This window comes from Rhinolophus sinicus, chromosome 13 (assembly GCF_057876585.1).
Source record: "Rhinolophus sinicus isolate RSI-liver-muscle chromosome 13, RSI-T2T, whole genome shotgun sequence".
NCBI lineage: Eukaryota > Metazoa > Chordata > Mammalia > Chiroptera > Rhinolophidae > Rhinolophus > Rhinolophus sinicus.
In genome coordinates, this window is record NC_142513.1 from 28,860,088 (window position 1) to 29,835,262 (window position 975,175).

The 975,175-nt window shown below is 37.1% G+C and overlaps 3 protein-coding genes, 1 non-coding gene and 1 pseudogene across 5 annotated transcripts; 3 read left to right on the plus strand and 2 right to left on the minus strand.

Moving 5' to 3' along the window:
• Positions 1-59,853: 59,853 nt before the first annotated feature.
• Positions 59,854-110,383, minus strand: HAO1 (hydroxyacid oxidase 1). Its single transcript, XM_019734922.3, has 8 exons — positions 110,208-110,383; positions 102,719-102,870; positions 84,784-85,039; positions 74,924-75,099; positions 69,661-69,752; positions 62,739-62,897; positions 62,559-62,628; positions 59,854-60,604 (listed from the first exon to the last, which is right to left on the minus strand). The coding sequence occupies exons 1-8, from the start codon at positions 110,342-110,344 to the stop codon at positions 60,534-60,536; spliced, it is 1,113 nt and encodes a 370-aa protein (XP_019590481.3). The 5' UTR covers positions 110,345-110,383; the 3' UTR covers positions 59,854-60,533.
• Positions 110,384-136,827: 26,444 nt separating this feature from the next.
• Positions 136,828-178,017, minus strand: TMX4 (thioredoxin related transmembrane protein 4). The gene is made up of 8 exons (XM_019734915.3): positions 177,687-178,017; positions 165,710-165,825; positions 160,431-160,476; positions 158,709-158,837; positions 156,194-156,239; positions 148,361-148,462; positions 142,372-142,435; positions 136,828-140,936 (listed from the first exon to the last, which is right to left on the minus strand). Exons 1-8 carry the CDS (start codon positions 177,860-177,862, stop codon positions 140,569-140,571), a joined length of 1,047 nt encoding a protein of 348 aa, XP_019590474.3. The 5' UTR covers positions 177,863-178,017; the 3' UTR covers positions 136,828-140,568.
• A 38,415-nt stretch (positions 178,018-216,432) lies between these two features.
• Positions 216,433-216,580, plus strand: LOC148756042 (U1 spliceosomal RNA; annotated as a pseudogene).
• A 72,745-nt stretch (positions 216,581-289,325) lies between these two features.
• On the plus strand, positions 289,326-973,728 carry PLCB1 (phospholipase C beta 1). 2 transcript variants are annotated; one of them, XM_088789262.1, is made up of 33 exons: positions 289,329-289,802; positions 307,783-307,860; positions 526,123-526,191; positions 737,466-737,603; positions 762,539-762,618; positions 764,425-764,478; positions 765,543-765,618; positions 776,110-776,210; positions 777,458-777,624; positions 801,442-801,588; positions 812,593-812,750; positions 823,081-823,163; positions 829,894-829,978; positions 831,294-831,471; positions 835,688-835,755; positions 837,684-837,780; positions 840,339-840,423; positions 842,150-842,274; positions 846,016-846,170; positions 849,017-849,181; positions 851,013-851,112; positions 851,941-852,045; positions 853,060-853,169; positions 866,485-866,617; positions 868,944-868,997; positions 871,934-872,153; positions 875,890-876,070; positions 892,505-892,581; positions 892,689-892,778; positions 893,212-893,269; positions 894,252-894,338; positions 904,768-904,885; positions 970,418-973,728. In XM_088789262.1, exons 1-32 carry the CDS (start codon positions 289,704-289,706, stop codon positions 904,864-904,866), a joined length of 3,522 nt encoding a protein of 1,173 aa, XP_088645388.1. In that variant the 5' UTR covers positions 289,329-289,703; the 3' UTR covers positions 904,867-904,885; positions 970,418-973,728. The 2 variants fall into 2 exon arrangements, with proteins under 2 accessions (XP_088645387.1, XP_088645388.1); XM_088789261.1 differs by lacking the exon at positions 904,768-904,885 and having other exon boundaries at positions 289,326-289,802.
• Positions 954,559-954,665, plus strand: LOC148756043 (U6 spliceosomal RNA). Its single transcript, XR_016018346.1, has one exon. It is a non-coding gene; the product is annotated as a U6 spliceosomal RNA (small nuclear RNA).
• Positions 973,729-975,175: the final 1,447 nt, after the last annotated feature.

Genomic DNA, 975,175 nt, shown 5'->3' on the forward strand with positions numbered 1-975,175 from the left:
CCCATGAAACTTCCAGAAGAAAGTTGGGTAAGACAGGTAAAAACAGAATGAAGAGTTTAACTCCTCAACAAACAACAAGTGTTGGTGAGGATGTGGAGAAAAGGGAACCCTTGTGCACTGTTGGTGGGATTGCAAAATGGTGCAGCCACTGTGGAAAACAGTACGAAGATTTCTAAAAAAATTAAAAGTAGAACTACCTTATGATCTAGAAATTCCACTCCTGGGTATTTTTCCAAAGAAATCCAAAACACTAATTTGAAAAGATATATACACCCCTATGTTCACTGCAGCACTATTTACAATAGCCAAGATATGCAAACAACCAAAATGTCAATCAATAGATGAATAGATAAATAAATTGTGATACATATATACAATGGAATATTACTCTGCCACAAAAAGAATGAAATTTTACCATTTGCAACAACACAGATGGACTTAGAGGGTACTATGCTAAGTGAAATAAGTCAGATTGAGAAAGACAAATACCATATGATCTCACTTATATGTGGAATCTAAAGAACAAAATAAACAAGCAGAACAGAAACAGACTCATACGGTGGATGCAGAGAACAAACTGATAGTTACTAGATGGAAAGAGTTTGGGGGACTGGGTGAGAAAGATGAAGGGATTAAGAAGTACAAATTGGTAGTTACAAAAAAGTCACAGAGACTTAAAGTACAGTACAGGGAATATAGTCAATAATATTATAAAAACTGTGTATAATGACAGCGGGGTACTAGATTTATTGGGGGATAGCTGCATAAATTATATAAATGGCTAACCACTACTATGTGCACCTGAAACTAATATAAAATAATATTGAATATCAACTATAATTTAAAAAATAGTCACAGGGATATATAGTACAGCATAGGGAATATAATCAATAATATTGTAATAACTACATACAGTATCAGATGGGTAATGGACTTATTAGAGTTATCACTTTGTGAGGTAGATAAATAGCTAATCATTATGTTGTTTCGTACACCTGAAACTAATTTAAAAAAAACAGCGTGTATGTATGAATACTGGAAAAATGGAAACTTGTCTTTGTTCATCTGAAAGTCTCTGTATTCAATTAAGCTGTTTGGGTTTTGTCATTTTTTTGTAAGAAAGAAAATACAATATAGAACATTAATCTAGATTTTCCTGGGGTAAAAAAAAAAGAGTTTAACTCTTCCATCTACAACACTGAAGAATGCGTCCTTAAATCTTTGAAATTGGAACAGTCATTCAGATTGACCTCAAGAGTTTGGTGGAGTAACAAATGTTTCGGTGACTTCATATTTCTAGCATTTTCCCTACTTTTCCAAAGTCATGTTCTCTCCTTCAGCACTCTGGGGAAGACTGACTTTCTCCAGACATAGCAGCAGAGTGACATAGATTTAAATAGAACATCTGTGCATATCAAAATTTTATATCTGTTATTTTCCCCGTTTCGCCTCAAGATTTGTTAAAGTGGTAATCTTGTTTCTGTTAGAACTAGAATATTACTATATATACAAATGTGTGTCAAACACTAAAAAGACTTGATAATTATAAATAATTATCCATTTCAGTGTTGTGTAAAAATAACTATAGGGTAGTTAATTGCATGAAAATACGCTAATAAGTTTTTATTGTAAAATGAACAATTTCAAAGTAGTATGTATAATATGAACTCATTTTTATAAAAATGTGTGTATGTATAAACATAATTCAGAGTGGTAGGAATTTTCAGTGAGTTTCTTTTCCTTTTAACTATGTGCCTGATTTTCTTTTTCAAAAATAAAATCATAATTTACTTTTGTAATAATAAACAACCAAAAAAGTTCAGTTATTGGCATAAACAAATATTCAAATAAGAAAGCAGATAAATTAAAAGGTATTATTCATAGGTATCTAAATGACAAAAATATCCCTATTTTATCAAAGAACATGCCAGCTACCAGTAATTAACAATAAGTTCTCATTATTTTTCCTATTAAAATATGACTAAGTGATCATAAAATAGGACTATTTCATGTGTATTTTAAATAAAATTCAGGCTTCAAAATTTATTGTACTGACAATTTTCCACATATAGCATGTTTGAAAATCTTGGATAAGGCAGGGAACAAAAAAGGGGCTAGGATTTTCTAGTAACTTATTTCAGGTCCCCTGACTTTGATTTTTAGCTCTGATTAAATACCAAAAATATACAGGAGATACTAGAAAAACTTAATAAGTTAATTGATCCAAACATAATAATTGATCTTTAACAGTCATTATCATCATCTTTACACCACCATAAATAAACAACAGCAAAAGCTCCAAATAATAGACACTATAAATAGATTATGTTGGCAATACATTACTTGGAAATCTTACTGAGTATAAGATTGAGTAAAAGAAATAAGAGTAGATGCTAGGGCCTGCACATTTCTGGAATGCAGCTCAGCAGGCACCATATAGACCAGAGATGTCCAAACTTTTTTCAACATTTTTCACCAAGGGCCATATGCGGTAAAATACACAAACAGCCGGGCCACTCACTCGAGGTGAAGTACGTATTGCCTCACCTGGTTTATTTAAGTAAACTAAATATATTTTTGGAATTTGCTGCGGGCCAATTAACAATGGATTGTGGACCAAAGTTGGCCTCGGGCCGTAGTTTTGACACCCCTGATATAGACTATTGTGTTTGACAATATCTCAAAATCCTCTCAAATTTCAATATAACCTTCTTTGTTGCTAAAAATCCTGAAATCAATTACATGTTGGATATACATTATCCCTTATTATCTGCTTCTTTGTGGTTTGTCAACATTCACTCCAAAAGACACATATTTAGGGGTTAAAAGGGAGAAAGAAAGCATTTTAATTTAAAATACCAAAGATAAATTCCTCCCCTTCGTGGGTTTTCTACCTATTCTCATTTTATAACTTACAAACTAGGACATAATATTTTTTGTCATCTCTATATTCTTCCCAGAAATTATATAGACCTGTTCTGTCAATATGGTAGCCACAATTTAAAATTAAATAAAAGTGGAAATTCAGCCCCTCCGTTTCACTAACTAGATGTCAAGTACTCAATAGCCAGTATTAGCTAGTGGCTACCATATTGGACAATGCAGATATACTACATTTCTGTAATTGCAGAAAGTTCCATTCAACAGTGCTGATCTATATATCAAATGCTATGTAGTCATTTGTTAAGACCTAATGAAAAGCTAAGGTTTTAATGACATCACTACTTTTGCCATAGATATTAATATTTGACTTATAAAGTAGTCAGTATAATTTAAGGTAGAATTGAATGTCCTTGTTGCTAAAATATTTAGTTCTATTGCCATGCTCTAGAAGTCATCAGTAATTATGCTCCCAAACTGACTGCTAATTTACTGGGGAACCAGAGTTTGGATGAGCCCTGTTGTATTAATTATTTATTGCTGTATAACAAATCATCCAAAATTTGTAGCTTAAAAAAGCAGTAGTCACTAATTATCCCTCATGGTTTCTGTAGACCAGGCTTTTGGAAGCAGCTAAATCAGGCAGTTCAGGCTCAGGGTCTCTCATGAGGTTGCAATCAATGTCAGCTGGGGTTGCAGTTATCTGAAGACTCAGTTGTACTGGATGATCCATTACTGAGGTGACTCATTCAAACAGCTGGCAAATTGATTTAGCTCCACGGGACTTTAGTGTCCTCACAACATGTTTGCTGACTTCTGGTAGAGTGAGAGATCCAAGACACTAAAGCAAAAGCTGTAATACCTTTCATGACCCAGTCTTGGATTTCTTATACCATCACTTCTACCATATTCTATTGGTCACATAAGTCAGCCCTGAGTGATTCAATGTGGGAGAGGACTATACCAGAGCATGAGTATTAAGAGACAAGTATCACTAGCTACTACACTCAGCCACCAATGTTTCCTGCTAGATTGTAGGGGTTGAGAGGAGGGAGCAGAAAACATTGCTAAAAGGAATTGAGTCACCCTGTGTCATGCAGTGTGTCATGCGGGATCGCTGGTCCCGCTCCCCACATAAGAATGAAGCCAAAAACAGGGGAGTCATACCACTATATTCTTGCTGGCGGCTGGGTTGGAGACACAGGAAGCCGGAGCCACACTGCCTGCAACCCGCTGTCCTAACAACAATCCGTGCTTACCAGCCACCATCTTCTTGCTAGCCCCCATTTTGCTGCTAGTGTAGCCACGGCAGTTATATTAGTGGTCAGTGGCTCACTGGTTACAGCTGACGGCCAACTAGTCACAGCTGATGGCCATCCAATCACAGTTGATGGCCATTTACTACCTGAGCCAGCACCTTTCCACGTGAGGCCGAGAGCCTGGAAACTGACTCCTGGCTCTGTCCCGACACCTGCCTCTTATGCTGAGCATATTTTGCATAGTGATCCCAAAAGGAAGCCTATGTCTCATTCACCCCTGGAGGTTTCCTCAAATGATCAAGATACTGGAACTTTTCCTGCCTACTAGCTTTCCCTACACAACACATATTTACCACATAAGGGAAGGAAACTACAAACTTAGACCTTCAATGGTTCCTTAGTCACAAAATGGATTGAAGAGTAAAAAAAGAAAAAAAAAATACTGATACCTAGATCCCACCAGGGATTCTTATGCTATTGATCTAGGTGTAGCCCAAGAAGAAGAAATTTTAAAAAGCTTCCCAGGTGATTTTAAAGGGTAATAAAATTTAAGAACTAATAATAGAGAAAGACTCTTCTGAATGTTCTCTCATGACCTCTCTCCTTTCTTAATTTTGCCATCCTGCTCTCATGACCCATTTCTTTAAACTCCTTGTCATGTCTGGTGTCATGCAGGGTCCCATCTGGGGTCTCTAGTCCCACTCCCCACATAGGAACACAGAATATGGTGAGACCAAAAAGGAACATCCACGGAGATATAGATAGGGGAGTCATACCACTATATTCTCGCCGGTGGCTGGGTTGGAGACACAGGAAGCAGGAGCCACACTATCCGCTACCTTCCGTCCACTTCTCTCTGCCAACCAGCCTCACTTACTAGCTGCAATCCACCGTGCTAACTGCAATATGCTATTGCTAGCTCAGCCACCATCTTCTTGCTAGCCCCCATTTTCTGCTAGCATAGCCACGGCAGTTATATTAGTGGCCAATGGCTCACTGGTTACAGCTGACAGCCAACTAGCCACAGCTGATGGCCATCCAATCACAGTTGATGGCCATTTACTACCCGAGCCAGCACGTTTCCATGTGAGGCCGAGAGCCTGTAACCTACACTCCTGGCTCTGTCCCCACACTCCTTGTTTCTCAACCTAATCTCTGAGAAAATTTGTCACTTCCACAAAGGTTGGAGAATTTCTTAGTCCCTTTCACTGTTTACTTAACTCCGCTAAACCCAAGATGCAGTCTGTGACAGAACTGTAAAGTGTAGGAATTGGCTCCAGTCCCAAGACCAGGGAAGAATGTGTGAATCCACTCTAGGCTCTTGACTGTAGAGTGCTGCAATTAATTTCCTCACTAATTACCTGAAATGCAAGCACACTTTGTCAAAGGGAAAATTTACATTTGCTGGAAACAACAGTCTCATCTAACATGAGATAACAAGTCCCTTCTATAAATGCAAACTCGACCCGCTCCTTGTGAAAATAAATACACGAGCATGACGGTGTTAAGGCACATCTGACCTGTGGCTAATGCTATGAGAGCCACCACAGTAATAGAAAAAGACTCCTATTTTAGCCATCTGGACTGGTGCTAGTAATTCTACCCTAATGCTTTTAGAGTCTCCATCTCTCCTCCTAAAGGAAAGAGATCTCTCACTTTACCTCATTATCAAAAAGAGAAACTCCATGTTTACCTCCATAAGCATTTATAGGGGGGGAAAAAGCTCTATGTATCAGCAATTCTCAAAACTTAGCACACATATGAATTACCTGGTGATCTTGTTCAAATGCAATTTAGAATTTATCGTGGGTACTGAGATTCTGCATTTCTAACAAACTCCTAGGAAATGTGGATGTCACCAGTTTGTGGGCCACATTCTGAGTACCAAGAATCTAGATATTATACACAAAATAAGAATAATGACTACAAAACACTTTTCTTTGTCCCCTTTGATTTTATGCTTGTTTGAAGTACTAAAATAGTTTTCTCCCACCCCTCTTTTTTTATTAACATAGTCTATAATACCCAGAGAATTGGGTTATCTTATACTTTCAATTTCATCTGCTTCTGTAATGGGAAAAAGTCCTCTGAAGGTCTTCATGTTACAAGATTACAGATCATTTTGTGAAAGAAGGACTGATGGAAACAAAGTCATGTCATAATAAAATTGATTCTGTTTCTAACAAGTATTACTACATTCACAAAACACACAGGATGTAATACTTACAATACCAAAGTGACACGCCCAAGTGGTATTGTGGTAACGTGTGGTAACATGTCAAGCATACCTTGATCTGTGTTTTTTCACTTTCGCCTGTTAATCTATTATTCAGGTCTTTAGGACAGAGGAAAAAATATGTTCATTTGAAACATAGTACCTCTTAACTTGGAGAGAAAAAAAAACTACATATAATCTAATTATCCTCCTTGTTTTACTCATATTTTTTTAAGCACTCATTGGCATTATGAGTCCTTGACCATTCCAGTGTGTTATCTTCACTGATAAAGCCAATTAAAAGATTTTCTTTGCCTTCTATAAAATAATGCCAGTTCAAGGTAAAACCTACTAACATATTTCAAATAGTCATTTCCTTGGGTTCGTAACATGACAGGGAATAAGATTCTGGCTTTCTTATGCCTTTCACAATTATGAAGAAAATGTCCACCAAAAAAGAAAGAATGAAACACTGTAAATAACTCAAAGACACAAAATGTATACTTGTAATCCTGGCTACCCACTATAGTCAAGGCAGGCTTCTAAAAATTCTACTTTTACAAAACCCCTTCAACTGCATAAAAGGCACCAACCAAATATCACTCAGTATCAAACCCATTCTGTTGGTCCTGAAACTGTTAATTTAGCATTACTCCAAACTGTTTCGTGTTAACATTTCTTTCATTGATTCACATTTGGGCACAAAGAGAAAATTTACTCCCAAATTGCTGTAAAAGTAGTTTTTATAGCATTATTTTCATCCTGGAAGAAAAAAAGATGAATGTTTCTTTTTCTTTTGCCTCTATGGTATCAATCAGTCGAATCATACAATATTTCCAAACTCCAGCCCAGCCCAGAATGAATGAATGTATGAGATGACATTGTAACTTGGAAGCTCAATATTCACAATAGCTGACTCCTTCGTAGGAGTCACCCTTACCACAATCTTCACCTTGGAAATTACATCTGAAGTGACTGGATCAATCCTTTCAAGCCACATATGTTGAAATCTTAGTCTAACTCCATGGTAACCATAGCAATGTTTATTTCATTACTAACTTTTATAATGAACATAAAGAACTTGGGACATAAATATTTGGCAGCAATAATGAAATTGCTAAACTCTGGCTGTTGTTCTGTTGGCTCCTGGGAGACCATACTGAAATATAAAGAACAAATAATTTTGTTCTCAATTAGGCTCCATAATTAAATTATGGTTTCATTGGGTGATTTCCATTTGTCTAAAAATTAGAAGATGTGGATTTCTGTTCCGCTTTATCACTGACCGATTGCTTGAATTTAAATAAGGCAATCAGTCTGAGCGTTAGTTTATCTGTAAAATAAGAAACATTTTTTACGTATATCTAAAGTGCCTTCATCAATAAAAATATAATGTTTTAATCAAATTCTATTTTTAAAGTGAAAGAAAAAAAGTTATGCCTTGCCCATTGCTTCCTTTCCATCAGTTTAATCCTTGACCTAAATAGTGAAGCCTTTTAGAAAATTTCAGCCACTAACTCTGAATCACTAATTAAGCTCCTGGCTGCCCATCCCAGACAAAAGAATCTACAACAGCCTACCAAAGTGGCAGACTAATCATTAGCCGGCAAATACTTACTGAGAAGCCTCTTGAGAAAAAGTGCTATTGAAAACTGATTGGTATTAGAGCCTCCTTGAGAACCTACTATGGAGCAAGTGGGTGGTAGTAGTCAGAGTCCTCTTAAAGGGGCTGAGTAGCTCTCCATCTAAGCCTGGATAGTAACCAGATGGATGGTGTCAGCATACGTGAGAAAGAAAAATGACAAGAACAGCATGAGAGAGCCTTAGAAATTCAGAGATACAACCTTGAGAAACTATTTCTAGAAAAATTCACATCCTCAAGCACCCCTGGAGAAAGATTTTCAAGAACAGAGAGATAAAAAGCCAAAGGAGTTCATAACCACCAAACCAGTATTACAAGAAATGTTAAGGGGATTTATTGAAGAAGAAGAAGAATTAGAATTAGAAGAAGGAGGAGGAGGAGGAGAAAAGAAAGGGGAAGGAAAGTAAAAAAAAATACGAATAATAAAATGGTGGCAATAAATACATATCTATCAACAACTACTTTCAATGTAAAATAATTCAATGCTCCAATCAAAAGATAGTGTGGCTGAATGGATAAGAAAACAGGACCCTTGCATACTCGTATGCTGCCTATATGAGACTCACTTCAGATCAAAAGACACAGACTGAAAGTGAAGGGATGAAAAAAGATATTTCATGAAAATGGAAACAAACAGAAAAGCTGGAGTGACAATACTTGTACTACAAAACAAAACAAAACAAAACAAAACAAAAAAAACGCTTTAAAACAAAGGCTATAACAAGAGACAGAGAAGGACCCAGTAATCCCACTTTTGGGTATTTATGCAAAGAAACCCAAAACACTACTTTAAGGGGACATGTGCATCCATATGTTCATTGCAGCATTGTTTCCAATGGCCAAGATGTGGAGGCAGCCTGGGTGTCTGTTGATGGATAAATGGATAAAGAGTAGGTGGCACATATATGCAATGGAATATTGTTCAGCTATAGAAGGGAATGGGTTCTTGCCATCTGTGGTGGCATGGATGGGCCTGAAGGGTATTGTGCTGAGTGGAGTATGTCAGACAGAGAAAGACAGATGCAATGTGATTTCACTTTTATGTGAAATCTAAAGAACAAATGAAACAAACAAAACCAAAACCAACTCATAGATACAGAGAACATTTTGATGGTTGTCACATGGGAGGGGGTTGGGAGGTGGGTGAAAAGGAGAAGGGATTAAAAGTAAAATTCTGTGTTACACAGTAGTTACAGGGATATAGGATCTAGCATAAGGAATGTAGTCAATGTAATATAATAACTGTGTGTGGTGTCAGTTGGGTTCTAGATTTATCTGGGTGATACATGGGAGTGCCAGGTGGGTACTAGACTAGTCAGGGTGATCTCTTTTTAAATTATATAACTGTCTAACCACTATGCTCTACACCTGAAATTAATATAATATTGAATGAAAGATAAAAGAATAGAAGAGATAACTATCAGCTAAATTGTAACCAGCATTTAGTTCTTCCAACAAATTCCACTTTTACCATGCCTACTAAACTACCTTACAGTTCAAATTCAACTTCCTATGTATCTGTCACTAACTATTAATTACGGAAAATTTGGTGCCACCCCAGAATGAAAGTAATGTATTTTTGAGACTGGGATTGATAGCTCTTGGTGCATTTATTAACCCCATTTTCTGGGCTTCTCAAAATGTTGCAGGGAGGAAGGGGCGCCTATAATAAATTCCTTAGGCTAATGACAGCCTTTCCCAAGGAACACCACACAACACAAATGGCTTCTTTTCCCTCAAATTTCAACACATTTATACCTTTTCTCTGTCCTCCTCATTCTTACCCTCCTTGTTTTCCTCTAGTAAAGAAAATGAACTGACATGGGTCTCAGTTTTAAGAATGGTTGGGATTAGAAAGATGTTAAAGGAGGAAATTTCAAAGAGAGGTGTGATTAATTTGGGTTGGGGGATTAAGTAGACCAGTCCAGCCAGTTTAAAGAGGAGTAGTAATACCAGGTGAGCTGAGACTAGAAACCTCAGCTGGATCAAGATCAGGGAGATTACTAAAGGGCCTTACGGTAGCTGGTCCTAAACAGTTCACTATTGAGAGTGTGTAGGGTTTCTTGATAGGTAATGACATAGATAAATTTGAATATTAGGAAGATTGTCCAGGCTATAATGGGAGGGGGAAGGGAGGGATGTGGGCCTGTCCATGAGTAATGCAAGGAGGAAGGAAAAGAAAGAATGGAGATCTCTCTAATTCACTCTGTACCTTTCCTCATGGGTAGGTAAGAGGGCAGCAAGTCAACACTGGCAGCAACTCAGCCACCAGAGCAATATCCAGGAAGCTACCAGAACCACAGAGGACTTTGAAACACATGCGTCTGAGTTTCAATATTATTCCCAAGAAATGTCTGCAGTCTTCCCTGCACACCTCCCTCTATGAGGAATGGAAACTATGGTGACACATGGCAAGAAGAGACAACTGGACACAGCAGCTGAATCATAACACCTGGTGGTAACTTTTGTGCTGTCACCAAACCTGAGATGCGTAATAATCATTCCAGCTTCCAAGAGTAGCTTTTTCTACAGGCGGTACAACAGCCTTAGTATTTTGGCTCAGGGAGAAATGTGTCTATATGAGTGTGAGACAAAGGAAATGTGTGTGTGCATGTGCATATGTGTGTGTTTTCAAAGTAGAGCATGAACACAAAATCAATAGTCTTCTGGTGTGATGTGTTCCCCTGAGTTGACTGTTTCAGTGATGCAGTTTGGCACTGGAGCCTTCATCTGAGCAGAGGTTCCCTCCCTCTCTTTTTGCTTCAGCTCAGTGTTTTGCTTGAATCTGAGTCATAAGCTCCTTAAGCTGGCAGGAAGCGGATAGTCGGGCTGGCAGCTCCCTCTCCCCCAAATGGAGGGAGTGTCTTGGCTGACACCTAAGCAACCTTTTCCATCCCCAGACTCAGGAACAGAACCAATGAATATTAGCAGAACGGAAGGCTGGGCTACACTCACAGAGTAGAAGAAAGGAGAAACCATCCTGGAGAAATCCATTAGCTTCAGCTATGGTTAAAAAAAAGAAAGAAAGAAAGAAAAATGGCTTTATGGAATTACCTCAGCCACCCACCAAACCCTTCAGATGTTTTGTGTTTATCCTCCAAAGTTGGTCTATAGATACTCTCCCATCTAGCCCCTACCCAGACCCCATGTTTTATTTCTCTATCAAACTTCTGATGGACTCCTCCCCCAGCAATCTCCGTCTTTCCCTCCAGTTTTCCTAAACCACAACTACTTTCACTGCTAAGTTCACACTCTCAGGGTTGGCCCTCATTCATGGGCAAAACAGTAAATTGTAATCTGAAGGAATCAAGGAACTGCCTCTTTCCTGCCCAATTCACTGGAATTCCCTCTGTAGTGTGTTAGTAAGAATACAAATGTGATCAAAGAGGGTGGAAACGCTGAGACAATATCAGTTCTTGACATGCTGGCTCCAATCAGTTGTTAACTTCATTCCAGCAGAAATCACGAGCATGAGCAAAGAGGGAACCAGATTTAGGGGAGGCAGAAAAGTTTGGAATAGGAAGGTTGTACAATGATTACTACAATGTGGGTGACCCCGTTCACGGTAGTTCAGGGGAAGGGAGGGTGGGGGTCTGAACACCTGGATGAAGAAAACCTGCCAAAAGAGCTACAGGGTGTTGAAAACTAATGGCAGATTGTTGGAAAAAAACCCTACCTCCTTCATAGTTTTTCCTTCAATCAACCTAGTTTCTTAAGTGTAGGACTGAGTCTTGGCACATTTTCTGCATGCAGACCCCAACAGAAAATACCTGTCTTGCCCCATATATTTCCAACATTTCGTATGTCCCTTTCCCAACTTCTCTGTCTCCCTCACAACCTCCCACCACCATTTGTCTTCTGGCTCTCATTCACCTCACCTTCAGCCTCCTCAAACCCCACTTCTGATATGTGGCAAGACTCCCAGGCCCAGGGCCCTGGGCTGTTTTCTACCCAATGTTCCTCTGTTTCTTCCTGTCTGCACCTTTGCCTGATACCTTCTGATTGCTCAGACCAGAGCTCAGCTGTCAGTCAAGTGCCTGACCTCCAGAAGGCAATCTCCGGCCATCCAATTTAAGGAAAGTAAAAACAAAACAGAACAACAACAACAACAAAATCCCTAAAATATTTGAAATAGGTTCTGTTTGGAAAGTTAAAACTGGTAAATGCTGAGTGTGTAAAATAACATCTCCCACTGTCCTAGAGAGAACTTTGCAAAGTAGCTAGATTTTTTATATTAGAAATATATGCAATTTTGTTATGAATTGAGCTCTTTCTTTTCACAGACACTAGCTCTTTGTTTATTTCAGATATGAACAGCTACACAGCTGCTCTCCAGCTCAATATTTGCAGCATATTAGTTATGAGAGATAACATTGAATTATTAATATAAATAATGTGTTAATACTGCTCCACCTGTATGTGTAAGGGGTCTTGGAAAACAGTCTCCATACCTAGTTGAAAATGACTTTCAGGACCAAATTTTCATAGAGGAGAGAGGGCACACTCGTAACAACCAAGCTCAAGTAAGTTCATTTCTCCCTTTCCAATTGGTTCAGGTGAGATGTGCCCTTCAGTCTTTCTCTGCACGTCCATTCTGAACATTTGAATGCCAGCCATCATGCAGACAGATCCATCTTAGAGTAACTGAACCAAACAATGACACAGTGGCTCGGTGTTTGAACATTACAGTCCTTATCTGAGAGCTGTGACTTAGGAATCTAAAGAGGTGGAAGCAATCAATCATGGAGCAAAGAACTTAATAAGAAAGTCTGGTAGGAAGTGGAAGACATTACAAGAAAACTTCATTAATCCAAAGTGTTGAGGAAAAACCAATCTGATGAAACGTGACTTATAGAAGAAAGAGGAAGATGACAATCCCCTGACAAACCTAAATTCTTGTAATTCTGTCTCTAAGCTGTGTCTCTTGAAGCAGGATTAAATGTTTTCTAAAGTTCCATAATATGAGAACTATAATATGAATCCTAATTAAACAGCGAGAACTAAAGTTTTTCTGAGGTCTTATGGTAGACTATTTTATGTATCTCTCTGAAGTCAGGCTTAAAAAACAGTCATCTGGACACAGTTCACGCAAAAATAAGAACTGTCAAAGTAACCTAAATTCTTTATTTGCATTTTTAACTCTTTGAAGAGGACTGTCTCCAGTAATACTTTAAGAAAAAAAAGAAATCCATTTTCTGCTTTCAATCACTGACTTACGCATGGAAGCCACTTCCGAGGAACTTTCCTCAAAGTAGCAAGAACATATTCCACTCTACACCACCTATTCTCCAGACATTTACTCCTACTTTCTTTCTTCACCACTTTGTCACTTTTTGACAACTGATGGACTGCCTTTTGCTAACCCTTTCCCTCCTCCTCTCAGCATTCAGGTCCAGTTCCTCTGCAGTTATGCTCTGGTCCTCCATTACAAATGCTGGAAGGACTGGTCAGACCCTCTACAGATAGCAGAACTGAAGGGGCCAGAGTTCTCTTTAGCATGCAGGGGCTGTGAGGGACTGAACATGCCCAGGGGAATGGTTCTTATCCATTACAATCATGGGTTGTGCATGTTCTTAAATAGAAATGCTATACAAAATCCGTAGCCTATCTCAACAGGTTTTCCAGGTAGAAGTTCTACACTTTGATGAATTATTGTGAAGAATTGTAGATTGAAGCAAACTATATAGCATTTGATGAAAATTAATGAACTAGAGTTATATGTATCAATGTGTAAGATTCTCATGATTCCTTTCTCTCCCAGTACCCTGTCTTTTTAATACCTTGCTCTCCCCACACTTTCAGCTCTGTCTCCTCTGCTCAGATTATCTACCAAGGTCTGCCTGGGTTCTCCCTCCATGAATCTCAACCTAAACTCTCTCTCAAGGCAGCAAACTGAGAAAATCATAAGGCTCACCGCACTTGTTTCCTATCTCTCAGTTATCATTGTCTTGATTTACCTGATGACTAATGTCTTAAAAACTAATCTCTTCATATAGTTTGTCCGATTTTTTTTGGTTACTTTAGGTAAGCAGGTAAATACATTTTATCTTACTCCATCTTAGCCAGAAGGAGAAATCCCATTAGCCACGAACTTAACAGAAACTCAGGCTGTATTTGGTGAATTACATTGCTAAAGCTTCAGACACATAATGAACGCCCCTTCCACCACCAAAAAAAGGTCTCAAAAAAAATCAGATATACCACATTATGCTTTGTACTTTTAAAACACTGTATGACCCTTTATGTGTTTACATAAATTTTAATTTAATTGTCAAGAGGCTTTCCTATGAAAGTGATTTCAGGTACCAATTTTTTTTATGTAGGGATTCCTAAAACCACTGCCAGGTATGCAATTCCAATATGCCTATAAGTGACACCTGGCTCAGGAACAAACAATGATTTTTCCACTTAAGCAGAAGTTACCAGAATGCCAAACTAGAGAGATTTCACTGTTTTATATGCCACAGAAAAAGATGAAATGGTCTGTATGAAACTATCCACTAAAGCTAAGATGTTATCAATTACAAAATGCATCGCTGACTTCACAGATAAATAAAATATGAAAGATATTTGTCTTAAAATCAAATATATACAGTGAAGGCATATGTTTTGTATGTGAGTAAATGTAAACATATTTACATGCAATAGGTACTTCGGAGTTGCGAGCCTGCAAGTTGCCATTTAACCTGTCCAGAGAATTCCCCCAGCTTCCTACACTATATCTGCCCATCCTCTAACCCTTCCGCCCCCACACATTCAGCCACACTATAGCTCACTGACCCAATCTGGATTGGCCAATCATATTTGAAATTTAAAACAGAAGTACCAGAGGCTGGAAATCTTTGTAGCCAAGTCACATTAATGGCAATCGTCTGACATATGGTGCTGGGATGTTGCATAACTTTCCTTTAACCTACCCTTTCCAAAGACTTAGGGATTTCACCCTGCTTGAGTTCCACAAAATACCCCTAGCATCCTTCCAGTAAATTCTTTTTTGTGGCTTAGGTCAGCCCGAGTATATTTTTGTGGCCTGAAACCAAAAGAACCTTAACTAATGCAATACCCTAAGAACATTTTGGAAAGATATACAAGAAATTAACACTAATTACCTCTGAGAAATGAATGGGACTATGGATCTTGAAGGTGTCAAGGGGAACTTCCATTATTACCTTTTACAACATTGTATAAATTGAACACTGTGTCACTATGGCTTGCTTTAGTTGGATTGGGGATGTTCATTTTTCATCATGAGCCTGTGTTACCTGCATACTTTTTCTTTTCATTGACTTTTTTTTCCTATTGTCATATCTGAAAAGGAATAATATGATAGTAGCTTTCTAATTTTCCTTGGCTCAACTTTATCCCTACTCTTTTTGAATCTCCTCACTTCAGGGCCATACACGCTGAGCCTAGATTAGCTATGACATGCCCAGTCACTTCACAGCAATGAGAACCATGAGGTCATTGTTCTAGACCAGCCCGATATGATTCTTACCTTGTCATTGGGTGAATCATGATTTTATTTTTAGGTGCAGTAGATATTAACTGATCAAACATCTTTCTGTAAAGCTGCTCCCTTCTACTTAATCCTCAAATTTACTCAGTTTGAGATTCTTCCTGGTTAATAATCTACTTTGAAAAGAACACCAAGGTTAGATGAGTTGGTTATTGATCATTTCACACTTAAATGTGAATTGTCTTAACCAGATAAATACATCCAGACACTTGGATAAAATCATTCATTCAATGAGTTGGGAGTTCTGATGGAACTGTGATAAATTTAGAATATTAGAAGTTTCTAACTCCCTCCTCCATCACTCCCCACTATAACTACTTTTAAAAAATTAATATTGTCAGAAAAATCTCACCCCCTAGAGAGGAAATTAGCACGAGTCAAGACAAATGGGCCAAATTAGCCATCTGTGGAAATAACCCATCCTGGGAGGTGACCTGTAAATGCCTTGTAGATGGAAGCAAAGAGTTTCCAGTCCTGAGAGGGATTAGGAAAACCTGACTGGCATGTAGTAATTGTAAAGCAGAAAACAGCAGTTGTGTTTTACCTTAGGATGATGTCATGGTGCTTTAGCAACTGATTTTAAAATAAGAAGCCGAGGGTAGGAATGTGTCGGTGTTCATCCAGAATTCTCTTGAAAATCACAGCACTCCTCAGAATCTGTCTGATTCTCCAGGAGGGATCACAGTGCTTTAGACCTGGAGCAGGTGTTTCCTAGAGCACTAAGCTGCAGGGAATCAGGGTCACAAAGAAAGAGAGAAAGGAGGGAGGAAGGAAAAAGTGGAGGGAGGGACACATCAAGGAAGGGAGGAGAGCAAAGAAAGGAAAGGATTAAGGGAGCAGCCTTAGGAAAAAGGGCAGAAGGAAAGGGAGGCCCCCTTCTCCAAACACAAACATAATTTGGCTGCTCAATATGTTGGAATGTTTCCAAGGTGGGGGCAGTTGGAGCCTGGATCCTCTTCCCCCTGGTCTGTTATAACAGCATTTTAACTGATTTTCCTGATGCAAATTTACATTGTTTCAGAGTGAGATCTAAAATCCTGAAGTTATTAGTTCTGTCCTGCTTAAAATTCAAGACTATTCTTCTGCCTCCTTTAGCATAATGTGGTTTATCAGTTAAGGCTGCCTTTCCTGTCTCGGGAGCTTCTCCTCCCACACCCCTCCCCAGAGCTCTGGTCTTTTGTTGATATTTAAAGTTCCCATAAATATTTCCTGCTTTTTCACACCCTTGACTCTTTTCATATTCTGTTCTCTCTAGGTAGAATGGAAAGCTTGCTTTTCAACCCCCACCATCACCTCTCTTTTTCTTACTGGTGAGCTTTTCAAACAGCAAGACTCTGGTCAAACAACATTTCTTCTGAGGAACCATGAATGCTCTTCCATAAGAGAATGATGCATTTATCAAATGAACTCTATAGTTATTGGAGTATGTCCTCTCCTCTATCTAAATTTTTAGCTCTTAAAGACCATATACCTTTTCATGTTCACCTGTGTGCACCAGTCTCTAAAACATGCCCATAATGGACAAAGAAAAATACTCAAATTAATGAATGAAGCAATAAAAACTCTTGTTGGGAAAATTTATCCAAGACTTAGAAAAAAAATTTTTCATTACTTCTTGGCTATTTAAAAATTCTGTAGGGGTGGCTATTCATTTGTAGAAAATAAATAACAATGTGAATGATTCCTGCTCACAAAAGAACAAATGAATTATATAAATCCCAGTAAGTCAAATTCTTATTTGACCTGTTTTCACATCTTACTGGTTCCTTTATTTATTAACGAGTTAAATAAAATCTTTGACATACATTCATTTTATATGTATGAGTCATGACTTTGCCTTTTTGAAAATTACACTTGAACAGACTAACAGAATATCTTCATTTAATGTGTCTGTACATAAACTACCAATAGAATAGGCTGAATGTCTGTTAATAGAATATAAAGAATGTTTTTTATTAAACAGCTTAGCATAATAGTTGCGGGGTGATAGGAAAGTGAAATGAATATATCTGTTAAAATAATAACACTAAATGAAAACACCAACAGAATAATACAATAGGGCCCTTTAAAGCAGTTGGTTGCCTAGTAGATATACATATGTAATATAGACACATATGCATGTACATGTGTTTAAATGTAACTGATATATTGTAGCCAATATATTTTCCATATAGTAATTCTGAGTTTATAGGTTTCTGCATCACAAGTATGGTATCACACTTTATTAAACATGTGGTCATAAGGGCACCATGTTAACTGTGTTGCTTAACTCTTTTAATCATTATTACTCACCCTTGCCTATTATTTGTTTTTCCATCATTCTCCCTAACTAAATCCTATGTATCATCTCCCCAGACATGGTCCCACTCATTCAAGTGAAATAGGGATCTGAGCAGACCACATTAAGTGAAAAATCGAATTGCTGTTAGTCATAGACTGACCAGGTAACTGGGTCAACTGGCTCAAGGGAAGGGTTTACTAAGCCAATAAAGCATTTCATTGGGCCACTCAAGAAGCCCTTCTCCGCCCTACCCCCAAACACACACACACACCCAGAAAATGTGTGTATTTAGTAGGGCTGTCCATTCCACTCCCTAAAATGGGAGCGGCTCTCACTCTTCAAAATGCAAGTACCCCAGGCTCAGCCTCCATCCACAAAGATAGCCTGTAGCCTCAGGAGCCACGTGGCTCATTGCCTGTGCAGTGTGAGCTTCTCATGGAGATGTGCACACTTCGAAGGACAGAGAGTACACCTCTTCCTAAGACTGAAGTTCAGATTCCCTCTAAGAGAAGGGCATTGCTATGTCAGCAGTCTAGCTCTCAGGTTGGAAAAAAAGAAAAGGCACCGTATCACTTCTTAAGATATATATCTCATATGATGAGAACTTTATTCTATTTTTCTCCCTCTCTTAGCTGGCGTTCCTTGGGAGTGGAAAAACAATCAAAGCATTCTCACACAAAAGTCCACATTGAAGTATATTTTAGTGTAAGATTAAAACTAACAAAAGGCAGGAAACAGAGAGCTAAGACATTACCCAGTCCTGAACTCACCCTATTGTGCCTAGGTACCAAGAGGTCAGGAAAGAACTCTTAGGTTCAGAATTAGCTACTTCTGTTTCCTTTCACTGCTGAGATATTAAACTTCAAAAAATACTAAATGGACAAGAAATCCCCAAATGCCCATAACCCATACAGGGTGGTAATCTATGCATATCTCTATATTTGAAAGGCATGTTTCAACTTTATACCTTTTCAAAATTAGAAAAACATCTGTTCCCTTTGGTAAATCCCATTTCCTCTGTATCTGCTTTCTGGCTGCCTAAGTCCTTTCCCTTTAAATACATACATACATACATACATACATACATACATACATACCACACACACATACATATGGAAAATAAAAGATGCCAGGTATAGGAAAAAGCAGGGATTTCTTATCAGATAATGACCAACAATTTATTAATTTTTCATTTTCGTACATCCAAGCTTAATTTTCTAATCCAGAATGACCTCTACTACCAGGTATGATTCTGATTCCTCCTGGTTATTTTCCTAATACGTCCTATAGTAATAATTTTAAAATGTGTCCAGCATATCTGTGGGAGTGGGGGCGGGGGTGAGGTGGGAATCCATTTCCTCTGCTAGTAAGATAGATTGTCCTTAGGGACTGTTGTATGTTTGCCTAGAGTTTCTTCACCCCACTTCTTGGATAGATAATGCTCAGGTATGAATCTGAGCAGTTATGTGGAACTGAGAACACAGTTTGTATTTTGTGTAATGATAAAATAGAGCTAGCCCTCCATGATCCATAATATTACTGAGAAAATTAGCAGAGGTTAACAATAGTCCAAGTACCATGTATAACAACAGGCCTACTTGGGGAGAGATACTCAGTGTTTTAACAACTCAGGGTCCCGAAACTCTTCTTGGATGTTCTGCAACTTGAGACAGATGTTCCAGCAGATTTGTCTCTCCAGGTAGGAGAAACTGTAGACTGAGGGTTCCTGATGGTACAAATCCTTCGGTTATATTTGCAGAGCAAGCCTATGTTTGCCACCCTCAAGGCCCAGGACCAATTCTCCTTTCCCACCACTACTTTTGTCCATTTGTCTCCTTTGTCAACCCCCAAAAGAACTGACCATGTCACCATTTTTTCCTTAGACCAAGAATCACACAGCCTTTCTTTACATCTACCAACAATACAAGGGAGCCATGTGAGGTAGAAATAGCAAACATAGGAACAATCACAAAGTTTAAATAAGAAATAAACTAGTGCCCCATCTCCTTCAGTGGGATAAGAGCTTAAAATTGCTTCCTGCTTGCTGGTTAACACCTCTCACCCCCTCTTTCCCCACATGCAAACACACATCTTCATTTTCACTTAAGTCTTGTAAAAAGGAAGCTCAGGTATTGAGGAGAATGTTGTGCATCAATCCTTTCAAGAAATAGCTCAGTACATTCAGAAGATGATAAGGGCCACAAACAGGAAATAGCTAGAGATATAGACAGTGATCATGTAGTTCACCATTCACACTGGTTCAGTTTTGACAGTGAAAGGGGGTGGGACAAATGCTAAACTGGATTGAGCACTAGGACAACTGGTTTAAATGGGACTATTTCAGGCCAATGAGGATGTGGGGGTCTCTCCATTAAAAGTTATAAAGGTGTCTGGGTCACATTCAGGCATTTGTACTGAGAGAGGCAGTGGGAAGACAGAGGGTCTTGAGCTAGACAGTGCCCTACTGAACTGAGTTTTAGAAAGAGCCTTGCAGAATTCAAATGCAGGATGGATTTGAGGAGCCCCAGGGAAGAGGTAGATAATTTTGGTTCTTACACAAGACCTTTGAGAGGTAATGAAAGCTCTAACTGGCTGATACCAATGAGATAAATGTGAAATATTGTTGATGTAAAATGAATAGACATCTGTAACTTAGAAGATGTGGGAAATTTCACATAGGGTGAATCAGAGGTGATTTTTCTAGACAACTGAGTGATGCCTTTAGCAGCATTTTTGGTGAAACTATGGCCAAAAGGTCAAGTGATGTGCACAAGTTCACCAACTAATAACAACATGGCCTTCCCTCTACCCTTTAGTAAAAAAGATGATTATATTTCAATGTGATATAGAGATATGTACAGGAGACTCTGAGATATGAATGGCCTCTATTTTTGCAAGGTATGGTAAGACCCTACACTATAAATCTGAAGATGTCCTATGAGTTTTTCTCACTTAATCTCCAGCTTTATTATCTTTGGAAAATACTTGTCCTTTTATAGGGCTCAGTTATAGCTTTCGAGTCTCTGAAACAGGTATGTTTTTTCATTACTAAGTACCTTGGTATGTGCAGCTCTCCCTAACAGAATGCCCTTCCCATCTTTTCTATTGAGACGTCCTTTGTCAAACCCAGTTACTGCCTCTGTGAGACTTTCCCTGAAAAATAACCCCCAGGAGGATAGCCTACCAGTTGATAACTGTTTCCTCCTTGTGGAGACACAACCTCCTTCTTCCCAAACACCTTCCAGCCAAAGGATAACCACGTTGTCAGTCCAACAACACAGAAGTAGAAATCTGTGGAAATGGAGATCAAGAAAAGCTTTTACTACTCTGGTAAAAATGGACAGCTGTCACACCCTTTTGCCCTTTCCCCTTCCTTCTTCAAACTGCCTTGGACACCATTATGATTTTGGCGATGAACCAGCCAGCCATCTTGCAACAATGTAGTTTCCAACGAGAGAATGAAAGCCAATGCACTATTGGCATGGAAAACATGATATATGGGTCACTTATGTCATTCTGAAGCACTATACTAGCCTTGTACCTAATTCTACCTTTCCTTTACACAAGACAAATAAATTCCTGCTTTCTAAGCTCCTCTGATCAATGTTTGTTTGTTTATTTATTTATTTATTTATTTATTTATTTTTTACAACCAAAAGCAAAGGTAATCAACATACCTTCTGTCATTAGCTATTGCTGAATAATAAACAACCCCACAAATCTACAAGTTACCTGGCCTGTTCTGCTGATCTGTGTCAGGCTCTGGAGGCATTGGCAGTCTGGCTTTTCTAAGAAGACCTCAGCTAGGAGAACTGTTCTATATTTCATGTTATTTCTTATTATCCACCTGGCTAGCCTAGACTTGCACATAGGGGCAGTAGGGTTTTGAGATAAAGTAGAGCTTTCAGGTCTCTACTATACTCTTTTGGTTGAGACAAGGCACAAGGCCAGCCCAGATACAAAGGGTAGAGTGGAGAATTGGAGCCATTCCTCACTAAATCTATCTTACAATCATAGAATATGCGAGTTTAAGGACTGGGACTGCGAGATTATTTGTAACTTCTATATGAAGACTATCCTAAATCTATTTTTGGCCAAATGTTTGCTCTGCTTAATTCACAGAGCTGTTGAAAGAACCCTTTGTTTCTGATTTACAGTAGATTAAAGGGGAGGTCTTTGGAAAGTCAAAGAAACAAATACTTTACCACAAATTGAATTGCTGCTGCTATAATTAGATCTTTGGATACACACTTTGAAGGCAAGATTTCACCCATCTTTAGGGACTTTGGAAAGAGAGAAGGAAACCAATTGATGGAAGAGTTTTAGCTCCCAGATGATGTTTGAAAGTTGAGTTAACATAGAGTAGACCTTATCTTTGCCATCCAGTAATGGAAACTTATTACCAGTGGGCAGCATGTTGTGCCTCAGTCATCAAGTTGGGCAAAAACTTACCTTTGCCTAGAAGGAAAACTTCTCACCTCATTTGTATAGGACCTTCCAGAATTATCTTAAGCAAACTTTCTCACTTAGAAAACTTGTGAAATGTTTTACAAAGGAACATTCTTGACCTTGATCAAGTTGGGACGAGACAACAGTGTGTCCACTGTCTCAAAAAAAATCAATAAAACCTCTAGCCCTGATACATGATATGTGAGAGACTGCTAGATGCTCATTCACCAGAGTTTCCTCTTCTTGGGCACACAGTCAAACATCTTCCGTCTGACATCTTGTGTCTCGATAGGGACAGGTTAGTATTTCTTGCCAAAGGAAAGTGAATGGAAAACATTCTTTCTGGTTTAATGCAGGGGTCAGCAAACTAGCCCACAGGCTAAATATGGCTCACCACTTATCTTTGTAAATAAAGGTTTTGTTTTGTTTTTGAACAGAGCCACCTCCATTTATTTACACGTTGTCTATGGTTGCTCTCACACTGTAATAGCACAATTAAATGGCTGTAACAGGTAGTATGTGGCCTGTAGAACCTAAAATATGTACTGTCTGATCCTTTGCAGGAAAAATCTCCCAACCCTTGATTTAAGGCATCTTAAACCTGAGTACCTGCTCTACTCTCTCTTCTCCTTACCTATTCTCAAGATGTCAGGGCAATTTTGAAGCCATGATTGGACTATGCAGAGGGCCATCATGAAAAAACTTGGGTTCTTGAGTGACTGCATGGAGCAGGGGCTCCTGTCTAAACAACCAGCGAACCCCACTCCTTTGCAACCCACATTAGACTATGATTTGAATATCAATTAAAACTAGTATGTTAAGGTACTGAGATCTGGGGCTTATTTTTTACAGCAGCCAACATTACTTACCTTAACTAATATAAACGGGGATACCATAGTGCCCTGTGCAAATATTACAAATTTGGATAACTGCAGCACAGAAAAAGTCATTTGTCCAAGGTCTATATCAAAACTTGGAAGAGTCAGGAATGGTTACCATTCCTCCCAATATTGAGATGAGATGAATTGGCAGAGAACCTTCAGAGACTAATACAAGTACCACCCTTAAGGTCTTCACCGTGTAAACTGATTTGAGGAAAATTGGAGGTTCAAACCTAAAAGAATATCTCCCTTGTTGCTAATTCCTGCCTGATTTTTTTTCTTTTTTTTCTTTCTTTCTTTTTTTTTTAGTTAAAGGCTGCCTCACTTTTGTATTTTTGTTTTTAATATTATTTTTTAATTTTTCAATTACAATTTTCCAAGATGTTTTTCATAGCCCTCTCTTTAATAGATGCCTCTCTTTTCTCCACATCCTCACCAAAACTTATTGTTTGTTGATTTATTGATAGCCATTCTGACAGGTATGAGGTGATATCTCATTGTGGTTTTAATTTGCATTTCCCTGATAGTTAGTGATGTTGAGCATCTTTTCGTATGTTTACTGGCCATCTGTATGTCCTCTTGAAAGAAATATCTATTTAGGTTCACTGTCCATTTTTTAATCAGATTGCTTGGGCTTTTTGTTGTTGTTGTTTTTTGGTGTTAAGTTGTATGAGTTCTTTATATATTTTGGATATCACCTACTTACCAGATATGTAACTGGTGAATAAATTTCCCATTCAGTAGGTTGTCTTTTCATTTTGTTGATAGTTTCCTTTGCTGTGCAAAAACTCTTTGGTTTAATGTAGTCCCATTTGTTTTTGTTTTTGTTTTTGTTTTGTTTCCCTTGCCCCTCCATCACTTTTGTTGAAATGTGAACATCCCCGAGAAGAGTATATAAAAAACAATCAGTTACTCCATATTAAGAAAGACTTTAGCACTCTTTTAAAAGGAAAACTAGATAAACAAGACAGAAATATATTTTTATGATCTCAGGGACAATTAGAATCCTAGACACCTGGAAGAGAGGGCTATAAAAAGAAATGTGGGTGCATCTTGGAAAATTGGAAGATTGCCTAACTTTGCCCTTTGCACTGGGTAAAGTATGACTCTGGACTCTGAGATGTTGTAAACAGGTACTGGGAACCTAGCAATTGCCTTGAGCTCAGAGGCCAGATTGTTTTCCCTGCTGCAGTATTCTTGTCCTTCACCTGCCTTATCACATCCTCTTCACCAGGAGTCACTGTCTCTGGGAATTCTTCTCTGGCCACTCCAGGTATGTCTTTCCATTTTCTTCTGTAACCCTGGCAATTAATAGATGCCTCAGGAAAACATTAATTATACTACATCACAAGTATCATTTTACACATCTGTTTCTCCTACCAGGCATCAGGCTGGGTCCATTCCCTGGCATACTATCTAGAATACAGAATATGCTCAATAAATACTTGTTGGATTAATGGGAAATTGTTATCTAGGATAATAAGTCTCCAAATCGGTTTAAGAATTAAAATCACTTGGGGAACAAATAAAAATGTGGATTCTCAAACTGTATTGAAACAGAATAGCCAGGGGTAAGACCACAAAAGTGTATTTTCCACAAAGTGATTATGCGGCATTGAGTTCTACACTACAGTCCTTCTAACCAGGAAATCTTCCAATCCTAGGAATCTAGTTGAGCTGTAGTACTTTTCTCTGGTGGTTCTGTCAGAGCCTCATACAACATTCATTCAGTCAGTCAGTCATTTATTCATTCAATCAGTCAGAACTATTGAGTGCCTCCTATGTGTTGAGAACTATTCTAGGCTTTGAAGATATGGTAGGGAATAAAATGGACAAGATTCTCTGCCCTCATGGGGTTTATACTCTAGGAAATTAGGGAGTAATCGTAAACAAGGTAAATAAGTACAGATCATAATATGTTTGTAATAAATGCTGAAGGGAGAAATTAAACCAGGAAAGGCATAGAAAGTATTTAGAGAACAGTTCAATTTTAAATGGAGTCGCCAAAGAAGGCCACAGTGAGAAGGTGACACCAAGTAAATATCTGAAGGAAACGGCAATGAGAATGGCATCTTGAAAGGAGTACTCAAGGAAAACATAAAGTGAATAGATCCCAAGGAAAGAGAATTCCTGGCAAGTTTGAGAAAGAGGCAGGACGCCATGACTGAGTGAGAAGATGAGTGACACAAAACAGGGTCCCCAGGTTAAAAGGCCACATCAGAAAGTGCTTCCCCAGCCACTGTAAGGTGTTTGCCCTTCTTCACTGTGAGATGGAGAGCGACTGGAGGGTTCTGGTCAAAGGAGTGACAAGATCTGATATACCTTTAACAGCTTCACTATGGCTACTATGCTGAGATTAAATTGAATTGAAGTGAGGACAAGGGTTGAAAGGGAAATCTGTTAGAAAACTATTGTCTGAATTCATGCATGAGATGATAGAGGTCAGACCAAGGTGTACGAAGGCAGTGGTGAGAGTGGTCAGATTCTGAATATATTTTAAAGGAAGAGCCAACAGGTTTTTCTTGTAGATCAGGAGAGTAATAAAGAAGGGAGTCAAGGACAACTTCAAAGTTTGGGAGCTGAGAACTGAAAGGATGACATAGCCATTTACTGAAACAGAAGAGACAGGAAATTGGGCAGATTGGGGATGGATATCAGAAGTTCAGTTTTGGATTTGTTAAACTGAAACACTCACGTGGAGATATGAATAAGTCTAGAGGTCATGATTAACCTATGAATTTCTTCCTCACTGACCTTCTCTGGCTTGGACCTCCAATGCTCTAATTCAAATCTCCATTTTCTAAGAAAAAAGATAATTACGTATGTCTGTAAAATTGCTTTGTGAAAACATATAGTACAATAAAGAGAATGTTATTACTGTTTATATATGGAAATCCCAGTATGATGTCATCAACCCCAAGAAGGGCCTTTTATTTGGTCTTTGGAAAAGCAGCCTGTAGGAAACATACCAGACTCCATAGACCCTCTGGTTTTGGGGCCAGAAAAGTCCAGGCTGGGTTATTTACAAGTAAATATAGTGCCCTTTCTGGAAACCTTCACAGTTTGCTAAACTTTTGGAAAATTAAAAACCCACCATTAAATCATAACCTAAGGGTACATGAAGTAACAACTAACCATGTATACCCACCTCTTCTTGCCCAGGAAGTAAAAGAATTACTCACATCTAGAGGAAATATGAGTTCAATTGAGAATATCTGAAACCCATGGATTTCCTTTTTAAAGAAACTATCGTCCATTCTTTCAATCCATCTCCCACTTGCATCCCGTCTTGCAACCACCAGCTCTGCCCTCACTCCCACCCATCACATCTTGGTAGAAACAGCTGTCACCACAAAAGTCATAGCTAGGCCAGGACAACCAGCTGGCTCTCTGATTCACAAACAAATTAACCTTGGGATTTTATTTTGAGCAAAGGGGCTTCCTATACTATGTTCTTAGCGGCCACCCATATTTTTACTCTTGGATAAACAAACACCAACTCAAATGTCACACAAGTCTGAGCCATATTGTGGGTTTTCAGGGCCACTACCAACCACTGCTTTTCAAAAATGTTTCTTCTTAATCAAAAGCTTTTTTATCTCTTGATAACTTTTCCAGTAGAAAAGTATAATACCCAGTTTAAGTGACCTGATCCAGGCCTGGGGCTTCACTTCTCAAAAGGGAAGGGGTGTGAACATCATTGCTCTATTAACAATTTAATGATCATTTCTGAAAGTATAGGCACAAGTCATAGAATTAACAGATGACATAATATGATATTTAAAAATTTTAAGAAACCAGCAAATACATGTGTTGCAGCACAGCACCATCTACTGACCAGATAAGGAAAGAATGTGAGAGAGAGAGAGAGAGAGAGAGAGAGAGAGAGAGAGAGAGAGAGAGAGAGAGAGAGAGAGAGAGAGAGAGAGGTGATGGAAAGAGACTGGGAAGAGAAAGAGGATGAGAAGCCTAGAGGAGGAGGGGAAATGGGGGATAAAAAAGGAAAGAAAAGGAAGGGAAAGGAAGAGAAGGGAAGAGAAGTGAAGGGAAGAAAAGGGAAGGGAATAAATGGAACGAACTTCAGATTTCTACGAATTGAAGTTCTTATTACATAGATAAAGACATTGAACTCTGAAAGTTTAGTTAAATTCACAAGGGTCCAAAAGACTTCTCGGATAATCTATAACAAAAACACTTACACATTTTCAAAGATTAAAAAACAATTAGCTTGCTGTGGTATTGGAAAATGAATAGACATAAAAGATGAAAGGAATTGGATAAAGAATACAGAAATAGACCCACACTTTGTCTGTTATTTTCTACAAAGGTTGCAAAGTCAATTAATAGAGAAATGGTAGACTTTTCAAAAAATTATGCTGTAACAAATGTACAAAACACATACAACCTCAACCTATCCCTTGCAACTTGCATAAAAATTAAATAAACGTGAATCACAAATCTAAATAAAAGCCATTAAAATGTAAAACTTCCAGAAAAAAACATAGCAGAAAATCTTTGTGACCTTGGCTTGGGCAAACAACTCTTACATATGACAAAATCAATAGAGAAAAAATTATAAAATGGACACTATTGAAAATTAAGAATTTCTCCTCTTTGATAGACACTGTTCAAAGCATAAAAAGACAAACCATAGACTGGAAAAAAAATATTTGCAAATCACATATCTGATAAAAAAAAATGTGTACCCATAAGGTCTGGTCAAGATGGTGGAGTAGGAGTGGTCAAGATTGTGCTCGGATCCTCTCAAGACAACAGCAAAATTACAGTGAAACTATACAACAACCATCATTGATAATTGCCTGAAGTCTATCTGAACAGAAATCCTACAACTAAGGATATACAGAAGAAGCCATGTCAAGGCTGGTAGGAGGGGTGGAGATGTGAAACAGGTTAGGCCCACACCTATGTGTGGCAGTTAAAAATTGGGAGGCATATCTTGGCTTCAGTGGTCCTCCCTGAGGAGCAAATGATCCCAGCCCCACACCAGTTTCCTTAGCCCAGGGTTCCAGGTCCTGGGAGAAAAGACCCCACAACTTCTGACTGTGAAAACCAATGGAGATTGTGGCAGGATAAGACAGAGGACTGCTGAAATCCCAGGCATTCCTCATAAAGGGTCTGTGCACAGACTCACATGCTGAGTGACTCACTCACTGTGAGCTCCAGTGCTGGGGTAGCAGCTTGAAAGTCACCAGAGACATACAGGGAGGAACTGAGTTGTCTGGCTGCAGGGTTGAGGCTGGATAGGCAGCCTTCTCCCAGACAGAAGCGCTGGCAAAAATCGATTGTTTCTTTGTTGAGCCCATCCATCACCCCACGTCCAGATGCAGGTGGCAGCCATATCTGAGTCTCTGACAAACAGGCTGCCCCACTTTGGTGATTCAATGAGACCCTGCCCCTTCCAAGCAGCTTTTTCATACATATGGCTTGTCTTGGTTCATGCTATGGACTTTCCTAAAATCTCTCAAATGTTCACAAAACCCAAATATACAATATCTAGACTCAGCATGCCCCATACCTCTTGCTAAGCAGCCTCAAGCCCAGAATTGGTGGCAGCTGGCCTTTATTTAAGGTTTGGCCTCTCTCAGGTACCTCCAAGCCAAGCATGGGTGGTGGCCATCTGTATATTGCTTTGTTGCTCATTCCAGGTAACCCTGGTAAGGGCACAGGCTGTGGCTGAACCTGGTCTGAGGCAGGCCCCATCCCAGGAAGCCCTGGGGCTGGCACACCAGTTAGGGACCAGGCTTGGGACCAACCTGGAGTACCACCTGACTGCATCTGCAAATGGCACAGTCAAAGGGCAGACTAGGCAGGCACCAGAGCCCTGCTAAAGTGCATCTAGCTCCATAGTGTCAGCCCCAACACCACAATTCCTCTACTTTAGTCAAGGCCATTCCTCACAACCAATCACCCCAAGGGTCACTCCCTCCCATTGACATGCACCCAAGACTCAACTACAATAGGAGGGAACACACAACACAGACAAGGGTCACACCTGGAGTACTCAGCTCAGGTGACCAAGGAGACTGTGCCCCTCAATTCCACAGGACACCTACTAAATAATGCCACTCTACTAAGACCAGGAGGCATAGCAGCTCTACCTAACATATAGAAACAAACACAGTGAAACAGCCAAATGAGGAGACAAAGGAACATGTCCCCAATGAAGGAACAGAACAAAGCTCCAGAAAAAGAACTAAATGAAATGGAGGCAGGCAACCGAACAGATACAGAGTCCAAAACACTGGTTATAAGGATGCCCACCGATCTTAGTGAGAACTTCAAGAAAGAGATAAGAAACATAAAAATGGAGATATAAAACACACAAAAGAACCAGTCAGAAATAGACAATACAGTAACTGAAATAAAGAATATATTTGAGGGAATCAGCAGAGAGTAGATGAAGCAGAGGATTAAATCAATGATTTAGAAGATAAGGTACCAGGTGGCTGGGTGGCTCATTTGGTTAGAGCATGAACTCTGAACAACAGCGTTGCCGTTTCGATTCCCTCATGGGCCAGGGAGCTGCGCCCTCCACAACTAGACTGAAGACAACGAGCTGCTGCTGGGCTTCTGGAGGGGCAGCCAGATGGCTCAGTTGGTTAGAGCATGAGCTCTCAACAACAAGGTTGCCGGTTCAATTCCCACATCGAATGGTGGGCTGCACCCCCTGCAACTAAAGATTGAAAACAGCAACTGGACTTGGAGCTAAGCTGTGCCCTCCACAACTAGATTGAAGGACAATGACTTGGAGCTGATGGGCCCTTGAGAAACACACTGTTCCCCAATAAAATTTTAAAAAAGAAAGAAGATAATGTAGCAAAATACACCCAATCAGTACAGCAAAAAGAAAAATGATTCTAAAAAACAAAAGAAAGAAAGAAAAATGAGGAGATTTAAAGAGGCCTCTGTGACAATATTCCAGCATAACAATATTTACATCATATGGGTACCCAAAGATAGAAAAGAGAGCAAGGAATTGGAAATGTATTTGAAGGAATAATAATGACAACTTTCCCTAACCTGAAGAAGGAAATAAATATACAAGCCCAGGAAAAAAACAGTGTGCCAAACAAGTTGAACCCAAAGAGACCCACACCAAGACACATCATAATTAAAATGCCAAAGATTAAAAATAAAAAGATACTCTTATACTCAGGAAAAGAGAAACAGTTGCCATGTTTCCCCGAAAATAATACCTAGTCGGACAATCAGCTCTAATTTGTTTTTTGGAGCAAAAATTGATATAAGACCCAGTCTTATTTTACTATAATATAAGATCAGGTATATAATATAATATAATATAATATAATATAATATAATATAATATAATATAATATAATATAATATAATATAATATAATATAATATAATATAATATATACTGGGTCTTATATTAATTTTTGCTCCAAAAGACACATTAGAGCTGATTGTCCAGCTAGGTCTTATTTTCGGGGAAACACGGTAGGTACCTACAAGGGAGCTCCCATAAGACTTTCAGTTGATTTTGCAACAGAAATCAGGTCAGAACAGATTGGCATGAAATATTCAAAGTGATGTAAAGCAATGACCTACAACCAATATTACTCTCCTCAGCAAAGCTCTCATTTAGAATCACAGGATAGATAAAGAGTTTCTCAGACAAGAAAAAGCTAAAGGAGTTCATCACCACCAAACCCATATTACAAGAAATGTTAAAGGGACTTCTTTAAAAAGAAGGACAAAAGAAAATTAAAAATATGAATAATAAAATGGCAATAACTACATATCTATCAATAATTATTGTAAATGTAAATGGATTAAGTGTTTCAATCAAAAGACATCGTGTTGCTGAACGTACAACACCAAGAGTGAACCACAATGTAAACTGTGAATTTTGGATGATGATGTGTTAATGTAGGTTCATCAATTGTAACAAATGTACCACTCTAGTGAGGGATGTTGAAAACAGGGGAGACTATGTGGTGTGTGGCAAGGGGTATATGAGATATCTCTGCATCTTTCTCTCAATTTTGCTATGAACCTAAAACTGCTCTAAAAAAATTAAGTCTTTAAACAAACAAACAAAAACTAGAAGAAAATTCCTATAGAATTATTCACAACATGGGAGAGACTGGAAGAAATAAATGAAGGAACCACTGATTCACCTAACAACATGGATGAATCTCAAATACAGTATGTTAGGTGAAATAAGCCAATCTCAAAGAGCTATATACTGCATTATTTCATTTAACAACATTCTGGAAAAGCGAAAAATATAGGGACAGAAAATATATCAGTGGTTGCTGGGGTGAAAGGAGAGGGTGACTACAAGGGGCATAGGGGAATTTGGGGGGTGAGGAAACTTTTCTATATCTTGATTGAGGAGGTGATTATGCCTGCGTGCATGTCTCAAAAGTCTACAATAGAAAAAGTGACTTTTACTGTGTGTAAATTATACCTTAATAAGAAACGTAAAAAGTAATTAATCTGTAGTCCAATGTATGACATGTTGAAAAAGAAAAGATAGAATTAAAAGCATTTACTGCCCTCACACACTATTTGTTTAACCAATCAATTTATTCTTAAAAGAAAGCACTTGCTAAATAAAAACTAATCCTACTTCTTGTCTAAAACATCCTACATTTAAAAATAATAGATTTTGACTTAGAAAGTTTGTATGTAATATGAACAGTTATATTGTCCACATTTTAGTGATCAAAATTTATTACAGAGAGTGGATTGTACTGACATTTAATTCAATCTTTGAATACATTTTTAGCCTGAATGTTTATCTCTGTGACATGCCTTCAGAAATTCTTTTCAATAGCTTACATTATATAAGTAAATGAATACACAGTTTTGAATACTGTCCCTTTCATTTTAAGTTCCAAGTTCCATCTTATTTGCCTTCTGGAGACATACATTTGCTCTTAAAACCCAGCTGACTTCTCAGTCTCAAAAAGAAGAGTTCAAAGGTAACCACCTATAGGCAGAATCTTTAATGTATTGAATTTATGATGCCAGGATTAAGTGTCAACCAGAGGGGTGGGGTGGGGGGGATTAGTAAAACCCTTGCAATATCAAAGGCCACTTACCACAGTATCATTTACTTCATCATTGATTTGATCACTGTTTCGCCACAGTGGATCCTTCATCCACTAATATGAGTCTTGGGCTATATAAAATTCATTTATTTAACAATTATTTTTTGTATGTCTGTTATGTAAGCTACTGTGCTAAAAACAAACTCTGGGTATAGTGGCAAACAGAAAGACAAAAAGGAGCTGTCCAAAGACAGCTCATCATCTTTGGGAGGATATAGACACATGAAGTCGAAATGATGGCTCAATAGGATCAGAGTTATGATGGCATCCAAGGAGTACTAGGAAGGAAGGCAGATTCCTCAAAGCAGGGCTCCCAACTAGGGAGTCATGGCTGGTAAGAAAACAGAAAATTATGAAGCGATGGGCATTAACTTGTTTGATGCCTATTTACCATCCATTAACCCAATTGATTGGGGAATATGGACAGTAAGAAAAGAAAATATGAGCAAAGCCCTAAAGGCTTAGAAATCTATAGTTTTATATAATCATGTAATTAAAGTTTTACCGCATGAAAAAAATTATGTTTAGAAAATATAAAGACTCAATAGAGCTTTGTAAAAATTCAAATCTATTTAATTAATTTGTAGATATCATTGAAGTAACCCAGTTGATGCTAAGTGGAAACATAGGGAGGAAATCTAATTTAGAGAAAATTCTATCCCCAAATCATTAATGTGTCTTTAATTGGGGAAAATATTTTGACATTAGAGTGACTTATGCTAGACAATTAAATTCTCACAGAACATTGTCAGCTGAGTAAAAAGCGAAGTGCATTCAAATAGACGTTATAACCCTTTCTAGTTCTGAAACTCTGCACTTGGAAGTAGAGTCTGACCAGACGGGTTTTGGATAGATATCATTTTAGAAATAGATAGTAATCTCTTACTTTTTATCCATTTCCTGCAACAGAAATATCTTGCACATTTAGTCTTGCTATTTCTTCACATAGAAGCTTATTGTTCATAGAAAAATCATTCATTCAACAAATCTTTATCTGGTGCCCACAATGTGCCATGACCCAGAATCCTCATTTGTGTTATGCACTTGAGTAATTGCTCTCATCGGTCATATAAAGGTCTGAAGATACATGTAGAATTACTTAACCAGTAGCTTAAACGCTTAGGTAAGCTCTCCCTGAAACCTCAAAACCAATAATAAAATGAGGGCTAAAATGTCACAAACCTAGCCATATATTTTTGATCTGTACTATTTTTTCAGATAGAGTTTCAATAAATATTATTCCTTTAGCATACCATAAATTTTCTTTTCTGTAGCTTCAAAAGCTTGGTCCTAGTTTTATGGCTCTCAATTTTTGTGAATTTGTCCATACTCAACCATCAGTCTTTTGCCTTTTCCAAAATATTCATAATAAATAATTCAGAAATGGCAGCCCCTTGTTTTTTCTCACGATAAACATTTTTTGTTATTTTTTTTCTCCTCCATATTTCAGGTCTCATTTCGCCTCCATTATCTAAAAAACATTCTGATGCTTAACTGTGGTGGTAACTTAGCAAAAGACTGAGGTAACATTTTTGAAAATTTAAACTCATGAGCAAATAGACAGTTGGCTGACATTTAGAAAGAGTTTAAGAATTATCAGCTCCTTGATTGTATTTTTTCAAAGGACTAAACAATAGTAGAAGTGAGAGTTCTCTTCTTTGTGTCCCTATACTATCAAGCCAGATACTTTTACAACTATTTACCTGGAAACCATTTCTTCGAGTCCCTGTTTCTCCAAAGCAGTGATACAAGGTGGGCTGCCTAAGACATCCTTTCATAGAGATAATATATTGCTTCAGACAGAAGGAAACACTCCTACAGTAAATCTTCTGGGTGAGCTTGCTCCATAACATCTTGAAAAGCTGAGAAAAACAACAGAATAAATATGTTTAAAACATGAGGCTGTTGTCATTGCCAACACACAGTTAAAAATCACTCACACCATTTACCAAGTTTACCTGCCCATGCTAGTAATTTGGCCCATTTTCACTCACTGTCTATTATTTGTATAAACCAAGAAAGGAACACAAGGGGAAAAAATCAAACTTTTTTGTTTATAACTCATGAAAGGAATGCAAGAAAAAGGTGTATTTTACAGATTATTCACTACTTACTTTGGGCAGTTATTGTTGACCCTTAGAAGTTAAATTAAAAGAATTATGGGATTTCAACAATCATGGACAATGGGAGAGAATATTTGCCCTCTGTCTTCATCACATATATGAGATGCACTTTCAAAATTAGACATCACAGCATCATGGAAGAAAGCAGCATGTTGGAGGAGGTTCACTTATTATGCCCTACCCATTTGACATCTACAGATATTTTCAAGTCCACTCTGCTAATTTCTAATTTACGGGTTGGTGCCCAGTTTCATTTAAGTTTTAATATTTTCTTCAAAAATCTGCTTGTATGTCTTGACTATTGTTGAAGCAATATTCCAGAGTCTTTAAGTCCCACTACAACTGAGAACTTTATGTATGTGGAGGATAAAATAAATACCTTACCTGAGATTCCTGCCCTCAATCTCACATCTGAAATCATCTCTACCAATACCTAGTTGTTGCTTAGAGAACCGGTTATATAGGAAGTGACTGCTGTAGGGGACAGTTGAGCTCCATCCAAAGGCCCTTAATTTCCCTACGCCACGTCTATGTGCCCTTTGGAGGGCCTTCCTTCATGTGGCCTGCACCTGTTTCTCTCATCAGAAGGCTGACTTTGGACTCCTGGAGCCACTTTGTTACTCAGAGAAACCAGAGCGTCTGGGAATTTACAACTTTCAAGGATGACCAGCCCAGTTTGTATGAGATTGAAAAGTTTTTCAAGATGTGGCATTTTTAGTGCTAAGAGTAGGACAGCCCCAGGCAAACTGGGGTGGTTGGTCATCCAGTGCACCACCAACACCACTAGTGGGCAGTCCTTAGCCAATATCTAACTTGTGCAGGAATATGAAAGCCCAATTCCCTTGCCTCAGGTTGGGACAAATGTTCAGGTACAATTATGCTCCAGAACTCCTTTCAGGATCCAGCTGAGGCTGGAATTTTCCTTACTTGGCATCTTCCCTTTTGTGTCTTGTCCCCCTCCCTCTCACTTCCCCATGTTTCCTGGAAGCACTTCCTTCATAAACCACTTTCATTCCTTCCTCATCTCACTGAAACACTTTTGGATATCCCCACTGAAGACACCTGCCGTTCCGTGAATGTTAAAAAGTCAGAGGATGTGCTGTCATTGAAATCCTCAAGGTGGTCACAAATTTCACTGTAGCCAAATTTTGAGCCTCCTCTCCTGAACTAAAACTAATAACGGAGATATTAGCAGGTGGAAAAATCCCCTCATCTTGGTGTATTTCCTTTTCTAGTCCCATAGCCTTGGGTCAACTTGGGAGTGGTAAAGATGGCAGAAATGGCCGCAGAGGATATAGGTGGCTCTGATGGGCAAAGAAATAGTTAAAAGTAGAGATACAGAATTTAAATAGGAAACCCCAAGCGATTAAGATTTGATTATTTCTTAAACAGTGGGGCGCAAGGGATATTTTTCCTGAAATAAAACTAAAATCACTAGAATATTTTAAGAAAATAATTTTTCTACTATGATAGTAATAGAGTTATGTAATTATATTTTTATATACACTTACAGATATTTTTCTGAAACTGTAAATCAATAAAATATTAGCCTGGTCTGGGACTGTCCTTTTTTATATATTTAAAAGCTCTCCTTCACTGGCTTGCTCTCTCCTTGAACCAATGAAGTTACTATACGATGAGGAGAAATTTGCAATACTTTAGCTAATAATAATAATAACAATAATAATGTTGATGATGTAGCTCTTTATCCTGTGCATTTGACTTAAGGAAAAGGGTTTCCCTTTCAGGACCCCATGAATGTACAAGGTTCAAACAAAGTGCGGGGCGCTAATGAACAGACTCTGTTTTCCTGTGCAGGGCCCCTGAACAGAATGACTTCATTCAGGGCTACTGCTCGCGCATGGAAAGTGTTGGTAAGAAATCCCACAGAGTTCAGACGACCTTTTCCTAACTTTCGTTTTTTTTTCCCCTGTTTGTCTTTCGGGTCTAAGCCAGGGATAACATAAATATTCATCAGCTGATATTTGCAGTAGCTGTGAAGTTATGAATGAGGCCATGCGGCACCGCTCCTCTCCCATCTACAGAAGGGCAGCTTCTCCACTCAGGTCCCGGCCAAAACGACACTTTCCGAAATCCCCAAAGAGTGCTAGTAGGCTTTTCAAATTCAGTCTTTCTTTTTTTTTTTTTTTTTTTCTTTAATGCTCAAAGCAGAAATGCTGTCTGCTTAATGTTTACCCTGGGATTATAGAAGAAGAAAAAGAAAAACATTACTCTGCCAAGCTTCAAACTTTCAGATGCCTTGACAGAGCAGGCAAATGTGTTAGCAGCTCAAAATAATGGCAGCATATATCAATGGTTGTGATGGTTGTAGGTTTCCTTTTTATAGTAAATACCAGACAGATACCCAAGGTGTTTATTGTGTGAAGAACAGTGAAAATAACCACAGCTTTGATCTGTTTCTGATGTTTTTTTAGTCACCTAACAAAGGTGTTGAAGAGAAATGTTGGAAAACACTTTGGAATAAAACAACTTCAAATAGGTCCTCAATGTTGAGACACACAAACATGAAAATTATGGTTGTCATAGGGCTTGAAATGGGCCTGGTCTTCCTATAATCCAGATTTCCAACAAATCAGAACTTTAGAATCTGGATTTTTATTTTTTTTCAATCTTCCAGGGCCTCTCACTCAATAAAACCTAAGTAGAAGGTGAGTGGTAAATGGAAACAAGAAACTGCAGTAGCAAAGAGCCAATTGATAAATCAATCCCCAATAGCTAATAAACATAAATAAAACATGTTTTTCTAGATACAGGATAAATATTGTCAGGGGTCAATGTTCTCTTTTTGACTTTGCTCATCAGTGTGTTTTATTCAAAACCCAACAATTAGTCTGTCCTTGTCTCTGTAGAAATATTACCTACACGTATGAGTTAGCTGGGTAATTCTAGGACATGAGGATCATTTTTAATAAGTGTTTTTCCAAGTCATATACTTGGAAGCATCTTCTTGGGAATGTTCTGTATTTCTGAATTTTAAATAACAATTGTAAATCAAAATCTCCTGTAATCATTGCTCTGTTTTGTTTTTGTTTTTGGTTTTGTTTTTTGGTTCAGCTATCTTACCCATACCTGAAATAATTGTCTAAATTCCCAAACCATAAAGAAGAAGAGCAGGATCTCAGGTGTTCAAATAAAGATCGGATACCAGAATATCAAGAAATCTGAATGGGGGTTAAGATGGCAGAGTAGGTAAATGCGGCGCTCACATCCTCTCAGGACCACATCAATTACAACTAAACCACAGAACAACCATTTTTGAGAATTGCCTGAAGTCTAGCTGAACCAAAGCCCTACAGCTATGAACATATAGAAGAAGCCACCTTGAGACTGATAGGAGAGACACTGAACGGGATGGTCCCACACCCATATGTCACTATTAAAAATTGTGAAGGATATCTCAGCTGCCAAGGTACCCCCTGCCCCAGAGGGGTGAAGGGTCCCAGCCTCTCTGCATCCCAGAGTTCCAGTGTGGGGGAGAGAAGTCCCCATAACTTCTGACTGTGAAAACCAGCAGAGTTTGTGGCTGAGTGAGAAGGTGGCCGCTGAACTTCCAGGCACTGCTCTTAAAGGGACCACACAGGAACTTACTTGCTGATGGATTCACTCACTCTGGGCTCCAGCACTGGGAGAGCAGTTTGAAAGGTGGCAGGGACATACAGGGAAGAACTGAATTTTCTAGCTTTAGGGTGAAGGCTGGAGGGGCAGCTTTTTCCCAGATGGAGGAACTGGCAGAAGCCATTGTTTCTTTGTTGAGTCGTCCCCCTCCCTGCGTGCAGACACAACTAGACGTCATATCTGAGTCTCTATCAAATTGGCTATCACCTTTCACCTGCCCCACCCTAGAGGTGCCTTGAGACCATGCCCCATCCAACTTTTGGGCACACCTAAGCTGCTTCCAGTGACTTTACCGTATAAATGGCCTACCTTGGGTCATGCTGCAGACTTTCCTAAAATCTCTCAAAGGTACACAAAACACAAACAAGCAGCATCTGCCTTGAGCATGTTACATACCTCTGGCTGAGCAACCTTAAACCCGGCACTAGCAAGAGCCAACCTTGGTTTGCAGCTTGGCCTCTCAAGACACCTCCAAGCACAGTGCAGGTGGTGGCCATCTGTGGATTGCTTTGTGGTTTATGCCAGGTGGCCCTGGTCCCCAGAGCTGGCAGGCCCAGTGGCAAGCTTTGGTCTGGGCTAGAGCACCACCTAGCTACCTGCGAGGATAACACATCCAAAGGTCAGACTGGGCAGGCACCAGAGCCCCACTAAAGCAAACCTTTCTCTGTAGGGTCACCTACTGCACAACAGGCCCTGCAGAATAGTTAGAGCCAGTCCTCACAACCAATCAGCCTGAGAGTCAATCCCTCCCATTGACATGAAAACATCAGTCAAGTCTCAATTATAACAGGGGGGCATACAAAACACACACAAGGGACACATCTGGAGCACCTGACTCTGGTGACCAGGGAGACTGCACCACTGGGTCCCACAGGACACCTACTGCATAAGGCCACTCTACTAAGACCAGAAGACGAAGCAGCCATACTTAAAAACAAACACAAGGAGACCTCCAAAATGGGGAGACAAAGAAACATTTCCCAAATAAAAGACCAGCTAAAAGCTCCAGAAAAAGAACTCTACAAAATGGAGACAAGCAATTTACCAGATGCAGAGTCCCCAACACTGATTATAAGGATGCTCAATTAGCTCAGGGAGAACTTCAACAAAGAAAACATAAAAATGAGATAGAAAACATAAAAAAGGACCAGTTAGAAATGAAGAATACAATACCAGAAATGAAGGATACATTAGAAGGAATCAACAGATGATTAAATGAAGCAGAACATCAAGTCAGTGATTTAGAAGATAAGGTAGCAGAAAACACCTAATCAAACAGCAAAAAGAAAAAAAGAATCCAAAAATATGAGAAGGGTTTAAGAATTCTCTGGTATAATACAAGGTGTTACAATATTTGCATCATAGGAGTACCAGAAAGAGAAGAGAGAGTGCAAGGAATTGAAAACCTCTTTCAAGTAATAATGACTGAAAACTTCTCTAACCTGGGGAAGGAAATAGACATAGAAGCCCAGGAATGAGAGAGTCCCAAACAAGATAAACCCAAAGAGGCCCACACCAAGACACTTCATAATTAAAATGCCAAAGGTTAAAGACAAAGAAAGAACCTTAAAAGGAGCAAGAGAAAAGCAGTTAGTTACCTTCATAGGGAGCTCCCATAAGACTGGCAGCTGATTTCTCAACAGAAACTTTGCAGGACAGAAGGGATTGGTACCAAACATTCAAAGTGATGAAAACCAATGACCTACAACCACGATTACTCTACCCAGCAAAGTTTTCATTTAGAGTCGATGGACAGAAAAAGAGTTTCCCAGACAAGAAAATGCTAAAGAGTTCCTCACTACAAAACCAGTATTACGGGAATCTAGAGAGACTACATTAAGGCCAAAAAAAAAAATGAATAACAAAATGGCATTAATTATTAGTAACATAAACCTATCAACAATTACTTTAAATGTAAATAGATTAAATGTTCCAATCAAAAGATAGAGTGGCTAAATGGATACGAATAGAAGACCCTTACATATGCTACCTACAAGAGACACATTTCAGATCAAAAGACAGACAGAATAAAGGGATTGGAAAAAGATATTTCATGAAAATGGAAACGAGAAAAAAGAAAAGGCCATGGAAGCAATACTTATACCAGACAAATAGATTTTAAAACAAAGGCTATAACACATGACAAACAAGGACTCGGTGATTTCACTTCTGGGTATTTATCCAAAGAAACCCAAAATGCTACTTTGAGGGGATGTGTGCATCCAAATGTTCATTACAGCATTGTTTATAATTGCCAAGACGTGGAGGCAGCCTGGATGTCCATCGATGGATGAATGGATAAAGAGAAGGTGGTACACATATACAATGGAATGTTGCTCAGCCATGGGAGGGAATGGTTTCTTGCCATCTGTGGCAGCATGGATGGACCTGGAGGGTATTGTGCTCAGTGAAGTATGTCAGACAGTGAAAGACAGATGCAATGTGATTTTGCTTATATGTGGAATCTAAAGAACAAAAAAAACAAATAAATAAAATAAAAACAAACTCATAGATACAGAGAACATTTTGATGGTTACCAGATAGGAGGTGGATTGATAGGGTGAGTGAAAAACTGGAAGGGATTAAGAAATACAAATTGGTTGTTACAAAGTAGTTATGGGGATGTAGGGTATAGCATAATGAATATAGTCAATAATATTATAATAACTATTTATGGTGTTAGGTGGGTACTAGATTTATCTGGGTGTTAGATGAGGGGGGAGTTGAGAGACAGGGTAAAAAAGGTAAAGGCATTAAGAAGTACAAATTTGTAGTTACAAAATAGTAATAAGTGTGTAAAGTAAAGCATAGGGAATAGAGCCAATAGTATGGTAATAAATTTGTATAGTGCCAGGTGGGTACTAGACTAGTGGTTAAATTACATAAATGTCTAACCACTATGCTGTACACCTGAAATTAATATAAAATAAATAATATTGAATGTCAACTGTAATTGAAAAATTATAAAGGGGGGAAGTTGAAGGAGAATAAGAGGTTCGAATTTTCAGTTATAAAACAAATAAGTCACGGGGATGTAATGTACAGCACGGGGAATATAGTCAATAATATCGTGATAGCATAGTACAGTGTCAGATGGTTGTTGGGCTTATGGTGATCACTTCTTTTAGGTATATAAATGTTGAATAACTATTGTGTACACCTGAAACTAATACAATATTCTATGTTAGCTATATTTTAATAAAAATCTTTTAAAATACACACACACACGCACATAAGAAATCTATCTGGAAAAGATCCTCATGGATGTATCTTCCTATCTCTGCCTTCATCCTGGATTTTAGTCTCTCAAGGGCTAGAATGGAAGCCAGGGGCAAGTGCTCAATTATATTCTCCCTGGCTCCAGCCTTTAGAACAAGACCTGATGAACTGCTGTTGGGGTGTGTCAAGTCAATGACCTTTGGCAGGAAAAAACTACACAGTAGACAGGAATGGTGGACACAATCCATGGACACACAGACAATCCATTTGGGAGGCCAGATGAGTTAGACCAGGTAGGAAAGCATTTGCTCTCCCTCTCGTCCTTTTCCAATACTGAACATTCCAGCATGGAAGTAGAAGAGAGGAGAATTACTTGTTGATCCTTCTCCATGAAATTATTTTTGTTCAAAGCACATCAGATCACAGTGTCAAAAAGAATTCCATTAGATACTCATTACTCTTATGTTATCAGGAAAGAAAGTAACCTGATTCAACAGTGGCTTGTAAAATGTTGTGTACAAGTGATTGTATGTTTTGATCTTGGGCACAGCAAGCAAATATATATATTTTTAATCTGATTATTTTCTTTGTTCTCAAAGGACTATTTGCATATCAAAGACCACTTCCTGGGTTTTAGTCTTTCTTTCATCCCTCTGTATTCCCCAGAAACACTATTTTCCACACCAATACCTCATCTTTCGAGTACACAATAGAATTTTCAACAATACAAAACAACTTCAGATCAGTTCAGGCATATCACAAGTATAGTTCACATTGTCCCATCAAAGTGGCCCATGTAATTTATAATTCAAAGAGGGCAACTCTGGAAGTAAATGGGACATTGACACTGGGAGAGTGAGTATTAAACTGGGACTGTTGAGGCCAAACTGGAACACATGATCATCTTACACATGGAGTCTGCTAGCTAATTCTCTCTATGCTTATTTAAGTTAAAAATAAAAGTTTACCTTGGTTCTCTGGATATGAGTTGCTTTCCTTTTAGGAAATTTAATGCCACTTTATTTGGCTGATATACCAAATCATCATCAATATACCTTACTCATCCTGCGTCCTCCTGAGGTTGCTTTGGAAAATGTTGTCTACCTTCTGTCTTCCCCTGATGACTTGAATGATTTTGAAAGCATAACATGTAAACAACTGTGTGCGCTGCCTGTGTGTAAGGCCAGTACTATCTCAAGAAAAAAGAGAAGTTTAGATTGTTTGTTTCCCTTGTTGCGTAATCTGGGAGACTACTCAGTGGATACCGTATATCCAACTGTTGGTTCTCTGACAATTTCATTTTTGAACTTGTTGCTAACCTTTTTTGATATCAGAGGGATTATTCATTATGAATTTGTACCAACGGGACAAACAGTTAACCAAGCTTATTATTTGGAAGTGCTCAAACGGCTGCGTGAAAAAGTTAGGCGAAAATGACCTGAATTTTCGCCAACAATTCATGGCTCTTGCATCACGACAATGCACCAGCTCACATGGCACTGTCTGCAAGGGAGTTTTTTAGGCAGTAAACAAATAACTGTATCGGAACACCCTCCATACTTACCTGATCTGGGCCCCAACGTCTTCTTTCTTTACCCGGAGATAAAGGAAGTATTGAAAGGAAGACATTTTGATGACATTCAGGACATCAAGGGTAGTATGATGACAGCTTTGATGGCCATTCCAATAAAAGAGTTCCCAAATTGCTTTGAAGGGTAGCCTAGGCACTGGCATCCATGAATGTCTTCCCAAGGGGAGTACATCGAAGGTGACCATAGTGATATTCATCAATGAGGTATGTAGCAATTTTTCTAGGATGAGTTCACAAACTTGATTCTCAGACCTCATCTGCTCAGCTTCTGATAGCAAGATCAGGATAATTAACAGTGTACAAGAGGGCCTCAGACCTCTTCCATGCAGTTGGTGTCCACAGATGTTAGAGAAGAGCATCTTGATAGAATAGTGACTTCAGCACACTGGTTTTGGCTTGAGGGCTCCGTGATGCCAGCTGATTTCCAAGTCCTCTACGGTGAATTTCCTTGACTGTTTGAAGATCCACTGTATCTCTCTTGCTTTGTACAGTTCCTTCGGTATTGTTATGTAGAAAATAAAATGGTAACACTACAAAGTTCATAACTTTTTAAGTAATAATGACCTGAAGTCTACCGATACTATTTAAATTGATGAGTATTCTCTCGGGGATTTGTACTACACAAGTTTTTAAATTTCTTACCATTGGACTTTGTTTTGTTATTAAAACTTTATCAATTATCTACTCTTACTACTAGCTGACTGACCTTGGGTAAATCATAATCCTTCTGTATCAGTTTCCTAAACTAAAGATGAAAGGGCTGGATTTTTAGTATTTCTCACACTGCATTCCACAGAACTTTAATTCTTTATTATATTAATTGTAGACATACATGTAGTATTTATAGAAAATACTTGGTTTAACAAAGGTAATTAGATTTCTTTAATATAAGAGTTCAAATATATTAATAGGCAGATGTGTCTTATCAAACCATGTCTTAACTTTAAATATATTTGATTAATTCATGCTCTTCAACAATAAAGCAATAAAGAAAAGTTAAATTTGCAAGAATGAACACACTAGCTTTGAAATAACATGTTAAACCTACATCAAACATTCTGTGGTCATAAACTGACAGTTTGGTTCTGGATCACTGATGTGTGGGCAAGCAAAGTAAGACACTACTCACAGTGGGATCTGAGGCAATTCTCTGGCCAGCATCAAATTTCCCCATTGCCAAGTGATGCTGCACCCTTCTGGTGTTACAAGATTAAGGTCAAAGAACTCATGTGTTTCCTAAGTTTCTTTTTATATGAAAATATGACCAGAAAACATGAGTTAATTAGTGAGGATGTCCACAAATTTAGCGCATACACAAATACACACACACACACACACACACACACACACACACACACACAAAATGCAAAGTGCTAAGTTAAGTTTGCAGATCAGATAAACAACAAATAATTTTTTAGGTTAAGTATGTCCCTAAATATTGCATGGGATATACTTATATTTAAAAACAGTTTATTGTTTCCATAGGGAACACCTATTGTTTTGTTTCCAATAAAATGTACTCACTCTGGAAAGAGCATGCCTTCAATTCCCTTTTCTCCATGTGTGAATCCATTTAGGATTTACAGCAGCCCCATGTTCATACTGTACCATTTCTCCTTGACCATGTTTGATTGGTCAAGGCGTATGCAAGTGACTCAATTAGAATTCTCTTGGATAAACTTGAACTGAAGGTGGAACAAAAGCATGAATTCTTGTTTGCAGAGTCAGGAGATGTGACTCTGGGGAGCTGCACATAGCTATGTGACCCCCTAAGTTGAAGTTGTTGGTCGGCAGTGAGAAAGCAGTAAAGCCAACACTCTGGGAGAACAAAAGGAAAAAAAAATGACAATGAGTCTCCATTTCTTTCCAATCCCTAGACCCAAGTTTTCCAAGATGCACCTGTTTTCATGTTCGTCCTGTGGCTCTGTGATCCAACACTTCCTATAATACTGTGATGTACTAAAACCCCCTGCTTTTGTTTGACTTCATTCAAGTTGTGTTTTGTTCTTTTCAACAAAGTGCCATGAGTTATAAAACCTCAGTGGAACACTGTTCAGGATATTTAAATAAGATAATAATTTTCTCAGAAGGACTAAAGGAATCTGAATTGCTCATCACTTTTTAGGGACTAGCATTATTGCATAATTGAGATGGGGAACAGCCACATCACCTAACTCACCTAATGTGGCCATGACCCCATTGTTCAGAGAGCAGATCATAGAGCTTGCTCATTAAATACATGTGAGTAACATTTGGCCATGTGATCTAACCTATTCCAAGCAACTCCAAAATTCTATGACTTTGTGACGTTTCAACAATTTATCAGTCTCAGTTTGGTAGTTATTTACTATAAAAATATAATCAAAGAAAAATTTAAATGATGAAATCGGTCATTGAGAAAATTATAGTTTTTAATATTATAACGTCCCCTTTTTATTTCTGTTTTGAAAATCAAACACAGTTTCACAATAGCAATTTATGTTCATAAATACTCATGTATAAGGGCGGTCGGATGGCTCAGTTGGTTAGAGCACGAGCTCTTAACAACAAGGTTGCTGGTTCAATTTCCACATGGGATAGTGGGCTGTGCGCCCTGCAACTGAGATTGAAAACGGCGACTGGACTTGGAGCTGAGCGGTGCCTTCTACAACTAGATTGAAGGAAAAAGACTTGGAGCTGATGGGCCATGGAGAAACATACTGTTCCCCAATATTCCCCAATAAAAATATTGAAAGAATCAAAGCTTTTTTTAAAAAAAATTCACGTATAAAATCAGTATTCTGAGAATATTTCATTAAATATTGTGATTTAAGATTTTCTTAATGGAAATCTTTAAGGATTTGCTATGTATGATGCCAAGTATAGAATGTCAGACTTGGTACTAAAAAAAAAAAAGAATTCTAACATCCCTGACAAGCGTTCATTGATTAATTTAAAAAATATTTATTAATGATAATTTTTTAAATATAAGGTGCTAGTAACACAGCAAAAAACAAGACACATAGATTCTCTGCCCTCATGAACATAATTCAGCTTCTAGTACTATTTTTTCAAAAGTTTTCCTTATTGGTGTTTGTTTTGTTCTGAGGACATTGTGTAAGTTTATGAATATACTTACTTAACAGCATGTAAGAAAGTAAAGATCTTCAGACGTTAACCCCAACATTGTCATACATTCTGTAAGCATCATTTGATAACTGTGCATCTTTCCCATGTTGTTTGCTCTCCTTTAAATGTACTCAGTGTGACCAGAACTGGAAGCAATACCACACAAACAGACAGAACAGAGTTGAGGGAGACTCTTTCTATTGTCCTTGACACTGTATTTCTGTTATTCTACTAGAGGATTTATAAGTATTACAGTTAGTGATAAGAGATCTCTGTCCTCCCTGAGATAAATATTGAAAGCATCAAAGAGCAGGGCAAAAAGTAGCGTGCCATAACAGAAAGAGTTCTCTGTCAGGAGCCCAAAGACCTGGATGGCAGCTCTTATTCCGGTATTCTTCCTGGCGTGACCTCAATGCTCAGAGAAATACCAATGGCATCTAGGCATCCTCTAGGAAATTAAAGGTCATGTCCACAAAATTCCACTTCCCTACTCCTTTGGACTCTCTACATGAAACTGGTTAAAAGATTTTTAAAAATAGTATATTGTTTTAGTAACTGATATGTTATCATGTGATACTGTAGCTGGTGGGAAATGTAATTACTCATTTTATTGAGCTGCTTCAACAGTGCAGACAAGGTGTGATTATGAGTATTTTCTAACAAGGTTCTGATGTTTCTCAGTTTCATTCTTAACCCTTAGTTGGGTGGATGCAAAAATGTAAGAGGATCTATATTAGGAAAATTATGATAGCTCTTATATTGGACTGAACTTCTGAGAATACCTGTTTTATGCTTTGTTTCTGAATGACAGCCAAAAATTCAAAAGGGTCAGTAAATATCAAGTAAATTGAAATTGATATGAAGAGTTGTATTCTTGCACGACATGACTCTGACTTTGTCATTACTTTGTCAATCATCTCTTATTCCCCTCCATTGGGCAAAGCAAAAAATATTGGGGGACCATGTGAACCTTCATCATTAGCAAGGTTTGGATAAGCAACAGGAATGCCAACATTAATGAAAATTATTAAAGACTATATAATTTTAATTAATTCATCATGTATCATTTTTAATTAACTTAAAAAACATATTTTGATATTTTTTACTTACCTGAAGCTTTGGAGAACTTTGGAAGTAGAGGTGTTAACAGAGGGGATATTCATTAGAGGGGAAAGAGATTCTCATTCCTGAAGTCCTAGGAGGAGGCATCATAAATGGGGAGTCAGTTTGGGCATTAATCTCCCATGCCCTTTTAACCACTCCCTTCCTGAGAAAGGGCCAACAACTATGGGGAGTGCCTTACTTTCCAAAGACCTTTCTTTCTGTGTTTATTTGCTTGCACTTGCATCATTTTCTCCATCATTTGCCTGCCCAATAAAGGATGGATAAGAGATGGCAAAAGAGTTGAAAGCCAATCAAATCATTCTGGATAAATTGTTAACAGACCTGGAATAAGATTAGCCAAGAAACACTTAGCTAAAATAAGGTTTGCGGGGAAATCTGTGGAATTCATTTAGATTGTGTTTACATGACAACAAAGCATCTGGTCAATTTAGTGGAAAGCAGGCAAATTGTTTACACAGTTGTGTGGACAAAACCATCAGTTGATCCAATAAATGCATTTTCAAATTTATAGATTCTGGCTTTCATATACACTGCCTTGCCTATAATTATGAATATTTAATATTTTGGACTAATAAATCTCTTTTTTTTGGTAGATTAACAGTTTACTAATGCCTGAATCTTCAAATTCAAATATATATGTATTTACGAGTGTTGGAAACAAGTGAATTTTAACTTTATTCAGTCAGATTGAGAAAGTTTCATCCTGATTGCTTTTTTAGTGTATTTTTTAAAAAAATCACTACTTAAAACAGGGATGTTCATGTCATGACACATATTAAATAACTATTATTTAGAAATTCTCAAAAATATCAGAGTGATATTGTTCATTAATATTTAAACTAGATACCATGGTTATATCAACTAGTATTTGAACCAAAAAATATATTCTTGACTAGGGCAAAGCTATTATCCACTTTATTCAGAATTTTTCAAAAAAATTGGAAAGATTTGCTTATTAATATTAAAACCAGATAGCATGGTATCAAGAATAAAGGAAACTATAACCAAAAGCGTGTTCTTGATTTGGGCAACGCAACGTGTTCATATGGTAAAGGAATTTATGCTCCTGCATCAAGGTGATGCCAAAGTTCCTTAAAGAAAGACTTTATTGGTACCAGTTGGCTATTTAGAATACAGGATTTTGTCCACTCTACAGGATGCATTTCACTATGTCTAACCAAACTTTGCTCATTCTTTTCCAATTGCCAGGATGTCAGTCATTACACTACATGCCATACATTCTTCCTACTGTCATTGTTACAATAGTTTACATATACATAATTTCTTACCATTTGAAAGGGCATCATTGCTCATTATTACATATTATTAATTAGTGATATTACTACTCCACCTAAAGGTTGAAAATTAACATTCAAGATTACTTTCTCAAGATATTGTGTTCACTCAGTGGCTGGGCTGTGCCATGCACTCAAGACTTTAGACAAAATTCTTGGGATCTTCTCAGTAAATCACAACTGAAAAGATTAATAAGAAAAACAAACAAAAACAAAGCTGCTTTAGATTAAGATAGTAGTTCCTTCCAAATAATTTTAAACATTACATTTATTATTATAATCGAGGTTCCTACCACACAAGTAAAAACTACTGTAACGTTTTATTTTTATTTATTTTATTTTCAATTACAGTTGACATTCAATATTATCTTATATTAGTTTCAGGTGTACAGCATAGTGGTTAGAAATTTATATAACCTATGAAGTGATCTTCTCCGATTAGTCTAGTACCTACCTGGCACTATACATAGTTATTACAATATTATTGACTATATTCCCTATGCTGTACTTTACATTCCCGTGAATATTTTTAACTACCAATTTATACTTCTAATCTCTTCACCTTTTTCACCCAGCCACTCACCCCTCTCACCTCTGGCAACCATCAGTTTGTTCTCTGTATCTATGAGTCTGTTTCTGTTTTGTTTGTTCATTTATTTTGTTTTTTAGATTCCACATAAGTGAGATCATATGGCATTTGTCTTTTTTATTCTGACTTACTCCACTTACCTGATGCCCTGTAGGTCCATCCATAATGTCACATGTAACATTTTATTTTTAAATTGGAAAGCTACATTGAAAAGACTTTATGTGACTTGACCAGGATAACCATATAGCAAGGTTGGTCTTGAGTCTATTAGATAAAGTTTTTTGGTACCTAAGGTTCTTCTGAACATTTAGATCTGTACTATCCAATACAGTACAAACTGGCACATGAGACTACTTAAATTTAAATTAATTAAAATTAAATAAAAAGAAGCACTCAGTATTAGGCACATTTCAAATGTTCAACAGCCACATGTAGTTAATGGCTACTATACTGGACAGCACAGATATAAAACATTTTCATCATCACAAAACATTCACGGGGCAGCACTGGTATGGATGCTAAGAATCCTTAAATGTTTGTTTTAATGGAGCAAATATCCAAAAATGTATAATAACTGCTGATATTACCATTGTTGTTACATTGTTGGTAAGGCTAACAGAAAAAGAGACAGCAATGTTGTAAAAACATACGTAAATAATTGCTACGAGATATAATATTTCATCTAAAGGTATTGAAATTAAAAGATAAAGAAATAATTTTTCAAACATCAAGTTTCAGAGGGTGGGGTTCAGTTGACAACAGGGGAAGAAAGCAGACAGATCTCGATTTCTCCACATCCAATTCAATGCCAGATAGAAACCTGAAATGCCTACAAAAAGAAAATGTAACCCAAACATATTATATTTAAGCTAGCAGTCAAATACAAAGGCATCAGGCAGGTTTTTAAACACGCACAAGCTCAAGGAATACAGCTAATCTTGAATAATAAAATTTACCAGTGGAATCCATGAAACCAAGAAGAAAAGAATCAAAGTTGACCAGGGAATGGAGAAGCTATGAAGATTATAGTAAGTACTGAGCCCATTTCAATGAAAACTATTAAACAATTTTAGAAATTATTGTTACAGAAGAGGATATTTTATACTTTGATGATATAAAAATAATATATAAATAAAATTGGGACAGAAAGGGGAAAAATGAAATGAAGTGTAGGTGTAAGAGACTATTTTTTTATAGAAATGAGTCAACTGATATTGTCTAAAACTGAAACATGCATATGTGAAAAACAAAAATTTACTCCAACCTCTTAAGCTTTTCATAATTTTTTAAATACAATGAGCAAGTACTTTTAAACTATGATATTTATTTTCGTTTGAAAGAAGTACTTACCTTAATTTAAAGAATTCCTTCAATTTCACTTTGTCTTCTATTAAATTCAAGTAAAACTAAATTGAATATTTTATTTAAATGTAACATGTACCTATTGTATAGTCCTAGTTTAGTAAAGCCCTATCTATCTATCTATCTATCTATCTATCTATCTATCTATCTATCATCTATCTACCTATCTATCCACATATCTATCCAGCTGCTGTTTATTATACACATATAGCAAAGTCTGAAGTGGTATTCACCTAATACAAATAACAATGATCTCTAGGTAATAAAACCTGTGGTGATTTTTATTTTATTTTTCTGTGACTTGTTTAAAATATTTAACCAGTTTTATTAAAAATTTATGTTTTCTCCACAGCCTCTCCAACACTTATTATTTGTCTTGTTGATGATAGCTATTCTAACTGGTGTGAGGTGATATCACACCATTGGTTTTTATTTGCATTTCTCTGATGATTACTTATGTTGAACATTTTATCACATGTCTAGTGGCCATTTGTATGTCCTCTTTGGAGAAATGTCTATTCAGGTCCTCTGCCCATTTTTCAATTGGATTGTTTGTTTTTTTATTGTTGAGTTGCATGAGTTCCTTGTATATTTTGGATTTTAGCCCCTTATCGGAGGCACTGTTTGCAAAAATCTTCTCCCATTCAGTTGGTTGCCTCTTTATTTTGTCAATGGTTTCTTTTGCTTCTTGTGCAGAAACTTTTTAGTTTGATATAGTCCCATTCATTTATTTTAGCTTTTACTTCCCTTGCCTTTGAAGTCAAATTCATAAAATCCCCTTTGAACCCAAGGTCCATAAGTTTAGTACCTATGTTTTCTTCCATGCAGTTTATTGTTTCAGGTCTTATGCTTAGGTCTTTGATCCATTTTGAGTTAGTTTTGGTACATGGTGACAGATAGCAGCCTAGTGTCATTCTTTTCCACGTGGCTTTCCAATTCTCCCAGCACCATTTATTGAAAATGCTGTCTTTTCTCCTTTGTATGTTTTTGGCTTCTTTGTCAAAAATTATCTGTCTATATTTATGTGGGTTTATTTCTGGGTTCTCAATTCTATTCCATTGGTCTGTGTATCTGTTTTTCTGCCACTACCATACTGTTTTGATTATTGTTGCCCTGTAGCACAAGCTTAAGTCAGGGAGTGGAGAAAAAGGAACACTCATACACTGTTGATGGGAATGCAGATTGGTGCAGCTGCTATGGAAGGCAGTGTGGAGGTTCCTAAAAAAATTAAGAATAGAATTACCATATGACCCAGCAACCCCTCTCCTGGGTATCTACCCAAAGAATCTGAAAACATCGATCTGTGAAGATATACGTGCTCCGATGTTCATTGCAGCTTTATTTACGGTGGCCAAGACATGGAAACAACCAAAGTGTCCTTCGATAGATGATTAGATAAAGAATTTGTGGTATATATACACAACAGAATACTATTCTGCCATAAGAAAACATGAAATAGTGCCATTTGCAACAACATGAATGGATATTGAGATTATTATGCTAAGAGAAATAAGTCAAACAGAAAAAGTCGAGAACCATATGATTTCACTGATATGTGGTATATAAAACTGAAAACAACAAAGGAACAAGACAAACAAATGAAGAAACAAAAACTCATAGACACAGACAATAGTTTAATGGTTACCAGAGGGTGAGGACGAGGGAGGTGGTAGATGAGGGTAAAAGGGATCAAATATATGGTGATGGAAGGAGAACTGACTCTGGGAAGTGAACACACAATGTGAGATATAGATGATGTACTACAGAATTGTACACCTGAAACCTATGTAACTATATGAACAATTGTCACCCTAATAAACTATAATTTTAAAAAAATAATTCTTCAAAATAAGTACTATAAAACAAAATGCATATTGGAACTAGTTATATCATCTCTCCTGATAATTATTGTTCATAAGACTTTGAATGTTGATATGTAATTCATGATACATTCTGACATATTTCACCATGTTATATTCTCATTTCCCTGCTGAGAATCTGAGGGTCTTTAGGGGAAATAATGGTTTACCTGGCTAGTCACTCAGATCTTCAGGACAGTTAGGCTTGACCTTCGTTTAGTGAGATTAGTAATGAAGCTCTAACATATAATACGGAGCACGTTACCATAAAAAGCTCTACGAATAAGAAGACTCCATTGTTAGAAACAGATGGAGCAGTTTTACCATAATGAGAAAAAAGACAGGGTTAAAGATAAATGATCTAACCAGAAAATACAGGTAGGAAACCAAGCCAGAATCTTCTCCCCAATGATGTGGAATCAATGGAACAAACAAAATCAAATTTATTGCTCACTTGAATTCCAGGCCTTGTTTTGGCATCATTCAGGGTAACACAATTCTTGCTTTTCAGAAGATCCTGGAAATTTTTCAGTTGAACCTATGCCTATTATCTAAAATAATATTCAGAAAAATTTCAGTGGAGAAACTGATAACTGACTAAAAATAAGCATTTCTTATTTCCCCAACCAACAATGGACAACCACATTAGGGAGGAAAGATAACTATTGCTCAAGTTAGATTTGGATAAGGACAGGAAATTGCATCTTTTAAAATGGATAAGAGTTTCCATCACATAAACATATAATCATAGCCTTCTATCATTTGGGTTAACATTATATTACCTAAAATAAACTGTCATCCTGATGTTGTTCTATAATTGGCATGTGACAGAGTGCACACTGAAGCAAATATAAGTTCAGAAAGCAACCTCTATCTTTATGGTATAAGAAACTTTCAGATTTTCCTAAATAGACAGACTTTATTTTGTTGCTGTGCAACTGACACGCAATACAGCCCATCAGACAGTCAATAAATTATGAACTTTACAATAAAAAGTCTTTTCTCCCTGTCTGAAAATAAGCTACAACTTCCTTTCATGATATACTAACCACCACAGCCCTATAAAGCTGTTTCAGAAACACCAAAGTTTTGGCAAGATAAACAAATGAATGAATAACACAATAGTGGCACAGATGCAGTTTGCAAAATACTAAGAAGTGTCAATACCATTCGATTCATTTCTATAGGCCTGGGAACCTGGGCTCCCCATGCCTGGTGGAGACAAGGAAGATTATTTCACACTCATATTCTTCCAGGTAGTGGAATATAAAACTTAAAAAATATTCTGGCAAATTCTGTTGGACAAGATGTTACAGGCATAGAGAATTTGTGACTCATGGGGCAGACATGGGAAACAACCAAGTTGAACATGACCTGTTCAGTGTTCAAACATTAAATATTCTCCATTTAAAATCTTTACTTAACAATGTAGATATCTATCTTTTCTTGAAAAATCAGAAAATTCACTGGACTTGCATTTTCACTAAAATTAGTTGGAATCAGCTTCCACCAAAAACGTTGCAAACAATCCAACCATACATTTATACAGTGGAGTACGATAGATAGATTAACAGAACTAACTACTGATCTATTCAACAACATGAATGGACTTCACATGCATTGTGCAAGAGAAAACAAAAATACATACTGTATAGTTCCACTTATATGAAGTACAAGAACACAAAAACTGACCTGGGATCCAAGATGGCAGAGTAGATAAATGCTGTGCTTGCCTCATCCAGTGAACACATCAAAATTACAACTAAATTATAGAGCAATGAACCTGGAGAGCCATCTGAAGTTTAGCTGAATAGAAGTTTTACAACTAAGGATATAAAGAAGAAGCCTCATTGAGACGGGTAGGAGGGGCAAAGATGTGGAATGGGCTGGCCCCAAACTCCGTGTGGCAGATGAAAATTGGGAGGGATATCTCAGCCACAGAGGTTCCCCACAGAGGAGCAAGGAAGCCTAGCCCCACACCAGCTTCCCCAACCTGGAGTACTGGTGCCAGGAAGAGGAGCCCCCACAACATCTGGCTGTGAAAAACAGTGGGGATTCCAACCATCTCGGTGGGACAGAAGGCTTTGGGAAACCCAGATGTTTTCGTAAAGTAAGCCCACACAGACTGTTCACAGGCACTCACCCTACGCTCCAGTTGAAGGACAGTGGGAGGTGGGGGAGCACTAGAGACATACAGGGAAAAGACTGATGTATGTAGCTTCAATGCAAGGGCTAGAAGATAGTTGCCACTTTCCCTGTGTGGGGTCTATCACCCATGCAGCCAGCAGATGGGTGTCATCTTTTCTGTGTTGAGACCCTCCCCTATGCCCACTGCTAAATCTGTATCTGAATTGGTCTGGTGAGCTCTGCTTGTTCCACCCTTCTGACCCACTGAGACCCTGCCATGCCTAACTCCATATCACAGGAGGCTTAAATAGTACCTGAACCTTATAGGAACAGCAGGCCTCAGTGTATTCTGGCTTTTTGTGGAGCTACCCCAGACCTGGTACTAGCGGCCGCCGGACTTAGTTCACAGCATGGCCTCTCCCACACACCTACAGGTCTAGCACAGGCAGAAAAAAAACATGGATGGCTTTGTACCCCCTACCACACAGTGACCAACAAGTCACAGGCAGTGGGTGACCTGGGCCTGCACCGGAGCCCTTCCCAAGAGGCCCCAGAACCAACATAATTGGAGGTTGGCTGCGGACTACAGCAGAGCACCACCTGATTAGCCCAACAAGTGGCACACTCAGAAGGCGGTCTCAACAGGCACCAGAGCCTGCTGGGGCAAATCCTGCTTCATGTGGTAAGCTCCCTGCATAGCATCCCATAAGCTATGGATGTGGCCAAACCCCACAACCAGCCAGCCTGAAGGTCAATCTCACCCACTGATATGCCAATAGTAATCAAAACTCAAATATAAGAGGAGGGCTCACACAACCCACACAAGGGACACACTTGGAGGACCCAGCGTAGAAGACCAGGGAGACTGTGCCAGGGCCCCATAGAACATCTACTGTATAAGGCCACCCAGCCAAGCCTGGAGACACAGCAGATCTACTTAATACATAAAAACAAACACAGAGAGGCAGCCAAAATGAGGAAGAAAAGGAATACGTCCCAAATGAAAGAACAGAAGAAAACTCCAGAAAGAGAACAAACTGAAATAGAGGCAAGCAACATACCAGAGACAGAATTAAAAAACACTGGTTATAAGGATGCTCAAGGAAATCAGTGAGAACTTCAACAAAGAGACAGCAAACATAAAAAAAAAATATAGATACCATAAAAAAGAATAAGTCAGAAGTAAACAATACAATAACTGAAATGAAGAATGCACTAGAAGGAATCACCAGCAGACTAGATGAAGCAGAGGATCAAATCAGCAATTCAGTAGACAAAGTAGCATAAAACACCCAATTGGAACAGCAAAAAGAAAAAAGAATACAAAAGAATGAGGATAGTTTAAGAGACCTGTAAGACAACATCAAGCATAACATTTGCATCATAGGGGTACCAGAAAGAGAAAAGAGAAAACAACGGATTGAGAACATATTTAAAGAAATAATGACTGAACACTTTACTAACCTGGAGAAGGAAATAGACATACAAGTCCAGGAAGGGCAGAGAGTCCCAAACAAGAAAAATCCAAAGGGACCCACACCAAGACACATTATAATTAAAATGGCAAAGGTTAAAGACAAAGAATCCTAAAAGCAGCAAGAGAAAGACAACTAGTAACTTATAAGGGAGCCCCCATAAGATTGAAAGCTGATTTCTCAACAGAAACTTTGCAGACCAGAAGAGATTACAGGAAATATTCAAAGTGATAAAAAACAATAATGTAAAACCAAGATTACTCTACCTAGCAAAGCTATCATTTAAAATCAAAGGACAGATAAAGAACTTCCCAGACAAGAAAAAGCTGAAGGAGTTCATCATCACCAAACCAGTATTACAAGGAATGTTAGAGGTAGTACTTTAAGACCAAAAAAAAAAAGAAAAATCCAAAATATGAGTAACAAAATGGCAATTACTTCATTTCTATCAACAATTACTTTCAATGTAAATGGATTAAATGCTCCAATCAAAAACATAGGGTGGCTGAATGGATAAGAAAACAAAACCCTTACATATGCTGCCTGCAAGAGATTCACTTCAGATTGAAAGGCACACAGAGACTGAAAATAAAGAAATGGAAAAAGTTATTTAATGAAAACGGAAATGAAAAAAAAAAAAAAAAGCTGCAATAGCAATACTTATATCAGACAAAATAGACTTTAAAACAAAGGCTATAACAAGAGACAAAGAAGGACCTGGTAATTCCACTTCTGGGTATTTATCTGAAGAAACCCAAAGTGCTACTTGGAGGAGACATGTGCATCTATATGTTCATTGCAGCATTATTTTACAATTGCCAAGATGTGGAGACAGCATGGGTGTCCATCGATGGTTGAATGGATAAAGAGAAGGTGGTACATATATACAATGGAATGTTGTTCAGCTATGGAAGGGAATGTTTTCTTGACGTCTGTGGCAGCATGGGTGGACCTGGAGGGTACTGTGCTGAGTGGAGTATGTGAGACAGAGAAAGACAGATGCAATGTGGTTTCACTTATATGTGGAATCTAAAGAACAAAACAAACAAACAAAACAGAAACAAACTCATAGATACAGAAAACATTTTGATGATTGCCAGATGGAAGGAGTTTTGATGGAGTGGGTAAAAAATCGGATGGGATTAAGAAGTACAAATTGGTTGTTACAAAGTAGTCATAGGGATGTAGTCTATAGCACAAGGAACATAGATAATAACCATGTATGGTGTCAGATAGGTACTAGATTTTTCAGGGTGAAAAACGGGAGGGGTTGGGGGACAGGGTTAAAAAGGTGAAGGGATTAAGAAGTACAAATTTGCAGTTAGAAAATAGTCATGGGGATGTAAAATATAGCATAGCGAATATAGTCAATATGGTAATAACTTTGTATAATGCCAGGTGAGTATTAGACTAGTCTAAATTATATAAATGTCTAACCACTATGCTATACACCTGAAATTAATATAAAATAATATTGAATGTCAACTGTAATAGAAAAATTTAAAAAGGGGAGAAAGGCGAAGGGGAATAAGAGGTTCAAATTTCCAGGTATAAAACAAATAAGTCATGGGGATATGATGTACAGCATAGGGAATATAGTCAGTAATATTGTGATATTGTGGTATGGAGTCAGATGGTTGCTGGACTTACGATGATCACTTTAGGTATATAAATGTTGAATAACTATGGTGTGCACCTGTAACTGATATAACTTTGTATGTTAGCTATATTTAAAAAAAATAAAAATCTAAAAAAAAAAAAAAAAAAATAGAACAGCCCAAACTAATCAATGGCAATGGAAGTTAGCATAAGCTTACTTCTAGTAGAGAGGGTACTTTGGGGATGATGGAAATGTTCTAGATCTTTATCGGGGTGGTAGTGATCACATGGGTGTATATGTAAAATGTATCCACCCATGCACTTAGGTTTCAGCATTTTACACAATTCACTGTAAAGTAGCTTATACCTCAATAAGAAATAAAATTCAACAAAAAGAATCAATTGACTAAGTAGAAGTTGGCCTTAGTAAGTGGAGCATGTCTCACCTCCAACAGCCAGCTCATTACGTGATCAGCTTAGCAAATCTGACTTGATGCTCCTTGCTCTAGACTAGACCAGTGTTTCCCAAAGTGTGATGCCCAGACAAGCAGCATCAGCTTCACCTGGGATTACATTCAAAATGCAGATTTTCAGGCCTCACTCCACACCTGCTGAATCAGAATCAATGGGAGTGGGGCCCAGCAATCTGTTTTCACAAGCCACTCAGTGACCAGGATGCACTCTACAGATGGTGAAACGCTACTCTAGAGTACTACATACATTAAACAACATACAAGAAAAGCTGACTTGGACCGTATTAGACTATCCAGGCCCTATTACTCTACCCCCAACCTATTTCAAGAAACTCAGGAACAGAAAAGTCGATTGGCTTCCTCAAAGAATTTCTCTCAACTTCAAGCAACAAAACCTCCAGAAATGAATGTTTAAATAACCCATCCCTCCCTGTCTTAGCCATAAGATAGCTTTGGTTTTAGTATTGTTACAACTGGACCAGAAACCCTCTCAAAAAATTAAAAGAAAAACAACAGTCTACCATTTTGATTATGGAAACAATATACATCATACAGCATTCTGTTATATTACAACTCTGAAGATAAAACAGAAATTGACATTCACGGAGGGAGCATGTCTCTGAGGATCATAAAAGCATCTAGACATTAACAAATCAAGACCACAAATCCCCATTCTCTTGTAACTTGAATAAAATTTACTTAAAACACAGTATGTGGATCTTCACGTACTGTGGGAAATTACCAAGATTTTAGGACGTCACTGTCCAACCACCTACTATGACGTAGCCCACGGGGATGTTCTTTACCAACAGCAAAGGTCTTTCTGAATCATCTGGGGAAAAATCAAAGAGGTGCTTACGATGTACCTATCAATTGATCAATATTAATTCAGAAGCATAAGACAGTTACACGATATGACAGTAATATTCTCTCTTTGTATTTGGAGAAAATGTGAAGTGGTAGTAACTATTCCTTTTGATAAGATCAAATGATTCTTCTTTACCAGACTTAGATATAATTTCAGAAAGAAAGTTCTGTGTTTGTGTGGAGCATGGATTTAGGAATGCCCTAGCATTTAAAGAAAGAGAGGAAGGAAAGGGGGGAGAGGAGAGAGACAGAGACAGAGAGACAGAGAGAGAGAGATTGAGAGAGAGAGAAATTGGAGAATAAAAAGTATAATAAGAAAACATAATGTAATAATGTTATTTTAAGGTAGTGATTGTATCAATTGTATCATTTAATACTTCACAGTGATTGAATACCAAGGGAGATGGTAAAAAATTAGTTTCAAAGTTACATTGGCTACCAAGGTCACCTACAATCTGTCTGTCATATGCCTGATTTGGAAATAAATCTAAAAGTCATGTGACCAGGGCTTCATGGACATGCAATTAGTGCAGTTGCACAGGACTCCACAGTCAGAAGGGGGCCTTATGCTTGGGCTTAATGCTCTGTGGTTGTTGGCTTGAAATTCTTAATAATTTTATTGAGTTCATGTTTTATAAGCAAAGGCCAAAGGAGGTCTTTACTTGCTGGGGGCTTGAAGCCTAGAATCACACATTGTCCCATCCCCCACTTCCCCTGGATGAGTCCTTGATTGCTGGCTCATCCACTTGCCCAGTGACAGTGTCACCCTGCACCCCAAGGGTCCTGGACCTGGGCACAGAGGAGTCAGGGCAGGTCACAGGACAGTGTCCCAGGCACCTGTGAAGGTCTACACTTGCCCTGTGACTATCCCTGTGCCCAAGGAAACGTGACATTAAATAGCAAATAAAAGATACCATAACATGTTAAGAGAGAAACTGACAAGAAGGAAAAGGCTTTTTTCCTGTTTTTTGAATAAGGGGCCAACATTTATTTTCATTTGGCATGACCCTCACCAATAATGCAGCTAGCACTGCGTGTGAATGGAAAGAAGCAAAAGACAAGGAGAGGAACTAGGTGGTATGATAATTAATGCAGTATGCATAAGGGGAGCAGGGAGGTAATTAGCATTCCAAGATTAAAATGGTTGAAAACCATATTGTTACAAATGGACCAGATAGATTATTTTTAAAAAAGATGCTTTATTTATTTCTGATTAAAAAGCAATATATATCATGAAATATTCAGATATATTCAGATGCTAAAGATGTGAATGGAAATTTACATTCAAAGAAGTAGCACAGCTCAAGGTTTTTAAAAGTATCTAGAAAATCACAAATTACCACCAATTCATTCCAATTCTATCAAGTGCTACCTCCTTAGTACTCTGAATCCAAGTCGCCTGTTTCTCCCGGCACATCCAACCTTTTGAACCCGAGCTTACAACTTAAGAACATTGTTTTAAGGATATCTAAACACAATGCAGGTTAATAAACAGTGAGATCATTATCTTTTCACCTCAGCGTTAGCTACCTTCAATTTTACCAAAGGGTATCTTTTGTTTTTCAGCACTTTAGCTTGCCAGGGGATGACGTTGTCTAAACACATTTTCAATGTTTTCTTTTTAACAGTTAATATATTTCCAGGATGCAAGTCCATTTCTTTCTAAAAGGTTCCTAGGACACCCATTGAAAAGTCAAAAGCAATGAACTAAAAGGGATTGCGATTTTGTTGGAGAAGAACGACATCCTTTGTATTGAAGTGGGGAATTACAGACTGTGGTCACCCTTTGCACAGTGTCTCTTTGTCAAGTAATACATGCTGAAAAAAAAATAATACAGATGGGAAAATATTGTGCACTGTCAGATCCTGGAAAAGGCCAAAGGATTTTTCCTCACCAATGTCTTGTCGATGACTTTCACATTCTGGCACCCTGAAAAAAATAATGCATACATTTAATATGAAATGAATGCAATAATAATCAGGCAGGTAATCGTTTTCCCAAGGAATGTAAAACTTGACAAATGTAAGGTTTATGATTCAAGGTAGCCTTGCCAAATCTTATGTGGCATGAGACCATTTTTATTACCTAAACAGTCCTTAACACAAAATGACTGGCACATATTTTTATTAACACAAAGAGTATATTCTTTCTGCCACATTTAATAGAGAGTCGGTGGCTGAAAGCTCTCTTTTAGGATATGTCTGTAGCAAATGAAAACGTGTAGTGAGGATTCACACAATGACATTCTTCTCACTGAGGCTGTGTCTACACAGGCTCAGCACAGCAGTGAGTACACATTGATCCTGGGGTTTCTATCTATGGGGACAAACCCCCTGGGGTTTCTATTTATGGGGACAATCTGGATGATATGGATCACAGAAAAGGAGACCCTCACTACGTTCAAAAGTGAAGGAGTTGATAATTAACTCAAGGTCATTCTTTGCATCTGGAGGTCCATCTGAGTCACATTTAAAGCAGTGACTAGTAATAATGGTACTTATTTATTTATTCATTCATTCAGAAATTATTGTTTATGTACCAGGCACTCCTCTAGGCACTGGGAACATTGTAGTGAAGACAAAACAGATTCCTGCCTCATGCTTCTTACATTCTGGAGAGGAAAGAGATAATATATAATGCATGTAATTTAAAAATTAAATTATATGATAGATGATCTATAGGAAATGAGAGGTGCTAAAGGTGGAAAAGAATGAAATAATAACAGGCAAAGGAAACTGAAAGGTGATTGGGTGGATGAAGAACAAAATGCCATTTTTAAATAGAGTGGTCAGGATGGACTCCTTTGAGAAAATACAGTGTATGTGTGACTTGGAGGATGTGAGGGAGTTAGCCGTGTAGATATCTGGGGGAAGAGCATCCAGGCAGAGGGAACAGCCAGTGCAAAAGCCCTGTGCCTGAAACATGTCTGGCATAGTCAAGGAACAGCAGAGAGATAAAGGAGGCCTGAGCAGAATAAGCAAGGGTGACAGTAGTAGAAGCTGAGGTCAGAGAGGTGACAGAGGTCAACCCTGTATGGCCTTGCCCACCATTATAAGCACTTTAGCATTTACGCTGAGTAAACCCAGAGCCATTGGAGAATTCTGATCAGAAAAGTGCCATGATCTGAAATAATATTTATAAAGTTCATGCTAACCGCCATGATCAGAATAGGCTGGAGGGGGAGGCAGGCAAGGACAGACAGAGACAGACCTGCAATACCCAAGGGAAAACAGATGATGAGAAGGATACACAGAGAGACTGTCGCAATATCCAAGATAATGAAAGCTGATGACGGCTCTGGCCAGAGTGATGGCAGCAGAGGTGGTGCGTGAGGTCAGATTCTGATTACGTTTTGCAGATAGAGCCTCTGTGGATGTGAGGGTGTGAGGAAAAAGAGGAGTCAGTAATTACTGAGATTTTTGCTCTGAGCAACTGAAACAATGGTATTAACATGAACCGGAGAGTCCACAGGTGGAGCAGGTTTAATAGGAAAAGTGAGCAGTTTTGTTTTGAACAGGTAGTTTGAGATGTCACTTAGACATCCAGGTGGAGGTGTTGACTAGCCAGGTAGGTGTATTGTTCATATGTTACAAGAAGAGGAAGAGTATGATGTAGCATTCACCCTTAAGGTACTCATATTTACCTAACTATCCTGATAAGACCGCCAAAGACAGAGGCTAAGTGTGACAGATTGTGCACATTGCAGTCACTCAGTTCAGAGTCTCTGTACTAGATCTGTAAAGATTGAGCCAACTTCAAATTTAATTCTACCCCCAAATAATTCCATCCTCTTCCCCTTCAAATTCACTTCTTCCTGTCAAGAATCCTGGCTTCAAGACCTCTAGAAGGAAAGGAAGTCATCAATTGGAATAACAAGTCTTACCACTCAAAGCCATGGCCAAACGGAATTCTTCCTTTAGTATCTCAAGGACATCTTGGACACCTTTCTCTCCCTAAGTAAGTAAAAGACACAGATCTTTTGGGTAAGTCATTCTGACTTGTTTCATGTATTTATTTCACTGTCGAATCATCCTATATATTTATTTCTTCATCCTCCAATTACCTGGGAAGCTAAGCCCCAAATGATCGGTCTCCCCACAAACACAGCCTTGGCTCCCAGGGCCAGAGCTTTCAGAACATCAGTGCCTTTCCGAACACCCCCATCCAGGAAGACTTCCACCTTTCCTTCCACAGCCTCCACAATTTCTGGCAGAGCATCAATCTGTGGAGAGAAGAGGTCAATAATGTCACACGATCATGATGAACTGCAACCTAACTCAACCTCCACAGACCGATGACCCTATGACTGGGGCTCAGAGTAAAAGAAACCAAGTAGGAGTGGAATCAACAGTAAAATGATTCCCTCTGGAAATAAAACAGGGACAAACACTAGTAACTGAAAAATCCACTGCTTTTGGAACTGAGTGGCTTATTTTTCTTTAAAGTCCAAGACTATTTTTCTGTTCCTGATACTCCAATTCAAAGACCATTATTTTTAAAAATATAAACACAATTTAAAAATGCTTAACTTTTATATAGTTATTCTTTATAAATGCATAAAAGTAAATGAGATATCTTGCTCATATAAATTATTCTGAATATTATTTACTCATTGAAAATCAGTTGTTAAAGTTCGTACTCAGATGGTAGTATAAGCGGTGATGTATAAAAATGCAAACACGGCTAATAATGAAAAACTTGGTCTCTGATTTCCCTGTCCAACACACTTTGCATTCAGCCAATACATTAGAGAACTCGCCATGAAAATATTTTTCTTGTTTTTAAAGGAATATGACCACATGCATCTTGAAGTTCCTTGTCTTGACTGACATTTGATGATGGCTTATAGCACCACTAGAGAACACACAATCCTCTTAGAGGTTCATCTGGTGGATTGTGTTATTATTCCTGATCCTTCACACCACTCTGAACCCATTTCCTTTCCAAGGCAACTTCTCAGTATTTCCCGCTAAAAAGGAAAAACAAAAACAAAAACAAAAACAGAGTGCACTTGCCCACTCTTTGACATTGGCCTTAGACTTGCAACCTACTTTGGCCAATAGCATATGAACAGAGAGGGCAGAATGTCATTTCTGGGCATAGGCCTTAAGCAACCTCTTGAGTCTCAACTTTCTCTTGTACCTGTGCCATTTGCCAGAAGAGGAGATTCCCCTCGGCAATGCTTCCCCTTTAGCTGGGCCCCAAGATAAATATTCAAGCTACAGAGGTAGCCCAGCCAAGTCCAGCTGGACCTGAAACTGGGAGCACAGCCATCTAACCAGTACCAAGTCTGTATCAGCATGCCCCCAGTTCACACAAAGTTTCATGGGAATAAATTACTGTTGATTTAAATCACTGAGCTTGAAATCTTGTTTTATAACATCATGTGGCAATAGCGAATATAGTTGGCTAATAGTCAATATAGTTAATAGCTAATAGCTGATGCAGTCGGCGACTTTGATGTAAATTTTTGCATTCGAGAATGGAAAGAATTCCCAAGGTGACCTGTAGGTCAAAATCTGTAGAAATTACCCACGTTCATACCAAAATATTTCAATATAAAATTAAGTCCAATCCCCATTTAAAATGCATGCTGGAAAAGCTACCATACATTCAAGGGCAGTTTTCTTGGAAATAATTGTAGTGAAATCACTCAAAGTCTTTCCCACTTCTCCCCTAAAGTTTTAGAGGCTAAACTTAAAGGGAGTTTTATGTAAAAGGCTGAAGACCAAACCCAGCAACAGATTTGGAGGAAGTGAAGGCAACATTTGGCGTGCGGCCTCTAAATGTTTGGCAAGCAATGTGATTTTCCCCTTTTCCTTTTGGCTTTCCTGCCTTGCCACACATGCTTTGGATCCATTTACATATGCCCCCTTACTTATACATAGTCCTGCTTTTACAGTCAGGCAAGTTACATCAACATATAAATGCTACAATTTTCAAGCGATGATGCAAGCTATAATTAAGCATATTTCCCCATTTGAAACCAGAACCAAAGAAAAATATTAGCTAGCTTGGGTTCAATACACATTTTTCAAACTTAGCAAGTCTCTTTAGTTATTTCCAATGCCCAACCCGGCCTAAAAGGAAGCTAATAAGGATACTGAAAATGTGAATCCTGGGTTATAAAACGGAACCCAGATTGGTGTTTCATGTGTCTGTGGACAAGGGGACTCTGTCTGTTGCAGAGCAATCCTCTCCTTCTCTCTTTTTCTTTCCTTCACTGCAGTTTTTACTGGGTGTGTATTTCAGAGAATAATTCTGATCAGAGGGGATTAAATAAATAAGTAAATATAGTAGACAAATCCACTATTTTATGACTGTTATGTTTCCTTCTTTTCAGCGTGCTACACATCTAAGAGACCATTCATTGCAGCTCTCTTTTCCTTAGCGGTTCCTTAGACAACTAATTGTGGGCTTAACTCCAGTGGGGTTAATCTACAGGAAAATATGGTAAGATCCCAATATACTATTGCTTATTTATCCACCCATTCATTGACTTATCAAACACTTTACTGAGGACCTGGTATATTCAACATGTATGCCAGGCAGTTTAAGGGATCCTGAAAGAAAAATCGCAGAGATGCAGGGAAGAATCCTACACAGATCTGACTCACAGAGACTCCTGCTCAAGTCATACTCTTCCAGCGTGCTCCTTGTTCCTCCAAACTTCCACTCACAAGGAGCTCTTATCTTTCTATCTTCCTATAGCATTCATTGTTAGTACTACTGATTTCTGACACTTTAGTCATGGAAGCCTTTGAAGGTTTCACACCAAAGAAGTCGAACATAAATCAAAGCAGATAAAGCCAGAGCTTCTTTACTTAAATGTCATGGAGACCGAGTCCAGGCCACAGGCCATAAATCCTTCTCTGACTCTACCCTACTCCATCCATCTCCACCTACCATGTTTCCCCAAAAATAAGATGCATTTGCTGCAAAAGATGTATTAGAGCTTATATTCAGGGGATGTCATCCTGAAAAATCATGCTAGGGCTTATTTTCCAGTTAGGTCTTATTTTCGGGGAAACATGGTATCACACTTCACCAGGCAGCCCTGGGGTGGAGGGGGTTCTACTAAGCAAACTTAGACAATCACGGGCCCATGGAGGCTTGGCTGATTGTTTGCAATTGCAAAAATCGGTACAATTATTTCCCTTCCTATCTTCATTTCCTTGCAATGTAACATTTCATCTCCTCCCATCACAGGGCAGAAATGGGTCAATTTCCTCACCCCTTGTATCTGAACTAGCCCTTGTGCCCAACAGAATGTGAGAGAAATGACAACTCGTCTGTTCTAATCCTAGATCACAAGAGGCCTTGCATGCTTGCACTTACTGTGGAGGAACTCTCCCACTGCATGAGAACCAGCCCACTAAGTACTAGAAGTGAGACCAAGCAGAGCTGTCCCTGCTGAGGTCATCCTACACCAGCCTGTCCTAGTAAACCCAAAAGCTGACCACAGGTTCACAGGAGTGAGCCCAGCCAAGACCAGGAAAACAGCCCAGCTAATCTCAGCCCAAACTGCCAATTTACAAAATTGTGCCGTAAGTAAATGGCTATTGAATTTAGCCAGTAAGCTTCAGAGTGGTTTGTTACACAGTGAAAGCTAACTGATACATCAAGTGTTTCTCAAAGGTAGAATTGCATGGATCCTGTTTAATAGGAAACAAATAAAATCTCTTAGATCTCATAGAAGACGCCCAAGCAGTCAATTTTGGAAACCCACATACTTATTTTATGAAACTGTTCAACAGTTGACAATTTTCACTGGAAAAGAATGTCATATTTTTAAGCTTAAATCAGTTTGGGTCCCATTAGCATGAAAACAAAAATGAAAAATAAAATGCTGCTATGGTTCAGACTCCAGAGAATTCGTCTTTACAGCCCAGTTTGAGATGCTGCAATACGGGTTTTGGAAGTCTATTTGATTCGATCATATTTTTCTCTAATTACTTTAAGACCAATCTTGGACACATTATTGTCCTTGAGGGTAAGGAGCTTGATGTGAACTTAAATTTTTAATTCCTTTTGGGTATAGCAGAGGTCTGGCCGTAGTTCTCAGTAGGCTGGTGTTAAGACGAACTAAACTTAAACTTCTATTCTAGGAGTACTAGTGCTAAGTATTTCCCCATCCAAGGGAACTCTGTAATGTACAGAAATGCACAAATCACATAGTCCAGTCACTTTTTTCTTTCAATCAACACAATACTATGAAGAAGCTTAGGTGGAAAATTTAAGCAACTTGCTCACTTAGCTCTCACACCTTAGGAGAGGCAAGACAAGAACTTGAACCTAAGACCCTAGACCATTGCAGTGCTCGTCCTATGACATCACTCTGCCTCTTTGATTCTGACTTGTGATGTCACGGAATCTGTGGGAGAACAAGTCTTTCTGTGCATCTACTGAAAAGTTTTATACCACAGCCTCCTTCAAGCACTTGACCACTCACCTCATACTAAGGAATAAAACATCCTCTCTGTCAGCCGAATCCTTTCTCACATTTCTCTCACCATCATTGGCCTTAAATTTGCTCTAAAGTATGAGGCTAAACTCAAGCAACCATCTCCTCTCTTGCATACAGCATGCAAAGGGGGAGGGTCATAGTTTTTTTAAAACAGTCCGGAGACCACAGGTCAAAAAGCCTTTTATATAAATTTCCGTATCTCCTCAGCCAGAGGAAAATAAACCACATCATTTAGATATTTTTCTCTTAAAATCTAGTTAGATTTGATTTCAGTAGATTTAGATATTATTTTTAGAAAACAAACCTAATTTGGCCCGCACACAAAATCTATGTCTTCATACACTGGAGAGGCATAAATCCACAAAAAGCCTTGAGCTGTGACCAACCAACTTCTCCCTGCCCAGAGGAGGTCTTCACTCTCCAACTTTTATTTATCTGCCGACAACATTTAATATCACCTAAGAAGATAGGTCTCTATAAGTTTAACTGAATTGGAAAGGGTTGAAAGCTTCCAGTTTTATGATTTCAATTCTTGACAATGTAATCCTTCAGTATGCAAAGACTTGGTTCATTCCTACCATTAGTGCTTTAGGAAAAACTATGAGTACAGATATGTACACCCAATATTCCCTTGTAGTCATTGAATCTCCCCTAAGACCTACACAGCTGGTCTATGGATTTAGTTAAATCAACCTGCTAGCTCAATGAAACAACAATCCATTACTACTTGACTAAATTATTTGTTCTATTCTACGTAGAGTTGTTTGAATAAATTCAACTGTTCACCCCAGTTAAAGCCATCCATTTAATAACTATGACTGAGTGATTCTGATAAAAAGGGGGAAAAGGCACATGATCATCCATTTGAGAGATAGTGGTCTAGAAAGTCCATCCACATTATTTGAATATATTATTTTTAAGTTTTGTTACATGATGCTAGCTTACTTTGCCTATAATAAACTGGATTATAGGATATTTAAGTATAAGGCTCCAAAGAGATAATCTAATGATGTTTAAACTTTCAAAGGTGAGAAAAATAAGATTTGGAATGGAAATTGATTCCCTTTGCCCTGTCTCAGTTCAGGTGCTTCTCTCTTTCCTCGGTTATCATAAAAATCTAGGCCACCTAATTGATCTTCCTGCCTCCTGTCACACCAAAATCCAATTTATAAGACTCATTGCTGCTAAATCAAACTCTTCTATTACATATCCAATGACTCATCATATTCAAGAACCTCCTCCCTTACCTGTCCAGGTAGGCATATTTCCTAGGACTCTCCCACCCCCACCAGGTGCTGCAAACAAAATGGATTCCTTGGAATTCCCCAAACACATCCCATTCTTTCTCAGTCCATATTTAGGCTCACACCTCTAAAAACAGGGGTCCTATGAGGACAGAGCAGAGGTGAAAGGCAACTGCAAAACCACTGCCTCATCTAAATGCATCTTGGCCAAGTGCCCACAAATGGGCAGCATGGAAGGGAACTACTTTTTAATACCCCACCCCACCTACAGCTCCTGGCCCTCACTCAGGATCATGCATCCATGAAATCCACCCCAGGATACACGTATGTGTCTGTCTCCATGACTTTTAATCCATTTCTGGGCCCCTAATCCTTGCCCTTAAAATCTGCCCCAGTGCCTCTGTTGGTCTCCTTGGCTCTTGGCCTTCTTGGGGCTATTTTCCTTCACAGTTTTAACTCAGTCCCAAACCTTTCCAGACAGTTTAGTTTACTTTTATATCTAGATTTTGGACTCTGGTTTGCCTAGCATAATGTGTATAGTGTATAAAAGCCATAGATGCACACTGGGAATCTCCTGGGCAGCTTTAAAATATACTGACGTTTATGCCCCCAGAGATTCTGACGAATTGATCTGGGAGGCAGCCTGGGCATCAGGATTCTTTAAAGTTCCCCAAGTGAACTTTAAAGTTCTCATGTGCAGCCAGGGAGCTCATAGCTTAAGTAGAGTAGCCTGCTTGCAGCTGGTCTCCCCGCACATGGACCATAGGATTTCCATCTCTTTTCCCACCCAGCCACCCTCTCTCGGCAGCTCTTCAAACCCATGTCCACAGGATATTCTAGTCTTTCCCTCCTCCTGAATTCTTGTCACAATTTTATCAATGATCTCAAACTCCACCGAGTTTTTACATTAGCTTTTAATTACAACTATCTGTTAGCACGTCTCTTTTCTTGGACTTTTATGGCATAATCACTCCATATTGTACCTGTCAGTACACCTATGAATACAAAAATAATCCCTACCCACAAATGACTTGTTATTTAACAAGGGCTTTCATAAATTTACAAATAAATGTATTGGACTAATTAAAGATCTAATTTAAGTAGTTATGTGCCACTAAACTTAAAATTCAAGATCTCACATACATATTCATATATATGTCACCTTGAGCATTCACACAAAAATATTCACAGAGAAGAGGCAGACACAGAGATAATCAAAACTGTGATGCAAATGAGAACTCCAAAGAGAAACCCCGTCATACGCCGCAACTCACAGTGGCTGGCACCCCGTCAAGTTGTCGAGCCCCATGATTTGACACCAAGATCCCATCCAAACCATGTTTAACTGCCTCCACGGCATCGTCTCCTAGAAAAAGCAGGACAAGCATTAATGGAAAAAGCAACTTAACAGATGGCTTGGGTTTAGAGGTTGAAGCACCGCTGTCAAAGGGAGCCTGACCTCACACATACACAAGTATAATTTGCTGGGAACCTTTAGGACAGAAATATACCCAAGCATTAGATCTAGAGCAGTCGTGATAATTTCCTTGGCGAAAAAAAGTTAGCACTTACAATTTAATTATAAATAAAATTACCAGTAGATACCAAATTGACATGCAGTTAAAACTTATTTATCCTCATAAAGAAGTACCTTTGCTAAGTATTTTTTATTACTGTTAATAAGATCATGCCATTTAGCATTAAGCAGAATTACTCCTCTACAGTTTCAATAGCATAAAAGAATATATGTGGCAAGTGCTTTAGGTGTAACAGGTAATGAACAAGTCTAATTCAAAAATATTTTTAAATACAGATTTATAACTTCAGTAATTATTTTAAGTTATATTGTTCTGTAATTAAATGTATTTTGACCATTGAAATCTGTCAAAAGGTAATATTAAAATTATGTTAAATCTCTAATCATGCTTCCAAGTATATTGATTTCTGAAACTATAGTTTTAAAATACATTGTTCTCTTAAATCAAGTTCCAACATTTTTTTTTTATGTTTTATATTTTAAACTATTATTTTCAGCATTCTCCCAGTAACAAATGATTTGTTAACAGAATGTAAGTAATACTAGTTCTCAAATTTAACACTAAAAATAATTGGTGTAAGGTTGTAATGAAAATCAGATTTTTGGAAACTTACGCAGATGGGTACAGAATATTGTATATATTTATAAATTCAACAATGGAGGTGAAGGGCAGGCCTGACTAAGAATAATAAGATTCATAGGAGAATCTGTAACTCTGATGGTTTTCAAATTTTATGCTAAAACACCATTTCCAAAATGTGTTTCATGGAACACCACTTTCCAAATATTCTAAGTTTTTAAAACAGTGCTGATATTATTTTTCTTCTAAAATTATAGGTATATGAAAATGTTAAATCCATGTTTTATAGACTGAATGTTTGTGTCCCCCCAAAATCCATAACCTCCAATGTGACAGTATTTGAAGATGGGGTCTTTGGGAAATAAGTATGGTAAGATGAGGTCATTAGGATGGGGCTCTCATGATGATATTAGTGCCCCTATAAGAAGATAGCAGAGAGCTCTCATTCTCTCTCTCTCTCTCTCTCTCTCTCTCTCTCTCTCTCTCTCTCTCCAAGTTCCTACAAAGAAGAGGTCATGTGAGAACACAGTTAAAAAGTGGCCTCTGCAACCCAAAGGAAGAGCCTACACCAGAAAATGACCATGGTGGAACCCTAATCTAAGACTTCCAGCCATCTGAATTGTGAGAAAATAAATTTTTGTTAAGCTACACAGTCTATGATATTTTGTTATGGAAGCTAGGCTAAGACATCATGTCATCAGGTGGTTGTTGTTAGAATCCACCTTTAGGAAATGCTATGAGAGACTCTAAAATGCAATTAAATAGTATGAAAGGTGTTCTGATATATAAATATCAGTGTTTACCAACTAACTTCTTTGTATGTTATTTATTCATCTGTAAGCCTGAGTTGTTAGGCATTTTATTATATACTCAAATGATTGATATTCTATATTTATTTCATATTAAATATAAAATCTAGTGTTTCTATGAGACTGTTTTATGGCTGTTTTAATCCAAGTTTTACATTTTATTTTAACACAGAGAGAAAACCATGCTGCCTTAATGAGAGGATCAAACTGCTCTGATTTAGGAAAATGTTCATGAACTTTTGATATTTTCATTAATGCTTAGAGTTTATGAATATGGCATTCCACATTTGTTAATTGCCAGTCACTACGTTAATTGATTGACAAATATAATAGTCAATAGGGAATAGTAGTGTTTGCTATTTTATTAATACATTATTTCCATATTTAATCTAAAATACCAAAGTGAAGTGTAAATATTCAAGATTTACCCTCACGGCCTCGGGGCTTTTGACCCGGACTCTGTTATATCTTAGCTTTTGACCAGGACTCTTTTATATCTTACAGGAATTTAGTAACTCAATCCTAGATACATGGTAGCAGTTTTGAACACAATCCAGGAACACTGAGTGAATATCCTCTGAGAGTGTCTTGAAAAAAAAATTGTATAGAAAATGAGCTAGTTAGAAAACAGTTTCTGAGAAACAAAAAGCCACTATAGAAGTGAGACAACCTAGTTAAATATTTTAACTAAAAAAAACCCAACAACTCTAAAAAGCATTATGCCTTTGCTCATAAAGCCATTTGTTTGTTAGCGTGAGTTCTAGCAAAGACCAAATCCTGTCTCAAATACATGTTTGGAGTTTGTGTTGAAGTTTTCCAAGGGCAGAGTTTAACCACAGGAAGAGATTACATCTTGTACTCCAATTTGCATTCATTAAAATGCAATTCTTAAAATGGTGGTAATAGATATTTTTCCAGTTGCCCATGATTCCATGTGCCTGCAAACATAATCTGCATCTTTCTGGTTAAAGAAAAATGAAAGAAGATAGGCGACTCTCAGTCAATCCGTGTGACTTAACTTCTCAGTGAAGATCTGTGAAATAGTGAGTACTAATTAGCCCAGAATGGGCCCCGCCATCCTTGAACTGCTCCCCACCCCCATCCAGATTGAGGCTACGAACTACTCCATGCAGTTGTTGTCATAGAGGTGATTCTTGTTTGTTAAATAAATGAAATCAATAGTTACAGAAAAACTAGACATTCTAAACTGTACTTGTATAAACAAGTTATTTCCTTTCAAATGCCAAATGTCCCATCACTCTTTCTTTTGCTTTTGAGCATTCTCTAATTTATAGACTCATCTAATTTTCACTGAGGATTTTGCTTAGTAAACATCTGGGCTATTTATTGTGTGCAAAACATTGTGAAAATATGTAGAAACAAGTCATACGATCCATATGGATGCGAAGGTGGTGGTCCTGATCAAGATGACAACAGAATGAAGTTCTAGAAGCCAAAGTATTTTTAACAAAACACGTGATAGTAAAGTCTAATTCAATAGATTTCCATCATATTCTAGAGGACCAACTTGTAGAAAATGATATATATTGGGAATCTTAATTGGAAAAGTTAGTTAAAAAAAATGCATAATCTCTTTCTTATATTTGTTCCCTATTAAACATAGACAAATATGGGACCATACTAAAATTTTATTCTTCCTTGGTGTTTTCAAGTCAGTTGCCCTGGGCTACCACTATGATGTGAGTGAATTAAATGCTTGAAAATGCATTAATTTTCTAATTCAATTGCATTCTCTCAGTTCCTTCAAGTCAGGCACAATTATGTCTTGACTGATCAACAACAGTTTCTTAAATGTGCTATCTGCCCCTAGTTTTGCCACTTCCATCCATTAGTTCCATTATAGAAAGTGTGACTTTTCTAAAATGCTAATCTGATGATGTTCCTTGCTCCCTGATGAAGATCCTTAGTAATCCTCAAACATCTTACAGTCTACCTTCTCTAATATGGCTTATATGTTTTATAAGTTGTTACTTATAACTGCCTTATTTTACCAGTATTTCAGTCTGAGAGTCATTTGCTCTGATATCATAGCAAAACTCAAGCATCATCTTTCATTCGGAAATGAAACCTTCCCTGACCTACTCTTATAATTGCCCACACCCTCTTTTAAACACCCTTATACCACATACATTTTGATCTCAGCACTTATAACAGCTTATTGCACCCAAATTCTTGTTTATATATCTGTCCCTTTTTGGCTAGGGACCTCAAATAATAATAATAATTATTATTTTTTTTAAATTTAGCACACGGTAAGCATGATACATGTTTACGTAAGGAATGGCTGAGTGAATGAATAAGTGATTTGACAAGTGCATGAATGGGGCAGAACCTTCAGGCTAATGTTAGAACCTACAGTTGAGTGCAGCTATAGGAAGTAGCACTAATAATCACGGATGACAATATGGATGTGAGAAAGGGCAGTGAAACTGTTGTTTAAAAGTGTTTGTAACATCAGGCTATACTCACTGAAATTTAATTTTTCAGAAATTTTGGACTAGGACAATGCTCAACTGGAAAGAGTGCAACAATATTTTTTTAAAAGCACAGATTAAGACCGATTTAAATATATCCCCACTACTTGAAAGCTTCACTGGACCCATTCTTTTACTTTTATTAGCTTCATTCTGCATACGTAAGATTAAATAGATAAAGTCAGTGGTAGACCTAGAGCTTTACAAATAGGGGCCATGGGACTCACACGTATTCAAGTAAAACCTATAAAAAGTTTTGATTCTAAGTTGTTGTTAAACCCTGAGACAAGTTAATAGAATTTCTCACCCCCGAGCCATTTACATAATTTTTTCCATTTAAAATAATATGTATTTGGCAGTTATCTATTTACTCATACTGAAAAAAAAAAAAGGTTTTCAAAGGCAAGAAAACATTTTGATGGGTGAACACATTTACACTCCAAATTATTACAGTCACTGGTACATTCCTGTGGGATTGAATACATGTGGGATTGAATAGTGGGGAAGTAGTTCCTTAATACCCATGGCTGGATAACTGAGGATTTTAATGTCCTAGTCAACCATTCTTTAAAGGGAGGTGATGTGAGATCACCACACTCAAAAATCAGTCCTAGTCATAAGTACTTGGAGGAAACAGGAGAAAAATAGAAAAGGCTCTTAAAACAGGTCTGGGCTGTCATAATATCATCCTTGGGGCTTCTCATTGGCCTGAGAGAAACAGTTGCAGCCTTCAGTCAAAGTAGAACCTTCTAGTAGGTTGGTGCAAAAGTAACTGCAGTTTTAAAGGTTAAAAACAATTGCAAAAACCGCAATCACTTTTGCACCAACCTAATAGATCTTGCCAAGATCCATGATTTGGTGACAGCTCCAAAATAAGGCAACAGCATCCCAGTGCTTTAAAAAGGGTGAGTTCTTACTTCAGGAGAGTCCTGCTGTCCTTCAGTATATTGCCTAAGAATGAGGAAATACTAACTTCAAAAGAGAGAATTGAGAGATGGAATGTCGCTTTCGATATCCATGTTAATTCTTCCTGATTGTTTTCCCTTAGAAACATCACGATGATATCTACAAAGGATCATAAAATCAGTATGAACTCAAGTAGAGAAAGAAACAAACCTCTCAAAATGCCTTTTGCGACAATTGGTAGTGATGTCAGCCCCCTCAGCCATTTAATATCCTCCCAGCTGATAGATGGGTCTATCGCTTTAGCCACATAGGAAGCAAGTCCGCTGTTGTCTCCAAAATTCTCCTTAGGAGAAAATGCTAAATCACTGGTTTCAAAATTTTTCATTCTGAAATAAAGATATATATGTAAAATGAGAAACTTCCCAAAGTTAGAGTTATCTTTACAATGACTCATTCAAAGGGGAAAAAAAAGTTACCGTTTTCAAATCAATTGGCTGTTCATGCCTCAACCATCGATAGGTTGGTTGCATGCATATTTTCCATGGTTTGATGTAGGGTTCTGGGATAAAATGTGACAGTCTAGTGGACTTAACTGGTTATTTAAAGTTTAGCTTTCATCTTAGGCTATTTTTATATAAATAAATCAGTTTCAAGGAAAAATGTATGTTCACGTTCAAATAGCTCCACCCATTTAAGCCAGTTTATGATACAGACAACACATTTGATGCTATTTTCAGCCATCAATGCATAGTAATTGTGATGATGAACTCTTTCTTAGTACATTACAATTTACAAAGGGCTTTCATATACCAATATTATTACAATTTAAAACAATTTTTAAAAAACAAAATTGATACTCTGTGATTCCTGTTTTACATGGAAAATAAAAACAGAAGTACAGAATGAGATGCCACAAGTATAAAACTAGCTCAGGCCGCATTTGGTCTCCAAACTGGGTCTATTGACTTCCGATTACGTTCTCTTTATTCAGATCTCAATTGCAACCTGGCAATTGCATTTGACTTCAGGAAACCTTCCAATGTCCTTTGTAAAATTCTAGAGAAGATAGGAACTTCAATAACATGTTCTAACCTCTTCTGTCTGTGGCCATTATAGACAGTTTCCTCTTACTATTATGGTGGGTTTAGGAAGAAGTGGAATGTTTCTCAGAAGGTGAGTTATCAGTTCTTGCTTTTCCTTTCTCAATTCAGGTGCTGTCTTTGAGGCTTTCCACTTGCTGACTCAAACTTCCCAATCTTCCAGACAATCTTCAGCAGGGCATGAGCTTTCCGATTATCAAGACCTTCATTTGTTTGCCTGCAGTGTAATGGTTAATTTTATGTATCTACTTAACTGACTGGGCTAAGGGATGGTGAACATTTCTGGGTACTTCTGTGAGGATGTTTCTGGATGAGATTAGCATTTGAATTTGTAAACCGAGTAAAGATGGTCACCCTCACCAATGTGGTTGGGCATCATCTAACTTGTTGAAAGCCCGATTTGAACAAGAAGGTGAGGTGAGGGAAGGACAAATTTGTGCTCTCTGCTCGAGTTGGGATATCCACCATCCCCTGCCCTTGGACATTGGAACTACTGGTTGTCAAGCCTTCAGACTCAGGTCAGGACTTATCCTATTGGTCCCCTGGTTCTCAGGCCTTCGAGTTGGGACTGGAACACCATCACTGATTTTCCTGGGCCTCCAGCTTGTGGACAGCAGATCATGGGTCTTCTCAGCCTCCATAATCATGTGAGCTAATCTCTCATAATCAATCTCTCTCTCTGGTTCCCTAAGCAGCTCCTCAGGCAGCTCCACAGGTTTCTGTAGCTGATTTTTTTTCTTTTTTGGTGATTTTTTAAAAATAGCTCTACTAAGATATCATTCACATACCACACAGTTCAAGTAATGTTTCTTATATATACACACACTAGTATATATCCTATTGGTCCTATTTCTCTGGAGAATCTAATACACATGTCATTCTCTTGTTCCTGGAGCCTGAGTCACCACCCACACAACAGACTTAAAATGTCAGGTATTTTAATGTATACATACCCCAGCTCCTTCCCCAGCTCCTTACCCCAGCGTAGGCAGACTAACTCTGAGATATCTTCTACATGATATCCCAGACTTTCCCAGCAGGATTAAGCTTCAGTTGACCACAGTTGTAACTGTCTTGGTAACATGACCATTGTTCACTGCCTTCCCTCCTCTGCATCAGTCTCCCACTCCTCTACCTGTATTCCCTTCATCTTCTGAAGGAACTGCAAGCACTTCAATCACTGGCTCCAGTCTGCTCCCACAGGAACCCAAACTGAGACACAGCTTCACTGAGTTGCTGTCTTCCCCTATGTCGAATTTTGTTAACTCAGCTTGGCCCGGAATTTCTCTAACTCACCTCTAAGATGCTGCTACTGGCTCACTCTATACCTGAAGTCTTTTCTCTTGGTCTAATGTCCTGATAGCCTTACTAGATTTTGGGAATTTCCTAAACTAGGAACAAAGTCTCTTCTGCCTGCAACTGTGACCATTAGTTGGATGGATGGCCATCTGGATACACAATGATATCATAAATATGACTTAGCTGCCTACAGTCTCAAATCCAATTGTGAACTTCAGTTCCTCTGAAAGGTATCTTTGAATGATGACAATGAGCTGGATTCACATTGCTCTTCTGCACATTATAAACGACCCTGCTAGCAAATCATCTCTTTGGGCAAAACAAACAAAAAAACAGCTATGCATTGATCTCTGGCTTTGTCATAGCTCTTTTTCCTTTCCACTAGCTCTGCCACTGAAATATAAAAAGGATCTTGGAGCCATATGTATAACCATTTTTATATCAACCTCGAAGTGCTCAGACACACTATTTTAAAACTATTTTTTAAAAGAAACATAAGACTTCCGTTAAAACAAAACTAAGTTTAATATGTTTTACATTTTAATGTACTTTCAACTGAAATAGCTGATTGGGTAGCTTAGATGGCATATATTATCATAGGACATGAACATTCACAACCCACATAACTGTACTCAAGCCACTGGCAAAGTTTTCATTATAACAATTAAACAGTTAGTCCTATAGCTTCATGAACTTGGGTGGCCATTAAAAATCAGAGAAAATTCCAATTCCATTAGAGTCATACAGGTACTCATCTATTTGGTGAACTTTGGTAGGGATTTTAGCTGAAATAGTTGCATATCTTTTCACCAAACTACTTAGGGTTGTACATTTTATCACTGGGGTCTTCTATTGTCATTCTAACTTGAATTAAGCTAACTTCTGATCGATAAATATACCCTGATTATGGAGACCTATTCCATTACTTAGGAATGATATTAAATTCCAAAATTTCAAGTAATATTGTTAAGAAAAAGGTCCGGTCTGTCTCTCCCATAGCAAGACCAGAGGTGGAGGGGGGGATAAGAAAAACATCTGTATGTGTATATACTCTGCATAGCACCCCACCCCCTCCCAAACAAGCTACAGTGTTTCAGCAGGGGCGGGGTGAAAGGGTGAAATGGATAGGAAAAAACAGAAACATGGATAAAATTATATAAATAACTGTTGTTATTCTTGGACGGTGAAATACAGATCAACACTTGAATGAATGTTGCCTTACAGAAATTTCAGTGCACAATGAAGCCTTGTTGTTACTCTAAAACGTTGTTCAAAGCCAGAAGCCAAGAAAAAGTTTTCAGATATCTTGACAGAGACCCGCGATGGAGTGTTTTACCAATGGCTCTGAAGGAAACCTCCATGAATGCTATTTTTATTTGAATTATGACATATACACAAAAAAACACTTAAAGCGGCTGCTGATAACCAAAGTATTCCATTTCATAAGGAAGGAAAGGGACAACATCAAAATAATAACATGATTACTTATGATTTAATTCTCTGAATCCCAATCTATTTAGTGACTCAAAGAGAAGGGATAGAATTTCTTCTTCGTAAGGGACTCATTGTGCCTTGAATGTTCCTCAAACATACTTTTTAACCTAATATAGAAATTATTTTAGCTTTTAGTAAGTTACATCATAAAAATAGTAACAACTACTAAAAGAAACATTAAGAAGTTAAACATTATTAAGTCACCAATAGTAACACTAATAATAATAAAATATTATTGAGAAATATATATTATTTAAGTATTGGTAATATAACATTAAAGAAAAAGCTATGTGTCTCCATAGTGGGACACAAAGTGAAAGATAACAACAAATATGAGAGAGACATATAGATAGATTCGTAATACATACAGGAATTGGTACATGGTCCACCAGCCTTTAATTCTGTGCTTAGAAAAACACTTATATTGAAACCATAACCCTGTTAACTTTCTCTTCAGTGTGGCTAGGTAATTAGAAGAAAGGTTCAGAGCATGGATTTTAAGTGTGAGATTAAACCATTGTTCAACTTTTTACTGGTCATGTTTTATTGGGTTAATCTCATATGCTCCCATATATTTTATTTATTTATTCACCATTACTTACTGAGCACCTACTGTGTGCTGGTGTTTTAGATGCTTAGGATATACCAGTAAATTAAACAGTCAAAAATCCCTGGTCACATTGGGTTGACACTCTAGCAAGGAGAGACAGAAAATAAACAATAAATACAATCAGTAAGTAATTTATGGAGCATGTTAGCACATAAGTACTATAAAAAATAAAGAAAAGAAAAGTAGAGCAGAATAAGAGGGAAGTGAGTTGGTAGAGGCTTAACTTGAAATTTTAAATATGGTAATCAGACTTGGCCTCATTGGGAAACTACCTTGTAGAGGAAATAGGCAGAGCAGCGTTGTTGTATATGCTTCCTGTTGCTGTTATAACAAATAACCACAAACCTAGAGGCTTTAAAATGACACAAGTTTATTCATTACAGTTCTGGAGGTCAGAAATCCAACATGATTCTCACTGGACTAAAGTCATAGTGAGAATAGGGCTGTTCTGGGGGCTCTTGAGCAGAATCCATGTCCTTGCCTGTTCCAGCTTCTATAGACCACCTAGGTTCCCTGAGTCCTGATACTATGATTCCAACCTCGGCTTCTATCATCACATTTCCTTCTCTGGCCCTGACACTCTGACCTCCCTCTTATAAGGACTAATTACATTAAGCCTATAGGGTAATCCAGGATAATCTTTACATCTCACATCCTTAGTGACACCTGCAAAGTCTATTTTGCCGTATAAAGTAATATTTGCAGGTTCCAGGGATTAGGACATTGGCATCTTTGGGAGGGCATTATTCTGTTTGACACGGTTTATATTGTGAATGGTTTTCTAACCCAAGAATTCAGAGGCAATTAGACCATGTATCAAGTCCTCCTTCGAAAATGTTTCCCTCCCCACCACCTCTTCAAGATTCCCACACGTATTATGTCTCTATTCTGATCTCTGCTGTTTATTTTTATTTTGGTTTCCCAATGTACAGATAGGTAGACCCATTCCCTGATATCAAGAGGTAAAGAAAGTGAAGACGTTAGTGTAATGTTGATTTTGAGAAAGAATGTTACAGGCAGAGGGGTGATTCAGTACTGAGGCTATACGGCGTACGTGCTCTTGGCAGGTTGCAAACACAATTAGGGAAGCTAATGTGGCTCAGAAGAGTGAGTAAAAACGAGGGTGCTAGCAGATGAGGTCAGAAAAGTAATGGGGGGCCTGCTCATGTAAAGCTTCACAGGCCACTTTTATTGTCAGAGGGCTGGGAAGAAAGCAGCAGTCTGACCTGATTTTGAGTGATCTGTTCTGGTTGTTGTGATTAAGAAATCATTTCAGGGCTTAAGGAAACATGTCCCCAGGCAAATCATTAAAGGGATACGTGTCATGATTTACCGTGATCTTAGTCAGTGATTGGAAATTACTTTTCTTCTTTTTCAATTTCTCTGGCACTACACCGAAGAGCCAAATCTTTATCCAGAGGAAATGAACCGTTTCCATGGGATAGAGAGAAAGACAAAAGCCCCTGCCTCAAAACCTCAGGAATCAGTCTGGTGAACTGTCTTCATTCCTTGCTTCTTCCAAGAGCAGACAGGCATTCTCCCTACTCCCTCTCAGTTTCAGGAACCTCCATCTCAATCACAATGTACACACAAATATGTGTTTTGCATACAGATCAAGCAGAGACTACCAAACTCCTGAACTCTGGCTGGTTCCCAGATGCCAAAAGTCGGGACCCTCCCCCCACCCAGGCAGAGGAAGTGGCAAGGGCTGGAAGGAGCCACTGCTTTACAGACTCTTTCTCCTCTGGATTTCCTGCCTCCCTCGCCTGCCAAACCTCACTTCTGAAAAGCCCGGCTTCACCTTCTATGAGTCAGGTCAGTTTCAGAAAGAAACCTGATTTCATATCAGGCTGTAACAGATGAGCTTTTCGGTTGTATGTGGCCTCAAGCGGAAGCCTGGGCCTCCCATTTGTGTGGGCTGCCTTCGACTGCTGAATGTGGGCCACAGAGGAGCTGACCCGAAGGTGCTGGCCCGCCCTGAAGGTCACCAGGACAAACAAGGCCAGCATGCGCTCTGGGGCTGGGGTACCGGGCTGTGGGGTGTTTCCTGTGTTCCCAGTCATCTGGGTGTGTTGTTCATTATTTGCTCATCTTCAGATGGGAGATGTGACAAGCTGTGAAGCTGTGGCCCCTCCTGTGCACATGGACAGCTGAAAAGAGCCTTTGTCTCATGGTCTTTCGCATCATCTGGGTGGGAGCCCAGGAGCAGCGCAAAAAGGAAAAAAGCAAATCAATCTTCCCACTCCTGACTGAGTGGCCGTGGCACTGAAGGAGCAAGAGATACCAGCCAGAATTAACAACTGTGTCATCTCCCCTAGCTAAGTAGATATCACCGTGAACACCTTTTGTTACCCAGAACAAGAAAGTGCTTATTAAGCTGAAAAAACAAAAACAAAAACAACTAATATGTTATTTATTGTTGTTGTTGTTGTTAGTAGTAGTATTAACAGGAGGCCAAAAAAAAAAAAAAAAAAAAAGAAAACGAACTCCTTTTCAAATGGCCAAAGGGAAATAATGAGAAATGTTTGCTGTCAGAAGACTAAATAGGGGGAAACTAATTATTTTAGAAAGTCTGAAAAATAAGGTAATCAAAATAGAGAAATAATGTGAATACAGATCTCATATTAGGGAACTTTGAAGCCATCCATTTTCTGATGAATTTGGCAATAAGTAGGACTATGTCAGGAACCTTCTGTTTTTGTTTTCTTAGAATGACACACCCTGTGTTTGGGCAACCCTGTGTCTGGGATATATGGAGCAGGTTTACTGGCAGGTCTGACAGGAAGAGCATTCTCTCTTTTTGTCATTGGTCACTAAAGGTACCATGTGCAGAATTAATATCCTAAACCTGCCTGGAATTATTACAGAGATTACATCACATAGCTAATTTACATAAGGCTCAACAGCAAGATTTTATGCACAACACTTTATACTCAAATAGGGGTGTGGTCACACAGTAGCCTAGCCGTCTGTCCCTCCCAAAAATTCCCTAAGGAAAGAAGAAGTTGTGGTATTGTGCCTTTCTGGGGTTGAGCTTATAATATCCTGAGTCTTTCCATCTGGTCTTCAAGAGAAGGGTCTGTGGTCAAAGACGAGTAAGATTCCTCACGGGAGGGACAACTCAAGCCAGATGGGACCCCGTTGAGACCCCAATGAGCTGCTATAAGAAATAATAAATTCCATTCGTACTTTTTTTCTATTTGGAGGTTCCTCAAAAAATTACGAATAGAATTACCATATGACCCAGCAATCCCTCTCCTGGGTATCTACCCAAAGAATCTGAAAACATTTATACATAAAGACACGTGTGCTCCAATGTTCACTGCAGCTTTGTTTATGGTGGCCAAGACATGGAAACAACCAAAATGTCCTTCGATAGATGAATGGATAAAGAAGTTGTGGTATATATACACAATGGAATACTATTCGGCGGTAAGAAAAGATGATATAAGAACATTTGTGACAACATGGATGGATCTTGAGAGTGTAATGCTGAGCAAAATAAGTCAGACAAAAAAAGCAGAGAACCATGTGATTTCATTGATATGTGGTATATAAACCAAAAACAACAAAAGAACAAGACAAACAAATGAGAAACAGAAACTCATAGACACAGACAAGTTTAGTGGTTACCAGAGGGTAAGGGGGGTGGGGGGTGGGGGGTGGGAGATGAGGGTAAAGGGGATCGAATATATGGTGATGGAAGGAGAACTGACTCTGGGTGGTGAACACACAATGGGATTTATAGATGATGTAATACAGAATTGTACACCTGAAATCTATGTAATTTTACTAACAATTGTCACCCCAATAAATTAAAAAAAAAAAGAAAAAAGAAATAATAGGAGGGAGCCTTGCCCCTCCTTCCTTTTGTGGGAAGCTGCTGCTGGCCTCTGCTACTCCCTCTCACCTTATTGTGAGAGAGGCCCATTAGAGCGATAAGATCTAGCTCTTACTGCTCAGCTCAAGGGACAGTTTCTCCGAGAGAGACTCTCTCCCCCAGGGTGGTGCATACCGCACCTTAGTCATTTTGGGTTGACATGCTTCGGCTATTTTGGGACAAAGAATTGGGTATTGAAATCATTTTTTTGAAATGATGTAAGAGTTTCATAGACCCTGCCTCTAATCATGTGATGCTCATTGTTTGTAATCAATAAATACTGTCCAGTCTCTTGAGGCTGCCAGTCCCTTGGTCCTCTGTGATTTAACTGTATATGAGTCTTTGTCCCTTTATTATAGTTTAACCCTCACCGCCTCCCTCGCCTTCCCATGGCTTGTGTTGTGCAGGTCGCAACAAATAGGTATATACTCAGCAGAGCTATATGTAATACACAAGACTGTATATGGATTTATGTGATGGTTGAGATACATCCCACTCGATAGCATTTATGGAACTCCTGGCTTCCAACAATCTTTTTGTCCTTATATGGAATGCGGATTTGATTTTGAAACTTTCAGATTTTGGATCTTTTAGAAGGGTTAACTTTATATGTAGATAGAGTAAGCAATGGTCCATGTGAAGTGAGGTCTAGGATCCAAGGAAACTTCTCATTGTTCCACATACTGCCATGTATGCGTTGACATCCCATCATCAAAATCTCTTCTATTAGAACTAAGATTTTGATTTCTGTTCAAATACTGTTAGCCCTGAGGATATCAGTCACACATTGGAATAAAAAACTGAAGAGCAGATTTGAGTGGGAACTGGGGAAAGGAAAAATGCAAAAGGAAAAGAGCTTAGCGATGTTGGGGTCTTTCTCCGTAAACACTGAATTCCCATCTTAGAATCAAGATGATTCTTATCCTAAATTATTACAGGAAAAAGGAGAATTCCCTGCTACTGGGCTAAAGCTGAATGACCCAATAAAACTATCATAGCTCATTTATAGATTACTAGATATATTGTTTTTGTTAAGATAAGTGAGTAAGTGAATGAATGAATGAACCAGTAAAAGAATGAATGAATCTTGATCCACAATTAAAGAGGAACATTGCTGAAAGAAGAGGTAGGAGATAAGGGATTAAACATGTGACTCCTTCTGTCTCAACTCTTTAAGCTTTCTTCAACCTTCAAACCCACAGTTTTTTCAAAATACAATGAAAAATAAAGTTAAAAGGTGGCTCTTTGATTTCAGCAAAGAACTAGGGTATTGGGATCACAATAAAACTGTTGCTTGGGCTGTATTATCTTCCATCTATGTGGCAATTCACACTTCTAAAAGCCCTTAATGCTCTCTGGTATGTAAGTTTATTTGACTTTTATAAGTATATGGGTAATTCCTATTTCTGTTTTATAGCTCAAGTATGTGACATCCATAAGGGGGGTGTGACTTGTTGGAGATTATGTATATTTGGCAAAGATGCTATCTCTAGAACCCAGGCCCTATCATTCCTAGATGAGATAGATCCCTTTCAACCATACTTTGGGACCAACGTTTTGTGAAGAAATAAATCCCCGGGGCACCCACTTGGAAACTGCAGCATATCTTTGGAGCTGGCTTATGACAAGAGCAAAGAGCATTAGAAAACCATCTCAGGGGCCTAGGGGATCAGATACCATTGGTTACCTGAGTTGGGGTGGCAGCTTGAACCTGTTACGCACATCGTCAAAGCGGTTGCCCAGGTAAGGGGTGTCCACTGTCACAAAGATGGCTTTGTAGCCCATGCGCTCGGCCCGTTGCACTAGCTGCTTGGTGACCTCACGATCCTTGTAGATGTACAGCTGCAGCCAGCGAAGCGCCTCATGACCAGCCTCTGCCACTTCTTCAATTGAGGAGGTGGCCCAGGAACTCAGCATCATGCCGGTTCCCAGTGACCTGCAGGCTGAGGAAGAGAGGGAAGATCAAGGCATGCCTGACATTTTCCTCACTTCAAAGACTTTAGTTGTAGTTCAAGGGGTAAAGACATCTAAAGGACAATCTGGCAATAAGAATCTTGGTAAAGTTAGAAATAGGCATTCCTTTCCACAATTTGTGAATTGATCTTGAAGATAAAAACGAGATAAATAGCCAAAGATGTGCCATATGTAAGGTGAAAAAAATGGGAACAATCTGAATATTCCACCTTAGAGGATTGGATAAAATGTAGTTCACATACAAGATGAAATGTACACATCTATTAAAGGTACTATTTTTGTGATGGTTTATTTTATGTGTCAATTTGGCTACATCATGGTATCCAGATATTTGCTCAAATAAGTCTGGGTATTGCTGTGAAGGTATTTTTGATGAATTTAACATTTAAACCAGCAGACTTTGAGTAAAGCAGATTACTCTCCATAATCTGGAGGGCCTCACCCAATCAGTTGCAGGAGTTAAGAAAAAGATGGACCTTCCCTGAGGAAGAGGGAATTCTGTCAGTAGTCTGTCTTCAGACTTGAATTACAATATCAGCTCATCCCTGGGTCTCCATTCTGCCAGCTTACACTAAAGATTTTGGATTTGCCAGCCTCTACAATTGCATGAATTAATTCTTTAAATAGCTCACTAGATTTTGGTAGATAGATATTCCTCTCTCTCTCTCTGTCTCTCTGTCTCTCTGTCTCTCTCTTTCTCTCTCTGTCTCTGTCTCTCTGTCTCTCTCTCTGTCTCTGTCTCTCTCTCTATGTGTATACATATGTGTGTGTGTGTGTATGTATATATATATATATATATATATAATATGTTATATATCCTGTTTCTGACTATTACATTAATGAAAAAAGATTAATGAAAATAAAGAGATGTTCAAGATATATTAAGGAAGCAAAAAAGACTACAAAATGACATATATAACAGGATTCCACATTTGTACAAATGTGGTTATTGGTATATGAGCCTAAATGAACTAATTACTAATGATATGTGGGAGAATTATGGATGAGATTAATTTTTTCTTTAAATTTTTAGTAAAGTTGTGTTCTACCATTTATGTCTTTTAAAACTTTATAAAATTCATATGCTAGACATCCCAAATAGACAGCAGTTTCCTCACACCCTTTTGAGCAAGATATCAAAAAATAAGCAAATAAATGAAAATTAGATAGAGTCCTCTAACCACTTGTCTTAGAGAATTTGAAAGAACATGGGTAATAAGCTTTCATCCAAAAATAGGTAGTAAAATTGAGGTCAGCTTTAGTGGAGGACAAACTGATACAATGCATATATGCCACATACCAAACATGCAAAGAGATAATTAACATATGAAACTGACTCTATGACACTGGGTCATTCGACTTATCTGTGTGTCCACCACATATCAAATGAGTAAAAGTAGTTGTCCAACGGATATTCATAGGGTGATGAGAGAATCAAGAGACATGAATGTTGAGAGGTTAAAAACTTCCATCCTTCTCAAAGTGGACCATCAAATCCCTTGGAGTGTTTGTGAAAACTCAGGTTCTAAAACCCACCCCTAGAGTCTCTGAATCAGTAGGTCTGAGATGAAGCCCAAGAACTTGCCTTTTTAACCAGCTCTAGGTGATGTGGATGCTGCTAGTCTTGGACCCAATTTAGACATTTAAATAGTAGCATTATCATTTGATTGTAAAACGCTAAGTTCAAATGGTCATAAAATGGATTTTGTTTCTGATAAATGCTATTTTTCCTATGACTTCGAAGGTGTTTTTCACCCCTGTTCTTCAGGTCATCATCCATGTAAAGAAGACCTGAACAGGAGATTATATTATCTATGTGTCACCCTCTGTACCCTCTGTACCCTCTGAGTGTTCCTTTGAGAATTTCTCTCATCGGGATTCAAGGTTTGCAAAATGTTGTTCAACAAACCACATTTTATTAAGTAATAACACATATGAACATCTGGACCATTGTCTGATCTTCATTAAGATTTGCAAATATGGAAAATAGCTTCAGGCCATCCACTGCTGTTAAAAAGGAGCACCAAGGGACATTGATTCCTTGGGTCAGAATTCCCTAACCACCAATTTCCCCACAAAGAAATTATGTACTGAGCAGAATGTGACCTTTGTTAGGTCACACAGAAATGGGCAGCAAAGTTGGAGAACCCAGTATGTTTGACCATCACCACCATCCCTGGACTCCCCTCCCCGCCATCCCCCTGCCTAGGGCAATTATCTTTCTTTCTTTTTTTTTTAAATTAAATTTCTAGTGCTCCCAGATGCCCAAAACACTCCTCTGGTATCAAGAAAGCATAGATAAATGCACTCCCCCAAGACTTCAGGGCCATAACACCCAAGGGAGCAGGTTTGCCACATGCCTGAGGGACGCTATCATGCCAACAGGTTTGGGAAGGCACAGAAACTTGGAATCCAGTGGACAAAGCCTGCCACATACTGTAGGTGCAAAGTGTGGCTATACAAAGTAGTCCTGCGAAAAGGACCATCATGTGACAGAGCACTGTTTTGTAGTTTACACAAAAGCATCATGCAGGTGAGCAGCAGCTTTGCCAATAAAGATAAAAAAAAAAATCCTCAAAAAGATCTTTGATTCATAAGAAATATCTACAGACATTCCATACAGATCATTGAAATGATACAAACCAATGCATTCAGTCCTATCTACTCCACTTGAATCATTAAGCTTGCAGAGGTGTCAGCCCTCACAAATATTTTGCCTTCATATATACATCCAGAGAAAAGCAAGGCCAGTCCATGCCATCTAGTTCCCGAATCTGCTGGTTCAGATACTAATGGCTCCTGATGTTTACTGGTGCTAGATGTTTATTTTCCAATGATTAAATCAGATGAGGCTGAAATATTGAATCAGGGCCCTCAAAATTCTAATTTACCATTGTTTCCAGTTGTAGGCATTCAATAAATATTTGGTGATTTAATGAATTTAATGAGACTCTCTCCCCGAATGCAGAGGAAATATCAGAGTCTGTACTGACATATTATAAGTTGAGGATAAGATATTACTTCCAGAAGAAAACAAGAGCAAAACTTAGAAGGCTCCATTCTCCTTGGAACATATATTACTGATTACTGTGGTCCCCATTCATTTATGATTATTTGCTATAATATAGGAAAATTATAAATTATACCCATTGTTTTCAACACAGCTTTATGTGAGAATGAGATAAGGTAGTCTGGGATTTTGCAAGAACCACTAAGAGAGACAATCATACCTTTGCCTAAATCCACTACGGGCAGATCTGAGATTAAGTTGGTACATGCCAGGATGACAATTCTGCTTGTTAAAATATTGAAATACTTCCATTCTGTTGGTAAATTACCATGGCTCTGAAGTAAATAATCCCCCTCCAGAGTCCCTTCAATATGTCATCCCCAAAGAATCCCTGGACCCTGCCTCCATTCTACCAAATCCAGCAATTTAAAAGTTAATGCCTGGCAGAGCTGGGGACGCCCAGAGCCCTGTTAGAGCACTAAAGACAGCATCTGAGACTCTCTTCTAATTGGTCAAGTGCTTTGCTGTACTGGTTGCTAAATATTTTACATGTCACCTTTGTCTGAGACGTAAAGAAATACCCTTCTAGCTCACATCACTCTTTTGGGGACAAAAATTACAAGCTTTTAAATTTTATAAATAACCTAGCATAGTCAGACTTTGTTAAGAAATTCTAATTAGAGTTATCCTAATCTAGTGCTTCATAGCAGCAATGTTTTTGAAATCTGTTTTCCTTTCTTATTCATTTCCCACAATGAAACTCTGACCTCCTGCTCTGAAAAACAGCAACTGTCAGATTATTTTACAAAGGACAGGAATCAGCTCAGAGTCCTGTTTCTAACTTGTGTGGCACGAATGGAAGACGCCACTACAAGTTGCATTTTTGTAACTCCTGGCAAAATGGAGATCACCTCTGAGGTGATATTACTATAAAGGCAAGGTCTGGCTCTTGCCCACGATGAAGGTCCCTAATGTTGATCCAAAGCTAAAACTCTTGGCGATCAGACCCAGGTGACTACACCATCATGTAAACATCGATCCCATATGACAGGGCTCTATTTCCTCAGTTTCCTTACTTCCATTCATCTCCTCTTTTGTCATCCCTAAGATATAACTTCAAGGATAGAAACATAAACTTTTAATGCTCTAGATGATGTATTCATACTGTTTATACACGACATTACTTCTTCTTTTTATTTAGAGGCAACAGTAATACATTATGCCATTGATATAAGAAAAATGAGTAACACACAAGCATCATCACTAAAAGAGATACTAGTAAGGTCTCAGGCATTGAAGCATCAAAGATAAACATATAAACATTATATATATATATATATATATATATATATATATATATATATATATATATATATATCCTAGGAGGTAATATCTATATCTCAGAAAGACAATAGGATACAACGGAATGACAGTCAGAAGGCATGAACTACAGTCTCAGCTGTGTCATCCACAAGGCACATTTCATTTGCAAAATAGCTATAAACACAGATGCTACCCTGTCTACTCATAGCGTTGCCTAATAATCCACTGAGACAATGTTTGTGAACATTTTCTCTGTAAACTCTGAACCCATGCAATTGTAAAGGGTTAAGTGAAAGGATGCCTAACACTATTTGGGGAAAAAGTCCTAGGTAGCTTTTTAAATTTTCCTAATTTTACCAAAAACCTGGATTTTTCAACATCTAATTTCATTCATAATCTTCTCCACACTGAGCTTTCTTATGGAATGGTTTTGCCACTCAAGACACCCATTCATCTCTTCTCTTGCAAATAATGTCAAATGTTTAAAGAAGAAAGCTGTTAAAAGACAAAGAAGTTTTCTCTAGGTCAAGGAACTCCCTGCTCCATCTGTCTTATATAGGGAAAGATTATCAGAGGAGATAACGCCTACATTCCCAAGGTGCAAATCCCAGAAAAACCAGGAACAAGACAACAGCTAATAATCTAAGAGGTACAATAAAAACATGCCTTTCACCATCCCCACTCCCTCCCCTTTATGTGTCTACAGGTTTCCATAGAGAGAACCGCAGAGTAGATCTAAAGGACTGTCAGTGTTTGCTTAGACCAGCCATCAAACAATAATTCCTGAAAGAAAAAAATTTAAAATTCTCACTACATGTTTTTGTTTCCCTACCCTTTCATTTCCCTGCTGGGGCACTTACATTTCATAGGCGTTTGGTGATGGTGACACCGCGGACCAGAGCTCATGTAGTTTGGATTCACACAATGTGTAGCAGAAAGCAATGGTTAAACCACTGCTGCGTTTTCTTTTCTTATTTTTTTCTCTTACGTTTTACTTTGAAAAGCATATGAGGCAAGTCCAAAATGAAACAAGAGAAAGTGCTGAAAAATGAGAATCCCCGGTCAGAAGGCACTGAAACAGTCACTGGGGAAGAGCAGAGTACAAGTAAGGAACAGGCATGTGTCTACAGGAGCTGAGGACAGGACATTGCGGATGTCATTCATTCACAGGGTCACCAGGAGCTGGAGCTGACTCAATAGCACATAATATGTGTACTCTTTCATTAAATATAATTAGATGGAAACAAATGAGATTAATGTCACTTTCAACTATCACCCATCGCTCCTTCCCCAGGCTGAAATGAGCTATGGGCTAGTGGGAAACATTGGTGCGTTCTGTTTAACAGAAGAAAAACTATCCCCAGACTCACTCACAAAATAAAGTTTCTTATTGGAGTTACATCACATTTCCTAGGGTGGGGAAACACTGCAAGAGTCTATAGTAATTTGCCATATGATCGAGGGTAGTTCAGCATCCCCAAACCACCATTCAAGTAGAGCGTGAACTCAATTTCCTAGGCTATGGAACCTGTAATTCACTACAGAGGTTGACATCAATTCCTATTAGATAAAATTCAGCCACCTCTTGGGTTGACACAAATTCTAAACTCCAGTATGCAGTGATTTAAATGGGCTAGAGCAGGTAAATAACTTTGCAAAACAGCTTGAACTGGCAGAATTCTTCCTATGGCTAAGAAATCCAGTTGTGCTTCTAGATTTTGGCAGGGTTCTACTTTACCCCAGCCTTAATGAAAATGTTTATTTCTGATCCAGGTAATGTGAATGTGGAGGAGAGAAGACAAAAAACCAATTGTGGATTTAAGTTTTAGGAGAGTGGACCCTAAGCCTGCCTCTCCCACGGCTTTAATTGAAAACTACTTTGTACACGTCTCTCATTTATTTAGAGTCTGCTTCTTCCTTCGTGCTGCATTTCAGGCATTAAGGTGGTCCTGCAATCAGCTGGCTCTCAGAACATTTTAGAGGGTCTTCCAATGGGAATGCAAGTTGCACTGCATCTAACACTGTTTTATCTTTGGGGATTTGAACTATGCCTTTAGCTGGGAAACACCAGGAACTTTCATGCAAGGCTCTTCCCAGTGCTTCTCAAGCTTTGCTGTGCACAGGATTTACGTGGGGATGTTGATAAAATTCAGATTCTGACTCGGTAGGTCTGTGTTTACTAGATTAAATCATCTGTTAGTTTGAAGGCGCTCTTGTGAGGTAGTGGGAGTTGAGAGTTTGAATTTCTAACAAGCTTTCCAATGCTACTGATATTTGTTTCATGAACTATACTTTGAGAACGACAAGGTACAGTCCTTTCACAAGGACTCATCAAAGTTAATGGGAGATATTTGATGGCGCGAGTAAAGACATGACATTACAAACAATGGGAGGGGGAAGCATATTGGTGGTGGTAGGGTGGGTAGTGGCTGGTGCCTCCCTTGCTAATGGCAGTCACATCCTGCTAATGAATGTGTCTTTCTATCCCACCTGTGTCCCTCTGGAGAGAGACACAGGCACATTTGCCACATTTTCTTATGCATTCATCTCTTACCAGTTTTAAAGTCAAGGCATTAAATTGCGTTATATCAATAGCCCCTCAGCACACTTAAACATTATCAGACGTATTTTATAAACTTGCTTCCATAGGATTTGCCCAGCTTCCTAGATTTTAGATTAGATGCAAAAATAAATGATAAAATAAAAATAAAATGGCAGAAGGTGAGGAAGAAGAGAGAGAGGTTCCTCAAAGCTGAGAAGGTACAATTTACCAATTGCAAAATAGCTCTCGAATGTTTAATATCAGGCCCAACAGTCTTATACATATAAATAAGATGCTGAATCATCAAGTAAAACTAAAGTTCAGCGTCATGCCAGGATTGACAAGGAAGGGGGTTATAATACATCTGAGAATGATGTTCACCCACAGCCACTACAACAACAAACAGAGGAAAATATGTATTATCAGTGAAAGTGAATGTCTATTATTTGAAACATTAATCCATGTGGGACAAAGCACATACCCAGATTAGAGCAGAACAATGAAGCAACGTGCTACTTTGGGTCCAAATGATTTCTTTGAAAATAAGCTTCCTTTAGGGGAAAAATGACTTAAGTTTCTAAAATTATATGTTTGAAGGCAAAGGGGTCATATGTTCAAAGGGCCTAAAGTTGTTTTTTAGGTGCACTTGATTAAAAAGCTCCTGCAAAATTTAGTCACCAAAACAGCTGGCTGAAATTTTGTTAAGAAATTGCATTTTGTCATCTGCACAGGAAGTCATTATATAATGGGGAAAATATGCAGTGACAAAGTACCAAGCAGTTATGTGGTTCTAAACTCAGAGTCTGACACACCGAAGGGTTTGCATAAATGTGCATTCTCATATCCATTGAGCGTGTCAACCCTTTTGGCACAAGAACTATCATTATACCGTTTGTTAAAGACACAATTAACATTATTCTATGAATGTCTAAAATTACCATTAAGGTTACCCAGAAAAGATAAAAAATGTTCTGAAGTCAGTCATCTAAGAGAAGAACAAAACTTCCATTACAATTATGCTTGAAATATTTAAACATGGTCAAACAAATCTTAATTTACTATTTAGGGAACTTAACAAATTTAAACATTGCCAAGAAAGACCCGGAAACCAGACTTCATCTTTCCAGTGCTTTCATGATGGTCCATTGTCTGAACTTGGAGCAGTAAAATCCTGAATGATCATACTGTCACTACACCTCAAGAACTCTGTGTTTCTGTATGAAAATATTTTCAAGCAACAGTTAGTCCTAAAGACATCTTAGCCTTCCCTTCCTTGCTTCCACTTTATCTCTTGGGCTGAACTCTGTAACAGACTACAACATGAGTTGTAGTGTAATGATTCCCAGATTATCATTCTGTCATTTTGTTCATTTGTCAAGTCCGGGCATAACTGACAGATGGCATGAAGACCACACCTCAGTAAGAAGACTTTTAAAAGGGTTTCAAGGAATATCAAGTTTGCACATGACATCTTCAATCAACCTCCCTCGGTTGAAGAACCTCAGAATTGGGATACACACGGGAGCCTCTGACTTCTCAGTGTCACACTTTATGTCATAAGGAACATCAATATTTCAAGAAGAAGCAATTTCATGATCTAAAGAAAGCTGCCCAATAGCTTAAATTACGGTGCAAAATCATAGAAATCATATCATTTGATGTGTTGGTCTTTAATATGGCTAGAGTCTAATTTTTTAATAGCTACTTTTGATTAATGAAGCTTATATCATTGTAAAGTGATTTAAACACTGAATCTATCAGTTTTTTGAAATTTTTTAGATTTGACTTATATACTTTAAATATAATATACATCTATGCATTGTACATCAAGGAGGTCCAAAACCTTTTAATATACATTCATGTATATGTATAATGTACATGAGTATGTATGCAAAAAGAGCATGTCCGCTGACTTTTAATTGTTGGAAAAGAAGATTCAAAACATAAAACAGCTGATGTAGGTTGAAAATAAAGGTGAGAAAAAGTGTGAATTGCTCTTTTTTTTTTTTTTTTTTTTACTATAATGATGAAAAGAAGCATTCCCTTTCAAACGTTTAACTGATGTCATGTGGACAAAGTTTCCGTGAACTGTCCTTTCTCCTTTATTCCTCCTTAGTAAAAACGGATAAAACACGTAATGTACCAAGACAAAGAACTGGGTTAGCCTCCAGAGTGAAATGGCCCAAAGCCGATCTTCACCGCCGACCAGCTCTAGACCTTGGTAAAGCGCGTCTTTCTTCTTCATGTCAAGCGAGGAGAATGATAAATGATAATCACCTCGCAGGTCTATTGTGAGGATTAATGATAGGAATGTAAAGTCCAAGTTTCTGGGGCAAAAAAGACACTCACTTCAGAAAGAGTAAAAGTTTCATTTAAAGCAAATTGGGTGCTTTTCCTGGATTTAGGTAAAATTGAGAATAATGGGGATATTTTCCTCATAGTTATGCTGAAATGTATATCTACTCGGTCACCTAGAACACATAAATATATAAATCAATAAAGCTTTCAAAAATACGTCGTTTGGGTCTGGAGCAAAGGAAATGACAATTTTTCTTGCTGAATGGTCTTTCACTCAATGTTAAGGTTGATCACTTAATCTCGGAAAATCCAGAAAATTCAACAGCTACAGCTCTCACCTATACCCTAATTCAGTTCTTTGGGGTCTGTATGGCTCTTTGTGTTATTGTGCAATCTGTTCCACCTGCACCTTAATAGGTGGTCAAGTCATAGCTCAGTCCCAAAACTTCACTTTGGAATGTTCTGGCCTTTTAGGCTCAAAAAGAAAGTGTTTAGATTTAATGGTTTTATGGCCCATCAAATCCTGTGTGGTAGCCTCTAATTGCATCCAGGGGCAGGAATTTCTTTTAAAATCTTTTTTTTCTTTTTTCTTTTGACAGTTTAATAAGAATTTGCTAATATGCTGAGCATTCCTGGAACGCATTAGGTGGGTTTTAATTTTTCTCTATTTGAGGTCCCAGCACTCCCTCATGTGGCACTTGTCCATATAACAAGTCAGAAGCAAAAGGATAAATGAATATTTAATCTCTTTTTTCTCTCTTCCTTTTTCACTTTCCATGTTTAAAGGGAGAAAAGAGCTAATGTAGCTCCATGGAGGATGAAGCAAAATTTTATTACAGCCACAGTGTATAAAACAAGAGAGTTTCCATGATGATGCCCTAAAAGCCTCAGTGAATAGCAAACACTCTATGATTTGGTTTTTGAGAAGTCATAGATGCTCTGCCTTTTGTTGCAAGATGGAAATTTAACCTCTTTTATATACTACTCAAATTTATGTTTATTATTGCTATTTCCTTCAATATGTTAAATGTTGGTAGACATGATTTTATATTCATCCCTGAAGTGTATATGAAGGAGAAACCTTAACACACACACACACACACACACACACACACACACACACACACACAATAACTCTATCCAGAGAAATCCAAAACGCTAATTTGAAAAAATATATGCACCCCTATGTTTACTGCAGCGCTATTCACAGCAGCTAAGACATGAAAACAACTAAAATGCCCATCAGTAGACAACTGTATTAAGGAACTGATACATTTATACAATGGAGTATTACTCGGCCACAAAGAAGAATGAAATCTTAACCATTTGCAATGATATGGATGGACCTAGAGAACATCATGCTAAGTGAAATAAGTCAGATGGAGAAAGACAAATGCCATATGATCTCACTTATATGTGGAACCTAAAGACCAGAAAAAATGAGCAAACTAATCAGAAACAGTCTCAGAGATATAGAACAAAAACTGAGGGGTGCTAGATGGGAGGGGGGTGGGGATGAGGGAGAAGGTGAGGGGATTAGAAAGCACAAATTGGTAGTCACGATATTGCCACAGGGATAGGAAGGACAGTTTGGAGAATATAATCAATAATGTTGTGAAGATTTTGTAGGGTATCCGATGGTCACTTGTACTATTACAGAGACCACTTCATGGATGGTATAGATGCCTGACCACTGCGGTGTACACCTGAAGCTGAATAATAATGAATGTCAACTATAATTACATATATATATATAATTACATATATATATATATATATATATATATATATATATATATATATATATATATAATCTTACAAGAAGCGGAGTACAGCATAAGGAATAGAGAGAGTGGAAATGTAATGGCTGCATGCGATGTCAGAGGGTAGAAGATTGGGGAAGGGGGGTTATCATCTTGTGAGGGGTGTAAGTGTCTAACTATTACATTGTTTTGTACACCTGATACTAATAAAAAAATAACAACCTAACAGAATTTCAAATGAATGTGCCATTACAAGAAGCATTTATGAATGCTTAAATATTATAACAATTGTCAATTATTAAAATGTTGACTAAATCATCTATTGCAATGAATCTCTTATTCATAACACAATGCATGGCACACTGCTCTCCTCTCAGGGTTTCCCAGCTATTTTCTTTCTATCTTAAGGGTGTTAAGGGTTTTAATTTTTGTTTGTTTAAATTTCAGGCCCCTTTATTTATGCACCTGAATTTTGCACAAGGCTCATGTTTCCTAATGAATTTCATGTTCTTTGGCTTGTTCTATTCCAGCCTCTCAAAACTGAAGGGATAAAACTGTAAAGACAGAACATTTGCAGTTAGCATAGAGCTTGCCCTAGGGTTCTTGCTGCAGTTAACGATATTTGGAAATATCAGTACCTGAGCAGGTTATTACAGACAACATTTCATAAGTGATCAGTAACTTTGAGCAAAGTAATTAACCTCTCCAAGCTCGGTTTTCACATCAACAAAAATTGGAGAAAGATCCTGAGGGCTTTGGCCTCATACATTTTAAGATGGAGGTCAGGGATATATGAGTTAATGAATTCAAATTGCCTGGCACACATTAATTACTAAATAAATGTTGGCTATCATCATTTTTCGCAAGACTTTGAAGTATCACTTTTTAAATTCATGCATCACTTATTAAACACCTATTTGTGTTCTCAGGAAGATCCAGAGATAAATGCCTATCTGCTTACTCTCCTCTCTTCCAAGAACGAAGCTCTGAGAAATGAAAATCAAAGGTACACAAATGCTCACTCCACCATCTATGTTCTCCCGGGCTGGCATAAAAGTTAGAAGGTAGAGGATAGAGATGGGATTTCAGAAATATAAGAAGGTCAGTTCTCTACTTTGAATGCTCTCTCTTTTTATATTTGAAAAAATTTTAAATGGGGACAAAACTATTTATATATACATTGTATATATATTTATATATACAAAAAAGAAAATTATAAAGATCATGTACTCCTGTTGGGAATTTTCTGGGTTTGCCTCACTGTGGTGCATCATTTTTCCCCTTTGTTTTTGTCTTAGCAGAATTCTTTCTTTAAAGAACTGTTCTTTTGAACTTCAGCCTGTAACACAAGTGGCTGTGTGCTCAGCTACACACCTAACTTCCTGGAGATCCTTGGGGACAACCCCCCCTTGGGATACAGTAAGCATACCACTGATCTTGCTTAAGTAGCTCACTTTATCAATGAGGAAACGTAATCCTAGAGAGTGAAAATGACCTGCCACAAGAAGTGAAACTAGTTAGTGGTGAGTTTCCACATAAATCAGATGTCCCAGCCGGACAGCCCAAGGGATAGTTGTAGCCCACAAAAGTATTTGCTTTGGCCCACTCATTGTTGCCCCAAACAGTGTTTTAGAGAATTTTGATTTATATGCCAACATTTAAAAACCAGGAGATTGCACATAAAAATCAAGGTTTCTGGCTTCTCTTAAAATTTTTGAAGATTTGGCAACCCCATATCCTCACTCCCTTGGGGCAACAGTTAGCTAGCGCCAAGCAATGGCTGCCCCCTTTCGATGGAACTTACAATCTCAAGTTTGCTGGTCTCCACTACTGAGCTTGCATTGTTGTTTTCTTAACTTCATCCATCTTTGGATACTTACATTACCAACCTGGCTCTTAAAGCCTTTTTTTTTTTTTTTTTTTTTTGAGGTTCCTGCATAAAGCTTAGCGAAAAGAAAAATATCTTTGGTAAAGTAAAAAGACCAATTTCATTCCCACTAAGATGGAAATGGAGTGTACTTTCCTGAAGGTGAGGCTTTTCATGAGTAGAAGATTTGGGCGACTCTGAATTCTGATAGGCACATAAAAGAGTACCCCATTTGGGGAATCTTTCCCTAGAATTTATATCATGAAATCCTTACAAGAATCCCTCAAGGTAAAAGCTTTTATTTACCTAGGACTGCCAGATATAGCAAATAAACATACAGGGCACTCAATTATAAATGATTTGTTGTTTATCAGAAATACACACATAACTGACTCCCTGTATTTTAGTTGGCGACTCTATTTTCATTGCCATTTTGAAAATGAAAAAAAAAGTAGCTCCATTGGTCACTCTATAACTACATAGCAGTGTAAAAAAGTAGAGTTCTGTTCTCGGGCCCAGTTTATACTGGGGATATGGCCCATAGTAGTGAGAAGAAAGGCCAAAAGATCCTCAAAGCAGAGTTCTGTGATGAAGCCTGGAGAGCCAACTGTGAAGTATGTAGTACTGTGGCAAGTTCCAGAACTTTCTGGATGCCCATTTTAATTATTCAAGCCAGACCAATCTCTGGCGATTTGAATGACCCTCTCCTACACTTACTGACCAGGCTGATACCAGGGAATACTTTCTTCAGAGAAAGCTCAGTAACTAACCCCTGTCCTCTGAACTTGGCACTCATTTCTCCTTCTAGCTAGGGACCAAGGCCCTGGAAACAGGAAACCTTGATTAGGGGCCAGATAATTAGGAGGGTGGGGAGAAAAAGTCCTCCACAACAATGTCCATAGATTTCACAGTCTCCCAAAGGATCAGGCTTGCTTGAGAGGATTTCCACATTTTGAAACAATAGAGTAAATCAAACACACACTGAATAATTCCATGTTGTCTTTCTGAGTTTTGAGAAAAGAAGGCAATCTCTACCAAATATGAATGTTCTCACACTCTTACTTAAATTTGCCTGTGGCTGTATCTAGTCTTCAGTTAGCCATTGTCTTTGTTTGCATCCTTCCAGAAGCCAACAATGAGACAAAGATGTAAGTGCAAGTCTTTTGGGGGAAAGGGTCACAAGTGAATTGAAGGAATAGGGAAGTGAGAGAGGGATGGGAAGGCAGTCAATGAAGGATGTGTTAACGGTCAGGTAACATCCGAGGGCAACTGGGGCTCAACCCCATTGGGGAACACTGGGAGATAGAATTAGGAAATGCTTTAGTTGCAGTGATCAAAGAGCGCTGGGGTGTCTATCCACCAATTCCTGTACATCGTTACATGAGGGGTCCCTCCCACTAACCCACTCCCAACCCACCCGTCCTAACATTTGTCATTCTATTGCCGGGGAAAATATCAGACAAAAAGTTGCAGGTTCTGATAGAAATGGGAAGTAACAAGGAAATATATGTCAGACACCAAGAGTATCTACTCTAGGCCCGTATCCTTTCCTTCCAAGTCACCCAGCCATCCGAAAACATACGTACCAAACAGGGAATACTCTTTGTTAGGAGCTGATCACCACTGGCTTTTAGGATCTATCTAAATATTAAATAGACTATCAACCCATAGGTGGTAACTGGAATATACTTGTAGGAGAAAACTTAAGAATGTTGAAATCCTTGAGGAAGGTTTCTACTATAAATCTGGAGCATAACATGTGAGGTCACTGCCCTGACAAGAACCAGATCCCAGATCTTAGGTTCTTGAGGGTATTGCCAATTCCCCTGTTTTCTGTGTCACCCCACCTTTGTTCTCTCTGTTCCACCCATCCCAATGTCTATCAGCTTTCTCCCTCTCCTGGGGGGCCTGTTTGCATGCACCGAAAGTGATAAATTAATTACTTTTAGGAGACTGTATTTGACAGAAAAAAAAGGGGCTTCCCTTCATGATATTTTATGGGATTTTCTGGAAATTAAAGGCAGCACAAGGTGGTTAGAGGCCCAGACTTTAGAGCCAGACTGCCTGGGTCTGAATCCCGCCTTTATCATTTATGAGTTGTGCAACCCTGGGCAAGTTATTCATCTGCTGTGTTCCTCAGTTTCTGGTGTAAAATGGGCTTAATTTAACTACTTCTTTGGGCTGCTCTGAGAATTTGATGCTTTAATACTTGTAATGTACTTAGAATAGTGCCTGGAATTCGGTAATTGCTTTATATTTGATAAATAAGTGCAAAGTAATACTATAATTGGTATTTATTAGCAATAATGCCTGGTGGTTAGGACCTGGAGGAATGACATTGGATAACATAGTCCTACCTAGGCTTTTAAATTACTGTTTCTAAGTAAGTTTTCTTCTCGTTTTTCTTCCCATCCCACCCCCACCCAAAATAAGGAGCACTGATCTTGGCACCATCGGAAGTGAGGTAGAGAGTAAATCCTGTTATTTACTAGCTATGAAAACCTGCTTTCTCTGGAACTCTAGCTCTTTGCCCGCAAAATGTGGACAGTGACACCTGTCAAACATACATCTACTAAAGTAATAAAGTTTTATATATACATATACAATTTGCAGGCTTCAGAGTGTTTTATCAAGTGAGTTCTGCTTACTGCCTTCTTTTACTTTCTTTCCATCATTTCCATTCTCTTCATGTTCTCTTTTCCACTTTTCTCTTTTAAATTTTTGTTTTTATTGTTTCCTTCTTACAAAATAATTCAGTGGGAATTATATAAGTACAGACCAAAAATAAGAATACAAAGACATGAATAATTTCATCATCCATAAATAAATACTCATAAAATGAGGTCTGCATTCTTTGTCCTAATCTAAAATAAAATAAATGCATTTTAGGACCTTACTATTGTTTGTAATTGTTTTTTAAAAATTATTATTTTGTCACTTCTCGCCATACCATTGTTTTCTTTATATTATTTAATTTTTAAAATGTGTATCCCATTTTTAATGCACCCTCTTTTATGCAACCAATCTCCAATTATGGGACACTTGGGTGTTTCTCCCCCGCCCAACTTTTCTAATATTAAAAATAACAGAGGCATAACATGTCTCTTTGCAGAAATGTGTTTCCTCAAAATCATAATTATTTCCTTGGAATTTCTAGAAGAGAGGTTATAGCATCAAATAGAATTTACATTAAAAAGCTTTGATATGCAGTGCCAAATTATTTTCTAGAAAGATTATTCCACTTTATACTCTTCCCATCTCATTTGAAAATGTACATTTTCCTTCTAACCTGATTATACTGTGTAATCTTAAAATAATTTGATATTCAGAAAACAAAATATATGGTTATAATTTACATTTATTTGATTATTAGTGGAATTGAATACTTTTCATACATTCATTGGGCATTTTTATGTCTCCATTTGTGAATTTTCTATTTATGTCCTTTTTCATTTGCATTTTTAAAATTTATTTTGTGTTATATATTATTTTATTATTCAAATGTAAGTGCTCTTTACACAGAAAGGACATTAACCCTTTACAGTGTCTTATTTTTTCAGTTTTTAGTTTGCCATTTGTTTTCATTTTTTATGGAAATTTGAGAACATGGAAGTTTCATTTTTCTTTTTTTATGTGGATCTGTTTGCTTTTGTTTTAATGGTTGTTGTCTCTGGCATGCTTGGGAAGTCCTCTGCTATCTCCATTTTAAATAGACAAAATACCCATATAGTATGTCTCCTCCTCCCTTTTATTTTCTTCTCCCTGCCCATATTTCAGAATTACCATAGACAAACAGGCCTTACAAGCCTTAAAAGCACTTACCTGCGTGTGGTTCTAGAATTAAAGAAGCTCCAAGCTCTGACCTAAGCTAAGTCTTTTCAGTGTACCCTGACTGTGTCATGCTGATATCCCTGGCAGAATTCTGTGGAAGACATTTCAAGGAGGGAAGTGAATCCACAAGGTCCTTATTCCTTAGAACTAAACTGCTTTAAAATAATATTTAGTTCCTGCTCTTTGGGCCTGAATTTCCTGCCCTTCTTAGCATCAAAAGAAGCCAGATAGAATTCATTACCAAGTTTTATATGAGTTTCTGAAGTAGAATGTGGGGAGATTAATCATTGTGCATACCTTCTCAAATGTTCCTAGCTGCTAGGGGGCTGGGAAGTTAATAAATTAGCCCTAATAAGGAATTTCTTTACATCATAGTTGAATCTCTCATCACTCCTCCAAAGGCCGTTGGAAATGCTCTACTGGAAGTATAACCCAGCCATAAAAAAAGAATCATGGTCTAAAACCATGGCAGAAAGCACAACCGACCAGGTCATTGCATTTGCTCTTTCATTGTGAGAATCATGTGGATTTATGGGAAGCAGGAAGGGCTTTAAAACAATGTCACCACGAGGCTGAATTCCATCTCTGCTACTACCTAGCTGTATGACCTTGGATGAGTCAATTTCTAAGACCTCCATTTTCTGAGATGTTGATATTAATGCTCATAAAATAACTAATAGTTATTAAGCCACTACCCTGTGCCAGGCACTGATTTAAGCACTTTATATATGTGAATTAATTTAATCCTCACAGTAACCCAAAGAGGTAGGTACTATTTTTACCCCCATTTTACACCCAATAAAACCAAGGCACAAATTGTATCTTTCCCGGAGTCATACAGTTAGAAAGTAGAGGAGCAGGATGTATAAATCAGGCATTTTGGTGGCAACGTCAACGAGCTTAATTTTTATGAGTGTAAAAACACCCAGGGAAGTGTTTACTTGATGCATACAGAGAAGGGAGTCACTAAATGTTATTCTCTTCTGTCCTTTTTGGGGAGGCCCTTATTCCTACCTCGTACAGTTGCAAGTTCCCCATCCACATGAGCCATGCACTGCATGGCGGTAGCCCCAACGCATATCGGCATGCTGACTCTCTGCCCTAAAACAGAAGTCGACAGGTCTATTTCAGCAACATTCTGGAGCATCCGTGGGTACAGCTTCCATCTAGAATTAAAGAAAAAAACGTTTAAAACTTTTAAAAGCATAACTAGAGGTTTGGCATTATCATTTTAGTTAAAAAAGAGAAAATATTCTTGTAGTTTTCCCATGAGGCAAATTACAAAGCTAAAGGGCAATTTTAACGCTTATTAAGATGGAAAGTTAACAAGATAACAATGAATTTCTCAAGCCATTGCTCTTAGTGAGGTATAATTAACATACAGTAGAACGTGCCCATTTGAGTGTAAAGTTTTGTGAGTTTTGACAAATTCATATAGTCATGTAACTGCCAAAACTACGAAGATCTAGAAAGTTCACCGGCCTGAAAAAGATTCCCCACTTCCTTGGGTAGTGACTCTCCTCTCACAGACCCCCTAACAACTACTGATCTTTTTCTTTTTTGTCCCTATAGTTTTACTTTGCAAGAACATCATGTAAGTGGAATCCTACACTATGTAGGTTTTTGAGCCTGGCTTCTTTCACTTAGCACAAAGCATTTGGGATTCATCCATGTTGCTACAGGCATCAGCAGATTGTTCTTTTGTTGTTGTTTTTGCTTTTTTTGGGTTGATGAATAGTATTCCACTGTAAGAAGATAGCACAGTTTGTTTATCCATTCCCCAGATCAGAGATATTTGGGATGATTCCAGTTTGGTGCAATTATAAATAAAACCACTACGAACATTCACTTGAAGTTCTTTTATATGACAATAGCCATTCTGAAGATGGTATACAAAGGCATGAAAGTTAGATTACAGTTTAAGAATATACGCTATGGCTACATTGTCATATATACTGGGGTGCCAAAAAAATACATACAAGTGGACACTTTGGTCAAAGTAGTTCACCATAATCAGAAGTGTCTGGAAACTGATGGTAACCACTTTGAGAAACTTGAGCAACTCTTGTAATTGCAGAAGTCAATCATGACTTGTATTCATCTTTTGTTATCGGTATATATTGAGTATTACAATTTTAATACAGTTTTCCTTTCTTAAAATGTGTATACATTTTTTTGGCATCCTCTGTATATATACACACACATACATACATATACATATATACATATGTATATACACATTCGAGGACAATTAAGTTCTCAAACTTGTTGTAACAATGTTGCTAATCTTTTTTGATATCAGAGGGATTATTCATTATGAATTTGTACCAATTGGACAGTTAATCAAGTTTACTACTTGAAGTGTCAAAAAGGCTGCATGAAAAAGTTAGATGACCTGAACTTTTCGCCAACAATTCATAATGCACAAGTCGTAAGGGAGTTTTTAGCCAATAAACAAATAACTGTGTTGGAACACCCTCCCTACTCATCTGATCTGGCCCCCAATGGCTTCTTTCTTTACTCAGAGGTACAGGAAATGTTGAAAGAGAGACATTTTGATGACATTCAAGACATCAAGGGTAATACAATGACAGATCTGATGGCCATTCCAGAAAGAGTTCCAAAATTGCTTTGCAGGGTGGACTAGGTACAGGAGTAGGTGCACAGCTTCCCAAGGGGAGTACTTTGAAGGTGACCGTAGTGATATTCAGCAGAGGTATGTAGCACTTTTCTTGGATGAGTTCACGAGCTTAATTGTCAGCTCTCATATATATATATATATATATATATATATATATATATATATATATATATATCCGTACACATATATATAAATAAAACAGACTAGCTTCAGGCAATTAATTTTAAAATTATAACGAGGTTTTTTTTCAAAATCCTTAAGCTGAATTCTGTATCCACTGAAGCATGATGATGAAGGAAGATTTTTTTTCAGCTTGAGTATTTTATTCAAAAATGTAATTTAGCAGAGACTGGAGTTTTTTACAAAGTATTTTTCATTACTGAACATTATTTTAAATGCCTTTTTCTGTGATCCTTTTATATCACAATGAAAATTACCAAAATCCAAGAACAAAAACTTCACTAGTAAAATTTTCAATAGAACTAGTTTTCTTTCTTCTCAGAAAAATTTATATCTCCTATTTTCTTCAGGATTATTTTTCTCCTCATTAGTAACTGATTTAAATGGAAGAAAATACAGCCCTATTTCTAATGAGCACTAAGACAAAAAAAAAAAAAAAAAAAAAATGTGTGCCTAAACAAGCATACAAACACCTAAACAGAACTTGCCTTTCGTCAATTACCTAGATGTAACTCTGTTTCCAGAGAGATCAAGAGTTTTCCTTAATATAGTGAGTATGGTTTAGTAATGGAGTAATACCAAAATAAATGGAACCTCCAAAGTCTTAATTGAAGCCCACTTCCTACAGCGGAAGAAGAAATTCTGCCTTCATGTTGCTTTGAGGAATCGCTAAGGGTCTGTAATCTAACCCTTCCTCACATAATGAAGTAAAAACATCCAGACCCTGAAAAGCATAATAAAGAAGTTTTACTGGGCGATTTCTCTGAAATTTCTTTGAACATCATAATTGTCATTATTTTCTGTCATACCACATGCTCTGCTGTTGTAAGTTTTTTCTTCTCCACCGACCCTCACAGCATGATTCTTTGATCTCCATTTTGAGGCGGGAGAGGCAGAAGTCTTGAAGAGAGTTTTTATTACCAATCATCTCTAAGTGTATTATGAGAATGAAAGAAAAAGATTTTAATAGCAGCCATTGGCACGCAGGCCTTGGAAGGCATTAATATTGACTTAGAGCCGAGGAAACAATGGAAGCTTTTATGAAGAGCACACACAGAGCTGCGGAGTATCAGTTGTGTGTGTGTGTACGTGTGTGTGTCTTTCTATGAAGCAGAAGGGGACTTTTTTTTCCTAATTTTTTTATTAGTTTCATGTGTACAAAACATTGTAATAGTTAGACATTTATCATTTATACCCCTCACAAAGTGATAATTCCCCTCCCTCTATCTACTACCCCTCTGACATTGCACACAGCCATTACATTTCCACTATCTCTATTCCTAATTCTGTACTCTGCTTCTTGTAAACAGTAATGAATGTCAACTACAATTTATATATATGTATATACATATATATAAATTGTAGTTGACATTCATTACTGTTCAGCTTCAGCTTCAGGTTTACAGCTCAGTGATCAGGCATCTACATCATCCCTGAGGTGGTCTCCCTAATGAGACAAGTGTCCATCGGATACCCTACAAAATCTTTACATTATTGATTACGTTCCCCAAATTGACTTCCGTATCCCTGTGGCAATCTTGTGGTTACTGACTGTGCTTTCTAATCCCCTCCCCTTTCCCTTTATTTCCACCTCCCCTCCCATCTAGCAACTCTCAGTTTTTCCTCTATATCTCTGAGGCTGTTTCTGATTAGTTCATTCATTTATTCTTTTCTTTAGATTCCACATATAAGTGAGATCATATGGTATTTGTCTTTCTCTGTCTGACTTATTTCACTTAGCATAATGTTCTCTAGGTCCATCTGTATGGTTGCAAAAGATAGGTCCAATTCCCAGTAATAAGGCAAGGTTCAACCCTTCTATCTCCAGGCAGTAGCTTTACACTTGTCCACATGGTGGCACAGTCACTTTAAGAACTGTGTATTCTTTCCAAACACGTATTTTCTATTCAGGATGATATTGCATTGCAGACTTGTCAGCTAATGCACGAAATGCAATTCCTAGGCAAAATTAGAAGCCTCACCCAACGCCACCCCCAATTTAAGTGATCCCCCCTCCCCCAAGTCTTACATAAAATAAGAGCTGATTGTAACCTTGGGCTGCACTCTTCTGGCACATCTACTCTGGAAAAAGGATATGAAGATTGACAAAACATTTGAACAAGCTGAATAATTCACCTTTTTTAAAGGACGGAAAATAAGATGTCTGAGTAAAGGAAGTAGGGTAAAGGTGGGGATCCTTTAACATAACTTTTGACCCACGCTTTACATCCAACACAGGCCTTACATTTAATTTATTAAAAAATCAGGTGATATGCACTTTCTAAGAGGAGCTATTCTGTTGAAGGTAAACACCAACCCATCGTCCAGCTTTTAAGTTGTGTGCTGTTACTGAACCCCACCAACTGAACATAGGGAATTAATATTTTATAAGTCTTGTAAGATGATCATATTGCGTTCCAAGTTCTCCACATTATTTTTCACTCTACGCATTTAAAACATAAAATATATGTATATAAAATATACAACTTTTGTCATCCTATATCTTACCATTCATTTTTTAATGGTTTCACAAGAGCCATTAACCTCCTGAAATGGTACGATATTGTGTGTGTGTGTGTGTGTGTGTGTGTGTGTGTGTGTGTGTGTTAATACTTGTCTGGATAAAGATGCCACAGCTTTGAGGTGGGGATGGGGAGAAGGGAAGAAGAGGAGAGGACAAGGAGAAGGAAAAGAAGGAAGAGGAGGGAGGGAGGGAAGAGCTGGGATATGAAATCTCTTTCCACATGAATCTTAAAAAACAAGAGACAATTAGCTGCTCTTCGTAATGCAAGAGCAAAAAGCAGCTTACTTACCCATTTTTCAAACTAGCAGAATGATTCTGTGACATTTACGTGTTATGAAAAGAACACTGAAAATGCCACTGGTGAGTTTATATTGCTTCTCAAATATTAAAGAGGGAGAATAATATCACTTTTACCATCTGTTATTTAAAAGTGTCAATAAGTGATGCAACAAAAATAATAGCTTCATTTTATAATATCATGAAACTTCTAAATGCCCAAATTGTAGAATTATTTTCCACCAATGATAATTTCACCAGAAGCCACAAAATACATACAGACCATGGTTAAGGAGAATACACTGAGTTACTGTGTAAAAGAATCAAATTGCTGTTCTTTTTAAACTCCAATCAGGTCAGACCATGCAAAATGTAACATAACAAGCTGACATTTGTTGCTCTTGTCATGTTTGCAATAAAAAAAAAACTATGTTCTTCTGGGTGGTTCCATCTATTTGACTTTATTTGTTCAAAAGAACAACAAAATTGGGGGGTGGTGAGGGAGGTGGTGGTGGCACAATAATATCAATCACATGTCTTATCCAGAAATGTCGCCAATCAACTACCGGGTCACATAAATGTCCCATGTCCCCAGAACTCCAAAATGTGGTTGTTGGAGCTGAGTGCAGAAAGATAAATGCTGCCACTGTGAATGACCTTTTGTTTTACTTATGGGAGGGGAAGGTGCATAAATTTCATAAATGTCTTTAAAATACCCTGTCATTGTGTCACAACAGGCTATTTGAGGTCTAGTTGTTCTTCAGTCTCCTTTTGAATTTGAATGAGATTTTAGATTGATTCCCTTCATCCCATCAACCCCAAACCAACACAACCGTGGCAGAAAATCTATTCTTACTTCCACGTGATCAGCTCGATGATACAGTGTGAGGTATAAAGGGTCACCCAGCAAATTACACAGCAGAAGAGGAACTGAGATGTTGGATTGGCAAGTCTCCCTAACATTTGTTGCAATAAAAATCCCTCAAGTGGCTAGTAATAAAATAGTACGAGCCGTGCTCCAGAGAAAGTGGAAAGGTGGCAGTGCAAACTCGTTCTCATATCTGTGTTCTGTCCCTAAATCACTCAGTACATAAACAGGCTGGGAAGACTCATTGGAGCACTGTGTAATTCACACAAGCTGGGAGGCACTGCTCAAGTCCACAACTTGGAAATCACCACAGCCTTCGATGTTTCACAAAGTTTCTGGAATTTCTAGGGCTGCCGAGGTCATCTGTCTGCTTTGTTCCCTCTTGGAGGCCTCCACTGGACCAGCTGTTTGGGGTCCATTTTGTATCAGTGCAACCCACCGGCCTTCTGGAGGCCAGTTCCGTATGCGTCTATTGGAATGTAAGCTCCCGTGGACAGGACCTTTCTCTGACTCACCACTCTATCCTCAGCATGTCCAGCCGATAGAGATTCCTAAGAAGTGTGGACAAATGAATTAACTAGCATGGAGTGAGGAAGATTAAGGGATGAGGAAGGTTGTACATAAATGGAATAAGTTGTGGCCTGAGCATTTTGACCTAAAGAATGCTAAGAGACACCAACTCCATAAGCCTGAAATTCCTTTGGTTGAAATGACCTATTTGGGCTAAGGTGTTGTCTTCAGTAGACTCCTCATAGGCAAACCACATTACCTGGTGAACAGAGTTGACATGGGCCCAAAAAGGGGCACTTCCCAAGAGCAGAAAATTTTGAAGGGGCCCAAAATACTAATGATTGGAAAAGATGCAGAATTTTAAAGCTTCTCCACTCTTAAACCAACTTTTTCCCTCCTCGTGGCCTTTCCAGCATTTTTTCAGCTCATTTGGTTTCCAGCAAAGATCTGAGACAAAGTCAAGGCTGAAAAGGGTTTGAGGGAGGACCCATTCTCATATTCCTACACTGATTTGCGAGTGAATCTGTGCTGCTTGCCAGGGAACACCTTGGTTAGAATGCTTACATTTCTCCTAATGTACATGTGGAAATGTGACTTCGAGCGATTTTGTGTTAGACTAAAAAAGAAATCAAGATCCTTTCCCCTGGATATTTTCTGCCTTTTTTTTTTTTTTTTTTTAAATTTATCACCATCGATGAGCACCTACAACATTCCCTGGCTTTACTAAAAGCTATAATGTAAAATGGATGGGCCTGAAAGAATGTAGTATATTGAGGGCTCTCCTCCCCTACTGGAGCAAATAAACCATTTTTGTAACTACTGAGAGATAAAATATTCCTGTAAAGTTATTTTGGTTTTTGTTTTTATTACAAACAGAAAGCATAAACCATTACGCCCACCATCTTGTACTTTGAAATATGGAAGTCAAGGGAAAACTAACTGGGGAAGAGAGCTGAAGCTCTTTGGAGCAGAGATGAAACAGCAGTTGAAAGATTAATGCTATATAGCCAAATTGAAATCTAAAGTGGAAGTTTAGACAACAGAAATCAAAAGGAACGATAAGGAAAAAAGCCAGCAGGATGGGAACATTTTAAGGGAACAATCTGTTTTGGTTCAACCAGAGAAGATGCCTATCTTCCATTTTATGCTGTTTACTACACCAGGAACAGACTCTCACCGTCATACTCAGAGAAAAAGAAAACAGGGCCATCAGAACTTATTACTATTTTTATACATAGTTAAATTAATTATCCACATAATTTCAAGTAGGGAAACTTAAGGTCGGCTTTGCCAGTCAACTGTTCACGATTCCCAGGCTGAGACTATTTTAAAACAATTTAAAAGTCCAAGATTTCTCATAACCCCAAGGATTTTCTCTTCTCTACTAAGCATGTATCTAGATAAATAATTCCACATCATCAACATGAAACTAGGAGATCTTATTTGGGCAGAATGTCTTCGTGTAATTTTAAAACATAATTTAAAAATAAGTAAGTTTTCTTACCTGGAAAAAGCTGCAATATTATCAGCCAAGGTTTCCTGATCATTTGCCCCAGACCGATAATAGTCATATACAGACTTTTGAAGTACGGATTTAGCGTGTTGTTCATAATCACTGATACAAACCAGCCGGCTGAACATTTTCTTGTGTTGTTACAAGCCCAGGTTGGTTTTATTTTTTTTTCTGGTGTTGCCTTCTACATCTTGACAATTCTGTTATTTGTCAATTATTAACGGACATTTTCCAAAGTTCAGACTTAGTTCTCTGGCGATTGATCACATTAAGTGAGCAAACATGCTTAGATTTTGAAATTTCATTTGCAGCTGTCTGCCAAAGGGCAGCACCAAAGCCATAAGAATTTGGGTTGGGGTGGCAGCAAGGTCTGCCACATGAAAAAGGCAGAGGAATGAGTCAAAAATTAAGAATTTAGAGAAGTAGTTGCATGAAACCACTCTTGGCTCAGTTCTGCCTACAGCTGCTTCTTCTGCATGGTACGTGCCTTTGCTCTTTCCTTGGCACCAAGAATAGGCTGCCAGTCATGTTTTCCACATTTGGATTATGCACATATTCTGTGGAAAAGAGCTTATGAAATGAGTGGGGCATCCAGTAAATACAGAGTGGCTACATAGTATGAAATTCAGTTGATTTTAAACATTTGGCTTTAAAGGAACATTAAGCCCAAATATACAGCTAATTCTTAAAGGGCCTTATCTACCTCTGGAGAGGATGTAATTATCCTCTTTTGCAATGAGGTACCATTCCAAAAGACCTTGTGGTTTTAATCTAAAATTTCGCTTAATCATGGAACACCTGGAGAACGTTCACATTAATAAGACAAGATTCAGAAAGCAATGGCTTTGACATCGGCCAGACCTGGGTTTCAATCTAGGGGTCTCCACTTAAAGCTGCTCACCAGCTGCTCAGCAGCTGAAGTCCAACTGCCTACACCTGTATCAGAATTTTCTCTTGAACTTGGACCCTGCTTTTCCATGCACATGACATGCTAAAGTGCTATGAAATCAAGCCCCCTGGAAGAGCATTCAAGCAAGGATTTATAAGGTCTGACAATTAAGTTCATGAATTCACCCTCTAAAAAGTGCTACAAACCTCACTGCTGAATATCACTACGGTCACCTTTGAAATACTCCCCTTGGGAAGCTATGCACCAACACCCGCGCCTACTCCACCCTTCAAATCAATTTTGGAACTCTTTTTCTAGAATGGCTATCAGAACTGTCATTGTATTACCCTTTATGTCTTAAATGTCATCAAAATGTCTTCCTCTCAATATTTCCTTTATCTTCAGGAAAAGAAAGAAGTCACTGAGGGGCCAGATCAGGTGAGTAGGGAGGGTGTTCCATCACAGTTATTTGTTTACTGGCTAAAAACTCCCTCACAGACAGTGCCATGTGAGCTGGTACATTGCCATGATGCAAGAGCCATGAATTGTTGGCGAAAAATTCATCTAACTTTTTCACACAGCCTTTTCAGCACTTCCAAATAGTAAACTTGGTCAACTGTTTGTCCAGTTGGTGCAAATTCATGATGAACAATCCCTCTGATATCAAAAAAGTTTAGCAGCATCATTGCAACCAGTTCGCGAACTTAATTGTCAGACCTCATATACTTTGCAGGTTTCACCTGGCCAGTGTTAGCTGGTTCATACCCCACCCTGCACTGGTTGCCTTCCCTTCCAATCTCATTTTCCTACCCCTTAATTTAATTTAAAAACAGCTTGTCATGCAGATGTCATGTGGGGTCTCTGGTCCCGCTCCCCACATAAGAACGCAGGACATGGTGAGGCCAAAAAGGAACACCCACGGCGCCATAGATAAGGGAGTCATACTACTATAGTCTCGCTGGCGGCTGGGTTGGAGACACAGGAAACCGGATCCACACAATCTGCAACCTCCTGTCCACTTCTCTGCCAACCAACCAACCAACCAACCCCACTTGCTAACTGCAATCCGCGTTTGCTAGCTTAGCCACCATCTTCTTGCTAGCCCCCATTCTCTGCTAGCATAGCCATGGCAATTATATTAGTGGCCAATGGCTCACTGGTTAAAGCTGACGACCAACTAGTCACAGCTGATGGCCATCCAATCACAGTTGGTAGCCCTTTACTACCTGAGCCAGCACCTTTCCACGTGAGACCAAGAGTCTGGAAACTGCACTCCTGGCTCTGTCCCCACACAGCTTTATGCTACTAGAATTGGCATTGAATTATCCACAGGTTTATTCCTAAAATTCACAAATGCTTACTTTTTGCATCAATGGAGACAGGTAAAATGACATTAAAATTGCTTCCGAAATGCAAAAATCTGTTAATATAAGGGAATCCTGTAAGAAATGATTCAATTTTTCAATTAAAATCATGCAAGTTGATCTAAGAGAACTTAGTTGCTTCTGAGAATTGAATAAAAATTTGCATACTAAAAGCATGACCTTTTATTTACATATGCATTCATTTGCAACTTTAATAATTATTAAAATTGTTAGCACCCTGCATCTAATGTAACTTTTATGAAGAGGCAATTTAATATTCTAGAATGAACCTTAAGCAGGCCAAGTCCTGATAAAACTAAGGAAGACAAGGATCAGTACTTCTTAAAGGGTAGCTCAGACCAGCAGCATCAGTCTCATCTGTAAACTTGTTAGAAATGCAAATTCTCAGGCCTTGCCCAGCCCTGCTGAATTGGAAACACTACAGCCCTTTTTGCTGTAACAAGCCTTCCAGGTGATGCTTATGGACAATATTGCTTTTTTCAAGATAGAGAGTAAAGGAGGAATTTTTTACATAAAATGTTTGAAATAAATAAATAAATAAATTCCACTCTCATTCTTTCCTATTGCAGCCTACCAGCTCATTTGGAGTTCCATCTTAGCAGACACACTAACATACAGTTCTCACATTGTATAATTAATCTCTCGGTAGAGAGAACTAAAAGACCTGGTTGGAGTTTAGAACAGTTTTTGTACATCTGTGATAATTACATCAGTTAAACACCAAATTATTTCAGAGACAATACCTTCTATAAAACTCCTTTTTGGGCCTCTGTGAAGTTGTAATAGCGGAACCACCTCAAAATGGTCCTATCCTGTTTAATGAGGTACTGAGTTGCCTTTCAGAGACAACAGACCAAAATCGCAAGTCATAGAACCCAAGCATGCTCAGAGAAGAGAACTTTGACCTCCAGCTGCTCCGGAAACCAAAGTTTCGACCCCTCCCCACCAAGCAAAGGACAGGGACATGACTAGAGCTTGAACACTGGAGACTTTTCCGAAGCAAAGGGTCTGCTGCACAGGAAGATCTGGTACTGAAGCCCCTTGTCATATCTGACCACAAATGGCCAAGTTCCAAAGCTCTCCCATGAAAACCTGCACCACCAGTGCTTCCACTCACCAGCCTGTTCCCCCGAAACCCTAACACTCAAACTGTGCCTTTAAAACCCCGTATAAGCCTTTAGGGAGTTTGGATTTTAAATGATAACTTCCTGTTCTCCTTGCTTGGCAGCCTGCAGATAAAATAGCTTTGATTTCTCCATCGCAAACCTCAATGTTCATTGTGTATTAATAGCTTTGCTGTGCATCAGTGTGATGCTTGGTGGCTTGCGGGGTCTCTGGTCCCCTCCCCACATAAGAACACAGGACATGGTGAGGCCAACAAGGAACACCCACGGAGCCACAGGTAGGGGAGTCATACCACTATTGTCTCACAGGCAGCTGGGTTGGAGACACAGGAAGCAGGAGCCACACTATCTGCAACCCGCCATCCACTTGTCTCTGCCAACTAGCCTCACTTGCTAGCTGCAATCCGCTGTGCTAACTGCAATCTGCTCTTGCTAGCTCAGCCACCATCTTCTTGCTAGCTTCCATTTTTCTGCTAGTGTAGCAACAGCAGTTATATTACTGGCCAATGGCTCACTGGTTACAGCTGACGACCAACTAGCCACAGCTGATGGCCATCTAATCACAGTTGATGGCCATTTACTACCTGAGCCAGCACCTTTCCACGTGAGGCTGAGAGCCTGGAAACTGTACTCCTGCGTCTGTCCCCACAATCAAGCAGGCAGCCTCTCATTCTGTTCGGTTCAGTTTGATAACAGAGTGAGATGCTGAGGGCATTCACATGACAAAACAAGTTCAGGCCTTGTCCAACCTGCTAAAACAGGGGTGTCCAAAATTTTTTCAACATTTTTCACCAAGGGCCACATACGGTAAAATACACAAACAGCCGGGCCACTCACTCAAGGTGAAGTACGTATTGCCTCACCTGGTTTATTTAAGTAAACTAAATATATTGGAATTTGCTGTGGGCCAATTAACAATGGATCATGGACTGCAGTTGGCCCGCGGGCCGCAGTTTGGACACCCCTGTGCTAAAGGCTACACTTGCCAGCTCTCTCCACATGCCAATTTGGGAATCAGGGTGGTAAATGCCAATACGATGGCATCTGCTGAATTGGGGCACTGTCCTTCATAGTTTCCAAAAGACTAGGGATTTCTTTTACACTAGACTTACCAAAATCTTAACTCACTTCCAGCCCTCCCTAATATCCCAATAAAATGCATCACCATCTCCACAACCCTTGGCTATTTTCCAAACCATGGGAACCCTTTTCCTGCCTTCATCGCAAGGGAAACCCAAGTGTGAGTTAGAATGAAGTGAGGAGAATTCCATATCCTCAACTGAGTCTTCACTCTCATTTGTCTTAAGATGTAATTTAGAATATCACTCAGAGAATGACTTATTTCCTGTTTTCATCTTTGTCAGAGTCTTCTCGTTTTCAATGAGGTATAGAGTTGGTGGAATCTTAGTCCTTTCTACCATTCTAGACACTAGAAGGGGATGTTTACAGCATCTCCAGCACTGATGTCTAGTGAGACACCAGGATATCCTGGCCAGCCAATGAGAGTGCCTCTTCCAAGGGTCAAAATTATTTTGTTGTGTCTTTACTTTGCATTTCCCTGATTACTAATTGTACTGCAGAATCAGCTCTAAATGTTTCTAACAAGATACGGAGCTGCTTTTCAGAGACAGACAACAGACCAAAACCACAAGTCATGCAACTGAAGCATGTGCGGAGGCAAGGATTTTGACTTCCAGCTGCACCCCAAAGTCTCACCCCCTCCCCACGTGACCGAAGGACTGAGACACAGCCGGAACTTCAACACTGGATCTCTTTCAGAAGCAAAGTGTCCATGGTCCAGAAAGACCTGGTGCTGAAGCGCCTTACCACACACGGCCAAGTTCCAAGGTGGTCCAATTAAAACTTGTCCCATCAGCATTTCCGCATACTTTCCCCCCAATCCCTTAAAAACCTTCCTGAATCCTGGATTGGGAAGGCATGTGTGGGCTTTTTCCCCTTCTCCTCATTTGGCTGCCTCTTGAAATAAACTCTTTTCTTGTTGTACACTCCGTGCTTCAGTGATTGGTCTTACAGTGCGTTGGGCATACAAACTTGTGGGTTTGATTACTTAACAATTTTGATCACTTTTTAATATGTATTTTGGCATTTTATTTTTCTGCTTTCTGAAATAAAAGTCCTTGGCCACTTTTTATATTAGTTGTATTGCTATTGATTGCCAGAATCTCTTTATATACCTTGGACACAGATCCTTATTTGTGTGTAAGGTAAATTTTTACTAAGTTCTTGACTTTCTTTCACACACGAATAATGTAAATGTCAGCCTTAAAACTGCATGCTTAATAGCATGTGGTTAGATATTCTGTTTTCTTTCTTCCTTCTCTCTCTTCCTCCTCCTCTCCTTAACACTCTCTCTTCCTTTCTCCTTTCTCTTTGTTTTCATCTTCAACTTAGTTTCCTTTGTCTTCTTCTCTTTCTTCTTCCTCCCTCTTCTCCTCATTCTCTTATTATTTTTCCTCTTCCCCCTCCCCCACCCCTGTTCTAATTAGAGCTAAGTCCTAGATAGCAAGTTGCCTCTAGTTAGGTGGATTTTTTTTTTTTTTTTTTCTGCTTCACCCACTAAATGTGTTAACTTTGAGGTCTCGGTTTTAAGCTGGGATGAAGGGTATGCAATCGTTACCAAGGAGGCTATTAAAAAATAGAGCTTCAAGACAGGGTTCAGCACTTGCCCTTGGGGAGGGGGGGGGGAAGTAGCTTTACGACTCTGCTTACTTCTCTGCTCTCTTGACCTCACCCGATATTTGGTCTGTTTATTCCTTACTCTTCTACGAACACTTTGATGCCTTTAGAAATATATGTGTTATACTTAAAATAAGTATAGATTATTTCAGCAGGATGATTTGAATCAACATTTTTTAGATCACTCAGTACGAATATGGGCAGCAAATCATTTGACTCCTAGCTATTGGTCATGAATTATTGGCTCAGTTTTGTTTTCATTTCTACCCCAGATCCAGTATGTGTAAACAGGGCATTTTCCTTGCAGGAAGGGATATTTTTCTCCCACTGTCCTTTCACTGAGGGTGTGTCCTTCAGGTTCCCATCTTTATTTATTTATGATTTTTTATTAGTTTCAGGTGCACAAAACAATGTAATGGACATTTATCATTTATCATTTATATCCCTCACACAGTGATAACCCCCCCCCCATCTACCACCCCTCTGACATCTCATATAGCCATTACATTTGCCGTCTCTATTCCTAATGCTGAATTCCACTTCTTGTAACCATATATATATATATATATATATATATATATATATATATATATATATATATATATATAATTGTAGTTGACATTCATTATTGTTCAGCTTCAGCTTCAGGTGTACAGTGCAGTGATCAGGCATCTACATCATCCCTGAGGTGGTCTCCCTAATGAGACAAGTGTCCATCGGATACCCTACAAAATATTTACATTATTGATTATATTCCCCAAATTGACTTTTGTATCCCCATGGCAATCTTGTGGTTACCGATTGTGCTTTCTATTCCCCTCACCGTCCCCCTTACCCCCCACTCCACCTCTACTGAGGTTCCCATCTTTATATAGGAGTCTCCATGGCTTTGTTTCCTCACCCCATGCAGCTATAAACACTGATTCTCAGTGGACCCCGCTTAGTAGATGTCCTTTGGGGAAATTTCAACTTCAGTACCATTTACCAATGTGTTGGGCTTTTGTTTTGTTTTGAGTTCTTTTTGTGGGATTTTTTGTGTGTGTGTTTATTTGTTTACTTGTTTGGCTTCTTGAGAATATCCATTATTTTCTTGCCTTTTTTTAAATTTTATCTTGCATATGTAGGCATTTTGTGACTTTCTGAGTAAAGCTAATCCACAGTTTTCTCAAAAACTGAAGTCTATGCCTTTTCTTTAACTATGGGCCTTTTATCATATAGAAATTCAAATTTTATAATCTAGTCAAATTTATCAATAGTTTTACTGATGGTTTGGGCTCTTTAGTCTAATTTAGAAACATCCCCCAGAGGTCATAAAGGTGTTCTCCATCTGGAGCTGATCTTTGTACACTGTGGTAGTCGTTATTGCTCTTCAGCAAGTAGGTCTGTTTGTCTTTCAGGCCACCTTAGGATTTTGTGTCCTGATTTGCTTGTGGTAAGGTTTGGGCAGAGACCTATTCTGGCCAAAGAATTGTGTTGGTGTAAAATTAACCCCTGATCATTCGCAGAACATGAAACCATTCATGAAACTGTACAAGAGTAAGAAAAGATTTATTGAAAGTCAAAAAAAAAAAAAAAAAAAAAAAGAGAGAGAGAGAGAGAGTGCCGTTTGTAACTAGCAAAGGAGTTTTGCCAGGGCAGTCCAATAGAAAGAGCTAGTTTGCAGGGGGTTGCTGTTGTGTTTGGGAATAGTTCTGTTCCTACCTATGATGGATGTAAGGTGCTTGTCAGCTTGCAGGTGCAGTGCTAGCCAGTGGATTCAGAGCCAAATGGTTAATATTAATTTTTAATGTTAATTTTAAAGCTCGTTCCTGCTAACTCACAAGCTTGTTCCTGTTAACTCTTTGCCTGTCCCATCCTGCCAGCTCATAAGCCTACCCCTGTTAACTCTTTACTTCTCTCAACAAGAATCATGGGTGGTAGTGTAATGTGTCACTTCTGGGAATTCAGTTGTGGACTGAGACCCTCTGGGGCTACTTTCTTTTGACACATAACTAGCAATATTACAAATACTGGTTACTCCATCAGCCTGCGTTCCCAAAAGTGGGCATCATGGCACATTAGCCTTTAACCAGTTCAAAAATACTATGCAGTATGAGCACGTGTAAATTTTGTTGCTTTAAGACACTGAAATTTTGAAGTTTTTATTACCACAGAATAATCCAACCCATTCTGACACTCTTAAAAAATAGTATTAGAGAAAGAATAAAAATGTTGGGTATTTGGTTAGGGGTGAGTGCTAGGAAAACTTTTACCAAAAGAAAGATGGATAAAATTTTGCTATGCTGTGCAGTGGCAAAACCGTTACTATTCATGCACTTGCAGTAAATTGGAAGGCAGATCATGTACTTAATGAACATATACCCGAAAGGGAAGGAGCTGGAAAGCAAAATATGTAGTACAAGTTGGCTACTATTAGGTGCATTGGGTGAATTATTACAAGAAAAATAAATAAGCTCATACATCAAAATTAGCTGGTTTATAGAAAGGAAAACAAGATTCTCCAAAGAGAGAATCCAGAAATTTGAGAACTTGAAACCCTTGTAGAGGCTATTGGTTCCCAAACCCTGTTGATAAAATACAAATTTTCAAAGGTGTTGAATGATAAAGGCCATTTCAAATTCAGTTCTATGCAAGGATGAAATCTAGCACACAGCCCTCACACTCCTTGTTAATACAACTGAATGAAGTAAGCCATCTCAGAGCAAGACACAAATAAGAATGTGATGCTAAATAAATCCTTTCAACCGGACAAGATGGCTTGGAGAAAAGAATAAAAGTGTGGCTGATGTACCCAAGGTATGCTGTTCTAGTTAGCCAATGCTACATAGCAAATAATCCTAAATTTAGTGACATAAAGTAACATCCATTTCGTTGTACCCATGGATTTTGTAGTTAAAGAAATTGAACAATGCAAGCAAGAATCACTTGACCCTATTCCATGATGTGGTACCTCAGATGATATGATATAAATGGATTAGGGATAGAATCATCTGAAGGCTAGTGACTCACATGTCTGGCCCTTGGCTGGGATGTCTCACAGGCTCGGGTCAGCTGGGACCACCACCCAGAGCATGTACTACATGAAGCGTCTTTATGTTGCTGGGACTTCCTCACAGCATGGCAGCCTCGGGTGACTGCACTTCTTACATGATAGCTTAGCACTCCAAGAATGAGTGTTCTAGAAAACAATGTTTATACAATCCAGCTTCAGAAGTCACATAACATCACTTCCTCTACTTTTGGTCAAAGCGGTGTCATGTCCACCTTGATTCAAAGGGAAAGAGAGACTTCAACTCTCAATGAAATGAGTATCCAAGAACTTACAGCCACGTCAAAAGAGAGATAAAGAGCAGCATGGTGGCAAAAAAAGAAAGGTAAAGAAATGCAAGCATCTTCCTCTTAAATACAAATAATCCATTCTGGAAAATCAGAAATTGTGCAAATTAAGAACCTATTTCCTATTATTTAAATGGGGAGAATTATAATACATTAAAGGCCAACACTCAATCCTCGACCAATTTCCTAATAACAGAACTAAAATAGAGTAGAACGTCTGCATGTAAGTGCTACACTATCATGTCAGGAAGCAAAATGCTTAAAATATCACTTCCTGATGATCAATTTAAAAAGGTTGTTAACAAACAATTACTTTGTACTCACTAAAAAGCGACACATCCCACAGACCCTCAGCACATTTTTTAAAACATCTGCTTGTGTTTCTGCCATTTAACAAATTGTGATCAGAATGTAATGCAAGACTTTTCACCCATATCATTTTGTTTCAAATGTTCAGTTGCATTCAGGAGATATAAATATAAACTTTTGCTTATGAACAATGTCCAAAACACAATTGAAATTATACAAGGTCTGATTACATTCGTGAACTTGCTGCAATCATGCTGCTAACCTTTTTTGATATCAGAGGGATTATTCATTATGAATTTGTACCAACTGGACAAACAGTTAACCAAGTTTACTATCTGGAAGTGCTGAAAAGGCTGTGTGTAAAAGTTAGACGACCTGAACCTTTCGCCAACAATTCATGGCTCTTGCATCACGACAATGCACCAGCTCACACAGCACTGTCTGTGAGGGAGTTTTTAGCCAGTAAACAAATAACTGTATTGGAGCACCCTCCCTACTCACCTGATCTGGCCCCCCGATGACTTCTTTCTTTACCCAAAGATAAAGGAAATATTGAAAGGAAGACATTTTGATGACATTCAGGACATCAAGGGTAATACAATGACAGCTTTGATGGCCATTCCAGAAAGAGTTCCAGAATTGCTTTGAAGGGTGGATTAGGCGCAGGAATCGGTGCATAGCTTCCCAAGGGGAGTACTTCGAAGGTGACCGTAGTGATATTCAGCAATGAGATGTGTAGCACTTTTTCTAGGATGAGTTTACGAACTAAATTGTCTGACCTCATATAACTAATAGACCCTAAAGCTCATCCTTTTGATTAACAAAAAACTAACTTTATGCTACAGTATTTCCTATGTAGACATAAGGATATTCCCAAGATTATGAAAAACTATGGATGGTAATGTTAGAAATTACACTCTAAGCAGTGTACAGAAGGTACACCAGTAAACTCCAAAAGGAACTATTCTTAAACTGCCACACTTGGAACACATGAGCAAAAGTAAACTGATCAATAATGAAATGTCATGCTCTCTGATTTTAAAGATTAAGAATCAGAATTGAAATGACCTCAAATAGTACAGTTTTGTTTAAACCCTAGTCTTCTATTAGGAGGATACATTCTTGACATTTAAACATTGAAACATTACATTAATTTGTATAATTAATATAATATAATTTGTATAATGTTTAATTACATTAAAACAAGATGTAATTCTTCAGGTATATAATTTGAAGCTGTACAGCAATGATAGCTCTACCTAAAAATTGTTGTTGAAAGGAAATTACTCCTCTTGGATGCCCATACTGGAATAGATTCTCATCTTACAAGCACTTTGTCTTAGCGGGTGAGACAGAGAAGTATGTAGTGTTTCTACATGTGTTCAACTATTTGACCCTTTTATAAATGTCATAGATGAATATTAATAGCACATTCCTTATAAATCATTCCCCATTGCTAAAGGCTGAAAATCACATAGCCATGTACATGTCAAATGAGACTGTTAGCATATTTGAAAACTGGAATATTGTTGGGGCCAAGACCTTTTGGGAACTGCTAAAATAAGAGAATATTTTTGGGAGCAATGTGTGTGGGGACCATGCAAATTTATTGAAAGCAAATGGACTTGGGAAAAGGAACAGTTTGAATGAATTTTCATCCCTCCTTTCTCATTTTGTTGATAATGATAAGGTTAATAGAATAAAAAAAAGACTCAGTTTTTTAATATTGTATATAATATGACATTTTAATGTAGAATATTATAGGTTTATTGATAAAAATTTATACAGATCTTAGGCTAAGGCAAAATTGGAAAACATTAATTACTACTTATGAAAGGCAATTTCTTTGTGGTGGTCACTTCTTTAGAAATATTGGGTCCAAGTGGGATGAGGGGATATACAAATAATAATAATAAGGGATCCCTTTCTTTTCGTAATGCAAAACCACAACTACTAGCCTAGTCTGTGTAGAGAGTGCTTCAGCAATGTCTTCCACTGGTAACTCTGATATTAGTATATTGGCAAGTATTATTTTTTTAAAAGTTAATATTAACTATAGGTATCACGGGGATCTTTCAAGTATTTGCCTATTTCTTATTAAGTTTTACATTGTCAGGTTCTAGGAAAAAGAAACCATGGTTAAATTTCATGTAGTACACTATGCTACTATGTGTTTTTTTATGCATTAAAAAAAAAAAAAATCCTGCCTGTCACCTCTCACCTTCCCCATGGCCCTCCCCTCTAAATATTCCTTGATGGAGGCTGACTCAGCTGGCAGGCCCACCTTTGCCCTTTCCACATTTTTTCCTCTTTATGCCTGAAATGCAGACAGCTCCAACAGTCATCTTGGGACGATGAGGTGACCTAAGGATAGAGACCAGAGATAAAGGTAGCAAGGCAGAATGAGACAAGAAACCTAGGTCCTGCGGCCTATAAAGCCATCATCTAACTCCAAACCAACTGTTTCCCATCTTCTTTTATATAATAGAGCATAATCCTTTATCTTTTTTAAGGTCTTCCCATTTGGGATATTTTTTGCTAGTTTCCAAACACAGCTTTTCAATGATCCAGGCCTCATTGATTCAATACCCCAGAAAGGAAGTAATAAGTCAATAAGACATATAACATATTATATATACACATATACATACATATATGCTATATATATATATACACACAATATTTTGTATATATGCGAATATATGAAATTAAAGTTTACTGTATATAATAAGATTAGCTGTGATTTAACTGAGCATTAAATATAACTTAATATAGTATCTATAGAACTGGAGGCATTAGAAATTATTGAAATGAGTCTCACTGAGTACAAGCCCAGAAGTAATCATTAAATGTTGGTTCTTTTATTTTTTTAATTAAAGTTTATCAGGGTGACAATTCTTAGTGAAGTTACATAGGTTTCAGGTGTACAATTCTGTAATACATCATCTATATATCACATTGTGTGTTCACTGACTCTGGGTGGTGAAACTGTTGGTTCTTGTTGTTTTATTTTCTTTTCTACAAATTTACTGAGATGAGCATGGGTGTGTGTGTGTGTGTGTGTGTGTGTGTGTGTGTGTGTGTGTGTTCTGTGATTTTGACACTCAACATTAAAAGAAAAATCTCAATTTTTGAAGATTCTGTTTTGGGTCTTATCAACTGACATTTTTCTGTATAATCAAACACTACCAATTAGGGCAGAACAGAAACTATGAGAATGCTCATAGGGCTCAATTGTAGCTTCTGATGCCAGAATGGTAGAGTGATTGATTCCTCTTCAGTTTATTTATAAATTACTATTTTAAAGCCATGTGTCCCAAAACTGGAGGACCTCATAGTTTCTTAGACTGGAAACAGGTAATATATCTGATCAAACCAGGTCACTTGTCTTTTTAAAATCCCAACAGAAGAAATGTTCTGGTCTGTACAAGAAAATAGATAAAAGACGTCTTCTGACCCTGGACCCCAGTACCTCAGGCGGACATTAACCCTCACAGCTGAAGCAGGGTAACTAATGTGATTTTGTTCTCAGTAATGGCTCTTTTTTTCTTAATTAACCCAGCCAGCAGCTGTAAAGCTCAAAGCAAGACTCTCAATCTATTGAATGAAACCTTTACTATCTCAGCTCTCTCCTCAATAATAAATAATAGAACATTCCCACGGTTCTATAGGTTATTATAAATTTACCTTGTGCCAATAGCCTCATTATAACCAGGAAAACAAAGGCTGCTTTTCAACTTCCATGCAGCACCTGAGTGAACTCTACCATTATAGACTTTTCTACCATTTTCATCATAGAAAAACAAAAGTGGACAATTTTTCAGGTGATCAATTCTTTACATCTCTGAAAAACCCTGGTAATGGGCAGCCCCTTGATTGAAAAGGAAAATCGTGTTTCTGCCATGGCTGGCTTTCTTTCCCAGCTTGAATGAGATAATGTTATAATGAAACCTTGTAGCTCTTTTCTTTTCTAAGCCATGCTTTACCTGCTATAGAATAACTCCTGAAATTTAAATATGTGTACAAGAATCTTTGTATTCCTTGTCTAAGAGAGAGGAAAATCACAAAAGAGATAGGAATCATCGAAAAGAATGTGGTGAATTTGCAGCAGAATGACAAATTGAAAAGATCTCTCTTACCATGCTCTACGTCATGTGGCTTTCAAAAACTGTCCCCTTTGAGCTCAACATCGCTTTTGAAACCAGTAACAATAAATTAACCTTTGGTGTTTTCTCACACATCCTCAACACATGCACGTCTACCTTTTTCTCCTCTTAGTATCCACATTCATCTCTTCAGTTCAGTTAGACAACATTAGGAACCAGGCCAGCCGCGTACTTCTCAGCCCTTTTATCTTAATAGGATTTTCCAGAAATCATATGGATATGGATTATACAAATTATGCTGCCCAGCAGCTCTCAGTAGCAAGAAAGTATCTGTTAATGCGATTTCAGCATTGATAGACACCAACATTTTCCAGAAAGGAGATGGCATCATTTTCAATGTGCAGGAAACAATTTCTCAAAGGATAACCAAATTTAAATAGTACAGGAAATATAAAATGATAGACTTAAAATTATGGTCATGTGGGCAGGTTATTTATTTTTGGCCAATATGTCTCAGCAGAAAGAAAAATGTGTTTTGTTATTCTTCCAGTCTGGAGTTACTACCTACTGATCCAAAAATCAACATTTGATAACATCAAATAATTCCTGCCCATAGAGGAGACATAAGTTCTCAAAATGTTTGGATACATATAAAATGAGCAGTACCTGGAATTCAAGTACACCGTCTGCCTTTTTTCATTTCCCCGGATTGGCACACATACAGAAAGGCAGCAACTTCTAAAGTCATTTCCCAAAGGGAGTTCCATGCGTCACTGATAGATATTCCTTGACAGAAATATATGTAGGAAAAAAATAGGTCCTTCCGTGAAAAAGTATGATTGTTTAGGTGACAACCTTCCAGGTTATCTGATTTTAGTCTCTCACTGTCTTTGAGCTATTTTATAGTTCTGTAAATTGTAGACATCTGAAAGAAATGCAAAATAATTCTTGTCCATAGACAAGCAAAGTCAGTCCTGTCCTATATGTCCCTTCCCCTGTTGTAGAAACAGCACTATTACTTCTATTTAAACATTTATCTTGTGATCCAGAAATGTGTGTTTTTTAATCTTTTCTATCTGGTTCTTTCATTGATTATGAGGTAAATAAAATCTTTAATATATATTCACTTTTATATCTGTATGTGAGTCCTTTTACCCCTTTATGAAAATTGTCTTTTAATGTGTATATATATATATATATATATTTAATAATACAACTTTGGAAAAGGCTGGCAAAGAGGACAGGGCACTGAGCTGAGACCTTGAGAACTAAGCTCTTTCCTGGACTGTCACTAATAGGATGGCTATCCTTTAACTTTTTATTATGTAAAATTTCAAACAGAATCAAAAGTAAAAAGAAAAGTATAATGTCCTTCCCTCTAGTTAACCACTATCTAGCTTTCGCAATCGACAGCTTGTGACCAAGCTTGTTTCTTCTAGCCTCTCCCCACAGCTTCCTGTGGGATTATTTTGAAGCAATTTCTAGACATTGTATCACTTTGTGTATCTGTAAAAGATAAAGGCTTAAAAAAAATATAGCCATGATACCATACCTCAAATTTAACAAAAATTCGTGTAAATCATCAAATATTCAGTTTTTGTCCAAATCGCAACTTATTGACAAGTCATTTTCTGGCTCTGAACAGCACTTCTTTGGCAAAGGGAGGCAGAATACCTAGGACCCTGTTCCCCTCTGCCATGCTATGTGAAAATGCATCTTCAGGGATATGTTGATTTTATGCAGTAGCTACACTTCTGAAATATTGAGTCTGGTCTGAAATTTTAGAAATCAAACCCTTATTCAAATGTGCCACCATGAATTACTACTTCAAGAAAAGAGCAGTAAACAATTCTGAATGAGCAACTCACATTAATGTGTTTGCATGTCTAGATTTTTAGGTGTCGGCTTTCCTAAAATGAGCCCCTCCTTCACTATTGATCTACTTCAAGAAGTCTTATAAAATGACTATAGACTCTACTTCAAAGCACAGGCAATAACTAAAATAGGGTCTCTACATTTCTCTACAAGGTCATGAACAATAAGAGGAATTCATTTCCTATCTTTAAATTTTCCTCTGACACATAAGTCAGTAGGAAGTGCTCTGGAATCAAGAGATAAAATTGTCTTCACTGTTAATGGTTGGAGGCTGTCTTAGCTTGGGCTGTTATAACCAAATACCACAGATTGGCTACATAAACAACAGAATTTTATTTTTTCACAATTCTGGAGGTTGGTGGTTCCAAGATCAAGAGGCCAGCTCCTTTGCTTCCTGGGGAGAGCTCGCTTCCTGGTTTGCCAAGGCCACATCTTCACTGTGTCCAGACAATTCAGAGAGATAGGAAAACGGGGGAAGAACTAGCACTTCCTCTTTCTATAAGGGTGCAGCCCTATCAGATCATGGCCCCACCCTAATGGTTTCATCTAACCTCTCACCTTCTTACAGGCCCTATCTGGAAATACATTCACATTGGGGGTTAGGGCTGCAACATATACTTTTGGGGGGATACAAACATTCAGTCCATAACAGTAGCTTAATTCTACAGTTTCATCTTTCATGCATTATTCATCCAAGTGCTAAAAAACCTATTCATTGGGCATCTTTTCAGAGGCTTTCCTTGACAGCCCTATTTAAAATTGCATCCTCCTTCCCTAACTCTGCCCCTTATCCTGCTTTATTTTCTTCATAGCACTTATGAATTTCTGAAATTAAATCTTTTACCATTTATGTTTATTTATTATTATTGCTGCCCCTACTACAAGGTAAACTCCTTGAAGTCACAGGTGCAGCTCTCTTTTTGACAGTTGACTCTCCAGTGTCCACAACTGAGCGTGCCATATAGGATGTGATGGTGGGCTTAATAACTCTTTACTGCATCCTTGAAGATTTCCACATTCTAATCCTTGGAATTTGTGAACATGCTACCTTGAATGGCAAAAGGACTTTATAAATGGGGTTAAAGGATCTTAATATGGGCAGATTATTCTGGATTACTGGGTGGGCCCCAAATATAATCATAAAGGTTTTTATGAAACAGAGGAATAGGGGAGAAGGTAGTGATGTGATGACAAGAGTAGAGATTGGAGCCAAAAAATGCTGACAGGCTAGAAGCTGGAAGAAGCAAGAAAACAGATTCCCTCCTGGAGTCTCCAGAAGGAAACAGGCTTGCTTACACTTTGGTTTTAGCCTCGTGAGATCCATTTGAACTTCTGAACTCCAGAACTGTAAGATAATACATTTGTGTTATCTTAAGCTACTAAATTTGTGGTAATTTGTTACAGCAGCAACAGGATACTAATAATAGATGCATTTAATAGATATTTGTTTAATGAACCAATTCTTCACAGAGGCAACATAATCATGATTGAGAGCTTATGTTTTAAACTAAGAGTTCTTGGGCTCAAATCTAATCCCTTAGGTTAATGAGATAGTACATGTACTTTATACAATCACTTAATAGATGCCGGCTGTATTATTATTACTATGTTTTTAGTCCAAAGAGAAGTCCTAGTCTTAGTTTTGTGTTTTGTAACCCTTGGTGGCACATTAAATTCACCTGAAGAAGTTTAACATGCTCATGCTTTATCTTCCAAAGGCAGGCCCAGTAGCATAATTTGCAGGGTCCCTAATAATTGATAAATTATTAAGAATTTCAAAACAGCAACAGCATAGCAATTAAACCAAGCTTTGAGCCCTTCATGGCATGGGACTCTGGATGACTGCAGACGTTGCATTCCTGTGGAGACCCCCTTGTGCAGTTTCTGAAATAACTTTTCTAGGGTGACATTCTGGTATCTGTAATATTTAAAAGCCAAGTTATTCTAGTATAAAGTCACAGTTGAGAACCACTAGTGTCCAGCCATATCATTTAATAAATCAAAAATGCTGAGCCCATGTTCAATGCTGGCTCCCCAGAATATCACTGAAACAACCCACTGAGGAGACAGAGTTGAGTTTATTCCTTCCTATGTAAGGCAGAACACTACCTCTACAGACTCTTAGTAACATTTTAGAGGGGAAGGGCAAAACTGGGATATTGATTGAAATTTGGAAGCCTCCTTTAAAGCATTTATTTTTCATGAGGCAAGACTGGGTTAAAACTGGGTAAGAATCAAAATACAGTAGTTTAGGATCAGTGACCACAGAAAGCCAAAAAGACTTTTCAACTACTATTTGATGTCTTCTATTGAAGAGTCTAATGGACCTGTTAGAAAGTTTCTGGAAATAACCAAGTTATTTGCAACTTTTAACTTCCTGTGCGTTTCCAGGAAGTTGATAAAGATGAGAACAGTAATAAAGTCATGTTAATGTAGACAATAAGCTATGTAGATAGTCTGGATTCTCACACAGAAGGGTTAAATGATTTGCATGGTACCACACCAGTAATGGGTGAGTCAAGCTAGAACCTAAAGGTTCTGATTCTGAAGAGAGTGCTCATACAGGCTGCTTCTATAGAACACATGCCATGTACAACCATCTAATTATAACCTCTCTAGTTACATTCAGAATTTTCACAAAACGTATTTCAAAGACAATATCTACAATAAGTATTAAAGTTCCAGGAAAATTGTAAAATAGTAACTTCCAATTGGGTTTTATAACAGAAAAGCTCAAAGTATTAATTTTTCATCACAAAAAATAATATTTTCAAATTTATAGGTAAATAATGAGAACAATTTTGAGGACTTTAAAATTGTTATGCCACATATGTAATATATCTACAAACCTTATAGCTAAGTTTGTATCCACGAATACTGAATTGGTTCAGGAATCAGATTTGAGAAGGCTTCATAAATCGTGGTTTTTATTGTTAATTGAAACATATCCCAGTTTCCCAGTCTAAGTGTTTTCCTTTTTACAAATGATGCAGCAGTATGTTTTAGAAACCTTTACAAGAAATTCTCATCTTTCCATGTTGACTGAGTTACATCAAGAAGTCTTTCTTCAATTTTACCTAAACTACAGAAGTTGTTCGAAAAATCAGCCCATATTTTTGCATTTTTACAATAAATTCTATCTAATTTCCTATTGGAGTTAGCTATCTTTCTAAAAGAAAACTAGTTTATAACGCTTTCTTTGATGGAGAGACTGTTTCCTTGAGTTGACAATGGTGTGATGCTGAGAAGAATGTAGCTCTCTGGAGAGATTTTTTTTTTTTTTTTTACATATAAAATCAAATTGTATACAGAAAACAAACAAACGGTATCCATTGTACACTCTTTATTGGGAATTTATAATGGTGACATGGAGGGAAGAAGGGGAGAGGAAAATTCTTCCCATGTTGTAACAAGAAAATGTGAGATTTTCTACACACTCAAGGCTAATTTACTTTGAGCAAACAGAAAGAAATGAATGGAATTAATATGAATGGAACTAATTTAGGGAACCCATTGTAACATGTTTCACTCAAATGTGAAACTTGCTGAAAGGAAGAAAATACATTTTATTTCTAGTTTTAGATTGAAGACACAAAGTGTCAAATTCAAAGAGATAAAAGGGAGAAATGGGGAAGGAGGTGATAGGCAAAAATACGGTCCATAGAGACAACAGATTATATCAGCTGTAATTTACTATTATTTCATTGTAATGCGACAGGGACAATATGTTAATTTATGAATGTTTGATGATTCTCCCTAGCAAGGAATGGCAATAGCCATGTCCCATTTCTTCCTTCGTCCTCCTTCTTACTCCTAGACCTTGTTATGTAAATTCAGAGCAGTCAGGTGGAGGGGGTCGGGGTGAAGAAAGTAAAAGATAAAAATATTTGTACCAGAAAAGAATGAGATTTATTTGTAAAAGGAGAAAAAAATGAGATGTGGAAGAAAAAGGGGAGGAGGAAGAAAACAAGAGCTTATGCAGAGTCCGGGGTAAGTTTGTAGGGAAGAGAATGGAGGAGAAAGAGGTGGAAGTTGAAGGGTAGCCCCATGCACCCAGGTAGGAGACAGTGGGAGAATAAAAGAAATAGGTAGAGCTTTTAAGAAATGTTAATCTGGATAATGAATTGGGACTTTTCTTAGTATTTTCTAGAGCCAGAATTCATTATTTATGTTTGTGTCGGCTGGAAAGACTAAACCATGTGAGCCACTGAATTTGGATGGGTTACACTTTGGGAGTGAATTTCCACGTCTTTGGGTTTGTGATGTAGCATCCAACTGCACCTTGAATTAAATTATACCTGAGTCAGCAGTGCATTTTGGTATGAAGGCCAGACTCTTGGAACAATGAAATAAAGAAGCAGGAACTGAAGACTGTGCTCTTGAATGAGCTCCAGAAAACCAGAGCAATGTGGTCTTGAGGTTTTGCTGAAATGCAAACTGTAACGGGGAGGCGGAGGAGGAAACATAGTTCCAAATTGGAAATCAGACTTAAGAAGTAAATATAATGCATTAACTTGAGATTGTCTTTAAAAGAAAAACATTCCCTTCAGAAATTGCAAACTTGGACATTAATTTTAAGACAGCTTCGATGGCCATCCAACTTCTTAAGAAATTATATTTAATTCTCAACAGAAAAAGGCGGCTTATGTCAATCCTGCTTGGAGCTGTCCAAAGCTGCTGCTGTGCTCCACTAGTGGTGAACAGATTCATTCCAGGGGATCTGGCTGCTGCCTTGGAAGTCAACTTCAAGCCGACTTTGGAATCACTAAAACAGGATAATAGCTCCCAGAAACTTGAGAAATTTGTGGGAAACACCATGCCAAGGAAAGGCCAAATCAAAAAACCTTGAGTTGTGATTTGAGCATTCCACCAAAATGATACAAAGAACCCCACACACAAAAATAGATGCTAGTATCTAACATTCTACCCCAGGGGAGTTATGAAGCAAAGCTAGAAAAGCTATCATTAATGGCATGGATGGTTTTGAGAGGACAGGTCTATAAGAAGTAAGTGGCTGGAAGAAGTCCTACGGAGAACTGTCTGCCAGCGGTGATGGGCTTGGCAAATCTACCGGTTCGAGCAAGTGGGTGAGTGAGCCATGATTTGCTGAGTTTTAATCCCGAAGCAAGAGCTTTGTGAATTCTCACTATTGGTGAAGCAGACCTAGGCTGAGGAGGATAGAGAATGAATTGTAATGGCCTTTGGATCACCTAACGGGGTTCACAGCAGACACTTTGAGCAGATTTAGGGAACTGGACGTGATCGCAGGGATACTCCATCTTCTTAAAGTCTTCTCAGGAGAGCATGAATAGGGTCCAAACCTCAATTAGGGACCCAGCGAGACAGCTCTTCTTGCAGGCTGTGCACCAATTTGCTTCCAGTGCAAGTAGGTTTCCTGCGATGAAAGGAAATTTGAAAGACCAGGCATGTGGGGATCACCCTCCCTCTGCCTGATCAGACTTGGAAATCTGGATGTGGCCAACGTTGGCTTCTGTTTTGAAGAGGAGCATCTAGTGGTCTCCTCCACCTCGAGGGTGTCTATCAGATGAATCACCTTCACTATGTGAGGAACAGAGAATGGAGAAAAGGAGTGGAGAGTCTCGGGGTGGGGAGAGGGGATTAAATATTAATACTAAATCTGACATGTTGCTCATCAGGGAGTTTTCCCATTCTCAGCCTCCAATGTGTGCAGAAAGGACAATGATGACTTTTGGCAGAGGCAGCTGAAGCTGACAGGGAGTTTGACCTGCCCAGCATAATCTAGAGAAGTTGGGGCAGCAGATGGAAAGTGTAATAGGCACAAAGGCACAACTTCTTTTGAGACGTGGATATTCATGGCCTCCCTCTTACCTCCCCTCCCAATCAAGGAGAATTTTGGCAATGTCATTTTGGTATTTACTACTTTCCTAAAGCTCTGTAGGCTAATTGTGCAGTAAGAAAACCTTATAACCTGAGATGGGGTATCTGTATCAGAAAGGATGTTTTCCCAGAAAGGGTAAACATGGAGAGTTAGTAGGTAGAAGGAAAATGGAGGGGGAACAGAACAACTAATGCTCTCACTTTGGGAACACCGTAGAGTGTTTTTCAGGGATAGACTAAAGAATAAAGGAGGGTGGTTAGTGCTGGCTTGAGGAAGGAATATAACAAAATCAATGTTCACTTTTGATTGTTAGATTATGGTCCTTTGAATGATACAATCCACAAAGACAGGGTTATAGGAGCCCCAGGATTTATTTAGACCATGAAATCCCCCTCATAGCAAAGTAAAAAAGGCGAGAGAACCCACCACTCAATTTAAAAACTCAACCATTACCACTTTCCTCCCTCCCAGCATTTACGCTTGCTTCCAGGACCACATCACCCTGTTTTGAGGAGCTGGATAGATCAAGGCTGAGCTGTGGGGGCCTGTCTCCTTCTGGTTCATCCTTATTCCTGTTGTGGGTCCTTTCAGAGACCCAACCCAAACAACGGAGTTTCACAGGCCTTCCCATCCTGAGCCAATCCTTGTCTACTCAGCCAGACAAGACTCTCAAAAGGATCACTCAGGCTTTATAGCACATTCTCCACTCCGTTCCAAGAAACAGCAAATACCCTCAGGAGAGAAGCAGCCCCAAACACCAGGATCACATTCCTGACCTTCCCATCTTCTCTAGATCCTGGCCTGGTAACCTGGTAACCTTCATTATCTTTTAAACTCTGATGCCTTCAAGAACTTCATTAGTGGATGTGGCAATCCCTTGCTACTCCCACTGTAAAAATGAGGCACAGAGAAGTTAGGTAATTGGACTAAGTTAACACCCCTGGTAAGTGGTGGACTTGGGATTCAACCCCAGGAAGATCTGCTCCAGTATCTGTTTTCCTCAGCATTCGCTCCCTGTAAGGCTGGTTGGTATATATTGCTTTCTGGTGATACAAGAACAAATCTTGGAAAATCCTAAGGAACATATTTCTAATATTCCAGTATTTTTATCAAAGATTATTATTAGTAAAGTAGTTTTGGGAATGTCTTATAATCAAAAAAGTCAAAGGGCCAACCAAGAACTGGAAAATCTACATGTCTGTCAATTCATTTTGTAAAATGAAGAAACAATGTGATACATATTCATACAATGAACTACTACACACCAGTAAAAGAATTGACATACTATTGAGACATGTAGCATGGATGAACCTGAAACGCATTATTCTAAGAAAGTACCTTATTCTGTTGTGTTTTATGTCCCTTCTTTTAGGTTTTTGATAAACTTTAAAAGTTTAAAGTTTTTATCTGACAATATTATTTCAAAGATTAGGGCAAGTCTATTCCTGCTGTCTGATGAACAGTTTCCACATGTAATTTTGAATTGTGAGTTCACCTTAAGCAGGGCTTTATCTGTAGGAATCTTTACACCAGGTTTAGGGTGTTTTCAATAGAGTTCCTTCTGTGTTTGCCCCTCCTCCACTAGCATTATTTATGAGAATTGCATGGTTTGGAGACTCTGAAGCTAGTGTAAATTCAAACTCCTGTTTGCATAAGCTCAGGCCCATATGATTTCTCAGGGAAGTCTATTGTTTTCCAACACGAACACCAGGCCAAGAAAGATGAGCTTTCTTGTAGTCTCCATGTGCTAGTGAGCAGATTTTTTGGTTTCCATGAGGATGTAGCTGGGAATTTTAGGCAGTTTGAATCCTAACTTCCCACCTTGTTACAGCCAAGACATTGCACCCTCTACCTGTGTGGCAGGTATAACACACTCTCTGGTTACGTAGTGCAACAGCTCTCCACCATCACCACGTGGGCAGTCCCAGGTCATGTTTATCTGCTTCATGGATTTTGGCCTCTGTGAATTTTTCTTTCTTTTGCGGTCAGCTCTGCCTTTAAAAAAGATGTCTACATTTTAGCCGACATTTCCAGTTTTTGTAGTGAGAGGTTATTCCATTTTTCTGTTCCACAATACTTGTTGTCAAATAAGTCTTGGAAATGCTAAAGTCCTCCTTGGAGATTCCTATCATTAGCCTGCTAAACAGCCAGCGATTTAACCCTGTTTGCAACAATGTATACTAAGATCTCCCGACTTGAGTTTACCCTACATCGCCATTTTGTTTGTATATTATAAATTAGGCAGTTCTCCTTGCTCAAGAATAGGCATGAGCTTAACTGTTTTTTGAAGTTACTACTACCTGCCAGGAGGATTGTGTTGCACTCACAGGGAGGGGTTCTCTTTCTGCTATAGCATGAAAGCAGATCTGCAGTTTTAAAACTAATGCCAACACTATTCACGTACGTTAAAAAGCACAGAAGAAAAAGAACTCACCCTATTTTATGCCATCTAAAAGGACAATTTGCTCTGTTAGGAGGTAACTCTTTTCCAGTTAGTAGAATAAACACTCTGAAGAAGGGTCAATGAGTTGATGACATACTATAATCATATGGCTTTGTCCACAGACAGTTCCCATTTATGGAGCAGTCAATGACATGAAAAGTCTTAGAATACTCCGTGCAGTACTGCTATTAGTCAAAATAGCTCAAAGTCAATGGTCAATGCACAACCTGCTGGTTTGTAATGATTGAGACTCATGTTCAGAATTTATTGCACAGAGAGCTAGAGTTCGAAGGGCGATCCCAACAGAATGACAGCTCTATAATTTTGCGAGCCTAGCCATTTGTCCCTTTGGGGCACAAATGTGCTCTGGCTTTATCCTATGCTCTTTACTCCAGTAACTAATTATAATAAATAATTTTAGGATTTATATGCCCCATCAGTGACAACAGAACACAAAGAATTCTAATGGCATAAATCTTTCCAAAGGGAAATCTTTAGATTAACATGATTAATCAGATGTCTTAACTAGAATCACACGTAGGGAGATTTATGGAGTCTATAAATTACTGATTTCAATATGTACTGATTTCAAAGACATTGAAACAGGAATAAAGCTCATGCAAAGATTATGCCTCCATTGCTTCCCCATAAAAAAAGGTAAAAGAGGCCCACAATCTACTCTAATGGCTCCACAAAAAACCTCCCATTGAGATAAACACTAGTCGTATCTTTCTACACGTGTAGCTTAAAGGTTGTTTTTGTGCACCTAAGGGATCCCAAATCCACCTCGGCATCAGCAATTCCTAATCTTGCTTTCCTGGTCACATGTAATGTCTAAACCCTCAGCCTAGATCAGGTTCCTTTTTTATTAATTTATATAGCATCTCTTAAGTTTTTCACTTGTAACTTTATCCGTGTTATCAATGTCCATCTTCCTAAGAACATACCACTCACAATTTGAAAACTCTGGTATTTTAAAGACCAATAATGGTAAAGTCCAGAAGGAAGACAACCAGTGTTTGGCCCATATGTATTCTTTCCTCTCCTGCCATGTGTGTGTTCATACTACTAACATTTCTCAGAAGCCTACTCTTTGTGAAGCTCTTGGGTTACAAAGATAGGGAAGATTAAGTCATTGTGGCAGATATTAGCTCTCAAATTTCCCTTTGTTCTTAAAGGCAAGATGATATATCCCAGCCTCCCTGGGATATATCACAGAGGCCAAAATATAAACAGAAGTGGTGCACCTGTGCCTCTTGGCTGACTACCTTTAAAATCTCCCAGGAAAGTGCCTCCATGTACTCTCCCCTTCTGACCTGTTGGGATGAAAATGACCACGGCCACCTTAGAAGTCACATGTTAGAGAGCAAAGCCTCTCTTGACCTGAGTTCCAGAAACACCTGCATGAAGCAGAGCCACTGCTGCCTCAGATGCCGGACATGGACTAAGTGATACAGTAATAACATTTTTGTTTTTAAAGGTCCTAAGATTTGGCAGTCTGTTAACACAGTCTAGACTAGCCTAAAACAGTTATCAATCTCAAGAAGTTTACATGTTCTAAGAAAGAATTCCTATTACTGTGGAATAGTTCCAAGGAGCCTTCAAGACTGGAGCAAAGCAGGGGGTTGCATTTTGCAATTCAGTGTCATTGACTTCAGAAGTTACAGGTTTTGCTCTGACCAAGGATGTGTGACCAAGTTCATGTATGCTGAGACACAGCATAATGGATATATTTTGCTATATAGACAAACAAGCATTCTGAGCGTTTCTCTGCGGGAGGGACTTGGTAGTATAAAAGTTTAATTTTTTTTGCATCCCATTGTTTTTCAAAAGTGAAAAAATCGCATCTCCATTATTTCAGTCTCCAAGGGTGCTAGGAAGAGCCACACCTCCTTTGTGTTTTTCCATGGCCATACAGGTGTAGGCCAGAAACTTCTGAATACCCTAGGAGACCAGGTCAGTCCAGTGTCTTAATGGATTCTGTCTTGCCACCTGCTCCAGCCTTGGCCACCTCCAGACCTCAGGACAGTGGTGACCTGAGAGGTGAGTACAATGAGTTTCTATAGACAACACAATGGGCTGCAACAAGGAGGAACCATTTGATCTTTGGTTCCTCCTTGGCTTTGTGCACTTTTCAGAGCAGCTAAAGGCACATGGTTTCAGTTTCATTAAGTCAAGGAGAAGGCGAGGTAAAGAGGGAAAAGGAACAGACTGGATGGAGGGATGAACACAGAGGAAAATTATGTTTTTAACAAAGTAACCTTTTTCACTGCCTAGGCAAATGACTTCTGTGAAAATGTTGATAGGAAAAGCAATACACTGTTTTGTTTTTACTTAGTTACCACTGTCATTAGGTTTCCATTAGGCAAATGGAAATTTACAATAAAATGAAAACACACAGGATCAAGGATTATGTACAATTTTGTGATTAAGGTTTTTTGTAATTCAGGCAATGTACTGCTAGAAACTCGTATCTTGAATTCTCATTCCAGTTGGTGCAGATGCTATTTGAGGAAGCAAGGAATACATGTATGAAGAGAAAAATAAGTATCACGTGGTTAAATAATGAAGACCATTACAAAGAATATAAATAATAAATTTATAATGTATTGCAATATAAATAAGCAGTATTTTTAGTATAAAAATTGCATTTGCACAAAGAAGCTATTTAGTAACAAATACGATTAACCTATATTGGAAACACGTCAAAGTTGTATGAGTCACGCATATACAATGTCACAGTTCACATGAAATTTCACTGAGAATAAGCCATTTAAAGGCCATCTCCTGGTTTGAAGCTATCAAAAAAGGGCCTTTCAAATGAACCTCCAGGTTCAGGAAAGCTGTTCAAACAGATGCCCCATTAGGGTTCATCAGATTTGATGATTCCATGTTTGGTTTTTCAAGACAAGCTATAATTCTCGAAAGGATGAAAATGTAGGACTGAGGTAACGAGAATAAACAAGAAGGAACTTTTCTGTTGGCATAAAGGATTTACATGAATACTTTCCAAAATGTTATTATTGACAGGATGGGTCAACCATACATTTATAATACTGGCAGAAATAACCTCAACACTGAGATAAAGGACAGATAAATATTGATACACATTAGTAAAGCATCAATTTCTCCTTTATTTTTCTCACTTCATATCAATTTAAGGCTGTATGCTGAAATGTCAGGCGTACCCTATCTTTTCTTCCCTTTTATTTTTTGACTCTTTAATGTTCTCCATCCTGTGAATCAACATAACAAGCTCCACTCTTGAAAGACTCGGTAATAAAAAGTCACATGTTAAGTACTTGCCTTACAGTACATTTTTATCATCTACCACAGAGGTGGTACAGGATGCAGGCTCTGCAGGCTTATATATTCCCAAATCATAGCAACACCATAGCTATCAACAAGGGTTTGGGGCCATAAAAAAAAAAGTCAAAATTTGGCTTTCTCCAGTGTCAAAAGCCAACCCGGCCAAAGCTTGTTTACTTTTTATTACAGCAGTTATTTTGAATTGCTTTATGTAAAGAGGTCTGTGGCTAACAGGGATCATATACGTGAGCTCAGGTATTAAGCACATGCCCATGCAGTGAGCTGAATGCGCCCTGCTTCGGCCCATTCAGTGCTTACACTTCAAAGGGAAAGAAAGACGTGGGATTGTCTATATGTTGCCTCAATACGAGATCTCTAAGCAAGGTGGGGTAGGGTAGCAGATCTAGCAAGACATGAATAATAAAAGGAACTAAGAGAAAGGTAGCTGTAAGTTTCAACCTTTCCTCTACTCAATGAAAAGGCACCCTGCGCCAACTACTCACACATAAGGCATTGTACCTCCATTCTAAAACCCTGGTACTTTTATTTATTTCACCTACTTTTAATTTATACAAAATACTATTGTGCAATTAAATAACCAATACTGCAATACAGGGAAGCATGATTATTTTATTTTTTAATCAAAATCATGTTTCCATGCACTTGACTTCTAGAATAAATATATTATCTACAGGAAATGTCCATAGAATCCTACTGAAATGTTAATCCAATTTCAAATTATTTTAGTTTGACTTTTTCCTTTAGTTGTATATTCAGTGAGTGTTGAAAACAAACCTAAAGGCCAAAAATAAAAAGAAATTAAATTAGATGTGTACTTATTAGACTTTAGTAAAAACTCCATCTTTTGCCAGGATGTTAAAAAAAAACAAAACAGGAAAAATGGTTTTCATAGCCAGACACTTAAACTTTTAATGAATCTTCTTTTCCAAGATGTTTTTCTCCCCTCACATCAATTTTTTTTTCAGTATTGCTCAGAAAGAAAATAGATTAAAAAATACATATATACAATTAGGTACTATTTGGGGTCCTATTGGAAATTGGCCTTATATTTATGAAAAGCCAACATAGATTTTATATCTTCATTCCCTCTCTTCTAGTCACTCACTCACTTAGAAAAAAAAAAATTAATATGAGGGAGGAGGAATTATACCAAAAAACCAAACTATGAAACATTACTTATTCCATACCTCTGAACTTGAACTTAATGACCTTTGAAAACCTGCTTCAGCTGATTAAGCGAAAGCAATCCAGTGACAGGAGGGGAGCTCAGCAATGAACCAGAAAACTTCCTGGTATCAGGGAGACAGAGCTGCCACATCAGAATGACGGTGCTCTGTGTGAGGATGTCAGAGACCTATACGGGAGGGAAAGGAAATGAGTCAATGTCAAGATTTTCCCAGCCTCTCAGTTTTGTGATGGCCTCAAATTTGAGGCCATGTTGTTTAAAAACTATTGGTGACTCTTAATGACCCTCACAGTACTGGGGGATGCGACTGTCAGGTAACTGAGTTGGAAAGACGAAAAATAGCCACTTCTAAAACTTGGATTCTTGCAGAATAAAAACTCTCTTTGTGCGAGGTTTGCAACAGGCTCGTTCAAGCACAGGAGGATAGCAAGTTTCAGAACCTCCCCCGTCCTCCAGTGATCCCGTGTTCAAAGTTAATACAAGGAAAGGGTTATCTAAACAGCCAGATAGGAGTGTACTGCATATTTCTTTTTTTAAAAAAACTTTCTGAATTTCATAAACCTGTACTACTTATTATTCTGTCTGGACCCAAGGGGTGTAGAATCAACTTAGTCATCTTTCATAAGCTTGGAATCTAATTTTATGAACTTATTCTACGACATAAATCAGGTAAGGCAGAAGTAGATGGATGGATTTTTAAAAAGAAATTGGGCCCCCTGGGTACATTTAGTAGATTGAGTATTGAGAGATTTACAAGGATGAAATTCTTTACAAGATTAAGGAAGAAGGAAATGAAACCAAATCTTTCATTTCCAGATATTCACTTTCATTAATTCTTTCACCAAAAGCACATCTCTAAAGGAAAACCAGAAACGGTTTTTCAGTTATTAAAGTGGTTCAAGACCAGGGAACCCCTTGAGATGGAAACAAAACAACACAGTATTCAAGTTTTCTTCACAAGACTACCTTGTACTGGCAAGACTTAGGGGACTTCTGGGTTTAAGAGGAATATTGCTAAAGGAACTTTTTGAAGAAAAAAAAAGTTATCACATTTTGGCAACAAAAACAAAACTCTCTCCTGTAAAATCCCTACTTCCTTTTGAATCACCAAAGGTGACAACATTGCATTTGAGAAGTTTGGCTGTTATAGCTTCATGGGCTGTGGTTCTTGATTATCTAAACCTTACGTTGAATAAACTTAGTTGATGTAAACCCAGCTGCTGTCTGCTCACTAAGCAAGTATTGTGAAGAGCGTGGAGAGGCTGAGGCCCACAGTGGGAAAGTTGGACATGTTAAAGGTAAGAAATAAAACAAAGGAGGTTTAGAGTCACGATGACTTCCAAGCTCTTTCCTACAGTAATTCCAGGGCCCTCTCAATTTGTACCTCTAAAAAAGTGTCCCTATACTATGGTGCCTGATGTTTCTTAATTTGATAAAAACACTTAACCCAAGAGGAAGAAGCAAGCTTCTGCTACACCTGAGGATGCTCAAGCAGCTTTGCTTTGCCTGCAGCCCCGTCAACGAACAGTACTCATAAAGGCTGAGGTTGCTACCTCTGCTCAAAACTCTCTAGCCCCCAGCACATGAACTTGTGCCCATCCCAAGTCCCCAAACAGATCCTAACACCATGTTTGTTTTCCTGTATTCTGATTGTCATGCCTGAAAGTCTCATTAATATACATTAGGCTTAATGCCATGACACTACATGACTAGAGATCATTTTTTAGAAGACTTGCTCACTCAGGACAAAAAAAGGATTTGGTTTAAACCGCAGACCAGAGGGAAGCATATTCCTTAATACTGTCCTTAAACCTATGGTCCCTTGTCGGCGTGCTGACTTTTGCGCTGCCTCAATGTGTCTTCTGCCATCTCTGTGTCAGCTGAACGCCGGGGCTGCTCAGGGGCGTCGTCTTCTTCAGTCTCATCAGGTTCTACTTCCTTCTGGGTCTCCCTCAGGGACCCCTGGTCCTGGGGGTCACTCCGCTCCTCTTCCATGCCAGCAGCCGGGCTGTCCTCTTCCTCTTCTTCCTCTGCTTCCTCCTCATCCCCAGAGTCTTCTTTTTCCTCTTCATCATCTACAAGGCTGTCCTTGATTTCTTCTTCATTTGAATCATCTTTTTCCTCCTCTGCCGCCTGCAACTGTTCAGCCCGATAAGCCTCCTCTGACCTCCGACTCTGTTCTGTGGAGGGAAGAAGGGGATATCCTGTGAATAAACAATGGTCATTCAGTCATCAATGGATTGTGTTCAGCTGTGAAATGAAAAGAGGGCACCTGATAGTTTTCTCCATCTTGAAACTACGTTATTACACAGGACAGATCTCTGGTTGGTGTCCTAGCTCCATCCAGGGCTTCTCCGTCCCCCTCTGCAGATTTCACTGACCATGTTGACTTTGGAAGAGCATGTGGGCAGGGAGGGCAAAGGTTTCCTCATGCTTTGTGTTTTGCACCTTGTAGAAGACTCAGTGACCCAATTGCCTGTCATGGTAATCGGTTCACCATGTGACTTAAGCTGAGCCAATCAGAGCACTGCCCAGCAAATTTGGCCAGTCAGGAGGAAAAGCTTTCTCTCTTTCTACAGGGATAGCTATTGCTGCTGATAGCCACTGAATCAGTGACATGGAAACAGAAATCTAACATCCTTTGGGCGGTGTTTAAAGTCAGAACATCCCTGGACTTTTGAGTTACGTGAGCTAATAAATTTTCCTACCCCACTCCAAGTTGCTTTAAATTGGGTTTCTGTCACTTTTAAGAATTCTAATTACACTCATGTGCCACATAACGACGTTTTGATAAACAGCGTACTGCATATACCACAGTGGTCCCATAAGATTATAATGGAGGTGAAAAATTCCTATGATAGCTGTCATAACGTAGCAGCGCAATGTACTACTCACGTGTTTGTGGTGGTGATGTAAAAAACCTTCTGTGCTGCCAGCTGTATAAAAGTATAGCACATACAATTATAGTAGTAGTCTACACCATCTGTGTTTGTGTCAGTGCACTCTACGATGTTCACACAAAGGCCTAACAATAAAATTGCCTAACAACACATTTCTCAGAACACATCCCTGTCATTAAATGGTGGGTGGCTGTAGCTAAGGAAGTCTCAAAGCCTTGAAAATTTCAAGAACTAAAAAGAAATATAAGCATATTTAAACTCCCACATAGAATTCAACAAGTATAGTCTCAAAAATCGGAAGAAAAACATGCAAATCCAGAGTTATTTGGTCTCAGAAACAGTGTACAACAGTGCAAAGATTGCGTGAGACTGCTTTTAAAGGGTTTAAAATAGTTATTGGTACACAGTAGAGGCTTTCTCAATAAATGTGAGGTCCCCTCCCTCTCTTCTCATTCCAGTTTAAATGAAGAAAAAGGTGTCAACTGAAGGGCATACAGTTAAAGGAAAAAAGAAAATTACCAAAATGAAATATTAACTAATTTAAGAGTGGGAAAAAGAGAATTTTTATTCAAGTCTATCTAGAGAACATATTTTGAGGAATTTGGTAGTGGTGATGGTATGGTAACCAAGCAAAACAGGGGGAAAATCCATGGCCTATAAAGGGCATACCACAGAATTCCAAAAATACTCTATTGCGTGAGTTTATCACACTTACCGGAATGTTCAGATAAATGCCTTGGAAGTGGCACATAGAAACATTCTGATATTACGACCAAAATCTGGAGGGGGAAAAAACAGTGATTTTATAGTGAGTAGGTAGGATATTTGTTACCAAAGAATGTCAAAATTAGGCTTTATTTCTGTAACCAGATATTCATACTCAAATAACTAGCAGTTAGTCGAAAATCCTCAAAAAAGAAAAGGGTATAACTAAGAATTTCCTATTTTTTAAACATGACACAATATAGAAAAATACTATTAATTGGAAACAGGGGTTACAAAGTCAAATGTCTACAGAAAGCCCACTAAAAATAGATGAATCAAGGATGTATAAGAAAATAGACACTATTCGCCAAGTGTAAAATGGCCTTCTATTATTTATCTATTTATTCTTATTTTATTTTTTGTTTTTATTAAATTTATTGGTGACATTGTTTAGTAAAATTATATAGGTGTAAAGTGTACATTTATATAAAACATCATCTATATATTGCATTATGTGTTCACCACCCAAAGTCAGTTCTCCTTCCATCACTATACATTTCACCCTCTTTTCCCTCTTTTACTAGCTACCCTCCCCCCTTACCCTCTGGTAATCACTCAACTGTTGCCTGTGTTTTCTATAAGATTTTGTTTGTTTGTTAGTTTGTCTTGTTTGTTTGCTGCTTTCAGTTTTATATCCCACATGTGAATGAAGTCATATGGTTCTTGACTTTTTCTGTCTGACTTTCTTCACTTAGCATGATAATCTCAAGATCTATCCATGTTGTCACATATGGAGTATTTCATCTTTTCTTATGGCCAAATAATATTCCTTTGTATATACGAAATTGAACAATTAAATTTGCGAACTCATCCTAGAAAAAGTGCTACCGTGTTTCCCCGAAAATAAGACCTAGCCGGACAATCAGCTCTAATGCGTCTTTTGGAGCAAAAGTTAATATAAGACCCCCATCTTATATTATGTTAGATAAGACCCAGTCTTATATTATAGTAAAATAAGACCAGGTATTATATTAATTTTTGCTCCAAAAGACGCATTAGAGCTGATTGTCCAACTAGGTCTTATTTTTGGGGAAACATGGTACATACTTCATTGCTGAATATCACTATGGTCACATTTGGAGTATTCCCCTTGGGAAGCTATGCATGGATGCCAGTGCCTAGTCCATCCTTCAAAGCAATTTGGGAACACTTTTTTTCTGGAATGGCCATAAGAACTGTCGTCATGTTACCTTTGATGTCCTGAATGTTATCAAAATGTCTTCCTTTCAATATTTCCTTTATCTTTGGGTAAAGAAAGAAGTCATTGGGGGCCAGATCAGATGAGTAGGGAGGGTGTTCCAATACAGTTATTTGTTTACTGGCTAAAAACTCCCTCACAGACAGTGCCATGTGAGCTGGTGCATTGTTGTGATGCAAGAGCCATGAATTGTTGGCGAAAAGTTCAGGTGGTCTAACTTTTTCACACAGTCTTTTCAGCACTTCCAAATAGTAAACTTGGTTAACTGTTTGTCAAGTTGGTCCAAATTCATAATTAATAATCCCTCTAATATCAAAAAAGGTTAGCAACATCATTGCAACAAGTTCACGAACTTAATTGTCAGACTTTGTATCTACACTTTCTTTATCCAATCATCAATGGTAGGACACTTTGGTTGTTTCCATGTCTTGGCCACCATGAATAATGCTGCAATGAACATCAGGTACATATATCTTTACAGATAAATGTTTTCAAATTTTGGGGGGTAGATACCTAGGAGAAGGATTACTGGGTCATACAGTAATTCTATTCTTAATTTTTCAAGGAACATCCATACTGCTTCCATAGCAGCTGCACCAATCTACGTTCCCACCAATAGTGTATGAGGGTTCCTTTTTCTCCGCAGCCTCTCCAACACTAGTTATTATTTGTCTTGTTGATGATAGCCATCAACAAGACTAAGAGTAAAATGGCCTTTTAGAAAACGCTCTTCTGGACAAATACAACTCATCCGTACATGGGCTGCCGCTCAACAACAAATAGGAGTGGTACTTCAGACATTAGTGCTTTAAAGGTACGCTACACCATGTTAAAGAACTCAGCCATAGTCCTTTTGGTTCCATTTTATAAACATCAAACGTGCATCCTACTTTGTGTTTAGGATTATTACTATCTGTATTTCCATTTATTACTTTACTCGGGATTTGGTTCATTAGGTTCAAGGCATCATGTTAACATCTGGGGGGGCAAGGTTCAATGAGAGGAAAAAATGGCAGTTTAATTACAAAGCAACATGGGACCTGTGCTTCATAAGAAAAGTAAATAAAGCACTTCAGGAGATAAGAGATACAGAGATGACAACCAGGGATGGCACTGGGAAGGATCAAGAATGATTACTTGAAGAAGGCACATTTCAGGCCCCGGGCATAGTCATGAGCAGCTGAGTAGTACTAGATGGCTGGTTCCTCTAAGCTACACCAAACTTGATCTGGAGGCTCTTGGATTTAGAGAAAGCTATGAATACCAGGCTGCAGAGACCCCTGTGGTGGGGCAACAAGCTGTACAAAGTTCATGGGTTGGGGAGGAACAAGCTCCAAGCCATTAAATTGATTTGAACACCCAAGAGGAAAACATTTCCATCTGAAAAGACTGAGGTTGAAAACTTACATTTTTAATGTTAGTCTAGTGCTTACTCGGTACCTATTCCTGGGACATAATATTTTTGTAACTTTTTGTTTTCTTTTTCATTTCTTAATTCAACCTGGAGGGGAAATTTTTGTCCTGACATATTGCAAAAGAAAGAAAACAAACATCTGCCAGTGCCAAGAAACACTGGCATTCACAATACATGGGGGTGGGGGAGTAAGACCTACTTGAGACATACCTTGGCCATCTAGAGGCTGGGCAAGGGGGCCTAGAAAAGACTTATGGGACACTAGTCTCAACTTTGTCTCTCAGTAGCTGTGTGACCCTGGACAAGTCACTTAACTGCTCTATCATTTGAAAGGATGGTTTTGTGCTGGCCTATCACCGATGTCTGTTTTATGTCTAATAGTACATAATTCCATTATATAATCTTTATTTTCAGAAACTAGGAGTAAAACCCTCTCATTCTCTCAGTTCCAGATCTACTTTCTGGTCTGGAGAACAATTCCCTTGGAATGGGCCACTTTCTGAGCCACTAAAGATGGCATTGTTTAATAACAAGGGTCCTCTTCATCTTCCCTTCAGGGGTTACATTTTCAGGTTTCAGTTTTTACCCAAGGAGGTGCAGACAGCCACACCGCTAAATGAGGAGAGTAGGGAGATTTACTACCTTTCGTGGAGAGTAACGTGCCTCCTAATACTGGGGTCCCTTCTCTGCGGGAGGCTCTGTGCTAGGCACTGGTCAACAGCAGGTAGAGAAATAATCTACCTAAGCAACTAAATGTAGACAGCGTCTATGCCAGCTGAAATGGGGGCGAGATCCCAGAGGTAAAACACTGCCGCCTGTGTTTCCATTGCTTTTCTGCTTTTCTAGAGCTTTGTTGTCTTCCGTCCTTCAGAGCAGAGTCGCTGATGGCAGAAAATGATGCTGCCAGAGTGACCTGATATATAGACTATGCAGCTAAGGATCTTTTCCATTGATTTAAAATGCAAAATATATAGTTGATTTCTAAAACTGAGCCCTTTGTTTACATGTGAAAAACAATTTAGTAAGATTATTTCAACTATCACTATGTCAATTGAAAAAGTAAACAAAAATCAAACTAGTAGCCTTGTTTTGATTTCCCATCTTTCAACATTAGAAAAAATTAGGAAACATAATAAATAATCAGACTTATGGGAAACCATGACTTCATCAGGAAATCACTTCTCTATGGAAAACATCCTGCCCCTTCAGGCCACTGCATAAATTAAACTCCATAAAGACTCACAGAGGGAAGGAGAACCTCCAGCGTGGCCAGGATGGAGCTTCACATGACTACATGCCTGGGCTCTACTTTCAGCCCCCAGTTAAGGGCAAAGGTGACACAGAACACTGAACTACACACCTGGAGACCTCACTGACGGCAAACATTCCAGCTGTTGTGTGTTTCTTTTAACATATATTGCAGCTGTAGAAAAGGTTTTTAGCAGAGATATTTGTATGCTATTTTATGGAAATGTATTAAAAATGTATGAGTCTATTACTGTTTTAAAATTATTATTATTTTGTTAAATAAAGTTCTCTTCCAAACTTTGTATAAAGGAATAATATTCTATACCACTTCAACACTTGAACAGTCTAGAATCAACTCTCTTGTTTAGTTAAGCCTCTAACAACCTTCGTACACTGATTATTTGAATCTAAGTTTCCAAATGAACTTAGAGCACAGGCAGGACTGATTTCATTTCTTAGACTTAAAGTCATCCTCAAAGATAAAATTCTAAAACTTTTTATGCTGAGAAATATAGTTTTCAATGGTCTTCCAATAGGCTCATACTCAACCTATATTCTCCATAACTCCACCTCAGAGTCTCCCAGGATCTCATACTATTCCCCTATAAAAGCCTCAGTCATGTGGCTCCAAAATGCATTGCTAGAAAAATCTAGCACTAGGGAGTAGTACATTTATATTCAAAGTCAAATCCTTTCCGGCCAGAACATTAGGGACGTGTTAATTAATAATAAGATTAATGTATCAGAGTGGAACATATCTAATGAAAGACAGACACATCCCATGTCCCATGAAGTTAACATCAGCAGTAAAATCTCAAATACAAATCATAATATGAAGAAAGCATGTTCATGGCAAAATAAAATCAAGCTTCCTTGGCTCTATGGAATATGACTGCGTTGTACTAAGTTATGACTTGTTATGAAGGCGATTGCTAATATTTTGAGCTTGTTTTTAAAATGACATTGCTAAAAAGAACATAAGGGGAGAAGGGATTGGTAGATGAGGGTAAAAGGGATCAAATATATGGTGATGGAAGGAGAACTGACGCTGGGTGGTGAACACACAATGTGAAATATAGATGATGTATTACAGAATTGTACACCTGAAATCTATGTAACTTTATAAGAACTGTCACCCCAATAAACTTTAATTAAAAAAAACAAAAAAACAAAATTCATTATAAAATGTAAGGACAGTTTTTTAAGATAATCTTAACTAAAATTTTGTCCTTTTAATATAATTTTTTGGTAATCATCAATTAGTCCTATCATACAGCATTTGGAAGCTACATGATTAATATGTAGTATAATGGCTTTTAAGAATTTATCTTAATTAGTTTAAAGCTCAATTAAATTGATCAAGTGTAAGTAAAGAGAAAAAATTTTAAAATTATATCAAAGAGTAAAACATGCCAAAATACTTATCATTGCCTATATAGTTAAGTAAATAAATTCATTATTTCAACACTTACCTAAAATACCAAGGGAGAAAACACACAGATACGTCCCTGATACTGATCATCATGTCAAAGAAGACACAGCAATGTGCTTTGTATCTTATTTTTTTTCCACGATACTGACTTTTTTTTACACATATTAACTGGTAAAATCCACCACACACCAGAGTGTATGTATAAGCAGCTGGCCAGGATTAGAGGTTGAATTGAAGGATATGAATAAGAAAAAAATCATCTTGCTCACTCAAGGAACAAATTCACAGCTTTGGCCTTGTTGCCACAATGTTCTAATTGAGTAGGCAACGTATGAAATCATAGACGACTCAGTTGTACCGGAAACTATCAAGTAAGGTCTATTTCTTCTTTCATCACTGCCTATATTTGGGGCAGCACACATCTTCAAAATATTTTAGGGACAGGATTAGGAGATAATAATTTAATGAATTTTCCATCTCAAATTACCACTGAAAGCAGTATCAAACAAGGAAATGCTACTTAACTGCTTAGATGACACACAAAATGATATTTGTTTATGTGCTTTTTCTTTCTTGGCTGCTTTCTAATTTTGCATGAAACCTATTTAGCTTTAATGATATGAAAAAAGATTGGCATTATCTCTTACCAGACCCAAGAGAAGCCCAAAAATCAAGGTGGCTATGACAAAAATGACGTAAGAACACCAAGCAGGAATTCCAAGGGTCACTGTGAAATAGTTGTGAAGATGCTGTAATCAAAAGAAAAAGAAAAAACTACTTATAATAAGGACCAAAAATGTTTGAGACTCTCTCTCTAGCTATAACACAAGTCTATAAATTGTTTCCACATATAGGAGCCCCCACAAATTTTACAATATCAAGAATCTGAGAGTAATACTGAAGGTTCTATCTAGTAAAAGTTATACTTCTTTGGAGTACATGATCTGATAGAACTCTGGTAGAACTGGTTTTCTAGTCTCTTCTTCCATGATGATAGATTTGTGGGTTTTTTGGGTTTTTTTTTGGTCTCTCTCCCCTAATAACTCTCCCCTAATAACTATATATACCTCAATTTTTACTCACTATATGGCATCCATAAAAAAATTAAACTTGGGCCTTGACCAATTCGGAAGTACAACTGAATACTACTTACAGAACACCAACCATTTAAAATGTCTCCATATTTCCTTTATCTAGTCAGACTCTCGTTGTTCCCCTACCCATCCTTGCTGTCTTTCCTAAATCACCGTAAAATCTAAAATGTAATAGCAGACAGAAGAAAGTTAGTACAGTTAATTCATTATGAGGAAATGAGATTTCATCGGGCTTTGAGGAGAGGGCACATTCCTTTATGCTTACTGTTCCCTGGAACTCTATTTAATACCAGAGACTGAAAAAATGAGTGACGAGATACAATCTGAAGTTGAAATTATTTCCACACTAAATCACACAGGAAGTACAGACTATGTATTGGTGTTTTAGAGTCAAATTCCAGTTAGATGTGGAGCTGCAGGAGCGATGCTTCCTCAGATTGTTTAGTGATCACTGGTTTCGGGCCATTACAGCTTCACAGTCATTCACTATCATCTGAGCAATAACTGGGCACAGGATGAAATGGCCCCAAGCTAAATGCCATTAGCAGGCGAGATCAGGACCAAATGACTTGCCTGGAACAAGTGAGATAACCGAAAATGAGTCCAAGTTTCTATTTTAATTTAGTATTTTTCAAAATCTAAATTACTCAAGTGTCTCCCATTGGTTTCTCAGTTTACAAATGTCAATACAATTAAATAATATATTTCATTCTGGCTTAAGTCTGAATGATAAACAAAAACGTTTAACTGATTTAGAATAATCTGAGATCTCCTCTCGCCAACTTCTTCAGCAGAAGAGATGGTTCTAAAGACTCAGCAAGTATTTTAAACACTGACAAAGTGTTTAACAAATATTAATATTTGTTGAGTGAGGAAAAGATACTAGCAAATCCTTAAACTATGCACAGGAAATACAAACAACTCTTGATTTGTAAAACTGTCCTCTGTCCTTTTGGTGGCTGCACTGTTAATCATTCTGTCTTTAGCCAGGGCAATTGCTTACTAAGAAAAACCCAGTATTCTGGAACCCAGCAGGCAAAAGAGGTATTGGGGTCTCCAAATGTTGTTTCATTCAAACTCTTTTCAACGGAAGTTCTAAAATGTACTGCACAAGTCCCTGCTTTAGAAAATTCTATGTATTGAATACAGTTGATGCTTTTCTTGATAACGCAATACCATCATCAAGATTAAACTTTGAATGTGCCAAAGAATTAGAAGATATGAAAAGCCAGTCTTGCCTTAATGCTGACCCATGAATGTACAGGTGTGTACGCTGGAACTTGCTTTATAAATAATACCTGCCCATTTGCCTACTCTTAGGGTTAGAATGAGTAACGGGCAGCTTTAAGTCCTAGTCGGCATCTTATGCCCTTCCTGCAAAATAAATGATTAAAGTAACCCTTAAGAAACTTTCTATTTTCTAGAATACTGTAAATCCACTTCTTAGCAAATTCAAAACACCCTCTTGTTTTAATAAACTCCACTTCAATTTTCTTACATCAACGTACACTTCAAAGGATGAGAAACCCTGCCATCTTGTGGTCTTTTAGGTGATTATTACTAAAGTCTCATTAGAGTTGTGGTTTTACAAATGCAGACATAAATCTTCATCTGTTTATTTGACTTTATCTTTATTTTATTTGACCCCACAATAGTTTTAGAATACCTTAAGAGTGTTAGGGTTCCTGGTACTAAGTTTTGCTGTATATATGTTTCTGGGTAAACACTGATTAAAATTGATCTAATTTAGTTTTAGATTTCTGTTTCTATTTCTTTAGTTGCCAGGCAATGACACTTTTCACTTGTGGACAACACTGATCCCTGTTCAATATTATATGTGCTCCTTACAAGGAAGCATCTTATTCTGTTTCCTTAAAATATACAAAAATGGTGCCCTTATGGGCCTCATACCTTATGCTATTGTAACAGATGACTGAGAGCCAAGATTTGAGTAAGAAGAATAAATGAAGACGCCATTATGATAGAATATGTAAGAATATTCCAACCACTGGTGAGACGGATATAAGGACTGAAGCCAGGCCAAGGCTCCACGGATCAGAAGTAGAGCCTTCCATCCTCAGGGAGGCCGGACTCCCTCTGAGACCTGAGCTACAACAGGACAGGGCAGACTGGATGCTGCCCTGGACACCCACCCGTCCAGCCCAATGTTGCATGGTCTCACTCAGAGCTGGACTGGCCAAGGAGGACAGGAAGCCTTTTGTATTTATATTACTTGGACTTACATAAGAGAAACCCTATGTTACAGGGTATATATACTCTGAGAGGTTTGGGGACAAGCCTATAGTCCTTTCATACACAGGTCAGAATCCTCAAAATATAATCCCTGTGTGGGAGCAGCACAGAAAGACTTCTTCAGTGATGGCCAAGGGTTCACTTCCCCTTCCATGTTTTACCCTCTCAACACTTGCAACAAGACACAACCATGCAGCCTCTTATAGGCATTAAGAGATATATCTTGGGGGTGTACACCATCTCACTGTAGTATTGTTCTAGATATTAAGAAAAAAAAAGTAAGAGAAGAGGTACCATTATCTAAAACACAGGGGGATGTTTGGAGTTTTAAAATACACTCTTATTATTCTCCAGTCTAAATACTCATGGCCTTTAATTCTCATCATGTGGTATGTATGAAGCATTAGATCTTCTCCTCACACAGGTTATCCTCCCAAGAAGGCAGCGCACCTTACTGTAGCTAAAATGTGCCATATGCCTGCATCTTTCATAACAGTAATATTGAGAAGAGGTAAGTTACATACTATGTTACCTCAGTGAGCAGTACAAATTCGGCAAATAATATATAAGTACACTGAAATGCTAAACCTAGTTAGCAAAAGTGCACATTATATAACTGCCGTGGAATCCTATTTTAATCCTGCCATCAGACTTTGTTAAAAAGATAAATGAATAAAAACATGAAAATATTCCTTGTTGCTCAGTTACAGGAGAAAAGGAAAATAATGACAACAATAATTAATGGATATAATTAACAAAAAACAGTTATCAAGTACATATGAGGTGCCAGGTTCTATGCTAAGTATTCAAAATGTTCTAGTAACAACAGTTTATAGCAGGAAAAACAGATGGGTTCAGAGACATACACACAAGGTGGAGAACAATGACTTGTCTCTCGGGGAGAAAGATAACACCTCCCTGCATCATTCAGGCCCACTGTGAAGAGGGACGAGAAGACAGAAAGGCCGGAACGTCTCTCCATACATGTGCCACGGACAAAATCTCAACCCCAGACTTCCTAACCCCGACCTGCAGCACCACCCCTGACAAAGGTGCTTTCCAAGTTAGGTCTTCTGCACATGGCGTTCAAAGCATTACCCTCGCCTGGTACTATCCTTTAGCTTATTAACATTTCTCATTAAGCTGAGTCACTGGTTTTTAAAGTTGAATAAAATTGTTAAAAAATTTTTATGTAGCTATATAAATAGAAAATCAGTATCAATTCCATAGATGCCTGCCCTGAGAAACTCCTCCAGGTGTGTATCCTTCAGGCTTCAGTGACTTCTGTGAGGTGGGCAATGTCAAGACTCTACATGAGGATAGGTATTACAGCTGAAGTGGCAATGACTTCTATAAGTTTATATAAAAATTAAAATACATAGGTGATACCTTCATGACTAGATTGGAAAAACAATTTGAATTTTGGTGATGGAATGAACACTTGAGATTGTCTACCCTTCCCCCACACTGCGATACAAATTACCTATCAAGGATCCCTAGGATTCCAGGTGACAGCAGGAAGCTCACAGAATGCGGCTTATAAAACATTCAAGAGACTTCCTCACCTCAAGGGTTTATTCAAGCAAGAGGATATGGGAGGTTGACGTAGAGTTAAGAAAGCCAAATGCAGAACCCAACGAAACCCCTGAGTTCATAGGGATTCAGCTGTATGGTTCTCCTCACCAAGTGATCCTGACATCCTGAGAACCAGCTTTTATTTCCAGAATGCCAGACACAGCAAGTTGGCTTCACTCCTAAGGCAGAAACTCAAGGACTTTAAGGGCTCACTGGATCAGTAGGCTCTGATCTTTAGATAGTGCGCTTGTTTTTGTTTTATCTTTTTCATTACAGACAAATTAGAAAGACAGAAACATAAGAGTTTTTTTGTTTGTTTGTTTTTGCTTTTTTAAATCAGGCTTAAGTTCAATATCAGATAGTTATTGTTGATATCTGATTAATCTCTCTAGGCATTTTCCTATATACACATAAAACCTCCATATAAACATATCACTACACAGACTGTTTCTTTTTTTGTGTTTTTTTTTTAATCTTTTCCCCCACTTAATAACATACCATTTTCCCTATGGATGTATTTACATCTAACCAGCTACCCATCCAGGGGAGACTGTTGCTGAGGAAAGACTGACTCCTATCTGTGGCCACAGAATCTCAGTGGGATAAAAGAGATTGTGGATGGCCTTCGGAAATCTTGTCTCACTGGCATTAGCCACTCTGTCTTTCCTTCTTCACTGTTTTTATCTTCTTTCTTGTAGACTTTACACTCTTTTAGTGCTAGCCATGCTTTCTCTCTCGGTCTCTGTCCCCCGCCATGTGCTGTGTTTCTTCTCTTTATTGTTAATACAGTTGTACTACAGCTTTATACTGTCTAGACATGTTAAAAACAAATTATGTTCCCCACAGTTATATATTCAAAATTGATGAAACGATCTCTGGCAAGGAAGAAGAACAGTTAAATAAGCTAACTGAGAGAGTTGGGTAATCAGAAAAGAGGACAGTAACATCAGTGGTTCTGTCAGAGCAACAAGGCAAGACTGTCCTAGACATTAGAGTAGAAACCAGAGACCTGACAGGTAGCCAAGGACTGTGTCCCACCAGGCCAGAGATCATACCCTCCGTGAACAGAGGACGAGGGCTGAATTCTAGAAACACAGGTGGTGAGAGCCCTTCCCGGAGATTTCACGAAAGGCTAGGAACTTTTTTCTAAGAAATAAACCACAAAGGCTGTCAAGAGGCTTGGGGAAGCTACATGCTGATACAGAACATAACACCAGATTTCTACCACAGGTTTTTAAAGTAATGTATACATACACATGAGAAGATTCAAATCATCTGCAAACCTACTATATATGTTCTTTTAGTCAGGTACTCTCCTCCCCTCCACACATCCCCACACAATCTACAATCAGGGCAAATGTGTTAGTGAACCCAATAAATATAAATGGACTTAAGTTCATGCGTTAAAATAATTACTTCCTGCTATATACTTTTTACAAGACTCACTAAAACATAACAAAAAGGTTGACAGTGGGGAAAAAAAATCTAGGCGAATGCTAACCAAAAAGAAAAAATACATATGGTATTAATATTAGATAAAGGCAACTTTATAGAATGTATAATGTAATTTTTTGTCAAATTTTATAGTTTATCTTATAAAACTATCTTTTTTTGTTTCCTTTTTAAATATCTGGAAAGACATTCTAAATACGTGTAATGATAAACACCCACTCCTGGCCTTGATGTGACAATGCCACACATTGTAATCATTTGCATGATATAATGAAAAACTGTTAACTCCTTGTTTAAAACTCTTGTTTAACTGAATATTAAAAGCCAAGTTATATGACGTCAGAGTAATTAGTTTTGTTCCCTGATACTATGTTTGAAAGTAAAACTCTTCCATGACCGACTTCCATCTCAGCTCTCCTTAACCCACAGAACAAATGCACTTCTGGACATGCAATTATTATAGGTTCTGTGTTAAGATCTTGCTCTCAATGATTCCTGATATCCATGTATTACCATGTTTCCCCGAAAATAAGACCGGGTCTTATATTAATTTTTGCTCCATTATGGCTTATTTTCAGGGGATGTCTTATTTTTTCATGTACAACAATCTACATTTATTCAATTATAGTCATGTCTCTTCTTCTGGAACATCGTCACAACGTACTAAATGCACCCGTCTGGCTGAGATCTTAACTGGGACTTATTTTCGGGGTAGGTCTTATTTTCGGGGAAACACGGAATAATTACCCCGTTAAGTCAGACATTATTAAGGCTACAAGACCCTCACTTGGATACCAGAACATATGACTGTCAACCTTTAGTGTCAACATACTGCAAAAGGCAAAATCCCTTACTCTCAATTCCCAGTTGGCAATTCATAATTCTCAGCCCTTGAATAAACTTGTCACCAATGTTAAGAAAATGGTAGAAGGAAACCATATGAAACTCATACTATCTGGAGAGAGGAAACAGGCGAGTTATTGTTTAATATCACACAGAATTGCCAAAAAATAAAATAAAATAAAATAAAATAAACAAACAAACAAAAAAAACAGTTAACAAATTTTAACCAAAAAATACTAAATCCAAGTGGCCAATTTAGTTTCTGTTGTTAAAAAAACCTAAAGTTGGTATTCTATCTCACAAAGAAGAAAATAAAATAAAACGGAAAAGCTGGGACATAAAAGGTTGTTCTTAAATTTCCTTCCACATATATCAGTATGCATGAAAAACAGTAAGAATCTTCATGGGCCCCTTGAATATTAAGTTCCTAATATGACACCATGACCTATAATCATAGCTTAGAAAAGACAACTATAGGGACTCATTTCTAAAGATTTGAAATACTTTAAAGGTATACATTTAAATCCACAGTAGTTGTGTTAAATCTGGCAGGATTTAGTCTGCTCTACACAAGAGCAAAAGGGAGCAGGAGGATTTTTGAGACAGTCAAGATTATATAATTGTTCAGTCTTTCAAGCTAAGTAACAGTTCTAAGTCACTGAAATGATACAATCACATATAGCAGGGATGTCCAAACTTTTCCTTAAAGGGCCAGAGTGTAAATATTTTAGGCTTGTGGGCCACATGGTCTCCGTTACAATTACTCAACTCTACCATTGTAGAATCAAAGCAGTCATAGACAATAGGTAATGGATGAACACGGTTGTGTTCCAATAAAACTTTATTTATAAAATCAGGTGGCCAGCCACCAAGTGGAAGTTTGCTGATCCCTGACTTATAGAATCACTTTCAGGCTTAGATAACCTTTGATCTGTTGGGAGATTATGACAATAGGAAAATAAGACAAATTAAAAACAAAAGCCCTTTCAGCTTTGATAAAGGGATTCATCACCAATCTAAGAAAACAGGACTTTGATATAATACAGGTCCTTGTTCAATTTATTCCCTTCTACACAAGGACACATTTCCACTGGGGAACCCATCTGAAAGTAGTAGTGTGGCTTAAGAAGAATAGCGAAATTATAAAAGTATTTATAAGTGTTTATTTTTCTACTGTTTAGAAGCTACATTCTTACTCTTAAAAACAACAACAAAAAACCCTCTGCAAAGATAATCACAAAGGATGTATTTACGATTCCTTACCCATATCTTGCCAGAAATGCTGAAAAGACCAGCCATACCAGACATCCTAAAAAAAAAAAAATGAAGACAAGGAGAACCATTGGTGATGCATACTATGGAAAAACAAAACAAAACTGAGGTCACAAGGATCTGCCCTCCCACTTTTGTAATGCATTGTCTCTCTGCTGGATTCACAAGCATTCATATAGAGCTTAGAGTCCACAGCCATCATTTTAGTCACTGCTGTAATACACTCAAATCCCCTGACCTGTTTCTCCCTCCATTGTACATACCTGGCAAAAACCTCAACCTTGGGCAGCTGCATGTCTCTGGGGAAAAATCAGATGACCAGCTGACTGTTCTCCCTTCACAGTCACAAACCTCAGTGAGCCCTCAATACTGCATTTTTTAGGCTCTACCTGAGAGGACAGCTCGTGTCCTTTTTTCCTCTCTTCACACCCTCCCTTCATCATGCACTCTCAGCTAACAAATGCTCCTCGCTTGTCACTGCGAAATCAGAAGCCGTTGTGTGATCTCTCTTATCTCCTCACCAGCAAATCTGAGCCTGGTGTACACTCATCCCCCTTCTCTTGTTACGACAGAGAAAGTCTATCTGCCCTACCAGTCTAATTCCTCCACTTGTGCTTTGGATCCCATCCCTTTGGCTTGTTAATGACTTGGTTCTTTCTGCCATGCCCTCTTCCTGCATTAGCAATTTCTCCCTTTCTGCTGGATCATTTTCACCGGCATGAAAACATGTTCTACCTTCTCTCATCTTTTAGAAAGAGCATCCTTGGACCTCACCTGGCTCTCTGGCTTCACAGACAAACTTCTCCAAAAAGTAGTCCGTGCTTGCTGTTTCTTCTTCCTTAAGGCATCTTTAACCCATTCAAACCTGCTTCTGTCCTCACTACTGCACTACTACTTGTCAAAGCCACAAAAATCTCGCCTTGCTTCATTCAACATCCATGTCTCCAACTTGATCTTCTTTCACCCCTTGGTAATTAATATGGGACACCAGTGACAAGGTGGCTCTTAGCAGAAGAGACTGAGGAGGGCAAGAATGGATGAGTTCAGAGAGAAGGCTGTGTGGTGTCTGGCCCAAGAACGGTGCTAGTGCATATCAGGGTGGCACCGGGGGGAGGGGAATGGTGGTGGAAAGAAGGGGGGCATGTAAAATGTGTTCTGAAGGTAGGCCTGGCTATAAGGTGAAGGAGAGGGAAGATTCACACAGTCTCACCCAGAGCAGTGTTCTAAGAGCTCATGCATGCGTGCCCTCCTCAGTCTCTTCTCCTCAGCCCCCCTGGCATGGTATGCACTGGTAACATCCAAGACCTCACTGCGGTCAGAGGCCTTCATGGTCTGCTCCTCCCCTTCCCCACGCACGTGTGACTCTCGCTGCCTTTCACTGTCTTCACCCCACCACCGTCCTGGTCCTCCGCATACCAAGGTCCTTCCAAGTGGGGCCTCATGTGCATGTGACACCCATTCCTGGAAATATTCCTCCTGCTGCGCTTCACCTGGCTCGGTGGTTCTGTCCTTCAGGTTGCACGATCCTCCCCTCACAGCCTCTCCTAGCCCCTCATCAAATGGAGGTCCATGCCCCCAGTTAGTCCCTGTCTTAGTAAAAGTTTTTGTTTGCTTGTTTGTTTTTGAAATAGCCCGTATCCAAACTATGACTCTTTGTAGCCCTAGTTTCTTTCTTAACCTGCCTTACTTTAAGTTACTTGAGGAGAGCAGACAAACCTTGTCTGTCTTGTTCAATTTTGAATACCTAGTACCTAGAATAGTATCTGGCATAAAATCAGTACTTAAATATTTGTAGAACGAAAAGCTGCTTTTAGAGGAAGCGCGGTGTTTCCTGAGTATTATATAAATGCTACTAGATAATTTATTCCTGAATATTATAAACTTTGATCCTTTTTGAACAAGGATATTCTTTATACCTGTATATACCAACAAGTGCACTTAAATTACAAGTGTAATATAATTAAGTAAAATTAATTATAAATATGACAATTCATTCAAAATTAAAACCAACGGTGGAAAAAGTTATTACAGTTTGGCCTAATCTACCTCACCCGTCATGCCATCATGACCATGATTTCCCAGTCACATTCTGCTAGGCCGACAAAGACACCACACATACAGTAACAATTCCTTCATAAACTATAATTTAAGAGTTACATCCATATCTTATCAATAATGCAAAAGAAAGAAAGAATGGAAAATGGTGTTCAATACCATATTTTGTAAAGAGAAAACAGCTGGCATAGCTTAGTGCAAAAGCTAGGGGAAAGGCTTTCTTTTATTAGTAACCTACCTGAATCTGGATACTTAATTCCCAGTGTACTAACAACTAGCTGAAACATATGTGGGTCAACAGAAACACAACACGGTCTACGTATGGTCATATGTATTCTGGGTAATTAAGAGAGAATATGAAGAAAACTGTAGACTTTCAAGGTCCATGGACTGCTCACTTGATACCTCCCATTTTATAATAACATCCTCTCATTAAAAAATAACACCTTACGTTAGAGAAGCTGGGGATTTCCAGCCAGTCAGAGGCTCAACTGATTGCCATTTCTTCTCTAAGATATAATTCTGCAGGTCTTCATAGATTCCTGGGCCGCGGTAACGGCGGAATATCCCATCCTTTGCACTATAAATTATAAAAACAAATAAAAAATAAACCCATTAAAATAATAAATGTGACAGATAACAAAAATCAAAATAACTAATGGTTTTACACGTGAACTCCACTCTGAATTTTAACTTGGCTCAATTGAAGAAAAATAATTATACTTAGGCATAAATCAGAAAGCATGTATAAATATTAATCCATTACAAATGAGAAATTCCAAAACAGAAACTATTAAACATTCACTGCACAGTTTGCGACTATAAGCAAAGTTTGGCTGTGTCTAATCTGCCAAGTTACTTTTTATTATTTTTGCTACCAATTATTTCATTTTTCTCTTAGAATAGCAGACCACCAGTTGTTAGCAAGTTTTGAAAAACTGTATCCACATTTCCAAATTTATGTCATTCAAGTTCCTTCCCTCAAAATTAACAAAACACCTCCTATTCTCACATGCCTCTTCAGTCTTCCCTTGCTCTTGCTTTTTCTCCCCACAGTCAAGCTTCCTAAGGGAAGAGTCTACACTTGCCATTTTCTCCTCTTATATTACTCAGTCACTGCTCGTGCAACTTGCTTTCTGCTTCCAGGACTCCATGGAAACTGCTCATATTAGGGGGTCTCCAATGACTCCTAAGTGCCATATCCAGAGGGCATATTTCTGCCATTTTTGCTTGTCTGTCATTGGCCCTGTTTGCTACTAAACACACCCGTTCTTCCCTCCTTTCCCTTGGCTTTTATGACCTGAGCTCGCTGGACTTCTTTCTGCTACTCTGACCACCCCGTCTTAGTTCTGTCTGTCTGAAGTTTGACCAACCCCAAGTTCTGTCCTAGACCTACTTTTCCTCCCATTGTATGTGTTTGTTCTAGATATATTCCAACTGTTATCTACGTTGATGCTGAGAAATTCCCAGTATGTATCTCCAGTCTAGTTCTTTCTTCTGAGATTTAGATCCTGAAATCAAACTATCACCTAAACTTCTCTACTTGGAATTAGCATAGTCACTTCACACTGTCTTCTCCATTTTGGCCTCTATCTTCCAAACCTCTTATTTTAATGGTTCTTCAATAATTGTTATTAGTTATACATGTCTTGCTGGTAGTCATCACAGGCTCTCCCTTCCTTATGGCTAATAGGTCACCAAGTCCCAATGATCCCACCTCCTAAGTATTTCCAGAACCTATCCTGTCCTTTTTCTTTGCCCGCTCACTACCTGACCTCTCTAGCCTCATCATCCAGGATGGGCCAGCCATACAGAACTAGTTATAGTGCTCAGATGGTATTTCATTTTCTCTTGGGCTTTTCCATATCCTCTATCTGGAAAGAACTTCACCTTGTCTACTTAACCAATTCCTACTTATCTATTATGAATCATCCCACCTTTATGTCATCAGAAAAAATCTTTGATCCCCCTTCTCATGGCTGAAATTAGATTTCGTCCCTGCAGCACTCCGGGTGTCTGTCCCTCTGTTCTAACTATCATTCAGTGCAGACCAATCTTTCTCCCTTCAAACGTCAGGCTGAATGAATGATGGTTAAGGAAAACAACTTAGAATTCCTGGTATACATCTACTGAGTTTTAATATTTGCAAGACCAGAAAATTATTTCAACTTACTGAAAAAATGCTGGGAGAGTGGTAACAAAGAAGCGGCCACTCAAACCTATAAGAAGAGAAACAAAAAAAGTTACAAGTCAAACTCAGACTAACCCAAGCACCTAACTCAAGTTAAAAGAGAACAGGAAGCTTGGAGCTTGCTTTTATAACCACATTATTAAATCACATTTATCTATTTTTTTGACTTAAATAAATTTTATTTTTACCCATTTTTATTTACCTAACACTTTCTGGTCACTGACATACAACTCGCTTATTTTTCATGTGTTACACTGAAGTTTTCTGTCTCGTGCGTGACTTGGAATTATATGGTGGCTGAAAGGATAGGTTTTAAAGTCATGCGACCTAGATTAAATACTAAATTCTCCAATTACTAGCTTTATGACTTAAGATAAATTTCTTAACATTTCTGAGCCTCAGTTACCTCATCTGTAAAATGGGTATATTAAAGCCTAATTGAATTGTTCTGAAGTTAGATTAGATCAGTATGTTTCGTGCTTAGCACATATTAGTAAAGGACTAAATAAATTATAAGTATTATTATATCAGTTATAGGTTTAAAAATAACAATAAAGAATATGAAATAATAAGATCATTTGTAATCTTTGTACATTTATAAAATCTGCAAGTACTATCAAGGGACTCTATGCACATTAAACAGAGTTCTTCAATTTGTCTTAGCAAACCTTTACTGAATACTAACTACATATCAAATGTTATGGTAGGTATATGTGATGACAAAGACAAATAAAACCCTTAGTCACTCAGCAAATATTTACGAAGTACCTTTTTTGTTCCAGGGACTGTTCAAGACACAGAGATAAGCAAAAACATATATTTTCTTTGTTCTTACAGAGCTTACAGTCTATTGGCAGACCGGAAAGAACTTAATACTCACAATCATGACTATAAACAGAGATAGATGACATCAAGAAAGGGGCATGCAACAAAACCCTGAATGAGACTAGGAGTAAAAAACAGAGCCCTGCTCTTTAAATGTTTACAATAAATAATATTTATATGTGCACCAAGAGTGAGCAAGCCTGGTCCTGGCAAAGAGTAGGAAAGTTAAAGGATCCTCCTGGCCAGCATGGAAAAATGACAGACACATCATTTTCACGTTTCTTACCACTTCTGCCTTTCCCACTGAAGAACGATCTGGACAAAATCAAAGATCTATTCAAATAAAGTAGCTCAAATTTTACATCTCTGTGGTCACTTGCAATTTGAAATACTGAAGGTTTACTTTTAATAAAATATAAATAAAATTTGCTTATACTCATTTTACAAATTAAACCTGTATTCAGCATAATAATTTACTGATTAATGAAGAGTCTTCCCAAAGAAGGATTCTCTATTTTTTTCTCTATCAAACTAAGTAAACTAAAATAGTCCTATGGCACTTAAAAGAAAACAGTACTCTGAAGGCAGTAAAACTCAATGTTATAAAAAGAAACACTTACTACATACATTTATCATTGTACCTTAAAAACAAAACAAAACAAAACAAAATAGCACAAGTGACCTGAGAAGTCAACTGAGGATTAACAAGCATCTCTGTCTACACGGCTAACACTGATTGGAATTCCACCCAGCAGGGAACAAGGGTATCTTTCAGTATATTTCCAACTCTAAATTGCCAAATTGCCATGGAAAAAGTATTAGTAATCCTAAGGGCTTAAAAATTATTATAAGGTATGACCCAGCAATTTCACTCCTAGGTATCTATCCGGAGAAATCCAAAACTCTAATTCGAAAAAATTTATGTACACCTATGTTTATTGCAGCACCATACACAATAGCCAAGACATGGTAACAACCGAAATGTCCATCGGTAGACGACTGGATTAAGAAACTGTGGTACATTTATATAATGGAGTATTATGCAGCCATGAATAAGAATAAAATCTTACCATTTGCAACAATATGGATGAACCTAGATAAGATTATGTTAAGTGAAATAAGCCAGACAAAGACAAATACCATATGATCTCACTTATATGTGGAATCTAAAAAAAGAACAAATGAATGAACTAATCAGAAACAGTTTTGGAGACATAGAGGAAAAACTGAGGGTTGCTAGATGGGCGGGGGGGTGGGAATAAGGGGGAAGGTGAGGGGATTAAAAAGCACAATCAGTAACCACAAGATTGCCACGGGGATACAAAAGTCAATTTGGGGAATGTAATCAATAATGTTGTAAAGATTTTGTAGGGTATCCAATGGACACTTGTCTTATTAGTGAGACCAACTCAGGGATGATATAGATGCCTGATCACTGCACTGTACACCTGAAGCTGAGCAACAATGAATGTCAACTACAATTTTACATATATATATATATATATATATATATATACACACATATATATATATATATACACACATATATGCACACACAAGTGGAGTACAGCATTAGGAATAGAGAGAGTGGAAATGTAATAGCTGTATGTGATATCAGAGGGGTAAGTAGATGCGGGGTGGGGGGTTGTCACTGTGGGAGGGATATGAATGATAAATGTTTAACTATTACATTGTTTTGTACACCTGAAACTAATAAAAAAATGTTAACAAAAAAATTATTATAAGCTTTTGTTTGAAATAATTATTATAAACAATTTCATATCTTACTTCTTTTCTAGATATAGATTCTTATGATCATCCAAAAATTTCATCTCAGGAAAGTGACAATGTTATGGAATCATGCTTTATTTATATGGTATTTTAAAATGCAATGAACAAATAGCATCCATCACCTCTTTAAGTTTCTATTTAGGTTATATTTTTATCAGAATACACAGATAGAATTTCTAATGTTAGTTATCATTGAACACAATATTTGAACTCGTTCTTTAAAATTCTTCATATGTTCTTGGTCATCATTGGCCACAGCAATAAATTAAAAAGTAAACAATACGTATAACAATATTTCATAAAATATATTACAGAGTCAAACAGTCCTTCCTGACCATTGTACTTAAAATAGTGGCTCACGATATTTTCTACATTTTCACCCCGCTTTCTTTTTCTTCATAGCCCTTGTTACTATTAGACATTATTTTCCATTTTACTTTTGTTACAGTCTATTTCCTTCACTAGAATGTAAGCTCAACGAGAAGCCAGGTCTTTGTCTTCCTTATTCACCTGTCCCACTCATTGTTCACCTGTATCATTCACCCGTATCACTGATATCCAGAACAGGGACTGGTGCATGGTAGAAACTCAAATATTGTTGAATAAACACATTAATTGAAAGCATTAGGATTGTAATTTAAACTTATAAACATAAAATAGTATAATTTGAAGGGAAATCTTTTCTAAGCCACTCAAACTGGCTGTAGAATTTTGTCTCCTAATTTTTACTTGTGAGTTATAAAGTTTTTATCATTTAAAAATATTCTAGAGCCTCTACTTTAAAAAAATTGGTCTAATACATAAAATAATTAATCACTTTTCCTTTTTGGACTTTGTTTCTTGACTATTCTTATAGAATACTAGACCAGAGACCTTTTTTCCTTCTTTGATAAATATTTCAAATATATACTGTATAGTTTATTTTTAAATAAATGCTATAAGTCAATGATGAATTTGTTTTAAAAATATTTTACCATAATCAACTTCTCTCTTACTTCATTATCAAAAAAGCCAATCCATTCACAATGGAAAAATAACCATAAATTTACATTTTAGATGGGAAGACTATATTCAACTAGACTTTAAGTTTGTGAATCCATCACAAAGCTGTTTAATTCTGTTAATCCAAATTATGCGGTGAATTCATGGCCTAAATGGCTGAAATGTGAATAGGTCATCTGAATTTCCAAGAAACTCCTCATAAAATGTCTGGTGCCCGCTAATTCACAAGGCTTACTTACACCTGATTTCATTGGACTCAAGCCACTAAAACATGAAAACAAGTTTACAGCAAAAATGTAATTGCAATGACTTGACCTCTAAACAGAATAACTCACTATAAAAGCCAAAACCATGAATTAGTAACTATAATTTTCCATCTCTAAACAGCTAATGGGCAGAAGTGGCTTTGATTCAAATGCTTAAAAAAGGTAGAGGCATGAAGACTAATTGCTTTTAATAGAAATCCCTCTCCATGGGTTTGGCAACACATTGATCTTAACAGACACCATCAATTTTGTTGCCCAAATAATTGGTAATTCAGTACTTTGTCTTTTTTAAATTCATTTATTACAGAAAGGTAACAGCTGCATTGCCATACCTACCTTCTATTTTTTTCCTTGTAAAGGAATAAAATGGATAGAAATAGAATACAGATAGAAAAAATAAAGTTTGAAAATAGTCAAATTTGAGATTTGAGTCATAAAAGCTCAACTTTTCTTCTCAATTTACGTATAACAATTATTTTTAAACTACAAATACAAATTGTATATATCTTTTCAGAATTTAAGATTCCTCTATCCCCCTCTTTCTCTTGAAAAATCACATTAGCAACAGCTATTACATGTAGCTGGAGCAACAGAATTAGAAATTCATCATTCTGGAAACCACAATGAAATATTCGATTCAAGTAAGGTCATGTATCTTAAAGCCCCACAGATTACTTGCTAATCACAAAGTGGGATCTTTTCTTCATAATTGATGTTTAGTGTCAGCACGTTAATCAAGTGCTCAAGCTCAACATCACTCACAGTGACAGTATGTGTCTTCTGATGGGAGAAAATGTAAAGTCACAGCGTCACCTATGAAGTAGTCTTGCCATAAATGTCTAACCCGAATCATGCCTCTAGGCTAAGCTCCAAGTTTATAGACAATGAAGAAAAAATAAGTTAAATGTCACAATAAGGAAACACCTAGCCAAATCTCTGGTCTGCTCTCTTGAGAATATCAGTGTCATGAAAAAAACGGAGACTATTCTAAATTGAGGGTGATTAAGACAGATAACAACCAAATGCAAATGGTGAACCTTGATTAGATCCTGGTTCAAAAATTATAAAAAGACATGTGGGAAATAATTAGTGAGATTTTAATATACTGAAGTATTAAAGAGTAAAGTATCATGTCTGCAACTTATTTTCAAATGACTGAGCAAAAGAAAAAGTAATAAAAATATAAATACATATACTCATATGAATGTGTGAACACACACACGGAGAGACCCAGGTAGGCCAAAATGTTATCTGTTGATTCCAGGTGGTCAGTTCATGGGTATCAATATCCTAATCTTCAACTTTTTCATATGCTTGAAAAAAATTCAAAATAAAAAGGAACAAACTTTTGTATTTAATGTTCAACATTTACAGTACCTGGTTCTTGAATGACATCTACCTTCCCCACACTGATATGAAGTATTTCACCATTCTTTGCAAATGTCTCCCATTCTGAATCAGTCTGCTGGCAGGATGGACACCAAGGGGCATAACTATAAAAGAAGAATAGCTAATCAGTATAGACATATGAAAAATGTCTGTGAAACAAAATAAATAGAATATTTAAACTAAAAAAGTAAATCCTTAACTAAAGGGAAGCACAAAAGCAAGCTTTTACACAGTCATTTGATATAGGAAAAACAGAAGCACTGCCCTCCCCCCATACTAGAATTTAATACATCAATATTAATTCCCTGGGAAAAAAATTAGCCAAAGTTTAAGATTTTCACAAACTCTTGTAATATATAAAATATATTACAAAATATTTTATTTCAAAGTCATTCTTACCATCAACCCAAATTTTGTCATTTTCTAGGTTGCTTTTTGATTTTTGAGGGAGAACACTGTTTTGACTGTCCCACTGAAAGACAGCAATTTTCACAAGGGTGTCCCTCAACGAGCCAAACCAGTTTCAGATCCATCAAAGTTAGAGCTCTGATGAGCAGAGACAGAAGACCTGTTGCTAGTGAGTCCACGACAGTGTGAGTCATTTCTGGCAGTTCTGAACTAGTCCAAGGAAGACAGTAGAAGCTATGGACTCAACCAGCTCTACCAAACACTTTCTTCAATAGGAGTTAGAAATAACAAGTCTTCAACCAGAACCGTGGTTTTTACATTTATTTTTTCATTAAATAAACATGAATGGAGCACCATGCTAGAAGCTGAGGTTATTACTGTGAACGAGGCAGACATGGCACCCCCTCTCCTTATGGATACAATCCAGACATGAACATTGGTAAGTACAGGAATGACTACACTCCAGGTGGCAAATGCCCGTGACTGAGTGTGGAGTGCTCTGCAGATGGTCAGGAGCTGGGTGAGCTCAGAAGGGCCCACAGAGAAAAGGCATCTATGCTAAGCACTAAAGTACAAGTGACAACCAGAGAGGGGTCGAAGAATGTTCTAGTCTAAGCAGAGAGATCAGTATATGTGAACCTCCAGAGTACTGAGAGATGAGAGTGAAGAAATCTACAGCCCTTTAAAATTGTATAAGGAGTAAGGATTTTATTTGAAGTTCCATGGTAAACCCTAAAGAGGTAAGAGCATTATGATCAGATTTACATGTTTGAAAAATCACCTGGCAGCTCTGTGAATAACGGATCAGGGAAGGATAAGATGGAAGAAAAGAAAAGAACTGGATGGCTGGGCCGGCCTCCTGGCAATATGCTAGTGGCCTCATTCTGCCCTCCCATAGTACTGGAAAATAACACAAATATTCAGACTTAAAGCTCTGAAGTGGTCCAGGATTTCACCTGCAAATGGTAAAATGGAAATCCAGAGAAGTTTGCTGTTTAGAAAGTATAGTGGATCGCATAGCATTCTCTTAAAAGATACATCCAAGTCCCAAACCTCAGTACCTGTGAATGTGACCGTATTTGGAATAAGGGTCCTTACACATATAGTCATTAAATTGTGGATCTTGGGATGAGATCACCCTGAATTTAGGTTAGGCCCTAAATCCAGTGACTGGTGTTCTTATAAGAGAAAAAAAGACGGAGATTTGACACAGAGGCACAGGGAGAGGCCATGTGAAGATGGAAGCAGAGATTGGTGTTAGGCAGCTACAAACCAAGGAATGAGAAGGATTGCCAGGAGCCAGGAGAAACCAGAAGAGGCAGGGACTGGATACTCTCATAGAGACTCCAGAGGGAACCATCGATGCCAACATGCTGACTTGGATTTTTGGTTGCTAGAATTATGAGGGAATAAATTTCTGTTGTTTTAAGCTACAAAGTTTGTGGTAATTTGCAGTAGCTCAAAGAAACTAATATAGAAAGGGAGATGTCATTTGAAATTAGAAGAAATTGAGATCAGATATTCCTTATGAAGACTTAAAGAGCTAGCAGGCCTATGCTTCATATAAATTATTATGGAACAAATAAAACATTTGCTGGAAATCCGTATTAAAATACTAACATAGGACACAATTAAAAGGAAAATTAACATTTACAGACTAATGTCACAAAAACATACTAGTACAACTGGAGAGACATTTTGTTTTTCTTAATGATACTCAGAAGAAAAAAGCAGTAAATAAAAGAAATTAATGAATGCTCACAAAATAGAACAGGATACTCCAGGGGGAAAAAAATCTTTAGGCACTTTGAATAATATTTCATGATATCACTAACTAGACTTTATATATTTTAAATCTGCTTAAATTATACTTTTAAAAATCTTTAACTCAAGTCAAAATATGGAGAAAATAAATGCAGTAGATATTTAAAAAAAAGATTTGGTATCACTGAATTGTTTACGCACAATGGGTGAAAATGTTTTCATAAGTAAATTATGCTACCATGGAGTAGAGAGCAGAGGGTGCCAAAAAAATGTATGCAGTGGACACTTTGGTCAGCGTTGCTTAAGCAGTGGTTCACCGTAACCGGAAGTGTCTGAACGTTGATGGTAACCACTTTGAGCACCTCCTGTAATTGCAGAAGTCAAATATGACTTGTATTATTCATCTTTTGTTATCGGTATACATTGAGTATTACAATTTTAAGTTTTACTTTCCTAAAATGTGTATACATGTTTTTGGCACCCTCTGTAGATGAACTAAGATTGGCAATATATTGATAAGCATTGAACCTGGATGATGGATGATGGGGGATTCACTATACTACTCCTTATATGTTTTGTGGATGTTTGAAAATTTTCATAATAAATAGATTTTTTCAAAGACTTGCTTAAAAGGAAAGATATAACCAAGTTCTAACTGGGCAGGCTCAGCACTGTAAAACTGTCAATTTCCCCAATTTACTCTCTATTTTTTCCACTCCGGAATTATTTTTACAAAAATTCAGCATCTATTATTTCTACATTACAAGAGGAAAGGGGCAGGGGTGAAACAGAGGTAGGAAAGAATGCCTGGAAAAGAAATCTCTCTCTCTCTCTCTCTCTCTCTCTCTCTCTCTCTCTCTTTCTCTCTCACACACACACACACACACACACTCACACACAGTAGAAAAAATGCCTTAGGAATGGAAACAAAGGGGAAGAGTGCTAAACAATAGATCAAATTCTGTAATAAGATTTAGGCTCAAAGGTGCTGTCAGGTCATCACTGACAAATCTTTTATCCTGAATTGAGTAGAAGAAGCATGTATTGTGTAAGTGCCATTCAAAACTCAATGTAATCATGTATACAAACCAACTTTGTTGCAGAACAACAACAAAGGGATAATTGGGCAAGATTTTGATCTTTGACATTATAAAAAGGGTTAAAGTGTTAAAAAGTCAAGGCTAGGGGGAAAGATACCTTTATTTCAGGAACAGTGCTGAGACTGGGCCGAGCGCAGAAGAGAAAGGGCTGCCCAAAGCAAGGTGTGCATTTCTCTCTCCTGCTAGGCACTTGGCAAGCACAGCTGTTCATCCTCTCTAACTCCATCTCTAGAAAAGCCTAGTATCGTCAATTCCAAGATCATCGTACAAGGTCATCCATCTTCCCATTACAGTTCATTGTCCAATCCCTGAGATGCCAGAGACATGGACCAGAGATCATGGTCCTAAATCTTTGGATTTCTTAAAACATTCTATCTCTACATTTCCAGGGCAAAGTATATTCCTGGTATACAGTAAGTATTCAATAAATGTTCGCTAAATAAATGAACAGAGTATAAAGACAATTATTTTTTTCATCTGGGAAAAGTTATTTTCTACATTTCCAAATAGTAGGTGAGACTGGGGAAAGCAGTTGTCAAACTTTAGGGGAGGAAAAAAACAACACTTTATTATTAAGTACTCTACAAAGGCATTTCAGTATACTGGATAAGAGTTCTACAGGAAGATTCAGTAAAAGCAACCACAAATTAACCATGTGACTTTGGGCAGGTTAATAATTGCTCCGTGCCTCAGCTTCCTCAATTGTAAAATGGAGTAAACAGAAGCTACCTAAGAAAGTTACTGGGTGATTAGATGATACATGTAAAGCAGGCACATATCAAGAACAATCATTAAAACAAATTATATTTGTAATGTACTACTTGGTTTATGTTAAAAAAAAAAAAAATCAACCGAGTAAATCTGAAGATCTAATTTGGTTTATTAAGTGATTCATGAATTGGGGAGAGGAACTAGACCAACTGGGTCTACCAACTAGACCAGACCTTTAAGGGGTTGTATGAAATGGAAAAGTTTTGAAGAAAGAAAGGTGGGGCAAGGGAGCTATTAAGAAAAGAAAGGATTGTTTTTGAATCAGGACATCTTTTCTTTGCGGGAAGAGAATTGGAAGGCTTTTTATCATACAGGTTACCTCTTCCTTGGGGTTGGGGAGTGGTTGCATGGAAAGATTACCTGACTGGTGCTTGACCAGAAAATTCCAGACTGGTTAAGATTATGTTTCTGGAAGAGTATGAAACTGCAATTAGAGCTAGTATTGAATTCAAGTTTGGTATCATGGGCTTTTAGCAGAAGTAACACCATTTTGGGCCTGCGGTTTTCTCTTTAACATTTCCAAGACACTTATGACATTAGCTCATCTGAACCTTACAAACTCACTGTCAGACAAGGCAGGTTTAGAAAGACTTGCTAAAGGTCACCTAAAACCACACATAACAAAAACCCAGATGGAGGTATTTATGTGATTAAAAATCTCCAAGGAAAATAAGAACTAAGATCAACAGACAGGGAAAGGGAGGGAGAGGGGAGAGAGAGAGAGGAAGAAGAGTGAGAAGACAAAGAGAAGGAATAAAAAATAAATTAACAAAAATAAGGAAGAAATCTTGAAGTATAATGTAATGAACTCTAGATCCTCTTTGCTTTGCTTCCCTAGGCCTGTTTTCACATGCAATTCATGGACACATTTGCTACCTCAGTAATTATTAAATCTTACAAATTTCATCATTAAAAAAAAAAACAAAACAAACCCAGTCGCTAATCTCCAGACAGGCTATTATATAAATTGGGTTTTTTGTGATATTGACCCTTAGACATACAAAGGCCATTGAGGTAATTTTAGATTTTCGATTTTCTATGTAGCTGCTACCCACTGGTCTGTAGTATAGTTAACACCATTCTTTCTGAGGGTTCATCAGAGCTTATTGTGTTGGATCGTTCATTCACTTAGTGTATTCTTTTGGTGGTAGAGATAAGCCAGCTCCAAGTCTCAGGTGTGGGAACTGGTGCCCTTTTGTTGTTGCAGCTTTTTAAAAATTATTGGTATTCTTTTGTATTTAAAGGACAGTCATTTAGGCAGTAATTTAGAACCTACTATAAAATACCTCCAGGGACCAAATGAATACAAAGAAGGAAAGTCATGTGACTTCTATGCTCTTCTTTCTCTGTCTCTTTCTGTGTATGTATACATATGTATATAAAAATGTAATTTTTCATGTACATATGCATGAATAAAACTCACCAGAAAGGACTAAGTATAAGCTTCATTTATATTAGTTAAAACTAGTTCACAGTGGCAGTCTTCTAAAAACTATAAATAACTGACTCATCTGACTTCGTCTTTTACATATAAATTAATCCTTCTTCAATTTAAGAGCCTCCAAGAAGAATTAGTACCTTCATAGTCATGGAAACTGTAAGACAGTATCTTTCTTATTCAAACTTTTTGCAGATGTCAGTGGTACATAAAATTAGTAAACTTCATAAAAAACATTTGAAACATTCCAGATAGCAGAAACACTGTTAAGTCACACTAACGTGGATATTAGTCCACTGTTTTTCACTATTTCTGGGAAACAAAATTCAACAACATGCTTCCGTTCGTCTGCACATACAAGTTACACCTAAATTCTGCTGTACGAAAGATGGTTAAAGGTCCTTGATTCTTTCATTGTATTAACTCAATTTGGCATGAGATTTCATTAAGTGTACTTACTAAAACACTTCAGGGAAGGAGTTACTTAAATATATTTCCTATAAATAAAATTTGACTAAAAATACATTTTTATTCCCCAGTAATGGGCAATTTTTCTTCTGCCTTGGCTTGAATTTTACCAGTGTTTCCCAGCAGATTTTCTTTTCCTATCCTTGCAGAGATGATATAAGCAGTGACAAACAGTCAATTTTCACTCAGAACTTAGTTTGACCAAAACGCTCAGAAGAATCTTGAGAATGAAGATGAAAGAGGTATACCTGTACTAGGTTCATCTTTCTATGATTTAATAAATGAAACTAAATCAAAATGGCAACAATTAAACCTTTACTACATCAAGTGCTATTCTTTTTTCTGGAAAACCTCTTCATGACCCAAGAGTTGAAAGTCTTACGCTCAGATGTATTTGTTTAGAAGATCATTTCTAGGAAAATCATAAGATGTAAAGGAAAAATAAAAATTGACGGCTCTACTAAAACCGTAACACTTGCTGAAGAAAATGGCATTCACTACTTTTACTAGAATGAACACTCCATGAAGGTGCTGCCTGGTGCACGGCTTATCTAGGTCAGAGCATAGCAGGTCCAGGCCACGGTAAATGTTTATTACATCAATGAACAATGGTAGATGACCTAGACAGTGATTATCCTTAATACCTAAGAAAATATATACAGAAGTTTCCTTCAGCAACATACTTGAGGAAGCTCTTAATAAAAAGTAACAATTAAAGTATATTACTGTAAGGGTGAAATTCAGTAAATCATAGACTTAGCTAGTTTGCAGTTTGACTCACCACATAGCCACCTATCTAGCCCACCTGTAATTAAACCTAGCTAGTTTGCAGTTAGAGCTGCCCTGATAGTCAGCTATTTCTGTTTCTCCCCTCACTGATTAACTAAAGAATTGTTTTGTTCCCTTTCTCAAGGCTACACGTAGCTCATTAATCCACTTAATTAACAAAATCCTAACCTGGAAAGGGCAATTTCTTAATCCCCAGGTACCCAGACATCATAATACACATAAAGCCCCAGGCCAAGCGGCTGAGTCTCAGTCCATAGTCCGGAGATAATATCTTAAAACAGACCAGGCCCCAGGAAGGATGTCAGCCCTGGGTGACCGACTTCCCCTTTCCTCTGTTCTTCTTGTTTACCTATAAAACCTTCTGAGCTGTCTAGGAACGGGGAGGTGGTCTTTGGACAGGGGTCCGCCATCCTTCCAGAATGCCAGCATTCGGAATCAACCTGCCTTTCTTTCCACCAACCATGTCTCTCGAATTTTTACTTTTTCAAGCAGCAGGCAGCCAGACCTCAGCACAGTTATTCATTCATTCACCTAGTCGAAAAGTATTTATTGAATATCTAGTACTTGATAGTTATTAAGACTCTTGGGAGAAACAGAAAGAAGAAAACCTTAGTTCCTTTCCTTAAAAGCTTATCGTCTAGAGGAGGAGTCAGACAAAAGCCTAGTAAAAAAAACACATAAACTGATTTATAATTAAAAGTTGTAATATGGACTATGCTAGATACAAAGAAGGCACAGTGATACGGACCATGCTAGAGACAAAGAAGGCAACCCCTTGGGGGAGTTGGGAAGACAGAGCACCTGTTTGAGTGCTAAGGAGTGTCAGGAGTGAGCATACAGCAATAATGTTCTCCATTTGCAGAAACTAGAGAAATGCTAAAACCAAGGAAAGGCCTCTGAATCCCACAGGGTAAAGACCTCCCCTTATTGGGCCAGGGTGCTGGCTAGCTGACAGCCTAAGCATGAATCAGCCAGATTCTGTACCTTCCTTCAGGCCTCCCCACTACTCAGCTACTCTCTCTGGCTTGAACCAGGAAGTGCAAACCTCAGGCCTCCATTCTAGTTCTGCTTTGCCTACAAGTTAGGAAGTAACCAGCCTTCGTGAAAACTTTAATCTTTTCAAGTTTTCTTCTCTCCTAATGAAAGAGAATGAGAATTCTGCCTCTGTCCAAAGGTCATCTCCCTGTTCCTAGATTGCTGGGATGCTCAAATAACACGGCGGCATTCAGAACATGTGATGGACGCAACGTAACCGTTTACGGTGACAAATGATGATGATGACGACCACTGATATTGATGCTGATGGAGGTGATATGGATGAATACCCTTTGGAGGAACAACCTGAAATCAAATACTATTAGTTGGCTTATGAGCTCCTCTTTTGCAATTTTTGAATACCCATGACAATATCTAGGGCAGTGGTTTTCAACCAGAAGCATCCGGAAATGTGCATAAGGGATGGAGGTTGTTAAGTATTTTTGATGTCACATGATTACTAAAATGTAATTAATAGCCAGGTACTCCAAAGGTTCTGTATTGTACTGTGTGGGCCATCTCCACATATCAAAGAACCGTCCAACCCAAGATGCCAACAGTGACCTGGTGAGAACCACTGCTGATTGCTGGACAGACAAGAAGCATTCAGTAACTAGTGGCTGAATAGATGAACGCCACATATAATATTTAATTCCTTCAGAGCACAGTAGACAGTGAAGCCCCTGAAATCAAGGAATACAGCTCATTCATCTTCATCTTCCTGGGTCCCCAAACCTGAACCTGACACACAACAAGCAGTTAATGGCTTTCTCAAACATTCAATCAACAAATCAAGATAATCGGTTAAAGTGCAAGAAATTCTAACTATTTCACACTGGTAAGGTAAGGCAATGATGTTGAGCATGTTCTCTCTAGGTATCAGGACACCGGAAAACAACATGAAAACCTCGAGGTCTTAGGGAAATAAATGAGGTTTTCCTCCATCACCAGGTGACTAATTTCAATTTTGAAACATTATCATCCCAAGAACAAAGTCACAAAGAGTAGTGCTTTATAAAAATCTATATACGTTACAGAAGTAATTTAACCCAAAGACATTCTTTTCCTCTGGATATCAGTCTAAAGGTAGGAGGTCAAAATTAAGCTATTTGGATATCTTCATATTTCTTTTAGGGGGAAAAAGGCACCAGAACAGTAGACAGAATGTATTATATTCCATACTTTTGTGTTTCAAAAGAACACAAGTAGTATTCTCAAAAACTGATAGAATGAGAACCAAGCAAGTGTTTAAAATAGCAAAAGGTTACAAAGCAACTGAATGAAGTATACTATGGAACAATGGAAATAGAGAAAAGAAAACATTAGAAGGCATTTTAAAAATAGATAATCTTTCCTAACCCTGAGAAAGAGCAAACTTTTCATCAGAGGTTAAGGATGAAAAAAGCACAGCAAGCCAATTACAGCGACATGGCAAAAATAGGGGTAAAAATTATAAAACAATATATGAAGGCAAACAAGAAGATAAAAAACAGAATATACAATAACTCCACCGCATTAAAGAAAATGTAAATATGTAGTAATGGAAGAATTTTTCAGATCTTAAAAAAGGTTTCAGAATTGCAAATATATTTTTAACTGCTAGTTCTCCTTAGCAAAGAAGTGCTTTTCTAAAAACTGAAATTTGCAAGGATCCCCTGCAAAATTGACTGAAAGACAAAATAAAATAATAATAAAGTAATTCAATTTTACAATAGTAGTTTTCATGTCTCAGAGCAGACAAACATTGCTAGGTCCTTAAAAATAAATTAGTGATACCAGTATAACCAGGAATTACATTATAGGAGCTTTGTATAATGCAGGACATAAAAAATTCTGAGAAAAGAGGCAGCATATAAGCAAATGAATAAATAATTGTCATTCAAAGTAATGTCAAATTTTTGATACTACCAGAAAGCCTATACTTACTTCTTTAAAAAGTTAAGTACATCCCCTGACAATCTGGATCCCTAAGAATCTCCATTTATTATGACCAGTTAGCCTGAACAAAGTGTTAACATGGGAGCTAGTATTAACACATTTTGTTTTTTTTCTTTTACATACATCAGGAAAAAATATCTGATAACTTATTGACTACTTGTTTGACTTCTTAGAAATTTATAGTAGGCCTATAATGGTGCGGGAATATAATGAATTTTATAATTTTTAATGTGTTAGATTTTGTCAAAGGGAAGAGAGGGAGTATCACAAACAGATGAGAGCCACAATACTTCTTCAGCACGAGCACCTAAGTTCTGGTATATAGAAAGTTGGATGCAGCGATGTAAATCCTCTTTCCTTTCAAGCCTTGCATCATATTCTGAAGTGTACTGGATCAAAACAGAACTTATACTAAAATGATCACACTGTCTACACAGCTTACTCCTGGGTTTCAAGTCTCATCGTGCATCACAGGCCAAACATATTCCATACAAAGGACATATGACAAGCTTAGAGCAACTGATTACTATACCCAGGCTTGTACAAGTCAAATGAAGTAAAATGTGAAATGTCAACAAGGCCAAATATAGGAGTTGTTGATTGTTGCTCATTTATAAGCTTAACTTGGCTTACACTTACCTCAGCTTTAGTGTTCTTAGTTCTTTAACTTAAAAAATACATACATATAGCTATTCCAAAAGGAACTAGAAAGGAGTTGAGGCCTTTCTGCTTTGACTTTCATCATGTACATACACAAACTCAGTTTTAATTAAAAAAGTGACAACTAGAAAAACTCCATTTTGTAAGCACTTACTGAATAAAGAACTTTCTGTAGTGCTGACAAAATGCAGCCTCTCTAAAACTCTAAGAATTATTATAAACATGACAGTGCAGAATAAAGCTCCCTTGACTTTAAAAGTTTCTCTCTTAAATGAAAAATGATCTGCTCACCTCCATCCAAAGTCGTCTATTTTAATAAATGCTTCATGTCTACAGATCTCTTTAATAATTTCATTGATTTATTGTCATACCAAAGGCATTTACTTCAAAGTTTAACATATTTCCTTCTTTGTGACCAAAAGGTAAATGCATGTTTCAACAGGCAATGTGCATGACATTCTTCCAACAATGTCATCTGCTAAGTGACACAACTTTTGCCCCTGATCTCACATGGGGTGCTCCACAAGCACCTGCTCACAATCTAAATTGAAACGTCCAAAATTTGGTCTTGGACATATAAAGGAAAGATCCAATTCTGTGAGTGTCTGTATCATCAACAAAAAATTAATTCTCAAATAGTAGGGATCAAGTATGTATGTTGCTGAGACCACAGGCTAAGGAGATTTGGTATCAGTGATCATCTCTCCATTCTTCCTTTTCTCTGCAAGCCCATCATGATGACCTCTCAAGCCTATCCTGACATCTGTCCACTGTCTACTTCCAATCTTTCAAATGGTCACTTCTTTCTAGAAGTCAATTTTAATCTAGGATAAACAATCTCTTGCCTGCCCCTAACTCAAAACCGTACTTTCCCATCTCCTTCAAGGAAAGGCACGATCCACGATTTACCTACTTATTGTTCAAAGGGGCAATTTACTAACGTTCTTTTCCTTATCACATCAGCACAATTACGTTTTGATATCTACCCATAAAGTCCTACTTCTAAAAACTACATCAACGCTTATTTGAAATCGTGTTTGAAAACTTGAAAGTCACCCATATTTGTTTTACTTTTCACAGGGACATTTCGGGGTCTTCAAAACGAAGACTAACATACTTTATACACGCTCTTCTGCCCAGGACCGTGCTGCAATTATTCATTCAACAAATACATTGCCTACCCCACGTTATGTATGTGTATAGCATCAAAATGTCATTGAATGACCGCCCTTTCTCCTCTACCTATATACCTATATCAAAAGCACGCAATTTTCTTGCAGATTTTCTCCGTTGCCCCTCCTCCCTTGGGTAAACTGCTCACCCACCTCACCCGTAAAACTTTTCCCTAAAGCAGAGGGCGAGCAACGCGGGGGAGTGGAGGGAATGCGACAGGCTCAGCTGTCACCGCGGGGGGCCTGGCGCGCATGCGCAACACAAATGGCCGGACCCTCGGTGCCGCAGGTCGGTAGCAGAACCGGCCCGGGGCCTGAGATCGAGCCCAGCCGGTCGTGCAGCTTCGTGAGCGGCCCTCTTGGCTGTGGGAGGGCAGCGCCTGCGAGGGCAGTGTGGCGTGCGGGACGGGCATCACACTCACAATTTCAGCATCCACTCTCCCTCCATCACCAGCGTCCAGTTGGAAGCGGTCATGGGCAGCACCAAGCTCTGCTCCTCCGGCATCACGGCCTGCTTGGGACCGGCCTCTGACGCCGCCGCGGTGACCCAGGCGGCCAGGAGCGCCGTCAGCAGCGGGCCGCAGGGCCCGCCCGCCATGTTGGTGCGTGGAGCAAGTTTCCTCAGCAGGGCGTCTTGGAAAGTGAGCAGCGGGCTCGCAGCCTCGTTCGCCGGCCCAACTGGGCCTTTCCAAGTAGTAGAAGGGGATGGCGGGTAACCTCGCCTACGCCGGGCCGCCCAGATAGGCTGGTTTCTTTAGGCGGCTGGCGGGCACCGCCTCTTAAGAGCCTGGGCCCGCCAAGGCCACGCCCCTTCCCGCCTCGACTGATTGTTGCCCGGGGTGTCGGTTGCCTAGGCAACGGCGCCCTTGCTTGCAGACCCCTACGCTGAAAATAAACAGAAGATCTAATGTTGCCTTAGTTAGAACTTAGACCAGACCGCACGTGCTTGGGTACCCAGTGAGGAGGGTTGACGCGTGTGGGTTTTCTATAAAGAAACGGCGAGTGTTTTAAAACCTCACCCCCTTTTTAATAGTAGCATCAACAACAGTGAAACTGCAAAACACTGCTTAACGAAAAATGGAGGAATATAGTAGGCATCTCTTGCTGAAAGGGAGAGGAAAGTTAAAGTACTGTCTGCCTGTGTTTATTGAAATATCACTGTCTAATATTAGAGGTGATAGCGAAACTAGACTATGCAGTTGTATTTTTTTACAAAAATAATTTTAATTTTATAAAACCTTTATAAACGTGGGTACTATATTGCCAGTTGGAATTAAATGCACCTCTCACTTCTCTAGGCTACAGTTTTGTCAGATCTAAAATGAAAGTATCCTTGAATGATTTCCACATTTCTTTCCAGATACATATTAGGTGCATCTATACCTCCAGGCCACCGGCACCCTTAGTGTGTATGACTGAACTACAATTAGAGGGTTGGAAAGCTTTTCAAAGTGTGCTTTATAAGAATTTATTTGGTGTTCAAAGCATAAAACGGAGTAATGTGATCAATATATTATGGGAAAAAATGTGATTTCTGTGCTAGACTTAAAACAAAGACAGCTATACAACTAAGAGTATTGCAGGGCAGGAGATTAATCTCCAATCGGTGCTTATAGGAAAGAAAGATTAATTTTTGTCTTCAGACAAGGTTTTACTTGAATTAGGTGGTAATTAGTAGTAGCTAAATTCTACGTGGAACCTGCCCTTATCAAAATATAACTCAAATTTACAAGCTATTGTAAATTTGGACAATGTTCTTGCAATAAAGTTTACTAAGAGATACTGTTATTGTATGCAGATTAATCCTATAAACTCAATGGAAAAAACTTATTGTGCTTATAAAGAGAAAGGACTCATAATTGGTATTCTATCATTCAGTACAGCTTTTGTATATAATAATGTGATTGGTTAAAAAACTTCTTAAAAATTGCATCTGATATTAAGGAATGACTGTTAGTTTTGTTGGGTGTGATAATGGTGTTATGACTATATATTTTTAAATTTTTATTGGTTACAGATAAATATTTATGATTGAAATAATATGATGTCTAGAATGTTAAAAAACTTTAAAATACTCGAGAAATAACATTGGAGGAGTGAAAGGAGGATGGACAAAACAAAAATGGCACAATGACAATTAGTGTTAAAGCTATTAATAAATTCATTTTTGCTATTGTATCTACTTTTCTGTATGTTGGGCAATTTGTAAAACTAAAAATTAAAAAGAGAATATCTGAAGCACAAAATAAACTGATTTCAGAAGCCTTTCTTATATATAAAACACAAATATGTGTTCAAAAATTGCAATGGGGTAGCATAGATGAGGGACAGAGTGATTGCTCTCAAACCATATTAACATCTCAGCCTGACACTTCCTACCTGTGTGACTTAGGGCTAAAACTAGTTAACACCAAGCTTCTGTTTAAATGAACATAATAGTAGAACACACTGCATATGTTGGCTATGAAGATTCAAAGAGATAAGTAGAATGTCTAGCACATGGTGTGGTTCAATAAAGGTTATGTATTGTTATTTGGGGGCAATAACATACTACAATGCTTCTAAGCCTCTCTATTTTTCCTAAGTTAAAGTCAAATTCACTGACCCAGGCACCCAAAGTCCTTCACAATCCAGCGTCAGTTTTGCCCACTTCATTATCCACCATTCCCCAAACACGTGAGGAACTGAGGCCTCAGTCTACAGCTCTGAAGGACTGAATCTTGCAAACAACCACAACAGTGACCTAGCAGCAGATCTTTCCCCTACTCTTGAGATGACTGAGCCTTAAGAGTAACCCAGAGCCCGAGGGAACAGCTGAACTGGGTCCTCTAACCAACAGTAACTATGAAATAATAAATGTTGTTTTAAGCCATTAAGATTTGGGGTAATGGGTTATGAAGCAATAGGTAACTAGGTCAGTGCTCATCCTTTTCATTTTTAAAGAATAGAATTACAGTTTTAAGAGGACTGGTACCTGGTACTGAAAGAAAGAACTTTTGTTCCTAAAGTAGTTTCTAATGGTGGCCCTGAGGGGCAGTTATGGTTACACAAAAATACATGGCTGCTAGTAGGAAAAGGAATTCTTTGGATTCTGATGAGGTGACGCAATAGCAGGAGAGAGAGGATGAATGTGGTAGGTGCATATCCAATTCTATTTCCCAGCGTATGGAAGAGGGTAACTTCCATACCCTCTCTGAAGTTAAGCCTACATTGTAAAAGTTCTGTCCAATGGGCTGCAAGCACCAGGGATGTGTCTGTACCACTTGCAGGTTGAAGGAATTAATCACTGGTGCAAGATGCTCCAGTGTTCCTTTCTCCTGCTGTGGAACTTTTAGTAAAGGATCATGATCTAAGAGTCTACAGGATCAGAGAAGCCTGAATTGTTAAGATAGGTCATGAAGAATAGTTGCCCTGAATGGTTGGTCCCCTGTATTCTTAAAGGACTCTGCATAGGCAAGAAATACATTTTTATTGTGATAAGCCTATTCAGGTTATCCATTGTTATATAACTAACTTCTCCAATATTGGGTCTCAGGGTTCTGGGGGTTGATGGGCTCAGCTGGGCTGTTTTTCCCTGGGTTTCTTCATAGGGTGGCAGGCACTTGGAGACTAGGGCTAAGACTTTGAAGTCCTTTGCACTCACATGTCTAGCACCTTGTAGAGGATGACTGGAATTGGTAGAGGATGGCTGGAACAGCTGGAGACTGATAAGACATCTCTCTTATCCAAGCAGCCTCTCCATGTGGCTACTTGGGCTTGCTTCAGCATGGCAGCTTGGGGGTTATACTTATTTTTTTCTAGAGTGAGGGTTCACAGAGGCCCTAGTGGAAGCTACATTGCTTAAGATCTCACTTCAGAAATCTGAAAATGTCACTTCTGTCATATTCTATTGGTCAAACAAATCACTAAGGCCCAGTTCAGATTAAACGGAAGAGGAATTAGATTTTGCCCCTTAACAAAGAGCAGCAAAATAAATCTTTCATCTATCAAAAAGCTACTCTGAAAAATTGGAATTGTTTGTCACTGAAGCATAATTTACCCTGCTCTGACTAATTTACTATCTTCCTTTGATGATGTAGCCCAGAGCAGCATGGGGAGGTTTAGGAGGGGTGATATTTCCAGAGAGCAGAGTGGAAACTACCTTTCCCCTTTTACCTTTTGTGGGTAGGCCTGCCCTGTGAGGTGCCTGTTTGGGCAAAAGGTATTGGAAAGAATGTTTTTCAAGCCTTTGGGTAGCCGCATGCTTTGACACCATGGTATTTAAGCAGCCATGGGGCTCCACAGGATTTGTGTTAAACTTGTCCCCAAAAGACTCAAAAGAATATGGTGAAATTTATATAAACAGACTCATAAAGATCAGATATCTGTTTTTTGTACCCTGAACCCTTTTTACACATTGAATAGTGAATGTGAGAAAACAATTTACCAAGCAAGATAAGAACATATATTTCAGTGGTAGAAACTTTTAGCACATAGTAGCAAAAAAAGATCTTGATAAAATTGGCAACTTGGGACTTAATATTAAGAGGATAATCAATGAGAGATTAAGAGAGTGTATTCAGATTACAAATTCCATAATAATAGGTATGGAAATAATAAATAATGGTTTTCTTACTGAGCATGGTGAAACTGGTAAGGAAATATTAAATAAACTACACAATGCTGTAAAATTAGTTCAAAGAGTAATAATAGTACAGGAATTTAATTACACAAACAGATTTGCTAAATGCCTTACAGGAACAAGAGGTGGAGGGAGAATTAGAATTTAAATAGGACATTTCCTAGAACAGATGGTAGAAGAAACCATAAAGGATGAAAATGCACTGAATTTTCCCAGGCTAATGATTAGAAACAATTCCAGAAGGAGCCTTGATAAGCCTGTAAGAAATAACAACCCTAGGACCACCTCTTGGTGAAAAAGAATCAACTAATTTTTTCTCAAACTAATAAGTGAGCTCAGGAAAAGCTGCATACAAGAGAAATATACACAAATCAATTATCTTCCTATATACCAATAAGAATTAATTTTAAAATGTAATATAGGCAAATATCTTTTTCAAGAGCAACGGAAACTATTAATAAAGCTAAAGAAACATGTAAGACACACAAGTGTGAAAAAAAGCTAGAAAACATTATGTGGTGGAGATACCAATTTTTCCAACTTAATCTATAAATCTAATGCAATATGATTTAAAATTCAACCAAGGTCTTTTATATAGAATTCTAAAAAAAAAAAAAAAAAAAAAAGAAAAACTATCTTAAATAGGTAATGCTTAAGACTAGCCAACAGGATTTTGTAAAAGAACAATGATGTAGATTTTTCTTACCCTTTCAAATAGTAAAATCTGCTATGAGTTACAATAAAATGGAGAGGTATTGGTGTAAGTAATGGACAGATTAATGGATCAGAGTAAAGACGCAAGAAACAAAATGATATGTATATTTACATATGTTAAAAGGAGTATATTAGTCAAGATAAGGTAAACTTATGCTGCAGTTAATTCACAAAATCAGAGGTCTGACTCATCAAGCTCACTTCTCTGCGTGCAAAATCCACCTTTGATCTCAGAGGCTCTGTAGGGAAGCTGAACACCAGGGAGGATCTTCATAATACATCTGCTTCAATGTGATAGCTCTGCCAACTCCACATGAAGCCACCTCCATGAGAGTAGCAGGGAAAGAGAAAACGAAAATGCTACAAGGAGCGTTTGGCTTCCTTAGTCCAGAAGCAGCACATGCTCATTCAGCTCATAATCCATTGGCCAGAACTAGTCATAAGACTGCGTAATTTATAGGAAGGGTGGTTGTCCACGGGAATATTGATGTACACTAATAACGTCCATAATGGCATTTCATCTCAGTGGGAGAAATTGCATTAATGCAGAATAGTTAGGACAATTTCCTCTTCATCAAGAATATACACACACATACATACAATATAGAGAGGGTGCCAAAAAATGTATACACGTTTTAAGAAAGGAAAAAACTGTTTTAAAATTGTACTATTCAATATATACCAATAATGAAAGATGAATACGAGTCACGTTTGACTTCTGCAATTTCAGGAGGTACTCAATGTGGGTACCATCAAAATAATTTTAATACAGTTTTTTTCTTTTCTTAAAATGTGTATACATTTTTTGGCACCCTCTGTATATTATATATACACACACACCTCAATCTATACATCAAAATACATTTCATATCGACTAATGAAAAAGCACAAAATAACAAATGTTCTTGGAAAAGTTTTGGGAAAAATACTTTTATAATCATCTGGTAGGCAAAGCCTACCTAAGTAACAAATGAAACACTGAGGTCATAAAAAAGATTCTGGTAAATTTGCCACACAATAAAAATAATTTTTAAGTAAAGCCAAACCAGGCAAAATGACCTGAAATATACACAACACACAAAGGTTTAATATACCCCAAATTCAAATTCATAGTTATTCTATGAATAACGAAGAAATAGACATACAACCCAATAGGAAAATAGAAAAAAATGTTAAATAACCATAAAAGAAGAAATACAACTGGCAGCTGAATATAAAAACTGCTTGTTCATACTGCAGATCAAGAAAGTATATTTTATACTTGCTAATACATCAGTTCCCCTTTATCCAGTTATGTTTTCTGAGGTTTCAGTTACCTGAGGTCAACTACAATTCGAAAATACAAAATGAAAAATTCCAGAAAAAAAATTTGTAAGTTTTTAACGGCATGCAGTTCTGGGTAGAGAGATAAAATCTAGAGTCCCACGCCTTCCAGCCCGGTACCCTTTGTCCAGCGTCTTCATGCTGAGTATGCTCCCCCTACCCATTAGTCACTTAGTAGCCATCTTGGTTATCAGATCAAGTGTCTAGGTTTGCAAGTGCTTGTGTTCAAGTACCTTATTTTACTTAACAATGGTCCCAAAGTGCATGATTAATGATGCTGGCAAACCAGACATGCCAAAGAGAAGCTGTAAAGTGCCTCCTTTAAGTGAAAAGGTGAGTAGGGGCAATAAGATATTTTGAGAGAGAGAGAGAGAGAGAGAGAGAGAGAGAGAGAGAGAGAGAGTCTACATTCATACAACTTTTATTGCAGTATATAGTTATATAATAATTGTTCTATTTTTATGGTTAGTTATTGTTGTTAATCTCTTACTTTGTTTAATTTAGGAATTAAACTTTATTACAGGTATGCGTGTGTAGGAAAAACATAGTATATAAAGAGTGCGGTACCATCTGCAGTTTCAGGCATCCACTGGGGGTCTTAGAACGTATCTCCCGCAGGTAAGGGAGGGTACTGTACACTTTATTTGATAATTTCCTCTGATTTTTCTTGGGGTTCAACCAACCGTTATTAGAACAAGTCACCCCAATAGTATAAAATCCTCTTCTATAACTACTTGCCCCTAGTACTTTTTGATTATACTCTCTGATTACATGATATTTGGGAACCTGGCATGTATATATCAATTTTAAAGGAGGATTAAATGGAAACTGGACATGAGGGAGGCATACATTTTATTCTATAGCAATTGTTTCCCTCAAATCTGGCAAATTGTGCACAAAGGGCAAATAACTTTAATGAATGTAAGTATAAAAATTGTCAATAATGTTTGGCGATCTCTAAAAATTACGAGGCCCTGAATATTGGAACATACCTGCTGGTGTCTTCATTTCATTAAAAAAATTGTATGGAGCATATATTGTGTACAGGTTTTGTGCTAGATTCTGTGGGAGCAAGAGAGGAATGAGCCTATTCTTAATGAGCAAGGCACTAATTAATAATGTGTTAAATAATAAAAGTTAAGTGATGTAAAGAAAATACTAAGTGTTGAATGGTCTAGATTATTTCAGAATCGTAAGGCTGAGAATATACCATGAAAGACATTGAACTTTAGAGCTACTCTGCTATGAAAGTAGGAAAAGGACAGATAAAGAAGAGGATCACAGAAAATTCCAGACAGAAAAAAATGCCATGATAACATGAAAATATAATAACTTCTCAGTTTAACTCTCAACTTAAAAAAAAAAAAAAAAAAAAAGGACAAATATCCATTGTCTTTTGGCATTGAGAGGTTGGGAAATCAGGAACTATTGTCTACTTAACACATTCAGTCAAGATTTATTTTTATCGTAGAGAAGAAACTGGAAAGGAACAAAGATGTCCATTGAGTTTATTGTTCTGCTCCAAGGCAATAAAGCATATTAACCAGATTATTAGTTTTTGGTATCTACATAGGAATTTATTTTACATATCCCATTTTAGTAAATATTCTTGATATTTAACCAAATAGTTCCCAAGGTATTTAAATCATGCATTTAAATTTTCTTTTGTTCCGTTTTGTTCACATTTTAGGGAAAGTAGAAAACTGTTCTTTATTTAACACAATTGATTTTATATTTCTAAGTATGATCTTTGTCCCTATTTCAAGCTCTTCTCCCTTTGTCATCATATAAAATTTTGAAATCCAAAATTAGATACAGACACACATTAAAATATTAGATAATACAGGCCAAGTATTCAACATCTTTCATTTTACCTAACAAAATACTTTGGGATAATTTCTTGTCAGGAATTTTTATGTTCCTGATAGAAGCTGGGAAAACAGTTAAGGTATATTCTGTAAGAGAAAACATAACTCAAATACAACTAAAACCAAAGTCCATAGTTCACATAAGTCAGTGCTAAATTTACTACTAAAACATAAACATAATACTTTAAAATCATAAACATAGTAGGATAGACTCTACGTAACACCATTTAGACCAATCACCAGCAGCATGATGGTGTGTGTTCAACAATCCACATCCCTGAGGCCCAAAAGTCTGATTTGTTGAGTTTGCCAATTTCTGTGCTCTAAGTACTCCCACCATTGCTGCTTTCAAACTACCAACTTGTCCACCAACTAGTAAAATTTCTGAAAATGTATCAATTGACTCTTACAAGCTCGTGTAAGACGATTCCAGCATCCCATTGCAAACACTGATAATACTATACTACCACTTAATAAAATGTTTACCCTTTACTTATTATTCCAAGTACTAAAGAAATGGGTTTTAAAAACTCTAAAATACTTAGAAAAATATGTGAATATTGGTATGTGTGTATATATGTTTCACATATTTATGAAGCTAAAATACTATACTTGATTCGATCCTATGCTTTTAGGCATTTATTAACTGTCTTTCTTTTAAAGTTTTTTTAAAACATAACCAGAACATATATGTTTTTAAGTAAACTTTTACATGTAATTGTAACTGGTGTTGAGTTACTGCTTGCGTCTGTTGCTGCGTGTACACACACACACACACACACACTCTTGAGTTTTTAAGTGACTCAATTTAGTACAGGTGGTTGGGCTATAGCAATAATCCTCTTTCCAACATAACTAAATGACGCTTTTCCTATATCCCATGACAGATTTATGACACTGCCTAAACCATAATGAATTATATTAGTTTTTTTCTCAAAATGCCCTTAAAAGACAACATGTACTTTAAAACATCTGTTATACAAAGCATGCACTGTTTTAAGTTTTCACCTTCTACATTTTTTAACTAATAAAAATGAATATAAATCTAAGTAACACTTAAAAATACCTGTCTTTCCCATAATAAAGGGCCAGAAATGTTAGGCTAGTTTTATTTTCTGATGTTTAATTTGAAAGAATAAGTACTTTCTCCATTGATCTTATTCTAGTTCATGCAAAAGAGAGCATTTTCATCACATGATTGAAAGTGTTTAAAAAGTCCTCTTCTAAAGAACACTGTCCCCTAAATCTCTCACAGGATAAAGGAACTAGAGAATAGAAGCAACCTCAAAGAATTAGGGTGAGCAATAGAAAATGTTCCTTCTGGGAAAGGTACACAAACACCCCACCATTTTTTACTTATGTTAAAAGTAGAAATTGATGTTGGCTCCTGTGAAAAAGTAACAATCATTCTTCTAATAGTAGAGATTTTCATTAGAAAATTACTATATAAGTGTTTCTCAATGAAGCATTGGGGAGTAATTTTTGCCCTCCAGCTGACATTTGACAATGTCTGGAGACATTTTGATTGCCACCACTTGGGAGGATATTACTTGCATCTAGTGAGTAGAGACCAGGGATGCTACTAAATCTCTTGCAACGCAGAGGATAGCCTCCCACAATAAAAACCCAAAATGTCAATAGAAACCTTTCACTGCCCAAACGTTCGTATACATGTAAATGCACACAGGTGAAGAAATGGAATATCAGCATCACCACTGAAGGCTCTGACATGCCCCTCTCCAATCACAACCCCCCAATCCCCTCTGATGTGACTTCTATCTCAACTTATGTGGCAATTATTTTCTTTCCTATTTTTATTGTTTTTATATCTACACATGTATCACAAAACACTAGAGATGAGTTTTGAATTTCATATGAATAGAATTTTTATATGAATTTTCTCCCTTCATTAGGTAATCTTTTGCATCTTACTTCTCTCATCCAACATTATGTTAGGGAAGTTTATACATTTTGTTGAATGTAGCTGTGGTCTTTTCCTTTAAATTGCTGCATTATATTTTATGAACAAAATATGATTTAATTATATCATTTAATGTAATTTAATTATGTAATTTAATTATATAAACAATGTTTCCATTGTTTCTAGTTTGAGACTGCCACAGGCAATGCTCTATGGCCAATCTTGTATATGAACCTCGGGACACATGTGTACCAGTAATTCTAAGCATAGGATTGGAATACCAAATCCCAAAGTATGCATGTTTTCAGCTTTCCTAGATAGTATTAAATTCTTTTCCAAAATGGTTGTATGAATTTTTATTTCTACCTGCGGTATGAGAGCCCCTTTTGAATGACATCTCCAATATTTGCTATCGTCAGACCTTTTAATTCTATCAATCGGGTGAGTATGTAATGATATCTCATTGAGATTTTAATTTCTATTTAGCTGATCACTAATGAAACTGAGAACATTCACAAATGTTTATTGGCCAATGGTTCCTTTTTAATTAAGCGCCAATTCAGATCTTTTGTTCATTTCTTTTTCTTCTGGGTTGTCTGATATTTTCTTATTGATTTGTAGTTCTTTATTCTGGGAATTAGTCATTTCTCTAAAGAAGTTACATGTAGTTTGTTTTTCATTAATTTTATTGTGTCATTTTGATAATAAATTTTTTGAAGTTTAAAGGAGATGTATTTACCTACATTTTCCTTTTTGTTAGTGATTTTTATGTCCTATTTAAGATATTGTCTCCCAGTATAAGGCCACAAAGCTAATTTTCCTAATTCTCTTCTATGTATTTTCCAGTTACACCTTTAATTAATAATTCTAATGTTAAAGCAGCCTTTTATTCTGGGGGAGGGGGGGTGCAGGAAGCAATTTCATCATCCTTTTACAAATTTTTGGATTCAGTTCGCCAATATTTAGTCTAGAATTTTTGCATCTATTTTATAAACATGAGTGAGAATAATCCTGAGTTTTTCTTTCTTTCTCTTTCTTTGTGTTTTGATATCAAGAATATGCTAGTTATCAGAAAACATTTACCGTAAAGATATAGTATGTACTCTGATGTTCATTGCAGTATTATTTACGGTAGCCAAGATATGGAAACAACCAAAGTGCCCCTCAATAGATGATTGGATAAACAAGATGTGGTGCATATATGCACAATGGAATACTATTCTGCCATAAGAAAAGATGAAATAGTGCCATTTGCGACAATATGGATGGATCTTGAAATTATTATGCTAAGTCAAAGAAGTCAGACAGAAAAAGCCGAGAACCATATGATTTCACTGATATGTGAGATATAAAACTGAAAGCAACGAAGAAACAAGACAAAAAAATAAACAAAAACTCATAGAGACTGACAAATGTTTAGTGGGGAGGGGGCATGCTTGAAGAGGGTAAAGGAGGGAGAAAAAGAGTATTCTAGTTTATGCAATGAGTTCTCTGAAAAAGTTTTGTGAGACTGCCAGTTTTTTCCCCTTGATTGTAGTTTAGAACTGAGTGGTAAAGTATATTGGAAGGACTGCTGAAGAATTGGATATAGTGTCTTCAGGTTGTCAGGATAAATATGTGAAATATGCTAAAACATAGATACACTCAAATACAGCAAACTTGATTTCTTGGTTGATTACTGTTGCAGAAACATGTCTGCCAAAATTGAATGGGACTCGAAATCAGTGCTCCTTGAACTTATTTGACCACTGAACTCTTCTTGCATCTTAATTTGTGAAATAGAGTATATTTTGTTAATTTAAAACTTGTTTCAGTCAGGATCCAAAGGAGAAGTTTGTTTAATATAGTGTTTTACGTACACCAAATCCTGAATGATATGACAAATACGTGCTGAATTTAAATATTGAAATGGCATAGATTACTTAGTTAATGCTACTTATGTAGTAAAAGCTCCGATGTTGAATTCATGTTATGCATAGAGGAATAAACGGTATGGTTCAGTTATGGAGCAAGAGAACAAGGCTACACCGGAAAGTAATGTCGAAATAACTCTACTTGTATTTCTCAAGTCTTAATGAAAGAGGCACTTAAGCCACGCAGTGCTTCTTTAAAAAATAAAATAAAATAAATTATTAAATATGATTTCTTCTCCCACCCAACCCCTCACACATCAGAGCTGCACTCAAATCTCTCTGCCTCACGCAACTGTCCCTGAAATACATATCCTCCTTTTTTATACTTTGGCTTCCTGTTCTCTTTCTTCAACAAGAGCCCTTAATGTTACTGGCTCACTTAATGGTGGGAGCAAAAACAAGACCGGAGGACACAAAGCCAACTTTACTTCAAAGATGAAGAGAAAACTGAAAAGTCATTGATAAACCAGGGGCTCTGTGGACTTACTGATAGTTACTGATAGATCACAGCATTCATAAAGGTCAATTATGACATGCTAACAAGAACAATTATATGTACATATGAATATTTTACATTTGCAGAGATTTTCTAAGAAAAATTTTTCTTATATTTGACTTCTTTTCTTCTAGAAGTTACCCATCAATTTCTGTGGAATACTAGGTTTCCCAAAAACACAATTTTCACAAAATTTACTGGTTTTTAAAGCATCACTTAATATTTAAATGTATTTTTTATAAATGTATTTTTTAATCATTTCTTTCAAAGTATCATCTCTAAGATGCTTTACATATGCCTTGTTGAAAGTGCACTAAATAATAAAATTGGTAGTTGCAGGATATACCATGTATGTCAACCATATAAAACATATTCAGAAATTGTTTGTGGCCTTAATTCATTAGAGGACTATATCACTTTTAGCCAAGTGAGTTTATATGAATAGTTTCAGCTTCACACATATCACATCAGACACACTTCATAAGCTCGATTTGTAAATGATCAGCTGATGTTTTAGTAAGAACTGTGCTGTAAAATAAGTTTCAGTTGATTCGTTTTCAGAAATTAAAGTCATAACTGGCTGTATATTACTAATGGAAAATACGAGATCTGATGATTAAGTTTGCAAACTTGTTGCAACAATGCTGGCTAACCTTTTTTTGATATCAGAGGGGTTATTCATTATGAATTTGTACCAACTGGACAGTTAACCAAGTTTACTATTTGGAAGTGCTGAAAAGGCTGTGTGAAAAAGTTAGATGACCTGAATTTTTTGCCAACAATTAATGGTTCTTGCATCACAACAATGCACCAGCTTACATAGCCCTGTCTGTATTGGAGATTTTAGCCAGTAAACAAATAACTTGGGAATACTTTGAAGGTCACCATAGTGATATTCAGCAATGAGGTATGTAGCAATTTCTCTAGGATACGTTCATAGGCTTAAGTGTCAGACATCATATTTTGCAATCTTTAAAATATAAAATTTGTAATACATATAAAACACTTCCATTTGTTAAAGTAGGATTTATTCCAAAGAGGACTGAATTAATAAACAAGTCAGAAGAGTGTAGGTAGAGATTGCCCAGGGATCTGAAGTGAGTTTGCTCATTTTGTGACAACTCATCTAGTTGTACACGTGTAGATTGTATGCTTTTCCATGTATGTGTGTTACTTTAAAGCATTTGAAAATTTCATGTTCTTACAGTTTATTTAACATATGATGATGTTGATCATATTGGAAAATATAATAAGTTAAGTAGGTTATGAAATCGCACAGATAGTATGATGGCATATTGGAAAAATACATGTGTTCATGTACACACACACACAAAACAGTTGAAAATATACACCAACAATTTCTTAGCACTTAATAAAATAATTTTGTAATGTATAGGTATAACTAACATAGCTTGTAGATAATGTTATATCAGTATATAAAAAGCTTCCTCATTTTTTTACAGCTTCTATATTTATGTGCAATATAATCAGTGTCATCTTGATGGCATTTAGATTATTTTTAAACTTACTCTCCTAAACAGTGTTGCAATTAATAATCTTGTACACACAGTATACTGCATATATGCAAGTACATCTGTAGACTAGTTTCCTAGAAGTAGAATTGCTAACTTAAAGGAGATATGCATTTATAACTTTGACAGCTAGGGCCCAATGGTCCTTCACAGAGGTTGTGTGAATTTATGCTCCCATGAGCAATATACGAAAATACCTGTTTCCACACGTACCCTCAACCCAGCTTGTATTTACTCCATTTTTTCCACCAAAACTTGCATAATGCAGAAAATATAAAAACTACACAACAAACAAATATTTTGGTGGTATTATAAATTAACCCCTGCCCCTTTTTGGGTTTTTTTTTTTCCCTCTCTGCCTTTTTAAGATTTTCAAATTAACAGGAAAAATTCAAGTTCCAGAACAATGTGTATAATATATTGCCATTGGTATGAAAAACGATGGGAGGAGAATACAAGTATGCAGCTGTTTATATTCATAGTTCTTTAGAACGTGAGGTAACACAGAGACTCCCGTGAATCAGAGAGATATTTCCCAGTATCAAGTTTTATTAAGAATGGGGCTTACACCATCAAAATGCTCAAATCGTGCAGAGAGGTCTGTGATGTTATGGGGCTCCCACCCCCACCATCATCTAGAGATGCATTCTCTATGTGAGTGTCACAGGGTCACCTCTCACATTTAATTATGAAGCTTCTCCGTTTTACATGGTAGAGGTTGCTTGACATCGCCCAGGAAGCCCACCTCAAGATTCTGGTTCAATTACAGGCTACCCTTAGCAAGGGCCTCTCAGAGACAATGCCTCTTCCTCTTAAACCAATCCAGTAAATCTATTTGCCTGGAGATCCAGATGAAAAAGTTTGCCAAGTCTCTTGCCTTTTCCTTGGGGGCATGTCCCCTGTAAAGGAAGCGAGTACATCTGAGGCATATAATATAACAATTTCCTCCCAGCAGTGTCTCAGAAAAGTTGGATGGCTTGGGAATGGGGTATCATGGCGATTTTAAATGGAATATCCTTTTGGTCCATGTGGATGTATTACTTTTTAAAAATAATCACATAAATACAACTAGTGAAAATAATAAATTAGAAACATGCAGTTTATAATCAATAGAATGTGATATTTCTGGATTCCTATTTTGTCCACGTTCATAGAAAATGCTTCTATGCTATAGTTAAACATTGCCAATTTAATTTTGGTAATGGAATATTTGGCACGGGGAAGATTGGGAGTGAGGAAGGGAATGTAGCAAGATTAAAATCCTTTGGCTAAGAACAGACAGACCCTTGTGTTTGGTTTTGGAGCTCTGCCTAATAACAACTTTTTTTTTTTTTTTTTCTCTTGAAGTATGTTAGTGGATTTTATGTGCTTTCTGAATATATTAATGACATTTCCATTTTTAAGTTTGACCATTGAACTTTATTGTGCTTTCTGAAGTAATAGCTAGGCTTCGAGACATTACTAATCTGTCATTGTCACTATGCTGTTTTAGCAAGGCATAACTGCTTTGCCTCAGGTACAGACATAGTATGTTACAGGCCTAGGATTTGGCCTGCCCCTTGCTATTTATGTGACTTCAAAGTTACTCAGCTTCTCTGAGTTTCACTAACATTATCCCCATCTATAAAATGAGGATATTAACACAACTGTTTTAGCCCAAGTTCCCGAGAAAACAGAGCCTGAGGCCAGGTTGAAAGCACTGATTGTGTGTGTGTGTGTGTGTGTGTGTGTGTGTGTGTGTGTGTGTGTGAGAGAGAGAGAGAGAGAGAGAGAGAGAGAGAGAGAGAGAGAGAATCTGGAGCAGCAAGAGCTAAGTGAGGCACAGGGAGATGCAGAGCCATGGTAATCAGCCGATGTATTCACATGGCACATGCACAGACCAGTCCATCAGAGGGAGTAAACCGAGGGAATATACTGGCTGGGCTTCAAACATGTCCTCTTTCCCACCGGTCAAAGTTTGTGTCAATGGAATTTAACACCCCCGTCACTCCCCCACACACACACACTCTGCCACACACACTGCCAAATGGCTTCCTTTGGCCGTTTTAGCTGCCTCTTGGGATGCCGTATCCCAAGCCCTTTGGTGTGATATTTCATCATGCTTGGAGGAGTCAGGACTCCTTGTTGGGCCTGCCTGGCTGCTTTGTGGTGGCTGTGAGGAAGGTTCCAGCATTCATGGGACAAGTCACTGCCAGCAACAGGCAGTGTGTCTGAGCTGGAGCAGAGCTGACATGGCACGCATAGTGGCTGAGGTGCCTAGAGAATTGAGGATTTGCAAAACAAGGCTGCATCTAGTATGCCCACTCTGTGTGTATATGTGTGTGTGTTGGTTAAATAAAATAAACCGTGTTTCATGCCTGATGCATTGAGGTATTCAACAATGCTAGTTCCCTCAAATGGTTATACACCTATTCTATTTATCTCCTAGAAATATGATTAAAATTAAGAATATAGTAGGTATGTTTATCCTTTGAACACTGAAAAACATCTTTTCTGGAAGTTACTAAAAGTAAAAGTTCTTATCACAAAGATAAAACACATTTTCCCCTTTTTAGTATCGATATGAGATGATGGCTGTTGACTAAACTTACTGTGTAATCGTTTCCAATATACATAAGTCAAATCATTATGCTGTCCACCTTAAACTTATACAGTGCTGTATGTCAATTATATCTCAATAAAACTGAAAAAAATTAATTTTAACTTTACCTAGCAATGTTTTGCCAATATTGCTTTGTTACTATCTTCCTACCCATTATTATTATTATTTTTGGCCACAAAGTTTAAAGCAAATCCTTTAGTACAGTACCATTTTACCTACAAAAGCTCAGAATTTATCACTAACAAATGACATTTTTTTTAAAACCTACATTGTTATCATCATACATAACAAAATGAACAAAATTTCTTAATATCATCTCATATAGTCTGTTCAAATTTAACTGTTGATATGATTAGATTACAGACAAGGTCAACATGTTGCATTTAACTGATACCTCTCTAAGTTTCTTTTAATCAGTAACAGTTCCCTTTCTTGTATCCTAATATTCTTCTATACCATTTATGTTTTGAAGAAACTTGGTTATTTGTCCTATAGAAGTTCCTCATTTGTAATTAGGATAATGTAGTCATATCTACCCCCATCCTTAACCTCTGGTAATTACTCATTTGTTCTTGGTCCATATAGTTTTGTATTCTCCAGAATGCTGTTAAATGGCGTCAGAGTACGAAGCTTTCTAAGTGTGACTTGTTTCACACAATGAAATGCATTTGAGATTCATTCATGTTACTGTATTAATAGTCTGTTCCTTTGCATTGCTGAGTATATTCCATTGTTTCTGTATGTAGTCCCTAATTAAACACCATTTGGGCTATTTCCAGTTTGGGGCAATTATGAATAAAACTACTATATACATTAGCATACAGGTTTGGGTATTTTCTTTTGACTTGAATAGGATTCCTGGGTCAAACAGTAAAGGTGTGTTTAACTTTATAGGAAACTGTCAAACTTTTCCCTAGTAACAGCACCATTTTGCATTCTTAAGATCAATGTACGAGAATTTGAGTTGCTCCAAATCCTCACCAGCACTTGGAATTGTAGGATTTTTCATTTGTTCTGTTGTTTTTAGTCATTCTAATAGGTATGTAGTGGTATCTCATTGTCATTCTAATTTGCGTTTTCCTATGATGTTCAGCGCGTTTTCATTTGCTTATTTGCCATCTATATATCTTCTTTGGTGAAGTATTTGTTCAACTTTTTGCCCAATTTTTTATTGAGTTATTTTGTTTCCTTACTGTTGAGTTCTTTACATATTTTGGACATAAATCATTTACTAGACACGTAATTAGCAAATATTTCTTGCCTCAGTCTGTGGCGTCTCTTTTCATTGTCTTCACAGTTTCTTTCACAAAAGAAAATTTTTAATTTTGATGAAATCAAATTTATAATTTTTTTCTTACTTAGATTATGCTTTTAGTATTCATCTGAGAACTATTTACCTAGCACAAGGACAGAAACATTTTTGCCTTGTTTTATTCTAAAAATTTTACTCTTGAGTTAATTTTTGTATAGGGTGTAAAGTGTAAGTCAAGTTCCATTTTATTCCATATGGATAGCAAATTATTTCAGGATTGTTTGTTGAAGAGACAAAACAATTATTTCTTTATTAAATTGGCATTGCACCCTTGTCAAAAATCAATTGACCATATTTGTCTGGGTCCATTTCTGGGTTCTCTATTCTGTTCCATTGATCTATATATCTATCCTTTACCCAATACTTCATGCTCTTGAAAGACCTTGACCTCTATCCCTTCTCTTTGCCTGCAGTGAGAACATAATGTCTAGGGATGCAGGACCACCCTGTACCTATAAGGATTAAAGTAGCATCCTATGTATGACTGGATGAAAAGACAATAGGAACCTGATGTATTGCTAACTTCATGGAGACACAACACCAGCCCTTCTGATTTTTGTGAGAAAAAAATAGCACTTATTTTGTTAAGTCACTGAAGCAGTACTTTCTATTAAACATTAACCCAATTCTCATTGATACTTTATTCCTCTCATCATGTATAGCAAATTATATTGTTATTGTTGATTTCCTTGTTAAAACCTCAAAAACACACAGAGTGTAACATTCAGCATTTACCATGGCTGAGCATATAGTGTACTCAAGGAAAAACAAAAAATCCAGAGCCCTGGAGATAAGTGAGGGGGAAGGTAGCATAGGAGGTAATGTCAGAAACCTGAGCTGATGACAACCTGAAAATGCACCTTTGTAAGCCATTATAAGGAGTTAGCTTTTACTCTGAGATAAAGGGGAAACCATTGCAGGGTTTTGAGCAAAGGAATGTCATCATTTGCTTACATTATAACAGGCTCACTCTGACTGTTCTCTGATTTCATAAAAGACTCCAGCAGTGGCACTCAAAGTTATGTGTGCCTTAAACTTATCTGAAAGTCTTGTGTCTTGTAAACACACACACACACACACACACACACACACACACACACACACACACACAGATTGCTGGCTTTCACCTCCAGTTTCTGATTCAGTAGCACTTAGATGGAGCCTGAACATCTGCATGTTTAACAAGTTCCCAGGTGATACTCTTGCTGCTGGTTTGGGTACCACATTTGAGAAACACTGGACTACAGGGAGCAAGTGTGGCAGTAGGAAAGCCTTTAAGCCTCTCTTCCAGTCTAATAAATACAGCTACATCATACTTTTTAAAAATCAAACAGAAAGTAGCTTCCTACGTAATAGCAGTCCTAATTCTTTTCTTAACTTTTCTCAAAATGGAAAAATCAAAGAGTGAACATTATTGTGTCACTTTATAGCAACCACCTAATTTGATTGTCTTTTGGTTACTGACAAAAATTTAACTAGATACATAATCCAGGGTCATAAAATGTCTATTTACTCCAGGGGACAAGGGGTTTTTGAAAGCTCGTTCTAAGAATTAACTTATGTGCCCTTGTTCCCTCTGAGGTAGCATGCATTGTTGCTAAGACCCCTCGATACATGAATTAGAACACAGGAAAGATTAATGGGCTGCACCCTTGAATGACCTCTCTGTAATAGCATTCAGAGTTAAGGTTCAAGTGGGGTAATACATGAGAAAATCTTGATAGAGGTTAAAGCTGTATATAAATGGTATGTATTGTTATTACTATTGTTGTGATAAAATAAGGCTGAGTCAGTGAATCAGCTTGTATCTTTAGCACACTCACGTTAAGAGAGAAATGAGCAGTGTGATGATTTGTGTGTGTGTGTGTGTGTGTGTGTGTGTGTGTGTAATCCTAGCTGGTTTTAGGACTAGAAAACTCTGATACATTTCCTTAACTAGTTCCTAAAATATTGTGTCATTACTGTATTCAATTTTATTGACATTTTTGGACACGATAACTCTTTTTGTGGGGGGTTGTCCTATGCATTGTAGGAAGTTTAGCAGCATCCCTGGACCCTACTCACTAGATGCTGCTAGTACCACCTCCCCAATTCTGACAATCAAAAATGTCTCCAAACATTGTCAAATGTTCCCTGGAGGGCAAAATTGGCCAGGTTGAGAACCACTGCTGTATATGTAGGTACTTAAATCTTGATTCATTTATAACAACAACAGCATCCAATAAAAGTGATCTAACTGTCACCTAATTGGACTATTGCCCTAGAGGGATGCTAAGTGAGAGATGCTTCAGTAGTGGAAAGCAAGGGAGATATTCAATGTGCAGTAGTAGATACCAGAATACCTAACACAGGGGACATTTGCACAACTAAGGGAATCTACCAAATAGGATGAAGATTTTCCAAAACCAATTCCAATCTTCCCCCTCCCTGCAACCCCAGGTCTTTTTTCATCTCTAGTTTCACTTTCTTAGTCCTATCCCTCTCCCAACATTGCCACTGACACAACAGCACCAACGACACAGAGTAAGTCACGCTGGTCAAAGGATCGCATTTTCTCCACTTAGGAAGAAATGGGTAATATTTTTCATTATTATTGTTTTAATCAGTTCTGAAAAACTGATAGAACATCAAGGCAGCTGTAAAAACTCTAAACTATAACCTCCCTCTTAGTTCTCTGGTGTGGTCAAGAAAACATACTACATATTTATAGTTAATGTAGATTTAGAAAATCTCAGTATTTTCTGCTGTTGTTGTTTTTAAAATAATAATGTGGAGTTCACCCTAAGGTGCACGAAAAACTAAGGTGCCTTTTCTTTATTGGTAAATAAAAATAATAAGAGCTAACACCGGCATAGAGTGTAACTCCAAGAAAGAGAAAACTAATGATTAATACATACATATACATAAATACATAACTTTCTATTTTTAAATAATTTTAGATGTACAAAAAAATTATAAAAATAATATAGGTAGTTCCCATTCACCCCTCACCCAGGTTACCCTAATGTTAACATCTTACAATGATCAAAACCCGTATATGAACATTGGTACATTATTAAACACGCTGCCTTATTTGCAGTTCACTAATTTTTCCACTAATGTGCATTTTTCTGTTTCAATATCTAATTCAAAATTCTACACTGCATTTAGCTGTCATGTCTGCTTGGTCTCCTCCAATCTGTAGCAGTTCCTCAGTCTTTCCTTGCTTTTCATGACTTTGGTGGGTACAGTATTCCTCAATTTGGGTTGATGTAATATTTTTCTTTTAATTAGACTGAGGTTCTACATTTTTGGCAAGAAAACACCACAAAGGGATGCTGTGCCCTTCTCAGAGCACCCTATCGGGGCGTTCAAGATGAAAATATATCTTATTATCAATGACATTTAGCTTGGTTTATTTTGTTAAGGTGGTGTCTGCCAGGGTTTTTCTCTGTAAAGTTACAGTTTTTCCTTTTATAATTAATTAGTATCTTGGGAAAGACATTTTGAGACTGTGCAAAAATCCTGCTTCTTGTACTTTTGCCTACTAATTTTAGCATTTGTCAATGGGTCTTGCCTGCAACAATTATTTCTCTGGTGTTTGGCTTGTCTTGCTCTTCTGTTCCCCCATTCCTTCTACATTTATTAATTCAAATTCTCCTCTAAGTAGAGCTTTCCATTCTCTCCCACTTATTTATTTATTCAAATATTTGTTCTGTCAGCATGAATGCATGAATATTTCTTTCATTGTATGGGTTATAATCCAATACTGTTATTTGTCTTGTTGCTGAAATTGACCTACTCTTAGTTTGTCTGTTAAGGGTCTTTTCAAGCTGGTGCCTATGTCCTTTTGACATACCCACATCTTTTGTGAGCATTTTCTTACTTTTTATTTTTATTTTTTTAGATTAGAAAAGAGAGTAGTGATAATTCCTTCCTCTATTCCTTTTTTAAAGATTTTTATTAAAAATATAGCTAACATACAATATTATATAAATTTCATGGATATACCATAGTTGGTCAGCATTTGTAGACCTAAAGAAGTGATCACCATGATAAGTCCAGCAACCATCTGACACCGTACCTCACTATCACAATCTTATTGCCTATATTCCCTATGCTGTACATTACATCCCCATGACTTACTTGTTTTATACCTGGAAATTTTCACCACTTATTGCCTTTTACTGTTTCTCCCTTTTTAATTTTTCAATTACAGTTGACATACAATATTATTTTATATTAATTTCAGCTATACAGCGTAGTGGTTAGACATTTATATAATTTAAGAAGTGATCCCCCTGACTACCCACCTGGCATTGTACATAGTTATTAACATGTTATTGGTTATATTCTCTATGCTTTACTTTACATCCCCATTTATCACCCACCCACTCAACCTCCCTCCCATCTGGCAACCATCAAAATGTTTTCTGTATCTATGAGTTTGTTTCTGATTTGTTTATTTGTTTATTTTGTTATTTAGATTCCACATATAAGCAAAATCACATTGCATTTGTCTTTCTCTGTCTGACATACTTCACTCAACACCATACCCTCCAGGTCCATCCATGCCTCTGCAGATAGCAAGAACCCATTTCTTTTCATGACCGAGCAATATTTCATTGCATTTCATTGTATATACCAGTTCCTCTTCATCCATTCATCCATCAGTAGATACCCAGGCTGCCTCCACATCTTGGCCATTGTAAACAATGCTGAAATGAACATATGGATGCACATGTTCCCTCAAAGTAGCGGTTTGGGTTTCTTCAGATAAATATCCAGAAGTGGGATTACTGGGTCCTTCTTCGTCTCTTGTGTCAGCCTTTGTTTTAAAGTCTATTTTATCTGGTATAAGTATGGATACTGTAGCTTTTCTTTCTTTTTTTCCCATTTTCATGAAATACATTTTTCTATCTCTTTACTGTTCATCTGTGTGTGTGTCTTTCAATCTGAAGTGACTCTCTTGTAGGCAGCACATATAAAGGTTTTATTTTCTTATCCATCCAGTCCTCCTATATCTTTTGATTGGAGCATTTAATCCATTTACATTGAAAATAATTGTTGATAGATATGTAGCTATGGCCATTTTCTTATTCATAATTTTGATTTTTTCCCTCCTGTCTTAAAGAAGTCCCTCTAACATTCCTTGTAATACTGATTTGGTGGTGATGAAGTCCTTTAGCTTTTTCTTGACTGGGAAGCTTTTTATCTGTCCTTCAATTTTAAATGATAGCTTTTCTGGGTAGTCTTGATTGTAGATCCTTGCTTTTCATCAGTTTGAATATTTCCTGCCAATCCCTTCGGACCTGCAAAGTTTCTGCTGAGAAATCAACTGATAATCTTATCGGAGCTCCCTTATAAAGTATGTTGGTTCTGGGGCCTTTTGGGAGGGGCTCTGGTGCCAGTCCAAGCCACCGGCTGCATGTTACTGGCCAGGGACTACCTGGTAGGAACTGCAAAGTGATCTGCAGTCCTTCGCTGCCTGTGCTAAATCTTCAGTCATATGGGAGTGGCCACACTGTGAACTGCGGATGGCTGCCACCATACCAGGCTTAGGGTAGCTCCTCAAAAAGCCAGGACACCCCAAGGCCTACTGCCACTTGCTGGCTCCCTTAAAGTTTAGCCATTGACAAAGCCTTGTGTAGTATATGAGTTGGGTGAGGCTGAGTCTCAGGGAATCACTAGAGCTGCTCAAGAGAAAGTGCCTCTGGCGCTGGGAGAGTTGGGTGGAGTAGGATCCCAGTGAGTCAGCAGGGTGGATCCCTGAAACTCATCAGACCAATCAGATTCAGATTTGGCCATAAGTGTAGGGGGTGAGTTCAACACATTAAAGATGGCACCCACCTCCCTGCTGCATAGGAGAAGGACCTCACCCACACAGGAAAAACGGCAACTCTCTTCCATCCCTGGCCTTGAAGCCACACACCTCAGTCTTATTCCCTATACACTTCTGATGCTTTCTGAGTCACTGTCCCTCTGCTGGAGCCAAGTGGGTCTGTGTGTGGGCCCTTTAAGAGGATGTTTGGGTTTCCTGCAGCCTTCCATGCCACTTGAATGGTTGAAATCCCCACTGTTTTTCACAGTCAGATATTGTGGGGTCTCTCCTCTCCCAGCACCAGCACTCTGGGCTGGGGAGCCTAGAGTGGGGCTGGGGTCTTTTGCTCCTGGGTGGGGGGAACCTCTGCAGCTGAGGTATCCCTTCTTATTTTTAACTGCTACAATGAAGTTTGGAACTAGCCCAGCTCATGTCTCCACCCCTCCTACTAGTCTTGATGTGGCTTCTTCTTTATATCCTTAGTTATAGAACTTCTGTTCAGCCAGTCTTCAGATGGTTCTCCAGGTTAATTGCTCTATAATTTAGTTGTAATTTTAATGTGTTCACAGAAGGAAACAAGCACAGTTTATATCTACTCTGCCATCTTGGATCTCTCCTCTGCATTTCCTTACATTTTGGCACACAAGAGATTCTAAACCCATTTTGTATTTTTAAATTAAATCTCATTTTTCTTCTCATTTTGAAGTGTTGGATGAAAAGGATCTTTTATGCAGTCAATAAAAAAGAAGGAAAATTTACAAAAGCCAAATAAGTATCCAAAAAAAAAAAAAAAGATGTCATCTCTAAAGAGCGGGGAGATGGTAAATTTTGAAAGAAAATATGAAAGGAACATACAGATGAGCAATGCAAATGACACCTAAAGGAAACAGTTGAGCTTCAGAAGAGAAACCAAGTAAGTGGGAGCAGAGAGAAATAAAAATATTTTTTAAAAATTTAAATGACTCTAAAGCATAGTAAATGAAAAAAAGAAAAGTAATTGAAAAGGGGACGTGCAATGAAAATTGAAACAAAGAGTAATTCACATTTGAGTTTATATAACTCTTGGGTACTTTATAATAGTAAAGTTCAGTACTTCATTTGCACAATGATAACATTTATGAAGATAGGGAAAATATTAAAAAATTCCAGTCTTTTATTGCTCAGGTTCTTTTAGTTGTAGAATTTGTGAAATTTGTGGATGGTTCCCTTCTCTTAGATAGAATATAATTTGATTCTTTTTAAATTTTTTTTTTTTTTAAATGTGGAGGAAATGAAATGGCCACAGGATTTGACAAGCCATTTCTTTATTATCAATTGCAATACCAAGCATTAGTTAGCCGCCACCTATTCTGATTTTGGTTCTCCCCCTGAAAGTAGTAATCTTAAGTTCTAGTTCTGGGCTCTAGAGCTGGTGCCAGTCCCCTGGTCATTGGGAATTGATGGCACAGGGGTTGCTTTGCTTTCCAAGCTTTGCATCTGCTGCCTCTCTGCCTCTCTGTTTTAATCTAGATTTCCACCTAGGGTAGGAGCTCTGGGTTCTAGGTGAAATTCAATTTATCTTCCTTCTGCATTACTTGGAACATAAAAGAACAGTTTCATCTTTATATATATATATATATATATATATATATATATATATATATATATATATATATCAAACTATCAAGGCCTGCTGGCCCCATTCTCCAACTCAATCTGGGACATGTCGCAAAGCAAGACCAATAAATTTGAAAAGCTAACTTCAAATCCTCAAATCTCAGAAATCCCTGAAATAAACAAAGTGTATTAGTTATTGTTCACGCATATGTAGATCAACTAAGAAGTTCTGCAATCATTTGCTGGTCACCTGGGGTTGGCCTACCATTGCCTCATCACATACTGGGGATGCCAAAAAATGTATACAAGTGGACACTTTTGTCAACGTTGCTCAAGCAGTAGTGTCTGGACGCTGATGGTAACCACTTTGAGCACCTCTTGCAATTGCAGAAGTCAAACGTGACTTGTATCTTTTGTTATCAGTATATATTGAGTATTACAATTTTAGTAGTTTTTTTTTCCTTTCTTAAAATGTGTACACATTTTTTTGGCACCCTCTGTATACAATCACTGGTGTTGACTATCAGTGGAGACAATGGGATGAGTGGGCCAAATGCCCTCATCATGCAGCAGGCTTCTAGATAAATAAATATCTGAAAAAAACAAATGTTTAATGCAAAAATTAGACTAAATAAATAGAAAACTTATTAGGAAAATAAGTACTAAGAATGCTCCATGGCTTTCAGGTGAGTTGTGTACACTTTGAATGAAGAGATAATCTCTGTTTTAAAAAGGAAGCCTTATTAATATTTTTTAAATGTTCATCCCCCCAACTTACTCCAAAAGTTCCCATCAAAATCCCCACAGGATATTTTAAGAAACTTAAGACTTATTCTTAAATTTATGATGAAAGAATTTACACATACAAATGATTATGTTGATTTTGAAAAAAGAAGAGATAAGAGGGAGAACATGCCAAACTAGACATGTGTCTGCTGCTTCAAAAGAGTCTCTGTTCTAGACAGGAGTTGTCCCAAGAGAAAGAACCCTAGACTCTAAGTGAAATCCCATATCACCAGAAATAAAGACATGTTTCAAAGACATAGTAATGAAAGCAAAGTTCTGGAACTATACAGAAAACTAATTAAAAAAAAACAACAAAAAAAACACACAAAAAAATGGTTCATGTGTATATGGAAACTCGGTATTGGATAGAGGGGTACCTCAAATTAATAGGGAAATGATGACTTGCTTACTAGAAGGTGTGTTAGGAAAGCTGGATAAACATGTGGAAACAAGGTTGGATCCCTTCCCCACATTGTATCTTCAATGAGTCTGGGGTGATTAAGGACTTCTTAAAAAATACTCAAAAAAGCACAAACCATTAGGTAAAAATATGGATAGATTTACCATACCATAATTAAGAGTTCCTGTTCAATGTAGGAAGTTATAGACAAAGTTTGGCAGAACTTAAATGCTCTGTCAAAAACCTATAAAATATTAATATCAATAATATGCAAGGACCTAAAGAGTGGACACCCAATAGAAAAAGAGTCTAAATATATGAACAAGCCATTCATAGTAGAGACAAAACAGCTTGCAAGGATATGAAGAGATATCTTACCACTCTAGAAATCAGATTAATAGAAAGCAGCAATAATGATCCCATCTTTTTTGGCAAAAGACAAAAACAAAACAAAATGAAAAAACACCCAGTGATATTATATCCAGTGTTAGGAAGGCTGTGGGGAATAGGAGGCCTCAGGCACTCCAGGCACACATTTGGACAGTGTAGCATTCAGAAGAGACATAAATCATTATTTTATGAAATTGTATCTGTAAAATCCTTATAAATTACCCCTGAGACTATAAACCAGAGAAATTCCTGCATGAGGGTCATATGTAAGGATGCTTATCTAAGTATTACTTACAGTACCAAGGGTAAGAAGAAATCGGGTTGTCTACCACTGGGAAAAGATGGAAACAAAAGTGATGAATGCTGTGTAGTAGTTAGACACCAAGAACCAGAAGTAGAATTAGGAAAGGGAAGATCCTAAGAAGAGTTGGGGTGACAATAAGTGAGAAACTGATTGAGATCTAGAGCAAAATACTGGTGATAGGAGGATGATAAAGCAAGATAAAATAAGAGAAGGGCTTTGTATGAAATAATGATAGTGTCCTAAGAATCAGGTGCATGCTTATGTTAACTCTGCACCCAGCTACACCAAACCAAGCACTTTGGCATTTTTCTCCACTGCAGATATACAACCTGTCTTATTTAACCTATCCTTTTGTCCGACGTCTACATGATAGATGATCATTAAAGCTAATGCCAAAACAAGTTTCTATCCTATACATCTCCTGTTTTTATACTCAGCAACATTTTTTAAAATCATTTTTATTATAACGATCAACACATGTGCTTGCAATTTTAACATAAATTAGGAAACCCAAGTAGAAACGTATTTGTTAACTCATGCACATGGCCTTTCTCACGAGGTTAGTTATGGGTCTTCCAAAGCTTAATGGATGTGTCTTCTTAATATGATGCCAAAATAACCTTTAAAACAAGCGTTTATTTTTACTTTATTTTTGAGGTCGATGATATTCTCTGAATCTGATGATAATTCTGCTAATTCCTATCAAAATCAAGAAAACAAAGCCTTGGGAAAATGTTCTCTAAACTTTAGTTTAAATTAAAAGGAAAAAAATAATCCTATGTCTTCAAGTAGTTTAAATAAAACCATCGGTAATTTTCATATTTTTATTTAAAAGAAATATTGTACATATTATTTCTGAAGCAACAAATACCCTTCATGTGCTGAGAAGAAAAATTCAAAAAATCCTAAAATTATAACTTAGTTTTTTTTACCAAGTGAAGACACAAATACATTTGTATTCCATGGACATGATTTCCTTCCACTCCTTTCTTTGATAGTCCAAATAAGGAAGCCTATAACTAATATATTAACACCCACACTACCACTCTACTGTATACTGATCAAGAGAAAAAGAAAGAAAATTGCATTCTATGGCGTTTGGTTCCTGAGAACGAGTGAAGCTCAATGCTTCCTAGCAGGTGCGGTTCTAAAATTATTCTGCTGATTGGTTCTTGCTGGTTTTTAAGATTTGTGCCACTAGATGGCGATAGAGTTTATAACTATGCAGTCAATTCGTGGAGACAGTGGAGTGGGATCGTTTCTGTGCTCTGCCATTCATGCTTTTGATGTAGTTATTTTAAATTATTCTTTATTATACGAATATAATTATTACTCAGATAACTTCAAGGTACTATTAATTTTTAGAGACTTGTATCTATTTCTTTTATAATCTTTAATACCCCACATAAGTATTACATATATAAATACATATTTTTAAATGATATATATTTAATGTTATATATTACATATAAATGCAACATAAAGGTAGGCGTCAAGCAGCAACATGTACACTTTTGTTCATTGTCTTATAAATAAAGTTTAATCCCAGGACTTACTGACCTTGAAGAAGCAATTTTTCATTCACCCATTTAGTAATCTGACAAACAGCAAAAACTTAATAAATGTATGTCAAATGAATGAATGTAGACACTTGGCTTTTATCTTCTCCTCCATTCTACTTACACTAATAACTATCACTTCAACAGTATGCTATTTCTTTAAAAATATGATTAAATGACTATTGATTTTGACAGTTGTAACAGGGTATTAAACTCAATTATTACCCTGAATTGAATCTTTGTTACATCTCCTAAAAGAATCATATTTTTCTACCCTTGTTTTAATAGTTTCCCTGTCATAGTAATCAAACACACAAGGGGAAGAAAAAGAACTAGACTTGACTTCAAGTGTCTTCAACTGGATGAAGCTGAAATGGATCATGTGGTTACAAATGAGAGGTAGAGTGAATTCCACATCTGCTTGGCTTTTGTGACTTCCTGCGTGACTTGGAAAAGTTACTCAACATCACGTTTTAACCATATAACAGAAGAGGCCCACTCACTTATGTGAGGGATGTGTAGAATATATTTAGTCAATGGCTACATTTTCCCTATATTCTAAGATTAGAGAGCAGGAAGAGAGAGCAGGCCATTTCTGACCCAGTGCTGAATTTTGGAGTAAACATTAATATGTGCCCAAGTTTTTCTCACTCCACCGCACCCCTCCTCTTAGTCCAGACATGCCAGCACCATCTACCATGCTCCTCTTTAGACGTCTGGGTGCCAGTCCCCTAGCGGCCCTCATCTAATCCCAACAGGCCAGTACTCCCTCTGCAAAGGTCTGAGGTTCAGCTCCACAGAGTTCCTTCTCTAAATTTCTCATTTCAATTAGTCCAGTACTTTCCCTTTGTGCCCTTAGCCCTGGGGGTGCTAGTTGCTTCCTGCAGTTGCTAATTCAGTGATACTCTTTTTTTTAATCTTATTTCTCCAATGCTGGGTTAACAATTCTTCATATTGAATTTCCACTGTTAACAAAACTGACGTGGTTTCTGTCCTCTGAGGAGACACTGACTGATACACCTTCCCATTTGCCTGAAGTGCTCTCCAAATCTTCTCTTTTGAAATCTTGGTAAATTATTCATCCAGGATAATAAGAACTGAACCAATTCATAGTAAACATTCATCTTTCTTCTGAAATTAATATAAGAGAGATTCCTAATGACAGGATAGAAAAACACCAAGGGAGATTGAGCAAACATTTCAGTTATTTTGGCAAAGTATATTGATTGACAGTGAAAATATATTGTTACAAATATTGTTACTTAAACCAACTGGAAAAATACAGTTCAATGACTTCAAAAATGGGAACACACTTTGACCCTGAAAGTGGAAGTATCAGTATCCCATAAAATAGTGAAAGAAAGCTGGATATGTTTAAGGAATTCTGTTACATTGTCCATAAAGTTAGCAACAACACCTTGTGTTTTATATAACTTCTTGCTTCTCAGAGATGAAGGAAACCATTTGGACATTTCCTTCTCATTCAACAGCAGGCCTTTCTCAAAGAGTAGTCATGGTTTAATTGGGAAGAAGTTCTGTCAGAGGAAAATTAAATTAGCTGAGATTAAGATGTAAGTATTATGATTTCTTATCTATTTTGATAGCTTCTATTTATCTGTAACATTTCCCAGATAATGCCCTAGGATAAATGGCTTAGTTTTATTTTCTTTTGTTATGTTACCATGGCTACTATTTTTTGAAGATTCAATTTTTTTTCATAATGAACATACCTTTAATGAGCTTTTTAAAGATTACATAAATAATACTTGCTTTTAAAAAAAAAATTCGAAAGCTGCATCAAATTATATAGAAGAAAGATCCCCTGAAATTTCACCACCCTACCTTATTATGCATTCACATTAATTTACATATTTTTATGTAATATCTATGATAGAAACATTTTTATACCATTTTGTAAAAATATTTGGCATTATTTTGTAAAGCTAACTAAATCTGTAGCCTGCAACCCAGCAATTCCAGCCTTAGATATATATACCAGAGAAACTTGCTTTAGTGCCTCATACATATGCAAGGATGTTCATAATTGTCCCAAAGAGGGAGAAACATTTGCCCACTGGCAGGAGTGGAGGTAACAAATTGTGGTAACAAATTGTGGTATAATTAAAAGATTATACAGTCATGAAAATGAATAAACTATGCTGCCCATCAACATGCACGAATCTTACAACACAACGTTTGAAGGAAAAAAAGCAAGTTGCAAAAGAGCACATATAATTTCAATTTTATGATGATCACAGACAAGTGAAAATCAATTTTATTTAGGGGAATGTGGTTAATCTATAAACAAAAGCAAGAGGACAATAAAGCACTATAATCTTTTCCCTTTGTCACCTCTATCTCCTCCTCTCCCCCTCTAGCCTCACATTTTCAGTCCCTACCAAAACCTTGGCATATGTGCAGCCATGGAAGTGTACTGCTTGAGTCTCCCTTTGAAAAAGAACTCACCATTTAGCTGTAAGGAATAGAGTTAGCTACCACCAGAGATTAGGACCTTCATGCTCCACCTTAGCTTTTGAGTTGATGCTACGCTTTTGTTGGGGCAAACTCCTGCAAATGCCTGGCCATGTGTACCTAGTATGGGACCCCTCCAGTGGGCAATCTTTGCTCCAGAGGTTCCCATTGGGTTGGTCAAGATTTTGACAGAGCTGAATTATAATCTATGGCTCTCTGTATCCAATCCTGCCTCTTTCCCCTTTTATGTTTCACAGGTGCTAGCCCTCCAAAAACTTCTTGTACTCTTAAGCCCATTTCAACATTTGCTTACCAGAGGGCACAACTTCAATGCTCACTTTCTCCAGTTGACCTAATTATGATACAAATGCACACATTAGAGGGTTTAGCATTATTTACCTTACAAAACTGTGATAATATCACATACGATTCTATTCATTTTGCTTTTGTCACTTCACTTAAGATAGTGTGGCTATGGCACCAAGTCCACGTTGGAGATCTAACTCATTATTTTAATAGCTGCATAGCATTTGATGGCATTGATGACCCTCAGTTTTCCCACTGATTGGAATTTTTGTTTTCAAATTTTTTATTTTTTTTTTTTTGCTTTTCAAACAATGCTGCAGTAAAATCACTTGTAGGAGTATATATAATACATTCTTGTATACCAGATATTTTATTTCAATAGGATATATTTTCAAAAGTATGATTTCAGGAGCTAGGAATATGTGAATTTTGAAATGAATATTGGCTGATTGCGTTTCAAAAGGCCCTAAAAAGCATAAATTCACACCAGCCAAATTCCCACATCTCTACCAGTAGCAGATATAATCACACATTATTTTCCAGTCTGAGGATTATAAAGTGATGCCACTGTCACTTATATTTCTATTCCTTAATTATTGGAGAAATTGAGCATTTTCTTCCGTGTTTATTGTTCATTTGTATTTGCTCTTCTATAGATTGCCTTTTCATATCACCAATCTATTTTTCCTATGAACTTTTTCTTATTAATTTGTAAAAGCTCTTTGAATATTATACAGTGTAACTACATATGTCTTAAATTTATGTATAATCAAACATGTTTATCTTTTTTCCTATGGCGTCTTGATTTTCCTATTTTGGTTAAAAGGTTTCCATAACCCCTATTTTTATTTTTGAAAATTGTTTTCTAAATTTCTCTTCATGATTCATATTGTTTTTCATTTTCTTTTTAAATTTCTGCACTTAATCCAACTGAAATTGATTTGGCTATAGGATATGAGGTTGGAATCTAGACTGTTATTTTTCATATGTATAAATAAATATCCTATGATCATTTTAAAAATGCGCCATATTTCCCCCATTATTTTCATTACCATCATTGTCATTTATTTAATTCTTACATATGATGTATTGGGGAGATTTTCAGTCTATTCTGTTCTCTATATTATTTTGACTGTAGTGGCTTTGGAGTAAGTTTTTTTACTTGAGAAATCAAGTTGTGAATCATTGTTTTACTTTTTCATAGTTTCCTGTTGCTTTTAATATTTATTCTGTCACATGAACCTATTTTAAATCTTTTAATATGATTTTATAATTTTCTTCGCATAAGTCCTTTACCTTTTTTTGCAAAATTGTTCACAAGTGTTTTATAGATTTTGCTTCTAATATGAATGTAGTATTTTTCTATTTTCTATTTATACTTGGCTATTTCTATTGATTATTATAAACTCTTCTTCTAATTAGCTATTTAATTTCCTTAAAAATCATTTTAATTTTAATAGGATCTCTTTTGTTTTGTAGGTAAAATAAATAATTCTACACATTTTTAAAATAACATTTTATTCTCTTGCTTTTTTGAATTAATTGGAATTTCTAAAGTAATGGTGATTAATGATATTAGCATAAGATAATAATGATATCTTCTCATTGCTTATTTTACTGGGGATGGAGTTAGTACTTCATTAATTGGAATGGTGTCCGTTAGTTTTTGAAGTTTGAGAATATTCATTTCTTTTTTTCCTTATTTTATTTAGATTTTTATTGTCTTAATAATGACTACTCTGAATATTCTCAACTCCCTTTTTAATATCTATGTGATTTTTTTTGCTTTCTCTTTAATTTGTTGACAAAATCATAAATGGAGAGATTTTTCTGAGATTGTACCATAAGAGTAATCCTGAATACCACCCAATTTTTTCAGTGTATTATTTTTGATATTCTGACTTCATATAAAGAAGAGGGAGGGTTTCCAAGTTTTTTCCTCTACTAAGAAGTTAAAAAAAATTATTCTGAAAAACACAGTACCCACTTGGTTTTAGTGCCATTTTCATGTTTCTTAAAGAATAATTATGTTTTCAATCTCTTCTCAGGCAATTGATCCTTTGTGTATTTTACAAATTTGGAGGTCAATTTTGGTAATTTTCATTTTTCTAAGAAAGCATCCATTTTCTTTAAATTTTTAAATTTTATATCACAGAATTACATATAAATTATTTTCACTTGTTTTATCTCTTCACCTACATACTTTCCTTTTATACACCTACGTGCATTCTTATTAATGACTATTTTTTTATTTTCCCTTTTATCCACTAATAATATTTACATATTTTAGGTCTAGGATTTGTTTATCCATTATGCTACATTTAAAATTTTTTTCTATTTTTAAAATTTCACTTTATGTCTTTATTCATCCTCTTTTCATTTTCATTTATGCTGTGTTGTTTCAACTTCCTAAGATGACTTTTAATATAGTGGTTAAGAGTATATATTGAAACCAGACTTCTCTGGCTTTGAATACTGGTGCCAACACTTGCTAGTTGTGCTACACTCGTCAAGCTGTTTAACCTTTCTATGCCTCAGTTTCCTCATCTAAATAATAGGGATAATAATATCTACCTCATACAGTTTTTGTGAGAATTAAATAATTTAATATATACAAAGAACATACATTGTTTAGCATATACTAAGCATTCCGAAGTACTGGAATGTTTTTTACTTTATTCTTTCTCTTTTGATACTAAGGGCATTTCAGACTCTATGTTTTCCTGTGATTACGTTTTAGCTATATCTCAACTGATGTGAAGTGTTCTTTATAGTCCTTTATATGAAAATTTTCATTTACTTTGTTTTCCCAATTAACTCAAAGGTCATTTGGGATTATGTTTAGTGATTTTAATTGTTCAATTTTTGGACATATTTTTATTGTGTTTAAAGATTATGATCAGACGATGTGCCTTATAAAATTGATATTTTCATTTCTAAGTGCTCAATTATATGATCAATTTTATACATGTCTCATATATATGAGAAAATTGCATCTTCTCTACATATAAATATTTTCTATACCATGAAATAAATTTTTGATTGTGTTACTCATTTCCTGTTCAAGGGCTTACTAATTCTTAAAGTGATATTGATATATTGTCTAACCATAGTTCTGTTTTTAGTAAGGTCTCTAATTGTTTTCGTTTTGTATATTTATCTGCCATATTCATTGATTTATAATCTTTATATCTTCTGCAATAATTATGCTTTTTATCTTACATAATATTAGTTTATCCTGTTAGTGCTATCAAACTTAAATTTTCCTTCTTTAGATTGATATTATAAAACTCATGTTCCTTTTATTTTTGTTTGTCGTGGAGCTACAATGCTAGTATTTCTGTACAATTTTTCTCCTTTTCTTAAAGGAATATTTTTTTGCTTCTTAAGTCTGGTAGAAATTTCTATTCTTGAAGTTCAGGAATTTACCAGGATACACCAAGTCTCATTTCATCAGCCCCATGAGAAGCTCATTCAGTCTTTCAGCTATGAAGATTTATCCTTCCTCCACTCAGAGTAAATTTCTTCCGTTATTTAATTACCTCTCCTACCTTTATTAGTTCCTTCATCTCTATTTGGAGTTCTTACTAACTGCATATTCAAGTGCTTGGAGTTATACTCCAAATGGCTTTTGATTTACCTGATGATTTCCAAATATTTGTAAATTTGTTTTGTATTTAGAGATTAATTACCCAGGGTCTTTCTGCCTGAAATATCTAGTCTCAGCTGTGTTTGCTATCCCTTTGAAGGTCTCTCCTGAATCATAAAATTTGAAAATCATTTGTTTTTGTGCCCAAAAGACCTTTATGTTTTATAATTGAATATCTTTACATCCTTTATTTATTTATTTATTTAGTCAAAATTCCATCTGTTCTCTGCAGTAGTTCTTTTTCGACATAAACCACCTATTCAGGATGATCAGTCCCATCACCGTCTTTTTCTGACTTCTGGGTTCACATCTCTTTATTGTCATTTGGCCACTTACTCATGGTTGACTTACCCTTAGGACTCAGCCTTAAGAAGATATTTGGGATCTACCAGAAACTTCCAGCAAAAATCATAATTATGGGTGAAATGTAAGAGGAATTTCTATTTAAGTCTTAAACAAGGCAAGGGCAGCTGCTGTCATGGTCACTGTGTTGTTGATTATAGCCAATGTAATATAATAAGAAAGAAATGAAATACACTGATTAGAAAGGAAATGATGAAAGTGGCATTATTTGCAGATGATATCATCTGCCTAGAAAAATCTAAAAGTACCAACCAAAGTATTATTAGAATTAATAAGAGAATTTATCAAGGTGATAAGATATAAGATTAATGTACAAATCTCAGAGAGCATTGATAAACACTAATACATATTCTAAAATGTCTAGAAATAAATCTTTCAAGAGTTAAGTGTAAGATATATAAGAAGAAAACTCTATAAAAGGAGAAAATGCGTGAATATATATACACAAAAATCTTAGATAAGAAAATTCAATATTATAAATATTTCACTTTTCCATACATTATTCCTTAAATTCAATACAATAATAAATAAAATCCACATTGGAGTTTTTATATAAATTGTCCTATAAACTTGAGAAAATATATTTAAATTTTATCTGGAAGAGGAAATAAAACAAATATACAAACAAAAGAATAGCCAATAAATACACTTTTCATTAATAATAATAATAATAATGAGTAACTTGCCTAGCCTGGTAACAGAACTTATTCTAAATTTATAGAGTTAAAAAAGCGTGACAAAAATTTTATAAAATAATATTAGAAGAGTTAGATAGACAGAATAGATCAATAACAGATCTATCTTCAATGGGAAATTCAGTATATAATGAAGGTAACATTTTAAATTAAAAAGATTAATTGTTCAGTAAAAGGTACCGATACTGTGAATTCTGCATTTGGAAAAAAAATAAATTCAGGTAACTACTTCAAATTTATGGCAGGTCAAGTTCCCCAGGAAGGAGTTTTTGAGACAGAGATTCGTTGGCAGGAAGTTTATTGGGGATTTGCTCTTTGGATCAATATCTGAGGGGGATGTGAAGGAAGTAGCAGTGGGCAGAGGGAGAAATTGAGCTGCAATTTAGTCTCAATGGCCTCAACCAACCCTAAGTGGAGATCTGAAGCCAGGGTATTTACATTTAGTGTCAGCTCTGGGGTCAGGGAGCCACGTCTTATAGTCCCAGGTGGATCAATCACTGGACGTGGGCTGCCCCTGGGAAGGGATGAGACCTTGGCTGAGGTAGCTCTTCCCAGTTGAGAGCGATTTTCCAGAGAGGGTGGGCACTATTACAATAGTCACAAAATGAATTCCAGATGTATCTAAAAACTAATTATAGAAAACTAAAATATGGGACGTGAATTTGTGAAAAAAAACCCCACAATACAGAATATATTTATAGTATTAGGGTAAGAAGTTCCTTCTATTGATAGATGAATTGGATGACTTGTAGTTGAGAATGTCTATAAACATATTATAATATAAAGAAAGCCAAAGAACAGACTGGGGAAAAAAATATCTGCAATGCGTTTTAACCAATACATGATGTATGGGATGTAACAAAATGTAACTTTACTTTTGTCCCCCAATGGACAAATTATTTAAAGATTAAAAATTATTTAAAGATTTAGGAGAAACTTCAATATGTTCCATGCCTTTCCTATGCTATGTTTACCTTAAGTTAAAAACACATTCTCATTTCAGTTCAAGATACTAATCAACACTTCAAACTTTATTCTAAGATAAGATTTCTCCTCCTCCTCTCCAGCTCTGCGCTGCTTTTTGTGGAGACGCTGGCCTTTGGGGAATGGGATGTGGTTGGCTTCCGTTTGTTCTTTATCTCTTCTCACCTCCTACCCTTTGGCTAGTTGTGGTTTTACACACTGCCTGGTGGTAAAGGTTAAGAAGAAGGAGAGGTAAAAGGATAGAGCCAGAAACGTCCTCTGTCACAGCTACTTCTCCTGCTCTGGGCCTGGCTGATGTTTAAAGGGGACTCTCATAGGAAATGTGGTAGAGGCTTTGGAGACCTGGATGATCCCCCTCAACTCCAGTCATAGCCTTCATGCCTCTTTGGTTCATGCCTTCAGTAACGGGTAGACCACTCCTTAGTCTCTCTGCCAGTGATTTTGGGCACAGTTGGGAAAAACTCCACCTTCCTGGATCCACTGTGAGTGGGAAGGTAGTTACTTCCACAATGCAACCCTCTGCACACTCTCTCACTGGTCCATCTGTCACCTTCTAGACATCTTTAGCAAGGGACAAACAGCCATCCCCTTTTCCCTGCTGCAACCCCATGGAGGATGTAACTCACTGGTGTGAAGAGAAGAGAGCATTTACATGGGACAAGCGCTGGGGTGGGGATGATACTCACACTGGACAGAGGCTCTCTTAAGAACCCCCTTACAGATTGCAAACTGGTACAGCCTCTATGGAAAACAATTTGGAGCTTCCTCAAAACATTAAAAGTAGAACTGTCCAGCAATTCCACTTCTGGGTTTTAGCTGAAGAAATCCAAAACAGTAATTTGAAAAGATATACGCACCCCTATGTTCACTATATGTAAGATAGCCAAGATATGGAAGCACTAGCTAATGCACTAGCTAAGAGTGCATTAATAGACGTTTAGATAAAGAGGACATGGTAAAATGAAATATTATTCAGCCAGAAAAAAAGAAATCTTACCAGTTGTGATAACATGAATGGACCTAGAGGATATTATGCTAAATGAAAAAAGTCAGACTGAGAAAGATAAATACCATATGATCTCACTTATATGTAGAATCTAAAGAACAAAATAAATAAAAAGCTAAAACATATATGGACTCATAGACACAGAGAGCAAACTGATAGTTACCAGATGGGAAGGGGTTTAGGGCACTGGGTGAAAAAGGTGAAGGGGTTAAAAAAGTACAAATTGGTCATTTCAAAATAGTCACAGGGATGTAAAATACAGCATAGGATATATAGTCAATAATATTGTATATAGTGCCAGGTGGGTTCTAATCAAGGGGATTACTTCATAAATTATAAATGTCTAAGCAATAGGCTGTACACCTGAAACTAATATAAAAATAATATTGAATATCAAATTTCATTGGAAAAAAACCACAAAACAACTTTTCTTTTTATCTAAAAAAAAAAGAGGATATCCCTTTCAAATCCCTGACCATCTTCTCAACCCCTGTGGATAAGGTTGTTTATTTGTTTGTTTTAGGTTCAAATGTATTCTTTTTAAAAACATTTCATCATACTTACCTGGCAGGGGAGATACCATGATCACGAAGGTGGTTTTCCCAGGGCGAGGCTTATCCATTGCACTCCGGATGTGCTGACCCCTGAGATTTCCCCAAATGTGGGAAACTCGACTGCATAATTTGTGGTAGTGGGGGACTGCGTAAAAAAAAAACAAACAAAAAAAAAACAACAACAACAAAAAACAAACAAACATTTCATCACAATATATATAACAGAAAAATGATTAATATCCAGAAGATAAATACAAAAAGACAATTAAACAAAGATAAGATTCTCAAAATTGTTGATAATCACCAGAATAGAATTTAAACTCATCAAAAACAAAAAGATTCAATGCACATAATTTGGCAAAGATGTGGAGAAATGGGGCTTCTCGTTAACTCCAGTTGGGCATTGGGGATTTGACAAGGATTATTAAATGGTAAAGGGTAATTTGGCTATAAAATTAAAATTTTACACCTTCACATTCTTCAATCTGGCAATTCCACCAGAAGTAATTAAGTTTTCCAATGATGAATGAAAATGGATCACCAGAGCTCAGGAAAATATACACAGTTGTAAAATAAAGATTTACTTCTGTATACATTTGATTTGTGACTATCAAAGTTACATCTGTAGCATAGGTCTTACTGGAGTTTTTTACAAGAATATATTCCTATAATGCTTGTGCCGTTAAAATATTTTTTAAGAGATCATTCCAGTTTATTATTGTTTTCCAATAACAGTTCCATAAATACAACATTTTTAATAAGGCATAAAATGATGTCATGAACATACTCTCTTTTGCTTTGCTCCAGATTACTAGCTTCAAAGAAGGTAAGCAACATTTTATCAACCATTTTATTGCATGGAAATGATTTAAAAAATGGCAGAATCAGAAGGGTGAGACATTCCTTTAAGCCTTAGTTTCCCAATTTCTCTAGTCCATCTCCTACATTCTCTTAAAATTATAAATACCAGCTACAACTCTAATTTTCACCATTAAAGTTGTTTCCTTGACCAAAAATGAAATAATTTTATTTCCACAGCCAATCTATGTTAAAATGGTCTCCTAATTAGGTGTCTGAAGAGCCTATTTCCCCCTTTCTTTAAGCTGTTTTCTAAAAGGTCTTGGGCTATCAACAATAGTGTTTTGAGTACAGGACCCTGTTCCGCGTGCTTCTACACTTAATTGGATCTGAATGTTCACACAACCAAGATCTATATTCAGACCATCTTTCCCTGGTATTTAAGATGAGACTGAGAGACACTAAAGAGTCTGAACTGGTTGCTTAAAAAGAGGATACAAACATAAGTAAAACAGAACAGCAGTGTAAGATGTGCTTTCAGAGAGAAGGTGACACATTCTGCAAAGAGGAGGGGAAGATTAAAGCAGTCACAGAGAAGCTGAGAGGGAAACAGGGAACCGTTGCCTGCATTCATAATAATTTTCCTTGTGTTGTAAATAATAACTTGGAGTAATAACACTTACTGAGCATTTACTGTATTCTGGGAACTATTCCAACCACTCACATATCATATAGTATCTCTTTTAATCTCTGTAACAGTCAGACAACTAAATACACTTAGCAACTCTATAAATGGAGGGCAAGTTTATTTACCTAGGGTCTCAGAGCTAGCAATGAGAAGAGCAGCATTTGAACCTCTGATGAATGACTCCAAAGCCTAAGTTTGCTCTCTCCTATCGCTCTTTTAACTTTTATTTTAACTTTGCTTCTTTTTTCCTAACAAGATTTTATTTTGAAATAAGTCTTTTTTTGTCCCTAATATTTTCTTCAGAGTTGTCTTTACCCCCAAAGATACAATCAATATCATGTATTGCATTTAGTTGTCAGATTCCTTTAGTCTACTTTAATCTAAAAGAGCCCTTGATGCTTTGTTTTGTCTCATTTAGTTTTGTTTTGTGCTCTGGCTTTTTTGTCCCAGACCTGTTGACAGTAGTTATCTACTGTTTCATAACAAACTGCCCCCACAACTTAGTGACTTAATGCCATTAAACAACCACCATTTTATTATGGCCAAAGATACTGTAGGTCCGAAAAAATAGACAGGGCGCAGTGCAGATGGCTTGTCTTGGCTCCATGATACCTGATGGCTTAACACTTATATGTCTGGGACTGGAATCTGAAGAACTTTTCACTCACATATCTGCTGCCTGAGTTGTGATGACGCTAAGGCTGGACTCAGCTGTGATTATCAACGAGAACACCTATATGTGGCCATTCCAGGTGTCTTAGGCTTCCTCACAACATGGCAGCCTCAGGATAGTTAGGCTCACGGCTCCACCACCAAGTGTTCTAGCACTACTTGTGGAAGCTGCAAGGCCATCAGTGATCTTGCTTCGGAAGTCACACGGTGTCACTTCTGCTCTACTGTGCTGATCAAAGCATTCACAGAGAAGGTGACACAGACTTCCCACCTTTTAAAGGGAACAGTGTCATTTATTTATTTATTTATTTATTTTATTAGTTTTTTATTAGTTTAATTGATAGACATTTATCATTTATATCCCTCACAAAGTGATAGTACTCCTCTCCCAATCTACTATCCCTCTGACATCACACACAGCCATTACATTTCCACTGTCTCTATTCCTAATGCTTTACCTCACTTGAATAAGCATGAGGACATAGGACAAACCAATTTTTTTTTTTTAAAATACTGAACGCTTCTCATAAAATAACTTTGACTTGGATACGATCTCCAGATTAGATAACAGTATTACATTAATATTAATTTAGTGATTTTGATTACCATATTGTATTTATGAAAGAGAATGTCTTTATTTTCAAAAATATACACTAAGGTATTTAGGGATGAAGAGATACCATAGTTGTAATTGTTTTCAAATGTTACAGAGAAAAATGGCATATATAGATAGAGAAAATAATAAAGCAAATGTGACAAATCGTTAACATTTGGGATACCTGAGTGAAAGATATCAGGAATTCCTTGTATTCTTACAATTTATCTGTAATTTTGAAACGATTTCAAAATAAAAAGTATAAATGGGGCTATGTCATGCAGGGCGGCCTGCGGGGTCTCTTATCCCACTCCCCACATAAGAACGCAGGATATGGTGAGGCCAAAAAGGAACACCCACGGAGCCATAGGTAGGGAAGTCATACTACTATATTCTCGCTGGTGGCTGGGTTGGAGACACAGGAAGCAGGAGCCACACTGTCTGCAACCCGCCCTGCTACCTGCAATCCACGCTTGCCAGCCACCATCTTCTTGCTAGCCCCCCATTTTCTGCTAGCATAGCCACAGCAGTTATATTAGTGGCCAATGGCTCACTGGTTACAGCTGACAGCCAACTAGCCATAGTAGATGGCCATTTACTACCTGAGTGAGCACCTTTCCACGTGAGGGCGAGAGCCTGGAAACTGTACTCCTGGCTTTGTCCCCACAGGCTATTCTATATTAAAAGAAATATATCATTTTAACTGTAAAAAAATAAAATAAAAAATAAAAAACATAAAGGGAATAGTGTCAAAGAATTTACATCATGTTTTAAACCACCAGAATATCATTGATCTCTTTGAAGAATCCAGCTGTTAAATAGGTTCTAACCATCATGTCATATTATCACTTTCACAAATTATTCTATTAGCTTTCCAATTTATCCTCCCTAATCCAGTTTGAAGCAGATTTGCTAGTTAAAACTAAGAGCGCTGCAAAAAATAAGGACCGTATTTCAGAAAATGTAATTACATTGAACCCTAAATCTGTTGTGTTGGTAATCAGCAGGCAGGTCTTCAACACAACTGCCCTGCATTGCTTCAGGAAAAGGCTGTGACTTTCACTTCCTCTTATGTTACCAAATCAGAGCACCATGTAACACCTGTAACTCAGAAGGAACGTTGAGCCATAGGACCTCATATGCATCACAGCATATTGCAGGAAGAAACAAGAGTAGTGTGCTGTTCTTTCAACGAAAATTAAAAGGGAATATAGATTTTAAAAAGAACAACTTTTTCAATAGAATGAGGTCTATTGATGTATAATTTATATACAGTAAAATTCACCATTGTTGGTGTCGTGCAGGGTGCCAGGCTGGGTCTCAGCTCCCGCTCCCCACATAAGAACGCAGGACACAGTGAGGCCAAAAAGGAACACCTACGGAGCCATAGGTAAGGGAGTCTTATCACTATATTCTCTCTGGCGGCATCCGCCTCTCTGCAACCCGCTCTTGTTAGCTCAGCCGCCATCTTCTTGCTAGCCCCCATTTTGCTGTTAGCATAACCACAGCAGTTATATTAGTGGCCAATGGCCCACTGGTTACAGCTGACGGCCAACTAGCCACAGCTGATGGCCATCAAATCGCAGCTGATGGCCATTTACTACCTGAACCAGCACCTTTCTATGTGAGGCCGAGAGCCTGGAAACTGCTTTCTGGGGTTCTCTCCCAACAGTTGGTATGCCATTTTATGAGTTTTGACAAAACATAGTATATACTCATGGTCAGGTCACCACCACCACAATTAAGACGTAGAACAATTCATTACTTCAAATGATTGCCTACTGTGCCTTTATAGTCAATTCTCTTCCTCCATTCCCAGCTTTTGGCAACTACTGATCTCATTTTTCCCTTTAGTTAGAATTTTTCCGAAGACCATATATATGGAATATACAGTGTGAAGCTCTTCCATTTGCCATAATGCATTTGAGATTCATGCATGTTGCACTTACCAGTAGCTCATTTCGTTTTATTGCTGAGTAGTATTCCATTGTAAGAATATGCCACTTTTTTTTTTTTAAAGCATTCATCCAAATAAGGAAATCTGGGTTGATTTCAACACACAACATTTTTAAAATAGCAGAAAAAGACACAAATGAATCTTGTCATAGAGTTTTTAATTTCTTAACTATCTTCATAGTTTCAGGTCATTTTGAGTTTATTACCAGCAAAAGTTAGAAATCATCCATCTGTAGGAATCATGCAAGTTTTGTGGGGAGCAATGGTCTCTTTCTAATCAATCATTTTCCCACGGAATTCCTTCAGGTTTGATGTAATTGCTCCTGTTTCTCAACCAGTATGTTTATGGAGAGTGTTGAGAGAGGATTATGTTCCAATGGGTAACAGCTGGCCTCATAGCAATTGGATGACAAAAGGATTATCCAAGTGTATAACTTGCAGAAATTGGACCAGGAGCCGGGTCAGAGGATGCAACACCCTCTTTGGCTGAATTTTGAGGCTCAGCTCCTCAATAATGCTTTCGATTAGGCAATCTTGGGCTTTCTGCAAGATGAAGACTGAACAGGCAAAAGCAATGGAAGGCCCCATGGAGAAATCACACGGATATTTTTGCTTTTTCCATTATCCAGCTCCCTTTCAGCAATAACTCAGAGCTAGATATTTCACATGCTGTGCAAGATTTCAGTAGGTTAGAAACTAATTTTAAATCCATTAAAAATGAGTCCATATCAGCATTGTCTCCATGACCCCTTGCCTTTAGAAGAACTGAGAACAATGCTGCCTCACTGATTTTCTCATGCTATTGTATCATTTGCATAAAACAGGTGTGCCACAAACGTTTCACTGCCAACTCAACATAATGTGCCCGCACAATTCTCTAATTTCACTGTCAATGCAGTAATTTTTCTCCTTTGTTAAAAGGCTCTCAAAATTACTGTAAGTAATGCCAATGCATACTGAATTTAAGTCAAATAATACAGTTGCCTTTCCCGCTAACTTTGAATCTTGAAAAAGCAAGATCTGAAAAATTAGAGATGGGGCCTGGTGTGAGTCACTCAGTACAAAATCTGGTTTTGTGACTGCCAATATTTCTAAAAAGAAGAAAAACAATACGAAAAGAAAAGTTCTTCATCATGCTTGAAACCTCAAATTATATATTTTATTTTTGTTTCTTTTTTTATTTCCAGTCTCTTTCATTTTATAATAGTCCTTTCCTTTAAGGAGGCTCCATAGAAAAATGAAATGAGTATCAACTTAGATTTATATATTGACTATCTCTTTTCCTTTTTCCTCTTCCAAGTAGCTTCCCAGTAATGCTGTTTTCTTAGTAACTCTCATGAGCAGTGCCTTGGTTATAAATGACTAGACATTTACAGAATTATTCACAGGTACTTCAACCAGGATCACAAAATACACACTTATTTGTTTACACTGTTCATTTGTGCACAATACTGGGAATGAAAACAGATTCTACTGTCCTCATCACTTGTTAGTGTACACATAAATGCATAAATAAATGTATATAAACATATGTCGTGCGGGAGACCCTGCTCGCTGCACCATTTGTCGGGCGGGGTGGCCTGCGGGGTCTCTGCCCCCGCTCCCCACACAAGAACGCAGGATATGGTGAGGCCGAAAAGGAACACCCGCGGTGCTATAGGTAGGGGAGTCATACCACTATGGTCTCACTGGAGGCTGGGTTCACCGGACGTGCGACCTGCCGTCCGCCTTTCCGCCAACTGACGGACGGACGACTCTCCTCCACTTTCTCACTCTCTTCCACTCTCTCCTCGGCTCTCCTCTTCCACTTTCCTTGGCTCTGCTCGGCTCTTCGGCAATCCTCGGCAGTCCTCGGCAGTCCTCGGCTCTCCTCCGTAGCCGCAGCAGTTATACCAGCGGCCAATCGGCTAACCGGCCGCAGCCGACGGCCAATCAGCCACAGCCAAGCCAGCACCTCTTCATGTGAGGCCGAGAGCCTGTAAACTACTTTCTGGGGCTCTGTCCCCACACTATATACCTGTATTTATGAAATCTATGTCTAATAAAACACACATGTATAGATATATACACATACATATATACAATGCATGCATAATTTAAAAAATAAAATTAGGCTCATGGGATTCCCCTGATAGAAGCTCCAGTGGCTTCCTGCCCAAGGCTGTACCTGCCCCAGGTCCTGTGTTCCTCTCCCAGGTCCTGTGTTCCTCTGACTGCATCCTTTTCCTTCTTTCCCGTGCGTATTTCCCTCTGACCACACAGGTCTCATAGTTTTTTAATTTAAACACACCAAAGTAATCCCTACTTCCTGGTCTTTGTCTTGGATATTCTCTTAGCCCCAGAAAGCTTTTCTGCTGATGTGAGCAGGACCAACTCCCTCTCATCTTGCATGTCTCAGCTTAACATCACAGACTTAGAATGATATTTGTTGGCCAATTTAACAGCTCCTCAATAAGTCCAATTCTTTTGTTTTCCTTGGCCTCTTCTTTGTCCCTCTGTCGCAAAGGGTGGGTGCCTCTCTAATCGCCCCTCCCTCCCGCAGTTCCCACTCAGTCCTCTGGCTACCACTCTAAGCACAAGATCCCCTTTGCCTGGGGGCTTCCTCTGGCCACAGGCATACACTCAGCCTGCACAAAGGGTTGAGCCAAGCATGTCCCAGAAGTAGCCCTAAACCAACGGTGGCTGAAAGTTGATGGACCCTTGGGTGAGACAACTCTGAGTTGTATTGTGTGAAATATCTCAGAAATCCACAGTAGCACTGAACCATAATTGCCCAAAACAATTGCACTTAACACGCTTTTATAGCCTTCCTTCTCTTCCCTACTTTCCTTTCCCTTTCCTCTAACCCCATCATCTCCCAGGGCAACCATTTGTACCTATATACTTGGGTCTACTTCTGAGAGAATTCAACCTAATGCACCTTCTCAACTAGACTAAACGCCACTAAAAGGAGAAAACATTGCATATCCTTCACCCCAGTGCTAGGCACACACTATAGATGTTTATTGAATGAGTAAATGATCACATATTTATGCATATCTATGTGACAAGATATAATTCAGATATTTTAAGTGGTCCTGCCCCTGAATCTAAGACCTACCTACCTCCCAATGTAGGAAAGCTCTTTATTGCCTTGGGGCCCAAGTATCAAAGAGAAAACACAAAAGCATATGGAAGAAATGAAAAGACAATTTGGACTATTGGGATTCTAAACTGATGTTTAAAACTGTGTGTGAAAGTTGAGGATTTGATTTTTGAGAGAAGGCATTTTTGAAAGAGAAGAGGTTGTTTGCACATTCACATTGTGAGAGAGGTCATCACAAATTAAATTTCAGGATGTAAGGACGACGGGTCCGTGGACCTAAGAACCTGTAACAGTCCACCAGTATTTCTCCACTGACTGTTCTCTGTTTCAACCTAGCAGAAACAGGAACAATTGAATTTCCTGGAGATTGTCAGTGGCTTTAATGAAGTCATATTTTAATATTATTTAATAAAAAATTGTTATCGTAGGCCTTTTATATATTTCCAGGAACTGTTTTAGGCCTTGTGGTTATCACCATGAGCCAAACAACACAAAATTCCTGCCCTGACAGTGCTTATGTATGAGTAAACAGAGGCAGTTCAATCAGCAAATTAAAAAAAAAAAAGGCAAAGATAATAATATCAGTGGTGAGGGTAAAGGTAAAAGTGCAGAGAGAAATGCTGCTATTTTCTATGGAGGTGATATTTGAATGGAGACATAAAGGAAACGAGGAAGCAAGCTCTGCAGATATCTCTGGAGAGAGAGCATTTGAAGCAGATAAAATATCTCAGGGCAGAAGCTATGAGGCAGGAGTGTGCTTGGCACGTTTGAGCAGCTGCAGGGAGACTCTAAGGCTAGCTGGGTGGGGCAGAGCAAGATGGTGGGGGATGGGACTAGAGACATAGCAAGAACCCTCTGGTGTGAAATTTAAACTCTCCATTATTATTTCCAAATCATCTTTATTTGACCTCAAGCCAATTAATCTGACAATTGTGCATTAATCGAAGAAGTTGCTTCAGAGTCACAAGATACCGCTGTCCTCCAGCCTCAGGCCACAAGGTAAAGAAAAACAGCAAATGTTTCCTCACATCAGTAAAATTTTGATTGAAGAATAACATGCACATTGAAAAGTGTAAAAATCGTAAGTGTCTGTGCATTGTGACAAATTTTTCACAAACGGAACACATCCATGCAGCCAACATCTAGGTCAAGAAATGAAACGTTACTCAACCTCCCAAGGGTAACCACTGTTTTAATTTCAACCACCATATATTGTTTGCCTCTTTTTGAACTCTATAAAATGGAATCAAATGGTATTGATTCTTCAGCATCTGATGTCTTTTGCTCAACATTATGTTTATAAGATACATCTATGTTGTTATCTGTAGTTGTATTTTGTTCATTCTCTGTGTTGTGTGTGAATTATTTGGGGTGAATATACTACAATTTATTTATCCATTCTAACATTGGTGGGCATTAGTATTTTTTAGCTTGGGCTACTACAAATAGTGCTGCTATGAATATCCTCGTCCATATCATTTGGTGCCCATTTTTGTGGGTATTTAACTAGGAGTCAAACTGCTGGGTTAAAAAATATGCATCTTTTTAGCTTTAGTGGTTTCTGCCAGTTTTCCAGAGTGACTGACCAATTTTTTTTCTTCCATCCACAGTGTATTAGAATTTCTATTGGTCTGTAACAGACAACTGGTATTGTCTGTCTTTTTCATTTTAGGCATTCAATATAGAAGTATTGGATTGTGGTTTTAATTTACATTTCCTTGATGATTAATGAAGTTTAGCACTTTAAATTTTTGCTGGCAATTAAATGTTTATGTTTTAAAAGTAGCTTATAAATCAGTCCAAAGTAGTCTTGGGAAATATAAATGAGGATAATAGCACCCACATCAGAGGGTCAGAGATAATTGCATGAAAAGATCTATGTACAAATACTCAACATGATACCTGGCAGAGATTAATTACATATTATTATTATTATTATTATTATTATTATTATTTTATGTGATAAACAGTGAATAGCCTAAAATATGATGATCTTTGCTACTAAATATTCAATTTGAAGATGAAGTCCAGAGGAACTGCTGAATGAAAATGAAGAAAAAAATGAACCACTTTGATAGAGCCAATAAAAACAAAAGGACATTGGAACAGCAATAAACTAATCAAAATAATATCAGAGTCTGCACTATATTCATTTCAATGATAAATACAGTCTTAAATGTCAAAGTAAGAGTCAAAATAATTACATTAAAGTCTTCATCTTTAAAAACTTGTCTGTACTTTAGGATTGATTATTGGTGTATCTATTGAGCTAGACATTTTCGTCTTGGGCCTGTGAATTAATGTTCTCTGAAGATCTATGAAATGCATTTGGTTATATTCAACACAATTCATCTGAAGCTTATTTTCACAGCTGTTACCATTAGGTACCAGCTGAGTCATGAAGTAGAGTCTGGAATGAATTATAGCCAACCTAATGCATAGAAGAAACAGGAATCAACATGGTGGAATGTTCATACTGAACTAGCATTGATCTCAGCCTTAAAGTATGAGTAAGATTTATTGAGGTAAAGCCAAGAAGGATATATCAGTCATCAAAATAATAACAACAAAAAAACTGACAAGACATTGCACATGTAATGTTCAGAGGATCATACGTTCTGGAAACACAGATATGCAATAGGTAGGTAGAGGTATGTAGGTGGCAAAGATTATGATGAATTTTGACTATCATGATGGATTTGGTTCTTTAGCCTTTAGGGACTTGTGAAATGATTCTGAATTGAGAAATGGCATGCCTATATTCTGGAAAGTTAACCTTGAAAAGAACGGATGAAGTGACATTAGGTTTGGGAGCAAGAAAACCCTAATGACTTTTGCAAGAGAAGAGTTGGTAGATGATGAGAGAACCTGACGACAGGTGATAACAGAGAAAAGGAACAAGAGGTGATTAGTTTCAAATACATTTTTGAAACAAACTTGATTAAAGTTGATGACCTGTTAGATGAAGAGAATCGTAGAATGACATTGAGGATTCTGAGTTAGTTCTAGTAGTTTCTAATTGTAGAAACTATTAATAGGACTGAATGGAGATTAAATTTGTGAAGAAGATAATGAGTTTAATTCGGGACTTTTTAAAAATAAATTGTATTGGGGAATATTGGGGGACAGTGTGTTTCTCCAAGGACCATCAGCTCCAAGTAGTTGTCCTTCAATCTTGTTGAGGAGGACGCAGCTCAGCTCCAAGTCCAGTGGCCGATTCCACAATTGAGAGCTCGTGCTCTAACCAACTGAGCCATCAGCTGCCAATTTGGGACTTTCTGATGTTGCTAATTTAATTCCTTTGCATTTGTTAACATAATGGAAACAGTAATTAAAAATAATGGAAGATCAAAGGTGAAAGCATTTGTGGGGGAACAGATAAATTAGAGAAAGAGTAGTAAGATAAACAGTAACAACTGTGGGGTAAATTTATGAGACAAACAGGCTTGGACAATGAAACAAATTGAGATTCTGTACAGATGACACGATTTATGATAAAAGTCTACAACATAACACAGATGTTTCTGTAAATACATAGATTCTCCTTCTTGGTGTCTTCATTCCAACCCAATCCGAATGGGGAGTCATTAGCACCATTATAAGAGAGTAATTAAGAGAAATCATAATTAACCTCCATATTTTTAATATTCTTAAAATTGGAAAAGAGCTCTTCCCAACAGATTGTCTTTTTAAGTTATTCTTTTATCAATGCCTTGTGTTACTAGAATTTATTCATTCAAAACATGTTTTAAAAATATCTTACTGTGTTTCATGTACTATCCTAAGCACTGGGATACAGCAATGCACACAATCGACTCCAAGTCTCAGTCTTCCTCGAGAATCTTTTATTGGTTATCCAGAAAGAAATTACTCCTACCCCTCAAAAAATTCACAGCAAGTTTTTCTCTATTTTCTTTCTTCTTCCCCTCATCAAAAGCAACTACAGCCAAACATACCCATGATTATAATATAGAACGCATTAGAGTTGGCAATTGCAATGAGCCAAGTGACATCTGCCTATTAAAGATAAGTGGGTATTGTGATTTCATCACAACTATGCTAACTGTTAAATGCTAAGTAAACATTTCATATACCTCCTGTAATTCAGTCAGTGTAGCCAGTATTTTATGAATAGATATTAATCCACATTGATGACTGCTCTAATTTTTCACATCATGAGAGCTTTTGACATTGCACAGTTCATTTTCCCAGAAAGGACAGCAAGTCCTCAAAACAATTATTTAACTAACCTCTGAGTGAACTAGCTCTCCTGTCACTGCAAAAATTTGGGTGTACTCATTGTATTAATAGGTTTTGGCTCATTTCTGCCTCTTTATTTCCATCTGTTTTTTAATTGAAGTTTTTTGGGGTGATAATGGTTAGCAAAGTTACATAGATTTCAGGTGTACAATTCTGTAATACATCATCTGTATATCACATTGTGTGTTCACCACCCAGAGTCAGTTCTCCTTCCATCACCATATATTTGATCCCCTTTACCCTCATCTACCACCCCGCCCCTTATCCTCTGGAAACCACTAAACTATTGTCTGGGTCTATGAGTTTTGTTTCTTCATTTGTTTGTCTTGTCCCTTTGTTGTTTTCAGTTTTATATCCCTTCCATCTTTTAAGAATAAATCTTGTTCTCAGTGGTCTATATTGTGAAAAGATAAAAGGAATATTTTAAATAAATCTACTGCTGCTTTTTACTGTTACTTCCCCTTAGAATTTGATTTTTGAATCCCACATACGGTAGTTAAATCATAAAATAGAAGGCATTGAGGACTCTTCCTCACTGTGAGAAATTCCCTTCTATAATGTTGGCTCACACTGTTAAAACTGCCTGATATTTTATCTTTGTCCCAAAAGTTCCCAGGATTTGAAAGTAAATATATACTTTTCCTTAATTGTCATTTAAAAATCAAAGTGTTTGCTACCAACATGTTAATAAATACTTATTTTAAAATCATATTCAGCCATGTTTTTATCCTATTTGAACTATGGCCTCTGTGTATTGCTTTAAATAAATCTTGCTTTGAAAATTCATTGTTATTGTTGTGTATTTTTTTCTGCTTTGATTAGCACAATTCAAGATTCATAGATGTACAAGTTGCCTGAAATACTAAAATTTCACTAAAATAAAGCAAAACGTAACATTTCCAAATAGTCATCTGGAAGAAATTCAGAATTTAAGAAGATATTTTCACCTTGAATGAGTATCATTTTTGTGCAATTGCATTTATAGCTTTCACAGATGCGTTGAAATATGTGTTTTTCCTCTGAGAGAATATGGCGAAAGCTAAATATCTATAGGAATCCTTGAGAAAATATGTTTTAAATAAAACTATCTATGCAAAAAGAAAAGAAGGAATGAATAGATTTGTATTTTTCTCAATGCTCACTAGTTTCTTTTGAAAAGATTCCAGTAGGGGAAGTCATAAAATAAATTTATAAATAAGGTAGCTTGCTAAAATTATTATGGATGAAAAATTTCCCCTATAGTGTGTTCCAAGACAAAAAAGATTTATATTCATATTTCAATGTTAGTCATACATTCATTACATAATCGGTTCCATTTCATTACATATTCCACAATCTTCAGATTAGATCTTGAATCTTTGTATACATTATACCTCCCAGATTTTATTTGAAGTATTGGCTTAATTTTTCAAAACATATAATTAAGATGGTTTGTGTTCATTGTTTTTAACTTCACACTATGTACATCTTTATAGGCTTACCACATCTAAATGTGATAGTTGCATGACAAACATTGCATGGTCTTGATTAAAGGAATGATACACAAACTTTCTCACTCTACCATAGGTCAAATTTTATTTCTCACTCTACTGAAGTTCAAAGTTAATTTTTCACCTTGCTGAAGTTATGAATTTATTTCGCACTTTACTGAAGACTGAAAGGTATAGTATAAACAAATCTTTTTAAAAATAAGCCACCAAGAGTGAGTGCAGTGTAGATGAATAGCACTGGTATTTCTTTGAGTGAAAGTCAATCATGTGACTAGACCTTCCACAGTCTTTAAAAACAAGTTGATTGCATGTGTTGTTTAAAATATCTGAAAAATATTGAGGCATGTACCTTTTGACCATGCCTTTGGATATTAAGAATGCGCTAAAACCCTCCGAGTCATGTATAAACAGCCATATTGGTTGACTGAAGCTGTTGGGAAGGTGTTCCATAGTTTATGGCTCCTGCGAAGCCACTGTATTTTGAGGCTGCCGCACGTAGGTCAGTAACAATCTAGTTCCTTGTTTCTACAGCTCTGGTAGTTGGAGAAAGTCAGCAGCTTTGAGCGGGGTATGGGAAGATGGGGGGATCTTGTGTCCCTTTTCTTCTGAGACCTATAATGTTGCACTTTCAACTGCAATAGACGGAAACCTTCAGACTTGTCTTTCACCAGAGTGTAGCAACCGAAGCAAGAAAGCCCTAAAATACTGTAATGAAATAGTATGACTTTGGAGTGAAAGTTTTTTTTTCATTGGGATATAAAATTTTAGAGGAAAGAATTAAGTATAAAGACAACATTTCCAGTTTTTAGCTGCCTACATAAACTATAGCAAGTAGCTGCAGGTGCATTATTTTAGACATTTTAAATAAATAATACATAGCTTGAAAATAGTGTTCGTTTTGTATTGACTTCCTCCTTATTTTCCAAAGACGCTAATTCATTTCATAAATATTAAGGGCAAGTGAATTTGCAATCTTTATATGTTAAAATTCAGGAACCAACTATTTCCTTTATTTACAGTGGTATAAGCAAAAGGTTTTTGAATGTCCACTAAGTGCTAGGTACTGGGGTGTAGAAGATCTATCAAAGTGTGAGAAAATGGGTGCATAAATGTATGAATGATTACAAAGTAGGAAATGATTATTACAAATAACTAGTACAGACAATAACTAGTATAAACATTTAAAGGAGATAGATTTCTTGAGGCCAAGCAATCAGATAAATGTTTATGGGGCGGTAGAGAAGGAAAGAACTGAAGAGAAAACAAATAACTAAAATACATTGTGATAATTTTATGTGACAGGTGCGTATAAGAGTTCTGGCATCACTAATAAGAGAGGTCTTACAGGCAGGATTAAATCTTTAGTGAACCATATTACTTCACATTTGTGCTTATTCTAGGACATCATGAACATGACTGGATTACAGAGTAGATGCCATCACTACCCTCTCTATAGCCCTCAGATCTTATCACTTCCATGCCTGTTGGCCTGCTTTCAATTGCAAGTATCTGCATCACTGTGCTGGAGGGCTTTCTCCAAAGCTGCTGATGTCCTTTCTGTTCACGCCCAGCACATGGAAGTCTGAAAATGACAAGGAATTAACACTCTTTGGTAACAGCCCTCAACCAATAGCTGAGGGAATTGGTATAGATTGGGATGACTCTTAGTTGTATGCTCTGCTTTATTTCCCAGAGTTCCCCAGCAAGACTGAGCTCCAATAAACTCATGGTGATGACTTGCTATTTGGCTAGCACACCCTTGATTGGCTTCTTTCTCTTCCTTGTTTCACTTCTCCCGTCCACTACTGATACTTTCTAGATCACCTACCAAATAAACTTCTGGCACAAATCTTTATCTTAGAATCTGCCACAGGAAATCAATTAAGACAGATGGGATATATTTAATTGATTTAGTGTTAGTCAATGGAGTCATGTTTGAGTAGCACTGAAAATTATGCAGGTACGAGTATACATATAAGTGATGGGAATGACTAGAGAATAGCCTACTGAAATGAAAAAGCTCTACTGACTCACATTTTTATCATTTTTCTCTCTTAAGATGCATAGGGTTCTGCTTTAACTTCACCAATAAATTCAGAATATTATATTTTATGGTCAATGATATTCCATTTTAGCTCATCCTCGTAAAATCAAAACCTACTAAAAGAGATTTTACAATGCAGAAATACGTATTTTCAAAAAACCCACAGAATTCACTTTGTATTTCTTTTGTTTTCCAGGCATTACCAAGTTTAAGGCTGGATATGATGGCTAAAATATATATATATATTCTATAACTGGTGATGAGAGAGAGCCCTTAGCATGAGTGAAAAACCATTTTCCATGCATTTGACTCATTTTTTTTGCCTTTTTCTTTCAGCCTGTGGATTTGCAGAGAATAACAAATTTGATTTTATAAGAGTGATCTCAGATTCCACTACACAATCATTTTTATATTTTTTGTGAAATGATAGTAATCCCTTCGTCTCATGTTAAAAATAGTTAAAAGAAAACAGAATTAAAAACAGAAGCTATTACAGGGGTAGATATGAGAAGGCATATTCACTGATCATAGTTAATTATAATCGATGGATTCCAAATTACATAACTGGTAGAAAATAAACTTTTTGTCCAAGAATTAATCATATTAATCACATTCCCTAATTACATTTGCTTCCTGAATAAAGCTCCCATTCATTGCAAGTCACTTTATTACCAGCACTGTACATCTCCTTTAACGCAAGTACACACAGGAGTAATGTGTAATGAATAGACCTATTGAGTGCTGGAAAACAGATCACTCAAAAAAATGACCAAAGGAATACACAAGTATGACTCCTGTCCTCAAAGGAAGGATTAGACGGTGATCCATAAAAGAAGCAATGACTTTCTTCTTATGCCAGAACATCAAGAGTACTCTGGTCAAAAGTTGCATTGGTGTCCTCCTTAGCTGCAAAATATAATACTTATATCAAATCAAATTCTGGAGAAGCAATTTGCAAATATTAGTAGTTCTTATGTAGCATAACCTAATTAACCAAATTACTTAACAGTGTCTGTCAGAGGTCCACTTTAAAAAGTTGCTGTAAACTGGTATCATTTTACCGAAAATGAAACTGAAAAGTTAAGAAACTCTCCCAAAGTCTCAAAGCTGGTAATTCTGGATCTAGAAAACTGCCCTTTGTTATTATGCTATAGCAAAAGAGAAACAGGACCCACGAAAATTTGACAGAAGATCTGCTGATTTGAAAAAGTGGAGATTGAGAATATGAGGTACTGCCCTTATAGGCGACTACAACTCTTTTGAACAGAGGAAAATAGTCTTAATTTTATTTGATTACTCATAATTTATCTACTGTTTTCAAATTTATGAAAAGACATTGTTATTAGCCTTTGAAAATGTAAGAATTATTTTTACATCATTTTTTGTGTCTTTGTTCTGTGGCCAATTTTATATATTTAGGGGGAAAAACAAACAAGTAAGGGAAATCTCATTCCAGAAACTCTCTGTTCAGTGATTTTCCAACCTTTTGTTACTTAAGGTCAGTCTTGAAAGCAAAATATCATCTGATCATATGGGAGTTTTCACGTTAATGAATAGACTGATAATATCTAACTAGTCATCAAAAGCAACAGTAGCTCATACTTTCATTTAGTTCCATTATTCTTTTGCTTCCATTGTTTACTTGATTATATCTTTGAAAGATAAATAACTGGGAGAAACATAAGCCATGAATGCAGTGTAAATCTTTTAGTGAAACTATTTAGTTCCATAAAGAGCAACAGATTGTAGTCAAGTTGTACCAAATCTACTGATTAAAACTTTAATAAATTCTTGTATCAAAACTTTAATAAATGCAGGTAACTGTCTAGCAAGCAGTAGCTATATACCTATCAAAGAATGAAAAACATTGAAGTAGGAACAATTTCATAGGCCTTCTTTCCTGGTACTTTTTTTTCGCTCTAGTGACAGGAAGTCTAGTCACAAAGATCCTTGTTTCTCTGCCCCGATCAAAAGTACATCTCAGATTAAGCCGTCGTATCAAAAAATGACAGAAAGTAAAAATACTGGTCACTGGGACTGATTCTTATTAGTTAAAGACACTTGACATATTATATGGTGTCTTTGATTGTCATCTCCAGAAACAGCCCTGTGCAAATGATGTATTAAGTGAGTGTTCCCAGCAAAACCAGTAAGAAAGAAACAGAACAAGGCGGGAGAGAAAGATATGCACAGGTATGATTTCAAATAAAATCCCATACTTGGCCCGATCCCTCAAGAGCACTGGAGCATAAGTCACACATTAGAGTTGGTCCCTGCTCAAGACAAAGGATGTGTCTTTTAAACTCCTGTGCCTGTCAATCATTGGCTACAAATTGTCTTTCGGGAAACAGGAAAACCTAACTACTTCAGATTCTCCAAGAACCTGATGCAACAGCCTAATGGTAGTCTTTTGAGGAAAACTAAAGGTGTGAGTTGTTAGGAGTAAAATATAAAATCAGAGGCATGGGCACACAGAACTAGTTAGTATAGGGCATATGAGGGGTTCAAGGTGAGGACAGTGACAACTCCTACTACACATAGTGGTGTGTAGTTCCAGCACATTGGACATGATAGTATTAGCCGCTGTAGCCATTCATATTTGGAGTCAGTTGTGCTACAGGAGCCAGCCATCCTGGTTAAATAAGAAAGCCAGTTTGGTTATTTTATTTCAGGAATGGTTTGGTTTTGCCCAGGCTCTGGACCATAGCCTGTTGATCTCTGATCAAGGTTAATGGTGTAAAATGAACTTGCTGCACAATTGCATTGTTGTTAACACTGAACATCAGGATTTTCTGCCTAAGCTGAAAAAAAGGCAAATCTCCTATTTTACCCCCATGGCTGGGGTGTTGCCCATCACACCAAAAATAGAAATTCAGGCTGTGAAGATCAAAGAAATCTTTTATTAATTTTTAAAATTGTTTGTTCTCATTAACTCTGCATTTACTTGTACTCTGAACAGGAAACTTTGCAGGAGAAAGAAACAGTTTTGGGGTCAAACTGGATAGGGGAGCAATTAAATACACATTTCTGCTGTAGGATTTTTTAGCACTATTAATGTGTGTTGTAAATCCCCAAGGAGGATGATACTAAATACAAAATTGTCATATTGAAATGACTATGTAATCCTCATTGAATGGGGCATCTTTTAAAACTAATGTCTGTGGATACACTTTAGTGAATTCTGTTATGAATGATTAATATAGAAAATTTACAGATCCATTTGGCTCATGATCATAGATGCAAATATCCTAAACGAAATGAATGCAAATTGAATCAGTGTATAAAAAATGATAATATGCCATGACCAAGATGTTTAAGCTATAACAATATGTAAATATTTCATCACATTAAGAAAAAAATACATAATCATTTTAACAGTTGTAGAATAAGCACTATGCAAAATATGTACCCATTCATAATTTTTATAAAACACAATTCATTAAATAGGAGTAGGAAGAAATTTTAAGTTCTACCAAAAATTAAAAACAAAAAACAAAACTAGATCAAACATCATTCTAAATGGAGGAACATTTAAAATTTCCTCTTTAAAATTAATTATAGGGGTCTCTACTATCATTACTTTTACCGATTGTATTGGAGGTCTTAGCTAGTGTAGGAAGAGAAAAAGAAACCAGATTTGAAAGTAAAAATTACCTCTCTCATTATTTGCATGGGATGTTTGTTGACATAGAAAACAAAAGAATTCAAACACGTTATTAGATGTAATAGAATTTATTAAGGTGGTTATTTATATGATTAATAATCAAAAGTTATTTGCATATTTACACAACAGTGCAAACACTTAGAAAACAAAATTAAAGAATAAGATTCCACATACAGGAACATCAGAGAAACTGATCCAAAGTTATCCCCATTGTAGATGTGGTCCATATTTCCACACATAAATCTTAGTTCATTCGTTAAACTACATTCATTAAAAACACATGAGACATAATAATACATGTACGTGAACACAAATGAATAGTACACCCCCAGCATCAATGCATTCATGAGCAGGCCCCTGCTCAGTACCCACCTTGGGCCAGGCGCAGTGCCAAGTACTGAGACAGGACGTCAAATTTGACATGGTTGTTGTCTTTGAGTTGCGGTACAATTTTTAGGCAAGAAAGGCTGTAGAAAAAGAGTGAGAATTTTGCCATGATTATATTGTTCCTAATATTATACAAGTAAATACACATCGTTCTTCATCAGAGCTCAGAGTGAGAAGATAATTTGTGTGCCATTCACAAAGCTAACACACGTTGTAGGCCTGCTGGGATTCTTTAAATAAAAATTTCAGAACAATTCATCAGAAGCAGGCCTATTGCATACTTGGAAGAGATTACCAAGGTTAGTCAACTCCTGGCTTTTTCTTTTGATATAACTCAGATGACTGTGATTTTGCCAAAGTTATAAATAGCCAACAGGCCTTTGAAACACATTTTCTTTATCATGAAGTATAAGTGTTATATCTTCTACTTCGGTAAATTTTATAAATGCTAACTAGAAGCAGCTATTTTGAAGAAAAGGCATGGGCCCAAGTTTAGCAGAAATTCCTATCTCTTTGGGTCCTCAGTGATTGTACCTTTTCTAAGTTATATTTCTGGAAATTATCCGCATACATAATTATTAATTGATAGAGTGTCATTTCAGCTGATGTCTACATTCAGAACTAAGGATTTTTATTAAATCTCTCCCCCCTTTTTTGACCATTAATGATTTCACTTTGAGCAAGGATTGACAGCTATAGAGACAACTGAGGATTAGCACATCATTTCACTCTGAGTAATTTGAAACATACGGTGATACCAATTACTGTGGGTCATACTCAGACCTAAAGTAAAACAGACTGAAGCAGAGTAAGGGGTGGGGGGTGGGGGAGGAGAAAGAAAGAAGGAAGAATTTTCTATCTATATTCCAAAGGTAGAAAGGGGTTTAATTCTTTGATGACATTAGAAAGAAATAATCTTTTCTTCCCACTCACTAGAGTGACCCTTGATATATGGAAAGAATCTACTATCACATCTTAAGGGCCAGAAGCACAACACTATATTTAAAAGCCTATACTTAACACTGTTAGAAAGCATGAGACATTACAAAAGAATGCAAATCATAAAGCAGAATCATTTTTCAAACTTTAAGTAATTAATTTCAAAGCTTTAGGAAATTGGGAACTGGTATAAATCAGTCTCCAATAACTGATATTGTATTTGGCAGAAATGATTTTAAGAAAACAAAAATGAAAACAAAAGGCTGAGGTCAGCCAACCACCAGCAACATTTTAGGGTCAGGAAGAGCAGTAACATTTAGGATGCTTAGTAGTAGATCTGGGCTACACTTTTAGAGGAGCTTTGAACACATGGTTTGATACATCATGTAAACATCTTTAAAAATGAATGTGGTAATTTTCCAAGATGAAAAATAAAGATCATTTGTTCTAGCAAGCAATAGGACTACTGGGAATTCAGTTGTTACACATCTTTTTATTAATGAATGTTTCTTATTGAAACGACATTCCTCTATTCTAGAAAGAGTTTTAAAATATTAATAGATGTTCAACTGAAAGGTTGGCATTCTAAAGGATGGCATCCGTTTCTGAAAATTAACAATTTTCTAGTTAGTTTCTATGCAAAGATTTATTTTGCTGGAGGACACCGATCATAAACTCCTTTTGACTCTCGGAGAAGCCAAGCAGCTGCATCCCTCTGTCTGTCTAGCCCCAGGAAATGACTGACTGAAGTGGGAACCATGAACAGACAGTTATCACAAACCTTCAACATTGGGGGAGAAAACATCTGATGTTATGAGCATTCTTATCTTTCCTGCTTTCTGGAAATGCCTGTCTGATCGCCTATGGACACGCCTGAGAAGAAAATGAGCAAATAGGGATTTAAAAATTATTTAGTGGAAGTAATGCTTTCAATTATTTATTCATTTATATTCCCCACCATGGCATTTAAATTTATTTTATTTAACTTATTATATGGGTTGTATTGACAAAGATTGTGTTTAAAATAGCAAATAAAATGAAAGCCCTTTGAAGAATCACCAATCCCAAGCCCTCCACAATGTATTTTTTCATTCCTTCTCCTAAGTGTATATGTGAGTGTGTGAGGGTGTGTGGATGTGTGTGTATGCATTCGTATACTTATAAAAGTATAGGCTATAAGTGCAGTTGAACATATTTTCCATGTAGTTATTGGTCATTTGCATATCCTCCCCTATGAATTTCCCACCTAGAAAATTCAAATGAATTACTTATAGAAATATAAGTATATAGGAATTTTTGATATATGACTGGTTTCATACGCTTGTTTCCCTGTCCGTGTCACTTAGAAATGTTTCAGATCTTTCCTTGTCAGAACATAGAGAATACTAATTTCTTTTCCACTGCTATGTGTAGCAGGTTTAAAAGGTTTTGTTATTATCCCTTGTATGTGCCTCTCTGCATGTATCAGATTTTTCCAGCATAACCAGAAGGACAATTGTTTAGTCAAAAGGGATTCATATTTTAATTTTTAAGAAATTTGGCCCAAACTCCACCAAAATGGCTGTGGCAAATTATTCTCACCAGTCATGCATAAAAGTTAATGTATCTCCCACCCTTGCCAACACAAGGTTAACATTTTAGTTTTTGCCAAGCCAATACAAATCATTGCATCAAACTTTGTTTGAATTTTTAGTTCCCTGGGTAACAAGTGCAGCTGAACATATTTTCCATATAGTTATTAGTCAATTGCATTTTCTCCCTTTGAATTTTCTATTTATGACCCTTAAGGAAAAACATGCAATGATTTTGTTGAAGTTTATTAAAATAAATGTATCTTTTAGTTGTATTTTGTGAAAGTATTTTCTTGTGGAATTTAAAAAGTTATTTATATATCCTGGGTATCTATTTAATTTGTGTTATAAATGCTTTCTCTTATTTTGTGAAGGCTTTAACTAAGAAATTTTGATTGTATGTTATATCCATCAAGGACAATCAAAAGAAAACTTTTAAGTATAAAAAGGACATGGTCAACATGTGGTTTCAAAGAACTGACACACCTGGAAACTTTGAAGGCAGGTCTCCCTAGAGAAAAATCTGTCTTCTTTCCTTTAATTTTTCTTTTAGAGGCCCCTCTTCTCTCCAAGGTGCTCAGTGTCATTGGGCTGACACTTCTTCCTGTGGTAGTGCCCTTTCATATTTTGGACTTTCCAGAAATACTAACTGTTCTTCTCTAATTGTCAGCCCCAAAGAAAAATTAAATAGCATCTGTTACATGTATAATGAATCTAAAGATGATCTATACTCCTGGATTAGCATGGCTGCTCCAGAACGTAACTCTCCTGTGAAATATATTTGCATTTAACATCATTTGCTGAAGGGGATCAGGAGGTGGAAAACACTTTATTAAAAAGTATGTGAAAATTTCAGATTCTGAGGCAGCCTGGAAGGAGAGATACTTTTGTTTCAGCGCAGTTTCAGATCCTGCGGTAGCCTCTAAAATGGCTCCCAGTGATTTCCATCTCTGGGTTTTCATACCCGTATGTAATCCTCCTTCTTTTGAGTGAGTATTGGGCTTAATGACTTGATTCCAGCCAACCACATATGGCAAAAGTAATGGAATATCATTACTGAGTTCAAGTTACAGAAGATTAGCTTTCGTCCTGCTCATTCTCCTCTCTCTCTCTCTCTCTCTCTCTCTCTCTCTCTCTCTCTCTCTCTGTCTCTCTCTCTCCCCCCACACTTAAATGCAAGGCAATGCCATGCTGTAAACTTCCAGAGAGAAGGGCCCATATGACAGAGAACACAGGGACTTAGTCCAACAGCTGGTAAGGAACTGAATCCTGTCAACCACCAGGAGTAAATTCTTGAGTGGAGCCCTGACGAATGTCATCATCGTAGCCTGTGAGAAATCTTGAGAAAGAAGACCTAGTTAAGGCACAGCTGGATTCCTGACCCACAAAAATGGGTGAAATAATAAACATTTGTTGTCTTAAGCCACTACATTTTGGGTAATTTGTTATGCAGCACAGAAAACTGATACAAGCCACCTTGCAATAGAACATTTTGTGGGTATTGTAAAGAATCACAGAATCTTGGGACAGGAAGAGACTTGAAAATCAACTAGCTCCATGTTTGAGACTCATAATATTCCTGCTAATGATGGTCAAGTCACACTCGAACAACTCCCATGTTCTGAACATTTTAATACTCTTTTCAAATGGGCTTGGAAGATTTCCCTGTAATAGTCACTAGATAATGATGAACTTTCATGTGTCTGTGATCAATTATCATTAATGCTGGTTTCTCATCCAGGATAAGGGAAATTACATTATTGGTTAAGATGGATAGAAAAGTAAAAGCATGTTATCTAGGAAAAGGTCATGTATGTTTGGTTCTAATGAGTCTTTTTGTGGTTAAGTTTCCTGTATAAAACATGTCACCTCAGAAAATTGAAATGGAAAAATGGCTATTTAATAGTGCCCTGAAACCATAATAAAGAGTGAAAAATGAATTATTCCCAGAGTTGTAATAAAACCCACAACCATTTTTTAAACATAAAATGCATGTGACAGTTTGTTTTGACGCGTCAGTGATTTGGCTTTTTAAGGAAGAAAACCTATACGATGATAATCCAGCTCCTTCTGATCTTGAATGACAGGGATTGTAAGCAGAAGAAAAAGAGGGGTCCTTTTCAGTCAAAGAAAATGGCCAGTTAGAAAAGTGCTGCAAAGGAAACATGAAATTTAGGGAGATTTTTCAGGATACTGTCACTAGAAGGGCAACGACTGACAAGAGCCACTGACCTAGTCAACATGTTAAAAGCTGTAAGTCACCTCGGAATCCCACAGTGCTGCCCAACTTCAATGCTAACACACTGAAGTCAGACACCCAAACAAGGCAAAGCAATTCATTCAATAGCAGCTGTGAAAGACCGGTCAGCTTAAAAAGACTCTAAAGATAATATACCTGGCAAGAACAATTGGAAAAAGCCTGCAATCCTGCATGATTCATGCAGCCAAAGCTATTGAGAGCCTGCTCTTATCCCCTTGGGACACATCACTATGCTATGAAGGTTGCTTATTGCAAACACCTGCTGCTCTCCGCCCATGAGTTTAATTCTAGCCCGTGCTTTTGGCAAACTGGAAATGCCAGAAAGAGGCTAATGTTCTGGTTGCAAATTCCATCCAGTGTTGGAGCAGAGCTTGGAAGACAGATACACAATCTCCCCTGCTGCTCTGTTGGCATAACTCTAATGCATGTTCTACATTGTCTTCCAGAGTTCCCCAGCCGCATTTAAGCAGCAGTTGTCCACAGTGGTAACTCTCTTGGTAAGTAACCTTTATTACTTGATTTCCCCTCCCTATGTTGGTTCCCTACTCCGCTACCAGTGATTCCCGAGGTCACTTCTAATAACTATCAGTGTCGCCCAAGCAAAATATTTGGACTCAAATCCATGTCTCAGTTTCATTTACTAGTTGGGTTCAAATCATGTCTCAGGATCCCAACCTAAGACAATTATTATAACTTGACAGTTGTGCATTTAAATCAAGTGTTACACTCTGAAAGAATTTGGGAGAATTTTATACCCACTGAAATGCTTAACAGTAGAGCACACAAAATGCACTGTTTTCTTGATATAGGAGCCAAAACCATTATTGGGACCTCCCTTAACATATTTTATGATTGTTACAGTTTCACTTTCCCATCTTTAATTTTAAGGTGAAGTCCATCTGCTTGTATTACAACAAGGATTTTCAACATGGTCTCCAAACTTTCATGAAATAGAGGGTAAAATGTAGTATTCCTCAACCCGAGAAGACTGTGGATTCATATAGAAAGGTTCACATAGAACAATAACCATAACTTACTGGGTACTTACTATAAGTCAGGAATTATGCTAAGTGCTTTATATGTATTTCCCATTCTATGCTCAAAATAACCTTAAACTTTACGTATTGTCCTTATTGTCCTTTTTTTGTCTATTGTTGACATAAAAACTCCACATATTTACAGTATACAATTTTATGTCTAAATATGTAAAATATGTATATGTATACATCTGTGAAACCATTACCACAATCAAGATGGTGAATATATACATAACCCTGAGACGTTTCTTCGTGATTTTTTTATAATTCTTCTCCATTCCTTACCTCTTCTCCCTCATTCCTCAGGCAATTGTCACTATAGATTGGTTTGCATTTCCTAGCATCATACATAAATAAAATAATAGAGAATACTTTTTTATTGTCTGGCTTCATAATTATTTTGAGATGCATCCATATTGTTGTCTATATCTATAATTCACTCCTTTTTATTGCTGAGTGTAGTGTAGTCATTGTATGGACATCTTACAATTTGTATATCTACTCACCTTTTGAAAGACACTGGGTTCTTTCCAACTTTTGACTATTACAAATGTGAACATTCATGTACAACATCTTATACGGACACATGCTTTTGTTTCTCTTGGGTAAATACTCAGGAGTGGAATGATTGGATTGCACAGTAAGTGTATATGTCACATTTTAAGAAAAGGGCATTGTATCATTTTATATTTCACCAGCAATGTATAAGAATTTCAATTTTTTAACATTCTCACCACAACATGGTATGCTTAGACTTTTTATTTTTAGCAATTCTTACAGGTGTGTGGTGCTATCTCATTGTAGTTTTAATTTGCATTTCTTAGTAAGTAATGATATTGAGCATTTTTTTTCATATGCTTATTTGCCCTCTGTATATCTCTTTGGTGAAATATCGGTACAAATAATTAGCTCATTTTTATTTGGTTGGGTGTTTTCTTATCATTACTTGGGTTTGAGAGTTATTTACTTATTTTAGATACAAACCTTTTATTGGATATTCGATTGGCAAATATTTTCTCAAAGCATGTTGTATGTCTTTTCATTCTCTTAACATTGTCTTTTGAAGAGAAAAAAATTTAATTTTGATGAAGTCTAATTTGTCAATGTTATGGATTATGCTTTAGGCATCTTATTTAAGAACTCTTTACCTAAACCTAATATGACAAAGATTTTCTACTATATTTTCTCCTAGAAGTTTTAAAGTTTTAAGTACCATTTGAGGTCTATGGTTCATTTTGTGATAACTTTTATATAAGGTAAGACATATGGATCAAAGTTTATTTTTTGCTTTGGATATCCAATTGAACCAGCACCATTTGTTAAAAAAGATTTTCCTTTCTCCATTAATTTGTTTTTGCATTTCTACCCAAAATCAGTTGTCAATATATGCGTAGGTCTATTCTGCTCCATTGATCTATTTGTCTATCTTAAACATAAAACACTGTCTGAATTATTATAGTTTTGTAAGTATTAAAATATGGTAAAGTAGTGTTACTCCTTCATGTTTGGTCTTGTTTTTCAAAGTTATTTTGGCTATACTAGATCCTTTGCATTTCCATATGAATTCTAAAATCACTTTGTCAATTTTCACTAAGAAGCCTGCTGAGATTTTGATTGGGATTGCATTGAATCTATTCATCAAATTGGAAAGAATTACCATCTTAGCACTCTTGAATCTTCTGATACATGTCTTTTAATTTATTTAGGACTTCTTTAATTTCTAGTTGATTCACCATATATTGTAGTTAAAACCATAATTTCCAGTGATTAGGACTTCCACATATTTTCCCAGTCTTATCCCTAAATGTGTCATATTTTTGATGATGTTATACATGGTGTTATCTAATTTCAATTACTAATTATTCTTTGCTAGCATATAGAGAAACAATTTTTGTATATTGATCTTATATCCCAAAACCTTATTAAACTCAGTTCTAAAAGTTTTTTTGTAGATTCCTTCAGATTTTCAATATAGATTATCTGGTGTTCTTTGAATGAAGACAGTTTTACTTCTTCCTGTCAAATTTGTATGATTTAATTCTTTTTTATTTAGTCAGTGGATGGAATCTCCAATATACTGAAGAACAGAAGTGATGAGTGTATACGTCTTTGTCTTGCTGCCGATCTAAAGGAGAAAGCAATCTTGCATAATTAACTATGATGTTATCTATAGGTTTATCATAAATGTTCTTTATCAGGATAAGGAACTTCCCTTTTATTCCTAGTTTGCTGAGAATTTATATTAGGAATGGATGTTTTATTGATGCTTTTTCTACATCTATAGAGAAGGCCATGGAGTTCTTTTTTGATCTACTAATATGATGAATTACATTGATTTGTTTTTGAATGTTAAACCCTGCGTTCATGGAGGAAACTCTAAGTGGTCATGGTGTAGTACCTTTTTTATTTATCAAATTATTTAATTTGCTAAAGTTTTTGTATAAAATGCTTGCATGTGTATTTCTGAGACATATTGGTTTGTAGTTTTCTTTCTTAAAACACCTTTTGGATTTTGTATCAGGTTAATGCTACCTCACAGAATGAGTCTGGAAGTATCTTCTGATCTTCAATTGTCTGGATGTATTTATGTAGAGATGGTATTATTTCTTCTTTAAATGTTTGGTAGACTTCACCAGTGAAGCCATTTAGACTTGAAGTTTTCCTTGTGGGAAAGTTTTAAATACAAATTCAATTTTATTTAAGTGATATGGAACTATTCAGTTTATTTATTTCTTCTTACAGGAGTTTTAGTAATTTGCTTCTTTTGTATTATTTTTGCATTTAATACATTGTTGAATGTATTAACATAGAGTTTTTCATATTTCCTTATTCCCTTTTTAATATTTATGGAATCTATAGTAATTTCACCTCTCTCATTCTTGATAATTGTGATTTGTGTCTCCCCCCCATTTTTTGTGTGTGTGTCTGTCTGCCAAGAGTTATCAACTTTAGTAATCTCAAAAAAAAACAACAACTTTTGATGTCATTGATTTTTCTCTGTTCTTTTTCTGTCTTCTATTCTATTGATTTCCACCAGGATTTTTATTATTTCCTTCTGTGTACTTTGGGTTTAATCTGTTCTATGTTTTTTAGTTTCTTGAGGTGTAAGTTAAGGTCATGATTTGAGACCTTTCTTTTGTAAACACTAGTTGAATGCTGTAGAATTACTATTAATTAATGCTTTAGAGGCATCTCACAAATATTGAAATGTTTTGTTTTTATTTTCATTCAGTTTAAAATACTTCCTAATTTCTATTTTGATTTCTTCTTTAACCTATGGATTATTAGAAGTATGTTATTGTCAAATATTTGCAGATTTTTCAGAGATAGTTTATGTTATTGATTTCTTTTTTTATTCCATTGTTGACAGAGAATATAGTTGGTATGATCTGAATTCATTTTAATTTTTGAAACTTGTTTTCTGGCCCAAAATATTGTATATCTTACTAAGTGTTCTATGTGCACTTGACAAGAATGTGTATTCTCCTTCTTTTGGATGAGGTGTTCTGTAAATGTCAATTAGGTCAATTAAGTTGGGTGATTGTGTTGTTCAAATCTTCTACTTTATATTCTTGCTGTCTTCCTGTCTACTTGTTCTATCATTTCTGAGAGAGATACATTGAAATCTTTGACTATAATTGTGGATTTATCAATTTTTCCTGCAGTTCTACCAGTTTTCACTCATATATTTTCAAACTCTGCTATTAAATGCATAAACAAATTATTACTTTCTCTTGATGAATTGACCAATTTATTAATATGAAATGATAGTCTTTATACCTGTAATGTTGTTTATTCTAAAATCTCCTTTGATATTAATATAGCTCTTCATTTTTCTTTTGCTTAGGATTAGCATGGGATTTTTTTTTCCATTCTTTTACTTTATACTTATTTGTTATTTCATATCAAGTTGTATTTTTTTTATTGTACACAACACATAGTGCAGTCTTTTTTTTTTTTTTCTCAGTTTAACATGCTTTGCGTTACTGACCCTTCTGGGTCAGGGACCCAAGCCAAAGTCTTTCTGCCTGGTGCCTCTTGTGCCAATAGAATGAGACTGAGTTCAGTAAAGCAGAGCAGAAACTTGATTTTTTGATCAAGGAATGGAGAAAGGTGAGTTCATGCTGTAACAGCACCGTCTCCCTTATTGAGAAGGAGCCTTCTGTATTTATAGGTTGTGGCTTGGAGTGATTATATTCTATTTCAGTTATTCTTCTGTTATGCTCGGACCTTTTTGCACACGATGCCTCATTGTCATCTGGGTTTTTGCACTCAGAACCATGATCTTTGTGGTGGGGAATCCTTTTCAGTTCATATAAGCAAGAATAGCTCCTGACATTATTTAGGTACTGAGAAACATTCGGTTCTTTTAGATGATAGCCCAGTGACATTTGTCTTTTAATTAGAGTGTTTGAATCATTTGCACTTAATGTGATTACTATAATCTATTTCCCATTTTTCTCATGTGTTCTTTGTTCTCTTTTTCCTTTGTTTGAGTATTTTTGAAATATTATTTAATTTCCTTTGTTGGCTTATTAGTTATAACTTGTTTTGTTTGCATAGTAGTCCCTTTTGGGTTTATGGCATGAACCTTTAACTTAACACGTTCAACTGTTAATGATGATTCTACCACTTAGCATAGAGTTTACGAATTTTACAATAGTATGCTTCCATTTCTCTGCCAGATTTTATGATTGTTGTCATATGTTTACTTATAGATATGTTATAAAGCCTATATCACATTGCAATTATTTTTGTTTAAGCAGTAAATTATCTTTTAAAAACATTTAAATAAGAAAAATGATCCCTATATATATTTACACATGTAGTTTCCATTTCGAGCACTCTTTATGTAAATTTATATTTTTGTCTGTGTCATTTTTCATTTGTTCAAAGGAGTTCCATTAGGATTTCTTATGGTGTAGTTCTGCTGGAGGTGAATTCTTTCAGATTTTGTATGTCTGAAAAACTATCACTATTTTATCTTCATCTTTGAAAGATTTTTTTCTGTGTACAGAACTCCAGGTCGATAGGGTTTTCTCTCAGGGTGGGGGAAGACAAAATGTTCAGTATTTTCAAGATGCTGCTGCATTATCTTCTCTCTTGCATTGTTTCTGACAAGAAATTGGCTGTCAGGTTATTTTTTTTTTGTTCCTCTACACAGAACATGTCTTTTTATCTCATGCTGCGTGTAAGATTTTCTCTTAATTACTGATTTTGAACAATTTGATTGTTCTGTACAAGGTATACTTTTTTCATGTTTCTTGGACTTGGTGTTCTCTGAGCTTCTTGGATCTTTTCTTTTTTAGTATTTATCAAGTTGGGGGAAATTTCAACTTTTGTTTTCTTTAAATAATTCCTTCACCTTTGGAGTCTCTGTTTACATGTATAAGTGGGACACTTGATGTTCCACAACTCACTGATGTTACTTTCTTGGTATTTCATTGTGGATATTATCCCATTTTTGGTGAAAGCAGAAAAAGGAACAAGTAATTCCTTATTGTAATTTATTACGTGATGTCATGCCGGGATGTCATGCGGAGTCTCAGGTCCTGCTCCCCACATAGGAACACAGGATATGATGAGGCCAAAAAGGAACACCCACGGAGCCATACATAGGGAAGGCACACCAGTATAGTCTCTCTGGTGGCTGGGTTGGAGACACAGGAAGCAGGAGCTATACTATCCGCAACCTGCCATCCACCTCTCTTTCTGCTAACCCACCCCACTTGCTAGCTGCAATCCGCGCTTGCTAGCTCAGCCACCATCTTCTTGCTAGCCCCCATTTTGCTGCTAGCATAGCCATGGCAGTTATATTAGTGGCCAAAGGCTCACTGGTTACAGATGACGGCCAACTAGCCACAGCTGATGGCCATCCAATCACAGTTGATGGCCATTTACTACCTGAGCCAGTACCATTCCACGTGAGGCTGAGAGCCTGGAAACTGCACCCCTGGTTCTGTCTCCACACTCTACCCCTACAGGTTCTCGCCTCACAATCTACATGACAAGCGTCTTCTGCGAGGGACCCTGTGTGAGGAGCCTGGAGTTGAATGCAGTATCCTGGACACAGCCAGGCTCTCTGGACACAGCCAGGATTTCTCAGGGCATCACCAGTCCTTCTGGGCACAGCCCGACTTCCTGGGCTTCTTAGGGTACCACCAGTCTCTCTGGGCACAGCCAGGGCCTCTCAGGGCACTGCCACTCTCTTTGGGCACAGGGAAAAGAAGATGGTAACCTACAAAGGAAAGCCCCTTAGATTATCATGTAGATTTTTCAGCAGAAACTCTACAAGCCAGAAGCGAGTGGAACCAAATATTGAAACTATTGAAAGAGAGAAATTATGAACCAAGAATAATATACCCAGCAAAGATATCCTTTAAATATGAAGGCAGAATAGAGACCTTTCCAGACATACAGAAGCTGAGGGAATTTTCTAATACATAACCTGCACTACAAGAAATGCTGAAGGAGGCTATTGACCACCATCAACAGGGACAATTTGTGGCAGCAAAAACATAAAAAGGGGGAGAGTAAAGGCCTACACCAGAATATGGGAATGGAGAAAGTAAGCATGCTGAAGAAAATGGAATACTCTAAATATTAAACTTTCTTTTACATAAACTTAGTGGTAACCACTCACAAAAAAATCCAAAACTGAAATATATACTGTAATAAAAGAAGAAACAGAGGGAAACATCATAGAATACCACCACACAGAAATAATAGACAACAACAAAAAGGCAAAGAAACAATGGAGGCACAGTCTTAGAAGAAAACTAAAGATAGAATGATAGGAAATCCTCACATATCAATAACCACTCTAAATGTAAATGGACTGAAATCACCAACAAAAAGGCACAGGGTAGCAGATTGGATAAAAAAACTAAACCCAACCATATGCTGTGTCCAAGAGACACATCTCAGCTAAAAGGACAAGCATAGACCCAAAATGAAAGGGTGGAAATTGATACTCCAAGCAAATGGTATCCAGAGAAAATAAGGTGTAGTCATACTGATTTCAGATGAAATAGACTTCAGGGTGAAAAAAGGAATAAGAGACAAAGATGGATGATTCATAATGGTAAAGGGGACCATACAACAAGAAGACATAACAGTCATCAGTATTTATGACCCCAATCAGGAAGCACCGAAATATACCAAGTAACTACTAACAGAACTAAAGGGAGAAATTGACCAAAACAATTGTACTAGGTAAAATATACTAGATAAAATGGCCATAATTGACATTTATAGAGCACTTCACCTAAAACATCAGACTATACATTTTTTTTCTAGTGTACATGGAACATTCTCAAGGATAGATCATATATTGGGACATAAAACTAGTCTCAGCAAATTGAAGAAGATTGAAATCATACCAATCATATTCTCTGATCACAAGGCTTTGAAATTGGATATCAACTGCAAAAAGAAATAGGGAAAAAACACAAACACATGGAAATTAAACAAGATACTTTTAAAGAACGTCCAGGTCAAAGAAGAAATTAGGGGAGAGATCAAAAGATACATACAAACAAATGAGAATGAAAATACATCCTACCAAAATTTTTGGGATGCAGCAAAAGCAGTTTTAAGAGGGAAATTTATATCATTACAGGCCTATCTCAAGATAAAAAAAAAAAAAAAAAAAAAAAAAAAAAATCCAAATAAATAACCTCATGTTACACCTTAAAGAAATAGAAAAAGAAGAACAAATGAAACCCAAGGTCAGCAGAAGAAAGGAAATAATAAAAATCAGATCAGAACTAAATGAAATAGAGAACAAAAAGACAATAGAAAAAGTTATTGTGACAAAGAGCTGGTTCTTTGAAAAGATTAACAAAATTCATAAGCCCTTGGCTAGACTCACTAAGATAAAAAAAGAGAAGACAGTAATAAACAAAATCAGAAATGACAAAGGGGAAGTTGTGACGAATACCACACAAATACAAAGGATCATCCAAGAATACTATGAAGGACTATATGTCACCAAATTCAATAACCTAGAAGAAATGGACAAGTTCTTAGAAACATATAGCCTTCCTAGGCTGAACCATGAAGAATTGGAAAATCTAAACAGACCAATCACCAGTAACGAAACTGAATCAGTCATCCAAAACCTTCCCAAAAGCAAAAGTCCGGGACCAGATGGCTTCACTAGTGAATTCTACCAATCCTTCAAAGAGGATCTAATACCAATCCTGCTCAAACTCTTCCAAAAAATGGAAGAAGGGACAGTACTCCCTAACTCATTTTATGAGGCCAACATTACCCTGATACCAAAACCTGGTAAGGATAACACAAAAAAACAAAACCACAGGTCAATATCTCTGATGGATACAGATGCAGAAATCTTAAACAAAATTCTAGCAAATAGAATGCAACAATGCATTAAAAAGATTATTCATCACGACCAAGTGGGGTTCATCCCAGTGGCACAAGTATGGTTCAACATATGCAAATCCGTCAATGTGATACATCACATAAACAAAATAAAGGACAAAAATCATATGATTTTATCAATAGATGCAGAAAAAGCATTTGACAAGATACAACGTCCATTTATGATTAAAACATTTAATAAATTAGGTGTAGAAGGAAAATACCCTAACATAATAAAGGCCATATATGACAAACCCTCAGTTAATATCATAATTAATGGTGAAAAACTGAAGCCCTTTGCTCTACGTTCAGGAACATGACAGGGCTGTCCCCTATTACCTCTGCTTTTCAACACAGTGTTGGAAGTTCTCACCAGAGCAATCAGGCAAGAGGAAGAAATAAAAGGCATCCAAATTGGGAATGAAGAAGTTAAATTATCACTCTTTGCAGAAGACATGATGCTATATATACAAAACCCTAAAGACTCCACCAAAAAGCTATTAGAAACAATCAACGAATACAGTAAGGTTGCCGGCTACAAAATCAATGTACAAAAGTCCATTGCATTCTTATATACTAACAATAAAATCTCAGAAAAAGAAATAAAAAAATAAATAAATTCATTTTGCAATTTCAGCAAAAAGAATAAAATATCTAGGAATAAACTTAACCAAGGATGTGAAAGACCTATATGCTGAAAACTATGAGACATTTTTAAAAGAAATTGAAGAAGACACAAAGAAATGGAAAGACATTCCGTGCTCATGGATGGGAAGAATCAACATAGTTAAAATGGCCATATTACCCAAAGCAATATACAGATTTAATGCAATCCCCATCAAAATCCCAATGGCATTTTTTAAAGAAATAGAGCAAAACATCATCAGATTTGTGTGGAACCACAAAAGACCTCGAATAGCCAAAGCAATCTTAAGAGAAAAGAACAATACTGGAGGTATCACACTCCCTGACTTTAGCTTGTACTACAGGGCTACAATAATCAAAACAGCATGGTATTGGCAGAAAAACAGACACATAGACTAATGGAATAGAATTGAGAACGCAGAAATAAAACCACATAAATATGGACAGATAATTTTTGACAAAGAAGCTAAAAACATACAATGGAGCAAAGACAGCCTCTTCAATAAATGGTGCTGGGAGAATTGGATAGCCACATACAAAAGAATGAAACTGGACTGCTATTTGTCACCATGTACCAAAGTTAATTCAAAATGTATCAAAGACTTAAGCATAAGACCTGACACAATAAACTGCATAGAAGAAAACATAGGTACTAAACTTACGGACCTTGGGTTCAAAGAGCATTTTATGAATTTGACTCCAATGGCAAGGGAACTAAAAGCTAAAATAAATGAATGGGACTAAATCAAACTTAAAAGTTTCTGCACAGCAAAAGAAACCATCAACAAAACAAAGAGGCAACCAACTGAATGGGAGAAGATTTTTGCAAACAGTGCCTCTGATAAGGGGTTAATTTCCAAAATATACAAGGACCTCATGCAACTCAACAACAACAAAAAAACAAATAACCCAATTGAAAAATGGGCAGAGGACCTGAAGAGACATTTCTCCAAAGAGGACATACAAATGGCAAATAGACATATGAAAAAATGCTCAACATCACTAATCATCAGAAAAATGCAAAAAAAAAAAAAAACCCCAAAAAAACCCACAATGAGATATCACCTCATCCAAGTTAGAATTGCTATCATCAACAAGACAAATAGTAACAAGTGTGAGGCTGTGGAGAGAAAGGAACCCTCAGACATTGTTGGTGGGAATGCAGACTGGTGCAGCCACTATGGAAGGCATGTGGAGGTTCCTCAAAAAATTATGAATAGAATTACCATATGACCCAGCAGTCCCTCTCCTGGGTATCTATCCAAAAAATCTGAAAACATTTATACATAAAGACACATGTGCTCCAATGTTCATTGCAGCTTTGTTTATGGTGGCCAAGACATGGAAACAACCAAAATGTCCTTCGATAGATGAATGGATAAAGAAGATGTGGTATATATACACAATGGAGTACTATTCGGCGGTAAGAAAAGATGAAATAGGACCTTTTGTGACAACATGGATGGATCTTGAGATTATAATGCTAAGCGAAATAAGTCAGACAGAAAAATCAGAGAACCATATGATTTCACTGATATGTGGTATATAAACCAATAACAACAAAAGAACAAGACAAACAAATGAGAAACAAAAACTCATAGACACAGACAATAGTTTAGTGGTTACCAGAGGGTAAAGGGGGTGGAGGGTGGGAGATGAGGGTAAGGGGGATCAAACATATGGTGATGGAAGGAGAACTGACTCTGGGTGGTGAACACACCATGTGATTTATGGATGATGTAATACAGAATTGTACACCTGAAATCTATGTAATTTTACTAACAATTGTCACCCCAATAAACTTTAATTTAAAAAAGTTTAATTTATAAATTCAGCACTGTCAGAGATTAATAACAATACATGATAATAAAATAGAGCAATTATAACAATATACTGTAATAAAAGTTATGTGAATGTGGTCTCTCTCTCTTTCTCTCTTTGATAACTGGTCTGGTAACCCAGATAACTGCTAAGTGACTAACAGGTGGACTGCATATATAGCATGAATACACTGGACAAAGGGATGATTCCCGTTCCTGGCAGGACAGAGTGGGGCCGAGAAGCACAGTGCTAGTTCACACAACTCAGAATGACACAAAATTTAAAATTTATTAATTGTTTATTTCTGGAATTTTGGACTCAATATTTTTGGACTGTGGCTGACCATGGTCAACTAAATCCTCAGAAAGCAAAACTGTGGATAAGGGGAATATTGTAGTCTATTGTCACATTTTTCTTTATTTTTAAGAAGGGGGCATCATTATCACTTTGTTTCCGACGCATATATAAAATGCATACAGAATTAGTATATAAATGTATATATATATATATATATATATATATATATATATATATATATGTATTAGTATATATACATATATGTACTATATGTGTATATATATATGTATTAGTATATATACGTACATATATACTAATATATATATATGTACTAATATATATTTCCCAATCCACAAAAAGCTGATAAACCTTGAAGTGACATCATACAATCTCTTCCAGCCCTATGATTCTATCTAATTAATTTTAATAATTTTTCATGGATTGTTGTAGCTGGCAGGTAATACTCTGCATTCGGCAGCTGAGAAAGTAATATTTATTGCAAACCTTGAAGTGGGGAAAAAAAGAAAAACTGAAAGAGTTTTCCTGTCTTACTCCCTATCTGTCTCCATTCAGCTAGCGAAGCTGGCATAATGCCTGGTACAGAGTAGGCGCCTAAGAGGCACCCTATGTTTCTGTAAATGAAAACTGTTTTGGGATAAAAATATTGGGGGGGAGATAATGTGGTATTTGAGAGAAAAGGGAAGATAGCATGAGAGGGCAACGTAGCATGGCACTAAGAATAATTTTGCATCCACTCAGACATATAAAACAATATATAGAAGTTGTAGATAAAACAATGAAAGACATAAGCAATCAATTTTTCTTTCAGATCAAGGTCAAATTAGGTTTCATCACACGTCCAAAGGCTCCAAAAAGGAGGAAGTGCTCAATAAGCATGGTTAACCACCATCTCAATAGACTTTTGGGACCTTTATTTTAGAAGGGATTTTGAGGTTACTGAATCAAGAAAAGAAATGCAAAACTGAAGGTTTCAATTGGAGTGGGGTGGGGAAATGAAGGAGAGGGGACTTATATTTTAAAGGCAGATATTTCAGGATAAATGATACATCAGGTGTGGATGACAAATATCTCTCCCACCACAATCTTTCTCCATCTTTGATAATTCTAGGCTTACTCTAGTGTCTTTGTATTAATTTACGTACGAATGCTTCAATTTCTAAACAAAATGTTTTGCTTATTTAGCATAATTGAAACAGGCATTGAGTATATAAAATACTACAAATATTTAATAGACTATTTACTTATTTTATCAATTTTATACAGAGAATATAAATATCCTATTACTTTTTCCTTAAAAAAAAAAAACTACCTTCAAGTAGTAGCTCATATTACCACCTCTTACAAAATTTCTCAGCTACGATTTGCTCTTTTCTTTTGCAACTTATTAGTAGTTTTGTTTCAAAGCCCACTGCACTGAATCAGTTTTCACTCACGTCTCTAGTCGTCTCATGTTTTTTCCTCACCTTTTTAGATAATCGAAATACAAATATTATAGGCAATGGGGAGTTATCTGAAACTCCCAGAAGACACAATCCCTTAGATATTCTAAGTATTTCATTATAGGCTACAGCAATGTACATTTAGGAATGAACTGAAAAGAAGTGAGTGTCCACTTGTGCAAGATATTTCTGTGGTTGCAAAAGTTATTCTGGAGAAATTACATTTTTCCTCCTCCTTCTTATCATTTAATAGCTTACTCTGAAGTAAATAAACCTTCAGGGGAGATATGCTCTCTGTCCAATGGGGTTACTACTGAGAGAGGGCTCTCACTGATTCTTTTCATCAAACCCAAATTGACCCTTTTTCTAGATGGACTGTTTTTGTCATATATGTATTCAGCTCTGAATTGGAAAATAAATGGTATCTGGGGTTGAGTGATTTACAAACAAATGACATGTGGAAATTGTATAGCCATCTTCTTTCTTGAACTGTCTCACAACATTAGTTTAATGCGATGGAGACAACAATGATCTTTTCCAATGATCATTTTTCTTTCTTTTTTAAAAGAGTTTTATTAAAATATATCTAACATATAAATTATATTAGTTTCAGGTGTACACAATAATTATTCAACATTTATATACCTGGAGAAGTGATCACCATAATTTCAGCAACCATCTGAAACCATACCATGCTATCACAATATTATTGACTATATTCTCCATGCTGTACATTCACCCCCGTGACTTATTTGTTTTATACCTGGAAATGTGAACCTCTTATTCCCCTTCGACTTTTCCACACTTTTTAATTTTTCAGTTACAGTTCACATTCGATATCATTTTATATTAACTTCAGGTGTAGAGTATAGTGGTTAGAGATTTATATAATTTAAGAAGTGATCCCCCTGACTAGTCTAGTACCCACCTGGCACTATACATACTTATTACCACATTATTGACTATATTCCCTATGCTTTACTTTACATCCCCATGACTATTTTCTAACTACCAATTTGTACTTCTTAATCCCTTCACCTTTTCTCCCTGTCCCCAACCCCCTTCCATTTATCACCCCAATAAATCTAGTGCCCATACGACACCATACATAGTTATTACAATATTATTGAAGTTCTCCCGAGATCATTGAGCATCCTTGTAACCAGTGTTTTGAACTCTGTATCTGGTAGACTTCCTGTCTCCATTTTGTTTAGTTCTTTTTCTGGAGCTTTTTTCTGCTCTTTTATTTGGGACATATTTTTTTGTCTTCCCATTTTGGCTGCCTCCCTGTGTTTGTTTCTATATAGGGCTGCTATGCCTCCCAGTCTTAGTAGTAGGTGTCTTGTGGGACCCTGTGGTGCAGTCTCCCTTGTCACCATAGCCGTGTGGTCCAGTTGTGTCCCTTGTATGATTGTGTGTGCCCTCCTGTTGTAGTTGAGATTTGATTGCTGTTTGCACATGAACAGGAGGGACTGATCCTTAGTCTGATTGTTTGTGAGGACTGGCTATGACTACAGTGCAGGAGCTATCGTGCAGGGGCTGATCCCAGTCTAGCAGGGCTTTGGAGCCTGACCAGTCTGTCTTTTAAGTGTGTCATCCTTGCAGGTGGTCAGGTAATGCTCCAGCCCGGTTCAAAGCTGGCCACTGGGCTGCCAGCCCCAGGGCCTCTGGAAGGGGACCCTCTGCAGGCCAAGTTCAGCTGCAGTCTGTGCCCTGTCTAGGGCCACCTGGCATTAGTAACAGAGCAATCCAGAGATGGCTGCTCCCTGCACTGTGCTTGGAGGTGCCTTGAGAGGCCAAGCCATGAACCAAGGCTGGCTGTCACTAGTGCTGGGCTTAGGGTTGCTCAGCCAGAGGTACAGGACATGCCAAAGCCTGTTGCTGCTTGTTTGTGTTTTGTGAACCTTTGAGATATTTTAGGAAAGTCCACATCATGAGCCAAAGTGGGCTATTTATACAAAAAAGCCACAGGAAGCAGTTTATGTGTGCCCCAAAGTTGGGTGGGGCATGGTCTCATTGAATCACTAGGGTGGGGCAGAGGAAAGGTGATTGCCAGTTTGATGGAGAGTCAGATATGGAGTCTACCTGAGTCTGCATGCAGGGAGGGGGAGGGTTCAACAAAGAAACAATGGCTTCCATCAGTTCTTTCTTCTGGGAGAAAGCTGTCCCTCCTGCCCTCAGGCTGAAGCTAGACAATTTAGTTCCTCCCCTTATGTCCCTGATGTCTTTTGAGCAGCTACCCCAGTGCTGGAGCTCAGAACAAGTGAGTCCATCAGTGAGTAAGTCTCTGCATGGTCCCTTTAAGAGGAGCACCTGGGGTTCCAGCTCTCTCTGTCTCACACAGCCACAATCTCCACTGGTTTTCACAGTCAAAAGTTATGGGGGTTTCTCTCCCCAGCACTGGAACCCTGGGTTGGGACCCCTCACTCCTCTGGGGGAGGTGCCTCTGCAGCCAAGAAGATATCCCTCCTGGTTTTTAATGGTTACACATAATTGTGGACCAGCCCATTCTCTTCCAGTCTCAAGGTGCCTTCTTCTGTATGTCTGTAGTTATAGGGCTTTGGTTTAGCTAGACCTCAGGTGACTCTTAATAATGGTTGTTCTGTAGTTTAGTTGTAATTATGTGGTCCTCAGAGGAGGTGAGCACAGCATTTACTGACTCTGCCATCTTGACTGGAAATTCCAATTATCAGTTTTCTAATTAAACATTCAGTTACTGTCAAAGAGCTCTAGAAATCATTCAGGGGTCAATAATTTAATACCCTGACCAGAGTTTTAATTTTTTCAGTTTCTGTTTTAAAAATAAATGAGGATAATTTTTTTAACGTGCTTCTCTCCATTTCAAAATATTTGGCCTGTAGGTAGTGCCTCTCCTGTACTACAAAACACAGAGGAAAAACATCTTTTTGAAGTCTGAGAGCTTCAAAGAACTTCTTTATCTAGATAGGGAGAACTGCACTCTAAGAATATGACATTTGAGATCAAGAGAAACTGGATATGAATCTTCCCTTCCCAGTTGTGCGATCTTAAGCAAATTGGATGGTCTCTGGTTCCTTTAGTGGACAATAGTAGTAATATTATCTATTTTACAGAGCTGTAATGAAAATCAAATGAACTAACATATATAAAGCGCCTGACAAAAATCTATTCCTTCTGTTATCATGGTAAAACACAATACTGTAAGTTCAAATCTTGCTAACTGCCAAAGGTAGAAGAATCAGGAAATAGCAATATCAATTCATGGTGTGCAGTGATTTGCAGGCCAATTTAGCATAAGGAATCTTGCCCTCTCTCAGCATATGTTTTCCCCAAGGAACTTGCATAATTCACCGTAGTATTCTCAGTCCATCACAATCCCCAAGGCAACTAACTGCTGTGGGACCTGTAGGAAAAGAGAAGGAAAACCTGATGGTTTAGCCTACCTCATTCTTTGACTCTGTTAGTCTACCCTAGAGGCATCTTCTGATTCAAGTCTACTTTTAGTTTTCAGAGGCCCCCAAACCACATCTTATCTTCTAAATCTGCTGTACCCAACATTATGATTCCCAAGTGCTTATCAGTAAACAAAAAAATGTACATCTATCTTTTAATGTACATTTATTTATAAATGATATGTATGCATTTCTATACTAATGGTGTTTATACATTTTAAAACATAGATAAAAGCAAATAGAACCAAAAGTTAGTTCCCATATTTTCTTGCCATGTTCTAATAGGTCATCTTGCACATTCTTTGGTATGCATTCCCTTTGAAACTGTTTTTACTGTTCAAAGTTATGTGATGGTGGGAGACGAATGGGGCAGAGCAGTTAATGGTAGAGACTAGTACTGCTTTATGTTGGCCGCATTTGCAGATTCTCCTGATTTCATTTTACAGGTAGCTGAGTTTCTTTACTTTGCCAACAAAGGCTGGAGGAAACTGGACGCTTGGCTGAGTGCCAGCCGATTCTTTCGCTAGCTTTTTGTTGTTATAAGCAGACATTACATTATGTCCCTTGAGATTTACAAAATGGTTTTGAATCCCCACTCAGAGTCCTATGCAAATTTTCTTGCCCTGTCTCAGATTGCCACAAGTTCCAGGGAGGTTTATTTCTCTCAGATTTCCAAAAGTTCCAGGGAGGTTTATATTCCAATGGTTACTTCTCCATCCACTTTCTTATTCTTGGGAAATTCTCTATCTTGTTTACTCTTGTCACTTTGCAGGGGTTCTCTCCTCTTGCCTTGTGCAACCCAGGGGAAGGACATGAGGCACCAGTATAGGAAATAATAATAGCAGCTGAGGAGGGGAGTTATAGCACAGAAGAAGAGATATTTACTATTAAATATTATTATCCTGTGACCTTTATTCTTAGATTCTCCCAGTCTTTATCTGTCTCTGTGCTGACTTTGCTTTTAGATGTCCCTGACTTTCCACTATGGTGATATGTTCATCTCTTTCAAGACTATCCATTCATCATCCACTATCTCAGGCAATTTTTTTCAGAGGTGAATTTCAGAACAAGGAGGGCCGACACCCAATCTATGTGACAGAACTTCTTGTAACAATTGTTGATCCTTCTGTCATTACATTGATGTGACACAATTGTGAAGTGAGAGGCAAGTAATGTATTACTATCACACTGTGGATAATCTTTATTACTAAATGAGAATAGATTCAAGGTTGCTCCTATAATATGTCATTATTTCTTCTTTGAATTGTGATATACATTCAAGAATGAGAGTGAAAGGGATAGGGTTGCACCAAGTGTGTTAAGAAATGTGCATAAAATTGGTACATCCATGAGAGTGTATCCCATATGTAAATATCAACCATTATGAAGGCTTTAGCAGGGAAGTATATCTCACTTATTTTTATACCAGTGGATCTCCAATGAGGGGTCCATACCCAAAGGAATTAACAAGATGATTCACTGGGGCAAAAGGAGAATATTGCAACTTTTTAAAAAATTTTTTATTAGTTTCAGGTGCACAAGACAAAGCAAAACTTAGACGTTTATCATTTATATTCCTCACACTGTGTGAACCCCCCTCCCCCTATCCACTATCCCTCTGACATCGCAAAGAGCCAATATATTTCCACTGTCTCTATTCCTAATGCTGTACTCCGCTTCCTGTAACAATATACATACAAATATACAAATATATATATATATAAAATTATAGTTGGCATTCAGTATTGTTCAGCTTCAGGTGTACAGTGCAAAGATCAGGCATCTACGTCACCCCTGAGGTGGTCTCGCAGATGGGACACATGTCCATCGGATACCCTACAACATCTTTACATTATTGATTACGTTCCCCAAATTAATTTTCAAAACACTGTGGCCATCTTGTGGTTACCGACTATTTTCTAAACCTCCCACCTTCCCCTTATCCCCACCCCCTGCCCCTCTAGCAACCCTCAGTTTTTCCTCTATGTCTCCAAAACTGTTTCTGATTAGTTCATTCACTTATTCTTTTCTTTAGATTCTGCATATAAGTGAGATCATATGGTAAACATCAATATAAGTTGCAATATTCTCCAACATGGATGGACCTAGAGAACATTATGTTAAGTGAAATAAGTCAGACAGAGAAAGCTCTGTTTGCAGAAAGCTCTGTCTGACTTATTTCATTTAACATAATGTTCTCTAGGTCCATCCATATTGGAGAATATTGCAACTTATATTGATGTTTATATCTATACTTTTAAATTTATATTTTGAGTGTATTAATGTGTGCATGCAGAAGTTTTAAAACATAGCCATGAGGTCTTTGACACTTCCTTCATGAAAATGTAGTTCCTTATCCCCCGCTCTTGTATTTGAAGTTACTTGCATCAGTAGAATATGGCAGATGGAAGACTATGTGATCTCCCAGGCTAAATCATGAAAGGTCATGAAGCCTTGATTTTGTTTGCTGAAGCACTTGCCCTTGCAACCCTGAGCCACGATATAAGAAGTCCAAATACCGTGGGACCACACCATGCTGCGAGGAAACCCACGCTATAACCCACCCTGATCCTTTAAAAGTACCGGTTGAGCCCAGGCTAGGTATCAGACATATGAGTAAAGAAACTTTCAGATGATTGCAGAACTCAGCATTTTGTGTCACTTTCAGCTATTTGAGACTTCCCAATTGATGCTCCAGAAATTATGGCGCAAAGACAAACCATCCCCTGTCCAAATTCCTGACCCACAGAGTATCTAAGCATAAGAAAATGTCTTTTGTTTTATATTATTAAGTTTTGTGCTATTTTCTAATGCTACAATAGATCATCTGACAAAATAATATATTAGTACATATAAGTAATTTATAGACAGATCTACGCTGTGATGATGTATGAAAAAAATAATTTTTACTAATGGAAGGCAAGGTCAAGAAATTTGGAGACTGCTGAGCTACACATCAGATAGGGCATACAGAAACTAAAGGTAAAGATAAGAAGTTTGCATAACCAGATAGGCCATTATGGTTTAAACATAGAGCTGAACAGGAGAGAGAAAATAAAGTGTATTGGCCAAGCAGGTAGTCAGAAATCAAACTGGACAAATGCAAAAATCAAAGGCTTTGTAGAAATTGGGTAAAACAAAGTCAGTTGCGTAGGTGAAGTAGACAAAAGACCTCAGATACTTTAAGGTGATCTAGAGACCTAGAGCAAAATTTAAAGCCCATCAAGAGCTCTCATGCATTTCTTGTTAGGGTAAAAATAAACTTCAGGCCAGTGAAAAAGTGAAAACAGGAAAGCGGATGCACCAAACTGGGAAGGAAAGAGGGGAGCTGTACTGATGAGAATCCTGGCAAGTTAGGATTTTCTTGACCAGAAGAGACCTATTACTTTCTTGTAGGATTTTTCACATTCCCTTCAAAGAATCGAGATATAATTTACATACTATAAAATTTACCCATTAAAAATGTACAATTTAGTGGTTTTCAGTATATTCATAAAGTTGTACAACTATCACCACTATCTAATTTCAGTATATTTTCATCATACAAAAAACAAACCTTTGAAAAAGAATAAAGTGGGAGGAATTGGTCTGTGTGATTTCAAGAATTCTTATATAGCTACACTAGTCAAGACTGTGGTATTGACAGAGGAATACACTCAGAGATTAATTGAACAGGAGAGCCAAGAGATAGATCCACACAAATATGCCCCACTGATTTTTGACAAATTTGCCAAAGCAGTTCAACGGAGGAAAAATAGCGTTTTCAACAAATGGTGCTGAAACAATAAGCAAAACATCCATAGGATAAAATAGAATAAAATAAAAATACAGTCTATCATAAACTTGACCTCATCAAATTTTTTTCTTTTTTTGTAAAATTTATTGGGGTGACAATTGTTAGTAAAATTACATAGATTTCAGGTGTACAATTCTGTATTACATCATCTATAAATCCCATTGTGTGTTCACCACCCAGAGTCAGTTCTCCTTCCATCACCATATATTTGACCCCCCTTACCCTCATCTCCCATGCCCACCCCCCTTACCCTCATCTCCCATGCCCACCCCCCTTACCCTCATCTCCCATGCCCCACCCCCCTTACCCTCTGGTAACCACTAAACTATTGTCTGTGTCTATGAGTTTTTGTTTCTCATTTGTTTGACTTGTTCTTTTGTTGTTTTTGGTTTATATACCACATATCAGTGAAATCATATGGTTCTCTGCTTTTTCTGTCTGACTTATTTCGCTTAGCATTATACTCTCAAGACCCATCCATGTTGTCACAAATGTTCCTGTATCATTTTTTCTTACCGCCGAATAGTATTCCATTGTGTATATACACCACAACTTCTTTATCCATTCATCTATTGAAGGACATTTTAGTTGTTTCCATGTCTTGGCCACCATAAACAAAGCTGCAATGAACATTGGAGCACACGTGTCTTTATGTACAAGTGTTTTCAGATTTTTGGGGTAGATACCCAGGAGAGGGATTCCTGGATTATATGGTAATTCTATTCTTAATTTTTTGAGGAACCTCCACACTGCCTTCCATAGCGGCTGCACCAGTCTGCATTCCCACCAACAGTGTATGAGGGTTCCTTTTTCTCCACAACCTCTCCAACACTTGTTACTATTTGTCTTGTTGATGATAGCCATTCTGACTGTGGTGAGGTGATATCTCATTGTGGTTTTTATTTGCATTTCTCTGCTGATTAGTGATGTTGAACATTTTTTCATATGTCTATTTGCCATCTGTATGTCCTCTTTGGAGAAATGTCTCTTCAGGTCTTCTGCCCATTTTTCAATTGGGTTGTTTGTTTTTTTGTTGTTGAGTTTCATGAGTTCCTTGTGTATTTTGGATATTAGTCCCTTATCAGAAGCACTGTTTGCAAAAACCTTCTCCCATTCAGTTGGTTGCCTCTTTATTTTGTCGATGGTTTCTTTTGCTGTGCAGAAGCTTTGAAGTTTCATATAGTCCCATTCGTTTATTTTAGCTTTTACTTCCATTGCCTTTGGAGTCAAATTCATAAAATGCTCTTTGAACCCAAGGTCCATAAGTTTAGTACCTATGTTTTCTTCTATGCAGTTTATTGTGTCAGGTCTTATGTTTAGGTCTTTGATCCATTTTAAGTCAATTTTGGTGCATGGTAACAGATAGCAGTCCAGTTTCATTCTTTTGCACGTGGCTATCCAATTCTCCCAGCACCATTTATTGAAGAGGCTGTCTTTCCTCCATTGTATGTTTTTAGCTTCTTTGTCAAAAATTATCTGTCTATATTTATGTGATTTTATTTCTGGGTTCTCAATTCTATTCCATTGGTCTATGTGTCTGTTTTCTTGCCAATACCATGCGTTTTGATTATTGTGGCCCTGTAGTACAAGCTAAAGTCAGGGAGTGTGATACCTCCAGTATTTTTCTTTTCTCTTAAGATTGCTTTGGCTATTCGGGGTCTTTTGTGGTTCCACACAAATCTGATGATTATTGTTCTATTTCTTTAAAAAATGCCATTGGGATTTTGATGGGGATTGCATTAAATCTGTATATTGCTTTGGGTAATATGGCCATTTTAACAATGTTGATTCTTCCAATCCATGAGCACGGAATGTCTTTCCATTTCTTTGTGTCTTCTTCAATTTCTTTCAAAAATGTCTAATAGTTTTCAGCATATAGGTCTTTCACATCCTTGGTTAGGTTTATTCCTAGGTATTTTATTCTTTTTGCTGCAATTGCAAAAGGAATTGTTTTTTTTATTTCTTTTTCTGAGATTTCATTGTTAGTATATAGGAATGCAATAGACTTTTGTATGTTGATTTTGTAGCCAGCAACTTTACTGTATTCGTTGATTGTTTCTAATAGCTTTTTGGTGGAGGCTTTAGGGTTTTCTATATATAGCATAATGTCATCTGCAAAGAGTGACAATTTAACTTCTTCATTCCCAATTTGGATGCCTTTTATTTCTTCCTCTTGCCTGATTGCTCTGGCAAGGACTTCCAACACTATGTTGAAAAGCAGAGGTGATAGGGGACAGCCCTGTCGCATTCCTGAACGTAGAGTAAAGGGCTTCAGTTTTTCACCATTAATTATGAGATTAGCTGAGGGCTTGTCATATATGGCCTTTATTATTTTAAGGTATCTTCAAATATTTTGCTTTGTGAGAAATCTTGTGAAGAGGATGAAAAGACAAGCTACAGAATAGGAGAAAATGTTTGCAGGAGAACAGATTAGTGGTTGCCAGGGTTAAGGACAAGGTGGAATTAGAAGGTAAGTGGACATGGCTGCAAAAGGATAACCTGAGGGATTCTTGTAGTGATGTAATTATTCTATATCGTCACTGTATCAATGTCAATATGTTGGTTGTGATATTTCACTGTTGTTTTCCAAGATGTTACTTTTGTGGGAAGTTAGACAAAGCATACGCAGGGTCTTTATTATTTCCTAAAACTGGATGTGAATCTGTAATTATCTCAAAATAAAAAGTTAAATTTAAAAACTATTGATAGAGGTAGACTTGGCATCTGCATTTGAAGCATTGTGGGACACTTTAGCCTGGATTCAAACATGATGACTTCAGGATGACATAATGCTCTTGATTTGTTACTGCAGGACAATCTGTTCGGCAAAGAGGAAAAAGAACTAAGCTTTCAATGGGCAGGTGTGTAGTTGGTAAACAGTATCCCTACAGGTGCAAGGCTACTCTGGGAACAAAATGGAGTTTTCCTCTGAAGACACTACCCACTGAGGTACATAGCTTGGCCAGGGGAGAATGGAGTAGATTTTAGCCCCAAATGGCTAAACATATGAGGACAACAAAAGTCCTTCTGATCTTGGATGACAGGGATTGTAAGCAGAAGAAAAAGAGGGGTCATTTTCAGTCAAAGAGAAGGGCCAGTCAGAAAAGTCCTGCAAAGGAAACGTGAAATTTTAGGGAGATTTTTTCAGGATACTGTTGGTAGAAGATAACTGACAAGGGCAACTGAACTAGCCAACGTGTTAAAAGCTGCCTCGCTAAGCAGTGCACACAAGCTACCAGGAATTTATTTTACCTTTAATGAATCATTTTAGGTTGGAATTCAGCAGGGGAAATTACTAAGTGTTTTTACCACATTCACACTCCAAATACCCCTATGGTATTCATATCTTGTTTTCGCTATTTTAAAGGACTCATTTCTAAGCATAATTTTCCTTATCTGAAAAATGCCTACCACCTAAAGTTATCGGAAAAGTAGAAAATACGCACAATTCCTTATCACAGTGACTGACACTTGGCAAGTTAGAACTTTCCAGAGGTTTTTCTCTATTCTTGATCTTATCATTCATATTCAATAATGTTTTGAATTATTCTCTGTAAAATCATTTTCTACAATTAGCTGGGACAAGTATAATATATGATGGGGTATTATATGTATCTTCTAAATATGTGTTGTTTTAATGGCAACCTCACAAACTAATAATACTTTAAAATGTATTGTTAGATCAAATAGCTAGTTATGTCTGCCCTACTTACTTATTGTATTCCAGACAGCAACTTAACTTTGGGGAAAGGACATGCCTTTTTAGTAGATAGCTTTTCCAAGAACTCAAATATTCCATTCCATGATATTTTTGATGTTCATCAGTGACCATTATAGTCATGCATTAGATATGATATATCACCCATAAATGCTTTTTTGGGATTTCTTTGTAACGCATTCTACTATTTTAAATGTCAAGGAAAATGAGAAACAGACAACCAAAATTTAATTCTTTTGTTATTTTTTTATAAAAGTAATATACATATAAACAAAAGTTCAAATAACATGCAACAGTATAAATGAAAAGCAACTGTCTCTTTTATTCTGTCTCCTTAGCTCCAATTCTTAGAGAGAACCGTTTTTTAACTCTTATATTAGTTACTTCCCTAATTTTAAGTAAGTATGTTAATTTTTCTATTTTCCTTTGCAAACTTTAAACTTTCTATTGGCATTGATTAAGAAAAGTAATTTACCTCATTTCTACCTACTTCCTTCTCTTTTCAACTTTTGTTAGTTTTGTTTTAATTTTGAGTTATTTCATTGGTTATCATTGTGATTTCAAGTAATATACTTATTCCTGGTTCTTATTATTTCTTTGCTTCCAATGTACTCAGTGTTCTTGAATTTCTTCTGTATTTGGCTGACATACATTCTCAAGTAGAGTTTTCAGAAAATCTATTTGATTCTTTTCATGTCAGAAAACATCATTTATTTTTCCCTTATACTTACTTGACTGATAGATGGTTTGAGTTGAAATTCCTAGTTCAAAGTAATTTTCTCTCCAAACTTGGAAGGCATTGTTATATCATTTTCTGGCATCTATTGTTACTGATGAGAAGTCTGATCTCACTCTTGTTTTAATTTCTTGGGAAATCACCTTTTTTGCTGTTTTTCATCTTTGAAAGCTTCTGGGATGTTTTATTTTTCTTTAATTGATTTCAGACGAGTCTTTTTCATCTATCCAAATCTCAGTAACCCTTTTAGGTAGAAGACTCATGTTTTAATTTGGCTATGGGAAATTTATTGCTATGATTTCTGTTACTATTTCCACCAATCACCAACTCCGAACCCCCAATTTCTGTTTTCTCTTTCCGGAACTTCTATTGTGTGGATATTATATCTCCTAAACTGACCCTTGATGGTTTTGACTATTCTTTAAAATAATTTTCCTCATTTTTCTTTATATTTGTATTTTTAGTCTTGGCATTTCACATCTTCCCAAGTAGCCAGAGTGAGCCAAGTTTAACATAAGTCAGATCATGGCATTCTGACTCAAAGAAATGGGTGGCTCTCCATTCTCTGAGAACAAAACAAACTGCTTGCTCCTGGTACCCCTCTGGCTTCACTTTCCAGTGCTCTGACCCTCACTTATCCCAATCCAGCTACACCGCCTCTTGGCTCGGCCTCTACCTTCCCAGGCAGACTCCTGCCTTACAGACTTTGCGTAAGCTATTCCCTCTCTCTGGAACTCCCTTTTCCCCCAGATACTCTCTTGACCCACTCCCTCATCTCTCCCAATTCTTTACTTACACCTTAATTTCACAGTAAGGCAGGCCCTGATGGTACCATTTAAATTCCAAAACCTGCCCCTTCCCACAGTATTTCCAATATCGGTTTCCATGCTCCCTTATCTGTTGCCTAGTACTCTGATGTTCACCTGTTTATTATGTTTGTACTTATTTTATGTCTCCAGCAGCTAGAAGGTCAGCTTTGAAGGACAAGAGTTTGTACCTATTTCCACTAGTATAACCCCAGCACCTAGCACCTAGCATCAGAACCAGACACATAGTAGGTATTTAACTAATATTCATTGACAAAGTGAATAACCATGTCCTGGAAAATTAAATATTCTTTTCTTCCAGCTCCTCGATTAGACATTTTATTCAGTAATTATACTTTAAATTTACAAAAACCCTTTATTTTCTCAAATTTTTATTTCATCATAGCTTTCTGTTTTTGTTTTACAGTTGCAAAATCATTTAATATTGCTCTGAAAATAGTAATTAGAATATTTCTAAGTTTCTTTTTCCTCATATTTTCTTAAGAAAAAAGGTGAAGCCTAATTACCAATTCATTCAGTCATTTTCATTTTAAGTTACATGGCAGTATTCAATAGTCAAGACTTGATTGTCAGTGCCAGATATCTAAATCAAGTTAGCTTAAGCAAAGAAAGGATTGCGTAAAAAGAAAGGAAGGGGAAAGAAAACAAGACCCATACATATGCTGCCTACAAGAGAGTCACTTCAGATTGAAAGACACACACAGACTGCAGTGAAGAGATGGAAAAAGATATTTCATGAAAATAGAAACAAACAAACAAAAAAGCTAGGGTAGTAATACTTATATCAGACAAAATAGACTTTAAAACAAAGACTATAACAAGAGACAAAGAAGGACATTACTAATGATAAAGAGATCAACCCAACAATAAGATATAACCTTTGTAAACATTTATGCATTCAACGTAGAAACACCTAAATATACGCGTATAAAGCAAATATTGACCAGAGAGGTCGACAGTAATACAGTCATAGTAGGGGACTTTAACACCACATTGACACCAATGGATAGATCATCCAGATACAAAATTAACAAGGAAACAGCAGCCTTAAATGACACATTAGACCAGATGAGTTTAACTGATATTTTTAGAACATTTCACCCCAAAGCAGTATAATATACATTTTTTTGAAACCTCACATGAAAGAAACATTTTCCAGGATAGACTCCATGTTAGACCACAAAATAAGTCTTAATTAATTTAAGAAGATTGATATCATACCAAGCATTTACTCTGATCCTAATGGTGTGAATCTAGAAATCAATTACAAGAAGAAAACTGAAAACACACAAATGCATAGAGACTACATAATGTGCTACTAAACAATGAATGGGTTAACAACACGATCAAGGAAGAAGTCAAAAGATAACTTGAGACAGATGATATTGAAAATACAATGACCCAAAATCTATAGGAAATAGCCAAAGAAATTCTAAGAGGGGAAACTCATAGCAATAGAGGCCTACCTCAAGAAACAAGAAAAATATCAAATAAACAATCTAGTTTTACACTTAAAGGAACTGGAAAAAGAAAAACAAACAAAGCCCAAAGTGAGTAAAAGGAGGGAACTACTAAAGATCACAGTGGAAATAAATGAAACATAGTCTAGAAACAAAAATACATAAGATCAATGAAACCAAGAGCGGGTTCTTTGAAAAGATAAAATTGATAAACCTTTAGCCAGACTCATCAAAGAAAAAAGAGAGAGTACCAAAATACATAAAATCATAAATGAAAGAGGGGAAGTGACAATAAAAATTTCAGAAATACAAATCATTATAAGAATATACTACAAACAATTATATTCCAACAAATTGTACAATCTGGAAGGAATGGATAAATTTCTAGAAACAGACAATCTTCCAAGGCTGAATCAAGAAGTAACATAAAATCTGAACAGACTGATAACTACCAACAAAATCAAATTAGTAATAAAAAAAAAGTCTCCAACAAACAAAAGCCTTGGAAGAGATGGCTTCACAGGTGAATTTTACCAAATATTCAAAGAAGAATGAACACATATCCTTCTCCAACTTTTCAAAAAATGAAGAGCAGGCTCATTTTATAAGGCCAGCATTTCTCTGATTCCAAAACCAGACAAAGACATTACAAAAAAAAAGAAAAAGAAAAAGAAATTATAGGCCAATATCTCTGATGAACATAGATGCAAAAATCCTCAACAAAATATTAAAAAAACAAATTCAGCAATTCATTTAATAGATCGTACATCATTATCAAATGGGATTTACTCCTGGCTTCAAGATTGGTTCAGTATCTGCAAATCAATTAACGTGAAACACTACATAAACGAATGGGACTACATAAAACTAAAGAGTTTTCACAGTAAAGGAAACCATCAACAAAACAAAAAGATAACCTACTGAGTGGGAGAATATATTCACCAATGACACATCTAATAGAAGGTTAATATCCAAAATATTTAAGGAACACATACAACTTAACACCAAAAAAAAAAAAAAAAAAAAAAAAACGAATTAAAAAATCGGCAGAGGACCAGAATACATATTTCTCTAAAGAGGACATACTCATGGCCAATAGACATATAAAAAGATGCTCAACATCACTAATCATTAGAAAAATGCAGTTAAAACCACAATGAGATATAACCTCACTTGTCAGAATGGCAATCATAAAAAAATCAACAAACAAGTGTTGGTGAGGATGTGGAGAAAAGGAAACCCTTGTGCACTGCTGGTCGGATTGCAAATTGGTGCAAAAAGTATGGATGTTTCTCAAAAATTTAAAAATAGAACTACCATATGACCCCACTTCTGGATATTTATTGAAATAAATCCAAAACACTAAGATATATACATCCATATGTTCACTGCAGCATTATTTAAAATAGGCAAGATGTGTAAGCAACCTAAGTGTTCATTAATAGACAATTGGATAAAGAAGATGTGATGTAATGGAATATTACTTGGCCGTAAAGAATACAGTCTTACCATTTGTGACAACACAGATGGACCTAAAGGGTATCATGCTAAGTGAAATAATTCAGACTGAGGAAGACAAATACCAAATGGTTTCACTTATATGTGGAACCTAAAGAACAAAATAAACAAGACAAAAACATACTCATAGGTACACAGAACATTTTTAACGTTGCCAGATGGGAGGAGGATTCAGGGTCTGGGAGAAAAAGGTGAAGGGATTAAAAAGTACAAATTGGCAGTTACAAAATAGTCACGAGGATGTACATTACAGCATAGGAAATGTAGTCAATAATGTTTTAATAACTGTGTGTAGTGTTAGGTGGATATTAGACTTATAACGGGGATCACTTTGTGAATTATGTAAATATCTAACCACTACGCTGTTCACCTGAAAGGGAATATAATATTGAATGTCAAATGTAATTGAAAAATAAAAAAAACTAAAATATTAGTTTAAGCAAGGAAAAGATTTGTTTCTTTTTCAACTGACATAATTGCAAAGCCCATGGGCATTTCTGTCATAATTCATGGCCTAATCATCTATCTCACCCTCCACCTTTTGGATGGGCTCTCACCTCGTATTGGGCAAGATGTCCATTCTGTCAGATTACCAACCCCAGTGATAAATGGGAGTATTTCCAAGTAGTTGCAGCAGAATAATTTCAGTGAAGATTCTGATTGACCTGTATTTGGCCACATGGCTAATGTTAAACCAAACATTGTGGCCAGGTGTTTGGGATTCTCGGATTTTTCAGACCTGGTTCTTGTGTCCCAAGATGAAAAGATATGAAAATGAGCAGCTTCACTTAAATGACATAGATAAAGTTCCCTTAAACAAAGAAATATATATATTTTTTATTGCTATAAGAAAGGGGAGACAAAAATTATGAATCGGACATAATCTCTGCGTATTTTGAGGAAAACATTGATTCCTATTTTTTTTAATGGGATATTTTAAGCTGGAAGGTTAGATAAAGATAGAGAAGATGATTTATATTCAGGGAAAGCCACCTCAGTAGAACCAGTAAACTATTTTCTTAATTGCTTTTTAAACTAGTTGATGCAGTATCTTCATACTCCTCTCTGGGCAGAGTTATTTATGGCTCAATGGAATCAACAGGATTCCATCGACATTGTGAGTTAATTTTTATAGTCTATTATAAAAACTGCTGGCTGAATGTGAGGTTAAATTCATAAGATTAGATGTTCAAGATATTTATTCTTATTTATTTAAATTCATGCTAGGCAAAGACTTTCCTGGAGAGAAGTCATACCTAAGTTACTGATAATGCCATAGAGGAATGAATACTGTAATTAAGTCATTTAAAAGGGTAAGAAGTAAAGCAAGTAACATAATAACATAATAATAATATGATAGTAATGCTTCTACTAATAATTTTACTGTTGAATATTCTTAATTATTTCAAAATATCTCACCTATATCATGTAATGGCTTGTTTTCTCATCTTATACATCAGCAGGATAGATATTGTGCTCATTTTCCAAATAAGAAAATTGAAGGTCACTGCAGGTAAATATAATAGCCATATAAACCACCATATAACTTTTAACATATTGTATTAGAGATCTTTATTTATAGTCTCTACTTTACCTGTTAGGATTATGAGCTACATGAGGGTAATATCTTGTATTCTTTATTTTTGTATTTCCAGGTCCTGGCCAGTGCCTGGCATATATCAAATGACCAAATATATATATAGATAGATAGATAGATAGATAGATAGATAGATAGATAGATAGATAGATAGACTATATTAACTGCCTGTGGTCACAAAACTAAGTCACATGTGACTGGGATTAAAACCAAGTTTTTATGCTTTTCAATGCAGCATGTAGACCTCTCATTAAAATGCAACCAACATGACAAATGTGTTTTTAAATAAATGAACACAATAACCTTGAACAGGTCTAGTGAGACGCCATCCAGAAAAGTATGAGTCGGGTCCCAACCGGAAGCAGATGACACTCTCAAGCTAAATCATTGAGGAAGGTTTTTAAAGGGACTATTATAATGATTAAGGAGGAAAACAAGGGATAGTGCAGGACTCTGGGACTTGTAATAACAGCAGGGAGCTGTTACCACTCCTAGACCTGAAGAAGGAAGGAGATATAGTTTGCAGAACCCATGGAGAGAGCTCTAAGGGCAACTTAATTGGAGCTGGGGTCCTCAGTGGATGGAGCCAGCTAACTTACATAGGTCCAACAGGCAGAAAGCTGGGAGAATTAATAACCTGACTTTACCTTTCCTCTTTTCTCCCATCTCATCTTGGTATACCCCATGGCTGAAGCCAACCAAAGACAGAGAGCATAACACTCCTGTTGATAAATCCATCCAGATTAGCATTCTAGGGTCTAGAACAGAGAGCAGGATGGAGAAGAATGGAGAGTCAATCTAGAGGGTCTCCAGCAGACGTGGAGAGTTTTCTACCCCATGTGTTAAGTGGTAGAAGTGAAAACTCACTTGAGCACTTAGCCTATATTTGACTGAAGACTAAGGAAGCTAATACACTACCAAGGACCTGGTGTGCTGATAGGGCTGCTGCCAATCTTTGGAAGAGTAACATGTTCGTGTCAAGAAGCATACAGAGAATGGGGTCCATCGTTTAACTCACCACTTACACTGTGTACAGCTACAAGTTATGGTTACAGTCCTGGGTTCCAGGGGATTGCAGGCTGTAATTTGTATCCAAGATCTTCTAGAGAACAATTGGCACACTGTAGGCACAGTAAGTACAAGCTCAATCTATCCATACTGTTAGTATCAAAAGATAATCTTCATTAATTGAATGTGACAGTGCATTTACCCCTCCTTTTTCAGAGAACAATATACTGATTCAAAGATCGTTCTGACTATGAACTCCAAGGAACACACACAACAGAAGCCAATGAATCAATTTTGTTTATTTCTTCATGAATAGAGTCTTCTGTGTGGTGTGTCTGAGGGAGTCCTAACTTGCAAAGTCTCAGCACTGCTCAACCCTGGCTAAACCGGCAGGAGACTCTCCCCTTTAACTTACTTGGCACAGCTTTTCCTCTTAGGCCATGATGATCTCAGCTGTATTGGTGTGTAACTTGTACACACAGAATATTAAGGAAATGACCTGAATGCATCTCTTTCAAGCTAAGGGTCAGGCTCAGGCTTCTAGTATTGATGTCTACAAACTGGGATGAAACACATCTGGTTCCATCATTTTATGATCCTAGTGAACTCATTAACCTCTCTAAACTTTGGCATTTTCATCTACCCAAAGAGACATTTAACTTCCCTTCCTATACCCTCAGGGTTTTGAAATCTCTGAAGTGCTACCTAATTATACGATATTGCAATCACATAATATATAGCTATCAAGCAAAAACATTAACATTAAATATTTGAAAGGTATTGAAACAAAGTACAAATATTGTACTTTGTTTTCTCCAGAATAGTCCATGGGACTATTAGCATGTCCTAATTAAAGTAGACGAAAGGTACTTTTATTTCAACCTTTTGTGGTAAGTTGCATAAAAATGGAAAAGTCACTTACTAGTTTTAAGATTCAGATTTCCTGTGTGAGAAATGGGGAGGATAAGAATATTTACTTCCTGAATTTTCTCTAGAACTAAAAGAGTAAGGATTTGAAAAAATCAAGCATCTATAAAAATGGAAACTACTCTTAGGTTAGTGTAGATGATGAGTCATAACATTTGATACGTCAATTTATTTTTATGTTACGTAAGTAGTTCTTTGTTACTCCTGACTCATATTAGAGTCAGATTTTGTGAAAATGGAATTTTTTAGAATTTCTATAAAGAAAATAGGAAAGTCATGACCTGGATGACTTTGATCATGTGGAAGAAGCCCTGGATCCGCAGAGAAAGAACTAATTTAAAAAACAATAACAAAAAAAAGTATTCTATAAGTTTATTAACATTTTGGTTTAACAGCTAGGGATAGCCATGCTCATATCACTTATCTATTGGTGCTACAATGCTGTGTTATAAATTATCCCCAAACCCAATGGTTTACAACAGCAGACATTTATGACTGCTTATGAGTATGTGGGTCAGCTAGACAGGTCTTCTGATATTAGCTGGACACACTCATATGTCTGCGGTCAGTTGTGGGTTGGGAGGCAACTCGCTTGACCTTTGCTGGGTTCTATCACACATTTGGGGGTGGGCTGGCTATAAGCTGGTTTAGGATGGGTTCAGCTGGAATGACTAAGCATTTTTCCCTTGGATTCTCACATCCATCCAGCAGGCAATCTAGGACTTATTCTCATGGTGGCTGGACATGGTTGAGGTTTAGGCTCAGACTGTCATATTGCCACTTCTTCACTATTCTTCTGGGCAGAGTCACAATACCAGCCCAGATTTGAGGAGTAGACAAAGTCTCCACTGCTGGGTGCGAGAAGCTGCAAAATCACATTGCAAAGGGTATGGCTACAGGGAAAGGTAGAGAATTGGGGTCATTTTTGCATTCAATCTACCATACTACTCTACTTGAATTTTCTTATGAGAAATAGTCAAGGGCTTACGAACATCTGCGAAGCTTTAAAAATTTGGACATTGCTACACCAGCATGTCACTATAACAAGAAGCTTTCATAGAGCAAGCCAACTTTGTACTTAGAGGGGTCTATAAGACATGCCAAGTATTTTTATGAATGTACAAGTTTGGCTGACATACATTTATTAATATCTGAAACGTCCCATTTGTGCTACTTGAGCAATTGAATCAGATGCAGTAACTGGTAGTGTGACAACCTTCTCAGCCACTACTTATAACACGATAGTTTATAAACTGCTATTTACTTTACATATTGGATTTAATTTATAGAATAAATATATGTCATTGTCTGAAAACTTCCATCTTACTTGCTTGTATTTTTTTAGAGGGAGGAAAGTTATCTTAGTCATATTTGGAAATATGAGCCTTAATCCAAAGGGCAGTTATATAACATACTTACTTGTACCTCTAATCACTAAAAAGTTTGTGTAGGTCGTAGAGGGTGGTGGTATTTACAATTCTTTGCTTCTGCAGCTGTAGACTATTTCTTCATTTAAACATGGAGTTTCAAAGAGGAATTTAGATCAAGGGCCATAACGTTTTTCTTGGCCTTTGTTAGCAACAATTTATTTTTACTTGTGTAAATATTAAATATGGAGAAAAGAGAGTTAAAGGATATTATTGGAAAAGTAAAACCAGGTAATTAAAATGAAATCACTAAAATCACTACAGACAATATAAAATTAGATAATTAAGAAAACAGTGACTGTAACTTCACTGACGGTTTTCGGTATTTCAGAATTTAACAGAGGCAGCTGTCTGGCCATGGTCACACACAGGAGAAAGTCAGAAGTTATAAAACGTAGCAGTAATACACTTAGAGGAATTGATAGCTTTCAAAGTAGTCATGAAGTAGGAAAATAATCTTTTACGTTATTCTGCAACTTGGAATGGTTTTGCTAGTTTTAGTCAGGCTTTAAAACATCAGTTAATGTATACAGTGTGTATGTAGTAGGAGTTATGGGAAAACTACTGCTAGTCTAATAGTTCACTCTCCTAAGTTATAATTAGAATTCTTGTTTCTCTCAAGTTCTCATTCTCTTTAGGGAATGCTGAGTTGCTTTTGAACCCAAAGGCCTGAGCCCATCTACATGCTATGTGTGGAGATTAAAATCATGTTCCAGCCTTCGGTTTCAAAGTTCTATTTTGGCTTTTATTTACTGATTATCTATCATAACCTCCTATTGACTGAATTCATGTATTTATTTAAGTAGGATATTTATAACATTTTTAAATAATAATAATGATTTTAAGCCTATGTTGGAGAAAGCTGAGTTAAGCATTCAAATCCTGGCTCCTACATCCCTAGTGATTGCATTGATAAGGGGGAGAGTTCACCTCCCTAAATCTCATTTCCTCACCTTTAAATTGGGGATAATAATGTTACTCATCTCATAGGATTATTATAATGACACAGAAGGTAATGTGCTTAAAGTAAACACTTAGTAAGCATTTTGTAAATAATGATAGAAGTCACGCTTACTTTAAAATATACACATATCCTAACCCAAGGAAGAATCTTTGCTGGGAAATCTGACCAACATAAGGGAAAAGGCTAAAAATATTGATACTGAAGTTACCCAAGGAAATAGTCCGATCTGATTAACCTACAGTATGAGCCACACTCTGCCCAGGCAGTTAGAGCTTTCCATCAGCCTTTTTTGTTTCTCCACTCTTTGCAATAAACCAGCAGCCAAAGATCACCAGGTATTTGTGGGAAGTGTCTGATATGCAAACTAGAGAAGAAGCAAGCAGGAGAAAGCAATGAGGTTGGAACAAAGACTAACCCCTAGAAGAAGACTTCAAAAGTAAAGTAAATTAACATTATGGAGAAAATTTGAAATGAGGCTAGGATGCCATAAAAATGATCATCTGAAGAACAAAACCTGGCACTTCAAAATAAAAAAAACATGACAGCAGAAAGGAAAACTGAAACAGAAGAGTTGAAAAGTAAAGTTAGAAAATGCCACAGAAAGAGCAAAATGACAAAGACAGGAAAGAAAGGGTAAGAATATTAGAGGAACAAACTACAAGGTCCAATATCCAAAACAGGAGGTATCCCAGAAAGAGAAAAAATTGAGGAAGTAATCAATGAAATAAGTCTAGAACATTTCCCAGAACTATAAGACATGATTTTCTAAACTAAAATAGCCCAATGAATGTCCAGCATAGTGAATGAAAATAACCCAGGCCAAAGTCCAAAATTCATGTAGATTCAGAACACTGGGGACAAAGAGAATGTCCAACACATTTCCTGAGAGAAAAAACAAATTTTTCTCACATGAAGGATCAAGAAAGAGAATCTGATTTTTCAAAAGCTAAAAGACAATGAAAGAAAGACTTCCGAATTTTGAGAGAAAATGACTTTTAAACTATAAGTTTCCTGTTTAGCAAAAATATCAATTAATTGTAAAGGACAGAATACAAGCATTTTCATACATGTCAGCTCTCAAATAATTTACCTCCTTTTTACATTTACTCAGAAATCCACATAAAGGTAAAATCCTTGAAAATAATAGGGTTAATGAAAAATGAAGAAGCAAGTATTGGAAGTTCCAACCATAGCAATGAGGCAAAGAGAATTCTCAGCTTGATGATGAAGGGAACCCTCCAGGAAATTGGTACAGACACCCAGAGGGCAGAGAATCCAGATTGGATTCCTAATTGAAGTCTCAGGGAAGATTTCTGCAGGAAAAGAGAGTGAGAGAATCCAATGTATTTGCAGATATCACAAGGAGATTTTAATATTGAGGCTCTATTTATCTTGAATTAGTTTAAGTACAAAACAAGATGATCAAATGATACAACAAGGCATAGGGAAAAAAAACATTGTGCAGGAAATGAAAAGTAATTATGACAGTTGCATGACAGCTGTAAATAGCACATATGTACACATATATACAAAGAAATAATATATATATTTATATATATATACATTGTTATTACTATATAAACCAATATAGTAATAAATAGTGGTTTATATAGTAATAAGAATGTAAACATGAAATATAGACTAACCAAACAAAGATAAATCTACATACAATTTGGGGATAATGAGGGCAAGGAAATGATGAGGAAAATATATTACAAAAAGCAAATTACTCATCTTCCATATTGATAGTGAACAACAGATAGTGGACAAAGTGAATTAAGTAGTAATATAAATATATTATTTAATGATACGGAGCCAAATGGTAAAATAATTGAAAGTACTTATATGTGATGAGAGGAAATTTGGTGGGGTTGGGACAGGAGGTTGCTTCTACTTCTAAGAAGCTTTCCAGATTTACTTAGAACTTAAAAACTGCCTGTTTGTGTAATTTGATGAAAATAAAATATAAATATTAAAAATAATGTATCTATGACATTGCTCTTATTGGTTCAATGTTTTGAAAAATGAAGATAACTATTTCCCAAAATAAACAGGTTTGCTTTTTAAACATGAACACACACACACATACACACACACACAGGCACGCAAACACGCATACACACTGACAACACCATGATTACTTAGCAACCGTTTTCTAGAAATGAAACATATTTTCCCCTCTTGTGAGTATTGCAGTTCTTTGTCTACCTTTTATCTGTAGATTTAATCTGACGTTATTGAGAACCCAAACCTGTCAAGCAACTTTATAACTAAGGATAGTCAACAAGAAAGTAGTGACCAGCCTTCTCCTTCTGACCCTTCCTTTGAAATTAAAAAAACAAGTACAGTCATGTGCTGCATAATGAACGTTCAGTCAATGGGAGACCACACATACGGTCCCAAAAGACATACAATGGAGATGGACAATTCCTACCACCTAGTGAAATGGCCACTGTTGTAATGTTGCAACGCAATGTAGAACTTGAGTGTTTGTAGTGATGCTGGTATAAATAAATCTACTGCACTGCCAGTCACATAAAAGTGCAGCACACCCGATTATGTACAGCACATAATACTTGATAACAGGTGATTATGGTACTGCTTTATGTATTTACTATACCATTCCTTTATCATTATTTTGGAGAATATACTCTTTCTACTTATAAAAAACATTTGCTGTTAAACAATATGCTGTGTTGTGCCAGCAGCAGACTCATACATGTCATGTTTACCACATCCCTTGATTGCATCATCTTCTCTTGTGCTTGATTTAATCTTGTGTTGTTTTATACAATAACATGCTGCACAGGCTTGTAGGCTAGGAACAATGCACTATACAGTATAAACATATATAAATATAGGATATATTTTATTACAAAAGGAGAGATGCTTCCAAAATGGACCAAGATAATAATTGGTTTCAACAAAATTTATAAAAGTCTTTGACTAAATGAGGGATTAAAAATAAAATATATACAAAGGAGACAATTACATAAATAAGTAATCTAAATATTTAAAAATTCAAGTATCAAATATTAGCAACTTAGAATCATGTAGTGCCCTTTTTCCAAGTAGCATTAGTCATTGTACTATGAGGACAAAAATCAATTCTCTCAACATTCAGGGATGAAAAAAGGGAAGGCATTCAGACAGATGAATTCTCTGAGTATCGAAATTTAAGCAGTATGTTAGTTTTCTCATGTGTTTCAATCTTAGTTTTCTACGACAGCACATAAAAACAAAATTTAACATAAGTCACTAGCTGACTGGTATGTTACCCACGGAGTGTGGAATCAACATGGATTTTTTGCCCAAATTCATCAGTCCATCAAATGTAGCATATGATTCCATTACACGGAGTTGGCTTCAGCTATTTTGTTAGGAATACATATCACACGAAATGAGGCTTAACATACATGCCTAGAAGGTACTATGATTATTTTATATATAATAAAATGGTTAGATTCTCCTCAATGCCAAGATAATTCCTTGATAAGAAATTAGTTCCTAAGGAAGTTGGAACCAGGACTCCAGGACATTGAAGAATCACTTACTTGACTGTGGAACTAATACTCTACACAAGCACTTCTCAACTCCAGTTTGCATACCAGTCCCTTGGGCTTTTGGCTGAAATGCACACTTTGATGCAGTAGGTCTGCGGTGGGATCCAAGAATCTGTATCTTTACCAAGCTTCCAAGTGGTGCCGATGCTGCTGGCTTATGGACCACATATTGAATAGCAAGGTGCTAAATGATACCATATATAAGCTTAGCATTTACTAGATTGCAAATAATACCATACATAAGCTTAGCATTTACTAGGTTGCATAGGTTGCCATAAAAGAGAGATAACTGATAACAAAGTCCCATAGATTGCCTATCACACAGTAGGAACTCAATTAACATCTTCTGAGTGACTATGCTATTCTTGGACACGTATGGAGTTGCAGAGAAACCCCAGAGACCATATCTTAGCCATATTTAATGAGAGCTAGGCTATTATCTATATATACTTGATGCAGTTTTATATTTCATTTATACAAATAATGCTAAAGAGAAATGCTATTTTAATAACTGTATTTCTCACATATTTGCAGGAAAGATTAATGTGAACAGTTATAAATCAGATACATCAACCACCATTTTATGGGGAACACGTATTTTGCAAAGTGATTTCCTTAGATTTTTCTTTTTGTGGGTTTTGTTCTTGCAGGCTGTTTTTGTTGCTATGGCATTGTTTTGGGCCAAAATTATATATTCACCTAGTTCAGACGGTTGTTTGTCTGCATATATGAAACACATCCTGCTTCAGGTCTGCTGCATTATGTGGGCTTACTTGTTTATAGTATATTAGTAGAATTAATTAAAGCTATGCTTTCCATGCCACAGAGAAATAAACGATAGACTTATGAGGCAATACATACTCAATTACTTTAAGGGAAAGGTTCAAGAAATTGAACTTCTTTCTTCCTATAAAAAAAGGGGTTTGAAATGTGCAGCCTATTGGCCAAATCTAGCCAGCCACCTGTTTTTGTAAATAAAGTTTTATTAGAACACAGACACACCCATTTATTTACACATTGTCTGGCTCTTTTCAGTCTATAATGGTGGAGTTGAATAGTTGTGATAGAGACTATCTGACCCACAAAGCCAAAAATATTTACTCTCTGACTTTTACTTAAAATGTCTGTCCATCCCTGCCCACAGAACTAAGGATTATATTCTCTCTAATAAATTAATTTGAATAGGTAACAGGAGATCGAATTATTATCTTCAGGTAAGATTAGAATTAGAATGTAGAATCATTGCAAATTACACATTGTTTGGAAGGTGCAGTGGCAACAAAGCTCCAATAACAGATTATAATTTGTTGGGGGTGGAGGTCCTCTTCATTGTCTTTATTCGCAACTCAATTTTTCTCTTTTTTGTTAACCAACCCCCAAAACAAAAGTGACTACTTGTTTTTAAGGCATTTTCATTTTCCCTCTGTAGTCAAGCACAGGGGATGTGTTTTGCATCTTCACATTGATGATTTGAAAAATTTTTACAACAATTTTAAATAAACCATTTTCCAAGTTATTTTTCTTTTTAATTTGTAACATAATCACTGCTGTTACTTGGTTTAGCTCTTTTTCTCTGCTATTTGTACATATTTGTGTATCAGAATCTGACATTCAATATGTACCAATGGAGGTAACATATAGTAAGAAAATGCATATATGTTTATAAAATATCTCTACTTATCTAACATGTAAATGTACAAATTGATTCAAATGTTGATTTACCTGAAAGTTCTAACCTGTACTCTTTTTGTGAATGCAAAATCCTACTCAACATTATCATTTATCTATATGACTCAGTGTGTTATTTATCTACATGACAGTTTGGCGTCACAAAGCTGGGGCAACAATGATATGGGATTATTTAATTATTTTAGTATTTAAAATCTGAAGGACGCTGAAATATATTTCTTTATTTTGAGTCGTGCTATTTAGTTAGAGAAGAATGAGATCATCCAAACCCTTCTTCTGTTAATTTCCTAGCATATTATAATGTTAGCATTAATGTAAAAGATGGTATTCAAGTAAGAAAAAGCAAAACTTTACCGTCTCTGTAAATCATCATAGATTGACATAAATGGCGACACCTATTTCTAATTCTGTAGCTGCTGCAGTAACATTGGACTTATTTTTATTAAAATGCATCATTGTGCTAGCTCCCTCATTACCTATCCTTGCAAATACTTTGAATATGATTTTTTTCCATGAAAACCAGTATTTCTATACTAATTGTGAATTGTTGGAACAAATGAGAACCAGCAATTTCTTCAGGGGAAATACATGGAAAAAACAAAAGACCTTTTCACCTAACCTGCTGGCACAGAGCATTGAAAGCCCTTAGAGAACGGATATGGAATAAAAACAATAGCACTAGAAGCTACCTGAGTATTCTGTGTTTTGCTGTTTGGTTCTTGTTTTAAATTCCTTGAACGGTATTTGTTTCTACGACAGTTAAGATTAGTTGTGGCTGAAACCCCCCAAATTATATGAGTGTAAGTAAGATAGAAACATTTATTTATTTATTTTTTCAAGATTTTATTGAGGAAGGGGAACAGGACTTTATTGGAGAACAGTGTGTATTTTCAGGACTTTTTCCAAGTCAAGTTGTTGTTCTTTCAATTTTGGTTGTGGAGGGCGCAGCTCAGCTCCAGGTCCAGTTGCCATTGTTAGTTGCAGGGGGCGCAGCCCACCATCCCTTGCGGGAGTTGAGGAATCGAACCGGCAACCTTGTGGTTGAGAGCTCACTGGCCCATGTGGGAATCGAATCAGCAGCCTTTTGAGTTAGGAGCACGGAGTTCCAACCGCCTGAGCCACTGGGCCAGCCCCCAACTTACTTTTTTTCTCATTTAAAATTTAAATGATCCAAGGTGATTGATGGCTGGGAAACCCAATGATTTCTATTGTTCTGCTTTACAGCCTAGCTCATGGCTTCCATTCTCAAGGTCACCTCCGGGAGGAATTTTAGGCATCAAGTGAACATTCCATGGAGCAAGAAGGAGGAAGGAGGTGAGGTGAACAAAGCACGTTGCTATTCCACATTAACTTGGAGTCTGTCGAAAGACATCATCAAGAGGACATTACCACTGGTTTGCCCCTTAAGCTGGACCTGGGTAATTGTAGGCTCTTCACCCCTCCTCCGTCCCTGGGATATGTGTATGTTCCACCCACTATTCCCACAGTGGGAGCTGTTTTCAAGGATGCAGCCTTCAGAGAGCAATGTGTTGTTGAGCTAATCTGGACTGGATACATGATTGAATCCCATTAATATATACACTTTTAAGATTCTGGCAGGCAAGTGTAGAGATCTATTTGTCTTGTGGTTGCCCAGACAAGTCTCATATGTAAGTGTCTTGCTTAGTAAGCCTGCCATGTACCAATCCGGAGTGGTCTGCCTCTTTCTTTGTTCTCTTCCTGCCCTCTGTGGAAGGAGGCCAGTTCCAAATTTCCCCCCTGGGAACTCCTGAGGATTTGAGCCACTGGGGTCTTGTTAATGGACTCTAGGAGAATGGATACTGGACAGACTAGAGCCTCTCTAACAGAGCCTCCTTGAAAAGCAGCTTCCCCACACTGCCTTTGTATGTTTTACATAATAATATCAGTAGTTCTAACCAAAGAGTTTGCTCTTAGATCTCTAAGGTGGGGCAACTAAAGTTGAAATGAGAGAATGCCAGAAAAAAAGAAGTCTTGATCTGAAACAAAGTTATGTTCTTTGTTCTTTTACAAAGTCAAAATCTTGTAAAAGCCCTGGAAATTGAAAAAGATGGTTACCCATATTTTAAACTGTTATTGTATTAGTAAATGGTGATTAAAATCTTTGTACAAGAATAAGAGGTAGAAAATTGTAGACATTCACTAGGAAGAGGATTTAATTAGGAAGAGGATTATTACCTGAAACCATTCAATAAAATAGAAGATTTTGTAAAAATGTGAATCCATTCACAGTGTTTAAAAGCTCAAATAAAAAGAAATTTCCTTTAAATTCTGTTGAGATATCACTAGAGACACACAGCTTGGTGGTTATATTTGAAGTGAGAAGATAGAGGTGTGCTGATGTTTATTTTTATAGAACAAGGAAGGTATATGTCTGGAAGATAAATTGACTTCTAAAGATTATATATTGACACTTGTGTGTCTCAGTCTACATGTTGGAGGGTTTTCATGCTTCTTATCAGTCTTGAAGCACTGTTTCCAGGTTCCTCAGTCCCAAACACCTGCATTTGCTGTGAAATCCAGATTCTGCTGAGAGAGTCTGTCCTTAAAAATTTTTAGATCTGGGCTTCCAAATTCTTCTTTTCAAAATGGTGTTTAAGGCGATCACTCAGATTTCAATGAAAATGTTTGCATTTGTTATAAATGAAGGGTAAAATAGAGCCTAAACGAATATCAAGTCATATTTCTTGTTTTTCAAGAAAAAAAGAGCCCCACCATTTTTGTAACATCATTAAAGCAATCTGAAAGGTTTTTTTCTTTTATGTGTTAGAATTTAGAGAAAATACACTGTGCTATTAAGAAAGGGTCCAAATAAGAACTTCCAATGGTAGAAATAGTATAGCTTTTTCCCATGCACCAGTGATAATTTTAGGTTATCTTCTTTTGAATCTCTGTAACTCAATGTTTTACCTGAAAACAGATCTCACTGAGTCCAGAACTTGGCAATTTCACCATGACTCATGTTCTTATTTACCATCTAAGATGTACCAACCTTATCTCACACGTGAAATGTAATGATGATAACAGTGATGCTAATGACATTTATTTCTTAGCTTAAATACTCTAAAAATGTATTTCTGGTTCATGTGACTATACTGGGGAGGTGAACACCCCCCAGTATAGTCAGGTGACCTTCGCCCTGCAGTCATTTAGTGACCCACAGTAACAGAGGCTCTGCCTTCTTCAATGCCTGGCTCCCAAGGTCACCATGGGGATCACCTTCATTTCAGACGCCCAGGCAGGGAAAGAGTATGGAGCAGCACACATGGAGGGTTCGATGTGCCAAAGACTATGTAATGTAACCCAGATGTAGTTATTATAAAGCTAGTTTTGCACAGTTTTTCTTCATGTTTCTCTGTTATTTCAAAAAGGATAGAGCTAGAGGAAGCCTGATGCTTAGATGCAATTAGAACTCGTTTATTCCTAATGGAAAACAGCTTTTGAATTCTAGAAGGTTAGAGATGAAAATGGATAGGATTCAAGTTTTTAGAATCAATGGAGGCGAAGGAGTTGACAAAATCACAGACCACAGAATTAGCATGCCGTCTTTGAATACTGCATGTAAAAACTTATTCTAGGGCACATAAAGCAATATAGTACAATTTTAGAATAATTATAAATTCATTAACTACTACTATTTAGCACTATATGACAGAGACTGACATGCATAATTTCATTTGATTTTTACAATAATTCTTCAAGATAGTGCAGTGTGGTGATTAAATGTGCGGGTTCTAGGGCCAAACTGCCTGGGTTTGAATTCTGGTTCTTCTACTTACTAGCTGAAAAATCTTAGCTAAGCAATTAACCCTTCCCTGACTCAGTTTTCTCCATTATAAAATGCAGATACTAATATAATCCAGGTCATAGGGTTAATTAATGTGAGGATTAATGCACTAAAAGTTTCAAACCCTGAGAACAGTACCTGTCACATAATAATAAGCTTTCATCATCATTATTATTTATCCGTTAACACATGAGACATTGTATTTCAGAATGAGTAAGAGACTTTCCCAATGCCGCATAGTAATTGGTAGAACTGGCCATTAGAACATATGTCTGCTCAAATCGAAACACCTATCCTTCCCACTGTGGCAGGACTAAAGTGAGTTATGAACTGATAAAAGATGGGGCTACATAAAACCACGATCAGTTTTTTAGGGTAATTGGGAATATTTACACTATAATATATTGTGGTCAAAAGTAGGGAGAAACTGCTCAGATCTGAGTTGGAGGTTGTAGAAGTGCCTGGTATTGTGGTCAAGAGACAAGTTCTACAGTCAGAGGGCCTAGGTCGTGATCCCAGTTTCAAGTTGGATGGCCTCCTTGAGCAGGTTAATTCACCTTTCCATGTCAGTTTCATAATTAGTAAAATGGGGGATAATATTATCCACTGGATCAGTGGAGAGTAACCATAAGGTTTAAGCAATAAAGACACTTATTGACTCACTTATCAGGGAGTCTAGAGATGGTTCAAAAGGGTAACAATCTCATAAAGGACCAAGATTCTTTGCATCTTTCCCCTTGGCTATCCTCTTTACACAGCAGCATACTGAGAGAAGGGAAAAGGGTAGGGGGGAGAGGAGATAGAGATAGAGATAGAGAGATAGAGAGAGAGAGAGACAGACAGACAGAAACAGGTTTCCCAGAAGACCCATCTCCCTCAATCCATTGGCCAGATGTGGGTCCCTTAATTACCTCCTAAACCAATCATAGACAAAAAAAAAAAAAAAAAAAAAAAAAAGGGATTCTATAATTGGTTTAGACGAGGGGTATCCAAACTTTTTTCAACGTCTTTTACCAAGGGCCATATGCAGTAAAATACACAAACAGCCGGGCCATTCACTCGAGGTGAAATACGCATTGCCTCACCTGGTTTATTTAGGTAAACTAAATGTAGTTTTGGAATTTGCTGCAGGCCAATTAACAATGGATTGCAGGCCACAGTTGGCCCGCAGGCCGCAGTTTGGACACCCCTGGTTTAGACTAATAGACCAATTATAGTTCATTCTCTGAACTACGCACATTGTCACCTGAAACAAATCAGGGTTTGCTTACAAGAAAAAGAGGAGTGGAGCATGCTGTTGAATAGTAAGGATTATGCTACTGAGGGTTTGGGAAATGCTTATCTTAGTACTCTGGCTTAGTGTGTACTCGATAAAGCTTAGCTTTGCCAACTCCCTGAGGCTGACGTTCCAGAGGGCAATTCCGTGCTTTCTCTCTCTCACACACAGATACACAAAAACTAGACCTTACTATTGTTTTAAAAACAGAGCAGAGCACTGAACTTGATGGATCACAGGCCTGGCTCACAGAATTTTGGATGTTCTTACAGGTCCCTCTGCATGGCAAAAATCCCCCCACTTTAAAAATGTTTCTGTCTTTTATCTTTATCCAGAGGTGTGGAAAACGAGGGAATTGGATCAAGCTGCTGTAAGCTTCATCGTACATGTTGAAGGGGTTTATCCCACAGCCCTTCTGGATTAAACTGCATTCTTTTGCTGGCAAAAGAAGCTCCTGTAACCCATGTTTGTGTTGAAAACAATCACTGTTCAGAATTCTACAGCTTTATTCTCTTTCTTACAGTCAAATTCACAACAACAGCTGGGAAGGATCAAGAATACTAGATGAATGACTCAACCAGTTATTGCCACAATAATGGTATGTAACAAATGCCCCCTCCACCCCAGCTCAGTGTCATTCAACAATGAGCATTTATTTTCATGCTCATAAATCTGCAGATTGGCTGGGTTCTGGCTGATGTAGGATGGATTTTGTTGGATTTCTCTGCAAGCTGCAGATTGAGCCTAGGTCTGCCTCACATAGCTTCCATGAGATATGTTTATCTCATGGCAATGACAAGCAACCCAAGAGGGCAAGACCAACCTCACAAGCATATTTCAAGGCTTTGCTCATGTCACATCTTCTAGCATTCCATTGGCTAAACCAATTCATATTGTCCAACATCAGTGGGGTGAATAAATACACAGGGTGTCTAATTGAAAACTGCAAGGTCACATGGAAAAATGTGTGGCTGCAGATGAGGGCAAGGAACAGAGAACAATAATGCAATAAGCTCTCGCAAAGAGGCTCAATCTTCTTTCTCATTTATCTAGATCCCATTTCTAATTCTCCACTTTCTTCTGGTAGAGGGTACATCTCTTGTCTGTCCTGCTTTCCTAAGTCACTCTGGTGAGTAAAACCTACTTGACCAATAATCTTTCCAGGAGATAACTGAGAAATTGTTGGTAGGGTGGGAGGATGGTGGTGAGAAAGGACAGAAAAGAAAAAAGAACACCTGTGGTATGATCAGCTGTAAGGATAATTGAGAAAGCCAGGAACTCTGGAAGTGGAGGATTTTTTGTTTTTTGTTTTTTTGTTTTTTGCAGTCTTCTAGAGTAAAGAAAAGTGATGTGAGAATGTGACAGGTGCCTTCTATGATGTAACTAGCCAAGCCAAGGCTGCTGGTTAGTTCTATGGACAGTATTCTCAGGTTTTGGTTTAGTGACATGTGATCAAAATGAAACAAGTCAGTCCTTAAAGGCATTCTTTGTATCAAGTGGCTTCCGAGAACAAGGCAAGGTCCCCAGATGCGAGCAGAATTTGGGTTGTGTTCACCAGGTTATCTATGGTGACTACCATAGTGCCTAGCATATAGGTGGTGATCAATACACACTTTTTCAATGTTTCTCTCATTCTTTCTTTGTTCATATTCTGTTTCTTCTTTCTAAAAATCAACTTATAATTTACTTCCAATAAAATGCCCCAATTTTAGGTGTATAGTTCTATGAGTTTTGACAAAAGTGTACACACATAACATGGAACATTTCTGTCACCCCCAAAACTTCCCTTCCCTGTCAATCCTTGCCCACTCCAGGCGACGGGCAACCACTGACCTGCTTTCTGTCAACAAAGGTTGATTTGCCTATTCTAGAATCCCTCAAATGGAATTACATAGTGTATTGTGTCCAGTTTCTTTCTCTAGGCTTAAAGCCTGTATGATTTATCATTGTGGTGGCATGTCCATTCCTTTTTATTGCTGAGTATTATTCCATTGTGTGGACATACCACAATTTTTCATTCACCTGCTGATTGATATTTGTGATTTCCAGTTTTGGCTATTATGATGAAAGCTATAAACATTGCTTCACAAGTCTATGTAAACATGTTTTCATTTATCTTGGGCAAATTTACCTAGGAGTGGAAGTTCTGAGTTCCATGGTAAGCAAATGTTTAACTTTATAAGAAACTGTTCTCCAAAGTGGCTTTACCATTTTATACTTTCTCTGGCAATAGATGAGAGTTCCAGTTACTCCACATCCTCACTGGTATTATCAGTCTTCTAAATTTTATCCATTCTGATGGGACTATCCCTTTCTTTTTAAAAAAGAAATGAGAAATGTTTGTTGAATGAGTTAAATAGAACATTCTTAGACCTATGTTCCTAAACGAGCAAGTTTCTATAGGAAAGACACCTTTGCCTTGCGCGCGCGCGCTCACACACACACACACACACACACACACACACACACACACGATAGGGCCTTCTGTGTCTCTGGGAAATAAAACCGTTGCTTCTCTGAGGACAGGCTTTCTACGTTAAAAGCATAACTGCATGCCCGGGCTTCAACACTAGCGCGCTGCAAACTCTCAGGCGCGGCGCTGTTTCCCCAAAGAGCTCTCACGCCAAGCCTCTCAATTGCTCTCTTCTCTACTAATAAATAATAATTGTCTTTTCAAAACGCTGGTTGTGGCCGGCGCTGGAGAGCTCCAGCTGGAGGGGAAAGCTGTGGGTTGCCTCTGTGATCCCTCCCTAACGAGCCCTTTCCCCCCCAGTTTGGAGCTAAAGACACTCACAGGCTCCCGCTTAAGTTCCCCAGAAAACCCCAGGGAACGGAGGGCTCTTGGACACCTCTGGCACCCCTGCAACCCGGGCACCGGGCATGCTCAGAGGGCGCATAGGAGGTGCAGGCGTTGGCTGCAGTGGGGCCCAGGAGCCGGAAGGTGCCGCTGCGGTCCCACTTCCCGGCTCCTGACCCAGCGCGCAAAGTTGTGCTGGAAGCCACGGGGGGAAGGAGGGAACGAGCGCGCGCGGGTGGCGGGGAAGGGGGGGCGGGAGGAGGGAGGAGGGGAAGGAGCGGGGGGGGGGGTGCCGAGCGTGTGTCACTCTCTTTCTCCCTCTGTGTATAGAGGATGTGCTGAATGGTGCGCTTGGAGGCGACGGCGGCTGAAGAACAGTATCCGGCGGCAGCTGGCAGCCTCGGCTGCCCGGCTCGGCTTCTCCTCGCCCTCCGAGGCTCCGCAGTCACCGCGGGCGCCCGACCCCGCGTCCCGCCCGGGGCATGGCTGGGCGCCTGGTCCCCGCGTGCTCCGCCTGCTGAGCCGCGCCTGAGGAGGTGCGGAGGCCAGGAGGCCCGCGGAGGCCGGCGGAGGAGTTGAGTCGAGCACCTCGCGAGCAGAGAAAGGAGCCGGTACCCCGCGCCCCGCTCCGGGTCCCCTGCCGCGCTCGCCCGGGCTGCCCGGAGCCCCGATGAGCCCAGATGGCCGGGGCTCAGCCCGGAGTGCACGCTTTGCAACTCAAGCCCGTGTGTGTGTCCGACAGCCTCAAGAAGGGCACAAAATTTGTCAAGTGGGATGATGTAAGTATTGGGGGGCCAGATTCGGGGCGCTGGCGGGGACACTGGGCAGAGCAGTGGGGCGGGAGGCGTGGGGGTGGGGCGAGGGGCGCGTTATGCAATGGGCGCACCGCGAACCGGTAGGGGCGGCCTCCCCGGCACAGGTTGGCGACTTCCCAGGCGAGGGGCAAAGAGCAGGGTCTTTGCGCGTGCTCCTGTGTTCTCCGGGCTTAGGTTGATATTCCTACTGGGTCCGGCAAGCTCCCTTTGCGGGTCTTCACTCTTTGGGGCCAATGGACTAGGAAGGGCGGGCTTTGCCTTGTGGCGGGTCCTGAGAGTTTGGAAAGTGGTGTAGTGTGAAGTTGGGACCAGCTGGAAAGCGCTGAGGTGTGAACAAGACGCGCCCCTCTCCACCCGCAGAGGAACCCCTATTACCTCCTTGCCCTCTTTCAAGAAGGAACAGCTGCGAAGTCCGAAACTGTTTAGTGACTGCTAACCCTCCTAGAGCTTTTATGGGAGCCCACGCGGCAGAGGACTCCGTGGTCCAGCCGACAGGTGGTCATTGATACCAAACTTCAGCGTTTGGCTCCGCAGTGAGGTGCCCTGAGAAGGGCTGGGGAGGACACACCCGAGGAGGGCTAGAGAGAGAAAAGGGGGGGCATTGAGGGGTCCAGGAGGCTCAGTGGGCCTGCTGGCAAATGGGGAAGGCTGGTCCTGAGAATTGAACTGGCTGGAGTCGTCAACTTGAAACACATCTGTCAATACATCCTTCCCCCACCCCAGTTTACCCACATCTTTTGTCGGGTGGGGCAGAGCTTAGCCCAGCCTCTGATCTCCAGTGTTTCACGTGAGTCCTGAACCCCAGGAATTCAAGTGATCCACGAGTCCTCCCCCCGACAGTTGCCTTCAAACACTGAATTTAATGTTGCTGAAAACACGGGCATCTTCAGGTGGAGGACATTACCGTATCAATTTTGTGTTCTGAGTGCCATTCAAAAAGTTTGACAAGAACAACCCACTGGAATTAACCTGAGCTGCCAGAATCTAAGGAAATTCACGTTCAAATGACTAAGACATCTCCTTAAACGGGGAAATTACAGGAGACTGAGGTGTACTTCTTGCCGAAAAGATTTTCCACCTAGTAAATTATAGCCTATTATCCTCCAGAGTATTTTTCTTTAATCTTCTTAAGTCATTTTTCAATGTCTGAGAACAATTTAAATATTCCAGGTAGTGAATCCAATTACTTAGCTGAGTGGGTCGGTGTGTATATTTTGTCCACTTGGAAGTGCAAATGGAACTTGGAATATGAGCCACAGCTTCCTTGAAAGCTCAGGCGAATTATTAAACGCTGTATCCAGGGGCGTAAACATACATCCTTTTACTGCAGACTTTACGGTTTTCTCCTTCTGTTCCAATCTAATGACCGGATGTTTTTTGTAAATGGAATAGACAATAAGTTCAGACATAGATTAAACACTTTGTGTCAAGGGAAAACAAAAAAGGAAAATGCAGTTTAACAACTAAAACCATCCTGTCCATCTTGAGATCCTTGAATAGAGAGCTGCTGTGATGATGGATTTACTGAGAAAGAATGAAGGGCAGAAGGAAAAGAGAAAGAGACTTTGCAGAGTACAAAAAGCGTATTCCAACATAAGCTCGGGATTTATTCACGGTGATAATTTTTAACTGTATTTTAAATAATTCTCCAGAATGTCTTGTTTGGAAGAAAATATCCTGTGTCACTTTGAAAGTGAAGGTCTTCTGTGGAAACATATTTTGATATATGCAGGTAGATGATTTTTATTATTTGCACTTGTCACATATTTCTTCCCCAGCTTCCAGTGCCAGGTCCTGAGCTAGATCCTCGGGTGGTGAGGAAAGTAGACTAAAGTACCTAGCATGGTACAGAACTTACATAGTAGGTAGAGGAGACAGGAAATGATCAAGAACACAGTTGATACAGAAATTATGAGTGATGCAATGAGAGTAATGGAGAGGCCACCAGTGAAACACCATCTGAACAAAGTGAGAAGTACTCCCTCTGAGCAGTAGAATCTCTGATCTTTTATAAGGAAGAACTCAGATTGCACCCCAGAGTCACAGTATCCGGAATATGATGAACCATCCTGCAAGTTTCTTGCCTCTCTTGGCCTCTGTAGTGCTCGGTGGACTAAGAGGGACCCAGACTTTCTTAGGTTGCCTGCATCTTCCCCAGGTGTCACCCCTCTACTCCTCCTTCTAGAATCAAGCCAGTTGAGGTGATCTGGCTAGTTATATTGCATCTAAGTGAGATTGTGTGTTGAAGATGAAAAATAACTAGATCTTGAGTCCAAAATCCTGGATTTAGCTGTTCGTTCTATTGTGGGTCAGCTGTGTGACTTTAGGTTAATCAGTTAAACTCTCAATCTTTGCTGCCTCTTGCACAAGACTGAGAATACCACATTTTCTACCTATTTTAGCTAATAGTTCGGAGTAACCAGTAGGATAAAGCAGCCCTTCTCACACTTAAGTTCACATCAGAAACATCTGGAGGGCTTGGTAACAAATTGCTGGGTTTCACCCTCAGTTTTTGATTCAGAAGGTCTTAGGTGGGGCCTGAGAATCTGCTTTTTTCATAAGATCTTGAATGAGGCTAAAGCCGCTGTTCTGGGGAAACGCACTTTGAAACCACTGAGGTAAGGTTTGTGAAAGAACATGAAAATTGTGATAGCACAATCCTATGGGCCTCTGTAAGTTTTTGCTGGTTTGGGAATTTAATTTTGTCTCTCCATTTGCGTTTTGAGAAATTCATCCAGTTGGTACCTAAGAGGTAGAAAGACCTCATGACATAATCCTGGACAATCCTGTCTCTGATGCTCTGACTGGCTTAACCCACATTCACACATTTCTTTTCAACTTCTCATACGCCATAAAAAATTTTCAGCATTTTCACCTGCTTGTAGTGAGATTGTCAGAAAGGGAAAGGAAAGAGAGAAGACTCTTGTGAGGCCATCTAGTCTGACTTCCTTTCTTTGAGCAGAGGAGGCCTTTTGACCCTGACTTTGGAAAATACCTGCTGCCCTCTGCCCTAAGAGTACATCTGCATCTGCTTGTCTGGAGGAAAAGTAAATGCTGGAAATAATTTTAAAAATCTCTCAAATATCAGATCTCGCTTCAAAATTATAGAACATTGCTCTATGGTCTTTAAGAGACAGGCTGGGCAAACTCATAAAACAGATTCTTAATTGCCCATTAGAAAGCATAGTGGAACATTTGAAAATGAGTTTCGGGTTAATTAGAATTGTGAAGAGATTATCTCTTGTTGCTTGAGTGGCTAAAGCGCTTTAATTGTCCTGACCATCATATGGAACGGAAGGTGTCACCCAGAGGTTCCAGTGCCCCGCATAATCTGTTGGCTACCTGCCAAAGTCATGGTGAGATTGTAGATGCCCTAAGGGTGGTAGTCAAAATCTTTGAGATAGGCACTACTCATCACAACAGACAGTAGGTGGATAATGGAGCTGGAGTGGGGTCTTGGAGACACCAGAGCCAGACATTAACCTTTGAGAGGTCCAGGGAGTCTGCCATGATCCGTAGGGGCATATAGAAATATTTCAATGTTTGAACAACTAGTAATGGTGTATACAGTCTCAACACCAAGGCCAAACTTTGTCCTTCAGAACTTGGCCAGACAATAAAGACCTACCTTGGCTACCTGTTTCACCAGTGATATCAAGGATGCCACTTTATCCTTGCTTTTATTTTGCATTTGTGTATTATCAGGCTCTGGTGGTAAGAGGTGGGTATAAAGGACTTAAGCCATTGTGAGAGAGTCCTGGTGAGATGGACGGTGGAAGGGGTTACTTTCTCCATCTCAGTTAGGGAGCTTGGGAGATTTTGAGTCTGGCCCTTCTTGTTATTGGTGTTTGGCCTTGCTTTGTTTTCCACAGGGTGGGGAGGGAAGGACAAAAACCATACAGTAGGGCTCCCAACCCCTGATTTTCCCGGTTGAACATCTGACGACCCAGAAGTTGCAGTGCAACTTTGTTCCACCACCTCTGGGGCATGGGAGGCTTCTCATCTGTTTGTCTTTTCTTTTTCTCCACTCTCGCCCTCCAAATTCAGATCTCATTGGGGTAAGTTACTTAATGCATCTCAGCCTCAGTTTCCTCATCTGTAATGTGAAGATTTTAATACTTCTTGCAGCACAAAAGAGCTGTTAAGGTTAAATGAGTAAAGGAATATGCATTACTTTGTATAATGTCTGACATACAGGAAACCCTCAATAGCACACGCTTTTAAAACTGATCTTCTCGGGGGTGGCCTGTTAGCTCAGTTGGTTAGAGCATGGTGCTAATAACACCAAGGTTGCTGGTTTGATCCCCGGCCACTGTGAGCTGCGCCCTCCTTGAAAAACAAAACAAAACGACAACAACAAAAAGTTATTCTCTCCCCAATAATTAGAGGGCCATGAATTTTATCAAAGTAGTCAGTGTGTTAGATGACTCTTTTATTCTACGAGTGAGACGATCCAGATCTTCCTTCCATTCCCTTTAAAGTGCACTTTGATTTTCATATTTTATCATTTGAAAAGAAAAAATTCAGTTTTTATTTGTTTTATTCAGTTTTTTCAGAAAAAATGAATCTACATAAAAAGCAAATCAGTTTAAAAATCATCCAAAAGTTTTACTTCCACTTAAATTCCTTAAAAAAATACATATATATAATATATGAACATATTTATATTTATATATACATATATAAATATATGTATGCAGTAGGTGCACAGATATGATTCTGGGAAGGAGGAAACAGTTAAAAGAAACTCTTATAATTTAACAAGACTGTGTGTATGTGTGTGTGTGTTTGTGTGTATATATATATATATATATATATATATATATATATATACACACACATATAGAATAATTGTACATCATACATCCTGTCTTATAAGCATAGTCTACTATTCAAAATTCATAATTGCTAGACTGGTTCAGTTTGAGAAGAAGGCTGAGGGAGCTCAGGTTTGGATTTGCATTACTGTCCTGTAGATTTAAAACAAGAAACTCCCTCCTCCCTTTCCACCACAACCCTCTCCCCCCAAAATGCCCCACAGCTAAAACAAGTAATAATACTAATAATAATGATAATAATAATAATAACATGCTAGATATTGCACATTTCCCAGCTTCCTAAACTAAGCTTACTTAGAACTTTCGCATGCATAGAAGCTGCAGTTACAGATTCCAAAATTATGACAAGAGAATGAAGGAAGATGATACTGACAAGACTAATGAGGGAGCAGAGGTGGGCTTTCAGCAGCATTCACTTTGTAAAGGTTATGGGAAATCGGGAAGAAACAGCTCTGGTTGGTAAGTTGTGGATCCAGATGGGGCCCTCACAGAGTGAGAGGGGGATTTTAGACTGGAAGGCTGGCAGGTACCTTCTAAAATGCCACTTACAGATGCCCAGCTATGTCCTTTTTTTATTTCCAAAGTGCTTTTGTGAATTTCTCATTGACAGTAATTATGGTTACCTAAATGTGAGAATATTGCTTTTCCAAAGTGAGTCAATAAAGGTTTTTGAAGCTTTTTATCAGTGTAACATGTGTACAGTTAAACACACAAATCTTGTGTCCAGCTGAGTCAGTTTCCACAGTTCCTTCAAGGGAAGATCAAGAAACAGCATTGTCAGCCCCTCAATTCCCAGAGTGCTCCCTTCCAGTCCCTACACCCACCCTCCAAGGGTAACTCCATAGATGAGTTATGCCTGTTTTGATCTAATAAGACTATTTTTTAAATTGTCAATGAAAGCAAAACGAAACAAGCCCTCTTTTACCTAAAGCATTTTTATGATGGCTGAACTCTCTTGAACAATAGCAACAAAAGTGACTTATCTTCTATTTAGATGATACTTAATTGGGTCCTTATGTGTCCTAAGGTGAAGTCTGAGAAGTGAGGCAGGTATAATACCCTAGAAGAGGAAAGAGTTAAGCCAGGCTCTAGTAATTTAGCAAGGAAAATGCAAGCCCGCAGGCTGTTATTGGCATAGCAAAGTAGACTAGTGGAGTGCTGTTTTTGGAGTATGTTTTTCTCTCATTGGGTTTCTTTCTTATCTAGCCTGACTTTGATATTCCCACCTATGGTACATTAGGATAATTTGCTCTGGCTATTAGCATATCTCAAATACTTCCCTTGAAAGTTTAATCTATCAATAAATAGCTTCAAATTATGTTTACCTGCGATGACATTTAAATGGGACGGGAACATTTTGCTTTTTATGTTGAACTGATAACCTGGAGTTAAATGTTTCTTTATCAGGGTTGTTTCATGTTATCATGAACAAGGAAGGAGTGCCAGTGTAAAATGGAATGTGATTGATTGTGAATTGTGGGTCTCTCCTAAACAACAAATCCTTGGTAACTGAAAACGTTAGTTTCCATATTGTCCAAGCTAATATTTGGCTCATGCAGCCTTTTCAGGTCGTGTCATAAATTCCATCTGCTCGGACAGATTTCATAATGCTCCCTTTCCCCATCTATGCCATGTTTGATTCCCCAAAAAGAGCCATGTGTCCCTATGTTTCAGTAGGGGAAGGAACATAGATGAGACATATTTCTGAGATCAGTTAGAAATGAGACCCTAAGAACATCATCAATTTCTGTAAAACAGTAACTGAAATAGCATAAAAAGAAGGTCAGACTCTTTAAGAGGCTTTGGGATTCCTCTGACTCTTTAAGGTCTGATATTTGATGATTTAATTATCTTCTTCACATGCTAATTTTAATGTTTGGAATTTTTAAAAACATTTGTATTCTGAAAATATGTTTAGGTATGTATGTTAATTGATATCGACTAAATCTGTATATTTATTAAGAAACTAAGTTATTGGAAATGAGGAAACATAAAATGAGAAAAAATATTAGTATTAAAACAGAATTAAAAGCATCCTACATCTATTTTACGCTGCAGAGGCTCTTTTAGTTCACAATATTTGCTTAATATTGTTTCTTTTTATTGCATTGAAGTTTTATGAGCAAGTTCAGTGAAAATGCATTAGTTAGCAAAGAAAACAATTTTACCTAAACGAGTCATGATGGATCTCAATATATAATATTGATATTTAGGAATTAAGAGATTATTTTTCTGTTAAAAATCAAATTTTCTTAGGAACTTGTGTATGGATTAGGTAAGGGGAATTTAATTTGATGCATTTTATAGAAGAGGCCATATGAGCTCAAAAAGGAGATGGAAGACCACAGAGCAAGTCCGTGCGTGATCTAGTAGATTAAAAAAAAAAAGAGAGGTGAACCAGAATGCTTTCTCAGGTGTGCTGGTTTGGATATGGTTGAGTCTCACTTAGCATCCATTTTTACATTCTCTTAGTAGGGCTTTTTATAACACAGAGTCTGGAAATCCAAAGCTACATTTTTAGATAGACTCCCTTGAGGAGTCTAATATTATGGCTGCAAATTAAGCTCCACCAGTGTGAGATACACCCATATGAGATTTGGAGGGCAGAGTGTGCAAGAGGCTACCTTTCTGCGTTCTTTGGGTTATTTCTACAGATATGTGAGATGTTGAAGAAAGAAGTGTCACCTTCTGGAATCGTCCATGGACTCTTTCTTTGTCTTCAAATGAGCTGGCATGTTTTTAACGCCAGGGGCTCCTTCTTGATTTCTCACCTTTCCCAGTGAAGGAGGCAATAGCTCTGAGGGGTCAGTCCTGAGGTGTTCTGGGCTCATTCATGGAGGCTCAACCTGAAGCCCACTTCTCCAGTCCATCTGTCAAGTGCTCAATTTCCTGTAATTAAATTCCTTTATGTTCACAATTTCCAGAGAGGTTTTTGTTTCCTTCGTGAACCCCTACCCGATCTGGCCTTTTCTGGATGTAGGATTTCATGACTTTTAGCCCTAATGTGCAATAACCATCTAGATATCCTATGTAATTTTCTCCTTCAGTATTACATTTGAATAAAATAGAATTTTGCTGTAATGCTACCTCTGGAGTTCAACATGAGAGTGACATTTACAAGTATAACTGACACTTATAGTTGTAAAGCACTACTATTTATTTACATTTATACCCATGCAGTCATCAAGACCACCTGAGTGGTAGGAAAAGAGCAAGTGTTGTTATTCTTTTTTTTATTTTTTTTTAGTTAAAGTTTATTAGGGTGACAATTGTTAGTAAAGTTACAAAGAGGTCATCTATATATCACATTGTGTGGTCACCACTATTATTCCTGTTTCACATAGGAACAAACTGAGGCTTGTGAGTTGTGACTTGTCCAAGGACACACAATTAGTTAGAGTCAGAGACAATTTAAAACTAGGTCTTCTGGTTAAATTCAGGGCCCTTTCCAGTTTGCCATGGCACCCCCAAACAGGATTCTTTGGGTAACAAAAGACTTTTAATAGAATCTAAATTATTACAAGTTGAAAGAAATTTGTTGACTTTTCCAAAGAATCTTTCTAATTTTAGGATTCATAAAAATGAGTCTTGGATCCCAAACTCATCCCTTTTGGCTATTTTTATGGTATATATACAAAGCCCATTTTTGTCTACACTATGTAGGACGTGGGGACATAGGAAAACTTCATGCTGATTTGAGCAACGGAGGCCAGTGTACACTGTAGTCTACAAATGTGCTACATCAGTCAGTCACTGATGTTTCTAAAACATGCACGTAGAAAGATATTCAGGAATGGCGTTAAAACAAATGTCACTTTTTTATTTCATTGCCTAATAAGTGACAGACATTCTTGTATCTGGCAAGACTTATTATATGTGCTTCTCCACCATTTTCTCTTCCAACATCCTTGCAAATGTCATTTGTTGCATTCCCATGAAGACTGGCTTCTTATGGGAATATTCGATCTTGGAAGATTAAGGATATGGTGGGCATCAAGGAAGTGTGGAGGCTGTCACCTGCCCCCAAGCAAGACCCAGAAGGGCTTGAAATTCACAGCAGTGTCAATCGAGAGACTGGGTTTGGATCCAGTGCAGGAAGTTGCATACAGAGAGGTGCCATGCCTTGTCCATATTACAACTGGACCAGGGCTCCTTTAGCTTTAATAGTATTCATCTTCTTTCCCTAGGAGAGACCATAGACCCAGCACTCAGTAGGTGCTCAGGGAATGTTTGTGGAATGAAGAAAGGGTCTGGCATGTGTCTGGCTCACAGTAGGTTTACAATGGGGAGGGTATAGTATTAAAGCAGAGCTAGAGGGCAGTCATGTTCCTAAGAGCCCTTCGAACACACAGCACATGGAGTTGGCTGGAAAACCCTGCTCTTCATCCTTCCATTCCATCTGCCATCTCCCACAGTCCGGGGGACTCTGTGGCCTTCTTAACTAGGGTTTCTGCATGTGAGATCAAGAAGCAAAATGTTTATTGTCAATACAGGGCTGACTGCTGTCACAGCACTGATTTCCTGTAAGGTCTAAATATGGCTTGAGGTTGAGTGTGTACTCACTCAATAATGATTCAATATTTGTTGAAAATTATAATGCTTAATGTATTTGCATTTCATATCCTGAATGTTACCAGTGGCTTCTGTTTTCTGATAAAGATGTTCACACATTTATCCAGATATTGCAATGAAAATTTCCCTTAAAGAAATTCAGAGGTCTTGGGGGTGACAGAACAAGTGATTGGTGGTTGTGAAAACATTCTCTTTATCACGGTAATGACTAACAAAGAGAAAAATTAATATATGAGCTTTATTGCCAAAATGCAAAAAATACCAAATAAAAGATATAGAATTTTAAAATATTATTTCTAATAAAGCTCCCACTTACTTTATTCCCTCTGTACAGAGGAAATGGGAGTCACTGGGGCAATTATTGACTTCCTCTCTTTTTCACTTCCAGTTTAATGTCCTGGGTCACCTACATTCTACCATCTTCCCTCCTGTCCCTGGGAAAGCAACCCAGCTGTGTTATGGATGGAGCCCATGCTTCCTGGTTTCTCTGGATGCTGGCTTCATTATTATTCCCCCTTTGAAAGTATCTGTGAAAGTTTTGCCTCTGTTGAAGCTCTTCTAAGAGCATATCAATATACTTTTTAGTCTTAAAAATTCCAACAGAGAGTCCAGCACAATGCCTTTAACCTTCCTTCTTCCTGTAGTTACTGTCCTCTCCCTGATCACCTCCCTTTCACAATAAATGTGTAATTTCTACTCACCATGTATCTCCTTTTCCTCACATCCCACACACTCCTGCTCTGCCCTCCAAAGCCTTATTCTGCCTTACTACTGTTTTAAAATTCTGTTGCCAAAGCTACTGGCAACCTGCTAGGTGCCAACTCCAACTGATACTTTTCAGTCTCTACTTTGCTTCTTGTCCTGCAGTATCCTTCCATCTACCTATTTAGTATTCATTCACTTTAAATATGCATTGATACCTCTCATGAGCTGAACATTTTGCTAGTGGTATGAGTTTCTGATGAAAAATGATTTGGTTCTTGCCCTCATGGTGTTTATATTCTACTGGAGGAGATAAGTGCTAAACAAATAGAGGTATATTTTTTTCATTGTAAATGTGACAAGAGATACAGAAAAAAGTACAAAAGGATAAATGAGTATACCAAGTGTGGACAGTCTCCCTAGAGAAATTCTATTTATGAAAAGACCTGAGTTGTAAGTAGGACTTGGGCAAGGGGAGTGTCAGGCCCAGGGAACGGTGTACGTGGGCATTCCAAGGGAGGAATGAGCATTTGGGACTTTGAAGGACAGAGCAGAATAAGCAAGTGGGGAGATTCATGGCTCAGGTAACGCAGGCGGGATGGCCATAGCCTGCAGGTATATGCTTAGGCCACTACCAGATCTTTTCCTAAAGTCAGTGGGAAGACATTTAAGCTGTGTTCCTCAATCTTCACATTTGGTGTCTGATCATTCTTTGTTGTAGGGGTCTGGCCTGTGCACTGTAGGATGTTTAATTTAATAGTATCCCTGGTCTCTCTACCCACTAGATGCCAGTAGCAACACCCCAGGGTGAAAAACAGAATTGTCTCTGGACGTTGCCAAAATTTCCCAGGGGTGAAAAATTGCCCCTGGTTCAGAACCACTGATTAAAATTTAAACCACTGGTATTATGTTACTGGACGTGTGTGAGTGCATGTACGTACACACACACACTCACACACACACACACACACACACACACACACACACACACACACACACACAGCCAGTAAATACGTGAAAAGATATTCAACATCATTAGTCATTAGTCATCAGGGAAATGTAAATTAAAACCACAGTGAGATGCCACTTTACACCCCACCAGAACTTTATCTTTCTGAAATGATTGGGTTTATTCATTTGATGCTCCCACTGAGTTGTGAGCACCTGGGATGGTTGGGGATCTGAGTTTTTGTTTGAAAGACTAGTGGGTATCTTAATACAAGTCCATGAATCCCTATAGTGTCTGAAGTAACCTGCATAATATTTGAAGAAACAAGCTTGCTACTTTTCTCCACATTGTTTTAAAGGGATTTTTATACTTGTCCGTAGTAAAAGGCAAATAGTTTAATGAATCCTTCTCTACTGTTTTTGCATCCTCTATTCTGGACCTTCTTAATCTTCTCAGCTTTCCTTTATTTGGACGGATTTCAGACTGGACACACCCCTGCAAGAAAATTCTCTTCAATGCTGCTGATGCACGTATAAGTTTTACTTAACTGATCCCAATCTAACGTGCTGGTATCCATGATTTCCTTTATTGTGTGTTTTTTTGTTTTTTGATTTTTGTTTTTTTTCCATAATCAGGGCTGCATCACTGACATGTGATAAGGCATCACATCTGATGTTCTGTGACCCTTAGAATTCTTTTCCCCTTACATAGCTGCTTGCCTCCAATGTATATATTTGTCGTATTTGTCTCTACTGCTTCCCCATGGAATATTGCATGTTATTTTTCCTTGCTGACTCTAATATTGATTAGTTTAGAAGTGGATGTCTTGATTCATGTGTGCTCTCTTGTACTAGCATAAGAACACAATCACTGTAGAGTCAAGATTGCAGTCAACCTTGGCCAATAGACTCTCTGACAGTGATGCTAAGGAATGAGCTGTGGGTTTGTAGATGGGTCTTTGACCTTAATCTTAACGTTTAGGGTTATGATTTTAGAAGGGCTGCCATACTGAAACACCACAGACGAATATCTTAAAGAACAGAAATTTCTTTTCTCACAGTTTTGGAGGCTAGAAGTCTGAGATCAAGGTATTGGCAGATTGAGTTCCTTCTGAGGGCCCCGAGGAAAGACTCTGTTCTAGGTTGCTCTCCTTGGCTTGTAGATGGCCGCCTTCTCTCTGTGCAGTCACATCTTCTTCCCTCTGTCTGTGTCTGTGTCCAAATTTCCGCTTTCCATAAGAACAGCAGTCATATTGGATTAGGGTCCACCCTTATGACCTTTTGACTTAGTCACCTCTCTAAAGACTGTCTCCAAGTAAGGTCACATTTTTGAAGTACTGGGGTTAGAAGTTCAACATATAAATTTGGGATGGTGTTGGGGGCGGGCACAATTCAGCCCTTAACATACCTCAGCCTGGTTAAGTGTAGCTCAGAGTGTGGCAACATGTTGGATCTATTTAGATAGTTGAGTAATTGACACTTAGAGAAGCAACTAGATTTATTTTACACTACGTTGATGTTAAAACTAGATAGAGGCTGCATGTATGGAAAACCCCAAAACTTTCTAACTGGAATCATCTCACCAAATTTGCTTTGTGAAAAAGATGTCCCTATTAACGTGAAACCTTATTTCCCCTTTTAAAAAGGTTTATAGCTGCACTGCCCAGTAGACTTAGAAGGTGAGCCACATAGGAAATGTAAAGTTTTCTAGTAACCATATTAAAACAAGTGAAAAGAAACAGGGAATTTTAACAATATAGTTGATCTAATCCAATGTGTTGATTTCAAAATATAATCAATATCAAGGATTATTAATGAGCTGTTTTAAATTCTTGTTTTCATTCTCAGTTAAAATCTTACAGTATATCTCAATCGAACTAGCCATGTTTCGAGCACTCAGAGCCACATGTGGCCAATGAACTCATATCGGACAGCACAGGTCCAGAGCACGCGTTCTCAGATGGGGCCACATCTCCTCCAAAGACATGGAAAATGGTTCCTGAGGAATAAAAAATCTTCCTCTTTATTTGTCTATTTTTTAAAGCACAGATATACGTATGGCATATATACAGATATTCAGATATTCAGAATATCTGTGATGTTAAAATTTCATGGAGGATGATTAGGAAAATAAATGTTGAAAAAGGCTCTTTAGCAGGGCAATAATGAAAAAAAGATTAAGTAGTACTAGTCTAGGGCATATATGTACTTGAAGGTTTAATTTCCGACACTTCCCTTACTAGCTTAGCTGTGTTTCCGTGGCAAGTTATTGAACCTAAGCCTTAGTCTGTAAAATGGGGATACTAATAGTGTCTGCCTCTTTAATTATTGTAGGTATTAAAGGAGAAAATCCATTTAAAGTTCATATGGAAGTGATTGGCTCAGAACCAATGTTCAGGATGTGTCCATTATTATACTATCAGAGATTTTTGTAAAGAATATTCTGGTATTGGAAGGGAGTTGGACGACTCGTGCCTTTGTCATTTCCTTCCAGTTTTTTTAGGCTGTATATGTTTTTTAGTTTCTTAACAGTGATTTATTTATTTTCCCAATTCATCTTTTTTTATTGAGATATAAGCATCATATAACATTATATTAGGGTATAGGATTGATTTATATCAGTACATTGATGAGAAAACCATCGAAATAAAGAGTTACTTTGTAATGTTAATGTTGGTTCCAGTGACTTTTTCTTGCTGAAATGTTTCTCATTCTTTTGGATCTGGAGGTTTTGTGGAAGTCCTTTACTTTGTTCCTTGGCCGTCCTTTATTTGGCCTAAAGATTTTTAGGGGATTCATGTGAATTGCAAAACAGCAAATTGCAAAACCTTTTACACATGTATTATTATATTAGTCTCTGCTATTGATGAGTTAAGGATGAGAGTAAAATGGTTTCTATCAAATAAAGAGGAGTAAATGGAAATTTACTGTATACCATTCAGTATTACTAACTTAAAACAGGTATGTTTATTGGTGTTCTCTTTTTCAAGGTTGATGTTTATTGGAAAAGATACCTTATAACTATCAATAAGCAAATTCAAGTTGAATTCTTAGAGGCTACGTATTTATAAAACACAGATTTGCCTCCATTTTAAGCTCACTCGTGCTCTTCCGGCTTTCGCATCATTGTATGACTGATCTAGTGCCTCACTCACTGTGGGCCTGGGTCAGTGGACCTCATAGTGTGGTCCCTGGACCAGCGGCCGTGGCAGCAGCACTAAGTGCTTATTCAAAATGCAGATTCTCAGGCTCCCTCCCAGACCTGTGAAATGAGAAACTCTGGGAAAAGGGCCCAGCTATCTGTTTTAAGAAGCCCTCTCGGTAAAATCTGATGCACTCCCAAGTTTTAAAACCACCATGTTGTGGAATACACCTCTTACAGGTATTGATGGAGAGATCAAGAGTAAAACATAGACCGTTTGAAAGTTGTCTCCATTATTCTGTAGTAAAATGCTGCAAGAGTTAGTCCATCAGCATTTGTCTTGGAAATGAAGGAAGATCATGCATTTCAAACGTCAAAGTAAAGCATATGTTCTGACAATTAAAAATACTTGCGATCTGGGTTGAGCGGCTACTTTGGTATGGGGAGAATATAGAGACTTGCGGCTATGTGGGAGGTGGGAAAAAAGCAGGTGGAATTAAAAATGGATATTTGTGTTTTTCTGGGTCAAATCCTGTGTAGCATGGCAAGAATGCCAAGTTCCAGCTGATCTTGGAATGTTAGAGGTGATTATGGAGGAAGCCGGCAGAGTGCCGAGATAAATGATCATTTAACAGAGGCACTGTGGCCGGAAGTGTGGGGTCAGAGCGTATTGAATGAAGGAGCTTTAATTTTGAAGGAGGAGAAGGAATAACCTAGAAATAACAGCATCTGAAACAACCAGGCAGCCTACCATGTTCCCATATAGAAATCTGAGCAGCTTCACTCGGCTCACTTTAAATATTTGATTGCCTGGGACCTTTGCAGTGAACAGTTACCGACATTTTGATTAGAATCTTGTCATACACTCTTGTCAGAGACTGATAAGAAAAGGAACTGACCTGAGAATAAGTTACATCTACAGGTTAATTCCAAATTCACCTGGAGGTGGACGTGTGTGCAGCCTGTCGGAAACTTGTATTTTGCCCAAATCTAGAAGAGTAAGTGATGAAACAGTATGGAAAATATTGCTATGATTTATTGGAAATATTGTTGCGAACGTTTACGTGTGTAATCTCACAGGAGAAGCTTAAAATATTTTTTAAAGTATTCTTTCATTCTAATATTGTTTCCAAATGTCTTTTTTGATACTTAAAAGTGACTTTGAAATTTCAGATGAAGTTCTATGTAACAGCAATATCCTTGGAAAAGATATTTCTCAAACTGCATGTTAAGAATGAATCTTAACTGGCCTGCCAGTGAGCTCAGTTGGTTAGAAGGTAGTGCTTTTAACATGGTTGCCAGTTCCATCCCCACATGGGCCATTGTGAGCTGCACCCTCCACAATTAGATTGAAACAACTACTTGACTTGGAGCTGATGGATCCTGGAAAAAACACACTTAAAATAAAATTTAATTGTTGGTAAAGTTACATAGATTTCAGATGTACAATTCTGTAATACACGATCTATATCTCACATTGTGTGTTCACCACTCAGAGTCAGTTCTCTTCCCATCACTATATATTAGACTCTTCTAGAGTCCTCCTCTCCCAACTTTAATTAAAAACAAACAAACAAACAAAAAAACAAATAAGTTATGGGGATGTAATATACAGCATGGGGAATATAGTCAGTAATATTGTGTTAGCATAGTACTGTGTAAGATGATTTCTGGACTTACGGTGATCACTTCTTTAGGAATATAAATGTTGAATAATAATGATATACTCCTGAAACTAATATAATATTGTATGTTAGCTCTATTTTTAATACAAATCTTAAAAAATAAAAAGAAAAACCCTAAAAAATTAAAAATAAAGTAAAATGTTTAAAAAGTTAAAAAAAAAAAAAAGAATGAATCTTAAGAATATAAGGATAAAATAGAATGGCATTTTCTCAAAAAATTAAATATAGTACTATCATATGATCCAGCTATTCTATTCTGGGTATATATTGAAAAGAATTAAAAGCAGGGATTCAAACTTATATTTGTAGACCCATGTTCATAGCAGTATTATTCACCATAGGTGGATAGCCAAAAGGTGGAAATAACCCAAATGTTCATTGAGGATGAATGGATGAACAAATTATCTCACACACACACACACACACACACACACACACACACACACACACTAGACTATTAGCCTTAAAAAGGCAGGAAATTCTGACACATGCTACAGCATGGGTGAACCTTGAACACATTAGGCTAAGTGAAATAAACCAGACACAAAAGGACAAATACTGTATGATTCTACTTATTTAAGGTTCCAAGTGCAGTCAAATTCATAGAGACTGAAAGTAAAATGGTGATTGCTAGGGGTTGGGGGTAGAAAGGAATGGGGAGTTATTGTTTAATGAGTATGAAATTTCAGTTCGGGAAGATGAAAAAAGTTCTGAGATGGATGGTAGTGATGGTTGCACAAAAATGTGAATGCAGTTAATGCCACTGAACTTTATACATAAAAATGGTAAATTTTATGTTGCATATGTTTACCACAATAAAAAACGCTATGATAAACATTTGCTATTTTAGTAAACCCATTTAAACATAATCCACTATAATAATAAAAAACATTTTTATATGCCAAGCAGTGGCCTAGGTGCTTTCCCCAAATTTTCCTACTTAATTCTTATAATAAAACCCTCTGAGATAGGAATTATTATTATTTCTTTCTTTCTTTCTTTTTTTTTTTTTTTTTTCAGTTGTGGTTGTATAAAATGAGGAACCAAGAGGAGACAGGCAAGACTTTGAACACAAGGGGACAGCCTCCATAGCCTGGCTCTTGCAGTAAAACTTACCATGTAGACTAAAACCATCAATCTGCTGTGTCCACCAGGAAAAGAATCTGAAATTCCCAAATTGTCTCTGCACATTCTAATTTTCATTACAAGTCCTTTTGATCAAATAGAGGACATGACATACCACAGTTAATGTGTTTGAAAAGTTGAAATAAACTGGTAATTTATGCCTCTTTTTAAAAAATGCAATTCCTGCAAAGGCCTAAGTATTTCAGTGTAAAAATCCATGTCCAATGACATGTGTTTTCTTGTGCAGATGGTATGCCTTTCTGAAAATTGCCAAAAGGAAAGAACACAGATTTTAGAAATGTTTAATATTATAATTATAGTACATGCAGTTTTTGCTTTACAATATGCATGCTTTAAACTCAGAAGACAGTTTGTGACGTTTTGTTTTATTGTGTGAAATTTAAATTTGTTACAATTTTGTGTATATCCTTCCAAATATGTAGAAGATGGCCTTGTTTACTGTTACCTTGGAAACAGCCATGCCCAAATTTTATGTTTACTCTCTTTAGCACCATTAAAAATCATTTTATAGAGCAAATGTAATTTAAAATACCTCAAGCATAGATATTAATTAATTTTAATCATATAAAATATGTTATGATATTTAGTATCAAAATTTAGAAAATTAAATATAGTTGTTTTTAGTAGAAAACTTAAAAGACTTGTCTTAATCAAGAAATACATACATCACAGGGACTTTTCCTTTACAAGTCATGTCCAAATATTATAATTATTAGTAAAGTAACTGAATTAATGTAATTAATAATTGTGTGACGTTAAAGATGCCATGTCTTTTTTTGTTTTGAAGTTTTCATTAATAATTGACTATCTTGGAGACACTCTTAATGATTATTACTTGTTAAGTAACTCCTGGGTAGGACTTCCTACAGTGATATATATTGATATACATGTTTTTTTCTTAACATTTCTAGGACTCCACTATCGTCACTCCAATTATTTTGAGGTCTGACCCTCAGGGATTTTTCTTTTACTGGACAGATCAAAACAAGGTAAGAAATTATATTTGTCTTTCTTACATTTTCCAATTGGTTGCTAATTTGCAAGGTATTTATCTTATCTATGTAAGTATATCCATTTCATAGATGACCCTGTGTAACTTATTTAAAGAGTCTACTAAAAAAGTATATTTAAGGTCGAAATGTCAGGATTTCCAAGGTTGCTAGTCTGAAATATTAGGTGTGCTAACTCCTAGGACAATTGGTGTTTTTCAGGAGAAGAATATGGGAATGTGAATTATATTTGTTGTAAAGGAAAATTAGCCAGTATTACTGATTTAAGACCCCCTCCACTCCAATGATAAAGAATGAAGAAAAATGATGAGAAAACACTTTTGACCTAATGACTGTAACTTTGGTTTTTCTTTTCTCTTCCTTCTCCCATTTACTACTTATTAAGAGTTCTCCCAGCCTCAGCTGGAGTTTGGACTTGATTATTTGTTCACGTTAGAAAATCAAGAATAAGATTCCTGTAGCCTATATGTTCAGTTTTTCGGGAATTTCTTCCCACATTAACTTTTTGTCTACCATATCATGAATTTCGAATGTCATCTATTATGAAACCAATTGAGATGATTCCACGTTGAATTATTAAAAAGTAGAATGTCTGCACATTATAAGATTGATTTGGAGTTTAATGGCTAGTTAGACCAGAATATTCATAGAAAGTGGTTATTATTTCAAGAGGCAATGCCACGGTTCTGTACTTGAACCTATGAGGCCACAGAACACAGAATATTTTGGCCCTATAAGTTCTAATAACTGGAGAGATGGCACAGGCTTTATTGAGAGTGCCAACTACATGTTGAAACCAATAGAATACTTGGCACCAGACTGTAAGGTGCTGTTAGCCTTTTCATATCCCCATGTTAGGTCCCTATATCCAAAATTACTGGAGTTTGTCAGTCTCACCTTCTGCTTTCTGGACAACCTGGATTTCACCTGTAAGTAGTGGTATGGAATTAGCCCTGTCCAATGTTTGGTTTCAGGGTGGAGCCTGGGGAAAAATTTTAGGGTGTTAGAAAATAAATGTGGACCTCACAGTCAGTCCTGAATGGGGCTGTTTACACCTCATGAAAAAAGGAAATTTTAGGCTCCTGGCCCCGGAATCATGTCAGGACACATATGTGGGACAAAATCATAGACCCCAAGTAATGTCAAAAAATGTATTTGAGTAAGATTTCATCCTTAATGTTCATGTTTATTACTGGGTGTGTTAATCACTTTGGCTTTGACGTTCTGTTTGGTTTCCTGCTGTTATGTATAAAACAATGGCTTGAAAGAGGTTTTTTTTTACTCCTAAAGGCTATTTTTAGAACTGCTGAAGCTATATTCCTGAAAGACATATTTATAATGCTAGAGCGTTTTAAAAGGTCGAGTATTTGTATGAGAGACTAAACTGTCAGTTTGATTTTTCAACTGGTAAATCAAGCTTCCATAAAAGCAACAGAAGATATTTTGGGGTTTTTAAATAATTCATGGCAACTCAGTTAAGCTCCCCTCTAAGACCAATCATAAATATTTCTTTGCTTAAGACAGAGAAAAGGTTTAGGACCGAAGTCTCTTTGATGCTTCTCTATTGTACAGTGAACGCAGTATTTTGACTCATGCTTATTTCAAATGTAAGAACATTTCTTTCAGTTTTTTTATACTAACCATTTTCTCTTGGTTGTAATGCTATTTACGACCAATTGAAACAAATAATGTAGCAATTCCTTTTATCTCTTTATGACTTTTCATGGATATTAATCTTACAGTTCTAGCCAAGAGACGGTACATTTTATTTTTCACTTTTTAAATACCTAAGTCATTCATCAGCCATATATCAGAGCTTAGAAGCTTATTTTTTAGTCAATGATCATATATCAGTATCCAAAAGATGAGAGGATTTGAGAAAAAAATAAACTTTCCATGCTTTCAAGGTTGTCATTTTCTTCTGGCTTTAAGCCCAGTCCTGGAACCAGGAAGAGTGATGCATTCACTTCTAAGAGAAGGACTCCTGTAAGTGATATATTAGAGTAAATGTATGCTAGAAGAAATAAATGGTACACACAAACGAGGATGGTATGCCAAGCTTTTAGTCCATGTTTTGTATAAGATCACTTGAAGGTACTGGCCGAACAGTGCAGTCACGATGTTACTTAGAGGCCCACTTTCTTTACAATATTGTTTGTTGACAATTACTCTTAGTGATGTGAATCTATCACATGTATTATAGAGATGATAGCTTAGAGAAAAAAATATGATAATTTTAAGGTTATCCCTTGATTTTACACACTGTGTTCTCCACTGGTTTGGAAGCTTGCACTGGTACTTGTTGTAATATGCCTCTCTTCTCCCTTCTGACTTCCCAACACGTTTCTCCTTTGTCCATGAAGCCTGTGCGCAAACACTTTGATTTTGTAAACATCGGATGCCTCGGCTGCTCAGAGGCGAGCAGAGTGGCTTTAAGTAAAGCATATCGTTATAAGATCTCTCTCTTTATAGCACTGGAGGAAAATCCTAACATTTTACACAGCATCTTACCCAGGTCTTCTCTCTCCTGTCATGGATGCTTTATACCACAAACCAGAGCCACCCATTTCAAGTCACTGATTTCGCCCTCCATAGACCATGAGATGTTCCCTTCCCTAAGCCCATCCTTTGATTTGTCACCATAGAAGTGATAGGTGGCAAAGAAAACACACAGCTCAGATGATAGATTTAGGAATTAAAAACCAGAGCCAGCAAGTAATTTTGAGGTAACAGAAATGTGCTTCGGTGAAACATTGAAAGAATGTTTAGGATTGGTGGAAGCAAATAAATATGCGTATCATTTTTTTTTTTTTTTTTTTACTTTGTACCAGCTCTGCAGTTATTTTCATCATTTTTTCCTCTGTAAATCTTAAATTTCCACTGTGAATCTTATTGGCCATAATTAGCAAAAACGAGTTTCTGAATATGACTATTGTAGGCCTGGAGTTTTTTCTTGTCAGTGTGTGCTATGTGACGAGGATCTGCTTATTTGTAATCGTGGGTGAGAAGGGGCTTCTGCACAGCCTGAGTATCTAAGAGGTTGTCTCCATTAGGTTATGACTTTTCTCTGGAGCGATGCCATAGTGGGACCAGAAACCAACACAGGAAGTGTTAACCCTGAAAGCCATGTGAACTATAAGAAAATCTGCATCATAATTTTGGAAGAAAAGCTAGAGAAGAAAAGGGGTCAATGTTAAAGAGCTAATAAAAACCGATCTTGCGAGAATATGAAACAAAGTAGACCTTTGCCTTGCAACTTGATGCCCTGCTTCTCCGCCAAGGTTGGTGTAAAAATAAAACGAGTCACTACTAGTTCAGATCCAGGAAGTTCAATATAGTTCAGTAAACTCTTCCTTGTATCCCTAAAACAGGAGCGTGGGGAACGGGGAGAGAAACACATAATTAAATTAAAAAGGAATAGGAGGAAAAATACGCATTTTGAGTGAAGGACTTCTACTTTCCCTTTTTGTTACGGATTTTATTGATTTTCAATTTTGCAGATAATGTACGAACATGTTCCTTGTGTAAGAGAGTAAAGTGGTATAAATGCCCTTAACTCCACCCCACCATTGACCCCAATCCTAGTTCTCTCTCCAGAGTCAATTACTGGTAACAGCTTTATAGTATCTTTTAGGGTCTCTTTTTAATGAAGTTGTGTATTCATTAATTATGGAAATATTTCATTTTGTTTTGTTTCTATCCATTTGTATCCTAAATAACATCATGTTATTTTTACTGTTCCACAAATTTGCTTTTGCTTTTCATTTTACACGTCTTAGAGAACTATTCCTGTAAATACAAGTGTGTCTACCTCACTTTTTAAAATTGCTGTCTCATGTCCCATGGAATGGTTTACTAAATTTTATTTAAACAGTAAAAATTTATTTTAATGGCTGGTTGGTGTTTCTAATTTTGGGCTACAGAAAACAGTCCTATAATATAAAGTAACATGCAACCTGTGTAGCCCTCAGTGGGTATATGGGTCAGAGTTTCCCTGAGGTAAATTCTCAGAAATACGATTGCTAATTGAAGGCTATACAGATCCTAAGTTTTATTTAAGAGTTGTGTCATTTTATAATCCTGCCAGTCTTTGAGAGGAGCTGTTCCCTCAAGTTCAACCAACACTATTAAGAAACATTTTAATTTTTGCCAATCTGATGCAACCATTGTATCTCTTTGTTTTAATTCACTATTGCCTGATTTTCTAGTAAGCTGTGTATATTTGCATACATTTATGGACCATTTCTGTTTTCTCTGTCATGAATTACCTACTTCCCTTGCTTTGGGTTGAGAGTTCTCTGTGCATTCTAGATGTTACTCCCTTAGCCATAAAAGATGTTGCAAATACTTTCTTCCTGTCTGTGGCTTGTCTTAATTTCTTAACTTTTAACTTAATGGATGTCAAAAGATGACTTGACATTTTCAATTTTGATGTATTCGCATTTCAACTTTTTTTTTCTTTTTGCTTTATTTAAAGGCCTTTCTTATTTACCAGCCTCATTGCCATCGATATTATCAATATAGATTTTTAATGCATATAAACGTATCTTAGTCTATTTGGGCTACCTTAACAAAATACCACAGACTGGGTAGCTTATAAATGACAGATATTTATATGTCACAGTTCTGGAGGCTGGAAGTCTAAGATCAGGGTAGAGTGAGGGCCCTTTTCCAGGATTCAGACCTCTCTGTATCCTAACATGGTGGAAAAAGCTAGGAATCTCTCTGGAGATTCTTGTATAAAGGCGTTAATCCAGTTCACAAAGATTCTGCCCTCAGGACCCAGTTGCCTACCAGAGTCCCCACCTCCTAATGCTGTCCTTGAGCATTAGGTTTTTAACATATGAACCTGGGGGAGAGGCAAACATTCAGACCATGGCAATCACATAATGTACTTCGTGAACTGGTGTGAAGTGGGGCCCTATATGGGTAGTCCTGCGGTGGCTCTCTGTTTCTTCTGGTTGGAGCCAGCTATGATAGCACCCTGTCTTGGGGCTTTCTTCTAGCTCAGAATGTGAAGGACATGGGAGATGTGAGTTGAGATGGCAGATTGACCGTAGTTGATGCTTCCATTTTGCTCCTAATGCTGACAGCTCCACCACTTGGTTTGATGGCCCATAGATAGACTCTTATATTTTAATGCCTCAGGGCACTAATTACTTCATTTTTATACCATTTATCATCTGCCTTTTACACTTTCTGATTCAGCAAGTGTGACCCTTTCTGTTTACCCACGATCCTAAATTGTAGACCTAAGTTTATACCTGCATATTCAGTCATTTCTAGGAACTCAGGACAAGAGGGATGGGCTCTCTCATCTGCTCCATTTGCCATCTTGCGCTGGCCTGTGAATTTACATGAGACACCATCTGAGATCCTTGTACAGAGTGATGATTAAGTTCCTATTAATAGCAACTATAGGCTGCCTTGTCTTATGGTAACCTTTTACTTTTTTTTACAAAGTTCAAAAGCAAAGTTCAAAATTAAATATTTACATAAGCCATAGTGACATTTTTCAGTATAAGAGTCCAGAGTGTTCACAAATATTTTAAACGATGCATCATAAACTTCTACAAGAAAATCTAGGAATATCCTATGGTATTAAAAAAAGCAGTCTGGCCCCCATAAAGAACCACTGGGTACCACCCATTTCATTCATCATTTTTTAGCAATGGTGCTTCCTCTTTTGGACACTCTTCTCTACTATATTCCAGAAACATTAATATTGACCTTTCCTGTGTATGGTAAATGGGGGCAGGGCACTCAGTAGTCGATTAGGTATAATGATGGTGTTTTAAATTGAGAAGATGAACTCTGTTCATTTTTATTTGGTAGCTTCCCCCCAAACCTGAAACAATACCTGAAATTACCTTTGAAAAAAGCAAAATGCATGTGAGCATTGCTTTTGGAGGACTGGGATTATTGCTTGGCCTCGAACAGTACACCAGTCATTGCCCACTACTCAGCAGCATCTATGGACTACGTCTTTTCTTTTCCCCTCCCTGAATTTCTTTCTTTGTTACTGAAGAAATTAATAGCTACAGCAGACAAAGCATGAAATCCATACTGAAGTCCTTACCACTCTAGAGGCCACGAGTTGGAACCAAGTGGCCAGCACTTGCATCCATTCCTTTGCTTTTTCTGGCTACTAGAGCTCACTTTGCCACCCACACCGCTGTCCGGAAGTTTCTGGAAATTAACACCCAACCCAACCCAAGGAGTTTGAAGGGTAAATACCACAGCTCCCTCACCTCTTGGGTGGGAAGACTCACAGGTACTTGCTTTATGTCTTTCCCCAGTGCTCTCCACTGGGATTAAGCCCATTTACCCACAGTGGTAACTGGCTTGAAAATGCACCCTTTGTGGGTTTCCTTCCCCACGTGTCTTGATTCCCTACTCCCGATGTATCCTGGAACCACCTTTAAAATAAACTAATTTTACTAGAATTCATGGCTAGGAACTGCTTAATAAAGCTGTTTGATGATTGACAACTAAGACGCCTCCTAATTGAGGGTATTATAAGGATTCCTTAGTAAGATGCACTGGATGAATACTTTTATTTTAAGCCAAGGCAATTTTCTTAAAACAGTCCTAATTTGGGAGGCAGAAAAGTGGTTAACAAAATCAGGTGTGAAGTCAAATGTGGTTTTGAGTTCTGGCTCTACCTCAAATTAAATGAGTCACCTCTGGAGAATCTGTTCAACAATCTGAGTCTTGGTTTTATCATCTGTAAGGTGAGGTATTACTTTTTAGAGTTGTTGCCAAATGTGATACATGCAGTGTCCAGCACAATGCCTGTCAGTTTGCAAACTCTCAGTCCTTTGTAGTAGCTTTAAAAAAAAAAAAAAAAAAAAGGATTAATTTTTATTTTATTTTTTAAATTTCATTTTTATTGAGGTATAATTGACAAAACTAAGATATTTAAAGTGTACAATGTGATGATTTGATATATGTATACATTGTGAAAGAATTCCTCATCAAATTAATTAATATATGCATCACCTCACATATTTATCATTTTTTTGATGAGAACATTTAAGTTCTACTCTTAGCAAATTTCAATTATGCAATAAATACAGTGTTATCAACTATAGTCAGCATGTTATAGACTAGGTTCTCAGATCTTATTTATCTTATAACTGAAAGTTTGTACTCTTTCACCAAACTTTCCCTACCCCCCCATTCTCAAGTTTCTGGCAACCACATTTCCACTTTTCTACTGTTTCTATAAGTAGTTGTTTTTTTGTTGTTTGTTTTTTAAGATTCCATTTATAAGTGATACCATACAGTATTTGTCTTTCTGTGTCTGGCTTATTTCATTTAGCATAATGCCCTCAAGCTCCATTGTGGTGGCTTTTATTATTGATATATAATAAACAATTAGTCTCTGACTAAACAATTAGTCCCTAATTGTTAGGGACCACAATTGTGCTGTTTTGAAAGCCAGCTGACCATTTATCTACATATATCTTTAAATCTCTATTTTTTTCTTCTTCAAGGTAATAGTGACTTCTTTTCTGTTTAGACAGTGCTGTGGTCTTTTGATCTAAAGCATTGAAGCTTAGATCTGTTTGGGCAAACAAGATGTTTATGTATTTGCTAATGTTTCAGGAACAGAGCCATGGGAGGCAAAATAATGGGTTTATTGTGTAGAAGACTTCCTTTTAGGATAACTCACTATTAAATAGTCCATCATAGGTGAAAGTTTTTTTGGACCCTTGAGAATTTGAAACATCCTATGGAATAAGCTTTAAGATGATTTAAAGGTCTTGGATAGGAGAAAATTACATTATTCCCAAGAATAATTGGACTCCACCATGGTTGTCTGTTCTTTTTCCTAAGATAATCACTTTAGGATGATCACAGCTATATTGGAATCAGGCAGCTGCCCTTCCTTCATATGTACTAGATCCTTGGACATTAAATTTTTAGTGTATTTTAGCATAATTTTGATAATCAGCAATTTGTCGAATTGCTGAGGAACAGATCTCTCCTCATCAAATCCACTTCCAGATTAAACTCCATTTATTCTCAACACCACCTTCTTTTCACTGGCATAAGCCCCAAAGTTTTTGCCTCAGTGAACTCCAGCTTGTGTAGGATAACCAAATGTTACGATTGCTTAGCCTATGTAGATTCCACTCTTATTACAAGTTCTTTCTGGAGGTTGGGATTCATGGTTTTGTTTTTAGTCGAATTTCTAATAATGAAATGGTATCATTGCAGTTTCTTTGGAATCAGTGTTAATGTGTATGTGCATTAATATGATTTTCACGTCACCATCACAGCACTTCATCATGCGAAGAACAACAGCAATGCTTATTTAAATACACTCTAAGCAGAGTGTAGAAATGTATTAACACTCTCCGGTTTTAATTCAAAATATATTACTCCTAATGTAATTTAATTACTAAATTATGCCTCAGCTTTTTGAGTTGCTTATATTTAACTGTTCCTAGTTTTATGGGAGAAATTACATTGAATGCTTTCCATGAGCTGAAGCTATTGTGATGGGACATTTGTACCTTTTGATAGCAAAATTAGTTTGAGACACTGGGTCGGAGGGATGTGCAGAGGGATGTGTGTATTGTTCGTAATTTTATTTCCTGTTATATGGAAAACTCATTTGCTTTGTTGTTAATAGAATTCCCAGACACTTGGTATTGATATGATGTCATGCTCCTTTGTTTGAATTACAAATGTAGATGGAGTGAGCATTTTCAGTTCTCTAGCTCATTTTCTTGCTGATCCAAGATTGTTTGACTTTACTGATGGAGTCTTTGTCAAGTTTTCTGTATTTAATCAGCAGGACAAGCCTCTTTTTTTCTTCTGGGTAGTGCAAATTGCCAGTTACAAAAATAATCACGGGGATGGAAAGTACAGCATAGGGAATATAGTCAATAATATTGCAATAACTATGTATGGTGTCAGATGGGCACTAGACTTATTGGGGTGATCACTTTGTAAGTTATGTAACAGTCTAATCACTATGTTGTACACCTGAAAATAATCAAATATTGTATGTCGACTGTAATTGAAAAAATTAAAAAAACATTGAAAAACAAAGAATAAAGCTTTTGTAAACAAAAACATTTTAGATGGACAGTTGAGGCATTTAAGCATTTATCACAATAAAACTAAGCTAAAATAAAAATATATTTTTTCCAGTTTTCATATTTACCATTGTTTCTTTTGTTTAAATGATTTTAAAAGGCAAAGACACAAACTTTGAGCAACCAGTTTATTAGGAAGTTGGTATTCACATAATATAAATAATTTTTTTAATACGTTATAATTCATTTTGTACATCCTTTACATTTTTGTTTTTATTATCATTATTACCACTAATAGGAAACACACATGGTGTTTTCTGCATGCCAGGCAATGTTCTGATACATATGTACACACATGTACGTACACATACACACATTCAATCATTTACATAAGCCTATGAGGTCAGGGCATGTACACAAAGGTTAAGTAATGACCCCCAGTCATCCAGTTGGTTAATAGCAGAGGCAGGAGTAGAACCCATGCAGTCTGGCTGTGTGTCCTGGCTTTTAAGCTTTTGCTTTTTACAGTACCTGTTTAATGTGCAAAATTAAGTTTCCCTGTGAGATTTTTTTTTTTTAATCCCTTAGATTTATCTGAACATAAACTTCAATAGGCATATTACATTTGCGAGGAAGAGGCAACCAGGGTGAAGTGATTCTCAACTTGGGCTTCACGTTGAAATCAACTTGGGAACCTGAAAAATGCTGATGCCTGGGCCCTACCCCCAGAGAGGCTGATTTAATTGCTCTGCGGTGTGGACAGGACATTGGACTTCCTCATTCGATTCCAATGTGCAGCCAAGGTGAACACCGATAGAAAGCAAGCTGACATCACAAATTAATTCAGTAAACTTCCTGAGAGGATGTGCTCACTCAGCCTTTCCTGTTTGTGGCCTAATTTCTATCAGAAGTAATACTCAGCTTGAGCACCCAGAGACTCTACAAGATTCTGAATTATTTGGCTATGATTGAATAATATTCCCTATACTGTACTTAGGAAGGCAGGAAATTGCTAGCAATTTTTTGGAAAGATTCTCAATATCTAAGATTGAATCAAAATAGATATTTTTGTTATATTCAGTAATGAAAATGTGTTTAATTTTCTGTTCCCTGGATGTTCTAGGTATCAGCTATTTGTTTTATCTTTACTGAATGTATCCCCAGCATTCAAACCCTACTTATTAACCTTTATGTTTATGTTTTACTAGATCCTTTGTTAGACCAAGATGCTATTTGAATTCCATATTTAATTAAATGAGCTACACTCTTGAATAAGCAAATGTGGTTCTAAAAATCATTTTCTATAATTGTTTTATATCTTAAATTTGTGTTATGGATAGAAAAGCAGATGTCATGTTAAATTATAATGTCTCATTAACTTGTGGGACTCCTTCTTTTATTGACACATAAACCCACCAGGGAACAGAGAGAACCAGATCACATACAGGTGTGACAGGAAGCTTGTGATTTAATCGCCTCTGCATAATACATTTGAGAGGGGTGAAATTCATGTTTCTCCCATTAGAATTTTGGGTTTTCAATTCTGTCTTCTATAGGGAATGAGTGTTGTGATGGGAGTGCTTTTGCATTAGATCTCTCTTCAGCATTGTGTACAACTCCGCACTGAGGCACCAGGTCTGGAAATTGTAGTGCAGCATGGCAAACAGAGCACCCGTTGGAAGTGAATGCTTCGCTGACAAGTTCTATGGGGCAGAACTAGTCGCTGTGCTGAGAAACTAAGTACTGGGCTGGTATACATAATGGATTCTATTTTGAGGTGAGCATTTGTTTCTGTAACGTGGCTGCATTATGCAAGAGGGCAGCAGGCCTAGCACTGTATTGTGAATATTAACACATCAGAATACCAGAGTAGATGGGACTTTAGACTATGTTGTGAACTTTTCATATGTTGTAGCCCTGGCATGTTTCATTACTAGAGGGAAAACATTTAAAATGAAATAGAAAACATCATGCTAAAACAAATTCAGGTTTATGATGTCTGTGGGTTGAGTTCTTCTACCAGCTGACCCCAAGACAAGGATGCTAGCCCAAGTAAATTATTTGGAAGGTGACCCTAGGAAGCATGGACAGGGCAGTGGAGAAGTGAGACAGGTAAGGGAAGGCAGCCAATAAAGGGAGAATTATTAAATAATTTATACTCTGGGCAACTGAAGCTGCATCCCACTGGGGCATTATGGGAGACAGGGTGGTACACTCCTCAGAATTATTCCAATTGAGGGGTGAGAGAACTGTGGTATTTACCTACCAGTTCCCACCTGTCAGTGTGTGAGGGCAGCTCTCTCTGGGGCTGTTATGTCCTCAGCACTTGTGCCAGTCCCTCGATAGTCGAGCGGGCTCCAGAGCAATGGAGCGAGGAAACCCTCAGACATAGTTGCAGTTGGAAGCTATCAGTTGGCATGCCTGGGGGCACATGGGCCCCAGCACCAGCAATGACTCTGAGGCTTTGATTTTCAGGTCAGACTTTATACATCTATACCACAAACTACAACATAAACCCATTTACACACAGATCTTGCTTAGCCTAACATAACATATTAAAAATTTAAGCATGAGTTGCCAGCATTTAAAAATCTGGCGAGTTCATATACAAATCTGGATTTGTTAGAAAATCAGAAGGCATAGCTACACTGGTCGACATACCTTTATGGTTATTTTTGACTGCCTGCTTTATATAGGGCATGTGGTATCCAATCGGCCACAGTCCCCGCCACACCAGCCTACCTCGTTTACGTTACCTTTTTGGCTCATTTAGACTTTTGAGTGTAAAATATTGGGCCTTTATGGAAACATCCATTACTGGAAGCTTCACTAAGCTAATGATTATGAAAATTCATGTGGAATGAGGTTAATTCTGTCACAGTGGGTTTATTGGTATGCGGTGTCATAAAGACTGAATTTTCCAGAGGAAAAATGGCTGAAGGTCAGCGTGTCCTGGCCCTGGTCATAAAAGCCATAAGCAAAGCAATTGATACTCCCAGCCCATTTCTTTTCTGTGAAATATGCATCTGAAGTGTATGAGCCCTGAGGTCGCTCTCGGCTTTAGAAAGCTGTTATTCCAAAGTGACTTTCATGTGGCATTGTGCTAGGTAAGATTTATAAATATGACCCCTTGGCAAAACGCTTCCTATTGAATTGGGCCATTAATCTATGGGAAATAAAAATGGTGGGCTCCCAGGACACCAGGCAGAATGACTTCTCTTTGTGAAATGAAGGGGATTAACTTCCTCCCCAGCTCAAGGCCGTGGGCACTGACTAGTTTAGCCAACCAGTGTAACGCACCCTTCCTTCACTGCAGAGCTGTGCTGTCCAATACAGTAGCCTCTAGATATATGTTGCTTTTTACATTTAATTTTTAATTAAAGTAAAACTTAAAAAAATAAAAAAAAATTATTTCCTCAGCCATGCTCGCTACATTTCAAGTGTTCAGTAGCCACGTGTGGACAGATATAGTTAAAGGACATGTCCATCACTGCAGGAAGTTTCACTGAATGTAACTGCATAGGCATTGGATCAGGAATGGTCTTTTCGGAGCCAATGCAAAGTGAGGGAATGTTTCCTTGAACTTAGGAGCAAAGAACCTTTCTCTCTTGCTGATTCGTGAACTGCAAGGATGTTATATGGACCTGAATTTGTTGTTGTTGTTTTTCCCCATGAATGAAGATGTTGGGATACTTCAGATACCAGTTTGTGGGCCTACAGGGTAAGCTAACCTTGCCAAAGACAAACCAGAGCAAATCAAATCCCTGGGGACATCATTTGAGATGCCAGATCAGGCCACTTCAATTCCACGAGCTAAGCAGTCCCCTGCGTTGTCTAAGCCAGTTTAAGTTGGGGTGTTATCCCTTTGCAATCAAGATTGATAACTGATACATTGGACATTTATTTATTTAAAGGTAGGCAGGGACTCAGATATCTAGGATCCAGCTGCATCTAACTCATAAACATGAAAGAGAAATGAAAGCAGGGATAGAATTTGTGCAATCTTTATATATGCAGTGGCTACAACTCCCTATGCAAGACATTATTTTAGTTGTTTTATATATTTTTCTAAGTTGGACTTTAGCTGGCAGGGATAGTTTTAATGACTTCTAGCCATCGTTAGGGAAGAATAGGTCTTGAAAAACATGGGGAAAAGTGAAAATGTGTGCAGAAAATGGAAGTTTGTGGCAACTTTATATATTAGCCGAATAGTCTCAGTTGTACCAAGAAGATTTCAAGGGAAGCAATGTTGAATACCTTGATAAACTCTTGTAGACGTCATGCTGAGGATAACTTATGTAGACTGTCTTATTACCTTCGAGTTGATTGATTTTCCCCATTTTGCATTGGGGAAACTGAGGCTATAGCTAAGTTGATTTCCCTAGAAGGCAGTCTCTAACCTTTCCAGTCTAGAATGGAGCCCCTTTTCTGTGCTCCTAGCATGCCTTATGCTTTCCTTCACCTTAGCACTTGTAATCCTGTGTTAATTTTGTCTGACTCATTTTACTGCCCAGTGGATGATGAAATCTTTGAATTCAAGAACTTTATCCAATGTTTAACATTTCTCATACACTGCTAGTATACAGTAATTGCTCAGTCTGTGCTGGTCAAATAAATGAGACTTAGCAAAGCTATGTCACGTGTCTAAGGTTACAGGCTACTGAGTGGTTGAAAGCCAGGGCTGTCCAGATCCAAATCCATTCACTTTTCCTACTATTACTCATTCATTAACACCTTTTCCTTATTTGAATCCCCAGCTGCCCCACTCTTAGCAGTTTAAATCACCTCCTACAACCTGGAGGAGAAAGAAGGCACTGGAGGGCATCTCCACCTACTTCCTGCCACCAGCCCCTGAAGTCCACCTTCATCTTTAGCTTCTCTCTCCTCTTGTTCCCTGACTGCTCTCCCAGGCCATCCCTACCTCTTTGGCTTGTACCCTGACTTCTCAATGATTTTACACTAACATTTATCTACTTCTTGTGTTATCAATATTTCCCCCGTAACCAGATCTATATAATAATATTAAACATGACAAGGCTCTCCCCTCTTAAAAGAAAATCCTATATCCTCTCTTGACCCTAACTGGCTGCTTTCCTTTCTTTCTCCTTTTCATATACAGCAAATATCTTTCAAGACTTGTCTATGCTCTCTGCCCCCATTCTCACCTTTCACCAACTCCTCAATCCATATCAACCTGGATTCTTTTTCCATCACTCCTCCAACTATTCTTTCTAAAGCCACCAATGACCTTCATATTTTAAAACATATTGGCCATTTTTAGCTCTCTTTCTGCTTGATCTTTTATTAGAATTTTACATTGTTAATTGCCCCATTTTCCTTGAAACTTTTTTTTTTTTTTTAATTCCTTGCTCTCATACTTTTTTCCCTTCTCTCTGACCACTCAGTTTACTTTGCTGGCTCTGAGTTGCAGTCTTTCTTTATTCAAGGAATCTTATCTGCACTTAGAGCTTCATTTACCATCTGGATACAGTGGCTCCCAGTTTGACATCACCATCCGATGTCCTGGAGAGACCTGGAACCTAGCATTTCTACGATTGGCATGGTTCTCTTCCGCCTTTCACCTCTGACCTGGTCCTGCTGCCTTATTAATGGCACCACCCTTCACAGAGTTGCACGTTCTGAACCCTGGAGGTCTTCCTTCACACCTTACCATCTTTCTTTCTTTTTTTTTTCACTTGAAAAATCCCATTTTTAAAAAAATTTTTTGGGGTGACAATTGTTAGTAAAATTACATAGATTTCAGGTGTACAAGTCTGTATTACATCATCTATAAATCCCATTGTGTGTTCACCACCCAGAGTCAGTTCTCCTTCCATCACCATATATTTGATCCCCCTTACCCTCATCTCCCACCCCCACCCCCCTTACCCTCTGGTAACCACTAAACTATTGACTGTGTCTATGAGTTTTTGTTTCTCGTTTGTTTGTCTTGTTCTTTTGTTGTTTTGGGTTTATATACCACATATCAGTGAAATCACATGGTTCTCTGATTTTTCTGTCTGACTTATTTCGCTCAGCATTTCCTTCAAGGTTTTGTGCTCCAGCCACACTAACTACACTAGCTTTCTTCCATTTCCTCAGATGCGCCGTATTCCTTTCTGCTTGAAGTCTTCACAACGCTTTCCCTCTGCCTGAAGTATGTGTTGTCTATGTATTACTCCCTCCTCTGCTTTGCCACACTTCTTAAAATTGGAATCAAATCTTTTGTACATAGTTATATAAAGTTGAGCTCCCCTGTTAGAATGTTGACTCAATGAGAGAGCAGTCCAGTGGTGTCCTGGTAAATGTTTAACAACTGGCTCTCTAGGAAGGAAGAGTGATTTATAGGATTTTCTCATTTCCGTGGTGTAAATACTCCCCCTATGGCTGATTTCAAGCTACCAACACATTGTCACTGAAGACAGATTTGAGAATAGAAGGACACAGCTGGCTCTCATAAGCTCGGAAGGAGGCTCGAGCACACCCTAGGGCATGTTTGTCCTCTTCACTGCTGTGTCCTTATGACTTGGGCCAGTGTTTGGCATCCTGAAGATAATGACCATTAGTTGGAGTGATAAATGCAGTGTTTTTCATTCCATCATAGCAATATAGTGGTAAAAAATGCTAATGTTTCAGACAAAAATGACATCAAATCCTTCATTTTGGATCTGGACCAAGCAATAAAGGTTATCACATCCAGTCTCTTCATTTTTCGCTCTTAAAATTGAGGGTCAGGGAGTGGCATATGCCACAGTCGCAGAGCTAGCTGGTGAAAGAGCCCAAGTTAAAAATCCCGTTTCTCAGTTACCCACCAACGTTCTTCCACTGTATCACATTGTCATTTCAAAAAAAAAAAAAAGGTAAAATTTTTAATACTAGTGATTTAATTCAGATTGTATTATTATATAGTGGTATAGTTAAACATATGGAAAATAAATCTACTTTACAAGAGAAAACTCAATATTTGATCATCCCTTATTAACATTTAAGTTGTCTGTTGAGAGATTTCCCTTTATCATTTTCCCCTTCATTATCTGATGTAGTTATTTATAGAATAAACATATTAGTCAGCTTTGGCTGTGTCGCAAAGCACCCCAAAACTTAGTGCCTTAAAACAACAACCATTTATTTCAATCACTCCTGTATGAGTTGCCAGTCTGGTGTAGGCTCAGGTGGATCATTTTTCGGGTTCAGCTTGATTCCTCTGCAGTTAGTTGTGGTATGGGTGTGTCACTCAGCTGTTCATGGCCGGCCTCTCATACCCGAGGTTGCAGATGGTATGGATGAGCTGACATGACTTGGCACATGGGGTCCCTCATCCTCCAACAGGCAAGTCCGGTTGGTTCTTGTGGTGCATTGGCAGAATTCTCGGCGAGAATGGAAGTTGCAAGTCCCTAGAATCAAAATTGCCATATTGGCACTTTTGCCACATTTTATGTGCTAAATCAAATCATTCATAGGGTAGGGAAATAGATACCAAATCTTGATGAAAAGATCTGCAATGTGACAGCACAAAGAGGCATGATACCCATAGAGAATGATTTGTGGCTGTTATTGCAATCAGATACAGTAAAGGAATTGTTTTCTCAAATTGCAGGAGATGTTCTCTGTAAGAGTGAAGTGTCTCCACAGGTAGAAGTGAGCAATGGTTTCCTTACCTTCCAGACATAACGAGACAATGCTATTCGGTGGTGCAAAAGTAATTGTGGTTTAAAAGGTTGAAAAATAATTGCAAAAACCGCAATTACTTTTGCACAAACCTAATAAATCCCTTAGCCAGGCAATTGTGGTAATTGCAGTCACCCAACGTTAGAGTCCTTATGCTGCTGTGAGGTAGGGGTCTCTCTCTCTATACCCTAGACTTTGGGGTACTTGATTGATGTTTGAGGAGGAAAAGGTCGCTGCGATGTGTTGGGGAAGTAGAGCCAAATTCCAACCCAGGATGCAGGCAGGCAGCACCCTCTCTGAGCAACAACTCTTAAAATCAGAGAGTGTTTTCAGGAACGTGGCTGGGTGGGGGCAACTGCAACAAGAGAAGGAACCTTTAATTAATCTTTAAGGCTAGCAGTTTGCTGTGATCAATCTCTCACTCTTTGTGCAATTTATTATTATTTTTTCGTCTTTATCTCTTCCTAAAAGACTTTGAAGTGATTTTTCTGTGCTGGATGTAGCCTATTTTTTTTTTTTTTCCTTTTTTTCTTTTTGAAAAGTATTCCTGTGTTGGGAACATGGACATAAGTCAAAATTTGTAAGAACACTGGCAAAGCGGAATTTAAACCTCAGAATTCTTTACTGTTGGAAAATGATCATGGGTAATTTTTTGTAGCAGAGAAGTGGAAATCACTCCAAATCTTTTCTCCTAGCTTGAGCCACAACATGCATTTCTCTGGGATGAGAAACACATGAGTTTGACTGAGGGAGAGTTTGGTAGGTTTTGTCAATGAAGCATCAATCCTTACTCTGAGCTCATCTTTTTTTAAGCTGAGTGTGCTCTCGGAAGGTGCTGACATCAGCGTATTTGTATCTGATTGAGGCAACAGAGCATGCAGTGAAAGTCAAGGAAGGCCGTTATCTGATGACTGTGTATTGGATGGGGAGCCACTGAGGTTAGAACATCAGTTTCTTGCCATGTCTTTATTTGTGCTTTGTAGAATTAGTTCATGACCTCCATAACTGTTCTCTCATAAGATAACCTGTGTAAGATCATGAACTCTGAAATCCAGCTCCTTGGGTTCAAAATGTGGCTTAAGTACTGTACGCATCTTCAAGGAAGGGATTTTACCACACTGAGCTTCAGTTGCCTCTTCTGCAAAATGGGAATAATGCATCTACATAGGAATCTTGTGAGGATTAAATGAGACAACATCTGAAGCACATGACATAGTACACAGAGTAAATATTCCACACGTATACACACATACACACAGTATACACATACACAGTACAGAGTAAATTCTCCCCCCCCATATATACTCTCTCTATATATATGTGTATATATACATATATATACACATATACAGAGTATACTATATACAGAGTACACAGTAAATATTTCACATATATATGTGTAATGTGTATATGTATGTATAATGTGTGTGTGTGTGTGTATAGTGTGTGTGCATGTGTTTGTGAATTTGAACTATGACAGGTGTTCAGGTATTTCTGGTTTATGTTTTAAATTTTTTGCACCCATTTGACTGAAAAGTTGAGGTGCCCAAAGAGTAACAATGTCTCAGATTGCAGAGGCAGTCTGGAGGGAGTGTTGGGGGCTATCAAAGTACTAACACACCTACCAGACTCTGGGATGCAGATTCAGATGCCTGAACTCAGATAACGCGGGGCACGTGACCTACGTCAGTGGGCCTTGGGAATAGAAAGCTGAGGGGACAAGACAGTTTGTCATCCCAACCAAGGTTCTGGATCAGCCTGATGGGCCCACTTGCTGGGTTCAGCAGGCCTTGCAAAATGAGATTAAGTTTCTATCTTTTTGAAAACAGGAGCCATGTGTGACTCCTCTTTGTGTCTCTGGCGCTTTCCATGCAGCTTTTTATGTTAAAAGAATGGCACGTTTATGTTAAGTTCTTTAATATATTAAGACCTTTATATTAAGGTCTCAATCAAGATGATCTGAGTCACTGCATACATTATATGCAGTGTAACCACTATGCTGTATACCTGGAACTAATATAAAATAATTTAAAGAATTAAAAAAAGAGAGATGATTTGGGGCAATCAGTTAGAGAGACACTGATTTAGTCCCTGTACTGGTCATTGTCAATTAATGTTCCACCCAGGTTCCCTGAAATCTCTGTGCACCTATCCACCCTTTTCTAGATGTGCTTTTCTAATGCCATGATGTGCTCTTCCCTGTTTTATCTGGGGACTCTAGCGAGGGAGGCCTGCTCCAATGAAGAAATGATTCCATCTGCCTGAAGGACAAATAGAAAATTTTACTGACTCTGGGAAAAATGGCATATATTTATGTTTTTTTCAGAAAGGTTCTCAAGGCCTAAAGTAGCTACGCTTGGATATTTACAGAACTCATGTAATGAACTCTATTTAAAAATGGAGGAAGAAGGGGGAAGCATTTGAAAGTATAACTTTGGAGCAAATCACAGTTTCATTCAAATGTAAGTGGGAAAATTGAAATAGGAAATAATACCATTGGCAGATTTATTTTAAGTCATATTTAAATTTTCAGTCTTACAAGGTGTGGATGGGAAAAAAAGTGTTATTGCTTAGAACTTCTTAGGTGAACAAATCAATATATCGGTAGGAAATAGGCGATGCAGTGGGCATTATCCGGGTTTCTGCTTTCTGAACTGGAGGAAGCATAGTATATTAAAAGGGTATGCTTCGTGCATAGAATCAAGGTGACCTTTAATCTCTGACGTTATATAAACATAAAAACCATGACTAGAAAAGACTGATTCTAGGAAGAACTTAAAAAATTGATCTTTGAATCTACTAAATTGAGCCATTTAAAATTGCTGTAATTGTAGGTCGAAAACGGTCCAACACAGACAGTTTCACATAGTTCAACAATATAGTCATTCAGAAACAGTAAATGTTACTTTTGTTAAATGGCCTTCTAATGATGACAGTGCAGAGACTGGCATTGACGTGGCAAACATGTGTTAACATCCTATATTGTTGATGGCTATGATTTTATTCTAATACATTAGTATATGGTGTAACATTTCAGAAATAACAGGAGAGAATATGGTACATTTAAGAATCTGTACAGGCTTCTCATAGTTAATTATATGCATTTAATTGAGTAATTGAGTGCAAGTACAACTTTTGCTTAAGAGGTTAGCTTCAAATTGAAGTTTGGGGAAAATGAACTCGGAATTAATTTTTATTAATATTTATCATTTTGTTTGCTCATCAGTTGTGTTCTTTTTTGGTTGTGTATGAAAAGAACTCAGTTAGGTCACTTCTTTTGCAGTATAGGGTGGAAGTTAAAAGTATAGACTCAGTAATTCATCAGCTTGGGTTTGAATCCCTGTTCTATAACTTGTGAGCTGTGTCACTTTGGCTAAGTGACTTAACCTCTCTGTACCTCAGTTTTCACATATGTAAAAAGAAGATAATAATAGTACTTCCTCAGAAACTTTTTGTGGAGATTACATGACTTAGTAGAACATGTTTAAATCAGTGCTTATCATGTTGAACGCACGTGTAATTATTATTATTTTTCATGTAGTTTTCTTTATGTAACTTGTTTATATGGGCTGTCTGGAGTATGACTACTTGTCTTTCAAAGGGAGAAGCTGTACTAATTCTCTTGTAGTAACAGAAATTCATGGGTGGGGAGTATCACTTCGTCACTATAAAGTCCACACAAGCCAGGTGAACCGACAGGGAGGGGCTCCCTTCATCAGTTTACAGTTAGTGAGGATTGGTTGGTGGGAATGAACAGACTCTGAGTGTTCCCTTGGCTGGGAATTATCCCACCTGCTGTTGCCTTTTGTATGTTCTCGTGCAGTTTCTTTTCAGGTGTGTTCTCTCCCACAAAGCAGTTTGGGGTAGCTGTTCTAAACTGCAGTAAGTGATGTTTAGGCCTGTGTGTGTGAATGTGCAGCGTATTATTCGCTTATTTATTCAACACAGTTTTACTGAGCACCTACTAAGTGTCAGGCATTGTTTTAGACATACCTTGCAAATAGTACACAACTGCCTAAATGTGTAGTAAGTTGGGTGGCATGCTATTGAGAGTGAGATCAGTGATGGGAAGAGCTGAGAAAACGGGTGGTGGTCACTATGTAGGTACTCAGGGGAGGCATCCCTGAAAAGCTGATTTTTTCAGCAGAGATTTAAAGGAGGTAGAGGACAAGTCATGTGGCTATTTAGAGGAAGAATATTCCAGGCAAAAGAATTAGTAAGTGTGAAGGTGCATGACTTCTGGAATAGTTTGATGAACAGAAAAGTGGCCATTTGGCTGGAGCAGAGTAAGTAGAGACCTGGGGTGATAATAGGAGGCAAGGTCAGAGAGGTCATTATAAGGCAAAAATAATTTATGTTGGGCTTTTAGACCATTTTAAGGACATTGGCTTTTCCCCAAATGACATCTGAAGCTGTTGTAAGGTTTTGAACCAAGGTATGATGTGAGTGGACCTATAATTAAAAAAAAAGGATCACCCAGACTTACAGTCTGGACAAATGGTGTAGGTTCATTTCTCTCCACTCTTCTCCACTAAGTATTACTGTAATTCCTAGAAATCATGCAAGAGGCAACCAGTGGAGAGCTCTGAAAGGTGCGAAGAGAAAGGCAAACTGGTTTGTGACATCAGGACTAGAGGAACAGCACAGTGGCAGGGCATCTTATGTTTCCTCCAATCAACCGAAGAAATGACCCAGTCCAGCACTTCATGACTCCTGACCTAGAGACAGAAGGTGGCCCAGGGAAGCTACTTCCTTCTACAGATTTAACAGGAGTCTTTCCAACGTCACTGGGAGAGCCCAGCACCACTGGCGAAAGGGATCAATTGGGATCTCAGCTGATAATAAGTGGCCTTCCAACCAGGCCTGAAACTTCTCTCTCCACCAGGAGACCTAACATGGGGTAGCTGGGTGGCACCAGCCAATGGATCCCACTACAACAAGCAGCTTAGCCTGGGAACCCTTTTGACCCCATGGGCCTGAGACTTCCGTCCCATGCCCAGAGACACTGGGACTGCTGTGCGTTATCAGTAAGAGGGTTTCCACTGCAGCAAGCACTTGGCCTGGAAAATCTGCTTGTCCCCACAGGCCTGAGACTCCTCTTCCTCATCCGGAGACACTGAGGACCTGAACTGAAGAAACCCCTCTGCCCTCTCAAGCACAAGGGCCTGGGGCAGTGCCAGAAATATCAAATTAACCAAACAGACCAAAATAACAGCAGAGGTCTGAAAATTAACTGTCATGGGAACCACAGCCCACAAAAGTACACCAGGACCCAATGATAAACTAAATAGGGTGATTGCCTGATAAAAGATGTAAATAGGATTCAGAATCTTCTAATATTATAGGCAAAATATCCAGGATACAATTGTGTAGAATATTTGAATGCCATGCCAGCCAGTGTTAAATTAATCTAGGCATGTTTTGATATTCTGACATCAAATTTGAAATTAGCTAGAGAAGAAAATTTCTCAGTTTTTGTAAATATGGCTTACAGAAGAGGTCTTTAAATAAAATAAAGCAAAATAAGCTTTGATTTATTCAAGGCAACTTTTTACTTTAGAATGTCAAATATGAGTGACAGTCTCTAGGCACATCAGGGTATGAACCCCATGCACCCTTGAAGTAAAAATTGCATGCTCTAATTGGGTAATGTCATGTGCCGATAGGTAATTAATTATAAATCAGCTCTATTTAAATACATTTGCACCTTTTTGTTTCACAGCCCACAGATCCGTGTATGATTTTCAAATATAGGAAATGATTTTTCAAATTAAATCTCAACATTCAGAGCTGTTTTATTTGGAGCCATAGAGATAAAAGTTGACTCATGATGTCTTTAACTAGTTTATTATTAGAATAACCAGAATTATTACTCTTTTATCCTTATCTTTCCAAGAAAAGAAAATGGCTTTCTTGGTTTGGCTATAAATTGCATTCTTTGCTCATATCATCTTGACAATTCTAATTATTTTTAGTTTTGTAGCCTTTTTTGTAATAGTGATAATCATTATAAAATTTGAAGTAATAAAGAAATTATAAATGAATAAAATAAAATTAAAATTTATCCAAATACCTTTGCCCAGAAATGTACACTGTTAACTTTTAGAAAATGTAATTTCAGATATCGGCCTACTCATCCATACATATAGAAAGATAAAGTATAAATTGGGATGCTTTTAGAACAACTGGAACATTGATGCATACTAATTTAATTTACATTTTATATTGAATTTTACTTGAAATTAAGCATAAAAAAGAAGCTGAATATAATCTAAAGGGCTGAACTCCAGATAACAGCTTCACTGAAGGAGAAGTTGTTTCTAAAATTAGAAAAAAAATGATTATAAAGAACTTGAAGTTCAAGTCATTACTTGTGTAACTAAAATTTTGCCTTTTAATCATATCTGATTCTTACTGTGAAAGATGAAGAAATTAGATTATGTGTGCTTCTTTTTTCACTTTACTCTGTCATCCCCTAAATGTATTAGTTATAATATTATTTTTACATTTTTAAGGCTTCTACCATGCCATGATACTCTATGGTAATAATTCTTGACTTTTTTTAAAAGTAAGTGTGTCAGAAAATCAGTAATCCAATTAAAGTGGGAAATGCAAAAAGTGTTCAGATATGAAAAAGGAAACCCAAATTCATTTATAATAGTAGAAATGCACATTTTGACCACATTTAATTTTCGTTTCTTATCAGATTTTCAACAATCTAAAAGTCTGACAATGTTTTCTAATGGTGAGATTATGGGGAAATAGGTCTTATCATGCATTGCTGGGAAAAAGTGCAATTAAGCACCCTCTTCTGGAGGGTAATTTAGTAACATTTACTAGAACTGTAAGTGCATTTATCTTTTGGCCCAGTAATTTCTCTTCTGGTTGTTTGTCTTCCTATGTATATCTGCAGATGTACAAATGTACAAGGTTATTCATCTCAGAGTTACTTATAAAAGCCTATCTTAGGAACAACCTAAGTGCCCATCACTAGGGAACTGGTTGAATAAATTATAGATCATTCATATAATGAAATATTTTGCAGCTAAGAAAGAACGGGGGAAAGAAGGGGAAATGAGAAAGAAGAGCTCTTTGTGTTGATGTAGAAAGAACTCTTAAGATATACTTATTAGTAAAATGTTCATCTCCAGAAAGTGTGTAATAAAGGGAATTCATGAGAATAAACATGTTTGTATTTCCATATAGACTGATGTATATGACATTAATGAAAGTGTTGCCTGGTGTGGAAGGGGATGGGACAGAAGGGGGCACTGGTAGACTGGTCACTCTAGTTCTTTAAATTATTTTGATTTATTAATCAGTGACCATTATTTATTGCAAAAATAAAAGTAAAACGTTAGTTAAATGGATTCAGTTCTCAACAGCACTTCTTTGTCTCGGGCTTTCCATTCATGACTTCTTTCATTTGATTCACTTTTTGGTTTGCTGGATTTTGTCATCTAGCTAATTTAAAAGGAAGATTCATGAGTGTTCTATGCCCTACATTGCTACATGAATGAGAATATCTGTCTATCACAATTTTGTTGGAAAATCTTCTCTTGAAAACCTTTAAAATCCTTTGGTCACACTTATTTCTACGTCAAACCTTTGTTAGCATCATTCCATTTTCTTCTGGAATTGAACCACCACATCTTCACCAAAGTGGAAGTTTTTTTTTTGTTTGTTTGTTCACCCTGTACTTTCTCTTTTGGTTGTAGTGTTGACAATTTCTTTTAAGGTGGAGCAGTTCATTAAAAATGGCTTGTTCTCTTTAATCTTACCCAGAAGTTAGTTTGGCTTTCTTTTTAGATTGTCTTTTAAAATTTTATTATTTTGTGGGTGTTAACTTTATGTCTAACTTTCTATTATGGAACATATTCAGGGAGGAATTTTAGCTCTTCAGAGATTTAATTCAGAATTTTCTTTGTGAAATTATTCATATATTCTCCATGAGTATGTAAATGAAATAGAATAATGTGAAGTTTTGTATTTGTTTGAATTGCATATATCATGAAACTGAAGTCAATTGTCTTAACTCTTTACTACGTTAAGTTTCGAATTGTGTAAGGGAGGTAGGCTACTTAATAGCTTTATTCTATACTGACTGCGATATAAGCATCATAGATAAAATTTTTGTTTTTGCAGAAGCTACAAAATGTCTTGCAAACTTCTCTGGGTTTGCCTCCGTGATGCTGAAACAATTTGACTGAAACAATAAGGGGATGAAAGTCACCCAGTTATCTCTATGTACCTGTGGTAGTCCAGATTCTCTGAGAAGCAGATTCTCACTGTGATATAAGTTTGACCTTGAGTGAAAGAGAGAGGGAGAAGAGGTTAGTTGGAAATGTCTTAGGCCGGCACGCATTCTAAAGAAGGTGCAACAAACCTGAAGGAGAATCCTTGAGTCAGAGGAGTCCCAAGTCTCCTAGGAATAGGCCTGCCTTAATTTCTCTGTTGGAGTTAGTCATTGGCTGAAAACACCCGTAGGGGCCATGGCCTTAGCATAAGCATAGCGATGGCTTTCAACGGTTAGCAGGCTGAACCCCCGGTGCATCTTTCTAAGGTTTATACTGGGACTCCTCCTTTGTTCTTGAGTGATCTCATCCACTCCTAGCATGTAGACTGTCACTAGTCTCAGTCTGCAGTCCTGATCATGCCAAACCTATTTTCCAATTGCCTTTTGTCCATCCAAACTTTGCTACCCTCCAAATTCCACACCCCACAGTGAACTCATTCTTCTTCACAATCTGTGCTTGACCTCCATGATCCATGACCTTCTATCAGTGTCTTAATACACCACACATCTTCCTTCCCCTTCCCAAGTTAAAAATCTTGGAGTCATCTCTACCTCTTCACTACAAATATCCAACCAGCCACCATGTTCTTTGCTTGTTTCTAGAATTCTAGGTTCTGGTTCCTCTTCCCATGTCTATTGTCACAGCCCTAATTTGATCCACAGGTTCCTCTTCAAAATTAAATATATTTAATTAAGTTAATTTGATACACTTTTTGGTCACCTAGATTTTGTCACCCACCTAATTTTAAAGGAATGTTCATGAGTTTTCCATTTCCCAGATTTCTGCATGAATGAATAGAATGGAATGGATGGGGCCTGCCACTCGTAAGTCCATCCTCCATTTCTCAATGGTAGTAACAGGCAGGTATCTCTCCATCCCTAGAATTCTCATTGCTGATCTCACCTTTTTTGTAGTTCTTTAGCACTTGTAATTGTAGAAATGGTCAAATTCTGCAAAGATGGATGTAGGCAGAGAAATGGCAATTTTTCTACCTCTGCTTGTCACATAGGTACTATGAATGTGTGTGTGTGTGTGTGTGTGTGTGTGTGTGTAACACACATGTGTATATGTATATGTACGTATATATACTAGACATAATAAAGCCTTATGTAATTGATTACTGTATTAATCAGTTATTTGTGTAAAAAGTCACAACCACAGAATCTCTGTGGCATAGAGCAGTGATCAATATTTCTAGCTCTTTTGTATGTAGGTTGGCCAATCAGACTTGGCTCAGCTGAGTTTGACTTCAAGCTGTGTGCTAGACCTGGTCTACTCCCGGCTCCGGCAGTGGATTAGGCTCTGGTGTTCCCTACACTTGTTCATTGTGGGGTCCAGGCTTAAGAGTGAACAGCCATTCTAAAACGGCTCTTCTCATGGTGATGGCAGAAGTACTAGAAAGGAAGGCCAACTGCACAAGAACATTTAAAGTCTGCTTTTGTCATGTCCACTAATGTTCCTTTGGTCAAAGCAAGATACGTAGCTAAGCCCAGCATTAAAGGGTCTAGTGGGAGGAACTGCAAAGGAAGTAGATACAGGGAAGGGTGAACTACTGGCAACAGTAATGCAATCTAACACAATTACCATGATTGCTTTCCATAAAAAGAAAACAAATATAAAAAAATCCTAGGCTCTGTGGTTTGTGTCTGCCTTTCATGCTGTATGTTTAACCTTATTAGTGACTAGGGGGAGATGTATTTTCTTATTAAAATTAAATTGGAATCTAAAAGAAGGGCAATGTGGATTTCTAGACACAAGGAGATTTATGGCATTATTACACGATAGAACTCTGGTAAGAGTAGGCACAACTTCTGAACAACATTCACAGTTCTTTTGGAAGCTTGTTGGGAATTGTCCATTTTCTTTCACATTTGCAACACTTGACCCAATCAAAGAGCTAAGTGTAGTGTGATTTTTTTTTTAACTTTTCAAAACTAGTTAGGGCCTTATATAATGAGCTGAATAGTCAGACATTAACACATAAGCATTGACTATATTAGGAAATGGATATGCAGAAGGTGAATATATAACTCTTACTATGTAGTTGCCTACTACAATTATTATATAATTGGTGCTATTATAATTCGATTGTCAATTAAAATATTTCAAGTGTTTAAGAGGAGGAGAATTCTGTAAAGCAAATGATTTAGAAATTAAAATGAGGTGTCCCAAGAGGCGTGTAGTTGTAATATTTAAAAATAATGTTGCCTGAATGAACAGAATATAAGTTTTCTTTTATTAGTGTTAGGAAGACTTTTATTGTGTATGTAGACACAAGACATTTCCACTTGAATTTTACAAGAAGCAAAGCTATTATACAGGGAAATAGATCTTTTGCTTCTCTACCAGAAATATTTGCAGGTATACTTTCATCTAGTCAAAGGAGACACAATGAACTTGTGGTTGAATGTACTAGAATTTTCTATTGTAAAATTTGTCAAAACTGCAACACATTATCATCCATATCTTCTTCAAAAACATGGATATGATAATGTATTTCATTTTCAGTCACTCAAATTTTCTACAGTCGTATTATTCATGGTGAATTTAATTTAACAAATTGATCTGTTTCAACTTGGAAAGATTCAAGAACTGACAACTTCCTACCTCTTTGATATTTGTCATCCTTGGATTTCCTTTGAAACCTCGATACCTAACCATTTACAGTGCGTTAAGGGAATGTTTTGTTAGGAAAAAATAATTGCACAAGTGTGAAAGAGAAGAAATTATAATTTTACAGAATATTCAAGTAAAGGTCATGATGTGAAAACTAGATTGCATGTTCCCAGTATGTCCTGAATTTATAGTGAACACATGGCTTCACTGATTTTTCCATATACTGATATATAAATATATGAGAAACATAGATTCCATTCCAGGCACTAAAGTCAGAGTTCTTATATAAGTTATTCTTTGAAAAAACGAAATCCTAAATGGCCGGTGACACCAATCTGAGTGTGTTATTGAAGTACAGTATGCATTCCCCATTTTGCTCATAGCGTACATTCCTAATCCCCTTTTTGTGAAACATGATTAATCATTAAACAGGTCAGAGAGTATGCACCCTTTGAAAGTCGCAGTTAAGTACTTTCTTAGTATCTCTTTTTATATTTACTGTTTAAAAATTTAGCATTATCTTTGCTTGATTACGTGAAATTGTTCACTTTTACAGCTTTCTTTTTAAACTCATTGTTCCTAAGTATCAATACTGTGATTTGAAATGCCTTCACCTCCCCTGTCGTGGACAAGTTATATTTTATAGTTAGTGATGCAATACCCGCATACTGCTCTGGGTTTATGATGGCACAGCAAAGTGAAGGTTTCAATTATCTTGATAGTGAGTCCTCCAGGTTGGCTGGCTGCTGTGTTTACAGACAAAGCAAGCTAGACATTGGGCAGTCTACAGGCAACCTGTTAAGTACATAATGCTCCAATTGCCTTTTATCCTCAGTTCCGAAGTCACTTGCTGGTATAAGTTGGGTGTTTAAGAGCAAGCATTAACTCTCGTGGGTCACCAGGGAACCATTTAATAAGTAACTAGAGGCCTGGAGATGTTCATGTATGCCTCTAAATGCCCTGGTTTTGTTACTGGTGCAGTTCACTGAAGGTCACTCCACAGTTTCAAATATTTAACGTCCTTTTCCAAGTGAGTGAGCCAGGTCTGGTAGACAAGCTGACTGATTCGTTATTTGTAGCCAGCCAGTACATAGTCAGCTAATCAAGTTCACAATTATTATATTCTGGCAAAGAAAAGCTGATCAACAGATGTAATAGGAGTTCAGAGAGGCAAAATAAATCTGAGTTATGAGAGAAACAACCTCATTAGATAAGAGTGTATATATGCATAAGGATTTTGTGGCTATTTTGGGGGAAACTTTTTATTTTGATATATTTCAAACTTACAGAAAATTTGCAAGACTAAAACAAGGTACAGCTGTATCTCCTTCTCCCGTATTTACTGATTATAATTTTCCTCACTGTTTCATCATTCTACCCACCAAGCTATCAATCCACATACTTTTTTTTTTTTTCCCTGAACCATTTCGGGATAAGTTGCAGACGTGATACCCCGTACGCTCTAAATAATTCAGTATATCTATTCTAAGAACAAGGACATATTTTACATAACCACAGTGTATAATTATAAAAGTCAGGAAATTTAAAAATGACAACATTCTATTACCTAATTGTAAGGTTTTTGTTTTGATTTTTGATAAACTATTATATAGAGAGAAACAAGAAAATGAAAGTGAATGACTTCAATTCCAAAATGCCATCACATGAGTTGCACTGGAGCAGATTGTTACGCAATGTCAGTATGAACTAAAGCTGACTTAATTATTTAATGGTCACATGTTAGGCTAAATTTCAGTTATAAAGTTGCTAGATGATCCAAAAGGTGATTAGATGAGGGTCACTTATTCAATAACTCCTTTGCATATTTTAGTCACTTTGCAGGTTTCTTCCCCCCCCGACCCCCCACTGTCTTACCAATGAGATAATTATTGGCATTTACTCAAGTTCAATTTTCACACTGCATTTGTAAAGCAGATTTGAATTAAAAATGCAAGGAAGGTTGACTTTGGCTTCAGTATTCATCCATAACTGCATCTCTTCACAGCTGAATATGTATTTAGATGAACTTTCTTTCTGGCATCCTTGAACTTGATCACCATCATACTGGATTTCTGGTTTTAAGTATAGAATTTAGTACAAATATAATTAATCTACAATAAAAGGCTGTCACAATCCATCTAAAATAAAGAGAACTGATAATTTAACAATTTGCAGGAAAGTCTGTATAATACAAACAAACACACTATTTGGATGCTGGATTTTAAAAAAACGTATATGTATTTTTCAGATTTTCTAATGTAGCACGATTGTAGCAGTAATTAAGAAGGTTAAATCCTACTTCCTGAAAACTTGAGGGAGATACCTGCACTTTAGGATTGTCTGTTCCCACCTGGGTAGCTCATGTTTATTTTTACAGTCTATGTTTCAAGAAATGGCATTAAGCCATGTAGAGTTCTTGTGCCTTAGAAGCCAATTCAAAAACACATATGTCTGAACTGTAGACTGCTGAATGGTGGAGTTAAGATGAACAGTAAAGCACCGCATGAAGGGCAGGTTGAGCCAGTAGGAGTACCCACCTGTGTGGTTGGGTCAGATGTGCAGGAGAGCCCTCCTTGAGCTATACCTCCTGAATGTCTTAAAACAGCTAAGCCGCTTAGATGCCATTAGGAGTTTTGAAAAGTGAGTACATCACCTGTAGTCAAATTAGTTACGGAGGCAGGGCAGGCATCAGCCCTAAGTCAAGTATGGAGGCAGGACTGCACTCATATCATTTACATCCATAACTTTGCTAACACATTTGCTCACTCACCTCTTACCACAGGGGAGTCCATCCCAGGAATGTCTGCCTTTGCGTATAGAATTTATGATACATAAAATAATGGGATACAGTAAGAGTCTGACAGAACATTCAGAATAAAGAGAACTGTTAACTTGACACACATTTTATAGGAGAGGTTGTGGGAAAATAGGCCTGTTCACATGTTGCTGGTGGGAGTGTAAATCGTTACAACACCCGTTGAAGAACAATTTAGCGAGATCTATCAAAATTGCAAATATGCCTTTTGCCCTGGAAGTCCAGCTTTTATAATTTTTCTTACAGATTCACTTACGTACCATGCAGAAGAACTTAAGTATACTGTTTGTAACAGGAAAAAAGATTGAAACCCAAACGAAATGTTTGAAAATGGGGACTAGTCAAACAAAACCTGGTAGATTCTGCCATGGAATACTATGCAGCTGTAAAAGAAAAATAAAAAAGAAGAAGAATGAAGACATGTTCTGTGTGCTGTTTTGGAAATAGCTCCTAGAGGAAAGACAAGAATAATCTCATTTGCATGTATTTGCATAAAGAAACTGGAAGGAGATATAAAAATGAATAAAAGGGTTGTGTGGTGGGTGGAAACTGGCAGATGGATACAGGGGTGGATGTGAAAATCTTCACTGTGTAAATTTTTTTATACTTTAAAATTTTTGAACACTGTTCATGTACTAGTTAATGAATAAAATTAAAAAGAGGACTGTTGTATCCTTATAGGTATGTCAAAGACTGTTAATTTTCCACCCCAACATCTATTCTCCTAATTGTTTTGATTTTAAGTCAGAACTTTGTCCTCTAGGCTTAAAATAATATTGTCACAGCTTTCCTTGCAGCTAGGTGTGGCTCTGAGACCAGTGGGATATAGTAATGAGAAGTGTTGTGCTACACATAGTACTTTTTACATAGATCTATTCACCCATGAGGACCTTTCCTTCTTCCTAAATATGGATTTGATGTCTAGAGCCCTAGCAGATACCTTGGACAAAGAAATGACCTTGATGTTGGAAACTATGTGCTAAGGCAGCAGATCAGAAAGATAGAAACATGAATCCCTGATGACACTATGGAGCCCAAATCCAGGTTGCTTCCTTGTTTCTTATGCAAAAAACAAACAAATAAACAAACAGACAAAATGGCTCCTCTATTGTGTATACCTCTCTTATTTTGATTTGTATGTTATTGATTATACTTTGGAATCTATCCCAGTATTTATCCCCAGTGTTGGAGAATTATTATTTTTTAAAGATCTTTTCTTTTGTGAATTTTGCTAGGGCATTCTAAACCTGTGCCCTGATTTGAATTCTAGTCCCTTTTCGGGTTAATTTAATATGGCTTGTGATAAGTGTTTCCAGAGAATCATGAGATATGACTTATTAACTGTCTGTGTTTTGCAATCCAAAGTGGTAATGTTGAAAAAAAATTCCCATAAGTGCATCGTCATTTTTCTTTTTAATGTAGATATACAGCTAAATTTTGAATATTTAATATACAGTTAAAATAATCATACTTGCCATGTGAAAATAAATAGTCAGATGCTCAATCATGGACTTAACGACATGGAAATACATTGATCTTATGAAAGGTACATATCTGTGTTATTGTCATACCTATAATTCAGGCAAAAATGTATGATGAGTAATAAAGGGTTTGGAGACATGGATGACATTTATTTTTTAGCTTCATGGGATATTTGCTGAAGTGGTAGTGGGAAGGGCTGGTGTATTTTCAGCCAAGACATCTTGTAATATAACTATAATAAACTATGTATACTAAGTAAACATTAAACTTTTTTTCAAAAATATTTGATAAAAAAAGATATATGAGTATCTCATTGCTAGAAGATTTATTCATATTAGAAGGGAAAGGGAATTCCATCAGTGGTCACCCAGTATCATCTATTTAAATGAACTTTTGCTGGCTGAAAAGTGATGTAATAATCCCATCAAAGAGTAATCTTAATAGACTGAACAAGCAAATTCTCCTGGTATTTCATAATATCTAATTTCTTTTAGACCTGGGATGACTTCTTCAGGGGCCCCTTATACTGATTCTAAGTTGCATAACTTATTTAGCAACCGTTTCTCTGCTTTAAGTAGAAAAAATATTCTAAAACACATTTTTACATAATTATTTTACATTATGGAGATAATGTAGCTTTCCCACATGCTGTTAAGTAGAAAATCTTTTAGGAAGGTAAAGAAGAAACTATACAAAAATGAAATAATTTTTTGAAAGAAGATACAGCCATAATTTGTCTTTATGTTATTCAAGATAAGGCTGCTGCTCCTCCATATAGCATAATAACTTGCAGAGAGAGGGGTCATATGGCCTTTATACTAAATATATTCTGTACTCGCTCATTTCTTTATTCATCATTCTGAAGATATTTATTGATCATCTACTTTGTGCCAGAATCTTGCAGCTGTAGATTAAATAGAATTGTTGCCTTATGTCAGAGCTTTGTAAAGGAGTCCTACAATGAATGAATTCCTCAATAAATGCTGGTGATTGCCAACTGAGATAGGTGCTATGGAGGGAGAGTAGGCCATTCTGCAAGAGCGCAAGACAAACCTGACTCAAGCTGTGGAATCAGAGAACTCTGAGCAAGAGAGAGCTGAAGTATAGGTAAAGTGTGGGTGCATGTGGGATGCATCGCATGTTCTAGGTGGATGAGTCCTGTAGAGCTTTGCCAAGTTGGGGAGCTTTACTTCTGCAACCCGTAGAGCTTTACAATGTGAGGCCAATGTAGGTGGAGCTTAGAAAGCAAGAGGAAGAAATAGGTGAGGTAAAGGGAGAGAGATGGGGCAAGACCACTTAAGGCCTTAAGGATTTCCTTCTTTATTCTGCAGTCATATATATCTCTTAAACTTTTATTTTGAAATAATTTTAGATTTTATGAAATTTGCAAAAATAGTGCACTTACCCCTAATGTTAATATCATACATTATAATATGATATCTTACATTGTACCACAGTACAATTTTAAAAGCCCAGAAATTAACATTGGTACAATACTATTAACTAATCTACAGATCTAATTTGAATAAAACCAGTTTTCCAGCTGATATCTTTTTGTTCCAGAATCCAGTGCAGTATCCCATGTTGTATTAGTTGTCATGTTTCCTTTGTCTCTTGGAATCTGTGGCAGTTCCTCAGTATGTCCATGTCTTTCATGTCCTTGCCACTTTTGAAAGTGTCGGTCAGTTACTTTGTAGAATGCATCTCCATTTGGGGTTGGAGATTTGGAATGTTTTCTCATGATTATGTTGAGGTTATGCATTTTTGGCAAGAACACAGAAATGCCCTCAGTGTATCATATCAGGATTAAAATAATATTTTGAAGTTATCATTTGGATTTTGACTTTTTGGCCATTTTGCCTTTGAGCTCTGCATCATTACTGAGAAAGCACTTGATGGCTTGGAATTTTAGCTGCCATTTTACTCCCAAGTGCATAGAGAGAAGAAGGAAATATAAAATTACTTCTGTCATTTAATCTGATATTTTTTTCCCTACATATGTAGAAATGGGAAATTAAACTGCATCTGAATATTGCAAGTGTTCTTATAAGTTTGGGTAAGAAGAAGGGTAAAAGGCATTTGCACTGAGGTGAGGTTGGGGAGGGGGATGACTCTCAAGCTTATCTCCTTCAAACAGCCCAACGGGTCCCTTGCAACCTTAGGTCAGAACCCTGTTCCTTTTTTGGGGAGCCTCTTCCCCATCCCAGGTGTTCACTTGCTTTTAATGATATAAGCAATATCATTATGAATACAGAGCAATATTATCATTTTTCAAGGCTGAACAATATCTATTTCTGTGGATGATCCCTATTGGCTTTAATTGGTCTCATATTGATGGAAATGTCACCATTGTCAACAGTGTTACAAGGACATCCTTATACGTCGATTTTGCATTCTGCTCGGATATTTTCCTATGGATGAAAGTCTAGAATTGGAATTATTAAATCAAGTATATAAATATTTGAATTTTTGGTGGCATGTAGTTAAATTCACTGCTAGAATAAGAGTGTTTCAATTTTAACTCCCACTGATAATGTATGAACGTATCCACTTCCATGATGTTTGCCAAAATAAGAAATTTTCAACAATATGGAAATATCTCACTGTTTTCTCAGTTTTATTTCTCTGGTTATTTTGAAGTTGGAACCTCCTTGCATACGTTATTCCTTCTTTATTTCATCATGCTTTTGGTAACTTTTTGGTTATAGTTTATTTTTCAGTTAGGTTGTCTTGTTCTTATTGTTTTTATATACTAAGCACATTAATATTTAGCAGTGATATTAGAAATAATTCTTTTGGTTTGTAACTTATCTTTCATAATTACCTAAATATTACTTAGGAAAGAATTAAAAACATAAATAGCATAATGGACATATTTGTACCTATGAGTCATATTTAATATATAATAATGAAACAAGTAATTGTGATTACTATGATAGGTACTGCTCTAAGAATTTACACATATTAGCTTATTTGATCCTCATAAAAGTTATTTAAGGTAGGTCCCGTTATTATCTCTATTCTACAAATGAGCATACTCAGGCACAAATAGGCTGAATAAATAGTCTAAGGTGACATAACTACTGAATGCAAAAACTGGAATTCAAAGTCAGATAATCGGCTTTAAAATTGATGCTCTTACCACTCCATTTTATTATTGATTACAAAGATCTTTACTCTGGATACTAATTCTTTGTCAAATCACTTGCATTGCAAAAATCTTTTCCCACTTGGAAGACTCCCTTTTAATTTTGTTTATGCTATCTGTTGACATGCAGACATGTCATAAACATTATATGACCATAATAATGAGGTCAGGTTTATCAGTCTTTTCCTTCCTGGGTTATGCTTTTTTTGTACCATGCTTAAGAAATCCATTCCAACTTATATCATAAAGATAGGCTCCAATACTTTCTTCCAAAACTCTTGAATTTTATTTTTAACATTTAGAGTCTTAGTACACATGGAATTGATATTTTTTGCTTGGTATGAGGAAGGAACTTAATTATATCTATGTTATTATAGAAAACTTATAGTCTCAGCAGTATTTATTAATATAATTTTCTTTATAAATGTGTTGGGTCTCATATTTTACTTATTTCTAGGTTTTTTAAAGTTTTATTGTTACAGAGAATGAAATCATTTTGTTTGCTACCATTTCAAATTGGTTAATCTAGTGTATAGGAATGCTATTGGATCGTAGAATATTGATCAAGTAACCATTAACCTTCATCAACTATCTTTTGCATCTAATTATTTTTTCTGAAGATTCTCTTGGCTTTTTTAATGTGGAAAATTAATAAATATATAATCTACACATGATCACATTTTTCTTTTCACACCCTTTTACCATTTAATTTTTTCTTGTCATCTTGAATCATCTAGGACCTCTGGCACAATACTGAATAAAGGCAGAGCTGTCTGGATCTGTGTATTTTCCCTGATATCAGAGGGAAAGCTTTTCATGTTTTACTATTAAGCATGATGTCTGCTTTAGATTTTTAAGATGCTCATTAGCAAGTTAAGTTCCTTTCCATACCTGATTTTCTCAGAGCTTTAGAATAATCATAAGTAGGTCTTAAACTTTGTCAAATGACTTCTCTGAATGTATTGAAATGAGCTTTTCTCTTCTCATATGTTAGAATAACCCCTATTTGCTCATTGCTCAAATCTGCTTGCTAATACTTTATTTTGCTTCTATATTCACAAGTGAGACAGACCTAGAATTATTCTTTCTTGTATTTTCCTTTTTGAATATCAAAATAATATAGCTTCATAAAATAATTTGGAGAAATTTTCTTATTTGTTTAGTAATTATTTAATGTTTTTTTTGTTTTGTTTTATGCTCCCAAATCATTTCAGTTATTTTTCTGGTCTTCCCAAACTTCTGTGTTATACTTATTAAGGGAAGTCTTCCCTGCCAACATTGTAAAGAGAGTCACCTCTCATTTTCTTATATTTCAGATATTGTATTTTATTATGTTAGTCTTTCAATCTTAAATAGATAACTTAAGGTTAGCTCCTCCATATACTTGACCAAGATTGGGTTATGCAATTCTTGTTTTAACAGAGAAAAAAATTCAAAGCTGTTTTTAGCAGAAATATCAAATATATTCTTCATGGTACCAGCTGGTGTTCCCAGAAGAATTGGTATAGGTTTCAGGCTTTAAATAAGCTCAAATCTCTACCTAATTCAACAATATGATTCTGTACTTAATGCAGAAGTACGCCTTCGTCAAGAAATATAACTGGAGAAGGAAATTTACTTAGGGAATCTTTCCAACTCATATAGACTATTACTCAGCCAGAGCGAAGGATTTATTTTAGCAAGCAGTTGGAATTCCCAAGCGTATAGAAGCAAGGTGAATAGCTTGGGAAAAAATGTTATATTTTGCATCTCTGCAGAGAAAGTTTCTCTTTTGGATTTGCAAAACATAGTTTTAGATTAATGTTGAATACACTTAAAGTGAAATAATAACTTTTTTTTAAAAATGGGCAGAAATATGAAGAATATAATTTACCTACAGCATGAACGATGACATATAGAGCTTTTTCTGTGTTGGTCTTTTTAGGTCCTCCTTGATTCTTGCCCCTATTTAATACGTGTGTTAGAATGAAAGTTTCCAACATGGTTAATCTTAATATTCATTTTATTCCTCAGCCAGTGTATTCTGGAAGATAGTATTTTAGGATGTAGTTCTTTTCTTCTTGACATTTGCTTACTTGCTTTTTTACTCTGTTAATGTCAGTATTATACTATTTGGAACTTGAGCCATTTTATGTATTGTGTGTGTGCGTGCATATGCTCACACTTACTACATAGTCTGTTTCTACAATGGCATCTGTCTGTCTGTGGATACTTAATGACAGATATGCAGACATTAAAATGCAGAAGATGTCTGAGTATTTGTTGGACTAGATCATTCTGATATGACACGTGGGAGGTTGCTTATCTGTCTGTTTAATTCAGTGGCATATATTGAGATTACATTGTGTGCCAGGCAATGCATTATATTTTGGGGTTTTACACACAGAAAAAAAAATCATAACTGAGAGAGGGAGATTGTCTACAAGAATCACATCAGATAATAAGATGATTGATATTGCAGTATCATGAATAATGTGTTAAGTTAGCACAGGGGAGAAATCTGTTTATCAGAGTTTGGGGGTGGTTATGGGAGCAGGGATGACGAAAGACACACAGAGAGAAAGTAGAATTTGGTCTAGGCCTTGAAGGGAGGTGTGTTTCAGGTAGAAAGGGGCCAAACCACTGAATCATGGATGAAATTTGCTTCTTTGCGGAATGGCAAGGAATATAGGGTGTATGTAGTGACCAGTGAATGGTGATAATGGTACATTGAAAGGATGTGCTGGATGGGCTTGTCCATTTGTTTTTTAATAAATTAATATGGCAGTTGTATGGAGGATCATTTGCAATCTGAAGAGATACTACAGAGTTAAGGATGCAGTTCAGAGGCTGAAGAGCAGTAGTAGTAACAGGAACATGGAAAGACACGAGAGAGATGGAATTGATGATAAATGTAAAATGGAGAATAAGGAGGAGAAAGAAGCAAAAAATGATGTAGAGGGGTCTAGTTTGAGTAACCAGATAGAAAGTGATGTCATAAATGGAAAGGAGAATTAAGAAGAAGAGATTGTTTGTTTTATTTTTAAAATTATTTCCAGCGCGATGGTAAAGAGAAAAGGCAGTGAATTTGGCTTTGCACCTTCTGAGTTCAGGAGCCTACCTAACAATTTAGGTGGAAATGTCAGAATGCAGTACAGAAAATGAGTTTGTTGCTTGGAAAAGAATGAGAAGTACAAATTACCAGGACATGGGTCATGGTTGTAGACAAAGGAGAGGTTGAGCTTGTCCAGAGAGAGATATGCACAGAAAAACCAGGTTCTTGATCAATAGAAACTTTTAGGGAGTATGATGGGAAGGAGCTAGCCTGTAGCTGAAGAAAAGTCAGTGAGAAGTGGGAGAAAAGTTGGAAAATATTTTCTTGAAAATTGAAGGGCAAGTGTTTCTAAAAGGAATAGCCAATAAGGTTATAGATGGGAGTTGTTTGCTTTTCATTGGGTACAACCCTGAAGCAAGTTCCACACAGGCTTTGAGAATTCCTGTCCAGGATTCAGCCCCAGTTTCCCACAGTGAGTAACTTGCTCATTAGAACACCCATCATTGCCTCTCCTCCCTTCCCTGTCTCACTTAGTCCTCTGAATGCTTCCTGATGTCACCTTGGGATAAACTACTTGCAATCAAATCTTTGAATCCAGACCTATTTCTGGGGGGAAAGAAACCTAAGGCAAATTAAATGGAAGTTGGCTTTTTCCTTCCTAAAAATGAAAGCCTAGAATGGGTTAGAAGGAAGATAAACTGTGGAAAGAGAGAACGTGGGTGTGACTGGGTGAGAAATAATTGAATAAGTAATAGAAGAACTACGGAGGATCAGGGGGTCTTTATCCCTTTAACCACAATTGTAGAAATTGGAATTAAGAATTTTTGAGCTGTGATCATTCTTGATCATTTATCGTATCATTTCTCACAGAAGGAGACAGAGTTGTTTATTGAGCATACCCCTGGGATAGTCCATTCATCCTGTCTGTTGTCACTTTTCATTTAACAAATATTTATAAAGCACAGACTATATGTTACACTTGTGGTTTTCTGTCTTAAAAGATAGGGTCGCCTTCCATCTTTTTTTTCTCTTGTCACTTATTCACAATGCTGGTTGCTTCTACTTTTCTGACATTGAACTCGCTTAACCTCAGTCTGCTTTTGCCATCTAAGATAATAACTTATTGTCCTAGAAATATGTTTCAAATTTAAATTGAATATACATCTTGAAGTTGCCTTAAATTCATTGGTCAAAATAATCGGGGAAGACAAAGTAAAGAAGTCAAATTGTTTAAAATAATCAACTTAATAATGTTTCTATGAAATATAGGAGGACTATAGAAAGTCATGTTCTAAAACTTGCAGAAATAGAGTAAAATGAGGTTTTTTTTGTGTCTGACTCTTATTTGGTTCTTCTCTGGCTTCTAACTTTATCAGCATGCATATGAAGCTGTGATAATTAAGTTTACGAACTTGTTGCAACGCTGTTGCTAACCTTTTTTGTGATCAGAGGGATTATTCATTATGAATTTGTACCAACTGGACAGTTAACCAAGTTTACTATTTGGAAGTGCTGAAAAGGCTGCGTGAAAAAGTTAGACGACCTAAACTTTTTGCCAATAATTCATGGCTCTTGCATCACAACAATGCACCAGCTCACATGGCACTGTCTGTGAGGGAGTTTTTAGCTAGTAAACAAATAACTGTATTGGAACACCCTCCCTACTCACCTGATCTGGACCCCAATGACTTCTTTCTTTACCGGAAAATCAACGAAATATTGAGAGGAAGACATTTTGATGACATTCAGGACATCAAGCGTAATATGATGACAGCTCTGATGGCCATTCCAGAAAAAGAGTTCCAAAATTGCTTTGAAGGGTGGACTAGGCGCTGGCATTGGTGCATAGCTTCCTAAGAGGAGTACTTCAAAAGTGACCATAGTGATATTCAGCAATGAGGTATGTGGCACTCTTTCTAGGATGAGTTCGCTAATGTAATTGTCAGACTGTGTATATATTGCCAGTATTTTGAATAAGATGTCTAAGACTTATATCCTGTCCCTCCATTAAATTTGCTTAGTTTCAGAATTGTAGGATTCAATAAAATGAGACAGGAGTGATGGGTAATTTAATAATGTAGTATGTAGATATTGTCATTGTTATGTTTTAAAAGGAAATGTCCTCAGTCTGACTTGGAAATCATTACAATCTCTCGTATAATATAATAATTTGGTAAAATTAATAAAATTCATGTTTGGAGTTTTATTTAGATTTTGCTTCTGCTTAAAATAATATGAAATACAAAATAAATAATACCTTGTATTAAGTTTTAGCTAACAAACTGAATTTTTAATTATTTCATTACTAAGACTGGTATTAAGAATTATCAGACTTCCTATGCTAAATCTAAATATATCCTAAGAAATTATTTCTAAAGGAAAAAAAGGTAAATATGTACAAAAATAATCACCATGATATTTTCAAGACTAAAAAAAATAGACTTCAATGATAAAAAGTTGCAAAAAGTAAAAATAAAGTATGACATTTCAGCAAAATGAATTGTTGAACTACTGTGAGAAATAATTTTTTACAATGAAGCAATATGGAAATATTTAGATGTAAAATTAAGGAAAAGTACAAGCAGAAAAAAATTATACTTTCACTTCACTAACATATATGTAATATATAAAGACTGGAAAAGGATTTTCAAAAATGAAGCCAGCTGTTGCATTATAGTGCTGGTATTAGGGTGATTTATTTTATTCTTTAAAATTTCCTTCTGTTGTTATAATGATATTTATGAAATGCTGAAAAAGTGCAGAAAACAAAAAATTAAATCTGCCATTAAAATCGCTAATTATGTTGAATGAATAAAAAGGAAGATTAATTTTATGTTAACCCTAAAAAATGCAATGAATAAATTGCAATTAACTGCCATGTATTTTAAAGTCTAGTTTGTATTCTAAGAGATGATGCGTGGCATCTCATGGCTCTGTCCTCCTTAAACAGAAAGGGAAAGTGGCTGTTAAATCCCACACTCTTAATGAATCATTGCATGACTGAGAAAATGAGTTTGATCTATTTTACCCACACCGATGGCCCAGTGTCCATTCCAGTGCCTGGCCCTAGATGGCCATTACAAAACACTAATGGACTGCCAAAGGGATGCTGTGAAGTGCTTTTATCCCATATTCAGTGCTTCCCAGAAGCTGTACTTTCTTTGACAGTGTCGCATTTTATTTCTCTTTTACTGAGTTCCTTTTTTTCAGTAACTGCCTGTCTTCTCCACCTGTATGACAACTTTGGAATTGTAGATAAATGTTTTCAAGTGCTAACATTGAGTCCCTCTCTTCCCACATTCTTGAGGGGTATTTACATGTTGGTGGAAGGAGGAGACTGGGGAAGGAGTTGGCTCTTTGCTAGAGGTTATTGCACTGGGAAGCATTTTGAGAACATCTGGATGTTTGCTCTCCATTGTAAGGATTCCAAAGATTAGAGAGCTGTTTGAAACAAACACTAGGTAACTGCTTTTCGTTTTCTTCTCCCCCCCCCACCCCCCGAGACACTATAGGTCCTCTGCTAAAGTCCCAGTGATTTTTTTTCCATTCTTGGAAAGTGGGATCAGAAGGGAAAGTCATGAAACTAGATGAAGTGTTTCTTTAGCTAATTTCTTTTTACTTTACAATTAAGTTAAAATAGAAACTCTGAAAAGCTGGCTGCTTTTTAAAAGGAGATTATGGACACAACCTTTGATAAAGGCTGGCAATGGAAAGGGAAGGAAGGAGGTAGTCATTTATCTATATATTAGTAAATCATAGACACGCTTGCTTTATTCCATTACTAGGACATTGCTGCTGGGAAACAAATATTACCCTGTGTCTTGTTTATGCAGTGCATTTTTTCAAGTTAATTAAAGGGCTTAACAAGCATTATCTCACCAAACACACAGAAATCTTAATAAAATGTAGACCTATGCTTAGCATCATATTACATCAATTTTATAGATGTCATGTAGGGTGCTCTAGGACTATAAAAATATGATCCCTGTCCCAAGAAATTTATATGTATTTTTTGGTACACATATTATATAGATATCAAATATGAGGAAATTAGCAAATCAAATTAGAAACGAGGACTGAAGCACTGTTTTTTTATTTTTTCATAAGATTATTGAAAATAATTTAATAAAAAAATGAGAATACTGTTTCAGATGCACTGGTGTATAAAATAAGCATTTTGCTGATGAATTTAATTTGTTTAATCAAAGGCACAGATCAATTAGTTAAGTAAAATAGAGAATGGAAGGAAGTTTGGACCTGAATGATATTAAATCTTCCTCCGTTTCTGTCTTGGCTTTTCAGGGAAGATTATGATCAGGTAGTCAAGACTGAATTAATGTGTTTGTTTCTAAAAATGCTTTGCTGGCAGTTATCTTTGGAGAAGATGATTAATAGTGGTAGAGATAACATTAAAGAAAAGCTGGTTGTATGCACTGTAAGGTGGTCTTGGAGGGGCAGCCACCCTGACTGTAGGAACTCTGATTGCAATTTTAATTAAACTTGAGAGCAGCAGGAAAGGGACAATTGCTTTGCTTTGTTTTTTGAAATAGGTATTGAGGTTACACAATGTGTTTAACCTTGAGTGTTGTCAACAGTTGTAGAATAAAATGAACAGTTTACAGGAACAAACCAGTACGCAGTTTTTCATTTCAGCAACCAACGACTTTTCCATTGTAAGTGAAAGTAGGAAATACATTTTCTTGGCAAATGTAGCATTTGTTCTCAGAGGAATTAGTTATTGTCTTAAAACAATGGGTATATATAAAGTGTAATTTAGGGAAAGAAAAGGAATGTGTAATCTTATGGTAATTTTACTGTACTGTGTTATATTGTTTTACTTCCCTGAACTTAAAAACATGTTTTGGTCATTTTCTTAAATTATAAAAGTAGTACTTGCTTATTGAAAGTATTTGATGATTTTTTAAGTTCCAAAGTCATAATCCCTGTTGGAAAAGAAAAAAACAAACATACCTGTATTAGAAATATGTGAAATAAAAAGTATGATTCTCCCTTCGTTTCCTGGCTTACCCAGAAGCCATCACTGGGATCAATTTGATGTGTTGCTATACAGAGTATTTTTACCTTAAGTGGGAATAGCATTTTATGTGAAGTAAGAGGCATGTACACATATATATGTTTATATGTGTGTGTATATTTATATATGCATAATGTCAGACATTCCTGAGTGTTTATCCCAGCTCTGCCTCTATTTAAGTGCTTTTGCACACATTTATAATTTTCACTTTACAACCCTCTATAATATAGGTGCTATTATCCACCTCCATTTTAAAGACGGAGAAAAGAGACAAGACGGCAAAAGTAATTTGTGTAAGCTCATGCAGTTTGTAAAAGGCTGAGTTGGGATTCGAACCCAGGAGTTTGTGCTCTAAGGCAAAATGCTTAATTACCTTACATAACCCTAAATACATACATTGAATATCTGTGTATGTCCAGATTTATACTTTTTGTATATTTGTAAAACGGTAGGATTACTTTGTACATCTTGTGCATTTTCCTTTTTTATTTAACAGTTAATCAAGCAAGTTCTTCTTTCCATGTCTATGTATATAGCTCTATCTTACTGTTGCTAAAAGTTTTATGACTTGTAATAATTCCATAGTTTGTATACACCATCATTTATTTTAGAGATCATCTTTTTATTGAAGGCATTGAGAGTGTTTCTCTTTTAGTCCTACGAAAACAGTGATGGACATTCTTTTACATACATCTTTGTGCTCCTGTGAAGATATGGCTACAAGCATAGATTCTTAGAAGTAGAGTTGGGTCAGAAACTGTGTTGATTTGAAATTGTGAAAGGTACTGCTAAATACTCCACCGATTTACAGTCCCACCAAAGGGGCCGTTTATAATAAAACAGGATGACCCTCCCAAAATACAATCATTTATTCAAAAACCAATTGAGTTATATATTGTGCATTTGGTAGTTCTATCAAAGAAGAAAAGAACTTGATCCTTTTCCTCTGGAAGCTTCCAATTCATTTATGTAGGCTAGAAATACACAAACTGATATAGGCAATTTTCACAGGAAAGCAAGCCCATAGTTAATGGTGTTTCATGGTTTCTTACCTTTGACCTACTTCTCCTAGGGTCACACATAATAGGCAGCAGAGACTTGAATTCCACTTAGCCTGGTCTTTTAGATCCAACGTGATCAGATGTTTTAGCTATTGTACCAGGGAAATAATTTTGAAAATATTTGCATCCCTTAACAAATGTTTATATTAATATCTACATTTTTTTCATATGAAGTTTAGATAGCCACAAAAGATGTAAATTCTAGCTATATTATAAATATGAACATTAAGAAAAACTATCGGGTCACCCTAATGTATCTGATGGAATCTAAACATCACAGTTATTTCATGCCAAAATTATCCATTTAGAAAATACAGAAGAAAAATTCTCCTTTACAAGAGATTTATAATTGTTTTTGTTTGAACTTGAAATTCTATACCATTTCTACCATAGAATTGTAATCTAACATAATATGTTTGTGCTTGAAATTCTTATACTAATTATTTTATCATATTTTTCTGCAACAAGTATATATGTATGTGTGTGTGTTTATATGTGAATTAAAAAAAACATCTGTGACTCTAAGTCTCTAAGTATTAAAAACATTCTGGATGCATATTTCAATTATTAGTATTTACAATTGACTAAACAACTGTTCTTTTATAAATAATTATTAAATATCCTGTAATTTATATATTACAATAATTTTAATATAAAAAGTAAAATATTTTTGGAGGTAACATTTCTTAATGAGGTGAACAGATTATCTTTTAAAAATTTATGTGTCTGGGATGAAAATTATAATTATTAAAATGAAATAAGCTTCAACATCAATATTGTTCTTATTATTATTGTACATGCTGAGAAGTATGCTGAGATAAATAAGTGGAGGGTAATGGAAGTTTTTTTTTTTTTTTGTAGCAATGCTCCTCAAGTCTTTGAACTCCTAGGTTATACACCAAAAAATACCATCACTGATTTATCACCAAAAGTCATTTTATTGACCTATTAGCTGACAACTTAGACTTTCCTTCAATTTTGTTAAATCTAAAGAATTGGGAACAACCTGACTTGTAAAATGATTTGTTTACTAGTATTAAAGTCTTTTACTTTCTCAGTTTCTGGGAAAGGCATCAAGAGATCATTCTCTATACCAGTTAGTCTTTCACATAGAGGCCATCTGTGTAACTTAGAAAGGTTTCAGAAAATCAGAATATTAGTAATGTCAGTACACTTTGACCATATAATGTTTTCTTTCGAGAAAAGCTTTTATCATATTTTATGTCTCGCCAAACCTTGGAGTAATAATTTTCACTAATTCAATTTATGTGAAATGTTCATCATACACATATATAATCTAACTGGGAAACCCAACCCTCATTGTCAGAAACGGCTGGTTTCATTTTTTAATTGAAATAAACCTGTTAACACATACTGCCATGATCCTCACCTCTTTCTGAATTCCGAAGATGGGACAGAATAGGCACGAGGCTTTGCCATGTGTTTTTGCCTTGGTGAAGTAACCTCTGCTGCTGTCAGGATGGGTTCCCACTCTGTTTCCACTTGTTCTCATAAGACTCTCCGTCAGGATGGTTGCATTCACTCTCAGTAGTAGGAGATGGAAGAGGCAAGTGTTTTAAATGAAAATTGTTACCCTCCCACCACCTTACTCTACAATATATCTGAACTCAGAACGTATGTATGATGGACATGGGAAACCCATAGCATCACTACACGGATTTTACTACCTGGAGTAATGCCCTTAGTAAGGTTCTCATTGGATGAGGAACATGGCTTTGCTTTGTAAAGACTGAGAAGGGTGCGTGAGAAAGGAGTGGCCAGCATTACTACAGGTATGTTCTCAGATTTGGGGAAGTTGAAAACGTGTTGGAGTCTCCCTTAAAACGCTCCAGGCCCATGCTTCTCTTGGAAAATATTGTGTACTATCATAATCTCCATTTGAGCAACAGCATTCTAGGTCATTTAAATGGAAGATTTAATTGGTTAATATGAGAAAAACGCTAGTGAAGAGCATGAACAAATTTTACGCAATTTGAACTTTTAGATTCTCAACCCGTAATCATATTCAAATAAAGTTGTAAGGAGTGTGGATTGGTCTATAAAAGCCTTCAAAAAATAAAATGATGCAAAACTATGGTGAAGTAAAATAGGAAATGAATGAAGTAAAATAGGAAAATATTAGCCATGTTGTTTGTGGCTGCTGAATTTGATAGTTTTTCTTAATTTTGTATTTTATAGTGGAAGACATGTTTACTCTAAAATCTGTTGAAATCTATTACAATTCTTCTATGATTTATGATTGAAAAAAGGTTGAAAAATCTCTTGGTGTATCAGTTTTCCTAAAATAAATTATTCAAAGCAGTTCATTATCTATAATTCTATCCTGAGTTAAAATAAAAATCTGCTTTCTAGGTCAATCTTCATTAAGCTATTAATAACCTTTTCATATTATGACTTCTTAATTTCTTTTATTAGCAACTGCACATAGCTGAAACATGAATGTCATTAGCTTGAGTATTTACTGATATTTGAATTATCTTCTGCAGTTTTGCTCTGATGTCAGCAACCTTCTTTCTAGTACATAAAGGCACAGGGGTCTATATTCACTGAACCATATTTATGTTTTTATTTTACTTCTGCTGATAAGCATGCTCTTTCCTATTACTTTCATGTCAGCAAATTCAAGAATTGTCATGGGGACACTCAGTTATTGGTGAATCTGGAAAAGCCTGAATTTTATTCCGCTCTATTTTCAAGAACATCAAAATCTTGTGAGCATAAATAAATGAGAAGTCAATTTACAAAGTTCAGAACAGTATCTGAATTTTGGGTTCATTAATATATAGTTTCTTCAAAAATAATATCTAAACATTTTACTTACATTTTATTCTTAGCAAAATACATGTCAAGAAAATATGATTGGTAGGAAGAGCATGGGAGTAAGAGTCTGGTGACAGAATTTTCCTTTCTGCTCTGTGACCTCTGCCAAGTATACCTGTCTTGAGTCTCTTTGTTCTAATTTATAAAATGAAATAGATGAATCATGGTGATTATTTTTATTCCAAGCTCTGTTTTTTAGGACTTCATGGAGTAATAGTTTTAATTTTGTGTTTCCCCGAAAATAAGACCTAGTTGGACAATCAGCTCTAATGTGTCTTTTGAAGCAAAAATTAATATAAGACCCGGTCTTATTTTTCTATAATATAAGACCGGATACACTATAATATAGTGTAGTAGAGTATAACATAACATAATATCGGGTCTTATTTTACTATAATGTAAGACTGCGTATAATATAATATAATATAATATGTGGGTATAATATAATATAATCCTGGGTTTTATATTAATTTTTGCTCCAAAAGATGCATTAGAGCTGATAGTTCGGCTAGGTCTTATTTTTGGGGAAACACAGTTGTTATTGTGTTTCAGGATTACAAAAGTGGTGTAAAATAGAAAACACAAACCATATAGGTACAGATCACACAAAAGGCAAAACACCTTGGAAATTTCCAATCTTGGCTGAAGGCACTATTCACTGTTTGCTGATGGCTGGGCGATATATCCTTACATGAGTATGCTATTGTTTATTTACCTATTCAAGGACATTTGGAGTACTTTCAAGTTCAGTTACACCCCACATGCAGAGACTCCCAAAGAATATTCTTGTACATGTTTTTGAGTTTTTATGTGAAAATGCTTTATCATGTATGTGAAAAGTTAAACTTTAACCTTTGCTACCATAAAACTACACCAAAAACGGACATTATGGGTTTTTTATTTCTTTGCACATTTGGAAGTTGGAAAACAAGGCCTCTCTCTTCTTGGGTCCCTTCCTCCAACCACAGGAGCCCCTCCAGGTGCCGTTTGGATTGTACACCATATTTCCTGTTGGTACTGGATGACTCTATTGTCTCAAAGCTTGATGGTGACCAAAAAAAAAAAAAAATGTATTCACTAGTCCACCCAAGAATTTATTGGGCCCAGTGTTACAGGGAGGCTGAGGCTCTAGAAATGGACAAAAAGCACTATCTTCCACAGTTACTTTCCTGGAGCTTAGAATCCAGGTGGTCAAAGACAAAGGTATTACTTAGATAATGGCACGAATGCATGTGCATTTCCCAAGTGAGAAGAGAGACCTGTGAATGCAGAAGGACCTGTCTCAGTCTGATGGTGGTGGCTGACAGGGAAGGGCTCACTGGGTAGTGATCTTAGCTCTGAAGATGAGGAAAAGCTAATTGCCCAACCAATAGGGGCAGTAAGCGGGCTGTGAAGAAGAGCTTTTTCATCACAGGAGACTGAACATGCAAAGCTTCTTTGGCAGGAGGCAGCAAAGCAAGTTTGAGGAGCTGAAAGGAGGCCATTGCCTGAGCCCAGAACACAAGGTAGTTTGATGAAGGATGAAGATAGAACAGGGGCTTGGATAAAGCCTGCCCTGTTGGCCATTTTTTATTACATCTTAATGCAGTGGGAGAATTTAAGCAAAAGGGGAAGGACACGTGATGTTGTGTGTGTATCCTCAGGCAAGTAACATGAATTAATTTGCATTAAGATAAATTGTAATAAAATACGAAAAGAATGCTTAGACTTTAAAAAGGTAGGATCTTGCTATTGTGTACTAGTTACCCATGGAAGCAGATAATTTATAATTCTTTTGTAGGTAGTTCTCTTCAACAATACAGTTACTTTCTAGGGTCCAGCAAGGAAAGACTAATAAAGTCACTTTTCCTACTGCACAGACAGTCCCCGTCCATGTTAGTATCCACAATGGACAGTGTTCATATAATTTAATCCTTAACTAATGGACCAAAGGAAGGACAACAGTAAATATGTTTTACAAGTGTTCCTGATTAAGGCTACTGAAAAGCAAAAGTTAAACAAAGGTGGTTGTAGTAAAGAGCAGCGTTAGATGTAGTGTTTCTGCTTTGGGGATGATGTGCAAATAATGACTTTGTAGAAATGTGTCCAATATGTGCTGATGAAAGTAGCTGTGTCTTCATTTATTAAAAAGCTACTGAACTGTGTCTAGTGCTCCATTTTTGCAGCCTTGCTTTTCGCCCATTTAGGATTAATGCCCTTCATTTCAAAGACTAATATGGCCTCATTCCTTTTTCATATGATAATATCCTCTGTGTGGCCTTTGAGTTGCCCATTAAGCAATTACGGGGTTTGGGATGGTGGTTTTGTGGATAATGTGCTACTGCTCCTTTTCCTCTCAGATATATAAAAGGCCTGCCCAGGCACCACTCCTGAATTATTTGGGAGACTGTTTGTGCTTGAAAATGGTACAGTTATTGCTAAAATATGTCTCCTACCAGTAAATCCCTTTCTGTGCTACTACTGGCTGAGAAAGTCTTTGTTCCTTTCCAACTCCACACCAGCTTCTTCAGGACTGAGATTGATTTATGTAGCTGGGCCAAATGCAGAAGCGATGTGTTAACCATATGAGTCTGAGGCCACTTAGAAGATTATTTTGTTTTTTTGATCTCTTGATTTCCTGAAAGCTCCCATCAGCTTTCTTCTCCCACCTACCACCACACTATAAATAAAAGAGCCCACAGGCATCCACTGGGATGTATCCGCTTCTTACATTTCTGGTTCAATTTATTAATCTCAAAAGGCCATAACAAACCTGAAACCTTAAATAGCTGACAGAGGGGAAAAAACAGAAAAGGTAAACCATTTTCTGGATGACTTTGGAGCTACTATGTTTGGGGGAGCATCTTTGTTATTTGTTGAGGGATTAGAAATATGACAAAGTCATATCACAGAGCAGGACATACGAGAGCTTTGAATTACAGCCAATTAGGAGCCCTAGTCTGTTTTTGTAAAGTGGTGAAAGCCAGTTTTTTCCCCCCCCTTTAAATAGCTGACAGTTCACTGCCTCCCACCCTAACCTCTTTGGAGCACTACAGCCCTAGATTATGCAATCCTTTTGGAATTCTCCATCAAAAGTCTAGCTTGAGGCTTAGGCTGCATTGTGAACATTAAGAGCTTTTGGTCTTTTTGACAAACTTGAATTCATTGGATGCTCTGTGACCAGCGGCATTGTTTTGGTTATACAAGTATAGACCAAGTACTCTGGGCTCAGATCCAAAACTTGCACAAAATGATCAACTCTGGAAGACAGCCTGAAGATCTTTGAGAAGTACTTAAATGGGACAAAAATGTTAGATAATCTATATTTAAAATTATATACATATATAAATTTATAGACGGGAGCAGTACACATACCATGAATATGGGATATACCTGGTGTATGCAGAATTAATTTGATGATATACTAATCACTCAATAATCCAGTGTTGGGCTTTCCTTAATTTTTTAAATTCTTTTTATTTAAAAAGCTATTTATATGATTTTTGAGGAGTGTGTTAAAATTAGCTGATATTTTAAGATCCTTTTGACATTTTACATGATTATGGGACATGGGGACATAAGTTCAGAAAAACTGGAAGGCTCTCACAGTTGAAGAGCTGCCATATTTGGGAGTTCTTGGGAAAGTTTTTATGTAAACTGTATGCTTTTCATTTAGGGAGTCTTTGTAATAGAATTAAAAGCACCCACTATACTTCGTACATGGACTTCTAGTAACAGAATGAATATAGCGAAGCTGTTGAGCAATATGGCATTTGAAGTTAGAAAACACAGGGGACAATTACAGATCTAAAGGCATTGTGGATCGCAGATTGAGCACAGGGCTGCAGAAATTACTCCTTGAACTTGAAAGAAACAGGAATGTGGGACTACAGATAGAATCCTGAAGTTCCCTTCCTAAGAACCAAAGCAGTTTGTTGTGTTCTGTTTTTGGTCTCCACAGTTTGAGAGAGACTTCTAAAACAGACAGAACTTAGAGATAAATTTGCGTTTAAAAATACAATTCTGAGTGAAGACAGAAAGTGGGTATATTTAAGTAGAAATAGAAATCTGATCAAAATTCATGATGTCTACCCTGGGAAGTTTCCTGGGAAGTAGAAGATCCTTGCCCTGAAAGACGTCAGAGAAGGGACCTCACAAATGCTCATATTTCGACATAAATTACAGAACCACACAAAAAGTGATAAAGCATAAAAGCAAGAAATTTAGGCTATTTCCCTCAATATATATAACACAAAAAATATTTACGATCTAGTGTGGCTATTTAGAAACCTAAGTACTTAGAGCTCAAAGTCTACTAATGGAACATTCAGAAGCCTGAACAGCAACAAAAAATGGTAATGTCAATCTGACATGATACACAATTAGCAGAGCCCCCGTCCTTCTGCCTCCCCAGAGACATCCCCCCAAATGTGCCCTTTGTACACGACTCTCCACTGAGGTGCTTTGAGTCACTCCATTTTTCTTTATAATTTCAGTCTCCTAAGGATGAGTGGCTACAGTGAAGCCTTGGTGTACCATTCCCAAACCTTGTTTACTGAAGGTGATGTAATTCCCAATCATTCCTAGAACACATCACTTATACACTTTTTTTTTTTTAAGAAGCTGGAACCTTGACACAAGTCAAAGTGTGTTATGTAATTCCTAGTAAAGACCACTTCAGATAAGAAGGGTTTGGGTTTAGTGTCAGGATTGGGTCTCCACAGCAAGTGGGGGTGAAGAAACAGGGTCAGAGTGTTAGGAAGTAATAGATTTGAAGAAAATATAAACTGATTGATTAGCTGACCACAGAGAATGCTCTCAGAGGAGACAAAAGGATTGAGTCAAGAAGAAAGAAAAATGACAGATGACACACCCCATCTCTCCTGAGGACGGAAGGAGGGCAGATAGAAGAACAGTACAGAGAAACTTCCAGGAGAGATGGGTAGAGCTGTGCAATAATCTGGAGGGGACAGGAAGGAATTTACGGGAATTTGATATCAATGACCTTAAACTTCTTACCAAAGTAAGGAATGAAGTCATCTTCCAGTAGTATGATGTATAAAGTTGAACGTCCTGCGGAGAATTTGGAAGGGTTTTGCTAACTATTGAAGTGAATTTTTAAGTCATATGTATTCATCCATCCCTTCAACAATATTTAGATTGCTCGTCATCATTTATCGGAGGTTCTGTTAGAGTAGGTGTGGTCCTAGTTTACATCAGTGGGGAATGTAGTGGGGTAGCTTGCTATTTAAGACTAATGAATAGATGAGCAGTGTCTGCATCCTCTGGGAGAATGTTAGGGATGGCCATCTGTATGTGCATTAAAAGTGAAAAGCATTGGTACAGCATAGAGTGTTGATTCTACAGCTGTACTGCCTGGGTTCAAATCCCTCCTTCTACCTCTATAATCTTGGGCAGGTTTTTAGTCTCTGTTTCCTCTTACAAGTATGTAAATTGGGAATAATAATAATAATACCTACTTCATGGAGTTGTTTTGAAGATTAAATGAGTTCACATTATAAAATGCCTTGGCACATAGTAAACACTAAATAAGTGTTGATAAATAAAAATAGGCAGTTAGATAGACAAAATCCAGATTATAATAGGAACAGAGAGCATGAACTAGTGAGTCTCAGAGGGGATAGTACCACTCCATAGAATAAAGTGGACCCCCTTATTTATGGTTTTGCTTTCCACAGTTTCAGTTACCTGTGGCCAACAGTGGTCTGAAAATATGAAATGGAAAATTCCAGAAATAAACAATTCATAGGTTTTAAATTCTGTGCCATTCTGAGTGGCATAATGAAATCTCGAGAGTCTCACTCTGTCCTACCTGGTTTGTGAATCATCCATTTGTTCAATATCTCCATGCTGTACGTGCTACCTGACTGTTAGTCACTTAGTAGCCATCTTGGTTATCAGATGGACTGTCATGGTATTGCGGTGCTTGTGTTCTAATTTTACTTAATAATGGCCCCAAAGCACAAGAGCTCACAATTTGGATAGGCCAAAGAGAAGCTGTAAAGTGCTTCCTTGAAGTGAAAAGGTGAGTACAGGACAATAAGACATTTTGAGATAGAGAGAGAGAGGCCACATTCACGTAACTTTTATTACAGTGTATTGTTATAATCTGTTTATTATTAGTTATTGTTGTTACCCTCTTACTGTGCCTAGTTTGTGAATTAAATTTTATCATAGGTATGTATGTATAGGAAGAAACATAGTATATGTAGGGCTTGGTACTATCCATGGTTTCAGGTATCCACTTCGGGTGGCGGCATTTTGGATCACCTGTTGATAGGGGAAGGTGTTCCAGAATGTTTTGGGGGTTTGGTTGTTCCGTTGATTAGAAATGTGGTAGGAGAGGGTAGTACATCCTGCACAAGTTTCAAATTTCCTAGCAGTATAAAAAACAGGTTGAAAATGTTCTGAAGCGCCATATAACTCTATCTTACATGTAATTGCAAGAGTTCAGTATTTCAGAGTTTTATTGTACACTGAATTTTCCAGTACTGAAACTTTCTTGTGAATCGAACAATGAATGTATTTTGTTTTGTTCAGAATGTTATCAAGAGTTATTCACCATTTCAGAATGTCACTAAGGCACCACCAATCCCAGCGTGAATCCCCACGCACCTCTGTCGGCATGTGGTACTTATGGTGGTTCTCCTTATTTGTACAAGAATCCAAAGACTTCCCAGGACTTTTAGTAAAGCTGTGACCAAGCACTGATACGTAAAACTGCATGTGCTTTTAATTTACTTCCCTTTTATTTCTTTGTATTATTACAACTAGGGCATTATGTTGGTTTTAAGATGTTATATCAGTAGATAGATAGCTTATGTTATCAATGAATTTTATTTTACTACAACTATTTCTTAGACAGAGGCAGAGTTGGGACTGATATAGGGAGGAACCACTGGAAGAAGCAAATGTCCTTGGACAAGGTTCGGTCATAGGTACGGAAAATGGACAGTTGTTGGAGGTTGGACAGTGGCAGCTGTCCATGAGGAAGGTACTTGTTAAATGGGCACAAATTGTCACATGAGGGATTTAGTGTACTCTTAGGCTTGCCCAACTCTGTTTACTCATATAAGATATGGACAATTCTCTTTAAACCTTTATAAAGGTTTCTGGGGGAGAGCAGTCATCACACCTAAATCAACATTGGATTTCTGTCCAAACTCATTCACATAGTCACATACTTCTGGAGTCAGTCTCAGTTACAATAAACACGAGAATATTTATTTATTCCTTGATCACTTCCTTCCGCACATTAGAGTGACATTATTAGAGGGATAGATAAGAATTTGAATTAAGTTATGTGTTAAAAGCTTATTCTTTCACAAGTTTGGTGCATTGTTATTTCTGATACGTGTATATATGAATAGCTTAAACAGTGTAACAGTTTCTCAAGTGATTTTTTTTCATCTAGGTTGCAAACTATTTGCAAACAAGATGTTAATTTTGAACACCTTTGTGCCACTGGTAACTAAAAGAATGTCTGGCATAGAATAAGAGCACAATATGTCTTTGACGAATGAACAAACACTTGAGTGCGGGGCTGTTCAGTTTGGGGAAATAAACTGAGTTGAAGTCAATGCATTCTGGGTTCTACTTCCAGATTTGTCACAGAGCTGAGTTTTGAACTTGCATACGTGGCTTAAAATCTTGGTTTCATCATCTGAAAACTGAGGTTACCAATTTTTGACCAGATAATGTATAATGTTGTTAAGATCAAAAGAGAGAAGTCAGATAAAACCATTTGAAAACCACAAAACTCAAACCAAATGCAAACTTTAATAGTTCCCACAAAAAGTGGAGAATTAGATTTGGGCTTATTCAGAGAGGAATGGTGCCTTCATAAGAGCGTTGTGGGCTGAATAGTGTCCCGTTCACAACCCATGTCCACCTGGAAACTCAGAAAGTAGCCTTATTTAGAAATATGGTTTTTGCAGATATAATCGGTTAAGATGAGGTCTTTCTGGATTAGGATAGGCCCCAAATCCAATGACTGGTGTCCTTATAAGAAGAGGAGAAGACTTGAGAGATGCAGAGAAGATGGCCATGTGAAGATGGCAGCCGAGACTGGCATGATACAGCTACAAGCCAAGAACACCACAGATTGCTAGGGGCTGCCAGCAGCTCAGAAGGAGTAAAGAAGGGTTCTTCCATAGAGCGTTCAAAGGAGCATGGCCCTGCTGACACCTTGATTTTGGACCCCAGCTTCCAGAACTGAGAGAGAACAAACTTCTGTTGTTTAAAGTCACTCACTGTGTAGTACTTTGTTACAGTAGTCCTAGTAATCTAACACAAGGATAATTTTTTTTTTCTTCTTATGAAGAAAGGGACAAGATCAGAGGTGAAATGATACTTCTGAAAATTTGCCTGGTGTCCTGGCATTATATTATTATCATTGGCCGGACCCTGTTTATGGAAAGAGAAGCAAGGAACATAAAATTTAAAAGCGTGGGCTTTTGAGACAATTAGAGGTGGGATCCTGGTTCCACTCTTTGGGCGCTCTTGCATACTCTACCTCCCAGCTGTAAAGTCCAGGTAATAATAGCTTGCATACCATTCATTGATCTTAAAAATAAATGAGGTAATATATGTAGCTTGGAATATATGTGTACAAGTAACTTGGAATAATACCTTCTAAAGCTTACCGGTTATTACTATACACTATGTAGACTAGGTAGCTGGAGGCAGCCGTAGTTTGATTCTAGATAGTTCTACGTTACCAGCCTATGAGATGTGATCAAACAATATGGTGAATGCTTAAATAAAAAAATAAAAAATAAATTATTACAGTAAAACATACATTGCCATTAATCCCCCTCAATATACACCCTCCCCTCTTCGCTTTGAACACATTATCCCATTGTTCTTGCCACTTTATAAAGCAGTTCTGGAGGTCCAATTTTGTGAATGTCTTTAGTTGCGCTGTCATGGCTGCCTCGACGTCCTGAATTGATTAAAAATGTGTACCTTTCATGGTCATTTTGACTTTGGGGAAGAGCCCAAAGGCACACGGTGCCAGATCTGGTGAATAAGGTGGATGAGGACACATCGTAATGCATTTATTTCACAGAAACTGCCAGAAGCGATGTGTGACATAGAACTTTTCCATTGTGATCACAAAATACGGTGAATGCTGCTGCTGAGTGCCATCCAATGGAAAGGCAGGGATCTTCAATGTGGGAAACCATGCGTCAAACCTTAGTAACAGTGTGTGACAAGTTTCAATTTGTTCAGTGCAGTCAGTCGGGTGTGAGCTACTGTTGAGTGAAGGTGTGTTTTAAAGTGTGCCATAAATCATCCTCCATCATGGCAACATTCCATGTCACACATTGCTTCTGGTATGGCAGTTTATGTTAAATAAAAACATTATGGTGTGTTCTCATCTACCTTATTCACCGGATCTGGCAACGTGCCACTTCTGGCTCTTTCCCAAAGTAAAAACGATTAAGGACATCGAGGCAGCCATGACCAGTGCAACTAAAGACACAAAAGAGGACTTCCAGAACAACTTCAGAAAGTGGAAAGAATGATGGGATAAGTGTGTTTGAGGCTAGGGAGAATATTTTGAGGGGGATTAATGGCAATGTGTCGTTTACTATAATAATTTTTTAATGTAAATATTCACAGTATTTTTCAATCATACCTCGTACTTTATTAAATTGAAGCAAAAAGATCAGCTATCTGGAAATTTAGGCTTAACTTTCTATTATTTTTCAAACAGTTTATTATTAAAAATTTTAAAACAGCATTACTATAGTACCACGTAATATAGTATCATCCATATAGGTCCATTTACCTCATTCTTGGTTCCACACTAGTTTGATATTAATTACATCTACATACATTCTGAATCTTATAAGGTAGTATTATAATTTTGTTTTAAACTATATAATGATTTTGAAGAAATTAAGAACGAAACCACATTAAAAAAATTATATATACTTAACATATACTTACCACTTATAGTGCTTTTTATTTATTCCTGAAGATTCAGTGTTCCATTTTTATCATTTTCCTTTATCCTGAAGAGTTTCTTTTAGATTTACTGTGGTAAGGTCTGCTAGAGAAAAATTTTCTTAGTATTATGCTTTGAAAATATCTGTATTTTACCTTCATTCTTGAATGATATTTTTTCATGCTATAGAAATACTGCATGACATATTTGTTCCCTTTCAAGACTTGAAAGATGTTTGTCTGCTTCTTGTCCCCATAAGCCATCATTCAAGTCATTGTTCATTGTTGGTAATATCTTGTTTTACTCTACCAGTTTTCAAGATTCGTTTTTTTTTATCTTGTTTTAGAATTTTTTATATTTTATGTTATTTTTTTGACATTCAACATTATTTTATATTAATTTCTGGTGGTTAGATATTCATATAACTTAAGAACTGATTCTCCTGACTAGTCTAGTGCCCACCTGGCACTATGCATATTTATGACCATATTATTGACTATATTCTCTATGTTTTACTTTATATCCCCATGACTATTTTGTAACTACCAATTTGTACTTCTTAACCCCTTCACCTTTTTCACGCTACCTCCAACCCCTCTCATCTGTCACGCTGATACATCTAGTAGCCATCTGACACCATGCATAGTTATTACAATATTATTGACTATATTCGTTGTTAGGCCCTACATCCCCATGATTACTTTGTAACAACCAATTTGTACTTAATTCTTTTCAATTTTTCACTCCCTCCCATCTCGCAACCATCAAAATGTTCTCTGTATCTGTGAGTTTGGTTCTGTTTTGTTTGTTTATCTTGTTCTTTAGATTCAACATATAAGCAAAATCCCATTGCATCTGTCTTTCTCTAGCTGACATACTCCAGTGAGCACAGTACCCTCCATGTCCATCCATGCCACCACAGATGGCAAGAACTCCCTCCTATCCATGACCGAGTGACATTCCATTGTATATACGTACCACCTCCTCTTTATCCATTTGTCCGTCTATGGACACCCAGGCTGCCTCCACATCTTGGCCATTATAAACAATGCTACAATGAAAATATGGATGTATTCACCCCATCAAAGTAGCATTTTAGGTTTCTTCAGATAAATGCCCAGAAATGGGATTAATGAGTCCTTCTTTGTATCTTGTGATAGCCTTTGTTTTAAAGTCTGTTTTGTCTGGTATAAGGTTTTTTTGTTTCTATTTTAATGTAATATCTTTTCCTGATCCCTTTACTTTCAGTCTGTGTGTGTCTTTCGATCTGAAGTGAGTCTCTTGTAGGCAGCATATGTAACGGTCTTGTTTTCTTATCCATTCAGCCACCCTATCTTTTTATTGGCACCTTTAATCCATTTACATTTAAAGTAACTGTTGATAGATACATAATTACTGCCATTTTATTCATATTTTACTTTTTTTTTTTTCCCCTCTTTTTCTTCTTAAAGAAGTCCGTTTAACATTTCTTGTGATACGGGCTTGGTGGTGATGAACTCCTTTAGCTTTTTCTTATCTGGGAAGCTCTTTATCTGTCTGTCGATTCTAAATGATAGCTTTGCTGGGAAGACTAGTAGTAATTATAGATCATTGCTTTTTATCACTTTGAATATTTTGTGCCAGTCCCTCTGGCCTGCAAAGTTTCTGTTGAGAAATCGGCAGTCTTATGGGAGTTCCTTTGTAGGTAACTGCTTTTCTCTTGTTGCTTTTAAGATTCTCTCTTTGTTTTTAACTATTGGTATTTTAATTATGATGTTTTTTGGGTTCATCTTGTTTATGACTCTGCACTTCCTGGGCTTGTATATCTATTTCCTTCACCAGCTTAGGCAAGTTTACAGTCACTTCTTCAAATTGGTTTTAAATTCCTCTTCTCTCACTTCTCCTTCTGGTACCCCTCTATGTTGGAAGTGTTGGAATGCTTGATGTTGTCCCAGAGGCCCTTAAACTATCCTCATATTTTTGGATTCTTTTTTCCTTTCTGCTGTTGTTCTCATTGGGTGTTGTCTGCTACTTTATCTTCTAAATTGATAATTTGATACTCAGCTTCATCTAATCTACTGTTGATTCCCTCTAATGTATTCTTCATTTCAGTTATCGTATATATTTCTGACTAGGTTTTTTTTTCCTTTTTCTTTTTTTCTCTCTCTTTTTTTTAAATGTTTCCTATCTCTTTGTTGAAGTTCTCCCTGAGATTATTGAGCATTCTAATAACCAGTGTTTAGAACTCTGCATCTAGTAGATTGTTTGTCTCCATTTTGTTTAGTTCTTTTTCTGGAGCTTTGTTCCGCTCTTTTATTCTTTGTCTCCGCATTTAGGCTGACTCCCTGTGTGTTTCTATGTAGGGCTGCTGTGCTTTCCAGTTTCAGTAGACTGGCTTTATGTAGTATGTGTCCTGTGGGACTCAGTGGTGCAGCCTACCTGGTCACCAGAGCTGGATGCTTCACATGCGTCACTTGTGTGTGTTTTTTTGTGCCGTCCTGTTGTAGTTGAGCCTTGTTGCTGTTTGCTCATCTGTGGAAGGGATCACCCCTCAGGCTGGTTGGTTGTGAGGACTGGCTGTGACTACAGTGGAAGAGCTGTGGAGGAGCAAGGGCTGAGCCTACCGAGCAGAATTTGCTTTAGTGGGGTGCTGGTGTCTGCCTCGTCTGCCCTATGGGTGTGTCACTCTTGAGGAAGCCAGGTGATGTTCTGGCTTCATCCAAACCTGGCTCCCGGGTGTGCCAGTCCTGCCACCTCCTGGGAGGGGCCCCACCTTACGCCGAGTTTAGCCACATCCTGTTCCCTGCCTGGGGCTACCTAGTATGAGCCACACAGCAATCCACAGATGGTCTCCACCTGCACTGGGCTTGGAGATACCTTGAGAGGCCCATCTGCGAAGCAAGGCTGGCTGTTGCTAGTGCCCGGCTTAGGGCTTTTCAGCCAGAGGTATGGGGCACCCTGAAGTCAGATGCTGCTTGTTTGGGTTTTGTGAATCTTTGAGAGATTTTATGAAAGTCCATAGCATGAACAAAGACAGATTGTTTATACAGAAAAGCCACTGGAAGTGGCTTGGGTGTGCCCAAAAGTTGGGTGGTGGGGGGTCTCAGGGAAGCACTAAGGCAGGACAGATGAAAGGTTATAGCCAGTTTGTTGGAGCCTTAGATACAGTGTCTGCGTGAGTCTCCATGTAGTGAGGTGGAGGGCTCAACAAAGAAACAACGGCTCCCACCAGCTCCTCCCTCCAGGAGAAAGCTTCCCTTTCATCCCTCACCCTGAAGTTAGACAGTTCATTTCCCCCGTGTATGTCCCTGGTGACTTTCTAGCTGCTGCCCCAGCACTGGAGCTCAGAGCATATGAGAAGTTTGTGTGCAGGCCCTTTAAGAGGAGTGCCTAGGACTGCAGCTGTCCCCTGGCTCACTCAGCCACCATCTCTGCTGGCTTTCACAGCCAGAAGTTATGGGGACTTCTCTCGCTGGCACTGGAACCTTGGACTGGGGAGCTTATTGTGGGGCTGGGACCCCTTTCTCCTCTGTGGGGGACCACTGCAGTTGAGATATCCCTCCTGATTTTTAATGGTCACACTCGTGTGTGGGACCAGCCCATTCGGCGTGTCTGCCCCTCCTACCAGTATCCAGGTGGCTTCTTCTGTATGTCTGTAGTTGTAGGGGTCCGTTCAGCTAGACTTCAGGCAATTCTCGATGGTTGTTCTGTAGTTTACCGTGTTGACCTAGCCGGACCATCAGCCCAAATGTATCTTTTGGAGCAAAAGTTAATATAAGACTGAGTAATATATTATATTACATTACATTACATTATATAAGACCTGGTCTTATATTATAGCAAAATAAGACCAGGTCTTATATTAATTTTTGCTCCACAGGATGCATTTGGGCTGATGGTCCAGCCAGGTCTTATTTTCGGGGAAACACAGTAGTTGTAATTGATGTCGTCCTGAGAGGAGGTGAGTATAGCATTTACCTACTATGTCATCTTGACTGGAAATCCTTTGGCACTTTTACAAGGTGAATCTAGGCATGTTTTTCTTTGTATTTATTGTTTGGATTTTGCTGAGCTTCTTCAATCTTTCACCAAATTTGGAAAAATTTAGCCATTCTTTAAATATCTACTTTTCCACTCTCTCTTCTTTCCTGTGACTCCAGTTGTGTGTTGGACTTTTTTATATTGACCCACTTTACATTATTTTTAATCATTTTATTTAACATATATATTCAGTGATGTAATCAGGTATAAATAAATTGCCTTTCTCAATCTTGTTTATCTTAGCATTCTTTGTAAAAGAAACCCAATCCTTTCACTATATTCATTTCATATGGGTTATTTGTTTGAAAAAATACTGTTCACCTATCCAGTAATTTTGTGTGACCAGGCCTTTATGTTAATCCACCATGGCGATTGTGTTTGATTATCTAAAGCACCATTTTACTCACGAGTGATGTAAGTATCTCGATATTTATTGACTATTCCAAATCAAACAGCTTTGTCCATTTACAGTTTCCACTGATTGGTAAATACTCATATTCCAACCTTACTATAGCTCTGAACAGTGGCTCTTTTAAGTGGAATTCTCTTCTGCGCCAACATCCTTAAGCTTTCTTGTTTATGTCTCTTATAAGGACTTGGTCGTACTTCTACTATAGAAATAATAATGCAGTTCTAAGGAATATTGCCCTTTTAGGGAATTTGTTCTTCAAATACATTGCCAAAGCCCCATCCTTCTTTGAGCACTTACACTGTCTCACAGCTCTACTTAGATGAGGCTGTAAGACCTCCCTGTCCTGAGCAAGACTCAAAGACTCATTTTTACCATCACGTTGCCAAATACCCTGGAAGCCAGCCATTTGGACGAACCCAAATTGTACAGCCAAACCTGAAGGTTTGGTAGAGTCCCAACACTGATCTTTCAGTCTTTCTTCTCTTTTTCTTAAGAAAACAGAAGAATGACTGGTTACTATTGACTGTAATGTGTATCAATTTTTGAGATTTAGCAGCTGAGCATTAAACTTGTTTTACTGTGCACATTTGCTTTTATTGAATTAAGTCCAGGTCTCCTCATTTCCCAGGGCATCAAATCTTGGTTAAATTCCATGGGAAAGGATTATATTCTGGGTATATAAACATCCAGCCAAATACTTGTAGAATTCAGAGAGATCATACATACATTCTTAACAGTGACTCAATTCAGACACATGCATGTAGATTAAACCTCTTCTTCAAGGAGGCATATTGTGTTAATAGTTTTGAAAATGACATTTCCCAGCCTGATTAAAATAATTCCCATTTTTTCCAGATAAAATACACCTTAAAGTCAGGTGGGAGAATTAGCATCACCCCTAAAGAAGTTGCTTGAAGAGAGGCAATTAAGGTCTAGAAAGCACAGGAGGAATAGCATCAGTAGGTGAATTATAGTGAGATTTGGCACATCTGAGATTTTGGAATTTTTAAAAGTAAACTGTTGCTTATAATCTCAAAGTGTTTTCATTTTGAGTTATTTTGGTTAAAAACAGAAACCAGAATTTAAACAAACAGCCTGCTTAATGTAGAATAAACATGTAATGTAACTTGCACATTTGTGGGAAGCTTGTTTTGGAAATCATTGTGGTAAAATGGAAATAGTCACATGGGCTTCTGAGCCAGGTGGTCGTAGGTTTGAATCCTGGTTGATTAGCTCTTTGGGTGACTTTGGATAAGTCACTTAACTCTTTGAGCCACAAGTTCCTTTTCTGTAAATTATAAATGATAGTGTCTATCTTTTAGGGTGGGTTAGAGGACTGGAGATTCAACCAATACCCAGTGTGTCTTCAGTAAATGCTATTATTATTGGGAATATACAAGAGCAGAAAAGAAAAGCTTTGTCTTTATGACTAATAATTTCTAGGCTATGTTGTTTTCATAATGGTGTTGCTGGATTTAGGCGCTTGAGACTATATTTTAAAATATTTTTATCAGTAAATATGCACCACACATACAATGTATAAACCATAAATGTATAAGTTAATAAATTTAATAGTAACCATCACTCAATGTATCCACTTAAAAAACTTTAAAAACTTTATGGAATTGTCACATGCATATAGAAGAGTACACAGATAATAAGTGTACAGTTTAAAGTAATTTTCACAAAACAAACAAACCCTTATATCCATTGTCTAGATCAAGAAATAGCACATTCCCGGCACCACCCAAAATACCTATGTGCTCCCTGCATCCATTACCTATCCTCACTAAGGGTAACCACTCTCCTGCCTCATATATTGGATTGGATTTGTCTTTTTTTAAACTTTATATACGTGGAATCATATAGTTGTACTCTCGTATGTCTGGCTTCTTCAGCTCGGTATCATATCTGTGATATTCATTTTTAAAAACCTATTGATTATGGAAAGTTTCCAACAAACATAAAGAAGGAGGAAGTATAGTGAACCCTAATGTATCTTCCACCTGTTTCACACCATCCTAATTTATAAATACTTTCTTTCATGCAAATATCCCCAAAGCACTGAATGGTTTTCCCCAAACAGCCTATCATTTCATCCATAAATATTTCACTATATATCTTTTTTTTTTTTTTTTTTTATAAATTTTACTGGGGAATATTGGTGAACAGTGTGTTTCTGCAGGGCCCATCAGCTTCAAGTCATTGTCCTTCAGTCTGGTTGTGGAGGGTGCAGCTCACTGGCCCATGTGGGAATCGAACCGGCAACCCTGTTGTTCAGAGCTCGCACTCTAACCAACTGAGCCACCCAGCCGCCCCTCACTATATATATTGACAGGAAAAGAATTCTTTTTGTCACAACTAAAAATTTAATAGTAATTACATAATATCAAAATACTGTCAGGAATCAACATTTACCCATTGTCTCAGAAGTGTGTTTTTTGTTTTTCCCCCCCCACAGTTTGATTGTTCACAAGAGGGGCCGAATGAAGGATGCACAACCCTTCTTTTAAACGCCCAGTTGTAAGATTGGGGCCTGGTCACCTCCTTCACCTTTACCATTGTATTGTGCCTGGGTCATACGGAGCACAGTCATGGTGATGGCTGAGCTTAGACTCCACACATGCAGAAAAGTAGGGGACCAGTAGTAATAGTTTTGAAATCCTTGAATCATAGTTAACCCCTTTGCCATGTTTTCTGGCTTTTCCCTGGAGAAATTACTAGGACTCTCTGTGCGCATTCCTCCCAATCTCCTTTATATCATAACCTCCTACTTCTTTCTCCATGGCTTGTCGCAAAACTCTATGCTTCTCAGTGTTCCAGGATTGATTCAGTGCCTTTAAGTTACATAGGTAATGTTGAATATTCTAGTTGCCACATTATGAAAAAATAATAAACAAGTGAAACTAATTTTAGAAATATTTTTAATTTAACTCAATATATCCAAAATATTATCATTTCAACATATAATCAATATAAAAATAATTATGGAGACATTTTACATTCTTTTTTCTTTTTTTGGTATAAATTATTGGAATTCTGGTGTATGTATTTTATACTCACAACACATCTCAGTTTGAACCAGCCACATTTTAGGACTAGTGACTGCCATATTGGGAAGGGCAGGTCTGGACTATCCAACGTCCAATATGGGAAAGCCTCCAGGTCATTCTAAAAGAATAACAAAACAATAAATAAGCTAAATTCTTTGAATGGTGCAGTTTTGGCTGCCTACCTTAGCTTCTATTCTTAGTGAGGACATTTTAGTTATCTCACAGCAAATCCCCAGTTCTACATACCCCACCCCCCAACACACACACAATTTCAGATTGCTTTTTAGTTTAAGTCAATATAGCCACAGTTGAAGAGCGTCATTTTATTATGTAGTGTTTGGGAATCAAGAAAGAAAACTGGAAGCTGTGCAATAAAAGTAGAAATTATAAGACGTAAATGAAGCATGCCCTAAAGATTTAGAAATGAGAGTGAGAAATGGTCAGTTTGACTTTAACACTCACAAAAAAATTAAAATAATGTATTTGGGGTTAGCACACTTCCTGGAAGAACCCACTCAAAAAGATGACATCAATGGAAGGATGAGGCTAAAGTGACTCCAAATCTTACCTAAAAATATGTCCAATGATATATGACAGTGATATATGAAAGTGATAATTCTAATTAAATGTATTTTAATATTTTGAACAAATCTAAGTAAGTTAGATCATAAATATCCTTTATGAGTGAGGTGTTAATTTAATGACAAACTGTGGAGACTTAGAAAAGTATGAAAAATGGAAGAACAGGTGAATCACAATTGGCCCATATTTCAGCCTCAACAAGAGGATGTTGGATTTAATGACCAGCATTGGTTACTGATGAAAGCAACCGCTTTCCCCACCAACACCGATTCAGACAGTCACCGGCTCTTGTGGATTATGCCCCTTTAATACTTATCTGTCCCCACTGTACACCTGGATTGTTGGAATGGCCTTCTAGCATATCTCTTTGCTTTCTATTTATATCCCTACCTCTACATTTTTCCTCTAAGCAGGGCTTCCCAAATGCTCCGTGAGGAAGATGAAGTTTTCCTCAATCCATCATAGACCAATATGTTTCTAAAACATAATACAAATGAGTTACTAGAAAAAAAAAGAAGCTCAGACATACAAAATATGAATCCCTTACAAAATGATTAGGTTATACAGACTTGAAATTGTGTGCTCAACTTGTTTTGCAAGTTTCTAAATGTTTACTTTCACTTTCTGTACTTGCTTCCCTGTGACTAGTAGAACAATTTAACGTACTCTGGTTAGCAATACTCTGGGTCTGCATAGTCTAATACCATACCGCTAGCCCATGTGGCTTTTTAAATTTAAATTTAAATGAATGGAAATGGAATTGTATTAGTGAAAAAATCACTTCCTCAGTTACATTTGTCACACTTGAGGTGCTCAGTAGCCATTTGTGACATTGCAGATATAGAACATTTCCAGCTTCATGGAAAGTTCTGTTTGACAATGCTGCTGTCTGTATATTCTTGCTACTCAAAGTGTGGTTTCTGGACCAGGAGCACTGGTTTCACATGGGAACTAGTTAGAAATGTACAATCTTAGGCTCAAACCTATTGAAGCAGAACCTGTACATGAGTAAGTTTCCCAGAGGGTCTATATGTACTTTAAACTTAGAATCCCTACTCCAGGGTGTTTCTAGAGTCATCTAAAACCCAAATCTGACGTATCCCCCCCCCCCCCCCGAATCTCTCCTAGTTGTCTAGACCAACCATGTCCAAAATGGTTAGCAGTAGCTCCATGTGGCTATTTAAATTGAAATTAATTAAAAGTAAGTAAAATAGAACATTATTTTCCCAGTCCCACTATCCACATTTCCAATACTGAGTTGTCACATGTGGCTGGTGGCTACTATATTGGGCAATGCAGATATATTTAATAAGACATTTTCTTCATTTAAACAAGTTTGATTGGATAGTGCTGATCTAGACTCCAGTTTAGCATCCAGAGGTCAGCATCATCTAGCCCCTCCCTCCTTCTCAAATTTCAAATTACATGGTGCCTCAGGTGACCCTTCTCTCTAATAGGAATGATCGTGTAATTTAGTTCCTGTGTGCCTTCACACCTGCTCTTCCTTTGTCTTGAACAAAACTTGTTCCCTTCTTTCTTCCCTACTTACCTCCCTATATTTTTCAACTAATCTATATGTCAAAGTTCATCTCATGGGTCAGCGGCTACACAAAGCTTTTCTAGCAACCATTCATACACCCCTCCACACAGACAGACACACACACACAATTTAGATTGTCCCTCTTCATTACCTAGGTAGAAGCCTATATATACATGCATTATACTCTTTGTTATTACTGATTTATTCTCTCCCTGTAGATCAGCATTTCTCAACCTCAGCACTTTTGACATTTTGGACCAGGTAATTCTTTGTTGGGACAGTAGGTAGCTGTTGTCCTGTGCGTTATAGGATATTTAATAGCATTTCTGACTCTACCCACTGGATGCCTCTGGCAACCCTAGTTGTGAACGCCAAAAATATTCCCAGATATTATCAAATGTCCCCTGGGGAACAATGTCACCAATGGTTGAAAACCACTACTTTAGACCTACATATTCTATAAAGGGAGTCTCTCAAAGTCCATGAGACACTTTGATTCCATAGCACTTCAAACAATTTCTACATATAGTTGGTACTGTGTTGACACAAATGTTGAATGAATGATTGCCTGGAAAATCTGTTATCATGAGGTGTTTCCTTTCCTTGCTTCCTTCCTTTGTTACTTCTTTCATTCTGCTTTTTTGCACAGTAAGCAACATGTTCTAATGTTTAATTTGATTTCCTGAGTGAACCCACTGACCAGGAGAGAGGGCCCTATAGAAAGGACAATAACTGTCAGATATGTCTCCCATGGCCATTTGGTTTGGTTGGATGAGCTACAGTAGCTGGATGGACAAAACCATCAACCTCCTAAACTGGAAACTGGGGCTGTGAGTAAATTGGAGGTGACAGTCTCCCTGTAATCTCAGTTTCTTATTTTAGCTATGACCCAGAGTTGCCAACTCTATCAGCTTTTCAACTAGCCATCAGCACAAATTGTAGAATGTGTAGGAAACCTAAAAAGATTATGCATTCCAGCTTCCTCATTTTATCGACATGTGGACACATTTGTTAGGTCCTACTCTTGTCATCATTAGCACTGTGAAAGGACATACAGTTTTGGAGCGCCATCATTTACAGCCAATCAAATACAGAGTTGTAAGACTGCGAAACTCATGATCTGAAAGGCATAAGCTTTGTAGTCTGCTGTTCTGCTGCCCACCAGGAAGTTCCCTGGCACTAGAATAATGTTATGGGATGGTGACCCAGCTTAGCATTGCAGTACTCCTCCATGCATATATAAAGAACCCAGACGTTATATACTGGGTCTTTCGCCGCTTTGGGGCCTGCTTTTCTGCTTTGCTCTACTTCCTAGAATTCTCTCAGAAGACTGATCCCCAGTCTTCCCAGTCTGACAACCTGAACCTCCTAATGTTTGTACTGCATGTCGTTCCCCAGAGGTTTCTTGTGTGTGTATGCCAAGCTTTAATTGTCCAGACATTGCCGTTCACTTGTTTTGGACTGACAGTAAGGTGGTTAAGTCCTCTCCTCTGTGTCGGTTCAGCACTTTTCTCACTGCCTTCCTAGAGCTTAATCCATGTCCGGTCCCAGCAGGTGTGGTCTGATACCCTTCCAGAAGCTTGTGCTGGCATCTCCGTGTGACACTGCCACAATGCTATGATCCAGGCTCCAAATGGAAACGTGTATACTTTTCTTTATTGTGTATTTTGTAAAATACACAAAACATAACATTTGCTATCTTTCCCATAAATTCAGTGGTATTAAGTACATTCATATTGTTGTGCAACCGTTATCAACATCCATCTCCAGAGATCTTTTAATCTCACAGAGCTGAAACTCTGTACCCGTTAAATAACAACTCCCCAAGACCGCCTCCCCCAGGCCCTGGCAACCACCATTCTACTTCCTTTTTTAAATTCTTTACTTTTCTCCCACTCCTCAAACTCTGGTAATCACTAGTTTACGCTCCTGTTTCTATGAGTTTGGTCCTTTTTTTTTCTTTTCTAGATTCCACATATAAGTGAGATCATGCAATATTTGTCTTTCTGTGTCTGGCTTATTTCGTTTAGCATAATGTCTTTCAGTTTCATTCCCATTGTCATAAATGGCAGGATTTTCTTCTTTTTAAAGACTGAGAAATATTTTAGTATATGTATGCATGTAACACGTTTTCTTACCCATTCATCTTTCAATAGACATTTAGTTTGTTTCCATATCTTGGTTACGGTGGAAAATATTACAGTGAACATGAGAGTACAGGTATTGCTTTGCGATCCAAAGGAAAGAAAATCACTGTCGGGAGGAAATGTGTACACATTTCTTCACTGCAAAAGGTGAGCCCCTTCTCCCACTCCAGGGGATGCCTACCTCAGCCCTAGCACACTCTCAGCCCCGAGTAGCTGCTTTTAGCTTCCTTTGTAACTCAACCTCATGGTCAGTTAGGTGGACCGAGAGAAAAACCACTGAGTCACCCGGGAGCCTGCTAATCACAGAGTCATGGAGCGTTCTTACAGATTTTTATTTAATCCCATCAAATATTTATCAATTATCCGCTCTGTTCTAGCCCCTCTGGATACAATTAAGATGTCATGTGCTTCAAGCTGCTGGTCATCTAGTGGGAACGGAAATGAAGCAAAAACATGATTACAGTACAGTAGGGAATGAATATACAAAGTGATGTGGTAACGCAGATAAGGGGCGAGTCAGAGAATGATGATAAGAATAAATACTTTTTTCTAAGGGCATATTTCATACTAGGCACCATCCTGGTCATTTTTTATATAGTTTACACATCTGTTTAAAGTCTCACAAGCATTTGGTTAGGTGGAAAGGTATTTGAGATCGGGGAAACCCCTTTTAGCTATTGATGGCTGGCTGAGCTTTGTTCTTTCATATTATTTTTAAACTTTTTTTGAAATATAAATAAATGGAAAAGTACACAGTTCTAGAGGGTGTAGCTCAGTGAATTTTCACAACCTGAGCACACCAATAGAACCAGCATTCTTGACTCCCAGTTTAAGAAACAGGACCGTTCCAGCATCCCAGACATCCTCACACCCTCTGACCTTACCCTCCTTCCCCAGTCCTGCTCCTTTCCAGATGCCTGCTGCTCCCCCCTCCGCCAAGGGAAATCTCCTGACTTGAATAACGTAGATTAGCTGTGCCCATTTTGTACTTCATATCAATGGAAATATACAGCATGTACTCTTTTGTATCTGGGTTCTTTCATGCAATGTGATATGTAAGATTCATCCATATTGTGACACACAATTGTAATTCTCATTGTTTTATAATAATCCATTGTGTGAATGTTCTAACATTCATTTATCCACTGTACTATTATGGGCATTTGGATAGTTTCCAGTTTTTATTATCAGTGGGTTGCTATGGATTTTCTAGCACACGTCTGTGTTGCACACATGAAAGCATCTCTGCTGGGTGTGTACCTTAGAGTGAAATTGCTGAGATATAAGCAGTCATGTGCTTGAATGCCGAGTAAAGAGATGCATACAATCGGCTCATGAGCTGGTAGGAGCCAGCTTGGCACACTGCGGGCTACAGGAAATGCATATATCCAGCTTTAATAAATACAACCAACCAGTTTTCCAAAGTGGTTTTACCCAGTGATGCATTTTGAGGAGCAAGTAAGAGTAGCCAGAGAGTTAAAAAAAAAAAAAAAAAAAAAAAATGCAACAAGCAAACAAGCAGGAAACAGTGTTCCAGAAACGTGCTGTGTATGATTGTCAAAATTGGTTGTTACTGGTTTAGCCATGTGCATGAATTTGAAATCCTGCCATGGTTTGCCTTGCTTATTCTTGCCTGAAATTTCCAGCCACTAATGGAATGTAACACTTTACCCTTTTTGAACTTTTTCCTTCTCAACTCGGTACCACATTAAAGGTCAACTGTAAAATTTCCACATCTTATTAAATGCTGTTCTTCGTGCTGAATATAATGCTTCCTAGTGCTACTCCTATTCAAAGACATACACATACTCGTTGTCATAGGAGATTTCTAGTTAACGTGAAATTTTTTGTTTGAAAATCCAAATTATTTTTGGCCTCAATTGTCTTTGCTTTGACTTTGTGGATCTGGCAACAACTGATAAATTGTTTTGGAGTAGAGGATTACTAGATTAAAAACAGTATTTTACTAAAAATAGACCCCTTGGCTGATTAACAGTGTCTCAAGAGACAATATGAGTGAGTGTCTGTTTATATTTACCACAATGTTAAATATCATCCAGAACATAATGCTGACTGGATTAACCCTTTTTTGCTTATGATATTATGGTTAGAATTTCTTTTTTCCTCTGTTAAAATCTACATTTGAAGGGTTCAGAACACATAGTAAATGTGCTAGATGAGTAGTGATTTCTTACGTAATGATTTAAAAAAATCATTTTCCATAAAAGATAGCAAAGGAATGCTGTTTTGCCCAGCCCAATTCATGTAACTTCTGTTTGGGTAAAGGGGCTGTTTATTGGACATTTCTGAATACATGTTCTATATATGATTTTCTTGGAAAACCTTACCTAAGGTAATATTACAGCCTTTGTTCCAATAGTGTAGAAATATATGGGGAGTTGTGAGAAAATGAAAATATTATATGTGATATTTCTATTAATTTATATAATGTATTCCATTTATAAACCATACTGCAGAATTATTTTATTAGGAGAATAAGATTGATGATAGCTACAAAGGAAATCTAACAGTATAATATAAGTACAACATAATAAAGTATAGGTTGATCCTGAAATGTAAGAATATTCTATTACAAAATTTATTTAACATAATCACTACCTCACCAGATGACAGGAGGAAAACCATATGTTGATACCAATAAAGTGACAAAAAGACATGTGATAAAATTCAATATCTATTCCTAATAATTTTTAAAAGATTTTACAAATTAAGACTAATAAGATATTATCTCAAACTGGCAACCAACTTCATACCTGATAGTAATATCCTGGGGTATTCCCATTAAGTTAAGAAGGAACCAGGGTTTTTTTCTGTCACTTGTATTAGTGAACACTGTTCAACAAAATACAATAAGCACTATAAATATTAGGAAATAGAAGCCATTCATAATTTGCATATGACATGATTGTCTACCCTAAAAACACAAGATCAACTAAAAAAATTAACCCTCAGATGAGTTGAATACGGAGAATATTTCCAAAATAAATTTATGAAGTAATTTCTCTTTGTTTAGTAATCAAAAATTTGTAAAGGTGACCCTTAAGATAATAACCCAAATGTAAAGTGCCTACATTTTTTAAAAACCTTATGGAGTACACAGAATCCATATATCTTTAAAAATTTGAAATGTTTTCAAGGGGTTAAAAATTGTTTTAAATAGAAATACCATATTTAAAGATATAATAACAATATTTTAAGCTACACATTATTCCCCAGTTAAATGAATGAAAATTCAGTCAAAGTTAGAAAGCTATTTCTCAAATTTGGGAAGTAACTCAAGTTAATCTGAAATTTTTTGAAGAAGTACTTGAGAAACATCAATCAAAATTTAAAACGTAGTATAAGACAACTAATACAGCATTTTGTTGACATAAAGCAGCATATAAGTAAAACAGAACAAAAAGTTTGTAAACACACATACATACTATTAAAAAAAACAACACAAAATAAAGGTACTAAATTCATTGTGAAAGAGTGGATTATTCGATAAGAGGCAGAATCTATAAAAGTAAAAAATAAATTTGGCAACATTATTAAAAAAATATTAAATTCCACGTAAAATAATTCACAAATTAAAAGACAAAATGCAAAGGCAAAACAAAACAAACCAAACTAGACGACATTAAGAACCTTTAAATCCTTATTTCATAACTAGAATATAAGAAAAACAGAAAAATGGGCAAAGAATATGAGTGGTCAATTAATAGCAATGAAAGAAAGAAAAGAAATTATAATTACACTTATTATAATTATATTATAATTATATACTTATTATACACTTATTATAATATAATAATATATTATAATATATTATAATACAGTATTATATTATATACTTATAAATTATAATATAATAAAATCATATGATATAATTATATTATATTATTATATTATATATATTATATTATATATAATTATATATATTATATTATATATAACTATATATTATACATAATTTACTATAATTTATTATAATATACTTATTATATTATATATTATATACTTATAAATTATAATATAATATATAATATAATTATGTTATAAATATAAATATAAAATATAATTATAATTATACCATTATAAGTATAGGAAAATTTTTAACTTCGCTAGTAACCAAAGAAAACAAATTAAAAGAGTAATTATTTTCACCCGTAACGTAGCCTTTTTTTTAAAATTAAGAGATCCAGTGTTTGGCAGTAGTGAAGGTAAAAACCACTCTATGCTGTTTTGCACAGAATTTAAATTGGTTCAGCTTTTCTGGATAGCTTTTCACAAATTTGTCAAAAGCATAAAAGTCCTCAAGTCCATTGATCCAACAATTTCACTTTTAATGTATTATTTTAAAGAAATTATGAAAGTGGGCAGAAATGACTAAGAAGTTCATCATGGTACTGATCAGTAGCATAATAAATTAAAAAATAAACTGTAAATATTAAATCAGTAGGAAAACAGTTAAATAATTATGATATATATCCATAATAGAACCTTACGAAGGCATTAAAATGATATTGCCAAATTAAATAATACATACAAATTTTCATGGTGTACTACCAAGAGAATTATGCTGACTACAAAGGAAAAGGAACAAAAATATCTTATTGTTTTAAAAAGAGAAAATGCCTAGAAGCTTTATGTATAAGCATCAAAATAGCAGTGGTTTACTCTGGCGGGTGGGATTATGAAATATTTTAATTTACTTATTTGTACTTGCCTCACGTTTGCAATTTTTTCTATAGTGGCCATACATAACTTTCATAATTCATCGTAATAAAATGATATTATATTTTAGTTTTCAAGAGAAGTACTTTGGCTTTTAAAATCAGAAATCAGAAATTGAATGATTGGAACTATTAATTAATTCAGAGTTTGAAAGAGTAATCTCTGTTCATTGGTTTCTCCATTACTGCTTAGTTGCAAAAATCTAGGATTTTTTATTAACTCAGGTGTAGACACAAATAGAATCCACAGAATAAACTAGGCACAAACCATGGGATTAATTAGCTAATTATTTACACAAATTGGATCCCAATTTCGACAATCATACCTATGCAAAGAATATCCTTTTCTTTACAAAACAAGTGAAGTACCAACTTTTAAAATTAATCCTGTTAACTTGTAAAACACTTGTGTAATGTCCCAAGGAAAGGTTTAGAATATACAAGTTAATGATGACCTTTGAAAGATAGACAGATTTGAATTCAATATTTAACTCTTCTCTAAGTATTGAAAGTTATTCTCAAACAAGAAAATGAATGGTCTGGAGACTCGATGAAATCTCTTCCATGTGAATTATGCACTCAGGGTGGCCCTTCTAGGAATTAAAGGGATGAATAAGTGATGATTTGTACTCTCAGGAAACACATTAGAGGAAAAGATGGCTTAGAGAGTGTTGGTAAGAATGGGCAAGGTAAGACTGTGATTTTAGGTAAGATGGTTTGAGGAGATGGCAGGTTACCCAGGTAGAAATATCCAGCAGGTATTTGGGAATATGGACTTGGCCCTTAAACCAGACATACCAGTGACAATGATTCTTATGTGGGAGTTAGTTGCCAAAGTGACAGCTGAAGCACTGTGAAAGCATGAATTCCAGGTGAGTTCAGAGCTCACTGGTTGCACAACTCCAACTCCAGGGCAAGCTCTTCTCATTCTATTCCTGGAATTGTGCTCCAGGGCAAATCACTCCCATTTTTGAATGCCCCGTCCACCTCTTCATCTTGCAGGTGGCCCATATTGGATGAATTCTCTCAGCATAGCAAGACAGAGGAGGTACAGAGTTTCACCTTAGGAGTGAAACTCCAAGGTGAGAAACAAGACAGAAGATGTATAAGAACTTGCTTTTACATGTAAAAGGGGAAAGGGGGAAACAGGGGTCAGGGAAATGGTAAAAACAGGATGAATGATGTAGGGCCAAATTTCGGTGAGCGTTTGGCCCTTGATGGCAAATGTTAAAGATCTAAGGCAGTGAGATCTAAAAGTATAAAGAAATTGGTAAATCTTGCAGATCACACAGTCCCTTGAATAAAGAGGAAAGGGAAGACATCAAGGCACCTGAAAGCAGAAGCCAGTACCTGAGGAATGGGAGGAATGAAACACTGGGTTCAGAGTGTAGTGTCATTAATTGAAGGACTTAATGTTTCCATTTAGAGAAACCTGAGCATGTTTCTGTGTAGAGCAAAAGGAATTAGGGGAGAAGGAGAAATTGGAGGTACAAGAGAAAGGGAATGATTGAGAGTTCTGAGTAAGGCAGAATGGCATTGGATCAATATACCAAAGCCAGGATTGGCCCTAGAAAACAGAAGAAATGCCCATTTCTCAGAGACAGGATGAGGCTGAGATGAACAAGGGACTAACTCTTCCAGAAGAGGAATGGGGTAAGTCATTGACTCCAACTTAGAATCGGGTTGGAATATGAAATAAAAGGAGAGGCCCAAAGTCATCAACAAGCTCTCTCATAAGCTTTTAGAGAGCTCTTTCATGAACTTTTCCCCGTTAACTTTCCTATAGTAAATATAGAAATAATTTTAAGACATCTTATGCAAGGGAGTACAAAATAACACACTTTATAATAAAGTCACCTTTGGATATAAGGACTAGGGCACCAACATAGAGATTTTTGCAAAAAGGCTAATGATAGGCATAGATACATTGGGGATAGTGCCAAAAGCAGTTTGCAAAAGTGTTAAATCTTGTCTCTAGTAAATTGTGTTTAGTATTACCAAATAGTGCTTCAGTGTTTTCTATAACTGTGTTTTCTTTCTAATACTACAAAAAAGAAAGGGTAAAGTTGCACCAGGTATATATTCTGTGATAACCCTTCAGAAAAAAAATATTGAATAGGATACTGAGTTTATTGGTTACCACTGTAGAAAGATATGCCTTACAGTCGACCCTTTTCATTCGACACAAAGAATAGTGTTTTATTCTGTGCTTTAGAATTTTGTGATAGAATTGGCAACCGCAATATACTTTCAGCTCTTTCAGTTCCAAAAAGCCACAGCACTGCGGCCACTAATGCACTGGAAAACGAGTCCTTTCTGGATGCCAACTTGGAGACTGGGATAAGTATCCTGCCCACGGCTCTAAGGATTTGGCTACCAACCTATAAAGCTATTTCACATTTGTTACTTCCTTTTGAGATATAGGTAGTTCCCAAATGATTTGCTAGTATCTCAGATCTGGTTTTACAAAATAGTCGGTGAAGAGATCTACTTATTAAGTGTAGATATAAGTTAGATATAAATTAAGATTTTCTAATAAATTGTTCATACTCTCTCAAGAAACATAGAACTGGGAAAAAACTTAGCAATTATCAAGACAATGACTCTAATTTTTTTAAAAAATTGTAATTGTTACTGCAACGTATCAATATCTTCTTTGTGTACAAACCTAAAGAATACAAATGACATCAGTGACCCTTCTGACACTTCTCAGTCTCCCAAACAAGCACAGAGATTAACTATGTTGTCAGTTTGTTGTGCAGCCTTCCAAACTTTTCATGAACATTGACATACAAATATACACATCTGCGGAAAACATCCAGTATTATTTAGTGTATATTAAATAAATAATACCATGTTATGTAACTTTCTTTTTATGTTTAAACATATATCTTAGAGATTTTTGCATATAACTACTTTACACTCTTTATCTGATGCAGAGTATTTAATCATATGAATGCCCCATAGTTTGTTTTATGTCATTCCATTTGGACGGACATTTGGCTAGTTTCAAAATTTTTCCTATTACAAATAATGCTGAATGCACATGTTTCATTATGCTTGCTTTCTTTAGGATACATAAAGAAGGGAAATGCTGGACCAGAAGGTATATGCATTTTACAGTTTAATAGGCATTGCCAAATTACCCTCCAGAAGGATTGTACTAATTTTCTCTCCCACCAGCAATCTTTTAATTTTAGAAATAAGGAAATTGAGGCACAAAGATTATATAGTCTACCAAACACCATAAAAATCTAAGGAATAGAAGTCAGATATCCTGTGTATCTGATAGATTTCTAATGCCTACACCAAATTTTCTCAACATTTGTAACAGAAGAAAAGAATATATATTAATCTAGCCCCTGTGAAACTTTGCCTATATTTTTCCTATTCTTTCCCAACTTTGCCAAAACCAGTTCTGATTGGTCATATAAATCAATGAATTGATGAATACCTGAAGTATAGTTATCAATTGAGGGGTTGTGGGAAACAACTATAAACACAAGATTCTTAACTTGTCTGTTTTAATTTGTTTTTCTAGGTTGTGTGATGCTGTAATCTTCCATCTGCTAAAATTTTCACGGTTGGGGTATTTCCTAATGTAATTGAAATTCTCTTGGTTTAGAAATTTTATTTTTATAAACTTATCAACAGAATTATCTTTATTTCTTCACTTGATGTATTTCCAAATGTATTCAGAGTGAGTTGATGAAACAAAAATTCAAGTAGTACACTTAAAAAATCGAGCCTTTACTTTATAGAAAAAAATAATTTTAATGGAGTTTGGGTTCTCTCTCCCTGAATCCTCCATGTCCTGGGGTCAAGTTGGGTCATAAACGTGTGGTGATTCAGGCTAGGCATTTATTTAGTTAACCTCATTTGGGTTCTCTTTGTCTCTTGATCTGAAAAAAACGCATCTTGAATTCTTGTATATTTGAAGATAATTGGCCCACATCATTTGTATTTCCAGATAACTGATATGTCTTAGTAGCTACCATGTGTCAGCTTGACATTGAAGCAAAGTTCTGCAGGAATTAAAAAAAAAATGCAAGAAATGCAATGTAATATTCAATGGGCACTGAGTGGAGACAAAGAACTGGGCTAGGCATTTTTGTTTATGTGAACTAATGCAGGCTTACAAGAAACTCATGTGGTAGATTTTATTTTACCCGATTTCCATATCAGGAAGGAGGGGAAGGTTATACAATGAGTAAATACAGAGGTTCTCAAGCCTTCCCTCCTTTCCACCACCCTGACTCCCACCGTGGCAGAAATCAGTGAAAGTTGGAGCAAAGAGAGCCTCTTGGAAGAAGTGGAGTTTGAGCTAAGTCCCAAACGGTGGACAAGGGTTAGATGAAGAGGGAGAGGGGCATGGCGTTTAAGAGGGGAGGAATCTGTACAAAGACACATAGATGAAGACAGGCATGGTACTCAAATGCAATTTTCTCAGATTTATCAACAAGAACAGATCCCTGTCTAATTGGCTTTGGGCAGTATAATTTTGGAGGAAAACAGGCCTTTGGCATGAAACTCACTGGGCCCTCATGAATAACAGCAACCAGAAGTTAGGATTCAGGAGGTAAGATCACTCCCTCTATCTCTCTAGAGAACTTAGTGTTAGTTCCCTACATTTCTTAATATTCCTGCCGCATACGTTGTTGTCTCTGCAGAATGGCGTATTTACTTTGCCCAGTGTGTGGCCACCGCTACAGCAGAGATGCACTAGTGTCTCTGAGTCTCAATGCCAGATTCCTAGGGCCAGATGTCCATTCTGGTCCTGTCAGCTGTGATGGGGAGAATGGCTTCAAGTGCTCACTTAACCTTGACCTGGGAGCAGGGTCTTAGGTAGGGTGGCACAGGCAGTTTCTCTAAGAAGGAGATGGTTGCCATTTGAACACAAGGAGCGAGAAAAGTGGAAGGTCAGTCTTACTATGGAATATCTTGAAGGACAGAGGAAACACATGCACTTGATTCACTGCTTGAGAGGGAAAGCTTTGCAAGGTGAAGGGGTTTGGTGCAGGGGAATTTGAAAGGGTGGAGAGACTGAGGCACAGGGGTGAACTAAGATAATGGCGTAGGGCATAATAACTAGACTTAGAGACGTGGGAGGGGAATGATGACTGGGGAGGAGACAAGAGACACTTTGAAAGGACAAGTAGGATTTCTTGACAGGTTGTAAAAAAACAAGGTGGCTTTGAGCTCCAAGAATAGGGAAAAAATTGTGTGTCTTTGGGAGATAAAAAAAGGAGATGGAAAAGGAACCTGATTTTCCAAGGAGAGAGAATGCATTTATTTGGGGGACTCTTGTCTCAGGTTCAACTGTTGTATACAAATACTGGCCATTAAAGTGGGGTGTACAAAGTGAATTGGGTAAGATATGAAGCCCTGTTAATTTGAAGTTAAGGAGATGAGGTGGGGGATGGGCTTTGGAGGAAAATGGGGCATCAACAGTCAATAGCCTTCCATCCAAATTTGCATCACTGTGGGAATGCTATCTCTGGGTTTGTGACAGTACTTCACTGAACTTCCTCATATCCAGGTCAGGTTATGAGGTGGTGATTCAAGACTGAAACACCTGAAATGTATCATGACCTAATATTGTGCTTAGACACAGTGAGAATAGATAATGTTCTTCCCATGATCTCTAGAAGCAAGACCAGTGTTTACAGTGGATAAGACTGATGAGGGAGCCTGATTCAAAGCCTGAGCTAGCCTGATGGCCCTGATTCCCCAAAGTATACCTTAGACCACCCATGCAAATGGGAAAAGGTTAAATATTCAAACACTGGGATAAATATTTCTTCCTCTTGTACTAGTGGGACCTCGCCATTCCCTAATGCAGACAACATTGGTCTGAACGAATGGCTGTGTTTTAGCCAAGCCATGAACTCTTTTTTTGATACTCTGCCAGTTCCTGGTGGAAGCCAGGAAATATATTTTTAGGCCTCTATAACTCGGGCTAAGGGAACTATGTACTGCCTAATGGTTGTCATCCACTGGCTATAAATAGAACCTTTAAGGAGACAAGCCATATGCTTTGTAGTGGTTACTTTAACTCCAGATCTGATTTACAATCACTTAAATTTCTAAAATCCACTCCATTTTATTCATGAAGACTATGTTACACATAGGAATGCTTTGTAACTTGGCTGTGGAATTAGAAATCAAGAATACTTTCCTCCCCAAAGCTTGTAATAAGGTCAAATATTGAAGGTTAATAATAATTGTTTTTAGCTGTTCTCTTAGAATTGAAAACAAATGTGTTCTAGTACTCAAAAAGTAGTGTACTGTTAAGTGTATTTGTATAGTATAATTTTAATTTTCTCATCATTTTATGCATTGCCTCAAAATTGAATGTGGCAAATGCATTAGTTCTCTAATATGGAAGAATTAAAGGAACTGGCTTTACTTATTAAATCAGATTTATACTTTTTTGTATTAGAGAATTTTGTGGTTAAAAATTAATATAGCAAATTTATAATGATATATACTTTAAACCAGTATAAATGTAAGTTGCATGCCCACCAGAATGACAGAATTGAAAAGACCGACAATACCACGTTTTGCATAGATGTAGATAATTGGAAGATAAATGTAGATGAAAAAAGATGCATTGCTAGTGGAAGTGTAAATTGGTTACAACCACTTTGGAGAACTGTTTATTATTTATTAAAGCAATATGCGTATCTACCATATGAACCTAAGAGACATGAACATATTTGTTCTCCAAAAAACAGTTATAATAATGTTATTATTATCATTATTATTTGTAATAGTCCCAAACTGCAAACAACCCAATTGTCTATCAACACGAGGATGGATAAACCCATTGTTAAAACAAACTACATGCCACAATATGGATGAAATTTCATGAACGTCATATTGAGTGTGAGAAGCCAGATACAGAAGACAAATATGACTCCATTTATAGAAAATTTAAGAAAAGGCAAAACAAATCTGTGGTAATGGAGATTAGAATAGTCATCTACTTTCCTCCTGGTGAAGGTAGTGTAGGAAAGTAGTACCTGAAAATTTGGGGTGATAGGGAAATGTTCTAGGTCTTAGTCCGGATGTTGGCTCCATAGATGTAAACATACATAGACATTCACCCAACTGTGCACTTAGAGTACTCAACCATATCATATTATATCTCAATAAGTGTTCGAAATAAGTGTTGTATGCCTCAAAATGATTCACAGCAAATTATTTTTTTCTTTCCAATTTCACAGAGAAGGGAGAGGCTAATTTTAGTGCAAAAGGTTGATCCCGGGCCAAACTGGGGAGGAGATGAATGCAATTTAAGTATTGAGGCAAATACAAAGGAGCTTTAATTTCCCTGTATTTATTGCAAAGAAGTAATTTAGTTCTATTGTGAAAATAGTAAAATATTGTGTCTTAGGACAGATACTATTTTTTTTTTGCCTGTAGAACAAGTAATAATATTTTTATATTTTATGTCACCATCATATCAGATATATTGAAAAAGAGAAAAAATCATTTCAATTTTAAGCATTTTTTATTTTAAAATACTATATCTATATATTCATACAACCAGTCCTGCAAACAGGATTATATGCATGCTTGTAGGGATTTTTAGTGCATTTTTTTTGTTTTTGGAGGGATGCTTTCTTTATTTCTTCTCCCTGTTTCATTTCCCCTCTTATTGTCACAACCTACTGTGTATCTTACATAATTTTCGTTAGGTTCACACAATAAGGCACAATTATATATACATAGATAGGTGGGTATATATTAATAAATGCATGTATATACCCCCACACTCACATTCATAGGTAAGTACAGGTTTCTTTGTTTTTGTGCTACAAAAAAAATATTATATCATACATGCGTTCCTGTATCTTGCTTCAATCCTCCCAATAAAACTCCATGAAAATTTCTTCAAGTCAAGTGGTATGTCATGGTAGCCTAATATACCATAAATTACTCAACTAGTCCTCTGTGTATGGGTTTTGGCATGTCTCTCATCCCTCAAAGGGGGATAAATTTATACCTGCCCACCTACATTACAGAGAAGCTATAAGAATCAAAAAGACGGCATGCAGGACTCACATGTTTGGTATGGGGGGAAGAGCTTGGCCATTGTTCATCATCATTGCTCACTGGTTAGTGCTTGCTGTTTGTGAGGCACTGTTTTAAGAGCTTTCAGTGTAATTCATTTAATAATTCAATAACCAAATGAGGTACTCTGTGCTATTATTTTTCCCATTTGCCAGATGAGAAAAGTTTACGTAACTTACACAAGGTCAGTGGGAGAATCTCAGATTCAAATCCTGCATGTCCTTGAGAGCCTGTGATTTTTATATACCATGCAACATTTCGTCTCAAATATGCTGTTCACTGGGCATTCTGTGCATGAGAATTTATGGTAACATAAAAATAGTGGTTCTTAGGAAAATTATTTAATTACATTGCCAATTTTAAACAATATTAAAATTTGGAGACAAAAGAAGAGAGATGTATTAGATAGCTATTTATGTGGAAGAAACCATCCCAAACGTAGTGGCTTAAAACAACAACCATGTGTTTAGGTCATGATTCTGTGTCAGCGATCTGGGCTGGGATCAGCTGCGTGGTTCTTCTGGTTTCATCTGCGCTCACTCAAGCACTTGTGTTAGCTGCTGGGTCAGCTAGGTAGCATTCCTGATGATGAACTAGGATAATAATGGGGACAATTGGACCATGGGGCTCTCATCTGCCCATCAGACTTTGTCAGGCTTATGCAAATGGTGGTGGTATGGTTTCAAGAGAGAGGGTGGAAACAGACAAAAATTCTTGAGGTCTATGCTTAGAACTGGCACATCATGACTTCTACCACATTCTCTGAGTGAAAGCAAGTCCCAAGGCTAACCCAGATTCAACCATTTGATGGGAATTACTGCCAAGTCATATGGCAGAGAGGCAAAGATATATGGTGGTAAGTAATTGCTATCTCATTCAGCATGGGAAGAAGAGGGAAAAAAAAAACATTTGCTACTTTCATCTCACAGAACCCAGGCACTGATTTCTTATTTAGTACTATGTGTGTGTCTGTGTATATGTGCGTTTTCTGCTGACAATCTCTCATGTATTTATTCCTTGATTTGCAAACAGCTGGTTTTCTTTTGCGTATGTGTGCAGGGGGAGCATTTGTTTCTAAAATAGTGGCTCAGTTGCTCTGATTATCTAAGCGGAATCAAACTTCTCCACACTTTCGAGCTAGCCTAATGATTTTAATTTCTAATTCTCAGGCAGCCAGAGGACATGATATTATGTGGTGGCTTTTCAAAGAAGCAGGACTATTTGGCTACATAATCAATGTATCAAAACCAAATTCTCTTACTCAGATTGCTTGTAATGTGTGTAAGTTACATACTTCCAAAGGAGCACTGTTGTGCTTTCTTTCTAAGACATGTACCGTTCCTACACCTTTGGCATCCTTTCTTAATGCTCTCAATTCCCAGCGTCCTTGCTCCATCATGCTAGAGAAGGACACACATTTAGCAGATGAGTAATCTGAGGCACAGGAAAACATCTATCACTTTTATACACGGTTCATGGACTGAGATGCAAGGGCTTCTCATTTCTTGACCTTTGGCCCTAGACATTGTCTAGTTTCAGGTTTTTCTAGGGGCCATATCTTTTTTCTTTTGAAGGCTTAAAATGATATATTTGTTAACTCATCCTTTCAACATGACATTTCTTCTAGTTACAGACAAATGATAGTATCTTTGCATATGAAACCTTAGAAAATTTGTTAAAATGCTTGTTTAGTAAATGTTCCTTTTTTAAATTTTAGTCATATGGCAGAGTACATGAAAGCATCAACTCAGGAGTTGGCCACACTAGTATTCATATTTCAACACCACCACTTACGTGTTGCATGACCTTAGGCAATTTACAACACACACACACACACACACACACACTATCTCTCTCTCTCTCTCTCTCTCTCTCTCTCTCTCTCTCTCTCAACCTCTTGTTGCTGCCAAGTCTTATTGCACAGCTGTGAAATTATATATACACACATGCACATACGAGTATACAGATACATATATCTACATATGTTAGGCTGGCACATGTATAAAAACTCAGTAAATGTTTATTATACTTTTTATTGAGGTAAATTGACATGTAATATTACATAAGTTTCTGGTGTACAGCATAATGATTCAATATTTGTATATGTTGTGAAATGATCACTGTGACAAGTCTAGTTAACATTCATCACCGTACATAGTTACAAATTATTTTTCTTGTTATGAGAAATTTTTTTTTGTTTTACACACTTTGCATGACTTTTTTTCTTTTTTTTCCCTTTTATTTTTTATTTATGTATTTATTTATGTATTTATTTATTTATTTTAAATTTATTGGGGTGACAATTGTTAGTAAAATTACATAGATTTCAGGTGTACAATTCTGTATTACATCATCTATAAATCCCATTGTGTGTTCACCACCCAGAGTCAGTTCTCCTTCCATATATTTGATCCCCCTTACCCTCATCTCCCATGCCCACCCCCCCTTATGCTCTGGTAACCACTAAACTATTGTCTGTGTCTATGAGTTTTTGTTTCTCATTTGTTTGTCTTGTTCTTTTGTCATTTTTACTTTATATACCACATATCAGTGAAATCATATGGTTCTCTGCTTTTTCTGTCTGACTTATTTCGCTTAGCAGTATACTCTCAAGACTCATCCATGTTGTCACAAATGTTCCTGTATCATTTTTTCTTACCGCCGAATAGTATTCCATTGTGTATGTATACCACAACTTCTTTATCCATTCATCCATCGAAGGACATTTTAGTTGTTTCCTTGTCTTGGGCACCATAAACAAAGCCGCAATGAACATTGGAGTACACATGTTTTTATGTATAAGTGTTTTCAGATTTTTTTGGGTAGATACCCAGGAGAGGGACTGCTGGGTCATATGGTTATTCTATTCGTAATTTTTTGAGGAACCTCCACACTGCCTTCCATAGTGGCACAAGTCTGCATTCCCACCAACAGTGTCTGAGGGTTCCTTTTTCTCCACAGCCTCTCCAACACTTGTTACTATTTGTCTTGTTGATGATAGCCATTCTGACTGGGGTGATATGATATCTCATTGTGGTTTTTATTTGCATTTCTCTGATGATTAATAATGTTGAGCATTTTTTCATATGTCTATTTGCCATTTGTATGTCCTCTTTGGAGAAATGTCTCTTCAGGTCATCTGCCCATTTTTCAATTGGGTTGTTTGTTTTTTTGTTGTTGAGTTTCATGAGTTCCTTGTGTATTTTGGATATTAGCCCCTTCTGGAGGCACTGTTTGCAAAAATCTTCTCCAATTCAGTTGGTTGCCTCTTTATTGAGTTGATGGTTTCCTTTGCTGTGCAAAAGCTTTTAAGTTTGATATAGTCCCATTCATTTATTTTAGCTTTTACTTCCCTTGCCTTTGGAGTCAAATTCATAAAATGTTCTTTGAACCTAAGGTCCATAAGTTTAGTACCTATGTTTTCTTCTATGCAGTTTATTGTGTCAGGTCTTATGCTTAAGTCTTTGATCCATTTGGAATTAATTTTGGTACATGGTGACAGATAGCAGTCCAGTTTCATTCCTTTGCACGTGGCTATCCAATTCTCCCAGCACCATTTATTGAAGAGACTGTCTTTTCTCCATTGCATGTTTTTAGCTTCTTTGTCAAAAACTATCTGTCCATATTTATGTAGTTTTATTTCTGGGTTCTCAATTCTATTCCATTGGTCTATGTGTCTGTTTTTCTGCCAATACCATGCTGTTTTGATTATTGTAGCGTTGTAATACAAGCTAAAGTCAGGGAGTGTGATACCTCCAGTATTGTTCCTTTTTCTTAAGATTGCTTTGGGTATTCGGGGTCTTTTGTGGTTCCACACAAATCTGATGATTTTTTGTTCTATTTCTTTAAAAAATGCCTTTGGGATTTTGATGGGGATTGCATTAAATCTGTATATTGCTTTGGGTAATATGGCCATTTTAACTATGTTGATTCTTCCAATCCATAAGCATGGAATGCCTTTCCATTTCTTTGTGTCTTCTTCAATTTCTTTTAAAAATGTTTTATAGTTTTCAGTATATAGGTCTTTCACATCGTTGGTTATGTTTATTCCTAGGTATTTTATTCTTTTTGCTGCAGTTGCAAAAGGAATTGTTTTTTGTGTTTCTTTTTCTGAGATTTCATTGTTAGTATATAGGAATTCAATGGACTTTTGTACGTTGATTTTGTAGCCAGTAACTTTCCTGTATTCATTGATTGTTTCTAATAGCTTTTTGGGGTCGTCTTTAGGGTTTTCTATATATAGCATCATGTAATCTGCAAAGAGTGACAATTTAACTTCTTCATTTCCAATTTGGATGCCTTTTATTTCTTTCTCTTGCCTGATTGCTCTGGCAAGGACTTCCAACACAATGTTGAAAATCAGAGGTGATAGAGGTTTTTTTCTTTTTTTTAATAATTGCTTTGTTTTACAATTTTAGTTGACATACAATATTTTATTAGTTTCAGACATTTATATAACGTATGAAGTGATCACCCTAATAAATCTAGTGCCTACATGATATGATACATGTTTTTTACAATATTATTGACTATATTCCTTATGCTATATTTACACCCCATAACTATTTTGTAATACCAGTTTGGACTTCTTAATCCCTTCATCTTTTTCACCCCCAACGTCCTTCCTAGCTGGCAGTCATCAAAGTGTTCTCTGTATCTATGAGTTTGTTTCTGTTTTGGATGTTTGTTTTGTTCTGTAGATTCCACATATAAGTGAAATCATATGGCATTTGCCTTTCTTTGTCTAACTTACTACACTCAGCACAATACCCTCTGTGTCCATCCATGTTGTTTTAGATGGCAAGATTTCTTTCTGTTTTATGACTAATATCCCATTGTATATATGTACCACCTCTTCTTTATCCACTTATCCATTGATGGACCCCCAGGTTGCGGTCATATCTTGGCTGTTATAAACAATGCTGCAATAAACATATGGATGCACATGTTCCTTCGAATTAGTGTTTTGGGTTTCTTCTAATAAAGACCCAGAAGTGAGATTACTGGGTCTTTCTTTGTCTCTTGTTATAGCCTTTGTTTTAAAGTCTGTTTTGTCTGTTATAAGTATTGCTACCTTAGCTTTATGGTTGTTTGTTTGTTTCCATTTTCATGAAATATCCTTTTCCATCTCTTTCAGTCTGTTTGTCTTGTTCGATCTCAAGTGAGTCTCTTGTAGGCAGCATATTTAAGGGTCTTGTTTTCTTATCCATTCAGCCACCCTATCTTTTGATTGGGTCATTTACCCATTTACATTTAAAGTAATTGTTGATAGATACATAGTATTGTCGTTTTATTATTTATATTTTTTATCTTTTAATTTTTCATCCTAAAGAAGTCCCTCTAAGATTCCTGGTAATACTTGTTTGGTGGTGATGAACTCCTTCAGCTTTTTCTTGTCTGGGAAGCTTTTTATCTGTCCTTCAATTCTAAATAATAGTTTTGGTGGGTAGAGTAATCTTGGTTGTAGGTCCTTGCTTTTCATCGTTTCATTATTTCCTTCTGGGAAATCCCTTCTGGGAAAAATAAGCTGACAGCCTTACGGGAGCTCCCTAGTTGGTAGCTAACTGCCTTTTTCTTTCTGCTTTTAAGATTCTCTCTTTGTCTTTAACCTTTGGCATTTTAATTATAATGTGTCTTGGTGTGGGTCCCTTTGGATTTCTCTTGTTTGAGACTCTCTGTGCTTTCTGGGCTTGTATGTATATTTCCTTCAGTTGGTTAGGGAAGTTTTCCATGATTATTTCTTCAAAAAGGTTTTCAGTTTTCTTGCTCTCCCTTTTTTACTGTTGGTACCCCTATGATATGACTGTTGGTATGCCTGATGTTATCTCAGAGGCCCCTTGTGCTATACTCATTTTTTTTTATTCTTTTTTATTTTTGCTGTTCTGATTGGGTGTTTTTTGATACCTTATCTTTCAAAACACTGATTTGATACCCTGCTTCATGTAATCTACTGTTGATTCTCTCTAATGTATTCTTTATTTAAATTATTGTATTCTTCATTACTGACTTTTTTTTTTTTAATGTTTTTTGTCTCCAATTTGATGTTTCTTGTCTCTTTGTTAAAGTTCTCACTGAATTCATCTACTCTTTCCCTTTGTTCAATGAGCATCCTTATAAACAGTGTTTTGAAATTTGTGTCGGATAGATTGCTTGTCTCCATTTTGTTTTATTCTTTTTCTGGAGCTTTTTCCTGTTCTTTTATTTGGGATATGTTTCTTTATCTCCTCCATTTGTCTGCCTCCCTGTGTTTGTTTCTATGTATTAGGTAGGACTGTGTCTCTGGTTTTAGTAGAATGGCCTTATGTATTATATGTCTTGTGGGGCCCAGTTGCACAGTCTCCTTTGTCTCCTAAGCCAGGTGCTCCAGGTGTGTCCTATGTGTGCCCTCCTGTTGTTATGAGAATTTTTAAGATCTACTCTCTTAGCTACTTTCAGTAATGCAATATATTATTATTAACTATATTCACCATACTGTACATTACATCCCCATGATGTATTTATTTTATGACTGGAAATATATACCTTTTTACCTCCTTTACCCATTTGTACCCTCCTCACCCTTTGTTTCTGGCAACCACCAATCTAATAATCTGATCTGTTCTTTGTATCTATGAACTTGTGGGTTTTATTTATTTTTATTTTTATTTTTTTAGATTCCACTTATAAGTGAGATCATATGGTATTTGTCTTTCTCTCTCTGACTTATTTCACTCAGCATAATGCCCTCAGGGTTTATTTATGCTATCACAAATGGCAAGATTTCATTCTCTTTATGGCTGAATAATATTCCATTGCATACATACCACATCTTCTTTATCCAATTGTCTATTGATGGACACTTAGGTTGCTTTCATATCTTGGCTGTTGTAAATAATGCTGCAGTAAATAGAGGAGGTATATATACATACATTTATTTATATATATATATATATATATATATATATATATATATATATATATATATATATATAAATAAATTAGTGTTCATTTATTTATTTATTTATTTATTTTCGATAAATACCTGGAAGTGGAATTGTTGAATCATATGGTAGTTTTATTTTTAATTTTTTGAGAAACCTCCATGCTGTTTTCCATAGTGGCTGTACCAGTTTAAATTCCCACCAACAGTGCACATGGGTTCCCTTTTTTTCTACATTCTTTCCAATACTTCTTATTTCTTGTCTTTATGATATTAGCCATTCTAACAGGTGTGAGGTTGTATCTCCTTGTGGTTTTGACTTGCATTCCCCTTGTGACTAGTGATGTTGAGCATCTGTTCATGTACCTTTTGACCATCTGGATATATTTATTTTTATTACTCTTGAAAACAAGGGGGAGGATAGGGAAACACCCTTCTTAGGTCAGAAGTGGTGATGACAGGGCAGAGGTTCATAGTGCTGACTTCCTTATGTTTCTTAACTTTAGCTTTAGAGTTTTCATAAAAGTGTCCAGATGATACATGAATCACTTTTGGGAAAGGTCCAATGAGATAATACATGCAAAGTGCTCAGTACAGGGTTGGGAATGAGTAAATGCTGTGTAAATATTAGCTTTCTTCCTCTTTTATTCCCTCTCCTCCTGGCGGGTGAACAGCTCTTACTACAGCCCTCTGTCTTAGTTTGGGTGCATCAGAAGCAGACCATGAGATGCGGGTTGCGTGCATTAGGCAAGCATCCAGGAGAGCAGGGCAATGGAATGGTGGGAGCAGGTCAGGGATGGGGAAGCAGCCAAATGATGGCTCCCTTTCAGGGGAGGTCCCAGCCTCAGCATGATCCCATGGCATGCTCTGGAGCATAAGTGCACCTCAGAATATGTTCTCCCTCAAGGAAAGCAAGGGAGCTTTCCTTTGAAGTCCTGCACCAGTCTGTCACTGGCTAGGAGCTCTCCTGGGGGGGGGGGGGGGGTAACGTCCCAAGCACTTCTAGCTCTCCATACTGATAGGGCAGCTCCAGTAGCCCAAGGAAATCCCCCAACGAAGGTTGTGGGTGCCATCATTTGCGAGCAAAGCATATAGAATCTGGGGGCGGAAGCACAGATACTGCAAAACGGACGGAGGTGGCAGATGTGGGTTGGCAGCAGCAATGTCCAATGTACCTCTCAGAGTTTATGGGGATCTGGTAAACACATCTCTTGTGGGAATAGGAAGGCTTCCACTTAGGTCAAAGTCACACATCGTTTTTGTGAGCAGCTGCTCAAGAAATATCAACCAACAGAAACAAGTCTGTCTGTGAAGATCAAACACCCAGGAAATCTGTGTCAAGCTTCTGTCTCTCCAGTTAATCTTCTGCCATACATGATCTGAATGTGGTTATGGGTATTTGATTAGAGCACTAATGATGAAAGACGATGGTATTCAAGAATCAGCTTCACTAAATCCCATGTAAAAGGAATCACCTAGTGATTAATTTCCAGGCCATATAGGACTATTCCTCCTAAAAGAATGGTTAATCTGGGAGATTTACTTCTCAAAGGGTACAGTCTTTTTGTTGTAACAAGAGCTTTAGGAATAAGCAGATTAGAAAAAAAAGCAAGGAAATTTTCAGAATCCGGAAGGAATTTTGAAATTCATCTCTTAGGAAATATAGTACTACGAGTTGCAGGGATATTTGCCAATATAAAAATTGAATGTTCTGGTTGCATAAATCTTCAATTATAGTCTTTTATTTGAACAAATGTAGAAAAAAAATGTGAGGGTTTAATTTAATCATGAAGTACTTATTAGAAATAACAAATTTCTAAAAAAGTTGTTCATAGTCTTTGATGTACTAATAAAGGCACTTACATTTGTGAAAAATTAAAATATTGTAAGATGCAGTTATTTCCAATGTTTGGGTCTCATGAGAAGTTAGAAATTACTGATAGATAATTTTCAATATTTTGGAGGTAGGTTAATAAAACTCTTTCCCTGGGATTTATGGCTCCTCATCCTTATTACATTCTTGTCTGGGTTAAGGAACTGTCCATCATTGGAAGCGATTGGGAAGAAAACTTTGCCTGAAGCTGCATGAGAACTGGAACCATAATTATAAATGGGGAATGGTGACAAGATTTCAAAATTGATTATGAAGGCTGTTGAAATGATGTGGCATCTTCTAACGTATTTTGACTGACAGAAAGCATCATAAATGGACAGCTCATTTTCCCTTTGTTCTCTGTTTCCCTGTGATTTTAAGTCACATCCACTCTGAAACTGAGCCTCCATTGAAGCCATGTCAATTTGAAGAGGTAAAGACGAGACAGCCTGTCAATGTACATGACTCCATTGAATCCCGTAACCAGAAGGCCTTAAGCTTCAATTTGTTTCTTTTGATTATTGGCAGATTGCTGTCTGTGCCATCTCTCTGATGTGCCTGTGTGAGCATATTAGCTATGCCCTCCCCTAATTATTCATGCTTCCATTGTTCCTTATTTGAAATTTATTACCATAAAGAGAGTGGATTAGAAGCCTGAGGAATTGAGGCTTAAATCTGTGCCGGAGATTTACTGTCATTGTTTTAGGTGCAAAGTATTAACAGGCAGGCTGAGTCACTTCAGTTCTAGGCTTAGTACATTTAATGTAGAATTATCTGAGAATGAGTACATTTCCTGAGACACAGCGAGAAAACCATACACAGGGAGTTGTTGTAAACTGGATTTAAGCTTAAGCCTGTCAATCCATATCTGATAGGCATAACCCCCGTATCTGTGAAAATTTGATGCTGGGGATGTGTAATGCACGCTGAGAGGATGCTTTCCAGGTGTGTGTCAAAGGCAGTCTTATTCCTTCCGTGTTCCCCATTTAATACTTTGCAGTTTTTCTCTAGTTCATTAAAAATTGCGTACTGAGCATGTAGCATAGATCGCCACTATAAATACCTCATCTTCTATGTTACAATATCTCATTTCTTTTACTGTGTTGTTTGTGATCTGTTGGCTTTTGTGACCTTGTTCTTCAAATGCATTTGCATCTGTAAGGTAGCTGGTAATTAGATAGTCTTTATCATACGTTTTGCCATCTTTGAATGGCCTTGTTAGCCTTTTCAAAAAAAGTCTCTTAATGCACAGTCTAATCAAAGCAGGAAAAACTAGGAATGATGTATTTTTACAGAAGTTCCATTTTAAACTTTTAGTGAACTGATGCATTTCATCTTTCTTTCTGTCCATCGGTCAACAAATGTTTGTTGAGCCCCGTGGTATACCAGGGACATTGCTGGCTGCTGGGTTGGGGGGCAAGAGCACTGATGCATTTCATCTTACTTTGAGGTCATTGGTCCACAAATATTTACTGAGTCCTAACAATACTCATACGTCAAGGGCTTTGCTAGCTGCTGGGGATTCAGAGCTGGAAAGACATACTTCCTTTTATTCACAGAATTTATAGAAGAGACACAAACAAGAATAATGTAGGAGATACCAGGTATGTACTCTGATGAAGGTCTAGGCCAAGTACAGTGAAATCCTCAGGGAGGAAGTCTTTACATCTGCCCAGGAGAGTAGAGAAGGTAGCCTTCTAGTGCTGAGATGAGTCGGTCAGGTGGATAAGAGCATGGAGAGGCATTCAAGGCAAAGGAAACAACACAGTCAAAAGCGCAAAGACCCGCAAGAGCTCCTAGGATTTACAAGTAACTCTGAATTATTGAAGAGGGACATGTGAGGCAAGGAGTAGCTCTGGCTGAAAGGCAGGGCTGGATGGAGGTCAGATCATAAAGAGCTGTATGTGCTGTTCAAAGTGGTTCATATATGACCTGCCTGCCAGTTGCCAGGAGTCATCTGTTTTGGTTGAGAGAGCAGGAAAGAGGATTTTCCAACAATACAAATTGCATACTTGTGAGACTCAGACCCAGATTTTCTCCCCTTCTCCTCAACTTTCAGAGTTGGAGCAGATTTTATGATGACAAAGTTTGAGGTCATTTGTTTACTGCAGTAAAGATGATTGGAATTGAGACTGGCCATGAAAGAAAGATATTTATTGTCTTAGACTTAGGGATCTAGGTATGAGTATTTTCTCATTGGTGGGTCCACACTGCCAATTGCCCTTAGCAAGCTTTTTGGAAAAGCAGGCAGTTCTGAAAGGCCTGGATGATGTTAACGGAGGGCTTAGTCAGAGTTACAGGTATTCAAGACTGGAAAAGTAGGTAGTAAGAAAATATGGACGACGAAAGAGCAAAATTAGAGTGGTACATCCATCATAGATTGGAATGGAAAAATGAAATTCTGAGGAAAACTTGGGGCCTCCAGATACAGCTGCCCAAATAAACATGAAGATATTTTTCTTGGCCAAGCTGACTTTCAAGGGGCGTTTGTAGGCATCAAGCAGCTGGTCTCAGTGTCCAATGGGAGCATAGTTCTTCCTGTTTGTACTGAACAATCACCCAGGTCTCTCAGATAGTGTGAAACTGCTGGCTTTACTTGGAAAAACTATAACTGAAATTTGTGACTCCTGTGTTGGAGCTGTGCAGAATCACTAACACCAAGAAAATCTGAAAAGGCACCTTATTTCTACTAAGCCTGCAGGGTGGTGGGATGGAAGAAAAAGGAATGAAAATAGGTTCTATAGATCGGTAATGACTAATTCTGATACAGTGATATCCTATACTATTAAAATAAATGTGAGCTTCATTTTGGAGAAATTTCAATTTATTAAATAGCTCTTTCTTGCGTAAGTAATACACCTGGACCACCACTGTTCCTAAGATTGTTTTTAATGATACCTCATTAGCACCCTGAGGCAAATTGAATCCTCACTTGATTAACCCTGCCACTATTTCTCATTTACCCCTGTAGTATGGAGCGGTGAGTATAGAATTTCACTGACCAATCCATCTATTATTTGCTACAGAAGTATATGGAGGAGACAACCTTTACATTACATTACACCTTGTCTTCCTCTCATGGCTAAAATTAGTATCAAGTTGGTAGGCTTGTAATGAAACAGTGTCTATGGTTACATTAGAGTTTTGTTTTGCCTTCCTTTAGATAATTGTATGTCCAGGTATATCTGGGACAGTCTTGTTTAAGTGACTTTACATGTGTGGGTCTATTATGGACTCTCTTCTGGTCCATTGATCTACCCTTATACCAGTGCCAGACTGCCATAATTATCCCCAGGTGACCATAATTTGCCATTAGGGTGGAGCATCACCGGTGCAGAAAAATCATGATTTATTGCCTGGGGCTGAATGCATTGCTTATCTAAATGAAATTGGGATTTTATCCCCAAAGAAGAAAGGGTGAGTATTGAATTGACAGACAACAATGTGTGCTATGTGTATGTTTAAGTTATATATTATATTAAGAAATACATTTTTTAAAATAAATAGTGCTTTTATCCTACTCATTTCATGGAAACTTTTTTTTCCACCCAACATCTTCCCATGACTTTAGGGCATATTGCTTTTGCTACCACTGGAGCATCTTTTGGAGTCATCTAATGGAGCTTTCCAGAACAAATCCTATCCACTTCTACTTATATTATTTGAGATGCTGCAATTTTAGAAACTTTCTATGATATAACCACTGGAAATTTTAGACCGTGCCATAAATAGCATTTGCATAAATGAGGATAGTTTTTTGCCATTAATCTTGTATATATTAGGACTGATCTGTGAAACCAGTTATTGTATTGATTTTTAAAGTGGTCCTGAAAAGCCTCCTTTAAATTATATACAGCATTTGCAATCATGAGGTCATGCCCACCTCGGAGTAATTCCTAAATCGGTGTTAATTTTCTTCACTTTCTGTTATACTAGTTCTGTTTAAGCTTCTAAAAGCATCCAAACTAGGATTAATTGAGATAATTTCAGTCTAAGGTATTTTCCCTAAAGATTGCTCTGTTCAAAATAAAGTAATCAACAAATTACTGGATACATTAGTGTCTGTATTAGAATTAGACTATAAACTGGGCCTCTCCTTTTTTAGGGATACTTATCAAGAAAAAAAGTCTCCATTTATATATAGGCTTATATAGTTATCTTCTGACTGCAGGTCTTTTGTTTTGTAACTTCTTTTGACCATGGTTCAAAGTGGTAACTTTTAAACAATTTGAAAACTTAGTCTAACATGGTTGGCTTGTTTTATATGGCTATGAGAAACTTTTTGGTTCAAATAACTGTACCTTTTCCCAGAAGAGCCCTGCATATTACACATTCAAAGCTAACTAAATTACCAGGACATGGGAAAATGGTGTGATATGTCTTACTTGGTGAAGGTTCACTTTGTCTTGAATAATAAAACTACAGATCTACCTAGAATTGAACTTAATTGCATAATATTGTGTTGCCTTTGCCAATTAACCCAGTGGAGATTTGAGGCAATATGTATGAAAAATGTTTTGTAATTGCAAAAGCATTAGGCAGTTATTAATCGTTGTCATTACTATATTAGAAAAACTACCTGTGGCTACTCAGAATGGAGAAAAAGTCTTAACTGTGAGCAAAGAACAGCTCAACCCTTAGGCAAGTGCTTCATCATCAAAACATTTTCCAATGACTGTGATTCATAGCATAAGAAAACTAACTTCTAACACATCTTTTTTGAGCTGGAGGTCTTGACCCATGAGTAGGTTGTGAAATCAGTTTGTTGGTTAAGGCCAGCATTTAAAAAAATGAACAGTAGACTAGAACGTAACAGAATAGCCTAGAAAATAGTAGAGATTGTAAGGATAAAGATTACTTTGAGAAGATTTCCAGGTATACATATATATAATTATGCATATATTTACATAAGCACTGGTTAGAAATATAAAATGTTCTTATTATGAATCACTGCTCAAAAACAAAACAAAACAAATCTAATAATAATGAATGCCGTTACCCTAATCCTTGCTTAAAACTTTTAAGAACACTATAGTTGTCCTAACACTTAGCAATTAGTATTTATTTTGTGACAATTTAAATTTTAGTTGTGACAAAAATGTTAAGGATTTTTTACATCATATATTTATTATTCATAAATCCAGGCAGAGTCTAAAGTTTCTCTATTCATATTCTTCTTATAAAAATAAAACATCAAGCTGTTAAACACAACCAGGTATCCAGTTCAATTCAACGCATTTATTGAGAATTAGGAATATATAATCTATCAAAGAAAATAAATTTAGATTATATAATTATAATTCACGTTAAATGAGACTGCAGTTTCTTCAATGGGATGTAACTATTTCGTAAATAGTTGATTTTTAAAAGGCTGATACAGATTTTAAAGTATTATTTGAATTATTCTTACATGTATTTCCTACAACAGAGACTCTATCCGTTAGTTATTGCTGTCTTATAAGCCATCCCCAATAATAGTGACCTAAACAGAAGCCACTTATTTAGTGTCCAATTTGTGGATCAGTAATCTAAGCTGGGCTATCTTGGGTTGCTTTCCTGGTCTTGGTTGACTTCCTTGTGGGTATGGTCAGCCATGAGTCTGCTAAGCTGCTCTGGTTCTAAGGGTTGGTTGGCTGTTGGCTGGGGTACTTCAGCTCTCCCCTACCCCATCTCTTTTACTCAACTGACTAGCCTGTTTAGAGGGAAGATAGGGGACTCTGAGTGACCCGGAGGGAGGGAAGGAGGGAGGGAGAAAGGCAGGGAGGATGAAAGACATGTTGAGGCCTGAATTGGAACTGGCACAGTGTGACCTTGGCTTTATCCTACTGGCTCAAGCCAGGTCTATGGAGTAGGGAAACAGGCTCTACCTCTTGATAGAAGAATGGCAAAGTAGTCACACGGTGAAGGACAGAGATACAAAGAGGCCATTAATTGGGACCATCAATACAATCAACCTAACAGTTGCTTTTTACTTGCCTATTCTTTCCTTTGGAGCAATATAAAGGAATCCTTCAGAAAAATGTCCATAAAGACCCCATTTCCTGCTTCTGTCTGAGCTTCTAGTAAAAAGAAGATTAATGTGGAAATTAATCTAATCCATGCATTAATAAGTAGAACATTCACTTAAACTGGTCAATTTTTCTCTCAATTTGATTGTAATGACTATGCTTTTAAAAATCTATTGCTAACAGAAAGATTGTGTTTGCTCTGAGAATACTATGAAGCATGACTTACTGAGTAAATGCTTCCCTCAAAGGGTGTGGATAAACAGAATTGTAACTCAAACCAGATTTTGTACATTGAGCCTAAAATTTAAAGAGACCTTTTTACATTTTCTTTTCTTTCCATGTATGTCTCTAAAAGTCCTAGTTTTCAGATGGAGCAGTCCCCAAAGTGACCTTCACCTGTAGAACATAATTGCTATATTTAGCCCAAAACTTGGGCCAGAAAGACTAACATATCATTTAAAACTTGCAGATAAAATGAATATAATCTGCTGAGAATAGTTTCATCAACTAAGTCTAGAAATAACCAGGCACTCGAGTGATTTTTACATAATCATTTGTTTCATTTTGACCAAATTAGAAAGAACATTTAAAAGGGTAGTGCTAAATATCTCCTCATACGGTAATAATTTTATAAGGAAGAATGGAGCAAAATATGGCATTTGTATATACCTACCTTGGCAGCGAATGTTGCAGTCTAATATAAATAACAAGGTAATATTATAAAGTAGTTAGGATGACTCCTAAGACAGACTGCTTTGGTTTGAATTTAAAGTCCTTCCTGTGTTACCTGTGCATCCCACGTTTCTTAACCTTTTTATACTTTCCAGTAGCAGGGAGCCGACTGAGGATTCAATAAGGCAGTGCGTGTGTAATATACAGGACGGTGACCATGCATGGTAACCACTGATAAATGATAAATCTCACTATTAGTGCTTATGGTTGTTTTTCAGTTCACTGATTCATTCAAGACTGGTTTGAACTCATCTGTTGTACACCTATGCTAAGGGCCTGGGAGACAGAGAAACAAATGACAAAGTCATTGCTCCTGAGTAGCTGGAATGATTGGACAATTGCCCTGACTCCCAACCACACACACAGATGCACACATGGTGATGCCACCCATATAGGGGATATCAGACTTCAAGGTCATTCAGAATGTCTATATCTTCATTCTTAAAAAAAAAAAAAAAAAAAAAAAAAAAAAAAGGATTTCACATACACAGTTTCCTGAACCAAGGTACATGCTTTTAGCTGTTAACTAAAGTGTATTGAATTAGTTGGATTTACTCAAGATTATACTCAGCCTCTATATGGTCTCAGAAAAATACAGGAATTACATTATTAAATATCATATTGTTAAATATATAAAATTTTTATACAGAAACTTCCCAATATTATGTAAAGCATGGTTTTTACATAGAGTATATTAAGCTTTAGAAAAGTGGTACATTCTTCACTCTTGCAGTATTTAAGCATTTTAATCTTCATTTGGTGGTTTCTAAATGTCACCTGAAAATGACCCCTTTTGTGCTATTGACTGAACTCTGCCACAAAGCAAAGGAAGTGCTTTTAATTCTCTTCGTAGATCTCTGGGCCCCAGGAAAAGCATTGATTGGTTGGGGAGCTTGTCTGGAGTACCGGCTGTGTCAATAACATAAAATCTTTACGACTGACCTACTACTCTTGATTTGGTTCCATCCCTTTCCCTACCTTGGGTTTACATTTGCTTTGGAAGTGATGAGCTGTGTGGTAGGAACAAGTGTGGCATATGAATTTGATTGGCTCATTGAAGAAACGAGTCTTGAGTTCAACCTTTTTTTGCCAAGTGCCAGGCCCTGTGTCAATCCCAGAAATGAAGAGTCTACAAAGACCTCCCATAACTGCATGTCTATCGAGAAATCAGAAAACGTTGGATTTAGTTTGTCTTTTTCTGCTCCTGGGTCATTAGAACAGGTCCAACACATGCCGTGTCTTGACTTCCTTGTAAAATAATCAGCATGACCTATTGAAAAAGGTATTTAGTTGGAATTAATTTTTTTGGAGGACTACTTTAAATATGTTTTCAATAAATTACCAATCTGATCTGCATAGATTGGAATTAATTAATTATGAAGAGGAGTTTATCATTGATTAAAGTTAACGAGGAGACAATATTTTGAAATTTCTCTTAGAACTCCATGTCCTGATGCTTGCAAATTAAAAAAGGGCAGAGATTTTTAAAGTTATCAATAAATATATTAATTATGTTTTTTATTTTAATTAATGTTATTTTCGACTTATGTAACAAAAGGTTTATTGCTAAAGCAGGCATAATTTTTTTTAAATTTAGGTATAGTTTTCATAGAGTAAACTTTTCACCTGTAAGTCTACAGTTCTGTAAATCTTAGCAAATGTATAGTCTTGTAACCATCACCATAATCTTGATATTGAAGAGTTCTATCACCCTCCAAATTCCCATGTACCGTTTGGTGATCGACCTTTTCCCTCAGTCCCTGGTAACCATGATTTCTTTTCTTTCCGTATAATTTTGCCTTATCCACAATGTTATATAAATGGAATCAGACAACATGTAGCCTTTGGAGTCTGGCTCCTTTCATGTAGCTTAATACATTTGACATTCATCGGTGTTGCATTTGTCAGTAGTTCATTCCTTTTTATTACTGAGAAGTATTTCATTGTATGGATAAACAGCTTATTTACCCATTCCCCAGTTGAGAGACGTTTATTTTCAGTTTTGTGTTATTATAAGTATAGTCACTTCATTATGTCTTTACTGTTTTTGGAAAACATCAAAAGATGGTGAGAGAAGTACATTGTGTATGTGTGGGAGTGGGGGTAGGGAAGTCTTAGTCCAAAGATGTTACTAGAACAAGTATCTGCTGTCATCTGGTATAATTGGGCACATCAATAGTTCTCAAACTTTGTTCTACACAATCACCACTGCTCTGTTGTTGCTTAAATCTAAGATTTGCCAGTCTTTTTCAAATTTTCACAATTAGGTTAATTTACATTGAATTTTCCCAATCTTAAGTTTTTCTCTCATAAACTGTTTTAAATACTTTGGTATTTCACAGAGCCTAAAATGGTGCCTAGTTTGGCACAAAATCATTACATTGGTTTTCCTGAAGTTGAATCTAAGACTTTTGGGATCTACCATGTAATCATGTAACTTCCAGGTGCTCCATCGCTCAAAAACAGTATGTCATGTGGAAATTATTGTAAATTAATGTATTAGAATGTTAAAATAAGACTCTTGTGCCAGTTTTGGCCAAGGCATGGAAACAATGGCAGCTACATTTCTTCCTGCAGATCGGCAAGCACAACTGAGAGAGGCTTGGAGAGGCTGAGAAAGTGGAGAGCAGAGTTTGATGGAGGACTTTTGGAGAGAGCTGATAATGCTCTCTGATTCCCATCATATACCTCTAAGGTCTCCTTATGTCATTTTCAAGGGGCCATCAGGAGGGGTGAGCACAGCCTCGCAGAGAAAAGCTAGGATTACTATACTTAGCGATGAAAAGGGAATAAACAATGAGCTTCAGGAAGATGCATCATGCCCATCAAAAAAGCTACAGACAAAAGGGCTCTAGTCCTGGGAGTGGGGTTAGCAGATGCCCTTAGTGCTCTGTCCACTTCTTTACTCCTCCAACTGCTATGGGTGGGTACCGGATGCTAGCATCTCCCAGATGCCGCCATTCTCTGGAGGACTGCCCTTTGCTTTCAGGAGCCCCCTCACCCAGTGATGCCTGCTAGTTAGTACCTCCCACCAATCTGGAGGCTGCGCATGGCCAGTGACTGAAAATTGCAGAGGTTTAAAAGCTCAGTCCCTCGCCTCAAGGCCTAACAATCTCAGCGTGGCAGTGCATCCTCCAGAGCTCTTTATAGGATCAGCTGGAGACTGAACTTTCAGCTGCAACGACATCTTTGCCAAATTCCTTCTCCTGTCCCATCCTGCTTCTCTCAGTCCCCTAGAGGTTTCTTTCCAGATCTCTTCCTCAAAAATCATTTGAATCCCTGTCTCAAGCTTTACATCTAGGGTGGCTAATGTAAGATAGGGGTTTCTGAAGAATTCACAAAAGCATGAGAGAGAGGGGGAGAAAGAGAACGAGAGACACGGGGAGAGACGAGAGGGTGCATTTTTAACAACTGCCAAGCTTACAGAGCGTAATTTCAGTTTACTACTACAGCAATCAGGTAAGAACTTTCCTGCCTCCCCTTAACTCTTCACTGAGTTTCTCTAAGTGTCAGAAACCATGTTAATTAGCAAGGTAGTAAGGAGATGTCTAATTAAGCTATTAGGTTGGTGTGAAAGGAATTGCGGTTTTTGCAATTATTTTTAACCTTTTAAACCGCAGTTACTTTTGCACCAACCTAATATTTCGGGAAAGAGAGCTTAAGTCAGTTATACCCTTTCCTTCCTCTAAGAGTCCAGCATTGTCATTGGCCTTGAGCCTTATGAAGAGAAGCCTGAAAATGCAACCAACATGATTTGTCCAGGATCCAAGACATTATTTACTGACTGGGGGACCTGGGAGAATGTAACTGGAAAATTCATGGAGCTTGTCTGAGTTTTCATCTAGGATCCAGAGAATAACCCACCGACCCAACCCATTTAAATAGATAGTGGAGAACAGAGCTTGGTGATATTTAATGAATCTTACCTGTGTGGTTACTTGTTATCCTAGAATAATTAAAAGGAGAAAAATATACTAAAATGCTGGATCCTGCAAACGAAGACAGAAAACTTGCTTCCTTTTTTATACAAAGAGCATGAGTATCCTAATTAGTATTGAGATGAATTCTTCGTGAAATATGTTCCATCAAACACACAAGTCTGTATATGTCGGTCATCCTGGCAGCCCCCTAGTCATCTCTTGATAGGAAACTTTTCTCCCCTCAACTTCATTGAAGTATAACTGATGAATATAGTTGTATATATTTAAAATGTACACCCTCATGGTTTGACTTACATATACATTGTGGAATGATTACCAAGATCAAGATTATTTACACATCCATCACCTCATGTTATTAAGTGTGTGTGTGTGTGTGTGTGTGTGTGTGTGTGTGTGTGTGTGGTGAGAATTCATACAGTCTAAGCGACTTTCAAGTATACAATGCTGTATTATTGACTATAGTCACTGACAGGGCACTCTTAGCTTTCTTCTCGGAAGTAGCTGGATCTTTTCCCTTCTCTTTTTAGCACCTGAACTACCCAGATATCTGGAAGAAACGAAGAGCAGGGAATGTATAATCCATGAAGTCATTTTTTATGCGAATTCCAATGAGGGGAGAGAAACAGGCAGATACAGCTTAGAACATAGGACTAAGCAGAAAAGAATAAAATTTAGAATTGCCTTTAGTCTTTGGAAAACCCTCAGTGTGACTGACTCTTAAATACCTAAATGACAAGTTTCATTTTTTGAACTTCTCATGTTCCCCCAATTTTTGGTCTTAATGCAGTAGGGGAATCCTAATGCAGAAGTAGAAGTAATGGAGTCCTCGTTGTAGACTGACTGCCTGGGTGAACTTAATCTCTCTAAGCCTCAATTTCTTCATCATAAAATGAAGACAGATTAGTTAATGTCTGCAACACCTAAAAATGTATCTGACACATAGTAAATATTCAGTAACTATTAATCATTAGCTTAAACTAAACTCTGGAGTAGTTACCATAGAAATCAAAACGACTTCATTCATTAGAAAGCTGAGCCTCGTATCATCAACACAAATTTCAGTTGGTCTAATATTTCAAATTGTGACATTAAATAATCCTTGGTTTCAAGTGCTGAAGTTATTTCCTCAAATATGACATCAGTTGACTCAACGCAATTCAGTAGAAATTTGAGAGCCTGTGCTACGCAACACAAAAGTTGAGAATATCATATATATATGGTATCATAGATAGCTATAAATATTTTTTCTCTCCATGCTTGATTAGGACTCTTCATTAATGTGATATAGAAGGTCAATATTTATTGACATCAAAGGGTGTTTCCACCTTAGCAAGGAACAGGTATGAAGTTTCATTCTAAAGATTCTTTCTTTGGTGCTTTTTTCCTGTTGCCCTGAGGAAATCTATCAATTTTGCCTCCAACATGTATGGTTTAGATACATTTTGGGAAGGCATGGGGAATGATTAACGAGGAAGTCTTGAGAGCTGGACCCAGGTTCTCTGGCTCTTATCTCAGAGAGGAAATTTCTCATAAGTCCAGGACCTGGCCATGTTGAAAATAACTTGTCATTTGTGTAGCATGGTACATAATTCTAAATGTTTAAGAGCATAGGCTTTGGTGGCAGACATACTTGGGTTCAATTCTAACTCTATTAATTACACTAGTCATTATCTATGTGATTTTGGATAGTGTCAGTTTTCTCATCCATAAAATGGGAATAGCAGTGTCTATTAGCACAGTTGGGATGATTAAATGGGTGAATGCATATAAAACATTTGATCCTAAATCTGGTACATGGTAACATTAGGGTAATTATTGTTGGCATTTTCTGATTCAAAATCATTTCATTTTACCACGGAATGATGAAGTAGAATTTAAGACTTGCCAAAGGGTGGGGAGCTATTTAATATCCAAATAATGATATCACTGATAATTTCTAAGTTGGGTTTATTACACAATTCTAGCTAGAAGGGAAATTGATGGAGTGTAGAAGCCAGGAGTTTCATAAGTATTTTCATTCTTTCATTTATACTTTCAAAAAATGTTTTTGGAGCACCTATTATTATAGGTAGCTAGGACTATCCCAAGCTTATATCTTATTGTTGTCTTGTACATAACCTTGCTTTTGATCTGCACTATATACACTTCACTCATTTCTAAAACAGAATTGTGGAGCAAAAATACATTTCTGCATTTCCAAACATGTTTGCTAAGTCATCACAGTATTATGTTTAAAAAATCACAATCTTTTCACTGGCAACAGTTACTTACCATTAAGAGCATATGCCAAGACAGCAAGTACAGTATTTACTGGTTTTTGAACCATTGTTTTATTTTTTTCTATAGTCACCAGTAGGAAATCATACAAGTTTCATGGTAGAAATAAATCATTGGGGTAAAGTGGAGAACTACTTTTTTACTGTCAAAATAACCATATTGACCTGGATATTTATGTAGTCTAAGTAAGATTGCCTAACTTCTTCAGTCCCTTATTTTATGTATCAAATGCTATACTCTTAAGCCTCCAGGTACAGCCAGTGTCAATGCTGAGGCTTTGTGTGTTAGTTACTTTGAATTGTGTATCCGTTGACTATCGCCACAATAGTGTTGTGTAACTAGCCACCCCAAAATTTCATGGCTTAAAACAAGAACTACTTATTGTTTCTGGAGATATGATTGCGGTGGTTCTGCTGATCTGAGGGCTCATTCATGTGTCTGCTGCAGTCAGCTGTGGGCTAGAGAGGTGGTGTCATTGAACTGGCTGGGCTTTCAAATGCCTGAGGTCTTCTCTGAGAGAACTGGACTCTGCTCCACATGGTACCTCATCCTCCAGCAGGCTAGTTCTGGCTTTTTCTCAGGCTAGCCCAGTCATGTTCTCATGGCAACCACATAGCAGGAAAAGAAGAAGTGGGAATTCTCAGGCGAGGCTCTATCACTGGTCCTGAGAACTTAGGTAGATAATTTAACTTGAGGCTTAATGTCCTAATATGCAAAATGGACATAATCATACTTTCTATTGTGAGAGATTATGTTGAGAATTAAGTTAAACACAATAATTCAGGTCAAAGGGCTTTGATAAGGGACCACTGAGATGTTATTTTTCTTTGCAGAATGCCAGTAAAACAGAGTAGTGGCATAATAAAGAAAACTGATTTTCTCTTTACTACTTTTTTCAAAAATTGATTTTATTACTTTCTATTTCTGTCATTTAGTCTATATTGAAACATAAGTTTTGTATCACTATCCAGGGGATACAAAGGCAGGTTTTTGGTTTTTATCACATCAGCTCAGTAAGATAAAGAAATGTTCATTTTAACATTATATTTTGACTTCCTTTTCTAAATGCTACTTCAGACATATGGCAAAATAAAATTTAAAATGAGTAAGCTTTCGAATAAGTAATGATTTAAATATTTATCTTTGTGAAATATAGAGAATTTTCTTAAAAAACAAACAAACAAAAATCCCAAAAAAACTCAACTAACCTTATTTAATGCTATTGAACCGTAGCAGTTTTTGGATATCATGGTTGGCAAACTGTTGATTCAAGGTGAAAATGACACTTTTCTCAATACCACGTCAGTGGTAGAATTTACCTGTATTTTGGGTCAGTCCAGGTTTAAATAGGAAATCATGCTCTTTAGGGTTGTGACCAGAATGATTTCTAAATAATCTCCACACAAACAACCATTTCTTCTTAATGAAAATCATACACTGCTGGGGATTTTACAAAGCACTGACAACCAGATTCATTCACTTATGCTTAGAACGCCAGTGCGCACAAACAGATCCCCTTTCACACTCACTCTTTTAATCACATTGCATTGACTTTCTTGACTTCTTTCTTTTTCCCTCTACTTGCTGAAATAATTACTGTATTTCCTTCCTTCAAAAATGTGTGTGTGTTCAAAAATATTTTCTTCAGAAATCTGAAAAATTCAAGGAAGGGAAAAATGTTAGTGTAAATTACATTCCAATGAATGTTGACGCTGATTATGATGTAATGGTGGGTGTGTAATAAATGGAAATAAAGATCTCCAAGATTGATGATACTAGCCAATGTTTGGAGAACTTTGGACACAGATGTTCACATATGTGACCGTGCCTTCATTTAATGAGAAAAAAAAATGTGTTTAGGTAGATAGATTGCTTGGTTGATCAAGCAACAGATTGATTAATCTGGGGGAAAATATAAGAAGATGGAATTTTGCAAAGAAAACCTAGTGATGAGAATTATTAAAACGAAGATTCCTAAATTCCTATTTCCTTGACATTTGCCCTCTGGTGTGTACTAATCCTAATGTTTGTGATTAAAATCTAATTTTTGCTATTCTTTTTGAAAGTGAAAACTAATGGGAAATTCTTGTTTATTTCTGTCAATAATGTTTGGGATAAGTGATTTGTCTTTTGATTAAAAGCTTCAGATATATAGCAGCATTTAAAAGTTATAAAATTGGTATATAACTGACCTCAATCTCATTTTGTACCCCTTCTGCTGATATAGCAAAACAAACCTACACAACTATGGAAGAAATTATCCACAGCAGATACCAACCCCCGAGCCACACAGTGGAATTCATTGTTGTACCTAAACTCAAGATGTAAATACTGAACATTCTTCAACCCAGGCCATGTGTTAATTGCCATACCATTGAGTTTTTTGTTATTTAAGAAAAAAAAATTATAATAAGTTTCACTGAAAGTAGTAAGCGTCATTCCCTTTGAAGTTTTGAGTTTCACAGAAGAAATGTGAGATGGGGATGACTGCATTCTAGGTTCTATCCATTTTTCTTCCTGGTGTTTAATCTTCCTTTTTTGTTGTTGTTGATTTTATAAGATTAAAATTTAAGACATTCAATAGTAGGTTACATGATTGAAACTTGGCCATTTGAATATGCTATCTGAGCTTTCATAAAGCTTTTATCTATACCCTTCCACAGTATATTCACAAAATCCCATTGTTGCATTTTCACCTTTGATAGAATTAAAAGTCCATGTTCTAAAATTAATGAAAACGTTAAAATTGATTAAATTTATTTTAAGGAAAACAATTTATATTTGTATATTGCTTTAAGTGTGTGATTAGTCTTTGCTCCCTACATTTTTATTACTTTCTGGCTCTCTTTTGCTCTAGTGTAGAGAAATTTCTGCATAAGTCATCCAAGAAGTACGGCATATATAATAGCAGGGACAAAAAAGAGTTTGACTAAGAAATTGTTTGACTAATAAAGACAAGAGACAAGGCAAGGCTCTTGTATTCAAAAATAAAGTTGTCCTTACAAATGTAAAATTAGAGCTTGAACATTTTGAAATCAAACAAGACAGAATAAAATTAATAGTTATATAGGTGTATGGGCTCATGCATCCTACAACCCAATTATATAAGAGGGACAAAATAAGGTAACCCTGGTATAACATCGTGTAAAATAAGAAGTGGTTATATAATTGGGCCGCATTGTGAAGTGGCACATTCCACCTACACAGTTTCTGAAGAAAGAGGAAGGAGGTGGGCAGGGCAGGATTTCTAAGGGATAATGAATAAGAACAGTTTCATATGTGCATTAGTATCATCCTAACTTTTTTTCTTTTTTCAATAGTATGCATAATACCACTCAGGTGCCTAATGGCCCACAGTTTGTTTTTTTTAAAGGTCTTGATTAAGCCAGTATTTAGGGCAAAAATAAGAGCTCATTGATTTGGGAAACAACCAATGCTTGCCCTTTAAGATGCAAGTCTAAGGTAAGGTCAAGAATCACTAAGAACATGCGATTTGGATAGATGGGTTTCAGCATCGCTAAGTAGTTAGGTGTGTATATAACAGAGCAAGAGAGCATGTCTTTTGTGCCTTGAGATGTGTAAGCCAGTTTTGATTAATGTAATATCATCACGGTTACATATAATATAGTATCTTTTATTAGTGTCATGAGAAGGTTCAAAAGAGAGAAAGAAAAATAAAGATGATAATAGGAGCTTTATTATAGTAATCAATGGTTACAGGAGGGCAATCAATACAGAAGAATCATTCTAACCACAATGCTTACAGTTGTTTCTATTTCTCTTATTCAGCAAGTCTTTTTTTATTTTATTAAAGTTTACTGGGGTGACAATTGTTAGTAAAGTTACATAGGTTTCAGGTGTACAATTCTGTCAACAGCAGTCTTAATAAGACTTTTTTCACTCCTGTGCTATGAAATCTGAAACAGCAATAATTCCTGGTGAAGTGTATTTTTCTAACTATACTTGAGTATATCCAAATTGGAAAATTAACCTCTTAAGCATTTTCCCTGATTGTTTTCTGTTATTTTTCTCCAATGTTGGAGTTTGTTGACAGGGGTGAACCTCCTAGGAATATGTCCCCATACCAATTCTGTCAGACACCAGAAGTTTAGTGCCTTTTGCTTGTTTCAAATTTGGGGTGACAACTTTTAGTTAAAAAAATAAGAATGTTAAAGTCCCTGTTAAATTAAATGGAATTGCTGGAACTGCCAACATTGTAATCCATACATAGCTACTCTGCTACCATTTGCATTTGTGTTACCTCTGAAAGCTAAACATCTGGTGATGAAGAGAAATGCATGTGTGACTTCCCTGTTTTCAGTGGAATCATTCACTCAGTGATAGAATTTTGAAACTCAAAGGAGAACAAATAAGAGTCAAGCAGTGCCAATAAACATGTAACAACAGTCCCTGAAACATGAGTTGATCCCAGTGAAAGAGGTAGCAATAAATGGAAAACAAAGATTGTCAAACAGTTGAGGAAAATTGCCTCCAATTGCACCCTTTTGAAATTGCCACTATTAATGTTGTATGAACGAAGTGTTAACAAGGGAGGTTGGCAAAGAACCAAATCCAAAAACATTTGGTGACTAATTTAATGATTTCATAGCATTTATCTCTCATTTTATGACTTAACTTTTTATTTAATTAATATTAACCTACAACTACTTACTTTTGGCTCTTGATGGACTTCATTCTAAATGTCTCAAAAATTGAAACTGGCAAAAGTGAATTGCTTTTTAAACTCATCCTTATTGTTAATTGTACTTGCTATAAGACAGAGACTATATTTTACATTTGTCATTTGGCAACAGTAATTTGCTTCTAAACTTTAACGGTGGAAAATAAATCACCAATTTGGTGGTAACCTGGGCAGGCACTACATCAGTGAAATGCTACCACTTTGCTGCTTCAAATCATCCATCCAGATAATGTTCAGAAGCAGGCAATCTCCCCATTGGCTGAACCCAGGTGAAGAACTGTCTGCCATGTGCTCCCTTAGATATGAATGTTTCAAAGCTCCTTCAAAATACTGCATTTTAGAGTGGTAACAATTTCCCTTTATTTCAAGAAATTGATTCCCAGCATACCTCAAACGTGTAACTTTTCCACGTGGATTTTTTTTTTTTTTAAAGTAGTGTAAGAAAATAAATTGTTCCTTATATGGGGTGATGTAAATACTGTGGGCACTGGCGGGAGACAGATCTGAGTTCTGATCTCACCTTTTCTGTAGGAGGTGTACTTGGACAAAGCTGTTTCCTGATCTGTAATGTTCTGATAACAATAGTTCAGAGAGGCGACGCGTAGGAGACGCGTAGGAGACGCAGATATAATCTCCATATATAAACACTGTTGAAAGCAACAGAAAGAGAAGTACAGGAGAAAAATCATCATATTGACATTAGTAGATGTGATGAGTGAAGACATTGGGACTTTCAATATAAGAACTTATTTTATACGATGAGTTACCAGTACTAACAAATTTCCATATTTGCTTTCAGTCCATTTTTTTTTTTTAAGCATCACATTGTTTTGTAATATACACACATATGTATATGTATGCATGTTTGTATGTCAGGTAATGAAAAAGCATAAAAATGAAGGTTTTTTTTTTTTTTTTTTAAATCACCTTAAATCCTGCCAATCAGACATAACCATCATTAACATTGGGTTAATGTCATTGCAAAAATGCTAAGGATATATGCAGATATAAATGTAGATGCAAGGATTAAAAATAGCTTCATAAAAATAGAATCATTCTGTCTATACTGTTTTAAAATTTCAATTTTATATTGATTGCCTCTCTATAAAGTGTGAGAACATTCACCCACTACTGTCTCTCGCTCTCCACCTGCATTCATGTCTCAATCTTTGTTACTTATGTTATTATTTATACATTGTGCATGCTTAAAACATTCACACTGACCTAAAAATGTAATTTCTATATTTGATTAGTATTAGCCCTATATTTCAGTGAAATCAGCATTCTCCATCCAGTATTTACTGTGGCTTTGCATTCCTAAAATATTTTGCTTCCTTTCTAAATTGACTGTTTTATCATCCAAGTCTGCTTAAAAAATATTTTTAGGAAAGGCTCATAGGTGTGTGTATTTCATAAGGTCTTCCATGTTTGCCAATGTCACTCTTCTGCCTAAAACATAAATAATACTTTATTTAGCTCAATGTAATATTCTTCTGTCACAGTTGTAGCCCTAGCTCCATGGGCTGCTAGCACTACATATTGCCGTGCAGAAGTCTTAAGAGAACCTGATTTTTCTCTGTGATGGGTTAGTTGCTTTTTTTTTTTTTTTTTTTTTTTTTTTTTAATTAGTTTCAGGTGCACAAGACAAAGCAAAACTTAGACGTTTATCATTTATATCCCTCACACTGTGTGAACCCCCCTCCCCCCATCCACTATCCCTCTGTACGTTAGTTGCTTTTTATGCTTGGATGCTTTAAAAATTCTTTTCTTTATTATCCTGGAGACTGGGATATTTTGCATAGTTGCTTTGTCGGGTTTTTTCGTTTGTTTTTCATCTTGTTTGAATGTCCCTTTTCAAACATTCTTTTTTCCCCCAATAATGTATTTGGTGACTTCTTGACTTTTTCTTTTTATCTGAGACCAGAGAGTTTTCCCTTCCTAGGCTATGGTTTGAGAGTTGAGTGTTTTAAGTTCTTTCTGTTTCTCTTTAGAAGGAAGGTTGGAGAGAGTACAGATGCCATGTACTGTACATTCTTTCTTAGAATACTGGGTTCCATTTTATCATCTGACATTTTGGTAAATGTCCTGTATTAGGTTTACTAGGTTTATATCACTCTGTGTGTGTGTGTGTGTGTGTGTGTAGGGGAGAGGGATGCCTCCTCCCATTCCCACAGGGAGACATCCTCAGACTTTAGCTTTCTCAGTTCATTCCAAAGCATTGGATGGATTCATCCCTTCAAAAGGAATCATTCTCTCCCATTTTCCTCACTCAGAGTCATTTCTGTTATTCCTCAGAAAAGGGAAACTCTAAGGACTCCTATCCAACTAGTTTCGCTCTCAATGTATGGTTATAGATGGGAATGCTCAGTGTATTTGGACTCAACCACTGGTTTGGGGTGGGGTCGAAGTTTGGAGTCAAACCGTGACTCCCACCACTCTCTGCCCCAGAAACTTCTGTGATTTTTCTTAGCTGTTAGAATTATTGCATTGGGTCAGGCTTCGTTCCGTGTGTGTGTGTGTGTGTGTGTGTGTGTGTGTGTGTTTAACTGTTCTTTTCTCTTTTTAAAAAATGTATTCTGTGAGCAGTTTTCATGCTCCATTATCACTTGAAAATCAGTACAGGAGTTTGACCTGAGCTTGGAAAATTGCTCCTCTGGCCTTTGCAGCTGGTGTGTGGTCCCTGCGGAAGCTGTTGAGAGAGGAGAACCTCTTGTGTGAGCTGAGCTTATGAGAAGGATATTTAACTGACCACGCTGGCTTTTAGATTTTTACTCTTAGCTCTTGCCAGTGTCAGTGTCAAGGGTTCCATATTTTTCCCATTTTTTTTGTTTTGTTGTTGTTTGTTTGTTGTTGTTACCATTTAAAAGCTGAATAAGAAAGAAGATTCACACCTCACCAACTTTCTTGTTATTGGGAAATTCTTATTTTTTCTCTTGATTTATTTTTCCTGATTCTGAGGTGATTAACAAAACAAAAGGGAGAGGGGAAATTCAGATAAGACACACTATCAAGATTATTTTAAAACACCACTATCTTTAATGTTTTGAAAGCAAAACTTAAAACAGAAAAACAGTAGCTAAAATAAAATGCACTTAAAATTTGAAGACATTTTTCTATCCAAAATGATTTTCTGTAGGAATTCTCACTGATTTGAAAGACAGAATAACACTGGATTAACGTCACCAGATGAAGGGCTAGCTTTCTGTGTTTTAGTTTCAAATGCTATTAATTGAATAATAACGAACATTTTTTTCTGAGCTACCTTCTGTTCAGATGTGAGAGTAATAATGTATAATTAGATTTTCCTGCTGTATTCTTTACTGTGTGTAGAGCATTGCTTGAAAAACCTGCCTCATCCTATGTTGTGAGTATATATAGAAATCACTAGGTAAGTGCTTAGTAAGAATTATTTGAGTGACAACCGCTGTTGTTATCATATTACCCAATGGGAATGTCCTCATTTGGCTTTGTTCTTATTTAACATTCTCTTTGAGGTCATTTATGCCTTAAATGAGATTTTGCATAAAACATCAAGTATAAACCCTGTTGGTTTTCCACTTGAACTTTTGTCTGAAACATATTGGCTTCATTTGTTAAAGTGAGATATAAGTGAAGTTGATGGACTTTGATAGGACAAACCTCCAACACACCCTTTATAATGGTCCCTAACAATGGTCTTGTCAGCCTGTGTCACCAGGCCCAGGGTAGTAAGGAAGTCACATCCACAGACCTTTCATGAGAAATGACACTGGAATGGAGGATTTGGATTGCTATAACTTTGATTTCACTCTGGAACTCACTCCTGTGTACCTCATCACTCATCATGTTGCCTTTCTCCAAGAGTTCTAGGCCCTTTGCACACTTGAAAATTATACATGGAGTTCTTTTTCTAGCAAGATGCCACTATACCTAGCCACCCACAAAAGAGAAGGTATTTTGAGCATAGCATTATAAATTTTAATTATTTTAATAAATAATTATTTTACTTGATGTTTTGCTTTGAATTCCTCTTTAAGTTGCTGCAAATGTTTCACACCATCCTTGCTACTCAAGTGTCTTCCTTGGACCTGCACCTTAGGCACCATCTGAGAGTTTATTAGAAATGCAGAATCACAGGTTTCAGCCCAGACCTAATGTATCAGAATTTACGTTACCAAGTTTCCCCAGAAATTCACATATACATGAATGTTTAATGTTATAATTCTAATGTAGCTAAGAGCTTCTTTGATGGGGGAAGCCATAACACTCAAAAGAAACATGGATATAAAAGTATTTTAAACATATGACACAGAAGCTCCCAACTCATAATGAAAAACTTGCAATTTAAATCTACAGCTAAGTACTCCTAATAGAGCAGTAAAAACGCAAAGGGATGACAGTACGCTTGTGTGTAGTAGAGAAACAGTCACATTGCTAGAGGGATGAGTGGGAATATCCCTAACAGTTTTGGCATATCTATGAAAGGTCTATCCATTACCCCCGCAATTCTACTTCTTGGAACTTATCCTGCAGGTGTACTTGCAAAATGATATATGTGCAATGCTATTGATTGCAGCATTATTTGTAAATGGGGGTCACATAAGGGGGTCCCTTGGTCAGTAAGGGATTGGTATAATAATGGCGTAATCACACAGTGAAACACTTTACAGCTATACAAAAGTGTGAGAAAGCACTCCTGTACTGATAGGGGAAACTCTTCAAACTATTTCAATAAAGGATAAGAGCAAGGTACAGAAAAATGTGTATGATATTTATTATCTTCTGTGTGAACAAAGAAACAAAACCAAAAATAAACATTTGAATTAGCCTGGATGGGTATTTAATAAAACAACTCTGAAAGCACACATAAGCAACAAATTAGGTCTTTGCAATACATGTAAATGATAAAGAGCTTGCCATGACATATATGCAACTTAAAACTCTGTGAGAAAATGACAGATGGTACATTGGGGGGAAAAATGGACAAGATTATTGGACAGACTTTTTATTATTCAATAGGCTGTTCATAGAAGTAGATATCAAGTAGCCAATAAATGTATGAAAAAGTGCTCAACCTCATTAATAATAATGAAAATTCAAGCCAAGAGGAGCTTTCACTCTGCATCTACCAGATGGCCAAAATTAAAAATCCTTACAACAGCAAGTGCACCAGGAATTACGGTATGTGCTGATGGAGTGTATGTTGGTGTAAACACTTCGAAAAACTATTGGTCATTTTCTAAAGTTGAGCATGCACATGTCCTGTGAGCAATCCCAGTTCCAGGTGTATAGCCAATGGAAATGTATTCTCGTCTGCTCTAGGGAAGAGGCACAGTAATGCTCTTATCAGCATTGTTTGCAATAGCCCCAGACTAGAAACGCCCCAAATACCAGCAACAGTAAAATAAACATGGTTACTGTTAAAACAAAAACAGAAAATAACAAGCATAGGTAAGGGTGTGGAGAAATTGGAACCTTCATGCATTGCTGGTAGGAATGTAAAATGGTGCAGACTGTGGGAAACAGTGCAGTGGTTCCTTCAAAAATTAGAATTACCATATGATCCTTCAGTTCACTCCTAGATATACACAGAATAATTCCAGGCAGAGACTCTAACAGATACTTGCATGCCATTGTTTATAGCAGCGTTATTCACAGTAGCCAAAAGGTGGAACACAATCCGTGTTCATCCAGAGATGAGCGATAAGCAAAATGTTTTATATCCATCCAGCAGTGTATTATTCAGCCTTAAAAAGGAATTAAGTTCTGATATATGCTACAACACGGATGAACCTTGAAAATATTTGTCCTGTAACAAAAGGACAAATATTGTATAATTCTGCTTACATAAATTACCTAGAATAGGCAAATTCATAGAAAGAGAAAGTAGAATAGAGATTACCAGGGCCTGGGAGGAAAGAAGAATGGGTAGTTATTATTTAATTGGTACAGCATTTCTGTTTGGGAAGATAAGATGAGAAAGTTTTGGAAATAGTGGTGGTGGTTGCAACATTGTGAATGTACTTAATGCAACTGAATTTTACCCTTAAAATGGTTAAAGTGGCAAATTTTATGTTATGAATGTTTTACCATAATAAAAAATAAACAAATTTCACCCCTAGGTAGGTTTATAATATATTTATAGAAAAGAATATTATACAATGATGGAAATAAACATACTACAGCTACATCAACATCTCTGAAATATAATGTTGAGTGAAGAAAGCTATATGTAAAATAATGTATAATATTAAATGTATGTAAGTTCATTTATATAAATGACAAAAAAGGCAACACTAAATTACAGAGTATAGAGATGAAAATGAATGATTAAAGTACAAGGAAAAAGTGCAGGAATTAAAATAGAAAGCAAGTTGGTGATTATCTTTGGAGAGGGGCATTTGGATCAGGAGAGCAAATGAGGGGTCTTCTGGCTTGCTGGCAGCGTTCTAGTTCTTTATCTAAGGATTTGCTTTATAGTCATTTGTTTAGGTGTACATTTTAAATGCATTTGTTTCTGTATATGTTATATTTCACAACACCTGTTTCATAAATAGTAAAAGTGGTTATGAGGTGAGGCTGTTACTGGGAGAACTGGATAGAGTGGGCATGATTCTCTTAATTTTATACTATTTGTATTGTTTAACTCTGAGGTTATTATATTTAATTTTTAAAATTTGAAATACTATACCAGTAAGCGATCAAATAACCTGATTAGGTAACTGCAAAAAATTTTGATTTTTGCATATTTAAACTAGCCTACCAGAAATTACGAAGACTCGTTTTGTATACATAAAAACCAAATATGTCTTAAACATAAGTATAAAATTTGATTTAACTTCAAAATCCAATAGTCTGTAGTAAGCTCCACTTTGAAACCCTACTTTTTGACCTAGGCCACTAAACCTTAGGCATTTTATTATCACAAATGAAAAAAAAAATATGAAGGAAGATGGATTTATTTGTTCCCTTTTCAGACTGAAAACTGCTTGGCTTGAGTCAGGGTAGCAGTTCACCCCCCGGAGGGGTCTCGCAGCCAAATTCACTTCCTTGTTTGGATCACACATGAAATTCCTGAATAAAGCAATTTCTCCACAGAGGATCTGGAGGCACTGGCATGCAAGAAGATTAAGCTTCTGTGTTGCTGAGCATGTCACCTGTGACTCTTGGCCCATTGGGCAGCTACTTCTTCTGTGCTCTGTGTGCCTTGTTCAGGCGTCCTTCGTGGCTATACAAAAATTAATAGCCCCTAGTAAAAGTAAACATCTAATTTTGGGGTAAGATGGCATTGAAAGTAGAATAAGTATATTATAGAATTGTACATTTGAAACCTATGTAATTTTATTAACCATTGTCACCCCAATAAATATAAATTAAAAATTAATTAAAAAAAAGAAAGTAGAGTAAGAATTAGGGTAAATACTGTCAGCTTGTTTCTGTCAAAACTATGCAGTTACATCTCAAACCAGTATCTTGTTGGGAATCTACAATATAGCTTATCAGTTTAGGAAAAGGTATGTTTTGGGATCTCATGGTTACATTTGGGCAGCAATTCTCCACCTAAAATCACTGGGACTTTTTATGTATATACAAAACCCTTTATTTTTCCCTCTTGTGCTATTTTTTGATTAAATTATTTGGTTACTTATGTTTCGATTATAGACACTATGAACTCTATTCAGTAAATAATTCAGAAAGTATAGATTTTTTAAAGTGCATAGAAAATGAAGATATTTGTTTACTAGATCCCTTTAAACTATCAGACTCATTTAACTATTAAATCTTTACACACCAAAGAACAAATAGTTAAGTCAGGTATCCCTTCCCTCCTTTCTTTAATTCATTTCCAAATTGACTTTGTGCTGTGGCCTAAAAAAATTCTCAAAAGCATAGGTAGAATTTATATGATGATGTTTGCTAGTGTTATTATTTTGGTATGGTTCTGTTTTAATTATTGCCTTTTACTTTTTTAAATTTTCTTTTAAATTAACAATACCTGATATGCTTATCATTCAATAAATATGTGTTTGCATTTAGAAGTTTACCTTTGTTTTATTCTTTAAGGTTCTAGTCTTGGGAGTTATAACATGCCTACTATAACAACAAATGCTATTTTAAATGTTGTCTATGTAGTAGTAATTCACAAATTTAGGGATGTTTGATTTTTCCTTTTATTTTTGTATATTCCTAGTATATTTTGTAGCTACGTATCACTTCCATTAAAGGGAAAACTTTGGATACGCTGTCATAGGAAAATATGACCTGGAATATTAATTTTTTTTAATTTAAAAATGTTTAAAAAGAAATGTATATATAAATGTATATATATAAAGAAATGTATATATACATACATACATACATATGTATATAATAACATTAAAATATTCTAGTTATAATTTTATATTTCATAATCATGTAACTATTGTATACATTGGTTTGTATCTAATACAGATCACAGTGATTTCATATTAGAATATACTATTTCTAGGTAGTGCAGTTTCTCCAGCAGCATGGGTAATGCCTACTATGGGGATCAGCTGTGTGTCAAGCATTAGTGATCTGCTTCCTGCTGGTTTTAGTTTTTATTAAAATGGGGCAAGCACAAAGATGAAACAGAAGCAATTTAAAGGCTGTAAATCGTCTTTTTCCCCCTTAGGATCCTACTCTTGACTTTTATTGCCTCATTGGGGTGTCGACAATACCCACACTGCCATGTTGAGTAAAAGATAGTTCTTTTGCTATCCGCGTTTAATTCATCTGATGTCTTCAATTTGCGTTTGGAGGCAATGAAGGAATATAACCAATATTTTCTGTTCCTCTAAATTTTCAGAAGGAAGCTGTTTAACTCTTTATTCAGATGTTTGGTCAATAATGAAATAGCCTTTATTTTGTGAGATATCCAGCAGAGAAAATTACAGTGCAATGTGGAGGCAGGATGTAAATAGATTTTATTGCCTCAAATCCACTCGTTTAAAAACTAAACAAGCAAAATTAGGTAAAATAATCAAAAGGGGTGTAGTTTGTTTTGTATTTTGACTACATGCCTCCAAATTGGGTCTCATCCCAAGTGCTTTCATTGAAACCACTACCTTTTTTTTTCTTTTTAATACTATTTTCTCCAATAAAATTAATAAGAGATCATGGTAACAATTTTGGAAAGTGTTCGTATTAGAATATGAGTCTACCTAGTGTAACAAAGATCCAAGTATCTTATGATTAGAGTTTATTTCTGTGCCACGTTACTCTGAGATAAGCAGTCGAGAGCTGATGTGATGCTCCATGGTGTTGAGGATCTGGACTCCTTCTGCTATTATGCTGCCATCTTCAAACATTGCTTTCACTTCATGATCTAAGATGGCTGCTTCAACTCCAGCACTCACACTCACCTTTCAGGAAGAAGAAGAAAAGAGAGAAGAATATTCTGGATACTCCCAGAAATCTTATACATCACTTCCATTTAAATTTCATTAGTTTTTGCTTAGTTACACAAGAGAGACTAGAAAATTTAACCTTAATTCCAGATAGTCATGTGGCCAGGTAAAATTAGTAGTGCTATTACTATAGGAAGAAATGAAGACTAAATATTGGAGGAAAGTCGGCAGTCTTTGCCACAATACATACGCGTAAAGGTGTTAAAGAAGAAAGGTAATCTCACCTTTAACTTTCAGCATATTTCCTTTCATTACCTTAATTCATTCAATATTTTAAAACAGAATTACACCATATGTCATAATGTGCTATTTTTATAATAATATAATATACCCTAAATATTTGCCCTGATATTTTAACATCCTCAAAACATAATTTAATGGCTACACAGTGTTACATATTATATATATATATCTTCATATATTTAACTGAATTCATAGTTTTGAATATTTAGGTTTGTTTTTCTAAAGACAAGTGTTTATAAATAGTTTTGTGGCTCTGTAAGATCTTTAACTTAGAGATTCAATGAATATTTTAGGGTTATTAATAATTTCAGAAAGGTAGTACAAAGTTATACTCCCATAGTTTATGTCTAAGAGTACCCATTTCATCAAACCTTTCCCATTACTAAATAGTATAAATTTTAACATGATTACACATTTAATGGTTAACAATTTATCTCTTATTGTTTTCATTTCAGTTTTTTTTAATAGTGAACATTGAACTTTAAATTTTTTTTTCTTGGTAATTTGTGCATCTAGTACAAATTTCCTTCATATTTCCTTTATCTCTTTTCCTATTTATTAATTTATGAAAACTCTATGGTAAGGATATTAAAATTTGTCTTTAAATATATTCAAATATTTTTCCCAGTTTGGAGCTTGTCTTCTGTTTTAGTAAATATTCATATTCTTGGATGTTTGTTCTGTTACTATATTTACAATAACTATTTTATGCAGATATAGTAAGCAATCAATAAATGTTCATTTGATGAGAGACTGAAAGAGTGAACAATTTGGTTTAGTACCAGATTTTACTGTACTTCATGCTTACTGCTAGTTTTTTCTTCTTTTAATCAGGACTCATCCATTTGGAAGCTTTCATTTTGAGTTATATCTTGAGCAACTAGAGCATATATTTTAGTGATACTTTAGAGAAAGATTTCATGCTAATTATTATGCTTGATATACTCATGCATATCAAAATATCCTTCTACTGACTTTACCCAAATACTTGTATGATTGTATAGAATTCTTTACAGCTATTTTCCTTCAAAGCTCTGTAGACCTTCTTCCCTTATCTTCTGGCATATGAAATGAAGGGTGAGGGTAGCCTGGTTTTTATTTCTTTGTAAGAGATTGTTGCTTTTTGTTTTATCTTCCTGGAAGTTCCAAGCACAAATGTTCTCTCCCTTGGAAATATTTTTAAAAATTCAGCTCATTATGTGTGGATGTTGAAAATGTTTAATAATTTTCGCCTGGCATCTTGGGACTTATGTTAGATAGACCTATTTGGAAATGTTTCCATCCACTCTGTCCTTAATTCTTATTTCTTCTGGGTCTGTCTGGCCTCAACCTCAGGGGCATCAGTTTGCACTATTTGGATTTACTTTTTATATGAATTATGTTCTTTCTCATTGTTTTTATGTCTTTTTGTCCACTACAGTTTGGGAGTGTTTAAAAGGTTTGTTTGTATACCAGTGGTTTGATTTTTCTGCTCTGACAGAAAATCACGTGTCCTGTTTCTAATAGATTTTAACTGTAATACATGATTTTTCTTTCTTGGCGTTGTCCTCTTAGAGCTTTCCAGCTCTTTTTTTTTTTTTTTTTTTTCACTCTCTGTGTCTTAGCTCCTGTTTTATCTCATTCTCTGGCCTCATCTTCTTGTTGTTTTCATAGTTCTTGTTTCAAGGGATTTCACTGATCCTATAAAGCAGATGCTTCACTTGTGTTTGCTTTAGTAAACATGTCCCTAAATGTATGCTACTCCTCCTCATTTTGTGTGTGTGTGTATATACACACACACACACACACACACACACACACACACGGGAGACTAGAAAATTTTTAAATATATATATTACAGAATCTTTAGAGCCCAAGCCTTATTAATATTCAAATGTATTAATAATTCAAATATATATATATATATATATATATATATATATATATATATATATATATATATATATATATAACAGAATCTTTAGGGCCCAACCTTCTAAAACTTTTTAATTCCTTGTAATATTTATTTATTCTTGAACAAAGAATCATCTGTCATGTAGACCTGACATTTGCCCATAACCATAAAATAATGATGGTTGGATCCTTGGCTCCTTTCATGTCTGTATATTTAAAAATATAAAAAGTTTTTTGTTTTTTGGCTTTTTTTAGGAATCCATCTCTGGATGTTACCTTAATATATTTACATTGCTATTTCGATGATATAATGTTCAGAGGGCATGGCAGTTTCCCATTTTTGGCCTGGCCACCTTATGAGGTACCCAGTGTGACTATGCCTGAGCTTTTTCTAACAGCTGCATCATTGAAATACACGCCCAAGTTGGGAAGATCAAAAGTTTGCTTGAGTAGGTGCTTCATAAGACTGGGGCCTAACCACTGGGGCGAACTACTCCCAAGGCCTCCTCACCTGTACCTAACAACTGTGGGGGAGGGGTTCCTAGGATCCTGCAAGGGTGTGTCTCCAAGCATGCTATATTTTTCAAGATGGAGGTGTGCAAGGTAGCCCTTGGTGTTTCCCTTTGATCAATTTCCCTTCTTATTAATGTATAGCAGAAGTTTGATGCTGAATATTGTTGGTATTGTTTCATGGCTGAGGTAGTATTCTCTGCATGTTATAGTTCCTTAGTCATTTTAGAATGGATCTGAGAGGCATAGCATAAGATATGTTTTCTCAGGCTGCTATCTTATGTTTAAGTGCTAAGATTATGTTAATGCTGTTGACTTAGATTATCTACTGTTCTGATCCCCATAGTATGTAACGATCATATTTCCATATTTTTGGCACTCTGGAAAAAAAATATTTTAGGATTTCTCCCTAGTCCATGGAAGTATCATACATTATTTTTCTACTTCCTCTTGTTGTTTGGTCTCCTCCTACCCATGAGAGTCAGTGATTTGCTGAGGTTGGCCCAGGAATAGATCTGTAGGTTTCCAGGTGAGGTGGCTCCCATTTGGATAAAGGCAGTTGTCAGCAGGGGCAACTCTGAGCTGTTTGCAGCCAACACCCTCAGGAGCTGAAGGGTGGGGATCAGGCAAGGCACCCCCAGCATCCAATGTATGAATTCTGTACATTTTCCTCCATTTGAAGTGTATGTGTATACTATTTGCCCATGTTCCTCTTTGTCAATAAATTGTTATTTATTTGTTAATTAGTGAGCAGATAGCTGTTGAGTGCTTATTTTGTGTTAGCGTTCTAGAACATTTCTAAGAGATTTCCTTCACTGAAATTCCGGAGATTTATTTGCCAAAGCTGTTTATATTTAGGAGAGGCTCTCTTTATAATAAGGCTATTATCCTTTTATCTGGTATTTGTAATTAAATACCTTCCTAGTTTTCTTTTTTCCTGGTAACTATCTACATATGATGGTTTTGGCTTGGAGAAGTTGAAAAGTCTCATGCTGTTGAAATTATCAATGGGTTTTTTGTTTGTTTGTTTGTTTTTGTTTTATGTATTTAAAAAAACCCAAGTCATCCATAAAGCTGATACTCAGAGTCATATTTTTCATCTCCTGTTTTAATATTTATCTTTTTTTATTCCAATAGGAATTTATTTTGAATTTTTGTGATAGATGAGATTTGAATGAATTTTTTTTTTTCAGAAATCACCAGCCCATATTTGCTATTTTTAAACTATTTCTTATCTGTTCATGTGTGGTTTCTTGACCCTATACACCAAGGGATCACATCTCAATATTAAATATATACACATATATGTGTGTATGTATATATATATGAATATATATGTATATACAGGGTGTGCAAAAAAATGTATACAAGTGGACACATTGGTCAGTATTGCTCACACAGTAGTTCGCTGTAATCAGAAGTGTCTGGATGCTGATGGTAACCACTCTGAGCACATCTTGTAATTGCAGAAGTCAAATGTAATTTGTATTCATCTTTTCTTATCAGTGTATTTTGAGTATTACAATTTAGTATTAAAATTTTAGTGTAGATTTTTCCTTTCTTAAAATGTGTATACGTTTTTTGGCACCCTCTGTATGTATATACATATGTATATTTAATATAAATGTATTCTTATGTACACATATATTTGTATAATATTATAATACTGCTATATAATATTATGTGACATACTGTTATCTATCATATATGATGCAATATATATGATATAATATTTGATATATTTTATAAATAAAAACTATATACTTGTATATATATATATTTAGCACAGTGTTTCAAGTGTTGGGGATATTTAATAATTTAAAATTTGTGATTACAATAAAGAAGGAGAGAAGATGTCACCAGCTTATTGATGAAAACTACCACCGAAAATACTTCATTCTGTCCCCAGGAGCCTTGTTGGGCGTGTGGGGGAGGGACGGAGAGCCAGATGGTGACTGTGGTTCTATGTCGATGATTCCTACAGGGATGGAAAGCAATTACTCAGTACTAGTCCCCTGGGAGGCTGCTGACAAGGCAAGCTTGTTCCCTGCATTCATCTCTACCAGGTATAATAATTACGCCAACAGAATCATAGCATTTGCCTCATGGATGTACAAAGAATCAGCACGGAACCTTTTGGCTTGTTCATCACCTTAACATCACCTACACAGACTAGTAATTGCTCAAGGAATTACGATCTTTGTTTCATTATTGCCTCAGAAACTTAAGATACAGACTGTAGGCAGTTAAAACCTGTATATAACCAATGAAGCTTAAGCATTGAAGGGTTAGATGGCTTTTACTGATGTTATCCTTAAGAAAGATTTTAGATGCTTTCCTCAAAAGAGGATGGAAGTATATGTTAGATTTGGCCATTTTAATGCTTGTAATTGGCAGCAGCTTATTAAGTGCATTATAAACTAGAGGATTTCTCTATTCCAGATGTAACTGTCAATCGTGTGTTATTCATGCCAGTTTCCAGGACACAGGGAATTCTTGGAAGACTTTGAACTGTGTTTCAGGTCTGTCCTCCACCATACATTCCCATCAGCAGGCCAGTGCAAAAGGAAATGGGGTCCTTTGCTACCCTGCTTCCTCTCCTGAAGGGGCCTGGAGGCTCTAAGGAAATGAGAAGTGACTGCTCATCTAGAGAGCTGGAACTCTGGTCCTGGGATGCTGGCAAGCAAAGAAAATTCTGGAGAGAGAAATTATTGTCATATGTTGGGCTCCCTAGAAGTAGAACCAGAGATGGCAATTCTTGTGCAAGTGACTTATTGAGGGAGTGCTCTCAGGAGAAAGAGAGTGAGGGAATCAGAATTGAGTAGGGTTCAAAGGTAAGCAAAGATAGAGCCGGAGAGGTCTCACCTGAGCCTGGTCCCGCAGAAAGCTCTGGAGTAGGAATCACACACTGTGTACTCTGTCCAGCACAGCATTGGCTTTCAGCAGCTTCCCCCTCCCTGGCGTGGGTGCATGGTCTCCCCGAGACCCCCAGCCAAGATAGTACTCCTCAGCCAAGGGCAATTCTCCCAAGGAGAGTGCAGGTGGGAGCTGTTAGCCAACACCTGCAGCATCTGTGGGATGGGCCACCAGCCACAGAAGACGACCTGAGTAGGGCACTGAGGCATCAACTCCAGCTTCCGACTTTCCCTTCCTTTCCCTGACCCCAGCAGTCATTCTCTCTGTTACTCTATTATTCTCTCTCTGTTTTATATAGTGATAGCACTTATCACTAGCTGGAAATATCAGATATATTTATATGTTTACTGCTTATTATCTGTCTCTTCTCCACTTGATGCCATAAGCCCCATATCTCATCAATGCTGTGTCACCAGTTTCTAAACAGTGCCTGCCACACAGTAGATACTCAGAACATAATTTGTTGAATGCATGAATGAATGAGTGGGATGGGAGAAGCAGGATGGCAGAGTGGCTCATTTGGGACCATCGGACAGCTGTGTAGTGCCCAACTGTAGTGAACACTGGGATTGCCCTGTCCAGATCACCTCAGACCCTGGCTTCTTGGTCCTGGGTTCCCCCACTCACCAGCTTCTGCGTGCTTCAGTCCTTATACCTGTTCCCTGCTTCAGAAGACAGCCCTTGGTCTGCTGTTCCAAGGTTCAAGAGTAGCTGGAAGTCTCCTCATGGAGAGGCCTTTAGCCAGTGATTGACTGGGGTGTGATTATGACTGGGGTGCACCCTCTCATTCCTCACGGCTGGAAACACTGACATAATTTATGTTCCAGAGTTCCCTGCAGGATCAGGCTGAGACCAGGGCTCTGCCTGAGATCGTAACTTGCTTGGCTTTCTCTTCCCCATCCTATTTCCCACTCTTCACTCTGTGTTTCTCCTTTGAGCACTGTGTTACTAAATCCCTGGCTTATGTCCCTTCCCCTGAAGGGTCTGCTTCTGGGAAATTGGATCTGTGACACCATTTAAGTCTGGGAGACAGACATGAATCAAATAACTACGAAATCACATGCAAAAGTACGATTGTGGTTTGTGCCATGAAAGAATGGTATTTTAGAAGTACTTACCAGATTCTTGGAGCTACTAAAGACTGTTCTGGGGAAGTGTCTCATTAGCTGAGATAATAATAGCTACAATTGATTGAGTGATCAGGAACTTTTGGCCTGTCGAGCTCTGCTTAAAGTACTTGACATGTGTCAAGTCAGTGCTTCTCAGGCTTGAATGTGCACACGGATCCCCTGTGGATCTTGTTACAATGCAGACTCTGGTTCCGGGGGTCTGCGTTTCTATCCCGCTAGCCCCAACCAGAATTGCTGATGTGCTGTTCCCCAGACCACGCAGTGAGCAGCAAGAGGTTAACTCATTAATCCTCAGAACAGCTCTCTGATGTAGATTCTATTATTACTTACTTTTTACAGATGAAGAAAGTGAAGCACTGAGAGGTTAAGTAATTTACTTAAAATTACACAGCTGGTTAGAGTTGGAACCAGGATTTGAACCCAGGCAGCCTGGATCCCAAATATGTCAACTTAAATCTATGAAGGAAGGTCTCTGTTGGAAGGTGAAATTATAAATGGTGTTGCCTAGGTGAGTAAACAAAAACAGTGCATCGCTGTGATTGATCTCAAGATTAGTAAAGCCTTGATACTATCCCAGGACACTCAGAGAGTCATCAAGTAAATGTGTTCTAGTTTTGAAAGAGACTGTTCTATCATCAGTTTCTCTTCTAGGCTCCCATGACTTCCAACCATTAGGCTGCTGTGTTCTGACAGTGTTTCCCAACTGCTTAAAAGTAGCTAATGAGTGGGTACCAGTGCCTAACAGAAGCGAATGGCAGCAGCTATAATTTTCCAAAGATCACTTGATCTGTCTTTTGTGATATTTTAACATGTGAAACAGCAGACAACTAGAGATTTATAACCTGATTCACTGTAATTGATTTCTTGGCTTCCTTGGGTCTAATTAATTTTTCCTGTGTACCCTAAAATGGTATAGTAGGCTTCCTGAAAGCTGTAAGAAGACAGCTGTATCACAATGTATGAAAAATAGAGACTTGGCTTTTATTTGGTTAGCAACTAGAAATTGATTTATCTATTGAGGTCCTGATAGGAAGGAGGAACGTTGACTCCAAATCTCAACAGAGCACCCTGGGTTAGGCTGTCTTAGTTTGAATTCTCCCAGGAGAAGCCTCTGAGAAAGGATTTCTGTACAAGTAATTATTTGGAAGGCAGTGCCAGTAAATCCTGTCAGGAGTGGGAAGTGAGACAGGGACAGAAGAGTCAGTAACACTAATGGTGCATTATCAAACTAGTTCGCACTTCTCCGGGGTTCTCTGGGGGACGGTATGGATCTTGCACTTCAGGGTAATTCCAACCAAGGAACAAGTCAACTGGAGTATTTATGTGCCACTCCCATCAGCCACGGATGGAGGGCTGCTCCTTGGGAGAAAGAGCGTTAAACCCCACCATTTCTGGGCATCAGCCATGGCAGCAGAGAAAACCCTCAATCAAAGAAGGGGAAGTGCTTATTTGGAGCTAGCTGTAGGCTTGGGCCTACATGGGAATGGGCAATGCCAAGGGGATTTGAGCAGGGCACCTCCAGCACCTGTTACAAGGTCCATATGTAAATTGTGTTGCTTTGATTCGTTTGTGCACCAGCGACTTCCCCCCAGTTCCAAGCCTTTTGTGCCTAACCTAACATGGAACCCATAATCTAGACTACCAGTGCCACTGACTTGGAGACATTTAACTAAAGCAGTTACCCATTGTACACTTTATAATATAATACTGTGCCCAACTCAGAAGACTATAAATGAAATTAAGGTTATTGATGTGATTATGGAGAGTAAAAAGTACTTCGGGATTTTGTTCATCATTTTATTTGGAATGCCCATAACAGTGACGTGGCTCAGTGTGACCCTCAATAGCAATTCAAAACATCAAAATAGAAAAGAATGCCCAGCGCAACTGAAAATTGAATAGAAGCCCCTGTGTTGCAATAATTTTTAATAGGTTTAAAAATTAGTCTTCAAAATGTAACATTCAAGATCAGACAATTCAGTTTGCGAACTTGTTTTCAACAATGTTGCTAACCTTTTTTGATATCAGAGGGATTATTCGTTATGAATTTGTACCAACTGGACAAACAGTTAATCAAGTTTACTATTTGGAAGTGCTGAAAAGACAGCATGAAAAGGATTATTTTAACTTTTCATCAACAATTCATGGCTCTTGCATCACGACAATGCACCAGCTCACATGGCACTGTCTGTGAGGGAGTTTTTAGCCAGTAAACACATAACTGTATTGGAACATCCTCCCTACTCACCTGATCTGACCACCAGTGACTTCTTTCTTTACTTAAAGATAATGGAAATATTGAAAGGAAGACATTTTGATGACATTCAGGACATCAAGGGTAATATGATGACAGCTCTAATGACCATTCCAGAAAAAGAATTCCAAAATTGCTATGAAGGGTGGACTAGGTGCTGGCATCAGTGCATAGCTTCCCAAGGGGAGTACTTCGAAGGTGACCATAGTGATATTCAGCAATGAGGTGCATAGCACTTTTTCTAGGATGAGTTCACGTACTTAGTTGTCCGACCTCTTATATGTTCAGCACTGTCAGAGGGGAAGGAGAATAACAAAGTACATTCCAGGTTAATGAAAACTACTAAGCTCAACTCCTTCCCAGGATCCGCTGTCTCTGTGGTGTCATCACCTCGGTTTTCTGACTGGCACCACATAGACCATCTTGCAATCCCCCATGCCCAGCTGCTATTTGCCCACCTGGGTGTCTTCTTCCCGCCTGCGGGATGGGAAACAAAACAAAAACAGTGTGGTCACTGACCCCAGGCTCAAGCTTCAAGAAAGGCTTTCCCCTGAGGTTCTGTTTTCCCAATTGTGAAGCTACTCCTAGATGCCCAGGACAACTAGTTATTACCCTGTACTTCTCACCCATTTCCTTAGGAGCGACTTTATAGACACTGTAGACCAGGAGAACGATTTCAAGACCTAGCTCTGATTTACTCTTGATATTTGGAAATACACATCTATGTTTGTGTGCTTCGTTATGTAACTCAATGACCCATTTTCATTTTATGTTAAATAACAAACCATAGTGTTTACCATATGCTAGACAATATCTTAAACACTTGGCAAATTAATCTCATTTAGTCTTCATAACTTTACCATGAGGTAGGTACTGTTTTATCCCCATTTTACAGATGTGGCAATTGAGGGACTGAGATGTTATCATGTTGATATTCTCATGAAAATATTAAGATTGATGAAATGTATATATTAATCAATGTTGACTCCTAGGTTAATCTTTCTTCCCCTCCCTGCTCCCACCCTAGATAGTGTTATGGATTTTTTTTTTTTTTAATTGGGGTGACAATTGTTAGTAACATTACATAGATTTCAGGTGTACAATTCTGTATTACATCATCTGTAAATCCCACCCAGAGTCAGTTCTCCTTCCATCACCATATATTCAATCCCCCTTACCCTCATCTCCCACCCCCCACCCCCCACCCCCCTTACCCTCTGGCAACCACTAAACTATTGTCTGTGTCTATGAGTTCTTGTTTCTCATTTGTTTGTCTTGTTCTTTTGTCATTTTTACTTTATATACCACATATCAGTGAAATCACATGGTTCTCTGCTTTTTCTGTCTGACTTGTTTCGCTCAGCAATATACTCTCAAGATCCATCCATGTTGTCACAAATGTTCCTATATCATCTTTTCTTACCACTGAATAGTATTCCATTGTGTATATATACCACAACTTCTTTATCCATTCATCTATCGAAGGACATTTTGGTTGTTTCCATATCTTGGCCACCGTAAACAAAGCGGCAATGAACATTGGAGCACACGTCTCTTTATGTATAAGTGTTTTCAGATTTTTTGGGTAGATACCCAGGAGAGGGATTGCTGGGTCATATGGTAATTCTATTCGTAATTTTTTGAGGAACTTCCACACTGCCTTCCATAGTGCCTGCACCAGTCTGCATTCCCACCAACAGTGTATGAGGGTTCCTTTTTCTCCACAGCCTCTCCAACACTTGTTACTATTTGTCTTGTTGATGATAGCCATTCTGACTGGGGTGAGGTGATATCTCATTGTGGTTTTTATTTGCATTTCTCTGATGATTAGTGATGTTGAGCATTTTTTCATATGTCTATTTGCCATTTGTATGTCCTCTTTGGAGAAATGTCTCTTCAGGTCGTCTGCCCATTTTTCAATTGGGTTGTTTGTTTTTTTGTTGTTGAGTTTCATGAGTTCCTTGTTTATTTTGGATACTAGCCCCTTATCGGAGGCACTGTTTGCAAAAATCTTCTCCCATTCAGTTGGTTGCCTCTTTATTTTGTCGATGGTTTCTTTTGCTGTGCAGAAGCTTTTAAGTTTCATATAGTCCCATTCGTTTATTTTAGCTTTTACTTCCATTGCCTTTGGAGTCAAATTCATAAAATGCTCTTTGAACCCAAGGTCCATAAGTTTAGTACCTATGTTTTCTTCTATGCAGTTTATTGTGTCAGGTCTTATACTTAAGACTTTGATCCATTTTGAATTAATTTTGGTACATGGTGACAGATAGTAGTCCAGTTTCATTCTTTTGCACGTGGCTACCCCATTCTGCCAGCACCATTTACTGAAGAGGCTGTCCTTTCTCAATTGTATGTTTTTTGCTTCTTTGTCAAAAATTATCTGTCCATATTTATGTAGTTTTATTTCTGGGTTCTCAATTCTATTCCATTGGTCTATGTGTCTGTTTTTCTGCTAATACCATGCTGTTTTGATGATTGTTGCCCGGTAGTACAAGCTAAAGTCAGGGAGTATGACACCTCCAGTATTGTTCTTTTCTCTTAAGATTGCTTTGGGTATTCAGGGTCTTTTGTGGTTCCAAACAAATCTGATGATTTTTTGTTCTGTTTCTTTAAAAAATGCCATTGGGATTTTGATGGGGATTGCATTAAATCTGTATATTGCTTTGGGTTATATGGCCATTTTAACTATGTTGATTCTTCCAATCCATGAGCACGGAATGTCTTTCCATTTCTTTGTGTCTTCTTCAATTTCTTTCAAAAATGTCTGATAATTTTCAGCATATAGGTCCTTCATATCCTTGGTTAAGTTTATTCCTAGGTATTTTATTCTTTTTGCTGCAATTGCAAAAGGAATTGTTTTTTGTATTTCTTTTTCTGAGATTTCATTGTTAGTATATAGGAATGCACTGGACTTTTGTACATTGATTTTGTAGCCGGCAAATTTACTGTATTCGTTGATTATTTCTAATAGCTTTTTGGTGGAGTCTTTAGGGTTTTCTATATATAGCATCATGTCATCTGCAAAGAGTGATAATTTAACTTCTTCATTCCCAATTTGGATGCCTTTTATTTTTCTCTTGCTTGATTGATCTGGCAAGGACTTCCAACACTATGTTGAAAAGCAGAGGTGACAGGGGTCAGCCCTGTTGTGTTCCTGAACGTAGAGCAAAGGACTTCAGTTTTTCACCATTAATTATGAGATTAGCTGAGGGCTTGTCATATATGGCCTTTATTATGTTAAGGTATTTTCCATCTATCCCTGTTTAATTAAGTGTTTTAATCATAAATGGATGTTGTATCTTGTCAAATGCTTTTTCTGCATCAATTGATATAATCATATGATTTTTGTCCTTTATTTTGTTTATGTGATGTATCACATTGATGGATTTGCGGATGTTGAACCATCCTTGTGCCCCGGGGATGAACCCCACTTGGTCGTGATGCATAATCTTTTTAATGCATTGTTGTATTCGATTTGCTAGAATTTTGTTTAGGATTTTTACATCTGTATTCATCAGAGATATTAGCCTGTAGTTTTTTTGTGTTGTTCTTACCTAGTTTTGGTATCAGGGTAATGTTGGCCTCATAAAGTGAGTTTGGAAGTGCTGTCTCTTCTTCAATATTTTGGAAGAGTTTGAGCAGGATTGGTATTAGATCCTCTTTGAAGGTTTGGTAGAATTCACTAGTGAAGCCATCTGGTCCCGGACTTTTGCTTTTGGGAAGGTTTTGGATGACTGATTCAATTTCGTTACTGGTGACCGGTCTGTTTAGATTTTCCAGTTCTTCATGGTTTAGCCTTGGAAGGCTATATGTTTCTAAGAACTTGTCCATTTCTTCTAGGTTATTGAATTTGGTGGCATATAGTCCTTCATAGTATTCTTGGATGATCCTTTGTATTTCTGTGGTGTCCGTGATAACTTCCCCTTTTTTATTTCTGATTTTTTAAATTAGTGTCTTCTCTCTTTTTATCTTAGTGAGTCTAGCTGAGGGCTTATCAATTTTGTTAATCTTTTCAAAGAACCAGCTCTTTGTCACATTAATTTTTTCTATTGTCTTTTTGTTCTCTATTTCATTTAGTTCTGCTCTGATTTTTATTATTTTTTCTGTTCTGCTGACCTTGGGTTTCATTTGTTCTTCTTTTTCTATTTCTTAAGGTGTAACATGAGGTTATTTATTTGGTATTTTTCTTGTTTCTTGAGAGAGGCCTGTAGTGATATAAATTTCCCTCTTAAAACTGCTTTCGCTGCATCCCAAAAATTTTGGTAGGATGTATTTTCATTGTCATTTGTTTCTATGTATCTTTTGATCTCTCCTCTAATTTCTTCATTGACCCATTCGTTCTTTAGAAGTATGTTGTTTAATCTCCATGTATTTGTGTTTTTTCCTGCTTTCTTTTTGCAGTTGATATCCAATTTCAAAGCCTTGTGATCAGAGAATATGCTTGGTATGATTTCAATCTTCTTAAATTTGCTGAGGCTGATTTTATGTCTCAATATATGATCTATCCTTGAGAATGTTCCATGTACACTAGAAAAGAATGTATAGTCTGATGTTTTAGGATGAAGTGCTCTATATATGTCACTTATGTCCATTTTATCTAATGTGTCATTTGGGGCTGCTATTTTGTTATTGATTTTCTGTTTGATTGATCTATCCAGAGCTGTCAATGATGTATTTAAGTCCCCCAGTATAATTGTGTTTTGGTTAATTTCTCCCTTTAGTTCTGTTAGTAGTTGCTTGGTATATTTTGGTGCCCCCTGATTGGGGGTGTAAATATTGATGACCTTTATGTCTTCTTGTTGTATAGTCCCCTTTACCATTATGAAATGTCCATCTTTGTCTCTTGTTATCTTTTTCACCCTGAAGTCTGTTTCATCTGATATCATTATGGCTACACCTGATTTTCTCTGGGTACCATTTCCTTGGAGTGTCAATATCCACCCTTTCACTTTGAGTCTATGCTTGTCCTTGTAGCTGAGATGTGTCTCTTGAAGACAACATATGGTTGGTTTTAGTTTTTTGATCCAATCTGCTACTCTGTGTCTTTTTATTGGTGAGTTCAGTCCATTTATATTTAGGGTGATTATTGATATGTGAATGTTTTTCAATACACATTAGAAGGTTTATCTGTGTTCTCTCTGGATTATTAAAAGAAAAATGTTGCCCTGGTTTTGTTGCAGTGAAGGATAGGTTGTACATTCAGCACAAAAGGGAAAAAATGCCACAGAGTCAAACTTATCCTTGAAAATGCTTTCAAACACTTCAAAGTACTTCTGTGTGTACAACTCTCTATGGTAATTCTAAGGATGCTGAAGTTCTAGAACAGTGGCGCTTGACTGAACAAAGGAACAAAGAGAAAGTCTAGCCAGATGTTTGGGGTTTCAGATCAACAGCCTTTGAGATAGCCATCAAATTCCTTGGGATTAGTTTGGGGGTTGGGTGAACACATTAGAAACTTTTTGCTTGCCTGCAAAGTTGGTTCCTTTCTATTTTCACATTAGGCTTCTCTAATCTTGATGCCTGAAAATTTTTTTTTTTTTTTTTTTTTTTGTTACCTTGAGACAGTGAACTCAAGCATAGTTGAATTTTGCAAAAAAGTATAGCCTAATGGTTAGAAATAATCAATAATGTGGTAAAAATTATGTAGGGTGCCAGATGGGCACTGGACTTATTAGGGAGATCCATCATGGACTATGTAGATGCCTGACCAGTGCACTGTACACCTGAAGCTGAAATTGAATAATATTGAATGTCAACTATAATTAAATACACACACACACACACACACACACACACACACACACACATATTCATTCACAGGACGTGAAGTGCAGCATAGGGAATATAGTCAATGGAATAGTAACAGCTCTATACGATGTCTGAGAGGTAGTAGATTGGGAGGTTATCACTTTGTGAGGGGTGTAAATGTCTAACTCTTACACTGTTTTGTGCACCTGAAACTGATTGAAATAAAGAGAAGGAAGGAAAGAGAGAGAGAGAGAGAGAGAGAGAGAGAGAGAGAGAGAGAGAGAGAGAGAAAAGAGAGGTAGAGAAAAGGATCTCCAGCAGCAGAGGCCTGAGTTTGACTCCCAGACTCTTCTTAGATATCTGACACTGACAAATTACATAAAGTATTTGAACATCAGTTTCCTCATCTGTAAAAAGAACACTTAATCTTTACCTACCTTATAGTATCAGTTTGAGCTTCAATTCCCATGTTGCTCTTTGAAGGGTTCCTAGCACTGAGCAGGATGCTCTTGAATGTCAGATATTCTTATTGTTCTACGGTCAGAGGGTAATTTAAAGCACATATGATGAGATTCAACTGTATCATATTGTCCTGCACTATGCAACCGTGATGAATTGGCTTAATAAGGGCTTGGTTCCATTACTTACAAGCTTGTGACTTAATCATGTTACTCGGCCTCCCTATCGCTCAATTTCCTCAACTGCAAAATGAGGTTATTAATACTGTTTTTTCTTATAACATTATTATGAGCATAAAATTAATTAATATATGCAAAACTCTTAAGACAGTGTCTGGGATTTTGTCTATGTGTTATCACATGTGTTAGGTTTGTCAGAACCTAACAAGAGTAAGTGCTCAAGAAATATTTGATGGTGAAAGGAGTATCAGTACACACAGTGGGGAAGAACTTTTCACATTGAAGTGTCATCTTTTGGTTGATAATCTAGTTCCAAAGAGCTATTATTTAGTCTTAGCATGAACCGATGTCATATGTGGTCACATTCATTAATGTTACCAATGATCTCATCAGCAAATTCGGTAAGTACTGAGACGCTGTCAAGCTCATGATGGTAGATACAAGTTTTCCAAAATTCTAATTTTTACTTGGAACCCTAAATTTAATCATTGGCAACAAGTACTGTCAGTTATGTACCTTTAAGTGACAGACCCACTTCATTCATTTTTGACATGATGTCTACCACGTACCCAACTCTGAATAACCCTAGCTTACCTGTCAGTCATTCTTTCAGGAAAAATGACATTACATGAAAAGAATGATTACTTCAAAATTCACATTATCCCGTAAGTGCTTCAGTACACTGCAGAAGTAATACTCTTGCATGCTTTCTATTTTGCCACACAGAATACTAAACAGTGCTCTTAAGAGTCAAGGTTTAATAAAATTAATATTGTTTACTGCTTCAAAAAGGACATTTTTGAGTGTATACCGTGTTTCCCCAAAAACAAGACCTAGGAGGACAATCAGCACTAATGAGTCTTTTGGAGCAAAAATTAATATAAGACCCGGTCTTATTTTTCTATAAGACCGGGTCGTATATAATGTAATGTGATGTAATGTAATGTAATATAATATAATACTGGGTGTTATATTAATTTTTGCTCCAAAAGATGCATTAGAGCTGATTGTCTGGCTAGGTTTTATTTTTTATTTTCTTGGAAACATGACACACACACACACACACACACACACACACACACACACACACATTTTTCCCTTCAATGGCGAGTGTCTGAGAATGAAGAATGCAATGCCTTCTGTTATACTAGAAGTTTGGTGCCGTCTTCTTGATTTGTATGAAGGTACCGGCAGTTCTATCCACCTGCTTTTGTATAAAGTGTAAACGGCAACATAGTGAAAAAAGGATTAACCTCTTAGTATAATTATAAAATCACTTTGACCTCGGGGAAACTCTGAAAGGGTCTTAGAGAAACCCCAGTGATCTGTGGACTACACTTTGAGAATCATCGAGCTATAGAAACATTCCAATAAGTAAAATTGGCAGGACTCTGTTGTTAATGAATGACGGCACGAAAGGTACAGCTGAGTAAAGTGTGACTTAGTTTTCCATTCTGAGAATGTGGGTGGGCACAGATGCCACTGCAGAGTATGGGGAGACTAGAGGAGGAGGAGGTTTGGGGTAGAAAAGATGATGTGCATTTGGGGGCATGAGGTGGCTAGAATATATCCTATTTAAGTTGCTCACCTTAGGATATCTTGTGCAATTTTCATTCAGAAAAGACTTAGAGAGCACCCACTGTGTGCCAGGGACAATAAGAATGTATTTCATTTCCAAATGTTTTTCATGCAGAAGTCATTTTCTTAGTGAAATTGTAAGCTTCCTTACAGGATGACCTACATTATATATTTAGAAAAAAAACTTTTATGAACCTATCACAGTACAGGGACATGACAAGGTATGCCGGTTTACCAAAGCCGATGTCTCCTTGCCGCCTCCTCACAGTGAAATACAATTTTTCTTCCACCCTTTATCCCTGGACCAACTAATATCCACACACACTCTAACCTTCATCGTTGATCAGGAAAATGCAAACATTACAGCGAAATGTTGTATACTCAATAGATGGGTGAAAATGAAAAAGTCAGATTATACCAAGGCTTGAGGATAGTATGCATTGTCAAAAGTGCTTGTAGTCTGTTAATAAAGAGAGTAAATTGGTGCTTCCATTTGGAAACAGTTTCACACTATTTAATGTAATTGAACATCACATTCCCTGCAATTCACAACAATCTACTTTTAGGAATATACCCTAGCAAAAATTTAGCACTGGTGCACCAAAATAATTCTACAAGAAAATAGATAGTAGTGTATGTTCATATGGGACAGAAAGGTGGGAGGGAGAAATCTAAATGACCATTAATTGGAGAATAAATGATAAATATGATTCCTACACTGCAGTGTAAGTCAATGCAATGATATTGTAAACTTTTATGCTTTAAATTAGAGAGGTGTGTAAATGTGCGTTTATTTTATTGTAGTGGTTTATAAAATACACAAATGTATAATAGAGTGTACTATTATATTTGTAATAAAGGTAGCATTAAAATATAATAGAAAAATTTTCCTGTTAAGGCTTCACCTCAATATTCAGTCATTTTTGTATTTTTCACATTGTATTGCAAATGTGAGTTTATCTGCATGCTTCCTGATAGTTACGAGACCCAGTGAAAAGACCTTATTTTAGTCACGTTTATATCTGCCTTTAAAAAAAAGAAAGAATTTCTGGGTTATATTATGCACCAAATAGGTTTGCTGACCAAAAATAAATAAATAAATCTATTGATTCCACTGATTTTTCAATTATGTTTTTGAACTAAGGACTAATATCATGTGGCTATTAGTCAACAAATAAATAAAATCCTCAATTATCTTTTATATATTGGCTTTTAGGTATATATTCCGTGGATTTTATTTTACTCACATACACACGAAACAAGAATGTCTTTTTATATTTGGTTTAATGCGGTGTTCAAATTAATAAGACAGAATAAACTTTAATAGGAAAAAGATTAGTGAGCCATTTTGAGTAAGTTTATTGACTGAGTTTGCGTCAACCAAGTAATACAGGGAATTGACATCTATGCTAAGATAATTACTACGGTTATTTTCATGTTAGGGCCAGCTGTTAGAACAATACTAGATTTTAGAAACAAATAGGTGGTGGTCTGTCAGTAACTAGCCATTGAATAATGTCAATCTAATTGCATCAGTTAAGCCTTGCTATAGTTTGACAGGAGAAATTTACAATTTATTTAGTTCCATGTTGTGTCTTAAATTGTGTGTGTGTGTGTGTGTGTGTGTGTGTGTGTGTGTGTGTACCTATTCCTACAAAATTATCTGGAGTCTTTTCCCATAGCCCGTCAGTGTTGTTTAGGGAGCCATACGGATTATCATTGTCCTCATCTCCATCTGTGTCCTGCCCCACTTAACCCTGCATGTAGTCGTGACAGTGGAGAATAGGAACAAGTGTGTGCTCACTAAGAACTGGGAGTTCTCTACATCTTGTCCAGCTGAAGTCATAACGCAAGTTTATAGGCCTAGAAAACTTCTTTCGGGTCCCTTTTCCCATTAACTTTGTAGTTGTAAACAATTGTCTTGAGGTTAGGAGGAAAGATGGTATCAGAAAACAAAAGGAGGAAAGGGAGGGAACATGTCCATAGTCATTTTCTTCTAAATTATGTCTCTTTGTTTTGTGTTCCTTCCTGTGGTGTTTTGTTAGGTCAGCCAAGGTGTGCCCAGCTTTTACTGATTCTGTTCTCCCATCAGCCCATCATGGCATAACTGGAAGATTTCTGGAGTAATTAGGGATTCTCCATAAAGCATGAGGCAGGGACAGAGAAAGGATATACAAAGGTACTGTGTTGTAGTTTTGCACATGTTGTAGCTTCATCCAGACATTATTTATATCTGATGAAGCGATTATGTGTATGAGCACAACCATTTATATGGAAGATGAGAGAGTTGAAAGTTCATCTTTTGACATAAAACAACCTCTCTCATATGCAGCCTGACATATATTAGTGTATAGTGTATAAGATTTTCCCTTGTTTTGAAAAAAAACTTGGGTAATGTGAGTTTATACACACACACAACACACACACACTATATATATTAGATTGGTGTAAAAGTAATTGCGGTTTAAAAGGTTAAAAATTATTTCAAAAACCGCTATTACTTTTGCACCAACCTAATATATATGTATATATATATATATATATATATATATATATATATATATGTATATATATATATATATATATGTAAATACATATTATGTGTGTATGTGTGTATATATCAATATATCTATATCTATCTACCTATATCTATATCTATAGATACATTTTTAAATAAAGAATTAGATGGCCTTGGTATGGAACTACATTATCACTTGAGATTTTTTTCCTCCCCTATATTGAAAACTATTAGCTTTCCCCTTATCTACAGGAAAGCTAAATTTAAACTCAGAATAGGTGACTTTGGAGTAATAATGTTTAATGTCTAGAGATTAGCTGAGTACATTGATGTCTGAAATGATCAACACCAAAGTAGTATAAGAAAAAACACACTAAATAATATGTTCTCTTTAATTGTTTATTGATGAAAATTCCAAAGCGGTATGGGAGAAAATGGGAAAGGGCAATTTAATGCCAAGCAATAATAATTATAACCACTGAGGAATGGCTGAGAGAGAATGCTATTGATTGACAAAAAAAAAAAAAAAAAAAGCTTCTGGGGATTCTGAGGATGTCGGTATCATTAATTCACAACCATTGTGAAGGATTTTAAATGGTGAGGTATAGACACCACGGCTAGAAATAAAAGCAAGACATTTTTCAGGAAGGTTTGTGGCAGCCTATTTTGTCAAGACCTATTAATTTCAGTGCATTCTGCCTGCATTATACCAGCAGCACCCCAGAGGGGCCACCTTGAGTCCTAAACCTCATTGTTCATTTGCTGTCTTAACAGCTTAATAGCTTGCTCTTCAGGTTTGTTACCACAAGCTTTCCTGCATGGTTTTGCAGGCTCACATGCTTCTCATTTATTTACTATTTTAAGTCACGGTCCCACCAAATGCCTGTTCTCTCAAACAAGATGAAGTGAGAATTTGAATCAAGATCATAAAGCTCAAAACCCAGAAGAGTCATTGATAAAGTTTCCATTCTTCTTTCCAGAGCCCTTGGACTCACAGGTGCTGAGGGAAAAAAATGACATATTTTGTATTTCTGTTCCTCAAACTATTCATTATTGTAAGAAATATTACCTAGGGCATTTTTCTAATATTTATTTTTAAACTAATATACTTTAAAGTAAATGCACTGAAAAAGGTTTTATTTACTGACTGAACAGAGAGTTCTGTTTAGAAGTGTGGAATCTGAGGTGTTTTTTTTCTCTCACATGCGATGAGCCAGTGTGTGAAGTACGGATTCTTTACTCATTTGTGATTTGTGTATGTGAGTCTTATTTTGCTTTTGTTTTTTGTTTGTATGTGTGGGTTTTTTTTGGTCAGGAAAATAAATAATTGCATGTAAAAACCACCTATTTTTTAACTTAAGAAGTATTTATTTATCACTTTTTGTATACTAAGCTTTGAGGTTATTACATGGCACAAGGGAATTTAAATGTAGCGGAGCATTGAAAACAACCAAACAGATGACTGGGGCATGTGTTATGCTAATAGAAAAAGATATCTAAAGTAGCACTCTAAGTATAAACAGGTTTCATTTGAGAGAGAGAGAGAGAGAGAGAGAGAGAGAGAGAGAGAGAGATTGAGAATACTTATTCATTTATTTTTTTTACTGAAGAAGTAACAAAAGAAGACTGTAAAATCTCTTAAAATCCTCTTCAGGCGAAGTCCCACTCTTTGCAGTAGCTGTTATACCATGCTTCATCCCACCACTACTGCTTTCTAGATCTCTCTTCTTTCCAAAGGGTGTCATGTCTCTTCTGATGGAAATCAATTTTGACTTTTTTTTTTAACTATTCTCCTTTTCTTAGACTATTCTACCCATTACCCTGACCAACATATAAAGCTTAGGTCCCAAGCAACCAAATAACTATGCCTTAGAATAGTGTTTTGAGTTGTTTGTTTTTGTTTCTGATGAAGTCACAATAAAACCTCATTTTATCACGTAAGTCAGCATACAAACAAACACCACACACACACACACACACACACACACACACACACACACACACCTTTTAGGCTCAGCCTCTCTTACATTCTCAGTCAACTTTCTTGCTAATGTTCATGTCATTCAATTTCATGGGTGGAAATATATTTATTGTCCACTTCCAAATTCACATCACCATCCTCCATATGACCCTTTTGATTTTGAGGCTTTCTGTCCAACATTGCAACTTGCATGTCCCTCAGGCATCCTTCTTCCTCATCTGCAACTGAACCGTCTGTTTCATGCATTCCCGAACTGTTCCCCTTCCATCCTTCCTTTTAAATAAATTCCATTGCTGCCGTGTTTCCCTGAAAATAAGACCTAGCCAGACAATCAGCTCTAATACGTCTTTTGGAGCAAAATTACTATAAGACCCAGTCTTATTTTAGTATAATATAAGACCCGGTCTTATCTAACATAAGACCGGGTCTTATAGTAGTTTTTGCTCCAAAAGACGCATTAGAGCTGATTGTCCAGCTAGATCTTATTTTTGGGAAAACACGAAATCTACTTAGTTGCCCAAACTGGATACCTAGGGGTCATCCTTGGATACCTCTTAGACCCTCTTCTCTCCCTGATGTCCTATTGACTTTATGCCCAATATACAGCTGGAATTCACTCATTTTTCTCTAATTTCTCTTCCTCTTAAAGGCTCAAGGGTTTTCCTGGCTTTACTTGGATGATTCTTCCTCGGGGCTCGGCTTTAATATCATCTTATGTATCTGTTATGTCTTGCTACAGTAATGCTGTACAACACACAAAACTTCATTGGCATACAATACAACAGTAGACATTTGCTGTTCATAAATTTAAGGTGTGGGGTTCACCTTGACAACTCTGTGGTCTTGGCTGAGCTCTCTCACCTGTCTGGTGCTCAGCAATCTGTTGGCTGATCTAGGATAGCTTCAGTTAGGAAAACTGGGATGACTCAGTTCTGCTCTGCATCTCATCCTCCCAGTGGGCTGGCTGGAGAATATTCTTATGCTGGTTGGCAGAGATGCAATAACACAAATAGAGACACCAAGTATTTTTTTTCAATGCTCTGGTGTGTCACATCTCAGAACATTTATTGGCTGAAGCAAATGTTGGCTGAAGCAAATCACATGCTATTGGCTGAAGCAAATCACATTTCTGAACTTGAGAGCAAGTGGAAGAGTATTTATACTTTGCTTCCTGAGTGGAGATGTGCAGATTCCATGGTGAGTGGCATGGATAGAGGGAGGATGATGAATTGGGGCCATTAAATCAATCTACCACACGAGCTCAGAGAGGCTCAAATTAGAATCTCACCTCTGAATTATACTCTTACAGGATGTTTCCTATTACTTCCCAGCCATATGTTTCAAAGTGGCTATTTTTAATACCTATTTGTTACCCAAATGTGTTATCCCCGTGAGAGTGGAGGGTGTTTATTTGTTCACAGAGTCTAGCATAATGCCTGGTTCATTGAGCTTGACAAACGTGGAATGTATAACAGAAACATCCGCAGTAGAGGTCTCAAGGTGTCCCAGGCTAGGGTGCTGCTTACATCTACAGGTAGAGATAAGGACTTCAGGTCAATGAATTGGCCCATCCCTGAGCCTTTTGAGACATGCTCTAGTTCCTAAGTCTGTAGCCATGATGTACCTTCTCCCCGGGCCAGAGTTGGAGGCAGGCATCTGTCCTACAGCATTGCATCCAGAGGAGCTTTCCCTGCCTGTTTCATCTTGTTAAACTCCTGCCTGGAATCACAGGGACCAAAGGAGCTGGAGAAACCATTCCTCCTCCCTGGAAATTCTGCTCTCCTTCTAGGAATGTAATCTAAGACGATGTATACCCTGCTAATGGCACATTAGGCTGTATCATCTTCCATTCCAAGGGCAGCATTATTGTTAGTAAAACTTTTTTGCAGTTCAAAGAAAATAGGCCCCTTTCAAAATGCTGAGTTTGGTACCTCACAATTTAATAGTCAAGTCATTTGCTATCCATTGTAAAAGGTTTTCAGGAGAACTAGGAAACACTGAAAAGTCCCATAATAGTCTCCTTTTTTCTACCAAATATTGAATATAAGCCTTATTGGTACAATTGAGTACAAGTGTATGGATTCAAGAGGAATCTAAATCCTTTGAGAAAAAAGGCAGCCAGAACACTGGTAAGAAGCCCCCACCCACAGCTCTCCCCAGACCTGCCATGAGGCATCCTGTCCCATCCTCCACACACAGAAGTGAAGCTCCCGCTGCTGCTGGATCCTGACCCCCATCGTCCTGCTGCTCATGCTGTTTCCACCATCTGGAATACCCTATCCCATCTCTCCTGCCAGTCCAGAGTCTTTCGACATCTAGGCTCTAGGTATGATCGAAATTTAAAATGTGCATACGCTTTGACTCCGTAAATTTGTTTTGAAGGATTTATTCTAAGGGTATAATTGGAGCTGTTTTTTGAGGTTGCATAGCAGTACTCCAAAACATCAGCAGTACTTGTGTCATCTGTAAGGGTTGGGGATTTGGCCATCAAGAATGTGGCTTTGGCAGCAAACTGCCTGAATCCAGTTATTTGCTGGCTGTATTACCTTGGCCAAATCACTTAACCTTTTTTGCCCCAATTGTCTCATATAAAATAGAGTTAATATTAGCAACGACCTCTTAGGATTGGTGGGAAGATTAAAAGCATCCGTAAACTTGATGTACTTTGAACGAGTGCCTAGTGCCCAATAAGAACTCAGTACATGTAAGTATTTATTGTTTTCAGATGAGTTTTCATTATTTGTAGATTGTTCTTCTTTGTCTTGCTGCAGTGGCCACTAATAGCAGAGTGAGACCCTTCTCTCTGTAGTCCGTGCACACTTTTACCTGGTGCTTTAGCTAGTGTAGATGTTCCATGAACAATTGTTAACTTGTCAAGAAAAGTAATGATGATTCTTAAATTAAACTAATTTCTTTTAGAGGAGCACGTGCCAACTGTAATTTGAGGAGCTGTCCTTTTTCATTGGAGCATCTGCAGATGTCATGACAGTTATTCAAGACCAGGGCAACTTGGTAATATGGCCCAGATATGTGGCCAGTTTAAACTGGCTATGTGTCCAATTAAAACAGGCTCAACTGGGTCAAAATTAGCCTTTTAATTATACTTTATCTAACAGCAGGAGTCAGTGTTATGCTTCAGCTATTTAAAACTTTGGCTTTCAATTAGAAGTTTAATAACAATGCATTACATCTTCCCATTGTGTTTTCAGAATGTAACTAGCTTTTTTCCTCCTTCAATTAAAGAGAATTCTAATCATTACCGCTGATAGAAATGGCTAGTTTCATGCTCTAATGCCACTTTCAGTTTTCAGCTTTTTAACTTATTTTGTAACACACCTTTTTATCCGTGTACAGCGTGTGTCAGAAGACAAATTATGTGTGTTCTTTTTTGAGAAAAAGCTAGGATCCTTTTCATTTTCCAAAGAACAACTTCACTCATCAAATATGTTGTATCTTTAACATAGCATCTGGATATTGGGATGGAGCATTGAAGATGGTGGGAGATAGTCTTGGTATAATAAAATTTGAAAGGTATACAGACAAATAGAATTGCAACAAATTACATTGGCTGTAGTGGTATGTTGTGAGGTTGGGAATCTATTACAAAGCTTGGTGTACTTGAAGAGAGTTGGTCTCTACTCAAGAGATGAAATAGAGGTGAGGAATAGACTTTCCTATAAACCCAGGCTTGACTCCATCTTAATGTGCTGTGTGTGTCTCTGAGATAGAACGTCTGCTCCCATAAGCAGCTCCTGAAAGCGTGAGAAGAGCATCTGGGCTGGAAGGAGGTTTCCTATTCCCCCTTTTATGCATTACTCTTTATATAGAGCAGAGGTCCTGATTTTATCTCAGATGTTTTGTCTGTGGGCCTCGTTCACCTTTCTGGCAAGGGGAACTGCTAGTTCTTGACACTACCCAAAGAGCTATACCATACTTACCCTCTTAAGCAGAGGGAAGTTAGGAGAATGCCACAAAGATGAATATAAATTTTAAAATGGGTTTGGGAGAGAAATGAGGGACATTCTTGGGCAATAAATCTGTAACTTTTCACTGTCCTTCTTATTCATGGTCCATTACTTCTTTCATGAAAGGACTAGAGAAGCACCATATGAAGCAGGTCATTTTTAAATCTCCAAACAATGAAAATACATTTTTTTCCTTCAAATTGGCCTTTTTTATGTCCAGTCCTAGGTGGCCGTTTTTTTTTTTGTTGTTTTTTTTTTTTCCTGGCAAAATCAGCAGGAACTTCCAGGTGGCTGAAATACACCCTGTGCATTGTTGCTGAGAACATTTATAGCACATTGTTCAGAAAAGAATAGCTGAGAACAACAGGGCGCTCTTCAAATGTGCCTCATCCAGCCCCAAATTGGAGACATGTTTTCATCATTTCAAAGTTTAGACAGTAGGGTACAGGATTCAAAGCAAATACCAGCTCCAGTGGAACACAAGCCTTAATTAATTTCCAGCAGGAGATAAGTGATTGCCAATAATCCATGAATTAAAATGGAGCAGTGCACCAATGGTCAGGTTCTTATCTCAAATGAACAGCATTTCTTGCTGTTTTCTTGAAAGATCAGACTGAGGGGTGAGTAAGCTACCGGGCCAGCCCTCTGACTCTAAGGGGATGCATGGGCTAGTACAAAGCAATGAATTCTGGCATGTAAGAAAATGGGGACCACATCTGATGGACTCAAAGACAGTTTTCAGAGTCCCCAACACTAATAGCTATAATATTTATGGGACATTTATTTACCTGGCCCTGTTATTTCTCCTATCATCTTTAAACCTCGATCTTGGGAGGGTTTGTAAAGGCCAGCTGTTCCCATCACTCACTTGATGCCTATAGGGGCCACTCGGCCAAAGGTGTGTCCCGATGTTGCTTGAACTCCTCCTGTGACCAGATACTTTATCTCCCAGGAGCCTCTTGATTCATCTCTGAGCAGCTCAGCCAGTTTCCATTTTTTTTCTTAAAATTGCGCCAAAATGAATCTCCTGCGGCTGTGATCCATTGACATTGATTTGTCCATGAGGGTGAATCAAAAATCTTTTTGTGCTTGATAGCTCTTTAATAAGAGGGGAAGGCAGGTCTCACACTTCCCATGACGGGCCTCTTCTATGGACAAAACATCTGAGTCTTTCAAATATGCTTCCTTAGGCATGATCTGGTGTGTGTGTGTGTGTGTGTGTGTGTGTCCACTTGGTCTTGTGCAAATGATAATATTAGTTTGGTGCAAAAGTAATTGTGGTTTTTGCAAATATTTTTAACCTTTTAAACTGCAGTTACTTTTGCACCAACCTAATAATTATTATTATAATCCTAAATAGCCAGTCCTTAAAGAACACTTGCAGTGGGCCAGTGGGCATGTTCTAAGTGCTCATTTAATCCTCATAACAACTATATGAATTTGTTACTAGGATGATCCCATTTTACAGATGAGGAAAAATGAAGCACAGAAAGGTTAAATAACTTGCCTTCTTAGATTTGAATTCGTAATTCACACTCTAACTGTGGTATTTTAATGCTTCATAATTCCTTATTTGTCTATTTCAATCATACCTGTCTGTAAGATAGAAGCCAGTTCCAATTCCCTGTGGGAAACTGACATTTCTAACATGTACTGTACTGGACATGTGCTAGTCCTTTAGCTGTGTTGTCCTGATTAAGTAAACATTATTAGCCCCATTTTCTTGGTAAGGAATGGGTTCATAGTGGTTAAAGATAACAGGAAGCAGCAGAGTCAGGATTTTACCATGCACTTCTGAGTCAAAATCATGGATTTTCATTCAACCAACTTACCTTAAGGTCCTTCACCAGTGGAGGCTTGTTGTAGGGACCAACCACCCCTGGTGAATGAAGGAAAAGCTAACAAAGCAGAGCCCTGCTACCTAGAAGTAGAGCCCTCTAGTGGTATGAGAGAAGGGAGGGGGTAGGGCAAGCTCTGGTTTATGGTTTGACTTCAGGCATTCAGAGGAGCTTACCAGAATGTTAGCTTCCCCTGAAGCCCTTGCTATTTATCTCTTCCTCAATTCAGAGGTGCTCACCTCACGTCTGCTGCAATATAGATTCAGCCGTTAGCAACTGTTAGGATTATGTGCTGAAACATTCATTTATGTGCCAATTTAGTGGTTAGCTTTGATTTTATAGAGCTGCATGCAGAGGACAGAGTCTGAGAGCAGGAAGCTCATCTGTAGACTGTTAAAGTAAACTGAGTCCATGCCACCCTAATGATCAGGGGACAGAAGCGAAGGGTGGGCAGGATGCTACCTGGAATGAGTTCCAGGAGCATAAATGGAGGCTTCTTTTTTTACATCTACCATCAAAGGGATATTTAAGGATTTGTTGAGATGAATGCATTCCTTTTCTGAAGTTTAAGCACTCTCAGAGGATGCGAATCTGGTGGACAACTCTCATTGTGGAATGAATTGCTTCGTTGGGCTGCAGTTTGCAGCGACTGGCTGCAGGGAATAGGTGATTTGTTGGAAAAGGCCGAACTATAAGGGTAGAGAGAAGAAATGCCCAATGTCTCTGACATGTCTTCTCTTGGGTTTTTCCAACTCTCCTTTCCATCTTAATTATGAATCCATTACGACTGGGAGGTACCCGATGGATTCCTGGAGACATTTAGAAGGAGTGGCCCAGAAATCCCACCTGCAGTTCATTGCTCATGTCAAACTGTGGAATCTTCTACACAAGTCAAGTATAAGAAAGAAACTTGTTACTTTTTGGTCAAATTCTCTTAAGTATTGGATTGACTGCTGCGTCGGCTTCTCACTTTGGGCAAATTCCTTAGTGCTTGCAATCGTCAGTGTTTTTTGTCTAAAAGTGGGGCTAGTAATACTTTTTGAAATTGAGTGTGATAATGTCTCACATTATTAGTGAAGAAACTAATGCCAACACATAATAGATAATCAGTAAAATATGATACCATTAAAATTATTGTTGTTTTAAACATTGAGTGGTGGATTTATTGACAGGCAAATGAAGAACTCTTCCCTTATACAATTTTCTTTTTGATTTTTACAGGAATTTTTAAATACGTGATTTGAAAACAGAATATTTAAGTGTTTTACTGTGAAATGTTACCATCAGGTTACAACTGCTGCTGCAATTTAAAGCATTAACCAAATTCCCAATAATTAAACTAGAACTAAGGGCATTCTTAACAAGTCTTTTAAGACACATTTTTGTTTGTTTGTTTTCCCCTCCAGCTCATTTGCAAATACTTATCTCTGATTTAAATCATTCAAATGACTTCAGAAATACAATGGAAGCAGAGCAGAACTAAGTGTTTCCAACTGTCAAGTCTGGTGAGGGATGATGTAAAGTGGGACATTTAGCTGGCATCCTGCATGGTCTCTAAATAGAATGAACAAAAGCATCCATGTTTCACTGGCTAAAAATAGTGTTTATTGTAAAGGCAGCATGCCTGGAGACCTAATGGTGGGGAAGCGTGCTGGTGGGTATGGGTGAATATGCTTACAGGCCGAGGCACTCTGAGGGGTCAATTAAAAGGACTCTGGAGTCAACTTTAATTGGATTCATTAATATGAAGCAAAAACGGTCTTACTTCTCTCTCTGGTGTCATCTTGAAATGAATTACAGACTGAATCTGCAGAGGTAAAGCTAGTTAAAAAATTGAATAATTCATCATTACAGATTATCTATTGGAATAGTCGGCCCAAGACATGACTGCTCCCCTTTAACCATTAGACAATATTTCAATGTTAATGAAGGTTGCTTTTTTTTGTTTTTTTGTTTTTTTGTTTTTTTTTTTGTACAGCAATTTCCCCTGCCCTGTTAATAGTTAATTATGCTTAGTTAAGAACATGTGTACTTGACTCATGGTGGTTTATTTCTTTTCTACAAATTATACAGTAGAGCTATTTATTGTCTGTATTATAGGGAACTTTAAATATCAAAGTGGTTAATCCAGAAACTTTTTACTTGAGTTGAACAAGCAAAATGCATTACTGCTTTATGCACAGACCTCTTTTCAGTAAGGGGACAGTTTTTCATTGCCAACAATGAAAAACCATATGAAATAGGAAAACCATGCCCAAATTCTTTCTAAGGAGACCACTTGCTCTTCATGAATTATTCAGTACGTGCATATATAGCACTTACCATCTGTCAGGTAATCTATATTATTTGCAAGTAATCCGCATAATGACTATGAGTGAAGCACTGACTTTTCCCATTTTATAGATGAGAAAACAAACACACAGTGAGGTTAAGTAACTTGACCAAGATTGCATAGCTAGTAAGTTGAAGAGGTGGGTTTTGAACCCAGGCAGTGTCTGTGAGTTTAATCAGTACTCTCTCAGTACTTTTGTTCATACCTCTTAGATAAGTTTAATAAAAATGCAATAATAATAAAGACTGCCAATATCAGCATTGTACCTCTTTTGCCTATATAGTGCTGAACCCCAGATAGGAAATCTCATAGATTCTGTAAGTAAAACTCTCTTCAAATTTGATTTAAAATTAAAATCCAAATAGAAATTTAAAAAAGTGGGGCGGAGCCTAGAACTGAATATTATTGGGAGGAAACATTGTTTTAAAGTAATATGCTCCATGGGATCATTAACTGTTAGGAGTGTTAGTATTTTCTTCCCCTTTATTTTTGGAGATGATAAACCTGAGGTGGGGAAGCAGGAGTGGCTGGAACAGGGTCACAGTTCCCAATGGTGACAATGCTCTACCTGGACACTTGGCTCCCAGCTCCTAGTCCAGTCTTTCTGTTGAGCCATTTTCCTGAAAAAAAAATGTCACACATCACAGCTCATAAAACATGCCAAGAACATGCTGTAGTCTGAAGCCAGTAGTTGCCCTTGGTCTTTCCTGTATTCCTCAAGCAACTTAAGAGTTTGTCCATAGGATGTAGAGCTGTGTGGATGCAAGGGCTGTCTGGCAGGAAGGAGCCAGTTGCTGTTTGAAAAGATGGACAGTTGGTGGGTATTACCTGGGCTGGTGTTGTGTGACTGATGATGAGTTTTCTAAGGGGGTCCAATCTTAGTTTCCTCACCTATAAATGATGGTGTTGGGTCAACTCCTAGAATGAGCCTAACTGGTGCTTGATTTTGAAAACCCAGAGTTAGGACACCCTTTGATGGGACACAAATATCATATGCCCCTTGCCAGTTTTCAGAGGTGGGAAAGGCCATTCCAGGGTTGCGGGCTCCACTGCTGCCCTGGCTCAGTGTGGGATGTCACCTTGCCTTAGCTGGTAGGAAGATTTTCTCTCAAGCAACCATGGCTTTGCAAGCTGCCAAGGCATTCCTCCCATCCAGCTTGGGCAGGGGAATTGGAGGCACAAAGAATCATATGAGTATCTTGGGCTATGATTGGAAGTTGTCCACATGGAATGGGTTAACTGGTTGGGAGGCGTGGAGAGATTCTCGGAGTAGAAATGTGGTCACTTAAACTGCACAATTTATGAGTGCAGGGCTGATGTGGATGATGGGTGGCAACTCAACGGTCAGTTTGGTACTGGTGTAGCTTTCCTGAAGCTCCAAGTTACTGTTAGGAGATAGGGTTCTTAACCTCTTTTGAATTATTAACCCCTTTGTATGGTGAAGGCTGTGGAGCCCTTAGAATAATGTTGTTTTCAGTACTTTACTGAAGTAAATTCATATATAGTAAAGTGAGCAAATCTTATGTGCAGCTTAATTGTGACAAAAGTATACATAGTCACTACCATCCAGACCACAATAGGAGCATTTCTAATATCCTAGAAAATCTCCTCATCCTTTCCCCAATCAGTCCTCCCTACCCTAGAAGCAACCACTACTGGTTTCTATCAGCAAAGATAATTTTGAACTTCATGTAGTGGAACTATACTGTAGATACTCTTTGCATGTAGCTTCTTTCCCTCCTTATGATAATTTTTACTTTAATTATGTTAGTATGCATATCAGTTGCTTGTTGTTTTTATGACTGCATAATTGAATAAGGTTCTTAAGTATATAATTATATACATACAAAGGAAACTACTTATTTTGAAATACAGTTATCAGCATATTTTTAGAAAACACTTATATTATTCAGTGTGTGTCCCGCTTTATTAATATATTAATAGCAAGCTCTAACAGTGGGTCTATTAGTCTAATAACTACTGTAATTTTGAAGCAGCAGTGAGCATATGCAGTGGACATCTGCCACATCTGTAATATCATGAAAACATCTGTTATTTTTCCTTGCTGGCAAAATAATATTACCAATATTAATGTGGTTTATTATCTACGTCCTTAATTAAAGAAAATGGTTAGTTAGAGGCTAGTAAAAATAAAGGCATTTTTGCCATCCAAGTTCATGGACCCCCTGAATTCTGTCAATGCCGTGTTATAAACTTCCATAACATACGGTTGTTACATGGGATGGTTCTCCTGGATGCATGGTTCCTTGGCTTCTCCCTCAATTTTTGAATTTTGAAACCTCTAATACAGTCTCTGTGGGCTGGCCAACTCGTTCCATTTAACTCCTCTCTTATACATGGATGGGACCTTCTAGCCAAGTGGTTGTTATTAAATTTCTGGTTTTATACAACAGTAAGTTTCCCATGGCTATATCTCTTTAGTGAACTGGGGAGGCACTTGGGATAACAGAAGGACTTCTATGAACAAGGAAGTATGGTTTTCTAAGAACATTTTGATTAGTCCTTTGGAAATATCCCTCCATGAGACATTTATAGAGATTTTCTTGTCTGTCCTCAGAAGAATGCCCAAGTCCTTGCTAGACCACAAAGAGCATGCAAATAGAACCAAGGACAAGAGAATTCCTATACCTACATAACGGCTCTCATAGGAAAACATTTATTTGATTTTTTTGAATGAGAAAATCTAATATTTTGAAGATATCTATACATATATTCCTTATACTGGAAGTAGTAATTAAAATAATGTCACACTTGGACGTCTGTATTTTAAATGGCTCAGACTTGTGTTAGTTGGGTCTGTGCTTGAGAAATAGAGGCTCCATGATAACCTAGTCCATTGAAGTGTCAAGTTTGTCTCCTAGCATTAAAGGGAGCCACAGGGTGAGATCAATCTGCGTCCATAATCCTGTTGACAGCACCTTTCTTCACGCTTTGATTCATAGCCCATCTGCTCCCTGCAGATTGCCCTGAGCTCAGCAGTGCCATGACAGTTTGCATGGTGCTGATTTGCATACCAAACCAGGACTTGTATTTTTGTGTTTGCCTCACACATTTCCAGTGCTAAGTGTTCTTCTACAAAAGGGATTAGCATACTAGCCAATTAAGAGATTTTTGCCAGAAATAAAGCACCCAGGGATTTATCCTTCAAGTTATATTGCTGCTGCTATGCCCAAGAACAGACAACATGGTTGATTGGTTTTCTTAGGCCGGCACTGAGTCTAAAAGATAAAATGTCTATAGTGAGATCCGTAGTGGTTTCTTCTTTTATTCCTGCTATATGTTTAAGGCAGTTTGCAAATAATTAAAACATTTTTATTTTATTTTATTTTTTGGTGGTTTTATTATGGAGCATATATGGATTTCTGGGAGTATAGATTTGGAGATTCTATTTTTGTTGATGTGGGTCTCTGTAGTGGAAAAATTTTGCCCTATCCACTTAGAAATATTTTCTTACACACATTGCATTTTATAGAAAACTTTCAAATTATCTAAATCAGCATTTTTAATGAGCTCTAATCATCAGAACAAAAGCTAGAAAATGTTTGGTTCTAAAATTTCTCCATTAGATACTAGTTTAGCAACACAAAGTAATGAATGACTGATACAACCACATGGATGAATCTCAAAAACATGATGCTGAGTGAAAGGAACCTTTTATGAAACAGTGTATACTGTTTGATTCCATTTAGATTAATTTCTGGAACAAGAAAAATTAAGCTATGGTAAAAAAAAAAAGGAATAGTGATTGCCTCTGGGTAATGGAATCAAGGATCGAGGTGATAAAAATGTTCCATATTTTGATGGGGTTTGGATTACGTGTACGCATTCAAAACTCCTGAGTGTATACTTAAGATTTGTGCATTTCACCCTATATAATTTTTACTACCAACAAATGAAAAAATAAGTTCTCCATTGCAAAATCTAAATGTTGGACATTTAGAAAAACTAGACATTGAGAAAAAGTGGTATGATTATCAGTTCAATCAGTACTATTTGGAAATGATGTGTGGAAATTTGTCCATTCTGTTACTTCAAATATTTACCTGAATCTCTAGATCCCAGTGGCAATATGCCTGCTTCCAGAAAGCACTGCCTTGATTTTTATGTGGTCAGCAATGATTTGATTGAGTTGGAAAGTGGATCATTTGGACTTAATTTTGATCCATCTTCTGTTTTAAAGATGAGGAAAGGCATCTGTGATTGTGCCAATGATAGGGTAGCATTTCATAATCCTGTTTCTTAGGGCAAGCTTAGTTTTTATCTCTGTGAACTGCATCAGTTATCAGACACTGGCATGCTTGATGGTTCAGAAAGTCTTGGCTTTCTGAAATAACTGCCATAACTCCAGAGTGTTCTTTTGCTTTACCAATGCTTTGACTTTTCTAAGTAGCCACTTGAACTTGGCTAGGAAGCTGAGGAGGTGGTGCCTGAGATAGTTTAATCTTGTGAAAGGTGGCTCCGAATTCCTTCCCTAAAGTTATGGTTGGTCCATATTACACAATTGAGCGAAACATGCGTGTACTGATGTGGTCTTCAAATGTGAACGATGCCGTAAACCTTAAGTACCGTCTATATAGGAGGAGAATGAGTCCTTCATCTCCACCTGCTCTGTGGATTTTCTTCTCTGCTGATGCCCCCTCTCTCTTCTCACCCCTCATCCCCAGAGTTCATGCTGCTGTGTATATGACAAGGCGAGCTGTAGAAGACATGGTAGGTGGCCCATCCAGATTCCCTTCATCCAACTGTCCATCTATATCCCAGCTGCTGGCAGGAATGGTTTCTAAGGCTCACAGATGCCTCCCTTCTCAGAGAATTACCCTTGGATGATGGAAGCAGTCTAGTCAGGGAGGTTACAGATTCACCTTCCCAGCACCACACACACACACACACACACACACACACACACACACACACACGCACACACACGCACACACAATTCTCTCTCTGTCCCCAGCCAACAGGCCTGTCCTGTCACCACAGGTAGCCACAACTCTGTGGTGTGATTCATGCTGCAGAGCTCCCTGTGGGATCAGGTCAAAGGCTGCACCCAAATTTTGGCCTTCCGGTTTCTCTTCCCCATGAAAATGGTGAAGATCCTCAGGAGAAGTTCAAAGGGACCAAGGTGGCTATGTTAAGACAGGATCAATGATGACTGCCTCTAAGGTGAATTTCCCTGTGGCTATTTTGGTACATGTAATTAGATATTGGCTATTTTCATGTTTTTTCTGCTCTGAAACCAGCTGAATGTTGTGCTTGGGGAGTGCAACTTTTCTTGTATGAAACAGAACCAAGTGTAATTACCCTCCCACATATTAATATGGGTGGGAAAAACAGGAAAAGCATGTTTTTAACATTTTACTCCTCCTGCTTCCTTACCCCCTCTGAAAGGGCATAATTTATACTCATGCCATCTGTAGAACTTTCAACGGGAGGAACATATACAGATGAAACATAAACCCTATCCTGGAGTTCCTAGAATATGCCAGAGAATGTGTAGCTCCTGGCAGCCAAAAGCCTCCATGTTTCTCTCGGGGCGGGGAGGGGGGGATGAGGAGAGGATGGGAGGGGAATGATTTCAACCATTGGTCAGCTCTCCTGTGTTTGAAAGTGCCACCATGTGTTGCAGAGTGATTGTTCTCTTCAAAATATTTGGAATTCTAGAGTTGCACAAAAAGCATAACTCTTTACCCTGCTTATTTGCTTACACTGGAAATGATGGTTATGTATATTTGTATTTTACTTCATTGTGAAAGAAGGGAAAACCATTTTTCTTTCTCTTTAGAGTAATATTTTGGTGCACTGGAGGGTTTCACAGTAAAAAACACCAGGAGTTTTTCTTTCTTTCTTCCTTTTCCTTCCTTCCTTCCTTCCTTCCTTCCTTCCTTCCTTCCTTCCTTCCTTCCTTCCTTCCTTCCTTCCTCTCTTTCTCTCTTTCTCTCTTTTTTTTTAAACCATAATACTGCAGATTTTTTTTTAACTTATTGGGGTGACAATTGTTAGTAACATTACATGGATTTCAGGTGTACAATTCTGTATTACATCATCTATAAATCCCATTGTGTGTTCATCACCCAGAGTCAGTTCTCCTTCCATCACCATATATTTGATCCCCCTTACCCTCATCTCCCATCCCCCACACCCCTTACCCTCTGGTAACCACTAAACTATTGTCTGTGTCTATGAGTTTATTTCTCATTTGTTTGTCTTGTTCTTTTGTTGTTTTTGGTTTATATACCACATATCAGTGAAATCATATGGTTCTCTGCTTTTTCTGTCTGACTTATTTCGCTTAGCACTATACTCTCAAGACCCATCCATGTTGTTACAAATGTTCCTATATCATGTTTTCTTACCCCCAAATAGTATTCCATTGTGTATATATACCACAACTTCTTTATCCATTCATCTATTGAAGGACATTTTGGTTGTTTCCATGTTTTGGCCAACGTAAACAAAGCTGCAATGAACATTGGAGCACACATGTCTTTATGTATAAATGTTTTCAGAAATTTTGGGTAGATACCCAGGAGAGGGATTACTGGGTCGTATGGTAATTCTATTCATAATTTTTTGAGGAACCTTCACACTGCCTTCCATAATGGCTGCACCAGTCTGCATTCCCACCAACAGTGTATGAGGGTTTCTTTTTCTCCACAGCCTCTCAAACACTTGTTACTATTTGTCTTGATGATAGCGATTCTGACTGTGGTGAGGTGATATCTCATTGTGGTTTTTATTTGCATTTCTCTGATGATTAGTGATGTTGAGCATTTTTTCATATGTCTATTTGCCATTTGTATGTCCTTTGGGGAGAAATGTCTCTTCAGGTGCTCTGCCCATTTTACAATTGGGTTGTTTGTTTTTTGTTGTTGTTGAGTTTCATGAGTTCCTTGTATATTTTGGATATTAGCCCCTTATCGGAGGCACTGTTTGCAAAAATCTTCTCCCATTCAGTTGGTTGCCTCTTTATTTTGTCGATGGTTTCTTTTGCTGTGCAGAAGCTTTTAATTTTCATATAGTCCCATTCGTTTATTTTAGCTTTTACTTCCATTGCCTTTGGAGTCAAATTCATAAAATGCTCTTTGAACCCAAGGTCCATAAGTTTAGTACCTATGTTTTCTTCTATGAAGTTTATTGTTTCAGGTCTTATGCTTAAGTCTTTGATCCATTTTGAATTAATTTTGGTACATGGTGACAGATAGCAGTCCAGTTTCATTGTTTTGCACATGGCTATCCAATTCTGCCAGGACCATTTATTGAAGAGGCTGTCTTTCCTCCATTGTATGTTTTTAGCTTCCTTTTCAAAAATTATCTGTCCATATTTATGTGGTTTTGTTTCTGAGTTCTCAATTCTATTCCATTGGTCTACGTGTCTGTTTTTCTGCCAATATCATGCTGTTTTGATATTGTTGCCCGCAGTACAAGCTAAAGTCAGGGAGTGTAATACCTCCAGTATTGTTCTTTTTTCTTAAGATTGCCTTGGCTATTTGGGGTCTTTTGCGGTTCCACACACATCTGATGATGTTTTGTTCTATTTCTTTAAAAAATGCCATTGGGATTTTGATGGGGATTGCATTAAATCTGTATATTGCTTTGGGTTATATGGCCATTTTAACTATGTTGATTCTTCCAATCCATGAGCACGGAATGTCTTTCCATTTCTTTGTGTCTTCTTCAATTTCTTTCAAAAATGTCTTATAGTTTTCAGCATATAGATCCTTCACATCCTTGGTTAAGTTTATTCCTAGGTATTTTATTCTTTTTGCTGCCATTGCAAAAGGAATTGTTTTTTTGTATTTCTTTTTCTGAGATTTCATTGTTCATATATAGGAATGCAATGGACTTTTGTATGTTGATTTTGTAGCCAGCAACTTTACTGTATTTGTTGATTGTTTCTAATAGCTTTTTGGTGGAGTCTTTAGGGTTTTCTATATATAGCATCATGTCATCTGCAAAGAGTGATAATTTAACTTCTTCATTCCCAATTTAGATGCCTTTCATTTCTTTCTCTTGCCTGATTGCTCTGGCAAGGACTTCCAACACAATGTTGAAAAGCAGAGGTGATAGAGGACAGCCCTGTTGTGTTCCTGAACGTAGAACAAAGGGCTTCAGTTTTTCACTGTTAATTATGATATTAACTGAGGGTTTGTCATATATGGCCTTTATTATGTTAGGGTATTTTCCTTCTACACCTAATTAAATGTTTTAATCATTAATGGATGTTGTATCTTGTCAAATGCTTTTTCTGCGTCCATTGATAAAACCATATGATTTTTGTCCTTTATTTTGTTTATGTGATGTATCACATTGATGATTTGTGGATGTTGAACCATCCTTGTGCCCCTGGGATGAACCCCACTTGGTCATGATGAATAATCTTTTTAATGCATTGTTGTATTCGATTTGCTAGAATTTTATTTAGGATTTTTGCATCGGTATTCATCAGAGATATTGGTCTGTAGTTTTCTTTTTTTGTGCTGTCCTTACCAGGTTTTGGTATCAGGGTAATGTTGGTCTCGTAAAATGAGTTCGGGAGTACTGTCTCTTCTTCAATTTTTTGGAAGAGTGAGCAGGATTGGTATTAGATCCTCTTTGAAGGTTTGGTAGAATTCACTAGTGAAGCCATCTGGTCCCGGACTTTTGCTTTTCGGAAGGATTTGGATGACTGATTCAATTTCGTTACTGGTGATCGGTCTGTTTAGATTTTCCAGTTCTTCATGGTTCAGCCTTGGAAGGCTATATGTTTCTAAGAACTTGTCCATTTCTTCTAGGTTGTTGAATTTGGTGGCATATAGTCCTTCATAGTATTCTTGGATGATCCTTTGTATTTCTGTGGTGTCCATGATAACTTCCCCTTTTCGTTTCTGATTTTGTTAATTAGTGTCTTCTCTCTTTTTATCTTAGTAAGTCTAGCCAAGGGTTTGTCAATTTTGTTAATCTTTTCAAAGAAACACCTCTTTGTTACATGAATTTTTTCTATTGTCTTTTTGTTCTCTATTTCATTTAGTTCTGCTCTAATTTTTGTTATTTCCTTTCTTCTGCTGACCTTGGGTTTTACTTGTTCTTCTTTTTCTAGTTCTTTAAGGTGTAACATAAGGTTATTTACTTGGGAGTTTTCTTGTTTCTTGAGATAGATCTGTAATGATATACATTTCCCTCTTAAAACTGCTTTCGCTGCATCCCAAAAATTTTGGTAGGATGTATTTTCATTGTCATTTGTTTCTATTTATCTTTTGATCTCTCCTCTAACTTCTTCTTTGACCCAGTCATTCTTTAAAAGTATGTTGTTTAATCTCCATGTATTTGTTTTTTTTTCCTGCTTTCTTTTTGCAGTTGATATCCAATTTCAAAGCCTTGTGATCAGAGAATATGCTTGGTATGATTTCAATCTTCTTAAATTTGCTGAGACTGATTTTATGTCCCAATATATGGTCTATCCTTGAGAATGTTCCATGTACACTAGAAAAGAATGTATAGTCTAATGTTTTAGGATGAAGTGCTCTATATATGTCAATTATGTCAATTTCATCTAATGTGTCATTTAGGGCTGCTATTTCATTATTGATTTTCTGTTTTGATGATCTATCCATAGCTGTCAATGATGCATTTAAGTCCCCTAGTATAATTGTGTTTTGGTCAATTTCTCCCTTTAGTTCTGTTAGTAGTTGCTTGGTATATTTCGGGGCTCCCTGATTGGGGGCATAAACTTTGATGACCGTTATGTCTTCTTGTTGTATAGTCCCCTTTACCATTATGAAATGTCCATCTTTGTCTCTTGTTATCTTTTTACCCTGAAGTCTGTTTCATCTGATATCCTTATAGTGACACCTGATTTTCTCTGGGTACCATTTGTTTGGAGTGTCAATTTCTATCCTTTCACTTTGAGTCTATGATTGTCCTTGTAGCTGAGATGTGTCTCTTGGAGACAGCATATGGTTGGGTTTAATTTTTTGATCCAAACTGCTACTCTGTGCCTTTTTATTGGTGAGTTCACCCATTTACATTTAAGGTGATTATCAATATGTGAGGATTTCCTGTCATTCTATCTTTAGTTTTCTGGTAAGGCTGTATCTCCATTGTTTCTTTGCCTTTTTGTTGTTGTCTATTATTTCTGTGTGGTGGTGTTCTTTGATGTTTCCGTCTGTTTCTTCTTTTATTTCAGTATATATTTCAGTTCTGGATTTTTTTTTTTTTTGGTTACCCTTAAGTTTATGTAAAAGAAAGTTTGATATTTAGAGTATTCCATTTTCTTCAGCACGCTTACTTTCTCCATTCCCATATTCCGGTTCAGGCCTTTATTCTCCCCCTTTTTATGTTTTGGTTGCCCCAAATTCTCCCTGTTGATGGTGGTCGAATAGCCTCCTTTAGTATTTCTTGGTAGTGCAGGTCGTGTATTAGAAAATCCCCTCAGCTTCTGTATGTCTGGAAAGGTCTTTATTCCTCCTTCATATCTAAAGGATATCTTTTCTGGATAAATTATTCTTGTCTCATAATTTCTCTCTTTCAATAGTTTGAATATTTGGTTCCACTCCCTCCTGGCTTGTAGAGTTTCTGCTGAAAAATCTGATGATAATCTAATGGGCTTTCCTTTGTCGGTTACCGTCTTCTTTTCCTTGGCTGCCTTGAGGATTCTTTCTTTGTTGTTGATTTAAACAGCTTGAATGTAATGTGTCTTAGAGAAGACCTGTTGGAATTGAGGTAATTAGGTGTTCTATTTGCTTCTTGGATTCGAGGATCCAGTTCTGAACACAAGTTTGGGAAGTTCTCACCAACAATTTGTTTGAATATATTCTCTGTTCCCTTCTCTCTTTCGTCTCTTTCTGGTATGCCCATTATTCTTATATTGCTCTTTCTGATGGAGTCAGAAAGTTCTTGTAGAGTTCTTTCATTTCTTTTAAGTCTCAAGTCTCTTTCTTCTTCCATCTGTGTAATTTCCAGGTTTCTATCTTCAATGCCACTGATTCTTTCCTCCATCTGGTCAACTCTACTACCTAAGCTGGTTATTTCATTCTTAATTTCTTCTATTGAGTTCTTAATCTCCAGAAATTCTATTTGGTTCTTTTTTAAAATTTCAATCTCTTTTGTAAAATGGTCATGCTGTTCTTTGGTTGTGTTTCTGAGTTCATTATACTGCTTTTCTGTGTTTTCTTGCATCTGATTGAGTTTTTTCAGAACTGCAATCTTCAATTCTCTGTCATTTACGTCACGTAGTTCCATATCCTTAAGTTCCTTTTCTGGACACTTTTCACTTTCTTTCTGAGCTGTCGTATTGCCTTGGTTATTCATGGCAACTACTGATTTATTATTTCTCTTCCTTGACATCTACAGTAGTGGCTTCTGCAACAGGTAGATAGGAAGAGGTCTTTCTTTTGTTTTCCAGTACTTATTGATACAATGTTTTATTTTCTCTCTGACTGCAGCCTTTTTTTTCTCTCACACACAGTAGTGCTATGTTTTCTCTGCACTATTCCAGCTTCTCACACAATGGGGGGATTTCCTGGGAGATGAGCTTCTCCTCTGTTAATAGTTCACCTGGGTCACAGGGCGCAGTGTCTGTGTGGGTATGCGGAGAGCTTTTGAAGTTCCAAAGCTCTTCCTGCACCAGATTCAGAGTCCTTATGTTTCAACAGTTCTGTTTACTCCTGCAGGGATCCGCCCAGATAGGTGGGGCCAGGGGCGGGGTGAGTTGTGAGAGGTGGCCCAGAGCAATGGTGGCGACCACCACCACAGCCGGTCCTGCTTCCACAGCTCCCTCCCCTTTGCTGGAACTAGTTGGGCTGCGAATCTGTGTCTGCGGTCCACAGTTCTCAGATCTGCAAATATTCTCTTCTTTTGATTTGACACTGCTACTGTTCCGCTTCTAGCACCAGGTAGGTGGGGGCGGGGCGAGCTCTGGGAGGGTAGGGAGGGGGCGGCTAGTCTCAGTGCCTAAGGCTTCCGTTCTCTGCTCGGCAGTGAGGGCTTAAACCAATTTTCAGCCTTCTTCCCTTGGTCTTTTCTCCGAGGTCTCTGCCGTGAGTGTTGGGTTCAGCCATGTTATATGCTGCCCCCTCAGCCCTGTGGGCCATAAACGGAGCCCTAGCAGTCCGAGTTCTTCCATTTTCCCGCAGCTGTAGTAGTTCCGGGATGCAGCGAGCTCGGAGCACTTAGCTAGGTCTGCATCCTGCGCCCGCGTGTCTCCGTCTCCACAATTCTCCCTTTCCTCCTCCCCTGCTTGCGTGATTCGCCCACCTTTAGGTGAATTCAGTAGTGTGCCTCTTTGTCTTGCCTGTCTGCTGTGCAGGGAGTCCTTTGTGGAGTTATTGTTGTTCGATTCGTAGTAAATTCCAGGGGAGCTTTATAGAGGCTCACCTCACGCCGCCATTTTGATGATCTCTCTTTCAACAACAAAAAAAGGGGAAACAACAAAAAAGGGGAAGGATAAATTATCTATTTGCAAATAGTGCTAGGTAAAAACCTCAAATTAAATTAGTTTAGTTATCCCAGGAGTCCCTGGTTCACCAATAGTCACTAGACGCACCTGGTGTTTCTTCTGGTCTTGACTGGGCTCATGTGCCTCATGGTCACATCGCTATTATTTGGGGCAGTGGGGACAACTGAGCCATCTTTATTTCTCTCTCTCTCTCTTTCTCTCTCTCTGTCTCTCTCATTTCCAGCAGCCTAGTCTGAACATGTTCTCATGATGGTGGCAGAAAAGCCAGAATGAGAGCAAGCAACTTAATTTACCTACTTTTCAAGTCTCTGCTTGTGTCACGTTTGCTAAGATCCTATTGGCTAAAGCATGTCACATAGTCAATCCTTGGGTTGCTGTAAAAGAATGCCGCAAGATTAATGACTAAAGATGTGAATACTGGGAGGGACAAGGAATTGGAGACACTGAGCACTGACTTGAGGTGTCTCCATATATATATACGCATATATATATATATATATATATATATATATATATATATATATATAATTTTCTTTTCAAGTAAAAGATGAACCTCAGTAGCTGGAACCCTAAAGCTCCAATTGTTACTTCATATTTTTTCTGTCTTCTCTTTTCCAGACATTGGCCCCTATACATTTTGATCTTTTTCATTTGTCATCACAAATTTTGCACACGTCATTTCTCCTTTTTGGAATATTGTTTTGACTTTTCCCTTTATCTATCCAAATCCCAAGTATTTCACAAAACCCAACTCAAATTCACACTTTTCTGGAAACCTAATGGCTTTGTCTTTGTTTAACACTTATATAGGACCGGATATTGATGCTTATTTTAATGTGTATAAATGTCTTGTTACTCCAATATAGTATACATTTCTTAAAGTCAGGAACCGTGTCTTATAATTTTTTGTGTCCCACAAGTGGGCTTATTACATAGTAAGAGCTTAATAAGTATATTAATTGACTGGTGGCCAATTTTCCAAGTTCTATGCTGATGTCCTCTTCCTTATCTCTACCAACATTATCTTCCTTCTACATCTGAGTTAGCATCTTGAGTGTCATTTTCAGCAGTTAGTAATAGCTACTTTAGAGTACTTTATTGAGAGCTCTACAGGCTTAACTAGGAGGAGTTGGAATGAGCACCATTACAGATTAGTAATATCTGCCATGGATGAAAGAAAGGAGAGACCATTTGTATTTGATACCAACAATTTGTGTGTGTGTGTGTGTGTGTGTGTTATCTTGTTTCAATTTGCATTTCCCTAATAATTAATAATGTTGAGCACCTTTCCATATGCTTACAAAGAAACCACTTCTTTTTGGTAAAATACCTGTTCAAGTCTTTTATTGATTTTAAAAATTGTGTTGATTGTGTTTATTGAGTCGAAAGAGTCCTTTAGCTATTGTGAATACAATTCCTTTACTGAATGTTTGATCTGCAAATATTTTCTCCTAGTATGTGGTTTGTCTTTTCATTTTCTTAATGATGTCTTTTGATGCAAAAAAGTTCTTAATTTCAATGAAATGCAATTTATTCTTTTAGTGTTAGTTACAAATTTTTAAATTGTTCAATTACAGTTGACATTCAATGTTATTTTACATTAGTTTCAGGTGAAAAGCATAGTGGTTAGATATTTATATAATTTAAGAAGTGATCCCTCTGATTAGTCTAGTACACACCTGGCACTATACTTAGTTATTATAATACTTTTGAGTATGTTTTTTTATGCTGTACTTTACATCCCTGTGACTCTTTACATCTTCTAAACTCTGGAGGAAAGTAGTGGTGATACTCATTGAAGGGAAGCTATGGCAATGCCAAAATGTTATGAGATATTTGAGAAACCATACATTCAAGCAAAAGCTCTTCATAAGAGGCAGTATATGGTACTAATAGTGGACCCCCACCATCAACAAACCTGACTGTAAATTCTTGTTCTGCTGATATCTAACTCTGTGTCTTTGGGCTGATATCATAACCTTGGCTTGCCTGAGTTTCTCCATATGCTAAAAACAATGGCACCATATGAAACAAAATGCTTAGTGTTATTTTTGGTCTATAGTAAGCACTGAATAAATAGTAGTTACTATTTTATTAAGCAGTAGTACAAATTACAAGTAAGTAAAACATACCTTTAAAATGAAAATAAACTATAACTCATGAATTTTTGAACTTTAGATGGTGTTGGTTGATGAGAAGAATGGAAGGTTAGGGCTAGGCCATACCCAAGACACCAGGAACCACCTTCAGTAATGATTCTATCAGCCACAGGCACCTAGTTTCAATGAAGTTCATTTCAAGAATCATTAATAAGGGTTTGTTACAGGAATTAGATCTCACCTAATTGTAGGAGCTATTAAACAGCTTCTGTAAGTCTGTTGTTTTCACATCTGAAGCTGGAGCGTTAAGCCTTCAGGGAAGGGAAGATGGCCACAAAGTGGGGGAGAGCAAGGAAAAGCTAGAACTCATAAGCATGAGTTGGACCCCACTAACACAGACTTGACTCGTGTCAGTTCTCACTTCCTCTGACCTTGACAAAGCAGGTGTCCTGCAGGAGAAGCTTTCTCGTGGAGCGGGACACTTGACTGACCAAAGAGATGGGGAGCATGAGAGGGTGAGAAAAGGTGGGGCAATTGCATGCCCAGTAAGTAAGCCTTCAAATAAATGACAGTGGACGTGGACTGCAAAGCAATGACTGACCTTCTGACTGTGATGAACAGTACGACAGCTTCTTCACTTCCTTCTTCCAACTTTCCTATGAAACCTCTCTTATGGCCCACCCTAATCAGAAGCATACAGGGAAGGAAACTGAAATTTTGTTCAGCACTAAGTTGATACATTACTGAGTCACCACACACTTCTAGTGACCATATGCTACAATAGAAAGCGAACTGGCTTTCAAATTTAGAGCTGTGCCTGTCTGACTTTGGGTAAAACCACTTAACCTTTCTCTCTGGGTTTCAGGTGTTAATATTCTCATGTATAAAAGAGAGTGTGGAGTGAACTAAGATCCCTTACAGCTCTTAAGTCTATACTTTTGTCATCTTACTTCCTACCTCCATTAAGTTTCTGTGTCAGCCAGTCTTGTTTACATACTTTGTGTGATTCTGTCCCAAGGCAGTCAAAATGAGCGTGAGGCAAGTGAAAGGAGCCCCACATGTTTGTCTAAGCTCTCAAAGCTGCCGAAGTAAATGCTGAGGGCAAAGGGCAATTGTAAGTGATGCGATTAAATATTTACCACGTTAACCATGACCATTCGTGGATTGCAGAGAAAGCTGACCATACTGATTGATTGAAATATTTCAGTCCAATTTTTCTTATGATATGCAATTTTGACTAAATTTGCCAGCTCTCGTGGGGCTGAATACTATTTAGCAACATCAATTTCTTTGCCTACTTCCAGTTACAAGCAATTATAATCTTGGCAGTTTTACTCTCCTTGAATAAGCACTTGTACGTGTTATTGATATCTGGCAGGGCTGATTTCTTCCACACAGACTCAGTTATGATTTTGACGCTAATTCTACACAGTGCTGATCAACATTGCTGGGCATTCTGGGGGAAGACATTATCATGGAATATGCTGGAACAAAAGAGATTCCAAGAAAGCAGAAGGGGATTGTTTTTTGTGTTCTTATTTATATCTCTCCCCTCCTCCTCAACTGGTGAATTAAACAGTCCTGGTAAGGTACTAGGTATAGGTTCACAATCCCTTATTGAATATTCTCTCCCTGGGAATTGATGTAGTCTGGAGATGAATACTTGCCTTGTCCCCTTGTCATGCCCCCTTCCTGCAGCATACATCCAATGAGTGTTGATTCCAGTATCTAAGATTCAGCCCCCTCACCCCAATTCAGAATAACTGTAGGGTCATCTCAATTCAGAGCTCCAGCGAGGTAGGCTGAGATTTATTTAGAAACTGTATCACAGCCTAACTTCTCCTTCTGCTTCAACTTTTCCTTTCCCTTCCCTTCCCTTCCCTTCCCTTCCCTTCCCTTCCCTTCCCTTCCCTTCCCTTCCCTTCCCTTCCCTTCCCTTCCCTTCCCTTCCCTTCCCTTCCCTTCCCTTCCCTTCCCTTTTCTTACCCTTTCCATTTTGCTTTCCCTTTTCTTTCTTTCCCCTTTCCTTCTCTTCCCTTCTATAGGTGTCGATCGTATAAGCATTCCCTAATAAATGCTTGTATAAAATGTTTATCTCAGTGTTTGCTTTCCAGGAAACCAAAGCTGCAACTGCAGTGACATGGAGAGAGATCAAGGTTTGGGAGGCAGAAACACCGGGGGAGGGAGCTACCTACTCAATCTTAGATCTTGGGGAGTTGAATTTCTTTTCCCATTTATAAAATATTTTTTGGGAAGGGGGCAGGGGAGGAGCAAAAGAGACTCAGTTAGTTCAGATCTCCGGTCCCTGTTACACATAAAGACTCTTTTTACCCCCTCACAGCATGTGTCACTTTCTAGCTTATGTAATTTGCTGTTTTATTATGTTTTTTTTCTTACTTTCTGTCCACCCTTCCCCTTGCCCACACATCCACAAACAGGAATGTAAATCTCATTCCTATTTAACAAAGATCTTTGTTTTGTTCACTGATGTTGCATAAACACATAGTAGGTGTCAATAAATCCGGATTGAACAAGTGAATGAAAGTGTGAAAAGACAAAGAGACACAGGAAAACCAGTGGGGAGGCTGTGACTCTAATGTGGGTAAGCATTGATAAAGGCTTAATTACATGAAAGAACGGAAATGAGAAGGAATGGGTAGATGCTATGGGTTTAGGGCAAGTAGACTACACCGAAGTGCTTAAAAAAACCCCAAATTCTCAAACTTCAGGGTGCATGAGATTCCCCTGGAAAGGCTGTTTGTTTATTTTGTTCTTTAGATTCCACATATGTGGAAATCATATGGCATTTGTCTTTCTCTGTCTGACTTACTACACTCAGCACAATACCCTCTAGGTTCATCCATGTTGTTGTAGATGATAAGATTTTATTGTCTTTTTTTATGGAAGAGTAATATTCCATTGCATATAGTACCGCCTCTTCTTTATCCATTCATCCATTGATGGAGGCCGAGGCTGCCTCTGTATCTTGGCTATTACAATAATGCTACAATGGACATATAGATGTTGTCAGATGGGGACTAGATTTATCAGGGTGATTACTTTGTACGTTATATGAATGTCTAATAACTATGTTGTAGCCCTGAAACTAACAGTATTGTATGTCAACTGTAATTGAAAAATTAAACATTATTTAAAAATTAAAAGAAGGAATGTAATCAGAAAATAAATAAATAAAACAATTAAAAACAAAACAACAACAACAACAAAACACACCCATAGATCCCTGAGCCCTTTCTGGAAGTCTGGATGGAGTGTGATAATTTGCATTTCTAACCTGTTTGTAAGTGATGTTACTATGCTGATCTGGGGTTCACACTGACTTAGAAGAACCTGCCTCTGGTTTCCCCTCAGGTTTTCAGCCTTATCCTCTGTCATCGTGCCCCATGCCCGTTCTGCTCCCTTCACAAAGGTCTCCGTTCTGTCTGTCATACTCTTCAATGTCATTTGTGAATTAGGCACTGGGAACATGCTGTTTCTCCATGACAACATCTGGCTTTGAGGTCTTTGTACCTTTGATAGCTCAGCTCCCTTGGCAAGTCCTTGGGGAAGCCTTCATGCGCCTCCCAGACTAGCGTAAGACCCCCCTGTGAATCATTGCAATAGTCATTCTTTAATCACAGCCTCATTTTAGTAATTATTTCTTTAAGGGATGTCCACCATCATAGATTGTAAGCTCCATCCATGACAGCAGCATCTGTGTCACTGTTATCACACGTACTGTCTCCCATCACCTACTAGAGTCCTTGGCATAAGTGGGTACTCAGCAAGTATTTGTTGAATTAGCACTTTTACCCCCCCACTCAAAATAAATCTATACAAATATGTGAAATTGGGAAACTTGCAAATCCTAGTATCACGAAAGGAAATGCAAATCCTAAGGAATTCCCCAGTGATGGCCCCAGTGATGACCAGATTTGATAGGTAAAGATGAGTGGAACATCCAAGCAAATTAATTGATAAAGCTGTTCAATGTCAGGATCTGCAGGCTTTCTTGGTCCCTGCTTTTACTATTTGTTATTTGCCCATCTTGATTCAGTTTAATAAGGTTTTTGTTATTTTGTTTATTGCAGAAATAAAGAGTAAAAATGTTAGTGCTCACCTGGTAACAATAAAACTTTATAGTTTTAAAGGCAATAATCAAGTAACTTATTCATCTGCCCACTTTTAGTTCGACACTCTCATTATTTCTTTTTATTTCCTCTCGAGAACTATTGGCATTCTTCTTCTTCTATTGAGAGTTCATTAACAGTTATTTCTTTTGTTTTCTTCCTCTTTTTTCAAAATCTAGCATCTCAACTTCTACATTAGAATGCAGACACCAACACTAAGCTCAGAAATCATAAGTCAAATGGGAGTTATAACCAAATATTATTTATTCAAAGCCTTGTCTCTGTAGTATACCCTAATATTCATACTAGGTCTTTAATCAAAATTTTTTTTTTGGTAAATTTTTATGCAACTTGTATGACCTCCGAGATTAAAAACAAAATCTTTAACCATATCACAGATATGTATTTGTAATTTTTTTCTTGGCTTTACTGTACTTCAAGTTCATTATTAACTCCTAGTTTGATTTTCTGGTGATGGTTGTGGGGGGAGGAGGGGATTTTAATGATTATAGGCACCTGAATTGAAACCCTTTTGACTAGTCAAGTACAGATCTTTTGGGTCTTCTGGACCTTTCATTTCAGAACATTCTTCATGTACTAAGCTTAATGTTATTTTATAGAAACTGCCCATTCTTTTTTGTTTTTCTTAATAGTCATTTGTATTGCTACTCAGTTACACAGATAAACCAGGAAAAGATAGAGATTGTTTTATTCATCCCTGGGTTCCCAGAGGTTAGCATAGTCCTTTCCACAGTAGATACACAGTAAAAATTTATTGAATGATTGTCATTAACCAAGCTTTATTATTATTTATTTACCCACGGGCACCGTATTTTCTTGTTTGTGTGTTGTTTGGGTTTCATGACAATATTATGTTCCTTGAAGAGCAGATTAAAAAAAAGTTTGGAAATTAGATGTTGCTTTTTTTGGTGTATATTTTTGTGGTCTGATTTCCAAATAGTATGAGACTCAAAGAAGAAAATCCTCCAAAAATAGTAAATTTTAATTTGTTAAGATTCAAAGTGAGAGTTGTGCTCCCTTGTTTTTATAAAATTGTCAGGTTTTTGGTTTGGTTAAAGTGATATATTTTTACCACTCCTTTCTACAGCTAATCCCTCCCACTTAAAGTAGTGTTTGTTGAGCTTATTATATTTACATCTACTCAACATGTATTTTTACAATGTGAATATATATTGTATAGAGACATATAGACGTTTTCATTATTCAATGACTGCTTTTTTATAGCTTGGAGAACATAGGTCTTCGAGTCACAAAAACTGGTGGTCGCATCTTACCTTCATTCTTGGATCTGTTATCTATTGCCAAATAATGCTGCATAACAAATTACCCCCAAACTCAATGGCTTTAAACAATGAGGATTTATTTAGCTCATATGTCTATGGATTGGAGGTGGGCAGGGATCAGCTGCTGGACAAGTCTTCTGATTTCCTGGTCTAGCTGTCTGGTGGTCACTGCCTGCAATGACAAGAGTGACTGGGTCATGTGTCTGTCACCATCCAGCAGGCCAGCTCAGGTGTGTTCACGTAACGGTTGGGTAGGGAGCCAAGAGAGTGCATGCAATGCACTCCACATGACATGCTGTCACTGGTGGTGCAATCTGGTGGCCAAGTAAAATCACAAGGCCAGCCAGATTCAAGACGTGGTGAGAGGAGACTTCACTTCTGCATGGCAAAGGGTATGGTTCTAAAGAGGGCAGTGAATTGGGGTCATTTCTGTAGTCTACCACAGCTGTTCACAAGCCAACTTTGAGGAATTTCCTCAAACCTCACCTGGGTATGGAAGACGAGTTCACACTTTCCTTTTCTTTATGATGACCCCTTGGGCGGCTCATTACCCTGGTGAAATAAAGACCCTGCTCACTCACAACCAAGGCACTTAGTGAACCACATGTGTAGGGTCACTATGCCACGCTGTAGCAGCCTCATGGAAAAGATGAGCACCAGGTTTTCAGCAACAATGGTGAGATGTAGGATACAATATTGTGACATTTTGGCGACCTGTATATCCCAGGATTTAGCAACTTTTCAGTAAGTATGTAGTGCGTGAATGAATGCTTTTCTCTGCATGTCATTATTGTGACGTAATTAATAAATTAAGTGTGTTTTCATACTAGGATCTTTCAGCGCAACATAGACACACATACATATGAAATTGAGGATTGTGGGAATGAACACAAAACATCTGAGTGTCAATGTAACAGCAGTTAATACTTACTGAGTGTTATATGTCAGACCCTGTTCTAGGTGCTTCCTTCTATTAACACATTTTTTATTTGAGGAGGTATGTATTAGGCAGTATGAACATCCTCGTTTTGCAGATGAGGAAATTCAGGTTCACTGTCATTGTCTTGCTCCAAGTCACACGGCTAATAAATGGCAATGGCAGGATTTTCCCTCGGGCAGAATCATTCCAGGCTCAGAGCCCTAAACCATTGTTCTGCAGCTGCTGCTTCAGTTAGGACTTCCATATGTGGTCACTCGTGTGTTTCTGGCTGCCTTCCTTTAAGCCAACTCTCAGGGAAACCAAACCAAATCATTCCATGGGCATTTTTCATCCAACTCTGGCTTTGTCCTAACACCCACTCAGTACATAGCTAATAAAACTTTTCTTTACCGTACAGTCATGTGTTGTCAAGGCATGCAAAACAGTTTGAACGAAAAATAGGGTTTTTCCCAGCTTTATTGAGATATTATTGACAAAAACTGAATATATTTATGGTATACACATCATGTTTTGATGTACGTATACATTGTCAAGTAGTTACCATAATCAAACCAATTAACAAATCCATCACCTCACATAGTTACCTTTTCCTTTAATTTTTTATTGGGTAATATTGGGGAACAGTGTGTTTTTCCAGTACCCATCAGTTGTTGTCCTTCAATCTAATTGTGGAGGATACAGCTCAGCTCCAAGTCCAGTCACCGTTTTCAGTTTTAGTTGCAGGGGGCGCAGCCCACCATCCCATGTGGGAACTGAACTGGCAACCTTGTTGTTAAGAGCTTGTACTCTAACCGACTGAACCATCTGGCCACCCCATCGGGTGCTCAGCAGCAGCTTGTTGTCTTCAATCGAGTTGTGGAGAGACAGCTCACTGGCCCATGTGGGAATCAAACCCGCAACCCTGTTGTTAAGAGCTCACGCTCTAACCAACTGCGCCATCCGGCCGCCCCCAGTTACCTTTTTCTTAATAATGAAAACTTTTGAAATCTACTCTAACATATTGCAAGTACATAATACATTATGATTAACTGTAGTCACTGTGCTGTATGGTAGGTCTCTAGTACTGATTCATTGTATAACTGATAATGTGTATCCTTTGATCAATATCTCCCTTTGCTCCTTCCTCTTAGCGTCTGGTGACCACCATTTTAAAGAAAGAAAGAAGGAAATAAGGAAAGGAAGGGAAAGGAAAGGAAGAGAAGGAGGGAGGGGAGGAGGGAAGAAGAAAAGAATGAAAAGAAAGCAAGCATAGAGATTGTGATATTTTTCTATCATCCTCAAGTTTTGGCTTATCCACCTATCAGCCTGCCCTTCTCTGTTAGGACACACATAATTGAAATAAATTATTTAGGTAGTAAGCTGATTTTTTAGTGTGCCAAGAAGATGACACACAATACTAGTAACTCGCAAAAGTATTCTTCTTGGTGTTTTTTATTTGTATGGGTATGGACTTATTCCTTTTTCACAGTAAAATGTAAATACATGTGAGAGAAATTCTGATTCAAAACAGATTTTAAACCAGGCAGGCCTTTGGCTGCTCCTAATAGTTATTCATCAATCCCCTTATTGACATCTTCCAAGCACTTCATAAATTTGTTTTTCAGTCCCATGTTTCCTCATATCCACTACCATGTTCTGCTGCCTATGTGTTGGTATATGTTAATGAAAATCAACTTTTTAAATAAACATTCTTGCTGCCCTGGAGGTTAAGAGAGACTTTGAAGAAACTGGAGGGGTGATGTAGGTCCTGGGATATGGGAACAGTAGGCTTCTGATAACAATCCAAAGAGGGCAAAAGATCCTTTAAATAGTTTATCAGTACGCTGTAGTTCTCAAAAATCTCACATAAAAAACTCCACTGGTAAAGGATCAACGACAAAATCAGACTGGCTTTGATCATAGGACATGGTCTAAAATTGTGCTACCAAAATGTTCCTAAATAAGTAAAAATCCCCAGTTGAAGGTCGTCACCCTCTATCGTCTCAGCCCCGAGATGGTGTGTGGGAGGCCTTCGGCCCCTCCAGCAAACATGGCAGCGTCCTTCCATCCTCCCTCGTCGTCCAGTCTGTGCTGCTAATCTCTCATTATAAGTACTTGTGACTCTCTCTAAGAGATCTCTGTGGATGCTGGAATATTCTTAGCCCTGTGCTGGGCAGGCTGGTAATGAAAGCCCCTGGAAGTAGCACTCCACCAATTACAGGTGGGATTTGGCAGAAGAATACCCCACGTCTCTCAGCTTTCAGTTGGGACATATCTGAGATATTTTCCCCCCAGCAGGGCTGAACTGTTAGCAACAGTTATCTGCTCATTAATTTACCTTCTTCTGGCTTCCTTCACATCCTTGCCTTGCAGCCCCACTCACCTATCTGCTTGCTGTGGTCACTTTCCCCAGATAAACTTCTTGCACTCCAGCCCTGATGTCAGGGTGTGTTTCTAGGGGGACCGTACCGAAGACATCTACCATATATTCCGAAAATTAGATTACTGAAGCCATCTTAATTATTTTATTAGATGTTTCTTTCTGTCCTTTTCTTTCCTCTGTCAACCCTACTCCATTTCTCTTTTTCCCATGAATTCCAAGGTCATGGAGTCCCATCCTACAAGGTAAAGTTCTTTGGAAAAATGTATAAGGAATACCCCGAGCAAAGAATAATGTGTAAAATAAGAAAGTAGGTAAATAGAATACAACAGTTGAATCTTAATAATTCTTTGGATGGTGGCCTTAAGAAAAAAAAAGCTCATTAAATTCAAAGAGAGGAGATGTTTATACAAGTAGAATTAAAGGTAGGAGATATTCTACAAGCACTTCCTAAATTAGTTTTTTTAAGAGGCTTAGATCATCAGACATAAAGTAGAAAAAACACTTATCCAAATCAATACAAGGCATTTCTCTGAAAATAGAAGAGCCCAAAATTTTACTTCCAAAGTTTTGAATTAAAAATGACAGACGGAGGCGTACATTTGGAAAAGCTTCCTCAGAATTCTCTTTTCCTTGCTCGAGTGGGCAGCCTGCTGGGTCTGTCAGAGGAAAGGAAGTAGACGTTACTGACCGGACATGTGTTGAGTTGTTTGGGGCTGTACTGCATGTCAAGGTTTGGCAGAACCGACATAAAAAAATATACCTCACATTGTGTTAGAATTGAAAGGAACGGCTCCTGTTCATTATAGAAGCAAAGCTTTTCAAAAAAGCTGCCTGCAGCAGTCAGATCTCCATCCCACAGAGTGAAAATGGTTTCATTCAAACCAGTTCACTGATTGCTTTGGAAACAGTCCCAAGAGGGCTTTGATGCCAGAATGAACTTTGTTATATACACACACACACACTTGAAGAATTTGGCGATTCTTTTCTTTCTCATATATTTTTATCCTTTCTAAAATATAGTCATGAATACTTTAAGTTATGTAGAAGGTCTGCAGGAAACTGTATTTACAGAGTACATAAAGTTCCAGTTCTCAACTGCTATGAAACATGCCATCCCAACCTCAGTGGTGCAAAATAGCAACAGTCATTTGTTATTATCTATTACGGTTCTGGGGGTCCATTAGATCCAGCTAAGTAGTGAGCACTGGATTCTCTCATGAATCCGCATTCAGCGGGTGCCTTGGGCTAGAGTTATCCCAAAGGCTTCCTTTTTTGCTCATCTCTCTGTTGTCTGGCTGGGGAGACGTGAGCAGCTGGAGTCTGGAACAGCTGGGGCTCCTGGGCTTTGGTCTGTGTGTCTGTATGGTCTCTGTCTCTGGTCTCTCCATGGGGTCTCCCCAGTAGAGTGGATTCGGGATAGCTGGGCTTCTCAAGGTTCCAAAGAGACATGTCTCGAGAGAGAACCAGTCAAAGCTGCGCTGCCCTTGACAACCTAGGCTTCTGTAAGTTAGAAGCAAGTCACTAAGGCAGGCCATATTCAAGGAAGGGGCACAGGTTCTACCTTTTGATGGAAGGGTTGTCAAGGAATGTGCAGACATTTGTTTTTCGTTAAACCACTACTTTAAATAATGATGCACTTTGATAATTTCAGGGCCTTATCGATGTTTGTAAGCCCACTGTATCCAAATTGTAATACAGCAATACTTTTGCTAATTTTATGTTCATCCAACTGTTCTTTTAAATATATTTATGTGGAGGGAAGGGTTAAGTGAGGGAACGAGTGACGTAGAAGTAAGATGACAACTTCTAAATCAAGAAAAAATATGTACTATGGCTGCATGTGCTGAATTCAACTGATATCCACAGTAACTGCTATGAGTGTAACGCTGTGCTGAGCTGCTGTGATTAATACAGCTGGGTATAGGAGGTTTCAAAATTATGAACAGAACTTAGTGTTAAGTCTTTCAGGGGCTTGCAGTCTCTAAATAGGGAGTGTGCATGTGTGCAAAATTCATTGACAAGGATTATTTACCCACCATTGCAGAAGTGGCAGTGTGAAATATTACTGAAAGATGTGCATTCATTTTTGATATTTTGCAGAAGTGTCAGGCAAGAGTTCCTGACATTCTTCCATGTCTATAATTGATCCAAAGGAGACGATACACAACAGACTTTGTATTGAGAGAGTACAAAAGGGGTTGATCGCCTCAGGCAAGAATTACCTGTTGGTATTTTTTCTGTACTATATATACATAAGTTTATGTATCACAAGTATTATGCAAATGTTTGTTGAATGCATGAGATTTTATGCAGTATCATGGTGCAAATCCTGCCATTGATAGGTCTTTAGGGACTGGGGACTTCTGAACTATTTTGAGGTAGACATGTTGAAAGAGAATAAGAAGATTAGTTCTCTCGCTCTCTCTCTTTCTCTCAATAAAATGTAATCAATGCTAAGAGGCATTTTCTCAATGTCCTTCAGTGTCATTTTGGTTTCATGAATATGTAAATGTCAGCATCCCAATCTGTTTCAGAATCACTTTCTCATTGTTCAGACATAGGTTGTGTTTATTTGTTAGGAACTTTCTCCTAATTATTAAGGTTTGTTTTTTGTTTGTTTGTTTAATCTCTAGAGTTTATTAATAAACATAGAATTAGCTAGTATGGGCTATTGTCAGTACCACATCCATATCCTTCAAACCTTTCCCTGTTCGCAGCCACTTTCCAACTGCCAGTATCTGTGTGTGTGCCTGAACGCTGCTCCTTTCATACTTTCTTGAAACTCTGAAGGCTGCCCTGCCAGAGTGTGTAACAGTGCAATGTGCCATAGAATGTTTATAACCACAGGGCAGTCCTCAGACAAGGACTTTGTGAATTGCCAGGTGCTCATAGGGTCTTTCTACTTGGGAAGAATTTCTAAACAATTTTCAAAGAATGAAAATGTTAAAGCTTTGATATTAGATGCTGACTCAGTAAAGATGCAAACAGATTTTTAGGTACTTTTCTCATGAAACTTTGTATTCAAATGGAAATGTTCTTCTTGTAACAATCACGATACAAGCAATTAGAAGACACCAACTAATACATAAGAGTGGAACTTATGGGAGTTAACAGGTGAGATTGAAAAGAAGGGACATTTCCTACATTCCCTGTAGTAAATAAATGACTTAAAACTACAATATCAATTTTCTTGGTTAGATAAATTAATGCATATTCTGAAAAGCGGTGTTTTAGATTTCAAGTTCCCAGTCTTCAAAGGAAGGACTGCCATTCTGATCTGAGATTGCTACATTTTAGACCATTATTCTGGAATCTTCTCTGATGAGCCCATGAGATAATGCTGTTGGATTGTTACCATCTTAGTGTTTCGTGAAGTTATGCTTTCTTTGGAAAAGTTTTAAATATTTTAACAAGCAACACTTGCTTGTAAGATCCATACCATCTTATTTATGGTGGCAAGATATGGAAACAACAAAAGTGTCATTCAATAGATGATTGGATAAAGATGTGGTATATACACACAATGGAATACTACTCTGCCATAAGAAAAGATGAAATACTGCCATTTGTGACAACATGTATGATCTTGAGATTATCATGCTAAGTGAAATAAGTCAGAAACAGTTAAGAACCACATGACTTCACTCATATGTGGGATATAAAACTGAAAGCAACAAATGAACAATACGAACAAACAAAGAAACAAAAACTCATACACACAGACAGTAGTTTAGTGGTTACCAGAGGGTAAGGGGGGAGAGGGATGGGAGATGAGGGTAAGGGGGATCAAATATATGGTGATGGAAGGAGAACAGACTCTGGGTGATGAACACACAATGGGATTTATAGATGATGTAACACAGAATTGTACACTTGAAACCTATGTTATTTTACTAACCATTGTCACCCCAATAAATTTAATTAAAAAAATAAAAGAAAGGTAAAGATTCATACCATCCTTGAAGTTGGCCTGTTATAATGTTAATCCACCTTTCTGTTCAAATAACTTTTTATTAGACACCTAGAGAGTCAGGACCTGACTTGATAAAACACTTACGTGGCACTTGCTTACGTGCCAGGCACTGCACATAGAAATTTATTGTGTATTAACTCATTTAATTCTCAGAGTTGCCCATTTAATAATTTCACCTATTTTAGAGCTAAGGCTCAGGAAGGGAAAGTAATCATGTGCATATGAATTGGTGGAGCGAGGATTTGAACCCTGCCTGTCTTTATACTCCATGCTGTTGAACACATGTGAGGCTCCATCTAAGGTCCTCAAGGAATTCCTAGTTAAGTGGGAAGCAGGGTGGGCAAACAAATTATTATGGAAGTGGTAGAGCAGAATGTTCAGGAAGTGCTGGAAAGCACACAGGGTGAAAGTCTTGACTTTCCCTGGGGATTTGGAAGCTCCACAGAGGACAGTACCCTTGACCTCAATTGGAAAGGGCATAGCCCATTGTAAAAGCTGTTGTTTCCAGGGAACAAGATATTTTAGAATATTTTGAAAATCTGTTTGAAGCTACAAGTACTTCTAGCCACTTTCCTAATCTAGTTAAGAGTAATTAAAAGTTTATTCTTTCAAAAGAGATTTACCCTTTAGGATTGCCTAAGTAAATATTTTTCTCTTTGTTAAGTGTTCCTACTTAGAAGTGTAAATATCTGCTGATGGATTTACATGGGTCTGTCTAACTTCAGAAAAATTCCTCACCTATTTTCTTCCAACTCTGGAGTATTAATTTTCTGGGAGATTGTAGAGTGATACATTGACCTCTGCAGGATAGATTTTTTAATTGTCAAGCTTTTGTCATTTGTCAAGCTTTTAAGTGTTCACCCATGCTCTGAGCATAAATTTCTGGAGCTGTAAGGTTTTCATTCTAGCACAGCTCCTACAATATAGCAGAATGGTGATGTCAAAGGCCAGAGTAGGAAATTTTCAATTGTTTTAAAGCTTTCTAGGAATGATAGGTTGAGTTCCCTTGGCCTATGACTTAAAAAATACATTTCTTTCTCATGACCCAGAAAAGTGTTCTTGGTGTGGGTTATCTGCTTATTCGAAGTTTTGCTGATAACTTAGTTCACCTATGAACCCATGGAATTTTGAATTCACAAAGTGCCTATTACTACTTGTATCTTCTGTCCAAGTAACTCCCACTGTCTTTTCCTTAAAAAAAAAAAAAAAAAAAAAAAAAAAAAAAAAAAAAAGTATATATATATATATATATATATATATATATATATATATATATATGATAAGAACCATGTTGTATCTTACTTTTATTTTACTTCTATGGCCTTCCAGAAATTTCTTAAAAAGCATATCTGGTTATCAAGACAGAAACACGACACTGAAACAAAAGCTGATATTTGCCAGAATGTTGGCATGACTACTTTCTACTTTCACAGGACCCAAACAAAAGATCTAAACAAGATGGAAGGCTTATTTCTTTTTTTATGCTTAGGTCTGAACCAGTGGGCATCTTAGGGTGACCCTACTCCACATGGTTGTCCATGTGTCTTGGTTTCTGCCATATGCTAGAGTATTCATATGGCTGAATCATGTCCTCATTCCAGCTGTGGGAAAGGAGAAGAAAGTGTGTGTGTGTGGGGGGCCATTCAGTTTTATTTAAAGACATGATACAGAATGTTAAGACATCATTGATGCTCCCGTCCTGTTGGCCTGAGTCAGATGACCATGCTTAGTTACCAGGGAAGATGGCAAGTCTCTAGATCGGTCACCAAGTGTCCAACCAACACTTAGTGGTTACTCTTATCAAAAGGAAGAAAGGTAGCATGGCTATTGGAGAACAGCTAGCAGTTTCTGCCATAGAAGGCCTGCTTATTGTAGTTTAGTTCAGTGGACATCAGGGTCTTCTTAATTTTACTTTATGCACAATTCTTTATTCCAATTTTTAAATTAATTTGTGGTTCACTTTGGCCGGAGGATATTTCTCTGAGGCTTTTCTGGGTGTAATACGTACTCATATGTGCATGTGTCTGTGTATGCAAGCATGCACACAAAAACATGACTGGGGTAGTTTTCACAAAATGTTTTTCTTCCTCTCATATCTCTTGCTAAACTCCTTTGCTACAGCATAAATTTGAATTCTGCTGCTTCTGCAGAGGGCTTAAAATGGAAAGAAGAGACAGATGCAGGAGTTGCTGGTATCTGTAGCCAGCTTCTTTTGTCACTGTGTTGGCTTTTCTAATCTTAATTTTTAAGTATTATGACTAGTGGTGTACTGCTTGATGGTGTTCCTTCCCAATCCATTTTGATTTTAATATTAGTTCTGCATGATTTCTGTTGGTATGGTTTATTCGTTGTTACTTTATTCTTGGAGGACTTATAAATATATACTTTATGTATTGTTATGTAGGCATTATATAATTTTATGAATTAAATAAGTATATATGCATATAAAACAATAGCTGTATGGTACTTTGGGCAGATTAAAGTTGGTGCTATTTTTATATGTTTTACAACAGATGTCCCAAAATAAAATATCTTAGAAATGTCTTGCACTCCAGGGTTCCTAGAAGACTCCATGGGGTGACTGACTTGTTCAGAAAGGAAAATGAACCATAAGCATAATATTTTGTTATGGCCAACTAATCATGGACATCTAGTCAATTGATGAACCAGATACACATAAGACGCAGTGCTGGGTGCAAAATGAAGGAAAAGCTGTCAACCTTGAACAGCCCCCAAATTTTCAAAATCTAGTGTCAAATCAGAATTCAAGTGATGATCCTAACTCATTACTATCACTCAATTGGTTAGCTTTGGGAGATCTGAAATAACAAAATTTCATTCTGTATTCACATCCAATATCCTATTAAACAAGTTGGGTGAAACGGTTTCACACATGTACCTATAAATCCCAACCTCTTTCAAAGAAGACTTCTAAAGTGTCTACTTGCTTTTCTACCAGATATGTTTGGAAATGGTTGAAAGTGTCTCAACCTGAGTTGCCAGGTCTTTGAGTACAGGCAGCGTTTTGTCCTAAATTGAGACTTGTTTTTATCCACCACATTTGCAGCCATCATTTCCTTTTCACCCTCGAGTGCCGACAACTGGAAAATTTCCTTCTTTCAGCTGCCAGAAATGACAGTGATCAAGTTCCTTCCCAAAGCTACCAAATTTTTTCCCCATGTGCAATGATACCACCACCAATGGCAGTGATACCTTCCTCTGCTAGTGGAGCCCAAAGCCAGACTTACAAAGAGACTGTTCAGTTTTGTTCCCTTATTAAAATCATTTGATTTGGTCTGTGGTTCCCTTATAGAGCTTGCTTCAGAGTCCACCTATGCAGTACTCAGAGCTATGCTCCAGCATGTTCTAAATTAGGGTTCGATCTCTTCAACTCCAGTCTGGCTCACCACAGTGCAACTGCATGAGAACGCTGCGTTATGAATTTCACACAATCTTACAGCAGAAATGTGCAATAAAATTAGCATTACTTAAATGTTTGTAAAAGGAACTGTGTTTCAGTTTTCCCTCTTGTCATTAAATGCTGACAGATTTTGCAGTTGAAAATAGAATAGGTAGCTGACAAGCAGGTATTCAGGAGTAATTCTTTCTTGGGCAAAAATCTACTTAGTTGTAGACAGTACCCCCTGTCCCCCACACCCTTCTCCTGCTAAAAAATTATAGGCTACAACTATGAGACCTTAGAATGAATGGAACCAATGATATTGAATCAATAATAATAGCTAATATTTATTAATTGCTTATCATGTTCTGAGCCTTGTTCTTAGCTCTTTACACTGTATTAACTATTACAGCAACTATCGGGGGCAGATATTACTCTAATTTTTTTTTTACATAGGAAGCTGAAGCATAGAGAGGTTAAGTAACTTGCACCAAGTCTCAGCTGTAACTGTAAAGCTAAGATTTGAACCCAGACAGTCTGATTCCAGAGCCTGTATGCTTAACTATTGTAACAAGGACACAGTTCTTCCAAGTGTTGTAGTTAAACGCTCAAGAAGCTGTATTTCATAGCCATAGAAGAACCATGCTGTGTTAATAGAGTGTTCCTTAGAAGGCTCTCAAATGTTACTCTAGCTTACTGGAATGGAAAATCTATCCTCTTCTCATTGGTTCAGTCGCATCAGACCAGCACTCATATCTCATATCCAACGACCAGCTTTTGGTTCTGTAATTCTGATGAACGTATGTCATTATATGGAGCTTTCTTGTTTCTGTAGGAGAGAATGGTTCAGGACTTCTTGTTTCATTATAGTATTCAGGTTCCTGCAAAGTCAGGAGAGTGTTCCGCAAGTCTATTTTGAGGACAAACTTGTTGGCATGTAACAGATTCAGAAAGACCATGTCTGGGCATTTTGATGGTATTTGTTATTGGCTGAGTTGAAAGAATATTATCTCGATCTGTGGTAACAGCATCTGGGTCCTTGCTGTGTCATAAAGAATAGATATAAAATCGAATGAAGAGTGAAAGAGAGAAGCAGGAAGTATGATGCCATCTTCTCTCAGGGCATAAAGTAGGTTTTTAGTGTACGTTGCATATTGCACGTATATTAAGCACTTCTTAAATATATGAGGTTGAACCCTATGAAATAGCCATTTTTGTAGGTCAAAACAATAAACTAGCAGAAATTTCATTCCCATACATGCACACGGCTATAGAGACTCACGTGTACAGACATATCTGAAGATATTTATGCTTCCAACTAAGTCAAGAAGACAAATAAACAAAGCTCAAAATTACTTAGTGGGATTTTGCTTGACGTCAAGATGGTACTAAATCTTGCATAACTGAAATTAGGAGCTGGTTCAGGAACCCATTCTTAGTGTGCTATTGGAAAATAATGTTTTCAAGACAGAGACTTTATTTTGGAATATTATGCTCCCCATCATATTCTCAAGGCAATGTTTATGCCCTGAAAAAATGGCACTAAATCCATGTGAAATTTTTTTTCATATTAAAATCAGTAGATGCATGTTACCCAAAGCTGACATTTTGAGATTTTTAAAAAACTGATCTGCTCAAAGTGAAGGCACGTCTCTTGTCTGGTTGTTGTGGCATGTCTGTGCTACAGTGACAGGGGCAGTTTTTCATGTCCCATCTTTTTGACAGAAATTACTGAGGTGTGGTATCAGCGTCCACCAAACCATTATATCTTCAGTTATGATGAACCAAACTGAATGAGGGGCTTTAGAATATTCTGATCCTAAACAAAGAGATTGTTATTATAAAGCAGTCATTTTTTTGTTCTCTCTCTCTCTCTCTCTCTCTCTCTCTCTCTCTCTCTCTCTCTCTGTCTCTCTCTCTCTCTCTCTCTTTCTCTTCCCCCAGCCCTCCTCTCTCTTTCAGCCCAAGTGCTCACAGGAGGTGGGACATACCATCAGTTTGGGGGAACTATCTCTTAAAATTGAAGAGGTGTTTATATATGGGAAAAATTGGCAGCTTCCAGAAAGATACTCTGTAGACCATTGTGTTTGCCTCATGTGGTTTAATAGAACTTTACTCTGTAGAATTATATTACTTAATTCTACACACATATGAAAGCAGCACAGATAAAACAGTTGGCCCAAGAATGAACAAACATGGGTTTGGGACTCATATCTCTTATTTGGCCACTCACCTTGCTGGACCTTTACCTCCTCACCTGTAAAACAAGATGGTACAAAACTATGAACTGAAAGGTGAGGTTGGATGCTGGGTTTGTATTCTTGGCCCTAGAGTTTTTGGCTGCTGAACTGGCAGAAGAACACACAAAGCATTTGACCTTGCTTCCATCTTTCATAATGCTCATACTGCCCTTGGTATTTAAATGAGCGTGATTCTACTGACTTACTGTCAGTGGGGCTTGTGCTCTGGGCTGCTTTCCAGAGATGGGGATAGATTTATGCAGATTCATTTCCCAGAGGCCTCTTCTTTCGGTTTCTACAGTAGAATTAAGTAAATCTACCGAAGTCAATGAGAGTTTATTTGTTCTTAGTAAACAGGCTAACATGGAAAAACCTAAATAGACCCCAAAATAGATGGAACTTAAGTGTGATGTATATTAGCAAATTTTGTAAATTTATAGATCGTGTGTTAGTTATCTCTTGTGGCATAATATCAGTAACCAAAATGCATTGAACATTGTTTTAAGTACTTTCCACATATCATCTCATTTAGACTTTATCACTGTCCTATAGTAGAGTAACTGTGCTTATCTCCAGATGTGAAAATGGAGGCTCTGAGAGACTAAATTTCTTGTTTAATGTCATGTACTACCACTCAGTGGCAAAGGCGAGACTTGACCCAGTCAGATTCCAGATACAATGCTTATAACATTGTCCCTCTTTTTAGCTAGTGGAATGCCCTACTTTTCTGAATATGTGCCACCTGTCTTCTGAGGTAGGAACTCTCAATTCAGTGTCTGGGGTCCTAGCTCTAGGATATTAACCCCAAGTGAGAGGTACTATTTGTATCCAAATTTCACCATGCATAAAATGGAGAAATAACACATATATGATTGGAATCATATTTGCCTAACTTCTAGGATTCTTATTTGGCTGGAACATTTATGCATTTGCTTTGAAAGGTACAGAGCTATTGCACAGATGGCTAGAAGAACACTAAAAATTCATACAACTCTTCCATAGTGACAGGTTGTTGCTAGAAAAAATCTTCCTAGTGAAGGACTACATGACCATGACTTACCAATGGAATGTCAGAAGTGATGTACACATGTCATTTCCAGACTGATGTGGTTATAAAAAGGATGTGCCTTCCTTACCATCTTTCCCCAGCTCCTAGCTGAGTGGAGGGAGTTACAATCATGTGTTGCAGATGGTGGAGCCAAAGACATAAGAAGCCTGGATTCCTGAGTGATCACCTGGGGGAAAGCTATTTGACAGGAACACTTACATTGGATTGTAACATGAGTACGAATGATCATGCAGTGAATTAAGACACGGGGATTTTTGAGGGTTATCTGTTATAGCAGCTAGAGTTATTCAGCCTAACTACTACTAAAAGCGCAGTATGAAAGTATTGTTGCTTTAGTCTAGATCTAGAGTAAAGACTACAGATTCTATTATTTGTTCAGCCTTTAAATTGCTGAGCAAGTCATTGAATTTGGCAATTGTCTTATGTTATTCTTCAATAAAGAAAATGTTTATTTCATGGCCTCAGAACATGTTTCTCAACTGGGAGGAATGTTTCCCCCTCTCCTCCTTGCAGGGGGCGTTTGTCAATGTATGGTGACATTTTTGGATGTCAAAATTTGAGGGAGGGTGCTATTGGCATCTAGTGGGTGGAGGCCAGAGATACTGCTCAATATCCTAGAATGCACATGACAGTCCCTTACAAAAACAACAAAGTGTCAATAGTGCTGAGATTGAGAAACATTAGAAGCACATTTGGAGCCACAGAGGTAGACACCATGACAGTGCTCTCGTGACATCTAGCCAACTTGAACTGGTAGAGGTACTGTCCCGTCCCTACTCTGTTAGGATCCTGTTTACCAGATATATCCTTCAGGGCACATGCTCTTGATGTCAGGACTCTTTTTGTTCTCAGGTATCTTGTGGTGGAATAAACATTGGGTGCAGTAGAAAACTTTGGCTCTAAAGCTAGATCTCTCTGTTAATAGCTATATGTTTTGGGGCAAATTAATAATCCTCCCTAAACTTTATTTCCTTTATTTGTAAATGAGAATAACATCATATACCTCATAGATTTATAAGAATTAAATGGAATTATATATGTTAAAACACTTGTTATAATTTCTGACACACAGCCCTCACTCAACGTACTTTTGTTTTCATTCCAAAGACTTTATAAATGTGACAAAAATAATTTATTAACAAGATTTGAAACCATAAAGTGGAATAAATCAGAAATAATTTACTGATTGGCATAATGTATTGACCCATGTATTTATATATTGTTGGTTTATTAGTTAAATAAATAACTGGTTTTAAAAAAAATCAGTAAACCAAAGTTAATATTCAGCACTAACTCATATAATTCCAGTTTTAATTCCAGTCCCTTCACAACAAAAAATTGGTAAACCCTCTGCCAGAAGTGACTTAAGGAAGTGTTACTATCTTGATACAAGTTCAAGTTGTTTTCTCCTGTGGTCATTCTGCTTCTATGTGGCCCTTTTTCCTTTTGTTCCTTTTTCACATCCTAAGTTAGTCTATGTCCCACACTTACCTCCACCCCATGCTTTTCCATGTATGGTTGCCTATGTCCTCGTATCATGGGTAATAGGCCATTGCAGAACATTCTTAGGTGCTCTTTGCAATGGCTTAAAGTTCAGACCTTGAATTATAAAGACTTCATCAACTTTCTTGTATCCATAGCTATTTCTGTACCAAAATAGTGTCAGTATAGATAAATGCAATGCCTTAATGAGTGGTGGTCTACCCATCGGTGTTTGCACTAAAAATATCTTTTCCTGTTGCCTGGGGGATATTTTGTATGCTCCATTGCTATGATATATGTTTTCAAAATAGCACTGGAAATTGACAGAAAAATAATATTTTGTATACCAGTATTTCTAAACTTTGTGTGTGTGTGTGTGTGTGTGTGTGTGTGTGTGTGTGTGTGTGTAGTGTGTGGGGAGGAGTGGTACAACATACATAGGAAAACTATAAGGTGTTTATGGAGCCCTTGGTGCTGGATATGACCAGTTGGGTGTCTCGAATCGATCAGGCCTCACCCAGCTATGACAAGAGGTAGACCTGTCACAACCTAGTCACGACAGGATGACTTGTTGGGAAGCTCTGTTCTAGACTGCCTTGGCATTGAACCATAAAAAAGAGATAATTTTTAACATAAAGTTCTACCTACCCTTTTGTAACCCTCAACCCCTAAATAGTTCACATTAAAGTCTTGTTTTTTAATTTTTATTTTCTGGGTTATTGTATCATTGTCACCTTATCTGTAGGAGCTCAATTCATAGTTCACAGTTGCCCCTGGGAAATACACTTGAGTACTTCTGCATGCACATGAGCAGATCTTTCCCCCGTCAATGCTTGTCCTCCTGTCTTGGGAATTGCTCGGTGGTCCTGTGTTGTCTTCCTTCAAGCACGACACACATGATAACTGTTCTCTTTTGCTTCAGAAATGAATATTGAGTTCTGTGCAATTAATGCCGTTACAGGGATCTTCGTAACATCTCCAAAACATTCAGATCATCACAGAAAAAAAAGCATTATAATAAGTTTTGTGACTTAACTATTTTTTTCAATGACTTTTAAAATGACATTGTAAAATGAAGAAATCTTGTCATTAGTCAAGAAGAAAGCACTCCTGGAGATGAACCAATTGCTCGTAATAGTGCTGGTCAGGGAGAACTGGGTGCTGGTACTGCTTCTGAGAGACCTGTGGATATCATAGGGGGATCCAGAGGGGGAGGTAAGGGTGATAGAACAGCGAAACCAGTGGGAACATTTGGAGCCATTAGCCTGGAGAAGAACAGTCCAAGGAGAAGCAAGAAACTATTGCCAGCTCTCTGAGGAAAAATTAATAAAACTGATTTTGAATTCTCCAGCTGACAGAACTAAAACTAAAGGGTAAATAAAAAGTAGTCACAGTAAGAAATGCAAACAACACATTTAAAAATTGCTTACCGGTGTCAAGAATTGGGTGTTATCCTTCCAGAAATTTTCTGTGTAAACCTAAACCTATATGCATATACATTTATACATAATTTATATCATGCACCCTTTTTACATTTTTTGAAAAAGAGGAGCATAGTATATGTATTTTTCTTAAACTGGGAGGCAAATTTGAACTCCCTATAATAAAGACATGCTATGAACTGGGAATATGTAATCGTGGAACAGCTGCCTCATGAGCAGTGAGCTTGCTGTAGGTACATGTAATTAGAAATCCTATGGACCAGCTGCCTCCAAATTTAAATATACATGCAAACCCCCGGGGATGTTGTTAAAATGTAGATTCTCACTCATTAGGTCTGAGGGGGCGGGGTGAGATTCTGCTTTTTTTTAATAAGCTCCCAGGTGATGCTAGTTCTGGGACCACACATTGAGAAGCCAGGGTCTAACTGAGCATTGCTCTGGATGCCTAGAATGGTTTCCTGTCTTGGGGTGGGATAAAACACTTTTTTCTTCTGTCTCTTTATCTATTTTATTTTTGAAATATTTTTTTATTAAAATACATCTAACATACAATATTATATTAGTTTCAGGTGTCCATCATAGTTATGCAACAGTACCCACCAAGCTCTACACAGTGTTATTACCACAGTATTGATTTTATTCCCTATGCTAAAGAAGTGATCACCATGATAAGTCCATCAACCATCTGACACTATACCATGCTGTCACAATATTATTGATCTTGCCCCCCTTTTTAATTGGAGTTGACATTCAATATTATATTAGTTTCAAATATATAGCATAATGGTTAGATATTTATATAATTTTGGAAGTGATCCCCCTGAATAGTACTACCTGGCACTATACATAGTTATTACTATATTATTGATTATATTCCCTATACTTCACATTCCCATGACTATTTTATAACTACCAATTTGTACTTCTTAATACTTTCACCTTTTCCAGCCTGCCCCAACCCCACTCCCATCTATCTCCCTGATAGATATAGTACCTATCTGACACTATACCTAGTTATTACAATATTGTTGACTATATTCCTTATGCTATATCCTACTTCCCATGACTACTGTGTCACAATCAATTTGTATTTCTCAATCCTCTCCCCTTTTCACCGACCCCTAACCCCCTCACATCTTAAAGAAGTTGCCCTAAGATTCCTTGTAATACTGGTTTGGTGGTGATGAGCTCCTTTAGCTTTTTCTTGTCTGGGAAGCTCTTTGTCTCTGTCCTTCAATTCCAAATGATAGCTTTGATGGGTAGAATAATCTTGCTTGTAGGTTCTTACTTTTCATCACTTTGAATATTTACTGCCAATCACTTCTGGTTTGCAAAGTTACTGTTGAGAAATCAGCTGACAGCCTTATGGGGGCTCCCTTTTAGGTAACTAACTGCTTTTCTCTTGCTGCTTTTAAGATTCTTTCCTTGTCTTTAACCTTTGGCACATGTTCCCTTTTAATTTGAAGGTTTTATTTTAGCTTGATTACATATGTGATGTGTGATAAAAAAATATGGTGAATGTTTAAATTTAAAAAAATGATTACAGCAAAAGACATATTGCCATTAACCCCCTCAAATACTCCCCCCTCACTTCAAACACACTTATCCCCTCATTTTTGCCACTTTCTGAAGCAGTTCTGGAAGTCTTCTTTTGTGAGTGTCTTTAATTGTGTTGTCATGGCTGCCTTGATGTTCTGAATTGATTCGAAATCTTTTCCTGTAAAGGTCATTTTGACTTTGGGAGGAGCCAGAAGTCTCATGGTGCCAGATCCAATGAATAAGGTGGATGAGGACACACTGTAATGTTTTTATTTGACAGAAATTGTCCTACCAGAAGCCATGTGTTACAGGGAGCATTGTCATGACAAACAATAAAATAAAGACATTCAGGAAAGAGGACTTCCAGAATTGCTTCAGAAAGTAGCAAGAATGATGGGATAAGTGTGTTCAAAGCAGGGGGGAATATTTTGAGGGGGATTAATAGCAATGTGTCTTTTATTGTAATAATTTTTTTTCAATTTAAACATTCACCATAGGTTTTGATCATGCTTCATACATCTATGGATAAAAATGTTGATTACATATAGATGTTTCATTTACTGTTTCACCATTACTAATCAGTTATTTCTTTTTTCTCTTTTCTGTAGTACAGTCTACAGCACTATGATGATAACTATTATTATAGCCTTTCCTATTTTAACATTCACCGCAAACATTATAGTCCTTATCGTCCACTGGTTCCATATAGCTTTATTTAGAATAATATGTGTCTATAAATTTTAGGATCATTTCTATGTATCTAAGTTCCCACAGTAATAGAGCCCTTATAGTTAATGATATCCTTAGTAATCTAATAGAAGGGATCAGAATGAGAATAATAAATCACGATAGCTGAAAACAGTTAAGCACAGCTTACATGCTAAACACTACTGTGTGTGTTTTCTATGCATTACATTATTTTATCTGAAATACAGACCTAGGAAACAGTCATTATTATTATCCCATTTTATAGAAAAAGAAAGTGAGGTACAGGGAAATTAAGTAATTTGCCTAAGGTCACCCAGCTAATAAATGGCAAAATTGGGATTTGAACCCAGTCATTCTGGCTCCTGAGTTGGCAATCTCAACTATTATAACCACATTGGGAAAATAAACTGGGATAATGTGGAATAAGAAAGTAACTTAAACTTATGTCAAATGGTGGATTTTCACTTTATTATCATTAGAGTACCTTTTTTTCTTTCTTTTTGATGATAACTTAGTCTTGTAAATATATATTTCTTAGCCATTGAGTGCATCTATGCTGCATTTTGTAAATTCCAACTTATCTGTGGAATTGTCTTTGACATATGGATCTGTTGGAATATCAATTTCATGGAATAAAACTTAAAACATCATTTATAAGATGCCTTTGAGACTTTTTAAAGCTCATAATTATAATTTTATGATATTTGCTAAAACTAAAGTATACTTGAGTTTCAATATTGGTTTGAGCAATTTGAAAAATGTTTTTTGCAACATTACACCTAATGCCTGAAGTATTCCACATCATCTTTAAAAGGGAAGTTAATTCAGATATGCAATTTCTTTTCCAAAGAGGCATATTTCCTTAGTAACTAACCTATGCTTAAGACCTAGTATTTACTCTTGAAGATTTTGTTTTGTTTTGTTTTGTTTTTCTGTCGGCAAGAGAAGGAAGAGTAATTAAATGAATAAGAGTAAGTTTCTGGCATCTCAAGCCACAGAGTTGTTCATAGGGAGTAGATCTGCCCCTTCCGGCACATTGTAACCATTAGTAGGAGTTGGAGAGAAAGGTAAGCAGTGAAATAAGGGCAGCCGATGTCCAACAAGGTATCTGTGACCAAGATTCTGGTGTCCAAAGAGCTCGACACTGGAGTGTCGGTGATGTAGGGGATAGTAGTGGTCTTTCTGGAGTGATTCACACACAGTTCTAAGAATTAACAGGAGCTGTTTGTTTCTATTTTCAAATACTTGCATTTAGTAAATTTAATAATAGATGGTACATTTACGTTAGGGTTTCTGGGCAGGAATTCCCACCCGTTCTCATGAAATATTTTTCTCTTTCCTATTCCCGAATCCTGAGAAAAGTTGGTCAGGAAAATGGGCTCCTTGAACCCAGTAATACCAACAATGGGAACTAAATGTACTACTCACAATGTATCTCTTACACATTTTTCCTATTTATCCCTAGGGTTTCCAGGCGGGAATTCCCACCCGTTCTCGGAAACTTTTTCCCTTTTTTGCATTCCTGAATTCCGAGAATAGTTGGTCAGGAAATCGGGAAAATCGGCTCCTTGAACCCAGGTGGTTGGTAGTATCGGACGTCACTTTGTAGAAACGATTCATCGTAGAGAACAGAAAACAGTTTATATCTTGGGATTCGGGAAAGGGAAAGAGAAAAATATTCCTGAGAATGGGCGGGAATTCCCATCCAGAAACCCTAATTTACGAGGTTCAAAATATCCACAAGGCAGGAATTCAACAATGAGAGGCATGTCTGCCGATGGTGTAACTCTTCATGGAGTTCGGCACATCATAACACTGTCCTGTTTCTCTGCGGGAGTATATCCTGCCCATGGAGCTCCAGTATTATAATCACATTGTTAAGGTTGAGGGCATCTATGCCTTTTTATGCCTCCCTCTTGCAGAGACAAACAATAATGTGGTCCTGTACCAGGATAATGGTTGAACAGAAAGTGCACCTCTGGTGCAGGTTCTCTGTAGTGTTGGTTCTCTTTGAATTTTGTGACGTCTGGTGATGGTCAAGGGCCTAATTGACAGATCTGAGATCTGTCAGATGATAAACTTAAAAGTAAGTAACGATGAGTTTTACTTTATTCAGCTATCAGAGCAAGGAGCATTTAAAAATTATTTTAAATACTAATGGTTCTTCTTTGAGATATAATTTAAATACAGTGTGGGGGCAGAACCCCAGAAAGAAGTTTCCAGGCTCTCGGCCTCACATAGACAGGTGCCTGGCTCAGGTAGTAAATGGCCATCAACTGTGATTGCATGGCAATCAGCTGTGGCTAGTTGGCCGTCAGCTGTAACCAGTGAGCCATTAGGCCACTAATATAACTGCTGTGGCTACACTAGCAGAGAGAGGAAAAAAAATGGGGGCTAGCAAGAAGATGGTGGCTGAGCTAGCAAGCGGCAGAGTGAGGCTTGTGGATCGTGTGGCTCCTGTTTCCTGTTTCTCCAACCCAGCCGCCAGCGAGAATATAGTGGTATGACTCCCCTACCTATGGCTCCGTGGGTGTTCCTTTTTGGCCTCACCATGTTCTGCGTTCTTATGTGGGGAGCGGGAGCTGAGACCCCGCAGGCTTCCCTGCACGACAAATGGTGCAGCGAGCAGGGTCTCCTGCATGACAACAGTCATTTCAGATATATCACTGAATGAATTTTGACAAATATATACTATATACCTGTGTATCCTTAGTGCCGCTCAGGGTAGGATGTTATCAAAATAGAATGTTATCACGGTCCTAGAAAGTTCTGTTTTGCCCTTTTCCAGGTGATACCTCTCCCTGCTGCCCCCACACATACATGAATACCCAGAGACAATTATCCTATCACCCAGCTTAGTTTTACCTACTTTTGTCCTTCATCTAAGTGAAATCCTATGGTATGTTTGGTGTGTCTGGCTTCTTTCACTCAACATAATGTTTCTGAGATTCATCCATGTTGCTGACCATCGTGCCGCTTCTGTTTATTATTGTGTAGTATTCCTTCACATGAGTTTACCACAATTTGTTTATCCATTCTCCAGTTGATGGATATTTGGATCATTTCCAGTTTTGAGTTATTATTAGTAAAGCTGCAATGAACAATCTTGAGCAGGTCTTTTTTTGTGGACCTAAGTTTTTATTTCTCTTGGGTAATTACCTAGGATTGAATTTGTTGAGTCATAGGATGGGTATCTTTTTAACTTTATTGGAAACTCACAAACAGTTTTCCAAATTGTCTGTGTCGTTTCACACTCTGACCAGCAGTGTATGAGAGAACTAGGACGGTCCTGATCACTGTGCAAAGCGGCCACCTGCTCCTTGTGGCGGTTGTTCCTCTATCTTATTTATCACTAAGCTGGAGAAAGTAGGCGAGCGCTTTAGTCTGGGGATGGGAGGCAATGCAATTATAGAGTTAATACCCTGCAGACGTAATTCATCCTGCCCCCGCCAGCAGGACGAGCTCATTTGCTCCCAGACCCCCTCCTCAGCCCAGTGATGCCTGCCAACCTTCCATTAAGACTTACACCATCCCAGACTGGCTGTGTGACAGAATTAATTCCAGGACTGGCTTTCAGCCCATCTGCACCTTGACCTCATCTCGACTTGTTCTCTCTTCACACACACACGCACTGCATTCATCCAGCTTCATAAAAGCGCTGTCCTTGTGTGTTTTGCGATTTGCTTGGTTGGTTCTTGTATCACTGAAGCTTTGCTGTCATGAGTTCTCTCAATAATAGGTGCAAGAGTAACTTGGTGCAAGTTGCTTCACATCTTCTGTTTCCTTGTCTGTAAAATGAGGATAAGAACTCTGTGATCTTTAAAAAAATTAATGCAACTGTTAATGCCTAAAAAAGGGACTCTGCATGGGATCTGGTGCACATAGCATACATATGCTCAGTAAATGTTGACGGTTCTGTTCCCAGCATGGCCCCATCTGCTATACTTCTTACATAGTGTCTCTCCACTCCCGTGGGTCTCCTTAATTGATGTTTTTGGTTAAAGACACTCCTTGGAACTGCTTTAGGATTTTTTGCCCAGTTCCCTGCCCTACCAAGGCCCAGCCATGAATTGTCACTTTGAGAAATAGTTAAGATGACATGGGAACCATTTCTACTACAGACTTTAAAGTTCCTGCCAGGTTGTTCTGGGGCCTCTTAGATTGCCTATTCCATATTTCTCAGGCTGAGGATTAGGTTTTAAAGATTATGTGCTGAATATAGATTCCCATTATGCATTTTTAAGGATTTTAGTATATTGTGAAAGTCTAGTTTGACTCGTAAAAGGTACCTGCCCTTTAAAAATGAATTGTTAGCACATGCCGAGCACCCGAACACTGTTGTCCTCTGTTCAGGTGTTCCTATGGTCTCATGGATGTGTAGGGTGCTTTTCCCATTCACAACAGAGAGGACTTATTGAGTCATGGGAACAGAAAGGTCATTGTTTCCATCTTGAATGATGTCTTCTAATAGCTGCTCACTTTCTTCCGGCCGGCATCTTGCTGTGTTCAGGCAGGATGCCCATGAGCCAGTCTGGCTTTTCACACTCATCTCCTACTGCCTCCTGCTCCAGCGTGATGCTTGGGTCTCACAAACCTGCATGTGGACGTCCCTCCTTGTCCTGTCCCGCCGTGATCCCTCCCCTGGCACACGTCCTGATGCTCCTCTTCTCCATGCCTCAACTCAAGTTACCCTCTCTCTGGTTGGTACCTCCCTTTCACCAACATGAAACTACTATCAACTACTCATTTCTAGATGTTGGTGCTCCCCTTTGCAGCAAACCTTTTAGAGAGTGGTCTTCACTCAGAGTCTCTCCTTGCCCTTTCTCCCCTTCTCACCGCAACATACTGCTGAAAAAGTCATCACAGATACCAATGTCCACAAACTGGCATCAGTTTTCATCTCACTTGACCCCTTAGCGTCGCTTGACATGGTTTATGGTCTACTTCTTCCTTGAAATTCTCTCTTTTTGTAGTTTCTTGAGCACCATACTTACTGGCTGCTTTTTGCTCCTGAGTTCCTTTGCCTCGGATCACTAAGGTGGCGCTGTGTTTCCTCCTGGATTTAACCAGCTTGTGGAAGCCTTCCAGTCCCAGGCTATCCTAAGCAAAGCTATTTCCTTTACCACTCACCTTACTTTTTACCTTTTTTTAAAAAATTAAAGTTTGTTGGGGTGACAATTGTTAGTAAAGTAGTAAAGTTACATAGATTTCAGGTATACAATTCTGTAATACATCATCTATATATCACATTGTGTGTTCACCACCCAGAATCAGTTCTCTTTCCATCACCACCATATATTTGATACCCTTTACCGTAATCTATCACTCTCTCCCTCCTTACCCTCTGATAACCACTAAACTATTGTCTGTGTCTATAATATTTTGTTTCTTCATTTGTTTGTCTTGTTCTTTAGTTGTCTTCAGTTTTATATCTCACATATCAGTGAAATCATATGGTTCTGAACTTTTTCTGTCTGATGTATGTCATTTAGCATAATAATTTCTACCGTATTTTTTAAAAACAGCAGTTATCCATACCTCATATTCTCATTTATTGATATGAATGTTAACATTTCATGGCACAGTTTGTAACTATCAAATAGAACATTTGGCAATAATGTTAGCTGGCATTTATTGATGACCTGCTATGTACTAGTTACTGCGCTAAGCACTTTGCATACCTTTGCTCATTTAATATTTGTGATAATCTCATGAAGTAGTCTTTATTTTATAGAAGTGGACATTGAGATACAGTAAGCTTGCACTTCGTCCCAAAGCTGTAGGTATCAAAGCAAGGAGTCAGACACAGCCATTCTGACTCCAGGATGTGTAATGAAAATCACTGAGGTGAAAACCACTGAATTACGCTGTTTTCCCATGCTTCCTGAGAGTACACTGAGAGATTTGGTGGGATAAACATCTTCCATGACACCAACTGGAGAGAACTAATATTTTGTGTTTCCTCTGGAGCCCTGAGAATTTCAAGGTTTGGCTTTGTGATGACACAAGAAGAAATAGATCATACACAGTGAAGTATTCATCTCATTTTCCATTGAGTATGGGAAGGGTTCATTAAATGATACAGAAGTGCATTGTAAGTCTCATATAGGTCTTAGAGTAAGAATGTAAATTTTTAAAACTTTTATCTTACAAATACAAGACATACATTAGTTTACTTGTTAATGAATCAATAATCCAATAATCTGGGGTGAATTGTAACTAGTTCCCAATTATAACAAAATAAGGAAGAAGATGAGCTGGTCTGTATTTTCTTTCCTTTGACTCTCCACTTAATCATTAAAGCCCAGGCCTTCACAGATTATTGGCAAAGAAAAACAGGTTGGTATGCCTTTTCCAGCTAGAGAGAGCAGATGTTTCCCACCTGTTCGGTACCGCCTCCCAGGCTGAACTTTGCCTTCTGTCCGCGAATCCGCAGCACAGGATCCCAGCCTGTTAGCACTCCTGTAAACGGTTGATCTGTAGCTGGCAGGCCTACACAGCCTGAGCCAGTGGCAACCCTCCCAGAAACCTTGAACTGGGACTAACGTGTTCCCAGTAAATCCCATCTCTGCCTCTTAGCTGGCTCCCATGGCACCCTCAACACCCACCTGCTGCTTCCCAAAAAAGAGACCCCAAACTCAATGGAAGTGTTATATTAATGACTTCATATATAACCACTTCCTAAAATGTTTGCATTTGGGGGAAGAGGACATTACAAAAGCCACTGTGGAGCCCCGCAGGATGAAAAGTCTTTATTATTCAGCTACCGTAGACCCTGGGGACCCTCAAATCTCAACAGGCCAGTAAACTCAATCCACATGGTAGCTGAGGGGTAGTTTTATACAACTGGATCACAAGTGAAGTGTCAGCGCTTTTCATTAACTTTCCCAAATGTTGCTCTGGTCTGCACCTCCTCTACATTTCCACAGCAACTTCTTCTTTTAGGATCTCATTTCATCGCCTAGTCCAGCTTTTCACTCTAATGTACCAAGCACCTGGGCTCTGGATAATACACAGATTCTGACTCAGCAGGTGCTAGGTGGGGCCTGAGATTCTGCATTCCTAACCAGCCTCCAGGGGATGGCAGATGCAGACCACACTTTGCATAGCAAGATCAGGTCAACAGTTCTCAAAGCAGAGTCTGCGTCAAAATCTTCCCAGGGCTTGTTGAAACAGACTTTTGGGCCCCAGTGCGAGACCTTCTGATTCAGTAGGTCTCGGATGGAGCCCAGGGATTTGCATTTCTAACAAGTTCCTAGGGGATGCTGCTGCTCAGTGTGGACAGGGACCCACACTTTGAGAACCACTATGCTAGATTATTGTAAGAGCCCCTGACTTGTCTCTCTGCTTCCTCTACTTTGTTATTTCCCCACCACTAGAATTATCCTTCAAATTCAAAAAATAATAAATTTGTACTCTTTCTCACCTTGCTTATAAAACTGCTAATGATTCCCAACGGTTTGTTTAATATGCTTCTAGACTCTTTGGAGTGCTGTAACACTGTTAGAAATAAACATCCCTAAGACAGAATTTTGTCAGGGGCCTCTCTGGTCATCCAGTGGCAACTATGAGATATACGTAGTCTTCCTCCTGAGTTTCTCTGTATTATTTATCAGTGCCTGAAGCAATTCTTTAATTCAGGGACTTATGCAGACAATAAAAGCATTTGTTCAGAATGAATAAACATATACTATAGATTGGCATCTAAAGGCTTTTAGTAATCCATAACTGAGACATAATACCAACTACGGACTCATTGTCCTATACAAAAGGATTCTTCTGTCAACCCTCACGTCCAATGTTTCAAGAAACTGGCCAGTGTCAGCAACAGGAGCTGCTCCATTCTTTTCTGACCTGAACTTCTCTTTGCTCTGCCGTAGTTTTGCTAATTACCTTCTGTGAGACTCATGCCATTTCTTTTCCAGGCTGCTAGATGCAAGGGTTATTTGTTGTTGCTGATGTTTGCTTTGTTGTGGGGCTCATGGTCCTCATTCTTTCTCTTTGAATCTGTACATACTCCAAGTGCAGTCCATAAAGAGGTTTGACTTGCTTCCAAGATGTACTGCCAGTTGCTGGCTTCCAGCTTTACTAACCAGCCCAAGAGATGGATTTAGTGGGTTTGTTTGGTTTCAGAGTTTGTGCCAACTGGGCACTCTGTCCTTAGTCCACCTTCTTCTTTGCACACAAGTACCCAAGCGAACATTTTAATTCCTCTCTCTTGGGTGGAGCAGTCACTTTATTTATAGGGTCTGAGCTAAAATTTGATTTCCTCATGCATGATGCTCTCTGGCTTTATCTGTGTAAATTCACTCCTTTGACTGTTTTGCGGTTGCACACCCAAATTCTTCTAGTTCTGATGGCATCTGAGCCCTTTGTGACCTGGGTCTTCCTTGCCAGCTTCAGCTTCTGGTATTGCGGTGCCTCTACTCCAGCCGTTCTCAGAGATGTCATATACTCTTATACCCCCCGATCTCTCCATTTTTAGTTCCCTTTTCCCAAAATGTCCTCTGCAGTCTCTCCTCTCACGATCCCCACCCCAACTTACTTGAGCCCACACATGCAGGCCAACCCAGATATTAAACTGAATCTTTTTAAGCTGGATGAAAATCAGGTGGTGTGTCCTTGAAAGGCAATTGTCTCTAACTAGTCTCAGTTTTTGGTCTGGTTTCATAGGAATGTGTGTGAGGGAGGAAGGAGGTATTTGCTGCAGGCAAATGTTTGAACATTCAGGCAGAGTTAGGGGAAGAAGAATATGAGGGTTGGTACATGAGGGCACAGTTGCTGCCGACTTGGAATGCCGAAAAGAATTTTTGGCCCTTAATGATCTCTGCTTTCTTTTTGTAAGATCTAAGGCAATTAAAAGCAGAAAACTAAGCATACTGACATTTAGTTTTTAGTATACTTGGTACACGGTATACTCAGTTTCCATATTTATAGAGTGTCTGAAAAGTAAAGAAGCTTTAAAACTGTCAGAGTCCGCTCTTCACGACGCCTTAGTAGGAAAAAGAAAAGATCTGGATTGTTTGCTCTGGGGTTTTTTATGCTGTCGTCACAGATGCATTTGAAGGATTTGAAATGGATTGCAGCTTGAAACTTGAGTTTCTTTCACTCTTTATTTTCTTTCGTTTTTTCACTCATTGGTACCCCTGACTGACATTCTATATTACTCATGGCAGGGGACAAACCACAGGTTCAGAACTTCGATGTTCTCCATGAATAACTGCGGAATGTCCCTACACCTAAAAGAAAGCTAAAAATTCATCAGGCCTGCTGTTTAAAAATAGTTTATTTTTAATTATAACATATTAATGAGCAACAGCTTCCCTTTTCAGGCCTGTGAAATCGGAAGCCTTGAGGAACAGATGATATAGTCACCTGACCAGACCCCCTTTGGGGTTAGTACACCTGTCCTCCCCCTCCCCCCTACACCGACTGGTACAGGTGCTATTCTGGGCTTTGGAAGATGTTCAGCAGCACACCTGCCATCTACCCACTAGATGCCAGTAGCACCCCACCGGAGTGACAACCAAAATGTCTCCAGACTTTGCCAAATGCCCAGGACAGGATAAGGGAGTGTCGGGCAGCAAAATCCCTCCCTATGGAGAACTGTTGATCTATTGAGAAGCTAAAGGTAAGCTGAGGAAAAGCCAGTTCTCTCCCTAAAACTTTCCCAAGTACAAAGGAGAGCAGAGATATTCTGCAAAATAAACACTACAGTCTTTTAATGATATTGCCATTTCCCATCTTCCCAATTCTAGCAAAACCTTTCTAATGAAATCTTCCTCAAGCATCTAAAATGGCAGAGAGAGGTGACATGATAGCTACTTGGGAGAGTCCAGTGAGGTTAAGAACAGCCCTGGTATAAAGCTGGGAGGCCCAGGATATTCACGTTTGACATGGATCATGGCAGGATGCAAAATTTTAAAAGAGATTTAATAGTGTCCCAGACTTCTGTTACGTTTTTAAAAAGAAAAGAACATTGAATATCACTGCCTGACACTATAAAGATAAAAACAGTAAAACTATTCAAAATGTTCCCCCCAAATGATGGGCCTGACTAATTTTGACTTTTTTCTGCTGACAAACTTCCCCCTTCCATGTACTTCATTGGTTTTTGCCTGCCTGTACAACTCAATTCTTCATATTTATCTGCAATGGAAGTCCTCCACGTGATATAATTAAGTCAATCTTATTTTAAAAGCTTGAATAATTAATAACTATGATTTTGACATTTTAAGAATGTTATGTTGACCTTGTTCTTTGCTCATTGATGGGGATTAAATGTAAGAAATGTGCATCAAGAGCAGCTCCCTTGGCGTAATAAAGATTTAATTTATGATGTTTCCTAACGTTCTCCTCTTTTTAGTTTACACAGCCCACATTGTGCCTTTCCCCAAAGTAATCATTAGTTATTATTTGAACTATTAAACATACACCTCCTTAACGGTGTATTATGTTGTTACATTAATCAGGGCCGTGACAAGCAAAATTTTGTCCCAGAACTCTTAACCTGCTTTAAAATAAAACTAATGTTCACTTTTAATTGAACCATTAAATAAATTCACTGCCTTTTGGGGTGAAAAGCATTTTCATTTTCCAGGAGCTAAAATTTTACTTGATGGTTGCCTGTGGAAGGCAACTGGGAGTGCATTCCTTATCCAGAGAAAGGAACAGCAGTAGGAGCTGTGTCCCCAGAAGGCTTACTGTTTAGTTCTAAAAAGCAACTTCATTCCCCTCCAGAAAGAAATCAAACAGGAAAGACAAGAATCGTCCAGAAGAGAACTCAAGAAGAAAATGCACCACTCAGTAGAAAGCCAGCTCACTAGAGAGATAGATGGAGGATACGGAACTGTGAGAAAAAAGGGAGTTTTAAAGTGTTTGTGGGGTGAAGAGATAACTGTAAACAAAGCCAAGTTCTAAATATAGAAACTATGGAAATAAATACCCCAAGCTCCCTGGATAGCCTTGGCTTTGATGTTTACCAGCAAAGCAGCTCCAAAACGGTTTCTCTGTAAAGCTATAAACAAGAAAGAATTAAGAATATGCTGATGAGGAGAAACAAACATGTTTTACCTCTTGATTTTGTTATTTATGAAATAGATGGCAAGAATGTCAGAGCAAGCGCTTTTGTATAATTAAAATTCTAGAGTGTATGGAGGGAAAAGGCATATTGTCCACTGTCTTGAAACATCTTGAAATTTGTTGCAAGGGAGCTTTAATTATTTATTTATTTTTTGATATATTTTTTTTCAATTACAGTTAACATGCAATTTTATATTGTTTTCAGGTATACAACACAGTGATTAGACGTTTATATAAATTACAAAATTATTTATATAAATTTGACACTATACAGTTGCTATAACATTAATGACTATATTGTTCATGCTATGCTCTACATCCCCGTGACTATTTTGTAATTACCAATTTGTAACTCTTCATACCCTCCCCTGTTCACCCATCTCCCACCACCCCATCTGGCAACCATCAAAATGCTCTCTGTATCGATGAGGTTGTTTCTGTTTTGTTTGTTTATCCTCTTCTCTAGGTCCCACATATAACTGAAATCATATGACATTTGTCTTTCTGTCTGACTTACTCTGTTCAGCACAATACCCTCTAGGTCCATCCATGTTTTTGCAGATGGCAAGATTTCATTTTTTTTTAAGGCCAAGTAACATTCCATTGTATATATGTACTACCTCCTCTTTATCCATTCATCCGTTCATCCATTCATGGAAAATCAGGTTGCCGCCATCGCTTGGCTATTATAAATAATAGTACAATGAACATATGGATGCACATGTCCCTTTGAAATAGTGTTTTAGGTTTCTTCAGATACATACCCAGAAGTGGGACTGCTGGGTCCTTCTTTGTCTGTTGTTTATTTATTTATATATTTATTTTATTAGTTTCAGGTGTACAAAGCAACATAAGAGTTAGACATGTATACCCCTCACAAAGTGGTAACTTACCTCCCCCAAGCTACTATCCCTCTGATATCTTCTTTATCTGTAGTAATAGCCTTTCTTTAAAAGTCCATTTTGTTGGTTATAAGTATTGCCGCCTCAACCTTTTTATTGTTCATTTGTTTCCATTTTCATTAAATATCTTTTTCCATTTGTTTACTTTCAGTCTGTGTGTGTCTTTGGATCTGAAGTGAGTTACTTGTAGACAGCATATGTAATGGTCTTATTTTCATATCCATTCAGCCATGCTATGTCTTTTGATTGGTGCTTTTAATCCATTTACATTTAAAGTAATTATTGATAGATACATAGTTATTGACATGTTATTATTCATATTTTTATTTATTTTTCTTCTTCTTTGTCTTAAAGAAGTCCCTCTAACATTTCTTGTAATACTGGTTTGGTGGTGATGAACTCCTTTAGCTTTTTCTTGTCTGGGAAGTTCTTTATATGTCCTTCAATTGTAAATGATAGCTTTGCTGGGTAGAGTAATCTTCGTTGTAGGTCCTTTCTTTTCATCACTTCAAATATTTCATGCCAATTCCTCCTGGCCTGCAAAGTTTCTTTTAAGAAATAAACTGACAGTCTTATGGGAGCTCACTTATAGGGAAATAACTGCTTTTCCCTTGCTGCTTTTAGTGTTCTCTCTTTGTCTTTAACCTTTGACATTTTAATTATGACGTGTCTTAGTGTAGGCCTCTTTGGATCATGTCCATTTCCTTCCCCAGGTTAGGGAGGTTTTTCATAATTATTTCTTCAAATCGTTTTTCAATTTCTTGCTCTCTCTTCTTTTGCTGGTACCCCTATGATGGAAATGTTGGTAAGCTTGATGCTGTCCCAGATACCCTTTAATCTATCCTCTTTTTGGATTTGTTATTTTTATTTTCTTTTTGCTGTTCTGAGGGGGGTGCTCTCTGCTACCTTATCTTCCAAATCACTGATTGGATCCTCTGCTTCATCTAATCTACTATTGATTCCCTCTAATGTATTTTTCATTTCAGTTGTAGTCTTCATTTTTGAGTGGTTCTTTTTTATGTTTCCTGTCTCCATTTTTATGTTTTCTATCTCTTAAAGTTCTCACTGAGGTCACTGAGCATTCTTATAACCAGTGTTTTGAACTCTGCATTCTGGTGGATTGCTTGTCTTCATTTTGTTTAGTTCTTTTTCTGGAGCTTTGTTCTGATCTTTCATTTCAGACATGTTTTTTTCTCTCCCCATTTTGCCTGCCTCATTATGTTTGTTTCTATGTACTAGGTAGAGCTACTGTGTCTTCTTGTCTTAATAGAGCGCCTTAGGTAGTTGGTGGCCTGTGGGACCTAGTGGCATGGTCTCCCTGGTCTCCTGAGTCAGGTGCTCCAGGTGTGTTTGTTGGGTGGGTTGTATGTCCCCTCTTGTTATAGTTGAATCTTGGTTGCTGTTTGCACCTCAGTGGGAGGGATTGACCCTTAGGCTGGTTGGTTATGAGGTTTGGCCATGACTGCAGTGGAGGAACTGTTATTCGGGGGCTGACCCTATGGGGCAAGATTTGCTTTAGTGGAGCTCTTGTGCCTGCCCAGTCTGCCCTTTGGGTGTGTCTTTTGTGGAAGTGGTTGGATGGTACTCTGGTGTGATCTGAAGCTGGCCACGATGTTTGTTGGTTCTGGAACCTCTTGGAGGGAGGGGGGTTCTTTTGTAGGCCAAGTTCAGCCACTGCCTGTACCCTGCCCAGGGCTACTTGGTATGAACTACAAAGTAATCTGAAGATGGTTGACACTTGTGCTGAGCTTGGAGGTGCCTGAGAGAGGCTGAGCTGTGAACCAATACCAGCTGCCAGTAGTGCCAAGCTTGAGGATGCTTAGCAAGAAGTACAGGGCATGCTGAGGCCAGATGCTGCTTGTTTGGCATTTGTGAACCTTTGAGAGATTTTAGGAAAGTCAAAGCATGAACAAAGACAGGCTATTTGAATGGAAAAGCCACTGGGAATGGATTGGATGTGCCCACAAGTTGGGTGGGGTGGGATCTCAGGGAGTCGCCAGGGAAGGGCAAACGGTGTGAGGTTGATGGAGACTCAGATATGGTATCTGCCTGAGTCTGCATGCTGTATGGGAAAAATGTTCAACAAAGGAATAGTGGCTTCTCCTAGCTCTTCTGTCTGGAATAAAGCCGCCCTTCCATGCCTCACCCTGCAGCCTGAATTCAGTTCCTTCCTATATGTCCCTTTGCCCTTAGAGCTGCTGCCCTAGTGCTGGGGTGAGTGAGTTCAGAGTGAGTGAGTCTGTCAGTGAGCAAGTCCGTGTGTTGTCTCCTTAAAAAGAACACCTGAGACTCCAGCAGACCCTTTTCTCACTCAGCCACAATCTCTGTGGGTTTTCACAGTCAGGAGTTATGGTGACTTCTCTTTCCTGCAGTAGAACCCTGGACAGTGTAGCGTGGTGTGTGGCTGGTACCCTCTAGCTCCTCAGGGGGTACTTCCACAACCGAGATATCCCTCCTGATTCTTAACTGCCACACTTGGTTTCGGGACCAGCCTGTTCCATGTTTCCATTCCTACTACCAGTCTTGACTTGGCTTCTTCTGTATATCCCTAGTTATAGGACTTCTGTTCAGCTAGACTGCAGGTGATTCTCAATGATGGCTGTTCTGTAATTTACTTGTAATTTTGATGTGGTCTTGAGAGAAGACAAGCACAGCATTCACCTACTTTGATATCTTGACCAGAACTCTGCAAGGGAGCTTTAAAAGTATAGATGCCTTATTCTAATTATGCTTGCTAACTAATAATGAAACCATGAACATGATCTATGATGAGCAGGAGTGAAACCAAACCAGAAGGTAGAAGAGGAAATGAAGGAAGAATCTAATTGGAGCTAGATGATTAGTATAAAGTATATTTCATGTGTGTGCTATTCTTTTTCATTTCTTGGATTGGTTTTCATGGAAATTTCTTTTAGTTGAGTCATACTGGGTGCATAATAGACAGAGGTACTTAGTTTCTTTGATGTTGAGAATGAGGCTATATTAAGGGAGTTAGAATGGTGAAAAAATATAAGTGGAGCGGTCCATCAAAATATTGTTGAATCTGCTTCTTTTACAGCTATTGATGCTACTATTACAACGGATGGACTTAGATCATAAAGTTAAGACAAAAGATAAGGATGATGAATTTTTAAAGTTAAATTTTGATTTAATTCTGTGAAATCTTGTTTTAGTGTCAAGGAGTGAGAAGTCAAAAAAGGCTTGGCTCCTTAAAAATCTAGGTGGTAAGATGGTAAATCATTTCACAGGAGAAACAGATTGGGAGTGTTTTGGGAGGAGATGTGGTTGTAGGTACATTGTAAGCTTCTGTGGAAGAAGACTGTTTATAGCCATGACTTAGAATATTCTGGAGCAGGTCATAGGGCAGTCCCAAAGAGAGGAAAAGTTATTCTCAGGCAGTGACTTCATGTTCTTTCAGTAAATGCTTATTTGATTATGACTGAACGTAGAAGTTGTGCTGATACATAGATATGCAGCAAGGAATGTTCTTCCTCTAGATAGAGGAAGCCTGCTAGCAACTGACCTTGTATCGATTCTCCCCTTATACTTCCCAGCATACCTTGTACCTTGGTGTGCCTGTGAGACTAAATTCTGGCCGTGAAATGTTAACAGAAGCCTGTGAAACTTCTGGACTATTTTCTTAGGGGAGAGAGTATGTGCTTCTTCCACATTCTGTCTTTGCTACAGGCAAAAATGTTGCCAATATGAATTGTGTTTGGCAGCTGTGTCTACCATGAGGTAGATGCCACATCCTGAGGGACGAGAAGCTGTGGGATAGAAAAAGCTAGAACCCAAACAACCTTGTGATGCAACCCTATGAAGCCTGGACTCCTACCTCTAGCCTTCTTTTATGCAAGAGAGAAATAAGCCTCTATCCTGTCTACGCTACTGTTATTTTGCCGCCTCCCCTTTTTTGAACTTATAACTCTAAAATGTAAACTTAACTGATACACATTCACTATAATTATAAGTAGGATTAAAATATGTTTAATTCATATTTAGAAACTTATGTTGTCTCCCAGTTCGTGCTAAAACTAGGGCAATATCTTTGCTTAAAAAGAGATATCAATCAATTAATTTTAATTGATTGTATATGGATTGCAAAGAAGTGTGAAATAGAATTTTGACCTACAAACTACTTTCTTTAAAATGAAAAATGAAATTTTAGTAATGTGCACACACACATAAGCATACATACATACATACATACATACATACATAACATGCAATTGTATAACAGTTCAGTCTAATAGAACCAGTGGTGCAAGGAGAAAAAAGATTGGCACAGGCAATAGAATTTTCAGCAGTTCACAGGAAACATCTGGAATGGACTGGAGAGTTTGGGTAGAAAATTCAGTTTTGAAGATTAAGAGGAAAATTAGACAGATGACAAGAAGAGGAAATAGGATACAGTGAATATATTGCCAACAAAATGAAAAAAGTTAGGTTGTTATCTTAATATGACATATTTGCAACCAAAGTTCTGAGTAAAGGATCTTTTACTAATGCTCATTTCTTCCGGCTGGTCCTGACGGCTGCATAAGATGTCACGGCAGACTGCACGGTTCCACCGGTGGCATTTTCAGGAAAACTGTGCAATTAGTGTTCGCAATTTTCCTTTGAAGAACTGTTTACATTTCAACTTGCAATTCTGTGGTCAAAGAGATGAGTGAATGATTGCAGTGTGGTAATTGTGTCTGGAAAGGAGAAAAGCATGACAGAACGCTTTGGTTATTGCTGGCAGCATTCCAGTGGAAATGAGAAGTTTAGGACATTTTAAAAGGTGTTGTGAGGGTAGTTAAATAAGATAAAGAAATGTGACAAGAAGGTTTGATAGGAGGAAGTGGAAGATCAATACTCTGAGAAGGAAAAATATTGGGGTTAGAGTGGGCAGCAGACAAAGTACTACGTGCGCTTCATTTGAGGAGGCAGAGAATCCGTGAATATTAAAATGAAAAAGTAAATAAAAAGAAGGAAATGAAATGAAGAAATAAAACTGTCTTTACTCAAAATTGTCATAGTTTATGTAGGAAGCCCCAAAGAAACGACAAAAAACAAATCCACCTAGAATGAATAATTGAGTACAACAAGATCACAGCATACAAAGTCACTGTATAAAAGTCACTTGCTTTTCTATATTCCAGCAATGAACAATTAAAATTTGAAACTTTAAAAACTACCATTAATAATCACACCCAAAATTGAAATACTTAAGGGTAAGTCTAACAAAATCTATCAAGCATCTACATGTGAAAAAACTATAAAACACCGATGAAAGAAGTCAAAGAAGACTTAAATAAATTGGGAGATATAGTTTAAGTTTATGAATGGAAAAATTCAAATGGTAAAGATGTCAGTTTTTCCCAACTGAACTGTCGAATCAGTGCAGTTCCAGTTAAATTCCCAGAAATCGTTTTTAAAGATACCAACATACTTTTGAAAAGTTAATATGGAAATGCAAAGAACAGAATAGGCAATGCAGTATTAAAAAGGAAGAACAGATTTGGAGAACTCACACTATCTGACTTCATGACTTTCTATAAAGCAATAGAAATCAGGACACTTAGAGAATTCTTACTGTAACTTCAATGACCTTTTGTCTACCAAGTCAGTGAAGTAGGTTAAGTTAGGTATGTTGAGGTATCTGGGGTATTAGCCTTCACAGTCATCTCGAGGTCTCTGTTTCACCATCTATAAAACAGGGCTAAAATTAATTCTTTACTTACAATGTTTTTTCCCCATTTTTTTTTAACATTTCATGTATGTGTTAGTCCTCAGAAAAAGAGAGAGATTATGCAGAACTGGCTAATTCAATTATGGGGTCTGAGAAATCTTCCAATCTGTTGTCCAAGGCCAAACGCCTGAGAACCAAGAAAGACAATGGTGTCAGTCCCAGTGTGAGTGCAGAAGAAGACTGATGTTCCAGCTTAGTCAGGCAGAGAGTAAATTCTTTTTGTCTCCACCTTCTTGTTCTGTTCAGACCCTCAACTGATTGAATGATGCCCACTTACATGGGGTGGACAATCTGCTTTATGTAGTCTACAGATTCACATACTAATCTCATTGAGAAACACCCTCACAGACACACCCAGAATAAATGTGGGGCCAATCATCTGGGTACACTGTGGCCTGTTCAAGTTGACACATAAACTTAACTATCACAATGTACTTGTGATGTTTTATGACCTGAGGTAGTGAAATTTGTCTTAAAGAAAAGTCATAAGTCCTGTGTTAACGAAAGTATCCTAACATAAAAGATACACTCTAGAATTTCAATGACTTAACACAAGTACTTCTCTTTTACCTAAGAGTCCAATGTGGGTGTTTCTGGTCTGAAGATGGCTTTCCTCTGACTAGTGATGCAGGGACCTAGGCTCTGTGCAGTCCAGTGGTTCCAGCGTTTCTTAGGGTCTCCTTAGGGGAAAGAAAAACTCTCAGAAATGACTGTCATCTCTTCCTTTAACATTCTGTTTTTGAGAACTACTCAAGCCCCTCCATAAATGAACAGGTCTGTGAAATGTGGCTTATAATTAGGAAGTGATTTTTCTGCAGCTCTCTACCCTGGGTGAGGCAAGGTGCAAATTTTGGTGGAGAGCAAGCCACATATGCCTTAAGGTCTGCATGACCCATTAATGCTGACCCACACAAACCCACTCAGCTGTGTACGGAGAGAAACGTGGCACCATTATAATACAGTAATCACCCAGTGTAACAGTGACAGTTAACCCCTTAGGTTTCTGTGCCCTTCGAATGGTTTAGTACTAATTCCATCATGAAATGTTTTTAAAAGCTCCTGGGAATACTTCTATGTTATTAAAATATTAAGGAAGTCACTAGTTCACAGTCTCAGCATTAACTGATCTTTCATGTAACAAAGAATCTCTTCATGCTGTATTTTCTTCTTAACTTTAAAAATAGAATTGCAGAATGGGTATGATATAAAGTGAGACTTCATCATAGCTGGAATTTTTTTTTTTTGTATCTACCCTGATATTTGCATTCATTCATTCTCTCTCTCTCTCTCTCTCTCTCTCTCTCTCTCTCTCTCTCTCTCTCTCTCTCTCTCTCTCCATCCCCAACCCCAGCATCTTAATTTTTCAGTTTTTCACATGTTTTGTTTAAAAATAGCACCTGAGCATCATAAAAATCAAATAGTTTCTTTAAATAAGACATCCCTTTCCTGCATGCTTTAACAACAATATGAGTGTTTGTAAGTAAGGGGATTATTAAGAACAAACATCCACATGCTATTTGTTACCAACCTGTAAGTGTCAATTCCAGTGGTTCTCAAACTTGAGAATGTATCAGAATCACCTGGAGGGTTTGTTATGAGACAGATTGCTGGATCCCACCCCAAGAGTTCCCAATTCAGTAGGTCTGGTCTGGGACCCGGACATTTGTGCTTCTAACAAGTTCCCACATGATGCTGTTGGTCCAAAGACCACACTTGGGGAACCACTGATCATTCTATCAAATAATACTACAGGACATAATGATAAATGTATTAAATCTGTGCAATTTCTCAAAGATTGGACTATTTGATGTGTCCCAGCTTTTGCACTAAAAAAAAAAAAAAAAAAAAAAAAAAAATGCCGAAAGACTTACAGTGCTTAAGACTCAAGTTAATTTAATTCCATAATCATAAGGCAGAATAGTACCAATTTTGGTACATGGAGACTTCTGTACTTAATTTTGACTGACCCACATAGAGCAAATGTGATTCATCTGACTTAAAATTGAAAACCCAAATAACCTAGGCTGTGAAACACAATAGGTTTATACAATGGGGCCTAAAAGGAGACAAATGGGTTATTCGAGTGATGGGAGTGATTAGGCCAAAGATGTACGGGGAATAAGTTGCACAGACATTACAAAAAAAACACAAGAAAATCACAAAAACTATACGGATAATCAAGGTAGACTATTTTCACGAACCATGAGTCCAGGGTCTGAGCTGGGCAGATTTAAGAATTTTGTCCTGGGTATTTACTTTCATAATACAGGAGATGTAATTCTGAGGAAGATTTATTTTTAGAGTTTACTTTCATCTGAGCAAGAAGAAATATATTGTGCAATAATGAGAACATGATCTGTCCTCTGGGTGTTCAATGCCTATGTTAACGATTCATGAGTTGTTTACTTAGAAAAATTATATACCCAGGGATAGTGACCCTGGTCAAAATTTGGGCTTCATAAAAGATTATGAAATTCAGTTGCTCTAGACTCTAGAGAATAAAGTAATTTATCACAACATGAAAAAGTGTGGAATAAAAGAGCCAAAGTTACAGCGGGTCCCTTTTTGAAAGTCTGAGGCCTGCCTGGAATGGGTGCGTCGGACTCACTTCAAAAGGTGAACAATGTTGACCAAAAATGTGACTCTCTGAGGAAATGATCTGGAACAAACTGCTATTGCATACACCAGGAAGGTAATATTCAAGCAGCTAAAGAAGCTAATTAGTATTTCTTATGACTATTTTGCCCTTGATGAGAAATTCTAACACAATTGTTCGTTTTTCTCAACTATATTTGCAAAGGAGGCATTAACAATGAGAATGTCTTGATTTGAAGGAAGGAGAGGATGCAAAGAAATTCTGCCCTGCATTCTGCCAATGATAGTGTTATCTGGGAGTAATTCCATTCCCAATTGTTCCTCATTTCGTCACCCGATTTAGTATTTCAGAAAAGTTATCCACGGATTGATTTTTGTGGTTGTCTCTCTTGGCACCATCCTATGGCTTCTCTGTATTTGCAGAGTGCTCTTCTATCTTGAGAAGGTGACAGTCATGCCTAAGGATGTGCAGAAACCCAAAATCAGGTGCTTTTCTCAGTGCCCTAGGTGTGTTTTGATGTATAACACAAAAGTAAAGACCATAACAGGAAAAAAAAAATGTCTTAAATGTTTTTGCTTTAGTTTTTTGCATTACCTCAAGAGCTTTACTCATGTACTTTGTTTTCAGGAAACAGTTTTACTCAACTTATTCTTTGGTCTCTCTGTCATTGTACTCACATTCTTTCCTTAACTCTGTCTCTTCTTATTTTTCTCATTTCCAATTTCCCATCTTTGACTTCTTGAAAGATTCTGTACTTGTCACCAATTGATAGAAATAAACCACACTATTTTGCCACTTTGCAAACTTTTTAAGGAAGGCAGTAAATACTCATATATGTGTTCCTCAGGGACTTTCTCCATGAAGGTCAAGAGAAGGATGTATTGGAAGATGTCTTCTCTAAGTTGCTCTCCTTTATTTTGTTTCTACCTATTATTCTGAAGATGTAATTGGAATAAACATAAGGCCTTGTAAAAGAGTTTTTACACAATACAATTTTCTTTCTTGTTGTTATGGAACGCAAATGTGAAACATACTTGCATATCGATCCCTTGTTTTCCTTTTCTTCTCCAATCTAAAGAATTCCAACAATATCATTTACTCAAGCTTCCTCTTAACAAGTACCTCACTGCTCATCTCCCAAATCTGTCCACATCTTACTCTGATAACTTAAAATCTTGCACCATCTCTTTAAAACATCTTACTTTTTAGTGAACTTACAGAAAGGTAAAAAATTACCTCCTTTCCACATTAGCTATTGAACTCTTATTCCTATAAAATTTAAGTCCCGTTTTCATCTCTCTTTTCTAAATCCGTGCCATCTCTGAGTGATCCCAAGATTCCTGGTGGGTAACCTTCATTTAGACACTTGACTTGTCCTTGAACTTTATCCTTGTCATAAATGTCAGTTTGATCCTTTAATGATTGTCAGGTCTTTTTCTCTCTCTTGCTATAGGGCTCTCCCTTTATGAACTGTAACTCTTTAATTTTAGTCTTCCCATTCATTGTCTTTCAGATCTTTCCTCATCCCACTCTGCCTCTAAATGTGATTGCTTTTCAATGACACCGTCTCCATTCACAGAGAGGTGGTAATACTAAATTAATAATGTTTGTGACAATACCTAGAAAAGTCATGTTATTTATTAGAAAAGCTTTTCTAAAAATCATGTTTATTCATTTTTAATAAAAATTTGATAAAACGATATCTATCGATATATTATATATCTATAGATATCTATATATAGATATCTATAGATATAAAAATAAGGGACACCGGAGTAGGTGATTGAAAATGAAATATAATTTAAACAAAAAGAAACCTAAGATATAGTGGATATGAACATATTTCTTTTCAGCTCTGAATATCATAAAAATGAACTCTGGTTTGGGAATTAGGTAAGCTGATGTTTTTTATAACTGTTCATTTTTTTCAGTAAGAAATATCCCTCCCTTAAAATCAGTCACTGTCTCTGAGATTATGATGTGACAAAGCTGAGAAAATTATTTGCAAGATAGATTAGATGATACATATTCATATGTCTATTTCCCAGGAAATGGTCAAAATATTTTAAAACCCTATTAAGGATGATACAAGACAAAATATAATGTACAGTGATTGAGAATTCAGTCTCAAAGAATGTTCATTTATTTCATATATTATAGTGATTAAAACTGTTTTCAAAGGAAATTTGAAAAGAATTCCAAAAATATGCAAAACTATATCAAAAACCAACATATATCTGTGATTTTTAAAAGTAGTATGTGTTTGATTCAGAATATTTTAAGTTTAACATTTTCTAAATTGATAGTTGTTGAATCATGTTCTCTAAATAGACCCAACTACAAGTGGTTTATGCAAAAGATTTATTAAAGAAGGACTTCCTGGAGACAACAGTAAGAGATTGGGTAAGACAGGACAGTAAAGGCGGAAGAAGCCAACTAAAGGCAAGCTTTCAGGTGAAATTCCAGCCTCAGCCTGGAGTTTGTTCAGCCCCAGGGCAAGGTTACTGAGCTTTCATGGTCTTGTAGCTGTTAGTCATCAGCTGTAAGCTCTCTGAAGGGACATAACCTCCTAGGCTTTTCCTGCTCTCTGTGCATCTACCTGGGTGAAGTAGCTGCAGGAGGCGAAAGGTAGCCCAAGGCCACAAGGTCAATTGTTAGGAGAGAAGCAAGTGTCTACTGGTGATGGCTGTGTAGACAGTAAAGGGAACCAGCAGGTATCCAGGCATCAGGAGAGTTTCCAACAGGAGCTTTATGAAAATTTCCTGAGTAACTGGAAAATGGCTCTGGATTTAGCAAACATTTGCAATCATTTATAGTTCTTAATATAAACACTAGCCTCATTTTGTGTAGTTGCATTTTGTATTAAGGTTGCTTAACAGTTGAATGCAAAGGAGTTTACTACTGGTGAATTCATAGCACATAGGCAGGACATTGGGGATGATTTGTTGATTGACTCAGTGAATGTTCCTCTCAGGAAAATTCATTAAGTACAATACTCCCTATAGACAGAGCTAGTCCTTATTCCTACTAATTAGCATTGGGAAAAGTACAATTGGATTCCTATCGTGTTGCCAAAAAACCAAAAAGTGATCTTAAGAAGAAAGTCTTCTTAGAAAAAGAAAAAAGAAAAAAACAAGACATTCTTGCACACTTCTCAACTTAAAATGGCTTATTGTGGAAGATAGATTAATTCCTTGCATATTCAGGATTTCATGTAAGATTAAAATGTCATCAAAATTCTGGGGTGGCTGCTTTTACTGCATCCCGTAAGTTCTGGTGTATTGTTTTTTTGTTTTTCTCAAGATATTTTCTAATTTCCCTTTTGATTTCTGCTTTGATTTATTGGTTCTTCAAGAGTGTGTTGTTTCATTTGCATGAATCACAGGTTTAAAAAAAAACACCCTTAGGATGTCCTTGATGAAGCAGTAAAAATTTATTAAGTCTTTTGAAAAGCATCCTGTGTTTGCTAGAACCCAGAGAGTGACTTGGGAGGATAAAATGCAAACTTTCGGGGAGAAAAATTTGTGACATATGTTGGAGTAAATAATTGAAAGAAAAACATGAGACTATATGGATAAATATTACAAAGTAGCTATTAGGGAAGGCAAGGATAAATGACATTTTTGTACACCTTGGAAAGTTTGGAAGTTACCAGGCATGTCAGGCTTATGTGATTAGAAAGCAAAGGAAATACGTCAATTGCTAGCCCAGATGTCTCGTGCACAGGGTTGAGACAGAACATTTGAATCTTTAGAACTGCTCCATGACTGTTTCTGTCCTCTAGAGCCCCATGTCGAAATCGCTGTTTCAGTCCATTGTGAAAGTGATGCTACTGACAAGCACAGTTGTCTGAAGACTTTTCTCAAACAGTCGCATTATCAGTTCTCTCATTGCTGTGGCGACGCTGATGCAGATATTTCTTAAGTGGATCGAGGCAGCTTCTCTAATGTCTTACAGAATGTCCCACAACAAATTGTAGCCCTGGTGAATTAGCCTTCTCCATGGGTAGCGGTTGTCTCCATTTAATATCTAGGACACAGGTTCTCAGACTGCTGATTGCATCAGAATCACTCCCCGCTTAATTAAAATGGATTGCTGGCCCATACCCCAGAGGTTCTGATTCAGTAAGTCTAGGATAGGACCTGAGAACTGGCATTTTTCACATGTTCCAACATGTTGTTGTGGCTGTCACTGCTGTTGGTCCAGGCACCACACTTTGAGAAACACTGGTCTAGAGAAATGAAAGAATTTGTCACGTACGCAGATAAATGATATGCTCAAATATTACATTAAGATTAAGGCACTAGAAGCAGCTTGGACCATCAAATATCAAAGCTTGGCTGGCTGTTCAGCCATAGTAAAATTGTTATAGACCAGAAACAATATTTTAGATGATTTAAAGAGAAAATCTGGCTAAGTTTAAATCATCTGGTCTTTTCAAGTGGAAACAGCTTGTTTGCCTGATGAATCTGTATCATTTCCATCTTTCTTTTCAAGGGACTTTTTATGGAGATCAGGTTCTATGCTCACCGAATGTTTACAAAGATAGTTTTTAGCATTTGGGGAACTATTTGCAAAATGATGGATACTGTTTCTAGTTAATCTGATTAGCTTGGAATGAGGAGTTTTGCAGAGTACAGGCATAATAGATAATAGAAAACTGTGACAATGCAATCTTCATCATCATAGTTACAATTTACTAAAAAGAAAGAAAAACTGAATCCTTAACTAATGCAATACTGTTATTCATCTATAAAAATGCAGTGAATCCTTCTATGAGATGTTTGTTAATAAATAAGAGCTAGGAAAATAAAACATATGGGTCATAAACATCCAATATACTCTTGATATTAATCCTCTTTAGAATATAAATAGATTTTCCTTGTGATTATGGAGACTTTTTTCTCAGTTTTTTATGTTAACCAAATAAAGTTAAAATAAAGCCAGTTACTGTCACTTTAAATTCCACCTGTCTTTCATTCATCATTTTAAAAACTTGCAAGACTTTTCCAGATATGATATGCTCCATAAACGTGGACGCTTGTGTGGTGCTTTCCCTCCACAGTCATAGATGCATCAGGTTATATAAGCACCAGATTATAAACATAAATGCCATTGCAATTACGTTTTATTAACTTTATGTCTTAATAAAGCTTTGGTGCTATGGATATAATTTTATGTTTAGCTGCATTAACTTTCAACATAAGCCACTTTTATTCTTAGATGAATATATAAAAGTTTTTCAGGGATCTGGAGAAGGAAATAAGAAGGAGAAAATTTAGCTGTTGCATATCCAGAGGCTGAACTATCTTTCTGATTATCTACAAAGAAAAAATTAACTATATATTTGCCAATATATTTCACATTGCCTTGTGTAGTCTTTTAAAACTAGTGTTACATTCTATTTATTGGTAGAGCTTTTCTTATATATGAACAAAGACATAACTGTTCTTTTTTTCCCCATTTGTATTAATACTCCTGCTATTTTGTCAATACTGAAAAATATTTTTTTTAGGGAAAAAATAGATTTAGGGTGAAATTTAAGGATTATTTTTCTATCTTGTACTCAGTCTCAGTGATCTTGGGTAATTGATGTATTTTCTCTGGGATTCGGTTTCCTCATCTGAAATATATTCCAGCTCTAAAAGTCTATGATTCAATTATAACAATTGTTTCATGTTGGACATTTTCAAAAAAGATGACAACATTGCAGTCATTTTTATGATGGATTAGCGTGCCAAGATAAGTGAATTCATTCACGTTCCTTTTTAATTAAATGCATTAGCACTTGGAAACAACGGGGGTAGTGTATTGGTTATCTATCGCTGTACAACAAGTTACCACAAATGTAGTGGCTTAAAACAATGGACATTTATTATCTCACAGTTTGAATGGGTCAGGGTCTCACCTGTTTAGAATCTCACAAGGCTTCATTAAAGGTGTCTGCAGAATTGCTTTCTCATCTGGACCTGGAGCTCCTCTTCCAAGTTCTTTCAGGTTGTTGCCACGTGCAGTTCTTTCTCATTGCAGGACTGAGGCCCTTAGCTCTTTTCATAGGCAATACACAACATCGCCGCAAGCTAGCATCTCTGCTGCTCAAGTCTCTCTAGCATCTCTGCTGCTCAAGTCTCTCGTTTCTCGATCCTCTTTTGAAAGGCTCATCTCTCCTGAGGTTAAATTTAAGTCCTCTGCTTGAATGCTTTAGTTACACCTGCAAAATCCCTTCACATTTGCCATATAAGGTAATATAATCATGGGAATGATAGCCCATCACCTGTGCCATATTCAGTTGGTTGGATTCTTTACCTATCCATTTGCGCTTTTCTACTAGGATCTTTCCCCTGTTACACGGAGTGGGAAATATCACAAGCCTAAGACTTTATCTGTAAGCAGCTCTTCCTGCTTGCTATGTGGAGATCGTAGTTGAATACCTCAGTTGATTTAAAATCAGCCCAATGAGGAAGGTGTTGCTGGCTTCCCTATTTGACAGACGAGCATAGGAGGCACAGACGTCATGGTAACTGGCTTGATAATGCAGAGTCCAAATGACAGTTCTAGGGCACAACTTAAGTTTTCGGCCTCCTTGTTGTATGAAATTCACAATATATTGAACCCAGGTTTGTTTAAAGAAGAAATCCAGATGTCTCACCTTCCCCTTTTCTCTACTGTGGTTGGTGTTGATGACTTGTGCCTCTCATTTCCGTTGGTGTTTTCTACACTGAGGGTCCCTTGCAGACTGTGGGGGAAAGACAAAAATCAAGGCAAAGGAACAAAGGAAACAAGAGACCAGGTGAGAGAGAGTGCAGGGTTTATTTTTTGAAAAGTACACTGCACAGATTTTTCACTCCCTCAGAAGTGGAATAAAGTTAAGCAACAAAGAGTTGAGTCTATTTCATCTGCTTCTCTTTAATTTAAAACCCTTTATTTAAAGGACTCTAAGATAGCTTTTTCTTTTTTCCCCAACATTGGGCATTTTAGGGAGGTTTGGCAGCCAATAAAACGTATTAATGTCTTCTACTTTTGGTAAATGGAGGTTGAACAACTTGATGAATATACCACACGTGGAGGTATACATAAGCACCCCACACATCCAGCCATTAATATCTTCCTTGTGAAATGTTTATGACTGTAATTGCTGCTCTGATTATATATTATGTAGACTTGAAGCACGTTATTATACTGGGTGACTAATGGAATTTAGTGACAGAGCACAGAAATTGGTATTCTGGAAAAGACTTGAGTTTTAAATTGTCTTCTTTCCTGAGTTTGCAGTGCATTTCATGGCTCATCTACCTCACAGTGTGCTTGTGGCTGATGGATTGAAATCTTTCTGCTGAATAGTAAACATCAGAGACAATTTAGTCTTTCTTTAGCTTGCATATCTCAGTTCTCTCATCACTCATTCAAAATATCAAAAATAAATTCTTGATTAATGTTAAGTCACTGTTATCTATACTGACTGACAAAGGGAAAAGTCACATCTGTCAACACTTCAATGGATGAAGTGGGGGTCCTAGGAGTGCGATCTCCTAAGGGAGCCATTGTGTGCCTTTGAAATAAAGGGGGTACGTTAGTTCATTGTTCTTTTACTGGTCTAGGTGGCCCACATCCTTTGGGCACCCCCTACCCTTTCCATTGTTGGGTGAGCTGAGAGATGAGAGAGAGCCCAAAATTTCCTTCTTTCACTTTTCTAAAGCTGTTATGAACACAAAAGGTATATGGCATTTTCAGCAAACATAAAACGGTTTCAATGATTGCTGAAAGTTCTGAATAATGAGAGACATTTACATTTATTAGAATAAGAGTTGATGGCATTTGTCATTCAATAGTTTTTCTTCAGTTAAATGAAATTTAAGCCTAGATTGTTTCCCATTAGGCATACTTTTGCACTTAGTAGGTTTAATGTTTTTATTTCACAGTTCCGTATATAAAGACTTGACAGTTACAGAGTCTTTATACGACATACTGTAACACATAAGTAATGTATAGTTTTATCAGTCAGGTTCACCTAAGAGGCCTTACAATGACAACCCTGTGAATGAGTATATGTTACCACTTGTCAAACAGTGGTCCATGGACCCACAGCATCAACATCACCTGAGAGCTTATTAGAGACGCAGATTCTCAGGCCTGTTCCCATCCCACTGAGACAGAAACTTGGATGGTGCCTAGCCAGTCTGTGTTGTAACAAGTTTTCCAGGTGACTGTAATGCAGGCTAAGATTTGAAAGCCAGTGGTATAGAAAGTATTATCACACTCCTTGTATAGATTGTAAGAATTGATACTCAGGGTGGTACAATGATTGGTCGAATACCTGACGAGTGAATTTTAGAGCCCAATCAGACCCAGGTTCTCCCTTAAAACATCATGTGACTTCCCTCTGTTATAGCTGGAAAACAGTAACTCTTAAATGAATTAAGGAAGGAACCATTTCACTGCTTTCTAATAATGAGAGTGAGCTGTTAAAACTATTAGCACAAGAAAATTAACCTAGAAAAAGTTTTAATGACACAAATGACATTTTGTGGTCCTGTGCATTGGGTCCCTCATTTTCTTTTTAGTGGCGGAGAGATTAGGATGTAGTTAAACTCAAGAGGGGTGGCTATTGCATGTTAATAGAAGTGAGAGACACTATTTTAATCATCACTTTCTAGTCGAATGAGTCCATGGACAGATTTTCCACTTGGGTCTTTCCCATGCCCATTACCCGCGTTGATAGTGCCCTGCGGTGGTTTTCCTGCACACACAATTTTATGCGCTGGTGAGAATTTCTTAGCCGCTGTGGTATCGAAATGAATCCCTCGGGCAACTGGTGTTAACTACCCCTCTGTGAATTGGGGAATGAACATTTCCACTTGAGCTGAAACTAGAAAACAGTGTTCATTATCTGTAGTATAAAAGTCTATATAATATTACCTGCTAAGATCTAGTTCTGTGTGAACTCAATTTGGGCTTTGTATGTATAAACAAACAAGTTTAAGTCTATTGTTTATTCAACTGGGAGGAATTTCCTTGAATAGAAAATGTTGCTATAAAATTAAGTAAATGTATTGTGTATGTGTGCGTGACTTTTGTTCTGCATATGTGTAAAACATCATGCAACATCTATGAAAATTGCATCAAATATAAATGTCAGCATTTTATGAATGTAAAGTGGACAGGCCCATAACAGCTAAGTCCAGGAGTGATTGTGCTAACTCCATGTACCTGTGCTGTAGATCCTGAGTGACTTGTAGATTTGTGCACACAGTTCCTGCCTCTGTGCATTTGCACCTGCTTTCTCCTCTCCCTGGACACTCCCACCCCCAGCACAGAATTATAAAGCTGGCAAACTCCTTCTAATTTTTATGGATTGGCTGAAAAGATTCCATAACCCTTTGTAGCCCACATCTGCAGCTCACTTTGAGATGTCTCATTTAAAATATACTAGGTCTTGTGCATGTACGGCTCAAAGCAGAAATATGACTTTGTATTTTTTGGTGTCATTGCTTAGTACCTAGTCTGTAGATGACATATTGCATCAATAATGCTCAAGTGAATCAATGCTCAAGTGGCCTTTCCACTTGGTGAACCCCTAAAACCTGCATCTCCTTAATGCACTGTCATTTTGCCCAGACTTCTGAGTCCCAGTGAGGCAGATGGAAATCCTAGAATTGTTTCTGACTTCTCTCTTTCCTTTCATCCATTCTACCTCTGTGTTATCTCTCATCTTTCTTCCTAATCCTGTTGCCTTCATTTGGTCTCTCCTCTTTCAAATTTCTTCTCAGGTGTGGTCTTCTAGATTAAGCTTCTTCAAGCCTCATTCTCTTACTGTTTCTCCTATTCCAACAAATGTTTTGGTTGTCGTTGCTGTGGAGGTGAAGAAACCTGGGCCAGATGCTCCACCTCCTTGTGGCTGAGGACTTTATTCTGTGTTTGCCTAAGGGAAGCATGGAGGCTGCCGTTGATACTGTTCTTTTCTAACACTCCTAAGGTGACCTTCAACATTGTAGATGGTGGGGCCTTAGGGGAACCATGGCACCAGTTCCTATGTCCTGCAAGGTCCTTGCTGGTTGCTGCCTGTCACACCCCAATGTTTGGGAGGATTTCCACAGAGTCATACACAATAGGGAATGGGCTCAGGAATCTGCTAAAATGGGGAAAAGCAAACTTACAAGGGCAAGGTGAGCGATAGAAGAGAAGGCACTATTTCCTGTCCGCCCTTCAGTCCACCAAGAGGTGTGCTGGGGCTGGGAGTTCTGTTGGACCTACCGTGTGGGTTTGCATCCCAGTGGAGGGACATCATATCCTAGTTGACCGTTATTGTACTGCAATCATGAGATCCACCTTAGGCACAGAAAAATAATCAGACCATGTTGCACCAAACATTTGAAATTGGTGGCAGTTGTATGAACTTGTATGGGAACCCCTGCTGCTGGTACTTGGGGACGTTGGGGCCTATGAGAAGTTACAGCCACTCCTGTCCAGAGAGTCTATGAGTGGCTGAATTATGATGCAGTGCTTCCCGCTGGAAGAAGGCGACTAGATGCCTTCATTCCCTGGCACATTATCTAGAAAACATAGGTTGGATAATTGAAGTCCCCTTAAGATGATTCTGCTCATTGCCCCACAGTCCCATCTGGCTGGTGATAGAGCCCACTGTATAACTCTGTGATGTGTGCCACAAACCTCATGGCTCAGTGTCCTTCACTGGACTTGCAGGGTTTCCATCCTTTCACCTATTTCCCTTTCTGGTGTCATCTCCCATGACTTTTCCTCCTATATTGTGTGCCCCAGCAATGGAATACTGAAAGTTGCAGTACTACCATTATGGCTTCTCTTGTGCTGTTGGTACTCCTGGATGCCTCTCCATTCTCCTCCGTCTCTCTACCTCCTTCTCCTGTAATGTTCTCCTTCTCTAAGCATCTAATAGCCGTGAATACCTCAAGGTTCCACCCAAACCTCTGGTCCTTTCTTTTCTGAATGTTTGTTTATGTTGTTCCCTCCAACTGGGATGAGCCCCTCCCTCTCCACTTCTCTTCTCCATGCTCAGTGATTCCTCCGTGGAGTTTTCTCTGAGACTCTAGGGACAAAACTCTCTTTTCACTGTTGGTGATTTCCATAGCAGTTAACTTAAAATTTGGCATTAACACTCTTTCTCTGGTCTTACACATTTACATTTCTTAGTCTTCTATCTGATGACAAGTCCATCCAGAGAAGTAGTCATATTTTATGTCTTGTACCCTAGAGAAACTTGCATATTCTAGGTTCAAAAAAGAATAATGAATAAATGAAAAGATCAGGGCAGAAGGTATGTATGCGGAAGGCTTGGGTAGGGGTGGGTAGGGGAGAGAGATCCATCTCTTTACCTTGGCCAGGTGAGCTGGGTATTCTGTGAACTGACAGGAGCATCACCTCCCACCCCTTCTCTCTCACCCCCCACCCGAACTCACATAGCCTTGCTTTCACCTGCAGTGATTCTCAGGATTATTTTTCAGCAGGGGAACAGGAAGGCCTGATTCATCATGACTTAGGAATGGCTGGTAGGATAGCCAGGAAACCCAAACCACACACATTATACGGTACTTACAAAACATAGGAGACTATATATTAAACTGAGCAGTGAGCAGTTTACTATGGTTTTGTTTCCACTCCAATTCAATTAATCAGTGATGTAAGATGAAAAATATCTCAACTGCAGAGAAATCATCAGGCAGGTCTCAAGATAATACTACTTTATTTTTAAGTGATGTCAATGATATAAAGCAAAGAAAAGAGATCCATGTGGATGCGTAACGATTTCATATTTTTGCCTTCCAGGAGACGGAGCTGTTAGATCTCAGCCTGGTCAAGGATGCCAGATGTGGGAAACACGCCAAAGCTCCCAAGGTAGGAAGTAGAGCATTGTGTTTGCACCAGATGCTACCTTGATTATTTATCTCTGTCATGGCATCAATTAATTACCCTCATTATAGTTTCTCTGTTTTAGATGTTGTAAAACACAAAACCACCAGTCCTTCCAGAAGCCAGTATGCCCTGAACACTTCCACTGTTGTTAAAAGACTGAAACGATGAGCAAATATATAGGCAGTTGAAATGGGGCTTGCTTTAAGCCTTCTAATTTTATTTTTGTTTGGAAAAAAAAAAAACAATGCCAAAGTTACTGGGTAATTCTAAATAGTTAAAATGTGCTTGAAATTACTTAAAAATTCCTGGAGTCTCATAAGCATACATGTATCAACCCTTTGGATGTAATAAACAAGGCTCTATAGTTGAAATGCTTTGCAGTTGAAATCATTCCATTCATGAAGCCAAAAGGGAGTAAGACTTCTTACAAAAGGATGTAAGGCATGTTATTAGTGAAGACCATCAGACTTTGGGATCATTGGGGTATACTGTCCGTTCATTTTGGTTTGAAAAACTTGCTGAAGAAATATTCAAAGCAGTGTTTGCAGTTTATTTTTTGAAGCTTGTCTAAAAATGTTCCATAAAGGATATACATATATTTTTTAACTTAGATTTTCTGGTAGGGTATAGTAGCAGGATGTGGGAAACTGCTCTTTATTGTATTTAAGTTTTAGTACTTTAAGTTCTTCCTTTCTAGCAGAGAGAATATTGACAAATAGAGAAGAACAGGTGTCCTTCAGTTCTTGCCTCTTTCCATCATTGATACAAAAGTAGCAATTTTGCATTTGAGTATCTACCTGCAACTTTTGTTTTACTCTTTAAAAGTCAAAATACTTTCTTTGACATCAAAGATGATCTGTCGCTGTGGAGATGGAGGAAGAAAGAAAATGTCATCTGGAATTATGGTTCTTCAGATACAGAAAGTGTAGTCGTTGTTGGAAAGTTTTGCCGTAGAGCAAACACGCCAATACTGCTTTTTTTGCTGAAGGGGTTAACATGACTTATGGGAGAATGTTGGAAAGAAAAAGAAAGAAAAATCAAAATTATTTTCATGAAGGTTCCTATACGCCTTTCATGTGAAAACGGTCGATTATTTACATTCTCCTCTTAGGAATATAATGAAATTTCAATAGTTCAGTTTTTCAATTTCTTATCAGGCTATCGTTACTAATGTTTTGCTGATGATTCAACATTGTTTACAGTTTTCAGTGTAGGAACAAATATTTTATTTTTCTTCTCCCAACAACATTTGAGCCAAGTGTCATGTAAGCCTGTTAGTTCCAGGAACTATATTGATGACACGGTAATAAAGTTTTCCTTTTAACATAAGTTTATTGGCCTAACTTGAAATTGCATTATCAATATTTGTTAAAGACATTTGCCCACACGGTATTAGTCCTCCCTTCATCCCCAGGCATCGTGAGGTACAGTCAATTCCTCTGCCACAGAGAGAGTTTGTTTCAGGCTTGAATCTGTCTTTTTATTGCATGACACTGCCCGCTTATCAGTTAAGTGTCCCATTTATGGATGCGGTTTGATAAACGTCTATGGAATGATGATAAATAAAGAGAACTGGGGTCTGGACTGTGCTCAGCTAGTAAACCACTATTATATCCTAAATCTAACCACTATTAGATTCTCCTGAAGACACACGTATACAAGTACACTTAGAATACTCTGGCTTTCACTGTTTTTTTCCACCAAAGATCGCTTTGTTGGTGGATTCTCTATATTCTTGGCCTTTTCCCCTTCCCATTCTTTGTTGGTGTTCAAGAACCTCAATCGACTTTAATATTTTCAAAGCTAAGTTCTGTTGCATAATATCTGTGTGACCTTCCTGAGACTCCGATTTCTTCCTTATTGGCTAAGTGGTGATGCTATTACTATTGCTGCTGCTACTACTATTACTGCTACTAATGATGATGATGGTGATGAAGATGATGGAGTATGTCATAGCATTGCTGTAAGGATTTAATGAAATAATTCATCAGCACACCTTCAGCAGAGGACTTCTCAAATTTAACTGCTTGTAGAATCACCTGGAGAGCTTTAGAAAAAATGCTGATGCCTGTTGCCTACTGGCATCTGCTGCCTCAAGAACCTAATTGCTGTAAGTGTGGCATGGACATCGGGGTTTTGAAAAGTAAATTGGCAGCAAAATTTGAGCACCGGCGCCTTAACTTATCGCTGCTATATGATAAACACTCAAGAAATATAAGCCACAATTGTCGGTATTATCATTGTTATTTTTGTATTTGTTATTACTGAAAATTGCATGTCAGATTTGTAGGAAGTTGGTTTTCATTTTGCTTACTTAATTTGTAAAAGTTTATGTTATAAAGAGAGATTGGACGAGGGGCTTGGCTGGAAGGGCCTTTGTGGATTGATAGGCAAGAAAGAAGCTGATAATCATACCAGTTTAAAAGTCTTTAAGTTGTAAAAGAAAAGCCCAGCTCAACTGGATAAATAAAAACAAAATTTATTTTAAAATGATGGCAATGTATTGAAAATTTCAATGGATGTGCTTAGTTCTGGTAATATCTCATTCAGCTGCTCAAAAAACATCACCTCTTCCTCTCACCGGTCTCGTTTCTAAGGTGCTGGAAAGGACCCCCTTCCAGCATCAGGATCCCATGGGGGCATCCCTGGCAGATCTTGGCTTCCCCAGCAGTACTCCTATACGGCAGGTACTAGAAGAGAGATTAGCTTCCTCCTGAGTGTTCCAGAATGATTTCAGTATAACCAACTTATATACGGGGGGCATATGGCTCAGAGGAGGAAAACCAAGTAAGAGGAGACCATTGCATTGACTTGGATGAAAGTAGCAGGACTAAGTGTAGAACAATAGTGTAAAGAGAGCAAATAATTAAACGTGTGAAGATAACAGTATGGAATGAGAAAAGCTTGGAACTTTAGGGCAGAAAGGCAATGCAATTTTAAGACAGACTGAGGGGAAGATTTTCTGTGGGGGTTCCTAGATCCTAAAGGAAGAACATCTGTGGAGCTGATATTATTGATCAAAATACCCAGGCACCTCACAAATATGTATCTGTGTATTCATATTATTTTTGTTTTTAACAGCATCTCATTATGTAAAAATTCACAGTCTACTTGAAGATAGACTGTTTTCTATGCATGCTGTGATTTGAAATAACATTTGTAAGAAATGGAAATGCTTTTATGAGTTACGCTGTTAATGAATTTTAAATGTCGATTTCCAACACAGTACATACAATTCCCGATCTGGTTTTCTGTATACAGTCCTTGTTCAAGTTACCAGTTTTGAAATTTCTCAAATTCCAAAAAAAAAAAAAAAAGAAAGAAAGAAAGAAAGAAAGAAAGAAAGAAAGAAAGAAAGAAAGAAAGAAAGAAATTGGGAGTTTTTATCCAAATGTAAAAGCTAAAAGAAAACAAAAAATCCTTTGAAATCTACAGTGTATTTATGTTTCCATTCTTGCTTTCTCCCACCCTCCCTCCTGGGTTTATGTGGCACATACATGTAAAGGGAAATGCTATGCTATATGCCTCTTGTCTATGTGTAGACACGTAGTCTCTGGATCTTCATTATAAAAGGATCTTTGCTTTTAAAAAGAGTGTTTATCACTGTGGTTCCGGATCAACTTAGTGGCTCACGCGCAGCATTAATGAAACAGGCCTGACGAGAATGAAAAATATCGTTGTCTTTTGTGGTGAAGTTGTTTTGTGAACCTTTTTTCATGTATGTGAGTGTGTGTTCTGGGTCACAACATGAAGGGTGTTTTTTTTTTTTTTTTTTTACTATGGGCTATGTCAGAGAGGTTTCAGAAATGCTGCTGGAAAAGATAGTTTCTTTATACTCAGGATTCTTAGGAAGTATTTCATCCTTAGGTATATTGAAAAGTAGATGGGATTGGGAAAGGTGAGATGTGGGTTCGGTGCCAGCTCTGCGCTAAATGAGCTTAAGGAAGTTGTTCTTTCTGTTGGTGCCTCTACGTCTTTATCTATGAAACTGGATGTGTGGGGGCACATGATTTTAGGTGTTAATAGAGTTCTGTTAACCCTTGATTCCAATTAAAATGGGAAATTAATTAAGCAAAGGCTCTCCATTTTACAGATTATAAAATTGATGTCCAGCTTGTTTACAAAACCTAAAACTTCTTGCCTTTGTTATAGCAGATCAGGTGAGCTTAAAAAAAAAAAATCCAGGTCACCTTCTAACCAAGGTAAGGTGCTATGCAAACAAACAAACAAACAAAAAGTAAAGGGAGAAAGACTTATGTCGAACTTTGCACATAGCTTCTTGAAAACATTTCTAGGATTGCTTTGAAATCCAGAGGGGATAGCTCCACGGTTAGATGCTCTCCCAGGTTTTAGTATATGAAACTATAGGCTACTGACATTCAACTCTTAATAGCACATGCAGCAATATCATTGAGAGTTATTTCTATAGTGTTACTTTCAAAGTGTGTTTTGTGCAAAGAAAACTGCTTCATGTGCTTAGCTAACAATTAACTAGTACATTCTATTGGTTACGGTCAGTTTATTTCAGATGTGTGAATGTTAATTTGAATACAGATTTCTTGTAAACGTCCAGGGCACAGTCCTTTAAATTCTAGGTGGTATAGAATATCACTAGAATCTCATAAGGTAGGTTAGGGTAAAATTAAATTTTAAAAATTGATCAGGTGTAGTTTTCCTAAGCCCTACACGAGAATGATGGTTTTTAAATTTCATTTTTTATTGACTTGAGGAATGGTCACTGAGTGCCTGTTTTTGCCAGGCACTGTTCTAGGCACTGGGAAAATAGCAATAACCAAAAAACACAAACAACACTGCTCTCGTATAACATTCTATTTAGGAGTGAGGAACTGGTGGTGCTGGTCCACTGACTTTCAAAAAGAAGAAAAAAAGAAAAAAGAAAGAAATCAAATGCCCAAATTGTTGTGTTTCCTGATTTCTTTTGGGTAAATATTCTCAGCCTGCTGGGTTTCAAGCCACAATCTGACATCATTGAACACAGAATTGGAAAGCAATATCTGTGACGGCCTCTAGCGCTTTGAGCATGCTCCAGCACCCCTCTCGATGGGGGACAGAGACAACAGAGAAGAATAGAGACAACTGAGAAGAATAAAGCAGGACAGAGACCAGTGACCATAACTGGTGGGGAGGCTTGCTGTTTTTTAGAGCCATAATGGAGTAAGTTCTCTTGATAAGAGAATGTGGCCATATTAGCAGAGATATGCGTTAAGGGAGGAAAGAGCATTCCAGCAGAAAGCACAAGGGCAAAGGCCCTGAGGTGGGAACATGCTTGGCATGTTTGAGGAATAGCAAGGAGGCCAGTGTAGTTACAATGGAATGCAAGAAAGAAAGGATGAAGTCAGACAGGAGGTAGCCAGGGGCCACATTATTTTGGGCTTCCTTGGCCAACCTAGTGACTTTGGCTTTTCCTCTGAGGGAATTGAGAAGGGATCTGAAGTTTCCGAGGAGAGGAGTGACAAGATCTGATTTTCACTTTTAAAGATATCACTGGTCGCAGTGGTTGGGGGTAGACCACAGAGGACAAAGGAAACAGCAGGGAGACCAAGTCAATGGCTGTTACAAATATGCTGGGCTGTGTTGATGATGGGCACGAGGTGCAGGAAAAAATGTCAGAATCTGAATACATATGTTTTGAAGGTGGAACCACAGGGTTTGTTAATGCATTGGTTGTGAGGCACGAGGAAACGAGTTATCAAGAGCAACTCTTTGTGTTTTGACCTAGGAAATTAGGAAAAAAAAAATGAGTTGCCATGTCCTGAGATGGGAAGGAAGAAGCACATTTAAACAGAAAAATTCGGTTGGGTTTTCAAATATTTAAAGTTAGTGATGCCAGTTAGACATCTCCCTGATGATGTCATATTTGCATACAGAAATCTGGAGTTCAGGGGAAATGTTGGCCATGAAGTTAAAACTTCAGTTATTCAAAGCTCAAAGCCAATGTGAGATCTCCTAAGGAATGTAGTTGTAAAAGAAAGAGGTCTGATGTCTGAACCCTGGGATCTCCATGTAGACTTTGAGAAGCAGAGGAGAAACCAGTAAAAGAGACTAAGAAAGGAATATACCCAAAGAATTGAGAGCAGAGACCTCAAACAGATACTTGCAGTATACTAATATTCATAGTAGCATTCTTCACAATAGCAAAAGATAGAAATAACCCAAATGTCCATCAATAGATGAGTGGATATACAAAATATACTATATACATACAATGGACTATTATTCAGCCTTGAAAAGGAGTGAACTTTTGATGCACGCTACAATATGGATAAACCTTGAAGACAGTATGCCAACTGAAGTAAGCCACACACACAATGACAAATATGACATGATGCCATTTATATGCGATAGCTTAGAGTATTAAATTCATAGAGCCAGAAAATAGAATGGCAGTTTCCAGGGGCCAGGGAGCGGGGAATAAGAAGTTATTGTTTAATGGGTACAGAATTTCAGTTTGAGAAGATGAAAAAGTTCTGGAGATAAATGGTGGGATGGTTGCACAACACAAACATGTAAATTTACTTAATGTCACTAAACTGTACACTTGACAGTCATTAAAATGGTAAATTTTATGGTATATGTATTTTACCTCAATAAAAGAAGTGAGTGAGTGAGAATGAGCAGCCAGTGAGGAGGGAGAAGGGGCGGAAGAGAGCATATTCTGGGCACCTAAAAACAGTATCTCAAGAAGGAGGGAGTAGTCATTTGGATGAAAAGCTGGAATTTCCTTCTTTATTCACTTTTGCACACTTGTAGCTTTACTGAAGATACCATTTTATACATGTTTTAAAATTTTCCCTTATATCATCAGCGTTTCCTGCTTATATTTAAAATAGGCTATTTATTTAAGTGTTGTCAAATCTCAAATAGCTCCTCATAGAATCTGGATGCCAATATATAAATCTCATAATGAGCTGTTATTTGGATGTTATACAACAGTGGTTTCAATGAATTGTCAGTGAGGGCTGGAATTGAAATTAGTGCTTTATTTATTGTCCCCCTTTTCTGATCAAAGGCTGTTTCCCTGACTTTGGACAGATTTTGCCATTGTGTGAAGCCACAGTTGTAAAATTTGATGTAGATATTTGAGGTTTAGGAAAGAAGAAGAAAACCCTTTATACAGCAAAATAAAGGTTTCTGTCTTTTTCACCCAATTGCTAAGAAGATCTACCTTTGGCCCACATTCTTGGTTCCAACTATTTCTTAATTTACCTGACATGATGCAATAGTTGTCTTTTGGGTGTTTTTTAGTTTTTGTTTTTGTTTTTGTTTTTTACCATTTTGTTTCTATAAATATATGTTTATTTACATCTTTACTAAATAGAGAAAAATAGCGCTAAAAATTCACTGAATTATCTATATATGTGTAATGGTTTTGACAGGAAGCTAGTCACATTTATTTCCAGATGTGAATTATATGGTATAGTTCCTTTTTTATGTTCATTAAATTCCATAGATGTCAGTGGTTTCCTTGGAAACAAAAACCTTTATATAACTAGTCAGAGATTTGGTAACAGAAATATCAGGATGCAGAAGGGGTAAGGAGCGGTTCCCTTGGTAGGAACCATTTGCCTTTAAAACTCTCTGCCTTATCCACCTGCCCCTAACCCTAGTAAAGAGAGAAGATTTTTAAAACTTACAAACTTACATTAAAGTATCGAAAATCTTCTTTAATGGTTCAAAGCTTTTTACTTTTTTTGTGTGTGTGTGTGCAATCACAGATAAGCAAAGTCTTTTCTGGGGTGCTGGTGTAAATTCTCAAATTTAAGAAGTGGTTGGTATGTCTCTTATCAACCATTAAATCTGAGCATTTGCTCAGTATATATGTGATCCCATCTGTAAAATATAGTGAACTGAACATGTGTGTGGCTGAATAAATATTCTAGTTTTTTTTATAATAGCAAGCATCTGTCTTAGTACCTTACTTGCCAAAGAGTTCAAAAGGTCACTAAAGGGTCGTGGAGATGGAAGGGGGAGGCCACAGTGCTGCCAAGAGGTAATATTAGGTGAAAGACGTGTCAGCCAATAGCATTCTCAGTGTTGGCCAGAGTGGACCTCTTGTTGCAGACAGGATTAGTAATATGAGTTAACTAAACTTCAGATCTTTTGAGAAGGTCGTGACTCCTTTTATCAATGCTTCTATCTGGTATAATTTCAATCTAAATACAATTTGTTCTACATGCAATGGTACAGAGTTGCGTTTTGGAAACATTACTCAGTTTTTAATTCTTTGAAATGCAATCATATGCCACCTTGTGGATATATCTGATATTAATTTTTAAGTCAGTTCTGTATCCTGAACTGCTCTCTAAGACAGGCTTTTCAATCTTAGGTTCTAGGTAATGTAGAAATATGAGAAGCACTAGGGAGCTTTTAAAATCTCTATGCCCAGACCACACCCAGTTCAATTAAATCAAAATGTTTGATGTGGGGTTCCAGTACCAATATTTTCTTTAAAGCTCCCCAAATATTCCTGTATTCAGCCAAGTTTGAGAACCAATGTCCTAAGTGAAAAGAGCGCCATCTTCAGTGGAGGTTGGAAGTATGAGATCAAGGTATCAGCAGGGTTGTTCTGAGGCCTCTCTCCTTGGCTTATAGGTAACTCTCTTCTCCCTTTGTCTTCACATGGTCCTCCTTCTGTGCCTATCAGTGTCCTAATTTCCTCTTTTTATAAGGACATCAGTTATATTGGATTAGGGCCCACCCTAATGACCTCGTTTTAAATTAATTACCACGTTTAAAGACCTTATCCCCGAATACAGTCACATTCTGAAGTACTGAGGATTAAGGCTTCAACATATGAATTTAGGGAGATACAACTGAGCCTATAACAATATTTCCTCATTACATTAAAAAGCCAAGTTTATGATTTACTTCCTTATAAGAATAACATTATAGGATTATGTCACAATTGATGTAACATAGGTTTTGTTTTGTTTTTCCTTCATAATCAATATGATTTACAAAGTAAATAGAAATGTGTAGTGGGAAAAATTTCAGAAATAGACATTGTTGTTTCTTCAGAGTGCTTTATTGCAGAACACATTGTGGGATTTTTTTGTTTTGCTTTGTTTTGTTTTGTTTTTTGTTTATCAGCATATTCATACTTTTTTTTTTTTATACTCCGGAGCACCCAACATGTGTCTTTATCATCGTAAGTGCCTAATAATATCCAAGTTTTTGGGTCAGATGGCCAAGCCTCAAAGCGAATAACTAGCTGTATAACTCTACAAGTTATTCCACGTTTCTAAATGTAGTTTTCCCATCTGCATTTTAGAAATAGTCTCCATATTTATTTTATCTGGTTGCTGTAAGAACTCAGTGATAAAACGCATGTAGCTCTGGTATTTAAACCTATCTATGAAAATCTGTTTTTTATATGTAAACTGTAGAAAAATGAACTTGAAGCATATTTATCTTTGTAGCCAAACACCTGGCCTCACATGACCATCATAGCAATCCATTGTACTAAGACTTAAATTCTTATTTAGAAAACTGTCCAGATGTGGACTTAAGTGAATTTTCTCCATAATCAAAATAACTTTAGAGCAATTTACTTTTAGTTAAGAATAGGTTGGCATCTTTTTCTGCAACATGAGACCATTGATGCAAAATCTGAAGTACTGTTTTGAAATGGAAAAATCAGTTTTGGGGTCAAACAGACCCGGATCTATGCCCAATGTGCATATTAACCAAGAGATCACAAGAAAGTTTTCTTAGTTTCTCTGCAGGAAGAATAATACCAGCTGAATAGGGTTGTCTGGTGCACTGGATTGGGGTTGGTAACAAGAGTACAAATCACAATGTTGGGCACACTTTACAAGCTCATTCATTGTTATTTAACTTCCTGTCTGCCTTAGGTTCTCTTTCCGTTTAGTCTTCTTAGAACTCAGTGAGTCTGATAATTAAGTGTATATATATATATATATATATATATATATATATATATATATATTACTTGAACTGTCTTCTTGTTGGAGATTAGGTTCTAAAGTAAGTTGGCATATCATATGACACATGGTCCAACAGCAGAAAATACTAGAATGCCATTTGACACATGATGTAACAGGAGAAAAGGTTTGGGGACTGCAGGTAAGATCTATGTCTACCATGGAGTTATTGTGAGAATTAAATGATGTACAAACCTGAAATGAGGTTGTTAGCCATAATGTGTGGTTTAGTAATACTGATTTCTGAGGCCACTTGGTAGAGTGTAAGGAATTTAAGAATATGCACTATTTTTTTTTTATTTTTTTTTTGGAGAAATTTATTTTTATCATTTTTGGGAAAGAGCTAAAAATTCCTGAATTCTTCCCATTTACCATAAAAACATGAAATCCTATGTTGTAGCCTTTGGATGTGATACCTAAAGCATGGTAGGTATTTTCAGGAATGAAAGAGTACTTTCACCATAGTTCTTTTCTCTTTCCTGAACATAAACACAGTTAACATTCTTAGCTATTTATATGTGAAATTTCAAGTACCCGAAGAAATAGCATTGATCTTATGTAAAAAGTGGCAATTAAAAGTCAAAACACTGTAGTAAAATATTTCCTACTTGACAGGTATTTGTTAATCGCAGAAAAAAATATTTTCCAAGACTATTGAAATTAATGTCCATAGAGATTTCTAGAAGATGGAATAACCACATTAATTAAGCAGAATAGTGTTGGTGTTTCATTGTGGCAAAAGATCATTGGGTTGAACAAGTCAGAAAACTCACCTTTCAGCCTCACACACCGAGACGTTTTCTCTTGCCTGTTGGGACTTCATGATCCAGATGTTTCTTGATATTTCAATTTGTATCCAAAAATTACTGATTTCAGGTAAGACCAGTGGGGCTGGAAGACCTTGCTGATCATTCTTGCCATAAATGGGCATCACCCTGTAAATAGTCACTTTATTTCCTCTCAGGGACAGAGGATACTATTTAAAAACAATTAACTCAGTATTCTTCAGGTGAGTTCCTTGGAATACTAACAGGGGCTATGAGATAAAAATGTTGACTGAAAAAGTTTGGGAGACACTGGGTTTCTTTATTACAAATATGCGACTTCTCAGAGCCTTTGAATGTTTTGGCTATGGATTGGGGTCATTATCCATTCTTTTTCGACGATGGACTTCTTTATCAAGCACGTCACACAGGATAAATGTTCTGCTGAATTCACTTTGCTAAATGTTATATAGTGTTTCCTTATTAAATTAATCATACTCCATACTGGGCCTGAAACACCAGTGTAAGAGTGAGGCATATTCCTTCAATAGGGCAGATACCTAATTAAAGATATTTAAAGACAAAGTTCTTGGGTGAGCTAAGCCAAAAATGTCTTTCTTTACTTAAAATTCTCTTGATAATATAGAATTAAATTTTATCTTATATCATCGATTATTTTAAGTCTTTAACTATTATCATTAGTCCCACTTTTTTTTTTTTTTTTTTTTACAAATTTAGACCTTGGCTTATGAGACAAAACCATCAGCACCGCTGCTATATCATTCAAAACACAAGAACTCCATAATTTTCACAGTCGCTACTGTGTTTCCCTGAAAATAAGACCAGGTCTTATATTGAGGTTTGCTCTAAAAGACCCATTAGGGCTTATGTTCAGGGGATATCATCCTGAAAAATCATACTAGGGCTTATTTTCTGGTTAGGTCTTATTTTTGGGGAAACGTGATAGAATGTAGTTTGGTGTTTAGGCCAGCTTAATGCATGGTACGCTATTAGGATAGGATTCCAGAGCTACCAGTTCTTTCTGAAGATCAATTTCCTTGGTTTTACATCGTATTACTTGTGTAAAAATCTATACCATTCGGATTCCTGGAAGGATCTGAAGTCAAGATAAAGCTTGAATTGAGATTAAATTAAAAGTGAATAGAAGTTACTTGAGGAGCAATACTTTGTAAAAGCCATAGCTCCTTCCTGGTTCCCTTATAAGGGTGGGTGGGTGGGTGGGTGGGTGGGTGTGTGTGTGTGTGTGTGTGTGTGTGTGTGTGTCTCTCAATGCCCTGACTGATATTGAGGCTTTAACACTGTAACCTCATATGGAGGGAACAGCAGTGGTTCAGAGACCCCACTAATGTTATCTGTGTGGCCACAGTCAGTAGCTTAACTTCTCCATATCTTGATTTCCTCATCCGTAAAATGAAGTTCATGATACAGTTTCGCAGGGTTGTTGGGAGGATTAAAGGCCATAAGATATGTTTTATAGTTAGCACTTTGTAAGTTCTAGCTATTGTTATCCCTAAAACTAAAGGTTATTAGTGCAGACGTTTAATAGGCTTGAAGTCGGGGTCATTATTTGACCAAGTAGACTCTTTCCTGCATCAGCCAGTCTGTTTTTTTCCTTTAAACATTTACATTTGCCATCTATCTTAGGTAGGCATTTCAGTGTCTGGCAAAGTTTTCTCTTTTAATGATCTCTTGACCGTTTTTTTTTTAAAGCTTGCTCATTATTAATATTTCAAAAATACTGGATAATGTTTAAGTTTTTACATTAAACATTTCCTTGCTGGGGAATTTCAGGATTGGTAATATCTTGTTAAAATGTGTTTGCCAGCATATGTTTTTCTTTTTACAAATGTTAAATAGAAATTAAATTTTACTCTCTTTAGTTGAAATAAGTCATTCTGTTGTATATGAATTATATTGCTGTCATCCTTACAGTATCTTGATGTGAATAATAAGAGTTTAAAAAGAAGTCTCATAGTACAAATAATCTGGGAAATTAACTATTGACTAAATTATTTTTGCCATTAGGTAAATCTCTGCTGTTTAAAATAGGGCTTAATGCGAGAAATCTATTTTATTTGGGGTGGGGGCTCTGAAGACATATTTCTGTGTTGATTAGTTTCCACTCATGCAATAGTGTTTAAAGATTAAAGTTTAGAAGGAATTATTTATATATTTTTATTTGTGAATATGGATACTAGGTGAAAATTTAAATACAATTAATTTAAGATCTAATATTAGTTCTATCCCATACATATACCTAAGAATGTGGAATACCTGATAATAGCAATCAAATTTTGTTTATAAATTTTTAACATCCATAACCCTTTCAAATAAATTATCAATGGATAATATTGAAAATGAATAGCTTATACAATACCTAAAGTAAAAAAAAATAGATGGTTGAGATAGTTCATATGATTTAGTCATTAATAGAAGTTTTGAAAATTATGTTAAAGAATAAATTGTGTAATAGCAAACTAGACTCAATACTTAGTTTTATGTCTAGCTGCTCAAATTTTCATGTTTCCAGTTGATAGTTCTTAAATCACATAATTTATTTAAAAGATGCTGTAGAGCATTTGAAATACTGTTGCAATGTGACTAGAGTTCTTATTTTTCCATTATAAAAAACAACACAAGTTATTATTCTAGTGTGTAAAATACCAAAAGTCATAATATATTGATTCTCCGCTCTGTACATATTTTCTTCCTGATGCTTCACTGTGCTACATTATTATAAATTCTTTAAGAAAATTCTTAACAATGTTCCAAGTAACTCAAAAATCATCAAGCTACTACTTGCTATTCACATCCTTAAATGTTCTGCTTTTAATCTACCAATATTTATGCCCAATTCAAGATTATGAATTGAGAAACTGTGAAGTTGTAAAAGAAAATTAGTATGTTAAGCTGAACCAGGTCCTGCCTTTTGTAAGTTGAACTAGTTTCTCAGCAACAAGATGTTAGACAATAAATCATGTAATCAAAACCACATAGTTGCAGAGGCAGTGGGGGGAAGGAAGTTCAGGAGTGTCATCTGACTGTATTGGTGGCATCCTTGCCGAAATTAATAAGATGTGGCCTTGTTAACTCAAAGTCAAATTTAGGCTGTGGTGAATCCAAGTCCATTCAAAATATTTCTTTTAATTCTAACAAAACGTATTGCTTTAATGGCATTAGTCGGTATTAGTTGAATGGGGCAAAAATTTCAGACACTATTAATTCTCACACTCCATTGGAACACTAGACTTATGCTTCCTTGGCTCTAAATAAATTCTTCAGGTTGTATGATTGAGAAGAGGAAAACAGTTATTTTAGGGACAGTCCTGAATTATTGCCTTAATAAAGGTTCAGTTACCCAAAATGGGAGATTGCATAAAGAATAGTTTAAGAACAAGGTGGAAGAGCAATGGAAAGGGTATCTTTTTAATTTTGTCAACATCAGAAGCTAATACCAAAAACTTCTGATATGTGAAATCTAAAAAAGCAAAACAAACAGACAAACAAAGCAAAACAATAATAGCCTCATAGAAATAGACCAAAGGGATGATTGCCAGAGGGGAAGGGTGATGGGTGAAAAAAGGATGAAGGGGAATAAGTCAATAATATTGTTATAAGTTTGCACGGTGACAGATGGGTACTAGAATTAGGGGGGTGATCACATTGTAAGGTATAAAAATGTTGCGTTACTATATTGTACGCCTTAAACTAATATAACTAATATAATATTGTATACTAACTATACTGAAAGAAAAGCTTAAATTGTAGATCTTATGCTAGTATATTTTAGCACAATCAAAAATTTAAAAAATGAGAAACAAATTCTTTAAAAAATGGAAACTTAATAAATTGCCTTAGAGCTTGAATTATTTCAAATATACACACACAAAACAGACCCCATTACCTTTAACCTCTGAAAAGATCAAACTGTGTTCATTTCTGTATTTGCATAAGTGACATATTAAATTTCTCTCATTTAATTTATATAGATAAATACTCAGAGAAAGCTCACTCCTATCCATGTCCTTTTCATCCTATTCCTACCCACCTTCTGTTTTTTCCTTCCCATGTTTCTGTTTGCAAACATAAGGAAAAACACACACATAGCAGCCAGTCCCCTCATGTATTTAATAAAAAGCTCAGCTTTTCTCATTAATCTGAGACGCCAGTTTTTCAAAATATATATAAAATGTCCATATCTTTGTTACACAAAATGTAGTATTCTGTCTATATGCTTTTACAGCTTGCCTTTTTCACTTGATGTAACCTCAAAGCCACTCCATATCGGTCCTGGGGATCTTCTTCATTCTTTTATACAGCACCATATTATTTCACTGCATGGTGTACTGTACTTTATTCAACTAATCTTCTGTGGGTGAGCATTTATTTAGGTTGTTTCCAATATTTTGTTGTGAATTTCAGGCTATAATCATTAAAACAAAACAAAACAACTTTATCTATGCCTTGCCTTACATGAGCAGAGGTCCAGTTCCAAGATAAATTCTTAGTATTGTTTATTTTGCTAACTTCTTCTTCATAGGATTTTTTGCTTTGTTTTGTTTTTTATCATTTTCTATTCCCCCTGCAATTTGTAAGGTGATCTTTGCCCCCTCACCTTTCAGCCTTACCACAAATTATATTGTGTGTTTTTTTTTTTAATTTTTGTCAATTTGTTGAGAAGTACTATTAATGTATTCTTAACATGCATTCCTCTTACTATGCAGGAAAGTAAGCATTCTTTCTCTGTTTAAGAGCCATGTATATATACCGGGGGTGCCAAAAAAATGTAAAGAAGTGGATACTTTGGTCAACGTTGCTCAAGCAGTAGTTTGCCATACTCAGAAGGGTCCAGACGCTGACAGTAACCACTTTGAGCACCTCTTGTAACTGCAGAAGTCAAACGTCACATGTATTCATCTTCTGTTATTGGTGTATATTGAGTATTACAATTTTAATACAGTTTTTCTTTCTTAAAATGTGTGTACATTTTTTTTGGCATCCTCTGAATTTATCTATGAATTTCTCCATATGTTTTGTACATTTTTCTATGTGTTGTGTGCCCTTTTATTCTCATTAATTTTTTTAGAGATGTTTAGGAGAATTAGCTCTTTATCATAGAGCTGCAAAAAATGTTATATCCCAGTTTGCCTTTTGAACTGGCCATGTAAATTTTCATTTTATTTTTATATAATCAACTTATTAATGGTTTCCTTTATTCTTTTTGGATCTTTCCATATCTAGAAAGTCTTTTTCCATATCTAGTTTATAAAGAAATTTACCCAGAGTTTTTTTCTAGTATGGTTTCATGTTTTTTACATTTAAATCTTCATTCATCTAGGAGTTTTTTATGTTGTATGTTGTGAGGTATGAATCCAATTTTATCTTTTTGTAATTTGATATCCTTTTGTCACAACACTTTTTTTTGTTTTTTTGAAGTCCATCTTTTGCCTTAATCTGGTATCAAGGTGTTCTAACATCATTTATTTAAAAATCTAATTGTATGTTTTTCTCATCTTTCTATCCAGTTGTGCCAACATAATTTATTAAAGGGTACAACTTTTGTCCTAGTGAATTGAAATACCGTCCTTTTTATATACCATCTTTCCATATGTACCTGGGTTTATTTTGGGGCTGTTTATTCTATTTTATTGTTCAGTTTAGCTATTGATGCATACTGGAATACTTTAAATTCAAGTTCTATAAAGAAGAAGTGGATTCTTATTCCAGAATAACAAAATAAATAGCAAGTTATATATTTTTATCAACCCATTATATCTACTAAATTTTGCTCTCAATACTATTCTCTCCCTTCCTCTCAACAGCCACCCCTCATGGAAAAAAAAATATATTTTCCCTAAGGTAATTTTTGTTTATTTCATGTATATAGCTACAGCATGCCACTTTTTAATTAAAAAAAGTTTTTAATTTAATTTTTCAAAGTCCCCAGATAATAAAAAACACAATCATTATCAGTTAAGCAATTGACTTTATCTTGTAAATTTAACCACAAGGTCCAGGAAATAAAAATAAGAAAAGAACATTTGTGGTTACTCTGTTTGTCTTATAAATTTGACGTTTAGAAAACTATGCCATCATTGAGTTGTTCATCCTATAATTTCTGAACACATTTTATATAAAAATCACTCCTATGCATTATTCATGTTGACAGGCCCTTTAAATAGTCATAAAACACGTGGGAGCAGATTAATGCTGCATCTGCCCGATGCTTTTTAAGTCTATCAATTTTATGGCATGGAAGTCTTGCATAATGTCAGACGTTTTCTTATCTGATTGACTGCTTGTGGTGGCATATGGAAGTATCTTCACTGCATTATGTGGGCGAAAATGTCACATTTTCTGATTGTACTTTTATCTAAGGAAGGTGAGGGCTGTCAGTTTCATTTCCTAACTGTTAGAAAGATGTTTCAAGTGAGTAAGTTTTCTTTCAAATGAATGTCAGGAGTAGCAACTGTTTGTGACCTGTATGTACTCCTATTTGAGCCAGAATGTTTCTTGATAGTGATCACGAGAAATATAATCATTCTTGCCATTTATGACCTTTGGGACATGAAAATTCAAATAATATTAGCCATTTGGGTAGCACTGGAATAGGTCTGGTTTAAAGTATTTAAATTATTTTTATTTTTTGAAAAAGTTAATTCATGCATCTACTGAAAAATAACAGTGTTGAAGGTTATCGTTAAAAAGTATACCCTCCCATCCTCGGTTCTTCTGTTCCTTTCCTAGAGGCAACAATTCATAGTCGTTTCCTATTTTTATTTCCCAAGATACTATGCATATACCACTGATTTCAAAATATTTAGAAATTTTACATAAATGATGGCATGCTGTCAAACGCTACTGAAACTTAACAGTATGTCTCAGCAATTATACCATATTAGTACACATATATCTATTTCATTCTTTTTTGAGCCTGTAGAGTATTTTATTTTATTGATGCACTTAAATTTATTTATTGAGTTGCTTCTTAATAGGTATCTTAGCTGGCAAATTTAATAGGTATTTTAGCCAAGTTTTTGGCTGCTCCAAACAATGTCTCACTATATATTTATTAAATGTATATTTGGGCATAATATGGGTATATATAAATTTCCTATGACTGAAATTCCTGCATCCAAATGCATGTGCATTTTAAATTATGATATATTTTACCATATTGCTCTACAAAGAGTTTGTATTGATTTACATTTTGACCAGTACTATTCAGAATTACCTATTTATTCACATGCTTACCAACTCAATGTTTCATTAAACTTTTTTGATTTTTGTAAATGTGAAGGTGAAAAAACGGTAGCTCTTTATTATTTAAGTTTGCTTTTCTTCAATTATGAGTGGAGAGGAAACTTTTCCCCTGTGTAATATGTTTATATGTCTAGCCATATTCTTTGACCATTTTCTAATGGATTGTTGTAATTTTTAACATTACTTTATAAAAATTTTTGATATGTTAAAAACATCTGTCTTGTGTTATCTTGAGCTTTTTACTTTAATTTCACTTCGTAGGATTTTTGTTTTCCAAAGAATATTTTGTAGTTAAGTTTATTAATCCTTTTGTTTATGAGTTTTCAATTTGGAGTGCTGCTTAGAAGATCTATCCATTCTAAAATAATAATGATAATTTTGTGATTTCTTCTGGTGTTTTTACATATTTTTATAATATCTTTGAGCCATCTGGACCTTAATTTATGACAGTGACAAAGGGATCTTTATCAGTCAGGATGGGCTAAAGTAATCATCATAACAAACAACCCCTCAGTGTCAGCTGAATAACACATCAAAAGTGTCTCTCTTGCTCAGCAATTGCAGCCTGTTGCTGTCTTGGGCTATGACATCTCAACAGGAGTCTTTTGTATTTTCTGTGGAAGAAGAAGTATAGTAGCTGGAAAATCAAGAGGGGATTCTCAGTGTGTCAGCCTGGAAGTGACACATACCCCTTCTGCTCACAATTCATTGGCTAAATCTAGTCACATGACCCAACCCAATTGCTTGGGGGTTGGGAAGTATATATAGCCTCCAGTATTCCCAGGGAAGAAAGCAGAACCAGATATTAGTGAACTAGTAATGTCTGCTACAAAATCAATTTTATTTAACTGTAGATGGCTGCTGAGTTGTCACGCATTAATAATTGCATACTCCATGTTTTTTTTCTGATTGATTTGAAATGCTATCTTGATTTTATACTGAAAGCCTCTCTGTATTTCCATTCTTCCACCTGGTATCATTGACCTTTCTATAAATTTTTAAACTAGCAATAAAGTGTTTAATTATTGTAGCTTTATAATATCTATTATTTGGTAAGAATAATCCTACTTTATTAGTTTTTTTATTTTTGTTTGTTTTTGGTTTCATATGAATTTCAGAATCAATATATAGTGTTATCCTAAAAAACCTGTTGATTTTTTTTTATTGGTGTTACTTTAAATGTTTAGATTTATATAGGAATAGCATACTGAGTATTTCCATCCAAGTAGAGAGTATGTCTTTATTTTATTCAAGCTATCTTTCATATTCATTCTTAATGTTTTAAAGCCTTCATTATATAGATTTTAGACATTTAAAGTTAAGTTTTCCTGGCTATTCTATTACTTTGATGCTGTTCTAAGTAGAGCTTTCATTTATATTTTTAAGTGCCTGGTACTTAATAAAGAAAAATTTGCATGTCATTGTATATCCAGGAACTTCACTGAATCTCTTTATAATAGTTTTCCATTGATTTTCTTCATTCTAACACGTTTACAACCATGCCCTATATAAAAATGATAATGCTGTCTCCTCATTTATAAATTTTACATCTATTTTTCCTTTATCTTTGAACTTAAGTTTATATATTTTGATAATTTCATAAAATTATCTTCCCTTTGTGGTCGGGAGAAAATTAATCAGTGTTGTATATGATGTCATTTTATTAGATTCTGAACTCTTTGTGAATTGGAACTATTTAATTCAATAAAAATATTGAAATTTTCTACAGGAAAATCCCTGTGTTTTGTCCCAACTTCTATAAAAAGAGAAATAAAACAAAGTCCTTACTCTCATAGTTCTTGAACATGAAACAGGAAAGCAATAGGAAGTACACGAATGTCTATAATTCAAAGTCAAATGTGGTAATGATAGAAGTGGGATGCAAAAGAAGTGTTTGGGGATAACAAGATTTTAATTTTGCCCAGTGGCTGACAGCCTGGAATGCGGGAATGGGGGGAGATGGGTACGGTTTCACAGCAAAGGTACCATTTGAATGGAATTTTGATAGATGTGCAGAAACAAGAGAGGAAGTGCAGTACACAGGTGGTCATTCCAGATTCTGATGTAGCCTCATTTTAAAGCTTAATTTTATTCAGCACGTAGAATAAGTATTCCCATGGACATGCAACCACATTTGGAGACTGCATCTATGTGGAAATAAGGCACTAGTAACTCTTTTGTACATGTCTTAATTTGAAATTTCAGTGTCTGTTCTATTGGAAATTAGGACCTTTTCTGTCTCGTCAATTGAGAACTGTGGGGTGTCTATAAATACATTTACTATTCGGAATCTGTCCTAGACTTCATGTTATAACTCAGTCTTTCGGAGCTCATAAGTGTTTATGTATAGACAGAAATTGTCTACTTTCTATCAATTTTTTTCATAAGTGAAAAATGTGACATTAATTTTGTCACAAGAATAAAACTGTTTTATCTTTGCAATCACACTTAAATTAAAGGAATATTGCAAGTCAACTTTCATTATAAGAAATGAGTTTTGTTGGTGGAAAGAATACTCTGTGCTGAGTTAACTGAACTACATTTTTGTTTTAGAATTTTGGCCAAATTTCTGCCTATCCATAGGTAGAAAGCTAATTGTCCTCAGTTTCCTATTGGGTACAATCAAGATATGGGATCACTAAATTCCTAGGTTCCCTCTGTCTTGAGAATGGTGTTAACTAATTCTAATTTTGCCCTGTATGTCAAATGGTTTGCATTTATCTGTGTAAAGCACATCTCCTGCTCCTGACCTTAAAAATAAGAAACTAAAAAGTACCTAGACAATTCCCAAGCTTATGTTGCATTCCCTTTCTTCCTTCCTTTTCCCCTTACTCTTCTGGGAAACAGGATGTTAAGCTCCTTGGGAAACAATAAAGTTCTATGACAGTTATTGTATTTTAAGTTTAATACTCAGGATAAATGATGTGATATTTGAGAGTGGGAAAAATTAGACTGGTAACTAAGTAAAGAATCAGGATTCTATTTCTAAGCCTCTGACAGCTCTAAGAAAGTCATTTTCTTAACTTTCAGTCCATAGTCTCCTGATGTTTTAACTGTTATAGGTAACCAAGGAGTGAAAGCTAGAATGAATTTTGTGATCCTAGAAAGAGACATCAATGTGAATCCATGTTTAGCTTAATGTAGATGCAGATAGATGGATTAATAAAGAAATAGTTATAGATGTGTGTACATATGCAGGTTAGTATACACATATATACTCTCAAGCTCTGTCCATTAACAGAATCTAGAAGCAACCCTTGGAAGCAATAAGCACACCCAGTGCCCAGATCTTGGTTTCTAATACTGTCTCCAATAAAAGAAGCTCTTTGGAGAAGTGGGTGATTATAGGGCTGTGACAGGGAATTTACAAGATGATCCTGGACCATCTTGTAGTTCTAGAAAGTAGGGAAGCACAGTTGACCCTTGAACCACCTGGGTTTGAACTGTGTGAATCCACTTATGCATGGATGTTTTCCAGTAAATATTTTCTCTTCCTCGTGATTTTCTTAATAACAGTTTCTCTTCTGTAGCTTACTTTATGTACGAAGTATGTAATACATACACGAAATATGTGTTAATCAAGTATTTATGTCATCAATAAAGCTTCCATTCAATACTAGGCTATTAGTAGTTAAGATATTGGGGGAGGCAAAAGTTATAAGCAGATTTCGACTGCGTGGGGTGTTGGCATCCATGCCCCCTCGATAAGGTGGAACATAACTCCAGCTTTTAAGTGTGGGCTTCTCATAGTGAATGTCTTCCAAAGATAACAGTATGAAAAGGAGGAGAAAGAGAAACTTTACAGTGGGGCAACCTGACAAACACTACCTCAGATAGGTCAGCCTATCAGTATGAAGTCATGTTGATGGTATGTAACCTTTATAATGTCATGAAGATGACACTTTAGCTTGTGGCCTTCCTCCCCAAAATTGATAATTCCAGTCTAGTTATGAGAAAAACACCAAACAAAATCAAGTGAAGGGATATTTTAAAAAAATACCTAAATAAGGAAAGTCTAAGGAACAAACACTCAGAGTATAGAGCACCCTAAGGAGCCCTAAATACTAAATGTAATGTAGTATCCTGGAAGGGATCCTGAACAGAAAAAGGACATTAGGTAAAATCTAAGAAAATATTAATAAAGTAACGATATTCAAAATAATGTATCAGTATTGATTCTTTAGTTGTAACAAATATATGATACTAAAGTAAGATAGGAACAACCCGGGAAACTAGAGGTGGGTGTAGGAGAATTCTCTCTACTACCTTTGCAACTTTGTTGTAAATCTATTGACACAAATCTATAGTTGCTATAAAAATTCAAAATTACAATTTTTTTTTATTTTTATTGATGTGTAATTGGCATTAACATCTTAGTTTCACATGTACAGGATAATGATTCAATATTTGTATATATTGTGAAGGAAATTTATTTTAAAAAAAGATTACAATGACATAAATATTAGACTTCCTTACCAAGTTTTCTTGCAATTTAAAGGTATTTAGATGTGTTATATTATTTGGTTTTAAAGTTAAGTGTCTGTAGTATAACTGTAGGTAGTAGATGGCAACACATGCTGAGTACAATGATTCTTAATTTTGGAAAGGTTTACACCTCTCAATATATTAGCATTTTTATCTAAGTAGCTGAAATCACACTGTAAAAAATCAACTGTGTTAGGGTCTATTTCTAGCTATGTCACTACCTGGTGTGGCAACTGAGACAAATTACTTCATCTCACACTCATCAGCATTTCTGTCCATGCCACACACACATGTTGTCAGGACACTTGAGAGCCATGTATCTCTAGTAATGATAATAATAATTATTTTTTGATTGCTGATAACCATGTCATTTCATTACCAACATTAGTTTTTCGTATTCTGTGTGAATAAGGGCTCTAGAATCTAAAATCTGTTGTGTGTTTTTATCAAATAAATCTAATTTTCAGTATTTTATATTGTTGAAATATGAAATTTAAAATTTTAAAAACCAAGCATTTTAGTGGGTTACAGACTGATGGGAGAGATCACACTCAACATTCACTCACCATATGGTCCCAACTAAATTACCACGCAGCAAGAACCCAACGGACAGGAAGTCAGTGCTGGGGTTGAGGCAGTGCCTGTTGGTGGAGTCTGAACCTGGTAGGAAAAGTAGCTTCCTATGATGCGTGCTGCCCATCACACGCTTTCCACCGGTAGGACCCTGACAATATTAAAGACCATAACTGGAACTTGCTATGCTATGAGCCTTTTATAGGGGAGACTTACTTCCCCATTCCAGGTAAACTTACATTAGCAATAAGAGAAGTCTACCTATATTGTATTCTTAAACCAAGCTTGACATCTGCGAGGACAAAGATACTGCTCTTGTGAAACTTATAATCTGTTAAGAGTGGGGGATAACAAGCGAGAAAATACATAAGTGTACAAATAAATAAGGTCAATTAAGAGAGTGATATGAAGTATTAAGAAAAAGAAAACAGAGTAATGGGACAAGGAGGATGAGGGATGGGGCCCACACATTGAATCTGATTAATACAGTGATTAATAAAATGATAATTTTATATAAATAAGTTCATACTATGTATACTTTTTTTGTATCTGGCTTTTTTTCACTCAACATTGTGTTTATGAGATTCACCCATATTGTTGTGTGTAAGGAGATTGTTCTCTCTTTGCGGTGTAGAATATTTCACGTGAAGGGTATTGTTTATCCATGACACAGTGGATGGCTGTTTGTGTACTTTCTGGAATGGTGCTATGACAAATACTGTTGCTTTCACCATCCTAACACATTCCTCTTGGTGAAAGGGTGGAATTTCTGAGTCACAAGTCTGGGTGTGTTCAGTAGGATCAAACATTTTCCCAAAGTGGCTGTACTAATTTACATTCCCACTGATAGTTTAAGAGGAATCTTGTACTCCACATCCTCACCAAATATTGTTAATGTTCATTTTTTTGCATTTGAGCCCTACTGGTGGGTGTGTCATACTATCACACAATAGATTGTTTATTTTATTAATATTCATTAAATTAAATTTTATTTGGTTTTTATTGAATTTAATGTGCATATTTTGATAAGTTATCCGTCTTGATTCATTAACCACATTCCTCATTGACACATGCGCATTCTACTTTTATTTTGATACTTGTTATTTTTTGTTGTAGATTGAACAGTAACCCCAAAAAATGATTTGTCCATGTCCTAATTCCCAGAAACTGTGACTGTTATCTTATTTGGAAAAAGGGTGTTTGCAGTTGTCATTAAGTATCTTGAGATGAAAAGGTAATTTTGGATTATCTGTGTGGGTCCTAACTTCAATGACAACTGTGTTTGTAAGAGAGACAAGAGAGATTTGATACAGATAGAAGAGGAAGAGGCAAAGTGAAAATGAAGGCAGATTAGTGTGATGCAACACAAGCCAAGGGAATACTTGGAGCCACCAGAACCTGGAAGAGACAAAGAACAGAATGTCCCTTAGAGATTTCACGGGAAGTATGGCCCTGCTGACATCTTAATTTTGGACTTTTAGCCTGCAGAAGTATGAGAGAAAAAAAACTTCTGTTGTTTTAGGCATCCAAGTGTGTGGCAATTTGTTACTTCAGCCACAGGAAATGAATCCATTAAAATAGACAGTTTGTAACGTCATCCAAAACTGCACCGTCCAATATGGTAACCACTAGCCATATTTGAAATGTGGCTACTCCAAATTGGATGTACTATAAGTATAAAATACACAATGGACTTTGAAGACAGTATGGAAAAAAGAATGTGAAGTATTTCATTACATTATTAGCTTCTTATATTAATAATGTGTTGAAGTGATATTTTGGATATATTGGGTTAAAATAAAATATATTAATAAAATTAATTTCATGTTTTTAAAAAATTTAGTTACCAGAAAATTTAAAAGAACACATATGGCTCACATTATAATTTATTGGCCAGAGCTAGTCTAAAACAACAATGAAACCATTTAGAGGTCTGTTTCTAAGTACAACCTAGCTCCTGCCAGTTCGTCATCATCATTCTTTTACTCTTTATCCACCATATAAAAGAATAAAGACTTTTATTGTGTTACTGTTTTCAAGTCCCGTTGCAAAGATTGTTTGGGGTACAAATTCAGACATCCTGTTTTCCATTTCTGTAGTTGTACTATCTGACTCTATACAGAAGATCCTTTAAACAAAAGAGCATGTGGATTTGTTATCTGACAGAGACATTTTCCTTCATGACCATGTCAAGTAGAAAGTTGATTTTCTCATTAAAAAATTGAAAGATCTAATAAGAAAACTATGGGTCAGCTTGCCCTCATTATTGCATGCTAGTGAATAGACTGTAAGGTCTGTTAGTCAGTTATTGCTGTAATAACACTGCATTTTTAAACACTCAAACTAGCTTACAAAACATACATTTTTTTTTTTTCTTGGTCAGGAACGTATGGTCAACTGTTATGCTGTACTATGCTGTGTGATGCCTGAGTTTGGCTCTGATCTCAGATTGGTTTTAGATTTTCTCTTCTGGTCTTTATTATCTCCATGAAGCAGCACCTATATAAGGCTGTTCTTCTATGGCAGTGCCAGGAAATCGAAAAGATGCACAAAATTCTTCCTGCCTCTTAAGGCCTTAAGTCATGTCTGGCACACTCCTATACCACATTTGAGGGGTGGAAATCAGTCACAGAGCCAAACCCAAAATCAGTGGGACAAGGATATAGACTCTACCTACTGGAGTGTGGGGTCCCAGGAGCCATGAAGTGAAGAGCTGAGACTAGTAATCCCATCCTCCACACAAGAAAACACTGTTTGCCTTCTCTAACAGACTTTCATTTCAATAGCAAGTTTATACTATCTAATACGTGATCAGATGCTACAGTGAGAGAGGTGGGATGTCAGACATGAATATATAACCAGGTCTTGTCTTATAGGATTTCATAGTCTAATACAGAATAGAATTCCATTATTTAAAATCTTGTGCTTCCTCACCTGTAAAGCGGAGATAACACTGTTGCCTACCTTGCATGGTTATCACGGAGATTCATGAGGTAACACACGTAAAGGATGGGTACAGCACCTGACAGAAAGATTATGAAGATTATAGCTGTCTGTATTTGTATATCTAGTTCATTTAACTAGTCAGTTTGAGCTTAATTTTTGAGAATAAAGTAAAGCTATATTTATATGTACGTTGCAAAGAAAAACAATATGGAGGAAACATTAGCATGTTAACGGTGCCTATATTTGTGTTTTGGTATAATGAAGGATTTTTTCTGCATTTTGGTAGTTTTAACATTTTCAACAGTGATCGTCTGTGACTTAAAAAGATGAATACGCCTTTTAAAAGGTAATGTGTTACCCATTGTATTGGATCAAATTTGGAAAGTTCAGCTCCAACATTTGTTTGTTTGCTAAAGACTTTAACCAAATTATGTAGATAATTATACAAATATTAAAGTTTATTTTGTTTTCACAGATATCTCTTGGAATTTTCTAGAAATGTTTTACTTTTTATATATTTATGAGTTTGATTTCTAATAATTGATACAAATTTTATTTTAACATTATATCTGTTTAAACTAAGTAACCAGTAAAATCATCTATTTGTTTCTTGCCTTACTCTACTGCTTAAAATTATCAAGTAGTACTTGATTTCCTTTCATGGACAAAGGCAGGGTGTACTGCCACAAAAAACCCTCATTATATGGAGGGTCTCCCAGGTTTACTTTAATTGTTAAAACTTGTACTTAACAACATGAACATAAAACAGTGAAAAATCTGAGTGTGGTTTTTTTTCAAGTTGTCACTGTAAATAAGTAAAGGTGTTTTAAAATATGAAGATCTGCTTCCACTAGCAGTCATGATAATTAATGTTCAGAAGGTTTATGAAACATGTGAAACAGGCTCAGTATTCTACTGAATTTGTTACAGCTCTTGGAGTTGATTCAATCACTAATTGCTGCTTTTCAGAGACCCCTTCAAAGTTCTCTAGTTAAATACAGAAGCTAAATATTTCCATCACCATATATTTGACCCCCTGGTGAGCACACAATGTTCTATAGATGATGTATTATAGAATTTACACTTGAAATCTATGTTAGTTTACTAACCATTGCCACCCCAATACATTTAATGAAAAAAATAAAGTAAATAACAGAAGGCCTAACATTAGAAGGCTCCCCTCACTGCTGTTTGACCACAAAGGAAAAGGACGCACACTGGACATCTCAGTTCTACATCCTTCTTTACTTGCATTTTCAGAAGCATTGTAACATGTTCTGAATCTTTTAATTTTTTTTTAATTTTCTCCATTTCAAATTAGATTTTAAAACTCAAGAGCCAGAATGATCGAACTGGTTCCATCTCTAGCACCTTCCGTAGAAAGTGTTGCCTACAGTGTATTCTGTCATCAGCTGTAGTTTTCTCAACTGAATTGCATTTGATTATAATCAAGCAATTCATGCTGCATTTGAACATCAGATGTATCTTTTTCTCCCCAGAAAGATTGTTATCAAATAGCCAATCCTCACTTCCTAAGGCTAACAGATTAACTGAGAAACACACTAGTATATTTCTGCTGCATTTTTAGCTATTAGAAAGTAAATTACTATGTTAGTCAATAAAAAGTATCATTTTTATGAAAAGGTACATTAGGAGAGTGTTATCGGGACAGAAAAGCAAAAAACCCAGAATTTTTTTTTTTTATTAGAAGAGCTCTGTGTTCTCAATCTCGACCCTAAGAGATGAGTGATTTCTGCACATATTTTTATTTTGGTTAATAAAATTGAGAAGGATAACTTCTATAGCTAGTATTCTAAGAGCACATTTAAGCTACCAAATTTCATGCATTTGCCCCAAACTATTATATCTACCTGACGGAATATTTATTATTCACCAAATCTGCAAAATACAGACTAGGAATAAGAGTAGTTATGGAGGAGGGCCTATGGGGTTATAGCCAACTCTTTTAGAAGAAATGTATCCATCAGATGACTTACAGCCCACCCCCACTTCAGAATCCTTATGAAAGTGTGAGAGAAGAAAAAACTCCACCGACGTAGTGTGAAGCATTGGAGGGGAGTGAGGAAGGTAGAACAGGAAAGATTTAAACGAGTGAAAAATCAAAGAAAAATAAAATATCTGAGAGCATTTCTCCAATGTTTAAAGCAATTCTATCCAATGAAACATTTGCACTGCTGGAAATGTTCTCTATTTGCCCTGTTCAATATGGCAGCCCCTAGTCACATGTGGCTATTTAGCACTTGAAATGTGACCAGTGTGCCTGAGGCAACAGAATTTTTCCTTTGATTTGATTTTAAATGTAAATAGACACATGTGGCGAGTGGCTGCCGAATGGGACAGCACAGATTCACAGCTTTACCACTCAAAGTGTGCTCCTTGCACCAGCAGCAGTTGTATCATCTGGGAGCTTATTAGAAATGCAAACCTTAGCTCCCACCCAGACCTACTGACTTACAGTATACATTTAACAACATCCCCAGGCAAATGGTCTGAAAGTTTGAGAGACACTGACTGCCGTAGAGTAGTTTTCACTTGCTAATTAATCACCCATTCAGAAAAGCTGGGAATTTTCTAGTTTTATCAGGGCTTAAGGAACATTAGCAACATACTCATTCTACACACAGAATAGTATCTGATGCAGGAGGAGAGTCAATATATGTGAACAAAACATACCTCATTGATTGATCCGTTGATTCATCCATTCATGAAAGAAAGACAGAGCCCTTACATGGCAGGTGCTGTCTGAGGTTTATTGAGCATCTCTAGTTAAATTTGGGTATGTGCTTTATTTATCTGCAGTGAAGGCGAAGGGAGAGATATAAACAGATTACTGTGTTCAGTCTTGGGCCTGGGATTTCAAAAAAAAAAACAAAACATTAAAAAATTTTAAAGCAAGGAAATATCATAAGAGTTAAAACTGAAGAATGATGTTGATAAAACAGTTTATTGCATTTGGCCTCTGTCTTAATTTGTGTTCCCCCCATGTCTGACTCTGAGACAAATACTTGGTTACAAGAAGTCTGTTTGACAGCAATCCCAAGGATCACAGTGAGTGGAGTGGGGAGAGTGAAGCAGGAACCATAGGCAGATCAATAGCATGTCCATTGCTGAGTCACAGATATGGGTAACTGGGGTTCGGTCGCCCTTGAGGGCCATTTGGAAGACTGTGGGTAAGGCAGAAAGACATCAGCATGTATGGGAACTGTCCACCTAAGCTTCAGGTGACCTCCTTTTGTGGTGGATGTGGTGTGGGGCACCGGCAGGGTCTTCTACTCCACAACAGAAATTGCTTACGTAATAGGAAACTGACCTCCAGAAAGATATCAAGGGCTGTTAGAACTGAAAACTAGGACACCCGAACCTGACCTAGGTCTCCTATTGCTTAATTACTTGGCTAAGGTAAATTGCTTAGGGCCCAGAGTACAGTGAAAACTTTGGACTCAATAATCAGAAAGATTATTCCCTGCTCTAGGGTCAATATTCTTCTGCACCCTTCCTCACCAGTTTTGTTTTACTGAAACTGGCCCTTTGCCTCTCACTGTTCTTCTAGAGAACACTAAAAATAACCTGTAGGCTAATGAATCTCCAAAACACAGGTATGATTTGTTTGAAATTCCATTTGGTCCATGTGTGTTTAGGTTCTGAGTTCAAGGTATTGTGAGTATTTGAATGACATTTTCAGAACTAAGACAATGAGCAAGCATGGTATGACAAAGGAGATTTTCTGTTCTTTGTATGCATTTACTTATGTTTATTTCAAAAATGATTTAAAACAGCTTACATAGGTACGTAGTACAGTAAGTTCTGGGTAGAGAGAAAATAAGGCCAAATATTTATAAGGAAAGTCTTTTAGATGTAAAAATATTATATTAAGTCATAGTTAGTTATATATGAGGTCTGCCAATTAAGTTCGGAAACTTGTTGCAATGATGTTACTAATCTTTTTTTATATCAGAGGGATTATTCAGTATGAATTTGTACCAACTGGACAAACAGTTAACCAAGTTTACTATTCGGAAGTGCTGAAAAGACTGTATGAAAAAGTTAGACAACCTGAACTTTTCACCAACAATTCATGGCTCTTGCATCATGGCAATGCACCAGCTCACACGTCACTGTGACGGAGTTTTCAGCCAGTGAACAAATAACTGTATTGGAACATCCTCCCTACTCACCTGACCTGGCCCACAATGACTTCGTTCTTTACCCGAAGATAAAGGAAATATTGAAAGGCAGACATTTTGATGACATTCAGGACATCAAGGGTAATACAATGACCGCTCTGATGGCCATCCAGAAAAAGAGTTCCAAAATTGCTTTCAAGGGTGGACTAGGCACTGGTGTTGGTGCATAGCTTCCAAGGGGAGTGCTTCACAGGTGACTGTAGTGATATTCAGCAATGAGGTATATAGCACTTTTTCTAGGATAAGTTCATGAACTTAATTGTCCAACCTCGTATTATCAAATTGGCTTTTTTACATTTAACAAAATTCTAAAGACACTACTAGAAAATCTAAGGCGTATGGTCACACTAACTACAGAGGATGCACAGATGTGTTGACTTACCTTAAGCAACTTAGTGTCCCTTTGGGAGGTAAGCTATATCCCCAAGAACAGGTAAAATAAGTTTATAAGGGAGCACATTTTACATAGTCACATGAATAGGACTGAAAAGAGATTCTGTGAATATCAGGGTCAACGTGTGTGAGAGAGCAGAGGAGACACAATGCTGTAGGTCATGGTCGGGAAGGACTTTTTTGGTGACGGAAGCATTTGAACCAAGTCTTAAAGAATTAAAGACATGTGTGGAGACTTCCAGGGAACTTACGCAAATAGAATTGAATATGATTGTGCTGGGTTTAGGGGACCATGTGTAGAGTCTGAGTGAAGAAAACTATGTGACAGATAAAAGAAGATACAGTTGGAAATGCCAGGGAGAAAAATGAGGGCTAGGCATAGGACTTTAGCGGCATAATCCTTGGTGTCTCTTCTATAGCTGAATAGACTAGATTTGCTATCTATCTATCATCTATCTGTCTGTCTACCTATATCTCTGTTAATTTTTATTTTTTGCAAAGCAGAATTGATTGTGGCTATAGGACTTTATTACCGCAATAGTTCATTTTATTTTTTGTTCCATATAAAAACATTATTTAGGGTTTATTCATTCATGAATTTATACATTTACTTGCTTTGCTGAGTGCCTTGTACCAGAAATACAATGTTGAACAGGATGCGTTCTCTCTTTGAGAAGAACTTACCCTACAGATAGACAAATGGTTATAATTCAATGCAATAAGTCTTAATGAAATTACCCATGTAATTATATACAGTCTAATCAGATTCTTTCATCGATTTGTTATTTAATTCTTATTTTCCATGACGTCCAATATACTTTGTAAGAAGACGATGTCTGAGCAGAAAATCTCATGAGAAAAAATCCAATTGGTCAAATACTAGAAGCCCGTTTTTATTCATGAATAATATTTCAGTCTAGCAGAATGTCCTGATGCAAACTGAAATGGACCTACAGACCCATCACTAGGAAAACCAGGCCGCTAACAAACATTACAAACCGGGTATCACTGGTCTGCTGTCACCTGGCTGGATGAGGCAGCAACCTGCAGTTCTTGAGCTCCAACTGGATCTCTTACATCAGGTCCAAGGCCAAGGCTCATGGGCGGTTCCCTGGTGATGGTGCCAGTGTCAGCTGAATTGCTGAGGTTGGTGACAATCAGAGTTATGTTCTGGTTTGCCCTCACTCTCACCCTTTTTGTGGAGCTTTCTTTTTCAACTGCTAACCCTTACCTACAGTCACTTGTGTCCCACAAGTAGATGCAACAGCACCAATTTTCCATAGACTTCTTCACCAGCTCCCACAATTTTGTAACATGGAATCACTCTGATAAACCCTGATTACATGTCACCCTGAATGGCTCTGCATTCCTAATCAGGTGCCAGCTGCATTAGTGCCTGTTAGCTCTTCCCCAACCATCAGGCAACCTCCAAGCATTAATTGTGTTGTATACCTGGGTTTGAATATCTTCAGAACGTGCAGATCATGGCTTTTTGTTCACCTGCCCTAAAAAGACCTCAAAAATGCATACACCATAATGTGTAGATTCTTATTTTATTGAAATCTGTAGTGAGTAATGAATGGAAGTCCCTTATTGACTAAAGGAGCACTTTTGCAAAACTTTCTTTGTTCTCCCTTTTTCTTTATATTTTCAAAGATGATCTTTGGATTTTGCAAAAGTATGCTATAATGAACAAATCAAAATCTTTACATTTTTAGAAAAAGAATAACTACTTTGTTTATGAGTGTCTTAGCTAATTATAGTCTAATTTTCACACAATTATTAAGTACTCTAGATGCATGGGTTGGTTCAAACACACTGATGACTTTGTTCATCCTAATCCAGCCATCCTGGAGAGAGGCTGGTTCTTCTGGATGGAATGCTACCCTTTTCCCAGTACTCCTGGAGCCCCCTGCTTACACAGGAAGGGACAGGCACTGAGATTTCTCAGTCCCAAGGGAACCATTTTTGTAACTCAGTCTGTATAAAATACTTCTTGTATGTTTCCACCAAAGCTCATTACTGTAATTTTCACATGATTATTGCAGCTAATGATTACATAAGCAGCTCTGATCATGTGGAAAATTAAAGATATTAAATTAAAATATTGACAGTGATGTTAGTCAGTAATGGCTGCTTCTAGTAAGATGTCTGAATTTCCGAAGCATTTTTTACTTACTCTTTCAAAAAAATCAAAGTTAACATGTCTGTGGTGTATAAAATTAAACACATGATGCTTCTTTTGCATTTCATACAGTGCTTAGCAGCTTTTATAATACTTTTGGGTGGCTTCTAAGTTTGTCATGGGAAAGGTCTTTTTACCGAATCATCTTATATTTTCAGAAATGTGATTGGAGTCACAGGCCTAGGATAGTGCATGATGGATAAAAACATCCCAGAATGTTACCGATTATTAGGACCATTTTATACGGAGGCAATAGATGGAAATACTACCATTTATTGAAAAGTCTAGTTTATTTGTAACTCAGGTGTTTATGTGTCCAATTTGCTTATAATGCTTGAAATATTTAAGGTAACTATATTAGTTACAATGTTGAAGGAGGTTTGTCATTGTCTTTTATTTGTAGACTTCAACTATCTATTTGGACAGCAGTTTGTATCTGAAATTATTATTAAATGAATTTCCATATTAGAAATGAGCCTGTCAGAGGTCCATTATTCAATAAGGTCGCAGTGGTAATTCTGATTAATGAGCTGATTGTTTACAGCTGTGAGGTGACTTACAAGGCATTTATAAATACACACTTTCGTAAGACAAAATGCCTTTGGTTTCCTTACCTGTAAAGTATGGGTAAGAACATCTGTCCTGTGGATTGTAATAAGAGAATTTCCTAAATTAGCTGAATGAGAACCACTGAGCAGGGCTGAGATGTGGTGCTGGGTGGTCTGCTAGCCACTTTCACTTGTCTAAGCTCCCTGCTCCTACCTGGAACCTTGCAGAGAACAGGACTCAAATTTGTAATTTTTAAATATTCTGTGAACCCTCAGGTTTGTTTGGGATTATTTGAAACCATAAATAGTAAGTTGATGCAAAAGTAATTGCAGTTTTAAAGGTTAAAAATAATTGCAAAAACCTCAATTACTTTTGCACCAACCTAATACTAAATTGAAGTGTGGCAGGAGTCTACTGAATAGCTACAGTGTCCTTTTTTAATGTTATCTTTTTCAATGAATACAGTTTTGAAAGCTTCAGCTCCATACCTTAGATCAGTGCGCTTAAGTAGCTTAAACAAGAATGTTGCAATGTGAGGCAAGACTGTTCTTCAAAAATTCCAATTGTATCTGTGAGAGTAACAGAAAGATCTGAATTAGAAAGAAAAATTTGTCATCATCGCTCAGAATTTTGTAAGCTTACTGGCAGTGTGTATTTACCAAGTCTGTTTTGATTTAAGCACCCTGATGGAGTAGACCAGTTAGACAATATGAAAAAGAAATGTAAAAATTCAGAACTGTCAGACAAATACCATTTGCCTTGCAAAAGAAATATGGAGGGAAGGATATAATTTGGAGAAAGAAGACAAAGACTCAGCTTTCCCAGTTTAGCTAGTGAGAGAAATGAAAAGCAATGTGAGAAAAAAATGAATCCTATAACCTTATCATTATTTGTGAAACTCATTGACGTAATGAATTTGCTTACATAGTTTTATATGTACCTACTTCGCTTTGTCCTTAAGTAGTAAATTGCCAGTAATGTACAAACTAGCCCTTCTTGCTATAAAGTTTATGGAACCTGTCATTATAGAAAGACAAGCAAAAACAAGGAGTACAAAACAATGGAAAGCTTTTTGTTTTTGGTTTTCAATACAATCAAACCCTTGAAGGAGCGCCTTTGGAAATAATAGAAGTTTAGGATCAGGAAGAATGTCCAGTCTCCTTTCCCCCTATTGGATGGGTTCTGGATCCATCAAATTGTCTGCAAAATAGTGTTTCATGATCTAATTACTTGGAAAACATCTTATACCATATTACTCTCTGGAGAGTAACAATTGACATTAGCATGTTAAAAGTTCTGTTAAGGCCTGTATTAAAGAAACCGTTTTAAGTGTAAGCAAGTGACTCCCACCCTTATCTGACCAGAGATCCCTTTCATGACTTAAACCCTTTGAACACTGGGAAATTTTTATTTAATCCAAACTTGAATTTGTCCCCAGTACTGTGTTCCTTGGATTGGCAGCATCAGCATCACCCAGGGCTTATTATAGATGGAGAGTCTCAGGCCTAGCCCCAAACCCACTGAATCAGAATCTGCATTTTAACAAGAGCCTCAGGTGGTTCATAGGCAAGCTCAACGTTGAGAAGCACAGGTCTAGCATTCATTCTAATTCACCACCTTCGCTTCCATGAAGTTAGGGGCCTGCCAAGAACTATCTCATGCACAGAATCTAAATAATTGGGGAACTGCAGGGAAGTCATTGAACCAAGTGGTGTCTGCGCTTGCCTCCTCTCTAGTTTCTGTGATGCTGGGAGTTGTCTTTGGAGGCCTGCGTGAGGCTTTACAACCTGCTCCATTTGATTAGGCGCTTGTGAGTGATGAACCTCTAGGTCACTAACAGCAGACACACAAGCCTGTGCCTCTGCCCAGGCACAGTGTCAGCTGGTGGAGTTTATAAAATCAGATGTATTTAACAGAAATCAAAGCATGACTAACACTTCCAGAAGGAGATTTGCAAATGCACAAAAAGGGCAGGAAGTAGAGAATTGCAGCTTGCTCTTGAAAAATGCAATTGATATTATAGCTTTCAATTATGATTGTTTGAACAGGTGAAACATTTATGAGAAATGAAAACACTGTTCATATACAAAATACCCTCAGAAATATCTCTACCAGCACCAACTGAAATGTATACAGTTAACGGACAAGGGGCAGCAAGGACCTTCTGTGGTGATGGAAATGGTATTTATCTTGATAGAGGTTACATGGGTATATGCAGTTGTCAGATTCGGTGAATTGTTTGCCTAAGATCTGTACATTTTACTATACATTAATTATAGCTCAATTAAAAAGTAAAATATGTTTTCTTCTGAAATTTGAGTACAGTTGATATTAGATGCAGCAAAGTGGGCTGTCAAGGATACATTGATGAAAATGTGCACTTAGAAATGTCCTTCACGTGGTAAGTTGGAGAGTATTTTATTGTTGGGTATAGACAGCCATGCACATTGTGTAGGCTGATTAACACTGACCTCATAAGCAGGCCAATCAGTGATACTGGCTCTCAGAGGAGCCATGCAGGGAGGTTACAGCATGGGCTCTTGATATAGACTGGGTTCCAGTCTGGCTCTTGTCACCTGCAATCCAGGGCATGTGACTTGACCTTTCTTAATTCCCTTATCCGTAAAGTGGCAATGATAAAAATATTTTCTTTGTGGAGAAGTTGTGAAGACTGAATGATTTAATATTTGTAAAGAACTTAGAATAGACCCAGCACATAGCAAACACTCTATATGTGTTTATTAGATACAGGATAAGTAAAATGGCTCCAATGAAGTAGCTACTACCATCATTACTATCACCTCATCCAGCTTTATTTCCTTAGCAGCACTTACCACTATTTAAAATGATCCTATTGTGATTTTTTTGGTATTTTTTTTTGGTCAATTACCCACCCTCCTCCTCCTCTTCCTCCTCCTCCTTCTTCTTCTAGTTAAAATTTATTGGGGTGGCAATTGTTTGTAAAGTTACATAGATTTCAGGTGTACAATTCTGTAATACATCATCTATATATTGTATTGTGTGTTTACCACCCAGAGTCAGTTCTTCCATCACCATTTATTAGATCCCTTTTACCCTCATCTACTACCGCTCTCTCCCCTTATCCTCTGGTAACCACTAAACTATTGACTGTGTCTATGAGTTTTGTTTCTTCATTTGTTTGTCTTGTTCCTTTGTTGTTTTCAGTTTTATATACCACTTATCAGTGAAATCATATGGTTCCCAACATTTTCTGTCTGACTTATTTTGCTTAGCGTACTAATCTCAAGATCCATCCATGTTGTCACAAATGGCACTATTTCATCTTGTTTTATGGCCAAATAGTATTCCATTGTGTACGTATACCACATCTTCTTTATCTAATCATTTATCGAAGGACACTGGTTGTTTCCATGTCTTGGCCACCATAAATAAAGCTTCAGTGAACACCAGAGCACATATATCTTTATGGATAAATATTTTCAGATTTCGGGGAGTAGATACCCAGAAGAGGGATTTCTGGGTCATACGGTAATTCTAGTCATAATTTTTTGAGGAACCTCCACACTGCCTTCCATAATGGCTGCACCAGTCTGCATTCCCACCAACAGTGTATGAGGGTTCATTTTTCTCCACAGCCTCTCCAACACTTATTATTTGTCTTGTTGATGATAGCCATTCTATCTGGTGTGATGTGACATCTCATTATGTTTTTTATTTGCATTGCTGTGATGATTAGTGATGTTGAGCATTTTTTCATGTGTCGACCATTTGTATATCCTACCCACCTTCTTCATGAGCCGCAAAGATATAAGGAATTATTCTGTTTTCTTTATTGCTGTAAACCCCACCCTGCACAAGAATAATGACTGACACGTAGCAAATGGTCAATAGCATATTGAATGAATGGATACATTTTAAAGAAAGTCAGTTCTTAAAAAAGTGAATCCTGAGATGGAATCTCATTTCCTTAAATACTGAATAAATTATTCTGCACCTATCCTGTGCACTTAGTGATAAGTAAACAGCTTACTGAGGCTGAGATGGAAGTCTCTTGAATAATGAGAAAGACTCAGTAATTGGAAAAGCCAAGACATGAGTATTTCCAGGTAGAGGGAACTGCCAGTGCAAAGCCCTGAGAATCAAATGGTTGTAGCATGTCCCAGATCTGGGGAAGGTGCATAAATCAATATTTAGACTAAGATTTGGTTTCCAGAGAAACAAAAATTTTGTTTTTAAGAATACTTAAAAGCTGAGCTGAGACATTTATTTATTATACCATCTAATCGTGCTAAATTTACCTTTTTTTCCCTTTAGGATAGTACACCAACTAAGATTAAGCAATTTGTATTATGATTGGGAGTAAAGCCAAATTAACAACAGAAAAGTTTTGACCTTCAAATTTGGCAAACGCTGTGTTTCCATTAATTCCTGCACCTGGCTTCAAACTCCATGAGGTAGGGACCTAATCATGTTCACCTATGTGTCTCTAAGAAGCTTCTCAGAGTATCTTGAATTTAATAAACACAATTAATATATAATCAAGTAAAATGAATTGAATTTGAAAATTTAGAACACCTGCCCGGAAGCTTGAGACCCTGGATTAAAAGAGAGGTTTAATATTTTGCTGACAGCTGGAAGGACAGAAGGGTCACCCACACAGCCCAGAAGTTGTTGGACACACTCCTTCCTTACATCTCACAGTTTTCTTATTGACCTTGCTAGGCCAGCCATTTATCACCTTACCCATCCCCCACCCTCCACCACACAAAAAAGCCACCAAAACATAGTAGTGAACAATGGATTTGCTTGGGGTACCGTACCGTGAGTTATAAGATAAACTGCCCAGGGCAAGAGTTTACAACACTTCAGAACATGTTGTAGTGAAGATTCATGTTTGAGTCATAGGACAGGAATTCAACTGTTTATTTCTAAGAGGCACAGATAACATATGTTGACATTCGAAAGACGACGGTATTTGTTCAATAACACATTAAGTATTCCTTATTTTGTTAAGCCTAACTTACTCTCTCTGATTTCCACTATGCAACCCTGTTTTAATAAGGGGGGGCTCATTCTAGTGTTTGCAAAACTTTTTAGTGGAAAATATTTAATACAAGACCAAATGAGCGTCACTTTTCACCATGACCTGCCCTTGTGAATTTTTTCTAACATAAGAACACGTTAGCCATCTGGGATGCCTTCTGCCTTCCTCAATTTCATTTCTATAACCTGAATTGAACTAAGATGGTCTAGATTTAGCAGAACAATTCCACCTCAATACTTATCTGTGCTCAGAGAGACCCATCAAATCATCTAGGGTAGTGCTTCTCAAACTGCAGAGTACACTAAGATCCCCTGGGGAAGCTTTGACAAGACCAGTTCTGATTCAGCAGGTCTGGGTGGGGCCCAAAATTCTGTGTCTTTAACAAGGTCCCAGGTGATGCCATAGACCACTCTTGAGTAGCAAAAGGTCTAGAGCAGTGGTGTCCAAACTGCGGCCCGCAGGCCAACTGTGGCTCGCGATCCATTGTTAATTGGCCCGCAGCAAATTCCAAAAATATATTTAGTTTTCTTAAATAAACCAGGTGAGGCAATATGTACTTCACCTCGAGTGAGTGGCCCGGCTGTTTGTGTATTTTACCACATATGGCCTTTGGTAAAAAACATTGAAAAACGTTTGGACACCCCTGGTCTAGAGGGAAATACGTTTGTCTTCTGGGAATGAAACCCCTGTTTGTCTTTTTGTGTTTTCTTCTTTTTTTTAAAGCAATCTCATTCTCATCCTTAAAACATAATTGCATGTCCTTAGTCTCTGCAATGGCTGAATATAAACCTCCTAGGCAATGAGAGTAAAAGAAACTCCTCCTACACAGTCAGCAGCAGTGTCCACTTATAGTTGAGGCCTTAATTTCTGGATTTTCCCTTGCAGTAAACTGGCAGATCATGCCTATATTGCATTCAATGTTAGAGGAAAAAAGTTTTTGACACTTTCTTCATGAGAAACTACTTTGGTGCTGTTTTGAAAACTTTCTTCTCACTTTTCTGGTGTCTTACAGCAGGGAGTGGGGAAACTTACTGAAGCTCACCCCTCCTGTACTTGGAGCTTTGTGGTGATGCTTCTGTGGCACCATTGTCAGCAGATCCTGCTTTTATGTGGCCCTGAAAGGACCATGGGCAGTCCTGCTTCATTTCTGTCTGGAAAAGTCAGGGACCCACTGACAGTGTGATTCCTTCCCCTGAAACATGGAAGGATAATTGGTGAAAAATGAAACATAGCAAAATGATCATTCTTCACTCAGGGCCCAGCCTATGAGCAATGTGGTACTTTAGCTCTCAGTAGTTTCTGGACAAGGCCTAAAATAAATCATAATCCTAAGGGAAGAACAGTTCTAATTCTTTCCAGCGATATTTGAGAAAATAGGAAATCCATTATAATTTGATTTTCACATCATTCATGGAAAACCAAACAAGCTGACGACTTTTGCTAATTTGCCTGTACATACAAGTGCATTCACATGCACACACCCACACACACACACAGAGATTTGTAGTTCAGAATAGAAAATTGATGAGCAAAATGGAATTTAAATTTAAACCCTTCTTTTGAAGTCTAAGTTCCGGACCCTCATGTAGACTAAGGTGTTCAGAACACAGAGGGGAAAAAGGAACTAAATGAGGAAGAGAAAGTGCCAAAATGAAGATTATTCTAACAAGGTGATTTTAGAATAATGAAGAGTAGGAATCTGGACATACCCAGATTCGTAGTTTAGATTCATGGAAGATGAAAGTCCAGTTTGATCTCCTAACTAGAAAGTCTAAAAGGGAACCTGGCTTCTGAGGATTTGAAGATTTAAACCTTGAATTTTGATTCTCTAATCACAATTGGTCTTAGCTCAGTTGGAAAATACAGGGTTCAGATGGCGCTTGAATGGTGGTTACGGCTGCACACAGAGCTGTTTAGTAAGGGAGACAATTTAAAAAGACTGCTTTTGAATAAAACTGAGGACACGGAATAACACCAGGGATGTGCCCAGACAATTCAGTATCTCTTCAGCTACAGCTTCCCTGGCCTAAGACTCAAAATACAAATCTGAGCACAACTGTAAGGGCTATTATGGCTGTGTTTAGATAAAAGAATAGAAAATTCCATTGTCAATAGGATGGGCAGAATTATTCACTCCTGGTTAATAAAACCACCAGTAAAAGTCTTTCTCCATTGTTTATCTTTATCTATGTGAACTATAAGGAATTTATATTATCACGTATTATGGGTTACCGTATATAATTATATATTGATTTAATATGTATTAATATCATGTTACACATTAATAAAATGATATTGCCATCTTCAATTAATTCTAAGCTCCAAATGAAGTGGAAAAGAAAAGCAAACAACCAAAAAACTACTCAGCTTCAAGCGCTATTCCAGATGTTGAAGTTCTCTAGGTGAATTGACAGAACCTGTAAGATCAATATCAAGAGGCTGTTTTCACTGACTCCTGGTGGATAGGAGGCCTGGATTGTGGTCATGATCTGAATAGCCAAGTGTGGGGACAGAGTCCCTAGTTTCCAGGCTCTCAGCCTCACATGGAAAGGTGCTGGCTCGGTTATTAGATGGCCATCAGCTGTAATCAGATGGCCATCCACTGTGGCTGGGTGGCCGTCAGCTGTTACCGGTTAGCCATTAGCTGCTAATATAACTGCCGTGGCTACGCTAGGGGTTTGGCTGGTTGGTTGGAGGGCAGAAAAGCAGGTGGTGGGTTGCAGCTAGCAAGTTGGGTTGGTAAGTTGGTTGGCAGAGAAGCAAACGGATACTGCACATCATGTGGATCCTGCTTCCTGTGTCTCCAGCCCAGCCACCAGTGAGAATGTAGTGGTATGAATGTCCTATATGGCTCCATTGGTGTTTCATTTTGACCTCACCGTATCCTGCGTTCCTATGTGGGGAGCGGGACCAGCGACCCCACGTGACATCGAGTTATAGTAGAAAGATGGTTACCTGAATGAAATCATCTCCCTTTTGCTTTAAAAAAACAAAAACAAAAAAACAAAACAAAACAAAAAACAGAAGAAGCAAAGGGAGAGGAAGGAGAAGAGGAAGGAGAAGAAGAATTATTTCCAATAAAACACAATACATGTGTGAACCTTCACTCCACATGTGATTTTTAGATACTATCAATTGTATCTTGATAAGTTTTGCCACCAAATGGGTTTGCTGCAAACTCATGACCAGATTTGTGGTTTTCAGAGGCTTTAGGATTTCCAAATTATGGGTTTGTAGACCTGTATTGGGTATGTACAGTGTTGGGGAACTTGAGCATTCATTCTGATTGGCCACATCTTTGGGTTTCTGTTTGTGTAGGCACATTCTACACATTGATGTAAAGTTCTCCAGATAATTAGTATTGTCAGCCAAGATTATTTTGGAGCTAGAGTTTTCACGTGAGAGTCTTGGAAAGGACAAAAGATTAGCTGAAGTTTAATTTAAAATTTTTGAGTTGAAAAGGCTTGGATGCTATATTAGTCTGCTTGGGCTGCCATAACAAAATACCATACAAGGAGTGGCTTAAACAGCAGAAATTTATTTTTCACAGTTCTGGGGGCTGGGAAGTCCAAGATCAAGGTGCCAGCAAGGTAGGTTTCATTTTGAGGCCTCTTCTCTTGGCTTGTAGACAGCTGCCATCTTCCTGTGTGCACATATGACCTCTTCTTAGTGTGCCAAAGGAGAGAGAGGGGAGCAGAGACAGAGAGAGCTCTCTGATGACCTTTCTTAAAAGGTCACTGTGGGGACAGAGCCAGGAGTGCAGTTTCCAGGCTCTCGGCATCACATGGAAAGGTGCTGGCTTGGGTAGCAGATGGTCATCAGCTGTGACTAGTTGGCTGTCAGCTGTAACCAGTGAGCCATTGGCCACTGATATAACTGCTGTGGCTATGCTAGCAGCAAAATGGGGTGCAAGCAAGAAGATGGTGGCTGAGCTAGCAAGAGCAGATTGCATTTAGCACAGCGGATTACAGCTAGCAAGTGGGGTTGGTTGTCAGACACAAGTGGACAGCAGGTTGCGGATAGTGTGGCTCCTGCTTCCTGTGTCTCCATCCCAGCTGCCAGCGAGAATATAGTCATATGACTCCCCTACCTATGGCTCCGTGGGTGTTCCTTTTTGGCCTCACCATGTCCTGCATTCTTATGTGGGGAGCAGGAGCTGAAACCCCACATGACACCCTGCATGACAGTCACCAACCCTACAATATCAGGACCCCAGTCTTATGACTTCATTTAATTTTGGTTACTTCCTTATAGGCCCTATTTCCATATAACAGTAACATTGGGAGTTAGGACTTAAACATATACATTTGGTGCAGTGTCAGGGGGTACACAATTCAATCCATTTCAGATGCTAAAATTCGGAACTGACTTTTACTGCTTTATCAGTTGATTATGTGCTATGACTTGTGGCGGTTTTTTTCTTTAACCCTATTTTCTTTCAATTTTATGTTTGTTTTCTTTGCTAAGAAATTCATCCCCCTCATGATCAAAGAGACAGGAACCTCGCAGTGGCATTTGAAGTTGCCAGCACTGGATCTTTGATCAATTGAGCCTAGTTGCCGGCAAAACAAGGAGGAGTGATAGCGTTCATCCATCTAAATTCACAACCGGAGGTGTAGAAATCCAGCTGGCATGAAAAACATTTCCTGGTCTGAGTTAAGTTTAGCACTGAACCTACCACACCTGAATTATTTCTCCCTGCAGTGCCCTTGGGGACAGGATGGTGTGACCTTCCTCTGGCTTTGCTGTCTGTAGGTTTCCCCTTTACATGAGGCGTCCATTCCATTCACCAGCCCTGGCTAGAACCAGTTTCCTAGAGTGAACAGCTTCAGCCTCATGGGCACAATCAGCTGAGGTTAACCAAACTCCTAATTAGACCCAGGAAGTTCTATTAATACAATTAGCTTTAGGGAGAAGAGTTACAGCAGGAAACATTCCTTGCAGCATCCTGTCCTTTTTGTGCACATGTTAGTTGATCAAGAGGGGAAAGCCTCAGACTTCAGAATCAGGAGTGTAATTGTAAACATGTGGAAATTTAACTTTCTAATAACTGTAGAGCAAGAATGGATTCTTGAAAAATCTCTGGGAGATTGTTAATGGAGTGCTGAAGGTTTTAAGTTTGGAGAGAATACGGTTATTTTGATTTGCAACATGGACGCCATTTTTTCCATGCTTTCTGAAGGTCTCCTTTTAAGAGGGACCTATGCATTGCAAGGTTAAGTGCGGGCTGTGGAGTGAAATTGTTGGTGTCATATTCCATCTGTGTGACATTTGGCAAGTTTCCTAATTGCCTGTGCCTCAGTTTCCTGAGTTATACATAGACGTTATAAAAGCAACTGCCTCACAAGTTTGTTGCAAGGATTGAATGAGAAAATATATAAAGAACATAAAAGGGGAGCTGGCACCCGATGAGTGTTCAGTAAATGAGGGGTAACATCATCATCACCAGTATCACAGCCATCGTCATCATTGTGACCAGTGGGTTTTATTAGGTGATAATGGTTGCATCCATCTGATAATATTCCACTCTCAATTGTCCTGGGAGTGGTATGAATGAAGTCTGTTTGTATTTGGATGATGAAAGTGTTTAATTATAACAGTATGACTTCTAGAATAATTGTTGTAGCACCAGGGGTTAAGCTATTTCTCTGAAAGAATGGTACATACTTTCTTTTGAAAACACGAATTAGTCAACCCATCATATGTTTCTTTTTGCCCTTATTACTGGAAAATTACAATATGATTTTCAATCACAGTGACTATTAATTTCTGTGACTAATATGTTTATTTCTTTCCCATTCTTACGAATTTGATTTTCTATTCTTAAGTTTAAAAAGCACAATAGATATGTTTGAGCACACCGCTTTCTAGAATGAGTCAGGAGGTTCACTGACCATTGTTGAACTCGTGTATTCATTCCAGTTAGTACCTACACTTCCTTCTGGAATTTAAATATTTTTGAAAGCTTGGTCTTTATTGTGTTATATTTCATTTTTTCAATCATATAAAACTTTATTGAATGCCTATATGTATCCAAAACACAAGACACTAAGGTTTCACAGATAAGACCTGGTCTCTATCTTTAATGATGTTAACATATAGCAGAGACATAATTATAAAATAATAAGAAGAACCTACTATGTATATAAACACATAAGATCAGGAGGCTAGAAATGTATTTCTGTCTTATTCACTGCTTTATCCCTACTTCTAAGACAGTGTCTGGAACAGATTAGATGCTCAATTAATATTTCTTCAATAAATTATTATTTTAGGCATTTTGTATATGTTAAAAATATTAGAACTTGTGTTTACTGAGCAACGTATCAATATGCCAAGCACCATAGTGAGCTTTTCAACAATACTATGTACTAGAAACAACTATTAATGTTATAAACAGAAGTGAACACTGAGGTCTAGAGAGGTTATATAATTTTCCCACGGTCACACAGCTAGTAAGAGCCAGACAGAGGTCCGCCTGGCTCCAGAGCCCATGTCCTTAACCAGTACCTCCCTCTATTACACTGTCTTACCCTGCTACTGCGGCGGGGGGTTGGGGCAGGTAGTTCCCCCACTTCATGAATAACGAAACTGAGATTTCCTAAGGCAACACCTATTTAGTGGGATGTTCAAACTCACATTCTCATGACTCTAAAGTGCACACTCTTTTTAATATTCCACTCAGCCTCTAAGGCACGTAGACAATTAGGTATATAAATGTTGTACAAAAATCTGTACAAATTGTACTGGGACCTAACCATGTAACCACAGTCCATGATTCCATGGCATATAACATGCCTCATCATAAATAATAAAAATATAACATAACTAAATATACATGAATATATTTTCTACCTTTTATGTATTTATAAATATACATGATATATAAACATAAATATATTTTATTTCACATATTTATTTTATATATTTATATATTTTATACCTTCATGTTAAAGATCTTAATTTTGTTTTGTTTGTCTTATATATTTATATATGTTTGTACATAATTTTACATATGTTTATTTTTGCTAATTAAGTATCAGATGTAAGTGAAATTTCTAATTAATTGGGAAATGGTGTCTTCTGTAAGGGTGTTGGGGCAATGGGTATCCATATGTAACATAAGTAATTTTTTCACTATATCGCACATCATACAAACAAATAAATTCCAGATGAAATAAATATCTACAACACTGAGGGAACTCTAAAATTACTAGAAGATGTGACAAGTATTTTCTATAAGAGTGGGAGAAGACATTTCTAGACATGATACAAATCCCAGAAACTGGCAAGGAAAACATAGGCAGATTGTCTGCTTAACATCGTTAAATGGCAAAAGATACAATAGACAAAGGTAAAAGAGAAGTTACAGGTCAGAAGAAAACACACGATAATCAGAAATAAACTAAATATAACGCCTTCCCTAACATAACACAAATGGCGCTTAGAAATCGGGAAGAAAATGAGGCTCTCAGGCGTCGCTGGATGCCAGCCTCACGTGTTTCTGAGCCACAAGGTCTAGAGTGCTTCAAGAATCAAATGCCTGCAGCCCCTGCACAAGGGCTCTGGACTCTGCTGGATGACATGGTCATCCAGGAGGCCATCTTCTCTGCAGTTATTTTTAAGTATTGCTTGAGAGCCTTCTACACTGTAAGATTCCTAGTCTACCTGAGTATCTGCAGTTCTAGGCATTCAGTAAATATTTCGGCAAGAGTGAGCAAATGACTGAACAGTTGACAGAGAGCAAATTGCCAATGGCCTCTGTCTTTTCGATCCACAGGCTTCAGGGTCTGTGGCTGAAGTAGTTGTAGTCAAGACCCCAACCTTTGAGACATCTAGCGGGCATTAGCACACTGAAACTTTTCTTATGACTGTGGAATTCTTTTATTAGTCCTTTACAAACAATACCTAAAATAGAAACCTGTTCTATTAAAGGCTTCAAAAGATGACAGGATGTATTTTTTCCCCTAAAATCCATAAATACAAATAGCTATAATGTTACAATTTCATAAGAAAAGCTAAGCTACAGAAATACTTGGACGCTTAACCAAGGGAGCTAGATTTTCCAATAACGTTTTTGAAGGCTTATATGGCTAATAATCTTCAGACCACATCCCAAATGGGCATTTATAACTCTTTAAAGTCATGTAAAATTTGGATATTTAGATTTGTGACATTTACATATTTATGTGTAGATAGATGATATTTGGATATTGGGATGATATGTGGATAGCAGATTTGTAATAAAACTTGGATCTTTTCTAATATTATGCTTCTACTGGATTTTCTTGCCTTATATTTGATTTAATTTTTCCGCTTTTTTGGTTAGATTTTCTTTGCTTTTCTTTTTTCCCCTAGATTATTGGCCTTTTTACAGGTATAAAAATCTCCTCTTACCATATACCAAAGTTCTTAATTTTTTTTAAAAAATGCCTTTGACTAAATCATTCCTTGCTGTCTTTTGAAACTGTTATGACCTATACTTTCCTTTCTATTTTACAATATTTTAGAGATTTTCAGACTTCTCTGTGGGTTCATATATATTATCTTGTTAAGTGTACAGAAGTGAGTCATTTAAAAGATTGTCATTTCCAGACAATGTTGAATTAAAGGAATGATGCAAATCCTAAATAACAGGATGTCACATATTAAGAGCTTCTTTCATAAAAAGCGTTTGAAACGTAACTGATCACACCAAGGTCACCATGAAATGGTATGGTTTAGACTCATTATATTTGGACAAAAATCCCTCGTAGCTTGAAAGCCAGCCATTAATCAGTGGCTGGAAAACATCTCTCTTAAGGTTGGGAAATCATTTTAATGGTTGCCAATATTCTGATGGCAAAAAAAAGTTTGCACATTTATGAATCCCATAGCTAATATTGACGCAGGTGATGGAAAATAAGGATAGATTCTTTTTAGTGTTTTGCTTTAATTTTTATAAAAACCTTTGGACTTTTCGAAATCACATTTTTATTGTCTAAGAAAACTGCTTAACAATTACAGCTGAACACTGAAAAAAGAAGGGAAACTTAGCCCACGGGGACCTCAGTGATTCCTTGTGGCTCCTGGACTTCTGGCAGGCATTGACTGCTATTCCATCACACACGTTATTACATCACACACCTTTTAACCAGTAAACCGCTTGTCTCTTCAGAGCCTACTCCTGAATATCTGTATATCTGATATCTGTTTCCATGTATAGCTGGAAAGTGTGTATATTACAGCTAGAACCAACTAAGAAATTAACCTATTTCAACCTAAATCAACCTACTGGAAAATCACTACTCTACAGTAGAGGGACTTGAGACTAAACACCTTCGAGAGACTTTACTGTTCTTGTTCAGCTGAGTAATCTTTTTCAAAGGGTATCAGAACAAGAAATCCAGTTCCATCCCTGCAAATAAATAGCTACATTTCTTGGCAATGTTCCCTTTATTATTGTTGTATACAATTAAAGGAATCATTGTTTCTAACTGGTAACATTCCAATTAAAGCATTATCTTTATTGGCTTTACAGAATTTTCATGAGAATTTACCAATGTGATTCTCTTTAACAAAAAATAAATCAATAATTACATGGTTATAGTGAAAACCCTATGTGAAAGTATCAATTTTCCAACTTATAGGCCATGATAGGATACCTACAGAAGAGCCTGGTATCAAAAACCATCAGACAAAGACTTTCTGAATGTGATAGGAATTTTTGAAAGGTAGAGTGATTTGCTACAAGAGAGAATTGCTTTCAATGCATGTTCAGGCAAGATTTTAGCACCTTGAAATGGACTACTTGCAAGATAATCTGATCACAAAGTAAGAAATTTGATCATTGTAATTCCAACACTTGTCAATAGGACATAATAAATATTACTTATTCTGGAGGTTGTCTGAGTGGCTTAATATTTATCTAAATACAGATGCTTTTGCTTGAATACTGGAGACTGAATGAAGCACTGTTTACTAATGAGCCAGGCAGAAATGAAACATGAACAATGACTGACCACAACATAAGATATTTCTAAATTATTCATGCTTCCAACAGAAATAAGAATTCCTGTGGGGAGACAGGGGTGGGGAAGGGAAAGGATCTTCTTCAAGCTGTCTTTTGTAAGGATGACCATCCAGCCTGGCTTATTCGGCTATGAAGCTTTTTGTATTGGACTATTTCTTTAGATCACTTTAAATATCTATCTTGGAGGATTAACTGAGCAAAAACAAAGAGGCACCTTACCATAGAACTGTTATATAATCAACATAAAGAAGCATTGTATTAAGATAAATGGATATAGAAAATAAGGATTTGGTTTTCAAGAAATGTATTTTGTTCTAGTTCTGATTTCAGGTAAAAGCAGAAACACTGAATATAATTGAATCCAGAACATTTGCAGAAATAAAATAACTGAATGTATTTCGTGTGTGTGTGTGTGTGTGTGTGTGTGTATGTGTGTACAGATAATGGTTTAATGATTCTGTAGTCTTTTTATTTTCAGAATTGTCAAGAAAAATCTGTGTTTTATGTACTTAATTTTTACCTCTATATTTTACAGAACTTTCCTGATTTTTTAAAAATGTAAAGTCCAGTTCAATGAATATCTACATTACAAGTTAAATGAAGGCCCCAAGCTAAAATCATCTTCTTTTACAAGTAATTCAGATGTATCTTTCTTAACATATATTATTAAGATGCACAATACTATCTATTTAATTCTTCTGTGTTTTGTTGATGAAACCTAGGAGATTAAAATACCTTTGCCATGCTATAGATACCAGTAAAACAACCAAACATGGAAACCAAGCATGCTGGGATAATAACTATTTAATTATGAACTAGCTACTGAGTCACCTTTATTCTCGTGAATACTAGTACAACTCAGAAAACCTCAGCAAAGCTCAGTTTTCTGGAGAGAAGAAAAATTGCAGCTGACATTTTGATTATAAAAGTATATTGTGAAGTTTATTGTAAATGGCACTCGACTCTGGGTCCTGGACTTGGGCTATATTTTTCTCAAAAGTAAAATTATTGGCTGGTGTGGAAGAGGCCAGCTCCTCCATCTTGGTAAGACAAGACCCCGGATTATTATTAAGTAATGGAAGAGTATACCATTCAATATCAATTTAAAAATAGTTTTTACCAAGTTGGAAAAGAAGTTGGCAGGGATACCTATTGACCATTAGCCAACTGGAGAAGGGATACATGTTTTTTTTTCTGTATTTGCTTCTGCCCGCCAAGTCCTCTGACCCCATTTAGTTTCCACCATTGTCTTATCTGCTTTTTGCTCTAGGAAGCTGACTCTCATGGACAGTTTGGGTTTGGCCAATGGGAGGCATGCTCAGGCTGTTGGACGGCAGGGCAAGAGAGATGTGGGGTGTTTATCTTCTACTCCCCCCCTCTTCAGCATCACATTTCTAATAGTGACTGGGTGTCTCCCCAACTACAGCTCCCAACAAGCATCCCCCTTTTAATGGATCCAGTTCTCACCATTTATAGTAATTCTATTTCCATCACACCCCTATCTCCCACTCCAACCAACCTCTTCAGGCCCAGGGGTAATAATAGCTTTCTGTGATGGCTAATCCTGGGTGCACCAACTTCCCTTGTTGGTTCTCTGAACGTGCCTACACCTCTAAGATTTCCCTTCATTAAATTCTCTTCACTTAATTTATTTGATTCAAAAGAAATTTCCCCCTGGGATTTTGACTGATGCAGGATGTTTAACTCCTAGGTTGGAAACACTTAAGAAAGAATAAGGTGAGCATTGGGAGGGAGCATGAGCAGATTGTTTAATCAAGCAAATTAGTATCTGTTTGTATAGTCGTCCCTGATGAATGGGTGTTTATGATGGATTATCTCTGTATTATATCCTTCCTCTCCTTCTGATCTGTTATTTTTATTAAGAAATTCTGTGAAGTCATCATGGAAGATGTTTTCAAACTCTGTTTGATGCACAGTTTGGAGATATTGTTAATTCATTGAATAATGGCATCAAGATTCAGAGATCTCAAGGGTCTGGACTCCTGGACATGTATAATTGGAGTTTATATTTGCATTACGCACACATCACAAGTCTGCATGTATGAAAGCACATAACACCAAGTAATTTGCTTTGATCATAAATTCAGTGTGAGGTAACACTGTGATTTGGTTGTTTTGAAATATTCATTACATTGTAGGCATCATTAAAATAAATCAATGGCCAACTATACTCTGTACCAGTCAGATCACATGTGGTGAAGTGCTTCCAGTTTGGGGCACTACCATGACCAGGTAAACAAGAGAGCTGTGTGGCAAAGGGCTCCAAGCACAGGGTTTTGAGTGCTGGATTTTAGCAGCCTGGATTTTACTCTCAGCTCTTTCACTTACCAGTTGGGAAAACTGGACCAGCTGCATACCTTGTGTTCCTGAAGTAGGGATCCTGACTTGGGGAGTATTCATTAAGACACTGTCCATAAAGAGGTACCCAGCACATTCTAAATACCTAGAATACTGCTAGTAATTACTAGGGTGTAACTGGTCTGGAAACCATGTTACATGAGTAACAGTCCAGGGAACTAGGAACAATTTAGTTTGTGGAAGAGAAGATGTACTGAGAAATAGGGTACACTTATTTAGAAATGTGAAAGGTTGTCCAAAAGGAAAGAGAATTGCCCCAGGAGGTCAGAAGGAGATACTCTGTGGAAATTACAAGGAAATATAATTTGGCCCACCAACAGAAATACTTTTTGTTTTTAGTTTCTCAATCTATCCAACAAGGAAATAGGCTGAGGAGAAATGTCTTTTTGAGGGATTTGTAAACAGAAGCTGGATAATCACTACGTGGAATATGATTTTAGCAGGAATTGCAATGAGGGCTGGAGTGGGGGAGGAGCACGAGAAAGGAAAAAGGTGATAAACTGACCTTTAATTTGCCTTTGAGACTCTACAATTTTGGACTCTGTGTATGTTGGACAGAATATCAGGAAAATGGCTACAACCTTTGTTTGTTTTCATGGTGCCATCTTTTAAGTCAGCATTTTGGCAACAGCCCTGAGACATGTTGTCCTAATTCGGTTTTGACAATCCCACCTATATTTTCCCGTTCAGATGGTTTAGCCTGCCAGAGACTCTTTGGGTAGCACACAATGGCTTCTGTGTCACCAGCCTTGCAGACTTCGCTAAGAAACTGTTTTGGGGGAGTAGGAGCTTACTCACTGGACCAAATCTTTTTCAAAGGTATACCTTCGTTTTTGTGACCAGAATGAAAAATGTGTTGAGCAGGGGAAGAAACCTCACAGTGTTAGTGTGTGTATTTTTTTTTCCCTTGACCCTGCCAGGTATTTTTACCCTATTTGAGCAGGCTCTGAAAGCCTTACACGCACATCAGTCTTGCGCCTGTTTCTATTTGTCCCACTCGTAGTTGATAACGATAGCTTTTCAAAGGTACTCAGCACATGCCATGTTTTTGGTGGAAGCAGAGCCTTTGTGTAGAAAAATGGTTGATACACTTCTAAGTAGATCTGTAGATATGTTATGTTTAGAAGGCCAAGGAAAAAGCCTGAGCTAGCAGAGTAATCGCTGTATTATGGAGCCGCTGAAGACAAATAGTGTACCCAAGACTGCGAAAACCCTGTCTTGTAAAAACTTGTTTCAACATCAGGGCTCCTACTGGGAGGAAAATAACAATGTCTACCATTTCTGAGCGAACGTGGAGGAAATGTCCATGTAACACATCCAGGATAATTCATTTTTGAAAAATGAGCATCCTTTCTACTGACTGCTTCTTTTCGGAGGGACCTTTTTAGCTTTTCCAACTGTGCTTTCCTCCCCTGTCTGGATTTCAGCCATTTGTATGAGTGGTGATGACATCAAAGGAGAGAAATGGATCTCACACAAATCACTCTTAATTGTTTAAGGTCAACACGTAGCTTCTAGATAAGGGACAAAATTTCACCCATTGAAAGGTATGGCACAGACAATTGAATGGGATGAACTTGGACGTTTCTTGTAGTCCTGAGGTTTCACGATTTCATGAGCACAGCCGCTACCTGTGAAGATGACACTTTGTAACTCATCAACTGTCTATTTCAAATGCCAGTTGAAGTGAGATGGGGGATGGAAGGTTCTTCAATGCAAATTCAGTGAAAAGACTAGCAGAAATTGGATACATTTCATTGGTTTGGTGACCATTTAGGGTGATTTAAAAAAAAATGTTTAGGAGTATTTATTTAGGAAAATAAAAATGTTTTATTGAATGCTTATTACATGCCAGGTCCTCTATCAGGCATTTTGCATGTATTATGGATTCCATTATTATCACCATTTTATGGATGAAGACACTGAGGATTGTAGATGATCCTAAGTAGTGTCATGAAGCTGGCACTAAATAAACACTGTCTTAGCTACTATATCTTCCTTTTTCTCTACAGCAGACACTAGTGATTACCCACGCAGGACACCTCCTTGGCCTCCCAGATTTCAGAGCAACTGTCATAGACAGTTCCTTGTATATTGCCCACACCTCACTTCAAGTGCCCATGGGAGAGAAATTACAAGACCTCTCAGTGAGCAGGAACAACACAGAATATACGGGATTAACCTACTTGATGGACAGCCCTCAACCAAGGGGATGATAAGGGGTGGTTTCTCAGTAAACATAGTCTGTCTGTCCCCTAAGAGAACAGTTCTGAGCCACAGTTCTACAGAGTGCCCCCAGCAAGACTGAGCCCCCAATCAATGTGAAAAGTAGTGACGACATCACTCCTGTATCCTCTAGGAGTAACTCTTCCTTCCCTAGGTCATGGTTCACGTTTATCTTTTCTGAGATCACCTTCTAAATAAACTTCCTATACTCATGTCCTCATCTAAGGTGCTGTTTTGGGAGGAGGCCAAACTAAGACACTCCCAAAGAATATGTAACTACTATATTTGTTACAGGCATAGTACTGTTAATGGACTACAAAGTCCATCTCACCATGGGGTTATTTATCACAAAACCTAAGTTCATTGGGGACCATGGTAGCAAATCTGTAATTATATAATGGACGTTAGTATAATATATTGAAATTTGCTCTTTGGAATTCAATTATACAATAAAAGAGAGTCTTCACCACACATTAGCATGATTCTTTCAAAAAGCCTAGTCCTTTAGCATGAATATTTCAAGATAATTTTTCCTAGACTTCCTCCCACCCCACTCCCAGCAGTGTCTGCCATCAATTTCCTTTGTGGTCTTAGATGAGTCAGAGGTTATAGATTAAATGATTGTCTTCTCATTCCTTTGGGAAAATTTCACACCAAATCTCTTTCCATCTACTCCAACCCTAATATTTAGCTGAAATGGATTAAAACAGCTACATCAATTTGGGGAAGCGTTTCATTGAATGCACTGAAAAAGTCATCACATATGTTTTTCGTCCCATTTCTCGTCAATCACTGAAATTAATGGACTGGCAGAAGCATCCATTCGTTGGGATCATTCTTAGGTGGTGTTTTACATGGGAGGACAGTGCAATTCTACACTGATAGACTTGCCCTCAGTTCTCATGTCAGTATTATACGAATGTACATCTCTGCTTTCTTCAATCTCTGCTCCTCAAATATCTGGTGTCTTTGCTTCATACCTCAGGAAAGTCCTTGCGTATGTATACCTTTTGTCCTTAGTCTTAGAGAAAACAAGATCCCTTCTTAAGGACTCTGTTTTTAGTGGAGCATCCACCAGAGATTTCATACTTTGTACCAACAACCAACGTAGCTGGAAGATTTTATTTGAGCAATGCTACCACGCTCCATTTATGATAAACGACCAACTCAATAAAATTGGGCTAAAAATAAGAACTGGTTCCTGGGACTAACGCTACATTGGACAGTTAACCAAAAAAATGAAAGGGCTGTGGAGTTAGAACAAATACCAACTAAAAGATGTCTTCACATTAGAATTCATCAGTTTGCTGCTAAGTTGTAAAGAGTGGGCTTGTACCTGATGAAAACATTCAGCAAATAGGTATACAATGCCAGTGGGAGATAGGCACCAAATGGCAAGATAAGATTCTCACTGCTGCCATGCTCAAGAACTATATCAACAGTGAGATAATTGCTAATTTTTTATAATAATATAGAAACCGTATGCTTCATTTTCATTGGTGATAACACATTCTTTTCTTTTTTGAAACATATTTTGAATACCAGTCAATGGTGTTCATTCATAGAGTCTGTATTCAGGTGTCCTATAAGTCCATGTCACAGTTATTTTCCTATTAAAATTTCACTCTGTCCTTGTGGTGAGAAATAAAATAATTAGTTTGCAGACAAAAAAATAGAAAATTTGTATTTGGATAGAAATTTTAAATGGACTTACTTATTTCTGACTCATTGTGTGAACCCCTTCTGCTTGCTGTATTTTAAAAATGTATTTTAAAATTACTTTTTGTGGGCATTTTTTTCCTTCTTTTCTACCCCCTTCTCCTTTCCTCCCCTCACACTCCCCCGCTTTCATTTGCTTCGATTTTCTTCTCCTCTCTTTCCTTCCCTCCCTCCCTCCCAAAATCTTTCCCTCCTTCCCTTCCCTTTTTCTTTCATTTCTTCCTTCTCCACTCATCTAAAAATCCTGTAATATAGGTGTTTGAGATAATTATTTTAGTTTTAATTACTACTGCAAGGTTCCCTGGAAGCCAGGCCTGGAATTCTGTTCTATTTTTTTAAATTGCTGCCATCTATAATAAGAGATCTACTAGGAAATTTTGAAACAATTTCAATTGTGAGTTTTTGTTACATGGAAATATTCGTGAAACAACTGTACTTCAGATGGTTGTCAATTTGCAAAATGTCGTTCTATTTTCATTTTTAACTGTTCTGATGTTTCTGCTAGGAAATAAATACTTTCTGGTAGAGAGAGATTATTCCTTCTTTTATTTTGTTTCTTCATTTTTACTTCACCTCTTAGCCTTTTTGCCAACGCCAGAAGTTCAAGAGAAATGAGAGCGGGACACTCCTGGGATTTTGTTAGTCATGTGACGACTTATGCTAAAATGACGTAAGGGGATGCAACATGGTCTACTAGAAAGACATTGAGATTTTAGTGAGGAGAGTTAGATTCACATTCCAGCTCTGCTATTAGGTAATTGTGTTGGGCATGCAAAACAACCTTCATCTGAAATTGCAAGTTCAATTTCCAAACAATGATTGCGTTCCCGCAAAGTGCTAAGCATATGCTGGTGTGCTGGAGATGTAAGATGCATGGCATATAGGTAGTATCTTTGAGGAATATCATAGAAGAGGATGAGCTAAAACAAATAGCGATTTGTGTGCTAGAGTAGAGTCAGGTCCTACCATGGGAAGCTTGATTGTACATTGCTTAGTGAACCCTGTAAAATAAGCATTGGTTTCTGTCCAGAGAGACCGGGGACAGAAAAAGCCAAAGAGAAACAATGCTATTTGATTTGAATTTTGAAGGATGAATAGGATTTTACCAGATGAATGCGCTGGGGCAAAGCATCCAGGTAGGTACAGCATGAGTTGAGTAACTGTAGGAGCTAGGGAGGGTCTGTGAATAGAGGATCTGAGATAGAAAGTTCGTTGGCATAATAATGATCTGTAGTGAGCAGCACTGTATTTACTTCCCCCACTAAATGTCCCTGAGTATACCAGCTGTCATGGATGCCAGAATTCCAGCTATGAGAATTTTCCTCTGTTCATTCCTAACCTATGTACAAATCTGCTCACCTTGAACCCTGCTTGACTTTACATCCTTTATTTTATTTTATCTACTCCTTTGTGAGGACGATAACCCAACATGGGTTATCAGATAACCCTGTTTCTGGCATAGCAAGGGTGCTCCTCCCGCAGCTGCCCTTTCAGCTCCAATTATTGGGCAGGAAGACCCTTACCCCTGGGTTTCAGTCTTCCCCTCACCAACGCAGCACAGTGCCCTGTGGGTTCTCATAGAAACTGAGGAATAACAGTAGCTCCTGTAGCCATATTACAGGGCTGTTGTGAAGAATAGAGATGATAATATGTGGAACACGCATTCATTTTGGAAGTAAACAGACTTAGATTTAAATGCTTGTTCTGAGTGAGTGAGCCAAGGCAAATTAACTTCTCTGAGCCTCAGTTTTCTCATCTGTATGCTGGGACTAATAGTACCTCCTTGGTACAATAGCTCTGAGAATTTTTATTCAACAAATATAGGTTAAACACTTGCTATATAAAGGTTACTGTTCTAGGGTAGGGGACAGAGCAGAGAATAGAGTCCCTGCGTCCCTCCTGGGATTAAGACAGGAAACAGCAATCAACTACACAATACCATGTCAAGGGATTGGAAGGGGATTGGAAACTGAAAGAAGAGTAACAAAGGATTGAGAGAGACAGAGAAAAATAGAGTGAAGGTAGCAATATTGCAAAGGGCTCATACCCACGTGAAGTGAAGGAGCAAACCATGCAGAAATCTGTAAGAAGAGCATCTTAGGAAGAAAAAACAGCAAGTGCAAAGTTCTGTGATAGACTTTAATTGTGCCTTTCCCCCCCACCTCCCAGTGCAAACCTGGAAGCCCTAACCTCCAATGTGGCTGTATTTGGAGGTAGGGCCTTTAAGGAGGTCATTAATATTAAATGATGTCGTAAGATTGGTCCTCTAAGCCTATGGTCTGGTGTTTTTATAAGAAAAGGAAGAGATAGCAGAGAGCTTCCTCTCCCTCTCTGCACAGGCATAAAAGGAAAGGCCATGCAAAGACACAGTGAGAAGGCAGCAGTCTAAAACCCAGGAAAAGAAGTGTCACTGGAAACCAACTGTGGGGACAGAGCCAGGAGTGCAGCTTTCAGGCTCTCAGCCTCATATAGAAAGTTGCTGGCTCAGGTAGTAAATGGCCATCAACTGTGATTGGATGACCATCAGCTGTGGCTAGTTGGCTGTCAGCTGTAACCAGTGAGCCATTGGCCACTGATATAACTGCTGTGGCTATGCTAACAAACAATGGGGACCAGCAAGAAGATGGTGGCTGAACTAGCAAGCACGGATTGCAGCTAGCAAGCGCGGAGTGTGGTAGAGTGTGGATTGCGGATTCTGCGGCTCCTGCTTCCTGTGTCTCCAACCCAGCCACCAACGAGACTGTAGTGAGATGACTCCCCTTTCTATGGCTCCATGGGTATTCCTTTTTGGCCTCACCATATCCTGCGTTCTTATGTGGGGAGCGGGAGCTGAGACCCCCACAGGCCGCCCCGCACGACACCAACCCTGATGGCACTTGAGGAAATAAGATTCTGTTGTTTAAGGCATCCCATCTGTGGTGTTTTGTTACAGCAGCCAGAGCAGACTAATGCAGCCTTTGAGGCCGAAATAACCGTGGCTGCAGAGTAAGTGATGGGAGACAGTGCTGAGAAATTAGGCGGAGAAGTAGTCAGGATGCAGGCCACCTGTGCCATGAGCAGGAGGAGTCAGGATTTTATGCCAAAGGTGATGGATGTCTTTGGAAGATATGCTTTAGGAACTGAAGGGTTATGACGTATGTTTTTGAAATCAATCTGGCTGTGGAGAACTGACTCTGGGCCAGAGATGGCTTGGCACTGGGGAGAGCAGTAATGTGGACTAGAGCATGAGCCTAGAGTAGAGATGGTAAAAAGTGGTCAGGATAAATTTACGAGACGGAGCTGACAGAATTTGGTGATGGATTGGATGTGAAGTTGGAAGAAACAAGTCAGGGTGACTCACAGGTTATTGGTCTGAGCAACTGGGTGAGTGATGGTGATTGGATGGAGATTGCTGTTATTATGTCTGGAACACTATCCCTTAAACTCCAGCATGGCTCTCTCCTGTCCTGCATGCCTTTGCTCAAATGTCACCTTTGCATCCAGGCCTTTACTGACCAGCCTACGGAAAATCAGTCTCTCCATTTCCTTTTCATGTTTTACTTTTCTCTACAGCATTTATCTTCTTCTAACATATTGTATATTTATTTTACTTTACATTTTGTTTTGTTTTCTGGAATGAACACTTCTTGAGAGCATGTATTTTTGTCTGTTTTGGTCACTGCTTTTTGGTTCGTTGTGCTTAGAACACTATTTGGCACATAACAGGTGATCAATAAATATTTTTGAATATGTGGATAAAGGAAGAAAGGGAGGAAGGAAGGGAAAAAAGGAAGGAAGGAAGGAAGGAAGGAAGGAAGGAAGGAAGGAAGGAAGGAAGGAAGGAAGGAAAAAGGGAGGGAGGGAGGAAGCCTGAGGAAAGAGAATCAAGAATTCTATTAATATGCCTTCTAAACAGCCACATGGAAATATACAGTAGATCATTTGCTATATAATTAAGTGAGTAAGGTATATACAGTGACTAGTATCTTGCCTACCACTTAGTAATGATTTTTATTACAAGCATTATTATTCTATTACTAACCCCATTGTGTCTACCTCTTACTGCACTTTCATTGAAATTGTCTAAGACCTGTAATTCCTAATTCTGTGGCTCTGTGCGTATGTGGTTAGGGAGCAAGGGACAAGAGAAGTGGCTGCAGCCCAACTTTGTCCTTTTGTAGCCACTCACCCATCACTATCACACCAATGGACGCTTATGCAGATTTCTGCTTCCTTCCGAGGCTCTCATCTCTGTGCTGAGTATTAATACCCATCTGTGTGTAAGGACTGTAATCAAGCAGGGGCAGTAATCAAAATGACGTGCACAGCAAAATCAAAGCTTTTTACATCAAAATCAACACCACACAGTAAATTATAGGAATATGTGGCACGGTTTAATCAATGGTTATGATCTTGCTTACACGATGGATGCAGAAAGAATCCAAGATTTGGTGTGAAAGTGGCCAAGAGGAACATGTGATGAATTTATCTCATAAAACTTAGCATACTGTGACTTATTTTTTAAGTAATAAAGTTTTGCTATATGCCTAACCATACTACTGTTCTCTTTTGGCACCTGAGGACCCCCCGCCCCCACAAAACAGCCCCAAAACAAAACTCTTTTAGTATTTGACTTTATATAGTGCTTTGCGGAATGATCTGCCCTCTAAAAAGTTTTTTACAAATTCAATGACATAGGCATGCGCTAAAATGGCTGATGTACTTCTGTATGAGTGTCTTTGCTGTGAATTACAAGCAAAATTTGGGGGTGATTATTTTGATTCTCTCCGAGAAGTAAAATAATTGTTAGTTTGTTTGGTGGCTTTTTTTTTTTAATTTTCAAAAATTACATAGTTGATATTTTACCTGCCCCCCTCGTACCCTCACCATCCTTAATAGTAGCAGTAGGTTTGTCTTTTAAGGGATATACTCTCTGCTTTTAATAAGCACACAAGTTACATAAAGAAAAGTAAATCAATTTTAATACAAAAGAAAGATTTAATTTGTATAGAAGGAAAAAAGATCCTTTTACCTTTTTCACCTTGATGTGTTTCATTAAAAATTAATCGCCCTTGCACTTGTGTAGACATAGATTTTTTTTAACCTATTGTTCTTTTTACAAGAATATATTTTATGTGCACAAAACTGGTCTGCTAATGAGGTCACACTTCTTTACAAATATACCTAAAGTTCAAGGTGAAAGTTCAAGCGGAGCACTGTATGCTGTGATTCAGTGTCTGTGTGTATCTGGAGACAGGGCACATTCAGTGGAAATAACTTGAGTTTTCCAGGTGTCATCTTGACCTTGCATCCCACCTCCACTACTCACCAGCTGTTGTTATTTAGTTGTTATTATGATTTACTTCCTAACCTGTTCTTTTCTATGAACATGCCACCCAGAAACCTGGAGTAATTCTCAGTTCTTCTTTTATCATAACCTCAAATCATGTCAGTTGTGTGTCCTTAACATAAATATCATCCCTTTTATTGTGTCATCTTTGCTGTTCCCATTGCCATTATTTAGGGGTTCGGCATCTCTCACCTGGACCACAGTGATGATTTCCTAAGTAGACTCACCTCACAGACAGCCTACCCTCCATCTATCTTCCATCCTGTTGCTAGGATACCATTTCTAAAATTCAAGTTAAATCCCATTAGTTCCCTATTTACTTTTTATCACTGTTGTCCATAACTAGGCAATAAACATATATATTTGCAAGTTCATCATTAAATGTCCTTCATGATTTTCCTGACTTCTTTGTTCAAAGGCACCAAGTACACACACACACACACACACACACACACACACACACACTCACTACTCTCCAGCCACACTCGGCCACTGGTATTATCCTTGACATGCCAACCTGTCCATAACTCTCAGTGAATTTGTTCTTTGTAAGATTTGTAAAATCTCCCTCTCCATCCTCTTACTCAATTACTTTATAAAGTTGTGGTTAATACGCATATGTTCTGCTTGTGGAAATAAATGAAGACCTCACAAATGAGAAAAAACAAGGGTTATTTATTTAGAGCTTATAAGAGCATCTGCTACCATCACTTGCTTTTGGTAGAAACTCAAAGGCAGGCAGTGGAGTAGGAAACCTTTACGGTAAAGCAGAGGGAGTCTCCTATGCCCTGACTGGAGGTTGTTGGCATGGGAAAGCTGGAATTGGGCATCTGATGTGGTTGCTTTGGGAAGCAAATGTGACTTTCTCTCATTGGTCCTGCATTGAAGTAGATTGGGGTGCAAAAATAGGGAAAGTGGAAGTCATTGACCAGATCCTGACTGTTTTAGGCCAGTTGCTCCAGAAGTGATGGCTTTGCTTCCTGGTCTGGTTGCTGGAGAGATTGTGGTTTGGCTTCTGGCCGGTGACCATAACGGTTGTGCTAAAAGTTCTATTGTACATGGTCTGGCCATTGCCATTTGTATATTCAGTCTCTCACGGCCAATCAATAGTTGTTGAAGGAGCAAATGAACATTTCAACTTACTAAGTGTTCATTCCTTCCTCTTCCACCTTAATGATAAAATTCTAACACCCCGGTTTCTTTATCTCTTAAGAAATTATGTCTCTTCCTTAATGTATGGAAAAGGGTGCTTCCACACGGGTCTAGATGTACTTAATTCAAGAGAAAGCAAATATGCTTCTCCCAAGAAATTTCCCAAGCCTTTACCCTTAAACACTATGCTACACCACCACCATCCTTAGATGAAACAGAAACTTGGGAACATGTATTTTCTCATTTTCCACAGCCCATTCCACAGCCCATCCAATTTTGCCTGCTTACCTTATTTACATTCCATGACTGGGATGAAATACATATAAAGTTTTAATTCTGAACTCTTATGTAAGTTCTTTCTTTATAGGTAAAAAAAAAAAAAAAGTTGACCTTTAGAGCTAACTTTTCCCACTTAAAAGCAGTAATAATAACATGCCATCCACTCTAGAAAGGCGATCACACAGATGAATGAAATAACATTTTTACAGAGCTTGACACTCTACCGAGTAGTCTAATAATATGGTGTCAACTCTATAAAATGTTTAGATTCTATTTAATAGAATTAAAAGTCAATGTAGAATACAATGCGAATTTCTTGTCTTGCTCTTACATGAAGTCATAAAGCTGCATTGATGCCATTAGACAGTTTAAAAGCTGGGTTCTAGCGAAGTTTCTGAAGAATGTGATTACTTTGATGGGAGGAGGTGATGGTGGTATTTATTCTCAACCATCTTTATAGAAAAACAATTGGCTACAATGTAAATCAAAAAAAAAAAAAGAAGAAGAAGAAAAAAAGGAAACATTTATGCAGCTAAATCATGGAAATCTGTCTATTCATCTCCCAGGGAAAGTTTTGACTAAGCAAGTTAATTTTTTCTTTGGGCATTTGCATAGTAATTGTGTTGGGTCTAAATGTCCCTCTGCATGGAAATCATTCTTTTTCTTTTAATCGTATTCTTTAGACAAGGATTAATAAAGTTCCTGACAAGTTATTAAATGATAAATTATTGATCTTGAATGCTTAATTCCTTTTGTGGTTGGCCCTTTTATAACTTGATGCTTGAGACCCTAGTCTGCAATGTGTTGCTGCTGCCTTTATTGTTACCAGGTAACAGTCACTTGAGTTTTATGTGTGAACTTGGTGTAAGGGTACTAATTAATGCCCTCATGTAGTGTAGAGTTTCCAATATTATTAGAGAACAGTTAAATGTACTTGATATTAAAGAGTCATGTGATGTTGCATCTGACTATATGCTCATGTCATGCCAATTTCAGTGGCAATATTTAGCTTATAAATTGTTTCTGAATTAATGTTTTCTCTTCCTGAACCAGTTTGTTCTCTGTGGATAGAAAAGACTAATTTCTGCAGATCTCAGAACTTGTTTTTTGTTAATTAATTGAAAAATGGTAGAAATAATTCTACTACAGTCAAGATTGGCATGAGGCAGTGTTGGAGATATTAACAGGGTAAGTTCTGTTCCCTGGTACTTTTTTTAATCCTTTTTGGTAACTCATAACATTTTTCTAGACATCTTGGCTACAGTTACATATTGACGTCATTTAGTATCCATCAGAAGAGACTCTAGAACTGTTTTTCTGGCATTCAGCTAAGGTCTGCGAGGCCGTCCTCTTCTAAGGGGCTTAGAATACCGTTTCTAAGGCCTGAGTTTGTGCTTTCTAACATTCAATGCATCTGCCTTCAGTGTCCCTCAGTCAGACTGTGTGAACTCCTCTGCTGGTTCTGCCTGCTCAGCATTCACTGGAAACATTCCCTCTTCTCAAGCATTTATCAAGACAGGAGGTGAATGCATTATTAGCACTAATCACTATTCAGAATTCTCTGTCCAAAAGAAGTGTTTCCTTTCACAGGTGCACAGTCTCTATGGCGTATAGGTCATCGATATCTTTATTATTGACCTTTTAGTGTTGATTCTGAATGTAAATTTCTCTGTATTCTGCTAAATGTTCCTCACTGTTGCCTGCACCAACCCACCAGCCCACATATTTTATTTGATTGTGAGAATTTGGGGAAAGCTTTGAAAGCTTTCCAAAGAAAGCTGGAGGCACTTGTTATTATTCTGACCTAATAGGTCTACACTAGGTCCTGAGACTCTTCATTTCTAACTAGCTTTTCAAGTGCTGAAAACACGCTTTGAGTAGCCAGGCTCTAGAGCAGTGCTTTCTAATAGAACTTTCTGTGATGACGAAATGTTCCATATCTGCATTGTCCAAAGCAGTGGCCACTTGCCACATCTGGCTATTGAGCACTCAAAATGTGTAAATGAGGAACTGTAATTGATTTTTATTGAATTTCAAGTTATTTAAATTTAAATAGCTACCTACCACATTTAACTATGCTAGAGGACTTAATGTAAGACTTTATAGTTCATCGGTTCACTGTCAAGAAGGGTGATCTTGAGGTCGAGGGCTTCTTCTTACTTGTCCCTGAGCTTCTAGAATCTTGCATAGGGCCAAGAACATTATGTGTGCATAGTAAATGGCATTTCAATTAAGAGAGCTACTCTACCGTTACAGGATCAGATTCATAGAATTGTCATATAATAAAAAGATTTGACTATAAAGTCACAAACCATGGTGGGTATGTAGTTCTGACTCCACCAATTAAAGGATAACTTCTGAGAAGTCACTTAATTCCTCTACACATCAATTTCCTCATCTCAAAATTTCAGTCATGACTGTGGTAATACCTACTGCAAAGGGTTTCTGAGTTGTTCACCAATAGAAATTTGACAAATAGAAATTTTTGTCAAAGTACTTTTCCAACTAGTATTAGCTGTATAAATGCTAGGTTTGTGTTGTTATATTAGTGTGTGTTCTTTTCGTCCCCTAAATATTTATATTTTTGCTAAAACAATATTAAAAAGATGCCTTATGCAGACACAACTGCAGTCTGATTAGGAGGCTAAGTAATAACACAAAACCATGTGCAGTGTTGCGCCTTTCCTCCTATGGCGAAAACAGTTTTGTTACTCAAGGAGTAAGGCTTTAGCAAGTTTCTTTTATTTCACTGTGTTGCATTTTATTTTACGTGGAAACAAACGTAATATTTATGTCTGGAATTTCATGTCGTTTGATTTAATTCCCTCATAAAAATGTGTCATAAATGTTTTGCTAAGTCTGATTGGAATTGTATAAATCCATCTCGTCTTAAAAATACCCCATTCCAACTTGCCAAATATTTAATTTCCCTCTTGTTTATAGTGATAAAATAAATAAAGCACATGTTTTCTTTTTCTTGAGGAGATTTGCTTTAGGATAAGCTTTTTTTGTTTTGTGCAAGCACGTGTGTGTGTGTGTGTGTGTGTGTGTATCATAAGAATTGCCTGCTTCATGAACTTAAATAACAAGAATCACACTGGCTAATATTTAGCAAGAGTGCAGAACACTATTCTAAACATTCGATACTGTATATAAACTCAGTGAGTTGTCACTGAGACTGAATAAACCTTTAAGCTCTTTCACTAGCTTCTAATGTGTTAAGTTCTAAAAATATTGATAGTCCTCTTATTACTGGTGGTGACACGGAGCAGTCATCCAGTCACCTTTCTACAATCATGATTTATAAAAAGGTTGAACTGGGAGCTGCGCCGAAATGATTTAAGAATGATTGATTAAGACAAATCGAGGCATTTTTTAAGAGGACAGATTGATTTTATGTTTCTTAGTGTGTATAGCTTATAATGCAGCTGTTTGCTTTTAGGTATTCTTAAACAAGCTCCCCAGATCTTATCACATAATTTAAATGTTTTGTTGAAAGCTTGATATTGCAGCGAATTCAACTTCCTATTTCATTTATCAGTTGTTTTTTTAATAGACATTTTTCCTTCATTCTAGATTATATTTTTAAGTGAATCAACCAATCTGGATAAATGCAAAAGCCAGCATGATATGTTAACAATCTCTTGAGACTGAATCAGTGCTGTGCTGGTTCTGAGTTTCTATGGCAGGAAAACAGATCAGCGTTTAGACCGACTCTGACCATCTCTTTACCATGTGTTTTCCCCACCACCCTCTGCAGTATGGCTTAAATGCAAACTTGATTTTCCTAATCTGCTCTTAAGCATGATAGGCCAGGTAATCTCCTGAGGGCCAGTAAGCAGAAAGCTACTGGAGAAAACCTTCTTTCATGAATAAAAAGGCAAAGAATTATAAGAACACCTTCCTGGGTTATTCAGCCTTGAGTGAATGAGAGTTGGAGGTGGATCAGCCATCTTGTGACTGTTACTGTGCAAAAGGTCTGGCTGCTCGCTGCAGGAAAGCAAAACTCAAGAGGCGAGGTTGGTGGAAAGGGAAGCAGGTTTTATTCTAAAATGCCAGCATTAAGGGAAGACAGTGGACTCCTTGTGACAAAGACTGCCTTCCTTCTCTTCATATCACCAAAGTTTTATAGACATGCGAGGAGGGGCAGAACAAATGAAGGAGAAGTTAGACAGGCAACTCCAGAAAAAGGTGCTTTCTAGAGGCTGGTCTGCCCCAGGGTCAGGATTTAATCCCACTGATGCCAAAACCCCTCCCAAGTTACCAGGCCAGGTGTGCACACTTGTCCGAAGTAAACAGAACCATTGGAACTGGTACGCATAGTAAATGTACGGTAAACAGAGTCATGGAGGTCTGGCAGGGAGGAGAGACAAACAAAGAAAGGAGAAGAAAGTTTTCAAAAAGTCCCAAGCCAATTCACTGTCAAATCAAATTGCATCAGAGGTTTAAATTTCAAAAATAGAAGATATAGGGTCACCATTATATGACGATGGAGACAAAATCCAGAGACTAAAATTATCAGAGCATAAAGACATAAAGAGCCCAGAACCCTAACAGCCATGACAGCCCTACATACCTGCAGACATCCTGTTATGTAAGGAAAAGAAAACCCTATGGGTACTGGTAGTCAGGTTTCCTTTTATTTGAGCCAAACATCCATAACTAGTAGTTTTGTAATTGAAGATGAAACCAGAAAATTGAAGGCTAATGTAGACATATGGTATACATAATGACTATATCGATATAAAAAATGACCAGAGCATAGTTCTAGAGGGCCTCTGAAAACTTGGTCTCCCTACAGCAAGAGACCGTGAAGTATAAAGTGACCCAGATGGAATTTTTTATAATATCTGAGGAGTATAGCTATTTCAAAAGTTATCTAATGCCAGAATCCTTGTAAGAAGCCTACATGTGTCCTTGTGCAAAGACTTTACCCCTCCTAGGTTGCCATATTTTATCTTTGGACTATGGCTGAGAAAGAGGGCAAAATATTTTCCTTTTAATGAACCTAAATCTGTTTCCCTAAATTTCCATGGATTGGTAGTAACTTTGCCCTTGGATCTATCTAACCAATTGGCCACATTTCCAAATATTTGAAGACCATTATCCTGAAGCCCTTTTAACGTCTCCATTCTCTGGTGGAAAAACTCCAGTTTGTTCATGGATTTCTTATGCATTCTGATTTTTAGGCCACTCACTATCCTGATTTTTTTTTTTTTCCACTCTGAATATTTTTAGTTTTGCATTAATTGTCTGTATACATTCTGCATACTTTTAATTGTGTATTTATAACACACAGGTATTTATAATATATGTAAAAGATACAAAGAGTAACAATAAAATGAACATGTGTATAACTACCACCAGCTTGCCCTAGCTTAGAAAACCTCTGTGTACCCTTCTCTTATCCTTTTCTTTTCTATCCCACCACAGCAACCACTGTTCTGAATTGTGTGCCTATTTTTCTCATCTTTCTCTTTATAATTGTATGACATACCAAAGCACATATCATTAAACTACATATTTTAGAAACTTTAAAAAAAGAACCCTACTGAATATAAACGGAATCATATTGTGTATATTCTTATGAAATTTGATTAACACTACTTGAAATTTATTTATGTTGAAGCAGTTAGCCACAGTCACTCATTTTTCACTGCTCTATATTTTCAGTTCAGTTTTGCCAGGTTTCATTTTTTTCTCTTTTTCTTGTTGAACTAGTTCGAAATTGTATACTGTGCTCTTTTTTTTCTAATCTCCTGGTTACCCCAGAAATGTTAACATGTGTACTTAATTTTTACTTAATCAAAATCGTATGCTTCTATTGAGTAATACAAATATGTTAAGCATTTAGGCATCAGCCATTGTCTAGTATTTAATTTTATCTTCTTGAACCACACAAAGTAAACATTTTTAATATCATTGATGTTTATTTAAGTTCACTCACTTGTTAGTTTGTTGGTTCACCTATCCTTGCATCTTTGACTTAGCATTTGGGCTTTACTTTCCTTGTGCCTGGAGTGCATTCTACAGAGATTCCTCTAGGAGCATCTGTTGTTACACATTTCCCATTTTTTTCTGGAATAAAAATGGCCTTCTTTTACCTTTTATAGCGAAAGTTGGATTCACTGGGTTTTAGTTTCTAGTTGACATTTGTTCCTCCTTGGCACATTAACCGAAGCATCCCACAGCCTGGTACTCACTGTTGCTGTTGACAAATCAGTTGACAGGCTAATTGTTATTTTTTGGAAGTGCTCTTTCCCACTGTCTACTTTTAATATTTTCAGGTTGTCTTTGGTCTTCTGAAATGTCACTATAGTGTCTCCAGGTGTGGGTTTCTTTTTAAGTATCCCATTCAGGATTTGTTCAACTTCCTAAATTTGACAACTGACTTTATCAATTCTCAAGCATTTACAGCTATCATTCCTTAATTACCTCTCTCTCCTTCCATTTCTCTTGGCTCTTGGGTATATACCTAGGAGTGGAATTCCTTGGTCACATGGTAACTCTATGTTTATACTTGAAGGAAGCTCCAGAATGTTTTCCTAAAGAGTTGAACCATTTTACATCCATACCATCAGTATATCATAATTCCAGTTTCTCCACATCCTCACCCACACTTGTCATATCTGTGTTTGTTTGTAGCTTTTTCCAGTGGACGTAAAGAATCCTGCTGTATATAAATGGAATCATATTGTATATATTTTTATGAAGTTTGATTATTTTGTTTTTTATTTGCCTTTATCTAATCCTTGTGATGTGAGCATCTTTACATATCCTTATCGGACATGTGTGTATCTCCTTTGAAGAAATGTTTATTTAGATGGTATACTAAAAATGGTTCTGTGGCTGAATAAGTCTGGAGAACTTCAGACTGAATAAATGGAAGCCTGTGCCATAACTAAAGGGTTCCTTGATCCTTTAATATGTAAATAAACATTGTAAGTGTTCAAGAGGGTATCTGACATGAATATGAACCCCTTTTTCTTTCCCCAGTAATTTCCTTTTCAGAGTTGTGTTCTACAGAACACACTCGGGGAAGCATTGCTTTAATGCATTAATTTCCCTAAAGAAAAGAGTATTTCCATAAAGACCTCTGATTATGAACAATAGGACAGGAATGAAAGGTAGATGGAGAAGAAGCAATTGATAAATTGCCTGTTACCAAGGAGCCTGACATTTTACCAAAGGAAAATTAATATTAATTAAACAGAAAGAGAAAAAAAAAACTTCGGAAGATTTGAGACAGACAGCTTGATTCCTCTCAGCTAGCTGGTATGTTTATTTTTCACTAGCGTTCACAATGGACCCCCTGCTAGGTGAATTGGATTTTGTAGGCTTGCTTTGTTATGTATTTCAAAGAGCTCTAAATTTAACACATGCTGTTCTTTCAAGGTGCAATCTTTGAACAGCCCTTCATTTATGGGCTGTGCTCTAGCTGGATAAGTTTCTCTATCTCTATTAAATGAGAATAATAACTTCCTCAATGCAGCAATTTAATTCTGGGGAGCTTCTCATTTATGCAGTATTTTGGTGAATTTGATGTTTTCTCATAAATTTGTAGACAATGGAGGTATTTCTGGGAATTGAGAGTTTAGTAGTTCCTGGCTCTCTTACTGCCCTCTCCAGAAACACAAAAAACAACCTTTGCCAACTTCCATTGCTTCAAGGTGGCGATATAAAATATTTTAAAACTATTTGATGTTCATAACAAATGCAAAAGTGATCATTTAAAATTTTTCCCGAAGGATACTAGCAATGTATGCATTAATAAATTTAGCTTCGTTTTGTATTTATTTATTTTTTTGGCTAAATAGTTGAACTTTCGTTTCAAGGAAAATTAAAAATAGATTATTTGATTGTATAGATATTATTGTTTTCAAACCTTTGTGGAATTGATTTTGGCCCAAATTAAACCACGACATATAATTCAAAAAAATGGTTCTTTTGTCATTGCTATTTTATTTCATTTTACTTATTTTATTTTATGTATGTTATTATTATTATTTTACCCATAATACCAGTGACGGGGTCCTGGTGGTTACTTCATTTAATTGTTAAGTAGAAGGCAGATGATGATGCATAAACCAACCCCTGATATAATAGTTAAAACCATCTCAACCTGCTAAACTGATTGGTTAAACTTAGCCTGTCCCCAGACATACCGTAGTTGTACAGAATGACTGTCTTTGGAATAGAAAAGTTCTCTTTGTCTTTGGGATCTTATACTGGTCACTCAAGTATTTTGGAGAATTAAAGAATGATGGGTCAAAATGCTAGATTATAAAGACAAGAAATTGTAAAGAGAGGAATGGAGGAAGGCATGGTCCTCTCTGGTGCTGGATGCCATAAAAGATAAATGCCTAAATCTCAGTAGATTAACACTAGAGTGGTACCTCAGTTTTCGAACGTAATCTATTCGAGGAGACCGTTTGTGTTCTGAAACATTCGAAAATTGAGGCACGGTTTCCCATAGAAAGTAATGCAAAGTGGATTAATCCGTTCCCGACCTTCAAAATTGACCCCTAAAACGGCAACTTAGCATGAATTTTACTATCTAATAATACCATGGATCCATAAATGATAGGCAATGAAAGCAATAAACACAATAGACTGTACTGTAAAAGCAATAATAAATAAACACAATGTAAAAACAGTACTGTAGATGATAAAAATGAAAATGTAATTTTTTCTTACCTGCAATGATGACAGTCATGGTTTGGATGGCGGGTCCCCTTCAATAATCGCAATAGGTGACTGTTGTTCAGGTGTTCTATAGCCCTCTTCCATAATCACTGTAGGTGACCCTCTCCTGCCATTCCTTCCCTTGATTGTTTTACACCGACACCTGGTTTAGACTCACTGGATCTTTTCCTCACTAAAAGTTTTTCAATTGACATTTGCTTTTTCCGATGTTTTAAAATTTGTCTAAAGTGAGACATAGCATTATCATTGAAAGTGTTAGTGGCATGACTTACAGCAGCTTTATCAGGGTGGTATTTTTCAACAAAAATTTGCACTTCAACCCATTTTGCACACATTTCTTTGATAAGTGCAGTAGAAACACTTTGTCTTCCCTCCTCCTCTGAAGACAATGCCTCAGTTGCCCCCTGTTGCTGCTCCGTCAGAAGGTGTTGAAGTTCTTCTGTGGTGAGTTCAGCCTGGTGGTCCTCACTGACTCCTCCACATCATCACTACTCACTTCCCAGCCCATGGACTTTCCCAGAGACACAATATCCTCAACAACAGGAGCATCCTCTTCAACATCTTCAAATACACCTTCAGGGACAGCGTCTGGCCACAGTTTCTTCCATGCTGACTTCATTGTTCTGTGAGACATCCCTCCATGCTTTGTCTATGAGACCTAAGCAATGTAGGATATTGAAATGATTCTTCCAGAACTCTCTGAGGGTTAGCTCTGTGTCCAAGGTCACCTCAAAGCACCTTTGGAACAGTGCTGTGGTGTAAAGCTTCTTAAAATTAGATATGACCTGCTGGTCCGTGGGCTGGATGAGAGGAGTCGTGTTGGGGGTCAAAAACTTTATGTTAATAAAACTGAACTCTTCCATCAACTTGTCCTCCAAGCCTGGGGGGTGAGCATTAGCCATAACAAGCAGGCACTTCATTGGAAGATTTTTGTCTTGGAGGTATTTTTTTACACTTGGCACGAACACTTCGTGAACCCACTCAGTAAAAAACTGCCTAGTTACCCAAGCTTTGCTGTTTGCCCTCCACATCACATGCAATTTGCTTTCTATGACATTGTTTTTCTTAAATACCCTGGCGTTCTCAGAATGGTAGACTAGCAAAGCCTCTTAAAATCCTACTTGCAGTCCCACAAAATAAAAGGGTTAGCCTGTCTTTCATGGGCTTGTGTCCTGGCAGTGATTTCTTCTCCTTTGTTAGGTAGATCCTCTTTGGCATTTTCTTCCAAAAGAGGCCTGTCTCATCACAGTTGAAAACTTGTTGGGGAAGGAAACCCTCTGCCTCTACATAATCTTTAAATTCCAAAACAAATTGGTCGCATCTTCTTTGTTGGCACTGGCAGCTTCACCATGTCTCACCACATTGTGTATGCCACTTCTCCTCTTATACTTTTCAAACCACCCTCTATTTGCCTTGAAGATATCACTCTCAGCACTTGTTCCAGGGGTGTTTTTGATGAGGTCAGCATGTAAATGTAAAGCTTTTTCAAAATTATGCTCTCAGAAATGCTGTCACTGGCCAACTGTTTTTCATTTATCCATATGAAAAGCAACTTTTCCACTTCTTCAGTTGTCTGTGTTCTTTGTCTTGTGTTTTAACACCTCTTGCAACATTGGCTCCTTTAATGGCTTCTTTATTTTTTAAGATGGTGCAAATTGTAGATTTGGCAATACCAAATTCCATTGCCAGATCACATACACGGACACCACTTTCATGTTTGGAAATAATTTACTTCTTCATGATTCTCTTGGCTTTGCAGCTTTTATCCATTTCTCACAGCAAGGGGTGATTGGCAGAGGGCTCCTGAGATGACAAGAACACAGATTGATTGCACACAGTCACAAAAACAAATTGGTTGCAAGAGGACTACTTAGATTAGATGAACACAGATTTATGCACTTGGTTCCACACAGTCACAAAAACAAATTGGTTGCAAGAGTGCTCCTGAGATGAGATGACCACAGATTGACTGCACACAGTCACCAAATAAGCCCAAATATCACCTCCATGTTGCGAGGGTGCTCAGGACTCAACAGCCCACAGCTAGGCCTCAGGATCTTGCACTCAGCGGAAGCTGCATGGCATGTTCGACTTCCGAGGTGTGTTCGAAAACCGAAGCATTTACTACTGGGTTTATGGCATTCTTAAACCGAAATGTTCGTCAACGGAGACTTTCGAAAACCGAGGTATGACTGTATATCAAAGATTATTTTGTTGTTGAGAAAAAGCTTCTTATGGAAACTACTCCCCTTCAATACATGGTTCATAGACCCAGAATCTTTCAGTGTTGTAGACTCATCATCTTCAAATGGGGACTCCCAATTTACCCCACTAGGCTACTCAAGCCAAGAGGGGAAAGAACAAAGAACATGGAGAATCACCAATAGAAGGTTTTTGTGAACATACACTTTAGTTCTTATTCCACTTGCTAGAAGTCAGTCACCTGGCTACATCTTTCCACTGGGACTTGTCGTCCAACCATATACCTAAAAGAGGAAATGGATGGTTCTGAACATGCAACTCTCTGCCCCATACATTTTTTATGTTTATGATGGTAGAATTAATCTGAGTAATGAAATGGAGTTAGTTATCTCTGAAGAAAACACAATTACACATGCACATTAATTATACATTTAAATCCCAATCTAACAATTAATATGTCAGCATTTTAAGTAATTTCTTTAATAAGTTCTCTTCACATTAGTTCTGTTTTTGGCATTCCTTGAAGGCAGTTTTTATTGAGCAAAAGATCTGTTCTCAATTTTCAAAACAAATAGGCAGCTCATATTTGTATCTCCTGAATCTCCTTGTGATGTCAAACTGAGTAGCTAAGCATCACACATAGCTAGAAAATGGATTTTGACAACCTGGCCTTGTTAGTTATCATTTCAACAGGTTTCATTAGCATGAAGATGAGGCTGCCTGCCATAGCTCTAGTATGCTAATGGGAAGTAAATATTCATCCAAATGCCTGGCCTCCTTTTGGAAATAGAAAATGACATCATGTAATTGGTTTTGTCTGAATTGGTCAGTGGGTGAAAATGTGATTCAGATGAGTTAAGGCATGATGTCATTATTCCCAGAGCAGATTCTTGAGGAAGCTGGGCATTCAGTGACCTGATTCTTGGAGCTAGCAGCAGTACAAAAATCTAGTGTAGAACTTTAATCTCGTTTGTACGATGTAGTGACTTTCTCCTCAGATGGACACGTGGCAGGTTATTTTTTAAAACAGGAAATGATCGTGTGCTTCAGCATCAGGGACACCACTGATGCCCCTGAGAGAACTTGTTGAATTAAGGAATTGTCTGCTATGGTCTCAACTCCCATTGGTCTCTCACCTGAGTATGTAGTGTAGACTAGGCAGGAATATCATTATGGCCTTCAGTTCATTCCCAGTCCTGAGTGGCAAAGGGCTGCAGGGCTTAGAGATGGTTTTTTATTTATTTAGCAAATACTGACCACCTGCTATGAGTATGGTAGTGATCTATGTACTGGAGACATAGTCATGAATAAAATAAAATAATTCTTACAGATAGTAAATGAATAAAAATACAATCTAGTGCCAGGTAGAGCTCAAGAGGCATGAAGATAGATAGAGCAGGGTGAAGTGCTAGAGAGGGATGGGGCCATGGCATGTCATGGTCTGAGAATGTGATATTTGAGCAGAGATCTGAAGGAAATGACGAAGAAAATCATATGGAAACCTTGGGGAAGAAGATTACAGGTGTAAAGAAGAGCAGGTGCAAACACCTTGGGTTATGAGTGTGCTTGACAAGTTTAAAGATCAACAAAATGAGTGAGAGAGAGAGTGGTAGGGAATATGGTCAGGATGTGACAAGTGTGGGAGCAAAACCTACATGGCACAGCTGTGGACTATCATAAAGGATTGTGTATAGGACCATAAAGTCACCCTGTTGGAGGCTTCTCTTCCATTGTTGAGCATCAGAACAGATGACACTCTGCAGTCTTTGGGCTCTGCCTTTGGGCTGGACTGCTATTGGCCATTTCTGAGCCTTGGATGATGGGTGAAGGTTTGGAGGTCCGAGATTCAGGCAATGCAGAGGTGTATTGTTCATAAAGAATTTTGCAACAGTTATAAGTGTGACCCAAGTTGGTCTACCTTTTATTATCATAATGCTTCAACAATTTCAGTGATAAAATACTCTCCGCGACAGAGCCAGACCACCTTCAGCTCCCTGCATCCCTTGCTTACAATACTGCTTTTCCTGAAGTTTGCCAGGCACAATCAAACATTGACTAAAACAAAACCTCCAGATATCCAGTAATAATATATAGTTCTTTAAAAAAAGACTGTGTGTGTATCTGTATACACACATACGCGTGCATAAATATTTAGCAAATATATTTCATTGACTATATTGTAAATGAAATGATATATTTGGATTCAAAAGATCCTATGTGGAAAATGTGAAATTGCTAAAAGAAATTAATATTACTCCGTACCTTTGATGTCCTGGGAAGGTTTTCAAAATTTTATTCATTTGTTCAAAAACCATTTTGTGGAGCTGACTCTGTGCTACTGAAGACATATTGAAGAAAAAAAGGGATGCCCAAAACCGCAAAGTGTGATGATTATTCCAATTTTATAAACAAGAAAACTGAGGCATGGAGGAATTCAGCTAGTTCTCATAGCCACTCAGCTGGTAACAAAAAGCTCAAACTCAAATGCAGTTTTTTTCTATGTCTTGTCTCTTGTTTGAAAAAATAAAGTTTAGATACTTGCACAATTTTTAATTTTTTGAAATAATTGGCATATGTGAAGTATTTCTATCCATATGGACTATTAGGATGGGTATGTAGTATCTAAGAAGACATAATTAATATCAAATTAAGGAGCAATGTTGGTATGTAGTATATAAAAACAATAGGATAATCCAATGCAAGCTAGAATCTGGTAACATGGAATCAATTAATACTGAGATAACTGGGGAAGAATTTATGATCTTTTATTTAAGAGCAAGTTTATATAATATATATATATATATATATATATATATATATATATATGTAATATTAATATTAATAATTCTGTGACTTGCAACCAGGCACATGGCTGCTTCTCCACACCTCTACAGGAACAATATCTAACACAAGGTCATTATACTATTGCTTCTCAAATTTTAATATGTGTATGAATCTCTTAAGGATCTGGTTAAACTGAAGATTCTGATAGATAGGTCTGGGTGGGGCCTGAGAGACTGCATTTCTAACAAGTTCCCAGATGCTGCAGATGCTGCTGGTCAGTGGGCTACACTTTGAGTTAAGGCTATTAAATAGTTGTTTCTGGCACCAAAGAGCTGTATCTTGGGCCCCATCCCTTCTGTTGGTTACTTTTGCATCAATGTTTGCACTACCTTCCAGTAGAGCGGCTTAAAGGATTTGAAGAAAGTATAGAGTGATGGTGGAAGGGATAAAAGGGAAGAAATGAAAGTGTTACAGTGGATTCTGTACCTCATTCCTAAAGAACTCACAAACCAACCATTCACTCCTTGTTCAAGTGTATCAACTTGATTCAGCCCAGTTCATCTGAAGACTCATGCCCTCACACAGCAAAGCTGGCGATCACCTTGAGGAATTTGGTGTAACCTCAATTTTGCCTTGCTTAAATAAAACAGAAAGAATCCAATAATACATTCCCTCATATTACTCATTCTGGCTGGATGCTAACATTAATTTTCTTAAGTGCTTTGGCCACTATATTAAAATAAGTCCTTGTAGGAAATGTTTCAGTGTGAATCTTTGGAAAACATGCAAGGTAATTTCTTCATTAGAGCATGATCCTGAAAGTTTAATGAGCCCACAAATCACCGTAAAATCTTATTAAAAATATAAATTTTGATTCAGTGGGTTGTGGGAGGTGGAGTGAAATTTTGCAATTCTGAAAAACTCATAGGTGAGCTTGATAAAGCAGACCCTTGGACCACTCTGAGAGGCCTTACTTAGAATGTTTGATCTTACCTTGAATTAAGATGGCGTGTGTGTGTGTGTGTGTGTGTGTGTGTGTGTGTGTGTGTGTAATTCAAAGCGGTGAGGAAGTTATGTATTTATAAGTAGCTTGAAATGATAGAAACAAGGCCTTTGAATCATTACACAGGCCGCTGATCAAAGATTCCACAATCACATTTTCTCGCTATGAAGGATTATTCAAGCATCAGCTATATAAAAGGTATTTTTGTCCGTAAGATGACAGTCTATTCAAGCTTTTCTGAAATCAGGCTCTATTTTAGATCGTTCAGCAGGTTTTAAGAGCATCCATGTTCAGGGCCCACACCAGACCGACTAAATCACTATGTTTGGGCATGGCTAATGAGTAATGAGTAACCTGTAGACCAGCCACATCACCCAGCTTATTCGACATATAAACTCTGAGGCCCCATCTAGATCAACTGAATCAGAATCTACATTTCAAAATGTAGATACCCAAGCAATTCCAATGTTCAATTGGAAGAAACACTGCCAAGTGGGAGACAAGCCTGAATAGTTGTCACAGCCATGTCATTGTAAGGCATTAAACGCCTCCTTTCCTGTCTAGTACTTTGGGCCTCTGCCTGATATTAGGACCAAAAGAAGACAGACAGACATAATGGACCCTTCGAAAGCATGGTACATTGACTAAACCTGAGGCATCTTGCATGGTATAAAATAACTGGGCGAAAACACAGAAAATATATCCAGTTCCACGTAATTAGTGCTTTCGATCAGTAGTTCCATCTGTCTTTGGCTTCTTTATCATGGTTTTTGCCTCAACTTTTTTCCAGAAAAATCTCATCACTTGCTTCCAGTGTAAAATCTGTTGAGTAAAAGCTTAGCGGAAAGAAACTGAATTGATACCTTAAGTCTGAAAATGCTTGACCACAGAGACAGCTGTGCTCATTTTCTTGCTACTTTGCAGTGATGCATTCCTTATCACTGGGTTAAAACTCAAGCAAAGGAACGAACAATCATGCATTTATTGAGAAACTACTTTGTTCCTGCCATCTTGCTACAGATGACAGTCACAAATGGAAAGGGTTAGTTGCTTGAAACTGGCTGAAGATATATGTGTTTAACTCACAAATAATTCCCAAATACTGTGTTATTAAGTTCTGAAGTAGTGAAAAAAACATGAAGTACAAGCTTAACACTGGGGCATAAATAGCAAAAAAAGGTGAAATAAGAGCGAGAAAGAAGAGAAATGTCAGTTTGAGATGAGGCTTCACAGAGCCAATGGAACTTGAGTAAATATAAGATGTGGGACATTCCATTTAGAAGCAATAGCTTGAACAAAGGCAAAATAATAATAATAATAATAATAATAATAATAAACACAAAGACAACAGGAAACAAATAATATAAAAGCTTGCTCTTAAACATGCAATGCTACTTTATGGTTTACATTTTTAATTTGGGTCCTAAAATTTTACATATATTGGGGAATTTGTAGCAATTTTTCTAATTCTTATTAAGGAAGGTAGTTAGTTCTAAAATAAATATTTTAAATAGTTACAATTTTCATTAGTTTTTCCTCAAGGGTATAGATTATTGTGTTTCCTGGTAATTTGTGCAAACGTTAAAATGTAAAGCATAAAGGTTTTATGAAATATTAATTCTGAAAAAAAAAGCTTTCCTGCTAGTAATGATCTAAGAATTGCAAAGTGTTCATTGGAAATGGTTCTTTCCATAAATTAAAAATGCTTAAAATTGTTTTGTACTGATGTTTCATGATCTTAATTCTATTGTACTTGAAAAATGTTCACTATGTGGTTTATAGAGCTAAGTTTGCAGTCTGGCAGTTATGTCTGATTCTTTAAATAAATGCCATTTGGAATTTTTGTTGTCATTACTTTTCAATGTGGGAAAAGAGATTTATAATTCCAATATAGGTAAGTATTTTCTATTTGGGGGTAATAATATTAATATGTTAATAAGAAGTGCCTGTATTCAAAATAGTACAGAATGATATGCACAAAAAATTCACATATTTATTTAATATCTTTACTTTTTGCTTTTTATTATTAACTACTTGTTTATTTTACCTTATCAGCTTTAGAATGCTAATTAATAACAAATTGCATCATTATACACTAGATGTAGGCCATCAAATTTTACATTTGTATGTGAACATTGTTTATTTACAGTATATTAGTTTGGTGCAAAAGTCATGGCTGCTTAAAAGGTTAAAAATAATTGCAAAAACTGCAATTACTTTTGCACCAACCTAATAGATAAATGCAGTATATTCTCAACAATAAGACAGTGTTGAAACATATCGTATTTCAAAAGATACTATATTTCTAAAACTCACCAAGAACTTGTAAAACACCAACTTCCATGATGTAATTTCCATGCTATATGAGCTTTGATATTATAAAATCCACAGCTGTTGACTGACACTGGAAAGTTGCAGGAGGATTAGTCGTGTGCTGTATCTGTGCTTCCATTAGTAGAAAACATTATCGAATATGCAAATCTTACGTCTTTAATCATGCCCATGTATGATTCACTTTCACATTCCTGGCATCTGTATAGATAGTGGTACGTATTCACAATTCTTTTTTTGCTCTCGTCTTTGCTATGGTTGAAAATGGCCCAAGTAAACAATAGTAGAACCAACAACAGTACAGATCATACAGACACCAGTCTACTCGTATAGCCATAAAGTGCATTCCATGCTTGCATGTCTTAATTCTGGAATTTCTGGGTACAGACTGAACTCTGGCATATGATGGTAGTGGTGAAATGTCTAGACATGGATATCTAGAGGTTTTCTGAGTAGTAGGACATTAGCCAAGAAATAGAGGAGGAATTGGCGAGGCCAGCAAGCTTCCCCATCTCTGAAGTCTCCAGGTCGTAGTTCAAAATACTTCAGAGATACAAAGATGCAACATTATGACATGGCTTCCCAGGCCAGCAGGGTCAAGTGCTACCATAAGATTTTATAAGCTTAACGTGGCTTGAGTAGGTGTCAAGCCAGCATCTCTGTCCCAGGGAGAGCAGAGATAAAATCAAGGATGTGATTAAGCTTATATCCAGCAAGACAAATGAACAGGAAAACGCCAACATGAGTTTGTTTGGTGATTGGTAGCTTAAGGAATGAAAAAGGGGTAGAAAACAAATTTGAAGCATTGGAAAAACAAAACATAAGTCCTGAAACTGGGTGTTGGAGGGGTTGGGGTGGGGGGTGTTGTTCCAAAGGAGATCACTGAGAAAGGGATATTTGTCCTTGAATAGGTGCACTGGGATCTGATTGTAAGTTTTAGGTTATTTGGTGTGGACAGGGTACAGCTTTTATGTGTCACAAAGGGAGAGGATTCCATACGAGGTCAGACAGTTACATTCACGAACTCATCCTAGCAAAAGTGCTACCTACCTCATTGCTGAGTATCACTACAGTCACCTTAGAAGTACTCCCCTTGGGAAGCTATGGACCCATGCCAGCACCTAGTCCACTCTTCAAAGCAATTTTGGAACTCTATTTCTGGAATGGCCATCAGAGCTGTCATCCTGAGTGTCATCAAAATGACTTCCTTTCAATATTTCCTTTATCTTCAGATAAAGAGAGAAGTCATAGGGGGCCAGATCAGGTGAGTAGGGACTGAGTTCCAATACAGTTATTTATTTACTGGCTAAAAACTCCCTCACAGACAGTGGCATGTGAGCTGGTGCATTGTCGTGATGCAAGAGCCATGAATTGTTGGTGAAAAGTTCAGGTCGTCTAACTTTTTCATGCGGCCTTTTCAGCACTTCCAAATAGTAAACTTGGTTAAACATTTGTCCAGTTGGTACAAATTCAGAATGAATAATCCCTCTGATATCAAAAAAGGTTAGCAACATCACTGTAGCAAGTTCACAAACTTAGCTGTCAGACTGCGTCTCTACTGATAACTGCCATAGAAGGGTGGGTTTTTTATTAAATTCTCCAAATTCTAATCAAGCAACCCCAGGGAATCTGACAGTGCCTAGATTGAGGGAACCTTCTGAAAACTAGAGTAGTGCACACTTTGAGAAACAAGGTAAAGACTGAGCATTGTAGTAGGCTTTAACAGAAGTAAAATAGACTCATAAAACTAGTTCTGTTTTGGAAACTGAAACTAAAAGTTAAGTATTGCATGTAGACAAATTTTAAATGCATTTGTTATTTTGAAATGTAAGTCGTAGTTAACCTTTAGCAATAAGTTTTTGTACTATGTTATCATCAGGCAGACAACAAAAATGTTCACAGAGAGTACTTTCAAAGTGTCTTGAGGTGTCTTCTGATATAATTGCTAACAAGTTCAATAATGCTAATTTGAAAATACTAATTACTTTGAATTTTTGGATGACTTCTATTACACATATTAATTTTTAAAGTATTGTTTTCTCTAAGAATACTGACGCTCGATATCCATGTTTTCCTTGTAGATGGTTATTGTGTGCTATTTGTCCTATAATTATAAGGTAGGGTATGAGGAACTCGGTTGCTGCCAGCTGGTGGTTGTATTTAGTTTTACCAAACTGAATGCTTAATAAACATTTCATACGCGTTCTTCCTTGGCTGTTCATTTAATTTAGTTTGTTTTAGTTTATTTTCTCAAAACTAGTCATAGACTAGCTTATATAGCAGTCCTTACTTAACATTTTGGAGGGGACTGTTTTTATACGCTAGTTGTTTTTCCCCCACTAGATTGTGTGTACCTTCTTTATCTCTCACCTTGACAATATCACATTAAAAGTCATGTAGTAGGCACTAAACAAATAAATAATTTGAACTGGTTCTTTTCATCTGAAATTCGCAGATAATGAAAGCAACTGTAAGTCAGTGCTTTTGTGAATAATGACTTCTTTGTTTTTTACCAAGTTGGAGGTGGCGTCTATTTAAATATCCCTCTCTTACAAAGGAGGAAGAATTAAATATCAGGAAAACTTTCAGGCTTAAAACAAAATAAATAAATAAATTTAATAGTAATGTGAATCTTCATGAACGTTCATGGCTTAAAGAATTATTTTAGGATGTCATCTCTTCATAATTTAATAAAATCTGTGGTTTCTCTACAGTTCAATTTATTTTTTGCTTGAAGGAAATTATTTTAAAACTGTTATTCTAGAAACCCAGGATGAAATGTGTGTCTTCTGTTGAGCTTCACAAAGTGGCATACCTTTTAACCTATAGCAGTGAATAAAAAGAATATTTCTCAAAAAAACATGTTTGTGTAACATCCTATTATACCCCCCATATTGAAAGTAATAAGAGCAATATTTTCAAAATTATTTATCCAGTCAACTCCATACAGTCTCAATTACAGGAAAATGTGTTTCTTTTTTAAAATGCTGCTTGCTGTTCTCCTTTTCACTCAGAAAAATAAAAAGCAATTTAATTACAAAAGACTCAATTTTATATTTTGGAAAAATACATATACATACATATATATATATATATATATATATTTGCAGACTGCTTGCCAAGTGGGACTTTGTATAATAAAGTGAGTTTTGAAAACTTATGCTTAGAACATAATCAGAAAGTCACGGAGTGTGAGGCTGTTACTAATGAAAGAAATGTTAGGCAGATGTAAACTGGGCAGGCAGTCCTGCTTTCTTTTTCACCTCTTTTTCTAAAGGTCCTTTACTGAACTGAAGGGAGTTATTTGGGAGTGGGGAAATGATGGTGAGAAAAAATGTGGGAGAAATTTTCTCTCCATTTATCTGAAACCTGTAACATCACTCTATTCATCTATAGACACAATGAGAAATAAGACAGGCTAAATAAAACCTTAGTTGATTAACCAGGCCAGTATTATTGAGGGCACACTTCTCTACACCAGCTTTGTTTTTCTATCCAGTAAACATTAAACTCAGTAAATAAAAACATATTTTTCTCTCCCTAATTCTATTGTAAGCTCCTTGAGACGAAACCTAAGTCTTCTATTTTGTCCTCCTAATTAACCGAAACAATGTTCTATCCATGGAAGACCCTCCATAAATCTTTTCTGCTGAGTTTACTGATCTAACTCTCTCGCAATGTGTGACCTTTGGCATTTAACGAGCCTCGTACTTCAGGCTTTTCAACCATACAATGAGGATAAAAATTCCACCTGCAGTTAGTATGACAGCGAATGGATGCCCAGTACCTAGCATACGAGTAGAGTAGCGCTTCAAAACTGATGGGTCCTCTGTCTTCTACAGACAGCTTCTTGATTATGCTTGTTTCAGCCTTTCCTGCTGTTTCCTCTTTTGTACTCCCTTATCTGGCAGTCACATATACAGTACACATGCACGTATTTTCATAGTTTCGTTAATCACATGCCACACGGTAACATACCAGCTTAACATTGTTCCATCAAATCGTTACAGTTAATATTAGTGATATCAAGTTGGTCCTCAAAAGTTAATGTATGGAACACATTTTTTAGAGTGATTTATTGTTCAAGAACATCCTCCTAAATGTCAGCCAAGTGACTCACCTGATTAGACCTTCTCTGACTCAAATCTTAAGTACTTGAACAAATAGTTCTTTGGGGACCTTCAAATAAAAAGTATTGAGTTAATACCTTAAAAGTATAAGTGACTCTGGGGCATTGATTTGAGTTCAGGTTAGAAAAATACTGTTCAATAGAAATATAATGCTAGCCACATATGCAATTTAAAATTATCTAAGTAAACAATGTTGCAGAATGCTATAGTACTGCAAACAAAGACTGGTATCTTATTAAAAGCTTTCCATTATTTTGAGGATCAAAGACAACCGAGGCAAAGCATATACAATAATATAATGGTAAAGCAAGAATTGAACCAAAACAATAGAAATAAATTAGGAAACTGAGAGCAAGGCAAAGAAAACAAATGAACACAGCTAACTGCCAAGCTGGCTGCCTCTTAAGGCCTTTGCCCATGCTCTTCCCCCATCTTGCACCCCTTTCCAAATCTTTTGATAGCTTCTTCTCTTTTTCTCATGTTTGTCTCTTTTGAGATGTCACTTTCTGGGGGAATGCTCTCACTGACCATCTTGTCTGAACTAGCTTTCCAGTTACCTTTGACACCTCCCTTTGCTTTATTTTCTTCTGAGCATTTATCACAATCAAGTAGTTTCTTGTTCACTTACCTGTTTATGTTTTGTTATCCCTCTTCCCCAACTCAAATACTAACTCCAGCATCGTACAAGTCTTATTGAGCTTGCTCACGGCTGCGTTCCCCCAGTTTTGCTAATGCTTCCCAGTACAAGAGGATTCTCTATAACTAGTTTTAAGTGAATAAATGTTCTTATGATTTTTGTCATGTAGCTCTAAGCATTATGGAAATCAAAATGAAGAAAGCGGAATTAGAGAGGAGAATGCTTGTCATTGCCTCACAGGGAGGAAAGCTTTTGAAAAACCAGCATTTAATTATATCAGACTTGTATAATTCAGGGGGCACTGACTGATGAATGAGCAAGGCTCCATAAACTCTTATAGCAAACTTGGAAACATAAGCCTTCCAACTCTTAAGATTTTTTTAATTAAAAAAAAAGAAAGAAAGAAAGTAAAAGGTATAATTGTCAAATAAAACTTTGTAGAGGAGACAAGCTTAAATGGTCCACATCTGGATCTTAATGTTAGTCTGGATTCATCAAAACATAGAACCTAGATTAAAGGAATAGATAATTGCATATCCCTCCACCAGTCCTCCACAAATTTCATTTATCTTTATTGGATTTTTGATTAGAACTGGACAACAACAACAAAAAAATCAAAACGTCTTGATAAACTATTTTTTTAAAAAACTTTCCTTTGTTCTTGTGTTCCTGATTTGTTTTAATTCCTCAGATAAATTGTAAGCTGCTTCAGAGCAGAAATTGTTGCACACTTAATTATTTCTTCTTATTCCTAGGACATGAGATGGTCCCTGGGCATGGCAGCTGTTCACTAAGAATCAGGATTTGGTGATGATATTGCTACTATATGGATTCATTAGTCACGTGGAAGTCCATTATGTGCATAAACAAAATTGATTGTCCCACACACTTCCAAGACAAGTTCTGAGAAACGTTCGCCAGAGTGAGGCACAGAAGGTCAGAGCCAGAGGGCTTCCTCTGGTGAACCTGAACCTGAATGAGCACAGCTAATTAGAGGCAGAGCCTCATTCTGCCAGACCATTGTTAAAAGATAAAGTGAGTCAGATTACAGTTTTCAGAGTTTATTTAAACAAAAACCTATTAGAATAGAGAATCTCCAAACTCAAAGTGGTAAGGAGCACTCCACTGACAGGAACTAAAAGAAACACTTCTACAAAGATGAGAAAGCAAAGCAAGGGACTTATTAGATTGGCTATCACATAAGTGGTGACTTATTTGGGAAAGCCTAGTTACTCTTTGTGATTGGTTGTCCTTAGGTTTTGATTTCTTAGCCTTCAGGCGTTACAGGCTTAGGTTTTCAGTTTGCTCACAGTGGGCAACTAAGGCATTAAAGCCACTGCCTTAGTCTAATGGCCTCCTTGTTTAATACCAACAATTCTTCAGAGTTAGTGTGTATGTCAATCACATATAGAAAGTATTAGAAATATAGCTATCTGGACTCTACTCACAGATTCAGAACCTACAGAGGTGTTATTTAAACCCTCCCTAGATCTTGGAGGGATACACTGAGATACAATAGTGTATGTGAGGTGTTGGAGGGAACAAGTGAAACCCGGATGGAGGGATCTGGTTATCTACTACACATACAAACTACTCCAACACTTACAGGCTCAAAACAGCCGTTTAATTACTGTTCATCATGGCCATGGACATTATAGCATGGTGAAGGCTTGTCTGAGCTCTACAATATCTACTCCCTGCTGAGGCAGGGACAGGAAGGACCTAGAGGTCATCAAGCATGTTTCTCTGTTGTCTCAGATTTCTCTAGGAGGCTCTCACATCACCTTTCTAGCATGGCAACCTTGGGGCCGTTGGACTTCCTGTGGCTCGGGGTATTCAGGGACACTAGTAGAGGAAGCTGTCAATCTCCTAGAGCCTTGGCCCAGAAACAAGAACAGCATCACTTCTCCCGCATTCTATTGGTCAAAGCACTCACAGAGCCTACCCAGAATGGAGAAGAGATAAATCCCTACTCTTCAGGGAGGTGTGTCAATGAATCTGACCATCTTGAATCCACACAAGGGTAGTAAACAAGTGTAGCCTTGGGAAATCTTGCTTCAACCTCACAACTTTAGCAGTACTTTTTTTTTTTTTTCCAGCTAACCAAATCAAGAGCAAGAATTGAAAAGTTTTATAACAATACAGAATATCAATTCTATGCCATAAACCTTAGAATATGTGCAATAATTTGGAAATGCTTTTAAAATTAGTCTTGGAAAAATTTGTTTAAAAGAAGTGTTTTTGTAAATGTTTATAGTATAAGATTGGTAGAATAATTAGTCCTATGTTAATTTATTATAGATTTATTTCTATTTTCATTTGAATTTATAACAGGGAAAGAAAAAAAATAAATGACAGATAAAATGATGTTTCAGTATTGTGTTAGGAAATGGAAAATTGGTTAGTTATTTTAGGAGGGTTTTTTGTTGTTATAGCCAAAAAAAATAAATTGTTATGAGGAAAGAAAATATAGAAATTAAAATTTACTGGATTGAATGCAAATGGCACCATGGTCAATGTTTATATTGTAAGTGTCGAGTGGAAAAATAAACTAGCTGGAGTTAGAAAACTTAATTTCAATGTAGGCATAAAAATTTCTAGAGCATTTTATACTGAAAAAAAAAAAAAAAAAAAAAAAAATACCTAAAACATTTCCAGGCCAATGAGAATGCCATTGCTGCTGGCATTTGTTGTGTATCTTACCCAATTCCCTAACTGCACCTTAAACCTATACTCTCAGAGTTTTCACAGGCTTGAATAATCACTTATTGTTGTAAACTTGCAGGAAACTTTTAACTCAACAAAGGGTTCTAGGAGGGGTAGTTTTTCCCCATGCCACTGCATTTTAGCTAATTGAAAGTTAGTCCACTTTTCCCACACTTTAGTCTCTTATCAGATGAATCATCTATAGTGGGAGGTTTCTGTTTTGATTTTTGTTGTTGATATTTTGGTTCTTTCATTAACAATATAAGTTAGAGCACTCTTGAATTCCCGATTAAATGCCGACTCACCACTTTAACTTTAGGTGGCTCTGTGGTGTATATGGTTTTGTAATTGGCAGAGGTTCACTGTGTAGATCTAAGATTAGAAACTAGATAGAAAGCACTGAAGTAGACTATTTATGTGGATAAAACCAAAATAGTCATTGTTTCCAATGGAAATGCAATTAGTTGTAGAATTTTATAAGCAGATTCTGTGTACTATTATTTATTTCTTAAAAGTGGCTGTTGTAAGTGCTGTTTGCAAATGTCCAGCATTTGGAAATAAACGACATTGTGCCATTTTGAAATGCACCGGGCTTTTTAAATGAGAGCATATGATTTGATTTAAGAAGTGTCCATATGAACTGACTCACTATGGAATAGGTGTCAAATACAGTAAGGTCTTGACTGTTCAAGCTTGAATTATTGCAAATATCTGTAACAAATCCATTTTCTCTGACTTCCCTATATTATCCAAATCTTTTGTATCACCTACTTCTCCATCAGTTGCTGTGTAATAAGCAAGTAAACAAATTTATTATTCACTTTAACAGCATAAACTAATCTGTTCTTGATAGATGCACAATTGTCTCCCAAGCAGATGGGAACAGACTAGGATCACATCTAACTGGCTGATCAAACCCAGTGCCGTGAGCGCTTGAAAGACAATTAGATTATGTTTATTACAGTACTATCAAAGTCCTTCTATCTGAAATATTAAAGGAATTACAGGCTTTTTAGTCCTGAAGTTTATCAATAGGAACATATTTAGAAGGACCCGTTTTTTAATGAACAATAAAAGTGAAACTTTTAGTCTTCCTAGGAATGAATAAAAGAGAAGTAGCTTGATGGTGTCTATATAGCCATTATTTAGCGTTTCTAAATGGTTTTCTAGGAACAAAGAAAGTTTGTTATTAAATTAAGTAATATATTCTGATCTGTCTTGAACAAACCACTGTAATGTACACTCTATAAAAGGGAGATCTTTGTTTTGTTTTCTGTGGTTTCTCCAGAACCTAAACCAATGCCTGGCATTTAAGTGCTCAATATCTATTGGATAAATGAATGAAACTCAGTGCTGTAGTGGTGGTAAAATCTGGGCATTAGTCTTATAACTATATAATTTATCTACCACATGATGAAGCATGCTAAGTTGGTTAAGCTATCTTGGCCCACTAATTAAAAAGAATGCTAATCTATTCAGGACAGACAAAGCCTAAGAAAAGGCAAACTCCAATTAATTGAATATCTCAGATTCTACCCCAGTGGGTGATTTTAACCCATTCAGATATATAACTTTGTCAAATGCCACAGTTACTTCCCCAGTTTAGATATTCAAGTTGGGAGGGGGGGGTGGAGTTGAGATTCAGAAAGATAAAATAACAACCATGTATTAAATGTATTTTTTTCTCAATTGCTTTTATTCCAAAATCTTCTTTGGAATAGAAGATTTGCTGACCCTGCTGTAGGTATGAAAGAGAGAAACTGTTTGGTCATTGACATTCTCTGTCAAAGTGCCTTCTAAGCGTTTTTGTACTTCTAATGTGATCAAGACAGGATAGAGGTCACATAATATTTGCTATATCATAAGATCCTAGCCCTTTAAACCCCACCATGGAAAGGAAACTTGTTGGCTCTGCAGTGATCAAGATCTTGACAGAAATGTGAATGTTTCGACTGCTTTATGCTCACAAATTATTCTTAATCTTTCTTTTTCATATTACAAAACAGGAGTGATATGACAGTGTGCACATGTATGCATATGTGTGTGCGTGTGTCAGAGAGAGAGTTCAAAGTCTTCTCTAGTTATAAGACAGAATCAGAAGATCGAATCCGTGCTATTCTCAAGTTATTCTTTCTTTGTTCATATATTTTTTATATTTACATAAAAACACTTTTTCAAGACACATTGGAGATGTTTTGTGAATAAATCCTAGAATTTGCAAAATAGGTCATGCACATTTTTTTCCCATTTGGGTACTGCTTTGGGCATACATGGTTGTATTTTTGAAAGTAAAGAGTGGATGTTTCCTCCCTACACCCACATCAGTGACTCCAGAGGACATAGGAATGACTCCAGATACTCTTGTGCTGGGCTTCAACCTGGAAGTAAGAACTTGCTTTGCAATAATTATCTGTGGTGACTTACCCAGGTTTAGAAAGGTTTTATAATGTGGTATCGGCTGTCCTTTCCTTCCCCTGGTATGACTGGGATACACCAGGAAAAGACAATATCTTTTTTTTTTCCCATTAAGAAAAGCTTTATTTATTTATAAAAAAGCTTTATAATTCACATACCATACAATTCACCCACTTACAGTGTATAATTCAGTGGATTTTAGTATAGTCACAGAGCAACCATCATCACAGTCAATTGTACAACATTTTCATCACCTCAATAAGAAACGCTGTATCCTTTAGCACCCCTCTAGCCCCCCACTCCATCCCTAAGTAACCACTAATCTACTTTCTGTCTGTATACATTTCCCTACTGCAGACTTTCATATGAATGGAATCATATAATGTATTCTTTTGTGACTAGCTTCCTTCAGTGAGCCTAAAGTCTTCGTGATTCATCCATGCCCTACCCTGTATCAGTACTTCATTTTTGTTAAAATATAGCTAACATACAATATTATATTAGTCTCAGGTGTACACCATAGTTATTCAACATTTATATACCTAAAGAAGTGACCACCATGATAAGTCCAGCAACTATCTGATACCATACCATGCCATCACAATATTATTGACTATATACCCTATGCTGTACATTACATCACGATGACTTATTTGTTTTATACCTGGAAATTTGGACCTCTTATTCCCCTTCACCTTTCCCCGCTTTTAAAAATGTTCCAATTACAATTGACATTCAATATTATTTTATATTTCAGGTGTACAGCATAGTAGTTAGATATTTATATAATTTAAGAAATGATCCCTCTGACTAGTCTAGTACTCACCTGACACTATACATAGTTATTACCATGTAATTGACTATATTCCCTGGGATTTAATTTGCATCTCCATGACTATTTTGTAACTACCAGTTTGTACTTCTTAATCCCTTCACCCTATTTATCCTGCCCTCCAACCCCTCCCCATATCTCACCCCAACAAATCTAGTACCCATCTGACAGCACACATCAATATTATTGATTGTATTCCTTATGCTATACCCCACATCCCCATAACTACTTTATAACAACCATTTTGTATTTCTTAATACTTTCCTCTTTTTCACTCACCCCCCAACCCTCCTCCCATCTGCAACCATCAAAATATTCTCTGTCTGTATGATTTGTTTCTGTTTTGTTTGTTTATTTTTTCTTTAGATTCCACATAGAAGCAAAATCATTTTGCATCTGTTTTTCTCTATTTTACACTCTACTCAGCACAGCACACTCCAGGTCTATCCATGCTACCACAGATGGCAAGAACCCATTCTGTTCCATTGCTAAGCAGCATTCCATTGTATATATATACCACCTTCTCTTTATCTATTCATCCATTGATGGACACCCAGGCTGCCTCCACATCTTGGCCATTGTAAACAATGCTGCAGTGAATATATGGATGCACATGTTTCCTGAAGGTAGTATTTGGTTTCTTCAGCTAAATACCGATGTGAGATTACTGGGTCCTTCTTTGTCTCTTGTTATAGCTTTTGTTTTAAAGTTTTTGTTGTTGTTGTTGTTTTTTGTTTTTGTTTTTTTGTTTTTTTCTGGTATAAGCCTTGCTACCCTAGCTTTTTTTGTTGTTGTTTCCATTTTCATGAAATATCTTTTTCTATTCCTTTACTTTCCATCTCTGTGTGTCTTTCAATCTGAAGTAACTCTCTTGTAGGCAGCATATGTAAGGGATTTGTTTTCTTATCCATTCAGCCCTCCTGTGTCTTTTGATTGGAGTATTTATTCCATTTACATTGAAAGTAATTGCTGATAGATATGTAGCTATTGCCATTTTATTATTCATAATTTTGATTTTTCCCCCATATTAAAGAAGTCCCTCTAACATTACTTGTAATACTAGTATGGTTGTGTTGAACTCCTTTAGCTTTTTCTTGTCCTGGAAGTTCTTTATTTGTCCTTCGATTCTAAATGATAGCTTCACTGGGTAGAATAATCTTCATTGTAGGTCCTTGCTTTTCATCACATTGAATATTTTATGCCAATCCCTCTGGCCTGCAAAGGTTCCATTAAGAAATCAGCTGACAGTCTTATGGGAGCTCCCATATAAGTTACTAGTTGCCTTTCTCTTGCTGTTTTTAGGATTCTCTCTGTCTTTAAGCTTTGCCATTATAATTATTATATAATGTGTCTTTGTGTGGATCTGTTTGGGTTCATGTTGTTTGGGACTCTCTGCACTTCCTGGACTTGTATGGCTATTTCCTTTGCCGCGTTAGGAAAGTTTTCAGCCATTATTTCTTCAAACAGGTTTTCAATCCCTTGCTTTCTCTGTTCTCTTTCTGGTGCCCCTATGATGCAAATGCTGTTATACTTGATGTTGTCCCAGAGGTCTCTTAAACTATCCTCATTTTTTGGATTATTTTTTCTTTTTGCTGGTCCAATTGAGTGTTTTATGCTACCATGTCTTCCAAATTGCTGATTTGATGCTCTGCTTCATTTAGTCTGCTAGTCATTCCTTCTAGTGCATTCTTTATTTCAGTTATCATATTTTTACTTCTGATTTTTTTTTATGTTTTCTATGTCCTTTTTTATGTTTGCTATTTCTTTGTTGAAGTGCTCACTAAGGTCCTTGAGCATCTTTGCAACAATTGCTTTGACTTCTGTATCTGGTAGGTTGCTTACCTCCATTTTGTGTAGTTCTTTTTCTGGAATTTTCTCCTGTTCTTTCATTTGGGTTGTAGTTCTTTGTTTCCTTATCTTGGCTGCCTTTCTGTTTGTTCCTATGTATTAGGTAGATCTGCTATGTCTCCCAGTCTTGACTGAGTGGCCTTATGTAGTAGGTGCCTTGTGGGGCCCTGGCACAGTCTCCCTGGTCACTTGCTCCCATTGCTACAGGAGTGTCCCGTTTGTGGGTTGTGTGTGCCCTCCTGTTATAGTTGAGCCTTGATTGTCATTGGCACATAATTGGGTGGGATCAACCCTCATACTGATTGGCTGTGGGGTTTTGCCACATCCACAGCTTACCGGCTGCTGTGCACGGAGCTAACACCACTGAGTGGGATTCACCACAGCAGGCTCTGGTGCCTGTTGAGACCACCCTTTGGGTGCCACTTGTTGGGTTAATCGGGTAGTGCTCTGCTGTGGTCTGAAGTCAACCTCCAAGTATGTTGATTCCGGGGCTTCTTTTGAGGGGTCTGGTGCAAGTCCAGGTCACCCCCCTGCCTGTGACCAGCCAGGGACTATCTGGTAGGAGCTACAAAATAATCCATAGTTGTTCATTGCCTGTGTTAACCCTGGAGGCACATGGGAGAGGCCATGCTATGAACTAAGAATGTTTGCCACCATTGCTGGGTCTGGAGTAGCTCCACAGAAATCCAAGACACCCAGAGACCTGTTGCCTTCTGCTGGCTCCCTTAACGTTCAGCCCATAATAAAGCCTCGTGTGGTACTTGCATTGGGTGAGGTCCTGTGGACTCCAATAGTTTTTCAAGAAAGAGTGCAATGTAGGGAGGGCTGGCTGCTCTCAGAGAAAGTGCCTCTGGTGTTGGGCGAGTTGGGTGGGGCGGGGTCTCAGGGAGTCAGCAGAGTGGAGCATACTTGCTCACTAGGCCAATCAAATTCAGATTTGGCCTGTGGGGGAGGCCTCAACATAGGAAAGATGGTGCCTACCTGCTGGTTGCACGGGAGAAGGACTCCTCACTGGGAAATTGGCAACTCTTTTACAGCCCTCACTCCAAGCTATACACCTAAGTCTGCCTTCCATAGGCCTCAATGCCCCCCCCCCCCGCCCTGCCCAGTTACTCTCCTTCCGCTAGAGCCCAAGGTAAGTGCCTGCAAGTGAGAGTCTTTGCAGGGGTCATTTAAGAGGATATCTGGGTTTCCCATAGCCTTCAGTCACACCCAAATGATCAGAATTTTCACTGTTTTTCACATCCAGATGCTGTGGGCTCCCCCTCCTGGCACCAGTACTCTGAGCTGGGGAGGCTGGAGTGGGGCTATGATCTCTTGCTCCTCCAGGGGAACCTCCATGGCCTAGAATTCCCTCCCTGTTTTCAATCGCCACACGCAGTTTTGGGGCCAGCCTGTTTTGTGTCTCCACCTCTCCTACCAGTCTTGGCGTGGCTTCGTCTTTATAGCTTGAGTTATAAAACTTCTGTTGAGTCAGGTATCAGATGGTTCTCCAGGTTGATTGCCCTATAATTTAGTTGTAATTTTAATGTGTTCATTGAAGGAATCAGGCACAGTGTTTATCTACTCCGCCATCTTGAATCTCTGCACTACATCTTTCTTAATTGATATGAATCAGACGGGGAGGGGACAAGTGAACATGTGGAACTTCTCGGTCTGATTTGTTTTCAAGCTCCTCAGAGAACTTCTACAGTGGACCCAGGTCTAAATGTTTAGATAACAGAGGTGTTTTGATGAAATTATACATAACATAACCCACTTCAGAAGTTGGCCTGAAGAAGGTATTGTGTTTTAAAGATAACCATTTCGTTTTTAACAGTCTTAATAATGTATCATTTATATACATGTTTATTTTTGTAAGAACATTTGAGGGCCAAATATGAAATACATATTCATTGTAGAAAACTTGAAAGTACAAATAAATTTAAATGGAATTCTCAGGTAATTCTCTTAATATTTTGATCTAGTACCACCAATTTTTTCCTCTGCAGAGCTATATATACTTAAAAGTAATTGGGATAATATTTTATATAGATTTTTGTAATGTGTTTTCACTTATAATATGAAAATTTTAAACTTCTATCATAAGTTCTTCAAAAATCTTATAATAATTTTATGATTAAAAACTACATGATGTTTGAGATTTACTTCAAAATAACTAGGGGAGTGAGACCAATGAATGAGGTATAGCTAGAACAAACAGTTAAAATTTGTTCAAGTTGAGTAATGAGTACTTATGAGATTTTTATGTGTTTCTTCTTTCATATGTTTGATGTTTTCCATAACCAAACAATTTAAAGCCTTATATTTAGTAGTTACATTTTATTTCAATTTAGATGTGTATTAGAGATTTAGATTGCTAAGAGCTCCTTACTATTGTAAACATCTTACAATTCCTTACTATTTTAAACTGTGATAAGCAGAGGGTAGGGTGTTTTTAATAGAAATGTGTTGGTGCCGCACCCATATCCCTTTCACTGGGCTGGTGCACCCAGCCCTCAGCTGCTATGTATGTTGGCTGCTAATGATTCACCCTTGAGAGCCCTGATAGGTTATGTTAAATGCCCCCCACACCAAGGGTGGCACCACAGGCAATAACTGACTTACATGATGGTGTAAATGTACAACTTTCTTGCCTCTAGGCAGGACTTTTGCTCCACAGCTCACCAAGGCTTAGGCTTATATAGATTCCAGATCTTTACCTAGCTTTTACCCCTACTCTATCCTTATTCACTCACTCTTTTACTGGTTTCTCCTGCCAGCCTTCCCTCAATAAATCATATTCACAAGAATCTCCATGTCTGCCTCTGATTCTGGGGAACCCAACCAAGAAAAAAATAACTAATGTGGAAGCATCAGGTAGCTGAATGCAATCAGGGCTGCCTCTAAACTCAAAGGTTCATGCTTGAAATGACCTGAAACTGCTAGAAGAAGCTATTTTACCTTTTTTGACTAATGGAAATTTCTCTAAGGAAGCTTTGATTCACTCGAGGAATGTATTAGCATTCCTGGACTCACCCAGATCATTTAAAACTTAATTGCTCTGTAAATGATAAATGGGCATTTTTGGAATTTTTCTGTCTTCTCATAACACTGTATCAAAATTTATCGAACTGCATTTGGTAACTATATTTATACTATAAACACAGTAAACCTCCAAATAGAGGAATTCAATGAATCTATGTAAATTTCCTAGATTTAATGACTCTGTTCTGGACAGTGTTGTCATAGAGATCAACATTTAATTGATAGCTTATATTATGAAAAATATAGCATAGCAAAGTTTCATAGTCCTGTTTAATCTCGGCAGTGGCATGTTAAGAAGACAAATGGAGATTAGGAAACATTTTCCTAAATAAAATACCTCATTTTATGTGGTACTGATAAGCAGTGTTTACAACATTAAACAATTTAGTCCTCATACATTTACTGAATACATTTAAAGTATGTGCAACTCTACTAGGGGCTGAGAACCCAGAGTAGAGTAATATGGATACTGGTCCCAAGAGGATGCCAGTCTATTGTAGGGAGGGACCAGGGGTGTTGAGGGTGAGCTGAGACTCCTCACCTGTAAGTAAATATCTGTCCATAAATCCTGTCTATGTACCATGGTGAAACACAAGATACGACTTCTGCAGTGGAATGAACAGAGTAGGAAGGGAACTCAGGGAAAGCTCTGCTGGGAGCTGAATATTATAAGGTGAGTATTATATAACTAAAGTATTTCACCTGAATCCCCTATCGGCAGAGAGATAAACAGTCATAAGAAATGAAAATATCTTCATATCTTTATGTAACTGCTCATTTTGTAAAAAGCATAACTTGGCTGCACAACTTTTCTGTTTTCTCCTTCTTCCACTAAATTCTTGGAGTCTGAAAGGTATCTTTGATTTAGTGGGGTTTTCAAAATGTTTATGTTGTAGCATGTTCTGGTTTGGGCAAGCAGATGATAAAAATCGTAACTGGCACCAGAAATCAAGTGGGTCCAAGCCATGGAAGCAGCACAGGGCTTGGCAGAGTCCTGGTGACCTAAGGTCAGCCAGAGTACAGATGCAATGCAGTCAAATAGTTAGTACCAGGATAGCTTTTCAAAACTCACTGGAAGTACTAGTTCGCAAGAGTTGTTTAGCCTGATCGTGGGCATCATGTTCAGACATCCCCAGAAGCAAGAAAGAGGAATCTGAGTAGAACACTCTATAAATTGTCTTGAACCAGGAAGAGAGGACTCAGGTACTGTGGTAGGTTGTATTATTTATTAGTCACACAATATTTGCTGCCCCTTCCCATCTGTCCTTCCTTATAGAGCTCCTGTCTTCTAAAAGATTATCCTTCCTGCCTCATTGCTGTAAGTCTGGAATATGTGTCTGGCTTTGAAGAATGAAACGTAAGAAAAGCAATGTAATCCATTTCCCAGAAAACGTATGAAAGACTGAGTGGTTCAGCTGTGCATTCTACTGGGTTATTCAGCCAGAGTCTGAATGAAGTTTTAGAATCATTCAGTCAATTTCTACGAAGAATTTGGGATTTTGATTGGGATTAGGTTGAATATATAGATGAATTTGGCGAATATTTACATTTTAGAAAACATTGAGTTATCTGACTCATGAGCATGGTATATTTCTTCATTTATTTAGTTCTTTAATTTTTCAGTGATGTGTTGTAGTTTTCAGTGTACAAATCTTTCATGTCTTCTGTTTCAAATTTACCCCTATACATTCCACATTTTTGTGCTATTGGTTTTTTTTTTTCAATTTCCAGTTATTTGTTGTCAGTATGTAGGTATAAATTTAACTTTTATATTGATATTGAATCCAATAATTTTTCTAAACTTCTTTATTGGTTATAATAGCTGTTTTAGATTCCACTAGATTTTCTACAAAGACAGTCATGCCATTTTTCCTTTCTAATGTAGTTGCCTTCCCTTATTGCACTGGCTAGAACTTCCAGGACAATGTTGAATAGTAGTGGTAAGAGTGAATACATTTGTCTTGTTCTTTATCTTAAAGACAAAGCTTTTTGTTTTTTATTACTAAATATGATATTAACTGTCGGCTTTTCATAGATGAATCTATCTACTTGAGAAAGTTCCTACTTTGCTGAGAGTTTTTCTCAGGAATATATGTTGGATTTTGTGGAAAAAATTTTTTGCATTTGTTGAGATGATAATATGTTGGGTTTTTTTTAGTTTTAGTTTGTTATAATAACTTATATTGATTAATTTTCAAAAGATAAAACCACCCTTGCATTCCTGGGATAAAGGCCTCACTTGGTCATGCTGTATTCTTTTATTGTTATTGAATTCAGTTTGCTAAAATTTTGTTTCCAAATTAATATCTCTACTGATGAAAGATATTAATGTAGTTTTCTTTACTCATGAATTTTTTTCTGTTTTGGCATTGAGGTAAAGGTGGCCTCATAAAATGAGTTGGGGTGTTCAGTTTTCTTTCAATTTTCTGTTAAGAGTTTGTAAGTAATTGACATTACTTGAATGTTTGGTAGAATTCACCAGTGAAGCCATCTGGGCTTGGAGTGTCCTTTTGGGAAGATTTTTCATATCACATATTGGAGTTTTGACTTCTAGAAGCTTGATTGGATTTTTTTTATATTTTTTATGTCTCTGTAAATATGTAACATAGTCATGAAAATTGTTTTAAGGATGTTAGTCCTTATATGCTAACATCTGTATCAGTTCTGGATCAGTTTCAATTGGTTGATTTTTCTTCCCCGTATGTATTCTATGTTCCTACTTATTTGAATGGATACCAGACGTTGTGTTAATACATTTTACATTGTTGTGTGCTGATATTTCCGTTTCAATATTTTTGGCTTTCTTCTGGACACAATTAAATGACTAAGAAACTGTGTAGTCTTTCTGGATATTGCCTTTAAGATTTTTTTTTAGACCACATCATTGTTCAGCCTGCTGTTAATTATTTCCCACTAGTGAGACAAAATCTTTGTTATTTAGCTCTAGCCAATACTCCTTGAGTGGCCTATTTTAGTCTGGCTAATGGCAACATGTACTATTCCTGTGTGAGTGTTAACCATCACTACCTGTGGCCCTCATGCGTTGTTGTGTACCCAGCCTTGGGTAGTTTCTTTATGTGCATGACCTCATCAGTACTCAGGTGAATACTGAGTAGAGGCCCTATACAGATCTCCAGAGTTCTTTCTCTCTGCAGCTTTTTCTTCTCCAGTACTCTTGCCTTAGACTGTCTGAATTCTCAGTTCTATCTCCTCAACTCAGGGGACCCCTGGGATCAGCCTGGGTTCCTTCTCTGTGCACCATGGACTGTCAGCTCGCTAGACAATAATTTGTGTTATACATGGGACTCATCTCACTGTCCTTTGTTATTTGATGTTCTGTGTCTTGAAAAGAGCTATTTCATAATTCTGACTTGTTGTTTCGGGTATGAGAATAATTCTGCTCCCTGTTATGCCATTTTAACTAGAAACAGAAACGACTAAATATAATTAGAAGTCAGTACGTATTCTTGGTTCAAGGTGTGGTATGTTAAAGAAGTTGTCTGAAAATTGTGTCGTATATCTTGACCACATCATTTACTAGCAAACCTTTCCATTTTTAATGAATGGTTGCTTTGCCAACCATTCTTTCCAACCAGCCCCAATCTGTTTTTTTGTTTTTTTTTGAAGTGTCCACTTCCTGTTGACTTACTTAGAGTTCCATTATTTAGGCTTCTGAAAATAGCCCTCTGACATGTAAATAACTTATTTGACTGTATATGTGAGTCACTCACTTTTATGTAGTTTGAATAGTTAGCTGCATCTTCCAAATGGAATTCTGGTGACATTGATAAACTGTCCTAATAGGTCTTTTGTAAGTTTGCATCAAAGTTTTATGGAAATGGTTGGCATAATTAAATATCTTTCCCCTTCTTGCCTTTTTAAAAATAATATTGCATAATATGAAATAATTTAAGCAGGAAATGTTTGTTTTTGTTGAGTCAGATTTCCTCCTGTATCTATATTGGTGAGTAATTTAGTGGCTTATAGTTCAGTGTGATAAGATGGGGGAAAATGATACATTTCCTCTGTGTGCCCAAATGATGATGTAGACATAAGTCAGGAACTAAGAATATCTGCCTTGGAATATATGATAGGATTAAGTTTAAGCACAATATATTTCTTTTGCAATAACTTAGTCTTGAATTTGGAAATTTGTTTCATGCTTTAATTTCTATAATGCAAAGGGTATTTTATATACTCGTATGTTCATTTTTTTCTGTTTATTTCTTTAATTATTTTTAATTACATAGGTGCATGAGTAATAATAGTAGTAGTATTGTAAGGAAGTCAAACAACTTAGATGAAATCAAATTCCCCTGGTATCATCTTTTATCGCTAATCTTTTTTTGTCCAAGGACAGAATCAGTGAAATGAGTTTGATGTGACTACCTCCCAATGATGGCCCCAGTATCCCCGACTGCACCCCTTACCTGCCACTTTTGAGGGTTGAATACTCAGGAGCAGATATCTCCTTTTGTAAAAGCTTAACCTTGCACTGATTTTCTGTTTCAGTTAATCTTGTGTTACTCATCTTTCATTGATTTCTCAAAATTTCTGGTCATCAAGGGCACTGCTTTTTAGTCTATCGCGTGGATGAGAAAGTGATACAAAGTGAACACAGATTTAAAAAAAAACTTTATTCCTATTGAATTAACAAAAACTTTATTCCTATTGAATTAACAAAAATAAGTCTATCACTGATAAAAATTTTCTTGTCTAGATTGTACAGTGAATTTAATTTTCATCTAATTTCAAGATTGTGATTATACATCATTAGATTTTAACTAATGGTTTGATTTTATGGTGGGTTCCAAAGGAAGTACTATTTAGAGTAAATGAAGGCCTCTGGTTTGCTCTCGGTCTCTGGAAAAATTATTAAATCTCCATATAATTTTCAGAGCCTAGCAAATGGGAATATTGTGATACTTTATTTCTCATAAAGTTTTTAGAGTGCAAGATTAAAAATAAACCTTAGATAGTCTTTCCCTTGGATGAGTTTACATTTTCATCTTAGAAGATTCTGAAAAGGAATTAGTAAGTAGTATCTTGAGCATTTGATAAACTGGAAGAATATAAGAGAGTATTTTGGAATGTTATTTTCCTTCTGCTTTTAAAAGTTTCTATTTCTTTTTCTCTAAATGTTCGGAGGTATTTTAGGTTGAACTATTATGTGTTTAAAGAATTCTAAGACAATAATAACTAGGAAATTAGCTCAAATTGCATAAGAATGTTTTCTAGACAAGCAAGGTCTTGTATTGTTGCAGTGGGGAACATGCAATGATCCATCACAATATTTTATAATTAGTAATGTATTTTATGTACTTGAACATTTTCTTTCATTTCAGAAGCTAGCTTGCTCTTAAATCAGAAAACAAAAGCCAGATGCCAGAGTGAATGAAGTACTTCAGGAACTAAAAGAGGAGAGAAAATAGGCTTTTCTCAGCCTGTAATTCAGGGTGTTCTATAAATGTGTCAAAATGCTCCCCTTGTCATTTTTCTGTGGAAATTTCTACTTCTTTCCTTATTGCTCAGAAAGGTCTATAATTCTCCTCCCTCCAAAGCAATTAAGTCATTTACTCTTCCCTCCCTGGCTGTTTCTTCCTTCTTTCCTTCCTTCCTTCCTTCCTTACTTCTTTCTTTCCTTCCTTCTTCCCTCACTCCCTTTCTTCCTTACTTCTCCACCACTTATTTGCATACTAACTCTATCTCTGGTTTTTTGTTTTTGTTTTGTTTTTTGGACCTTGGGTGATAATTTAATTTTCACTTTCAGTCTTCTGTTCTGTACAACGCAGATGATACTTACCTATTTCACAGAGTTGTTATGATAACAATTGAGCCACAATGTGAGATAGCCAACATCATGCTCTCTGTTACCTCTCCCTGAATACTAATTTTCCATTCCCTTTTTGTTTTCTGTCCTACTCTGAGATATTTTTTTTCCACTCAAGATTTAGGTCAAAAATTTTTTTAAGATCTTATGGAGAAGAAGAAGAGAGCTGAAACCATGAGCAGGAGGAGAATAACACCAATAGCAATAAAGAACTGGTAGAATCAATGTTTATTGAGCTCTTCGTATAGCTAGCCATTTGAAGCCCTTTACTTGCATAAATTCATTTAATCTCACTGCAATCCTATGAAGTAAGGGCTATCATTATGTCTGTTTTATACTTAAGGAAGTGAAGCCACGATCGCACCCCCAGCATGTAATGAAGTCAAAATGTAGACTTCAGCATTTTGGCTTCAGACCCTGCATTTTTAATTTTGCTTGTGTTTTGGAGCAGGACTGCTATTCATCAAAGGTGAATCTGGTTCTGCTTGATCTGGCCTTACCAGCCTTTTTTTACCAGTCGTGTCACTGATCTGCATTGGTCAATACCCAAACTGTTTCCTACCTCAGGGCCTTTGTATATGCTATTTCATCCTCTCTGCAAATTTTACAGATCTTCCCAGCTTAGCAAAATGTCATTTCCCCTAAAAGCCTTCTGAGATCACTCTATTCAAAGTAATAGAGTACTTTCCCATGGACTGCTTTTATGTTTTCATGGTTTGCTTTATCCAGGATACTTATTACAGTAGGGTATTATCCTCTATATTTATTAGATTTCTTTCCTTGTTTTCTGTCTGCCCCCTAAAAGATGTAAGCTGTAACAGGAACATTGCCTTTTTATTTACTACTTTCTCTTCAGTGCCTAGCATTGTTCCTGGCACATAATAAATGTTCAACGAATAAGAGACTTATATTCTATATTGCAATGAAGGCAGATCCCAGACTTACAATCTTTAAAGAGTATTTACTCTCCAAAAATGTGGGGTAATTTATATGTATCCCAACTTTGTAATGATTGATAACTAGAGATTTTCTCAGTTCTCTCTTTCTTGTGGGCCTCTTAAGGAAATGCTGATGGACAAGGTCAACAGACCACACCTTAAAGCCACTTATGGAGGTAGATGTTCTTCCCAGGGTACTTGTTGGTATGAATTGGCTAAGGGCCTTCTTAAATGCTATCTGCCATTGGTGTAACTTGGAAATTAGCCGGGGGAAGACTGTGGTAGGGTGGCCCCTGTGTCAATGCCTGAATCAAATTGACATGTACCCCACAAAAGAGAGATTTTTGTTCAGTGGTATATCTAGAACCAAATCTTCATTTCCTATCAATACTTTAAAAATTAGCCTTCATGCTCATTTTTATAATAATGCTGAAGGTTAGGCAAGAGATAATCTCAATTTGTAGGTGAAAGAATTGAGTCAAAGAAATAAGGAACTTCCATAAATAAAAACTAGTCTACCTGAGGTCCCTACGTACTAAGTCTGAACTATCTGGAAGATATTAGAAGCTAACTTGATATAAAATTTTAAAGGACTGTTATGATTATAGTGAATTGATATATAGTTATATATAATATGTGTGTGTCTGATAACCATACATTAGATGTGTAGGTAAATTTAATTGCTTGGAAATGATGTTTACTTCTAGATTTCAATGTAACTCCTGCCCATATACTAATAACAAAATGTTTAGAATTTTTTAATTTATTAAATTCATTGTTGAATATTTGAAATATGCATCTAATATTTGTTACTGAACTTTAAAATGATATATGAGGATTTAGGTCAGTACCATCTGTCTAAAAGTAATTTTAGACAGTAATTCAGAAGATAACATTTTGAATAGAAGTCTGTCGGCAATTATTAAATATGTTTTAAGGAGAAAATTAACAAAATTACCCATCTTATCCTTGGCATTTTCTGAAAAGCAAGACTTTTTTTTTTTTGGAAGTTTTTGAAGGCTGCTCACAATAGTTACAAGCCAATTAATTGTAAAAGATTTAGTCATAAAATTTGACCATAAAATGAATTGGTAGTGGCTGCTAGATTATAGTTTTAGATCATTTTATGTCGATCCAAACATTGTTTTGACTTACTGATGATTGCAATGATTATCTGCGTGAATGATTAAAAAAATAAGATTAATAAGATTTTTTTGGATAAAGATACAGACAATGTTTTGAATGAATAAATAATTTATGGAAAAATACCTTAACTCTTCATGAATTTTAAAAAATCAGTCATAAATAGTAAACAGGCATGAAGCTCATTAACTAAAGAAATTTAGCCTTCAATTGGGGAGTGTGTCTTTTTAATCACTGCATTCAATTGCTAGTCTAGTGCATAATATTTTTCACAAGTATTTAACATCCATATTTGTCTTTTTCTGTGATGACTTTCTGAATTTTTTTTTATATCTTGATGACTATTTAGCTTTTAAGAGGATAATAAAGTCAATAACAATAATCTATTCCTATAGCAAACTAAATGCCAAGAATTGCAATATTCATGTTATAGCTTATTTTATTTAACCTTCAAAATAACTCTATGAAATAGAGTTAATTATTCACTCCATAAATATTTGTTGAACAACTAGTAAGTATGAACTTATCGACGAGCTTGGGGTACATGGTAAAATCAGGTTGTCTGAAGTCCCTTCGCTCCTAGAGACTACGTCCATAAGGGGAGAATCATCCAATAAAGAAGACAGTTATGCATTATAAGGGACATATGACACTGTAGTGGTGACTAACTCATGGACAGTAGGTTAGCTTTTGCTACATCACAAACTACCCCAAAATGTAGTGACTTAGGACAACATTTTATTTAGGCTCATGTTTCACTGGTTGCAATTTGGGCTTAGATTAGTGGTTCTGCTGACAGAGGTCAGGCTGAGCTGATTGATCTCAGTTGGAGCAACTTATGAGCGTGGTTGCAGCTCTCAGATCAGTTGGAGGCAGGCCAAGGGTGTCCTCGGCTGAGATGGCTTGGTCGCTCACATTCTAGCAGTTGAGCCCAGATTTTTCACATGGTGCGTTCCAAGTGCTGCGGAAGTCATTGGGAAATCAAACACTCTGACCTTGGTTTTGTTCTTCTCAGTGTATGCCATATAAAAATTGACCAGGTCATCTGTAAATCTTGCTGTATCACTTGTCAGCCGGGGGAAGTCGAACATCCCATGAAAAAGAAGTAAAGCTCATTCTGCTGATGGAGTGATATTAGTGAGCTTGTCGAAGTCTACCTTCGTGCCAAGATGTCCGTCTAATTTTGATCCAGTACGCGATTTTCATTCAGAAAATAAGTATTTTTCTATGATCTTCCTAACTAATAAGAACCACAGTACTTTAGGAATTTATGGGATAGTTCAGGTGAAACAAAAATATTCTAAAAAAAATACAAGTGTTTTTCATAGAACTTTTCTGCTTCCTTCTTTTGTACCTGCCATAGAGAGATGACTTCTCATCTACTCACTAGCACAGTATTAAACACTGGCACAATATTAAAACTAAACACTGAACAGGAATTACATTGGGAAAGTCAAACAACTATACATTTTTTTTTGTTGTTGTTGTCATTAGGAAGCCAAAAAGACAGACAAAATCAGTACCAATTACTTTGTATCAGGCATTCAAAGAAGAGGGTAAAAGAAGGTCATATAGCAGAGAAACATATTTCTATATGCTGGTCCACAAAATTGGGGGTATTTGGGTTGTTATTATAATTCATATAATTTTGCATTCTTGGTATATTTACCATTATTTCCCCTTCAAAGTCTGTTGTATTAAAGTATTTTAGAGGGTGTACTTAACTCTCCTACGGTTCTAATAAGGGAATAGTTATGCTAATTTACTGCATTTTAATAAAAAATAAAAATTTACATAAAGGTAAATATTTTTGGAGACTTCTATGTGATTCACAAAGTTTTTCTTTTTACCGGTATTTTTCATTAATTCACTCAACAAATATATGTTAAATGTTTGTTATGTGCTAGGCACTGTCTCAGGTGCTGGTGCTTAGAGCCTGTTAGATATTAGATGGACAACTTAGTCTTTCCTCTTTTTAAAAGCAACCTGCGGATAGTATTTTTAACAAAAATCTTACTAAGAAATTTACTACAGGAATTCAGAAAGATTACATGACTCAACTAAGCTGGATCCAGTATTCCAGTGACTTTTTTTTTCTAGCTGTTTATTAATTTAGAAAAAGGCCATTTATTGGAAAATCTATACAATCAGTCCATGAGGTATAAAGAAGCTAAAGACAAAGAAAAGAGTCTAAGGAAGTACACAGAACATTTAAAATACGTTTAAACTACCTTTCTGACTATACAAACCAATCCCTTTGAGAATTCAAATATTTTAAAAACAGTACAACAAATGTTTCAGTGTGGGTTCTATATATTACTCTCGGTTTGTAAAGATATTTAAGATGCATGAGAAACTAGTCCTTCCTAAAATTCTGACATCTTTGCTGACAGCCTGGAGCTTAACATGATCCATTGTGATATGAGCAATAATGGGAGGGATCACAGAAGTCGTACCTGAGAGTTCCCTACGAGCACAAATATAATAGTTCACACTGTCTTTAAATATTTTTTCCTGCAACTTAGGAAAGTAAACCATTACGAAATCTCTGTTTATCTTTATGATACATCTGTTATTAGTGATTATGAGCCCATGCTCAGACGTCATCTTGCCTGAATCCAAGTGCTGGAGTCACTCTTCCTATTTTTACGGACTTGAGCAAGTTGGCTTCACCTCCTTCAGATTTAGTTTCTTCCTCCTAAAGGGGAATTTGTGACATCGGTCCTAACTTGCTGGTGGGGTGATCTTGAGACTTAAATGAGATCAGACCTGAAACAGCTTACAACTGTGCCTGGAGCACCACAGGCCTCCCAAAATCTTGGCTCTTGGTGTTCTTACTTGTATTTGTATTCCTAATTGCATTAGTCCTATTAAATATGCATACAATGTGTCATTGTTTCCTCATATAGCTTGAAGGAATAGTTAAGAAGAGTTTTCTCTCTGTTTCCTGCTCTTAATTCAGGGCCTAGCAACTCACTTATCCTGTGTGCTCTCTTTGTAAGATGTGTGAGATACCCTAACAGTTCACATGCAGACACACTCTGGTACATCTGAGAGTGATCCCATCACCCCCACTCCCCTTCTCAGCCAGCTGCACTACAGAAACCCACTATGGAAGCATGGACCCACCAGATACAGGCCACTTCCATTTATGGTCTGGGACAGATAGTACTTTTTGCACCATAAAGATCAACATGTGCCACACCAAATCATTTAGCACAATTTCTACCCCCAAATTCATTTATTCACTTATTTACCTATCGTGTTTCCCTGAAAATAAGACCTAGCTGGGCAGTCAGCTCCAATGGGTCTTTTGGAGCAAAAATTAATATAAGATCCAGTGTTATATTTTATATTATATTATATTATATTATATTATATTATATTATATTATATTATATTATATTATATTATATTTATTATATTATAGATCTGGTCTTGTATTACAGTAAAATAAGACTAGGGAAACACTGTAGTAGGCTCTCTTCTCAAGGGTCAGGACAACCTGGGAGAGACTGTTGGATGGTGCCTTGCACGCCAGCATTCCCCAGGGGACTAGCACAGTGCCTGAGGCACAACAGGCACTCAGTGTGTGCTCCTTGAAGAAATAAAGACACAGATGTGCCCTTTGCATTGGAAGCGGTGACTGGATCCTGGTCACCACCACTGAGGGCTTACTGAACTCTCTCGCCTCCTGATGCTGCCTCTGGAGAGAAGCCTTTGCCAGCTTGCTGTCCAGTCCACCCTGAGATACTGGGCAGCAACCCTGATCGTGCTGGATTTTCAGGCTGGATGAAGTGACCAGTCTGTGACCAATTCCACGCAGTGGGCCACAGGGCACACCCCCACGTATGGTCGTGGCATGCTATGTAATTCCTCTGTGGAGTTGAATGAGGTCCTCTAAATTGGTGGCTTTTCTTGGAGAGTGCAGTCTTAAAGTCTTAGCATGTATTTCCAAAGAGTCTCTTTTTTTAAGATATTAAAAAGCGTGGCAGTGTATATCGCATGCTATCATTTTGGGGGGGAAATATATACATACTTTGGGTTTTTCCTTGTTTCTATTATGCCCATGTTTTGTTTTATTTCTCTTCAGGTTGGTACTTTCTTTTAAGGCACAGGGAACGTGATCCAAAAAAGTAAATGAACAAATAAAGAAACGAAATTTATAGTTAACAGCTTCACTCCCTTTGTTGAATGTATTCAACTTATATATCGTTTTTATTACTAAGATTATTTTCCATTTCAATGTATATCATGACTACTACATTAAAATATGCTGTTTTCTAAAGTTAAAGCTAAAATTAACAGTGGGTTGATTCTAAAGATAGCATAACTATTAAAAATGTATATTCTTACAGCATTCCTGAAAGGAAAAGTACTTGACATGCACTATTCTGGCATTTAAGTCTTTTCTTATCTTTGTCAGCACCGTTACCATAAGTGATAAATGTGGTATTAATAGCTACATTTCCCTGAATATTAATTTTCTAACATCTTTCAATTGACTAGGCAGATGGACATGTTTATAGTTTGAGATCTTTTATTGTATTATTTGCACAGTTATTAATATACATATGTTCTTGTTTGGAGGAAACGCAATGCTTATTTATTTTCTGGCACATTGATTTGCATTTGATTAAGTATAGTTTTTTCATATGTAAGTGCATTTATTCATTGAACATTTTCATCTTCTCACTATTCTTTGAACAACTGCTTTCTCATAGATAAGAAAATTTCCAAAGGTTTGCTGATCGGTTCATAGTAACTCCACTGTTGGTTCTGAGTAGTTTTCCAAGTGTCTCCAACCCTCGGAGACAATATTTTGTTCTTTGCACATCTTTGCAGAGTTCTTAGACTATTGGCTGGTATAATAGTTGTACAAAACTCTGATCCCAGACCATATTTTTGCCACTTTGCTGATAATTCCTAGAGAGAATAAATTTGAAAAATTAATTTTATTCTGTTCCTGTGTCTCATGTTTTCCCATCTCCTTTCCTGATGTTACAGAAAATCCTTAAGCCTTGGACAGATTTAGTCTCCAATCAACTCTTTTCCAGCCAATCATCTTTCTTCCACAATCCTGGGTGTGGCTGAACAGAGGAGGAATTATGTGATCCTTCCAGTGACCATCTATGTGCTGTACATTCTTGGCACCTGAGTTTACTATTATCTCAAAAATGACAAAATGAGACCCACCTTACAGGTTAATATGAAGATCAAATTAGTTTATGGAGGGGAAGGCACTCTAGATAGTGAACCACAAGAGCCAACAGTAGTAGTAGAATACTAGGAAGTAATCATTCTAACTACCAGTCTATTCAAAGGTTTTCTCTAACTCATCTTCAACAGTACAACTCAGTCTAACTTATTTCACTTAACATAATATTCTCAGGGTCCATCCATGTTGTTGCAAATGGTAAGATTTCTTTTTTTTTTATGGACGAGTAATATTCCATTGTATAAATGTGCCACAGTTTCTTTATCCGATCGTCTATTGATGTACATTTCAGTTGTTTCCATATCTTAGCTATTGTGAATAGCGCTGCAATAAACATAGGGGTGCATATATTTTTTTGAATTAGTGTTTTGGATTTCTTTGGATAGATACCCAGGAGTGGAATTTCTGGGTCATAAGGTAGTTCCATTTGCAATTTTTTGAGGTACTTCCATACTGTTTTCCATAGTGGCTACACCAATCAGCAATCCCACCAACAATGCACAAGGGATCCCTTTTCTCCACATCCGCGGCAGCACTTGTTGTTTGTTGATTTATTGATGATAGCCATTCTGACAGGAGTGATGTGGTATCTCATTGTGGTTTTTATTTGCATTTCTCTAATGATTAGTGACATTGAGCATTTTTTCATACGTCTGTTGGCCATCTGTATGTAAACAAACAAAAATACAGTGCAACTCATCTTGAAATAACATTCAAGCTAGTGGCTGCTTGGACAGGCTGTTTATTCTATTTCTTAGTGAGACTGCACATGATTTTTTCTTTCCTGGGGTTACTGGCAAGATGCCTCTGTCCTCCTACTACATAGAATTCAACATCATCTTCTCCTTGACATTGCCTCTTCCCTCCAACTCTTTCCACTTCTCTTTTACCTGAATGGTTAGCAGGATACCTTCCAAATGCTAGATGATTGTACATGAGCCAAACTTCACGGAGTAAATCTTAAGAGATATCAGCATTTTCCCTTCTCCCTTCACATGGGCAATTTACTGAATGTACATATATGGAGAGAAATGAAAGTTATTTTATTCCTTATCTCACAAACTTTTAATCAAGTTCTATTGATTTATTTTCTCCTTTCCCTGATAAATAACAATGATTTCGATTGCTATCACATATTTACAAATAGTCTCCTTTTAAATAAGTATTTCAATGTATGACAGTATATACAGTATTGTGCTGTTAAAATAAAAGATGCATATTTGTATTTCTTGTACATTCATCTAAAAATCTCTAGAAGCATACGTGAATGTTAAAAAAAAAAAAAAAGAAAAAATTCAGGAATTGGATGTTAGGCCCTGGGCTGATATGATCAGGGGTTGATGGGAAACTTTTTGTTGTATACTTTGGTTTTACTATTTGAATTTTGAATGATGGAAGTATATTTCGCTTTCGAAATAACAAACATTTAATATAAGAAGTATAAATTCTAGGAAAGTCAAATGTGCAAGTTTTATTTACTTAATGAATTTGTAAGTTACCTTACTTATAAGCTTTCAGGGGAGAAAAGAATGTGGCCAGCTTTGTCACTATTTCCACCACTTGTCTGTCTATTTTTCCTGTATTACTCAATATGATGCTTTTGACACTGTCCCCCAGAAGTGACACAGCTGACATTTGCTTATTCAAAGCAAATCACCTGGCCATACCTAACTTCAAAGAAGGCAGACACATGCAATACCCTACAAATACCAAAAATAATGACAAATAAGACTGATAAATGTTTCCTGAGAAATATAAGTCGAGTGGGATTCCTTTAAAGTTTTAATTTAGTTGTAATCTGGGCCACAAGATGTTTTGAGGTTATACGTGAAATTCACATAATTAAAAAACAATATGTGACAGTGCCTCAGCCCCCACCTCCATCCTTTTGTCTCTTTTCTCTGTTCTTTTTTTTTTTTTTTTTTTTGCATCCTTATGTTTATTGCAGCACTATCTCTGTTCTTTTCTTCCTCTCCTATTTCTCTTATGTTTTCCTCTAACCTAACCCTAAAAACACAGTTTAACCCATAGGTCACCAGAAAATATTTCGTTCCTAAAAAAACATTGAAAGCAGAGTACCACTAAATTTTAGTCTACTATTACCAGTGTGGCATTGAGAAATGGGTAGTTATGCTCTTTGGTAGCCTTTCTCTTAAGAAGGAGAGTGCTGGGACGTTCTTACTGTGGTGAGAAAGAAGCAAGTCTTTTCTGAAGGAGAACCAATGGCAGTTCTTTTTGCCTACTTTTCCAAGAATGTTTCCACCGGGCCTTTGCAATTTCTTCAGTCTGTTGCCTCCTCTCTGATCGAGCAGAGAACACTCTTGAGACTCAGCAGCTTGCTCCATGTCAACCCACTGTGACTAGTATGGAAACAGTCTGAGATGCAGGGAATGGCTATTGGTTTTACTTACCCCATCAGAGACATTTAGAATTAATGCAATTGGTGAATAAAGCGGCAATCAAATATTTATGTCCTTCTCCAATTAGTGGAGGCAAGGAGTAGAAAGAATTAGAGAAATGTAGCCTACTAGTCTGTTTGATGTTTGTTTCTAATATAAATTTAAAAGTCTCTAAAATCTTTGTACTGACAAATTTCTCATCTCTATGTTATCAGGCGGAATGCTCTGTAAAATGTATCCTATTTTGCTAGATGTGATGGGGACAATTTTCTGAAATTGTCAAATTGCTCAATGAGATTAACTCTCCTCCAAGGGACCACTGGAAATTTTAGCATCGAAAAAAAGAGAGGAGGGAAAATAACATTTGGCTCAGTTGAGAAGCAATCTTTTGGAGCTGGTAATTAGGTCACGTCTGTTTGGAGAAACTAGTTGATCTTTAAGGGAGTGAATGGGGTAACAATTTAATTAAAGATGGGTTAGACTATATGCAAATTACTTGCTATTATTATTGGAGGAATCTGTCAAATGGACAACTGGGAAAGCACTGCTTTCCATTTTTTCTTGAGGGGATGATTCTTGTTACAGCTGGAGAATTTAACTTGCTGTTTTGGAAGTAAGTTTTAACTCTGGTTTTGGACTGAGATCATTACACTGAGTCTGTGCATTTCCCTGGTTTCTCTTTCCTTCTTCCTTTTTTACTCAGGTACTGGTCATTCATAACCTGATTTAATATAATATTGGAAACAATATACCATGTTTCCCCGAAAATAAGACCTAATCGGAATATAAGCCCCAGCATGATTTTTCAGGATGACATCCCCTGAACATAAGCCTTAATGCATCTTTTGCAGCAAGAATTAATATAAGACCTGGTCTTATTTTGGGGGAAACATGGTAGCATTATTTGATTTTCGGTTGCCTTCTTTGGTTTGTAAGAATTTTAGAAATAATCATTTACCTTAAAAAAAGTAAAAACCTTGATTTAAAAAAAATACATTTCTTTGTTAACATCTGTCCAGTAATTCTAATCTAGTATTTTTAGCTCTGTGGACTAACACAACTGAACTTCCTTACCTAATAATAAATTGTTTTATTTCCCTAATATTGTCTTTGAGAAACTAGCAACTCATTCTTCTCAGAGTGAAATTATCTGTATCAGCCTTGTCTGTGGTATTCTCTATATTAAAGATGGAAATTCCATATTTTAACGTGCCTAACAACTAGCAAAGAACTTCTCCATGAATAATGAACTTGAAAATTATACATTTTCATAAGCCAAAGCACATCTCAGCAAAAATCAGAGGTTTAATGAAGCTATAATTGTAGATGTGTTTAAAAGGAGAGTAGGCCGTTTGTAAATGAATTTCCACATGTTGGTTGGTTATTTATAAGGGGAATTACCAATCAAAGTAGAGTTCAAATAATCAGTCAAACCATAACTGATCTAGAAATTGTTTTATTTCCCTAATATTGTCTTTCTGTAAGCCAAAGAAAGTTATGAAAAGAGTGACCCTTTACCCCATTTTATCTGATGTAATTTCAGATGACATCTGTTGTCCAGTTTATCATTGGCCCCAGATTTTTTATTTTTAATAGTATACCATTGGAATTTTATTTTTAAATATAGTTTTAATAGAAATATTATATATTGTAAATGTACATTTATAATATATAATGTAAATATAAATAAATATAAATATATGCAATATAAATATATAATATATAACTATCAATATAAATTTAAAAATAAAATTATATATTATATAATATAAATAAATATAAGTAATATATAATAATAATATAATTATATCATAAAACCAATTTCTTAGTCAAAGATCTTTTAGTCTCAGAAGTATCATGGTTTCAACTACAAATTGTAAGGTCACATTGATCACACTAGGAAGAAATTTATTGATATCAATAAATTGAATGTTACTTCATGATAGTTGGGATCTGAGGAAGTAATAGTAATTGAGAAAGTAACTAGGAAGTAATAGTTGCCAAAGATCATAGTAAGTAGTAAGTTACAAAGCCTTTAGCATAGTGAAAGTTTTTTTGTTTTTTTTGTTTGTTTTGTTTTGTTTTTTTAAAGATTTTATTGGGGAAGGGGAACAGGACTTTATTGGGGAACAGTGTGTACTTCCAGGCCTTTTCTCCAAGTCAAGTTGTTGTCCTTTCAATCTGAGTTGTGGAGGGTGCTGTTCAGCTTCAAGTTGTTGTTCTTTCAGTCTTAGTTGTGGAGGGCGCAGCTCAGCTCCAGGTCCAGTTGCCGTTGCTAGTTGCAGGGGGCACAGCACACCATCCCTTGCCGGAGTCGAGGAATTGAACCGGCAACCTTGTGGTTGAGAACCCACTGGCCCATGTGGGAATGGAACCAGTAGCCTTCGGAGTTAGGAGCATGGAGCTCTAACCACCTGAGCCACCAACCGGCCCCTAGTGAAAGTTTTAAGGAGTATGATTTCTCAGGTGCCACAATCAGCAATAAGCAAGTATCAAAGTCAAGACAGAAACAGAATAACAGAGGTCAGTGTTCATCAAGAGGCCGAGAATCCATCAATTTAAGATTCAAGCCAAGAAGCAGGATTTCATAGCTGTCAGAGTAACAGTAGAATTTGACTGCAGGAATTTTCACTACAATCTGCTTCAAGTAAGTGGTAAGCTAGAGCTGCCTCATGGAGTAGACATAGGGGTATTATTATTATTATTATTAGTTTCAGGTGTACAAAACAATATAATAGTTAGACATTTACACCCCTCACAAAGTGATAACCCCTCCCCCAATCTACTACCCCTCTAAGATCGTATATAGCTGTTACAGTTCCACTGACTCTATTCCCTAAGCTGTACTCCACATCCTGTGACTATATATATATTAAATTATAGTTGACATTCATTATTCTTCAGCTTCAGCTTCAGGTGTGCACTGCAGTGGTCAGGCACCTACATTGCCCATGAAGTGGTCTCCCTAGTATGACAAGTGTATTTTTATATTTCCTACCAAGGAACAGACTGGAGAGATTGGTGACAGAGCATTGGGTAGAGAAGTTAATGCAGTAATTACAAAGAGATTCAGAATGCACTACTTGAAAATAAATGTTGTAATAATATGCATTGATAAGTACAATACAAAAGGAATGGAATAAGAAATACATTATTATCAAACACTCGTCACTGAATTTTAGGTATCTCCCTTTCTAAAGCTATGATTTTACCATTCATTTTTATTTGTAAGTTTGAGGTCTGCATATCAAAGTAGACTCTTGCAACACCTAACCCTATAGCCGCTACTCTAGGCTCTGTATTATTTTATCAACAATTCATTTCAAAAAGAAAGGGTTGCAGTTATGCCAGGCATCTTTCCATAGCTGTGTATTGTAGTGTCCAGGTAATTTTAAAGTTTTTCAATTAGTTTAAATTTAAAATGTCACAGAAAGGAGGATTAATTCAGAAAATTATAGAATTAACAAAAAACAATCTCTTTACATAATTTAAAGGCATGTCAAATGATTCTGTACTTGCATCCTAACCCTATTTGGAAAACAGTCCCATCTATCAGTGGGGCTGGCATACGAGTAGATTTATGACAATGAACTTACCAAATAAGGATAATTTTGAATGTGTTATAAGTAAAACAATATGTAGATTTGATTTTGAACAGCAACCCAAAATACAACAAATATATTCATATGTGAACTACAAGTTTGGCTTCCCTAACAAGTTTGGCTTCGCTAACAAATATGTAACACCTCAAAGTTCATACTTTAACTGCTTTACATTTTAAACACAGATAAAATACCAAAGTGCTCATATGAAATGACAGGCTTGAAGTGACTCAAGTTCTGTTCTTCATCTTTACCATCATTGCACAATCCTTGCTTATGTCTAATCTATTGCGTAAATTCTAGTGTAAGTAATACCACAGAGGCGACAGACGTGGCCTTTGACCAAAGTGTGTGATTCAAACCAAACTGTTACTTGCTTCTTGTCCTGAAAATAACCCTATGGTACTGAGTCTGTATCTGTCAGCAGTGTGTTGGGAGTCAACTGTAAGTAGGAGTTCTCCAAAAGAGCCTCCATGTAGAATGTAACGGTTATTTAAAAAGTTAAGTAATAAAAACGTACACATTTAAGACATATATACTTTTACATGTAAAATATATATTTAAATAAATGTGCTGAAATATATAGAAATAAATACAATTTCAAATAAATATATATTAACAAATATTTATATGTAATCTAGTATATAAATATACGTAAATAAATTATTTTTATACATTACTTAAATATATACTCACATATAAATACAATACACAGAGAGAGAGTTGTATTTCATCAGAAAACCCAACAGTAACCCAATAACTGTTGAAAAGTAAAACCAACAAATGTTTTTTTACATGGGGGATTTTATTACTGACATAAGTAAGAATTTCTAGGAAAGGATGGTATAAAAAGCAACCAACTTTAGTTACAATATTTTTTGGACAATCTCTCAGATAGTACATTCCTTTGTTATCTGCACTTGGGGACAGACAACTCCCTCTGCCCTCCCCTTGTATACATTACTACCTAACCAGTCTCATATTTTAATTACATTTTTCCTAAATATCAGTAGAAGAAACTATAATCTATTGGCCATCAAAGCCTAATGTTTTTGCAGTAGTAGCAATTTAATGCTGAAACTTCACTGGTATCCAATAATACTTTGGGTCTTCGCGCCCATTCTGCTTCAGAGGGAAACCACACATGTCCCCTGCCTGTGTCTGTCTTGACAGTAGAAATGGTGCCGTGATTCAAAGTGCTTCCAAAACACATTTCACAAGAGAGAGAGCACTAATCCTGAGACAAATCGGAAATGAAGTCATAATTTTGAACTGAAGCAAGGGAGATTATTGAACAGATTTTTCACGTGCTTTGGAAATAAACACAAATTCTAATGAAAAATCTTTCAATGAAATCCAATCAATCTGGGGTAGAAAGCAAAGGCGGTCGATGTTTACCATTTTTGTATTCTAAAAGAAAGAAACTGACTGTCCTTGATCAAACTCTGTTATGCTTTATGCTTATAAAATACAGGGAAAAGAAAGTAAAGAGCAAGTAAATATATCAGTTAATTAACCTAGAGTTTTCGTTTAGATTATGTCACCCTCTAGTAAGGATACTGGCATGAGAGAAGCCATTAAAGATAGGAGAGGTCAGTTAAAACTATACATATTTTGACAGTATTAAGACTGTTGAGGCGACTACTCAAATAACCTAGGCTTCCTTCTGAAGGCTCAAGACTCATTGTGATTTTGCAAGTGACTGCTCCATCTGCTGTTGCCCCCTTAGGCCATATGAGGGCTAGAGGAGGTACAAAAAAGCATTGCCATCTGTTTTGTTTCTTGTGTCTTTGCTTATATCTCTGCTTTCTTTTGAGGGACTACATTAAGGAACAGGTTTTCACCACCATTTCTGGCAATGATTATCACACATGACCCACAGTGGAGGACTGCATAATGCCTTGATTGACTAATCAATGTAGATTTTATGGAGAACAGGGGCTAAGAGTCTAAGGAGATTTTCTAGGAATGTAAAACTCCTCATTTTGTTTACTGTGTGTGAGATCCAAAGATCATTGTTCTGACAGTATTAGTGTCAAATATAATGAGCTTGTTTATTCTGTCAACCAAATTATTTCAGAACTCAGGACAGGTTACTTTCATGTTAGAAATTTTCCACTAGTCAACTCTAATCCTCTATATTCACAACAAAAGTAATTGTCTGAGTTGTTTTCTAAGGACAATACTGTTCTTTTGTAAATTGTAATTTAAAAATTGACTGTTCTCACAGAAGTGAATTTATTTTTAATTACTGTTCTCTGAAGCTAATTAAACTTCAAGTGGACTATTTCTGAACCAGAGGGTTTTTACCATGTATTCACCTAAACTTTGTCAGATAGGAAAACCATTATTTTAAATAGAAGCAGAAAAAACGGTTTGCATTCTAAAATTTCAGTCCATATGATAAAATATTTATTAGGTTTGGGATTAAACGATCAGTTGTTTTTTAATTAAAGCAATGATGAAGTTTTAATCAGAAATCTATGAAGTTAAGTGTGCCATCATCACTTTTCATACATTTCTGATTCACTGAGATAGTTTGAGAATTTATGAAAAAAGCCTATGTAAATAAGCTGTAAATAAGTCAATATTTCAATATCAAAAATCAAGATTTAGACATAGATGCTATATTTCTAATTCTTGTGTTCTTTTAATATATTTTATACATTATTAACTACTATAGTTTAAAATATATGATAGATTAAAACATTTATTTTTACTAAATAGTTCAATTCCCTTTTTCTCTGTGCTTTGTTTGAGGGAGGCACTGAAGCTTCGTAAATATAAACCTACTAAAACTTCCAAAATATATTTAAAAGAAGTATTTTTAGATTTTTGAAGTACTTACGTGATGTCACCTTCCTCTCCTTTTTTTAAACTTTGTGGTTGGGGGTGGGGGGGTATTTAATGTTTAAACAAAAGGATTCAATATATAAATCTAGACACAAACAAGTACATAATGTATTATTCCATGTATATGACGTACAAGAAGAGGAAATATTAATCAAAGGGAAGAGACAAGAGGAAATCTTCAGGGGTAGTGGACATATTCTTTTATCTAGGAGGAGGTCATACAGGGGTATAGCTGTGAACAAATTCGTTAAGCTATGCTCTCGGTGTTAGAGCCCCTGGCTGCATATGTGTTGTGCAATAATGAATACACACCAACTCATTTACACACAAGAAAAGTCATCTGTTAAGCAGTATCAGGGCACAGAATGAACACTCCTTTCAAGTTAAGTTGCAGTAAGACAAATTACATTTTCTTACAGTGTAAATAGCTATCTTCATTTAAATGCATCAAGTGTGTTGGAATTCATTGGAAAATTAGAAATGAAGACATATGCAATATATACAACCATTGCTGAAACCAAGAGTTACATTCCCATTAACGTCTAAGAATTCTATTTCCATTCTGCCAGTTGCTATCACTAAATATCCCCTGAAATAAGATAGTGTCCCCTACAACCTCCTGGGTGAGGATAGGGCCAACATACTTTCAAAGGGTGATAAAGTGCTACCAGAGCTGAAGATACAAAAGCATTTTAAACTTTACCATTAAAAAGTAAAATTATCGTAACAAAGCAAGAGATCCTATCCCTAAACAATATTGTGTCCCATAGAATAAAGTCCTTTCTATTGTCTTATAGTGTCATTTCTGCCCTCACCACAGAAATCATGGCTAAAAGTTAAAGCAGTTTAGTTAGCCTCATGATATATACTAGTCGTATGTATGAATGAATGAATATTCTTATATTATTATCTTTTGCTTCACAGGTAAAGTAATTCCTTGGAAAGGATATGTTAGAACAATGCTTCTCAAACTTTAGTTTTCATACCAATCACCTGAAGATCTTGTTAAACCTTATTCTTCTGCTGTCCTGCAGGGGTGGGCAGGGATCCTGGATTTCTAACTAGCACCCAGACAATGCTAAAGCTGCTGACCCATAAACCACTTTGTGAGCAATAGGACTTTAATTCAGTTATATAGAAATGCCTCCAGAATTTTTCATAGAATTTTGGATATTGGATTATAATACATCTTCTTGATCATAGGAAGGAACTGTCTTTTAGAGCAGTGCTTTGTATATCTTAATGTGCGTACGAATTACCTGTGGTTCTTGTGAAAACCCAATTGTGGTCCTGATTCTGCAATTCTGGGCTGGGGCTTGAGATGTGACGTTTCTAGCAAACTCCCAAGGCTGCTGCTGCTGCTGTTGGCCGGCAAGCTACACTTTGAGCAACACAGTCTTAGGTTAAAAGATATTTTGACTCACTGACAGTCATCAGAGGTGGGGCTAGGGAAGAGAATGAAAGTCAAAGTGTCAGTCAAGGCACAAAGTATTGCTATCTATAAGATAGAAGTTTCAATATGCAGTATTGTGGGGCTGCGGAGGAACAGCCCCAGACTTTTAATGGTACTACCACTTATTTACTATTTCTATTTTAAAGTGACGATAATAATGTTCCTTCAATCAGAGAGCTGTTTCTGTAATAGCATCTGCTTTATTAGAGCAGTGGATTTATTAAACTAATAAATGTTAGCATAAAGACACCATTACCTCATAGATGATGTAATACAGAATTTTACACCTGAAATCTATGTAACTTTACTAATGATTGTCATCCCAATAAACTGTAATTAAAAAAGACACCATTGCTTTAAATTACATTTGTAATTATGACACTGAATATACTCAGGTTTTATACAACTATTAGAAATATTACCCAGATCATTTACCTCTCCCACAACTCTCTTTCTACCACATACACCCTGTGAATTTGTGTCAGTGGATGCAAGCTTTCATATGTAGCTATTTTCCTGTATCCCATATGATTATTCAAACTGATGCATGGTCTGCCTAAAACTTGTGTTACCAGCTCAGCGCATAGTTAATTAGAAGTTCCTTCCCAATCTCTGCTTTCCACAGTCTGGGTCAGTCCAATGTTTAATGCCTCAATCAGAAATAATTTGCTGTCTAGCTGGCATGGCTTTGAGGAAAGCACAATATGAAGTTTATGTAAGAAGCATACACATTAAACACTGATGCATAATAAGCACCCAACAGTACAGTGGCTTAAACCAAAACCCATTTATTATCCCTCCTATCAGAGCAGCTCAGGGTGTTCATCTAGAGATGAACTGGGTGGATTAGACGAGATGAATGGTCCACAGGTATCTTGTGTGCCTTCTGTGAGCCGTGCTCCCCTCCTGATAATGGTCCATGCATATGAGAGCACCTTCAACCATCAAGCACATTTTAAGCTTCTGCTGCATCACATCTTCTAATATTGGTCAAAGCCAGTCACACAGTTGAGCCCACTGTCTAATCACTGTGCTCATGATGAGGCCAACGCAAGTCATGGCCAAGCCCAACTTAGAACAGAGAGGTGTCGTCCTCCTATGGAAGGGAAAGGGGACGAGTGACCCTTCCAAGATGCCAATCTAATCTGCCAGAGGCAGTTTTCCTCTTATACATATCAGTACAAGTTAAGTCTGTGAGTCAGTTATTTTTATAACATGAGAAATTGTCATCACTGTAGTTAGCCAAGTTAGAAACATTGGGTTTGCTTTGTTTCTTTAAGAATCTCAGACTTTTATAGAAAGTGAGAAATTGTGGTCCTGACATCCACTTCACTTATATATTATTTTTTTCAGTTTGGTTCTATGTACTACTAGTCAGATGTAAGGGTTTTAAATTCCAAAAGCTCTGGTGACTAAAGTCTTAGGAAAGATAGATGCAGTAACTGAGTTATCCACAAAGTGGCCAGGCATTCATTCAACCAAAAAACCATTCATCAAAGATTTTCCATGTGCCCTTTGTTATGGCCCTGGAGATGAACACAGCATAGTACCAGGTTTTACAGTTCTTACAATGTTTACAGACAAATGAATAGGACATTCAATATACGGTGGCGTGTCCTATATACTCTGTGTATGCCACTTTTCACAGGGAGTATATTGAATTACATGAAAGAAGAGTGGGTACCTGAAAGAAGATCTGATTCTTGAAGATGAGAAAAACTCATTTGGATTGCAGTTGCCTTTGGAGGTAGGGGGATAGAGGAGTGAGTCATTCTGCACAGATAGATGACATCATGCTCCAGTCAGAGGCTGAAAGTAATAGAGTAGGAGTGTTGGTGTCTAATACATTCTTCAGGTGCTAGACCCTGAACGGCCCTCTGCGGTGACCCTGGAGCCTGGTCAAGATACAGGGGCAAGGCAGGATTTCCCAGGACATTGAAATTTATGAAACAGAAGGATATGCTCTGAGAGGCATTGACTACATTTGGAAGTGGAACCAAAGCCAGGTTGATGATACAACAGGGTCGTCAATCAGAGCCTAACAACCAGTGAAAGTGTGCTTTTTTGTGAGTGGTATTAGTCTGATTCAAGGTGGAGAGAAATGAAGAAAGAAGATTCAGTGATTCCTGTGTAGCAGCAACAGCTCCAACAGCTCCAGCAACATTCATGTCCTTTCCCCTGCTTCCTGGGCTCACACGAGGCTGCATTTTTGAGACTGCCTTACACTTAGGGGAGCATATGACTGAGCTCTGGTCAACAGAATAGGAATGGAAATGGCGTACCCCAGCTCTAATCTCAGTCATCTGCTACTTATCAAATGCAGAAGATTCCAGGACCTAGAGAACAGAGGGGCAAGATGGAAGGAGTCTGGGTTCCTGGGTGACTATGTGGAGAACAGAACCACACTTTTTTCAACACACTTGGAGTGTAATGTGAGCTTAGAAAGTAACTTTTGTGCCACTTGGATTTGGGAGTTGTTTCTTCATATCATTAGCCCACACTGACGAATCAGAAATGCTGAGTTTGATTATTATATCCTCTCTCCCAGCTTCAGGAATACTATCTGGTTATTGGTTATTGGTTAAAGAACTTTCTCATAGGTCACAAAGGGTCTTCTCAGAGGCAGGATGCAGGATAGGACTGAAGGAAGGAACTCAACTGGGGAGAAATGGCAATTGGAGACTGGATATCATGAGGCAGCATCTCTACTCTTCGCTAAAGAAATTAATGTTCTCACAGTTTAAGTTCAGAACCTTGTCATTTTCAGGGGGAGGTTTCATTAATTTGTTGATTTATTCATACGTTTATTCATCCCTATTTACTGAGCATTTAATACAACTTGCCAGGCAATATAGCTGGAGCTGAAGTTGTGTAGTGAGCAAAAATCAATACAGTTCTTGTCTTCTCAGTAGCTTATAGTTTGTAGAGTAAGAAAGATATTAAAACCATAGTGAATATTACAGAGGAGAAATAGACGATATATGAATGCATTTAGTATGAAAGAGGGAGAAACCTATGGGAGGGAAAGAAAGGTAAGGAAAACTTTCTCTGATGAAGGGACTTTGAGCTGAGATCTGAAAAAGGAATAAAACAAAACTAGATGAATCAAGATGGGAAAGAAGGAAAGATTATATATATATATATATATATATATATATATATATATATATATCCTGAAATAAATTAAAAGTAGAAATAAAATTGCAAGCCATAGAAGATATGTCTGTCTTATAAATAAGTTCATCCTAAGTACTTTTTAAGTGCAAAAAGAAAATGCTAATTATAAATTATTCTCATTCATTCATTGAGACTATACTGCCATAAGGGTGAATCCTAGGCAATGCTTCATTCAATAACTTTGTATCAGTTACTTGAATTTCAAAAATTCATTTTTTCAGTAATTTTTATTAATTCCATCAGAAATGTTCGTTAATTCAAGGAGGCTCTCCTCATTCATACAAATTAGTAGGGAGCCCATTTATAGGCGGAGTTCTGCAGATTCATCTTAAGACTTAAGAAAGAGAAGGAAGAGAAAGAGAAAAAGTAAATGTGTTAAGGGCCTACTCTGCACTTGTGGTCTGAAGTATTTATTATCTCCTACATTGGTAAATTAAATCCTTCTAATAAATTGTGACACAAAAAAATGTAATGCATCCAGTGGAGTATTAGTTCAAGTGCATTGGTACTTAAGCACGGGCTGCATTCTAAAAGTTCGCCTCAAAGTCACTATTTTACCATTAAAACATAGATATAAGTAAAGATTACTTTTCTAGAGTGGTCTATACATCCTGTTATATGCATAATATGCCATAGTTTATCAAATCTAAGAAGCCATTGACTATAAAAGTACCCCTATTTATGCAACCAGTACTAAAGGGAAAAAGTTGCCAATTATTATGGTATATCACATTTTAATTTCTGAGATGTAAAGTGTGAGAAGATATAAAATGTCTCAGAGTTAATGAAACACTACTTATGTAGAACTGGAATCAAGAATATAGCCTAGAATCGGAGTGGGGAGGAGAATCGAAAACTCAGAGCAATTAAAATATTTATGCAAGGCCTCTTACAGCAGAATTAGGAAAATAAAGAGATGCTGGGAGAGTCCAGTGCCCTGTACTAAAAATAACAACAACCAAAAGGAAGAGGAAACATAAAAGCCTCCAGCAAAGGATAAGATTGCATTTAAACCATACAGAAACCAAGCAAAGTTCAGGATTGCAAAATATCTCCTTTCTTTTTTTAACACAGGACTTCTCCATTGTAGCAAATGTGGTTGACGCCCTTTCTGAATCACCCAGCTTCTGTGGGTGCTAGTGCTAAACCTTAAATTTGCAAACGCCTCTGGAAGATTACCCTGGAGCAATTGGATTCCCCTTCCAAGGACTTAGTGGGAAGTCCCCTGCTATCCCCATGCCTCCTAAATCTTATAAGCAAAGAACATCTGATCCTGTATGAAACCCAGCCCCCTTGCATCAAGGCTAGACAGATTCTGAGATGCTGTCCACAGTCCAGAGCTTCCCTTGGGGAACAGGCTGAGATTCTTCAGCTTTCTGAACCCCTATCTCCACCTGACTATCTTCAGCCCTATCATGCTTTCCTTACTCTTTTACAGGTTTCTCCTGAGAGCCCTCCCTCCCCCAATAAATCACTTTAAAGAATTTCTATCTCAGGCTCTGCTTCTGGGGTACTCACCCTAAGCTGCCCATTTTATCTGGGCTGTCATCCTCATGCCTGGCTGCTACACCCACAATTGTCTTCTCCCAGAGTCCCACCTAGAAGGACAAATACATTCTGGATGGACCAGTAAAATCCAGAGCTGTTCTTATTCCACCATCCTATTCTCCGTGCTTCCTCCTCTACTGGATACTCGTAGTCAAAGCAACATGCAGTGTCCCTTTCTTGGGGCAAGGAAAAGACAACAGAAAGAAAATGATTTTGCAGTGATGAAATAGATAATCTTCTGTGCATGGAAAGCAGACACTGCCATTTTAAGAACAAGTGATTTAGAAACAAGGAATGAAATATCCTTTACCTTAATAAATAGAAGAATAAGAAATTTATAAAACAAGTGTTCTAAACCATAACATGGTAAAAAATATATCTTTGCTTGTACATTATTCTTAACATAGGAGGATAATTAAGATTATGAAATGAAGGCTTATATTTATTTGCAACAAATCTACTGAGGCAAGAAAGATAGGGGACTTCCTCTGCTTCTCAACTGAAGCCGTCTCAAACTAACGCATGGCCACATCAAGCCGGCCTTGTAGCAGAACTGGCTGAAATGTGCAGGCCAAGCTCTCAAATGGAATGTTGGCTGCAGGTGTTTCATGGTCCTCAGTGGAATAAGCAGTTCAGGAAGAGAGCACTGTAGAGTCTCACCATCCTCTACCAGAAGAAAATGGTCCAGTGTGATGTACTGGCACTATATATATCTGAGTGCCTGCTCTGTGCCAGGCACTGGCCTACACCATCGGGACATGGTGGGGGAAAGGATGGATAAGGCCCAGGAAGCTTGTGATTTTGTGAGGATTCAGAAAAAAAGATAAGCATGTCCATGGAACAAGAATGAGAGTCGAGAGGAAGCTTTTAAATGATCCTAACCCTACTAAAATACACACATAAGTGCCAACTCAAAGATAAAAAAGTAAGTAAAAGGAAGGAAAGCCCATCAACAACAAGAAGGCAATAGTATGAGGACTTCATTGAAAGTCTCAGGAAGGTCCGATAGAGCAAATGTTTGGCTACAGTGATGGTAGCAGTAAACATTTGAGTGATTAAACCACATTTTAGGTCCATTGGAAGAGGACAAGTGGAAGTTACTCAGTGTCTAAGGATCCAGATGACTTTCAGGTAAATGTGGAGTAAGAAGGAAGGAGATGATTGTTCATTATGAGAGTGTTGAGGCCTGGAGACTCAGTGCCTGAGAGATGCCCAGTGACCCACGGAGGAAGCAACCTGGGGTGGGAGGGGGTCTGAAATCTATGCTTGTGGCTTCTTGTGCTCAGAGGCCAGCATGCCAAACATGTATTCTATGGAATAAGGCAGGGAGTGTTAATACTCAAGATTTTACAATAGTTAGTTAGTAAGTTGTTTAGTTAAATTTAAAATACAAAAAAAAAAACCACCAAAAATCTTGAAACATACATTTCAATGTTTGGTTAAAAATAGTAGAGAAATAAAAATGACAACAGCAACATAACATAGATATAGAAGCTAAAAAATAAAAGTATCCATTCATTTCAATGGCATGTATTAAAAGCCTTCATATCCCCAAAATAGAAAAACTGTTATATTCAGATTCTCTAAACACAACTGTAATATTCTATAAATTAATATTGGACAGACATTTAAAGACAAAACAAGTATTTAAAGACGTTACGACTTTGGCAATTCGGAAAATTCAAATAAGTCATGAGAAAAACTAATCTCTGGGTTTTTGGGGGAGGGACAGGAATAATGATTTTTTTTTTTTTCTTTTGTATGTTTCTTCAAGCTACCTGAGCCTGGGTCAATTTTTTTAATAACTCAATTTTGCTAATCGGTTATGGCACTTTTTCCCTTCCTAAATGCAAATCAGGATGAGAGTAACATTGTGTCTTTGTCTTTTCAAGGTCATGTTTGGCCAAGACTATCAGCCAGGGTTTCTTTTTCCTTTTTAAGCAGACAGCAATGATCTGATTAAATATTTATAAATCTGGTTGGGTAAAGTTAAATGGAGCAGAAAATGAGATTAAGAAACAAAACCAAGTGTCACACTGCAGGGTCTACTTCAATGATACAAACGTTGGAATCATGCAACTTTTTTAGGGCACTGTTTATAAGCCAGAGTTGGGTTGTTTGGTATGAAAAGTGAACAGTGCTTTCCAAGATTTATTAATTGATGTTCAGAAGTCATCTAAAAATACTGTGTGAGGCATTCATGCCCTCTCCATTTTCTCCAGAAATAGTTTTACTCTCCCCCAGCAGGGGTGGGATGTAGGAGAGGAAGGTGGTAAGTGTGATGTTTTACTGCTAGAGCTGTGAACGCTGGCACACCCTCGGGCCTGTGCGAGCACCATCACTGGCGCCTTTGGGGCTGGATGAGAATATTTGGAGAGGTGTGAGCAGAGGGTAAATGTTCAACCACTTGCTTTCAGAAAAATAAATAAATAAATAAAACATTTAAAAGAAAATCACGATTTTCTACATCCCTTCAGTTGCTTTTACAAAGCCTTCCAGTGTCCGGAAAGAATCTGCTGACAAAAACACATTTATGTAAAAGAAAAAAAAAAAAAAAAGCTAGTTTTCAGTCTCAGATTGAAGGTTACTGGATGAAAAGGGGAAAATGAATGCGTTATAAAATATCCTGCTAACCCATAAAAAGATAGGGGGGAAAAAAGCCATCTGCAGACCAATTATAGAAAAAGCTTAATCTTGGCAGAAATGTATGCTATTCAATTATAATTAGCATTATGTATTCATAAGCATTTTCAAGGTTTGAATTTATTTTGAGTTGAAATGTCAGAAATATTTGTATGGTAATATTCCAGTTAATTTGATTATGATTTTGATAAGGCCAAGTTCAGTTAATCAATCTCAATTAGGCTGGTTAATTTCACACTAAAAAACTGAACCAAGGGTACACAATTCATTCCAACTCTGATTGTGTTATGCCTTTAGGCACCCAGAGATCTTGAAAAGCAGACTTCAGGGAAATTTTTCCATATAGACACTGGAAAAACTAATTCAATTTTCATGTCCTACCAACCAGTCGGTTGTATTGTTGTCATATGATAAAGAACTTCAAAGACATAAAAAATGAAGTGCACTTTAGAAAAAAGTCAATAAAAAATGAAGGAAAATGAACTTTTCTTTCTGCTTGAGTACTGGAGGGGGATGTCTAATTTTCTTTCAGTAACTCTGCTGTTAAATTGTTATGACATTTGTTCAACTCCTAAAATGCATGTTGGGATTGGATAACAATTGTCCTTGTTTTTTTCTAAAGCACCAATATGTTTACTTGAAGTCCTGTGTTACTATGAACAGTTACCCTTAGGGGTAGAATAGTGGTTACTTTGGAGTGGGGTAGTAAACAGGAATGAAGCATGTGGGTGGCTCCTGGGACATACTATATGTTCTGTATCATAATGTGGGTGGAAGTTACTTGGTGTGTTAACTTTGTGAAACTTCATTGACTTGTGTATTTATGATGTATGCACATACAATTTTCTCTCTTTTATAGTCCCAAACATTTAAATAGTAATTTATAAAAAACCCAGTTGGGTTCCTATATTCATCCCTATGAATGAAGTTATCACAAAAACTTAAAAATTTTATTTAAGTACCGGTGCCATCATTTTCTTTGATGATGACAAATTTCCTGGATGTGTGCATTTTTATCAAATGTGATCATAGCATCTTTCTTTGATTTTTTTTTTTTTACTGGGAACTTGTTTCTGTAATGCAAAAACCTCTTTGCAATTTCCAATCCATTATACAAATTAATATCGTCTTCCCAGATGGGATTAGAAAATCTCTTGCATGAAGTGGTGCCCCGTGCTTCCAGATGCCTTCACATAGAAGCTCTGGCTTTGTCTTACCTTTCTGTTATTCTTTTCTGAGTAGTGAACATCCTTATTGTCCTCCAACATGGTAAAATGTTCAGTGTAAGAACTGTTTTTCCTCACAGTGTACTTTTTGAATACATGCTGTTTTTCTAGCCTTGGCACTTCATTCATTACATGCTATATAATTTTGTACACTGATGTCGTGGGGGTAATAATTGCATTTTAATGAAAAAATGACCTCGATTAGCAGTAATATGGCTAGCTGTGGGCTGCAGTGTTAATATACACCTACTGTTTCAGTTTTCTAGTAAAGCTGATAATGACTGAAGGACATGATTGATTCAGAAAATCATGCCTGGCAATAGCATCAGTCAAGTTGACTTTTGATCCTTCATCTCTGGCAGCATGCTTTTAGCTTTTATTAAAGAGCAGAGAAAAGCAGAGCCCATACAAGCATCCTCTGATACTTATTTAGATCTTTCATATGATGAGTGAGCATGTGCAATTCTAAAGGACTAGTGTCCAGGGCTGTGATGTCAAACACAGCTGGATGATGTCAGATACATCTGGGTATGCATCGTTGCTGAGTTACATTCTAGCCTTGTGAAACTGGGCAAGTTAATTTCAACTCCTAGTCTCAGATTTATTATCTAGAAAATGCATATAATTATACCTTTCTTATTGGGTTATTGAAAGATTAAATGAGATTATGGATGTAAATTCTTGAGGTAGCACCTGGTGTGCATTCCAGAGCTCAACAAATGGTAACTATCATTTTTATTAAATGGTGCTTCTCATTCCCATTAATATCAGAAATTAAGGTTGGACTTGAATAGTAGCTCTATTTTGTCTTTTAAACCTTGCATATGAGAATAAATAAGTATAAACTATATGATTCAATTTCTATGAAGTGTAAACACAAGCAAAATCATTTTATGGGCCATTATCAGAATAGTAGATGTCTCTGTGAGGTGTGACATAGTCTCGGGGAGGCACAAGAGTTTATAAGGTGCTGAAAATGTTCTATTTCTTGATCTAGGCCATATCTGTTGAATTTTACATTTGTAAAAAGTCATCGACTTGTACACTGAATGTTTGTGCACACTAAAACTCAATAAAAAATAAAGAAGGGGTTTTAAAACAATAATATTTCTCAAATTTGTTGAGAAATATTATTGTTTTAAAAGTATAAACTACTACAGACTTTTGGAAAATTAAGAAGTCATGACAATGCTCGGTATCTCTGCCCCTATTATCTCAAGTATATATTCCAACAGCATAAATATTCTAGTAAGAGATAAAAATTATTTGTGTGAAGGTGTCCATTGCAGCATTTCCTATTTTTTAAAAAATCAACATTGAAACAATATAAATTAAGTGTCCAATAATCTGGAAAAATTACATAATAGATGCTGCATTAATTCCAGAATTATGCAGTCATTAAAAATAACTAAAATTGTTCAGTCATTTTTAAAGGATTCCTTAGCAGTGTTTCATAAAGCTGAACCTACATTAACCATATGACTCAGAGATTTCACTTCTTTTACTCAAGACATATGAGGACACAAAAACCTGTACATGAATGGTCATAGCATCCTTATTCATGATAGCCCAAAAGTGGAAAAATCCAAACATTGATCAATAGTGAATGAATAAAGAAATGATGGTATATTCATGCACAATGCAGTACTATCCAGCAATTGCTATAACATTAATGAGTCTCAAAAACAAAACAAACAATCAAACAAAAAACATGTGGAATGAAAGAAGCCAGACACAAAAGATTGCATACTGTGTGATTCCATTTATATGAGGTTCCAGAAAAGGCAAAATTAGTCTATGGTGATAGATATTAGAACAGTGGTTGCCTCTAGCAGGAAGGTGGGGAATTGCCTGGTGATGGAAATAGTCTTTATCTTGTCTGTCAGGATCTGCAGCAGCCATCATGTGATGACCTTGAGGGTCTGCCCAGTAGAAATGTAAAGATAACAGACTTGAGATTGTTGAACTGGTGAACCAATGCCAGGACCCATATACTTGCATACTTCTTGTGTAAAAGAACGTTAAGTCCTATTCAGCGTTATTCAACCACTGTACCTATAGCATCCTATAAGAGAAGACTGAAAGAAATGCTGCTCTAATTTGTGTCAGTGTAGAAAGGAGTTATTAATGAGGGCTATAGGAATTCCAGAAGCCTTGTGGCACTCATTCTGGCATTATAGAATGATAGGCTTGGAAGGGACATTAGCATCTATACAAAATGACATTAAAGCCCAGAGAGTTTATGTGTCTTGCCCAAGGACACACATGGCCAAGATTAGATCTTATATATCCAATTCTCAGTCTCCTTAAGGAGGAAAAAGAAGTTAAAAGGGCTGTGACGATTCCCAGACAAATTGAAAGGGTATTTCGTACATAATGCTAAATGGACATTGTGAGATAAGAAATATATGACATAAGAAAGCCTAAGGAGAAGTTGCTAAAATATGATGCTTTGACAGTGAAAATACAGTTTTACACACGATCCTCCTAATGATTTCTTATGGTGGATGTGTAGAAGTCTTACACTTCCAGTTCCTGCAGTATCAGATGTTTATCTATCTCAGACTGACACATTTAATGTTTTTACTTTTTACTGAATTTTTTTCACTTGTTTGTTCTCATTCTATTTCAAGAAGTTTTGATAATAAATTTTGAATTGTGTTTTTGTCAAGGAATTTATAAAAATTTGTAGTAATTTCATGATTGTATTTAATTATGTATCCGTTTGTTATTTTCCTAAAGATTAAAATATGCACAAAAACACCCTACTGTTTTCTTTATGGCATTATTAACAGTTTCATATATTTATGGGAAGAATATAATTTTAATTTTCTCCTGTGTTATTTTAAAAGTATTTTACTACTCTTCTTTCAAGAGGGTATGCACAGCAGTGCTTCTCCACACAACTTCCAACAAACATCCAAGGAACATTTGTAGGGGTTTTCGATAGCCCTGACAATTTGGGGGATATGTTTTTTACAAATAAGGAAAGTTCCATTTTCAAGGAAGTGACTTTCTGTGGTATTCCACTAGTCATAGAGAGATTTTTGGTTCAGTCTCATGACAGAATCCTAGTGAGTGAGAACTGGATGGTTGTGTTGTTGATTGTTTTAATTTAATTTTGTTTATTTTATCAATCATTAATATAAACATTGTATTGCAGTCCCCAAACTCAAAAGGAACAAATAAATGATGAATGCTAAAACCAGTGTCCCTCACACCCTATTTCAGCCATGCTGTTCCTTTCCCCAAAGGTAATATGTTCATACAGTCCAACACAGAAAATGTATAAAATGATAAATAGAGAAAAACCCCTTTTATCTATGATTCCCATCCACCCTGATTACTTCCCATCTAACAATGATCTTAATTTTGCATATACCTTAAACTGTATTATTTTGAACTGACATACCTATTTAAATATATATTCTTCATCCTAGTTTTATGCAAATGTAGACATAAAATACACAATGTTATAAACCTTTTTTTTCACTTACCAATGTTTTCGAGGTCTTTATATATCAACTCATAAAGAACTCCAGCAATCTTTTGTATTGTGTTCCACTGCATGGAGGAACCATAACTTATTCTACCAATCCCTTAGTGATAGACTATAGACTATTTCCAGTATTTTACTATTACAAATAGTTCTGCTGTGAATAACCTTGGATATTCATTATTGTGCATGTGTGGGGTTATTTTTACAGTATTTTTTCATATAAGGGGATGTGCTTTGGCAACTTTAGTAGATAGTGTCAACTTGCTCTCTGTAGGGCAATTCTGTGGTAACAAAGGATGTCACCGTAATTCTAGTCACTCCCTATAGGCCCCTCCCAAAGCCCATCCCTGCCATTCTTCCTATTTCCAACAGAGCTAAGCACTATACTGAATTTTTATTTGTGACTCCCCTTTTCTCTTTATGCTATTACCACTCATATATGTATATATGTATTTATTTATATATATATATATATATATATATATATATTTATATTTATATTTATATATATTTATATTTATATCCCTAAATAGCACAATTATATATGTATGTATAGATTCCTAAATAGCATATTCTTTTTAATATATGTAAATTGAACCATACAGTATAAAATCTTCTGTAATGTGCTTCTTCCTCAGAACATTATATTTTTGAGATCATTCATGTTCATGCAGAGAACAGCAGTTCTTACGTTTTCACTTGTACGAAGTGCCATTATAGGAACACACTGCAATTCACTTATCCATCTAGTGATAGACATTTGTGTGCCAATTAATTTTTTTACTGTTTCAAAAAATATTGCTGTGAATATTCTTGTCAATCTCTTCCTATGTACATGTATTTCGAAAGGTTTTTAACTCTTGCCATACAACTAGGATTCAAATTTCTGTTTTCTGTGCTATGGGTGTTTTCAACCTAGCTACATAATTATTAACTTTTCCAAAGAAGTAGTCTAATTTATCATACCATGAGGAGTGGGTGAGACTTGTAGTGGCTCCACATCCCTGCTAATACCTAGGGTCAAGCTTTTTAATCAAGTGAGTGTGAAATCATATCTTGCTGTGGTTAAAATGTGTGAGTTCTGTATGCTAATAAAACTGATCACCTTTTCAGATGTTTATTTAGGTTTCCCTTTATGTGAATTATCTCTTAAAGTATTCTGCCCATTCTTTTTATTTTTATTGGGTTGTTGGTAATTGTTTTCTAATTGACTTATAATGTATTCCTTATACATTTTGGATCTAGGTATTTGCCAGTTATAGTTTCTCAATCTTTATGTTGAATTCAGCACTCTCTAATTTTAAACCTGACTTATTCTCTAATGTAAATATTTAGACAATTTAATTTCATTGAAAGTATTTTAACTTCACCTTACAAACATTGGTGCATACTCGTAGTATGTGTACCATAATTCACTTCTTAATATAGTCTTATTTCCACTATTATTTCTGCTTTGACTCATGAATTGTTTTGAAATGTGTTTTTGTATTTGTAAAAAATTGGGATATGTCTTACAATTTTTTATTATTTTTTTATATTAGGTTGTATTGTAGTCAGAGCATGTGTTCAGTATGATACCAATACCTTGAAATTCATTAACGTTAGCTTTATTGCTAAGATGTGGTCAGGTTTTATAAATGCCCACTTTTGCTTGAACATAATGTATATTCTCCACTAAATCAAAATTGTAGATTACACTTTTCATCTATTTTATGTCTTTACTATTCAATCCATCAATTACGAAAGAGTCTTATTTGCCTATTATTAATATAACTAATGTTTTCAGTTTTTCTATCCAAACATTTGGTTTGTTATGGGTTTATTCACATCAAAAGTGTGAGATAGAAATCCAACTTTTTTTCCAGATCCCAGTTGCAACAGTATCTTTTATTGGTAATCAGTCTTTCTCCTTTTCTATTTATGTCATTTTTATTATATGCCAAATTATTGTACTTTTGATTTACTTGTGGATTTCTATCTGATTCCATTGATCTGTCTATTCATACAATGATGGGACTTTTTGATTAGATGACAATCAGTAATAAAATTTCAAACTGGGCCCTGATATAATGATATACTGAGGGCCCAAGTCAGAAAAGTGAAGCAGAGACTTTAGAAAGATGGGAGGGTCCTGGTCTTTTTACCTAAAGAAGAGTGTGCAAATAATGAATGAAAATGCAAGTTTCAACAGAGAAAAGTGCACATTGTTAGCAGTTATTCAAACCCATGTAAAAAAGGACTCTAACTCTTTGCTCTGTAAAAGGCATATTATGGAGATAAACATCACACTAAATTATATGTCTCCAGAGAAACGGGTGAATATTGTTGATGCATGTTTTACGGTGTTTTGACTCTAGTCTAAACCAGCTAAATTAAAGAAATTTACTTTTTGAACAAAAACAGCAAGACATAATAGTTGCAATTAGAATGTGAAGTTAAAGTTAATATACAAATATATTCCTCATAGCTAAAACACTCCCTGCTAGTAAATTAAGCCAGTGTTCTATGTTTGTACTTTTGGGGGATATGCGGTACTCATGCAAATTAATGCTCACTTACAGAGTTTCAGTAATATGTCTTTCACCTCTAGATCTCCCCTCCTTATGCTTTTAAAAAATTAATCCTGACCACCCCAGGGGTTTGTGGGTAGAAGGGAAAGACAAATAGAAAAAATAGTTCAAGATCTTACAAATTCTTCCAGACTATATATATATATATATATATATATCCTTGAAAATGTTGTGATACTCTTATATTAAAAATTGTTACTACTCATCCAAGATTTAGGACCCACGAATTTGTTAAAGCGTAAGTTATTTTGTTTTATAACTTTTGGTTTCATTTCATTTGAGTATAGTTTATAAAAACCACACATGAAAAATAATATATATACTTACAGCAATAAAAAAAATAATAGCAAGTTTAATGTTGAAATCTGATTTCCTGGGCACTGCTTAATCCAATACCCAAAGCCCAAGTATAAAAATGAGTAAGCTGGGATATGGAGAGATCTATTACCTTCTTTGGGACATTAATATTTTGTTATCCACCTTAGTCTAAAGAGTGCCTTATTTGTCCACCTAATATTTTTTATGTACCATTTCTATGTTGTCTGCATTTTGAGAGTATTTCTATCTAAATAACACAAAACAAGTATTTACGTTGGAAATCTATTGAATTTTTCTGAGCTATAGGTAATAGCAGATCCTTCAGCAAGAAAGCTGTTTTATCAGTTACTAAGTAAGTACACAGGCACTGCATAATCTTGCCCATTAAAAGGCAGGTCAGGTACACAGTTTGGTTGCTAGGTAGCTGATAGGGAAGCAATCCCTTCCAGACCTGTGGCTCTTGCTGCTTGCATTTCACACCTACCTCCCCAAACTTCCCAGGGAGTTGCTAGAGACGTTCTCATGTTCCTTTCTTTGTTTTTCATTTCCCTGCCAGAACCGCTCCATTTCTGTGTCAGCTTTTATCAGGGACATTTCTGGGCAGTAAATATGGTAGATTTATAGTAACTGATTCTAAATATTCACATTAAACTTAAATCGCATAAAGCCATTAGTGGAACTTGAGAGTGTGAATGAGAATAGATTAAGATGAAAAGACAACCCCTGTTACATTTCCATTTTCATGAAATTTGGTAAAAACACTTTAGAGGAAGAAGGAAAAAATGGGACAGTGAGGGGGAGGGAAGAAAGGGAGGAAGAGAGGGACTAAAGGAGGGAGGGAAGGTGGGAAGGGAGGGAGGGAGGGAGGGAGGGAGGAAGGAAGGAAGGAAGGAAGGAAGGAAGGAAGGAAGGAAGGAAGGAAGGAAGGAAGGAAGGAAGGAAGGAAAGAAGGAAGGAAGGAAAAAAGAGGGATAGATGAAAAGAGGAAATGCTCTTTTTTATCACCTTGAGAAATGTTATATGTGAATGTAAACTGTCGTGAAATATTCTTTGTGTGATAGACTTTTTAGACTCTTTGGTTACCTGTACGAAGTCAATTCTTCCAGCATGTACACACCAGTCCTTCTGGTGGTTAAGAGCTTTGACCATCATACCCTGAGCAGGAGTGGAGTGAAAGAGGCAGTCCTGTAGGAGGGGCGTGTGGACTTGTTAAAAGCAGAGGGTATTGGGGATGCCAGCGGAGAGAGATCTGCCCTACTCCTTATACACTGTGGGACTGGAGTAAAACAGAGGTATAGACACAGCCTGGGAAACCTGGTCTGTCTTCCCTATTCATGAAACCAGAGCAGGAAGCCTACAGTTTTCCCATTCCAGAAGTCAATTGTGTTGAAACAGTTTTACCACTTGCTTTCTCAATTCCAATACAGGCTTTTCCCTGTGAAGGGCTAAAGCAAGCAGATGGTAAGGAAAACAACAAACTAGAATGGTATCTATAAGTCTCTTCTCCAGGCTGATGGAAATAGAGCAATTCTTTTCCAAAATAGAATTTTTAGAATTTTTAAATAAAAACAAATAGAAAGAATCCATCCAGAATTTTTTTTGCTGACCATTCTATAGGACGGTAGACTCTCAGACAATAGACAATAGTTTATTAACCAAATAAATGGCTTTAGTATTAATATACAGTTTAAATATGCTATTTTTATGATTAATTATAATATTTAATTATAATATATTAAATATATCTGCATCTATAGTAAAATGTGTTGCCCTATATTTCACATAACTTATAAGCCTCTTGGAGAAGGAAATTTGTCAGTATTCATCAAAAGCCACGTCAGTACCATTCTTTTTAACATAATAATTCCATTTCTAAGACTTTAACTTAGGGAGAAAGTTAAACATTGAATAAAATCATATTCATGAAAATATGTTTTGATCCTGATGGGGGAAAAGGGAATGACATAGCAATCAGAGTAGGGGATTTATTAGGGCAGTGGCTATCGACAGGAGGGGCAGCTTGGTCCCCTAGGGGTGAGTCATTTGGTAAGGCAGAGGACAGTCCCTGACAACAAAGACTTACCAGACCCAGAATGGCAATAGTTCCAAGGTTCAAACACTCTGAGTTAGGGCAATTAGAGTGCACTGATTCCAGAGAAAAATATGCAGTCTTTAAAGCTCATGTTATAAAGACTAAGCTTCGACAGGGACACTTATTGTGATGTAACAGGAGAAAATAACAGCATGTAAATGTATGTACATATACTTATGGGCCTCTCATTTACACAAGCCTCCTCTGTCCCCAAAGTTCTTAGAGTTTGTAGTAATGTGTTTCATATAGTTACTGTGTTTCCCCAAAAATAAGACCTAGCCAGGCAATCAGCTCTCATGCATCTTTTGGAGCAAAAATTAATATAAGACCCGGTCTTATTTTACTATGAGAGCGAGTCTTATATAATATATAATATAATATAATATAATATAATATAATATAATATAATATAATATAAAATAATACCAAGTCTTATTTTACTATAAGACCAGGTCAATATAATATAATATAATATAATATAATATAATATAATATAATACTGGGTCTTATATTAATTTTTGCTCCAAAAGATGCATTAGAGCTGATTGTCTTATTTTGGGGGAAACACGGTACAGACTTTTGTAAAACAAATTTTAAAGGAAAATTATTTTAAATTTTTCTTTTTTCTTTTTCTGTTAAGTTATACAAGCTTCAGGCTTCACTAAACTAGATCCACCTTTGGTTATAATTTTAATGACACACAATTTAATATAATTTTAATAACACACATAATTAAGGAAAGAAAAACAAAAAACTGATGGGAAATTACCAAATAGCTGACTACAATCATGTAAGGATGGTAGGCTCAGTGGGAATGTTTTCCTCTTCTCTAGTTTCCAAATGTTTTTCAAAGCTGTTACGTTAGTTTATAATGAAAGAAATGATTTTCAAGAGAAAGTATGTAGATTTACAAGAAGAAAAAAATGTGGACAGAAACTACCATTTTAAGCCCCTTGTGAGATTTTTTGTGGCTTAAATCTTGATCTTCTCATGCTGCCCTTTCTGTCTGTTTGCTTCATCCTGGTTTCATAGCAACCTATCACTCATCCTAGTGTTCACCTATTTCACTAAGAGGGCATATGTTCCAGTTGTTTGTTGCTCTATAGCAAACCACCACACAACTTAGTGGGTAGACTGGGCTTTACCAGGTGTTTCTCATTTGCGGCCTCTCACATAGTGGCAGTAAAATGGTAGTTGGAACTAAGTCGTCTGAAGTCTCACCTGGGCTAGACATCCCAGATGATCATGACTCACATGTCTGGTGTCTCAGTGCTCCACCCTGTGGCCACTCTTTGACAGTGGCGAGCCTGGCCTCCCCATATGGCCACTCAGTACTCCAAGAGGCAAGAAGCAGCAAGTACCAGTCCTCTTAACAACTAGACACCTAACTGGGAGAGTGTCACTGTTACCATATTCTACGGTTCACCACAGTCACAAGCCAGCCCAGACTGTAAAGGTTGGAAGAATAGACACCTTGTCTCCATGGGGGAGGGGGGGCGGTTATCATGTACATACAGAGAAGGAATGACTTCATGGTGGCCATCTTTGAACACAATAGCACAGCAAAGGACATTTGATTTCTGGAATTGCCATAAGGTAGAGAGGGGTCCACAATATAGGGTAAGCATCTTCTCTAAAAATATGGATGTGATGAAAATGCCTACCATATGGTTATTCCATATGCCCATAAACTGTAGGTATATAGAGTTCAAAACTTCTCTTCCTTAAGTCCAGGAAGAAAAACACTCAGGACTGGGAATAACTTCAACAAATGTCAGAATTCCATTCTTACTCCTCAATACGTTTAGATGTTCTGAATTCTGAAATATCGCATGCCCATTTCTCCTTTCTCAAAGTAAGACCCTTATCACTAGTAAACGATTCCCACAGTTGGTCACAGTTTACCCTTTCACTTATGGCAGTTGTATTGATTCTGTTTTTAAGCACGTGTTATACTTTCATTGTATGTGAGGAAGTCTTTAAAAGTTAATGGATGTATTACAAAGAAATATAGGAGAGTCTTACACAGGAATTCACAGTCCCCCTTTCCCCAAGTGTTTGGTAATGCAACGGTGTGAAGAATTTTGACAGATGGGTACTGCAGATTTACCTGGGCCTGTACAGTGAATAATTGTATGGAATTAAATTGCTTTCTCAGAAAACAGTATCAAGACATAGCCATACCTTTGACCCGCAGAACATCTGGCTAAAGAATTAATATATCTGGGAATCAGCTATAGAATGTAAAAGCTCTTACTTAAGTAGCACTTTGCCAAAGAATGCTCTAAAACGGACGTTCCTAAAATCCTGTAATATAATTTTCTGTTATGGAAATCGATCACAATAGAGAAGTAACATCTAGCTGAAATTCCCAAATATTTACTAGTAATAGCATTTTTATGTGTTTTTTAACTGGACAGTAACTATATTTGGATTTGAACATTTTTTTAAAAAAGAAGACACAAACTACCCTATAGTGAAGAAAGATGTATCAAGCTAAGAACACGACCTTCCCATGATTGTGGTGGGCATGGTAGACTACCAAAGGAAATGAATGAGACCATCTGAAGCCAAATTAAATTTATCAGAATCGTTGACTAGTGTTCCTCTTTGCTGAATAACAACATTCTTATTTTGTTTCTAGATGTGTGAATTGTCAGAGCTATTATTTGCATTGAGGGATTGATATTCAGTCAGTCTTCCTTGTAATTAATGAGCCAATTGTCAAGATAATTAAAATACCAGGGGTGCCAAAAAATGTATACACATCACTTGTAGTCATCTTTTATTGGTACATATTGAGTATTACAATTTTAATACATTTTATTTTTGTTCTTAAAATGTGTATACATTTTTTTGTCGTACTCTGTATATGTACATGTTATGAAATAAAGAGACATTTACAAGTATCAACAGAGGACAGACTCAATCCTCTTACTAGAATTATGCTAGTATATACAACAAATTAACCCGCACTTAGCATTATTTTACTTTCTTTGTCCCACATTTCTCTGATGTGTTGCATACTACATCTGACATTTTGTCAAAGATATCAAACAGTCCTATTTCTTGATATCAAGTGCAGTGCCTCAATTCTCTTAAAACTTAGGGGCAGCCGGTTTTCTCAGTGGTTAGAGCACAGTGCTCATAACACCAAGGTTACTGGTTCAATTCCCACATGGGCCAGTGAGCTGCGCCATCCACGACTAGATTGAAAACAATGAATGGACATGGTGCTGATGGGTCCTGGAAAAATGCTTTTCCAAGGAACCCTCATACACTGTTGGTGGGAATGCAGACTGGTGCAGCCGTTATGGAAGGCAGTGTGGAGGTTTCTCAAAGAATTACGAATAGAATTGCCATATGACCCAGCAATCCCTCTTCTGGGTATCTACCCAAAAAATCTGAAAACATTTAGAGATAAAGACACGTGTGCTCCAATGTTCATTGCAGCTTTGTTTACGGTGTCCAAGACATGGAAACAACCAAAATGTCCTTCGATAGATGAATGGATAAAGAAGTTGTGGTATATATACACCATGGAATACTATTCGGCTGTAAGAAAAGATGATATAGGAACATTTGTGACAACATGGATGGATCTTGAGAGAGTAATGCTGAGCAAAACAAGTCAGACAGAAAAAGCAGAGAACCATGCGATTTCACTGATATGTGGTATATAAACCAAAAACAACAAAAGAACAAGACAAACAAATGAGAAACAGAAACTCATAGACACAGACAATAGTTTAGTGGTTGCCAGAGGGTAAGGGGGCGGGGGGTGGGGGGTGGGAGATGAGGGTAAGGGGGATCGAATATATGGTGATGGAAGGAGAACTGAGTCTGGGTGATGAACACACAATGGGATTTATAGATGATGTAATACAGAATTGTACACCTGAAATCTATGTAATTTTACTAACAATTGTCACCCCAATAAATTTAATTAAAAAAGAAAAAAAAAAAAAAAGAAAAAAAAAAAAGAAAAATGCTTTTCCTCAATATTCCCCAATAAAAATTAAAAAATTAAAACTTACACTTTCCATTATCCATTTTATTTTTACAACCACCTTCTTAACCACCTCTCCCTAAAAAAAGTCATCAAATATTTTCACTATACTCGTAATTCTCATTTTTAATTTATCACAGCTATAACAGAAATACCATTTAGGATTAATAAAGAACAGTTTCTTCAGTCACTTATATGGAAAATGGAAACATTTATAAGAGTGCTAGGACCTGGTCTCATGAAGACTCTCAAGTAAAGAAATGCTCTAGGGAAAATAATTTAAAACCATTTGTCTCTGATTTCGGATGCATTTCAAACCAACTTGTCTAATATGTTTTCCCAACATGTACCATACCCATTTCTATTCATTTATTCAAGAACGTAATCAGTCACCCAATCGACACATACTTAATGACTCTTCTAGGTACAATGCTGATACTGGCAATATAGAATTAAAGATGATTAATAACTTATAGTCACTCCCTTAGAGGGCAGGGAAGGACTCACCTGTCTTGCTTGTTGTTATATTGTTATATCTGCAGTGTCTAAGATTATGCTTGGCACAGAGTAGACATTCACAGGTGTTCTTTCTTCCTTTCTTTTTTCCTTCCTTTCTTCTCCTCTTCCTCTCTTTTCTCTGTGTGTCTGTCCTTCTTCCTTTCCTTTTTTTAAATTAGTGACATTTTAAATACTCAAACACTGATGGAAAAAAGCAGAAATAAAAACATAAAAAGCTTAGCCAACCGGGATTTGACCAAATGGTCTTCCATATCTTAGCAGCCCTCATGAAGTTAGAGGTTATGTCAATCTTATTCCCCACTGAGCCTCCAGCCTTAGCCCAATTGATTACAACAGAAGTAATCAATTAACAATTGCTATCAAAATAAGTGATTCAGCATATTTTCCACACAGGACAATATAGTCATTGAAGTTCATAAGAATGATATCAATTTGTTAAGAAAATATTAAATGATACTGTCTATGCTCAAGAAAACAAGAAGGTTTGCAGCACTTTTCTTGTTATTTGTCTGCAAAATTTATTGATGCAGAAGTCCTTTTTTAACTTGGGTGATTGATGAATGAGCTATTCCTTGAAATTGTCTTACTTTGTCAATAACTATCACATCTAGAAAGCGGGGTGGGACATCCCATTTCTCTAGCTTTCTTGAGAAGGTGAAGCTTCTATCAAAACATGCTCTCTCACTGGTAACACAGTCTGCAGAGGCCCCACACACAGGTGGAGGAAACCTAACCCCGTTGTAATTCACAGCATGGAAAAAGTCTTGCATATTTTCGAAGAGAGAAAAGAAAATAGTTCGTCAGCCAGCAATCAGAGCATATTATATCTCTGAGAGCCTGCCCCTTGTACCTGTCAGGCTGAATGAGTCCTTTCACAGCAACCTTCTTTCCAATTCATGTGGAGCTTCCAGAAGACTTCCTCCCTCCTGTGTCTTTCAACTTACCTGACAACTGTTAGTTTTCCTTTGAAATGTTTCTAAACCACTGAAGCACACGTCATCATAGACTCTCACTGATGAATTGTGGGATGGAGGTTGTGTCATATATAACTGATGATTAGAATTATTCCCACCTTCCTCATGTTGTTGACAGAGCAAATAAAGACAACACTGTTATACCTACAACTGATCTATTGACATTAAGACTTGTTTTTGAGTCGTGAAATTACAACCTTTTTCCAGGGCTGTTCTAAGCCAGTGATTTACAGCCCTGATTCTCTTTATTTATTTTTAAATAATTCTCCCACTGCTCACATAATGAGGCATATAATTATTATTGCAGCCACCTGGTTCTGCACAGTGCACGTGTGTCATACACGCAAACACACAGAAAGAAAAGGCATATAGAGCCTGCATTATAGTTGAGAAGGGAAAGATGCCCTAATTGTTTTCTATTGTCTCTTCTATTTTAAGTAGTGAAGCTCTTACCTTGGTTAAGCATTTATGGATTAAGCATAGATTGTGTGAGAGGCTATAGAAGTAGAAATAAAGGCTTTAGAGCCAACCCCAGCAGGGTTGGTATCTGGGCTCCATCATTTAGTAGTGCTGCAAACCATGAACCCCCTTCAAACATTGAGGAAGGGTTTGAATGCCATCCCATGATGTTTAGACTTTCTTCCACAGGCAGAAAGCCTTGGAAGTTCATGAAGCAGAGGAGTAACACAGGAGGAGAAAAGCTTCAAGATAACTCATGAAGGGCAGACGTCAATAGCAAGAAGTCACTAAGATTCATTCTCCTTCTGGGCACACAGAGGTGCTCTGTCTGGCACTGCTGATTCTCCTAGTCTTATAAACAGTGCTGTAAATGACAGTGATGATTGAGTGATTGACTGACAAACCCATGCAAAGAAAGACAGATGATGAAATGGAGACATGGTGACTGACTGATGAGAGTTCAGGCCCGGGTGCCTAATTTACTTTCCTTTCAAATAATTTCTATTTCTATTTTGAGTATTAGCTGAATAAAATACATAATTTGCTCCATGCCTCATGTAATGGTTTAATAATCAAGTATTGAGTCAACACTGATCTTCAAGCAGTGTCTCAAATCTAGAAGCCACAAAGAGTTCTGAGATGTAACTTTCTTTTCAAACTTCCCTCCTTTTATGTTTGCATGAGATGTTGAAATAGCAGTACAATTAAGATCAGATAAAGAGAAATGCAGTGGCTTCAGCTTGCTGCAGAACACAGATGAGACTTCATCACCCAGCTGTGAGTAATTTTCCTCCCAATCGGAGGTAGAATTTTGAGAAGACGGAAAGCATTTTCATAGCAGGATCACTGCACCCAGGATGTTATGTCAAAGCAGGAACTCATTTTTTTTTTTTTTAAACTCGTATAATGACCTCAGATGGACACTCTTCTGCTTCTCTCTGTAATGCTGTGCTCTCTGAATGACCGGGTAAAAAGTGAACGGTCCCCGGGCTCCTGTGTTTCCACAACTTGTTCTTTCACAAACATGATGCTGGCCATTCCACAATTTACTCGTGCCTCAGGCACTCCCATAGTCTTCGACTAAGTGGAAAGGGCAGAATTTCTTGAACTCCAGCAAGTTAAACGCAGAAGCCAAGGTCAGTGGGAAGACTGACAATGGGCTGGCGAAATTGGCAGCTGCTTACTTTTGATTATTTTAAGCAACATGCGTTCCCCCCAATATCACATTCTCCCCATGAACAGTTCACTGTTGTCAAAAGCCTCACTGGGTTATTGTATCAATTTGGGTAAGATTCCTCACGGCGGTGAATATGGGCTGGGTCCTTCCTTTCCTTTTTTATAAGCTTCAGCAGACAACTGTTCTGAAATCACATGCAGGAAGCTCTTGACTAGAAATTGTTGAAAGCAGGGAGAAAGAATAGCACTTAAGGAAAAAAATAGAAGAGCTTTTGTGACATTTGTGAAATTGCCTTTCCTTCCGATTTGGTTGGAAAATTATTTTTCAGATTCTAGGGAGTTATTGTTTCTCACACGCCTCATAGAATAATACACTTTGAGCCAGAAAGTGTCTTAGAGGTGATGGGCAGTGTCCTCTGTGCAGATCAGGAAATTGAGGCCCGAAGTTAATTAATTTGGCCTACAGTCGTGGCTTCAGAGTCAATCAGTGAAAACAGAAACTCCTTCGCGAGTTATGCGTCATTTCCTTATATTTAAAAGTCATCCTGTCATATATTCATTTGGCCATTGACTGCTTCTTGAGCAGCTACTACATGGCTAACACTACCAAGGCACCGAGAATGCACCGGTAAACAAACAGACCAAATTTCTGCCCCTATGTTGGTGATAAATGCCCTAGCTCCTTGCTGGTCATAATGTGTCAGGATTATCTAGGAGTTTGTGAGAGATGCAGAATCCCTGGCCCCACTTCTGACCTACGGAATCGTATCCTTTAAATGCTATCTCTGGGGTCTCCTCCTATGCATATGAATTTGAGAAGACATAGAGAAAATAATTTAAAGAAGGGACATAGGAAGTGTTCAGAGAGAGCAGTAGGTAATGAGGTTAAGAGAGACATGTGAAAGTAGAGTCCCCAGAGCTCTGTGGGTCATTGGAAGGATGGAGTCTTTTGTTCCGAGTCTGCAGAGAAGCCTGGAGAAGGATTTGAGCAGAGGTCTGATGTGATCTGACTGAAATATAGATCACATGGAGCACAGCTTTAAGTGACAGGCAGACAGAGAGCAGATCATTGGTGGCCTCACAATGTGGGATGTGCTACAAAGGGATACAAGGAACTCTGGAGGGTGATAGAAATATTTTATATCTTGACTGTAATGAGAGTATACCAATGGATTCATTTGTCTAAAGTCATCTAATGGTGCACTCAGAATGAGTGCATTCTACTATATGCAAAGTATCTCAGACAGGTAAAAAGAAAAAAAAAAAAACTGCTAAGGATATCATAACCAGTGTATAACTAAATTATGTAAAAGAAAAAAATCAGGTAAGAGAAAAACTGTTGCAAAGCGTAACAGTTGAAACTAAACTTCTCTCTAAACAAGGGGAGAAACAGGGATGCATGGCATGTACAAGACTATACAACAAAAGGTCATTCCAGGACCCCAAAAGCTTGGGAGTTGTTGGCAGAATGAAATAGGGAGAATTCAAAGTGATACTGAAATGAAGAAACACACGGTCAGCATCTAGGAGACAGATTCGTATCTGCTTCCACCTCTATTACTTCCTAGCTTTTTGATCTTGGGCAAGTCACTTATTCTTCTTGAGAAGACAATTTTCTTCTCTTTCAAGTAGTGAGCACTTGTTCCCCTATTGCTGCTTATGTGTCAAGTGCAACATAAAAGCTGGGAAGGTGCTTTGAAACTTAGAAGGCGTTGTATACATGTAAGCGGTTGCTAAAACTTCCTTCTCCGAGTTGTATTCATATCAAGGAAATCAAGAAACTGGAAAGAACTCTAATTTTCAGGCATTAGTGACATTGACACAACATTAGGACATGGTCAACTTTTACTGATGTTCGATGCAAAATACTGTTTATTACATATGTTGACATGTTCCCAAAACAGGTTCAGCACGCACACTTCAAATGTATCTCTTAGATAGAGTCTTCCTGTCAATAAAAGACAAAACGGTGAAAGGCCAAATGTCTTTGGTAAAGAGAGGGCATATTAACAAAAAATTGAAATGGACAAAATAAATTTGATGTAGACTTTTACATTCATTAACATTTTCTTGAGCATGTGGCACTCAGTAAGGCATGGAAGGATATACAACGATGAATAAAACAGTCTTCATTGTCAAGGAGATGACAATTTGGAAATATGGATAATACATATCTAAAAATAATTTGAATGCAAAAACATGTGGGAAATATTACAAGAAAAAATTTAGTTAGTGTGATGGAGTTGGAAAAGGGGATAAACAGTTGTCTCTTGGAAGCCTTCATGAGAGCGGTGGTGTTTGAAGTGAGCATTAAGGAATGAGTAGGAACCCACTCAGAGCAAGAAAGGTATCCCAGGTGGAAGAAAGTCATGGAATCAGGCAAATACAAGGCATTTCTGGAATGATGTGCTGACCAGTTTGGCTGGGGGAAAGCTTATGTTTGGGGCACTGGTGTGGGAGATCAGTCTGAAGAAGGTGAATTGAGGATAAGACCATGGAAGGTTTTATGTGCCAGCCTTTCTTGGATGGAAATGAAAAACCACTGGATGTTTCTAAGTAAGACTGTGGTATGACTCAGAGTGTGTCAATAGAAGGTGACTTTGGCAACTCTGTTGTGTATATACTTATATTGGAAGAAACAAATGCTAGGGAGGCCAGTTAGAAAACAAATGCAATAGTCAAGGGGAGAAAAAAATAAGGATTTGAACTAGGATAGTACGTGTAGGGATAGCAAGGTAAGTATAAATACAAGTAACGTTGATATTAAAAAAGTTGTCTGGAGTTTAAAACCTGTTGGATTGGGGAGATGGGAAAGAAGAAAGTATGAAAAGGCCAAAGTGAAAGGCCTTGGGAGAACACATTAGGTAAAACATAGTGGACTTATTTTTAAGACATACTAACTTAGTGGTACTAGTGGAACAGCTAATATTATTCGATATTTCTTCTATACTGTACAAGTTTGCATGTATTATCCTATTTAATTTTCAAAACGATTTTGAGAGTAGAGTGAGATCATACCAGTTTACACAGAGAGAGATTGAAGCTCAAGAGGTAAAGCAACCGGCGTAAGGTGGCAAAATCCTTATTCAAGAAGAAATCTAAATATTGTGTTCTTTGTCTAGCACCGTTGCAAAAAACATCTAGCAGACAGCTGCACATGCAATCCGCATGTGGCTTTACCTGAAGTTGTTGAGAAAATGAATTTCTTGCCTTCCCTCACGTATTGCAGAGCAGTATAAAATCTAGTCAATATGACTGCTTAAACTGGCAAACTCTAGAAAGTAGGGATGACCTCCTGGTCCAGTGATCATTTCTACTGGATACCAACGAATCATTCCAATAGTGTTTTGCTAAAGTTAGTTTCTAAGCTGTGTTTTGGGAGTGCCTCATGATTCAGAATTTTCTTATAGTGCCAAGATTGCCAATCTGATTCTACGTGAAAACCCATATCATACACGTGAGATCTGAGAGAAAAGTAATGTAATGCAACCTGTGTTTCAAAGCTCAGTCACCCCCCTAAACAGACCCTGCTACAAAAATAAGCATATTCAGAACACAGCTGACAAATCTCAGTACTGTGGCTGATATGAGCGGTTGATGATATTATACAAAAAGCATTACCATTGTTGTATTCTGGCTGTTTCGTATTCAAGTTGTATGTTTGTAGGAAATGCCTAGTATCATAAACCTTCCTGACAAAAATTACATTTTCGTTTTACAAATAAGAGTTTTTTTAATGGCGTAAGAAATGAGTTGTTCTTTTGAATTCAGCTATGCTTTTCTGAATATTATTTTCTGCCAGTATCTCTGCCTTATCTCTCCTCTGCTGTTTCCAGATAGCATATTTCCCTATGTGTATCGGCAGCTTTATAATTGCACCTCCTAAGTGGAAATCAAGGGCTGACATTAATTAACAGTTGCTAGTGAAATGGCCCACTACTAAAGCAAATGCATACATTTCTAGAATAATAACTTTGATTCTTCTCTGAAGAATCGGAAGCAGCAGACTGTACCTCACAGAACTTTCCCCTTTTCCTCAAACTTGTAACAAAACCAGCGTATTGTTTTTTCAGGCTACTAAGTATCAAGCGATTTCTTTTCTGTGCTCATCCTGTCTGCTTAAGGCTTGCTCTTCTGTTCACTGAAGCCCTACAGCTGACTTCAGGATTATTATTATTTTTTAAATAAACAAGGATGACCCCCTTGGAATATGGATATTATTGAAGGAAGGAACTAATTGTCTATCACAGATTTGGACCAGACAGTTATTCCTTATAAAAACCTAAGTTTGAGACTCAGAAAATTAGACCTGAGAGGGAACATGTGTCAAATGCATTATTAAAGCATCGCCTCCTTGGTTTAAATGGTGTCACCTCCATCCATCCACTTTTGCTGGGAACTTATGAGTCATTATTTATATTGTCCTTTTCCAACCCATTTTCAACCAACTCTATGTTCTGAAATATCACTTCTGGAATCCATCCTAGAATGTCCTGGGTGCGTTCATGTTTCTCTTTTTCAATTGCCCCCACTTAGTCAGTCTACCTTAACGTTTTGCAATCTCTCACCGTTCACGTGTGCTCCTCTCCAGTCTTTTCTCCACACTATACTGAACGCGATATTTTCAGATTAATTAGTACATAGACTGAGCCCCAGGTTTAAAACCCTTCAATACCTTTCATTGCGCTGAATATCAAGACCAAAATCCTTATCATGATCTTGAAAATTCTGAATGTTCTGGGCCCACTTACTTCTCCAGACCATTTGTTACCATTCTCCTCTTCTCTGGGAGGAAGAGATCCCCTCCATCGAGACTGCTTCTTCTCTCCCATCTCTCCTCTTGGTTAATTCTTTTCTTCAGCCTTCATATCTCAATGCAGGTGCCACTTCCTCACAGAAGCCTTCCTAACCCTGCCCCACAACTCTGCCACCAGGATCACTTTCTTCTCTCTCTCTCTCTCTGTCCGTCTCCCTCCCTATCCCTCTCCCTTTCTTTCTTTCTTTCTTTCTTTCTTTCTTTCTTTCTTTCTTTCTTTCTTTCTTTCTTTCTTTCTTTCTTTCTTTCTTTCTTTCGTTCTTCCCTCCCTCCCTCCCTCCTACCCTCCCTCCCTCCCTCCCTCCCTCCCTCCTTCCTTCCTTCCTTTCTTTCCCGTAATTTACATGAATGTAATGTACATAGTCAGTAGGACTCTATCTCTATACTTAAGAGCACTTATTTTCTTTTGTAAATTTATATTTAATTGAGTCCATTTTTCACCACTAGACTGGAAACACCATGAGAACAGTGGTTGTATCCAGATGCGAATGAGGCGGCAAATGAAGCACAATGAACCTCTTCCCTCAGCGACTGTGATGTTGGAGATAAAGTAAAATCAGAGAAAAATGTCTAGTCCCAAGTTGCCATTGTTTGCTTTTCATTATTCTCATTTTTGTAGCCAGTTACTAATGAAGCAGCAGAGTATGAGTTCAGGACCCATTGAAAAGTCCGCATGGCCAAGGGACTGTACAATATTTGAGTCTGTTTACTAAACCAAGCCCTAACTCATACTCTTCCCCAAACCTCCCTTCTGTCTCTGGCCCATCACAGAACCTTGGGTATATTCTTAGGATTCAACTTTAAACCAGTGCTTTCCTTTTACTTTTTCTTTTTAATTTTTTTCTGTAATTTTTTGTACTCTTCACGTGAAATCCACCATGCATAATAAACTAAAGAACAACTCCTCACAGGTAAGTGGTTGGAGAACCCAGCTGATGATTTATTCTATCTCGATCTCTATCTCTCTGTCTCTGAATAATGAAATTTTTACCAGGAGAAGATTAAAAGATATACCCATCAGTTGGACAATTTAGATTCTATAACAGGAAATGACAAGTAGAGCGGACGAAAACAGACATTAAGGTGTTGCACCGAATGCAGTCTGGAGCTCATTTTCTTCTGATTAACAGGAATAATTGAATCAAGTGTAATTTCATAAAATATTAGTGACTACATTTCACTACCAATCCCTCATAAATTTCTCTGTTTCTAAACTGTGATATTTCAATTTAGTAGTACTGAAGGGTAAAAATTTTACCTTCAGGTTGGCTGTTACCAAAAATATGAACGAAAGTCTCTTTCTACTGGAAGTGACCTACTGTTAGATCTTTTTCCACTGGAAGATCAGAGAAGTATAGACTGGTTTGAAGGAAATAAATACCCTCAGATATTTTTTCTCATTTATAAGAAATGGTTTTTATGTTTATGGGCATTTATTCTCCTTCCTGGCTTCAGCCAAGGTGTATACTCAACTTTCCTTTTTAATGGTCATCATTTCTTCTGAAGGAGTGACAGAGGTATTTTATTTTGAAGGTGTGACCCTTGCTGTCTAATGCACGCCCACTGTCTTCCAGCCCCTGTACCTTGATCCTTTTGCCCAAGAGCTTTTTCTGGTGGACTGACTGTCCGTGTGGGTGCTGGGAATGAGCCCTCAGAAGCAGCCCTCAGACAAGGATCCAGGAGTGATTAGATAATACTCAGCTCTTCATCTCTAGGTGGCAAGCAACTACACCATTTCCAGAGGGTCCCTGAATGACGAAACCCTAGTTACCTGCCCTGGTAACTGCTCCGCAACATAGCTTTCTTTTTTTTTTTTTCATTCCCTTTTCTTCCCTTTCTCACTACGCTAATCCCCTATAAGTGTTTTCTAAGATCACCTCCCAAATAAACTACTTATGCTAGAATCCTTGTCACAGGCTTTAGATTTTTCTGTGAAAGAGAACAATTTTTGATTTCTGTAAATGGATCTGCTGTGGGGGAGAGTAGGGGACCCAAACTAAGAAGGAAAGCCTTGGTATTCATGAAAACCATAGTTAAAATGAGATTTGGTGCTTAAAGCAAGGTTAATTAGTAAGACTGTTATGTATAACCATTTATTAAAACACTGAAATGCTTTTATGCCATTTAGTAAATAGCTACTTTCCCAAACTCTCTAGAGGACATGACTACTATCCTGACTACCAGTCCCTTCCTATGATTCAGCACCTAATGACTAATACTTGCCATAACAGATAGCTTCCAAGACTCTCATCCGATGTTACAGGCACCACCTTTCCTGAATGATTCGTGTGCTTGCCATGTGGTCTGTTAAATGTTGTTAATATTATTTTTGGTTAATAAATCTTCCAGACCCAGATTTACAGTAGAGCTCTTTCTTTGATTATTGTATAGAGACCTTGAAGTTTTTGTTTTGTTTTTTTCCCTCATTCAGTTTCTGTCATTTCTCTGCATAGACATCCTTCATCTCTTGGCGTCCCACTGATACACGCTAGTTTTTTTAGGTAAGAAGACACATGAAAGAGGTAGGAAAAGCAAGAATGGAGAGATCAATACTTGATGATATTCTGGGAAGTTCTGTCAGCATTTTAATTTGAGCTGGCCCTACAAACAAAGCATTTTCTATATGATAATCCCATTGAATTTACCCTACTACCGTGCAATGTATTGGACTTCCTTGAGATTATACTTATATCCCTGCCTCTGCTTTTCTTCTTGATTCAAAATGTTCACAAGGAAAGAAATATAAAACCAAACATATCTCTCTATGTGTCTTTCTGTCTCTCTGTTTCTCTGTCTCTCTGTCTGTCTGTCTGTCTGACTGTCTGTCTCTCTCTCGCTCTGTCTCTCTCTCTCTCTCTCTGTCTCTCTGTCTCTCTGTCTCTCTCTGTCTCTGTCTCTCTCTCTCTCTCTCTCTCTCTCTCTCTCACACACACACACACACACACACACACAGTTTTATAGTGGATCTTTGCTATTTGGCCCAATATATGTGGCGGTTTTAATTCCAGGCCCAGAGCCAAATGCCAGAGCCGTTTGCCCACATTGCCATCCCTGGGCATCAGATACTTAACATCTGGTCCTGCATTCCCAGCTCCCCATCCAGGTTGTAAGCTTTATAGCTGGAAAAGCATTTTCACATTGATTTCCTGGCGATTATGTGTTAATCACCTTGGGGAGATCTTAAGAATTAAGGACAAATTTAGGTTGGGAAGCAAGGAAGATGTGTCCAAATGACAGCTATTCCTGAGCTTCATCCTTCATAGATTCGATAGCCCTTGAAAACAGTCCATTTTCCATCCATAATGGCATTCTAAGGAGCAGGCCTGAAGCTTCAAGAATCTGTTTTGTCTCAACATGCCCAAGAATAGGCCACAGATGAATCAGATATCAGAATCAGGGTGATCTTATAACTTCTTATGACACAGTATCACAAAATTCAAATGGCGCATTCTTACAAGTGTGAAAAAGGCAATTTCAGGGTTCCTTTTGGTTTTTGCTATTGCAAGGCAGGAGTTAGATATAGTTTCTCACCATTTAGATTTGCTATTAAAGTTGAGTGGAATGCCAAAAATTTCCATTAGCAAGTGTCAGTAAATGAGGTCAACACAACTCCAAGTTCAAGGTGGAATAATTTCTTGAAATAAAGCACCAATTTAGTGTCCAGACATCTTGTTTTAAGAGCCGCAAACTTCTCAACTCTTGAAAGTTCTTTATTTTTAAAAACCAGATTCTTATATATGTAGACATACAACCTTTCTCCTATGTGCCTGTTTCTAATATTTGTACACAAAGTCAAGATTATTATTTTAAAAACGTTCCTTTTAATTCTTGTCTGTGACTGCCAATAGCATTTGGGGTGTGGAAATGCTTTGAAAATTAGAAAACCAAGTAAAGAAAAATTCAAGCAAATGAGCCCAGAATAATAAAATAAGAGCCTTAATAAAATCATTTATTAACTTTCCAAAAAGCTATTCTAAAACTGTAAGCTCACTAAACGGCTAAAATTTTTAAATATACTGATAAGTATTTACTTATTACATATTTACAAGAATGTAGAATAATTGAACTCTCAAGCAGTGGTGATGTAAAATGGTAATACTACTTTAGAAAACTTTTTGGCAGTTTCTAATAATATTCAATATATACCTACCTATCCTCTGACCCAGCAATTCTACTCCTAGGTATTTACCCAAATGAGATAAAACATATATTCACATAACCACTTATAAAATACTATTGATAGCAACTTTATTGATAGTACTCTCAAACTGGAAATGACCTAAATGCCCATCAACTGGTGAATGAATAAACAAATTATGGTATATCACATAATGGAATACTACTGAGCTACAAATAGGAATAAGTTACTGATATATTCCACAAAATAGGAAATCATGTTTTATAAACGGTTGAAGAAACACAAAAGAGAACATACTTAACAATTCCATTAACATTAATTTCAAAGACAGGCAAAGTACTATATAATGATAGAAAGCAAAATGGAATGGCTGACTCTGGAGTGCAGGTGAATTGATTGGAAAAGAGCATGAGGAGAACTTTCTGGAGAGATGAAATGCCTTGGTCTGGGTTATGATTACATGGTCATATACAATTGCCAAATTGAGATTTGCATTATCTGTATATAAATTACACCTCAATAAGGTAGGCGTTGTTAACATTAACAAAAGCTATTGTTCAAGTTCTGAGTTCTTGTTTGACAATATTGATATTATCTATTGTTTTTCTATATTAGCTCAGAAGCTAAATTCAAATTCACCATATGGGAGGATCTCATTCATGTGAAATCACTGGGACAGGTACTGTTCCATTTAAGGAAAATCTTCAGAAAATTGAAACTTCCCCCTTCAAGTAAGAAACCTTAAAAAAAAAAAGTTAATCCGTTTTGTGGCAAAGTCTCTTGCGATTGCTTCTTTCTTTTGGTAGCATCTCATATTGGCCGTCTTCTCATGTGGCATTGAAAAAAAAATTCCCACATATTTAATATTCCTTCAGAGTAGCTGGACAAGTGTATTCTAAACACTAGGACATTTCATATTTTAGAAAGATTTTCACTGTGTAGAATGGACCACAATTTCCTTTACTTGTGTCTTTCTCTAGCTCTGTTGCTTAATATCAACTAATAGGTAGAATTCTCTGGGATTTGGTAAGGCAAAATAATGAAATTGGCAGAGGAGAGATGGATGTGATCATAAGGTCAAGTTGAGGAAAGCTGAAATAATTTTCTAATCCTGACATCAACCTAAATGTTTTGATTATTTCTAGATAGATCTTTGATCATGCCAAGATGGGCTGACCAGCACATCAGCAGGCATTCATCATTACTTATTAAATATCTTTTCCTTTAAAAATCATTCCTGTGACTCACTTTCTCTTTCATGTAATTTTAGTGAGGTCTAGAAATGATTTTTAAAATTCTTTCTGAAAATATAATCTTCTATTGATGGAATAGAGAAAATTGGCTTCATCTTTATTGGTAAGAATTGTCTAAGTTGTCAGTGACTCATTATTTGGGGCAGACATGGAAATTATACTCTATTTCCATCCAACTCAAGCTATTTTCTGATGCTTTTGATGAATCCCTGACAAACAAACAGCTCCTGTTACATTTATGATAAGAGCATGTGTCATATGCTACCCTAGACATATACATTGGGTCCTACCTTATCATTAAAACAAAACATTACACTTGCTTTTTATATATCAAAATTGAAAGAAACAATAAGAATTGAGAGAAAGCTAGAGACTCATAGAAATTACAAATACATGACCTTTCCAAAGAAGACATAAGACCAATCAGGAGGTATCAAGCCTTCAGAGGTACTTAAATCATAAAAGCTGCCTCTAGAAGCTCCCATTTTGAGTAAGGTGCAGCATTCTGGATTGTGATGAATGGTCTTAGTCTATGAGCTGATGTTTTTCTCATGTTCTGGATTATATGATGTGAATGTGGGAAGGATGGGGAAGAGAGAGGGAGTATGTGTCCAGATTGTGTTAGAACTGCCTCTTTTACTTCAAAGCTCACTCCATTGGCTTGGTATCATGATTCATTGCCTACCATGCTTTGAACCCCATGAAGCCTTACCTGGTCTTATTTTATGGTAAAATAAGACCTGGTATTATATTATATTATATTATATTATATTATATTATATTATATTATATTATATTATATTATATTAATTATATTATATTTATTATATTATATTATATTATATTATATTATATTATATTATATTATATTATATTTATTATATTGTATTGTATAAGACCAGATCTTATATTATAGTAAAATAAGACCAGGTCTTATATTAATTTTTGCTCCAAAAGACCCATTACAGCTGATTGTCCAGCTAGGTCTTATTTTCGGGGAAACACGGTATGTATTAAAGAAGTCCCTCTAAGATTCTTTGTAATACTAGTTTGGTGGTAATGAACTCCTTTTTCTTTGTCTCGTCTGGGAAAATCTTTATTTATCCTTTGGTTCTAAATGATCGCTTTGCTGGGTAGAATAATCTTGGTTATAGGTCTTTACCTTTCATCACTTTGAATATTTCCTGCCCATGCCTACTGGCCTGCAAAGTTTCTATTGAGAAATCAGCTGATAGTCTTATGGGAGCTCCATTGTGTATAATTGACCACTTTTCTCTTGCTGCTTTTAAAATTCTCTCTTTGTCTTTAACCTTTGGCATTTTAATTATGATGTATCTTGGTGTGGACCTCTTTGGGTTCATCTTGTTTGGGACACTCTATGCTTCCTGGGTTTGTATATCTATTTCCTCACTGAGTTAGAGAAGTTTCCATCATTATTTCTTCAAATAGGTTTTCAATTTCTTACTGTCTCTCTTCTCCTTTTGGTACCCCTATGATGTGAATGTTAGTACACTTGATATTGTCACAGAGTCTCCTTAAACTATCCTTTTTTTTTTTCCTTTGGGGGGTATCCTTTTTTCCTTTTGCTGTTCTAATTGGGTGTTTTCTGCCACCTTCTCTTCTAAATCACTGATGAACCTCTGTTTCATCCAATCTACTGTTGATTCCCTCTACTGTATTATTTATTTCACTTATTGCATTCTTCACTTCTGACTGGTTCTTTTTTTATGTTTTCTTTCTCCATTTTTATGTTTCCTATTTCTTTGTTGAAATTCTCACTGAGATAATTAAGCATCCTTACAACCAGTGTTTTGAACTGTGCATCTGGTAGATTGCTTGTCTCCATTCTGTTTAGTTCTTTTTCTGGAACTTTGTTCTGTTATTTCATTTGGGACATGTATCTTTGTCTCCCCATCTTTGTTTCCTCCCTAAGTTTGTTTCTATGTATTAGGTAGAGCTGCCCTGTCTCCCAGTCTTAGTAGAGTGGTCTTATGTAGTAAGTATCCAGTGGTGTAGTCTCCTTGCTCACCTGAACTGGGTGCTGCAGGTATGTCCCTTATGTGGGTTGTATGTGCCCTTCTGTTGTAGTTGTGCCTTGGTTGCTGTTTGTACATCAATGGGAGGGATTGACTCTCACGCTGGTTTGTTGTGAGAATTGGCTGTGACTACAGTGAAGGGGCTGACCTGACTATTGTGCCAGGGCTGACCCTAAAGAGCAGAATTCTATTTAGCAAGGTTCTGGTGCCTGCCCAATCTACCCTTTGAGTGTGCTGTCTGCAGAGACAGCCAGGTGGTCCTCCAACTCTGTCCAAAAACCAGCCACTGGGCTTGCCAGGCTTAGGGCCTCCTGGAATGAGGAACAAAGCAATCTTCAGATGGCTGCCACTTGCACTGGGCTTGGAAGTGCCTGGGAGAGGCTAAGCTGTGAACCAAGGCTGGCTACTGCTATTGCTAAGCTCAGGGCTGCTTAGGTATGGGAAAGCTGAATCCAGATACAGATTGTTTGGGGTTTGTGAACCTCTGAGAAATTTTAATGAAGTCTCAAACATGAGCCACGACAGGGCATTTGTATAGAAAAGACACTGGAAGCAACATGGGTGGGCCTGCCAGTTCAGTGGAATGGGGTCTCAGGGAATCACCAGAGAGGAACAAATGGTGTTGTGGGGACAGAGGCCCAGAGAGCAGTTTCCAGGCTCTCAGCCTCATGTGGAAAAGTGCTGGCTTGGGTAGTAGATGGTCATTAGCTGTAAATAGTTGGCCATCAGCTGTAACCAGTTAGCCATTAGCCACTGATGTAACTGCCGTGGCTACACTGAGGGGTTGGCTGGTTGGTTCATTGGCAGAGAAGTGGGCAGCGGATTGCACATCGTGTGGAGCCTGCTTCCTGTATCTCCAACCCAGCCACCAGTGAGTCTATAATGGATGAATCCCCCATCCATGGCTCCATTGGTGTTCATTTTTGCCTTGCCATAGCCTGCGTTCTTATGTGGGGATCAGGACCAGAGACACCACATGACAGGTGTTAACCAGGTTGATAGAGACTCAGATATGGCATCCACCTAAGAATTCATACAGGGCCTGGGGAAGGCTCAACAAAGGAACTATGGCTTCTGCCAGCACTTCTATCTGGGACAAAGCTGCCTCTCCAGACTTCATCCTGGATGCAGAAAATTCAGTTCCTCCCCATGTCCTTAGTGCCTTTTGAGCTGCTGTCCAGTGCTGGAGCTCTTAGCAAGTGAGTCCGTAAACAAGTAAGTTTGTGTGCAAGCCTTTTAAGAGAAACACCTGGGACTTCAGCCACCCCTATTTCACTCAGTCACAATCCCTATTGGTTTTCACAGCCAGAAGTTATGGGAACTTCTCTTCCTGGCACTGAAACCCTGGGCTGGGGAGACTTATGCGGCACTGGGACCCCTTGCTACTCAGGGGGACCTCGACAGCTGAGGTATCCCTCCCAATTTTTAACTGCCACAGGTGGGTGTGGGGCTACCTGTTCCACATCTCCACCCCTCCCACCAGTCTCAAAGTTGCTTTTTCTGTATGTCCTTAGTTGTAGGGCTTTTGTTCAGCTAGACTTCAGGTGATTCTCAGTGATGGTTGCTCTGTAGTTTAGTTGTAATTTTGATGTGGTCATGAGAGGATACAAGTATTTTTCTACTCTACCATCTTGAAATCAGTATGGTTGTTCTTAAAAAAGTTAAACATAGACTTACCATATGATCTAGCAATTCTACTTCTGTGTATATATCCAAAAGTGAAGAAAGCAGTGACTTGAATGCATATTATTACACTCATGTTCATAACAGCATTATCCATAATAGCCAAAAGGTGTAAGCAACCCAAGAACCCACTGATGAATGAATGGATAAACAAAATGTGGTATATATGTACAATAGAATATTATTCAATCTTAAAAAGGAAGCAAATTCTGATGTGCCACAGCAGGGATGAACTTTCAAAACATTATCCTAAGTGAAATAAGCCAAACACAAAGGGACAAATATTTGTATAATTCCACTTAAATAAGGTACCTAAAGAAGTCAAATTCATGTAGACCAAAAAAAAAAAAAAAAAAAAAAAAAAGAGGATGTCAGTTGTCATGGGTTGTTATGAGAGGAGAATGGTGAGTCACTGTTTAATATGTACAGAGTTTCAGTTTGGATGATGAAAAAGTTATGAAGATGACTGATAATGGTGGTAGCATGATGCAACAATTTGAGTTTACTTAATACCACTGAGCTTTTACATTTTGAAATGTTTAAAATGGTAAACTTTATGTTATATTACACAATAAAAATAGTTAATAAAACACAGAAAATCTCAGCCCATATAACAAGCAGCAAAAACAAACCCTGAAGAGGGGAAAGAAACTGATTTCCAGAGTTACCACATCATAACATTCAAATGTCCTCTTTTCAACAAAGAATTATGGGGTATGTAAAGAAACAAGGAAGTATTATCCATTCACAGGGAAAAAATATTAACAAAAATGCTCCCTGAGGAAGCATAGACCTTGAATTTACAAATATTTGTATAATTCCAGACATATTTGTATAAATATTTGTATAAAGTCTAGACAAAGACTTTAAAATCAGCTTTAGATTTTTTTTTTTTTAAATTAAGGAAACCATGATAAAGAACTAAAGGAAACCAGGAGAAAAAAAAATGTATTGATAAATATAGAATATCAATAAAGAGATAGAATTTATAAAAAGAAAACCAAATAGAAAAATTCTGGAGCAGAAATATATATAAACTGAAATGAAAATTTTATTAGAGGGGTTCAACAGCAGTTTTGAGCAGTCAGAAAAAAAGAGTCAATAAAGTGAAGATCAGTCAATTGAAATTATTTAATCTGAAAAAAAGAAAAAATAATTGAAGAAAAGTGAACAAAAATTATCAACATAATGGGAGTCTAAGAAAAAGAGGAGAGAAAGGAGCAGAATATTTGAAGAAATAATGAATGAAAAGTTCCCAAGAAGCTTTATGATCCCCAAGTAGGATAAATGCAGAGAGCTACATACTGAGACACATCATAATTAAACTGCTTAAAATACAAAAACGAAGAGACACTTTGAAAGCAGGAAGAGGGAAACAATTTGTCACAAAGTTTCCTCAATAAAATCAACAGCTTATTTCACGTCAGAAACCATGGAGGCAAGATAGCAGGTGAATGACATCTAAAAATGCTGAAAGAAAAATATCGTCCAGCATGAATTCTGTATGTGGCAAAACTGTCCTTCAAAACTTAAGAAGAAATGAAGATATTCCCATATAAATTAAAGCTGATAAGAGTTTACTGTAGTAGACCTGCCCTACAATAAATGACAAAAGGACTCCTACAAAATGAAATTAAAGGACATTAGACAGTAACTTGAAGCCATACAAAGAAAAAACCACAATGGTAAAGGTAACTACATAAGTAAATATAAAAGCCAGTTTTATTGTAATTTTGGTTTGTAACTCCTTTTTTTCCTATGTGGTTTAAAAGATAAAAAACAATAACTATAAGTGCATATTAATAGTCACATAATGTATAAAGACACAAAAAAATGTAAAGGAGGAGGGAAGGAGAAGTATAGAAGCAGAGTGTTTATATACTATTGAAGCTAAGTTGGTATGAATCCAAATCATGTTCATTGTAATCCCCAGGGTATCCACTAAGAAAATAACTAAAAATATATACAGATAAAAGATGAGAAGGAAATCAAAAAGGTACACTCTAAAATCAATTAAACACAAAAGAAGATAGCAATGGAAGAATTCAGGAACTAAAATAAAAATTATATCTATATATATATAACATTTTGCTCCTTCTTCCTCATCCATGGCTACTTTAATTAGTCTCTCCAGTTAAAAGATAGAGATTGGCAGACCAGATTTAAAAAAACAAAAACACAAAAGATCTGACTATATGCTGTCTATAACAGAGTCACTCTGGAATCAAAGATACGGATAGGTTGAAAGTGAAAGGTCAACAGAAAGTATTCCATGCAAAGTCCAATCAACATCAAGATCATCAATATAATTGACTAGAATCCTTTAAAGAAAGTCAAGCCTACAGGTAATAGAATTTTTTTTTCTATAAAATTAAGAGCATTCACTATAATCGGCATATATAATAAGTGTGGCCTCCATCCACCACATCACTTGAAATTGTATTTGATATTCATACAGAGATTTTCCTGGCGTGAGCTAGAACACAGTCTGGTTACGTTTGCTGGCCTTTTTCCTTTTAGCAGATCCCCTCTTGGGAGAAGAAAGATAGAGGAGAGGGAGGGGTCTTTGCTAGGTTCACTCTTAGCCTGCGCAGCCACATTCCTTCAGAGTTAAGTACAGAAAGACTTAAGTACAGAGTTAAGTACAGGAAGCAGAAATGAAGACTCACTCCTACCCACATCTTGAGTCTCATATCTTTATAACAGTGGTTCTCAATGTTGGTTGCACAGTGGAATCACCTGGGGTGCCTTAAATATTGTAATTCCCAGGCCCCACTCTAGATTCTGATGTACTTGGGCTGGGGTGCAATCCACGCACTGAGAATTGAAAAGCTGCCCAGCAACCTAAATGTTCAGCCACCTTTTGAGAGCCACCCAATTTACAGAAAGCAATGCTTGACCTGTAGCCTGGTAAAGCACGGATGTACCTGGGGACTTTGAGAATGGAAAGGAAGTCGTCTCAATAAGAGCTAAAAAGCAGGTTAAGTGTCCCCTGCTCATCAAAATATGTCTCCCTCTTGTTGCATGTGTAAGTACTAACTGTGCCAAGGCAATCTCATTTGCTCTGGCCACATGCTAATAATGTTTGCATTAAGCCAGCCGCCTAATAGAATGGTGCCAAACAGTACACTGACTCCTCTGTGGACTGGAAATTGCTCTTTCAAAAAATGGATGGCGTTTTTAATAAGCATGACCCCCATTTAAATATAACCAACTGAAATTCTAAGCAATTGGGCAATGCAGCTTCAGATGAGGGTAATCTTAACATTAATAATACTAAAATGAAGTAATTTCTAGACTATTTCTAACATCAAATTCCTACCTTTGGTAACATTTGGGGCAATGCACTATTTTTACTAACTCGAATAAAGTCTAAACCAGGAAAAGTACATAATTGAGGTCTGGGTTTATGAAATAAACAGCCTTTCATCTTTATTAGATACATGTTGCTGACCAATCTGTAGGCCATCAGTGGCATTACTTCCACCACTTGCATGAAACTGAATCTTCTTAGTGGCTTATAGTGTATAAACCAAAGAGACCTATGAGACTGATGGCCACAATAAAAAAAGAAGGGGGAAAAAAAAGGAAAAGGGACTGTACATATTATGTTAAATCACAGGGTAGGAAGGTAGCCAGTTTATAAATAATTCTCAGTCAGGATAATCCTTGTGTGAATTGGCATATAAGACTTGCATTCACAGAACAAATTGAAAAGTTTGCTTACGAATTAGAAAACAGTTCTAATTTTCTTAAAATGGTGTGAGAGAGTAGTAAGTAGCATAACTTTATCAAGAAGAAAAAACAAATCAACGTAAAAGGTCTCATTTGGAAAATAAGTTAGCTCCTATCTACAAGGTCTCTGGCCTGAGCTAGGAATAAAGACCCCATCATTTAATTTTCTCCGACCTTTCAGTCTCCTACTGGTTTGTCTCCTTGTCCAAACTCAAAGGGAAGCCAGAGGGTGAAGGCTGATTGATGATGCACTTTATAGTGGTCTGTTCCCTGGGGCACAAAAAAAGATGGGGAAGGTTGGAAACTGCATCAGAATGGGCAAACAGACAATATACAGTATATTTGCTTAATCAGCATCCCTTCCCTTCTTTTCCTTCAGTAACTTACTACATTTTTATTCATGGTAGTAATGTAATGAGCTGAAATACTGGATTTGGCCATGTGAGTAATTTCTAACCAATATGATTTAGTAAAAGTTGTAAGGTGGAACTTTAAGGAAGATTTTTTTCTAGCGGGTATAGACAGCTGGGGCTTGCCTTTTATCCTCCCTCCCTTTCTCCTTCCCGATGCTTGTAATGCAGAAGTGAAGGTTGAAACTCCAACTGCCGTTTTGGACCATTAAGCAACCTTGTAGTTAGTTAGAAGTCGTTGCTAAGAATAATAGAGCGGAAATTTACAAGGGGCATGAGTCTCTGATGATTGAAGCTACCACACCAGCCCTGGATACCTATTCTGGGCTTGTTCTATAAGAGGGAAAATTAATCCTTATACATTAAAAAAAACAACAACAACAACTCAACAGTTCAAAAAGTTTCATGTTGTTATTTATTTACTATCAATTACATAATTAAAATATGATGTAGGCATTTTTAAATCATTATTTCTTAATTTTTAAAGTTACTTTTAGGCCCCAACCTGTTTGTAATTTTACAGACTATAGATGACTGCTTTACAATAGGCCATTGTCTGCTTATGGGCTGTGTTTATTTGAGATGAAGTTTGTGCCTTATCAATGGATAGAAACATCATTCAATATGAAAACTATCTGCTTCACATAGCAAGTGAATGGATGAACAAAGCATCCCAACTTATCTTGGTTTTTCAGCATGGGAACCAAGTGCATACTTCATCAAAAGGTTTCTTGTTTCCAATAAACATAACAGATAACCCAGCACCTTCAAAGTCAAACAGGGTCGGGAAATGATGTGTGACTTGTCTTGGAAATGTGAAAGACAACATTTCTTAGAAATCACATGAATATGAATGAGATGTTTAAATATCACCAAATAAATATAACATTTCCATTGGACACCTTTTAAGCAGTTACATTTTCCATGGAATATATTTTAGCTTTGTTTTGCTTGGTTGGTAATTATAGCACTGAATTTAATAAATAGACATTATTGCATTTTCTTGGAATGTTCCTGGTGATGTAACACAAATTTAGTGCACAACTGGCTGTGATACATGACTACCTATCTATAGTACTTAAGGGTAACGAAGCCTGTTTTAGATTTTCTGGACCTCATTTACCTAGCTTGCGCTACCTTGAGAGTATAAATCACTTCTGAGTTTTAAAAACCACACATACAGGAAATATAGCATCTATATAGAAGAATGCTTCTTTGATCCTACCACTTAAGACTATTTTGATAACTACAATTTTATTAGTATCGTTTGTACTTGGGTAGAGGGGACTCCTCAGATTGGTATGTAATAGACAATTAATATAGAATTTCTAGGTGGAGAGGGAAAAACACAGAACTTGGAATTCTGGCCCTGCACCAGTCAGTTGAATAACTTGATAAGACCACATTTAGTTTTACTCAGTGAGGGTGTTATTGGCATTTGGGGCCATTATTTCCTGTTGACCAGGACGTTGGTCTCATAAACACTGGAGAGAGGTAGCATTTTCATTCAGCTAAAGTTCTAGTGCCGTCCAGGGTAGCCTCTTGATTTGTAGGTTCTTAACCTTGAGCTCCTCAGAGGATGGGTCAAGTCTGGGAGCGAGTCCTGGGAGTTTGGCAAAAGCAATACAGTTACAGTAGAAGTACAGCTCAAATGGTGACTCTGATCTAGGTGATGATTTAATTTCATCTCCCCACCTCTCTTGAATACTTTCACTCAATTACATTAACAACTTTTAGCCTAAATTATCCAGACACCCAAATCTCCACTTCATTTTGTCCTTGTAGATAGCCTGACTCCTGAAGACATGATGTTTATAAATTAAATATTCTACAATAACGTGAAGATCTGGTGGAAGATCACTCTAAATTGTGAAGGCAAAATCTTGTTTCCAAATTCCAAATATTTTGAATTTATATCAGGATGCCAATAAATCTGTAACACCAGAAACTATTTTATGTTACTTTCATCTAAAATAGGTTAAGCAATAATCATTATTAGTAGGTGGTATATGCTCCTATTCTGCTTAAAGGCCACTAATGTTGAAATGCCCATTTGAAGTTTTTAAAATGTTGTTTTGTATAAAAAAAAAAAAAAAAAAGAAGTTTTGACTTAGCAGCCAAAGCTGTGGCTTTGAAATAAGTTTATACTTTAAAGGGAATTTATAATCAGCTGAGTTTCAGATCTCATACCCAAATTAGAAATCTGAAGTTAGAAGTTCTAAAACACCATGTTTGGAAAAGACATGCGTGTGTAGCTGTGATATGGTCTCAGCAATAAACTTTCTTTTAAAAGAAAAATTTCTTCTTACATTATCAATCCTTAAAATGGGAGGTCATGTATACTGGGAAAATAGGCTGTACATGCAATCTATGAAACCATCTAAACTCCAAGTGAACTTCAAACAGCTCAAACCAAATATATGCTGGATAAAGTGCATTGTGGTTGTTGGAAATTTTTAAAATACGAGAAGTTCCCATTACTCTTGGTATTTTACCTCTGAGAATTTTCTAGCCAAAGTTCTGTTTGAACTGAAGTCAAAACTCAGTTACTGTGTGGGCTTTTCTTAAGGGATAAATTTAATGAAAGGGCCTAGTTATTGCAACATATTCAGCCTTCATTTCAAAAGATTTCCTTAAAGCATGTTGATTAAAGCCTAGGGAGAAATAAATTTGTACTTCTCAAAAGCTCTAACAAGTACCCACAGGAAAAAAAAAAAATCTAAGTCCCGAAGGCACATATATAAAAAATAAATACTCCTTTTAGCTTACAAATCATTAGAAATAGTTATTTTTGCTCCTTTTTCTTGAAAGTGATTTAAAATTTTTTCAAAGTCCAGTGTACATTGCATAAAATACTTCTGCTTATTTCCAAAGGAAAGTGAAATGCTTTATTTTGATTTTTTTCTATAGAGTAGGGGAGATTTCTTTCTTTCTTTTTTTTTTTTTTTTTTTGAAGAAGAAACTTCTCTTTCTCTTTTTTTTTTTTTTTTTTTTTATTGGGGGATATTGGGGAACAGTGTGTTTCTCCAAGGCTCATCAGCTCCAAGTTGTTGTCCTTCAATCTAGTTGTGGAGGGCACAGCTCAGATCCAAGTCTAGTTGCAGGGGGCACAGCGCACCATCCCATGAGGGAATTGAACTGGCCACCTTGTTGTTGAGCGCTTGCACTCTAACCAACTGAGCCATTGGGCTGCCCTTCCATAAGCTCAGCAGCAGCTCTTTGCCTTCAATCTAGTTGTGGAGTGCACAGCTCACTGGCCCATGGGGAATTGAACCAGCAACCCTGTTGTTCAGAGCTCATGCTCTAACCAACTGAGCCATCCGGCTGCCCCAGTTGATTAAATATTTTTTAAGGCTTAAGTCATTACACTGTAGTAAATCTCATATGATGGGTGTCTTAAGTTGGATTCCCAAGAGGTAGAGCCCAAGAGAAGATTTTGGCTGTGGAATTTATTTGGAAGGTAATGTCGACATGCACCGATATATGAGTGGGGACTGACACAGTGAAGGGAAGGCAATATAATGTGAGTCATCAAGCAAGTTGCCACTGTAGACAACTGGAACTTGATCCCATTAAGGTGCTCTGGGAGAGAATGGAGAACACAGACCTCAGCTTTATACCCCATGAAGGCCAAGGGAGATGGGGCATTTATACACCAACTCCTATCAGTCTTTGATTGATGGATGCTTCTGGTTTGTGAGGGTGGGTATTTGACTCAGTCACTTCCTGCTTATTGCATACTGGGGCCTAGTTTGAACCAGCAACAGAGCCCTTAGGCAGAGAACTTCAGTTGTTGTCTGTGAAAATCATTGGTCTGAGTACATAGGAATGATGGGAACCCAGAATATATTGCTAGGATACTAACAGTATCTGACACAATGAGTCCGAAAAGCTTAACTATAAGTTCCAACTACAAAGTAACAACTATTTCCCAAAAGAAGAAATATCAGTAAGTAAAATACATATCAGACATTATACAAACCCTCCAGTAATCAAAGAGATGCAAATTAAAACCTAACATGAAACCAACTATTGGTGTATTTAGTTGTTAAATTTTTGTAAAAAGTAAAATTGTGGGACAGCCAGATGGTTCAGTTGTTCAGAGTGTGAGCTCTGAACAACAGGGTTGCCGGTTCAATTCCCACATGGGCCAGTGAGCTGCATGCTCCACAACTAGATTGAAGACAACAACTTGAGCTGAGCTGCCCCTGAGCTTCCGGAGGGGTGGCCAGATGGCTCAGTTGCTTAGAGTACATGCTCTTAACAACAAGGTTGCCGGTTCAATTCCAGCATGGGATGGTGGGCTGTGCCCCCTGCAACTAAGATTGAAAATGGGGACTAGATTTGGAGCTGAGCTGCACCCTCCACAACTAAGGCTGAAGGACAGCAACTCAACTTGGAGCTGATGGGTCCTGGGAAAAACGCACTATTCCCCAATAAAGTCCTGGAAATATACACTATTCCCCTTCCCCAATAAAAATCCTTAAAAAAAAAGTATAATTGTGATGAAGTCTAATACAGGCAGGATGCTCATGGTATTAAATATATTACAATCATTTTAAAAAGCAATTTGACATTGTGTTTCAAGAGGTAAAGCAATTTCCATATACTTTGACCTAATAATTAAATTTCTGGGAAATAAGTATTAAAGAAATAAATCAAAACATGAGAAGAGTGATAAAATGCCCTGTGTCCAAAAAATGGGAAATGGTTAAGTAACTTATAGTATATACCATCAATGGATATTTATATAACCAACAAGATTATAGTTGTGAGAGTATTAGCATGAAAATGTATGTTTATACTGAAACAATAAGTAGAAAAAATAATACATAAAAGTATATGTACATTCTGGTTACCACTATCTTATCTTTTTAACAGCATTAAAAATTATTGGAAGGAAATACACCCAAAATGCTAACAGAGATTAGAATTTAGTACCAGTGTCATTTACTATATTTTATTTCCAAGTAACAGAAACTTCAGCTCATACTGGCTTGAGCAATGAAAAAATTTATTGCCTTGTGTAACTGGAAAGCCCAGCAGTCAGGTTTCAGATTTGATCCAGCAGCTCGTCCAAATCTGTAAGTGTCCAGTTAGTTTCCTTCTCTTCACTCTGCCTTCTGTAATGTCTGCTTTATGTTCAAGCAGGCTCTCTCTCTTCTTGGTTGTCACTTTGAAGCCAACAGAAACCAGAACTAGATGCTGCCCTGGTCACAATGAGGATCAGAATAAAGGCTTTTCTTCCTCAAATGTTGAATAAAATCCCAGAGTTCTGGATTATATGCCTATCACTTAACCAAAAATATGGCCGGCAGAAAAGATTGGCTTTAAGGTAATTAGGGGACCCTTCTGCAACTGTGGGTGGGTCAATTCCACTCTAAATCCATGGCTGCTACACAGTAAGGGAAGCATAGCATGAGTGCTAAGGAAGTAATGCCAATATTTACTATGGTATATAAACATATGTGTGTATACATATATGTATATGTATAAGTATATATGTTTATGCATGTGGACACATGTGTACAGGGGTATAGTCATACATGCACACCCACCTGCAGAGGAAACAACTGAACTATCAAGCTGATTCATTTGTCCATTTACTCATTCAGTCGACACATATTTACTAAGTACCTACCTTGTTCCAGATACAATTCAAGGCACTGCAGACACAACATTAAATGAAAAAGATGAGGTTCCCAATCTCATGGAAGTGACATCTCAGTGGGAGAAGACTGACAATAAACAAGTACATGAATAAACAAGAAAAATTATGTGAATGAATTAAAGCAAGATGCCCATTGGAATAACAATAAGGATTTTATTTTATTTTATTTTTTTGAGTGGTTAGGAAAGAACTCTTTGAGGAGGAAATATTTAAGCTGAGATCTGTATGAAAAGAAGTGATGCCCAGGCAAAGATCAGGATAGAGAACATTTCAAGAAGACTAATTAGTACAAAAGTCCTAACGGTGCAAATCATCCTGGGATTCTGGAGAAACCACAAGAAGTCTTGTGAGGCAGAGATATGGGGTATGAAAATCAGAGTGGACTCAGAAGAATTTGGAGCGGTACACACATATCAGGTCATGTACAAGTTTGGAAACCATGGTAGGAATTTGAGTTTCATGCAAAGAACAACAAGACACATTGGAGAATATTTAGCAGAAAAGGGCAAATATCTATTTATGTCCTTAAAAGATCTCTTTATGGGCTATTTATAAAATTGATTGTGGAGAGATAACAGGGAATCCAGTTAAGAAGCGGCTTTATTAGTCCAAGCAAGAGATGGTGGTGATTTGAACTAAAGGGAATGATGGGTGGAAAGAAATAGACAGCCTGAGAATATGCTTTGTTGAGGTAATGCTATATGTCATACTGATGGAGAAAACAGAAAATAAAGGCTACCTTTTTTTTACTTGAGCAACTGGTGGATTTATGGGCTGTGACTAAGATTAAAAGACTTAGGGAAGAAGATTTGGAAGGAAGGGAACAGGGGAACTAAGAATGCTTTATGAAAATTTAAAGTTTGAGATGCCTATTAGTAATTCATGCAGGCCAGTTATATATTTGTGGGCTCAGTGCAAAAATGAAAATTGGGGCTACTCATTCAAACATCAGGAAAAAAATGCCATTGAAGGAACTAAAATATAAAGCCTTTTTTCTTCTATGGTCCCTGTCTTGATATGCTGAGGGGTTTTTATTGGCTACATAAGGTCATTCTATAAGTAAAGAAACGTTGAAATTTTATATTATTTTTAAGGCGATAATCTCATTATTTTAGTCACTTATTTGCTTTTAATATTTATTTATTTATTCATTTATTTATTATTAATCACAGTTGACATTCAATGTTATTTTATATTTGTTTCAGGTATATAGTGTAGTGGTTAGATATATATATAATTTCCAAAGTGATTCCCCAATAAGTTTAGTGCCTACCTGACACCACACATAGTTATTACAATGTTATTCACTATATTTCCTATGCTGTAGCTTACATCCCTGTGATGATTTTGTAATCACCAATTTGTACTTCTTAATCCCTTCACTTTTTTACCCAGTTCCCAACCCTCCTCCCAACTGGCAACGATCAGCTTGTTGTCTGTATATATGAGTCGGTTTCTATTGTGTTTATTTGTTTATTTTGTTCTTTAGATTCCACGTACAAGTGAAATCATATGGTATTTGTCTTTCTCTGTCTGACTTATTTCACTTAGCATAATACCCTCTAGGTCCATCCAGGTTGTCACAAATAGTAAGATTTCTTCTTTTTTTGTATGGCAGAGTAACATTCCATTGTGCGTGTGTGTGTGTGTGTGTGTGTGTGTGTGTGTGTGTGTGATCTCTTCTTTATTCAATCATTTATTGATGGGCACTTAGGTTGCTTCTATATCTTGGCTATTATAGATAATCCTGCAGTGAACATAAGGGTGCATATGTCTTTTCGAATTAGTGTTTTGGATTTCTTTGGATAAATACCCAAATACCCAGGAGTGGAACTGCTGGGTCATAAGGTAGTTCTATTTTCAAATTTTTGAGGAACCTCCGTACTGTTTTCCGTTGTGGCTGCATCAATTTGCAGTCCCACCAACAGTGCATTATGGTTCCCTTTTCTCCACATCCTCACCAACACGTGTTGTTTGTTGATTTATTGATGATTGCCATGCTGACAGGTCTGAGGTGATAGCTCATTATTTTGCATTTTTAAAATTTGCATTTCTCTGATGATTGGTGATATTGAACATCTTTTCATATATCTGTTGGCCATCTGTATGTTCTCTTTGGAAAAATGTCTATTCGGATCCTCTATGCATTTTTAAATTGGATTATTTGGTTTTTTTTAGTGTTGAGTTGTATGAAGTCTTTATACATTTTGTATATTAACCCCTCATCGGACATATCATTGACCAATATCTTCTCCAGTTTGGTAGGTTGTCTTTTCCTTTTGTTGGTTGTTTCCTTTGCTGTGCAAAAACTTTTATAGTCCCATTTGTTTGTTTGTTTGTTTCCCTTGCCTAAGAAGATACATCAGAAAAAATATTACTGAGAGCAATGTCAGAGAGTTTCCTGCTTATATTTTCTTCTAGGAGTTACAATTTTACATTAACGTGAATTTTACCACTCATCTTTTATGGTACAATGCCTTTTAAAAGCAAATATAAGAGCATTTAACTAATATACAAAGTCATCAAAATTATACAATTCATATTTAATAGTTTCTAAGGCATATATATTTTCATTGCCGTATCTTTCCCACTTTTTCTGTCATCATTTTCAGTGTAGTGCTTGGCTAATATAGGAAAATGACACACATAAGCTAGGGCTTCTTGGTCATTCATGGTTCTCACAATGCTATTATCTTTTTTGCATTTGAAGCACATTTGATTCTAATGGAAAGTGTGGCTTCTTATGGCTGTCAGTGCTCCTAGAGAACACACTTACTTTGGGCTCACTTTGAGTCTCACCAAACTCTTACGCATTGTGGGTCCACAGGAATTCTGTGCTCTGGACATTGCAAATACTATGTGTGCTTGGGACAAGGAAGAGTGGACACACGTATTACACATATCTCCTCTGCTCATGTGAATTCTTCATTGTCCCGCTGAACTTCGGCTACAAAACATATGTTCAAAGATAAAATGATGAAGAATTTCAGGATGGTGACTATAGAACATTAAACCAAGCATGAACCCTTCTGAGGACAGTTGCGTAGAACCCCACACCCATGAAACGAGTCCTACATTCATGTGGAAATGTCTAGGAAGTATATATTTTAGTCTGGTGTTGTGGGCAAAGATCATTGTTGGAGATGTAGACTTAGAAATCATTAGGTTATGTGTTACGTATCTATGGCCATGGACAGGCTGAGACCACCTAGGGGGAAGCATGCAAATGTAGAAAATGACTCAGGAAAGAATCCTAGGCACTCCTGTAACATAAAAGTGCATGGATCAGCAAAGCATATTAAAAAGGAATGTTGATTAAAGTAGGAGGAAAACAGGAGAGTGCAAAATCCTGAAAAACAGCAGACGGCTGTATTTAAAGTTGAGGGGTATGGACTTATATTGAAAGCTGCTATGCAGCTAAGCAAGGTAAGAACAGAATGTCATCATTAGCTTAGGCAGCGTGGATGTCATCAGTGATCTTGATGGCAGCAATCTCTTTGGTGTAGTGTGAACAACTGTTCAACTGAATGTTTAGGAGATAATGTACCATGAGAACAGAGACAGCAATATGCACAGCTTTTTCAAGAACTTTGGCTAGGAAAAGGAACGGAGAACTGGGGCTGTGTTTGCTGAAGGGTGGGGTATCACGGGAGTGATATTTATGTGTATGGCTAAAATTCGTTTTGAATTTTATTACATTCTGTGAACCTACTGCAAATTGTATATATCCTTTCTAAATTATTGGGCATTTGGACTAGTTCTAAACAAATTTTGTATTTTAAAACAATACTTTTATGAATGTTGATATATACATGTATTTTCCAAAGTACTTTTACCAATTTTCACTCCCATCAACAGAGAAGATTTCCCAGTTATTCACATCCTAATTCATGAGTCTGGTCAAATAATCTGTCTGAACCCTCTATAAAAAGCCTAAGTTCTAAATGGTCTCACTTTGAGTTTCACTTTGATCTCTGCTAATCAAGCTTTAATCTAAGGACCCAAAGTAATAAAGGACTTTTAAAATTTTTGTTTGTTGTTTCCCTCTGAGCAAGACTGAAGTATCAATGGATGATTAGAGCAAAAGTTTCCTTCATGGCTTTCAGGCCATGATCAAATGAAAACATAACAAAAGCTAAGAATTCCATGTGTCGTTAAGCCTGTGATTTCAGAGCAATCAAGCATTTACATTTTACAAACTATAGTTGATGAACATCATTTCGTGGGCAAAAGAGGGATAAGATAAATGTAGATCTTTTTAGAATTTCCCCTAAGACTTTGTTTTTAAAGTCTGATTCATGTTGGAAGCATATAGATTAGATCTCAAAAGTTTCCAGCAATCGGTTTACATAGCAAAAGAGAAGGAATCAAGAGCCAGAGAACACTCTGTTAAAAATGCTCAAGTTAAGATTAGGGAATCCTAAGGTCGTAGAATTTTAGAGTCATTACAAAAATAAATAAATAAACACTAAGTACTTATGGTTCTTAATAATTTCCACCCCAAAACACATAATGGTGGGAGATATCTTAGTTCAAGTTGCCCAGATGCAGGTCCTAAGTCAAGGATTTGTATGAAAGTAGTTTGTTTCTGAAAGATATTTCAAGAAATAGAATTACAAGTGTGGGGAAGTTAGAGGTATGAGGAAGTGAGATTGGCAAGGGATGTACTCAACAAAGGATGTGTTATCAAGCCGGTTACCACTGTGGACAAGCAGAGTCAGTCCAACTGCGAGCCAGGGTCAAAATCAAGTCTCAGAGTTTTCGCAATTGAGATGCAAGAGAGGTGGGGTATTTATTCACCAATTCCTCAGTCACTGGTTGAGGGCTGTTTATGTATGGCCCTTCTAGCCTGCTAGGCACTAAGCAAGCTCTGGGCACAGAAAAATCATTCTAGCCAAAAAGATACTGAGGCTGACAATTGGAAGTTAAGTCCAAGTGCAATAAAATGTAAGGGGGAACATGAGCAGGGCACCAACAAAGGCTTAGGATGGGGAGACACAATAGTTAAACAAAGTTCTTCCAGTACTTGTTTCTGTTACTTCTCTGAATGGGGCCCTCCCACAACTGCTTTGGAAATCAGCCATTGAGTCTAACCCATTGATTGACATGGAGGCTCAGTGATATTTCATGTGACTTGCACAAAGACGCCAAATCAGTATCTTGTATTCTTATATTTGGATATGCCTCTGATGAACATCAGCAAATTGTGTGTTTGTTTTCAAATATTTAGACAGCGAGGAAGAAAATAGCTGTCTTGGATATCCAAGTGAAGCATTTCAAAATGGAAACTGTTTAGCTTCTATTTAGCCCCAGCCAGACTCAGCAACGGACAAGGACACTAAACTAGACAACATCCATGATCCCAGCAAGAGTTTTCCTTTTGCCAAGGTGGCTGACTGTTGTATCCACGGACTGTCCATGGGTAGACAGAGTCCCTGTGACTCCCATGTTTTGTTTCTTGACTCAAATATAAATTTGGCAAAGGAAAGTCGTGGGAATGAGCATAACATTCTTTGGTCCTTTAAACTAGACCAGGAGTAAGCAATGATCCAATCTTAGCACTTCATCTAGAGATAAATTCTCCTGTCCTGGGGTTTGGGACATCCATTTGTCAGGCAGCTTTGATTCACCAAGTGGGAAAAGTCCTGACTGTTACTCTACTCACCCTTAAAGTGCTGAGTTGATTCATGTTGATCTGACTTATTTACATGGTAAGGCTGGGTCAAACTTCAAAGTGGAATTCGGACTTGTAATCATCTCGATTTGATTTTCCTTTGGCGTAACATCACCTAAAAATTGATATCCACCTCACCTCCAGAGATTGTAATTCGTGCTACCTTTTTCTAGCCCTTTATTTTATACCAACAACAAGCTTAGAGACAGGTATCAGTCACCATTTGAAACTGACTGAGGAAGAAACAAACTTCCTGCCTCATAGAGGATGCCCATTCTTCAAACATTTACATATTAATCAAGTCATAAATACAATAGACATATTTATACAATACAATAGAATACCCCAATTAAAAACCACACATACTTACATATATTCAGGTGCAGAATGCTTTTTAAAAATTGTTTAGAAATATAATTTCTTCTTTAATTTGATACTTCACGGTGGATCAACTCAATATTTGAATAAAATCTGATAATTGGTGGGCATTTCTGCCTAATTTTCCCTAAAAGCAGTAATTTAGCCTGTCTTCTTGAAGCACTTAACCTGATTTCATGTCTTAATAAAAGAATGCCATTTAGGAGTTCAGAGACTCTGCTATGCTGTTCAAGGCATTCCTAAGAGCCTATCTTTGTTATTGATGAAATTGCTCCCGTCTGGGATGAACAAAGTATAAAGCAATAAATGAAACACCAAGGAGAATAAAAGAACTCTTTCTGACCAGACATTCCTAATTCTAAATATGGGTTAAGAATCCCTCTTTTCAGTTTTAGAAAAAGGTTTGGAGATTACACTTAACACTGATGTACTTCCAGAAAATATTTCCAGACAGTAATTTAAATTTATTATTTTCCAATGTTTAACATAAGTACACACAAACACAAACACACACACACACACACCTATTTGTGTATACTTCAATAATGAAAGCTGATTATAGAAATATTTGGGGAATATGTATCTATGAAGAATCAGAAAATAATTAAGTACTCATCTCTTCTAGTAGTATTTTTTAGCATTCATGTGTTGTTGTTTTTTATTTTGTGTAGCTCTAGTTAAATGTGGGAATGTATTTTCTGTTGTATTTGTTTTAATTTTTTAAGTTGTAGTCATCAATGAAAAACGACATAATAATCCATATATCATCTAAATTTCTGAGATTTTAAAAGCTATGTATGATGGTGAATAAGACCTTTAGTTAAAGTGAAGGACAAACACAGGGCACTGCAGGAAGAAAAGAAGTAATATCGAAGAACTGACTTTAATTCTATAGAGCCAGGTCATGGAAAGGGAGTAGAGAACACCAATAGAGGTGTTCAATAATAAATACTATTAAGCAGTAACAAAAAAGAAAAAATATCCTGTACTATCTGTAGCCATATCAGAGATAAATACTTTTCAGAGTCTTGAAAACAACCATGTTGAGTCATAAGACAGCTTCACATATTCTGTGAGACCTTCTAACAATCTTAGCAGAGAAGAAGAAAACATTGAAAATTTCCTCATGATATGGTGTTCTACTTTAGTTTGTAAGCCTTAGAATCAAAGGGGTATAATGAGAACTGACATTTAAAATATCTTTTAAATAAATGTAAAAGGCAAAAAGTAAATGCATGGGCAATGCTAATTCTCTTCTCTTAGCTAATTTATAGATTATCAATTACTTTGAGCTCTCCCTCCCCCCAAACCCCCAGACCTCCCTGTTTGATTTTGTTTTCAAAGTGTAATGCCAAGGAGCTCATTACTACTTACTGTTTGGGGCTGTCCTATGAAACCCATTTGTGCTTTTATATATACCAGATTCTCATTATAACTAGGTCTGTGCAGTGTGGGCTGTGGGGCCTCTAGCTTTGTGAACATGTCTTTAAAAATTACTCCAGTAACTAATAAACCTGACTTGTTCAGCCCATAGGGATCTCTTTCATCTCTGTATGCTAATAAAACTTATTAACAATTAACTCATAATGTTAACCTTTGTAAGCCTTTGTGATTTATTTTTGGTATACTCATTTCTTTGTCTTTACTGATTAATAGTTTAGGTAGGGCAAGGAAAATGTGAATGTGTGTGTGTGTGTGTGTGTGTGTGTGTGTGTTTTCCAGACACCAACCCACTGCTTGGCTCATATTATATCTGTCATTAATATTTTTGTTGAATGAGCCAACCTCCTTTGGATGGCATGAGATAGCCATCTCTATATAATAAATCCTTCTCTCTAGGAGGATTAAAGCAATATTCTAGCATGGGAAGTTAAAAGTGATCAAATCTGAGCAGTTCTTGATCTATTGAAGCACAGTGAGTAAAAGGAATGAAGCTGTTGACCACTAAAAATTAATTAATAAAAAATAACCTCTCCTAAATAAGAAATGAAATACAAAGTGAGTGTTGACTGGTCCCAAGAACCATAATTAGAAGTCATTTGTAAGAGGAGGAAATATATAGTACATACAGAAAGTTCTATGCAAATATTGTTTCTTCTGATATTATTTAAAGGACTATCCAGAGTACAGAAATTAGATTAAATTCTTAGGAGAAACTGCCCTTCCTTGTTCCCAGTTATTTCTCTGGGTATTTTAAACACTATACTTTTCTTCTGCATCCATTACCACTCAGGGTTATCAAACAAGAAATCAGCAATGACCTGGATTTTGAGAAATAAATCACACTGTTTCTTATCATCCTCCAAACTTACTTGAAGCAATGATTTAAACTCTTCTTTAAACTTATCCTACGTAATCACAAGCCGGTAGATCAATAATAAGATGGATATTCATATACAGATCTGAGGAAATTTCTTAGAGCAATCATGTCTTGGTAGGAACAAATATTAGTTCAATGGAAATAGTTTAATCAATGTACGTCTGGATTCCCAAGCGTTACAACAGATGATAGAATATTCCAGTTTGTTTTCAGAGCCCCTACTTTCCTTTAGGTATATTGCTAGTGTTTTCTTTGTTGGAAGATTGCTTACATTACAGGCACCAATTCTTCACCACCACCACCCTGCTGCAACCCTGCCCTTAGGCAGGTACATTTATAATTGCCTTCTGCTTTGACTTTGTGCTCAGCAATGTTCTCACGTTGGCAAATGAGATGTTGGTAAATGTGACATTCACAGAGACATGAATTCACAGTTGGGCTTGTTCTTAGAGTTGCTTTTCGACACTGCCATGAGAAGGATATGCCCAGGCTAACCTGCCAAAGAGGAAACAAATGGAGCAGAACAGAATACCCACAGTTGTCACAGCCAAGGCCATCCTGGGGCAGCCAACAGCACGTCCCCCTGCATGCATGTGAGCAGGCTTAGTCAAGTCAGGCAGAACCACACAATCCGCAAAAGTCTAAGTTAAATAGCTACCTGTTGTTTTAAGCCATTATGTGTGGGGGAAGTTTGTTATGTGGCATTAATATGACGATACCTGACTAATACACCTTGATTTCTCAATATTCAAATATAATTAATCATGTCTTGTTAGTTATATGTATAGGGGCATATGGATAATGAATAGTGACACCTTGAATATGTTCATAATTTTATTCTAAGAATATGATGTCAAATTAAATTAAAAACACAACAGACCTTTTTCTACAAAGTTCTGAGAAGATTTTGAACTATGATCTCATCATTTTTTCCCCATAATAAAGAATTGAGCAACTACAGAAGGATCCAGCTGGCCTGTATCTTGTGTTCTCTACAATTATATAAAATTTTTTCAATGATACTATGACAATAGACTTTAGTAATGCCCTGGAAGGCAGTCTCCTCAGCTGCATGGAATAGAATGGAACAATAAATGTTTATGATTTCTCACTATTTTGTGGGTTGACTAGGCAGATCTGGTCTGGGGTAGCTCAGCAGCTGCTTGAGAGCCAAGGATGGCCTCACTCACATCTCAGGCCTCAGTTAGAATAGCTGAGTCTTCTCTCCCAGAAAACTTTTATCCTCCGGTAGGCTGGACAGAGCTTGTTCACATGGTAACAGAAGGATTCCCAACATCAAAAGAAGGCAAGCCCCAGTGGACAAAACTTTTAAACCTCCGCTGGCGTCAAACTTACTATATTTCTTTTGGTCAAACAGGGAATGGGGGAGAGTCCCCTCAAGGGCATTTTTACAGAGACTAGAATTATGGCAGCTATTTCGTAAAGAGTCTACTTCTTAGGTCATGCTTATATATTCTTGATGGGGGACCAGAATCCTTACATGTCCATTTCTCCAAGCTATTCAATAAGCCAATAAGCCCTATACCTTGGCCCTTAGAAGACATTCCATCCCTGTTTTTAAATGTAGATGTTATTATTATTTAAATATAGTGAGGCCAAAAGAGCAGGAGATGACTGCCATTGAAAATATGAGGTCATTCAAAACAATCGTAAGGATGCAAAGTATAGCATAAGAAATACAGTCAATAATATTGTAATAAGTATGTATGGTGTCAAATGGGCACTAGATTTATCAGGGTGATCACTTTGTCAGTCTAATCACTGTTATGTGCCTGAAACAAATATAATATTGTTTAAGTCAACTTTAATTAAAAAATAAAACATTTAAAAAAAAAAGAAAAAGAAAATATGAGGTCAGACAATTAAGTTCGTGAACTCATTCTAGAAACAGTGCTACATACCTCATTGCTAAATATCACTACAGTCATCTTCAAAGTACTCCCCTTTGGAAGCTATGCACCTATGCCAGTGTCTAATCCAGCCTTCAAAGCAATTTTGGAATGGCCATCAGAGCTGTCGTCTTATTACCCTTGATGTCCTGAATGTCATCAAAATGTCTTCTTTTCAATATTTCCTTTAGCTTCAGGTAAAGAAAGAGTCACTGGGGGCCAGGTCAGGTGAGTAAGGAGGGTGTCCCAATACAGTTATTTATTTACTGGCTAAAAACTCCCTCACAGACGTGTGAGCTGGTGCATTGTCCTGATGCACGAGCCATGAATTATTGGCAAAAAATTCAGGTCATCTAACTTTTCACGCAGTGTTTTCAGCACTTCCAAATAGTAAATTTGGTTTACTGTTTGTCCAGTTGGTACAAATTCATATGAATAATAAAGTCAAAAAAGTTTAGCAATACCTTTGCAACAAGTTCGCGAACGTGATTGTCCAACCTTGTGTACTTTGCTATTCAGTTCACAAGAGATGGGGGCACACCATGCCATGGGGGATCATAGCAGAAAGTACCATAGTCAGTCAGGAGACAGAGGGAGTAAGGGAAAACCTGGACAAGAGCCTTTATTCTGGTTTCCACTGGAAGAAATGGGCAAGACAGAGTTAGAATTGGCAGGCTTCGGGCTATATGTGCTGGCCCTGCGAGATCAGTACAGGGAATCGTTAGAGTCCATCAGAGGAAGTGGGGGGATCCACTGGGTTCTAGATTGGTTCATTTGCATATGAACCTCTAGCTTGAGTTGTTTACTATTCAAGGAATTAGCTAGCCCTGGAAGATAAATCTCCCTAACCTTAGCAAGGCCCCAGATGTCAAAGCATCAGTAAAACAGAAACTAAAAAGGCATGGTTAATACAATCCCACTCGGAAATTTTATTCCTGAGCCAATAATATATTATTGTTCTAAGAAAGAGAAGTTAAGGGAGTCCAAACTTTACATCATAAAATCATGTTATTTAACCACAACATTCTCAAATATTTTAAAAGGATTTCTCATTTTTATCTGAGGTTGACAGCATTAACTTCTTGCTATCCTGTCCCCTTTCTAGTATTTTCTTTCCTGTGTTCAACATTAATGTAGGACCATCTAAGCATTCTGCTAAGTGTCCACTCTGCATGTGTGTGAAAATATGGCATGTTCTCTGCATAAAATTTTTTCATGGGAAGCAATATGAGATAAATAGAAAGCAGTGTCAGCTTAATGCACTTTAACAGTGATTTATTGGGCACCTACTATGTTCCAGGCACCATGATAAGTGCTGGGGAATTTTAATCAAATGCCATATATGCTCTCAAGGGGCTCACAGTTTAGTGAGCACAAATTATAGGAAAACAAATGATTGAGCAACTCTGCTGACATCAGTTACAGACAACTTCAAAGTCGAGCTCTGCAAGAATGAGTTTGACAAATAGCTGTAGATAGCATTTCAGGCAGAGGGAACTGTATGTGAAAAGGCACAGAGGTCAAAATTAACATGTCACAAGGAACTGCCATCACTTCCTGTATGATCAGACCTGGAATGTCTGCAGAAAAGTGGTGAGAAATTAGGCTAAGTAGGAAGTAGGTCATGATCAAAGAGGGTCTTAAATGTTATGCTAAAGAGTTGGGTGGGGCTTTACTCCACCAATGATGAGGAACAATTTGTGAGTTTTAAGCAGAGACATAATATGAACAGCCTATACTTTTAAAAAGTTATTCAGGCCCTTCTGTGGAGGACTGTAACTGCCTGAGGGTAGGGATCTCATCTGTCTTTTTCACATCTTTTTCAGCACCTAAGGAAGGGTCCAGCTCATAGTAGCTATTCATGTGGCTGAGACCACTGTGCTAATTAAATGTCCCACCTACTACCTATATTCCCCAGGTCTTCTTACAGTTAAATTGGAGCCCCATGATTAATTTTGGCCAATGGCTATAAACAAAAATGATTTGGTGACCATTTGGATATGGGAAGTGAAAATGAGAGATGGACCTAGAATGACTCGCAAAATCTTGCTTGGGTCTTCAGAAATGGTTATATGGAATAAGTTTGGGAAGAAAGATAATTGGCTCAATTTTGGATATCCTGAGTTCAAGATGACTAGGATGTGAAGTTTTATTAATAATTGGAATAGAGCTAAGTGCTGTGATGTATGAAACAGGCAGCGGTTGCTATGGACAATCAGGAAGAAAAAGTGTCAACACATGTAGCACTTTACGGTGACCTGCTAGAGTTACTCACCATCCAGACTCCTCGAGACTGAGGAGTTTCTTTGGATGCAGGAGGAGCTTTCAGTGCCAAAAATCTGAGACAGTACTAGGTAAACCAGGATGGTTGGTTACCCTATGTTTGCTGTGCCATACCATCTGCAAAGAAAAGCTATGGAGTATTTGTCTGCTGAACTCAGAAATTTGAATTAGAGAGATCTGGACTCCTCTTTTTCAAACTTCTATATCTACACTGTCACTCAGTTATATTGATAGTGAATCCTGATTTACAAGGGTAGGCAAGAAACTGCTGTAAGCCAGGGTTCTAGAACCAACTCACACCAGCTCACAAAGTTGCTTTTGCTTATTTCTTCCTACCTCCACATTTAGTGAGTCACACTGACAGATTGTAGTTGGCCACCATGAGAGAATTTACACGATGGAAATCAGCAAATACTGTAAATAAGGGCTTTTCTCCTCTACTCCCAATCCCAGAGCTGGTTTGAAACATTTTTTCAGCACATCAATGCCAGAAGCTGAGTTGATAAAGTTTGGCAAAGCCAATGTAATTTAGTTGGTGCCCCACTCCACCCCTTTACTAAGACAATGGGTCCATCTCCCAGATGCTGTGTGTGTTGGCCACTAACAACTCAGAGCTACTCCCTTTTAATGAGAATTGTCCTCAGCTGACAGGTGCTATCTTGCCCTGAAAAGCTTGTGGTAATGACACCTTACACCTAGGGGTGACCTGTAGCCAATGACTGACTCATATCAAAGGTAATTTGAATACCTTTTACCTCAAGTTAGGGACACAGTGGTACCATACATATTCCAGGGCTCTGCTTGGGATCAGGCTGAGATGAGTCTTCATCTGAAACCACACCTTTGCCCACCTGCCTCTCCTCCCCCATCTTGCTTCTCTTATTCCCATATATGTTCCTGTGAAAACCTTCCTCAATAAATGATTGGCTTAAGTGTCACCAATTTGGGCTCTGCTTCCAGGAAATGTGACCTAATATACCCAGTCCAGGAAAATTTCCACAGTTAAGCATATCATCTCTAGTATACCTCACATACTAAGCTAACAAACGGTGGAGAGAACTTTAATAATCTGTGCTTCCTTTGAACAAAAAGCATCCCTTTCATTCTGGAGCTTGCTAAAATATCATAATGTAATTTTCCCTCATTTCCTTCTCTATCCCTAGTACTAACCTCAAAATGCTTTGAAGGGAGTTTTCAATTTTGCATTTTGAACTTTGGATCCTTCTTTATTTAACAAGTTGAGAGAGAGAGGAACGAAATTCCAGTGTTATTAACATGACATTTAAGGTAGAGAAATTGAGTGGGATTAGGCGATCACGTGGGGCAGCCACTTATGGTTGAATCATACCATTTGTAGCCACTTATCATGCTGAACCATTCCTCTCTGTCTGGAAAAATCATAAAAAAGGGGGCCATCAGCATTCTGAGTCACTGCTAAGAAGCTTATGCATCCTCACACCTGCATTTAAATGAGTGTTTCCGGGGCACAAATATAAGGACCTTAGGGAAATGAAATGAAGCACTCTAGCAGAGAAAAACAATATTGGTTTGCTCTACCTTTGTAAATTGACTACAGGAAGAAGACTTCTGGAATTAGTTTATTACTAATCATTTTGAGTAACTTTTTTGCTTCATGTTTTTCAAAATGAGGAAAGAGCATATAAAAAGGATTATTATCAAGTGGCAAATTTTGACGATATCCAAAACGTGAAGTCATAGCAACTGGTATGGTGCCTTGTGCCATGTAAAAATTCTGTAAATATGTGGTGAATGCATAACTCATGACCACAGTAGGGTTCAGAACCAGGAATTGTTAATACCTCATCTTTAGTTTCTTCTTTCTTAAATTTTACTTTGCATTTAGATATAACTTTCATAGAGTACAGTGAGTAAATCTTAGGTTACATCTTAATGAACTTATAGACACACGTACGCACACACAGATAAATCACCATCCATACTGAGATGGAGTATTTCTAGTACTTCAGCAAAAGCTTCCTCAATTACCTCTCCACTAAAAGGTAAACACAATTCCGACCTTACACCATAATCTTCCTGGATTTCCATGTTTCAGTGGAAGAATCGTTTCCCTGAATAGCAGCAGGATTAATCTAATCATATCGCCCCTTGCTGCCTATTTCAAACATCTCTTTAGCCCACTATGGTCCCAGGAAATCACTAGCCTCTTGCTACTTAGAAGAATGCACCTTCCCATTACCCCCCTGGGCAGTCTCACCCATGCTACAGCCATGTTCTCAGTGTGATCCTTGGGGGTTTTGCTCACTTTCTAGGGGCAAAATGCTTCCAAGGTTCTCAGTGCTGCTGTTCCAGGTTCATATTTAGATGTGTATTCCAGGACCTGCATCTAGATCCTTTCAGATATCTCTCACGTGTCAGAGGTGAGACTCTGTGCACATCCTGGAGCTAGTGCTGCCATGCTGTCACACGAGCTAGGACTGTATAGCAGGGACAGATTCCATTGCCAAATTTCCGGTTTACTGACCATTAAACGTGCACAGCTCAGAAGATGTCACAGTTTGGCTCATCCTTAGAGTAGCCTCTTGCAGAATGTTCTAGATGAGATGGAGTTGGGAAATACTACAATCTCTTCTCTTTGCACGATGCTCGACAGACATTTCACTCCATTAATACTGAGTAGTTTCTAGTTCCTGCTATGCCAAGTTGGTTCATGTCTCCCCGCCTTTGATCATGTTGTTACCTCTTTTTAGGACTATCAGGTTTTTACCTTTCTTGACCTGGGTGCTTTTTCTTTTTCCCTCAAGTCTCAGCTGAGTTGATACATCCCAGAATCCCAAGTTCAGCTAAGTCCCTCGGAGTCTCCATGCTAATATGCTTTTGAAGAAGCACATTACTTCCCCTGTTTCCTTTTGAGGTGGCCCCTGCTTACATACTCCCAATGTCCAAATGCTATTCATCCTTTTTTTTTTAAAATTGTTCTCTCTGTTTAAATTTAAATTTGCATGTTATCTCCATGAAATGTTTCTAGCTCCTCTAAAATGAAGCTTATTACTTCCTCTCTACACAAGTTTGACAGTTTGTTTATACCTCTCCATGGTTTTTACATTTTATCTTTCCCACCAATTGTAAAAATTCCTTGAGAAGAGAAACAATGTTTTACTCAACCCTGGATTCCAATCCATTCCAGAACCCAGCTCAAGTACCTCAGATTCAATAACTGGCTGCTGAATGAATGCAAGCAGACCTGAGTGAATAAGCAAGCCTCATTGATTAACCACATCAGTTAAACTGGGTCAAAGACATTATACTGGTTCCATTATCTGACTTTTGGCAAAGCCATATGATCTGTAGAGTTAGTTGACATGCCTTTGATATCCCAAAGGATGTTTCTCTAAAGTTGTCTTCCTGGATCACTTCACCAATTCTAGCTGTTGGTTTTCTTTCCAGGCATATCTTTCACAAAGAAACAAAGTTGTTTAACAATAGTAGCAGATTTTTTATAAACATGATAAGGAGTAGAGAAAAACAAATTTGCATTTAAAAGCAGACACTGGGCCAGTGGTTTGAACATGCTTGCTAACTGCCTTACTCCCTGTAGCCTTGCAAATCCCCATGTGTCATAGGCCCTAGTGCCTACTCGCAAATAGGAAAAACTTGGAAAATTAAACTTGAAAATCCACAGGGTCTCTTTTCCACATTTCCTGAAAAATTCATTTTGATGTAAATTAGATATAGGACAATTTAAGATTCCCATGGAGGTATATCGTAGTCTGAAAATGCAGCTCTACTTTTGACTCCCTACATGTTTGTGTCCAGGTTCACAAATTTTAATTTCAGAAATCAAGAACTGTGGTATTAACTTAAAAGTCTGAGCTCTAAAAGCTGGCGCCTTCATCTAAATACACTGTGGAATCTTTGAACTTTAGATCGCCAGCATCAGCTGGTACTGTGTTTCCCCGAAAATAAGAAACTAACCAGAAAATAAGCAGAAAAAAATGATTTTGCAGGATGCTTGTAATATAAAATAATCCATAATGCGTCTTCTGGAGCAAAAATTAATATAAGACCCCATCTTGTTTTCGGGGAAATACGGTAGGGCGTATTTTATATTAGAGCTTATTTTATTTTACGAACATCCTGAAAAATCATTGTAGGGCTTATTTTCTGGTTACATTTCATTTTCAGGGAAACATGGTATGTTTTTGTTTAGGAGCCTGGAAAAGGGCAGAGGATGAGCGTTTGGTATAAATTATATAATGATGATATTTTTATTAAATTTGCAGGCCTAAAAATATCTTTTAATAGATGAAAGTATTTTTACTTGCCAGAAGTGTTATTTGGTTTGAAAAATCGTGCCAACATTTTAAGAACAACAACAACAACAAAAAATGATCTGCTTTCTTTGCTATTGTAGAGGACTAATTCCAGAGCTATCAAATATAAAAACCATTTAGAACTCAAAGGGGGATGATGTAGGATCTACTTAGCTTCGAGCAATAGCAATAGAGAATTCTCCCAGGGCTTATACTAAATGAGTTGGGTTATTATTAATTAGTAGGGATTAAAACAATTATCTGATCATGCACAGCACTGTTCTGAACATAGCCTGCCTTGGAGATGCTGTTAAGTGCGTGGCAGTTTGAGCTTCCTAATATAATAATAGTATCATGGGCCAAGCAAGTGGGGAATTCCAACAAGAATATATACCAGCCCATCCTAAGAAGCCTCTGTGGTGTTCCAAAGAGTTAAGGAAAAACAGGAAAGCAGACGTGCGAGCAAAGCCGTTCCTTACTGAAGACGTCATGAGTCTTTTGTTTTCGTATTTCCTATTTTTTTCTTTTCTATTTTCAAGAGTGCTTATTCATCCCTGCAAGGTTGCGTAGGGAAGAAAGAACACAGTTGGACACAGTTGTGGCCATTGTAACCAAGCTTATAACTCTCTTACTTAAGATCATAAATGTTTCAAATGAATGGTGTATTAATATACAGTTGCTCATACTGACATTTGTGTATATAGGATAATTAATGAGGTCCAAGAGACAAGCAACATTCAAACCAGAGGTCATGGGTCCTAGTTTTGCCTAGCTAAGTGGTCATTAGTTATTAAACATTACTGGATGTTCCAGTCCATGACTGTAAAATAGAAATGTTGAATGAGGTGACCACTCAAGCTAGTTATAATTTTGAAATTGTGAGATTTTACATCGTCTCCTCCAAACCCCCACCAAAATTTAAAAAAAAAAAAAAATTTGAAACTGAATTTTTACCATGTTATCCTGTATTGAAAATGTCCCTTTGAACAGCCATAACTATCAGTAAAAAATAGTTGAGACTCATGTAAGACATGATTCAATACATGATTATTGAGGATGGTCGTGCAAGGCTCTGCACTTGGAATTGTATAGAAATTTAGACTTTTTTAAAACGTAGCTGCTGGCATGGTATTGGGTCTGAAGAGACCTCTAGAGGAGGTGGGAAGATGAAAGGAATAGTTATCAAAATTGTTCTGAGGAATGTTGGAATAAGTCCATAGCACTGATCTGTCTTTCCACCAGATGGTGCTTACAAATTGCCTTGGTTTTAGTTTCTAACTTGATTATTTTTTAAATTAAGTGTGAAAGCAGGACAAATGTTTTATAACTTACATAGCTGATAATATGCATTGAACTGTGTCCCCCAGAAATTTATATGTTGAAGCCCTAACTTGCAAAGTGACTATATTTTGAAATAGGGGCTTTAAAGAGTTAATTAAAGTTCAATAAAGTTGTAAGGATGGGGTCCTAGTCCAGTAGGACTAGTGTCCTTATAAGAAGAGGAAGAGATATCAGGGATGTCTGTACACAGAGAAAAGGCTATGTGAGGACACAGCAAGAAGGCAGCCATCTGTAAACCAGAGAGAGAGGCCTTAGGAGAAACCAAACCTGCCAATGGCTCCCCATCTCCAGACCTGTGAGAAAATACATGTCTGTTGTTTAAGCCACCAAGTATGGTATTTTGTTATGGTATCCCTAGCTAATTAATGCAGCTGATTTCATGAACTTTTGCGTATTCAGCACTGTTGTGTTTCTGAGATTTATAATCCCTCCACCCCTTTCCAAGCAGGAAACTGGAACATGTATTTGGGGAAAGACCCCTTGTCCTTACCTTTTGTGTCACAGCACAAACATCCTGATACAATTATCTGTCAAAACAACCCACATTTGGTAAGTGTCTTGTGAGTAACATCGGGCTTCATGATAGGTCAGCATGGGGAAACCACTGGGCATCTAGAGTGCTCAGAGCAGACTCAAAGGTGATTTTGAGCTGGACTAAGTGAACTTCTGTTACCATATTTGCCTTTGAGCTAAATTGTGCTCTCCTCTCCACCTTATTAGGGGAGAGAGAATGGACTATCACTGGAACACCACAGCTGGACCAAAGTTAAAAATACAGATTAAAAAAAAAAAAAAAAACAACCTGTAGATCAGGCTCCTCAAATGTTCATGTGCATGCAAGTCAGCTGGGGTTCTTGTTAAAATGTAGATCTTGATTGGGTAGGTCAGGGGTGGGCCTGAGATTCAGCATTCCAGGGAATGCAATGCTGTTGGTCCACAAATTTCACTGAATCACAGCTTGGTGCGGCTAACTAAGGTAAGCTTTCTGAAAGCTCTGTTGACTCCCTACTGCCTCTAGTGTCCTTTTTGTACATTGCTTTGCAAGAATCCCTTAGTATGTCTTTGAGGAAATAAAAAAATGTCATCGTCTAAACACTAAACATCGTCCAGTGTTTAGACGATGACATCAGGAAGACCTCAGTGCTTTAAATGAATTTTGTAATTAGCACAGAAAATCCATTTAATCTTTTAGAAATAAAACCTCTAATCCAGTGTATCTTACATCCATTAAGCATTAAGCCTGTGTCTGGTTCATTCTTAGAAAACAGAGTCCCTCACCCAAACCGGTTCCTAAAAAGGCGTTTTTATAGGAATGCATTTTTATCTTAACTTCAATTTGTTTTAAAAGTGGGTCTTAAATTTTATATCCTATATTCTAGCAAGCAGGTACTTTTTGTAGGCTGTGTCTGTGAATTTTCATTCACATATATGTATCAACCTCTTAGGTGGAAAATAAAAGCAGATTGTTTTTATAGGCAACTAATAAACCTATGCAAAACACAAGGAGAAAAACAAGACTTTCAATGAGGCTAAAACTAACCTAAACATATCAAACAAGTAAAGAGAAAATAGAGAAAACTGACTTGCTTTTTAATTCGTGTCCCAGAGTCGTGATGCCCAACATGAAAATGTTTATAAATCACAGACTTCCAAATAATAATGGTAATAGCAGCAATGTTAAAGAAACCAGAGCCAGCAGACGTTTAAGTGATAAAAGTGAATTTTATTCAGGAACTATCGCAGTAGGGAAAGGAAGCTTCAGTATAGAACTGGGCTTAATTCTGAATAGAGCAAGGACAAGTAGGAATTTATACCCAAGGAGCAGGATGGGGGCCAGTGGATGGAAAATTACTAGGAGGAAACCAGGGGTGAGAGGGACTAGTGGCTACACTGATTTGAAATGATTCTTGCTGAAGGCAGGCCAGAGTGATCAGATATCCAGGGTAGATGATGAGGAATTTGATCAGATAGTGAAGGTGATCAGGTATTAAGGTGTGGGGAGTTCTCTCTAAACTGACTTAGCAAAATCCTTGTTACAGCAGATGAGACAGCTCTGATAAGAAGACACCAAGGTCAAGGCCTAGAGGGCTTAGAGGAACCTGACTAGAGTAGGTCAAGGAGGGCGTCTTGTCAAAAGCAATGCTAAAAACTAACATTTACTGAGCACTGCCTTTGTGTTAATATATACTAATCTCTATGCTAAGCATTAAGCCTCTGAGGTAAGTGCTCTCACCCCTTCTACAGATGAGGAAATGGAGAATTTGAATAACCACTCCTACTTACATGGTTAGTTCATGACAAAACCAGACTCACCCAGGTTGCTCATCCCTAAACTAGAATGCCTATTAGCAAGTAGTCATTGTACTGGAGTAAGGTGGAGGGATTCATCTTCGTTGGAAAACTTTTAGACATGGATGGAGAGCCGAGGTTGAAACATAAAATTCATCTAAACCTCCTAATGTTAACTGGTATGACCTGCCCTTGCTCTGAGACAAGGATTGTTCTGGAAGCATAATAGCTATTTACTTTCATCATTCTATTTATCTCTCCCACCCTCCTTCCCTCTTCCCAGTATCACCACCACCACCATCACCATTTTATCTCCTAGGTCTGGATGCGTACCAGACTTAAGGAAACCTGATGTCATCTTATGTCACTTAGCACGTTTTTACATTGGGCACCACCTTTTTTAGCCTTGTATTAGATAAGAATTAAAGTTCTCTGATGAGACTAGTTTGTCTTTTACGATCACGATCAGCTTTCAATGTATAATTTTCTAATATCCATAAGGATGTGCAGTGCGGGGCAGCCTGCGAGGTCTCTGGTCCCGCTCCCCACATAAGAACACAGGACATGGTGAAGCCAAAAAGGAACACCCACGGAGCCATAGGTAGGGGAGTCACACCACTATAGTCTCGCTGGCGACCGGGTTGGAGACACAGGAAGCAGGAGCCACACTATTCGCAACCCTCACTGCACCGCTTGCAGGCTCAGCCACCATCTTCTTGCCAGCCCTCATTTTTCTTGCTAGCCACCATCTTCTTGCTAGCCCCCCTTCTCTGCTAGCGTAGCCACAGCAGTTATATTAGTGGCCAATGGCTCAATGGTTACAGCTGACGGCCAACTAGCCACAGCCGATGACCATCCGATCACAGTTGATGGCCATTTACTACCTGAGCAGCACCTTTCTATGTGAGGTCGAGAGCCTGGAAACTGCTCTTTGGGGCTCTGTCCCCACAGGATGGTCTATATAATTGGGTGTGTGTGTGTGTGTGGGGGGTCTGATGCTGGTATTGGTTTTGTTGTTGTTGTTTTTATTGTTTTTTTTTTAACAAACAAGGATAAGGTTGACTATTGGAAATCCCAGAAGAGGGGCTTTTGTAACAGGCCTTAAACTGCCTCAATTTAAAGCAGGCATACAAAATGCAAAATTATATTTAAAGAGGTGTAGAGATATTAATTAAAATGGACTTACTGAAATGCCAAGGATATCATAACTTCTGAAAATTGAATTAAACAGTAAATGTCAATGGTGAATTAACATGAATAGACTTATCTATCCCTGTCCAAATGTATTTTATCCACAAAATGTGTAATACGCGACAATTAACCAGAGGTTGTAGATTCCAGCTGAAACCCAATCTAATTCTTCAGAATTCTAATAGAAGAGTGCATTCAGGTCAAAGAATATTAACAGAAAAGTTTCCATCACTGAAAGGGTAAGCAGAGTGAGCTTTTAGAAGAAGGGTTTAAAATTATGCTAATTGTTCTCTTCCTGACCTTTTGTTTTTTCATGATTTGGAAAACCTGTGTGCTGCAAGTTAAACTACTTTCATTACAGTCATGTCAAATATGTAGGTGTTTCTTTCTTTAAAAAAAAAAAGACTGTAATTTCTGTGACTTATGAAAGTTAAAGAAACTGAAAACACAGTTGAAAGTTGATTATCTTAGTTGAAAACTTTTCCTGTTCGCTCCAAGCAATAGAATTTTTCTAAATGCTTGCCTGATGCAGAGCTAGTAGCCAGCATTTTTGTTTTTCTGTTGCTATGTTTTTGTCCTCAGCACACCTTGCTTTTAAAAAGCCCCAGATATACACAACTCACTGTGAAAGTACTACATTGTTTGTATAGAAGGACGATTTACACTATGCTAAGGACTCAAACTATAGAGAATGATGAGGGTAAAGGGGATCAAATATATGGTGATGGAAGGAGAACTGACTCTGGGTGGTGAGCACACAATGGGATTCATAGATGATGTAATACAGAATTGTACACCTGAAATCTATGTAACTTTACTAACAATTGTCACCCCAATAAACTTTAATTTAAAAAAAATTATATGGATGTCTAACCACTATGTTGTACACCTGAAATTAATATAAAATAATAATGAATGTCAACTATAACTGAAAATTTTAAAGGTGGGCGGAAGGTGAAGGGCAATAAGTGATCCAAATTGCCAGGTATAAAACAAATAAATCACGGGAATGTCACGTATACCCTGGGGAATACAGTCGATAATATTGTGATGGCATAGTATGGTGTCAGATGGTTGCTGGACTTATCATGGTGATCACTTCTTTAGGTATATAAATCTTGAATAACTATGGTGTATCCCTGAAACGAATATAATATTGTATGTTAGCTACATTTTTAATAAAAACTTAAATATACAAAAACAAAAACAAGAAAGCAAAAAAAAAAAAAGAAAAAAGAAAAAAGAAAGATCTATTGTCTGTGAAAAACAGGATAAATACTCTAGCAAAAAATAAATGATTTTCACCCCAGGTTTAACCTTCAGTGCACTTATTATTCAAAGAAATGAAATGCTCTGAATGATTTTTTTTTTTTCACTGACTTTAATTCACTATGAATCAAGTGCCCTTCTTTTGTATACATCCCTTTAAATCTATGGCTTAGCTCAGTGTTTAAGGTTTTCAGAGTTGCTTTAATCCAAAACCGGTTTAACATTTGCTCTTTCCCTGGAGTGGGACTCCAAGATGTAGTTCAAACAACCTTTTGGGTAATCCTTGCTGGTGGGTTTTAGTATCACCAGCTGGCTCCAAATGGGCCTTTGCTCTTTCTATAAAGAGGACAGAATCTTAAATGCAGAGTCAAATCTGTCAAGTCAGCTGTTTCTGAATTCATAGATCAGTGGTTCCCAAAGTGTGGTTCCCTAGACCTGCATCCCCAGGGAACTGGTGAGAAAGGCAAATTCTCAGGTCCCACCCTACTGAATCAACACCTTTGGGAAAGAGCCCAGAAGTGTGTTTTTACAAGCCCTACAGGTGATACTGATACACGCTAAATTGTGAGAACCATTTTTGTAAATACTTGTTTCAACCTAATACTAAGCAATAATTCCACCATTTAGACTCAGCAGCTTTCATTTTTATGATCATTTATGTTGGACATTTAAAAGTGAATTATTTCAACTGCTTAAGGCATCAGGTTTTATTGTGGGGTGCTGAAAATGTTTTGGAACTGAACAGAGGATGTTGTCGCACATTGTGAAAGCACTAAATGCCACCGAATTCTTCACTTTAAAAAAAAAAGGTTGATTTTCTGTGAGTTGTACCACAATCTTTATTTTTTTAAAAGATATAATGACAATGAAAGTACTTTGAAACTTAAGTCCTTTAGACACACCAGTCTAGAAAATCAACCTACAAGTTAAAAAATGCTCCAACCCTAAACATTTGATTTTGAGTGCATACTATTTTTTATAATCATATAACATATGATGATATGATGTATTTTAATTACACAATTGCTGAAGTTTCCTGAGTATGCATGGAAAATAGAGTATCCACTAAACAGTGACTGGAGTGCTAGTCATGGGAAGTTTCTTGTTAGAATTTCTTGATAAGTCAAACAATAGTTTTAACTATAAACAGAACAAAGGAAATCATTATTTGTTGCCTATCATTGTTATAGTGAGTATTATAAAAGAGCAAGAAAGAATAAAAGCCAGGCTTTTAAAGTTAAATATCAGGAAATGTCTTATAGCACCCCGACAGTCAGTTGTATTACTTAAGAAGGTCTATTCATATATACTCTATGTATAGACTTCTATTTCTTACGGAATATAATATATAATTTTATATTTTATAATATGATCTGAGGGTGCCCCCCGGAGTTGTGCTATACAAAGGTCTTAAGTATTATGCTTTGTGGGCAGAGGATTTGTTAGCTACTAAACATATTTATTATAAATTTAATTGGGAAACTATTTTAGTAAATATATCAAAAAGAAAAAGAAAAGATTCTATGAAGGTTCACTAAATGTGGAAAACAATTGATTAAGGCTTAAAATAACATTTTGTTTTATTATATAACTTTATAACCTCCCCCCCTTACTATAGACATACTATACTGCAATACAGAATATTGGAAAATATTTAAAAATAGAAAAAAAGAAAACAGTTTTCCTGCATCCTTACAACTGAGAAATAATAACATCTGTTGTATCTAATGAGTGTATGTATACCTGTGTGAAAGCACATCACATATTTATGCGTAGACTACGGTCAATAACACACATCATATTCCATTTTGAAACCTATTTTCCGCTCAGCATATCATATTCCCTTTGACCAGAAGTGGACTTCCACAATATCAATGTCATTCTAAGGGCTGCATAGTATTCCAACTTATGAACTTAACTTGCTTGATTAATTGATTAATTTCCTCTAATGGATACAATAAGTCCTCACGTAACATCGTCAATAGGTTCTGTGACTTTAAGCAAAATGATATATAATGAAACCAATTTTACCATAGGCTAATTGATATTAACAAGAGTTAAATTCCTACGGCATCTCATCAGCTTTATAATGAAAACATTTATACCAATTACTTTTGGGTTTTCATTAAGGTGTACATCACTGTGACGAACATCCTTGCATCTGTATTTTTGTGTATTTGCTGGTTATTTTTCCATTTTATTGATTTGTAAGGTATTTGTTTATACTAAAAACATAAACCTTTCTCTTTGTCAAATATTTTCCCCCAGTTTGTCATATTGTTTTAAATTTGGTTTTAATGTCTGTTTTATGTTCAAAACTTTCTTTCATGGTATTGTTTTTCTATCCTAATATTACATAAAAATATACCTATAGTTTCATCATCATGGTTTTGTTGTTAACATTTAACTCTTTATTTGAACATCGGTATGATGTGTGATATGGTAAAAAGGTCTAAATTATTTTTTCCAAATAGTTAAAAAATTATTTCATCACCGTTTATTGAACAATACAATGCTTTCTCCATAAATTTAGAAAACAAGTTTATCAGACGGGGTGTGTAAAATAGAACAAATCACTTAACTTCTGTGTGCCTTAGTTTCCTCTTCTGAAAAGGTGAAGATACAGCACCTTCCTCAAAAGCTAATATATGGAAAACATTTAAAACACATATGACACAGAATAAACACTTGAGCATCATAAATCACTGTTATGATCCATACTATTTAATTATCATTACCCTCTCCAACTCGATGTGCTACTATCCTTTTTAGGATATTTACGTTTATATTCATAGGTGAGAAGGTTCGTGTTCCTTGTTCTTACGTTAACTTTGACAAATGAAGGAATTAATAATTTCATAAAGTAAAAAAGTTCTATATCTTATTATTTCTGTATTATTAAATGTAAAATTTACCTTCTCTATAATAAAGTAAAAGAATTCCTTCCAACACTTATGAGCCCTGAACCTATTTTTAAGATAAGACTTTGAAAACCATTTCAGAATTTTCCTTGATTTTGATCTGTTAAAAATTTCCTCTTCTTTTGGATCAGTTTTGATAAGTGAAATTTTTGTAGCATGAATTATTGGGAACATGAAGTTGTTCTAACAGTCTGGGCAGGAAATGATGGCTCTCAATCGTAAATTCATCCCTTTCCAAATAATCTCAGGCTCAATAAATGGCAACATCACCTTTCCTGTTGATCAAGTGAAAACCTGAGTGTCTTTCTTAATCTCCCACACCTTTTCCTTCAGCACCACCTACCACCATTCCCACATCCCATCCCTCCAAAAGGCCTACTGCCCCCATGCCCAAATTACCTCCAAGATGAACCAACTTTTCTCCATCTCCACTGATTGCACATTTGCTCAACCACCATGAAATAGACTTTGAAATAACTTCCTAATTGGTTTCCCTGCCTCTAACTTTGCACATGGCAGACAAAGTGAACTTTTTAAACTATAAATCAAATCATGTCACTCCCCTGCATTAAATCTAACAGCTTTCCTCCATGTTTCAAATAAAAATCCATGCCTATAAGAGCCCAGTGACTTGGCCCTGCATTGGGCTACCCATCCACCTCCTCACAGGTCACTGTCCCCATCTCTTCCTGTCTTCCAGCCTCCCTGGTCTTTATGTTCCTTGACCAAGCCAGTGCATTCCCACCTTAGGGTATTAGCACTGCCTAGAACCTTCTTCTCCAAAGTTTTGTGGGACTCCTCTTCTGTTATCTGGGTTATGTTACATGGGTCCCTCCCTCACCACATCTACTCCCAACTCATTCACTATTTCACCTTCTCCCATTTTATTGTCTTCATTGACTTACAACTTTCTGAAATTTTATCATTCATTATTGTTATTGCGCTTCTACAATGTAGACATTATATCTGTTGTTCACATAAATCTACATTTAATGACTAAATGAATGAACGAACGAATGCAATCAGGATGATTAAAAATGGATGACTTTGAGAGATTGAAAAATGAGAATTTTTAAAAGTTAGATATAAAAACGACTAGAATATACGTATACCAAGTTGTACACTTAAAATTCATGCAGTCTGTGCTCTTTAATGCATGTATGTTATCCCTTAATAAAATAAATCTATAAATATGCCTATAATGTTTTATATAACTTGTTTAAAATAGTTAGAGAGAGCACAAAGCTTAAATAACATGCCTAACTCAGGAGCTCCCATTTTTACATAAGCTAGGACCTAATATCACATGCAAATTAAAAATTTCTTTGAGAATGAGCTTTGGGATTTTGTGAAGAATTTGGGCTCTACCGCATGGTTGATAAATAAAATTGCTCTCTTTACTGAAGGTAGTAAGTGGAACTTAAAATGAGCTGGAAATCATCTCTGGCTTAAAAGAAAAGGGTATACCCACAGGGCAAGCTTGTTTCACCTCAAAAAACACTTTATCATGCTCACCTAAATTAGATAGCTTTACATTACCATGTAACATTTGTTAAATATCCAAATAAGAAAAAATTTTCTGATGTTTAGAAAATTATATTTAGATTTACAGGATGGTTTCTTGCATGAGACACTAATGCCTTTCATTAAAGGCTTCATAAATGCATTTTATAAAAACACAAATATGAACCAGTTGGCATAGTGGCGCTCAAATCTTTTCTGAATAAATAAATGAACAAAAGAGGATAAAAAATAAACATATTAGAGGTAATTATTTAGGTTTCCAAAAAGAGCTTGATTTTATTTACAGATTTTAATGTTTGAATGGATTAAAATTTTACTTCATCATAATTAGAAGATGCAATAATTATCAATTAATTGTACAATAGTGATGGGCTGTATAATTCAGTACTATTAGCATCTAAAATGTTCTGAGACATTATAAGTATAGACACACTAATCTTTTAAATGTACCCTAAAAAACTGGAACCAGCATTCCTGGGACTTTTGAGGTTGGCAAAAGTTAAATACCTTTCTTTTATTCCCTGCCAAAATAAAGAAAACGTTATTGATTTGAGAGTGTTACTTTCCTCCAACTTGTTTCCCACTCATTTTCTCTCATTTACATAGCAGGCAGGTCAGTAGAGCAAAAACAGTGTTAGCTATTGGGGATTAAGTTACTGATTTTAAATAGACTTATGCTGTCACTATACATTTCCCAAAGGAGCCAGACCTGGTTCAAGCATTTATATTTGTGGCTTAGAGCATAAGAATAGATTAAAAATTTGGAAACAACCTAGCATTTGGAAGAAATGGGAATGGGTAGGTTCAGCCAAAGAGAGTTAAGAATTAAAAGTCATTGAGTCACGGTAATGTAACCTTGAAAAGCTGTGCATATTATAAATGCTGATTCCATAGTATCCACCTAGTCAGCTTCTACTGTTTTAACCATCTTGCTTCCCTTCAGTTCACCACCTACCATAATTAGGCCAAGAAAACGCAATCACCCACCAAGAGTAAAAATATTTTGATTTTCTCCCAAAACACTAAATTCCGTGATTCACCCATGTCTTCTGTCTGAGACATAGAACAACTCCTTTCACATCAAGATGAGGACACATTGGTACTTTAGGGGGTACATGGATGGATGAACATCCATATTACACCAAAAAAATTAACCCTTCTAAACTGTACAGTTCAGTGGTTTTTAGTATATTCATAGTTGTACTACCATGACCACTATACAATTTTAGAATATTTTCAGCACTCTAAAAAGAAATCTTGTACTCATTAACAATCACTCCTCTTCCTGCCTCCCCCCAGATCCTGGTAACCATGAATCTACCTACTGTCAGAATAGATTTGACTAGTCTAAATATCTCATGTAAATGGACTCATACAACATGTGGTCTTTAATTTTAGCATAACATTTCCCAAATTCATCCATGTTGTAGCATGTAACAAAAGTACTTCATTGCTCTTAACTGTTGTATAATACTCCATTGTAGAGATTACACCCTATTTTGTTTGTACATTCACCAGTTGATGGACATTTGGCTTATTTCTACTTTTTGGACATTTGGCTTATTTCTACTTTTTGGCTGTTTTGAATGATTCTACTATGAACTTCCATGTACAAGTTTTTGTTCGGACTTGTTTTCATTTCTCTTGGGTATATACACAGGAGTATAATTGCTAGGTCACTTGGTAACTCTATGTTTAACATCATTAGAAACTGCAAAATTGTTTTCCAAATTGGCTGCACCATTTCACATTCCAACAGCAGTATATCTTTTAAGTTCTTTATCAGATAGAATTTACAAATATTTTCTCTCATTCTATTGGTTGTCTTTTCACTTTCTTGAGAGTATCTTTTGAAGCACAAAGTTTTTAGTTTTCATGAAGTCCAGTTTACCTATTTTTCATTTTGTTACTTATGCTCTTGGTGTCTAAGAAACCATTGCCTAACCTAAGGTCACAAAAATGTACACCTCTTTTTGTCTAAGATGTTTGTAACTTTAGCTTTTACATTTGGGTCTCTGATTTATTTTGAGTTAATATTTTGTACATAGTGTGAGGTTTGGGTCCAAATTCATTATCATAGTGATAAGTTTCCCTTGAAGTAAATGCATTTTAATTTAAGAAATTTTCCAATTTAAAGAAGAAACTTAAATGCTAGACTATAATCATCTATGAAATGTGCCATAATTTTTTAAAGATTTCTAGGAAAATCCATCTAGGTTCCACATTACGGAGGAGATTTTTACTTACATTTTTACTTTTGTTTATTTTTATTTTTATTTATGGACAGTAAGGATGAAATATCGGAGTGCGATTGAGGTTGACACCCATATACTTATCTGAGCCAAGCTCTATGTGGATTTAAAATTTTACTTTAAAATAAAATCCCTTGTGTTTTCAAGGTTAAGAATATGTATGCAAGATTGGCCCACTAGGCCCCACCTCCTTGAATTCTTAGTTATGAAATGCAAGGAAGTACTTTGGTTTTGATAATATTAAGCCTTAGTGTAAAAAGTTCTTATATTAAGTTAAAATTAAAATGCATTAATATAACAAAAAAAAAAGAAAAAAATGAAGAAATAGAAAAAATACAAAGAAAACTACAAAAAGAACAAAAATTTACAAAGACAAAAAACTAAAAAAATAAAATAAAAACAAAACAAATGAAAAAAAAAGATTAAAATACATCAATATCTTTAACAATGGGATCACCAAGAAAGGTTTCCATTGTAGTCAGTTCATTCACATCAAATTACCTAGTTGACAGCATGCCCTGACTATTCTAAAATGTTAGAAGCCTCTATTAAGACTTTATTTTAATAAAAAAATTATGAGTTCCTTAATCCCTGAGAATGTGACTTCCATGTTTTTCATTTCTAGAACCTGTAGAAACAACTTCTTCATGAGGGTGGATTACCAGGAGGGCTAATTATATGGACTGAAAAAATTTTATTGGCCAAAGACAGTTTATGGAGTTTTATTGGTTGAGTGTGCAAGAAATTCTTCATGACTCTTTGATCAACTTACCTTTGCACTATTCATGTGTCTTCAAACTCCTAAGAGGTATAGTCACCTCAAGTTTTCTTTGTTGACATACCAAGCAGCTTTATAGTTTACCCTTTTAACTTCCTTAAACAAAATTAGGTGGCCTTCATACAAGTAGTTACTCCATTATCCCCAAAGGATCTGTGTATTTTCTTTCTCTACCAGTACATTAGAACCTCAATGACAAAGACTATTCTTCATTTATAAACATAGCTCTAGCACAGAGAATGGAAATAAAAGTATACAGTTTGTTGAATGTATGAAAAAAGTGCAAATGAAAGAAGTATTTCTTTCTCTGAAAGAAAAAAGAACACATTTAAGGGCTGTTCAAGCAGTGTCCAGTACTATCCAATATTATTTGGGGTTTGTCATTTCCCCTATGCATTATGGAACTGTGTGCCTCTCATAGAGCCCAAACAGCAATCATGTAGAATGACATCAATGACCACCATTAATTATGGCATTTTTATTCAGGTGCATTATGGAAGTGTGTGCCACTCATAAAGCTCAAACAGCAATCATGTAAAATGACATAAATGACCACCATTAATTATGGCATTTTTATTCAGAGCATGACTATTGCACAGCCATTTCAAGGTCTTCTAGGAGTGATGATAAACATTTGAATACTGACTTCATTAGCTGTGCCCATTAAGCATACCTTTGAGTATTATAATAACCTCACAATGGTAAATTCAGAACATGAGCTAGCAGCTAGACCCCTTCTGTCTCAATATGTAATCTTCAGTCAATAGCAAAAGATTCTCTTACAAAGTCTAGCATTTGTAAACCCTCATGTATAAATGAAACGAAACTATTAGCACATGTTCCCATTTGAACAAAAACTTGATTTTTAGTTACTTTTTAAAAATAATTATGTTTTGTATTTTTCTCCGTCTTATAATAATGTGCATGGTCTTTTCAAACATTTGCAAAATACATAAGTGAAGAGAAAGTAAATTTGTATAAACTGAATATTTTTGTAATGTCAAGATAAGGAAGGCCTTTCCATACATGACAATAAATCAGAAAAAAAAATTTTAAAGATTGATAGAGTTGAAAATTAAACACTTTTTAAAAATTATTTAGGGGAAAAATGCATCATGACAAGCATTAAGAAAAATGATATATTTGGAAAAGATATTACAAAATGTTTTCCAGGCAAAGGGTCAATAAATATAAAGTCTTCTTTTGAATCAGTCAGATAAAGAGAAATGTCTTCTAGAACAGAGGGATAACAGCCTGAACAAACAGTTCACACCATAAAAGACATGTGAATGCCAATAAAGAACAGATACCCTCACTAGTAATTTTTAAAACACAGCAAAAATACTAAGATATTGTTTTTTTTCAGTAGACTGCCAAAGATGAAAAAAATTGCCAGTAAGTCATGTTTGTGACCTCATGTGCTATTTTGGGGCTGTGAACTAGTAAAGACTCTTTAGAGAGCATCCAGCAATATCTGTCAGCAGTTAGAGATGAATACCCTTTGGCCTTGCAGTGCCAAGTCTGGGAATTTATCCCAAGTAGATCATGAGTCAAGCACATGAAAGCACATGGTAATATATACACAAAGATGTTCTTTGAAGCATTGTTTATGACAGTAAAACCTATTCAATGATGAGACATGTGTCCCTATTATGGTACATCCATATAATGGAACACTGCAGAATCAATTAAAAGAGCAACATATGCTTGTGTATATAAACATCTCATCAGTATATTGATAAGTGGGAAAGTTACAAATATATATGTGCAGTTTGATCCTATTTGTACAAAATTATTTGTGTGTGTGTGTGTGTGTGTGTGTGTGTGTACAGAAATTTTGGAACTATACTCTAGTTGCTAGCCACTGGCCTATGGTGACTCTTTAAATTTAAATTAATTTTGATTGAAAATCCATCTCCTCAGTTGCACTAGTCACATTTCAAGTATTCAGTAGCCACTTGTGGCCAATGACTACCACATTGGGCAGCACAGATATGGAACAGTTCCATTATCACAAAAAGTTCCGTTAAACAACACTCGTCTAGAAAGATGTTCTGCAACAGGTTTTTCAGTGGTTGCTTCTGGCTGGTGGAATTCCAGGTTAATTTCATTTCATTATACATTTCTAAACTACTTGGATTTTTTTTATAAGAGTATGCAATATCTTCATAGTCAGAAGTTTCTTCCATCTGCCAAAAAAAAAAAAAAAAATCACCTATCATCCCACCATGTAGAAATAGACACTGCTAATATATTTTTTAAATTTTCTTGCAGTCTTTGCTCTCTCTACTCAGAGTTAACACCATACGTACAAGTGTTTAGTGTTGCTTTAACAGCTGATATATCATAAGCATTGTACTTTAATCTTTAAAATTTGTAATAAACATCACTGTTAACAGCTGCATACTATTCCATCCTATGTTTCCCTGAAAATACTACTAAAATATTTAAGAAGTTTGCAGATCACTTGGATTGGGGAAATCAAATTCATAAGGAAGACAGCGGTTCATTGTTCTTTTGTTATATGTAGAGAAACATCTAATATATCACACTTTGAAGATGCTTTTTTGTTCTAAATCACTACTCAAATCACCCTCGTAAACATAATAGCCTTTGAAATCAATGTTTTTGATAAAATACCTTTATACTTCAAATGCCACCTTCCACTACGGATTGTAACAATGCACAGAAATCTTTGCTACCATCTGTCTTCAGTGGACACTTATCCAACATGTGTCACCTCTGAGTCCCTTTAGAAGTGTTCTTTATATGTACATACTGCATTTGGCTTTCACAGGCTACATTTTCAAAGATATAATATGACTTCAACATGGGAATCTAAAGAAAAAAAGAATATTTGAGGGATTAAAGAACAATGACCTGAAATCCACAGAAGAGGAGAAAGTGTAACAAATCTATTTGACATCTTGCTCTGCCGGTTGCTTTTGCTGTATTTAGAATCCTTTCCAGGATAAAACTGAAACCAGGGGCTTCATTTTCTGTACCCATTCCCTAGTAAATAAGACCTTTGTAATCAGATTTATGATTGCGCGGTAGGAGTAGTCTCAAAGGCACTGCAGACTTAGCATATTAAAAACCAAACTCACGATCATACTATTTACTCCCCCAAACCTGTTCTTTCTCCAGGTATCCCTGTGTCTCTTGGCTATACCATTGTCTCAGTGGTTCAGAACCTGGGAGTATCGCTGACACTTTTATCTCTTCAACCCCAATACCCAATTCAGCATCAGGTTAAGCTGACATTATCTCCTCCTTGTCTCTCAAATCTGTCTGGCTGCACCACTATGCCCCTGGTTTGAGCTTCTAGCCTCTCCTGCCTGAAATGCTACAGGTTCCTGCCCTCTTTCTCTGCTTGAAATCATTCAGTGGTTCCCCCTTGCTTGAGGGCTTGGAACTCCTTAACAAGGACAAACCAACTTCCAAGCCTACCTATTGCTCAGGTACATTTCCCCCAAGTTCCTCCAATAATTTTTAACTTCCTCATGTGTGCTCCTTTTCTTCCTTCCACAGGGCATTTGAATATGCTTCTTACTACCACTGTTTCACCTGATTAAGACTCTTTCCCATTTTTCAAATTTCAATTCATCAATACTTCTTTACGGAAGGCCTCCGTTATGTCATTAATTAAAAACCCTCCTAAGCTTTCTTACATTTATTTAGTGACTCTCTGATTAATTTAATGCTTGTTTCTTCGCCAGATTGTAAGAACCACCAGGTATATAACATCTATTTTGTTCACCAAGGTAGCTCCATCAGCTAGCACAGTACCAGATAAATAACAGGTGCTTCATAAACATTTGTTCACTAGATGAATAAAGCACATGAGGCAGATGCCCACAAACACCAGGAATGTTCGTCCACAAAGGAGCCTTTGGATTATCAGTCAATAGCAAAGTGGCCCTAAAAACAGATTTGCTAACAAGGAGAAAAACATGCAAGTCATTATACTTTGGAGTGAAATGCCCTTATTGCATTTCCCTTTGAGGAGGGCTATATTGTATTTGAAGCTGATAGTCCGGGACCTGGCCCTAAAGGCATCGAGCCCAGGAAGCGGAGATCTGCACAAGACCATTCTTGGAAAGGACCCGGAGTGGGCACCTCTTAAGTACATCAGATAAGGCCGAAGGAGAGGTATCGGTGACAATAAAGCAACTGTGCAGCAATCTCATTCCAGGAATAAGAAAACCGTACATAAAGGAGCTAAAATGGAAAAATTAACGCCTACCGAGATTTGAGGCAATGCTGTTCAGATTGATATCTTGCCGTTTCCCGGTATCCCAGCAGTCTTTCTTCTAAGTTTTAACTTTTACAGACCACATCTGGACACAGCCAGTGATGTGCTGGAGCCAGCTCATACGAGTTAAAGATGGTCAATTATTAAATTTTGGGTAAAGTTGCTCCTGGTTGTTCAACACAGCCATTGTGATAAATTAAAGAATATGAATTTACTACTAAATAAATTATATTTAAAAAACAACAGGTTTTAAATACGTCAAAGTGTACTTTAAATACACCAAAAAGATAACAAATATTCAAAACTCATAACTTCCTAATTATTTCATTGTATTTTGTGATGATTTACGAGCTTGAACCTATTTATAGCTCTTGTATAAATTTAGGGAAACACTGCATAATAGTACATAATTTCAGTACACCTGCATATCTCTTTCGACTTCCAAATTCAGTGATGTCATTTGAGTAGACTATGGCAGAAATATTTATACCACGAAAATCAGTACATGCTATAATTTGGGACTGTGTGTGTGGAGGGGTGTTCTTGCTTGTTTGCTTGGGTTTGGGGTTTTTGTTGATTTATTTTCTTTGAAAGCCTAGAACATATACCAACATACCATGAGAGGCAACCTATTCATAGTTCAAGGTAATCCATTTTTTTTGTACTTAATTGTTGAAATTACCCAACAATGCTAGGAAATCACTAGATTGAAATAAAACTGTAAGTCAGCCTTCTAACTTCTTCTAAATTATATTTCATGAAGAAGTATTGAGTGGGAATCCCTAAGGAAAGAAAGATGAAAGTATATATATCCTCTTGCTCCCACTTTATATACTGTTCTGTTTCTTGAGTACCTAAGACTATGTTTGCTATAAATTAATCATAAAGCAAATATTTGAATGAATTAATTAGAGAACTGAAGATGTGGAATAATTTCAGTTAGTTCTTGACAATAGGATCATTTGAGTTCTCTTGATATGAATTTGGGTGGGAGACATTACAATTCATCCTAAAACATTTCATACATTAAATATTGTCTTCTTAGGATGATGTGAAAACTTTTGATTTGCCAGGTTCCAAAGGATTTACAAAATCCCCTAGAGAAAAGATGACTGAGAATGTAGAAAGGGGGGAAAGGGTGAAAAGAGGGCAAATGATATTTGAGAACAAAAGCAATTGCCTAAAAATTAATTAGGGCAGGTCGACAAGTAAAATGCAGAGAAATGGCCAATAGTGTCCTGGGAATACTTGCTATTTCTATACATTTTTTTATAAAATTAAGAGGGTTTCAATCTCCTTGAGTTCCCTTTTCATTCCCGTTTGTAACTGTACTAACAATTTCAGTGATGGAGTTATGGTGTAGAGATATTATTAACTTACCTAATCTTACTAAATAGACACAGTCGTATAACGCTCAAGATAAATGTTTCTTATTGAAAGTTGTGGTTTTAAAAAAGACAACTTTCGTCTTCATGTATAATGCTGGCTTATTTTGATGGATGGTAGTAAGGCATTTTATAGAAGACATTTTCTTACTTTCAAAGAGAAGCACAAACATTAAAAAGCATATTTTAGACTGGGCTTATTTAGATGCTACTAGTTATTTCGTATAAAAGTAAATGTGAGACCTCCTCCAGACTTTGAATTGTAAAGAATTTTATGTCCCTGTATTGCTGAAGGAGTAATACATTATGGAATAGAGTTTATCCACAGTAATGGAAAAGAAAGAGATGTAAATAAAACAAGAAGATAAATCTGAAAATCAAATAATATTTAATCTTGAAATATTTCTATAGTCTTTAACAAACATACATTCACATCTATATTCGGACACTTACAGATGAATTACCTATTTACTTCAAACACCTTCAGTTACCTATAGCAGATTGACAGGAAAATTTCTCTCCTTTAAACTCCTACAACTCTATAATTTTAATAAGAAAAAAATAAATAGCTAATAATTTTTTCACTGCAATTTTTCGTGTCATACTTAAACTCAATTAATGATATCATTAACTTAGTCATGTCATACTTTTCTGCATTATACTTAAACTAAGTTAATGATTACCAGTCACCACAAAAATATATGAATTCTTTCTCTACGTGTCACATAGTACAGTTTGCAGATTTAACTTTGATCACCACACTAACGCTTTAAGGTGAGCAGGCATTATTATCGTCCACATTGTGTGGAAACTAAACTGAAGCTCAGAGAGAACAAGTTCTCTATATTTCAAAGCTAGTTAAATGCACGAGCAAGAAACATAAAAGTTTTAGAAATGATTTGTCCTGTAACACTCCTTATATTGTGCTCCCCATGGAAGACTGAATTAAGAGAAATATAAAATTAAAATGCATGTGTTTAGAAAATAGCCAAATATACAGAAACTATATGTACATAAATGTAAAGAGAATATGTCTTACTTGACATGTCATAACATAAGGAGATATATAGCTACTGATAGAGATAGAGATATAAATGTTCTGGTGTCTAGAAGAGATTAAATTACTCAGTAGATGTTACCGTATTGTCTTTCATTTTCAAGCTGTTGATTGATTTTTCAACTACTCACAGCTCATTATGTGCTGCCTTGAGCACTTAACATGTAATTATTCATTTATTCCCATAATAACCTTTTCTAAGAGGGACACTACTTTTATCTTCATCGAACAGATGAAGAAACTGAGTCATAAAAGGGTCACATTGCTTTTAACTGGCAGAGCCAAAACTCAAAATCAGGCAGAAGGATACAATTTCTGCTGCCTCTTTCCCAGTGTTAAAAGCCCTTAGCATATACACATGGATTTTCCAGAAACTGCAAAAGGAACACTATTTACATTTGTCATTATCAAAGAATTGTTGGGCCTTCTTCTTTGATATGTTTGATTTTAATTTTTGTTCTGAGGTACCAGAAACCCCTTTAGTATTATCTAAATGTATCAAAGTGCCATGTAAGGAGGCAGACACTGCAACAAGATACAAAAATAAAATATAAAATAAAATAACTCGCCAATAAAGGACTCACTAACCAGGAGAACTTAGTAAATGCGCCTGCAGTCTTTTAACAAACAGGCCTCTTTGTTTTTCTAAAACTTGGGCAATATTAAAACTTATCTAGAAGCACTGACCCCCCTGAAAGTCTCAATGTACAAGTAAAGAAATCTATTGTTGGAGAAGAGGAAATTCACTTGACCTGGCTATGCATCTCCAACCAAAATAAAATAGCCTGAAAATATCAAGCATGAGTTGATTGAGCTAAAGCTAACACACTATTCAAATCTAAAAGAAAAAAAAAATGTGTTAGACATGCAAAGGCCACTATCCTGAAAAAGATTCCCTTTGCTCATGGGCCTATCCACGCAGCTAAAATGCAGTTATCCTTGGGAATAGCAATAGAGAAGAGATAAATAAAATTCAAGGGGATTCTCTAAATAGCATTCTAGCAGTTAATTAAAAATGTAACCGCTTGAGGAACAAGTCCGGGTGTGGTTTAGTGTAGTTTCAAAAGCTAGAAAGGAAGAGAAAGGGATGCTGGAGGCAGTCAGGCAGGCTGATATTCAGAAGAAGCAAAAAAAGGGGATTGAAATTAAGTGTCCAGATTTCTGGGAAGAAGTAAGTTAGTCCCAGGATATGGGGATGTCCAAGGGAAAGACACTTTCAGAACTGGACAAACCCTCTCGTTTCAAGAAGTTGCGTTACCTGAGTGAGGTTCCTAGGTTTCAGTAAACATGCATGGCCTATAGAAGGTTTGCCTTAATGCTCCAGAAGCAGATATGAGTCAAAGATCTCGGGGCAAGTAAGTTATTTTGAAGGTGATCACAGGAAGCACCATAAGGGAGTGGGAAAGGGAGACAAGGAGGAAAGAAAGCCAATAAAAAGTGTGTTAATTCGTGGTTTACCACTTTGGGCAACCGAGGCTCAATCCAACCAGGGCCACTCCAGGACAGTGTAAAGAACACACTTCAGAGTGTCCCCCAAAGAGCCTGGAAGCTCGAGTATTGATCTGTCAACTCCCATCCATCATTTGTGGACAGTCTTTACACCAAGGGATGCCAACTCCCTTGTATTTCCATGATCAGAACACATTCCCAGGACTAGGTGGGAACTCTGTACAGTAACCTCTGGGGTGGGCCAGTGGACTATGAATGAGTGCATTGAAAATGTTCCAGAGTTGAAGGAGTGACTATAAGTCATAAGAATATTTTACTGATTTTTGATTAATCTTCATGTATTTTATGGGATCCAAAGTTGAAGACATTTCATCAGGGCAGCAAAGAGATTTAGATTCCTAACGGTTCATTTCTCTATAACAATAGTAAATATAACTATATTACGTTCTTTTAATTAGTAACTTTGTGTCAAACACCATTCTGGCTGTTCGTTATTTTTCTCCTCTGTTTAATCTGCAAACTACAATCAAGAAGTAGCTATGTTTTTTGTTTGTTCCCCACCCCCCCAATTTTCAAATGAGAACTCTGAGGTTTGGGGAGGTAATTCTCCCAGTTTTATAAAATGGTAGGAAGGGACAACCAACTCCAACTACATCTGATTATGAAGGCCAAGCCCTCTGCATATCATATTGTTACATACCTATCAATTTAATGGAGTTTATTTCAAAATAGTGCAAATAGTTCAGTTGACAGCATAAACTTAAGTAAATCAGCATCGATCTGAGTCATCTCTGTATTGTAGGCACTTCAATAAAATAGAAAATAATCCAAATGTAAAATTATAATAGGAAAGAAATATGACCTTATGGCACCACTTGCCTTCCTAGGAAAGAATTGAAGCCAAAAGGTCAAGTTTAATCATTTGTACAATCATCCTTACTAAAAGTAAATGCATGAAATACATAGCAGTGAAAAAAAAAAGCCAACGGAAAAAGCAGCTAGTTTCCTTTTCATCATCTAGTTAATGTTTGTCAAACTTAAAAATTCTAGAGTATAGATAGTTTGTCACTCATGTTGAAACTATCCCCCCAGCTTTCTTTGACACATGCTGCCATCTAACTGCCTGCAAAACGTACATGTGCAGCCATTACTATTCCAGTGCGTAAAAATCCACAGGCCCCTGGGGTGCAAAGCAGGCAATTAGAAGTCATATGTCCCTTCCTGTTTAAACCCCCCCAAAAAGTGAGATGCATTCCACTGCCCAAGCTACTGGTACATCCTAAAGAAGAGAATGGTATTCCTCATCACATTCATAAAAAAGAGAGAGAAACCTTTAAAGTGAAAAGTGTGAGGATAAGTATTGATTCCGAGGGAATTTGTTAATCTGTTTTTTTGTTTGTTTGTTTTTGTTTAAGAGGCAATTACTAAATTCAAGGACTTGTTGGAGAATTATCCTGCACATAAGTTTTTATCTCTCGTTTACAACAGAATTTGAATAAAAGCCTAAAAAGAGTTTGCTCTGCTTTCAGAAAAGAGGTATCTTTATCCCTGTAAAGCTCGAGCATATGAATGTCACTTAAGTATAACAAGGAATCCATCTGTTTCATTTCCGACTGTTGTACTGACTATAGGAAGACTTGCGTGTTATACCTGATTCTCTATATGAGTGATGGGTTAAAGTTACATCCATATAACTGTAATTCCGATTGATAATATTGCATTAAGCGCTGGGAATAAAATTCACCTAATATACAAGTTGTTCATAAGCCTAAAATCCAGTAAATATATATTTCATGGGGATCAAAAATAAGGAAAGCATTTTTTCTGTGCTAAAAATGAAATCTAGAGGTCTTGAAAAGATATTTTATTTATTTATTTATTTTTTTGGCTATCTGGTATAAAAATAAAATAGTTTTTCTTAAAAGTCATGAAGGTTGAAATTGGCATTTAACTCTTTGAAAAGTTATCTCTTAGCTTGTGTTTATTCCTTCCATTAATTTGTAATATTTTGGATGATATATTACAATTATAGTAACACAGGCTGTAATAGAGTCCTTGTGTCTCCAGTGTAGAGCGGTCTTTACTTTCTTCAGTGGCCTATGACCTGGAAATGGAAATCATTAACTTGAGCAACTTGACTTTCTTTGCAACAGACGTGAAGTAAATTAATCACAAATCTTGGTGATTGAGACAAAGTGAGGTTATTTAGTCAAACAATCATCTCTATTTTGTAACTCTTATGAGACTAGAGGTGACCTAAAACTTAACTTTAAAAATGCAGTTAAACTATATCTGTCAGGATTCTTAGTTGGTCTGGTTAATTCTAACTGGGGAGACATATCTAGGATATCCTCTGGGAAAAGCAGGCCTTAAGTGGCAACTTAGTGAAAACTGAAATTCCCAGTTTACCTAACCTCTTATTTTTTGCTGAGCTATAATTCTTTAGTGTTTTCCAACAGAGAAATTAAACATTTTTACAGAGGTGTGTAGATCGCTTGTTTTCTTTTTAAAAGTTTCCAGGGATTTATAACAATTACAGGGACCAAAACATGTATTTGAGTCCGGTAGTAACCCGAGTAAGTAAATCTTTCTCTGAAAACTGATCAGGAGATTCAATCAATGAGAAACACTCAGACACAAAATTCCTCAGTAGAATAGGTTTTTGGAGAAAGTGGTTGTCATTGCAAATTGTCTGTAGGTTTTTATTGTTGTTACTATTTTGATTTTCTTTGTTTGATTTTTGACGTGCAACCATTTACATCCCCCGACATGGAAGTGATGTACCCTAGAAACTACTACTTCTTTAGTCATCTCTTTCCATTAATTTCCTTCCCAAAACTTGGAGCCTTTGCTATTTAACCTTCTAGATAATTCCCCCTTTGCCTAGTCTCTGAGGATCTCCTCTGCTGAAACCAACTGAGTGCAACTTTGCTACTTGAAAGGACAAATATCTTTTTCAGTAGACCCCTCACATAGCAATATGCTCAATAATGAGGAATAAGGTTTGAAGCCATCATTCAGCTTGGGATGCTGTGTTCAAAATGAGAAAACGTAAAAGTACAGGTAAAAAGTGAAGTCATTTCTAAAGGGACAGATTCTAATATAACAAAATTAAGTGTCATTAAAAAGGAAATAAATGAAGAAAAGGTATAGTTTTAAAGAAAATAAAATGATTAATGGTAGAAGAGAAATTAAAATATAGTTTAAAAATTAGTTGTGATCCATCATCAAGAAAAGAACATTAGGAAGGAACTTGTATATGATATATTTTAAAAGACGTCTGTTTACTTTCAGAACTATATAATTTTTAAATATTGTGGTTTCTATTGAAAAAATATTTCTCATATCACCTCATACCTATCAGATGGTTATCATCAATAAATCAAAAAACAAGTATTGGCAAGGATGTGGAGAAAAGGGAACCTTTATGCACTGTTGGTGGGATTGCAAACTGGTGCGCCACTATAGAAAATAGTATGGAAATTCCTCAAAAAAATATAAATAGAACCACTTTATAACCCAGCAATTCTACTTCTGGATATTTATCCAAAGAAAAGCAAAACACTAATACGAAAAGATATATGCACCCCTATGTTCACTGCAGCACTATTAACTATAGACAAGGTATGGGAGCAACCTAAGTGCCCATCAATAGATGACTGGATACAGAAGAAGTGGTACATAATATATACATGGAATATTACTCAGCCATAAAAAATGAAATCTTACCACTTGTGGCAACATGGATGGACCTACAGGGTATTATGCTAAGTGAAATAAGTCAGACAGAGAAAGGCAAATACCATATGATTTCACTTCTATGTGGAATCTAAAAAACAAAATAAACCAGAGAGAGAGGGAGAGACTCATAAATACAGAACAAACTGATAGTTATCAGATAGGACCCACTTTGGGGCACTGGGTGGAAAAGGTGAAGGGATTAAGTACAAATTGGTAGTTTCAAAATAGTCGTGGGGATGTAAAGTACAGTATAGGGAATATAGTCAATAATGTTATAGTAACTGTGTATAGTGCCACCACGGTGGGTACTAGACTTATCTGGGGGATCACTTCATAAATTATATAAATATCTAGCCACTACACTGTACTCCTCAAACTAATATAAAACAATATTGAATGTCAACTATAATTGAAAAAGAAAAAATATTTCTCAAATCGAACTGTTCCTCTCGTTTATGCTCAGTAATGTTTTATTATTTATTGTAGAAATGTTAACCATCTAAGATGTAGAGAGACTTACATAATGAATCCTCAAATACTTAACCCTCAGATTCAATGATTATTATTTTGGTAACCTGCTTTATCCCCCCAATTTCAGACAAAACCTCTAAATACTTAATTTAAAAATTTCGACATAAAATCCAATAGTTTTTATTTGTTTGTTTGTTTTTAATATATGTAAACAACCATTAGCGGGAAACTTTTTTATTTTATTTTATTATCTTTTTATTTTTTTTTAATTTATTGGGGTGACAATTGTTAGTAAAATTACATAGATTTCAGATGTACAATTCTGTATTATATCATCTATAAATCCTATTGTGTGTTCACCACCAAGAGTCAGTTCTCCTTCCATCACCATATATTTGGTGAGCGGGAAACTTTTGACAGAGATGCCACAAAGAGTTGGTCATCTTTCTTATAAGTTCCCGATGCTTGTACCTAACAATATTGTTAGGGACAGTAAGAATTCCAGAAGCCCTTTTCAGAATTATTTTCTATTCTGCCACCTCCTCTGAGATCTCTCTACTTGCCTGGAATTCCTATAGTTCAAGGAAAACTCAAGTGAACTACCTGACCCTCACACCTAGTCTCTGCACTTCTGAGAGGTGGCACTCTTTAATCAATCAACTAATAAGTGGACAAAAGTGTTTTGAATGGACATGAGAATTAGGCAGTAAAGTAATACAGACTGAACAGAAAATGCTTGGGAGAGAAAAAAGCCAGAGGGTGAGTCAATAGGTAAGAAAGAAATGGACTAAAGTACAGAATCCATTCATTCCCAAATATTTTCTTATTAAAGGTTACAGAAGTAAAGATTTGATGCACTCTGTAATCAATGATTTAAAAGTTGTGATTATAATTATAACTTTCAGGCAGTTTCTGAGAATTCTTTTTGTCTTCCAAGTATACAAAAAACATTTTTTTAAGTACTGATCAAATAAATTTTCTCTTCTAACCTTGCCTCAGCAGTATTAATAAATACACTGTGAAACAATTAGTTATTTCACAGAGCAGCTGGTATCATTCTTTAGTCTTCCTAAAAAGTCCATTCTTCTTTAACATTCTCTTGTAATCTTTCATTAATGCTAGAATGTTAAAAATGTCCCCTTTTGCTATTACTGTTTATTTAATACATTTTTTACCGTATTCCTCTCCTTTTCTAGTTCATGCAAATTGATGTTTTTGTGATATCATTTGATCTTTCTATGAGGCTTGATGTACTTGATAAATTTTCAACTTGTTAGTAGTCAAGTTGAAGTTTCAGTTATATTGGACAAAGTTCTGAAGTGGGATTTTCTCTCCTCATAACTTACCTGAAAATGTGCCTATTCATGCAGCCAAACTAAGAAGAAAGGTTTATTAACTAAAGAGAGAATTAATGGCACAAAATCAAATAACTCACCTGGAAAGGTTTTGTTTGTTTGTTTGTTTGTTTTATGACCGCTCTTTCTTTGTAAGGAAGGTGTATGTAAAAACCTCAGAAGGAAGATCAGAATAACCAACCTAAGTAATCCAGCCCTGTTGGCCCAGCATTTAGCTAAATAAATAAGAGTGCAAGTGAATTCCTTGCTCAGAAGCTGGCTGCAGATTTGCTGAGTGATTGATTTGATGCTGATTTTCCTCATGGACCTCTCATTTCCTTCAAGACCTGGCCTATGAAAGGAAAATAAATTCATCCAAGGTCACTGAGGTCCTATTTTCGGTCCTAATTTGAATTTGGAAGGTTTGGAAATTTCCTTTTCCCAGCAGGAGTATATCTCCAAGGAATTCTCACTTGGGATGTCCCAAAGAATGCAGCTTTTTTGAAAAGACTGAAGAAGTTTTCTTTTTCTAAATCCCAGTACGTTCTAAGGATAGAATTGAAATCCACATATTCATGGCATGTGTTGCCATTTTGCCCACTGTAACAGCCTATCTCTTTACATTGGTACTCCATGCTGGAGGAGGTCCAGGCTGTGGCCCTCAGCTATGTTTCTGCCCCACCTTCAGATGGCATTATCATGTCTTCATTCTAGCACCTTTGAGAACCATCTTCTTTGCATCAATGTGTCCAGGAATTGAGGAGAGGGATGTGATTTTCAATACATGATTTCATGGATGATTGGAGGAAATAAAGGGAGAATTATAGCACATAAAAATATGGTACTCAGTGTGAGGGATATAAATGGTAAACGTCTAAGTATTACTTTGTCTTGTGCACCTGAAACTAATAAAAAAAATATATACAGATAATTTTATTGTCAATACCAAAAAAAAAAAAAATGTGGTGCTTAATAACAGTTTGACAGAAAGATGTCTTGACTGAGAACCATAGTTTTTCCTTCCAGCTTGATTGAGATGTAATTGAGATACAGCATTGTGTAATTTTAGGTGTATAGTGTGTTGATTTAATACACTTATATATTGCAAAATGATTATTACCATAGCATTAGCTGACACTTCCATTATATCACATAATTACCATTTCTTTTTTGAGGTGAGAACATTTAAGATCTACTCTCGTAGTGTCTTTCAATTATATAATACAGCATGTTGTAAATTAGATCTCAGAACTTATTCATCTTGTATGTGGAAGTTTGTACTCTTTGATCAATCTCCCCATTTACACCATCCCAGTGCCTGGTAACCACTATTCCATTCTGTGTCTATGAGTTCAGCCTTTTAAGATTCCACATATAAGTGATATCGTACATTATTTGTCTTTCTCTATTTGATGTATTTCACTTAGCATAATGCCATGAGAGCCAGAAGTCTTGAGCCAGAAATTCTCTCTGCACACCTTTGGGTAAATTACTTCACCTCTCTGGACCATATTGGGGGTTGAGGGACTTCAACTCATACTGTTTTCTAGTACAAAAAAAAAGGCAACGTTTGAAGGCATTGTAACTCTAATGGTTTTGAATTATGCTACCATGTTGGAATCTTTAGTTATAGACTAACCTTATTCAACATTTATTTTCCAGGACCCCAAATTACGTGAACTTTTGGATGTGGGGAACATTGGACGCCTGGAACATCGCATGATAACAGTGGTGTATGGGCCTGACTTAGTTAACATCTCTTATTTGAACCTCGTGGCTTTCCAAGAAGAAGTAGCCAAGGTATGGTCAATAGGAACTTCTGAAAATTGTCACCTTAATCTGAATCCTTATAATACTCAACTGATGCCTGTGAAAGACCGAGTTTTTGTCATATTTAACAAGTGTTAAAATTCCGTCTAAAAATAATTCAGCTGCCAAATACAAGTGTAATTCAAATACTTCCAACTAATGGCATCTATTTAGAATTATGGAGATCTCTTTTCATTAGGAATAAGGCATTTGACATAATAACTCTGCAAAAGAAAATATAGGTGAAAACTACGTTCCATTTCATCTAAACATCTTATCCCAATTCATTCTCTCTCACCTCATGTCATTTCCAACCCCATCTCCTTTCCAACCCTCTCCTTAAGGACAGACATTTTAGTACCTTTTTAATTGGTACCTAGGCAGACATAGCCCATGACCATGCACATAGTAGCTGCTCAATTAACATGACAAAGAATGAAAAAATAACATTTTAAATTAAAAATTTTAATAATAAAGAATATTTATTCTAGTCTTGAAAGATGAATTAGATGACTAGAAAGATGAATTAGACATGGCTTCTTCATTAAGGAGTTGCTAATCTATTAAAATAGACAGCCTTTCAGATGCATACAGAACTAACTAAAATATAGGCGAGACACATCAAACATGAAACTCAGAAATTCTGGAAAACTTGACTCAAGTTTGATGCTTTCTCTAAAAATGTCCAATGCCATTAAAAGAGCATTGTAATGAACATGTTAAAAGGAGAGCTTTCTTCATCCATGTTTATAAGATACTAGTGATGATCCTTCATACAATTTTCTTCAAGTTAAGAATACAAATCTAAGAATACTTTGAAGTCTGTGTATTATATCTATGCCCTTACAGAGCTTCTCACATCATGGATCACAACTATGGAGTCACGTCAGGACAGTGTTCATTGTCTGGACATTATGATCTGTAAATTTTCAACCCTTATTGCTCTGACAGTCTTCTGGGCAACACTAGATGTACTGACCTGACCTCTGATTCTTTAGTGATGATAGTAGAGGTTTATTCCAACATTTACATAACATCAACTTCAAGTCTTATAATGGAATGAATAAAATGCCAGCCACTTTTAATACTCTGAGGCCTTTAGAAGCTACTCTCCAAGACTATGTTACAAACCTAATCAATTTTCTATCTTTGAGAACCAAGTCACCCGTTTGTTCTATGTTATAATTTGTGCTTGGAGAGACTTCAGTTCAATGAAACATTGTCTGTGTGACAGCGTTATATTTGCCTTGCAATAATTCTTATTTTAGCATCCTGTTAGTCACCTGTTGAGTTATACATATACTTCATTTCTCAGTATATAGATGGATGATGGGAGGAATGGATGAATATAAATAAATACTAAGTATTTGCAAAATATTTTTTAAATATCTAACTCAAATACAGCCACATTTCATTTTAAAACTGACCAATTCATGAGATTCACTAACTCTCAATTAAAAACATTCAGTAAGTGACAGAGAATCTCTTACTAAGAATGTATATAGAATTTATATTATAAATCAATCTGCATATCTTTATACTGCATCAACCCTTAATGCAAAATATGTGTAAAACATATTCAATTTCCCCCTCTCTGTGGGTTCGTACCAACTAATTTTCTCTAGGGGTTTTGATTTCTGAGCCCTGTAATATTCCCCGTTAGGACTACATCTATTGACATTTTTCTAGCAGCTGCTTGATGTTCCTGGTAGAATTAATTAAACTACAGAATATGTTTTGCCTTCCATAGTTGTGATATTCTGTAGGACATTTTCCCCCACTGAAATTGCTCAGCCAGAAGGTTAAGATTTGCTAACATCATTTCATTCTGAAAACATATTTTCCATCCTTTTAATTGTCAATATTGTCTTATAACATTATAACTTTAATCTCCAGGGCCAACATGCATAGTACCTTGTATAGTGCCTGCAGTAAAGGGACAGCTTTTGTTATTATGTATAATGCCTGACAGAAACATGAGCTTTTCTGAAAGTCAGTTGTCCCCAGAAGAAATTGTTTATAAAGGGATTCTGGCTCATTCATTCTTTTAACACACATTTGTTGTGTGCCTTATCTGTGTCAGCCAAAACTCCAGAGTTAGGGATACAACATTGTAGAAAACTGGGAGCAAGCATTCTGGAGGAAACACACAGGTAAATACACAGAAGTAAATGTGCTATAGATCAGATAGAAATCTATGTAGAAGAATAAACCAGAGGAGAGAGAATGTGAGGGTGGGAGAAGAAAATTACTTCTTTACCGGGTGTTCTGAGAAGGCAAAAATCTATACAGAATTGCTCATTGCAACAATTTCATAGATTTCTGAAAAATCTCTTGGATCAACTAAAATTTTTTAATCAGAACCAGGACTTCAACTTTCCTAAAAATATTATTCCAGATTTTAATGCTTTCTTTTTTACATAAATCACTTGAAATTGAATTATCATTTATTTTTGGTTAATACTTTTTTATTTTTTTAATTACAGTTGACATACAATACCATGTTTCCCCCAAAATAAGACCAGGTCTTATATTAAATTTTTCTTCAAAACTTGCATTAGGGCTTATGTTCAAGGGATGTCATCCTGAAAAATCATGCTAGGGCTTACTTTCCAGTTAGGTCTTATTTTCAGGGAAACACAGTATTCTATTAGTTCCAGGAGTACAACAAAGTGATTAGACATTTATATAACTTATGAAATGATTACCTCGATAAATCTAGTACCCATCTGACACTATACATAGTTATTATAATATTATTGAATATATTCCTTATGCTATACCTTACATCCCCATGACTATTTATACCTACCAATTTTTACTTCTTAATCCCTTCTCCCGCTTCATCCAATCCCTAATCCCCCTCCCATCTGGCAACCATCAAAATGTTCTCTGTATCTATGAGTTTTTCTGATTTGTTTGTTTATTATGTTTTTTTTAGATTCCACATATAAGTGAAATCATATGGCTTTGTCTGTATCTGTGCTTACTCCACTCAGCACAATATATCTAGATCCATCCATGTTGTTCTAGATGGCAATATTTCATTCTATTTTATGGCTGAGTAATATCCCATTGCATATATGTACCACCTTCTCTTTATTCATTCATCCATTGATGGATACCCATTGATGGACATCCATTGATGGATATCTTGGCTATTGTAAATAATGTTGCAATGAACATATGGATGCATATGTCCCTTCAAAATAGTGTTTGGGGGTGTTTTTTTTTTTTTGATAAACACCCAGAAGTGAGATTATTAGGTCCTTCTTTGTCTCTTGTTATAGCCTTTGTTTTAATGTCTGTTTTGTCTGGTATAAGTGTTGTTGCTCAAGCCTTTTTTTGTTTGTCCATCCTTTACTTTCAGTCTGTGTGTGTCTTTCAATCTGAAGTGAGTCTCTTTTAGGCAGGTTTTGTAAGAGTCTTCTCTTTTTATCCATTCAGCCACCCTATATCTTTTGGTTGGAGCACTTAATCCATTTATAATTAAAGGAGTTGTTGGTAAATATGTAATTGTTGCCATTTTTTATGCATGTTTTTTTATATTTTTTTCGCCTCTTTTTCTTTTTCTTAAAGAAGTCCCTCTAACATTTCTTGTAATACTGGTTTGGTGTTGATGAACTCCTTTACCTTTTTTTTCTATGGGAAGACCTTTATCTGTTCTTTGATTCTAAACAATAGCTTTGCTGTGTAGAGTAATCTTGGTGTTAGGTCCTTGCTTTTCATCTCTTTGATTATTTTCTGCCAATCCCTTCTGGCCTGCAAAGTTTCTATCGAGAAATCAACTAACAGTGTTATGGGAGCTCCCTTGTAGATAACTAACTACTTTTCTTTTGCTGCTTTTAAGATTCTCTCTTTGTCTTTTCAGTTTTGGCATTTTAATTATGATGTATCTTGGTGTGGGCCTCTTTGGGGTCATCTTGTTTGGGACTCAGTGCACTTCCTGGGTTTCTATGCCTATTTTCTTCACCAGGTTAGGGAAGTTTCTGTCATTGTTTCCTCAAATAGGTTTTCAATTCCTTGCTCCCTTCTTTCTCTTTCCAGTACCCCTAAGATACAAATGTTGGTACGTTTGATATTGTCCCAGAGGCCCCTTAAACTGTCCTCAGGTTTTGGATTCTTTTGTTCTTTTTTCAGTTCTAATTGGGTGTCTTCTGCTACCTAATCTACATTGCTGATTCGAACCGCTGCTTCATCTAATCCACTGTTGATTCCCCCTAATGTGTTCTTTATTTCAATTATAATATTCTTCATTTTGGACTGGTTCTTTTTTATATTTTCTGTCTCTATTTTTATGTTTCCTATCTCTTTGCTGAAGTTCTCTCTGAGATCATTGAGCATCCTTATAATGAGTGTTTTGAACTCTGCATTGGGAGTTTGCTTGTCTCCATTTTGTTTAGTTCTTTTTCTGGAGCTTTGTTCTGTTCTTTCATTTGGGATATCTTTCTTTATCTCTCCATTTTGGCTGCCACCCTGTGTTTGTTACTATATATTAGGTAGGGCGATGTCTCCCAGTTTTAGTAGAATGGCCTTATACAGTAAGTGTTCTGTGGGACCCCGTGGTGCAGTATCCCTAGTCACCTGATCTGGTTGCTGCAGGTGTGTCCCTTGTATGAGTTGTGGGTGCCCTCCTGTTGTGGTTGAGCCTTGGTTGCTGTTTGCAAATCAGTGAGAGGGATTGACCCTCAGGCTGATTGGTTGTGAGGACTGGCCATGACTACAGTGGAGGAGCTGTTCTTAAGGGACTGACCCTACAGAGCAGGACTCTCTATAGATGGGCTCTGGTGCGTGTTCAGTCTGCCCTTTAGGTGTCACATTTGTGAAGGTGGCCAGGTGGTGCTCTGGCATGGTCCAAAGCCCCTGGGCCTCCTGGGAGGGTACCCCACTGCAGGCCAAGTTAATCCACTCCCTGTGCCCTATTCAGGACCACATGGCATGAACAACAAAGCAGTCTGTAGTTGTCTTCCATGTACTTTGGGCTTAAAGGTGCCTGGGAGAGGCTAATCTGTGAACCAAGGCTAACTGCTGCTAATGCTGGGCTTGGGGCTGCTTAGCAAGAGGTACAGGGCACACCAAGGCCAGATGCTCCTTATTTGAGGTTGGTGAACCTTTGAAAGATTTTAGGAAAGTCTGTAGTAAGAGCAAAGACAGGCCATTTTTATGGAAAAGCCACTGGAAGTAGCTTGGATTGACCTGCAAGTTGGGCGTGGCAAGGTCTCAGGGAATCACCAGGGTGGTGTGAATTGTGTCAGCCAAGTTAATGGAGACTCACATATGGCGGCTGTCTGCTTCTGCATGTGGGGAAGGGAGAGGGATCAACAAAGAAACAATGGATTCATTCAGCACTTTTGTCGGGGAGAAAGCTGCCCCTCCAGCCCTTACCTTGAAGCCAGTCAATTAAATTTCTCCCCACATGTCCCTGGTGCCTTTTGAGCTGCTCCCCCAGCACAGGAGCACAGAGCAAGTGAGTCCATCAATAAGTAAGTCCATGTGTGGGCCCTTTAAGAGGAATGCCTGGGACACCAGTCACCCTCTCTCTCACTCAGCCACAATTTCCTTTGGTTTTCACAGCCAGAAGTTGTGGGCACTTCTCTTCCTGGCACTAGAACACTGAGCTGGGGAGCTGGGTGTGGGGCTGGGATATCTGTAGCTGAGATATCCTTCCCGATTTATAACTACCACACATAGGTGTGGGACCAGCCCATTCCACATCTAAGACCCTCCTACCAGTCTCAATGTGACTTCTTCTGTACATCTTTAGTTGTAAGACTTCTGTTCAGCTAGACTTCAGGTGATTCTCAATGATGATTGTTCTGTAATTTAGCTGTAATTTTGATGTGGTCATCAGAGGATGCAAGCACAGTGTTTACCTGTTCCTCCATATTGACCTGGCTCATTTATTCTTTAAGACCAGTGACTCCTTTAAAAGATGGACTTGGGCAGAAAAACTGTGTCTTTCAATTTTTCTCTCTGTAGCTGGAATAAAAACATGATATTTCTTGCAATTAAACAGCAATCATATTTTTTGTTACACAGCATGAATTTCCAACCCTTCTGTACCCTATGGATCAGCTTTCTCTGCTCCTTTGGGGCACCTTCCCTTAATGTACCTGGAAAATTAGTGGGTTTTTTTCATATTTGCCCGCTGAGTCAGAGAGGAGAAGAGAGTAATCAATGGGGTTAAATGCTGCTCAGAGATTAAGTATGATGAAGATCAAAATTAACCACTAGAGTTAATATAGAGGTCATTGATGACCTTGATTAGAGTAACTGCAATGGAGTGGTGGGGTCAAAAGCCTATTTTATTGGGCTCTGGGGGATATTGGCAGAGACAAATTAGGAAGCCAAAAGTAAGTGTTTTTTTGAGAATTTTTTATGTAAATGGCAGTAGATGTATGAGAAGAATGCTGGAAATAGGAAGTGAGATCAAGAGATGGGTTCTAGGATGGGAGAAACAATGATATATGTGTATGCAGGTGGGGATGATCTTGTGCAGACAAAATACTGTTCTGATGAGAGCATGAGAATTGCTGGAGCATGCCCTTGAATAGGCGAGAGCAGTAGGATCAAATGCAGAGCTCAGTAAACTACATCCTAGGGGCCAAATCTGACACAGCCCCTGTTTTTATAAATAAATTTTTATTGGAAAACAACAACCCTCGTTTATTATCTATGGCTACTTTAACTAGACAGAGTTCAGAAGTTATTGATTGCATTTACCACATGGCCCACAAAGCCCAAAATGTTAACTATCTGGTCATAAATAAAACAAGTTAGTTGACTCTCTCCTAGTTCACACATAGAGAGGCTGGGCTCAAACAGGAGCAAGAACATTTTTCTTATAAGAGGAGAGAAAATAGAGTTCATTGAGAGAGATGCTGGTAAGTGCTATATATGGTGGAGGGAGTTGTAAAAGTTTTCTGATTTCTTCTATTTTCTTAGTGACATAGGAGATAGAATTCAGTGAGCAGCTGAAAGGAAGGACTTTTGAATCCTCAAGGCTTTTTTAGTATTAGTTGGTGAATTTCTTTAAAGAGCTGATTGGCAAGGTTAACATGGATTACAAAATATAGATCCTTTACATCAACCCAAAGAATAGTATCATTTTGTGCAAGTTAACTGATTTAACAGATTGATACAATTTTTTTTCTATTGGTCAAGGAGTCTGAAGATAAATATAATTCTCTTCTTCCTGTCCAATTCTAGGCCCTCTTTTCAATATTCTGTTTTTCTTTGAGATTGGGGACTACATAGAAAGAGATTTCTAGTTGTGTATACTACTCCCTGCAGTCATGCCGTCTAAACAACATTGTGTAGGTTGGAAAACAGATTGCTCTGAACCAGGGGCAGGGGTTCACAGGATTGCCGTATGTTAGTGTTTACCTTCAGTTCTAATAGATCCTGTGTAACTGAAGGGAGATCACTTCATGTAGAGAATATTGGAAAGGAATGAAATCTGTCTTGTGATTAGTAATGAGGAATATCAGCATCAAAGGCAGCGAAGGTGAAGCCTTTCCTGTTTAGTTTTAGAAGACAAAAATGATTTTCAGCATGTGTTCCCCCTGGATTCTGGTCCATGTTTGGGTCCCTGGAAACTCATTCCCTACCCTTGTTCAATGCAATATATTACTGAGATGGCCTATCACTCTGAGAGACAGGTTTTGACAGTCAGGGTCTGATATTCAGTCCTACATATTTTGACACTCCAACAAGCTCTCTAGGTGGAAACATTATTGAATCACTGCCCAGTTTCATTTCAGCAAATTTCAGCCCAGATGTTGTTCTAGTGTATTAACACGTTGCGTACGGCGGGTTTAAATCCCTCGTGAAGATTCTCGTGATCCGTACGCAACGTGTTAAGATGCAGTAGTTGAAACATCAAGGATCCAGTGGGTTAAGATTGAGATGCCTAATGGCAGAGTCATGCAAGGGGAATTTTGTATGCACTTCTCTGCACAAGGATTGACAGATGTCATTGCTTTTAATCCTTAATTTTACACACACTGAATTCTCTTAAGCATTTATAAATTGGAAAAACAAAATTAAAAATTTCAGTTTTCTTGTTTAGCCTTGCAACTAGCAGGAACTCAGCCATATTTTTAAAAAATTTTGATTGAAATATAACATACACAGAAAAGTGCACAGATCCTAACTGTATAACTTGATAGCTTTTTGAAAAGAACATACCCATGTAAACAGCAGCCAGATAAAAAACAGAACACCACCAATACACGGGCTGTCTATCTTACTAACGCATACCTATTTTGACCTCCAAATTTATAGCTTAGTTTTACCTGTTTATAAAATTTATGTAAATGAAATCATACAGTATGTTTTCTTTTTTTGTCTGACATCTATTACTCAACATTCTGTATATGAAAGTCTTCTATGTTTTGCATGTGGTTGTAGTTTGTTTATTGTCTTTGCTAAATAGTATAAAATAAGCACCCTCCCCATCCACGACTTAGCTTTCCGTAGTTTCAGTTACCCTCAGTCAACTATGGTCCAAAAATATTAAATGGAAAATTACAGAAATGAATAATTTATAAGTTTTAAATTATACATCATTCTGAAAAGCATAATAAAATCTTATGCCATCCAGCTCACGTCCAGCTTCTCTGGAAGGGAGAGATGAGTCAGAGTTTGAGTGAAGGGTGACAGGTAACCCAAATAGTGATATTTGGCCACTGTACGAATTTGGCTTTCCTCCTAGTGACATAGGTAACTATTGCATCATTTTGAGCAAGGAATTGGTTTGGTGTGACATATTTTAATAGGATTGCCCTGGCTGCACTGTTGAACAGCCATAGAAGGGGTTGTGGAAACAGAACCACAGAGACAACAATGCTTGGGGTAGAAGTAATGAGAAATGGTTGATTCTGGATATATTTTGAATCCAAAGCCAAAAGATTTTTCTATGGATGAGATACACAACATGAGAAAAGGAGGCTACAAAGGATGATCTCAGGGCTTTGAGGAATTGCATTTATTGATACAGCCAGTTAGGAAGGGAAAATCAGAAATTGGAATTTGACGTAAAATTTAAAATAGTGTTTGCCCCAATTAGCAGAATGAGTACAGGTGTGACCTCTTATCTCTCTTGAGATGCTGTGAAGATGATGGTAAAGAAATGTAAGTACCCAATGATGACGAGAATGTGATGGGTCACTAGGAATTCACGTATTTCAATAAATTTGTGGAAGAAGAAAATAGAGAGAGGAGGGTACCTTATGAAGTAGAGGAAACCACAACCTAAATTACATAGAGAGCTACAATCGAGGAAGACACTGACTTGCTCAAAAGCAGTTGAGAGAGGAGCCAGACTTGAGTACGACCAGCTCAGCAGATTGTGAAGCAAGTATTGGTGAAGACAATGTCAAGGAATTAAAGGAATCAGGACAAAACTCTTAGCTACTCCACTCCTTCCTCCTGCTCCACATGTAGAATAATTGATAACCAATTACTTCTCAGGTCCAAAAGGTGACAGTTGGTCTTCCATAGACTTGAACAAACTATTTGAAAAGTACTATGGTGGCAAGTATTATAGTTAAGGATCCAGAGTAAAGCTCTTCTCATTTTAGCGTTTATGGATACCACACCATAGCAGCTGGCACCCATATGATCACCCTAAAGAGAAGTCTGCAAGCCAATAAATCAAACATACATACTCTGAGCTCCTTGTCAATCTAAAATATGAACTAAAGACGAAATATCCACAGGCTATTGAGAAATACTACAACATTGAATGATTGAGGAAGACTGATGAACAAAAAGATAAATGGTATTAGAGGACACAGGGATAATTCAAGAAACAAATAATTTTAAAAAAACACAACAGATAGTATCTTCAGAGAGAGTTTTCGATCTATTATATCCATAAGATAAGAGCAAGATACTACAAAAAATAGGTAACAAAAATGAAAATCAAAGTCCTACAGAACTGTTGTAAGAGAAGATGGAGGAAATCTTCCAGAATATGGAACCAAACAGCAACAACAATGAAGGCAGCAAACAAATATCTAAAAAGTCAATGACAAAAAGATGGCAATAAGACAGAAAAGATAAGAGATACAAGCACAGTCAATCTAGGGAGTGCAGTAGCCAGTGAAAAGGAGAAAACAAGAGAGGAAGATATGAAAGACAATACAAGAAAATAAGTGTCTTTAAGCTAAAATAGCAAGTATAGAAGTGGAATAGGTTGAGGCAATTCAAGTAGGAAGCTGGAAGATATTAGGTAAGCGGGAAAAAAAGCGGGGGGGGGGGGGGGGGGCTTAAGTTGCTTCTCCCCAACAGAAAATTAAGGTAGAAGGAAAGATAAATGTATGAGAAATGTATTATCCAAATATAAGCCATGCTATAGCATGCAGAATTTTGAACTATTGGAGAAGCAGTCCAAAAACATCCATATTATCTTGGTATTAGGAATGTTCCCTTTTGAAATCCATGTGTTTCAAGGTGTTGGAACAATAGCAAGTAAGATAATCGTAGTCTAATATATGGCCCTGAAGGAAATCATATTTGGATTTTTGTAATCACATAAATTTTTATTTCATTGGTTTTAAACTTTTGAAATCAATTTATATGCAGATAATTGAAGTCAATTTTTGATACTAGACAAGATTAAAACATTTCAACTTTGACAATTTAGGAAGTAAATTTAAGCTAACAAGTGTTGGAGGTTAAAGGATTGGCAGATAAATGTCCTCCTCTCATGAAGAAGGACAAGTGATATACTATCTTCAATTGGTGGGTCAAGAAATGGTTTAAGTATGTCGCTTGAGGTTGTAGAGGTGACTGAGGGAAAAAGAATACTAGAGATACAATTTTATCAGGAAGAAGGACAAAGGGCAATAGGAGATGGGATGACAGATTTAAAGCTTCATCAATCAGAGCTAGATAGCAATAGTTAAATTTTAAAATCAGTCAATCAAGAAAAAGCAGAACAAATATATTATTTAGAAGTATGAAAGTACCCCCAGAAATTTAAGAATAGAAATGTTGAAAGTAGTTCTCAAGAAGCCGAACCAGGGTAGGAGTGCCATAAGCAATCATTACCATTGTTATAACCCCTCTGGACATTTTGTTTAAACTATGTATGTGTTTCTTTGATAAATAATATATTTTCAAAATTTCTACCATTTACCAACAATTTGTTGTGGTTGTCACTGGTTGAAGCATTTAACACGAATTATCCACTTAATTTTCAGAACAGTTCTATGAAGTAAGTCCTGTTATTAACTTTAATTTATAAGGCAAATGAATTTTAGACAGCCAAAAAAAAAAAAAGAAAGAAAAGAAAAGAAACTTGTACAAGATGATTCTATCAGGCAGGGGTTACATTTGGTCTGGAGTAACAGAATATCAAACCAAATGGTAGCTTATAAATAAAGAAATTAAGAATTTTTTTGTTTGCGTTTCATTTTTGATGCAGCAGGAATCCTGGATGTAGGTGGTTGCTTATGGCATCGATTCAGTGGTTCAAGGATAACAAGGCTGAGATCCTGTGATTCGCATGGTCTTTTCCACATCTATCAAGATGCTTCTGCAGCATCAACCATTCCATTTGTGTTCCCAACAGCAAAAAGAAAGGGGCACCCATATCAGGAAAACCATATTTTTCTAGAGCCTTCCAGCAGACTTCTGCTAACATGTAATTTACCATGTGTCACATTGCCACCTCAGCTGCTGGGGAGGTTGGAAAATTTTAGATTTTTAGTTGGATATATTCTTGGACTGAATAATGTCAGGTTTCTGTTAAGAGAGAAGGAGAAAATGGATATTCTCCAGCACTTAGCAGTGGGTCCCACAGCAGAGAGTGGCTGAATAGGATTCTGAAATCCAATAAAGTATATTTTTAAATAAACTAGCAAAAGGATCAATAATAGAAAGGTCAGTAAGAAGCATTGAATAAACTGATACCAGTATTTTACTTTTAAATTAGAAAACAATCACAAATTGTATTTAAGATTCACCCTTCCATAGGCTCCACAGTCCATGGGGATTGACAAAAGGTGAGGTAATCAGAGCTGGGCAGAGAATAGTTCTCATTGTAGAGGAGGGACTAACAAGATAGAGTCACTTACCAAGAACCAAATGTCCCTTCATATAAAGGGGAAGAATCTAGCTTGCCAACAGGTTTAAAATAAAGATGGGGGTCATAATTAACGTAATTAAAAGCAAATTTATTTCCAAATGAGAAAATTATATTTTAGCAGAATTCCATACGTTACAAGTTAATGAAGAAGTACCTGTGTATAATTGACTAATCAATTTTCAAGGAATGCAGTTTTAATTTTGCCAGGCAGATTTCATTTAACAGATAAGCAGCATCGTTTAATTTCCAAGAAATTGTGATTGCTTTTCTTTTTCCACTTGACATGCATCTTACTAAAGAAATTATCTGCTCTTGTTCTTTAAAAAAAAATTTATCTGATCTCCTCAAATACAATTACTTTTTTAAAAAAATAAACAGTGACATCAATTATAATTACAGACCCTGCTTACATACGTTTACTGTATATAGTACACAGCACTCTGGCAGATTCAAACAAAGTAATTATTAGCATTGATACTGCTAGGTTCATAAGACATCATAGCAAGTGTTTCCTTAAAAGTGACATGAGCCTTTTGGAAAGAACCATTTCAAGAATATGGAGGATTGACATGAAAGCCATAGACGCGGAAGTTTTGGGGTTTTCATATGTGGGCACTCAATTAACATTTTCCCAGTTGTACAAATGAGCAGTGACTCAGGAAACTAGCTGGAGGGAGAGGAGGGTGTCTGCTCAGCTGATGCTCAAAATACATCTGAGAGTCACAATGATATAGCTGATAACCTTTCATCATGAAAACTTAACGAAAGCTAACATCTTTCTCTTCCACTCTGTGCCATGGGTGTTGCTGTTTGGAGAGTTTTATTTTTTTTCCTTTTGAAGAATTCTCTTAACATTCATTTTAACTTGATTTCACTACATTAAACTTTTCGCATTAGGCAGGGTAATGTCAAAAGGTTTTGGAAAAGGACTAGGGATATACTAGACTTGCCACCTCTCAAAATTAGCCCAAAATGTGGATCCTTGCACATTCTAAGATCCACATCTTCTACACTGAGCTTGCAGGCATGTGAACACTTCCTTAGACCATCAGGGTGCCATTTAGCATAGTAGTACTTCACTTATCTGGGGAAAGGTAGTCAACAGTTCTTCAGAATGCAGTCCAAAGCAAAACAAAGCCTAAAGTGTGTTGATGTTCGACATAACTGCCCTAAGCCCCAATACTAAAGCTTCTGTACTTTATCAATTGGAGAGACCCCCTCAGGTTCCTATTACACACAGTACTCCAAGAGTTTTCATAACCTATTCCAGTATGGTTCAAATTACAGTAGGAAATGTGTAAGGCCATTATCACAAGTCCTGTAGCCAAGAATGGTGATTGAATACTTATAACAATAGAGTATACATTACAAATAATTTCAAAAGACAAAAAAAGCATGAATATAATTCTCTTTCATTTACACATTCATTCATCTCAAGTCAACAACTATAGGTTTATCATCCATTTTATAAACAGAATGGGATGTAGAACTATGATATCTGGCACAAGTTTTAGAATGACACAATCCTTTCCTTTTATCTGCTTTTCCACAGTACTCCTATGAATGAATATATGTAGTTTTTCTCTACTCTTTCATCCTTTTGTTCACTGCTTCTCCCCTAGGTCCAATGATTTGGTTTTTATGGACACTACTAGGTTCTTTCCTGAATTGATTTTTCTAGAAGTATATGAATCAGAGATTTTTTCCGGGATTTTTTTATACTGAAAGTGAGAAATCAGTCAGACTCTCTCTGGTGGTGGGAGGTGCCATATGTGACATCTCTTGATGCAGTTGGTGGCCTCAGGGAAGAAGTTAGCCAGTTCCAGAGAAAATAATGCCATCAGGAAAAGAGAACAGTAACAAAGCAACGAAGAATGTCCTCCTGCCATTCAGGCTCTAGGTTCTTGATGATGTTGTATAATGAATGCATTCTTTTTGCTACATTTTGTCCAGTTTTTTCTTTAATTACAGGAAATAACCCAGTGTCCTTGATAAATTCTCCTATTTCCCAGGGTAGTTTGAGTTGTGGTTTTGACCACTGTAGCCTAAAGACATTTGAGTCACATAGTCTGAAAATAATTACGCACCTTTCCTTCATATTACATTATTTGAGTGGTGGGATTTTCTAGTATCCCAATAATGATAATATTGGGTCCTTATATACTTCCTGGGTTTTGTTTTGTTTTGGTAATTATATTATATTTGACAACCATTTCTCTTTGAGTATGAGATGATTATGCGAACATTTTGACTATAAAATATAAGACCTTCACTGCCATCTAATACAGAGAAACTATACCAGAAATTTTACCAAAATTCCAAGTGCTCTGTAGTATTATAAATGCTGTGACTCCTTAGACAGACCTGTCTGATTTTAATGAAAGTCTTTACAGCTCATATACCACCTTTCACCGTGAAAAACTGCTTTACTGTGCCATTAAGATGGATGCTTGGCAAGATGAATTCTGATACATGCCAGTAGATGAGAGAAATGTGCTCAGCCAGGCACTGCAACACTGAATGAGCCGCACAATGTTCCTTCTTACTCAAATCCCAAACTGCTCCCCACTTATGAACAGAGGTAATGGGAATGATACCATTATCGGTGACGACAATAGGGGTTTGCCAATAAATTAAAAAGAAATAGAAAGCCAAGAAAAATTGTCCAGGACCTTCATATGCCTCACAAATATAAAAATACCTTGTTATAAATTATTATTTATTAACATAGCTTGTTATAAACTATGATTTATTCTAGAATTCCATCAAAAATTAATTAAATGCAATAATTGAGACTTCCAAGTCAGGCACACTTTAGAAATAACCTGCTTTTAGATTGTTATCATTTGTCACTCTTTTTACTTTATTCGGGTAACCATTGACTCACTGTTATTTATATAATTATATATCATAATTTTAATTATTTACACATGTATAGAGAGAGAGACAGAGATAGAAAGAGATTCAGTATTCCTTTTAGAATATTTTTGTTTCTGCAGAAAGCTCTTTGAATGAATACATGTTTTTGAGAGCAGAAATTACATTCTGCCTTTTCTCTGTAACGCCAGCAGTTTCGTGTCAAGTCACAGACAAGGTCTGTGTGCGTTGTGTGCCACGATGCCACGGGTGCCATTTAATATACACAGCCACTGTGTGGCACTTTGTTTCTATCAGTAAGACTGATACTGACCACTAGTCTGTGTTTGAGCTCAAAATGCAAACAAACAGAAGCCCTCCCATTTTTAAAGACCATGAAAGCAAATACCCAAGAAAAATGGGTTAAGAATGTGAACAGGAATTTTGCAGAAAATTAAAAGTGGAACAACTTAATGTGTAAAATGATGTTCACCTATGCTGGTAGATGAGAGATGCCAGTTAAGACCTCTGCAAGGGTCCACATTGCATCCATCAGGTTTGCAAAAATGTTCTGAAAGTCTGATAACAGCAAATGTTTTGGAGAACATGGGAAAATAAAAGCTCACTGCCAATAGGAACATATAGAGTGTCCTTGCCACTTTGGTGAGCAAGCAGTAGCATCTGGTACTGAGAAAGATGCAGGGATTCTAAGAATTTGTCATGATGTTCACCCTAGAGAACCTCTTGGATGTGGCCTAAGGCAACAGGAAGTACGTTTATGCAAATAGATTTTTTGAATGAAAAACAATAAATATCCATCAATAAAAATATGGATCAATTAATACTGGAATAGTGTAGTAGTTAAGATTTATTAATTAGATCTACATGCAGAAGCAAGGACACATTTTAAAGACATAATGTTGGTTGCAAATAGCTGTTGGCCAAAGGATACATACAGTATGATATAATTTATGCAATATTTTACACATATAGGGGTCCATACCAGGGAGCAGCAAACTTTTTCTGTAAAGGGTCAAATGGAAAATATTTTGTGTTTTTGGAATCCCTGAAGCAACTATTCAGCTCTGTCATTGTAGCATGAAAATAGCCATAGACAATATGTAAATGAACAAATGTGGCTGTATTCCAATAAAGCTTTATTTACAAAAATAGGCAGCAGACTGGATTTAGCCCTCAGACCTTAGTTTTCTGTACGCTGATCTATACCTTTACAATTCCATATGAAAATTGATGGTATTGGTATCTAACTTTCAAAAAAGAGCTTGCTCCTAGGGAGAGGAAAAAGAGTAGGATCAAGGAGGACAGCTCAGAATTAATCTGCACTGCAACTTCTTAAGTATATACGACGTGTGACAATTATGTTCGCAAACTCGTCTTAGAAAAAGTGCTGTATATCTCATTGCTGAATGTCACTATGGTTACCTTTGAAGTACTCCCCTTGGGAAGCTATGCACTTACTCCAGCACCTAGTCCACCCTTCAAAGCAATTTTGGAACTCTTTTTCTGGAATGGCCATCAGAGCTGTCGTCACATTACCTTTGATGTCCTGAATGTTATCAAAATGTCTTTCTTTCAATATTTCCTTTATCTTCGGGTAAAGCAAGAAGTCACTGGGGGCCAGATCAGGTGAGTAGGGAGGGTGTTCCAATCCACTTATTTGTTTACTGGCTAAAAACTCCCTCACAGATAGTGCTGTGTCCGCTGAAGCATTGTCGTGATGCAAGAACTCCTTCGGGACCATTTTTGCACACACCTTTCTCATGCCAAGATTTTCAGTTAAGAGTTTTCTGTTTCTCCATCAATGTTTACCATGCTTCTCACAGTCAGCGACAATTTTGACACACAATTCGACGAATTTTTGCAATGTTTTGTCAGTTCTGCTTGTTACTGGCTGCGCTGACCTCTATTCATCAGTGACATGTTTTCTCCCCTCAGAAAAATGCTTAATGTATTTGTACACCGCTATTTTCTTCATGGCATTATCCCCATAAACTTGGACTAACATGTCCCTGATTTCACTTCCACTCTTGCCAAGTTTAACAAGAAATTTAATGTTTATCCGTTACTCCAATTCAAACACAGACATTCTTGTGATGGCACACAACAACAATAATGAACACCACTCAGCAAGACACCACCACACGTTGACACAAACACAGCTGTGAGACACTGATATACCAAGGATATGAAACCTCACCTAGCTCTTTGTACAGTGCTGCCAGTGTAAGCAGGCAGTGGCAAGTTTGTGGACTTAATTGTGAGACCTCACACAGAGAGTGCCAAAAAAATGTATACACATTTTAAGAAAGGAAAATCTGTTAAAATTACACTGATGTCTTTGAGCACGTCTTGTAATTGCAGAAGTCAAACCTGACTTGTATTCATCTTTTGCTGTTGATATATACAGACTATTACAATTTTAACACAGTTTTTCCTTTCCTAAAATGTGTATACATTTTTGGGGGCACCCTCTATATTTGTGTGTGTGTGTGTGTGTGTGTGTGTGATTTTTTGTTAGACTTAGATTCATTTGTTTCTGTTTGTAATCCATTTTCTCACTATCTTTGTTGATCTTATTTGATCTATTTGTCTATCTATCTACCTATCTACCTATTGAGTTATTTACTAATGGCACATTATATACTTATCATTATAAAATTCTCCTCTTTATCCCATTCTCCCATTTTCCCCTTATCTTTCTTTTGAGTTTTCCTTAATAAGTAAAACTTTGTCCATTCTTTCTATTTTAACATTTTCAAGTCATTTTATTTTGGATATTTCTTTTGTTTCCAACATGTAGTTTATAATTTTTATCCACTTCTAAAAGGTCTCTGTATTTAGTACATAAATTTATCTCATTTACATTTATCAGTAGGCAGATATGTTCAATCTTAATCACATCATTTTCTTTTGGGAGGATGTTTACTACATTCTTTTTTTTAATAATTATTTTTTTCAATTGTAATTGACACACAGTATTTAAAAATATTAAAGCAAATATGGCAAAATGTGGGCTTTTAAAAAATTTGTATCTGTGTTATTTACACCATTCTGTATATTTCCGTGTAACAGATATACGTAATATGGAAAAAAGAAGAAAGATAAAGTCAATACATTAAAATATTAAAGATAATGTGAACCAGAACAATGGGAAACAAAAACATCTGACAGAATGACACTTCTTTCACAAGACCCTATCTTTGTCTGTGTACCCTTCATAGTCATAAGTTAGTAAGTTAGGTCAAAAAGTTAAGACAAGTTAATTACAAATGGAGAAAAGTTGTCAAACTGCTGCATGATGGATAATTGGATCTGGGGCAACTCTAAATCATGTTATAATTGAAACCCCATCTTTAGAATGGTTAAATCAAGTTTGAGTTGAATTTGTGACCACCTCTATTAAAGTTCAAGACTTTGTACCTTCATTTTGTGACTGAACTCACCCTTCTGTCCATCTTATCAGCTCCCCTGTCATTTCTCCTCTATCATGTTTTAGAGGTGATAGGTGTTCAGACATTAGAGGCAAACTTCCTTTGTTCAAAGCTCAGGTGTACCTATAACTAGTCATCTGACCTTATGCCAATTACCCAATGCTTCTGTACCTCAGTTTTGTCATTTGCAATATGGGGTGGTAATAATAGAATATATCTCATTCTGTGGTTGTGAGAATTAAATGAGTTAATTATTTGCAAAATGCTTAGAACAGTGCCTAGCCCATAATAAGTGCTACATAAGTGTTTTATACACGATAAAATTAAGTGGGTTTATTTATCTTTTATCTTGTTGAATTATATGATCAAAAATCCTAAAATTGTCTAGGACAAAATGACTGAGAGCACAATATGTAAGAGTAAAAGTTTTGGAGCCCACGAAACCAGTGATCTAATCCCAAACTGTGACCTTTGTTAGCTCTGAAGGACATAAGTGCTTTGAAACTGAATCCTCATCTGTAAAATGAGGCAAGTAACAGTACCTGGTGGGTAGTTCCTTTCAAGATGGCAGAGTAGGTAAATGCTGTGCTTGCATCCTCTCACTACCATATCAAAATTACAACTAAACTATAGAACAACCATCATTGAGAATCACCTGAATACTAGCTAAAGAGAAGTTCTACAATTAAGAATATACAGAAGAAGCCATGTTGACACTGGTAGGAGAGTTAGAGATGAGGAACAAGCTGGTCTCACACCCACAGGGGTGCAGTTAAAAATTGAGAAGGATATCTTGGCTATAGAGGAACCTGGGAGGAGCAAGGGGTCCCAGGCTCACACAAGGCTTCCCAGCCAAGTATGCCAGTACCAGCAAGAGAAGTTGCCACAACTTCTGGCTGTGAAAACCAGTATAGATTGTGGCTGAGTGAGATGGAAGAGTGCTGGAGTCCAAGGTATTCCTCTTAAAGGGCCCACACACAGACTTACTCACTGATGGAGTCACTCACTCTGAGTTCCAGTGCTGGCGCAGCAGCTCAAAAGGTGCCAGGGACATGTAGGGAGGAAATGAATTGTCTGGCCTCAGGGTGAGAGCTGGATGGGCGGCTTTCTCCCATGCAGTACTGTCAGAATTTATACTTTTTGTTGTGCCCTCCTCGCTGCCGTGGTACAGACACAAGCAGCCACCATATCTATGTGTCCATCAACGTAGCTAACACTGTTCACTCCATCCTGGTGACTCCCTGAGACCCTGCCCCACCCTTCTTATAGATCCACCCAAGTCAATTCTAGTAGCTCTTCCATCTAAACAGCCTGTCTTGGCTCATGCTGTGGACATTCCTAAAATTTTTCAAAGGTTCACAAACCTGAAACTAGCAGCATCTGGCCTTAGCATGTCCTGTACCCATGCTGTGCCGCTCCAAGACTACCATTGGAGGCAGTTGGTATTGGTTCAAGGCTTGACCTCTCCAGGATGGCAGCTATCTGTGGATTCCTTTGTAGCTTATGCCAGGTGGCTGAACTTGGCCTGTGGTGGGACCCCTCCCAGGAGGCCCCAGTGCTAATATGCCCGGTGGCCAGCTTTGGACCTAAGAGAGAACCACTGAGCTACTTCTGGAGTCTACACATCCAAAAGGACGACTGAGCAGGCACCAAGGCCATGCTAAAGCAAATCCTGCTCCATAGGGTCAGCCCCTGAGCAACACCTCCACCACTGCAGTCATGGCCAGTCCTCACAACCAAACAGCCTGTGAGTCAATCCCACCCATTCATGTGCAAACAGCAACCAAGGCTCAACTACAACAGGAGCGCACACTCAACCCACACAAGGGACACATCTGCAGTACCTGGCTAAGTTGACATGGGAGACTATGCCACTGGCCCCCCACAGGACACCTACTACACTTTACTAACACCAGGAGACATAGCAGCTCTACCTAGCATATAGAAACAAACACAGAGACATAGCTAAAATGGGGAGACAAAGAAAAATGTCCCAGGTGTGGCTGATTAGCTCAGTTGGTTAGAGCGTGGTGCTAATAACACCAAGGTTTCTGGATCGATCCCTGCATGGGCCATTGTGAGCTGTGCCCTCCTTTAAAAATAAATAAATACATACATACATACATTAATTAATTAATTAATTTAATTAAAAGGTTTTTTTTGCTTTTTTTTTTAAAGAAAAATGTCCCAAATGAAAGAGCGGGACAAAGCTCCACAAAAAGAACTAAACAAAATGGACATGGGCAATCTATCAGATGCAGCATTCAAAACACTGTTTATAAGGATGCTCAGTGATCTCAGGGAGAACTTCAACAAAGAGTTAGGAAAAATGAAAATGAAAACAGAAAACAGAACTAATAAGAAAGAAAGAATACAATAACTGAAATAAAGACTACATTAGAGGGAATCAACAGTGGATTAGATGAAGCAGAGAGTCAAATCAGTGGTTTGGAAGACAAGGTAGCAGAACACATTCAATCAGAACAGCAAAAAGAAAAATGAATCCAAAAAAGTGAGTATAGTTTAAGGGTCCTCTGGGACAATATCAAGTATACCACAACTCACATCATGGGGTTACCAGAAGAAGAGAGAGAGCCAGGAATTGAAAACCTATTTCAAACAATGAGGAAAAACTTCTCTAACCTGTTGAAGGAAATGGACGTACAAGTCTAGCAAGTGCAGAGAATCTTAAATACAATAAGCTCAAAGAGGGCCACATCAAGACATATCATAATTAAAATGCCAAAGGTTAAAGACAAAGAGAATCTTAAGAGCAGCAAGAGGAAAGCAGTTAGTTACTTACAAAGGAGCTCCCATAAAGACTCAGTTGATTTCTCAACAGAATTTTCCAGGCCAGAAGGGATTAGAACAAAATATTCAAAGTGATGAAAAGCAAAGACCTACAACCAAGACTACTCTATCCAGCAAAGCTATCATTTAGAATCAAAGGATGGATAAAGAGCTTCCTAGACAAGAAAAGATTAAAGGAGTTCATCACCACCAAACCATTATTACAAGGAATGTTAAAAGGACTTCTTTAAGAAGAAAAAAAATATATATGTATAATAAAATGGTAATAACTACATATCTATCAACAATTACTTTAAATGTAAATGGATTAAATCAAAAGACATAGGATGGCTGAATGGATAAAAAAACAAGACCCTTACATATGCTCCTTACAAGAGACTCACTTCAGAGAGAAGACACAGACAGATTGAAACTAAAGGGATGGAAAAAGATATTTCATGAAAATGGAGACAAACAAACAAAATCTGGAGTAGCAATATTTATACCAGGCAAAACAGACTTTAAAACATGGGCTATAACAAGACACAAAAAGGACAGAGTAATCCCGCTTCTAGGTATTTATCTGGAAAAACCCAAAACACTACTTTTGAAGGGATATGTGCATCCACATATTCACTGCAGCATTGTTTACAATAGCCAATATATAGTGGCACCTGGGTGTCCATCAATGGATAATGGATAAAGAAGAGATGGTACATATATACAATGAAATACTACTCAGCAATAAAAAACTAAATTTTGCCATATGTAGCAACATAGATGGACCTACAGGATGTAATGCTAAGTGAAATAAGTCAGAGAAAGACATATGTCATATGATTTCATTTATATCATATTTTTGAAATATGTTATCTTGCTGCAGCAGGTTTTAGGAATACTCTGCCCATATCCCCTCTGATCCCTTTGCCATTTTCACACACACTATCTCAATGGGCTTTTGCTTTCAACAACTAACATCAGTGTCATTTTGTTGATGGCTCCCTCTGGATGCTGGGGCCCTTTTTGCCTTCTATCAAGGAAAGCAGGAAGTGCTTGGGGATTTCCATTCCCTCCACCAGCACTTAACAAAGACTAACAGGCATAGGGATCACCTACTCCAGGACCCTTGCCCCTGATCAGAAAACACAACTTTGAGGTGTGACCTACGCAGAAAGAAATTACGACAAAGTTACCAGATGCCTGAGTTTGCTTGATATCCCACCCTCTGCCTTCTTCCTTTCTTGATCCTTCTCACTTACTATAATGTTGCAAAGAATACTTTTTAATAAACCCATTCCTCATAAATCCGTGTCTCAGGATTTGCTACTAGGCAATCCAATGTAAGACACATGCTATTCTAACTCACTGTGATATAGCTGGAGAGTGATACCCAGCCAAGGGTTGGGTAATTTCTAAAGTTCTTTTGGTCACTGCTTTTCCCCTGAATCTTTATTTAGCCCGCATCAGATCTCTGTTATATCTCAAAAGGCTGCAGGAGGCCGTTGGATTCTAGGAATTCCATACTTGGAAATTTAGATGTTCTCATTCTGAGAATGTGATGAAAATAAATTATGCTTTACTTTTTGAATGAACTAACTGTGGCTGTGCAGTAAAGGTGGTGATGCTGCTGTCCTACAACAGGCTTTATGAAGAATCCATAGAAAGAGCAACGGATCTAGAAGACCTACACTGACCAGTGAGGCAGCCACAGCCACCAGCCATGTGTGGCTACTGAGCATTCGAAAGGTTGCCAGTGCATATTGAGATGAGCTATAAGTGTAAAATGCACACCTCATTTCAAAGACTGAGCACATAAAAGAATGTAAATTACCTTAAAAATTTTATACTGATTACACAATTAATGATATTTTTGAAATATTGGGTTAAATATATTATTAAAATTAGTTTCACCTGTTGTTGTTTTTTTTGTATTTTTTTAAAAGGCGGCTACTAGAGACATTTAAATTACACATGTAGTTCATTTTATATTTCTATTGGACTAGACATAATAGAGGCCTTAGTTTTCAATCTAAAAGGTCAGAACCAGTTAAATTTCCCCAACTCTTTATAATGCCTTCATTGTATTATTTCTGGTGTGGAATTGGCCCCCAGTAAACATACAAAATGGTACATTGCCTTCAATTATAAATACTTCTACCAATGCATAAAGTTGCCATGCAGGTAGAAATGTCTAAAGCTTGATCCTTAGTCCAGAAAATATTATACCAGAAGTATATTTTAAAAATCAGTGCCAGTAGTTATTACTCTTAGTTTAAAATTCATCTGTTTAAGGAAACTTTATTTTAAAGCTATTAAAAGGTTATTTCTATGATTTCCTCTGTGTACACCAGTTTGCTGTTCACTTATTTTGCTTCACTCACAGGTATTCTGTGATGTCTTTCCCGAGTCTTCCACCAACAGTGTATAGAGTTCAAAGCCTCTGTACTTCTCACCTGCACTATTACAACTTTCTAACTGAGTTCTCCTTTGGTTTCTCGGCTTCAAGTGCATGCTTGCCATGGCTGCCAGATAATCTCCCCAACGTACGGTCTAGCCCACAGTCTCCTCACCCCACACCCTTAAATAAAAGGCCTTCAGTCATATTACATTCTTCTGCTAAATTATCCTACAGATACTTGAATAGATGTTGAATGCTCTCCATACTCTGGGCCTATACTTTCTTCATTGCAACTTCACCTCTCTTTTCCAATTAACATTAGACTATTCCTCATCCCTTCTAAGTCCTGCCATGTGTGCTTACCTCTGGTTCTTTTTCCCAATTTTCTCTGCTTAGAATGCCCTCTTCCCTCTCCCATCACACTATGCCCCCATTGCTCAAGTCCTACCTCAAATGTTATTGTATTACATAGTGGCATATTATCAGTGCCTTAAGTTGGGATGCAAAAAACAAAAGACCAACAAACAACAGTAGAAATAACAAAATTAGGTGGAAAAGCTGTTGAAATAAAAGACATGATTTCATTGAGGAGAGAGACAAGTCAACAGCAACATTGGATAATTAGATTACTTCGCTCTCATGTCAGCTTCTCTTAGAAAATTTTCATTTTTGGACCAGAATGCTAATTGTGTGTTCAACATTATCATGCAGAGTCAAACTTCAACTTTATTTGTAGATTTGCTTCTTTCCATTTTCTTGGAAGCCAAGTGAGATCATTGGTGAGTGGGGTGAGGTAAAGATTAAGATTAGGAGAGTTGTGAGGGATTGACAGAGTTGGGGGAGGGAGAATACTGGACATTGTATGACATTGTGACTGCAACTGTTTTAGAGAACTTCTAGAACTGCAATTAACAGATAAAGATCCCTGGTATAGCTGCTTTGGCTTGCGTAGTAAAGTGGGAAGATTATATTTGCGTGTGTGTTAAAAATATATTTGACTATATTTTAAACTTTTCTATAATTCTCTATCTGTTTATAATGCAAGGAAACTAGTAAAAACTGTTCAGTTATTGAAAGGTAACATACAAGTTCCCTATCAGTAGCGATTTTAAAAAGCAGGGAAAAAAAAAATGTTTATGTGTAAAGAACATTTCCTTAGGAAAAGAGTAGTCACTCAGGGATTTGAATTTAATTATGTCATTTTTACAAAAAGAAAAAAAAAAACCCTAAGGCATACAAATTGAACTAATTTGTCTTCCTGGTAGCCTAACTAACATGTGTCTAATGACTGTACAGTATTTAAGCTAATGCAAGTGTGATTTACATTTTCCAGGAATGGACAAATGAGGTTTTCAGTTTGGCAACAAACCTGCTGGCCCAAAATATGTCCAGGGATGCATTTCTGGAAAAAGCGTAAGTGGCTCTAATTTTATTGCTAAGGGTGTTGCTTCTTCTGAGTCAGTTTCCTTGCTCCTTTGTGAGTCTTTTGTTTGTACTGCACTGGCTTCTCACATTGATAAACATAAATTTCCCTTTGGGATTTGTTAGAGAACTGATACCTCCACTGTTTGAAATTGGAAGACTTCCAAGAAAGATCGCTCTTTTTTTCAAGCTGCAAATCCGTGTTACCCTGAGCTCTCCCGAATGTCAATGCTTTTGGCACACAATGAGGAGACACTCCCAAATCCTGGCATTGGTGCTCAGAACCAAAAATTGTTAATTTCAGATAGTCCTCTGCTTCTACATCTGCCTGTGTCATGTCAATTATTAATCTGAAGAAGAGAATGAGCGACATATGGTATTGATTTCTCTGGAGTCTTAGATCTCTGATAGATGCTACAATAATTTCCCTGCCTACTTACATCAATAGTCTGGTGTCCTGATTCCTGGTCTTGTAACCAATCACAGCAAGTGTCAGTAAGGAAAGAGAAAGAGAAAGGATGTAGAGGAAAGAGCAGAATTTAAAAAGACGGAAAGGAAAGCAAATCAGGATTACCCAATCACCCTGGAATTACCGTCTTTCTCAAAATTATTTGACCAAGGCAAACAATGATTTCTGCCAGATGCGCAGCAAGGCATTGGTGCGTTCACTTTGGAAGCTGTGCAGGTCCATGAGATTGGGAGCCTTGAAATCAAAACCACAAGTGGAAACATTTTTAGGTGGTCCTCTTTTTTATTTCATGACTTTCTCTCTTCTCTCTTCTTCTGTAAGACATAGCCATCATTCCAGACCTAAGACTCCAACCCACATTCCTTTTTTACTCTTGTATGAATTCTTTCTACTTTGAGTCAGTACCTTACAGGTCTTCACTTAAGTGCTTTCTCATGTAATCATTTCGTCTTAGTTTGTCACCTTGAGGACCTTCTACATACCTCCTTCTTTATCCTTTCCTTTCTTTCTCTTTCTTTTTACCATCTTCGATCTTACCATCCTTTATCTAACAGACATTTCGAGAACACCTATTGTGTCAGGCACTGTTAGTGGAAGGGGACACAGAGATAAATAACATGTTTTACCTCAAACATATCCTGTTATAGCTAGTAAAACATCTAGTTGGCTGATCGTTGCAAATGTCTGTTCCAGATTGGTGGCTCCCTATAGCTGTTATGGACATTCTAGAACATGCCTTTTGGTGAACATGTAAGCATTTCTGTTGCATGTACACCTAGCTATGGGACTACTGGGTCATACCATGTGCAGTTTCTTTAAGTGGCAATCCCAATTTATACCTCCATCAGCAGAGTTTGAAAGGTCAGCTGCTAAGTCTCTCTATCCTCATGGCCAGAGGCAGATGAAGAGATAAATACAGTTGTTACATTCATATAGTAGAATATTATACAGTGATGAGAGTGAATGATCTACAACTATAAGCCAATATATGAATGAACCTCAGAAACATAACATGGAGTGAAAGAAGCCAGACACAAAACAACGTGGTTTCATTTGTATACAGTGCAAAAACAGGCAAAAATAATCTATTTTGTTTAAAGTCAGGATCAGGGTTCCCTTCTGGGGGGTAGATTCTAGAATGGGGCTTCTGGGATGCTACTAAAGTGATAATGTTCAATTTCTAAATCTGGGTGCTGACTGAAGAGACTTGGACAGTTTGTGATAATTCAGCGAACTGTACATAACGCACGAGTCCTTTTCCAGTGTACTTTATTCTTCAATAAAAGCATTTTAAAAATTAAACATTTGTTTTTCTGTTTCTCCAACAGCTATACTAAACTTAAGCTGCAAGTCACTCCAGAAGGGCGCATTCCTCTCAAAAAGTAAGCTGCATGAACATTTTCCATTATTTATCTTCTTTTCCTCAATGATTTGAATGTGTGCCATGACTCCGTTTTGTTTTCCCATGGCCCAAGTGGGAGCATGGAAATGTGCAGTCACCCCTTCTCCCTCACACTCTATGTTAACATCAGTGCAGCTGGTTTCCTCATAGAGATTTTCCCAGGCTTCCTCTTTCTGTGGCATCATTTTCAAGAAACACCAAAGCAAGAAGGGGATGGAGCGAGTGGTGGAAACCTTCTGATAACCCAAAAGATCATCTGAGATTAAGAACAATTCTAGTGACCACCAATTTCTTTCTACCAAGATGACACCAACCGTAAAGCAGGGGTTACAAACTCAAATGTCAACAGAAGCCAGGCAGGGAACATAAAAGATGGAGCAGGCCAGGAGCCACAAGCAAATCTGAAGAGTGAAACCCCACCATAAGGAGACAACTTCAACTCAACTCTGTCATATTCCCTGTGGGACTGGGTGGGCTCCAGACACTAGATTTTCTAATGTTTCAATAGAACCAATAAATCCAAATTATTATAGTAAATTGTCCAGAATTTGTTATATTTTTAAAAACCAAATTACTGACCAAAGAAAGCACATGTTTAGACCATATTTAGCCAAATATCTTTAACATTTGACTTACTAACTACCAGTGGGCTCTTGTTAATAAAAAGTTAAATAATTAATTATTATGAATAATATTAACAACATTCACTTTTAGAGCAATGAGTAGCAGCAAGGGGACAGAGTTGGCAAGGATATTTATTTTAGTGCTTAATATTAAAGGCTACTTAGTGCAATGTCCTTTAATCGAGTCATCACCATCGTCTCAAAATATTGATTTTCTATTAGACACTTTGATTATAAAAAGCCATGCATAGATCTTTCAGAACAAATACGCAAATGAATGGAGCTATGGGAGCTTTTTACTTTAAAGCTAAATAATACAGAGGTTTGATCCAATAGAATATTTTGGGTTGGTGTCATCTGCAAGTGCTGTGATCCATATGCCTTTTAAACATCTCTCATGTGTTGTGCTTTCACTTTACAGCATCTACCGCTTGTTTTCAGCAGACCGGAAACGAGTTGAAACTGCTTTAGAGGCTTGTAGTCTTCCATCTTCAAGGGTGAGCATATTGCCTTTCTACAGTTAGCACTACTAAATAGCTTTGAATAATCTTACTAAAATAAAGCTTGCCCAAATTACCCCAACTTTTTTTTAAATTAAGAGGACCATAGGACTTATTTGTTAATATTTACATTATATGGGGTCACTGCAATTATATTTTCTTTCACTCCCATTACTACAATATTTTAATCTAGAGGGACCCTATGTTTTGTAAATAGTAACAAAACAAAACAAAAAAATAGCCATCTAATAAAAAATATTGGCCAAAAAAATCAATGTTATCAAAAATTTAAACTTCTCAACAATAAATTGTTTCTTGATGTCCCTTAACATATTATCTAATGACTATGGGTTATGATTAGGAAGATATTTGAAATATTAATTTCATTTTTCTCATCCTTTTAAAATTTCTAGTTTTAAGAGTTATAAGTTAATAGCAATTAGTATGGTAGTACATGTTTATAAATAAATATGTATAGATGCTGTGCAGGGCTATGCTCAAGAAGGTTTTCTGAGAGGGAGGCAGGATCAAAGCAGTTTGGATACCAACCATCTACAGTGTTCAGATGGTGGAAAAGTAGATGAGAGGTCAAATATGTAGCATGCTTTTTGTTTTATGCCCAACACATTCAAGGCACTCAATATATATCAACCACCTGAAATAATTTGCCTTCATTCCAATGCATTTCTACATACCTGGCTCTAAAATGATTTGTTATCATTGTTTCTAAGAGAAATTAGTCTGTTGCATAAAACCTTTTTCTCACACTATATGCTGAGCTCTCTCCTTTCTATTATAAATTATTTTTATCCTAGTATCTAAGCAACAAGTAAGCACTTTCCCAAGGATAATACTTAACACTATAGGGAGAACTTCTGAACCTTTCGAAGCCCACTTGCCATGTTCAAGTTGCACTGAACAAAGTTGAAAAGCCAGTCTTAAATTTAAGGTTAAATTATGAAAAGGCATTGAGTGGTCTTATTAAATTCAGCAGCCAATTCTGGTTGTAAATACTTTCAGATAAAAAAAAAATGAAGTTTATTAATGATTTGGGTAGGTTACAGGAAAGAAAAAAAGAGTATGAGTCTCCTCTACCAGTTTCCTGCTATAGATGCCAAAAGCTGATGATGCTGTAAACACTGGGGCAGAGCTGTGGAAAGACTCCCCCAACATTTTAACCTTCATTTTAATCAGCAAAATAGAATGATTGAACTTGTTTATTATTGCCCTTTCATTAGATGCTTTGGAGTAGGAAAAATATAATAGTCAAGGTCCTGTTGTTGGCTCAACAAATATTTCTTGAACTCTTACTGTATACCCTCACGCATTGGGAATAAGCATTGAGTGAACAAAGTGAAGTGAACAGGATTCAAGGACCATAGAGTTTGGTAATGCTAGTCAAATGCCTCTAGTAACACGTATAAATTGCGGGGGGGGGGGGGGGGGGGATGCTGTGAACGAAAGCAATGGAGTGCTGCCACTGAGAATAAGGGAAACTCATTCCAGTAAAAGAAAACAATTTCTTCCTGAGGCTGGAAGGAATTGACCAGTTTGAGTAACTAAAAAAGAGACCACTGTATTTAAGCATAAGAAGAAAGTGTGGGAGATTAATTTAGAAAGATGAACAAAGAATTTTTCTCTGCAATTGCTCCTGATTTTACCTTTACTGGATAACATCTTGTGAAACATAATGATCAAAAATTTTAACTTCTTTTTATAAATCTAGCTAAGGGAAAGAAGGAAAAAAATGAAACTAATAGAAAGTCAAATCCATCAATCAATACTCTGTAAATTACAATTTTCCAAACAATTGGATTCTGCGAATTCAGTCAATAAATATGAACTGAGGTTTTTACAATCCAGTATGTCTATTGTAGGTTCATGCTTTCAGACCAATCGTCACCTGGAGACATTTTAAAAGGAAAATGAGATTCATATAATAGAAGTTATGTTTAAATTTAAAAATATTTATCTTTACTAAATTAAATGTTATGACAATTTTCTGAAAACAAATCAGAGATTTTTAAAAAATATAATCAACCTCCATCATAAAGTTTTGAATGATCGTTACTCATGGTAAAGTGTGCTTTACTTGGAGGAGTTGTAGAAATAGAATGCTTTACAAGACCTAAAAACCAAAGACAGTTTCAGAGCTAAGAGATAAATGCTTCCGCAAACTGACTGTATTTTAAAGCCTTGTAATTTCACATCTGCAGAACAGAGGCTCCAGAAAATATCTACTAATTAGCACAAAAAGATTCTGGATATCCTGGCAAGAAGTGTTTTCAACACTACACAGAAGAAAAGGTTATATAAATAAATGGTAGATAATACTGCATATCTGGAGCCTCATTTCATAGCCAGCAGTCGTTCATACTAGATTTAATTGTGTTCTATAAATAGATACATTACCAGAAACACAGTGGATATCCTGTTGCGATTTTTTAAAACATTATCTTTGTGCACATTGTTAGGGATAATTAATGCACTGGAACTTGTATCCCGGCCAACGTGATCCATTGTGATTACACATTCCTTAAGGGGTACTCCTTTAGAGATTTTCCTTGCTTACCCAAAGTTACCTTAGTTGTTTAAAAGTTGTACTATATCCAAAAGAGAAAGAAAGCAATTACTGTCCTACTATTAATAATGCAAATACATTTTGCAGTGAGACCTTTGAATATTCAGATATTTGAAGACCTTTGCATATTCAGATAATTGCCACTTTACCTACAAACTTTTTGAGCACCAAAAATAGTTTACTTGTACCCAAACTCCCTTTGATTTAAGGCTTATTAATTTGAAAACAGCTCAGTGACATTTGGAATTGTAATGTAGTCCTGGCATAGCATCGGCATATGTATTTTATATGCATTTTAATGAATGCATTTTATATGCATTTTAATGAAGAAGATAAGGAATAAATCCATGTATTTGTTTTAAATAATAAAATGTACCATCGTTAGGAACATATATGCAATACTGAAGAAAGCAGCAATTATTTTGGATTAAAAGAATACCTTAAATTTTACTAAAGAATACTATCAATAAAACTTATAAAAGAACTTCTCACAAGATAGCTGTAATATTTGCCATTCTCATGTTCCTTATATCCTAAACATAATCAGAAATATAATCATTTCTGTAGCTGTGATTCTTAAAATCACTAATATAAAAATTCCATTCTAACCACATTAAGTAATTCACTATGAGTAGTTTACTTGTAATTATTTCATGTACTGTATAGCTAACTCAACTTTTGATTTATAGTTTTAGAACAACAATATTGAGAATAGGTAGAAACCCTGCATTTACTGAGAAATAACCCATCATTTTGTGAAGATAAAATCTTTGTGTGGATTCTTTATCCATTAGGGTCTGCTTAAATAAATTAATATTTTTTAAAATAACATTATTCTGAATGCTAAATACCTGCTTGTTATAGAATTATTTTTTAATCTATAAATATGTAAAGAAGAAAATACAAACCACATCTAAAAACTGATGTGACCATTTAGTTTGCTGGATCACAGTGTTACTTACTGCATCAAGTAAACTTGATTCAAACATATTGGCCCCCCACCCACCCACTTGCTCACCAAGGACCTCAGATAAGTTTTATAACTTATCAGCTCCTTAGCGTCCCTGTCTATAAAATGAGGACACTAACCATGCCAACCTCGTAGAGTTGACTTGAGATGAAATGGAAACATTCAAGTAAAGCTCATAGAACCATATACTTGGCATACAGTAACAGTAAGTGCTCAATCACTATTAATTCTTAATATCCTCTGAATATATATATATATATATATTCTTTTTTAACTTGGCATGTCGATATGTCGTAACTAGGTCTCTATGGAATCTAGAAATTCAAATACAAATGCCATCAAGTTTTGGGGTTTTTTGTTTGTTTTATATTTTATATTTTTCCTTTTGAGATTCGTTATGTACAAATATGGAATTAAAGCAACCCCATTTTTAAAGTTTGCCAATACTTTGTAGTTTCTGCAATAAATGGGCCTGATTCAAACACTATTGGCCTTCTTAATTCTCTCTCCAAGATGTTCTGGTAACAATAGCAACAAATAGTCACTGAAAATCTGTTCTGTATTGGTGGCATGATGAGGTGGGCCAAGTCCTTAGACTACAAGACAGAAGAACCTAAGATCTGGTCTCATGTCCTGGGTTTGTCTAACAAACATTGATTAGGTGTCTGTTATACGCCAGACATCATGCTGGGGACACAAATAAATTAAATAAGAGATAGTCACTTCACTGAAAAACTCATAGTCTGGTAGAAAATCAAACATACAAAAAGTATTTTAAAAATAAGACATATGGAAACTGTGTGATGGATGTTATAATGAAGGCATATAAAGGTAGATTGTGGACACACAAAAAAAGAATGTGTCACCTGTAGGTGGTATGGTCAGGAAGCGTTCACAGAAGAATATTTAAACATTGGGTATGATCTTTAGAGTATCAGACCTTGGGCTTCCTTCTGCTCAAACAGGACAAAATGAATCCGTTTCATCCACCTCACCAATTATGAGATCCAGGAAAATAAAATATGTGACTAAGCTTTGTGAATTTCAGCCTTGTTTAAAATGTAAGGAATTAGGAATTGTCTGTAGCTTGCCCCTAAATAGCTCCCCTATTCGCTTTCACTTAAGCTTTCGATCATGCTTATTTTAACTCATTTTTCCAAAATACTTTTTCTCCCACTTTCACCCACTGACCTCAAAGGCTTTAGGGTATCCTCATCAGTCAAGTTGGGCAAGAGAAAAATGAGACAAAGAAAATCAGCTTCATTGAACTCTTTTCCTTTTTCTATGTGCTAACATTCAACTGGTGATGATGATAAATTATGTGTATTCAGATTATGTTATTAATTTGTCTCTTAGTAGAAGTTCTAATTCACAGCTGGTAAATAAACAATGGTTAGAGTTTTAGTAAAGCATATTGTTCTATGAAATTATGTGTCTGGAATTTTATGTGAATGACTGTAGTTGAATCTGATCTTCTACAGGAAATAGAGAACACACGAGTCCTTGCTATCAAATTCCACCTTTCTCATAAATTACACTCATTCATTTGCTAAATATTGTAAACCTGCTGTATGTTACACACTAGAGATCGAGCAATTAACAAATTAAACACAAGTCCTAGCTTGTGAGATGTGCAAGCTGGCAAGGAATAGAGAGAACTGTACAGCTGGGAGCACAATATAGTTAAATGGGTGTCAAAATATGAGACAAGCAAGGTGTGAGTGCAGCACAGAATGGAAGACAAAACCCAGTCTGGTGAAAGGAAATTCTCCCAGAGGGAGACATTTTGACTAAGACAAGAAGGGAGGACATAAAAAGGGGGGTCAGGAAGACAATTATTGATATACTTAGATAAAATCCATTTACGTTGTGTGTGCTGGGTGAGGTTAGGATGGTGAAAGGAGTGAGCTCTAAATAGTAACTAAATAGTAGGGAGAACACACTTGGGGTTAATAAAATCCCATAAAGTCAAATGCTTGAGTTGGCAAACAGAGCCATTGAGTATTTCCTTGCTATTGATTTTTAAAACTTTCTCTTTCTTCCCTGTGTCTCTCAGTCAAAGAGTAAGGGAGACACAGTCATTTCCAGCTATCTACAAAACTACAGAAAAAGATGTCAGTGTTTAACTCACAGAAAGGGTAACACTGGAAAATGTACATATTCTAGGCAAAGCAATTCTTCCATTTTGTAAATCGAATAGAATTTTGGAAACCTCTTTACAGGTGGGATCTGTCCCCATTTTATGGGTGGCAAAACACCAATGAAACAATCCTTGAAAATTTCCCAGTGTTCTTGGATTTGGCCATTTGTGCTCATGATTTCAAAAATTGGTGTCCATGTAACTACGCGTAATGGTGTAATGCATCTTTCTATGTGTAATGATAAATGTATTGCATGGTTCTCTCAAATTTCTATTTTGCAAAATAGATATATTTTTCCTGCTCTATAAAAGGATTTAATAAAGAAAATATTATTTTATTTGTTCATTCCACAAATGTAGGAATTCTGCTGTTTGCCAAGTGGTAAGCTAAGTTTTTCTTTTTAGCTGTTAGCAAGCAGTGTGCAATTTCAGACAATCATTTTTAGAAACGTCTATAAAAGTACATTTCAAAATCTATGAATATTGTAAAAGGAAGGCTGTTTTCTTTGCTTTAAGGGTTTGAAAATAAAAATACTTATATAAACATATACCTGAAATAGGAAAATGGTACGAAGAATGTCCTTCCTGTTAACAAAGGCTTGAATACACTCTTCCGGTTTCCATGGCAGCCCGACTAAACAGAAAAATAAGTCATAGAAGTAACTTTTTATATCAGTGACTTGTTCCCAAACAATAGAACCAGGAGGAATCAGTGAGAAATAATGGTTGGTGCTGTATTACTTGAGAAAACTATTTTACAAGTTATCAGACTATTTAAACCAAAAAGAAAATTATTTTTTAAAAAAGGCAAAAAATTGTAATTTATGTTTTCATTTTGAAAATGTTTGTCTCCAGGTATTTTACATTTTTTAAACAATTTTTAATTTTCAATTACAGTTGACATACAATATTATATTTATTTCAGGAGTATAACATATTGGTTAGAAATTTACATAACTTACAAAGTGATGACCCTGATAAATCTAGACCCATCTGACATCATACATATTTATTACAGCATTTTTAACTATATTCCCTATGCTATAATTTTTATCCCTGTGATTGTTTTGTAACTACCAATTTGTATTTCTTAATCCTTTCCCCCCTTTCACTCATCCCTCAACCCTCCTATTGTCTGACAACCATCAAATTGTTTGCTATATCTATGAGTTTGTTTCCGTTTTTTGTTTGTCTATTTATTCAGTTTTTTACACTCCACATATAAGTGAAATCACATGGTATTTGTCTTTCTCATTCTGACTTATTTTCCTTAGCATAACACTCTGAAGTTCCCTCCATGTTGTTGCAGAAGGCAATATTTCCTTCTTTTTTATGACTGAGTAATATTCCATGGTACCACTTCTTCTTTATCCATTCCTCTACTGATGAACACTTAGGTTGCTTCCATATCTTGGCTATTGTAAATAATGCCACAATAAGCATATGGATACATACCTATATCGTTTTGAATTAAAAGGGATTTTGAATTAAAACCTTTGTTTTTGGTTTCTTTAGATAAATACCCACAAGTGGGATTACTGGGTCCTTCTTTGTCTCTTATTAGCCTTTGTTTTAAAGCCTATTTTGTCTGGTATAAGTATTGCTATCCCATCATTTTTTCTTTGTTTCCATTTTCACGAAATATCTTTTTCCATCCTTTTACTTTCTGTTTGTATATGTATTTTGATCTGAAGTGAGTCTCTTGTAAGTGTCTTGTTTTCTTACTCATTCAGCGACCCCATATCTTTTGGTTGGAGCATTTCATCCATTTACACTTAAAGTAATTGTTAATATAAATAAATAAATAAATAAATAAATAAATAAATAAATAAATAAATAAATTTAAAAAAATAAAGTAATTGTAAATAGATATGTAGTTATTGCCATTTTATTATTCATGTTTTTTTATCTTTTTTCTTCTTCTTCTTCCTAAAGAAGTCCCTTTAACATTTCTTGTAATACTGGTTTGGTGTTGATGAATTCCTTTAGCCTTTTCTTCTCTGGAAAAGCTCTCTATCTGTCCTTTAAGTCTAAATAATAGCTTTGCTTAGTAATCTTGGTTCTAGGTCTTTGTTTTTCATCATTTTGAATATTCCGTGCCAATCCCTCTGGCCTGCAAAGTTTCCATTGAGAAATCAGCTGACAGTATTAAGGAAGCTCTCTTGTAAGGAGCTAACTGCTTTTCTCTTGCTGCTTTGAAGAGGCTCTCTTTGTCTGTAATCTCTGGAATTTTAATTATGATGTGTCTTAGTGTGGGCCTCTTTGGGTTCATCTTGTTTGGGACTCAGTGCAATTCCTGGGCTTGTATATCTATTTCCTTCACCAAGTTAGGGAAGTTTTCCATCATTATTTCCTCAAATGGGTTTTTACTTCTTTGCTTTCTCTTCCCCTGTTTTCACCCCTATGTTATGAATATTGGTATGCTTTATGTTGTCCCAGAAGCCTCTTAAACTATCCTCATTTTTTATGGATTCCTTTTGCTGTTCTGATTGGGTGTTTTCTTCTACCTTATTTACCAAATCATTGATTGAGTCCTCTGCTTCATCTAATCTACTGTTGACTCCCCTAATGTATTCTTTATTTTAGTTATTGTATTCTTCACTTCTGACTGGTTCTTTTTTATGTTTTCTGTCTCCATTTTTATGTTTCCGATCTCTTCATTGAAGTTCTTCCTAAGATCACTGAGCATCCTTATAAACAGTGTTTTGAACTCTTCATCTGGTAGATTGCTTGTCTCAGTTTCCTTTCGTTCTTTTTGTAGAGCTTTGTTCTGTTCTTTCATTTGGGATATGTTTCTTTGTCTCTCCATTTTGTCTGCCTCTCTGTGTTTGTTTCTATGTTTTAGGTAGATCTGCTATGTCTTCTTGTCTTAGTAAAGTGGCCTTATGTAGTAGGTGTCCTGTGGGGACATGTGGTGCAGTCTCCCTGGTTTCCTGAGCTGGGTGCTCCAAGTGTGCCCGTTGTGTGGATTATCTGTGCCCTCCTGTTTTAGTTGAGCCTTGGTTGCTGTTGGCATGTCAGTGAGAGGGATTGAGCCTAGGGCTGATTTGTTGTGAGGACTGGCTGTGACTACAGTGGAGGAGCTGTTGTACAAGGGCTGACCCTACAGAACAGGACTCACTTTAGCAGGGCTCTGGTGCCTGCCTAGTTAGCCCTTTGGGTGCATCATTTTTGGAGGTGGTTGGGTGGTGCTATGGTGTAGTCTGATGCTGGCCATCAGGTATCTTAGCTATGGTTCAGGCCAAGATCAGCCACTTGTCTGTGCCCTGCCCAGAGCTACGTGGTATGAATTTCAATGTGATCTGCAGTTGGTTGCCACTTGTGCTGGGCTTTGAAGTGTCTGCTACTAAGGCCAGTTGCTCTAGTGTCAGGCTTGGAGCTGTTTAGCAAGAGGTATGAGGCATTCTGAGGCCAGATGCTGTTTGTTTGAGAGATTTTAAGAAAGGCTACAGCATGAGCCAAGAAGGCCGTTTTTATGGAAAAGCCATTGGAAGTGGCTGGGTGGGCCCAAAAGTTGGGTGGGGCAAGGTTTCAGGGAATCACCAGGGTGGGGAGAATGGTGTTAGCCAGGTAGATGGAGATTCAAATATGGTGCTTGCCTTGTCTTGCAGGCTGGGTGGGCAGGGTCAACAAAGGAACAATCTGGGAGCACTTCTGCCAGCACTTCTCTCTGGGAGAAAGCTGCCCTTTCTGTCCTTACTCTGAAGCCAGACAATTCAGTTCCTCCCCCTATGTCCCTGGCACCTTTTGAGCTGGTGCCCCAGCTCTGGAGCTCAGAGCGAGTGATTCTGTCAGTGAGTAAGTCCTTGCATGGGCTCTTTAATAGGAACCCTTAGGACTCCAGCAGCTCTCAGTGTCACTCATCCACAATCTCTGCTTGTTTTCACAGTCAGAAGTTATGGTGACTTCTTTTCCTGGCACTGGAGCCCCAGGCTGGGGAGCCTGGTGTGGGGATGGGACCTGTCGTTCCTCAGGGAGACCCGCTGTAGCCAGATATCACTCCTGATTTTTAACCACCCTATGGGGGTGTGAAACCAGCTGGTCAGATCTCTATCCCTCCTACCAGTCTCAACATGGCTTCTACTGTATATCTTTAGTTTTAGGACTTCTGTTCAGCTAGACTTCAGACAATTCTCAATGATGGTTGTTCTGTAGTTTAGTTGTCATTTTGAGTTGCTCATGGGAGGTGGCAAGCACAGAATTTACCTCCTCACCCTCTTGACCAGAGCCAAAATTCTTTAATTTTCTAAAAAAATTATTCATTCAAAAGTCTGCTAAATAGCACATAAACAAATATTCATGTATAAACATTCATATAAACAATGTAAGTGTTCTTCATGATGATGATCTATAAACTTAAAATGGTTAAAATGGTAAATTTCATGTTATGTATATAACATAATTGTGTACATATACTTAATCACAATTAAGAAAAGTTTAAAGCCAAAAAAGAGCAAACTAAAAGGAAAAAAAAAATCTGCTGAACACTTCCTGTTTTTACTAGTTCTAACTTACTTTAGTAAATATACTTAAGAAATTGCCTTAACACCTGTTTAGAAGAAGAAAACTCTTCAACTTAAATTATCATGAAAAAGCTACAGAAAATAAGGCTTTTGATACCTTGAAGCCAGTGTCCAAATGTACTCTACAGCTGGTCTCATAAATATCTTCTGAATGTTTACCCTGACCTCCTAGAATAAAGAAAATAGGAAGGAGGGAGGGAGGGATGAAAAATGAGAAGAAGGAAGATAGGCAAAGAAAAAGAACATTAACCGACCCTGTTGTTTTATTTCCCAGAATGATTCAATACCTCAAGAAGATTTTACTGCAGAAGTGTACAGAGTTTTCCTCAACAACCTTTGCCCTCGACCTGAAATTGATAACATCTTTTCTGAATTGTAAGAGAACACATTTTAACCCCCTTTTTTTGGCTTGCAGTTGTCCTCAGGCTGATTAGGGCAGGATTTTGATCAACAGTGGAAGAAGAAAAAAGCTCTTCATACAACTATGTATAATAGCGGCACTTCTGTGTAATTTGTTGGAGAGAATCACACATCCCCACCCATGAGGTGCAACCACTGCCTTTAATGAGTTTGCTGTGATAAGAAGTTTGCTGTGATTGGTTGCTGGCTGTAGCGCTTTCAGGAACCTCAGGGGCTCTGTGTGCTTTAAAGAGTATGGCTAGAACAGACAGGCATCTTGGCTTAGTGGAGATAGACTTGTGTTGCATAAAAAATTCTGAACTGGGACCCAGTCATTTTACCTCTCTGAATTGCATTAGTAAAATGAGAAGTTAGGATTACTAAGTACCCTCCTAGCTGAAAATTATTTGCTTTTATGTTAAAAATTATATAGGCATTAATAAATTATAATAAGAAAACAAACAAAATATCAAGGCAAATGTGGGGAGGTAGCAATTTACCTTTTTTGATATACTGAAATCTATATGATGACAGAAAAATCAATGCAAAATTGAGAAACAAAATTAGGATTACTTCATATGGAAGACAGGCAAACAGTGCTACTAAGAATTACATTGGATATACTCACTTGGTGATGTTCATTCCCATCAATAATTTATCAAACATTGCAGTATTTGTACCATTTAACTTGACTTTGTGCTGTTAACAAGATTAAAATGGGAAGTTTGAATCACACTATTTTGAAGATTTGTATACTCTTGATGAAGTGTAACTTTAATGAAAAGAAAAATGTCCCCAGATTGTTTGTTTATTTGTTTTTAGTGATGAGTAATAAACACATCTTTAAATGATTAAGTGGAATATGGGAATGTGATGACTAAACCAGAAGTTTAGTGACATAATCTAAAAACAACCCATACCTCTGTGTTCAATTTAAAGTGGTGCATCTTTGCACACAAGATGCAGTGTTTTCCTACTATGGATTTACTCATGCATGTGGTATTGTTCAAGGGCATTGGAATTTAGTGGCAGTGATATTTGTAACCCATAGAGATCCAGCAATTGTGCAGCAGCACAGTGATTTTAGAGCAAGATAAGAATTTCAACATAGCATGCTCTTACCACATATGGCGGGATTTTGGTTCCCCGTAAGCTAAATGCAAATAAAAGAGTGAGACGTGGTGGGAAAATATTCTAATTTCTTGTTTTTTAATTATTTTTAGTGGTGCCAAAAGCAAACCTTACCTTACCGTTGATCAGATGATGGATTTTATCAACCTTAAGCAGCGAGATCCCCGGCTGAATGAAATACTTTACCCACCTTTAAAGCAAGAGCAAGTCCAAGTATTGATTGAGAAATATGAACCCAACAATAGCCTCGCCAAGAAAGGTCAGTCCACTTTGCCCCACACCATAGGGAAGTTCTGGTTTCTCATTATGAATGGGTCATCCACTGGTACTTATTGACATGTAGGATTATTTAGGTCAGTCTCCTACATTTGTATGCCTGCTTTCCTTTCTGTCTTAAATCACTGGCAGTTCAATCTGAAGTAGATTTTTTTTTTTAATTTTGTGTTTAATTTTTGTTGTTTTATATATATGCATGGATGTTATTTTTTTATTTAATGTCAAATCATTTCTTTTGTTTTACATTTACTCAGTGACTGAATGCATCTTTCTCAGACAGGAAATTCATTATCTTATAAGTTGCCCCTTTGGGTCTGTTTTTAGAAGTTCTGAGAAATGACCCATATATTTTTCTAAATTTCTCAAACTGAAAAGAATATTCAGTCCATTGGACACTTATCTTATTCTTGTTTACACTATTGACACAATTTCCCACTTTGGAAAATATTATAAAAATTTGACTTTCTACATAAAAAAAAAATAGTGTTTGTAGAATAAAAAATGAGTCTAAAAATTGATATCAGCAAGACAGCTCTAGGTTGCCTGGAAGTTATTAATAAATTTATGTTTTTGATTTGTGAGAAATGAATTGCCAAAATAAGATTACAACAATTTAATTGCCAGGAGATTTTAATTATATGTGGCATCATAGTCCCTGAAAAGGATATTCACATGTTTCTTTATCACTAAGACCAAGTCTCATAAGGGCTGAAATATCTTCACCGAGAAAACTGGTGTGTTATCACTGAGGTTATTGTAAATTACCTAGATATGCCAGAGAGAGGAAAATAAAGTACAATTAAACAATTATTAAGAAGAAATAAATTGCATGTTAATATGCAGGCAATTTATAAATAACAGAAGTAGCTCTAGCAAGGTGATAGTCATTAATAAGAATGGTTATCATAAAAGTAGATTAAAAAGTCTTTTAATCCATTGTATTTATTCTGGAACTGGTCCTCTAAATAAAAAATGAAAGTATTTATTAGGTATAAAAGTCAAATCTTATAATTAATTTTATCCTATATATTATTAGTTGGGAATTTGTAGATGAAATTTTTTAGTTTTTCTTTATTTTCTTGGTCAGGCACTTCACCTTTGTCATTGTCATCATTCTTATTGTTGCCAAGGTCAGTGAAAGGAAACAACTGACCCAACAGTATGTGTTGGCATTGCCAGACCTGCCCCTCTGATCTTACTTAGTGCCACAAATATGGGATTTCTCTTTGTCATTAAGCAGGGAGCAACTCCTTGGAGATTTCACCCCAATATCTTGACAGTTCCTTTTTGAAATCCAAACTTCACCAAAAATAACTAACAGTGTTAAAATAAATCCAACAAGACGTCTAAAACCAGCCCATGACACTAGGAAAACCAAAAGCTGTTGTGAAACCAATGAGGCACTTCAAAACCTAAACTTTGCCATTTTCTCCTCGCTTCACACCACACCACTGATGGCCCATGCTTCAGCTAGCATATAATGCTCCCATACATCAGACTCTGATGATTTGGACAAAGTAGAGGATACAAAGGGAAAAAAATTACAACAGCTTGTTGTAAAACTCAGCAACCCTGGAAGAACCAAGTTTGATCTAATGAAAATTAAGATGACGTCTCTTAGCTTTTGCAAGAGTATTTAACACCTTTATAGATTTACCAGATATGAATTCCATAATCACAACAGGCACACAAAATTCAGGCATATTTAAAATGGCAACTTTATTTTTCTAAAACTTAATATGATTGATCATGAAGCCTCCATGTCAACCTTGATGTGATTTTTTTAAATCACAGAATTCATTTCTCAACCCAAAAACTCCAGTAAGAAAATGAACTTGAGATATTTCACACCAAGTCATTTTGTTTGATGTTATGTGAACAAAGAAGATAAAATTGTTTTATTGTGTTGACTGTTATTTCATGGTGAAAAGGATAATTATTTTGAAATCTTTATTTGTAAGAATAAGAAATTATTGGGTTAGAGCTCAATTCTTTAGTAACTAAGAATTTGAAGTATTTTTTCCAAAAATGAAAATCAGTTTTTTAATTTGATTTTGCAGTTTGACTTTAAGATCTTTTAAGGAATTTTTTTGAGGGTCTGCTTAAATGCAACAAAGTGCAATTTAAGAAAGTATTATTTGACTTCAATATGATGACCGATGAGCAAGGAAATTAGCTCTCATTTATTATGTGACTTTCAAAATGTACATTATCATTTTATAAAGTAGCAAACCAAGGCTTTGAGGACAAAAGATTTACCTAAGGTATCACATGATGTTCTTCAAGAAAGGAGAGTTTTTAACTTTCAGTCAACTAGTTAATGCATTTTGATCAATAAACATATAAGAAAATAAGTAGGGAAGTTTAATATTATAATACGTTATAATTTATTTCTTCTGCTGCTTTAAATTGGACTCATTCTTCAAATATGCCCCAGCATTAGTTAAACTGAACTACAAACTCAATCCCATTTAACTGACAAAGACACTTTCATGTTTCCTATATTTGATAAAATGCTAGGAATAAAATACATACATAATGTGTGTGTGTATTAACATACTTAATTATATAAATATATATACATATACTCTCTGATATCAAGAAACATATTTCAAAGTAGGTGTTAAACAAATAAACCATACACAAAGTTGACATATACTAATACTTAGTTTTTATATGTATTTTATATGTTTTACTTAAAAGGTAACTTAAAATTAAATTAAAAATTTTCAATGTGGCCAAAAGCCTAAATGCTAAAGATGACCAGAGGTTAACTGACTAAAACTGCAATACATAGAAGTATGAAATGAATCCAGGAGATTATTGATTTTGATATTTTGTGGGCCTGCTGTCATTAGCATATTAGCCATATTTCCACGGTGGAATTTCTGTTTCCAGATGTGTATATTGGTTATAAATAATCAGAGGATTTCTGTGCAGTCATTGATACAGAGGGATACAAATATTCATTCACATGTTTGGGTTCTGCAAAGAAAGGGCTTGCATCTTGTTTGTTTCAGAAGATGTTATTCTCAAGGGAGTTTGATTTATTTCTACAATTTAAAACCACACATTGAAAAATGCTGTGGCTCCCACATCAGCGAATGTATCTTTCTTGTTGTTGCCCTGTAGACCTAAATATGCTTAACATAAGGAATATCCAATGACCCTTGATTCTTTCCAACAAAAAGGTCATGAATGTCAGAGTTTGAAAACTAATATCTCCTGAGCAGTTATTTTTTTTTATCACTTAAACTCTTTAGAAGAAAGCAGTGAGTAAAATTAGCATGAAAATAGAATAGTTTCATTGGTGCCCTTGGTAACAGAATGCAGATCTCTAGATTCAACAGATATTTCTGTAAATGAAGGCCTATTTTGCTCCAATAAAATGCGAAACCAAAAGAAAACTTTTGAGTTTGTTAATATATTTATATTCCTGTGAAGAGCAGGTGGTCATGAGTATTGTCAAACAACTGAATTAATTTCATAGATTATAATATTAACAGATGTTTCAAGCTACATTCCTTTTTTATTATTAGCTCTCCCTCTTAAATTTTTATAAGGTGTACTATATAAAACTTCCCCACTTTGTTGCAATTAAATCATAAAAGTGAAGCTGTATAATCTCTTTTAGATCAGTACTCCCTGAGTTAATAGCATAATAGTTGAAATGAATTTAATATTAATAATAGCAAGGCAGTCTGGTTTTCAGCAAAGCAAATAAAAGTTCAGGTGAAGCATTTTCACTTCAAATAGACCTAAGCATATAATAATTGCATCAGTAAAAATAACCCTACTGTATTTTCAGTATTGTTTTATTTTTAAATACTGATACAATTGAACTATATTGCATCATTATTGTCAATAGCAAGAAGTACCCAGTGTGCTAGAGAGAGCATTGCACTTGGGAATCTTTCAACCTGTATTAAGCAGAGCTCCTTCATTTGAAAAATGACAGTTTAACTCAAACTGAAGCACAGAAAGGAATTTACTGTTGCATATAAGCAAGGTGTCAATGACTTCAGGCATGACCACATCGAGTGGCTCAAAGGATGTCATCAAGAATTGTCTGTCTTGATCTCCCATCATTTTCTTGGTCCTATCTATAATTCTTAAGCAGTCTCTCCTAAAGTGGCAACAAAGCCACCAGCAGCTCCTGGTCTACTAATCTCAGTATGCAGAAATTCTTTTTACTCATATTTCCATCAAAAGTCCCAGAAACCTGAACATGGCTTAAGTCACTCAAGGCCACTCCTGAACTAGGACCACTGTAGTCTGGAGGATGGAATGTAATAATTGAACAGACGTAAGTCACATGACCCTCCCTAGAGCCAATGAGGAGTCAACTGCCTAAACCACCTGGACTGACAATGGAAGAGATATGGTTCCTTGAAATTCAAATGGAGTGTGCTACCTAGAAGAAGGAGGAACGACCACTGGGGAGATAAACACAGCAGGTCCCATTAAAACTGGGTCAGAAATCATCATTACTGTATACTTTACCATAGGAAGCCATTTAATGTTTTTGACTAGTTCCATCCCCTATTTTTCTCACTGAAAAAATTCCCTGTGAGAATGTCTGGGAGAATTACATAAGTTGATCCTGGTAAGAAGATTGGATATATTAATTGTTGCCCACTAAACCTTTATTGACCAGAACTAATGAAAAGTGATAATTGGCATTTACACCAAATAATTTTAAACCTCTAATTAACGGGTGTGGAAGAAGTGAGATTCAGAACATTGGTCAGAGGCATTTCTGAACATTGTTGCAACTCAGCTAACAGGCTTGTTTAACTTCTTACAATGCAAAGTATGTTAGAACCATTGAAGGATGAAACCTGAAAAAAATATGCATGTTGTATCTGTGCACCAGTGTTTATTTCTGACTCAATCATTCTTTTACATTTTTTTTATTAAAATGGAATTGTAGTTTAAAATTGTAAAAATTTACACTGGAATCTTACTGTTTACTTCATCACTTACTTTTCTAGATTTTAAAATCTCATTGTTTTCTCAGCACCATTTGTCTTTACTAGGTAAAAATTATAAAAATAATGATTATTTTATTTTTTTAGTGGGGAATATTGGGGAACAGTGTGTTTCTCAGGGGCCCATCAGTTCCAGGTCATTGTCCTTCAGTCTAATTGTGGAGGGCGCAGCTCAGCTCCAAGTCCAGTTGCCATTTTTTTTTTAATCTTTAGTTGCAGGGGGCACAGCCCACCATCCCATGTGGGAATTGAACCGGCAACCTTGTTTTTGAGAGCTCACCCTCTAACCAACGGGCTAACGAGCCATCCAGCTGCCCCTCTGGAAGCTAAGTGGCAGCTCATTGTCTTCAATCTAGTTGTGGAGGGCGCAGCTCACTGGCTCATGTGGGAATCGAATTGGCAACCCTGCTGTTCAGAGCTTACGCTCTAACCAACTCAGCCATCCAGCTGCCCCATAAAAATAATGATTATTATTTTCTATTGTGCATCCTTGAGAGATCAAACGTGCCATAATTAAAGAAAAGGGCTGGCATAGTCTTATGGCCAAGCTAATTAACCTCAGGCAAGTGACATGACATGCTCATGTTTTAGGTTCCTCGTCTGTAAAGTGGGATGAGACCAGCACTAGCAGACATTGGTCCTCTTCCCATATCTCTTGACATTCATTGTTCCATACAGTCAACAGTGTCCTCTGCAATTCTCCTGGACTTTCAGCCCAACCACAGGCAACCTACAAGTGCCCGGAACTCCACAGCCCCAGGAGTGCTTTTCATCCAGGAAGTATTATCTCATCTTTCTTGCCCCTTGTGTGGGACAGTTTGGATGCATTTTTCTCCACTTCCTCCTGGAGTTCCCCAATGGGATCGAGCCCTAGTTGTCTGCAACTGTGACCTGCTTGATCACCTTCTCTTTATTAGCTTCCTTTCCTCCCTTCTCATGTCTCCACTCCCCTCCTGTTACATCCCGGGGTTACCTCCCAAATAAACTCCTTGTACTCAAATCCTTGTCTCAAAGACGACTTTTAGGAGAACCCAAACTAAAACAAGTGCTTTTCTATAAATAGCCCTGACAGAATCAAAAGTGAAAGGTGATTAAGGTCAGAGTATATGAGCATTGAAATGAAAAACAAAAACAAACAAAGAAACAAAAAAATGGAAAGGAGTTGTGCCCAAGGCTCATTGCTTCTGACCTGTCGTATAATTGCTTCAGTTTGTCACATTCATTAAAGCCCTGGTCGATGGTCTTAAATCATGGGATCTGTTGTGTGTTAGGGACTTAACCATTTAGCCAAAGTCTCAGCTCTTCGAAGAGATAGCTGAGGACGTGACAATGTTGAGAGTAGGACTATGTTTTCTGTGTCCCAGTGCAGAGTCTTCCCACTACTCCGGACTTCCGCATGGAGGCCTCCATCAGGACATGCTGAGGAAAGAGATTCAGGGCCAGCTATTTAGAAGTTAGCAATTGGTATCCAGCAGCGGTTTTCAGACTCGTCCTCAATGTAGCATCCTTTTATTTGTGTTTGTTTCTTCTAACAAAGTCTCACAAGAAAGGCCAATGTGCAGGAAAAACTTTAAAAGTGCTAGTTTGGTTGCACAGGGGAGCCAGGAGCATAGCTGGTGATGGCTGCCCTTCTCCTGTTTCTTCTCCTGCCTCATCCCATCCCTGCAGGAACTTCTGCCAAAACCCTGGGAGATTCAGATGCACAATTTACAAACCACTCATCTGGGGGAAGTATTGACTGGTTTAAAGATCTGCCTCGCAATTAAGGTGGCATCCATTTATATATTTTGATACAGATTCCTTGTAAGAAGTAAAAGAATTGAAATGAACGAGATAGATTTTCTTCCCAAAAGGCAAGGATAGATGAAAACTATATGACATAGCCAATTCTTTTTATACCTTAATGAAGTTACTACACTAAGAAAGCTGCTGAAAAGCCACTCCAGTATTTTATTGATTAAGATCCTATTTAAATTCCACCTATTGACTTTCCAGCCTTTGTGGAAGGTCACAGGAGAATGACATTATCATCTGTGAGTATATTTGAAGCTCCTCTTAACTCTGTGTTTCATATATTCATAGACTTCTCCCAAACACTATGAGAGACTGGCTAAAATGAAAAAAAAATATTTTAAGATAACCATTATAAGTCCCTTGATTATTAGTTGATTTGGTAACTTTCTTCACTTTCCCTTCCTTGATTGTGTTTCCTCCTTTCTCAAGAAGCTGGAATTGGTCTGAGGAGAAGCAAATGCTGGCCCTGAGTCCCATTTTTTTCCTTCTCCAGCCTTTCTTTCCATGACCTCAAAGTCTGCTCAGAAGCCAGCTCTAGCCACAAAGTCACAACCATGTCCATTCACAGCTGAAATGGCCTTTGTTCAGAAAACAACCAGTCAGGAAAAGTATAAATAGTAACAGACAAAGTCAAATGCCAGTTCCAAGAGGTAGGGAAGTGAGGTTGGTAGTGTAATCCACCCTCGTCTGCTGAATTTTATTAAAACCTGTTTATCCCATCAGAGCATACATTCCTAAGACTCCTTGCTATTTCATGTGAGAGCTGTTGGAACAAAGCAGATAATGGCTATTCCCCCCCCTCCCATCAGAACACAGCATTAATAATCACTGACTATTACACCTCTCACCTTCTCAGCAAGTGTCAGTTAATAGGAACAGCTTCACAGATTGCACTGTGCTGGAGAAAGGCCACAGAGCCACAGGAATTTGGCCCCCAACATCTGCATTACCCAGGGTCTAGTTTTATTACCAGTTGAATTTACACCAAATAAGAGGGAGGGAAACAGGTCAAATGCAGAGAGAATCAAGTCCATGGAAAACAAGCAATGACCACAGGGAAGCCAGATGAGGTGAGGTGTGGACTGTCCACCCTAGCACTTAACAAAAAAGCTAAAAATGTGCCATGGCAATGGGAAAAATAATGTCAGGAAACTGAGAATGACCGATAATTTCATTAATTCATTATAGAGGCTCTAAGAGCTCTGCCTTATCTCTGAACCATTGCAAAAGCAAAACTACCTAGAGTAGGATAGCATTATCTGAAGAGGATGCCTTAACGGAGAATGATTAACAAAGTTAACTTTCTCACCTAGTACTCTACCTTAACAAGTAGAAAATGAGCCAAAAATGCTTCTTGTTAATGTTGCTGTTTGTCTTTGAGTTCCCCCAGAAGCTGACCCTGGTTGAAGAATTCAAGGTCAAAGAGTTTATTTGAGAGGTGAGCCCAAGTAGCTCCAAGAGGGCAATTTAGGAAGTGAGAATGAGGAAAAGAAGGCAGCCAACAAAGGTGGTGTGATCAAACAAATTACCAGTGTGCATAACTGGATCTCAGTCCTGAGACAAACTCTAGAGGCCAGCGCAAATGCACACCTGAGTTTCCCAACCGCAGTCACTGTTTACGGATGCTCTTAGGAAACGTTCATTCTCAGGCACTTCCAGCCATCAGACCAAGACATGCAGATGGAAGTCCAGCCCAACAATAGTTCCTGGTGGTCCAACAAATACAGTCTGCTAACATGTCATTACCAACAAAACATTTGCCTTGATCACAATGGTATAAAAAGAATTTTTTTTCCATCCAGCTCTTCAGCTATAACAAGAATTTCCAGCCTGTCAAAGGAGAGATCCTCCAGTGTATCTGATGCCCACTGAATTTTTTTTCTTTATTCTAACATACGTCTGATGCAGTTGCATGGATATTTTATAATCAACAAACATGTATCACCCACCTAACTTAAGAACTACGAAAAGTGGACAAATCAAGATAAAGTCTTCATTCTCAAGGAGACTATAATTCAGACAGATGCTGATATATACAAATAACTATAATACAAGATAGAATGTGATACCCCTTCATTTGTTCATTTCACAAGTTATCTATTGAATATCCTTTATGTGTCAGGGAAGCATGGAGGAAAGGGAATGTCTTACTTATTAAGTTTATAGGGAGTGTCAGGAATAACTTCAAGCTCTTTATCTACTAATTATCTTGCAGAACCTCAGGACGAATCTTTGAGTCTGTATTATCCCCATTAGACAGTGAGGAAACTGAGTCTTTGAATGGTCAAATAACTTTATCACTTTGAGAAGGAAGTAATGAGAAGTAATGCTGACGGAACATAAATGCCTTGATGCTAATCTTGGCTCATTCATTCAATTACTCAATTAACACACATTTACTGAGCCTTGCTGCCCATGTCCACCCTTGAACTACAGAGTAGAAAGCTGCCATTCTTCTCCTCATGGGGCTGTCAGTGTAGCTGAACCTCCTCTGTGAGGAAGGATGTCATGAAGGCTTTTGAAGAAGAAAGTGACATTCAAGCTGTGTTTTAGGAATGCTGCGGAATAGAGGGTTGGATGAGGGACAGATTAGAGTCAGCTGGCATTGAAGGACTAAGAGAAAACAATGTTCGAAGTAGTTTATCAGAAAGCATTAATGAACACATATTCTGGACGTGCTTTTATGCAAGACACGGGGAGAGAGGTAAACAAAGAGAAGGTCATGCTCTTTGACCTTAGAAAGCCAACGTCCAGCTTGACCAAGGAACATGACCTTCTGGTTAAGGATCTAGAACATTTCTTCCTCCTTTGTGTTATGATCAGGAACCATTGTGAAGGGTCTCTTTTGATAGAGCAATGTGGCAGTGCACCGATAAAATGCAATGCATGTCTTTCCTACACTCTACAACCTCTAACCCTAATTGATAAATTAGCCCTTATACAAGCCTGTGTTTAAGAAACTAAGATTCTAATGTGGATGCTGTCTTCAGGTAGCCATGTCAACTTAAAAGGACTGTTTAACCTCACTGCATCAAAGTTTATCTGTCCTGTTAAATAATAAAACCAAACAGAACAGTGACGAGTAAATAAATTGCAGACATGAGAATATTTTGAAAAAGTGAAAGTGCTAAATCCAAGTTAGGTGTTGTTATTATGAACTTTCACACAAAACCATCTTAACAAGTTCAACTTAATACAGAGGGACCTACAGGGACACAGAAAGCCATGACAGCTGGGTAATAGTGTTCATCTGCAAAGGCTGCTGAGAAGAGCCATTTAGTGGAGATTATTACACAGTATCTTGAACTTGTATTTGTTCATATGGTAATAGAACAGTTTTTGCAATCAAGGTAGAATAAGAATGTATGATACCTTTCAACCTCAGATAAAATAATAATGCATGAGAACATATATAGAATATACTGACTCCAGCACTAGTGAAGAAATTGATAAAATAAAGAAACCACAAAGTTCATATACTCTACAAAAACACAGTTAGTTGACAAATGTAATAGGAAAGCTTGTGCCCAAGCAAAGACAATTGAAAAGGGAAAATTTAACAGACTACCTCTGAAAGCTGGCAAATAGATTTTGGTGAGCCATGGGATAGTAAAGCCATCTGCACTTACTTTCTCTGAATTCACAGTCACAGCACCAGGAATAGACATGAGCCAAGGAAACAGCTTCTCAGTGCTGTGCTTGGAAGTGACGTAAGGAGGTGCTAAGTAAACCATTGGGCCAGTAGCTTTCCAACATGCTCTGGTGTCATTACATTAAGAGTGGGGATTGAATGATGATGAATGGATTCTCAGCTACCTAATCCTGGTGACGTCCATACATTTGAGTGCCAGATCCTGCCTAATTGACATTTGGCTCAGCAGAGTGAGGCTGGTGGCCGTGCTAGCTGGCAGACACCTTGTCCACTTTGCCCATCTCAACTGTTTGATGCTCTCTGTGGATTTATAGGCCATCTGTCTTTCAAGGCAGAATTTGTAGAGAATTCTCTGTGTTTCCGGGATCTGAAAGATGTTTCTCGCCTGTGTTGGGCTATTTTTATTTCGTTAAGCTAACCTGCATGTTTTTTGCAAAACCCACAAAACACTGTCACATCTTCTATTTAGCATCTCTTTTGTCCTCACATTGACAAAGTTTTTTGTTGCATTTTATTTGTCTTCCTAAAAGTTCGACTCAGGGCTTGGAGAATAAAAATCCTAGAGGACGCCTTTAAATTACTTGCAAAGACTAGCATGTAAATTCAGTCTGGAAAAGAATTTTCGACTGTGATAGACAAATCCAAATCACAGAGCTAATCCTCACACCTCTGCCAGATGGATCATTTGTCCTGCCTGAGCCCAGCTTCTTTTAACAGAAAGATTAAAGTAGCACATTTTAGTGAGATAAGTAAATCATAGGGAAAAAAAAAAACCTCTTCCTTGGACACATTCAGGACTATTTTTAGGACTAATCCAGGTGCCCTGATTGACTGCCACAGAGGTAGCACCCTCCCCTTTCCATCATTCATGTCCCTTATCCAGGCCAGTGCTGGGAAAGTTATGCAGATAAACATAATCGATTGTACTCACCACTCTCTCTCCTTCAGTTGCCCTGGCATGGGCTCCAGATCCAGCTCTCACACTAAGTACCCCTGTGACCTCAGACAAGTTGCTCACCTCTCTGAGCCGCTGTCTGTTCAACTGAAAAATGGGAGTTTAAACGTACCTCTCTTGTCTGATTTCTGTGCCTGGCACAGAGTCAGTTCTCAAATAATGGTAGCTGATGATGATGATGATGATGATGATTATTATTATTATTATTATTTACCTTATCCTAGTACTAGATTATGTGCGATATCTTCTACAGCAGCATAGTACTGTGGTTAATGGCTTGGTACATGAAGCCTGGCTACCTTGGTTCAAATCCCAGTTTATCCACTTACCAGCTGGGTGACCTTGAGCAAACTACTTGCCTCGGATCGCTCATCTATAAAATAGGCATAAAAGCAGCACCCGCTTCATAGTTATTATGAGGATGAAACGAGTTGATATCTGCATATAGCAAGCAATATATAAAGGTTTGTTAGATGATACACTGAATGGAAATATATTAAATTCATGAAGCTCTTCAAAGGCTGGCTCTCTCTCTTCCTTTCCTGTCCTGCTCCTTCTTATGCAATTTATTTCCCTTAAAGTCAGAATCCATTATCAAAACTAAAAAACAAACAAACCAAATGACTATGTTTGTAAACACAGCCAGCCGCATTTTCTCTCCTTGAGCCTCTGCAGCATTTCTTTTTTTTTTTTTTTTCTTTAACACTTTGCTGCTGCTGCTTCACATAATTCTTTTAGGACAAGCTCAGGAGTGGTTCCATGTTGGTGTTTTGATGCTACGATGGGGTGATTTCTAAGGTAACTCCCTCCTACCCCCCAGTAAAAAAACACGGACTCAGCAGGAAAGATCCTGGCTTCAAGGCACCTTAGTAATGTGCCATGAATTCTATTTTGAGATTAGCTTTCATCGGCCGTGCTGCACTTTTTCCTTCTCCTAAATCACTGAGCTCATGTAAAGTATCATGACAGAGAGTATGGTGCAGAATACTCACCACCAGGCTCAGAAATTTTAGGGCAGTGAGGAGCATCAACTGTTCCCTGACCTATGGAAAGTCACTTTAGTGTGTAGGTGAGGGCCTATGGATTTATTTCATGTACTTGTGACTTTAAAAATAAATTCTACCAGAGCTGATCAAAGATGTTAAAAGGAGTGGGTATTGACAGGGCAGTTAACTTGCCTTGTGCGATATAATGAAGTACAGTAACTCTTCTATTGTTTAAGGATTGATTTGCCCTATTCTGAATAATCCTAGTCCCCTTCTTCTGGTCTATTTTGATGGCTTTAGACATTTAATGCTGCTTGATTAGCACTTCTGCCAGGGGCTAGGCAGAGGGAGGGAATAAAGATAAAACTTGCAATCTCTCCAGGATTCTTGGTTGGCACTCAGCTCTCTACAACCTTCCTGGGATTCTTAAGTGCAGTTGTTGACTATAACATAACATCAGTCAAAGCCAGACCAATCCCCTTGGTTCTGGTCTGTAAGCTTGTAAGCTCTTATTGCTTTTCTTTGATATTTTTGTCTTAATCCTTCCTTTGCAGTGTCATTAATGGCTAAACTCAGAATTGCCATTTTCAGTTCTCTATGATACAAATTAGTTTCAGGGATTTAGTTGCCAAGGTAATACACAAAACCACTTGTGCTATGTATTAATACATAAATGTTACTATTTGTCAAACCCAATAGTCATTCTTTCAGCTAATATTTATGGAGCACTTATGTGTCGGTCACTGTTCTGTGTTCTGAGGATCAGCAATAAACTGATGAAAGTCCTGTCTGCTGGCTGGTCTTTCCACTGAATGCCTGCCTCTCTTTGCTGGAGGCTTCCTTTGGCTCCTGGAGCCCTCTCTCTCTCCCTCCAGCTTCCTCTCCCCTTAGGTGGGACAACCTGCAAGTAGTTGTTTCACTCTATTTGTTAGTGATTCCCCAATGAGATTAAATTTCAGTTGCCTACCGTGGTCATTTGCTTGATAATGCATTATTATTGATTGCTTTCCCCACTTCCCACCAGTGTTTTCAAGAGACCACCTTTTAAATAAATGAATACCCAAATCCTGGCCTCAGGATGTGTGATTTAAGGGAAACCCAGAATAAGACACTCTGTCCTCATGAAACTTACAATCTTGTAGCAGGAGATCAAAACTAACAAACTAGTAAATATATAGAATGACAGATGGTGATAAATGACATGGAGAAATATTAAGTAGCATATGTAATAAAAGTGCCAGCAGGACAGGTCACTGCTTGCATAGGATGGTCAGGGAAGGCTTGGGAAGGCTTGATGTTATGGTGACATTTGAGGACACTGTCAGTGTACTTGAAATAATTTTTCTTCCCTCTGTCTTAATTTCTATATTGAAATAACTCAGGATGGTTCCTAAGTGCTAGAAGCCTTACCTAGTGTCTGTGCATCAAAGGAGGAATCTTGTATTTGGTCATCTACCCCTGTACAGCCTCATTTCTTTCTGGTCTTGGCCTTTGCTCATCCTTTTCAGGACCATGGGTTCATCCACATGTTTGCTAGTCATGGGCGAACCACGAAGGGACTCTCTAAGATCAAACCCCGGTTCATCTATTTAGACCTTCCAGACAACTCTGCTCCTGCTTGTTCTGGCCCCTGGGGAACACCATGGCTTGTAATTTTCTGGAGCATCCCTTGGGAAAGGAGCCATAAGCTTCTCTCTTTAGGACATCGAACTTGTCTGGGACTTCCCCTAAATATGGGGCCAAGGAAACCTTGGTAGAAAAGTGGCTTCAAAGCCAAGCAGGAAATGTACCCTTTAGTTCTCCCTTCTTTGCCATCACTTCCTTCCCTGAGGCAAATTTAGAATATTTTGTTGCTGCCTGTAGTGGAGAAGAGTGAGAAGGACTTTGGAATAATAAGGGAGGAAATATTTGCTAAATACTGCCAATTATTGCGGTACAAATACAATATGCAATTTATTTCAGCTGCCTTAGAATTTAGTTCCAGAAGTGTCCGTATTTTTTTTTTTTTTTTTTAAGATTTGATTGTATAATTTCTCCAGCAGTGCTTTGAACTCAAATTGTAACTTTGCATAAAAGAGTTGGGAAACAGAACTACAAATATGGACATATTTTCTGCTGATGAAATGAGGTCATGAGGGACACATCCCATGACCACATGAAGGGAGTTGGTCAACTCAGCAACACTCATACAATCAAAGGTTGATTTGACTCAGTCATGACTCCTGAAGAAGCGCGGGGTGTTGACAGATCCTTACACACACTACCATACCTGTTCCACAAAGCAGCCTGTGAGGTTGGCAGGAAAACCAAGAGGTCCACGGAACTTCCCACCTGATAAGTACCTGAAAGCTCAAGCGACCTCTCTGACACTGACTACACTCTGCCTGGAAAAAGATGTAATGAGGAAAATCTGACAGATAAATTATCCATGCAGTGCCATCTGTAGGTGAGATATTAGCCACTGCATACTTTTCATTAAAGATGTAAATAAAATAAAACCAGTGAACCCCATGTTAGGTCCCCAACAGGCAAAGCAGGTCTATGACAGAAAACCTTTGTTCTATGAAATAAATCCCTCCTGATTTAATTTTACCTGAAAATACTAGGATCAAAAGATAACACCTGTAAAATATGACTTTTAAAAGGTAATCAACAAAAATGTCTGCATTATGGTATAGTAGAAAAACCATGGAACTTTAGGACAAATATGGTGAACTGAATATATATATCTAATTAAACAAGAAAACAGAGAGTTTAAGATGACACAGGCCCAAGGGAAGGCACTGCTACTGTTTTGGAAGCAAGGAGATAAAGTGATCATAAGCATACTGAGTGCTGAGACCTCCAGCCTTCTTTCCCCATTTGGCTCTAGAATGATGGCATCCAGGTCCTTACTCTCTTAGCAAAAGATTAAACAGATCTTCTCTCAGGACTCTGATCACCCCAAGAAGAAAGACCAAAAAGTAATGACATTATGGGTTACTTCAAAGAGACAAAGACTGATCCCTCTACAATGATGCCTTATTAACTCTCTTAATTTTCATGGCATCAGATGCACTAAAAAATTCAACATGTACCAAAATTAATAAAATAGATCGAAGACCTAAACATAAGGCCTGAAAAAATAAACTGCATAGAAGAAAACATAGGTGTTAAACTTATGGACCTTGGGTTCAAAGAGCATTTTATGAATTTCACTCCAAAACAAGGGAAGTAAAAGCTAAAATAAATGAATGGGACTACATCCAACTAAAAACCTTCTGCACAGTAAAAGAAACCATTGACAAAATAAACAGGTGACCAACAGAATGGGAGAAGAATTTTGCAAACAACACCTCCAATAAGGGGCTAATATCCAAAATATACAAGGAACTCATACAACTCAACAACAACAACAAAATAAACAATCCAATTAAAAAATTGGCAAAGGATCTGAAGACACATTTCTCCAAAGAGCACATACAATGGCAAATAGACATATGAAAAAATGCTCAACATCACTAACCATCAGAGAAATGCAAATAAAAACCGCAATGAGATATCACCTCACACCAGTCAGAATGGCCATCATCAACAAGACAAATAATAACAAGTGGTGGAGAAGCTGTGGAGAAAAAGGAACCCTCATACACTGTTGGTGGGAATGCAGATTGGTGCAGCCACTATGGAAGGCAGTGTAGAGGTTCCTCAAAAAATTACTAATAGAATTACCATATGACCCAGCAACACCTCTCCTGGGTATCTACCCCAAAAATCTGAAAACACTTATACATAAAGACACGTGTGCTCCAATGTTCATTGCAGCTTTGTTTACGGTGGCCAAGACATGGAAACAACCAAAATGTCCTTTGATAGATGAATGGATAAAGAAGTTGTGGTATATATATACACAATGGAATACTATTCAGCCATAAGAAAAGATGAAACTATACCATTTGCGACAACATGGATGGATCTTCAGATTATTATGCTAAGGGAAATAAGTCAGACAGAAAAAGTAGAGAACCATATGATTTCACTGATATGTGGTATATAAAACTGAAAACAACAAAATAACTGGACAAACAAATGAAGAAAAAAAAACTCATAGACACAGATAATAGTCTAGTGGTTACCAGAGGGTAAGGGAGGAGGGGGATGATAGATGAGGGTAGAGGTTATCAAATATATGGTGATGGAAAGAGAACTGACTCTGGGTGGTGAACACACAATGTGATATATAGATGATGTAATACAGAATCGTACACCTGAAATCTATGTAACTTTACTAACAATTATCAACCCAATAAACTTTAATTTAAAAAAATTAATCAGCTTTTAGTCCACCAATATGAAATGTAAACAGACAATTGAATATTACTAGACATATGAGGAAAACTTCTTGAAAAGTAGAAATAAGCAGGAAAAAAATAACTGTGGGAAAAACAATGACTATGTGGTGTGAAGTTTAAGTATACATATATCATTAAATCTTTAGAAGATAGCAGCATATTGCACCTAAAGAAAAGAACACAATGATATTTTTTTAACAAAATGTCACAGAACAAAAGTGGCTCTTAGACATTAAAAAGAAGGTAGCAGAAACAAAATGCTCAAAGAAGTGTTGAAAATAAAGTTGAAGAAATCTCTGAGAGTAGAATAAAGAAATAAAATGAAAAATTGGAGATAGAATGTATAAAAATTTTAAAATTGGCCAATATTCCAGAAAGAGAAAACAGAGGAAGTAATCATAGATGTAATTCATGAAAATTTTCCCAAATAGAAGGATAATAGCTTTCAGGCTGAAAGGTCTCAAAAGGTACCCAGCCCAGAGGATAAAGATAAACCTATTCTAAAGTATATCATTGTGAAATTTCAAGAAACTGGGACTATTCTAGAAATTTTCAAAGAGAAAAAAGAAAACAGGCCACATTTCTGTTTTGGGGATGACATATCACTAAGTCTTCAAACCTCTTAACAACCACACCTAGAATATTATACCTAGCTAACCTAGCAATTGAGTATGCAAATGTCATGAAGCCAGTTTTAGACATTCAAGGCTCAAAAAAGTTAACACTCATGAACCCTTTCTCAGGAAGTTACTTACAAATGACCTCTCACTAAAATGAAAAAGCTAACTATGAAAGAGAAAACATGGTATACAAAAAATAAAAGAAATTTAATGAAGAATAGAAGTAAAAGAAATGAAAATTAATCAATAGAGATTGAAGTAGGTCATTAGACGCCAAAAAAAAAAACCCTCAAGAAAATTAAACTGGGAAAATATTTGTTGGGTTTGAACATATTCCAATGAGGTTTAGATAACTGGTGGAGATTTGGAAGTTGCACTAGTTATGTGCAAACAAATTAAGCAAAGGACAAAACAGGACAATTATTAACTACAGGGAAAATTAAAAATCGTTCATGAAAGGCAAAATAATAGTTGGTTTACTATATGACTTAGCCTTGAGTAGAATATATCTTCATGATAAGTACTGATTACCAATAAAACTAAATTATAATATAACTATCTCAAAAGGATGGGAAGAATTTGTATATGTACTGTGGGGTAGAGAGAAGAAAAAGTAATATCTTCATCTCCCATCATGGAATCAAAAAAATAGTAATACGAACATATTACTTTGAGATACAGAAGTAAATATCAAAAACATCAACTAAAAGATTTGGAAGCATTTGCTTCTATCCAAGGAAAAATAAGGGAGCTTGTTTCTACCAGCTAGTCTAGCACAAGTAGTTCTGGCTATAGAAATAGATCTATATTTAGAAAACAACCCTAGCCAATTGCTTACGGATCATGCTCTTTTCCCCATAGTCATCTACTACATCCTGTGTATCAAGAGCAAATCATATGGGGCATCTTAACTTCACCTTGGCCACTCCACCCACTGGCCATTCTCAGCTTCTCACCATTCCTTTCTTCTAAATTCAGCCCAACAGCAATCAAAATTGGGTGATTTTCCTCCATCTTCTGCCCAACTTTGGCAACAGAAAGGTGAAAGAGAAATTGGAGCACAACTGGACCAAAATGAGTTGATTGTCTCTGAAATTTAAATCTTTAAGAAGCCAGAAGGCTCCTATGTGGCCATCATGAAGTTATTATGTTTGTCTGCTACTGGGGCACATTGCTCTGACTCCAAACTCTTTAGCTATGTCTGTGTTAGGACACTACTAAATAAGTAGAAACGTGAACTGCACATCAACAGGCACCAAGAAGGAATTTTCCATGATACGTTTTATAAATGCTTAAAGGTCAGGACTCTGATGGACACTCCAAAAAGGAGTGTCCTAGCTCCAGGGTAAGTTCAACATCTGTTGTTCTTCCTGGAGAGATGTGAGCTGAAACATCTTTTCTCAGATGCCTGGAACAGAATGATCAAGCTGGAACATCCTGTTGGAAGTAGGTTTTCTAGACCTCGATAGATAAAGGGGTGCGGACCTGAGAAGATGGGAGAACCAGTCCATAAAGCTCTTTAGACAATTCTTATGTTCTATCTCCAGAGCTCCCTTTTCTGGACACAAATCCTCCTCATTCTTGATTGCTCCCAAGATCTGTGGGATTGCCTCAGGTTTAGAAAAAGCACTGGAGTAGCTCATACTCCAGTAAATTATTCAAAGACCTTTGCATGCACTTGTAAGCATGAAAATACGTCCATTTGATTGTCAGTGGATCTGCCCGATTTTAAGCCATCCCTGGAATCTATTGTTTTGTCACAGCAGAATTTCGAATTTCTGTCTTCTGACATGTTCTGGAGGCCACCAGCGGAGCCTCAGTCATTATCTACCCCCAGGGGAAGGTGGGAGGCATAAGGAGGCAGAGGCCCAGTTGTTACCCATGGCATTTGTGCAAAGCCACGTGACATTTGAAAGTTTCTTTGCACAAATGCAAAATGAAGTATGAGGAGACATATAAATGGCAATTGGGGAAGATCATTTTGTCATGCCTCTTTCCTCTTGTGTCTCTTTGAAGATTATTTTTCCCCATTAAAGTCAGATCTTTTCACTTTTGCATCACCAGTTTCCTTCTTTGTTGAACACCAGAACTTCTTTTGAATGGAAAACCTCATAGAGCAGTTTTTTGTTCTTGTTTTTCATTCCTTGAGGGATTTATATTTTTCCTACTTTGGCTTTAAGTGTTTCAAACAATATATATGCTTATGAAGACCTTTAGGTAACATTATATGAGCCACATATTCAATTGGAAGCATATCGATATTTTATTAAGAAAATATGTAACAGGCTTTATTTTTAGCCTTTGCCAGCTGGCCTTATCCTTCTGAACTTAACTTTTCCTGTTGATTTTATTCCAGAAAATTGTAGCATTGCTTTTAATTGTGGTTTGATGTTTCATAATCACATTTTGTTTTAATATAGCTAGTAATCATCCCTAATATATAAAACCACTTGAATTCATAGAATTTTAGAGCTGGAAGAGACTTAAGAGCCCATATAGTTTATTCATCTGATGGTTGAGGAATTTGTCCCTAATCAATTGCTGCTGGCAGGAATGGAAGCTGGATTTCTTGTGCTGTTACTAATTTGTTTAGCAAAGCGATGTTTTTTCTATCTTAATTCTCAAGGTTTTTCGTTTTTCTGTGCTCCTCAGTGGACCAGAAAAAAAAAAAAAAAGTAAGCAGTTTTGCAAAAATAGTGCAAGGTTGGTGGAAAAGGACTGATGCATTTAAGTTAACAGCAGCAAATATTCAGCTGTATGTTATACGCAACAAAGGAAAATGCTGTATGTAAGGTTCTGTTTTCTGTCCCAAAGCATTTACTGGTCAGAACTATTTTTGGCAATGAATTCCAGACTCCTTAGGTAACACCTTGAAAATTATAAACTAGCTACACCTTACCCTCACTTTTTCCTTGGCTTTTCTTGAGTTTGACCTATCTCTGCCGAGTCATTTGATGCATGAAAATCTTGTACATTTGTTCTTTTAGTTAGCAAGGCAAAGCTTTGGGGTTGAAAGGTCGTTCCCATTGTCTGCTCACCTACAGTCTGCAATCATATTCTGAACTATACTCTAAACTCATTCATTATTCTTAGTCCAGGTTAGGTCAATTCATCACTGGAGATTTTTAAATTATTTAATATGATTCATTGTAAATAAGTTTCATAAACACTGATTCCCCTAACTCTTGTTTTTTACTGACTTTAATGCATGCTTTAAAAAATGTTAAAATTTTCAATTCCTATGAAATAATAAAAGTAGAGAAGATAACCTGAAAGTTATGTTTAATTGAATTATAGGACATTAACCAGCTTTGTATTCAATTTACCAATATTTTTCTAAGTTTTGGAATTTTGTTTGTTTGGGAGGGTTGCTAATACTCGTGTGTGTGTGTGTGTGTGTGTGTGTGTGTGTGTGTGTGTGTGTATTAGTGTCTCATGATGTTTTGAAATGGCTTTTTCATCTTTCTTGTTTCCTTATTAATGAATTAAATAAAACTTTGACACATTTTTTGGCATGTTGCAAATTACAAATTGACTTTAATTATAATATCCTCATTTGAGAATGACAAATACATATCTTGTATACCCCCACTTTTCTGTCCCATACCTATGACAGACATCAAAATTCATCACAATCATGGTTCAGAAACCTTCTCAACACAAGGACCCATAATGTGCTAGAGGCAATAAATGGGAATTGATGCTGAAGTTCAAATTAATTCATCACGTCTGCCATATTGGCATATGTTTTGTTTTCATTGCCTTTAAAAGTTGCTAATGAGGCAAAATGATATTTATTCTTGCACAATAACAGACACAAGCTGACAACCTCAGGGTCAAATTCAGCACCATAAAGATAGTACATTTGGTCACACAATATTTTATTGCTGTCATTTGCATGGCTTTGAGGTGTACACTTGCAAGTTTTCCACCCCCACAGTTCTTTGGTGCACACATTATTCCAGCAGTCACATTACTTTTCTTTACTGACCCTTAAAGATATTTGTATTTATTGCCAGTCCTCTGAGGAATAGCTGTAGTTAGAGATTGAGTTGTATGAAGTTGCCATTTGCATTGGTTAAAAATGCCGAGTATTAGCAATTTCATATGATTCTACCTAACCAGAAAAAAAGAATGTAACAAAATTAGGCTATCCTTGGTGATCTGCCAGGTTTAAAACAATTCCTTTTCTATTTTGAATCACTAATCATCAAAGAGAAGTTCTGACACCTACTGCACACAAAGCAGTGTGGTAGATTCCAGGGATGACAGACATAAATGCGCACCCTGCTTTGGAGGAGTTCACACCTGGTTTTCAAGGTGTGAACTATCTTATTTTCTATTAGATTATGAGCTCTTTGAAGGCAGAGGCTGTGCTTTACTGTGTTGTGTTTTTCTATCACATGGCAGATGCTGAATAAATCTTTGTTAAATGAATGGAAGGTAATGAGAGAGGGGAGAAGGAAAGAAAGGGGGGAGGGAGGGAAGAAAGAATGGACACTAGTTACAGATGAAGCTAACAAATTAAAATTGACTTGTAGGAAAAAATAATACTGCAAAGAAATTCTTTTTTTTTAAATTTACCTTTAAATGAGTTTTATAATACAAAATATTTTTAAAGCCATCTATTGAAATGGCTCTAAGTGGTATTGACTTTGGTTTGTTTCCAAAAATTGAAACCACTCTGAAAGGTTACATGAATTCCACCTAAATGAATTTTTCAAAGGCAGTAACCAAAGTGATTTCATCAATAGCATCATGACTGGAACGATCACTCTGTTAGATAATTGTTATTTGGAGGTAAAAATTAGGTATCTGTTAGAAATTGATCACACAGACATACCAAGGTGAGGACTTTTTTGTCACATTTCTTATTTCTAATGCAACAGAACTTCTTAGCACGGTTTCCTTTTGTCACTATTAAAATTATCAAGGTATGTATTAGAGTTGATTTTTAAGATTTTCATAGTGTGAATAGTTGTTCCTATTTAAAAGTTTGGTTAGGAAGATTTTTCTTTTTATAGAACTCAGCTCCTCTCATCAAGAGCCAATAACCCAAGTTGTTTATTTTTATTTATTTATTCCTGAAAGATATTAGGTTACTTATCTATAATGTTTCCAGAACTGGGAAAAGTACTATCAGTCATTTTGAGAAATTTATTGGATGTGAAAAAATTTATGCTGTGGTAAATAATCAATTGTATTTACAGATGACACGCCTCTTACCATTCAAGAATAAATAATGCTCAATTTTTTAAAAAAAATTACAATTATTGGAAATCATGTTTTTACCTATAAGTTTGGTGGAGGGGTGAGGAGAAGAAAAACCACTTGTGAAAGGGTAAATTGCTGGTACTTTAAAAATTAGTTATGTGTACTAGAAGCCTTAAAACTATGTATAGTCTTTGGACCAGCAATTCTATTTCTCTGAATTTATCCTACGGAAATAATTAAGAGTTGGTACAAAGAGTTTATAATATATTGTTCATTAATGTAAACAAAGGAGGCTACTAAATATCATTGCATCCATATAGAATAATAATACACACATATTTTTCCTCTGGAAGCATACATACCTAAGATTTTAACAATAGTTACCTCTGAAAGAAAAGTTAGGCATGTTCAGAAAGTTTTATTTTTCCTCTTTGCTTATTTCATTTCCTAATTTTTCTTCAGTGAACATATACCACTTTTATATTACTACAAAGCTATTTCAACAAGAAAAAAATAGTTAAGATGGCTCTCTCTATGTATTTTATAAAAATACTATGATAAAGATAAAGAATTATCTCAATATTTAACATTAGTTACCTCAGGAAGGTTACCACAGAAAAAAAACGTCCAAGTAGGATCTGAGTAAACTAAAATGTGAATCATAGTTCTTCAATTTGAAGTAAAGTTATTCTAAGTAAGAAATAGAAAGATCTTTCTCATCAGCATTTGACTTTTTTATTCCTAAGACAGATTCATTTGCAGTCTTTATTTTCTGTTTCAGGAAAAAAGATCATTCTTTGAAAACACTTTCACTTCACTTTAAATAATAAAACCACTTGTGAATAACTTTTTTGATTATAAAAGTAACATATATTTGCAATAAAAATTTGGAAAATCACCCCTAATTCTATTACCCAGAAATAAGCACTAATAACTTCATGTCCATCCATGAAGTTGATAACCATTCTTATATTTAAAAACAGGAGGTTGGTGTTTAGATACTTAAAAGCCTCTGAAAGTCAGTGAAGCTCATGTAACTACATTTTTCTCTCTTATCTGTGGCATTTGGAGATAATTATAGTGAAATAGAATAATCCAGACTACTGTTTACCTATATTAAAATGCAATTGTGGCTATTGTCTTCTACCTTGGATGCTACCTGAGCTTTCTGGGGAAAAAGAAAATTAAAACAATGTGATACCAGCAACACATAAAAAGAATGCATTCACACTCTTCATAACTCTTTATTTCCTCCAGGACAGATATCAGTGGATGGATTTATGCGCTATCTGAATGGAGAAGAAAATGGAGTCGTTTCACCTGAGAAACTGGATTTGAATGAAGATATGTCTCAGCCCCTTTCTCACTATTTCATTAATTCCTCGCACAACACCTACCTCACAGGTACGAATTCATGGTTCTCTGAAAGTTACTTTAGCCAGTTCCACCAAGGTCTACTTTCTATCACTCATAAGTGAAAGTATATTTTCTTTTGTTTTCTGTGAAATGCCTCTGAGAACTGGGGTTCATGACCAGAGGCTCCACCCGTAAGCAGTCATATCCTTATTTGTGAAACAATATTATTTCTCCACACATATCTTTTTCAAAGTTTTCGTGTCTTCTATAATGCTTCCATGTCCGGTGTCTTCAGACGCATGGCATTTTTGTGTAACCGAACTCATTCTTGGTGGACTTCATGCCATTTACAATCCAACTTAGTTCTCTGGACTTATTTTATGTACAGAAAAATTCCGAAGAGCTTAATTTCTGCACAAAGCACATTGCTAATTTGCCCAAGGTGGAACAGGGCTTTAAATATAAACAAATTGCCCTGTTAATGACAACCTTTAGTCGGTTGCAAATACAATAAAGGAGAAAAAAAACATGTTTCCTAATTTGATCCTAAATTGAGTATTGCCATGGTTTTGAGTAGATCATTAAATTGAAAAACATTAAAACATGTATGTGCGTACATATATACATATGCATATATATCATCTCAACATAATTTAGAATTAAAGTTTTCAATAAATGAAGATTTTAATATGCTGAAAATGTTTTTATAATCAAAATATATTTCCAGAATACTTTCTGTATGGCAAATCTCTAATCACTGGGCTTAGAAAGAATTTGTAGAAAATTTAGGCAATAAAAAAGACAAGAAATGCTTTTTAAAACCACATCACTCTCTTGCTTCACACAGTCCGTCATCCAAATGAATATAAGCTAGACTGACCTTAAGACCCCAGCACAGCCAAAAGCTTGGTTCTCGTTTAGTATCTCTGAGTTGTAAATGTTCCGCATGCCTTGGGGGAGATTTTGATGGCTCATGGCTCATTGTCCAGGGGTATATGATTAGTGTTGTGGGGTAGACAAGCAAATCTATCTAAATAATGACAAGAGAGAGCCAGGCACTGAATATTCAGGGACATGTCCAAGAAAATCTCCTAGGATTCAGCCATCTGGCAACTAAGCAGTTCTGTCTTCTGACTCCCTTAAGGAGGCCTATTCCTTCTGGCTCAAACATGTGTTGGTATCAAGTCCAGCCTTAACCTGGTATCCCACATTCCATGAAAAATAGGTTAGAATAGAAATGACTCTTAAACAGAGATAGCACTGTAGCCTCCAGACAGCTGGAATGGGCTATCTCAAGATGATTCCAGATAATCTGAGACCATCTAGTCAGGGTCCTATAGTCTGAGTTGTACAGTCGTTTGCACTGCAACTTGCATGTTCTTCAGGAAAAATGGATTGGCTCTCTGACTACTTATGGTCGATTTTGTTTCAACTGACATTATTTGCTAAGAGAGATTCATGCCATGAAACTAGATTCGTGTTTGACTCATTCTAAACCCTATTCCGGTCATCTCTTGCTGCATTAACAAATCATAGCAAAACTCAGTGGCATAAAAAAAGCCACCGTTTTATTTTGATCCATATTCTGTGTGTCAGGAATTCAGATAGCACACAGTGAAGATGGCTTGTCTCTTTCCCTGGTGCCTTGGGCCTCAGCTGCGACGTGAATAGCAAGGGTAACGCAAATACCTTCCTTGCATGCTGGAATCATCTGGAGGCTTCTCTACCAACATGTCTGGCATTTGGGCTAGAATAATACAACAGCTGGGCTCAGTTAGGACTGCTGACCTAATTGCCTACAGGAGGCCTCCTCATGTTGCTTAGGTTTCCTCACAGCATGGCAGCCCCAGAATAGGTGTACTTCTTACATGGCAGCTCATGGCTGCAAGAACAAGTGTCCCAACAAACAAGGAGGAAGATGAATTGCCTTTTTGCACTTAGCCTCAAAGTCCTGTGCTGTCACTTCTTTTATTATTCGTTAAATCACTCGCAGATTCAAAGGGAGGGGACATAGACCACAGCTCTATGGAGGGAAGGAATGTCAAAATCTTTTTTTCAGCCTTGTTTTAAAACTACTGACTTTAAGAAGAAAGTGTCCACTTAGCTCACTTCCTTGCATTCAGTTTCTTACGCCTATTTCAAAAGTTTTGCAGCTCCCACTCAAGTTAAAGGATTTGTTTTTTTTCTTCTCACGTGTTCTTAATCTTATTTGGTACTATTGATCTATTCGGCAGTCTGGTAATGCCTAGGAACCTTTCTAAGAATAGCATTAAATGTATAAAATAAAGTACATAGGATTTAAAGGGAAATAAATTCTTCTGAAATATTTTTATCAAATATTAAAAAACATTTGTGTGATGAAATAATTGTATTAACACAATTAAAAATTACTATAAATAATATGTTGTGATGTTTGCAACAATTGGAATATATTAAAATATCTGTGATTTCTACTTGTGACAAAGTCACCGGTCCTGCTAGTACTACTATGATTTGCGACCCACATTCATAACAGAAGAGAATGTTAAATTTCATATAGAGGTTAAAATGAAAGATGTAATCTTTTTTCTCATTTAAGTTTGAGGAGGTTTATAAAACTTCAGGTTAAGCATCCATATCTTTGACTTGATAGGATCCTAAGAAATATAACTTCAAAGACCTTGACATGTGATGGAATCAGGCATTTATTACATAGGACCACAAGACTCTTAAAAATACATAAATGTATGTACAGTTAAATTTTGGACACTGTAAATGGTTTCATCTACCTGGAGGTCACTATATGCAGTAATTTTACTAATAGTCATTTTAAGTCCAAAAATGCTTCCAATTGATTTATTTAATACAGTTTTTCTATTATTTGTCATATAATAAATGACCCAGTGATAGCAAAATGATTGAATGACAAGACTGCCTGGGTATACACTCTATTATTTCCACCTTCTTTCAGAATATATTAATTTTTCTCTTTCTGTGTATCATTATGGACTTACGGTTTTCAAATTTTATGTTTGTTCATTCAACCACAGCCACTATTCTCCTTTCAGTGGTCAAATTGTCTCAGCTTTAGTTGGTGGCAACAGTTTTTTAGGCTGGCTTCTATGTCCTTTTGACAATGACCCATTGATCTTTGAAAATGTCCTTGCTTTCTAGCATATAAAAATCTTCCATGCATACCTTGCTTCTTTCTGCAGAGCACATGGAATCAGAGTTTTCCCCAATGAGCCCTGGTTCCTTTTAGTGAGAAATAAATTGTATGAGTAACAGCAATTTGGATGCTGCCCTATGGAACTTTGTTTCTAGACCTTTTCTGTGATCAAAACAAGAGAAGATAAATATTTCCTTTTTTTTTCTTGTTAAAGCACAAGTTCACGTAACTATTTACACTCTTATCTTCCAATTGAAATTCTTGATTCTATAGCTGTGCTGCCTTTTTAAATCTTGATACCTAACAAATTATACATAATTACTCATTTGCTTAACTGACAACACAATAATAGTTCTAAGAAAATTGTTCAATGTTAATACAAACAAACTACACAATACTGTTAAATTTTTTCTCTGCAGTTTTTTTTTTTTAAACTGCATTTCACTAAAGATTTTTAGTCCAATTAATTTCTTCGAGAATCTGTCATTTGCCCTCTGAAAAACTCGGTAAGCACAGATGTGGTAGAGAATTTGGCTCTATTTGTCAGTTTGGTTTAATGTGTTAGCATATTAATGGCCAATAATTCTCAAAAGGTGGAGCTTCCAGCTACTAGGAAAGAGAAGGGGCCACTCTTTTTTGGTGTTAAAGAAATGACTCAAATAGCTGTCTCCAAATTTCTGTATAATGGTTTCATATCACCACCATCTGATTCATATGCATGATTTCTGACCACGTCAACCAATTCTCTCTCCAATTATTTACTAGTAGTATTAGAATTCACATATTTCAAATATTCATTTTTTTTAAACTGTTACCTATATTAAATAATGTTCTGATCTTTAGGGGGATAATTTTATTTTGCTTACTTTTCTGAGCTATGTATTATTATACCAAAGTTTGCATTATATAAATTCACATTCTAACATTACCTTGTCCCAGTACCAAAGTCTTTTCTTTCCCTGCAGAGGAATTAAGCAGAATTCCATATAATTAGCCAAAACAAACAAACAAACAAAAAACTTACATATAAATATTAATAAGGTTCTTGAGGTTTTGCCTGAAATCCTCGTTAGACTTACGGGTAAAATTTGTTTTTAGTTCATGTAATGTTAGTATCCTTGTTTTAATTATATATAAATCTATGTAGAACTCATAAATATAGACATCAATAATATAGAAATTCAAATTTCGCAAGACCAATTAAGAAAATTATAAAATAAAAATATAACCAAATTATGCATACCCCATTAGACTCCAATTAAATGTTGAAATCAATACCTAGAAAATTAGTTAGATTTTGTACTTCACAGCCATTTGTGGGACAAGTGAAAACCTTTTCTATCGAAACATTATTTTATATAAAAGGTGTTTGGTGGAAAAAGCAAAGTTTTCCTATTCAAATGAGTTTGAAACGTGCTAGGTACAAAGACTGGAACCTACTGCAGTATGTTTTCAATATAGGAATAAAGTTTCTCATATTCATAATCATTAAGGTTATGACCAACCCTCCTCCCACTATCATCACCCTATTTAATTTCGTGGAGCATTTTAGGAACTGATATTCCTAAAAAAAAAAAAAAAAAAAAAAAAAAAGGAACTGATATTCCTGAGAAATGCCAGTCTAAATTCAAATAAGGAATATTTTTATATTTGGAATGTTCTCTTTTGAGCATTCAAAGCAACTGTAAAAATTAAATATACAATATGAAAGCCAATCAATTTAACAATGCATTATTACTATGTCTATTTCTCTACTCATTATTGCCCCTTTGTTAACTATCAAGACACCCAGGAGGAAAAATAAGTCAGATGACTGAGAGAAATATTTGCACAGAATGAGTTGATTTTTAATTACGATGGTCATTTTCTAATGCTTGGATAGTCTCGGCAGTGCATCAAGTAGTGATTATGTTTTAAATTATTGTTTTTCCTGAGAAATCTAACCTTATGATTCAAAACAAAATTCTCTCCGGATACAACAGTATGCAATCATTTCAACCTATAGTTTTTCACTCTTCATAAATTTTCCCATATTCTAAACCATTAGGGAGATGATGACTCCATATACACGAGCAAGCAAAGTGGTATAACTGAATAATTAACATCCTTATTCAGCTTAAAAGAAAAAAAGAACTTTAGGTTTTAGTTACTCCTCTTATGAATTACATTATCTGATTGAATGTATCAAATAATTATTCCACTTCGCTCCTTACGTATATGTTCTTGACTGCAGTAAATGTCTAGAAATGATTCAGGGCATATTTTTAGCCTTGTCAGTCATCCACTACCAACCCAGTCTGAGTGTCACTCCCTTCTTTTACGCCTCTCCCACTTAGTTAGGCCTTAGCATATGCAACCTTTTATAATTTATTTTTGGTTTAGCACACAGACAGACCTCTGAAAGTTGTATGGTAGGATGGAAAGAAGATAAGTTTAGCAAATAAATAGACCGAGTTTAAATTTGCCTCTAAGTAAATTACATACTTAACTCTTTTAAGCCTTAGTTTCTTCATTTGTGACATGAAGATACGTTGAAACAGCCAGGGTATTTGGGGTTGTAATAGGTTACTAATAATTAATGGCTTAAATGTTAGGGAATTTATTATCTCAAAAAAACAGGAAGTCCAGAAGCGGGGGTGGTTGGGGTTGATTACATCAGAAATTTATTGATATCTTTGGCAACCCAGATGCTTTCCATCTTTTTGCTCCATTATGATTTCAAGATGACCGTGCACACTGAGCATCACCTCCTTGTGAATTAAGACCCACATGTGGAACAGGGAAAGTCCCTGTCTTGTGACACTTTTAAGAGTGAGATTCCTTCAACCCCACCAATTAGACTTTCCTTTATGTCCTATTAATCATAGCCCAGAATTACACCACACAGTAATGCCCATTGCCATGGGCTACAGAACCACTGTGACTGGCTGAGGAAAATTAAGATTTACCCCAGGGCTTGGGACGGGAACCTGAAGCATATCAGAACCTAAATAAAATATTCTATTAGGAAGGAGAAAAAGGAAGAAGAGAAAGAAAGGGCAACAAAAAATGTAAGATTGGGGTGAGTTTAAACACCCTGGCACATAAGAACCCGTCTGCTTTATTTGTACTTGCCTCCCAACCTAGATGGTGAAGGTAAGGAATATGTGTCATGTCATTTTTGTATCTCCCAGTATTTTGTCTTCCACAGAGAATGTTATTTGGGAATATGCACAGAACCTGATGGTGAGGCTCCTGTAATTAATAAGGCATATGCTTAAAGTGGTTTTCCCCTTTTCTTATCTAAGTCATCTCATGGCAGTTGGATCTATGTTCAAGAGAGTTCCATGGTCTCACTGAGGCAGCAGGCAGACACTATGGAAGAGAGAGATCAGATCAAACTGACACCCGTGGAGACAGTCAAGGTGCACAACACAGCCTCAGTCTTTTGGAAAGTTCTTTCCAGTGTAGCTGGGATTGTGACCTGAATGGATATTAGAGCATTGAAAGTGAGGAGAAATAGTCCCCATTTCCATTTATGGAAAGAGACAATGTTTATGAAAGGTCACTGAAGTAACAAATGCATTGTGTTCTGGAATCTTCTTACACTGGAGGTTGAAGAGAAGACAATGAATAATGTTAAATATAAATATAGACAAATATCACCCTCTGTAAGATGAGAAATTCCTCCGAAGCCTTTGTTAATAGAGGGATTGTTATTTCCAATTTTACGGTCTCTTCCATCCGTGGATGCCTTGGGTGATTCTGAGACAAAGCTCAAGTGAATGTAGCCAGCTGCCCAAAATGAATGCTGTCAAGCGAGAAGTTGCAGAGCCATGACTTGGGGCAGTATTGTGAATTAATCTGAGATGGAGCATCAGCTCCCAAGGTCCATCATGGGCTTGGAATGTACTCCAGGGGATGTTCACAGCCAGGCAGAGATGATGTCAGATACTAGTTTCAGAAATAACAAGGGTTGAGTGACTCATTGCATATTATTAATCCCAACCCCCGGCAATGCCTTGGCCCCAGAAGCTGTATTTATTGGCTCTAATCAAATGGAAATATAATAGGGGAATTGGATAGAATAATGAGGAGTTAGGAACTTTAGGAAAGAAAAATAAACCAGCTTTGAGGTTTTAGGCAGAAAAGGAGAAAATAATGAAGAATATTAATACACACATCTAGGGGGGAATAACTCCATAGATGAAGTAAAACACACAGGAAACTTAATGTGCATTCCAAAGAATAGGACAATTATGGAAATGTGTGAGTTTTCTCAAAATATGCTTTTGTTGGGAGACTTTCATTTCTAATAAAGATTATTTGTTGTAAGAATGAATAGTAAGTTTACTTTGTAGGGAATCTGTTGGGCTTAGGTGTTGGACAATAAACACTACACACACATATGCTCCCATTCTTTAAGTGTTTTTCTTTTTTTTTAGATTCCTTTGTATCTCATAAACCCAACCTCATGCCTTACCATGTCTTTTGAAATACTAACTGATCAACATTTAGAAAGTACATTAAGTTTCTTCTATTTCTTTTAAGGATTAATAAAAATTGCAAGCAAATCCAAAGAAATGTTTCTAGAAATTCTTTGAATCTTTTATGACAGAACATTCTAATGTGGGTAAGGAAATTATTTACTTCAATCTACCATTAAATCTTATCTAGCTCATGAATCTATGGCAACTTCCCTACTAAAGTTAGTTAAGACATAACAAAGTATTAATGAAATAAACTCAGAAATTGCACATTGTGTATTGGTATTGGATATAATCAGAAATACATTTAAACAATTTTCTAGATAGTATACAAGAAAATCTGCTTAACTCTTTAACATTAGTGCACTTTTCTGCAAGAGCTATGATCTTTAATGTGTTAACCTCATAATTATTAGAATTCTTCACTTTCTTCAGCTAAAGTATCACTCCTGTAAGCTTAAGAATAACATGTAAATTGTTATCTTTTCCCCTTCACTCCCACTGCCTTTTCTTCCCTTTATGTAGCAAAGATCTTTATTACAACAAACTTTGAGGCAATCATAAATGGCAAATTGATGATCTAGCATCAGGAACTTTCTAGATTATTTGGTCAGCATTTCTACTTTTGCAAACACATTTCTGTTGTTTAAAATGTCCTATTTTTCCAGTAGAGAAAAGTGATTATGCACACTTATTTAATCAGCCTTTCAGTGAATTTACTAGGCCTCTATAGAACTGGAGAATACCATCCTTTTATTATGCTGATGTGGGTATTGTGACATGCATATAGAAGTAAAATTAAAGCAATAAAAAGTTAAATTAAACCAGAAAATTTAATCCCATTTTCTCTGTACTGTGTGTCTCCACCAAGCAGATCCAGTCCATTTCAAAGTCATTTCGACAGTTTTCATCAATATGTCACCATTTAACTATTTTTTTAGAATAATGGAGACTTATAAGATATCAATCAGAGAAAATCCTTAATGTGGAAAACCAAAGACTTCCATTTGTGTGTTGATGGTGGGCTTATCTCAAAAGTTATTTATTATTAATCTTATCAACTAATTTATCAATAAATTAGTGCCTTCCATTGACTTCTTAAGTGAAACAGGAATAGTTTGACTTCGATTCCTGCCCTCAGACTTCTCAGATGCCTTGATTATTACAATTCTCATCACTTCACTAGAGTGCTTCAGTTCTGTTCACAAAAGTTTTTAATTTTGATGAAGTTTATCTATTTTTTCCTTTGTTGCTTCTGTTTTTGTTTTGTTTTGTTTTTTGTTTTTTGTCACATCTACAAAATCATTGTCTAATCCAGGTCACAAATATTTACCACTATATTTTTGTCTAAGAGTTTTATTATATATATCCAAAACAATGTATACAAGTGGACACTTTGGTCAACGTTGCTCAAGCAGTAGTTCGCCGTAATCAGAAGTGTCTGGATGCTGATGGTAACCACTTTGAGCACCTCTTGTAATTGCAGAAGTCAAAAGTGACTTGTATTCATCTTTTGTTATCGGTATATATTGAGTATTACTATCTTACTACAGTTTTTTTTCTTTCTTAAAATATGTATACATTTTTTTTGGCACCCTGTGTGTGTTTATGTATGTGAGTGTGTGTATTTTTAAAATAGCCATATAGTTTTTGAAAACCATAGATTTTTTTTTTTAATTTACATTTAGAAACTTAATCCATCTTGACTTAATTTTTTTGTATATGATACGAGATAAGGATCCAACTTCATTACTTTACATGTGCCTATCCAGTTGTCCCATCACCATTTGTTGAAAAGGTGATTCGTTATACAATGTATCATCTTGGCACCCTTATTGTAAATCAATTGACCATGAATGTGAGGGTTTATTTCTGGACTCTCAATCCTATTCCAGTCATCTATATTTCTGTCCTATCCTTATGCTAGTACTACACTCACTGTCTTGATTACTGTAGCTTCGTAGTTAAGTTGTGAAATTGGGAAGTGCAAGTCCTCCCACTTTGTTCGTATTTTTCAAGACTGTTTTGGCTATTCTGGGTCATTTACATTTTCGTATTAATTTAAGGATCAACTTGTCAATTTGCGCAGAAAAAACCAGCTAGAATTTTGATAGGAATTGTCAAGAAATTCCAGAAGACCCTTCTGGGAGGCGAAAGAGAGATTTTTATTTATATATGGTCTGCAAGCCAGGGAATCAGGAGTCATAGCCCGGAGCATAGACCAAAAGAGGGAGGGGTAGGGTAGGGCAGAGTATTTAAGGGCAGTAAGCACAGAGAGCTGATCTTTAAGGGGATTGGTTGGGGCAAGCAGCAAAACTGTAAGTATGTGCAAGCAAGATGGAGATTGGTCAGGGCTACAGGGCATCTCCAGTTTGCCAACTCGTGGTTAGCAGGTAGGGTCGTGAGATATGACCAAGGTTGGAATCAAAACACATCAGAAGCAGGGGGTGTCATAAGATATGGTGGGGCAGGAGGAAGTGGTCACAAGTCACTTTCCCTTGAAGTCTGCAAAATAAACTGGTAAAAGAAGTTTTGTGGTGAAAGGGACAATGCAGCAAATGCAGTTTGCAACATAAACTGCTTAGTCACTCGCAGGGCCAGAGTTCAAATTGCAGAAAGGTCTAGATATTTGATCACACAATTATGATGTTAGAATCCCCAGAATTGAACTTTAGATCAATTTGGGGAATAGTACTATCTTAACAATATTAAGTTGTCCGCTCCATGAATATGGGATGTCTTTTTATTTATTAAGGTTGTCTAATATTTTTAACAATATTTTGTAATTATTTGAGTACAAGGTTTTCACTTCTATCAAATTTAAGTTTATTCCTATAAAAGAGCACTTTTGAAAAAAGAATGTTTAGATTTTCTAAGCATTTGTGCTTTGGACAGACATGACAGCAGGGTTGGGTTGTAGAATAAAATAACCTGTCAACAGTACTCTCTCACAGAAATGCAATCAGAGTTAAGAGAATGAGTTTTGAAGTTATAATCCTGGATCTTCTTCTTAACAGCTTTGGAAACTTGGGTAAACGAACTGCTCTATGCCATTTTCATTATCTGAAAATAACTATGTTTTTTAAAAGGTGTTTATACTAGAGAGATTTGTGTAAAGATTAAATGTAGTAATACATATAAGTTTCAAAGAACTATAATGGGCACATGCTAAGCAGTTAATAAACATGAGCTACTCTCATTGTTACAGTGCTTTCTTTCTTAAATTCTCTCTTTCCCAAAACCTCTGCTAAGAAGTCACAATTACATTTGTGATTGTCTCACTACCTTCTGGTATGTTGAGGCAGAAAAAAGGCTGAGAACACCTACTCAAGCTCTTAAATTTTTTGTTTTCCCATTGTTGAAGAGCTTTTCTGGGAAGCCACCAGTGTGTTTCTCGCTTTCTGGGATTCTGGGGTTCATTTTGTTGGTGTTTTTCAGCTGGTCAACTGGCTGGAAACTCCTCCGTTGAGATGTATCGCCAAGTGCTCCTGTCTGGTTGTCGCTGTGTGGAGCTGGACTGCTGGAAAGGACGGACCGCAGAAGAGGAGCCAGTCATCACCCATGGGTTTACCATGACAACGGAAATATCCTTCAAGGTAGAATGAATGAAAATGGCTAAAAGAGGCACCTGGGGAGATTGGACCCCTTTCGAGGAAAGCCTCCTAAAGTAGACAGCCCCAGGGGTTACAGTTAAGTCCATAAGCTATTAATCATCTTTGCCATTTTAGAGGCTAAAACTTAACAGTTTATCCATGGGTGGTAGTTGGGATCAGGTGAACTGATTCATGCTAACCAAATCTAAAGAAACTGTTTTATAAAGGAAATAATAAATTTATTTGTCTATTTAGCACTCTTATTCTTTTTTTCTTGCATTTTGTCATTGGGAATTACAACATATATAACAAAGAGTTCATACAACTTATTTGTACAAGTTAACAAATTGATACAAAGTTTGCACTCATGAACTACGAACAAAATCAAGAAATAGGAATGTACTGGCACCCCAGAAACACTCCACATACCCATTCCCATCAGAATGACCCCCATCGCCCCAGAGATGACCACCTTCCTGACCATTACTGTGATCAATCACCCTTTGCATTTCTTTAGAGCTGTACTAGTTTATGTGCAGCCCTAAACAATGTAGTTTCACCAATTTTTAACTTGATATAAAGGTATTCATACTGTAGTATGCATTATTTTGTGTTTTGCTGTTTTCACTCCACATTATTTGGGAGATTCAATATTATTGCATGTATCTCTAGCTTATTTGTTTGCTTGCTTGGTGATGATGATGATGATATTAATGAGTACTATTTAATTATTATATAATATTCCATTCACAGAATATACTCATATATGGAATAATAATAATAATAATATATGGAATGGAATACTGGCTATGATATGCCATCTTTTGGCACATTGATACCTAGGGCTCAAAGACCCCTAGGGCACACATGTAGTCAAAGTTGGGTTCATTGGCTTATGCAACAAGAGAGCACAAATGTCATGGGGAACTCTGATGCCTCTGTAAAAGTGTGTTAGAGAGAATTTACAGAATTTAGGCTTGTATTAGGTGATTGGGGTGAGGGTGAGTCTAGTAAGCAGGGTCTTTCTATGGATAGGATGCTGTCAGGAAGGAGAAACAATCATGATTGGGTGTCTTAATAAATCCCATCTAGGAAGCAAGACAAAGCTGAAATTTATAAAGAAGCATCAACCACTCTTATTAGTCAGTGATGAGGGTGTTTGGTCATCTCTCCTCTCTTCCTGTTCATGGCTCTATCATACACCATAAAGGGCCTCACATTCATGCATATGGACAAATATGAGTTCTGTTCAGATCCCCTGCAGAGAGCCATCCTCAGGAGCTTGGGGGCATTTGAGTGGGGAAATCTGTGGCCCTAGGTACCCTAGAAAGTAATCTAGAATGGGGATATGTGGGGTTTAGGAAACATGTTTTCTTGGCTGACTCAGGTTTCTCACCCCTTTGGAAGGGAATAGACAGAGAAGGACCAGAGGACATCCTCTGGAGCACAGGTCCCATGGTATGAGCCCCATTACCTGGGTTACATCAGTCTCAGGGCAGAACTGGCTCTGGGTCACTAACTCTTGCCCTAAGCAACCACAGAAACTGAGCCCAAGTATTTGGCTAACGAAGGTAGTTAGAGTGAGGATAGGACCATTGAAAATGGGGAGGTCAGAGTGTTAAGAGGCCAGAATATTGAAGGAATTAGATAGATGTTAATGTCACCAAGACTGGTGACAAAACTTTGGATATAGAACACAATGCACCATTTGCCAAAGTCTTTGCTGAATGAGGGGGATCTCAGCAGATGGCAGAAGTGAAGAAATAGTTAAAGCTTGTTTGGCTGCTTCACGAGAACTCAGTTTTGTTTTGTTTTAAAATAAGAAGATTGAGAGGTAATGTTTCAAAAGTAACACTGGGAGCAAAACGTTCCCAATCTTCAGCTTTTAGCCCTGGGACACTTGTGATGTGATAAAATAAACAGCTATCACTTGAAAGAGCAGCAAAAAAGAAGATTTTTAAGGGACAGCCAGGTTTCCGTTTAGGTAAATGGATTTCTTGATCAAAAGTACTATGTTTGACAGCAATAAAAATGTGTTCAGACGTAATATCATTAGCACCTTAAAATATGTTTAGCGTGTGTGTCTAGGGAATTTAACTTTTCATGATTTCTTAAACTTAAGCTACAATACAACAATTAGAGAAAAATAGCGCCCTTTACTAAATTTTACAACAAAGTTTAATGACGGGTCGACCTTAATTTTGATCAAAAATCTTTAAAAGTTTATCTGCCCCTTTTGGTTTTCTTTAATGGAAAAACAATGGGTTTTTGTTTCATTTTTCATAGTCTCCCACCCTCCCAGCTCCTGCCATTATCCTCTGTTAGATATCTAAGGCATCAACCCAAACCTGGTTGGGCTGTTAAAGAAAAAGTAGGGGATAGATGACCCTGGTGTGGGGTGAGTGCAATTTGGGCTTGCCTCTCTGCTAATGGATGAAGGTGATCCAGGAAAGGGAGACAGCACATTTTGATGGATCCATTACTGAGCTAAGGGACTGATGGCCTTGTACACCAAAACATTGCCAGGAGGACCCACCCACCCCCTTGCCTACTGCCCCTCAGAGTTCATGTGAGGGGCAATTATGTTTCTTAAAAATTTATAATCCTCAAGGTACTTTTTTTTATTAAAATGTATTGGGGTGGCAACAAAACTACATAGGTTTCAACTGTACATTTCTATATTACATCATCAGTATACTGCATTGTATGTTCACCACCCAGAGTCGGTTCTCCTTCCATCACCATATATTTGAGTTCCTTTGCAGGGGGTTGGGGTGAGGGTAAACACCAAGTTTTAAGCATATTTATTTTATGTGGAGCATTGGCTTTTTGGCCTCAGCCATCAAGTCCACTTAGAGTGACTCTCCCTATGCACTCAACAGTACAAGTGGTTCTTCAATCTCATCTGTGATCTCTGAGCCACAGGCTGATTGAATATCTATTCCTGGGCTCCAGGAATAGCACAGCTTCTCAACCACATCCACACACTTGCTGACAGATTTAGAGACTAAAAGACTAAAACTGGCCCAGAACACTGCTTCTTCTCTCTCCCTGCCAGAGTTAGGGGTAGGAGGTGGCCAAATAGAGCAGGAAACCCTTCTCCTCTGCTGGTTGGTTTGTCCAGCCACGCTCTCTGCTAATGTGCATTTGCAGGATTTATCATTCTTGCAGAGATGTGGACAGTGGTGAGAAAGGATGAGTGTGGGGAGTAGAAATGCCAACCTGTTTTGTGGACAAATATACAGAGCAAGAATTCTCTACATCAGGACTAGGACTAGGGTGATGCACCTGAGGCACCTTACCTGCAAAGTTTAGGGAGGAGCTTACTCTCAGTGTCATGTAAATGCAGAGTGGACACCTGCGAATGGGTGTTTCTTTACCTTTTGCATTTAGATACCTCATTTGCCTCACCCTAGGCCCAGCCCTGCCCTGCATGATTATCAGCATGTGGTCTGCTTTTCCAGAAACTACTTTGTAACAGTGACTTTGTAAGAAAGGGTAAAAAATGAAATGGGGAACAAGGCCCTACGTGATGTACCCCGCCCCCATTATCACTTTCCCCCTCATTCACTTGGCTCCAACTCCATGGGCCTCCTTGCCATTCCTTGACTATGGTAGGCAGGTTTGACCACACAGCCTTGGCACAGGTTGTCCTCTCTGCCTAGAATGCGCTTTCCCCAGGCATCGGCGTGATTCACCTCTTACTTCCTTGAAAACTGTCAAATGCCACCTTCTGAACAAAGCTTAATGTGACCACTCAATTTAATACTATAACCAGCCATCACGCCCACTCCCACACTCCTGATACATTCCCCACCACCTCTTTATTTTTTCTATTTACCAGCTGGCACCACTCTGCTTAACTTAATTATTGTGTTCCTTGTTTATTGTCTGTCTCCTTCTACTAGTATGTAAGCCCCACAAAGACATGATCTTTGTTTTGTTCCCTGATCTGTCCCAAGCACTTTGAAAGAATCTGGCATATAGTAGGCGCTCAATAAATGTTTTATAAAAGAATTTTCCCATTCCAACGCAAACAGACCAATTACAGCATAGCTTTCATTTTTAGTTTTTCTTGCCTCTGCTTATCACATGCATGAATTTTGTCTTTCTCTATTTTCACGTGTGAAATTCCATGTGTAGTATATTGGAGGGCACTGAAAAGATTCTCTCAATGTTTGCCAGTTTGGGCTCTCCCATATGTTTTGACCTGACCTTCACAGTGCAGTTAGACTATATTCTATAGCCACAGGTGTATTGCAGCAGCAAAATAAACTAAATGCAGAAGTTTATCATTTTTATGTCACATAGTTTATCTACTCTCAGCCTATGCAATCAGAAAAGCTTCTGTGAGATATATGCCCCAAAGCGAAAGTTCCTATTGGCATTTACCTCCTATTTATTGTATGAGCCAAAGTAAAATGTTATGTTCTGGGAAAGGGGACATGCTATAATTCCCCTTCTCTCTGGAGGGCTTTTTATTTTGCAGTCTGGGTTTATTTATTATTTACCCCATATATCTGCCCTTCTGTTTCTCCGCCTTACTGCCTGAGCCTTTCTGATGGTCAGGGCAGTAATTTCACCACTTAGGCTTCATTCTCTCTGCTCCCACTCAGTCTCCTTCCTCCCACAGTGGGCACCCACCCACCCTCCCCCATCCCCACGCTGCTCCTTTGTATTCCCTCAGGCAGCTCCTTTGTAATCAGCAATTGTACAAGATGGAAAACTGGATAATGTGATAACATATATATGATGACAATGTATTAAATATGAGTATGTGGTTAAATGGAGCATTTCTGAAAATAAAGCTTCATTCTCTGAGAGAAATAATAATTTAGGATGCAATTTAACTGCTACATAAACGCTCACATAAAATGGATATCAAATACACCCTGCTGTTGTCTGTCAAGGATAAAGGATTTCAAGGGCAGTTTTTTTCCCACTGGAGGTTAGTAATTGAGCCATATGGTTTGTAGATTATTGAATCCAGTGTTAGCAGTCTCTGAAAAATGGTTTTGGCTTAATAAGGAGCAATTGCGCTGTAAGGTACTTTCACATTCCAGTGTCCACTAATGACAGTTTATGTGAAAGAACGAAACTTCAAACCTGTAACAATTTTTCTCATCTGATGGATCATGTGTACTGTGCAAAATATTCTAAAGATATTAAAAAAAAAAAAAAACACAAAAGTCCTACAATGGACCTTCTGGAGTTTTCAGGTACTCCCTGCTAAAATGATTAGATGAAATTCAGTAAATGCTTTCTTTGGTTTTAAAAGTTCAAAAGGGTGTTCTAAGCTGATGGCTAACCTTATGGTAGAGATGAGAAGAGACAGATAGAGGGAGGAGGGAGCAGATAGAGGAAAAGAGAGAAAAGAGACTACAGAGGGTAAGAATGCAGCTCTGGAGCTGATGTCAGGGTTCTAATGCCAGCTCTCCTATTTGCTGGCTGCAGACCTTGGAGAAACACCCTTACTAGTCTGAGCCTCTTTCTTATAAGCAAAATGGAGCTGATAATAGAGCTTACCTCCTAGGTTGGTTGTCAGCATTCAAGGATGCTACTTAATATACAGACATTGCTTAGAAGAGTGCATGGTACTCAGGGAGTACTCTATAAATGCTAGCTACTGATATTATAATTGAAATTTAAGAAGTCACACTTTAGCTCTCTTCCTATAAATATGAAGGCTGTGGTATTATTTATTCAAGGAGTTATTAAGTCAGGGTGAGGGCAGGGGGTGAATTAAGTCATTTATAAAGCTGCTGTGGTAGAGGCTGCGGGTGCCCTCCACATACAACCCCTGGCATCCACTTTAGGAAGAGGCTAGAAGGCTAAACTATGTGGCAAATTAAACACAGCCCAGACTCGGTTAGGGACCCAGTGGGAGCTGAGAAGGATATGGCAGATAAGCGTGGAGAATCCATTGCAAATATGGGTCCTAAGTCAAGTGCACAAGATCAGAAGTGCACAGCACCAGAGACAGAAAAAGGGAGAAGTAGGGGACACAAGATAGGAAGGACTAGGAACCAGGGCCCAGCAGCAGTTCAGGCCATACCAGCATATCCACTGTGGGGTAAGAGAAGCAGACCCAGGGAGCTAGGAAGACAGAGAGGCATAAATTCCCTAGTGGTCTGAGAGCAGGCCCATAAAAATACCCACATTTAATTGGCCAAAAATAAGGAGAAAGGCCATTGTCCTGGGACAAAATACCCACTTTTCTAAGATTGAAGGGGTAGGGTTCTCACTCACCTTTAGGCCTGACTCTTACTGGCCCAAATGCTGATGGGGCAAGTCTATAGTCAAGCTTCACTATTAGAGGCAACTGGAGATATTCTCAAACAGCCAAAATCACCAATTATAATCAGAAAAGTTATCGAAGTCTTTTACTTAGATTTACATTTGAGAGACTCTTTTTCAATGTAAGGCTGACTCAAGCTTGAATGGAAATTTCAGCCATGAAAGTGTTGAAGGCTATTGAGTATGGAGCATTCAAACTTCTGTAACACAAAGTTACATTTACCTTTGGTTACAATCAAGTTTTAAGCTTTGCTTAAGCCAATGATGAGACTAGTCCAAAGGTTGACAAACTATCCTCTTTAGGCCACATTCAGCATGACACCTGTTTTGGTGAATTAACTTTTGTTGGAGCATAGCCACAGCCACGTGTTTACTTATTATCTGTGGCTACTTTGGGGCTACAAAGGCAGAGTTGAATAGTTGCCATAGACACCATTTGGCCAGTAAAGTCTAAAATAGTTACTATCTGGTCCTTTATGGGAAAAGTTTGCTGGCCTTTGAAATACTCAATAGAAAAATAAATGGGATCATGAATAGATAAATGATGTTTCTCTTCTATTAGGAATGTTAAGAGTTCATTTATTTACTGGAAAATATTTAGTGAACATCTAGAATGTTCCTTAGCACTTCCTAGGCCCTGGAGACAGAGCAGTGGAGAAAACTGAGTGCTTACCCTCAAGAAGCTTCCATTCTAGTGGGGAAAAGTAGATAAAAATAAACATACAATATGGCACATGGAGATATGCCCTTTAAGGTTACATAAGTTAAGTATTGAACAAAAGAGGGGCTAGAGGTATGCCATTTTCAGCAGTATGGTGGCAGAAGAACTGTTATTACAAGACATTTGAGCAGAGACCACACACCCCTCAGGTATGGAAGTGAGTCCTGCTTTCAGGTAAGAGTATTCCTGATACAGGGAACAAAGATAAAGAAATGAAAGCGAAAAACAAGGAGATGAAGTCATGTTCGGTGTATTCAAGGAAAAGCAAGAGGTCAGTGAACTGTATCAGGGTAAGCAATAGTGAACAGGTAAAGGAGATGAATCTAGAGAGATAGCAGGTGCCAGATCTGATAAAGAATTTGGATTTCACTCTGAAATAGAAGGCCAATGGAAAAATTTTACTCCGAAGTAATGAAATAATTTGATTCCTGTTTGATAACAATCAATCTGGCTATCGTATGTAATATATGGAACAAACACAGAGGGAAAAAAGCAGTTAAAAGTTTCTATCAGTCAGTCTCTGCTTGGTTTTGCTGCAATAACAAAAAATTACAGAATCTCAGCGATTTAGAACCACAAAGGTTTATTTCTTGCTTGAGTTTGATGTCAGCTGTTGCTCTGATATTGTCTATAATCCACAAAGAAAGAATAGCCCCAATCTGTGATATCACTGAGCTCATGGCAGAGGGAAAAGAGAAATGGCAGAACCACATCATGGCTCTTGAAGACTGCTCAGCAGATGACCATGCCATTTTCATACATATTTCACTCCAAAACACGTGGCCATGCCTATTATCAACTGATCTCAGAGAAAGGGGTAGTGAAATGTGGGAATTATGATAAAATCTACCACAGCAGTTACTGCAAAGGTTTTTGGATCAGGATAGCTGAGATGTGGTTATATCCTGGACATGTTTGGGACAGGATTGCTGATAAATCAGAAGATGTGAGAGAAAGAGGTCAAGAATTGCTCCAATGTGCCTTGCCTTTACCTGATACAATAGGGCCACATTTATTAAATGAACAAAATCTAGACTCACCCCCTCCGCCCGCCTTTTCTTTGCATTTATCACTCACTTGCTTTATGATATCTCCTCTCAATTATTTTGAGGGTTTTGATCTTAGGTGGTTAAGCTCATTAAGCTAATTTGCTGCATGGGAGCTACTGCAAAGGTTAAGAGCATAAACTCTAGAGTCAGATAAAGTTTCCTGGGGTTTACTAGATGTTCCTCTCTGTGATCTTAGCAAATTGGTTAATATCTCTGAGCCTCCATTTTATAATCTATAAAATGGTGGATACTACTTTTCTTATATGTATAGCATGAGAGAAGATATGTGTCTGGAACATAATAAATGCTCGTTTAATGGGGGCTCTCGTTCGTATTAGTAAGAGTCTGAGGTAAGATTTAGGGTGAGTGAGGAGGAAGGTACCAGCAAGGTAAGTAACTTTAGTTGATTTAAGAATATATGCCCATCATGAGCTGGGTTCTTTATCTTCTCTCAATGCATTCTCACAACAACAGACTCATGGAATGAAGTATCTCACCCCCACTCTACAGTCAGTAAGCGAATGCACAGAGGCATTAAGTGAAATTTCCCAAGGTCACACAGCTTGGAAGTCTAAGAAGTAAGACTCAAACACGAGTCTGTTTGAATTCAAAGCCTGTGCTCAAATAAATCAAAAAAAGAATTTAAAATCTTGATGCAGCTTGCTATTTATAGTGCACTTATGTTTGATGGCATCCGCTATCATAAAAGTTAAACTGATCATGTATGAAAGGCAATCTGTGAACTCACTTCTAAGAAATGATGAAAGCGGTTTTTTGCTCCATGCAGGCAAATCTCTCTTACAGGATATGTGCAAATATAGTAAGAATTAGAAAGTCTTATTTATACTGTGGGGCCAAGGAAATAGCTTTCTGGCTTGGAGATAAAGAAGGCTATGCATTCTTTAAGGAAGGTAGGGAAGATAACAGAGAAGGCTCGGGCACAAAGAATGAGAGTAGAAATTCCTACTTGAAAGGAGGATATGAAAAAAGTAAATGCAACTAAAAACAAATTAGGAGTATGTGAAACCACAGTGGCACTGACAGTGATATAATTAAAAATAAATGAGATCACACTTTAATACCAGTTCAATGAAAAAAACATTTTGAAAAAATAATGCCTAAAGCTGGTGAATATGCATTGAAATCTGGTCCTTCGTTACATTACTCTAGGCAATCAAAAATGAAAAGTAATTTGGAGAAACACGGGAGAGTTTAAAACTATTCGTATTCTTTAATTCAATAATTCCCCTTCTGAGACTTTATTCCCAGAATAATTCAAAGTATTAGGAAAAAATGAAGATGTGCTTTGTAAAATTATTTGAATGATAACTTTTAAAATATGTCTATCCCACAGCTGGCTAATGGTTAAATCAATTATGATACTACTACTCCCTAGAATTTTATACAGATATTAAAGCTTATGACAGACACATTTTTGAAAAATATAGATTGAAGAATAAAGTACTGATATATGTTACAGCATGGATCAATGAAAGCGTGCTAAATGAAAGGTGCCAGACATAAAAGGCCACGTATTGTATGATTCCAATTATATGAAATGTTCAGTATATGCACAACTATAGAGATAAAGGTAGATTAATGATTGCCTAGAGCTAGATGTGTGAGGTGGGATGGGGGAATTGGGAGTGACTGCTAATGGGTACATGATTTCTTTTGGAGGTGATAAAAACGTCCTAACTTAAATTGGGATGATGGTTGTACAACTCTGAATATACTAAAAATCATGTAATTGTACACTTCAAATGGGTGAATTCTATCTCAGTAATGTTATATATCATAACAATATTAAAAAACACAAATAGAGTAGTTACTATAATTAAAACTCAGTTATACAAATACATGAAATACAAACTAGAAGTAATATAACCAAATGCCAACAGTGGTTTGGTTCAAAGGGTGAATTTATGAGTGAAAATGTTTGCCTGCTCTTGCCCAAATTTTTTATAATATGATTGACTCATTTTATTATTTTTAAAAAGTAGGTTTAATTAATAAATATTAGAATCATTCCACAGTTGTGTCTCCCCCTCCACTCAAATTCATTCTCCTTTTTCTTTCCTTGCTAAGTCAAGAGTCAGAAAATGTACAGTGCAGCAGCCTTCACAATCCCTTCTAGTCATTTCAGGCCACTTGATACAATTCTATGAATGAAAAAGGTGGCCATATTAATGTATGTAGCTCCAAAGAAAAACATACACACATTGAAATTCTGACATACTGAATATTCATGTGTTCTCATTTTTAGGAAGTGATAGAAGCTATCGCCGAGTGTGCATTTAAGACTTCACCTTTTCCAATTCTCCTTTCGTTTGAAAATCATGTGGATTCGTAAGTATTTAAGACATTTAATAGGGAGTCTTTTTCCCACATAAGTCATGTTTAATAATTGTTCACTCGATGTAAAATTATTTGAGATTATTAGTGGTGTTCTTAGATTATGTTATATATGAGGTGGCATGCTTTCAACCGTATGTGATGGAAATTCATTGAAATCTCATTTACATTAAAATAATCCATTGGACTTGTGAAATCTATTTTCATGGCACAGGAATTTTCAATTAAGGACGACTCTTTTTACAATGCAGTGGAACACATTTCCTTATATAATACATGTCTCTATTGCAGTGGGCCGCTTTTGTACGCCTCCGTCATTAGCTCCTTCTGTTGCATGCAAACTTACAGTCAATTTTGCCACGCACTAAAATGGCTGGTTCCGTATGCATTGGAGCTGGTGGAAAAACAGCTGTAAATTTTATTCTGCTACTCCGCACTTAAACAAAACCCAGACCGCCAAATGTTCCCTGCATCCCCTTCCCATTGGTTTCCCCTGTTTATTAGTATTGGCAAATATTTGCCCATTTCAGAATAGCCCGCACTTATTGCTGAGCTACATAAAGAAAAGGTAATTTTGACTTGACTGTTTTATATTCTTTTTATGACAAAGGACCAGAGTAAGATACATTTCTATCACACACGCAGATATTAGTTTATCATGTAGTTACTCAGTTTAAAGAGCTTCCAAATGAAAAATTCTACATCAGTTCAAGATACCAAAATTCTCGTCCATGGAATTAGTGCCTGAAGACTCCGTAGTGGTACCATCATTGCTCAAACAAGCATCTGTGAAGTAGTCCTCTCTTTCATTTCAACAACCTAAACTGGTTTTCTCAACTATAAACCAATAGCACCTGCCCTAATCTGACTCTCAGGTTCCCTTCCCCTCCTTCTTATTTAAGTCTTTCCCGGGTCACTAATGTGCTCTGCCCAACTAATTCACAACAACACATGCTTCAATTCACTAATTCTTACAGAATTCACTAAATCCTAGAAAAGCGGTTTGGTCACTGTCGTGCGGGGAAGCCTGCGGGGTCTCTGCTCCCGCTCCCCATACAAGAACGCAGGATATGGTGAGGCCAAAAAGGAACACCCACGGAGCCATAGGTAGGGGAGTCATACCACTATACTCTCTCTGGCGGCACTATACTCTCACTGGAGGCTGGATCCACACTGTCCGCAAACCGCCATCCACGCTTGCCAGCCCAGCCGCCGTCTTCTTGCTAGCCCCCATTCTTCCTCTTTCTTCTCTCCTTCCTTCTCCTCTCTGCTAGCATAGCCACAGCAGTTATATTGTGGCCAATGGCTCACTGGTTACAGCTGACGGCCAACTAGCCACAGCTGATGGCCATGCAATCACAGTTGGCCATTTACTACCTGAGCCAGCACCTGTCTATGTGAGGCCGAGAGCCTGGAAACTACTTTCTGGGGCTCTGCCCCCACAGTCACGATCAAATTTCAGTTTGAGGAATTTCTAAGGAGTTAAGTGATCATTTGTCAATTTATATGAAGAGAGAGACCTTATTTTTTGACACAACCAATTTTATAATTGTCTGTATTTCTAGTTTGCCCCCAGGAAATCCATATTACATTTATCGACTCATGATTCTGTTTCATTAGGAAACGGACATTCAATGAGTGTTGTAATCATTTGGCACAGTTTTTCTCACACTTCTGAGGGTCGATTAAAGAGAAAAGAATTTATTCTGTTTATTCTGTTTCATTGCTATTTCTCTTCTAAATAAAGGGACCACCCCTTTAGTCATTGTATTTTGTACCTCATTTGCTGTGACAGCTCTGATTTGCAGATAACTTTTCTGGAGTATTTTTTCATCTGCCCATCCATTTGTAACTGGGCTCTAAAATACTTTAGTACCTTTCTTCCAGGCACTATAGTTCCCAGACTTGTTGATGTGTTATTTTCTTTTTGTAGAAATATCTCCAAACCTAGCACATTTGTTTTCTTTAAGAAATGTTTCTATATAAATTAGACAAAATGAAAAGCTGTTTACAAAATTTACAAATCCATGCTTTATTGTCACACCTGGTACAATGAGCTCTCCCTACGGTGGCCAGAGAGGTGTCAATAACCACCACCACCACAAACATACTAACAGGTAATATTTACTATGTCGTGAGCAGTGTTCCAAGCATAAGCTCATTTAACCCTCGCCACAAACCCAAGTGCTCCTAAGAATAAATACTATTATGATTATCCCTATTTTACAGATGATGAAACTGAGTCCCAAAGAGGCTGAGTAACTTACCCAAGGCCATGCAGTTAAAACGTGACAGAGCTGGATTCAAATCCATCCAGTCTAGCTTCAAAACTTACATGTTTAACCAACATCTCTTATACCTAAGCAGAAGCTCATGAGCCTTCAAAGCATCGAATGAAGGCAACCAGAGCATCCACAAGGCAACTGCCAGCAAATGTTTACATTTACGTGGTTGCATCCACAGGACATTTTTTGCAGTCTTTAACACCAGTCATACAGAGAGCCAAAACTGGGCATGAAAACTAAGCCCTACAGTGAACACAAAAGAAAAAAAAATAAATAGTGCCATAATACTGCTCTTTCTGGTATAAAATTGAGAAATTTAGCTATTAAAAGTTTATTAATAATTCATACGTGACAAAAGAAAACAGGAAAACAACCCTCCCAGGATGCCATGATATTTATCTCAAACCATTGAGATAATCTAATGGCAGTGAAATACAAAGATACTGAATTCTACTGTGAGAGGAAGTTGTGTGCTTCATATTTCTGTTGTCCTCGAGCTCCACATATCAAAATCGCTCCAACACCATTCTTTCCTGGGAGGACTATCACACACCCAAAGAAAACAGATAAACTCGATGCTTGACTTGTGGCCACCTCGCCTCATTGCTGACCCAGGTGGCGGACATCATTCATCAGCTGTGCTCTCTTTCCCACTAAACCTAGATCTAACCTCAGAATCCTCCTCAACACAGTGACCCAGGAACATGTCCACCTAAAACATCTGAAATCTATGTGCCACCTCTAGTGAACCATTTTATTCTCCTGTGTGCTGCAGGTACAAAATGTCAGTCTCAGAACTCTGGTCCCAGCTCATTAGAGCCACACCTCCAAAACAAACTCACACTGGAAGAAAGAAATCCACTGAATTTTCTGGTATTCTCTCCAAATATTTGGAATCGCCTATTCATGGACAACAAAGGGGAATCTGCCAGTAGCTGCTGGCAACTTATCCTTCTCCCAGTGCTATGTCAGAATCCCATAAAATACAGCTTCCTGAGCTCCACCCCATCCCTGACTTCGAATTTCTAGAAATAAGACTTCAAAAATCCCTAGTTAACTCTGATGTTCCACCTGCTATGTAAACTAGCACTTTCATAAAAAGAATTCTACACTGAAATCTAGCGAAGTAACCTCTAGCCATGGTTCAGCTACAGACAATGTGAGATTTTAGACAAAGTTCTTAATTTCCATGCATTGTATACTCTTCATCTATAGAGGAGTTTGATTTAGTTCAACTTAGAGGATTTAACCCATGAAGTGCGGCACGTTTGTTGGTCAGAAAACTGACCACTTTGCCAGGTGCCTACACTTTATTAAAATACTACAGGTATTTTAATATGTCCAGATATGTCTGCTATGGCCTGAAGCTCAAAATGTATTTGTGAATATTTTCCTCTCACTTCATCTCCATAGTAGCCACTGTTTATGCTCTAAATGCTTCAGGACTTTTTTTTTCTCTCTAATTGCAACTTTAATGCCTTTTATTTCTGCTGTTCTGACCCGCAATTAAAGGTGGTTTGTTTTCCACTGACTTTTTCTATTCACTTGGCTCTCTGCTCTGTTTCCTGTCAGGTGGGCATGTGTGTTTGTGGAGACCATAAATTGCCTGATTACCAAATAGTGCATTTTACTTTTCTCTTGGACACTTGCCTCTTGTTCTCTCCATCTCAATGGATTTTGAGGCAGGTTTTTAAATGTCTAGGTCAGACATAGATTTTTGCTGTACAAAGTCTGGTAGGGCCATGGGCCATCACCATCGGCGTCGTTAGGGAGCTCATTAGAAATGCAGAGTTTCAGGCCCCACTCCAGACTCTACCTCTGAATCATTTTCTTAAGATGCCCGGTGATTTGAATGAAATATTAGAGCACTGCTCTAAACACTGCAGGCTGTTAACCATCTGCGTCAGAATTACCTGCAGATTTGTTACAAATCCAGGTGCCAGGTTCCACTCCCGACTCAGGGAATGGGAGGACTGGGAACTAAGCCCTGCCACCTGCAGCATTAACAGCTCCAGGTGTTTCTCTAGTGGAATCGCGTAAGATTGTGCTCCAGAAACTACCTTCTCAGGATTGGTGGCTACCTAACAGAGGACAGAGGACTGCCTGTCACCTGCTTAGGGACACCTGGAACTCGTCCAGAATGGGAGCTGGTGAGAATATGGCTCCCTGAGAGACCCCAAAAGCAGGAGATTAGGGTAAAACCCTTCTTTTCACACTAGGTCTCTGATCAAAGGAGCTTGGGGTTCCCAAGTTCCAACACTCAAGAAAAATGTTATCTACTTCAGCACCTGTTGACTTACTTTAATCCATCACAGCAGTTTTCAAACTTGGATGTGAGCCAAGATCATCTGGAGGGCTTGTTAAGACCCAGGCCCCAGGCCCCACTTCCCCAGAGCTTCTGATTCAGAGTCTGCAATGGAGGCCTTACATCTGCATTGCTAACCAGCTCACATGCTGTTGCTGCTGCTGGTCCGTGGACCACGCTTGGAGTAGCAAAGCTCTGTCACATTTAATAGCGTCATTCTGCGAAAGTGAAATGGAGGGTTTGGACGATTTCTTCCATGCAACCTGGAATGTGGGCACAGCACAGGTGGGCATGTTTCAGGTACAGCCTGCTAGCTTGGTTTAGCCCCTGAGCCATTTATTCTTTGAGCAAAAGTGTCTGAACAGAGGATGCCCAGGCTGCCCTGCCGAACCAGCCACATCTCTGCTTGCTCCCCAACTTCTAATACGTTGCACCCCCAGTGTTTTTCAGGATAGCTTCTCCAATTGGCAGGTTTTGCTCTCTCCTTGATATTGCTAAGGAATGCTGCAGTATATTCTGAGGGCTGCATAAACCATGCCATTAAATCTCATATCGGTCAAGAAAGGCAGGTTGAGAAGCTGGGAGGTTGTTATGTATTGATTGGCAAGTTCTATGACTCTATCCTTTGCCTCTCCCTGCAAGTCCAAGAAAGCACTGACCTTGGGCTCATATTTGAACCCCAGAAAACTCACTTGACCCCAAAAATATATGCCTTGTTATTTTTTTAAAAAAACAGAGGGATATAAAGAGTACTTTTTCCTTGTGGACCATTGCAATATGATTTGAACCCCCAAAGCAACCCCCTTCCCAGAAAAAAAATCAGTCCATGATCCAGGCTGAACAGTCACGGAAGAGAGAATGAAAATAATCACATTTTATAATCGCTTGGAATTGTAGTAATGAAGGCTTTTGATCACTCCAGTCCCAGTTCTGCTAAAACGTATTCACATTGCGGCACGTAGAGACAACTGTTAGAAATCGAGTTTGGCAGCCTGTAGATCAAAATCACAGTCCGGAAAACCCAATGGATTTGGATACCTTTATAATGATATTTAACACTCTACAGAATGGAAAAAAAAAACTATTGCTTTGTGAAAGGTCAAGGGAAGCAGGAGTATTGAAAGAATATGGATGTGCCCTCATATTGGCTGTGTTTCTGTGTGAGCAGGCGCACAAGTGGTCTCGTCTGGCTGGCGGGTGCTGCCTTGTCACACTGGGATCATCTTCCCTCCACCCTGATCTTTCAGTGTTTCAAAGGCGTTTGCGTCCTTTACTTCCCTTCATCTTCTCAGCATCGTCTGTCCCTTTCCAAGAACAGTTATTATCCTCTTCGTTCTACAGATCAAGAGCCGTTCAGAACTGGAGCTCAGCTCAGCAAAAGCTCCAGCTCCAGCTCCAGCTTTTTTCCAGGTTCCTATTGGCACATAGTCAGGCTGACTCCACGTTTGCTTCCCTGTTATGCCCGTAAAAGTTGCAAATACCTTTCCCCAAGGTGCCTGCTTCTTTTACTTTTCCTCCAGGACTCTCCTTCCCAAGTGGACACACTTCTGCTTGTCTGCCCTTTTTCTTCTACATTTTTAGATATTTTCTCTCTCTCTCTCTCTCTCTCTCTCTCTCTCTCTCTCTCTCTCTCTCTCTCTCTCTCTCTCTCTTTCATTCCCTACCTCCATTTCTCCCTCTTCTCTCCTCCTTCACCTCCTTACAAACACTCCTTTGCAGCGCAGCACTCTCTGTCAGTTGGACAAATTTCATCCAAGAATTCACATGAAGTCATGAACAAGTTCCACCCCCAAGTGTTTTGCATTTGACTTAGAATCAGGAAATTAAACAAAAGGAACTGAGTCTCTAACTCTGGGACATTCCAGAATCCAGTGACAGGCAAATGACCTGCCATTCCCTCCACCTGTGTTTGTGCAGGTCCGCCTTAGGAATAGCCTCCACTGTCCTGTGTGTGGTGTCCAAATTCACGTAAGGCAGGATAGTACAAATGGGATTCAAAATGATAAAAATGGATCCTGAAGAGTAGGATGAGGGCATTACCTTTCTGTAATTAATGACACAAAGTAATACTTCCTTTCCAACCTCTTTCAATAAGCCTCCTTGCTTTTTCTCTTTCTTTCTTATTTTCCTGTAGCCCAAAGCAGCAAGCCAAGATGGCAGAGTATTGCCGACTGATCTTTGGGGACGCCCTTCTCATGGAGCCACTGGAAAAATATCCGGTAAGTAGTTTTGATGTTTACCCCTGAACGAATGCACATGTTTATGACTGGAGTGAGATGAAGACTTCCTTACATCCTTTCCATATTTATCTTTGTTGGTTAAAATTATGCAGTTAATAATTAACCCTTTGACGAGGAGGACATCGGCAGTGTGCCCTGCTGAGGGCCGGAGACAGGAATCTATTCTCTTCCTCTGCCCACAGTCTCCCTCCTCCCACTGCCTGATGTGACCCAGTCAAGACTGCAGAACCTCCACAATCACAGTCAGCCCACAGAGACATCCGAGGATACAGGGCTCTGATCACCTCCCAGAGAACCTTATCACACCCTTTGAGAGACATGGGTCTGCAAAATGGGACATTGCAGGTGGGACAATGGCATCCCGGCCTGTCCCTGCTGGCCACTGCTCACTTCCTCGCATGCTCCTCCTGGTATAGAACTCAGGCATCCCATTGCCATGGTAACATCCCTGTTTTGGGAGGTAAAGCAGCAGAAATGTCCTAAAGTAGCCTCTTAACTCTTCAATCCTTTCTCCCATTCTCCCCACATCCTTACATGATTTCATACCAGTCCCTGGATTCATTGAAAGCAAAGAATACAGGACCAACTTATGGGAGTTCACTGTACTTTCTAAAAATAGCCCATCTTGGGACTTGCACACGTGCTCTTTGATATCTAATAACCCTCTAATGGGAAATTGATTTTCCCGCTAGATGTGCACGCTTGAAACACTAGAAAAAAGGGTAGCTTGAATCTCAGAGCTGTAAGGAAACCTGAAGCCATCTAATCCACTTTCACTGATGCCAAGAGATTGCAGCTTAACTACCTAGTGCCTGGATAAGGCTTTTGCTGTTTTTAAACTGTGTTGAAAAGTGGATTCTCCAGGCTTGCCTGGAAGCTCCTGCCTATCTTTCCCAACTCTTTCTGGCAGATGCCACACTTTAACTGGCCTCCCTCCTTGGAAAATCCAGGCCAGGGCCTCCTTATCGGTCCAAAATCAAGATGGCTGGATTTATGTGGTCCATTGGAAAACTCAGGAAACTTCTCGTTAGCACTCCAAATCTACTGGTGCATTTCTATGGTCTTATTCATGTGGATTTCATTGTGGGAAAATTTTGTACAGTAAGTGAAATATAGCTTTTATGTGAAAAAAGAAAGGGCTATGAGCCAGCGCCTATGTAGGACACAGTGCAATGGTGGTAAAGAATAACCTGGAAGCTCTTGTTATCTAAAGCTGTCCTGAGAGGTTGGGAAGAGAATCTGAAAGGAAGAGGGAGTATTTTTCAAGACTGTGCGCTCTTTTTTCCCCCCTTAGCTGGAATCTGGAGTTCCACTTCCCAGCCCTATGGATTTAATGTACAAAATTTTGGTGAAAAATAAGAAGAAATCGCACAAGTCGTCAGAAGGAAGTAGCAAAAAGAAGCTCTCAGAACAAGCCTCCAACACTTACAGCGACTCCTCCGTCATGTTTGAGCCCTCGTCTCCTGGAGCCGGTGAGGGGCTGATGGGCTCTCGTTCTCCTAGTATGCATGGGTTTAAGAATTGCTGCTCTGAAATTAGTTTATGAGGACATTTCACATTCATATTTGGGCACAGTTTTAAACTGTATTGGTTTTCTTTTGCTACTACAAACTTGGTAGCATAAAACTACACAAATTCTTATCCCCTGGTTCAGGTCAGAAGGCCAATGCAATCTCACTGGGCTAAACTGCATTCCTTTCTGGAAACTCTAGGATATCCTATTCTAGCTTCTAGACGCCACCCACATTTGTTGGCTAACGGCCCCATTCCTTCAACTTCAAAGCCAGCAATGTCATATCTCACTGACCCTCTGTCATCATATTTCCCTCTGACCACAGCCAGGAAAAGTTCTCTGCTTTTGATACCTCAAGTCTTCACACTGGTCCCAACTGGATAATTCAGGATAATCTCCCCCATCTCAAGGTCCTTAATCCCACCTTCAAAGTCTTTCTTGCCCTGTATTCACAGGACACAGGACATAGTCACAGGACACAGACATTTGTGGGAGGCCATGATTCTGGCTACCACGTAGACCAAATAATCTTTAGAATGACCTCATGATTTTAAGCTTCTCAAGGGCAATGATCCCTTGACATTAATCACAGGACTGGATGCAAGATATTCACTCAATGCATTCTCAACGATGATGCCACAGTTTAAACTGTTGTTTTAAAATGTGAAGTGGTAAAGTTACTTGAATTATTTATCAAAGTTACTAGGTGATGCTTCACATCATTAATTTTCCTTTTAGATTTAATTTGAAATAGATTTTTGTGGTTGATGAGAAATTAATTCTATGTTGCCACCCATTTCCTTTGAATTACTGGTGATTTAATCTAATTCATTTTCCAAGTTTAGTCAGAATCTCTCAGTAATCTGAAAAGTATATTGTGTAGATCTCCTGATTAGAGAGGGTGAACAGTGGAGGAAACTTTAAGCTTGAATCTAGGAAGTTCTTCAATGAAAAGTTTAACTAACATTGGAACAATCACTTTGGAAAACTGTTGGGCAATAGCTATAAAAACCGAACATATGCACCCCGTATGCCCCAGGGAAGTCCATTTTTAGGTATATGCCCAACAGACATATACATAGGTGCTCACCAACTGACATGCACAAGAATTGCTTAATGCAGCACTATTCAGAATAGCCACAAACCAGAAAACAACCAAATGCCCGTCAACAGAGAAATAACTCATGGTACATTCACACTATGGGATACTATGCAGCAATAATGACCTACAACTGCATACCTTAGTATGGATGAATCTCAGAACCTAATGTTGAGTGAAAGAAATCAGATACAATGTAAGTATTTATTGTAATATTCAATTTATACAAAGTACAGAAACAGATAACTAACCTATGCTGTTACAAGTGAGGAAATGGTTACCCTTGGGGAAGAAGTAACTGGGGGAACCCAAGGGGGCTTCTGGAGACTGGTTATATTTCATTTCTTGATCTAAGGCCAGTTTAGTTAGGGTCAATTCCTTGTACTGTAAACATATGGTATCTATATTTCTCTGTATACCTATCATATAACAATTAAAAGATTTTTAAATAATTTTTAAAAATTAAAATATAAACTCTATGGCAATCAGGACAAAAAAAAGTTAGTTAAGACTCCGACTTTTATTTTTCCATCTCAATTGTCAATTCCTTTTATTGTTTAAATTAAAATCCTTATCAATAGACATGATATAATTCTTTGAAAGTTTTCTTTTTTGGTAGATCTTGTATATGTATTTCAAACATTACACAATTCTGATTTTTTTTTTAAAATAACGTTTGTTCTCAGTAATGTTCTTTTTGAAGTCTTGGAATGAATATTATTAACAGGCCACCTATTTCCTAGAACAGTTCTACCCCTTGAATGCTAGCAAGTAAACCATGTCTTCCTTTGCACGTGGGAGCTTGTTTTACCATCTGCTTTTCCCACTACCAGCTCTTTCTCCCTCTTATTAACTGGATGCAAAGCACAAATAATGATTTTTACAGGCAGTGAACATTATTGCTTAATGCAGAGAAAGAGCAGCAATCTGTTCGTAATACGGTAGATTTCCTAAGCTAGTCCCGTAGTCTATTATGCAATCTTTATTTCAGTGGAAATTTTTGGACATTTTAATATGTAGGTAGACCCGTGAATAAAGAGCACTGCTAATTTACTACTTGGTTTGTAGTTACTCTCAATATTGAGAACTCAGATAACTTGGAAAACGTGAAATGGTTCTTATTTAAGCTAAGTTACTTCTCATGGCCCTTGTCGGCCCGATGACTCTACAGGATTCAACCCTTTGCCAGTACGCTCATCTTAAAGAACAAGGGTAAAGTAAAACACACACAGACACACACACACACACACACACACACACACATATATATATATATATTTTTTACATATATATACATATATACACATATATATGTGTGTGTATATATATATATGTGTGTGTGTGTGTGTGTGTGTGTGTGTGTGTGTGTGTGTATATATATATTTACAGTTCAACAAGATTCCTCCAACATCCATCCAAAGACTTACAAGGGAGAGATCAGGTCCCTGCTCATAGGGTAAAGGAAGACAAATTCTTTCTTCTTTTCCACATAAACCAAAGAATGACCTGATTGAGTCTTTGAAATGACTGGTTTATAGTTGTATCCCATAAAGCACTGTGCAGAAGATTTTGCAAAACAACTTTTTAAATTACTTGTCAAAAAGAATCCCCTCTCTAATTAAAAAACAAAAAATAGTTACAAGAACTTGAGACAACAAATAGGATTATAAAAACTTTTGTATCAACCTCCTAAAAGAATGTATCTCTAATATAATAAGACATATTTTCTATCTAAAATATAATGGATTCACCTGATTAACACAATATCAGCACCATAAAGTGGTTGCAAGTGCCTCTCTTTAATAAACAAGCCATAAATAATAAGCTTTGTTGGTCCCAGCAATCTATTCCCTCTAAATATATTTCATGAATTCTTTGCTCACTGCTATCATTCAGTAATCGATTTCAACTTCATCAGCCAAATGAAAACATTTATAAGCTTCTTGGAAAACAGTGCTGTGGGCGCTGTGTCTTTCATATAGATTGAGGAAGGTAGCTACCTTTCAGAAGGCGGAGAGAGGGAGACGTACTACCAAATCCAGCCACAGCAATGTTGAGCCAGTATTGCCATCTACTGGGCTGGTCACGCTATTGCACTGTGTGAACCCTGAAAGCAGTAGTCAAATCAAACAATTTAGAACTATGCTTACTTTGATTTTTATTTGAAAATCTTTTTACATAACCATTATTTCTGGGTCTGATTGAAGCCCAGAGATGTGAAAGAACATAATGCCTCATAGTAAGTGAGAATATTTAACCTAGCAGAATCATCCACTAAATCTGCAGTGAGAAAAACAACCCAGTGAAAACGCCTGTACATTGGCTAAATGTGAAGCTGAATTATGTCTGACTGAGGTAGGATTCCATAATGTAGAGTGATTTAAAGGTTTCACTCATTTTATCCTACCCTGTTAAACAGAATTTCACCATTTTCCAAGATACTGTATGTGCGTTGTTTAGACAAGATTGCATTCATCAAATAAGCTTGCAGGTAAATCATAGGATACAGTTGGTACCTTACAGTTTTTGTACAGTCAGCTGTATTACCATAACCCCACCGTTCCTGCACCAGCGCATATCCTCTTTCTTGACTTCTGTGAGGTCCTCTATGGCCTTGCAAAAGTAGCTGCAAGGTCACTGAGCGCTGACCAAGCATCACATTGAAGAGTCAGGGCTGAGAAAAAGAGGGAAAGATGGAAAAGTGATAGTTCATCTATCTGTTTAGCGTGGTGCAGACCTTGAGAGAGAATGTATACATCAAGATGGGATACATGTACCATAGAAAACTAACTATATGATGCCATATGATTTTTTTAAAACATAGATAAAAAGTTAAGCATTTTTAATAGAATTTGGACATTTCAAATGGTATTCACAAATGAGATTTAGGGAAAAAATCCATATTCAAACTGTTAGTACAATTCTCTGTAATTAATAAAATTTAAATACCCAAAAGAGTAATTTTAAAACAAACCGTGAAAGGCCAATTTCCAAGGAAATTTTGGGTAATGCACATGTTATGTGTACGTCAAATCTGTAAAAGTTTACTTCATGAGCTGTTATTAAAATTTAACAGGGGAAGCGGATACGGAGAGTGATGATGACGACGATGACGATGACTGTAAAAAATCATCAATGGATGAGGTAGGTTATCTAGGGCTGGACCTCTGGTCACAGATGCATTCCACTAACTTGTCAACAGGCTGCCCCCTCTGGATATAGTCCATGGTCACCTTCTGCCATCTAGTGGTGAAAACAGTCACAGTTCACTTTTAAACTTTTTCACTACCCAGTGAACATGACATGAAGATGCAGACTTAGGTCACTAAAGGAAGAAGAGGGGCACTGAGAAAAGTTCTCTACAATGAACAATGTTGTTGAGATTGCCTTCCATCAAAATGGGTAGCTAGAGGGTAAATTCAGAATCTGTGATATCCAACTGCCTGCTTCAATTTTTGAGGCCATTAAAGGGATTATCAAATGGTCCCAAGTTCAAAGACATGAGGTTTGGAGAAATGTTCAGAAATATGACAATAATTCCATTGTTGTATTTTGGAACCACTGCAGATACCTACTGATATAAACTCAAGCATCCCAAATAACTTCATGAGCTCAGAAATATTAATCGCACAGAATCTAGAAATGAATCAGAGCTAGGTCAATTGGAATTTTAAAACTTTGTTTTAGCAGGAGTGCTGGTCAAAAAAATTACACTGAATTTGCTTTCAAATATGTTGGAAAGTATCTATCTCATTACTTGTATCTTTGCAATTTAGTTAATAAGGATAAATAGCAAATAATAAACTGTTCTGACTTCATATTCTTTCTCTTATAATTATTTCCTCTCATGTAGTCTTAATTTTTTATTATGTTTCCCTACTATATTCCAACTTAATGTCTGGAAGGAAAATTGTTACATTGCCTGGTAAAGTACTTCTGCCTGAGAATGATTTTAATTGTTTATAAATTTGTGTATCCGTGTTTTTTTGATAATTTAAAAATTGTCTTACTAACTGGATGGTCCAATTTCCAAATGAGTATTTCCCAATTAATGTTTAACCTAAATATTGCTACAAGGAGTTTTCAAAAGAAACCTTGGCTCCACGTATTCGCTCATCCAAAAATGGAGAAAATATTAGATCACTCTATTGAACTCTCTCTATGCCAATACCGCAGTATTGGTTTTCTTCTTTGTTAAAAATTCTATCAAAATAATATGTAATAGCTAATAACAGTTAAAGTAACATGAGGTTTTACCAAGTGCTGCTCTGAGCTCTTTCATGTAAATTAATTTATTTAATAATCACAAAAACCCTATATGCTATTGGAACTTATTTTATCCTAATTTTACAGATGAGTAATCTGAAGCACAGAGCAGTTAAGTAACTTGTCCAAGATTGCACAGCTTCTAAGTGGTGAGCTTGGGATTTTAAATCAGGCAATTTGGCTCTAGAGCCTGAGCTATGTATTGACCCCCTATACTATGCTGCACTGCTTACCTAATAGGCTCACAGGAACCACGAAAGGAGAGAAGGAGGAATGCTTTTTATATAAAGAAAAACAATAGTTGTTGGCCTACCCCAATCCACAAGGCAAGCTTTTTTTTCTGTTTTAAATAAATTCAGTTAATCTTGTGGTTACCCACAGACTAATTTTCTCGTTGAACAGTGAGTTCTTGCTTTATTAACTTTAGTCGTTCTTTTTGGACTCCTTGCTTTGGCAGATGAGCTGTAGCTCAGTGCTTCTCAAACTTTCCTGTCCATTTGAATCACCGTAGTAAAATGCAGATTCTAATTTGCTGCATTTCTGAGGACGCCCAGGGGAGGCTGATGCTGCTGGTCCCAGAGCACAAGGGGAGCCACCTCTAGACCTCCCTCCTCCCACCCCACACTGGAGTAACATGAGGCGTTGCTTTTTTTTTTTCTGTAATGAATTTTCTGTTGGTAATAATCATCCTCTGAAGAGGAGGAGGATTTTCTGCTCTCATGGGTCACATGATCACTGCCTTGGGAAAATAACCCTCAATAATATAATGTTAACTCTGGGAATGTTATTTTTATTCTTCCTTCTAGGGGACAGCTGGGAGTGAGGCTATGGCCACAGAAGAGATGTCTAACCTGGTGAACTACATTCAGCCTGTCAAGTTTGAGTCGTTTGAAATTTCAAAAAGTAAGTTTTCCTGGAGGATAACCCCAAATGTAACATATAACAAGCATATTTTAAATGGAAGGTAATTAGACCAAAAAATGTTACCCTTAAAAAAACTACTCTGTGCTGGTGAAGTCTTTAATATATGCATGGTTTGGTTGACTATCTGGTATATGTGTGTGTGTATATATATATATATATATATATATATATATATATATATGCACACACATATATATATCATATATAATAACCATATATAATAACCATAATATATATAATAATATCCATATATATATAATAATAATAACCATATGAAAAACTATTCCATGATCTTTCCCCAAAATACTTAATAGGGCTACAGGCCATACATGGTTGTCTGACAGACATTAGACGAGAGCACAGCTAATTGAGAGAGTTTTACATTTGTCTTTTGTTTGCAACAACCCAGTGGACTGCATCCATTATATAAGTGACAGTGTTGAAATAAACTATCTACCCATCCCCCCGAGAAAGGAAACAGCCAGAGACTGGTCAGCCCTGATAACTTGAAATAGAACCAAATCAACCAATTCACCCACATTCCATTTGTTCAGCCAGTTTTACACATTTAGGAGAATATACCATTAGCTTTGTATCACTTTGTGTTTTTGCTTTATCAAACTACATATCCATACTAAATGTAAAAAAAAAAAAAAATCATCTTTCCTCCCCCTAGAGAAAAGAGCCCTTTTATGACGTTGTCCTTTATAGTTGCATGAAATGTAAGATGCTATCAGGTTAGGAGAACCCTTGAGACTTTTTAGCTGCTTATAAGCCTGTGCTCTTAAACACTAAATTTTTGCTTAAACACAGCAGCCTTTTATAAAGGATAGTTTTACAGATACATCAAAATCTAAGTTTCTACATAACATACATGTATAATTGTATAATTTTACCCATAGTATTAACTTAGTGACATATGGTATCTAGATCTCTACAATAAAGAATTTAATTCCCAGCGCAGTTTATAAATAAAGATTTCCACATTTGCTTTGATGTTCACAATTATTGATGCTGCTTAGCACAAGTTGTTCAATGTGAAATGTCCTAAAGTATTATGTTTATATTACTGTAACTTTCAGTGGCTGTAAAACAAGTTTTCTTAATCAAAAACTAGACAAGTAGCCACACTGAGAAGGAGCTGATGCATTTAAGTCCTTCAGAACCTGAAAACAAGTGTATGAGCCAAAGATTTACAAACAAGTACTTTTCTCCTTGTGTTTTATATTATCACGTTTAAGAAACAATACTGCCCATATTTTACAAAGCACCTATTCAATTGACTTAATTTTAATCAGCAGTCATGATTAAAATAATTAGTCATACAGAAGTAAATTTTTGATGGATGGAAATAAGAGAAGTGAGAGTTTACCTTACAAATGTTTAAACTGGGGAAGGTGAGGAGATGGATAAAGGAGTCTGGGAACGATTAGGAAGAAGAATGAGATTTTAATTACGGAAAGTGGGTATCAAAGAGGGAAAAATGCCTCAAAGCGATTTCAGTTTTAAAAACTGAGTGCTATCTAACTTCTCTGGATGACACTTGTCATAATACTGTATCTAGCAGTTTGATTTTTAGTTGAGAAGAGGACAGAGAAGCTATTTGATGCTTAGTCTTTCCAAACTAAGATAATTTTGTCTTGTTTCTCTCACTCTAATTGGAAGGGTGGATTTCACTTTCAAAATGTTGCTCTGTGTTCAAGGGTATTGAGACCTCCAGCACATTCACCTCTCTGACCTTGTTATCTAATCTGAAAATGAGGCCATCCGACTGGGAAATTTCCAAGGATCCTTCTGCTTTAAAAATATCATAATTTGAACATCACATTAATTGTTTGAACCAAAGAGTACGTATAAACTGAAGCCGTGACATGTGGATAAGAAATTAATATAAGATCCAGTATTATATTATATTATATTATATTATATTATATTATATTATATTATATTATATTATATTGTACGATACTATATTATATCATATCATTATATTATATAAGACCCGGTCTTATATTATAGTAAAATAAGACCGATCTTATATTAATTTTTGCTCCAAAAGATGCATTAGAGCTGATTGTCCGGCTAGGTCTTATTTTCAGGGAAACACGGTGAAAGAGACAGTCTGTCAGCCTCTGTGGAAGATACCCACGGTCTCTTTTGTTAATCCTCAGCAATGACTCCAAGAAAACAATCTAAATGGATTTAGAACAAAAGATTTCCTCAGGGACTGTGCTCTTTTGACAAAACAGCCCACATTGCCCCACTACTCATGATTAAAATTAATTTTCCCCACTATTGCCACTATGTCCCTAACTTATATCACCATAAACGTAGCTGACCCACATAGTAAATACTAGAAGAGACAACTAACAAGGCTCAACTTTTGTTTCGAGTAAACAGTTCACTAAAAACAAAATGAAATATGAAAGTTACATTGAAAATTAATCGCAGTAAATTCACTGAACCTTTGGCTATTTCTCATATGTGATAATATATAATGTTGAATTTTATTTCTCTCTTTGTTGTCATTAACTCAGAAAGAAATAGAAGTTTTGAAATGTCTTCCTTCGTGGAAACCAAAGGACTTGAGCAGCTGACGAAGTCTCCAGTGGAATTTGTAGAGTATCCTTGATTTGACGAATGTTGACTGAATTAGCACAGTTAAAGGCATGTGCTGTTTAACTTTTGTTTTAAATAAGCAGGACACATGAAGTGGCTTAAATCTGTCACATGAGTGTAATAAATAGTTTCAGGTTTCATATGCAATGCTGAATGAGGTAGCATGGTATACTGACAAGAAAACTGGCCTTGGAGTAAAGGATTTCAAGATTCTTTTCATACCATCAAGTTCTTTGTCCTTTGGCAATTTGCTTAATCCTTCTGAATTTACTCATCTGTAAAACAGACATAATGACATCAGCTTTATGGCTCACTGTGTGGGTTACAGACTATATATATATATATATATATATATATATATATATATATATATATATAAAGTGTATATGTGTATACTTTACGTACATGTAAGATGTAATATATGTAAGATGTATATATATGTTATATATGTAAACCTAACTTAGCACCTTGCATCCTTGGACATGTAATAGATGTCCAATCACAAAATAATTGGATGATGATATGAGAATATAAGTATATATTACTAACAATGGTTTTGTTACTACTTCTGACAAAACATTTTTATTATTTTCCATGAACCAAAATAAAATGAAACAGGTCTTTAAATATTAGGTTGGTACAAAAGTAACTGCATTTTAAAAGGTTAAAAATAATTGCGAAAACCGCAGTTACTTTTGCACCAACCTAATATTTTTCATAAAAGTAATACTACATGTCCCAAAGAGCTCAATTTCACTAAGCAAGTCCTAGAATTAAAAAGTCACCCACAACTTATCAGTAGGAGAGAGAACAAATGTAAACTCCATAAACACAGTTACACTATAAAAATCATGATCATTAGTACTGATTAAGTAACTGTCTATGTGATAGTCCTTTCATTATATGTCTTATCTCATTTAATCCTTACAAAAGCCCTATGATGCAAGAATTGTTCATTGTGTTTTGTAGAAATACAAAATATAGAAACTGAGGCACAGAAAAGTGAAATAATTTGCCCTAGATTATACAGCTAGCAAGTTCAAGAGTTAAGGTTTGAACTCTAGTTGGCCTGACACCCCAGCCCAAGCTTGGAACCTTAACTAACCTCTACCTAACTTGGTAATAGGAATAGTCATTTGTGTTCTGAAGACATAGTTGTTGTTCAATAACCAAAATATTCTCAGGATGGAAAACTGATGGTAGGAACCGAAATACGAAACAAGGTCAAAACCTTCTGTGCTATATTTACCCTGTCATCAATCATAAAGAGTACCACAGTCTTGGCCAATATCATTCCCAGAGAAGGTTGAGAAAATCAGCAGAGAGCATTTCAAAAATAGCCATACAGTTCATATTATCTGTTTCCGCCAAACTCAGTATCATCCTCACATGATTTGACACGCTTGAACTTCCTGTGTGTCCTTAGTCATTAAGCCTGTCCTTAATTATCTCCACAAAATCAGGTTGACCTTGACACAACTATTTCTGCTACCTTGTTAGTTTTCACTCACAAGGCTCTGCAGAGTTGATGCTACATTTATTTATATGATAAAAGCACATTTATTCTGTTTGTTCAGCAAGCTTTTCACATATTTCACTCACTAGCCCAATGAGATCATGAATATTTAGTTCATTTCCCCAGTGGAGAAAAAAGAAAGGTGGCCTCTGAGTTAATATTATTGGCTAATTATTTTTATAATTGTATTCACTACTTAACGTGATGGTCCAGATATAACAAAATGCAGCTTAGCAGGATATATCCAAAAGGAACACGTGTGGATTCATCCAACTATATGCCTCAGCTCTTCTGGAATGCAGGTTGTCAGATGGTTGCACTTAATTTCCAAACAGTTGGTAAGTAGCACAGTTCATGCTCATTTCCATTCTGTTACAAAGCCACATTTCCAAGTGTCCAAAAACCATTCCCAAGGAGAAAAAAATTGACAGACTTGATTGAAACAAATAAAAGCAAATTTCAATGAAGGAACTATGAATGCAAAAAAAAAATTGAGAAATTATCTGTTATTGTCGCTTCTCGGCCTTTTGGCTAAGATCAAGATCTGTTATAAACAAGTCTATTTCTACTGGTTTTGCATTATTTTCAAATATATATATTACTTTTTAAAGTAATATGTATGTATTGTACAAAAGTTGGAAAATTCAAAAAAGTGTAAGAAATAATAAAACTGCCAGAAATGCTACCACTCAGATTCAGCACTGTTAGCTTTCGGCTTTGTGATTGAAGTTTTGGGAGCTATGTATATAAATGCTTTTCCACTTAATTCCATATAGATATGCTCTACAGAAACATGAATTTAATATCTATATATTAAGCACATTTCTCAATTCACTAAAACCCACTTCCTGTCACTGAACACTAGGGAATTTTTTTCTACTGTAAATAATGCTCTGAGAACAGTCTTGAATATAAATTGTCAAGTCTATCTCCTAAGGTTCTTTTGGAAAAGTTCCTAAAATAGAGTTACTCTGTTAAAAGATATGAAAGTTTTAAGAACCTTTGTGCAAAATGCCAAATTGTCCATCAAAAATGTTGCACTAGATTTCTCCTCCATTAATAATGTATGGTGTGAGGTGTTCCCGCTCATTTGAGATCTTGGTTAAGTATTATCATTAAATAATAATAATACAATTTCAGACAACATAGTTTCTCACTGTTGTTTTAATTTCATTCCTTGATTATTATTGATGTTGAACATTTTAAATATGCAGGTTTTTTATTTTCATATTTCTGCTTTTATGAATATGTTTTGATTTTATATTTCTGCTTTTATGAATTTCCTTTTCAGGACTGTTGCCAATATTCCTATTGATATTTAACAGCACTTTTTATATAAAGGGCACGTTGTCATATTTTGTGAAACAGATGAGATCAGATTGATGTTTGCTATTATGGAGTCTTGGTTTGCTGCTATGATTACAGGCTTCCCACTCAGAACTAGATTCGTATTTACTGCTATTTATCTCCTCTTTCTTTTTCTAATTTGGAATTTTATTGTTTCATCCTTTCAAATTTAATTTTGATATATAATTTCAGTAAGACATCAATCCTTTTTTACTTTGACCTGGAATTACACCTTAATAGCCTTTTATGTTATTGTTAATGGACTTGGGTCCATTTTTTTTATTTATATTCTTCTCCATTAATAAATTTGTCTGTGTTCCTGGAACCAATAACTTACTGTTATTATCGTAATGTCTAATAATACAGTTTAATAGCTGGAAGTGGAAATTCTCCTTCAAGGCTATTAATTTTCAGTTCTTTCCTTCCCATTGCCAGTAGGATTCCTGTTCCAAATGAATTTACTTTAATTACTATTATATTTCCCTCTCCCCCACTGGAAACAAAATAAGATTTTGATTAAAATCACATAAAATTTATATTAGTTTAATTGTCATTATGCTTTCCTCTCCCCCATAGAAAAAATATTTTGATTAAATCACATTAAATTTATAAATTTATCTAAAGAAAACTGACGTCCTTTAATTTTTAAGATTTTGTGTTTTTTTAATCACAGAAAGAATGGTTTTTTTATCTTCACTTTAAAAATTGTTATATTAAGTTCCTCAGGAAAGTCACTGGTCTTCTTTTCTTACATGAGGTCACATGGCTAATATTATAGTTCAAATTTTCTGTATTCTTATTGATTTCTTTAACTAGCTTATTCTATCAACAGAAGAGTGTTAAAACCTCTCAATATGATTGTGGATTTAACCATTTTTCTTATAATTCTGCCAGTTATTCTGCCGATATATATTCAGGCTATGTATTAGATAAATTCAAATTTAGAATTGTTAAATTTTCCGGGAAAATTGAAACTTTATGATTATGAAGGGTCTTTCTTGATCTTTAAGGATGCTTGTTGATCACTGGTCTTCTTTTAGAGGTCTAGTTTCTTTAGATGAATATTTATTTTTAACATTATATTTTTAACAGATTGTTTTTGAATATTGATATTTGTATATTTATTTTATAAATAAGTGCATTTTGTAAATGATCATCTTCCTAAGCTCTCACAACAGCCTATTTTACTAGTAGAGTCTATTAGGTTTTTCAGGTACACAATCACAATAATTTAATCACATCTACTTTTTCCCTCTCCTTAGGACTTTGGACTAGTCAGTTCTCAGATATTTGGACTGTTCTCAGATATTATTAAATAATAGTATTAAGAGTGGGCACATTTCTTTTCGTCCTGACACTAATAGGAATTTCACCATTGTGATGCCATTGGGTAAATATTGGCTGAGACTTTGAGACAGATGTTCACTCATTAAAGGAGTATACACGTGTCCTAATGACAAACAGTATATTAAGAAATTATGTTAAATGTTATTAAATGTCTCTGACTTCTTTTGGGATGATGATGCTTTTGTGAGAAAATGTGATAAATTATATTAATAGATCTCCTAATATGTAATTATCCTTGTGTTCCTGGGATAAATTCTACTTACTTGTTATATATTATTTTTAAAAACATGTGAGTTGCTAATGTAACTTTTTAGGCTTTTGGAGTTAATTTTTTTCAAATATGACAAGTCCATAATTTTCTTTTTCTTTTTTTTGTACTTTATCCAATTTTAGAATCACTTATTTTTCCTGCTCTAAAAGTAGTTTGCTTTATGGAGCTTTTAAATATGTCTACCATCACCTCTTTGTTGTCCACCTCAATAGAGATGAATTGTGACTCAGATAATCTGAAATAAATGACAGCTTCCCAGATTCCTTATGACTTTAAAATGTTGGGTTTATTTAAACCCTAGTAATTCAGTTAGTGTGGACATTCATTTCATACTGAGTCTTAGGAAAACTCTGACCAGTAATCATTGTGCATTAGTAACAAGTCAGTGTGTAATTAGATTTTGGTGGTAAGTAATCAGAGGAATGCAAATTTTAAAAACAAAACTTTATTTTCTATAAATTACAAATATACAAATACACACACACACACGCACACACACACACATATATCATCCACTGTTAGTGAGGTGTGGGGAAGTCTATCCCCAAAACATGGATTAAAGGTTTAAAGTGGTTTAAGCTTCCTGAAGGGCATTTTAGCAAGACTTATCAAAAAGCTTTTCCAATGTGCACATATTTTGACGCAGAAATTTCACTCCTAATAATATCATTAACGATATCTTCAAAGATTTCACAGCAACCGTATTCATCCAAACATTATATGTAATGTGAAAATTTAGAAGAGACTTATAAATGTGCCCAAAGAGGGGTCTGGATTAATACATTTATTCAAAGGTATCTATTCAAAAGTATCTATTCAAAAGAATTCTTCTGTTAAAATTAAAACAGACAAATATTTAATAAAATGGACATACTGCATGTTCAAAATAGATTTGGAATAGAAAAACAGAATATACACTAAACTGTTGGCAGTGGCTTATCTCTGAATTTAGAGATTATAGCTCTTTTTTTTTTTTCTGATCTGTGCTGTCTAAGTTTCTACAATGAATAAATATTTCTTTCCAAAAGGGGAACAAAAGTGGACTAGAATACAATCTTACTTTCTTGCTCCAAATATAAACAGTCACAATAAGATTTCTGTTTCTGCTCTGCAGACCTGGCTATGCAGATAAATATGGGAATGTATGAATACAATGGGAAGAGTGGCTACAGACTAAAGCCAGAGTTTATGAGGAGACCTGACAAACATTTTGATCCATTCACCGAAGGCATCGTAGACGGGATAGTGGCCAACACTTTATCTGTTAAGGTAAGTACAGCTGTATTATAAAATTGTCACCCACGAAAGTCTTAAACATTACCTGTTTTGCGTAAAGAAGTAGTTTAGTCACTAAAAATGTATTTGCTAGCAAAGTCTCCACTTCCTTCATTTTTTTTTCTTTAAGGACTGAATCTGAATTAGAAATTCTCAGAAACCACATGCATGAGAATACGGGACTAAGCCCCACTGTCGAATAGGATAAAAATTTGACCCTAAATCAATACAAGTTAGTGAAATTCACCATAGCCAACCCTTCCTTTTGGTGTAAATACCCCACAGTGAAATTTACAATGAAAATTAGTGACTCATATTGGAGAAATCTAGTCTTTTTTCCCCATTAGTTCTAGGAAAATATCCACACTGAGCAAAATTAGAGAAAAAAGTATTCTCTCGATTAATTTTTGAGAGAATATTGAAGAAAAGCTTTCAAATTACCATAACATTTGAAAATCTATGAAAGTATTTAGGGATTTCAAACACATAGGAATGATATTAAATAAAACAATCACTTTATTAAAAATTCATCTGACCCTAAAAATTTAATTCCAAATGATCTCTGCAGTCTGAAATTGATGTTACAGCAGATATAATTTTTTTAGCTGTGAGAAAATATTTTTAATACTATGAATGGAAAATCATTTTTATAAAGAGCTTTTTACATGAATTCAATAAATCTTTGGTTGTAGCTAAATTTCATTTACTGTTGTAAAGTTTTCTGTTTAACTGGATAACTGAGAACTAAGCAACACTTTTATTGGACGTAAGTGCAATTTTTTGATAACCCTAAACCAAAGGCATGTGAAAAACTGTACTTTCAAATGCTCTGTAACAGTTTGACAAAATTATATCTATACTAGGCTTGTTGCGCCCTTTTTTACTTTAAAATTTATGTCAGTTTATACCAAGGATTAAAAATAAAATATCAGTGAAGTGTTTCACAATTATATCTTTTGAAATTACTTCACAGCATATATCTGAAGAGTGGAGCTGGCAGAATTAGAGCTTCAAGATAATATTTATTTTAGGAAATTGTTTTCAACAAAGGATGTTTAATTGCTGTCATTTGATTAAGATAAACTCTTAAGCATCACACACTGATAAAGCGTTATTTTTAGAACCCTTGTCAATGTTGTTATAGTTGGGTAAAACTAATATTTTGTCTTTGCTGATTCATCTTGTTTTGTACATGTTGGCTTGCTTATTTATATTTTTCTTGAAAATTCTACTGTGGCAGCATAAACAATTATAAAACAATTACATAGAAACAGGAAAATAAATTGAGGGGAAACAGTTGAGTCCCAGAAAAATGTGAACTGCTGCCAGAGTCCAGGATGGAAACACTGTTCTAGAGTTGTCAGTATCCACTGAATGGATGGGCCATGATGCATTCGAGTCCTGCCTTTTATAGATCAGCTAGAACCAAGATGTAGCTCATATCCATCCAGTGGTACCTTTGTTTTGATCCTCTGACAGACTTTGTAGTGCCAGAATGGACTTGTGAGCGCAAATGGTGTTCCACCATCCTCTCCTACTGATGAGAACATGAAGGTCTGTGTCATTAAATTTAGTTAAGGACTTCTTTGATCAAACATAAGCACACAAAATCTTTCATGCATCTGAATTCCCAGTGTGACTCACGTAATTTGGAAGTTTCAAACATGTTGTACAATGTCTGTTAAGTTGGTCTCATGTAGAACCTCAAATTAAACAATAGATTGCTGCTAGCAGGTCCCATGCACTCAGGCTAAAGAGAACACTCAGGAGAAATGAGTTGAGCATCTTTTTATATTCTATTGGCCATTTGTCTGCCCTTTTTGGAGAACTGTCTATTCAGGTACTCTGCCCATTTTTTTAAATTGGATTGTTTGTTTTTTGGTGTTGAGTGTTGTAAGTGTTCTTCATAAATTTTGGATATTAACCCCTTATCGGATGTATCAGATGTGAGTATCTTCTCCCATTTGGTAAGATGTCTTTTTATTTTGTTGATGGTTTCTTTTACCATGCAAACATTTTTTAATTTGATGTAGTCCCATTTGTTTAGTTTTTTCTTTTGTTTTCTTTGCCCAAGAAGATATATCAGAAAAACTGTTACCAAGAGCAATGTCACCGTTTACCGCCTCAGTTTTCTTCTAACCGTTTTATGGTTTGGGGTCTTATATTTAAGTCTTTAAACCATTTTGAGTTTATTCTTGTATATAGTGTAAGAAGTGGTCTAGTATTATTTCTTTTTCATATATCTGTCCAGTTTTTTCAGCATCATTTATTGAGTAGACTGTATTTACCCCATTGCATATTCTTGCCTCCTTTGTCATAAATTGACTATATAGGTATGAATTTATTTCTGGGCTTTCTATTCTGTTCCATTGATCTATGTGTCTGTTTACATGCCAGTATCATGCTGTTTTGATTATATAGCTTTTGTAGTACAATTTGATATCAGGTAGTGTAATACAACCAACTTTGTTATATGAGATTTTTCTCTTGTAATATTTTTAAATATTCCAAAAATCTTTGTACTCAGTTACCGCTAAAGAATAATTTTTAACATTTAATAGACATCTCTTTAAGAGCAAAAGCATAATCTCATCAAACTTTTGATATTTGTTCATTTATTTCCTTCTGTAAAACTTTGTCTTATTGGCTCCTTCTAACCCAGCATTTTTAATATTCCTCTACTAATTCTTTACCCGAAAGAGAAAGTATATTTGTACTCTTGCTTCTGTTTCATTTCAATTATGGTTCAACATTCACCATCAGCATTTGTGCTTCCCTAAAGCATTTTCTTATATCACTGCTATTCTTTTATTAAAAGTTCCTTTTTTATTATTTCCTAGATTATTTCAGGTCAGTTTCTTTCTGATAAGAAAGTTGGGACTTATGTGGAAGTGGATATGTTTGGTTTACCTGTGGACACAAGGAGGAAAGCATTTAAGACCAAGACATCACAAGGAAATGCTGTAAATCCTGTCTGGGAAGAAGAACCCATTGTGTTCAAAAAGGTTGGTCTCGTGTCCTTGACAAGCGATGTAACTACATGTTCTAGGTGTTTTACACTAAGAAAAAAAAAATGAAAGCAGGATTATTTGTTGCTTAATTGGGGGATTTACACATTTATAAAGCAATAGCATTTTCAAAGCTATTTTGAAAACTAATCAAGATCTCTGTGAATCACTTGTTTGGATTTTCAGTATTGTAAGTCAATTAATTCTAGTACACCTCATTTGGCAGACCAGAATAACATGTAAATCTAACTCATATCCTCTCTCAATACAAGCGATAAATGGTATGTTTTCCTTGTGATTCAAATGCGGTAGAGTGGGAAGTAGGGAATAATATGGTAGCTGAGAGCAAGGAAGTTCCCACTTCCTTAAAAATATATGAATTAAATTCCCTAGCATCTCTAATCACTGGCAGCTGGTCATTCTAGCTTATCTGGGTTCTGGCTGATAGAATTAAAACTGTTTACATTCAACTGGCCCTTCTATCTGCCTTCACCAAAAAGCAAATCTTCTTCACACTTGCTTATCACACAAAGGAAGACAGGAAGTCCAGTGGAAAGTAGAGTAGACTTTCTTACAATAGCCTTTACTTTTATCTGGCTAAAATATCTACAAAGGCAGTCTTCTGCAAAGAGAATGTCTATATTAAAGATCCCTGTGCCCCACCATTTTTAATAGGTTAATTAGATTTAATAATTGTGTCTACTTCATAGTTATAATATAAGTATTCCTTAAGACTGAAAACATATAGAAAATGTCTGGCACATTGAAAATATTCAATAAATATCAGTTTGCTCTTGTTACAAAAATACGTTTTTAAGGATACAATTGGTCTCATGTTCTTGACATGGGATATAACTATGTATTCCACATGTTTTACTTTGAGGGGGGAAAAATGAGCAAATACTTATTGCTTAATTTGGGAATTTACAAATTTATAAAGCAATCTCATTTTGAAAGCTACCCTGAAAGGTTTTTTTTTTTTTTTTTTTTTTTTTGCTTCTGCTTTGAAACTATACAAGTAATTTGCTTTCAAATTATAGTCGGAGGGGAGTGGGGATGAGAGAGAAGGTGAGGGGATTAGAAAGCACAACTTGGTAGTCGCAATATTGCCACCGAGATATGAAAGACAGTTTGGGAAATATAATCAAGAATGTTGCAAAGATTTTGTAGGGTGTCAGATGGGCACTTGTGTTATTAGGGAGACCACTTCAGGGATGGTGTAGATGCCTGACCACTGCGTTATACATCTGAAGCTAAAACTGAATAATATTTGATATCAACTATAATTATATATATACATATATATGTATATATATATACTATTATATATATATATATATATATATATATATATATGGACTATATATATATATGTATATGGAGTATATACAGGATGTGGAGTACAGCATAGGAAATAGAGTCAATGGAATTGTAACAGCTGTATATGATGTCAGAGGGGTACTAGATTGGGGGAGAGGGGTTATCACTTTGTGAGGGGTGTAAATATCTAACTATTACATTGTTTTGTACACCTGAAACTAATAAAAAAATATAGAAAATACTGTTTTAAAACAGGCAAATGGTCTATGTTCTGAACAAATTCCTCATTAGGACAAGGTGATAAAACATAGATGAAGCTATATCTCTGATAACCCTTCTCCTTTTGAGAACCTAAATTATAGAGCAACAATTTAACTGTTTATCAATTAGATAAGTAGAAGCTTCTAGTGGGATTTTAAAAAGCAGGGCCTGTTTGAATAATACCTTTCTAATTCTTTTTTGCTGTTGTTCCTTCTTGTAACCACGTGTGTCCTTATTGTCCTTATAGGTGGTTCTTCCTTCTCTAGCCTGTCTGAGGATAGCAGCTTATGAAGAAGGAGGTAAATGTATTGGTCACCGGATCTTGCCAGTACAAGCAATTCGGCCAGGTATGGATAGTGTGGTGAGAAATATTTTGTCAAAGTTATAAAGAAAATCATCGCTGTCTTACATGATTACTGAAGAATGGTTCAGAAAGCTATTTGCTGCTTTGGTGTCTTGTTATATAACAAGGGCTATAAGACTACCAAAATTTGGCAGTGTCATGTTTTTTTGACATGCTACGGTGTATTATCAGTCAACTCTTACCATGATCACTGTGTATAACAAAGTATCTGAAAACTCAGTGGCTTGTGACAAGTGGTTATCTTGATGCTCACAAGTCTGTGGCTTGGCAGGGCTAAGCTGTGTAGCTCTGCTTCAGGCTGTGGGCTGGGTTACAACTGTCCCACACGTGTTCATTCAGGGGCCCAGGCTGAAGGGGCAATGGCGCCACAATGTGGACTTCCCCCGGCAGCTCACTGGAATGCATGAGGGCAAGGCTGACGCTGCAAGTGCATTTTAAGCCTCTGCTTGCACCACATCCCTAACATCCCATTGTCCAAAGCAGAGCATATCACTAAACCCCAAGTCAAGAAATCAGGTACAAGGGACGAATTTGGACCAATAAGTCAATCTATGATGTACTGTTTTAAATTCTCGTTTGTGGAGAAAAGCATGGTTAGAAAGAAAAAAAAATCAGAATCAACATTATTTTCCCATCAGGTGAGAAAAACAATACCTTATCACTCAAAACCAATGATTAAGCTGAGGAAGAAGTGACCTGTTTGTCATCCAAAGTCACCTGAAATAAACACTTCTATCACATAGATGTTCCTGTGTTATAACTAACAATGTGAAGAAAATCTGTGACACAACATATTATTGTCATCCTCTAGGCTACCATTACGTCTCTCTGAGGAATGAGAGGAACCAACCTCTGATGCTGCCAGCTGTCTTTGTCTACATAGAGGTGAAAGACTATGTTCCAGATACATATGCAGGTAAACAACCTAACCCAAAGGCTTATTTTCGTCTGGGAGTCATCCATATTTTTGTGGAAACAAAGGCAGGAGTTCCTGGCCTCAGAATCACTTCTATTTTGTATATGTGTTTAGAAGCTAAATTGCCCAAGCCTTTATGAATAAGTTTTAACTTAATTTAGTTCAAGTCCCAATAAAGTATTGAGTATATTTATGTACTGGTAGTATTATTTTCACAGGCGCAACACTTTCTAACCCCATTCTCTGTTACCACAGCAGTCTGTCTAGGTCTGTGCAGTTAATTTGCCTTGAACCCAGTTTAGAAACCAGATTCTTTTCATGTGTGGAATCCTAAGTTTAGAGGAATTAACTTATGATGATGCCAACCAGGAATCATAAATTTAAATACTGACAGTGCTAAGTGGTCCGAGTGTAGGATACCAGGGAGTGGTGGAGATCGTGGCAAACTCGGAGCATATGTCCCATCCAAAAACGACAGCCATCACTCACTCCAGCCAGACAGTATCGTGTGCTAATGAGGGCTGTACTGCCAAATTCTAGGTTGTTTTTAACAGTCTGGAAAGCATACTTTTTATGTGAAATGTCTCCATTTATGAAACACCATTTGGGCCAAATAGGACAAGTGTGTGGGTCATTGCTGGAATGGATGGAACCCTTAAAAAAGAAACTAAAGACCTGAAGTATTGAGACATCCTGATTTGGAGCTGTCAAGTTTGGCTCTCATAGCTAACCTCCTTCGAGTTCTCTTTTCCTGAGGTTTCAGCAAAGTATCCTGACTCTTGTCTATTTCCAAAATGTTAGATGGATAAATGGATAGTTATATTGGTAGATGGAAGAATGGAAGATGTATGATGAATTAATGCATGGAGGTGGATGATGGATGGGTGGATAGATAGAAGGATGGATGGATGAATGGATGGATGGATGGATGGATGGATGGATGGATGGATGGATGGGTGGTGGATAATCAATAGCTCCAGGATCTTTGATCTAAAATGACTCTTCCCTCTTTAGATGTGATTGAAGCTTTGTCGAATCCAATTCGATACGTGAATCTGATGGAGCAGAGAGCTAAGCAACTGGCTGCTTTGACACTGGAAGATGAAGAAGAAGTAAAGAAAGAGGTGAGAGGGTGTTTTGATCCTATGCATGGCATTAAGCACGGTTTCTACACCTAGTGATGACTTTGTCTATCAACATCACACCTCAGGAGAAAATAGCACATTAGAAAAACATGTTGATGGAGTTCAGCACCATCTCACAAAACATCTAGATGATTGACTGAAATTTTCATATTTCATTCTCTTCTGGCATTCTGTGCCACCACATGTCTAATTCTGTGTCCGCATTTAACAGCACACATCTTGCTATTTCCGGTGGGAGTTTCTAGATGATGCCATATTGATTAAAGGTGATTAAGGCACTTAGAAGAGAAGATTATCAAGTCATTTAGTATTATCTTTAATTTAAAGTGCAGGATTTTCAAAGGCTTTTGTGAGTTCTTACAATACATAAAGTACTTAAAACAATATCTCATGGGTACTGTGGGCAATAAAGTGTTTACTATTATTATTACATTGAATATTTATGTATCTAAATATATATTCCCAGAATAGCTAGTATATTATTCCAAATTACATGTCACAATACAAAGAACAATTAAGGAAAGGTCTAGAAATACTAGAAGTGCAGTTTAATAACATAAAGCTTCTATGTAGACTGGTGATCCTTTGGCTTTTAAAAAAGTGAAATATAATTTAATAACTATTGGAGATGACACTAATATTAAAAATAGTGATAGAAATTAGCTATTTTCATATTTCACTTAAATACTCAGAGGATAAAATCATGGAAAGAAGAGAAATATGGATAACTATCAGTATGGGGAGGGATCTTGAAAATTATTTGGATAACTATAACTAATAATAAGTCCATTTAAGTTGATATTATTTATTAAATAGCCTTTTTCTTATTCTAAAAGCGACCTAGGTTTATCATAGAACATTTTAAAACTGAAAATGAGAAAAGAAAGCCCCAAAAATATAACCTGTAATTTGAACACCCAAGCCACCCAGAGATAGCACTATATGAGTAAATATGGGGTGCATATATAGCTAGTCTTTTTATATACAATTATTGCTTTTTCATAAAATGAGATAGTATTCACCATCTATGTTTTAACTTTTATTTTCACTTAATGTCAATATTTTCCATGTTAATAATATTCTTCTATGATATGACTTTTGATGACTTTATGGTCTTCTGTCATGTAGCTATATCATAATTTATATTTCCAATCCCCTATTATTGGATATTTGAGATGCTTCACATTTTAAACAAATCTTTAGTGAACATCATGTAAATACATTTTTGAGCACATCTATGATTATTTCTTCAGTTTTTATGTAGAACTTTTTTTTTTTTTAATCTAAGATGAGTTAGTTGAACGTGAGAGAAAATAAAATAAAGTGAAAGGAAAGGAAAATATTTAACATAAGAGTAGAATTTTCCAGGCTCTTATTACACTGCAGGCATCATATCCCACAGGACCAATAGATACATCATCCTCTAAGATGAAGTTTCAAGTGAAACTGGAAAGTTCCATAAATAATGCTTTTTGTGGTATGCAGTAAATTGGGTGGTAGGGAACTTTTACATTGCCAGAAAATTATGCCTAATGATGGGCATGAATATACTTCCAAAGTTCTTTGTGCCTCTAACATCTATGCTTAGCATCTGCAGAGGATAAAAAGAAACAATAAAATAACCATTTTGGCCCCCTGATTGAATTTTGAGGGATTAGTCTAAGCAAGCCATGTTTGTACAGGGCCCACAGAAGGACATGTCTTTACATGCTCCAAGTAGATACTGTTGGCGTCTTGGCCAAATGTCCATTGCAGGGTTGCTGCAGGGGTGGGCTGCCAACACCTCACAGCTCCAGACTTCTCCAGAGGACTCTCCAGGGTGATAGGAGACACCTTTCCTGGGGATGCCTGAAAGGAGGTGACCCATGCCCAGCAACTGAAATATCCAGAGTAACAGCCCAGGTCCCTTGGCTCTGGGTGGGCAACTTCTGTACTGCAATTCATGCTCCCAAGCCCCTCAAGAGGTCAGGCTGAGGCTATCCACCAGTTGAGAGCACATTTTAGCTTAACTTCTTTCCTTGTCTGACCCTGCCTTCCTCACATCCCTACAATTTTCTCCTGAGAGCATTCTCTCAATAAATCTCATATGCAATAATCCCCATGTCCAATTCTATTTATAGGGAACCCAACATGCAAAATAGCTGTGGTTTTGTAATTAAATTCAAGAACGAGTGCCGTTTTTGAATTTTTTGTTTGGGAGCTAGAATTTAAATGTTTGACAATAGTCACATCTTTAGAGATAATAGTGTTTCTTCAGAGATAATAGTGCTTTTTTCCTTCCAATAGACTTTGAAAAGATTAAGACCAGGTAATTCAATGAGTTTCTCATTTTGCACATATAGACACCAATGTAAAATTAGGGGCTCTTAGAAATCCACCAGAAGCTCGGAAACTCTTTTCTCTTCTACCTGCTTTAGCTTAGTAACATATTTAATAAAATATAATTCCAGGTAAAGATAATTTATGTATCTATAAATAAATTACTATTAATAGCATTTTTCTTTAATTAGAAAACAGGAATCTCTTTAATCAACTGGCTGTATTTTTATTTTCTAAGAAATAGAACTTCAAATGGAAACATTCTCAAGTAAAACTACATGTATTGTCATTATTTAGAAGTAGTACTTTGTATATCATCAATTTCTACCTATTCGTTAGCCAGGTTCCCCAAGGTAAGCACTCACTTGAAGAGAACTTTTCAAGACACCAGCAATTTCAGCTTATATAGTGCAACAATTGAGGAAAAGTCTCTTAATGAAACATTGTGCTGATGGTGCCTCAGAGAGACCGTTTCTCTCTGAGGCACCACAGTAAGGAATGAGAGAGACTTAGGACCTTTGAGACAGCGGGGATCCCTTCACATTGCTGTCCTTTCAAAGCCTTATCTTTGCACCAGATATCACATATTCCAAACCTTTTGGGGGAGAATGCAACACTGATGGAAATTTAAAATACAGAAGTAGAATTTTAGGTCAACTTTATTTTTGTTTCTCCTCTAAAAATGGTGACCAGAAAGGATTTTCAAAAAATGGATAATGTTGGTTTAATTTAGAGAAAATGTGGACATTTTTCAGTTTGAGAAATAATTTAAAGACACGGAATCATATAGATTCCATATGATCTAACAGAGAAAATACATTTTTTTTTTCCTTTGAAATATCTTAAACCCTTAACTGACCTCATTTTCGAAACTCAGGAAAAAACTCATTTGTCCTTACCATGTAATACTAGGAATGAAAAGTCATTTCACACCTTGAACACCAGCATGCCCTTTATCTTGTCTTGCAGTGATGTAAGTTTATTTGAATGAGGCCACTGAAAATAAGGAGCTATGGTTTTCTCAGATGAAAATTCTATCTAGGACATGACAGGCACTAGAGACATTATTTTAGCAACAAAGACTTTTTTAGTAAAATCCTTTTAACTTGGTAGGTAAAAAGGTCATTCCTATTTGAAAATTAAAGACTTCATTGGACTGCAAAATATTCCCAGCTTTGTAATAGTCTAATAAGTTATCTTCATAGAGTAATTTGCAAACCAAATAAGGAGAAAAGGTGAAAATTCCCCCATGCTTTGAAAAATAGACATTTACTTCAGATCATATATATAGGAAGTTAAAGCATAATAGATATTTGAGTTGCTGGATCTATTGTATCTCCCTTAAAGTTGTCATTCAAGGTGGTAGGTTAGTAAAGTTGTAGAAAGTTGTGTAATCTGAGTAATAGCAAAGGCTTTATAATATGTATAGCTATTTGTCTAAATCAAAGGTCATACAAAATTTTAAAACAATAAACAAAATAAACAACAAACAAAAAACCCCTTAGTAATATTGCAGGTACTGTTAAAATTTTTGATGTATGTCATTCTAGCGTGTCTTCTGTGTATATGTGTGTGTGTATGTATATATATATGTATATTTTTTATCAAAAATTCTTAGTGTTTAAAACATGTTTCACAGCCCTAATACTTTAATGTGCTTATAGAGATGCCTAATGAGACATCAGTAATACTTTTTACTTTCTATTTTCAAAATATGCCCGTAAAGAAAAAAAAGTTACTATCCAATTTATTGGTTACAAAATTATTTGCTAACGTTCATTTCCAAATGCAGTACTTGAACATGACTTGTTTTGGCACATCAAGGAACGGAGAGAAAAAAGAATAAATGCAAGTAACAAATATTTACTGAGTACTATGTACCTGGCTCTGTTCTTAGCCCTTTAATATATGAACACACATCTTAAAATATCCATGTCTTAGTTATTATTATTATTCTCAGTTAACAGACGAGGAAAGTGAGACACTGAGAGGTTGAATCCTTGACCAGTGCCACACAGCTAGTAAGGAGCAGAGTGGGGATTGAAATCCAAGCAGTATGACTCCAGAACTCATAATCTCCACGCGTCTCAAAGTTAATGTGCAGCCCAGGGCATTGTGACACAATGATGATCCTTATTCAGTGAGCCTGGGTAGGCCTGAGGCTCAGCAACTCTCACAAGCCCCAGGTGATGGGGTAATGCTGTTCCGTGAGCACACAAGGAGTAGCAAGGGTCTACACCACATCACATTCCACTACGTAACATCAGTAACAAAACTAATTTTCCAGATTTGTAACCTTTAACAAACTTCATTCACCTTCCTCTTCTCCACAATGGGTTGGCGGGATGATTGAGCACAGAATATAAGACAAAGGTTTATATTCTAATTTATAGAAAGAATAGTTTCTCACAGTCCCTGAACTTTAAAGCATCCAGTAAAGTAAGAAGAGAAAGTTTTCCTTAAGTAGTAACGTCCTTTGAACTGAACTTTTTCTTGAATCAAATGTCAAGATTTCCTCCCTTTGAATCACTGGATAGTATCAGAACTTGTTCTTAAATCAGTTAGGTTTATATATGTGGGCTTATTTGATGAGTTTGTACACTGGCTGTTGGCCAAAATACATATCGCCCAACTCAAAAGTTCCAAGTTACAAAGGCTGCATTCATTCACTAAGCATGCGGGAAAGTTACGGTCTAAGACAGACTTCATGTATACCTCAGTGATATTTCAAGTTAGCTTCCAGACTACTGTAGAGTGAGTATCACAATAAAGTAGGTTGTAATCTTTTTGCTGGTGGACAGGCTTGCCTTCAGTTTGTAAAAAAAAAAAAAAAAAAAAAATCTCAACACCTATGAAGCACAATAAAGCGAGGTATGCCTCTACCTGAGGCTCCAAACCTTACTCATCCCTCAAGGCCAAAACTTCTGCTCTCAAGAGCTCCCTCAGTCATCTACCTGTGCATGACACGAAGGCAGGTGTGTGAGTGATCTTCACATCATTTTGATGTTGAAGAGAAAAACTTATTTGGTAATACTAAAATTTTATTTGTCCCAGATGGCCTATTTTTTAAGTTGTCAGACTCATAGTTCTTATAAGTGAGCTGAAATTTATCTAAAATAGTTTGTTTCCTAATTCAGTGTATGGCACCGTGGACACCTTCAATGGGATTTGATTATTTGAAAAGAAATAAAAGTCCTATGGTCTGGTGTGAGTTTCACCAGTAAAATAACCCAACAGCCAAAATCCAAGGTGGTCGTCTCATAAGGTCACAGCACTTAAGTCAATAAGGCTATGGGTGTCATTTAATTTTTCCAAGACAAGAAGCTTGATACTTCATCCATGGTTTAAGAACCTGGTGATAAAAATCAAAGATGAGGTTTACCGGTCATTTTGGATTCTCCTTAAATGAAAATCTTCTTCCTTAAATAATAGTTTAGAAAAATGCTAATTTATAGAAAGAATAGTTTCTCACAGTCCCTGAACTTTAAAGCATCCAATAAAGTAAGAAGAGAATGTTTGCCTTTTAGGAGATGGCCTTTAGATGACAACACTGCCCCTTTCATTTCTACATGGCCTTGGAGTTTGCAAGGCACTTTCACTGGCTGCCCTGGATAAAAGTGGACCCCGAACAGGACAAACATATAGTTCCCATTTTTAGAAGAGGGAATGGTTCCTTACAATGGTAGAGTGACTTGCCTAATATCAATGGCCAATAAATGGAGGAATTGGGGTCTTTTAAATGGAATTTTAAGAGATTATATGTTCACTTGAGTTGAAACTACTCAATGATTGGATCAATTACCCTGCTTTTACAAACCTCCTCCATAACAATTTTTTTGTATATTTCAATGGATTCTAATTAGTGGCTTCAGGTTCATCTATCTAAAACAGTAATGGATCTAGAAACTTGAATGTTGTCATCCATGCCGTACCGGATACTATAGGAATTATAAATATGACTCGTAATGACAAAGTTTTTCACTCAACTTTATATCAGGGCTTCCCAAATTTTGATGTGCATGTAACTAACCCAGGGATCTTGTTACACCGCAGATTCAGATTTAGTAGGTGTCATTCGGGGAGTCATGTGGGGTCTCTGCTCCCGCTTCCCACAGAAGAACGCAGGATATGGCCAGGCCCAAAAGGAATACCCACGGAGCCATAGGTAGGGAAGTCATACCACTATGGTCTCACTGGAGGCTGGGTTCACAGGATGTGTGACCTGCTGTCTACTTTTCTGCCAACCGACCGACGATTCTCCTCCACTCTCCTCGACTCTGCTCCTCTAGTCTCCTCCGTAGCCGCAGCAGTTATATTAGTGGCCAATGGCTCAATGGTTACAGCTGACGGCCAACCAGCCACAGCTGATGGCCATCTACCACCCGAGCCAGCACCCCTCCATTTGAGGCCGAGAGCCTGGAAACTGCTTTCTGGGGCTCTGTCCCCACAGTAGGTCTGGAGCAGGGGACAAAACTGTGCATTTCTAACAAGGTTCCAGGTGATGCTGCTGCCACTGGCCTATGGATGATATTTTGAGTAGCAAGGCTCTCAGACTTTAGCTTGTATTAAAATCACCTGGATGGCTTCTTAAAGCACAGATTGCTGGGGCCCACCCCAGAGGTTCTGATCCAGGAGGTCTGGGGTGAACCCAAGAATTGCATTTCTAACAAGTAGTGGTGCTAATGCTGCTGGTCCAGGGATCACACATAGAGAATCATTGCTTTGGAGCTCTGCATCTGTTTCTCCCAAGTATGTGGTTCTCCCTAGATGAAAGCCATTAATTCCATCCACTTTAAACATCAGCTTTATCACAGGAACCTGGGAAGGGCTCCAGGAGAAACTCTCTTCTCTGGGAATTGTCCATAATCTGCTCTATGAGTCAATGGCCACAATCCTTGCCGAATGATTTGTCTTAATTAATTTGAAATGTACATTCTCACAAGATGAATGAATGTAAAAGTGGTTGGTCTATCTTCTCTTTAAAAGCGGAATCCATGATTTCTGCCTAACTGCAGAGTTTATTTCTGCTGAATCCTTTGGAGACTGTATCAAAATATTTCTAACAAATTAAAGTTGATAGGAACGGTAACACATATAACATACATGTAAGATAGTCAGCAGAGCTATGTCTTTTCATCCTTTAACGTCTTCCTAAATAAACAGCTGCAATTATGAGTCAAATGCATTTTCTCTAACTACAAACAACAGAAACAGCAGCATCTTTATTCTTTTCATTGATTTATTCACATAAATTTTTTTTCTTATTTTAGCATAATATTTAGATGATTCTTTGGTTACAGGATTTTGTCATTAATAATATATCTATTGATTATACATGAACAGGAAACAAAATATGGATTTATTCATTTATTCAATAAGTGGTTTTCTTTATTTTTTAAACAAAATTGTGTGTCAGTTACCATGCTGGGCACTATATGTATATGTAATTATGAGAAAAATCAGATGTCTCATAGACTTTACAGTCTGAAGGAGGAGGCTGACATTAATAAAAAAATCCACACATATCCATATTAATTGCAATAAAAGACAAAATCATTTTATGGGTAAATGTTAATCAAGAACCTTTAGAAGCTGAAGACAACAAATGATTTATTCATCTCCTTAAAGCTGTCTTTTGCTTCTAAATCATACTGGTAGACTTCACAATGTAGGAGTTTTGCCATATTTTATTATGAAAATTTTCAAACCTATACAAACATTAAAAGAATTATACCATGAGCACCCAAATACCAAGCTCCTGAATTCCACAATTAAAATTTCAATGTATTTGCTTTAGTACTTATATATCCATCTATCCATCCCTCTATCCACTTAGTATTCCATCTTAACTTTTGATGCATTTCAAAATAGGTTGCAAATATTAGTATGTTTCATTCTGAAAGATTTCAGAATGCATATATCACAATATAGTTTTTAGAAATGGTCTGAATTTCTTTGAAATTGGAGCAGATACATTATCTTATTTCATCGAGTTAATAGAAATTTCAAGTACAAATTGTACGTGTGTTTGAGGGAAAGACTAGCTCTGACAGAGCCACACTCACTGTCCCAAGTGGGCTGGATTTCTGCATGATTAATTATGAGTCTCACCCTTATATTCTGGAAAAACTAATACCTTGCCCCTTACCCATCTGGGGTCCAAATCAAGATGCTGTCATCCTGACCACTACATGGAAGGAACTGCACTATTTAGATGACTCAGGCAAGGACAGCATGCTGCAACATTTTTCAATAGCTCAGTCACACATTGGATATTTAGAAGACCCTTTACTTACCATATTAACCACTCAACTAAATTTCCCAAATTCTGTTTCTCTGTTGCTTGATCATCAGATCCAAATTTTCAACGCCCAGGATGGAAATATTTCAATAGCATACCAAACGTCATCTCCTTCTGTAAAACTTGTCAAAATGGACTTTCCAGTTACCCTTTTACTGATCCACTTGTAATATATTTCAAAAACACTTCTGTTTATTTTTATTTATTGATTGATTTCTTAATTTATGTTAAAATTAAATCTATTGTTAATTTTTAAATAGGAAGGATAGAAGTATTATTTTCTATAAAATTTTGGCTTTAAAAAGTCCACTCTTCCGTGTTTTAAAGGAAAAAATATTGTAATGCTCACGTTTGGCCACTAGAGGGCAGGGACCTGCTTCTGCTGCTGTTCATTCTGCACAGCTAGTAGTGCACCTAAACTACTAGCTTCTGAATTTCCTTTTCTTAAAATTTGTTTAATTGGATCCTAAGAGTCTCTCCATTAAATTGAGAAAACTGACATTTCTAATTCTTTGGTTTCTAACATAATTTCCAGTTTGCTATGAAAGGATTTCATGCTTATTTTATTCAAATTCATAAAAAAAAAGAATATTTGGGAGAAAACGAGGGAGAATAAAGTCCCAAGTGTTGACTTGTGCTGATTCTTTTGAGTGGGACAAGGAATTTTGTTTTTGCATTTCAGCTCATGTATCCATAATATGGAAATTATTCAACATTTCATTGATGATATAAAAAATTAATTATAGTATTGTGTTTTTTATTTGTTTTTTTGTTTTTCAGTGCTTGTATTTCATTATTTTACTTAACTCATTTAACTTTTTATGTGGGAATGCCTTTTTAGGGCAACAGAGTGAGCTCTTTGAGAATGGTGTTTACATTTATACATCTCTATATCTCGCAGCAAGTGAAGTTACTATTGTGGTTCCTTAAGTTGCTGTTATAGAATACAGAGTGAACTAATGCAGTAGAAAAATTTAGACTTTAGAGTATAACACATGCTCAAACACCAATCCTGCTCTTGTGTGGCCTCTAGCAAGTTACATGCTTTTTAATAGAGTTTTAGGTAAAGGCCATTTAGTAATGCCTCCAAGTTCTTCGCTTTACAGTGGAGTTAAGAGCGCTACCTGTCCTGACTGGTTGCCGTGAAGCTGGTGCATGAAACAGTGTCTGGCACACACTGATCTACAGCTGCTTCTATTATCAGTCTCCACTAGAGATGTGTCAAAATTAAAATCTTTACATGCTGTCCTTAGTTAGCAAAACATTTTAAACATCAGTCTTCTATATTTGCCAGTATAGATTCTCACTAAACTAATAAAATTTGTTTCCAAAAAATCATAAGAGGCCCCTGACAAGTGTCAAACTACATGCAAAGGAACCCCAAATCCTTTAGCCTAGCACTCAGTGTCCTCCTTACCCGCCCTCTCTTTCAACCTTTGTTCAGTCGCTGGGATGAGGAGCGGGAGAATGGTGGGGCTGCAGACCTGCTGCGTTTCCAACACACCCCTCTCCCTTCAGGGTTGCTGTGAGTGCATTGCTCACCTGACACTATCCCAGAATCTCAGGCAAATTCTGCTCCTAAGAGCAGAAGGTATAGATGGGCAGTTTCTAGGCCAAATGTAGGCTGAGACTGTGCTTTCTTTGGCCTCTCAGTGATTTAAAAATGGGAAATTTCATGCAAAATCTCAGTTCCCCAGCTTTCCTCAAAGCCTGGGCTGAATATTAGGCTGAAACAGAGTGACAGCCACCCCCTTTTCAGGAGCTGCCTCTCTAGCTCTGAGCATGGCCTCACTTTGCCTCCTTGCATTAAATCTAGTCCACTTCTCTCATTTCTATTATCTCTGTTAACTGCCTATTAATGTACGGTTTCAATGACAGCCCTTGGGGTTGTGCAAAGCAGTCCACCCTGCCTGGAGGCATCTCCAGCTCTGACCCCTGAACTAAGCATTTCTCCAAAGCTTATCTCAACACGCAGCACCAAACCTTGACGATCTCTTTATCCTCAGCTGTAACTATAAAGTGTTTGCCTATAGGTTCTACTCAACAATAATCTGCTTTTTAAGAAATATCTCTGAATTTCTACATTATGTCAGTATCTGGTATGTAGGGGCTTTGTCTTACATATCTTTGATAAGCAGAGATTTATTTTTCCTTCATTTGGACTCAAGCTGATTGAATTTGGTTTCCCTAGTGCACACAAGCTGCTAGCCTAATACAAAGTAAAAATAAGCTGGCTGGATACATTTTGATAACCTCAACATACTAATTCTAGTTGCCAAAAAGAAGCCACACATGATAACCTTTATGGAAGCTGGCTTTCCATCACCTCCATGCTTTCCTTCATCAAGATTTTATTTTCCTCTTAGCCTTCTCCAGAGGGCTAATTTCAGCCAGTTGTCACATTGGAAAGAATCTGGTTCATTTCCCACACGGTTCCAGAAACATACCTGGATATAAATGGAGAGAGTCATATGCCTATGGAACAGGGGCACCTTCCTCCCCTGTTTCCAAAGCTGCTGAGTTTGGCACCCCCAGGCACACCTTTCAGCTGGGAGTCTGGGAAGCTTTACAGTATTTAAGTCAGAGGGCCCGCCCCAGTGGGTGACTTCCTTAATGACCTAATGCTCTTTCTAACATTCCCTTTATTTTAACCCCTCCTGCGCAGTGTAAATGCATTTTCTTTATGAATTTTGTGACCAAACATATATGACATATTTCTCAAGTGTCTCCCACAAACCTCAATGTCTACAGGCAGGATGCAGGGATAGCTAAATGAGTAAAGAACAGTTGTAAAAGAGCAGAAGCTTCTCAGTTATAGCCCAATGTAGGAATGCAGGCTGTTGCCCTATCTGATTTTTCAAGAGAAGGAAGAAATCAATTTTTTTTTAATCTTCTGGATTTAAAAATTTGGCAACATTGAGTGAGCAGTGCACTCCATTTGGACTCTAAGCCTCCAGTTTGCAATTTCTTGCTAAACAAAATAATATGCAATTTCACCTCTTGGCATAGTAATTCTAGGGAGAATCTCCTTGATGAATGTAACTAAATAACATGAGTACACCAGAACTTATCCATCCAAAGCAGCCACTTTGCAAAAGACATAATTCTGCATGGTGAGTTCTACAGATGCCTACGTAACCAGTTTAGGTTCCCGCCTCCACCATGTGATTCCTCACCACTGGTCCCAGGACTCATCGCCTCCCCCTCAGTGCCACCAGCACTGGACAGGCCATGGTAGACAAGCAGGGATTATGTGTGGCCTTAAACTAAGTTCTGCCATCACACAAAGCAGTTTTGGGACTCATGTTTTAAAGATGCTTTGGGGACAGATCAAAAGCTACTTGTGGCAATCAGTGTCATTATTTTCACTCTCATCTTACTTTTTATAAACATGTTATCATATGACTATCTGCTATCTATAGTTAAATGACAAAACATCACAATGTTGGGCTCCAAATGACTTCTGGCTATTTCCAAATATATACCGTATTTTCAATGTACTACAAAGTAGAACACTGGCAGAGCCTCACTGTCAGTAAAATCTGCCATGGGCCCAGAAGGCAATTCTAAGAAAAGAGTTGCAGAGCATTTTGAGCATTGAAAAGCATCATTGAAATGCCATGTAATTACTGTGGTAATCATTTTATAAAGACAAGCATTTATTCAACAAACGTTTATTAAATGTTTACTCTACACAGGGCACAGCGGACTAGCTGCTGGAGGGATGAAATAGAGATCTCATACGTTTCAATGCATTTATTATTATTATTCGTTGGTAGTGTTGTACAAGCTTCAATGCTTTATTTAATTATTTAACACACATATTTGCTCTGTGCCTGGAACTATTCTAAGAACTTTATGAATATTAACTTCTTTGATCCTCTAAACAACCTTACAATATAGCTATTATGATCCCCAGTACATACATATCATCATCTACAAAGAGGAAGAAACTGAGGTACAGAGAGTCAAGTGACTTGCTCAGTATCAAACTATGAATAAATGGCAGGGCCAGGATACAAACCCAAGCAAACCTGGCTCCAAAACCTATGCTAGAAAACACCGTATCAATTAGCTACTGCTGCATAACAAACAGTGCCCAAATTTAGTGACTTACAACACCAACTGCTTATTATTTTTCATGAGTCATTCAGTCACCTGGGCAGTTCTGTTCATCTGGACCAGGCTCAGCCCATCCTAGCTGGGGCTCACTCATGTTCAAGTGGTCAACTGGGGCTGACTGGTCTAGGATATTCTTGCCTCGATAACTCAACTCTCCTCCACATGGTCTCTCAGCCTCCATTGCTTTAGTAGGGGTCTGAGAAAGGAAAAAATCACAAATGGCATTTCAGTTCTCTGCTTGCATCAAGTTTGCTATGTTCTCATTTAACCAAAGCCAATCGCGTGGTCAGGTTCGAAGTCAGTGTGCGAAGCTCTACCTAGGGGCATAGATATAAAAAGTCATAAAAATTGGGCCTTTCTTACAATTAACCTACCACAGTTATGTTTCAATACCATGCTGTTTTTACCATGCTTTCCAGACAATTTCAAATTTGATATTTCAGACTCCAAATGAGTTGTGAAAATGCTATCAAATGTAGCCTTATTGGTTTAGGAAGGTAATAAAAGAACAGCAATAAATGTGGAAAATGAAAGGATGTTTGTGATTTTTAGGCTGACCCTGGGGAGACACCGTCAGAGGCTCCGAGTGAAGCCAGAACAACTCCAGCAGAAAATGGAGTGAATCACACTACATCCCTGGCACCCAAACCACCCTCCCAGGCTCTCCACAGCCAACCTGCTCCAGGTAAACACTCTGAAGAGACAGGTGCATAACATGACTAAGGGCCTACACTTCATTCATGCCACTGAAGGAGGTAGCGTGATTCAGTTAGTTAAAGCATCACATGAGCAAAGGTGCATGGACTTAGGAGGGCTCCAGAAATGTGTGATGAATGAATGAATGAATGAATGAATGAATGAATGAATGAATGAATGAATGAATGAATGCCAGGAGCGATACATAAGTGCTCATCTGATCTGCTGATGACTGATGGAGCCACAATGAAATATCAGCCAGGTTTCCCGTATCTTTGTTTAGTGATGGATGATGATCCGTCCGCTGGTGGGGTGTGTGAAGAATTGTTCAAACATCTTTTAAATCGCTATGCTTTAGAAGCATATTTGTAGTTCTACCTCTCTAAGTTACGTCTATGCAAGGATTTCTTTCTGTCTTTCCCCAACTTACTTTTCAAGAATTGTAAGTGTCTATCTACCATGTACTGAACTCTTCGTATTGATTGTCACATTTTACTCTTATAAAAGAATTTGCCTGTGAGGCTAGATTCTATGAGTGTCCCCATTGTGCAGAAGAATAAACTGCAGTTTTGAGATGATAAAACACGTTTTGAAGGCCACATAGCTAGTGAGGAGTGAAGTCAGGACAGACACAGTTCTCTATGATCCTAAAATTCTTGCTTTTATCTTCTCTGCTCCTACCAAAGCTACACACATGTCTCACTTCTCAGTAAATTCCTTTGATTTTTAGGCACCTAACTCTGACATTAAATCTAAGACTGGTTTAGGCCATTATCTCTCATATGTAAATCCTATCACAGGGTTGCTGGGTTAGGCTTCAGTTTTATATTTCCTTTGCAAATTGCTGAGGAATAGCATATACTTAATAACTTTTTGTTGAATTGATAACAAACTAAATAAAAGGGAAAAGAATTTCCTTCCATGAAAGAATGGCTTCATGTCTCCTCCCTTCCTTGCCATGCCAAGCGCATGGCAGGGATGAAATCCAGGTGCTTTATTTGGGAGGGGAGGGGTATGTCTCATGGGAGGAGAATGAAATTTTGAAAAGAGCAAATTATATTAAATTTCTATCAGATGTGACCGGGGCCTATGCTTCATGAAGGTTGTTGACACAGTAATAGTAAGATAACTTTATCATAAACAAGAAGTGATATTTTCAAATGAAGATTTTTATATACCAACTACGATCATTTTGAGTGCTTCTGGGATACAAATAAGTCATTTAAACAAGTGAGTAAATAGAGTCTTGTGCTTTGAGAATAAAGGAGAACTAAGACTAATAGCATTTGTTTTCTTTAACTTGATGTTTTGAAATAATTTGACTTAAAGAATCATTTTTTTTCAAATGGCACAGAATACGTTTCAAAAATGGTTTCGTCTTCCCCAGTGTTAAAATCTGTCAGAATCATGGTGCAGTGGTCTGACCAGGAAATGAGCACAATACCCTGAACTGAACCACAGACCTTGTTCGAACTTCATCGGCTTCCCGCTAATGTCATTTTATTGTTCCAGGTTCCAGCTCAGGAGCCCACACTGTATTTCATTGTCATGTCTCCTTATTGTTTGTGACAATCCCTCACTGTGTCCTGTCTTTCATGACCTTGACACCTTTGAAGAGTACTGGTCAGTTATTTCGTAGAATGTCCCTCAGTTTGGGTTGGTCTGATGTTTTCTCCTGATTAGATTGAAGTTATGCATTTTTGGCAAGAACATCACAGACGTAATATTGTGCCCTTCTCAGTGCATCATATCAGGGGCGCCTGTTGGTATGTCTATCATTGGTGATGTTGGATCCCTTGGATCACTGATGACTGCCAGGTTTCTCCATTGAAAGTTATGATTTTCTCTTTTATAGTTAATGAATATCATGGGGGAATACTTTTAGATGATGCCAATATCCTGTTTCCCTTTAAACTTTTGCCCAGTGATTTTGGCATCCACCAATGTCTCCTGCCCGCAACAATTATTACTGCCAAATGGTCTGCATTTGATTTTGAAAAGACCACTTGCCATCTCTGATTTTGCCAGAAGGTGGCACTTCATTGCCGAAACTGAATTTGTTGACAGTTTTGATTCAAAGTGAAGGAATATTTTTTTTTTCTACAAATGGAGCATATAGATTTGCATTTAATTATATTTGCCTCAAAGTAACAAAATGAAGACCTTTCTTGGAATTCTTTTGTAATAATTTTCTCCCTAAATTTGTCATTTTTCCATAAAGAGATTTAGATTCAAGGGCCAAAAATTGTTGTTTTACAGGAAGAACAAAATTTAGAAAGTTAAAACAGGCTATTTATTTTATCTTTTTATTTCAGGTTCTGTAAAGGCACCTGCCAAAACAGAAGATCTTATTCAGAGTGTTTTAACAGGTAAATACCACCCTTTCCCCCATGGAATTTGGCTGCTGAATATTATTATTGAGTGTAAGTATTTAAAGGAAAGGAGACCTCCATTCATCTCTGAAAAATAACATCATTAAAATGTCTTCCCTAAAAATATCTACAGATATACAATCCTAGTTGAGGCCACATTACGTGTTGTGATCACAGAGAAGTAACCACACTTGGCAGATAGGATCCTATTGTATAAAAATAATATAATTTCACAAGATACCTATTTTAGAATCCAAGAATAGTTTCATACCGGAAATGCGATGTAATAAACAGAAATGCATGTCTTCCCAAAGTGATGACAATAAACTATAGTTTAGAAATGCAGAATGTGATTCACTGGGACTATAGAATACATAGTGTTGAGAACTACGATACAATTTCGATATATTTCATATTTGGTTAGTTCCATCAACTATGGGTCTAAAATTGGTACAAGCTTTCTTTAATACAATTAGCACTACATAGTAGAGTCTGAAAAACATTTATAATCCTTGGCCCATACACAACAGAAATGTATACACATATTTACCCAAAACAGCACTATTGGTAAGAGTCCCAAACTGTAAACAATCCAAAGCCCATAAAGAGCAGGGTGGATCAATAAATTGTGGTATAATCACAGACTGAAATTGGATGCAGCTCTAGGAATAAATAAACCGCAATCACACACAGCATGCATAATGTTGAAGACGAGAAGTCAGACACAAAAACACACATTCTTTATGATTGCATCTACATAAAGTTCAAAAACAGGCAAAACTAATCTACGCTGTTCGAAACATAGATTTGGATTATACTTGGTGGGGGCAGTAACCAAAAAGAGGGCCTCTGGGTTGCTGATAATATTCTGATTTTGTTCTGAGTGATGTTTGTTGAAGCATGCTCTCTTTGTGAAAATTTATAGGGCTTTCTTTACATTTATGATTTATGTACTCTTATGCGTATATTTATGTTTCACCAAAATAATACATAAAATATGCATAGAAAAATTACTTGAAGCACGAATTGAAAAAACACATGTTTTTAAAGATTTAGCTCCATGGAGAATAATACAGTGTTAACACGTAAAACAAGAGACAGAAATGTAAATAGAGCATGATTCCAATGTTATTTAAAAACAAGTAAACTCATAGGCAGAAGGCAATGGGTCTGTACTACTATATTAGCAGTGATTATTTCTGGGTGACTTGTTTATGAGTGATATTTGTTTCTTTATATAAATGGACACCCTTTATACTTAAGAGTATATTCAAAGAACAGCCTTTCATCAACACAATTTTTTTTTAAATTGTATTGTCTCTGTTTTTTTTTTGTTTTGTTTTGTTTTTTAAATCATAGGTTGGAACATCTTGAACCTAGTAGCTAAGTTGGCCATAACTGATTGTTGCACACAGTTTTTAAAGAAGTGGGATTGAATCTGTCACTAAAAATGCAATTCCTTAGGATTATAAATTCTTAATATAATAAGTTATTATGCAACCATAATGAGTCCATTTGGGCCTGAGGGAAACCATTAAAGAAATGTACCTGATTTTCTCCCTGGCCTCTTTATCAAAAGGAATCGAATGTCAGGAGAATAGACACATTATGAAAAAAAAAAGGAAGCATATTTCAATTGCTTAAAGACTTCAGCATTTAGGAACATATATTATTATTCTGACTTCAACATTTATCTATGAGATACCTCATTTTCTATTCAGGTCTGTTGTTATTCATGGCATATATTATTTCTGAATATCTTGACAGTTCTAAATATTTATGATAATGTACTTTTGTTTCCAGAAGCAAAAAGTTCAAATCAAAGCATGGAAACTTGTGAGCTATGACTTGACCTAGGTCCAAATAGATGATAATTCATTGCAGTTAAGACATCATCAATTTTAAGGCACCCCACTATTCGTGGATTGCTAAGAAAGAAAAACACTGACACACTATTATACCATTGACTATAAGATGCATCTTAATTTCAGAAATGTAAACATATTTTAAAATTCATTTTCTAAAATTGATTAAACATGTCACTAAATTACAGACTGTTTTAAGGTCAAATTCTGTCACATTAAATGTTTTCCCAGCATTGGATAAAATATGTAATAATGTAAGCTGCCACTAACCCTTGTGGTACTTCGGGAAATTACATATAGGAACTTTCCTTCACTTTACTGCTTTATGCTGGAACACTTAGATAATTACACAAACCTATGATGTCTATACTGTGAATAGTGCCCCTTAGAGTTGGTGCTGTAGAACCTGTACAATCATTTGTTAAGCATCTACAGGTACATGGCCAGAAACTGTGTTAAATACTTTGCAGGGATTCTTTTATTTCATCATTATAACAACCCTAAAATGTGGGGAAGTATTATGATCAATGCTATTGGTGCCGCATCTAGATCCCCTTTACCATCTGGGGCACCCATATACCTGTTGTGGTGAGTGTTGGCTGCTAACAGCTCATAGCTTCCGCTCTGGAAAATTGCTCTCCACCAAAAGGAAACCCCTCCTCCAGTAGGCTATGCCTCCCCCCTCTCCCAAATACGGAATATGCTGACCTTTTTGTCTCAAGGTGAGGCTGACTCTGGTACAATTCACACTCCAGAGCTCCCTGTGGGATCAGGCAGAAGCCAGACTCCCGCTAAGACCACATCCTTGCTTAGCTACTTCCCCTTCCCTGTCTGCTGCCCTCATTCCCCACCCCCTGAGAATCCCCTCCCCCCAGCCAATAAATGACATGCACCTAAATCCCTCTCTTGGGCTCTGTTTCTAGGGAATTCAAACTTTTTATAAAGTTGTGAGTGAAGAAACTGGGTCTTTGAAAAATTTGGTAACATGGTCACAAAGTTAGCAAGTGATGCTTTGCATCTGTGCTTTCGGTCTTCCATGTCTGTTAGCTCTTATACTCATTTTTGCAGAAGTGGAAGCCCAGACTATCGAAGAGCTAAAGCAACAGAAATCGTTTGTGAAACTTCAAAAGAAGCACTACAAAGAAATGAAAGACCTGATTAAGAGACACCACAAGAAAACCACTGACCTTATCAAAGAACACACTACAAAATATAATGAAATTCAGAATGACTACTTGAGAAGGAGGGCAGCTTTGGAAAAGACAGCCAAAAAGGATAGTAAGAAAAAGTAAGTTGAATGTGTAATGGTTGTTTGTTTTATGACATGAAGGAAGAGTTATTTACGTGGATTTTTGATGTTTTGTACTGTATTTTGGACCCATACCACTACAAGAAGGAAAGCCACCCAACTCCTTCCATTCTCTACAGCTCTTGTGTCACCTCAGTTCAGTTTTGCCTGTGGACTGAATTTCTTTATTTGACCAAATTCTCAGAATAGATATGCAGGAAGTCCTGTCTCAGAATAGATATGAGTTCTAGCCTACGAGCCCAATACCAGTTGGCTGACTTCCCATATTACAGCTGCCAACTTGGACTTGAACTGTTTCACATACCTAGGACCTTGTTGAAGAGGCAACTTGTCTTACAGAAAAGAGAAAATTCAACTGTCCTTTGCTGCCTCATCTAAAAACCACATAGCCCTGTTCCAGGTAACCCTTGTGTTTGGACTTAGGGGTCCCCACAGCTCCTTATACCCAGACTTGAAGGGAAGAATCCTCTTTCACACATTCATTCAACCAATATTTACTGAGTGCCGACTCTATGCCCGTGGGACACAGAAGTTAACATGAACTACACAATTGTCACCCTCAAGTAGCTGACACGGAAATGCAGAAAACTATGTCAGCATGTGAGCTACCTATCAGTGAGCTCAGAGTCAGGCAGGCTGTACTATATTCCTTTCAATTCTTTAATGAATAATCTTATCTCGATGCCAGTTGATAGAGACAGGTAAGATACATTTTTTAGATCCATATTGTGACACATGATATAACATGTGCTTAACTAAAAAGCATATTCAAAAGCCAGTACTTGGATTTTAAAAATCAACTAAAGTGTCATTTTTCAGAGCTGGTACAGCCTTAGAAGGCATCTAGGTGAAATTTTGTCACTTCTTCAAGGAAGAAGCTGAAAGCTATAGGTGTTAACGTTTACCCGCAGTTACACAAACAGTTCCAGTAAAGCTTGGCCTGAAACATCTCCTAAATTTCTATTTTAGTAATATGTATGTAGTTGTCTGTTTGTTCACATATTTATTTACTTATAAGTCATATCATGCAAACTTCCAATAGAGTACTGAAGTAACTTATTTTAGAAGGCATGTAAAAATCCTGCGAAAATAGAAAAAGAAATACAACACATACACATACATACACATAGACTGAGTGGCTGCCAGTTATTTAGACCTGCTGTCCAACAAGAGAGCCACATGTGGGTACTGAGCCCTTGGAAAGTGTCTCATAAAAATTTAAATGTGCTCTACGTATAAAATACATACCCAATTTCAAAGACTTCATTAAAAAAATGTATAAAATAGCTCATATTTTATATGGACTTACATTGATTATATTTTAATTACATGTTGAAATGATAATATTTTGGGTGTATTGGGTTATATAAAATATATTGTTAAAAATAATTTCGCTCATTTATTTTTCACTTTCTAAGGACACTACTAAAAATTTTAAGCCACACATATGTAGAAAAAGATCAAATACACAGACTCGCATTATATTTCTACTGGACAGCACCAACCATTTAATGTAATTTCTGTCCTTGGACATTGATTTTAGCTCTTAGCTTCTGAGAAAAGGAAATATGGGTTAGATAATTATTATCTGACTAAAGGAAACTTGCTTGCTTTTCCAAGAGAGACATTTTCCCAGTATTAAATTATGAAAGAATTCATCTCATGAATCTTATACAGGCAACATTAGGCAACAGGGGATATTTTCAACTCTGGTTTTACAGAAGATACAGAAACATTGCTCCCTTGGTTATTTTGTTATACTTTCCCTCAACAAACAAACAAAAATATCTAAGCTTCTAGTATCAAGACATTTCAGGAGAAACTTTCCTTCAAGAGGCAAAGCCACTGGGGTCTGATTATGTCTATCCATCTCCCATTCCCCCTTGACATACCTTAAAATCCTGAAAACACCTCAGAGTAATAAATGGACAAAATGTTCATTAGTTTCTTATTCAAACATCCATCATCTCAACTGAGCTTTCCACATCTTGTGAAGAGCAGATCATTCAAGGATAGTTTCTGTCCCCACACTGGCATGCAATGATTCTGGGTTGTACTTAAGAGCACAGACTTTACCTTGCCCTACATGTCTGCCCTCAGGTAAGCTTCACTGCTGGCCTCCCCCCCACACCTCCCATCCCCCATACTGCATCCTTAGGTAGATTGTCTCAGTGATCCCCAGTTTACTCAAGTGTTAACTGGAGATGGCCATACCTACTGTCGGGTTGTTGTGGAAGCCTAAAGTAAGGCAGAGAGTGGCTGGCTCATGCTGGGTGGTCAACAACGAGAGTGGTTGTGGTGGTTGTGGCTGATTGTTCCGGCCACACTCACTTCCTGCTACAAAAGATGATAAATGTATTTCACATTCATACCAGGATGGCACTCATCTCACCAATGCTCCTCTATTGTGATGCTGATAAATAAACTTGCATTCATGCCAGGATGGAGGGCCATCTCAGTGTTGCCATGTGATTCTCGTGTATCAGGACCCATGAGCCTGACAGAGTTCTCATTCTCATTTGTTATTAAACATAAAAAATGCAAATGGAAACTTTTAATGGAATTCTGCATTCCTTATTTGACAAAACAGGATCCGAACACCAGCTTCAACCAACTGCCTGTCCACGTGGCACCACTGATACTGGCCTAATTCAAAGAGAAAGCAAAAGGAATTTGTGCCAGCTGAAGTCTAAGAAATTTCTTCTACCTGTTCCACTTGACTGCAAGTTAGAAACATAGGGGCACAATCTGATGTGCTGGATATCTTAGGTGGTTTAGTTTTCTTTCTGCAGAAGTTTCCGTGTAAACAAAAAGAGCTGATCTGCTTTTGTACCCCGATCCCAACACTGTCTTTTTTCTATTGTGTCCTATAAGAAATAAGAGCACAACATTTGAAGGAGCCACACCATATATTTTAACACAATAATAAGTTAGTGAGAATTGCTTTGATTTATTTCAACATCGGTCCTACATTTCTAAATATCTGTATAACTCTCTGACTACGAATAACTCAAAGAAAGTCACCGAGCACAGAGAAGCTTCAGTAAATATTTTAGAATGAGCTAATACGTCTTTCTTTCTCTTGTAACCTAAGCATGTTGGGGAAAGTGCCATTTTGGATAGAGAGATCAATGAAGTTGGTACAGCACACCTAAACAACTTATTTTAATAACATATTCTTGCTATTAAAAGATGTCAAGAAACAGAACATGGCCGCTGGGAGGGTTGCCGGCACATTGTGTCTGCACAAACTCTTGTTTTCAATCCACTTCACCCAGATGCAAAATGCAGCACCTGTTTCACTCCTCTGACAGAATCTAGTCAACTGCTGAAGAGTACTGCTGAAGTTGTTACAGGAGAAATGCAGATGGGAATTACATTAGACAAAGACAAGACTTAAAAATCCTTAATAGACACTGCTTTCTCCAAAAGGGATTATCCATCTCTCCACCACCACTGCCAGGGCCCCCAGCCATCTGGCTTTTTTTTCTGCATCAACCTCTTTCTGGAGCAACACAAATTTCTTCCACTTTTGGGGTTTTGGGATCCTCTACTGCTAAGCTTGTCCTGGGGTATCAACTGGTACCTTAAGTGGTTTTCGAAATACTTATTTCCAAACGCAACGCTCTCTCCAGGAGGAACTCTGGTGAACCACCTTCCCCCACATCCTGCTATGACCTGCATGTTTTGTGAGTTAAGCTCTGTGTCTCTGCAGATCGGAACCCAGCAGCCCTGACCATGGTTCATCAACGATTGAGCAAGATCTTGCTGCCCTGGATGCTGAAATGACCCAAAAGTTAATAGATTTGAAGGACAAGCAACAACAGCAGCTGCTTAATCTTCGACAAGAGCAGTATTACAGTGAAAAATACCAGAAGCGTGAACATATAAAACTGGTAAGCCTGAGAAATACGATTTATGTTTGTACAGCTGGAACCCTCTTTTATATAGAAAACATTTAATGCCCTTGGATAACTTAAAAGGAGACAGCATCAGGTCTGGCTGGCACCTTCCTTTCACTTCCTTATCCAATAATCTTATTTTAATGCTAGGTTATAGAGAGAGGTAAGATGCATTTTTTAAATCCACATTTTGACATATGATTTAACATGTACTAAACTTACAAGCACAATCAAAACCTGGTACTTGGGTTTTCAAAAGCTACAGAATCATCATTTCTTAGAACTGGAAATTGCATGATATCTACCACTGTGATATTTTATAAGCCCCACTATTCTAGCATCTTTACCAAGCTCTTCTCTGTCCCCTAATGAAGCTATGGTTTATTGTTTTTATTTTCACTAACATATTTTTGAGTTATAATAATTTTGGGGGGCGCTTGAAATCTCACAAGGAATTAGAAAACACTTATCTTTAAGAAAATTAAGGACATGCTGCAAATAAATGTTCACTTTTTTTGTACCACTGGGCTTTTCAAGAACTAAATAAATTATACAGTCTAGTCTCCTACAATTAGGAGTGTTGCCCACCCAATCGCTGAGGCTCTCTATGAAAGGAAATGCCATCGTCTCTGTTAATGATCAATTTTGTCCTCCAAAATGTTTTCTCGTGAATTGTGACATTCTTTCCATTGTCGTTGATGCCTTGACACATAGAAGGGATGTGACAAGTATTTGGTGACAGATAAATTAAATGAAACAATAAATGGCCTTGAAAACAAGCTTGTGCCAAAAATAAAACAAATGAGTAAGCTTAATAGAAATTAAAGTAGTGCCCGCAGAAAAAATGGGTTCTGAGAGGTGTTTGTATGACTTGTCTATTTTTTTGCTGAAGAATTATCTATGTGAGAAAATTCTGTTTCTGCTTGTAGGTTGGAAACCAGTGGACGGTTTAGCCATGACTATGTATTAAGCAAGTCAGTGCAATGTGTTGTTCTAGTACTGGTTCCTGAGTGACAATATGCAAATAAGCAGGTCCAAATCATATCAGGAGCTTATCAAAAATCAGATTCCACTCGGTCAATATTGTCAACTACAGCATTCATCAGAATCACTTGGAGGGTTGGTTAAAACAGATGGTTGGGTCCCACCCTGAATTTCCAATTCAACAAGCCTCTTGTAAGGCTGGTGATACTGATATTTGTGGTCCCAGAACCACATGTTGAGACCCACTGCCCCATCCCTACGTTGAGACTCCAAGATTTATCTTCAATAGGTTCCGTACAATTTTGATGGGCCACCTTGTTTGTGGAATAAGATCAAAGCAGTGAAAGAACACTCAGGCAGCATTCAGTTTGGTTTAAGGAAGGGATTAACTTGACAGAACTGAGGAAGTGAAAGTGAATTTTAATGGGAGATAATGGCCTTGGGACCCAGCTACAACCACTGCCATCTGACTTTTTCCAGTATTCCCCATCCCTAGTATTCCAGAAAATAATAGTAATGTAAAAATTAAAATAGCACCATCCACCGAGCATCCACAATGTGGCCATACACCGTGCTAAGCCATTTACAGGAATTGCTCAATTTAACCCCTATTATAACCACTGAAGTTTGTTACTATTGTCAGCCCATTTGACAGATTAACAATTTTACCAAGAAGGTGACTTTCCCAAGGTTCCACAACTAGAAGGTCGTGCAGTTGTGATTTGAACCTTGGTCCTCTGACTCGAGAGCGTCTGCTTTATAACCATTGTGCAGATACCTCCAGTAATTCAGAGTTCAAGCCAAGGTTATTATAATGACCTCACGTCTACTCAAAACACATAGCCAGTTCCTTCATTGTGATGACTGGGATACTGTGCCTCTCTCTTTTCTTTTTATTTCATTTTATTCTTTTTTCAATTATAATTGACATTCAATATTATTTTATATTAGCTTCAGGTGTACATCATAGTAGTTAGACATTTATATAACTTATGAAGTAATTCCCCCAATAAATCTAGTACCTATCTGGCACTATACTTAGTTATTGCAATATTATTGACTGTGTTCCCTATGCTGTATTTTACATCCCTGTGACTATTTTGTAACTACCAACTTGTACTTCTTATTCTCTTCATCTTTTTCACGCTGCCCTCCAAACGCCCTTCCATCGAGTAATCATCAATTTGTTCTCTGTATCTATGAGTCTGTTTCTGGTTTTTTGTTTGTTTGTTTGTTTTATGTTGTTGTTGTTGTTATTGGTTATTTTGTTCTTTAGATTCCACATATACTGTGTTTCCCCGAAAATAAGACCTAGCCGGACCATCAGCTCTAATGCATCTTTTGGAGCAAAAATTAATATAAGACCTGGTATTATATTATATAAGATCCGGTATTATTGTATTATGTTATGTTATGTTATGTTATGTTATGTTATGTTATGTTATGTTATGTTATGTTATGTTATGTTATGTTATACCCAGTTTATAATAAAATAAGACCGGGTCTTATATTAATTTTTGCTCCAAGAGACACATTAGAGCTGATGGTCCAGCTAGGTCTCATTTTTGGGGAAGCACGGTAAGTGAGATTATATGGTATCTGTCTCTCTCTGTCTGACTTATTTCACTTAGCATAATGTCCTCTAGGTCCATCCATGTTGTTGCAAATGGTAAGATTTCATTTTTTTAATGGCTGAGTAATATTCCATTGTATATATGTACCACAATTTCTTTATCCAATCAACTATTAATGGGCATTTCAGTTGTTTCCATATTTTGGCTATTATAAATAGCACTACAGTGAACATAGGGGTGCATATATCTTTTCAAATTTGTGTTTTGGATTTCTTTGGATAAATACCCAGGAGTGGAATTGCTGACTCATAGGTAGTTCTATTTTACAATTTTTGAGGCACCTACAAACTGTTTTCCATAGTGGCTGCACCAATTAGCATTCCACAGTGCACAAGGGTTTTCTTTTCTTCACATCCTCTCCAACACTTGTTTTTTGATTTATTGATGATAGTCATTCTGACAGAAGTGAAGTGGTATCTCATTGTGGATTTAATTTGCATTTCTCTGGTGATTAATGATGTTGAGTATTTTGTCATGTCTATTCTGTATGTCCTCTTTGGAGAAATGTCTATTCTGGTCCTCTATCCATTTGTTAATTGGATTTGTGTGTGTGTGTGTGTGTGTGTGTGTGTGTGTGTGTGTGTGTGTGTTGAATTGTATGAGTTCTTTATAAATTTTGGATATTAACCCCTTATCAGATATATCATTGGCAAACATCTTCTCCCATTCAGTAGTATGAATATCTTTTTCTTTGCTGTGCAAAAAACTTTTAGTTTGATATAGTCCCATTTGTTCATCTTTCCCTTGCCCAAGGATATATATATATGTTGGAGAATTTACTGCCTGTGTTTTCTTCTAGAAGTTTTGTGGTTTCAGGTCTTACATTTAAGTCTTTAATCTATTTTGAGTTTATTCTTGTATGTGGAGTAAGAAGGTGGTCCAATTTTTCTTTTCTTTCTCCTTTTATGCATGTATCTGTCCAGTTTTCCCAGCACCATTTATTGAATAGACTGTTTACCCCATTGTATATTCTTGCCTCCTTTGTCATAGAATAGATAACCATATAGGCATGGGTTTATTTCTAGGCTTTCTATTCTGTTCCATTGATCTATGTGTCTGTTTTTATGCCAAAACCATGCTGTTTTGAGTACTATGGCCTTGTAGTATAGTTTAATATTAGGTAGCGTGATGCCTCAAACTTTGTAATTCCTCAAGGTTGCTTTAACTCTTTAGGGTCTTTTCTGGTTCCATATACATTTTAAGATTATTTGTCTAGTTTTTTGAAAAATGTCACTGGTATTTGCATTGACTCTATAGATTGTTTTGGGTAGTATGGACATTTTAACTACTTGTATATTAATTATTCCTATTCATGAGCATGGTATGTGCTTCCATTTATTTGTAGCTTCTTCAATTTCTCTCTTCAGTCATCTATAATTTTCCAAGTACAGGTCTTTTACCTCCTTGGTAAAATTTATTCCTAGGTATTTTATTTTGATGCAATTGTAAATGGGATTTTTTTTTTTAAATTCCTCTTTCTGATAATTCATTGTTGGTGTATTAAAATGCAACCAATTTCTAAATATTGATGTTGCATCCTGCTACTTTACTGAATTCATTTATCAGTTCTAATAGCTTTTTGATGGAATTTTTGGGGTTCTTTCATCATACCTGCTTTATTTCACGTACCAGGAAATTTACTCATTTAAAGTGCGTATTTCAGTGGCCTTTAAGTTGAGGATTTTGGTTTCAGATAAAGCCGCAATGCCTTTGAATACACATGTGTGGGCCTTTGTTAAGAAGGCAAATGCCCAAATGCCTTGGATTTAGAACCAAACAAAGTTTATTTTATGGCTATCTGGGAACATCCACAATTTACTCTACATGCCTTTAACTAACATATATATCAGAACTTTCCATCAACTATATTTGTAATAACCAGAAATTGTTCTGTTAGGAATTATTTTGACTGAAAGGCATTCAGAAAAGTCAGTTCTATCTATGGTTGGAGTTCTGATTTATGAATAGGACTTTTAGGCTAAATTAGACAAATGGAAATGTAATTAAAAATAAAGTAGGCCCCAAGTAAAAAAGGAGTATTTGGGTGATGAAGAAAATTAAACAAAAGGTATTTCATCTCCCAAAATTGCTTTGGGAATTAAATACAAATGTGTTTTGGTTAAGGATAGTACATTTCAAATGCAAGCACCCACAGTTCAAGGTTCTAGAGAGAAGCCATTGTATTGACAAACTCCCTGCTAAATGTTTATTAAAAATTAATATTTGCAAAATGTTGATAGACACTGGAGATAAAGATGAAGAAGATATCATCACCACACACTCAGGGAGCATGTATTATAAACAGTTATATTACCATGTGATACATGAAATAATAAAGATATCAATAAATTGATATGAAAACACAGTTGTGAGAACAATTTGCCTAAATGGATAAACTGATAAACACCAAGAGAATATTTTTGATGTAATTATTTATATTATTATGGAAGGTATAAATGCACACCAAGTAACATAGACTCTGTAGCTTCAAAGATTTTTGCGTACCTGTCCAAAAAGAATCTTCATCCTTAAAGCTCTACAGCCAAATAGCTCTGCAGCCTGGTTGCTCCAAGTGTGGCCCCCAATCACATGGGAGCTTATTAAACATGCAGAGTCTCAGGACCCACCCTGACATGCTAAATCACTTTTTGCATTCTAATAGGAGTTTCAGGTCACTTGTTACATGTTCAAATTGAAGAAGAACTCTTTTAAAACCTATGGATCTTTATCATTGTTCAAAATGTAGTTTTGAATAAGCTTAAAATTCCTTCTAGTTGAAATGGGAAATACATCGTGCTCTCCACTATTGACAGCTTGATTATTAAGCTGGATGGGTATCTAATGGTGTCAAAGGCACAGGTCCTATGGAATTCCCACCTATATTCACAATAGAAGAAAATGGTTTCTTTCAGGTAGAGGTGAGTAAAAATAAAGATGTAAGTTCCCTGACCCCATTCAAGTTCTAGCACCCCCTGACATCTCTCCATAGATATCATGAGAATCTCTGGACTCCAGCTAAGGACCCCTATTCCGGGAAGACCTTCAGGGTTGGAGAATCAGGTCTAACTTGTTTACCTGTTTTCATTAACTGCCATAGGTGGATCCTGAGTTTTGCCAATATCATTAAGGTTAGGTTATACTTTTAAAATGACTTTAGTAAGTGAAGGAAATTCTTAGAGGAGCCCCACTGAGGGTTCTTGATCATTCTCAGTAATTAGCCCTTGCAAGACATTCAAGGCTAAATACCCTCAGCCTAGAGAGAAGGGATTTTGTGGTGATGTCCATCGGGTCGCTCCTCAGTTGCATCTATGTTTTGCCCTCCATTTTGTCTTGTTTCTTTTTCCTCCTTCTTACTGGCTCCAAGAAAAGATTTCCTCATTTTCTCTCACAGGTGCCACACTCTTTATCCTTTGCAGAGGCTTGTTTTGTTTAGCTTTGCTTGGCTTCCTACCTTTACTCCTCTTTCTCATGTTTTAAGTCTCCCACATGTTCTAATCTCCTTCATTTCTGCCTTCCTTCACATTGATTTTAATGTCTCATAACCAACGTTAGTACCCATCTTCCCGAGTTCCCCAAGTCTCTGCCAATCCCAGTGTTTCATCGTGAAAGCTCTGGATGAATACTGATCAGCTGTGAAGAGATGGCCCATCATGATATGAGTGGTGATGAGTGTGGGTCTCCTGTGAAATGTCATCATTTCTGGCCTGTGCTTCTCCACTGAATAGCTAGTTATGTGACCACTCTGAACTTCAGTTTTCTCATTTGTCCAGTGGAGATAAGAATTATCGTCACAAAAAAAAAAAAAAAAAAAAAAGTCCTTATTTCATTGAACTGTAAGAAGGAATAATGGATATTGTACACGAAACATTGTTTTTTACTGTAAGCCTTCTTTTTTACAATATATGAATTGGCTAGGAGATCTTGAGTTTAAATATAAATGTGCATTGCAATTTTTGACAACCTGCTACAGTCTGAGGGAGCTCATCATTCTTCTTTTTGATGGTTCTTGTCAGCGCCATTGGCTGTTGCTGCCTGTATAGGAGTCAACCTTGGATTTTCTCCCTTTTATGGTCACCCGGCTGAAGCATGTGCCAGCAGTAATTGTAGTGTCAGGAAGTATCTCTACTGTCCTTGTGGTACTGTTCTCTGTCTTCCTCCAATAGTCTGTCTTTTTTTCCTGATAAATAAATGATTTAGCTTGACAAAATAAAAAAGGAAAACCGGCTTTACATTCTTCACCATCCAAGACATGACAAATAAAAGAATTTAGTAGAGAAATAAAGAATATAATAATTGTCGAAATATGTTCTTGTCGGTTTTCCTAATCATCCTTAGGTAGCCCTAATGGAGTCAATGTTATTCTCCGTGTGTGTGTGTGTGTGTGTGTGTGTGTGTGTGGTTAGAAGTGGTATTGATCTTAAATTCTATTGCTTTAATTAGCTGCAAAAATAAGCATATTTTCATGTGTGTACTGGCTATTTGTATTCCTTTTTTCCACAAACTGCATATTCACATCCGTTGCCTATTTTTCTGTTGGATTGTGTGCTATTATTTGGATCCATAGAATTCATACTATATCTCTTCATTTATTATTTTAAGATGTTGGACCAGTTAGAGAGTATAAAGTAAGCTAACATAATCATTCACTCACCCAAAGTTAGTGAAGATTTACTGCAGTTCTCATCCTGGGGGTGGGATTCCATGTAGACCACGCCTAAATGTGGTCCCTGCCCTCAGGGGTTAGAGCACAGTTTGTGAAGTCAGCCCTTCCTTATGTTGGCTTTGTTGCATAACAAACATCCTAAAACTTACTGGCTTAAAACAACAACCATTTAGTTAGCTCATGATTCTGTGTGTGGCAATTTGAGCTTGATTTTAACTGGATGATTCTTACAGTCTTGGCTGGGCTCATTCATGTGTCTTTGGTTCAGCTGTCAGTCACCTACGGGGTCGGCTTCTGGAGGTCAGCTGAGTCAACACAGATGACTGATCTACATCTCTCATCATCCAGGTGGCTAGCCTGGGCTGGTTCATATGGAAGTTGGAAAGCCATCCAATTGACAGGAAGTGGAAGGGGACAAGCTCTCTTAAGAGATCTTGTTTTTTCCTCCTTCTGTGACCAAACCAAGTAAAATGACTTGACCAGATTCAAGATATAAGGAAATAGACTCTATTTTTTGATGAGGGGAGCTGCAAGTCATGTTTCAAAGAGCATGGATACAGAGAGCAGTGGAGAATTATATATATATATATATATTCAGGATGGAATGCAATAAGTCCTGTAATTCCAGAGGGCACAAACTAAATTATCAGACTTACGGATTCTATTTTGGAACTTTCCTTTCAGCAGAATATTTTGTGTTCCCTAAGCATCTTTAAGTTGACACAAGTCATAACTATTATTTACTTTGTCTTTGGGGATGGTTCTGTTCACTGCTCTTTTTTTTTCACCTTTAATCTTACCTAAACAGTCACCAATTAGCACATTAAAATATATTAAAATTTATATTTTGCACATATACAAAAGAAAAACCAAAGCTGAAAAGTATGTTGCTTTAAACTGAAATCCCTACTTATTATTTTAAAAGGTCTGAGAGTTGAATCACCTCTGTATTCTATAATTTAATTGAAACCAGCATGTTAAGGGAAACTTAACAAGAATTCTTGTACAGACTTTTTATTTTAGAAATTAGAATACAAACACTCAAGAGGTGAACTACTCTAGCTAAAGTTATATAACTAAAAATGAAGTCATGTCTCCTTACCCTAAATCCTGTGCAAATTGTCCTTTGTTAAAGAATGATGACTATGTTCTAGGCACTGTGTTAAGTTCCCCTGGATTGTTTTATTGAACTTCACATCCGTGTAGAGTTTGAACAACAACAAAAAAAGTATATACATATATATACATATATACATATATATGTATATATGTATATGTATGTATATATATAGTAAGTGAAACTTCCTTTATCATGAAAGTCATTTTTATCATTAAAATAAATATTTCATAGCCATAAACCCTTACTTTTTTATTATTTCACAGTAGTTTAAACCATCACTGAATTCTAAAAACACTTATAACCATAGAATAATATAATTTTACAATTTATCAAAGAAACTTTATAGATAATTTAGATGTTATATTTTACTAGTGAGGAAACAAGGCCCAGAGATGAGACAGCAAAGCTCCAAGTATCATCTAGGCTGATAAACTAGAGAGAACAATGAGAACGCTTTTATCAAATTTCTTGAATTTTTTTTTAGCTTGAAGATATTTCCAGTTGATAGGTTCACGAAAGAGTACCCAAAAATATCCAAATCAAGGGTGTGTGTTACACTGATCCATTTACATTTTCCAGAAAGCTACAAAGGTGACATTTACCTCAGCATAATTTAAAAGTGGAAATTTTAAATGTTGTACATTCACTGGGCCGATGTATTGACCTTGACTAGGAGTCTTAGTCAGATTTTGACTTTCATTTATTTCTTTGCCCAGCAAGAACAACAAAAAAGGAAAATTCCAAGGACCCTCTAAATATTTAGTTTCAAAGAGGAAGCTATACATTTTATTTAGCTATGGAAATTTAAAAAACATAATTTTATAAGAGAATATCTCAGGGAACAATCAAAATGGTTGCCCTTTTGATCTAAGCATTTCTCCTCCTGCTAAAAAGAGAAGGGAGTTAGTGCATAATGTCAGCTCCACGTGCACAGGGCCTGTCTGTCAGCTCACCACAGCTGGACCATCCACACTAACTCAGTATCTACTACTGCATAGGTGCTCAGTAAATATTGGTTGGTGAATGAATACTTCTCAATTCAAATGGCCAGGATACACCCCAGTATAAACCTCCACCTTGTTTATAAACTGTCAGTAATGTGCTTAGTCTACAGATCATTACTTGGTTTAGAAGCATCATAAATTAATTCTTTGGAGAAGAAAAATAATTTACAGTGAAAACTCAAGAGTGGGCAGTTTGACTAGCAAACAAGAAAGAGATGTCTTCTCTAGATATTAGCTGTAGTGGAAGGAAGATGTGTGTGTCTGAAGTGTGAACATTCTATACTTGAATTTTTGCCCATTTTCCGAAATAATCCTTCTTAGAACAGACTCCAACGATACCAAATTCTGTCCACATATTTTTTTTTTTTTATCCATGTTCAGCTAGAGTCTAGAAATTATTCTCTTCCATGGAAATCATTCTCTCCCGCAAATGACTAAATCAAGTGAAATTGAGCATGTATTTGAGAACAAACATGAAATTATATTCCCCGGGGGCTTTTCTTTTTCACTCCTTAAAAGGTTTGGAACATTTATCTACGAGAGTAGTCATGAGTGGTAAACAAATAAGCAAAATTATTAAAATGTGTCTACCCTCGGACCAGAAAAAAAATCATACTAAAACTTAAAATTAAATGTTGTTTACTGCATTTCAGTTTACCACATAAGCTCATGGTTTATTTCCTAGAAATTCTAAACTCATCTTTTCTTCTTTTCTATCTTCAGTGAATTTGGTGGCTAATACATGATTGATAGATAGGGTCTTTGAGCACAGTCTATCTTTTAATAAATAGACCAAAAGTGAGTGTACTCTTATGTTAGTTAAAAAGCATTTCTATTATTGTGTAGAAAATTCCTCTTCCGGGTCCTATTTTCACATTTCAAGCACAGAACTCAGAGGTTCCTATTTGGAGGTTAAACAGTAAAATTTTTAATTTTTATTTATTTTATTTTTTGGTCAGGATTCTCTTGGTTGCAAGCGACAAAAACTCATGTTAGACTAACTTAGACAAGAAGAGTATATACTACAAAAATACACATGGAGGATCACCTAAAAAAGAATTGACTCCAAGAAGGAAAACATAGAGAGAGATGGAGCCAGAAACAACTCTACAACTCTCTCTCTCTCTCTCTCTCTCTCTCTCTCTCTCTCTCTCTCTCTCTCTCTCTCTCCCCTATTTCTTTCTCTGTTTCCCTTTCCCTTTCTTCCCTTCTCCTCATTCTCCTCCTTCTTCTCCTTCTCTCTTGCTCTCTGTTCTTCCCTCTCTTCTTTTCAGTCAGTTTCTCTCTCTCTCTCCACATTAGTGTTATTCTTCTGCAAAGCAGCAGATAGGCTTCTGCTTATCAGAAAATGTAGGCACTGACCCCTTGTAAGTTATATTTCTTTCTTCAGTGACACGTTGGAAAAATCTTGGGGAAAGCCTTGTTAGGGTCATATGATTGCCAAGCTTGCTACCTTAAACCAATTACCTATGGCCAAAGTCAGGGTATGACTGGTCCAACTTGGATCAATGCCTCCCCTGGACCAATTACCTTGGCCAAAAGATGGGAGTAAATAACACAGCAACTCCCATGGGAACCACATTGGACACACAGTGATTTCTCAGAAAGCAGAGAATGTTCTTCCTGGAGAAGTAGTGCTGGGTAGAGAAAACCATAGATGAACACAATTCTCTCTTTTTTTAGGGTAGGAAAGAGATCAATTATTGATTCATATATACAATCCCATTGTCAATTTAATGTGAGTCTGACAATAAGGGCATATTATTAACAACGTCATTAATCATTGTCTTCCCTGGACTTTAAGTAGAGAATGTTTAAATGAAAACAGTAAATGTTGTAAGGGCAGAGTTACAGTAAAAGTGATGGTCTTTCGAAAATATCTGGAAAGGTAGAATGTTATAGAGAGGGGTCTGTAGTACGAGAGAGTAGAAGAGACCAAGGGGAGCTGAGCACAACTAAAGGACATGTACATATGTGTCCTATTAAACACAAAGATGTTGTCCTTTTTGAACACATATTCTTCGGGATTCTAAGGAAACAGTATTTTTATTAGTTGCAGGCAAAAACCACATTTAACAAAATATGCCTGGATTTCACAATAAGGCATTTTTTTCCCAAGGGAAGAAAACTTAGCTTCTTAAGTCCCAAAATTATATAGTTTTGAAAGTATTTCCAATAAGACAGCCCACAACTTGGACACGATGCTCCATAGCTATCACCAAGGTCAGGGGCAGTGTGGTTTTAAAATTGAAAAGATTTCATTCACATTTTTTGAATCTACTGCATGTAGACCCTGGGGTTCCAAAAAATTATTAAGAGATTGCAGTAGTGGCATCCTTTTTGGAAGCAATAACAAAGTATGTACACACAAAGGTAATTATTGACAAGTATAAGTGATATCTTATAGAAAAAGCCAATTAAGGTGCCAAGGTCTAGTGTTATCTGGGTCATCAAAGGGGACAATCATCAAAGGCTGGTTTGGAAGGGAGAGGGTCATGGACAAGGGGAAATCTTGGCTGATACCCTTTCATCAGAAGGGGTTACAGTAGCACAAGCCAATGGAACTTTCTGCAATCATGGAAATGTTTTATATTTGCACTGTCTCCCATTCAGATGGAAATATCATCAAAGTAGAAAAGTAACATGACAGAAAGTATAGAAGCAGGGGTGTGCCTGGACAATTCTGAGAGCAAAATACTGCCTAGTCTATTGGGTATGTTGAATGATAATCAGGAAAGAAAATTTAGAGCTGGAGCATAACATATTTGCTGATAGAGAGCCAGTTAAAGATTGAGTACATACAAAAAGGAAGAATATTTGGGATGGAGTAGAAAGACTCAGGAGAGACTGAAGGCAGGAAGGGAATACTTATCCATACTGGACCTAATGAAAATCTACACCAGAGTGCTGTTAACACAAAACCGTAAGATACATGGTGACAGAAGAAATTTAAAAATCTCCATGACTCATTAGTTGGGGAAAGAACCCAGGAGAGAAATAAAAGATAATGTCAATTTGGAAGTGAATGATGATATTTGGTGGGAAAATACATTGACTTGTCTTCTGTGAAAGACAATCCTAAACTTGCTTGTAACCATCCTCACCTAGAGTTGTTCAAAGGCAGTTGATGATGCTGAAATGAATTGAAACCTCTAAAAGACTCAAAGAATGTAATTGCTGGAGATACTATAAATTAAGGAAAGAGTTCTGTATAGAGTGGTTGACAACTGGCATGCTGTCAAGAAGAGAAAGTTAAGATTCCCAAACTGTGGACAAAGGCACCCTGAGGCACCATGTTGAACTCTCAGGGGAACGGTGGGATATTTTACATTTTTGAAGGAAACAGAGCAACATCTGTTGGACACTGTGCAAAGTACTACTGTTAAGTTGTTTGGACCTAATTATTTAATAAATAAATGAAACTGTTCCTTTATTTCTTTTAGCCTAAGGTTGCCGTGAAAAAAATTACTCAAATTCTAAGCGTACTGTGAACTAAGAAATTTTTAAAAAATATTTGGAGTAATAAAAGTTACGTACTGAGAAATGACCAATAAGTTTATTAATGAGAAAGTTTCTGTGATCTTAAAGCAAAATCAGGTGAATTCCAGAAGTGAGATGGTAGGCTTCAAGGATACAGGGGTGGAACATTGCATCTTTGGAAGCAGCAGTTAGTCTTCCATTTTAGGGATAGAAATTAAAGGAAGGTCAAAGATGGAACAAAAGTTCAGGGTTCTGGGAGGATAAGGAAAAGAAAGAATGTGTTTTTGTGCAAAGGGAATGTGTCCAGTGCAGAAGAAAGTTTGAGAGCACAAAATGAAATGGTGGATTAGTTCCTGCCACAGGTGGGAGAAAACAGGATGGAAAACAAAGGCAAGAACCTTTCTCTTGGAAGGAAGGGTAAGGAAACCAAGTTAAGAACTTTCAATGTGGTCTATTAAGACTTGCCTGTGTGTTTTCCCTCTCAGCTTTCACAACCGCCCCAAGGGAGAAATATTATCCTTGTGTCACAAGTGAGGAAGCTGGGTTTGAAGTAATGGAGAGAATGCAGAGAAAGTCCCAAAGATCTTTTGAGGCAGAGAACAGGGAAATTAAGAGGGTGTCTTAGTCAGTTCAGGCTGCTATGACAAATTACCATAGACCGAGTGGCTTAAACAACAGACGATTATTTCTCACAGTTTTGAAAGCTGAAAGATTAAGACACCTGCAAATTTGAGGTGTATGGAAGGCCACTTCCTGGTTCATAGATGGCTGTCTTCTCACCGCATCTTCACATGGCTGAAGCGGCTAGATGCTATCTGGGGTTCCTTTTATAAGGGCACTAATCCCATTTATGAGGGTTCCACCTTTATGACCTAATCACCTCTGAAAGGCCCCACCTCCTAATACTATTACACTGGGGATGGGATTTCACTATATGAGTTGGGGGCAGTGGGGGACACAGACATTCAGTCCATAGCAGAGAGCTTCTTCTAAAGCGTCTCCATCTTCTGCAATAATCTAGACAGCCCTTCTCAAACTATAACATGCGTAAATGTCTCCTGGGAATCTTGTTAAAATGTAGATTTTGATTTCAAGTTGACCTGGGATAGGGCCTGAGAATTTGCATTTCTAATGGGATCCCTGGCAATGCTGATGTGGCTGGTCCATGGACCACACTTTGAACAGCAAGATCTAGAAAGTCAGGTCATCAGCTCAAAGTTTCTAGGGTAGGGCCTGGTATTTAGTAGGTGCTTGATAAATATTTGTTGGTTTGAGGCTCACTTGAATAGTTTAGACAAAGCTGTGTGTTCTGGGAGCAACAGAAGAGGGAACTAGTTCTGAGAAGAGTAAAGAACAAGTGTAGAGGGTCTGTGGGAGGGGCAAATAGGAAAGCCAGGGGATGCAGGAGACAGGGAACTTCTGGGGAACCTTGAGAGCGTGTGGTCCTGGCAATTGTGTGGGGGCTAAAACCAAATCAAAATAAAAGTCAGAATTGAGTGAGTAGAAGGGCTGTGAGATCTCCAGCTCAAAGGCTTTATTGACTGGATATCGATGCTGCTTGGATGAGGGCAAGAGGTGGTAGGAAAGCAATAAATGTGAGCAGGTGCTGGCCTAATCAAGAAAATGAGAAAATGCTCTGACATCAGAAGAATGATAGAGATGATGACAGGGAAACAGAAGTATAATGCCATTGAATTCAAAGCATTGCTGGGAGATTTAACAATGGTCAGTAGAATGAAAACAGGCCCATTGAACCCGCCCCCCAATTCTAGCCGAGTATCCAAATCATCTGTGGAGATTTTTAAAATACTGATTCCCAGGCCCTGCCCCTAGACATTTAGAGTCCATAGGCCTAAGGACAGACCCTGGAATCTGTATTTTTAAAAAGTTGCCCAGAAGTATTTTGATGTTGTAGCCAAGGTTGGGGATCCCTGGATAATGCTCTGTAACTCCTTGGGGTGAATGGGAGAGAAGAAAGTTCCCCTAGAGAAGGAAAGATGCTGAGTGAACACCCTCAGCTGAAATAGAGGCATTGAGGGAATCCGTGAGGAAATTACCAGAGTCTGCACACCAATTTAACACCCAGACAGCCTGATAAATGTCACTACTGCACCGTAATATTTCATGATTTCTGTAATTGTGGCAGTCATGATCAGCAATCTCTTGAATGATCAAATAAGTTTTCTGCTGGCCCAGCCCCAGTTAATATTGTTCGGATTTAATCTACTTCACAGGCAAATGCATCAAATTTCATGTTCATGTTAAGTTAATGTGGATTCGTTATTGGATTCCTGTAAGAGAATTTCTCCCTTGACTTTTATTCTCTTAGTTAAGAAAGAGGTTTTTAAAAATAATAATAATAATAATTTCTATAGTCATAATAAAAAGACAGCATGGGAAAGCAGTAAGGGCCACAAGTCTGATTTATTTGGGTTGGTACCCAGCTCTCTCACTTACTACCTCTGTCGCCCTAATCCAGGCACTGGAGCCCCATGTTTCAGTGTCTTCCTATGTAAAACGAAGGTGATAGCCAACCTCACAGGGCAACTCTTAGAACTGAGTAAGGTAATTCATTTAAAAATCTTCAAATTGTCCCCAGCGTATATAAATTGTCAATGAAAATTTGCTGTCATTATGATTGTATTGCCTGTCACTGTTGTAGCTCTAGGTTATATAAAACTACCTAGAGCTCACCCTGCCATATCTGAGAATGTCCATCTCTGGGGAACAGTGGTGGGCCTTTTACAAGCCCACACCATCTATTCGGTGTTTAGTAAGAAGGGCTGAGTCCAGTGGCTACTGCTGCCTCTACAATTGCAGCAGGTTGTGCACGTCTGTTCTTCACATGGAATAAAGAAAGAGAAGGGTTTATAAGAAAATAGATGCATGACAATAAAATAATTGCTTTCCTGGTGCTGTATTAAAACTTAAGTGGTAGCACAGAAGAGGATTTCTGATGTCCTTTGGAAGTTACCCACACCGGGACGTAAACATTGATTTCTAAGATGTGTAACTCATATCATCCATGAAGCAATTAAACAGTAAATGATAGCTGGAAACGAAGAATTATAATTCACAGTTAATTATGACTCACGTTTGTGTCATACTCATTTTAAGCTTCACAGTACTTCCCAAAGATAAAGGCATCGATAATCTCATTTACAAGCAGGAAAACAGAGGTTCAAAAATGTAGGTCCTTTGACCAAAATCATACTTTTAATACTTCATAGAGTGGAGATTGCATCCTGGGTCCACACTGTTGGTTGTCTTTGCACTGAGCCAACCTGCAGTAACCAGCACAGTAATCTAAGGAATCCTATTTAATAAAAAAGAGATTAGAAGAATCTCCTATTAAAACCTAGATAATATGATGGTTTTAAATTATGTCCTCAGTGCCTATGTTAGGTGTCTGGCAATTCTAACTATTGTTAAACATCAGTGACAGATTTTCTAACTACAGATACTGTTGTTTGGAGGAGCAGAGGGAGAGGGTGCTTTGTTTGTCATCATGTAAAACAGCAAACTGGTATTTTCTTCCCCCAGCTTATTCAAAAGTTGACGGATGTTGCTGAAGAATGTCAGAACAATCAGTTAAAGAAGCTCAAAGAAATCTGTGAGAAGTAAGCCTCTGTTCTCTTTACAGTGGACTTGTAAACATAAATGTACTAAACACAAACTGCCATTTGATTTGCCTTTTTTTCCCCTTTTACTTCCATTTTGACTTCAGAGAGAAGAAGGAATTAAAGAAGAAAATGGATAAGAAGAGGCAGGAGAAGATAACAGAAGCTAAATCCAAAGACAAAAGCCAGATGGAAGAGTAAGGAGAAAGCACCCCTTCTCCCCCACCTTTTACCTGGGGGTTATTTTATTCTGTATCTTTCTTAACCATAAAGACCCATCTGTGAAATTTCTCCTCTAATTAACCTTTCATAAGATCCCTTTTGTAAGGTTTTTAACACAGAACTCAAAGAACAGTGCAAAAAAGACCTTTGAGATAAAGACTGAGTAAAGAGCATCCCTTAGGAAAAGGCTAAATATTCACTTCTATTGTCAGGCAGCCTTCCCAGCATTTGGTGGAAACAGCTTCGCTCTTGGGGAAACCCCGCCTTTGTCCAGACCTGCTGCATTGTACCTTCCTTGCAGCAGTAATAAGACTGTAGAGTTCTGTAAACTGTCATCTGGGAACCTGAGATTATTGTGTTTGTTGATGCCTGATTAGTTCTAATGATCTATTTGTTATTTGCTTTTAGGGAAAAGACAGAGATGATCCGTTCATACATCCAAGAGGTGGTGCAGTACATCAAGAGGGTATGTCGGTTGTTAAAAAACAAAAATTCAACAGAGTTTAAAGGTCTAATTCATTTTATTCAGTGATTCATGAACTGGGCAGCATCTCATGTAGTAAATAGAAAGTTGCTCTGAGGAGTTGAACGAAGTGGAAGGTTTTTGTAAGCAGAAAGAGGGTGGGACAAGGGAGTTGATTATTACAGGCAAGGTTACCTTCCCTTAGGGGATGGCAGGGGGTTTTATCAGGCTGATTATCTCACTAATGTTGAAGGTGGAAATTCCAGACTGCTTGGTTTAAAATTCCATTTGTAACAGTGGCTGCAACTGCAATTAGGTTAGGTATTAAGTCTTGGTGGGACTTAGCAAAAGTGACTCCATTTTGGGCCTGTTATTTCTTTTTAACACAGTTAATCCCTCTCACCTTCACAAACCATGTGTGAACGTTTGGCAAGCACAGTGTGAGCCTCTGGAGGGAAATGCCTTGTCTTCTTGTATCTGTTTATCACCGGCACCGAGCAAAGCGGCTTCACAGAGCAGGCACTCCTTAATTAATGTTTCTGCAAGTGTAATTGCAAACTTGTATATGAAAAGGCTCATTTAAACATAGACATCAAGAATCATTTCCACAGTCAGGAGCGCAGAAATATGATGTCAATGGGAGATTCCCCAAAAGAACTCTTAGTTGTTATCAATGGTAGAGAAGATGACAACCTCCAAAGGCCATTGTATTTTTTATTTTCATAAATTTTTAAAAAGTGTTATTATGGAAATTTTCAAAATTAATAAAAATGTAAGAGTAGTGTAATCCATTGATCACACCACCCTCACTCCTGTGTAGCCATCACACGGCTCCAACCCTGACCAATCTCCTATACCTGTAAGGGCAGTTCTTGACCAGGGTATGAAATAATTAAATGTACGTCTGAACAGCTTTCAGTTTTTTTCTGAAAACATTCACTTGAATGTTTAGATAAAAATGACGTTCTTTGTAACTTACTTACAGTTAGAAGAGGCACAAAGTAAGCGGCAAGAAAAACTTGTAGAGAAACACAAGGAGATACGCCAACAGATCCTGGACGAAAAGCCCAAGGTAAACTGAACTGAATAATAACACACAGTAATTTCATCTTCTTTCCATTCAATTAGAATAAGACTTCCCTAGTTCATGTACCTTGCACACAATCTCAGATCACTTCCCGCATGTGAAACTCATGTATCTTTTTCAATGATAGTAAAAAATCTTTATAGCCATACTCAGTAAGCTTTTGTCTTCAACTGGTGAGGTTTACAAATTGCAAATACACAGAACCCAACTCCAGAGGTTTGGTTTTATTTGGTCTGGGGTGTGGTTCAGGCATAACTATTTTTGAAAGCAACGTGGTTCCTCTCCCCTGCCAAGATAGGGAGAATTAGGGAAATTAGCTCAGCCTCTTCAGCTTTAAGATGCAATATTGTAATGGCAGACTCTGTCCAGCAGAGGGTGTCCTGTATCAATATCACCCTGGTTTCTACCTAACAGAATATTCTCATAAACCAGATAAAAACAAAGAATTTTCTCCTATAATAATAGTTCATTGGGGCTCCACTTTAAAATTACCTGTGCTTATTGTTTGGTCCAAATCAATGTTTAATGAATATTAACTTTAAACGAACTGAACATAAATAAAATACTTTTAAATTAGCAAACAGCATCTCAGCTTTTAGATGATTCCATCCATTTTGATTCATGAAGTAATATTTTTCTCTTTGTGAAAAATGTGCTTTTCAGTTTTCCTGTCCTTCAATCTTCAGTTTAAAATATCTACTGTAAAAGGTACTGCTGTTCCATAAGAGTATTTTTTAAACTTATAAAGCTCTAAAGTATTTGTTTTGTTTCATTATATAGTCCACTCATTAATTTATTTCTTATAGATTTCTTGTGGCTAGTTCTAAATATATATTTGGGGTTATTTATGCTCTTCTCCTTTCACATTTATTAGCTAAGACATTTATTTCATATTTTTGACTCCTAAAGTTTTAAGCTTGGCAATATAAATTCACAAGCAGTAATGAAAACCCAAGAATTATTAACTACTTAAATATGCTTTTGTTTTTCATATAAATATACAATTTAAATATTCTTAGTTACCCTCTCCGGTTTATTATCATTATAATGTAAAGTAGAATAATTACATTATTATGTAAAGTAGAATAAATTTTAACATAATTTTAGAAATTGCTCTGCTTTCCATTTAGGATTGATCCTTTAAAAATGCTCAAATACTTGGAATAAAAGATCCAGGTTTGACTAAAATTTAAGAAACACCTTAACAATAGTCAATCACAGGTGATATATTCAAATACATACCTTTTCAATCCATGCTGTCTGAATTCAAGTTTATCATTACTTTGTACACTGACATAATATACTTAGCTTATGGTTGATATCTCACTCGTCAGTTTTTGTATTTCTAAGAAATCTCTCTTGGGAAATATTATTCCCACAGAGTTTCATTTTGCTTTGTTTTGTTTTGGTCCAAAAATGTCAACGACTTTACTCATTGATAAAATACAATCACAAATATGTTTTAATTCTACAACTCTCAATGTAAATAATCCTACAAAGATTTTATGTTACTGGTCTAGCTCATCATGATTAAAATCAACTTTACATCTCTTAAATTTCCTCATTGGATATAACCAAACATTAGAACTTATAACTGTTGGACAATTTATCAGTCAGGATGCATTCAGCAGCAACTTTACAGAAAGCTCAATTAAAATTGTCTTAAACAATAATTAAATTTAGTAGGTCACAATACTAGAAGTTCAGAGATATTGCAGTTTGTAGAATGGTTATGTTAGTGGCTCAATGACTTCATCAAGAACACAGGTCTTTTAAGAAATTCCACCATACCATCTCAGTTTTTTCCTTTTCATCCCCAGGCTGTAAACCCCTAGTCACAAGATGGCTGCCATAGCTCCATGCATCGCAATCCTAAATGAAATTATTTAAAGGCAGAAAAAGGAATGTCTTTATCTTATAACCCTTTATAAGATTGAGAAACACCTTACTAAATCTCCCGAATAAGCTTCCCCTTGTTGGCTAGAATTGTGTCATATGCCCATTCCTAAACCAGTCATGTACATGAGAGCGTACTTTTCATGATTGGCTTAGAGTAATTAAGACTCTTTCAAAAGGGTGGAGGGAGTCCAGTTCTCCTCAATTCCATGGTCATCAGGTACCTGAACTAAACTGTCTTCTTAGCAAAGAAATAGAGGTGAGATAGCAGTTGGATAGGTAATAAATGGTGTGTCCTATCACTTTTATAGCAATTTTTTGTATCGTTTTTGGCCCCTTCAAAAGAAATCTGAAGTTTGTCTATGAATTTTTAGTAGTTCTATTGCCTTCATTTTTTTTTCTTTAAATAACAACCACTATTATTTCTCTTTGCTTTTCATCCATGAGTTTCTTATGATCCTCTTATTGTGTCTGGATTTGAAGTTTGCCCTTGAAGATTGCTGGTTCTATGTCAAACTATCTATTGAGGTGTTCTTCAGGGCCTAGAAATATTGTGCTTTGGAATCATGACTTTAATAATAAAAAAAAGAAATCATTGCTATTAATATTGTAGGACACAATGGCTAATCAAGGGAAATGACCATGACAAGACAGAGCAATAATAAATAGTGGAGTAAAACAATAAGATCAAGGGTAGGTCATGTGGAGAAAGATCAAAGCACAGGACAGCAAATGTAGGCAAATAAAAGACCATAGCAGTCAGTCACAGTCTTGGATTGTTAGGTTTGGACTAGAAATAGAACAGCACTAGCTTTGAAATAATCCATCTTCACATTCAGTGTTGGAATGGCCTTTGAACATGGCATAGATATGAGGGAAATCAACAAAAGTAGAAACATAATAGAAAGAGGAGCAACTCAAGGACTTGAAACTGAACAATAGTATCTATAAAAGAGGTTAACTGCATTAGCTCAATTCAGTCAGTAAGACGTGAAGGCAAAGTGATTTTATGGCATCTAGAAATTTATGGATTCTACCATCACTGAATGTTGGGCAAGGAAATTGTGTTGACACTCTAGTAGGTAATATTAAAGATAGTTGCAACCTTCTTATGAAGACCAAAACATGCCAAATTTTGCCAGATGTTACTAAAGGGAATAGCATTCTTCCTTCAAGCATTTTACAAGTGGGGTGAGTAGTTTTCTAACTAGAAACCAATAATGGCTAATCTCGCTTCCAGCAAATATACACACTACGTGGTGTCATATTTCTTCCCATTTGTCAGTATTCTTCACAATATTGTCAAATAAATCATTTACTTCCACTTCAACCACTTATTCTAACTAATGTAATAATGTATTCTATGTTCCTAACCTCCTCCTAAACAGGTAAGAAGCTCTTTTTACATTCCTATTTTCTCCTACTATTTTGAATTGTTCTGAACCCCAATCACAATCTGTATAATTTCCCAAGCCTTTGGTAACCAAACCACTAAATTTAAAAGTTAAAAAAAAAGTGTAAAAAAAAAAAATTTAAGAAGAGAAATTTGAAAAGCCAATTGTTGCAAAACAACAGTTCTAATGTGGCAAGAAGTTTTGGCTTGATTTAGAGCGAGGTGCATATGAAGATTAATTCAAAGTACCTTTTTATTCCACCATGCACTTGTGATATGGAAGGATCAATTCAAGTTCCCCCAATTTTTACCATCCTGCAACAGAACAGTCATAGGACTATGTGCCTTAATCAAAACCGGGTTAAAAATCCATTTCATTTCCACATGGACCAACAACTTCCATCCCGCTGGTTCATGTTTGGTAGGGATCCAAATTTGGCCAGCCACAATGTGAAATTTATTTTAGAATGTCCCACTTTGTGACATGCTCCTGGACTTTTTCATATGTAGAGTCCGTTTTTTTTCCCCAATAAACAAGTCAGTGAGTGTATTCTTTATATGTGTAATTTTTGAGGATATTGTGGAAAATGAAAGTAAAGGATCCCTACAGGCAACTTATACAGTAGATAAATATTTGGCCCTCAATTGGACATGAAATTACACTGTGTATTCCTGTCCATAAGTTCCATTGAAATTTATTAAGTTATAAATTCTCTTAAAAGAGAATATTCAGCTCCTTTTCAGTAGGGTTCTATATTCTGGAGAAGTATTCAGCTGCGTGTTTCCTGGCAGTGAAATATTGGATTCAGTCCCTGAGAGTATACTGTTTTCAGCTCTGTTCAAGGTGTGTCTTTTTATGAAATCTCCAGCTGCAGAGTTCTTAAGACGGATGCAGTCTTTCAAGTCAGTGACATAATTGGTTTCCTTGGGATTTCCATACCTGGGTTTGCCAAAGTCAATAGGAAAGGGTTTATGTGTATAAGAGGTGTGAGAAACAATTCCAGAATCCAACTGTGAGTGGAGAGAAACCATACCTTTTGTGGTGGTGCTAGACTCTGAATTGATTCATTATAAAGAGGACATTCTGCCTTTTCCCTAAATATTTCAAAGGGATTTAACATGTTGAAATATCGTTAATCAGGAGTTGCCCTGAATCTGCTGTGAATATTCCAATGCATATTGATCACTTTGCAGCTATAGGCTCTCATTACAAGAAGAATCATCTTTTGAGGGGACTTTTAATGAACTGTCTGCGTAACCTCATAAAACAGTCGATAAATGTATAATTTGCATTTTCTCTGACACTTAATTTGTCTTTGTTGCTTCTTAGAATGGAGGTGTTCTGTTTTAATTTAGCTCATCAGCAAGAGAGAATTCCAGGAACCTTTAGGGCATTTTAATTTATAATCAAAGAACATTTCATCATGTTGGTTCTTTTTTTTTTTTCTTTTTTTTTTCCCTTTTTTTTTTCCCTCCACCAGGGGACTATAGCATGATTTTCCTCATTTCCCCTCTGACATCTTTGTAACAGCGAGAGTGACTCATCTCTCTGGGTGAGGTTCGTCTTGTCAGACCTACCACTGGGCCCTGAGAACCCCAAATGCTGCTATTTCAGTTGTGCCTTCCCAGTGTTCAGGGAGAAAAGAGACTAACTTGGGCATTTAATGTAAAATCTTCTTTCCTACCTGATTCATTTGTGCTACCTCTAATCCTTTGCTACTTGCGGGGAAAATGCAGATTCTCCTTGCCAGCACCCATTGGACCTTCTCATAGAAGCCAGACCACAGAGTGTAAACTCATTGCCTATTGACTACCTTTTGCTCATTGTCAAGTCCTGGTCGACCCACCCAGTGGGTTTTTTGTTTGTTTGTTTCTGCATAAGAAATTTCCTTTTCATTTTTATCAATGCAAAGAATTACCTTTGAAGAATATATCTAGTTCTTCATTATTTTTTTGAAGGTAAAAACTTAGACGTATTTACTCTCCTGGGCAATACTAGAACTTTAGAAGAGTTTTAACTCCATTTGTCTCTCTCAATTTATTTTTGAAATTTGTTTTCATTCTACAGACTTCTATACCCATAAGACATGATTATTCTGTTATATAGTCAATATTCATTTAGATTTATACATATTCACAAGCTTCGTTACTGCATTCTTGTGTCTCAGACTGTTCATTTGGGATCATTATCTTTAACATCCTTTAGAAGTTCCTTTTATACAGTCTACTGATGGTAAAGTTTTTGGAGTTTTTGTTTCCATTTTTGTCTAAAATTATATTTATTTTACTTTCAGTCTATAATGATACTTTCAATGGGTATGGAATTTTAGGTTGGCAGTCATTTTTTATCATTGAAGATAACATTCCACTGTCCACTGACTTCTCTTCTTGTTGAAAAGTTAACTGTTAATCTTAATTATTTTGATGATAACTTGTATTTCCTCCCCCTTTGCATGCAGTTAGGATTTTTTTCTTACATTTTATATTATTTTTCAATGTGTTTAAATATGTGTTTGAGGTGACTGTATGGATAACTTTCATCAGTTGTGAAAAAATTCTCAGCTATCATTGTCCGCAAAATAGCTTCCATCATATTTTCTAATAATTTCCTTTCATCACATTATTTACATATAAAATGACCTTCTTATTTCATCTTCCCTGTCCTTTAACTCTTTTCAATCTTTTTTTCTATCTGTGCTACCCTTTGGACAATTTTTTTCTGACCCTTTTTCTAATTTTTTATTTATACCACTATTCAACTCATTCACTGAATTTTTAATTTTGGCTTTTGTATTTTATTTAATTTCCAGAAGTTCTATTTGGTTTATGTTCTAATCTATAATTTGTATGCCTTCCTTATTGTAGAGAAGGTTTCCTATGAGATTCCTTATCTTAGGCATGCCACAGGCTTTGAGTATTGGCCTCACCCTACAAGGCTATCAAAAATGAATTCAAAATTTTCAGCATTTGTAAAGGCCTCTCAGGACAAAAGCAGCTTTCCTACTTGTTAGCTGTCTAGGTTTGATGTCCCTGTAGTTTCAACTTGATCATTCTTTAAATTTTTGTGATTCTTAGGTTCTTTAAAGAAGATAGTTTGAATATCCAATCCAGCTTTTTTATTTGTTTTCAATAGAAAGGATGGTTCAAATACCTTAACCAGCCATTATCGGTAATAGAAAGTTCTTACATAATGTTTCTAAAGTGTTTCAATTAGTTAACATCTATGTCAATCAGGTTCAACTACAAGAGCAGAACCAATGAGAGAGAGAGAGACAGACAGAGAGAGAGAGAGAGAGAGAGAGAGAGAGAGAGAGAGAGAGAGGTATTCAGGGAATTGGCTCATTCAATTGTGGGGGCTGGCTGTGCAGTTTCCACATGGCTGCCTCCCCATCTAATGCTGATCCTAGCAGGCAAGCCATCTGCAAGGGACAATCATGAGCAAGCTTGGTGACTAGAATAATCTGCAGAAGCTGAGATTCTTTGAAACAGAATTGAACACACACACACACACACACACACACACACACACGTGGCCTAGGAGTCAGAACAAATACTCAAGGGGAAGGGGAAGTGATTACAGGCTCAGCTGCTGCTTCACCCCATTAAGACAAGTCAACAAATCAGCAATAGTATGTGTGTTACACAATGGCTGCCACCTCCCTCATCAGCCCTCTAACTCTTGAAAAAGTCTCCCTTTAACCCACCCTAACGGAAACATATAGAAAAGAAACTCTGGGAAATGTGGTTCAGCCTTGCCAAGTTGGCACATTATAAAACCATTGTACCACTCTTTAAAAATTGGAAATGTTCTTATTTAAAGAAACATTTAATTTCTCTTGGAAATTAGATTATATAATTACAGTGAGCCAACATGGAAACAAACCTCTAGAGCTGAGAAGTGGCTGCCCTTTAGGCTTCCATGGCATTCTCGAGGCTGACTTATGGGTTTCTATTATCTACTCGCCCCTGTAAGGCAAGTAAGTTTGAGATTTAAAAATTGGAACTGAGATTCTCATGCCATTGATTCCTTCCCCTTTTTTCTACCCCATTAACTTTTTTCTCTTCTCTTGTCCTTATTTTTCTTTCCTAAGGATGAGAAAATGTGAGAGTATGGTGATGGATGTATTGAATGGAGGGAAAGGGATCCAAAGAGAACACTCACCACCTGCTAGAATAGGGTGTATATGTGTTGATGGGGTTTACAGTCTTCCCAGCAAGAGCTGAGGTTAACATAAGGAATAAGATGAGATCCCATTGACTTTCATCTTCCTACCTACCATAAACAAAAAAAGTCCACACAACCATTAATGGCCCACAAAACCTTTGGGCTTAGTGCCTGTCATTGTGCATAATTTATATGAATTTCTCCAATAGTAATTAGATGTTTTATTCCTAATGTATCTCTAGTTTGTTTTTAAAGCCCTTCTTTGGTATGACCAGGATAATGAAACAGTCAAACACACATACCCTAAACACTTTTTAAAGCACAGAATGTAAAAGTTTAATTGATCACAGAAAACCACTACCTGATTTTACTATGGCCTTCAACATTTTAAGGGGAAGGGTGGCCAAACTCATATTTACCTGTAGAATATCCAAAGAGGAAGTGGATTAGGTGGTTTGCAATATTTGATGAAGCTGTATGTGCACACTAGACAAAAGGCTATTGCAGAAGGGTAAATGCAGGGCCACTGGGCTGAAAAAAAAAATGCTGGAGAAAGTTTCAGTTTAAAATAGAAAAAAAACTGTTTCAAAGAGCAAGAGTCACATTCTCTATTGTCCATGTATTGTGCCTAAGGCCAAATTAAAGTGACAAATCTACCACTTGGAGTCTTCCTTATACATTTTCTGTCAACAAAAATCAATTAACACAAGTCTTCTACATTTATTATAATCATTTGCTGAGGATAGTCTTTGAATTTAACAAACAGGTCTTTGAATTTGTAGCTGACACCAGGCTCAAATAATATTTTCATATTTCCAAGTCTTATCAGTAGAGGTGGTTTTAGGTTTTGCTAATTAATGATCTATGATAGAAGAGTAAACACTTCATGATATTTGTGATAGTTTGGATGGATTCTTCACTACAGACCATCTGTGACCATCACACATACTTGTATACATTCACACACTCACACACAAACAACTTTACACAATGGGAGGAAAGCTTAGCATGTTTAATCATTTTGCCCAGCTAATTATGCTAGTATATGGAAATTCATGTCTAAGAGAGTAGCCAGCAGCATGTACATGTTTTGATGACATAAAAATAATACGAAATATATTGTATTCTAGCTTTGGTTTTTCTCTCTTTCCATTTTCTTATAACCTGACACATTATTTTTTTTTCATTTTTATAAATTAAATTTATTAAGGTGACATTGGTTAATAAAATTATATAGGTTTCAAGTGTATAATTCTATAATACATCATTCAAGTGTATAATTCTATAACACATCATCTATACATTGCATTGTGTGTTCACAACCCAAAGTCAAATCTCCTTTCATCACCATATATTTGACCCCCTTTAACTTTTTCTACCTTCCCCCCACCCCCTTATCCTTTGGTAACCACTAAACTCTTGTCTGTGTCTATGAGTTTTTGCTTGTTTGTTTGTCTTGTTCTTTTGTTGCTTTCAGTTTTATGTCCCACATATGAGTGAAATCATATGGTTCTCACCATTTTCTGACTTATTTTGCTTAGCATGATCATCTCAAGATCCATTCATGTTGTTGCAAATGGTAGCATTTCATCTTTTCTTATAGCGGAGTAATATATACATTTTTAAAATAGTTCTTAAGTCTGGGAAAATACGTAATAAGCTGATGTAATTCTTAAATTTATTATTGGGTCTTTGTTTCAGATGGAACCAAAAACCTCTAGGGCTTGCAAAGTATTATAAAGCACTTACGACATCTTTATAATTGTTAAGGTACCAGCTGCACCACAGCCAACGCTACTGTTATCTCTCATCTGAATTTCTAAATAGCTTCCTACTGGTCTTCCTGCTTCCACATGTTCCTACTCACAATCTATTCCCAATATGACAGCCAGAGTTATCCTTTTAGAACATGAATCAGGTCGCTCGTCTGTTCAAAACCCTTCCATGGTATCCGTTTCTCTCAGAATAAGTTTACAATGTCCAACATAATCTGACCCTACTTTGTTGTATCCCCTCTTTGTTTCTTCATTGACCTACTCTCTGCTCAGGGCATGCTGGGCTCCTTGCCGGGCCCCAACAAGCCAGGGCCATCCCATCTTGTGCTGTTGTAAGGCCTATTTCTTCTGCCCAGAATGACCATCTCCCAGGTATCTGCTTGAGCAACTCCCCCTGTCTTTCACATCTTTGCTCAAATCTGTTTTCTCAAAGAAGCCTTCAGTGACCACTTTATTTAAGTTTGCAACACCCACCACCCCCACCACCACTCTGCCATCACCGGCACCTCCTCTCCCTTTTATTCTGCTCTACTTTCTGTTCAAAGCATGTATTACTTTCTCTTTTTAGGTCATTTACTTCTTTTTTAAGTGTGTCATTCAATGTTGGCCCCTCCCATTAGAATGTAAGCTCCATGAAGGCAGCGGCTTTGACTATTTCGCTCAATGAAGTTCTTGAGTTCTAGGCACCTGAGAACAATGCCTGGCACATAGTTGGTGCTCAATACATAGTTTTTGAATGAATGCCTTATGTAGAGGACTAATGAAATTAAATTTGTGTATTAAAAAATATAGTTCTCTCTCTTTGAAAGAGAAAAGTATATCCATTAAGCCCAGACTCATCAGGCTGAATTGTTCAATAATTATCCATAATTCAATAAAATCTTTTCTCAGGTTTCTTGACATTAGTGGGATTTTTTGGAGAATTTCTCAAAAGTAATAGTTGTGATCATGTTTAACAACTAATTCCTGCAGAGGGTAGGGAAGAACCAAGGAGAGTTTAATTGCCAGTTCCATTGCATTTGTGGTAGGAAGTGTTGGAACAGATTTTTAAAAGTTGGAGGTTTTAAATCTCCATTTTAGAAGGCACTCCAAGATAGTTCCCAGACAAATAATTTGAAACAATAAATGACTTAGAAATCAATTTCAATATCACAAAAATGACAGCCTCCCTTTTTTTCCACACAGGGGGACGGTTCCTCCTCATTCTTGTCGGAAACTTGCCATGAGGATCCCTCTGTTTCCCCCAACTTTACTCCCCCCAACCCTCAAGCTCTCAAGTGGTGACCACCATCCTTCCGGCCAGGTAGGACTGGATGGGAGGGGTCGCTTTTGAGAGAAGGGTGGCATGTGGCCATTTTGTTTATAGGCATCATGGACTTGCTCCTTTGTTCTTCACCCTTGCTTTCTCTACATTCCCATCTTTTTCCTGCTGTAGTTCCCAGACACACTCACGATACTCTCCTCATCTTTACCCACCTTCCTCTGGCATTTATTTCTTCATCATTGTTCTCTCTCTTCCTGACATAGATTCCATTCTTCCATATTGTCTTCTTCCCATTTCTTCTTTTTCTTTCTCTATTTGCAAAATTGGCTTCCTTTTTTACCTTGATCTTTCGTTTTTACACTCACACTATTTCCACTGTGAGACATTTTTTAAGTTACTACTTCTCCCAGCACTGGTTTCCTGGTCTTATTATCTTAAAATCCAATGGGATTAAATTAACTTTCAGGGGATCTTCTTGCCCCACTCCACTCAATTTACCACACCCCTCCTTTTAAAAATCTAACAAAAGTCATTGTATTCCTACATGGTATTTTGAGTTAAAGGGATATCTCAAGATTTTCTGATTCTCTACAAGCAAGTGCTCTTAAAAATACCTCACTAGTAGGGATGCTTGGGCCAGTGGCTGCTGGTTAGAGCAAATTGAAGCTGGAAAATTATAGAGGACTTTTAACTTGCTCAAGGAGACGCATTATGAAATCTATTGTACTCCTCTTGCTAATAAGAAAAACTAGCCTATGCCATTCTAATGGGTGTGCATTTCAGGGAGAAAAGAGGCTTTGCAGTGATTATAAAAAAGCAAATGTCTATTCTGATGTATTGAAAATAAAGTTTTACAGTTGAGGCTTACAATGTTTTTGTCTTCAAGCACTTGCTGATCTGTGAAGCAGTCAGTTTAGAAACATGTTGAAGAATTAGTGAAAACAACTTTACTGAGAAAGTGGTGTAAGTTCTTCCTTTTCATCTATATCAGTTGCCACTCACAGTGGTGTTCAAACTCAGTGCTTTTCAAATTTTAATGAGTATGTGTATTACCTGGAGATCTTATGAAAATGCAAATCTGATTCAGGAGGTCAGCATAGGACTTGAGATCTGCATTTCTGTCTTTCTTTCTTTTTTATTTTTTTTTTATTTTTGAGTTTTACTGCCGCATTTCCATGGACCACATTTGTTGAGCAGGAATCTAATACATTCCTATATTCTTGCTGGAAGGAGAAGCTTTATGCTGCCATCATGGTATTTTATTGTATTTTAATTTATTTGGCCTAATCATGAGCCTGACACTTTGATAGCATCACTTTTATTTTCTACTTCTGACTGTGACACTAGTAAGAGAGAGGCAGAGAATGTCATTTGAGAGTAAAGCCATAGCCTGGCTATGAATTCTGTCCCTGTCTTCCCAAAGGTGAAGATCTTGTTCCCATGGTGACCTTGTGATAAAGCCCACAATGGATGTTGGGGTGGAGGAGGGGCAAGTAATATTGATTATTCCGGGAAGTCATCAGGGAGACCTTGAAACTGTCTTCTTCATTTGGCTATAAATGTTTAAGCTATCTCTTAAATCAGCAATTATAAGCATCAGTAGATTTTTATTGTTGTTCCACTTGTTACTGTTCTAGTAGTTTTGAGAGTTACTGTGAAACATTTAATATCACGGTAGAATATTAAATTTTCTCAGAGGAGGTAAATAACAGTGGAGCTCAGAACACATGACTTGGGTTTTGTTTTTCAAAACAAATGCAATAGGGAAGTAAATGTTACATTTCTGTCCTGTGTTCTATCAGGCTTGTGATAGCTGGTTCCCAACTTGGATTCCCTTCAGAATGTCAACTGAGCTTCCTGCTTAGCAAAAATACTTAATTTCAAAAGCGATAGATATTCCCACAATACCTGGACATGAAAAAAATCTTTAATCACACACTTAGTTTGGTCCCTTTAGCTTCCCAAATATACAAGGCAACATAAAAATAAACCAATTTCACACTTTCTATGGAAAAATAGGCCTCATTGCAAAAACAGAAAAAATATAACAGTATTTTGTCTTTGAAAAAGAACAAAAAGTTCTTCTTTCCTACCAGTATCTGTAAAGTAAATTTTGTACGAAGTTTAATATTTCCTTAAATGTTTCTTCCTCATCTTAAACGTCTCCATTGATAGACTAGAATTGAAAACAAAGTGAATGAATAAAAAGCCATCACACATTTGCCAGAAAAGAATGATTTTTGTACTATAGGATTGATTCCAAGAATACTCATTACATTAATACTTAAAATTTCACATTTTTAAATTTGTGAATACAAGCCTCATTGATGGTAAATATATTCCTTATTATCAGATAGAGATTGATAAGTGAAGCTGAACAGGTTACCCATACTTTTAAAACCCTGGTAACTTCTATTTTATAATAAATATAAATAATTTTAGAGCAAAATTAAAAACAAATAAAAAAGCTTATCTGCACATTTTGAGTATGTATGAACCTTTATGTAAAAAGCTATAGAATGACCAATTTCTAAAATTACTGATGATCTATTATTGGAAAACTATAAATTTATGCCAAGCATTTACTAAGTTTCTGCTTTATTCTAGGCTATGCCAATTTCAATAGGGAGCACAAAAGAGCAATAAACACAGTTCCTACATGCTTTAAAATAATAAAAAGCAAGTGAAGGCCATAGAAGGGCATTATTTATTTTTTTTCTGACACTTTAGTAATAAAAACAATAACAACTAGCATTTATTGAGCACTTACTATGTTGACAAGCACCTTCAAAGTACATCACCTGTATTATCTTCTTATTTCCACCATTGTGCACTTGAAGAAATTAAGGTTCAAAAAGGTTAATGAACTTTGTACTAAGGTCAGACAAGAAGTACCAAACCCATCGGGTCCCTTGGGGCCCCATGTATTGTGTCCGTCAGCTTTCTCAGTAAATATCTGAAGGCATGATTTTATAATGTACGTGTCAGAGATGTAGTATCTCTATCTCGCCTTTCTTGGACAGGCCAGCACTAAGGGTACACTCTGTGCCTCAGTATACTCATCTGTAAAATGGAGAGAACACCAGCCTCTCTGTTGAATGAAGCAGATCACTCAGAGTGATTAGAAAGGATAAACACAGTCCTATATACCAAATGCTATTTCATTTTCTGGTGGCATACCCCAGCCTCCGCAAGATCACAATTATATCTTGCCAGAAATTCGGCCCCCAAACCTGTCACAACAGCAAGAAGAATTAAACATCATAGGCAGGATGTTCAAGTTTTTCAAAATCACCTGTTTTAAACAGCTGTCTTGGAGAACATCTCCCAGGACTAGATGTTAGAGAACCTGCAGCCCTGTGAAAATAAGACTCACCTCCAGGAACCACCTCAGGCAGCAGCTCCTATCATTGAGAGGCAGGCAGCTGTTTTTTGTGTTTATCACATCCAGTAGCAAAGCAATGCCAAGCAGAGGGGGAGGCTCTGAGACATGGTGTGGCCTGCACGAGTGGCGTAAAAGGATTTGGACACCACCTTCTCTGTTCATGTTTGCTCTGAAGCATTGGGACTGAGGACAGACACCCTCAGCTCCTCCCAACCTTGACTTTCCTCCTCCCTCCCTCCTCTACTCCCCTGCCATCTAGCTTATATTGTTGGTGCTGACTTCGAACCAAAGGCTAAATGGGTTTGCTTCCCTTGAGCTCTTCTTATTTCTCTCCACACTCACTCCTCTTCACTCCTTCTCTTCCCGCAGCCCTCGAAGGCATCCTTGTTAACTAAAACCCGCTTCTCCCACTGGAAAGCTGTGGGCTGGGTTTATGAGAAAGGAGTTAGGTTACACATTGGATTTTGCACCAGGGTCTATTTTTATTTGTTAAGCCATTGTTTCTATGGTTTTCATTTATTCATTTAAATAAAATCTACTCAACTCTAGGACTTACCCCTGAGGTTACTAGGAAATCTAAAAGAATATATTGGAAGAGATACATCTCCCTTTAGATTGTATTAAATCTCAGTCATAGCACAGAGGGGCTTCTCCAGAGCATGTGACAGATGACCCTATTCTTCTTTTGCTTTGAAGTTAGAGTGAGGGGAAATGCTTTGGGCCAAATTATGAAAGATTTAAGCAAGAAACGAAGAAAAGTTTCTAAGAGTAAGAATATCTAAATACAGTCGGCCATCTATATCTGCAAGTTCTGCATCCACGGATTCAACCTAGCGCAGATGGAAAACATTCGGGGGGAAAAAATAAGTGTTAACATTGTTGCAGACGTGTATTATGTAGTTTAGCCTACCAGGACATGTCTGTATTGAAGATGTACAGACTTTCTCTTGTCATTATTTGCGAAACAATATAACATAACAACTATTTACATAGCATTTGCATTGTATTAGATACAAGTAATCCAGAGATGATTTAAGGTATATGGGAGGATGTACGTAGGTTATATGCAAATACTACATCATTTTATATAAGGGACTTGAGCATGCACATATAGATTTCAGTATCTTGGGGGTGGTGGGGTACGGGATAGGGAGTTCTGGAACCAGTCCCCAGGGAATACTGAGAGATGACTGTAGTTTTACAAAGGTTATTGTGTGTCTCTTTGAAGATCTTTAAATGTGGTGACCAAGAGGCTGGCTGTAAGTAGAGTTGTGTACAACTGAGTCACCTTTTTGTGATCTCCTCTGAGTCCATGAAGAATACGATTAATTAAACTCAGAAGTTTGCCACTAAAATAATAGGTATGAGATCCAGAGAATTCAAGGTGTTGGAGGACTCATTAAATAGGGTTGCATAAATACCATGCTGAAAGATTTAATGAGTCCATAGGGTCACTTATAGAACAACAGAGCAGAGATGACCTAGAAAAATAAATTAGAATCGATATTGTGCTTCTGAATTAACAACTATAGATTGCTATATTAACACCTGAGAGATGAAGTCTATAATTATATCTTAATAATGGATGTTGGTGTTCTGATCCCAGGGAAAACGAAAATTGCTCATTTTATTTTTTTTTACTTGTCCATAATAAAAATAAATTTTATATGCATTTATTTCTGTGGTCTCCAAGAACCATGAATGTTTTCAATAGCTACAACTAAGTAAACAGTATTAATTTTTTTCTCTTATTAATTCAACTAATACTTATTGAATGCCTACTGTGTAGCAGGCACTAGGCTAAGTGCTTAGAAAATAAAACTGCAAAAAGATGTATCCTGTGCCCTCCATCTCAAATTGCTGACAGCTTCGTCCAATAGAATTTTCTGCAGTGATGGAAATGGTCCGTTGTTGACTGTCTAATGCGGTAGCCACTAGTACCAGTGATTATTTAGTATTTGAAACGTGGCTAATGTGACTGAGGAACTGAATTTTTAATTTTACATACTTAAATTGTATTTAAGTGTAAATACCCACATGTAACTAGTGGCTAATATATAGGCAGCACAGGTGAATAACATGCTGAACCTTAATTTCTCATGTGTAATCTGAAGGGTTTGTGTTGGGACAAAACAGTATGATCATCATTGTAATAGAGCCGTTTACAGGGGAGCTGTTTACTTACTTAGGGAAACCACCCAGAGCTTCCCAGAGGTGGTAACCCTTGACCTATAGGGTTAGGTAGAAGTTTATCAAGCACAGGAGCAGATAGGAAGGAATTTCTCATGACACTGTGATAAAGCCTGAGGTCCAAGTAGCATGTGACTGCTATGGAATTGCATGTGATTTCATTATTTACATGTTCTATTATTCTCCTTGGGCTGCCGTAACAAAATATCTCAGACAGTGGCCTAAATAACAGAAAATGATTTTCTCACAGTTCTGCGGGCTGAAGTCCAAGATCAAGGTGCCAGTGGGACTGATTTCTGTGAGGCCTCTCTCCTCAGATTGCAGGTGGTGCTTTCTTGCTGAGTCCTCATGTGGCCTTTGATCTGCACTCCTGAAAAGAGATAGAAAGCTCTGGTGTCTCTCCTTTTCCTTATTAAAACGCCAGTTATGCTAGCAATGGGCCCCACTCTATGACCTCATTTAACCCTAATTTCCTCCTTAAAGACCCCATCTCTAAATGCAGTCACATATGTTGGGGCTTCAACATAATGAATTTAGAGGGGACACTGTTCAGTCCATGAAACATGTCTTTCAATAAGCAAATATCTTTTTCTCTGTTGTCTTTTGTTTTTGTTTTTGTTTTTCCTAAGAGGTGATACATATCTCACACTCAGTTCACACAAATTGACAAAAAACTATCATCAATTGATCGAACATCTGATGATTTTAATCACTGCTTTTGATTTACCTGTTGACAGATAACAGAGTTTTAGAAAATCAATAATTTTTATAAAAATCCTAAAGCAAAGTGTCCACCTCTCAAAACTCAAATGTAATTAAATATTGTTTAAGCACATTTTACTATTAATTTTTCATTGCTCTTTGAGGACAAACCAATGGTGAGTCAGAGCTGGTCACACTACCTCACAGGGACTCATTTTTTAATTTTTCAGGGATTCTGTGAGCCAGTTGTTAAACATGGCCATTATTTAAAAAGTAAATTATATCAACTTTACAATTAAACCAGTTATATTAACAACAGAGATAGCAAATACCCCAAACTCACCACTTGCTAATTATTTAAGACATTTCACTCTAGTCTGGGCTCTCGATGTAGTCTATAACTATCGCATCTGTATAGTCACCAAAATGAAGCGCTACCGGGCACCTCTTCCTAACTCTGGTCAAGACAATCGCTTTCGTAGCTTGAAGTCGGCCATAGTGGAAGTATTTACACCACGGAAATCAACAAACACTATAAATGAGGTACTTTTCTTTCCTTAGGAGAACCACCTATTAAATATTTACCAGCACTCCACTGGCACAAACGTTACTGTTTTACGGCATAGGGTTTTCCCAGGATTTATGCAGACTTCCTGTTGCAGTTATTGGAGTTGAAAACATCATTTCCCATCCTTCATAAATAAAACAAAACTTTCTGCTGCAAAATAATTTGTTATCTTTTGAAAACCTTTTTTTAAATTTGTTTCCTCTACCAGAAAGGTGCAGGGCTGCCTTGCTGACCTATGGACTGTCAGGCCCGCCATATAAAATAGTTTGGGGGCAACAGAAAAATCCCCTAAAACATAAATCTGCCATTGACAACATTCTTCTAACCCATTCAGCAATTTCTACCTGAAAATTGCCTCAGTTGTAATATTATATCCCTCCCATTGCTAATACTAACGTTTGCCTCATTTGTTTTAACAAGGTCACTTTTTTCCCTACTAAAAGTTTTAAGTGACAGTAAATGAAATAGAATAGAAAACTGCTGGGGTAAATACCAGTTTTCAGATTAAATTGTTTTTTGGCTTTTCTTATTTTCTGTAGGAAACATTTCTCTCCAATGTTTCCCTTTTATACCATTTCCAAACAAGCAGTGTTTACTCTGTCTCCAGGTGTAGTTTACATGCGCGAGAGAGAGAGAGAGAGAGAGAGAGAGAGAGAGAGAGAGAGAGAGAGAGAGAATATCATGGACCTAGATTGAATTTAAGCATATCATAGATAAAATGCTTGGGATATAAAGGGAAAAAGAGAAGGGTTTCCAGGAGTTAGGTCCAGATAACTCTTAATTTTAAGCGAGGTCTGGTGGAGGAGAAAAAGCCTGAAAACGACAGGAAGGGGACAAGCTGTGAGGTGGGAGGAAAACCAAGAATGCCAGAGAAACCAACAGGAAAAAAGGCATCAGTATGAAGTGAGTGACTCATAGTGTCTACAGTGACTGAGCGGTACAGAAAGGTGTCCTTGGACTTTAGTAACCAGCAGGTCATTGGTGCCCTCAGTATTAAGGAGGGGTCACTGTGCAGGTGGGAGTGGAAGCCAGATAAGAATAGGATGAACAGGAGGCAAGAATAGGAGACAGTTCATCTGATGCTTTTCCTCAACTCCAGACTTGAAGGGAAGCAGAAATCTGGAATAGCAATGGGGAATGTAGAGAATAAGGGAAAACCTATTTGAGAAGAGATTAATTAGTACTTCTAATTTATGGTCCAGTCTAGTTTATCATGAGATTACTATATAAAATGATTGCCAAGGAAGAATAGAGAAAAAGAAATCTCATCTATTAATGGTTGGCAGAGTTGTGTTTTCCCGTGATGAATCAATATTCATTGGAAGAATGATTCTTAATGAGTGTGCAGCATAAACTATCAACAATAGTAAAGGGTTTCCCTAGACCCCATCTAAATGTTAGGTTGTTTTCTCTTGCTATTTAGTACATTAAGGATAATACTCATACAACTTACATTATATCTTTATAACTAATCCACAAACAAAATCTGCATGGCTGCTGTACTAAAGCATCTGCTGATCAAGAGGCTTCCACATTGACCATTCTGTAATTAGAATTCACTCTGCCTTGTGCAGTAGTGAAACTATTTTCACTATTTAAAAGAAAATATGATATATTTTCTTTTCCCTTGAAGTATCCTCCTTCCTCTCTTCCCCACCCCCCAGGCTGAGTCACAACTCAGAATGGAGAGGAGAGGAGGGGAGGGGAGGGGAGGGGAGGGGAGGGGAGGGGAGGGGAGGGGAGGGGAGGGGAGGGGAGGGGAGGAGAAGAAAGGACACCTAAGGGAGAAGATCTTAACAAGGCAGAAAACTTGAAAACCAGAGACTTCAAGAGAGGAGGGATTTTTCCAAATTCCTTTAGCTTCTTTTACCACATAAGCCAGGCCTGAGAGGCTGGAGCCTTACTATACACCCAGTGAAGACAGAACTCAGAATGTGACATAGAGGAAGAGGAAAGCCCACCTCTTCCAACCCCAGGAACTGTGGGAAGAAAAAGAGGAGAGAGAATAGAGCATGATGTGAGATTTGTATGTAGCTCTTTGGTTTCTACTCTTCAGACAAAAATTTGGAAGGTTCTGGATAGGGCTCATGGCTCCCCATATCATGTGTGTCTTAGAAGGGACAGGAAAATTTCTATGCCCCAATGATGGGAAATGGTAGTGTTGAGGGGGCTGGTGGAAACCTAAGAACAAGACAAAGAGGCTCCCAGTGGTCAAGTGAACCCACAAAACCGTGGGTTCAAGCAGTGCCTGCCAAATGGCCAGCAGCCACTAGTCCATGGAAAAATCTAGACCAGCCACTTCACGGCAGAGACCTGTGAGGATATAGAGGGAAGCCTTGTAGATCTGAGCATGCTGCCTCCTCTTTTCCCACTTTGAAGAAACACTGAGTTATGTAATAGACTCAGCCACCATTTTGGGAAGCTAAAAATGGGAAGGACATCTTTGGAAGACTGAACTTTACCCAGAGACTGATTCATGCAAGAAACTTTTAAAATCAATCTTATGGGAAGTGAGATTTTGAAGCAACTCTAAGGAAATTGTCTATTTCCTTTAATAATTAGAAAGGCTAGGACAGCTTCCCTTTTTGTCACTCGAAGTGTAGCTCCTATACCTCCAGGGAGGTGAGCTTGGAGAAGTATTTCTGTGGTGACTTAACAGCAATTTCGTGGGCAGGCAGCTCAGAGTTGTGGTTGGCAGTGCCAGCCACTCAGAGTCAATTGAAAGGGAATGGTTCACCTGGGAGTTTTCTAACCTGATTACAGGTTTCCTGGACACTGTGTCCTCTCCTGACCCAACACCTGCTGTGACAGAGAGATATTTGTAATGAGATGAATAACAAACAGCTTCATGAAGTTTGGGTCACATGGGAACAAAAGGCACAGTCACCTAGATGGAGCCAGCCTTTTCCTGTTTTCTCTTATTATTTTCTCTACCAAATTGAACTCTTGTCAAAAGCTCTGGCAAGAGTTTTAGTCAAAGCCTTTAAACTCATATTTTTAGAAGAAATGTTTGCTGTTTCATGGCTGAAAATTATGCTCAATTCTGCAGAGCTATAACCAGAACTTTTTAAAAAAATACCTGTTTTATATGTAAAGGCTCGGGATACCCTTCTATTAAGATCAGCACTAAAATAAAATAGTCCTAGTAAGCAAATTAACTAGACTGTCTCTTGACAACCACTTTTCTGGTGATATTTCGATAGAGTTAGCCTGTACATATATTCATAGGTGAATGTATGCCCCTGAGAGGGCACAGATTCAACTTTCCATGTGACCTGCAAATTTTCTCTCTGTCCTGATATGACCATCAGAACTGGGGCTTAGCTGGGGATTTTAGAAATGATGGTTTCCTTTTCTTTAAACCTTGTGCCTACATATATTGTTTGGCATGTTTGGTCAGTTTTATTATGATGATTTACATTTCTAGAATTCTTCCACATTTTAGTCTTACTGGCAAACTAAAATGTGAAAAAAGCTATTATGTGAGATTTTACAAGAGCCCAAGAGGGTGAGTAAAGACACCTAGGGTGGTCATCACCGCACTATACTCTGCCATGGTTTTGACCAGGATTCTGGCCTTTCAGAACATTCTATCTAAAGACTAAAGCTAATTTAGTTGGAAAACAGAGATCACATATTGAGAACTATTTATCACCTAGATTTCTAATCTTGGAATTATAGTGCTCACTCATTTATCAAAGAGTAGAATGGAAAATAGATTTTTAAAAAAAATATCTTTTATCTCTTGAAATTGGAGGGCAGTAGAACTGAAAGTAGCACTCCATATGTCTGTCTGTCCATCCATTCATCCATATGTATCTGCATTATATATATATACATATTAATATATATATACATACATGTAAATTTATTTTTAAAAGCCTGTGTTGGTATTTAATAGCTTATTGTCAGTAAAACTGTATGCAATATAAGGAGGGAATGAGTACCCTGAATAGCCTCTTATCCTCTTTGAATTTTGCATAATGTGCATTACATTTGTCTTAAACTTTTTAATCCATTAATTTTTTTGCAAAATATGTAAATATTATTAAGCACATCCTCTACTTTGACACCAGCAAACACATTCCCAACCAAGCACACCTACCTCCCTGTGTCTTGATGCCCAGCTATGTTCACACTAGCTATCCAGGTAACTTGTCCATTATTTTAAAAATTCAGTCCCTTTTGGTTTCAGATCACATGCTTCCCTTCTCTACAGTGCAGATGTCAGGTAAATGCAGTTTCTTCTCTATTACATTGTTCCAATCTTCTTTCCTCTATTTCCTCTGTGTTCCTTCCTTTGTTTTTAGCTGCTATTCATTTACACACAGTTAAAAGGGGAGGGAAGCATACTAATTGAAAAATTGATTATATAACCCTGAGGGCTTTGCTTTCATTACCTCCAGAGTCCAGGAATGGCATTTCTCCAGATTTATCCTCCCTTACTTAATAAAGGATTTTTCCACTGAACTCCTGACAACATCTTGTGTTCAGACTATGGTGCCATGCTCTGCTGTTTTCATTATTTACACGAAAATATGTTGATGGGCCATGGGCAAATGCAATTTATAATCATCAAAGGTGGGATAAAAGAGCTATTGCTAATGTAAGCAAACTAAGACAGAGAATTTTAGAAAATTACATAGACAATCAGAGATGCAAAGAGTTTAAAATAAGCTAAGATGACACTTTCATTTAGCAAATATGGAAAGAGAACCAGAGAGATCTGCCTACGTGGGCAATGGTAAGACTAGGCCACAAATTTAGTCTTCAGCCTTCTTACTTTCTTCTCCCAACCGCTCTTTTATCCCAACCTAAGATATTCCATCTTAGTGAATTACAGAGCAACAGAAAGAGAGAATTAAGACCTATAACTATTTGAATACTAAATATTATCTGCTGATTATAAGATAATTGGAAACTTGCAGACAATAAAACAATTGAAAACTTATATAATTAAAAAGAATTTTATGAGGCACTGGATGTTAGTCAACAGTTTTCCTCTCACAGCAACAATAATCTCTCTCTCTCTCTCTCTCTCTCTCTCTCTCTCTCTCTCTCTCTCTATCTCCACACACACAAATACACACACAAACACAAACACACATAGGTATGTATATGTATATATGTAAAGCATATCTACACATAATTATGTATAATATAAAACAACAGAAACCATAAAATATGTAACACATATATAAACTATGTATAAATATTCTTAAGAAATATTGTGTATTTCTGTGGGACAGATTCTTATAAATGATATTTAAATGGTTCCTCATAAAATAATTGAGAAGAAAAAAAGCATCAATTAATACAAAATAGGAGATAACTGTGCATAGAAAATCAATATATAATTAGAAGACAGAAGGCAAATGGAACTGATTTTGCAGAAAAAAGAAGGGAGAACGCTAAGTGCCCAGAGCCCCAGACCCTAGCTAAGAGGGGCACCAGAAAGAGGAAACTGAGGGAAATAAATTATCAAAGAAATATAATAGAAAACCTTTTTTCACAACTGAAGAGCATTAGTTGCCATAGTGAAACACCAGTCTGATTGCCCAGCAACAGGAAAAAAATAACCCACAGTAAAGCCCAAAGCTGAGAAATTTTAGAACACCAAAGACAAAGAGAAATTTCTAAATATTTCCAGAAAGAAAACTACAGGTCACAAATTGAACTCAGAAAGTGATCTGGCTTCTCTACAGAAAATTTGGAAGTTTGAAGACAGTGAAGCAAAGCTTTCAAAATTACAAAATGATTTAATGGAGAATTGGACATCTGCACTATTAATCAAGAGAATAGAACTCAAAAACATGTTTAGATATGCAAAATACCACACCACCTATATATTTGTCTAAAATGCAAAACAAACTATGTTTCTGTCTGTTTGTGTACATAAATATGAATGAGAATAAATAGACAAGTTCTGGATATCTAAAACAAACTTTTTAATTATTGGTTAACTTGAAAGAGGGGGCTGGGACCGGAGAGGTGGTGAAAGGGTGTTTCACAGCTAAATATATTGGTGTTTCCATGTGTTTCTGCAAATAAAATATTTATATATTATCCAGATGATCAAAGATGTTCTAAATTTTAAAGTAAAAGATTCCATTACTGCTGTGTTAATTTTAAACAGGAAATGGTTTGAAATTTTAAGCTTTTCTCTAACTGTTCATCTGGATACATTTCTTTTCAAGTGCACTTTTTCTTTCTATTTCTAGCTTTAAAAAATACAATTCAGGTTTAAACGAGCCATCATGGTTCCTTGATATCATTGCATTTCTGATAATGAGCCCTTCAACCTTGATTGGCTTTTAATAGAATGACAGTGATTCTGAAGCAATCCTGAAGTCACCTGTTTCCCTCAGCCATATAAAAACTTACATCTGTTGCTGATATAATCTAAGATGCAAAAGCATCAAAAAGCAAGCTGGAGATATCTGAGTTTCCAATAAAAACAAAAATTATATAACTTTAAAAATATGTTTAAGTGCATCAGTGAATGGGAAAGAAATTAAGCAATGCTCAAAGGACAAGGTCCAAGTGAAAACAGGTATGCAGAGAGGTAGACAGAACAGTAAAGTTGTCTTTTACCTTGAAAGTATCTGCCAATTTAACACTGAGCTTAGATTTTTCATGATGTGTGGGTGGTGAGAAAACAGGAAATTATGCCAAAGTGAGGAGTCTAATAAGAGACCTCTACATAAACCTAATACTACAAAGGGCCACACAACCTTAGAATACATATGAATTTAAAAATGAACCTCTCTCGGGTTGGCCTGTTGGCTCAGTTGGTTAGAGCAGATGCTCTTAGCAACAAGGTTGTCAGTTCAATTCCCACGTGGGACGGTGGGCTGCAGCCCAGCAACTAAAGACTGAAAACAGCCACTGGACTTGCAACTGAGCTGCGCCCTCCAGAGCTAGAATAAAGAACAACGACTTTATTTAGAGCTGATGGGTCCTGAAAAAAACACACTGTTACCCAACAAAATTTTTAATAAATAAACAAACCTCTCTCAAGGAATTACAAGAAAATCATTGGTATCAAAACTTGGTGTTGAATAGAGGAAGAAAAAATTCTGGAGACTTTATGATCACAAGCTGTCCCTCACATGAGTGTGAAGCCTGACAAACTCAGGATTTAGTTTAAATGTGTCTCATCCTGGAAATCCTCTGGACTTCTAGCATAATTAAATTGTCTGTAAAGGAGCCCATATTCAAACAAGGCCTTAAGCTATTACTACAGTTAAAATTCCAATAAATATCAGCCCATCAAAGCAATTACAATGAGTATAAAAAAGTCTAGGAGTAAAAACCTCAGAAACAAAAGACAGCAGAATGAGCCCTACAAAAAGTTAATATTTTGGAATTACGAGAAACAGAATGTTAAGTACTTTCAAGATTGACAATAGGAATAAAGATCAATTGATTTTAAAAAGTGATGACTTCATATTTGAAAATAAATTTATTTTCTATAAATTAAAATATAATTACATTTATTAATAAAATTAAATGCATCATCCCAGCAGTAGAGAGAGAATTAGTAAATTTAAAAAGAGATGTATAATATTACCCAGAATATAGCAGAATTTCAAAGAGATGGAAAATATGGTAGAGAGATTAATAGATATAAAGGATAGAGTGAAAAGAAGAGATGAAAGAGAATGAAAACAACAGAATATTGTTTGTTTTAGAATTGATGAAAGACACAAATTCATAGACTTAGAAATCCTAAGCAAGATACATTTGAAACAATTCCGTATCTAGATACATCATATTGAAATTTCAGAAGACCAAAGACAAAGCAAATATCTTAAAAGCAACTAAAGAGAAATTACTTTTAGAGCAATGACAATTAGATGAAAAATTGATTTCTCAGCAGTAACAATAAAAGCAATAAAACAATGGGATAATATCTTTAATCTGCTGAAAAAATATATTTGCCAATCTAGAGTTTATACCCAGATAAAGTATCACTTAAGAGTGAAAGCAAAAAACAAAAAAACAGAAAAAAAGAAAAAAAAACATTTCAGCTCAGTGTCTGGAATAACATGAGATGGTGGTGGTAGGGGTTGCAGCAGGGATGAATGAATGTTTGCAACCAGCAGACCTTCACTAAAGGAAATTATAAATCAATATGCTAGTCAAAGGAAGTCTGGACAGAGACCAAAGTAAACAGCAAATAGGTAGATAATTCCAAATGAGCACTGACTATATAAAATAATGATAATGTTTTATGGGGCTAAATTAGAACTAAAATATAAAACAATGCCATATCATTCAAGAAGAGATTATTGTGTTAAGGTATTTTAAGTCCTTATGCTGTTTAGCAAGAGGGTAAAGATAGAAAAATATTGAAATGTCTAATGCTACTATTAGAATGAAAAGAGTGTATAACTTCATTTTCAGAGGGAAAAAATATGAGACTGGAAACAGTAATCCAAAAGAAAATAAGAAAAAAAAATAAGATGAAGAAAAGAATCCATTAGAATTAATAACTAAAACATATTTTTAAATATTCTACTTACAAATATCCAAGGTTGTCAGCTTTTTTTTAACTCAGAAATATGCCACTTAATAAGGACATGTCTGAAGTATAAGGGTTTAGAAAAGGAAAAGGAAAAAATGCCACGTAAATAATAAACAAACCTGCTCTTGCTATGTTCATATCAAATAAATAGATTTTAAGGCAAAAACAAAGAGGGCTGCTATATAATGATATAATGTTCAGTTTTCGAAGAGAACATAACATTTTTAAACTTATATGTATATAATAATGTACTATTACAATATGTCAAGCTAAATATTGACAATACAGAATCTACCTCTCTAGTAAAATATATTCACACTTCTTTCAGTAATCAATACATCAAGTAGACCCCTCCAAAAAGTATCACTGAGATACAGAAGATTTGGATAAGACAGCACAATTAAAAATTTTACTAATGTGTGTGTATATGTATGTTTGTACATATTTCCGTGTGTGTGTGTGTGTGTATAGCAACACAAAAGCAAATCTAAGGAAAGCCTCATACCTGAAACATTCACATTAGACAAAAACTATTATTCCCTCTAATCCAAGAGAAAGAAGAAAAAGTTATAACATTTAGATATTAGATGAAGAAAAATATAATTTGCGAATTATATGAATCTATGTTCAAAAGGATTTTCAATTAAATCATTTAACAAGAGTTTGACAAATTCACTAAATATGAAATCAATATACAACAAGCAATTGCATTTCTACAAATAACTTTAAAATGTACAATATCACAGCAGATATACCAAATAATATTTTAGCAACATATATTGAAGACTATGGGAAAATGTATAACATTTCATTGAAAAAGATCAATGAAGGTCTATTATAATATGCTAGTGAATCACAAGAGCCAATAGATATAGTTGAGTTCTTTCAAACTGATCTATAGATTAAATGCAATGCCACCAAACCCTCAACATTTACAGAATTTGACAAGCTGATTCCATAACTTATATGGAGAAGTAAAGTCCTAGAACTTGATGAGACACTCCTAAAGTAGAACAGAGAGTAAAGACATTGCATATCAAGAATCATGAAAATATAGTAATTAAGATATTGATGGAACATTGGCAAATTAGGCATTGGTACAAATAGATGGCCCATAAACAAATGCATACAAATGTGAAAACTTGATTTATAATAAAGTTGGCACTAGAAATCAATGGAGAAACTCAGGATTTTTGATAAATGCTGCCAGGACTATTGATTATCAATATGAGGAAAAAAACAACAACAAATGAAATTGGATCCCTACCTCACACCATACACAAAAATCAAGTCCAAGTGGTTTCAAGACTTAAATGTAAAATATAAAACTATAAATCTTTAGAAGATAATGTAGAATATGTTTGTGAATTTAGGAAAGGGATGGATTTCTTTATCAATATAAAAAAAGCATAAAAGGAAATATGGATAATTTAGTCTAGAAGTGCTACCCATATAACTTAGCAAAAATTAGCATTTATAATATATATAAAATGACTGCGTACTAAGAAAAAGATAAACAATAGATAAATCTGCTAGAACTTAAATAGGTGCTTTTTATATAAACACAAATAGTCAATAACATAAATAGGCTCAACTTCAATAGTAATCAAGAAAATGCAAATTTAAACCATCAGATTGGCAAACATTTTTAATCTGATCATAACGAGTGATTGGAAATGATATAGTGCATCTTGGACAATTGTAAACTGCTGGTGGGAATGTAAATTGGTACAAACATTCTTGAAAACAACTTGATACTATCTAGTAAAGTTAAAGATGTGCAGTCCGTAGGATCAGAAATTCCTTGCCAAGGTAGAAACTCCCTAGAGAAATTCTCATATCAGTGTATCTGGAGACTTGTGCAAAAATGTTCATAGCGATACTCTTTATACTAGCCAAAAAAAAAAAAAAAGGAAATAATCCAGCTGTACTTCAAGAGTACATGAAGAAATGCTAATGCATACCTACAGAAGGATATTGCACAGCAACTAAATAGATATGACAGCGACCCACAACCTAAGATCAGCAGCACATTATTTAGTGAAAAAACAAGTGGCAGGAGAACATATACGGTGTGATTTCAATTCTGTACGTTTAAAATCCTGCAAAGCAAGTGATATGTTGTTTAGGGATACAAGCATACTAAACTATTATTTTTTTAAGTGTGGGAATGATAAACCAAAAAAAATCAAGACTGTCATTTCCTGTGAGGAATCAAGAAGGAGATGGGATCAAGGAAAGGCACAGTGGGAACTTGAAGCCTGGTGTTTTGTAAATTGATCAGTGGGTGTTTATTGCTTCAGTGTTCTTTATATCTTATGAATATTTTACTTTCTTTTATATCTACTCAGTATTTAAGAGACAGATTTTTTTTTTTTAATTTGAAAAAAGGGAGTAGTCATAATGTATTGGTGCACTGATTATAATTTTGACAGAAGTGTATTTTCATGTCAGCATCTTTTAACATTTTTCATTATGTTGAAATGATTCACCATAATTACATATAGAAAGTAGAAATTAAACTCATTCTGATCAAATCACCAGCTTGCTGAAACCCTCTCCTCCGGGCTTATCGGAGGTGTGGAGCAAAGTCCTATCTTCTCAACAGGCTTCTATATGGCCCTTGAGTCTTCTGCCTGCCACTCTGCACCTTGTGCACCGCGGTCCAGCTGTACCAGCTCTCTGGGCCTCCAAACAAGCTTATGCCTTTGCTCTTTCTGCTGCTGTATTACTATCCCTCCAGATTTCCCCATGGCTGCTTCCTGTTTCTTCAGTTCTCTGTTCAAATGTTATCTCCACGTAGAGACCTTCTGACTGCAGAATAGGCTCTCACCTTTCTCTGATTTATGACTTTTCACTCTGAAAATATCCTATTCACTTTGTTATTTGTTTATTGTCTGTTTCATCTCCATACAGGGGCCACATCCCTTTGTTTATTATTGCCCCAAGCACCTGGCATATAAATACTCAATTAAAATTTATGGAATGAATTAATATGTTATGCCTAAATATTTGGGCAATAGAAAGTTAGCATAGAGATATAATAGATAGATAACTGATAGATATAGATAAATAGATGATAGATAGATAGATAAATGATTGATGGATGATAGATGATAGATAGATAGATAGATACATACATACATACATACATAGATACATAGATGTAAATTGACAGATTTTTTTTTTCTTTTGGGAAACAATGAAGTTCAAAGAGCCACTCCATTCATACATTCAAGTATTTATTGAGTATCTCTATGTGTGAGGCATTGTGCTAGATGCCAGAGATACAGAGTAAATAGGAAGGTAGCCAGAAACCTCATACTGGCCTCCATTTGTTAGGAGCAAGGGCCAAAAAAGGTCAGAGTAAAACAAAGACCCAAGCAATTTGGAGGCCAATTTATGGCAGAGATAGTGGTAAGATTCTGGGCATTTCTCCTCACTAATTCTATAGTGATTCCTAAAGAAAGTATGGGGGTTAAAGTATTTGAATATCAGAGGAAAGAAGATCCTTCGGACACAAAGCCAATCATTTTATCAATGTGAGAATTTCCATTAGAAAACAAATTAAAGGCTGCAAAACCTGAGTCACTGGATCAGTTTCTTAAGCAATGGTCCTACATCTCCCCCAACACTCCCTCAGAAATGGCATTGAAAACCCCATTGAGAAAACCCTTCTGAATATTAAGACTGATTGATGAAATGGTACTTCGACCTTTGTTCTGTTGCAATAAAATTATTAATAAGAAATGAACTGGGAAGAACAGAGATGTCTCTATTATATTCCTTGATACAGTATTTTATTAGCTTCCTAATCAACTAATGTACACTTTACCCAGTTTAATATCAAACTGAAATATAAATATTTGACTTGACATGTTTAAAGCCATATTGAACCAATTATGTCTTGATATGGGGGCACATACTCTAATCACATCTTTGTTTCTATAGGACACTGATTCCGTTCTTATCTTTCTTATTCATACGCTGTTTCTAATAGAGAACAGGCTTAAAGCGGCAAGGCTTTTTACACAAGGATGCATTTAATCTCTGCTGTCTCTTAGCTCAGAAGGCCCTTCAGGATCTTGCACATTCTAAATACCCTGGGACACTTCTGACCATGTCACAAAGTCATCACAGTTGTCTGCTAGTGACATTTTGTTCCTGAGGTTCCTAAATGTGCACTCCTCGCTCTCAATGGCTTTTGTTCAGCACCTCTCTGGATCGGCATTGACACCCACCACACATCCTGTCTCCCAGCCTTGGGGAATCAATTTAGCAACTTATCTCCTTGCTTGTTGGTACTGATGCATCCAGCTTTCAGACTGCTGATGCCACATGTAAGGTGACTAACAAACCAAACTGCATTTTTTAAACTCAAAGGCTCAGTACTTTTATGTGGTATTAAACCACAGCTTGTTGGACCTGTAAGTAGGTCACACACTGTGTTGAATGACCCAGCTTTGTCTTTGCCATCTGGCTACATGAATCAATGTCAGAGGGATGCAAATGTATCTCTACAAGGGATCCTTGGAAAACAGACCCCAGGACAGTTACCTGTTCCCAGAAGAATGTTTTTAAGGTAAATCCAAAGACATCACAGCACAGGGTTAAATACCAGCTATATAATTTCACTATTATTTTCATTGGATGCTGGAGTCTGAATGGGCACTATCTCTACTTCATTTATCTGAATTTTATTGCATCCCCAGAAATTCAGGGGGATTCAGGGATGGCAGGGAGTGGATGAGGAAGAATGGGTCATAGAAACGATAAGAGGCCTCCAGGGCAAATAATAATAATAATACTGAGACAATGAGGCTTGTGTATCCAACTGGCTACTAGATTGTCACATAGCCAACAGAATTGGTTCCCAACTTGGACTTTCAAGCTTTAGTGGTACAATAAGGATTAGGATTAATAATTATAAATGTTATTTATTTAAGAATAGCTTTGTTCCCAAAAAGATGGGACACAGATGACAATAGCGCGTGCAGAATAGAATGATGAAAATCCATAGAGAATAGTGGAGGAAATGAGATAAGGGGAAAATAAGAAAAGTAATTTGGAGGCAGGAAGGAGTAAATTAGTAAACCACACACAACACACACCCCATAATAGCCTGCATATTAGTTAGTGTTGGGCCACACAGGTCCATAGGTTAAAACTAGCCGTAGAGGAGAAATAGCCTTAGAGTAGCTTGGATTTGCAAGGAAAGTTGGCGTTATATATTTTCCCATCCCCCGATGCCTCCACATACTCACACTATCCCCAGATCCTTGTTGTTGAACTCATTTATCGATTCAAACATTTATTGAATGTATTCATTGTGGCAGCACCACACCACGTTCTGGGGAACCCCTGGTTTGTAAAAGCCGACATGGTCCCTGCTCTTGTGGTGCTTACAGAGAAGTGAGAGGGATAGGCAATAAACAAATGATCACATAAGGGACATGTTGATACTAAGTGAGACACCTTCTCGGAAGAAAAGGAACATGGTTCCAAGAACTTATTACAGAAAAAAATCCCAACTTGGTCTAGATAGATTTGGTATAGAAGAGGAAAGATCAGGCAGGACTTCTTACAGCAAGTAATGTTTCAACTAAGCTGAAGCTGAGTGGGAATTAACTCAGTAAATGATGTGGGGTCCACTGGAGTGAGTAGGAGTGTAAGGATGGAGGACAACTTTTCTTGAGAGAGAAATTAGTACATGCAAAGGCCCTGTGATCTTAGAAATTGAAAGACCATGGTAGATAGGGCACAGAGAGCAAGGAAGAGAATATAAAATGAGGCCAGAAACGTAGACAAAAGTGAAACCCATACAGCCTTGGTTGCTATGTGAGCAATTCTGGTTTATATCCTAAAAAGACTTAATCCTGGGTGTAGGTGGTTATATGATGAGATATAGGTTTTGAAAAGATTTCTACTGATTGAAGTGGAGAACAATTGAAGGATGGAAAGGACAAGCAGAGTGCAAAAGATTAGTTAGGGCTATTATATTAGTGCAAGCAAGAGACATTGGCAGTGTGGACTTGCTTGGTTTGTGACAATGGAAATGGAGAGAGGTAGAAGGATGTGAGAGATAGGACATGGTGTTGAGTTGGCTGTAGGGTGGAGGGAAAGGGAATAGTCAAGGGATTACCTGGGTTTGTAGTTAGTGCAACTGAACAGATGTTGGCACCCATCACTGGCCTAAGGAATTGCAGACGACAGACAAACTGGTAATGATGGGAGGGAGCCATGAGGGCAGTGTTGGAAATGGCATGATGTCTTTGAGGCATCTAAGTAGATAAGTCATGTAGATGGTGTGCTATACCAATTGGAATTATTATAGCACAGCAAAGGACAGAGGGCAGAGTATAACAAGAGAAACAAAAGGGGTCATATGGAGCCTTGACAAGCTTTCAAGGAGCTCCTTGACCTGGCGTTATTCTGAACACAGCACTAAGATTGTAAGGACAAGTCTTTGTTTCATCATTAATTTACACTTAGTTTTGTTGTTGTTGTTGTTGTTGTTGTTGTTTTTTAGTTTTACCGAAGATGGACAACTATCACCCATCTCTCACTCTAGAATTTCCTTAGTTTACCCTTGATCTCCCCTTCCAGTGATGAGAGAAGTTTCACCATAAATGGGCTTAATGAAGATTAAGAACACTATATAATAGGGCTGGTTTTTAATGAATAGGACTTTATATGTGTGCTCAATGATGCTTGTCACCAAAACCTTGTACGCATTAGTGATTTTATGCTTTTGTCTTTTACTGGCCAGTTACTCTGACCTTGATCTGTGAGATCAGCATGAAGTGCTGCTCTGAGATTTGATTTGAGATGACCTGAGGTTCACGTCCTCTCATTTACTTAAAAATGATCGCATTGCCTATTTTAGAAGATGACATATCTTGGGTCAGGTTTGCAAGTTCATCATTGGAAGCTATGTCTAAGGAAGTATAGGATTTTGTAACAGATAATTGAGGAAACCAATGAAAAAGTTTAAGTTCACATTATACAATAATTTTCATTGTCCAATACTGTGTTTTAATAGTAGACTCTGAATAAGAGGGTAAGATTCTTATTGACAGGAATGGTTTTCTTTCCATGATATTGTTCACTGAATGGAGGCATTCTAATAAAGAGTTTCATTGTGTTCACGTGTGTGTTTATGCACATGTGCACTATGGATATTTGCATGTACTGTCTGTGTTCACCTGTGTTTACTATGTAAACCAAGACATCAGCTCTGATCGTCACAGAAGGAACACTAACTATATAACTTATGCAGCAAGTGGAAGGATTATTTAATTATTTATTATAATGTAAGCAGGATTATTTAATTATTTGTTATAAAGTAGGCAGGAGATAAGAATATTTTTTTCAGGTTAATATGAAAAGATTATGTCCAACATGGTAGCCAATAGCCACAAGTGGTGACTCAAGTTTAAACTAATTAAAATTAAATACAATTAAAAACTAAGTTCTTTTGTCACACTATCCATGTTTCAATAGTCCCATGTAACTAGTGTCTACAGTATTGGATGGTGCCAATAAATAACTTTTCCTCCATCACAGAAAGTTCTGTTGAATGGCTCTGGGCTACAGCTGGAATCAAATCCAGGCTGCTGTCATTTTGCATAGCCCATGAGCTAAAAATGATTTTACATTTTGAAATGATTGAAAAACAATCAAAATAAGAATAATATTTTAAGAAACATGAAAATCATTTGAAATTCAAATTTCAGTGTCCCTAAACAGTTGTATTGAACACAGCCATACCCATTCCTTTATGTACTGCCTATGACTGTTTCCTCACTCCAATAGCCGAACTGAGTACCTATGACAGAAACCCTGTACCCTGCAGAGTCTAAAATTTGCTCTCTTGCTCTTTACAGAAAAGTTTACCAATTCTTGAGCTAAAGGAGGGAAGGAAGCCATGTCACAAATCACTTTAATGGAGACTAACTAGTCCAGGTGTTTCTGGAAAGGGAAATTAGAGGAAGAGAATGTGTCTCCAGAGCTCATGCCCTGATTGCTGTAGGAGACCCTGCATTTTAGGATTTGATGGTGGAGTGGGGTGGAAGGTTCCAAAAACACCAGGTAGCCTCAGTGTCAATCCAAAGGGCTTCATCGAACCCTCAGCATTCCCAGTGTCTTTTTGTAATTTTTAAAGATACTGTCTAACACTCACTTCTCTCTATAATCCGCTCTTCTCCCCACTGTCAAAGAGCAAATTAAGTTCTCTCAAAGATTTGACAATATGACACAAGAAAACTCACTGACCCTCTTGACAGCAATGCCAATTATCTTTTTAAACTTTCAGGGGACTGACTAAGACAATGAAAACTTATTTGCAGTGAGACCTGAGCTGACTCAGCATCAATCTGCTCTCATTACTATCATCTCTCTCCATCTCTTGAGAATGGGCTCACTAATAAGAATATGGCATCTCTTAATCCACCAGGCTTAAATACATGCAAAAACATCAATTACGTCATTCCCTATCAGAAAAGCCACAAGGCTATTGAGAATTTCTGCAGGACTAGGATTGTATCTTCTATACCTATGAATTGATCAGTGCCATGACAAAGTACCCTAGGCAGCCTAGCCAACCCATTTGATGATGTTGATGGACAAGATTGTATTGGGGGGAAAGAAAATCATCAAGAAATGCAATTCTTCTTTACTCTTCTAATTCCTCAGCATTGGCCTTAAGCCTAACTAATTTCATAGGCGTAAATCATCAAGAAAAGGCTGTGACCAGATGGGCTGCTGTCCAACTTTTCTTGGACGTGGCTCAGGTTCAGGCACAAATGCAAGTCCTCACCTGGCTAGTGTGTGTCCAGGGACCTCCCCATGTGAGTTCCACTCATTGCCTGCTAGGGGGTGATTCAGATGAACACCATGGTGCAACAAAAAGGACATGAGCACTTATCCTTCCTGAGCCTGATTTCTGAGCCTGATCCCCGCATACCTACTTTAGTTTGTAATGTCTTTCTTCACATCCTCAAGCAAACAGATGTTTTTAGAGTGTTCTATATGCAAATTTGAGGAAATCTAATTGCTTCGGTGTAGAATGCCATGTTGCTGCATGCCTGGAAGGAGTCATTGGACCAATAGTTCCATAGTAAAAGGCAGTTAAAAATCAACCATTTTGATATTTAGATTTCTCATGGACACATGTGTCATTTATTTAATTCAATTTATTATAGTATTAAATACTGGGAGGGAAGGACAAGCCATTTAGGAATATATAAACCATTCAGTTTTAAGCAAGAAAGGAAGAAAGAAGGAGAGAAAGAAAGCAAGCAAGCAAGCAAGAAAGAAAGAAAGAGAGAGAGAGAAAGAAAGAAACTTAGAGTAAAAAGTTGCATTACTGAAAAAGTTTTTAAATTATTATTGAGATCCCTGAAGCACACAGAGCAGGTTTGGAAATGCTAGATGGTTTTTTGCCACATAGGATATCTAATGCCAGATGGATGGTTTTGTCATAAAAAATCATGAAGCCAATCTTTCTTGCTTCAAATTGTATACATATGTAATCTTAAGTTTCTTTTTAAACCCTTATACGATCAGTGGTCTTCGATTTATGAGCACTGGACCAAGAAATAGCCCATTCATAATAAAACAGAGTCTAATCTTCACCATGCCTCATTTCTAGAATAAGTGAGGTCTAACACAGTGACAAACATGTGAGTAAGGGTGAGAACTCTAGAAGTTATAGAAGGAGGTTTCAGTCAGAGGGAACAGTAGGTGTGGCTTCCCAGAGGCAAGGGGACCATTGGAGGAAATGAAAGAAGTCCATTACAATAGAAAGATACTAGGCCAGGGAAGAAAATGGGGCCAGAACAGGCAGACCATTGGGGGAACAATCAGGGCATGGAGATTTGTTCAGAGGACAATAGCAGCCACTGAAGACAATTTCTGTTTTAGTAGAATCTCTCTGTGATGTGGATAGTGAATTGGAAAGGGAAACTGAACCAATTAGAAGGCTATTTCCTATAATCCCTAAAATGGTGATATTCTGCATTTATGTCCTTGAGAATAAAGCACAGGTAGGGATCATTCAATGCATGTTCGGTAGAATAAGACTATTGCCTAACCAATGTGTAAGGAAGATAAAACAATTAGGACCACTAACCTATTACCTCCATTTTCCTTTATTTTTCATATCAAGTAGCCTTTCTAAATGCAAGTAAACTTTATAATTGTCTTTTAAAATATATTTAAGAGTCTCATGAGAATCTACTGAATGTGAGTCTCCATGAATTAATCCTAACCAAATCTCTCCAAAGGCTGGCATTGATATATCAAGGCAGGGGGTATATTCTAACCTAGATTTCTCACGGGTAACAGCGGGAGTCCCAGACATAACCTGTACAAGCAGCGCTGTTCCTCACAAGTAGAAGCCTCCACTGTTTTCAGAGTATATTACATCTGCTCATGTTCAAAGCCACCTAGACAGGAGGTGAGGGCACCCCTACCTTTTCACTGGGCTGTGCAACTCTCTGACACATGATTGACAGTCACTCAGGTTTCGTTAGGATGTTGACCACAGGTTAACCAGTGACCTTTCTCTCAATTCTTATTTAACATCTCCCTGTTTTTGTTTCCAACTGAATGATTCGGCCTTGGTTTTTAGTGCCTTAGAGTCATCAGCATGGTCAGGTGGGAGCTTTTATAAAAGGGTGGGATCTGTCACTAATTATCTCAGGGCATACCTTAAATAATGGGATGTTGAATAAAGCCCACCAGTTCCTTTTATTATAACGTAGCTCGTTTTCTTTAAAACTAAGCCGCCAAGTAAAAAAGTTTCAATGGCATTTTATTGTTTGACAAATGAATTTTTAAAATAAATTTTACAAATACTTCCCATTTTTCCAGTTAAAAAATTAATTTTCAAGGGGTTTTACAATTTTCAAGGTCAGGTTCAGACGTAAGAACTCACCGAGGAGGTATTACCATTTGTGTATGACCTCTTAATAGACATTTTATTGACCTACGAATGCTAGTGACTGAGACTTCAGTGGTTCTATTTCTAACAGTAAAAAAGAAGCTGTTACTGGCTGCAATGAAATGTAGTGGTCTTAAAATTTAAATAGAATAGTTGTTTGTACTCACTTAGGGAAATGGAGAGTTATATGGTCTACTTTAATAAATTGTGGAACGCTGGGTCCTGAAAAGTGCACATTATAATACTTTAAACAAATTACATTTACTTTAAAAGTTTCAGGTCTCCTGAATGTCAGGAGAATGAAAATGCAGTCATGGAATATAGAGACAGCACCAGGAAAAACAGTCAGAAATTTTGAACTTGGATCTCTGTGTGCCCTATTGTGCTGTGCTGTCTTTGCTGAAAAGATTATTTTGATGACCACTGACATTTTAGAAACTTGAGTGAAAAGGGCAATGTATTCCTTTTCCATGGATTAAAGCACATAATAGCTCTTGATCCACATTAAAAGAATCCCTATCGTAAGATTATGAGAAACGAGAGGAAAGAATCAGGATTAAGAAACCTGACCCACAGATGACTCCCTTGTTTAAAGAAAACGTTCAATCTTGCTTTTAGTGCATGGCTTCCTGAGCAAAGATCTTTACTATAATACGTAATTGTTTAAAACTTTACCACGTGGATTAATCTGAGTCCTTAAGGAAACCGAAAAGGCTTAGTTATTTGATGACAAAGGCCCACATCCCTCCAAAAGCACAGAATGTTGGCAGCTAGACAACACAATCAAAAATTGTCATTGTGGAATCATAGTAAATTCCAACATTTTCTCAGAACTGTAGTAGGTCGAGTGGTGGTCCCCAAAAAGATACATGCAGGTTCTAATTCCCTGAACCTACGAATATTACTTTATTTTGGAAAAGGGCCTTTAAAATGGCAATGAAATGAAGGGTTCTGTGATGAGATCATCCTGGATTTTCCAAGTGGGTCCTCAATCCAATGGCATATGTCCTTAAAAGAGTGAGGCAATGAGAGACTTGATGCAGACAGAAGAGGAGGAGGCAACGTGACCACAGAGACAGAAATGATAATGGTGCCAGCCAGTCAAAGAATGCTGGCAGCCACCAGAAGCTGGAGGAGGGAAGGAACCAATTCTCTCCAACAGCCTCCGGAGGGAGTAATGCCCTGCCAACACTTTGATTTCAGATTTCTGGCCTCCAGAACTGTGAGAGAATAAATTTGTTAAGACACACAACTTATGGTAATTTGTTACAAGGGCCCCAAGAAATTAATACACTAACAATGGATTCTATTCCCTCCATTTATTGGTACCCTCCCTAATTTCTGCTTTCCTGGGTGAGGAAAAGTTATTTTTCCCTTCCATGCTCCTGTACATCTTTTTGGAATATTATCTTTGGCAATACAGTAAACTATTACAGCCACCTTTCTTAGAGATTTTATGTGTGAAATCTACAAAACTCAAAGAAAATATTTGACCAAAAGCAACGCTTAAACTAGTGAATTGTTTTCTTCTTAAATTCATTCCTTCAACAAATATTTTTTGAGCGTCTGCTCTGTCAGGTATTGCTCTGAGTGTTGAGGATACAGGGGGATAGAAAATGGATGAAAGTCCCTGTTTCCATGAAATTTTCATAGGTAAGCACTAAGTAAAATAAAAGCATGTTGGGTGGAAACAAAAACTACAGAGAAAATTGAAAGAAGAAGGAGAGATAAGGAGTAGATTTTCTCTATTCTTAATAGAATGATCAGGGAAGGTTGTGTGGAGAAAGTGACCTTGGAAACATGGTTTTTTAGAGAAAAAAACCCAATAGGAAATACAAAAAGATTTATTATAAGGAATTGGTTCATGTGATTATGGAGACTGGTATGTCCAAAATCTGCAGAGTAGATATCCTAGTTCTAGTCCAAAAGCCAGAAGCTGCTGTGGAAACAAGAAGATGCTTCAATTCAAAGGCGATTAGGTAGCAGAATTCTCTCTTACTTGGAGGAGGGTCAGACTTCTGTCTTATTCAGGCCTTCACCTTCAACTGATTGGATGACCTGACCCAGCAGATCCAATGTTGTTTAGGTTTAATGTTACATGTCATGTCCCAGTAAACCTGGGAAATAGATATTACCAATGCATACACACACACACACACACTTACAAATGAAGAACCATAGAGCTCAAGACAGTTACGTGACGAGGCTCACAATATATAGGTTACCGAACTAGGCATCAAATATGACTATGGCAGACTCTAAAGCCTACTTTCTTTTCATCTTTTTATTAGACATTTTTTTTTAGTACTTCTGAAAAATAGTGCTTGAGCTGTGGACTCCAAAATATTCAGAGCTGATCTATGTGTTCTCTTTTTTTGTACATACTTTCCCCAATGTTCTGTTCCTATCTCACAGAACCATTGAGAATTTGCCAGCATTTGCTGTGCTGGCTGTAAGGGCCCACAAGGACCTCACAGACTAAATGAAAGAGAGTGGGTCTCCTCCTATATGAGTCCAAGCACAGCCCTGCACCTCAATTGGCCAATCCAAAAATAATGTGAGCTTCTGAAGACGAAAGGACATGGTCCCTTCTTTCAGTTCACTGGTAATCTCATTAGGTGATATAACCAAGTGAAATAATGAGATGGGATAGGAGCGAGGCTGTAGTGACATTGACCATAGGTAGATGGGAGCTCAAAAAACAAGTGACTGGTCTGTGGACGCTACATAGGGGAAAGGACATTGTAAGTTGAGTGGGAAAGGATATTGCAAGAGGTGTAGGGAAGGTGGAAAGTCTGCAAAGGAATTGGCTTGAGCAAATTACCTTAAGCAAAACATGGACTCCCTCTTTTAAAGTTCTAAGCTTTTGTAACTTCCCAATAACTTTGGCCTTTTTTTTTTTTTTTTGGAAGCCATAAATTCATAAATGCTATAAGAGCGAATTCAACACGGAACCCTCTGTTGATTTTATTTTCTTTTTTAATTTGGTAGAGACCTTTTCAGACTGGATTTCATCAAGAATAATGTGACCTGAGCCACTCATTGTACTGAATGACTCTCTCCTCTTTTTAAATTTGAAATCAGTTTTTATTTTATATGCAGTCATAGCATCCCACAATTTAAAAAAAGAATAAAACATTTTCAATCAACATTTTCTATAATTGCAATCTATATGCAGAAGTAGCCCAGTGTTATCTCACAAAGCAGTTTCCTTAAAATGTGTGAGTAATGGCTATTAAGTCATTTTATGGAGTCATTTTTAAAACTATGCTGTGTCACGCTACCTTGATTACCTTTAGCTGTGGCTATATTTTAATGAACAGATCCCTTATCATGACTGTCTTAATACAGACCAATTATTTTTCACTTGTGAGAATCATGAGGGTACTCTGTTTGCCTTTTTCCTTCTAAAACAGATCTTTAATAAAAGGAAATCAGCACAATCATCGTAATTAAGATCAACAGTTCTCTGAATCCAGTATTCAGTTAATCCTGAGTTTTTCTGCCTTTCTAGTTCTATCCTTCCTTAAGATAAATCCTTTTGCTACATTGGTAAATGTGTACATGCAACTCCTGAGTTATAATCTCTGCTCTTATGCTTGTGCTAATAGATATTAAAATCAGAATTGCAGGGTAAATGCCAAAAAGAAAATAAATCATGCAGACCACGAGTTTTGATAGTTGTATTTGTGCGCAAGGGGCTATCAAGCTCTGCAGTTCCAAATTCAAGTTCTCCACTGACTCTGAGCTCATGACCTTGAATGTGTGACTCATACTTGTGGTAACATCTTAGAATCATTTTATAGAAATGTTGAATATTTTTGGAGAGGCTTTAATTGGATTTTCAGTTTTATGCAAAGACCTAGTTATTTGCTGTGGTCTCTGTTTTAGAGTAATAAGGGAGTAAATGTAAATAATCATTAGCATTGTCCAACCTCTGTGCTAGTTAGAATTAATACCCTATGTCTGTCATTTTGAAAGCATCTTGGCTTACATGGCCACTGTTGCAAACTGTAATAAAATTGGGATAAAGTAAGGAAATGATGCCATAAGTATAATAGAATGAAATTTGGCCACTGCAAATGCTGTGTTTTACAATATTTTGAAAGCCTGGAGAGAATAGTCAGGGCCAGCTCCCTTAGGCACAGGGATAGAAAAACAATCAGTAAAAATGCTTACATAGAAAGTGAATGAAAATTTTTAATATATATATTTAATATTTCAATCAATTTTGGAGTTTTTTTGGTCAATCTTATATCAAATAAACCATCAAAATGATTTATTATAATTTCTTGCTAACAACGACTGGTTTGACCATTTGAAGGTCTAACCTTACAATTTATTCAGAAGTGTGTTTCTGAATCACATAAAATGCTTTGTGGCGCTGCAAAATCTACTGGAGTGTTCTATATTATTTCACATTGAACTAAAGCGATTACGTGGATTCAGTACCTAACAGGTTTAATTGATGGATTTGACAGTGCAGTGATTTCAGTATGACAATACACAAAAATACGAAAGGGAAGAAATCATAAATTCTGAATATGTATTCTTTAATTGATATTAACTTACACAGAGTTTTAAAAATCTCAGAAAACATACAAAATTTACTGAGATGAAACTATGAGGATCTGAACTTGGAGAATGGCAATATTTCACCCTTTTATGTTTGCCATGTTGTGAAGAAATCATGACCTGATAGCATCATCTAGACAGAAATTTTGGGCAACTTCTACACTATAAAAATACAAAACCTCTGTAAGGCAGTATTTCAAAGTTAAGACCTCCAGGCTTTGGAAATTTTTATTTTGTGAAAATTAGACATTGGCTACCTAATGGCTTTTCCTTTTTTGCTGGAACAAAATTAAATATTAGGCCCGTAGTTTAGGGCAGTATCATCCAGATTTTTTGATTTCATACCCTTAAAAACTGAGTACTCACCCTCCCACTTAAGCTTATTCATTCATTTTTTTTGTATTAGACTAACAGGTAAATACATTATAAAATTATAACAAAAAACAATAGCAAGGATGAGATAAAGGTGAAAATAGTGTTTTATTTGTTAATGATTAAAAATACTTATTTTTCTCTCAAAGTGAAAACACATGTGTTTGAATAGACTTCGTTATTTTCAAACTTGGATTAACACTTTGATTCAGAAATTCAAAGTGCTGGCTCTTCATTTCAAAGCTTAGTTCTTTTTTAATATTTGGTTTTAATGGCTGCCACTGCTGGGGTAAAAAAGATTCCTCCCATAGATTTGAAGATTGAAATGAAAGAAGTGCATCCTTTGTTGTGTTTATTGCATCATCACACCCCTTTTATTCTCTCCTTTCCACCAATTATAAAGGTTTGGCTTTATGATGGATGCTTAATTTTAAGTGCTGTGCTAATTGTGATGGCTTCACACTTTCATTAGCATGCTGTACACTTTAGGTAACGTTTGCTGCTAGCTAGAGAGGAAGTAAATACATATTTCACAGAATCTTCTTAATATTATTTATTAAATTGATTCTCCTGTGATATCTGATTGTTTTCACCTCATAATGTAGGAAAGGGGGAAATGTCAACTCCTCCAGTTTCTTTTTGTTTACCACGTGCATAATTGTTCATATGGTCCATCTCTATTTTTTGTAGGGGTTAGTCCATTTGGCAAGGGCTTGTATAGTTAAAATAGGTAACTTAGCCTATAAGTCCACTTAACCTGGCCATATGTGGACTGATCATATTGTACATAGCAGAAAGTAACTGTACATGCAAGGACACTGCTGTCCAACCCTCAAAGATGGGGCACCCCCCCCTTTTCCTCAGAAGGCCTTTAGCACCATCTGGCACTCATAATCATCTGACAAAAACTAATATGGCACCAGTGTCAAACTTTATAATAGATATACGTAAAGCTAAATTTCCTTCCAAGTGGAAGTTCTAGTACTCATTCCCCATATTCCAATGGATCATTTGTCTAGCTATCCTCTGAGCATATACATGGCTCCTTGAAGGCTACCAGTTTAGGACACTAGATTGCTTTTTAATTCCCAAGAAAACAGATCACGAGTTTTTTTGTTGACTACAGAGTTCTGGTATTTTGGAGGCAGAAAAGATACTACCATGTTTCCCCGAAAATAAGACCTAGCCGCACAATCAGCTCTAATGCGTCTTTTGGAGCAAAAATTAATATAAGACCTGGTCATATTTTACTATAAGTAAATAAGTAAAATAAGACTGGGTCTTAAATTATAATATAATGTAATATAATATAATATAATATAATATAATATAATATAATATAATATAATATAATATAATATAATATAATAATATAAGACTGGGACTTATATTCATTTTTGCTCCAAAAGACGCATTAGAGCTGATGGTCCGGCTAGGTCTTATTTTCAAGGAAACAGGGTAGCAGTGCCCATATTGTAAGCATTATCTCTTTGAACATACCTAAGTATATTAGATGTGTTCATTTTTGTTTTATATAGTTAAAGGTGCAATTATAGGGTGCCTACATAGTCAGCATTTTTATGTTTCACTATTAAACTGAGCCTTTTATCCCGGATATCACAAAGAACATTTCCATGATCTCAGAAATTTCTATTGGACAGGCCTGACTTAAAGCTACTTCATCTGATCTTAAAACAACCACACTAGGTCTCTTTTTGTTGATGATTGCATGGAAAATTAGACAAATCCACAATTGTTGATGGAGATTTTAACATACCTCTCTCTCTTACTAACAGAACATGCAGGGAAACACAATCAATAAGGACACAGAGGATTTTAGTAACACAGTTAACCAACATGATCTTATGTACACATATAACATATTACATCCAACAATACATATTCTTTAAAGTACACATTAAAAATTTTTACCAGTGTAGACTATGTACTAGGTCACAAAGCAAGTCTCAAAGCCTCAAATTATTTAAATCATGTAGAGTATATTTGACCATAGTGGAATTAAGCAAGAAATCAATCACAGGAAGATAACTAGAAAATACCCAAATATTTCAAAAAATAATCAACACACTTCTAAAATCAAAATTAAAACAAGAACATATTTTTGAACTGAACAGTAAGGAAAATAACAACATACTAAATATATGGGATAAAGCTTAGGCAGTGCTTGGGGGGAAATGCATAGCTTTAAATGCATGTATTAGAGAAGAAGAAAGGGTGAAACTCAGTAGTCTATACTTCCATCTCAAGAAACTAGAAAGGAAACAGCATATTAAATCCAAAGAAAGTAGAAGGAAGCAAATACTAAAAATCACAACAGAAATTATAAACAGAGAAAATCCAGAAGGCTTAAATTTGGTTTATTAGTCTAAAATGATTAATAAAGTTGATTAAAAAAACCCCTGTAAAACTGATTTTTCGCTAATGGACTTAATTGCATTTGTTGCCCAGAAAAAAAGAAGTTTACTTTGAAACCATAATTTGCTAAACTTCCATCCAAGCCAATTCTCTTTCCATTATGCCAGACTTTCTGAAAGCCTGCTTTTCATCATTTAAGTTGAATTATAATGATCAGAGCATAATCAGGATAACAAAAGTGCTGGGGGAAGAATGCTGAGAGAAAGCAAATCTGTGAACATGCTGAGCATAGGTGACATGCGTGACATTGAAAATGCATCTTTCTAAGGGCCTTAATGGACATTGTGGGGAAGGAATGACTTTAAATATTGATTTTTTTAAAAGATGTGTCATGTAGGGTGACAGGCAGGGTCTCTTCTGGGGTCTCTAGTCCCGCTCCCCACATAAGAACGCAGCACATGGTGAGGCCAAAAAGGAACACCCACGGAGCCATAGATAGGGGAGTCATACCACTATAGTCTCACTGGCAGCTGGGTTGGAGACACAGGAAGCAGGAGCCACACTATCAGCAACCTGCCATCCACTTCTCTCTGCCAACAAACCTCACTTGCTAGCTGCAATCCGCCGTGCTAAATGTAATCCGCTCTTGCTAGCTCAGCCACCATCTTCTTGCTAGTCCCCATTTGCTGCTAGCATAGTCACAGCAGTTATATTAGTGGTCAGTGGCTCACTGGTTACAGCTGACGGCCAACTAGCCACAGCTGATGGCCATCCAATCACAGTTGATGGCCATTTACTACCTGAGCCAGCACCTTTCCATGTGAGGCCGAGAGCCTGGAAACTGCACTCCTGGCTCTGTCCCCACACCAGCACACACATCTAAGATCTGTTCTTACTCCTCTTCAAATACCCACCCCTTGGTGTATCAAAATGATCGCAAGGTCTGTTCTCATTAGGATGGACCAGGGGAGGAAGACAAGGAGGGCCTGGAAAGGGGGCATGGGGCCAGTTGGAAAGGAAATTCTGGTTTTCCAGTGGGGTGTTTTCTGACACTGACCAGTTTTTTGAGGCTGGCTGGGTGTCCTACAATTCAATTTAATTCTAAAACTAACTACACACAGAGTTAGTGCAGATGCCATAGCTTGAAGGTTCAGTACCACAAGTTTGCCCCCACTTGAGATGCTAGTTTCAAGTCTTGCACCACCCATTCTTCTAACTACACACTATAAATTGGAGGTTCTCACTACCCCCTCATCAGGTTTGAGAATTTGCTAGAATGGCTCACAGAACTCAGAAAGTCACCTCACTTAAGTTTACCAGTTTATTAGAAAGGATAAAAATGAAAAGCAGATGAAGAGGTACATAGGGTGAGGTCCAGAATGGTCCTGAGTACAGGGGCTTCTGTCCTGAGTTTCGGGTGTGCCACGCCCCCCAGCAAATAGATGCATTCTTCAACTCAGAAACTCTCTGAACACTGTTGTTAAAGAGTGGTTATAACTCAGTCTCCAACGACACCCTCCCCTGCGTGGAGGCTGGTGGTATTGGCTGAAATCACTTAGTCTTTCTGGAGATCAGTCCCATCCAGAGGACATCTAGAGGACTTACCCTAAGTCACTTCATTAGCATAAGCTCAGATGTGATGAAAGGCAATTATTATGTATCATGGATCACAAACTCCACAGCTATCACTTGGAAAATTCCAAGTATTTTAGCAGCTTGCCAAGAATTAGAGACAAAGACCCAATATATTTCTTACGATCAACCTGGATACCTCAGCATTGGGGAGGCCGTGTTCCCAGATGAGCTTGCCCCATGAGAGTGTGTGCACGAAGGACGGCCTGAAGGGGCCATGAGGGCCCAAGGAATAGGAACCCTTCTCCCAGATCTAAGGATGGCCTCATGGGAGGTCTGGGATGGGCCTGAGAGTCTCACACACAGATCCTCCCCCAGGTGATGCTGAGGCAGATGGTCCACAGGGTAGGAGAGTCAGAGGTGAAGGAGAATCACTTCCTCTCCTCTTCCTCCCTAACAGTTCTCAGTACTAGTCAGATCCTGGAAGGCACACTTGGAATGTCAAACCAGGAATTTGTCATGCTTTTGCAGATGGAGAATGTTTTGGGGGCGGAAAGCCAAACACTCAGAGTCTCCAAACAGCTTATCCCAAGAAAGAATGGCTACAGGCCTTGAGGGAATTAGGGAGAGATTTAGGCTGGCTGTACTCTCTGCTTCCAGGAGTTCTTTCTGCTAGATTGTCATGTGTGACAATAAAAATAAAATTTAAAATATTATCTTTTAGAAATAAAAGCCAAGTGGGCACTGAGCCTATCTGGGATTTCCCCCAGAAAGTAAATTATGCCCTGGCTCCAGGATTTTGAGATAATGAGAGCTTATTTGATTGAGTTCTTTCTAGGTACCCAAGCACTGAGCTGTCTCCTGTAATGTCTCATGGTGTCTGTGAGGCCGACTCCATCACCCTCATGTTATGCAGGGAAACTGAGACACGCAGACTGGCTGCTGGCCAAGATCATGCCACACTTCACTGGCAGAGTTGAGATGTGAATCAAGGCACCTACCTGGACCTTGAACTCATATAGTCTCCAAACCACTGCCCGGCACTGCTCTTTAAAACACACGTGTATAAATGTGCTGCAGATTTCAATTGAGAGCTGTGTGACTCCCAGCAACTTTCTTTTCCTTGAGTTCAAAGGAGAGGACACTGAATGTTAATTAAGGGTTGTCACAGCCAAAGCAGACTCAGAGCCTCAGGGCCAACCAAGATGCTCAAAAACACCCACAGGCACAATGCTTCCTCTTTGGGCTTCCAGAGCCAGGAAATGTGCTGGGTGTTTAAGCGGCTGTGGTTGTACCAAGAGTGCTCATGAACCGTGGATGTACAGAAACTTCCAGGGCCAATCGATCCTGAGAAACCAGTCCGGACTCCCTTTTACTGGGTCAGGAAAACATAAAAGGTTGAACTTCCCAGGGCAGTTGATTGCTGATTCTCATCCTAAATATCTGAAGAAATAAGAATACAAATTCCCCAGCCTACTCCAGGAAGCCATCTCCAACCATCTCATTCCAAGCAAAATCCATGAGCCAGAAATTGCAAACTGGCAACCAGGTTGAAATAATTTGACTCACACATTGTTACAGTACTTTCCTTTACTATTCTTTTATTTTCTTTTTCAATTGCTTTCCAGCTTTTAAAAATCAGGGCATTCCTCATTGAAAAATGTTTCCAGGCTTTTTTTTTTTTTTAAGTATCGGAAGACATAGCTGCATCAGGTCAATGTTCCCACTTGACATTAATTATCTGGACCTGAGGAAGGGGTTACCCCTTTAGACGGGTATATGAACTCCCTTTCACCACAATCACCATCACCCACTGTTGCCCTATAGCCACACACCACCATTAGCACCACACTACTTTTTTTTTCTTTGTTTTAACTTTTGTTTATTTAAGTGTGTTTTTCCCCCGGACCCATCAGCTCCAAGTCAAGTAGTTGTTTCAATCTACCATGTTTCCCCAAAAATAAGACCTAGCCGGACAATCAGCTCTAATGTGTCTTTTGGAGCAAAAATTAATATAAGACCCAGTATTATATTATATTATATTATATTATATTATATTATATTATATTATATTATATTATATTATATTATTAAAGACCCGGTCTTATATTATAGTAAAATAAGACCAGATCTTATATTAGTTTTTGCTCCAAAAGACGCATTAGAGCTGATTGTTCAGCTAGGTTTTATTTTCGGGGAAACACAGTAGTTGTGGAGTGCATACCTCACAGTGGCCCATGTGGGGATCGAACCGGCAAGCTTGTTGCTAAGAGCACCACACTCTAACCAACTGAACTAACCGGCCGCCCCCTGCCACTGCTTTTTACTCTTAACTTTACCCTCTCTTCCTCCTTTAGGTATTTGCATTTAATAACTGCTAATTTCCTGTTGTTCAGGGTCCCTTGTAGTGGATGACATGTGTGTTTGTTTATGTAAACCTTGCTTCAACAGGCCCCACTAGCCTAGAAGATAGTCATTGGGTGGGGATCTATACAGGACTGCAAAATAACTGTGGGTGTCCGCCCAACCTTCAGTCCCCAAGCACCTTATCCTGACGGCATGCTTTACTTTTTGCATGCCAACACCAACATGTGGAATAAAGTAGGTTATGAGTCTACAGGTGGAAAGCCTGAGAGAAAAAATTAAATGCCTAAGTCATAGGGGCAGAGCTTGACAAAATTTTGCTATGAACACTCATACAGTATTCCCCCTTACCTGCAAGGGTTACATTCAAGACCCCCAGTGGGTGTCTGAAGTGCAGCTAGTACCAAACCTGATATATACTATGTATTTTCTTATACATGCAGACCTATAAAGTTTAATTTATTAATTAGGCACAGTAAGAGATTAATAACAATAACTAATAATAAAATAGAACATTTGCAACAATATACTGTAGTAAAAGTTCTGTGAATGCGGTCCTTATCTCTCTCTCTCTCTGATAACTAAGTAACTATCAGGAGTGTACATAGTGTGGAGACACTGGGCAAAGGGGCGATTCACAACCTGGATGGGATGGGGCGGGACAGTGTGAGATTTCACCGTGCTACTCATCAGAAGGGTGTGTAATTTAAAATGTATGGATTTAAAACGTCTGGACTTTTCCATGTAATATTTTTGGACTCCAGTTGACTGCGGGTAACTAAAACCATGGAAAGTGAAACTCCAGATAAGAGGGGGGAACGACCGTACTGCTGAGTAAAATGTAAAGACTTACGGATAACAGCCTGTAAAGGATAAATTCAATACACGCAAGGAAAAGAAAACATTTCCCTAGAAAGCTTCTCTCACTGCTATGTGAATCTCTTAAATGAGAATGGGATGCTTTCTGCCCCTTAACAATCTCCTGTGCTGAAACATTTTATGTGATTGTGTGCGCTCCGGCCAAAGCATTATTCTACAAAAAAAATGCTCTCGGAAAGCTCTCAACATTTACTTGGCGTAAAGCATTTCTAGTGAGTTAATGCACCATTTTACCACTAGAGGGCAAGAGCGACTCCGCAATACAAGACTTAGCCAGACCTAAAGTCAAAATGATTAATAATGGTGAAGCAAAAACAAGAAGACAGAGAGAAAAGGGGACGGGCACACGAAGGCAAAATAAACATCCATAAACTTAAACTTTCTTGGGTAGAGAGGGCATGAAAAACGTCACCCATAAGTCACTTTCAAACTTTTTTTCTCTCTTTCCTTTCTCTTTCCAGTTTTAAAAAATCAATTCCACTGTCCTCAGTTCCTGAAATTACTATTCAGTGGTGTGGGACTGGGTCAGACAGAAGTCAGAGGGCATTTTTCAACACAGCCTAGAGCTTTGACTAGGGAAGGAGGAAAGCTTACAACCCCTCTTCCCCAACCCCAAAACTCCAGCGGCTCTGAGTAAGCAGCAGGGAGTCCTGCCACCTCTTCTTCCTAACAAGTGATGTTTCTTCCAATAAAACCACCATTTTTGCGAAACAGAAGGCACTGGGGTAGGGCTAGCAGCTGCGACACCTCCCCTCTCTCTCCCTTTCTCCCTCTGTCCATGCCCTTTCGCCTCCCACAAGGTTAACCAAGATTACAGACCTAGACGTGTTTTTTTTTGCAGGGGGAGGAGGAGGAGGGATATTCATTATGAAGCTGAGTTGCCTGTAGACTATTTATAATAAATTTCTACTAGGAAAGGACATTTGGCTGACAACCGTTTTCTTCTGCCTCGGCATGACCAAATACAGTAAGAATTCAAAATGAAAACTGAAAAGCAGGGAAGAAGAGCCTACAGCTGGAGAAGTCTGTTTTCACATCTCAGGCTGGCGAATGACAAACTTGGGAAGCAGCCTCCTGTGTATTCCCTGTCCCCATTATCTCCTTTCGCTTCTCTGAAGGGCTAAGAAGGCTTCACTCTTAGCCAAGACTCCTTCGTGCTGCAGCTTAATTTTCCTTGTATAATTTTAAATACAGATCATGTCTACAGTGCAGCAATTAATGGATAGCCTAAAGACTTATTATTTCAAACTAATTGATATGCAGGAAAAGTTTAAATAACATCACAGGGAGAGGAGAAATTTTAAGTGATGTGTGCACAGTGAATTTAGTATTTCTCTCTGTTGTGGAAATAGCAAAAACATCTGCTCACTAAGGGGAAGCGACCAAAAGGTAGTATTGACCTGGAAATCTTTCCCTATTGGCATTCTTAAGCACATGATTGGAAAAGAGAGTCAGACATTTCAGAAATCAGAGATGGCAGTGGTCAGGTCCCCCCACCGCCACACCCACCCTTACCAATTCTAGGGAATCATCTCATGAGAGAAAGGAAGGCCAGAATGTATTTGAGTGGTGCTCGTGGGTGAGCGATAAGAAATGGGAAAACTGATGCCAGTATTCCCATTGTAATTCTGTAGCCAAATCCCCCTCTTGATTTAAAGTTGAGAGGGAAATCTATAAAGGCCAAGTTCACACAGCTGCAACAGAACTTATTCCAAATTGCCAGCACTTCCAGACCTAGGATTCCCTCCAACTTCTAAGAAATGTAAGAAATATGCTGCAATTCATGACAGTACAGGCAAAACAAAATAAAACAAACCAACTCGCCTTTCTAATTTCCCCATTCTGCCTTCTAGCAAGTTTAACAGGAAAGTCCAGAACATTGATCTGAAGAAACAATACTCTTCAAGTGGAAGAAAGCAAGAACATTTTATTTTAAGAAACTAGACTACAGCAGCAACGTTTTCAACATCTGAACGGGGCATTTGTAAGGAAACAGAATTCACACCAAACATAAACCATAGAGAAAAAAAACAAAACACCTCTAAAATTCACTTGTTCAGACTGGATTCATATCATGAAAATATATGAATAACTTTGGCCAAGTCTCTTAAACCTTGTGATCTTCGGTCTTTTCAAATATAAAATTGCCACATAGATTGGTGACTTTTTGGGACCCTTCAGTTCTAACCATCTACTTTATTTAGGTGGCTCTACACATTAATAGACATCAGTTATACAGAACCGAATACATAATAATCCTGGCACACCCTTCTCACTGGTCCATGCAAGACCATATTTATCTACTTATAATGTAATAAATATCTATGAAATAATTACACAACACGAAAACTGGAACACTAATTTCTACCCCATCTAGTAGCTCTGCCTCTCTCTCTCTCCACCCTCTATCATCCAAGGTAGCTATAAATCTGAATTTTGTATGTATAATTCTTATATCTTTATATTCACATAAGTATACAAGTAGATATATGCATGCATTATATATACATGTATGTTTATATGTGTATGTATGCATGTATACATTTATAGGCACGTGTATATACACATCATGTGCATATTTACATAACACGTATTTTATTTTTTGGTTTTAGTTATTTTTAACTTTATAAAATGGCATCATATGAAATTAAACATTTCATGCTGAAGTATGATAATATATGTAAAAGTATCATAATGAAGTATACTGTATGTTTTTCACTTAAAATAGAAATATGTGCATATCTTCACCAAAAGACACAGACTAGAATATTCATACTTGCAGTTTATAATAGTCCCAAATTGGAACTAGTCCAATGTCCATCAAGTGTTACATCAATAAATAGCGTATAATACATTCACACAATTAAATACTATATAGCAATGAGAGGGGACAGTCCACAGTGATACACAACATAATAGATGACTTTCACAAACAGTATATTGCATGAAAAGGGGCCAGACACAAAAAAAGTATACACAATATTATTACATTTATATGAAGTTAAAATGATAGCTACCTTAGGTGGGGAATGGGATGGCTTGTGACTGCAATGTGGTAAGAGAGGAACTTCTGTAGTGCTGGTAATATTCTCTTTCCTGATCTGGATGATGATTAAATAGGTATGTTCACCTTGTGAAAAAAAACCCACAAATCCATACACTTATTGTATCAGGTATTCTTGTATAACAAATACCACCCCCAAAACTCAGTGGCCTATTGTTTTAACAAGAAGCATTCAATATTGGTCACAAGTTGATGAGCAGGGACATTCTTTTGGTCTAGATCAGTCTCACTCATGTGTCAGCTGAGAGTCAGGTAGGCAGCTCTGCTGAACTTGACTGGACCCCCTTCCAAGTTCGGGGGTCAGCTGGATTTAGCTGGTCTAAGACGGCCTTAGCCATCTTAGTTCTACAACAGGGTCTCTCCATATGGCCTTTCATCTGCCAGTAGGCAATCCAGGCTTATTCATCTGCTGGTGACATGGTTCAAAAAGCAAGAGTGGAAGCACAAGAAGCCTTTTGAGAAATAGACTCAGAACTGGGACAATGTCACTTTTGCCGTATTTTGTTGACAAAAGTGACAAGTGAGGAGTAAAGAAGTGTGGTCTTTGTTTAAATCAATCTACCACACTTCTATGCACTTTTCTCTATGTATAATAATAAAAACATTTTAATAAAATTAATTATATCTCTATATGATTTATCTATATGGTTAGATGTGGCTCTCATTTATTTTGCTTTCTAACATTCTATTCTATGAATATATCACAGTTTATTCATCTACTCTCCTATCAATGGGCATTATAGGAATTTTTCAGTTGATTGCTGTTATAAGAAAATCGTCTATAAACATTTCTGCACATATCCCCTAGTGCACAAATTCTGTTCAAGGGTTTTCCTTGGTTGTACACCAAAATGTGGAATTGCTGTATTATGGGGAATATGAATCTTTACTTTTACAAGATGATGCTAAATTTTCTTCCAAAGTAACTGTACCAGTTTGCATTTCCCTCAGCAGTATGTGAGAGACCCTTTCCAGACACTTTCCAATAGTTAATTTTCAAGTCAAACTTCTTAGTATTTCCCATTAAGTTCGGTATAAAATGGTATTGCAGTGTGGTCTTTATTTGCTTTTCCCGGATCAATGAAGAGAATGATCATCCTTTCATTTTATTTGTTTGTTGTTCCTTTGGTTTCGGCCACGTGTGTTTCTTAACTACAATACCTATTGGTATCTTTGCTCATTTTTAAGTTGGGTGATTTTTCTTATCTTACTGCTTTACAACAATTCCTTGTCTGCTTTTGTTAGATGTGTATGTTGTGAAAATCTTTGTCCACTTTATAATTTCTTTCTCACTTTATTGAAGGTGTCATTTGATTGACAGCTTTCTTAATTTTACGTATTTAATTTTTGTTTTAATGTTTATTGTTAGCTATTGAGGCTTTTTAAAGTGATCCTTATCTATCCCAAAGTCTGAAATATATTTATTAATATTGTCTTCTAAAAGTTTCAAAGTTTTGCTGTTGGGTTTTAAATCTTTATCTGGAGTTTATCTTTATGCATGGTGTATGTTGAGGTGCTAAGTTCACATTTATTTATATAAATAGCCATCTTTTAAAGCTTTATTTATCAAAAGATTCCTCTTTTTTTCCACTAATTTGCCATCCCCATTGAGGAATTTTCATAGATCAGAATTCCATACATGCTGGGCCACTTTCAGGGTTACCTAGTCTATTCCATTGGTCACTTAACGTGACTATCCTTGCATCTGCACCAATCTCTTGTTTACTGTAACCTCATCACACAACCTGCATCTGGGAAAATACCCCTTTCCTATTCCTAATTGGTTCATCCATTTCTAAGGCCAGCACTTAAGAAAAATAAGCCCATTCTTGATTGGCTCAATAACTTCGATTCATTTGAAAGAAGCACCAAATCTGGAACTTCCATATAAATAACATCTGCTGACAAACAGAAAATATTTCCAAATAGCACAACCTAACTTTTTCAGCTTAACTCTTTATATCTACACTAAGAAAATCATAACAAATATCTTTAAACTCAATGCTTCTTGAGCTTTAATGTGCATGTGCGTTACCTAGAGATCTTTTATAAAATGCAAACTCTGATTCAGTGGGTCTGAGGTGAGCTTGAAGTGATTTTGCTGGTCTTAGGACCACACTTTGAGTAGCAAGCCTTTATAAAGTGATGTTATTCCATGCAGCTGCGTTGGAGAACATTTTGTTTTAATCTCTCTGGACACTTTCAGAATCCCTTCCTAATTCTGAGAATGGTCAGATAATTCTTGTTGAAGTCTCTTTTCCAGTGTAGACTCCAAACTGAAGTCAAGTAAAATATTTTCAAAGGTTATGGATTATTCAACTGAATAAATGTGTATCTGAATGTGGTAAGACCTAGATAACACAGTGGGAATAGGAGAGGAAAGAAAAAAAGAACATAATATCCTGTTCTGCACTCTACCACGATAATATGTATCATTTTGCCTTTGTTATTCTTTTATTCTATATAAAAGTTTCCATCAGCTTTCTAGTGAGTCACTGAGAAAATATAAATATGTGGGCTTCTTGCTAATGCTTGGTAGGAGAGAAGGTTATTATACATAATTGAAGACTGTGGTGTAAGAATAACTGAGTTTGAATTCTGACTTCATTACTTACCAGCTGTGTGACTAGCTGTGTCGCTTTGCCATTAAATAATACTAGTATTTACCTCATAGAATAATACGAGAATTCCAAGAGGTTCTCTGTGCAGATAATCCATGCCAGTCGCTTAACCTAATGCCAGCATATAATAAATGCTCGGTAAATATTCATAGTAATGGACATTGTTATTGACAACTATTACAGAATAGTTGCTAAGAGCCTAGTGGAAGAAAACCTTTGTGTTTAAGACACTGGCAATTTGTTTTCATGTGTGGTAACTGGAGGCTTTGATTTCATGGATTAACTCAGAGGCTGGTCTCCCCACAGTGATTCAAGGTTCCCAGATCAACCATACATACTGATTTGGCAATTCATCTTGTATGCATATCTTGTGTTGTTATATAATTTTGCCTTGGCTCACCAATTATAAGTTTCTACATTTTAAGTTGTCTATTCTTCAGAGATAACTGTTATATACTATTCAGGATTTCCCAAGCCAACCACCATAGAGCAAGTCATTTACGTTATTAGTAGGTGTTCAATAAATATTCATTAGTTAATTGAATGATTAACTGAAGTAATCATACACCTCCTCAGGGATTCAAGCAGGATGAATAAGGAATAACATCTAATGGACTATTTTCTTCGAGAAATTAATATATTATCAGTGTGTTTTCATTTGTTTCTTGAACATGATTTTCCTGATATCTTACGAGAACTCATGGGAAGAGTTTATATACTGATAGAATAACCATTAATTGGTTTTCAAGTTCAGTTAGAAACTAAACAATTTCAATCAGTTGCTTCATTTTCAACTCATTATTTTGACCTCGTGGTAGACATAACTTTCTTAAAAGAGTCCATGTTTGACTTGCCAGACAAATTTCCAAATTTATTCTATGTTTTCCAAAGAAGTTGGTTACTGATTTATTAAATAAATATTAGACATAAGAATAAATATTTTAGGGGGGTAGGAGAAGAAGATGAATAGAAATTTATGGGTGAGTAAAGGGGAAAGAAATCCAAATAACCATTTTTTCTGATTATATTTTAATCCAAAAGACTATTTTAAATCAGGTTTTATGTCTTGATTAGTGACATTTCTGAAAACGTTGATTGCATTTGGCTCCTAAGTATGAAATAGAAACATACTTGTAAAAAGGAAATGAGTTTAATTTGTGTATTTATATTAGTAACGTGATCCAGGCACAAGAACTGTTAGTAAAGGACGATGAATTTACTGTTTATTTGAGATGTAAACGTAGGATAATTCATTAATTGATGAAATGGATCATCTTCTTTGAGACAAAGCATTTGATTAAAAGGCAGGCTAATGAGGAAAAATGTCAATTAACTTTTGATTTATTAGCAAAACATTGAAAATATACATTGTGATGGTTAGATATTATATACTTATTTTAAAGCAGAAGCCTTTACCTTTAAACATACATACATCTCTGGTATTGCTATTCAATTATTAATTTAATGCAAAAGCCATTTCTTAAAGATACCATTATATCATATTTCTTCTATTAAATGCAATAACATATTTCCTCTTGTGGAATACATTTGGTCTTCTTTTGAAGGGATAAAATGCTTTTGAATATGCTCACTATGTCATACATTATTTATTCATCTTAATGTTTAGCATAATTTTTCTTGACAGCCTTTCTTTCACTTGAAATGTTATGTAACAAAAACACCAGAACCGACTGGCATTTAGGTTTATCCCTCTGTTCCACATGCTGCTGGAGGAAGAGGGAAGAAAACATCATGCATCATCGTTATGCTGGGCACATTTCAGCCACAGCCTATCTTTTCTCCTGTACATCAATTTCTCTTCTCCACGGAAATACTTTCACAGCAGTTTAGACTCCTGTTACGTTATACATGACCACAAAGGTTAAGGTCTACATAGCAGGGACCTAAAGATATCCAAATTCAAATTTACTTGGATTGCTGCATGAATTTAATTTAATGGTTTCTTTAAGACCACTTAGGTCTGTATAGATTCAGAAAGGGATGGATAGATATTTTTCAATCTAAATATTAGCATTGAGTGATTTATGATAAATCTTCAGCTCAAGTAACTTATAAGCAAGTCAAATGATATCAACATGAATTAGACACTAGGGCACATCAATCTATAAACTATGAGAAAACTCCTGTGATTTTTACACCTAATATACGCCAGCTAAATAAACTCAGACTAAGTTAATGTCTTAGATTGGGTTCCCGCAGAAGCCAACCCTGAGATAAGAATTTGAGTACAAGCAGTGCTTCTGAGAAGTGAGCCCAGGAAACTGCTCGGGGGTAGAGAAGTGTGGCAAGAAAAGCAAGGCAGCCAATATACAGTGTGTTTGTACTCAATCCTACTAGGCAACTCTGGGATACTTTAGAATATGCATTTTAGGGTTATTCCATGCAGAGGGTAAGGGAGCAGGGGTATACATATGCCAGCTACTGTGTAGCACTTCCAGCCAGCTGTGCTCTCCACTAGAAAAAGCCGGCAGTTGGAACTAGGTCAGTCTGCATTGCAAAGATCAGTCCAAACGGGTTCTAGGTTGGGCAGTGACAATCACTTCTATAGTTAGCTTCAGAATTGGACAAGAAGCTCCCCTAGATTATAACGCTACAGTCTCAGTAATTCCAATTTCCATGGCATTGAACCCGGTACGTGGTATCTGATATATGCATCTTGACAATAAGGAAGTGTGTTGAAGTTTATAAAATATTTTCCAAATCTGACACTACTTTTTTGGCAAGCCCCATTCATTAAATATATGACTGATTCTCAAAAATTCATGTATATACTCGTAAAAATCACCTGCCAACTTAAGTTCTAAAGCATTGGTTCTCAAAGTTGTGGATTCATTATACTCGACCAGAGTGTTTAATAGCACGTAGATGACAGAGCCGCCTCCCTGAGTTTCTGATTCAGTCAGTTTGGTGTGGGCCTGAGAAGTTGCATTTCTAACAAGATCCCAGGTGATGCTGATTCTCCATGTAACTGCACACTGTGCTTGCTCCTGCCCAAATCATTTCTGTGTTGAACCATTCTTTCCAAAAGAAGGAGGTTACATTCTTCAGATAAAGAAAGTATATCTTGAAATACATTTTCTGTCTAATTCTAACTGGACGAGTTCAGCAGAAGAAGTTTTTTCCACCTCTGAAAAAGTCAGACAACTGGAGGTTGGAGTCTTTTATCCACAGTTGAAAATTCTGTCACATTTATTTAATTGACATATACTGAAAGATGGTCATTCATGGTAAGGCCTCAGAGATAGGGATTAGATTGATAGGTTTTTCTGATTGGGATTTTATAGAGCACTGTAAAAGTTGTGCACGTAATAATGCTTTTCATTATTGGTAGGTCACTGGTCTCTGTTCCATCAAGAGGTATTTCGAACTTTTATGGTGTTTTAATCTACTTAGTGTACAATTAGGCAAAATAGCACTGTGTTTTTTTAAAAAAAAAAAACAATTCAGAGTACTCATATTTTTTCTTTTTTAGTTATTTTGGAATAAAATTGGCTGTGCTACAGAGAGTAAGGGGTAATGATATGGACGGGTCCTTGATACAGTGAAGTGGCAGTCACCTGGACAGGTGTGCAGGTGATGTGTAATGGTGTCCAGTACTTCCGGTCTCAGGTAATTGCTGTTCTCTGATACCAGGGAGAGGTGATCACTTCCTCCTTTGTGCTACCACTGTATGTTGGCTATAATTTTATCATAGTACTTGTATCAGCATCTCACATTGTTGTTTTATGTTTCACATTTTCCCACTGGTCTGGGGACTCCTTCAAACCAAGGCTGTTTCTCATTCACATCTCTATGCCTAGCATTTAGTTACAGTGCCAGGTACATAGAAGGGCACTCCATAAATTTTGGATAAATGAATGAATAAATCAATGAATATATGAAGGATTAAAGACAAAAAAGTGAGTAAATGAGCCGTGACTCACTGGCATGTGCTGTCCAGTTCAGTATTGCAAGCATTGGCATAGGTACAGTGATCTGGGATTCAGATGGCTCTGTGGCTAGCAAGGCAACTGAGAACCACCCAGAATAGGCTTGATAGAACCTACTAGACTTTTCTGTCACCAGTAGCTTTCCCTAAAGCCATTTATCCCTGTGTAAGTAAGGATGCCTATGATCCATCAGAAGGGGTTTTAAACCCCTAGATTGGGTGAGTTGAAAAAAAATCACACAAGTTTTAAGAAGCAACCGTAGAGTTGTACGATGTCAGGCGATGGCTAGCTGATGGGAAGCTGGCAGCAGAAAGTAAGATTTAGCTGACTAGCTCCAGCCTGCTATCTAAGCCAAAGAATAGGGCATAATGTCTTACAATTGATTTGCAATAATACTTAATTGAAGTCACCCATTCCTGTCCTTATAAGAGTAACTTCTTTATAGCCGTTCCCTATAGGTTCTACATATACTTTAATCCAGTCATAGCAATGGAAGAAAAGGGATTTTTTTCCCCCTTTTTGCATTTTCCTTATAGAAAACAAATAGATAAAGATTGATGGAACCCCAGGGTTTTATAACACTAGCTCTTTTTCTCTTATAGCTATAAAGTAGCTACTCAAGATTTATTGTTAAGATTATTCTCTAATTCTACTTTAAATCTAGAATAACCAAATAAGCCCCAAGCAACTTTAAGAGGCCATCTTTATGGTATAAAATTTGGCTAATAAAGATGAATCATAAAGAGGAGAAACCTACATGTATATTCATCATTCCCCTAACTTTAATGTAAATCCCACAACACAAACTACATATGTGAGAATGTATTGGTTAGCACAACACTAACTACTATTACAAGCTACTACTAATACTACTACAAGGAGCATCAAAATGTCATTGGCTTCATACAAGAGATTTTGTTTTTCACATAACAGTTCATTGTTGGTATTTCTGGTTGGTGGACAGCATGCTTCACATAGTAATTTAGAGAATCAGGTTATTTTCATAATGTAGCTGTATCGTCTAGGGCCCTGCTGGAAAAGGGAAAGAGACAGTAGAGATGCCTCTGAACATCCCCACCCTGACATTTCATTGGCAAGAACTGGTCACATGTCCACCCCTGGATACAAAGATAGTGAGGAGGGCTTACAAACATTGTCTTTGTCTAGGCAGCTGCCATCCAGGCACAGCAGACACCATGAAAGAGCACAAGTAAATTTGGGGGATAACTAGTCATGTTCTGCAATGTAGACCAAGATAATGGAATTCAAATCTACTATGCCTAGAATTACTCTAACTTGTCTACCACTCATATAAGACCGTAAAGATAAAGTCAGTAGAGTAAACACTTGTTTTCCAAATGACCTCTGCAGATCACTTAGAAAACAAAAAGTGGGGCGATCCATCAGTACAAAGATCTGGCCTAGACTTAAAAAGGAACATTTCTATAAAAACACCTTGCAATGAGGTTTATCAGATGTCTCATTCCAAACCCTGTGGATGTAGCACAGTCACATCACCACTTTGATATGAGGAAATGGAAAAATAGGGGGACATCCCAAATTATTTAGCAAGTGCCTTCAAGAGGAGCTGACTAGAATAGAGTCAAAAGCTTATCTTTGTGCTCGCTTCGGCAGCACATATACTAAAATTGGAACGATACAGAGAAGATTAGCATGGCCCCTGCGCAAGGATGACACGCAAATTCGTGAAGCGTTCCATATTTTTTCGAATATATGGTGATGGAAGAACTGACTCTGGGTGATGAACACACAATGGGATTTATAGATGATTTAATACAGAATTGTACACCTGAAATCTATGTAATTTTACTAACGATTGTCACCCCAATAAATTTAATTAAAAAAAAAAAAAAAATCTTATCTTTGGTTAGACTAAAGTGTCTTCTTCCCAGGGATGAGTGCCTTGTCAAAGATCCAGGACACCAGCACAATGTGGTAATGTCTCCTTCACACAGCAAAGAGGATGGAGTCCCATCCCTGAAAGGGGAGGCCTCAGTAGACTTTGGGGTAGTTATCTATCAAGTCCAAAGACAATCCCAAAGTGTACGAGGTGTGACAATTAAGTTCGCAAACTTGTTGCAACAATGCTACTAAACTTTTTTTGATATCAGAGGGATTATTCATTATGAATTTTAACAAACTGGACAAACAGTTAACCAAGTTTACTATTTGGAAGTGCTGAAAAGGCTGCGTGAAAAAGTTCAGTCTGCCTGAACTTTTTGCCAACAATTCATGACTCTTGCATCACAACAATGCACCAACTCACAGGGTACTGTCTGTGGGGGAGTTTTTAGCCAGTAAACAAATAACTGTATTGGAACACCCTCCTTACTCACCTGATCTGGCCCCCAATGACTTCTTTCTTTACCTGAAGATAAAGGAAATATTGAAAGGATGACATTCAGGACATCAAGGGTAATATGACAGCTCTGACGGCCGATCCAGAAAAAGAGTTCCAAAATTGCTTTGAAGGGTGGACTAGGCGCTGGCATCAGTGCAAAGCTTCCCAACGGGAGTACTTAGAAGATGACCATAATGATATTCAGCAACAAAGTGTGAAGCACTTTTTCTAGGATGAGTTCACGAACTTAATTGTCCGACCTCATACATTACTCAGATGTTCCAGAAGTTGCAAATTGACCTCCACAGTATTGTTGTGTTTGTGGTTGTGGTGGTTGTTGTTTTCCCCTCTTTGGAAAACCATTTTTTTACATTTCTAATGTAGGTGCCAATATTGACAAACCAGATGGTTTAACATGAAAATACAGATTGCTAGCTTCTTTTGAAAACTCAGATGTGGCAACCTTGGGCATACACGTGGCAGCAACCTAGCTGGCAAGATCAGATAGCTGTTTTTTGCAACAGAGGAACACCCTCCTCAATCACCATAGTTCCTGCCTGTTCCCAGTCCTTCGTTTACCTTTCTACTTGGCCCTGTTTCAGTTTGCTCTCTCCGAGAAACTCCATTATAGTTTCCAACTTCACCTTGGACGGAGAATTCAGGCATGGCAATCAGGCTTCCCAAAACACTCATAAGGCCAATAGAACAAACGTCTATTTGCCTCTCAGATGAAGCTGTAAACGGACAACCAAAACCCACAGCAAGTTAAGCAGAAGGCTAAACATCATATTTAGAAGGCGCGACTCTATAATTAGGAAATCCTCTCTTCCTAAGCATCAAAATCAATTATCTTGATAAAAATCCTACTACAGCTAACCACTCTGGAAATATACATTTATAAAAAGTAAAAGAAAAACCAAAACTAATTTTAGGTGATCGGGAGAAGGGCGTTCTCCAAGGATATGGCTGAGTTCATTCCAGGACATTTGACAAAGCCGCTCTCCTTTTTTTCAAATGTGATGCACAGGCTGTAAATCAAAAAAAGAGCGGTTTTAGCTACTACTTAAGTTGGGTAATAACTTATGCTTGGCAAGTCCTAAAAGGAGTTAAAACAAAGGTGTGTGCAGATGAGGAGATTCTGATCTGAAGGGAGGCCCACGCAAGGGTGGGGCCTCAATGAGAATAAGTCTTCAGAGACCACTTACAGTATGTCTTAAAGGATCCCAGCCCAAGATTTGCCAAGGAGGATATTTCATTGGGACTCCCACTTATCTGAGATGGTTGCAGGCACCATCTGAACTACAGACATTTCTTTCTAATGTGACTCAGTATGGAATTAAATTCATAATGTAAGTTCAATCCTTCCCTGCTGGTGGCATTCCACTTGATTGAAAAGAAATACACACTTCATCTAAAAATAATTAGCTTAAAAAAATAAATAAATAAAAATAGCTTTTGAAAAACCTTTTATTTCAACTGACTTGAGGCTTTTCATTTATTCTTTTAGGGTTTATGTGGTTGAGAGAATGGGATTCTCCTGGTGTTGTCTTTCTTAGCCTCTCTCCAGTGGATATAAATCACCCTTTACTATCATGCCTTTCCTCCTCATAGTGTAGCTAAATCAGGAACCACAAACCGGTAACTTGCAGACTAAATTGAACCTTTTATTTGACTCTTGGTATGTATTAACATTTTTTAATTTGAGTGTTTTAAACATGCAATACAATTCCAGTTGGCCACAGTTCTTGGTATTTCTCTATTGCCTTATACAAAACCTAATTCACAGATTTATGTTGTTTCTTGGGCCCCATAGATATTTGAATTTAGAAATTTGAAAATTAATGTACGTGTATTAAATTGGTTAGTACATGAAAAGTCTTAAGAACAGTGCCTGCCACTCAGTAAACACTCGGTAAATTGTAATTATTACCATCCTTATATTACCATCATTATTTTTATGGTTTTATATTTCCCTGCAATTTACTAGCAATATTTACTAAATTGGTTCTAGCCCAAGAGATTTTTGTTTTTCCTTTGAAGCTAGGATTGTTTTCCTTATCTCAATTTTTCCATTTGCTGATTCTTTCTTGTAGTATCCGACTCTTTACAGAAATAATCTGATTAAATTAGACTGCATTTAATGGCAAACAGGAAAACAGCCAGCTGACCAAACAAACAGATGCTAAGAATGATGTAGGGGATAGTAAAAAGCCAGTGTCTTCCAAGCATGACAGACACAAATAGAAAAGCCCATGAACTTAGAAACAGACCAGGCTGATTACACCTGGGTGAGTCATTGTTTTCCATGAGCCCTACTCCATTATTAAACAGGGCAGCATGTCAGTAAGACCCCATGCCATGGAACACCAATCGCAGCATCACTTTCAGTAAAAGATACTCCCAATTACTTTGTGAAAGCAAATGTGAAATTCTAGACATGCAAGAAAAACATACTAGTGTTATTTCTTATTCTTCTCTCAAAACACAGAAGAATAGTGGAATACTGTGATCTTCACAGATCTTGTTTTTACAGAGTGAGGGGTTTGCCAGGAATGGTGGGGACACAGGCCTGGATTGGGAGGCAAGAGTTTGGTGGCCAGATATTGATTCTGTACTAAACCACTTGAGTGGGAGTCTTCCGTTTCCTTATTTAAAGAATGATGGTTAATAATGTGCTGAATGTGTGTTCACTGGAAGTTATAAAACAAATCTCTTAGCTTCCTTAGCCCAGAGCACAGGTCTTTAAAGATTTAAACCATCTTTTGGTATTTCACATACGATAGTAACTTTCAGTTTAACAAGGTGTCTCTGGACTATGATTAATCATTTTGATAAAATCAAAGTTGTTTTCCTCATTCACAATCATTTTTATTCCCAGCTATGACAAGTCCCAGCTGAGTTTTCCTACAGAAAGCACCCAACTAAAAATAGAAAACTCCTAGGCAGACACCTATAAGAGGAGAGGACTTAAGTGCTGACACAAAAATTTCAAGGCCTGGAACACACACTTTAGCTGAGATGAAGTGGCTTACCAAGTAAGATAATTATTGGCTAACGTTATAGTGTAATTTGCTTTTAGATGCTGAATGGTTATTTATATAAGGCAGCAAGAGTCTGGCTCCTGGGACATGGCGGACAATTCATTCCATGTCAAGGCCATAGAATTTCATACACACTTTTGAGAGAAATTATGGGAGTCATGGGAGAAATACTACAATAACACTGTGTAACAAATAAAACTTCACTGGCAGGCAATAATAAATATTCATTGAGTACACCAGTTTGTAGGTTTCGGCTGATCTGGGTTGAGCGTAGCTGATCTTAGGTGAGCTTGTTCATATATCTGTGGTTAGTGATAGGTCAAGTAGAGGACCCTACTAATCTCAGCTGGACTTGCTTACATCTCTGGATGCCATCCAGCTGCTGATTGATCTTTGGTGATTTAGGCTATGTGACTGGGATGATTGGTGTGGCTCAGCTCTGTTCCATGTATCTTGTCCTCTACCAGACTAATCCAGTCATGTTCCCATGACCATGGCAGAACAACAGGAGTGAAAACTAAAATGCACAGGTGCTTTTTCAAGCCTCTGCTTGGGCCGTGTCTACTAACATCCTATTGGCCAGAACAAGTCACATGACTACCTCACAGTCAAGAGGTAGAGAGATAGACTTAAAATCATAAGGCAAAGACTATGGCTACAGAGAGAGGTAAAGTATTGGGGCCATTAATTCAGTCAATCTATTGCAGAAGAGAATTAGCTAGGTTCTGGGCCTAGTTTTGCTATTAATAAGCTGTATCTTTGAGAACACCGCTTAACTTCTTTTGGCCACAGGTTTACGCTAAGTAAAAAGAAAAGGTTTGACTGTATAATTTCCAAAATCTCCTTCCAATACTACTAACTCTTGGAGGGGTTGAGTATATAATTACTAAAGTCCCTTTCAAAGGTTTCTACACTAATCTCTAGATGCCTGTAAGATGATTACAAAAGACATTTTGAAATCCTTTTTAAAAATCAGAGTAGGTTTAAATTATGGGTTAAGTTAGGAAATTGAAGCATTTCAAGAGAGGTATGCTGAGGAAAGGACAGTGGAGAAGGGATGAGGATGGAGCTGGGGAAAAAGTCACAGGAGTCTATGTTCTTTGCTGTATTAAGAGCAAATTTCTCCTGTAGGTAGTTTCATGACATATATGAATTATAGAGAAGTTTACACATAAGAACTATGTCAGAATGCATTTGGCTTTTGACTTGAAATAAAATTTAAAAAGCACATTACTTGTTACCCTGGGAGGATTCTAAGTTTTTATCCTCCACAGCACAAAAGGGCCTTCCACCAATCAGATAATATTCAAAGATATTTGTTGAGAAATGTTTCAAAATCAACAACAATCCAGCACATATCCCAAGAAGACAAACTAACAAATACCATAATTGTGTTGTATTGACCACATAACTACTCAAATGATATAATTGGAAAGAACAAAGTCCTTATATTACCGTGTTTCCCTGAAAATAAGACCTAGCTGGACAATCAGCTGTAATGTGTCTTTTTCAGCAAAAATTAATATAAGACTCAGTATTATATTATATTATATCATATCATATCATATTATATTATATTAAAGACCTGGTCTTATATTATAGTAAAATAAGATCGGGTCTTATATTAATTATTGCTCCAAAAGACGCGTTAGAGCTGGTTGCCCGGCTAGGTCTTATTTTCAGGGAAACATGGTAGACAGGGTTCCTGATGTTTTCAGCTGCAAGTTCTTTTTGTTGCCTCTCTTTACAAATAAAGTTATACAAAATTAATTAATAAGCAAGCACAATATGTTAATTACTTAACATGCATGATCTCATTTAAATCTTTTAACAGCCTGTGATAACTAACATTATTATCCCCATTTTATATGAGATGGTTTAAATTCCAAGGGGTTAAATAAGCTACCTACCGTCATATTTGGTAAAATGCAAGCACCTTCTGTGGAGAGAGAATCTTATCTATCCCTCAATGAAGTATCCACTTATATAAACCTTATATGGCAGCAGTTTAATTTGTGATTGCCTCCCTAGCCTTTTTCAACAGTCTAGTTGGTATTTATTCAAAAAATGAAAATTAATTTTAATATCATTTTCAAACAAATATATTTATTTAGGAAAAATCCGCCAAAAATATAAGCATACACCACACTTTAGCACTTGATTAAAAGTCTCAGGAATTTACACCTATTTTAAATGAACTATTATTTTACATTGGTGTGAACTGTCCGAATTATTTCTATTTAGGTTTGAAGTATTTCTTTATTTTGCCCTAGAAATACACAGAACACCATTTTACTCATTTTCTTTGTATTTCAGTTGCCAGTGGCAACCTTGAATTACAAGGTTGAACAAATGCTGCATTTTATTTGAGTGGTTTGTAATTTTAAGCTTTGAGTTCATGTTCAGTGGGAATTGTTTATCTATAGGGGATCACTCCTGCTTTGGGTAGTAGACAATCCAAACAGTCTGAATTATCTGTGTCTCTGCTGGGACTCCATGGGTTTTTCAATTTTTAACTTCTACATACATCATCAGTCAGAAGTGTTTGCTTCGATTTATTGGCATTGGATACCCATTCACAGGGATAAGGTGAATTTGGAAACTGCACTCATTCGTGGTGTTGGTTTGGGTTTCGATTCCTTATTGCTGACTTTTTTCCTCCAATAGGCCCCATGAATCACTAGCTTCTTCGCCTTGTCCCCAAGATTATGGATTATGATTTTCTCATCCCCGTTTTGAGTGTGGAGACTCCTGGCTTTGTGCAAAGACTTCATTTTCAGCCCTCCAAGACCCAAAATTCTTAGGCCCATTTCCCATCCTGTTAGAACATTAAAACCCAGTTCCCCAAGATGGAGAAGCTACTCTGCCATACATGGGCCTTTTAGCTTTGCATTCTTTTGTTATTCCTGTGACATAGGGATTTCCTTTTCTCATATCAAAACTCAGTTATAAATTTTAATAAATGTATGTGTTCTGTCTCATTCAGCATGTCCCTGTGTTTGGAGTAGAAGAATTTCCCACCCATTCAGCCATTTGACTTAAACTCTCATTGCAATTTATTCTAAGGAAATTCAGAAAACAAACAAACAAACAAACAAAACTGGAATGGTTGGGATATATAATGTAGTCCTGTTTTCCCACATGCTATTTTCCAACAATCCTCCAGTAACCTGACTGACCTCACTCTGTAATTTTTATATGACCCTGTTATTTCTGTTCTTGGTTGAAGTAAAAATTCATGAGATCATTCTAAAAATAAGATGAGGGTTTGCAAGATTGCTCAGCCACCCATTCTATATATGTACCTTTTAATGCTTTTCCCATTGTTTTTAATAAACTCTTAGCTAACTGATGATGTAGAAGTTAAAATACCATGATCCCTGCAATAATTCCTCATAAAATTTTCCTGGTCACTTTATCCTACATTCAGCATTTTGTATTTTTAAAAATATAATACATTTTATTTTTATTTTAGAATACTATTTTTATGCTAAAAAATAAAATAATTACATTGCCAATAATCACATTACCATCAAAATGAAAAATAGAAAAAATAAAAATACTCATAATCCCAACACAGTTTATATTATAGTATTTCCTTTCGAAGTAATTTTGTATTCTTAGAAAATATTGTTGTAGTTATAATCACATTACATACACAACTGTGTGTAGACTTTCTTAATTTATCATAGTAATATAATCATTTTCCCCTGTTTTTATAGTCATTTTTGGTTCACATTTAGTGGCTCCATTATATTTCTTTAAGTGGAAGCCTTTATTTTATTTTATAGAAACGCTAAGTCTTATTGATGTTTTTGTGTTTTTGTTGTTACTTTGCTTGTTTGCTTGTTATTCGTATTATTATCCCTAATCTTTAGCAGTAAATTTCAAAATATTTTGAGCAAGATAGTCATGGTACTCATTTACCATTTCCATTTCCCAAAAGCCAGAGATATTTTTTAAGAATTTAAATACTGTGAGGAATTAATTTTTTTAAAATACAACAAAGAAAGAAAGAAAAAGTGAAATATATAAATTTTTCCCAGAGAAAGGAAAAAAAGTGAAATAATATAAATTTTTAAATGAGAAAACAAACTGAAATAAACGATCCTATGGGTATATATCAAAGGTAACATAATTATGCAAAGAGTATAATTATTTCAAGTGAATTTTAGCAGAGTAATATTATGGTGGATCCTTAGTGGGATATATTCTGTAAAAAAAAAATCTCAAAAAAGTCTTAAGTTTCACATGGTTATTTATTGATAGGTTATAACTTTGAAACTACTTCTGTATATTGCAATGTATATAAGCATATAAGTAAAATATACAAAATTAATTACAAACACAACAGATATACAAATATAAAATCAAAATAGTTAAGAACAAAAATCTATACTGTGACATTTAAATTTGAAATATCAATATGTACTAATGGTTTTTCAAAATACGTGCCATAACTGTTCACTGAGATGGCCTAAATGCAATGATAGTCTGGTAGCAGTGAGCACTTTTAGCACCCAGAGATTGATTTATGAATGCCTTCCCTACTAAAGGCTCTTTGGAAAAGTGGCTGATTCCAGGTCTGAGGCAGAGAAAGTGCAAGAGGTATCTGGGGTTATCTTGTTATACCTAGAAAACCAAGTGCTCAAAAACTAATAAGGACATGTCAAAAGAGTCCAGAAGTCTGCATTGAGAGGGTTTCCACTGACCAAATGTGGAAGAATTTGACCTCAAAAAATAACTAAATAAATAAATAATGGCTGTAACTGATTTAAAAAAATAAATTAAAATTAAAATGTATTGCCCATAGTTATTTTCAGAGAGAGAGAAAAGAAGAAGAAAGCTCATTTGCCATCTTTTGAAATTATTATTGCCCCAACTCCTTACTCAGAAAATTCGTAACTAAAGGAAAAAAATTAAATGCTTATCCTGCCTTTTTAGGAGGAACGCTAGTTCATCTCCACATGATGAGCAAAAGCTCTTTCTTACAGAAAAATACGAGCTGTAAAAAGAATTAGAAAATTACCATTTACCCCCAATAAGATAGGCAAGAATCATCAATTTCATGAAAATGTACTAAGGAAAATTTATGTGGATCCAGAGTTTCACCCTACAGAATAACTGTTCATTGCAAAAGGAAAAATATTTGACAAAAATTGAGGTCTGATCTTTACCACTTTTAGCCAACTGATCAAACTTAGAATCACTGATAATGTGACACCTGATACTGTGCCCACCAATATGTTACAATATGAGCTATAAAAGAATACCTATTGATTATTCTTACTCCAACAAATGTTTAATCTCCATCTAATCGAGCCTACAGGTTTAACTTCTAGTTTATAAGATGTGCAGGGTGTCCAGGACTAACTTAAATGACTCCGTAAGGAAATCATCAGACAAATTCAGAATGTGGGCATTCTATAAGAAAATTGAACAGGATTCTTCAAAACTCCAAGTCATAAAAGAATAGAAAGCAATAAATAACTCAAGTGGGAAACATGAAAAAGACACAAGAACCAAATGCAATACATGAACTTTAACTTGTGGTCAGAAAGATAAGCTAGAAAAATTGGGGAGAGGTAATACTGGGGAAATTTGAACATGGATGGGTATTAGATAAAAACTAAGGAATTATTATTAATTTCCTTAAAATCATTAAGATATTGCCATGATATAGGAAAATGTCCTTATTGGTAAGAGATGTGTGGTCCAATATCTATGGATAAAATGTCATGATCTCTGAAATTTATTTTTAAATGATTCACCAAAAATGTGTAGTGATAGACAATGATAATGCATATGTGACATAAGATTAAAATTAATTAAGGTCATTTTCAGGGGTTTTGTTATTGTTGCTTTTATTTTGTTTTGTTTTTGAGTGTGTGCATTGTCCTTCTTATAGACATTATCAGATTATTGCCTAATGTTTGAAAATTGAAAATGTCAGTTTCCCACCAGATGTTATTTCTATTTTAAAATACACACACACACACACACACATATATATATATATATATATATATATATATTTTTTTTTTTACCCATATAATGTCTCTTAACAAGGTGTTGTGCTATTGCATGTCCCTGATTTTTAATGAGAGTATCTTCTCATATATACAAGTATATTAGATATTTGTGTTTCTTCTCCTATGAATTGCTTGGGTTTTGCCCAATTTTTTACCAAAAAAGATTATTTTCATTTAGATAAATATACCTAATAAAATTTTCCTTTGTAGCTTACATTTTTTCTGTCTTGCTTAAGAAGGTCTCTGTACCCCATGGTTATACAATTATTTACCTAGGTTTTCTCTGAAGATTTTTATTGTTTTTTGTTTTATATTAAGGTTTCCAATACACTTCATTGGGCAAAATGACTTGAGTTGGACTTGAGGTGAAATTATGAAAAACTTCTTAAATATCTGTCTGTGCATTTCTTTTTTCTTTTCTTTTTTTAAAGTTTCAGTAGTTTTGTCCTTGTTATTTCACTGTAGCTTATTAGTCTCTGGTTTCAATTTGTTTCCTTAGAAAAGTGGCTTTGATTATATCTCTTTATAACTCAATATATAACTTGCCTTTTTTTGTATTTATGTCACATTTACATTATATTGAGGTGTTCTTTTTTTTTATCTGTTTGTAAACTAACCTTCATGAGTAACTGTTTTCTCCTTCATCGTCACGTGTATTTATACATCTAAAAATCTTGCTTAACTAAATAAAATCCTTGCTTTATTTCTTAAGGTAGTTGTAAAAAATGTCAGAGGTAGAATACCATCCCAAGTGCAAATATCTTTGATAATACAGTCAGGCAGGGCTGAACACATTTGAACTTGAGTGTATTGCCTTTCCTTTTTTATCTAACAGAGTTCACAGAAGTGATGAGTGGGCAACATCTTTTGAAAATCTAGTTAACAAAGAAATTTAGAAATTGAGTCTCACTCGTCAAATTGGAGAACTCAGCCTGGAATAAAACAAACTCTAGCAATGCTCTTATTTATTAATACCTAAGTATAATATAACAATCTGCCTTAAAATTAGAGATTAAATTTGATCCTGTTCCTCCCTCTTTTTTGCCCATTTTCTAAAAATATATCTTATAAACTTAAGATCAAGAAAGCTCATGTGTGCTAATTTAGAAAAGCTCTAAGGCATATCCTACAAAATCAAATTTCTCATAAAGATCTATTTGTCCTATGGTGATTTTCCATCAAGAATGTGTTTTGAGGCCACAGCAATGAAAAGATGGGGCCTGCTGAATTAAATTATGAGTGCTTTATGAAGCCAGACCATGTATGGCATGCCTTTGAATTCTTCCATTATATCAGTGAGTTATTGCTGCAATACTGCTGCCCAACAACCACAAAACTCAGCAGCATAAAACAATAAGCATTTCTAAGCTCCTGAGTCGTCTGGTCTGGGCCAGGCTCAGCAGATCTCAGTAGCCTACCACCAGCCTGTGTTTAGCTGGTGGGTCAGCTAGGGGCTGGCTGGTTTATAATAGCTTCACTTTCATGTCTGATAGTCAGTTGAGGTGATAGAGAGGGGTATAAGTAGGTCATATGTCTCCTCCGGCAGGCCACTGCTTCACATGACACCTGAGTAAGCTTTCAACAGAGAGTGCAGAAGCACACAGGGCCTTTTGAAGTCTAGGCTCACCAACTGCGTACTGTCACTCTGGCACATGTACTGAACAAAGCAAATCACAAGGCCTTCCCAGATTCAAGATGAAAAATACACTCCAGTCTTTGATAGGAGGAACTACAAAGGTGTGATTACAAGGAGAGGGGAAGAACGGCTGTCATTTGTGCCATCTATCTACCACTCCCACAAAACTTGCAGCTGGAGTTGCACAGAGTAGAAACGCAACATGATTTTGAGTACATGAACCAGAATATGACAATTAAATGAGATGTCCCTGAATCCCAGCAAATGGATGATCAAGAGCAATCCCTGGTATCCAGTGGGGGACCATCTGAAGCTCAGGATTGTGGGGAGGGAAAATTAGGAGGAATCCAAGCTGAAATTCCCTGGTTGGACCCAATCTCTTGAGTCCTCTGATCTAAACCAGATGTAAGTCTGCTAGGATAGAAGTTAGACACTCTCCACAAGCCCAGTAGGGATCATGAGTGTGGATTGAATTGATTGCCAATAATTTAAAAAATCAGGAGATCTTACACGAAAATTTGGATTTCTCACTTCTCTAGAAAAACAAAAATCTGTCAGGCATCAGCTAGAGTGAGTTTCAGGAACGTCCTTTAGACAGAACATGTCCGCCCACCACTCAGACTTCCTTGCACACAGCCTGTTTCTCTGATTTTCATGACTTGCCTTTTCCCCCTCAACATCTGAGTTTGCATCTAAGGCTATAGCTTAGACTCCTTAGACTCCATCTAAGGCCTTAGACTCCTGAGAGATGGGCTTTTTGGGAACAGAGCCAGACTTTGCTTTGCATACTTTCCATATTTTCTTACAATGAGCTAGTATTCCATTTATAAAAAGGAAAAATAAATAAAAAGAAAAGCTCTAACTTAAAATTTAATAATAAATGATATTTTATAATTAATTCATTAATAAATGAGTGACTTTTTCATAGAGTGGAATATATAACATTTAATATACATTAACTTAACTTAGTTAATACATTAAATATTTTAATTTATTAAAATAGTTTAGAATACAGTAACATCTATTACCCATGATAAAAGGAAGAGTCCACTAAAGTTATAATTTAGCCATAACTGGGTCAATTATTAAAAATTATTTAAAATAATAATTTAAATTTAATTATTACTATTGTGAAGTTGTGATTTAAAATAAGGAGTATATATTTTGTCTTAATCTCAGTTCCCAGCACAGAGCTCCTGAAACCCTTGGAATTTCATAAGTGCTGAGGCAATAAATGTGTCTTATCTTATGTAAATAAAGTGACTTTTGGAAAGCACCTAAGGATGGGAGCTGGTTGCCATAGGAACCAACCAGGTGATTAGAGGGTTGAAACTTTCAGTCTCCCACCTCCAACCTCCAGGGAGAGGAGAGGGCTGGAGATTGAGTTCAATGGCCAGTGGTCAATGAGTTATGTTGATCATGACATGTAACGGAGTCTCCATAAAAACCCAGGAGGATGGGATTTGAAGAGATTCTTGGTTGGTGAACATGTGGAGAATGGGGAGAGTGGTGCAGCTAGAGAGGCCATGAAAGCTCTGCATCCTTTTCCCATACCTTCCCCTACACATCTCTTCCATCAGACAATTCCTGAGTTATAGCCTTTTATGATAAACCAGTAATCTAGTAAGCGAAACGTTTCTCTGAGTTCTGTGAACCACGCTAGCAAATTAAGCAAACCCAATGGGGGTGGGAGGTGGGGTCGTTGGAACCTCCAAACTATAGCCAGTAGGTCAGAAGCACAGGTGACAACCTGAACTTTGATTGGCATTTGAAATAGAGTGGGGGTGAGAGGACTGAACCCTTTACGTGTGGGATCTGACGTTATCTCCAGGTAGATATTGCCAGAATTGAATTCAATTGTAGAACACCCAGCCGGAGATGCAAAGAATTACTTGGTGGTGTGGGGGTAAAACCCACACATCAGAACTAGGTGTAGAAATGTAATTGTTAAAATTAGATTATTAAAAATTATTAGAAAATGTTAAAGTATTTGGCATTTGGAATATATATATATATATATATATATGAATGAAATAGTATGATCAAGCACCATGGGGTCTTGTCCGCCAATGACCTAAGAAATTTACTTCTAGGTCAGGAACAATAGATCTATAGCTGAAGGTCCTCCAGTCCTCCTAAATGAAAACTGCAATCTGCTGTTCCCCAAACCCAGAGCCCCTTGCTTTTCTCCCCGTTCGCTACATTCTTTGGAAAAGAAACATTTTAGCTACATTTGTTGCTGTATTAAAATTGAGGCAAATTGATGATGAGGTCTGGATGGTAGTAAAGGGAAACCGTCAAACACTAAGCTGAGATTTTACTCGAGTAAAAGAGTATGACGGTGTAAAAGCCCCACCGCCTTCTAAATTGTTGGGACACCTGGGAAGAATTGGTCATTGTCTTGTGGTGTCTGATGCTCCAGAGGTTCGCCTGTCCCCCACACTGAGGGTGGGACTGTGTGTGATGGTGGTTTTGCTCCATCAGGGCCCCCTGGTACCCTTCTCATAGCGTGTTTCCTCTTTGGCTTAGAATTCATACACCAGCCAACGTAGTCATCAATGCCCCACATTTTATATCTGGGGAGAACAGGTGAGTTTTAATACTCAGGCCAAGCTATTTTTATCAGGTACTTTTTGCTATGGAAAAAAAATCATTCAAATAGATCCGCAATCCATTATCTGACACTCTTGGGGCCTGTTGTTTTTCAGAATTCATCATTTTTCTGATTGTAGAAAGATAATATGATATGTATACTATGGGTATCATACCCCAGAGAGGCCTGCGTCACACTCATAATCACACAAATTAATGTCTATAGGACTGTGCATTGGATATTCACATGAAGTGGCAGAAATAAGGATTAAAAATAGCCTTATATCCGTTAATATCAGTGAGTTTGCCAAAAATTTACCAAAAACGTTTGTATTTCAGAACTTTGGGGATTTTTAGAATTGCAGATAAGGGATTATAAATGTGCATTAAATAACTAAGATTTGGCAAAATCTCTCTGGCATAGAAGCAAGAGTGCAAAGGAGTTGAGGTAGTGGATATTCTCAAGCTGCAGGCAGAGAATGGGGTGAGGAAAGGCGGTCAAGACCGAGGGACAGGTGCCCTGAGCAGTGTCTCTATCGCAGAGAGTCCAGGGCTCAGAGCAAGTGCCAGAGACTGCGCTGAAGGACAGATGAAGGACAGATAGCCAGGGTCAAAACAAAGAGTACAACTGGGAGCTCAGAGTACAGCCAGGACAGGAAGTGATCAGTGTCCCAAGGGGACCTGCAGCGTTGGCATCATCACACTGGGGCGCTGAGAAATGCAAGACCTTGGGCCCCACCCAGATCTCCTGAATCAGAATAAAAAATCAAAATTTCCGTTGATATTTGTGTGCACCTTCAAGTTTAAGAAGCATGAAAAGAAATCCGTTAAAGGTTTTAAGGCCATATTTTAAGAAAAGCTGCCTCAATGCTCCTAGAGGGAGAAAAAACACTTAATCTCATATGTCATTTTGAAGATTGTACTCCCCCCTTACCACTCAATCAGCAAAGGGAATTTTATTTAAACTTCTGGGTTTTGAATCCACTCAGCACAGCAGAGCTCCTCAGCAGGCAGTACCCACCTCTGGCCTTACCCCTCAGCCCACTTCTCTGAAGACTCCGGCTTTACTTGCTTTGTGATGAGGGCCACCATGTAAGCGTGCATTTGAAGAAAGGGTTCTGTGACTTCTGAATGTGTGTAAATTCTCCAGAGCATTAAACATACAGAAAAGACAGTTTACAAAGGAGCTACAGCAGTTTACGAGGCAAATCAAAATAAGAATGAAAAAACGGAATCAAAATAAAGAGGTTAAAATGGAAGTTCAAGTTGGTCACATGAGAATGTTTGTTTTGGAATAATGCATCCAGCGTCTCCTTAGAAGCTCGGCTTCCAGCCTCTGGGTGAGGCTGCACTTCACAAAGCTCATACCTTGATCCCTGTCCACTCCAGTCAGCTTCTTCTCTCTCCCCGCCTCAATTCATGGCTGACTTGGGCACTCCCAGCTATCAGTAGCTTCCAACCCCTACTTTTAAGAACTTCAGATCATTGCATATTGCTTCTGTAAACTTTTTGAAAATACCTACCTCTGTGTGTGTGTGTGTCTGTGTGTGTGTGTGTGTGTAGACATGTTTATTTTTATTATTGCAAGTCTTCAGCCCTGTTCTGCCGCATAAAACCTGAAAACTTGACTTTCAGCTATGGACAAATGACATACCCAACTAAACTGTTTTGCATCTTCTCATAGGTAACCAGGGGATGATATTAAAATCACTTTGTTCCTCCTCATTTTTGTACATATCTTTCAAGAAGTTTCTCCACGGGTGGTTATGGAAACCTAAATGACATAAAAGCACCTCTGCTCTTGATCTCTCCCAGCTGCAGGTGGAGCTGGAGCAAGAATACCAAGACAAGTTCAAAAGGCTGCCCCTGGAGATTTTGGAGTTTGTGCAGGAAGCCATGAAAGGGAAGATCAGCGAGGACAGTGATCACAGTTCTGCTCCTTCCTCCCTGGCCTCCGAATCTGGAAAACTGAACCACAGGCCTCCTTCCAGTGAGGAGCTGGAAGGAGACCACGCAGGAAAAGAGTTTGATACTCCTCTGTGATTGTTCCTACCAGGCCTTCAGAACATGCATGGCCATTCAAGCTCCATTGGACTCTTATTACAAAGATCACTGCCCAGAGCATCTTCCTGAGAAGCGTCCCTTAGCCTAAAATCCGCACCAAAAGGAGAGTTCCAAAAGGATCCATGCAGACGTCCCCATGCCCAGGCTCCATGTGTGGAAACTACTGTAGGTCTACTAGTGGAGAGTGCATGTATATGGATGGGGTTTTTGTTTTCTTTCCAGTAGTAAATTCAAAGCAGGCTCCATGGACCATGTAATGAAGGACTGTCTCTTCTTTGAAGAAAATCTAACTCATGTTTTTATTTGAAGCTCTGGTATAAAGTATTTTAAAGTAATAGAAATAGTTTGAGAAATGCATATCACTATTTATCACTATTGAACAGCCAACTTTGAACACTTTTTTCCCTACCTGCCTCTCAACTACCACATCTTCGTTAACATGCATATTAAATTGTTTCATCCTTTGCTTTGCAAGCACTGGAGGCTTGCAGTCTGCTAATTTATTTAACATAGAAGCATCAGTGTATTTGTTACTGACATGGCTTTATCAGATACCACAGTGATTCAAATAAGCTTGTTTTCTTTCTTTAAAAAAAAATCACTTGATTGTGTCCTTGCCCAGTGAAGTTATTCTCAGACTTAGCAATGTGGCTGGTATATTTGGTTGCATGAGCAAGTTGGCCACACACTTTTAGACAGTGGGCTATCAGAGTTAACTATTTGCACTCAAAGTCTGAGTATTCATTGTTTGTTGGCCTGAAATGAATAAATAATTACAAAGAGTCTGTTCAGTTGAATAAAAATAGCTGAGCTGATAAATGTTGAGCAGAGATTCAATCAGAGTAAACAGGTTGCAATGGTTATTTTGCTGTCTGACATTTTTTATGGTTCATTTATTTTTAATATAGAGATAAAGATTGAATATTTATCTAGAGAATACACAGACCCACATATAAATTCTATATATTATCTCCATGTATATATATGTACACACTCAGCCATATAAATACAGACACATACACCATACATACACACACGCACACACACACGCACACACGCACACAACACACACACACACACACACACACTTTCATTTGAGTATGGATGTGTGTTTCTTAATTGGCAATGACTCAAAACTCTTCCTCAAGACCTAAAACCAAATTCATGGAAAAATGGATAGAGAAGACAGTGCTCAAACATCTATATTTTGTGGATAAATTATATTGATATTCTAAGAAGCAATTGACACAGTCGTTGATGCAAGTTGCGGTAGATTTAGAACTTAGAATATGAATTTGATAACATATTTACAGGATCAATAACTGGATTTTAAGCTTGTTTTAATCATCAAAATATACAAAAATGTATAAGACAGAAATATGGAAATTTATTAATATCTTCCATAATTTTTAAGTGAGAGATTTCAATTTTATTCTAACATAAAAGAATCTTTTGTTGTATATTTACTATGTACATTTAATTCATGTAACTGTCCTTTTGTTGAGTTTCTATGTTAGGTGGCATAAGAAAAAAATTATATTATGGTAAAACCGATCAAAAATATTATTGAATGGTCTTAAGTAAGAGAGAGTAATTATATAGAGGAAAATATAGTTTAGAGAGTACAACAAAGAACATTGAAGTTGAAACCCTGAAGCAAGATGCTCACAGCTTTATTTTACTTTAAAATAAACCTGTCTGATTGTAGCTTAGCAAAACAGTTTAAAACACAAAATCAATGTGTCTTGAAAACTGTGTTTCCAGAATTTAATATTTTTATGGAAATTATTTTATTTAACTTGAAGCAATAACTAAGGATCGCAATTAAGTTTTTATCAAAACGAAGGCCTAGTTCAAAACTAAGTGTTTGATCAGTGAAAAAAAACAACAACAAAAAAAAAACACGCACCTTGCAAGACACCAGGGGAAAAAAATCTCATTCTCTTTGGAGATGACGATAGCATTTCTATCTGAAGGATTTGGGGTGTTGATTCGATACTTAATAAAACTTAATTTCAACTGAAAGAGAAATATTTTCTAAATCATTCCACTTTTGCACTTTGAAAGAAAGGCATTAATCATAAGGAAGCAAGAATGGTCAAAATCGAATGCTGCATTTTTATAAACAAAATTACAGGCTGTCTAAAATTGCAGAAGAATGAACTAACAATAGCATTCATAACCAAACACAATGGTGATTATTACAGAACACTGTATCACATTTTAGTCCAGAAACGTACACAAAACTGTTTGGGTGTTTGGATTTCATTATCTTAGGGACTCTAGTCATTTTACAATACGTTTGTATTTGGCCATATCACATTTTTATATCTGTACAATGACACTTTCTGCGGTTGTGGGGTAGTGTGTCCATCTTGCATCATTGAAACTACTACAGTGATAGCATCATTTAATAATATTAATATTACTTGAAATAGACTAAGATAAAGAAAAGGGGTCTATATGATGTGCAGTTTTGTGCCTTTATGTATTTGCCTTGTTCTCTGTTGAATGTGTGGAATTCTGTACTGTGGTTTTTCCTGTAATAGAGAATAGAGCTGTGTATTAAATTAGACTGTGCCCCTCTGATACCTTTACACTACTGAGAATAGCGTGGTTTTGGCCGTGTAAACCAATTTTCAAAGTTCTAATGACTTGCCATGTGTTTTTGGTTTTTAACATTTCATTTTAACATTTCAAGATCACCAAACATTAATTAATACTCCAGTAACAGATAAGCAGTCATTAAATAATTCTGAAAGAAAGGGCCATTGCTTGCATTACTTTGAATTTAATGTTGTGCTCGTGCACTGTATAAATATTGTTTGTGATGGAGTGGACATTGTGACTTTTGCCTTTTCAGAAGAAAACAGATAGGACAAAGTATTTGAAGCTCTTAAAATGTACATATTTTGGTTCTTCTATCTCAAGTTATTTAAAATGCATAATTCACATTTTTGTAATAATTCTATGCAATTTTGTGGCATGATGTTTCTTCCACTTGTAATTTTATGTGCTTTCATCACAAATCCAAAGGAAACAATAAAAATTTCTTAACACAACACAGCTGTTATTGCTTGGGTCAGGGCCAACCTTCCTTTGATGGGCAAGATGATGGGAACAGTTCTAATGCCCGTCTTTAAGGATGTAATGCTCACCTGAGCGCACCACTTGTGCTTGTACAGAAATTTGAGATGCTTCAATGCTGTGCCAATGAGCACAGTATGCTGGTACCCTGCCGTTCCAGTACCTCTTTTCCTTGAATCCCTCCCCAAATACCAAAACATTGGTATCACACACACATTCAGACATAACTCTCTAGCTTTATCTCTTGGTCCTCTTCTCACACACCACACTCCAGCCTTATGGGTAATTTCACTTCCTTAGCTTTTTAAATAGTATTCCTTCAGTTAATTAGACCCTTCCTTTTTGTTTCTCTTTTCCTTGAATCCCTCCCCAACACACACACGCGAGGCACTGCACTTGCCTATTGCTTCCAGATAGAGCCTCCCTTCCTTTCTCCATTCCCCCCTTCCTTCCTTCCTTCCTTCCTTCCTTCCTTCCTTCCTTCCTTCCTTCCTTCCTTCCTTCCTTCCTTCCTTCCTTCCTTCCTTCACCAAAGCTAAGGAAGGCAAAACATTCAAAGGTTTATTGGCAAATAGTGGAAATGACAAGAAGTGAGAGAGTACTTGATGTAAGCTTTCTTGTAAAATAAAAAGGAATCTGCAACATTGATTTAAATATATATATATATATAATATATAATATATGATATTACATATATATATATATATATATATATATATATGTTTGAGAATGGTCTGTAAGCACCTCAAATGCAGTGTATTAGCTGTCTATTGCTATGTTGCACATTACTGCAAAACGTGGTGGCTTAAAGCAGTAAGAATCATCTGTTATCTCTCATAGTCTTTGTGGCTCGAGAATTCAGAACACGGCAGAGCAGAGATGGCATGTCTCTACTCCACCATGTCCGGGGCCTCAGCTGTAATTCTCTGAAGACTTGTTTACTCACAGATCTGGTGGCTGATGACATGTCAGCTGAGATTAGTTGGGGCTCTGGGCTACAACATCCACATGTGTCCTCTGCACATGGCCTGAGCTTTTTCACAATATGGTGGCTGGCTTCCAAGGATGAGCCTCTTGAGAGAGCCAGGCAGGAGATATGTCAAAAATTTTTGTGACCAAGCCCCGAAGTTGCATGCTATCATTTATATACTAGAACTCATTCATGGATGCTATCACAAGCCCCTTCCCAGATTCAAGAGGAGGGAACAAATATAGACGCCATCACACCTTGGGAGCAGTGTTGGTCACACTGAAGAGCACAAGGAATGGAATAAATATACAGGCATGACCATCTTTGCAAAATGCAGCCTTCCACATACAGTGTGTACCAAACTGAATTTGTAGTTACACTCAAACCTGCTCCACCTCCTTTGTCTTCTCCATCAATGAACAAAACCATCGTCAATTCAGTTGCCCAAGCCA

Excerpts from the sequence above, each read along its gene's own strand:
- HAO1 (XM_019734922.3), bottom strand. The coding sequence starts at position 110,344 with ATGTTCAGCCGGCTGGTTTGTATCAGTGATTATGAACAACACGCTAAA. Across the intron at positions 102,871-110,207 it reads AATATTGCAGCTTTTTCCAG|ATGGAAGCTGTACCCACGGA; the intron begins GTAAGAAAACTT and ends CTTTAATTCTAG. Across the intron at positions 85,040-102,718 it reads GGAACTTGCAACTGTACGAG|CCTGCAGGTCACTGGGAACC; the intron begins GTAGGAATAAGG and ends TCTCTTCCTCAG.
- PLCB1 (XM_088789261.1), top strand. The coding sequence starts at position 289,704 with ATGGCCGGGGCTCAGCCCGGAGTGCACGCTTTGCAACTCAAGCCCGTG. Across the intron at positions 812,751-823,080 it reads CAACGGAAATATCCTTCAAG|GAAGTGATAGAAGCTATCGC; the intron begins GTAGAATGAATG and ends TCTCATTTTTAG. Across the intron at positions 868,998-871,933 it reads TATTCAGAGTGTTTTAACAG|AAGTGGAAGCCCAGACTATC; the intron begins GTAAATACCACC and ends TCATTTTTGCAG.
- TMX4 (XM_019734915.3), bottom strand. The coding sequence starts at position 177,862 with ATGGCGGGCGGGCCCTGCGGCCCGCTGCTGACGGCGCTCCTGGCCGCC. Across the intron at positions 160,477-165,709 it reads AGATGTCATTCAAGAACCAG|GTTTGAGTGGCCGCTTCTTT; the intron begins GTACTGTAAATG and ends CTCTTCTTATAG. Across the intron at positions 140,937-142,371 it reads GCATTTATCTGAACATTCCG|AACAGAGTCGGAGGTCAGAG; the intron begins GTAAGTGTGATA and ends TTCCCTCCACAG.